The following is a 914,536-nucleotide window of genomic DNA, read 5'->3' on the forward strand; positions in this document are numbered from 1 at the left end:
GCGCCTTTTCCATATATGACGAATCGGGATGGTAGGATGGTTTTGTGTGGAAGGTTGTTTGAAGGGAGCGATTTCGTACGGTACAATTTTGGAAGTGCTACGGAGAAGGTCGTTGAGGAGAACCGGACTCTCTACACATATTGTTGTCCTGAAACGACCCAAATAGGTCAGCACGTCTTTCAAAATTCGGGAATCGAGATAGAGGACAGAGAGTCAACCTACAAATTGGGCCACAGTCAAAATACAGATCGCCGATATTACACAGAAGCAGTCCGGGTGTCACTCAAGTATGTCTCAGCTCCTCGTAAGCAGGAAAGACAGAACGATACGGCCATGGGCCTTTCCCTGATTTAAGAACCAGCCGAACGTTGACCACGCAACATAATCGCCAAGTTGTCGTTTAGGACTCCGCTTGAACATTGTCCCACGGTTGATGTGAGCACGGACCATTGTGGGAACTCTGACTTGGGCAGGAAATTGATGATCATGAGAAGGGATAGTGGGGATGGTATCAGTATGAAGGGAATCGTGTTGATCCAGTTTGTGTGTCTCGAAGTCGCAAGTGATATGAGTACGGAATGAATATTTTAAGTTGTTGGCTAAAAATGATTTCCAAGTTACTACCGCCAGTTTTAAGTATTGACGACTGGAATGTATTTGTGTCATTTAGTGAATCATGTCCTGTATCCAGATATCACCATCTCTAGTAAAAAATGGGGCCATCATATGTCTTTGAAATGTTAAAACGGAGGCCACATTCAAGGACCACCAGAGGATATTTAAAAAAAAACATAATAGGAATCTTCCAGAATGTTGGATAGCTAGGCACTGCTCATCATCGTGGCCATGAGATATACAATAATGATTTAATTTGCGGCCGGGTATTGTTGCAAATGTCACTATAACGTAATGTGGCCCAATTTTTCTTCATGCTTCTATGTAATTTTCGCAAGTACAAGAATTGTGGCCCACTCTAATCAAGGCCGAAGGCCGGAGCAGTATATATACCCCAGCCATAATTCACTGATAACCATACCATTTATTGTACCCACATTTACTCATCGAGAGCTCAATTGAAGACAGCATCGCATAATAAACATGCTCTGCAAAATCTTAACAATGACGAATTATTCGCCTCATATCGAGTCTACACCACGCTCGTCTTTCCAGAAGGTTTATCAATTGGCCACCTCATGTAAGACATCCCCCACTCTCGTTTTAACTCATCTAATGCCACATTTCTCTCATAAATTTATAGTCATATGAGTTGCACAAAGGCTACTAGTGGCTTCTGCACGCCCCGAAACCTCCCCTTGATGGCAACAAGAGGTCATTTCAAGGCTGGCATATTTGCCATATAATCCATATGTGTATCAACTTCACCCTTCAGGGTGGAAGCGTATAAGAGTTGAAGCCTTTCAAAGCACCCTTTTCAACCCGTCTCCACATGGCTTTGTACGAGAGCCGCACTAGTAGATAACAAATTTATGTAGTACTAAAATTTAAATCCATTCCCTGTTCCTCTATTCAATAAAGTCAATTGGTGGCGCCTTATTCAAATGCACCTTTGGCACCAATTTGCGCACCTTCGCATGGTTCCATCTGTCTTTAACAAGCACACCACACCTGAAAATACGAAGTTGACTAAATATCAAAGGAAGCATTAGCTTGAAGCAAAATAACGTCCCCGTGGGAAGAGCCGGAAACCCGGAAACAGAACAATATCCTCCAGCTAGGGTTTCTAAACGTAGCACGGTAGAACCACACATATCCTGACTCCAGAATTGCCACCCTTGACTAGAATCCATCGGACATGTCATTTCTCTCTCATGAAGGGTTAAACGCAGAGACCCTGTCCGCAGAAACCCTGTCCGCTACTGTATACCGATTTGTGAAGAAGGATTGGAAACAGGGCAGGGGGTTAGTACATTGTCGATGTTATCAAAGTTATATCGGGCTGTGGTTAAAGGGTTAGAAGGTCATCACCTGTACAGCGGACTAGTCATGCAATTGAAGTGATATCGATATTCTATAACTGACATTCTCATCTGAGATATAAGACCCAACAATCAGCTGTACGACTACACATCTAGTAACCAATAATCCAAGTTTCAATTTCAATGCCCAAAGTAAGCTTCACAAGCTTATTCGACAGGTTTCATACACTGATAGTCGTATCGACAGCATATCCCAAGCGAGCACTACGTCGGGAAATCCTACGAAGTCACCAACAAAACATTCATACACCCAGAGATCGAACATCACGATCACCCCAGCGACGCCGAGCATTACTTGCTTCCAACTGTGTTTACCATTCAGAACGGCGCTTCTGTGCTGGCCAAGTATCCTGGTCCTGGCGTCTATCATATCACAGAGGGTCAGTATCTCTGAACACGACGTTATTCCCTTCCCGAACTCATCAAAATGTGATTGTATCAAGGCGAATGCCTTCTTGAGTACGTCACCGAGCCTGTGCACAGTACCACTATCAGCGCCGGCTCTGTTATTCACGTCGAAGAGGGTGCATCGATTTGCTGGATCTGCGGGTCGCCTTCTGGAGTCAAAGGTACATCGGAGTTTTGATTTATATTACCCACCGCTCACAACTACATAGGCTTTGCGGCGTTCCATGTCCCGGTGTCTGTCAAAGGCATTGACGATGATGAGCTGTCGTGGCTCTATGCAGTGCACAACACAATAAGCACCAGCAAGTAACCAATATCAACGAGGCTCGGTAGTTGCGAGGCAGTTTTGAGGAGCAACCTGGCAAGGGTTTCGAAGCTCTCTGACGAGTGATATAGAAGGGGAACGCAGTTACGAAGTGAAACGAAGTCAAACGAAGTTTACGCGGTACGAAGTGAGAGACAAAGTTCGGGGGATCCAAAATCTCCTTCATTCCCTGCGGTATCGCACTACATAAGACAAAATTGAACCTATTCGAAGTACCTTAAGGAATTATAGCAATAAAATCGGAACATGAAAAGATCCTTGGCAAATATCATTCCAAAACAAACCAAATAGCAAGGGGAACATGAATTGAAAAGACGAATAAGTCAGTATGTACCTGGCACGAGGTTCGAACGCCATATCAGAGGTGAAACGAAAGTGATCGAAATCTGTGAGGGTTGAATCGAAAGAATGGTGAACCCCTAAAGCCCGAGTATGCTCGTATGCTTCGAAAGGTAGCTTCGAAAACCGTGGTAAGGTCAAAAAGTATGCGTTTTCAGTGGTCAGCGCAGTTCGATGCTCATCATCTCCTCCCTACTGAAATATTGACTGTCCTCAGTCATCGTTGCGAGCCTCTGCCATTCGAAGTCCTGGATCATTAACATCCTCATCATCCTCGTCCGGATCAATTATATCTGACTGCTCCATTTCGCGTAGACGTTTGGTGGTGATGTCAAGGAGTTTGTCGAGAGGTGGAATGGTTATCGAAGTACGTGCGAAGTATGGAATAACGCGGAATGCAGCAGTGGGACGGTGGAAAGCGGTACCATCGAGCTCTGCAAGAATATATGCACCTCCTTTGTTGCGCGAGATGACGATGAAGGGGCCGAGGTATCGAGCTCGCATCTTGCGATTGAGGGCCTTTTCAATGGCAGTGTTCCTGATGAGTACGAGATCTCCGAGCTTAAAATCGAAGTTGCGAATGGTGTGAGAATGCTCTGTTTCGAAGCGGACGGCGGCCTTGACTCGAGCTTCATAGACCTTGGTTCGAAGTTCCTCGAGGTGTTCGTGACGTTTTTGAAGACTGATTGCACGACGAGCTATAAGGTCAGTTGTGGAGAGAATAGAATCCGGAGGGGGAAGAAGATAGTTAGCCTCTGCAATATCAAAGGGGAGAAGGGGTTGAGTTCCTGTAAGTCCGAAATATGGAGAACACCCAAAGCAACGCTTGATGGTGACTCTCTCTGACCAAAACACTGAATGAGTACCCATGTACCATTTCGATTCATCACCATCTACAGATTTGAAGAGAGCCTGTCGAACATCGAAGTGCGCGCGTTCAACGAGGCCGTTGGCTTGCGAGTTATAACCCGAAATGCGAATGTGTCGAATGTTGTACTTCTTTGCGAGGTAGGCACAAGCTTTGATGATGGCTGGCCCGTTATCGGTGACGATTTCAAGGAGAAGTCCATATCTGCAGATGAGATCTCTAAAGATAAACTCTCCAACAGTCTTGGCTGTCTCTCGACGAAGCATGGCGTATTCTGGAAAGTGAATGAGTGAACATCGAGCCTGGATGATATATCGAAAGCCTCCTGCCGGGGGAAGAAACATAGTATCGAGATAGACCTTCGAAAACAGGGGTGCAGGCATAGCGACTGTTGGAGGAATTAAAACATTCTGGGTGCGTCGAAGTTGGCATAGATGACATGTGCGAACGAACCAGGCAACGTCAGCAGCCATTAGAGGCCACCAATAGCGCTCGGCGATAATAGCGTTTGTTGCGAAGAAGCCTCGATGTCCAGTATCCTCATGGCCCGAAGTTAGAATGAAGAGTCGACGATGCTGGGGAACTACAAGCTTATGTTTTCCTTGGGGATCCTTGCGCCAGAGACGATTCGAATCAATGAAGAACTCCGTGCAATACCTGACGAAGGTTTCGTAGTTAGAGTCGGACATGTCCGCAGGGCGTTCGAGAGTGGAAAGCCAGTCTCTGACTTTATGAAGACGTTCATCGGCGAGTACTGCATTATCGGTTCGAGGCACGATGCGATACGAGTCTTCAGGGGCTTGATTATCTTCTTTGTTGATTTCGGATGCTGGTTGTGAGGTGTCGATGTCGTTGGAATATATGAGAATGGGCGGTTGGTGAATTCGAGCTGGGGAAATGGGATTAATCATGTGAACGAAACCATGGAGCTTGTCGATCCAGTCTTCGAAGTCATCTTCGGGTTCGGGCTTGTCGCCTGGCTGCTGAGGTCTTCGAGACAATCCGTCGGGTCCGTGAAACGCACCGGGAACGTGCACAAGGGTGAAATGAAATGTTAGTATTGCGACGATCCACCTGTTGATGCTGGCCGAAGGGGCGATATCGGGATTTGCAAGCATGCCCTTGATGTACTTCGCATCAACCTCGACGATGAGATTTCGAAGGCCAATGAGATAGTGCTTAAGTGCTCTGAAGGACCTAAATAAACCATAGAGTTCGAGCTTGGGCTGAGAGAAGCGGGATTCACGGTCGTTGAGTGTGATAGATCCAAAGCGAGTGATGTAGCGGATCCGGTGGTCATTAACGTCGCACTGGCTGAGGATATTCCCAATAGCAATGTTCGAAGTGTCGACTGATAGAATGACGGGTGCTCCTGACTCGTGGTTGAGGGGCCGAAGTGCGGGTGAAGCAAGAAGAGCTTTCTTGAGGTCTTCCTGGGCTGATATTTGATGTGGTCCGAATTCAAAAGGGGCATCCTTCCGAGTGAGTTTCGTGAGGGCATGTGCTCAATGTGCGAAGTTACGAATGAAGCGGCGACAAACACCTATAGTCCCTAGAAAGGCTCGGACTTCCGAAAGAGAGAAGCATGGGCCCCACTTGACGATGACATCGACCCTCTTGGTGTCTGGAAGTCGTCCTTCGTAAGTGCAACGGTGGCCCAGGACCGTGATCTCAGGAGCACAGAGAGTTGACTTGTAGCCAGAGAAGGTGCCGCCAGAGTACTTCATGCGTTGAACGATACGATTGAGACCCTCAAAATGTTCCCAAACAAATCTACGAATGCCGGAGTTGGCCTCAATGGTTTCGAAGTCACCATTTGAAGTAATGTAGCGTGTTTCGGGACCTCGAACAGGGACATCGTCGATGTAAGGAATGGTGTATTTAGGAATTTCAGGTCGAAGGATATATGTAACATCGTCATGGAAAATAAGAACGGAATTAGTCCACCCCATAGGGAGAGTGGTGAGTCAAAGTGCGCCGAAGGGGGTTTGGAAGGTAGTGAGGTCTCGGGATGATTCTGTGATGGCTCTTTCGTCATATCCAACGTAAAGGTCAAGCATTCCTCCGCAGGCGCGAGCAGCAAAGTGTTCAGCAACATCCTCAGTGAAAGGGGGAACTCCGGAATGAGCGATGGTGACTGCATTGAGGGGCTCGAGAGACTGTACTATACGAAGGGAAGTCCCATCCTTCTTGACGACGCAGAACCAGCGGGATCGATAGGACGAGTTGGATGGTTCGAAGACTCCGGCATCAATCTTCCTTTGGATAAGCTCGCAAACTTGCTTATGAATTCCTGGGGGTATGGGGATGTTTCGAAGTACCCAAGGCTTGTGTGCGATGACTGGAATTTCGACTGGAGGAAAGAAGTCTTCACGAAAATGACCACGCTCTGTATCATTCCATGCGAAGACGTCGTTATGGAGTGTCATAAAATGATGAAGGAGGTCGCGCTCGGCAGGCCAAAGGAAGTTGAAGTCGTTAGCTTTATCGAATTGGTCACGGCGTTCGGTAGTGTATCGTCCTCGAGGCTCAAAGGGTGGAGGTTGAGTGCTAAGTGTAGGGAGCTTTTCGAGTGGGTCGCCTTTAATGTTACGGATGATTCGAAACCTTTCTGGAACCTTGGCAATTACGGGGCGAACCTTCAAGGCAACTGGTTTGTATTTCTTGCGGGCTAGAAACGAGGAGACATTGGGAGATCGAGATTTAGGGCGCGAGTAGATCTTTGGAGGGAATAAGGTTGCGATATTATGTTTCGAAACAAGAGGTGTTGCCGTCGAGTCTGAGATGTTAGGTTCTCCGTAAGGCAGAGAAGTCGATGGCATAGTCGGAATATTGTACATGGGAGAGGAAGTGGAATTCGAAGGTTCCGAGCTGATAGAAGATCCAGAGGGTAAAGAAGACGATGATGGCTTTGGTATGGTACAAGGAGGTTCTGGAGCAAGTAAAGAAGTTGTCGAGGAACTGGATGGGACTGCGGTCGAAGGTCTGGGTGGATTAGTGGTATTAAGAAATAGATTAGCGAAGGCCGGAACAGACTTGAGATCAGAATTGACAGGAATGGAGAAGAGATCACAAGCAGTAAGATAAGATCGAGCGTAGTCTGGATTCGAGGAGTCTAGTAACTGGTAAGCTTTGACATGAGGTTCACCGTGTTCGTTGAGGGTGATAGAGAATGCTATTTCGCCCTCGTGCTTATCTAGCTCCTCTATTCCCGAAAATTTCCAGAATGGTGTTGGCACAAATGACTTCGGGGGGGACCGCGAGGAGAGGTCGGGACTGTCGAAACCTTTCCTGTATTGGGGTCGTGGACAGTGATGGTTTGGTGTTCGTTAGCATAATTTCGAATGACACTTTCTATCAACACATCAAAGGGCCTTCCAAGCAGGATGTCGTATGCTGGAGCTCGAATAACGTGCACTTGCATGTAAAGTGTTATGTCGCCGATGAGAAAGGGTACATTTCGAGCTAGTCCGAGAGATCTATCGACACTGCCATTAGCTGATTGCATTCGAAGCGTAATGGTAGGATCGTAGGTGATTCCGAGGTCGAGACAAACTTGTTCGGACATTGCGATGATTTGACTCCCAGGATCAATGATACATTCGACCTTCATGTTGTTGTCGATGAGGGGGAAGATAGAACGAAGTGCAGCAGATTCCATTGCAACAACAAGGCGATTAGGATCAGGTTCTTCACCCGGTCGAAGGGAGCGATAGTAGGTTTCAAAATCGTCCTCGATGATTGTGGCTCCGATGGGTGGGCTTCGATGTTGACTGTTAGCAAGGGCATAGGTGCGGAGTGGAGGTGTGGAGGTCTGCTGAGTCTCGGGTGCGGAATGTGACGCTTCATCTTCAACGAATGTAAGTTGGGCAGTTCCCTCCTTTGCATTGGGTTGACGTTTGGTGGTGGTAGCTTCGCGATATTGATTACGAACCTCTGGAGAAAGGGATAGAAGTTCGCGCTGAGTGATGGTGATGGGGGCATTGAGGGAACGGCTGTAAACGGACTCCGCAACCACAGGATCATGAATAGGGGGAAGGGTTCGATAAGCCGCTTCGGGTTTCTTGGGGTTCGCGGGTTTCGGAGCTGGTGCGCCTACGTTCCTATCACGGGGAGGGGCATATGACGCCTCCGGAACATTTAGATAAGGGTGTTCAGGGATGGGCGCTGGTGGCTGAGTGGGTGCAATAGGCACCGAAGGAGTTTGTGGTGGAGGTGACTGTTCACGAGTGACAGCAGGTGGTTCCTTGGACTGAGGCAGTGGCTCATCCTTGGGCTCGACAGCAGTATCTCGATTGCGCTGGGCACGAGTGCGAATAATGGGTGTGAAGTCAGGACCACGAGCTCGAAGTGCAAAGAGTTCTGCTTCGAGGGATGCGATTCGATCGGAGGCAGAGAGCTGATAAGTGGGTTGGAACGCAGTAGGAATTAGAATGGTTTGCCCTGATGAGTTCGAAGTAGCAACAATTGAATGCATAAGTGTTCCTGTGCTAAGCTGATTGGGGTTTCGGCGGTGCCACTCGTCGATGCGATCCTTCAGGAGAGTGCCTGGAATGTCTCGAGGTACGAAGGAGTTTGAAGGGAGAACTACCTTGCCTTCGATGTTGCGTTTGCACTTGCCAGCACGGATGTACTCATCGACGTGCTCGCATTCACGAATGTAGTGATCCTTGCCACAGAAATTGCAGGCGCTGTTTGGGTTTCGAACACCGGTGGAAAAGGATGCAGCTCTAGGAATCGAACGGTTCTGACCAATGGCTTCGACAATGGACTTGGTAAATTCTGAGAGGATCGAGGTAAGGTTTTCAGCTTTGATTGTGGGTTCCGAAACGATAGATGGGGTGGTTGAAATGGCAGTTGCATTGTGATGTCCCAATGACGCTCCCTGAAGGACCCAATTCGCAGCTTCAAAGATTTCGTCCACAGTGTGAGGCTTTGCAGGATCGTGGTTGGGGTATTTGACTTGGAGGCGATTGGCAACTAGAAGCCAGAGCTGCGATTGGAATCCCCTGATGTAGAAGCGAGACTGTTCTAGAGAAAAGAGGTATTCTTTTGAAATGAGAAATGTGGATATAACAGTGAATTGTCAATGATAGTTGGCGAGATCCGAAATAGAATTAATGCCTAAACGCTGTTGGGTGCCAATGAGAAGATCGAGGTCCGTCATCGAATACTTCTGCTTGTCTGAAGCATCAGGATAGAGACCCTTTACGTCGTCCTTGAAGTCGACAAATCTCTTGGTGACGTCGGAAAATGATTTGAGAGTCTCCCAGATGTCTGCAGTATCAACATCAAGAAAACGAGTGGTGTGCTTCTTCATTTGCGTTTCGTCAGTGATCTGGGCACGTTCAAAGAGGAACTCAAGTTCGGCGAAATATCTACGAAGCTCTCGAGGCTTCAATGGATCGAACTGAGGTGCGGAGCAATCTCCTCGAGCAGGCATAGGAATTGGTGCGGGTACTGTTGCAGACATTGTTGAAGGCAAATACGGAACGGTGTCGGAAAGGTCGAAAGGATTTTGGCCGATGGCAACGAGTTCGTTGAGGAGAGCAAGATTCTGTGCACTTTCAGCTGCAGCTCTAGTTGCACTTCGAAGTTGACGATCTGTAGGGGGTGCAATATAACGAGTGCGAGAGCGACGAGTGCCAGAAGATGCAATTTTTGATGAAACCCGTCGCGGTGGGCTCCAAAATGATGAGCTGTCGTGGCTCTATGCAGTGCACAACACAATAAGCACCAGCAAGTAACCAATATCAACGAGGCTCGGTAGTTGCGAGGCAGTTTTGAGGAGCAACCTGGCAAGGGTTTCGAAGCTCTCTGACGAGTGATATAGAAGGGGAACGCAGTTACGAAGTGAAACGAAGTCAAACGAAGTTTACGCGGTACGAAGTGAGAGACAAAGTTCGGGGGATCCAAAATCTCCTTCATTCCCTGCGGTATCGCACTACATAAGACAAAATTGAACCTATTCGAAGTACCTTAAGGAATTATAGCAATAAAATCGGAACATGAAAAGATCCTTGGCAAATATCATTCCAAAACAAACCAAATAGCAAGGGGAACATGAATTGAAAAGACAAATAAGTCAGTATGTACCTGGCACGAGGTTCGAACGCCATATCAGAGGTGAAACGAAAGTGATCGAAATCTGTGAGGGTTGAATCGAAAGAATGGTGAACCCCTAAAGCCCGAGTATGCTCGTATGCTTCGAAAGGTAGCTTCGAAAACCGTGGTAAGGTCAAAAAGTACGCGTTTTCAGTGGTCAGCGCAGTTTGATGCTCATCAACGAGTTCATCGTTAAGGAGTGAAACGTTGACCGTTTTTTTGAGTAGCCTTTGGCTTCCCTGAAAAATTTCCTTTTGATACAAACTTGAAAGTTGATAAACCCAATATACTTTCGTAAATTGACTTGAAAATACGCTGATATTCAAGTTTCGTTACCTTAAACTGTTTGATGAAGCATTAAGCCTGAGAAATTCCCAACAAGGATAACAAATATTTGATGAGCCTATGCAAGTTTAGATCTGTAGTACCTCGTGTGGCTATCCTCACTGACCTCCAAATTCGGATCATCAGACATCTTAAATTCGTATTCTGAGGCCATATATTTGTGAAGGAATAGACATCATATATACCTTGACATTTGACAAGATAGCTACAAATAGTTATATGTAGTGTAACTATGATGTTCCGTTATCCATGTACTCTATTGGACAGATATGTCAGAAAGATAGTGCTGGATGATAACCTTACATCATCTGACAGGCCACGATAATATATAACACGCATTAACATTTGGGTGAGAGTCAATCACCATCTACTCTCCGTAACCCTTCATAAAAATGCCTAAGGTGCGTTATTGTTTGACAGTAAAACCTCATACCATGTTCACTGTGAGTTTAATAGCATATCACAAGCGATCAGTACATTGGAAACCCTCACAACCTTTCAGCCAAAGGGATCATACATCCTGATATTGAGCGACATGACCATTCTGGAGATACAGATCGTTATCTGCTCCCCACGCTCTTTGCGGGAGAGCAAGGAATTGTCATTACTGCTAAATATCCTGGGCCAGGAGTATTTCACATAACTGAAGGTGAGGACTCTATACCGCATAGTAATGGAGTAATTTGACTTGTCGCACATAGGTGAATGGCATGTTGAGGACATGGCTCAGCCGGGACACACTACCCTGTTGAAACCTGGCTCCGTGTTTCATGTGGAGGAGGGCTCAATTATTCGATGGAATACCAAATCACCTACTGGCGCAAAAGGTTATTTGACTTATTAAATTAAAGGTGTACCTTCTCTAATTTAATTATAACGCTCAGGTTTTGCAGTATTCCACTACTACTTACCACCTTATATGATATATACTGACTAGATTTCAGCACAACCTCATGTAAATCTGTCAGTGAATAAAGATATGAAAAATTGTGGTAAATAAATGAGATATCCTACCAGCCATTTATCAAAAAGCTGTGACACTTTTCATTCAATGCCAGCCCCATTTTTCATTCAATGCCAGCCCTATTTTTTATTGGATGCCAGCCATATTTTTCATTGAATATCAGCTGAATTTATCATTGGATGCCAACCAAATTTTTCACAGAATGTCAGCCGAATTTCTCATTAAATATCAGCCGAATTTCTCATTCCATGCCACCCACTTTTCTCATTCAATGCCAGCCGTATTTCTCATTGGATGCCAGTATCATTTAGATTACTTAATGGCTGCATCATTCTTTCTAGATTACTTAATGAAATGATCTTGATGTCATTGATCTGATTAGAATTAGGCTTTGGACCATCATTGATGGACATGACATCATGCTCAATTAGGGTCCTGGGCTTTTCCCTTTGCCTCGGCCCCTGGCTCTATAAATAGTGCTCATCCTATGCTACTTTTGTGCATTGCTGGCAATGGATTGGGCGCTTTTGGGGGCATTTCTGGACCGTTTTCCTTGGTCTCTTTTGGTATACCTATAGTTATAAAGTGTCCCAATCCGAATCTGAAATCAGAATTGCAATATCTTTACTCATTATTGTGCAATTAAGTGTGCGATGTTTTGGTCAAAAAGCGCACCTTGAATAGCACCCTCCAGGGGTGGGTATTCACCCTTTTGACCATTCCATTATTTTTTATTTATGTTAGACAGAGTACATGCCAAGTTTTAGCTTAATTGGAGCAGTGGAACCTATTGAACTAGAATGTGCACCCTACCCCTCCTCCTACCCCTTGTACAAATGCCTTCCTGATCAGATAAATTCAGGCCCAACCAGGGCTGGGTAGGCATCTATTATACCAATTTTTAGAGCCCAAGATCTTGGTGCAATTCCAAGATTTAAGGGTACTACCCCCCACTCCCTCCAGAACTTGTGTATTTTATTATACCATAGGATGGGCTCTCAGACCATTAAAAAACATGTAGATCTACTAATAACAGGACATAGAGTCCAAAATCTACCCTTAAAAACCCTCTGCAGCAAGGGAACATACTGATTCAAGGAGGGGTATGAGGACAGGTATGGTAGGTTATTGATTAGGTTATATCTCTACAAATACTTCTTTGTAAATCATATTCTTGACGTCTACAGATACCTATAGTTGCCCCCTAACTATCATTCTCAAGGTGCAAAAAGATCCGTCCATGATATGAGATGCTGCAGAGGGAATACCATTCTTTATCAAAATGCACAGTATTTTCGCATTTACCATATATAAATGATCATAATCAGAAAATATAAAAGCAGGATAGTATAGCCCCAAAATGTAGCTTTCCATAACATTAATGATGTTGTGCATTGGACCAGTGGTTGTCGAGATATGGAAAGAAAGGTGTTGAAGAATCCATCAGAGACCCGGATGGATATTGGCCTTTATTTATGCTTTGTTTGTGGTCACCTCTTTGGCCTTTCTCCGAGATACATTTTGACATATCTCAGCTCATACTCATCGGATTTTCATGAATTTATATACCACAGATAGGTGTCATTTGGGGCTACACAACCGTATCATATTTGTATTTTTTGGGTGTTATCTTGCCCATCATATTTCGCCTTTTCGCTATTTTTAGACAATTTTGCTTATTCTTCTTGTACAATTTTGTGAGGTGCTCTGGCTGTTTAGCACACTGAATATAATATGTAGAGGACCATAATAGCTCTCAGTAGATGTATAATATGAGGATTTTGGTGAAGTATAAGCGGTGATATGCTCATATTAGGGTGGAAACCTAATGTCTTTTTGTTGACCTCATAACCAAGGTGTTCTTCTTTATCTAGAATGTTTCAAAGGTATGTATTGCGTTTCTGGTACTGTGTAGGACAGGTTTACATACTTATATGTACTGGAGATGTCCATTCTATCCTGTAATAAAATATATAATTTCTGGAGGGAATAGAGAATGGTACCCTTCAATCTTGGAATTTAATTGAGATTAAGGACTCTAAAAATTGATATAATGGGCGCCTAACCAACCCTAGCTGGGCCTGAATTTATCTGGTCAGGAAGGCATTTGTACAAGGGGTAGGAGGAGGGGTAGGGTGCACATTCTAGTTCAATAGGTTCCACTGCTCCAATTAAGCTAAAACTTGGCATGTACTCTGTCTAACATAAATAAAAAATAATGGAATGGTCAAAAGGGTGAATACCCACCCCTGGAGGGTGCTATTCAAGGTGCGCTTTTTGACCAAAACATCGCACACTTAATTGCACAATAATGAGTAAAGATATTGCAATTCTGATTTCAGATTCGGATTGGGACACTTTATAACTATAGGTATACCAAAAGAGACCAAGGAAAACGGTCCAGAAATGCCCCCAAAAGCGCCCAATCCATTGCCAGCAATGCACAAAAGTAGCATAGGATGAGCACTATTTATAGAGCCAGGGGCCGAGGCAAAGGGAAAAGCCCAGGACCCTAATTGAGCATGATGTCATGTCCATCAATGATGGTCCAAAGCCTAATTCTAATCAGATCAATGACATCAAGATCATTTCATTAAGTAATCTAGAAAGAATGATGCAGCCATTAAGTAATCTAAATGATACTGGCATCCAATGAGAAATACGGCTGGCATTGAATGAGAAAAGTGGGTGGCATGGAATGAGAAATTCGGCTGATATTTAATGAGAAATTCGGCTGACATTCTGTGAAAAATTTGGTTGGCATCCAATGATAAATTCAGCTGATATTCAATGAAAAATATGGCTGGCATCCAATAAAAAATAGGGCTGGCATTGAATGAAAAATGGGGCTGGCATTGAATGAAAAGTGTCACAGCTTTTTGATAAATGGCTGGTAGGATATCTCATTTATTTACCACAATTTTTCATATCTTTATTCACTGACAGATTTACATGAGGTTGTGCTGAAATCTAGTCAGTATATATCATATAAGTGGTAAGGACCACTCAGTATTCAGTGTTCCGATATCCGTCAAAAGCGTCGACGAATTTATAATCGATAATTAGTTTAACCGATCCATATGGAAGTGAATAAATATCCAGATTGTAAACCAGAGTTTGTGTTTGACCTACCGGCTGATTACTTTCAGTCCGCTCCTCAACAATACAGTCCGCGATTCGCAGTTGTCATTTAAGACTCCGCTCGAATATGCTCACACAGTAAATGTGCACGGGCCATTGTGGGAACTTCAACTTGGCTGGAAATTTGTCTCATGGTATTTTGGTCTGTACATCTAAATCGACATTCTTTTTTGGGGGCAAAATGTCCAATCCATCTTTGCATATCCTTTGAATTTGCAGGAGTAACCTATGGTCGCCAATCAGTACTTGATATTTAAGGAGGTGAGTTATATTGCTATCATTGAGTACCCCAAGCTAATCTTCCCAGTACGTTGTGTTTATACAAGTCGATACTTTTTGTTCGTACTGCTTTCCCTTATATGCCTCATGAGACTGCTATTTCGGGCACGTCGTTTATGCTTCTATTTCATTAGCGGACAAAGAACAGCCAAAATCGAACTCAGAATGGCAGAACGTCAGTATTTGTGCTAGATTAGCTGCTTTGAGAGCACACGAACTCAATTCATCCTGGGCAACGTCAGTCGGAGACGAATTATCCAATTCATGAGAAGATGCGGAAGCCGCGAAGTGTGATATTCGTCTCCACCTACCCCTTCTAATTTACATAATAGAAACACATAGTTCGCTGTCCGAAGTGCACGAAGGTTGTCATAGATCACGTATACTTTCCAAATGATGCCCTGTACTATGATGTATTTAACATTTCATTTCCACAATGAAGGTCAAATTTGGTCAAATATGAACAGCATATACGCCACTGTGTCCCAATTTGTGTGCATGGTCTAATAAAAGTTCAGGAAGTAATTTCAATGCGGATACTCTCGCAGTTATATGGGGTTTAGACAGATATTAAAGGCTAGAAGGGCGTCACCTGCACACCGGTCTAGTCATGCATCCGAAATGATTCAGATATTGGCGTGGAATCAGTTCAGGCTTCATTAAATCTATAAAAGAGACATATATTTGTGCGTACATTCATCTCTCAAACAATAACCCGAGTCTCAATGCCCAAAGTAGGCTTTACAAGCGTGTTAACCAGGTTTAAAACATTGATCGTCGTCTCTTGCACAGCACATTCCAAGCGAGCACTACGTTGGGAAGCCCTACGAAGTGGCCAGCAAAGCCTTAATTCATCCACATATCGAACACCATGACCATCCTGACGACGCAGAGCATTATCTGCTCCCAGTAGTGTTCGCTGTTGATAAAGGAGCCTCCATACTCACCAAGTATCCTGGCCCGGGTGTCTATCACATCACCAAGGGTGAGTGACGCGAAACAGACTGTTTTCTCCTACCCATTAACAGCCTGTATATTTTACCAAGGCGAGTGCATCCTTGAATACGTCACCGAGCCTGTACACAAGACCGTCATAAGCACAGGCTCTGTTATCCACATCGAAGAGGGTGCGTCGATTCGTTGGATCTGTGAATCAGAAGCAGGACTCAAAGGTACATTTGAGCTTTGATTGCTCCTATTCACGGCTCATAATTACACAGGCTTCGCGGTATTCCATGTTCCGGTGTCTGTCAAGGCTATGGAAAGGAATGAATCGTGGACAGTAATAGACAAGCACTCAACATGATCGTGGAACTTGTTTCAAGAAACCTATTTTAATGAAGAAACTACATCGTTTGCGTTGATATATTTAAAAATTGACCTACGGCACTATATCTTGAATAGGCCAGGAAAGCGATAGAAGACAGTATCTTGTCATTTGACAATGTGACCAGCTGTACGAACCATTAGCTTGATGTCAGGGTACGTATTGGTGCCACCCCTATCCGTTATCGTTATCTGTTACGGTCCCACGCTGTCATGCCTTGTTCTATCTTTGTGTTCGGTCCCACGTCTATCGTTCTCCTGTTTCATCTATTGATAGTTGTCATATGTCGAGTACTCTGGTCCGGGAAGTAGTTACTCCGGTCTCCATGTATATATAGGGTCCTGGGGTCAGTAGTCAGACCCCAGCTTCGATATCAACTTGGTCTTTGGGCACTCTTCTCTCTTGACTTAAGTCGATTCCTAACAGCATATCGAAGCTACCCAACGTTGCCCTGGTACTCTATCCACTGCAGCGCTCGTCTACCCCACTCTACCTTGCCCCCACCTACTATACTCTATGGCTGACCCTCCTTCGCCTTACGATGGGTTCATGACGATGTCTCTCGACGACCGTTTCGCCCTCCTCTTTAGGGCACAGCAAGTCCGGTTTGACGCTGATAAAAAGGTTGATGACCAACTGTCTGCCATCGAGTCTAAACTCGAACGCCTCACAGCCTCCCTACCCAAACCGCCTGCCGCTCCCACTCCCTCTGCTCGCGCACCTCGCGCTCGACGCACCTCTAGGAAGGAACGCCCGGCTGCACCTACCTCTACCCCTACTACAGGGCCCCCGCACTCCCAATCCATCCGCTCTACCACTACCAAAGCCGCCCTCGAGAAGATCGTCGCTACCCTGTCTATTGCGGACGAACAGGCTGGCCACGTCATAGGGCGCGCGGGAACTGGCTTACGCCAAATCCACGACATCTCGCATGCAAAGATCTCAGTCTCCCCCGTCGTCACCTCCGGTTTGCGTGCCGTCACTATCAGGGGCACCGCTCGTGAAGTCGGTGATGCTCTCTCTGCTATCGGCAAGCGGATTGCCCGTCGTCGCATCCGCAACCCTAGGTCCAAGAAGCCTAAACAGCCTCCTGCGCCCACTGCTGCCCCTCCTACCCTCGTCGTTGAACCTCCTTCTCCTACTCCAACCTCGAGCTCTACCCCAACTACGCGGACATCCCGTTCCGGGACGGCTTCTCCGCACTCGCCCACTCCTACGGCTGTTGACACTCGCTCCAGCCCATCCTCGTCGCTCGCCCCTGGTTCGCCTATGGAGGTGGACGCTCTCAGGGCTCCGCAGCAACACTCTGACGGTTACTCTCGCCCCGGGCCAGTTCAGCCTAGGGAGGGAATTCAGACCGCGCGTCGTGGCGGTGGACCGCCTCGTGTCTTTGGTGCAAACCGTCCACGGTGAAGACCAGGTCGTTGGGACACCGACCTTTAGAGGGGAGGTGATGTCAGGGTACGTATTGGTGCCACCCCTATCCGTTATCGTTATCTGTTACGGTCCCACGCTGTCATGCCTTGTTCTATCTTTGTGTTCGGTCCCACGTCTATCGTTCTCCTGTTTCATCTATTGATAGTTGTCATATGTCGAGTACTCTGGTCCGGGAAGTAGTTACTCCGGTCTCCATGTATATATAGGGTCCTGGGGTCAGTAGTCAGACCCCAGCTTTGATATCAACTTGGTCTTTGGGCACTCTTCTCTCTTGACTTAAGTCGATTCCTAACACTTGAGAAAATAATCTGTCGAGTTTTTCTTACACGATATAAAGAGCCTAAAATCTTTGGACGAGACTCCAATCGCCATCTAAACTTCATATTCATTGATTAACATGCCTACAGTGTGTTTCCATTCGAATGTCATCAACAATTCTGATCGAAAATTTAATAGCATATTACAAGCGACCAGTACATTGGAAATCCCCGCGAAGTCTCACCTAGGGGTCTCATACATCCTGACATTGAGCGTCATGACCATTCTGCGGATACAGATCGTTATCTACTCCCTACGCTCTTTGCTGGAGACAAAGGAGTCGTCATTACTGCCAAATATCCTGGACCGGGAATCTTTCACATAACTGAAGGTGAGTCCCCTTGCTTAATGGTAATGGCATGATTCTACTCAACATAAATAGGTGAATTTCATGTTGAGGATACGTCGCAGCCGGGGCATACTATCCTGTTGAAACCTTAGGCTCCGTGTTTCATGTGGAAGAGGGCTCGGTTATTCGGTGGAACTGCGAATATCCTTCTGGTGTCAAAGGTTAATTAGCTTTTAGAGGCAGATATTTCTTTGCTAATTCAATTTCGAACAATAAGGTTTTGCGGTATTCCATGTCCCGACGTCAATCAAAAGCGTCGATGAATTTATAATCTATGATTAGTTGAGCGGAGCTTAAGAAGAAGGCAAACAAGTAGTCAGATATCAATCAGAATTTTGATTAATAGTTATATGGTCAATACCTTCCATCCGTTCTTCACTACACTGCTGGCGCTGATACATATTTGGTAGAAAAATATGTATTGGTAATTATGTTTCCTGTTGGTTTTTGACGTGTTTTTCTCGTATATAGAGTCCGGGGTTACCCAATTAGGGAAGCCCGAAGCCTATATTCCAATAAAATACGTCAAAAAATATAGGAAACATAATTACTGGGTCTTATTTTCTTTGAAAATATGTATGAGCGCCAGCGGTGCTACCTTGGCTGGCCAGTGCCGAAAGTCTGCCCTAATGTGTATTTTCCCACATGACACCCGATCGTCACATCCAGGTCACATCACAGGCCAATGTTCACATTTGTTTTGATTGTCATGCTACGAATAATCCGGAAAAAATTACGCTGCCCTCCTCTGTTGACCACTAATTAAATAAACAGCTGCCCTCATCTCCAACAAAGGGTCTTCGCTGGGCTCGACTCCTTTGATCCTTGGAATCGGATCGAAAATGATGTATTTCTCCTCTTTCTTGCTCTGCGCTTCGTCCATCAACTCTTCAATTCGCACAACCCCCAGTTCTATCAATTGACGCTCTTCAGGCCAGTGAACAGTCGCGTCATCTGTGATATCACCCTCTTCTGCGATTTGTGCGACGAGTTTGAAGGTGAAAGGGCCAGACCCAGTGGGGGAGAGACGAGTAGAGAGCTCGTCGTGCAGGTAATTGTGACCCTTCGTTTTCGTCTCTTCTGATGATAGAACGGATACCTCATTTTCGGGGACAAACCGATATCGCACATAGGTCTCTATGCCCTCGGAACTGACTAATTTGACAGCTGTGACACCGAAGTATACATCTGACGCGAAACTTTCTGGCGCAGGCTTCGGCGCTTGCACGAACTTGACAGTAGCCGGGTGCGAAGCCAGGAACTTCTCCACAGGTGAGGGCGACTCTCCTCCAGCTCCAGATGCCTCCACCGCTTTCAAGAACTCCAGAAACTCGGCACCTGTTCTCGTAGGGAAGAAAGGCGTCGAGTGTGCAATGATATCTGTGTGTACCCGCCTCCCATTAGCGTCCAACCCAAGGTTGAAGCGTACGGCGATTCCACGAGGGTCTGCATTTCCGTCGTTATCAGGGATATTGGGAATGCCCGTGGAGTTGGAGAAGCGGACTATGATGGGAGTGGAGGCAGCATGGAAATGTGGGGCGGAAGAGAGGGTTGCGGCAGCAGCAGACGGGGTAAATGTGCCTGTCAACAAGAATCCTTTCGCGTGTGCTAACAGAAAAGATTTTGGTATGTGACTCTCTATGTTTATGTCTTGCAAGACGTACCAGGTCGCATGCCTGCATGTTTTCCAAACAGCTTCTGTAATTGTTCAACGAGGTCGCTGCTTGTCTGGATGATGAATTTGTCGGTTGGGAACGGCATTTTCTTTTCTGAAAGATGCGAATAGTATGAAGTGGGAAGTGGTATTCTTCAAGCATTTTGTCGACTTTCATTTATAGGGTTTCTGACGCAGAATACAAGATCGAAACTAAAACCCCTTCCGTCCATGACCGCGTTCATTTGTTGGTACGGGTGCAATTGTATTTGAATTCCACTGAATTGAATGATTGGTTGCATTTTTTACCTTCACGTTGTATACTCGGCAATGTGGTCAGCTGGGAAAATACACTTATCTTGCTTACGTGACTGTTCAGCGGCGACTTACCTGAAAATTAACATATCTCATTAACCCATCTCTTTCTGATACCACCAGCGAACCAATGACTCACTGCACCGTGGAGGCCGCTCAACACCTCGCTTCTTTCCTTCTCACTGTCAAGTAGCACGCCCTTCTCTGTCCAACTTTTCAGTCTTGAACGGGCTTCAAGGCTCAAAAGGCTGTCGCTTGTCGTACAACCTCTTGATATGCCGTGTGTGCCCGTTACGGTACTATCTAAACTCAGAACGCTCATATTGGCGCCGTTTTATCTCTGTATTGCAGCTATTAGCAGGACCATCTCGGATAAATGTCAACCGACATGATCACTGGGACTCACGGCGATCAAGAATGACCAGCTTGAGAAACAGTCGTGAATATTGAGGATTAGGGGGGTGCTTTTCTCTCAAACGTTCTAGACAATTCGTGGGCCATAATTTGGATCTTATGATTCAGATGTATTCATATGAGCCCCATGTTATCTGATAGTCTCTAAACTGGAGGGTTGTAAGTAGGCTGGTCTTGTCTTGGTCGTAGGACAATTCTATTGACTCGCGCGCTCGCATGCAACTGAATTCGACATCAGCCAATGGCGATAGGAACATTTGTCAGCGGTTCAAAGTTAACCGACAACACTACTTATCCGAGTCTGCTGCTTATCGATGTCTTGACAGAACAACTATTATCAACATCGGCTCGCCGACATTCAATGCGCCGTTTCGTCCCCTCCGAATCGCTAGTTATCTGTCTCTGGCTGTGTATTTTCCTCGGCCGTACTCACAGATTTTCATTCAAATCATGTACCATGATTCGCCAGTAGGCCAACTCTGATCCATCCGGACGGCCGTAACTGGACTGTTGAAACAACGTTATAAACCTGTTGAACCCGATCCAGGCCATATAAACACCGTAAAGTGTTGAGGTGTAAAACTTGAAGCTTGAAGTCTAGAACTCACCTACCTGGTGCAAAGTACATCGCGGCTGCAACATGAGCCCCGGAAACGCCAGGGTATTGTCGACCGGTTAGTTGTGATTGGCTCGATACATTTCTTTGCAACGAAACTGCGATTCTGCGCCTTGCGGTTGGGTATGAATGCTAAGAACACGCAAAACGGGCCATCTTTGACGTGTACCTGTGAGCTGGTGGGAAAAGCCTATTTACTGTGATTTATGAGCTCATAAGGACAGAAGCAAAATTCCTTCTGTTCCCAGATACATAGCCAGCCTTCACTTCAGTTCTCTCTTGATATTTTCTCATTCTTGCTACCGCAAAGTGCATAACGCCAAAGTCGCCATCTTTTCCTCAGTTAGTTGAGAGGAGTGTGCTATCCAGACACTATCTACATCTATATCAGCAAACAGTGGCCTTTCAAAAATGAAATTTTATTGAAAAGGTCAATATGGAGGCCTATCTTTTAGAGTCCAAACGGCACCAAACGTCCCAATGTTCGCCAGTATTGCATCAGGCTATGAAGACACTTTTCAGGATGCATCAGTCTCCACCCATCTCACTCTCTTCGGCTGTGATAGCCTGCAAGGGAGTCAACAAATACTTTACAACCCTTACTTGAGCGGAGACAAGAATATGTCTATCGACGGTCAAGCCAATAACTCAACACTTGACGTATTGTCTCCAGGATATACCGCGAAGTCAGGCGGGCGTCACATTATTGTCCAGTGGAACTGAGAACAGCAGGGGGTCATGCACTGGGGTATACAAGCCAGTCCACAGCGCGATCGACTATCAAGATATGCGTGCAAAGAATTTCCGTCATGGATCTGAAGAGACAGAAACGACACAAAGTTACACATTCCAGCACCAGGAGCATTCCTGTTGAGCAGATACCCACCATGGAATCCAAACCTCATGATGCTCGAAGGTATATTTCCGCCTTCCGTCTCTCGATATCACAATGCTGAAACCATTGTAATGCAAGGGAGCCTATTCGGTTTTCTCAGAACCAAGATATGGAAGAATCCAGAGTCCAGTGCCATGAAAGTGGTCATAGGTATGTGTGTTTGTATGCCTGCAGTTAAAATAAATGCCTGACATATAGATGGGTTGATGTTAGAAAGACCAGACCAGCGGGAAGAGAAAAACGCACTCGAGCACAAAGTCCTACTGAACAAATACAAGATCGATTGCCAAAACGCCGCAAGAGTCTCGAAATTTGGCTGGAGAACAACTCACTAAGAGGGTGGGAAAGAATGCGAAGCAAACCTAGTCGTGATGCTCCCACCAGGAGAAAGCCCATACAAGGTCATAGGAGCGACAATGATGAGAAATTCCGTTTGCCACAGGAGATAAGCTCGAATTCTCCTATCTGAGGTTGTTAGAGGGATGCAGGAGGCATAGAAGTTGGCAGTTGGTGGGAGCCGTAAGTCGTGTCGGTTAGTACCAGACATTTTTATCTTATCGACGGGATCGACAGTCAACCAGTTCATATTCTTTTTATCTTATCTCCTTTTTGTTCTATCATTGACCGCGGCTACCGTGCGAAGTTTAACATTACGAGGAGTGCGCTGGAGTGCGATTGAAAAAGAAGAAAAAATAACTTGTTCATCCACCTTCACATCGCAGATTTCAGCCGAAATATCAGCATCCAGAGAGTCATGCGGTACAGCGAAAATAATGGGTCCGAGTTAGCGTGCTCACAGAACCTCACAGAACACTGGATCTAGCATGCACATATTCATCAGACAGGCTCAGAGACAGCTCGTGTAGGTTTTTCAACGCCACTGATGACATACGCCTATTGCTAGTCTTTTATTGAATAGAACATAGTAGGTATTTAGAACAATACTCGATTCTGGCAGTTCTTGCGTACACCTGAAGCCACATGTCGCTGCTCACTGATCAATGAGGGGTTCTTCGGAGCTCTGGTGGAACCGAATTATTGTGCTCCCAAAATAACGAATTGTTGTGTATATCGGTAATGCGATAAAATTTAGCAACCAGCTGACTCCATCTCAAGCCGAGTAAGGGTTGCAGTAATACAAACCACACGCCTGATACAAATTAGGCGGCCACGATTGTCTATAAAAGATGTTGTTTAGAAAGTAAAGGTCAAACTGCAACAAGCTCCAGTTACAGAATGCCCAAAGTGCGTACACCATAGCCTCCCAAGCATTTGTTGTCAATTGATATTTTTCTCAATCAAACGGTACATTTTTCTCTATTACATAGCACATCCCAAGCGAGCATTATACTTCCAACCCGTACGAAATCGTCCCAAACGCGCATGTTCACCCAGATGTCGAACATCACGACCACCCAGAGGATACCGAACGATACCTTCTTCCAGCCGTCTTCTCCAGCGAAAAAGGGTTTACCATCCTGGGCAAGTATCCTGGCCCTGGGGTCTACTACATTGTCGAAGGTGGGTGCGCCGTTATTAGCAAATAATCACCCTGACGTGACCTTATTCATTAAATAACAGGTGAAGGACAATATGAAGATACTATGAAATCCGGAAGCTCTACGATTGTTAAGGCAGGCTCAGTCATCCATGTTGAAGAAGGATCGATTCTTCGTTGGCACGGCAAGCCCGGAGTAAAAGGTGAATAATTTACTGAAATTATTTTCACCTTTTTACACAATCCCATGTGCGATTGACAGGTTTTGCTGTATTCCATGTTCCTGTAGCCGTGAAGAGCTTGGACGAATTTGTGGTTCCCGAATAAAGAATCCTCGACTACGAGTGATTCGTTTTATAATAGTTGGTTAAAAAGTGTTGTGCAAATAAAGGTTGTTCAGTCCAATCGTCGCAGACCGCATTGCAGCAATACTTTTTCCTATTTGGCGGATTTGAGATCTAAACTCTGGTCAGAACTTTGTGCAGATACGGGTGCCCACGGGAAGAGAAAAATTGCCCCGGGAAGAATTTGAGGTGGATTCTCCTGTTAGGGGCCACAGACCACCTCGTATCGTGTTTTTCCATTCTTGTCTATTATTTTACACCACTCGTTTACTCGACTACGACGGAGGGGACTCTTTGTGTATCTGCCCCCCTTAACCCGAAACATCACAGAGCAAGTCGTCATTGTGGTCGGACCGACCTACTAGGTCCCGGGATCAGGAAAAGACCGCAACCCGCGGCGCGCTGGAGGACCCCTGACAATAGGCCCAGAGGACGTTCCGTCGGACGGACAAAAATTTTGAAAATCGACCCCTTCGGACGTTCCGAAACCGGACAGAAATCCCAGATTTTGAGCAAAATGTCGTTCCAAAAATCCGGACAGAAAAGTTGCAGGACCGCCGAGGTCGATCCAAAAACCGGACATATATCGTGATCAACGACCCTCAAAATATAAGTCATCGGTTAGTATAGAGGCTGAGCGTGTAGTCGCTCCCGCCCTTCGTATTGTGATACTACGTCGTTGTTTCTAATCTCAATATCGCCTTTTTAGTATTTTGCCCTTAGTAAACCCATAGTTCAAGAGAATAAAAAAGGCAATGAAAATGTTTGCAAAGCGAAATTTAGATATTATTACATAGATTTTCTGCATCACACATTCAATTGTAGTTCCTTTTTCTTGATGATAGGATTCAGATTGGCAAAGGTAAAGTGGACTATCAGTTGGAGCTGTTTCGATGTAGTGACTAATGATCACGCCGTACTTTAGTCATTGCTTTGAGTGAGAAACCAAACGGAAAGCACTCACGAAACCAGCCGGTTGCGACTACTACCAATGTCTGTGCCCTTTCAAAAGCATCTTTTCAAGTCTTCGAGCACAGTCATGGCCTCTACTTCACTGCAAGACCCACCAAAACTGCCTTGCTCAATGTATCTGAATTTGCACACCTGCCTTCCTGCAAGTTACTCACCCTCCTCTATCATAAACCCTTGTCTGTCACTGCAGCAGGTTTTGAAGTTCATGCGCAAGATATTTCGCTTTACAAGACATTGGTTGAGGGAGTAGGGAGCATCAAAAAAGCGATGAAAATGTTTGCAAAGCGAAACCTAGATAGTAGTACATAGCTTTTTTTGCATCGCATACTCGTTTTATGGTTTTGTATTGTACTAGGCAGGTTTTTTTTTATTACAGTGATTCTTAACATTGTTCTGAAGCGTCCCATTTGCGACTGAACTCAGCTGAATGCGCGCAGCGGCGAAAAAATCGATTTTTAGGCCTGTCCGGACACAAATTGGGCCTCCCGAGGGTTGTTCCCGATTTCCGGACAAATTTTTGAAAAAATTGGTAGGTCGTTCTATATCCGGACAGAAATTTTGAAAATCGCGACGGACAAAAAACCCAAAAATCGACCTTTTTCGGGAACGTCCTCTGGGCCTATTGTCAGGGGTCCTCGCGCTGGCCACCCGCTAAATATCTGAATATCAAATTAAGCCCCGAAACACGTCAGAACACATCCCACAAGCCCCATCAGGCCCCATCATGATCCAGCATGATCCCCTATCTACGCCCCACGTGGCTCTATCCATTAGCCGTGCACATATAAGAACGCCCAGGAACTGTATCGCAACGGTTTCTTTAGAGCTGGTTCTCCCCCATTGCGCTACTGCCTTGACTGTTGTACGGTCTGGTATCACATCTGCTTCCCGTCATCTATCTATCGTAACTTCCTTAGTATCCGCTAATCGGTTCATTCTACCCTCCACGACTTACGAGCCGAAACACGAATATTCTCCAAAAAATTATTATGAAGTTGACAATCGTTTCTTCTATCCTCCTTGCCTACCTCTGCACAGCTATCAGTGTATCCGCGTACCCAGTACGCAGATCCGAATCCTCAGATGCACTGGTCCACTCTGTATGTCCTCTATCTTTACTTCCTGTTCAGCAGAACAACTGGTACACGAAATTAATATTTACTTACACCCACAGGCACGCGATATCGCTTCTCTAGAAACCGTACAACTTGAGGCACGCGCGTTTGACTCAAGAATGGTTGAGCGTGGGCTTTGGGAGGTGTATGTGTTAATTTTTTTGAATATTTGCAGTTAGCCTATATACTCACTCTCATTTTCCTGCGGCATTTGTCTACATTACAATATCCAACTTCCATTTTCCATCATCAGTGTAAAGGCCATCCGCAAAGGCGATACCCCCGAGCAAAAAGCGCACCGAAAAGAGTACAAGGCCTCCGTCGCTGAATCGAAACGCCTCCAAAAAGCCGCTGGAAAAGTCATATCGGCACAAGCCAAACAAGAGATGGGCGCTAAGGACTGGAAGAAGGGCAATATCGCCATGACATGGCAGAGTTATAAAGGGTCTGGTGGAGAGTATGAGAGGAAGGCGAAAAAACATTTAGAGGACCTCGTGAGGAAGGATTGGAAGAGTAAAGGGAACCAACAAAATATGAGGCATGCGGATTTGAGGTGCGATGAGTGGTTGTTATCTAACGTATTATTTGCGCTGATACCTGGTGTAATTTCTGATATAGCATCGAAGTCCTCAAATCCGGCAGAATTATGGGCCAGGTGCGCTACAACAACGGGCCCAACCAGATCCCACAGTCATCCAACACCTTCCTCTGGGACCCCTAGACGCTCGATGTTAGCTGTATGTAGATATGCAAATGGAAACACGATGATTTCTTGTCGCCACGACCTCGAGATTCGCATAGCCGTCAACTTGCAACATTCAAACAAACCGGAAACTATAGGGGGATATGATTTAATCTGCAATAAGCTCGAGCTGGATGGGAGTACTTCATTCGTACTCCCGCCATGTGTATTGGGCCTAGATTATTCAGTAGCAAGATTAATTTGACATCTGGTCTACGCGGATACATTGAGCATCTGTCTACTTCCCCATTTACTCGGGGACTACAAATTCGTCAAAGCTCTTGACGGATACAGGAACGTAGAACGCAGCAAAGCCTAATTGGGTGGCAAGTAAGACAAAGTTATGCTTCAAAATGTAAATTTTTGACCTTTAGTACCAGGCTTTGTACGCCACCGGATAACAGCCCCGTCTTCGATGTGAACGACAGAACCAGCAGTGAGCACAGTATCATTCCCATTCTTCGTATCATGACAGTGAGCTTCACCTAACAGATCAGTCAATTAGCAAATTTACGAAAAGATTATCATCTCAGTGGGCCGCGCACCGGCTGTGATGAAGTAAACCCCAGGGCCGGGATATCGCACGAGAACGGTGAAGCCTTTGTCGCTTGAGAAGACGGCGGGCAGGATGTAGTGCGAGGTATCCTCTGGATGGACGTGGTGCTCCACATCCGGGTGAATATGCGCGTTCGGGATGACCTCGTATGCATTTGCTGTGTACTTATCGCTAGAGATGTGCTTTGAGAGAGAATGTAACATACGAGGTCTAAATGTAAACTGTTCAAGCAAACAAATGAGAGTGGACGTACTTTGGCCATAGTCCAAGGTGTTGCAATGACACAGGGTAGTGGATAAAACGTCCCATAAAGGTTGGTATTTTATATATAAGAAGGAAACAGACTATCGTATTGTGAACCGTTAAGTCAGATATCTGGCAGATCGCACCACGTCTTCCAATAACATCAACCCTGCTCCTTGAATTCCACAATTCGGAACTCCTGTAAGTTAAAGAAAGGCACTAGTAAGTTTGATTGATTAGGCACATAAACTGTATGCAATTTCAAGTAGATCCGAGGGGTACAAAATTCTCTGTGAAAGGATTTTCATGATCAACAGTGAGCTTAGGCTGTCTTTGTCAATTTGGATTTAGCTAGGTCAAGCTGTGGCGGCGTCGTCGTGTGATTGGTGGTGCAGAGGAGCTTGGGAAGTGGATTCAATGGCGTTGACAGACAGGTTGTAATTCAGCATATCCCAAGTGTCCTGCAATTGGAAAGTATAGAGCAGGGCATAACAAATCCAGTCTAGGAGGAAGTTCAAACCTACGTAAACACATCTGAGCGTTGAGAAAAAAATGTCTTCGTCTGGTGAAGTGTATTAGAAGACGACGTTGGTGACAGCCTAGCGTTCAAGCTTCAAGCTTGGAGATACAAAAAGATTATATTTCAGTCCTCTGTTGGCTCACGCGGTGGACGTTGATAGTATCAGACCTCTGTCCACAGGTTTCTATCTCAGCTACGTAGATTTCCAGACTAAAATTTTGATATCTTTTCAAACAAATACATCAAAAGTCGACAATCCATATCCAAAACCTAACGAAAGCTACATTTATTTTGCCATTCACTCAGGGACCACGAATTCGTCAAAGCTCTTGACAGACACAGGTACATTGAACACGGCGAACCCTAAATTCAGAGTGAAGAAATGATATTCAGATAAAACCGGACTGTCTATTAAAATTGATTATGGTGCAAACCTTTAACACCAGGACCAACCTTCCAGTGGATAACCGCGCCTTCTTCAATGTGCACAACCGAACCTGCCTTCACTACAGTGACACTCCCGGGATTCGCCGAGTCTTCAAAGTGTAATTCACCTAATGGAAGCCAAACAGAAAAGAAAAGGATATTAGTGTACAGAAAACAACATCTGCGTCCACCCACCGTCAGTGATATAGTACACCCCGGGACCGGGGTATTTTCCCTTGACAGAGAGGCCTTTGTCGCTGGAGAAGACGGCTGGGAGGAGGTAGTGTGCCTCTTCTTCTGCGTGGTCGTGATGCTCGATGTCGGGGTGTATATAACCATTGGGGACGATCTCGTATGGGTTGGCGGAGTACTGATCCTTCGGGATGTGCTACGAGGGAGGGAGAAATCATGGTTATGCTGACAAATCATAGCATTGAATTTTCTACAGGTCGTGGCGGACATACCTTGGGCATTTTAAGTCTGACTCAGAAGATTACAATATGACAGTACGAGATACAAGACACGATTTGAGCGGTGTCCTTTCAAGCCTTATCGTCTGGTGTTTTTATACAATGGGAAGAAAGAAAAATATCCCTATAGAAGCCCTATTCGGTTTGTAGAAGGAATCAGCTGGGGGCCGGCGTTTCGACTAGTATCCTATTCGTTATTCTTGGAATTACATATCTGCTTGTTTTGTGAACTTTCAGAGATACAGAATTCGCACCAAATGATACGACAAGACTTTCAATTCAGTAGAACCAAAATGAAATCTATAAATTCTCTAGCAACATGTGGATGTAGGATTCATAGAAGATCAAGTGCATATAGACCATTCTTTCCACTTGCATGCCTTCCAAAGCTGTTGTATTAGAATGTCAATGTGTTATCAGTGGCGTTGAATAACAACCCGCTTCACAAGTTCATGATGATTCACGTTGACAGACAAATTAAAGTCTAAGTGACTGTCAGATGACTCGTTCATAACCTCGTGATGTCAATTGAGAAGTATATTTTGTTTGATATATTCTTGGATTGGAATCCCTCCGTTAGACACTGCGTATAACATGTACATAATAATACAAACAAGAAATAAATGAACCGATAAGATCCAAACTTCCGGTGTTCATATGTTGAAGATTGCTGTCATGGCACTGCTGGCGCCCATCAATTTTTGGCTCATCAAAATGTGTTGCAAAAATGTCAACAATGAAAAACATGATTTTTACTGGATAAATACAGTATATCTTTGACAAAGTAAAAGAACGTAAAGACTTGAACTATTTGTCACATTTTTTAGTTACAAAAGGACTCATTTTTATAAGCGAAAAAGGTTTCCTTTCATAAATTTGATGTAAAAAATAGGCATTTTCAATGGAAAAAACCATTTTTGTGTAAATATTCAGGCGAGAAGTAACCATTTTTCTAATGATGAAAATGCCGCAAATAGTTCAAAACTTTACATTCTTTTTATCTGTTAAAAGTTTTTTCTATTTACGTAGTAAAAATCGCATTTTTCATTATTGACATTTTTACAACCCATTTTTACGAGTTAAATATCGATGGACGCCAGCAGTGTGGTTTACCTTTGACTATTAGTGACTCCGGTTTTCATCTAATCCTCCGCTTCCTTTAAATCAACCCTGCTTTTATCCTGCTGCCACTTATATAGCCAAGAATTATAAATAATATATTTAACGACGGTGAATAGACATGCGTTCAAAGGTAGATGTATAGCTAACTAAGCAGGGACAATCTTAATCTCTTTGCTGACTGGGTCACGTATGATATTCCAGGTAGTTTCATGAGAAAGCGTCATGAGATCCTTCTCGAACTTGACCTCAGAGTGTAAATCTCCTTTGATAATTTCACTCGCTGAACATTACAAATTCAGTCAGGGAGACAGTATAGCTTCAACATATGTTTACCTTGGTAATCACTAACAGCATATATTCTTAGGATGGGGGTAAGCCTGACCGCCAAAGTGCTTCCGATACTGGAAATGACCAGAATAAGCGATGCTAACGACGAGAGAGGAAGGAAACAGAATCTATACCCCAATCCAGTCCACTTGAATACAGGGCTAACAGTGGTCTTGTCTTGGTTAAATAAACCCTGAGAGAACCATTTAGAGTGCAGCATCTTGGGGATCAAAACCCTGACATACAAATGCAATTTCCGCTGGTGTAGATGTTTGAATTTTGCATTGAACAACTCCCTTGGATCCGACAGCAGCCTTTGTAAGGTAGTTATTCCCTTTTTCGTTGGTCATTAATGCACATAGTTGCCCAGTCTGTAAAAGGTGGGCGTCAAATAAAAACAAGATGACCAAACATATAGCACCTACCTCGCAGCTCTCTACATTATATGCAGAGACGATGTTGTCGGTATCTTTCTACAGTGCTGCTTTAAAATTGGTTTCAAATATAAAAGATAATGATAACTTACTTGGGGGGAAACAAATGCAGTGCTGGCGCTGTAGTGAACCGTTGCGCCACTGAGGCCTGACGAGTGAAATCGCAGAACCTCTGTGTATCGTTTAGTCATGAAGCAGCAACGCACAATTAGACAACTCACTCCAGCAAACGGGGTACAGGTCTGAGTACAGCTTTCCTTCTGCTGGTGGGGTGAACACGAGCATCAAGTCAATTTGCTTGCCCAAATTGTCTGCCCTGAAGGTGAGCTGTCTTGCGTTTCCAGTGACAGGCATTGTGATATAAGAACTCTTGACAAAATGAGTCGTTGGATTTTGAGATGGTAATCTCTGCTGGAGTGGCCTTGTAATTTATATCATTCTCAGGTCCTGCGAATGCAGTTGGTGGTAGGTTGCATATCTGTGTTTCTTCAAGCATCAGTGGTGTAACACAAGGTCTCGGAGATACTTGAGTACCGGACCAACAACTTCATCGAAACAATTTGGCCTGCCATGCGCACCCATATTTTGACATCTGTTAAGTCGAAGCCGATTGATAAACGTCTACACCTTACACATTAGCTGTTCCTCGAGTTCAAGGATCTAAATCGTCGATCAATTTCCCCTTAATGATGCAGGAGTACAAATTTACCGGAAGCACGTGGCTACGCAGGGTCGATGTCTCCTGCTTTGTGTGTAAAACGCAAAACCCTTGTTCAAAGAAGACGTGCCCCATCAGCAAAAATGCCACTGACTTGAAAATTATGTGCAGGAGTGAACTCGGGACCATGAAATCTCCGATTTTTTAAGACAAATCTCGATCCTGGTATTCCGATGACAGAGAGTGGGAACGTCAATAATGACCTGACCTGATCACTTTTCAATATCCCAGATTGGATACCTCCGTATGAATGTGGGCGTTTAGGCTTGAGACGGAGCAGATATTTCCCTTGCAGTGGGGCAGAATCTACTGTATCAATTTGTTTGAACATCATATTCATTTAATCGTTGATTAAACCACTGAGAAGCTCCTTAATCCCTGCTTCCTGACCTTGAGGTAAAGCTTTGTCCTTCAGTATATTTAAACGCATCAATGTTGTTGCACTGATCACTCCAACTTCTCAGGGGTATTTCAATTTAAAAAGGCATAATAGACGAATTTATTGGATAAACATATTTGTCTGTGAGTCATAGAGCAGAAAGTACTATTGATATAACGATAGGAAATGATTTAACGACGAGAACTGTGTCAACGTCCATCAGTAAATTACGATTACTTGGCGCGCACAATCTTCAGCTGCAAGCTACTAGGGTCGCGGACAACATTCCAGGTGGATTCGTGAGGTAGTTTAGTAAGATCTTGGTTAAATAGCTCTTCCGTGGTTACGTCTCCTCTAAGTATCTCAGAGGCTGTATAATACAGATGATGTCAGTCAAACATTTTTCAATGATCAAAATATATTGAACATTGATCGTACATTGGTAGTCGCTGACACCATAGATTTTCAGTACGGGGCTGAGTTTGACAGCCAGGTTACTGTCGACACTGAATGACAGGAGCTGTAAGTGAACATGTCCAGAGCATATGAATACAATAAGAGTAACCTACGCGAGTCCGTTCCATTTGAAAATGGGTGAAACCGACTGATCTTTGCCAACAATTCCCTATTGAGTTGTCGTCAATAAATACACATGGTACAAGATATGCCGGGATGACGTACAAATGCGACATCCGCTGGCTTGGTAGATTGGATTTTGCATTGAATAAGCCCAGGGTACCTACTCCTGGCGCAGTAAGGTAGTTGTTTCCCTTGGTGTTGGTCATCAACGAGCATATCTCTCCACCCTGAATGTATAGAATGAGACTGAGGGTATGCAAATTTGTCGTAGTTCGGTTCTCTCACCTGGCATTTCTGTACGTTGAGAGCAGACACGATGTTGGAATCATCTTCTTTCTGTAGGAAAGGTTACACGCTATAGAAACCACTGGATATTAGCAAAACGTGCCTGTGGGACCATAAAAGCTGTGTCGGCAGTATACAAAGCAACCGCGGTGCTGATATTGGAGGCACTGAACTGAAGGACCTCTGCCAAAACGAGGGTAAGCATCAAATTAGAAGAGCTGGGAGAGCCAACATACTCCAGCAAACAGGGTACAGATCGGTATATAGTTCACCCAGTTTCGGAGGCTCGAACATGAGCATTAAGTCAATATCTTTTCCCAAGTTCTTCGAGACAAAAGTGAGCTTTCTGGCATTGCCTGTGATGGACATTTTGAATGAGGGATAGCTAGGTAGCTTTACGGACAGTGGAGGTGTAGTTGATGATGTTTCTGGATGTCATTTCGCCATTTTATAGGCATTAGTGGTGTGGCAAAGTCCTGGAGTGTTAGAATTATTATCAATTTCATACTCAGGAGAGGCATCCGGAGGATTAAACGCCCACACCCATACGGAGATATCAAACTTTGGATCACAAAATGATCAGAATCAGGGGATCATTCTCACTCAGTCGCGGAGTTGACATTGAATGGGCCCTGATCATTTAAGGAGAGCGTCGGCGATTTGAAACGCCGAATGTACGCCTATAGGTGCGTTGATTGGTCAAAGGTAGAGTAGTGCATTGACACCGCAGTGTTGCTTGAGGTTGAAAACAACTACAACACGTTCGTCTTGAAGGAAAAACTTTTCCATTTCCGCGGCGAAGAGAGCTAACACGTACATCAAGTCAAAAACTTTAACTTTAATTATGAAAATTCGAGCGCCTACGCAGTACTGTGATGCCGACATTAAGTTGATTATGGCGCGAATATTGGGCATCTTGACTGCTGGACGATGGCCCGATGCCACTTTGATGGGGTCTGTCTTGTTACCGAAAGTATTGGAATCATAGATTCATTTGGTGTCGATGAAAATCTGCGTCAACCATGAGATGGTACCAGTCAAAACGTTCTCGGAATCCACTATGTGGTATTACGTTCCTGAAGGCACGTCAGGCGTTATAGAATCGCCGAAGCGCCGTCTCCTTGCTATTGGATTTCATAAGTCTACAAGCAACATAGTATACGCTAAAGGTAACCTATAAGAAGAGGAGGGCATAAGAGTGAGATCGTTATCCCAACTAACCACCGTCACCAACCTCATCCATCAACATGTCTGGAAACACTAGAACACTCGAATTCGAGTACTCAGATCTCACAAAGCCATACCAGCTAATGCTTATGTTCGAACCTATGGCCGAAGGGAAACTATACACCGAGATGTTTCCTATCTGCTGGAGTAAGATGTTTTTATGTTGATGTTGAAAGTATTGCTTAACAGTTCTTGTAGAGGTTCTTAGGCTGAGCAAAGAAAATTCTGGAGTAGCTAAGGTCGTGTATACATCTCAAACTGGGCTCATGGTTCCACAGGTAAACTTATGGACGCATTCTGGGAAGAATAATGCATTCCTGACATTATTTACAGACCGATTGTGGAAACATGATTTGCGCTGGTAATGCGCGCCCATGCGAGGTAAGGCACTCGTCAGATTTCCAGCTATAAAACGTGAGCTAATATTACATTCTTAGACGGGACAAATTTGTACTTTAAAAACCGACAACGATGGAGACAACTATCTTGAGCAAGCGACAGCCGGCGCTGAGGGAATAATCCAGTGCAAGGTCGAAAGTTCATTCCCTGCCACCGTTGCCTTTGTGTGTCACCGTCATTTTAAAAGAGCATTCAATTGCAACTAACACATATTATAGGGAATCTTTAACCAGAAAAAGACAGCGCTGGAGCCTTTGTTTACGTGGAAGGACATACCGTAAGCTAATCTGCACTTCAAATGCCATTAATAAACAACTTACGTATTGCATCCAGGAAGGGAGACAGACTGTCAATTAAGGTCACCCCGGTTCTCAAAATCTATGCAGTTAGCAACTACCAAGGTTAGTTGGACTGAACTCTTGTAGACGGAAATAGAATTCTGAAAAACCTTTTGATAGAGACCGAGGTTGTCAAATCTGACGTATTCAGTGATTCCTTGTTTAAAGAGAACATACTCACTCTTCCCAGTCTCTCAAGGTGGACTGTGTCTGTGGATAATAATACCAAGGCTATTAAAATCACTCGTGCTGATAAGTAGGCGATTTACATGTCCCACGACGTTGGATAAATCTCGTCGTTAAATAGTCCCTTTGAATATTATACCGCTTTTATTCTATTCTACTCCAGTTTACTCCGCGTGATTGTCTGATAAGTAAAATCAGCTCTTTTTCATACTGTTTTCCACCTCCGTGGCACAACTTGACTCTATAAATTGCTTGTATCTACTTTTTGTTTGTATCCATTGTACTCCATTTCAAATCCCGTATTGAAATGGTGCATAAGTCTGAGATTACCATGCAATCGATATTTCACGTTACATTAATTGTGTAACACAATATTTACGACTAGGCAAAAGTAAATTCCCTTTTCATATCCCGTGGAATCACAATGACATCAAGTTAAATTTCATCAAGAAGCTGAGGCTCAAAGACAACCTGGAGCGGTGGCACGCGGTGCTTCCCTCGCTTACCCTGCAAGGTAAATTCTGTATGCCCAATATCAGTTACATCGGCGTTATTCCCAATGAACTACTCGCACCTGTCGCCGACATCGTTCCTGAAATGAAGATTCCTACACAAGCAATTATTTGTTTTAGGTCACCTCATCACACCCCTCACCGGCGATTCCGTATCCCGACTTCAAAGACATAAGGTACACAAAGGTACACTGTGCGCGTTTACCCGAAAAGGACAATGGAGAAACAAGTTCAAGGTACAGTGCGGTTTGATCCGGTGATATAGTTTTACGAGCGCCTACTTGAGACTGGGGAGTGTTTATGGTTTGTTTGCGTCCGGCGTCGGTATGCTCCGACGTAGAGTGTACGTACGTGTGTACCTGTTTGGGTGATGAAGCATACACTTCAGCATCTTGACATTGTCACGGTGAGTTCTCGCCATCAGTTCAATGATGGGAACAGTCGGTACGTACACTGAGGACTCACCTCTGATCTGCAAAATGTGGCGTTAACTTCCATCGGCACAGAGATCTTCCAAAAAAAGCCACCTGTCATAAGCAATAGCTTCACTCTTCAGAGGCCATCAGGCAAGGTACCAACCATTATGGGAAACTTTTGAGCTCAACGGTGTCCCGTTGACGCTGACTTCATCCCGACAGCGGAGCAACGTGTATTACAGGCATTGTTATATCGCCGTACATACAAAAATTAGATCTGTCGCTCGACGGTACTCCAAGTTTTAATTTGAAATCTCGTAATAATGCAGTACAAGTATGCTATAAAACAAGGATATTCGTGAGGGTGTTCAAACATTCTTCAGAACCACTCACACTCCTAGTTTCACACCTACACTTGCATAGTATTTAAATTTTCAACAATGTCCACACCCGGAACAGTAGGAAACACAAGAAAGCTCAACTTCATGAGCAACCAGCTGTCCAAAGACGTGACTCTGGTATTCATGTTCGAACCCCTGACAAAGGGGAAGCTGTTCTCGGACATTTTCCCAGTCTGCTGGAGTAAGTGGCGTTTTATTTTCTTTGGTTCAAGTGCTGAATCTGGTGCCGGGTGAACTTAGAGGTCATGAAGTTCCGGGCGGGTTCCATTGACAACGGCCTTGCGATGTACACGGCGGATACTGGATTTTTGATCCCACAGGTATTGTGCATTTTTCTTCGCATCATATTTGTACGAATGCTGATCGAAATCGGCGGACGATGAATATCAGGTTGATAGCGGAAACATCGTGTTCTCCAGCAGTGCCCGCCGCTGTCAAGTAATTAATACTTTCCTTTTACTCAGAAAGAGTATTACACTGACAATGGACATGTAGAGCGGGCAGGTCTGCGAGCTTGTGACAGAAGACGGAGATAACTTCCTCAAAGCCCCTGTCAAAGCTGAAAATGCAGACAATATTGTGCAATGTAAAGTCAAGACCGACTTTCCTGCCACGCTTGGATTTGTACGTAGGCATAACTGCAGTTTGCGTGTCTTTGAAATGACGTGTATGTGCATGTGCATTTCAGGGAATATTCGACAAGTCTGGGACCCGGATGGAACCTATCTTTACATGGACGGATATTCCGTATGTTATTCTCTACAGATATTATCCATCATGCACTCTAACCAGTGCGACAACGTATTAGAAAAGGTGATACTCTTTCGCTGGCACTTACACCGAAACTTAAAATTTACGCTGTCACCGACATCAAAGGTGAGTTATTAAGTCTTTCATCTGTATTGTCTGTGAAGCGACTTATTCAACTCTTTATAGTAAACCAAGTGCTCAAGGGAGAAGTGCAGAGCCCGAAGCTCTTCGAAGAGAATTTGATTGAGCTTCCTCCGTTGTCGAAATGGGAGGTGTACATTGAGGAGAACACAAATGCCGTTCGGATCAGAAGTGCAACGAGCTCCTAGGTGTTGCGCTCGTAGTTGGTAATACTCCCTACCTTCTGTCGTTGACGTTGGCGATACGCCCGTCGTTAAATCTTGAAAAATATCTATTTCATTATACGCAATGACTGTTTTGTGGTGTGGGTGCGAGGGTGTGCATGGAATCTGCAGGAACAATTTTGAATCGCGAAGCCAGTTGAGGATTAGGAATCGATTGAATTGGTTGCGTCGAATCCGTCGATGCCTAGTAAGCGAAATCGACAGAGTACTTCTTCTTGTAATTAGTGAGGCCAATCTTCGCATAGAGTTTCCAATCAGTTGGTATCAATGGAAAGACTTGTTAAAAATTGATACAAAACAAACTGATGACCATCTCCTTCAATCAATCTTGTCGATGTTAAACAGATAAGATTCGACGGCACAAAGAGGATGTTGTTATATTTGACCATAAGGTAGGAGCTACAGATAACTGAATTGGAGTCATAATATGTTCAATCACTAAGGAAAATTACCTCCTCACAAGTTAAGATACACAGAATTGCCAGAAGATGAAATTGACGTCAACAAATTAGATCCGTCAAAGCGGAGTCTAAACGTACTGTTATTTAATAATATTTACTTAGTTACGTGAGAGTTAGTACGTAAGCATATTACTCTTTTAGGCTTTCAGTGTCGTCACGCTCTCCTCGCTGTGCACTTCATCATTGTTCTTTGCTTTTAACCACAACAATCGTCAGGAACAGCTCTCGGCGATACAAACAATTGGTATAATGGACAACGCCGAATCTCCTACAGCGATGTTTGACGCGTACGAGCTGGATTTTCGGCACATCATCAGTAGCATCTCGGCGAAGCTCGAGGGGCCCGCTGCGAACGGTGCGCAGGTCGGCGGTGAGGCTTCGTATTCAGATATACTACAGAGTTTCTGACAATCTATTGGCTTTCTTTCAATGTACTGCGTGTGTTGTCAATGTGGTATTTAGAGCAGCGCAAGGCGGCACTTAGGAAAGTCGAGGTTGAGCTGGACGAAGCAGACGATATAGTGCGTCTTACATGTCACCTACTTTTTGTTTTCTGTGCTCAACTATGACACACAGATATCCCAACTCGAGATCGAAATCCAAGGGATCCCCCAATCCCTCAAACCGCCCTTCCAAGCCCGACTCAAAGCCGCCAAAGCCGACCTGACACGCTACAAGCGGCTCTCAAAGGAGCAACATGCGCACGCAGCACGCGGCGAGCTTCTCTCGCGGTCCTCCCCGGGCCCTGGAAGGTACACGGACGCAGCGACGTCGGATGACCCGTACGGCGAGCGTGCGCGGCTCTTGCAGGGCACAGAGACGCTGGACGAAGGTAGCCGGAGGATCAAGAGCAGTACGGGTGTTGCGCTTGAGACGGAGGCGTATGGTGCGGATATTTTGAGGAGCTTGAGGGGGCAGAGGGAGCAGATTGAGAATTCGCGGAATTTGGTGGGTGGTTTCATCAATGTTTTTTCTTCTAGGCTTGGTTTGGTTCAATTCAATTGGACTTGCGCTGACCTGGGGTATGTGCACTTTGTAGCTTGGTACAGCGGACACCAATATCGAGAGGGCCTCGGGGACATTGAAGAAGATGATCAGGCAGTGAGTCCCGTTCCACTCAGCTTTTTTGTTGTTTCTGTTTCGTTTGCTCTTTGTTCCGTCCATAAACTTGCTCTCCTGTTCCTTGTTGTATTCAATGTTTACATACCCTCTTCGACTTTTTTGACTCGCATCAAACTTTGTTTAATTATCACCTCGAATCCGCCTGACACTTTGACTCACCCTTCACTTTTGATTACAGAATGTACAAGCAGCGTGTCCTGCTCAGCGTGATCGGCGTATTCTTCATCATACTTGTGTTGGTCATCCTGTATTTCAAGATTTTCAGGCATTGAATTTGGGGTCATTGACATTGGTTTTTCGGCACTGAGCGTTGGTCGTCGGTCGGGCTCATCAAACCTAACTTTCGGCTTCAGACGTTCGAAGGGGCTCGGTGAGTGAGGAGGAAGTGTGAAGGACAGTTGTTTCGTTGCACACGATACCCCTACGTTCAGGGAGCTTTTTTGATATTTATGCTTTTGCTTTTACTTTGCACATCCCACCTCTACAATGCATCCACAACATATGCACATGCACATCCTCCATGCATCCTTATCCTCAATTCACTATTGCCATTCTTTCGCATCCTCGTTCGCATTCACATTCGTATTCGTATTTTCACGGACACCTTCGGACGAGGAGGAAGTTGTACTCTTCCTACCGTTCACATGGACTCTTTTCGAATTCTTATTGCTTGTTATTGCTGTTGTTGTAATTTATGCTCTTGTCATTCGGACACTCACACAGATACAGAAAATGGCGCGGGAGCGGATGTCCTTCGGAAGGTCAGGTAGGGAAGATGTAGACATACCTAAATGCTCTTTTGTCCACCAGTGGACATTTCTTTTTGCTCTCTAATTTTCCCGCTGTTCTCTTTTTTGTGCTCTATTTCATTGTTTCTGCACACTTCATCTTTTCCCTGCCCTTCCGAGTTCCTCCAACAATCTCATTCCCATCGGCATCGATATTCTCATGGTTGATTTCTGTGTCTGTCATTTTATCATCCCAAACCTCCATGGCTCCCAGTCCCAATGTTCACTCTGGTACGCCAGCTAACTGTTAGGGTTCGCAGACTCATTCCCAGAGGAGAGATCTCTGTTAACCAGAAGATCTTGATGATATATTGAGCTATCGAGCGTCGAATGTGGATTGTGGATTTGCTAGGTAGTGTTGTAAGCATGCACCGCACTCGCTCAGGCAAGAAATGTTGCATCCATCTCGTTGGTAGACACACACGCGCTCACGAGGCCTGCCGATGTGGAAGGCCTCAGTGATGAAACATATTCTCTGACCTGAAGCTCATTGGATCAAACAAAGTTGACAACATGTTCACAATGTAGGATGGAGCTTACTATACAAGTTCTTTCACAATTGCATAAAAGAGGAAGGGGGCGTACCATGCGCTGCGCTGCGTGTTATCAAATTCCATCGAGAACGACAGTAAATTTTGCAAGGGACGATATGCGGCATATCACGAACCCTGAAGGTGGTCAAAAAGATGGTAGAATTATTATCGAGTAGTGGATTTGAAACAATGGTTTGTAGGGTGCTATAAAGTTCGATTTTGGAATGCAAAAGTTGAATGGAAATGGCTGGGTATATATACAAAAATTGGACAATGAAATAGCTACGCTCTCGGACAGTCTTTTATAGTCCTCGATGGCACACAAAGCTATGGAGTAGTACGAAACATGCAGAGATTCCACTGGATGTGGCCCATCTAATTTCCGTCTGGGATTATTCGACCATTGAGAACACGTAAATTAAATTAAATTGAGGTTAGAACGAAATCGTTAGACCGTGTGGCCGGCCTCCATGACGAGTCATCATGAAAGGCTGCATCATTTTTCCCCATTATTTCAAGTCTACCGCATCGACAACATGTTCGAAGTCAAGTTGATGATTGTAATTGTATGATTGTTAAGTCCACGTTCTCACGCTCATCACTCAAAACAACGAGATAAGATAAATAAAATGTATAATCTAATCAGCCTCAATCGATCTAGTCGATGGACTGATAAGATACTAATTCTGCAATCATCGCCTTCGCCTCCTACTTCGCCCTACACCGGCGGTGCGCTGGGAGTAAATCTCCTCCCGGGTCCTATAGAAAGGGTCTTTATCGCTTCTATGACCCTGGATTTTTCGCGGCCGCTGTTCTGTCTCCCCACTATCGCCATCTCCAGTTGAAGAGAGCCGTTCAACCGTTGTGGGCAACTCTTCACGGATCCTTTCACCCTTCGTCCTCGACTCCCTTGCAAGAAAAAGTGTCAGTACCATGATATTGAGAGATAGAAATCCACAAAATACCTTCCATCATCGCTTGGGTTTGGTGCCGTTAGAGGCATCTGCTCAACGGGAATATCATACCCGGAGCCGTGCCCGTGGTGATGTTCTCGGTGCTGAGAAGTAATAATTTGTGAATTTTCTGTCTCTCCGGATGGACGACAGACATTATTTGCATGCCTTTTATCACCATTTCTCGGTACAGCTATCCTGGAAGGCTTGTTCATCACATTGTACGGGTGATATCTGTCTGATGGAACTCCCGCCGCCCGGCTCCTCATCGCGCCCTGGGAATGTTTATCACGGTAATGGGGTAGGGTGCGAATGAGAAGAATAGGATCTATGGTTCCTGTGGCTAGGCTATGCAAGATACGAGTGTCCATAATCTCTGACTCATCCGCTACTGGACCTGAGAATGCGGAAGGCAGATTTATAGAGTGGGCACCATCTTCGGATACACCTTCAAGGTCTTGACGGCCGCCAATCACCCGCACATCTGCGGATGAACGATTGGGACTTGTAAATCCCATGTTGTGCACTGACGAACGGATGACACTTGTGGATTCGACGTTGGGAACCGCCGTTCCACCGTCCACGTTATGGTTTTGGTACCTCGCATAGTATATGTCCAGAAGGTCCCGTGGGGTAGGAGCCACTAACGACAAAATGCCTGGCCAAGGTCGGGAGTGATAGGATGACAACGATGGCGCCTGTGGTGCTACTCCAGATTCTATGGCACCAGCACGGTATGAGTTCCCAGCGGGTTGAATTGCTTGGGGAGTGCTAATGGGAACATTTCGGGGAGTGCTAATGGGAACATTTCGGGGATTGCTAATATGAAAGATGTTGACGTTGAATGTAGACATTGAGTGCTCGTAAAGTGATAGGACGAAGTTCAGGAAAGAGGTAAGGCGATGGGTGTCTGGGAATTAGATACCATTGTTCATTTCATGTTATAGGTCCAGAAGCTCCTGCTTAACACGTTCTTTCCATCAAGTGGCAGTGGCGGGTGTGAATTATAGACTGCAATAGGTCGCATGTCCTAACCTCAAGGCACGGAATTCAAGTTCCGTGGAAAAGAAAATACACGTCATTTTAGCCGCTGCATTCTGTCCGGTGATTAGTTATTACCCTAATCCTTCCTAAATAATACTTCACTCGACAAAGGAGTAACTGAACACGTTCAAGCCGCGATGTGTAAAGTGAAATGAAAGGTATGACGTTCATGTCACCGGCACCGTGAGTAGAGGCTACTATTCGCAAGCAATCCGCAGTACAAACTCACTGCTTATATGTGTATCTGAGGTGTGAACAGGACATTCAGGGACCGAATGGATTATATGTTTACTGCAATGTGGTCCGAACGATTGGAATATTTTTATACCTTGAAACCAAACCGGTAGGAGCGCCTAACGTGTTACGACATGTTTTCCCACTTAGGCTCAAATCTACTCATATGCTGAAACCCCCTCGTTGAGGTTAAAGCTGGAGAATTCAGGCTTGAAACTTGGCTTGATGTATTGGTGGGGGCCATGTGCACCTTTAGATCGATGCCAAAGTGTCACAGCTAACTCAAACCCTGATATGTATGTTAAGACACCTCTCACAGGTACCAAATTGTTATGGATCAAATGTTCATGATAATTTACAAGCGCCCAAGGACGAGTGTCAAGAGGTGAGTAAAGAATGGATTACTTGGACAAAGTGCATTAAAGGATGTAGAAGAGATATGCTAGATTAAATGACACTGCCTTTTGGATGACCTACTCAGATATCCACGACCATTTCGTTGGACAAAATGGATATCACACAAGCTTTTTAATACATAAGAAACTTATTCGCTAAGAACATCATCAAAAAGAGACAAACTTGAACCTTTCGTTTATTTTTAATCAGTTCACTCATTGGTGGCAAGCACTATGTAAAAAATTTAATGGATTCCCTCTGAGCCTTTCCTTGCCATATCAATGAGCACCCCCTCTGTATCACCATGCTACCTAATTGTATATGTATATAACTATATGAAAGGCATTCAATAACTGGAGAGACCCTATTCATTAGGTTCGCAGTAGTCGTTGCATGGTTCAATCTACAGAGGGTGACAACGTGCGACATGAGCAGTAGGTTTCCTCATCAAATGTGATGAGACCGTTGATGTTCCACGTCTCCTCGATATCTCATACCGCTGGTATGATCATAGCCTTGTCGTAGGGAAGGGGTTTCCAGAACCCAACCGCGTTGGGGGCGGCGCAGTTTGGCAGAGCGGGTCTGTGTGGTGATTAATTACAAAATGATTACGGAGGATTACGGTATGACGTACCATGCGTCCTGCACTGTGTGATATCAAATTCCATCGAGAATGAAAAGCATGCCTTTTAGAAAGCTCTCGTGTTGTGGAGTACGATCGCCAAAGGCGGTCGGTAGTAACATGGCGGCAATGCCAGAGAAGGTGTATTTGTCAGGTTCTGAAGTTCAAATAGCTTGGAGGGCGATATAAGGCTCAAATTTGGGATGGGAGATGTCCATGAAAAAATTGCGGGATATTTATATTATTCGAGTCATGCGTGGCACGATGCTAACAATTTCAATGCCGGTGGCCCATGTGCATTACTTCCAAATTGTTCCATCGACCATTGAAAATTTTCAGTTACTGGTGGCCTTTTTTCGTCGTGACGGAGTAGGCCTCCAGGGTCTGCATCCACCCTTTAAGCCCGTCTGGCGAGTTCCCGTGGCAGTGTCAAAACAACAGAAAAGTGGCCCTAATACATTCCTTATTATGATAGACACACTGGTCTAAACCCGACTAACAGGCCCCAGATCCTCCTGAAATGTTAATTTTGAAGTTATATGTAAATCAAATTTGATGGGGCCAGTGCAAACTTAAATGACCAAGAGGCCGCATATCTGAACAGTAATTCAATAAGTCTACGAATTAGTCACGCAAATCATGAAGTCGCCTCAGGGAAAAATACAACAAAAGGCCAAACAAAATGTTACTAGAGTAGGTAAAACTGCCGTGACGACCAACTCGAATGTTCTTCATCATTTTGTTGAACTACATATACTCGACCAAACTTGTTTGCTAGCGTGGCCGTTGAATTAAATCAAATTGACAACCTACTTACACAGCAGGATGAAACTGTACCGCAAACCATTGAAGTTCGTTTTCAAGGTATAATCAAACAGAAGTAAACTCACTCCCCCAATTTTCTGGACATTCTCATACATATATATTCACCTGTAATTGCACCAAAATTCATGTTTATTTTACGGGCAACAAGAAATGTCAGTGCATGTCAGTGCATGTAAGTGCACGTCGGCACTGACATGCGCTGACAATATAATGTCTATGCACTGACATGCACTGACATCACTTAGGATTTGTGAAAAAGTTGAAGTCTGTACTTATATAAAATGAAACTGTGTTCAGTGCAGGATTACTTAGACGGATTTTGAATGTATTATAAGTGTCTAGAAATCTACTATCCTCCTAGAATTATCTCTATACTGAATACCAAGAGTTGATGCACTGACACATGCACTGACCGCCAAGCAATTGCACTGACTTTGCACTGACATGCACTGACGGTGCACTTACATGCACTGACGGTGCACTCACATGCACTGACATACACTGACCTTCATTAATGGTGCACTGACGATGCACTGACATAGTTTTTACCTTATAATCATGTTATCTTTTATTTCAAATGAAGAACACAATTTTAGGTAAGTAGACTGTATGAGTTTCCTCTGGTCCATCAGCTGTTCCCAAGACCCGCCTTGACTAGGGTGCTTCAATGGGACTTTGTAATTCCCTTTCCCTTTCAGCTGTGACATGGGGACATTGAAATACTTACTAGAAATCCGCACCCCAAGCCAAGGCCAATACCAAAGCATTATTGCGCCTGCAGCCAAGGATGATCCCAAATCATTGTCAAACAGGATCAGTTATACACTGGAATACTCTGAGGCGCCTAATTAATGATTCCAATACAATTCATTCATTCTTCCCACATCTATGCTTGATTTAGTACACCAGATTGTTACTTGAAAATGTAGAGAATATATATTTACTTCTATATCTTGTTATTTAGCTATGCCTGACCCAGAAACTCCGAGACCGTATGCTTTAATCATCCCCAAGTTAACTTTCTCACGGCCCCAATTTAACAAGTTCAAATTTTGCCACCACACCATCACGATGAACTAACCAATGCACTAACATAACCCTGCACGCACAGGCATGTACTGACACACCATGACCAACTTATAGATTATTGGAAACATGCACTGACATTGCACTGACATCACTGCAGTCTGCACTGACATTGCACTGACATTACTGTGGTATGCACTGACATGCACTGACCGCACTGACATTGCACTGACATTTTCCAGTGCCCTTATTTTACTACTACCACTACCACTACTGCTGCTGCTTCTTCTGCCTATCAGAGGAGGCCATGGTGGTAAAAATTAGAACACGACCGTCTTAAGAACCAGGGTGGCCGTATACCTGGTGGAAGATGCACTATAAACTTGAAGAATGGAACTCTCTTTGGTGCGCGAACGAGGCTCCGGATGGGTGCTATAAGGTCCAACGGCGCCGACCTTGAATATAATCAGTATGTTTTGATTGTGGTGGGAATGTGTGTGATACGTACCGCCCATGCAACCGTGTGCGATATCAAATTCCATCGAGAATGTGAATAAACCGGTCTTTGAGAAAGACGCGTCACTGTATGATGATGATGTTATGAGATTTGAAGCCTGTCCCAAATGCCGTTGGAATATCATTGGGGGAATAATTCGCTAAGTTCAGAAGCTTCTTGAGGAATGGTGTACAGCTGGGTATTTATACATAACTGGATAATGTGTCTCATAGCAACGAAAAATCTATTCCAGCCACTGCGAGTGGCGCAAAAAACTGCACTTTTGGGCAATAATGGCCACAAAGGGCCACCAGTGGCACATTTTCATTTCTTACTTACAAGGTGTAGAATAACCAGAGTTTGCATGGACCTGCTGTTTAAGGTATACTAGGTCAATGAATAGTTTGATCGAGCCACAATAATGGCCAGGATACCAGATCAGACAGACGATTGGTGAGGTTTTCGCCATGGCATCAACGGTAACATATTTCATGGTTTCTGTTGTTATAATGACCTTTGTCTTCATTACGAAGTCGTCGACTCGGTCGACAAACGCCTTGCTCGATCCCCACAAATATGCGACGTTAGTCGCGTTAAGCGCTTTATATTGAAATCATGTCCACCGACAAGTGAAATGTCCAAGAGGCCGCATAATCCAATATCTTGGTACAACTCAAGATGTTCGCCCACGGAAAGACCCAGACAGGGTTAAACAAAAATCTTGGCAATTTCATTCAATGACGGATCAATCTATAATTAACTCTACGATAACCTCGGAATGCGCGCTTTAAAATACACAACGGAAGCAAGGCGAAGGCGAAGGTGATAACGATCATGATGAAGATCCCAATCCGTCTCACAAGTGCCCACTCCACAAGTATTCTCATTGAACGGTATGGTAAACGTGTCTCTTCTGCATTCGTGTCTCGCATATCTCGTGACAATCCAAGGTACTCATTTCACACAGACTTCCAGGATTACCTTCGGAGGCCGTACAAGCCGATGGTTCCCCTCGGTTCCACCCTGGCTTCCATGAATAAGATCCCCTTCTGAACACAAGTTTAAGTTAGGATCAGTATGCGGTCTGTCGTTCAAAATTGTGTTTGGTATAGCATGGGCTATGAAGAGAAATCCACTTCAGAACATAGCCGTCGATGTCCGTTTCGATGAGGAAAACCGTGAGTGGGGATGTTTAGACAGCTTAGAGCTGAAAGCAAATTGAGACAACGAGAAACATATAAAGGCGGGAGCCTGAACTACCCGTCATTCCAGGACATTCTCCAGCGAATACATTCATCCACACATCCATTGATGGCTGCTCAAAGTGCGTAGACTTCTAGGAGATCCTACCACTAACGTCACAGTAAAGTCGTCTAATCAAATCGCCCTCCAGACACCTTCAAGTTCGAACGTATCAACAAGGACGATGTCGCGCTGCTTGTCATCGATCACCAAGTCGGGCTTTTCCAACTCACTCGCGACATCCAAGCAGATCAATTCCGAAACAATGTCCTCGCCCATGCCGAATTGGCCAAGGTTTTCAACCTCCCAACTGTGCTCACCACCAGCGCGGAGACTGGTAAGTAGTACGCCACTTTCCATTCCCCGTCCAACTAATTTCGTAAAAAAACTGATAAATTAACCAATGCACACAGGACCCAACGGCCCACTTCCCAAGGAAATCCTCGACATGCATCCTAATGCCCCGCTCATCAAGCGTAATGGTGAGGTCGATGCATGGGACAACGAGGATTTCCGCAAGGCCGTGAAGGCCACAGGAAAGAAACAGGTTATTATCGCGGGTATTACCACTGATGTACGTAGTAAACTTCTTGCACTAACTTGCTTCATTGCCAACTATAAAACTCTGTAATGAATAGGTTTGCACTGCATTCCTTGCATTGTCCCTTCGCGCTGAGGGATACACCGTCTTTGCCAACGCGGAAGCATCTGGGGCGCTAAGTAAACGTATTGCAGACGACGCGAATGCCAGGATGAGAGCGGCCGGAGTCCATGTATTGTCCATGTTCGCTATCATGAGCGACCTCATGAGGGATTGGAGAAACACACCTGGGTCGACGCAGCTCCTCCCATTTCTCGATAAGTACGTCCCACTCCGTATCACTTTATAGAAGCCATTGGACTCTTATACTGATGATCACGCAATTCTGACAGATATCTCGCGGTATATGGCTACCTCGCGCGAGGCCACGCAGCAGCCGTTGACAGGGGTACCATTCTTCCAGGAGAATCTGAATGAGGTCGTCGATAGCCAAGCTGAACGAATATGTTGGATGTCAAAAATTTACGTCATCGAAAATACAATGGAATTACGTCGTTTTGGATTTAGGTTATAAATTAAAGATGTCAAATCATAACAAATGAAGGGATAAACACCAATGCCTTTAAATTGTTCAACCAGATTTAGTCTTCAAAGCCAAGAATAGCCTATACAAAATATCAGAATACGCAGAGATACACAAAGCATATTGATTAGACGTACGCTATTCTGTAGAGAATGACGATTGACACCAAAATTCCAATCCACTTGCGATCTGTAATGTGGCCGATGTCCAGGTAATTGAGAATATCCTGTCCGGAAACGGTGCAAGTGGAGGGAGTGGATGATGGGTATGAGCAGGCGCAAACACCGTCGACGATTGTGTCGCAGGTGAAAGTAAGTCCTCGAAGATCCGACTAAACAATGATATGAAGGCCAAGAAGAAGGAATATCGTATAATTACTTACATTTGTCATAAGCTCAAAAGCATATTTCTGATAATCCATGTAGTGGAAGCTGAAGAACCAGAATCTAGGTAGTGAACGAGCTTTGATGCTAAAAACATACGGTCAATTGGCTTAGCCGTGAAACAGATAAGAAGATGGATACTAACAAATAACCTCCGACACTCATCCAAAAGCCATTTACACTGTTTACCAAGTTAAGAATGAACATGCGTATGGATATAAAGAAAGGAATACAATGAGCTGATTGCGAGTGCTGCAACGAATATTGGGATTAAAGATGCCACCACAAGAGCCTGACTTTCGGCAGCAAAAATGGCCAAAAAGAGATATATGACAAAACGGAAAAAGGGTGCAGCTCCAGGATGTAAACCCTACGAAAATCACGTCAGACCGAGTGGAGACCAAGCAAGAAGGATGATTTACAATCGCCCAATAGCAAATTACCGTAAAAATGACAGTAGACGCGAACAAGAATGGAATATTGACCAAGGTATTCGATAGTAGGAAAGGGAGTGTGGAGTATAGGCCATTTTTTGACTCGCGATAATAGACAGCACGCTCTTCCAAAACTAAATTTTCACGTTAAACAAATTCCGACAGATCAAACTGAACCAATGCTTACATGATGGGATACCAGCAACCGACATCTGTCAAAACATTAATTAGAAAATTCATTGGGAAGATATCAAACACTCACGAAGCCGAGGAAAGCTACGCTATAGAAATGGACGGACAAACGATCGTTGACGACCGAGTCTGAGTCCCCCAGCCTTATCCATATAGTACTATAGGTACACCTAATATAAGCAGTGCGACAACCAGGCGAAGGTGGATACTCACGCAAGCATAAGGCCCATGCCACCATACATCCCAACTCGGACACCATACGCCAGCAAGTTACGCAGGTAGTTCAAAGCCGTCCTCTCAGAGAGAACGGCTGTGTTCCAGAAGAGAGTCTCTAGTGGTCCCGCTTTCCCATGAAGCTTCGAGTCATCTTCGATGGGCTGTCCTGATCCAGATGCAACCTTTTCAGGATCGGGTATACTAGAGGATGGCAGCGACAGATAGAATTCACGGAATTGGTCTACACTTTTAGAGCTTCCGGCGAAGTCACTGTTTAAGAAGTTCATGGCATGATCTGAAGGGGAGCTCTATGATAGGTATAAGTGGATGTTGAAAAGTCATTGGAAGAAGTGAGCTCTCACAAAACGTCCAACTGGGTGGCCAAATTTCTCGAAGAATGAATCCAGTTCATCAACCCGTCCTAGATAGCACGTCTTGCCTGATGCGAGGAACATTACATTGGTAAATTGAGCCAAGGTTTCAAGTGACGGTTGGTGGATGGATGCAATGACGATCATCCCCTCTGCCTTCGAAAGCGTACTAATAGACGCCATCACTTCGCGTGCCGATGTGCTATCCAGCTAGAAGATGAAGAAGTTAAAAATAACCCGAATTGTAGTTCGGACAATTAGTACGTACTCCTGACGTAACCTCATCAAGGAATAATACGCGTCTAGATGTTTTGGTGGAGTGCTGATTAGCGTCTACGGTGACATGACAGTTTCAGTTGAAAGACATACGGAAAAGTCACCATCGCGCAAGCTGCAGTTACTCTTCTCTTTTGTCCACCAGAAATCCCGCGTGAAATAGGTGTGCCAATTCTTTGGTCGGCACATGAATTTAGCCCCAGAGCGCCCAGTACGCGATTGACCCTTTCGTTCACTTGCTTGCGAGGCAGGAGTGGCAAGCTGTAGAGACACCGATAAGTAATAGTCCGGTTCGGAGAATGTAGACCGTACTGGAGCCGCAATGCATATGTGACAGATTCCCTGACAGTAAGTACCCCTAGCAATGCATCTTCTTGTTCAACGAAAGTCGAGATCTTGTGCATCGCTTTAGGGCCCAGCGGTTGTCCATTTAGGTATATCTGGTATTAGGCTAAACGAAGAGTAAAGCATTTCGAGCTGCAATTGTACTCACAGATCCACCTTCCATCATCGTCTTCCTAAAAGCCATTACATCGAGCAGTGTGCTTTTCCCTACCAGTATTTTAGATCAAGTTGGCAAGAGTGGTAAGATAATTTTACCTGCACCAGATGGTCCCTTCATTAGATGCATTTCTGTGTAGGTAAGATGATCATTTGAAGAAAGCATACCATGAGTGCCAGTAGTTCCCCTGCCCGGATGTTGACGGAGACATCCTCAATTAAATATTTTGAGCCGCTTTTCGTCTTGACAGAGAAGCTGAGGTGCTGGAAACTGAGGACGGAACTAGGTGAATTGACCACCTCCCCCAACGAGGACGATGAACAGGATATAGAGGCCATGACTTGCAGGTCAAGCAAGATGTAGTATATGTAGTGGTTGGGTATTAGTGCTGAAACGCATTCTAGCTTTATAAAGGCTGCCAAGAAACGAACGGGGGTGGGCGTGTTTGTGAAATAGAATTTTGAACTTGAGCGGTCTTCGGAGACACAAGCGAACCGGTTCTCTTCGTCTTAAAATAGATTCAATGGATCTGTTGAATTCGGTGCGATGCTTTTGAAGTCCGTTGGATAAGGGATGCTATGTTATCTCCTAGTTTTGTGTTGTTCCGGATACTTAGTGGGGTAGGGATGTGTATGTAAGTGGGCCTATACGTATATCACACCACATCGTAATAAATCTGTTCTGAATGTATGTTAAGCGCGTGGCGGTAATGGTAGATTTACGAACGTACATCATTTTGACTTTGGCTGTATCGGGATTAACTGTATCTCTCTAGCTTGCTTGCCCTTCTCTTCCAAGTTGTGGATTCGGCAACGTGCAGCATGCGGAAAATACAATCATACTCCTGAACCCTCACAGCACAAGCATGTGGTTCTACCTGCCTGGAGACTGATCGGTATGGCATAGGAATGTCAGAAAGTTCCGAACATGCAGGAGGAAAGGAAAAGACGAGTCAAGTTGATGGTTTGGTGGTTTGACAAGATAGGTTCCTGATGAATAATGGTCACGTTTTACCTGAACAGAGTCATGTGACTAAATTACTAGTCGCGTCAACACGCGTCTGTTCCGATGTGCGGGGATCAATTGGTCATAGATGGTTAGATTTGCTACAAAAGTTTCAAAATTTATGGTTCAAAATTGCTTTGTTAGCGTTAATTATTTCTATATCCGGCACAAATCCTTGAGAATACTGAAAATGGATGAACATGACTGCGTTTTACGAGTATTGTCCAAGATTGTGCACGCGAAAGGCACGAAACCTTGTCACATTATAAAAACACCCTTACCCTGATCTTTGTGCCAATATACTTGGTTTATTAATGCCCATTGAGATTTGGCATGTTTCAACTTGTGGACCCATGTATGTCAACTTTGATTTTGATTATGATTTTGAATATGCTTTGAGGGTTAAAGATTTGAGCTATAGAATATGGGAACGTTCGGTGAGACGCGGTGACCCTTAGAGGTGTTTGGTACAAAAAACTTCGAAGTCTTCAAGATATGACAGTATGAAAGGGTGTACAACCTTTTCTGACAATATGTCCTTCAAATGAAGTGGTTCAGTTCCACCCAGCATACGATTCGAGCTAAAATCAGCACATCTATTCTATCCCTACATGGGCCATAGTGAGTATGATATTGACAGGACCTATTATTATCTTGCTCGGGGTCACGGACAACATTGCTAATGAATCATTATTTTAGGATACACGTGAGGTATGTCGAGGCTTGCTAATGGTGTCCTATTCGTGGAGCCCCGAGCTGGTTCTACAGTAATTAATAGCCAAATCAGACATAAAAATTGGCCAATGGGCTTATCTGGTGCAGCTCGCAATAGTTGGTTCACAGTAGTAGATTCAGTGCTGGCCAATCACTATGATTTGTCCTAAACATCGATGGCTGGCGTTTGGTCCCAGTATTTTCACCAAAGAGTTAATTTGCAAGGCAGCAAGAGCATCTCCATCATTTCTGAAGTCCGACGACATTCCAATGTTCGAATTAGATTTCGATAGGAGTCCGTTACAGTGGTCACTGGTGGAGGCCTTTGTTTTATGTGTAGGTATTAATGCCAACTTCGGGCAGGGCCAGAACAACCCCCTTGGACTTTTCAAGTCCAAGATCATCAAACCAAATGAGAGCACGGTGAAAGTTACCTCTGGTTGAGGTCAGTGATTATATGGGGGTGTTACAGTAAGCTGTGCATGATTTACATCTACCAGAATACCACCCGATTTCGATCTCCCGGTCGCGTTCAAATAATATAGAAAGGTCGGAGGATTGAGTTGCTGGAGATTTAATACATAAAAGATAGCGTTTTTGGATTAAAGTTATGCATTTCCATTGGCAGATCTACACTAAAGGTCCAAACATCGAAACCATAAAATATGTCCATTGAAGTAGCGTTACAGACGGCAGTGTACAGAGAAGTACGCCCATCGCGCCTCATCATCACGGGTCATCATCATACTTGTTCAACTTTCTTGGGAGTAGTGGGACTTTCTACCTCCTCCCAGTCATCTTCTATATTCCCTGTCGACCGCCCAAGACCACCCTGTTGTGCAACAGAGGCAGACAACACGCGCTCGTTCCTCACTGCCCATCGTTCACGGAGGACAATGAGGCCGCGCATGACACTAAATATGACGATCTGAGCAACAGCGATACCGATGATGTACGCTGCAAGCTTCCCTCCCTGTTTCTTGGGGTCAAGGAAGGAGTACGCTGTGGATGTATGAGCGCTGGTTGCTATAATGAAAATGAAACGGGACGTACTATAGAAGCCTTGGGTGTCGTGGGTGATGTATGCAACGCCAAGGTAACATATCAGAAGCACAACTGTGATAGGAAGTGCTAGCCATGGCGGGGGCGGCGAATTGGTGAGAAAAATCTCTATAAGAGCGAAAGCCGTGTTGAACGCGTGGACAGAGAGATTAGACCATGCTGTACATTGGAGAAAAGAAAACCAATCAATATTTTCAACAGAGGAACATCCCAGGTATTGTTGTCTACGCACAGGTGAACGTGTCTTCAAAGGTCGCTGGGCCAGAAAGTAGTGCCCAGTAGACAATCGTGACTAGGATAGCTGCAAAGTTAAGTAGGATGAGGTAATGCTATTTAAAAGACTTAAGATGTGAACTTACGAAACGTGACGATGGTGGCATGCAACAAGACATGTAATGCCTGTAGAATTTTCGGCCATCGCTGGAGAGGATACCCCGCTCCAGTGCCTAACCTTCGCCATCGTAGCGCGTATGCGATAGTTTGTGTGGTCGATGCAAAGTAGTAAGCGCATAGTCCCGTGTATGTTAGGTAAGTGAAGTATGAGAAGTAACTGTCGGGTAAGATTAGCAAAATGTCGGTAAGAACATTGTACAGGGGAAAATAATAAGTTAAGATCAACGTGGAATTGTGACTTAATCCTCAGAGCTGAGAGCCAGGGAGAAATATTTCCCCATGAGATCAACCACGTTTATTGCTTCATGCAAGTATGCACTTCGCTAAATGAAATCACCCTAAGCGGGATATAAATAGCAACTTTCTCCAGCGTTGAAGAACGGTGCAACACAACATTAAAAAACAACACAGCACCACGCACCTGCTCGCATCATGTAACCTGACCGCATTCCATATTAGTGTGACCAGCAGAGTAACGAGCGTGTATAGCGAAATTATAGTCCGCAGCATAGCTAACGAGGTGGGATATCTGAGGAAAGGGGATGTGACGAATTTGTGGGAGGTGTCGAAGGTCTGGTCTGGTGGCATTCCCAGACGCGAGTAGATATTTAGTCGGACCATATTTCGTTAGTTACGGTGAGTGTAGTAGTAAGAAGAGGAAAGATAGCCCCCAGGAGGCGTAAAGCTATGTCATGGCGAGAAGCAATGTGAGTGTGAGTATTTTGCAAAGCGAAAGGAATGTGAACACGCGAAAAAGAACGGCCGTGATCGCAGCGTCGGCGATCAGGTAGAGAAATGAAATGACATTATGGGGGGAAGTAGTTTGACAACGAACGTTTGCTCACCTTAACCTGAGGCTTAAAACCAAGAGGTAAAAAGAGGTTATCCAACAATGCCAACTTCTATAGTCCTCCTGAGTCCGATGCGCTATCAATAGCCGCTTTGTCTTCACTTTCGATCTTTGTGTCGTTCCGTAGCCTGTCAATAATAGAACACCTATTCAAAAACATATGAATGAATGAATGCCCTTCCACGGTCTGCTACCCAATAAAATAGAAAACGGAAGACAGTCATTTGGCGCATCCCAAGAAGACACGTATCAGCATTCACTGAGTGATCGTCTTATCGGACAATATAGCGCAATAGACGAGGAATGCGATACCGATACTGGCTATCAAACGGTCGGCTAAAAGGAGGGCTTCCACAACCCTGGGAGAAAGAAGCAACGCACCTGAGGCCTTAGAGGGATGCCGCTCCGACTTTTACAACTTAATACGTCTACCTGAAGGCGCGAAGCGTCCTAAATAACCAACGCAGTGACAGAGAATATGGGGACAGGGATGTCAATCCAAGAGAAGAACCGTCTTGGATGGAGCAAGACGTGGTTCAAGACGAAGAGCGCGGGGTCCGACAGAGGGATTGAATTTGAAAAACCAGTGAACCAAAAAGGGATCCCGCGAATGTAGATTTCAAGTCGTATCCGAGGCGGGTCGCCAGAGCTTGCCCGAAGGAGAATGCAGAATTCGCTGTAGCAGGTCTTTCGATGTCTATATGTGGCAATTAGAAATCATGTTCTGCTGCTTCCAGCACACAATGAGGCTCTCAAATACCGCTCACCAGTTCCAGATAGTACTCTATGCCAGCACGCACGATTAAAGTCGGAACGTAGGCAGGCCGTGCTGCAGAAACGCCGCAAAACGAAACAAACTGTCCACATTGGTCAGTTCATAGACTAGAGAAATGCCAATGGTGTTGAATTACGTACCGTGGAGAATCTACAACAGCAATAAAAATGCACAAAGGAGCAGTCAGCCACCCAAATCACTACAGCGACGTCAACAAGAGAGAAACGTAAAAGCAAGGGAGTGTGTGGCCAAGAAACAAAGCGTGCTGGCGTTGGTTGTAAGGTCGACGTGACCGTTAACCGAAGAGAAACCAAAAATGATGATGATGGTGATATACATAGAATCCCACATGTGCGCTCTGCGCCCGGCCTCGGTAGCCTTCGGTAGCGGAGACGACGATCGCGAGGGTTGCGGTCGTGATCAAGTTGGACATGCCGCGATAAGCGAGCGGGCGGGGCAAGACTCCCAAATTGAAATTGGACTCCACCAAGCTCGAAATCAAAACCCACCGAAAGGCTTCGAAGAAGCAAAGTAATAAGACCAAGTCTCGAATTTAAACTTGCCCAGTACTTGAGAAGCTAAAGAACGAACGAAGGGGGAATTGGGAGAGGAAAAAAGAAGACTTGACCACCACGGTCCAGCGTGGGTTTTAACAAATGGTTGGGGGAAATCCAATCAGTTGAACGGAAACGTATTCTGGCATATAAATCATATCACCGATAACTCTACATTGATTCTTTGACGCTTGTCGGCGTGGTTATGGTTATGTGGGCAAATATAAATATATCCAACTACAATGTTGGTGTGATTTTGTTGCAGTTGTAACGGAGACTGTACATCAAGAGCTGCAGACATGCCGCCGCCATAGCCTGTCACAACCTCAGTCAATTTCACACTAGCCTGAGGACTGGACATGGCAAATCAAATTCAGTGACGACGACGATCAAAGGTGAACGAAAACTGTCTTTCATTTCCCATCATGGTATTTCGTTTTCTCCGTTCGTCGTTGTAAACGGGTGCTAGAGAGAATGAAGCGCTTTGGATGGGCGGTAGAGTCAAATATTACACACACACTGTGAAACACAAATATTCATCATTGCATAACCCAATCCCATGTGTGAAGGACAACGATGGGTAAAGTTAGCTCACACTAATTGGGTGTTCCCATCCTCCTGATCTCATTCCACAAAACCCGATCGGGTGCCGGCATCACAGCCTCTACGACCCATAACATAGCCCCACATCCGACAATGATTTAAAATTCAGAAACCTCAACCTTCTCAATACTGGTGCCTGTGACAGTTGACTCCTTCTGAACAGATGCGTTGGCCGCGCTGAGGTAGGTATCTAATAGCACACAAAGAGATAAAGATGGTTCGATCAGAAAACGAGGATGGATGGATGTAGTTTATAACAAAGATGCAAGTGACGTACTCCAGAACAAACTAACCACACTGACTACCACCAATCTCAGATGCGGCGGGACGAGTGAAAAGTTGATAATCTGAGTCGGAATGTATACGCCCCAATTACGGATCAGAGTCGGTACGTAGGCCTTTTGAACCGCTACAGTGTCAGACTAACAAAGTTATCGAGTTTAGGAGTGGGCATACAGCTTGGACCCTTGGTACCACTTCCTCTGGCTTGCCCTCTAGACAACTCATCGCTCCATAAAAGAACGCAACGGCGACTAGAAATATTGTCAGCTAAACTGGGGTATAGCAGGGGTCTAGCACATACCCGGGGTGAGAACAGCTTGATCAAGGAAAACCTAACGAGTTCCAAGGATTAGAAGATAGAGTACCAGAGGTTCAAGTCACGTACCCGATAAGCCAAAGCTCGCGTAGGACTCGCAAACTTTAGCTGGTTCAGGAGCTGATACCACTTTGTCATGGCTGGGCCAAAAATGGCACCTCCGTAAAACGTGAGCCTCGCCGTTCTCGTCCACTATAATAAACTGTGAGCACCCATAATCACACTGCTCGTCGACAGGAGTACACACGTACATCATGGTCTCGTCCCTTCCGTTCCACTGCTTGCTGAGCAATCAAATCTCCTGCACCGAACAGTACACCGGCTGTAAGACATTGTGTGAGCATAGGCCTGCGGATGAGGGCGGCGCTGAAGAGGAAGTTGGGTTATGAATCATCATGAGCGACGAGTTTGGCTGGCCCATTGGTACGGTTACAGAATTAAAGTGTTGGTGTTGGAACACATACTTATAGGAACGAAGAATGTTGGCGGCCATGGCGATTCTTCGAAGTGATAAAATGAGGAAGAGGTAGGTTTCAAACGGCTAGTCCTCCCCAACCGTGCTCGGCGCCAATTGTCAATGGGCGTCACACTGCACGTGTAAATCATTCGGCAATATATATATCCCGGCAGCACCAATTTTATCTCCGCTTTTATAAATTTAACTCCGATACCTACTAGTAACCCTAGCCTCAGACAGGGTCTCAGTCGAAAGCACCGAGAGAATGCTAATTACACGATGGGATATTCAGAATATAGAACTCCCACAAAGTAGGTGATCAAATGTTACAACATACTTCAAATTTATTGGGCCATCCGTCTTTTACATTCATTTGAAATATAATGCTGCCAAATATATAAAGCACCTTTGTATGTGGTCACTGGTAAGAAACTTGATATATTTGATAGCACATTATATTCCAAATGGATGGCCCCAATTGCAAGGGGCCCTCCCCGGAGCTTACCGAGAAGTCAACCCTACCCTTGAGGTCAAGGGAGTGGCTGTGTTCAAGGGTGAGGCAGAGCCTGACAAGTCACAAGCAAAATTGCCATTGTACATAATTGTATTGTGCTTCCTGTCGACCTATGTGAAGATATTGTAAGGCGAGAAAGTACTTAAATGACGTCAACATTTGAGGTATAATTATTGTCCAATTGCCCATTGGCCCCAATATAGTTCCAGTATGTTGCAACGTTTGATTACCTACTTCGTGGGAGCTCTATTTTCTGAATATCCCAACATGTAAACTAAACTTCTTCTCCAGTCATGGTCTAACTATTTATCACTGGTATGCGTTGATCAAATTTTTAATTCTTTTGCCATTGTATACAATGATTGCAAAAAAGGAATTATAGTTGAATATTTAAATCACAAGTCGTCCAATGTCGAAGAGCTGGGGTAAAATTCTCCTATAGTATAATCTACAGGCTTAATTCCCCAAATGTACGAATGGGACCCATCGTCGGTATCCTACCCCACTGAGACGTAACTGGAGCGTAGCGTTGTGAAGCGCTTGTGCGGATTGGGAAATATCAGGCATCAATGGATTCGCTTTGTCATCCACTGATTCGAAGAGTTTTGCATAGAACGCATCAGCAACTGTAGGCCCGTCCTCGTCGGCTATTTTCCTATCATCAGAGGGAAAATAAGACACCGTTCGTCAGGAAGAATTGCCTGATAAGAAGCATACCACATAGTAGCAACGACGCTCCTGTACCCAGAGAACAACATGCACGCGCCAATACTCATAGATTCATCAGGTACTGCCATATCCCCCATGGCTGTTTCACATGCGCAGAGAAACGCAAGAGAACCGTTGGGGATAGATTGTTGCATGATCTTCACAATGCTCAACTTCCCGTCGTGAACAAAAAGTGAACTGTCCAGAGGACTTGATGGATCCTGTATTCCATGGCATGCAAAGTGAGCAATAGATGCTGTTTGTAGATGAGAACAGATTGTGTCGATGGTAGCACCTGGGCCACCCGTAGATCCAAGTTCAATAATGCAGTCAGACGGAGCCTGTTTCTTGATTTTATGGAGTTCGATGGAGGCGGACGGCAACTCTGGATCCAACACAGCCAAGAACTGAAAAGGTACCCCTTCCGATGTTGTATTCTTCTTCGTCACTGAGGATAAGAGTAGACCAACTGTAGGTATGTATGATGACACCAAATAGTCAGAGGTACACTGTAATGAACCTTGATCTAGATTGTAACATCCCGCCGCATGGATAGGAAGAAAAGAGAAAGGTCCAGATGGACACCATTTTACACGCTGGGGTGATTGTAATTTCTAAGGTTCAAGAAACCAACTCAGCGTGCGTCGATGGTACAAAATAATCTACAAAACCGACCTGGAAACCAAGAGCGTCTATTATAGGCTTGACAAGGTCATCCCATAGGGTGAGTAAGACGTATTCAAATAGACTGTCGGACGAAGGCCTTGTTCTACGCCGACCGAATGCGCCTTTCGATCTTAATCTGTTCAGCGCAGGTGATTTTTCCAGCATATCATCGGTCCAGATTTCCTGGACAGAGATGAATTGGTCCACTTCTCCTCTTAGATCAGGGGTTGGACCGCACGCCAACCTTGTTATGGTCACCAGGCTAAGCAAGGTCTCTTCTGAAAGATTATCAAGGCATATATAGTGGACTGTCTGAGCAGTCATAACAAGACATGCGCTCACGTCTTGTCCCGGCACAAGGAATATAATGGGACAGTCACTTGCCGCTCGTCGGAGAGATTCTATTCGTGGGGATTGAAGGAAATCTTCGAACCCGGGTATGTTTCGGACCTCGTTAATACCTTTAGACCATTCATCATCAAGCTTTCTGAACTGAGCTTCTTGTGCCTCGAGCGACATTTTGGATTTATTATCCATAGCGGGGTCTGCAGAAACCGAATTGCGATACGATGCATGCTCTAATTCTCCTGCAAGTTGCTGCAATCTCTGCGCAAGAACGGGTGATTTTTCCTGTAAGCGATCAAAGGACGTGCGTAGATGTAGGGCTTGTGCCCAAAAAATGGCTCGTCCTCCCTCCAAGAACTCGACCGCCTGGTTAAAATTTTCCACCTTGATGGCGCACCAAGCTGCCTTCGAAGCTAGACCCGACCTGGAGGTTTGAATTGTGTCTTGTCGCGAGTATATATCAAGGCTGAGGGAAGCCATTTGCGACAAGCTGCGCAAAGCAACCTCATATGCCTCCAGTGCGGAAGTGTGTCCCAGAGCGTCTGCATGATACGACCAAGTGTCAGCAATATTGTGAGCAGTAAAAGCACTATGAGAGGCGTTCTGAGACGCTGCCTTGAAGGAAAGCATCGCTGAATCTAGATATACCACCTCTTCTGTACGTAGGTACGCAAGTACCAGAAGGTTCGCCAGATCCATCAACGATACGTATCGATGATAATGAAAAGGTGGATAAAGTTCAAGTGCTTTTTTATGCAAGGATGCGGCTTCGATGAAGTGGTCTTTTTCACGTGAGGTTTTGAATAAGCAATGTAGTGCATGTCCAAGATTGCTTAGATACATGGGTTGAAGAGGGCTGGGCAAAGGAAGGAGATCCACCGCTTCTCGGTATCGTTGCACGGCCTCGATGAGGTACTCTTGTTCGTTATCCAATTTATACTGATCCAGGAGTGTGCCTGAGAGACTGTTGAGGATGGTGGCATTGTTGGAACGACCAGAATCAGAAAGGTTTAGGGCCTCCCTGCACAGGGAAATTGCTTCCTCGAGTCTACCCCGAGTCGCTTCCTTTGATTTCGTGTGGGTTTTCGCCCCGAGTGCGTTAGCGAGGTTAATGAGAGAATACCCCCTGCTGGGGTGAGAACCAGAATGGCGCTGTAAGGCTTCTCGGAGTAACGTTACCGCCTCTTCATAATCGTTCTCAAAGCCGGTTTGTTCATAACGCAGCAGAAGAGTCTGTGCAAGGTTATTGACAAATCGCGATCGCATTGGGTGTAACGGTGTAAATAGTTCAAAGGCTTCCCTATAAGTCAAAATGGCTTGGTCCATAGTGGCTCGATCACCAGTTTGGCGAGACAGAGCGTTAAGGGAGTTTGCGAGATTGGTCAGATATTCAGCACGTCTGGGGTCTCGAGAGGGCATACGCGCGAGGTTATCCTTGTGCAATGCTATAGATTGCTCGAGATCACCTCTTTCGCCGTTAAGTTCGAACCGATACACGAGCGCAGTCGCCAAGTTGTTAATGGCCATATGTTCATTTGAACCAGCGGTCCCCGTTGGTTGCGCTCGTTCCAAATCTACGGCTTCCTGATACATTGCGATGGAGCTGTGAAGGTCAGCCTCTTGACCACTTAGATCATACCTTGCCATGATGGCATTAGCAAGATTGATCGTGTATATCGGTCGATCGGGATGTGATTGAGGCAATGAATTAAACACCTGTCTATGCATGTCAATGCACTCCCGTAGATCCTCTGGTAATCCCATGCAATCGAATCGAGTCTTCAAGGCGTGCGCAAGGTTGTGAAGAGGTTCGTATTTCTCTTCTGCATCCCCTGCACACAAAATTGAGCGGCGGAATAGAGAGATAGCTTCATTGAGATGCCTTTGTTCGCTTGTTTCTCCATACAAGTCGACCAAAGCGTCAGCCAGGCAGCGAACAGCATTTGAGAGATCTGGATGAGAATCAGACTCAGTCGTTATAAGATCAACGCTCATCCTGTATTGAGATATTGCCTCTTCGAGATTTTCTATGTCTCTCTCCACTTCGAATCGGCTTTCGAGCGCTCGTGCAAGCCTACGAAGAAATATATGGCGCCGGTCAGCTGGCAAATGTGACATTTCCAATACATCTCTCCGTAAAGCAATACATTCATCGATGTCTCGGAGCTGTTCTGTGTGTTTGAAACGAGTTTGAAGCTGGGCAGCAAGGTTGTCGAGGAAAATATGTTGGTTACTGTCATTTGTAGGTACAAGATTGCGCGCACCACGCCCAACTGCAATCGATTTATCGAGATCTTCCAGTAGTCCGTTTTTACGGAAGCGGTCCTCTAGGGCACAGGAAAGATTGAATAGACCTTGGCGGTGCAAAGTACTGCTTTGAGGTATCTTGGAAAGGGCGAAGCAGTAAAGCGAAATTGCTCTGTTTAAATCGTCCACATCTAGTGACGCTTCGGATCTCATGTGCTCCGTACAGGCAGCATGGAACAGCTGGAATTGTATCTCCTCGTCGGCTTCCATGTTTCTCTATGATCTGGGTGAGACGCTTTGGCATTTCAAAAGAGGGGCACAACCAACAAGGAAGTTGTAGTATTCTGCGCCATCATCAGCGGTGAGAGGCTCAGAAACGGACGTTCCATCCAAAGAAAGCGAGGACATGTGCGCTCCAAGGTCGCCATCGATATCTGTGCCCATCGTTGTATCGGAAAGCGCAATAGGCTGCATAAGCAACCGTGGATGCAGGCAAGGTTCGCTCGAAAATAAGCTGCCGCAGAGCACTTGATAGTCGGAGGTAAGGTGGGTCCCTTAACGTCCAGGGCGGCTGTTAACCCAGCTTGTCAATGTCTATAACATACACTCCAATCCGTCGAAAGCAACTCACCGTATCACGTCATGGAATCCATGTTTAAGCCTACTATTCCCGTTAGGATGCATGAGCACGAGATTCGAGAGTCACTAGTCAAAGGGTCAACCGGTCGCTGTTGAAGGCCGTTCCGACGTTGGCGAAGCCGCGAACCCGTGTCTGAATTTCAATATCCATTGCCGATCACGGCTTAGGGTTGCCATCACACTTTTATGGAAAGCGAGACTGTCAAGCCTCAAAAGCCGTTGCCAAACATTGACCGGATGAGTTTGCCGGTTATTTGTTTGATCCAGAGGCGCAACCTGACCCCGGAAACCCCCTTTGGGTACCGTCGTCTCAGCCACTGCCAAGCTCGACTCGGATGGTGGCATTCTGTTGGGCGCCTCAACCTCGACCTACTACATGTTCAGCAGGGATTTATTTTGAAAGACTGCCACTCATTCGGTAACACCAAGGATTACCCGTGGGCCAGGATTACCGTGTGAGCGTCAGTCGATCAAACTCATTGCCAGGTGTTTTCCTCAATCGAGTCTCGACTCACAGAGCGGATGGATGCGCTTGAGGGTCAATCATTGGCCCTTTGATCCCTTTCCCAAAATACAGCGTTCTGATTTATAGCAAGAAAATTACAGTATACAATCTTTGGTATACCTTAACAGTAGTTAGTGTACTCTAGTAGGTTTGCTTTGCTACTAATAATGTGAAGCGTATGGGAGTCAAATTTTGTATATGAAGAACAATAACATTTGATTAATGAGCATAGTAGACATTATAGCTCAGAGTGTCTCTTTTAACACACTCCACCTGTGCCCGCCTTCTCTATATTTAGGGGATCCAATTCAAACCATTATGTGTTGCACCTGTCCTGAAATGGCAAACTCATAAATGACTCTCTTGAACATTTCCTTCACCAAAGAGATTGTGCAATGGAGATAATATAACCTCAAAAAATAAATTTCATGTTAAAAAGTTACTTACAAATGGGTCATAACTTGTGGGTCGGTCAGCAAGTTCTCAGCGTCTATGTGCGTTGATGGTAGATCACAAGCTACAGTCGTTGTAGGGCCTTTATTATACATGATACTATCAATTTCCGCCATAATGTCTTGATATAAACTACTTTATAGGGTTTTATTACATCTATACAATTGCCAGACAGTGCTATCAAATGTTTTTGTGAATGGGAGTGAGCATTTTACGAGGTTAACTTGTACATGTGTTGCGCGCGATTAAAAGTAGCCATTTTACTTGCATTTTACACCAAACCCCACGGGCGGGCCGCTCATGCTGCTGCAAGCAGCGCGGGAGCACTAAATCCCCCCTTTTTTGCATGGATGCTCTTATATATGCACCACGTAGCGGAGAAATTGTGTACATATAGTCTACTACTGTAGACAACCTGATCTTATTAAATTCTAACTATGTCTTTTGGCGGCACTAGGTGCACGGAGTCTTTGCTCGCCGAGAGTTTGCCAAGCGTGCCCGGCTTGACAACCCGATGATGTTTGGCAACGGCTTTCGAGGCTTGACAGTCTCGCTTTCCATACACTTTTACGTAGTTTGCTTTTTTGGTCAACTTAACTACCGCTCGCCGACTCAACCAAGACTCAACGGAGAGTCGAAAACAAATATCTAACGGCATCCAGTTTGTACGATACAAAATCAATAAATTCAGACGGGATCTTGAAGCATCATGATGAACTATCATCCTTCTCTGAATCACCTTTTCCGTCCATTTGAGGATACCTGTCTTCCAATGTTCGTACAGGTCCCGTAAACCAGTAGAGCCCTCCATATGTTGGTAAGTAGAAATAAATGATAGATAGAAGCAAAGTTCCGCCTGTACACTCAAAAATTAGTGTTCGAATTCTTCATGCCAATGGTGACTCTCGCACCTAATACAACAGCCGTATAATTCATATTATTAGAGCTGGGACTGGGACTTGCTGGAAACATGAGAGCCAGCACCATGAACAACATGAATGTCACTGCTGTGATTGCTACCGGTAGTCCCTTTTAACGTTTAAATATCTTTAATTTCAAAAGTTAAAGTGTATTGGTTGAAGGAGAAAACGTACGGCTTTTCCCAGATTGAATGGACCCGGATGGAACTCTTGCCCTCCCATAAATCTTGCAAGAATTGGAATGGAATAGGCAACATATTGTCCTGCTACAACCAACGAAAAGACAGCGCCGATGGCGCTTGCCCCAGCAAAGGCCAATAGACCCAGGAGCAATGAGAGAGCAACTGAAAACCAGACACATTGCAATGGAGAATGTGTTCTGGAATTGACGTTGTATAGAAATGACGAGAATGGAAGTCCGCCGTCCCTTGAAAAAGCAAAGATTTGCCGAGAGCACGTCGTTAACTAGAAGCATTTCAACTTCAGATTCCGGGGGTCTAGAGAAGAAAGTATTGTGCCGCGGCATACCATACTGCTTCCCATTGTGAATCTATATAACGTTGTCAGTACCTCATTTTGGTCGTAGACGAGTATAACGTACTGCACAATCACGATGACGGCCCAGATTGCCAGGGTTCCTTTCTGACCGAAAGAGTTGAATAGAATCTTAAACATCATCATTAGTATCGATAACAGACATAAATGCAGAAAGCATATACCGTTGCCATTGGCTGCCCGATAGGGCTACTTAAAATGTTACCCGTATCGGTACCCATCGTAAATGCAAGTGCAATATTTAATCCTAAAAAAATGTGACGTCTGAGTTGAACTTTTCGTTGAATGCAAAGACGTACCCCATCCAATAATCACGCTCGATGTCGCGGCGAGAATGATAGCGAAGGGAATGGCGACATTGGCATTTTTAGCTTCTTCGCTGATATGTACAGTTGAGTCGAAACTACCTAATTAAACAGCATGAAGGGGAAATAACGTCAATATTGGTAGATGTATGGAAAGAATGAGGCTCACCGATTGCCCACAAAGGACTCAGGAAACTGAGAATAAACGCCCATCCATTGTTCCATCCGGAGACTGCGTGTGGTCAATTTCTGAAACTATCCGAAGAAGAAACGGAGTTCATACTATTATTGAACGAGCCAAACGCGTATCGCGCATGGTTTTTGAACTCGTCGGGTGTGGCAGACGGCAAGGCAATGATGAGCCCCAGGCACAATCTAATTCAGAGGTAAGTTTCAGGCAAGAGTTGAATTAACATTGAGACTCAATAATCGAGTTTCGAACTCACAGGATATTCAACACGATATAGGGCGTCTGTAACCTTGCGACGATAATTGGATTCAGACTACATATCACTCCGTGAGTGAGGAGTAACGCGCAGTATACTCCACTAAATGAAAGTACGTCGTCACTCAACATATAGAGTGCATTATCATCTAATATTACTCACAACGTCTGTGCAGTAGTGGCTTGAAAGTTAAGCCCCGATCCAATGCTCGCAGCCGCCATAATCTGCACCGCACATCCCCAATCGACGGACGCTACACTTGCAATATTTCCTACAGTGTTGGAGTCTTCACATATTGTTCATGTTCGTTAGACTAAGGCTTATCAGACAGCGAGGTGATAACAGTTTTTACGCACATCCCACAATCCATGAAAGGAGGCATCGCCATCTAGGTGACGAGAACTTGAACGTCCAATAGTATAGTCCTCCGGATGTCGGTGCAGCCGAGCCTAGTTCGGCCATTGCAAGCGCGATGAAAGTAAGAAATATTCCACATACGGCCCACTGTAGGTGGCCATTCCAAAATTAACCACAAGGAATTATGAAAGATAAGCAAATTCATAGTTGGAGATTATTGACGCGGAGTACTTACACCCCATATCATTGCAGATGCACCTCCATAAGGTATCGAGTATACAAGCACGGAACTGTTTTCAAAGCATAACCCAATCAGCCATCCGCCGGAGCCATACATCACATCGAATGTAGTTCAACGCACGCTAAAGACGGGACAAGCCCAATTATACTGAACCCAATCCCGAATAGTTCCACCGCACTGAAGTTGCGCCGAAATTCTATGAAAAAGACAAACATCAATTCGGCGTCAGTGTCAAGCCAAGCTTCTTGTGAGTTCAACTCTTTTAAAGACCTTGTTTATACCCCAAGCGCGCCAGGACCTCTGCGTCTGTCGCTTTGCCTGTACCGTTGCTCCCATCACCATCAATACTCATAGTTGTCTGAACAGGCGACGTCTTCTCCTGCTCGTGTTCCATCGTGCACGCAGAGTTGGAGGTGTTAACGGAAAGTGGTCGGAAGCAAGGAATCGATGTGGCGACTTTGAACTGTGGGAAGGAGTTATTCAATACCCGTATGTAAACGCGATCCAAGGCCGATAGTGAGCACATTACGTTCACGAATAAGGAATAACAAAACTAAAGATAGGGGTGTAGCCGATAGTCTGACATTCAGTGACATAATCTGGTTTATTTTTGTGACCTAACGTGTATCTTGAAAGCCGAAATTATAGTGGCATCGCACTCGGGCACCAGATTACCTGCCAGACGCCAAAGGTTTGTGCAGAATACGTTTCAGATGATTTTAGAGACAACTCTGCGGCTATCTACTTCTGAGTCTCCCGTTTTCAATGATTTGTTTTGAACGACTGTTTGTTCCGTCTGTTAGCTGTCTTCCCGATGGCCTCAGAATATTCCATTTTCAGAGTTTTCAACGAGAAACATATTCTTAAAACCAAATGCTATAGGGTATACTGGATACAACGATGCGTGTCTAATAGTAGAGCACTCAGCTCTACCTGCTTTCTCCCGGAATGTAGAATCCACGACGACATCTGAATGATGCAATGTTGCGGAAGAATGGCGGGGGTACAGACAGGACATTACCCTGCAACACAATGAATTCACCATCACCCTGCGGTGCACTGTGTATTTACAAAAGTTCAACAGTAAGTTGTTTGTGTGCTGATATTGCCTCATGGAACGGACGTACTGGAAGAAAAGACAGTACCACCCATTGCTGACTTTGAGACTGGCAACATTGTACCACCATTCCTCCGGCAACGTGTTGATTCCTGGAAGGAGTGGGTTGGGGGTATACGCTTCTCCGTTGAAAGCAGGCTGGTCGTAGACGGTGACAGTAACAACGTCCTGATAAATGGTATAGTGAGATGGTAATTCAACATCAATATTTGAAAAGCAAGTCTTACACTAGATTCGACTGGCGATGCCTGGGCAGCCATACTGGCAATGGAAGCGACGGTCATGCACAGACCGGTGAGCTGAGTGAAGAACCGCATTGTAGATGAAGACGAGGCTGAGTGCTGAGTGCTGAGTGCTGATCTGAAGTTACGCTCAACGCTCGTGACCGCCCTTTTATGTGTCGGATGAACAAGTATAGGCACGTTTTGGGTATAGTCTTGAGGAGTGTTATTCGCGTCCAGATACATGAAAGTGTGTTCGGCAGTCGGCGCATACTTGGGCGGGGAATTTAGCATATTAACGCTCCATCATCGTTCGGGAAGAAGACCATTTACGAAACATGAGTATTTGACTACCTCTGCATCTTTTATCTATCGTTTGTGATATTGTCCAGGCAAGTATACTGGGATCATAGTTGTCTCTATCAAATAGGTCACAATTTTTGAACTTTGTGAACAACTAAAGAATCAATAATTAAACTATTATGCGTTGATTTATAATCACACATTGCAAACCTCTGTGGGTATGCATACGCGTCCGTGGCTCCCGATATGTGGCACCTTCGAACTTATTGGGAAGCGAGAAGGCTCTTCGGTACCCTTTCTATTAATTCTAATGGTGACGTCAATGTCATGGAAAAAGACACCGGTGAACCGCGAGTTAATTACAGTTGGCAGGAAGATTCTAGCTCAATGACAGAAGTTATATGACTATTAACTTATCAGACTATTTCAGAAGTTTCTATCATTTGAAAACACGCGAAAGGACTAATTACATTCTCTTTGGATTTCTTCGTTACTTGATAGAATAAATGTCTGACTGAGGGTAAAGATATTAATTCAATTTCAAAACACGGTACTATAGCACAATTACTTGGATCTTTGCACAGATGTTTTTATTTTCTATTTCATGACTTTAATCTGCTATTCATGCAAATAATGCATTGTAGAGAATGAGAAAACTTTCTTTTGGAACGGATGAAATGATCGTGAAAAAATTCAAAGTCCATTGATTGATTTGTCAGCTTTTTTAAGTTGACACTCCGATTGAAAAATATATTCCCACGGTGACTTGTTGTCAACTTCTGTCGTCGCAATCTCGAACGATAGCCATTTCTTTTCCGTTGCTTCTTGTTACAGTCGCAGATGCATATTACCAAATCAAGACATGAGACACACTGGCCTTGGACCTTGGACCATCTGGACTGAGGGCCGATAACGATGAATTCGACACCGCTCACGCGTAATCGAGGAAGAGGGAAAGAAGATGATATTCGTTGTGGGAGGTCCCCGAAGTCTGTGAGCAGCTCATTTACTCTTCCCAGACTATACATACCGCTATCCTACTTCCCATTGTTTCGTTTGCTGCCCGTTCTTTACCCATTTCATCACAGGTTAACCCGCCCCCGTGTTCTCCTATCCACACCTCATACCCTCCTCGATATGTCACATCCCCAAACGGTTCTTGCATAGCTCCATAACCTTATAGCATATTTATGGCCTCACGTTTAGTCCCACGGCTTTTCAGTCTCGACTTCCTGCACATCCGCTCCGCTCCCTCAGCAACAGTTTCTTCTCCCCGCGAACCCTTTTCAAAGTGCCAAAAGACACCGGAAGACGCACCTCAGCATAGAGAATTGTGGTGAGCTTTCTATCTCCTCCCATGCGCCAACCCCTCTTTCTGTCGTCAACCCTGCCCAAAGTACAAGCCACAGTTCCCTCCAAACGACGACGACGACGACACCTACTCTCCGGCGCACCCAAGATTCTCCGAACAACGGTACTTTACCGACATTTGGCGCTGCTAGATAAGAACTCACAGGCAACAGACACTCTCCCTTTACTTTTCTCTTGATTTATCTATGGTCCTGCTACTCCCAGCCTCCTCCCTCCATGGCCACATCACAGCCTCAGCCTCAAATCCAACTCCCCAAGGTTCACATTTGGTCTTGTATTTTCTTATGTATGGTCTCACTTCTTAAACACCTATTTCAGTGGTCCCAAAGAGTTTACTATATCGTATACCTTCTACAAGTCGCACAAGGAACGAGAGACGGAAGTGGGTGAAGAGGTACAATCTAGGTATAAATCAACTCAACTTGAAGCATATTTTCTTCGAGCTTAGAGAGCTTATTTGCAGCAACACGACAGCTCAGGCTTGTACCGGTGCGACTGGAGTCAGGGGGACGTTGATATGTTGGTTAATGTTATCGAATGAGCAGTCGTAGTCGACGTTGGACGGGACAATACATGAGTCATACTTCTAAATATGTATGTAATTCTTACTCAATGCTCTATTTAATTGTCAAAGACGATGGCGATGGATGTATGCCATGTCTAGATCTTCTCGCTTCTACTATATGTTCAGCTGATTCCGCATATACTATCCAGAATACATGCACAGTCATAATTGACTCAGCTCTCGAGGTCGACGCGCACCATGTCACCATCTCGTATACCTGTGCCGGGAAGGCCATTCAAATAAAGGGCGGTGCTATTCTTTTTTGGTGCACCTTACGAGAACCTGAGACGCGCGGAGGAGCCGGCACGGTCTCTGATTGTGCGAGTGCAGCTGAGGTGGAGGATCACGTTCGTACGAGTGTATGTTCAGCAATATCCAATGTGAGTAAATGTAGTAATCTGTCCATCCTGCGCAATACTAACATCACATTGTTGTATCAAAAGCAATCATACGTCCCGGGGAATCTGACAATCCAAATATTTTGTGCATTTATTCTGGCAAGCAATACGCCTAACTTTCAAGAATAGCTATATGCACTCTAGAGAATCATCGCCTGAGCAGAACTGCATGGGTTTCTTTCTCGCATAGCCACCTTTATTAATTCGATTTGAATTGGGGGATACATCTATACGAAACGATGTGCTCTCTAAACGGCTCTGGCACGATTGGGACGTCTCCCTGAAGATAGACAAATTGCCCTTCACCGTCCGGTTTGCTGTATTTTTTATTCGTCCAATTCAGCTATGAGAAGAAATACCACTCCATAAATCTGACGACTCACTTGTAGAACGCGCAGAGCCAGCCCGAGCTGATCTCAACGCTGACAACGCCTTCCTGGTACTCCTCCGGAAGGGTGTCGACGATGGGGTCAATGAAGCGTGCCCTATAAGCTCTTCCTTCGAAATTCGGTTCGTCATACATAATAAGAATAGGATGTGTGCCCTAGCTTATGTGCCAATCGTGGTAGAGCACCACGAAGCGGGTTGGATGATGGAGGTAGGGTCTTACGGGAAGCCGGAGGCTGGTAGGTGATGCTTGGACCACTGTGGTGGTAAACAACAGCAATGCTAAGTAGGTGCATAGGCTGGTGAGATGGACAGTGGGGCGCATTTGTCGATGTACCGGGTGTGTTGAGCTCAAGCCGCTTGGCTGCTGCGGGGACGACAGATAATCAATAATGACGGTATGATTGTTCGCTCTGCTGGATGTCGACCCCCGTTTTATAGTTTGGGAGGACAATTACAGGTGCGCTTTGGGTATAGTCTAGCGGGCTAGCGGGTTTTGTCTTCGTTCATCATTCGGGAGTCAAAGGTGACAGGTGCAGCTATACGATTTTGGATTTCCCTGGGGCACAGCTATGCTTGCTCTTCGATAGCTCACCTCGCATCCCTCTCGACACGAACGGGATTCAGACATCCACTCAGAGATCCACAGATATAAGAGGATTCTGTATGACTGCTAATATTCACATGTCACATCAGGAACGCAAAGTTGTGTATTTATTTCGATTGCATAGTCGATGAGAAAATGCTCAAGCAGTAATTTCATCAAACTTCACTGTCCTTGTCTTGCTTTAAATCGAGAGATTCAGTGCCATTCTCACTCTACAGTCACCCAGTCAGCAAATCTTTGTCCCTCCAGACAGAGACAGACAAACAGAAGAAATCATACCGATATGACCTTTGACTTCTCCACAACCTCCGCCAATGTCTTCTTCCCAACATCCTTCCAGATTCTCCACGCAGTGAACGTGTGGCCCTGCTGGAAGATCTCTTCGACTTCCTCCAACGACCGCCCGACGGTCTCGGGGAACATGAAGAAGATGTGGATGAAGGCGGAAAAGTTGAATGTGCCGAAGATGAAGTAGGCCTTCCATGCGATGGTGTTAAGGCCAGGCGGGACAGCAAAGGCCAAAGCTGTGTTGACTGCCCAGTTAGAGGCCTATCATTGGCTATTCAGTTGACGATTTTGAGATTCAGAGGTTAGTACTCACCGTGGCTAATGACACTGCCTTACCTCGCACCTTCAACGAGTACTGAGATCATTTTACACAGTAAGCGTCTCAGAGAAGTCAGATGATACTCGGTGAATTTACCAGTTCCGCTGGGTACGTCCACGATACGGGTCCAATAGCCAACGCATAGCTAAGCTTCTCGGTTAGAAGAGTGTAATCCGAGTCGGCTAATATAAATAGACATGGCACCTGCAGACGAAGAGGTATGAGCAGACGATAACAGCCTTTGTCGCTGCCTCGTTCCCCTGAATTATCCAGACTGTTTTTCCTGTCGAGTCGGGAGTAGACCAGTGTCCGAACCGTCCTTGAATCCCACCAACAAGGAACATCCAGAAACCCATCAATAAAGACCCCCATAGGAGCATGGGACGACGACCCCATTTATCGATGTAGAGGATAGCAGGTGCTAGAGATGAAAGTCGCGATAAGCCAAAATTATCTGATATGAGAAAAATCAGACAACTCGTACTTGTGAGAGCGACGTTCAGTACGTATTGAATGGACTGTTGACATATGGTATTGGGAATTGAAGGCTAGGTGTGAGAATAGGGCGCCGACGTACCATCAGGGATTCGGGGAAAATCAGATACCACATGTAATCTGGCGTCGACACTTATTTGTCCTTGTATGATAATATATTGATGCTATATACATTATACCATCTTATAATGTCGCATATGTGGAATCCAAATGATACCACAATTGCACTGATGATATCAGAAATATATAACCTTATATACCGCTTATACCTATGCTGCCAGCCCGATATTATAATATGATACGGAATAATGTATATACCAGTATTACATTCTCATATACCACATGTAGCTACTTAGGATTATTTAGTAATGCCTCGGGTGGTCGCTCGAGCCTTGTAGTAGAGTACATGTTCATATTGAAAGCTACAGACACTTTACAAATCATCAAAACCAAGATCGTCGTTATCACCAGTGTCATTGTCAAAGTCCTCGTTTGCCGAAAGACTATCAATATCTTCATTATCGGACTCCGAGTCATCAGACATGTCATCGGGACACCTAGGTCCATCATCTTCTGCTGCCTCAAGTTCTTCTGCAATGTCGGAAGGCTCTTCCAATTGAATTCTTCCTGCGGCTTCTTGGTGACCGATTCCAATGCCGAGATATCGAGATAGCATATCACAATCAACAAAGCTGTAAAATTGTGGTCAACACAGTGCTACACCAAACAATTAGAAACGTACATGTTGACATAATAGTTCATCCAGTCATCAGTTTCCTGGGGAGGTCTGGCCTGAGTTGGGCCTGTTGTGTGCAATAATTCATTGGTCCGCCCATCAACAAAGGATGGAAGTAGATGACATCCACGAACAACCAAAGAAGGGTCCAAAAATCCAAACGCAAATTCATCGTCTTCTACGACAAATCCGATTTTGGGAAGACATGCTAGTTTTCGACCAGATTTGTACCCAGGTTCTACCCCCAACCAACGTACCCACAGAAATTCCACTCGCTTTGGGCTGCAATCGCGTGATTTTGGCCCCGTGTGCTGAACATCTGCATGAAAAACACCTATCACAGACGCATACCAGAAGGGATGGGCACCTGGTTCAGTTTCTGGAGATAGCACCATAACAAACGGATGGCTTCGTGTGCTGATGGTGTCATATGCCCGTCGCATGTCATACGTAGTATAATACGTACGCATAGTATTAACTCGAAACATTGTATTGTTGATAAATCGAAGATTATTACGATCTTCATCATCAAAAAGAGAATCTGTGTCGTCGCCGTCAAATGTTCTTCCAGTCAATCGGCCTAGTAGGTGATTCTTGAGGAGATGCAAAAAGTTCTATAAACAGCTATATGAGCTATTAAAGTGACTTGAACACAAACAATGACTTACCTTCTTTGCAGGATCAGTATCATTTTGCATAAAAGCAAAAATAGGGACTGGCGTATTTCGTGATTTTGAGATATAGTGCGTATCTTGAAGATGCCCAGATACTGCTGCTTCTGCCCTTTCAGCCATACAATCCTGTTGATAGGGCATTGTACTCTGCAAGGCCATCATGCGACTGTACTTTTGAGCAATCTGCTTGTTGGCATCCTTTTTGTTTGTCAATTTGTACAATGATTTTAGTAAACGATGGGCAACTTCGCTCTGCATGATTATATTAGACGGATTGGGTACAATGCTATTCAAAACATACCAGTTGAGTTGAATAAGAATCAGTGGTTCCAAAATTTCGAATATGTCGGACATAATCCCCCAAAAAATGAAACTTTGGTGTGTTCAGATTGAATTTCATCGAACGTCGGCTCAAAGGTGCTTTGGCCGGTGCACCATTTTCCACAGTAGATGTCTGTTTCTGTGCTTGACGACGTTGGCGTGCGGCAGTTTCTCGAGGAAGCTCAAAAGTTTCAAAATTAGTACAAGTTACATCTCAAAACTCGCGCATTAATTTGCCAAATTCAAACGTGAGCTCGTCAAGCAATTTTAAACTCCCTTCGGTATGTATTCGCATCTTGGCCAAACCGTGCCATTCGGCCGTAGGGTACAAGAGCTTTGCGATTTGTCGATCATGTGGATCTGGAAACAGTCCTTCAAATATAGGAATAGCACACTATAGTAGGTATTAGCATGGAATATAGATGTGTAAAATTTAAGATTCTTACTTGCAAAAGGTCTTCAAAATCGCGTGCCGCCAATTTTTTCATTTCCGATGAATTTTTAGCAAAGTTACGTATAGTACCATTGCCAAAGGTCAAGACCTGGCGGTACCTGTCATATTTTGTATATTAATTATTAGTATTCAGGCATAGTCTGCACACGTACCGTCTGTCTAGCTCTGTTACAAGTTCATCGGAACCCCCTCTAGCAGCATATAGTAATCTAATCAGATGAGTAAATAAGCTTTTCCAGACCCCGATTTCAAACTCATGCAGCAAATCAACGGTTAGCATATCAGATGGGTTAAAATCAAGGCCCAAACGCGCAACAAAAGCATTCTGTGACAAGCATCATTTTTTAGTTTTTAATTATTAAGAAAATATACGTACTTCTGTTGGAACACCAGAAAACGGCTTGAGGAGGCGATCAACAACTTCCGATTTTATTGAATGCCCAAGACGATAAATGGCATCGCGGGCGAGTGCAACTTGCTCGACAATGTATCTACGAACTGTTCTATTGTCAGTTCGGAGATTCTTGTCGCGTTTCAATCCAAGCTGGTCTAGCTTGGACTTTGGCACAAGACAAGTTGGACAAGGGCATAGGCCCTTATCTCTAATTGTGACCAATAGAACCCTACAACCAAGGTCCAATCAGTAAAGAACATACGGCAGCAAATAAAACCACACTTTTCTGGATAATCAGCCGAGTATGTGAATATGCGTGGATAAAATCGTCTTTCAATGCCGTCATGGCATTTAATAACTATTCCATAACGGTATGCATGCATAAAGTCATCGTCCAATATAATCTTCCAGACACCGTGGATTAATTCGCGTCGACAATGTGTGAGCAGTTGTTGGCTTTGTGATTTCCATTTGGGGTGATTTTCCGACGCAAAATCTTTAAACGAGTCTGGAAGCTGTCGGAAAAGTAAATATAAAATCATAAGTAGAGTTATGAAGCATACGCACCGAAGGAATATATGCTAGATGATGCAATGCACCAGAGCCGGGCTGAGCACAAATATATTTAGACAAATTTCCTGCCATCACATATATGGGCCATCCTTTGGCATTCCCGAAATTGGTGTAGTGAGTTGCATCAGAGGCAATTTGAAGAGCAGCCACAACCTTTTCACGTTTACAATTGGGGTCGTCAGGAGGTAATGCACCACGACGCTGAATTGCTTCATTTTTGGCAAGAAAGGCATCAGAATTATAGAGTTCGGAAAAGATGCGTTCAGATTTGTTGGTATGAGGGGATTGATGCCAAAGCTCAAATGGAGCATAATGCATATGCTTGGCTAGAGGACCCGTAAACATTTCAGTGATAAGAGAGGTGAAGGAGCGATGGAGAAGGCCTGGAACAAGATAAGGAAGAGGTGGACAGTGTGGGATTCCAGACGGCACCCAAATTTGTACACAGGTTTCTCGGAAATGAGCTCCAAGCCCCAATGTAGCAATTGCCTTGTCCATTCGAGCATGCTCACGTCTAGCATCAAAACCAATCAGGTCCTGGGCATCAAAATTGGGTGCAAGTAAAACCGTATCAACAAGCTCGTTGATCTGACCAATAGACTTTGATGTTTGGCCATTATTAGCCCATTGCAGAAGGAGACGTACGGTAGGCTGAAGGTTGGATATATATGATGTGATCCCATCCAGAATCGAGGATGATAGCTGCTTGAAGGTAGCTGGTTTGGATGCCAGGTCGTCTAGAGAAAGAAAAGAGTCGGAATCGTGATGTGGGCGTCGAGGGTAGTAGCGCCAAACACCAAACACATTGATTACAGATGTGAATCGGTCAAGAACATATAGAGTAATCCAACGTATAGCAGACAGTGGTAATGGTGGTAAAGATGAAACAGGTTCGGGCAGAGTTTGATTGTTCCTACGCGGATTTCTGTGTCGGCATGATGGGCAGCCAGACCAGGAGGGCATAGAGATCTCGCTATATGATACCGGGCTTGGATCGTGTGTGGAGGGGGTTGGTGAAGCGGGACAGATATCATCCATGGCACTGCTTTCCTGTGCATAAAATGGGTTGGTGCACTGTATTCACAACAAAAGTCAGGCAAGTGCAAGTATGATAGAAAAGGCTCACAATATCTCTATGTCTTTCACTGATGTGCCCGTTTGCCCAATTTCTCTTTACTTGGCGAGAAAGTGACAGGGCCCTCTCGTTCATCTCGAGTACATGCACACACTTTGCTGCATGCTTAGATATGCTAGTTTCCCGACTATACACTGCTTTGCAAAGTGTAGCTGGGCATTTGTACATCGGTGTTCTGTTCTGGCTGCTCGCCTGAGGAGGTTTAATGCTTGAAATACGAGCAAGAAGGTAGGAACGATTTGGAAAAATGTGATAACGCGCAGTTGAGACGCGGGTCGCGCGTCACCGTCATGTGACCAAAGATGGCTGGCTGCTGCCCACCTTTTCTTTTCTGTCGCCGCTCCTTTCAACACTTTCTCTTCATTCTCTCCAGTACGACCCGCTTCCAACGGCCGAACGAAGAAACATATCACGGATTTGATGAACGTTATTCGGCATATCGTGCAGACGGTTGTAAAACATGGAGGCCAGAAAGAGAGAGATGAGGTCGCATCAGAATTGAAGGGGTTCTGGAAGAGGCAGACAACGAAAGACGAAGAAGGAACACGGGTGAACGGATGGGCAAGTACCCAATCCCGCCGCATCTGAACCGCGACGATCCCTCGCGGTCGTTGATGATGTTTGCCCATGCAAAGCCGCTGGGCGCGTACATGGGCTTTGCTGGCTTAAGATCCATGCGGCAAATCTGTTCGGGTACGATAAGGCCCGGTTCGACGAGCGTGTTCAGGTGCACCAGGACGGGACCGTACAGACCTGCCCAAAGAAATCAGCTGGCAAGCCGCATCCTACCTCGCCAAACAGCTTCTCTCCACCATCGGAGACACATTCAAAGGCGCGAAGGGGATCCAGGACTGGCCTACCCTGTGTATGCGGCTAATCTCGAAATCTGTGCCGGCGAGTCGGTTGGGTGTGGTGGTGGATGTGGTGGATGGGAAGAACGAGTCGGTTGGGTGTGGTGGTGGATGAGGTGGATAGGAAGAAGTATGCAACGCTTGGGAGGAAGGAGGTGAAGCGTGAGCAGATGACGAGTGTGATTTGGACGACGTTGTTGGGGCTGCCGATTGTTCAGCCGTATAGGAAGATTTCGACTACGGCTTTCCCTCCCAACTTTATTCACAGTCTGGATGCAACACACATGTTGCTGACTGCTATCAAATGTAATGTACGTTCTCTGTATTCAGGTCTAATTTTTACTGTTTTACTGACATGCATGGTATAGGACCGCGGGCTCACGTTTGCGTCAATCCACGACTCGTACTGGACACACGCGTGTGATATTGATACCATGTCCGAAGCAATTCGAGAGACATTTATCAGTCTTCACCAGTCTGATATTCTGAACAAGCTGCAACAGGCCACGCCGCCTCAGGCACAGTGGAGTGACTCCCCTCGCCACCGCCTTAAGATCCCCGCGGCGAATCTGTTCGGGTACGATAAGGCCGGTTCGACGAGCGTGTTCAGTGGGCTGAGGAGCACTTTGAGCAAATGCGGGAGGCGGCGAAGAACCCGCTCGATGTACGTATTTTTTTTTCTTCTCAACCCGCATTATTTTCTCATTTTTTGTTGATGATTAGGGTATGAGATGGTGGCAAAAGGCAGACGACCCATGGCAATTCCTCGCTGCGTGCATTGAGCTCACCAAGTAAGGCTCCAACCGTTTAGTTTCCATTTAAATTTTATTACAAACTAAACAGAAACGGTAATAAACAGTTTACAAACGTTTATAAACGTTTGTAAACAGTAAGCTCGAGGGTGGCTACAAGGGCAGGCATTCAACAACGCATCATTTGTCCTAATGCGGCCGATTTGCCAAGGAAGATAATAGTCGGCACCTAATTGGTACAAAAATGGGACCAAAACAAGAGTGCAAAATGAGTTAGTTTGGTGTAAAGAATAAAAGATGAATCATTTGATGTAATACGCACCCAATATTATCCAAAAAAGAGATATACTTAAGCACAAAAATCTGTTACCGTTTGAACCGTTTATAAACGTTTGTAAACTGTTTAGCAAGGCTTGTAAACTAAACGAAACGGTAAATGGTATATACCGTTTACAAACGATAAACAAACGAAATGGTTGGAGCCTTATCACCAAGGCACACGATGCACCAGGGGACGTGTAATGGACGGCTTTATGTCGCAGTAAACGCAGGACCAAGACCCCTTTTACGTGCCAAGTGACGAGCGCACTCATCCGTATGCTATTGACTCGACTCGACAGTATACACCTCGGGTGCCATCGCACACTTACATAGCTGGGCCGTCGACAATGTCTCTTGTGCCATCACGGATGTGTCTGAGTTGAGTAGTGCTTTGTCCTCGTCGTCCGTGACGAGTAGGGGCGGTCAATTGTGTGAGTCGCTTCATGTTTGCTTTTGTTACTGCTAGTGCGAAGCTGAATGACCAACTCCGACACCAGGTCCACCAGGTCCTCGTCCTTGCTGGATGCGCAGAAGTCTTGTAAGCGCAGCGCCGCCTCTGCTCACTAGGTGGTAGTACACAAACTGTTGTATTTGGTTGCGCTGGACGGTGGTGAGTAATTTGCTTCTCAAATTTCCAAATTCAACATTGTCTCATTCCAAAGCGTGGTCAGGCTACATTCCCTACAAAGTCCACCACCAAAACCAAAAGAGACAAAGTTTCGAGGGACTCGCATTTCTACAAGGTGGGGAAGTGCCTGTGTCACAGCGGATAGGCGATTCGGACGTTGTAAGTGCTTCTTTATTATGTCTTTTCAACACTTGTTTGTTTACTTGGTACGTATCCAGCTACACAGTGCAATCAATTATTGTTCTGTTGGCCTTGTGCCACCTTTGCTGCTGGCTCATCCACCACCTCACAACTGCCACTGCCCTTGTTATTGATCTCGTTAAGTTGAGTGTTTGGTTTGTCGTGTCCGATGTCTGAATTAATTTGCGTACAGATCATTGTTGAGGCCTCAACTGCCCTGGCCGCCATTTTTCGCTGCGCCCGCTGTGTGATAAAATTTTGCCATTCGGCCTCCCGCTCAGCAGCAGCAGCGCGTTCTTTTGCCCTTTCCTCTGCAGTCTGCAGAGTATGCTTTAGCGGCAATAACAAAATTCTGCAGATCAAAGGCACGTACCTTTTTTATCTTGACTACTTTTGGTTCATACTGACACCAGCATTCATCTGATTCCGATTCACATTCAGAATGGCTGCATTCAACCTCAGATTCTTCGGAGGAGCTGTCCGTGTCGACCCGAGCTGGTTGTGGTGCTGGCTTTTCCGGAGTATCAGCAATAAATGCTAATGGTATTCCGACTATTGTAGGTGGTGCTTCGTTGGTATTTTCTAGCATAGTAGCTGAAGAGTTTATAGCTGTAGCTGTTGTAGAACTACAGAAGCAGTAGGTTTGAGTTAAAAGAACATTTCAGCCGCTGTTCTTTAAATTTCTGTTGAAAAAGGCATATAATTACATTATAATGTGCATATCATGTGCTAGTGTGACAGTCACTGTTTGTTTCGTGTTTTCCAGGCCGTCATTCTCTTGTTCTCAACCACACACTTTCCAACTAGCATTCTTCGCATTTGTCAATGCTGGCTCAGGAATATTCTAGCCAGGACATACACTGATCAGTGTTGGCAATGCAGGGCATGCACGTTCCTCAAAATGTAGCCATTTGTACCCCTTTTCATCCGCTCGTTTTTTGATTTTGCCTCATTTTTCTGCCGTGCATGCTTTTCCCCCTCTAATAAGGCCAAGGTATGCATAACCTTTCTATATGTCTTCTTACTCGTACCAACCTGGTGGCGCATTTCATCCAGGTGCACAAGGATCTTCGTCCCATGGCCGTGTCACTGGCACACAAGAACAACCTAATGTGGTGACTCAGCATGGCCATAATGCACCTACCTATCCAGTGGGATTTAATGGTGGGCCTCCGTATACACAGAATGAGCGCAATCATGCACTGGGTGGAGGTATGTTTGAAGTCACACTTCTCATATATCTTGATTTACTACTTAGATTTAGGTATGGCAACTTTGGATAACTCATTCTATCCAAGTCATTCCCAGCCTCAGATGCCAGCATCCACAACCGCTTCAACACCTGGCTATCAGGCACGATATGGCCATCACCTTGAACCCAATGCGTCATCTTCATCAATGTCATCCGACACCACTTCTCAGAATGAAATCTCAGCCCCTGACACTTCAACACTTCAGACACAGCTGGCCTTTTATAAGCGTCGGATTGAAGAGTATGAAATGGGCGATGAAGAGTGGTCCCGGAAGTCTAAAAAGGCAAAGACAAGGTGAATTTGTTGATAACCAAACTTTCTGTTGCAGTCATAGCATTCATCATTATAACTTTTAGGGAGAAGCCCCCCGAGCGATGCTTTTGAAAGGCTGTCAGCCTTTATGTGAGCGCACAAGAACTGTATCGAGACTGGAACAATGATTATTTAGAAAGGAATGGTATGGCTTTGGCAAAGTTTAGGGATGTTGACACCAAACGAAAGTATGTTTCTTTTTTGTTTATATTATTAATACTTATATTCTCTTTTGATTCTAGCTTCGATCGTAATGTTTCTAGCTTCAATAAGCTCTTAGAATACATTCCAAGGCTTCAAATGATGATAGACGGAGATGCTAGCAGCCAAGAGATAAGGGAATATCTACACAAGGTATGTGATTATTTGATGAAATGTGAATGACTAAATGTCATTTTTCTACAGATTGATCAGGGTGGAAATGCAGCCCGCTCAGACGATTGCAACCACATCAAGGAATTCCTTAGAGACTTCCTCAATGCCGAGCACCGCCCTGAGGTTTTGTTTACAAAAGAACGGACTGGACGTGGTGTGCAGAATGACATAACCGGTAAATATCTTTGTCCGATTCATTACAACTGGGATGACCCCAGGTAAGTTGCTTATTTTTTTCTTGTACTCTATCTAAGATTATTGATTAGTGTTCGCACACGTATCCGTGCGGGTGATATTATGGATCCAAAATTCCCAATTTTTGTCAATTATTATCTTCGGTTTTTGTATCCTGATGGATATGAGCTGCCGCCTAATGGTAGAGTCAAGCATTTGTTTTTACGAAGTCTGATCTTGGTCAAGGTATGTACTCTACTTTTGTTTCTTTCTAATTCTTATATTAGTCTGTCTAGGTATGGTGCTATATTTTTACCTCACCAGGATCAGCCAAAGCCATTATCAAAAATCCTAATGGCGGACCTCCTATTCGAAATCGAGCCTACGCTCCATCAACCAAATCGACTAAAACAAATGTTGCCCGCTTGATAGAAATGACCAGTGTTACAGCCCATAGCATTGCCTATACTGTTATCATGGTATGTTTACTTCTTTTGTCTTTCGCATTCACAGCATCTTAAGTTTCAATATAGACGGGCTTCAACCTTACGGATGCTTTGTTTTGGACCTCGAAATACAATAACTTCAACTTCCATGCACTCTATGATTTCATCGTGGACTATTTCCGGGAATCAACACCAGAATCCGAGGATCTTCTGCGATGGTGGAATAGGTACGAGGTTCTATGATAATTTTCTATTTTAGCTTAATATATTCTATTAGCATGGTTTTTCCTAATGGTGTCGGCGCTGCTATTGACAGAACGGAAGCATCTACAAATGCTTCTTATTCACTTCTAGAAGCTTCTCGTGCTACCGCTTCAACTACTTTTTCAACTTAATTCTTCTTATCTTGTAATCGACCAGTAGTTGCTCGCTCGCACGGCGGGCAAAAGTGCTGACTAGTCAGCCTGGGAGTTGGTCTGACCAGTCACGTGACCATATCGTGACGCGTTCCGTGACGAATCAACTGACCAGTCAGGAGAGGTCACACAAATGTTGTCACGCTGGTTAGTATTGGTAAATGAGTTCAGTAACATAAGATTAAATGGGAATAAACCATTGTCTTCCGAAGCACTTTTACTGAGGAAAAGCAATGAATGAATTGGATATTTCTTGTGTTTGGTTGAAATTTGGTCATTATTCAAACAAATGGACAATTAATAGATGTTGTACCAAAATTGTGTCGATGCATGCTAGATATCCTCACCAAGATTCATGAAAGAATCAAATAATGTAAGTCTGGGGCATAGAAAAGAGATCCTCTGTTCTACAATCAATGAGCGGAATTACAGAAACTTAGCAGTGTGACAATAAATGTGTGACAGCTACATGACTAGTCAGGTGACTAGTCAGCACGCTGGTCAGGTGACTGATCAGACCAACTCCCAGGCTGACTAGTCAGCACTTTTGCCCGCCGTGTCGAAATGTCATTTTTTTAATCTGGTCATCTGATTTTTCAATCACGTGCTGTCTGTCAACCAACCAGTAAAACGCCAGATAACGGGCATCAGTTGTGGTAAGCTAGCTGAAGGTATAATGTAAATCTAGTGGTATATGTTATATATTCTAAGATATGGATACTATAATGAGGTATAACTATATTCCTTCCTGTAGCATCATGTCAGAATTATATCAACATTATACCACAAAATACCATATGCCATCAAATTATCATTTTTTGCAGTTCAGTTTAAGGCATGGTATAATATTATACCACCCCGAGACCACATATACCACATTACCCCTACTTACAGTGCTTATATTGATCATATCATACTTTCCCCGAATCCCTGATGACATCAGCGACCAGGATGGTCCGGGTTCCCGTTATCCCTGCACTTTTGAAGACATAGACAACGTAGTACCTGCATTGAATAGTTAATTCTGATACATAGTGGGAAGGGAAGAATCACGTACATCATCACGCTCATTCCAGAAAGTTGAGACCACATTCTCAGACTCATGCCAAGCATGACACGCCTGGGGTTATTTCCTTTAAAAAGATCCATGTATGACTTGGCGCCCTCCGCACGCTCGAGATAAACCTAGCAAAAGTTGTATTAGGAAGGAAGATGTATTTTAAAAGCTTCTCTGCCCTGACCTGCTGTCTGATTTCCTCGAACTCGAGGACCACAAGCTCGGCTTCCTTGTTTCCCTTACCTTGCAAGTCGGCAAGAACTTGCAGGGCTTCTTCTTTACTACAAATCCATCAGCTTGGAATTTACATTTTTACAGACATATAAAGACGTACTAACCATGATCACAAAGCCACCGAGGGCTTTTGGGGAATGCAGTCATCCCCAGGCTTAAAATTATCGCTGGAATCATCTGTAGACCCCATGGGAGCCGGAAAGAGGCGACTCCATGAATGTAAGAGCACCCAAATTGGACAAAATATTGGATGAGCATCCCCCAGGTAATTGACCATTGCTGCAAGGATACGATGCGACCCCTAATGGAGGGTGCAGTAGTTTCGGACTGATAAATGGGAACCACTGCACTGGAGAGGCCAACTGAGAAGCCTGATATAATGTGACCGACCACGAGCATGCCACGGTCCTTATAAATGGTGTATTTCTAGTCATTTTCAAACCTACAAAGCGAAAAAGATGATACGTACCACCAATGCACATTGAAGAATTGACCCAATAATCCAGAAGATACCTGCAAGAATGATTGTCTTTTTTCTTCCTAACCTATCTGCCAGATGCATCACAGCAAGGGATCCGATAAATGATCCTGCTGGCATGGCGGCGACAATGCCTCCCTGAGCAGCTGGACTGGGCTAGTCATAGATAACATGTGGGTTAGTATGTATCTTAGAAATCCAACTACTCCAAAATCCAACTCACAAATTTAAACGTCTCGAGATATGAAGGATTCTTTTGTTCGTATCTCGGAATCGATAATACGATCATAAATCTGGGTAAGACACCCTTACCGTGAGGACTCCGGACATTGATGTAATATCTAGCCCGGCCAAACTACCACCCAGACACGCAAAGGACCCCACAATGTACTATGAACTACTGTTTATTATGGGATAATAGACAGAAATCAAGTGTATTCGTACCGGATTGGAGGCGATTCTGGCATTGTATGTGGTGAACGTCTCAAATAAAATCAAAAGTTAGTCCAGAAGAGAAAGTCAAGTGTATAGCCTGTGCTAACCCCCATAGTTGCGCCGTGTCTTGAAGACAAAATCTACCAAAGAAATATTGTGGTGAGATATCCACTTGTCCTCCATGGGTCCATAATTTATAGCCATCTTTCTTCGAACCGAGTGCAGGTATGTGTCTATTTCTGTTAGGCCGTTGAAGGCCGTTTGATCTCCGAAATTAAACTTAAAGGTCAGCAGATCGTATCACTGGTGAGAGGAAAGATGGATTAGACTGCGCAGATGTGTTTAAGGTTATTCTCGTTCTTCGAAAGCCATAAACATGAGAAACCTTGGTGTTCCATTTTCTTTGTGCATGTACTCGAGCAGGAGTGTGCCGTCTGGAGGCACAGAACCTCAGTGAAATGCATCAGAATCATTCTCTTCATGGAGAATGAGTATCAAAGACTCTCCCCAGCTGCGCCCCCAAGGAAGTTTTGGGAAATTCATAGAGGAGCAACCAAGCGCGACCAGCATACCAACAGCAAGGTTTCGAGTACAATATTGTCATACCGAAGCTGTTGATGGTGCAACAGACGGGTTTAGTAGTGATATATATATACACCGCCAACGAGGGCGGTGACGTCCTGAACGACGATGCCCAAAAGACCGAAGATCTTGGAAAAGACATCACTGTTGGCGGTGCCGGTGCTGTTACAGCATTGAAGACCACCGGTGTTGCATTGGCTGGCGGGGGATCCTGTGGCGGCAGCAAGGGTAGTCCCAAGTGCGACGGAAGTAGCAAGGGTCTTGAATTGCATGTTTGAGTATCATAACTGAGATGTGAGGATTGTTCGAGCTGATGAAAGACTAACGAACCCAGACGCCTCTTTGTACTTTGGAAGAGGTCAGGTTCGCACTATGTTGTGTTGTTTTTTGTGTGGGCAGGGACACATGCAATTTCCTTTGGCGCTGAAGCGCTGATCTGTCGTACTTAATTCGTTTATTATTGGACTCGGTTTATCTCGCAAAAGCTGAAAATTGCCATATAAAATGGGGCTCTTCTTTCTGTTGTGGAGTTCAAAGTAATGGGTTGAGAACGAAAATACCCCGTTTCACCGGCAGCGTACAAGGCCGATGAGGTAGTACGGGTAGTAAATAAACATATAGCATATGTAGTCAGTGTTTGCGTCATCCCACTGGTAACCTTCAGACAGCGTGTCAATGGACCAGAAATTGTTCTAGGACAATGTGATATATCTATTGTATATAATTGTAAAATTAAAGATGTAAGTACAATTACTGAGTGAAGAAGTAGTAGGTATACGTGAGCATCATTCCCTCTCTATCTGCACTGTTTTCAAACACTGCGTTCTTTATCGTGCTGAAGATCCACTCCTGGGAGTAGGGTGCAAACCCTGTTTGTCCTTCCTCCGTGTTGAGTTTGGGATGCGCCGTCATATTCATCGTATTGCGCAAATCACGATCTACGGCATCGATCTGGCCAGAAATTGACACAACGGCCGCTTGAGTGGGTACAGATTGTGTCCCAAGGATCTTTCCCTGATTCTCGGAACACGATTCGACCAAAATACGGATATAAATGTCCGCTACAGACAACAGCGCCTCGTTTCTCTACAGAAAAAAAAATCAAAGGATATGATTATTTGGCCACAAATAATGCTGTTCGGTACTAATTGGAGTAGATAGACTCACTTTTGTATTAACATTGTGGACTTCCCTGCCCTGAGACCTTTGCTCCTCTGTGGCAGACTCTACTCTGCGAACAGAATCATCGCCTGACTTCGATACCAATTCTTGCCTGTCTGACGGCCCAAAGACATTTTGAAATTTGAAGTTAGTCAATTTAGTTACGTGCTCTTCATTGACTTCTTCAAATCTGGTGATATAGCGATGGGAGTAGATATGACTATCGGTCTCGCAATCGAGGTCTTCATTGACCACTTGCAGCTCGAGCTCGGTAGGATCAAATGAATCATAATCAATTTGACCGGTTAAGAGTCCGTGCATCTCGACGCCATTCTCCATCAAGCTAACCGTTAAGGCTGCGTCCTAATGTAAAGGTCGTCAACACGATCTTGTTATAGTTGGCAAAAAATAGTCAATTTCATACCTCTCTTCTTAAAACCTCTAAGCGAAATTGATGACGGAGCGGGCGGTAGATATTTGGGAGTGTATTTAGTTCTGGAAAACAATTTTTTGTCAGAAGATCAAATGGCTAATGGACATTCACTTTGTCTAATCATACCTTCTATAGTTACCAGCCCCGGTTTGTACTTCAGATTCTTGGACATATTGGACAGATCCTCCAAAAGCCTTTTGCGCAAACCAAACTGCTCCAGAGTTCCCTTGTAATCGTTTATCCATTTGGAATTTCGATACTTGGAATATATTTTGGAGGGATGTGTGATGAGCAAATCATAAAATCGAGTAGATGCATCTGTAGATTGGTGGGTTGGCAAGAAGTGATCAAGACAAGTGTAAATAAGCGACTCAAATCTTGCTATGATACTACTTAAAACTCGAACGTACCTTCAGCGATTTTAATGTGCTTGCAATGATCTACCGAGGGTAAATTATCCAATGCCCCTTGGTCACCTCGAGAAATTGATGGGAAAGTGCCTATGAGTCGTGTCATTTCATTGACATGATTCAATACAGCCCCGATGATTTTTTCAATCTGTGTGTCGCTGGATTCGGATATCCTATGCCGCTTGATCCTTGACAAACAGGAGCCCCCAACAAAGAAGTGAAGATGAAGTCTTGGAGTTTTCTGGTTGGAAGTTGTTGCTTTCTCACTTGGTTGTCGATTCATGACAGAAACTGGGGGCGTCGCACTTCAACCACTGGCAGGTATTTAACCACTGGCAGGTATTTGAGCCTGTGAATATATAAACGGGTGCATTCAAGTCTCGTCGCTTTCCCAGCTCTTATCTGATTGTTCATGGAATCGATAGACACCGACATTTTCCCTCACCAATCAGTTCGTATTGATTATCGATGACCCATGCATCATTTGTCCACCCCATGACATGAACAGTGCATGATCCAGATTGATATTTGGCTTTCACAACTTCTTTGGACGCGTGTGGTCCTCGCCATTACGCGACTCGACAAATAGATCACATAGGATTGCTCAAAGCCATCTTTCATATACTGACTACAAGAATTTGAATACCTATATTTGGCGAGCCAAAATCGCATGAGATTCTACTAAAAAATCCAAAACTTGTTCGGGTTGAACGTTTTTATGAGCGAGATACTGGGAAGCACGAGGTGATTTAATGAAGAGATGGTCTAGCGCCATGCGAATCAGAGTTGGATTTGTGTTATGGGCAGCAAAGTTCACTTCATTTAGAGCTTCGTCCGGCAAGCAAAGGAAGTTTAACGTCCTGATATCAAGCTCCGGTTTCAATGAATAAATTAAGGCAGGGAGATCCGCTTGTGTCTGCGACATTTTGCTGACTTCTTCCCAATTACCCTTTCCAAGCGATTTGGCAAGCTTCAGACGAGCGTCATCCTGAAGTAACCCGAAAGCCAGGGCCATCATAGATTCATAATTCTGTTATTACATTGTCAACATAGAAATTACAAAGTTACATAGAATTGACTCACTTGCGCTGTTTGCTTCTTAATCGCCTTATTTTCTTCTCCTTCATTCTGGGGTCTCTCTCTGTAAAGTTGATTCATCAATTTGGAGGCGTTTTGTACTTGTAAAAATGCTTTATGACGCTCGTTAGCCATGAGCTGCTCCATATTTTCAATTTCCTTTTGATGTTTCGCAATCAGCGCGACCTTGTCCTGAGCCGCCGACGCCTGGGCGTTAGCCGCCTCGGCCTTGGCCTTAGCCGCCTCGGCCTTGGCCTTGGCCGCCTCGGTCATGGCGTTAGCCACCGATGCCTGGGTGTTAGCCGCCGACACCTCGACCTTAGCCAGCGAGATAGACAGCAGGGCGTTCTCACGCGCCAGCTGATCAAGCAAGGAGCCCTTCTCCAGCGAGGCCTGCTGTGATGCCTTCTCCTGAGCGAACGATGCCTTCTCCTGAGCCAACAATGCGTTCTGCTGAGCCAGCGAGGCCTCCTTCGTAGCCAGCGAGGCCTCCTTCGTAGCCAGCGAGACCTCCTTCGCAGCCAGCGAGGCCTGCTGCGACGCGTTCTGCTGAGCCAACAAGTCTTTCTCTTTGGCGAACTCGGCTTTCTGCTGAGCTAGAGCATCGAGCATAGCTTGGTCCCGAGCCAGCGCTTCGTTGATGAAAGCCATATTTTGCTTTGAAACTTGCAAAAACTTCTCTTCACGTTCCTTCCATTCGAGGTGAAGTGCGAGCTCCCTTTGTGCCCTTGTAAGCTTGAGTACTTCTAGCCTGGCTTTCAACCGTTTTAGTTCCTCTTTTTTTGCCCTACTGGCTTCGAGCCGTTGATCAGCTGTCAGTTTTTGGGCAGTCTTCTCATCCACAGACTGTTGAAGCAACAATATCATTTAAACATGCGGTGAATGGTGAGGCGTGAAGGAAAAAACCTTTTGCAATCCGTCGGTAGCATCGTCGTATTTAGAAGACGAAGGTTTACCACCTCCAGGGTCAATCGAGGGTGTAAGATAGACGAATGAACGCAGATGAGCAAAACCTCTACCTTTATCATCACGGCTTTCGGTCAGCTTGTTTGCAGCTTTGGACAATTTATTGTCATACGTAGAGACATCTGAATTCATTGCAGAGGTACTTTCGGTAATACGTTTCTGGTGTTCCATGAAAGAAAGAGGGACTCAAAGACTTTGAATTTCAAAACCGGAGTCTGATCGACGAAGTCAACCCTGGGCCCGTTCGGTCATGTGACTTAATTTTTTTTTCCACACTTGCGGCGTTGAACGTCTTGCCGACATTGACTGCAACGTCGAGAATAGGCCAATTGACACCCCGATATCCACAAACCCTGGAGTTATAGCATCTGGGACACTTTCATGACTATACCTTCACATTGACTCCATAATTTGTGACCAATGTCGTCCATTATCTCCCAATGTGTACATTCTGCGCGGATTAGCTCCAGGTGCAGCTGTTTTGCAAGAGCAGGGGCGGGAGGAACGTCTTTCTTCCATAGTTCACCTGAACTGTACTATGGTATGTACTTATTTCTATCCTATTCTATTCGTTATATTCTTTTTGTTCGCGAATCTTGGTTTATAATTGCAGCACGTTCTGACAATTATTTTTTACGCCCACCTGTACATCCAGATTCTCGGAGTTCTTCTTCGTCTTCTAAAAGACAGAACAACGATTTTGGCCCCTCCGTCAGCAATATGGGCGGTGACCGCAAAGGAAAAGACCGACGCCGCAGCGGAGGCTCGATGATGCTGCCACCTCGTCCATCAGTCGGGGACGGAGGCGGGAAGGGCAAGGGAGGTGCAAGCGCCAGTCGCAACCCCGGTCTGGCACCCGTCCAAACTGTTTCGGGACGTGTAGGTCGTGAGACGCGAACTTCAACCAAAAGCCAATTTGCACGAGACTCGGCACCACACGTAGGCCAGCAACCACGGAGCGAGCAATGGGGGAGGACGATACGGAAGTGGGACGAGGACGAGACGTCACAGCGAACATTTGGAAAGGGGAAAGGGAGGACCATTTCTATGGCTTCGTCTATCGCGCCAGGGAGGGTGTTCACCGCTGCTGACGCGGACGCTGGCGTAAACGCGTTCGACCTTGCCGCAGACGACAAATGGAAAACTGATTCTTCGCGCGGGACGTTATCCAGGAATCGCCGCTCTCGCGAATACGACGAAGAGGACATGGACGCGGAGCAGCCGGATTATCATGTGGGCTTGGAAAACGAAGAAGAGTTCTTCCATCCACCTGGGGAGGTGTCGAACGTGAAGGGTGCCAAAGCAACCTCTGCGTCGTCGTCAAAAAGTGTAGCAATCGCTACGCGGTTCACCTCGCCGCCTCTGATACCGGGCTTCATTAGTGCACTGGAGGAGATGTTTGGCAAGGACGCTAAGCCGACGCCTGTGCAAGGATTGAGTCTCTCGTGGGTCATGGATTGGGTTTCGAAACAGGCGAATGTGAAGGAGCTGCAAGTTGTCGGAGAGGCAGGTTCACAACCCTGGAAAGCCCCCACACCACCCGGTGGATGGCGGGAGTTCCTGCTCGCAGCCGAAACAGGCTCCGGGAAGTCCATCGCATACCTACTCCCAATGCTCCAATCCCTCAAGCAATCTGAACCCTCATTCGTCCCCTACTCTCCCCCAAAGGGCGCCGAGTCCAAGAAGAAGGAGTACAGTCCGCGCGCGGTGGTTCTAGCGCCCACGCACGAGCTCTCGAGGCAGCTCGCTGGATTTGCCAAGGACCTATGTCACTTCCCCGATACCCGTCTCAAGGTGGTGACAGTATCGCGTGCGAACGTCCCGAGTACCGTCGGCTCTGGTGTCTCTACGATGCCTATGGAGCAGTGGCGAGAGAGCAAACGAGGAGAAAGCGCACGCAAGATGACGATGATGCAAGGTGTAGTATTTGATACCCATGGCAAGCAGGTAGACGCGGTGTCTGAGGAAGGTGCGGGCGAAGGGAGACCTCGGGGACATATGGAACACGGTGCAGATGTTATTGTGGGCACGCCGATGAAGCTTCTTGAGATGGTGCGAGGACGTGGATGGGACAGGATCACAGAGCAGCACCAGCAACAGCTTGAGCTGCAGGACGCTGCTGCAAAACAATCTCAAGACGAAGACGGTGAGTCCGAGCAGAAGCAGTTGCGTAGAGGTCGTGACAGGATCCCACACTTTGGGACGTGGAGACCCAAGTCGGAGATGGGCCTCGAGAATGTAGAATGGGTCATTGTGGACGAAGCCGATGTTCTTTTCGGTGAGCTTTCATTATGTTTTAAAATTTTGGATTTAGTCAAATTAATCAACAATTATGATACGCTCAGATCCTGATTTCCAAGAGACGACAAGGCTTTTCCTGGCAGATGTCAGTGCAGCACGCGGTTACCCTATCCCATTTTCTCCTCACCTCCTCCCACCTTCACCTTCCTCCCCGTCCACAGTATCCTCACTATCCACAACTCTCGCACCCGTCAAATACCCTTTCAATCTCCTCCTCACCTCCGCAACTATCCCAACTTCCCTCAACACATATCTGACTCAGGCACACCCCTCTCTCCTACGTCTCGCTTCGCCAAATCTACATAAACTCCCAAAGACCCTACAGGTTGAGTATGTCGCGTGGTCTGGTGGGAACAAATTCGCCGATATCCTCAGACGGCTGAAAAGAGTATGGGCCGAAGATGCGTCTTCCGCCCACGTGCACGGGAAAGGACAGGATATGCTCAGCCAGGTTGTTATCTTCTGCAACCGCAGTTCCAAGGCAGAGGAGCTAGGCGAGTGGCTGGAGGACCAGAGCGGCAATGGGGGCGGTGTGAAAGGCGTCGTCGTCGTCACTGGCAAGGGAGGACGCCAGCGTGGAAATAATAAGCACTTGGAAAGCTTCCTACGTGCGAGGGGCAGGAAAGCAGCGAATCGATCTACATCCAACGAGTCTTCGTCCGGCTCCGCTCCCTCTGAAGCCTCCCCGAAAGTGCTTATCACCACTTCCATTCTTTCTCGTGGCCTCGACTTCTCCCCGAATGTCAAGCATGTGTTCATCATCGATGCGCCCAGAAACATGGTCGACTTCGTGCACAGAGCCGGCCGAGCTGGGAGAGCAGGTATGAAAGGCCGTGTTGTGGTGTTCGGGAAGATGAAAGGCAGAGGCAGCAAGAAGGGTAAGGAGATCAGGGGCAGAGTCGCTGGATTGATGTAGGGCGTAGGGGGCTTGTTTTTGTGATCCAGCATGTCGGGCCGTGTGTGGAATTTCCTTCATCTACAGGTAAAATTATTCTAAGTTAATTTAATTGACACCCCACCGCTCAGATTGACCTTTCTGAAATCACTATTTCGCTTTGGATTGTCAAATATCTCTTGGTGCGTGCTTCTGCCCGGGGACACTAAGTCAATGACGTTGTGACCACGTTCCACACCCAAACACCTAGTCAATGTCTTCCTAATTCGACAGCGAACATGTCCGTTGCGAACTTGTCGTTGTCGAAGTCTGTAATGTTATTCGGCACAAGTAGTACTGACAGATGACAAACCAGCAGATGTCCCATACTTGTGCACGGTCCTTCGAAAGGTTGAGATGACAAAGGTGATCTATCATAGAAAGTGTCAGCGCTTAGGACTCGTAAAGTTGTAACCTGCTATACACCTGACAACACAATAGCTGACCTAGTGTCACTGTACGCTGCATTTTGCCCATCAGTATCGAAACATTATATAGTCTCCGCAGCCAAATGACGGCTAACTAAGAAGGCAGCACACAAAATATCCTAAGTGCTAGCCATCCAAGCACATAGAACTAGCGGTTCTTTGAAGCCTAGCCATTTTTTGTACAGATGTTTATTAGGCTATCTAACCGATATAAAGCCAAGACGGATGTTGTGAATCTCTCAAGCCACTGCATTTCCATCCTGCTTGTATCATGCACTTGTTGAACCTCAAGCTCTCTACATTCCTCCGTGTTGTTGCGTTTTGTACGGCACTAACCCAAGCTCGCATGTCAGTCCGTGTAAGTTGGAATTTCTTTTCAGAAGGAGTTCGCCTTCAAGACCTGACGAAAATTGCAGAATACTATGGTGGAGCCGTCAGTTATCTTCTACGACGACGTCAACCAAATCGGTGCTTCCTATTCTCCAGCACAAATCATCCCGGGAGACTGTCAAACCCTGCCTGGTAACTGGTTGGACAGGGCACAAAGTGTCCTCATTGGACCGGGATACACCTGCAACTTCTACGTGTGCGTATTTAGTAGAAACTACAAGTTATTCAAATCTCATTTATGACTTCGATGCATTTTAGCAATTCTGGATGTGAAGGAGTGGGCCAACAGCTTTCTGGAATTGTCGGTGTCCTTTCTATGTCGTCATGCCCTCCTCTTTACAACAGCATTGAGTCCTTCTCTTGCAATAAGGCGGTCTGATTGTGCGTGAGATAAGAAAGTCGGAAGTAAATTAGATATTAAATATATATTTTTGTGTTTATGCTTATGCTCGACTCCTTTGTTGAACTGCGTTTATGTTCGTTGTGGTTGGGCATACATTTGTGAGACGAGTCAACTTATGCCCACGGCTTATGCCGGTTCGGAGTTTGAAATATTGATTGCCGACGGGTTTATCCAAAGTTTAATTTCAGGTACCTTAAACACCACTTCATCTTCCACAAATGAGAAGAACACCGCAAAGATGCAATGCTAAATTCATGCTTTCGACTAAAACAGAATGAAGGGCTTAAAGCAGCATGAATCCACCTTCTACGTAAATTGGTTGACCAGTGATGTATCCGCATCTATTGAAAACGAATCAGATCATCAGCGTGAAGAATACCAATCCGCGTATCTTACTTCATTAAGAAAATGTATGCCTCAGCAATCTTAGGCAAATTTTCCACCGATGTCAAATTTATTTCTACGTTGGAAAATGCTATGCTTATGCTTACCTCACTAGGCTCTCCAGCACGCTTGAGGAGAATTTTCTCGTTGTACGCTTTCACAATGCTATCTTTGTGTTCGCCGAACATTTTATCGAGAATCTTTGTCATAAATTATCAGTATTTTGATGGCCTCTTATAATCACAATTGATAAACCAACCTCTGTGTTAATCTGGGTAATGATCAACAAAATAAGTCAATACGTGTGTAGTTCGGACTGAGTGAAACGCTCAGAACTAACCATACCGGGGCATACGAGGTTTACACGAATAGGAGAAAATTCTAATGCCAGTCCCCTGGTCAAACCCTCCAATGCAGAGACTGCACCGCTGGCCAAATATCCCCCTGGGAAAGGCCTGTGTCCGGCTACCCCTATCAGTGTGTTCTTCATCAGCAACTGATCCCTCATAAATACAATGACAATGTACCTCCGGTAAGTATCAAGGACCCTCCTGGATTGAATTTGACATTCCTCGCAAGAATGAATGGTCCCCAGAACCCGAGTGTAAAAATGGCTTTTGGTTAACAAGTTAGAACGAGTAATATCGCCGTAGGTGTTATATTCTCCAACCTTGGCCTTCTTCCGCGGACTGAACGTTTGAATAAGGCAACCCTCCACCTTCTTCTCCCTTGGGAACCTCCCCACCCGTCCAGACAACATGGTCTACAAGACCTAACGCGGCTGCGAAGGCCTTGACTGCGCTGGAATCCTTTGCATCCAGGACCTCTCCACGGACCTCGCCAGGTAGGTTATAGGCTTTCAAACGTGAGACTGCGCCTTCTACACGGCCTTTATTGCTCGATGCAATAATCACAGTCGCTGCAAGGTACTGGAGGGAAGCAAGAGCAACACCAAAGCCGATTCCGGACGAGCCGCCTACTACGACGATGGTCTTATTCTGGAGAGTTGACATTTGTGTCTGTATATGATTCAGGCTGATGTGGTGTTAGGCTTGAGTGATAACTCGATTCTGTAGGCACTTTTATACCACTGGAATGGCACAATTTATATTTTTATTCGTGTGGAAGTCGGTCAGCTCTATCCTCATATTACCCTCATAATGAGCCGAGGAGTACGAAGGAGCTCGGCATGTGAAGCAAAGAATTCGTGGTTTGTCAAGTTCCCAATGACTTACCAAGCTCGTTCAAAGATTCTTTGGAGTCTGTAGTACTCGATTTAGAATTGTTGTCAGTAGGTCCTCGTAATAAGCGTTGAAACTTCCTGTAATGGTAATGGTGTGGGCCATTTATGGCATTTCTAAGTACAGAACGCCCCGCTGACGAGACACGTATTTTCTCAGTTGCTCCGCAACCGTACGATGAAGACGTGAGCACGCAAGTCAAGAGATAATGGGCGCCTATTTATAGCGACATAACCACCGGAGAAGATTAAGTATCTAGATACATTGGGATCTTCCTGTCGCTTTGCAATTTGGCCATGTTCTTTGCAGGACCTCAGAGAGTGAAACATGAAAGATTTTGCTTGTCGATTCGATCTTTCTTATCAAAGAACCTCAATTATTCCTTATGCTCTGGCATAGACGCAAGGATTACTGTATCACTTTGTAGACTGTAACTGCTATGGGCGTGTGTTTTATACATCCGAGATGACCGACATATGTCAACCATAAAATACATCTGAATCGATACTATTCTTCAAACAGAAAATCCTTGTCCTTTCATGTCACCTCTGTGAGCTCCCTACGATTTCTCTTTTGCTTAATGTCATCTTTGCAGGTTTGCTACTACCATCGGAAACACTATTCTTTTTGCTATTTTGAAATTTTGCGGTACATAAATTTTATAGTTTTTGCACTCTTGGACCATTATACAATACTCTTTACGCCTTTTCTGTTGCAAAAGAGAGCGTCCTAGTGAAATTCTGTCCTTTGACAATGTCATGTCCATCATGAGCGTGGGAGGATTTTGTGGAGGTCAGCTGACGAACGTCGGGCGCTGCGGTTGTTCCCGGGGCGCTAAGGTACCATCGCAGAACGGCTGCCTAACGTCGGCACAATTTCTCACCAGCGAACCGCGTCTTCCCCTGCACGCCAGCGCTCCTGTGAGTACCTAGTGCCTTACTTCTGAATATGACCAACTATATTGCGTCTCCTCAACAGCCTAGAAAGGCGGAAACATTCTGATTATTTGGAGAATGTCTCCCGCCCGTCCCGGAGACAGCCAACTATGTCGTCTATCCGATTACAGATATACCCCGAATCCAACTCGGCTGTGTAAACGGTGGGTGGGAATGGAACAGCGCAGCCACATGAGCTCTTTCCTGTTCATATATCTATAGCACCTATTGGATAACGCTCTCCAGCTCATTTTTGGCTCGTCGCTCCTGTTCTATCCCACCTTCCACTTCTACTGCATGCCTCCTCCGCACATTCAGGTTGTTTGCACAGAGGACGAGGTTGTCGAGGCAGTCTCACCAATTTCCTTGACCATTACCCGGCGCCGGTCGCACACCATCGATTTTGGTCCAAATCTCACTATTCCCGGCCGAGTAAGCCCACAGATAAGTCGGTCTACACCCCAGTTGCGGCTCCAGCTCTCAATCCCCGCGGCAGCTACACAAAAACTCGGACTTGACATCAATTCTTCGGTTTCTCAGGAAGAAACACCTCAGTCGGAATGTGGTCCAGAAACACCAGTGTCGACAACGTCCCCTGGAGTGGCCAAGGTTGTCGATCTCACGAAGGACATAACCACGACCTCGGTTTATGCCGTAGCTCACGGCGGCCTATCAGATATATATACCGGGAACTGGCACCGCACTTCTTCAGATACAGGAGAAACTGAAGTGATAGCAGTGCGTTTATTGTATCTCGAAAAATCACGGCGGCCAACATACTCTTAGGTAGCAATCAAGGTATTGCGTATCTTGGCCAGGAAGGATCACGATGGGGCAAACGCCAGAAAGGTCTGTCAGCTACCTAGTCATTGGTCACTCGCTGACCTTTCCCTCCCATGGACAGAAATTAAACAAAGAGGTGTATGTGTGGCATCGCCTAGAACATCCCAATATTGTTAAACTATTTGGTACCTCATACCATATGTCGGGAAGACCAGCCATGATTATGCAGTGGTACAAAAATGGCAGCGCAGCAGAGTATTTGGAGAAAATCAACCCTGAAGCTGATCGGTTGCGACTAGTGAGTGGCTAAAACTTGGAGAGTTGCGTTATTGGCTCACCTAGCTTATCTCAGATCCTGGACGTTGCCAGAGGGCTGGCATATTTGCATACTCACAGTCCCGCCATTGTGCACGCTGACCTGAAAGCTGTACGGTCACCTTGTGTTCACACAATATAACCTGCCTAACGATCATGCTTCTCCAGAATAATATTCTGATTACAGACGAAGGACGCGCTGCAATTTGTGACTTCGGTCTTTCTGAAGTAGTGGAGGATCTCAATAGACCCACGGGCTACACATTATCGACCCCCAATGTTGGTCCACTGAGGTGGAGGGCACCCGAATTTTTAGAGAACGACGGTCCTGCCGTTTTCACATCCGATGTATGGTCATTCGGATGTACCGCACTTGAGGTTTGTGTTGTACATTTATATTCCACAAGCCACAGAGACTGACCACTGACGCCTCCGTTTACCAGCTACTTACCGATGCAATGCCGTACAAACATTGTAAAGGGGATTATCAAGTGATCAAAAGCATGCAAGAAGGTGTGAAACCGTGTCTTGCTGATGATCCTCACTTCCAGAAACTGGATGAAAGGGTTAAGAATCTGTTGGACGATTGCTGGTCATTCAATCCTTCAGAACGACCGTGTATGACCCATGTACAGGCACAGTTGGAAGCTATATATTCTCTCTCTTGAACAATTTGTTTTATCCAGTTTTGCACTTGTTTTCGTTCTTCTCTAGCTTATAATAGGTTTCAAGACTCTTAATCCCTTCGTTTACCCGCCAACCTACTCCTCCAATCTATCCCCCAAACAAACAATTGCTCTCGTTCAATTTTCATCTATTTTATATCCTCCTAATAACACATGTATGTAGAACCTTGCAAACAAATAAACAAGCAAGAAATAAAGTGCTTATAGCGACCAGTAGTCACTAAAAATCGATTCCAGTTCCCAAGGTGTTGCACCGTCCTCTAAGATCCCTTTGTTTTGTGCAAGATTTGAAGGTATTCCTGCAGCATTGAGAATATCTACGCCGTCGTCGCGAGTGAACCGGGCGGTAGTCCAAGTAGCGCTGATTTGATCGACACTTTCACAAGGATTATGATTAACGCCGAGCAGATTACATTCAGAAAAAAGCTTACTCCTTGGAGAGACTGTCAATTTGCCTTCCTCCGTATTTGACAGCCGCGTTGTTGAGCCAACCCAAAAAGAAACGGATATTCTCTATATGTGGGGTGTTACCAGTCAAATCCGCAATGAATCTACATATACTGACGGTTAGTCTTTTCCGCTCCGAGGAACTGGAAATGTCTGCCGTATCCTTTTCGCTCCTTGTATACCTCGTTATACCTTACGCCACAGCTCAGATGTCAAAGGTAGATCTGCCTTCCCCGCCCAAACCTTAGCTACGGCTAAAGAAGTAAATTCGGCGTAAGTGAACGATTGCATTCCGTGGTTAGCTAGATTACGAAACACAATTAAAAACTGTGGTTGTTTTTAGATCGTAACATATCCGTACCGTTGACAAACGTGAGGGTCGGGTCTGGGATATAGAATACATCCAGGTATAACGATCGCAAATGAGTTCCGTCCGTCACAATTGGTTGAACAGCGCCGTAAGAGACGTCCTCGCTCATGTCAATTCCTGAATTGCGGAATTGGGGTAAGAAGGGATAGTTGTAGCGATATCCCGTCGTAAAAATGATTTGATCAATTCCAGTGATAATCTACGGGAAATGTCATCATTCTGTGAATTTAAGGCATGTATAAAAATGCTCACGGTGCCGTTCATGAGCTCAACTTGTCCTTGGGAAAATTCCGACGCTGGAGGGTGGAATCGTTTTATTTCTCCTACTAGAGTCACATTTTTAGGAAGGCGGCGTAAGAATACTTCAAGCTGCCGGATAAATAGAGGGGCTTGACGGGATATTCAATGGAAAAGCTATCAATAGGGTAATAATGCACACCGTTCTGGGGCTAAGAGTTTTGTAATCAGAAAAGAAGATCGTTCGACGGATAGGTGGAGCATGTGCCCACCCTGATAGACTGATATATTGTCTTAACGTTCGTGATCAAGTCCCGTGAAATCTCTCCTCCGCTAGACTGTCAGGCGTGGAATACAACTGGTAGCAGATAACAGAGTTCTACATACTGCAGCTCCGATAACCAGGACAGTTTTATTCGCCATAGATTCAGGGCGACGGTATTGACACGAATGGATGATATGGCCAGGAAAGCGGTCATTCCAATCCTTAATTCCAGAAATATTTGGCACGTTGGGAGCGTTGTATCGTCCAGTAGCAACGACCACAGCATCAAAGGTCTTGGATAAATGACATGACATGTAAGGTGTGATTTTTCTCAGTCAAGTTGAAAAGTTTTTTTTTTTTTTTTTTTTTTTGTGTTATAGCCTCTGAGGGGTGGGCCTCTCCCTCGGCTTCGTACTATCTAGCTACCTACCCGCCCCTCGGCGGTTTTCCCTTCCTCAACGCGACTGTGCACCACAGAGGGCCCTCGCGTCCCCCTTCAAGGTCCAGCTTTCCCAGGCTGTTTTGTCGCCATCTCAGGTTTTATAGCAGGTTCTTTTCCTTCCCCTCGTCTCGTGCTGTTGCCCTTCTTATGTGAGTATTTGTGTTGTTCCTCTTCCTCCTTGAACTCTCATTCCTCTTCTTCTAACCCTTTGTTTAGCAGGTCTTCTTTGTATGGTTTCAGTCGCCTCGTCCTCGGTATGTATCGCAGCAGCGCTTTCGCGTTTTCTTGTTTTGTCGTTAATTCTTCGAGGTCGTAGCACTGTTCGCCGATTTCTTCCCATAGTTGTAGTCGTTCGTGTCGATATCCCCTGCATTCGAATACGAAATGTTCTACTGTTTCGACTGCTCTTACCCCGTCCCGTCGTTCCCTGCATTTGGGACATGTCTTGCCTTGCTCCAAGCTGAATTTGCTGATATGGCTGTTGAGCGGGATGTGTCCCAATCTCACCTGGATAAGTACGCTGGCTTGCGACCTATTTAACTTCTTCAGTGTCTTTCTGAACTTGTTGAATGGGAATTCCGAGTCTATTCCCTCGAATTTCTTCTTCCTGTGCGAAGCGTTCCATCGTGCCTTCCAGATTTCGAGTAATTCGTCGTGGTAAGCTTGTTTTTCGGCTGATGCGCTTTTCATTATGGTCTTTGTGAGTTGGGTTGGGAGTTCCTCTGGTGGTGAGCTGTCCCCTTCCGCCGCTCTTTTTGCTTCCTCGTCCGCTCTCTCGTTGCCTAGGACGTCTGAGTGACTCGATATCCAATGTATAGTTATTTTACCCTGCAAATTTTGGAAGGCTTCGTCAATGCTCCTCATCAGGTGCTGTCCTGACTTAGCTTTGGGTCGCTTCAGGTTCTTCAGAAGTCCCTGGTTGTCGCTGAATATATCGACGGTGTCTTCAGCTGAGGGTGATTCGTTTTGGATGAGCCTGGAGGCGTTGAAAAGTTTTATTCACCTCCTTCGTCCACGTTGCTTTAACCTCTTCTTGCCCGATAGGAATGAGCTCTTTCAGTGTAAGTGTCCAGCCCTGTTCTTTTCCCTCATCATTATGATGCTTTTCAGTCACAACCGACACACGAGCTCAGTTGCTCACGGAAATGATGACTTTTGGTTAAATATCTTGACGACACAAATATACACAATTCTCCTACAAACAAAAAAATACGATCAAGAAATCAAACGTTTAATGCCTACCAATAGTCGTTAAACACAGAATCCTGTGCCCAGGCCTCTGTCCCATCCAAAAATAATCCCTTGTTCTTTTCGTCATTTGACAGAAGACCAGCAGAGTTCACAACGGAAACGCCATCTCCAGAAGCGAAACGAGCCTTCGTCCACGCAGCACTGACTTGTTCGACGCTTCGGGAGGTCATGTTAGAGCCAAGCATGATTATATTCGGAAAAGAAACTTACTCTTTCGAGAGACTGTCAATCTGCCTTCCGCCATATTTGACCGCTGCGTCATTCAGCCATCCCAGCAAGAAACGGAGGTTTTCTGTATGCGATGAGTTGTCTGTCAGATCAGTGACACAAAGGAAATTTCGAAAGTTCTGACGTTTGGTCTTTTCCGCTCCAAGGAACTGGAAATGTCTTCCATACCCCTTTCGCTCCTTGTATAGCTCGTCGTATCTACGCCACAGCTCAGAGGTAGAGGGGAAATCGGCCTTTCCTGCCCAAATCTTTGCGGCAGCTAGAGAAATAAACTCGGCGTATGTGAACGATTGCATCCCGTAGTTGGCTACATTGCGAGATTGAATTCAGATCGACAGTATCTTTAGACAGCGGCATATGCATACCGTTCACAAACGCGAGTGTCGGGTCTGGGATATAGAAAGCATCCAGATATAACGACCGCAAATGAGTTCCGTCTGTTACAATTGGTTGAACATCTCCTGCAGGTGCAGTGTCGTTTATGCCAAGCCCCGAGTTGTGGAACTGGGGCAAGAAGGGATAGGTGTATCTATATCCCGTCGCGAAGATGATTTTGTCAATGCCAGTGATGATCTACAGGAAACACCCGTGTCATCTTAGGTATACGAGTGATGCTCCAATAATACTCACGGTGCCATTTACAAGCTCGACCTTTCCTTGGGAAAACTCGGATGCAGGGGGATGGAAGCGTTTTATCTCGCCAACCAGAGTCACATTTCGGGGAAGACGGCGCAAAAATGTCGCAAGTGGCCAAGTGGGAACAGGGGCTAGGCGGGTGGTTAGATTAAAATAACATCAACAGAAGCTTCTGCGCACTGTTTTGTGGCTAAGAGAGTCAGGAAGAGTCAGTCCAAGACATTCAGACTCGAGTATAGCATGTGCTTACCCTGATAGACTGATATATTTTCTTGACGTTCGTAATTATGTCTCGTGAGATCTCCCCACCACTGGTCTGTCGTGTGATTGAGAACTATTGGTCATTCATAATAGAGTTACACATACAGCAGCTCCGATAACGAGGACAGTTTTATTTGTCAGTGAATCAGGGCGACGGTATTGACGCGAGTGAATGATATGACCAGGGAATCGATCGTTCCACTCCTTGATTCCAGAAATGTTTGGCACATTGGGGGCGTTGTATCGTCCAGTAGCAACGATCACCGCGTCAAAGGTCTAAAAAATAGTAAGATGTTATTCACCTCAGTTGACCTGGAACGTTGTGCTCACCTCCTTCGTCCAAGTTGCTTTAGCAACATTCTGGCCGACAGGAACGAGTTCCTTCAATGTAAGTGTCCAACCTTGTTCTTCCCCGTCTTCATTGTGGTGTTTTTCGATGAGCTCGATGCGAGTATTATACGAGACATTGGGGTTCCCATCATTGTTATTGACCCCATGCCACGATGCAAAGGCACGCAGATATCTTTGCAGCTTTGAATTATGCAGTGCTAAGCCGGCGGATATCAGTTACCAACAGCCATGAACCAGTCGGAACTCATACCCCAAGGTGTACCAGATGGCCACGGCGTCTCTCTAATCTGTTGAACTGGCTACAGCCATACGATCATTTCAGTACGGTTTGACACGGCAGATAGGAACCACTCACAGCAGGCGCGTTCGACGTTAACGACTCCCAGATAGGTTTTGGAGCACGGTGCGACCTTCTGGCAAGCGCGACCTCCTCCCTTCCATGATAGTTTCTCACATACGGCAGCTTCGCGCCCTTGGGTGGGAGGTCGGGCGCAAAGTCCCTGATGACTAGATCTCCACTTGGGATTGGTGTGTCCACCGGGATTTCGTCCGTGTAATGCCAGTTCCCGCCAGGCGAGTCGTCCCGCTCGTAGACGTGCACATCAAATCCAGCCTGAGATAATTCGCGGTACGCAATCAAACCTCTGGGGACAAAGAATTGGATTCAGCAATTGCAAAATCAGGATGAGTGAGAATGTATTCCGAGAACCACTCACCCAACGCCCGCACCTATGACTGCCACCCGTTTAATGGGATACTTGAACTGATAATAGTCAGAAGATCCCTTCGCTTCATTCGAGAAAGGAATTTGTGTTTCAGAGAATGAAGCGATAACAGGTGCAGCCGCAACTGCAAACACGAAACCGATGGAAAAAGACTTCATCGTGAATCAACAGAGCGGTTTTTTCAAGGGAAAGGCACCACCGAGACATTTCGAGTATATAAGCGATCCACCGAGACATTTCGAGTATATAAGCGATCCACACATCCCCGCGCAATGTACAGGGATGCAATCTGATAGATGCTATGTTGCGCACTCCAAGAGAAATATGGCGCAACAAGGCTCTCGGCTCGTGCTGTGATAGAAGGGTCAATTAATTCAACATACGTTCTCACGGCAGCCTGCTGACTTTGCAATCTTTGTTTGGGAGACCGAAATCGACTCTTGTCGCCATTATTGAGCTGCATTTGCACTTGGAAAGATACGAAAAAGACCGGGCATAGGTTGAATGTGTAAGGCTGAAACTTGGGTGTCAATTTTGACAGACCTGTATTACGCAGTTCTTATGCAAAGTGCGTCCTGCGTTTGAATTTGCAGCACATTAACAGGACCGATATCATGAACTGTTGCGGTAAATGATAAATGACTGTAGGTGGCGCGCTGAAAATGAACACTCCATTTCAATCGTAGCACAAGCGATAAAACCAACTTGAAGAGCCACTGCGGAAAACCGGAACAGTCAAAGCGAAGTTGAAAATACTAAAAAATTAGCAATACTCACCGAACAACCATACGATTACAAACTGGAAAGGCAAGAGAATTCAGCATCAGGCAGAAGAATGAGAGATGAGAGAGAAAAAGAGAGCTTCAAAGCCGATATATGTACATAAAACAAGGTACAGAGATCACCGGATATACTTAATGTAAGAAGACAATGTACGCTACGAATGAGGTCGCAGAAAGATAAAAAAAAGAGGTTGATGATTGTGAGAGAAAAACCAACAAAAAATGCAAGCGAAGAAACTTGAAAAAGAAAGACAACAGAAAGAAGAAAAAGAAAAGTGTGGGATAATTGTAGTTGGGGTGTTGTGCTTACAAAACGCGACTGAACAAGCCATTAGTCAAGTCACAAAGAAGTTGAGGGGTATCAAGCAACACAACAAAATCCACAATCCACAACCACAAGTGCATCACAACACATTACCTCGACCATCGGCCAGGGAGATAGGCAATGAAGGAGAAGCACGAAAAGATATCGGACGATCGGACGAATAGCCTGAGGTTCCGTCCTGTCATGGTCCCGGCTAGCCATCCGTACTCACTCTCAATCCGTCAAGATACCCTTGACGCCCCCACTTTGCGTCCTACCGCCGTCTCTCGCACGCGCAGTGTGCATGCGCTTCCCACCTTTCGTGGACACGTTCCTTGAGCGATCATTGGGGTACTGGTGGTGGTCAGGGTAGGAAGACGATGATGCAGAAGCGGAAGACATGGCCGGATCGTGATCATGTTCATGATCCGCGTTCGTCACGGGGAACGGATAGTGTTCCTGCTGCTGCTGCTGGGGGTAAGGGTACGAGGATGGTTGGTGATGAGGAATACGAACAGACGGCACAGGCACAGGTACCTGTTTTCCCGTCTTTGTCTTCTTTGTCTTCGTCTTCTCCGACTTGCCTCCCGACGACGACGACGACGACTTACCCTTGGCAAGCGGAGGCACGTTCGACGAGGACGGTGGGGACGGCGAGGGCTCCTTCGCCTTCGCCTTGTCTTTGGTCGACGCTGGAGTAACAGGTGCAGGCACGCGTATCGACGGCGGGCCCGTCGGCGTAGGCAACGACGGGTCTATCCAGTCATCTTCGATGTCGTCGCCTTCCACTTCCTCTGCTTCTTCCTCGCCATCGCGCGGTTCATCTACCCCTTCCTCCTCTTCGTCTTCTTCGCGGAACGAAGTAGCACCCGCGCCCTCAGGGCGGAATACAATTTCGTCGTCATCCTCTGCCCTCTCCCTTCCAGGACCATTATCTGATTTACCCTTGCCTTTCAGCCTCGCAGGTCTCTCGATGTTGATAATGTCAAAGCGCGAGTTCGGACCAGGAGTAACAGGGTCCACCGGGTCTTCTTCAGTATCAATCTCCTCACCTTCCGCATCGCCAGCTGTGCGCCGACGGTCGCGTGCCGATGAATAGGTATCGAAGAACCTCTCGCTCGAGTCGCTCTCACTCTCCTTGCCACGCAGAATTTCCACGCCATCTTCTTCCTCATCTTCGTTGATGTCATTGTCGTCGTGGACGTCATCGTTATCGTTGTCGTCCAAGAGGTCGACATCGTCCGGCTCGGAGATGGACTCCAAGCCCATATTATCATCCGAGTCAGAGGGCCAGGTCGGGGGTTCGTCTTGTAACGAGAATATCGTTCTCGGAAGCTGCAACAAATCATCAGTACCAGTCGGAATAAATCACAAAAAGCGCGATGAAGTCTGATTAAAAAAGGAAGTAAGAACTCACCTCTGCAACCCTCCTCTTGAAATCCCACCACTCTGCCTCATCGCGACACAAGAACCCAATCAACATGCTTGGATCCAGACCACTCATCGGCATCTTGCGCACTCGCTCGCAATGGAACGTCTTCAGCTCAGCAGCACTATACGACAAACAATAATGCTGCTGCACACGGTCCAACCCACCTCCAACATTATTCCCCAAGCCGGCGCCTTCGCCTGTGGACGTCGAGGCAGAGGTGGACGCAGAGACGGACTGGCTTCGACTCGCTGTACCAGCTGCAAAGCTTCTGTGATGCTGCTGATGCTCCGCGTTGCCCATCGCCGGTGATGACGGCTGACTCACGCCTGCACTGGCACTCGCAGACCTCCATCTTCCATGCTGACTGTGTTGCTGATACGAAGGCGGTGGGCTGCGCTCTCTGTACTGTCCCTGTTGCTGATGACCAGTATTCGAATACGAGTATGAATGCGAATCGGTATAGACCGAAGACGATCCCTCCGATTCCACCGTACCCGTATCTGCAGACGACGACGAGAATTGGTGCTGCAAAGGGGACGGGGACACTGGCGCGTGGTATGAAAAGTTAGACGAGCCCGTGCGCACAGAGGAAGGAGATGCGGGTGTGGGCGTTCGGTATGGCGTCTGCTGCTGTTGTGGCTGGGGCTGGTATGTCGGGTGCGAGGAGCTGCTGGGGGTTGATGACCTCTTTGTCTTGGTGTTCGACGTGCTGGCATCGCGATCCGAGTCGGGCGTCGGCTGTCGATCAATATGCTGGGTATCTGGTGGTGGAGGTGGGCGCAGTGGAATGGCAGGCCGTGGATTATGTGGGTCGAGATAAAACAGGTTGTCCGCCTGCGATCCTACAAAATAGTATGACGAACTCGGACGGCCGCCTGCAATACCCACAGATTGCGGGAAAGTGTACAACATCTAACCCAAAGATCAATTTCGACTTTCCCTATAACATGGGACAGCAAACGCACCTTGATACTCTCATAATAAATTGGATTAACACCCTCAATGCCCAACCTTATTCCCAACAAGAGTAGCACCGGCCTCTCACCCCACGTCGTCGCATGCCTCCTTCGCGGCGTCCGTGAATTTCCTCTCCCAGCTTCCCCTTCCACGCCACCGAAATGCGACGCCGCAAACACCTGCGTCTGGTACAGAGTCCCGTCTGTCGCAACAGCAACTGCCAGACCACACTCCGGGAAACTAGCAACAAGCTGCTTGATTGCACCCGCAGCGACACTGGGCCCGAACCACTGTCCAACGTCGGTGCCAAGCTCTTTACCTGCGAGCGCCATGCGGTGCACGCTGAAGGGCGCAAGCGGGGAGGGAGTATCAAGGAACCAGGTAAGGATCTGCACATAGGTTGCGTAGTCAGCAGTGAGAACTGGATGTGGTGGTCTGCGCCAGTCTGAGGAAAACAATGCCGTTAGATGTGCTAACGATTGAACCAAAAAAAAAAAAACCACTCACCTCTGCCAAGATGCACAACAACCAGCGCATTCGCAAGCACACTCTGCCCCGTGCGGAGCATGCAACCCCAACCCGAGTCGCTGCTCCACGTCTTCTCGCCACCACCCGTGACCCAGTTCCACGGGCGGGAGCGGAACGCGGTCGTCGCTGGACTATTCGCTGCGGACCCGCCTGCTCCTTGTCCACCGTTCCCGCTCCCATTACCACCTCCTCCGGAACCTAAACTGAAACTCTGTGTACTAGCACCTCCGTGGTACCCAGCAGTAGCATGCAGAGGTGGCGGTGAACAGAGCGGCAGGTCACCCAGCCGTCCATCGCGGATCGCAACCCCGAAATGGGAGCGGTACGTCAACCAAATACGGGATGTAAAGTCGATGTAAAACGCAGGCGGCCAGTTCGCCGAAGGGTCTTTGGATGGGTTGCTGCTCCCGTGTTTTCCAGACGTGGAGTGGGATAACGAGAGATCTGGGGCATGAGAGTGTGAAGAATGGATGGACGACGTCGAGGAACGGAAGGACGCAGGCGTACCACTCCTTCTCTCTTTATCTTTATCCTTACCATGTTTCCCTTCTTTTGTCTTGCCGTGCCCAGACCCCTCCCTACCGCTGGCATACCCGCTCGCAATACCCTGTCCCTGTACTTCCACTGGCGGCTCCTCCCAACCGCGGTGTTGCACCCCCAGCAGCCAAATTGGCTCTGCGCACCGATCCGGCACCGCATCACTGTCCAACAAATACCGCATCGCCTTGTCGAGGTGACCCTTGCCATGCTTGGCGGCAGTAAGCAGCGCAGCGGCGCCGCTCCTCCTCGGAGAATTCATGCTTGTACTACTGGGAGAATTGGCGGTGGAGGAAAGGGGTGTGGAGTGATATGATGAATGTGACGACTGTGAAGCGTGATGGTGCTGCGCGAGCAGAGTCGGCAAAGATAGATCAGTCGTAGAGGACGCCGACGCGCTCGTTGTGAGCTGTTGGAACCACCCCGACAGCCGTGTCGGGAGGATATCCCCTATACGCGAGTGCCCTGCCCCTCCCGATCCCGACGTGGAGGCATAGAGCGCAGGTGCACTAGCAGGATACGACCCATCGCCAGCCGCAGGCCGCTCAGAGCGCGTGCGCGGTCGTGGAATGGGTATGTTCACTGGCATCTGTGCAGGCATAAACGGGGACTCGCGCTCAGGCTCGACGATGACCGGCGGCTCATCCATATCCATGTCCATCGATGCGTTCCTGCTATTGCTGGCGTTGATTTCGGGAGACAATGATGCCCTCCTTTCTTTTTCTCTTTCCCTCTCCTTTTCCTTATCCCGCCCGATAACCAAAAATTTGCTCGACTTGCGCGGTTTCGCTGGAGTCGGAGGGACTCCTCCCTTTCCGTGCACCTGCTCCTGGTACGAATATGGCTCAGGCGAAGCCGACCCCCCGCTCATTCCGCTCCCTCCACTACCACTGGCACTGGCACTCATACCCCCACTCCCACTCCCACTGCCTCCTATGCTCCCACTCGTACTGACTGGACTGCCACCTACAAACCCATCCGTCACACTCCGACTCCTATCCCGATTCGCTTTCGTCTGCAAAAACTTGGGGAGCTTCGATGGCGCGTGGGCGGGCGTAGGTGGAGTGGCAGCAGAAGGGGACGGAGAGGGGGTGTTGGTCTGTCTGAAATTGGATGACGTCGAGTTCTTGGAAGACATGTCGTGATTGTAGGCGTGTAGGTGTACGATATCGTGGATGTATGTGCCAATAAAGGTGCAGGAGACTAGACTAGACGTGAAATATAATCGTGATGTCGATGACGGTGCTGTGTAGGTGTGGTTAGGAGTCGTCGTCGGATGAGTCGGAATGAAGCTAGGAGTCGTAACCACGACAAAGAAAATAGAGGGTAATCATATCGATTAGTGCCCATCTCAATCCAGTGCAAAGTACGACAGTCAAAAAAGAAAAGGCGGAATAGGGGAGAGAAAAAGAGAAAAAAGAACACTCACTCCTATGTCGTGTCGTTAAAACCGTAAGCTGAAAAAGTACACGCAATACACCACTGTACAGAATCTATGCACCGCACTTCCTGGTGGGTAAGTGACTCAAAATACTGATAATGAAAATGGTGATTCGTGGCAAGTCAGATCGAAGTGTTTGATGATGATGTTGATGTGATGCCGCCGATAATTGATGATGTCGTATCGATATTGAATTTAGACGTTATATCGACAGTGCGCAAACAGAAAGACCCAGTGGGTGTTGAGGGTTGGGGTTGGTTAAAGATTAGGTTAAACACGGTGCACGGCACTTGATGAAGCAAATGTATGTTAGTGTGTCGTCGTTCCTCGCAAAGAAATAAAAAAAAAGCAAAAAAGAAGAAAAGAAAATATTCCAAGGAATGCAAAAAAGAAGAGGAGGATTAAGTTGCAATCAGGCAGAAAGGGCGTAAAAAGGAGCCACCAACAACGCGGATGCGGTAAGCAGCACAGCACACACGCCGCATCCATCAACACAACACAACCCTCTGCTCAGATGGGGCGTGCCTACCAGCCACATTCTCAGCCCAAACATATCAAGTCTTGGAGAAAAGAAAATGACGAAAAGAGTGAAAAATGAAGCGCGCGCAAGAGGGGGAAAAAGCCGACGAAAATTGGCGGAAGAGCAGAGTAATATCGACAGACATACCGACAATGAAAATTCCGATTCCCCTCCAAATCTCTCGCAATCCAAGTGTGATTCAGTATTCGTAGCCAACGTTATGGCCGTATTCGTAGCGTGTCGTACCCTTGCCTAAACCGTGCTTTTCGCCTCTATTGCCCGTCCTGATAACGAAAGCCGCAAACACTGCAAAGCCGTACGACGATCCTTCTCCTGATCCCGATAGCACTGATCCAGCTGAAAGCGATGCTGATCTTGATAAACTACGACGCAACACAACGACGCCCTAAATCCCTAACCCTAACCAACCCAAGCCTTCTCTTCTTTTCCTACTCCGAGGGCCGACTGGGTGAGAAAAAGCAGACCTCTGAGAACGGAGAAGAAAGGTGAAAAGGGTGAGGCGGAGGAATACGGAAGAATGGAAAGATGGTGAGGGTGAGGAGAGGAACGTTGGTTGTGGATTGGATACCGTTGTCACTGGTCACGACTCGCTGGTGTCAGTGTGACGCGGCGAGTGTTTGTTTAACGTGACCGACCAACCTACAGCAGCAAAATAAGACAAGACAAGAACACGAGGAAACACTTGCCGAGCCTCTTTCTAAGACTAAGAACGCGACGATAAAGGTACTCAATAGCACCGAGATGGCGTATATATAATGCACAAACGGCGCCGAGGGCTCAAATGTTACAGCTTCGAGCTCGCAGGAAGAGGGGGAGGAGGAGAGGAGATGTATTTCCCCCGCTCGAGTGATGTCAGGCTGAACTTTGAAGTTATAGTTCCGGCTGCCAGCGAAATAAGGTTTTGCCTTGAACATGCCCAGTTCGGTCGGTGCTTGTCTTTGCGCGATATCATAGTCTGACTTACTGGCCCGTGTTTGTTAGGTTCTCTCTGAAATTGTACCCTTATCGGTTCGGCTCATGGGACGTCTTCAGCGTCATCTTCTCTTCTACTCTTTACTTCCCCGGATTTCATTTCATTTCCAGGAAATGAAGGACGGACTGTGGAATGCTTTGGGATATGTGCTATAAATGCAGCGGACTCCTGCTCTCTTGCTCTGGCGACCTCACGTCGAGCCGTTGAACTCTCTTGCGTGGAATGAATAGCTGTTACTTGAACTTGGAATATCAGAGCTCCACATCCAATATTGATTCGCACCGACACTCACAAACCCGATTCCCCGCTTCAGGCTTCCATGGATCTAAAATTGTCTATTCATTAAATTGATTTCATCTCGCTCATATTCAGGTAGATGCATGAAGAACCGACCCATTTTCTACGGTTCTATAGCATCACTTCGATGACATATCCTAAAGGACGGGTTTCATTTCCGACATTGGATGTTATATAACGAAGAACGTCTCTCTGTGCCAGCTGATCACCATCGGCAGCGATTTAATACGACATTTCAAGCATCAGATACTCCCAGAGACATTTCTACGCTATCGTCATATAACCCGTTCCAAAAATTCAGGTCCGTTTCTCTTGCTATTTAAATAATTTTGTCTCTGCATCTACAACTTCCCTGTACCTCTCTTCTTTCTCTCCTGCCCAAGCCAGTTGAAATTGCGACCCTCCAGCAGCCACCCACCATGATTTCTCCCGTTATCCAGGATTGAACCTTGAGCAGGCAAGTCCAACATGGCATCTGAACTTTTTTCATCGATGAACATTGTCCACAGTTTAAATTTTGACACATTAACACAGACGCTCTCAGCATCAGTGTTCATTGAATGTATCCGTCAAACGAGCTGCTTCTGCATTTCCAATTTAACCATTTAATCCGAGGACTAGTAGCGTCCTGGGATCAATCCTCTGCGCACACACCCAGCAATCCACTGAAATTTCAAGCATGAGTGATGTGGACTAATGAGATATTCGCAAAAATGTTTCTGAGTTGCACACACACTGAGGAAGGAATAATACATCAGCTATTTTCTTCTTGTTCTTTGCCGTTCAATCTGATGTTGTATTTATTCCTAGCCTCTCCTAGCTTTGCGATCAATGAATGTTGAATTATGACGTCGTTAGCTTGTTTTGAAAGCTTACATCACGGACTACAAACAATTTGTTGGACCTCGAAGCTTTGTGAGCCTTGAAGCTTGTTCCGTCCACAACTTAGCCGCGACAAGGTTGGAGCCAGATCTACAAGAACATCCGCATCTTCTTCAAAAATGATATATATTAGCGTACTACCAATACAAAATTCGGCCATACAGTCCCATACCCGAACTCACTTCATATTTTCACTTTATCCCGCTATTGTGAGCTGACACGTATCTCACAAATCGTAATGGATGCGAAGACCAGACTTTCTCGTGACGCGCAGGAATACTAGGACCTACGAGAAGACGGTCACCAGCTTCGTAGAACCCCTCCCCAAATTCAACTAGCTACTTGATCAAGCGACTCCGAACCTTTGACTCCACCGATAGTTCTGGCTCTTCCTCGACGCTTTCATTTGATCAAACGCCACTTCAAAAAGATCTCCGCGTCTTAACTCCATGACTTTGTTCCCGTTCTGCGGAGCAGTGCCCTTCTTCGACAATGAACCTCTTTTCTCAACTCCCTGTACAGACGACGTAGCATTTTTGTTCATGTCACGTGACTCTGGCTATTCGCGTCTCAGGGGCAAATAACCTCTCTCTGTTCGACCTCAAATCCAAGGCAGATTGGAACGGGCGCTATTATGCTTGGATCAGAGAGGAACACGCGTACTTGCTAGGGATTCTGTATAGGTACAAACCCACACGACGCCTACTTGCAATGTTCAATGTCTTCCCAGCAAGCGCCACACGACCGTCGCTTCGATGTGCATTTTGCCCTTACTGTTCTAGCAGCGTCATTTAGTTCCAATTCACCATTTCCTGATCCTTTTTTGATCATATCTCCGAGAAACTGGATCGAGGTGTCCAAAAGCGACACCTATAGACATCGGCTTTACATTTAGACTCGATTATCTTCTCTAATACCCAATCGTCGTTTCAATAGCCGTCTAGACCACAAAAAATTTGTGGAGCTGTATTTCGAAATCTCGGGGATCACGAATCCTTGTACATTTTGTACGTGCAATTTTCTCGATCTGACTACCTTCCCTTAACGCTTTCTCTGGTCTACAGACCAAGTTACACATACCCGAGCGGGCTCCGTCTACGACTCACGCACGCACGGGCCACAGCTCTGATATCAAAGCTCTAGACTCAAAGATCTTGATCACCTTACGCCTAATCCGATTTGCTAACAATCACCAACTCCTTCTCATTCCCCAGGCCAGCTGACCTCCCACCCATCCACCGCCCGCCCGATTACATGCCTAAAACAACACCTTCGGTGCCAAGGAAACCATACCGAAGACACAAGCCGTCATATTCCCCCGTGCAACCAACTGACGCCAACCTGCCAGAGCCGGTGCCAGGCGATCTATCTTATCTCGTGCTCGCCGAAGGGCGCGTGCCCTTGCTTATTCTTATCCTGCAGCCGTAAACGCGGTCAGATTGCAGAAAAGAAGGCAGAGCTTGGAAAAATAGAAAATAGAAAGAGATTTAGGCTTTGGATTAGGCTTTACTGGGTGTTGCGGTTCCGCCGGGAGCTGTCGTGTGCCGGAAGGGATTCGGACGCCTCTGAGATAGCATGGCGATGCCCTGTGCACGGAGTACTTGTGTGGAAGGTTCCGCGTTGAGACTCGGTGGGCAGCTGCTAGGATGGGCCGAAGCTATGACGCTTCGGGCTTTATTCCCAAACCTTTCCTCGGGACGTCATCAATTTAGATGAAGATAAAACCGAGCCGCATACGTCATGTTTGGATGATCATCGATTTTCCCCCCAAGGCGAAGTTTTTGTTTCTCTCATTTGACCTTCAAGAATATCTCCGACCTCTGAATACGGAAAGTAGGAACGAAGAGCCATATCGTCCTGGTATATCGGCACTACACATTTATGCAAGTGTAGATTGATAACAATTGCGATACCCGGTGAGTTCTAGCGCTAAAGAAACTTACCTGTGGTGCTTATTAGGTTGTTCTCTTTGATTGATCACTGGTCAGGTATAGCATATTAAATTCCAGTCTTGTTCCTTCCCTCAGATTCCGTCCTTGACACGGACGCAAGCGGTCCTTGCAATCGAGACACAAATCGGGTCCGCTCTCGATCTTTCAGTGTGTGTGCTGGCCTAGTCAAGTCTCTACGATACCACAAACCATCTATAATCATTATCAAGGTACACACGCCCGCTTATTCCCAACCTCCGACGTACAATCTTCATTACACTTCAAACAGCCTCCACGCCTCCTCGATGTATTCGGAATTTGAACATCATCTTCGACTCTAGACCTCCAGGAAATGTTCTATTCCAACTTCCATCATTCCGTCTGGTCTTCCATATACATCTTTGTTCTCCTCTCACAGCAGTCAAATTCAAGTCATCCAAAGGCTTCTCCTGAGCACCCTGCATGTCAATTACAGGGGTCCTACGTCCGAGATTTCAAGCAACGTGTGTCTAGTCTAGCAATAATTTCTCTTCATATGACTTGCCTGCGCCGCGAACTGGCCGCATCGACTCATTTCATACCCGACAGCACTCTACATCCACCCCAAAAGGATACCACTCCTGACACTATGTGGAATTTATGACACGCGCACGTAGAACTTGCATCACGGGGAAACCTCAAGATTTAGACGATCCGGAATGTTCACCCGTCTCATGTCTAACCCAAATAGATAGATAGATGGGTATGCCTATCATATGGCTGTGTGTGGGTGCGTGCCTAGTATTATCTATCCACGTTCACCGCGCGACAGTCCTGACTGTCCGAGTGCCCCAGGTCCTACCGAAATCTGACAGCCAGTGAGACGAATCTCGACGCATAGACACCTGCTGCGCGGTGTTGTTTTTGTTCTCGCGTTTAACCCACTTGATAACGACTTCTCCTGCTGTCTGTCCGTGACTATCTCCGGATTCTACTCGTCCGCGAGCTGACCGCTCTCCCGAGCAGCACTACGCGTCCAGGGGGCAGCTGACGGCGGTAAGGAGAACAAAGAGAACAAAGAGGCCCGCGTCAACGGCGTTCCGGCATCGCGAACCCGCAAAGGTTCGTGATCGCGAAATGCCTGCCTGTCCATGTCAAAAGCGGCCACCTTTGGCACCAGTCGCATTTCAGAATCAGATGGGCTGCTATCTTTGGCTTTTGGCTTGCGCGATCCTCTCGAACCGGCATCATGACAATGCCATGTCATGTCGCGCTGACATCAGCGGAAAAAGGTGAGTGTAGCTATCTGCGGAATCCTGTGCGAAATTGCACCTGCCATGCCAGGCGGATTTGAGAAAGGCGTGTCTGTCAGCGTGGCGGGTGTGCTTTATAAAGCCCCGCCTTAATTGCCCGGTCAGGTACGGGGTGCGTAGGGTGCGATGCAGGCTTGGGATATTAGGTTCAGTAGGGTTGTTAGGGTTGTCTTATCTGTCGGGATTATGGCCGTTTACATTCCTTGAAAACCTCAGGTGTGTAACGGGTGTTATTTCTTACCGAGTGCAATGCAGCAAGGCATTCATTAATTGAATGTCCAGGCGCTAAACGTGGCACCCTTGTTTTCTGTGCAAGATACTTCCGAGATTTTATTTTATTCTGCGTGTCGCCGGCGATGTAGCGGCTGACTATGACTGTTAATAACCTACAGCGAAAAACATCCCATTAGCTGGACCTGAGACCGACAGTGGGATGAATGTCGTGTCTTGAGATGGCGCGCACTTTGTACGTTTTTCCATTCTCGTATGTTCAACCATATGAACCACGGGAAATGCATCACAGATTTAAACACGTTCTCCGAGTCGCTATTTATATCACGACAATTCTCATCATGACATGCCCCATGGCTTTTCGGAACAGTTGAAAACCAGAGTATATTTCATCCGAGAGGTCGCGAATTCCGATACCGTTCCCCGTTCTTGAGGATATCAGCGAGGACTAACTGAATGATATTCTGGAATGTCTTTTCTATTGCACGGGCCGTGGATAATAATACGAAGCCGGTAAGTGAACGTAGACCGGCTGTACATTTGCGTTATGTTTTTGGCCTTCTGGATGCTTAGTTTATCCCATAGCTCATAACTGTAAAATCGGTTCGAGGCACAAAAGTTGAGAAATTGATCATTATTGATTGTTTTGCGATCCGTGGTTGTTGGACAACGCGTCGAACAACTTCAATTGAACACCGCTGCTCGAAGTCGGGACCGTCAAACAGTTGATTACAATGGCAGAATAGATGACTGCATAACTGTCTTCGCAGGTGACTCGTAGCCTTCCCACATGCGACGTCTTGTCTTCAAGGAGATTAAATACAATCCGCGTAAGGCTTTGAAACAAGGAAACGCGACAGAAAATCATCTGACCATGTTCCGTGCGGAGAGATTATCTGAGCGAGAGTAATCCATTCTTCTTGTCAAAAGATTCCTGTGTTTAAACCTTCTAATGACTTGAATCTCATTAATCGTGGAATCCTCCAGTAATGATGTCGTTAATAAAGGCACTGACTGAATCCGAGGCTATTACATCGACCGTGGGAAATGTCGGAGTATGAAAATGACAATCAGTCCCCTGATCCAACTCATTTTTCATGTGGCGGTTACATTGCAACTCCCAGGTCCTGGACGATTGTACACCTGTACGCGCTTCTTCTCTAACCGCATCTGTCTATCTGTTATCAAGAAAGGCGAATCTTTCTATGGCGCCTCGCCATTTGCGACTTTGAAACGCCGACCCAGGATGTCCCTTTTCTTGAGGCTAGCTGGAATGAACGATTTCTCGCGTCTGGGCCAGTTTGATACTTGCTTCTGCCAGTGTTCAGCTTGTCGACGTCAACCTGTCTATGATTGAGCTCTGTATACACTATGTGGATAGATCACTCAGTCAAAGGATCATTTCAATGAGATTGATGGTCGAGATCATGATTTACTGTCGACGCTGCGCTGGCCACATCTATGATGCCATTGTGCGGGAATCTAATATCATATCACTTTCATTGTGTGTGAGGCTTTCGAAGAAGCCTTATCTGACCCACACGGTGGATACACGTGATGGCCATTCACAAATGTGTAGATGCAGCGCTCTGGACGATCTCGCCGCTCTTACTGCTCTCAAAGGCCCCCTTTTCCGACCACATAGGCTATCGCGTACGCTTTCGTAAGCCTAGGCGCGAATGCCGTTGTCTGAAGTCGGTTCATATTGTTTAAATGTAGGCATGTTCTTTCCTTCTTTGCAGAAGGCTATTATCGTCGAGGAACCTGATGCCCACTCAGATTCAGGTTCCTTCTACGCCCGATCATCTTGGTGTGCGTACCTGCCTGCCATTTTCAAACCACGGAAGCATGGCAATACACGGCATTGAATGACTCTGTCAATCCCAAGATCTCTATCGCACACACAGCCGGGATAATGGGCGTGTAGAGTATAAAAGCAAAGCATGCCGACCGGGGATTGGCAGGACATTGTTCTCTCCCTGTGGAATTGTTTCAACAGATCCTCTTCTCTGAACATGCTCACTTTTAGTAGGCTTCTTAGCACCATCTCTTGTGCAGTTGTGGTATCTGGTGAGTTCTGCGTTACCCTCTTGATGTATCCACGCGTAATCAATTACGATATTCAATAGCTGCTGTCAGCAACATTGTCCCTCCAGCATCCAGGGGTACATGGTACAACCCTGCCGCAGTTGTTGATTTAACTGGGACAGTGACTGATAGCGATTCGATTGCGAACACCGCCGCGATTGTTGACCAGAAATCTGGAGCAACCGGAGAGCCTGATCAGCCAATTCCAGAGACTGCAGTCACAGCTGTCGACGGTCAACTCACAGCTGCCGGCTCCTCTAATTCTTCATCAACACGTCGCTCAATCCCTGGTAACTCGCTAGTTTCTCGGTCTCCCTCTGATTACGAGACCGTGTTCACTGGTACTGGAACCGGCCCTACCGATCGTGACGCGTCCATCGAAGGGACTGCTTACCTGACCTTCACTCTCGTGAACAACGCGACCTACAACATCAACGACTGTCTCGCGTTCTGCGACAGCGTTGAACAGTGTGGTACGTGGTAAAACTGTGCCTATTTTCGTTCGTGTGAACCTGATGTTCTATTAGTGTTCGCCAATTTATACTATGAGCATAACAACGATGGCTTGGATTTCCATCAGACTTCCAACCTAAAGTGCGCCGTGTATGCTGATACGCATACTGCCGCAGAGAAGACCAACTTTGGTGGACAGCAACTTGAGGCGCCGCCCGCTGGTCTTACTTTCATTCAAGAGAGCAGTGGATTCTCGTCCAAGACTCTTGTTGACCCACCCACACCCGATGGTTATGAATTAGTCTTCGGACCCACCAACGGTGCCAACAATGCTCCCGGGGTATGTAACGAAATTCATTAGCTATCCACAATCTCTTACTTCCAATCCCTGCAGTACATGGGCTTTGCTTTCCTCGACAGATACGATGTCAATGCTTGCGCCCAACAATGCAACACTCGCGGAGCCGATGGCCAAGGCGGTGCCTGCCAATACTTCAACATCTGGCGTGCAGTTGTCAACGGAAACCCGACCACCTATACTTGCAGCATGGTACGTCCGGCCTATATAAATTCTGTAAATAGAAGCAACTCACACGGCCGTTCATAGTACTTCCTTGTCGCTGATGAGTCCTCTGCCGTCAACACTGGCCAGGGCGACCTCAAGGTCACCTTCTCACGTGGATACAAGCGCAAGAACTTCGTCATCGATGGTGGATTCGAAGGCTTCAACGAGTGTGACGACTTCTGCTTCGACACTCAATCCGCCAACTGGATCGGCACCAGCCCCGCTGGAGGCTCTCTTGATGCTACCATCTTCTTCTTCCAGCCCTTCGCCCACAACGGCAACGCTGTCGCTCTCCTCGGTTCTGCCACTGGCGCTGACTCCGACCCGGGAACTCTTACTGTAGCCAAACCATTGGCAACCGTTGCCGGAAAGCAATACCAGATCACGTTCTTCCAAGCCAGCTCCTTCGCACCCCCCGCCCAGGAGGCTGCTGCTTTCATCGACGTTGTCTGGAACGGTGTTGTCCAAACCACGATCCACCCAGGATTCGCCAACTTCGAGATCTTCCAGGTTACCGTCACCGCCCAAGGAAACGATATCCTTGCCTTCCACGGTGGCGCTGCTCCCGCGTGGTCCTTCATCGATGATGTGACTGTCTTCCAACTTTAATCTTCTTAATCTTCACACCCTGCTATCTGCGTTCTTTTTACTTATCGAAGGGTTGTATGAATGAACTTTTAGGGACGGCTTGTTATTAATTAATTATCTGCAAAAAATCCTAGCGTTTTATTTCAAGGTTCATTTTGAGCAGTGGTTAATTTCCCCGAAACACCATCCTTCTGAGCCCATTGGCTCGGTCCATGTCGTCTTGGTATTGGTGGGGATGAGTCTCTATTCGATTGTCAAGGTCGGTCAGACCATCTGACCAACCAACAGTTGCTTTGCTGAAGACACGAATGTTCAAGACCACTCGGCTTGTAAGCATGGAATGGATGCTTCGCGCGACGCTGATGAGATGCGTGGCGTTTAGCACCATGTCTGAGCAAACGGACCGTTTGAAGAAACGTACGTTATAAGAAGTTGCTGATACGTCGCCTGTAAAGCGTCATTTAGAAGAGTACTCAAGAAAAAATTTTGACGGAAATAAATCGCTCACAGGTAATGCTTTGATCACAATGATGTTTAGGCTGGACAGTACTGCAGCCGTAACGTCAGTGTGTGCGTAATTCGATGCGATGCGATGTCGTTGGGCGCTTCATGTGACTCACAGAATAGATAAAAATAATAAACAACACCTGAATATGTATCAGGGAAGCACAATGGTGGGAGGACGAAGAACGTTGTAGCTCACCGTCCCGATAAATTACATTCATTAGGGCCGAGTTCCCTCCCGTTCGATCTGTTTGAGGACATGGTTAATCCGGCACGGATAAAATAATTTGAAGTCAAATTGCTTGCATGCGCTAATTCCAGGAATGATCATGAGGACGAGCACGACTGTGGAAAGTACGAAGTTGGCTCAGATATGCATCCATTCAAATTTAACGGGACTCTTACAAGCATCCCAAATCATAAAAATTGCCCACACATATATCAACAATTGATCGGCTTGCATCACCATACAGCCTTGAAAATCTGGATATGGACGCTCTGCAACTATAACCTTACCTGTCAGAGAACAATCCAGAATCCTAAAATGTAACTTACACTTTAACGATCTTAGGAAGAGAGGAAGGAGCCCAAAGTCTGGCGCCCACACGATGACGAAAAGAATTGGAAGTATGATGGCCAGACGTCGGTCTCGGTACCACACCGCCCACGCTCGTAGTGTCATGATTACTGTATCATTTTCGAAGACGATTTAACTGCGTGATGACCAAATCTTGAAACTTGAAGACCTACTCTCTGATATGGCCGAAGAAAAGACCATCAATGCTGTCGTAGACGTCCTGGTCATCAAAGATACTATTACATCATGAAATAACTCACACCCAATGGTAATATATAATGTTTTGCATTGACCAGGACTGAGGGTGGCCAAGTCATCTGAGTATAAAGGTGACATGGAATGCCATATCTTCGAAAGGGATGTAAAAATTGGCTTACGATATAAACCAAGTAAGACCGTGTCGACAAACGGCATGTAGCGCTGGAAGAGATACAACGCCTTCATCACAGTCCATTTCGATGGCCACACAAACTCGATTTCCATCCCAAGTGTGATTAAGTAGTCCCAGAGGAACAAAGTGACTGCCCCCACTACGATGCCAATTTAAAAAAATCAATTGGCCTTTGTTACGAAATATTGACTAACCATTGAAATACTGCAAGCATATATGTCAACGCTTTTCCTCCGTGCAGCAAAGGCGCTTAAACTCACCGTGACAAGCTTGACAATTCGAAGTTCATGAATTAGTGGATCCTCTTCGGACATAACGAGGACGATTGAGCGACAGCAGTAAAGAAAAGTTGAATGGCCCGTCAAATCTCGAACACAAACCCGTAAAGCACTTAAGTGGGGATACTCCAACCTATGTATAAATCGGCCTCGGGATTGAATAATGTCGACCTAAGTCACTTCGATGGTCCCACCCCGGCTAAAGTTGATGGGGGTGTGAGATGCGTATCATTGTCTTGGTCCTATTAATAAAATAACTTGCAAGAGACTTACTTGATTGAAGCGAAAAATTCATGGTATTGTACGTCTCCACAGAGAGCCATAGTTTATGAGACTAGACCCTAATTGATATGGTGACTGAGCATAAAAATTACAAAGGTACCTCCTTCCAATTTCCAAATAGTACTCCTCAGCCAACACTCGGCGTTCGAGCATCACTGTTCTGAACTCAGTCCTTGTGTTCTAGTCACCGAGGTGCTCTGATGAATGCATTTCCCAGAGCACAGAATGTACGACCATGATGAATATCCCGAGTGCATATGGCCATGGTAGATTCTTGTCTCCCGCGCGTGATGGAGTGGTTAGAGAAACTGAGCTGAAGTCCATCAAGCCATCACAAGAATTTAAGGTCCGATTCTTATCCGCGAGATCCGAGCTGTTCCGATTGATGTTGGTTCAAACTTCAAAACATAACCAGTACAAAACCCCCGAGATCTTTTTCTTTATACTTTCCGTGCCCAAGTGAATGGTCTCGTTAGTGAAATATTTTTTTATACAGCTCTCTTAATATTCCCAACGCCCAGCGATGCATTCAGCATCGTATTCAAACACTTCTGCAACTCCCTATTTCCTCCGACAAGCGGAGAACATATTAACATAATAGTTTTCCACGCCACGCACTAATGAACCAAATATAACCATACAATGGACTTTAGGTTGGATGTTCGAAGTCTGACTCCGACGTAAGCAAATTAGGACCCGGCACCGAAGTCACCACCCTACCCTACCCATTCTTGAACTATAGAGTTCATTTATCGAAGCCGAGATTGTTCAACAACAGGAGCAAAAGCAAGAACTGGAATATAGGAGGAACATGAATCACGACCAATCACAAATGTTGGCTGAACGTAACTTAAAAGGTACGCATTAGTACTTTGACCACTGTCTGGTTTTTTTCATCTCCATACCATCTCTATATAGATGTTTCATCAGGAGAAGAAGAGACGGCACTGTTCTGTAATGAACAAACAATGAAGATTTTACAAGCTGTTTGCGTTTTCTATTGCCCACCTATCACATACGTAACTGATGCGATCGTATGCCTTTTCAGAAATTATCGGAGATGAATCAAATACTTAAGCTGCCTGAGAAGGAAAGATTCGAGAGGATTCGCGATTATGTTACGAAGAGGAAACGTGTGATAAAGGAGCGAGAGGATGCACAACAACAACGCATCCTTGAAGAGAAGAAACGCGCTGATGAAGCGGAGAAAAAAGCCAAACAACGTATCCTTGAAGAGAAGAAAAAAGCCGAGCAACGTATCCTTGAAGAGAAGAAACGCGCTGATGAAGCGGAGAAAAAAGCCGAGCAACGTATCCTTGAAGCGAAGAAACGCTCGGACGAAGTGATAGCCGAATTCAACAAAGGCATTGCTCCAGTGAGTTTAGAAAGTTTTTTCGGTAGCTTGTGCTGACTTGGATTCCAGTTTGTCCGTGCTTTACAACTGACGTCGCTCCGAAAACTACAGGACAATGTCCACAAAAAGTTATCAAACCAAATCGGTGCATCATGGGAGGACATCAGAGAGATGTCAGAGGAAGATTTACGGTCGAAAGCGCCTAATGTCGACGCTTCGCGGGCGATGGCGTTGATAAAAGCTGTGAAAGATTACCGAGATCTTCGTCGAGGGTACATTTCGGATGCCTACACCGCCAAACTAGAGGAAATTTGGACAGCACTGAACCATCTGTACCAGCCTCGTGAACCCGACTTGCAGGCTTATCACAGTGATAATCATCTCCTGGAAGCTTGCTACAATTTGTTGAAGGCGCAACAGTAGATGCTTTTTTGTATAAGTAAACTTCAAAGTTGTAACACAACTGTGTCAAGCTTGTCCTCTGTAGGAGAATCGTCGGCGTTGAATGATGGTCACATTAGATCATAAAATACTCGGAACCTGTAACATGCAGCGTAAGCATCCAAAGTTATATGTTCTGGAGCGCACTGGATATATATTTATTCTCTGGGACAATGTTCTGACTCCATATGGGAGGCCTATATCATCGATAACAGGCCACCTCGTTGCACCTGTGTGTAAAAACTGTGTGAGTCATCAACATGAATACAGAGGTACTTCATCAGATAAGACTAGAAAATCCCAGGACCATAGGTTCTATACTGACCTGCCACGACGCTCAAATCCATCCATGCTATACCATGGGTAGTGCTGCTCTTCAAGACGACAGAGCTTATACCCTTATTCTGGACGTCATGGATTGCGACCCGACCTGTATTTCGACAGGAACTCAGGATCCTGGTTCCAATACTAGTGTAGAGAAGGGCCAAACTGGGATCACCGACATAGCACGAGCGAGTGAAATTCTTGTTCAATGTTTAGCAACGTTCGTAGAGGCCGATTACCTCTTGCAAAGGCCGACGGTAATTAAAGAGAACAAACACAAGTTCTATACTAATGCCAGTAAGCTCGTTCAAAACGAACATTCTCTTTAATCGTCAAGTAATCATGATGGCTTACGGAATTCTCGAAGCGTTTGAACCTGCGCGACCTCAAGGAGTGCATTTACTGGCTCAGCACCATCGCCATACCAATTTCAAGCTTCACACACCGAGTGTCGCAAAACGAAATGGATTTGTGGCGCATCTGGCGGGGGTTCTTGAGAATATAAAGAGAAGTGAGAACGATACATATGACTCACTGGATGGTATGTTGCGAGTTCTGCGTATATTAAATCAGAAGCTTTATCCATTCCAGACACAAACGCCTGTGACAACCAGCTATCAGGGGACGTGTATAGCACTATATACAATTTCTCAAAATTAAAATTGCTTCGAAGAGAGGTACTGGCACTATGATTTATCTTCTTCACTATGTCTGATTAATCTCACCTAGATTCCGACTTCACATTGTGTGTTGGATGAAATTGCAAACGAAATGGGCAATCGCGGATCTAAGTCATCTTGCTCAGAACCACTGAACGAACTCCAGAATAAATTCAATCACCCTCAACAATCTTTAGGATTAGGCATCGGTGAATTGGTAAAGTTATTGGTTGATCCCAGTGAGTAGGATGAAACATTGGTTTCCCGAATCCAGGTTTACGAGCCTGATGCTACATTATCTGATAGCGTCGGTACTAATGATTCGAAATCGGAAGAAGACGAGTCGCCATCTCGCCGTGGCACGCCACCACCAGAAAATAATCAAATCAATCCACCCAGTACTACTCCCGGTAGGAGAAACAGAATGAAATCTGAAGAGCCACACAAGGTATGGTCTCCACTTGTTTGTGGTTTGAATGTACCATTCATGATAGTGTTTTTTCCTCATTGGTTTAGAGCAGAGTGGATGTTCTTAACATGACTTCCAAGCTCTACATTAGGATCATGTTTGAAATGACCCTTTCAAAGTGCGAGGCGATGTATATTGCCGCAAATGGGTTGGATGGTCAAAAAAATTGGTGGGTTAATATTGCCGTCGAAGGCCCCAGTAGGTTGCGTGAACTGGGAAATGTGACAGCACATAGTGCTGATAAAACAACATTAAAAACAATTGCCGATTTGAATGTTCTCCCACAAAGAGACTTGGACAATGTTGTATTGATGCATGACTTTATATATAGCTAACTTGTGTAATTGCTAGTGTATTATGTCGTATGAATCCAGCTATTTCTATCTTCAATCAGCTTGATTAACCCAGCACCGACATCATTGCCAAATACCCATCATTAGATAAGAGGTTCCCCCCGTTACATGAAGTTCGTGACGACATTACAAGTATGATACCTATTGCAAACATTTGAAAAAACTACACCTTAAAAATCGAATAACTGAGCGGTAAGAAAAACAACCTTCAAAAGAAATTATCAAAAAAACGAGTATTTAAATACTAAATAAATTGTCAGCCTGGCAGGATAGTTGGGGTATTGCTGTGTATTCTTCAAGACAAATCTATTGGCTGCGACCATCCGACCGTCAATTGCAACAACCTCCCCATACCTTTTTCGTTCTGTTTTCTGATCCTAAGCGAACCGTTTCATTAGCAGAACTTGCTTCACGAAAATGCATTGTTCGCGCTTCGACCCATTCTTCATATTCCCAACGACGCACCACGCGCTGTGCGATATACTCAAAGACGTCCGCCACGCCTTCGCCGGTCTTGGCAGAGGTGAAAAAAAGCTTGGGTCCGCGCTCAGGGGGTATGGGTGTTGAGGACGGAATGAGAGGAGAGACAGAAGGTGTAGATACCCCCGCGGCTGCAGCACTCTCGCGTGCGTAAAGGCTGGGGGTAATGGTCGGCGCGCTTCCAGAGCTCGTGCTATTAGACGAGAGAATAGTTGTGCTGCGCCGCCGCACGCTCCCTGAGGGACTTATAGTCTCGACTTCACTGAGACTAGAATTGGAAACCGAACTAGACCAAGGTTCTGGGGAGGACCGCGCAGACTGATAATATGATGATGATGGGGTATGGTATATTGTGAGAGTGGTATGTGTTGTAGTCATGGTCCCAGAGTAGAATCGCGAGGAGGAGCGAGACCTTGACTTTGACAGTTGATGTTTTGGGGAGTGCGAGGATTCACGTGTATGATGATGGGTGCGAGGTTGGGGAGCAATTGCGATAGACGGAGTACGCGTGCTGATGTTGGTGGAAGAGAAGCTTGAACTTGGAGTCGGGAATTGCGGCGACCTGCTGGAAATACTCGGAGGTAGGATGCTGATATCAGAAGGCGGAACTAACTCATCCAGAAACTCCAACGCCTCCGACTCTGATACAACATTGTCCCCACCACCCTTCCCTACCATGTCAATCTTGTTCCCGACCACGACACAGCAGTAATCATTCATGTCGGCATCGTTTGCCACCGGTGCGCGATCACAAAAGTCTGCCCACCATTTCTTCATCGCCAACATGGTCTCCGGAGCGTTCACGTCGAACATGAGAAGGGCTGCATCTGCGCCTCGAAAAAACGCCGTTGAGAGACTCGAAAATCGCTCCTGTCCCGCTGTGTCCTGGAAAAGGTATTAGCCTGGCATTTACCACAGCCAAAACAGAATATATGGACCCAAATTTGCAGAGTGACTGACTGGTCTGGTTGTGTAGGATGTGGGAGAACCTTTGTAATGAAGTCCGCTCCTATTGTAGCCCTGTATCCATTCGAAAATCGACCCGAGATGTACTGGTGATTATAAGTTACCCGAGGCCGTTAGAAAATTGATCACTCACCTTTCCTCTAAGGCTTGTTTTTCCAACTCCTGATGACCCTATTACTACTAGTTTCACTGTTGGCATATCTTCCGTCTTCGCAGTCGTCGGCGTCGATGGACGTTCATGGGGGTTGTAAGTGAAGTGTCGGTCATCGTCCAAGCGGGAGCAAAAAGCGGAGTCTGAAATATTGGAAAGCCGCGGGCAGGAAGCATCATTATAATTGTTTCACGTATTTGCTAAAGTAGAAATTGAAGCGATAGCATCAGGTATAATAATCATTCTAATCATTGCTATAAAATTTCAGCGTAAGTTCTCGGAAGGCTTAGTATTCCTGGTGACTTTACCACATGAAGTAACGAGGAAACTCACGGACTAGAGGCAGGTGTCAAACCGGTGCTCTTGTATAAAGTCTCGACGTTGAACATTGAGCCTTTAACCCGCAGTGCTTCACGTTAGTAACTTGTATTTAATTTTAGGAAACACATCCTCAAAAATGAAAAGATTGGCCAGTACTCGATGTAGACATGATACGTAAACCGATGTCTCTCCTCCCTGAAAGGCTGGTCACTCCGTCCGATTGCTTACTGTAAAATTTCAAAATTTAAGGGCCATTCGGCGCCACTACCAAAAACAGCTTTAAAGACTGTAGCACTATCAATGGCGACTTTTTTCAAAGTAAATGGCCATGGTGGGGAGGCATTGGTACTCCATATGCATATTTTCTTACAGCCACCCGTGCATATCATGTTTGGTTGTATACTTGAACGATACTGGGGGCCAGGTACGCAGTGACAGGCTATCTAAACCTTTATGTTACTATCACCCCATTCTGTAATGATATCGCTTGTCAATCAATGAGATGACGCAAACACTGACTGCATATTTCTATGTACTACCCACACTACATCATCGACCTTGTACGATGCTGATGGGACGCTGTATCTTCGTTTTCATCCCATTATTTTCAACTCCACAACAAAAACAAGAGCCCCACTTGACATGGGAATGCCAGGCTTCCCTCAGAGTTTCGCGAGATAAACATACCAGAAATATACAAATTAATTATGACATATCAGCGCCTAAGGGTATCGCATGCGTCCCTGTCCACACAAAGAGCAACACAACATAGTGCGAACCTGGCCTCTCGCAAAGTATAAAGAGGCGTCTGTGTTCGCCAGTCTTTCTTCAGCTCGAACAATCCTCACAGTTCAGTTAACACACTTAAACATGCAATTCAAGACCCTCGCTGCTACCGTCGCACTCGGTGCTACCCTTGCTGCCGCCACAGGATCCCCCGCCAGTCAATGCAACACCGGTGGTCTCCAATGCTGCAACAGCACCGGCACCGCCAACAGTGATGCCATTTCCAAGATCCTCGGCCTTTTGGGCATCGTCGTTCAAGACGTCACCGCCCTCGTTGGTGTCAACTGCAGCCCCATCAGTGTCATTGGTATCGGCGGAAACTCCTGGTCAGTGGCTATCAACTCTTTCTAATATTTATCATGTCTAACGTACATGTATATAGCACCGCTCAACCCGTCTGCTGCACCAATAACAGCTTCGGTATGACACTTTTTTACTCAAAATTTTATGGTTAAACTGCTTTTATACTCATGTTTATTATGTAGGCGGCCTGGTCGCGCTTGGTTGCTCCCCCGTCGACCTCAACCTTTGAGCAACTTATCAATATGCTGTCCGTTAGAAAGATGAACATGGAATGGAGACCTCGCGATTATCTAGTATCCAGATGACTAGTTTTCTTTCCATTTATTGTATTTCGTGTCTTGTAAATCTTTTTTGCCACGATTATACACATCTTTCCAAGACCATTTAATTTTCGTCATTGTCAAGAATTCGTGGATGATTACACTAACCACTTTCTTTGCATATGAAGAGATACAGTAGGTCGCGGAAAGCCACCCTAGGGGTTTATCCGGATTCTAACGGATTAAAGGATGCCGCAGGGCTGACCATTCAAGTCCGGACCTGGCGGATGTGATGCCTGAATTGTCGATTATGCAATTCTGTCGGTGCTGAAGCGCTGAGGCGTCAAAATTTACATTTTTGGAAGTACCCCTGAGAAGGTATCACGCCGGACAAAAATGCTGACACGCCGGACAAAAATGCTGACCAGTTAGCCTGGGTGTTGTCCTGACCAGTGGGGTGACTAGTACCGTGACCAATTACATAGTGTCACATAAATGTTGTCACGCTAATTCATTATTAGTAGGTTCGACAGTAAATGGCAAATTGCTTGATTGTCTTGCGTTGGAACTCAATGCGGAGTAAGAAGAAATATTAAACAATCAAGTAATATGTTATTTACTGTTGAGCCTACTAACAATGACTTAGCGTGACAACATATGTGTGACACTATGTAATTGGTCACGGTACTAGTCACGTCACTGGTCAGGACAACACCCAGGCTAACTGGTCAGCATTTTTGTCCGGCGTGTGACCAGTTAGCCTGGGTGTTGTCCTGACCAGTGACGTGACTAGTACCGTGATCAATTTCATAGTGTCACACATATATTGTCACGCTAATTCATTATTAGAGGTTTTACAGTACTTAACATATTACTTGATTGTTTAATATTTCTTCTTACTCCGCACTAAATTACAACGCAAGACAATCAAGTAATTTGCCATTTACTGTCGAGCCTACTAATAATGAATTAGCGTGACAACATATGTGTGACACTATGTAATAGGTCACGGTACTAGTCACGTCACTGGTCAGGACAATACCCAGGCTAACTGGTCAGCATTTTTGTCCGGCGTGTATGTCCGGTTTCGTAGATTTGAGAGCCACAGTCAGAAAACTTCCGGTAAAGCGGGAGGTTTCCGGAGCCTGATCCATTCGATTCACACAGGGATAAACCATTCTTTGTTCTCTAATGCTTCTGGCCTCACAAGTAGAGTAATAGAACAGGGTGCTTGAGTTGTACTTGAATAAGAATGCCCAAGAGTTCACAGTTCAATACGGTGTTAACCTTAAAGTCTGATTGACAAAAATATGAATAAAATTTTGTTATATTGTTCAACGTCTGGAAATAACACGCCGTATTTCGACATGAAAATAAATTTTCGGAATTTCTGGTTATCAGAGTATTTACAAGCATTGGCTGTACTGAAAACGTGGGATGATGATTAGTATGGTTCATATCAGACGAACGACATAAGAGACATACGTATGGGTTCGAGACCTGGCATGTGTATGGGGAAGCGCAGACTGTAGGTCCAGTCCAGCCAATTCCACCGCACTGGCCGTAGTGAGCTTGAGTCGCACCGCTAGCTGGGGAAGAGCTGGTGGGTGGAGCGCTAGTAGAAGAGGGCTTGGTGGTGGTGGAAGTTGGGCTGGAGCTAGTCGAGCCGCTTGGTCCAGAGGCCATGCAAGAACCAGTGCCTTGAGCGGTAGCGCAGAGCATAGGTTCTCCGGCGGCGAAACGTTGGAGACGAGCCTGGACTTCGTAAGCTGCGATCTTGGGGTTTCCGCTGGAGTCGAAGAGGGTTCCGGCGGCCGAGGTTCCGAGCCAGGACATGTCGTCACGCGGGTCCCAGTTGATGAACTCGTTACAGTTGGAGGCGTAGAGGCAAGCCTAGAGGAAGAGGGAATAATTTGAGTTAGTCAGTGGAAAATCATGGCACAGGAATTTTAGGCGTACATCGAGGTAGTCACCCCAGATAGCAGCCTGCAGACGCTCGTAGCCACTGCTTGCAGATGGAAGAGAAATATCGAGCTCAGTGATCATAGCAGTGGCACCGAGCTGAGCGAGCTTAGCAAAAGTGGCAGAGAGAGCAGACTTGGAGGTGAATCCGGTTGCAGAGATGTGGGATTGGAATCCAACTGCGAGGCGGTTGTATGGAATGCCAGCATTGGCGTTGATGTCTGCAAGGACAGCAAGAACACAGGCGGTCTTAGCATCGTTTCCGCCAGTGTTGTAGTCGTTAATGGCGAGGCGAGTGTTGGAGCCGGCGTACTTAAGTGCAGTGGTGAATGCAGCATGGACGAAGGACAGGTCGGTCACAAGGGTGGTGCTAGAACCATCGGAGGTCTGGGTCGGCCAAACCTTCTTGTTCTGCACACATTGAAGTGCGCTCTGAAAAATACTTAAAGTCAGAATAACAGTATATTGATGGCCCATGTAAATTCTCTCACCATTCCGTTGGAAACACCGTCTCCTACAATCTCGTTGACTACATCCCAAGAGGTAACGGATGAACCCATTCCTTGAATAGTCTGTTGGACGTGTTGGGGAATGACATTGTTGACGAGGTCAGAAGCAGAAATGCCTCCCGGGAGCCAGGACTTGATATTGAAATGAGTATTATATTTACTTTATGTATAAAAACATGACCTACAGGAGTCTGGGAGTGCCAGAAAGTGTTGTGGCCACGGAAGCTTGCGCCATTCTTGGAGGCAAAAGACTGAACTGCCTGACATTCTCCTAAGTCAGGGGTACCACGGCTTGGCTCAGTTGCATCCCATTTGCAGCCGTTCTCTGCAACGACGTGGTTGAAGAATGTGCTGAAGACGCTCGAGCTGAAGCTTTGATTGGATTCGTAGGTGTCGTACGTGGATCCAAACATGAAGGGTTGACCCTTGCGGGTAGAAACACTCTGGAGGGTGGAGCGCAAGTTGAGTGTGCCCGATTTCTGGTATCCATCGAAGTCGACCAGAAGGGATACTGCCGTTTGGCAGAGAGCAGGAGCTGCTAGGACTGATAAGACCACAAACGACTTGAACATTTTGAAGTGCACTGGAAAGTTAGCTAAAGATTGGGTAGAGCAGACTCAACTTTTATAGCCTCCAAAGGTGCCTTGACGGAGACATAGGAGGACCTCCAAAAATTTTCAATGCCACGACTACTCAGCTGCATTCTGAATTGAAATCTATTTCCCGACGAAATCTGCGACAATTCTGCGAGAGGAGACAAAGGGCTACGTACACCTGACTTGCAAGATGGCAACGATATTTTTAGCTCGTCCCTTCAATACTACAGGTCATTTTATCGGAATTTGTTGGAAGTAGTCTATTTCCAGTCTCTGGTACCACATCAGTGTCTGAATCATCCGGAACCGACGCAGAAGGCTGTAGACGCTCACTCTTTTACCCCGGATATCCCATCAGAACTTGGGTGCTACAGATGTGAGCAATGCTTTAGGTGGTCCATTTTCATTTTCTGGCGATGCTGAAAGCATTTAGACGCTCGGATGCGTGACGTGAAGGCATCAGGAGAGCATCCAGCTAAGTATAACGATATCAACAGCCAGTGCGTCTGACCTTCTCAACTGTTCATGACACCTGGCTTTTGGATCCGTGCACTTGCGGTCCGAATAATGGCGATGTCAGTAGTAAGGAGCAGTGTTGTTCACTCTTCTCTTTACCCGAAGATCAGCCTGACTGTCTCTAATCCACCACGTATGACTTGCGCTGGCTCATTCTCCGGGATGAGCTGTCAGTGCGTGGTGGGAATGGATGGGAATACAGGGTACGCGATTGTGTGACAACAAATTGTTGTCTATATTTATAGCGACAAGATTTTAAAAATAGACAAAAAATGCTGGGAACGCCATCCGAATGGTTTTTCCAAGCCCTAGTAACGAGACATTCATTGTGGAGAAAACTGACAAGAATTAATAAAGAATGTCAGAGAGTTACACTGTATGCCAATAAGTTGTGGATTGTTGGTTGATCTTAGCCGTCACACATGTGGTTGCAGTAGGGTATTGTGGGTCATGGGGTATGTCCATGCGTCCAGTAAAAAGCTTTTAGTGTATCGCAAATAAGGCCATCAACCATACAAAATTACATATAAAATATGTGCGCTCCTGAGTAATTTGGCCAAAAGCAGAACTTGAGGACGGTGCGACGTCCTTCCGTAGCAAAGTTCTTGAATAAAATTTTAGGCAGGGCAAGATAGAACTAGCTAAAAGAAGGTGGGTGGTAAAAATTGAGGACTAGAGGTTGCCTTGATATGACAAAAAAGTTGACATATCCCACTGGTTATGTTGGGAATCCATAGAGGTTTGTAATTTCCCCTATAGAAATTATCCCTTAATAACATGGACATCAGGTTGTCTCGCAGAATACATACTTCCGACCACCAAAGCATAATTTCGAGAAGTACTGCCTCAGGTGAGACAAATATGACGACTGTTAGGCATCTGGGCGAATTAAGAAACGGAGTTGGTGTTTAGTATTTAATAGTCACTATCATCATTGCAACCACTACGCAGGGCTGAGTGGTCGAGGACCAGGATCAAAGAGAATTAGTGGAAAGAGTAGGTCATTACAGGATTATTTGGTTTTTTACATACCACCGCTCTTCGCGGATCTGGAAAATCCTTGACGAAGATCATCTATGTCATGGGATATAAATAACACATAGGAGCTGCTTTGCCGGTATTTCCCAGTACGCTTTTGAAATTTATGTCTTGAAGAAGTGATTCTGCTACCGCCAATATCGGGAATGAGCACCGGGGTTCGACGGAATACCTTTTCAATTACTTTGAACTGGAGTTCTGCGACTGGTAGTACCTACTGTCCGTTCTGACCCAGCTGGTCTTTTTCCTTGTTGAAGGTTATGGAAGCTGTATGGTTACATTGGTAAAGTATTGTTATGAGACAAAGTATTGAAAGTTACTTTGAATATGGGCGCTTACGTCTCAACGCCCATGTGGAGTTGAATCTGGATTGATAATATGTCAGCTTCGGGAACTTCATAATCTGGCCGATAGTCTAACGGTGATCCTTGAATAGATACACGTAGGCTTGGTGGAATCACACGCCATTCATTTAAAAGAGGGTAATACCCAGTCATTTTCTTCAGGACGACCCACTTGTTTCTCTCATCAAAGCTTTAGCATCTATTCAACAATGTACTTCAAGAGCATCCTTGCATTAATTTCTTTATCAACTTCTATGCTTGCAGTTGGAGCTGCTCCTGCTGTTGATAGTGTTGAGGTAAGGGTATCTTTAAATCTCTTTCGACATTTGCTAAATAACATTTGCCTGGAAGAATACGAGCTCTCCAGACTCTGCCCAGGTCGATGGACACCTTTTTGTCTGCACAGACAATAATTTCACAGGAATATGTGCAAACGTCGCATTCAACGTCGACGAATGCATAAACTTTGTGTCCCCGTTCCAAGACACGATCTCAAGCTTCGGGCCTGACTCCGGGTTTATTTGTATTACTTACACGTTAGTTTAACACAAGTCTTTCTCAGATTCTCTATGCTAACTACGATTTTTTAAAGTGACAATAACTGTCAAGGACTGACCTACACGGCAGTCAATCCAGGCTTTTCGAGCTTGCCTTCGGGCATCAATGACGCTATATCTTCTTTCCAATGCTTCCACAACTAATTATACACCTTACAATATCTGAAGGTGGAAACTCTTGAGTAGATGTATCAAGCATCTAGCAGATATAGGTACTAATACCAAAGTTGCCCTTCATGTTCTAAGTAATAAACTCTAAATATGCATTCCTGCCTGTCAAAATTGAGATATCATCAAAATTTTGATACCTACAACGTGAGGCAGTACTGGAACCCAATTCCGTGCTAAGAACGGCTCGTAAAGTGCGACGTGTTCGAGGAACATAAAATAATGGTGAACATAGTGCTCAATGTCTGGACAGCAGGCAGCTTGGCATGCAGCGCATAACCTGTCCCAATTTCTTAAAGTCCAACTCCAGATAAGGCGTGGGACATTGTTACAAAGCATGCCTATTAATAGTATATATATGACGTTCTCAGGACCGATCCACGCGGGAGTATGTTCTGATCGATGTGGATATGACATCAACTCATTCTCCTCTGGAACGGTTCTTGACTGCAAGTTCGCCGCAGTGACGACTCTTACCCCACCTCATGGCTATATTCTTCTCCTATTAGTACCTACTATCACTATCTCTTGCACATCATGACTACACTATTAAACAAAGCCGGAAAAGAACTCTTCGCCAAGCACCTTGAGCAATACGCGCCTCAGGACCCTTTATACGAATTCTACACCAATGAAAGAGGAAAGCAGAAGCGAAGAAAGGTGTGTACGCGACTATTTTTTTGCCATAGACCTTTCATTAAACACAGAATGGCAGCGTGCCATCCCACCAGGCCTCTCGAAAAGAGACGCTAAAATTTTGAAGAAGCTCATGTCTCGGGCACACTACCTGGACAAAGGGTTCTCATTCTGTGGTCTTCGCTTTGGGTGGACATTTATTATCGGAATGATTCCACTGGTTGGCGACGTCGCCGACATCAGTCTCAACTACCTTCTCATCGTCAAGCCTGCGCGCAAGCTAGAGCTCCCAAACTGGCTGCTGCGCCGGATGATGGTCAACAACGCCGTTAGCGCAGGGGTGGGGTTTGTTCCTGTCGCTGGGGACGTCTTTGTCGGGGCTTTCAAGGCCAACTCGCGCAATGTAGCTCTAGTCGAGGAGTTTTTGAGGATTAGAGGGGAAGAGTTTATCAAGATGGGTGGCGTTGCCGAGGAAGAAGCGAAGAAGGGGTGGTTCGGGACCTTGAAGGGAAGGCAGAAAGCCACTGCACCCGTCGCCCCTATGAGCCCCCAGGATGTGGAGCAGGTCAAACCGGGCGCTGGGATGTCGGGAGATGAGATGAAGAACTCTTTGTCCGATGAAATATTGGATGGTCAGATGTCCAATGCTCCAGTAAACAGCGTTCCTGCGAGGTCAGGATCGTCTGGTTTCAGCCTATTTGGTTCCCGCAAGTCAAAGGGAAAGAATATAGCTCCCAATTCATCACGGTCTGCTCAAGCTGACAGAGGACGCTTTGTCGAGGATGCCGATGTTGTGCCAGGGGCAATTGGACCTTCGAATTAACGATAGCGCAATGATGACACTGATCACTAGTATTTGACATCTATTCGATACCCCTACTTCTTGCTTAATTTAATCTGCTTCACCCTTTCAATCACTGTTGAAATCTACGCTAATTACGCTGGTTATCTGCCTTCGGATAGTACCACGTCGTCGTTGGCCACTCCGTGTACATGGAAAACCATACGGCTACATGTAACTGTTGTTATCGCCACATAAAATGACAAAGGTCCAGTGATATATGGCTGTAACATTACAACGGTTATTGAAATGAGCACGACAATCTTGAAGTAAATACATACCAGGTCGGTTAGCCAAACTATTGTGCAAATAGTGCATATTAAGGTAATGCTGATATAGTAGTATATTCGTCAGATACATTCGGACGATGAAATAGCAAGAAGAAGACTTACGCTAAGAAGTAAATCACAGAGTGTCCAACAAGTACATCGACAAGGCGTACACCAGTAGAATATCGCGATCCGCCGCATTGCTTGTAATGAGCAATTGCCTGTTTGATGACCATTGCACATAGAAGGAACTCAAAGGCCATCCCCACCAGCCAATATGCGAGGGACAAAGAGGGAAATTTTGATATGCCACAGAAATGTGCCCCTTCAAAGGGCAATGCGATCAAGGCATGTTCTAAAGGAGGTATTAATTATGCCTTTATTCCAAAAGGTGACTTGACCCGACTCTACCCGAAAGTTCTTGTTTATATGATACGGTCACAACCGCTACTGACCCAGCCAGTGACAGGAGGTAGCAAGGAACCATGAAAGCAAGAACTTTTTTGCTCTTTGAATAGAGCATGTACACTCGGAGCTGTAAGATCGCTGTACTCATAATGTTGAGTCCAGTGACATCTTCCAAGTTAAAAACTGACGCTTGCCTTGGGTAGTTGCTGATACTACAACGGGTCCCCATGATTCTAGGAGTAGAAAATGGCTGCCTTCAGCATTGTTAGCCTTTTCCCACTTACGAGAAGCATAAAACACTCACAACTGAGAAAAACAGCAACGTATGGGAAGATGTTAATCATAATTTCTTGTTTTCAAGCTTGAGGAATAAAGATAGCCTACAACTAAAAAAAAGATGAGTCATTGCTCAAAGTTGTTGACCATCGTTTTCACCTTATCATCTTCATCACGAAAGCATAGCACTATTATCATGATCAGTATCCGTGTCTTTTGATTTTAGAACATTGAATCATCCCATATTACCGTATATTACATAGCTATATTAGGGGCTATGATCTAATCATATATGGGGTATTAACATGACAGAAACTTACATGCTGGATAAGACAACATAGTAACGATTCTGGAGCGCTTGAGTCTTGTGTCCACTTATTTTGGTGTCCCACTTACTACAATGAGGAATAGTTTGACAGAGTGGAAGCGCGTTTTCTGACAGATCCGTCAACAGAAAGTCAGTATAGTACACAAGTGATAGATGTATTTTTACCCATAGAAATAATCTCTGTTGAATGGGATCCGCATCGAATTAAACAAATCAACCACGTTGCAAGGATTGCGCTGAATACCTCCTGCTCGAACGTAATAACTGAGATGGGGATCAATAAATTCAATGAGCTGACATCGGTAAGATGGATGTTGGGTAATTAATGGGCCTACCATAATCATAAATAGCAAGTGCAATTGCGCAGACTAAGGTGACGACGTTATAAGCGACTTAATGAGAGGTATGATTGCTCACGAACGCTGAGTAGCTGTAGAGAATTGTATGACTCTCTGACCCTGAATAAAGGCTTCACTCGATGCAGAAATTGACATGTTGGCGAGAGAGACATCAGAACAAAATTTCCTCTTTATAACGACCGTTGAGTTTGACTAATTTGGACTGGTCTCCACCTTCTAAGTATAATTCAAATCATGATCATGATGTGTTTATTTTTATGTATACGAGTATTGCAAGTATGGGCGCTGGAGCTGTGTGACGAGTTTCCCAAAAGAATGACTTTGTTAATCAACTCCCATAGCTCATCACATCATGGTACTTGGCCTACGAAAATTCGCATCGCTTCATCAAATCGAATAACGATGATCCTTCTCATTTATTAGCCGGAGTGCTACTGAAATTGGACCGTCAATATTGCTTCTCCGGTGAGAATGTCGATCCAAGAGAGATTGATGTGTACGGAAGTCCACAGTGCCCATTCAATTAAATACCACTGGCAGAAATTGAAGAAAAGATGCCTGAGAAATACTTTAGTAAAATTCATTGACTTACTGAAGGGCTCAACTGTACATCAACGTTCTATTTCCACAACACTGTTCCTTATGATGGATTCCGAACGCTCCACGGAGGAAACTGCATAGAATTGAGGGGCGCCCTTCCTTGGGCAACAGTCGGATCGGACGTCCGATTTAATTTAATTTAAAGTCCGCGTGATGCTTGCCATCGGCCACAACAATACACAAAGAATCTCATGCAAAAAGTTCAAAATTATGTTCGACCTTGGTTCGACCCGCATTGGCCACTGGCATTGATTGAACTCCATCACCACATTTTCGAGCTATCCTGTATTCTTCACTGGAAATGCGCGCGATGGAGTACGATAAAGGCGTAATGGAAATACTCCTAGTGGGAACACATTCTTTTTGTATCGCAGGTTAAGTCAGTGGGAGACTGTCATTCAAGATATATCGTGCACGATTTGTGGATATCGTCCGGATATTTTTGTTCCCACCAAAAATATTCACATCCTTACCCAGGCTTATCTGCGAGCAAATATGTGTGATAAGAACCCTCCTGGCTCCCCTTTACGCTCTCCATCCTGCAGTCGAAATGCCATCGGACTTTAAGCCACTCCTAGGTGCGAGCGCTGACTTCGGTTTTTCCATCGTCACCCGCGGACCTGACGTTTCAACATCTTGTTAGATCAAAGTGTAGGATATGGCGTGGTCATCGGTTTGGAACTCCTATACCTCCAGAAAATCCCTGTTCTGAATATTCACGAATACCACAGGCGTCGGATTTTTTTTCGCTTTCGTGATGCTTTGTCTCACGTTTCTACAAACTCGCTTTACCAACACCTCTCCAAAAGCCTCTGAAGAGTTTACGGTGGGACATTCATTACGTGGAACGACATGCCATGATTATTGACACCATTCAGACCGCATCCAGGAACGTGAAAGTGAGCATCGTCCAAGTCGTCATGCAAACTCAAGAGTGACGTGTATTTCTCAGCCTGGCTTGGTGTGTTGTGGCATGTGCGTTGTAATGCTATTTTCGAGTGAAATAGAAGTCTAAATCCATTTTCAGTGTCAGTGCTTGGACGTGGAGTGCAACCTTGCTCCAGTCAAGCACTGCTGCCTACACATTTGGAGTCAGTGGCCCATGGTACGTGCAATTGAACCATCCCTCGATTTCTCATGTTGATCTATGTTAAAAAGGTGGTACGGTGTTGGCGGGACAATTCAACTAGCCATATTTGGGATGGTCGCCGCAAAAGTTAAAATGAATGCCAATGGGGCACACACTTTTCTAGAGGTGAGCTTTGTCTTATGAATTGTAAACATTTATTGGTCCAAACAAGAACTGTAGATAGTGAAAGTTCGATTTGGCACAGGCCCCCACTTGTTGTTCACTTTTTATGCGTTCCTATGTATCATGGTTGTGTGTGGATCATTGCTCCGTTCGTGTTCACTATTTTTTCTACCCACAATGAAACGCTGAATGGAAATAGTCGGAGGCGCCGCAACGGTTAATGCACTGACTGGCATGAATATCCGTTCGTTCTTGATCCAACGACTCCATTCTTCCAACGTTCTCTAACTTCAAAATAATCAGTCGCTGCATGCTTCCTTCTTCCCATTGGAATCGCTGTTTATGTGATTGTTGGGTACGAATCCGGTTTGTCAAAGCTTTAGGGACTTTAATGTTAATCATCGAACAGGGGACTTAGAGCTACATTTGTCTGTGATTGGAGTCACACCCTTATTCTTTTCATTATCATATATATCGTGAGTCCTCTTCAAAAATCCTTTTGCGTAGAGTGACTAACGTGTTGCAGTTTCTATTCAGAACCTTGTAAGCAATGCATGCAATCCTTTAATGCAGTTTCTGACGATACTTCCAGCGGCACTTCTCCGGCGACGGATGGGGTGTCAGGATTTTATAACCTTCTTGTCACGGCTGGTCGTCAAAGTCCAGTCATAGGGAATCAAGATGGAAGCTACTTGACTATGAAGAGTAATCAAGGTCTAGTCTTTGGAGCTGCGACGATTCTGAGTGGATTCTCGGGAATCTTCTGCGACCAGGGGTACTGGCAACGAGTACGATTTCTCTGGAATCGCAAAGGCGATACTTTGAACATTGTTTGACCATTTGTTTCCAGGCAATCGCAAGTCATCCAAAATCAACCACCAAAGCATATGTGAGTTGTCCCATCACATAACCTGTTAAACTTGAGGCTTAAAAATCGACATGGGGGCAGATGCTAGGAGGTCTTTCATGGTCCGTGACGTTCTAAAAACACTGTGTCCTTGTTTATTAAAATGCTTTCAGGTTCGCAGTGCCTTTTGCATTTGCTAGCTGTCTTGGTCTTGCGGCCCGGGCACTTCAAAATGATGTAGCGCCTCCTCCTTTACAATTTATAGAATTCCATCCTCACACGCAATATTTAGCCTCGGTTTCCGACATTTCCAGAACCACTGTCCGCATCACAAGTCAGTGCAGGATTAGCAGCTCCTGCCGCTGCAGCAGTAGTAATGGGGAAGGGAGGAGCTATAGCTGTTCTTCTTGTAGTTTTGTACGTCATTAAACTTCAACGGATTTCTACTACCCGCTGACTTTACATTTATAATGTATTGGACCATTTTTGAAATAGTATGGCTGTAACAAGCGCATGTAGTGCCGAGGTAAGTTTATCTATAGTCGCCGTTTTAACATTTCATTCTCACAGACACCTCGTAGCTCATCGCCGTCTCTAGTCTTTTGTGAGCCCTGTTTCTCTATAACTTTGTATACATTTACTAATCATGCGATATTTACCAAGTTCCTATGAGTGGGTTCCATTTTCCATTAAATGCATTGATATTTTCTTACGCTCGTTTCACAGCATCTATAAAGCATACTTCTTTCCGAAAGCCAGAGGTCCAGAGATCGTCCGTGTGTCACATATGTTCATCTGCTTCTGGGCCGTGTGGATGGGATGCTGGGCCACTATCGTAAATTTCATTCTCCTGTTCGTTGATTTGAGATATCTATTAAATCACTTGGTTTAGTTGCACAAGGCAAATATTGATCTCGGCTGGGTAAGTGTCGCTGGAGTCTTGCAGGATCCGCTTTTTTCTTACCGTTCATCTTATCTTTGACAGCTGTTCTACGTGCAGTAAGTCACTCAATTCCTTTCTTATGCGTAGCACTAGGCTTGATACTTTACACTTTATAGGGGTGTCGTTCTGAGTCCAGCTGTTATACCAATTGCACTAACGGTGACATGGCGAAAATTGACAAGCGCTGGCATCATAGCAGGTGCTTTACTGGGAGCTTCACTAGGTTCGCTTGTTTATGATCCCACTGATGAACGTGACCCCTCATATCATTCAATCTTCAGGGATGACAGCGTGGATGATAGGATGCTGGAAAATCTATGGTGAGTACACACTCCCACCGGAAAAGGTTTAGCCATGAACAAGTCATCTAGGTGAGATCAACGTTCCGAATCTCGCCCAGCCGTACTCCGCTGTATGTAGCGGCTTGACTGGACTTCTGTTCTCTGGACTAATTACCGTGGGAGTGTCTTTAATGAGTTGAGTGGCAATGTTGTGTGCTTAATTCTACATTCCTTTTTACTAAATGTTGGATTTTCGATAGATCCTGCCGACTATGATTTCAAAGGCACACGAGGAATTGCAAATCTTGACATAGACATCGAAGGGGATGCCGTTAATAAAAGTTCATCCGATGTCGTGGATGCAAAGAGTCCTAGTATTGAAAAAAGTGAAAAGGACCCGGCTGACATTCGGACCGATGCTGTAGTAGCCGCTGACGAGAATACGTCTTCGAATGGTCCTGATGAGGAAGAACAACCAAGCATGGCCACGCTGAAACTCGCTTTCAAGAAAGCGGCGTGGTACAGCTTAACGCTAACGTCAATTGTCACAGTCATAGGTGCGAATTTGCGGCGCGTTTGTTCTCCCCATAACATTCTGACTGTTTTTGTGTTAGTGCCTTTGCCTATGTTCTTCTCCCACTACGTCTTTAGTGAAAGGTTCTTCACATTTTGGATCTCTGTGAGCATGTACGTTTTTTACTTATTACTTTTCAGCCATCTATGCTGATTAGACTGTGTATGATTTGTAGTATTTGGGCTCTCTTAAGCGGAACATTCTCAGTTCTGCTGCCTGTCTGGGAATCCAGGCGCGAAATAGCTCAAATTTTGGTAGGATGTTGGAGGATTTTGCGCAGGAAATGATCATAACTGCCAGTCGTAACACCATCATTATATGTATAAGGTTTCTGTTAACATACTTATAGCACGTATATGTGCTTCCGCGTTTTATGGTTTCCCTGTTCACGGATGAACATATATACGCGCTTCGGCAAGTCGCGAGGCAAGTTGCGATTTAGGGGTGTCATGTGAGATCACAAACCAGTTGCCGGAAAAAAGCCGCCACAATAAGTTCTTCCGTCCCACTGTCACCGTCACCACACGAGCTCTCGATAAACGCTTCTAGACATGCTATTTCTCGTTTCACCCGCCATGGACGCTTTGGTTTCTTTTGAACTCGCCGTCACAAAATCTTCCGGCGACGACGCTTTGCAATACTCCTGTCTTTATGTCTTTAACAATCTAAGTAGCCCGCGCAACGGACCTTGAGATACGGTGCAGTTCACGCGGCTTATCCAGTGTTCTGGCTTGGGTTCTCGTGCTCTCGTGTCCATTTTTCCCGGATATACCTTTCATCGTGTGACACTTTAATTCTCATCCTACGAGAGGGGACTTAAGACGGAAGGACTCTTTAGTTTACACCGAGCACGATAGCTTGTTGATCAACCTTGACAAGGCAGGTATGGTAGCATGGTCTTGGCGGGTGTATTTCTATGGGACTCGGAGCTCATATATGGTGTTAAATGGGCACGAGAATCCTGCTGTCCGTATTCGACCCCTTTGATTTGTACCCCCTCCAGTGCCAGCGGGTGGGCACGTACAAGGTTTACTCGAAGGAATCGGATGCTTCCCAGGTACCAGGCGCTCCCGACGTCCCCCCTGTCGTCGTCGGCGACCGAGAAGAGTCCAAAGAAATATAACCTGTCGCTGTTCAGTGGGAGATGGGCGACCCGTTGGCTTTTCGCGGCACTTGCAGCAGCTGTTGTCGTGTTTCTTGGATTGCCGATTTTGCGGGATCTTAATTGGGAATGGGGGTTTCCCTGGAGTCAGTCGACCGTACCTCTGCATTTACAGGGATACACTAGACCGTCGTCGATACGTTTACCGACCGAGGAGGAGCAGGCGTTTTGGGATCTGAGGAAAGATGAAGTGAGGGACGCATTTCAGCATGCGTGGACGGGATATCGGTCTGTCGCTTTCCCGAATGACGAGTTGACCCCGGTTATGGGGGGAAAGTCCAACAAGTGAGTGTTTAATTTTTGTTTGTCATTATTATAAGACAATTTATCAGGTTTGTTGAACGTTTAACGTTAAAGATTTAATGGATGGGGAGTGACACTTTTTGATTCGCTCGATACGTTGTGGATGATGGGGCTTGAGGATGAATTTTCCAGTGCAGTTGAGACTGTCAAGGATTGGAAATTTGAAGAGATCAAGGTATCTAAATTCCTAGAATTTGGAACTTGAGTATGGACTAATAGATAACTTGCAGCCTGATCAGTTCGTACCATTCTTTGAGACGACAATACGATACCTAGGAGGCCTGTTATCAGCATATGCACTGTCAGGAAACGAGATTCTTCTCAATCTCGCTGACGATGTTGGACGGATTCTCATCAAGGCATTCAATGGTACGGAGTCTGGCCTCCCAGCTTTCTCTGTTAGTCCAGCAAGGCATGTCAAAATGACTTTTGAGCGATCCTTTTCGATCTTATTCGTACTACCAGCGGCCTATCAGATAGATTGCATCAAACTGTGTTATTTGCAGAAGCAACGTCTTGTCAGTTGGAATTCAAGTACCTCGCCAAGTTGACCGGGAAGAGGGAGTATTATGACAAGGTGAGTGAATGGGCTCTTTCCTGTGTTGGTGAGATATGGTGTACAATCATACTTTAGGTTCAAGCTGTTATGGAGATATTTTACAACGCGAGCAACGCAACGAATGGTCTATTTGTGGACCAGTGGTTTGGTTCGACGGGGTTGCCGAGTGGTAGTGAGTTGGACGGGTCTGCTAAGCAGTCTAGTCAGGTTGCTAACGTTTTGTTAAGACCACATTACTGTCGGTGGCGGATCCGATAGCGGTTACGAGTATTTTTTGAAGCAATGGGTAATGAGCGGAGATGAAAAGGCCCGAACCCAATGTCTGTCTTCATTGTAGAACAGCTCAAACACCTTGCTTAAAGTTCTTTTTCTCAGATCTGACGTCCATAAACAGCATTATCGACAACCTCATCTATGTCACTCCCAATGGCACACGCGGGCTCATGTACGTCACGGACACGGATACCTACATGACCGCACACAGACAGGAGCACCTCTCCTGCTTCCTTCCCGGTCTCTTAGCCCTCGGCGCCGCCCTCCTGGACTTACCCCCTGACGTACGCGAGAAGCATGAGTGGGCAGCAAGCGGATTGACGTATACGTGCTACATTGCGTATGCGGACCAGCAGTCTGGTTTGGCGCCGGAGGAGATACGGATGAATGGACCAGGGGTCAAGTGGGTCGATGAGCTGAGGAGGTGGGAGCAAGGTGGAAGACAAGGGAAAGCACCAGGGATGGGTGAACCACCTGCGTATAAGAATTGGGAGCTGAGGGAGTATGCGAATGGATGGCCAAGTGTTTACCTCCTTCGCCCAGAGGTGTGTTGAGATTTTACCCCCGTTTTTTTGCGTCACCTCTCCAACTAAACGCCTTGTTTGCGATTGAGCAGACGATTGAGAGTATATTCTATATGTGGAGGACTACCGGAGATGTGAAATGGAGAGAACGTGGTTATGAAATATTCAGAGCAATAAGCACCCGCACCCGCACCAAGTTTGGGTTTTCGAGTGTCGTTGGCGTCGATAAACGCCTAAGGCTCCTAGACGAGATGCCTAGGTAAGTGGCTCTTAAACTCGCGGGAACTTCTGCTCACGAGACCTTGTTGCCACAGCTATTTCCTTGCGGAAACTCTCAAATATTTCTATCTGTTGTTTGATGAGATTGACACATACCCCATGGATAGATGGGTTTTCAACACGGAAGCACATCCTCTTCCTACATTTTCATGGACGAGTGATGAGAGAGAAGCATTCAATATCACATTGTAGTAAATTATCAACCATATACCAGATCCATTGTTCAATAAAACTGTATTTCTATCAACACTCGAAATACCGGACTTCTTCCAGGGATTTTAGCTTGGCCATTGGCGATTAATCTTCTGCAATTTTATCTACATTACAATGAATAACGGATCAGCGCTCAGCAACCATGGACCTTTCCTTCTTGATCCTTCACCTCAAATTTCTTAAAAGTACTTGAATCCTGTTGGATGCGAAAATTTTCTATCCACACTTACATTGAGACTTTTTTTGCTTTCATATTCGAGATTTCAATCCAAAGTATGGTATTTTAGGGACAGTAATTCTTCCCTTCTCGGATTCCCATCCTTAATTTCAGAAAATCTCTATTCAACGCGTGACGTCATCAAGTGAGACAATTTTCTTCTATTTTGGGAACGAAGGATGAACACAGTTTTTCATATAAAAGGCTCATTTTTGCGAATTGTCCTTTCTTTTCTTCCACCTCCTTGACTACATCTCACTGTCCATTTCCCGACCTAATATTGACGTCCACGACGTTTCTGCAGCCGCATCCAGCCCCGCGAGCCCGAGGCTATCGATTTCGCAACTCGTCCAGAATATATTTGTCGATAAGAGTACGTGATTAATCCTTGACAATGGATACTTATCCAAATACGCGCCAACCAACTTGTAAGGAACCTTGACTTGCATTTTCCCAGAGTTCTAGGCGCATATACTCAGTGAAACAACGCACCATATGCATGTATAGACGTTTGGCTTTGGGAGAATATGATTCTGAAAAGGTGCGTTTCGAAATCAAATCTTTTCATTTTCTCCCGTCTTTTACTTACTTTTTATCTTCTCGCTCCATTTACTGTATTTGACGCGTCGCGTCGCGTCGCTCTGTACCTGGTCACCTGATGTGATGACTAATAAATATTCACCGTGATCTCAGCCTCGCTTATCAAAGATTTTTTTTTTCGAATCAACTTTACAACGAGGTCCTTTGGTGGTTCTCATTTGGTGAAGTCTTTCTGTCCCTTATAGACCCAATCCAGACGGACTTAAAAAAGGAGACACTCCTTGTGTATTCTTAATACCCTTTTGACGACTCCCTACCGCAAATTTACCCCTTTGTTCCGATATCAACCTATATCCTACCTTTATCCACAAATCCACGAATACCATGTCGAAACAACAAAACGGCGCCTCCCGTGCTACATCAGTCACTCCCGCTCCTGGTACACCCACTCCTGCTTCAGGGCCCACATCTTCGCTGCACCCTGTAGTCGGCATCAACTTCGGAAATTCGTATGCGTCAATCGCCGTTTTCACCAAGGAGGGTCTGGCGGAATCGATCGCGAATGAAGATGGAGAGCGACAAATCGCTTGTGCCATCTCCTTCCATGGCGAGGAATTGGTACGTTTTCCTTTTATTGGTTCATGTTTTTCTGCAGCTTTCCAATCGCTATCTTTTTGCACTCCCTTGCGTCTTTTTATACCAATCCAAATCAATATGTCCACATCCCTTCGTGTACTGTGGGATTCATATCTGCGCCTTCTAATGCCCACTATTTTTTATTTTATGTGCTCCGCTAATCATTTTTCTTACACCACAGTATATCGGAAACCAAGCCAAACAGCAGCTCGTGAAAAACGCAAAGAACTCTATCGTTGGGTTCAGAAATCTTCTGGGCAAAAAGTAAGTGCTCGTTTTTTTACCTTCCAACGAAAACTCAACCTCGAATGTAGATTCTCTGAAATTCCAGGGTCAGAACACCCCACTCTTTCTGCGCCCATCATTCAACACCCCGACTTGGCCGATACCATTGCCTACAAAGTTGAGGTCCTCCAACCAGCCCCTTCTCCCTTGCCCACTTCCGCGATTACAACTCCCGCTGCGTCACACGCTCCCACTCCTCGTTCTGAACCCACCCCCACTTCCCGCATCCTCACTGTTCACGATGTTACCGTCATCTTCCTGCGCTCTCTGCTAAAATCTGCCGAAGATTTCCTCGGCAAGCCCATCACAGGTGCCGTCATCAGCGTACCCGAAGCTGAGACCTTCAACGACAAACAGCGAGAAGCGCTTAAGGAAGCGGCTAAGGAGGCCGGCCTTAATGTACTGCAGCTTTTGGACGAGGCTGCTGCTGTGGTTTCACTCACTACCACTTCATTGTGGAGCAGCGAGGAAGATCAGGAGGAAGGTGGCCAACCATTAAACAAAGACAGGACCCAGCTCGTCGTCGACCTCGGTTCATCCGCACTTTCGCTTCACCTTGTGTCTGTGCGTGAAGGACTAAGCTATGTTCTTTCCTCCTCCTTCACCCCTAATGTCGGAGGCGACAAGATCGACGACAAGCTCATCACTTTCTTCGCCGCCGATTTCACCAAAAAGACCAAGGTTCCTCTCAAGGTGTGCCCCGCCCCCGCTGATGCCGTTGCCGACCAACGCGCGGAGGCCAAGCTGCGCCTCGCTATCGAACACACCAAACGCACCATCAGTGCCTCACCTGGTGCGGCTACCTGCAGTGTCGAGTCACTCAAGGATGGCATGGATTACACCGGTAACATCAACCGTATGCGTTTCGATATGCTCGCGTCGCCCATCTACGCCGCCGTCGCAGACGCGATCACTGCTCTTCTCTCGCGCGCCGCGTTTGATGCGCATGATGTCGATGAGGTTGTGTACGTTGGTGGTACCGGATGTCTTCCTGGTCTCGATAACAGGATCTGCCTGCAGGCCGGATTCAGGGAAGATGTTCAAACGCCGTTTGCGCGTGGCATCGTTGTCGGTGGAGGCGTCGGAGACCCAACTACCATCATCGCCCGTGGATGCGCATACCAAGCTGCGCTCCTCGATACCCTCACCAACTCGGAATCGCAGGAAGACAAGGAGATCCTTGCTGCCTTCGAAGCTGGCTCCGAGGCTAACCAGGTGAAAGCGACGACTAAGACGATTGGTGTTCTTTTCCCCAATGACCTCGAAGAGAACAAGGAGGTCGGCGGTACCTGGATCCCCGTTGTTCAGCGCGAAACCGCGTTGCCTGTGCGCCGCATTGTGTCGCTTGATGTTGAAGTTGAAGAAGAGAGCAAACGCGTTGCGTTCGAGGTGTGGGAGGTTGTTGAGGGCATCCGCGTTGAGAAGGTCACTCCTCCTAAATCCCAAGACGATGAGGAGGAGGAAGAGGAAGAAGAAGAGGAGGAGGAAATTGAGGTTAAGCACCGCACAGTCACCAAACACGCGCTGCTCGCTGCATTTGATGGGAAAGCTAAACTCGCTGTGCAAACGAAAGGCAAGGGACCTCAGAAGGGCAAATGGTTCACGCGCGTCGAGATCCAGTTCGTTGTTGGAATCGATGGAGATCTGAACGTCGAGCTGAAGGAGATTGGAGGAGAGGAAGGACTGGTCCAGAGGATTCACGTCGCTGCGTAATCTCCTCTTTCTTCCTTTGCTTTCTTGTTCTCTTCTTTTGTCTGCCTGGCTTTCAATATCTTCATGACCTTTTCTTTACACCCATAAAAGTTGATTGTTGTTCATTTTTTTCGTTGCTTAATTCATCCAGTTTCAATCTCTAAAATTTTGTCTCGTCGTTTTTGTGCATGTTCATCACCTTGCTATGTATAGGTCCTTCGGGTTTGACGGAGTACTGACATTCGACTGGCGCTTAGTTCGCTGGTTTGTTACTTTGTAGGCGTCCGCGTGGTCGGTGGACTTCAAGCATGTTGAAAGAAGAAAGTTCAAGTCAGTTCGTCATCCACTTGGACGTGTATTTTGACGATGCTACAAAAACACTGATATCAATGAATTCTGATCACCGAGACGTAGAACTCGGGTCTGTGAAGAAATCCCTGACCGACGGCCATATCGACCATGGATTGAATAGCATGCCCGTTACACGTAACCTTTTTATATTTTTAGATGCTAGCGTGACTCTCCTCAAGTTGAAGAGTTGGCAGAGTTGGAAGGCCTGAACTGGGCGTTGGAAAATTGCAGTTTGCAAACTGTCCCATGAAGTCGCATGACCCGCCAAAAGTTCATCCGCGATGCAGTTTTGCTTTGTTTAGATGGCGGTTCCGAAGTGCCAAGAGACTTCGGAATGGACGCTCATTGGTTCGTTTTATTTCATCCCCGATCGCCTCTAGGCTTTCCAGGGCTTTCCAACAGCTTGTATTCTAACTATAACTCCTTGTACGTCCATCGGTAAACATCTCTACCTGCTAGAACCTTAGAAGAACAGCTGACACCGACCAAAAGCCGACTCATCAACAGCATGGCCGTCAAAGAAACGAAATGTAAGGGTTAGAAGACGGTGAACCACCCGGACAATATGAAAAGAACCCAAAAGAACCCAACACCTTGGCGACATGATTTCGGCACTATCAATGACAAATTCGAGCTTGAGGGATGAGATCCGTCGTGTGTTTTTTTTTTCTCTTGTGGCAAGTGCTGGCATCGATGATGGACAATGAATGAATCAATATTATTTGCCACCTTGTTCTTCCACCCTCTCTTCCACCGGTTCTCGCAAGTAAGGCTTGAGCTGCAGTTCGTACTGACGCACGTTTGTCAGTGGACGCTGCAGAGCTTGTTTGTTATCCAGGATGTTGCCTATAAGGACCCCAGTCCCGATGGAGCAACTCGCACGGCTCTCGACGCGCGCAAATCCACTCAGCAAACTCGTCACTCGCTGGGTCCTCGTCGCGTTCCTCGGACTGGCTCTGCTCTGGTACTCCAAACCCTGGCTAGAGCTCTCGGCGCATGGAGATTTTACCCCACCCCTCTGGCTCTATGGCCCGCATTCCGAGAACGACGAGACCCCCTATAAGTTTGCACCGCCGCCCCCGCACGAGCTGCAGGCGATTTGGGAGCCGAGGAAGGAGGAGGTTAGAGCGGCGTTTAGGCATGCGTGGAGCGGGTACATGATGAGGGCGTTCCCGAGCGACGAGCTGCTTCCGCTGTCGGGTGGCAAGTCGGACAAGTGAGTGAATTTGGGTTGGATGCGTGTTATATCGCATCATTATATGTGTTTTTCTCAAAGCGTACTTGGATTGAAGGTACAATGGGTGGTCGGTTACACTGTTTGATTCTCTGGATACAATGTGGATTATGGGGTTGCATGAAGAGTTCAAGGATGCCGTAGAGAGGATTAAGGACGTCCATTTCTTTCCTACCAAGGTGCGTTAATTCCTCGTGCATCAGTCTCGTTGGATGGGAAATATATTCATCTCTGTAGCCCGATCATTATGCGCCATTTTTTGAGACGACTATACGTTATTTGGGTGGTATACTTTCAGCCTATGCATTATCGGGAGAAGAAACACTTCTTAGACTCGCTGATGAAATGGGCCAAATACTCATCCCGGCGTTCAATGGTACAGAATCTGGGCTTCCTGCTTTTTCAGTGAATGTCGAAAAGTGCGTGTGTCTATACACCACACATTGGGTTGAGCAGGGTTTTTGATCTCATTCTCGCCAATTTTTTTGAAGTGGAAAGATATTGTCGGATTTGAACAAGAAGACTGTTCTCTTTGCGGAGGCGGCTTCGTGCCAGCTTGAATTCAAATACCTGGCTAAATTAACGGGAAATAGGGAATATTACCAGCGAGTGAGTGGTTCTTCCAATCCTGCTTACGTCACTGCCATATATCCATCTAATGCCTCAAGGTGCAAGACACAATGAACGTATTCTACAAGGCCAACGTCTCGGATGGTTTGTTCCATGATAACTGGCTGATGAAAGAGGGAACACCTACTGGGAGTAAGTTGGTTTTCATCATGTGTCATTTGCATCACGTCTCATTTACTTTTGTGGTACAGCCCACTTCACCATTGGAGCTACGGCAGATAGTGGATACGAGTATCTGCTTAAGCAGTGGCTTCAGAGCGGTGATGTTCAGGCGAGGGATCAGTGTACGTTTCTCATGCACTCCTTCCACTTGATCAGGACAGAATAATGAATACATTCACCACGATCGACAGATATCAAATCCGCAGAGGGTATCATCAACAACCTCATCTACGTCACTCCGAAGCGCGGGCTCATGTACGTGGGGGACCTACAGAACAACTATTTGATGCACCGCCTCGAACATCTGTCATGTTATCTCCCCGGAGTGCTCGCCCTAGGCGCGGCGACGCTCGATTTGGAGCCGGAGGTTCGTGAGCTGCATGAGATGGCGGCACATGGGCTGGCGTACACCTGTGCCATCTCGTATGCAGACCAGGTCACTGGGTTGGGGCCGGACCAGATGCAAATGACGCAAGGAAAGAAATGGATTGATGAGGTTTACATGTGGAATCAGACGGGACGGATGGGGGAGGCCCCTGGTATGAGGGAGTATCCTGTTGAACGTGACCCACGGCGTCGGGACTATGTGCACGGTTGGCCGAGCGCTTATTTACTGAGACCTGAGGTAACGTTGCCGGTCGGTCGTACTATGCAAATAGGACACTGATGTCTTTTGTACAGACCATCGAAAGCATCTATTATATGTGGAAGACAACGGGTGATATCAGATGGAGAGAACGGGGCTATGAAATCTTCAAGGCGATCAATAAGCATACTTGGACCAAATTCGGCTTTACCAGCGTCTATGGCGTCGATTCGGTCCCTGTCACGTACACCGATGATATGCCAAGGTACTGTCTTACGTTTTTAAAATTCGTCTACTTATACATTATTGATCTTTGTACAGTTGGTTCCTTGCGGAAACGTTGAAATACCTCTACTTGTTAATGGACGACACCGATGTTATCAACCTACGTGAATGGGTGTTTAACACGGAAGCACATCCCCTACCGATGTTTTCTTGGACTGAAGAAGAGAAAAGGACATTTAAAATTTCATCATGAAGAACAGCAAACAATATATGCAAGTCAATGTATTACTACTCATATCATCGTGGTATTTATATAAATCAATAATTTTTGCTAATTGGAGGACGTTCTCTGACATCAAGTCTTTCTTACGATGACTCAAACAATTTTTGGGGAAGTCAAATAACAATGTCGGAACCAACATTGTAGATCGACAAGAATGAACATCCCGGATTATCATTCAGCGTGCACGGCACAATTATCGACCCTATCAATATCGACTTTATCTAGGTGTTAAGGTTGTGCAGAGGTATTGGCAATCTGCAGAGAGATTTGTGTCAACAACGCCATCTGCTGGAGCCTGAAGGTATCAGATGTGATCGCGATGCTCGGGATTGGGTCCGTGAAAGTCAACATGGGTGGGTTTGTCTTGGACGACCCCCATTGCTTCCAGTTGACAGAGGAGAGAAGACTTTTGGGATTCTTGGGAAGCGATGGATTGCCGGTATTGGCAAAGTTGACTAGATATCACGGTGAGTGCCATACACAATTGAGAGAGGTCTAAAGACACTTACTTATCGCATCTGCTCCAACGAGATCTGGTGAGGGTCCAGCGCCGTAAAACTCTGGTATATCGGTTCCGTGGAATGACCCAAGTGCGGTACTTGTTTTGTTACGTTTATACACTGACATCCAGGTTAGCATGAGAAGGTAATGTATTTGAAGAAGAAACCACCACAGAAACGCACAGAATGCAAAGGTAGGTTGAGTCTTTGAGGTCGTTTCCAGCAAAAATCGCCGGGGAGCTTGGAAAGACCAGTCTCCCTGTATAGCTGCAAGGCGCTTATACTGGGGACTGTTTTTTTCAGTGAGAATATGTCAGCGCATGACATAAATGACAAGCGCTTAACGTACGTGAGGGCGTTTGCTGTTCCGGTATCAAAAGGGGAACCCTAAAATAGGCGCTCTAAGTTTTCGGCGCTCTGGTTGAATTAGCGCTGAGAAACCCACCTGAGTGACATCGTCCGGATATGCTTCACCTACAGCTGCAAGCTGCTCGTCCGACAATATCCCGCGGAAGTAACTATTATACGAATTATTCGCTGAGTCTCGCTTTTGGATAGATAATTGAAATGGACGAACTTGGATTGCATGTAGGATAAGAAATCTTCGTTGGTTCTAAAGTCATAGCTTCAGCGTCGGTTCGATGTAGCCTAGTTCAAGGACCAGAAATACTAACGTGATGTTTGCATTAGCAAACGAGAAAAATCTACAGCATATATGTGTATCAATATTCAAAATGAGGATTTTAAATGGTCCTTACGTTCCCTCGTCGTCACAGTCTCCGGAGAGTATGGGAACCTATTCACATGAAATGTTAAAGTTCAAGAATATTGATATAGGAAGACATGTTACACAAACCTTTGCATAGAGACCTTTTTGGAGAGATATCTGAGGATCTCTCTTAATTAAATCGCCATCGATGGTCGGCTGCCAGGCAAGGGAAAGACTTGAAAACGAGAAGAGATTGGGAGACAAGTTCATAGCTGTGGAGAACTGGTCGAACGGAACTGCTCTCATGCATGCGATAGGATCGGGGGAGCCTGTGCAGCCCGAGTTGGCCACCAACTGGTCGAAGATGGGTTGCTTGTCGGCAATGTCCAACATCAAGTAGGGAGAACCGGATTGCTGAAAGAGAGTTAAGTAATATTGTTAACCCCGTAAGCAGGACGTGCACATACCATTACAGCTGCGTGGAATAGACCTTCTGGATTACCATCGTTGATGATCAAATGAGTACCAACTGATAAGGCCCCTGCACTTTCTCCCCATCTTTCGAAAAGAATATTGTAAGTGGGATAAACAACGGATTATTTAAGCACTTACATAGTAACTCTACGAGGATCACCTCCGAAAGCTGTGATATATTTCTGTACCCACTTTAAGGCGAAACGTTCTGAAACGCAGATTTAAACACGCCATCGAACAGAGTGCGAGTTTGATTCTTACGATCTCTTAAACCAATGTTTCCAAGGCCAGCAGCCTGCACCTCTTTGGATGCTAGCCAACCAAGTGCTACAGGAAGTTAAACATGTCATTGGACGACTTTTAATGATTAAGATGACACACGAACCACTCAAACGGTAGTTTGCTGATACATAAACAACAGGCTCGTTGAGGGCGATTGATCGAGAGACGATGTTGCTTCCTGGGTACAGCGAAGTGTCGCCATTCTGAAAGCCACCTTACCAAATAGTAAGGCTCAGGGTATTTTATGATATGAAGAAAGTGCATATAGTACCTCCGTATATCCACTACGGTGAAGTTTAAGTATCGGAAAGGGTCAATGGTATCAAAGGAAGCTTGGTTACTTACAAAGACGACTGGGAGTTTCTTCCCAGGCTGTGTGCCTACAGGTCTGACAACGTTTATAAACAGACCTAAACGCCGATCATCACGTTAGATAAAGAACATTTGTACACCATGTCCCGCGTACAATCTTCCGATATAACAGAGGGATTAGGGGCCCCTGTAGAAATCAAACCAGCAATAGTTGGAACTAGGCTTCCAGGAAAGACAGAGGCATTCGCCGCTTGTTGGAAACATGCCGCTCCAAAAGTAGTTGCCTGATGAACGCCCCTGAAGGCAACAGGGGGGTGGGGAGGCGCAAATCGTAAATTCCCAACTCTAGTAAAAAACCAGTTAGAAACAAGCCCGAATGACGACAGACGGCAATAAAATACACACGGCGGTGCGGCAAAAGGCATGCCGAGGAAACTTTCAACATTACCAACTACACTGCCCTGAAATGCGCCATAGTTAAGTTTGACGATAGGATCAGATCCAGGTGATGTCGCCGCAGTATTTTCAACGAGATTTGGCAGTAAAAAGAGTAGTCCAAGTAGAACGTGAGCCCGCAGAAGGGGAAACGAAAGCATACTTCACTGGTGTTTGGTGTTCCAACCACCTGTGGCTCTCAGGAGCCTTTTAAAGAACCGCGGCAGTTTGTAGCGTCATCAGAGCAGTGCTGCCGAATGACCGAATGAGTCATACGTAAACTTCAGGGTGAGCTTATTTCGCAGGGACGCGCAGGGTTTCAAGTTGCTATGAATATGTACATAGTCACTGGAAGCGCTGGTCTAAACTAGGTTTCACTGTAAAAAGTGCCTGTATCCAATCTCCAGTCTGAGTCATAAACTGACCAACAGCTTGTTTGCTTGCTTATTCAAGAATCTAATTTCCTGAAACAGCTTTGATGTACAGATGATGGTTTGTGGATCGACGTAACAGGTGAGATTTTCAACGTATAGTTTTGAAATTTGCAGTAACTACATGCACCATGTTCCTCAGGTGAGCTACAAAAAATACGCCCTGTAGAGGACCGAGGTTATTCATTGATTAGAATCAAGTTGAAGAGATAGTTTCGTTAGCAGATCCATTTGCGTCGCACGGAAAGTATCAGCCGTGATGGCAATCGCCGGAGCAGGGTCAAGGAAAGTCAACAACGGAGGGCTGGTCTTGGAGGAACTCCATGGTTGCCAGTCAACAGCAGAGAGGAGACTGATGGGATTCTTCGGTAACGATGGGTTCCCAGTGTTTGCGAAATTGACTACAACATTTGAGAAGAGTTATTATTAGTACACTAGTAGTACCTGCCTCACAGTAGCGAAGCGTCGTCGTACCTAGCCCATCGGTACCGATGAAGTCCGGCGCCGTTCCGGACCCATAAAATTCAGGGATGTCGGAGCCATGGAATGATCCTAGAAGAGGCGTCGCTTTACCTCGCTTGAACACTTGAAAAAAAATAAATCTAAGTCAGAATTTAGATCAAGATAGTAACAATGATAATACTCACAAAATGCGAAAGTTGGCTGAGTGGTAGACGCAGTCTGCAAGAAGAATCGTCTAGGAGCTTGGAAGATCAGATCTCCCTGCACCGCAGCAAGTCGTTTGAATTCGGGTCTGCAGTTTTTTTATCAAACGTGACTCAAGATGAATTGGACCTAAGATTGGGCTCATCAGAAACCAGCACCCTTACGTAATCAATGGGCTTGGCGCCAAGAGCGGCCAAAATCCAGCTCGAAAAAAAAATCAAAAGTTATGTTGACGGAAAATGGTTTCAGACAAAAAGTTTAAAAAAAAAAAATTCATAAATGTGCATATACAATCCTTACTACTAGCCTTTATGCCCACAATAATAGAATTACACCTCAGAGGTCAAATTGTAGTCTCTGGAAGTCCATAATGAGTCTGAGAGGTATTACTTAGGCGTGACTTATTGTCACGTGTGGTCACGTGTACCATTATATAAGCGGCCAAAAGAACATTGTCAAATTTTCGAAAATCTCCCAAACTCGAGAAAACACCATTTCTGACGTGTTAGACTAAAAAAAAAGGAAAAAAATTAAAATCTTTATAACTTCTTGAGATCAAAATTTTTTTGAAAAAAAAAACCACAGATGTGTTCAAAGAAGCATAACCTACATATCTGTGGTTCAAAAATGTAGAATAGTGTGAGTGCAGAAGGGTTGAAAAGGTTCGGAGGTAAGCCAACTTTTGCTTACCTAAGGGGGTGCTGGTTCCTGATGAGCCCAATCTTAAAGATGGCTCCTTACGTGATAGCGTTGGCAGTTCCGGTATCAAAGGGCGATCCCTAACAAACAACCGATTGAGGTTCTTTATTCAAGGAACCAGAGATGCAAATGGCCCGTACCGCTGTGATATCATCAGGATATGCAGCACCGACTGCAGCCAAGTCATCGTTCGAAATCAATCCACGGAAGTAGCTTATATGTGCCTTTAGTTGTTGATCATGCACGCAGAGGAGCAAATCGACGCACTTGGATTGCATGTACGCCAAAAATTCATCATTGGTTCTGGATGTCACGTAAATTTCGCACTTATGGTAAAACTGATTGGACAGACGTACGTGATATTGCCATTGGAAAGAGAAAACAATCTTGAGAAATGTCAGAAAGATGTTAAGTAAAATACAAGCACGTGTAAATTGCTCACGTTCCCTCATCATCGCAATCCCCTGTAATAAGAGGCACCTAAGAACATTTAAGTATAAGAAGCCAGGAGTAACAATGAAGACATCACCAACCTTGGCATACAGGCCTTTTTGAATTGAAACTTGAGGATCTCGCACAATTATTTCACCATCAATAGTGGGCTGCCACGGAATCGCAAGACTTGAAAATGAGAACAGGTTAGGTGTTAAATTCATGGCCTCTGCGAATTTATCAAATGGGACAGCTCTCATGCATTGAATAGGATCCTTCTGGCCGGTACATCCTGTGCTTGCAACCAACTGGTCAAAGACGGGTTGCTTAGAAGTGATATCTTGCATTGGAACGGGTGAACCGGACTCCTATCTCACAATCGATGATTAAAATACAGGTTCGTTATTGCTGCTACTTATCACGCACCATGACTGCACCATGGAAAAGACCAGCAGGATTTCCATCGTTAATTACCAAGTGTGAACCAACGGAGATAGCACCCGCGCTTTCGCCCCAACTAGACATTTTCAACAGCAACACGCGTACTTGAGTAAGATATGCAGGATGAAAGGGCACGTAGCTTACATTGTGACTCTTTTCGGATCTCCCCCAAAAAATCTGATGTGGTCCTGGACCCACTGCATAGCGAAGCGTTCTAACATACCTCAACTTTATCATTCGCCAAAGTGAGCAAAATTTTTCTTACGATCTCGCAGCCCTGCGTTACCAAGGCCAGCTTCTTTAACCTCCTTCGAGGCCAACCACCCGAGTGCTAGCACTCTTCATGAGTACGGGTAATTATGCATAAGTGAAGTTTAATTCTCACCGCTTAGACGATAGTTGGCTGATACATATATAACAGGTTCTCCCAACGCAATCGATCGAGAAACTACAGTATTTCCTGGATTAAATGAGGTGTCTCCAGCTTCAAATCCACCTAATCAAATCTCGCTATGAACAACTTGTCTATGCTTGAACCTTTGAATATTAAAACTAACCTCCATAAATCCACTATTGCCACGTTATTGTTACTTAATTCCAGCGCTTCGAAGATATCTCAACTCACAAATAGAACTGGGAGAGTCTTCCCTGGAGGTATATTTGCAGGTTTGACGACATTGATGAAGAGACCTGGACTGATGTTAGCCAGAGTCCAGCATACTGACAAGATAGTTTCTCGTACAATCTTCAGATACTACAGCCGGTCCAGGAGACCCGTTGGCGATTAGTTCATTGATTATTGCCGCGAGAGGTCCCAAAGCGGATGCGTTTGTTGATTGTTGAAAACAGGCTGCTCCAAAATTACTCGCCTGACGGATACCTTTGAACTTTACCGGTGGTTGAGGTGGCGCAAAGCGAAGATTTCCAATGCTGAATGAAACACAATTGTTAGACCACATAAAATTAAAATTAGCGACAGGTATACGTACGGTGGGGCAGCAAAGGGCATCCCGAGAAAGGTCTCTACATTGCCCGATACCTGTCCCTGAAAGGAGCCATAATTGAGCTTGACAACCGGTCCCGATGTAACTGTAGGAGGCGCAGGGGAAGCCTTTCCAAAAGAGGCAAGAGCAAACAGAGCCCAAAGCCTTCTGTCAAGCCAAGGAGACAGCATCTTTGAAAAGCATGCATTCACAAACCATCGTACTTATACGATGGTGCTATGAGATGTGAGATTTTGATTGCTCCCGTAGCTTTGCGTCAGACGTTAGCCTGAAACTGCACCCATGGGATAATAATGAAGTAAACAGTCAGACCCACATGAAGAGGTCACAGTGTATTTAAATATGTACCTTCTTAGCAACATCTCAGTGAGTAGATGCAGAAGTAGACGACTTATCACGAGTTTGTCTATTATCAGCAGCATACGTCTGCTTCCCAATGCTTCTTTCCTCTCTGTCAAGATCCGCGGAAGGTTCCTTGTGAAAATGGTACGAGCAAGTACGAATATTAAGCCATGGAAATAAAAGAATTCGTGAAGACAAGGCCATTTTTATCACAAGGCCGTTATATTTTTGGGAAGTACTCACTCGTTCTCAGCCATTGCTTCTTGTACATTGATATAGGCTCTCTCAGACAAGTCTAAGTCTCAAGATGGCTGCGCATTGACATTAAATTAAGAGCTCTGAGTCAGCTGGGGTTATCCAATTGAAGTCAAAGCCACGTACCTTAGTTTGAGGGAATGATGATATTTCCGCATGGCCTCGAGTCTTCCCGACGTGCTAGACTTCAGGATATCAGTAACAACGACAAGCGGATCCAGTGCAAGTTTTCCTGTCAGAATTCACAAGAGCTGAGGTTGGATACAGTCGAAACTGAAATGACGATGGAACTGAAGGAAGAACTGAGGAAAAGTGTTGATGGTCGAATCACGATGGTAGTCAGGTGATGCACACTGAGAGAAAACGTGATCGACGCGCGTCCGAAGTCGCCGTAGGAAAGCAGCTTTTCGGACCCTAAAAAGGATGTCTGCCGTCCCCCGGCCGCCTCCAAGGCCCTGAAAGTTGAAGACTCCGGGGGGAATTACTGCTCACTCACAGATACGAATAATCGACCCAGCACTTTCGCTGAGCGAAGATGTCCCTGGTCCGGGTAACCTAGAGCCTGATGTTTTACAGGTTTTTTCGTAGTATTGACTCGACTCTGCACCTTCCAGTAGCCGGATGCTCCAGATGACCAGTGATGTGCCAGCGGCGTCCTAGGTGAGTCGACTCGCAAACAAAAATGAATATAATAAGTCAAAACGCCTGGAGTACCGCTATGAGAGGCGTCTGAGGGTGCGAGAGGGTTTTCTTGGTCTTCTTAACCAGCTGAAACGATGAGAACGAGATTGAAACGAAAGGTGAACGATGTGTTATTGTGTAGGTAATTTTCTAGCTAGCTTTTATACTACTGAGGTGGGGTGTGTGTGTAAAGCAAAATTTGTAAAAAAATAAGCGAAGCGATCACGAAATAAGGAAGCCAAGACACTGTGATTAATTCTACAGACGAGTAAAATTAATTAAAATTTAAAAATTTCTTGGATGGGGAGGAAACAGCGAGGGTGCGAAGCTGGGCGCCTATTGTGTCTACTCGGAATATGTGGGTAAAATGAAAGCTGTGCTGTATATGAGATTCGGATTCTAAAATGAAGAAAAATTGTGAATATATTACGACAATGTATATAAAATGGACTGGCGATTAGAAACAGATGAGTAATGGAACCGGGAGCGAGGAATATCGGTGTCGGTGGATGAGGTCGGTGGTGTATTGATGTTCCGGCGTCATGTGAAGCGTGGGAAAGTGGACTTCGTGCGCGCGATTTCCGTGGTTAGCGAGCTGCACTGCGTATCACCAGCATAGCCGCCACAGTGGTTTTCCACCGGTTAGCCCCCATCACCTTATTATTAGTCGGGTACAACATTTCCCTGGGTGAGTGAGCGATAGCTGTTATATGGTGGCTATTTACACATTGGGTTATTACATGTCCTCCGTGTCTGTTAGGTTATCTAATTCGTGCTCTCCCAATTGTACCATCCCTCTGTAGAGGGGATGTCTGTATATATCCACCTGAGCAAATTCCTTGAGAGCATGGTATGTGTACGCAGCCGTCGCCTTCACTGTCTGCTCCCAATTGCAAAGACGTTGTAAAATGTCCAGCCCGCTTCCACATGCGATGTCACGCCATTGCCAGTTTGGATACTGTTTCTTCATGGTGTCCACGAAAGCCACGCGTCTCGCTTGCAGTTGGTCCGAGACGCTTGTGCACAGCAGCATAGCGTGCAGTGTGCACCTCATCTTCCGTCTCTCGCTTGCATATCCTGCAAAGCCTTTGTGACCGCGGGATCTTGCCCTGCCTACGGTCCAGATGACGAAGAGTCTCTACTGCCAGACCGTGCCCCGCGCACATCAGTCATGTCAGCGCCAATCTGTGCGCCGGCACCAAGACCTTGGTTAGGTACAGACGCATTTTGCATACTGCAAGGATTGATGGGGAATCTCCTCGCCATCTATTCTGTAGTAACGGTAGTCTTACAGACGCTTTTATTTCACCCACCAAATACCTTGCACAGGATTCCTCCACTCGCACGATCACCTTCGCAATGCTGCCCGAGGAGACGGAAGAAAAGGGGTAAGTTGTAATGGCCACCAGTGCATATGATACATTAATGATAGGTATAGCGTGCAATAATATAAACATTCATAGCATAAAGAGTGTAGTTAGTCAAATATGTATCAGTAAAGATCTCCATTCTTTGCCCTGACACGGACATCGTCTTCACTTTTTTCACTCTGGGATTTTAGAGCGTCTACCTGTAGGTAATTTTGAATTAGTAGGTTGCACCTCAACTCATTTAAATTTGTATAGCTTACCGAGTGGTTGGCACCATTGTTAAGCGCATCCTTGGTGGTTGAGGTATCGATGCGAATAGTGATGTTCTTCATTTTCATCGAATTAGTAGCGGCTTGATGACCGCTGATGACGCTCGTCGGTATTGATCCCATCATGCGTGAGGTTGTATTCTCGTCAATCTGACTAGTGAACGAATTGCGAGCGTTAAGTGTCGCCAAGAACGAGTTGGTATACACTGTAAGGCAGATAAACAACAGCGCAGGGAGGATGATAAGAAGTACTCACATCTTCCAATGCAAAAGTAAAATGTGGCGTAGATTAGACTTTTTGGGGATGCAATGAGCTGCCAACCCAACATTTAGTACTTTAAACATCTTATCAACCGGATGTACATACACAAATCAAAGACGCGACAGCGCAGCACCTAATCAGAGCTATGACTAAGTATTTGAACACTTCTGAGACGAGCAAGTGACATACGTTGTCAAGCTAGAAAGAGTAAATATGAGTTTTAACAAATCCATGAAGGCAAGTGAAACGACTTACACTCCCGTGTTCACGACAAAAATTATCTGAGTAAAGAAACGGTTTGATCAGACTATGAAAAGCATTAGCTAAATGTGTACGAACAAGCTTTGTTATAATTGTGTCTGATCTAGAATGACTCGGAATCAGCGAACGAGACTAGAACTGATGATATGGCCAATTTACCTCCTAAATCCGGTGCGGGCATTATGAAGCATGATGCACAGACTGGCAGCAATTGCTACGTCAACAACGGTTGAGAGAGCATTTATCGTAATAGTCAGCGGCTAAAACCAATCTTAGAACTCAGGCATCTTCGTATATTTTTTGTCCTCACCGTAATCGACAGTAGTTGTTCATATGTCTCAAACTGTAGGCTTTATATTGAATAAAAACACATCAGCCAATGATGTATGAGCCGAAGATAAAAATGTATTTACGCACGATAAGATAACCCAGACTGTGCGGAAATACTGGATTAGAGATGGACCCTAACGTATTCAGCTTGATATCTCACCGGTTCCAGAACCTAAACATATATAAGCGCATTCGTTATGTCATAATTGTGATAACTTCTTACCTGCTGTCGCCAGAATGAGGAAGAAGATCGTCCCTGCGAGCCAGTAGTTTCTCTTGCTTACTATATTGTGTTGATAGATGAGCAATTCCGGTAGTTTGGCATTGAGAGGAAGTACATACGGCGAAACACACGCAAAGTGTAGAAACTATAAATGGCATGATAAAGTCAGCTTAGGTGCCCTGTATCTTGAATGGTCATGTTTACGGGCCTTTGCACAATCCCAGCATTCACGCCCTAATTGGTCGTTAGCTTGTTTGAAATAACTGGAAGAAAATTGACAATTACAGTGAAAAGAGCCTCCACCTAGAAATGTGGAATTGTCGAAGAGTTCCTTAGCACGGAAATACGGAGCACAGCAAGCTCAATTTGAGCACATACCAACACAGTCCTGGAAGATATGTGGTTCAATGAGATAGTATGATAAAATACTACAGACTAACTCACCAGGTAATGAATCGGAGACTATCCTTATCACTGCTGCAATATTTAACAATAGGGAATGGCAACGAAGTTAATGAAGCTTACTGATATTTGGAAACGACATGATGGTACACTGAGCATCCGAATGTTGACGAGGCAGACCAACTGTTAGACAGTAAAAACTCACCTGCATGGGAGATCATCACCAGATGAATCGCATCAAATGACACCGTTATTGACACCTGGAGACCAAGATTATTACAGGGAAAGGGCAGGAAGTTTTTTTTGGGAAAGACGTACAAGTGTCTTGAGATACCACACATCTTTTTTGTAATCTGTATGTGATGTAAGCCATTTGATAGTCCAACAAACATGAATGTGATCTTACTATTCCAATATGTGAACGCCTGTAGAAGCGTGATCCCGTGAAGAACCGCGCTCACAATGACTCCAATGAACATAGCGCCCATTCTGCTGGAAATTAACGCGATTCATAGAGACGTATATGTGACGTACGAATTGTCCAATGCGACGCTTGGATCGAGAGTAGCAGAAGTTGACATCGCGACTAAGAGGAGTGCTCAAATGTGAACAAGGAAGGGGGCGTGGAGTGGAGATGGGCCACGGCGCGAAAGGCGGCCTTGCGTTCAGATTTATAAAGCGTTAAACGGTCCTTTTGAGTGTAATGAGGATAGCTCCGGATACAAGATTTACTGGAAAGAAGTTGACTCTAATGTCTAGATCTTCGGGAAGATGGAAGTCGGAGAGGAAGGGATGATGCTGACTTTCACCAAAACAGAGGAAGGCCGACCAGCCCTGACATCGAAGTCGCTATGCAAGAGTATGCAAGGGTGATTATGGACCGGTTCTTACTCTCCTCAGGCTTTTCTGATGAGTACCTGTATCGAGATTCCCTGTGGAGATGTTAATGTATGTCTCGGAAACGTCTAAGCGCATGCACGGAGCCTATGTATACGGAGATACATATGCAAGCTATCAAGCGACCTCAGCAGTCATTTAATAGTCGATCGATTTGTGACTTGCAACCGACAAATAAGGAAAATCACAGTTCCAATTGTCTGAATATATACTTTTCTAGTATTCATTACAAGTCTGAATATGTTGAGCACTTGGTGAAAAATAAGATGCGTTTATTATTCAGTTTTTAACCAGACCAAAACCAAACCCAGGAGAGAGTGTGTAATCTGTCCATCCTAGAAAACTTCAGTGTGACCTCTAGGCAGGTCACTTGCAACCGTTTAAATGGTCCGTACACTGATGTAGATGATGCCCGCACATCGGATATAAGTAGGTAAATCGTACGCCATTCTAATTTTATATGGTTTTGCTTTGTGTTCCTTGTTGTTTTTCTGCATGGATCCTTGAATGATAGTAAACCTAACAGTAAAAGTCTTCAAAGAGTTTAACAAAAAAACACGGTGGTAGATGTACATGTAGCTGGTTATTATCGGCGTATACTTAACACGTTCTCCTCATTTTGGCATGTGAAATGGTTGAGAATTTGGTGCAGACTTCGTTCGGAAGTTCTGGGATGATTCTCCGAATTCTATTCACCTCGCTTTGTAGTGAATCCTCTAAATCTATTCAAGCTACGGCCGGAATGTGAAGCACGCTTCCATAATATGTGAAACTAAGAAAGAGACCATATGAGTGTCAAATATTCTGGAAATCAAATTTTGAGTACTAATTGGACCCACAAGCACGTGGAAAAAAATGTTATGTAAGTCTTGTCATTTTCTCAGCAACCAAACATCGTAACAACGATGCAGGTTGTAACCGTGGCGATCTTCAAACGCATCCCCACTTTGCATGTACCCACTTCTTGTTAACTTCATTATTCCTTCTGTTCAGCAAATAATGGATCAAGTAACAAAGTACGATAAATTCACTGGAAGTTGCATAACTTAGCCTCAAGCGGTATTGGTAAATCTTCATGAGATCAAGATCTAGGGTTCGTTGTAGTGGAGTACCAAGCTATTGGTGAAATTCAAATAACATTGCGATGGAGATTTGAGGCCCCCCAAAAAAGCTTGAACCAGACGATAGCAGGCAATCCCAATTAACTTTGTACGAAGATCAGAACTCCCTCTCGGAGCGTATAGTATGTATAGCGTATAGAGTTGCCTAGATTTACGGCACCTCGATTTCCGACGGAATCTCCATTTTGCCGCGGCTCCCAGGCGTCTACATCTCTGGCCCACACACAAATCGTCGTACATTCCACTCTTTCCAAAGCTAATCGCAGTCGTTCAGATGGAATTTTCTGACCTTCTATTGTTGGCTACCGGTCTTTCCACCTTCTGGTATCTCTTTCAGAGAAGAAGGCCTGAAAATCACTGGTTACCTCCGGGACCGAAGGGTCTACCAATTATTGGGGTACTAATCGCTCGCCGCCTCCATTAACTTCCAACTAGTACTCATTTCCTCTTGTCTACCAGAATGTTGCAGATATGCCCTCCCAGAACGAATGGGTTACCTACGCTGAGTGGGGACGCAAGTGGGGTTCGTCAAAATCTTTATCGGAATGGACATTGTCGCTGACTCTAAACGTGAATTCAACTAGGAGGCATACTATCAGTGAAGCTGCTGGGCAGGCCTGTTATTATCGTGAACTCCGCTGCAATCATGGAAGAGTTGGATAAGAGAGGATCCATATACTCCGATAGACCTGTACTCGAAATGGGAGGGGAGTTGGTGGGATACTCGCAGACATTGGTTTTGATGACCTACGGCTCGAGATTCCGAACCTATAGAAAGCATTTCTCGCGTTATATTGGCGGTGTCAGGCCAATGCAGGAACTGCATCCTTTGATTGAAGAAGAAGCACGTCGTTTTTTGAAACGCACTCTCGCTGCACCCGACGACCTTCTCCCTAACCTTCGAAAGTGTGTCTTTGCATATCTTTGTAGAAATCATGATTCTGACAATCTCAATCCCAGGCTGGCCGGCGGAATTATCTTGCGACTTACTTACGGTTATCAAGTCATCGACGGGGAGGATCCATTCGTGAACTTGATCGAAAAGGCCAATGACAATTTCAATGCTGCAACTGTCGCTGGAGCCTATCCTGTCGATTTCTTCCCCTTGTTGAAGAAGCTTCCGGAGTGGCTTCCTGGTATGGGTTTCATGCAAACTGCGCGCGAGTGGGCGAAGGACACTGAGGCGATGGTGGAAGTGCCTTGGGAATTTACGAAACAGCAAATGGTAAGCTTCCAGCACTTTTGTTTGCCGTTATCTTCCAATTCAACTGTATGCTATAATTTGCTATCAGGCTGAAGGAAAAGCCCGTCCATCTTTCGTGTCCACAAACCTTGAGAATGAAAGTGGTATGTCATCTGACGATATTCGGGACTTGAAGCTGGCGGCAAGTTCTATGTACGGAGGCAAGTCATAGTTTATTTTTGGACATAAACTACTGTCAGGCGCTAAAAATATGTCACAGGCGGTGCAGACACGACTGTGTCCGCTGAATACGCCTTTTATTTAGCCATGGTTCTTTACCCAGGTGAGCTTGAAATCGTAATTCAACCTGTATCACTGTTTTTAATCATATCACATTCCTCAGACGTGCAAAAGAAGGCTCAGGCTGAAATTGACGCCGTCATTGGCACGGGGCGCCTGCCTACTCTAAGTGATCAACCGCACCTTCCATACGTAAATGCTGTAGTCACAGAGGTACTTCGATGGAACAGCGTTGCACCCACAGGTGAGATTAACTTTGATGTGAACTCTTCCCAAAATATACTAACTTGAGTTTCTAGGAGTGCCTCACACGGCCATCGAAGATGGTTATATCTCTGGATATTTCATTCCGAAAAATTCTCTCATACTCGCCAATCTATGGTCAGCTCTCCAGAGTTATCTCTGATGTTTTTACGCTTTCCAACCTCATATACTTTGAAACAGGAACATGCTTCACGACCCGGAGACGTACCCAGACCCATTTACCTTCGATCCCGAACGACATATAGCCTCTCCTGGAAAAGAAGCGCAGCGTGATCCAAGGAAGGTATGCTTCGGGTACGGCCGGCGAGTGTGTCCCGGCATGTATCTGGCGGAAGCGTCTTTGTTCTCCTGCATTTCCATGACGCTTGCAGCGTTCAATATCGAAAAGAAGGTCGAGAACGGCGTTCCTATCACCCCTGTTCACGAGAACACCTCTGGAATAATCAGGTACGTCTAGTGATTGAGAGACCATCGCATAACCGTCGCTTAACTCTTGGCAGTTACCCTAAACCTTTCAAATGCGTTATCAAAGCTCGTTCGGAGAAAGCAGTGTCCTTGATCTCTGAAGAGGTTATCTAAAGCGACTTTCATTCATAGCAGCATACTTTGACTTCAATTATACCCTCGCCAATCCAGCGCTCATGACGATCCAAATCATATCCGCTTAGTTTACGCCTACATGAACATCAGAAGGCTTATTATCTTAATCCGCATCTACATCAGAAGCTTTGCAAGATAACTATATACACATTTGCAGAATCTAATCCTGATAATCAAAATTACGCGAGAAAGAAAATTAAAGGTCTTGAAATTTGGGTCCAGGATGAGGTTGATACACTCCATCACGTTAGCCGTGACACGAATGGTTAAATTGCATAGCTGGAAGTGAGGGTACAAAGCGCACGGTATCATTCAAGACCTAAGTTTAATGAATAAAGCTTTTAAGCTATTGTGGGAATGTGCAGGGTCCATCGGACATCCCTGTACGTAGTAAGTACTTTGAAGTTTAAACAGTGATCGTGTTAACGATCATCAACACGATGAAACTTACAAGGCAGAGCGAAGGTTGGTTCGTCTGTGCTTCGCAAATCCGAATTGGTTATGAGAGGGATAAAACTTTGAATCAGATAGAAATTCGATCTAGGTAGTGCCTCGCAAGTCCGCAAAAACCAGCACGTCATTTGACCTGAAGACTGGCAAGGTAGTACTCAATCATACCCATCGGTACCGAATCCGAGAAGGGAGGGATGTGCGGAGATAGGCTGGTAGCTTTGATGCTAAATCTCATTTTAGAAAACAAGGGTGTAAAGGCAATATACCCCGATGATATTGCTCGAAGGGAACATCTATCAGGTTTGATGTAGCTATGAATGCGCTGCGCTCGGGTCAATGATCTTTCGGATGGGTAGTCAGTGCGTAGCGAAAGCACCATACCTAAGCAACTTTCACCTCAAATCTACAACACGAGAGTTTTTGGGGGCCACAGCCGACTTTGCACGGTGATCCATAAGCTTGGATTAAGCATATACAAGCAAATAATTAACTTCAACATATCCAAGCCAATGAAAACTACATCGCTACATCGCAAGTTAGTCGGATTTAAACCAAATTAAACGGACGGTACGCACGGTATTACATATAGTAGAAAGGTATCACCAGATCGAGCCACCTTGAGGGCTACCTGGTATTGTGGGGCTTGGAACGCTCTGTGGGAAAACCCCGCTTCGCGGTACATGAGCAGTCTCTGGTTCTTTGCGCCATTCGATCTTCTCAACTCTCACTTCTCCTTCGATAAGTTGGTATACGTATGTGACTACCACAGATCCTTGGATATCCATTAAAGCAAACGACGGGGTTGGCTCCCTAGTGACATTAGAGACGTAAAGCCGTTTGACAAAGGTGAAACTCACCCATTCAAGGTTCCAGTCCAAGCACCAGTTGCTGTACCTGGATTTACGAAGAACCTGTTGTCATATTCGATAGCTTGGAATCTACGACCTTTAGCTACATGACAAATGCAGATATGAAAATTGTACTCACACATGAGTATGCCCAGACACCAACACATCTACATCCATCTGCCTTGCCAACGAACTTAGTGAATCCAGGTCGCCTGTGGGTATCGACTGATGCCCGTGTATCACTCCAATTTTTATTGGACTGTGCGACACGACAAGCGATGATGGGAATGTAGATTCGTCGTAGTCTCCTTTTACAATGTTTACGTCTGGCGAGATGGTCCGCAAGTATTCGTATGTTTCTCTATCGCAGACATTGCCAGTACAAAGAATTTGCTGGATCTTGCCTGGCACGAGGAGCTTCTTGAATTTAGCTGGAAGATCATGGGTCCTATGTGGAATATGAAGGTCTCCAATGACGAGAACAAGGACCATGCTGCTCAAAGTGTGGTTGAGGTACGTTTCTTGTTGTTGTTGTTGTCGTCTTGTCGTCACGACCGACTACGCGCGGAGTGCGGTTCTCGGCCTTCGGAAGGAAACCGACCGGAAAGATTTTATTTGACTTTATTTGCATGTCACGGCTATACCCCTCAGGCCAAATCTCTGCACAAAAGCTTGAAATCATCAAATAGACAACAAATAGAACTGAAAAAAAAAACGAATTTTGGAAACCTAGTTCTTACTAATAATCATTTTTGCTCCCTTCGTATGTCTTGAATATCGTTACAATGAGATGTACTTCATATATTTAAATTTTATCCTAACGTTCATATTTCATTTTATTAAAGCGGAGAATTAACTGCATAAATAGTATGCCGAAAGAATGCCGTCCTTGGTGCTCTTCGCCACAAGTTGTTCAAACTGAAAGCTACGGAGGTGTATGTCTAGCAATACAAAGCCATCAGGCTTCCAAGAAATTTTTCTTCTTCCATAATCTACATGAACATACAGTTTTAACGATACACAGACTTTCAACATGCAGGTAACAGTTCAATATCAATCCGTAACAACAACTGGCCAATCCAAGAAATCTTACACCCTCACGAAAAAGTACAAATATGCCAACTTCTTCAAATCCTTCACACTCTCGGCGTCGGCCTTGACGACTTTCTCATCATTGAACAACACCCACTGGCCATTTTTCTTGATGTGCGCGACGTAGTGCCCAGAATGGACGGAGGGTCCCTTATGCGAGATGAAAGCGACCAGCTCATACTTGGCTGGCACGTCTTTGAGTCCCGGAATGGTAGGCACAGAACTGGACGAGTCGGTAGAAGCGGGTGCAGCGTCTTCACCTGTGTCCTCTGGGTGGTTGAAGAGCCATTCTACCGCGCGCTCGGCGTTTCCTGACTACAAAGAGATGAGGATAATCAGTTCCGGCAGTTTGCTAGGAAAGGATGCAACGAACAGTTTCTCGGAGAGCTTTCCTGGCTTGTGCACTGGTGAATCCCATGTCAGCCAACATCGCCACCTGTTCAGGGTCGGGCTCGGTTTGCCCTCCTGACGCCCCAGACCCAGAAGCCGAAAGTTGAATAGGCGAATCAATATCTAGAAGGACCAATCATATTTCAGCATCATCAACTAACAAAAAACATGACACGGGATACAGACCAGGATCTTCCATATGCGCGAAAAGCCATTCCATCGCCGCCTCCGGATCACTGTTGCCTGTGGCTAATAGAGCCTTCTGACAGCGAACAGTAGGGAATCCCATCCCTTCCAATTGAGCCATGGCAGCTTCATTGAATTGGGGTAAGGCCGGAGCAGCTACCAGTTTGGAAACAAAAGCAATTTTACTAAATAATGAATTACGATCGAATATCCGAACGGCGTACCTGCAGCATCATTGGGCAACTCAGTCTCCGATTCCTTCAGGCCAGTTCCTATGTGTCGTTCAGAGAATGTGAGGGTATCCTCCTCGGGAAGAATGACAGGAATATCTAAAATGTAAGAGGATCAGGGAATAGCAAAATTGATAATTAGGAATCATTTGGCTTACCAAGTTTGGCTGGAACCCAGTTTACGAGCTGGAACTTCTTCGCATGCACAACAAGTACTTCAGGAAGAGATGCAAATTTCATCTGCCTAAACATACCGTAAGCAGTAGAAAGGAAAAGAAATAAACACAATAACAAAACTGACTTGATAGCAATGACATTTGTAGAGCACGATGGACAGGCATAATCCAACGACTCGGTTCCAAGCAAATGATCGAGGCAATCGGTCAACTTTACATCCTCGTACAAGATTTTGCCGTCTTCATTTTTGCCCTTCTCAGTGGCAGGGATGGAAACAGATACTACATCCATGGCATCTGTTCTGTAGCGCACTTTCTTGCATGACATACACTGTAGACGCTGCTCAGTAGCATAGCTAAAGATAGTAGTAGGATCTGAACAGAGAAAATGATTAACATCAACGAAATGCTAGAAAAGGATCGTCTCACCTTGTTCACTGCGTTCCTTGTATTTCTGACCATCCCGTCGTAGAACAGTGATCAGATGGGTGAAGAACTCCTCTGCATCCTGTTGCCGCATCGTCGCGAATTCCTCGTGTCCCTTCCCAATCAGAGCCTTGAAGTTTGTTGGTTTGATTCCTGTCTGGAAAACGGGAGTAGGAGAAGGGTGTTGCAGGCTGTCTGCTGAGGCGTGAGCTGGATGCGAATAACGGCCACTTAGCAGTCCATCAGCGACTTTGTGCATCTGACATTCGACACAATCCGCTGGAAGTGAGACTGGACATATCTCGGCGTGTGTAGATGCTTGATTTTGGTACCGTGTTTGAAATGAGGGGAGAGAGTAGACAGTTTGAAGGACCGAAGCCATGTAACAACTGTATTTATGACGTCAGCGCGCAAAAGTAAAGATTGCAGATAGCATCGTACCTGTTTCCGAGGTTGGCAAGCCCCGTCAATCCTGGCCCGAAAACTGGTTCCAAAGCCTTTCCATCATCTCCAGTTAAAGAAAAATCGTATTTGAGGTTTTGTTCGATTTGCTACTGAATGTCAAAGAGAGACTTGGATCAATTCATATTTTGGACGTACCAGCTCTGTCATGCTTTTCTCCGTCTTTTTGAGAGTCTGGACGTTAATTCCAAAGGATGCTAGATGCGTCGCCAGGTCTGGATCCTCTTTCGCATCATTGCAAACATAGCAATAGATATCTAATGAGAGTGTCAGTAGAGACTAGATTTGAGGTTTTAAATTACACACCAGCTCCTCCTTCCGGAGTAATTGTTCCCAGTTTCACGCTCACAGCATGCCCAGAAGCCTCGTAATGCGCCAATCCATGTCCATTACCGCCCAATCCACCGAATTGTTGCCTCCCACATCCTAGAGAACCGCAGGTGAGGCAGAGCCACAGATTTTCTTTTAGATCGCAGGCGTTACAGTGGGCAAGTCCTTCAGCCGGTATATGGCCCGACACGAATTGCTCGATGGTAAGTGTGTGTTCGCAGGGCGTGATCTCTTCCTCCCATGCTTTCACTTCGGATTGGCGCGCAGAAGAAAGCGATTGCATCACTCCCTCCACCAGAGATTTTATCTAGGCTTATAAGAAAAAGGAAGCAGAATATTGTAGCCATACTCACCTTGGGATCTGATAGCGCCTCTGGGACGACGGCTCCATTTTGACTATCGCATGCCCAACACTTGACCTGTGTTATGTGCTCGTACTTGTCCTCTTCTCTTTCCTCGACGATCGCCAACTTTGTCATTTTTGCGGGAGGCTCTTCATCATGTCCCTATAATCCCTTGATAAGAACGACTGATATGAACCCACATAATACGTACCCTTTGTGGCGATGGTACCGATTTCAACTTTCTTCGCACATTCAAGGTGAATCGATGCGATGACCTAACCACATGAGTTCGTGCATGGTGCCTAGTTGGATCCAGGCAGCCTCCATTAAAACACGACAGACACACATCGACGCCATCTGCGCCATCCTTGCCAAACGGTGAGCTCGAGCCTACAATATATGAAAAAAAAAATCTACCTGATTGTCAAAGCACTGAGTGCATTCCTCACGGTGAACGCTCTGGGACAGTCGAGGAGGTTGTAATGCCGCGATATCGCCGATATGACTGCAGGACATGGTCGTCGTCGTCGTATTTGGCGACGTCGAACGCACTTTGTCGACAGCTGTAAGCGATGAGTCACATGATCGTTTGACGGACCGCTGGACCGGGGTCATTTACGGCGGTCCGCCAAATTCCAACCAAATTCCAACCAAACTCCAAAAGTTGTTTAAAAGTTTGGTATCAATTGGGTGCAGGTAGTTAATTTCTACACATATTAGACCTGGGGAGTGTGAGGAATGACTGAGAGTTTTGCCGCACTTGTAGTTTGAAATTTAATCAAAATATAATCAATTGAACATCAACAGCGAACTAGTACATAATACAAAAATCCTATATCCTACTAACTATCCAAACCTCAAATAACTGCTTGAGGTCTCGTTAAAGAGCATTAATTGTTTCTCTGACTGCTACCCCGTTTTATATAAATAATACATAAATAACGACTGACCATGTAGGTGTCCCTCGTCATGATCTTTGACCTTGTTTGAATCACCCTAGTCGCCGAGTTTGTTTGAGAGGAAGAGTTGAATCGACTGGGAAAGACACCGAGAAATGTTCAGAACAGATGTTCTTGTCCAGCACGCAGTGATTACCACCACTCAATTGTCGGAACTGTATTCCCACGACTGACGAAGGCGTCGTACATGAAATTTTCAAGGTACTCCTGATCAAAAAAGCCTGGTGGAAGATATACATTGTCTAGACCATCCAAAGCGCTCAGGATGATTATGATTTCGTCGAAAATCATAATCTGATGCTTCAAGAAAGCATCACCATCCCATGGCGGTACCACGTAGACTTTACGTAGGTGGTTGCGCATAGCATTTACAACCGGCAAAATGGTAGAATTTCGCTTGCCATTGAATACGAGAGAGTCCATCGGCAAAGTGAGGTGGCTGTAAGTTGGGGGACCGTGCAAGCTTTCGTTTTGAAAATAATACAGGGCTTGCTGTAAACGAGGGACGTTGTCGTCGTAAAGCCGGATTTGAGTGTGTTTAATTGAAGGATACGATGCGGCCTGGACGATAGATGCGAGGGAATACGTCCAAAATGATGTTTGGGTTGTGATTACAATCATCTCTATGGGCGGTTGAAGCCCTTCCGTGCCTTTAATGAGAAGCCTAACGGCTTCTGCGGCATCGCCGCCATCGGGATGTTCGCCGATCCAGACCGACAATGTCCGCAATTTGGCTACGGTCTCGTCTGGTGGAATTATCCATTGTAGGTTCCGAATCAAGGGACCATATGACATGGTTATGTTGTTGACCATTTTTTGCGTTGACTGCAGTGTGGTGGGCGACTTTCTAGCTGTGGAACTTGGGGGTTTAACGAATTTTGTGGCATTATACTCCTCGCTGGACTTTTATACTTTTCAGCATCGCAAGTGAGTCAATATTGGCTCACAGAATCTGTGCCACAATTCCTAATTGGTTTGGGTATTAGTATATCTACTCACTGAGCGTCTCTTCGATTCAAATGGGGATGAGATATGCGTAGTACAGCTATTATAACGTAGCCTGGCCTGCCGGTCTATGTTTGTATGCCGCGAGGAAGCTGGGAAGCAATTCAAATCGGTCAGTATAGGTCCAGTAACTTGTCACAATGATTGGGTGTAACCGCACTGAACAAAGAAACAAAAAGCAATTCGTCTCAATAAAGAATTTTAGAATTTCCGCGGACAATTCTGGGAGGCAGGCCGCAGGCGAACCCTCATATAATCGTGGCTTTTAATTGAAAACCCAGCAGCGATCGCCAGCCATTGCCTGGATTTGGAATTCTCCTTCTTAGAGAGCTAGCCATTGGACTGTGACGATGGGTAATAATGTGGATAACCAGGAACCATCTTTAGAACGTCCGAGATTAAAAATCCATTGTATGACCGAAAAAGAAAAAGTTCAGTGGAATGATGGTTTGTTACGGTGCAGGACTTGATGTTAGGTTGACAATGGAGGGTATGCCAAAAATAGGGACACTGAGGCTTCCAGAAATATCATAGTTTTGGAAGCTTCGTCTGCACAGCCAAAGGAGCAAACTTGGCCTTCTCCTTCTTCGATGTGGCCAAGAGATTATCTCGGATATCCTAGAAGTGTACGAAATCAGGACAGATTCAATCCACAGATAGCAGAGAGTAAGTACATTGGTCATCAACGCGGCAGCATTCCATGCTCCTGTATATGCGAGATTCTCCGGAACACTACCAAGACTGTTACTAACGTAATGACCGAACAACGTTGGAAACGTACCTGTGATCTCGTGAGTGGGTGATGAGATGTTTGGCACTTGAAACAGCGACGGGGCTTTTTCCAGCCACAAAGGTGGCCAACGCCAAAGCTTCCTTCACAACCTCATCCCTGCCTCCTTCAACAACGCGAGAAACCAGCCCCAGCTCTCGTGCCTCGTCCGATGAGAAGACTCGAGCGGTATACGTGAGCTCGCGAACCAACGAATGGTTCCCTGTGATTTTTGGGAGAAAGGCGAGAGACCCGATGTCGGGGGCTAGTCCAATGTCGATTTCCTGGTTATTGTTCACCGCACATCAGGCCTCGAGACAGTCCAGCATAACAAACACCTACCTTGATAGAAAATTTGGTGTCCTTGGCCGCATACCGGATGTCACACACTCCAATCAAGTCTACACCGAGGCCGATACAATGACCGTGAATTGCAGCAATTACAGGGAAAGGGGCACGTTCTGGAGCGCCAATGGCGGTTTGGAATGCGAGTAAATGTTTGCGGGTGGAGAGCGAGGCGCGAGCTGAGTCGAGTGAGGTGTCTGCGCCGGATGATCCTAGAGCAGAGGCATCGTGCACTGTACATCTCGTTGAGTAGAATTATTAATTCTGAAGTTGCTACGTGCTTACAGTCAAGACCAGCGGTGAAATACTTGGGAAAGGCGGATGTTATCACAGCGGCGCGGACATCATACCCATCGGCCGTTAGTGTATCAAAGAGCTTTCCATACGCCACCCAAAATTCCGTACAGAATGCGTTTACCGGTGCTCTAAGCCCTTGGAAATTAGTGGATGGGTCAAATATTTTTAGCAGTGACGCAAATACCTGGCCAATTCAATGAGAAGAACATGGGGGACAGGTTCAGACACTTTGATCCATTTCGAGGAATAGGATGCCATAGCTTTGATTGTCGGTGCAACGCGGGCGCTTAATTAGAGATGATACTGGTAATTTTGTTGGTTAAACGTGAAGATATCGGCAGGCGGTTGGAGAGCAAGGAGAGGGAAGTTCGTTGGCGTTCATCTCCTCTTTCTATGCAGGTCGTTTTCCGGCAATTGGAGGAGTTCCGGGTATTCGGTGATTGCTTGCTCCGGAACCCGATGTTGGCACCAGGCAAACCACTGCCTACGACAAATTGCAATCAAAAGAAAAAGCAGATAAAAGTATACTTAGAAATAGATCCACAATAATATATGTTACAGCTGCGTTCATATCGATAGGCCTAAAATGAAAATATATACATACATGCAGACTTCGAACCTGTTGTAAGGGAGTCATTTCGGGTATGTTTTTAGTTTGAGCTGATTTTGAACAGTGGTACGATCTTCAACGATGCGTTGACATATTTCCCAAGTCGAGAAAGGAACGGCCCTAAAAATGTCATTGGAGTGCAATCTGAATGACACAAAACCTGACACCATAGCATCACCCTATAATCGACTCTCAAAAAATCATAAAATTACATTATGGTGAACACCAGACAAGATCCCGAGTCTCTAACTGAATCCTCTGGTGATAGGAATGTCTTCCTAGATAGTCATTATCGGAAAGACATTTAGAAAAAACAAATGGCCAATTTGCTTGAAGTCACGCGTTGAGTAATCCCACGCAGCGCGTCCGAAACTGTTACAAGAATTCCCAAATATGGTATTAGTGTTGGAATTGTGCGGATTTGGCCCAGGCCCAAGCCAAGCTGAAAGAATCCTAAATAACTCCGAACCTTTGTGGCATACAGCAAATCTTCCTGTAATACTGCATTACTCTGTGTTCCATACCAGGAATGCTTCTTGAGCGATACACATCGTCGGATGGCTTGTTACTAATACTAGTGCCATTTGTCCCTCCCTGGTACGCTTGGCAGATTATACCCCAGATTGGCTATGCGTTATATATTGATAGGCCATTCGACTGACGTTAAAAAGGTTCTTCAATAGAGAAAATTATGTACGTTTCTAACTACCTTTTTACTCATTTGAATAATAATAGGCCCCGATAATGGAACCTTTATTGTGCAGTATGAGAAGCCTGTGTATCTACAATGAATTCCATATTTAATATATCATCCGTCGCAGTTGAGAAATTTGGTACTCAGATGCTCGGGACACTCTTACTTATTTTAGACTTTCTTGTAATCTTTCATTAAGTTCGAATCTTACACTGCGGTTCTGTGGGCTGCAAAACCATGAAATTTTCACCGCCCAAGTATGCCTAGGAATACATTCGCATAATGGAACATGTTCAATTTACTCTATATAGTGTGCCATTTTCGATGCCAATACCATATAAGCAAGGAGATAGTCATTCAACTACCTAGCCATACCCTCCAGCATCTCACTTCAACTTCAACGAACACAAATTTCTTGACTGTCTCTCGAGACATATCATGACGCCTTTCTCCCGGCAGCCAGTGAGAAGCCACACAATCAACCGCCACAAGCTCAAGAGATCATACCGGATGCTGATCATCGGGGACCCTGAACAGGAAGGTTTGAAGGAAATAGTTATGCTACATGTTAGGAAGACATGTACCTTTAATCCACCATTAGAGGTTTTAATTATCGCGTTGCTTGACAGCGTGTGGACGCCGGAGTTTTCATTAGAGTTGCAAAACAACGTCCCTCCAACCGTATATTGCGCAGAGATCAGACGCCTATCATCGAGTCACCTCGCCTGGGAAAAATCCGACATTTTCTTTTCCAGACAGCTTTTGCTTCGACAGCCGACCTTTACTCGAATGGCGATTTCAATGGACCATCTGCTTGGCAACCATCCGAGGCACGAAGCCACGCTTTGCGAAGTTATTGGGACGCAGAATCTGTCCCAGCTATTTGTGTACCCTCACTCCGACCACTCAGTTTTCTCTGAACATTGTTCAGAGTATGTGGACTCCTTAGTTGCTATCCTCAAAGCTTTGAAGATATTGGATACCCTTTACCTTCCGGCATTACCACTACAAGCCAGGAATGAAATTTACGCGGTGCTCGCTAAGAGAACTGTCAGGCCTCGAGTTTATTTCAGTTTGATAGTACAGCGATAGCATGCTCGATGGGGTGGCTTCCTATCTAGTGCTTGAACAAAGGCCAGGAATGATCGGCTAAGCTCTGTGCAAGAGTCCGCAACGGCGTAAAGTTATATCGATCAAACAGGCCTCCGAGATTGAGTTTTGAACAATGAGTCATTGAGGTCGTGTAGTTCTTTAGCTTGCTATAGCCTTTGTATTATGTCGTTCCGTTTAATGATCAATTTTTTGAAGTGCTAAACTTCGATTTTGTTGTTCGATTATCGAAAGGACGGTGTTGCGTGTTAACTATCCCACGCAACGCGTCCGACACAGACACGCCGGACAAAAATGCTGACCAGTTAGCCTGGGTGTTGTCCTGACCAGTGACGTGACTAGTACCGTGACCAATTACATAGTGTCACACATATGTTGTCACGCTAATTCATTATTAGTAGGCTCGACAATAAATGGCAAATTACTTGATTGTCTTGCGTTGTAATTCAGTGCGGAGTAAGAATAAATATTAAACAATCAAGTAATATGTCATTTACTATTGATCCTACTAATAATGAATTAGCGTGACAACATAATGTGTGACACCATGAAATTGGTCACGGTACTAGTCACGTCACTGGCCAGGACAACACCCAGGCTAACTGGTCAGCATTTTTGTCCGGCGTGAGAACCATTGCGGAGCTTCCAAATATGGTATTAGTGTTGGAATGAGAGAATTTGGTGCATATGACAGCAGGTGCCACAGTCTTACAGTAACTCCAACGCTTACGATATACACTGTTGCTACCTACACGGAACGGGTCGTAATTGATGATCTAACAAGTATGTTGAGCCACCTAGTCCAGAGATTATCACTTCATGACCCTACGTATGATCTTGTAATCTCTACATGTTCAACCGCATGGGTATTGTACTCATTGATAATTCATCATTACATATGTTCATGTAAGCAAGCGATTTCTCCCAAACTTCTTACCTGTGGTTCATTGAAAATGTTATTTTCAGGGTACATGATCTATTGCGTTATGCTCTTTCGCGTACTTCAGGGCCTCGAGTTTAGTCCTGTGCATCGCTTCCCTCAATGCCGTTCGCTCATCGTTCCACTCTGGCAATGCGTCATGAAGCTCCGGTCGGGCTTTAACAATGTCCTCTTTTAAGGATCTAGCGTATTCCTGTTCGCCGTGACCAAGGACATTGTACACCATAAGCGCAGATGGATTCTCAATCTGGTTCCTCCACTGGTCAATCGCAGCCATCCTTTCTCGTTCAAAGGCGAGGCGACCATCTACCGTGTCGGGATAAGAAGCTTCCCCTGTCCAGGCTAAAGTGAGCCAGGTGCTTGCGACATCAGCGATGGTGAACGGGGTGTACGACATCGGAGCACCAATAAAGGCCAAAGATGGGTTGTGGGCATAAAGGATCAGACGGTGGAGAGATGGAACTCTATGAGGTTTGGTGTCATGATTGGCGATTGGTGCGAGTGTTCCCTTTGATTCTTCTAAAACGTAGACGAAGCTGGGCATGATTTTATATCCCGTGCCGATATGTACGACGTCCAGATCAGTGATGACAGTGCCATCTGATAGATGAGCGTCAGCTTTGCCGCCGTCCCCAGTGTCCTTCGCTGTATATTTAGATACGGGCGCTACCATTTTGATACGTTCGTCTGGGAGGCTCACGAAGCCTGGAAAGGCAGGGCGACGGATACTTTGATATATTGGCTTATTGGCAACGGAAGCAAGCTGAGCGGCGATGTCGTTGGATGAGTTTGCATTCCCGACCACAAGAACTTTCTGTACCTTCGTAAACGCAGGTCAGAACAGAAGAACGCACTAACACGTACTTTATCGACATAGCTCTCCGGTCCCCTCCAAGACTTCGCGTGTTTGGCGATGCCTCTGGCCTTAAGCTCTTCTAGACCATCGGTATCGGGCCATACAGGATTGTCGTACCACCCAACAGCAACAACGACAGCGTCCCATATCTCATCCTCCTCTTTGCCATTGTGATTCCAATTCCTCGTTACAACGTTCCAGCCCCTTTTGGATGGAAGCTCCTCAACGCGCACAACTTCGCGATTCAACTTGATTACACCTTTCTCGATATAAGGCGTAGCGAAACCTTTGAGGTAGTTGTGTGTCTCTTTCAAAGTCGGGAATGGTTGATGTGGCGTTGTAGGAGATGCGGGAAAGGGATGTTCAGAGAAGCTCAGAAACTCCGGTAGAACATTGCCGATCATTCCTCTGTACGCTGGAGATGGCCAGCGAGGATTGTCCGAAACTGGAAACGTATCCGACCCTTCGTCAAGAAACCTTTTCCAACTTGTGAATAACATTACATCTCGCATCTCTCCTGCACTCACCAGACCCCACCGACATCATCTCTCCTTTCGTAGAGCTCGACGTGGTTAAAGTTCCCTCGTTCCCGTATATTCCGAAGAGTGACAAGTCCAGATGGTCCGCCGCCAATGACGAGGATACGCCGGGGAACAGGGAACGCAGACATGTCTGTCATTCACTGAGCTTGACATGCTCAGCAGTCAACCAGACATTGCCTTATTGCGTATTCCAGGCCAGACTAATGGGTTGATCAGAAACGTGCCAGGTGGTGATAGGGAGGGGTTCCTGTGTCATTCGCACTTGAATGCAGATGGATATCAGAGGTAGTCGTCTTACGCCTTCTTTTACAATGAACACGAAGCAGAAGAAGACCAGTGAACTTTCGAGAAAATCTTGAAGAAATTAAGACCAACATCAACTAAACAGACAGTAGATTACAATGCAATGTAATCCAATACAATAATTTTTTAGTCTTACAAATCCACCCAATTTTTGGGGCCCGGTTTACAATGTCAAGCAATAGTTTTATTAGGTTAGAAAGTGGTCATAATTATTCAATTGAAATTATTCAGTGTGAAATGCTACATTGTATCGTAACATAGGATACAATGCCCACTACAATGTACCATATGATGGGGGTTTAATGAATTCATTGAAACCCTGAATCTAGTACTTTCAAAAAGGTAACTACATTGTGGTGTATCTTCTCGATTCATTGAATGTCTAACATTATACAAATATGTAGTATCTAATCATACCTTTGTTTGTTCACTAGTAAAATTGTTATGGGTAAGGATTTGAATGTTGCATTAAATAGGACTGGTATCGGAAACCTAATTTTTGCTAGTATTCCGACATCACTGTACTCGGATTGCATCCTGCGCTGGCATCAATAGAGGTACGCGGCCTGCCGCGCGCGTCGCTTACAGGCTATGCGCACCAATTGGAAACGCGCGCATTGGACAGTTTCCGACCCGCCGCTGCCGCGCGCGGCACTGCGCACCAATTGAAAACCTGCGCATCTGCTAGATTTCCGACCCGCCGCTGCCGTGCGCGGCGCTTACACGCTATGCGCACCAATTGGAAACGCGCGCATCGGACAGTTTCCGACCCGCCGCTGCCGCGCGCGGCGCTTACACGCTATGCGCACCAATTGGAAACGCGCGCATTGGACAGTTTCCGACCCGCCGCTGCCACACGCGGCGCTGCGCACCAATTGAAAACGTGCGCATCTGCTAGATTTCCGACCCGCCGCTGCCGTGCGCGGCGCTTACACGCTATGCGCACCAATTGGAAACGCGCGCATCGGACAGTTTCCGACCCGCCGCTGCCGCGCGCGGCGCTTACACGCTATGCGCACCAATTGGAAACGCGCGCATTGGACAGTTTCCGACCCGCCGCTGCCATGCGCGGCGCGGCGCACCAATTGAAAACGTGCGCATCTGCTAGATTTCCGACCGCGCGGCAGAGCTTACACGCTATGCGCACCAATTGGAAACGCGCGCATCGGAGAGTTTCCGACCCGCTGCTGCCGCGCGCGGCGCTTACACGCTATGCGCACCCATTGGAAACGCGCGCATCGGAGAGTTTCCGACCCGCCGCTGCCGCGTGCGGCGCTGCGCACCAATTGAAAACCTGCGCATCGGACAGTTACCGACCCGCCGCTGCCGCGCACGGCGCTTACAGGCTATGCGCACCCATTGGAAACGCGCGCATCGGAGAGTTTCCGACCCGCCGCTGCCGCGCGCGGCGCTTACACGCTGTGCGCACCACTTGGAAATGCGCGCATCGGACCCGCTATCACATTCAACTTGTATTTAGTTCATTGTACTTCTAAATTATGTGATCTGTTCATTCTTATTTCACTTGATTTCATAGCATACATAGAAGACAAATGATATAATTTGATCATACAGACACAGTATGCTACTACTCAAACTTGAACATGTTAACATCTAAAAATTTATCAAAGTATGCAGGAGTGAATACCAAACCACTCTGTTCCAGTTCCGACACAGCTAGCAACGGGGTAGTTTCAACATGTACATCGTTATGAATTCTAAGAATTTGTTGAGGATATAACAAAGTTACATACCACTCTCCGACTGGAACTCGCTGCCACTACCCTCATCTTCTGCAATATCTGACTGCCTTCCTGTTTCTTCGTCCAAAGTTCCGCCCAAGTTGTCATCCGACCCCGCATTTGTGCTGCTGTCATCGTCGAAAAGGCCTAATGCTGCATCCAAGCTGTCATCCGACTCGGAACCAAAAAGGTTGTCGTTTGCGGCTTGGTTTATAATATCGTTATCCGATTCGGAGTCACTGGAGTTGCCATTACTGGAGACTGGATCCGCCGCTTCTGTAAAATCTTCAACGCTGGAAAGCGGGACCTGATCTGCAACTTCTGCAAAATCTCCGACACTGGAAGGCGGGCTCCCTTCGGTACCGTACTTGAAGTAGTCGGGTTGGGTGAATGTGGCGGAAGGCAATGTTTGGACGGCGGATATGGCTGCAGAATCAAAGGTGCCGACCTGAGACAAAGAGTCTTCAGTGGAATATTTAACCTTTTGCCCTTCCTTGAGATTTTTTGCGTATCCTGTATGTTCTTTCGGATTGCTGACCTCGGAAATGCTGAGGACATCTTTGATGGTAAGAGATTTCCCCCAAGTCCACTTGTCGGATGGGGGCGTCTGCTTTGAATTCATCAAATCGGCGGGTATTTCGGGTTTGCGGGTTTTGATGTTGTCGCGTCCATACGTTGCCGCACCCTCAATAGCAGCATCGTCAAGTTCCTGGCTAAGCTCGTAGAGCTTGAAAAATCCCATTGCACGTCGCGAAATACAAGCAACTTGGTTGGAGGCTACATCGGCAAGACATGTAGAGAAATTCTTGACACCTCTGAACTGAACAAGCAGATCATCAGAAAGATTACGGAATTTAGCACAACAACCACAGTGTATGTCACCGGGTTTAGAGTCGGGAACAATCTGAGTCGGATAAATAAAGTTTGTCTGACCAGGGGCATCGGGAGGGGGATCAAGAGTAGACAGCTGCCCATGACGTATACCACTCGGCTCAGCGGGAGGCAGCGGTTTGGTGGAATCCTTTGCTTTGGGGAAACTTTTAGCATACTGTTCACCATGAAATTTCATGATTTTCCCAATGGTAAGATGATTTAACATTCTTTCGGGACTTGGGGGGGTATTACGAGTCCACCAGTCATAAAGGTATTTTTTGACACCTTTCTCAAAACCCTGGTCATTGTCATCCGCGGCCAAAGAGGGCAAAAGATCGGGGTGAAAGTCCATTGGAAACTCTTCGGGTAGACATGCAAAAAGAGATTCGGAAAGAAGGCGAAGGATGTATGGGATATCCAGCACCCAACCAACTGCATATGCTTGACCGACAACTGCCATAATGTAGTGCTATTGAGTACATGAGATTTATCAGTGATAAGATGATGATCATTTCTGATAACACACCAATTCTTCCTGAAGGCAACGTTGCATCCATCCATGGTTGTCCAGACTGGCGTCGATGATATGAATTAAAGCCTCGCGAAGTCTAGAAGCACCACAATATATGATTCCTTGCGCCAAAACCTGCTCGGCCTTTTGGGACCCAACTTGGATGTCAAAGGGGTTGAACGGTCTGATCGTGATCAAGGGTTGGTCAAAAAATGACTCGGAGTCACTCATGGTGGTTGCAGATTAAGGACAAAAATTTCAAATTACAAAGGTTTGTAATGTTTATTTACTGATCTAAAAGATCGATCTGATATCAAAGCCAAATGATGCCACATTTGCGCTTTGCGATGTGCATATGCTATTGCACCCGGCAAAATTGTCGGGTTATCCTCGATAGCCGACTTCCAGGTTGCACTCTTGTGTAAGAAATATGTCACGGTCCATTGCATCTCATACCTAACCAATGTACTCTCCTCCTTCCATCGTTGAAAGTGAGCTCTGGCTCTTAACCAATGTACTCTTTTAACTGAAAGGTTAATAGAAATTAGCGCTCAACAAAAATAGAATCAATATGAGAAATTAACTGACATTCAAGCACTGTTGCCGGATCAGCGTTATCGCCGAGAGAATTCGGATCGGCATTGTCGGGAGCGTCGGGATCCAGCACCCATCGGGGACCTAACCGTTGATTTACTGAGTACCATATCCATGACAAGCGGAAATTTGTCGATCCTGGTATGTTCGGGTTAAGAACAGCGGTACTTGATCGGACATCATCTTTGGTGAGGACCCGAAACTCCCGAAGAATATTGTTGTCGGCACCAAGTTGAACTAGGCAATCTCGACATCGTGAGTAGGCTTGTGCATGATGTGAAATGCGTTCCCTCAACTCCTTTGCTGCCGCTTGTCCTCGTGTACGCACACCTTTTCGTGGGCCCTTTCGTATGACATCGGAATACTGAAATGACCTCTCTGCAATAAGTTCTCGAATTTGATTCAGGTGTCCTCGAGCTTGTGAAATCCTAGCATGTATTTCAGATGGTGCATGAATGATGTCCACATTCCCATTAGAAGGTAGGAATATTGTTTGAAGGTCAATAGGCTCATACACCGCTGAACCCGATCCCGGCGCCAAAATGTCTTCCTCATCCTCCCAATCTATAAAGAGTTGTTCGGGTATTTCATTCCCTTTGGAAGCTGTCGGAAGAACTCCCGCGTCATTTTGCAGAATGCTTAGTTGAGCCATTAATGCTTTTAAAGTTTCGCGTAGCTTTATTAATTTGTTACGTTCCGCAAGCCGATCATGGTTAATAAGGCGTCGGGCTCTCATCCGAATGTCCAATCTGTGTGTATAACTATTAACACCATGATAAATAATCAAGACTGATTTAAACACATACTGTCTTTCTTCCACAACTACTGCAAATTGTATCCATGACTCAATCGGGTTTAGAGGTCGATGCGGAACTGCATCGGGAGTGACTGTGGAGGTTCCAGGCCTTTTTGCTGCATATATATCCATAACCTTTGGGTCCACCAACCTCTTGGACTCAGCTTCTTCAATTTGTTGTTTCCATAACTTTACTGCATCGGGGTCAGCTCCTTGGGTTAAGTTTACAAATGCTACCCGATACTGCTCTTGTTTTTCTTCAGCCTCATCATGCCTACGACAGAGATATTTTGTGATTCCAAGAGCCTTTTTGTGATTAGAGTCGGAAGCATGATCGTCTAGCAACTCTGCACGGTGCGCCAGAGTTGCTGTGCGGGCGGCGGGAGATATATGATTCAAATCCGCCCATAGTGATTCCAAAATTTCTCCGCAGACGCAAGCGGCACCAGGAATGAAGGTTGGTGCATATCTAAAGAAACATTCATCTTTATGAGCATGTACGTGAAACATGCCAATTGCCCGATCAACTTTGAGTCCTTTGGGGAGTAGATGCCCAATACGCTTGAGAAGATAAATGATATATTGACAGATTATGTCGTAGATAACCGCTAGGCCTTGGTCGGGATCAACACCTGTTGATTTTAATGCTGATAGAAGGGCAAAGTCGACATTCTTTTGTTGCTCTCCTTTAAAAAGATCGACAAGTGAATTGGGGGCGTAACATCCATGCCTTGCACAGGCAACCCCCACAATGCCTGTAACATCGCAGGATTTTGATGATAATAATGAATTTTGGATTGCCCGGAATGTGTTTTCACATGGTGCTCCCTGAAGAGGGTAGTTAGATATTCCACCTGTTATTTATCAAATACAAAGCTCTTACTGTCAATGCTTCAATGGCGGATTTCAAAAATTCACCATACTCCATTCGATCGGGTGTCATTCCACCACCTTCCGACAACCATATATCGCGGGATGGTTTTTTAGATCGGACATGGTCTGCTTTGAAGTTTCCGTCCGCTACAAAAACACGCTTGTAGACCCAGCGATTGGGGTCATCTTTCCAGTTGGCACTCAAATTGACACCAGGCTGTGGACATGCTGGGCAGAAATTGGCTAGTTCTCCCCGCCCAACCGACAGTGCACTTTTGCCGTTATGGCCTCCGAATCCTGCCCATTTTAACTTTTTCATCCATCTCCATAAGCGGGACATCCGTCGAAATTCATTATAAAGATTGACAATGGTATGCGGGGCAGTCGGATTGGTGACACGTCGCAATAGGGAGTAGAACTGGTAAGCAGAAGACTTGAGTTCTAAATTTGAGAGTCGAAAATAATCTAATAATTGTGCGGAAAATAGTGTGCGGATTTGCTGGAAACTTGTCGGTAGCAATCGGCATGCCATGAGATCTAAAGGAAGCTGCCCCGACCCATGGCAAACGCAAGATACCATAGCCAAATGATGAAGGCCATTAGTATGCACAACTCGCACATAGGAATTGTTTAACCCATCAGCAAAGGGGGCATTTCCAGTGAAGGTAGAGTTGGGATCCCGATTCCCGACCGTTGGTGGCGAAAGATATGCTGGCATGAATCGGACATCGGAGTCGGCATCACCTACCTCTGCTTCATCATCACCATCTTCAAATCCCTCCAAATTTGATGGATCCTCCCGAAGCTGGTTGAGATACTCCTCAAACTGATCATCTGTAATGCCATCTGGATTTTGGGTATGTTCTGAGTCCTCCTTAGTATCATCCATAAAAATATCATTGTCATATCTTGAAGGATATGAAGGTGATTCAGATGTCGGGTGTGCGACGCGCAGTAGAGCCTGTTCTTCAAAGTCTTTCCGCTCTTCCAACTCCTCAAGAAGTTGCTTTTGAAATGTTAGAGATTCGCATAGAGGAGGAAATTCTGCAGAATGGTGAGATATTAATAGATAACATCCCACCTCCCATAGCTCTGCTGATCGGAAATAGGCACCATTCCAACGCTCTATCCTATGCATTGGATTAACCTGATGCTCATGTCGTATGCACCGTCTGCATAATAGAGATGGAATAGAGCAATCTCGACACCTCCATACCGAGATGCAATCGTTATGGCATTGTGTGCAGATGGATGGTGCATTAAGCGCCCTCGGCGCTTCTCGACTCAGCAATGCACCAAGTATATCATCCACTCGTTCCACAAATTGCAGAATGTAGTCTCTTTGAGTCTTTAACGTATAAGATAAGCCAGCAACTCCATTTAAAACTTTGAAATTACCTTTCGAGGTCTGGAGTCTACAGGTCTTCCATCGTCGCGGTGGTCATCAGTGTTGTGTATGTCATAATCACCTTCATAGCCTTCCGATGTATCCTGATTGTCTATATGCCATGGATCACCTGTATTACGCCTCTGTGGAACTGCCAATGAGACTGGAACAAGGAAAGTCAGTGATTGTAATAATAGCTTGCATTTTTTGATACCTTTTACCAAGTCCGGAACCGTCCTTCCAGTTCTTGTTGTACGAGTACGATTTTCATATGTTACTGCGTCTGCTGCATCAGCATCATCCTCATATAATGTCCCCTTTTTGGATCTTCTTGAACTTTTGGTTCTCTGTGACGGCATAGAAAAGGAATAGAAAGAGCAGAACAAAGTACAAACGTGAAGACTCTTAGGTTCCTTATCATGAAATCGATTGGATCTTATTCCTGAATGGAGGTTGTGAAATTTGTCATACAGGCCTGAAAAATATAAATAGGGAAACCTTCTAGCTAAGCTGAATTCTTTACACCCCCATAAAAAGGTATAAGCAGCCCAGAACATGTCGGAGATAGATGAGCAAGATGTTCTAGATGTTTTTCAGACCCACGATAGGCGCAAGAGGGTGTACAATAGTCTGGAGAGAAAGGAAATAGACCCTTTCAAAGAAGAATATTTTGCGGCAACATCTAATCTTGAACGCAAACAGGTTGTATGCAAGATTCTCCCTAAACTATTTAATATTTGGGTTACGACAGGAAGTAGACGTCTGTCTGCAACTCAGGAATTTGCACAAAAAGAGGCAAAGGTATGTTACTATTGGTTACTTACCTGACAATATTTACCAATTCCGATTACTGCCAGCGGCTACTTGGTTGGATTCGGAATAATTGGAGAGCACCTCAACCAACCGGTGCTGAACTCAAGGGGAAAAAGCACAAGCGTACTACTGTGCTATGGCGAACCCGACCCGACGATGTCTATAAGGAAATTGCCTCAATCCTTGGACTTGAACATGCCGACAGTACTACACCTTTGGCATTTGAAACCCGCTCCCGTGCGATGGGCAATATTATTAGCCGCATGACTCCGCAAGAAAAACGAGCTCTGGATAGGGAAGCGGAAACATTGAATACAGTTGAGTATACGGACGAGCAGAAACTAAAGTAAGTCATTAATATTTAACAGTACACTAGCTCTAAAATATTTATAGGAGGGGGAACAAATATGCTTTTAAGAGGCTTGATGAGGCTGCTACTGTTCATTGGGCAGAAATGGGTTTGATGAATATAACATTTGTTGCAAGGCTCAATGAATCGGGCCAGCTCTCTGTCCGAGTGTGAGTCATGTTTTTCCACATTCAAACACATGCACTCACCAATTTGATAGTCATGATCAAGTTGCTAGTACACTTGGTGTTGTCTCCACTCTGTTTGAGGACCAGAAGCCCGATGAAGTCACCCAAATGAAGAGGATGGTTGCTACATATGTTCGTGGGTTGTTAAATGCTAGAGACAGAATACGGAATGGGACCCGCAATGAAAACACTACTGAAATATCTATCCTTGACCAAGATCCCGACGGATTTCCGCTTTTGCCATCCAACTTTGATGCAAGTAAATACAACAAGGAACAGTTGGAAGAGTTGTATCGTATGTATATGGGGCAGAACTACTGTGAGTTGCCAGTCATTATTTTCTTCAAAAGGGATACCTTTGCCTAACAATTGAGTAGTTTTAGCCACCAATGGCCGTTCTAAACATGCACCATTTAATGCTCTTCATGAATATCAGTCAACATTTATTTCACCAGAATATTTACCCCCAAAGGTCCGCCTTAATGCACCCCGCTCAGTCAGTTTAGATGACCTCCGACGTATCATGGACCACATTTACGCCCGACAAGAAATATTTCCACCCAGCCAGGTCTTCCGCTTCCGCAAGGTAAAAAAATTTAGGAAGGGGGATGAAACTACCCCAACAAATTACCCCGACGAAGACTTTCAATCTGATGCAGAGAAGCGCCGGGTTCCACCTAAAAAACCAAAAAAAGCAGCTAAAAAGAAGAATACTGCCGCACCTACGAAACCCGCACCTCTTGAATCTGCACCACTCCGCATTGAAGACATGCAAGGTGCTTCTCAATTGGTGTCCTTTGATAGTTTTCAGCCAGTAGAAGCGCCCTCAAAAGCACCACCTCCACCACCTCACACAAAGATCAATATGCAGGATATTGACCCAGTTTTGTTGAATGAAAGTCAAGCAAATCAAGTTATAATTCACACACCCGCACCCGCACCCGCACCCGCACCTGCACCACCCGCACCCGCACCACCCGCACCCACACCCACACCACCTGCACCCGCACCACCTGCACCTGCACCCACACCACCTGCACCTGCATCGGCACCTGCGCCCACGCCCGCACCTGCACCACCCGCACCTGTACCCGCACCACCTGCATCCGCACCCGCACACGCACCCACACACGCACCCGCACCCGCACCCGCACCCGCACCCGCACCCGCACCCGCACCCGCACCCGCAGATGCACACGCACACGCACACGCACATGCACACGCACATGCACCCACACCCACACCCACACCCACACCCGCACCCGCACCCACATCCACAGCACCAACTCTAGTGATTGGTACTAATGGATTGCTTGATGTTAGTATTCTGGAGCCTGGGCGGCATACCAACAAAAACAAATCTTCCCGACCCAAACCACGTCCGAGAAAAAAGCCAACCACTCCCGATGAGATTGCACAGGCTGAAGAGTCAAGACGTTTATTGGAAGAGGCGCGGCAGATCGAGGCATCATTGCATATACCAGCACATGCAGATAAGCAAGCAGAAAGTTCAGGTGTGCGAAGAAAGCATAGAGAGGTAGATGAGGACCTTATTCTCTCTGGAAAGCGGGTACGCCGTCAAAGACAAAGAAGCCATTAGATATTCTATGTATCTTAGTATCATGTTTTCACAATAAGAAAGTTTGGGCAAGCAGGAAAAATATATTGATAGAGATACAAAAAAAACCAGCCTGCACAATCAACCACTACACAATTCTAAACAGAAGGGGAGGCTACATCCAAGCTGTTATTAACACCCGACTTTTTGTCACCACCATTCTCATTGTCATCAGGCGAGTCTGAATCAATGTCCATATCCGACTCGTAATGATGCACTATACCGTCCTTGGTGCCTGTCAAACGCTTCAACCGTGGATATGCAGTAGCAGAAGTTGCTAAACCATCACGAGCGGAAGAGGGAGAGGCGGGGTGAGTGGGTGACACTGTGGGGGGGACAACAGCGGCGGGTCGAGGAGCGGGAGGAGAAGCAGGTGACGTGGGAGGAGCGGGTGACGCAGTGGGAGCGGGTGACGCAGCGGGAGCGGGTGACGCAGCTGGAGCGGGTGAGGCAGCGGGAGCGGGTGAGGCAGCGGGAGCGGGTGAGGCAGCGGGAGCGGGTGAGGCAGGGGGAGTGGGTGAAGTGGGAGCAGGTGAGCCAACAAGGTCGGGTGAAGCAGTGCGTGATGCAGTGGGTGAGGCAAGTGGTGCAGCAGGTGACGCGGCGGGTGATGGAGAGGAAAAAGAGGCACTCGGAGACCCAGAGCGAGTAGGTGAATGGGAGGCAGAGGGTGAAATATACTCACTTTCTTCCTCAAAGTTATCCCTTGACACTTCGATTTCTTGTTGTTGAAACTCGTCAACAGCCCTTTCCATATCCACAAGACGTTCCAAGAGGATAGCATATGAGTTATCTAACTCCTTGATACTCCTTGACATAGTTGAAATCTTCATTCGTGCATTGTGCAGTAGGTTTTCGGAAGTGTTGACAAGTTTCTGGTTAGACCCGACCCGTAGTGATAAGCTCTGATACTCAACCTTTAAATCCTCATGCGCTCTGCTGACCTCCATAAGTTCCTGGCGGGTATGGGCATAACGATCTTCCATAACAGTCAGTCGCTCAATAAGATGTGCAATGAGCGGGTGTGAGGAAAGCCCGCTAAGATCGGGGGGAGGTGCAGTAGTAGCTGGATTGACCTCCATCCTGGAAACCCTACTAGTCAGATCCTGGATCAATAGAGCCAATGACGCGACAGCGGGAGTGGTTGTGGGGACATGAGCAGAGGGGAGAGGGACAACGGAAGTGGGAGTTTGAACAGCGGGAGCAGAAACAAGGGCGGGAAGTGAGGAGACTGCGGGAGTGGGAATGTGAGCGGGGAGCGCGGGAGCGGGAACATGAGCGGGGGAGGCTGCGGGAGCAGGAACACGAGGGGGGAGCGAGGGAGCGGGAACATGAGCGGGGGAGGCTGCGGGAGCAAGAACACGAGGGGGGAGTGAAGAGACAGCGGGAGCAGCAATACGAGAAGGGAGTGAGGGGACAGTGGAGGCAGGATGTGAGACAACGCGAACGGGAATGGAGGCATTTGCCTTCTCATCATCACTCAATTCAATGACTATTAGAAACATTAGCATATATAAAATTTCAAAGGGGGAAAAAGTGAAATACCGTTTGAAAAAGGTGTGTTTTGCAATGTTGTCAACTCGTTTGACTTGGTAGCAGAGCTACGAGCAGAACCAGAGGCTGGAGCAACGGCTCTTGGCTTTTTCTTGAGTGGTTCCAAGTCAGAAAGGACCACCGCGGGGGTAGTGCGCTTGGACTTCCCTACTTGCCGGGAAGGCTTTGGCAAATTAGTATTTCTAGCCTTGCGACCTGTCACAGAAACACTATTGCGAAAGCAACCCTTCTTACTGTGGCTGCATTCAAAGCAAGCGGCCTTGGTGCCAATATGGCAGGTGATCTTCATGTCTCTACACCTATCACATGGAGTCATATGCGGAATGCGGGGGGTATCATCTTCGGGCAGCTCATCCACCACAGGCAGTGGTGGTGTTTCATGCCGTTTCCGCTTCGAGCCTGTGCGACCACTGGACCGATCTTCTTCTTCTTCTTCTTCACTCTCCGACCCCTCATACTCAGAACCCGATGCTTCGACAGCACCCGATGCACCGGAGCTGGATGCCTTGACAGCGCGGTTGTATTCCTCGGTTAGCATTTTCACCTTTTGTGATTGCCCTCCCTGAGATTTTTTGAAGGAATGATGAGGGGAGTCGGGCATTTCAAAAGACGCCAGAGCAAGATCGTGGTGGATATCGATGATTTTTCGAGTAGGGGGGTTGGAAGGCTCTGCTGCCTTAGTTTCTTTTGACTTCAACTTTGACGCCTTGGTTGCTTTGGTGGCCAACTGAGGCTTAGAACTGCCTAGTTGGAGAAAGCATAGTTAATCTGAATTGGAATGTATAAAAAGAACGTCACGGTGGTCATACCTGATGCAGAGCTTTGGGGTTCATGCTCAACAGTATGGGTATGTTTGACTAAGTTGTTCGGAACATTAACAATTTTTTTTAAAAAAATGATGTAGTGAACAAAACATACCGGATGTCAGTGTTGCAGTAGCAGGTGCACCCAGCGAGCGGTAATTAACTGTCATACCCAATGAACGGGAATTAGTAGCCGCACCCGACGAGGCAAGAGAGGCAGCAGGGACACCCGACATGCGGGACTGTGGTGCTTCACCCGACACGCGGGTTTGCGGTGCTGCACCCGACACGCGGGACTGCGGTGCTGCACCCGCCATGCGGGTTTGCGGTGCTGCACCCGATACGCGGGTTTGCGGTGCTGCATCCGATATGCGGGACTGTGGTGCTGCATCAGACACGCGGGATTGGGGTGCTGCATCGGACATGCGGGTTTGCGGTGCTGCACCCGATACGCGGGTTTGCGGTGCTGCACCCAATACGCGGGTTTGCGGTGCTGCATCCGATACGCGGGACTGTGGTGCTGCACCCAACACGCGGGATTGAGGTGCTGCATCGGACATGCGGGATTGTGGTGCTGCACCCGATGACACAAGAGAGGTGGGTGGGCCACCCAATACGGGAGTATAGGGTAATGCACCCAACACGCGGGACTCTGATGCATGGGATTGCACTGCATCCGATGCGCAGGAAGGGTCTGGTGTACCTGTTGAGCGGAAACACGGTGCACATATCAAGAATTGAGGGGGATGTGGGGCACCAAAAAAGTGAGAATTCGCACCAGAGTGGGGGGGAGATGCTCCCTGATTGGTGTAATCCTTAGCATCAGAAGAGTGTGCGCGTGTATCACCGCTCGGATTTGGGACCGAGTTGACGTGCACTTTGGCGGCTTCCTCCAAAATTCGGGCATGTTGGGCGGTAAACTCCTTAATATTGAGGGTGCCTTTCTTCAAGGCTGCCTTGTACCCAATGGTGACAGTCCAAAAAAATGATTCTGGACCAAACTTGACAAAGGCATCGGGGAAGGTCTTTGACTTTCTCAACAATATAAATTGTTTCTAAAAAGAAGCACCGTAGTATAGTATACACATCAGAGTCATGAGGTGGAGAAAAAAAAATGCCACGTACCAACTTCCGATTGTTCAATTTCATGAATCCTTCCAGATTTCCACCCTTGACTGCATTCCGGAGTTCGAGATCCGCTGCCTCAAGAGCAAGGCGCAGAGTGTTGGAATTGTTGAATTGGGAGGCCATTTGTAACAGCTAAGAGGGGGGAGTGTGGAGTATGTGTTAAATGTGTTGATTGGGGGGTCAGGGATGTATGTGGAGAGAAGCAAGTTGCACAAGTTGCACGGTACCTCTGAATTGACCCGATACGCTGTAAGTCGAAAGGTCATGTGATTGTTCCCAGACGTGCACCTATGATTGCCTCCGCAAATGCTTGGCGTGCAAGGGTATATCATGGCATCTCTTGTGATTTTTCGAGGCATCCTATCTTTTCCTCCCAAAGCCACTGTCGCGTCATGTCCGATTTCAATCCCAAGCCTCAGACTGTTGAATCCAATGTTCCCAGTGGTTATACTGTTATTGAGGGGCCCGGGGGGAAGAAGTACCTTGTCCCCCTTTTTGTGGTGCCCTCTCTGGAATATTCAATGTCCGCTTATCACAAAAAAGCGGAAATGAAGACTGAAATCGCCAATGCTGACGGTCTGGTAAGTAATCAGTTTTAATTGATTTTTATATTGAAAGTATTTACCATCCTAAGGATCCCTATCTTGAACGCTTACAGACCTACAACACTATTGCGGGAACGCTGCACGCACCACCCGACCCGGTATGTCATTAAAATCCAAACCGCGCCACTCACACACACTAATGATCACTTCTGGCAGCCGCTTACCGACAAGGAGCTTCTCCGACAACATGCTGAGGTCCAAGCACTTGTAGAAAAACTTGGCATCTCATATCGCGACGCTGCTCACCGCCTTTATATGGCCGAAATGGAGAAGTTGAAGGTCGCCGACATGCAAAGAAAATCATTCCAAATCTTTGAGAAGCGGGCGACTAACACCCTCAAGGGGATTGCAGGGCGCCATAATTACAAGAGCAATTATTTTATGATGTACAAGAAAATGAAATCCGAAATATCAAAGCAGAAGGAGCAGTAGATACATAGCTAGTGATACATAGTTAGTTTCTTTAAAACAAATTATCACTGTTCCTTGCCTCAGACATGAGTGTAATGTGAAGTACAATACTCCCTAGTAGGTCAAGTTTGAAATTGTACTTGACTCGTTGACATGAACCCTTGACTTCCAGCACCAAGCGGTATGCACATATTCAACTGTGCCAAACCCGATCATCAATTGTCGGTATTACTACTTAGAAATTTCCGCAGAGTACACTAAGACCCGACCTCACTGTATATTCCGACAATCCTACTAGATGTCAGCTAGAAGTCCTATTAATTACTGCTGTTCAATGAATCCACGCTATATGCTACATTGTAAATTCCCTGTTTTGGATAGTGTATATTCGCTGCTTTAATGAATTCTTTGAATCCGTATAATGCATCACAATGTATAGGTTCATTGTATCGTATGTTACTGTACAATGTTACAGTGCTATGTGAATTATTATTCATTTGAGTACAGTAGTAGGGACATGTTATGCATGTACATTGAAAGCGCATGCAATATCGGACTAGTGTGCGTGCACGTTCTCCTTCCCGCCCACAGACCAGTGCGGTGCGCCGAGGATGGGGTGCTGATACCCCTGCTGTGCATGAGAATGCTGCTTGTGCACCTCCTCCGTGACCAGCGCATCCTCTCCGAGCAACACACTCTCATCCACAGGCTTCATCACATCTGCCTCTGCCTGCGCTTTTCAGCCAACGCAGCTCACATCTCACAGCAAAGCTTACCGCGTCGGAAACGCCCCCAGTAGCTTCACACTCCACCCGCACTCGAGGCGGCAGCGGCATTGGCATTGGCAGCAGCAGTAGCATTAGCGCTTGACCCCGTTCGCCACCTCTCCAGATGATGAAAGTACGTCCCATATTGCGACAGACACTGGCCAATACTCTGTCCGAGACCCGCCATGCCCATTACTGCTCCGGGTCCCGCTGCACCTGTTCCAATACCTGCGCCGGCTGCACCTCCACCACTTGTGCTCGCGCTTGTACCTACTCCAGCACCCGTGCCTACAGCAGCACCAGCGGATGCAGACGCAGACGTAAAGGTAGATGAAGAACCACCAACACCACCCAAACCCAGCGGCACACCCTCGCCCGCCTCCATTGCTGCTGCCACTGCCTCACTTTCAGCACCTTCACTGATCATCAACTCCGAGAGCGCGAGCCCATTTGCACGTGCGCCTTGAACACCGTGGTCTACCTCATTATCATTGTCGTCATTGTCTGAGGAGTGCGAGTGGTCAGAGAGCCACGCGCCGTTGTTGGGGAGCATGATGACCCCAGATGCATGGTCGTAGCTAAGACGGTGGTTGAGCGCGTGCAGGTGTGTATGCGCGTGGTGGGGTGTTGGGTGGGAGTGTGGCCGTTGTTGGCATTGGCCTGATGGTCCAGCGGCGGGAGAGGAGGTGGATATGGATGCGGCGCCTTGCCATGGATCGAACATCGCGCTTGGGTCCGGAAGGATTCCTCCTGCACCACCATTTCCGTTTGCATTTCCACCAACACCTACACTACCAGCCACTCCCGCGCCCTCCTGCAACATCCTTCTCAACCGTCCACTCACACGGCCGCACGTTCCTTGTCAACCCCCTCTAAAATTCACCCATGCCGCCCATACCACCCATACCCCCAGCACCCGCCTTCTCCTCCTCGGAGAATTGACGACGCACGCCTCGCTCGTGAACAGCAAGCTGGCTACGCCGCTCGCATCCACCAACGCCGTGCGCACAACTTTCAAGGGGTCAACGATACCCTCGCGCACCATGTCGACGTACTCGCCCTTGGCGGCGTTGTAGCCCCAGGAGAGCTTGTCTGCGCTGCCGTAGCCCGTTGGGCCTGCAAGGAATGTTGAATAGTTCCAGACGTACATTGTGTACAACACCACTCACCCTGGTTCAAAAGAGCACCAACGATAACAGCACTCTTCTCACCGGCATTTATTCAGAATCGCACGCGTAGGCTGCGTAAGCGCACGCCTGATAATACCCACACCCAACTCCTGATCAAAGTTGGCCGTACGAATAGGCTGGGCATCTCCACTCACAGGGCTGCTCGTGCTCGCAGCCTGCGCACTCGCCGTCGCGAGCTGCAACGACGCCTTGAGGAGCGCAACACCGCCTCCGGGGAGGATACCCTCCTCGACAGCAGCGCGGGTCGTGTTGAGCGCGTCGTCGTACCTGTCCTTCTTCTCGCCGACCTCGACCTCGGATGCACCGCCCACCTTGATGACAGCTACACCTCCGCTCAGCTTCGCGAGACGTTCTTGAAGCTTGCTGCGGTCAAAGTCGCCCGTCGTGGGGTCCGCAATCAAGGCACGGATCTGCTCGCACCGTGCAGCAATCTGATCCTTCGCACCTTCACCGTTGAGAATGATCGTGTCGTCCTTGGTGACAGTGACGCTTCCAGTCGAACCGAGCATCTCCGCTGACGCACGCTCGAGCTTGACATCGAGCTCGTCCGTGAACACAGTTCCGCCAGTGAGAATGGCAAGGTCACCGAGGATGCTCTTGCGGTTGTCTCCGAACCCAGGAGCCTTGACAGCGCACACCTGGAGCTGACCACGGAGCTTGTTGAGGATGCAGGCAGCAAGAGCCTCGCCGTCGACGTCCTCTGCAATGATGATCAGTGGGCGGCTGGCCTGCGCCGCGGCCTCGAGGGCAGGGAGGATATCCTGTAGGGCGGAAATCTTCTTCTCAGAAAGCAGGATAAAGGGCTTCTCGAACTCGACGCGTTGGGACTTGGTGTTGGTGATGAAGTAGGGTGAAATGTAACCACAGTCAAAGCGCATACCCTCCGTGATCTCAATCTCGTCCTCAATCATCTTTCCCTCCTTCACAGTGATGACACCCTCCTTTCCGACCTTTTCCATCGCCTGAGCAATCAATCCTCCAACGTGGGCATCACCGTTCGCAGAGATAGTGGCAACTTGTGCGATTTCGGCGGTTGTTGTGATAGTTTTGGCGTGTGCGGAGAGAAAAGAAACGACGCGGTCGACGGCAGCCTGGGATCCACGGCGCAGGTCCATGGGGTTGCATCCAGCTGCGACGTTCTTGACATCTTCTGAGTAGATGGCACGCGCAAGAACAGTGGCGGTTGTCGTGCCGTCTCCAGCAATTTCATTTGTTTTCGAGGCAACATCTTGAATCAGGCTGAGCAAATCTACTTAGCGCTCTGCTCGAAAACAGTGAAAGTGGGAAGACGTACCGAGCGCCCAGGTTCTCAAACTTGTCTTCACACCGTCTGTCGAAAACCAAACCCTCGTCAGCAAACACTCTCCCAGAACCACGAAACAACGCACCCTTGGTGATTTTTGGTCCACCGTACGCCTGCTCAATGATCACATTGTGACCCTTTGGTCCAAGTGTCGCACATCGATGCAACTATCCGAGCTATGTGAAATAGGTGCCAGCGGTTTTGACGTGGACTCAGAGATGTTTGTCAAACAAGATCAGCAGATGTCGGAGCTTCAAAATCAAATCAAGCGGAGCCTGAACTCACTTGAAGTCCCATTGCAAGCAAAATCATGTCCACTTTGTTTGCTTTTTTCTAACCACCACCATTCTCTGCCCACGGATATACATGGGGGCAAGGTACGTGTAGTCATCTTTGTAAATTGATGTCTCCTCCTCGCACTAACATCATACACATCTTCCTTTAACCAAAACAAGTTAGTAGATTATACTTTTTTGGTGAGTAATAGATGATTCTCACTCGGTGCTCATCAGTACTCACCACATCCTAGGACCAACTATCTTGAACACTTGGATGAAGGGTCAGTATTTTAGTCTCTATTTAGTGTGCTTTACACTACTAACATTACTTGTGAAAGGTCCCGGACAACCAGACATTTGGATACAGACTTGAAAGCATGTACATGTAAGTATATGCGCTTTTTATTGGTTTTTGATTCATTTTTTGATGCATATATTTTGGTTCTCCATTGCCCGTACCACTTCAGCTGTTCCGAATGCTTGAAGCTGCCTTTTCCCGTGCGTCTTCACCATTCACACCTTCTTTGTGTCATTGAGTGTAGGAATTGTCAGCTTTAGGTTCTGTTTTGGTGTTGAGGGTCCGGAGCCGTGCACGCTAGCATGCGGGTTCAATGTGTCTTATATAGTTGCACTATTTTTATGAATAAATAATCTATTTTTCATTATGATTTTTGTGTGCTCCAAAAGGCATTACAATTGCAATACCCAGAAATATTGTAAACCTCAAATTAATTTATTCATGCTGCAATATTTCCGTTTTCTTACAACATTTCAAGAGCGTTGTAATGCAGTGCGAGAATTTCGAAGAAAAAAATATTTTATTGGGTTTACAATGCTTTGTAATCTACCCGCACTTTTTATGATGAAATCAAACTAATTTGTTACAAATTTCCTGGAAAGAAAAAATAATGACAAAACATATGAAGTGACTTTTAAAGTCAGATTGAACAGTGAAAGGACTATCTGTAAAGCAATTCCAAGTGGCTTTGGCAGCCTGCGTAAACTTAAATAATTTTCACATCGTAAACGAAGCAAAAATACTTCGTTCACTATTTTCTAAAATTAGATAGTAGCTACGCGTTGGATCAATTCCGAAATCGCTCTGTGGAATTCACAGTCAAGATAGCAATGTTGCTTTCATACCAGGGGTATTCTGTTTACGGGGTGTTGCTACTCAATAACTCTCCACAACTTTACCGTTGAGAGAATTCCAGTAGCAGACTGATACCATCTTGATAAGTCAAGAAAGATAAAGATGTCAATACAATGCATGAGAAGTACACCTCGAATTCCATGAAGCTTGATAATCTTTCAATTATAAATAGGTATGAATGACTGGCGACAGCGAGCGTGTTAGAAAGTCGTCTTACCGAGGTCTGGTAATTAACATGTAGCAAAGTTGGATGTATAAATAATGGACCTGTGCGGAGGCAGACCCCATACAGTCATCTTCCCCAAAGATGCGTATTCAACTTCCTCTTCTTGCTCTCACCTACTCGCTCTTTGTATGTGCAAAGCCTTTGGATATAGGTAAATTCATAGCCCAATGCATCTCAAGTTGCACAGTTTACATTTTCGACTTAGCCCAGCGTGACGGTGCAGCGCCCGTGGACAATGTCTGTTCAGAAATGCCTGAATGTAAGACGCGTTCATGTGTATACCTCTTCAAGCTAACATAAACTCGAGGTAAAATTGAATGCTTGTCGGGAAGGAAGGAAATTGTTCCCAATGATTGTCATGTCATTTACGATACGCTACTGTTTATCAGCCAGTCTAGCAGTGAGTTTGGCTTTTCAGCTTAGCTACTGGAGTTGTGACTAAGATCATTCGGTACCAGGTCCCACCAATACAGTGACTGTGCGTCGTTACTACCTCCTTCATCATCTAAACTCTGACAAATACTTAGGGCGGGAATAACATTACCATGACTTACAACACATGCACTTCTTTCTTCTCTAACACTGGCGAGGATTCCATCGAGTATTGCCGACTTACATGGGTATGCGCATGACTTGCACATACTTTATTGCTCTTATCTGATGACAAACTATTAAAATGCAGGCCTCTAAACTAAAAGCAATGACTTCGATTTGCGAGTCTCGAGGTGCAAGATGCGCAGGATCGGATACTAACTGGTTCCTTGAGTATGTGCATTATCCCATTAACATACGAGAATCTAGCTTACTTTGGAAACAGATTTAAGCACTCTTAAAGCAAAGCTACTTATCGTTGGTGACCCCAGTGTGATAATCATCTTCCCGCATTACATCTGGTCGTTCTGTTGTCAAGTCACGATAAATATAGCTTTGATTGCGCAGTCAAAGAAATGTATTTTATATTTCCGATGTGTAGAGGTTATTGGCATAAACTACAGAGAGATGAAATATATCATCGTCCGCTATGAACGAGGTATTTATTTGTGTAAACTTCCAAATGGACATTAAGCGCCCAACAAGTCCGCCATGCAAATCACGCGCGCTTCCATCCCAAACACCTATCATTTCTTATTTTTTACTATTGTTTTTTGCACAACTCTTTGACTGCAATGAAAATTCGAACACCAGTAGGCGGTCAGTGCGCAGCGCTAATCTCGTAGCGATCTTATCTTATCTACTCCGCACGTGTTGCCCGTACCTGAATCGTGGGTTGGAACCGCGACATGAACAATACACGACTCCGCACCCCATTGCAACTTGGCATTGCTTTTGACCTCCTTTCAACGACGAACGAACCCGCCCCGGAAGAATTTAGAACTGTGAAGATATTAACACACTATCTGTAACCCAGACATTGAACACGTATCCCAACCGGCGGTCTCCCTACGGCCCCTTACTCCAAGATGATGAAAAATCTATCTGAGTCGTTGCTTCCGCAACCTCCAAGCTTTATCAAGAAGAAGTCTTACGAAATGCACCAAGTCCTGGGTACTGGCACATTTGGGAAAGTTGTGGTACGTGCCCGATCATCAAGAAGCTTTCATTTCGTTTGGTCTGGGAATCTAATTAGGTTCTTTGTTTCCTCCTTTGGAATTTCTCATTCCGACCTCTAGAGGGCCACTTGGTATGTCCCTGTGGACCAGGTTGCAACAGCAGAACGTGGGGCGGTGGCTGAGCTCATGCCCACGCCATCGAGCTTATCAGTGAGCTCCTCGAAGAAGAGCAGTTCTCGGCCTTCTTCTCCAGGGCCGGGCGATAGAACACCGAGTGGGGTTGTAAAGGATGTTGCCTTGAAGATAATACCGAAGAAGAAGGTCAAGGGGAACGAAGCTAGTGTGTGGGGAGAGATGGAGGTGCTGAAGGGGCTAGACCATCCAAACATCGTTGAGTCCTCGTTGGTCTCAATCTGAAACTTCATTATTCATGGTGCTACCATGCACAGGTCAAATTTTATGAGTGGTTCGAAACCAGATCTAAGTATTACCTTTCATTTGAACTCGCCACGGGAGGGGAGTTGTTCGAGCGGATTCTCCAAAAGGGCAAGTTTACAGAGCAGGACGCCGTTTCGGTAACCCGGTTGGTTTCATTTTCAATCCATAAATTTCTCGCGAGCTAATCGTCCAATTGACAGCTCGATTCTCAACGGTGTCAATTACCTTCATGATCATGACATCGTCCATCGGGATCTCAAGTACGTCAATATTCTCTATTTTACACAATTTGTACTCACAACTCCTCAGGCCCGAGAACATTCTGTACAGGACGAAAGACGAAAAGAGTGACATTGTTATTGCAGATTTCGGAATGTAATTACCATCATCTTATTATTCATAAACAAATCTTGATACTTTCCAGCGCAAAACACCTTCACACACCGGAAGAACAGCTCCACTCGCTTGCGGGGAGTTTCGGATACGTTGCACCTGAAGTTCTTCTGAAGCAAGGCCATGGTAAACCGGTCGATATCTGGGCGATTGGGTATGTACTTCGCCTCACATCAGCCCCCCGCTTACGAATCTCTTCTTCTTACCTTTCAAAGCATCATCACCTATGTCGTTCTTTGTGGATATTCACCATTTAGGTCAGAAGATGTCCGGGTTCTCATCAAGGAAACAACCGCTGCCAAAATTGAATTTCATGACCGGTACTGGAAGAACGTGTCTTCTGAAGGTCCGCAGTCACCTCACACTACTGTTCGGTGGCAGTCACTAACTCTAGTGCAGCCAAGGCGTTTATCAAGTCCCTCCTGAATCCGGATTCCACTAATCGTCCTACTGCGGCTCAAGCCCTCGCTGATCCTGTAGGTTTATTCCTTATCATTGTGACATCGAAGGTTCTAATGTTTTACCGTAGTGGCTTACTACACATGAGCCTTCAGTGGAACACGACCTCTCCACTGGATTGCGGGAGCACTTCGACCCCAAGGCGCGTTGGCGTCAAGCCATCACGTCTGCTCGTGCTCTGCATCGTCTGGGCAGCCGAATAAGCACCAAATCAAGCACAACGAGCAGTGGTGGTTGGGCAAACGATGAGGATGTGTCCGACGACGAAATTGGTTCCCCGTCAAAGCATAGGCTACCAGTTCAGGGGAACGACGACTTTGCATCCAACGAATTCGTCCACGTTGTCGCACCGGAGGAGGATAGAGAATCTTCGGCTACCCCTAAAACTACAAATCAAGTCCCGCATCCCGAGCAGGTGCTAAAACGTGAAAATCACGAAGACGTCAAGCCACCATTGCAAGATGAGGTTCCCTCTGAACTCAAGGGTCGCACTTCAAGCGTCTATACTGAAAACGATATGGTTTATGCCGAGCCAGAGTCTACTGGTGAAGAAAACGACGACCAGAAGAAAGAAGATAGGTTTGATATGCCCGGCTCATTCGATTTTTCAACCGAAAATCATAATTCTGGTCCAAGTCAAGGCAACTCATGGGTAGACATGCTGCGTAAAATGACATTGAAATCGTAAGAACATGGTCTCTCTCAATGTTGATTATACCCCTGCAACTTTTCGTTGGATATTTTGCTTTTCATATTTTCGTTCTAGCTTCATTATTTCAATTCTTACCATCGCAATCGCAATTACGACGACAGTATCATTGTAAAATGAAAGCCCCTACTGATTCAATTTCTTGGTTCGCGAAGTATATGGGTCTTTAGGCATTGCGCATTGCTATTTAATTTTACGGCCTTACCGTTGTACTGTGTATCATGTAGTTAGTACAAATGTATTTATAACTTTTCCCACCATAATCAACGTGCTATCAAACTTGATTGACGTATTCTTTTTTGCTTCTACCCAACACCATCCACCTTCACCGTGCAATCTCTCGAACTTCAAGGTCGACCGTTTCTGTTTGCCTCGATCTAGGCATCACGATGATCGAATATGGTGATTAAATTCATCACCGTAGAATTTTATTTTACCTCTCGCGCGTTTTTTATTGTCTATCACGACATTCATCGTCATCAACCTAACAGTAAGTCGCCTTTCTCCTCGACCACAATTCGGTGATTTGCTCAAATCATAAACCATACTAGATCTCCAAGCGATGGTTCTTGCTCAAGGTTATGCCGACCGTCAGCTCAGCATTTGCAAGTAAGGGGTACCTTCCACAATTATAAATGTGTCGAGATTCTAGCCTACGGCGTTGTAAATCGCATTTCTGTCAAGCTTGAATCCTCACAATCTTAGACCACAAATGGCAATTGATCAAAAACAGTCGACACCCGTACATCCTAAACGTGTCTTGATCATTGGAGGCGGCCCTACTGGCCTTGTATCTCTCCGCAACATCAAGGAGCGTGGGCAATTCGAACATGTAGAGCTTTTCGAACGGCGGGATGACGTCGGAGGCGTTTGGTGAGTAGCTAATTACATTGTTCTGTTTGTGTACTGACTCAGGTGTACAACCGCCTTGATAGGTATTACGACGACCCATCTCACTCAGCAAGCAATGTCCCTCGATGGCCATCACCGGCTTATCAGGGACTGGTGGGCAATGTGCTTCCCGAATTCCTTAGCTTCTCGGGCCATCCATTTCCCGACCCACCCTCTTCACCTCATCAGCCTTTCCCAACGCTGAAGGAAACCCATGAATATCTTCAAGACTTCGCTTCGCCGTACATCAAATCAGGTGCAATCAAACTGAACAGAGAAGTCCTGCGAGTTGATGAGCTTCCGAATCGCCAAGGATGGAGGGTTATTTCACGAGATTGGAACACAGGAGGAGAGGAAAAGGCCGAAATATGGGACGCAGTTGTCGTCGCCGTTGGTTGGTATGATAATCCTGTATGGCCGGATACCGAAGGGCTCGAACACTTGAAGAGACGGGGTCTAGCCAAGCACGCAAAATGGTGGCGTGGGCCACAGGGATTTGAGGGAAAGGTGCGTTGCCCTTCTGTCCTTTTCAGCTTTGCGATTTTCAACTTTGGAGCAGAAAGCACTCGTTATTGGAAACGCCAATTCTTCGAACGACATCGCAACACAGCTGGCGCCTGTTGCTGATGGCTTCGTATATCAAAGCATTCGCCGCCCCGCATTGCCGATATTCGTGACCCTGCCCGATGACCGTATCAAGTTGGTTGCACCAGTGTCCAAATACATTGTCAAGGAAACCCCAACAAGCGAAAAGTTCGACGTCCTTTTGGCTGACGGTACTCTGATCACTGACCTGGATGTTGTATTTGTTGGTACTGGTTATCGACCTCTCCCAAGCTTTGTTCACGTCCTCGGCAAATCTGGACCCAAGCTGTCCCCCATTGCGTCAGAAGAAACACTGCCCCAGACTGTCCCCTCTCTTCATCGACATATTTTATATGCCTACAACCCTTCACTCGCCTTTATCGGAGTTCCAGTTGTTTATACCCCCTTCATCATTGCAGATATTGCTAGCACATGGCTAGCTCTAGCATGGCGAGGAGAAACCCCTTATCCCGATACACCTGAAGGACGATTGACCTACGAAAAAGAGAGGCTTCTCTCTGTTGAAACGTTGCGAAAGGAAACTGAAAATCCGTCTTCGTATCTTGTGTACAACGTTCTGTGCCCGGTGGAACAAGAGTACGCTTCTCAGATCAGGGAGGATATTGTTGACGCGAGGCCCGAGCTTGATCGCATTTTACCAAGATGGAGTGACGAGCAAGTTGCAGTACGAGAAGGCATGTATGGAAGGAAACTGGAAGCTTTGAAATACGTGAAGTCTCTCCTCGTTTAGTAGGCAGCATTTCATTTAAACTTATCAAAATACATATCCATTTGCTAGATAATATTATGCCTCAAGAGTCAAACGTACGTGTTGAGCGATGTAGAGAGCTAAGTATTTTATTTGTTCAGCTGCTGCGTTCTGTGGATTATGCTTTTATAGTCAACCTTTTGTTCCTTCCCGTCCATGTTCTACTTGATGACGACGTCAGAGTAACCTTAATTATGTGTAAAAATACCACTCGTTTTTGGTGTTGAGTCATAAATGTTATCTATCTAGATACTACCTCTGGATACACCTTTCTGATGAAACACCCCACAGCTCTCTTTGGTTCACTTTACATATCAATAGGTGTTACGAGAACGCTGGAAGTAATATTCTGCGACACATACATCTCACAAAATAAGTTTGATTACTATGATTCGTGGCCATCAAATTGCCATATATGGTTGTCCTAAATACAGACGCGTTTGCGCGCACGGTTCAGGTCATGTGATGCGAATACGCACCATTGCACAACATTGGTCGCGACGTTGCAGCTCGTAATTTGGCTCCGCTCATTTTGAACGTTTTTCCATTGGAACGAACGATGGTTGAATATGTATGTGGAATATCAAAAATACGCTCTGCGGTACATGCTCATTTGCATTTATCGAACCCAGTTCGGGCAGCAAGCGAGTGACTCGGCGCCTATTCTTGAAAATTCAACATTGCAACGTTGGACACATCCAAAATTCCAACCATCTTCATCATCCTCCAGCTTTCCTTCTGGACACGTTAAGTGAAAAAGATTTGTTCTCTTTAATTTCAATTTTGGGCGCTATACAAAGATAGCTTCTGTATCATCTCTGCCGACATCAATTCTCACAGTTCGCCAGCCACTAGGTAATCGTGTTCTCACGGTCTACCCATATATGCACCTACTCTGCACGTAATATTCTAGTTGCACAATCATCTTTAGGCTCGCTGACGTCGGTTTTCATATTCTGCGTATTGTTTCATGGCCTAGGACATTTAGAGGTAAAGATCCGATCATGTATAAGTTTCTCTAAAGAAAGCTATCTAACAATGTGAATGAAATATACAGTAGGCTATGGGAAAGAAGAAATATAGCTACAGTGTCCCGATTCCCGTGCTCCAGCCATACATCAGTCCAAAGTATATAAGTATGAATCGTAGAGATGTTAAAACCAAAATGTGTAAGAATGTTTGAGTGTGAGGTTAAGTTTCAGCGGAACCAAGAGGTGGAGAGGACAAAGGGTTCGTCGACTGCCCTATCCAATCAAAAACTATACATCAAGTTAGATTCGTCGGTTTATCACCTCAGAAATGGAACGTACATGGGAGTCCCTTCACATTCCCTGCTACTCCCTCTCCTTTCATAAACCGGCCGCTGGAAACGTTGGTTCTGCTCTGACACAGACACATATGCCTCAGCCTGCGCAGGATATAGAAATTCCTCGGAAACGTCGCCCCCCATTTGTGAGTTATTGAGGTTCAGCATTTCAGTGTTGCCTGTGTCATTGTAGGTCGCTGCATCCCGATGACTATGCACATAGACGCCACTCCGCTGAAACTCTAGTATCTGCGGCTGATTTACCTGTGGCGCGAACTCATGGTGGTGGGATGGATGCTGCTACGCGGCGCATTGAAATATAGATGAAGGATCAAGAATTGAAACTTACGGTTACGTGATCTCCTTTGTCACCAGAGAATGGAGTTTCCCGGGTCGGTGAGTGATAATGATGCAAGTGATCATGCTGCTGTGGCTGCCGCTGGAATGACGAAGAAACCACTAGCCCTCCCATGCAAGAAGACACCTCTCTCGCCGTTGCGTCAGAAGGCTTCTCCGCGATCCCCCCAGTCAGGCGGAACAAATTCGATGTGCTGTCAAGATGCAAATCTGGAGGACGGGGACGGGACGAACGGTGCTCGCTCATAGAAAGCGAATCGCGCCTCGTATACCTGTAATCAGGGCCGCTATTTCCTCTTGCATCGTTCGGGAAGATAGGAGATATAGAACCTTCAATTTCAGATGTCCCAAGTGAGTGTCGCACTGCCGTGGAGCTTAACAAGCGATCTGGGAAGTGTTCTGAAGACCCACTGCTATTACTGTGGGCACTTGCCGCACGGGGACGAGGAGGTAGTTTTGCAGCGTCCTGAAAATGGTTTAAATTTGCTGAAGAGGTGTCCGCAGGATTGTCGTTGGAGATGGAATTGCTCTTCTTAGAGGTTGAAACGACGTTCCCAGTGTTCTTTCCGGGCTTTGGTTTGTTGGGTCCACGGACTCGTCCTTCTTTTGCGTATTCACAAGCCAGACCGCGAGTGAGACATCGCTTGCAAGACGGATGCTCGCCACTACACTATTAATCAAAGCCATGAGGTCAGTATCACTGATGGATGCGTGAAAGGGAAGTAATAATACGCACTTTAGCTTTCCTCGTGCGACATTTCTCGCATGCCTGGGCTGTTCGTAGCCTTGGGTGCTCAGGTGTTCGATAGAAAATGCCTGTCGTGGGGTCCAGTGAACCTGCGAGGACTGGACGGTGGTTCAGCCCGGTTGCCGGGGTACTGACGCTACTGCTCCCTTTGAACTGGACATGCAGTGGAGGTGGTGAAAGCCTTGTAGCCGGAAATGGAGAAGTGCTTGGATATCCTGCGGGGTTGTGGTTGTAAGAAACTGAGGTGAGACCATGGTTTGGTTGGGAATATTCCTGTGAAACCTGATGGTCGTAAAGAGGCCATGCGTGAGTCGAAGCAGGAGGATGAATATGGTCTTGAGCATTGGAATAAGATGTAGGTGTATGGTATACGGTGTGATGGGAGGAGAGAACGTGCGGGTCTAAAGAGCGGTTCGGGTTTGGATTGGAGTTCATATTCTCCTGGCGGGTGAATAGCGGGTGCGGGTGCGGATGAATATGGGAGGACGAAGTGGGAAATTGGCCTATGTCTAGGCGAGGCTCCATTTCAGGAAAATGAGGATACATCGTCGAGTGTTCGTCGTTTGGACGATAGTAAGAGAGTGGGCGGTGGATTTCGTCCTCGTTGTGCCCTGACATTCAAGTGTTCGTTATATTTCCCTTTCGAAACAGGAAAGAAGAGGAGAAATTTAGGTGGAACCCTCAAATTAGATCTCGTGCGTGGGGGCCTATTGACTTTTGGCAGCTCTGATGTAAAGCGTATGTCCCAGATTCTGCCGGGCTCCGGGCAAGTGAGCAGCACCGATCCAAATCCTTTGTGGTGATCGAAATTCTCGTGTGTATCACTGTGTGGATCTGATTTGTAAAGGAGATAGTAGACAATAAATCAGATTTGGTAGCTCTTTTCTCCCCGGCGACGCTGTGAGCTTACAAATCGTACGTATCGTCAAGTCAAGAGAAGGAATTTTGGTTCCCTAGAAAATACCAGACGAATTGTTGTTGGCCGAAGGATGTGGTTTAAAGGAGAGGGGAAAGGGATATTGATGACTGACTCCGAATTTGGGAGGTTACCAGTATTTCTGATTTCGGAGCGGCACATACTCGATCGGGAGATCGTTTCGGCTAACTTCCATATTGAACGTCCGCGGCGTCAAACAGTACTTCAAGCACATTGCACAACGAGCTACAGGCCCGATTTAAGCGTGAACAATCCAATATGGGCTGCACACCCACATATCTACTCCTCTGGCCCGTAACGGGAGCAATTCATAAATTTTCTTGTCATTGAAATTGTGGGTCATTTTTTATATTACCCTTGAAGTGTCTGGTAAGCACAGCATTGCACACCAGTTAAATTCCATGTTTATTAGATTCAAGAAGAAAGTCATTGCAAAAGCTTCTGTATTACCCGCGAACAGTGGCATTTGGCCATGTGTTTACTAAACGGTCAAAGGTAGTATGCTACGGTCGAACCAAAAGCGTAGCTTCTGCATCAAAGTTAAACAGAGGCTTACTGAATTGTTATTGGACCTTTACCCTGGTGTTCTCAATGCCTGGGAATGTGGTCGAGAACCACCATTGGCTTCTACCTGTCCAAAGTCTGACATGCAGCTGGGGTCTCTGCCACCGCTTCATATGAAGACGCTAGATCTGTTTGTTTACTATCATTTTTTATTTTGGTAATAATACGCTCAGGAATCTGGCGGTGATTAAATACATAATTTATCCATGAGTAACGAGTGACAAATTAGTGACACTTATGGCCTGACGCCTGAGAGGTCCCGGAGTTCGATTCTGCTTAGCCAGCAATTAATCAGGTACGAAGAATAAAAGAAAAAAACTAAAATAGTACATCATTTGGTTGAATTTTTCTCTTCCATGCGCATATGGGATTTTTATAAGAGGCAATCAGGGACAAGTGTGCACGAAGGTTTTCGGCGATATCCGCTCTGAGTTTGAATTGCGATATTGTTGAGATATCGCTGAAGGTGAGTTTACCCCCTGACTCTACGTCAATGGAGTATAATTGTTCTGTTTCCAATTAAAAGATTTTATATGAGTCTTTAAGTCTGACTTATCAAGAGTTTATATTCTTTGAAACGGTTTTTGGCCTCAGCGAATTAGACTGTACCTAACGGCAATCGCCGTCTATTTATTCTCCGTGTAAATTTATTCTTACTTGAAAAAAATTCCATAACCTAGGTGCGATAAACTTGGTTAGAGATTTCCAAGTTTTAGCCCATCTCAAAATATGAGGAATATGTATTGCGCACTCAAAAATCAGGCACGATTTTTATTTGCAATACGGAATCATATACTAAATCACGAATACGACCTGAATGCCAGTGTTGGCCGTCATATTGCACGTCACCTACTCAAGAGAAATGAGCATGACTGGAGAGACGTTTCTTCTCTTCAATATACATGTGCATATCCAGAGCGTCGGTAATGTGTTGCCCAAACTGCTCCTTGCGTACTGGGTGGCGCCCATTCCCCCCTCTTCAGGCCGAGTAGCTGGCAATCAAACAATAAATAGCAAGCTCAACCTCGATATTCAATCGTCGAAGGCCGAGCGTGATGGAAATGCCACATGCCAGGAGTTTAATTGTGGCCATAACTCGCATCTAAGGGCTATATAAATCACGTTCGTCACTAAACGCCTGGTAAGAGAGCCTTCACGATTCTAAAAGCCAACGTTAACATTTGGACGTCCCCAAAGGATGTGTCGCCTAAAATCTAGCTTATTCACCGGGTTACCGGTGTACCAGCGTATACTCTAGTTGATTCAGGTCTCTGAGATGTCACATTGCCTTGGTCATATTGTCAGATATGAGTGCAAGGCATCAGTCTATTGTGATGTCACAGAGAAATTAAGCTTCTTACTGTTTCTACCCCGTACTTCGAGGTTTGTATACCAAGGTGCCTGAGTATACAAAAAAACGTGATCATTGAGACCCAAACCATAGTATCCTCCTCGGAATTAATCAAGGGCCCGAAAATAAGCATCCGGACAGTTTTAAATTCGTAGATTCAGATTCGGGGCACCTGAGTTTGAAAGCTACGCTTGAATCAAAATCAGAATTTCTTCCCAGGATTAGTGTTCGCGGGAGAGACATTCCTCAGAAGGAGAAATGGGGATCTTTTCCTGAATGTAGAAGATCAGCCCGCCGGCTACAACCCAATGTTCATCTATTGTTGATGACTCTCCGTGTGTTTGTCATCCTCCGACGGCCTCTTGACAAGCAGTGAAGTGGTTACGTAGAATGTTCGAAACTCCCTTCTGATTCCTTTCGAAAAATTTGAATATTTTGTTCACCTAATCTTAAAACAGCACGAGGCTTGGGAATGAAGTCTTACGTGTATTAATTATTGAGCAATACATTGAATGACGATGCTGTGATCTATCTCATGGTATACCACGCCTCGTCGAATATTAGGGAAGAATGCAGTTTGAAGAATTTAAGTTTTATGCACCTGCGAATGTCAGTAACTAGTACGTGTATGAGGATACAGAAACGGTAGTCTTTCAACGGGGACTACACAACGCGAAGTAATGTAGTGAGGTCAGTGAGGCCAGCCAGCCGCGAAGCTCGGTTGCTGACAGAGCCACCGAGCAAGAAGCGCAGAACCTGGTGCTTCGCATGAGTTCTGCGCAAGGTTCCTTTCAAATCTTTAACAGCAAATAACCTCTAGCCGCATGCTACATCTGTAAATATCACTTTTCGTGTAATCGCTCCGATCCCGCCAGATGCGCCACACATACTCGACGTTTTTCGTTAATCTAGAGGACTGGCAAGGAATACTTCCTGGAGCTCTGTCGCGCATAATGTCAGTCTAACTTTGGTCACATATGGTGCTAAAATTTTGGAGTTCAGTCAGCAAAGCAGATGACTCTGAATCAAACCATCACCCTTCAATTGTCAGTGGCACAGAGCATTGAGCACTTTAGAAGTATAAAAAGAAATGATCTGCAAAGCGGTGAGGTCGCCCTAATTATGACCTGTAAAGGATTTTTCTCCTGAGTAATACCACAGCTGTGGCAATTTGAGTGGATTCCCCATAAATCTAGGAGCCCCTTCCCAGCAAGACTTGAAATTCAAATGGGGAACGCGGCGCCACAAGAAAGATGCATGAAGCTTCGGTGTACCGATGTTACTTTCAGTAGAGCCGCGTTGCATAAGACCCCTATTTCGTGTACACTGTAAAATTAGTTGCGCATGGTATTGAAGGTCTGGACAATCCAAAACGTGATAAAAACGCGAGTATTTAATGAAGAACATGACCCTTACATGGTTCTCAGACTGGGCTATGAGTCTGCGCCACGCAAATCACTTATTCGATGGAGGTGTAAATACTATTTCTGCATTGATTTCTGTGAGGTCAGTGTGACGTAGTAGACGTTGTGAATCCGCAGAGATTAAATATAGTCAGCGTGAACACTGACCCCGTTGGTATACAAACAGTTTAAAATCGATAGCACTCAAGAATAATGGCTAATCAATGCTAAATCGATGCCTGTCTATGAATTACAGTAATTTACCAGACTAGTATTCTGAATTTTACGAATGTCTATTTCTTAACTCGTACGTTTTCTCTTCAGTTATTGGAAAGCCCAAGGAAAACCTCAGAATCAACGGTTGACAAGACTAACCGGCCGGATAAGCCCAGATAGCCGGCCCCTATCCAACTTGGTAGCGCTGCGCCGAGTGTTCTCAACTCCAATAATATTCGTTCTATGTGGAGCTTTAGTGAGATTTAAATGCTGCTCTGAAGTCTCTTATCTGGAAAAACATCTTCGCTCCGCATACTTAATTACGAAGATACATATCTGCTTGGCGCTTACATGGCGCCCATTGAAGCGTGTCAAAAGGGCGGCTGGAACTATCATTATTCTATTTCTTGCGTCTCTAGTCCACTAAACATAGCAACCTGAGCGCAGTCTATATGACGGTATAAATAACCAGAGGGAAAGGAAGCTATTTATTAAATAAGCTGAGCAGTACTGTGAGCAAGAAGTCGCCAGCTCTGACGAAATATTCATATTTAAAGCATTTTACATATCACATAGGCGTCACTGATAAGGTATCTTGGTCTGGATTATATATAATAAGTCTACTGGTGCGTTCACACCCCAGTGTCAACCTCGAAGACCAAGCATCAGACTTCCCCTGCTACACAAATACGCCTACTTTCTACAATGTCGGGCACGTACACACACCACTTCGATTCACCAACATTCAAGGGGACGTCGACTATCCATACGGGGTGTGTGACCTGGGCCATACAAACGAAATTTATACTAACAATTGGTACCATCTGCAGACTATTTATCGGAGGAAAATGGGTTGACCCAGTCGAAGGTGGTACCATTGAGTGAGTGTGCAAGAATATTGATCTATCTCCCTCTCATCAAGCGCCGGATTACACGTTGACATTTCTGGCGTAGAGTGGTTAATCCAGGTACGAAACAGCCACTGAACTCGGTGTAAAAGTGATATCTCATCTAGGTTGTATATAGCTACGGCAGCCGTCATCACCGCTGTCGCAGGTGGAACAAAGGCAGATGTAGATATCGCTGTTGATATTGCTAAGAAGGCGAGTAAGATCATGGAAATTAACAGGGTAGACTGAGTGACAATCTCATCCTTCAGGCATACAAAACCTCTTGGGGTTTTAGATGCCCCGGAGCGGAAAGGGGAAAGCTCCTTAACAAGCTTGCAGATTTGTTGGAGAAGAACATTGATGAATTCGCAGCTTTGGAGAGTCTTAACACTGGTGCGTACAGCCATACACTGTGGTATGAATTTGATACAATCTATTATATCACATAGGAAAGGTCTATATGTACTCAAAGCTATCTGACATTGGGTCCACGATTCGAGTCCTGAGGTATTACGCAGGCTGGGCGGATAAAAATCAGGGCAAGGTTATTGAGGTGAGCCATTACAAAACCTTACCAATGACGGACTTTACAAGTCAATTAGACCAAAGAAACCAAGCTCGCATATTCAAGACACGAGCCTTATGGCGTCGTCGTGAGTCTAGTTAATTTGATATTTCCGCGATCGGGCACAAAGCAGTACTGCATTCCAGGGTCAAATTATTCCTTGGAACTTCCCTATGGTATGTGAACATTAATCCGCTCGCATCGTCCGACTTCCCAACAACTATTTTAGGCTATGCTCTCGTGGAAAATCGGCCCTGCCCTCGCCACTGGAAATACGATAGTTTTGAAGCCTTCTGAGGTCACGCCTCTCACTGCTCTTAGACTGTGCGACCTCATAAATGAGGCCGGCTTCCCTCCAGGAGTAGTCAACATTGTGAATGGATATGGTAAGCGATGCATTCACACTCAGTCTCCAACGGATGTGAAATGGCAGAAGAACTAATTACTTCATAACTCTCAGGACACACTGTTGGACAGGCAATTAGCGAGCATCCCCTTATTGAAAAGGTTGCATTCACGGGAAGCACTCTTACTGGGAGGAAAATATTGAAGGCATCGGCTGAAACTAATTTGAAAGTTGTCACATTGGAATTAGGAGGGAAGAGTCCCACAGTCATCTTCGACGATGCAGACCTTGACTTGGCTATCAAGTGGGCATCCAGTGGCATCTTGTAAGCATTTCCTACACTCGAATTTCCCCCGTGGAATCCGACGCGTCTAATGGGTTTTACTTTTCACGCAACGCAAATTGATAGCTTCAATATGGGTACGTACCTCTCAAATAGACGGTCGCACAAAGTGAAAATTAACGATAAATGCTACGATAGGGCAATCTTGTACAGCTGGTTCCAGAATTCTAGTACAGGAAGGCATATATGATAAGTTCATAGAAAGCTTTAAGGATGTTGCGAAAAAGCTTTCAGAGGGAACAGGAGACCCTTTCACTCCAGGGACTCTTCATGGTCCACAAGTCTCCAAAGTTCAATTTGATGTGAGATAGATCTCTGCACCATATCATCCACACCTAAATATCCTCGACCTAGCGCGTTATGAATTACATTGAATCCGGAAAACAAGAAGGCGCCAATGTCATTATTGGAGGAGAGCGGCACGGCGATCAAGGCTACTTCATCAAACCAACCCTCTTCACAGAAACCACTCCTCAGATGAAAATTGTTCGAGAAGAGATCTTCGGACCGGTTGCGGTAATAATTAAATTCAAAACCGAAGAGGAGGCTATCGAGATTGCCAACGACACTGTCTATGGTCTAGGCTGCCATGTTTTCAGCCAAAATATCAGTCGCGCCATTAGGGTAGCTCATGCTCTCGAGGCAGGTAGCGCTTGGGTATGTTCAACTCACTGAACAAGTCCAAGTCATATGTCTGACGCAATTGTACAGGTAAACTGCGCGCAAGACACGGAGGTTTGCGTGCCGTTCGGGGGATACAAACAATCTGGCATTGGTAGAGAACTAGGAGAATATGCTCTTGAAACGTACGTCATTTGTATAGTGTGCATGTTTTGTGATTAATGTTATTCTAATTCATTTGTATTGGCGTCATTCTAGATATACTCAAGTTAAAGGGGTGCACATCAATATCGGAAATTAGCAGATGATAGGGAAATGCTCTGGAGAATATGTCACGAAGAGATTGAACGTGTTCTATATACTGTTGTATCAATCTATGTTATCATTAGTACCAGTGATTGGTGTCTATATGAATGCAATTAACACTGTCAACTGAGGTAATGTTGATGACCCTAAGAAAATCATGTTACAATTTTCTGGTCTTCTGCCATTCGGAAATGAACCCTGTTTTCCTCTGATAAGCACTGAGAAGTTCTAGTGGTTGTCCCCAAACCTAGTAAAGTGATTATTTTTAAATTAGTACCTCGGAAAACTTGATCGTTCTTAATGATTCAGTCTCAGGCTGCATCACCTCGTAAGACCCGTACAACTAGCCTCCGGGATTTCCAGATACGACTTAAATGATGTGTGAGCTTGAAGGCAGTATAGTAGAGTCCACCTCAAAATATACGTAAAAGAGAAATCAAGTTTAATAATAAGTCGATGTGTCAATCACACCCATGGATATCAGCGCCCATCTGCCACCCAAGTGGTGTTCATATCCCATGACCTCGTAAACTCATCGTATATTACTTTGAATATACTAGCTTCGATATACTCTACTTACTGAGAAATTTGCGACATATTCCTAGTGCACATGTTGAGAGACACGCTTTGATTCTCTTGCAAATTCAAACGAGCGCGATTAGGGGCTACATGGTGGTTACAAACTTTAGACGTCTTCATTGGCAGGTCTCGCTACCATCACACGTAACTGATATCCGAAGCATAGACGGTATAAAACTTGATGATCTTTTTGATACTCACTTGGTACTTAAAAGCCTTTAATGGACTTGACTCAGTTCCTCGGCCATTTCTATTCATTCCCTTCGCCCAAATTTCGTCTCAATGAATTCCCTTCATAGCTCAGATATTCTAACATCCGATGTAGTGTTTTTAACGGATATACCGTTTCCGCAATTAGGAACACCGTCTGCTAACTTGGCTCTTTTTGTGGTTGGTTTGCTAGGGGTATGCAAGCCATCTTTGCGTATCAAGCCAATTGATGTTCATCTAGACGACTCCTTAAGGCTCTTGTGTGGGATATCGTCAGCAACATCAATGCCGACTACCACATCGTACACGATTATCCTATAGCAGTGGCTACATTTGTTTACATTTTATCCAGGTGATTGAAGAATAGCTTATGGGTCAAGCCTACAGCTTACATCGGCACCAATTCAAAAGGATTTCGACTCTTGTGACCTTTATCCTTTTTGCAATTGTTAACAGTACGTACTCCCCAATTTAAAGCAATTCCGACATGACACCACTCCATTCTGCCGTTATCAGCTCAGCACAGCCCCGATTGTCATCAGATGCTATACATTGTGTCATGGATGGCGGCTGTGTCGATTTCTTCCACGGCTTTGTTATTTTTTTTGCGGGTTCGGGCAGTATACCCTAATAGAAAATACGTGGTCACGTTCTACTTTTTTCTATGGCTGGCTGTCGTTGCGGGATGTATATTCGAAACTCAAAATGGGGGAAAGAAAATTCAAAAAATCCAAGCACCCGGCACATATTGCGTTGAAGGGGCGGATTTGAATTTTATCTCATTAGTAACTTCTATGACCACGATCCCTATGGTCAATGACACTTTGGTTTTCGCCGCAATGACATACAGGTTGATGCAAAACGCGCACGTCAAGTTTAACCTTAGCAATGGGTTTAGGGTTATGATCTTAGGGCATTACCTTCCTGCTTTCTCTCGAGCGTTGCTAAAGGACGGTCAGGTCTATTTCCTGTAAGATTCTGTGACATTGCTCAGAATTTGGAGCTAACTCTGATTGTTATATGTATACAGGAGTACTGTTACACTGTCCATTGTTTCTACCATTATCTTCTATGCATCATTGCCCATCTCTTCCTCAGTTAGAGCATCATTTGTATATCCGAATATTGCGTTCATGAACATGATGGGATGTAGACTCTTTCGACACACAAAGCTTCGACTTTATAAACTCTCAGATCCCTCTCCGGATCGAGAGGCCTCCCAGCCCATGGAATTTGCATAGGATGGGTGAATCCACGGTGAAGCACCACATCAGCATTCAGGCGTGCCCCTGTTGTGTATTAAGGCTATATTACAGCCTAGACATATATTCGTTAGGTGGAATCATGTAACTGTTTATTTCTCTATGCCAATACATGCCATGCGTCAGTATCTTGCTTGTGTTTTCATGACCGTACCCTCGTGGGAGCCCGTTGGCCTTGATATGAAACAAAAAGGTACCACTGTCAATATTCTACTTTTGTGAAGCTTGGGCCTCTGTTTGAATGGCCTCATCAAAAGACGCGGCTTAGGACTATGTTCATCAATCAGAAACCCCGAGTGGCTGAGGCTGCACTGTAATTAACACATATTTAAGCTGTGTCACTCTAACTAAGAAAGGCTTCGTTTGTTCCCTGAGTTTACAATAATTATCAACTATATTTTGGCGGTAAAGTCATACAAAGATTTACAGTAAGGCCCTATCTCCACCGGCGATGCTTTATGCACACAAGTCCGTCCCGGCATCCCGGCCATCGGGAACTTGAATCTCCGCTCTAAATTGGATCACCCGTTACGATTTTACAATTATTTTTTCATGTTGTTTGTCCTTGCCAACACCTCCAAAAAATCCCGAGTCGCCGCCTCGATAGCCCGGTTCTTCATGTCTTCATTCCTGGCTTCCCAATCTGCTGAAGTCCTAACTACTTTCCAGGACGTTTTCTCCAAAGAAATCCACCACTCGCTCTCGAATGGATGACCAGGCGATCCCACATATCCCCAGGGCTTTGCTGTCGGAGGTTGTACGTACGGATTCAGAATTTCAATCAGCGTGGGGTGGACAGGTCCGGTGAAATGAACAATGTGCGGATCTTCTTTCATTGGATTAAGGTCAAGTGCATTCCGATCATCCGATGGATATTGCGCATAGGTCCCTAATCCCTGGGCATTCCATTTCAGATCCAAAGAAAGCCAGTCGTTTTGAAAATGCAAATTCAGAGCATCCTGGTCAAGGTGTTTAGCGTTTTTCATTGACTTTGCAAGTTGTGTCAAAGCAGTAGAATTTTGTCGTGCGCGCGATAAATCGACGAGAATGACTCCCGCATTAAAGTACGGCCGTCTTTTGTCTTTATCGTGACCCATAGGATACCCCACGTCAGGGGCGGCAGCTATCGTCTTTCCTTTCAGGTCTGTATTCCAGAGGGCGCGGACACTTTCGCGCACAAGGATGTCAGCGTCTAGGTAGAGCACGCGTTCGACGGGAAGGATGCCCAACATGTCAATCTTCGCCCATACCGGCCCCATTGCCTTTGCAAGACCATCGTCAGGTAGCTCCAAAAATTGCAACGTTACTCTATCCCCCTGAGCTGAAATGATGTCCAGGAACCTGTCCTTATCTGTCCTAACCAGTCCGCAATCAATAACGAACAGTGTAATCCGTCCTGGGGTCCTCTCAACAACACTGAGAATTGATACAGCAGCGCCTATGGCATATCCAGAGTTGACGGCGAGCGCTATATTGATTTCGTACTCCATCACTTCGTCTACTGGATGATTGCCTTCCAGTAGGAAACCCAATCGCATTTCGGCCACTTTTCGGACAACAACTTGATAATGCTCGTCATCTGTCAGACGTTCATACTCTCCATGGTGAAGGGCCAAAAATGCATCAATTCCCCTCTTAGGGTGATGAATACTCCCCTCAGGTTCCTTGTTCCAGTGATAATCGTCGAAGATGATAATCGCGTCTTTCCTCGCTAGGCGCCACGCCAACTCCCCATCAAGCATGGTGTCGTCCGCTCGGTGCGATCCATCTATGTAAATCCAGTCAAAACCAGGGTTTTTGGATCCTAACTCTTCCGATAAGAGGCTCATAAGACCTGGAATGCTGAATTGGGGGAGGATCCGATGTCTTTTTCCTGTCACCTCGAGGTTATGTTTGATTTTTGCGTATCGCTGCTGGCCAGCGGAGGTTCGGAGAAGGTCAAAGTGATCAATGCATACGATTTCTCCTCCACTTTTGCAGACATTATTGAGGAGAAACACTGCCGATCTTCCCTCCCAAGAACCAACTTCGAGGACACGGGGCTTGTCGGAGCGTATTAAGGGAAACAGATCGGTCCAGCTCTGTATGTTGTGTGAGAACCAATCCTGGGTTGGCGTGAATTGGTATACGGTGGTGTTGGGAATCAAAGACATGAGATAGACGAGACTGGAACAGATCTTGGCTGGTAGGTCAACTATTCGACTGTTGTTTTTATAGGATATTCTCACTTTGAATTTGGTAACCTGATCGTTCCATTCCCACATTCCCTTATTCGCAACCATGATGAACGTGCTTCCCTTTCAGCTCATTCTCTCATTCTAAGGCCGTCATATCGTCTCGATAAGCCCTGGAAACGGGAAGAAGCCTGCTTTAGGATATATTTCCTGCCCACATACTCGTTATTCAGATTAAGATTCAAAAATCATACTGGAAGTCAGAGCCTCGATGTAGCCGGAGGTGCGCTTATCGACGAACTCTCTCTCTGACAAGTCCGTAAGTTGTCTTTGCATATCCTTTGTGGGACCGTTATCTCACACGGTAAACGTCAAATGTAGCCATGGACTTCTAGACTGAAGTTCAATAAGAGCGATGAACCGCGGTGAACAAGAGATTCTGCCTTTCTGTGGGTAGATATACACCTCTTTGACACCTTTGTCTCTTTATCTCCGCAATTCCAGGCGCTAAAGTTACCTTGCATCCGTAATGGTCTGCTGGAATGGAAAACAATTTTCTGAATCCCCTTTGACGCCCAGAAGTGGATGGATAGATACGCGGCTATAAGTCATTATCCACGGAATGCTACGTAAGTTTGCCAATATGTTGCTCATACCGTACTGGACATGCAAGAGCTTTCTGCTAACAATGTAATGCTAAGGTGCCAGGAATCGTCTTTAGAGTTGTACAGGAATACTGTGGGGTTGTCGAATGCCTTCATATGGTTCAGCTGTACTTATTGACCAATTTAATTGTCATTATCTCGCTACTCGCAAATGCTGTGAACAGGTCCAGCCCACGTATATAACAAGGGTTCTTCCATCGACTCGCCCACTCAACATACCAGTCATGGATAATCTCCTCCCCCAACCACAAGCTTCAAAAAGGCGCTACTTGATCACAGGTGGCCATGGATTTATAGTGGGTACTTTGTTTATTGAGGTTCGAGCCAACTGTACTGAAATATTTCCTAGGGATCCCACATTGCACGTCGCATGTTCGCTGCCGGCGAGGTTACGGTTCGAATCGTGGACATAGCACCTACGTCAGCGATAGAAGGTCCAATTTGCCACGAGTTTCTCAAGGGCAATCTGCTCGATATGTCCTTTTGCGAACAAGCTCTAGAGGGGGTCGACGTCGTTATCCACCTCGCTGCCAACATGGGTGGCATGGGAACAATCCACGATGACAATGATTTCCTTATCTATCAGGAGAACCATATGATGACGATAAACATACTTCAAGCCTCTTTAGACGCCGGTGTCAAACAGCTATTATATGCATCATCGGCCTGTGTGTATCCCCAGGATTTGCAGAGTGACCAAACTGGAGACGTTTCTCTGCGCGAAACCGCAGTATGGACTCAATGTTCCCCACCTTCGCCTCAAGGTCTATATGGGCTCGAGAAGTTACACTCCGAAAATATCATGCTGCTGGAACAGTTTGCAACTAAAATGGACATTCGAATTGCCCGGTTTCACAATATTTTTGGTCCCGGCGGTTCCTGGAAGGATGGCAGGGAGAAAGCGCCAGCTGCCATGCTTCGAAAAGCTCTGGCATTGAAGCGCGTTGGATTATCTGCCAATACCACGTTCGAGGTATGGGGAGATGGATATCAACGCCGAAGCTTTCTGTATGTTCTTGATGCTGTCGATGGAATCATGGCACTTCTGCAATCTAGGCACAATCCTGGCCCTATCAACATTGGTTCGGACAGATCCGTTACCATCCAGGACCTGGCAAATATGGCCCTCGAATGTGTCGGATTAGACCCCAAACAGGTCTCCTTTTCATATCATCTTGACAAGCCCGTTGGTGTCATATCGAGAAATTCGAACAACGAGAGGGTAAAGGAAGTCCTTGATTGGGAACCTAAAATCAAACTATTGGAAGGCATGCAAAAGACTTGCGAATGGATGACACGCCAGCTTAATCAATTAGAAGCGGGATCCGGTATTGACGAAAAATTTTTGGTCAGTAAAGTGATTCATCTTCGACCCCAGAAAATCACATTCGCCATTCTACTTCCTATAACATCTCGAGGCACTGCAAATGCGATGGATTGCCTCTTGAACTTGAGGCGATTTGCAAAGTCCCTTGTTAATACAACCTGGAGGGATACTCGAGACACCTATGAGGGAGTCACGTTTCGCTTTGCTGTATATCTCGCAATCGATGCAGATGACGAGTTTCTTCTTCCTCATGGTCGCCATGAAGGCAAGGCTCAAGCCGTTTTACGCGACGAAGGCGTATTCAACATCACCTCTATCTACTGCGACCTCCCCCGAGGCCACGTATGTGCGCTTTGGAGAAAATGTGCCAAGAAGGCCTGGGTAGATGGGTGTGACTACTTGGTCCTTATGGGAGACGACATCATTCTTCATGATGAGGGATGGATGAGAAAAGCCTATACAGAGTTCTCTGATTTGGCGAATGAGCTTTTGGTGCCATACGGATTTGGTTGTGTTGCTTTCACTGATATATCATTTCCTGGTATGCCTACTTTTCCAATCGTTCATAGAACCCACATGGACATCTTCGGCGAAGTGGTACCGGAAATCTTTGTCAATCAAGATGGTGACCCATTTCTGTTCCAGCTATACAGACGGTGGAACTCGTCCAGAATGTTCACATCAAGGATTTCCAATGGTGTTGGAGGTGAAAATGATGCTCGATACTCCAAGGCGCACGCTCAGAAATGGAAGTTCGGCCCTCTTGATCAGGCGGTTTCCGTTGCTCATAACTGGCTTCATGATCAAGCATGCAATCCCAATAGGATGGTGACCATTGATGTCGTTATTCCATGCTATAGGGTTGACATCTCAATCCTTGACCGGATTCTGTCCCTCAAGCCAACTACCACCGCTTGCGTTATGTTCATTATTATCATCGACGACCCGCTTTCCCCCAATATTTCTCAACTTGAATCAAAGTATTCAAGCCGTCCCGACGTACGCATTAGAGTTAACCGGAAGAACTTAGGGGCATCTGCCTCACGAAACAGGGGAATGGAAGAGTCGGCAGCTGATTGGATTCACTTCCTGGACGATGATGTGGTCCCTAGGCAAGACCTTCTGGAGCAGGCTGAGAAAGCAATTCGTTCTGAGCCCAGAGCCATTGGTTTTGTTGGGAAATCTATGTTCCCAGTAGCCGATACTGTATTCACTGCTGCTGTACATCTCGCCGGCGTGACTTATTTCTGGGGTATAGCAGGAGACAGCAACCTGACTGACGATGTCCCTTGGGGTGTTACTGCCAATCTCATCACGCGACGCGTTGATGACTCCATTAATTTTGATTTGAAGTATCCTAAAACTGGGGGAGGGGAAGATATAGATTTCTGCCGTCTGAAGAGGCAATCTTCTCTTTCTAACAAAGGAAAGGGATTTATTGCAGCTCCGGATGTCCAGGTAATCCATCCGTGGTGGAATCACGGAACAAGGTCATATTGGCGCTTCTACCACTGGTCCGTAGGTGACGGTGGTCTTATTCAAGGCTTTCCAGAAAATGTTTACATCGACTATGCACCAAACAGTGCTGAAATGCTGTTGTTCTGCGTTTGTGGATGTGCCGCCTCCTCGGTCTTGCTTCAGTTTAACTTGATGATTTCTTTTTGCGAGTTGTTCCTCTGCGTCATCCTCGCGAACACTCTGGATGACTATTATAGACATATGTGGAAACACCCGGAACGGACCGCATCTTTGGACATTAGCATCCGCAGGGGATCATTGCTATGGAGGCTTTCAGTTATTGAAAGCACGTTTATACGGATGTTTAGTGAAATAGGGCGCCTGCGGGGGTTGTTTTTGCGTGGGGAATACACTCTTGTGATGAAACGGTTTGATTGGTTCGCTGGTCGACTCAACGATGCCCCAATTATGGAGGAAAGAATCAACAGTGTACGACGTGCAGTCCTTAGCATCTTCTTTTTCTTGTTGTTTCTGTATTAGATGTTGATGTACCTCGCCCAATAACATGAGCACAGGGATCTTGCACATTGCATTTTCATATCAACTTTTCAAGGTGAAGCCTCAGTCGCTTTGCGAATCAGTTTCAACATGAAGATTTGACACTTTTTATACAGATAATAGTCCGACGTTTCATTACCATCCCTTGACAACGTTCTCTTGGACCTGTGTCCCAAACAACCGCCCTTGCCAGTACATCAACTTTGAAGTACACACTCGCGGGGAAATTGGTATGTCTGGTTGATCGCCAGTTGGTTAGTCAAGGTTAGTTACAACAAACTGGTTGACTTGTAATGTTACAAGTTGTGCTATCGTCCATATGGTATAAAACATGAACTGATGGAGTCTGAGTCATGACATTGAATTAAGTAGTACGTAAGTTTTTTCTATCTTTGCATCCGTATACTAGCCGGCTTCCCATAAGAAATGTATAAGTACTTTTCAGACCTACGTTAAGTTCGCGTCCTCTTCGCAATGAGTAACCACAAATCTGCAGAGTTATACAACTCCGAAGTGGGTCCAATGCTAGGATCCCAGGCAGCAACTCTTGCGTTCGTCGCAGTGGGGTCATTGTCCGTACGTCCTGGTCACCGTCCTGGTCGCCCTTCGCAAGGGGAACATAATTGAATTACTGATTTTAGGCTATTATTTGGGATATTCTGAGTAATATAGCACTCGACTTCTACATTCTTTGTAACTTTTCAGTCTCGACGACGATAGTCGTCTACTTTGTGTCCAGGTGAGTTTGCAAATTGAGCCTCATGGTTTTGTAGGAAAAATAGCACTGAATCTGTGTTACTTCAAGATTTGCGTCACTAGTCGCCTTTGTATTGGTCTCTATTCTCAGTAGTATGTCCTTGTCTATCCTATTTGGCGATAGGTGAATCGCCTGACTAGTTATGTATCATTTAATTTGGCAGCACAATCTATGGAGAATTGTTCGAGGATGACCGAGGTTCTTTCCTGGATGATGGCCGCCTCCCTCTCATCGACGACATTGCTTTTCTTCCTAAGGCTCCGGGGAATATACGCCGATAAACCGTACGTTATCGCATTTTTCTTCATGTCGTGGATAGCAATCGTCGTGGGATGCATAGTCGGAACGCGGTCTAAATCGGAGATGAGGGGTGAAAATGGAGGTTTTGTTAACCATGGGTACTGTATATCAGGCCCAATCGACCTTTTCCCGCTCATAACCGCTATGTCTACAATCCCTATGATCAACGACACCCTAACGTTTGCTGCAATTACCTGGCGTCTTGTGCGAATGTCGGAACACGACAACTCCGACCTCAGGAAAAGTTTGAGCACTCTTGTACTTGGACGCTACTTACCCGCCCTCTCAAGAGCTCTTCTCAAAGACGGCCAAGTATATTTTTTGTGAGTAGTCCAACAGTATAGAATTCCAATGAGAAATTCACGAAATTCAACAGGAGTACGGTAACGCTTTCCTTTCTTTCTACGACGCTATACTACGTCGAAGGATCCCCTCATACCTTTAGCGCGGGTCTTGTTTTCCCAAACATTGCACTCATGAATCTCATGGGATGCAGAATATTTAGAAACACCAAAATCGGACTGCGCGCTTTAGTGGACAACTCTGAAGACACCAACTATGTTTCGCAGCCAATAGCCTTCCGTTCAAATACAGTCAACACGGTGTCATCACCCACCAGAGTCTCCGAAGCTTGAACCTACTCAGGGAAGTCTTCAACCGAATGAATTGCCACAATCAAGCATTCATTGCTTTGGGAATTGATTTAGTTCGCGCCACGTCGCCTCGAATTCACTGAAGTTGGCAAGAAGTTGGAAAACATTTTGAATTGTGGTATTTTACAAGATATCGTACAAATTTCAACTTCAGTATTCTGTTGTAACACTGTAGCCCAACAAGCAGCATGTCGTGTGTAGGAGAGTGAAAAGTGCAAGCCTATGAGAGACGGTAACCGAGATTGACATGCACAGCCTTGACGTTGGTGTAGCTAAAGAAAATGGTAAGTGCACTGGTTCAAGCAGTATCACGAGAAGTGGGGTGATGCATACTTGGTGAGGGCATACTCTCCTAACTCGCGCCCAATACCGGATTGTTTGTATCCTCCGAACGGTACTTGAGGGTGCAGTTGGTTCGCACAGTTGATCTACACCACGGTATAAGGAGGTCATTATACATGAAATAATGCAATACATACCCATGCAGTTCCAGCTTGCAGCTTGTGCGCTGTCTCGATGGCGCGGTTGATATTTTGAGTGAAGACAGCGGAGGCAAGTCCATAGACAGTATCGTTGGCTTGACGAATGACATCTGTTTTCGAGAACAATATGAATAAACAGAGCAATATCACGTATTTTTATGCTCACCTTCTTCATCCTCAAACTTGATTATAACTCCGACGGGTCCAAAGATCTCCTCCTGCACAATTTTCATGTCTGGCTTGGTATCGGTGAAGATAGTTGGGTTGATGAAGTAGCCTTCTGTTCCGTGTCTGTCACCTCCTAGGTGGACAGTCGCACCTTGCTCTTTTCCAGAGTTGATGTACCCCATGATACGCTGCCAATAAAGGCGTAAGCAGGAGAAACAAATTGGTTTCAACTGAACGTACATCATATTGGATCTCGGAGACTTGAGGACCTTGGTTAATACCGACGCCGAAAGGATCGCCAACTTTAATGGCCTTGGCTCGCTCGGTGAATCCTTTCAAGAAGGCATCGTAGATACCAGCTTGTACGAAGATGCGGGATCCTGCACAGCATGCCTGACCATGATTCCAGCTGATGCTAATTCAGTAATCCATCGTTGATAAGCAGAAGGGTGAAAAAACGCACAAGATGCCGTGGACAGACCAGTTGATGGCCTGCTCAAGATCCGCATCGTCGAAGATGATGTTTGGACTTTTACCTCCCAATTCGAGAGTGACGGTCTTCAAATTAGATTTGGCAGCCGCTTCCATGATCTTTCGGCCAACAAGAGTACTTCCAGTGAAGGCAACCTTGTCGATCTTCATGTGAGAAGAAATAGCGGCACCAACAGTGTTACCATATCCGTTGACGATGTTGACAACACCATCGGGGATTCCAACCTCCTTGATAAGTTCGCACATTCGCAAGGCGGTGAGGGGAGTGAACTCAGACGGTTTGAGAACGATGGTGTTTCCAGTAGCCAGAGCAGGGGCGATCTTCCAAGAGAGCATCAACACTGTTGATACTTTTAGTACGAAAATTAAATAGGTATTTCTGCAGCTTACAAGGGAAGTTCCCTATGTGAGAGAGCGATCATAAGTAAAAAATTCTACTGGTGTAGGTCTAGGGATAAGACTCACAAGGAATAATCTGGCCAACGACGCCAATAGGCTCATGCCGGGTGTAGCTCAATTTACGCTCGTCGGTCTAATGGATTATTAGAGTATATCGAAGTGCAGTGTCGTAATTGCACACCTCAATTGTTTGCCCTTGGATTTTGTCTGCCCAACCAGCGAAATATTTGAACACGTTGATAGCGAATGCGACATCAGTACCCAACGCCCAGTCATATGTCTTTCCTATAAAAATAAGAGAATGAAGTTACATCCAACCATACAGATTTAGGACTTAGACTGACCATTATCAAGGGCCTCGATGGCAGCCAGCTCCTCTTTGACGCCCTCCATTGCTTGCGCGAGTTTCCATAACAACTCCGATCTCTTCATACCAGAAGCTTTCAGACCCCAGACGGTATCGAAAGCCTTCTGTGCGACTTCAACTGCGGTGTCGACATCTTTCTCGGTGCCCTCAGCGATCTTGGTGATGACCTGACCGGTGGCTGCGACATACGTGGGTCAGAGGCAAGAAAGCGTGAGAAATAAGTGGTTGGGTTTACCGGGGTTGACGACGCTGATAAGATACAGATTAGATGACGAAAATCGGATAAAATGTTTAAAAACATACTCAATAGTTCCTCCACTGGAGCCGTCAACGAACTTGCCGCCGATGAACAGACCAGTACTGAACGAGGTCTTTCCTTTGTATTTAGGGGTATCCCATTGGTATGTGAATGTAGTAGACATCGTTATCAGTGGCAAGGGAAGAAAAGATGGAGTTTGAGGGTCCCAAAGTGAATGTAGCTCCTTTATAGCCCCAAATCCATCAGTCTGGTGTGAAGATTCACATACGTACGGGTATGCGGGATTGTGTGTAGTCACCTGGACGCCTCGCACGGACGGGACAAGACTTTACTTCCGAGACTCGCCAAATATATCCACTACGTACCCCGCTTTGAACAAGGTGACTGCTATCTAGAGCTTGTCAAATGCAAATGATTGAAAAGAAGGAAGAGTACTCAGAACCCTTTCTGAGATTTCATTGAATAATCATGAGATGTGTATATATGGGTTTGAAATAGGCCGCATTTCTAGTTCAGCTTTTCAGCACTCAGAAACTGCAAGAATATTTGCAGAATATCCAGAACGTAGTGTGCATCATATATAGCCGCGAAAAGCTAAAGGCAATCAGAAAAGATTGTGATGGACAGTAATGCTTCGATCAGTATACTAAAGATAAGTTCAAAATGAAGAGACTTTGACGTGGTACTTCTAGAATAAGCTGAGCGTTTACCTTTCCATGTTATAATTACTTGCATCAATACACTCCTATTTCTTTGCGATGAAAGGTTTCAAGAGGTTTCATTACAGCGTGGCTCTATTTGCAATTTGCTCTCCATTCTTCGTTACAACGGGCCCAGACACCGGATACATGTTATTCCTTTCCCCACATTAATTACTCGCCAAGGTATCTACCCCGCCTTCCCCGCAACCCCAGACTTTCCACAATAAAGACGGAAGGAAAAGGAGCAGCAAGGAAGCCAACGGCAAGTTGGAGGATGACCGTCTATCGTCTGTGGCGCAGTTCAATCGGCGACGTTGGAATATTCTGGAACTCCTTTTCTGCGTCTAGACTTAAATATAGCTCCGAGTAGTTCTCTTCACTATCGTTGACGAATGCGATAGCATGGACATGGGAAACAGAGTTCATGTGAAATCCTCTTCGGCGGTTGTCTCGATGGCCGACGTGGTTATTCATCACTGACAAGGATCGCAACATGGATTACTGCCCACGCCTTGTAGACTTTACTTTAATAAAGTCGGATTTGCGGGCCAGACTATTAATGGAATGTTTATCAGACAGTAGTATCAGCTCTGTCTTCCAGCATACACATGAGCCGGAGGAAGTTCTGGGTAAGCTTGATCGCGAATCAGGGGGATCAAAGGGGGAGTAGAAACTATGAGATGGAAGACGACAAGTATAAAACCATCCTCTGAGTGTGAAGTGTGAAGGAGCGTAGTTACTCGTTGGATGCATGTTCCTGGGAGTGGACCCTCGGGGAGGTCAAATAATCCAACTTGAAGAGTTGTTACATATCCAACTTGAAGAATTATTACATGAAAGATTTTGGGAAAGTACAGAATCTTCCGATGTCGGGCAGAAGGATCATGTCCTCAATGGTAAATGACAAAATGCTTGGCCACTCCTTGAGGCTCTCCAGCAGTGGTTGGCCCCTTACAAAATGATCGACCGTATCACTAGAATTTGATTGGCGCTCAATTGGCGCCGGGATAGGGAGTCTAGGCACCGCGAGCAGCCGCGAGCTCGGAAATGCGAGGATCTGCCTCTCTCGTTGTGTTCCGATATTACATTCCCAGACGGGTATCTAATTCCCCAATGTCCTCATTCCAGTCCTGTGGGGTGTTGAGATATCGGAAATAGAGTCAACCCCCTGTGTAATACGAAAACATACCTGTGGTTTCTCGATAATGAACTTTTCCATTAAATCCTTACAATCCTGTCTGTCTTTGACGATAACCTCAACTCCGTTTTCAATCAGTAATGATTCGCCTCCCATAAATGTCTTGTTCTCCCCAATCACGACTCGCGGTATCTTGAAAAGAAGTATTGCTCCTGTGCACATACTGCAAGGACTAGAAACGATTCAAGTTTCCGGAAAGCGACAAGAAGAGCGATGGTCACCTCAGGGTAGTATACTTTACATCCGTTAAAATGGTTGCTTAAAGGTTAAATGTTGTTGAAGAGCTCACAATGGTTGCCGCTCTATACACCTCTGCTCGCAGTCTCCCAGCATTCTCCACAGCTGATATCTCTCCATGCAATGTTGCAGACGATTTTTGTACTCGTTCGTTATGGCCCGACCCAAGCACCCTGTATCCTGCTGCTTCTGAAGCATCAGGTACTAGGATAGATGACCCAATCGGAATCCCCCCTTCTTCGTAGCTTTTCTGGGCTTCTTCCAGAGCAATTTGCATTCCATGCGCATCTATCTTTTCCCACTGTGACGGCATGGTCAACCTACAGAACTTAACATAGACCCTTTATCCGTCATAATATAGCCCTCACTCACCTCTCGAAAGGGTGCGAACCTTTTTTTCTAATCTGATCGTGCGTCGAGTGTTTTGAATACACCTGCCGAAGACCCGTTAATTTTGGAGCGGAGACTAATATAATAAATCAGCCGCTCAGCCGAGGCTGGCGGAACTTCAAGAATTGAAGAGATATAAGCGGACTTCAAAATGGAATATCATGTGACAATTAAATCAATCTCCTGTTGTCAACGTTCAACCACAACGTCGACTCTCGTCGACTGTGGTCTGCAGTTTAAACTCTTTCTTGTTTCATAATATCTACCTCTGAAGCCATCGTATGCTGCAGTATTGGAGCGCTATCGATAATATATGTCAAGTTGTACAGCAAATTACCATCGCACACTAGACAATATCAAGTACAGTAGATAGCTGTTCTCCGCCGAAACACTTGCTGAAGTTGCTGCGCGGCTGGCTGGTTTCGCCAGAGGGCTATCCAGGAGCTATCAATATTGCGAGCTTTGGACGCTTTCAAAACCTGTATATTATACCATAGCTTCCTCGATTATTTGATGCTGGTGAGCACTCAACAAATGGCGCTCACTGTGTTGATATTGCTCATCTGTCAATCTTTGAATCACAAGATAAATATAAACGGCCACCACTGTATCCAGCAACGAAACAGGCTTTTGACATAACCGCGCGCATGCGCCAAATTCGGACAGACGAAAAGGCCCTTCCCGACGACGAATTTACTGCATTCAATGATTTAAATAACGCCTACACCGTACAGCTGTGATTTGCCCCCAGTTCGTTCTTTTCTCTTTCTTTTTCGTTCTTTTGTTCTCCTTCTTTGACCCTGGCTGGTCCCTTACTTTCATTTATTTTTTGATATGCTATCTGTTTCCTTCGTTTTGATCTCGCTCCTAGCAGGTGCTTTTGCTGATAATGATTGGTCAAAACCTTGCTTCTCAGGGGTATGTCAATACGGTAAGTTTCTCTTTTGCATTTGGTGTTTGACATGACGCTCAGTTGGTTTAGATTTGCCTGCAACAAATGGTTCGGCATCTGGGACATTGAAAATCGTATGTATACGTCGTGCAAAGGTGCTTTTGTATCTTGACACTTGTACAGTGGGGTTCTGCGACCGCCATTTCCGATATCACGACAGCAGCTGGATGGGATATTTTGGACTGCTCCAGCAGCTCATTGAAGCAAGATATTCGACTCGTCTGCAGTGGAAACTCAACGGATTGCGCTCATTTGTACAGTGGCACGGGAAACAACAAGAATGCAGTAGGAAAGCTCGTCCGCCTACCTGAAAATGTGAGCCCCAAATCTACTTTTATGATGCATTACATTTCTTACTCATTCAAAGTGCGGTAAAAGCGCATTCGCAGTTGTTACCAATGCATACGTTTCACAAGATCAATCAATACCATCTTCGCTTTCCCGTCGTGATGGGAAGAAACCGACTGTGCAGGGTCTCAGCATCGACACCAGTTTTGCGTCTGCTGGCACACCGCGAGTAGCCCCCTCTATTTTTGGTGTTCCGATGCTGACTTGTGTTTTAATCTCATAGTGCATCTGGGCCAGTGAACTTTGCTATCCGAGCGGCTAACGTCCCGGGGGCCAACGGTGATCTTGCCATCAATCCTCAACAACAGAGGAGAAGCAACAGCCGCATCTTTGGACGCGGTGCAGTTTCTGATTTTGTGACCGGTGCTGTGAACGGTACGCATAATTTGCTTTACCGGACTAATGATTGAAAATTTTGTCATAGATATTTCATCTCTCAACGACTTTAATGTCGACAAAAGCACGACCCTAAGTCCTGTCGATGTGGACAAAACCTTCAACCTTTTGGACAAGAGCATTTCTTGCCCTCCAGTCGATGCTAGCGTTAAGGTCGACGCTGATACCAAGGCGCACGCTGTAGCATCCATTGGAGTTGCTGCCACTGGCACAATTCTCCCCCCGGAGGTAACATCCTTTTCCCTTATAGCAGGTGTGCTGAATTCTTGAATGAATGTATACTGCTGAAAACTAATAAAAGATGTATACCACAGGTCTAAATGCTGACTTAGACGGTACCATTGACTTGCAAGCCACTGCCTCGGGGACTTTGGATTCTGGCAAAATCCAGCTTTTCGAAGTCGGCATTCCTGGCCTTGATTTCCCAGGGTATGTTGTGTCAACTTTTGAGTTCTGCACCCTGTGTCATTTACCGAATGGATGGCTATTCAATCAGTGTCTTGACTATTGGACCATCTTTTGTGATTAATGGCCAAGCAACTGCAACATTGGACCTGGACGTTGGGCTCACCGTTGGAATTAGCTATACCATTGATAATGCCCAGCTCACTTTCCCGCCAAACGGTCAGAAATCCTCAGGCGCGTTTAACATTGGGGATACTCGTAAGTCTCCGAGTCGTTTGTTGCTCGAGTTGCATTGTGAATTGTACCTAATATCTTCCTAAATGTTCCTAGCTTTGAAAATTACAGCAGGCGCAACGGGCAAGGCAACTGGGACCGTCGAAGCCCATCTCATTCCTACGCTCAACTTTGGCATTTCTGCCTTGGATGACACCGTCAGCGCTAATGTCTTTCTTGAGCTTGATGCCAGTGCAACCATGTCATTGACTGTACAGGCCGAGGCAAATGCTTCTGCCACTGTCAAGACTAGAAGTGAATTAATGTCCAAGGCTCAGTCTCGTCGTGGAAATTTCCTATTGAGCCCAGAATCTCTGAACGCCCGTAGACCGCAATCTGACGACAATGAAGATGATAGCGAAGCCGATTCCGGGTCCGAGGACAATTCATCCTCTATAGATGAGGATGAAGATAGTGCAGATGGTGATGTGGGCGATGATACGAGTGATGCTGACGCGGATAGCGATGCTGACATTGATGCATCCAATGAAGACTCAGCAGACGCAAACGACAATTCTAGCTCCGCTGACGGTTCTGACTCTGTTGATGACAATGGCGATCCGAACCTCAATGATTCCACTACAGAGGATTTCTCTGACCCTTCTAGTGTCGATACCGATACAAACAATGAAGACAATGGCGACAATACTTCAAACATAGGCAATGATACTGACGCTGACGACACCGAAACGGAGGGCGAGACTGCTGTATCAGACAATGTCAATCCAGTATCGCCTACTAGTACTTCGGCCAACACAGATGATGCAGTCACCTCCATTCCACCAAAATCCAGAGTGGCTTTGGCCAGTCCAAGTACTACGACATCTCTGGGCGGATGCTTCGATATCGAAGCTGCTCTGGACGTAAGCGCCGGAGCTGATGGAAGCTTCTTCGGGTTGTTTGATAAGAGTACTAAAGTGGACCTTTTCAACAAAAAATTCGAAATCTTGAAGGTCCGTATACCCCATCCTTGTTGGAACCCTTTTTGATAAGTCGCATCTTTAGAAATGCTTCGGCTCTGGGGGGGATGCTGCACGCCGTGATTTGGCCAGCGTATCTGCTCTCCGTTCTCGCTCGGCCAGCCGCTTGTTCTTCTCACGTGACAACTTGGCTGTTAAGGCGCGCGACTCTGGTCTGACTTGCTCGCCTGTAGCAGACGCCCAACAGCAAGATATCGCTGATCAGACAGTAGCAGCTTCGGAGTACGTGCTTTGTTGATATTTTTATAAACACTCATGAACCTTCTTCCTAATAATATAGCATCAAACAGTTGTAGACTCGTTACCTCGAATGAAATAAAGCTGTTTTTCTCTCCTTTGCTATTCCCACCCGCTGGGTTGGTTTCAAATCTCGCTCATTTCTAATATTTCCTGATTTTGCATTATGGTACATTGTGGAGTTCGTTTGGATCTAGTAGAATGCTCTCAGCATCGCCAATTACAGAATCCCATGAGTCAGGTATATCTCTAGCGGAAGGGAAATCGAGTGACGCATGCACGAAAGCGATTTGGCTTTCGAAGGGTGAGAGGGGACAACCGAATTCCTGTGACAAGAATCTCAGAGTCTCTTCATCTACTTGCTTGATTGTCTCCCAAATCTTTGAGAGAAAGTATTGTTTGCTATCTACGCATTCACATTCATTACTTCTCTGTATTGTTGACGCAGGTGGTGGACTCACTGATTACGTTAAACATTGGAGCCAAAGGATGTACATTTTGCGATATGGCTTGATACAATGGTTTGATGATCTCGGGATGAATAATTTTTGGGTGAAGATCGCCTACGATTAAGTTTGGCATTAAGCGTAATCCCGTGCAGTGTAGTCCTTGTAACTCACGATACTGCATAATAGTTTCCAATGTATATACCAATTCGCTGAGTAAGAACGTTGCATCTCTGGTGTTTATGATATGTATGATAAGATCCATCAGAATAGTGATATCGATCTCATCCCTCAGATCGCCTACCACGACGCCGTATTCAGATTTATTGAGCGGAAAGAGGGTAGTAAAATCACGCACCGTAGCCACACAGGTATCCAACCCCAGAAAGTACTGCTTGGGAGACATAATTGTCGGGAGAAGTGCCGAGCTTCATAATTCTTCCAAGAGCACTGCTCAACATAATAGTGCTCCGACCATCCTCTTAAAAACAGAGTTCAATGACTTTGAACGGCATTGTGGAGTAGCATAGACAGTAACTAACTTGTTGTCGCTATCTCCAACACAATCTCAATGGTCGATAGCTGTATTGCAGAGTCATTACTTGCAAGATTAGCTGATAGTGTGTCCATGTATTCAAGGGTGAACATAGAGCAGGCAGATGATTCTTACGACAGAAAATTAGTTGTCTTTCTGTATTAATTAAACGAAATATTTTTACCGCATTTCAGAAGCTTTAGAAGAAGATTTAAAGCCGTCAACCTGAAGAGGCTGTCACTGCTCGTTGAGGCGTGTAAGAGTGACCGTACGAGACTTCCTAACACAATCAATTGACGAAGCTGGGCTAAATTTGAAGGATAAATTGTTAAATCGAACAAATAATAGTTGGAAAATGTTGTACCATGGTTAATTATGTGTTCCAATGCATTCATGACATTCTCTTGCACCTCGAGCTCGCTTGTCGAGTCAAAGATCTCAATGACACTCATGAAAATCTCTGTGGAAAGAAACTTTATGATAGTACTACCTATATTACGAGTCAATGTCTGATGCACAAAGAAGGTTGCATTAGACATACAGCTTTTGCGGCGACTGCACTCAGCGCAGCGTGATATGACAAGCAGGGCAGCCATAGTTTCATGATATCTCTTGGTCGACAATAGCTTGCTTAGTATGACAGGGGTCCAATCGGTAAGGCTCTCAATCGGATCTGTGTCTACGAAAAATGGGTAAGAATATGCCACAAGCGCCAGCTATGTAAGGAACATACTATATGGTTTTAGCATACAGGTTTCCAAGAGCTTCAATGCCATTTGGCTCATCCCAGATCGATCCGCCCAATCTCTCCAAATGATAGTCAATAATGAGTCAATAATACCGTTGGACTGCACAATGAGCGATTTCATATGGTCTTTAAAATGTAGTTGAGCCAGATAATTGCAGAGATATCTAACGAGGGCTTACCGTGCTCCATAAGACTGATCAACAGAGTAAGTGATGCTCGCTTAACAGACGGTTCTCCCAAGTCTAGACGTTGAAGTAGGCGAGGAACAATCGTCGAATCGCTTACTTCTTGTCGGAGATCCACTTGCAATATGTATCAGTATAATAAAATGCGGGAAAGTCTCGAAATGGATCATACAATACTTCAAACAATGCTTCAACAAGTCCATGGAGAGCATCTGTGATGATGGCTCTGGTCTTCCCAGTAAATAAACCATGGTTTGTATGAAGCCCGCAGAGACAAGATGGTTCTTTATGTCGCTTCTTAGCAATGTCAAAAAGTTGTTGGTATCATGATCTAATGTGGAAAGGAAAGAAGACATTGTTTCAGAATGAAAGACTGAAGCAGAGGAGCAAGAAAGGAACGTACATTTATCCAGTATATTAATTAGTGAGTTGTATGTAATATCAATGGACCACGAATTAAACGCGTCCGTATTAGAAATTGTATTAAGCTGAAATAGAATAACGTCTGCGTTGAATAAACAGTCGTTGATTGAATCTGTATATTTGGGTAGTCAGAGTGGCCAGGTACAGCTCAGATATACACCGCATCACCCACCATCACACGAAATAACGTATAGAAGTAAGAATAATTTATCGGTGAACTCTGACATCGATTTTCCAAATTTGAATATGTCAATCAGTGGGTCCATAATGGAAGGTATCAGAACCATCTTCAGCTCGTCTGTGTAAATATTAATCATAAGTATAGAAGAATCTGTACAATACGTCGAGCCCATACCAAATTGCAGGCACATGTGTACAAAGTCTATGATGTGCCGATGGATGCCTGCTTCAGATCTATTCTGGATTAATGCTAATCCTACGGCCTTGCCCAAGTCAATTAATGTTTGTTTTGAACGAGAATCCTCTGTACAACACATTGTCAAGGCAATTCAAGATCATTTAAAGGACTATTTACCAAACTGTAGTATGACGATCAGGACTTTCATAGCCGCAATCTGCAAACTGTCGTCTCCAGTTTCGAGCATATTCAACAAGGCACTAGTGTGATTTAACTGGTTAAATTTGTCTCTTGGATAATCTGTCAAAAGCAATCACGAATCTACTATGGAACACTGGTAAAGGGACGTACTATGACGCAGAAATTGAGAAAGAACCATCACTGCCGCTTCCTGCACATTCAAGTGCTCGCTTTTCAGCATCCCAGCGAGGAATAAGGTAAGGATGGATTCAATGCAAGGTTCTAACATTGACTGGCTGTAGAATACCTCTAAAAATACACTTTAGCTATCAAGGTTTGGATGGATTGGTTAAGGAGTACCTTGATTGTTGTCAGATTCGTCCGTGCCGTCAAACCGAAGGAAAACCGCAAATGTAAGAAGTGCTTCACATTGAAACTGGGAATCATTGCCTGGAATATGGTCGAGCAATAGGCCGACGATGCCCTGGTGGATCAGTGCTACACAACAAGACTCTAGGTATCATCAATTTCTGGAGTCACTGCCCATTGAAGCGAAATAGAAAGTACATACCATGGACACCTATGGCAGAAATGGAACTCAGTACTGCTCTTTGAACCCGTTTTTGTGGGTGTTTTATCATATTGGAAAGCGTGTTTCCGAGTTCAGGACCTAAAAGCATGGGATGCATGCGTTCTATTGCCGATATGAGACGACAATCGGATTATACAAAGCCACAGTACGCACCATTCAGAGCCAAACATTTGAGTGTAGATCCCTTATCCATCGCAGAGAGAATAAGAGAAGCGTCAATCAACCACTGTCGATGCAGAGGGTTTGTACAATTAGAAATCACTTCCGGAATACGATTGGTGAATTCGGCAGGTATCAGAAATCCTGAGCGTATCCGCACATGGATGTGGATGCAAATAATCAATTCAAGAATATCGTCTTGGAACATATCCCAATTTGACAGGGTCCCTCCCGGTTGCAGAAAAGCTACGAGTGAGCTAGCGCTCCAATTTAAGGAAGAATGGGTGGTCTGGACAAGAGACAGCATAACTGTAAGGTATGCTCGAGTTACATCGGAAGAGGTTTCAGTCTTGTCTAGGGAGGATAGAAGCTCCGTGATGTTGCGGGTCAAGACTGGTAATGGGTCTGCAATATACAAAGCCTCCTGCAACCTTGACGACATGGGTAGTCCCGCAATGGCACAGACTGGATCATCAAGTTTGAAGGTTCGCGCCAGTGAAAACAGACCAACGAGGACATCTGTCCTCAATTCGTCTGATGGGGGGTTTGAAACGAGCATGAGATGATATAAAGATGAGAATGTGTCGAAGATGCCCTTTGTCCATGTCCTACGAAGTTTGGTCGTGGACAAAAAGACATGGTCGACATGTGTGTAAGAGCCGGTAACTCTCCGCGCCTTACGTCGGCGTTGGCGGGGAGTGAATACCAAGTGTCCAATCGCATCTGCCAGGAGAATGAGAGGAATAAAGACGCCAGGAATCTAATAAGAGATATGTTGATGTCCTTCATAGAATTTAAAGACCATCGCTTACAATTGGCAGCAAGCCAGATATCGGAGTATTAAACGGGGAATTGGGATTGAGAAGCGGGCGAATGCTACATCCTAGGTAGAGGAGCATGGTGATGGCAATAAGCGTCGTCACAACTACCCCAATTCGCGGGTTGTCCTGAAACAATAAAATGACGAGGCCGCCAAAGAAGAGGTAAAAGGCAATGTGCAAGGTTATTGGCAGGGCATGTATAACAGCTCGTAGATGTCGTTGGTCGTCGCCAAAGAACCGTCGATGACGATTGCAGGCGTCGATTATGGGCAGTCCAGCTGATACAGGAATAAATTGGGATACCCACCCTTTCGCCAAGATTGTGCCAAAGGCACCCGTTAAGGCAAAAGTGAGGCTGACGAACCAGAGTCCATTCACCCATACCAAAGGTGATGAGGGTACAAAGGTTGTTGATAGCAGGGAATTCTGATGACTTTCCGACGACAGGGTTTGAATGAGGTCTCTGATCAAATTATTCGTGATAGCCTGAGGGTCTTGTTGGAGATCTTTTCGTGTCTCGATAAGAAAGGCAGTCAAAATGGCAGAAAACAGGCCCGCCTATAAATTGACGTCAGAAACAAAATTGTGGAACAAGCAAAACATACAAATATCAAGATGGTATCCAAGTCACTGTTCCATATTCTCATCAACTCTTCGCCTTTTGATTTGGTCAAGTCGAGGTACATCGACCAGACCTTTGCATCATCTACTAGGTAGTCCGCGAATGGGTTTCGGAGGTCTGCATTGGAGGTTGCCACGTATTCCCTAGCTGCCGTTTCAATGGATGCTCTCGATGGTGGCCGGTAGACTAATACGATTGTTGTTATTGGTCTTTTTCAGGCGCATCTGAGGTAAAAAACATACCCTTTGTGTCAGACAACCGTGATTCTGCCCTCTCCACGTCGCGGGGAAATGGAAAACGATAAGCAAGCGCTGATAGAGTACTGGTCCCATTCCCTGATTGGATTCTCAGGCACCGTGCGACAATCTCCCAAAACGACGATTTCGCCTGCATGTGTTGTTCTTGAAGGTTTTCGCGTCTATGCCTGAGCAAGGTCAACAAACACGTCGTCCTCCTCGCTGCTTATAGTGAAAAGGTTAGACACTCGTGAGTCATACGCACCATTGAATTTACGGTCGTGTGGCAATGCGAAGGGATTGGCACCCTGGCGGATTGGTTTTCCCAAATGATTTGCTGCCTCAAATAGAAATGCACTGGTTTACATACATGAATTGACAGCGATAAGTATGTATCGGCAGTTGACTTACCCTTCAATTGCTTCGAATCCCAAATAGACGCTCATTTGCATCATTCAATCATTTGGGAAAGTTAGTTTGGAAGGACCGAGGTTCGGATGTTCGGATGTCATCTCTGATGGATTCCCTGTGAATGGAAACTCAATAGACATGTAAGTGGGTGCAATTTGCATGTTTAGAACAACTACGCCAATACGCACCTACACTTCCGAGTGGCGTGGCGGCCATTCGAAACGAGAACTTTTGAAAGTTGACGCCCCTTTTCAATTCCGGCTTTCCCATTTGTGACGAATTTGCTCATGTTTGGGTCAAAGGCTTAAGTATGCCGAATGATGGCCGATAGAAATATTTCATTTACCGCGATGGCCGAGCATCTCACCAGGGTAATATCAGGATACAGTGGCTTGCGGAGTCCTCTTGTTCTTCCTGATGACTTTTCTCAACTTCAGAGTCTATTCCTTCGAATACCTCTCTCCTGCTTGATAGATTCCGACTGTGGCACCAATTTCTATTCACTCTGTTCGGCATGCCTGCTCTTCTGCCGAAGTGCTCCCTGCTAAGGGTTGAGGATAATCTGCGCAGTGCAGGTGTAGTGCATTCATCGTCTTTTATTTAAGCATGCAATGACATCTAAATGCTCTAGGATCATCCGGTGCAGACACCTCTTTCGACTCAGCTCGCACCTCGCTCTCCACCCGCAAACATTTACTCGCATTCCAAACCGCCATTGGCGCTCCAGAACGTGCCCCCTTCCCTGTAATTGCTGCAATTCACGGTCATTGTATCGTTGGTTCACGAGCTTACGTATACCGCTCGAGTCTTCTCATCGGACGAGGCTGGGGCTAGTTTCTCGCGTCGTTCTGCCTCTAAAAGGGAATTTTCTGGTGAGATGAGGGTCGGTTAAGTGTGTTTAGATGGTGAAATCTATTTATATCACAAAAAAACAGCCTAGTTCATACATTCCAACACCTTCAATTTATCGTACAAGCAGAGGTTAGCCCCGCCCGAAGGCCAGTGCGGGGCGTAACAGGTCTATCTACTACGGAAAGTGCTTACCTCTCTCTCCGAACACCTACTAACCTGACACGTCACGCATAGGTGCTGCTCCTAGCACTGGCAGAGTGGGCTTTGCTGTTGCGTAAGTGATGCGCAAAGACAAACGTCGATACATTGTGGAAAGGCTGGTTGCGGCTGGATACAAGTTCACGGTCCCGCGTGGCCATACGGGTGTGCGGATTGGTGAAGAGTAGGCGTCGAAATGCACGTTGCAGCTCAGTCGGTGGCATACACAGAGTGGGCTTGCGCACCAACACATGTGCAGATCGGTGTAGCGTCGTCAGCCAAGGTTACAAGGGAATGACATGGTGGGGACAATATCAGATGGGTGGCCAAGGACACTTGAATCAGGTAAGAGTACATGCGCCGCGTGCGGGTCGGCGGACGTCAACTCATCCCTAGCAGTCCCCTTGTGCATACACTCCTGCGCCTCTGTTTACTGCTACGTTGCCTTGTCGGACATCGATGTAGAGCAGAATGTTATTGGGGATATAGGGCAAAAGGACATGGGTTGGCAGGCGTTGATACTGTGCATCACAGCATCCCCGGCACCTCTGGTCAGTGCAACGTCCCTACTCGTTCTTGCGCAACTTGGCGGATGGCGATACCACGCGTCAACGCAGATTGCGCAGCTCGGCGGACGTCGATATAGAGTGTCGGGGCATTGGCGTGGCGGGTGTCAACACATCCCTGGCCCTGGGCATTGGCAAACCATGGGGTGGCGGGCGTAGATGTCTGTTGGTCGGCGGGTGTCGATACATAGCGTCAACGCGCCCCACCCCGGAAGTCGATGAAGGGTGTCGAGGCAGAGTCCATCCCTCCTCCATGCTGGTCGGCGGACGTCAATACATGGCGTCAACGCATCCCCACCACCGGAACTCGATACAGAGTGTCGACGCCTAGTCAACGCCTCCACTAACAAGGCCCCGACACCTCCCCACCACGAGTATCAGCTGAACGTGCTGGTCGGCGGACGTTGATACATGGCGTCAGCGCATCCCACCACTGGAAGTTGATACATCGTGTCGAGGTAGAGTCCATTCCCGGCATCACTCGAGGCTGAATGTGTTGGTCGGCGGACGTCGATACATGGCGTCAGCGCATTCCCGGAAGTCGATGCAGCGTGTCGAGGCAGAGTCCATCCCCGACACCACCCCACCTCGAGTCTGGGCTGAATGTGCTGGTCGGCGGACGTCGATACATCGTGTCCACGCGTCCCCACCACCGGAAGTCTACGTCACGTCAAACGGCACCTCCCCACCTCAAGTGTCGGCTGAATGTGTTGGTCGGCGGGCGTCAATACATAGCGTTAACGCGTCCCCAGGACCGGAAGTCAATACGTCGCGTCAAGGCAGAGTCAACGCCTCCACTAGCGCATGACCGCTGCCCTAAGACCACCCCACCTTGAGCGTCGGCTGAATGTGCTGGTCGGCGGGCGTCGATACATAGTGTCGACGCAAACGCGACACATCCTATCGTGAACACATGTCGCCGGGCGTCAATATATCGTGTTTGCGCATCCGTGGGTAAACTCCTCAGGGTCGCAGACGCACACGGACCTATGTTCCGTCATCTGGAGACTAGAACCGTGTCAATACTTGTTTTTGGAAAGATATTAACTTGTACATACCTCGGGAACATACTTTCATGCCTTCAGGAGGATGGCTCTAGGATGTATTGGTGAACAACTGCAAGATAAAAAGGTCAGAATAAGCTGGTACAATGCACAGAGAGTACATACCAAAAACACAATGTCTGCACCCTCAGAAGCGCCCATGTGGCAGTCATATTGTAGCAAAACTATTGAAAAAGGTCAGAAAAAGTGGAGGAACATCATGGAAAGACTTACAGAGTAGAGGGGACAGCAGAATGGAAAAGTCGAAAGCAAGGCAGCCGTGAACTCCTGGAAATCAACTTTTAGTTTTTTGTTTGGCAGTACCACCATGCGCAAACATACCGAAAGGGAGGTCAACTTGGCTTCAGACACAACCACAACCATGAAAAGGCCAGGATACGGCCAGAAAGACACCCAGCATTATGGGCGCACATTGGTGGGTCCTCTCATTTGTACAAGCCTTTATATACTCATTTTCTGCCAAGATATTACATGAATTGTTAGGTTTTGTTGACGCGTCGAGCATACGCGCCGCTGCGTTCAACAATCTTTGTTGATTCAAGGTACATTCTCTGCGCGTTTGAAGGTATGTTTTATTTCTCTCCGGTTGAACAGTACGCTATGTTGACGTTATCGGGTATGTTTGACTCCATTTTTTTCATTAGCTCCGGCACTTGATTGACTGACGACTTCCTCACAAAAGATTTTAATGTAAGTTCTCTTTGCACAATTTTATTGGATTCATATTCCACTTCTCCATTTATCGACAGTAACGACGCGAATACGAACACTGCAACAGGACGCACGCTGCAAAAAATTGAAACCGGAGGGCGGCATCAATGGTCAGGGTAGCATTTGTTTGAATAATCGTACGTTGCCGATTCCCCGAGTCTCCGTGCTATCCTGACAAACCTGAATTTGCTGGCAATCAGAATCTTACCCTGACTCTTCTGTTTCACCCACCACCACGTCTTTTCCCCTCTCCAAATTCATCCCCTCACTTCCACATTTTCTCCCCATTTTCACGGAGGATTGGATACACAGTGAGTATTCTTCAATGGTACAACGTGCAACGTGCTTACAATCTTTCAGGAGCTTTTGAAGCTACGCGTTGCTCCTGCAAACTCTTGTCCAAGAGTCCGTGCTTACTGGAAGCCACAGACGATTTCCCGTGTCAGACACGAACAGGCGCCTCATGTCTGCGACTCCCCATCGTATTGGACTCTCAGACTACGCAATACCAAACCGTCAGGGAAAGTTTACCAGAGGTCAAGGCGATTCAGGTTGTGAGTGGAGACTCTTCACGACAAGCAGAACTCACATTTTTGTCTGATAGTGTGCACGCGAACGCTGCTTTGTGAGTATCCTCTCGTCCTCAATTTTATTTGTCTGCTAACTTTATTGCAGCTTCAGAGAACCGTGAAGACTTGACGCAGTGTTCACGCGCACTCGTCCTCAATTCGATATGTCTGCTAAATTGATTGCAGCTTCAGAGAACCGTGAAGATTTGACGTGATATTTCTGGGACCGGTAGCTTGTATGTATCGACTAATTGAATTCTATGAATAACACTTGTAACTCTGCTGAAATAGCATCAAGGCATTACAATGGAGAACCTTCAGAATCCGGCTGTAGAATATCCACCACGTAACCTTTCCCCCATCCCCCCATATCCGCTACTGTCTATTTCAACCTAGCATGTGGACATCGGCGACATCCTCGCGGCATACGTCAACTGTGATGCTACTCGGATGGTAAACGTAAAATAGCATTGGTTGATGCACGAATTTTGGGGTTCAACGAGAAGGTACGGTTATTTCATTTAGGTTCCTTTGCTTCAACTTCATTTTATAAGGTTTCTGTAGTCAGTATCGAGCTAAATATCGTTAAGCGCCGTGAATTTGTTTTAATATGAATAACGTATTCTGCTCTTTTTTGACTCGAAAAAGCTCAAGTCAGTCTGGAATAATCTATAATTGCTCTAGCTACTACTCAGAGTCCGTAGTTAGCTCCACATTCGACGGAAAAAGTGCATTGAAATGACATATGGACATGTTCTCCTCGACCCCTTCAGTACACCTACCCTTATTTCCGAGAGTGAAAATCGACTGGGTGAGATATATATCTCAGATTTGCACCACTCAGTAATAGAACGATACATTTCTGGAAGGGAAAATGAGTTCATACCGGAAGAAGTCACAAGGTCAACACGCACTCGTCAAGAATAACTACGCCAATTTCGGGTTAATCTGGCAAAAGGTCAATGTATTTCGGCCATTTGAGTGTCTAATTAGCGTGTCCTAGCTGGAATTCACATACCTGTAAAAAGATATGAAGCCCCATTCACGTTTTACGGCAAGACAAAAGTCGCACCACATTCATCTCCTCCTCCCCCAAATCACGGATTAACGCATTTCCAAACGTTCGCTGCATCTACTTGACATGTCAGCGCCACATCAATACATCCGGAGATATGAAAGGTGAGATGTCGGCACTCTGAATGTCTGTAAAGTTTGGTTGAACATGATTGAACACCGAGTGCTTGGTTCATGCGTACCTGCCCGTTGAACGGAAAACTGGGATTAATCTGTGCATAACCACTATTAACTCGAGTATGATATTTAATGGTGAGTATAAATAGAGTGTGTATTCGTACCATTTATGAGATTTGGAGAAGAATTGAGACAGGCATTTGTTAAGCGCCCAAAGCGTCTAAAGAGCAATAACCACAAATTTTGCAGTCACAAATTCATTATATTGTACCAAGTACATGAGAGAGTCAATGTAAGTAGTATACCTAAATGATACGCACAGATCAAAGGACATACCACAATGTCAATCAATTTTGTGGAAGAGATAACAAATGAAAACGGATGCGCATGCATCTTGTTCTCCTGGTTCAGTTCTCCGTTTCCAACGCACCAAACATCTTTTCCTTGCATCTCGGGATAGCATCACGTCATGCTGTCACTGCTAGAGCAGATGCCGTCAATGTTCATGGAAGATTGGCAGAAATTGTTTGAGTGCGAACATACTTTGAATCGAGGGGACAGGGATGACATACCATGGCGCTATCGCTCAAATTGCATCTAGTGCGTCATTAACCACTGATTTACATGTATAGATACGGGGAGTATATGAAATTACACAAGAGGTTGAGTGATTTTGACGAATATAAAATTTACAATGCACGCACTCATATATTTCTCAAATCCAATGTGTTCGTTTGCAGATGCCGTTTTAACGCCATAGCCACTAATATACCTGTAAATATCGTACACCGTCAGTTTACAGACGGATAATGACTCGAGAGACCACCAACAACTCACGAATGAATGACAACGCGAAATCACGACACAACCTCTCCTCCTCCCCCCATTCGCTCTAGCACTCGTTTCCAAACGTTTGCTTCGCTTGCACGTACCCTTCATTGCACCCATCACCCCTAGCTCCGATCACGGCATGTGTCAGTCGAGATGTAGTGGAACAACTAGGTTGGATGAAGATGCGAGTTGGTAATTGAATACATGGAGAATGAAATATACCCAACGGTGTTCTGTGCGGAAACGAGGTAAACGTCCGTATGGGGGTTGGTTTCTGGGTATACCATGATCTATTTCAGAGTAGTTGGGTCGCATCGAATGCACAGTGACGATGACATTGGAAAACGAAACGTACATAGGTGTCCTGTGATGATTTTCAATGAAAACATTGAATTTGGGTTAATCGGAAAAGATGGGTGTGGGTGTTGCACATAGTTAACATGCACCATAATCCTTAGCATGCACGATGAGTTTGGCAAAGATTTAGGATGGAAAAGTTGCGGGCAGGATAATGATACATGGATGCCGACATGCTCCCCATCCCCAAATTCGCCCGTTTCAACGATTCAAACGCTCGTTTCTCTCGGACCTGAACATCTTGACATCACGGAGTTTTATTCTCCGTACCTGTTCTGTAATGCTGCGATGGAAATTAGACTGGTGAGCATGGAAGATGTTGGAATTGAATGAAAATACCGTGAATGCCCAGAGTGTAATTGCGCAGAGTCTAGCCTGGTTATCGTAAACGGGTTATGTTAATATGGCAACAGCTAGATCCTCCATGAATAGGCGATTCATCAAGTCCAGAGATGTGCAAAGAGGAAAGTTTGCAATGTTGAACAGCATCTAGAGCGAGTAATTCAAGGTTTACCACAGAAAAGCATCCATTCTTTACAGATCAAAAATCCAGAGTTGAACGAGTCATTGAACAGAGGTAATTCCAGCAGGCATACATTCAGATGAGGACGATTCGAATCTCATATTTCGAAATCTAATGAGCAGACGACGGCGCAGGTGAATGAAAGTCGAACCAAACATGTTGCTCAACCTCTCGCTTAGGTGGCGGACACACATTTCCCCCTTTGGACGGATATTCAACAGACATACGAATGCGGATACGAAAAGGTATAAAAGGAGGGTGGAGTTGACCTGGATTCCTCAGTTCGGTTCTCCCTCTCCTCCTGTTTTCCTCCTGCCTCGCCTCGCCTTGTCTGCCTACCCCGCCAGCCTTGACCACCTCGCTACGGTTGACAAAGTGAGTGCATGGGAGAGGCCAGCTTGACGTGGCAAACGTCAAGCGTCAGCAGCTGGTAAGTCATTTGTGACGCGCTTGTTGAAAAAACCGACATTTTCCAGGCAGTTGCGCGGTGAAGGATGTGTCCCTTGCTGAGAATGTCAGTATTCGCGACGTTTTTGTTGACCGAATTAATGCTTACCTGGTTTGCACAGCAATGACCCCGCCCCATGCTCTGAGAGAGGTGTTCGCGCTCCACGCGCTTAGAGGTGTTGTGGGCCGGACGCGCTGAGGATGTGGGTACCCGCTACGTGTTTGTTGAGAGAATTGCTGCTCACCTGGTTTGCATAGCAATAACAGGGGTGTCATGAACCCATACACTGAAGAGGTGCCCAGTCGGCCGGACCCGATGCGCTGAGGATATCAGTACGTGTGACACGTTTGTTGATATAACTACTACTCACCTAGTTTGCATAGCAACGTTCGACAGCTCCTACACGCTTAGAGAGTCGTTGTAGATGCAGCGTCCCCCCATTCCTATCCCTTTTCATGTCCGAGCAATAACCGCCCCAAACCAAAGGAAAACCGCAAATGTAAGAAGTGCTTCGCATTGAAACTGGGAATCATTGCCTGGAATATGGTCGAGCAGTAGGCCGACAATGCCCTGGTTGATCAGCGCTACACGATAAGACTCTAATTATCATTAATTTCTGAAGTGAAACAGAGAGTGCATACCATGGACACCTATGGCAGAAATGGAACTCAGTACTGCTCTTTGAACCCGTTTTTGTGGGTGTTTTATCATATTGGAAAGTGTGTTTCCGAGTTCAGGACCTAAAAGCATGGGATGCATGCGTTCTATTGCCGATATGAGACGACAATCGGATTATACAAAGCCACAGTACGCACCATTCAGAGCCAAACATTTGAGTGTAGATCCCTTATCCATCGCAGAGAGAATAAGAGAAGCGTCAATCAACCACTGTCGATGCAGAGGGTTTGTACAATTAGAAATCACTTCCGGAATATGATTGGTGAATTCGGCAGGTATCAGAAATCCTGAGCGTATCCGCACATGGATGTGGATGCAAATAATCAATTCAAGAATATCGTCTTGGAACATATCCCAATTTGACAGGGTCCCTCCCGGTTGCAGAAAAGCTACGAGTGAGCTAGCGCTCCAATTTAAGGAAGAATGGGTGGTCTGGACAAGAGACAGCATAACTGTAAGGTATGCTCGAGTTACATCGGAAGAGGTTTCAGTCTTGTCTAGGGAGGATAGAAGCTCCGTGATGTTGCGGGTCAAGACTGGTAATGGGTCTGCAATATACAAAGCCTCCTGCAACCTTGACGACATGGGTAGTCCCGCAATGGCACAGACTGGATCATCAAGTTTGAAGGTTCGCGCCAGTGAAAACAGACCAACGAGGACATCTGTCCTCAATTCGTCTGATGGAGGGTTTGAAACGAGCATGAGATGATATAAAGATGAGAATGTGTCGAAGATGCCCTTTGTCCATGTCCTACGTAGCTTGGTGGTGGACAAAAGGACATGATCGAGGTGGGTGTAAGAGCTGGTAACTCTCCGCGCCTTACGTCGGCGTTGGCGGGGAGTGAATACCAAGTGTCCAATTGCATCTGCCAGGAGAATGAGAGGAATAAAGACGCCAGGAATCTAATAAGAGATATGTTGATGTCCTTCATAGAATTCAAAGACCATCGCTTACAATTGGCAGCAAGCCAGATATCGGGGTATTAAATGGGGAATTGGGATTGAGAAGCGGGCGAATGCTACATCCTAGGTAGAGGAGCATGGTGATGGCAATAAGCGTCGTCACAACTACCCCAATTCGCGGGTCGTCCTGAAACAATAAAATGACGAGGCCGCCGAAGAAGAGGTAAAAGGCAATGTGCAAGGTTATTGGCAGGGCATGTATAACAGCTCGTAGATGTCGCTGGTCGTCGCCGAAGAACCGTCGATGACGATTGCAGGCGTCGATTATAGGCAGTCCAGCTGATACAGGAATAAATTGGGATACCCACCCTTTCGCCAGGATTGTTCCAAAAGCACCCGTTAAGGCAAAGGTGAGGCTGACGAACCAGAGTCCATTCACCCATACCAAAGGTGATGAGGGTACAAAGGTTGTTGATAGTAGGGAATTCTGACGAGTTTCCGACGACAAGGTTTGAATGAGGTCTCTGATCAAATTATTCGTGATAGCCTGAGGGTCTTGTTGGAGATCTTTTCGTGTCTCGATAAGAAAGGCAGTCAAAATGGCAGAAAACAGGCCCGCCTATAAATTGACGTCAGAAACAAAATTGTGGAACAAGCAAAACATACAAATATCAAGATGGTATCCAAGTCACAGTTCCATATTCTCATCAACTCTTCGCCTTTTGATTTGGTCAAGTCGAGGTACATCGACCAGACCTTTGCATCATCTGCTAGGTAGTCCGCGAATGGGTTTCGGAGGTCTGCATTGGAGGTTGCCACGTATTCCCTAGCTGCCGTTTCAATGGATGCTCTCGATGGTGGCCGGTAGACTAATACGATTGTTGTTATTGGTCTTTTTCAGGCGCATCTGAGGTAAAAAAACATACCCTTTGTGTCAGACAACCGTGATTCTGCCCTCTCCACGTCGCGGGGAAATGGAAAACGATAAGCAAGCGCTGATAGAGTACTGGTCCCATTCCCTGATTGGATTCTCAGGCACCGTGCGACAATCTCCCAAAACGACGATTTCGCCTGCATGTGTTGTTCTTGAAGGTTTTCGCGTCTATGCCTGAGCAAGGTCAACAAACACGTCGTCCTCCTCGCTGCTTATAGTGAAAAGGTTAGACACTCGTGAGTCATACGCACCATTGAATTTACGGTCGTGTGGCAATGCGAAGGGATTGGCACCCTGGCGGATTGGTTTTCCCAAATGATTTGCTGCCTCAAATAGAAATGCACTGGTTTACATACATGAATTGACAGCGATAAGTATGTATCGGCAGTTGACTTACCCTTCCATTGCTTCGAATCCCAAATAGACGCTCATTTGCATCATTCAATCATCTGGGAAAGTTAGTTTGGAAGGACCGAGGTTCGGATACGTCTCTGACGGATTCCCTGTGAATAGAAACTCAATAGACATGTAATTGGGTGCTATTTGCATGTTTAGAGCTGCGCCAATACGCACCTACACTTCCGAGTAGCATTGTGGCGGCCAGTCGAAACGAGAACTTTTGAAAGTTGACGCCCCTTTTCAATTCTTGAGTCATCTTAAGTATGCCGAATGATGGCCGATAAAAATATTTCATTTACCGCGATGGCCGAGCATCTCACCAGGGTAATATCAGGATACAGTGGCTTGCGGAGTCCTGTTGTTCTTCCTGATGGCTTTTCTCAACTTCAGAATCTATTCCCTCGAATACCTCTCTCCTCCTTGATAGATTCCGACTGTGGCACCAATTAAATGCTCTAGGATCATCCGGTGCAGACACCTCTCTCGACTCAGCTCGCGCCTCGCTCTCCACCCGCAAACATTTACTCGCATTCCAAACCGCCATTGAACGTGCCCCCTTCCCTGTAATTGCTGCAATTCACGGTCATTGTATCGTTGGTTCACGAGCTTACGTATACCGCTCGAGTCTTCTCATCGGACGAGGCTGGGGCTAGTTTCTCGCGTCGTTCTGCCTCTAAAAGGGAATTTTCTGGTGAGATGAGGGTCGTTTAAGTGTGTTTAGATGGTGAAATCTATTTATATCACAAAAAAACAGCCTAGTTCATACATTCCAACACCTTCAATTTATCGTACAAGCAGAGGTTAGCCCCGCCCGAAGGCCAGTGCGGGGCGTAACAGGTCTATCTACTACGGAAAGTGCTTACCTCTCTCTCCGAACACCTACTAACCTGACACGTCACGCATAGGTGCTGCTCCTAGCACTGGCAGAGTGGGCTTTGCTGTTGCGTAAGTGATGCGCAAAGACAAACGTCGATACATTGTGGAAAGGCTGGTTGCGGCTGGATACAAGTTCACGGTCCCGCGTGGCCATACGGGTGTGCGGATTGGTGAAGAGTAGGCGTCGAAATGCACGTTGCAGCTCAGTCGGTGGCATACACAGAGTGGGCTTGCGCACCAACACATGTGCAGATCGGTGTAGCGTCGTCAGCCAAGGTTACAAGGGAATGACATGGTGGGGACAATATCAGATGGGTGGCCAAGGACACTTGAATCAGGTAAGAGTACATGCGCCGCGTGCGGGTCGGCGGACGTCAACTCATCCCTAGCAGTCCCCTTGTGCATGCACTCCTGCGCCTCTGTTTACTGCTACGTTGCCTTGTCGGACATCGATGTAGAGCAGAATGTTATTGGGGATATAGGGCAAAAGGACATGGGTTGGCAGGCGTTGATACTGTGCATCACAGCATCCCCGGCACCTCTGGTCCGTGCGACGTCCCTACTCGTTCTTGCGCAACTCGGCGGATGGCAATACCACGCATAAATGCAGATTGCGCAGCTCGGCGGACATCGATATAGAGTGTCGGGGCATTGGCGTGGCGGGTGTCAACACATCCCTGGCCCTGGGCATTGGCGAACCATGGGGTGGCGGGCGTAGATGTCTGTTGGTCGGCGGGTGTCGATATATAGCGTCAACGCGCCCCACCCCGGAAGTCGATGAAGGGTGTCGAGGCAGAGTCCATCCCTCCTCCATGCTGGTCGGCGGACGTCAATACATGGCGTCAACGCATCCCCACCACCGGAACTCGATACAGAGTGTCGACGCCTAGTCGACGCCTCCACTAACAAGGCCCCGACACCTCCCCACCACGAGTATCGGCTGAACGTGCTGGTCGGCGGACGTCGATACATGGCGTCAGCGCATCCCACCACCGGAAGTTGATACATCGTGTCGAGGTAGAGTCCATTCCCGGCATCACTCGAGGCTGAATGTGTTGGTCGGCGGACGTCGATACATGGCGTCAGCGCATTCCCGGAAGTCGATGCAGCGTGTCGAGGCAGAGTCCATCCCCGACACCACCCCACCTCGAGTCTGGGCTGAATGTACTGGTCGGCGGACGTCGATACATCGTGTCCACGCGTCCCCACCACCGGAAGTCTACGTCACGTCAAACGGCACCTCCCCACCTCAAGTGTCGGCTGAATGTGTTGGTCGGCGGGCGTCAATACATAGCGTTAACGCGTCCCCAGGACCGGAAGTTGATACGTCGCGTCAAGGCAGAGTCAACGCCTCCACTAACGCATGAACGCTGCCTCGAGACCACCCCACCTCGAGTGTCGGGTAGATGAGCTGGTCGGCGGGCATCGATATATAGTGTCAACGCAAACGCGACACATCTCCCGTCGTGAACTCATACCGCCGGGCGTCGATATATCGTGTTCGCGCATCCGTGGGTAAACTCCTCAGGGTCGCAGACGCGCACGGACCTATGTTCCGTCATCTGGAGACTAGAACTGTGTCAATAGTTGTTTTTGGAAAGATATTAACTTGTACATACCTCGGGAACATACTTTCATGCCTTCAGGAGGATGGCTCTAGGATGTATTGGTGAACAACTGCAAGATAAAAAGGTCAGAATAAGCTAATACAATGCACAGAGAGTACATACCAAAAATACAACGTCTGCACCCTCAGAAGCGCCCATGTGGCAGTCATATTGTAGCAAAACTATTGAAAAAGGTCAGAAAAAGTGGAGGAACATCATGGAAAGTGTCAGGGTTTCTCCAGTTTCCCCTCTTTATCTTCACAGAATTATCTTATCCTTTCATTATCTTATCAATTATCTGATTAGATAGTTTATTTCTTTCATCACAGCCTTCTTGCTCCACTTCTTTCTAGTAAATTCTATATGATTCCTAGTCTTACTCATCCTTTTTCTATATGATGTCACTTTTATTCTTTAACCTTCCTTTATGATGTAATGTAGGGAATATTCTAGAATAGCTGTAGAGTATAAATACTGGACTTGTAGGTAGCTGTAGCTTCAGCTTCAATCTCTTAGGATATCCACTATCATTGGTGTGATCTCTTAGAACCATTGAATCTCTCTCACTCTCTTATTCTCTCTTTGCTCTCTTACTCTCCCTCTGCTCTCTCTCTCTCTCTCTTGCTTAATCTTTGTTGGTGGCCTTGTCACACTGATTATAGTGTTGCCCTGACAGAAGATTGAAGCTCTCTCAAGACAACTCCACCATCTCTCTTTCAACACCAAACTCTTCACCTCTTCAACCTCTTCAACACCATTACCTCAACCTTCTTCCTCCACTTTCAACCCACCAACCTCTTCATCAACCTCTTCACCAATCTTCTTACCAATCTCTACATCTCCACCAATCTTCAACATCCTCCTCAAGACCTTTCCTCAAGACCTTTCCTCAAGACCTTTGGCTCATCATCTTTCCTACTCTCTGTTGTGTGCTGTGTGTGAACTTAGTAGATAGGGATACCAACTGTTGGGGCAGACACAGTCCTACTAGTGTTCTGTTTTTGGTGGTCTAGGAAATATCCAGTAACCCTGTGATCCTAGGTTTAGAGCCCTGAGTGGTGTGACAACTGGGTATCCAGTAGATAGATATTTTTTTAGAATACTTAGTATAGTTTCAAGGGCACTTTCAGTAGATAGCTTCTCCCACACACACATCAGAGAGCCTACCTACCCCTACCCATGGACATGGACCCCTCCCAATTGCCTCCCACCACTCCTTCTGTGGAAGAGCTCATGCATCAGGTCCAGCTCCTTACCCAAGAGTTGAATTTTCTTAGACAGCAGCAGCAGTCATTATCCACTCCACCACACCCTCAGCAACCAGTCAGTCAGTCACCATCACCACCACCACCACCACCTGCTGCTCTAGATATTCACTCTTTCCCTACCCCTCATGTTGCCCCTTCCTGTTCACACTCTGCCATTAAAGTCTCACCTCCAGATCCATTTGATGGTTCTATGGAGAAGGCAGAAAACTTCCTCAGTCAGCTTAAATTATATTTCTATGGGAAAGGGATTACAGATGACTTTCAGAAAGTTATTTGTGCTCTATCTCATATGAAAGGAGGTACTGCTGGGAAGTGGGCATATGAGAAGACTAAAGTAATAGACAATGCTCAGTCCCAAGAAGGTCTTTGGGCTGACTTTGTTTATGAATTTAGGGAAGTATTTGCAGATCCAGACCCCTCCAACACAGCTAAGCATAAAATGCACATGCTCAAGCAAGGCAGACAGACTGCTGATGAGTATGTTGCTAGCTTTAGGGCTCTGATCTCAGATACTGGGTATAATGATGCTGCTTTGGTAGACCAATTCAAGGCTGGGCTTAATGAAAATCTCAGGAATGCAGTCTATTATGTTCCTGACATGCCCAAAACCTTGGATGGATGGATTAAATGGAGTACCAGGCTAGATAGGCAGTGGAGACAGAGTGAGGCCTTTACCAAGTCTCTTTCCTCCTCCTCTTCTTCTCCCTTCCTTAAAGCCCCAACTCCCAAGGCTGTTTCTAAGCCTACTCCAAATCCTCCAGTCTTTTCCAATAGCAGCTCTAGGACCTTTGGTGCTCAGGCAAAGCAACCAGATGTAGTTCCCATGGAGGTTGACTCTGGATGGAAGTCAGTTAGGCCAATTGTTTGCTTCAAGTGCAGAAAGCCTGGTCATAAGGCTGTAAACTGCAGGTCATCAGTTAACATCAATGCTATAACCCATGAAGAACTGGCTGACTACTTTGGGAAATTAATCTTGGAAGGCAAGGAGCAGAAAGATGAGGAAAAGAAAAATTTTTAGAAGCACCATTGGTGAAAGACATGTCCCAATGGAATAGATTTAATGTACTAGAAAATGAAATTGACAGACTTGATCCTCAGTCTTCAGATTCTGGTGCAGAAATCATGTCTTCTTCTTCCTCTCTTTCTACCTTCCCTGAAAAGATCTACATCCTCAACCATAATCCTAAAACCTCTACCCATTTGTCTGTCATCTTAAAGACAATGGACACAGAGAAAAGGTTATCTGTTGATGCTTTGCTTGATTCTGGAGCTACTGGCCTCTTTCTGCATTCTGGTTTTGTGAAGTATCATAATCTCAACACAAGGAAACTTCCTAGAGCCATTCCAGTCTATAATGTTGATGGTACTCTCAACAAGAGTGGCTCTATCCATGAGGAAGTAGACTTAATTATGGTACACAAAAACCATACAGAAAGGGCCACCTTTGCTGTTTGTGACTTGGGAGACAAATCTGCTATCATTGGACATACTTGGCTTTGGCACCATAATCCAGATGTTGATTGGAAGACAGGGGATGTCCAGTTTATTAGATGTCCCTCTGACTGCCAAATGGAAGCCAAAAGAGCCAGAAGAAAGAGGCAGAGAATAGCTGCAGTCAAAAGGAGGAAACTCCCTCAATTTGATGAAGAAGAAGATGATTCTATTGAAGATTCTTCTGATTCTGAGATTGAGCCTGAGGATAGAATTTTTATCTCATACCTTCATCCTCAGAAGCAGTCTATTAATGCTACTTCTACTATGTCTCAAAGATTAGCAGAAGAGTCTCATCAGCAAGCTGATTCCCTTAAGAAAACCTTTGAAGAAACTGTTCCTAAGCACTATCATCAGTTTAAAGGTGTTTTTTCAAAGGAATCTTTTGATAGGCTACCAGACAGAAAGCCTTGGGATCATGCTATTGAGCTGAAACCTGGTTCTGAACCTTACAGATCCAAGATTTATCCTCTTTCTCCCAATGAACAAAAGGAACTTGATGCCTTTTTAGAGGAAAATCTGAAGTCTGGCAGGATTAGACCCTCCAAGTCACCTATGGCCTCCCCTGTATTCTTTGTCAAGAAGAAGGATGGATCTCTTAGGCTTGTCCAGGACTATAGGAAACTGAATGAAATGACCATCAAGAACTCCTACCCCCTTCCATTGATTTCTGACATCATCACCAAACTCAGCAAAGCCAAATACTTCACCAAACTTGATGTTAGGTGGGGATTTAACAATGTCAGAATCAAAAAGGGAGATGAATGGAAAGCAGCCTTTAGAACCAATAGAGGGCTGTTTGAACCATTGGTCATGTTCTTTGGTTTAACCAATAGTCCTGCTACCTTCCAAACTATGATGAATGATATCTTTATTGAGCTCATTGATGGAAATGTTGTCATTGTCTACATGGATGACATTTTAATTTTCACTGAGACTCTTGATCATCATAGAGAGGTAGTCAAGCAAGTTCTGCAAATCCTAGAACAGAACAAACTCTACCTTAAAGCAGAGAAATGTGAATTTGAAAAGGAAAAGATTGAATATCTTGGACTAATCATTTCACAAGGCAGGATTGAGATGGATCCTGTCAAGGTAGAGGGAGTTTCTAAATGGCCTGAACCTGAAAATGTCAAGGATGTCCAATCATTCTTGGGATTTGTTAATTTTTATAGAAGGTTCATAGAGGATTTTGCAGACATTGCTAAGCCCCTTCATGAATTGACAAAGAAAGGAACAGTCTGGAGATGGAGTCTTAGACAGCAGGAAGCCTTTGACCAGTTAAAGAAGAAAGTCACTTCTTCACCTGTCTTGATTTTCCCTGATGATAACAAGCCATATAAAGTTGAAGCAGACAGTTCAGATTATGCTACTGGGGCTGTTTTATCTCAGGAAGGATCAGATGGGAAATGGCATCCTGTAGCCTTTATGTCTAAGAGTCTATCTGAAGTAGAAAGGAATTATGAGATCCATGACAAAGAGATGCTGGCTATTATCAGAGCACTAGATGAATGGAGACATTATCTTGAAGGAACCCAACATTCCTTTGAGATTTGGACAGACCACAAAAACTTAGAGTACTTTATGGTTGCCCAAAAGCTCAGCAGAAGGCAAGCCAGATGGTCACTCTTCCTGTCCAGATTTGATTTTACTCTTCATCATAGGCCTGGTAAAAGATCTCTTAAGCCAGATGCTTTGTCTAGGAGACCAGATCATAAAAAGGGAGAGAATGATAACCAAAATGTAGTTCTCCTCAAACCTTCCTACTTTAAAATCCAGGCTCTCAAGCAGGGTCATGCTACCATTACTGGTGCAGAAAATGATCTTCTTAAGAAGATTAGAGAAGCTAAGGAGATGGATGAAAAGGTGGTCAAGGCAGTTCAGGAGCTCAAGAAATCTTCTACCAAGAAGATTGAAGGACAGGAATGGTCAGAAGAACAAGGCCTTATTCTCTACAGGGGGAAGGTGTATGTTCCCAAGGACAAAGATCTTAGAAGAAAGATTGTGGAACTGCACCATGATGCCTTCATTGCTGGACATCCAGGGAAATGGAAGACAATTGAGCTAGTCTCTAGGAATTATTGGTGGCCAGGAATGTCACATTTTATTGCAGCCTATACCAGAGGTTGTGATAGATGCAACAGAACCAAAACCTTTCCAGCCAAACCTCTTGGCCTTTTAATTCCTACTGAGATTCCCTCTGATGTCTGGCAATGCATCTCTGTGGACTTTATTATGGGGTTACCAGAATGTCAAGGGTATAATGCCATTATGGTGGTTGTGGATAGACTTAGTAAAATGATCCACATTATCCCTACTACAGATGAAGTCACTTCTGAAGGGACAGCCAGACTATACAGAGATTATGTCTGGAAACACCATGGCTTACCCATTAAAATTCTGTGTGATAGAGGTCCACAGTTTGTCTCAAGGTTTATGAAAGAACTCAACTCAATACTTGGTATCCAGACAGCCTCATCTACAGCCTACCATCCCCAAACTGATGGTCAGACTGAAAGAGTTAACCAAGAAATTGAGCAGTATCTTAGACTCTTTATAAACCATAGACAAGATGATTGGGTTGAATGGTTAGCTCTAGCTGAATTCTCTTATAACAATAGAGTTCAGGCTTCAACCAGGCAGACACCATTCATGCTCAATAATGGCAGACATCCCAGAATGGGCACTGAACCCCTTAGAGATAGTAAAATGGACACTGTGGATACCTTTGTGAAAAATATGGAAGAAGCCAGGAAAGAAGCAGAGTCTGCACTTAGAAAAGCTGCTGATGATATGGCTAAATTCTATAATAGACACAGAGGTACTCCAACTCAGTACAAAGTTGGGGATTTGGTATGGTTAGATGGCAAGGACCTCAAAACTGATAGGCCCTCCAAGAAATTGGATGATAAAAGATATGGGCCTTACAAAATTACCAAAGTTATTAGCCCTAATGCCTATGAGCTTAAGCTGCCATCTACCATGAAAATCCATCCAGTGTTCAATGTGGTTAAACTTCTACCTTATCACTCAGATATTGTAGGAAGAAAGCCTCCTTCTAGACCACCTCCTGTCATTCAAGGAGAAAATCCTGAGTGGGAAGTTGAATTTATCAAGGACAGCAGACTTTTTAGAAACAAACTTCAATATTTGGTCAAGTGGAAGAACTATCCTAATGAAGAATGCACTTGGGAGCCTGCAGAGCATTTGAAAAATGCTTCTAAGGCTATCAAGGACTTCCATGCCAAACATCCTTCAGCACCTAGAAGGATTTCTGCTGTGACCTTTGATAGACTTTCTTTCACTCCTATTATTAACTTTACTGAACCTCCTCCTCTTCTTAAACCCTCTAAACTAACCCATCCATGTGCACATTGTGGAAAATGTGCCTTAGAGAGGGGGTGATGTCAGGGTTTCTCCAGTTTCCCCTCTTTATCTTCACAGAATTATCTTATCCTTTCATTATCTTATCAATTATCTGATTAGATAGTTTATTTCTTTCATCACAGCCTTCTTGCTCCACTTCTTTCTAGTAAATTCTATATGATTCCTAGTCTTACTCATCCTTTTTCTATATGATGTCACTTTTATTCTTTAACCTTCCTTTATGATGTAATGTAGGGAATATTCTAGAATAGCTGTAGAGTATAAATACTGGACTTGTAGGTAGCTGTAGCTTCAGCTTCAATCTCTTAGGATATCCACTATCATTGGTGTGATCTCTTAGAACCATTGAATCTCTCTCACTCTCTTATTCTCTCTTTGCTCTCTTACTCTCCCTCTGCTCTCTCTCTCTCTCTCTTGCTTAATCTTTGTTGGTGGCCTTGTCACACTGATTATAGTGTTGCCCTGACAGAAAGACGCCCAGCATTATGGGCGCACATTGGTGGGTTCTCTCATTTGTACAAGCCTTTATATACTCATTTTCTGCCAAGATATTACATGAATTGTTAGGTTTTGTTGACGCGTCGAGCATACGCGCTGCGTTCAACAATCTTTGTTGATTCAAGGTACATTCTCTGCGCGTTTGAAGGTATGTTTTATTTCTCTCCGGTTGAACAGTACGCTATGTTGACGTTATCGGGTATGTTTGACTCCATTTTTTTCATTAGCTCCGGCACTTGATTGACTGACGACTTCCTCACAAAAGATTTTAATGTAAGTTCTCTTTGCACAATTTTATTGGATTCATATTCCACTTCTCCATTTATCGACAGTAACGACGCGAATACGAACACTGCAACAGGACGCACGCTGCAAAAAATTGAAACCGGAGGGCGGCGTCAATGGTCAGGGTAGCATTTGTTTGAATAATCGTACGTTGCCGATTCCCCGAGTCTCCGTGCTATCCTGACAAACCTGAATTTGCTGGCAATCAGAATCTTACCCTGACTCTTCTGTTTCACCCACCACCACGTCTTTTCCCCTCTCCAAATTCATCCCCTCACTTCCACATTTTCTCCCCATTTTCACGGAGGATTGGATACACAGTGAGTATTCTTCAATGGTACAACGTGCAACGTGCTTACAATCTTTCAGGAGCTTTTGAAGCTACGCGTTGCTCCTGCAAACTCTTGTCCAAGAGTCCGTGCTTACTGGAAGCCACAGACGATTTCCCGTGTCAGACACGAACAGGCGCCTCATGTCTGCGACTCCCCATCGTATTGGACTCTCAGACTACGCAATACCGAACCGTCAGGGAAAGTTTACCAGAGGTCAAGGCGATTCAGGTTGTGAGTGGAGACTCTTCACGACAAGCAGAACTCACATTTTTGTCTGACAGTGTGCACGCGAACGCTGCTTTGTGAGTATCCTCTTGTCCTCAATTTTATTTGTCTGCTAACTTTATTGCAGCTTCAGAGAACCGTGAAGACTTGACGCAGTGTTCACGCGCACTCGTCCTCAATTCGATATGTCTGCTAAATTGATTGCAGCTTCAGAACCGTAAAGATTTGACGTGATATTGCTGGGACCGGTAGCTTGTACGTATCCACAATTTAATCCTATGAATAACACTGCATCATCCCTCTTGTTTAGGACATTATCGACCCTACTAACATCGCGTGTAACTCTCCAGAAATAACATCGAGGCATTACAATGGAGAATCTTCAGAATTCGGCCGTAGAATTTCCACCACATAACCTTTCCCCCATCCCCCATATCCGCTACTGTCCATTTCAAACACTTCTCTTGAGTTCCTGGCATGTGGACATCGGCTACATCCTCCCGGCATACGTCAACTGTGATGCTACTTGGGTGGTAAACGTAAAATAGCATTGGTTGATGCACAAATTTCGGGGTTCAACGAGAAGGTACGGTTATTTCATTTAGGTTCCTTCGCTTCAACTTCATTTTATAAGGTTTCTGTAGTCAGTATCGAGCTAAATATCGTTAAGCGCCGTGAATTTGTTTTAATATGAATAACGTATTCTGCTCTTTTTTGACTCAACAAAGCTCGATTCAGTCTGGAATAATGTATAATTGCTCTAGCTACTACTCAGGGTCCGTAGATAGCTCCAAAATCGACGGAAAAAGTGCTTTGAAATGACATACGGACATGTTCTCCTCGCCTCCTTTAACACACTCACCCTCGTTTCCGAGGGCAAAATCGACTGGTAGGGCTTTAGACCTCGGCATCACTTCACTGACAATTAGCACCATACATTTCTGGAAGAGAATATGAGGTCATACCGGATACACAAGTCACAAGGCAAACATGCACTCTTCAAGATTAACTATGCCAAATTCGGGTTAATCTGGCAAACGGTCAATGTATTTCGGCCATGTCAGTGTCTAGTTAGCGTGTGCCAGCTGGAATACACGTACCTGTAAAAAACATGAAGCCCCATTCACGTTTTACGGCAAGACAAAAGTCGCACCACATTCATCTCCTCCTCCCCCAAATCACGGATTAACGCATTTCCAAACGTTCGCTGCATCTACTTGACATGTCAGCGCCACATCAATACATCCGGAGATATGAAAGGTGAGATGTCGGCACTCTGAATGTCTGTAAAGTTTGGTTGAACATGATTGAACACCGAGTGCTTGGTTCATGCGTACCTGCCCGTTGAACGGAAAACTGGGATTAATCTGTGCATAACCACTATTAACTCGAGTATGATATTTAATGGTGAGTATAAATAGAGTGTGTATTCGTACCATTTATGAGATTTGGAGAAGAATTGAGACAGGCATTTGTTAAGCGCCCAAAGCGTCTAAAGAGCAATAACCACAAATTTTGCAGTCACAAATTCATTATATTGTACCAAGTACATGAGAGAGTCAATGTAAGTAGTATACCTAAATGATACGCACAGATCAAAGGACATACCACAATGTCAATCAATTTTGTGGAAGAGATAACAAATGAAAACGGATGCGCATGCATCTTGTTCTCCTGGTTCAGTTCTCCGTTTCCAACGCACCAAACATCTTTTCCTTGCATCTCGGGATAGCATCACGTCATGCTGTCACTGCTAGAGCAGATGCCGTCAATGTTCATGGAAGATTGGCAGAAATTGTTTGAGTGCGAACATACTTTGAATCGAGGGGACAGGGATGACATACCATGGCGCTATCGCTCAAATTGCATCTAGTGCGTCATTAACCACTGATTTACATGTATAGATACGGGGAGTATATGAAATTACACAAGAGGTTGAGTGATTTTGACGAATATAAAATTTACAATGCACGCACTCATATATTTCTCAAATCCAATGTGTTCGTTTGCAGATGCCGTTTTAACGCCATAGCCACTAATATACCTGTAAATATCGTACACCGTCAGTTTACAGACGGATAATGACTCGAGAGACCACCAACAACTCACGAATGAATGACAACGCGAAATCACGACACAACCTCTCCTCCTCCCCCCATTCGCTCTAGCACTCGTTTCCAAACGTTTGCTTCGCTTGCACGTACCCTTCATTGCACCCATCACCCCTAGCTCCGATCACGGCATGTGTCAGTCGAGATGTAGTGGAACAACTAGGTTGGATGAAGATGCGAGTTGGTAATTGAATACATGGAGAATGAAATATACCCAACGGTGTTCTGTGCGGAAACGAGGTAAACGTCCGTATGGGGGTTGGTTTCTGGGTATACCATGATCTATTTCAGAGTAGTTGGGTCGCATCGAATGCACAGTGACGATGACATTGGAAAACGAAACGTACATAGGTGTCCTGTGATGATTTTCAATGAAAACATTGAATTTGGGTTAATCGGAAAAGATGGGTGTGGGTGTTGCACATAGTTAACATGCACCATAATCCTTAGCATGCACGATGAGTTTGGCAAAGATTTAGGATGGAAAAGTTGCGGGCAGGATAATGATACATGGATGCCGACATGCTCCCCATCCCCAAATTCGCCCGTTTCAACGATTCAAACGCTCGTTTCTCTCGGACCTGAACATCTTGACATCACGGAGTTTTATTCTCCGTACCTGTTCTGTAATGCTGCGATGGAAATTAGACTGGTGAGCATGGAAGATGTTGGAATTGAATGAAAATACCGTGAATGCCCAGAGTGTAATTGCGCAGAGTCTAGCCTGGTTATCGTAAACGGGTTATGTTAATATGGCAACAGCTAGATCCTCCATGAATAGGCGATTCATCAAGTCCAGAGATGTGCAAAGAGGAAAGTTTGCAATGTTGAACAGCATCTAGAGCGAGTAATTCAAGGTTTACCACAGAAAAGCATCCATTCTTTACAGATCAAAAATCCAGAGTTGAACGAGTCATTGAACAGAGGTAATTCCAGCAGGCATACATTCAGATGAGGACGATTCGAATCTCATATTTCGAAATCTAATGAGCAGACGACGGCGCAGGTGAATGAAAGTCGAACCAAACATGTTGCTCAACCTCTCGCTTAGGTGGCGGACACACATTTCCCCCTTTGGACGGATATTCAACAGACATACGAATGCGGATACGAAAAGGTATAAAAGGAGGGTGGAGTTGACCTGGATTCCTCAGTTCGGTTCTCCCTCTCCTCCTGTTTTCCTCCTGCCTCGCCTCGCCTTGTCTGCCTACCCCGCCAGCCTTGACCACCTCGCTACGGTTGACAAAGTGAGTGCATGGGAGAGGCCAGCTTGACGTGGCAAACGTCAAGCGTCAGCAGCTGGTAAGTCATTTGTGACGCGCTTGTTGAAAAAACCGACATTTTCCAGGCAGTTGCGCGGTGAAGGATGTGTCCCTTGCTGAGAATGTCAGTATTCGCGACGTTTTTGTTGACCGAATTAATGCTTACCTGGTTTGCACAGCAATGACCCCGCCCCATGCTCTGAGAGAGGTGTTCGCGCTCCACGCGCTTAGAGGTGTTGTGGGCCGGACGCGCTGAGGATGTGGGTACCCGCTACGTGTTTGTTGAGAGAATTGCTGCTCACCTGGTTTGCATAGCAATAACAGGGGTGTCATGAACCCATACACTGAAGAGGTGCCCAGTCGGCCGGACCCGATGCGCTGAGGATATCAGTACGTGTGACACGTTTGTTGATATAACTACTACTCACCTAGTTTGCATAGCAACGTTCGACAGCTCCTACACGCTTAGAGAGTCGTTGTAGATGCAGCGTCCCCCCATTCCTATCCCTTTTCATGTCCGAGCAATAACCGCCCCAAACCAAAGGAAAACCGCAAATGTAAGAAGTGCTTCGCATTGAAACTGGGAATCATTGCCTGGAATATGGTCGAGCAGTAGGCCGACAATGCCCTGGTTGATCAGCGCTACACGATAAGACTCTAATTATCATTAATTTCTGAAGTGAAACAGAGAGTGCATACCATGGACACCTATGGCAGAAATGGAACTCAGTACTGCTCTTTGAACCCGTTTTTGTGGGTGTTTTATCATATTGGAAAGTGTGTTTCCGAGTTCAGGACCTAAAAGCATGGGATGCATGCGTTCTATTGCCGATATGAGACGACAATCGGATTATACAAAGCCACAGTACGCACCATTCAGAGCCAAACATTTGAGTGTAGATCCCTTATCCATCGCAGAGAGAATAAGAGAAGCGTCAATCAACCACTGTCGATGCAGAGGGTTTGTACAATTAGAAATCACTTCCGGAATATGATTGGTGAATTCGGCAGGTATCAGAAATCCTGAGCGTATCCGCACATGGATGTGGATGCAAATAATCAATTCAAGAATATCGTCTTGGAACATATCCCAATTTGACAGGGTCCCTCCCGGTTGCAGAAAAGCTACGAGTGAGCTAGCGCTCCAATTTAAGGAAGAATGGGTGGTCTGGACAAGAGACAGCATAACTGTAAGGTATGCTCGAGTTACATCGGAAGAGGTTTCAGTCTTGTCTAGGGAGGATAGAAGCTCCGTGATGTTGCGGGTCAAGACTGGTAATGGGTCTGCAATATACAAAGCCTCCTGCAACCTTGACGACATGGGTAGTCCCGCAATGGCACAGACTGGATCATCAAGTTTGAAGGTTCGCGCCAGTGAAAACAGACCAACGAGGACATCTGTCCTCAATTCGTCTGATGGAGGGTTTGAAACGAGCATGAGATGATATAAAGATGAGAATGTGTCGAAGATGCCCTTTGTCCATGTCCTACGTAGCTTGGTGGTGGACAAAAGGACATGATCGAGGTGGGTGTAAGAGCTGGTAACTCTCCGCGCCTTACGTCGGCGTTGGCGGGGAGTGAATACCAAGTGTCCAATTGCATCTGCCAGGAGAATGAGAGGAATAAAGACGCCAGGAATCTAATAAGAGATATGTTGATGTCCTTCATAGAATTCAAAGACCATCGCTTACAATTGGCAGCAAGCCAGATATCGGGGTATTAAATGGGGAATTGGGATTGAGAAGCGGGCGAATGCTACATCCTAGGTAGAGGAGCATGGTGATGGCAATAAGCGTCGTCACAACTACCCCAATTCGCGGGTCGTCCTGAAACAATAAAATGACGAGGCCGCCGAAGAAGAGGTAAAAGGCAATGTGCAAGGTTATTGGCAGGGCATGTATAACAGCTCGTAGATGTCGCTGGTCGTCGCCGAAGAACCGTCGATGACGATTGCAGGCGTCGATTATAGGCAGTCCAGCTGATACAGGAATAAATTGGGATACCCACCCTTTCGCCAGGATTGTTCCAAAAGCACCCGTTAAGGCAAAGGTGAGGCTGACGAACCAGAGTCCATTCACCCATACCAAAGGTGATGAGGGTACAAAGGTTGTTGATAGTAGGGAATTCTGACGAGTTTCCGACGACAAGGTTTGAATGAGGTCTCTGATCAAATTATTCGTGATAGCCTGAGGGTCTTGTTGGAGATCTTTTCGTGTCTCGATAAGAAAGGCAGTCAAAATGGCAGAAAACAGGCCCGCCTATAAATTGACGTCAGAAACAAAATTGTGGAACAAGCAAAACATACAAATATCAAGATGGTATCCAAGTCACAGTTCCATATTCTCATCAACTCTTCGCCTTTTGATTTGGTCAAGTCGAGGTACATCGACCAGACCTTTGCATCATCTGCTAGGTAGTCCGCGAATGGGTTTCGGAGGTCTGCATTGGAGGTTGCCACGTATTCCCTAGCTGCCGTTTCAATGGATGCTCTCGATGGTGGCCGGTAGACTAATACGATTGTTGTTATTGGTCTTTTTCAGGCGCATCTGAGGTAAAAAACATACCCTTTGTGTCAGACAACCGTGATTCTGCCCTCTCCACGTCGCGGGGAAATGGAAAACGATAAGCAAGCGCTGATAGAGTACTGGTCCCATTCCCTGATTGGATTCTCAGGCACCGTGCGACAATCTCCCAAAACGACGATTTCGCCTGCATGTGTTGTTCTTGAAGGTTTTCGCGTCTATGCCTGAGCAAGGTCAACAAACACGTCGTCCTCCTCGCTGCTTATAGTGAAAAGGTTAGACACTCGTGAGTCATACGCACCATTGAATTTACGGTCGTGTGGCAATGCGAAGGGATTGGCACCCTGGCGGATTGGTTTTCCCAAATGATTTGCTGCCTCAAATAGAAATGCACTGGTTTACATACATGAATTGACAGCGATAAGTATGTATCGGCAGTTGACTTACCCTTCAATTGCTTCGAATCCCAAATAGACGCTCATTTGCATCATTCAATCATTTGGGAAAGTTAGTTTGGAAGGACCGAGGTTCGGATGTTCGGATGTCATCTCTGATGGATTCCCTGTGAATGGAAACTCAATAGACATGTAAGTGGGTGCAATTTGCATGTTTAGAACAACTACGCCAATACGCACCTACACTTCCGAGTGGCGTGGCGGCCATTCGAAACGAGAACTTTTGAAAGTTGACGCCCCTTTTCAATTCCGGCTTTCCCATTTGTGACGAATTTGCTCATGTTTGGGTCAAAGGCTTAAGTATGCCGAATGATGGCCGATAGAAATATTTCATTTACCGCGATGGCCGAGCATCTCACCAGGGTAATATCAGGATACAGTGGCTTGCGGAGTCCTCTTGTTCTTCCTGATGACTTTTCTCAACTTCAGAGTCTATTCCTTCGAATACCTCTCTCCTGCTTGATAGATTCCGACTGTGGCACCAATTTCTATTCACTCTGTTCGGCATGCCTGCTCTTCTGCCGAAGTGCTCCCTGCTAAGGGTTGAGGATAATCTGCGCAGTGCAGGTGTAGTGCATTCATCGTCTTTTATTTAAGCATGCAATGACATCTAAATGCTCTAGGATCATCCGGTGCAGACACCTCTTTCGACTCAGCTCGCACCTCGCTCTCCACCCGCAAACATTTACTCGCATTCCAAACCGCCATTGGCGCTCCAGAACGTGCCCCCTTCCCTGTAATTGCTGCAATTCACGGTCATTGTATCGTTGGTTCACGAGCTTACGTATACCGCTCGAGTCTTCTCATCGGACGAGGCTGGGGCTAGTTTCTCGCGTCGTTCTGCCTCTAAAAGGGAATTTTCTGGTGAGATGAGGGTCGGTTAAGTGTGTTTAGATGGTGAAATCTATTTATATCACAAAAAAACAGCCTAGTTCATACATTCCAACACCTTCAATTTATCGTACAAGCAGAGGTTAGCCCCGCCCGAAGGCCAGTGCGGGGCGTAACAGGTCTATCTACTACGGAAAGTGCTTACCTCTCTCTCCGAACACCTACTAACCTGACACGTCACGCATAGGTGCTGCTCCTAGCACTGGCAGAGTGGGCTTTGCTGTTGCGTAAGTGATGCGCAAAGACAAACGTCGATACATTGTGGAAAGGCTGGTTGCGGCTGGATACAAGTTCACGGTCCCGCGTGGCCATACGGGTGTGCGGATTGGTGAAGAGTAGGCGTCGAAATGCACGTTGCAGCTCAGTCGGTGGCATACACAGAGTGGGCTTGCGCACCAACACATGTGCAGATCGGTGTAGCGTCGTCAGCCAAGGTTACAAGGGAATGACATGGTGGGGACAATATCAGATGGGTGGCCAAGGACACTTGAATCAGGTAAGAGTACATGCGCCGCGTGCGGGTCGGCGGACGTCAACTCATCCCTAGCAGTCCCCTTGTGCATGCACTCCTGCGCCTCTGTTTACTGCTACGTTGCCTTGTCGGACATCGATGTAGAGCAGAATGTTATTGGGGATATAGGGCAAAAGGACATGGGTTGGCAGGCGTTGATACTGTGCATCACAGCATCCCCGGCACCTCTGGTCAGTGCAACGTCCCTACTCGTTCTTGCGCAACTTGGCGGATGGCGATACCACGCGTCAACGCAGATTGCGCAGCTCGGCGGACGTCGATATAGAGTGTCGGGGCATTGGCGTGGCGGGTGTCAACACATCCCTGGCCCTGGGCATTGGCAAACCATGGGGTGGCGGGCGTAGATGTCTGTTGGTCGGCGGGTGTCGATACATAGCGTCAACGCGCCCCACCCCGGAAGTCGATGAAGGGTGTCGAGGCAGAGTCCATCCCTCCTCCATGCTGGTCGGCGGACGTCAATACATGGCGTCAACGCATCCCCACCACCGGAACTCGATACAGAGTGTCGACGCCTAGTCAACGCCTCCACTAACAAGGCCCCGACACCTCCCCACCACGAGTATCAGCTGAACGTGCTGGTCGGCGGACGTTGATACATGGCGTCAGCGCATCCCACCACCGGAAGTTGATACATCGTGTCGAGGTAGAGTCCATTCCCGGCATCACTCGAGGCTGAATGTGTTGGTCGGCGGACGTCGATACATGGCGTCAGCGCATTCCCGGAAGTCGATGCAGCGTGTCGAGGCAGAGTCCATCCCCGACACCACCCCACCTCGAGTCTGGGCTGAATGTGCTGGTCGGCGGACGTCGATACATCGTGTCCACGCGTCCCCACCACCGGAAGTCTACGTCACGTCAAACGGCACCTCCCCACCTCAAGTGTCGGCTGAATGTGTTGGTCGGCGGGCGTCAATACATAGCGTTAACGCGTCCCCAGGACCGGAAGTCAATACGTCGCGTCAAGGCAGAGTCAACGCCTCCACTAGCGCATGACCGCTGCCCTAAGACCACCCCACCTTGAGCGTCGGCTGAATGTGCTGGTCGGCGGGCGTCGATACATAGTGTCGACGCAAACGCGACACATCCTATCGTGAACACATGTCGCCGGGCGTCAATATATCGTGTTTGCGCATCCGTGGGTAAACTCCTCAGGGTCGCAGACGCGCACGGACCTATGTTCCGTCATCTGGAGACTAGAACCGTGTCAATACTTGTTTTTGGAAAGATATTAACTTGTACATACCTCGGGAACATACTTTCATGCCTTCAGGAGGATGGCTCTAGGATGTATTGGTGAACAACTGCAAGATAAAAAGGTCAGAATAAGCTGGTACAATGCACAGAGAGTACATACCAAAAACACAATGTCTGCACCCTCAGAAGCGCCCATGTGGCAGTCATATTGTAGCAAAACTATTGAAAAAGGTCAGAAAAAGTGGAGGAACATCATGGAAAGACTTACAGAGTAGAGGGGACAGCAGAATGGAAAAGTCAAAAGCAAGGCAGCCGTGAACTCCTGGAAATCAACTTTTAGTTTTTTGTTTGGCAGTACCACCATGCGCAAACATACCGAAAGGGAGGTCAACTTGGCTTCAGACACAACCACAACCATGAAAAGGCCAGGATACGGCCAGAAAGACACCCAGCATTATGGGCGCACATTGGTGGGTCCTCTCATTTGTACAAGCCTTTATATACTCATTTTCTGCCAAGATATTACATGAATTGTTAGGTTTTGTTGACGCGTCGAGCATACGCGCCGCTGCGTTCAACAATCTTTGTTGATTCAAGGTACATTCTCTGCGCGTTTGAAGGTATGTTTTATTTCTCTCCGGTTGAACAGTACGCTATGTTGACGTTATCGGGTATGTTTGACTCCATTTTTTTCATTAGCTCCGGCACTTGATTGACTGACGACTTCCTCACAAAAGATTTTAATGTAAGTTCTCTTTGCACAATTTTATTGGATTCATATTCCACTTCTCCATTTATCGACAGTAACGACGCGAATACGAACACTGCAACAGGACGCACGCTGCAAAAAATTGAAACCGGAGGGCGGCGTCAATGGTCAGGGTAGCATTTGTTTGAATAATCGTACGTTGCCGATTCCCCGAGTCTCCGTGCTATCCTGACAAACCTGAATTTGCTGGCAATCAGAATCTTACCCTGACTCTTCTGTTTCACCCACCACCACGTCTTTTCCCCTCTCCAAATTCATCCCCTCACTTCCACATTTTCTCCCCATTTTCACGGAGGATTGGATACACAGTGAGTATTCTTCAATGGTACAACGTGCAACGTGCTTACAATCTTTCAGGAGCTTTTGAAGCTACGCGTTGCTCCTGCAAACTCTTGTCCAAGAGTCCGTGCTTACTGGAAGCCACAGACGATTTCCCGTGTCAGACACGAACAGGCGCCTCATGTCTGCGACTCCCCATCGTATTGGACTCTCAGACTACGCAATACCAAACCGTCAGGGAAAGTTTACCAGAGGTCAAGGCGATTCAGGTTGTGAGTGGAGACTCTTCACGACAAGCAGAACTCACATTTTTGTCTGATAGTGTGCACGCGAACGCTGCTTTGTGAGTATCCTCTCGTCCTCAATTTTATTTGTCTGCTAACTTTATTGCAGCTTCAGAGAACCGTGAAGACTTGACGCAGTGTTCACGCGCACTCGTCCTCAATTCGATATGTCTGCTAAATTGATTGCAGCTTCAGAGAACCGTGAAGATTTGACGTGATATTTCTGGGACCGGTAGCTTGTATGTATCGACTAATTGAATTCTATGAATAACACTTGTAACTCTGCTGAAATAGCATCAAGGCATTACAATGGAGAACCTTCAGAATCCGGCTGTAGAATATCCACCACGTAACCTTTCCCCCATCCCCCCATATCCGCTACTGTCTATTTCAACCTAGCATGTGGACATCGGCGACATCCTCGCGGCATACGTCAACTGTGATGCTACTCGGATGGTAAACGTAAAATAGCATTGGTTGATGCACGAATTTTGGGGTTCAACGAGAAGGTACGGTTATTTCATTTAGGTTCCTTTGCTTCAACTTCATTTTATAAGGTTTCTGTAGTCAGTATCGAGCTAAATATCGTTAAGCGCCGTGAATTTGTTTTAATATGAATAACGTATTCTGCTCTTTTTTGACTCGAAAAAGCTCAAGTCAGTCTGGAATAATCTATAATTGCTCTAGCTACTACTCAGAGTCCGTAGTTAGCTCCACATTCGACGGAAAAAGTGCATTGAAATGACATATGGACATGTTCTCCTCGACCCCTTCAGTACACCTACCCTTATTTCCGAGAGTGAAAATCGACTGGGTGAGATATATATCTCAGATTTGCACCACTCAGTAATAGAACGATACATTTCTGGAAGGGAAAATGAGTTCATACCGGAAGAAGTCACAAGGTCAACACGCACTCGTCAAGAATAACTACGCCAATTTCGGGTTAATCTGGCAAAAGGTCAATGTATTTCGGCCATTTGAGTGTCTAATTAGCGTGTCCTAGCTGGAATTCACATACCTGTAAAAAGATATGAAGCCCCATTCACGTTTTACGGCAAGACAAAAGTCGCACCACATTCATCTCCTCCTCCCCCAAATCACGGATTAACGCATTTCCAAACGTTCGCTGCATCTACTTGACATGTCAGCGCCACATCAATACATCCGGAGATATGAAAGGTGAGATGTCGGCACTCTGAATGTCTGTAAAGTTTGGTTGAACATGATTGAACACCGAGTGCTTGGTTCATGCGTACCTGCCCGTTGAACGGAAAACTGGGATTAATCTGTGCATAACCACTATTAACTCGAGTATGATATTTAATGGTGAGTATAAATAGAGTGTGTATTCGTACCATTTATGAGATTTGGAGAAGAATTGAGACAGGCATTTGTTAAGCGCCCAAAGCGTCTAAAGAGCAATAACCACAAATTTTGCAGTCACAAATTCATTATATTGTACCAAGTACATGAGAGAGTCAATGTAAGTAGTATACCTAAATGATACGCACAGATCAAAGGACATACCACAATGTCAATCAATTTTGTGGAAGAGATAACAAATGAAAACGGATGCGCATGCATCTTGTTCTCCTGGTTCAGTTCTCCGTTTCCAACGCACCAAACATCTTTTCCTTGCATCTCGGGATAGCATCACGTCATGCTGTCACTGCTAGAGCAGATGCCGTCAATGTTCATGGAAGATTGGCAGAAATTGTTTGAGTGCGAACATACTTTGAATCGAGGGGACAGGGATGACATACCATGGCGCTATCGCTCAAATTGCATCTAGTGCGTCATTAACCACTGATTTACATGTATAGATACGGGGAGTATATGAAATTACACAAGAGGTTGAGTGATTTTGACGAATATAAAATTTACAATGCACGCACTCATATATTTCTCAAATCCAATGTGTTTGTTTGCAGATGCCGTTTTAACGCCATAGCCACTAATATACCTGTAAATATCGTACACCGTCAGTTTACAGACGGATAATGACTCGAGAGACCACCAACAACTCACGAATGAATGACAACGCGAAATCACGACACAACCTCTCCTCCTCCCCCCATTCGCTCTAGCACTCGTTTCCAAACGTTTGCTTCGCTTGCACGTACCCTTCATTGCACCCATCACCCCTAGCTCCGATCACGGCATGTGTCAGTCGAGATGTAGTGGAACAACTAGGTTGGATGAAGATGCGAGTTGGTAATTGAATACATGGAGAATGAAATATACCCAACGGTGTTCTGTGCGGAAACGAGGTAAACGTCCGTATGGGGGTTGGTTTCTGGGTATACCATGATCTATTTCAGAGTAGTTGGGTCGCATCGAATGCACAGTGACGATGACATTGGAAAACGAAACGTACATAGGTGTCCTGTGATGATTTTCAATGAAAACATTGAATTTGGGTTAATCGGAAAAGATGGGTGTGGGTGTTGCACATAGTTAACATGCACCATAATCCTTAGCATGCACGATGAGTTTGGCAAAGATTTAGGATGGAAAAGTTGCGGGCAGGATAATGATACATGGATGCCGACATGCTCCCCATCCCCAAATTCGCCCGTTTCAACGATTCAAACGCTCGTTTCTCTCGGACCTGAACATCTTGACATCACGGAGTTTTATTCTCCGTACCTGTTCTGTAATGCTGCGATGGAAATTAGACTGGTGAGCATGGAAGATGTTGGAATTGAATGAAAATACCGTGAATGCCCAGAGTGTAATTGCGCAGAGTCTAGCCTGGTTATCGTAAACGGGTTATGTTAATATGGCAACAGCTAGATCCTCCATGAATAGGCGATTCATCAAGTCCAGAGATGTGCAAAGAGGAAAGTTTGCAATGTTGAACAGCATCTAGAGCGAGTAATTCAAGGTTTACCACAGAAAAGCATCCATTCTTTACAGATCAAAAATCCAGAGTTGAACGAGTCATTGAACAGAGGTAATTCCAGCAGGCATACATTCAGATGAGGACGATTCGAATCTCATATTTCGAAATCTAATGAGCAGACGACGGCGCAGGTGAATGAAAGTCGAACCAAACATGTTGCTCAACCTCTCGCTTAGGTGGCGGACACACATTTCCCCCTTTGGACGGATATTCAACAGACATACGAATGCGGATACGAAAAGGTATAAAAGGAGGGTGGAGTTGACCTGGATTCCTCAGTTCGGTTCTCCCTCTCCTCCTGTTTTCCTCCTGCCTCGCCTCGCCTTGTCTGCCTACCCCGCCAGCCTTGACCACCTCGCTACGGTTGACAAAGTGAGTGCATGGGAGAGGCCAGCTTGACGTGGCAAACGTCAAGCGTCAGCAGCTGGTAAGTCATTTGTGACGCGCTTGTTGAAAAAACCGACATTTTCCAGGCAGTTGCGCGGTGAAGGATGTGTCCCTTGCTGAGAATGTCAGTATTCGCGACGTTTTTGTTGACCGAATTAATGCTTACCTGGTTTGCACAGCAATGACCCCGCCCCATGCTCTGAGAGAGGTGTTCGCGCTCCACGCGCTTAGAGGTGTTGTGGGCCGGACGCGCTGAGGATGTGGGTACCCGCTACGTGTTTGTTGAGAGAATTGCTGCTCACCTGGTTTGCATAGCAATAACAGGGGTGTCATGAACCCATACACTGAAGAGGTGCCCAGTCGGCCGGACCCGATGCGCTGAGGATATCAGTACGTGTGACACGTTTGTTGATATAACTACTACTCACCTAGTTTGCATAGCAACGTTCGACAGCTCCTACACGCTTAGAGAGTCGTTGTAGATGCAGCGTCCCCCCATTCCTATCCCTTTTCATGTCCGAGCAATAACCGCCCCAAACCAAAGGAAAACCGCAAATGTAAGAAGTGCTTCGCATTGAAACTGGGAATCATTGCCTGGAATATGGTCGAGCAGTAGGCCGACAATGCCCTGGTTGATCAGCGCTACACGATAAGACTCTAATTATCATTAATTTCTGAAGTGAAACAGAGAGTGCATACCATGGACACCTATGGCAGAAATGGAACTCAGTACTGCTCTTTGAACCCGTTTTTGTGGGTGTTTTATCATATTGGAAAGTGTGTTTCCGAGTTCAGGACCTAAAAGCATGGGATGCATGCGTTCTATTGCCGATATGAGACGACAATCGGATTATACAAAGCCACAGTACGCACCATTCAGAGCCAAACATTTGAGTGTAGATCCCTTATCCATCGCAGAGAGAATAAGAGAAGCGTCAATCAACCACTGTCGATGCAGAGGGTTTGTACAATTAGAAATCACTTCCGGAATATGATTGGTGAATTCGGCAGGTATCAGAAATCCTGAGCGTATCCGCACATGGATGTGGATGCAAATAATCAATTCAAGAATATCGTCTTGGAACATATCCCAATTTGACAGGGTCCCTCCCGGTTGCAGAAAAGCTACGAGTGAGCTAGCGCTCCAATTTAAGGAAGAATGGGTGGTCTGGACAAGAGACAGCATAACTGTAAGGTATGCTCGAGTTACATCGGAAGAGGTTTCAGTCTTGTCTAGGGAGGATAGAAGCTCCGTGATGTTGCGGGTCAAGACTCGTAATGGGTCTGCAATATACAAAGCCTCCTGCAACCTTGACGACATGGGTAGTCCCGCAATGGCACAGACTGGATCATCAAGTTTGAAGGTTCACGCCAGTGAAAACAGACCAACGAGGACATCTGTCCTCAATTCGTCTGATGGAGGGTTTGAAACGAGCATGAGATGATATAAAGATGAGAATGTGTCGAAGATGCCCTTTGTCCATGTCCTACGTAGCTTGGTGGTGGACAAAAGGACATGATCGAGGTGGGTGTAAGAGCTGGTAACTCTCCGCGCCTTACGTCGGCGTTGGCGGGGAGTGAATACCAAGTGTCCAATTGCATCTGCCAGGAGAATGAGAGGAATAAAGACGCCAGGAATCTAATAAGAGATATGTTGATGTCCTTCATAGAATTCAAAGACCATCGCTTACAATTGGCAGCAAGCCAGATATCGGGGTATTAAATGGGGAATTGGGATTGAGAAGCGGGCGAATGCTACATCCTAGGTAGAGGAGCATGGTGATGGCAATAAGCGTCGTCACAACTACCCCAATTCGCGGGTCGTCCTGAAACAATAAAATGACGAGGCCGCCGAAGAAGAGGTAAAAGGCAATGTGCAAGGTTATTGGCAGGGCATGTATAACAGCTCGTAGATGTCGCTGGTCGTCGCCGAAGAACCGTCGATGACGATTGCAGGCGTCGATTATAGGCAGTCCAGCTGATACAGGAATAAATTGGGATACCCACCCTTTCGCCAGGATTGTTCCAAAAGCACCCGTTAAGGCAAAGGTGAGGCTGACGAACCAGAGTCCATTCACCCATACCAAAGGTGATGAGGGTACAAAGGTTGTTGATAGTAGGGAATTCTGACGAGTTTCCGACGACAAGGTTTGAATGAGGTCTCTGATCAAATTATTCGTGATAGCCTGAGGGTCTTGTTGGAGATCTTTTCGTGTCTCGATAAGAAAGGCAGTCAAAATGGCAGAAAACAGGCCCGCCTATAAATTGACGTCAGAAACAAAATTGTGGAACAAGCAAAACATACAAATATCAAGATGGTATCCAAGTCACAGTTCCATATTCTCATCAACTCTTCGCCTTTTGATTTGGTCAAGTCGAGGTACATCGACCAGACCTTTGCATCATCTGCTAGGTAGTCCGCGAATGGGTTTCGGAGGTCTGCATTGGAGGTTGCCACGTATTCCCTAGCTGCCGTTTCAATGGATGCTCTCGATGGTGGCCGGTAGACTAATACGATTGTTGTTATTGGTCTTTTTCAGGCGCATCTGAGGTAAAAAAACATACCCTTTGTGTCAGACAACCGTGATTCTGCCCTCTCCACGTCGCGGGGAAATGGAAAACGATAAGCAAGCGCTGATAGAGTACTGGTCCCATTCCCTGATTGGATTCTCAGGCACCGTGCGACAATCTCCCAAAACGACGATTTCGCCTGCATGTGTTGTTCTTGAAGGTTTTCGCGTCTATGCCTGAGCAAGGTCGATAAATACGCCGTCCTCCTCGTTGCTTATAGTGAAAAAGTTAGACACTCGTGAGTCATACGCACCATTGAATTTACGGTCGTGTGGCAATGCGAAGGGATTGGCACCCTGGCGGATTGGTTTTCCCAAATGATTTGCTGCCTCAAATAGAAATGCACTGGTTTACATACATGAATTGACAGCGATAAGTATGTATCGGCAGTTGACTTACCCTTCCATTGCTTCGAATCCCAAATAGACGCTCATTTGCATCATTCAATCATCTGGGAAAGTTAGTTTGGAAGGACCGAGGTTCGGATACGTCTCTGACGGATTCCCTGTGAATAGAAACTCAATAGACATGTAATTGGGTGCTATTTGCATGTTTAGAGCTGCGCCAATACGCACCTACACTTCCGAGTAGCATTGTGGCGGCCAGTCGAAACGAGAACTTTTGAAAGTTGACGCCCCTTTTCAATTCTTGAGTCATCTTAAGTATGCCGAATGATGGCCGATAAAAATATTTCATTTACCGCGATGGCCGAGCATCTCACCAGGGTAATATCAGGATACAGTGGCTTGCGGAGTCCTGTTGTTCTTCCTGATGGCTTTTCTCAACTTCAGAATCTATTCCCTCGAATACCTCTCTCCTCCTTGATAGATTCCGACTGTGGCACCAATTAAATGCTCTAGGATCATCCGGTGCAGACACCTCTCTCGACTCAGCTCGCGCCTCGCTCTCCACCCGCAAACATTTACTCGCATTCCAAACCGCCATTGAACGTGCCCCCTTCCCTGTAATTGCTGCAATTCACGGTCATTGTATCGTTGGTTCACGAGCTTACGTATACCGCTCGAGTCTTCTCATCGGACGAGGCTGGGGCTAGTTTCTCGCGTCGTTCTGCCTCTAAAAGGGAATTTTCTGGTGAGATGAGGGTCGTTTAAGTGTGTTTAGATGGTGAAATCTATTTATATCACAAAAAAACAGCCTAGTTCATACATTCCAACACCTTCAATTTATCGTACAAGCAGAGGTTAGCCCCGCCCGAAGGCCAGTGCGGGGCGTAACAGGTCTATCTACTACGGAAAGTGCTTACCTCTCTCTCCGAACACCTACTAACCTGACACGTCACGCATAGGTGCTGCTCCTAGCACTGGCAGAGTGGGCTTTGCTGTTGCGTAAGTGATGCGCAAAGACAAACGTCGATACATTGTGGAAAGGCTGGTTGCGGCTGGATACAAGTTCACGGTCCCGCGTGGCCATACGGGTGTGCGGATTGGTGAAGAGTAGGCGTCGAAATGCACGTTGCAGCTCAGTCGGTGGCATACACAGAGTGGGCTTGCGCACCAACACATGTGCAGATCGGTGTAGCGTCGTCAGCCAAGGTTACAAGGGAATGACATGGTGGGGACAATATCAGATGGGTGGCCAAGGACACTTGAATCAGGTAAGAGTACATGCGCCGCGTGCGGGTCGGCGGACGTCAACTCATCCCTAGCAGTCCCCTTGTGCATGCACTCCTGCGCCTCTGTTTACTGCTACGTTGCCTTGTCGGACATCGATGTAGAGCAGAATGTTATTGGGGATATAGGGCAAAAGGACATGGGTTGGCAGGCGTTGATACTGTGCATCACAGCATCCCCGGCACCTCTGGTCCGTGCGACGTCCCTACTCGTTCTTGCGCAACTCGGCGGATGGCAATACCACGCATAAATGCAGATTGCGCAGCTCGGCGGACATCGATATAGAGTGTCGGGGCATTGGCGTGGCGGGTGTCAACACATCCCTGGCCCTGGGCATTGGCGAACCATGGGGTGGCGGGCGTAGATGTCTGTTGGTCGGCGGGTGTCGATATATAGCGTCAACGCGCCCCACCCCGGAAGTCGATGAAGGGTGTCGAGGCAGAGTCCATCCCTCCTCCATGCTGGTCGGCGGACGTCAATACATGGCGTCAACGCATCCCCACCACCGGAACTCGATACAGAGTGTCGACGCCTAGTCGACGCCTCCACTAACAAGGCCCCGACACCTCCCCACCACGAGTATCGGCTGAACGTGCTGGTCGGCGGACGTCGATACATGGCGTCAGCGCATCCCACCACCGGAAGTTGATTGTTAGAGTTCCCTCTAACGTAGACACACACACGTGCCTGTAGTCACATATCACACAGTATTTGTAGACACACCCGTAGCTACGTAGCCTCAGTTCCTTCTTTGTTAGCACACCCAACACGTTCTGGTCCTTCGTCTCTCTCTCCCGCCTCGTCTCCGGGTCTCCTCCTAACATCAAGAAGGAACTCTAACACATTCAAAACATCCTCTCTCATCGCCTTTTGGCATTTCAATACCACCGTTTCCCAAACTGCCTGGACTACCTCGTTCCCCTTCGATCCTGCCCATCCAGCAGGATATCGAAGCCTGTACCGACACTTGTGACCGCTACTCTTGGCAATTATTTTTTTTGCAAAGAGACCTCTTGTTGCACGAAGAAACCCTGCGTATTGCTTCCAACCAGGGTGCATCTTTTGATACCCTTCGGCGACTTACTGCTGCTGTTATAGACTGTCAACGGTCAATCTCACATACCAGAGACCTTCTCGCTTCCGCTGAAAGACAGTTGCGTTACCTACACGACCAGGCTGATCGCGTTCGCGACCTACAAGATTGTCTGGCTACTCTGTCTCGCCGCATTGATAATCTGGCTTTTACCACCTCTCTTAGCCCTGCTATTTTGTCTGGACTTCACGCCCGCCTTGACGATATTCTCAGCTCTCCTCTCTTCTCCAGGTCCTCTACCCCAGACAGCTTACCTGACCTTGAACCCTCCGATTAGAAGCGCATATATTCACCCTTTTGGCGCATACACCCACCCTCTCTGTTTTTTTCTCTTTCCTTTTTTTAATTCGCTTCTCGCTTATCGTTTGCACTCATGCCTCCCGGAAAAAGTAAAGGTCGTTCGGTCTCCCCCCGTCGTGGTCGTGACGGTAGTGATGACGACACTGTGTCCCGAATTGACCCTGCCATTATCGCTCTCATTAAGGCTAGCCAGGAATCCAATAAAGAAACTATGAAAGATATTCTCGAACTGTCGCGTATACAAGCCGAAACTATGTTCAAATCATTCCTCGCGTTACCCCAACTCCAAACCTCTACCCACTCCTCTGCGACTACCTCTACCGCCCGCTCTGGTGATTCACGCGCTTATAAGGTGCCCTTTCCAGGTGCCTTCGACGGCTCCTCTGATACTGTCGAAGACTTGCTGGCCTCATGGCGTAACTTTTTTCACTCCGACCCCGAAGCATACAAAACCACTGATTCCAAAGTACGCACCGCTCTCAGTTCTTTCAAGACCGGCACGCCCGCTGTCTGGCGTAACCAGCTCATTGAAGAGCTAGAGTCTGGGCAATGCGTCTTAACCAACTGGTCCGACTTTGAGGAGCGCGTGAAAGACTCCTTCCTGTTCCATTTCTCGCAACAACGCGCGGCACGCGAGATCATGTGCATCCGTCAGAACTCCACGCCCACTCAAGAGTTCATTATTATCTTCGAGAACCTTGCCTTTCGCTCCAAGTTTAACGACGAAGCGTTGATCCAATGCTTCAAAATGGCCTTGGATAAGCGTATTATGGAGGAGATTGGACGAACACACCGTGAGATGCCCACATTCGCGGAATGGAAGAGTGCCGCAATCTTGATGGCTCACAGACTGCGTGAGACTGATGCCACGGTGACTCCGGTCGTCAACACCACCGCCACCTGGCGTCCTCCCCCTTCTTTCACCTCCACCCCTTCCACTGTTCAAAAGTCTAGCAACCCCCGCCCCGCTGCTCCTGCCCCCAACGCGACTCTACCTGCAAACATCTCCGCTGCTCCGAATCGACGTGCCGCCCTGCCCTGCTTTAACTGCGGCGTATTTGGCCACTTCATGCGAGTCTGCCCCAAACCCAAAGATCTCGAATTCCAACGCAAATCACGCGCAAAACTGGAACGAGCTCGGGCCGTCCTCGAGTGCTTTGATGCTTTGCCTGATGACGACAAGCATGAGATTCGATGCGTTGATGTTGACGAAAGTGCCTTGTTTGATGATTCGGATTTTGTTTCTTGCGTCGAGTGAGTAGTACGTCCTCGCCGCTTCTGTACAACAACCCTGTAATTACTCCCAAATTGCATGTTGCATTGTCTCCAAAATCCGTACCTCTGCCCGTGTTACCTGTTTACGCGACCCCTCAACCTTCATTATCCAATTCTGTATTGACTCCTGACAAGCCCTCTTCTTCAACAACATCACCCAACTCCGACTACCCGACACCAACACTCCTGCCCGCGCACCCACAACCTCCAACTATGGCACCCGATTGCATTCCATATTCAGACCTCTTTTTATCCTGTCCTGAGGATGATCCACCAGAGCTGCAAGCCCCAGATGCCTCTGATGATTCGGATGAAGATTCGCCAACCAAGCCTGCTCAACAAACCTCCGCCCACGATGATGCATCTGTCTCTATGACACACGATGCAAGTCCACCACCGGCCCCACGCGACTCTCTACTTTGCAGCCCGCCCGTCGCTGACCACACAGACTGCCCGCCTTCAATCCCTACACCTGTCCGCACCGTCCTGTGCAACTTGCGCCGATTACGCAGCACGCCTTGGCGAACCGAGAGCCTGCTCAAATCCTGGGCCCCAAAGGAGCGTTGGGACGACATTGACGATGATCTGATTGCTGCTCTTTGCGATCTCCCCTGGACCGACGCCGCCAAAGTCCTCCAGCAGCTCAAGAAGCCCCGCGACTACATCTCCCGCATGGGGAGTAAATGCCTTGACATTCCAATGTCGGCTGCACCCCCAGGCTCGACCTCTTTGGTGTCGCTGAAAGCGCTCTTAGACAGCGGTGCCACTGGTTGTTACGTGCACTCCGATTTTGTCAAACTCAATGGATGGGTGACTGAGCGGCTGCCCCACCCCGTTAGCGTTTACAATGCAGACGGAACTCGCAATGCCAACGGTGCTATCACAGATGTTGTTTACCTTGTCATCCGCATTGAAAACCATGTTGAGCGACTCCGCCTTTCAGTCACCAACACGGGATCATCTTCCCTCATCCTCGGGCACTCCTGGCTCTGGTTCCATAATCCGCTTGTTGACTGGCGAGAGGCCAAGCTCTGCTTTGCACGCTGCCCCACGTCCTGTGGTGCTGACGTGCTGCCGACTTCGCACCCTGATGGCGAAACCGTGAATGTTTGCCGCGAAGGACCCCAGCTCCGTGAAGACGACATCTTTGATGACAGCCCGGGCCCCTTCACGCCGGTCTCTGCTGCGGAATGGGCTGACGCCTTTGCTGGTGAACTTGCCGATGGTGAATCGATGTGCGCGGTTGACCTCAATGAGTTCACGTCCGAACAAGTCCATGGCTCATGCGACCACCGCATTTCTCACTTTTTGCGAACTCAACGTGAAGCAGCTTCATATCCCGACCGCTACCTGAAGGAATTTGCACCTGTTTTCTCCAAAGAGGAGTTTGACGAGCTCCCACCCCGTCGCCCATGGGATCATGCTATTAACCTGAAACCAGATGCAAAGTCGTTCAAAGCAAAGCCGTACCGTCTGTCGCCCGCTGAAACCTCGAAGGTCAAGGAATGGATAGAAGAGGAAAAACGCACTGGCCGTATACGGGACTCCATCTCTCCCTATGCCGCCCCTTTCTTCTTCATCCAGAAAAAGGATGGCTCACTGCGCCCTGTGCAAGACTACCGACGCCTGAACGATATCACGATCAAGAACCGCTATCCATTGCCGCTCATCTCTGACCTCATGGACAAGCTTAAAGGCGCGAAAGTATTCACCAAACTTGACGTCCGCTGGGGTTTCAATAACATTCGTATCAGGGAAGGCGATGAGCACAAGGCTGCCTTTATCACGGAGTTTGGACTTTTTGAGCCTCTTGTAATGTTCTTTGGATTGACAAACTCACCAGCTACCTTCCAGAATATGATGAACGATCTGTTCAAGGATCTCATTGCTGGCGGCCATGTCGTGATATATATGGATGACATCCTCATCTTCACTGATGATGTCCAGTCCCATCGACATCTTGTCCGCAATGTCTTGCAGATTCTGGAGGACAACAAGCTTTATCTGCGGCCAGAAAAGTGCTGTTTTGAGCAGGACCGTGTGGAATACTTGGGCGTCATTGTCGGCCACGGGAAAATGTCCATGGATCCCAAGAAAGTTGACGCTATCACCTCTTGGCCAATCCCGCGCTGTCGTAAGGACGTCCAACAGTTCCTCGGTTTCGTCAACTTCTACCGTAGGTTTATCAAGAACTTCTCCCGCATTGCCGCTCCCCTGCATGCCCTGGGTGGTTCGGCGCCTTGGGTATGGGACAATTTGTCAACATCCGCCTTCAACGAGCTCAAATCCGCCTGCGCTTCACACCCGGTGCTACTTCTTCCCCGCGACGGTGCCCCATTCCGCATAGAGGCAGACAGCTCTGGATACGCAACCGGCGCGGTGCTCAGCCAATTTGTTGACAATTCCTGGCAACCGGTCGCGTTTGCTTCAAAAGCCCTCAGTCCCGTTGAGCGCAACTACGAGATACATGACCGCGAACTACTGTCAATCATGAGGTCTCTCGATGACTGGCGACGCTACCTCCACGGCTCCGATTCTCCTGTTGAGATCCACACCGATCACAAGAACCTTCAGTATTTCATGACCGCTCAGAAATTGAACCGTCGTCAGGCTCGCTGGTCCCTGCAGCTCGCTGAATTCGATTTCGTACTCGTCCACAAGCCAGGCCCGACCATGATCTGCGCAGACTCGTTGTCCCGCCGCCCCGACTACGATAAAGGTGTTGGCGACAACGAAAACGTCACCTTACTGCGCCCAGAACACATTCGACGTACTGCTGAATGCTCAATTGGGGATGACCCCGTCCTGGCTGACATTCGAACTCACCAGCACCAAATCACTGAAATGTGGGAAAAGCACAAGAACCTGCCTGGCTGGTCCCTCCACGACGGCTTGCTTTCATGGCATAACCGAATCTTTGTGCCAAACAAAGGCAACTTGCGTCAACGAATACTCGCCGACTGTCATGATCACCAATCCGTAGGCCACCCTGGCCGGATGAAGACCATGGAACTCGTCCTGCGCGACTATTGGTGGCCGTCACTATCAAAAGACGCGAAGCGTTACGTTGATGGATGCCCCACCTGTCAATCAACTAAGCCTCTGAGGATGGCGCCCGCGGGCCTACTGACCCCCAACGAAATCCCTTCCTCCAATTGGGAGATCATTTCCTGTGATCTCATCGTGGACTTACCTAAATCTCGCGGCTTCGATTCGATCTTTGTCGTCGTCGATAGACTCTCAAAAATGGTTCGTATCATCCCATGCAAAAAGTCAATCACTTCTGAGGGTCTCGCGCGCCTCTTCCGCGACCATGTCTGGAAAGACTTCGGACTGCCACGACGCATCATCTCCGACCGTGGTTCAATCTTCCTGTCAAACTTTACTCGGGCCCTCAACGACCTGCTAGGCATTTCACAGAACGCGTCCACCGCATTTCGACCTCAAACAGACGGACAAACTGAGCGCGTCAATCAAGAAATCGAACAATACCTACGGATCTTTGTGAATAACAGGCAAAATGATTGGGTGGAATGGCTTGCATGCGCCGAATTTGCTATCAACAATAAGATTCACTCGTCCACTGGCTTCTCGCCCTTCTTCCTAAACTATGGCTCCAACCCCCGCCGAACCCTGCAACCCGCACGCCTCTCGGACGACCGTGTCCCCAAAGCTCTTGAATTCGCCTCTCAAATGGATTCCCTCGCGAAGGAATCCGCTTCAGCGCTAAACCTCGCCGCTGATGCAATGAAGCGATCCTATGACACCTCTCACCGCGCTCCACCCGTCTTCAATGTTGGCGACATGGTGATGCTCAGCGCCTCCGACATCAAGTCCTCACGTCCGTCTAAAAAGCTCGATGTTAAGCGTCACGGACCTTTTCCTGTGACGAAACGCGTTGGCATCCAGTCTTACACCCTCGACCTACCGGCCTCGTGGTCGATCCACCCTACTTTCCATGTCTCTAAACTCTCCCGTTTCATACCAGCAGAATTCGATTCCCAAACTTCACCCGCGACACCAACACCTCCCCCCGCGTTACCACCCCCAGACATTGCAAGTGTGCTCGGCCACAGGGCCCTGCGCAGTGGAACACAGTTCCTCGTGCTGCTCGATGGCTGCACAGAGGAAGACGCTTCGTGGTCAAGCCACTCATCCTTCCCTAACTCTGAAGTACTAAACAATTACATACGCCTCCACAACATCCCGGACGCCCACCTTTAAGAGGGGGGTGATGTTAGAGTTCCCTCTAACGTAGACACACACACGTGCCTGTAGTCACATATCACACAGTATTTGTAGACACACCCGTAGCTACGTAGCCTCAGTTCCTTCTTTGTTAGCACACCCAACACGTTCTGGTCCTTCGTCTCTCTCTCCCGCCTCGTCTCCGGGTCTCCTCCTAACATTGATACATCGTGTCGAGGTAGAGTCCATTCCCGGCATCACTCGAGGCTGAATGTGTTGGTCGGCGGACGTCGATACATGGCATCAGCGCATTCCCGGAAGTCGATGCAGCGTGTCGAGGCAGAGTCCATCCCCGACACCACCCCACCTCGAGTCTGGGCTGAATGTACTGGTCGGCGGACGTCGATACATCGTGTCCACGCGTCCCCACCACCGGAAGTCTACGTCACGTCAAACGGCACCTCCCCACCTCAAGTGTCGGCTGAATGTGTTGGTCGGCGGGCGTCAATACATAGCGTTAACGCGTCCCCAGGACCGGAAGTTGATACGTCGCGTCAAGGCAGAGTCAACGCCTCCACTAACGCATGAACGCTGCCTCGAGACCACCCCACCTCGAGTGTCGGGTAGATGAGCTGGTCGGCGGGCATCGATATATAGTGTCAACGCAAACGCGACACATCTCCCGTCGTGAACTCATACCGCCGGGCGTCGATATATCGTGTTCGCGCATCCGTGGGTAAACTCCTCAGGGTCGCAGACGCGCACGGACCTATGTTCCGTCATCTGGAGACTAGAACTGTGTCAATAGTTGTTTTTGGAAAGATATTAACTTGTACATACCTCGGGAACATACTTTCATGCCTTCAGGAGGATGGCTCTAGGATGTATTGGTGAACAACTGCAAGATAAAAAGGTCAGAATAAGCTAATACAATGCACAGAGAGTACATACCAAAAATACAACGTCTGCACCCTCAGAAGCGCCCATGTGGCAGTCATATTGTAGCAAAACTATTGAAAAAGGTCAGAAAAAGTGGAGGAACATCATGGAAAGACTTACAGAGAAGAGGGGACAGCAGAATGGAAAAGTCGAAAGCAAGGCAGCCGTGAACTCCTGGAATCAACTTTTAGTTTTTTGTTTGGCAGCACCACCATGAGCAAACATACCGACAAGGAGCTCAACTTGGCTTCAGACGCAACCACGACCATGAAAAGGCCAGGATACGGCCAGAAAGACGCCCAGCATTATGGGCGCACATTGGTGGGTTCTCTCATTTGTACAAGCCTTTATATACTCATTTTCTGCCAAGATATTACATGAATTGTTAGGTTTTGTTGACGCGTCGAGCATACGCGCTGCGTTCAACAATCTTTGTTGATTCAAGGTACATTCTCTGCGCGTTTGAAGGTATGTTTTATTTCTCTCCGGTTGAACAGTACGCTATGTTGACGTTATCGGGTATGTTTGACTCCATTTTTTTCATTAGCTCCGGCACTTGATTGACTGACGACTTCCTCACAAAAGATTTTAATGTAAGTTCTCTTTGCACAATTTTATTGGATTCATATTCCACTTCTCCATTTATCGACAGTAACGACGCGAATACGAACACTGCAACAGGACGCACGCTGCAAAAAATTGAAACCGGAGGGCGGCGTCAATGGTCAGGGTAGCATTTGTTTGAATAATCGTACGTTGCCGATTCCCCGAGTCTCCGTGCTATCCTGACAAACCTGAATTTGCTGGCAATCAGAATCTTACCCTGACTCTTCTGTTTCACCCACCACCACGTCTTTTCCCCTCTCCAAATTCATCCCCTCACTTCCACATTTTCTCCCCATTTTCACGGAGGATTGGATACACAGTGAGTATTCTTCAATGGTACAACGTGCAACGTGCTTACAATCTTTCAGGAGCTTTTGAAGCTACGCGTTGCTCCTGCAAACTCTTGTCCAAGAGTCCGTGCTTACTGGAAGCCACAGACGATTTCCCGTGTCAGACACGAACAGGCGCCTCATGTCTGCGACTCCCCATCGTATTGGACTCTCAGACTACGCAATACCGAACCGTCAGGGAAAGTTTACCAGAGGTCAAGGCGATTCAGGTTGTGAGTGGAGACTCTTCACGACAAGCAGAACTCACATTTTTGTCTGACAGTGTGCACGCGAACGCTGCTTTGTGAGTATCCTCTTGTCCTCAATTTTATTTGTCTGCTAACTTTATTGCAGCTTCAGAGAACCGTGAAGACTTGACGCAGTGTTCACGCGCACTCGTCCTCAATTCGATATGTCTGCTAAATTGATTGCAGCTTCAGAACCGTAAAGATTTGACGTGATATTGCTGGGACCGGTAGCTTGTACGTATCCACAATTTAATCCTATGAATAACACTGCATCATCCCTCTTGTTTAGGACATTATCGACCCTACTAACATCGCGTGTAACTCTCCAGAAATAACATCGAGGCATTACAATGGAGAATCTTCAGAATTCGGCCGTAGAATTTCCACCACATAACCTTTCCCCCATCCCCCATATCCGCTACTGTCCATTTCAAACACTTCTCTTGAGTTCCTGGCATGTGGACATCGGCTACATCCTCCCGGCATACGTCAACTGTGATGCTACTTGGGTGGTAAACGTAAAATAGCATTGGTTGATGCACAAATTTCGGGGTTCAACGAGAAGGTACGGTTATTTCATTTAGGTTCCTTCGCTTCAACTTCATTTTATAAGGTTTCTGTAGTCAGTATCGAGCTAAATATCGTTAAGCGCCGTGAATTTGTTTTAATATGAATAACGTATTCTGCTCTTTTTTGACTCAACAAAGCTCGATTCAGTCTGGAATAATGTATAATTGCTCTAGCTACTACTCAGGGTCCGTAGATAGCTCCAAAATCGACGGAAAAAGTGCTTTGAAATGACATACGGACATGTTCTCCTCGCCTCCTTTAACACACTCACCCTCGTTTCCGAGGGCAAAATCGACTGGTAGGGCTTTAGACCTCGGCATCACTTCACTGACAATTAGCACCATACATTTCTGGAAGAGAATATGAGGTCATACCGGATACACAAGTCACAAGGCAAACATGCACTCTTCAAGATTAACTATGCCAAATTCGGGTTAATCTGGCAAACGGTCAATGTATTTCGGCCATGTCAGTGTCTAGTTAGCGTGTGCCAGCTGGAATACACGTACCTGTAAAAAACATGAAGCCCCATTCACGTTTTACGGCAAGACAAAAGTCGCACCACATTCATCTCCTCCTCCCCCAAATCACGGATTAACACAATTCCAAACGTTTGCTGCATCTACCTGACATGTCAGCGCCGCATCAGTACATCCGGAGATAAGGAAGGTGAGATGTCGGCACTCTGGATGGCTGTAAAGTGTGGTTGAAAATGGTTTAACACCGAGTGTTCGGTTCATACGTATCTGCCCGTTGAACGGAAAACTGGGATTAATCTGCGCATAATCACTGTTGAATCGAGTATGATATTTAGTAGTGGGTATAAATAGAGTGTAAGCTCGTACTCTTGTTGAGATTTGGAGAAAATTTGAGACAGGCATTTGTTAAGCGCCCAAAGCGTCTTGAGAGCAATAACCACAAATTTTGCAGTCATAAAGTCATTATATTGTACCAAGTACATCAGAGAGTCAATGTAAGTGGTATACCTAAATGATACACACAGAGCAAAGGACATACCACAATGTCAATCAATTTTGTGGAAGAGATAACAAATGAAAACGGATGCGCATGCATCTTGTTCTCCTGGTTCAGTTCTCCGTTTCCAACGCACCAAACATCTTTTCCTTGCATCTCGGGATAGCATCACGTCATGCTGTCACTGCTAGAGCAGATGCCGTCAATGTTCATGGAAGATTGGCAGAAATTGTTTGAGTGCGAACATACTTTGAATCGAGGGGACAGGGATGACATACCATGGCGCTATCGCTCAAATTGCATCTAGTGCGTCATTAACCACTGATTTACATGTATAGATACGGGGAGTATATGAAATTACACAAGAGGTTGAGTGATTTTGACGAATATAAAATTTACAATGCACGCACTCATATATTTCTCAAATCCAATGTGTTCGTTTGCAGATGCCGTTTTAACGCCATAGCCACTAATATACCTGTAAATATCGTACACCGTCAGTTTACAGACGGATAATGACTCGAGAGACCACCAACAACTCACGAATGAATGACAACGCGAAATCACGACACAACCTCTCCTCCTCCCCCCATTCGCTCTAGCACTCGTTTCCAAACGTTTGCTTCGCTTGCACGTACCCTTCATTGCACCCATCACCCCTAGCTCCGATCACGGCATGTGTCAGTCGAGATGTAGTGGAACAACTAGGTTGGATGAAGATGCGAGTTGGTAATTGAATACATGGAGAATGAAATATACCCAACGGTGTTCTGTGCGGAAACGAGGTAAACGTCCGTATGGGGGTTGGTTTCTGGGTATACCATGATCTATTTCAGAGTAGTTGGGTCGCATCGAATGCACAGTGACGATGACATTGGAAAACGAAACGTACATAGGTGTCCTGTGATGATTTTCAATGAAAACATTGAATTTGGGTTAATCGGAAAAGATGGGTGTGGGTGTTGCACATAGTTAACATGCACCATAATCCTTAGCATGCACGATGAGTTTGGCAAAGATTTAGGATGGAAAAGTTGCGGGCAGGATAATGATACATGGATGCCGACATGCTCCCCATCCCCAAATTCGCCCGTTTCAACGATTCAAACGCTCGTTTCTCTCGGACCTGAACATCTTGACATCACGGAGTTTTATTCTCCGTACCTGTTCTGTAATGCTGCGATGGAAATTAGACTGGTGAGCATGGAAGATGTTGGAATTGAATGAAAATACCGTGAATGCCCAGAGTGTAATTGCGCAGAGTCTAGCCTGGTTATCGTAAACGGGTTATGTTAATATGGCAACAGCTAGATCCTCCATGAATAGGCGATTCATCAAGTCCAGAGATGTGCAAAGAGGAAAGTTTGCAATGTTGAACAGCATCTAGAGCGAGTAATTCAAGGTTTACCACAGAAAAGCATCCATTCTTTACAGATCAAAAATCCAGAGTTGAACGAGTCATTGAACAGAGGTAATTCCAGCAGGCATACATTCAGATGAGGACGATTCGAATCTCATATTTCGAAATCTAATGAGCAGACGACGGCGCAGGTGAATGAAAGTCGAACCAAACATGTTGCTCAACCTCTCGCTTAGGTGGCGGACACACATTTCCCCCTTTGGACGGATATTCAACAGACATACGAATGCGGATACGAAAAGGTATAAAAGGAGGGTGGAGTTGACCTGGATTCCTCAGTTCGGTTCTCCCTCTCCTCCTGTTTTCCTCCTGCCTCGCCTCGCCTTGTCTGCCTACCCCGCCAGCCTTGACCACCTCGCTACGGTTGACAAAGTGAGTGCATGGGAGAGGCCAGCTTGACGTGGCAAACGTCAAGCGTCAGCAGCTGGTAAGTCATTTGTGACGCGCTTGTTGAAAAAACCGACATTTTCCAGGCAGTTGCGCGGTGAAGGATGTGTCCCTTGCTGAGAATGTCAGTATTCGCGACGTTTTTGTTGACCGAATTAATGCTTACCTGGTTTGCACAGCAATGACCCCGCCCCATGCTCTGAGAGAGGTGTTCGCGCTCCACGCGCTTAGAGGTGTTGTGGGCCGGACGCGCTGAGGATGTGGGTACCCGCTACGTGTTTGTTGAGAGAATTGCTGCTCACCTGGTTTGCATAGCAATAACAGGGGTGTCATGAACCCATACACTGAAGAGGTGCCCAGTCGGCCGGACCCGATGCGCTGAGGATATCAGTACGTGTGACACGTTTGTTGATATAACTACTACTCACCTAGTTTGCATAGCAACGTTCGACAGCTCCTACACGCTTAGAGAGTCGTTGTAGATGCAGCGTCCCCCCATTCCTATCCCTTTTCATGTCCGAGCAATAACCGCCCCAAACCAAAGGAAAACCGCAAATGTAAGAAGTGCTTCGCATTGAAACTGGGAATCATTGCCTGGAATATGGTCGAGCAGTAGGCCGACAATGCCCTGGTTGATCAGCGCTACACGATAAGACTCTAATTATCATTAATTTCTGAAGTGAAACAGAGAGTGCATACCATGGACACCTATGGCAGAAATGGAACTCAGTACTGCTCTTTGAACCCGTTTTTGTGGGTGTTTTATCATATTGGAAAGTGTGTTTCCGAGTTCAGGACCTAAAAGCATGGGATGCATGCGTTCTATTGCCGATATGAGACGACAATCGGATTATACAAAGCCACAGTACGCACCATTCAGAGCCAAACATTTGAGTGTAGATCCCTTATCCATCGCAGAGAGAATAAGAGAAGCGTCAATCAACCACTGTCGATGCAGAGGGTTTGTACAATTAGAAATCACTTCCGGAATATGATTGGTGAATTCGGCAGGTATCAGAAATCCTGAGCGTATCCGCACATGGATGTGGATGCAAATAATCAATTCAAGAATATCGTCTTGGAACATATCCCAATTTGACAGGGTCCCTCCCGGTTGCAGAAAAGCTACGAGTGAGCTAGCGCTCCAATTTAAGGAAGAATGGGTGGTCTGGACAAGAGACAGCATAACTGTAAGGTATGCTCGAGTTACATCGGAAGAGGTTTCAGTCTTGTCTAGGGAGGATAGAAGCTCCGTGATGTTGCGGGTCAAGACTGGTAATGGGTCTGCAATATACAAAGCCTCCTGCAACCTTGACGACATGGGTAGTCCCGCAATGGCACAGACTGGATCATCAAGTTTGAAGGTTCGCGCCAGTGAAAACAGACCAACGAGGACATCTGTCCTCAATTCGTCTGATGGAGGGTTTAAAACGAGCATGAGATGATATAAAGATGAGAATGTGTCGAAGATGCCCTTTGTCCATGTCCTACGTAGCTTGGTGGTGGACAAAAGGACATGATCGAGGTGGGTGTAAGAGCTGGTAACTCTCCGCGCCTTACGTCGGCGTTGGCGGGGAGTGAATACCAAGTGTCCAATTGCATCTGCCAGGAGAATGAGAGGAATAAAGACGCCAGGAATCTAATAAGAGATATGTTGATGTCCTTCATAGAATTCAAAGACCATCGCTTACAATTGGCAGCAAGCCAGATATCGGGGTATTAAATGGGGAATTGGGATTGAGAAGCGGGCGAATGCTACATCCTAGGTAGAGGAGCATGGTGATGGCAATAAGCGTCGTCACAACTACCCCAATTCGCGGGTCGTCCTGAAACAATAAAATGACGAGGCCGCCGAAGAAGAGGTAAAAGGCAATGTGCAAGGTTATTGGCAGGGCATGTATAACAGCTCGTAGATGTCGCTGGTCGTCGCCGAAGAACCGTCGATGACGATTGCAGGCGTCGATTATAGGCAGTCCAGCTGATACAGGAATAAATTGGGATACCCACCCTTTCGCCAGGATTGTTCCAAAAGCACCCGTTAAGGCAAAGGTGAGGCTGACGAACCAGAGTCCATTCACCCATACCAAAGGTGATGAGGGTACAAAGGTTGTTGATAGTAGGGAATTCTGACGAGTTTCCGACGACAAGGTTTGAATGAGGTCTCTGATCAAATTATTCGTGATAGCCTGAGGGTCTTGTTGGAGATCTTTTCGTGTCTTGATAAGAAAGGCAGTCAAAATGGCAGAAAACAGGCCCGCCTATAAATTGACGTCAGAAACAAAATTGTGGAACAAGCAAAACATACAAATATCAAGATGGTATCCAAGTCACAGTTCCATATTCTCATCAACTCTTCGCCTTTTGATTTGGTCAAGTCGAGGTACATCGACCAGACCTTTGCATCATCTGCTAGGTAGTCCGCGAATGGGTTTCGGAGGTCTGCATTGGAGGTTGCCACGTATTCCCTAGCTGCCGTTTCAATGGATGCTCTCGATGGTGGCCGGTAGACTAATACGATTGTTGTTATTGGTCTTTTTCAGGCGCATCTGAGGTAAAAAAACATACCCTTTGTGTCAGACAACCGTGATTCTGCCCTCTCCACGTCGCGGGGAAATGGAAAACGATAAGCAAGCGCTGATAGAGTACTGGTCCCATTCCCTGATTGGATTCTCAGGCACCGTGCGACAATCTCCCAAAACGACGATTTCGCCTGCATGTGTTGTTCTTGAAGGTTTTCGCGTCTATGCCTGAGCAAGGTCGATAAATACGCCGTCCTCCTCGTTGCTTATAGTGAAAAAGTTAGACACTCGTGAGTCATACGCACCATTGAATTTACGGTCGTGTGGCAATGCGAAGGGATTGGCACCCTGGCGGATTGGTTTTCCCAAATGATTTGCTGCCTCAAATAGAAATGCACTGGTTTACATACATGAATTGACAGCGATAAGTATGTATCGGCAGTTGACTTACCCTTCCATTGCTTCGAATCCCAAATAGACGCTCATTTGCATCATTCAATCATCTGGGAAAGTTAGTTTGGAAGGACCGAGGTTCGGATACGTCTCTGACGGATTCCCTGTGAATAGAAACTCAATAGACATGTAATTGGGTGCTATTTGCATGTTTAGAGCTGCGCCAATACGCACCTACACTTCCGAGTAGCATTGTGGCGGCCAGTCGAAACGAGAACTTTTGAAAGTTGACGCCCCTTTTCAATTCTTGAGTCATCTTAAGTATGCCGAATGATGGCCGATAAAAATATTTCATTTACCGCGATGGCCGAGCATCTCACCAGGGTAATATCAGGATACAGTGGCTTGCGGAGTCCTGTTGTTCTTCCTGATGGCTTTTCTCAACTTCAGAATCTATTCCCTCGAATACCTCTCTCCTCCTTGATAGATTCCGACTGTGGCACCAATTAAATGCTCTAGGATCATCCGGTGCAGACACCTCTCTCGACTCAGCTCGCGCCTCGCTCTCCACCCGCAAACATTTACTCGCATTCCAAACCGCCATTGAACGTGCCCCCTTCCCTGTAATTGCTGCAATTCACGGTCATTGTATCGTTGGTTCACGAGCTTACGTATACCGCTCGAGTCTTCTCATCGGACGAGGCTGGGGCTAGTTTCTCGCGTCGTTCTGCCTCTAAAAGGGAATTTTCTGGTGAGATGAGGGTCGTTTAAGTGTGTTTAGATGGTGAAATCTATTTATATCACAAAAAAACAGCCTAGTTCATACATTCCAACACCTTCAATTTATCGTACAAGCAGAGGTTAGCCCCGCCCGAAGGCCAGTGCGGGGCGTAACAGGTCTATCTACTACGGAAAGTGCTTACCTCTCTCTCCGAACACCTACTAACCTGACACGTCACGCATAGGTGCTGCTCCTAGCACTGGCAGAGTGGGCTTTGCTGTTGCGTAAGTGATGCGCAAAGACAAACGTCGATACATTGTGGAAAGGCTGGTTGCGGCTGGATACAAGTTCACGGTCCCGCGTGGCCATACGGGTGTGCGGATTGGTGAAGAGTAGGCGTCGAAATGCACGTTGCAGCTCAGTCGGTGGCATACACAGAGTGGGCTTGCGCACCAACACATGTGCAGATCGGTGTAGCGTCGTCAGCCAAGGTTACAAGGGAATGACATGGTGGGGACAATATCAGATGGGTGGCCAAGGACACTTGAATCAGGTAAGAGTACATGCGCCGCGTGCGGGTCGGCGGACGTCAACTCATCCCTAGCAGTCCCCTTGTGCATGCACTCCTGCGCCTCTGTTTACTGCTACGTTGCCTTGTCGGACATCGATGTAGAGCAGAATGTTATTGGGGATATAGGGCAAAAGGACATGGGTTGGCAGGCGTTGATACTGTGCATCACAGCATCCCCGGCACCTCTGGTCCGTGCGACGTCCCTACTCGTTCTTGCGCAACTCGGCGGATGGCAATACCACGCATAAATGCAGATTGCGCAGCTCGGCGGACATCGATATAGAGTGTCGGGGCATTGGCGTGGCGGGTGTCAACACATCCCTGGCCCTGGGCATTGGCGAACCATGGGGTGGCGGGCGTAGATGTCTGTTGGTCGGCGGGTGTCAATATATAGCGTCAACGCGCCCCACCCCGGAAGTCGATGAAGGGTGTCGAGGCAGAGTCCATCCCTCCTCCATGCTGGTCGGCGGACGTCAATACATGGCGTCAACGCATCCCCACCACCGGAACTCGATACAGAGTGTCGACGCCTAGTCGACGCCTCCACTAACAAGGCCCCGACACCTCCCCACCACGAGTATCGGCTGAACGTGCTGGTCGGCGGACGTCGATACATGGCGTCAGCGCATCCCACCACCGGAAGTTGATACATCGTGTCGAGGTAGAGTCCATTCCCGGCATCACTCGAGGCTGAATGTGTTGGTCGGCGGACGTCGATACATGGCGTCAGCGCATTCCCGGAAGTCGATGCAGCGTGTCGAGGCAGAGTCCATCCCCGACACCACCCCACCTCGAGTCTGGGCTGAATGTGCTGGTCGGCGGACGTCGATACATCGTGTCCACGCGTCCCCACCACCGGAAGTCTACGTCACGTCAAACGGCACCTCCCCACCTCAAGTGTCGGCTGAATGTGTTGGTCGGCGGGCGTCAATACATAGCGTTAACGCGTCCCCAGGACCGGAAGTTGATACGTCGCGTCAAGGCAGAGTCAACGCCTCCACTAACGCATGAACGCTGCCTCGAGACCACCCCACCTCGAGTGTCGGGTAGATGAGCTGGTCGGCGGGCATCGATATATAGTGTCAACGCAAACGCGACACATCTCCCGTCGTGAACTCATACCGCCGGGCGTCGATATATCGTGTTCGCGCATCCGTGGGTAAACTCCTCAGGGTCGCAGACGCGCACGGACCTATGTTCCGTCATCTGGAGACTAGAACTGTGTCAATAGTTGTTTTTGGAAAGATATTAACTTGTACATACCTCGGGAACATACTTTCATGCCTTCAGGAGGATGGCTCTAGGATGTATTGGTGAACAACTGCAAGATAAAAAGGTCAGAATAAGCTAATACAATGCACAGAGAGTACATACCAAAAATACAACGTCTGCACCCTCAGAAGCGCCCATGTGGCAGTCATATTGTAGCAAAACTATTGAAAAAGGTCAGAAAAAGTGGAGGAACATCATGGAAAGACTTACAGAGTAGAGGGGACAGCAGAATGGAAAAGTCGAAAGCAAGGCAGCCGTGAACTCCTGGAATCAACTTTTAGTTTTTTGTTTGGCAGCACCACCATGAGCAAACATACCGACAAGGAGCTCAACTTGGCTTCAGACGCAACCACGACCATGAAAAGGCCAGGATACGGCCAGAAAGACGCCCAGCATTATGGGCGCACATTGGTGGGTTCTCTCATTTGTACAAGCCTTTATATACTCATTTTCTGCCAAGATATTACATGAATTGTTAGGTTTTGTTGACGCGTCGAGCATACGCGCTGCGTTCAACAATCTTTGTTGATTCAAGGTACATTCTCTGCGCGTTTGAAGGTATGTTTTATTTCTCTCCGGTTGAACAGTACGCTATGTTGACGTTATCGGGTATGTTTGACTCCATTTTTTTCATTAGCTCCGGCACTTGATTGACTGACGACTTCCTCACAAAAGATTTTAATGTAAGTTCTCTTTGCACAATTTTATTGGATTCATATTCCACTTCTCCATTTATCGACAGTAACGACGCGAATACGAACACTGCAACAGGACGCACGCTGCAAAAAATTGAAACCGGAGGGCGGCGTCAATGGTCAGGGTAGCATTTGTTTGAATAATCGTACGTTGCCGATTCCCCGAGTCTCTGTGCTATCCTGACAAACCTGAATTTGCTGGCAATCAGAATCTTACCCTGACTCTTCTGTTTCACCCACCACCACGTCTTTTCCCCTCTCCAAATTCATCCCCTCACTTCCACATTTTCTCCCCATTTTCACGGAGGATTGGATACACAGTGAGTATTCTTCAATGGTACAACGTGCAACGTGCTTACAATCTTTCAGGAGCTTTTGAAGCTACGCGTTGCTCCTGCAAACTCTTGTCCAAGAGTCCGTGCTTACTGGAAGCCACAGACGATTTCCCGTGTCAGACACGAACAGGCGCCTCATGTCTGCGACTCCCCATCGTATTGGACTCTCAGACTACGCAATACCGAACCGTCAGGGAAAGTTTACCAGAGGTCAAGGCGATTCAGGTTGTGAGTGGAGACTCTTCACGACAAGCAGAACTCACATTTTTGTCTGACAGTGTGCACGCGAACGCTGCTTTGTGAGTATCCTCTTGTCCTCAATTTTATTTGTCTGCTAACTTTATTGCAGCTTCAGAGAACCGTGAAGACTTGACGCAGTGTTCACGCGCACTCGTCCTCAATTCGATATGTCTGCTAAATTGATTGCAGCTTCAGAACCGTAAAGATTTGACGTGATATTGCTGGGACCGGTAGCTTGTACGTATCCACAATTTAATCCTATGAATAACACTGCATCATCCCTCTTGTTTAGGACATTATCGACCCTACTAACATCGCGTGTAACTCTCCAGAAATAACATCGAGGCATTACAATGGAGAATCTTCAGAATTCGGCCGTAGAATTTCCACCACATAACCTTTCCCCCATCCCCCATATCCGCTACTGTCCATTTCAAACACTTCTCTTGAGTTCCTGGCATGTGGACATCGGCTACATCCTCCCGGCATACGTCAACTGTGATGCTACTTGGGTGGTAAACGTAAAATAGCATTGGTTGATGCACAAATTTCGGGGTTCAACGAGAAGGTATGGTTATTTCATTTAGGTTCCTTCGCTTCAACTTCATTTTATAAGGTTTCTGTAGTCAGTATCGAGCTAAATATCGTTAAGCGCCGTGAATTTGTTTTAATATGAATAACGTATTCTGCTCTTTTTTGACTCAACAAAGCTCGATTCAGTCTGGAATAATGTATAATTGCTCTAGCTACTACTCAGGGTCCGTAGATAGCTCCAAAATCGACGGAAAAAGTGCTTTGAAATGACATACGGACATGTTCTCCTCGCCTCCTTTAACACACTCACCCTCGTTTCCGAGGGCAAAATCGACTGGTAGGGCTTTAGACCTCGGCATCACTTCACTGACAATTAGCACCATACATTTCTGGAAGAGAATATGAGGTCATACCGGATACACAAGTCACAAGGCAAACATGCACTCTTCAAGATTAACTATGCCAAATTCGGGTTAATCTGGCAAACGGTCAATGTATTTCGGCCATGTCAGTGTCTAGTTAGCGTGTGCCAGCTGGAATACACGTACCTGTAAAAAACATGAAGCCCCATTCACGTTTTACGGCAAGACAAAAGTCGCACCACATTCATCTCCTCCTCCCCCAAATCACGGATTAACACAATTCCAAACGTTTGCTGCATCTACCTGACATGTCAGCGCCGCATCAGTACATCCGGAGATAAGGAAGGTGAGATGTCGGCACTCTGGATGGCTGTAAAGTGTGGTTGAAAATGGTTTAACACCGAGTGTTCGGTTCATACGTATCTGCCCGTTGAACGGAAAACTGGGATTAATCTGCGCATAATCACTGTTGAATCGAGTATGATATTTAGTAGTGGGTATAAATAGAGTGTAAGCTCGTACTCTTGTTGAGATTTGGAGAAAATTTGAGACAGGCATTTGTTAAGCGCCCAAAGCGTCATGAGAGCAATAACCACAAATTTTGCAGTCATAAAGTCATTATATTGTACCAAGTACATCAGAGAGTCAATGTAAGTGGTATACCTAAATGATACACACAGAGCAAAGGACATACCACAATGTCAATCAATTTTGTGGAAGAGATAACAAATGAAAACGGATGCGCATGCATCTTGTTCTCCTGGTTCAGTTCTCCGTTTCCAACGCACCAAACATCTTTTCCTTGCATCTCGGGATAGCATCACGTCATGCTGTCACTGCTAGAGCAGATGCCGTCAATGTTCATGGAAGATTGGCAGAAATTGTTTGAGTGCGAACATACTTTGAATCGAGGGGACAGGGATGACATACCATGGCGCTATCGCTCAAATTGCATCTAGTGCGTCATTAACCACTGATTTACATGTATAGATACGGGGAGTATATGAAATTACACAAGAGGTTGAGTGATTTTGACGAATATAAAATTTACAATGCACGCACTCATATATTTCTCAAATCCAATGTGTTCGTTTGCAGATGCCGTTTTAACGCCATAGCCACTAATATACCTGTAAATATCGTACACCGTCAGTTTACAGACGGATAATGACTCGAGAGACCACCAACAACTCACGAATGAATGACAACGCGAAATCACGACACAACCTCTCCTCCTCCCCCCATTCGCTCTAGCACTCGTTTCCAAACGTTTGCTTCGCTTGCACGTACCCTTCATTGCACCCATCACCCCTAGCTCCGATCACGGCATGTGTCAGTCGAGATGTAGTGGAACAACTAGGTTGGATGAAGATGCGAGTTGGTAATTGAATACATGGAGAATGAAATATACCCAACGGTGTTCTGTGCGGAAACGAGGTAAACGTCCGTATGGGGGTTGGTTTCTGGGTATACCATGATCTATTTCAGAGTAGTTGGGTCGCATCGAATGCACAGTGACGATGACATTGGAAAACGAAACGTACATAGGTGTCCTGTGATGATTTTCAATGAAAACATTGAATTTGGGTTAATCGGAAAAGATGGGTGTGGGTGTTGCACATAGTTAACATGCACCATAATCCTTAGCATGCACGATGAGTTTGGCAAAGATTTAGGATGGAAAAGTTGCGGGCAGGATAATGATACATGGATGCCGACATGCTCCCCATCCCCAAATTCGCCCGTTTCAACGATTCAAACGCTCGTTTCTCTCGGACCTGAACATCTTGACATCACGGAGTTTTATTCTCCGTACCTGTTCTGTAATGCTGCGATGGAAATTAGACTGGTGAGCATGGAAGATGTTGGAATTGAATGAAAATACCGTGAATGCCCAGAGTGTAATTGCGCAGAGTCTAGCCTGGTTATCGTAAACGGGTTATGTTAATATGGCAACAGCTAGATCCTCCATGAATAGGCGATTCATCAAGTCCAGAGATGTGCAAAGAGGAAAGTTTGCAATGTTGAACAGCATCTAGAGCGAGTAATTCAAGGTTTACCACAGAAAAGCATCCATTCTTTACAGATCAAAAATCCAGAGTTGAACGAGTCATTGAACAGAGGTAATTCCAGCAGGCATACATTCAGATGAGGACGATTCGAATCTCATATTTCGAAATCTAATGAGCAGACGACGGCGCAGGTGAATGAAAGTCGAACCAAACATGTTGCTCAACCTCTCGCTTAGGTGGCGGACACACATTTCCCCCTTTGGACGGATATTCAACAGACATACGAATGCGGATACGAAAAGGTATAAAAGGAGGGTGGAGTTGACCTGGATTCCTCAGTTCGGTTCTCCCTCTCCTCCTGTTTTCCTCCTGCCTCGCCTCGCCTTGTCTGCCTACCCCGCCAGCCTTGACCACCTCGCTACGGTTGACAAAGTGAGTGCATGGGAGAGGCCAGCTTGACGTGGCAAACGTCAAGCGTCAGCAGCTGGTAAGTCATTTGTGACGCGCTTGTTGAAAAAACCGACATTTTCCAGGCAGTTGCGCGGTGAAGGATGTGTCCCTTGCTGAGAATGTCAGTATTCGCGACGTTTTTGTTGACCGAATTAATGCTTACCTGGTTTGCACAGCAATGACCCCGCCCCATGCTCTGAGAGAGGTGTTCGCGCTCCACGCGCTTAGAGGTGTTGTGGGCCGGACGCGCTGAGGATGTGGGTACCCGCTACGTGTTTGTTGAGAGAATTGCTGCTCACCTGGTTTGCATAGCAATAACAGGGGTGTCATGAACCCATACACTGAAGAGGTGCCCAGTCGGCCGGACCCGATGCGCTGAGGATATCAGTACGTGTGACACGTTTGTTGATATAACTACTACTCACCTAGTTTGCATAGCAACGTTCGACAGCTCCTACACGCTTAGAGAGTCGTTGTAGATGCAGCGTCCCCCCATTCCTATCCCTTTTCATGTCCGAGCAATAACCGCCCCAAACCAAAGGAAAACCGCAAATGTAAGAAGTGCTTCGCATTGAAACTGGGAATCATTGCCTGGAATATGGTCGAGCAGTAGGCCGACAATGCCCTGGTTGATCAGCGCTACACGATAAGACTCTAATTATCATTAATTTCTGAAGTGAAACAGAGAGTGCATACCATGGACACCTATGGCAGAAATGGAACTCAGTACTGCTCTTTGAACCCGTTTTTGTGGGTGTTTTATCATATTGGAAAGTGTGTTTCCGAGTTCAGGACCTAAAAGCATGGGATGCATGCGTTCTATTGCCGATATGAGACGACAATCGGATTATACAAAGCCACAGTACGCACCATTCAGAGCCAAACATTTGAGTGTAGATCCCTTATCCATCGCAGAGAGAATAAGAGAAGCGTCAATCAACCACTGTCGATGCAGAGGGTTTGTACAATTAGAAATCACTTCCGGAATATGATTGGTGAATTCGGCAGGTATCAGAAATCCTGAGCGTATCCGCACATGGATGTGGATGCAAATAATCAATTCAAGAATATCGTCTTGGAACATATCCCAATTTGACAGGGTCCCTCCCGGTTGCAGAAAAGCTACGAGTGAGCTAGCGCTCCAATTTAAGGAAGAATGGGTGGTCTGGACAAGAGACAGCATAACTGTAAGGTATGCTCGAGTTACATCGGAAGAGGTTTCAGTCTTGTCTAGGGAGGATAGAAGCTCCGTGATGTTGCGGGTCAAGACTCGTAATGGGTCTGCAATATACAAAGCCTCCTGCAACCTTGACGACATGGGTAGTCCCGCAATGGCACAGACTGGATCATCAAGTTTGAAGGTTCGCGCCAGTGAAAACAGACCAACGAGGACATCTGTCCTCAATTCGTCTGATGGAGGGTTTGAAACGAGCATGAGATGATATAAAGATGAGAATGTGTCGAAGATGCCCTTTGTCCATGTCCTACGTAGCTTGGTGGTGGACAAAAGGACATGATCGAGGTGGGTGTAAGAGCTGGTAACTCTCCGCGCCTTACGTCGGCGTTGGCGGGGAGTGAATACCAAGTGTCCAATTGCATCTGCCAGGAGAATGAGAGGAATAAAGACGCCAGGAATCTAATAAGAGATATGTTGATGTCCTTCATAGAATTCAAAGACCATCGCTTACAATTGGCAGCAAGCCAGATATCGGGGTATTAAATGGGGAATTGGGATTGAGAAGCGGGCGAATGCTACATCCTAGGTAGAGGAGCATGGTGATGGCAATAAGCGTCGTCACAACTACCCCAATTCGCGGGTCGTCCTGAAACAATAAAATGACGAGGCCGCCGAAGAAGAGGTAAAAGGCAATGTGCAAGGTTATTGGCAGGGCATGTATAACAGCTCGTAGATGTCGCTGGTCGTCGCCGAAGAACCGTCGATGACGATTGCAGGCGTCGATTATAGGCAGTCCAGCTGATACAGGAATAAATTGGGATACCCACCCTTTCGCCAGGATTGTTCCAAAAGCACCCGTTAAGGCAAAGGTGAGGCTGACGAACCAGAGTCCATTCACCCATACCAAAGGTGATGAGGGTACAAAGGTTGTTGATAGTAGGGAATTCTGACGAGTTTCCGACGACAAGGTTTGAATGAGGTCTCTGATCAAATTATTCGTGATAGCCTGAGGGTCTTGTTGGAGATCTTTTCGTGTCTTGATAAGAAAGGCAGTCAAAATGGCAGAAAACAGGCCCGCCTATAAATTGACGTCAGAAACAAAATTGTGGAACAAGCAAAACATACAAATATCAAGATGGTATCCAAGTCACAGTTCCATATTCTCATCAACTCTTCGCCTTTTGATTTGGTCAAGTCGAGGTACATCGACCAGACCTTTGCATCATCTGCTAGGTAGTCCGCGAATGGGTTTCGGAGGTCTGCATTGGAGGTTGCCACGTATTCCCTAGCTGCCGTTTCAATGGATGCTCTCGATGGTGGCCGGTAGACTAATACGATTGTTGTTATTGGTCTTTTTCAGGCGCATCTGAGGTAAAAAAACATACCCTTTGTGTCAGACAACCGTGATTCTGCCCTCTCCACGTCGCGGGGAAATGGAAAACGATAAGCAAGCGCTGATAGAGTACTGGTCCCATTCCCTGATTGGATTCTCAGGCACCGTGCGACAATCTCCCAAAACGACGATTTCGCCTGCATGTGTTGTTCTTGAAGGTTTTCGCGTCTATGCCTGAGCAAGGTCGATAAATACGCCGTCCTCCTCGTTGCTTATAGTGAAAAAGTTAGACACTCGTGAGTCATACGCACCATTGAATTTACGGTCGTGTGGCAATGCGAAGGGATTGGCACCCTGGCGGATTGGTTTTCCCAAATGATTTGCTGCCTCAAATAGAAATGCACTGGTTTACATACATGAATTGACAGCGATAAGTATGTATCGGCAGTTGACTTACCCTTCCATTGCTTCGAATCCCAAATAGACGCTCATTTGCATCATTCAATCATCTGGGAAAGTTAGTTTGGAAGGACCGAGGTTCGGATACGTCTCTCATCAGCAATACCGGGGCCAAGTAGGTAATGATCCGTAGTGATACGTAATTCTGTAGTGCCCATAGTAACGGTCCCATTTGGGTAACACACACTGATGTACCTGTAGCTTGGTACCAACGTGACATGGTACTCTGTAGTGATCTGTATTGTAACGCGAGTGCTGTGTAGCGGCGTGTAGCATGCTTACCATGGTCCATACCCCTCTGTATACAACTGACATACAAATTGTAGCATACTACCACAGATTTGTAGCATGCTACCACAGATTTGTAGCATGCTACCACAGATTTGTAGCACATCATAACACACTGCAAATAGGTACAAAGGCATATATAGTATCCACTTTCATTTGTATAGTGTTGTGTGGCTATTCCTGCAAGTGCCAATATCACACTGAAAACCGAACCATTTTTGACTAAAATGGGCAATTTTAAAAATAGATAATCTATGTTTGGATCGGACCAAACATGTTTCTATTAGTAGATGCATAACTATTAATACGTGACGATCTAAATATGGTATCTTCTAATCCACACCCGGCAGCTGCCCCGCTCATTCACCCAACTACCCTTCTGGACCGTAATCTAGTTCCTCCTGTGGGATAGAATGGAGAGTCATCCTATAAGGGTTGGGGGGGTTCTTCGTAGGCCTCATAATAGCACTGATTATGGAGATCTAAATGATGCAAAGAAAGAAATGAATAAAAAAAGATACACACCATCCTTCCTCAGCCACTTCCCTACATAAGCGAGCCAAGCGAGGACCTTGGTTCAAGGTATCCTTCTCTGCCTCTGCTGCAACCAACATGCAGGCATCATACCTCAGGGAGTACTCCTCTCCCTTGAATTCAATACCCGAACATGGACCACCTCTTGCAGGGTCAATCCCATCCCTCCACTCCTCAAGACAGTTGTGGATCTACAGCAAAATGCTTGTTAGCAAGGCAGTGCCAATAGCAGGAGAGAAATCAGAACTACACAACTGGCCACAAGCGCAAATGCTTTGTGGGGAAGCGATGTCTTGAAGAAATCCGTCTTTGTCTCCAGACCTTTGATGGGGACTGCAACCCCTTTTGTAGGATGGTAGAAGAAGTCCAGACAGATCTTCTTCACAAAAGGATGTCCAAATGGGACATCGTGATACTGGAAACAAATCAATGAGTGGTAAGCCAGGTAAAATGGACGGCGAACTCACTCGGGTTTTGGCAACACCCCGGTGGTATTTACCATTGAGTAGCCAATATGCTACCCTGTCCTTGATGTATTCGATCTCCCCCATCTGATTTTCAAACATATTGGGGTTCGCGGCGATGACCTCCGACGGGACTTCGAGGCCATACGCATTTTTGACCAGGGGTCTGATCATCGTCTTCAGTCTTCCCCGGAAGGTTGACGCGTAGACAAATGCCTAATGAGAACAGACACGTTAGTACGATATCCTTAAAAGAACACGCTAAAAATATACCGTTACGGCGGTATTCCTGTCTAGGAGCGTTTTTTTCTCTGCAAAGTTATGTAAACCAATTAACTAAAATCACAGAAGACAGAACTTACTATCAGGCAACACTTTATCCGTGTTCATTCTTTCAAACACGGTTACTGCCATCTTCACACATCCATCGGCGACTAATAAGTGATTTTCCCGAGTGGGAAAGGGGACCTCCTCTACTACATACAGGCACATCAGTTTGCGTGCAATTTTGAGCACATCTTTCCAGTAACCAGTAAAGGATGCAACTGAATGCTTGGATACTTCCCTAGCAGAAGAAGTACTGGACTTCTTATGAGCGATGTGTGCCTCACCAAGCACCTCATCATCGTCAGATGCTTCGTTGTTCTCCCTTGTCAAACCTTGGGATACGGCTCCTTGCGAAACAGCCGCCTTGCGCAATGCCTCAGGGCGAGGTGGCTTGTTCGCCCGATTACGACGACGGTGTTCTTGAAGAACATCCTCTACTTCCACAACCTATATCAATAATACATTAGCTAGACATTAAATACAGCAGAGAAATGATTACATGGGGGGAAGGCTGGCGGAGCAATGCCCTTGCTCTCCTCTCCTCTTCATCATCGGAAACTTCATCAACCACTGTCAAACATAGGTGGTAAGCAAACACGACATAAAGGTGGAGTTAAACCAACGCTGGGCAGCAGGCTCTTCATCATCTTGACCCGCGTCGTCGTAACCTTCATCACCGTCGACATATTGGAGAGCTTCTTCATCCCCAATATTCTCTTCATCAATTCCTTGCATGCATTCGTCCCCTGATGCTTCCTCAGATCGCCTTTCACCGTCACTATCCCCCTCTTCCTCCTCCTCATCTTCCTCCTGCTCTATGCCTTCGTAATCTTGTTGCTCCTCCTCGTCTTGATGGCTGATGCTAGCCTCTTGGTGGGCGTTATAGGCTGCTGGATGCACTGGCTGTTGTACGGGGGCATGTTGTGTTACAGGATGCACTGGTTGTTGTACGGGGGCATCGTAGTATTGGACAGAATTCTCTGCCGCAGGGGCAGCGTAACGCTGAACAGGATTTGCTGCGTGTTGTACAGGGCGCGGGACAGGATGTGCTGCATGTTGTACGGGGCGCGGGACAGGATGTGCTGGCTGTTGTACCGGAGCAGCGGGGCGCTGGATGGGGGCAGTGGGTCTTTGGACAGCATGATCAAGCTCTGAGTGCTCCTGATTTCTCTGAGCTGCACGTTGGATCTGGACAGGAGGGGGGGCACCCTGAGATTGTCGTGGGCTTGGTTGGACTTGTTGGACATCCCAAGGAGCAACTGAAGGCGTTGGCCTTGGTTGCATTTGAATAGGGGGACCTACATGCGACACAACGGTAACCTAGACGTGCTTGGAAGATAGCAAATTTAAGATTAGAACAGTAGACTCACCCCATTGCGAGGTTTCTTCAAGGGAGGCGCCATCTCATTTTCAGGCATGGCGCTAGTATCCACATTGGCGGCCCTTGACTTCCTCTTCCCAGCCTTCTCGAAGTCAATAAAAATGATGTTAGATGTTTTCTCCTGCCGAGCATTTACTCCACCAAGACCACGGGTGCTTCGGATAGGACGGCCATTGGGGTCTTTTTAATAAGGAGTTCAGTGAATCTCAACAAAGAAAATGCTAGTACAGACCTGCTTCAGGAGCCTGAGGTGGCTCGTTTTCTGCCACGGAGCTCGGACCCTGTTCAACCTCTTGTCCTAGATGGATAAAACATTAAGTATGCGGATGTAATGAGGATATATAGATGATACCTTCAACCGTGGCATTGACAACCGCCTTTTTCTTTTTGGATCCTTTAGGTGGCATATTGGGCTGGTTTGACGGTTGTAATGCAGAAATAGAGACAAGGGGTGGTGAATTATGTCAAGCTACGATCCGGAGGTATGCGAAATTAGCATCTTTTCAAAATTTAAGGCGACGGACATCAGTCAAAAATATATCGTGCCATATAGAAATTACAGGTACTGAAACAGTACCCCTATCTACTACAATATATCACATATACATTATAGTCAGATTCCATGTCCTACTTAGAGTTAAGTAAAGTTACATCTCAGAGGGGAAAAGACTGCACCTATCATGATCGCGGATTATCCTGAGGGTGCATTAGAATAGGTATTCCCCGACTAATGAGGGATACCCGTAGACGGGCGATTTCGAGCTGGGTTTCAAACAGAAGATCTTCATTGGATTTATATGCTCGCATAATGTCGTCCATATAACAACGTAGCTCTGCCTGAACTTCTAGACACCTCTGTTCAGTGAGTTGAAATTGGTCAAGAGCCTTTTTAACGGCCTCTATGCCTTGATTCTAGAGGAAGGTGGATTAAAACATGAAAATAGACCTAAAACGAAGAACTCTGCCTCTTCGGGTATGCTAGGGAGGCGGCGACTTTGAGGTTGCGAAGCGTTGTTGCTATTGGAATGGTTCATGATAAAGATAGGCAACAATTTGGTGTGGTGGTGGTGGCTTAAGTTCAAGACGATCAACACATTACGAACCATTAGCACTGTTGATTGCCGAAATACACTTAAATAGAATGACATAAAACCCGTATATGTCTACAAGTCCGTGTTCGAGATACAAGTAATGCTGCACCCTACATATTTACAACTTTGACACCACGGGACGGGGGGAAGATTTGAATCAAAGATGTTGTCGGAAAAGTTGGGAATGTATCACCGCGTTTCATACGAGTAACGGGATATTTATGTACAACGCAAATATCCTTGTCTATTGATCGTATCCTGAATATAATCCCCATTGAATCGCCCTCAAGCGGTGTAACGAAGTCGTCCTTTTTTACAGGATGAATTGGAAACAACACTGATTTCGGTAATGTCAGTGTACGTCCCAGTAATGCTAGGTGGGCAGTATCGTCGGTAAGGCTGAGAAGTTCCATCGCCACTTGATGGTCGCCCTTGGATTTGTCTACGACTTTTAATCGTAATCCTTTCAGCTTATCGTATTTCGTATCTAGCCAGTGAGCGACGGTTGAGGGTAGTTCTGCGATTTCCACCGCCGAGTGTACAGGTATTGCTGAATACGGATTCCATGCAGGAGACAGAAAACTTGCTACTGTGGACGGCATTGGAGTTGCTCCACCAGAAGGCCCGGGGTCTTGAGCGGAATTTATATGTTCTCGGTTGCTTGAAACAATGTCAGTAAGCACCTGACAGTCAACGAATCAAGTGAAACCACATACTGTATAATTAAATGTGATATTTTAATACGTTCCACCCTCTGGTTACGAGCTTCCAGCTCAACGTCTGCAAAGCCGTCGGGGGTAGTGCTTTTAACGATGCCATAGTACCCCTTGAATGTATTATTCCCGACAACGATGACACTCAAACCTATATAGACGTCGTTGTGGTCTCTTTCTCCAAGCTTTGACGAATGACGCTTTCGCGGGCGAAGAGTAGCATGGGCAGGGGGGACGTAGAATATGACTGTGTGGATGGGCACAATGACCTGAAAAATGTGTTGAACACTACTGAGACAAAGAGAATGACAGTTCACCTACTTCGCGTTCGTGCTCTGGGGCGATAATACAAACAGATCTTCCATCAAAGTCTGACACCCATCCATGGAGATCTTTGTGATCCCCTTCAACGACTTCAACACTATCGCCTATCTGGAAAGCTGCACGTAGATCGTGTAGTGCAACTGCTTGTGTTATACCTTGGGAGGGGATGTGCACTTCCACCTCAGCGTCAGAAACACTCTTGACCGTTCCAAAAAGACCTAAGTATTCTCCACCAATAATTTTGACTCGATCATATCGTTTCAGTCGAGTCATGGAGATGGCTTTCGAGGCTTGCGCTAAGGTCTCCGTCGTTACAAATGGACACTCGCGAAATTGCTCCAACTCGGACGATGTTGGGAGGACATTGGAAAGATATTTGAGATCGATGGCGTCGAAATCCGTGATAATAAATCCATCCTGGAATATCCTGTCGAGGTGCGATTTCTTGATGTTGTCCGGAGGTCTGGGGATAAGAACAACACTTTTCCGACCCTGGAATGTGAACACAAGGCCGGTAGCATTTGCGTAGGTCGTCCAAGCCTTACGCTTTCCAGCAACCTTGACCCACGATTGGTCTTCAGGGCGTGAGGGTGGGGGATGAGATAGGATCTCCATACATCTCTCCGAGGATAGCCTAACTAAATGTGTCGGATTAAGCTCTCTAACGAGGCAGGCTAACGTATGCGCATGTTGCATTGATGGCGCCTCGACGTAGATTCTCCCAGGAATTGAGGATTGAGCGAAGACAGACCGGGCAAGGATGATGGGAAATGTAGGGTTCGTTGACATCTGCATAATTTTGAAAGCGACGGCCTCTTCGCGTCCAACCTATCACTCGTAAGGTGATCAATAAATGCTGACTGAAGACTTATATTATTTTTGCGTACCTTGCAACCTATTTCATACATGATATCAGTCGCGGAAGGCATATAATTATTATCACCAAGTCCTCCTGGTTGGGGATTGCCATATTTCTGTATAAGTTCTCGTGAACTAGATGGCTCTATATCATTGTCAGGACAAATTTTCATGCGTGAAGGCAGAAGCATGGGCAACAAATCGCTCCATTCATCAGCGTTATCTGTATTTTGCATGGCATGATATAGCCGAGAGTGTGCAACACGTTCCTCATCCTCAGAGAATTCATCGTTATCATTCACTGTATGTCAGAACCCATTAGCATCAGTACATATTGAGCAGAATATATGTAAATTATTGGAACATACGTAGTTGGCCCCCTTCATAATCAAGCTCTTCCGAACTTTCATCATCATCGGAAACCGCTGCTTCAATGTCTATGAAGGGATTAATGTCCTGATTTTTTGAGATCATAATTAAATTTCCCTGAAGTTAGTGATTAGATGGAGGGTTGGATTAGTACACACTGTGCGGTTGCCTAGGCTGTCAAGTCGTCTGCGTTTATAACTAGACATTGTGGGTCTTAAAGACTGTTAATCGATGTTCATCTCACTTAATTTATCATCTTAACTTGTGATAATTTATTTTTAGATACTACACAACCTATTACTATGATAAGACGCTATGATGAACGGAAAGAGAAAACATATGGTGAGAAACACGCTATTTCCGGAGCGATTCTTTAGGGTAGGTTTCCCGTCCTGAAGTCACGAGTTGGTTAAAAAAACGCCCCCTTACATCAGCCGCATCACCGTCACGGTGATGCGGCTGATGTAAGGGGGCGTTTTTTTAACCAACTCGTGACTTCAGGACGGGAAACCTACCCTAAAGAATCGCTCCGGAAATAGCGTGTTTCCAACTTGATTGTTTTTCTTTCCGTTCGTCATAGCGTAGTACCCCTCCCCATAGATTTAACATACATTCTAATAAAATAGACATAGACAATACTCTAGACACTCTATAATAGTTTTCGTTCAGTTAAAATTCATCTAGTTGAAAATTTGAGACACCAGAAAAAAACACACAAAAAAAAGTAAGTACCCAAAGAAATAGAATGCAGGGTGAGACGTTGAAGTTTTGTAGTGCAAGCCCAGAAGATTTCCCCCGTTGCCCGACTCCAAGCTGAAGAAATTCTGGCGTTTCCCTTCGAAACGCAGGTCGTTCGTCAGACTCTGGAAAACATGTTGCCAGAGTCGCACCCACTCCGCGTAGGTCTTAATTGGATTGCCATTTATGGTACTAATATCAAGTTTCTGTAGAGGATGGTGGATTTCCTCTGACGATATGAGGACTTCACCTTTTTGAATTACGATGTTTCATCATCGAGCATGCGAGCGGCCATCAAGTATAGGCAAAGCTTGGCTGCCCTTCAGAACAGCATCGTAGAGACACCCTGCGTAACCTCGGCTACATGGGAGCAGGCGGGTAGCTTATTTGCAGCATACCGTCTACTCGATCTCGTAGCGTTGTGGCCAGCAGCCTTTGGACCATCGTTGCCGGTAACCGTGCCCCTGAATGAAATACAGGCCAGCACAGGAACTAAGGAAATATTTTCACGGTTCAAGGTATGCGATCATGAAGTCACTCAATGTTAATTCTTAATTTTCAAACAATTATTGTAGCTTGTAGATGACTTGAAGGACTGGCCGGCAATGCTCTGCTCTGCCAGGAAGCGCATCCTCAGAGCCGACTCTAAGTCGCACAGAAACATCAACACCCCTTCTATCAGTGACACGCCGTCATCCGCTTTCACCCAGGGCGGGCCCTCGGAATCAACGCTATTACTCTGTCTGGCGCGTAACCACTTCAAGGGTGTTGTGGGGAAAATAATCGGGAATGTGTACTGCGCCTCGCTACACTACCAAATCTTGTCAGGAATGCGCGGTATGAAGGACGATGAACACGTTCTACCAGACATTCCAACGGACACGGCTACTCTTGCAAATCTCTAGTAAGTTTTCTTTCCTCTATTCATTGATACAATCTGCTCAACATACCCTAGTGCAAGCGGCCATCCTGATGCTGCGTTGTTCCTCTCAGAGGTCACGCCATCTCATTTAAAAATTCCTCTGCATGTCGCCCTTTTCATATCCCCCATCCTTCTTTTTGTGAATAAATCTTGGTATTCTAAGAAATGTGACCGGGAGCAGCTGCTTAAAGTAGGTGTATCCACATCCTCCCAGTTTAACTTGGATTAACGCACTCCTTTAGGCCTCAAAAGCGCTCGGTAATTGTCGCCCCCGTGTTCTGCGTGAAGTGGAGATGGAAATTTGGAAAATCATTGCAGCGCAAAATTGCGACATCCAGTCAGCCTTATATAAACTTGTTATCTCAGACTGCTGGATGGAATGCGAGCGGGTAATTGCACAAGATCCCGCGTTTCACTTTTTCATATGTGTGTTCTACGTACTGTAACAAAATAACAATTTAAACTAATAATTGGCCAGCGTCAACGAGCAGCGCCGAGGTTACAGCAAATTCTAACCTAGCAAGGCGCAGCACTGAACCACACGGTAAGTTATAAGCAAAGTCTGCGTCAATTACATGATTTAAATCCGTTTAAAACAGCTCAACTTCAGACCGTTTCCCATCATGGTGAAAAAACCACCTGTGAAGGGTCCGACGCAGACGCGGAGGGTGACGATGATCACGAAGTGGACACGACAGAAATGGTCAGCATGGGTCAACGGGAGAACGGGGACAATACGGTCCCTACCTCAAATATACAGCCTCCGGAAGACACGTCTTCAGTGGCTGGCAAGGATGTCAGCATGGGTCAACAGGAGAACGGGGACAATACGGTCCCTACCTCAGATATACAGCCTCCGGAAGACACATCTTCGGTGGCTGGCAAGGATGTGCCCACGGACGAGCAACCTGGTTTGCCGCGGAGTGATGATATTGGATCTGGTCTACTTCAGACTGAGAATACTGGGCCCTCATCTGCAGGGGATTGTGAGATGAACGTCGATCCGGAGCAAGCTGATGTCGACCATCAAATGGAGGATGGTCCACATACCAATGGTCCAGAAAATTTGGGAGATGGCGGGGCTGGACAAGGAGCTGAAGGGTCTTCTGACGAGGCAAATCGTATGTCGGAAGTTCACGAGGGCGAAAAGCAGGGGCAAGACGGAGAACGACCCGACGAGGAGAACCGAATGTCAGAAGATGGTGAGGAGGAAAGGCCAGACGACAGTTCGTCGGACAATGAGACCGAGAAGCAGGGGCAAGGGGATGTTCCACCAGTCCAGGAGGACAGAATGTCGGTCGATGGAGAGGGGGTAGGCCCAGAGCAAAACAATGATTCCTCAGACATGGAGAGGAATACATTGGAAGACAGCCAAGGCGAAAAGGAGGGGGAGAACGCACCTCCTGCTCCTCTTATTTTGAGGATTCCTCCTGTTTCCCAGATAAACAGGAGCAAAAACACCACGGCTGACTCCTCTCAGAAAGGGAAAGGGAAGGGCCGGCAGGGCCTTTCCAAGCGGCCTCCCAAACGCAAGCCGACGCAGGCTACCGACACATTTGATTCGGACGACGACCTGTGTATTGATGTCGATCTGTACGACAGCAACACCACCCTTGATGTCGTCAGCACTCCGGAGAAGGTGTATGGCACCAAAGTTTGGTCCACCTACAACGGTCGTGGCCAACTTAAAAGTTTCTGCGTTGTTGCCCATGTAAGTCATTCTCGATATTGATTTTTTCGTCATTTATTTATTCTCCAAACAAGAGTCAAGCCGACGTGGATCGTGTTGAAAGGGTTCTGGAATTGGTCGAGAGTGACTACGTCGATGGAGTTCCATTGCACATAGCACGTCCCGAAGAATCATGTTTTGCGGTATTCGACCGCAGCACCACGAAATCCATGTATCTGATGGAGTCTTTCTCTGAAAGGAACGTCGTCCTTATGTCTCCTTCTCAAGAGGAGTCTATTTCAACTTGCTCCGACGAGTTCTACAGCCAGGTACGTCGCCATATGGGTGATATGACGAGCACCAGGTCAATCCAAGGTGTGTTTCCTCTTCGATGTTTTGATTTTTCTTTCTGCGTCTCATGCTAATGGCCGTAACAGATATGTCGACCATGTCGTCTAACCCCATCGAGAGGATTAAGCGTGGGTCCCTCTCTCAGGTCATGGAAGCAGCGAGGATGAAAGGCAAAAGAGGAAAGATCCTCAATGCCCTCGACATCCCTTTACCTCATGCAGGCGCTCACTCTTTTGACTTGAGTACTGAGGCGGCTGCTCTTCGGGCTACATCTGGTAGCTGGAAGTATAGTACCCCCGTCCCATTTGGTGATATGTCATGGGGACTCGTAGCTACAGAGGGGGCATTTTCAGATATCCATATCGATGCCAATGGTTTCTGTTCCTTCATCCAACCTCTTCATGGACTGAAGCTGTGGATTATCATGTATCCCAGACGGTTGGATGTTGACCTTTCTTCTGACCGCCGTGTATTTCTGGGAGACAAGCTGGATTACGGGGAAACGCACCACCAAGACTGGATTTACGAGGCGATTGTTCTCGATAACCAGTCAGAACTGTATGTGATTTTTGAATGTCCTACCCATTTGATTATATTGACGCTACTTTGAAAAACAGCTTCATGAGACCGAATACTCTACATATGGCGTATTCTATCTCCTCAGTGGTTTGCCGTGGCGGACATTTTTACTCCTCCACTTCCTTCGAAGAAACCCTGACAGGAATCATTCACTGTTTTACCGCTGGATACAGGGCAACGAATACGAATCATTCAACGTCCCGATTTTTCCTGCAGCAAACCATACATTGGTTCTACAAGGTTTTGGTTGAAGGTGACAGCGACCCAGAAGGTATGAGGTTTTTTACCGTTTCCTACAAGATATCTGATTCTTTTCTTCTATTTTCTCTCAGATTTTTATGAAATGTACCATGTCCCATTCTACAGTACGCAGTCCGGATACTCGAGCTTGATAGCTCTGTGCGTGTGCATGATCTTGGCAAATGCGCTCGACTACGAGACCTATCGAAATCCCGATCAGATGTTCTCCACCAAGACTTCGGCACAGTTAGACGCATGGATGCGGTGGGATACCAACAGCCTGAGCGACGAAGAGCGCAAGGCGTGCATCTTTGCCCGTGGCGAAGCCTTGGCTATTCTAGAGTGGCTATGTCATCGCACGAAGTCCATCCACTACATGATTGAGACGGACAAAAACAAGGATGCACAAAATATCATGGCGACAGAAAAGTTCCATGAAATGATACTTTGCCGCTATGCCCGTATGATTCTAGCCTACGACGCAGAAGCCAAACATAACAACATTGGTGGTGCCCCTTGCTGTACCGACACCAGTTTGCTTTTTGTCCAGCTTCAGGGCGTCTGCAGCGGAGAATTGAACAAGGTTATATGTCGCAGTATCGACCAGCTTCCTCGTTCCTCGGTCCCAAAGATGCTCAAGTTACCCGTAATCACTCTCATTGACTGTGATGCCTGTGCGGATTCCTCAACGCAATTGAGTAGGTGGACCAGTGTCTGCCTTTGGATATTCACTAACCACGTCACAAACTAGGAACTCCCAAGGAGATTCTGGAACTTGGTACGAGTGTGAGGGATAAACTGTATCTGGATGGCATGAAAGTCAAGCTGGAGAGCACAAATCCGAGTACGTGTGTTCGATTATGCCTTTACGTCGCAAATGCTTATCTCTTCATCAGAATCAGAGTCTGTTCCGCCTTCTAAACGACGGCGACTTTGATATTGTACAACACATTGACACACATCTTGATTTACATACATGCCATGTTTTATTTAGTACTGAAAGGCGTGTATGTCCTGTAACATAATGACGATTGTTTTATTATCTGTAGTTGTGTGCTGCTCGTATCGCCAGACCAATACGCAAATTCTCGCTGGGATGAAAGCTTCTGGCTTTACTGTAACTGCTGTGCGTTTGAATTTATCATCAAGGTCAATGAAATCAACTAACTTACGTTTGTTGATGCTTCTTCCACCCACTTCAAAAAATGTGTTAGTGTCTTTGTTCTGGTGCGTATATACAGTAAAGCTCTTCCGAAGCCCTCCTTGGATTGTACTACGGATTGGTTGAATACTAACCCATGTGAAATTTGTTTGTATTAACGGAGACATAATCAGATAACATTTATAGACCCACTGCACGTTACTGAACATTACATTATCAGTTTTTTTTTCGTATCTTCGCTTTTGTATGAGTCGTTGTTTCAACATGGGAAAGGGCAAGGGCAAGAGAACTCAGGAAATCTGTGTGCGTTGTCCTCGATGCAACAAGCCATTCGCTAAGCATGCAGATGTCCAAAATCACATCAATCAACCAAAATCGGCATGTCGTTTTCAATATGAGAACGTTATGCATTTTCAGTCCAATCGTTCAAGCTCTACATCTAGATCAGCAACCCCCGTATCTCGAGACCCTTCTCCCGAAATTGGTAATTTTATGGAAGTGGACTATATCGACAATTTTCTTGGCGCGTCATCAGAGATGGAAGATGACCCACCCCCCAAGGCATCAAAATACAACTATCCGTACGTGAAGGAGGATTATAACGGGGCTGGAAGAGCATTTGGAACAGGCCTTACATTCATGGATCAGCTCAAACAGGATCAATTCGAACCCCAGCGGGCGGAAAATTTGTACTATCCTTTTGCCTCGAAAGATGAATGGGAGCTCTCCCTGTTCCTACTTCGCTCTGACATGAGCGTAGGAATGCTGAATGATTTTTTGAAACTTGAACTGGTAATTGAGCGTACATTCCCATCATTATTTATTTCAGCTGAGTCGATCCCGTATAGATAAAAAAACTCAACTTGTCCTACAAGTCGGCAAAAGATCTACGCAACCGGGCAGAGATCCTTCCCTCTGGTCCGCAGTGGAAGAGTCAAACGATCATACCAGAAATACCAAGCAAAAATCAGCTAACGCTTTTTTACCGCGATGGATTGGAATGTATCAAGGCGCTTCTCATCAGTCCCTTGCTCCAAGATAGCATGCACTTTAGCCCATTCAAGCTCTTCGACAAGTGCAACGAGATGATGCGGGTATACACTGAGTGGTTTAGCGGTGACATTGCGCATTTTATGCAGGTTAGTAGCAATGCCTTTGTCCAAGTTTGACGACAGTATAACAAGGTTCCCAAGGACCAGCTCCCAAAAGGAGCAACACTTGTACCTCCTATTATTTCCACGGATAAAACCAACATTTCCAACATGACCGGAGGCCGTGTCGCCTACCCTGGCCTTATCAGCATTGCCAACATAATGATGAACGTTAGAAACAAATCGTCAAATCATTTATTCCTTCTTTTTGTTCTTCTTCCCATACCAAAGTTTCTTCATCGCTCCAAAGCTGTGAATGGGATGATGGCAGCACGGCTATATCACCAGTGCATGGACATTGCTCTAGAATCGGTCAAACAAACTGCGAGGGTGGGAACCACCATGGCAGATGCATTGGGGAATAATCGTTTCTGCTTTACACCGCTTGCTGCCCTTATCGTTGATACTCCAGAATCTGCTCTGGCGGCTTGCGTCGCAGGATCCACATCCTCTGTGACGTTGGCACAATACGAGACGTTTGGGGATTCCTTTCGCCACCCTTCCCGAACTGCAGATCATACAATCAACACCATCATGGCCATCAACAATGTTAAGCCCCCTAATCATCTCGAACCATATCTAAAAGAAAGCAAAAAGCACCGTCTCAATGGGGTTCACCTACCGTTTTGGAGAGATTGGCCCTTGTCTGATCCTTCTGCATTCCTTACACCTGAACCCCTTCATCACTGGCACAAGATGTTCTGGGATCATGATGCAAAATGGTGCATTGCTGCAGTCGGAGGTTCCGAATTGGATTTTCGATTTTCGATTTTACAGCACCGCACTGGTTTCCGACACTTCAAGGAAGGGATTTCTTCCTTGAAACAAGTGACCGGTAGGGAACATCGGGACGTTCAGCGATACATTGTTGCTCTCATTGCAGACACAGTCAGTACACCCTTTATCTTAGCCATCCGGTCTCTGATGGACTTTCGGTATCTCGCTGTCAGGGCAACACTATAATCAGTGTGACAAGGCCACCAACAAAGATTAAGCAAGAGAGAGAAAGAGAGAGCAGAGGGAGAGTAAGAGAGCAAAGAGAGAATAAGAGAGTGAGAGAGATTCAATGGTTCTAAGAGATCACACCAATGATAGTGGATATCCTAAGAGATTGAAGCTGAAGCTACAGCTACCTACAAGTCCAGTATTTATACTCTACAGCTATTCTAGAATATTCCCTACATTACATCATAAAGGAAGGTTAAAGAATAAAAGTGACATCATATAGAAAAAGGATGAGTAAGACTAGGAATCATATAGAATTTACTAGAAAGAAGTGGAGCAAGAAGGCTGTGATGAAAGAAATAAACTATCTAATCAGATAATTGATAAGATAATGAAAGAATAAGATAATTCTGTGAAGATAAAGAGGGGAAACTGGAGAAACCCTGACATCACCCCCTCTCTAAGGCACATTTTCCACAATGTGCACATGGATGGGTTAGTTTAGAGGGTTTAAGAAGAGGAGGAGGTTCAGTAAAGTTAATAATAGGAGTGAAAGAAAGTCTATCAAAGGTCACAGCAGAAATCCTTCTAGGTGCTGAAGGATGTTTGGCATGGAAGTCCTTGATAGCCTTAGAAGCATTTTTCAAATGCTCTGCAGGCTCCCAAGTGCATTCTTCATTAGGATAGTTCTTCCACTTGACCAAATATTGAAGTTTGTTTCTAAAAAGTCTGCTGTCCTTGATAAATTCAACTTCCCACTCAGGATTTTCTCCTTGAATGACAGGAGGTGGTCTAGAAGGAGGCTTTCTTCCTACAATATCTGGGTGATAAGGTAGAAGTTTAACCACATTGAACACTGGATGGATTTTCATGGTAGATGGCAGCTTAAGCTCATAGGCATTAGGGCTAATAACTTTGGTAATTTTGTAAGGCCCATATCTTTTATCATCCAATTTCTTGGAGGGCCTATCAGTTTTGAGGTCCTTGCCATCTAACCATACCAAATCCCCAACTTTGTACTGAGTTGGAGTACCTCTGTGTCTATTATAGAATTTAGCCATATCATCAGCAGCTTTTCTAAGTGCAGACTCTGCTTCTTTCCTGGCTTCTTCCATATTTTTCACAAAGGTATCCACAGTGTCCATTTTACTATCTCTAAGGGGTTCAGTGCCCATTCTGGGATGTCTGCCATTATTGAGCATGAATGGTGTCTGCCTGGTTGAAGCCTGAACTCTATTGTTATAAGAGAATTCAGCTAGAGCTAACCATTCAACCCAATCATCTTGTCTATGGTTTATAAAGAGTCTAAGATACTGCTCAATTTCTTGGTTAACTCTTTCAGTCTGACCATCAGTTTGGGGATGGTAGGCTGTAGATGAGGCTGTCTGGATACCAAGTATTGAGTTGAGTTCTTTCATAAACCTTGAGACAAACTGTGGACCTCTATCACACAGAATTTTAATGGGTAAGCCATGGTGTTTCCAGACATAATCTCTGTATAGTCTGGCTGTCCCTTCAGAAGTGACTTCATCTGTAGTAGGGATAATGTGGATCATTTTACTAAGTCTATCCACAACCACCATAATGGCATTATACCCTTGACATTCTGGTAACCCCATAATAAAGTCCACAGAGATGCATTGCCAGACATCAGAGGGAATCTCAGTAGGAATTAAAAGGCCAAGAGGTTTGGCTGGAAAGGTTTTGGTTCTGTTGCATCTATCACAACCTCTGGTATAGGCTGCAATAAAATGTGACATTCCTGGCCACCAATAATTCCTAGAGACTAGCTCAATTGTCTTCCATTTCCCTGGATGTCCAGCAATGAAGGCATCATGGTGCAGTTCCACAATCTTTCTTCTAAGATCTTTGTCTTTGGGAACATACACCTTCCCCCTGTAGAGAATAAGGCCTTGTTCTTCTGACCATTCCTGTCCTTCAATCTTCTTGGTAGAAGATTTCTTGAGCTCCTGAACTGCCTTGACCACCTTTTCATCCATCTCCTTAGCTTCTCTAATCTTCTTAAGAAGATCATTTTCTGCACCAGTAATGGTAGCATGACCCTGCTTGAGAGCCTGGATTTTAAAGTAGGAAGGTTTGAGGAGAACTACATTTTGGTTATCATTTTCTCCCTTTTTATGATCTGGTCTCCTAGACAAAGCATCTGGCTTAAGAGATCTTTTACCAGGCCTATGATGAAGAGTAAAATCAAATCTGGACAGGAAGAGTGACCATCTGGCTTGCCTTCTGCTGAGCTTTTGGGCAACCATAAAGTACTCTAAGTTTTTGTGGTCTGTCCAAATCTCAAAGGAATGTTGGGTTCCTTCAAGATAATGTCTCCATTCATCTAGTGCTCTGATAATAGCCAGCATCTCTTTGTCATGGATCTCATAATTCCTTTCTACTTCAGATAGACTCTTAGACATAAAGGCTACAGGATGCCATTTCCCATCTGATCCTTCCTGAGATAAAACAGCCCCAGTAGCATAATCTGAACTGTCTGCTTCAACTTTATATGGCTTGTTATCATCAGGGAAAATCAAGACAGGTGAAGAAGTGACTTTCTTCTTTAACTGGTCAAAGGCTTCCTGCTGTCTAAGACTCCATCTCCAGACTGTTCCTTTCTTTGTCAATTCATGAAGGGGCTTAGCAATGTCTGCAAAATCCTCTATGAACCTTCTATAAAAATTAACAAATCCCAAGAATGATTGGACATCCTTGACATTTTCAGGTTCAGGCCATTTAGAAACTCCCTCTACCTTGACAGGATCCATCTCAATCCTGCCTTGTGAAATGATTAGTCCAAGATATTCAATCTTTTCCTTTTCAAATTCACATTTCTCTGCTTTAAGGTAGAGTTTGTTCTGTTCTAGGATTTGCAGAACTTGCTTGACTACCTCTCTATGATGATCAAGAGTCTCAGTGAAAATTAAAATGTCATCCATGTAGACAATGACAACATTTCCATCAATGAGCTCAATAAAGATATCATTCATCATAGTTTGGAAGGTAGCAGGACTATTGGTTAAACCAAAGAACATGACCAATGGTTCAAACAGCCCTCTATTGGTTCTAAAGGCTGCTTTCCATTCATCTCCCTTTTTGATTCTGACATTGTTAAATCCCCACCTAACATCAAGTTTGGTGAAGTATTTGGCTTTGCTGAGTTTGGTGATGATGTCAGAAATCAATGGAAGGGGGTAGGAGTTCTTGATGGTCATTTCATTCAGTTTCCTATAGTCCTGGACAAGCCTAAGAGATCCATCCTTCTTCTTGACAAAGAATACAGGGGAGGCCATAGGTGACTTGGAGGGTCTAATCCTGCCAGACTTCAGATTTTCCTCTAAAAAGGCATCAAGTTCCTTTTGTTCATTGGGAGAAAGAGGATAAATCTTGGATCTGTAAGGTTCAGAACCAGGTTTCAGCTCAATAGCATGATCCCAAGGCTTTCTGTCTGGTAGCCTATCAAAAGATTCCTTTGAAAAAACACCTTTAAACTGATGATAGTGCTTAGGAACAGTTTCTTCAAAGGTTTTCTTAGGGGAATCAGCTTGCTGATGAGACTCTTCTGCTAATCTTTGAGACATAGTAGAAGTAGCATTAATAGACTGCTTCTGAGGATGAAGGTATGAGATAAAAATTCTATCCTCAGGCTCAATCTCAGAATCAGAAGAATCTTCAATAGAATCATCTTCTTCTTCATCAAATTGAGGGAGTTTCCTCCTTTTGACTGCAGCTATTCTCTGCCTCTTTCTTCTGGCTCTTTTGGCTTCCATTTGGCAGTCAGAGGGACATCTAATAAACTGGACATCCCCTGTCTTCCAATCAACATCTGGATTATGGTGCCAAAGCCAAGTATGTCCAATGATAGCAGATTTGTCTCCCAAGTCACAAACAGCAAAGGTGGCCCTTTCTGTATGGTTCTTGTGTACCATAATTAAGTCTACTTCCTCATGGATAGAGCCACTCTTGTTGAGAGTACCATCAACATTATAGACTGGAATGGCTCTAGGAAGTTTCCTTGTGTTGAGATTATGATACTTCACAAAACCAGAATGCAGAAAGAGGCCAGTAGCTCCAGAATCAAGTAAAGCATCAACAGATAACCTTTTCTCTGTGTCCATTGTCTTTAAGATGACAGACAAATGGGTAGAGGTTTTAGGATTATGGTTGAGGATGTAGATCTTTTCAGGGAAGGTAGAAAGAGAGGAAGAAGAAGACATGATTTCTGCACCAGAATCTGAAGACTGAGGATCAAGTCTGTCAATTTCATTTTCTAGTACATTAAATCTATTCCATTGGGACATGTCTTTCACCAATGGTGCTTCTAAAAATTTTTCTTTTCCTCATCTTTCTGCTCCTTGCCTTCCAAGATTAATTTCCCAAAGTAGTCAGCCAGTTCTTCATGGGTCATAGCATTGATGTTAACTGATGACCTGCAGTTTACAGCCTTATGACCAGGCTTTCTGCACTTGAAGCAAACAATTGGCCTAACTGACTTCCATCCAGAGTCAACCTCCATGGGAACTACATCTGGTTGCTTTGCCTGAGCACCAAAGGTCCTTGAGCTGCTGTTGGAAAAGACTGGAGGATTTGGAGTAGGCTTAGGAACAGCCTTGGGAGTTGGGGCTTTAAGGAAGGGAGAAGAAGAGGAGGAGGAAAGAGACTTGGTAAAGGCCTCACTCTGTCTCCACTGCCTATCTAGCCTAGTACTCCATTTAATCCATCCATCCAAGGTTTTGGGCATGTCAGGAACATAGTAGACTGCATTCCTAAGATTTTCATTAAGCCCAGCCTTGAATTGGTCTACCAAAGCAGCATCATTATACCCAGTATCTGAGATCAGAGCCCTGAAGCTAGCAACATACTCATCAGCAGTCTGTCTGCCTTGCTTGAGCATGTGCATTTTATGCTTAGCTGTGTTGGAGGGGTCTGGATCTGCAAACACTTCCCTAAATTCATAAACAAAGTCAGCCCAAAGACCTTCTTGGGACTGAGCATTGTCTATTACTTTAGTCTTCTCATATGCCCACTTCCCAGCAGTACCTCCTTTCATATGAGATAGAGCACAAATAACTTTCTGAAAGTCATCTGTAATCCCTTTCCCATAGAAATATAATTTAAGCTGACTGAGGAAGTTTTCTGCCTTCTCCATAGAACCATCAAATGGATCTGGAGGTGAGACTTTAATGGCAGAGTGTGAACAGGAAGGGGCAACATGAGGGGTAGGGAAAGAGTGAATATCTAGAGCAGCAGGTGGTGGTGGTGGTGGTGGTGGTGGTGGTGGTGGTGGTGATGGTGACTGACTGACTGGTTGCTGAGGGTGTGGTGGAGTGGATAATGACTGCTGCTGCTGTCTAAGAAAATTTAACTCTTGGGTAAGGAGCTGGACCTGATGCATGAGCTCTTCCACAGAAGGAGTGGTGGGAGGCAATTGGGAGGGGTCCATGTCCATGGGTAGGGGTAGGTAGGCTCTCTGATGTGTGTGTGGGAGAAGCTATCTACTGAAAGTGCCCTTGAAACTATACTAAGTATTCTAAAAAAAAATATCTATCTACTGGATACCCAGTTGTCACACCACTCAGGGCTCTAAACCTAGGATCACAGGGTTACTGGATATTTCCTAGACCACCAAAAACAGAACACTAGTAGGACTGTGTCTGCCCCAACAGTTGGTATCCCTATCTACTAAGTTCACACACAGCACACAACAGAGAGTAGGAAAGATGATGAGCCAAAGGTCTTGAGGAAAGGTCTTGAGGAAAGGTTTTGAGGAGGATGTTGAAGATTGGTGGAGATGTAGAGATTGGTAAGAAGATTGGTGAAGAGGTTGATGAAGAGGTTGGTGGATTGGAAGTGGAGGAAGAAGGTTGAGGTGATGGTGTTGAAGAGGTTGAAGAGGTGAAGAGTTTGGTGTTGAAAGAGAGATGGTGGAGTTGTCTTGAGAGAGCTTCAATCTTCTGTCAGGGCAACACTATAATCAGTGTGACAAGGCCACCAACAAAGATTAAGCAAGAGAGAGAAAGAGAGAGCAGAGGGAGAGTAAGAGAGCAAAGAGAGAATAAGAGAGTGAGAGAGATTCAATGGTTCTAAGAGATCACACCAATGATAGTGGATATCCTAAGAGATTGAAGCTGAAGCTACAGCTACCTACAAGTCCAGTATTTATACTCTACAGCTATTCTAGAATATTCCCTACATTACATCATAAAGGAAGGTTAAAGAATAAAAGTGACATCATATAGAAAAAGGATGAGTAAGACTAGGAATCATATAGAATTTACTAGAAAGAAGTGGAGCAAGAAGGCTGTGATGAAAGAAATAAACTATCTAATCAGATAATTGATAAGATAATGAAAGAATAAGATAATTCTGTGAAGATAAAGAGGGGAAACTGGAGAAACCCTGACACTCGCACAATCTCAAACAATCTCCGAGGCAATGTGTCTCAGAATTGAGCAGGCACTGCAAGATTTCCATGCCAATAAACAAGCCATCCTTGACGCGGGAGCACGTCGAGGTAAAAAAAACAACCCAATCGATAATTTCTATATTCCAAAACTCGAGTTTTTGCAAAGTGTAGTACACGCAATTAGACTAAATGGATGTGCAATCCAATGGTCTGCAGACACGACAGAGCATGCACATATCGAGGTGGTCAAAGCCCCTTCCAGTTCCAGCAATAATCAAAGATACGAGCCTCAAGTTTGTCGATACCTTGATCGTCGTGACAAATTGCGCAATTTCGATTTGTTTACAGCTATACGAGAAATGAGGATTGATTTTCGGGCTATACACTCTGCAACAATTACGGATGAGGAGGAGCAGGAGGAGGGGGATGAGGGGGAGGAAAACGGCGAGGTTGTGATGGACACAACGTCAGAACTTCTTTCAACAATCATGCCGATGACAACCTTTCAATCAGCAAAGTCCAATCGCATTGTGGATTACTTCTACAAAGCTAGTCTCTATGAGCGTGGCGTATTGGAAGGCCCAGTCCCCTACAGAACATTTTCTTGCAGCAAAAACGTTGTTGCCCATTTATCTAGGGATGCTAGTTCCAAAAGATTGCATATCGACGAGGTTGCGAGCATTTTTAAAATTCCCGACCTACGACCAGCAATTGCCGATTATGTGTCACTCATCAATAAGGAATCAAATCCGAGACAGACCAATTCTCGAGGTTATCACATCAAGGGGATAACTGGCAGGCGTGTTTCTCCTCCCGGTTGTCCGTTGCCGTATTCAAAACTTGAGGTATGGCATAAGGTCCGTATACAGTCGACTGCGTACCAATACCCTCATGAGATCCTGGAGGCAGTCACACTTAATGCATATCCGCCATCTAACAAACATCCTTTTGGATACTTCGATTCAGCAATCATAAACGTGGATGAATCTGAGGAGTGGCCTCGCAGCGGGCTTCAAGGTAGTACTTCTTTGTGACTTTTTTCCGAACCCCGTTGACCAGCCAATATTGTAGGCCATTCTGTCGTCGACATTCGTATTATTTTTCGCATTGTCGGAGAGACACCCAGTACTGTGTCTCCCGATATTACTGGAAGATTTCTCGCATACGTCCAACGTTTTGAGGTTTTAAATCAGCCACAGTCTCTAGGTTCTGCGATCCGTGGACCTTACCCAGAGCCAATAACCGGCATGTATAAATTAAAACAAAGTCAACGTACAGATAACACCATTATGGGTGGAATTTTACCATTGAATCAAATACGCTCCCTGGTTGATCTGGTCCCTCAGATGGGCGAGAAGGCAAGGCGAAGCCTTACTACACATAACAGTCATTCCACTAGCACCGAGTTCCGATTAAACAAATATTTTGACAAAGAACTCTATTTGGCCCTGTCATCATAACATATCCACCTCAGGAAACCCACAAAGTTTTCAATCCCTAATGCACATTGCCACTCAAATTATCACCCAACACGCCGGCCTCGTTGTACACAAAGACGACTCGGATCAATATCAACAGCCGCTTCTCACCAGTCCCGCTTTCTCACACTGTATCATCGTCACCTACTGCATATCCCTCCATCCATCTCATCTCTGCAGAATCAAGTCGTTCTCGCTCATCTTCCGCTCACCACCGCCCAAACTCCAAAGGATTCTTCCCAGAGTGCCTCTTCCTCTAAACAAAAATTCGCCTCCAGTCTTGTTGGTCCGTCCTGTCCTCAATTAGCGCCCATCTTGCCGGAGATACTCACTTTATTTTTTCAATTCCATTGCAGATTAAGCTGTCAGCACCTTATCTGAGATCTGGCGCCCTCAAGACATTCCCTCCCTATTTCTACCCACTGAAGTCCTTTGAGGATTGAGGACATCTGGAAACATACTGCAGACAGCACTATGTTATCTCGAAGCCATTCGTCCCAAGGTTCCCAAAATTTGCAAGAGGAAAGCATTGGCCTCTCTCCCACAATCCATACCTGCCATGCCTCTGTATCATTACCTACTGAATACCCCTCCATCCGTCTCATTTCTGCAGAATCAAGTTGTTCTCACTCATCTATTCCACCCACCACTGCGCAAATTCCAAAGGATTCTTCCCAGAGCGCCTCTTCTTCTAAACAAAAATTTTTTTCAAGGCTTGCCGGTCCGTCCTGTCCTCAATTAGCGCCCACCTTGCCGGAGATACTCACTTTATTTTTTAAATTCCATTGCAGATCAAGCTGTCAGCACCTTGTCCGAGATCTGGCACCCTCAGGATATTCCTTCCGTGTTCCTACCCCCCGCCAAAGTAGGGGGTAGCTCTTTTCCTCCTACTCATTCCCGTCCAACTTCCAAGCAGATCTCTTCCGATTTGCAATCCATAGCGTCTCATACACATCCAATACATCCACACAACAGTCATCCCTCCGTATCCGGCCATAACCCTTCCCCGACCCTCTTGCTTGCCTCGGGCACCAAATCCGATCAGATATTACCCCTCAAGTCTTTTGTTTATAAAGTCCTTCGCCACTCAAGGACATCTAAAAACGTACTGCAGATAGCACTATGTTATCTAGAATCCATTCGTCCCAAGGTCCCACAGATTTTGCAAGAGGAAAACATCGGCATTCGCTCTTATGCTCAGCCCAAAAGCAGTATTCAGAAAGCTACCCCAGAAGAGCTGGCGATGGATGCTGAGCTTACTGCTCTTGAGAACTCCGGCAAGATCAACATCATCAATAATTTCATTGACAATTCTATGCAAACATTCCGTGTTGCCGATTCTGGTTCACAAGATCTGGCTGAATCGTGCATCTATCCACAAGACTCTCTGTCCAGCGTAGATGTGCAGGTCTCAACGGCTCCTCTTTCCACCACCCTTTCTTTGCCATCTCCCCTCCTGTGTCCCCGTAGAGCCTTTCTGGCATCCCTCATCCTGGCCTCCAAATTTTCACAAGAAAAGTGTTATTCTAACCGTGCTTGGGCAAGGTTATCTGGTCTCCCACCTCGTGAAATTGGTCGCTGCGAACGTGCCCTCGCACAAGCCTTGCAATGGCGACTCTGGGTCGGCAAATGCGCCTTTGGTGAGAGTGCTGCAACTGCCACATAGTCTCAATAAGTTTCAACTTTCACGACCGCGCCATGTAGTACGCATTCTCAATAATCACTCTTTTGCTTGCCACCACTACGCGCGCTCCTCCCGCATTCAGTTAGATAGGCATCTTCTTAGACTAGCCTAGAAAAATCTATAGAACTTTGTTTTACGTATACAGAACCCCTGAAGAATTTTTATACCCGCGAAGTTTGTTTTCAGCTTGAATTCCAACTACGACAAAGTGAGCGTATCACACACCATGCAAATCATCAGCTATGAGGAAATTTTACGAATCGAAGCAGAAGTATTGGCCCCTACTTTCCCAGATCTAATACATCCTACAACTTTCCCAGAGGCCGCCTCACTTGCTTCTCAAAGACAGCAATACGACTTGGAAATGGCTCAGTTAGTTGAGCAGACCCAAAAAATGGTCCTTTTGACCGAGAACAGGCTGATACTGGCCATCCTGGCCCTTTTCAACGAAATTAACTGGACCACCCTGGACCCAAGGTTACTATCGTTGGCTAAAGCCAAGATTACCGAGGGTGACCAGTGGCTCAAAGCACGAGCCGTGAGTTTTCTGTTTCTTCAAGTTTCAAGTTGATACTCTTGCTTAAGATAACTAGGAGGAGACACTTCGGGATGCAGACTCAGGCAGCCCCGAGCACATATTGACCCAAGGGATGTCCATTATAGCCAACGGCCAGATTCATATTCGAACGGTAGAGGTGAGTCACAGTGATAACTACTTTGTTTCTACACTTTCTTAGTAATGGGCAGGATCTCATACGAGAATGTCAGGATCATTAATAGGGTCAAGATACTACATTGTAAATAGACACTTAATTGCCTTTAAAAATGTACATTTTATTGCTTGATATGATTGAAGAGCTTTACTGAGACCAATCACATTGGACATCAAACTCTCCTAAGTCTGGAATCGTACATAGAGATAGCTAGGAAAATCCAAAGCTCGCAGTAGTAATGTTGGAATGCTACAGAGCTCAACGGAGCATCCCGCCGATGACACATGACGCTATACTGTCTACAGCCCACTTTGATGCTACATCCGGTTGGCAGGACAATACGTTGAGTTACCTCCGAAAATCCGGATTTACTGATGCTGACGGATTCCCTGTGAATAGAAACTCAATAGACATGTAATTGGGTGCTATTTGCATGTTTAGAGCTGCGCCAATACGCACCTACACTTCCGAGTAGCATTGTGGCGGCCAGTCGAAACGAGAACTTTTTGAAAGTTGACGCCCCTTTTCAATTCTTGAGTCATCTTAAGTATGCCAAATGAAAGTGCTCCCTGCTAAGGGTTGAGGATAATCTGCGCAGTGCAGGTGCAGTGCATTGTTGATGGTTGATAGGCAAACGAGAAAAACCTTCTGTAGGACCTAGGACATCCTTCACCTTTGTTCTTCTTTAGTTTCCTCCAGGTTCCTGAAATGGCCCTTTGGAGAAGAATTGGATCACGCCTCGGACATCCGGATGCACCCCAGTGAAGTCATAAAGGTTTCCTTTGGTACAATGATCTCGCTCTGGGCAATTTCGGATGAACTTTCTTACTATGTCTCTCTGTATAAATTGTGCGTCAATGAGAAGCAGTCGACTCTTTCCCCCTTGCTCTCCGTAACAAATCCTCCCCAATAACGAGAACACCTCTAGTTCTCTTGCGACAGTGGCTGGACGTGTTGAAAAAAGCTCCAGGAAACGAGATAATACGACTCAGATTTTTCTTTCATCAAGTCGAGTATGGGCAGCGGCTTGTGGAAGTGGCTCTCTTCTGCATTCTTAGCCATGACAAACGGGACACGAGGATTTCAAGGAGGTTACATCCCTTTAATCGGGAGCCCTCATTGTTTTGAGTCGGTACAGCTCATTCATCGTCTTTCTTTTCAGCATACAATGACATCTAAAATGCAGTGCAAAATGAGGAACGATCGACGGCAAACTCTCAAGTCTGACGGGAAGAAAAATTTTCGGCGTCCGTGTTCTTTGTGTCAAGGCTCCCGAGTCAAGCGTCGTCATCTTTAATCATGATATAAAAAGCCGTGAGGAAGAAACGGAGGGCACTGTTCTCCTTCCTCTAAAAATGACCCACACTTGGGTGGAATTTGGAATTTCGCGGATGGAGACGCAATTCCAGCTTTGGCTCGATGAAGTGTGTGACGACCGCTCAGTAACCCATGCGACGGACAAGCACGTCCTGCATATCAAAATTGGACCCACCCTGGTTCCCGCTGACGAGTATGCGTTGTTGGAATTTGTGGAAATGCACATCCTTCGTCATCCCTATCTGCAATCCGTCAACGTAACCGCATTTTTGGGGACATGGTCCCGCAGACTGCACGACGAAATCGAAGGACGTCTGAATCTTACCGTTACATTCCGTGTTCGGCTTGTAGACCCGGAAAGGTACCTGGAGTACACCCAAACGTCGCTCGGTTCCCCAGTTCCGCTCCGAAATAAGCCATCAGCATTTACCCGTACCCCGTACAAGGCCTCTGTGACCTTTGCATTGGATGGTATATCTAGACGAAGTCTTTTGGCAGTCTCGCACCTCAATAATATCTCCCGCTTGACGGTCCGTGGGCCATACAGTACAAAGTGGAGATCGATTCCTCAGCATATCGCACGAGCATCTGAAAACATTGTTAATTTTCTTGTCGGTTCGCGTGAAGCTTTGAGGGATCTGGAGGAGGTGACTCTGAGCCTCGATTTTCAGGACACGATCGACCCCATTTTGGTTGAACTCCAGCAGAATACCTCAATTGCTACGCTGACTTTGACCACGCCCACGCGTTCTGTGAGTCCTGCGACGATTCTTAACACGGCCGTGGCCATCCAAAGCGGGATGGTATCAATATTTCCGAAACTTGTTGAGCTCATTCTGCCCACTGTGTATGTCAATGCCAACAATCGCGCCCTGGGTAATGTTCTAGATTCCAGATTCGAATTTTGCACGGATAGCAGAGTCGCAGATGGCGGCGTATTGACGATGTTCTATAATGGATCAGGACTTCGTTTGGTATCTCGGAAACCTCTCATATTTCTCCCTGTCAAGCTTTATTGATTTGTGCTTCGTGTGGAATCTACTTTCAGTGGTTTTTATAGTTATGACCACACGCTCGTTCTCGTCTTCTCTCTCCTTTTATCTTTTATCATTATAGTAACCTATGCTTTAGTACCTCCATTACCAGTGCATCGCTCTCATTTTTGTACTAAGTAGTAGTCAGACCTGTTCTATTTTTGTGTATCAACTATCATCAATGACCTTCTTGTCTGGTGGAGCCTTAAACCTCTACGTCCATAAATTTACTACGTTCTTGGGTAAAAATCGATTTTCTTGATGCACTTTGTTGTTTTTCAAATAATTTCAATTTTCAAACTCACACATGCGATTCCCGACGTTACCACGGAGCATGCCGAAACTCCGCTTAAAATTGATTCCGTGCAGATGATTCTGATCTTCTACTTTTTTTCCACCGATTTTATTTTCTTTTGTTTCTAAACTTACGACCCTTCGCTCACGATGTCTTCTACCGTTCCCATCTCTGGTGCCGCCAATGTCACAGCGCCTACCCCCCAAAATACGCCGTTGAACCAGGCGCCTATCGCACTGGGTCTTTCGAGGCCGACGGTCCCAGACATCACGGAGGACAACGAGGGCGAAGCTGCTGAGGATGAGGGACCGTCTCTGGCTGGTCTCGAACAGCACATGCTTGGAATGGTGCAAGGAAAGCTCGCTGATCTGCTTGGAAAGAGCTCGGGATATATCGAGAGCCTGCCAGTGGAGATCAAGTTGAATGTTGAGGCACTCAAGGGAGTCCAGGTCAAGCAAAATGAGCTGCACAACCAATACAAGAAGGAGTGCCTGGAGTTGGAGAAGAAGGTAGTTATCTCCTTCCATTTTTTCTTATTTTTCATCTTTTTTCTTCGATCATTCTCCTTCTGTCTTCATCCATCGATGCAGGGCAAATCGACAATCAGGTCGATCTGCGGCATGGAGGTCATCCTGATTTCTCACCTTTGGGGGGAGAGATATGGCTGATTATCTGAAATATCGCGATGTGATGAAATTCGTTGCGATAGCTGCCCCAGCGCTTTGTCACCAATTTCCTTCTTTTTTACCTCTTTTTTGCGATCAGGCCAATCTATGGAGCCTGGAAACATTCTCCACTATCATCGGGATTCCACGGTTCATGCCTGTGATTGTCCATTATGCGATCAGTTGGCCCTGCTGCTCAGCATAGCGTTGGGTGTCTACTATTCCTGTGAAGCCTAAATTAGGCCACCTTTCCCCGTTAACTTTTCGGATTATTTTTTACCTTTCCTACACAACCGTATATTTGATGGTTCCATTTCCATCTTCTCGCCCATTCATATGTTGGAACCTTTCACTAACCTCAATTTCAGTACTTGGAGCTCCAGAAACCCCTCTACGAACGCCGCAGTGCAATCATTGCCGGTAAAGCTGCTGCTACCACCGAGGAGATCGAGGCCGGGGAAGAAGCTTCCGTAAAAGAAGATGAAGACTACGCTCCCCTGCCCAAGGATGTCAAACCTTCGCCTTCCGGTATTCCTGAGTTCTGGCTCACTGCTCTCAGGAACCATGTTGGCCTGAGTGATATGATCACCGATCGCGATGCCGATGCTCTCAAGCACCTCGTTGATGTGCGTTTGGAATACCTCAAAGAAGGCGATGAAGCCCCCAAGGAGACATTAGGCAAGCCCGGCTTCAAGATCATCTTCGAATTCGAAAAGAACGATTACTTTACAAATGAGGTTCTTGAAAAGACTTATCTCTACCAGGAAGAGGTCGGATACTCGGGCGATTTCGTTTACGATCGTGCCCTCGGAACCAACATCAAGTGGAAGGAGGACAAGGATCTGACGAAGGAGTTCGAGATCAAGAAACAGAGAAATAAGAGTGCGTCAAATTTTCTTCTTATCTAGACGCAAATCCTTATTTCCATATCGTTTTTCAAGACACAAACCGAACCCGTCTAGTCCGCAAAGCTCGCCCCACTGAATCCTTCTTCAACTTCTTCTCGCCGCCCGTTCCTCCCACAGAAGAGGCTATCGAAAATGGGGACTACGAAGACGACGAACTGCAGGAACTTGAGGAGAAACTCGAGGAGGATTACCAGATCGGTGAAGATCTGAAGGAGAAGGTGCTTTTGTGTTTCTGCAGCTTTCATCGTTGCTACTGAATACTGACACCTGCCTCTTAGATTATTCCTCGTGCCATCGACTACTTCACTGGAAAAGCCCTCGAGTATGAAATCATGGATGACGAGGACGAGGATGACTATGAGGACTCAGAAGACGGTGATGACGATGACGATGAGAACCGATACGAAGATGTGCGTACATTTTCCATTCGATTTTGAACAAGCCATTCACACTGCTTGTAGGACTCTGACTCAGACAACGATGTCCCGGGTCGTCGGCGTGCGCCGCAGAAAGGCCGTGGTGGTGCCGCTGGAGGTGACAAGGTGAACCCAGAGGAATGCAAGAACCAGTAACTGCCAGGATGTCGGTATCGTCTCGACTGAGCCACGATGGTGTTGGCCTCGGGGACTTAGGGCACTTTCATTAGCCGAACCGGCGCATAACGCGTCAAGCGGGTGGTGTGTTGTCAATATCTTCCAGTCTTCCTGTCATCTGTCGCTTGTCGAAAATCCTACACATGTTCCACCACTTTTTATATGCCGACATACCATACATTCATCCCTTTTTGCGGACAACCGTCCCTTGTTTTTTTGTTTGCCTTCTATATCTTTTGTCCATGAATTGCTCTCTCAAACAATTAATGCTTCCCTTCCCGTTCCGTTCCGTTTTTCCTAAATTTTCTCACCTCATTCCGATTAACTCAACCAAACGCGTTTCGTGTTAGCCCTTTGAAATTATATATTTTATATGGAGTCTCTTTTCCGTATGGCCTGAATTTACTTTTTTACTTTTCAAGTTTCAGTTCAGCGTGTCAGTGGAACTTCATGGTGTACGACTGTTGTGGCCACTCTTCATACGTGATAATCTTGAATCTGCCCTCTTTTAATTACTTTCTCTGCTCTTCATTTGCTTCTTCTGGTTTTTTTTTTTTTTGGCATGACGGATCATTTTCTCTCCTTTTTTTAATAGTCTTGGTTCTGTTTTTTTTTTTTTTTTTGCAAAATATGAAAGAGTCTGCACATCATTGTCCCAAATTTACGTTTCCCGTGTTGTATAGTTTCAATGCTCAAGGATTTAAATCAATCCTGAAATGATAGACGAGGCAAAACCGCTATAGGTTTCAAAATGCCGTACAAAATATATGTACATGTATCGTTATACTGGTAACTGAGCTAAATAATTTACATAGTACAAGCATTAAGCAGACAAGCTAGTACAGGGTATACATAGTACAGGGAGGTTAAGCGTAGCCCAACCCGTAAACTAATTCACGCAAGTATTATCTACTGACCCTCCTAGTCCTGATGGCGGTGGGTAAAATACACGAGCTGTTTCTACGAATAACGAGTGTTTGGATTTGATTGCGATTTTGATTATCACTTGGCTCGTCATAGACCTGAGTGTGAGTGGAGATGATATGAAAGTCACTGATGTTGTTTCCTTGTTGGCCGTTCGCTACTATGGATAAGTTGTTCCGTTCGGCCATGAATTGACAACGGATGTGGAGGAGCACACGGCTTGCGAGGATAGCATGCAGAGATCGTTGTATGCTGGTGGTTGATGATGTATGCAATAAGATTTACGAGGAGGGTAATACTAGATTAGGTGACATACGAAAGAAACAGGTAATGAGTTCCTGGCTGTGGAATTGGGCAAAGAGTCGCGTTAGTTGTCGTTAGTATGATTAAAATAGTGGCTCGTTACAGGAAAAGTTCTGATGGCGACTACGTTTATACACGATAGAGCTAGGGACGGTGTGAGCCTTTGCCTCGACGGAACCGCCTGAAAAATGGAACAAAATAGAACTGACCAACTTGATAAAGGTAGTACATAACGCCTTGATGGATAGTTTCAGTATATAATAATAATATAACGCCAAAAATCGGCCATCGAGGAGATGTTTTCTGAGAACTCACCATCGCGATACACAACGTAGAATAGCGCAGAATTCCCTCCATGTTGATCTATTAATATGTTAAGCATCGAAGAGTCGTTAGTACTTTTGGGCGAGGGATACAAGTGATAAACGGGGGTAATCCTGGGTAGTCGTTTGGATTAAGGGACTCACTCACATGCCTGAAATCCTGGTATCACCATGAAGATAAATATCACTGGATGCAGATCGCGTCAATCACGCGGCGGCACGCTCAATGGCAACTGTTGAATGGATGTGTGGGTATAGTACGGACCTGTATCCCAAACCATAATGGTTACGAAACAGGCGAATAATATTTCCTCAGCGTTCAGGAGAAGGCAGCCTAGAAAATGTGGGTATGGAGGAGGCCCAACTATGTGATTAACCAGCCAGATGGGTGGAATGTCAGTGGTTGAACCTTGAAATATGCTGTGCGGTATCTCATACATATCAATGAGCTCAGAAATTTCGCCATGTAGCCGAAATCAGGAACCCATAATACGATAAAGGTCGTGCACAAGATGATAGTTGCGCGGGGCTCGCGGTTCCAGACGCCCCATGCTCGTAGACCGAGAAGTACTATGAGAGAAAAGTTAGCAAGCTGAATTTTGCACAATCAACGAAGCGTACTTTCGCATAACGCTGTCCCCAATAGCATCATCCCTACACCTGAGATCAGCGGACTCTTCACGTGTTTGTTTCAATATGAACGGACATCCCAGTGCTTGATAGACCTGCTGACAGTCTGAGATAGACAAGTTGCGACCAACTTTCTCTGTGAAACGAAACAGTATGAGGAAAACGTGGGCCAGGTAGGAATGTGGGCACTCACGGAAGAGAACAAGGAAAACGGTGTCTGCGAATGGGAGATACCGTTGGACGAGAAATAGCACTTTCATAGTGTTCCATTTCGATCTCCATACTAGATCAACCTCCATGTCGAAGGTTATTAAGTAGTCCCATATATACAGTGCGGCAGCAATAACTAAATGCATCATAAGATTCCGTTAATTTTATGCATGGAAGGCATAACTGACCATCGAAATACTATGCAATCAATACAGGTTAAGATTTCATGCAAAGAGCAGTCAACACAGTATATAAACCTACCGATACAAATCGTATACTGTGTAGGAGCTTCATGTCTACGCCCGGATCGACGGGAACAGACATGATAAGAGACTGAGCGAGAAAGTGTTTTGGGGAAAGATGACGGTCGTCGAAAGGGAATGTGTGGGTAAAAAATGAAAGAGTTTGCCGTTTTATTTTCCTGCACAACGCATGGAGTACACCTTGGTGGCTAAAACATATAAGTATTTGATTGCGTCTCCGCCTGTCTCCGCCGTGATTAGATGGTGAGATTCGGGGCAACGGTGACTCAACAGCACTTGAATATGTCAGTTGTACATGATCTGCGTACTATGCGGATGGCTGCCATGAAAACGGCCTTTAGCGTCCACCAAAACATAACGATCAGCTGTGATAAAGTGTATGTTAATTTTCCATTTTTTCCCTGAAGAATGTAGGAGGCTGGGCTGTGAACAGGGTTTATATTTAGGATACATCTTTTGACGTTTCGGCGATAGAACAGTGGTGCGTTAATTCCGGAAGATCCTTGGTTGCTGCGCCAGGTCTTGTCGACGGTCGGGGTTTCTGGACAGGATGGGTCTACGATCGCAGTATTATTCGACACGTGTACCCGTCTTGTCCCGTCTTGATTCTCTTTCAAGGAGCAAAACCTGGTTACTGACAAAATGAGATGATTGGTCTGGGGCAGGACAGTAGGGTACTGATCGTGTTCAAATTTAAATATATTCAAGGATTCAAAGCGCTAACAAACTGGCTGGATGCATCGATCTTTAACGGGGTTTGCGCAAGTGGGTGGCGTACTGTCAATGAATTGTCAATCGGGGGCGAAGCAAGGTTTCAATCCAAAACAATATCACGGTGCCTCTTCAAATTGGATTCGAACGTAGCGCGTCTTTAGAGGTAACATTTACTGTAATGTTGAAAGTCGATGGGCAAGTAGGTTATTTGTAGCAGAAAAGATCGGAAAGATGCAGGCTTGTCACGGTGTGAATCATATTTGGACGGATCAGTCGGACTCTAATCGGATATCAAAAATAGCTTCGGAGTTCAAAATATGATTTGTCAGGAATCGCTGTCACGACAACGTCACGATTCCCTACTCCCTCCTTGCAGAAGACTTTGATATTTACAATTCCCAACGCCGAACATAGAGGCCCTAGGGTTGACGTTGAACGCCACCTTTACCCAGGAAAAACCAAGAATCTATACTTTCGAAGTAAGCATCATGTTTACTATGTGGTGCGATCCATCGGAATAAGCAGACGAGTCGGAACCGTGAGTAGTAACATGCTGACCCAGTTACGACGACGACAAACTCGGCTTCAAGGTCGCACTCAACTTCACTTTCTTCCATATTCACCAGGTACACAAGTACAATGAATGTTCAGGTGAGATCCACAAATATCCGGTCTGCCCTTGTTCACCTGTCATCGGTGTGATTTTCTAAGAAAAGCAACTTTTTGGCGCTACGCCAGGGCGTTAATTTTGGTCACCCGCTGCATATTCCCAGAGCGTCTTGTTCTACTATCCGGACAACTCTCATGTTTGGTTGCTCCTGAAAATGTGACGTACATGTTGAAGAGATCCTCTAATCTTCCATTCACAAAGTTCATGAGATCTAACACAAATTCTACGCTTACTTGGCTCGTCCAAACCATAAGGTCAGTATCTGAGAGATTATAGTCTTCTTATTGATGCTGATATGCGCATGCAAGTTAACATCACTCACAGAAGTCTCATCATGGACTGAGCAAGTGTTGAATTCCCTACAAGTCATCGGCTAAAACGCGGTACCTATGTTTTTGCTGGAGTTATTCACTGCCAAGACTCTCCGCCACCAGTTCTTTTTGATCAGCCGGAAGACAACGATCAAGAAATTCGCGAAGAGGTCTGTCTTCATCACGAAACAGGCTGTTCACTCCTCTCCATCGACAGTGACCATTCGTGTTATACAATTTTATTGACTGCATTTGTGATTTTGACATCTCAGTAAGTGTGAGATTGTTGTGTTGCGAGGACAAGGATTTTCAAGGCTCCTGGCAACCCATATGCCTATAAGATGTGGGCGAAATGACGCGCTTCTCTATCTCATTTTGTTCCGTTCTCTTCCTTCTTTACCTTTTTCCAGTTGACCCGGGTCGGTCTACCACTTTCTTTTCGTTATACTTCATATTTTTGTTGCCGGACACTCCTTTTCATGTATCCTCAAACTTTCAGCCTTCTTTCTCTCTTCTTGACCAGCGTATTGGCCACTAATGACTGGTCCAAACCTTGTCTCTCTGGCGTTTGTGAATATGGTGCGTCATAAACAGGGACATCTTGCCTTGATATACAACTTATCTGCTTTTAGACCTGCCTTCTTCATCTGGATCCGCTTCTGGAACATTGAAAATCGTAAGCTGCCAACTTTCATGGACAGCAGAAAAATACTAACCTCGAACACAGTGGGGGTCCAAAAATGACATTGGAGATATTACAACAGCAGCTGGTTGGGAAATTATTGATTGCTCTCCTGAAGCTCTGGATCAAGATATTCGAATTGTATGCAAGGAGGACAGCTCAGTTGATTGCTCTCGTCTTTTCAACAGTGGAGCCGAGGGAAAGATTGTTCGTTTGCCCGAAAATGTATGTTTTCTGTATCATCCCCTCTTGTTAATGTTTTCTTAGCTAGCCATGATAGTGTGGTCGCAGTGCTTTCGCCGTTGTAACAGATTCTTGGGTCTCGGAGGATCAATCTATTCCTCCAAACCTCGCTGCCTCCCTTTCTCGTCGCGATGGGTCTGCATCGCAAGTGAAGGCCCTTCGGCTTACTACCAAATTCGATTCTGTGGATGTGTCAAAAAGGAAGAACAGGGCTGTCAATTTTGCTATTCAAGCTGCAAATTTCCCCGGTGCTGCCGGAAATGTTCAAGTTGATACATCCAGACCCCGTAGACCAAGTCGTATCGCCCAACGCGGTTTTTCGGATTTCATAACAAATACACTCGGATGTGAGAAACTTCCTTTCATTGCAATTATTTGGTCTATCGTTCAACTCTTTGCATTGTTATTTTAATTAGCTATCGCGTCGCTGAACAACTTCAACGTCGACAAATCGACGGCACTCGACCCAATCAGTGTCAACAAGACCTTCAACTTGATTGACCAGAAAGTATCGTGTCCTCCAGTAGATGCAAGCCTTAAGATCGACGTCACCACCGATGCGCAAGCTAACATCACCATCGGTATTGCTGCTAGTGGCATCTTCGTTCCCCCTGTGATCCAAGAATTTGCTATTATTACTAGTATGTGATTTGGTTTGACCATTGTGGTTCCTATATTTACTTAGTTGGTTTTAGGTATGTCTGCTGAATTGAATGGCTCCGTCGACGTCGCCGCTGGAGTTACCGGCACTCTAGATTCTGGAAAAATCAACCTCCTGACTGTTCCTATTGGCGGCATTGATTTCCCTGGTATTCTTACGATTGGCCCAACCTTTGAAGTCAACGCACAGGCAATTGCCAAACTGGATGTTGATCTAGGCCTGACGGTTGGCGTCAATTATAAGGTTGATAATGCCCAGCTCGTCTTCCCTCCCAACAGCAACAGGCCATCTGGTGGATCGTTTAATGCTGGAAATACACGTATGCTTTTTTACTGACTCAAGCATTACTTCATGGTATTTATCTTTGCTCTTTTCCAGCCCTCAAACTATCTGCAAGCCCTAATGCTAAAGCTACTGGCACCCTTGAAGCCCATCTCATTCCCAGCCTCAACCTCGGCCTATCGGCTCTCAACGATGTCGCCAAAGCAAGCATTTTCGTTGAATTGGATGGTAGTGCGTCGTTGACGCTTGGACTGGAAGCAGCTGCTGAGGATATCCCGATTCTCAACGTTTCTTCGCCAGCGGAAAAGTCGAAGAAGGGTATCATGCAAATTCGTGGGGCCACTCAACCTGGTCACTACTTTTGGAGCCCACCGTTGATGCCAGACGAAAAGGTTTCTAGTACGATTGTGGACGAGAAGGTGCCCTCAACCAGAACGATGATGGAAGGTCCATCTGTGGTCACGGTAACTGTTACAGAGAAGGCTGGACACTGGACGACTCCCTCAGCTACGCCAACGACCTGGGACCAAAAGCATCCCGCGGCGACCACAATTATATTAAACGGTACACCATCTGGATATTCGACGAGTGCCTCAGCCACCCCTGGTACGATATGGGGAGGAAATCTTCCTTCTCCATATTCGAGTTCAAGTAGGGGCTTGGAACTTGAGACGACCTCCAAACTCATGAAGGCCACTGCCACCGGTACAAACACAGCATCTGCTCCAGCATCTACTGCGACTGGTGGTACAGAAGGATCCGGCTCTTTCTCAGGATGCGTCGAAATAGGTGCAGGGCTGGACGTGAACGCCGGTGCTGACGCCAATTTTTTTGAACTTTTCAACACGGGAACCAAGGTGTCGTTGTTCAGCAAGAAGTTCGAGCTTTTCAAGGTCAGTTACGATTCTTCTCGCTACGAGGCGAGGTACTTATGCGTTTGGTCGTGTAGAAATGCTTCGGCGATGCTCCTCAAACTCGACGGAGTTTACTCCCTTTGCTTCCGGTTCGCAGAGGCGTGGTGGCCACCCGGGACATTGTTAGCGATCTCCTCTGTCCTGCTGCTGATACAACTGCTGCGCAGACCATTGTCGATCAAATTATAGCAGCTGCCGAGTGAGTTCAACACACCTATTAACAGAACTCACTTCCTGACCATATTTTTAGCATCAAAGCAGTTTGAGAGCGATGCCCTCAGAAATAGTGCTGACTGGATCAGGCTGGTATACTATATATGTTCCATTGGAAAGCTGGGGCACCAGGCGGCTTAGATACGCCTTTAGCACCTAGAGCTTGGTTTGCTTATACCATTTCTTAGGGGTACTCAGGGCTGTGATCGAGGACTCCTTTACGCGGTGTTTTAATGGCCCTCTTCCTGGGCCAACTGCACCTTGTTGATTGCTCCTCTTTTTTGATTTATTTGAGCTTGGCGATTATCTTTCAGATTATACCAGTAGTTACACGAGTGTTTATATAGTACAAACAATTTAAATGTAATTGCATGAATGAAGCAATTGTAATGTTGGGCGTGGGAACCTTTACCCCAAGGACGACAAATATCTTAATGTCTCGCCCCTCTTGTTCTTGTACTATATCACAAACGTTCCCCTAACCGAATGGCGGAGGCAACGCCTCATACGTCCAATGCAGAAATAATTGCAAACGGTATGCTTTTACTTTTGGCACATTTGGTTCATTCATTGACGCGTCATGCCTAGTCGAACCACTCTACCAGGTCAAGTTGTTGGCGGCTCTTCGAAACGGTCAGCACCATTTTGGCAAGACGACCAACGTATCTTGCTGATAGCAGACTTGCGATAGGGGACCCGTCCGTAATCCACCCATTTCTCGCCGAAATCAGTAAAGACAAGCGAAAGAGTGTGGATGGAGACATCGATACTGGCGCAGCAGCATTGCATCTCGCTGTGAGATGCGGATCAGGTAACTTGACAGTAAAGCTCATTGGCAGTCTATTTACACTTTTCTTTCTTTTGGCAGTTCAAACAGTGGCTTTACTTCTGGCCCATCGAGCTATCTCGCCAAACGGCATTCACCCACCAGGATCTGGAACTACGGCTTTGCATCTGGCAGCTTCTCTTGGGAGAGCAGACGTTGTCAACCTTCTGCTGGAACAAGAAAACATAGACGATAGCATACGTGATAACCAAGGAAGGACTTGTAGAGATGTGGCAAGAAACAAAGACGTCATTCGGACAATTGATGGTGTGTTCATACCTGAATCCTGGAATTTGTTCAACAATTTATGTTCTGCGCTCAGATTCTCGATCTCTTCTCAATACAACCTACCGAACGTTGCTGAGGAGCTACATCTTTTCACCAATCAATGATCCGCCAGTACCTGCCCTGATCCAATTTCTGGAATCGCCTAGAATCAAATTTGTGGATCTGTCATACCTTGACAACGATTCGGGGACGTCTCTCTTGCATGAAGCAGCACGACGCAAAGACCTCCGGCTTATCGAGCTAGCTGTCAGAGCCGGCGCAGATGTATTCGTTCGGAATCGGAAGGGCAAAATGGCTTATGAAGGGACTGGTAAAGATGATCGCGTTCGGGTCTTCCTGCGGCAATGTAAGTTACCTTTTACAAGGCAGTGTTGATTGAAACTGATATTTCTTAGTGGCCAATCACGACAAGACCTTAATTCAGAACTCTGCTCCGTTGACGGAACCGCCGGTGTTAAAAGGATATCTGAACAAATACACCAATGTAGCCAAAGGCTATAATACTCGGTGGTTTGTGCTGAGAAATGGGGTGCTTTCATGTTAGTGATGTCATTCAACTTAACCCTTGCCCTGACTAATCTCCCGCCGACATGTACTGTCAGATTACCGACATCAAGATGACGAAACCGTTGCTAGCCGAGGCTCAATATCGATGAAAACTGCGGTGCTTCATATTGCAGAGCGTAATCGATTTGAAGTGCATTCTCTGCCTTCGAAAGGAAGCCACAACTCTATCACACAAAAATGGTATATGAAAGCAAATCATCCCGTGGAAGCACATCGATGGACAGAGGCAATTAACAAGAGCATTGAGTGGTTCAAACAACGGGAAAATGGGATTGATAGCGACGCTTCGTCAATAAACGCTTCGAGACGAAGAAGTACGGATAGTGAACATAGCGGGATAAAATCGACACCATCGATGCAATCACAAAGTCTTTCAAGCCACCTGTGGAGGAAAAGTGCGCCTGGGGGCAGTGGCAGAGACCGCGATTCCATGACAGGGTCAACGTACACGTACATCGACTCCGCGGATGCCAGTCCAAACCTGATGCAAAATGACACAGTAGGACCCTCTGCTGCATCTCATCACACAATCGAGAATGATGGCGGGGAGGAAGACAACGATGAAGAGGATTCTTCATCTGCAAACTCCGACGAGAAAACACCTCCGCACTCAAACTTTGAGCTTCAAGGTAGCGCCACCTCCACTCAGCTTGAGCTTTGTGCTCAATTAGCCTCGAACCTGTCTTTCACTCGCGATACGCCCCGTCGAGTACTTGAAAGCCATCAAGCACTCCAGGAATCCTTGCGCATAACGCAGAATCTTTTAAACGACTTCTTGCAAATCACTAGGGAAAGGGAGGACTGGTGGGCCAAACAGCTGAAGAAGGAAAGAGCGCGCCAGCATTTCTGGGAAGAAAGTCTTGCTACTGTGGTTAAGGAGGGTGAAACCCTTGAGAGAGAGCTTAGGAACAGAAGCAGGAAACGTGGTAGTCGTGTTTTCGGTCCGAGCGCGATGGGTTCTTTCCACGAGAAGAAGAGACCGACGGCCTTGGGCCTGACCCCGACATCTTCGACACTGTCACAACCTTTAGCTGAAGAGCCACCTTCACCTCAGGCGGACGGTCCTCCTCCACCTTCTGCAATTGTTAATACCCCTAAATATTCTCCGCCGCCTCCACTGCCCATTCCTAGTTTTGCTGTTAGCCCCCCTACCCCTATCGATCCTATACCCCACCCAGTCGCCAAGAAGTCACCAATACGAAGCCCTGAGATTGCTATTGGCAGACATCCATCTCCAATGTCGCTCGATGCAACAGCTATTAATCTTACTCAAGACTCGGTCATCGATGACGAATACGAGCGCGACACTGATGACGAAGACGAATTCTTTGATGCCATCGAATCCAACAACCTTCCGAACTTGTACATCAACGAGGGCCTGAAGAGTCCGGCAAGCGACATGTCATTCTCACCGACCCAAGCTGCTGAACCATCTCCAGCCGAATTGCTGAGCTTGGCCACTCTCAAGGGTCCATTGCCTCAGGGAACCAATTTGGAACAGTATGCAGGCTACGCCCATCTTCGTAGCAGACTGGCAATTGGCAGTGACCAGCGCCCCAGTACAAGTCTATGGAGTGTTTTGAAGCATAGTATTGGCAAGGATTTAACGAAGATCAGTTTTCCTGTGTTCTTTAACGAGCCGACGAGTATGTTGCAAAGAATGGTGCGTTTGATTCTCTTTTCGTTAACGGGACAGGCATTAACGTGGTTTATTCCGCTTCGATAGGCAGAAGACATGGAATTCTCGGAATGCTGTGAGTAAATTTACAATTCGTTCCTTAGTCCTTACGATTCTGATTCGGGTCAATTCCATTTCAGTGGATGTCGCTGCTCATGAGAGCGATCCTCTTCGGCGCATAGCATTCGTGGCTGCATTTGCGATGTCAAATTATTCTTCTACTATAGGGCGAATTGCGAAGCCTTTCAATCCTATGCTCGTTCGTCGCTTTCTGCTATGACCCAAATACTCATCTGAAATGACCTCATCCTTCCAGAGCGAAACATTTGAATATGTGAGGCTCGATCGGCAGTACCGCTATGTATCGGAGCAAGTCAGCCATCATCCTCCAATTTCAGCATGTTGGGCAGAATCGCCTTCATGGCACTACTACGGAGAAGTATGTATTTTGCAGTCTGTCGTGCTCCGATGTTTACTGATCATGTTTGCTTCTCAGGTTGACGCCCAAAACAAGTTTATGGGGAAATCATTTGAGATCAGGCCCACAGGTGTCGCTCATGCCAACTTGCTATTACCGGAAGACGCTGCCCCCGAATATCCAAGAGCACAAGGCGAGCTCGCCAAAGGGAAGGTTTTGGAACATTACAGTTGGAAGAAGGTTACCACGAACGTATCTGGATTCATATTAGGGTCTCCGACGATCGACCATTATGGAGATATGGTGGTATGTTTTTAGTCTCGATGTTGATCCAGGGTTGTGTGTCACTAAAATATGGTTCTTTGTATCTATAGGTTACGAATCATCGAACCGGAGATCAATGTATTCTTACCTTCAAACCCCGTGGGTGGCGAGGGAAGGATGCCTATGAGATCTCTGGTCAAGTTATCGACCACAATGGCCAAGTAGCATACGAGATCGCTGGTCGATGGAACTCCCAGCTAGTGGCGAAGAAGGTTGGATTTGGCAATGGTCAGCTTCACCCCGACATCTCCATGACAGGACCAAACTCTCCATCCGTCGCTCCTGAATACATCCTACTTTGGCGAAATTCGGATAAACCAGCTGGATCTCCGTTCAACCTTACACCGTTTGCCATTACATTGAACGATTGCCCACAGGATACTCTCCGACCCTTCCTGTGTCCCACGGACTGTCGACTACGACCTGATCAAAGAGCGTTTGAGTTGGGCAAATACGAGCTGGCAAACGATCTGAAGTCGGCGCAGGAAGAAAAGCAGCGATCGATTAGGAGGGCGAGAGAGGAAGGGAAGTTAGCGCCACATACCCCTAGGTGGTTCACGGCTGAAACAGATGGGGACACTGGAGAGAGGGTGTGGAGCCCTGTACGGACACACGATCACAAGCTCGAATATTGGGAAGAAAGGGAAAGGGTTTGGGCAAACGGAGGAGGTGCTACATGGAAGGGCGTGGACCCGATATTCATCGAGGAACCTCCACTTATATCTGAGCTCTTGAAGAAGACTGCTAAATACTAGTTGCCAGTGAGGGTTCGACATGGACATTGCAGGTTACCATTTTATCCTTTCTCTCTAGTCACATCTGTTTGTAAATTTTCTATTCCCGCCGTCGCATTCAGTTATTTCCCACTATTAATGTATTCAATAGAGAACCAAGGCAATCAACACGTACTAGACGGATGCGAGTCCGGAAATCTACACCCCCATTTTTTTCTCGCCTCCGACTCTCATCTCCCCTTCCCCAATGTAAGTACACAACGAGGCAAAGTTCATCAATAGATGTATTGCTCGGACGACATTGCGTACATCCGATACCTACCGATGCATCGTTGTCCTGAGATTCCTTCCAGAATGTGAGAAGTATGCTGACTGCTTAGACGTGTCTAGAGCTCCATTAGAGACATAAAAAGGGGTATTTTGTACGATATATATCACGGAGGATAGTGGGGATTACCAAGGAAAAGATAGGTGGTGAGAGGTGGTGAGAGGTGGTGGCTAAGTGGGAGAACTGATTCCTGAGCGCGAGCTTTTAATCCAGTTTTGTGGGCGAAACCCTGCCGCTTTGATAACCGGATGTTGGCCGGTGCATATGAGTTACCGAAAGATTGTAGGTCATTGTAGGTGCTACTAATCGCCGGATTCAGTGAGGAAAACCTTTACTACAATGTCCGCTTTGAATAATTTAATGCTTTTGTACAACTATAATAGGATGTTCCTATATGTACAAGCCTAGTTTCGAACCGACCCCGTTGATCCATTGAAATGTCTCCCGTAAAATCACATTGCAATGATGTCCATAAAAGATTCTCTAGGTCAAAACTTCGTCAGTTATCCCATGCCAGAAATCACATCGAGTCGTAAGCGCGTTGTCAACTTCTTCCATCGCAGAATTTTGGGGGTTGAATACGATGCGAGACAGTCCAGAATCGCTGCCTACCGGCTATACAAACAGTATAAGGTTCAACCACCAGGTATCAGGAATTACAAATGAGGGACTAACCTTCCATTCCGGCCCAGATTTTGACACTGGCTTGCCTGTAGTCACAAACGATGTTATATATTCTCTCATGGTCTCGAAGAGTGCTAAATCATCATCGTCTGCATCTAAAGAAGGGCTAAAGTACGCTTGAAGTTCATCCTTATGATGGGAACCTAGATGAGGATTATCGTAGCTGCGACGTGATCAGTGTGTACAAAATATTGGAACCGGACACACGGCTCACCGATATTGGTATGCAGAGTTCCCAAAGGCCGGAACGGCAGGAGTCGACATCAAAGCGCTGCAAATATATCTAGCCTCGCCGTACATCTGCTGACCCTGCAGACTGACGTTGCCACCGAAGCTTTCCAAAGGATAAAGAGAAAATCCTGTGGTTGTGATCGTTTCACTAGTCAGACTAGGATACTGTCCGACTAGGAAATTAAAGACAGTGGTTTCTGTTGCGTTCGGGAAAGATGTATTGGCCGCAGGATCCGGAACAGTGGAAGACCAATGAGCGCCTTCGTCTGTATTTGAGCCTGCAATGACGGGAACATGGGCAAATCGACCAGCCTTGTAGGCTTCAACTGGTCTTTCCTTAATAAGGATGTTATCGACAACGGGGGCGAAAAGGAATAGGGTATCTGGCCGGGCAGCCAGCAAACTGCTTCCGGCCTTTGCCAACTTGGTGCTAGTGAGTTTACGAAGACAGTTCAGCTGTCCGTCCTTCGCAGCAGTCGTCCCGTTTCCGCATCCTCTAGAATGATGTCAGGTAATGATACGCACATATAAAAATATGATAAACCCACGCTAGCTCTGCAAATTGCTGAAAGATGCCTTCGTCGTAGTCATCGTTGAATGCCGGGGTATAGACAAGAGGAGGACTATCCATTATTGCTGCATGAAAGAGGCCTTCGGTGTCTCCATTGTTTGCCATGAGCTGATAAAAGGAATCAGAGCCTAGATCAACATCAATATCTGCGCACACTTACATGGTACATTATTGAACCAGCTCCTGCTGATTGTCCCCAGATTGTGACGTGGCTGGCATTAGATTCAAATAAAGATGAGAAGTAATGTATCTCATTATGGATTTTATGGATCGTTGCTCACCCGCTGTCCCCTCCAAATTGACCAATGTATCTTTGGACCCATTTAAGAGCTGCCCTCTTGTAGTCAGAGTTAGCTGTAGTCAGCTCTACAATGCATAGTCAAAGATCATACCTGGTCCAAAAATCCAGCGTTTATTGCCCCACTTTCGGCGATTTCAGATCCTCCTGGAACCGAGGACGTGATTATCTTCTGGATGTTCATGTGGATAGTAGCTGCTACAAACCTAAGAAGCCAAACTGGCCAAGTCGGTATTCAAATGACGCAAAAATGAATGGTTGGGAGCTTGATGCCATGAGTAAATCTGGATGGAACTCATGTGTAGTGCCAATCTGGAATCCCCCACCTGCATAGCTAACGTGAGATGGACGATCGTGATATTGAAAGAGAAACACGCCATACCATGGAACCATACTAGTACTGGGAGCTTATCGTTGACATGTGTATTGTTAGGCACGAAGATCTATAATGCGTTTGCTTAGCTAGATTCCCTAACAAAATGCAAAACACGAGAAAAATTGAGACTGACATTCGCAAATAGGCAATCCTCGGACGTCTCGTTCTTCACAAGAATTTGATTTGTTCGAACGCATGAGAGACCAAACTTGACGGCCAAAAATTAGTGCTATCCCTGAGTAATCCTCATAAAATATGGCCAACCTTAGTAGCATTAACATTGCCCAGGTTTTGGGAAGGAGGAGAAACAGGGGCGGTCCATCGCATATCCCCGGTTGGAGGATCTGCAAACTTTATGCCTCGAAACGAAAATATCCCACTGGTCTTATTGTGCCTGCCCTTAAATGTACCATCTACAAAAATCAATTCAAATGATTAGCGTTGATGCGATTGCGATTAAAAAGTAACGTAAAAAAACGTACAATCCAAGGTCACTGTGGTGCTTATGCGAGGACCTGTCTTTCTTGGTATGAGATTGCCTAGCACAAAAGTTTGAGGCAATAAGAGAAGAAGCAGGGAGAGTATATAGTAGTTTATCCTGTGCGCCATAGGTCGCAGTGAATACTCTGAAGAAAGTCACAAAGGCAAGAGGTGACTTTATATAGCCGGGGAGAAACGGATATGAGTTGATAGTTCTGTAATAAATGGATCATCCTGTCGATACAAGCAGTATGTAGTTCTCATGCCACGAGTTCCAAAATACTTCCGACAGACACCATGACAGCCTCAGTCTTGGTTCGGTAAGATGGGTGTCGACATGCGTCATAGATATCCCGCTCTACAAATACACAGACCAATTTAAGAGGAAGAATTACAGAAGAATATCGTCACCGTTGGTTTTTGAACGGGGTCTGTGGGGGAATTATGGTGTCACGAGCCTCCCAAAGTCTGCAAGCTCAGGCTGGCGAGCAACTCCACTATATCTGAAAATAGCCTAGGACAACAGCCGAAATTCGTACATTTGAAATGCATGCTACGTACGAGCGTAAAGCAGTGGCGTATCGCGTCAAAGATAAGGAAGGACGATATGTTGTCCCATAGATGGGTGTCAGACTGGGTGCCGAAAAATGGGATTGAAGATTGATGTATCGATGAAGAAGCGTTCAAGTCCAAGTTGCATATTATCGTGCGAGCCCGGCAAAATCCGGTATTATGTAATACACGCGTGAGTCACATGGTTCCTCATCTTGCGCGTCACTGGTTTTGTTGCCATTTTCTTGGCTCAATCCATAATTGGTCGCGGAAGTCTGACGTAGTCACCAGTGATAATCATGCAGTTAAGGTTGTTTGTAAGGGAAAGAGAGCATTGCTCCTGGTCATGGATAGAGTTTGATATGCCAATGAGAGCCCAGTAACTTGAAGATGCGGAAATCATATTATGGATTGACAGATGGAAATATTTTATGCGCTTCTATCTCGCCTACTACTGGACAGCCTGAGCCTTCAACCTCGTAAAATGAGACTGTGGCTCAGAATGCAGTTATCGTGGGTCCGAAGCTGATATCGCAAATACTGGTCGGGTGAACAGATCCCGTTCGCAGCATATGATTGGGTACTGGGGGAGTGCAAAAACGATAATCATGGCTGACGTCGGAACCTTGAGTAGGACTTCGACACCCGTGAAACCCATATCATGGCGTCCGATGCGATGCCAACATGGTTACTCCCAAGGCACTGACACTTTATGGAAATGCCATAATTAACTGAGATTTTATAGCTTAAGTTTCGCCTTGGCATTCCAGGGCGCTCTCTGGCAATGACTTCGTAGAACGAGTCGTCAGAGCATTTCTCTACTCGTATGGTCAGGATGCTTAAGAAAAAATTAAACAGTCCTGGATTGCGTATAGGGTGTTTCATGAACTTTGTCATACCTTGATAAGATATCTGGCTAGAAGAAGTAAAATTTTCGTGCGCTTGGAATGGATATTCTCACCTTGATGAAAGATGATGCTTCTGCAGCTGTCTTACCACTACTTGCTCTGTTACCGGCGTTTACAGATGATGTGACTAATGCAGGCGGAACATCTGCGTCTTTCCATAATGATGTATCAAAATAAAGACTAATTCCACGGTGGATTACTCACAATAATATCTGGGACTCCAAAGCACAACTACGCCAGAAACATCCTGATAATTCAAATTACGTCCTTCAAGTTGCTCTGGAGAGACCCAAAATCCTGTAAATTACTGAGTTCGCAAAGATCTATCTCCCAGAAGTGTAAGCAACATTACTGACAAGCTTCGATCCAACTGAGGAATATCTCACCGTCATCCAATCAATCACCATCAGTTCTCCGTCTTCTCTGATTTTTACCGTATCTCTTAACCTCATCCACTGCACCGGAAGAATCATTTTAAACGTCTTTTATCGCGCGTAGCATACAAGCAACGACATCACCATCAACGAAAGTTTCTTTGGACCTGAGAAAAGATAAAGAAGTGTAAGATTGTGCGCCAGAAAAATACAACGGATACTCACGTTTTGCGATTGTTCAGGTGGTCCAACGCAACGTCTGGATGACCAATTCACCGAATCTGTCGTTGAGACCGGCCAAAGTTCTATCAGCGGTCGCTACTCGTGCGACCTTTCCATGGACTTTTACCCATATAAAGGGGGGATACTAGACTCTGTAGTTCGTGTCAATCCTCTTTTTTGTGATTTAAATTACCCCCTGTCTGTGGTGCTGAGCCACCTCATCTCTGTGATGTTGAGCCGCCTCCTTTCTGTGGTGTTGAACCACCTCCTTTCCATGAATGTCGACCATAGAACTATCTGGAAGAGCCGCCGTAACTGACAAACGCCTGGCCCACATTCACCTGTGTTTACCTTGCCTGCCTGATCGTTAAGTGCTGGTGCTGGCCTACAGAGCTACTTCATACTCCTCGTCGTACGAATGATCCCGTTACTAACTCAAACGGGACAAAGAATATGACCTCGGATGGCCTGTGTTATGGTCGGCATTGGGTGCATCGTCGCGCTTCAATTACGTTGATGCTATAGTGACCACAATATGAGCTGCAGGTGCACCAAGTACGTAGGAAAATAAGAACCCAAGATTGAAGGTGTCTTCCACGTACGACATATTGTAGGTCCACGAATGCTATATGATGGGAAAGGATATTTAAACAGTCTGACAGGGTGTGTAAGAATGGTTAAAGCAGTCTTACTATTCATCGTTTTGCTTGATTGTGTGCAAGAAACATCTTGAGCGGTTGCGCAGAGCGGTGATTGACTCTTTGGGGAAATCTACAATCATGTGATTCGATAGTGGTAAGACGCCAATGCTCTGAGCGACTATTGGCGCACAGAGAAGATTTTAGAGAGCATGCCGTTCACTACCTTCAAGGTCAGATACAGATATTTCACGCTCAAAAAATTTCAACAGTAGAAAGGAAAACAGTTATAGCTTGTCAAACATTGTGCGTAGCAATCTTCGCACGTAACCTATGTACAAATGATGAAAGAAATAACGACCATGCGTGCTGCACAAAAAGCGACAGCAAGATATACAACAGGGGAATGCAGATGCAAAATAGGTGAATATGATACAATGTTGAAAAAAGATTAGCGATGAACCACAAATTAGCAATATGTTACACAGAGGTAAAAGTGTGTACGGGTCCAGTGGCATCAATGCGTACGACACCGCAGGCCTGCAATCCAAGGCTTATGGCAAAGGAAAGGTCATCGTTGGACAGGTTGGGAGGGCCGAAAGTTTCTATAATAGAATTTCAGAAAATGAGAATTTAGCAAGGAAAAAAAACAAGCTGCGTACCCACATCAGCTTCAGGCTCTTCACCTTCATCTTCCGAAGAACTGAGAGACGATAGAGAGGACAGGTCGCCAAACGGATCGTATGGCTTGGGTTCCGGACGATAGAGCGCAAACGTGTCGCTGCCAACGAAGTGCCGTAACTTACGTTGCTCCTTGCTTTTCTTCTTGGCTCGCTTGGTTTGCTTAAGGGCTGGCAGCGAGTGAAGATATTTGGCCACCGAACGCTTGGAGATGCCCCATGAACGTTGCACCGCTCCCACAAATATGTGCGCTTTCTTTGTCACCGGGATACTGGGCAAAGCAGGGACGACACCGATGTTGGAGAAGGCATCTACCGATGTATACGTCGCTCCGACACGCTTTCCGTTGAGATCGTACATGGTTGCAAAATATTGGGCATTTTGGGTCAGATCAGGAGGTGTCGCATGGCGGGGTTGTGCTGTATGTGAGGCAGGAAGGGTGTAGTGCGGCAGTATGTCGGGTGGTGGCGAGGATGGTAAAGGACGATTGCCGGGAGGCCGTTTACGGGACGAGACGTATGTCTCTCCTCGTTTTTTACAGCAGGCGGTACAGTTACAAAATTCTAAGCAACGCGGACAGTTGTCCGCCCAAACGATTTCGATGCCATCATAAAAAAGCTCATCAGGATACCTGATTTCACAAGAATTAATCAACATATTCAAAGATTAACATGACCAACAAAAAACTCATACCGGGTTGTCAGACAACGAAGGCAAAACTTGGAATCGCATGCAGGACAAACCATCTTGAGGATAGATGTTCTATTCCTGCACTGGTGACAGTACAATGATACCTCTTCCCGAGGCCAGTTCTCATTTTCTTGTCGATATCTATCCTTTGATGACAGTGGATCGCCGCGCTCCTTTCGCGCTGGTTTGGGCGCAACTTCCGCCTTGGGTGGCAACGGCAATCCATCCCCGAAGCCCTCTTTTCTAAGGAACTCATCGACCTCAACAAAGTCCTGCAACTTGCGTTGTGTCCGCTGTCGTTTTGGCAGAATTCGAACAGTTTCCTTGTCCAGCTTAACTTCGTTCTCTTGCAGACCGTCCTTCACTCCGACATCAGCTGCAGGCGTAGGCGAGGGAGCATGTTCGTTTCTAGCGAGTCCATGGTCGTGATCGACATCATGGAATGAGGTAGATGATGCGCGCCGCGACTTCCGTTTCGGTAAAGCGATACGTGGTAGGGACGTTTTCATAGAAGGCGCACATTCTTCATCTGCCAATGCTTTATCCACAGCTTTCACCTTTCCCTTACTGATATGCCTCCCATTTGAAGACACGTATACGATATCCGGCAAAGCATCCGAGGCATTCAACGATGAAGATGACGCGCGTCGTTTCTTTCGTTTCGCGGGACGCTCCAAATCGTTATCAGGAACGACGGACGCTGAAGATGTCGGTTTCTCCCTCGATTTGACTGCCAACACGTCCGCCAACGGCGTGTCATCATCCGAATCCGATGAGTCCGAAGAGATAGATACATGCCGCTTTCGTTTCTTCAGATATTGATATATCGATGCTGCTTGTGGCGGTTCGTACTCGCGGTCAGGGGTGTTCTCCGAAGAGGAAGATGGGAATACGATATTGCTGGATGACGCCGAGCGAGCTTGTACCCCAGAAGGGCCTGCGACAGGAGCAGTCGATTGCGTCCCGACGTCGCCGTTGTCATCATCGCTGGGAGGAAAGTCGTCTGCGTATTCAAGCAGGGGTTCTGAGATTTCTGGTGCCTCAGGCTCGATCACAGAACTTTCTACCAGTAGGGAGGGATCGATCGTCTCATATTGATATTCATTTTGAGGGGGAACACCCAAATCCCACGGATAACCCAATTCAGGTTCCGTGCCATCAAAGGTCGATGCAAATGGAGCTTTGTCGTGATCAAGTCCATCGCTCAGGGCGTATAGTGTTGACAAAATCTGTCCATTATTATCTAGACTGGCAGGTACAGCCGTGGATGATGAACCTGGCTGGAGGATAGGAGAGGGTGAGCGAACATAATTGTGAATGAAAATATCGTCGGAGTTGGACTTTCTGAAAGCTCCATGGGCACTGCCAGCGTTGGTATTAGATACATTGGACTGGAATTGGGAGGTAGCATCATGATGAGAGGAAAGAAGTCCAAAAGTTCGGAATGGTCGGTCAGCTTCGTATGGTTCATTGTCGATCGCCTTTCGCTTTCCAAGGGCTTTGGCGGATGGCGTAGATGGGCCAAGGGCTTCGTCGAGCTGAGAGCTCTGTCCTGGCTGTGGCACTGTACCCAAAGCATCCTTGACGAGCTGAGTGAGCGATTGCGTTGGTTGAGATTGTTGCGTCGAATCCGTGGAGGAGGAAGGAGAGATTGACTTGTAAGCTCCATGAGACTGAGGTTTGGCTACAGTTTTTCCCTTTGACGACTTCTCCTTCTCCTTCTTACGATACTGAGCTGCAAGATCGATTTTGGGAGAATACTCCTGCTGCTCTGGATGAGACTGGGCTATCTCAAATTCATCCTCGTCCGAATCATCTGTATATCCACCGTCCATATCCCAACTGGTAGGTATCTTCCCCCCAACAGAGATTTCTTCTTCATCTAACAATGGTTGAGCAGGAATCCGATAAAACCAAGGTGTTTCTCGATTTAAAGATCCGGTCCTCCTCCTAGAAGGGGAGCCATCTGTAGCAGAGGGGCTGAATGAATTTGAATGCCGTTGCTGCTTGATCCAGTTTCGCAGATGTCTAATGTTGAAGTCCCACATCTCGAAGGCAATAGGTTTCACCATTTTCACATTGAGGACAGTCGGACCAGTGTTCTCTTTCTCATCAGTAATTACAGACTTTGATATACCGACCTTGGGTTGCGGCATTATCGGTACAGGTTGAGGTGTAGATTCTGCCACAGAGTTGCCGCCATCCGGTGTGGTCAGATCGATATCGACGCGTGTGTGCCCGCGCTTCTGTTTCTTTGCGGGGTTCTGATAGGGCCCATCGTCTTTATGAACACGTTTCTTGATCTTCAATTTTGACACGAATGAAGAGCTTTCGACATTCGACGTGAGATCGATGACAATAGGGTGCTTGGATGAGCTAGCGATTGCGTTTTGTGGAGGTTTGGATTCTAACTCTTCAGGCTTCTTCTTCTTCTTCGCCTTCTTTGTCGCGCTTCGTACATCACAGAATTTGCTGTTCTCTGCCAACGCCAGATAGGCGTCCTCCAGAGTTCCATGGTACGTTACGGGAGGAGGCTTGTGGGAACGAGCTTTCTTGGTAGGATGGGACATCCATTTGTAGGCTGATATAGGTCCGCGCAGGGGAGGAACATCGACGTACAATGCCACTTGACGCTTAACTACGGGAGGGGGTTTGGCAGACGGGGGCTCGGGAGTGAACAGGGGTCCGGAAGATCCTATGCGCTCTGAAGGCGATGGTGAAAAAAGTGAATTATGTCCAGAGTAAGCAGGCGATGGGACTCTGTTCTGTTGTAAAAGCGGTCAAATGAATGATAATCTACACAAATAAAAATACATACTTCTGGTTCTGTGTTTACTTTAGTAGGGGAAACCTGTGAGATAAGCTGTGAACAAGTGAATAATGAATCCTAGTGCCAACTCACCAATAACCTCTGTATATCGATCACCTCTACTTCGTCATCGTCATCTCCTTCTGCGTCTGTCGAATGTAATGATATTACTTCGATGTCTCTCTTAGGAGTCGGCGAGGGCAGTCGAAAAAGAGTAGCTTCCAACTTTTTGGCAAGTGCGGGTGACGTAGGCGCGACATGAGCATGAAATGCATGCAGAAGGGAGTTTTCAACAGGTACAAAGATTCTAGAGGTTTTTTGTGACCTATTTGACGCGTTTATTGCTTCGTCCGGAGGGGTGGGCTTCATCTGCAAGTAATTCGTGAGAGGAAACAATAATAGAATCGCTCAAGCATACTAACTCTATTTGCTGGTGACATATTCTCTGTCGTGTTCTCATAGTCGGCAAGTCCGAATACACGCGCTTTTCTTCCGGTGTTGCTTCCGTCATTCTGTATAGTAAGATTAGCATCAAGTCTGACGCAAACAACGGTGACCCGCTCACAGTTGAGCTTGAGCTGATGGCTGCCTCTGAGTAGTTTGTCACATTGTTATGGTGTATAGATTCAGTGATGGCTGTCGAGATATCGTTCGTCGCCTTCACTTTTTCACTCTGCTTTGCCAAAACATGGGATCGGCTGTCCCATATGCTCGAGGGGCCCTGCGTGGAATTCTGCGTATCCAACGGCTCCGGATTCGATAGTCGGCCATCCCAGTTCTCTAGTGTGTAGCTTTTCATCATCTTCCTTTATTGAAAGATAAACAAGTGTGAGTAGCAAGGAATGTCATGGACTCATGAATAGCAAAGTGAAGTCAAGCGAGAATAGAACGAACAATGGGTGCCCTCCCAAACTTGTGTGTGTGTCGCGTTACGTAATGCAGTGCCATTTTTCTTCCACGCGTTTTTTGCACGTTTTCAATTTAGCGGCGTGACTCACATCCGTGCCCCTATCCTCCCCTATCTTTGATATACACAAGTTATTCTATGAACAATGAGGCGTATTCCATAGATAGAAAAGATGAGTGGTGGAAAGAAATCTACTTTTCAGAGGCGTTCAAGTAAGCATTAGTAATAATATATGTACAGGAATTGTGGAAATCATACTATACCCGGACTGTTGTGTCTATTAAGAGGTGAAAAAATGGTGAGCAAAGTGCACTGTAGAAATGGCGAAAATGCAACTAATTCGAACATATTATCATCATTCCAGTTATTATTTTCGAGTTTGGTGGAATCTTCATGGATTGCGAGAGAGGTACAGATCTTCCTAGATACGGGCCATTCTACCCACATTCTACAGTATTTCAGGTCCATATACAATATATACAATTGTAATGATGTATCTGTTTAGTTTAAGCTTCATGGATTACTTTCTTGGAAGCAAGGCAAGTCTCTTGTCCTCCCGCGGCGGTGTTGACTCTGCCTTATCCAATGTGACGCTTCTGAAGCCATGCAATATCATCTCCATAGTTCTTACCAATGACATCGATATTTCTGACACTGATGAATTACATTATTTCTTTTGTGGAGAAATGCCAGAAACACAATCGCCCCTTTACCCTCCTAAGCGCCAAAGACGAGTTCTTCGATTCAGAAATGATGCCGTCTCGTAAAACGTTAGGAAATCGCTAAGAGATCACCCTACAAGTTACTAAATTCTACAGCGGGAATAAAAATAAAGATTTGAAGATATTTGTCTAGACATCGCTGCCTTCATTGTTCTAACACTTATGCCATAAATTTGATGGGCTATCAGTACAACTCAGCATGGGCGTCAAACGATAGATTTGTCAATTTTGCTTCATTTATCTCTATAAAACACGAAGGTTACCCTGGATCGTTGATATTAATGTATCCTTATATATCTATGTCTATTCTACTTTTATTTCCTTAGACAATCCATCCAGCCTTGGTGATTGTTGCTATTCATCGCGTTCCTATTTTTAGACTAACATCACACGGGGTGCTTTGCACTGATCGCCTGACGGCCCCACTTCACCTTTAAGCGTTGGCTCATAACACGAGACAAAGCATATGACCTTTATTGTGAATTTCGTGGAGGATAATCTATATTCAAAAACGGAATACTCCAAAGTCTGGTTGGAGATGCACCAGTTGCGATTCGACGCCAACTAAACGAACTTTATTTATCTGGATCGAAACCTTAGTCAACTTTTCAATGTCCTTGAAGCTTTTCATGCAGAAAATCTGCCTTGTAGCTCCTGGGTCGCGCAGCGTATATTTGAAATCCTTTGCTTAACTGCTTGAACAATTAAAGGGGCCTTGACTATACCACCGCTTAGAATGATTTTAGCGCTACGGGAATGAACGAAGACAGTTCGCCAAAATCCATCTGTCCGGAGAATCAAAATTTTATCAGAACAACCTATCGGCAAAGGCCATAAAGTCAAGATGAGCACTGTATTCTGCTCGGGTAGAATGAACGCTCACAATGAAATTCATGTCTGGCGAAACACAAGAACGCCGTTCTGCGGCGCAAAGTGTAAGTATCTGTTTCGTGAAGTCCCGGTCTAAAGCTCCTCCACCACGACATTTGCTTCGTAACGCTCCGGCGGGAAGCCCAGATTCAGATCCAAGCCAGTGCCACGTTATTGCAGAATTGTGTTACGAGAGTCAAAATCAGGTAGCCTTTCATCTGGATTCTGTAATATACTTATGCTATGTGGTGGCATAAATCTGGATTATCTCCAGGCGCCATATTTGCGATACACCGAACGGCAATGCCACGTCTATTTAATTTACCTGGGCCTTAAATGCTTATTCCAGTCCATTCTGCAGTCAAATAGTATGCCCTGCCTTAGTGTAAAGTAGTAGTTGAAAGGCGTTTTTCGTCAATCCGTTGGAATCTTGTTGAACGTTTTGCGTAAGTTGGAAAATGAAATTCGCATTTTCCCGGTCCATAGACACTAACTTGATAATCTTGATTTAACGACGTGGGATGCAAATTACTGCAGGATTTCTTCATAGACTAAATGGCAAACGGCAAAACTACGTCCAGCTACAACTAACGCAGAATTACAGTCGCTGCAAACTGCACCGTCGTTGATCAGATGTCTCTGTTCTTACAGAGTTGTACAGCGCAGAGTTCCTAACTTGATTGCGCTCGCAAATTTTTCTTCAAGAAAATTGGCACCAAGGATTTTCAGACTTTCAAATATTTTATTTGACTTCACAGCTGTCAGGTCGATACTCCGCCAACTCAACGGGCTTTTAATCGTTACTAAGCATCTGTAACTATCACGAATATGAAAGTCGAAACAGAGGTGGCAAAAACAATTATTGCGAACAAAATTAACCAGTCGCCGATAACCTCAGTTCCATTTGAGCGTCAAAGGCTGATTCAACGTCACATTAACCCCAAGTGCGACAAGCTTGGCCTGTTGAGGAGCATACGTCCACGACGACACGATTCGGTTATTCGCAGAAACAGACTTCGGCTTAGACCCGACGCCCAGAATGGTGATATCCTGCAATTTCGGTCCCACCTGGAACCCACCAGATCCACTGACAGTGAGCTCGTTTTTGGTCGCCTTGAACACGAGGTTTCGACTAGGTCCGGGTGGGTTGCTGATGCCGTCATCGAGGTAAGCACTGCCTTGTGCTAGACCTTGTGCATTGAGGGATACGAGGAGAGAGAACGGGCCTTGGCGAGTCTCCTCAATCGTGTACGCTGGTTGGGCGTGCAGAAGGATAACAGACCCACCGCGGATGTGGACGTTGATGTGGCCTAGCGGAGCAGAAAGTGTGGTTGGCTGACCAGGTGTAGTCTTGAGGACATCGTGGGTGTACCAATCGCGCCAGATCACCGATCCACGTCCGGGGAATACCCCTGCCATTATGAAATACGTTCTCAACTCGGTTTGGAGGAAAACAAAAAGAAACATTATTACCTGATACTGTCGTAGCGTTGGGCAGTAAAACCGGAGTGACGAGGATGTCACCGCCAACCAAGAACTGTGCGTCCACGCTGAAGAGCTCTGGCTCATCCGGGAACTCATAGAACAGCGCTCGCACCGGTGGCGTCCCGGTAGTAGACGAATTGGCAAAGAGAGTATACTGCAACCGGTCCATCGCACATCAATCTCACAAGTCAAAAACGAACGAAGAAATTTGACTTGCCCAGTAGGGAAGCAGAGAATACCGAATGGCGATGGCGGTTCGCGAAGCATTTGCGACGCTGTCCCATCGATAGGGTTCTTGTGATATGGCTCCTTTAATGTTGTGATTACGGAAGAACGGGGTGAAGGCGGAGAGCTGCATCCAACGGTTGCACAACTCCTCATCGGTGTTCCCATCTGCGATCGAGGAAGAAATCGCCCAGTCAATAACTTCGGATGAAATGCGGTAGCAAAGAAGAGCCAAAAGCAAACGCACTAAAACCACACGTGTCTGCACCAACGAAGGGAATCTGGAACAACTGGAATTGGAGAACTCCCTATTTGGAAGCGGTGGGATTAATGCACGGGAATAACACGAGCCAGTTTGATTGTGGGCACTTACTGCGATGCTGTACCGGAGGTAGGACCACAGGCTGAAGTTATCACCCAACTTCGAAGCAAGAATCAGCAAGTGGAAACATTTGGAGTAAATGTTCTTGTGATAATCAAAACATACCCAGTGTCCTGTCCATTTTCCTGACGAAGGGAACGTCGAGCGACTAATCAAGAACGGTCTTTTATTTGGAATGATAGATTGGACCGCAATGTTCGTGGCTTTTTCTTCCATCAATCCCCAAAGATTATGAACATCTAGCTCCACCTGCCCATCTACGTGTGTGGCATTGGTGGCCAGCGCATGGATAGATAAACGCCCGTTTCCTGGGGCGCGTCAACAAGTTTTCGTAAGTGACACGAAGATGATTGCCAGGGTATATAGCTCCATGGTATAACTCACCATTATGAATTGCATAGGGAGGCGTATTAAGATCGACATTTGTCTGCTTCCCCGCACCTAACCCACGCCTGCTCAAGCCAGAGAGCGCAACCGTCGCAGTATCCAAGTTACAGGTCAGTGTTCCATTGACAGTGATGTTTCCACTGGGACCATGAACTGTAGAGTTATAACTTGATACATTGGTTTAAAAGTGAGATGCGATCAACCAGATAGATATTAATCGTTGCACATACCATTCCGGGTAGTCTACAATAATAGACAGACCTTCAGAACATAGAAGTATGTCACGAATCTAAAAACAACTGACCCAATACCGGGTTGCCCGGTTCGCCCGGGAGGATGAAAGGAGGACTAGTGTTGCTGAGATCCGCACCAGTACCACTGCGAAATGAGGGTGAAAATTATCAGCGGGAAAGCACTACTGTCACTCTCAAAAATGTACCCTCACCAAGACCCGTCACAGAACGAGCTAGCCTCATTCATATCGAGCCATATCCCGGAGAACTCGATCCCTAATTTGCTCCAGTTGCGGAACGATTCTGTCCACCAATCTTGGGTGTTTTTCTGGAACCAATCAGGGAACACCTTTTGGGCGCGGAGAGGTACGTCAAGACTTGAAATGATCCAACCAGAAAGGACGTCACAAACCGTATACCCCGGCCACACCTGCCCAACATACTCAGTGCCATCCGGGTTGGTGATAAAAACACCTCTAAGGGCAGCAGAGTCCACGATAAGTAACGGCGGGGAGTCGGGAATCAAAGACGCGGAGCATGTAAACGGAAGCTTACTTTTCAACTCCTTTTGTGTAGGGATCATACTAGAAATAGAAAACATGACCATAATCAGCTCCACTACGCGAGTCAAACAAATCGCCAAAAGAAATAAGGGAACGTGAAGGATCACGTACAATATCGGTCGCATTGATCTGTTTCGGGATGGCCGCATCAACGATAGGGATGTCTGGCGGGATTGATGGCGCCATCAGATTGCCATGTCAATGCGTAAAAATCAGATTTCCTTACAGTGCTGATTGTTTGCATTCTACGGGAAACAGATTAAACGGGAAAGTTCAAGGACAAAGAAGTGCACAACACACCAATTCCCGAATGAACGTGCGCATTTCATCGGGAGGGAAGCTGACAGGGTCAGCGGTAAAATCACGAACGGCATGGTATAAATCGATGTCGTTCCACATAACTGAAAAAAGATATTAAGAAGGATGATTAACAGTGGATACAAATGACTCGGTGGGTCTGGAATGAAGGAGGCCCGAACAGACCTTCCAGCGGGATATTTGCAGCACGCATATTGGTCACTTGGCTTCGAACATCGGCAAGGTTTTCGTAACCCCAGCTGAAGAGATGTCTCAGTTGAAGACACACGTAAAAATTAATCCTGATTCCTCAACGTACCGGCAAAGATGGAAACCAAAGCCCCACACAGGTTGCCAAGATGGGAGACCCACTAAAGTCCCATATTGTTCGATAACTGACTTTGGGGTGGGTCCTGAAAGAAAGTAAAAGTCCAAAACGCCCCCGATCATCCTATATTCAATTAGAGAAACATTGGATTGGGGTGGCGTCAAAAGCAATATGTCGCCACCAGCCGCACTTTAAAGACATTACTTGTCAATTCCACTAAATACCTGCTAGAAGTTTTTCGGTGACACACCTCAGCAAAAAAACGCCATGTGACTGAGATGTGTTTGTCTTTTCATCAAAACGATGCTCAAGATAAACTGGATGTGATCCATATCTGGATAAAACCATGAATCAATCGGTCAGTTCATTCCAAGCAAAAGATTTAAAGAAACGCCATCACGTGAGTAACGCGACGAAGAAAACGTACATATTTTCATCAACCGGGTCAGCAATATCTCGTGCCCACATAGTTTGGATTGTTCCACCATTGGGGCCCACATTTCTGCGGAATCCGGAGCTAGCAACAACTTCTCCCAGGCCGTAGATATTGGTGTTCAATGGAAGAGCGGACGATAGCTATTGGAAATGAAAACGTCGAAGGCTTTTTGAGTCAATGCAAGTTATATAGTAGGGAACTTCACACCTGAAGATATTGATCTTCAAAAACTAAAGGAAAGCCGTTAAGGGCGGTGGAGTTATCGTCGGGAATTACAGCAGGGATAGGGGTCTTAGGCAATGACGCAATCCTCGTGTCGAAGAGGGGCGCTGCATGTGGCTGCGAACGACGAGTGATCCAAAATGCAAAAGGAGAAGGTTGATGGTTAAACACAAGGTCCGACGTTTTTTGGAATGATTTGGAGGGTGCTGGAGGCCTTTCGACCACCGATTCCGGAACTGTGAATTGCTTATTGGCGGTGTCGAAGATGTTGACATGAAGACTTTAAGCAAAAAAGATTGTAGCATTGAAAGACGGAGATGGGCATAACACTGCTTACCGAGAGTTAGTTTCGTATGTGACTTGAATGGTGAGATCCGCAACATCTGTGCCAAATGCATTGCAAGCCTTTCCGTTCAAACCAAGTTTGGCTGTCAAGCCCGTGTTTGTCTGCTTTAGAGAATGGAGCTGGTAGCCTGTGATACATTGAATCAGAGAGTAATCATGTCTGACCAAGTAAACATCACTTACCGGGACAACTGGAGACATCAAGACTATGGGTAATGTTACTGGCATCGGGACTTTCTTGTCGCAAAAAATGCAGGGGTTGCCTTTCAGCTTGTATTAGCAACGCGGGCAGCCAAGTTGCCCAGAGCAGCCAGCTATTAGTGCTGAGCATTGCGGGGAATAATGAGGAACTATTTAGCGTTGTCCAGTGGGGCAAAAGCATGCTTTGTGGAGGTTTATATTAGTTTCATTATCACGATGTTCTCCATGTCAGCTGTTCCTCACGTCACTGAGCACTAGGTAGGAAGCGTACTCGTGGAAAGCTTTTGCCTATATTTGCAGTGTATTCCGATCGATGACCGTATGTGCGCACACTGGGAATGGTGGGACCAGCGCGAGGTGTCGCAAGCTTCAACCTTCGAGAAACGGTGTGTATAAACAAAGTCAACGTGGATGGTGGTGATGACTATCCATCGGCTCATGCTGAAAGATTTATAAGCGAAGGTTATATACATTAAGAGCCTAGGAAGACGCTATCGAAAAGAGAGGGCGAACCTGAGGTGTTATTCACCATCGCAAATACTGATTTTCCAGTTACTCGCAACTGTAAGCGGTGCATGGAAACAAGCTGAAAGCACACACGCTCGCCACCTCTCCCACTTGCGACTCTGGTGTCTTTGACCAGAGTGTGCCTTAAGTCCGTTCCCGGCGATAGCCTGTCCGCGAAGACGAGAAGCATGGCCTACTCGCTAAACAACACAACTTTGAAAGTTTCATGGGAATTTTGGCATTGAATAACCTCTTTAAGAGCGAGACGGTAATATCAGAGCAAGTCAAGATGGTGGTCGGCGTTCAAATACACGAAATGTGCATATCAGCTGAGCAGAAGGTATAAAAATACTTCACAGAGGAATGAAGGCGATTTTGCCTCCAGAGGACCAGAAATTCAAACAATCAAATCAAATCACGTGTGCGTGACAGCGTGACTTGCACGAACAGTCACTTCCACGCGATGCTCGTCCTCCGTTTCCGCTAATGCCACTTTTTTAAAGCACCAACGTTTAATAGCGGCTACGGAACGTCCAAGATATCTTGAGTTTGTCCAAGTTCGATTTTCTATTTGGATTTCACACCAAGCATTCCTTTTACTCTTATGAATAGGTTGCTTCAAATTCATGACGACACCTAGTGGCCGAAGAACCAGAGCTTCCATCGACGCTGAACTTGAACTACTTGAAGCTCAGCTCCAGACCCTAATTTTACGGGAAAGCGACATTCAGAAAGTGATAGACCATGCCCAAAGAATGAAAGATGCACTCACTCTGGAGAGACTGTCCACCGAGAAACAGAAAGCTGAACTCGAGGCTCAAAAAGAGCCCATTAACTGGCTTCCGGTCGAACTGCTTATCCATATCTTCTCTGCATATGCCGTCCTCGGATATTCAACTGACAACCCCCATCCATCCGTTACTGTGTCCCATGTTTGCAGGAAGTGGCGAGATATTGTTCTCGATGCTCCTGATCTTTGGCGCCGGATTGTTCTGCGGGGATTCCAAAGAAGAGCACCCTTTCGAGTGTATTTGGAACGGTCAATGGACTCCCCTCTGGATATAGACTATACAACTATGCCGCGCATTTCTACATCTGAAGAACGCTACCAAGTCATGAAGTTAGCGGAAATATGCAACCCGCATTTCAGGCGCGTGGAAAGTCTATCTATTCAGGTGAAAAATGCCATAGCCTTCCTTCCGTTTATCTTGATTATCAAGGATCATGTCAAAATGCTCCCTCGACTACGCCATCTAAATGTTGCAATATCCGCGCAAGACCCATCGTTCCATGACATCTCTAGTCTCCTTGATGCCGACCGAATTGCTCTCACAAATGACACAGTTTTCATTCCAAGCAGCAGCAATCTTCGCCGCCTAAAGATAGAAAAGATACCATTGTTCAATTTTCCTGCCTCATTAATTGCAAATCTCGTATCCCTGGAGATCGTCTACTCTCCAAGGTCGACGACCAACCATTACTTTGTCAAGATGTCTTCTCTCTGTCGCTTCTTGACACTCACCCCACGGCTAGAGGAGCTGGTTCTGGCTAACACTGTACCATATTTTGACGTGTACCCTTCTTCTGAGGCGCCCGACGTCTCAGCAAGGGAAAATAAGGAAGAAATGCAACCAGTGAATCTCCTCCATCTCAAATCGATCGACTGGACTTTTCCCTTCTGTGGAGACATTCATCGTCTTCTATCTTTGATCAATGCGCCAGGTCTGGAAAGACTCGATCTCTGGGTCAACGATCCTCCTAGGCGTCTCGACATAGACTACGTCCGAGGCTATACGTACACCTCATCTTCATACTCTCTGCGCAACACAGTCACGTATCCCTCACTCCGCGATCTTAGCGTGCAATACGCAGGAGAAGAGGCGTCCTCTCTTTCTTTGCGAAATTTCTCCTTCCCTGCCCTAGAAAAGCTGGCCTTTACCAACATTGACACCGCGGCTCGAAGACCCGGTGGATATATGCCATCCCTACCTGTATTTCCGCGCCTAGAATCCATATTTCGCGACCCCCGCCTTCCGAATCTGACGCACCTGACGCTATCGCACTTTGAAATCTGGACAGAAGTGGGTCGCGTCGAGGCAATGCTCGGATATATGCCGCTGCTCACTTCCCTTTCTCTCGATGCATGCCCTGGGACTTGCAAGCTCCTGAACGCCCTGCAAGAGCAGGTCGTTCCAGCTACTAACAGGGTCCAAAGCGCGCGGAGGGGAGCGGTGCGTGGCGTCAAGCTTTGCCCGAGGCTAGAGGCTCTGTCGTTCTGGGGGTGTCAAGACGTCGACTTTGCGACGCTCCTTGCGGTTGTTTACTCCCGGAACAGAAGCGCCAGTGGCTTCGCAGAAGAAACCACGCATAAAGACGAGTCTGCTACTCCGAATGGAGCAACACAGGCAATCGTCACGCGGGGACTGCGGGATGAGAATAATGGGGGCGCCAGTCATAGGACAGAGCCGGCCCAGATGGGAAGGAAGATTAAACCGTTGAGGAAGCTACGCCGCGATCCACCCGAACTACCAGGGGCACCGTCGGCTGAAAATGTAGCAGCTGCAACACGGTCTATGGCCACAGTCATGATACATGCTGCACGCCGTCCAGCACAAATTATCTATTTGCGCATGACGGACTGTAAGCTGATTAGTGAGGAAGAAGCCATACAATTTAAAAGCCTCGGTGTTGTAGATGTAATTTGGTCTGGGTCGGACCAGTGATGGCGACAGGTGTAGCATGGTACAGGTGCAGTCTTGTAGGATTTACAAATACAATTCCAAAGAAAACACGCTTTTGTCGGATTACCTGTATCATTCGTTGTCGAGTTGAACTTTTTCTGGAAAGATATTCACTCCCAAGCACAGTCACTTCGTCGTGAAGGTGTGAAGGTGCTCAAAGGTCGTGTTCATATCAGTCCAAGTCTAGTCCATGTCATTCTAGTGATCAAATTGAGTTTTCGATCACGATGTCCAGAATCTGATTTGAACAGGGCGAAACCCGAAAATCAATAGGTCTCCGTGCGGGTGCATCCAGATATCCAGTTATATTTAAATGGGCACCAATCGGATTTCTACACGAGTTCCCAAACGCTGCCTTCGCTGGTGTGCATCTGCTATGGAGGAAAGAACCAGCGCCCGTGTCAGCATACATATATCTGTCAGAGCCCAAGAAGGCGCCACGAGATCGCTTACGTCCTCAGGAATGTCTATGTTTACCAGCGCGTTGAGGACTCCCTGCAGAGAAGTACGGAGATCCCTCGCGTCAGCGAGGAGTTCCGCTAGCGACAGACCAAAGCGAACTTGCCTGTCCAGTCCATTCTTCAACTTCTTTAACCTGCTCCGGCGTAATAAAATCTCGAGATTTACGAGAAGCAAAGACCATATGAATCCCAGCTGCCCTGATAACAGAATTCGGTAACGCCTGTGGAGTAGGAGGTATCTGGGGTGTGGGATTTGAAGATTGGGCAATAACGGGGGTGACAGGCCCCGTGGTAAGAGGCGTCCTCTCCACCGTAGATACGGCGGACCGGGCACGCCAGCAGGCCGCAAGATGAAAGAGGTGAAAGGTCTCCATCTAAAAGGCAAAAAATGTCAGTAAATCAACCTCCACGAATATTTTTCTTGTGATTTAAAATTCTGACTTCGAGTGTGGATAAATTCTCGACCATCTTCTGAAGGTATTCAATAAGATGCTCGTTGTGATCTGGGAAAGATGTTTGTCTCCCTTGCGACGAGTAGAAGCTGGCGAAAACGGGCCCGTCGTCTGAGAACTTCTGGTGGGAACATGATGTTTTATCAACGTACCTGTCAGCTGAAGCATTGACCGTCCCTGAGATGATGTCCGACAGAGAGGTAGATGGTTTCGCGGCATGCAAAGCTTTGACAAGCTGGACCCTATTTTAGTACATATGGAAATCAAGCGATTTAAGGTAACTGCAAACCTCATTTGTCAACTTCTCGTCGGCGGCGACCTGCAGAGAGAAAAAATAAATACGTCTCTCCAACTCATAGATAGATAGATAGAGCAGAAGCTTACAGGCTTGCTGATTCTATACGCTGGCTCATCGCAGCTTTCTGGATTGGCAAAGTCGAAATCGACGTTGCGAGAAATCGACACACAGGCGTCTGCCACTACGACCGTTCCCGGACGTATGTCGACTAGACCACCACAAGAGCCCAGCCTTATTCAAATTCAGCCCTTTGTACTTACTTCATAAAAGGAATAGGAACCTAATAATGGCGAGGTCGCCGCTGACACTTTCCCTGATTTCACGCACGAAGAAGTCCATATTTGGACTGCCCATACCAATGCTTATGATTGATACGGGTACACCTTTATATCTGCCTGTAATTGTCAAGAAACCGCGCTCGGAATTCAACACGAACGGCTTCGGTTTTGCGTCGAGAAACGAGGCTACAGTGTTCGCCCGCGACGGCGAACCAACGGTGACCTAGATAATAACGTACGTGTCAGATGGCTTGAAACGCGTCTGAAGCGCGTCCTCATCGCACAATACGATTCGCCACCTCTCCAGGGCGGACCCCAAGATGATAGACGCGTTGGTCTGCTGTCCGTGGAAAATCTAGAAAAAGACAAGATCGAAATCATCATCATTTCACACCTTACTTCTTCCGTAGAGACCAGTTGTGAGAGGTACGTACTCGCGTCTGTCAGGGTATCTTTCATTCTTGAAATTGGCTCTTGCTGTCTGGAAGAAACAGGGTCTTTTAATGTGGTGGAATTTGGAGACTCCGGGTGGATGTCTAATCTATCTTATCGGCGGGTGTACTACAGACAGCGGGATGTGACGAGATGTGACACATGTGGACTTTAAACTCCGCAGGGTCCGGGCCCTTTTCGCTAATACACCCACAACTGGCACCTGATGCAACGAGTAAGCCCCTATGTCCGATTTCGCATTTTTTTGCATTTCTTCTGCTCATATCGGTGACTGGAACACGCTGACCATAATACGATGGACCAGGCGGGAGGCCAACCCACGACCTCTCCAAAACATAGACGATCCTGTCACCATCAAATTTGGTAAACGCACTTGTTGAGCACAACCATTACGACCTATCCTGACGTTCCGATCACAATTCCCTCATAAACCCCAGAATGGTTACGGTAGAAACCTGCTGAGAAAAAGTACCAACTTCTCCTCCCTAATAACTTACTTCGACTATGTAGGCTTAGGTCCCCGTCAAGCTATCACACGCCGCCTTTTCCCCTTGGAAAAGACCCGACACCCCTTGACATGAACCTGGTATATTTTTAAACACCCCAGTTCTCTGGACAACGGGGCGTTGCGTGTGGTCAGGAGAAATGGAACGCCTGATCATCAGTGGCGAGCGTCGGAATAAATAACCTTCCATGTATTTTTTTTGCGTCCCTATCTCGTAAGAACATACGTATGTTTTCTCACCTTCAAACTCTGAAGAAACATTCACGGGAAGGTCAACGAGCGCTACTGTGCTGATCTACGGTCAGTCGCAATAGGGCGTCAGAAGTGCTATTTGCCTGATAATTTTAGAACTTTAAGCTTTTCATTATATTCAAGCCCGTGATTCGGTTTCATAGTTTCCGTAGGTGGCAGTCGATTTTTTATTTTAGGATTGATACGTCTGTTTGCTCCTTCAGCCTAGTCTCAAACGTTGTTAGCAGACGTAAAGATGGGTGCGAAGGATAGTACGTCCGAGTAGAGATGCACACCAATATTTAAGAGATCCGTTCTGTCATAGTACGTATGTTCTTTGGGGAACAACTAATGTCCGGTGTTAACCGTCTCAAGTGCTGTTCCGTCCCTGCCACCTCACCTCGTCATTCCATACGATCAAGCGAATAGCCGCAATCCAACATGACTCACTCTCTGGAGATTCCCAACTTGTCGCCCCAAAACGTGGAGAGGATTTGAGGGAAACAGTAGTGGGATACGAAAGGTGCGTACATCAGAGACTGATTGAGGAATATACCTTCATCTAACCGCGATAAGATCAAGAAATTAGAGCGCAATGGGTGCGCCACACGGCTAGACGAGAAGCTACACTTTGGAGGATACGTAGACGCCTTCGATATCTTTTCTCTCTCCTTCCTACACGTCCAGACTGGACCATTGGAAGCACTGACGTATGGTTATCAGGAAACCCTCGGTAAGTGGTATATTTGCCAAAGGCTGTGGTCCAAACTCCAGGTTACTCAGTGTCAAGTTATACCCACCGAACCGACGCCTACATCTACAACCAGGTTCGTTGCTGCAAGGGAATGGTTTTCTGCAATGTTTACATTACAAGATGCACTTGTTCCCACGACACCCTACGACGATCTTTGACATGTACAAGCGATCGTCAATTCAGTGGATTCATACCTCATCGTATGAGCGGCGACTACAGTGACAACTGGCAGCAGTCAGAGGCGTTTGTTGATTATGTACAACTATCACGATTCAGCTAGATGTAATCGTGTAAAATATTTGCCTATCCGTCCCGCTGAGCTGCATTCTATCAGATGTGCACGTTCGCAGAAATTTCAACTTTTCGGAGACCATGTGTATCTGGGGCAGTCTGGGCGTGTAGGGAATGATATCAAGCTTAACTGACATGAACGCTGCTGACTGCCTCAGGCCGTTACGCCAAGAAGGCAATACTCATGCTTGTCTGTTCCCGATTCCCGCTACTTTCGGAGCCGCACTGGAGTACCCCCATTTGAACATGAGTGAATTTTTTGGACTGTGGAAGCTGTCATGCGGCGTATGTGTTGCAAGAGATGGCTGTATCCTGTGCGATGAGCGTGGTGAGGACTCTGGGATTCGCTCGAGAAGGAGGATGATTTTGACGCCCAGAAGAGACCGAAGGAGGCTTCCTGATTGGAATTTCCCGACCCAATGACAAGGCACTGGCCAGATCTGATTGAGGGATCGGGATCTGGAGTTTTGTGATCTGTTGAGACTCCGACGAGTTTGTGTGTGTTTTGTTCTAAAGATGTCAGTTACCTTTACGATTCGCGCCACAAAAGAGTGGCTGGAAATGGCCGGAGGCACAAGCACACAGATCGTGAAACATCACGAGAACCCTTATTTTCGATCACTTGGGGTTTTATGCGCTTGAGGATTGGTCGTTCTATTTGTTCGTGAACCTAGCCGCATAAGGAATCCCAAGTTCCGAGCATCTGGTAGATTTCAGAACTGGGAACCTGTTTGGCCGGTCTACATACTTCCAGATTGTCGAAAATTCTCGGAAAAGATTCGACTACTGGTAATCCGCTGACCGTGCCTGTGAGCCTGTGTTGCAAGGGTTCATCAACCGGTGTCATGAGCACCTCGAACCAGATTTACTCGACGATCAGACTGGATTGTTTGCAAGAAGCACCCCTTCCTGGGATAATACGTCAACAGCGCTGGAGTTGGGAAAGAACAAAGGGGGCATTCGTAGTCGGGTGCTAGCGAACAGCAAGCATACGGTTGTCCATAAACTCTGCTTGTATCCGCATTTCGTTCCGCTCTTTGCCTTTTATCTGAGACAACTTGTCCTCTACCGATCACCCCGCAGCCGGCTACTCTTACGTCCCTCCCTTTTATCTCTCTGGCGTCTAGAGCACCTTGGCCTACCGATCCTAACCACCTGCGTCGAGGTATTTGCAATCGCACTCGACACCGCCGTTGCCGTTATGAGTCGGTACAGTGGTAATTTTGGTCCATCCTCCAACTCAACGACAAAGTCTCCCGATTCTTTCCAATGCACCACCGTCAAATCTGAAAAGCAAGACGATCGAGCGTCGCAGTCGGATTCAGAGGATGGAAGCTATGCACTGTATGGTGACGCGCACAAACTGGAGGACCTCGAAGGTGCGTCACGCTCCACATTTTGTATCCCTATATTTGTTTGACATTATATTCAGATGAGTCGAACACCGCGTTGACTTCACAAACTCTGAATGCCGACGGGACGCCTAAGCGCCCTATGAACGCCTTTATGATCTTCGCCCGTCGGAGGCGACCACAAGTATCAGCAGAAAATCAGGCGATGAGAACAGGAGAAATCAGTAAGATTCTGAGTAAGGAATGGGTCTCAATGCCTCCGGTACTTAACACACATATTCAACTTCCTATTTTTGTCTTACGCAAATCTAGTCTGACAAGCAATTTTATTTGGAGCAAGCTAAGCAGTTGAAGGAGACTTTCAACACTCGTTATCCTGACTATGTCTATCGGCGCCGGCCTAACAATTCCAGGAAGCGTCGACGCTCAGATGCTGGTGGGTCTGTACGACCACCTGACCAGGCACATGGCGACCAAGATGACATGGCGGGCAGTGTCGATCTCGAAGCATCACCTACCGACGTTGATGATCACCTTGACGTGTCGTTACCGTCGCCGTACTCTCGACCGTCGTACATTTCTCCGTCTTCAGTTGACCCGTCTAAGTACGGGAGTCACTCTCGTGGTCTTGGACACCAGATTTCCTCAGAGTCCCTCTTTCGTTCCAATGGACAATATTCCTCATCATTACCCCCAGCAGAACGCATGGGGTCTTCCCTCGGTTCTACCGGTTCTCCTCGTCTATCAATAGGCCACGGTGGAATGGCCTATCCCTACGGCCAAACTGCTGGCCACAACCCGACCCCGCCCCACTTCGGCGGTCAGTCGTTAAATTCACCCACAGGTTGGCACCCCAGAGTGGATCGCTCCAACCCATCATGGATGGGCGGGGGGCCAGACCGTCTTCCCAACCCAATATCAACACAGAAACCATACTCCAGTTCGTGGAGCGGCTCAGCTGAACTTCCAAATACTCCATCTAGTGCCTCCCCCTCTTCTGCCAATTACTTCCCTACATTAAACACCCCGTTCTACCCGAATCAACCACACATTTCACCGTTCCAGTCTAACGCTTCTACTTCTCCTAACACTCTTCAACCACAAAATCCTACGTTTGATTCGCTTGGTCATATTCAGGGCAATCCAATGGCGAGAGACTATAATTCACGAAACTACGATCCTTCATCTATCTCGCCGCTATCCTACCCCGCTTCGGGGAATCGTGACCCCCTGCCGTATTCTCAACGGCACCTTCCACCAGTTCAGACTGGGTCGATATACCCCGAACAATCATTGTCATCTGGACAAGGTCAACAATCGCCTTTCTGGCCAAGGGATTGAGGTATTACCAAAGTTGGTCCCCCTCTTGGTGTTTATTCGTTCGTCTGATACACTCTTCAATTCTAATGTATCCACTCTATATTCACGCTTTGTTTTTTTTTCCGCTATGTTGAATATCTTCTTGGGTTGTAGTGTTTCTTTCTTATCTTTGCTTTCGCTGGTCATCGTTCATCTACATTTATATTTCACTTAATTCCAGCGACCTGGAGTTGACGCGGGCGTTTGTTAGTTAGCGTCGAGGCCCGGCGCTAAGGATTGAATTGGAGGTGTAAAAATTGCCTCAATCAATTGAGGATCGCTGGATAGTTTTCTAATGTATTGAATTGTATTTTCTATTGAAAAGTACTCTATTCAAAAGCAAAGGTTATTGAAGTCTCCTTCGATCAAGTTACCGGCGGTACAATTGAATATGCCATTTACTACCCATACATTTGAAATTATTGTTGATCACTTTTTACATGGGATCAAATTATTGACGCGGATTTCTACTAAAATGGTTAGCTCTTTCCCCATGACCCTAGCTAAAAGCTTCAGGCTTATGGCATCACCTTAACATTGCTCCTACGACAGAAATTTGAAGAGCAGCTCGAATCTTGATAACGCTGAAGAGCTTTCATCTCACGGTTGTGGTGTCAGCTGGGTAGGCTGTGCATAGCTGTGCGTGGCACCTCGAGGTCAGCTAGTCATCCTATCTCTCTCGCCAAGCGTGACGTCAAAAATAGACAATCCAGCTGGGAAGACCTCCTTGGAGCTTGGATGACCGAAACTGTCCATTGATTGTATCCAAAGGAAAAGAAAAGAAGATAGGTAACACAACTAAGTTGTTTTGTTCAGTTGTGAATGGGAGTGGGAGCTTTTTGAATTGCTTACATTTAAGGTATATATCCTTATCTATGAGTGGTTCTAGCCCAGGGCTCCCAGGGCTCATTCCTCTCAGGGCTCATTGCTCAATATGTACATCACCGCTGAAGACATGCTGCTGGCTTCTTGACTTCTTTATTGATCGATACTAGTCGCGTTTCTGGCTGTCGCCGGGTCCGCAGATACGCGAACTTCTTCAAGCAGGTGCGCTTTAGACATCTATGGGAAAAGCAATGTGTCAACGTACGAGTTACCCTCCTCATTCAAAATGTCATTATACCTATCTATCATCGTACTTTGTTGTTTTTGTTGCAGCCAGAATCAGATCCACGCACATTGTTTTTGGCAGAGTATATGTTTTTATTTCATTTTATTTTTATTCCTGTAATTACAAGTCGTCATAAGCTATAGTTGAAGTATGGCTGATAGTATTGCCCCACGTCCCTTCAGCACTAGGTCGTATTGAAAAAAAAACGGTGTGCGGTGTGCAGGGCACAACATATCAGTGCTATATATATCTCATTTCCAATTGTAGATTAGCCACAGGCAGGCTTGTCTGCTGTTGGCGTGGTAAATAGCTGACTGCGGCGTACAACACAATAAACAACCTCAATCAACCTTAAGAGTTTCACGGGTGTCAGACCCAGAAGAGAGGCATAGGTACAGAGAGTCGATTTTCAAATCTAGCGATGTTGATTAGGAGCAGAATGTCCGAAATTAAAATATCCGACATTGATATAGCCCCAGTGAACGAATGACCGTGTTCCATCTTGTGCCATTTGCTCCTACTCTAAGCTGTTAGGCTCCCGGTAGTCTTTAATATGCAAATTTTATTAGCTTGCCCGTTCGCCGAGACGCTATTGCAAAACGCTCAAAGTAATCACGGCGAACTATGGCAAATTATGGAGAAGTCGGTTAAAATAATACCCGGATACCGGACCAGATGTCGCTGGCATGGAATGAGAGAGCTGTTATAAACTCTCTTGCCACTGGATCTCATACGACTACGCAAAGCTATCGTTAACGGCCTTCATATCTCAATACGATACATTCCACCACTATGTCACCATCACCACACGTAGTACCAATCGCAGATTCGACCTCTGTTTTCAAACCAGATCTTTTCAAAGGGAAAGTCCTATTTTGCACTGGTGGAGGTTCTGGTATATGTCGTGGAATGACAGAAGCAATGGTCAGTGATTCTATTAATTACCCTTGAGAATTCCTGACTGACTTTAACTGCGCAAAAGATGCGCCATGGTGCGAACGCAACCATCGTTGGGAGGAAGTGCGTGTGTTCCATGTTGATCCTTTCGTTCGTTGATTTTCATTCGACGAAGGCTCGAACGTTTGACCCAGGCTGCCAAAGAGCTCTCAGAGGCTACTGGTCAAGAATGCATAGCTGCACAAGGAGATGTTAGACAACCCTCCACCTTAAAAGAAGCAGTCGCCAAAACTATTGCAAAGTTCGGAAGAATTGACTACGTCATCAACGGTTAGAAATTTGCTTATATGCCTCATACCAGAGTCAGACTGATTCTAATGCGTCGTATTTTTTGTCATAAAGGTGCTGCTGGAAATTTCTTGGTTCCTATTTCTGAAATGTCAGAGAACGCGTTCAAGACTGTCATGGAAATTGATACCGTATATTCTTTTCTCCCCCAAACATGTGGGGTTGTCACTTATACTTGTACAGATCGGAACTTTCAACACAATTAAAGCAACTCTCGCTCACATTCGTGCTTCGAAGGGTGCTTACATTCACGTTAGCGCTACTCTTCACTACAACGGTAAGTTGGCAATCCGCGTATCCGAAAACTGTTTCTCATGTTCCGCAGGCACACCCTACCAAGCTCACGTCTCCGCTGCGAAAGCCGGCGTAGATGCTTTGTCCGCCGTATTGGCAGTCGAAGAAGGTCCTAATGGTGTCCGCTCTAATGTGATAGCACCAGGGCCTATTGCTGGTACCGAAGGCATGGATCGTCTGTCACCAAAAGGAGACGTTCCCAACCAGCCTGGTCTTCCAGCCGGTCGTATGGGTGTGGTAGGCGACATTGGAAACGCCACTGTTTTCTTATTCAGCGACGCCGCTGCTTTTATTACTGGTCAAGCTCTCGCTGTAGACGGCGGTGCTTTGCATCTCCAGTCGACGTTCCTTCCCTACCCTCAATCCGTGATTGATCCTCAACGCTTTGCTCATCTTATCAAACCCAGACTATAAATGTCAGGGAATCTAGTTCCATTTTGGATTTCTGTCTTTTTTTTTTGTTCAAATCGTTTAATTATATTTGTACTTATGACATCTGGCGGCAAACAATTCTCTAAACAGATCCTCTGACTTGAAAAGAATGCCCTCGTGGTCTTTTTTTATCCCCGCGCCTTCTTTGGTGGTCGGATGCAGGCGAAATCAACCGTACACAGCCTTGGAAAGAAGACACACAGTGCTTATCGTATCCTCTGCTTAATCCCGCTTTCGGGTGGAATATGCATGCTCACCGCTCGCAAAGAAGGCAATTCTCAGCAAGCATGTGTGCGTGTGTCCTTAAGAGTAATTTTTTACTATTTTATTTTGTAACTTGCATATCAGATGAAGAAAATGGATATGCGTTTTATCATCGGACTGGCGAATGTCCGCCGCAAGTCCAATCTGTCGTGAGTCGCGAATGAGGAGGCTTCTCGTCGATCTCCGGTCCGTCTCAAAAAAGATAAACGTTCCCATCGGACCGCGCCATGGCTTGTGAGGCCCATGACTTCGATCTCCAAGGTTCAGCACACTTACTGAACCCTTCGCAATTGCCTCCAAGAACAATCTACTGAAATTGATGCATCAAACATTCGAATAATCCGCTCTTCGAAGAACGCCTTCCACATTTGGCACATGCCAGTCGGGGGACTACACTGTCCTTGACCATTTTGCGCCGAAAAATATCCGACAATGAAAAAAGTGTCTGGTGTCAAATGCTTATTATGACTGCTTTAAGGTTTTGGCCACGAGATGGAAGAACGCAGAAGGGGGTGTCCGGACAACGTGGATCTCGCGATATCGTGCAAAGATTGTACCTCATAGCTACATGGGCATATGGGAAATCTCACATCAGACAATAACAACGAGTGTTCATGCACTGGAGTGGTACTGGGTGCTGTTAAGCCAGATAGGAAGCGATCAGGAATTTGTGCTACTGTCGATTGAGGGAAGTCCTTGCGACTGATGCGCCAATCGAAGGTTGCGGTCTGGTAAGTACGGTACGGCCTGGTATGGCATTGCGGGTGTTTCTACGTTCCTGAGCTTACGCATTGGGCTCATTCTGTGCCGGGAGCCCGATGGTCATTCTTCAGTGAATATGAGGACATTAATATAACATGTCCACCATTTCTGCCCGCGATGCCCACTTCACTGTGCCTTCTGCCTTCGTCCTTATCCCATCGCTGCGGGGAATGAGAAAATTGAAAATAAAATTGCAGTGATGTCGAGATACCTAGTTGATGTTCTTCTTTTTGGAGGGTACCCCAGACGAATCCATATCCCACATGAAGTGGTCATGGTCTACAAACAATTTGACTTTACCTCGCTCGCTTTACCATTCGATGCATTCTCTGCTGGAATATCTGATGAGCCGCTGGCTCTCTCCGACGCCACAGTTGAAAAAGAGAGATACGATCTGCGCAGGTGTCTCTTGTCGCTAGACTAGATGGGCCGTTCCCCGGTCAAGTCGAAAATAAAAAGGAGTGAAAAATAATGCGAACCTCGAAACTTGTCGGGTGCATTTTTCCTGGAATACCACTGGGGTTCTTTGTGGCTCACCACTTCTTCAAACCACTCCATAAGGCGTGAGCGATATGGAAGGAAACTTGTCCAAGTGGGGCAAGCTACGCCTCTTGGCTGAGCAAATCCGGAACTGTGGGATCCATATGATAAATTTTTGATAGGAATCACGCCCAACTGGCTTTGCTCATCATTCGTCGATCTTCAGGACTTCAGTGGAAGGAATAGAGCCTGATTTAACCCAATAGCGTCTTAAATTTGATTAGATGCTGACCTGGATCTGGAGCGAAGGAATCCGACGTTGTCTGGTGTGGGTTTAGTTTCCTTCCCATGTCCCATGATCCCCCGCTTTTTCAGACATACCGATGTTGATGCACTGTTGTTGAACAACCTCCCGGGCGTATGCTGAGATCGTCATGGTCATGGTCTGTGAGTGACGGAACCTGTCAAAACGGCCCCCTAGTGTCTTTCGGGGGTGTCGCAGTTTTGCCCTTTACAAGAGTTCAATATTTCTGGAATTTCGAAATCATGAAATTTGATAAAGTAACGGATGTTTGATTTAGAAATGGAAACAGCTTCAGGCAAAATTTTGGGTGTTAGTAAAAACCCATGAAACTGGGGTGAGACGGTGTTACCGCACCTAGATGAAGCGACAGCTGTGGGCAGGAATGTTGTTATTTTCGAGGATGACAGTGACCAACCCCTACGACTATGTTCGCCCAAGACCCTTTTAGGTTCCTTCCAGATTCCCGGGACAGGTGACCATAAACCACATAGGCGTCAGGTTCTAGTTGCAGATTCTACTGCAAGTGTTCAAATTAAAAGGCCCCCCGTGGCCCGTACAGCCTCTGGGTGATAATAAAGTTCGTAAGTGTTCGTAAAGCCACCTATATTCTTCCAAGTATTCGACGAGGATGAGGGGATATTAGAAGTGTGTCCATACGCTTGTGAAAATGAGCAGGCTAGAAGAACCTGTCTTAGCACAGCTTCAGTGGAGCCAAGTGGCGGAAGGATATTCAGAGTTGTAAGATTCACACCATGGTTCGTTTCGCGGATTAAGGAACACACCACAATGCATGCGACCCTGAAGGTTCTGACCGGTCTTCAAGCTTGTTTGTAGATTGTGGACAATTATAGGAAACTCGTTGCACGACGCGTTCTAGGGTTCAAGTAAACGTGTGTGGGAAAGTATCAAAATAAGCGTCATTGCGTAGCGAGTAGGAAAGTTCACCACACCAAACTATGAACCATCAAACAGGCTCAGCCACTGAGAAAGTACGCGGCTTTAGACAAGTAATTTAGCATCTTCTCGTTAATTATTTGTACGCCCTTTTCACCACAGAGAGAATGAAGATATGCTCACATGATATACTCGGAGGATAGATAGAAGCCTCTATCTACCATCATGTGCGACTGTATGAACGCGGTGTCTCTGTGTCGATAAACGATTTAGGCTCCTGCCGAGAATGTTGCTTTTTGGTCGTGATCCTTGAAAGTGACGGTGTATGGGAACACAGAGTCATTTGAGATTGGCAGGTAGACATCGGATAGTGCCATCAGAAGAACGACTTAAAGGTTACGAGGACTTCACATAGCTGCCATGGTGTGAAAACGCCAAAAGCTTCAATTCAGGCATCCAGAGATACGAGCTAAACGGCAAAATAAGCAACAGTATCCATTCTTCGGTGTCAATGAAGGATCATACCGTCGACCATTATTCGCCACCGTAGCGCAATTGTTCACACCCTTGGACGGCCTCTTGAGCACTTCTTCCAAAAAAACTCCACGCGAGAAACGACAATGATTCGCGGGATAGCCCCACCAGATGTCCTGTAATAATCCGTAAACGTACTTCAGCAAAACCGCCGCGTTACACCGTGTGCGTTGCATCAGTGGAACTTAAGGTTGTCACGGGCCTTCTGACGAAGACGTTCTGCGAGAAGAGGACATAAAAGTCAATATTTTGAGATAAAAAATCCGTGGACGCGTCTAAGACTATTTTCCATCTGGGGCGGATCGTGCATTTGAGCTTTGGAGTGTATGATACGATGCCATTATGTAGATTTTGGGATAATAACTTATGTGAGGTAAGCAAAGGGGGGAAGAATAGCATGCTGTATCCAAAAAAAGTATCAACATTGTGGGACTTCAGAATGCAAGGGTAAATACAGACGAACCAAATTTTTGTCATACTGCTTTTCCTCTCCAAACTCTGTAACCAGAATACTGCACTGCATCTTACGCAGGTACGAGATACTCCCCGCACGTTCTAATAAGCACAATTCCTCCAAAAAAGACACCAAGGGCCGAGGCAATGCTGATGTTGCCTGGAAGCTTCTCGGGTGCAAACACCTCTGTGCGCAAAAACCTGCGAAAAGTGTTTATACGTGATCAAGGAATGACCAAGAAGAAGGCCTTCATACCTCGAGAAAGCACCCTCGTTAGGGTCAGTCAGTGAACCTCCATGTTGAGGATGCGGCAGGTATGATGGTTGAGCTGGAGCGGCGGTGCGGCGAGCCATTTTATAATGAGCGTTAAGGGCAACCTCGACGAGCGTGCTGGCGGCGTGTGCTCGAAACAACCTTACGTAATGCCTGCCTAAAATTTGAGACTCCGACTGATTGGTCATCATTCTATTCAACACAGCTCGTTCAACTCGGCCTTTTCGTTCCTTCTTACTCCCTTCCAATTAAGCGCCTGCAATATTTCTCGCTTCAAAAACGAATTTATATCCTACCATGAAATTAATTTCTGCTACTCCAATAACTGGGCATAACAATTGTAACAACCAAGTTAAACAAACAACCTGGTTTTGACCTGGTTATCAGCTTACTGAACTCCTGCCTCTGCCTTTCTGTTTCTTCTTGCTCTAGTCCACCATCATGGAAATATTCAAGAAATATTTCCAGTTGAACTGCATGGTCGGAGTCGTTCCGCCCCACCGAACATCGGACAAGCTTGATGTCTGATCAGAGAGACTAACAGAGACACAATGACCAATGCATCCCAGTCGCTGTCATAGGTTTCAGAACGGCTTGCTATGTTTAGCCTCAAAGGCACTTCGACGAGCCCTTGGTGGTTCGAACTGAAAAATCGTCGGCATCTCTTCCTTAGGTCGAGTTTGGTGCCAAAGTATCACCTGCGACACCTCTGATCCTCTGATCGAATCCTTTCCGCAGTTCCCGTCGAAGAGGCCTCTTCATATGCAATTTTCACAATTATCGAGACAAAAGTCACCATGCCGAGCCTATAGTATCGGATAGTTTTCTGCCGTGAGCCTTTATGCTCCCAAACATTGCATGGGTCCATACGCAAAGCGTTGACAAAGGTTAAACAGCTCCTCTGGTCTAGGACAATGTGAACCACACCCCCAATGCCTATATAAACCATACATTGCATCGAAGCACTCTTCCCTCATTCCATCTGGACTCATTCCCTTCCATTTTTTTCTCATTCGGAGTCCCTTGGATTTTTCTTTCTATTTGCATCTTTTCAATATGCGCTCATCAAATCCGCTTTCATTCCTCGTTCCTATCCTGCCTATTCTTCTTCCTTCGTTTGCTCAAGATCAGGGATCGAATTCCTCCGAGTCTTCGTACGGTCAAGAATGTGTTCAAGCCCTTCAATCTGCGGGCTTCACCCAACTTGCGACGGTTCTGACTCAAGTGAACGATACACCTCCCGCTCAGGCCCTTTTCAGTGAGCTTTCGAGTGGTAGGAATTTTACGCTCTTCGCGCCAATCGACCAAGCGTGTGAGTACTTTACAATCACTCAACATCGCAGTTGCTCAATTCTCTTCAGTCCAAAACGTCTCGTCCAACGTCACAGGCAATTCCACCCTCCTCGCTGAATACCTGTCCTACCATTTCGTCCAAGGCGAATTCCAGAATGCATCTTACACCAACACATCGTCTGAAGGTGGTGGTGGAGGTGCCGGAGGTGCGACGTCTTCTATGTCTTCGGAAACTATGACTTCTTCATCGGAAACCCAATCTTCTGAGACCTCGACCGAGACTGCTTCTGCGACTACCGCTGCTTTGTGGGGAGGACTTTTTGGTCGTCAGGATCAGGGCGGAGGCAGTAACTCTAGCGAAGGGCCAGGTCCGGGCCCACATCCACAACCCTATGCTGGAATCTGGCAGAACGTTACCATCGGCCGCACCCTTCTCAACTCGTCAAATCTTGTTCATCTCGAAGGCAACAAGAGTCAAGTTCTTGTTTGGACGAGATACGAGCAGAACGGTAACATTTCGATTCTCAACCAACCGTGCGCGCCTATTCATTTTTATACTTCCATGATGTTGATGCTGATATATATTTTTGTAGACAAAACGTTACTGTGGTCAATTCCACCGTATGGAGGAATCTCTTCATCAACGGTGTGACCGGCGTTATCGTCCCTCCCGGCAACCTCACTGCTGCTCTCACTGCCGTCAATGCCACTGCCGCTCAGAATCTTGTGTCGACCATCCAGATCCCCGCCGAAAACGGTACGAACGTGACAGCGCTTGAAGCTCTCGAAAGCGCCCGAGGAATTACTTTATTCGTTCCCAACGACGAGGCATTTACATCGGAAGTCAACGAAACTTTGTCCGGATTGCAGAGTAATCAGACAGCTCAGACCAACCTCCTTCAGAATCACGTAAGTGTTCTGTTCCGTTTTTTGCCGCTGAATATCTTATGCCATTCTCAGTACATCAACGGCACCAGTTTGTACTCGACAGAGATCACCAACAGCACGCAAGGCGTTACTGCTGCGGGAGAGCCTCTCACCTTCTCTAGGAACGAAACGGGTCTCTTTGTATCAGGCACCAATGGATCAACCGCCCAGATCATTCGTCCAGACGTTCTCGTCCAAAATGGCGTTGTGCACATCATCGATCGCGTCTTTGTAGTCGAATCGTCGAATCCATCGGAAGCTGGTACTGCGTAAGCTTTATATTTTTTTCCGGGACATATGAAGATTTCTAATCTACATCATACAGTTACGAATCTGCCTCGTCGCAAGCTGCCATTAGTTCTACCGCATCAGGACCTATAGGTGTCGCCGGCGTAGGTGGTGTAGGAGGAGGTTCCACTATGACAGAGTCTCCCTCTTCCACGGGAACTTCTTCGTCATCAGCCTCATCTTCCTCGTCCTCAGAATCATCTTCATCTTCCTCGGAATCATCATCATCTTCCTCCTCCGAGACCTCTTCATCGTCAACTTCCAGCGAAACCTCTACTAGTACTGAGGAAGGAGGTGGTGGTGGGGAAAGCACGGTTACCGCCACAGCTACAACTGCCGCTCGTTCTAGAATCTTGGCCAAAAGCCCAACTTTCCAATCTTCCGCAGCGGAATGTGTTGTGAACTCTTTCCTCATCTCGGTCATTACCGGTATTATTCTTCTTGTTGTTTAAGATTTGAGGTTTTTTTTTATCTTCGTGTTTGATTTCCACTAGAGACATTTTCTATTAATACTAGTATACTGTAATTTGATTGATGATGCACTTCTCGCCTCTAAGTGACTTTGAGTACATTGGTCCACATTTGAAGTCTTCCAGAGTCGTTCTCCTAACTACTAGTAATCATGATTTTTTTCTATTATGTTGCCAAATGTGTGTCCATGGTTATAACACAAATTACATCAAGCTACAAAGTTAGAAACTGATATACGATTCTATTCAATCATCTCAACTGACGCGATCCGCGGTCATTGATGCTTTGTGCTCTATAAAACAAATATCAAGGGCTGATTTGTAGATGGCGTCTCAAACCCCACCTGCCTCTCGTTCGTTCTGACCCCTTGCCCCTCTTTTGCTTTCAGTACTCGCTGGGTGAAACGTACTCTATTTCCCTATCCTTGCAGAGCAGGGATATTATAGCACGCCGAACAAATTTATCACTTTTCAAGGTGGAATCCTGACACTTCCCCGCCCCAAGGTACGTCGCCTGTCACTTATTCCCGTGAAGATGGTGCCATATCCGACTTTCAGCAAGTCCCCTTCTGGCGATTGATCACTGTCATTTCTGGAGTTATGTCGTTTAACTTGCATTATGGTATCTCGGGCTCTGCTGCCTTGCGCATGGATTCTCCAGTTTCGGCTCCTACGGCAGAGCCCACTGTATTTCGTCCAAGCAGGCATACTTTCGATATACCACCCTTTGATTTGGATCTGGATTTGGATGCCCAACTCGCCAATCCAACTACGTTATTGGAAATATGCGACCAAACAATCAAGAAGGTTATAGTTGAGGGAAATGGAGGTGAACCTAATCACCAAGAGACGATTACACAAACTGGAAAAGGTTGTATACCAACTGCGACATTGGGTGGCAGCATGGCGGGGCATATGTTCAGCTCTGATCGTGAAGGACCATTTATGACCCCAAACGTAAATCCTTCGGCCACGCAGTACACAGTATTTACCTCACTTTCAGGCGAGGCAAGTACTTCAACTTCAACCTCATTCAGCACTTCATCGCCAAGTTCAATCATTACTTCATCATCAAGCGTATTTAGTACTTCATCGTCAAGTTCAGTCATCACTTTGAGCTCATCAGCAGGTTTGGGCTTCATACCAAGTGCTTCATTACCGTCCATTAGTACTCTTTTCCTTTTCCCCCCAAAAACCTCCGAATCATTGTTTCCTACATCATCCTCTATCCCAAAGCATACACCTTTGCCGAGTTTCAAAGTGTCGGGGCCGCCGAGCTCCAGAAGCATCAGCTCCGATTCGCTTACAAGTATCAATGTTATAACTAGGTGAGATTGCGTATTGTTTTTCGCTATAGGTACTTACTGATATCGTGGTAAAGTACGGAATTGGCGTCGAATGCTCTCACCAATCATCCACATCCAAATTTATCGATCATCATACCCATCGTCTTTGTCATCGCTATCATTTATACTGTCACCTTTGTGTTCGTGATCAGAACTTTGAGAAGACGGCGGGCGACGCGGATGTTGACGCAGGCAACACCTTTCTCTGAAGAGGCTGACTTGATGAAGAATAGCCAGCTTCCTGCCGGATGGGACCTAGAGCAGAGGCAGCACTATGCATGACGGCGATGTAAAATTGGTTCTTGTCCGAAGTACACTTTGAATCAGATGGACGATGCTGGACAATTTATTTATTACATGTATGAAAATCACGGGTTGTCGATAGATTTGGTGAGGCTGTAAAGCTTTGCCGTTCATCAATTCTACAATCAACTGGATTTGAGACGACGAACTGATCGCGACGAGGCTACAGCGTGTTTCAGAGCGGTAGCAAGCAAAATGGGTTGTCACCGGCTTTCAACTTTCTTCTGCCAACTCTCTGACTAAGTCCCGTAGACCAAGTTCTTCTTCAATCTGCGATCTCGCCTCAGGATAACTCACAATGCATCAGAGGAAGAGACACCTCACCTGAGCTTTCAACAATCCCTCTTCTCTCCCGGCAGCCGATCTGAATAATTTATCCACTTCTTCCAGTGAAACATTAGCAGTCTCAGGAACGAAATATGTTGCCCAAAAATAAGCAAGAGCACACGCTCCAGCAAAAACGAAGAATGTGAACCTGGCGTGTCCGCAATATCAGGGATAGACTCAAAATCAGAATATCGAGCCAAATGCAGTGGTCTAAGTACTCACGAAGCTGAAAAATCCACAAATAGAGGCGTCAGAAGACCGATGAAAACTGTGGTGAATCAATCAGTATGATGTCGAACTTTGTTCAACTCAAGATAACGCACAATTGTTAATCCAGTTGGATGCTGTACTGAGAGCAACGCCTTTGCTCCTCATAGTGAGAGGAAAAACCTCGCTAGGAAGCACCCACCCAATAGGACCAAAAGAGATCCCGTATGCCAAGGTGAAGCTATATATGCCACTGAAAGCTCATATTAATATAACGAATCATCTATATGATAGCAGATAGCACAAACATACCCAACTGCTACCCAAACCGCAAATGGGTGGGCAGACCAGTTTGACTGGAATATCAAGACCTAATAAAAGATAAACAGACGGCACTGATATCAAAGCGAAAATTACTGACGAGAACGGAGATTCCCAGATGAGATAAAGTCATTACTATGCTCCCTCCTCGAAGCAATACTTTTCTCCCGACTCGATCGATCCACACAATAGCGGGGAGAACCGCAAGAAGTTGCACCACCCCAATTCCTCCTGATACGAGCAAAGCAACAGAGTCACCCGAGAGCCCGATAGAGTGAACGAGAGTAGGTCCATAATAAAGGAGTGCGTTGATTCCAGACCATTCTAAAGGGTACGGCGGTCAATTCCAAGGCCCATGAGAAGATCATCTGCGTGAACGAACGTTGGAAAAACATGATCAACACCCCAATCCATGTTCTATCTCTGTACTTCTCTTGAAATAACTTCTTCCATGCTTTCCACTCTGTTGCCAGACCTGTCTTCCCAGGAGTATTCCCAGTCCCTTCGTCCAGTTCCAGTTCTCTTTGAAGTGTCCGCTGTATTAGTGTTGTTTCAACACGCATTTCTAACAGTTCTAATTGGACTAGCATGTCACCACCATCGTCACTTGCGTCCCTTAATCGTAGTCGAGCAAGACTGGCACGCGCTTCTTCGTATTTACCATGCATCACAAGCAATCGAGGTGAAGGCGGAAGGAAAGCACATCCCGCCGCAAGTACGAAACCGGGAATGAGCTGGATGCCCAGAGGAATGCGCCAGGACATAGAACCAGGAACTGTTAGACGTGAAATCTAAGTCAACCAGTCCAGTTAACATCATACACGCTTCTTACTGTCTCTCGTCATAAAACCAGTCCAGAATCCAAAAACTACACCAAGCACGATAGAAAATTGTTCAAGGGCCATAAGTGACCCTCGTACCTCCGGGGGACTGATTTCTGCCATATACAGCGGGGACAACATGCTTTCCAGAGTTTAAAAAAAGTTCAAGTTCCCGAAAGTAGAAAGCTCACCTTAACGCGCCAACTCCAAGCCCGCCTATCGCCCTTCCAATAAAGATGTGGCTAAGCGATTGTGCGAAACATTGAAATGACGACCCAATGCAAAAGACCACTGTTAAATAGATGAGATGGGTGAATAAGGATAGAGGGGAGACCAGAGTGTGTGGGTTTAAATTAGCTAAATGAAGAGTTTATTTTAATTTGCATCGGAGGTGAAGTGATTCGAGCGCGCATGAAGATCCGTTTCAAACGCTTGTACATGATGTTTCCCAACGCATCTGCGGCCACGACCTTGACGATGATGCACAACGTTTAAGATAACAACTGGCACGTCGAGGGCCTTGAAAATATCCACACCGGCCCGCTTACTTAGTTCGTTGAAGAAGCTGCTTACCACAAGCAAAGATTATGGCACTGCTTCTAGAATATCTGTCGGCATATACACCAGCAGACAGTGCCCCAGTAAGAGCACCAAGCTCAAGGACAGCAGCTAAAACGCGATCAAGACTGTGAATAGGACTGACTTTAGCAAGTAACTCACTCATGATACCCTTCTGAAGAGGTGTCACTGGCCATCGAAGCATGAAATCCTCCATCACGAGTACATTTGCAATCTGCACGCGTCAATAAAAAGTTATCGACCAAAGAAACTTTACTTACCACGCCTTGATCGTATCCAAATTCTAACCCGCCAATTGATGCAAAAAACGCGCACAACAATGCATATTTGTTATGACGTAGCCCGGGGAGCCCTTTGGGACCATAAGCATATGAATAGTGGTGCGTCGTTGGGTGTATGGTGAATGTGCCCTCATGTATTTGGATAGTCCTTGATTCTTCCACATTCGGGTTTACGAGAAGAGTAGCTTCCTGGGAAGGTGGATAGTCCTGATTTTCGTCATTGCTAGGTGACAATGCTATATATCCCGCATTTTGCGTGTTCTAAGGGACCTGGTGAGCGTTGAACCAATTAACGATGAAAGACTCACCATACCGGGATGCGGACCCAGAGGCTAGAGCTTTGTGCTTAACGTCAATAAAGGCGAAGTAAAGCAATTGGTCGTCGTTGTTGGCAATGGCGGGCGTGCGTGACTCTGACGGTCGGAAATGGCCGATCGGGGTTGTTTGGAGTCACGTGATACAAAGTGTTGATCGGCGATCGCGTTAAGAATTGATCCTTTCGGCGTTGGCCGTATTCTAGTGCAACTGGCTACTTGAGCTTCCACTGCGACTTGCATGACTGCCACGCTCGCAAGATGAAGTTCATGCTAGTTGGGGCACAAGCACAAGTCAAGTTCAAATACACCTAGACGTTGAGTCAGAGCATTTTTATCATACTCGACATTTGTAACTTAACACTCATCGGTCATACTCATAGATCAAGCCATGTGCCCCAGTGGTTGCCGATATCCTCGGCTGCCACAATGTCTTCTATTGAGTACTGAGGGCTAGTAACCTAGAACTAATGGCGATATCTAAACAGTGAACAAATGTTCAGGGTTCTACAAGGCTTCTCAATATCGGCGGCGGTTGACAATAAACATAAAGATAGGAAATGCAGCGCGCTGTTCTTGCTTTGTCCCATGTCGTTCATTCCGCCTGAGATCTATCTGGGTATCGCGCATGCCAATCAAGTGAACGCCTACAACTCCAGTAAGTCTTGTATTATTGTTGTGCTGTATTCCCTATCTGAACACTCCTAACGAAGTTGCTTGTGCCAGCTGGCTGGTCTATAACAACATTATACATTTTGGAGAAGAGGTAACATTCATTACCAACTTTTGGACGTCAGGGAGGCTGAATGAGCTTGTTAAGGTGGATGCTATTTGGAAGTAAGTCATAAAGAGTCGACCAAGGCGAGTATTGACGTATACAAGGGCGCGATGGACGGGCATCAAGCTCCTCTATGTTGTTATGAGATACTTCGGCCCAACATGGCTTATGTGGGTTGACTGGAATTGTTTCGTTTGCGAAATTGAGAACTAACTCATATTCTTAGATACAATTTTGCAATGAATGGTGTGTGCAAACAGCCCCTCTGTATTACTCTAATTGAACCTCCCTTTAGCGATTTCGGGCGCCCATCTATCATTGTTAGTGAGTCATTCTGGCGACTGTTAGTTGAACCACACATCTGATACAGTGACATATGCTAGAGGTTTGTGTTCTCACGGCAACCTTATCACACATCTGGTGTTCAATTTACAATGCCAGCTGCAAGTTGTTAGTGGTTTTCCAGACGTTGTGAGTCATTTTCTCATTCACGTTTGGCTTTTCCTAAAGTGTTTCCCCCTTTCTAGTGGTCCAATGCTTCTCTCAATCACGACGGATACGATAATTCTGGTTCGGTTGCGGGTTTGGTATGAGGCAGAGTCATATAGTGAGTAATTCTTACTAAGGTTATCGTGTCGTCTTTTTAATGTAGAGCTCCAGTATGGTTTTATACTTGCCTACTATGGCTTGGTACGCTTAACCTTCTATTTCAACAAGGTGGAATGCTTGCTTACCGTGATGTCTTATATTGTATTTAGCCACAGTTGTTGTGCGTTCTACTATCCTAAACTACACGGCGCCGGCCTGATTTGACACACAAACTCTTTCAGATCGCTATAGTTTGTCCAAGCGTGCTTGCTTCTTCGGTAACCGCAAATGCTCCTGTTCCCGGTATTCGAGGATGTGTGCCTCCTTTCATAGCTCAAGAACATCTATACTTGGCAAAAACACCTCTGTAAGATTTTATGCTTCACTTGAACATCACTTGAAGGCCCAATATCTCTGCTGTATAGGATGCTGCAACTTAGTATGAACATCGTGATCCTCGCCTTGACATTGATTAAATTTCTGCAAACAATCTATTTGAAGGATGTTGGTAAATCTACGACTATAAGTTTCCAATCTCTTTTTGGGATTTTCTTTGCAGAGGGAGTATTGTATTTTGTGGGCTACATTGGTATGTTTTCGATCTATTTCACGGTTATTGCAACCGAAACCAAATGTTACCGGTGCGAATTATGTCTTCCTCAGGCACCTACCTAGTTTCAACAATCATCATATGGGGAAAGCCAGCGCTTCTGGCATACGTCAACGTTTCACAATGGTAGGAGGCTCAACGGCGCTTATATTCATCCATGTACTTACTCAACGCGATCAGTTATCTCGTTGCATTCTATAGCTATGCAGTAACTATTGATCTGTTTCTCATACTGCAACTGGTCATGACTAATATTTTCCGGCATCAGGGAAGCAGCCTCATTCTTCATCTGCGAATAGCCGGTCGTGCCTCGTTACGGCAACCCGTCACCTTCAATAACTGTACGGATCTCATATTCAGAATAGACCAGCAATTAGACGCGCAGAGGCAGTCCGTGGAGACGAGAGTAAATTAATATGGTAAATGTATGACTCCTTGATTGTAATACCTCAGTCATTACCTGAAGTAATCCGTCAATCAAATGATCCACTTCATAATATCCAAGCTCAAGGTAGGGGTTTGACTCTAAGAAATTTTAATAATACTAGCTTTATGATTAACATTGCGTTGAGAAACGCAAATACAAATCCTTTATAGCCAAATTCTGCTTTCATAATGGTAAATACATCCGTAGAATTGTTGATCATCTGTGGATCATCATGTAAATTTTTTTCATGGTTATCTTTTGCCACGGTAGACTCAAGCCTTTGTCGAAGAATACACCGTGTTCGCAGATTTGATTCGACCAAAGCAACCGTTGCTGCATTATTCCCGACTTTACTCAATAGGGTTGACACCGTTTGACGCGTGTGTAGATTGTGGATTTCACGTTTGATGGTTTCTATGCATTGAAGCAGTAAGTTTCTACACAGCCAAATTATCCCTGACGGTTAAAGTCATTGTGTCTTATCGTAGTTTATATATCTTGAAAAATACATCGAGCTGGTTCTCTCTTCAATCGGTGTTTCATATGCGTGTTCCTCATTCTGCTCCTTTTTCTAGTCCAGGGCCGACGTCGGTGGCACACCTCAGCTTGTAGAATAAATATACACTGGACACTGCATTTCTCATGTCATGATATCAACCGTTCTTCTGAAATAGATGCAGGTAACGACGTGATATGCCATTCCTCCCCAGTGCCTCCTTCGCCTCAACAGCACCGCACTGGCATAGACCGATAACTCAACGAATTGAGCTACTTTAAGAAGGGAGCTATCTCGTTACATTCTGTATTATGCATTCTGACAACTCAGACACCATCTCCTAGCTCACTGCAGAACCTCCAATTGCGCTACCCATACCTGCCCAAAACCGGTCAACACACCCTCTAGCGTTGAACCAGAGCTTTCCACATTGGCCTTGCTCCCGTCACAAATGCCGAGCTTACCATCATTTTTCGCCACACTGTCACCCTCGACTCAAAGTTTCACTCCTTCACAAAACACCGTCAGTTCTTCAGAAAGTAGAGAAACCACATCATCCAATCTCAGTACCATGCAAAGTCCCACCGAGGTAGTATTATTATTTCCAAATGATACATTGAATTTACTTACAATTAATGTCCGACACAGTCCTCCAGAAAAGCGTTGCCGTCTAACTCGCAATCTTCAATAAACACATCATGGCAGTCCGCAGACATAAATTCTCGATCCGTCGGGGTAATTCCGTCGAATTTATTACCCCAAACCTCCACTAAGGTACATCTTGATCGTTCGTCTGCAAAATTTGCCATCTCGAATCCAGGATTTTTTATAGATCCCTCAATCTACTGCAGGCTTCCAGAGTACAACGCTTCTATCTAGTACAAGTCTCCCAGAGACTACAATCATCTCTCCTACTACCACACTGAATCAGAGTAGCGCAGGAAGTATCGAGACTACATCTTCGACAAAGTGAGCACGCTACGTTTCTGGAAAATATGGGTACATTCCTTCTAAATTTTTACAAACTACTTAGAGATATTGTATTCAACAAGGGACACCGATCATTTATTGCCCTTGGAATAGTAGCATCGCTGTTTGCGGTCAGTCTCATACTGTGGTCAATATTCTTTATCAGAAGGAGGCACTTTCGTCGCGTTAAGACGGGTATAAGACAAGCTATCTCAGTGAACCGCTGAAGTTTCACTCGTTTCCCTGTAGATAAGATATCCATGTGTATTATATATATAGCGCTCGAATGCTTTGTTGTCGAGAACAAATCGATGCCATCTCAATAACTTTAAATCAAGTTAATCAACCTCAATTGAATAGCACTACAGTGGTAATTCGAACAGGAAGACAGGGTCTTTTTTGGATACAGGCAAACAGGTTCATATCGACCTTGGATTTTATGGGAATTATTGTGCATTTAAGTGCATTCCCTAGCAAATATGTTTATCCACAAGGTATGTCGAGACTGTAGGTCAGCCACAAAGTAATGTAATATCTGGCGTCCACCAAAAAGTTTTTTCAAGGCAATTCTAAGGTCGTGAGCCGGCGATGCCGTGCACGTGGTTAAAAGATTTTGTTGTTACTCGGCATGTTCATGCCGACAAGGTGGAACCCAAGATAAACCATGATAATTGTGATACAATAGTGATAATAATCTAGTTACATGTACCCTGAGTGATGTTTGGGTAGAAACTATGGTTCTTACTATAGCGAGCAGATTTATTCTTATAAAAATATGGTTTGGTTTAAAAATCTGTGTTTAAAAAAATTCCACCAGCAGGACTGCCGATGGGCGGCCCGATGCTGACCCGATATCGCCGATCCAAATTGTGGTGCCCCTTGGGTTCAATCAACATGATGTGTTTCAAATGCATCTTGTTCTAGGAAAGGTTCAATTCAAGGAAGAATAAAGGGGAGATAGAAAACCCTGCTGGAAGATTACAGTGCAATTATAGTATACGGAAGAATGTAAATGGTATGAACTGTCTTTCTTAAATGCTCAAGGGTAGCGACGGGGATGCGCTCTGTGATTCGACGCTTATCCTTTAATTGAGATAGTTGAGGGGTGGTGGAACTATTTGGCTATCATGGGCCAGGTATTGCTCATCTCAGTCTGTATTATTATACACTCTAACGACCCGCCCAACATACCCCATAGCATACTTGCGAGGCTCAGATTCGGAACACTTTTGAATTGGTTAATTTACCACACAATATCTCTCTATTCGTGAAACCCAAATCTCCCTTGCTCCCTCTAAGTGCTCCCAGCTTGCCACCGGCTTTTTCTCCAGTATCATCTCCTTCGTTAGAAGCAAACTCAGCTAGTTCCACTCCTTTTGAAACTACCACCAATTTTGCAGAAAGCATATCGACCACATTCCTTACTTCTAGCTCGTCAAACGGTGCCACACAGGTAGCATACTATCTGCATTTAATATTTGACTACTCATAGAATCCCCAAACCAGTCTTTCAGACAAGCAAATCCATCGAAATCTGATTCATCTAGCCATTCCTTAACATCAATATTATAGCAGTCCAACGCACACGTCGCGGGTTCCTCATCGTCCATTGATCAAAGCTTTACCAAGGTAAGTCTTATATGCCGCCAGAAAGGATTTCTATTGCGCATTCAAACTCTTCTTAGCTCTCTCTCTCTAGTAAAATAACCGAGGGCTCTGTTATCAATACCTTGCCTTCCAAGCTTACTACCAAGCTGTTTACTACCGCTCTGACCCAGAGTAGTGCAAGTAGTACTGAGACTACGTTTTCAACCAAGTGAGCATGTTACATTAATAGGAAGTCGTACATTATTAATAAATCCTCATCTACTATTTTAGCGGTAATTTAATTCACAGTAGACATCAATTATTCATTGCCCTTGCAGCTGCAGCGTCGATTTTTACAGTCAGCGTCATATCGTTGTCGATTTTTATTATTAGAAGGAGGCACTCGCGCCGCATTAAGAGGGGTGTTAACCAGGGTACCTAATAGTCGATATCTTTTTTTGCCAGTTGCAATTTCTAATCATGAGTGGATTTATTTATCCCAATTTGTGTCATTGAGAACAAGTCGGGTGCCTCCGACTTGGATTAATTCCCATTATAAAGCCAGAGAAACCTGGATTATGTAGACTTTAGAGTCATCCGTCCCTGATAGACTTTTACTAGACTCGACCTCAGTGGAGGTCTCGTGGGATTACAATTCTAAGTTTGTTTCTGACATGGTAGACTATATTTAGTAACAACCTTTCCTTGTACCTGGTCAAGCTATTACAAAGTTATTGTGATTTCATTAGAGTCGAGGTGGCTTTCCTTTAATATACTATAATTGTTTTTTAGTCTTGAGCTAGAATATGTGCGCTTCCAGAAGCCCACACTTGAAGCCTGAGCGGTGAACAATGGGTGTTCCACGTGATACGGCGACCGCCAAAAATATATGACGGAGAATTGACACCGATTCCGCTGGTCGTTGCTTTGCGGTTCCCATCATCAGTGTCAGTTTCAGTCGGACTCAACCACGCTCTTTTCTCTTGCTTTCTTTCTTTACTTACAATCACACTCAACAACACCATCATGATTTGGTCCCTTCTGACCGCCTTTGTTATTGCGGGAATCCACGGGGCAGCCACAGCGGCGGGCACCTCAGGTCCAGCAGCATGCGTTACTTTTGACATCAACTGGAATCTGTTGGCATTTGGGTTCAATGGGAAGGATTACAATGCTGGGACACAGGACACGTGGACCTCATCAAGTGCGTCTGAATCTTGCTTTAATTCTTGAGTTTTGTTAACCACTCATTCAGGTGCTCCAACGGATATCACGACTCAGGGTCGCCCGTGAGTCTTGCTTGCTCAATTAACGGATACGAGCTAAATTGCCCCCAGACCGTTCGATAGCGCCAACACAACGTGCTACCTGGCCCAGGTAAGAAACATGCCCCCTAGGATCGCCGTGGCTGACCATTTTGCTCCAGTTCTTCAATGCCATCTACGTTCTCAATGCCGACAGCTCAAGTCCATCTTCAATCTACATCTATGATGTTGCGAAAGCCTCTTGGTCCAAACAGAGTGTGGACGTTGGTACATTCGATCCAACCAACTTTGCCGCCATCCTGGACCACGACACCAACGTCTTCTGTGAGTGCTAGCCTCGTCACACCATTTAGGCTTGAATCTATTTTTATCCGACAGACTCCTACTCCGCTGGTGACATGTTCTCGCTCGACATGCAGTCGCAAACAGCTGCCATTCCGAGCGCTATTCCGTGGAAGGAGGTGCAGAAACCTGATCTTTCGTCTGATCCAGACGGCACCTCGACGCCCGGAGCGAACACAGCTGGATACGAACCTGTCATGGCACTTGCCCAAAACCATGTCCACTTCCTCGGTGTCCCAGGCCTGGCCCCAGGCAATGCCAAAATCTTTGTGATTCACTGTAAGCTCCGTTCTCTTTTTTGCCTTTAACATCCGTCTTACACCCCCTGGAGTCTCGTTCATGCAACCAGCACCACAATTCTATGGCACCGCCTTCCCTGACACCCATGGCAAAGCCGCGTCGTTCTTCCTTGACAGCGGTGTCCAACAAGAATTTGCGTTCATTCCCGACGACGGAAGCGCGACATATGTCATCAACGTCGAGAGCAACACCACGAAAACACTCTCCGGTCCTCCCCAACGTGATCCATTTGCCTCGTACAGCGCTTCCACCAGCGCCCTCGTTCAGTTGAACACTGCCGGACAGGTAGCATTTTTGGCGTATGACCCCAAGACCACTACCAGCGGTATGAATTCCTAAAATGACCTCCCCAGTTCTACTTTTTTTGACAATATCTCACAGGCGGTACATGGGCCACAATCTCCAAGCTTCCTTCGGCTTTGTCATCTGGTTCATCTTCAAACGGTTCTAGCGCCACAGGAAACACGACCGGTTCTTCGGGCTCTGGTTCTGGAACGAACTCATCGTCGGGCAACTCATCCGGGTCTTCCAATAACAATAAATCTGATGCTGTTTCTAGCATCCGACTGGGTGCTGGAATGTTCCTCGCTGCTGGAATGACTCTTATTGGGATGCTGTCTCTATAGTGGAGCTTCGGACTTTCTTCTTGTCTTTACGCTTGAACTTCTTGCTGACCAAAACCACCATCTTCACCTCACTCCCTCGTCTAACTATACGAACCCCTTAATCAACGACACAACCACGCACTGCAACCCACAACAACATTCTTCTCTTTCAAAATCCACTCCTACAAGCGTACATCTTTGATCACTCCTAATACTCCTTTTTTTTGGATGTTCGTACTCGTACACTTCGCTTTTCACTGCTCTGTACCGGATTTTTTTTTCTCTTTTTTGTCTTTTCGGAGTCATGGACATTATAGTATAGCATGTACGTACGCACAAGAACATTTTGCAATTCGGTAGTTTTTGGACCGTCGTTTATGTCATGGGACGCTTTGGACATTCCGTAGCCTTGAATTTCGATTCATTGATCACTTCAGGTGGGTAGACAGATGTTCCCCATGATGTAGATACAACTGGCCAGTTCCCGTGCTGAAAAGCATCATCACTTACACTGTACAGCACTACGAATATCCTGCGTCAAAACCCAAAATGTTACGCATTTCGATCTCTCTCGTTCACCATTCTGCCATACGGGATGATATGGCGACTTTGATGATTGATCTGTGTTGGCCCGCCAGCTTTGCTCTTTGCATTTCGTGGTTGTCGAATTTGAAATTGCGTTGGCAAAGTCATTCAGCCACGTACGTCATTAGGGACCTTCAGAATTGAAATACGACCCGACTAGTCGGTCGTATTTCGACGCCACCGATTTGATGATTCGAAGTCCGACTGTGCTTGGCCTTGTCTTGGACTGTCACTTCGATGTCACTCCCAATGACGTAGACAGCGTAGATAATTTTTAATCAACGTAGATTGTTGGATAGGCATTGAGCGATACTAAGAAAAAATGGCAAGGGAAACAGAGATGGGGTTGATGAGACCGATTCAATGCTTACTTCTTATACTCTCATTTCGGTATTGACGTGTTTGGTGCATCTCCTGTGTGGTTAGAGAATTAAACAATGATTAAGCAAACAAAACACGTCTCGACACGTCGCGAAAACGTCCTCACGAGGTGCTGTTGCAGCAGTATCTAAATTACACGCACTGATGAGTGAAATATTTCATATCATCAGCCCTTGATCATGCAAACGGGACCAGAAAGAGGGTCAGTGCTTCATGGAGAGCAATGTCTTAATAGTCTACTATGTAAAGGCCTGAAATGAAAGCCTCCATAGGATTGGCGATGGGAAGAGGATTCAAGATGGTGGAAGCCAGTCAAAACCATCGTTATCAACAAGTTATCAATAAGAGGAATTCCGTCACATCAGTCACAAAGCGGACCTTGAACTTCGACTTAGTAAGCGTAATCGCACAGGGCCAAATACGACCGACTAGTCGGGTTGTATTTCAATTCTGAAGGTCCCTATTGTACTTAGCTGGGACTGAAATTGAGTCACTTGCCGAAAAACTGGCCGCTGAAGCTAGAGTGCCATAGAGATATAGCCATTCGAAGTGCAATTTTATTTTAGGCAGAATAGTACTTTTCTAAGTATCACAAGACTTCTATCAAACGGTTCATTTGCTTTGAACTTTGAAGCTTCAACTTCGCCCATCACAATGCGGAGTTAAATTTGGCTAAGTTAATTAATGTTTACGCTCCGATTCATTGTCCGACAGGGACGCTCTCGGATAATGCCTTGCGATCAATGTCTCCTTCCTTCTCTCTCCTAATGCACAATGCTAGAGTCCCGCCATTTCAACTACGACATCCAATTGTCGGCTTCTGATAACAACAGCAAGGAAACACCGCATCTGCTCCCAAAATTGCTACACAAGAGCAATCCGGAAGTCTAACCGTGAAAACCCTCTATAGCTTTGAGGTGGTTGCGCCATCGGCAGCTTAAAGCGCGCCATATTGGATATCTAACCTGGTAGGCAATTCAGCTAATGCTCTCTGTAATTCGAACAGTATCTCACATTAGGTCACTTTTGTTGTCATCTGACGCTCGGGTTTCCTCTTTCCTTTAGATAAGGCGTGCTTGTGGACACGGATGTCTAGCCATCTGTGTAAATGTTCTGTATTGCGCGGTCGGATGGCGATATTGCTTCGATATTGCGCTGGTACCGTAATTACCGCATACTGCAAGACTGTGTATAAATACTTTGGCGGTATTGGGATGGAAGAGTATACACAACATCTATCTTCCTTGATCTACTCGACTCAACAGCACACCTCTTGAAATGGCACCCTCCGTTGCGCAAATTGAATCCGTCGTCTCCGACCCAATCCAAGTCGCGAAGGAAAACTTGAAGACTCAAGCAGCCGAGAAAACCGGGGAGATTGAATATGACACTAGCAAGGTACATTTTAGTTTTTCTACCGTCTATGATCAGCAGGTTTAGTTTACCTCCTATTCGCAGACTCCCTCCTATCCAGCCTACCTCCCTTACTTTGACGTCAACGAGAAGTTCCCTCCTCTGGAACTCTTTGGTATGCAACTTCGCTATCGTCACACTCTTTTATTTATTCAGAATTTGTAGACCACGTCGACCCTGGATCGCGCGCTGACCCCAAGAAGCCCCATCTTCTTACACCTAACGTCGAGACTACTCACATCAGCCCCTATCTCGGTACCGAGGTGAAGGGAATCCAGCTCTCGTCTCTTGGAAAGGAGGGATTGGACGAATTGGCATTGTTGGTCGCGGAGAGAAAGGTCGTCATTTTCCGTGATCAGGATTTCAAGGATTTGGGCCCCGAGCGCCAGATCGAAATAGCCAAGTAGGCTTTTTGACAATTTTTTTGAAGGGGGGAACTGATTAAATGGTTAAGGCACTTCGGCCCCATCCACGTTCACCCGACCTCTGGAAACGTGAAGGGTTTCCCAGAGTTCCACGTCGGTCAGTACAGAATCAAAGTCTCATTTATTTAATGCTCATATATTCTGTCCTGCAGTTTATCGTGATGCTAAGCACAACCGATTCCAAGAATATACTGGAGGCAACCGCATCAACCATACTTCATGGCACTCCGACGTCTCGTACGAGCGTCAACCTCCTGGCACCACCTTCTTCTTCATCCTCGACCAAGTGAGTACTATTCCAGGAACTTTAAAATGCATGGCATTTAATCAATGCGTCACCAGCCCGAAGTCGGAGGAGGAGACACCCTCTTCCTGTCCCAAGTTGAGGCATACAACCGCCTTTCCCCTGAATTCCAGAAACGCCTCGAAGGTCTCAAGGCCGTCCACTCCGCCGTCTACCAGGCCGACTTCTCCAGGAAGCGCAACGGCCCTGTCCGCCGCGAGCCCGTTGAGACTGAGCACCCTCTCGTCCGCGTCCACCCGGTAACTGGAGAGAAGGCTCTTTACGTCAATCAGGGATTCACTCGTCACATCGTTGGCTACCGCGCTGAGGAGTCCGAGTATCTCCTCAAGTTCCTCTTCGACCATATTTCAAAGGGTGCCGACTTCCAGATCAGGGCACGGTACGAGCCTGGAACTGTAGTTGTCTGGGTACGTTATTTGCTGTATGATTGTGAACTTACTTTCTGACTGATATACACCCCCTGTAGGATAACCGAGTGACGGCACACTCTGCGACCCCTGACTTCAGCTCTACCTTCCGCAGGCACGCCGTCCGCCTCACGCCCCAGGCCGAGGTACCCTCAGAGAAATTCTAAATTCTGGTGGCTCAGAACCCCTGCTGATATGTTTGATATGGATGAGCCGCACTGAAATCTTTTACAAATACGCAATTGTACTCATACCATGTATATTTTTGTCTTTAATTCAACTCCATGTATTCCGCATTTCATTTCGAGGAAGTGATGAAAAGGTTTGTTGTTGTGGGCCAGAGAGGACAGGATGAGCAGGTGCCCACGGGACATCTTGATGCAATGATGGGATAGATGATAGAAAGCCTTGTAAGCGAAATGCGTTAGACGCTCGAGCTGTGTTCTGGCGCTTACGCGTCGCGAGTGTCTGCTTTGCGTCCCGGTTAAAGACTGAGGCGAGAATCGGCAAAAAAAGAGGTATAGATAAGCAATTACCATGTCATAGGCGCAGCAACTGTGATTGGCGTATGATATGTGGGGTTTGCGTGGAGAACAGTGAATGTCGAACGTTGACCATTGAAGTTGAAGGTCAAAAGGAGTTGAAAAGGAGATTCATCGGTCAATAGGATGTCATAATCAATCATCAATTGAACAACAACAACAACAACTCACGGCAATCACAGGATTTGCCCCTGTCTTCGTTCTGACAGTGGAAATGAAGTCCCTTAAGCCCTAAATACCTTCGCGGGCGGAAGAAGGACCCTCGGCATTTAGCCCAAAGGACGTTCCGTCGGACGGACAAAAATTTTGAAAATCGACCCCTTAGGACGTTCCAAAACCGGACAAAAATGACTGATTTTGAGCAAAATGTCGTTCCAGAATTCCGGACAGAAAAGTTGCAGGACCACCGAGGTCGATCCAAAAACCGGACATATATCATGATCAACGACCCTCAAAATATAAGTCATCGGTTAGTATAGAGGCTAAGCGTGTAGTCGCTCCCCGCCCTTTGTAATGTGATACTACGTTGTTGTTTCTAATCTCGATATCGCCTTTTTAGTATTTTGCCCTTAGTAAACCCATAGTTCAAGAAAATTGGTATAACCGTAAGAATAACAACAAAATGTAATGAGATTTTACAAATTATGAATTTGGCTACTTTCGATCACCTAGCTACCTCTGTCGACCTAGCTACCTCTTTCAGCCTCTTTCCTTGCATTGTTTTCCATGGCTAACAATATAATTGACCTCAACGACAATCGCCCTTTTGTCGACTCAGACTGGATTTTGCAAGGCAAAAAATATCCTTCTCCAGCTCCAGCATTTATTGAAGATGCAAAAAAGGCACTGTTGACGGTTCCATCGCCCTTTCAAGAAGATATTCCCCCATCCAATCAGTGTCTCAATTCATTACTACTCAACTGCCAGAAATATCTGTGGAAATCATTTCAGTCAAGACAGCGGCATGGTTCAGCAGAGACGCACCAACCACAAACCCTATCTGCCTTCGTACACGGCCTATACCCAACATTACATTTCTCCGCAACCTAGTGCAAGTTACTCACTCTCCTCCATCATAAACCCTTGCTTGTCACTCCAACAGGTTTTGAGGTCCATGCACAAGATATTTCCCTTTACAGAACACTGTTTGCCGGAGTAGGAAGCATAAAAAAGGCGATGAAAATGTTTGCAAAGCGAAATTTAGATATTATTACATAGATTTTCTGCATCACACATTCAATTGTAGTTATGTATTCCTACCATCAGCTTTTTTTCGATTACAGGCATCCACAAAATGGTTCAGAAGTATCCTAATTGCTGCTGCGCGGGCGCAGCAGCGAAAAAATTGAATTTTGTGCCTGTCCGGACACGAATTGGGCCTCTGGAGGGTCGTTCCCAATTTCCGGACAAACTTCCGAAAAAATTGATAGGTCGTTCTATATCCGGACAAAAATTTTCAAAATCGCTGAAAATCGGGTCGGACAAAAATCCCAGAAATCGACTTTTTTTGGGAACGTCCTTTGGGCTAAATGCCGAGGGTCCTGCGGAAGAGAGTAAGTATGTAAGTACCATCCATCATGCATCAATGTTAATTATCAAATCTTTGGGGCTCGCGCCGGCAAAAACGCCGTAGTTCGTACATGTAGCACCAGGAATTATCTAGGCTGCTTTGCAGTAGTTGGGTTGCGCCCCTCATGGCAATGGATATTCTGACTTCCCCCACCTTCATCGCGTCTGCTTCGTTAGGAGCGCTCGCTGTGTATTATCTTGCTGGATCACAAAAGCGGGACTCGCGACATCCTCCAGGCCCGCGGCGTCTCCCAGTGATAGGCAATGCACACCAAATGCCAGACAAAGATCCTTGGCTCGTATTTGGAGAATGGGGGAAGCGATACGGTACGTGGTTGAGCATTGAAGCGTAAAAGAGCGTGTTCATCATTGGGCCCGATACTGGTGCTTGTGGGTTAAAAATTAAAAAAGAAAATAAAAAAAGAAAATACAAAAAAGGAAAGAGAAGGAGGGAAGGGAGGGAACGAATTCACCCTTCATTTCATACTACTAACATCGTTACTACACTGTTAGTATCTAACATATCAGTGGTTCGCATTGCTTCACGATTAGCCGGCTTGGTTCAACTCGGCTAAACTCTTGATTCTCGCTTAGATGAACAAAAATACACGAAAAATAAATCAAACATGGTAAGAGCCCCGAATACATTTCATGGAATCTGATGCTCGCTTACGATTTGACCTCGCATAGATAGCACTGTGCAACGGTTAGATGAAGGTGCGCACATCTCCGACGCCAAGGCAAAGGACTTAGCTGGAAACTGCAACAATTCACAGCAGGGCACCAACAACGCCCACCCGCCGTTCCCGCCGTGATTCCCCAACCCACACCAGCAACAACACCCAGAAAATCGAATTGAATACGCGTTGCCGACGCATCCACCATCCCCATGCTCATCAGCCGCGTCCCCCATCCATTCCCAGGCTCGTCAAAACTAAACACCGCGCTTCCCACTTCGAAGACGACGCGCTCGCGTCACGTTGGGGCTCTTGACGACTTGAACGTGCTTTGCCGACGCGTTCACCACCCATTCCCGTCCTCGTCAAGGCTATCCACCGCGCTTCGTGCCTCGAAAACGATGTGCTCGGATGATGTTGAGGGTTCTTGGCAAGGTTAGTGTCACTGACAGCCTCCATATGATGCTGTACTCACCATACCACACTCATACACACCCAGCAAGTCGTATCGAACACGTTTCAATGCCTCTCTACACCCCGCCTCCCAAACTGGCCGTGCTCATCTTACAAAACATCGTCGCTGTGCTTCCCGCTACGAAAACGCCATGCCGGTGAGATTTCTTCTCAAGGTGAGTGACCCCGACAACCTCTTTAAATTTTAGTGCCATACTCACCAACATAACCAGCTCGTTCATGGCCAGCTAGGCACGATGAGCCTGAACACGCTGCGACAACGCGTCCTCTATCCCTTCCCGCAGATCCGCGTGTGGGGCTGTTGTCAAGGTTAGGGTCGTTGACAGCCTCTATCTCACCATACCCAACTCGTACGTCTCTGCACATGTACGTGTGTTCCACGTAGTGACGTGCTCGTCTCGCAGATGAACTCGTCGCTGCGCTTCCCGATTCAAAAACACCACGATTTCTTCTCAAGGTTAGTGACCCCATCGAAGTCTTTTTACTGGCACGCTGTGTTGATGCGTCCAAGTCTTCTATCCATCCCTGCACATCCAATTGTGTCCGCCACGAAATTAACACCCATGAAGTCACATCCTTGAACAAAGCATTCCTGCACTTTCGCATGGTGTGTCCCTTGAAAACGATGCGCGTCAAGGTTAGTGATGGTGTTGACCACATTTGAAGAATGCTCACCAAGAAAAACACGGACCCTCGCATCCAGACCCACTGACCGCATCATTCTCACGTTGACGGCCGGTGTGGTAAGTGCCGTCTCACACGAAAAGTGATTCTGGACACTTGGGCATGCTGATGCGTAAAACGCGCTCCTTGGGATGGGCAGATTGATGTTTGTGGTGTTCATGAGGGACACATAGCCTGCTGTGCAGGTGAGGGGTTGAGGGTGCTAATTGGGCGAAAAGGGAAGGATGATCGAAGACGCGGTAGCTAGAGGATCAACTCTGGTAATGTTTGAGGGTTTCTGAAACTTGTTCTAGATTACGGACAAATAATAAGGAGTACAGTAAGTGATTTATTAATTTTATAGCAAGTTGTAGTACTAATTTCAATGGTTTCTACTATTACATGAATGAAATCCAGATGTCATGAGCATTTAGGTCAGTTTAGGCCATCGCTCCTCGGGAACATCTACCCATCCCACATAACAAGGCTTGTCAGGTCGCTTGGTGTACCGACCTTTGCATTTGACATTTCCACAATCACGACAACGGTTGTGGCAATGCTTGACCCGTTGGCGACCCGAACATTGTGTGGAGCCGCATTTTGCACAGGTACGAGGCCGTTTTCCCTTATCTAAAGCGTGCGATCGTTGAATCTGTTCACGCACACGTTTCTCAGACAGTGCTTCGCGATTTACACGATTGTGTACTGCAAGATTTGTCGCGGTAGTAAAGGTTTTTCGAGTTGTTGAGTGGGGCAGCAAAAGGTCGGAATTTGCACTTTGCAACGGTGTCTGTTGGTCATCGTGTACAGGTGTGTCTTTGTTGTTACCATGCACCTCTGAACGATTTGTATTAAAGGTTCCAACAGAAACGGACGTTGGAAGAAGTCCGTCATCGACACTCAGTGGTTTCAGAGTTTTCTCTGGTACACGGGGTGCCGTTACTGAGCGAGATGGGTTGCTAAGGATTGCTGCCAATGGTTTCCGAATGTCATATGTTGTAAAAAGAGACTCTTTAACATTGAGGTTTGTTTTCCAATGTGCATAGTACGATTTTAATTGTTCAATTAACTGCAGTAAATGAATATTAGGATACTAGTCATGTTTAAGCTATTTTGTGCTTACCTTGTATGATATCTCTGAATTGATATCAGCGTAGTGATTCCAGACCTTCACGGCCTTTTTCCAGATTGGGCCGGATGTCAGAGAGTTGTAGTCGGGATTGGCTTGCATAAGATCTCGGAAAAGCTGCTTTTCAATGTCGTTATGAATCGGAAGAATGGGCTTTCGTGTGTGTTGCATTTGAGCTAGAAAAGCATGACGTTGCTTTTTGTCAATGCTAGGAATAAATTCAGACATCCCAGTTGCAATGCGAATGCTGGTTGGAATCGGAAGAATGCCTAACGTTTCGGTGGTAGGAATGTATAGGTTTCCGTTAACCCATCCAGTAATTTCCACGGGATTTATTAGAACATCGTGAAGAAATGACAATCGCTCCTGAATGCTGTTGGTTAACCAGATTGAGAAATGGCTGCGATACTTTTGTCCAGTGCTATTGAATGTTCCAACCTAACAAAACAGTTTAATATGATAGAGTAAGTAACAGTAGATATGGTCTTTCTTACCACAAGGTTGTGGTGCAGAGTGAAATCAGCAAGGCATGAGTAAACATGTTGCACTGATGCACCCGACGATGGAAGATGTGATCTAAGATGAGTATGTACTCCACCCTCTGTCATGTTTGTTCCACGAAAACATCGATAGATAGTGAGACTTGGTGCTGCACTATCAATCCCTATTGCCGCATAGAGAGGAATTCCGGGTGGATCAGATATAAAACCGCGTCGTGTCAAATCAAGAATATGGCCCGAGGTCTTCCAATCATTAAAGTTAAACAAAGGAGCACCTGTTGTAGCATCTTTGAGGGGGCCAAAAGTTTCAAAAACCTTCTTTAGCAATCCATGCAGTATGTCAGCTGGTGGAATGATTCGTTTACATCGTTTCCATAACCAGCGTGGACGAAGCTTTTGGATTTGCTCAAAAGTCAATGGTGGTGTTTGCATTGCGCCCCATGCACTAATTTTGGCACGGTCTTCACCGTCAGGAATAAATATTGCATCCCGAAGCTGTCGGGCAAACTCTGCACGTAAACCATGTGTTGAGGAGATATGAAACATGTTGAAAACATGGAAAACGTCTTTGAGGACCCGGCTCCGAATTGTACTGTCCCAGGTATTTGGATACTGGTCCAGTACTTGTTGGCCTAACGATGCACTTTCTGGGTCAATATTGCGAGGATGGTCTGTGGTTATAGGAGGTGCACTAGTAGGCCGATGATTTTCAACAACAAGATTTCCGATTGAAGGAATTGAATCATCATCAAAAGTTGCATCAAGTGAGAGGTCGTTATCATCCAACTCTGCCAAGCTGGCAGTCAATAGATCCTGATTGGATGACTGATCTAGAGACATAGGGCTTGTTTGAGCTCTAGAAGACGAGTCCGACTGACTTGAATGATGTGTCCAAAATGTTGGCGAAAAGGTCTTTAAATGACTTCGTAAACAGACAAGAGTAAATGGTGGTGTCCCAAATGATGCAAGTGAACAGTTCCGATGACTGCTGATTAGTGCACCAGGGACAAATACTTCTTCAATGTCGACAGCAGTTCTTGTAGTAGTAATATTGATGCCATCGAGTTGCCTATCATCTTTGTGGGATGAAATTTTTCCTCGAGCAATCACAGATGCCTTGTCGGTGTTGAATAAGAGAACAGGAATGCCTGCATTAAATTGAGAAGGAAGAACTTGCGGTGTTTCAAGAGTCGAAAGTTTGTTGTAAATGCATATACAAGCATATGCATCACAGGCTGCATAGGCGAGTTGATCGCGAGTAAGGATTTCATTTTCCCAAGCACTGCTAATGCGCTCGGGAACGTTTTTGTTTAATCGTTTTCCCAAAACCAATGCACATAGATCAGCCAAACTGCATCGTGCGGAAGATATTACCATTTTGTCTTTTGCATATTTGGCAAGGTCAAGAGCGCCAACAAAAGGTTTGGGTGACTGGGAAGCAGTTTGAAGATGCTTTAAATCGGCTTCAACAAGCCGTCCAGCTTTCACAATATTTGGATTTTCCAATAAAATCCTAAGCTGACTTGGAAGTGTACCGCCTGCTAACATATCACCAATCTAATCAGAATTTTATTAGTTTACATTTAATCATTGGTTTAAGTAGCTTATACATTACCTGAAGAATGTATATGGATGATTTATATGCTATTTGAATAATAGCTGTTTGTCCTCGATGCAGAATATGGCCATTAGATGATACTTCAACATTCCACTCGGAATCAAACCCTATCACGATTTTTTTGTCAGGATGACTTGGATCAAGATCATCAAGAATAGAGGCCATGGCAGCGTCTATGGCAGACGCTGTGCTTTTTACAAAAATAGCAATAGGCGGTGTCGGTACGGCAAGTGGTTCAAGATCTGGATACTTTTCAACTGGTACCACAGACTCTCGAAGAGACGGCCAGGCATCTTCAAGGAATGCCTTGTCACTGGCAACGTTATCTGTAAATGCAAGCTTGGGTTCGGAATGACCATACATCTTGAGTGAGTGAAGCATTTGCTTGAGTGCGAGCTGGTATTGAGAATGTGACTTTGTTGCAACAAGGCTACATGACCGGATCTCGCCCCTTTCATTGGTGACCGTAAGCAATCCCGTAAATATTTCTTCGCCATTGACCTTGGCAATATGCTTTGTGATCTGATTACAAAAATAAAGTTAGTAAAGAGTTATAGTAGTGATAATAGACAACTACCACCTTGTGGCTATGATCGAGTGCACAAATTTCTGCACTAAGCATAGACATATGCTGGTTGAAATCATGGATATGCTCCATAATGAATCGGTCGTACATGTTCCGGATCCATTGTGCGCTTGGTGTAAATCCATGCCTGCCATGAGGACTGATATCATCAAAACGTGGAAATGACATATACTTTTCTTCCCGCCATTTGTCCAGTTTACGGCCAGCTAATTGGTTCAAATACTGAAGATGAAGCTCATCATACTTCAGCAAATGATGCACTCGAATTGTGTCCGATATTTGCTTTGCACCCAAACCGTTCTGGAACGACGACCTTACATACTGAAAAAGCCGTTTGGATATCGCACTACGATGACTAAGAATGGCGGGGAATTCAGCAGCCAAATCTTGTGGAAGTGCCGAGAGAATGCGGCTATCCCAGCTATTAAAGGTCACAGTGTGCTTTCCAGACTTTGGATGAGTGCAGACACTGCAACGATAGCGATATCCAATAAGATAGAATTCGGAATCAATATCAATGCATCGGCGAGGATATGATATATTTGCGTGACGTTGTAGTGTTGACTTGCAAATTGGACAGGGAATGCGTTTGAATAATGCTTGAGGGTCCCACAAATAAAAGCGGATATCCCACAGCTCATGGGGAGACGGTTTGTTGCGTTGAAGAATGAAATATATTGCTGGTCTAGGAAACCAAAATGAACAGTTTTTGGAATACAAGGGGGGAAGGCCATGCTTGTCTCGTTTTTCGGGCGCAGATTCCAAAACTTTGGCTTCGAAAGCCTCGAGAAGCCAAACAGGACGCGCATGACGGATGCGCCTACCTGTATTTTCTTGGTACTCACTGTCCTCAACATTCTCATCAACTGGATCCAGCTCATCACCCTTTTCATCCTGATTCTCCTCAAACCCAACATCTACACCAATTCCCTCGCCCGACATTCCAGTTTCTTCATCTTCGTCCTGGTCTTCATCGGCTAGTTCAACCGGTCTCTGGGGATCTTCATCCGGAATAATTTCAATTGTTGACAACGATGTGGGTTCGGAGACATTTGGTAGCACAGGATTTTGAGCGAAAAGAGGGTTGGGGAGTGTTTGGCGAGTTGATGGGTCCACCGATACGAGAGGTGATCCACCGGACAAATTTGGCATTGAATTTCCTCGATGAAGAGGAAAAGGAAGTCCCGATGGCGGGCGTGAAGGCTGAAAAGTGCCTGGAATGGTCTATGACAATGGTAAACCATGTTAGTTGTAAACAAGTAGATAAAATTAATAAGACTCACCACACGGCCGAATTCTATTGAAATCTGAGGCTTACTTTTCCGTGGCCGCCCAACAGCTTTCTTTACAACAGGTGTTTGTTGTGCTTTTGTGCCAGAACCTTTCGGCCTGCCTACGGGGCGGCGATGAGCAGAAGAATCTGTGTCTTCTCCCACTGCTCTGGATTTACTCTTGCTTCCCAGCGGTCGCCCACGCTTTCGAGGACGTGAAATCAAGTCCACGGGATATGGGGTAGCTGATCCGGACTCGTGGAAATGCGCAGGTGTCGTTACATTGAATAACGTATGAACTAAACAACCAAAATAAGCCGCCGAGACTTCAACATCAACAAGGGTTACACATACCTTCTTTTTCCCTCGGTTGACTGGGCATGGGAACGTCAAATGTACGTTCGGAGACATGCGACAATCTAAGAGACCTCAAGTCAGCATACTTTGTACAATGTGAGTGATGCAATTTGTGGCTCACAATGGGCCGCCTAGTCTCGTTGATTGCTGTGGATACGAAGATTCCAAATCCATTGTTGTTGGATGCCAATCCATGATAATTCACAGTACGTGAGGGGAGATGAGGGACAGCAAAAGGTAAACAGCGGTAAGAATACGGCGCAAGCAAGGTACAGAGGAGTGCTGAGACGGCCGCGCGACTCGAGTAGACGCAGACGCGACGTGAATGAGACGGGATGAGATATTTCCCAGTCATGTGAATAATTACATAATATTCTCAGCATCAGTATCCAGCATCAGCCACAGGCATGGATAGCGAGCCCATCATTGAGTGAAATTCAGGCAATATCATTCACGTCGACGTTTTCGGGCAGTCATTGATCATCATCAATTCCACAAAGGTGGCCAAAGACCTGCTTGATAAGCGCTCGTCTATTTACTCCGATCGACCCCACTTTGTGAGTTTCTCAACTTTCTTCCCAATTGCTCGTATTGCTTAAACTCAACAACATCGTTTCTTCAAGACATTTGCGGGAGATCTGTAAGCCTATCCCCCCATTACCATCCTAATGAATATGATGAAAGTGACTATTGGCATGCCTTCAGAGTTCACTACGACGAAACATTTGTTCTCCAGCCATATGGCGAGAATTGGAGAAAACAGCGCCGTATGGTCGCTAATGATTTTTCGCAGAGCATGGTCCCCCGTTATTTCAGCCTGCAGGACAAAGAATCGGCGAGGCTAGTGCGAAACTTGATCAAAGACCCCAGCAAGTTCATATCTGAGGTCAATCTGTGCGTACACACCCTTTCCTTTATTTAATTTGGATTATTGTCGATATTTTGTCTGATGTTTTGAAACCACTAGGCGAATAGGAATCATCATCCTCAGAGTGACGTACGGGTATTACGTTGAGTCTGCCGACGACCCATTTTTGACAACACCGCTGTTGGCGATGGCGAATTTTGGGAAAGCAACGCAGCCCGGAAATTTCTTGGTCGATTTCGTGCCTGCTTGTACGTCGTGATCATTCCACAAGGTGGACAGAGGGAGCGGAATTTAACAATGGAATCTGCAGTGAAGCACATACCTCGATGGATGCCGGGAGCGGGTTTTCTGAAGACTGCTGAAGAAATGCATAAAGTGATGTGGTCAGCAACATGGAACAATTACGAGTGGTGTAAAAACAACTTGGTATGGTCCTGACGAAAGCTGGTAGTGACGACTTGTTACAATGCTAAAACGAGGAGCAGAAAACAGGAAAGACGTTAATGCCAAATCTTTGTGGTACATTTATCCAGGAAGCAGGGGAAAATATCACGGAGGATGACGAGTTGAAACTTGGTTGGGCTGCGTCAAGTGTCATGGGAGGAGGTCTTGATACAGTAGGCCTTCGCCTTCTTCTTGCTAAGTTGCGACATATGAGGATTGTGTTTGACAGAATGTATCCTCGGTTATGACGTTCTGGGCTGCTATGATTCTGAACCCCCAAATCCAAGCAAAGGCGCAGGCAGAACTTGATAGTGTTGTCGGAAAGGATAGATTACCCACCATATCAGATAGGCCACGATTGCCGTATATCAGGAGCATAATGGCGGAGGTGTTTCGTATGGGTCCTTCTATACCTCTAGGTCAGTTTATCACCTGTGCCGTTTTTGCTAACGCTGACAAAGTCCACCCTCCAGGAATACCCCATGCAGTTAGTGAAGATGATGTTTATGAAGGATATCATATACCCAAGGGCGCCTTTATCTTGCCCAACGTTTGGTGTGTACAAACTTGGTCCAACGTAGTCACTCATTGACACTCGATGCCAAAGGCACATGTTGCACGACCCAGAAGTCTATCCAGACCCGATGGAGTTCAAACCCGAGAGATTCAATGGTAGCGAATCAGAGATGAAGAAGGCGACAGACCTCGTCTTTGGATTCGGCAGACGAGTTTGTCCAGGAATGCATTTTGCGGAAGGCACACTCTTTGCAATTATTGCAACTACTCTCGCGACCTGCCATATTCTGCCTGGACTCGATGAACATGGGAAGGAAGTGTTGCCCAAGTTTGCGTACACCCCGGGGACAATTACGTATGTTGCTTTCTTGCATTAGATTTGTAACTTCTCCTGATATGGGTTGATAGTTTCCTGGAGCCATTTCCTATGAGGCTAAAGGCGCGCTCTCCGGATGCCATTTCTTTGTTAGAAAATGTCCCTTCGGATGTTGAGTAAGGCAGCGGTGGCCATGATAGGCTGGCTTGAGATAGATTTACGAGGTAATATAAAAGGTAGAAGTATTCAGGCAAATAGGGCGTACACCACGAGTTTGGGAAAGAATACTCTTCTGAACAACAATTAAGATACATACATACAGTTGGTGATACATCGGCCATGCCATAGCCATATAGACACCCGTAATGGAGTCTACTTGACAATAGAAACAACACCCCGAGCTTCAAAAGAAAACCAGTTGAATTATTGTTCAGCGTGCAGGACGAAAACACATACAACAACACCCCGAGCTTCAAAAGAAAACCAGTTGAATTATTGTTCAGCGTGCAGGACGAAAACACATACCTGACAAGGAGTCTTTTGCAATGCTTGTACTCTGTCGCGAACTTAGTATGCTTGTAGATATATAAAAACGTTTGAACTTTTCAAAGCTTACCAGCCCTTTTATGATCTCATAAACGCTTGTAACATCACGGGTAAAATGGAACACGCGGGAATTGCACCACGCGCAACCGTTGGACTAATCTGTCCCATTAACCTATGCCATGTTACTTCCTGACCACCCGTCACTCTGGGACCCTAACCCAGGCCGGCCATGGTTAGTCGTGAACGTTGAACGGTGACCGAACCGTCACATATACCCACTCGCCAACAAAAAGCCGGTGAACGCTTTCAAGTTTTAAATCTTCGATGCTGAATACTATCAGTATGAAAAAATTGTCCAGCCGCTTGATGGCCATAGCATCACTGGCGAGTACATCCCTGCTCTTCATGGATTTGGTGGAAACGTTCAGGCAAGTCTCCCGGAACTGAGCTTCCCCATCGACGCTCGCGTCCTGGCTACGCTCAACCAGCCGTCTTCGGAGTTCCAGTACAACAACGACACGGTGGGCGGGGACCAAATTGTGCTCGGTGTGGGCTATGTCCAGAACAGCTCCAGGGAGGGGACGCGCAGCAGCGCCTACACCGGATACTACCTCGCTGCGGCCGCGAGGCAGAACTTCGTCATTCTAACTTCGGCGACCGTTTTGAAGCTCGTTCAGACTGGAACGACCGCAAATGGGCTCAAGTCGTTTCGGAGCGTACAGTACGCCCATGGGACTTTGACATGTGAGGCATGATAACCCGTATTCCAACGTAAGGATGGGGCATGCTAATACAGGTGTTTAGTGACAGTGACTGCGACTCGAGAAGTCATTCTTTCCGCAGGGGCTATCAACACGCCGCAGATCCTCCAGCTCTCTGGAATCGGAAATGCAGTTGACTTGCGAAAACTGAACATAACCGTTTTAATCAACAATCCAGCAGTGGGGAGCAACCTTTATGACCACACACTCCTTCCCAACATCTTCGTTGTCCAAGATGCAGTGGCCAACCAGACATTTGACGATTTATTGCGAAACCAGGCCCAGATAGAAGATCAAGTTAATCTCTGGATCGCTAATAGAACTGGCCTTTTTATCAATAATATTGTAAACCACTTTGGCTTTTCCTGGATTATGTTGGACCCAGGGGAAGAAGACCCTGCACCGGGTCCCAACTCGCCCCACTACGAGATGATTTTTGCTGTGCGTTGACGGTATATAGTATTTTTTGATGCTCAAGTGGCACTAACACGCATCAACCCACAGAATCTTTTTTTCGAAAAGCCTGGGCCCTTTAGACCAGACGAAGGCAGCTATTTTACGGTTGGAACTATGCTAACTAGCCCAGAGTCCAGTGAGTATCACTCTGATTCCTGTGAACCATAGTTTTTAATTATTGGCATGTCGCCTTTTCATAGCTGGGACCGTTAAACTTGCCAGTGAAGATCCATTGGCCCCGCCGATCATCGACCCCAGATACCTCACTGAGGTGTTTGACATTATAGCAATGCGAGAGTCCGTCAAAGCCGTATTGCGCTTTACAGCGGCGCCTGCATGGAGCGACTGGATCGCCGGGCGCTTCGGCGCTGCATTCCAAAATGCCACGGACGACGCGTCGATCGACGCCTACGTTCGCACTCTCACAATATCTGACATGAACCTCGTCGGCACTGCGTCCATGTCGATGGTCGATGACCCCTCCGGCGTTGTTGGCCCCGACTTGCTGGTACACTGTGCGCATGCCGTTACGAGAAGGCGCAATGAGTGTAATGAAGTTCATAATCTGGAAGAATTCAAGTGGAAACGATGATTGTTCAAAGTAACAAATATTACCACCTCTTCTAAGCTTCAATATTTGATCCCCTCACTGCCCCTCACTTCCCAGCATTAACCCGCTTAACAACATCCGCCAGCTCCAAAAACGTTCCTACCACGTAATCCACGTCCCCTCCATTTTCCTTGGTCTTGACATCTACATACTCACCAGTGCTCGGATCGATGTCCTCGCCCGGCCGACGGATGTACACTGAGCGCATGCCGACTTTGGCCGCTGCGCGCAGATCGTAGATGTGTGCTGCAACGAGCGCACAGTGCTCAGGGGGCAGGGAGAGGTGACGCGCTGCGTCGATGTAAGCTTTGGGATTTCTGGTGATATAGATTAAGGGCAGAGTATGTTTTAATATCTGGAGTTGAAGGGTGTACTGATGTGTGAGCAAGAAGTACGCACGGTTTGAAGGTGTCGAAGAACTCGGTGGAGAATATCATGTCCCACGGCAGACCTGCGAATTTGGCCTGCAAAGGGCAAGGGCAATCAATTATTCAACTTGCAAAAGGTTAATGATTGTAAAGCCGGAAATACATAAGTACCATGTCGACGAGCAGACGGACATTCCCATTCGATAGTGCAGCAGTGATGGTGTGCTTCCTAAGCTCGTGTAGACCATCAACTGTGTCAGGCCATCCTGATTAACCCAGAAATCATACACAATATGCCATTGTCTGCCCGGAGGTCAAGTACATTCCACCATAGAACGACATCGCTTACCGCTGAGACGATGCAAAGAGAAGTTGATTGACTGGCGCGCAGTTTCATCCCACAACCGGCCGACGTGGGCCCATTCCGGCTTGTTCAGCTGCTCGTCTAAAATCTTTATCCAAGTAGTTAGCGTCATATATGCGGCGGTTGCAGGCGTAAGATCCACGTCCACGTACTTGTTTGTGTAGGATATCAGAATTCAATGAACCCTGCGAGGTGCCTGTAGCAATTCGTCCTCTAGAAAGGGTAAGTTGGATTTAACGACTGGGAAGATGAATAGGAAAGCCAAAGGCGTGTAGAGTGCATTAAGCACCCGGACCTTGAAAGACGTACATCTCCTTTAAGCACTCACTCCACCAATCTTGGGCGAATTTTCCCCAGTCTGTTCCTGATATAAATTTTTTTTTGAGAACTAGAATGAATGCGTAATGAGAGCGTCCTGGATTTACCCTCAAGCTCCGCACCATATCGCGCACCCAGGGCTTGCAATGTAGCAACAACATGTCCGCGCCAGTCGACAACCGTCCCGAAGACATCAAACAGCAGTGCTTCGATTGGGGCCATAGTAGTTAACGGTGAATATTAGGGCTCAAGCTCAATTTCGACTCGCTTAGGACTCGAAAGGTATAGCGCTGATCAACGATAGTGCAATGCTCCTTCCTTTTCGTCTGGGGGGGTGTCTTTTATAGTCCATGGTATAGATCACGAGTACCAATGTCGCTACGCGTGCCCCCGCGCAAGTCGCATTGTCAGTGGCAGATTAGTCACTTAGGTGGTTGCTATCGGAGCGAATCGGATGGGTCCTTCACAGGTATAGGTCAAGCAGTTCAGGTCTGTTCGCACGACCATTTGGCGCTAAGAAATCATACAGTAGACTCGTCGAGATCAGTTGTATGTGTGGATGCCTAGAAAGAACAGCAGGACAAACAAGCGCCCAGGGTAAATTGATGATGATGCGACAAGTGATATGGAGCCTTCTAACTTGTCTGTGCGAAAATGCCTAGGAGACGTTCAACTTCAAAGCCGAGTTCTGCAGAATTGGAGCTAAGGGCCCGTCGGGTGAGTTTGCACTTTATGTTCCGGTTGCAGGCGAGAATCGGTAGAAAAGGAGGTATAGGGCACAGTAGGTGCAGTTAGTGTATGTTGCGTGGAGCATATGTGAACGTAAAGGTGAACGTCGACTGGAACTTGGAATATCTCGGTCAATAAACGCCCGATGAATCGCAATACATTCGGCGATCAATTTGTATTTCAATTGAACTTCACGACGTAGCATGCCGCAGGCTAGGCTTTGAGTGACTTTGTGCAATGAATGAAGAGTTCTGAGAAAACAGAGTTCACTCACACTATTTTGAATTAAAAATGCTATAGAGTTTCTTATAATCTGGGAAGAAGGGATAATAATTCTTTATCACGTACACACAAATCGGCCCCCACCACTACCACCTCTTACAAGCTTCAATACCCTCACTCAGCAGCGTTAACACGCTTAACAACATCCACTAGCTCCAAAAATGACCCTACCATGTAGTCCACATCACCGCCATTCTCCTTGCTCTGGACCTCCACATGCTGCCCCGTGCTCTCATCGATGTCCTCGCCCGGCCGGCGGACGTACACTGTGCGCATACCGACATTAGCCGCACCGCGCACGTCCTGGATGTGCGCTGAGACGAGCGCGCAACACTCCGGATCGAGCGAGAGGTGGCGTGCGGCGTCGAGATAAGCTTTCGGGTTCCTAGAGGGATGAATCACGAGCAAGGTATGGTTGGATCTGGAAGTGAGCAAAAGTTTAGGGGACAAGGACCAGGATACGCACGGTTTGAAGGTATCAAAGAACTCGGTGGAAAATATCATGTCCCATGGTAGGCCTGCAAATTTGGACTGTAAAGGAGGTGGTCAATACCAGCTTACAGGTAATTGGCATATTTATGTTGTGACTCATACCAAATCGACGAGCATACGAACATTCCCGTTCGACAGAGAAGCGACGATAGTGTGCTTCCTAAGCTCATGCAGACCATCAGCGGCATCAGGCCATCCTACATTGGCCAGCAATTAATACATAATAACACGACATTTTCAGGTTACAAGTTTAACATTACCGATATCATTACTTACCGTTCAGTTGGTGCATAGAAAAATTTATCGATTGGCGCACCGTTTCATCCCATAGCCGGCCGACGTGAGCCCACTCAGGAGAGTCTAACACCTCATCTAAAACCTTTGACAAAGGTGATTGGTTTCGTCGTTGCATAACCGTTGTGGGAGGATCACGTACTAGTCTGTGTAGAACATCGGAATTCAAGGGGCCCTGTGAAGCGCCTGTGGCAATCCGTCCTCTAAAAAGAATAATTTGACATTAACAACTGAAAGACGCATGTGCGAGCCAACAGGCGTGTAGAGTGCATGAAGCACTCAGACCTTGACAGACATACATCTCCTTTAAACCCGCACTCCACCAATCCTGTGTGAATTTTCCCCAATCCGTGCCTAAAAAAACTTTGAGACCTAGAAACAAGGCAAAGAAAAGGTATGTTTGCTTACCCGCAAGCTCCTCCCCATATCTTGCGGCCTGCGCCTCCAGCTTAGCAACGATATGGCCGCGCCAGTCTACGACCGTTCCGAAAACATCAAACAGCAGTGCTTCGATCGGGGCCATAACAATATTTGTTGAAGGTAGACCGTCGAGACTTCAAGCTAAAGCTGACCTAATTGGAACTTTGAAAGGTATAGTACTGATGAGTAGTAGCTGCGACGGGTTGCGCTCGCCGGTTCTTCTGGGGTGTCTTTTATAGCCCATAATATAGATCACGAGCGCCGATGTCCCAGCCGCAGGATCCCCGTCCATGTCTCCGGTGAGTCGCGTTGGCAAAATCAGACGTGAGATTTGGGTGGCTTTTATCGGGACAATAGGATGGGCCTTCACAGGTACATGCCAGGTTTTTTTATTTCCCCCTCTGACGTCCCCGAGGCAACGCTGCCGCCTTCCACTCATCGGGTTGAGTTGCAAACGCGAACGAGTCTTCTTTGCCTTCACGATAAATAAAGATCTTTTCTAGGAAACTGTGTGATGCAGACGCGTGAGGGTAATTGTATACTGTCAAATTGTCTGTGGTGTGCTACTTCCTTGCGCCTGTATTTCTAATCATGAACAAAAGCAACCAACCGCAAAAGGACACAACATGTTCTGGGTAAAATGTCATTTAAGCACCATAATAATAGACTTTAAGTATAAATAGATATAAAAAGATAGATCAACAACCATTTAGTACAGTGAAATAGCCCGGGTACTAATAACACCTCTCTTGAGACGATGCCAGTGCCTTTGCCTGCTTAGAAATATTGACAGCAATATAATGCTGACTGCGAAAATTGATGCTGCAATTCCAAGGTCAACGAATAATCGTTGTTCGTTCTTGGACACAGTGCCTCTACGTAGTTATTAAGGAATTCAAACAGTAGACTTTTCTGTAGATGTAGCATACTTACTTGGTCGAAGGCGTGGTCTCGGGACTACTTGCGCTACGCTGATTCATTGTGGTATATGTCTGGGTAGGCATGGTTGGATACCCACTAAACCTATTAAGAACCGTTGGCAATATATAAAAATTTCTGTAAGGAGATGTGTCTCCATAAATAAATTCGTGTACCTCGCGTTGTGGTTGGGCGCCAAAGCCAATCCGATGCTCGACACAGGGATAAGAGAAATTGTTTCAAAAATGGTTGTCTGAGTCTCTGAAGCATACTATGAGATATTTTGTGTTGGCTGTTAGCATGTATAATACATACGTTTCCTAGCAATATACAAAAACATGCCTTGGTAAAGCTTTTGGACGACAGGGAACCCGCAACTTCTGCAGACGGTCGTGATATCGATGAATGGCTGGATGACGGCGTTGCTTGTCCGGAAGACTGGATCGGGAATTATTCATTTGACTCAATGTATCGTATGCATAAACATGATACCTCGGTGGTACTTTGTAATGAATTTGAAGTAGTGAATGTGATTTGAATCGTTTCTGGCGGCAGGTTGGTGCTAATGTTTGAAGTATAGGAAAAATTCTGTCCCAGAGACGATGTCATCGAAAGAGCCGTCGGTAAATTGGGCATACTCAGAGGGGACGAGGCCAATGATGAAATATTCAAGTTCTCCGCTATGCTAGGGATTGTATCACTTGGAGTCAAGATATTTACGGTTGGTCCAGTTTGAACCATTGAGGTTAACTACGGCGACGCTCGGTGAGTTGGTAGAACGTATAATACAGGTTAAAATGATTACTACCTGGTCCATTGTAACTCCAGACCTTCTCTTCAGACAGGTAAGTTGGGGTATGCAGCCGAGGTCAGCACTGCTGTAGTGAAATGTCGGAGCACAGGAAAAGTCGATAATTTGCATCCAGATTGTTACCCTCGTCTATTTAAGCAGGACCGTTGATATCATGACATAATAAATGCAGTATTACTTGCCTCTGTAGCAGGCCTATGAAGCAGGTCCTTTTCCCTGAAGCTTCAATATATGGAGACCCATCATACGTTTCTCTTAGACAGATTTCGATATGATGAAAACAAGAGCAAGTTGCCAGGATATGAGGGTGATAAGAACAGGAATGTTACAGAGACAGAACGTCTAATTTTAGTCTCGACGTCGATCCACGTATTCTTAATTTCTTATGCCTCCATAACATGATTACCACTTGTATTACACTGGAAGGCCCATGTTGTCAATTTGCTTATGGTACCATCCTGCGCGTGTATTCCAGTCCTATTGGCTGCCTTCAGAAAAGGGAAATAACTTAAGATGACAGCCAACATATTAAGAAATCAATACACTCATCAATAGGAATCCTCCCTCAGAGACGGTCACTAAAGCTTGGCGACGATCGGCCTAGCGTTGCTGTAGCCGGCACCAATCGGCTTAATTTTGATGGAAGGATTTTACCAACACCAGCAGCAACATACTATGGGTGATCAGTTGTTCGGATTGGACACTGATTCGGATCGCTAACTGTGTTCCGTTCCTCACAAAAATTGATACATACATTCTAATGTATACTCTCTGCATGAAAATGAGAAAAATTGACGGAAAATGAATAGGTAATGGGTAGAATGAGTGAATGTCCGAACCGACTTCCAATCACCCCCATCATTGCCATCAATCTGAGTTAACAAGCGGCATCGCGTTACTATGAGCGATCGTATTGTCGGCACGATTCGGAGTTGCAATTTTTGCTGATGGCCAATGGCAAGCGACCATCAATCCGAAGACAAGGTGCCTCGCACTTTGCTCGTGCTCACTGAAAATTAGATGGCTCGGATTTTTTCCCTACACATCAAAATTCTTCATTGGAAATTTCACAGCCAATATTTAGCCTGTGAGTCCCTAAATTTGCGAGAAATGGAGCAAATCCTCGAAACTTTGGAAATGCCTGCAAAAAAGCTTTTCAGGCCCTATGTAAGCGTCAAGGTTAACATGTGCGAAGTCAGTGATAGATATCAGGTGGAACGAGCGATACTGTATTTAAACATTGCTATAATTAAATAAAATGATTTTGTTGTAACTTGAAATGCAAAATGCTAGCAACTAATAATAGGCGCCGATGAGGCGTTCGAGGGCATGAGATCAAATCATATGACGGTGTTATATATATTAAAGATCGACAAAGGTCAATTGATAAAAATAAAGGTAGTTATTTTGTCAGAAATACTTGCCCGTAAATGCCAAATAATTGAGTCCTCGTGCAATTGTTATCCTTCAGGTAGGTCATATCGGTAAAATTGGGCGCCTAAATATTCCAGCAACTTTTGATGAGATCTGAACCTCGTTCACCAAACATATAGACATGGAACTGGGGGTGAGCAGCAGGCACAATAGGCTAAACATGAATCAAGTAAGAGCAAGTATATTTAATATTAAACTGGGACGTACCACTACCGAAGCATCAATAATTCTTAGGCCAGAAGTGCCCTTGACAAGTAAGTCAGGATCTACAACACCATGCGATGCGCCTTTGGGGGACATTGACGCTGAACCAAAGGGATGGAAAATTGTAGTAGTCCCAGCTTGAATATACGCATTAAGCTTATCATCTGTGTCGATATCTTCAAGCCCTCCGATGGGTGTGATGATATAATTGCTCCATGCCGGGGCAGAAACAAAACGGATGGCAGCGCGTACGGCTTCACGCATGACAGCGAGATCAAAATCAGTACCCAGTAAGTTGGGATTGATCAATGGGGCATCGAAAGGATTGTTAGTCGCTAGAGTAATATTTCCACCTGAAATAATACGTGTCACTACCACATGTAGACCGAGACCATATTACTGCACTCACGAGCAACGGGCGCGACAATAGCCGTGGCTACCGCGAGAAAATTGCCAGATGGAGGAGGGTTAGGAATGGGAAGACCATTCTGTTCGCAGCAGAGACCATAAGTTAGGTGCTCTTTTGGCGTTAGGTAAAACTCACAGCAAATAGGAACTCAAAGTGTGGCGCGTTGGGCCCTGAAGAAGGATCGGAGCCTGTCTGGAGCACGGAGGAATTCTTGGCGAGACGGAACCATCCTAAATGATCGACAATAGTGTCTACCAGAGGCCCAGTCTGATGTGCATTCCATTGATTTAGCTCTTGCGCCGACAATGTGGCATTTCGAGCAGCTGTTTCAAAGGTGTCCGTAGAGTTCACAAGCCATCCGTTTGGCAAAAAGGGGTGATCAGACAGATTCTGGCCTACGTCTGGCAGATTTACAATTGATGGTATTCCCAAAGCTTGTAGTGCTGTCTTGTCGCCTATACCCGAATGAAGAAGAATGTGGGGTGTTCCGACAGATCCCGCGGACAGAATCACTTCCTTCTTGGCAGTTAGATTGAATCGAGGACCTGTAGAGCCGAAAAATAAGTATGTTGCACCATAACCGTAAAGGACTAGTTCCACTTTCCTGTGCTGCTTTGTGCAAACTCGACCGTAGTAAAGAGTGGCTTTCCAGCAGACTTTCCTGTTGATAGGATCCGAGTGACTTGAGCGCCAATCAGAACGTGCAAATTAGGTCTTTTAATGAAGCTAGGCCCTAGGTATGACGTAGCGGAGCTGCTTCGCGACCCCCCTTTAATTGTGCTTTGAAGCCAGCCTGGATGAATACCATTGAGAATAATTCTCGGACTGTATGCCTCACCAACTCACCGATTCCGATCGGATTGCCAGAATTCATATCCAAATTGAAGGGAAATTCGTTCAGTTGAGATGTGGTTTGAATCACACGATTGTCGATTCCTTGAGGGAATCCCGACAAACTGACGGCGTTAATTCCTGTGGTACTGTGGAACACAGGATTAAACTGCCCAGCAGTGTTATGGCCATCTGCTGGTGGTGTCCAGGCCTCGTTCTATCGACAATGTCAGTTCCAGTGCTTTCTCGGAATGTAACTTTATGTTCCCCACCTTCTTGATGTAAGGTTGGATACTGTTCCAGCTCCAACCTTGATCTCCCGAAATAGTTGCATATCGATCCCAGTCGGATGAGGGCCCTCTGGTATATACCATGTAATCTAAACATATTAAATATGCATACGTTGACATTTCGTTGTTCAAGCTTACTAGTAGAGCTTGACCCTCCTAGAATATGACCTCTTGGGTATGATATTGAACGTCCACCGAGTCCAGGTTGATTAATAGTTGTAAAATTCCAGTCAAAAGGAGTGTTGGGAGAAGCCCTGACGCAGAAAGAAGGTATAATTGTGTCTGTAGCACCGATATTTCTATTATGAAGAAGCTAAATGAGCTGTAACGGTATAGATATGTGACCAGACATACGATACTCCAGCCTCAAGTACCAATACGGATATACTTGGATTTTCCGTCAGGCGATTGGCAACTACATTGCCTGCCGTTCCACCTGCGTATTACATCAATTAATGTCCAGTGACATGTATTGTGAATGCTGAGTTTTGGAACTTACCCCCAACTATGATAAAGTCGTATGCGGCATTTTTGGGTAGATCGGCAGGGTTACCAACGACTGCAACAGCACCTCCACGCGCCGCCCAAAGAGCCACGGCGAGGGCGATAGCAGTAATTCTTCGGTACATCTCCCGGTAGGCAAAAAGAAATTAGAATGATATTAGCTCACCTGAGATCTCATTATATATACTCAAGAATCTCACTAAAGGGGCTCACAAAACGCCCATAAGTCCTGGTAGCAGAGAGGATTGAATGGCTACCCGGGACATTGATGGAACATCATGGCGGTGTCAGAGGCACATGAACGCCAGCAAAAGGTTGGTATGGTACTACTGAACTCTGGCAGATGCCATAAATTATTTGTGTTGTAGACTTCCTGCGCTAGTAAGTAGATAACCCGAAGGCCCAGCCGGCATTTGTAATAGTGAGAGATGTATGAGCGCGGGGCTAGCTTGACTGTCGAGTTTGTGAGCAAGTAAAGATAACTTGTAGTGGCTTAACAAGGAAGGAATTCACAATCACAGCTCAGCAGTATATAGTTCGGATGTTTGATAATCACCTATCGGCGGAGTATTAATAAGCTACATGCGTATCGTTGCATCCTCCTGAGTCTTGAGGGCAAGAATTGGGAACGAAAGGCGTTCTGCAGAAATATACAGTAAAATAACGCATGGAGTGAGCAAAGTATAGGACAAAAGATTCAGTTTCTAATAAATCTCCCTTTTTTCTTATTAACGTACACTAAGTTCTGGGAGTATGATTCTATGAAGATGTACTGTCGTGAAAATTCTCTATTTTTAGACTGTTTTATTTAGACCACATTCATTTAGGTGTTAAAATTAGAATGTTGGGATGTCAGGATCGACTGGTGACGCTGACGGTCCATCAATATGTATCTTCCAAACTGCTTCATAAATAAGGTTTGCATCCGATGCGTTATCCGAGGTTTGCCTTTTCAGACAATCGAGTTCATGGGATGTGTCAGAGTCAGGTAACATTCAGTACTATCAGCCAACTTGGTTCAACTTCGTAGTAGTACTTAAGGGAACTGAGAATCTCCTCTGGACGGTGGTGGCGGTTAACTAGAGGTGTATACCTCCGTACATCTAAGAAATTAAACGTATAGGCGATCGGAGAGTATAAATCCATATCACTAATCTAACAAGATAGTGGTGTTTTACCTTTTTATTAACCAAAGCAATTGCAGATGTGTGCGGCGAAAGTGAAATCTTTCGGAGTCTACCTGTCACCGCTGGACAAGTTTCAGCCAGGATTATACACCCTAATCAGACAAATATCTCCGAAGGCTAAAGGGTAACCCAGAAATAACGATAGTTGCTATAAACAATGTAGGTCTGCGGTTTGATCTGTAAAATTGAAAGCACTGAGAGATCTGCATTGTTGAAAGTGATTTGCTACTCCAGCACCTCAGCCCTACTTTGGAATCAATTCAATGAAAGTGATGTTGGCAATATTGATCCTTTTCCTTGTCCAACCTGCGAGGGTACACAAATCGACCGAATGGGTGTGCGAGCTTCGGCGCTTAATGCATATTACCAAACTAGGTCGCCGAGTACTTAGTACTTTGCTATCATATCGCCTGCTTGATAAATACCAAATACATTATTTTGTTATTCAGTGTTTACATCACTTTAGGTGACGTTGGGTATCATTTGGATTGTGTATATACGTGGAGTCATCTTGAATTCTAGAGCTTCCATTTCTGCTTAATGAGGTCTGAGGCTCTTTCTCCAACGATGTAGACGTGGAACTGCGGATGCGCTCCTGGTACGAAGGGCTAGGAAAATACAGAAATTTAGAGTTGACATTGTGACAGAAGAGACAGATAAGAGACCCACCAGTACTGAAGCATCCACAATCCTCAACCCTTTTGCCGACTTTAAGAGCAAGTCAGGGTTTACAACTCCGTGTGACGAGGATTTGGGGGACATCGCCGATGTACCGAATGGATGGAACACGGTATTGGCGCCAGCACGAATGTATGCATTGAGTTGATCATCTGTGTTTGCGGTCGCAAGGGCGCCAAATGGACCGATGACGTATCCTTTCCAAGCAGGACTAGACAAAAATCGCTGTACGCTCCGAATTGCTTCGCGCATTGTGAAAAGATCAAAATCTGATCCTAAGAGGTTAGGATTGACCAGAGGATCGTCAAAGGGATCATTAGATGCCAAAGTAATATTCCCTCCTAACACACAGAAAAGACAATTAGACACGCCGAAATGCATTGCTACCGATATGCACTTACGGGATACTGGGGAGACAACAGCTGTGCTGACAGTCATGAAATTGCCAGTTGCAGGCAAGGTTGGGCCAAGCATCCCGTTCTGCAAACTCCAGTATAAGAAGGGTTCATTAAACATAAAGACCAAATAACCCACAGCAATAAGAAATTCGTAGTGGGGCGCAGTGGGTCCTGAGGAAGGATCCTTAAAGGATTTGAATATAGTAGTATTGTTCGGGAGACGAAGCCATCCTATGTGATCAATCGGTGATGCGGTCAACGGGCCTGTCTCCGTCAAAGTCCACTGGGCGAGCTGAGCTGCCGCCAATGTCGCATTTCTTTTAACGCTGTCATAGGTGTCCGTTGAATTGACGAAGAACGAATTTTGAAGAATAGAATGATCGGATAAATTATTGCCGACGTCTGGTAGGTCGACTACCGAGGAGATGCCCAACGCTTTGAGTGCTTTCTTGTCGCCAATGCCGGAATTGAGCAGAATGTGGGGAGTGCCCACCGTACCGGCAGACAAAATAACTTCTTTCGAAGCCGTCAGACGAATGCGAGGGCCTGCGTTTATGAACGGTAAGATTCGAGTAGCAGAACAATGTGAAAGATACACTTTCCTGTTCTGCTCTGAGCAAATTCTACGGTGGTAAGTACTGGGTTACCATTGCCCTTGCCGGTTTGCAAGATGCGAGTGACCCGCGTTCCAATTAGTACGTGCAAGTTGGGTCGGGTGATGAAGGCCGGGCCCAAATATGATGTCGCGGAGCTGCTCCTCCTTCCACCCTTTACCGTATTCTGGATCCAGCCTGTTTGAACAAAACTTGGTCAAAGAACTCCTGCGGGAATAATGGATGTAAACTCGCCTATGCCCAGAGGATTCCCAGAGTTCATGTCTAAATTAAATGGGAATTCATCCAGTTGCTGGGTCGTTGCAATGACCCGACTGTCAATTGGACGCGGAAACCCGGACAGGCTGACAGAATTGATTCCTGTGGTAGAGTGAACTGCTGGATTGAATTGGCCTTGTGTATTGTGCATGTCAGCTGGAGGTGTCCAAGCCTCATTCTGAATGATGTGATATTGACAGTAAGGTTATTTTTGGTGCGTCTTAAAGAAAGGGATTTAGGATTAACCTTGCGAATGTATGATTGAATATTTTTCCAGCTCCATCCGTCGTCTCCCGATATCTTTGCGTAGCTATCCCAGTCAGAGGATGACCCTCGCGTATAAGCTAGATAGTCTATGGAACAATCAGTACCCAACCGTGATACCGTGATTTGCGCTCAAGCCAAACGTACTGATTGAACTCGATCCACCTAGAATGTGACCCCGGGGGTAGGGTATTGACCGTCCACCGAGGCCGGGCTGCGGTGTTGTTGTAAAATTCCAGTCAAACGGTGTCCCAGGAGATGCCCTTGGGCAGAAGAACGGTATGATGGTATTGGTGGCATCCACATTTCTAAACGCAAACAATTTCTTCAGCCCTGAGAAATGACTTCCAGATTAAGACCACGACACGAACGTTACCCCAGCTTCAAGGACGAGGACAGAGACATGGGGGTTCTCCGTCAGACGATTAGCGATAACATTACCTGCCGTTCCACCTGCGTTTGTCTGTCAGCTGCGATATTGACGTGATGTGCAAAAAAAAAACGCGATAACGGACCTCCTACGACAATGAAGTCGAACGATATATTGGGAAGATCCGCGACGTTTCCGATGACTTGCACGGAGTTGACAGAAACAGCCAACAAGGCGAGGGTGAGGGAGAGGGCGTGCCCGGGGAACATTGTCCGGGTGACAGCAGTCGAAGTTGTGTTGCATGCTGCAAGGCCTATCGCCTTTTTATGCACCGACCCGCGCTTTCTGAACCCATGGGGTTCTATAAATAAATACTCACGGTTTCCACGAATTTAGGGGGGCTGGTAGAAAGGGCCCTTGCCCTTGGGATACAATGTGTATTTACTAATGGATCGACCATTCCGAAACTGATGTGCAACGGGAGATAAACATTAAGTCATGCCGCCGTTGCATGCCTTCTCTTCGCAAGGGTACGTAGCATCGTTTTCGCGATATCGCTTAACACTCCGACACTTATAAATCCATACAGGAATCGTCACTATGCTTTGAGGTTTGGACTGGTAGCACAAATAATAGGTAAATACCAAAATATGAGAGTAGACCACGGATACGACCACTGATTTTCTACGTGTAATAATTTGCTCAGACACTTTGACTTCCGTGGAGTGCTCGCTTCATCCATCGCCATGAACACCCGAATTTCAAGTTGCAGGCACATTGACGTAACGGCGACTGCACATCGTCGTAAGTGTGGACCTCCATACGTACATATAAGCAACCGTACCTACACTAAGCCTAGTTGTACATAACCTCTTCTCCTGGTCAAAACCATTTAATGGTACCTCAATATGTCTTAATGGAAGTATATTCGAACCTGATATTTTTGGCCGTGAAGATAATGGTTTGTAAGCGTTATAAGTTTGGACTTCAAATTGTGAGATAGTCAATGACCGAATACCCTCGTGATTAAGAGAAAGGTAAGGGTGGCTAACTGGAACACCCTTGCCGCTTGATAATCTTCCACCACCAACTATACCTAGCTACTTACTTGGACGTTGACAAGAGAAAGTTATGGCACCAATCCAAGCGCTCATTTTCGATGTTTTCGGAACCGTCGTCGACTGGAGAAGTAGCGTCGTAGCCGAGCTGGAACTTGTGGGTAAGAAATCTGGGGCGGAGAAAGGTGCGCTCCGTTAGATCACAAACGTCGGGTTCCGCCTTCCGCCTCCCTAAACCTCCTTCCCTTCCCCCAATATATAGCTACCGCCGACTGGGCCAGATTCGCGCAGGAATGGCGTACTGGCTATATGACCAAAACGTCGGTGTTTTCGGAAACTTGCTCCTTCTCTTCCGTATTTTTTTTGTTTACTACCCCATTCACCTGACGCTTTGACATGATTTCGGCATGATATATAGACGACAGATTGCCGCTGGTGCCTCAGGCCCGCGCAACGTTGATGTGATGCACAGAGAGGTGACGTTTTGAGCAATCACGGAGAAACAGATGGCTCATGCTCATCAAAACTTTGAATTAGATTTTGGATGAACTGCTTACCCGGCCAGAGTGGAGCCAGATTGGTGAGCTGTGGGACGAGAGTACTCGTCAGTCGCTCAACCTCGTATGGCATCGTCTGAACGGTCAGAGATATCATGAGATATATGAGCAATTCCTTACGAGCTTTTACTCCAGGGTGGCCCGACTCCGTTGAAGGACTGAAAGAGTTGAAGAAACACACCATTATTGCAACTCTCAGCAACGGAAACGTTCGCCTATTGACTGACATGGTAATACTGAATCTCGTAATGCGTTGTTAAACTGGCATTCAATAGCTCAATGTCTGTTTGCAAGGCAAAGCACGCTGCATTACCTTGGGACATGATTTTCTCTACAGAGCTCTTTGACACATTCAAACCGTTGGTATCCAGTTTTCGGACCGAAGATCTTAAGCTGACAATACATACAACCTTCACCAGAAACCCAAAGGCGTACTTGGAAACCATGCGTCATCTAGCCGTGCAGCCTCACGAATGTTTCATGGTCGCCGCTCACATCTTCGACCTTCGTGCAGCGGCCAGCCTCGGAATGCGTACCGTTTATGTTCCACGACCGGATGAAGACGTGGTTGTGGATGTAAAAAGCAAGGCGGAAGGCGGGGAAGTCGATTATGTCGTCAAATCGTTTATCGAACTTGCCCAAATCATTGAGCAGTTGAATGCTTCAGGATAGGCTAGGTAATTCTGTAGCGGAGATAGCTCTCCTTTCCGTAAAATGTCTTTTCGTGCAAAGCCGTAAGAAAAGGCTTGAAAACGGTTGTGACCATGCTATGACTTGAATGAAGGATGATGCAAGTGATGTTTGGGCTAGAAAAAGACAGAGGTCAAGGTCGCGCCATTTTAGGAGCAAGATCAGGTGACTCTTAGTGTCCGGCAACTCGGCAGAAAAGAGTTATATTTAGCGCAACGAGGCGCGTCCTTGGCGTCGCGTCGAGTCATGGTTAATAAAATTTGTTTCTCAGTATGTCGTGTATGGTGTAACGGCTAACATTATCGCCTTTCACGCGATAGCTCGGGGTTCGATTCCCCGTACGCGAACTTTTTTGTTCATTTGAGTTTTTTTTCCGATGGAGTAGTGGCACTACGTATTCCCGTGGTCTTATGCTGCTTGGCCCAACGGGCAAAATAACAATTGAAGCATTTGCGACAGAGCTTGCACGGTATTCACAAAGGTTCACACTAATATCCCTTGAATTATGTCTAGGAGATCTGTATTATAACTCAAAGCCCTAATACAAAAAAGTATTCTGTAACCAGCCAAACCCATCGAGGAGAAGTAAATACAGGCTAATAGTAAAACATAAAGTATACCAATCTAGGTCGTTACTTCGTAAAAAAGCGAAACTAGTCGCGAGAAAAACAAGTACAGGAAACGAGCTCGTCGTTTGTGCGGGGGTGAGTCTGAATGGCGAAAGAAAGCGATGCGAACCCGGGCTGTTGAGAGTGTAATACAGAGAGGTGAAGATGTTGCGTTGGATGTTGGTACAAGTATCATGATGAGTGATGATGATGATGCAGATGATAGAAGTACACGACGTTCAACGTCTTGGATGCGCGATGTGGGTGAAGGATACCAATACAAATGAAGAGAGAAACCGGCAGTGATACAAGTAGAGTCGTTATCGTCAAGATAGTGTGTGTGGTCGTAGGGGGTAAAGAGTGTGCCGGTGGATAGTGGTGGTGGTGGCGGCGGGTTTTTTTTCGCAGCTTAGTGCATGCTGTTGTCGAAGGCGAGTCTGCGCATCACTCGGCTGATGTGACGAGGGCGAACGATCTCGGCGGCGGGTGAGGCAGCAGGGCGCTTCTTGATCTTGCAAGAAGAGGCCTTGGTGCTGGATGCCTTGGGCGGGGAGTTGGTAGTGGGGGTACCAGATCCAGAACCGGAGCCAGAGCCAGATCCTGTGGTAGCAGTTCCAGAGACGAACGAGGCGACAGGGGGGCCAGGGAAGATGTACTTGGCAGAGGGATCGAAGACGCTGGGGTCGAAGATACCAGGGTCGCTGTCGGAGTAAGCGCCCGGAAGGCTGACGAGGTCGCCGGCGGCAGGCGCGCCTGTCTGGCTTCCCCCTACACGAAGCTGAGAGCAACCTTCGTAGAACTCGGCTCCTCCCTTCGAAGTCGCAAGATGCAGAGCGATGATCTCGTGGCGGAGAATATAGTTGCCTGGAGCGAGAGTCTTGGGGAGATTTACCGACACAGTTTGTCCGTTGACTAGATAATTTGAAGTCAGGGGTAGAAGCAGAGAGAAATAGTGATCGACGTACAAAGATCAACCTGTGCCCAGTCAGAGCTACCAGGCTTCCTGCCGACTTGATCGATCTTGAACCATTTGGCCTGTGAGATGTCAAACTTGTCGCACGTCGTTTGTCCACAGTTGGCCATGTAGGTCAGCATGGGTCCAGTGTTGTGAGGCCACTGTACAAAAACATATCAGCACGAAGTAAAAAAAGAAACCAACGAAAACCGAACCAACCTTTCCGAGGCTGGCAGTGCGCCAGTCGAAGCTGACGGTGTCTCCGGGGTTGGCGTCGGCGATGAGAGAGCCAGGCGTCGAACCAGTTCCGCAGGTGACAGCAGGGTTAGTCGCGCCCTTGATTGGGTCCTGGGTGGTAATTTGGCGGATAACACTAGGGTTGGTCTTGCCACTCGGAACATTGCCGGTGAACACCTTTCCGTTGATGCTGATCTGGTTCAGGAACCCATGGGCAGAAACATAGGCCGCTGCAAAGAGGGGTACGAAAAAAGAGGTAGTCTTCATTGTAGTTGGTGGGTGTGTTGGTCAGGAGATAGTGTGGGGACCGTGAATGCGTTTAACGAGAGGAAGTATGCCACTAGGGATCGCTCAGCGAAAGCTAGAGTGCGCAAGAAAAAAAAAAAGATCGTAAAAAATGAGCGCCGGGAAAGTTGGAGAGGAATACAGACGGATCTGTGGGATGAAGAAAAACAAACCTCGGGATTAACTTGGCTTTTATAAGTTCGGGACCCTTTGGGTTCAGGAGAGGTGCCACCATTGTGCTAAGCCTTTTATTGTCCCCCCTTAGGCACCATAACTGAAGGCTGTTCCGGCGGTTTCTAATTTTGGCGCCGATAACAATCGCCACTGTTATTTGGTCGTTATAGCGTACAAACAAAGGGCCTTCGCCCATTGTCCCCTCGTCGTGCCCACAGACCAGCAAAAATAGCTCAACAAAAGCGTTGTTACCCTCTAGACGCCGTTGTCGACGTCGTCGCCCTCTCTCGTTGTCAAAATTAACAAAAGTAGCCCAGCAACGTATGACACGGTAAGGCAACGGTGAGGCGGCCTTACACGGAAAACGCCGCCATGCTGGCCACTGCGGCCACACGGCTCTCACGACGCCAATGATCTCTTTTTGGAAGCCTCGATAGGCCCAAGATAGGCCTCGATGTATTCAATAACAAGGTCTTGTATTGGCCCTTACACCCATAGAATGAGCAGGCTTTACTATCGAAGAATAAAGGCCACTTAAAGTCCCTTTTCATTATTTTCTTACAACGATATACGACTTCGTGGCACCAATCTTCAAGGACGCGGGACACGACCTGCGAAGGTTGGATTTCCTTCGTATGAAACCGCGCACGGGAAATATTTCCCGTCTCTGGCTCCATGCACCCCCTTTTCGGAGTCCTGACCCCGAGTGCGATTTCGACCCGGCCTCGAGGCTCGCATCAACTCCAACCAACCAACGCCTCACCACATGCAGGTGGGCCACCTCTGATGTATCATGTATGGCATGGCTATCTGTGAATGGACGTAATGAATGCACGTATGTATAATCATGTATGGCTTTGAGGCATTCGGGCATCTGTTTTATCGAATTCTCTGGAATGCAAGGTGTGGCCTCCAAGCAATAATATAGCATATGCCTCGCTCCACGAATGGTTTTACGATTTGTACCCGACAATCTACATAATTCGAGAAAGAAAAAAATTTTCGAGAATTTCAATTTTTTTTTCCAGCGCAGCGCAGAGCGCTCGTTTGACTCGGAATTGGCTCCGCCGTTCCGTTGCCCGGAGAACTTGGGCCAAACTCATGCGATATCGATGAACCGAAGACGATATCACGTTGATATTACGTTCATTTCGGGACGTCGAGAATGCAGGGTCGTGAATGGATTTGTGGAAATGAAAGTAATTTCTCCCATGGTCTCCAGTCGAGTCCAGCTAGTACCTTTTCTTCGTCAACTACATGGAGATAGCATCAAGAAGGTGATTGTCCTTGTTCATTATTATGAATTTCGACGCGATGGTCTCACCTCACTCCGCGAAACTTTCTTGCGATTGGGTCGAAGTTCAATTAAAACTCTTGTAGATAAGATAGAAGACCGGGAATCGAAAGTATTAAACAATTTGGGAATTATAAGAAAGTACAAGCAAATATAACTACGTGTGTGTGTGTGCAATGAATACTTTAAATAAGGGTAAGGTATAACCAAACTAACAAAACCATCAGGGTGCATCCACAACGAAAAGGCAAAAATAAAAATAAAAAAAATCACTAGGCCTTCTCAGATACAGCCTCGGGGCCCATCGACCTCGTCGTCTGCGTCGCGCGCGCACTGTGCGCTCTAACTTTATGCCCGTACTTATAAAACACAAACGGCACGGGCGCGATAGCCAGCGCAACGAGCGCAAGCAGGAGGCCTGCCCACTGGAACCCCATGCCGTGGAACATCTGCGTGACGAACAGCGGGATCATCGCGCCGCACTCGGAGCGCAGGAACGTCTTGGCGGCCATGGCGCTCGCGGCGTAGTCGCTGTAGGAGTCGATGATGTACGAGTTGGCGGAGACGTAGATGAGGATCATGGCGAAGCCGAAGAGGTAGCCTGCGATGCAGACGGCTGGGAATTTTGGATTGTGCCATCAGTAACACTAACAGTAAGGGCCGAGTGATTTGTTGATAGACGCTTACCAATCCAGTGGACCCATGCGTAAGCGCCGGTGAAGGCAAAGATGATGAGGGCGACAGGAAGGATGCTAAACAAGCAAGTGAATAAGTTTAAAGAATATATGGGCGTGGAAGAAGTAAACGTACTTGCTGCCAAACATCATTGGGTACAGGCGAGCCTCGGGGAAAGTGCCGAACTTGGTGACTTTTGCGTACGCGCGCTCTTGCAGCGGCAGGAACATGCTCGCGGAGACAATACCCAACTGCATTCATCACGATATTAGATATGTGTATAGAGAAATTGTATGTCTGCTGAACTCTTACCATGATGCTAACGAAGGATGTGCCAGTTATGCCAGGGTTGAACCCTCGAATCTCCTCCAAAGCGATAGGGAACGCAAAGAATAACAGGTCTGAAAAGAAGATATGTCACGAATAAGTCTTACACCCAACATTCAACTGGTTTAAGAGTCTCACAGAGAAGGCTGTATACGAAAGAGAGGTCTGATCGATAATCCAGTCAGTAGTTGAACATTTATTTTAATATCAGGGAACACGTACAAAAACTCATAATGATAACAATAGGTTCCTGAGTGAGCATCTGGAAAGGTCTAATAAGAGCGATCTTGAGCGTCTCTCTGAAAGGGAGCCTCTCAATTTCCTCCAGAGTGCGGTGCCTCTCATCACCCGTGGATTTCCTCAACGCTTCGGCTTTACGACGAAGGAGAACAGGAGCGAGAGTTTCAGGGATGAATAGGGTAAGAGCGAAAGAGACGCCGAGAAGGATGAATAGAACCCAATCTATGTAGACGTAAGATTTAGATGAGGTTTGGGAGGGTGAGGGTGAGGATACGCACAGATCCACCTCCAACCAGCGTACATTCCAATCCATCCTCCGACCATAGGACCCAGGCATGGTCCAATGCTATATAAGAAACGTAGCGCTCAATCGAGAGGACAGATCAGGAAAGTTGGAGATCAACTTACAAAAGCGTCGTGGAGAAAACAGCCATGGGGATACCGCGATCTTCGATTGCCCATACATCAGCAAGACTATTGCGAGGATTTTTATTATTGTTAAACTGTGCACCGAATATGAAGAGAATTTGGCATACCTTCCACCGATGTTACACATAGGTGCGCTCGCGGCGATACCGGCGATCATTCTGGCTACGACGAGCGTGGCGGCGTTGTGGGCGAGTGCACTGGGGAGGGTGAAAATAAAGTACAAGAACATGCTGATGCAGTAAATTGGGCGACGGCCGACAACTTCAGATAGCGGAGACATGAACAACGGTCTGGCATGGAGTTAGCAGAGTAAGAAAGGGTGCATGAGACGAGGGTGTATCGATATCGTACCCAATCCCAAAGCCCATAACAAAGCATGTAACGGTGAGGTTAGTAATTTCTTGGGAGATTCCCATTTCCTTCGTTGGTCCAGTCATACTAACGTGGTGGAAGAGATAATAAATGAGATAATTTCATTTATGGCCGATGGTGAAAGCGAACGTACTCTCCAGTAATGATGGAACTTCCAAGAGCGACAGCGAGACATAGCAGCGCGGTTGTGGCGGTCACATACCTAGAGAGAGAAGTTTGAGAAGCCAGCGATGAAGATGGAACGTTGCCCACACACCATTTTTTGCCCTTCCCCCAATCCCTCGGATCTTCACCTTTTCCTTTCTCAAACGTTACAAGCTTGTATCCCTCCTTCGTGTGCAATTTTTCAAGTTCGTCGATAGTCGTGAATTGGACGTGGTTGCCGTCATATGTTACAGATCCAGGCGTGGACACTCCTGAGGCGTGTGCGGGTATATTCTCTTGCTCCAGCGTCCGGAACTCTTCCTCTTGTTCCTTGGAGAGAACCGGGGGCCGGGCGAACTCAGCTTCAATAGGTTCAGAAGGCATGAGTGGGCAGAGGGGTCACAACGATCAGGGGCGGGTTATTCATTCGAAGTAGTCTTATAGGCAGAAAAATCTGCAAGGCTTCCACTGGATTCTTGCGCTCAACGCGCCTTAGTACGACGCCATCGGTCGATAGTAAATGCGCTGACAAAATTTTTTGTGTAGCGGTAACCAAAGTAGATTGAGCAGACGGGTACGGAGGGTGTCGACAAAGTGCAGAAGTTGAAAGCTGGAGTATCCTTATTCCACAGCGGATGAGTGCCAAGACCGTTTCTTTAACACAGTACCACGGCGATTGAGCAATTTAGAGCATGCAGGTTTGTTCGCTGTGGTATTTGAGCGCTAGCCTCTGACATGGTGGACACATTGCACTGCAGGGTGTTAGCGAAATAGGAAGAACAAAGTCCAAAGCAGGAAAAGAAACGCTTGAACGTGAATTTTGTGCCACATACTGCTCGGATATGGGCAATCAGTTTGCCAAGACGATCATAATGGAGGTTGTGCTGGCCATGTGCCTTGGTATGATAGCTAAATTAGGATTGCCAAGAGCACTTGTTATATTGCACTTGCACAATAATTGGACAACTGCAGCTGCGAAGTTGCAAAGGTTTACAACAGTGTTGTTAACTAGAACCAACGAGCATAGAGGTGGTCAGTTCAATGGAAACAGAGAAAGTCGATTGAATTAGGTGTCCACCACACCGTTATGGTTACAAATCCTACGATGAGACGCCGAAACAATTCCATCGGAACACCTACGGCGCAACATGTTGATAGCCGTCGATGTAATCCTTCAAATTTGTTTATAACAGAAAATGAATTCGATTTCGGAGACGAGGCGGCTCCTTGGCAAGCTTGCTTGGACGATGAAGAGACTGGAGGAATTCATCTCTGTGGCACGAAGTGAAATAAATATGAGAGTTGTTGGAACTCGTACATTGTTAGGCTACATTGTATATATTTGAAGAGCCTTAAAGAGCTAGTCGAATGACATCGTCAAAAATGCAGAGTCAAGTGTGGAAAGTACAGAGGGTGCTGCGATACAGCGAGACCCAGATTCAATTCACATAAACATTGGAAAACACAACTACTTCACCTATTTTCACCCTGAAGAACTAATATCAATAGCGACCCCATGCTTCACCGCAAAATTCTTCAAAACGTTTAGTTCGGGGAACGCGGGCCCAGGAGGATGGGATAAACGGAGCGAAATTGATTTGAGGCCCTTTTCTCCAAACGTCCACGAGCCCAAGGTGTTCCCTGTACTGTTGGTTCGGATGCGAGACGACAAGGTTTCGGCGATGTTCAGCGCTGAGCGACAGTGTCGATCTTCTAAAACAATTGTGTGGAGGTTCGGGAGGAAAGGCGGTGAGTTGGTTTGGGGGCGGCGGTAGCTTAGGCGCGACATGATCTCCTCTGATGATCGCAACGCTGTGAGGTGAAGGTTGACGACTGACGGAAGTCCGCCTAGGAGCCATATAATCCCAAAGTTCTCCTCCCACACGGCCTCCTCGACCAAGGACGAGTGGAACACCAGATGGGTAGGTTTACACTGCGCGCGTGTGAGCATCGGTATCGTTTGGTCGGCGAGGAAAGGGGTCAACGCTTGTATATGAAGTTCTTGTAAATTCGGTGTCGTAAGGAACTGGAAGGTTTTCGCGATGTAGCTTCCTTTGTTGACTATCTCGAGGTACCGAAGGTGGTTGAGTGGGACAGGGTCAGAGGAGGCCACTTCCAAGATGCGTTCTCGATGTGTGGTGAAAGAAGTCAGATTGTCAGTGTGTCGCATGATCAGTGTAAATTCACCCTCGCTGAAGGTGTTGGAATTAGAGGTGAGGTGGGTGATCTGAGACCACGGAAGGCGAATGATGTGGAAAGGATGGATAATCCGCGTCAAGGAAAGCTCCTTCAGCTTCGGGGCGTTTTCAAAGGCATCTAAAGGTGTGGGCGGCATGCTATCGGAAAGGGAAGTACCAATATGCAGCCTACGAAGATTAGGGACCCGGTCTCGCGCTGGAGCGAGGATCGAGTGGTGAGAAAATATATCAAGGTGTAGAGACACATCTTCCCATCGCTCCGAATGTTGGACGAGCATTTCGAGGAATGAATGAGCTTTGTCCAGCAAGCCATCCACTTTGATGGAAAAGGTTAACAGTTGGTTACCCGACCTATCGAGACATGTTTGCAGAAACCTTTCCCCTAAGCGTAGTGTTGATTCGTACGTGGTGTCAGCCACATCTGAGTCTAGGCTGGAAGGAACGGCAATGGGATAACGGATATCCATGTGCACTTCGGACCATAGTTTCGGAAGAGAGTAAGCAACTGTCCTCCAATAACTGCATACCTTGCAGAGCAACCAGGGCATTTCGTCCGCAGAAGCATTTGTAGGAGGCCATGTAAGCCTACATCCGTCCGCAGCGAGTAAAAATATCTCTCCGAGGATTTCTGGTGGAAGTTTTCGCTGTGAGGAAAGGACTGAACGATGTTGGAGTAGAGTGGTATGAAGATCTTCGCGGTATGTCTCAAGCTCGGCTAATGTTGATCGAAGGCGGCTGATCTGCTCATTGACGGAGTTCAGGGTCGACTTGACATTCTGGATCCCGCTTTCAATGACGATCTCGTCCATAGGGGTTGGGACGAATGAAGAATGTAATTGCGACGCTGGTAGACTCAGCAAGGTATGCCTCACAGAGGCGTTTTGTAGTCTCAGGTCATTGTTGCCAGCGAGTTCTCCTATTGCTCTGGATCTAAAAAGGCGTCAGAGGAAGTTCTTGACATGACAATGGCATACACACTGCATTTACTTGCGTTGAAGCGTATACTTCGAACTTATGAGCGTCAAGGTGGGGTACTATATCAAGTTTTGGCGTGGAATGGGTTGCGTTTGATGCCAGCGTTACAAGTCTTACTGATATTCTTTAGTATATGTAAGAAGACGAAAATCATAAACCAGCGCGTAAGTTCCGTACCAATTTAGTGTAGACAGACCTGCTGACAGCTGCTAAGAGAGTGTACAGCACTCCACACGGTCTGATCATGCAAGTCTGGGAGAGCATTGGAGAGCAGCCCGACACCGTATTCTTGGCCGACGACCGATGCCGGCTTGTTACAGTCCCCCGCCACACTTAGGTAAGCCTTCTGAGTTCCTGTTGGTAACTGCACAATCAAATATTGTTCTGGCATACTTCTAGTGCGGTCCAGTTTCAATCATATCTTTTACGAACATTACAATCCATCAGTATCTGAGAACAGTGGACAACTTAGCGCAAAATTCTCGAGGTGAAAATATTTTCTAAAAATAGCTGAGGTTATATTTACCCCATGGTTCCACCGCCAGACGATTTCGGAAGGCAGTTAGGCACTCCGACGGTAGAAGAACTTATCCTGTACAAAGTGGGGTGGACAGAGTGATGATCCATAAAATTACAACGTAGTTGTTTTTCTGAGAGACTACGGATGTTAATACGATGGTAATAGCACAAAAAATCTAAAGCAACAAATAAAAACAACAACTCCTAGAGCACCAATAAATGACCCAGAAAATAAAGTTACTGCATATAACGAGAGGGTCTAATTTTCCAAGGATTATCCTTGTAAATACTGAGATGTGTATACGCATCCGGCTTGAACCCAATTTTCCATTTAACCCCAAGACCTCTCAGCGCCTTCCTGAGCGCGGTAACTTCCTCTTTGTCGGTATAATCGTCGACGTATATGCATATGACATGCTTTTCATCCTCTTTAAATGTAGAGACCTTTGCAAAGCCTTTCTTTCGCTCCGTGCACAGATAGTTGACAATCTTTCCCCAGAGCATATCGATTTTGCTGGATTCTTCGAAAACCATCCACTTCCCAAGCAACACGTTATTCGTTTTTGCGATCTGATCAAGGGTATCCGGCTTGACGTTGTTGCCAGAGAGAAGGGACTGAAAATCTGCAGTTAAACCTTCCAGATTCTGCGTGACGTTTTTCATTCCTCCGCGATTAACTGAGATCCAAGGGCCATATTCGTCTGGTGTGCGGCTGGGTGGCCACCTGGCGAGAAATTGCACAAGTTTCGATTGTGTAGAGTTTTCTGAGTTCCAAGACGACCCTAGTTCTTCAGGATCAGAAGGAGGGGCAACCCAGCTAACCTTCTTAGTTGTGGGTGCAGAGCTGGATGACGGAGGCCCTTTGCGTTTGGGCTTCGTAGACTCCTTGACAACTGCGGGACCCTTGATCTCAACGACCTCCTTGGAGGGTTTTTCGTCTACATCCATTGCGTCGTCTGGAGATGTCATAGTGTTGTGAAGTAGCATAGCAAATGGATCTAAGGATGTCGAGGGGCGTCTATCTAAGGTTTAATCTGATCTTTCACGACTAACTATAAATAGGGGAACCACGTGCAAACTAAACGTAATTATTTCTCAGGAATGTGGCTCTGAGTTTGTGTATATACCAACATCCAGTGCGTATGCGTTAACCTCAAATTAAGCCAAAGTTTTAACAAAGTCCAGCCAGCTCACGTCTATTCGATGCACTGTATAAGTACGCAATGCCGAGAGATTGTTGGCAGTTGTGCGGAAAACAATCACATTCTACCCCATCACAAATCAAAGCTCGTGATGACACGGAGAGGCTTGTATGTCAGAATTTGAATTGGTTGGGATTCAACTGGGGTAATTAAAGGGTTTCTCACTGTCATAGAGGACCAGGATCTGACTCGAATTTGTTGCAAACACAGCGCCAACTCGAAATCATAGCTTGCAAGCATTAAACATCTTGTAAACTCATGTCATGAGCTCCTTTCTATCATTCTTGAATCAGAAGCTTGCTGGCGACAAAGCTTCTCAGGGTCGGACGACAGTCGGGGACAATGGCCTAGTTGCGCAACAACGGAAAGAATTCTTGCAGATGTATCAGGCGTACGAAAAGGTGTTCAAATCTGCAGCCACGGTAGACGTTGCTTGGGCTTTCAAAACCGATAGAGCAGGCGAACTGGAGGCAGCAATCGAGTCGTTTCCAAGGACCTCGAGCATCGTCATGGAGGGGCTCCTTCGCCTTGCGAATCTTCTTCCCTCGTTTGGCGGTAAATATCCAGCTAAATGTTTCGTTGTCTTTTTTCACAAAACCCCTGTATCTAGTTGTCGTCAATTCATGGTATTCAATTTTTCAGTTAAATTTCGCTAGGGCGAAGGAGCACAAGAAGGTCTTGTTCGTGTTGTTGCAAATTCAGGCTACGTTGTGCACGCTGTTTCAGTAAGTACCGATTTCTTCTTTGATCTTGTTATACTAATTGTTAAAGACTGAAGCAGGTCAATAGCGTATCAGTGCGGTCTGAAGCAGACAGGCTATCGTTGCAACGGCTTCTCATCAGCCTGGCCCAGATCATAACGGAATGTGGAAGTGATCTTAATTATTATTTGAGCACAAATACCCCAGGTGAGTGCTTTTCCTGACCTCGTGCAAATCATGTTGAAATCAATTGAAATTGTACAACAGTTAGATTGTTCTACGTGAATTTTTTTGAAAAGCAGTGGTTGATTCACGTCAACAAGCTGATCAAGAGACGCGAAGAGCTGCAGAAGTTCGTCGACAGCATTTTATCTCTACATGGGGTCCGGACAACTTCGATTAAGGACCTCGGTGAAAAAGTTATGAATCTGAACGTCAGCGAAACACCCGAGGAGACGAACAAGCGTTTTCACATTTTCAAGGCTCGCTTCTTGGCTAGACTCCGAACGAAGGACGAGTTAGACGTTATCTCAACGATAAATGAGAGAATTGGTAATTTAGCTCAAGAGAATCCCTTAGAAGGTCAGGTCCGGCTGCGGGAGATATTTCTGGACCTCTTTTGCAAAGAGGACCTGGTTGAATTGGTTGGATATGTTGGGAACTGCGTGTCAAAGGTCATGGATCGTGAAGGGCCTAAAAGAATGGGCAACGATTCTTCCAGCCATTCCCATCGATTCAACAAGTTGCTCGAAATGGTGAACAGGATTCTGGAGCGCAGGATAGCTCGAGTACAAAGGCAAATTAAGGAGATGCAGCAATCTGGCATCAAAGTCGAGTCGCCTTTCGTTATATCGGTCTCAAAGATGAATGGAGGGAAGAGATATATCTTGGTAAAGGCTCCAACCACATTGGAAGATCCGGTATGCACAACTGCCTGGCAGTCTTCGTCATCTTATTGATATCTTTACTCTGTCAGGAAGTACGTTGGATCTGGACTCTCATGGTAAATTTTCTGAAATATGTATGTTGTTAGGGATAACACTCATCCGAAAGCATCAGAATTTCGAATCGAGTGTGGAGATCCGAATTTTTATTCTTAAGCTTCGTGAGTACATCGGGGGGCAAGAAGGATCCAATGACCACTGGGTCTTGGATTATGTCGACCTCGCCCATATCCAGCCCATCGCCGAGGCATTGGGAAGCCCTGCATCCGGATCAGTCAATGTGCGAAACGTTCATCAGTTTGCATTATCAAGACCAGACGGCCTCAGGTAAACCATCACCTGCGAAGCAATGTTTATGTGCTGAAGAAGTAATCGTCCATCACTGTAGCCTGTCACAATGGTTCGCATACTTCGCGGCAGGTAAGTGTAGATGGGCGACCTTCATTCTGTCCGGCTCGTTTTCAAGGTTTACTCACTACAATTCACAGGATGGCGGATCAATATTACAAATTACAGAGAAAAAATATTTTTGTCAATGCAACAAATGCAGGAGGCATTTGAATCGATTCACATTGCGAACAGAGCATATGTCGCGGGTTACTTTCTCAGTCCCTTTTTCACCCGCATCGAGCCTTTATTCAGATTATGCACTGTCGCGGAGGAGCATACTCATGAAACACCGGCTTCAGTTGACCCTAGGCTAGTAGAACTGGCTTGTCATGTTGCACAAATGCAGGAAGAAGTCATATCTGCCAACCTCAAAGATGCATCGTTCAACCTCATGTGCCCTAACGATGCCAAACTAGTTGGAGGGCCGGAGCGAGTCGAAACGGTGATTAAAATAGTATTTTCTAGGATTATGTCGAATCACTCATAATTTCCCCAGTGGATACTGCCGTTGCTTCATCTACTTCTTCAACGCCACCTAGAGATTATCCAGATCGCACAGAACATTGTTCTTGATGAACTAGAAATGATAGCACACAATCAGTCTCTGGTGTCTACCTTTAGAACATTTGAAGGTCGGATTAAAGAGCTTGATGGTGAGTTTTTTGCTATTTGCTCATTCTTTGACATTATATCAAGGCCTCTATTTTACCAGAGATGTTCAAGCTTGACGAAAAGTACGATCTCGAAAGGCAGTTAAAAAGCTTTGCCTATGGCATGGTTCGTTTGCATTTTTTGTTCTGTTACCCCAACTACCTTTCATCTAATTTTGGATTTCTGGTTTTTGAATAGTTCTCGACATACATGGACAAGAAGGCAGCCGCAAGTTCTGAGCAGAACAAGTTAAACACATTTAAGAATGCCAATGGTCATCCCAATCACAACTTTTCCAATTGGAAGCGTATCGCTATCGATACCTCTATCTTGGTTTATGGCCCAGGAAAGCCCTTTGAATTTACAGAATGCGATCATACGCTCCCGCCTCCCGACAGCAGGACACACCCTCTTCAAGACGCCTGGCACGGTTCCACTCTCCAGATATATATTAAATCCTTCAATGCAGACATGACGTTCACCGGCACTGGCGAAGCGATCAACTTCACGGCTGATATAGTTGGCAAAGTTGTACCGATTTCGCAAGAAAACCCCAAGGGATGCCTAATGGTCTACTTCAGAGGGAGGTTGCCTGACGAGTTAGATTTGGTGGACATTTTGTTCAAAGGAATGTACGATCCCGACAGAGACATTATCGAAGGAGAGACGGCATCATATGACGGATATGATGTTGATTCCATTGCTTCCTTGACGTTCGACACCTCCGTTTCTCAACCCGTGACGTTTGGTAGAGCTCGACCTTATGCCACCCGGTTCAGGTGGCTCCTAAATGAGTCCTCGGACAACTCCTCAAACATTGCTCGGAGACGCTGGAAGTTTGCCACACAAGCTACGTTGCTCAAAGTACAGGCTGATATGAATTCGGTAAAAATCGTCCAGCGGGGCCTTCAGGATCACCGGAATTGGCACCGAAAACTGAAAAACGCTGGTCTCGATGACCCCGAGCTAGACTTCTTGAAGACTGAAATGATGAACTATCCTCCAGAGAACGTCCGACTATACGCTAGCCTGTATACATATCTGTACGCAAGACGATCACATGCATTGTGAGTCTCGTTTCTTTGACTGTCATCGCTAATCTGACTTCCTGTAAAAGTAACGGAGTGAAATGTGATGGATGCGATGGAACGATCAGCTACACTCGCTTTAGTTGTATTACCTGCAGGAATGAAGAAATAGAAGGACGCGCAGTTGATTTGTGCACAAAATGCGTGGATACCCCCCAACTTTCCGAAAGTTATCGGGACAACTTCGCACACCAGATATCTCATTCCCTCATCCGTACATCGACGCACATATCACATTTTGAGATTTCCGAGTTGGTTTGCCAGGCCAGAGCTTTATCGGAAGAGATCAAGGCCTCGTTCAGGAACCCTTTTGCCGAGCCGTTTAAATGCGCCTGTTGTGAAGAGTCTGTCACTCTTCCGTGTTTCGTTTGCGTCACTTGCAGTAAGTCCACAGTCGCAGAGTAGCCGTTCATGTCTAATGGTTTACAGGTCTCCATCCTATGATATGCCTTACATGCGACACGGAAAGGAACGGCATTCGACGAGGAAACCCCTCGTTCGCAATTCATTCTCACAAACACAGGCTTGTTCGAATCTATGATAGTGTGAAAATCTAGCTGTATTTCTTTGTAAATTTCATCTCGATTTCCTGGAAAACTTCCACTCGTTTGGTAATTGCAAAACCGAGTTTCTCGAACAACTTGATGCTGGGGATGTTGGTCTCCGATATTTTGGTAATTAGGGAGTTTGGTGGGATGTTGAGAGGAGAAGTAGGAATCGAAGTGGTGTTAGATAGCCCAAAGGCCTGGAGTTTGCCAGTTGCGTAACCTAGCATAAGCTGGAGAGCCTCAATTGCCAGTCCTTTCCGACGGTATGACGGCTCTGATCAAAATTAGTTCTGCAGAAGGATCAGGTAGACTATTACGGTACCTGCTATCATAATCTCAACCTCTGCATGAAATTCATCTTCATCAATAACTGATTCTTCAGTCGTTGGGATTGTGCCATGCAAAAAGATGTTGACATCTCCGACCATAGGAAGGGCAGATAATCGTTCATCCTCGGGAGACACTGTGCCTGGGGTCTCTGGAAGTTCTATACTTCCTTCAAGGGGGTGACGGGAAAGGATTATGAACGTTAGTTTGTCTTCGTCTAATTGCCATTTCCCTAGAAAAAAACCATCAGATACGAACTTTTATAACTTTAGGATCACTAACCTTGCATTTCGTATTCCTCCTCGAGAGTTAGAGGTTCGCTGGCTGTTAGAGCCCTTAGTTCTTCATCCAGCATCCAATCATGATATTTCTACCACATTATGACGCGTCGATGTGGGACGTTCCAGGTGTGAAGTAAGCAGACTGTAGATACAACCCTGCAGGATCCCTTCCACGCACAGGAACATGCTCAGGTCTGTATGGTACAAGAACAACATTTGATCCAACTAGTACAGTGGAAATATTGGCCTTCATGATCAAGTAGGCCAAAAGTTAGGCTCAAGTTAGGTCGTGGTTATGGTGTAAAAGTACTGTCCTATGCAAACCCCAATGTAGGGCCAAAAATATTTCGCACGGTTATTATCTCTCAAACATTTTATTTTTTCTTGGACGCATTCTTTAACGTTCTTGTACGCTATCTCTCCAGGATTTATGGATTCTCTAATAGCAAAAGCTGATGCTATACGACCTCTAAACAAAAAGCGAAAGACCTCGCACCCACCCTCTAAAGGCTCTTCATCTAAAGGGAAAGGCACTTCGTCAAATTCGGACTACACATTAAACGCGGTCGTGAGCCGTACTTCGATACCCAAATCTCTACAGGATTCGCGACCAATTCCTGAGGATGGCTCAAGCTACAAGCACATTGCGAATAAAAAACTTCGCACGCAGTTAAACCGACAGGCTGCACAAGGCGCACGGGCGAAGGCGCTTTTGGAAGATGCGGAAATGTTATTGATGGACGAGGCTGGTGGATTGGAGGTGGAAGGCGAGATGGACAGGACGTGGAGAGTAGGTCAGAGTGAAATTGTCCAGTCAGCAGGACAAGAGGCTGCGAAAGGTCGTCGAGAATATAAATTGGATGGTGGCCCGTACCGGTCAAGGTATACTCGAAACGGACGGTAAGTGTTTCAAACAATTTTGGCGTCATGTATTATTGAACATATTTTTTACAGTCACCTTGCTATTGCTGGACGCAATGGACATGTATCTACATTTGACTGGCAAACTGGCACAATCCATGCCGAATTGCAACTACAAGAAACATGTAGAGATATCACGTACGCATCCTTTTCTTTTTTCTTGACATAGATCTTAATATTTCTTTGAAGGTTTCTACAAGATCACTCGTTCTTTGCTGTCGCTCAGAAGAAATATGTTTTCATTTATGACCGGGATGGCGTAGAGGTGCATTGTCTGAAAGCCCACATCGAACCAACACGATTAGAGTTCCTACCGTACCATTGGCTGTTAGCAAGTGTGGTGCGTCACTAATCTGCCCAAGATTTCTTCATAACTTTATCATTAACATACTCTTTAATTTTTAGGGTAATCCAGGTTATCTCAAATACCAAGACACGTCCACCGGTCAGCTTCTTGTCGAACACCGCACTAAGATGGGAGCATGCACAACAATGACCCAAAACCTACACAACGCTGTCATACATCTAGGACACCAAAATGGATGCGTAACGCTATGGACACCTAATCTTCCTCACCCCGCCGTTCAACTACTAGCCCATGTCGGACCTGTTGTTAGTGTCGCTGTGGATCCAAGTCAAGGCGGGAGATACATGGCAACAGCGGGCAGAGATGGCACAGTTAAAGTTTGGGATTGTCGGAATTGGAAAGGTGCTGTTAGAGATTGGACGGTGCGAGGCGGTGGTGATCCAGAAGTTGAATGGAGCGCCCGAGGGTATCTGGCGGTAGCGAGCAGTGGAACCGTGAATGTGTGTTAATTCCACCTTCTGCTCTAATGCTCGTTCAAGCTGATCAGACATAATATAGGTTTACAATCCTCCGTCAATACACACTCCATTCCATGTCAGGTCACCTCCACCATTATACATGACCCACCCCATCCCACATCGTCCTTTAACATCCGTCCGATTTGCACCCTTCCAAGATATCCTCACAGTGGGTCACTCAGCTGGGCTATCAAGTGTCCTTGTTCCTGGAAGCGGAGAGCCCAACTTTGACAGTCGAGAGGCAGATCCATTCGAAAACAAGAAGGCCAGAAGTGAGAGAGAAGTTAAGGCTCTATTGGACAAGGTACGTTATTTTCTTTTCAAATGAAATATTATAGGTCTAAAAAATCAATTGAAATTAGATTCAACCCGATCTTATCACCCTCGATCCTGAAATGGTCGGAAACCTCGCACCTGTATCGAAATTGACGACAGAGATGACGACAGCGGACGGCAAGCCTAAAACCGACATCCCATACGCTCGTCTGCCCCGAATTGATCGACTTCGGGTGTCTGGAAAACTCGACGAGGCAGAAGACGACGCTGCCGGTGAGGAAGGGGAAGACGAAGAATCCAAAAAGCGCAGCAAAGAGGAGAGAGAAAAAAGGAAGATGAGAGGCAAAGGAAAGAGCATGAAGCGGTATTTGAGGAAGCAAAGGAAGAACGTGATAGATCCTGCTGCGGTGAGTACTCTTTGTTTTCGGTCCAGTATTTTGAAACTTATTTCTGCGCTTAATATTACCAGATCGCCATCCGTGCTAAGCTTGAAAAACAGAAAGAGGAAAAAAAGAGGGCCGCCGCCGCCGCCGCCGGAGAGTCGGGCGAGAAGAAGAAACCATCTGCACTGGACCGTTTCAAGCGTTCAAAATAGATTATTGGTTATTTTCTCCGCCTTTTATTCGCAAGTCAATCCAATCATCATTTGCCTGCAATGCATCACCGCTTCAGTAAAGTGCAAACGATTATGAATTACAACACACGACTCAGGTTACTACTGTCGTAGGACCGTTTCCAGTCAATACTATGGGTATAGAAGTTACTATAAATCTATTCAGCACCCTGGATGATTTCTTGGGGATGCCCACACGAAAGGTCGAGTTGAGCTAGGAGACCGATCATGAACGGATATGTTTGAATTTTATCCAGCAAGATATGAGTCTGTTCGGCCAGTTCAGGGAGTTCCATCTCCAGGCGACGCTGAAATTCTAACAATTTCGTCCTTGCGGCAATACCATCAGCATGTCGCCCTGCAGCGCAGCATATGATGGTCTCTGAGTAGAGTGAACTTGTGAACGACAGGGATAATCCTTTTCTACCATCCACAAGCTTTTCATAATAACTTCGTACTTCAAATATCAATTCTGCTGCTTGCGAAAGCTCATTGTTTGCAGCAAGACGGTCGGCAAGGGTACGCTTAGCGTCAATGTAACTCGATTCGATCTCTGACCAAGGCAAAGTCGCATACTTGTTTCTGAGCCCCTCTGCGTAATCCAATGCCTTTTTTGCGGCAGATAATGCTTCGGCTTTCTGCCCAATGTCTTCAAGAGCGTCAGAGAGACAACAGAGACAATCCGCCTCCAGAACATGGCCATAAGACGCGGTTTTAGTCGCTTTCATGAAGTCTTCGCTATGGCACAATTCGAGTGCTTCTTCTATATAATCGACGGCCTTTTGGAATTGCTTCGTGTCTCTAGCGGCGAGAGAGCAGACACGGAGGCAGCTGACAAATTCGATTGGACAGCTCGTTACGTTCGGTCGGGCTAGGGATTCACATTCCACGCTAGCGTTTGCTGCATCGGCAAAACGTCCCATGAGACCGAAAACTTGGGCACGTCGGTACATACATCCCACAAGGAGATCAATGATTGCTGGTTCTAGAGGGCGGGACCGGCCGACTTCAATCGCCTTCTCGAGAAATTCCAAAGGCTTTCGGGTAAGCCCCTGGTTGAAAGCCGTAGCGCAAGCCTGGATGAGACAGTGAATATGCAATTCGGCTTCTCTCGCATTTTGGTAAGGGTGTGAATCGAACCAATCAAGGCCTTCCTGAATAGCAGTAGAAGCTTCTGATAAACGTTCAAACCTCGAAAAGACATATGCTCTGCTGAAAAACGCTTGTACGAGCATCGCATTACCCTCATTGGGTGACCTTTCAGCGAGTATCCGTGCGTAGTCGACGCTATACTGTGCCCGCTCTATGCATTTGGTTTCATTTTCGATGACTTGTGCGAGATCGAAATTGAGTTGCAAAGCAAATTTATATTGGGGAACGATAGAGAGGTCTTTTTCGATTAGCGTGGAGTGAAGTTGCAATGATTCGTAGCCGTCGCTTAAAGCTTCATCGTGTCGGTTAGAGTGAAGGAGGTTTAATGTGAGTTGATTGAGAGTGCTTGCAATGGACTTGGTATATTGATCCGGATCACTAAATGCAAGGGCGCGATATTTCGTAAGAGCCATATGTAAAGCTTCAATTGCATCAGAGAATCGACCTGCAAGACGAAGGTCCACTCCCAAATCAAAATACCCATGCGCTGCCTTATCCGATTTCGAGTCAAGAGCCGTCTGATATACCGTTATGGACTCCGTCCTGATAGTAGCCGCCTCACTATGTCGATCAAGTTTACGATAGCTCCAAGATAATTCGTTCAGTGCATCAGCACGGAAAGCTTGCTCGTCATTTATGTCCTTTGCCAGTTCTGAGATTTCTTGCCAAACAGCAACTGCTTCGCTATATCTTTCGAGTTTGTTCAGAGTGTTGGCCATCTCGTAAAGGGCATGACACAAGGAAGTGATGTATTGATCTCTGTCCTGCTCGCATAAAGATCGGTAAATCTCCACAGACTGCTGGGAGTATACGAGGGCTTGTTCGAGCTTGATGACCTCGTGGAATTGTCGATGCGCAAGTCGATAAAAGAATCCAGCAAGGTCCACTTGGACAGAACTGCGGAAGGAATAACCAGAGTTAGCGACGATATCCACAGCTTTCATACATGCCCATGCGGCACTTTGCAGCTGATTCATGTTTTGGAGGCTAAATGACAATTGGTCCAATGCCCGGTAATAGTCACAAATTGATTTCTCTGTAAAGCCTTCCAAGATCTGCGCCCACTGGTATCTAGTTTTTGACACCGGTTGATGTTCCAGAGATTCGTTGCTCTGTGGAAAACGATGTTTGATGATTTCGTTCTCATAAATGGAGACTCCCTCCTGAGCAGCCTGCAATGATGCCGCGCCTTCTCCCATTAGGTCCAATACATAGGCAAACGCTATCAAAGCTTCACCCAGTTGAAGTTTGATCTCACGATCTGCGAATCGAGACTGCAGGCTACGGCTAATGGATATAGCTTCTATTATCGTAGATTTCGCGCCATCGTTGTCGTTAATGCCGGTATAGTACTTTGATAGAAGCCGTAAAGCATGGACAAGATAGGGGGAGTATATGGCGGGGTTTGTTTTCACGAGCGTCCGAAACAGATTTACAGTCCAAATTCCCATCGACGCTGCTTCTTCGTACATTTCCAATGAATACAGTCCAACAGAAAGGTTGACCATGTTCCAAGCACCTTCCTGAATGGACAGCGTGCTGGAATCGCTGCGGATGCTTGATTGTATTTCGAGTGTTTGCTCAATGATATTTTGTCTAAATGCTTCTCGGTCTCGTGATGGCCCAGTGTTCAAGACTGGCTGGAATGGTCGTAGATAGTCTTCAAGCGGCGCCTCAACAGGGTAAGAATTCGTTGTCGACAATTCTATCAGATAATTATCGATTGCGTCTACCTGAAAACGGAGATATGTGTCGGCTATGAGATTGGTTGTCACCTGTGGGGGAAGTTTCGACAACATCATGTCGCTGGATCCGACAAACGCTATAAGCCTCTCATCAAGAAGTACCCTGCGCTTCTTTGAGATTTCTTTCCGGGTGTCATCGGCGGAGGTCATTTGGTACCTCCCACTGGTGATATCACCCTTCCGTTTGTCTGTTTTAATCATCTGCATACTACAGTCAGATTTTGTAAGAAGACGAATACAAATAGAACAACTTACACCTAAAAAGCGAGTGTGACATTTATTGATTCGGTGTTTGAGTTCCCTAATTTCAGAATAAACTCTATCATGGGCAGTACCCCATCCGCCTGACTGGCCCCTGCCCGGCGAAATAAGCTGCTGTTGTGGATTGGAGGGAAAGGTTTGACAACATCTATGGCACGCAAGTTTCATATACCTGGCAAAACGATATAAGACAGAATCGACGACCATAATCAATACATGGCTCACAGCATTAGCTCCAGTAATGCGACGTTCATATCCTTTTCTTCGAATGGGGTGCATGAACGTTCATTGTAAAGTTCTGCAAGCTTGACGATAGCTGAACTGATCTGAGCAGTCTCAGTATGAAGGTCGTGTAGGCTTTGGTCGCCCTATTGTTATTCGACCCTTTCAGCAGCATTCCAAGTTGATCGACCAATTCTCACCTTGTCAAATGTTTCTTCCATTGTGCCGGCCAGCCCTATCATGTATTCGAGGGCGTTTGGTAGGGAAACGCTGGAGAGGACAAGGGACAGTGGATCGGACATTGTTGAGAGTATCGATAGAGTAAGGAACAAGCCAGGTACTCATATTCATCGCTTTGTATAAGGCCGAAGATCCAGGAGTATGGCTACTGAACGGTGGCTGTATTACAGAAGAGACGGTGGCTGCGCCTGCCAATCATCCTTCACGAGGTAGGTGATGATGGAGATCCGTAATAACTCTTGATTGAATATCAATAACAGCTGTATCTGAACTGTCAGTTAACGCTGCAAAAAGTGGGCAACAAAGTATAATTTGCAGTGCAGTGCGATTGACGGCGAGCGCGATTTGAATGTCACCGTTCAGGTGCAAGTACAACTTGGGCGTAACTGGATTCTAATTCCAGTCACTCTACAACAACGTGACTCACAACTTTATACACCAATCAAATTGTTTTGTGAAGTTCTTTATTTTTATAGACTATTTAATAGATTATGTTTAGTCATAGGGGTGTCAAGTAGTGCCAGCACATATTTCATAAGTTCAGAGACATACACTGCTACCTACTTTTTAATGTAGTCCGTGAATGATGCTCACAGCGAATGTCAAGTTTACCCAGCAGAATGATCCACGATGGATAGGTTTCATCTTTCAAAAGCTGAAGTCGAATCCGTTCGGCAAGTTCAGGAAGCGCAATGTCCAAGCGAGATTGAAGGACTTGTAGCTTAGCGATCGCAGACATTCCCTCTTCGTGTCGTCCAAATTTGCAATACAAGATACTTTCCAAGCGTAGAGATCGAGCAAGAGGTAATGAGTTGCCATTTCTTAACTTTGCCCGTTTCTCGTAGTAAATGCGCGCTTCCAATGTGACTTCTAAAGCTTTATCAAGATCGTTGTTGGCGGCTAAACGCATAGCAAGTGTATGAAGAGCTTCGATGTAGCTCGGTTCAATCTCCGACCAAGGTAGGGTGGCATACTTTCCCTTGAGTGCAAGGGCAGCGTCGACAGATTGTCTAGCCAGCTCGAGTGCTTCAGAGTTTTTTCCCGCATCCGCGAGGCAGTCGGAGAGGGTGTACATGCATTCACTTTCGAGGATAGGAGCAAAGTATCTCTTCATGGCTGCTTTCTCCAGCTGGGGAGTGCGGCACAATTGCAAAGCTTCCTCGATGTAAGCAGTAGCTTTTGTAGTAGCTCCAACGTCTCTGAATGCGATAGAGTTGGTTCGGAGACAGCTAATGAGATTGACTATGCTGGTCGGGTGGTCTAATTTTCGAGCGAACTCCTCGCATTCAATACAGGCATCTTTAGCGTCATCATAGCGACCCAGGAAACCAATTACTTCAACACGACGTTGCATAGATCCCACGAGAGTATCAGCAATGATTTGATCAGAGGGAAATTGTTTTCCGATGTCAATCGATTTCTCGAGTAATTCCAGCGGGACACGGGAATATCCCAAATTATGGCTGATACTACACGATGTAATGAGAGTGTGCATTTGTTGTTCGGCTTCCTTCGAGCTTTGGAACGGATGTCGCTCAAACCAATCGACTGATTCTTGGATGGCGGTCATGCCTTCTGAAAGGCGTTCGAATCGGCATAAAACCACAGCACGACTCAAAATAGCCTGCATAAGCAAAATCCTGCACTCCTCTTCAGGAAACTGTTCAGCTAACTCTCTAGCACAAACAACGTTATGGCGGGAGCGCTCTATGCACTTAGTCTCGTTTTCCGCGACTTCGGCAAGATTGATATTGAGGAGCACGGCGAAACGATATTCTTGAACAGCAGTGGTATCTTTCTCGACTAAGACTTTGTGAAGTTTGAGGGATTCGTAACCATCGTTAAATGCTTCGTCGTGGCGATTAGAATGTATAAGATTGAGAATAAGCTGGTTCAGAGTGTTTCCGATGTTCTTTGTGTAATAAGGGTCGTTGAAAGCTAGAGCACGATACTTTGTAAGGGCAATGTTCAGGGCCTCCACGGCTTCTGCGAACCGTCCAGCAAGTCGAAGGTCTACCCCAAGATTGTAGTACCCGTGGGCGGCCTTGTCGGAAGTCGAATCAAGGGATGTCTGGTAAACCGTCACGGATTCGGACCTGATAGATGCAGCCTCGCTGTGTCGTTCAAGCTTTCGATAATTCCAAGAAAGCTGGTTGAGCGCGTCGGCGCGGAGAACTTGATTGTCGACAATCTCCTCGGCGAGTTGAGCGGTTTCCTTCCAAATGACCAACGCCTCGTCATAGCGTTCGAGCTTTCCAAGAAGATTGGCATATTCAAACAGAGATTCGCATAGGCTTAAAATGTGTTGGTCTTTATCAGCAAGATAAAGAGGCCTATAGCGGGCGATGCACTCCTCAGCATACTTCAAAGCTCTTTCAAGTGTTGTTACCGTGTGAAATTGTTGGTGCGAAAGTCGATATAATGAAGAGGCGATATATGTTTGATTGTCCGGGTTGTCGCGTACCTCAGGTCTTGAATAAAGGATAACCTCAAGGGCTTTCACGCCAGCCTTGAAGGATTCTTCAAGTTCATCTACCCTCTGAAGACTGAATGATAGTTGTTCAAGTGCTCTGGAATAGTCGCAAACCGCCTTGTCGGAGAAATAGAACAATGCCAGCCCCCAATGCCATGATATTTGGGATGGATGGACCATCAGATTGGGATCAACTCCATTGTCGGGGATGTAGCTTTTGATGAGGCGATCTTCATATAGCAGGACACCCTCCTTTGCAGCCTCCAAAGATGCCTCGGTATCATTCATAAGATCGCAAATAAAGGCAAGCGTTATCAAGGCTTCACCCAGCTGGAACTGAATCTCGGGTTCAGAGAACGGTGATTGAATACGACGACTGATAGATATAGCTTCCAAAATTGCAACCTTGGCCTTGTTGTTCTCGTTGATTTTGATATTGAATCGTGCGAGAAGACGCAGTGAGTGAACAAGGTACGGGGAGTAAATTGCAGCGTTGGTATTAACAAGAGTCCGGAAGAGATTCACAGTCCATTGACCCATGGATGCTGCTTCTTCGTACATTTCCAGAGAGTGTAGCCCGATGGAAAGGTTAACCATACTCCATGCTCCTTCTTGAATGGAGAGGGTACTCGAATCGCTACGAAGACAGGACTGAATTTCCAGAGACTGGGCTATGATGTCCTGTCTGAAAATATTCTTGTCAGATGATGGACCAACGTGTAGCACTGGTTTGTAAGGCTTCAGGTAATCATCCAAAGGTTCTTCGACCGTATATGTGTTTTTGGAAGATAGTTCTTGCAGGTACCCATCGATAGCGTTGATCTGAAGACGGAGATATGTGTCGGAGATGAAGTCGGCCGTAATTTCTGGAGGAAGAGTCGAAAACGTTCTTTCAGAAGTACCCACAAACGTGACTAGAGATGCATCAGACACCCCAGAATTCGCAGGCATCTCCACACGGCGGACTAATAGACTAGATGAGCGCCTGCGCCCCATCTCGACAATGCGCTTTTCTATCCTCATAACAGTGAACATCTTTGAGCTGATTTATTAGCCATAGCGACGGCAAAGAGTATAAAACATACCATAAATCGAGAGTGACATTTATTTACATGATTTCGAAGTTCAACTATTTCAGATTCCATTTTATCACGGTTCTTCCAGCCACTAAATGCAACCTTGAATTTGCCTATCTTCGTTGCTGGCTTTGGCGGTACCATTTCACAACATCTCGTGTAAACAGATTTCATCGCACTGTCGTGGGTTAGTATACTAATGAAGAGAAGGTGAGTTGCACACACATCTTGAGCTCTAATAGGGCAGTCTTCATGTCCTTCGCATCTGATAGGACCGTGTAATGTTCATCGCAAAATTCCTTGAGTTCTCGAAGCGTCGCACTAATCTCTGTCGATAACGCATGCAATTGCCGCAAGTTGTGGGAGGTCTACACAATAAAACCATGAATGATCCTGAATTAATTCGTTGGTAGCACAAACCTTTGTAAATGATTCTTCGATTTTCTGAGCCAGCTCAATGATATCTTTTAATGCCGTTGCGAGAGTTATAGCAGCTAGGGTAAGCGACAGAGGGTCAGCCATTGGCGGAACTTAGATGTATGGGCAAATGCCCATTATCTTTCATCCCTATAGCGTTTGTGAGAGAACAGCCATTGGGCAGTGCGGTACAAATCCGGAACAACGTTTGACACGATTTCTATCACTTGACACTGATAAGCTGTTCAATTATTCAACCACAGGAGACAGAGATTGTTGTGGGTATTCTGACTGACTGAAGTGTACTCAAAACCCACAAAGCAAGGATCAAATAAGATGATTTGAGAAGAGAGGGGCGAGAGGACGAAGTTGTGAGAGAAGAGACGAGATACTGTGTCACAGATATGTGACGGCGGCAGGGAATGCCGAGCAATTCCGGCATAGACGTGCAGGAGCGGCATAGTTTTGTATGGATTTCCACATGGTTGTTTTATCCATAATCTATATTATACAGTAGGGTGCATACGTATTATTACATATGTAGAATAGCTAGACGAACAGACCATGAATAGACACTCTAATCCAATCTTTTTATGTTTCTCGTTTGCCCGTCTTCGTGACTTCTCACGCACCGTCACAAGATATCATCACGTTGTGACAAAAAAGTTTGGTGCAGATACCGAACCTTCGTCTCAATTATACAATCTACTAGTAATAACCCGGTCCTCTAATGGCGGCCTTACAAAAAACTGGTAAAAAACGCTCTGCGCCCTCACAAAGTGGACCGAAATCGAAAAAAGTCCATGTTGAAAACTCAAAAGCGGATAAAAAACGAAGCCAACCTGTAACGCGTCCTGTTGTAACCCAAGATTCAGAATCCGGGACAGAGGAGGAATTAGACGAGGTTGAGGAACCTTTGGAAGAGGATGGATTACAAGAGGCAGACGATGACCAGATGCAAGTTGATACCCAGGTGGAACAACGACCCAAAGATCCAAATGGTGCGCCAAATTCTTAAAATATTGTTTGCTTCCCCGCCTCATAAAATGTTTTGTATATACAGCCGCTCGTGAATCTCATAAAGCACAAAAAATTATACATGAACAACGCCGTGCTGCCAAACCCCATTCTACTCTGCTTGTAGATGCCAAAAAAGTCTGGGCACTCGCTCGACAGAAAAACATTCCAACGGCCGAACGAACGAAACATATCAAGGATTTGATGAACGTTATTCGGGGAAAGGTTACAGATATTGTCTTCAAACACGATGCCAGTCGTATCGTGCAGACGGTTGTAAAACATGGAGGCCAGAAAGAGAGAGATGAGGTCGCATCAGAATTGAAGGGGAAGTTCAAAGATTTGGCCCAGAACAAATATTCAAAGGTATCCATCGTCGGTATTACTGCTTTTTAGCGATGCTTATATGTTCCTTTATCAGTTCCTAGTCACCAAACTGATCAAACTATGCCCTTCGCACCGTGCTTCAATTCTTTACGAGTTCCAGCCATACGTTCTCCGAATGTTGCTCCATCGCGAGTCTTCCTCCGTATTAGCTGATTCATTTGAGCTTTACGCCAACGCATACGAACGAACAATCCTATTGCGGGAGTTTTATGGGAAGGAAGCCGGGCTGTTCAGTCTAACCAGTGGTAGTGAGGAAGACAAGGAGAGAGCAAAGAAAGGTCTAAGTGGGGTTCTGGAAGGAGCAGACAACGAAAGACGAAGAAGAATCCTCGGTGCAGTAAAAGACAACCTTGCAACGATGTAAATATTTATCTCTTCATTATCCTTGGAGATACTGATCACAACGTACGCACAGATTTAATAATTCTGACAAAGGCGCTGTCACCCATGCGATTGTCCATCGAGCATTGTGGGAGTATATCACTGCCATTAACACTGTCCCCGACGAATCAGAACAGGAAAAATTGAGAAGAGAGATCTTCGAAACGTAAGTTATCAATGTTGCTCCCAATGTCTCTTGTTTGATATTTTTCCAGGTGTCAAGACATGCTCGCCGAGATGGTGCACACAAAAGACGGAAGCCGCGTCGTCCGTCAATTCCTTGCCCAAGGTGGTGCAAAAGTATGCAGTGTGAACACTTCAACTTCCTTCTTTTTCTTATCTCTCTATAGGATCGAAAGCAAATTATGAAAACACTAAAACCCCACATCGAGCGTATGTGCCTTGACGATGAAGCGCAGTTAGTCCTGTTCACAGCATTAGATGTGACCGAGTGCGTTTTATTATTTTATTTTCAATCCATGAGGAACCCGTCATACTTATCAATTACATAGCGATACTAAACTCCTCGCCAAAAGCCTTGTTTCCGCCATCACTACTGTCGCCCAAAAATTGTACTCCAGTCCCCAAGGTCGTCGAAGTCTTCTTTACCTTCTCCTTCCTCGATCAAGACGGCATTTCACCCCTGCTCAGATCGCATCTTTGGCTGAAACAGATGAGATTCGGTCACGGACAAGTAAGAAGAGCCCGGAGAGCAGAGAGGAAGAAGTGAGACGCGCGGCGAGTGAAGACCTCATAAGATGGGTTGAGCAGTCCGGCGAGAGTTTGGTTCGGGAGCCAGCAGGGTGTTTGATCGTTACCGATATCATGCTCTATGGCGAAGGAGGTACGTTGCGCCTCTCTTTCCACTATTAGTTCTGAGCTGACAGTGTATATTGCCAAAAAGATAAATCAGAAGCTACTTCAACACTTTTGAAAGCCTTGTCGTCACCAACAATACCGGAACCTCATCCCATTGACCTCCCACCAACATCCCGAGTTTACAAGGCTCTCCTCCAAGGCGGGCACTATAATCACACCACTGGTGCCGTTGAGCGTGTGCCTACGACTTCGTGGGACTCTTCGGTGTTTGCTAACCAGTTCCTCAAAATTGTTGGCCGCGAGGCCACTGTATCCATGTGCCAGGGTAATGGAAATGGGGCGTTCGTGGTTGCAGAACTTTGTGAGGCCTTGATAAGAGCTGAAGCTTCAGATGGGCGGAGAACCTTGAAGGCCTGGTTTACGGATGAGCTGGTAAAGGAGATTGAAGCCAGTGAAGCGAAGGGTAAAAAGGTATTGTTGGAAAAACTAGCTTTACTATAAGTTGTATGGATTTTTTCATCGCTATTGGCTACTTATACTAGTGATATATATTGATATACATTGTGTATGATAATACTCTGGTTTCAGAGTTGAAAAAAGTTCTCGAGCTTGCTTGAAGCTTGCACTGTCATTATCAATAGCTTCCCGACATCCAAATTTAGAATTTATCTCCATATTTGGTCGCCACGTACGTACACTGCTCACCGTGTTCAGCATTCACGCTTCGTTCACTCAAACACTTGTTTAACGCTAACCCAACAGTGATCCGTATACTGTTTTCTATGAATCACTATGTAAGAGCAGCCGACACTGGTTACTTCGGCAAGGTTTACTCAATCTTACACAGGCCTCCTAAAGGCGGATTCAAGAAAAAGGCAACTGGGGATGCTTCAAATCCCACCTCTCCAGTAAGCTGTCTTGCGCTGTGCGCACCCTATTTAATTCGAATTGCTGACACGCAAAAACTTCCAGTCCTTAGCTTCACGACATTCTTATTTAGAGAACCCTCGTCCGTTCAAAAATCCGAACTACACCAAGAACGTCAACCGTAGGGCGAAGAACCTTAAGGCAGTCCTTGGGCAGGAGCGAGAGCGTGAGAGAGCAGAGAGGGAGGCAAGGCGTATTAAACGAGAAGAGGCTTTGAAAACGAATCCGAGCGCTGCAGCAGACATTCCGGAGGATGCGCCCACTTGTTCGTGTTTTGCTTTGGTGGAGCGTTACCAGTCTGACTGGGTCGTGTTTGTTCTAGATACCACGATTGAGGCGCCCCCTTCAGTAATACCCCATAAACATCTCTGCGATATTACGGGCCTAGAGGTGCGTAAAACCAGGCTTTCCTCTCTACTCCCAGAAGTGAACTCCCGTCTCTCGCCAGGCACCCTATACAGATCCAGCAACTGGCCTCCGCTACCACGATAAAAGCGTTTATGAGATCATAAAAGGGCTGGTAAGCTTTGAAAAGTTCAAACGTCTCTATATATCTACAAGCATACTAAGTTCGCGACAGAGTACAAGCATTGCAAAAGACTACTTGTCAGGTATGTGTTTTCGTCCTGCACGCTGAACGATAATTCAACTGGTTTTCTTTTGAAGCTCGGGGTGTGGTTTCTATTGTCAAGTAGACTCCATTACGGGCGTCTGTATGGCTATGGCATAGCCGATGTATCACCAACTGTATGTATGTATCTTAATTGTTGTTCAGAAGAGTATTCTTTCCCAAACTCGTGGTGTACGCCCTATTTGCCTGGAGACTTCTACCTTTTGTATTACCTCGTAAATCCATCTCAAGCCAGGATTTACCTATCATGGCCACCGCTGCCTTACTCAACATCCGAAGGGACATTCTCTAACAAAGAAACGGCATCCGGAGAGCGTGCCTTGAGCCTCATAGGAAATGGCTCCAGGAAACTATCAACCCATATCAGGAGAAGTTACAAATCTAATGCAAGAAAACAACATACGTAATTGTCCCCGGGGTGTACGCAAACTTGGGCAACACTTCCTTCCCATGTTCATCGAGTCCAGGCAGAATATGGCAGGTCGCGAGAGTAGTTGCAATAATCGCAAAGAGTGTACCTTCCGCAAAATGCATCCCTGGACAAACTCGTCTTCCAAATCCAAAGACGATCTGTCGCCTTCTTCATTTCTGATTCGCTGCCGTTGAATCTCTCGGGTTTGAACTCCATCGGGTCTGGATAGACTTCTGGGTCATGCAACATGTGCCTTTGGCATCGAGTGTCAATGAGTGACTACGTTGGACCAAGTTTGTACACACCAAACGTTGGGCAAGATAAAGGCGCCCTTGGGTATATGATATCCTTCATAAACATCATCTTCACTAACTGCATGGGGTATTCCTGGAGGGTGGACTTTGTCGGCGTTAGCAAAAACGGCACAGGTGATAAACTGACCTAGAGGTATAGAAGGACCCATACGAAACACCTCCGCCATTATGCTCCTGATATACGGCAATCGCGGCCTATCTGATATGGTGGGTAATCTATCCTTTCCGACAACACTATCAAGTTCTGCCTGCGCCTTTGCTTGGATTTGGGGGTTCAGAATCATAGCAGCCCAGAACATCATAACCGAGGATACATTCTGTCAAACACAATCGTCATATGTCGCAACTTAGCAAGAAGAAGGTAAAGGCCTACTGTATCAAGACCTCCTCCCATGACACTTGACGCAGCCCAACCAAGTTTCAACTCGTCATCCTCCGTGATATTTTCCCCTGCTTCCTGGATAAATGTACCACAAAGATTTGGCATTAACGTCTTTCCTGTTTTCTGCTCCTCGTTTTAGCATTGTAACAAGTCGTCACTACCAGCTTTCGTCAGGACCATACCAAGTTGTTTTTACACCACTCGTAATTGTTCCATGTTGCTGACCACATCACTTTATGCATTTCTTCAGCAGTCTTCAGAAAACCCGCTCCCGGCATCCATCGAGGTATGTGCTTCACTGCAGATTCCATTGTTAAATTCCGCTCCCTCTGTCCACCTTGTGGAATGATCACGACGTACAAGCAGGCACGAAATCGACCAAGAAATTTCCGGGCTGCGTTGCTTTCCCAAAATTCGCCATGGCCAACAGCGGTGTTGTCAAAAACGGGTCGTCTGCAGACTCAACGTAATACCCGTACGTCACTCTGAGGATAATGATTCCTATTCGCCTAGTGGTTTCAAAACATCAGACAAATTATCGCCAATAATCCAAATTAAATAAAGGAAAGGGTGTGTACGCACAGATTGACCTCAGATATGAACTTGCTGGGGTCTTTGATCAAGTTTCGCACTAGCCTCGCCGATTCTTTGTCCTGCAGGCTGAAATAACGGGGGACCATGCTCTGCGAAAAGTCATTAGCGACCATACGGCGCTATTTTCTCCAATTCTCGCCATATGGCTGGAGAACAAATGTTTCGTCGTAGTGAACTCTGAAGGCATGCCAATAGTCACTATCATTATATTCATTAGGATGACAATGGGGGGATGGGCATACAGATCTCCTGCAAATTTCTTGAAGAGACGATAATGTTGAGTTTAAGCAATACGAGCAATTGGGAAGAAAGTTGAGAAACTCACAAAGTGGGGTCGATCGGAGTAAATAGACGAGCGCTTATCAAGCAGGTCTTTGGCCACCTTTGTGGAATTGATGATGATCAATGACTGCCCGAAAACGTCGACGTGAATGATATTGCCTGAATTTCACTCAATGATGAACACGCTCTTTTACGCTTCAATGATCAACCACGTACCGTATTGCTTCCCCCATTCTCCAAATACGAGCCAAGGATCTTTGTCTGGCATTTGGTGTGCATTGCCTATCACTGGGAGACGCCGCGGGCCTGGAGGATGTCGCGATCCCCGCTTTTGTGATCCAGCAAGATAATAAACAGCGAGCGCTCCTAACGAAGCAGACGCGATGAAGGTGGGGGAAGTCAGAATATCCATTGCCATGAGGGGCGCAACCCAACTACTGCAAAGCAGCCTAGATAATTCCTGGTGCTACATGTACGAACTACGGCGTTTTTGTCGGCGCGAGCCCCAAAGATTTGATAATTAACATTGATGCATGATGGATGGTACTTACATACTTACTCTCTTCCGCCCGCGAAGGTATTTAGGGCTTAAGGGACTTCATTTCCACTGTCAGAACGAAGACAGGGGCAAATTCTGTTATGAAATTGAAAAAAAAAATTGATTGCCGTGAGTTGTTGTTGTTGTTGTTCAATTGATGATTGATCATGACATCCTATTGACCGATGAATCGATTTCCTTTTCAACTCGTTTTGACCTTCAACTTCAAGGTTCAACGTTCGACATTCACTGTTCTCCACGCAAACCCCACATATCATACCCCAATCACAGTTGCTGCGCCTATGACATGATAATTGCTTATCTATTCCTCTTTTTTTGCCGATTCTCGCCTCAGTCTTTAACCGGGACGCAAAGCAGACACTCGTGACGCGTAAGCGCCAGAACACAGCTCGAGCGTCTAACGCATTTCGCTTACAAGGCTTTCTATCATCTATCCCATCATTGCATCAAGATGTCCCGTGGGCACCTACTCATCCTGTCCTCTCTGGCCTACAACAACAAACCTTTTCATCCGCGTTTGCAAATCAACCCGATGAGCGGAAGGCTGCAGCGTTGCCTCGGGGGACATCAGAGGGGGAAATAAAAAAAACCTGGCATGTACCTGTGAAGGCCCATCCTATTGTCCCGATAAAAGCCACCCAAATCTCACGTCTGATTTTGCCAACGCGACTCACCGGAGACATGGACGGGGATCCTGCGGCTGGGACATCGGCGCTCGTGATGTATATTATGGGCTATAAAAGACACCCCAGAAGAACCGGCGAGCGTAACCCGTCGCACTACTACTCATCAGTACTATACCTTTCAAAGTTCCAATTAGGTCAGCTTTAGCTTGAAGTCTCGACGGTCTACCTTCAACAAATATTGCTATGGCCCCGATCGAAGCACTGCTGTTTGATGTTTTCGGAACGGTCGTAGACTGGCGCGGCCATATCGTTGCTAAGCTGGAGGCGCAGGCCGCAAGATATGGGGAGGAGCTTGCGGGTAAGCAAACATACCTTTTCTTTGCCTTGTTTCTAGGTCTCAAAGTTTTTTTAGGCACGGATTGGGGAAAATTCACACAGGATTGGTGGAGTGCGGGTTTAAAGGAGATGTATGTCTGTCAAGGTCTGAGTGCTTCATGCACTCTACACGCCTGTTGGCTCGCACATGCGTCTTTCAGTTGTTAATGTCAAATTATTCTTTTTAGAGGACGGATTGCCACAGGCGCTTCACAGGGCCCATTGAATTCCGATGTTCTACACAGACTAGTACGTGATCCTCCCACAACGGCTATGCAACGACGAAACCAATCACCTCTGTCAAAGGTTTTAGATGAGGTGTTAGACTCTCCTGAGTGGTCTCACGTCGGCCGGCTATGGGATGAAACGGTGCGCCAATCGATAAATTTTTCTATGCACCAACTGAACGGTAAGTAATGGTATCGGTAATGTTAAATTTGTAAGCTGAAAATGTCGTGTCAGGATGGCCCGATGCCGCTGATGGTCTGCATGAGCTTAGGAAGCACACTATCGTCGCTTCTCTGTCGAACGGGAATGTTCGTATGCTCCTCGATTTGGTATGAGTCACAACATAAATATACCAATCACCTGTAAGCTGGTTAATTGACCACCTTCTTTACAGTCCAAATTTGCAGGCCTACCATGGGACATGATATTTTCCACCGAGTTCTTTGATACCTTCAAACCGTGCGTATCCTGGTCCTTGTCCCGAAAACATTTGTTCAATTCCAGATCCAATCATACCTTGCTTGTGATCCATCGCTCTAGGAACCCGAAAGCTTATCTCGACGCCGCACGCCACCTCTCGCTCGATCCGGAGCGTTGCGCGCTCGTCTCAGCGCACATCCAGGACGTGCGCGGTGCGGCTAATGTCGGTATGCGCACAGTGTACGTCCGCCGGCCGGGCGAGGACATCGATGAGAGCACGGGGCAGCATGTGGAGGTCCACAGCAAGGAGAATGGCGGTGATGTGGATTACATGGTAGGGTCATTTTTGGAGCTAGTGGATGTTATTAAGCGCGTTAACGCTGCTGAGTGAGGGTATTGAAGCTTGTAAGAGGTGGTAGTGGTGGGGCCCATTTGTGTGTACGTGATAAAGAATTATTATCCCCTCTTCCCAGATTATAAGAAACTCTATAGCATTTTTAATTCAAAATAGTGTGAGTGAACGCTGTTTCCTCAGAACTCTTCATTCATTGCACAAAGTCACTCAAAGCCTAGCCTGCGGCATGCTACGTCGTGAAATTCAAAATACAAATTGATCGCCGAATGTATTGCGATTCGTCGGGCGTTTATTGACCGAGAACGTCGGATTTTTTTGATATTCCAAGTTACAGTCAACGTTCACCTTTACGTTCACATATGCTCCACGCAACATACGCTAACTGCACCTACTGTGCCCTATATCTCCTTTTCTACCGATTCTCGCCTTTAACCGGAACATAAAGTGCAAACTCACCCGACGGGCCCTTAGCTCCAATTCTGCAGAACTCGGCTTTGAAGTTGAACGTCTCCTAGGCATTTTCGCAAAGACAAGTTAGAAGGCTCCATATCACTTGTCGCATCATCATCAATTTACCCTGGGCGCTTGTTTGTCCTGCTGTTCTTTCTAGGCATCCACACATACAACTGATCTCGACGAGTCTACTGTATGATTTCTTAGCGCCAAATGGTCGTGCGAACAGACCTGAACTGCTTGACCTATACCTGTGAAGGACCCATCCGATTCGCCCCGATAGCAACCCCACCTAAGTGACTAATCTGCCACTGACAATGCGACTTGCGCGGGGGCACGCGTAGCGACATTGGTACTCGTGATCTATACCATGGACTATAAAAGACACCCCCCCCAGACGAGAAGGAAGGAGCATTGCACTATCGTTGATCAGCGCTATACCTTTCGAGTCCTAAGCGAGTCAAAATTGAGCTTGAGCCCTAATATTCACCGTTAACTACTATGGCCCCAATCGAAGCACTGCTGTTTGATGTCTTCGGGACGGTTGTCGACTGGCGCGGACATGTTGTTGCTACATTGCAAGCCCTGGGTGCGCGATATGGTGCGGAGCTTGAGGGTAAATCCAGGACGCTCTCATTACGCATTCATTCTAGTTCTCAAAACAAAAATTTATATCAGGAACGGACTGGGGAAAATTCGCCCAAGATTGGTGGAGTGAGTGCTTAAAGGAGATGTACGTCTTTCAAGGTCCGGGTGCTTAATGCACTCTACACGCCTTTGGCTTTCCTATTCATCTTCCCAGTCGTTAAATCCAACTTACCCTTTCTAGAGGACGAATTGCTACAGGCACCTCGCAGGGTTCATTGAATTCTGATATCCTACACAAACAAGTACGTGGACGTGGATCTTACGCCTGCAACCGCCGCATATATGACGCTAACTACTTGGATAAAGATTTTAGACGAGCAGCTGAACAAGCCGGAATGGGCCCACGTCGGCCGGTTGTGGGATGAAACTGCGCGCCAGTCAATCAACTTCTCTTTGCATCGTCTCAGCGGTAAGCGATGTCGTTCTATGGTGGAATGTACTTGACCTCCGGGCTGACAATGGCATATTGTGTATGATTTCTGGGTTAATCAGGATGGCCTGACACAGTTGATGGTCTACACGAGCTTAGGAAGCACACCATCACTGCTGCACTATCGAATGGGAATGTCCGTCTGCTCGTCGACATGGTACTTATGTATTTCCGGCTTTACAATCATTAACCTTTTGCAAGTTGAATAATTGATTGCCCTTGCCCTTTGCAGGCCAAATTCGCAGGTCTGCCGTGGGACATGATATTCTCCACCGAGTTCTTCGACACCTTCAAACCGTGCGTACTTCTTGCTCACACATCAGTACACCCTTCAACTCCAGATATTAAAACATACTCTGCCCTTAATCTATATCACCAGAAATCCCAAAGTTTACATCGACGCAGCGCGTCACCTCTCCCTGCCCCCTGAGCACTGTGCGCTCGTTGCAGCACACATCTACGATCTGCGCGCAGCGGCCAAAGTCGGCATGCGCTCAGTGTACATCCGTCGGCCGGGCGAGGACATCGATCCGAGCACTGGTGAGTATGTAGATGTCAAGACCAAGGAAAATGGAGGGGACGTGGATTACGTGGTAGGAACGTTTTTGGAGCTGGCGGATGTTGTTAAGCGGGTTAATGCTGGGAAGTGAGGGGCAGTGAGGGGATCAAATATTGAAGCTTAGAAGAGGTGGTAATATTTGTTACTTTGAACAATCATCGTTTCCACTTGAATTCTTCCAGATTATGAACTTCATTACACTCATTGCGCCTTCTCGTAACGGCATGCGCACAGTGTACATCCGCCGGCCGGGCGAGGACATAGCACGAGAGATATGCTATTATCCGCGATGCGCTTCAACATCGAGAACAAGGCAATACGAACCAATACGCGCAGCAGAGTAAGCAGGGATCCATTCATGCCCACCTAACGATGAGCACGAGAGATATGCAATTATCCGCGATACGCTCTCGAGAGCATGCAAAACAAAACAATACACGCAGCAGAGTAAGCAGGGATCCATTCATGCCCATCTAACGATGAGCACGAAAGATATGCTATGGTCCGCGATGCGCTTCGACATCGAGAGCCGTCGTTCATGATGTGTGTGTTGAATGGTGGATTTCAGCGACATGTAAACATTGCCTGGCCAAGAAGGTTCCCCCGCGATGCGCTTCGACATCGAGAGCAAGGCAGAACCGTTGATGTTGTTGCTGTTGTTGCGGTCTGAGCGGTCAGGATGCATAAGCACGCTTAGATATATACGCACTGGTCCAAAACGTGCGATTCCGGGCGACTTTGGTGTGTTTGCGTCACTGAAGCGACGGAGAAACGTCTCGGGGCCTGATTTTGTTCCGAGCTTTGTCAATTCGAAAGCCTAATTCTGACCCTGAAAACCGTGCGATTGGTTTGTGGGCACCGACGAGCTGGATTCGAGATCAAGATCTCCAGGTAGGTGCATTGTTATTTTGCGCGTTATTTTGGATTTTGAAGCCCCTGTTCGAGTTGTAGGACAACTTTCATGAGGTGAATGTCGAATTTGAAGGCCTAGAACGCCTAGCGTATGTGGATGTGATGAATTTCAATGTAACTCGAGTGGGAGAAAGGCTACAACGGACGGACTTTTGAACCAGCAAAGTTGTATTCAATGTTCAATTGATGTTACGAAGGCGCGTTCATGGAAACAAAGTAAAAAAAGGTGGGGACCGGGTTGATCACACGAATGGTTTTTTATTTTCGCCTTGAAGATAAAGTATTGCCAGTGGCAATAGGGCCTTTCTGTGGGTGTTATTAAACGTAAATCTCTTTCTATTCGTGTGAATTTCTCGTTCAAACTCAGAACTTTGGATTCAACAAAGAGCTTTTGTGTTAATCCTCTGTTCGGTCCACCGTCCTTCGCTATGGCACTCAGACTCAACTGCTTGGTTCATGGCGACGATCGCAGCGGGATATTCACTGTCCGCGCTAATGGGAGATTAGACGTGTGCAACCTCAAGGATACAATTCTATCTCAGCCTAGGTTCTCGCACCTCGACTATGATGACCTCGACCTTCGGCATGTCTCAGGCTCATTTCTGATCAATGATGTTGGGCGAAAAGATCTTCACATCGACGACTATGTGAAACTGTCAAACGACTCGGAGAAGATTTCATCGATCTTTGAAGATATTTCCAGCGATTGTCTGCACATTCTCATTGGAAGAGTATCAACGGGAGGTGAGCTCGTTGGCATCACTGCGCACTCTTTACTCTCTTAAAACTGGCCTTCATTCTGACATCTGGTGTCTTTACTGTAGTGAACGAAAGCTCGATCAAAGATCCCGATGAATCCGAGGACGCAGGCATGCCTAACAGTGAGTAATACCAACCGCTCGCTGTCCACGGTTCATGATATTGTACATAGCCAATTGGATGTCAGTGGCTTGGGAAACCAGATACTACGGGGAAAATCACATAAATCTCCTCACAAACATACGTGAATCCATTGCCTACAATCCATATGAAAATACGTCAGCGATTATCCAATCTTCCGGCTTTGGCAAATCGCGCACTGTGGATGAAATGGCAAAACTCGTGGCGACCATCCCCATGAATATACGAGATACCAGAGACAACGAGCAAGGTCTGTCTATATGGCGTCTCTCTGTGCACCATATCCTTAATCGATTGTATTCAGGTGCCTATCCGCATCCCGATGAAGACCTTACAAAACTTTTCAAGTTGATCGCTTCAAAGGCTAGAAATCTGGATAGCGCCGTAGAGGCCTTCCATAAGTTCTTTGCAATTCTATTCCGCGAGTTTTCCAACAAGGTCGACGCGTTGCTTCAAAGCGGCAGCAATCTTTCTTTGCCTGTCCTGTTGAGGGATGACTTGGCAAAAGCCAATTCCAGGTCACTCCTCTACAAGACTGTGTGTGAGCAGTACAGTTCAGGAGCCTTTCCTGCCCCACAATCACACAATTCGCTCACGGAATTTTGCAATCTGATGGGGAAATTGCAACCAACGATAGATAACAAGAAAGACAATGTTTGGTTGATCCTTTATGTCGACGAAGCCCATACGCTAACTGAGCTCAAAATCGCTAAGGATACGGATACAAAGCCAGTTTCAACACTCTATGATGCAATGGTTAAAGCCGCTACTACATATTTCGGTTACAAATTCTTCATCCTCTTCTTGTCAACATCCTCTCGGCTCCGTCGCTTGGCAGGTCCTAGAGATGTTGCCAGGTCCGCGCGACAATTTATGCCTGAACTCGTAGCCCCGTTTACAGAAATGCCTTTCGATTGTCACCCTGAGCTACAAAATCACAAAATCAGACCAAACCTGCCACTCAAAGATATTCAGAAGCACGATTTCATAACCTATTTCGGCCGTCCATTGTATGTGTTTTAATTGACTATATGCATAGCAATGAGGCACTGACTCCTTTGAGTGCGTAGATGGGCATCGGCGTTTCTTGGGCATAATGGAGACAGGGAAACTGAAATCAGGAAGTTTGCTATCACGAAGCTTACGGGCCTGTCGCAGGTATCAGATATTTTCCGCAGTACGAATCTCATGCCAAGGCTTGCCGTCCTCGACACCCTTCTCAATCTCGAGTATTCTCCAGCGAAAATTCAGACGCGCAAGCTCTTCGATAGCATGGTCGCGCGTCATATGCGAACGGCGTTCTCTGTGCCTATAAACGGTATGCCCATGTTCAGCGGGTATCCATCAGAACCCGTACTTGCAGAAGCGGCATTGGACACCATTCAGATGACTACGAGTGCTTCCTGTCCGGAGCCTATGGCGAGATTGTATAACGAACTTTCGGACGATGCCAAAGAGGCGCTCGACGTGAGACAGCGAGGGGAGAATGTGGCCAAAATCATTCTTCTGCGTGCGTACATGGCCGCAGTCCGGGCGGAATGCGCCAACCAACAACACGAAAGCTATCCATGGAGAAATGGGTGCAGTCTTATCACCTTCCTGAAGCAGTTGACCGCCACGACATATCACTCCAGAGTGCTGGAATCAAGGCCGGACACCAAGGTTGACGGACAATGCTTAGACGAAGCGTTCAAGAACGCATGGGTGCGATTCACGCATTTTGCAAGGGGCACAGATGATGCGGCGATGACGACTTCGATGGCTTGGGTTGCGTTCGTCAGAGGCATGGCAGTGATTGGCGGGCCTGCGCAGGGCCCGGTCGACTTGCACATCCCGGTGCTCTTACACAAGGATAAACCGATCACGGAGGGCAACATGTCGGGTATTCTCGTGCAAGTCGAGTTGCGCAGAGCATGGTCTACACAGTCAACCGTGGCCATCGATGCAGACAAACTTTTCTACTTTCCCAGTCCTGAAAACCCTCGTGGATCAGTGGAACCACTTGATGAGGCGAGCAAGCGTCGGCCTTATATTTCCCTTGTCATGGAGCTCGGCAAGCCTGTCAAGCAAAAAAACCCCCCATCTTTAGTGGTTGAGGCTACTGATGATTGGATCCAAAAGGGAAAGCCACAGCCGAAGCCAGAGTCAAACCCAACGACGGGGCCGAGGTCACATAGACCTAATCTGTCTCATGTAGAATCTCAGCCTCCACCGACCAAGAAGAAATATGCGTCAGAGCGACATCCACGGTACAGTCTATTCTTCTATGGGCGATCACACAGAGTATATGGCTGCATCCCAGAAGACCAATCCACCCAAGACGCATACAATGCGCTTCTCAACATTGGTGCCGCAGCCAGCTTCATGAATATGATCGATGCCTATCCTGAAGGCCGGGATCGAAAATACGTCTATCAGTTGAAGCCATTTTGGACTATTGGAAAGGACTGCTTGCATTGGGTGGAAGATGAGTCCTTGAATTATTCAATGTTAACCAAAGCAGAGGAGAAGAGCGAAGAGGTGTTGGTTGGAGACTATACTTCGATGGGTGTTGTTGACACATCTGAAGACACCCTCGATCCTGACGCGATGCATGTCAGTAACGACTAGTGTACTTTTTCCTGGGTCAAAGTAATGTAGACTCGGACGTCGTGACTCGGTGCTTTCTTGCCGTTATTGGATGGATGTCGGAGGCGCACTTACTTTTCTGTTTAGTTTGTAGCGCCTGGTGTAAGCCTGGCGCCCCAGCCTTACGACGCCCCTTTATTACTGTTCTCCTATATCTACACACGTCTCGGACATTTTCCCTTGCTCTCGTCTTCCCGCTTTCTTCCTTACGTCCTGCACCCTCCTGTACACCCCCTTAGTCTATCGTTCAATCGCATATCGTGGTCCCGGCTAACCTAGAAAATAATCCGCGCACTCAAAAAATGTTTCCGCGCTCCAACATGTTTCTAACAGATTCACATAATAAGAAAAATACATAAATAAGTTTACGGGGAATATTTCCCCACTTGGGCAGCCATAAACAGATACAATATACAGAAAACAGGTTGAAGCTTTAGCTTGGCAGGTTGACGGGAGAGCAGTTAATAGCCACAAGACCATCTATTGAATGAGTGTTAGTATTACCATGTCTTATAATGATAACATGAGTTCATACTTGATTCAACGGTAGCGCAGCAGACAGCCTGGCCGGTGCTATTATAAAGTGCAAATCACATTTAGAAGGTTTTTCATAAGATATCATCGGAGACTCACCAGGAATTTCCACTAACACCTATGACATTGATGGGGGTGCAACTAAGACCAACGATGGTGTTTCCATCGCTCACGGTGATGCCCAACAATACGAGAAGTGAGGATGCGCTGTTGGCCGTTTCAGTGTTGCCGCAACACAGGAGGTTGGCGTTGCACTGGTTCGTAGGCGGCTGCGAAGAAACTTGCGCGGCTTTGATTATGTCTGCTGTTCTTTCTGCAAGCAGGTACACAAGCCCTTGTGAGTGTGTACTAGGGCTCCTAGGCTATGGCACGCCGACCATTCATCAAGATGATGCCATACGGGCAGCGACAGTAGAGTTTTACTCACAAAAACAGACGCATCAACGATGCGCAGTCCATCCGCGCCTTTCACCAGCAAGTCGGGGCCAACAACGCCGGAGGGGTCATCGACCATCGACATGGACGCAGTGCCGACGGGGTTCATGTCAGATATTGTGAGAGTGCGAACGTAGGCGTCGATCGACGCGTCGTCCGTGGCATTTTGGAATGCAGCGCCGAAGCGCCCGGCGATCCAGTCGCTCCATGCAGGCGCCGCTGTAAAGCGCAATACGGCTTTGACGGACTCTCGCATTGCTATAATGTCAAACGCCTCGGTGAGGTATCTGGGGTCGATGATCGGCGGGGCCAATGGATCTGCACTGGCAAGTTTAACGGTCCCAGCTATTAAAAGGCGACATGCCAATAATTAAAAACTATGGTTCACAGGAATCAGAGTGATACTCACTGGACTCTGGGCTAGTTAGCATAGTTCCAACCGTAAAATAGCTGCCTTCGTCTGGTCTAAAGGGCCCAGGCTTTTCGAAAAAAAGATTCTGTGGGTTGATGCGTGTTAGTGCCACTTGAGCATCAAAAAATACTATATACCGTCAACGCACAGCAAAAATCATCTCGTAGTGGGGCGAGTTGGGACCCGGTGCAGGGTCTTCTTCCCCTGGGTCCAACGTAATCCGGGAAAAGCCAAAGTGGTTTACAATATTATTGATAAAAAGGCCAGTTCTATTAGCGATCCAGAGATTTATTTGATCTTCTATCTGGGCCTGGTTTCGCAATAAATCGTCAAATGTCTGGTTGGCCACTGCATCTTGGACAACGAAGATGTTGGGAAGGAGTGTGTGATCATAAAGGTTGCTCCCCACCGCCGGATTGTTGATTAAAACGGTTATGTTCAGTTTTCGCAAGTCAACTGCATTTCCGATTCCGGAGAGCTGGAGGATCTGCGGCGTGTTGATAGCCCCTGCGGAAAGAATGACTTCTCGAATCGCAGTCACTGTCACTAAAAACCTGTATTAGCATGCTCCAGCCATACGTTGGAATACGGGATATCATGTCTCACATGTCAAAGTCCCATGGGCATACTGTACGCTCCGAAACGACTTAAGCCCGTTTGCGGTCGTTCCAGTCTGAACGAGCTTCAAAACGGTCGCCGAAGTTAGAATGACGAAGTTCTGCCTCGCGGCCGCAGCGAGGTAGTATCCGGTGTAGGCGCTGCTGCGCGTCCCCTCCCCGGAGCTGTTCTGAACATAGCCCACACCGAGCACAATTTGGTCCCCGCCCACCGTGTCGTTGTTGTACTGGAACTCCGAAGACGGCTGGTTGAGCGTAGCCATGACGCGAGCGTCGATGGGGAAGCTCAGTTCCGGGAGACTTGCCTGAACGTTTCCACCAAATCCATGAAGAGCAGGGATGTACTCGCCAGTGATGCTATGGCCATCAAGCGGCTGGACTATTTTGTCATACTGATAGTATTCAGCATCGAAGATTTAAAACTTATAAGCGTTCACCGGCTTTTTGTTGGCGAGTGTGTATATATGCGCACCTTTTGCACGTACTGCTTCATATTTGCCCATGACCAGGTGGGCTCCGCCGTCAAATTCGCAATCCTGTCCCAGTCCTCACTTGTGCCGAACTGGCGGATCAAATAATCTGGAGGCAGACAGAACAGATGCGGTGATCAAAGTCAGCGAATCGGGTTCCCACTGGGTCAACAGCAGCTGTGAAAGAAACAGCCTGAGCACTCGCACTCACTGATAGAACTGCATCCACCTAGCACCCTTCCGCGTGGGTACTCGAACGTCCGGAGGTTCAGACCGACTTGGGGCGAGACGGTGTAATTCCACGTGTACTGTGTCTCTGGAATATGTGTATGTATAGCGACATACGCGCATGTTGAGCTGGGCATACATACCGGGACTGAGGATCGGGCCCATGAAGGGGATGGGCATCGGCAGGTCCCCTTCGTTTCTTGGACAAACGAGTCGAAGGTTCAATTCACGTTGCGACGCCCAGAGATATATGACATACCCTCTACCAGCTTCCAAAACCAGGACATTGGTCGCGCCGTTTTCGGTCAGACGATTTGCGAGCGTCAGACCAGCCGTTCCGCCTGTCATATCACCCAATCCATATCCAACATGATTATAAGCCCACGATAATCCGACACTGAATGTTCAGGTTGCCTACCTCCAATGATCACATAGTCAAAGGACGTGAGAGGAAGGTCGGCCGGGTCGTCGATTATAATGCCCCATACACGTTGTATAGCTCCTAGCCATAACACAGCGGATGCCAGCAATGTGCTCATAGCAGCTGACGAGCGCCGAATTTCGCAGATTTACCTAGTAGAGTGACAATCAAGACGGTTCGGACGCATATGTGGTGTTACAAGTACCTGAAGATATCACTATCGGGCAGACTTTATACCCCCTGTAGCGCTAACAGCATTCTGACTTCTAGCCGACCTCGTATTTACACGCCTGTGCCTATAAACACTGTATGTTCACAGGTCAAACATTGCCAGCAAGCCTGTAGTAAGCATCATCAAAGGCTAACAGAGCAAAATTCTCATGTCGGTCCCTCTCGAGCCTCGAAGACATTCCATAATCTGACATGGAATGCTTTTTCGGCGCCTCGATGCCGAGCAGATTGTACTGTGTCTGTATCCACGGTGTATCGTAAGGGCAGTTTCGCCAGCACCAGGTTTCCGGAGCAGTGATTTTCTCGACCTGCTGAATGAACGAGAACAAGAAAAACACCACGCTTCGTACATTGGAGAGAGTTCAGTCAAGGAGAGAGTTCAATCAAAGAAGACGTGCCCCCGAGGCACCATCACTGCCACCATACCACCATACGTACTCGTAGCTCGTCTTGTTTTTCATCTGCGACTCGACCCCGCGCAAACCCCGAGCAGTTTCCCGGGCCATGTCAATGACGAACACTTTGATCTCACCTTGAAAGTACAATGTAAAGATTTCAAAACGTTTCCGCGTTTCTGGATAAAAGTGATGATAATGTATTCACCTTATCGCCATTTCAAAAAATAACCAGAAGAGGTGCAGAACAGTTTCGACTTTAGCGCATGAACTTGGGCGCTAAAGCGTCTGTGGAAATTGTTGTATGCGCCCACTTGCGGAGCTTCTCTTCCCACGAATTGCAGCCAATTGTCAACGAAGTGGTCCCGTATCACCCTGTACATTCTCGGTGGAGATGGAAGATGCCTTTCATTCGGATCTGTAAGATGCCAAAAGTAATTTGATTAGATTAAAGGTATACAACAAGAAAATATGATATGATATGGATATCAATATGGATTTACTATGGTCCGTCCGCCCAAATGACTAGGTTCTACTTCTAACTTGTCTCGAAGAGTCCGTTTTTCTGTAAGAGTCCATGCTGTTTATTTCTACTTTGATGATGATGAGGGTGTGATGTATATCACAGTCTAGGGGTATGGACGGGTCTGTCGGCGACGTTGTGGTACCGGGCCATCTCATTCTCTTTCTTTTCAAAGCCACACTTCTGGTAAAAAGCTACAAAATAAAACCCATTTCTCAGTGACCAGCGCACCAGAACAAAAGCAGTACAACCACGTACGAATGTTTTTATCACTGCAGTTCAGAATCGTCTTGTAGCACCCCGTATTTTCGCTGATAGCCGAAAGCGCCTGGATGACGCGCAGGCCGAGCTTGCGTCCCTGCATGCTCTTGTCGACTGCAATGTCCTCAATGTGCCCGACTTTGCCCAATCCACGCGTGAATTTCTGCTCAATGAAGACAGAGCCAACGCCAACGATTTGGTCCGTCCCGCGGTTCACAATGACGAGGGTGAAGTATGTGTTTGGGCACGCGCGCAGCGCGTTGAATGCTTGTTCGTACTGCGCCACGGTGAGGTCTGGTGTGGTGGTCAGCACCGAGAGTACAGAAAGGTGTGAGCGGGTAATATCGGTCTTGGCTAGCGGCCGCATCTACAGGGGTACTGGTTAAAAGGGGTGTAGAGAGGTGAGCAACGCTCAACGCACATGGAGGTCACTGCCGAGCTCTGCTTTCACCGACGCAGGAATGAGCTCCGGGGAGAACAGGAGGTCGAGTTGAGAGTCTGGAGTAAACGAAGGCATGATGTTTGCGGTGAGTGGAGAGAAGAGCTGTTGGAGAGAGTCTAATGTCTAGCGTTATATAGCGGCGTATGGAGCAAAGGCAGTGTGGGGTGCGGTGGTACTGGTGACGGTGGTTGACAAGAGGGCGTTCCTTCCCCAAATGGTAATTTTATTAATCTACTTTAGCATAGCCACATCAAGCGGCGCACTCGGCATTCGGCATATCCCGTTGAAAACCACGCTAGCGGCCAAGTCGGACTGTCAGAGAGTGGCGGCGGCTTGATGCCGTTGAACATAACTTTTAGCTTGCAACGAGCATCAGGCAACGAGACATTACAATCAACGCCGCCGCCGATGCTCAAGTAAGTAATACTTCCCCTGAATCGAGCATCGGGAATAAGTAGTTTGTAACAAATTAAATGGTCGGAGCGTCAGACTACCATCACGATGGCGCCTCTTCCAAGTTCTATACATGGTCAATTCTGCGACTGCCAACGAAAAAATATTTATCGGTTTTCCGTTCATAGGAGGGGGGGGGGGTATCCCAAACGAGAAATGACCAAAAAATGAAGAAGAAAAGGAGAGCTTCCTTATGCCTTTTTTGTGTTCAATTTGTGAAAAGAAAAGACTTGAAATTTCTTGACAATATGTACACATTCTCACAAACACAAATTTTGTGAGATACCGTGCGAAACGGTTCGCGCTGACGAGTGTCCGAGAAAGAACATATGAACATTTACCTTATACTTCGTCTGTACTCGGTTGTAATTAGATGTTTCAAATGCGGGTATTATTTTTTTCATGTAAATCAAAGAGACTCAAAAACGAGCCGCAACAAACTGCAACGCCCGTTAGTCGAGCGTGAACTGAACGCGGAAAGGCGCAAATGTGGGTGTGTTGCAGCACTTTGGCTGGCAGATAACATCCATACGGATTCTACTGAAATGACTCCATATACTGAAAATTTAAAGACACTGATGGATATATACACATTCTATATATTTCCTCTACTGCAATCTACCAAAGACTTAGAGTAAAAAGTTTGAAAAAGGGAGCTCGGGTTCTGCCGGTAACGATTTAGGTTCTAACGCCCCACCGTTGTGGAAACCTAACCCTTGGGAGAGACAAAAACATCAGATACGGCCATAGTAATTGGGGGCAAGATGTAACCCATGCTTTTGAACACTTCAGATGAATACACCCTGAGACGGCAGAGAATGAGTGTGTAGATCAAATGAGGAGGCAAGAAAAAAATCGATTCAATGCCAGGAACGAGAAAAACTCGGATTGGCAGAGAGCCTGGTGAAAGTAGAGTTCTACAAACTGGAAGAATATGATGAGCACAGCGGCAAGTTGGGGAAGGTTGAACCAAACCTTTGTAAAAACAACATTATCGACCTTGTGGTCGATGACGGTTGTCTATACGGATTCAAGTTGATCAATAATAGCTCTGATGTCCTCCATCCCAGCGTGATCTTCTTTGAAAGTAGAAACGCACCCGTCCGCATGTCTCTTCCACACAATTGACATATGGATTGATCTGACACAGTAAGAGAGGATTGATACATAATCAAATTGTGCAATATATCATAGGCTTGAATAATTTTCTGTTTGGAGGGATGAGCTCACTGGATTCATGGTTATGGATAACAGACGTCTGATTCGAAATGTAAAGTATGTCTTGTCACCCGTACGGGTCCTTCAAAGAGTCGGAAAGGGTTAACAAATAACTGACATGATACATGATCAATCAGTAGAAAGTGAAGAAATCTCTCGCCTAGAGGTAGCGGAACATGATCCCAAAAGCAAAATCTCCCTATGACCTTGTGTTTTTAATTACTCCCTTCCAACTACTATAGCACCCCAGAGGCACAACGACAGCACGCAGTTTGCTACTCAACTGTTATTGGAGTTTCAAACAGCAACTTCCTAGCATGCTCTGAGCGTGGCCTAAGTCGCACCGAAAACGGTTCTGGCATCCTACAACAAACATCATATTAGGTCCCGAAGAAAACGAAAAACCACATACATAATTGTCCCGGGCGTATATGCGTATTGGGGGAGCACCTCCCTCCCATCCTCATCGAGCGCAGGGAGTATATCACACGTCGCCAGCACCGTCGACACAATCGCAAAGAGCGTGCCTTCCGCAAGATGCTTCCCGGGGCACACACGCCGCCCAAAACCAAAGACGAGGTCATGCACAGTTTGCATCGACGCGTCGGACAGGTTGTACCGGTCGGGGTTGAATTGTGATGGGTCGGGGTAGTCTGTTGGGTTATGGAGCATGCCCCTACAGAATTTGAATTAGAGCAGGAAAGATGCAAGTGGATGTACGCACCATACATTGGGCATGATTATAGCGTTCTTCGGTATATCATACCCCTCATAAACATCGTCTTCCCGTGATGAATGCGGAATAGCTTATATATGCAAATCCCATTAGCATCAAAAAAACCAAAAAACCAAAAGTGCACACCAAAAGGCAGCCCAGGACTCCAACGGAGGACCTCGGTCATCACACACCGCACATACGGCATGTCCCGCATATCAGCGATGCAAGGGAGCCGCTCGCGCCCGAGGACAGCGTCGATCTCCGCCTGCGCCTTCTTCTGGACGTCGGGGTACATGACCATCGCCATGAGGAAGCTCAGCGCGGACGATGTGTTCTGGGGAATGATAAGATGAATGTACGTGTAAATCGTAAAGCGCGCTTGCTTACCGTGTCGAGGCCGGCGCCCATGACGGTGGTCGCGGCCCACACGAGTGTGTCTTCCTCGTCCTTTGACATTGTAGCTCCGTCCGCAGCCTTAGCTCGCAAATTGTGTGCACAGAGGTTTGGCGTGTGCGCTTTCCCCGTGTCCTGGGAGTAATGAATAATCCTCGACGGCAAGTTGTTCTCGCTGACTCACCAAGTTTGATTTAGACCACCAGTACACGTTCCACGTCGCATCCCACAGGATCTCGCGCCATTTATCCGCCGTTTCCAAAAACCCCGCACCAGGCATCCACCGCGGCATGTATTTCACTGACCAACACAAAGCGCTCCCGGTGAACAACCCATTGCAAAAAAAAAAAAGAATAGAAGTCGTATGACGCACGCGCAGGGATAAAATCGACCATAAAGTTCCCTGGCGCAGAGGCCACCGCAAAATTCGCGATCGCCGCCAACGGCGCGGTCAAAAACGGGTCCGTGGGCGACTGGACATTGTACCCATACGCAATACGGACTATAATCGTGCCTATCCTCCTATACACATCGCACACAGCTCGAGTCAACACTCGAACTCGAAATACACTCATAAAATCAAATTAAATCAAGCTGCGCGGTGTACTCACAACTTCATCTCCGCGAACAGCTCCTCCGCACGCATCTGCCGCCGCCGCGTTCCCGAATTTGAATTTGAATCCTGCGCGTCGAGCAAACGCCGCACGAGCAAGCGCGCCTCGCGTTCCTGCACGGCGTGATACCGCGCGACCGGCCCGCCAGCCGCGAACTCCTGCGCGACGATACGGCGCTGTGCGCGCCACCGCGCGTTGTACGGCAGGAGCGTGAAGGACTCGTCGTAGCGTACCCTATAGAATCATGTCATTTCTCCAGGATAATTGACCGTCAGCGAGGTTAGGATTAGGACAAGTTAATATAGAGAGAGAGCGGTAGCGTACAGATCGCCTGCCATGACCTTGTAGTAGTAATTCGAATTCGAAGTCGCATGAAAACGTCAGTCAATGTGTCAACGTCCGATTCTCAATAACCCGACAAATCCACATGCGCGTGCGCCGTGGAATGTTATGTGGATTGGTGTGTGTGCACTCACAAAGTGTGGTCTGTTTGAATATATCGCGGAGCGCATGTCGAGGAGGTCGACGGCGGCCTTGCGCGAGTTGAGGATGATGAGCGGTTTACCGATGACATCGACGTGGATGATCCCGCCTGCTCGTATATTCCACGTCAATCAATTTCATTTCATTTCATCTTCGTGTTCACGTAGAAGCACGTGGAAACAGGGAAAAGAAGGAGGACGCGCACGACGCACCGTACTTTGTGCCCCACTCCGCGAACACGGCCCACATATCCCGCGTTGGCATCTGGTGCGCGTTGCCGATGATTGGCAGGCGCGGAGGGCCTGGGGGAAGATGGCGTCTTCTCTTACGCTGGAGTGGATTCCATGGCACGTTAAAGAAGAAGAGGAGGGCTCCCGTAACGAGGAGGGAAGCAACTGTGGGGGAGGGAAGGGAAGGGAGGATGGACATGGTGTCTCGCGAGTGGCAAGGCGCGACTGGTGGTTATTGAGGAAATTACTTAAACTTAAAGAAGTCTAAGCTCAGCTCGGGATGATGCCTTTATAACATCACGTCAGAATCAAAGTAGCCTACTACGCAAATACTATTGACCGTCAATTGACCGGGTTACGAGATATCTGAGGAGTCTTTAGAGGCTGTTTCGACCCAATGGTGTCTGTGCTAAGTAACGGTGAATTACTTCAATGCATGAATAGGCTTTTGCGCGCACAGTTCAATGCTCCGTCAATGCTCAGTCAGTATTTACAAGCATGTGGAGGTTGTACTTGTATTCTTGGCAAAATCAGGTCGAGCCGATGGAGTACTAGGACGCTTGCCGCCCGCGCCTTAAAACCACAATGAAAGCGATGTAGATTGGATGGAGTAAAAATGTAGTCCATGGTCCATAAGTGCTACATAAAGTAACATGAAGTATAGACAACAATACGTAGGAGTCTGGACCATGTGTTTGGGCGCATCGAACAGAAAGAGAATTAGAAAGAAAGGAATGAGATTGAAGGAGGAGAGATATTGATAGCCGCAGAAACGAGAAAGACAGAGAGAGAGAGGAAATGCGAACGCAGAGGCGGAATGGTGTATGATATATGAGTGTTTATGCGCAGAGAACGGCACGTTCAACGAGTCTTGGAAACCGTAGATGTTTCCTGATTATTCCCATCGATGTTTTTCAAATCATTCAGCTAGCTGCGGGGTGTCTTGATACTCGTTCGAAGAGAGAGCTTCTAAGATTGCCAGATGAAGGTGATCTGGTCACTGGTGAGGCCACAACAAAGTTACCATTTACATTCTCATTTACTGTTCATTGGTGCCGGCTGGAGATCCTGTGGTCGATAAACTGAATCCCAAAAAACCCTCACTCCTAAGGATCAAGTAACCACGCCCATTTATCCGATCGAGGCCTAATTGTCATGGGGAATGGTTTTGGCCGCCTGTAGAGGAACACATATTCAGACTTCCCCGAACTAATATCATCATGAAAAGAAACGAAGGTAAACCCACCTAATAAAACCATCATAGAACGTCAACGTAGGCGCCTCGCCCGTAGACGAGCGTTTCGGCTCTATATCGAAGCAGGTGATCACCGTCGACACAGTAATGAAAAGTACGGCTTCTGCGAACTGTTTGCCTGGACACGTTCTAGCGTGTAACGAGCGAGGGTAATCAGATTTGAATTCAGTAGGCATGCTGTGAGACAGGCGTACCTTCTCCCAAATCCCCAAGTCATATTCATGACCTCCCGACCCCGAGCGCCATTTTCGCCCATAAAACGTTCTGGTTTGAAGGAATAGGGATCTGGGAAGATCTCTGGATCATGATAGATGAGCCTGTTTATAGTGCCGTTTAATTTATTAAACCAAGTTAACGCTGTATTTTGAACGCACCATACGTTGGCACAGATCATTGAGCCTTTGGGAATTAGTATTCCGTCGTAGATATCGTCTTTAGCCACCCCGTGAGGTAGACCTGAGGTACAAATACTCAAATTAGAACCATTATCATGGATTTTTGTTTCAAAAAGTGTTTAACTAGCTCACCGAGCGGGGTAACGGTGTTGTACCTCAACACCTCCAAAATGATCGCGGTAATGTACGGAAGCCTCTCCCAGTCATCGAAAGTCGGAAGTCTCTCCGTCTCAGTGACATTGTCAATGCCCTCCTGCGCACGCCTCATAACCTCGGGGTGTAGTGCCATGAGAGCAAAGAAACAGCGTAGGGTGCAACTCGTCTCTGCATAAATCATCAATTTAACGTCCGTGGAGGGAAAGCAACAACTCACAGAATCCGTAGCTGCTGCGTACATGACGGATGCGCAATCCATTATGAGCTCTTCTTTTTTCTCGACCTCAATTGGAGAGAGAGATGTCTCGGAGGAAATTGTGTCGAGAGAGGTAGACACAAAGCAAGGCACAGCTGTACCGTCATCCTTTTGAAATGTAGAGTACAAGGTCGAGTTAGATCATGAACAACGCTGAAAGTAGGAAGAGAACGTACGATCATGTTTCTTGAGCGCTTGAACGGGTCAACTCTGCACGCGTTAAAGACGTGCTTGATTTCATCTACAGTCTTTCTGAATCCCGAAAGCGACAGTAGATTCGGCCAGTTTTTTACTGTCGACTATAAGTATCAATGATTTAAGCGTGTTTGAGTGAGCCTCTTACAATTAGGCCCGATTTCAATTAGGAATGCCAGGGGTCCGTTAAGCTCCTCAGCCTGCTTGAACGAACGCTCCATTTCGTGGACGATGGGGTCGTCAGTCCCGGATACGCGATACCCATATGTCCCCAATAGTATCGAGCTAGAGGTGTGCCTATAGAACAATTCTTAATGCACCGCCCAAAAATGGTACAAGAGAGAGAGAGAGAGAGAGACTGACTGCTTGATGTGGTCATCGAGAGCATCTGGTCGTCTCAACAAGTTTGCAGCCAACACGCGGGACTCTTCCTGTTGATGATGTCGGTGCTTGACAGACGCCGGGCCGGAGAAATATCGCTGGACAGTCGCCCGCCGGACGCGGTGTGGTTCACCTGAGATGTAAGTGAGGACCCAATCGAGGTCGCAGCTACGACGATGGTATATGTGAGTGTGCCTTTAAACTGTGATGCAAGTTTATGATTTACAGTTCCTTCATGGCCATGAGCGGGCGGTTCGAGTAAGTTGCTGATCGCTCCTCCAAAAGCTCCCGGATGGCCTTCAGCGAGTTCAGCACGATCATGGGCGTTCCTAGCATGGTGAGATATGTGATTGGACCTAGTACAGCTAGTGTTACAAACGTGTTTACTGGTAATGAGTCCCGACGAGGCCTACCGTATTTCTTCGCCCAAGCTTCGTACACAGGCCATTCGTCTTTCTGGGGAATCTGGAACATGTTGCCGACCAAAGGAAGTGGACGTGGTCCCGGCGGAAGTGGTGCTGGTCCTCCATTGCTTCGTGACAGCAGATACACTATCCATACACCGCCAGCAGCGAGGACAGCCTTATCCGTACTACTGAGAGATGTCAGAAATGTTGATATAGTGCTGGACATCGCTCAGACAGATAACCAAGTTCAGAATAGAGAATGGGATGCGGAGAGAGGATAAGCGCGAAAGCAGCGCCGAAGATATGTTATGACTGGTTTACATTGGTTCTTGTCATGCACGGCCCTTGCCACAATCCTGTCCTCAGAAATTACGGCATCTTATAAGTGCCACATCATAATTTCGAGAAGGGGTTATCACTTTTTTGATCGAAAACTACTCCGGCTTTATTGCATGTAACGGCCTGAGAACATAAAAGTGAAGTCTTCAATTGAAATCAGCTAATGATAGGCTTGAGTCTATCTATTTTGACCGAAGCGCTCAGTCTCAAAAATAGATAAGGTGTCATGTTGGATTTGTGCCTCATACACCGTGCAAAACCGCATATTTCTCGCAAAGGTAACTTGAGCACTGGTACTAAAACTAGTTGTTGATGTTCTTTAACCCATCCCGATAAATGAAATACTACCCGTAGCCCATTAGCACTTCTTATGATCTAACATAACAAAGTAGGATTATAGCATTATTATAGTTGCGAGAGCATAAAGGTCGGCAAGTTTGTACTAAGAATACAGCAGTCTAGACCCATGTGGTGCATTATTAGAATTATAAAGGAAGAAAAGGAGAAAGGACGAGGAAAAGAGTGTGTGAGAGAAGAGTGTAAGAAGAGTGTGAGAAAAGAGAGACAGAGGAAATAGCAGAGTCAGTCATATAGGAGCCCGACAGAGTCCACAGCTGTCGCCGTCGAGAAACCTTGAGCTTGAGATATCATAGCAGTCTTGGAGGTGTCGTTTCTTCACCTTTTTTTATCTTCATGTTCCTGGTCAGTAAATGGAGCATCCATAAGTCTTCAAGAAAACTGTCGTTGTCGCCAGAATGCGCCAGATCACTGAAGCTGCCAGAAGGTGGCCCGAGTCGATGAGGCGATAACATTACCATTACCATTCACATTCTCAATCACTTTTTGGCGGATGCAGAATTCCGTGGCCGATACACTAAACGGAAAAGAGAAAAATGTGTGCACCTTGCTTCAGCAAAACACACCGAATTCGTACGGTAAAGTAATAAAAGCACACACCAGGAGGAACAGTATCGCGGGACTCCCATGGCCGTTCCTTACCATCTTCCGTCGTCTTGAACAGCTCGCCGGAGGGGGTACACACCATCACCCACCCATGCCCGCACTCGATGGTGTATGCTGTGTTGAAGACGCGTGCGAACGCGTGCAATTCCTCCGGGTGGTCTTTGAGAAGGTATGCGACGTCTTCAATGCATGCGAGTTCGTCGCCGTTCGGCAGCTCTCTGTATATAAAGAAAAGATAGAAAGAGGTTATTGCGGATCGTAGAATAAAAGGGAACTCTCACTTTGTCTTTGATTTTTCTAGTGTCCACAGGATAGAATCAAATTGCGTTAAAATTGATTCCTCGCCGATCCTCCTGCAGTACCCCCGCAAAGCCTCGACGTACTTTCCAAAATTCACTTCTGAATCTTGCTGCTCTTGCTCGACGGTGAATTGTGTTCCGGCTTGAGCTTGAGCTTGGGCTTGCGGCAGTGGCGGCGGCATCACAACCTCAGCCTCAGCCCGCGGACAGCTCAAATATCGCTCCTTTAAATTCGACTGAGAGGCCGACCGGGCTTTCTTTCTCTTTGAAGGACGAGATACGAGCTCACGCTTCCCTCCAACCGTTCTCTTCAACACCCCACCGTGTTCTTCTACGTCATCCTCCGCCGACAACTCGGGCACGGACTCTGAGCATGTGCTCGTGCTCGTGCTCGTGCTATTAGAGCTGGAGCTCGAGGAAGAAGAAGAGGAAGAGGAGGAGGAGAAAGTCAGTGTGTAGTACCTGTGAAACCCATTACCCTGCGGAAAATTCCCATATGCATGCATTTTAGGCCGCCGCGGTTGGCGGAGGTCGGGATTGGTGTGTGGACTTTGCTTGTTCTGAGTCCAAAGGGGCTCGAATACGAGTGGGGGTATGGGGGTGTGCCATGTAGCTGGTCGGAGTCGAAGGGTTGGTTTCCGAGTGTGGTAATTGGGTAAACGGGCAGTGGCGGCGGCGGCGGCGGTGGTGGTGGAGGAGGAGGAGGAGGAGGAGGAGGAGGAGGAGGAGGAGGTCGTGATTGTGGTGAAGGGAACTTGGGAGGAATTATGGATCAGAGGAGCTTCTGCATCTGTGTAAAAATGAGGAGTCAGCTTCGATGATGATGATGATGCACACAACAACGAGGACGACGACGAAGATGTGTATGCACGGGGATCAAGGTTAGGCGTTGCATATTTGTCGGCGTCCTCAAGTTCACGCACGCGCACACGTTTTTTGTGGGTGGTGTATGCACGGCGGGGATCAAAGCTAAGCGGCATTGCAAATTCCTCAGCGTCTTCACGCACGCGTTTTCTGTGGGTGGCAGTTGCACCACCCGACGAGGTTGCAATTCCAGCTTGTAGCGGGAGTGATGTCCCCGTAGCGCAAGCTCCCGCATCGGAATGATGCGCGTTAGCATCATTAGACGCCGAAGCAGTTGGGTGTGGCGCGCGGGTAGGCGGCGCTTGTTCTTGTATCCGATCTTCACCTGGGTAACACGCTTCACAACGACATCGAACTCCTGTATCAGGTTCTGCTGATATTACAGAAGCAAAACAAGAAGAAGAAGAAGAAGAAGAAGAAGAAGAATTCGAAGGCACTTGAATCCGTTTTCTATACCCGACTCGCAGACTCAGAGGCAAAGCAGCCGGCGATGCATCAGCGACACTGATGTACGGGCGCAGCACGCTTCCTTCACCCTGCCTCACACTCCACGTCTGTGGGCGGGGTAGCGCGCGGCTGCTAAAAAGTTGCCGGGCAGGGGGTGGCGCAGCTTCTGCTTCTGCTCCTGCTTTGTAGCCTACTGGTGTCATAGGCGAATGCGACCATGTCGCGGATGTCAAGCTCGAGTGGGGGATGGAGTCCGAGCGATAGGGATGTGTCAAGGGAGGGAAGGGAAGTGGAGTGGGAGGTCGAGCTGTGGATAGATCAGCGTCAGCTTCTACCTGCATCTCTGCCTCTGCTGACGTACGCGTATGTGAACTGGGCGCATTGCTGCGCGTCATACTACTCTTCTTTTCCTGCTTTGGTTTCGCTATCCGAGCTGGTTTTGGTGGTTTGGGTTGAGAGCGAAAGCGGGAGGTGTAGGTCTTCCCTACATGTGGAGGCTGCTCTGATACTGGTAGAACGACGATCCTGGGTGGGTACTGAGGCAGGGGCAGCGGCCGTGGCAGGTGCAGTTCCGGATGCAGTTGCTGATTTGAATGATACTGAAGAGTTGGAGGAGGGCCTGTGATTGTGGATACTGCATTCACCGCCTGTGGTGCATGCCTGGGCGGTTCCGTCCGTTTGTCAAGGGCGAAGACACCGCTAGAACCCTGATCCACCATCCTACCGTTAATATTGGGGAACTGAGAGTTTGACTCTGCAGATACTTTCGGATGGCCCGGGGTGATATACCACCAGGGATTGGGCGCTGAGGCATAAATGTTGGATGAGAAGACCTGTCTCCCGTCAGACATAGTCAAACAATTGTTCAAGTGGGCACGCTTGTGGGCTTGGATGAGCTGGAAGTCTGGGGAAATGGAGAGGGAACAGTTAAGACACGGTACTCGCTCCCTGTATGACGATAGTTACGCTTGGTTATAAGTACACGGATGTTGTACTAGACTTTAAATATTCCTATATGTTTTCTAGTGAGCAGCGAAATGGAGTTTAAGTGGTTGACTCATGATAGGTTCTTTATCGATGGGATCAATCTTTTGTGCATAGACATCTTTGCGAAGCAGGGATAATGAGTCAAGGGACCGAGGCGTCAACGAAAAGGAGTTAAATCTTGACACTCCTCGTTATTCTTGGTGAGAATACCTAGTGCAATTAAGGAAATAATCTGCTATGTATTTTTATAGATCTTCAGCGCGGCCTGGAAGACGCTCATGGATGGGAAGAAGAACCTGTAGATCAGGGTCGAAGATGAACTTTTTGGAACTATCTTCGGCGGCCAGCCACTCACACACCACCTCGAGGTTTGAAGTTGCGTCAAGGCATTTTTTTTTTCTGTTCTCGGACCTGCATTATATGTAAACACGAGGTTGAATATTAAGCACTTACTAGGATCCTCGGGGCTTTCGCTCCTGTCAGACTATCATCGGAGTGCATCCACAAGCAACCCACAAGTAAAAAATAGAACTTGAACCTGAATCTAAGGCTCCAACCATTTAGTTTCCGTTTAAAAAATATTATAAAATAAACGGAAAGGGTAGGAAACTGTTTACAAACCGTTTACAAATGTTTGTAAACGGTACAGAATGTCACAGCCAGTCACGCGGCATCTGAATTGGTGTCGAGAGTATATTTTTATAGCAAATAAAGGACAGTAGACTACGCAAGTTGTCGCAAGACACGGTCAAAAATACCGGCTCTAATCCACATCTTTGAGAGCAAAGACTCAGTGATAGTTTGAGCTTTCAACATCAACTAAACAGACAGTAGATTACAAAGCAATGTAAACCAATACAATAAATTTTTTGTCTTACAAATGCACCCAAATTTCGGGGCCCGGTTTACAATGTTAAGTAATATTTTTATTAGCTTTACAATATCCAAACAATTATTTGTTTTACCCTGCAAAATCAAGTAAGAATTTTCGTATGTTTACGACAAGTCCGGTTGACCGGCCATTACATAACCGGTCGACATAGGGGCCGAATGTCTTGCCCCGGCGCGTGTATTAAATATAACATACGATCGCTCATTTGAAGTTTCACACACGGTAAGCGTTGTATTTCCATACGTATACATCAAATAAACACGCTAATCCGTTAAAAAATCGTCGATATCGAGCTCATCGTCGACGACGATGACCAAAACGGGCGTGGAAAAGCGCGCCGCAGTCGTCAACGATGGCGGCGCGCTTCTTTTTTTCAACACCATCACCACCACCACCACCACCACCACCACCACCAAACCCGCCACAGCGCGCCAGCAACTCGTCACCGTCATATAACGAGATCACCGAAGACTGGAAATGGATGAGAATGGTGAGTCTTCAATATTAAAAGCATGAACTAACTGTTAATTTTTTTTTGCACTCCCAGGAGTACAATTCGGCCTCGCGATCGATCGCGACGGCCTCAGGCTCAACGTCGCCGTCGATGGCCGCAACGGGCACGCAAAAATCAGCGTCAACGTCGATACCGACAACAAGGTCGAGATCCTTGTCAGCGTAGAAGAGCCCGCGACCGGGCGAGTCGACACCGAACCCGTCGTTTCGACCCACGGCGAAATTCGAGAGCGGGAGGAACAGGTTGTCGCAGTCAAAAATCGTATCGAGGACTCGGGGACCGTCGAAGACAGCGACGTCGAGATGCGCGATGGGGAGGGGGATGATCAGGACGTTGAGATGATGGAATAAAGGGCCCGTTCGACAGGCACTCTGAGTTTACCGTGACGCGTGTACAATGAAATCAAGTTTTATTTTTCAAAACACATCCATGTGAGATTTATATACCCCTCCCTCCCCGTATCGACGCCTCTTTGTATCTGGACGAACACGCACACGCGTGGCGCGCGCATACGCAACACACGCGTGGCGCGCGCATCAAACGCGTGGCGCGCGCATACGCAGCACACGCGTGGCGCGCGCATACGCAACACACGCGTGGCGCGCGCATACGCAACACACGCGTGGCGCACGCATACGCAACACACGCGTGGCGCGCGCATACGCATCACACGCGTGGCGCGCGCATCAAACGCGTGGCGCGCGCATCACACGCGTGGCGCGCGCATCAAACGCGTGGCGCGCGCATCAAACGCGTGGCGCGCGCATACGCAACACACGCGTGGCGCACGCATACGCCTCAAACGCGTGGCGCACGCATACGCCTCAAACGCGTGGCGCGCGCATACGCAACACACGCGTGGCGCGCGCATACGCAACACACGCGTGGCGCACGCATACGCCTCAAACGCGTGGCGCGCGCATACGCAGCACACGCGTGGCGCACGCATACGCAGCACACGCGTGGCGCGCGCCAGGCACGTCCAGGTCGAAATAGGCTGCGGAACTGGGTTGGGGGCGATGCTTGGTGCTGTCCTTATCGCTGAAATATAAGGGCGGTATCGTGTCGGGCTGCAGCTAAGGTGGTGTATGAGGGTTGATGTGAGGGGGGTAAGGCACACATACGTAGTTGCACAATGAGAGAGTAGAGCCCAAAGGGCGTACAGCGATGTATAGGGATGTTACAATAAAATTTCAGTTAAATATCAATACATTTCCTTACCGAATCACGCGAAAATCAAGAAAAGTATTGTGTATTACTCGCCAAGACAAGGATACACCTAAAAAGGTGTTAGTAGAGGTACAAGAGAATCAACGACAGACTCACATAAAGCTACAGTTAGTATTCAGCGAACCCGAGTTCATCGAGGTCACCCCGGTCCTCATCCTCGTCGCTTTCCTCCTCCTCCTCCTCCTCCTCTTCAGAATCGGTATGCTGGTCGCTGTCGTCTTCATTGTCATCAGAATCGGCGCTGTTTTCAGGTGCCACTTCAGCCTGGTCCTGAGCGTCTTGCTCCTGGTCTGAGGCCCCATCTGGTTCCAGATCAGGATCGGGAGCTTCATGTGCCTCGCGGCGTTTTTTGCGAGAGGCAATGTCATCTGCACGTCGGTCTTGCCTAAGAGAATCGGTAGCGGCTCGCGTGCTAGCGTGGCCAACTCCACCCCCTCTGTACAGCATGACCATGTCGCGATCCACAAAACTGTAAAAAATTAGTAAAGGGTAAGAAGTGACTAAATGTACTCACAAATTGACATAATATCTCTCCCATTCTTCCCCTTCATTATTTTCTTTGCTTCTATAAGCTACAGATGGGCCGAGAGTCGGTATTTTTCCAAGAATGAAGCGAGGGATCAAATGGGTTGCACGAATTACGAGGGATGGGTCCACAAAACCAAACGACGCAGAGTCATTGATATCACCAAACGCCAACTGTGGAAGCCTTCTATATTTCCAACCGTAATGGCAATCTTCACAAACACCCAGCCATCGGACATGAAGAAAATCCACTTTGTGCTTGGAGGCACGGTAGTAATCATCAGGGGTAGATATTACCACATTGGCGTGGTAGATTCCAATGATACGGGCATACCAATAAGGATGAACCTGCTGATCTGCACCTTTGTTGCTAGCGAGTACCATGATGTCACATCGGGAAGAGTTTGGCTTCAAGGTATCTTGTATTCGACGCATATCATACGAAGTATAGTTGATGCGTAGAACCTGATGTTCGTAAATTCGGTCACCGAGTATTGTGATTTGGAGTCGCTCATGGGTACCAATGCTATCACTGAATTCGTTTACCCCTGATAAGCGGGCATAAAGGTGAGTTTTGAGACGAAGCATAAAGTCCTAAATACGACATTGAGTATATAAAAACAAGCGAAAAATCCGGCTTACCCTTGTCGCCGGATCGTTTTGGTTTTGTGACATCCAGGGTAGTATATCTAACTTTCGACGCACGTCTGATGAGATGTGATAATGTAAATCAGGAGGAGTGGGCTCCAGTAACTCCCTGTCCTCACGCAGCAGCTTGCGTATCTCGACACGGTTAGTGCGGTGTACCACACGTTCTCGGTAGATGTGTTTGGCGATACCTCGAATATGATCACCTTTCTTGACCCGTTTGTAGAAGAGTTTCGCTCTCTTGTGCTCGCTTTCGCCCATCTGAGTGCTCGTGCCGTCAGTGGTGCCAAATTGGCGAATGGAATCGACGTAATCGGGAAGGGAATGCAATTTGTACGTTTGCATATTGAACGTGCGGGTCTTGGGTTCATTGGGTTGAGTCGGAGGGTACTGGCAGACCCGCACTCGCTGCCTTTTTGGCCTTGGCTGCCTGTCTTCTTCCTCTCGCGGCTGTTTCTGATGGAAGCTCGCGAGTGGCGTACTGACTACAAACCTCCTTTTGGAACTGACGAAGGAGATCACATAACCGAGTACACGAATTCCCCAACTCGTCCAGAGTGGTATCGGTGTGAAGTCGAAGCTTGGCTAGGGCGTGCCATGTCGCCATTTCAAACAAGAGGTTTTGAATAATTTTATTGTGTGCAGGTTCTGGCAACAAGCCCTCAAAGACTGGTATAGAGCACTATTATGGAATCATTAATAATTAAAATCAAACATCACACGCAATTGAGGCTACCTGAAGGAGATCTTCAAAATCCCGTGCTGCCAGTTTCTTCATATCTGAAGCATTCCTAGCAAAACGTCGGATAGTTGTGAGGCCGAAAGGGGAGACTTGGCGGTATCTAAATCTATAGTTAGTTTGAGTAAGAATCGAGATATCACGACAATACCTTTCGTTCAGAGTTGCAATGGCGTTCTGGTTGCTAGAGGTATAAAGAATCCGGAGTAGGTGACTAAATAGGGCCTTCCAGACACCCAGTTCCACTTCGTGCATGAAGTCGACAGTAAACATCCGATAAAAGTTGAAGCCATATTCAAATAAAGCCTTGGAAAAAGCGTTCTATGTAATATTCTTAGACAAAATACGTAGATATGAGGAAATAAAAATATACCCGAGTTGGAAAAGCAGAGGTCTGTTGCAGCAAGCCATTAACCGCCTTGCTGTTAACCTTTTTCCCCAAGAACAATGCTTTACGGGCAGTTTCGATGTCAAATTGACGAGTTTCGCTGTCAACGCGAGCTAGCTTGAGCCGGTTTCGCATATCCATCTTTGATCCAACCTTTGGGACATTCATAGTTTGAATTAAACAACGTGGACACAAGCAAGTGCCGCGACACTTGCAGCAGGACTGCAGCATTCTGCTTGTACATTAGTTATCAAACGAAATAACGAGTAAATGTTGACTTACTTTTCGGGGTAGTCATTTGAACTAAAAATAAAACGGAGATACATAGCTCGACATACTCTGTCGGCCAGTTCTACGGCCTCTCCTTCAGCATACGCTCGTTTGACATCCTCATCAAGTAATAGCCCCCAGACGCCAGTATTGACCTCGCGTCTCATATGGGTGAGCATTTCAGATGTCGCAGCTTTGCCAAACTGTCGCTGATGCCAATCTTGAAAAGTGTCTGTGAGCTATGACCCAAACGTTAATATGAATAGTACATGCCAGTCAATACAAACTTACTTTAGGGATATACGCAATATGGTGCGCAGCAAATTCTTTAGGTTTCCCTCTGGTGTATTTTGACTGGTTGAGGATATACATAAGGATCGGCCATATAGAAGCATCGCCAAAACTGGTCAGGTGGGTAGAATCTGAAAAAATCCCGATACCAACGACAAAGGGCTCCAGGTGTCTGTGGGGACCTGTGCGTGGCTCTGACTTGATCTTTTCATACTCTTCATTGAAAATGTCCGCCACGTAGGACTCTGAGAATAAGCGTTCGGGTGGTTCGTCGGGTGAGGGACGCCAAAATTCTCTGTACGGTATGGTCGTATACGTCTCAGAGGTGCATTCTGCAAAGGCCTGTTTGATAACTTCTAGAGGTTTTCGATACATGACGTTTTCAACAACAAATTGAGGAGCCTCCTCTTCCGAATCGAATATGAAACCGTCGCATGGCACTGGTATTGAAAAGCTGCCCTTGATCCACCCAGCTTCCGGTCGACACACTTCTGACAAAGTAGGATCTGTAGAATTTTTTTGGGTGGAGATTTCGTCCAGACGCGCTGCCTCTCGAGCAGTAGAAAAGGAGGAATCAAAGTCCTTGGGGTCAAAATCCGGGTCCAGTACGACTTGGTGAATCAATTTGTCGGTATCAGCGTAGGATTTAGTACCGTGGCCGTTGTAAAACCAAGACATGATAAGTTGAGTAGAACGATTTTTGAATAGCAAGCTCTTGTCGTCTTTTGGCTCAGAATCCAAGGACCAATCCGAAGGTAGGGCCATTGGTGTTCCCTCTGACGCCTTTCTCAAAGAGTCGGCTGGGTCTTTGGCAATATTTGGAGAATCGGACACTGATGACAGTGTGAAATGTTCGTCAGGAGTAATAGAAGGGGGACCATAGGTATACTCTCGAAATATCCCATAGCCATTCATTGGTGTTCGATACAGACTCTCCACAGATGGAGGTTCCTGAGGCTGAGGTGGTTCCTCCTCCACGACTGGTGGTATAATTAGAGGAGGTTCGGGTGGGACCTCGTCTCGGAAGCGCTGTGGCAATCTAATAACGCGTGGAGGAAGTCCTCTGGGCCGTTCAATGGGAGGTGGTGGTGTCGGGGGATGTGGTGGTGGTGTTGGTGATTTAGGTGGAGGCGCAGGGGGCATTGGAGGTGGTACCATATCCACATCGAGATACTCATGATGGACATCAACGTCCATAGGCCCGGGCTCATTATTCAGGGTTGCCTGGTGCGAAGAACCACTGGCAACATTACTGTTCTGATTCTGCCTGCTGAAGTTTTCCTGGAACCCCTTCAGGACCTTGCTCATTGCAGCAGGATATTTTTTACATTTGTTGGTATGCTGCTTCAAGGAGCGACCTGGTACGAAGAGTTTATGGCACCCTAAGCAGGGTCTTTTTTCGTCGGACATAATTACGGCCTGCTGAAGTACAACTATCCACGCAATGAGCCTGGATAGGGAGTAGAAAATCCTTGCCCAAGCAATGAGCCTGGGCAGAGTAACGATACCCTTATCCCAGCAATGAGCCTGGATAGGGGGGATATCCTTGCCCAAGCAATGAGCCTGGGCAGGCGAACGACACCCTTATCCCAGCAATGAGCCTGGATAGGGGGTAGAAAATCCTTGTCCTAGCAATGAGCCTGGACAGTGGATAGGAAGCTCTTATCCCGGCAATGAGCCTGGATAGCGAGCCACCGATTCGTTCTGACCCGAGCAATGAGCCTGGGTAGAGCGAATAAGGAGAGTGCAGACATCAACCTCAGGCGTGATAGGGCGCGGTGTCGGAGTTCAAAACTTAGCGGAGTTTTGATTGGCCTAACCGGCTTACTGTAAGCAATCTCATGTTTTTTTTATGTTTTTTGGGCTCAGAATTGATTCACACATGTTTCGATGCAGGTCCAAACAATTTTTTCCGTGGTATACATGATATCTGACCAATAGTTTGTACGAAGAAATATAGATAGTATACATAAAATTTGTTTTGTAGTATGTACGAAGGCAAAAATAGACTGTGAGTAGTGGTGTAGATCCGTGAATGAAGAAACAAGAAAAATGTGCTACCTATCTACGAGGATTCCTGGTTACGGGGATATGTTCATGGACAAATGCCGCTGATCGAGCTCGCACCGATTCCCTTAGAACACGGACTGGCTTATTTTTGAGAAGGCTCTTCCAGTCTTGAAGCGTTAAAGGTTGCGCTTTGCCATTTCGAATTAATTCCAGCCTAGTCTGGTACCAGTACTCGTTGCGTTCAGTCCATTCCAGCCATCCTATCCCATTCCTGTCGATTTCATTCCATACCGCCGGGGGAGGAAACCAAGACTTGACTCCGACCTGATTTTTAAAATCTAAAAACAACATTAAATAGAGCGATCAGTTAAATGTAGTGAACACTTACCCGTCATGAGAGAATACGACCCGATAATAATCGCAATATCGTGTTCTGTAAGCCCGTCATCGCAGTAAGCCAGCAACTCGGCCTCTGGATTAGCGACATATCCGCGTCCATTTCTCAGCAATTCCACTGATGGGCCCTGGAGAACAGACTCTGTGCTCAGATACTCTTTGGCGATTCGTCCTACTATTCCACCCATGAGTAGCGCTGCACGACCGCGTTGTTGGTCCAGTATCTGCCGACAGGCCAGCATCGAGGACTCATAGTCGTCGTTGGTAAACTTGTAGCTGACTTTGCGGTAAAAGGTAACTTCCTTGTAGGGTTGATGCACCTGAACCACATTTTTACGCCCGACAAGAGTTCGAAACTGCACTCCTTTGGACAAAAGTCTGTGTGCCACACTGACAACTGTATGCCCAGGATGGGACTGGAAGACTCGTAAGACATATAAAGCAGCCTCTGGGGTTTCGACTCCAATACTCCAATCAGCAGACATTCTGTCGGACTCTTCCTGAGGTGCACGTATGTCGTGATGAGCGAAAACAAATAGATTTGGGATGGGCCGATGGATGAGGCTGAGATTCCCTAAAACTTGAAGGGATAGGTAATTTTGCGGGTGGAGATCGTGAATGTCTTGAGGGAGCGGACGGTCAGTTGACCCCATCAAACCGTCATGAAACTGACAGATGAGTTGACGATCCGTGTTTGAGACAAACTGTTCTGCCCCATCCTTCCTAAACCCAAAGTGTTGACAGGCGTGTTTCCAGCCTTCCGGTGTCTTATCCTCCTTCTTCGGGACTACAGAGGCTACGAATCCATAGCTGTATCGCAAGTTGGAGATGAGGTCGGCGGTGTCCCAATCGTAATCGTGGATTTTCGAAGCTTCATCAGTGTCGGTATCCATGGTGGAGGGGCCCGGCTCTGGACGATGTACCGGAGGCTGGGAAGGCCCCTCCTGAAATTCCTCCGTGTCCATGGGGAATGTTTCGTACTGAGGTTCATGAGGGGAAGTCGCACCACCCGAGGAAGAGTCTACACAGGGTTCTGGGATGACGGGAACGGATTCCACACGGGGTACATCGTTGTCGGGGATGATGGACTGGGGATTGATGCGGGCGGCTTGGATAGGATAGTCGTAGATATAACCGTCCTTCCTAGGAGGGGGGTCCACAAATTGCAGATATTTTCGTGGCAAATCCACTTCATCAAAAATGTCCCACTCGTTTGAGACTGCATTGTATGTTCGTTGAGAGGGAGGCACCTTTGCGAACAGTCTCTCGTGCTTTGATCGAAGGAGGCGAACTCGCATGTATAATTCCTTCCCCCCCGGCGTCGTGACACTTTTCCACCTATAGACCGATGTGTTGTACCCCGGGAGGGCCTCCTCTCTTTGAAGCCTTTTGATCTTTGCGTCCTCGGTCTCAGTCGCAATGATAAAGCGCTGGTTTCTCTCGCGTTTCTCCAAGAATATCGAGACGTGGTCGTACAACTCTCCTCTCCGGTGGTAGTCACCTTTGTCCATCCAATCGTGAGTGGGGAGATTTGCTATGGCTCGCTCGGCCTCTGCGAGGTCCATGTCCATGGCTCGGCTTACTATCTCCCTCAATTCTGCAACCGTGGCCTCCACCTGGTTCTCCTCCATAGCCGCCTTGACCTTGTCGGTTTGCGAGGCAAATTTTTCATACATATATTTCGTGACCAACGACGTACTGTGTTCCATTCTCAATATATGTTTGGTGGAGTGCAGCGGGCGATCATGAAATCGAAAGTAGGACCTAAGGATTAGGCCAGCGAGAGGAACACTGGGGAATCGGTTCAGAAACTTCTCAAGGGCATCCCAAACAAGGTTTGCAGGAGGCTCAAGATAGCGAAGGGTGGGGTTGTTTATGATGGCCTGTTCTGCGATGGCACACCACGGAAAGAAAACAGGAATCTGCTGGTCCAGGAAGAACTGTATCTCGGGCCTCCGATTGTCATATTCATACCAGGGAATAACTATCCCTGCACGCTGAGTGTCGGGTGAGAATACACACGCTGGCGATGTTAAAAGCCCGTCCAACCAGGATCGCTGTAGCATCGGAACCTCCTCGAGCAGCCTGGTATACCATCGGGGTAGTAACTCGCCCTGTTCTCTCACCATCTTTCCTGCACAATACTTGTCATACTTTGCACACGCAGCGAAATATGCAAAGAATCCCATCCATACGGCAAACCAATCTCGCGCCAATTTAATCTGGCGATAAGCTTCTTCTTTCGATGTGTAGGGCTCATCGTATTTAAAGATGGAAGGCGGGGGTGGTTGACTGGCTGGTACGTGGTACCATAGCTTCATTTTGTGCGCAGCTTCCAGTAAACATTGTTCCTTAAACCGCCAATGCTTTATAGTATGAATTTCGAGCTGGTAGAGAGTGGGACCGGGTGGAGTATTATAGCTAGGAGTTACATCCAGCTCAGGCTGCCAGGTAAAGGTGTCGAAGGGGTCGGAGATAAAGGATGGGTTGAGCGGTATGAAGGACATCCACCCAAAGGTGTCTGTCCACCAGACAGGATGCTTGACAGAGGTGGGATCTGGCTCTGCACGTTCGGGGAATGGGTGGGGGTGATTCCGCTCTGGGGCCTTGATACGGACTGGTCGGTTACAATTGGGAGAGTAGTAAATTATACCGTCTTGTAGGAAGACGGAGCCCTGGGACCAGTCAAAGGAGGGCGTAGTCTGTTGTACGTAGAATTAGCAACCAAATACACCTCGATATTGTAAGATACATACGGGGGGCATTATGGACAGTCGGGGGAGCAGGAATTCCAATTTATCTGTGCGTACTGCCCTGGCAATGAGCCTGGGTAGTTTAAGCGTTCTGCCCTAGCAATGAGCCTGGGTAGTTTATGAGTTCTGCCCAAGCAATGAGCCTGGGTAGTGTCTCGCGTTCTGCCCTAGCAATGAGCCTGGGTAGTTTGCGCGTACTGCCCGAGCAATGAGCCTGGGTAGTGAGGCTGCCCGAGCAATGAGCCTGGGTAGCGAAGAAGAACCAATGACGCAGGAACGTGTTGAGATCACCACGCGTGTCGGAGTTTGAAATTGCCATCAGGCGGAATCTGAATTTGGGTAGGGTTCCGTTTGTTGGCTCTGTTGACTTCCGCACCACTACCACCCTTCAACCCACGGAAATACCTGGGGGTTCGTTGGGTGGCAGCCTGCTGACTACGGTGATTCCGTAGTCTGTAGGCTGCTCAAGTCGGTGCCCACATCCTTCAACCCACGGAAATACCTGGGGGTTCGTTGGGTGGCAGCCTGCTGACTACGGTGATTCCGTAGTCTGTAGGCTGCTCTCGGTGCCCACATCCTTCAACCCACGGAGATACCTGGGGGTTCGTTGGGTGGCAGCCTGCTGACTACGGTGATTCCGTAGTCTGTAGGCTGCTCTCGGTGCCCACACCCTTCAACCCACGGAAATACCTGGGGGTTCGTTGGGTGGCAGCCTGCTGACTACGGTGATTCCGTAGTCTGTAGGCTGCTCAAGTCGGTGCTCACACCCTTCAACCCACGGAAATACCTGGGGGTTCGTTGGGTGCGCGTATACACCCCTTCTCGTTGTCGAAAGCCCTGGCCACAAGCTTCAACACACGGATATACCTGGGGCGTCTTGGGTGGCTACCTCCTGGCTATGGTGATTCGCGGTGGGCTATTTTTATCCTCTGACAGCTCGCTGTCGATGGCGATCGCGCCTCCTTCGCCCGCTAGTTATGGCAATGGCGCGGAATAGCGCGGACATCTGTACCTCCTCAGGTGTCCATTACATAACCACTGCGCTCGGTATATGCGGAAGGGAGTTTTTTTCATCCCTTTTCTTCCCGTACCACCACCATCCACCACCATGCTCACCCCGACCCAGATTGAAAAAGCCCTCACGGCTATCGACACCAACAAAGAACTCGAGTAAGCCTGAATCCCCCCCTCCCCCGTCCCCGTGCGCGTTAACCGCTAACGTTATTTGTAGATGCCCCGAACTAGCAGACACTCTGAAGGGCGCGAGATGGATTCACCAGTCCATCGACCCATTTATGAACGTAAAGAGCGTCATCCAAGAGGGTCTCGAGTTTCTGGCCAACCATATAACGGATGGTATGACCCGACAACAAATATTGGAGTAAGTATATGCGCCTTTTTTTTTCTGGGGCATTTATTTATGCATATATTAGTTTACAACCCAAGCTCTGGTCCTTCTATGAGATGCAGGACTTGATGCCCGACCTTATGGATATCATCAAGAAGTGCGAGGACAATTCTGCCTTGATTGGCAAAGTCATTGATTTGGTAAGAATTTTGTGAGGTCGCATGTACAGATCGACTAACCATACTTGTAAGGTATCGAGTGCTGCAGCTCATTCGCGATCCGACGATCTCTTCAAGGCACATAAGTTGATCCCGGAGTTGATCCCATTTGATCTGAGGGTCCCACTTGACCTACAGGCCTACAAACTGGCCTGTGCCAGGGTGAACCGGGGCTATAAACACCCTGCATACGCCGCTCTTTTAATCCCGCGTGTCAAGTTCGCCGAGCTCGCCGACCTCAATGCGCGTGAAATTCTGTAAGTCGGCTTGTTATTTTCTGCGAATATGAGTTGATTTATTTGTGGATAGCGTGCGATGTGAATCACTCGAAGCCGATACCAAAAATGGAGACGCGCTGGATTGGCCAGCTTGCTTGTATGACCCTGACATCCCATTTGACATAGACGACGAGGTCCAAGGTCTGTTTCGACCACCCTTGGGTCCCCAAGTAAGTTTTTTTTTATGTTTTGACATGTCATTGATACATATTGGCACTCTAGTTCGTCCAACGTATGCTTGTAGGCGAGGCCAACAGGCTTGGAGGACGTGCCAGCAAAGGACAGATTCACAAAGTATATGAACTAACGATAAGACTCATATGTTATTATTGCATGATGGTAAGTGGACATTGCCAGTAGTCTGTCAGTGCTAACCTCCTTCAAAGCTTGTCATTGCAATCAGCGGTAAGACTTGGCCTGAGGCGAAGAGCATTTTGAAGGCCGACCGCCTCTACGCATCTATTCTGACGCTTCTGTCGGGTCTTTCTGATGACGATACGTGGGCCAAGGAGACTGTGGCTTGGTGGCAAGAGTAAGCGTGCCTTACGCGCTTGATTTTATGCTAATGAATTTCTAGGAACATTATCTTGCCATCTGAGCCCGTGGATCATGACAAGAAGTCGTCCCCTTTGGAAGGTAGTGCACGCGACGGACGCCTCAGAGACCCGGTAGAACGGCGTAAAGCTCAAATGGCCGCTGCGGCTCAAGCACCTGCACCTGCTCGTGCACCTGCTCGTGCACCTGCTCGTGCACCTGCACCCGCACCCCCTCGTGCACCCACACCCGAACCTGCTCGTGTACCCACACCCGCACCTGCATCTCCTCAAGCACGCGCACCCTCCTCCCACCCCGCCCCAGATAATGGGTCTGCACCAGCGCTAGCTAAAGCATTTGCAGCTGTTTCACTGGCGGAACCTGTGCCTCAACAAGTCTCCCGTCGCCGAATGGCATTAAACGCGATTAGGATCCCTTCAGAATCCCCCCCTGACCTCCCTTCCGAGGATTCTTCCTCTCTTTCTTCCGAAAACGAACGCTCCCCTTCCCCACCAGCCCCGATCAAGATCAAGGTGCGTTTTCACTCGAGATTGGTTCATTACACTAATATTATGATTAGCTCCCTGCAAAGAGGAAAGCGGCGCCACGCCGCCCTGGTCCAAAGCGTAAAGACGTGAGTGTATTTATTACATTCTCTATCTAGGGCTCATATTAGCTACAGGCACCACCTTCAGACCCCTTCGAGACCGGGGATGAGGCCCAGCCTACTCCCAATTCTGACGCCACCGCCGCCGACGGTGAAGAACCACCAGCTAAAAAGGCCAGGACCCAGGCCAAGGGAACGCGCCAACCTATCAAACGTAAGGCTAAGAAATTCTGATGTCTCTCATTGCTGTAATTATTGCTCTGCTCTGCCCTGCTTTACATACCATGCCTGTACTTTTATTACTGAATAAATAAATTTGTTCTATTATAATCTGCTGGGTGCCTCAAAATCCCATTCAATCCTCCTTATCATTGAGAAACCCAATAAATTCTCGCAATGTTTTATAACGCTCTTGATTCCTTGTCATCTCATACAGTAATTTGTTGAGATTATAAACTAGCCGCTTATTCTTTCATATTGCAATACCCAAAAATATTGTAAACCTCAAATTAATTTATTCACACTGCAATATTTCCGGTTTCTCACAACATTTCAAGAGGGTTGTAACGCAGTGTGAGAATTTCGAATAAAAAAATATTTAATTGGGTTTACAATGCTTTGTAATCTACCCGCACTTTTTATGATGAAAGAGGACCGGAGGTCAGCACACAGATGACGTGACTTTGAAAAAAGTCTCTCCACCGAGACACTTGTTCCTGGAATAGCCAGAAAGTCTTTGGCCATTCTACTAATGACCGGGAAGTTGTGCCCGTAGTTCTGTAGAATTATCAATTCTCAATGGTTAGTAAAGTATTCCAAACAATTAATAAGTGACGAAATTGCTTACTTTCCACCATAATAAAGGTTTGTTTGGTTCTCCACAACCAAATATTTGTCGAGCTTGAAGAAAATGCTCGCGTTCGTCTGTGGTGGGAGAAATTGCCTCTTCATTTACTGCATCGTCTTCGAAGAAGGCAATTTCATCAAGAAAACTTGAGGAGGCTGAGCTTTGTCGAGTAAGTGGCACTGCTGACTTCGGAGAATTTTCAAATGTAGCCTTGTAACGATCAAATGCATGCTTGAAAATGGTCTGAGCTTTAGCAGCTCGGTCACCAGAAGCATCAACTAGACGAAAAAATCTGATTCCAAGGAATGGATGTAGCACTAGTTATGATTAGACACATTTGTGGCAATAGCAAAATAGTTTAAGAACGTACTCGTGGCAATAATGTTGTAATGACAGTTTTGAGCTTTCCCATGATACTTGTACAGCTTTTGAAGTCCTGCGGCCGCTGCTTCTTGAAGTGATGGAAGCAAGTTCATGTCGCTCGCAGCTTTTGAGAGATGTTTATCCATGAAATCATACATTGGAAGGACCCAGGGTAATGTTGGAGTGTTGGAATGCGACATCTGGAGTGTAACCTGAGCAAAGGGTTCCAGAATAGTTTCAAGCTTCTCGAGATAAGACCAGCTTTCTCGGTCAAGCACAAGGCTACTAAACCCATGTAGCGATGCCCATCCGTTAATTGCCTATAGTAAATTCAAAGTCAGTACAATCTTATCAGATGCAAAACGTGAAGAAAATCAAACATTTCTAAGCATTAGAGCCCGCTTTATCATTGCGTGTGTATAGTTCCACCGTGTTCGAACATCCCGGATAGGTAGCAAATGGGCAATCAATACTTTGGGTGCCGGTTCTGCTGTAGTTGATGAAGGGGTATCAATTTTAGAAGATGGTTTTACCTCGTCCCTATACATTGTTGATGCAATTTTACGAAACTGTGCACGCCGTTGAGGAGATGATAAAATCTTTGATACGGTTGTGCGAAGCTAAAATAAAATTGAATCAATTAAGTAGAAAGCTCCAGCCAGCATGCAAGAATCTACCTTCAAAAGAGGGCTGAGGGCTGGCATAGAGCCGGCCAAAAGTATATGATCTTCCTTGTCTTCAGCAGACACCATAAAGGCGGTGCATTCATCTCCATTTTCCCCTTCACCAGCTTCGCGCTCCATTTCCTGAACAGCTGTATCGTTGTTGGCATCGTAGTGTACCGGCAGATCTTTCATTGTTTCGTAATAGTCATTATTTTCAGGATGTTCGGCCTCACCAAGAGTGGCAAGAATTTTTTGCACTACAAGATTGATGACGTGTGCAAGGCAGCGAATCTGCGCATTTTCAGGAATAAATTGTATGTCAAACTTGTTGATTAGAAGACGAGATAGTGTTCGCAGAAGAACATCGTTGGTTGCCGCATTATCGCAGGTTACTGCTAAGAGGTATTAAATTAGGTAAGTAATCGTGATCTAGTAAGCATCGCACAATGAAAACTGGCTCATCTTTTCTAAAACACCCATGTCCGACAAAGCTTTTGCCATCCCTTTGGCAGCATACTCACCTTCATGCTCCTTGTCAACAATTGTATGAAAGTCGATTACCCGTTCTACCAGCTCCCAGTCATCCGATACCCAGGTGGCAATGGTTCCCGCAAATGTAAAAATCATTGATTTTGTAGTCCAGGTATCCGTCGAGACTGCAATTTTTGATTTGACGCTCTACAGAATACAATATGTTAGTCCACATATTGGGTATTGAGTATAATGTACGTACCTCTAACTCGCCTTTTACAACTCTATTCATCTCACAAAAAATCTTTGCAAGATAGTTGCGAACAGTTGTGTCTGATGGTAGCATGTATCGGCTCTCGATGTATTTGAAAAGGCGACCAATGCCAGATGTTTCACCAGTTGTAAAGGGTAAGTCGTCCTCTAGAATCCATGCTGCGAACACGCTAAAAAAACCTTTCTGTGTTCGTGCCAGAGCCGGATTAATCTCGCCGTCCTTGAGATAGTCCTCCATAACTTTTGCTGAGGCTGCGGAAATTCCCCGAAGCTCGCCGGAACCATTAGGAGCAACAGGTGGTACAGCACATAAGACAGTTTATTTATAACGTACATTACCTAAGATTTAATAATAAGGATATTACGTGACATACGGTGGATTTACTCCCGCTACCTAATTAGGAGATTAGCGTGATGTACGTGTGATTTAGCCTGGCAAATCATAGCGTACATGACGTGCCATTTAGCGCTAAATGGAGCCGCCGGGTGGCCTGCGGGATCCGCGCGTCTACCTACACGGAAGAAACACGGGCCGGAAATGAGCCGGACGGGTCCATTTGCATCCCGTGTATTGCAAGCAGACGGATCCGCTTGACCCGTGTTGTGCTGTCAGACGGACCCATTCATCCATCCGCTTCTGTATTCCGACAAATATCCGCCTTGAATCGTACATTGGATGACCGTTAATATATGTAATAAGGTGTATAGATTATACTGGCAGCAAATTCCTTTCCACATACCCTGATAGTATGGATTATGCCTTTGAGCTAACCCAATCCCTCTCAAACTACATGAAGGCAAAGATAGCTAGTCGTCTTTGGCATGCAGAACTGCCTAATCAAATCCGGGAAAACTTCAGTGCTGAGACCATGTTTGAGTGCAATCTAGCTGTGGAAGTGATTTTGCAGGCATTTGAAAATCAAGGTATGCAATCAATAAGCTTTGAAAATTGAGATTAAATAATGTGTGAATGGCAGAATATACGACGTGGGATGCAGAAGAATATTTGACCCATCTCAGCGCACGTTGCACGGGTCAGAATTCTGCCGTTGAGGCTCGCCTGAAAGACCAGTTTCCTCCGGTGCATTCCACGTTACAGTACCAAACCCTGCCCGGAACTGTAATCGATAGTGCAGGCAACATATTGGTGTGGTACCTGCCAGGTATTTTGTCAGAGACAAGGGTGGTGAGTTTTAGAAACGGACCGATTAATTCCTATATTATGCGTTCTAAAGAGTAACAGGAGAGTGTGTGGAATTCATTACGGGATATTGAAACAATGATTCACAAGGCGGCACCTTTGGCCACAAGCTGGAGGGTCAATGACAGTTACTTTCGACATGAGCCAGGTTGGCTTCAACCTGGAAATCTTAACTTTTCCCCGGCATGGTTTCAGCAAGGCCATGAGGTGAGAAACTTGTTTGCTAAGTATTATACTGCCTCATATTTTCCTCAGACGTCCAACCCGCTTGAGGTCTCCTTGGACTTGTGTAATCCTATTGGACAGGAGTTTATACGAGACATGATGACATCTTCGGCTTTGCTGGGAGCCATCTTGAGCATTATACACCCCGAGCAGTACCGGGCGGGAATAAAATTTCTTCAACGGCTTGCTGCGGAACCGGAGTTCGTCCATAAGGCCGAAATATTGAAGCAAATTCTCACAATATGGAGTTCGCCCTTTGGAGTCATGACCGCCATCAGCAACCGAGATACACCGTACCATCGGGATAATGGGTCATGCTACTCATGGTACGATTTTTTGATGCCACTTGGGAAGGGTGAACACGGACGGCTTGAGCTTCCTGGCCTTGGACTTCGGTACAAGTATGATCCCATGACCCTTGTTGCAATTACCGGCAGGTTGCTTCAACACGGCGCGGTGTGCGAGGGAGATAGGGCAGTCATAGTCTATTACATGCGTAGGAATGTATTTAAAGAGCTGGGAGTCCAAGAGGCGGGATGGTCTACTACGTACGATCTTTTTGCAAATTTACCGGCCACCAACACTTTTGATTTTGAAATATGATCAGTTTTTGACTTGGAAGTTGGGTTTGGGGAAGATTTTTTTATATTTCCAAAACAAAACGGTACGAAAGCTACAGAACAACCAGAATTCTCTGTCCCAGGGTGTTTCCGACGCGCCCGCGCTGAGCTCTTCCAAGGTTACCGGAATCATCGGACTCCGCCGTCGTATTACCGGCGGAAAAGGCATCATCCGCCTCCTCTTCGATGTCCTGTGCGAGAGGTGGGCAACTAAGATTCCTCATCCCAGGGTGTTTCCGACACGTCCTCGCTAAGCTCTTCCGAGTTACCGGAAGCATCTGACTCCTCCGTCGTATCACCGGCGGAAGACTCCTCATCCGCCTCCTCTTCAAAGTCCTGTGCGAGATGCTCTAAAAACGTAGCTGGTGTAGAGGATTCAGTGGTATCGGACGTACTATCAATATCATCCTCTTCTCCCGGGAAAACAGGTCTTGACCTTGCGTTAAAAAGGAAGGCATTGCTGGTGTGTGCATTTGACGGAGGGCTGACGGAACCGGGAGTAGGCAGAGTATCTGTTGGGAGATGAATATTTGCAGTGTTGGAGGGTGGCGAATGATACCAGAGTGGATGAAAAGGTAGTTCCTTGACGGCAATAAAAGAATAAAAAATGTCGTTGATGTAAAATGAAGCGACTTTGAGCTTTGAGACCTCGAAGGACCGGGCTTGAGCCGTTATAGCGCCCCAACTGTCAGGAGAAGGGTGAATGGGATGCTGAAATTTGTATTTGGCTGAAAGCCCCTTGCCGTTAGAGAACGGGTGCTCCTTAGAGTCAATCCACATCTTCTCCAATACAGAATATCTGCCCAAGGCGGCCGAAGAAGTAGTCACTGCTTTATGGGCATTTTTCATTTTGTCCGCCACATTCCGGCGCAGGTGAGCCAACTCCCTCATTACGCCCGTTAGGATAGGCTGACCGCAGCGGGGACAGTAGGGCGGTCTGTGGTCAGAAATTGCAATTGGGGATGTTTCATCCCGCGTGTTTGCAACACGGGTCGGCGGATTGGGTTTCCCCGTGGGCGGTGAAAACGCGGAGCCGTGCTTTCCCGTCAACGCGGATCCGTGCTTCCCCGAGGTGGGGACGGATGTCCGTTCAGCCGCCTTTCCCTTGCCCTTGGGATTGTTTTCCTGATTTCTTGGAGGCCCAGAGGTAGATGAACTTGCGCCCTCCTTAGCTTCTTTCCTCTGATTATTTAGCCGGAGTACCTCTTGTTGGTATTCAGGCAGAACCACCTGGTGGGAAGGACGCAAATCAGATATAATCCACAGCAATAAAAAAACATACCTTGTTCCAAAATTCTCTTGCTTGCGATTCAACGGTAACAAAGGCAACTTGCCACTCATCGCCTTCAGCAAATCCGTCCCTCCACCAATATCCCCAGCTCTTGGTCTGATTTAAAATTTCATCATCTTCCCATGCTGACCAGCTTTGATTTAGAGATTCAAATAGAACAGCTCGATGGTGGGGAGTTCGGTTCAAAACGGCATGTACGCTCTGATTGAGAATTTCTGATATAAAAAATGGAATATCGACTTGGAATCCATTGACATAGCAGTATCCGAGTACTCTCAGCAGTATAGCCTGACGACCAGTTCTCAATACAAGATATAATCGTTCAAAATTACTGTCTTACCACCTCCAGGTCGAGCAAATACATCCATTTTTGGCGACGCACGGAGGAAACAGAGTCTCCGTTTGCAATGAACAAACGGTATCCGGCACGGATCCGTGCACCACAAATATGGACATGAACTTTGGCCAGAGCACGTCGCTCATCATAGGTAAGGAGATGATGTTCGTCCTCGACAGGAGGTTTAAAAAGCCGCGGTAAGTGCATGAATTCAACGAGATGGGATACAACAAGAATGTTCAAAGAACTGGTTAATCTGTAATTATAAATCTCCACACGGACGGATACTCCGGGTTAATTTGACGGAAGACCTTATCCGCGGCCCGCCCCAGATCATTCCACATGGCAATCTGCTTTTGAGCATTTGCCCTGTGACCAACTAACCTGTCAGGAACAAAATCATGCCGTGCACGCCATGTCTTTGCCATATACACATAAAATCTGACAGTCCATTCCATTTCCTTTTTTGTCAAGGCCAGCTCCTCTTGCCATCTATTCCTCTGAGCTCGCGCGCGGAGCCAGTTTAGCCTAAAGACTAAGAAGCCCTTGAGAAAAAAATTAGAAATACAAATAGCAGTACTCACACTCATTAACGTATAATTGATTATCATTGTCCAGGCCCTGACGGGATCTCCAAATCCAACTTAGACGGTCCGAGCTTCCTCCGCGAATGTTCGGATCCGACACGGCATTACTATGCTTGCAATCATGGACTTGCAGAATGGGATATTGTTTCCGAATATTATCCTCGTCTCGCACGCCAGCAGATAAATAGATCATCTTCTGACGGTTTGTGTTGTAGAGTCGCCGGTGCAATTTCCAGGAAGCATTCAAAAGCTTGACGCCATCCCAAGCACGAGTCCCCATATAGACGGAGTCGGCGGTCCGAACCTGATATTTATACTGCCAAGAAAGCTGGATCAAGGCTGACCGGACCGCTTCCAGACAGTCCTCTGCGTGGCCATGTCTTATTTGAAGTTCAAGTTTGCGAAGCCCTTTTAAAATGAGGTTTGTTCCCGCGTCAAGGCCGTCAAAGAAATCTTGTTTGACGGCGGAGGGAAACGGAAGCGGCTGTCGTTCCGGATCCGCGCGGGTAATGTTGACATTTCCAAGATCAGGATCGTCGTTGTCACTGACTTCATAGTCAAGTATGGGAGCGATGTCCCCTTGAATATCCTCCAAGACATCTTCGCCCATGAAGGTCATAGCGGATCGACAGAAGGCTTCAACGCGGGTCCGCATGGAGCGACGTTTATTGACCAAGTCAAGTTTCTGCGCGGTGGAAGGATGCTTTCCGAGCTTTCTGACATGGTCCCTGAGCTCCAATCTAAAAGCATGTTAAATTCTGTAGGATGCAATTGAAATAATCGTACTGCGCTTGCTCCAGTTTTAAGCCGGATGATATCCATGCTGCCTTTCCAGTAGCACCATTAGATGTAAGTTCCATATTTGAAAGATGCAATTCAATTTCTTGGCGTCCAGCAGCCGTTTTCACTTTGCTTGCCATTACCTTGCCAACAGCGTCGGCCACACCTTGTTCTCGGTCCGCTTCTGCTTTTGAAATTTCATCTTCCCAAGTGTTGATGAGCCCGGAATCTTGTTGATCCGTGATACCCCTATAAAATCGGTCTGTGATTCCGGACTGTTCCCGTGCCCGTTTGAACTTTGCAGCAATTGTTGCAGCCATATTAATGGTCTTCTTCCAGTTGGAATCCCCCATGTGGTCGTCCAAAACCTCTGCTCGATGGGCAGTGGTAGCGGAACGTGTACTCCGGGATGTGTCATTTAACACGGACCACAACAGCTCCAGGATTTCTCCGTCAATGATTCCCACACCCGGGACATAGGTGGATGCGTAGTTGTAAAGACATTCCGTCTTGTGCCCGTGGACGTGAAATAAACCAATTGCAAAAATCATTTTAACAGAAGGTGGCCAATGCATTTTTGTGGACTCTGAGAGACGCCTTGCCAAGTTAACGCAATATTGACAGTTTATATCGTAGATTTCCAAATGTTTTGTGATTCCCTGTGTGTTGGTAGTTTCCCTGGCCTGAGTCAAAGACCAATCCATGTGCATCTGCTTTTCGCCTTTGTCAAAATCGACAACGCTGGATGGACAGAAGCATCCGTGCCTAGCGCAAGCGTGTGCCCCAATTCCACGTACTCTCTTACCCGGGCTGACTCTGTTTTCAGCTTTCTGGGCGTGGTAGTTATGACATGTTTGTTCCTGATATTTTTTTACACGGAGGATAAGCCATCCGCCGTGGAAGATTTTTTTGACACGGAAGGGAAGCATCCGCCGTGGAAGATTGTGACACGGAACGTAAGCATCCGCCGTGAAAGATAAATCATGGTAGATAACGCACCCGTTTATAACGTGGAGCAAGAGAAATTGCTTCCTTGATGTGCTCCTTGTATGGGCCCGGAGCAGTCATGTATCCTTCTCCAACGCTCAACCAAACATCGTCTCCCTCGTTTTTCTGATTGAGGTGATCTGCTTTGAAATTACCATCTGCAACATAACTACGTATGTACAGATTGCTATTTGCTGTTAATTGCAGTCACCCTTGAAGAATAACTAAAACTTGCCTGTCAGCATCATCAATCCAGGTATCAGGTAGGTTTATTCCAGGCTGTGGACAGGCGGGGCAGAATAAGGCCAACTTCCCTCTCCTATCTTCAACTTTGGGATGATCCTCGGTCCGCATCATTTGTGGTGCAGGCGGACCATCTAATCCGCCGTGTCCCAGAGACGGGTCCGTTGACATTCCGACTTCTTGAGACGGACTATCAGATCCGCCGTCAATTGGATCAGATACATTAATACCCATCCTCTCTGGTGATGAATCATGGCAATGATGATAGTAAGGGACCACCGCTTCTCTTGTATGCCCTTCTCCGTATTGTCGTCTCAGGACAAGGTCCCTGTATTCTCTACTAAGCCTTCTCAATTCACGATAGCGGTTCAGCACCTTTTTTGGAAACGCTGGCGAAGTCAGTCTTCGCAACTTTTGGTAATACTGATAAGCCGACGTTTTGCACTCGAGGTTGTCCATCCGAAAGTCCTCAAGGACCTCAACTGTGAACACAGTTTGAACGTTTTCAAAGCTGGCTGCAAATAATCCCATCTCCAGATACTGTAAATCGATAGACGGAAGGCGGACGGACCGGCATGTGCATGTTCGCACGGGCAGATAATGGACTCCGGAGGTGTGCACAATTGCCTTGAAAGGAATTCCATTGTTGTCTGCTGCCTTTGGACGAGGTTGGTCCAGATAGGTTGTATCGACTTCCTCGAATAGATCATCATCTTCATCGTCTCCATCGTCCAGCTCAACCAAATGGGGTACCTCCGGGTCCGCCAGAAGCTGAGCCGTAAAGGATTCTTGGTCATTGCTCGCAGGAAGCGGATCCAGGTCCAATCCGTGTTCATCCTCAAAGATGGGCGAATTGTTTCCGCCGTGCCCATGACTCCCGGATGAATTGTTTCCGCCGTCGCATCCTAGATGGCTCGGATCCGTGGGATAAGGACACCGCTTCCCATTATGACCCAAATACAACTTGACACCCACTTCCCACAGAGCTCCCGGACGGAAATATAGACCCGTCCACTTCTCAACGCGGTGGAAAGGTGTAAATTGATGGTTTCTTCGCAGGCATTCAGAACACAAAATTCTAGAGCCAAAGCATTGGCAACATCTCCACACTCCAGACATTCCTTGACATTGCTGACACCGTCCATTCAGATCCGGATCCGGGGCTTCTCCTCCAATCATTGTTCCAAGATACACCTCTCGTTTCGGGAGCCATTCCCTCAGGTAATCATTTTGAGACTGGATAGGTAAAGTCATCCTGATCATTCTACTGAAAACATGTTAAAACATACCTTTCCTCCCGTTCTGTCGTCATCTAGCTGTCTCAGGTTATCAAGTACCTGCTGATCAGTTAGATCTCCCGGATAATGAGGTATTTCTTCTTCCAGAATGTTGTGTTCATGGTTTTGGAAAGAGTAAGTCGTTGTTTGAGGGAGGTTTGTTGATGATGATTCTGCAGGAAGTTTGTGGATCCTCGGCCGCCCTCTCTTTCGTTTCTTGGCCCCACTAGACCAGGAGGCCTCCCGAACATTGGGAAACTCCTCATCCGATCCCCTATCAGGTACTTTCTTGAAGCCCATGGATGTTGGAAACAAAGAGTCTGACAGCCTGTGAGCGCAGATCTAAATGTAGTATAACATGTTTATTTCTGTAGATAAATTTCCCTCAATTATGCCGTTTTAAAGAGGAGAAAAATAGCTTTCATATGATCTATCTTGCAGCATATTTGGATGAGTGAGTGAAATGTTATGAACAAAACTTAATCCAGAGATGCACAAAATGGACGTGATCCCATCATAAATGTACAATATGATGCAGAACGACCCTTTCAGAACCACACTTTGGAGTGTTTTTGAAATATCTTTTCACTGGCTGGCCCCTCATTCCTCCGGCGTATATCATATGAAAGATATTTTTAATAGCTACCGAATGACATTTTTTGTAGAATGTGAATCCTCGTATTTAAGGAGATATTCTCAATATACTAGAAAATGTGTCAAAATGAGCTCACTGGGATCATTATATTTTTTGAAAAAAATTATGCATTTGAATACCTCTCATGGTCTCTGAGATGACTGCCGTTTTGGGTTTCACAAGTTTTGGGTGAGAAGACGTGAATTTGAATTTTGTGTTTCTGTATCTTTACAGCCATCTAACAAGAATTTAAAACCTTGTAAGATTATCTTTATATAAAGCGCTAAATGTTTACAAAATTTCATGTTTATTGATTGAGTGCAGAGGGAACTATTGCAAAATCATGAGGTCAATGTATGTGACAGCGACCAGCATGCTTTGATCATCGTGGCCGACGATGAAGCGGGATTACCTGATTGGGAAAAATATGACATCACATCATTCATTTAGTATGATCGGAAGCTTATTTTATCTCCGTATGACGTGAGATTTGACTAGATCACACAGATACTCATCGATAAGCTACTTGTTACATCGCTGCAATTATGCCCACCATTGCATCCCCCGACGCGGATCCGCTTCCTTCCACCGCAAATGCCACAACCCACAACGGACCCAGAAGCGGACAGACGGCGGAGGGTGACTTTCCGCCGGAAGAATCAAATATATGGACCACAAAGGAAATGCGCGTGTTGAAAAAGCATGTACAGCCCTACAAAGATACATCAAAGTCATCCAAAGCAGACTACATACAGAACACTGTCATACCTGAGCTGCAAGCTACATGGGATCACAGATACTCTAGACGTGCTAGGAAGGAAGATAAGCAACTACACAAAGAATGGAAGGTGAAGAAGCATGTGAGCTCGTTGTTTCTTTGAAAATTTTGTTACACACATAAACCATCACAATAGCGAATTTTTAATTGGTTTAGAAACCATGCGTCAAATCGAATTGGTGTAAAATTGGAAGGATTGAACTCCCGTATAACCTTTCAGACGGTATTCCGTGAGGAGAAGTCGGCAGAGATTGACTCCGAGGTTGCGCTTCTATCAGGGAATGCTGCTCGTGGAAGTAAAGATTGGATGAAGTTTTATCAACAAGGACGTAAGCAGGTTGAGGCCAGATTGACTCAGGAGGAGCGGGACAGGTTCATGGAGATCCTCGAGGAATGGAATAAGAAAGGTGTTTCAAAATCAATGAAGGCAAAGTGAGTCGGTGGAACTTGTTTCCGCCGTCAATCTGACATCTGCAGGACTGCTGCCAGGCAAGGCAGAAAAATACTTCGACAAATGGAGAAACTTAAGTGGCAGAGAATGGGTATGAGGTCCATTACCTTTGAGGGGCATTATGATATTGAGGGTAAAATCGAATACTCAATGTAAGTGTTAAACACGGCATGAACAAGTTCCGCCGTGAATGCTTACGGCGGAAACTTTATCCGCCGTAAACACCCTACGGCGGATAAAGTTTCCGCCGTAAGCATTCACGGCGGAATAATTTGGCCCGTATTAATGTTGACTGATGGGCATTGAAGGACCCAGACAAGCGATCTAGCACTCGACGATGTCAGAATTCCTTCCTTTGGGCAACTCTTTCCATCCGAGTTGGCCGCTTTTCGCAGAGCGTTTGTTCAATACCTCGTCCACATTTCAGAAATAGAGAAGGGTGTGGCCAATCCAGCACTGCCAGATGCATCGTTTCATGAAAAATCCCTCAAGTTTAGCAGCAATGGATTTCCAATAGTACCTAGTCCTATCTATGGCTCAACTGGGAGAGAAGTCGCTTATGCGCAAAAGTCAATTATTAGAATTTACATGAACAAGGTTTATGGTGTGTAATTTGTCTATGTCCTCAACAAACTTGCTAACTATGTATACAGCTTTAGCCAAGGATAGGCCTGGTTCAAGTGTTCCTTGGGATGCTCTTGAAAGGCGTTCTGCAGAAATGATTGATCCAGAGTATTGGCCAAGTTCAATCCCCGTGACGGATCCGAGCCGGCTCCGCCTGGAGTCAACTTCTGCAATTCTCAAGCTATGGAGGGACCGTCAAGCGCAAGGAGACATCCCCTTTAAATTCTCAAAGGTTTTTGGAAATGGCTATGACATTATGGAACCTCTCTATCCGTCCAACTTGTTTGACGGCCTAGAAGCCCACCCGATACCTCCACCTCCTGCAGCCATAACCAAACGTCGGCTGAGGCAAAAAGCTATACGACTTCAAACCCAATCTTCAAGCGACTCTGAATCATCCAATCTGTCAGAGTTTGATAATGGACGGGGTAGTCCGGCATCCGCGATGCCACGCACTACTGCCAGATTTGAAGTCACGCCAGAGACGGATGAGACTCCTACCGACGCACCTTCAAGATCTAGCGAGCCACCCTCTCTACCAAGTAGATCCAGCCCAACAATTGTCAATCCATCATCCAGCCCAACTCCAGAGGTTGAGGAGGCGCCTCCCAAGCCAGCTAGAAAGATTATGCCAAGAAAAAGAACAAAGCCATATGTCGGAACGGCGGAAATGGACGGACCCGATGAAGAGAGTTCTGTACCCCCCCCAGTTAAGCCAAAACCAACTAGAAGGATTCAACCTAGGAAAAGAACAAAGCCCTACTCAGATCCACTTAACACAGTGGAAGAAGATGGAGTCCAAACAGGAACAACCCAAGACACGGATAATACACGGGCCGGCAGGGACGTGACTTGTGATGCCTTTGTGGAGACAGTAACAAGTCCAGATACGGATGAAACACGGGCCCGCAGGAATGTGACTTCGGATGCCTTAGCACTTCAGGAAGCAAGTCTGCTTGCTGTAGCAGGTAAAGGACAAAGAAAAAAAACTTTGAAAGCCTAGCTGTTGAAGTAGATTCATGATACCTATTGAATGTGATGCTTTTTATTCTTATCTTGATGTTTCTCAAACATGTTTTCACACAAAATCAAAACAGAAAGCGGGGTTCATTAAAAATCATCAAGTGCTACTTTTTGGGAGAGGTATAAAACAGATGAGCACATGAGAGTAAAAACTATATACAGTCCAAATGATGAAAAAATTGTATAGGGATGTGAGCAATGTAATATATGACAGGCAAAAAAGGAGACCAAAAAAAAGTTACAAAGAATTGAAATACACTACTTTTTTTGGGCCTTGGATTTTTTGGGCGAGCGCGATGCTTCAGCCAGAGTCGTTTCCGCCTTTCGCTTTCGTCCAGCCCTTGTCTTTGTGGCTATGTTCGACGCGGGCAGCGTGGACGCCACGATCTCAACATCCTCCTCCTCCACAATTTCAACCTCGTCGCTGTCCGAGGGATCAGACAACTCCGATGAGTGTCCATTCCCGGATGGCCCAGCCTTGGAGGATGGCTTAGCCTTTGACAATGGCTTAGCCTTTGAGGATGGGCCGGCCTTTGACGATGGCGCGGCCTTTGACGATGGTGCACCCTTTGACAACGGTGCGGCCTTTGACGTCGAACTTCGAGGACGTGGAGCTGGGAGAGGGGGTGGTGGAGACAGGGAAAGGATGGGCGGTACCGGTGGGAGCGAGGGTCGGCCAGCTGGGGGGGGCGAAGGCGCTTCCGGAGTCGAACCGGGCAAGAATAGCGCTGTTGGTGGCGCAGACACGGCAGGGAGGACGGGTGCGGGTGGAGGTGGGGGAGGGGAAGGGAGGACAGGTGCTGGCGGTGGTGGAGGAGGGGAAGGGAGAATGGGTGCTGCTGGAGGTGGAGGTGGGGAAGGGAGGGGTGCTGGCGGTGGTGGTGCGCTTGGGGATTGTGGCACAGAGGTGGGTTCACGGGTCCGCGACGGACCCGATTCTTGTTCGACCTCCGTCTTGGAGGGTCCTGCTGCCTGTTTGGGGGCGGGATTCCTTTGTTCATCCTGCTCCAGCAAATCGTCGACCACATCTCGGACGTGGTTGATCCTCTTGGTGATGTCGTTGAACATCGTGACGGAAAGCGAGGTGCTTCCTGCCACTTGTTCTTTGGCCATGGTCCATTCGGCCTTCACCTCTTGGATGCCGTCCTCGATGCTCTTCATCCTGTTCTCCACCGCCAAGTTTGTCTCGGCAAACGTCGCAATCCGTGCATTAATCGCCGTCATGGACGCGGATAACCCGTCCAGCCGTTCCATGATTCTGCCTTGGCGCTCAAAGAGCTGCACAAGCAGTTCTCCCACATCCTCGGGGAACGACCCTTCCCCGGCCTTCCCCTTCGCCGGAACATCTTCTCCCTCCTCCAACTTCAACGCCTCCCCATAGCTTCCCAGTGGCGTCGTCAAAAATTGACCCACGAAGGTGTTGCGCCCCGGGTAGAAGCTGCAGTGGATCTTGCGAGACTTGCAAGACTCGCAAGATTGGTGCTTCACGGGGACGAGAGGCTCAGTGCCTGTCTCCCCCTTGACATAGCATGGCACCTTGAATTTGATGCATGCCGTGCACCTTTCCACCATGTCCACCATCCCCTCTGGCACCTGGCGCACTTTCTGGGATCTCGACCGCGCCTTCCTGATGGGGGGGACATCGTCCTCGGTGTCCTTCTTTACGGAACGCGTGCGCATCTTCCGGGTGGGGGTGGCAGTGGGGGTGGTAGGCGGTGCCCCTTTGTTATCGCCTTCGTCGTCCTCGTCGACGTCCGCGTCCGCGTCTTCGTCCGTGTGGCTTCCTATGATCGCCTTGCTCCTGAATTTCCCCTGCTTGGACTTCGCCAATCTTTCCAGCTTCTCCCTGTACGCTGGGTGACCGGGCATGTTGGAGGCGGTAATGTGGGGAATAATTTCCCCCTTCTTTGTCCGTGGGCCCCTGTAATCCGCTGGAGCCAACTGAATGGACTCCACGGGGTCCGCCGCTTTCCGTTTGCCCTTGTCTTTGTGGGCGTCTGTCACGGGTCCGTCTTCCACCGGGGGTTCGACTGCCTTGCCCTTGCCCTTCTCGGCCCGTCTCTTCTCCGTCTCCTCCTTGTTCCTCTCCTCGTCTGTCTCCTGCTCCTGCTCCTGCTCCTGCTCCCTCTTCCTCCTCTCCTCCGCCTTCTGCCTCTCCTGCTCCCTGGTCCTCCTCTCCTGCTCCCTCTTCCTCCTCTCATCCTTTCTCCTCTCCTCCACCTTCTGCTTCTCTTCCTCCCTCTTCCTCCTCTCCTCCTCCCTCTGCCTCTCCTCCTCCTCCTCCCTCTCCTCTTCCTCCTCCCTCTTCTTCTTCTCCTCCCTCTTCCTCCTCACCTCCCTCTTCCTCCTCTCCTCCACCCTCTGCCTCTCCTCCTCCTCTTGCTCCTCCTTCTCCCTCCTCTTCTCTTGCTCCTCCTCCTCCCTCCTCTTCCTCTGTGCCTCCTGGCCTTCCTGGTAGGCCTTGAAGTTGGCGACTTGATGTTTGAGCGTCGCCCAGTCGACCTCAAACCTGTAGATGTTCTCGCCGTCCTTGCCCTGGATGACTTTGTACGAGTAGACAACGGGGCTCGCAACATAGTCAATGAGCCGGAAGCGTGCGGCGTCCCTGACATGCTCCTGACACAATGGAACCTATTGGAATTTTTTTTTTTTTGTTGAGCAAGTCATGATCTTATAAAATTGAGAACTTACCAAGTCCCTGTAAAGCTGCTCCAACTCAGCGTTGAACGCGCTTTCACCGTTGCGGTAGCACTCGGTAAACTTTTTTTCCCAGTCAGCGAGGCGTTGGGCGAAGGTGGCGGTGGTGGAAGATGAAGCGGCCATTGAAAAAAGCGTGTTTTTATGGGGGAAGACGCGTTAAAGTGGTGAGGCACGGTAGAACGTGAGGGTGGTGATCGTGGTTGGAGTTAGTCTAAAAAAAGTCTAAAAAAAAGCGGTCCCGCAAAACAAAACCATACACAAACATGTACAATCTGAGTCATGTGATTTCTTCACCAGATCCAGTTTGTGCAAAAGTTGCTAAGTTCGATACACGGGTGAATCTATTTCCGTGTCATGGAGAATCCTCGGATAGTATTGTATTCCGTGAGATATATAAACAAGCCCACCCAGTTGCACTTTCTGGACTGTATGTCCTCCTACAACTTTATTCCCACCTCTAGCAAAAATTCCCCCATTGACTACACCAGTCTCAACAATCTTACCAGGCTTCTTGAAAAACTGAAGGAACCTCCTCCCGTAAAACCTATAAAATGTAAGACTAATGGCATTAATTCAAGTAAATTTTAATTGATTTCTGAGCATCAGCAATGTCTTCAAATATTAGCAACTCTAAGGAAAGCAAACGCACAGCAAGGACGGATGACCTGGCTCCGCCGCCAATGCCAGTCATTCCAGATAACCTGGCTCCACCCCCTATGCCTGTTATTCCAGATAACCTGGCTCCTCCCCCTATGCCAGTCATTTCATCTAACCTGGCTCCGCCCCCTATGCCAGTCATCCGGAAAGACCTGGCTCCGCCGCCAATGCCAGTAATTCCAGCTAACCTGGCTCCACCCCCTATGCCTGTTATTCCAGCTAACCTGGCTCCGCCCCCTATGCCAGTCATCCGGAAAGACCTGGCTCCGCCGCCAATGCCAGTAATTCCAGCTAGCCTGGCTCCACCCCCTATGCCAGTCATTCCAGCTAACCTGGCTCCGCCGCCAATGCCAGTCATCCGGAATGACACGGCTCCGCCGCCAATGCCTGTCATCCGGAACGACACGGCTCCGCCGCCAATGCCTGTCATCCGGAACGACACGGCTCCGCCGCCAATGCCAATCATTCCAGATAACCTAGCTCCTCCCCCTATGCCTGTCATTCCACCTACCCTGGCTCCTCCCCCTATGCCTGTTATTCCAGATACCCTGGATCCTCCACCTATGCCTGTCATCCGGGATGATGTGGCTCCGCCGTTGATGGCAGCACATGTTTCATACACGTCTGTCGTCGACAAAATCATTATGGACTCTCGTCCAGCTATTTCCTCTGAGAGGAAGCAAGGTCGCTATTCTCCACCCCCTGAAGCATGCCACCTGCTCCTTCAAAACCCTTATTTTCGAACCTACGGCAGGTTTGATCCCATGGGCGGCTACCCCGGTTCGCCTCCCACCCAGTCTGACATTGAGTTCGAGGATGTGACAGATCAGACGGCATATTTTAACCCTCCTTTTCTATATGTATGCACTCAGATATTACCAAGCACTAGATACTGACAACTATTTTAGAATTATACCGAGCAGCAGCTACGGGCAACATACGACCAAATAATCGACAGTTCCGTCGGCGACAATAGTTATGACAGCAAGGTCACAACGTTTAAGAACCTCCGCCTGCATCAGCTGCAGTCAGAAATTCTGACTTATAATGCGCTGGAGGAAATTGACGCTGGGCTGGCAGGGATTGAATCGAGTTTGGAAAAGCATTTGTATACCGGTAGAGATGAATAAATTATTTTTGGAGCCCTTGTGCTCATTGATTCGCAATACCTCTCAAATATCCCTCCCTCTCTGGGAAGATACGGGTCAAATGGGTCCGTCTGACAGCACAACACGGGTCAAGCGGATCCGTCTGCTTGCAATACACGGGATGCAAATGGACCCGTCCGGCTCATTTCCGGCCCGTGTTTCTTCCGTGTAGGTAGACGCGCGGATCCCGCAGGCCACCCGGCGGCTCCATTTAGCGCTAAATGGCACGTCATGTACGCTATGATTTGCCAGGCTAAATCACACGTACATCACGCTAATCTCCTAATTAGGTAGCGGGAGTAAATCCACCGTATGTCACGTAATATCCTTATTATTAAATCTTAGGTAATGTACGTTATAAATAAACTGTCTTATGTGGGTACAGTTAGGTCAAGGTTAGAATGTTTTTTAAGGTGAGTTGCTAAATTTCCGAGTGCTGGCTTTGGATGCTCATCGTCGAAACTCTTTTCTTTGTCCACAGTCCGTGGAACTGTTACTGACCTAATTTTTATGCAGAGCTGAGTAACGCGACTAATTTTATGATTGATTAAGTCACTTACTTTTTGCAGTGCCTACACGAAAACTCCCATCGATGAACTCCTTGTACTACAACGGGTACCGGATTTCTAAAATGGGCTCGACTATAGTTTGCAGGGCCCTTTTTGTTGTATTTGACTTCTGTTTCTAATGCCTCAGGTACGTCGTCAACATCAATGACCTTAATCTTTGCAGATTTGGCTGCGCTTGCTGATTTCTTTGCTTTTTTGTACGACGGGCCCTATTACAGTAAATATTCAATAGTAAGTTAACTTATACTTCTTATATTTCAATGTCTTACCTTGTTAACCTGTTCTCCTTCACTTTCTGTATCAGATACTACTCGCTGGCGCTTTTTTGGGTCATTCTTGCTATCATCAACTTCAAGCCCGTCCTTATCGAGGGTATATGACAAAATTGAATCTTCGGATGACTCACGCTCCATATTTCGGCGTGGTTTAAATGTAGCGTCATCCTCAGAATTGATGTCGGTACACTCTCCATCTAATACAAGGTATTTAGATCTTTTATTCAGGGCTAGACGTGAGTTTAATGTGACATTACCTTTGCTAGGAAGGCTCCGAAGGTCACGTACAGCACCATTGATTAGATCCTGAGTTATTCCACTCATTTTTTTTGCCTTCTTTTTGGTTTTTGGTACCGGCTTTGTCTTTGCATTGTTATAGACTCCTGTTTTCTTAGGAGGAAGTTTTCTAACCAATAGTAAGTACATATTAGATTGAATATAAATGTAGATATTAGTTACGCACGTAAGATATTTGAGCTCATCAAGTATCCGTTCCAGCTTCATCCCAACAAGGTCAAGGGGAATGTCGGAGACTTCCCAGTTTATTTTGCCTATATACACACAGAGATTTTCCATTCCAAGCTTTCCACGACGGATATAATGAAAGCGACCGTGCTCATCTCGACAGTCTGCATCTTCTTTAAATAGAATGTCCGTGACACGATTAAATGTCTCAAAGATGGCTGAACCCTGACTTTCGATAGGAGCAGTAGGTATTGCAGTATAGATTTTATCGTGCCGTGTAGCCACTGGTATATTGTCCGGAAGCGACGATGAGAGAAGAGTCAAGGATTTGACAACTTTCTGAATGTGCAAATGCGTAACACGATTGCCAGGCAGAGGTGCTGACATGTCAATGTATGTGGTAGAATTTTCTGGCTTACTCTTGCAGCCTGCAACGTTGCCAACTCTCAGAAATCACATTTCAGTGAATTTTCTCCGGTTCTTACAGTAACCGCTGTCCCGCAACATTGGAAATTGTGTTTTACTAATGCTTATTGGACAATTGAGTTGCTCAGATCAATCCTGGAATAGGGACCGTGTAAACTGTTTGTAAACGGTTTGTATACTGTTTGGCATGAAGTACAAAATAAACTAAACAGTAAATGGAATAAACAGTTTGTAAACGATAAACAAACTAAACGATTGGAGCCTTACCTGAATCCAAATATGGATGATCAGTAAACAACCCTGAACATGTGCCACCGTGAGAATCAAGTGAGGTGTTGTTTGTTTGGTTCAGGCAAATTAGAATGTGATAAGCTTGCAGTGGCGCTACGCAGTGTTGACAATGCTGTGAGGACATCATACTGAGCAGAGAGATGGGCTGAAGAGGGTTTTGCGCGCAAAGCAGCAGAAACGCCCGAAAACCGCAACGGCTGCTTCCACATTTGGCAAAAACCAACATCATCAGGAAAACAGGCGAAGAATAGAACAAATAGAACTAGCAAAAATATTTAATTATATTTAATATATTGATTCTATTTGTTTATTTGTCGAAATAGATCTAAGCCCTCTGATCGGATTGCAAATCGACGTTTAGAAATATATGCCATGTCGGAAACTATTTCAACTGGTAGAAACGGCACTACAGGTATTTCTAGCATGCACTTATAGAGGAAGTAGAATTTGAGATATAATCAAATAGAACATTGCTTGAATTGAATAGATTTTTACATTTTTTAAGCTTCACCCAAATAGTAGAGATAGAAAATTTATATTTTGGTTAATATGTACTCAAAAACATTCATGTACTATGAGAATATCCTAAGAAAAAGCTACTATTCCTGGTTTCCTGGAAGGGTGGCATGAATTGACAACGGGCGAGGATAGCTAGAAAGCTAATCAGGTTTTGCTGAAGCTACAATAGTACATGTCAGCAAGCAATATCAACAAGAACAATAACACTCACAGCCTAGCAGACGGCGGCGGTGTTGTCTGTAGTTGTAGGAGTGGGGTAGTTAGGAAGGTGGAAGGAATGCACGTACCTCACTCAAAGCCGAGCAGAGATGGCGGTGGTGCGATCTGTAATTGTAGGAGTAGGGTGGTAAGTTAAGGGAGGTGGAGAATGCACGTACCTCACTCGCAGCCGAGCAGAGACGGCGGTGGTGTCATCTGTAGTTGTAGGAGTAGGGTGGCAAGTTGAGGGAGGTGGAAGGAATGCACGTACCTTGTTGGCCTCCCCTCACGACTCTCACGCGCCCTTTGTCATGTTTACAGCTGCGGTGAACACATCGTGTTGTTGCATCAGGCGTCGTCCGAGTCGTGTCTTCATTGCGTTGCGACGGTTGTGCATACGTAGGAGATGGTGGTAAGTTGGGACTTGTGTTGAACGTGAAAAACGCGGGATGGCTTGTAAGTCGGAGTTTGAACATTTGATCGAAAAATTAAATCGGATCACTTGTTGGGTGAATAAATATTTCGGCCACGCCAAGTCCGCGGAGAGATCCAACAAGTGCTCCTCCGTTGGAGGAGCAATCCATACCCGCTGCGCTTTGTCGGGGTCATTTTGCTGTATCCGTAGTTGAATCTGGTTTCGCATTCAAGTTGGTGATGAGTCGTTTATCGGCTTGATTTTGTGTCGTGACCGCGTTGTCGGGATAATTTGGGTGTTAAACATTTAATAGTTTGTGTCACCTTTGTGGTGTGGCGGTTATGTCTGACAGTTGTAATGACCTTTTTTGTAAGGTTACGCGTTCGATCCTGCACGAGCGTCGTTTTTCTGGACTTGATAGAAATATAACTCACCCCTGTAAAACATGGAAAAAAATTCGTTGAATAGGATTTGATAGGAAATTTTCATGTAGTTGATAACATTTAGAGAAAAATTGTTAGATAGAAAATGGTTCATTATGTGGACTATCCCTTCTATATCTTATATCTCTTCTAATCCTCGCCTGTTTTCCTGATGATCTCGGTCAACGCACGCGTAATCTGCACTTGAACGTGCGCTGTCCATTAGCAGACCTCAGAGGCAGAGCGGAGGATTGGGTTATAATTGGATATATGCTGAATCGCGTGTTTTATGTGGTTTTCTTTAGTGGTTTCTGAGAGATTCGGGTATGTTACGAGTTACCGGGACATCGGGAATGAATTATGATTTGGGTGGAATGTGAGTGTCTAGTTTTGCTGCAAAACTGGATCTTTAATAGGCTTTGTTAATGTACTCGATTCCTTCGTTCCTGGAAACCAATTTAACACTGCATTCATAAAGTGAGTCTGAAAAGAATCATTATGTAGTATTCAAGAACCATTCGGATTACTAACTCTTTCTTCCAAAATTCCAAACAACGACAAGCAGATTGTGTTTGCCATAACGGCGTCGTGTCCAGAATAGAGAATGGGATATGGAAAGAGAATAACTGCGAAAGCAGCGGCGAAGGTATATTATGACTGTTTTACATTGGTAACTAGAACTCAGAGCATGTCCTTGTGCTATGTGAGCTGCTGGAGGAGGACTCGAGAAGGAGAAAGTCCGAGTCAGTGTGTAGTACCTGTGAAACCCATTACCCTGCGGAAATTTCCCATATACATGCATTTTAGGCCGCCGCGGTTGGCGGAGGTCGGGATCGGTGTGTGGACTTTGCTCGTTCTGGTTCCAAGTCCAAAGGGGCTCAAATATGAGTGGAGGTGTGGGTGTGTACCATGTAGCTGGTCGGAGTCGGAGGTTAGGCGTTGCATATTTGTCGGCGGCATCCTCAAGTTCCACACGCGCGCACGCGTTTTCTGTGGGTGGCAGTTGCACCACCCGACGAGGTTTCAATTTCAGCTTGTAGCGGGAGTGATCTCCCCGTAGCGCTAGCTCCCGCATCGGAATGATGTGTGTTCACATCATTAGACGCCGACGCACTTGGATGTGGCGCGCGAGTGAGCGGCGCTTGTTCTTGTATCTGATCTTCACTTGGGTAACACGCTTCACAACGACATCGAACTCTTTTTTTATACCCGACTCGCAGACTCAGAGGCGAAGCAGCCGGCGATGCATCAGCAACACTGATGTACGGGCGCAGCACGCTTCCTTCACCCTGCCTCACACTCCACGTCTGTGGACAGGGTAGCGCGCGGCTGCTAAAAAGTCGCCGAGCAGGGGGTGGCGCGGCTTCTGCTATGGAGCCCGCTAGTAACATAGGCAAATGGGATCATGTCGCGGATGTCAAGCTCGGGCGTGGGATGGAATCCGAGCGGTAGGGATGTGTTAAAGGAGGGAAGGGAAGTGGACTGGGAGGTCAAGCTGTGAATGGATAAGCGTCAGCGTCTACCTGAATCTCTGCCTCTGCTGACGTACGCGTATGGGGACTGGGCGCATTGCTGCTCGTCATACTACTCTTTTTTGTCTGCTTTAGTTTTGCCATGCGATCCGGTTTTGGTGGTTTTGGTAGAGGGCGAAAGTGGGAGGTGTAGCAGGGTTGGCCTACTTGCAGAGGCTGCTCGGACACTGGTAGAATGACAATCCTGGGTGGGTATTGAGGCGGAGGCGGAGGCGGCGGCAGATGCAGTTCTGGATGCAGTTGCTGATTTGAACTATACTGAAGAGTTGGAGGAGTTTGAGACGGGCCTGCAACTGTAGCTACTGCCTCTACCGCCTATTGTGTTGCATGTCCAAGTGGCGCCGTCTGTTTGTCAAGGGCGACGTCACTTGTTGGATCATTTCGGAGTGGATGCTGGAGGAGATAGCCCGTCTCCCATCAGGCATAGTCACAATAATTCTTCAAGCGCGGGCGCTTGTGGACTCGGACGAGCTAGAAGTCTGGGGATGGAGGGGAAACGATTAAGACACGGTACTCGTTCCCTATAAACACCGTCAAGCGCTGTAGCCAGTACTGTAGCCGCTCTGGATTGGCATCATTGGCATATAAGATGGATGCCGCCTTCCCAAAAAATCCAGAGGAGTATATGGGCTGGATGGACATAGGGAGTATATTTGAGGCATCTTGTAATTTAAAGTGGCTCTGAAAACGTACCTGGTATTGCGATATTTCCACTTCGTTACAAGTAGACGCATGTCGTAGACATGCTTAGAGTCGACACCAAATTCGGTCTGGAGTTGGTTATTCCAAATATTTGTTAAATTCATTGGTAGGAGGAATAAAAGGGAGAAATGGGCGCAGCATATACCGCCGATGGGGTGCTTTAAATATCCCTGTATGTTTTCTAGCGGGCAGCGAAATGGAGTTTAGGTGGTCGACTCACGATAGATTCTTTATCGATGGGATCGATCTTTTGTGCGTGCTCACTGTGCGCGAAGCAGGGATAATAAGTCAAGGGACCGAGGCGTCAGCGGAAAGGAGTTAAATGTTCACACTCCTCATTGTTCTCGGTGAGAATACCGGGGCGATTAAGGAGATAATCTGCTATGCATTTTTATAGATCTTCAGTACGGCCTGGGAGATGCTCATGGATGGGAAGAAGAACCTGTAGATCAGCGTCGAAGAGGAACTTTTTGGAAGATTTTCGGCGACCCGCCATTCACATGCACACACCACCTCAAGGTTCAAGTTGCGTCAAGACAATTTTTTTTTCTGTTCTCGGATCTGCATTAAATTTCTGTTCTCAGACCTGCCTTAGTATACACACAAGGTTGAAGATTAACTTGACGTGCTCTTAAACAACGCCGCAATTTCCAAGTTCGAGGATAATCAGCATCCTTCAAGTATTTCGGAATCTACACTTCAAGAGGTGATGAAAACCAACTTCTTCGACCTTGTTCTGACTACCGTAGTACGACCGTCTTCGTTCCTCGAGTCATGCGGAAGTCGTTGGCGCCTGTCGTGCAGTCACATATGGCTGCTAGGCTTGGATGGCCGGTGGTTGCTTATCGCGCTAGCAAGGCCGCCGTCAACGCATACACGATTGCGCTGTCTCAAGAGCTCCAGTCTGAGGGATTCAGGGTAAACACAACAGCCCCAGGCTTAGTGTCAACTAAGATAAATGACTTTTCAGAGGAGGGTAAGTCTCTGAAGGAAGGTGCGCTCTCTTTGCAGCGCTTTACACTGCTGGATAAGGATGGTCCGACTGGAAAATTTCTCGACTGGGAGGAGAAAGAGATGCCTTGGTAGATATCACATAGGGACATTCCATTGTTGCCTCTGAGTGAGGAGTTCAATATGCTCGGAGGTGTAGGAGTTTTTCAATATTTTAAAGTGGTAACAAGAGGACAAGGAGTAAATAGCCCCTGAATGTATTCGTGAAAACCTTCCCGGGGATCAACCCGACCTCGCGAAGGAGTGCGGAAGCGGGCTTGAACACGCCCAACGACGACAACAGTCCGAGGTATATCACCCCCCATGTTTCTTATTCACTATCGATAGCCTCTCGACAACCGCCAAATGAAACTTGTCCTGGCACTTTGTCTTGCACGTATGACCACCGTGAACCGGTTTTGCTGCATGAATAAACTACTTAAATCAAAAATCTATCAAGTACCTGCACTTTTTTACCAAAGCCCTACACACCTACGGAAATTCGCGTCACCACGAATATCTCAACCTTTCACTTATTAAATTCCTTTTCATTCTCGAACTCTCAAGTCTCCCTACTCATCTTTTCATTCTCTCACAGAAACACAGGTAAAAAATCGAACTTGAACATGGATCCAAAGATCAGCAAATAACCCTGAACATGTGCCACCGTGAGAGTGAAGTGAGGTGTTGTTTGGTTCGAGCAAATTAGAATGATGATAAGCTTGCAGTGGCGCTACGCAGTGTTTACAACGCTGTGAGGACATCATACTGAGCAGAGAGATGAGTTGAAGAGTGTTTTGCCCGCCAAGCAGCAGAAACGCCCGAACAGCACAACGGCTGCTTCCACATTTGGCTAAAATCAACCTCCCGGTGAATACACGTGACGAACGCACAGACCACATTTCGAAAAACTATATAATGCGGACACCCACATTGCTGATTCCCTTAGAACATACTCAATCAGGATCTGTTTACAGAAACTGACCGAGTCTCGCATTTTTACAAATGCCGCATTCTTTATATCCACTCGATGACATCCGCGCTCACTCGTTTGACTGAGAACATGGCCTTCTCTTCGGAGGAGGTCTCGAGGACGTTTGGCGGGTTTTGAAGTATCGGGTGTTCTCGCAAGAGCCATTCGAACACCTTGCCAGCGAGTTGAGCGTCTGTCTGATGGATACATTTCTTTTTATTATTTGATTTCTTACTTATATTATCTTTTTGTACGCAGTTCTATACAAATTCAATTGTGCTTCACTTTGAAAACTGAGCTTGTCTGATTCTGAATTTGTGCAATTGTGAAAGTTTTTTGCATTTTTTGTTGTATCTTTGCTTCTGCGGCCTAACTCAACTGCAATAGCATTTACATGGTGAGTCCGTGACTGTGCCTGCAGTCCTGCACCCCCACTCCCGTCAACGAGGAGAAGCAGTCATTATAGCTGCACATCCTGTTGCCTCCTCCCCCGCCCCCGCCCCCGTACTCAACTACACGATAAGCAGTGTCTAGTTTCGAGAACCCACATCTCGAGGCATGTGTGTCTGCGAATGTGGCCGTGCGCGTTGCCCAGAGGGCGGTATATACGCGAAGTGCCCACAACTCCCTCTGCTCTTGAACCGAGAGCAGCTACCGCCTTGCCCCTTACCACCCTTCACGCCCCTTACCACCCTTCACAAGCAGTGGTTCACGCCGGTTTATGCCTCCTGTCAACATTCATCACCCATGATGTTGCCATTAACGATGTACTTCAAAAAAAAAACCAAGGGGAATGCCTGACACAGAGGCACAGCGTACGTACGATAGGTCAAATGACAAAAGAGGCAAGAAGGGCGTCGAACCCCCTGCACCTAGAGCACCCACAGTGCATATGCAGCGAGTGTCAATACGTAGGCGACGAACCCTAGTAGGATGCGAGAACCCTGCAAAATGTTTCACGACAGCCATAAAAGTGATGAACACGTTACCGGAGAAATGGCAAACTAGCACATGGCGACCGCACGAACTCACACAACAGACACTAGGGTCGTACAGAGAGGACACCCCACAACAGGGCAATAGGGCGAAGGTAGCCCAAACAGCCCAACTCGAGTGCCCGGAAAAGGCACAGGACTTGTATAGAATATTCACAGAACACCGAACTAGATCTCTTAAAAGACCAAGACACCCAAATCCACCCCACACAAACTGCCCCCAGAAGATATACACAGGCACGCACACGGACAAAGCAAACCCCAACAAGAGAGGACTCGCGGTGATACTGACGGAAGATGGCAGGGATCCCACGACGAAGGCGTTTAGGCCTCACGGTTTAGGCCTCACGAAATATGCTGGTCGACGTCGTACCGACGAAACCCTCAACAAAATGATAAGGGACGTTAAGAGACTATTGCAAATAACGATAACTCCAGCAGATTTGTGGAAAGCAGTGAGGCACAGAGATCTAAACCGAATAACTCGTTACTTCCTCTGGATGGCAATACATGACGCATACATGGTAGGCAGGAACTGGCAAAGATCATCCTTCTCAGCTGAGCTATAGGAGAGAGGAACATGCAAGACATGCGCAACAACGGAGACCATGGACCACATACTATTCGAGTGCAAGGCGACCGGCCAAGAGCTAGTATGGGACAGAATAAGTGAGGTCTGGGAGGAGAGAACCTCGAGTCACCCATGGACAAAGTGGCCACTCCCCCACACATTAGGAACTGTTATAGCAGGCCCAAAGGCCAATTTGAGTGCGGACCCTGATGACGAGGAAAAGGCTGGCCTGATCAGCCGCCTGTACAGAATACTGACAGCAGAAGCTGCGCATCTAATATGGAAACTGAGATGCGAGAGAGTGATAAATAACGAGGACAAAGACTTCACGGAACAGGAGGTAATAGCAAGATTTAACAAGACACTAGAACAACGCATCATTATTGACATTGGTGCAGCAACGACAAAGAAAAAGAAGAATAGAGCACGCCAGACCAAGCGGACCGTGCTACTGACATGGAGAGACACTTCCTTAGGCGTGGCCCACCTGCCGGGAACGTGGCTGGAAAGAACAGGAAACGGAGTTTTAGTGGGTACAGCAGAGACAGCGAACGACGACAGGGACAGAGACAAGGAACACACCTGCTGCTAAGCCCCACACAGCGTGCGTAAAGCATTTCTTCGTGGTGTACACTTCCAGCGACTACTACATCACCAAAAGCGCAAAAAGCATGCCATGCCATGCCGTCCTTGGAAACTCCCACGATGATTGGTTGCTGTTGGATTAACAATAGAACACGGATTATAGAATTGTGAACAGTTTGTACTGCCATGTATTCCATGAAAATAAATGGAGTAAAATTGTAGCATGATACCATGTATGATAAACCTTGAATAATGGCATACATTATTTTGTACACTTTACAATGTTATTACAATCTTTTTCAATATGATACATGCCATCCGCCGAGTTATTAGTAGAATACATGAGAAAGCATATTTTTGTAAATATTTGTAAGAATGCTGAGAAGGACCATGCAAAGTGAGCATACCATACAATGTTCTCATATTTTTTTAGGTGTTTGATTGACAATGATTGTATATGCGCATATACACAAAATGAATCGGAGATTCAATCTGCTGTTTATGCCAGCGTGGGACTCAATGTAATCGACGCCGACTGCGCCTGTCACTTCCTCACACCCACCTCAACTACCCAAGCAATGAGCTTGGGTAGAAGCACATTCACGCATCTGGTTCATTGCTCGGGTATTCCCCCGCTGTAGATGGTGCCTAGGAATTATTGGGCATGGAAATACACTGGGCACTATCCCAGCGGGTGGAATTAAGCATCTCACCTTTAAGCCTTTCAACCCTGTAACCCGTTGAAAAGCATACAGAGATCACCTACTGCAACTTGACGTCACTTCTGGGAGACGCAGTTGTCCTGAATAGGTATAATCACGTGAGTAAACGCGTCCCATGGCTTTTCCAACTGAATGTGACTCAACTGCATTTCTCTTTCTTACCTCCATCTTGCCTCTCTTCCACCATCTCCTCCCCGCCTAGCCATTGAAAAATGAAGTAGACCCTATCACTTCCTTGGATCTTCATGTCAGTGTCTCCAGTGCTTACAAGTTTTCTACCTTTTTTTAGGAAATTTCTTCCGAATTTCAGATTTCTATACCTCTTTTGTGCGCTTTTACACCTGCAGAAGGCCATGGCTATATGGGTGTAATATACAGAAGCAAGTTTTAAAAAAATGTGAGTATATGCGCATACATTATACTTTCTCTTTGCTTACCCAACCTTTTTATACTCAAGGCCGATTAATCAGATAAAGATGAGATGTACGTACATTATCTTGCATTTTACAGCGCATACATTCACATCTGTCACGCAGTCTAGTGTTGCCGACCGATATGCTGCTAAAGCTTGTGCTAAACATTTGGTAGTTTGAAAAACATATTTGCTTTTCTACGAGGCCATGTTTTATATCTGATGAAATATAATTGATTTGTGCATCAATTTGTGTGATATAGTACAAATGTAACGGAAATAAATAAACGACTGGATGGGCAACTACCCAAGCTTTCTTGTTGATCCCTTCTATGACTAGAATAGTAATTATATACATTCCCGTTCAAGGCCAAACAATCTTGGGAAGCATTGGAATCCGATGGATGCCCATGTATTTTGCACCAGAATTGTATTGACTAATAATTCTGTATAACATTCCATGAAACCTTATGTGAACTTAATGCAATTCATTTTAATGGAAAACGGGCAAAATTATTCTATGTCATGTAGGTCATGTAGACCTTCTAAGGCCGATGCATTCCAATGTAACTAAGTTGCGGTTTTGCTAATGTAACTACTAAACGGGACTAAGGCCCTATTCCTTAGATATCACCTTGGCGGACCGGAGGCACGGCGAGGCCACAGCTAACCGGTTCCACCAAAAAAAAAAAGATGTACTTCAAAAAAATATGACATTGAGTATCCTAAATGTACTAAAGTTGATCTGTGACAAAGGATGGGAGTTAAAGGTGTCTAAAATGGTCTGTTGTTTGCTAGCATTGCTTAGCGTTACGGTGCTACAAAATCCTAATCATACGAATTAGTGCACAGTAGAAGCATTGGGCATGTGGTGTCAGAAGGGTACTGATATCGGTAAAATTAGGGTTAGGGTCAGACCAGCGCCTGAAAAGGCATCCAGAGGTTTCCGTATTTAAAAAAAATGTTTTCACCTTCGCCTCATTATCTGTGCCATAGGCGCTCCATTGCTCTACGGTTGGAGTATGTACAGAAGATGTTCCAGAGGACTTCTCTATGAACGCTTTCTGCAGCGGCATGGCTTCGTACGCGCCCAATCCACCGTCGCGGCCTCACAGAAACCGCGGCCAGACCCATTCAAAACGCTCGCCCCTAAGCTCGCCGAACTACGCACAGATCTGATATCCATGCTAGGCTCAGGGCATCCAGCAATCAACGAAATCGCCAAATACTACTTCCTACACCCGTCCAAGCAAGTCCGCCCCGTCATCGTACTACTGCTGGCACAAGCGACGAATGGGCTCGGCAGCGACTGGAACAAAAAACTGTGGGAGGCTGAATGCGAGAACGCGGGAGGGCGTCAGGAAGAGCTGAACCGCCCGCTCTCGCGGCCGGACGTGCTGAACGACTGGAACCCGAGCATGCCTGCCAACACCGCCAACTTCGACCCCAAGTTCGCTATGCACCCTGCAAAGCCCCATCGACCGCCAAAACCGCCGCCAGCGTACTCGAACGCGTCGGTGTCTCGTACACTCGCCAATATCGTGCTCCCCACGCAGAGGAGGCTGGCGCAGATTGTGGAGATGATGCACACGGCGTCGTTGTTGCATGACGATGTGATTGACGAGTCCGCGCTCCGCCGCGGTGCTGCGTCTGCGCCGGCGTCGTATGGCAACAAACTGTCCGTGCTGGGTGGGAACTTTGTGTTGGGGAGGGCGTCAGCCGCGCTGTCGCGTCTTGGAGATGGGGAGGTGATGGAGCTCATTTCCAGTGTGCTGCCGAATCTGGTGGAGGGTGAGATTTTACAGCTCCGTGAAATCAAAATGGACGACGACAAGGCCGCGGTGTCTGCCAAACATGATGTCGACGTGGCGAAGGATATACTCGAGAAGAATATAAGCGGGCAGAGGAGTCGGGATGCGTGGAACATCTATTTGCAGAAGACGTATCTGAAGACGGCCAGCTTGATGGCAAAGGGGGCTCGGTCCGCTGTCGTTCTAGGTGGATGCAAAGAAGGCGAGGTGTGGAAGGAAATTGCTTATGCTTACGGTCGCAATTTGGGAATTGCGTTCCAGGTGAAGTCTATATCCCACTTTTACAAATACTGTTTACCTTCTTACCGCACGCTTTCGTTAGCTTGTTGACGATGTACTCGATTATGAGTCTGCTTCGGCCACTCTAGGAAAACCTGGAGGCGCAGATCTCCAGCTTGGACTTGCAACAGGGCCGGCGCTCTACGCCTGGGAGGAGTTCCCTGAGATCGGCGACCTCATTCAGCGCAAGTTTGATAGGCCGGGTGACGTGGAGTTGGTAAGTGATCCGTTTGTTGCTTGTACAACCCAACGCGTTTGCATATATCTCATAACTGTCCGACACTCTTGACCATCTCTCGTCGTCATTCATTCATCCAACACATCAAAATGTCTCGCTGGAGTGTGGAGCTGAAACTGACTGAACGCCTTTTTTTTTCTTTTTCTTGATAGGCCCGCGATTATGTACTTCGGTCATCGGGTGTCCAACGAACGCGGGCGCTGGCACAGGCTTACGCTGATAAAGCCAAAGAAGTCTTACAAGAGCTGCCCGACAGCGAAGCAAAGGCGGGTCTAGAGGTGTTGACGGAGAGGGTCATTGGGCGGAAGTCATAGTTTCACAATTCGATCGTGCAAATTGGCTTTTTTCGCAAATCCCTTTTACGTGTTTTCGTCCCTTTTCTTACGATGTTGAACATTTTATTGATCATTGGCTTTGTGAACCAAAATTCACCGGCGTCCATTTGCTCTGGGTCTGGAGCTGAAGCTGCTTTGCCTGTCTATTTTGGCATGAATCCGATTGTCATGGACGTCGATGACTGAATGTTAACGAAGGGCATCATTTAACGGTCATCAACGTCATTTTTCTTACACCGTCGGTTTCAAGCCTTGCCGCCATATACTTATTCCCCCAAGGTGCGTACCGTGTACATGTACAATTCCATTCAACCCGAAATAATTTATGATTTGTCGGTCTTGGGAAAAGAAAGTGTATTGGGAAAACCGTTGTTGTTCGTCCGTTGATGTCGTTCCGGTATGGACCCACAAGTGGTTTTAAGCGCTATGTCCTCGGTCCGTCGCGTTTTACTGAAGTGGTCTGATTTACCAAAGGCGGCTATGATCATCTTTTCTATCTTTTCTGCCCGAGGGCACTGCAGTTTCAAGTCTAACGCACTGCGCAGTACTAGACTACATTCTGATCTATTGACGGACTACATCATTTTTTGTTCTTGCAGAGTCGAAACGCACTCAGAGTGACATTTTTTTTCGTGGCATTGGTCAGTGGTGCATTGTTGCATATTGTCGCATTTTTTCGATTTGTTTGGGCTGTCGGTTTTCAAAACTTCCAGGCCCATCATTTTCTTTCACTGTGGTGCTGAGACTGCTGACGCTGATGACGTCGGATGTTGTGTCGGTAGGGTAACTTGTCAATGTGAGTGCCTTAATTGAAACTTCATACACGGAACATTTGTCGACCTGCCAACAGGGCTCTGTTCCGTTGACATCCTCGATTCGGATACCACTTTTTTTGATAGTGGAAATATCGCTCATCGCTTATACGTCAACGGACATCAAAGTACGACGTCCCTTGGACAATATTAGAATGTCGCAATGACTTGTTTTCCAACGCGCACAACGTCAGGGATATTGCGAATTACGTTGGACATTTGAGTGCAAAGACACAGCTCTCTCCATCTTTGCTGAGGAAACTTGGGTGGAGGTATGTGGACTGCACACAAACCTTACGGTCGATCATGATGTATAATGACTCGTGATGATTTAAGGTTGCGTGTTCTCTGATCTGCTAAGTAATCGCAGGTGCTCTGCATCAACTCCGGGGGCGCGGTAGATCGCGAGCAGCGAAAATCTCGACCCGTCAGGCCACAGCGTTGGATGAAAAGAGCCAGGTATAGTATTTGCTATCTTGGCGGATGGATGTTAAAGGCTACTTACTCCGAGCTGCCGCCGAGCTTGGGAAGGACGCCACTTCATTGCGCTTGCGCTTGCGTTGGCTGTTCTTGTTGTTTGTGTGGTGTGTATGTGTGTCCATGTCCAAATTTGAATTGGACAGGGGGGTGTCACGATTGCGATTGCGATTGCGATTGCGCGCACATCAGTCATAGCCATTGCTGAGGTAGACTGCTTTTCGTATTTAAGCGCTATCCTTTTTTGTAGGATGACCATAATCCACCCCCTCCACTTTTCTTATCCTTTCTTTGGCTTGAAACTACCTCACCATAACCCCTCGTGCAACGAACAGGATGTCTAAACAGTTGATTTTGGTACGCTCAGTTTAATATTATCCTGTCTTTTGAGACTATATTAACATAACCTATCTCATAAGGTCACTGGTATATCTGGCTTTATAGGAGGGCATGTCGCTGAAGAACTGTTGAAGCATGGATTTCGAGTGCGAGGGTAAGCTTATACCTCACTGATTTTCTTCTCTCTGTGGTGCACTCGGTGTATCCGTCACTATCGGAGAAGTTCAGTCGCTTAAATGGCTTCATCAACAGAACTGTGCGAGGAGCCAAATACCACACTTTTGTCAACACGGTTAAGAGGCCTGATCTGGAATTCGTCGAGGTGGATGATGTCGTCACGGGAGATTTTACCAAGGCATTGGAAGGCGTGGAAGGTGTAATTCATACTGCATGTCCGCTTCCAGGAAAGAAGAACCTGGAGGAACTATTATCTGTGAGTCATCTCTGCTTGCAAAATTAATTATTATCGACATTCTCATTACTCTGAACCTATTTCTTTGCTTCTTACTCTTTCTTAGATTGCTGTGCAGGGTACTTTGAATGTTGTTCGTCAGGCTCAGCAGGCCGGGGTGAAGAAGATTGTGGTCACAAGCTCCTTTGGTGCTCTTCTTAGTCGTAAGTCAAGCTTTTGCTTTACTGTTGCCGCTTGACTCGGGTTGATCTGCGCGTAATTTCGCGTAGCCACACACATGCCTGCCTTTCATGGAATCAACTTCACTGAAAACAGTAAGTTATTCGTTATTATGACGGTCCTTAACGGGCGCCATTCCGTTAATTCTGTCATTTTTCTGTCTTCTCACTTACATGTATCTCATTAGTGTGGGGAGAAGTCGACGATCAAGAACTCGAGAAAAACAAGGACGAAAAATACTACGTATACTTCACCGCCAAAATCAAAGCAGAAAGGGCACTATGGGCGTTTGCTTCGGAACACCCAGAGCTCGAAGTCGCTACAAGTGAGTTACAGACTCACGTTTTGTTCCAGTACACCTTATTAATGATTCATGTGCAGTCCTCCCTGGATGTGCTATAGGGCCATATGCTCAAACATTCCCACTGCCTGCCAATAGCGACACAATGGCTACAAACGACTTTGTCCTTCTCGTTCTCAGCAAACAAGAACCGCCATTCGCTCCGAACTGGATGGTCGATGTTAGGGACGTCGGCAAAGCGCATGTCCTCGCATTGGAAAAACTCCCTCTACCTAGCGAGGACCCCAAAAGGTTCACTGTTAACTCTGCGACGTATACATGGGGTGCCGCCGCTGCGTACATCAAAGAGTCCCGTCCAGAACTGGCGGATAGATTGTTCCCCTTGGAGGATATCAAGCCGCTTCCTGGTGTGCTGTCTACATTGGACACGACGAGAGCTAAGGAGATTCTAGGATTCGATGAATTTATACCTGTGGAGAAGGCTCTCGATGAAGCTGTGAATGCAGTTTTGGAGTTGGAGAAACGATGGTCAAGTAACGACATTTGATTTGGGTTTTAGATGGCTACGCGTTGTAATTGTAGTGTATGATTATACGGTAATATTCCATTAATTCGTTTTTAACATAGATCAGATTCTCCGTCTTGTGTTGACATTTTTGTGGGTGTGTGCGATGTAGGCATAGTGGTGGTTGTTCCTTCGGAAGCCGTTTCGGAAAATACATGTCTTCTCATATTATTCTGCGATATGGAAGCCGGCCTCTGGGAGACATCCACAGGCGGCAAGCCGAATGTTATTGGCCCTCCAATTGATAAGTGATCCAGTGTCGTGTTTTCGAAATAGATTCCACATTTTGTTTTGCGATAAACACGGCAAGCCATAACGTTCATCAACGTAAATTCCGGTAAACCTAGAAGTGTCCGATACACCAGTGGTATTGACTCCATGTAGAAAATAACCAAAACAGCTAGGTTGAATACAACGGTGCTCCTAGTCATCTAGGTTAGCCGTCATGACTATCAATAAACTTGAAGGTGAAACTTACAGATAGTATACTTGGCCATCTTGTAGTAGGACTTTGGATAATTTGGACAATTTCTTGCCTAATACGATAGCTTTTATGACGTCCTTGAAATTGATATCCATGTCGTCTACCAGATTAAGATGCGTCAGACGCCATGATATCGCAATGAAAACAGCGCTGTCGTAAATCAAGGACATAATTGTGCCTAGAGCAACGTAGTGCTTGAGAGTGGTGCTTATGCAATATTTCGTCGGTCCAATCATAGCTCCGGATACTCCAATTGTGCTGGGGACACAACCGCCGACCACACCGAGCCACATGACGAAAAAGAACGCCGAAATAGCTTTGTTGTTGTGGTACATCGCGCACACTCGGAAGTAAAAAAGGAGGGAAGTAGAAGGCAGGGCGACTACGAATATCCAGGGCGGTAGCTTGGAGAGCATCATGCAATGTCCAATCGGAGCCGCTTTTTGGATTCAGCGTTGCTAAAAAGCAAGAGATTCTGGACTTACTTTCGTATAATGTGGCAGCTAAAAGATAGGCAAGCGTTGATATCCTATGTCAAATCAGAATAATGCACGCTGTTATAACAAACGAGAGGAAAACCTTGATATGCAATACACGACGGCTGGAGGCTTCAGCGGGTGCTTCCTCAGAAGCATGTAATCTGTTCCAATGTTATTCGCAATGTCCCATAGTTGTACCTGTATTTTTGATGTAATTTCAGTTAGATGCAGCGCTACCAAACAGGGTGATATGGCTTACGACCAATGCACCGACTAGAACGTAAGAGGCCATTGTTAATTCCCGAACTACCGAAGCAGGGAGGTACGCCATTGGATTTGCGGAATCGAAGGTCGGCACTGTGACATTTGTGGACACCTCAGGTATTCTCATCTGACCGAGAATGCAAGCAGAACCTGTTCCTTCGAGCGGCTAGGGGATTGAAATATGCACTGTCGAAAGGAAAGGTTGAAATGTACTTACAACGACCTTGAAATAGGTGCCCTGAATTCAATGTTGACAGAAAGAACCCGGATATGCTGATCAACCACAATAATGTAGCCGCCCACGGGGTGAAGAAATGTGCGCCTCGCCAATAAATTATGTTTTCATCAGTAGTGTAACCGCAAATACCCGTCGGATGAAACTCAGGGTTTTGTTAAATTTATCCAAAAAGCAACGAGGCAGACTTGTCAATAAACATTCAATTGAAATGGTTTGAGCGATATATTGGACGCAATTATTGATCCCTTCAAAAGGCTATTTGAGTACTACCGCAGATTTTTCAGCGGTCAGAATATGTGTGCAGAGGCGCCCCAATGTAATCGGTGGGTTGTTACATTTAAAACGGAGTTTAAACCCATCACCGCGACTCTGCAATCTTGACTCCACCTTTCACCTCTGTGAGAATTGAACGTGGTTTGAGATTTTTGTTAGTGCAATCCACAAGCCACATAGCTGCAATTTTTTAAGGGATGAGTTGCTCTATGGAGCACGGTAAACATTATTTGATGCCTTGTTACCCTGTTAGGTTCCACGTGGTTTCAACCCAAACGCTCAGGTCTGTGCCAGTGGCGGCCATAGTCTTCTCCAAATCAGTCCATTTTGTTGCGTCTTCATTGCGTCAGACTTTTGTCGATCATGTGGAAGTAGCCACAAACGGGTACACTTTCTCATGCTGAAGGAGACGCCGTCGCGTGTTGCGATTACGCGCATCACACCACCGCTGGTAAACTTAATTTCTACCACCACCGCTGTCTCCAAGCAGCGCGAACCCACTCTGGCTCATTGCGATCCACACTAAACCTTTGTTTTCAAAATTCCACCCACCCTTCTTCCAAATTCAAACTCATATCACTACACAAATAAGCAGTGTTCCCAATTCAAACAAATGAAATACTATGGTTGCACGCCCACTACAATAACTGTTGGAGGGACGCATTAGCCGGATCGCATCCATACCTAAAAGCACAGGACGCTTGGGGTCCACTAACGTGCATCGCAGGCGCTTATAGTGCCTGCCTAAAAGAGCAACACGATCGATCGTCTGTTCCTCATGTTTATTTGTGTTTTTGCTTCCTCAATTTTTCCCAGTATTTCTTTGACGTACAAACAAAACTCCCCCCTCAGTCGATTCTACCATCGTACTGAGGTGAGGAAATTTTTCTGCTTTACAACACCTATGCTACATACTTACGCATACACAGCATAATATCTATTTTGTCTAACAGGTAGCATACAGTCTAATACAGTCGATTTTACCATCGTACTGAGTATCACATCTATTTTGTCTAACAGTGGCCAACGACGACATGGTACTATCTGAACGCAGATAACCAGCCGTAATTAGCGCAGATTTTAACACAGTGATTGAAAGGGTAAAGCAGACTACATTAAGCAAGAAGTAGGAGTATCGAATAGATGTCAAATACTAGTGATCAATGTCATCATTGCGCTATCGTTAATTCGAAGGTCCAATTGCCCTTGGCACAACATCGGTCCAGGCATCCTCGACAAAGCGTCCTCTGTCAGCTTGAGCGGACCGTGATGAATTGGGAGCTATATATATATTCTTTCCCTTTGACTTGCGGGAACCAAATAGGCTAAAACCAGACGATCCTGACCTCGCAGGAACGCTGTTTGCTGGTGCATTGGACATCTGACCATCCAATACTTCATTGGACAATTGTTTATTTCAAACGAAGAACACAACGGTAGGTAGGTAGACTGTATGAATTCACTTCGGTCCATCAGCTGTCCCCGAGACCCACTCGACTAGGGTGCTCCAATGGGACTTTTTAATTCCCTTTCCCTTTCAGCTGTGTCATAGGGACATCAAAATCCCTACTCAAAAAAACCGCACCCAAAGCCAAGGCCAATACCAAAGCATTGTTGCGCCTGCAGCCCAGGATGATCCCAAATCATTGTCAAACAAGTATGTTGGATCAGTTATACAAAGGGATACTCTGAGGCGCCTATCTAATGATTCCAACAAAATTCAGTCATTTTCCAATATCTATGCTTGATTTCACAAATCTGGAGGCTCTTACAACAAAATACGCGAATGCCAAAGCATTGGTAACATACATTGCGAAAACAAAGAGGCTAAGACGAACATACAAAGAAGACACGTTACTACGAGGATTGGAGGAGGAGGATTAGGGAAGAGGAAACAAACATACAAAGCGGTCGGAAGGACTGCGAAGATAAAAGGAGATCAAGGAGAAGGAATACACTAGAAGGGAAGGAATTGCCTGAAGGAGGCGCCGGAGGTGCTGGGCCAAACAGCCCGGGGAAGGGTCTGGGTCTAGAGGGGGGACGAGAAGGCCCTCCGAGACGCAGGCACAGGCCGATGAAAGCAACTAAGGGCTCAGGGAGCCTATAGGTAGATTAGCAGTACTACGCCAAGGGAGGGGCCCTCCCCTCAGAGGCGCTAACATAAAACAAAAAAAAATGTTTGATTTAGTACACCAGATCGTTACTTGAAAATGTAGAGAATATATGTCTACTTCTATATCTTGGTATTTAGCCATGCCTGACCCATAAATTCCGAGACTGTATGCTTTAATCCTCCCTAAGTTAACTTTCTCATGGCCCCATAACTTTCAATTTAACAAGTACAAATTTGCCACCACACGATGAACTAACCAATGCACTAACATAACCCTGAACGCACTGACACACCCTGACCAATTTATAGATCATTGGAAACATGCACTGACATTGCACTGACATTACTGTGGTATGCACTGACATGCACTGACCGCACTGACGTTGCACTGACATTTTCCAGTGCCCTTATCGAGTGTAAGGTATTTTTCGGACCTTTAAGCTTCTAAGAATAGGCGCCGGTGCCTTCTGATAATTGAGAACGATTGCCCAAGAGAAACTCTTTAATTTGAGATACCCTATAAACGAATCAGTGATTCGTGTTCTCAACAAACCAACATTGGGATATGAGTAGATGACATCACGGTCAAAATTGTCCGCTGGGAAAAATTGGTAGGAACCGCCAAGCGCCCTGATGTTGCGTCACGAAAGGTCAGGAACTAGGTTGGACTCAACTCGATGAAATATTTTGAGATCGTGTATACTAGAACCTCAACGAACTTGTGTCTGCCTTCGTACACAAAACTCGGACGGGTCAGTTTAATTCCAGGCGAGCCGCGCGAGCTGGCCAAGTGCGTGCCGAAGTCGGCATGCTATGCCAAGTCCAGGCAACTTCCGGTTGGCAAGGTTTGGAAGGGATGCTCATTCGGTGAAGGTTGTTCAGTTCTTCCATTTCCCCCTCCCGCTTTTTCATCGTTTCTCTTCCTTCCACGTCGCCTCCTGTCTTCTGGACTCCAACCTTTCTTTTTGAACTCACACTCTTTACGCAAGACCACAATGTTCTCCCAACTTTTTGCCATCGCTGCTCTTGCTATCGCTGCTCAATGTAGGTGCACTCCACCTTTGTCAGGTTGATAATACTAATCATGCCGTTTTTTTGTTGAAATATTTTTAATAGCTGTGGCTGCCGCGGATTGCACTAGAAGCTACACCATTCAAGACGGAGATTATTGCGACAAAATCTCGCAAGCGCAGAATGTGTCTACGTAAGTACTTTTTGGAGATAGTTTGACCGCCAGCGCTCACAGCACAACCCTTTTGCAGATACCAGCTCGCTGTTGTGAACAGTGACTCAGTTGATACGTCTTGCTCCAATCTCAAACCTGGAGCGTCTCTTTGCCTTGCCCAGAAGCCAGAGGAAGACTGCCGTACCACCTACACCGTCGTGCTAGGAGACACCTGTGACAGCGTCGCCGCCAACAATGGACTGAACACCACCATTCTCTACTTGAACAACCCCCAGATCAACGAAGGATGCACTAACATCTACACTGGCGAGGTACGTGAATTTGCCGATCACATTCCTGGCCTTAACTGAAGGAAATTGTATCAATAGGTTCTTTGCACTTCGAAGACCGTTCAAGTAGCTGCTATCCCCGCTAAAGGTGTCTCCATCGCCGCCCCTGGTTCTTCCACGACTCTCCTCACTCCATCTGCCACAAAAGCTGCGATTACACCCGCAAGCGCCGCCCCCGCCGCGGCTGCTACTCCAGCTGATGATGGAAGCTGCGACGATGACGATACTCCTGCGTCCAACGACGACGATTGTGACGACGACAGCAACGATGATGACGATGATGACCTCCCTTTCTGCGACGAGATCTAAGGGATCGGCCTTCCAATCATCGCGCACCATTGAACAAGCTTTCCCGAACTATCTCCACCCTAATCCCTAGACCCTCTACTTCAACCCTCTTCTGAGCCTGACCGATTCTAGTGGGAGACGAGAATCAGCCGGCCAGATCCCCGCGTCTCCTACACTCTTCTCTTTCTTTTTCTTTCTCTTATTCTTATATCGTAACGTATCGGTCACTTTCTTTCTCGATCTCGCCTATCAGTGGTGTACTCCACAGCGAACCTCTTTCCTATCTCTTGCCTCCTCGGAGACCTTGCATTCTCAACACCTTGCTTTAGCTTGCTGTATGCCCAAATTTCATCTCCGGCTTCGGTTCAGCGAATCGATAAGGTCCGGGATGTATACCTTGCCTGTTCCTGTTCTTTGATAGAATAGACGAAATGTTTGACCCAATACCCATTCCTTTAGATGAGATGTTGATATCCATGAAAGCCGCAAGAGGAGTATTGGGTGCTCAACTCAGAATGATATGCAGTTATTCACATTCTAGAGGTCCAAAGAGGATGACCCGGTGTAGGGTATGAACCGTGTGGTAGCTGGTCTTGGCAGCGGGTATAATGGACTAGCGCTGGCGGATCTTTTTTCATTGAGGCTGCTATCCGACTTGTCCGTCTTCCTTCCTTCCGTCGGTCACCGTAGTGCATTGTACAAACAACTTTCCAGCTTTTAGAAATCGAAATTGCTCTATTTCCTGCTTGCAGGACTATCTCGGCTTGTACTCGACCTCGGCATTCTTATCACGGGAAATTTTGACGGCATCCCGGCACTGCACTGGTTTGCGAACAGCGACTGAGCTTTATCGCGTGCTTCGTTCCTTGTCCAGAGTTTAACACACTCAACTCCCCCAGTGCGCGCACTGCGGCCCAATATCTGTCTTTATTACTGAAGCTGAAACGGTTGATTCGAATTCTTGCTCTTTCAGGACCTCTGTCCCTCAAAAGCCCTTGATCGATTAATCAAAACTAAGACTAGCTCCACTCGCCTTGGACGGACAACAATGGGAGAAGCCAGAGACCTCGAGTCGTCGGAATTCTTATGCAGAATGAAAGCATCGGACGTCTTGAAATGACACGGGTATCTTGCTCTGAAGCTCCTTCAGCTAGGAATCAATGGGCGGAAAGAGTTTCACCGTTTTAATCCTAGGTTACCTAGAGATATATCCTCTTCGCTCCACAGCTTCGCCTGTCATAAAAGAACGATCATCAAAGGCTCGTATTTGTGCGTACTTTTGCCTTGGGCTCTGATTGCGTGCCGATTGCGAGGACTGATCCTCATATGCAGAATATGAATGGCTTGCACGCCTACTATGATCTCGAAGACTCGGTCATTCCTGGCTATATTCAACGCGCTGTCTTCGTTTGCTCCTGAAGCTGAATGTTCTACACTTAGTAATTAAAAGGTGCACATAACTGTTTAGCCTTTTCTTCGGACGGGCTCTGTATCCATCATTCACTTATAGCAGATCTCAACCCCTTGTTTGAGTGTCAGACGCTGTATAGGACGAAATACCATCGGGATTTCGATTTCGATCTTCCCAGAAGTAACGCGCAACCACATATGCTATGAAACAGGACAATGTTTCCTATTTTTAAAGTTGTCTATGTCATACATAAAGACTCTCTGCTGTTGTTCTGAAATCTGAACGAATTCCTTAGTTGCTCCAGACTCGGAGAATGCAACTTTCAAAACTCGCTTTGTTGGCTTCTTTTGTTGGTGCTGCTGTAGCTCACACTCGCATTTGGGGAGTATGGGTCAACGATGTCGATCAAGGCGACGGTGTAGGCGTTTATGTATGTCCTCGCATCATCTCATCCAACAAGTGTCATTAACTGTCCCTCTCAATTGTTGAAGGTTCGTTCTCCGCCAACAAACGACCCCGTTAAGGACTTGACATCCTCTGCCATGACTTGCAATGTCAACAATAACCGTAATACCTTTTCATTTCGTTTCAGTGTCATGATTTATAACGTTATGTAGCCGTTCCTCAGACTGTCCCTGTCAAAGCTGGTGATAAGCTCACTTTCGAGTGGTTCCACAACACGTCAGCGATCAGCCTTTTTAAGTTCAATATGCCAATCTAAGAAACATTCTTTTCAGGCGCGGTGACGACATCATTGCAAGCTCACACAAGGGACCTAGTGAGCAACATCATTTATTTTATTTATTTGATACATCTGATTGAAAGCGACTGCGAAGTTCTCGTGTACATCGCACCAACAGACACAAATGGTGCTCCAGGAGCAGTCTGGACGAAGCTCTACGAATTCGGCATCAGCAACAATCTATGGGCCGTAGACGACCTTCTCGCCGCGAAAGGGAAGCACAATATCATCGTCCCAAATATCCCTGCTGGAAATTACCTACTCCGCGGTGAGCTTTCTCAGCAGGACCTTTCCTTCGTGGAGCACTTACACCTAATTTGGACGTGCCATAGCTGAGATTATCGCTTTGCACGAAGCGAATGTCGCCTACACAGATAACCCCGTCCGTGGAGCGCAGCTATATATGAACTGCGTTCAAATTCAGGTGACTTCCTCTGGTAACCTCACCCTTCCGGCTGGAACGTCCTTCCCTGGTACGTTAGACCTTTCTCTCATTCTCTCCATGCTTACAATTTTATTTAATTTGCTTGGACAGGTTCATACACCTCGGATACCCCAGGAATTGTTTGGAACCTCTACTCAACGACAGTGAACCAGAATACGTATCCAATTCCTGGTCCTGAAGTGTGGTCTGGCGCGGCTGGGGGGTCGATCGCAGCATGATCCCAACAAGAACCCAGAAAGCATTGAGGAGGCCATAACACATTTGTTAAAGTAGTTTCAGTGAAAAATACAAGAGGGCGAGTGGTATAGTGGTAGGTTTCAAATGAAATTCCTTCAAGTTATATTGAAATTTTCAACTTCACGAATTACGGACCTTTGGGCCTTCGACTAAAAATAGATTTAACTCTTTCGGCGTCCTCCCAGATGAAAAAAGGCATGTGTTTCTAGGGGCAAGACCCCAAGGCCAATGTGCGCTCAGAGTCAGAAATGTTCAACTTGAATCCAAGGTCAGGATATATCTGATGTCGCATACCAATAATCACAAATCAGAGGCCGAAGGAGAAAGAGGAAAACCTTCAACTGGTAACTCGAAAGTAAAGGCGGAAAGCAAAATAAGCGGATTTCTTCTTGAGGTTCTTGGCTTTTCTGTAGACACTGCGTACATCCGGACCTCCTCCATAATATTATTCTGCTGCCACGACGCGCTGACTTCTAGTGACGACCGTTTATGAGATATTCCTGAAACTGGCAGTATACTCAAGGATACACTTTGGCTAAAATAAAGCTCATTTATGACATCTACTTCTATAAACACCATTCAGACCAGCTCAAAAGCCCTCGTAGTATTGACAAATTAGTATTACAGTGTCTACTACCCGAGCTTCGTTACAATAAATTAGGTTTACAACGGAAGAGATAACAAATAATTTTAGGGTATAAAATGCACGAGGTTGGCACATATTATTTAAAGTCTCCGAAGCATATATGAACCAAACGGTTCTTGGATTTTACACCAGGCACGTCTTTTCGTGTTCGTGAGTCCTCCCATGAACACTGCTGGTCCTGACGTCCCACCGTTCGACGCTTCAAATCGTCATTTTTATCTCCCCTTCTCACTGTCTCGTGATTTGGAAATCGCGTCTTACGTCCTTGTTAGTGCTATGGTTGTACGTCGTTCAGCTCTAGGATTTTTTATCTTAGATAGGGGCTAACCTTGATGTTTGTTCATCATCTAGATCCAGCTTTGGGACGTTATAAACAACCTCAAGACTGATTATAGACTTCTCATAAAACATCGTTTCAGGATACCTGTCTTCGTATACTGGACCTCTAGGTAATTTTATTCGTACTTTTTGCAAGGATGGGACTACCTTTAAACGTGATGCTGTATCAGGATAACAACACTTTTATATCTACTTGTAGCCACGATCTATTCAAGTAAGTAAGACGGTTTTAAACCAAACTTCAGCTCAAGATACCTTTCATTTTTTGTCACAGCGGCACCTGTCGGAAATTGCGAGATGCTTTCCAAAGTACCGCCTGCCGTTTTCCTGGTCGCACTTCCGTCAACCTCCCTTCTGTTCTACTTCCGGGTGAGCGCTTTGTACAGCAACAAATACGTCTCTGCAGTATTCTTCGTCATGTGGCTCTCCATCCTTGGCGGGTGCATACCAATTATCAGGAGTGTGTCAGGTGCGCACATTGGCCCAACGAACTACTGCATCAGCATAGCTCTGGAAGACGCCGCTGCGCCGGGAACCATCATCCCCCTCATCTATGACAGCACAATTTTCATTGCTATATCTTGGCGGCTAATGCGCATGTCGCTTCCACATGATACTGGCCTCAAGGAAGCCGTAAAAGTCGTCGCATTTGGCAAGAACCTTTCCAAATTCTCCAAGTCATTGCTACAAGACGGCCAAGCATACTATTTGTGAGTACACACGTTTTGATGCATTTTTCCCTCCGTGACGTCAATTTAACCTTCAAGGAGCTCAGTCGGATTGAACCTGGCCGTTGTGATAATTTTCTTTAATCGCTCGCTTCCAGTGGTGTATCGGTCCTTACTCCCCCTACCCCACTTCACCATAATGAACGTCATGGCATGTCGCGTCTACCGTAAAACAAAAGCGGGGGTTTATCGTGAGAACTCTACGATGGGCCCGGTTAGCGCCCTCAACTTCGACCACAAGACGTCATCATTGAGAACAGACTGCACCTTCGAGCGCGATAACTCGGTACGGGAAGTAACTTTCGATACGCCAGATACGTCTGGTAGAACTACAATGGTGAGTGGAACCCATTAGCCTCATCCTAGTACCAGCGTAATAATTACATCCGTTTTGGCGATTTACAGGTATAATTTAGGTGTACTGGCAAGACACTCGGAAGACCTATTTTTCATGCCATTTGAAGGATAATACTGCCATGGAAGTAGGCTGGAGGAAAAATCATCAGCGTTAACAATGTCATGCGCATTTTAACGAGGCAAATCACTGAAAACTGGGGGCAGTGTCCTCTTGGTGTGATCCTCGAAATGTTGGAAAAAGTTCCATGACTCCGAATCTATGGGTAGGGTAGTTCTATCAGTTCAACCATGTTTTTAGAAAGATCTACGCGTCAACAGCGAAAAACCCATAAAACCTGGGACTTTGAATGGCCTTTGGCTAGCCATCATTATGGAGCTAACAGTACTTTGCAACCAGCTGCAGTAATGGAACAAGCCTTACAAAATACAATACCGAGACTGTATTGATACTACCCCATGTATTCACAAATCAAGTGAGATGCGTCGATATCTCTAAGAGTCATCTGATGGCCAGTGGTATCCAGCTGTCACAAACGCATTGTTGGTTGGATGGAGGTTGGCGTTGAGCCATGTTTGATACCAGATAACCATGATCCCGGTGAGTTGATCGTTCAGACCCAAGTTAAGGCGCACTATTATTGGAATAAGGTAACATAAATAGAGCCCTGTGATCACTAGAGGGTGCTAGGGAGCTACCCTAATTTTAGCATTCGAACCTTGTTCAGAGCAGGTCCGCCGTGCTCAGATACGAACTAGCCATCCCATGTATAGGATCTGCATAAGGGCCTCTAGGAGGAGGAAAATGATCCGTCTCCGACGCTGTGCCTGCGTGACTGTTGCGGTGGCATGAGTGGCGGGAACACTGGCGGGATCGGGGAGAATGACAGCTCGCAATGAACGCAGCTAGGCAAAACGATCAACGTCGAAAAACGAAAAAAGAAAGGGAAAAAAGCGATTACCAAGAAGAACGCATAGCCTGCAAACGCGTACAAAAATACCATGGTCCATAGCGGGCCCTTAACGCCGAGAAATCCAGCAGCGAGGGTAAAAATCACACTGATAGTAGTACGCGTCAATTACTCATCAGTTGCGAGATGCCCAACACTCACCCAACAAATTTATAGCCACCATAAGCAATCAGATCCATCACTTGCGATGATCCTTGGATATTGAGGATGTAGCAACCTAATCTAACAAAGCAAAAGTCCAAAAGGAGGACGGCAGTCGAACGCGACGCGGATTCTCCGAGAACCTAATGCCAGATGAGTTTTATAAAATTGTCAAAATTATAGCTATACAAACCAGAGGCGAAAACTTCGAGTTAATTCCTGAGTTCAGTGTCGTCAAGAGGATGTAGGTGAACACAGCCATGACTATCGATTGTGATAGAATTAGAAAGAGATTTCGCCTCCGTTCGGCGAGAACAACTCACCAGGAATGTACAAATCTGGACTGTTGATATCATTTCTGGGTGGGAGCCACTCTCCTTGGGCGCGCGGACGACGAAAATACGTTTTGTGCATCCAGGGAAACAGCAACAAACGAAGCTTTTTGATGACATACGAGTTCGAAACATTGAAGTAATGTTTGATGTGGTAAGAGGGAATGATTGTCCCGAACTACGACGCGTTTATATGAAGAAATAGGATTCCATGTTAAACACACGCACATTTCGTTGCACATATTCTTGACCAGCCGCAACAGCGCTTTGTCCCAATTGCATTCCCAGCTGAGCTGTTGCCCCATCAAATCCCCAAGCTGCATAATCAGGCCCTGACATATGTGCGTTCTGCTGAGGTGGTAGAGGATGCTGTTGCTGAGTTTGAGGTTGCATATGGTGCATATTCATTCCAGTCTGGTATTGAGGGGGTATGGGTGGTTGCGAATGCTGAAAAGGGGACGTGTAGGCGGGTACATGACTTGGGTATGACTGCTGCTGCTGCGGTTGACCGGGCCCAGGAGAAGAAGAGAAACGTTGGTAACCCTGCGGTGACGCTGGCGTTGAAGGTGGCTCAGGAATATACGCCGGGTGAGTTGGTACAGGGTGTCGTAGAGGAGGCGGGGAATGCGAATTGAATTGGGACATTATCAGCTCTAGAAGATCTCTAGAAGATGTTGGGCGTCGTGGATTTGAAAAAAAGGCCTTACAGGCGCTGTGCACTCTCAACGTGGAACCGATGCACCGTCATCAACCCAAAATGTTCGGCTTCACGGCATGCTCGGTGTTTCCCACCCCTGACCAGATTGGCCTGGCAATGGATCATCAAGCTTAAGACGAACCTGGTCGCTGGTGTGGCGTCCTGGTCTCACTACAGGGAATATCTATACAATTACATTTGTTCCATAAATTTGCACACACGAGTTCATCGATAATTTGTTCTGCGCACGCACCGCGTCTCTATCCCTCAATCCCGACCAACTTATCGTCATGTCATCTATGGAACAGGCGAGTAGGACTGATAATCAAACAGCTGCAGGAGCAACCAACCTAGAAGTGCTCAACTGCGTTCCCAATTATTCTGAAGGTTCAATAAAAGGCCGAATTTGATAATTTACACACACACATCAATTGCTGGGTTTATAAAGGTCGGAGTTCTTCTTCCCTATTACCTCGATACCTCAGTAGGGGTGCATTAGGGCTATTATATACTCCAGTGCAGCCCTAAACCCAGAATGTCTTCCAATGGAACCGATTCCCAGCTTCCGAACCCATTTACACCAATGTCGTTCTTTCCGCCTTCCTTGGCCTTTTCAATAACTGTTTCCGCCTACGTCATGGTTGGAACTTTATCTGTAAGCCTACACTGAAAAATATTGAGATTCCTACAATTTATCTGCTTAGGTTATGATTTGGGATTTGCTGAATAGCATAGGGGATGATTACACTCTTCTATTTCAACGGAGAATCAACTTCCCAACCATTATATACTTCTTTTCACGGTGAGCATGTACGAGGCCTTTCAGCGGACTCACTGTGACTTAAAATAAAACCTCCAATAGGTTAATCACCTTGGGGTATCTCATATCTCAGGCACTCTTCCAGAGTAATTTTCTCACCACATGCAACCTATGAGAGTCTAACATGGGCTTGCCGTTAGCCTGGCCTTTGGGTAATTGCCGCCAAATCTGGAAATATTTCTCAATCCTTCCCGCTATAGTTCTTTCGGCCAACTCTCTTCTCTTCTTCCTCAGACTGCGTGCAGTATATAGGGGAAACAAGATGGTCATTGCATTCTTTTTTCTGCTTTGGCTTTGCGTCTGTGGTGGGAATTCCCTTGTAATATTTGGAACATCCGGTGAAAATATTGGACCCACGAACTATTGCATCAATGGAGGCATTAAGCGATACGTTTCGTATGGTGGCATTGGGCTTGTGGCGAACGACACGCTCGTTTTCTTCGCTATTTCGTGGCGTTTAATGGGGGTAACCAAAGGAAACGGAAAGAACTTCGGTGAAGTTTTGAAGACGATGATATTAGGCAAGGACTTGCCTGCATTCTCAAGAGCATTCCTTAAAGATGGACAGATATACTATCTGTGGGTAGATTCCTTCCATTATCATTCTCACATCGCTCATTTCCGTTGCATACTTTTTCCAGCATTACGATAGGCTTCGGTGTCCTGACCACAGCTGTCGTTTACATCGATACAATACCCCTCGTTTATCGCGGAATTTTCGGCAATCCAAACATCATGGTGATGAATGTACTCGCTTGTCGAGTATACAGGAAGACAAGGCTCGGGGTGTATCAAGGGGGTCCGAACACCGTCGCCAGCAATGCAGCTCACAACTTAAAATATATATCTGCTAACGATAATAGCAGGGAATTCGGGCTCCCCGTCGTCCAACCCCCCAGTGAACGTCCCCGGTCTGAAATAAGCGAAGGTCGACGATCATTCTGGGTAGAGGACTCTTGGCAGGAGGAAAGACTTAGTCGGAGTCGAAGCATGAATCAAGGAGATACCATTCCATTGACAGTATTATAACACACCACATTTAGTTGTAAAGTAGTACATATAATTGAGAAAAGATATTGTAAAACCACGACGCCAGATTATCTGCTTCTATATAAATTGTGGCAGAGTGCGTAAGGTCACCCGACTGGGTTACAAGCCTTTCTCAGACCGACCTCCTTCAAGTCAACTTAAATCAAACTTTTTAAAGAGCCATACATAGGTCGGCTTGTACTCTGGTACCAGACATCCAGATATAGACGCGAGCATATGTTTAGTAGGTTAATCAGAAGAGCTGGTTGAAACCAGGAAGCTTTGGCGCCCAAGTTGAGCGCCTAATTTACAAGAGATATTCTGATTTTTCTTGTATAATAGGAGAGCAAGTGGATTTTTTGAGATAATGTAATTCTTGTAGCAGATGATGAGAATTTCTCGGCGCTGGCTCGGGATTGAGTCGGAGCTTTACATTCAACGGTGAGATAAGACACTGGTTCCTGATCCACTTAGACTTGAGCAAATTATAAACCTGCCCCAACCGTGTAGGTTTTTCAAGAACCTGATAACAAATCGATGTTTGTTACCCCTGACTTAACACATTCGTTGGTACATAAATGGACAACTACACTATCGTACTGTATGACAATGTTCAAAAGTTGATAACTTCTCCCGAGATCAACTTCGGGAGAAGAGTTTTGTTTTTAGCTTGAGTATTTTGTGAGTACATGGTCTAGACTTAGAAGACCAATTCTGTGCACAAAAAAATCCCTAGCCAAGTCTTCGGTGTGCCTGTGCCAGTCAGGATCATTGAAATGGATTATCGCCTAATCATAGAGTACTCACAAAGTGTCTGACATGAAATGGACTGATGTTCATGACTAGTGACATTCAAGTTGCGAGCATATGCTAAATTTCTAACAATACGCGTGTACGGGTTGAGTGAGATAACATGACACGAGCTCAGAGTACTCAGATTTCCTATATAAACCATGCTTTCAAGGTTTGTACGCCTACCCTTCGTACTCGAGTTTAATATCTGTGATATGCTGGTATCCGCTGCATTTTTTCTAGGAATTCTACCACTTGGATTGGGCATTACGATCGCTGATCCATCTGAGCTCACTACCTTCTCATATGACTACATTATCGTTGGAGGTCCATAGTACCTTGTATTGTCATGATTAGAATTTATCTTACATCTTCTGCAATAGGTGGAACGGCTGGTCTTGTAGTTGCAAATCGTCTGACAGAGAACCCTAACATCACTGTTGCAATTTTGGAAGCTGCGTGGGGTGTGTGGCTTTCCTTTCTTTTCACGATGTTAATTAAATGTATTTATTATTGAAGTACCGAAGGAGATACAGATATACAAGTACCCTTTCTGGGTCCAACTCTTACTCCAAGTATAATTCAAGAGCAAGATGAAACAACTAATTTTACGATTAACATCACACACAGATACTCAATTTGGCTGGAATTACACTGTTGTACCTCAAGCTGGACTGAATCTTCGGACCTTTGATTATCCTAGAGGAAAGGCCATAGGCGGATGCAGTGCCGTCAGTGAGTATTAGAAAATTTACAAGTGCTCTTTGAGAAATCTTCCTAACTTGCTACAGATTATTTAATACATCAATTTGGTACGGATGAGGATTGGGATAGATTTGCAAACTTGACTTCGGAGCCTTCTTGGTCTTGGGCAAACATGAAGCAGTATGTGCAAAAAGTGCGTGCGTTCTTGCCAACGCAGTGAATTTTCACTCTTTGTTTACAAATTTTGATACACAGTACAAGCAAATAGTTAAACCCCTTGACGGGCATAACATTACCGGGAAGTTCAATCCCTCCCTACATGGTTTCAGCGGAATGGTCCAGGCAAGTCTCCCTGAACTGAGTTTCCCCATAGACGGCCGTATTGCGGCTACTCTTGATCAACTATCATCAGAGTTCAAGTTCAACAATGACACCGTAGGAGGGGATCAGAGTCCTCTTGGATTTGGTTTTATCCAATCTAGCTCCGGCTTCGGAATTCGCAGCAGCTCTCATAGTGTATATTACATCCCTTTTAGCACTCGACCAAACATGTTTCTGCTCACCTCAGCCACCGCTACCCAAATACTTCAAACTGGAATCACCTCTACAGGCCTTAATTCATTCCGCTCTGTGAATTTTATTCAATCATTCAAAAACGGTAAAATCTTGATATATCATCAATGAGATTCTATTAATACCATATCCAGTCACTCTGACTGCAAGGCGAGAAGTGATCCTGTCGGCAGGCGCTATCGGTACCCCGCAGCTCCTCCAGCTTTCCGGCATTGGAAACGGGCAAGATCTAAGAAAATTAAATATCCCGGTAATAATCAACAATCCCAGTGTAGGAAGCAATCTGTACGACCGCACCCTTCTCCCCAACATCTTTGTTGTACAAGATCTGGTGGCAGATATGACTTTTGACAATATATTTCGAAGTTCTAGTACGGTCAACGCGTTATTTAATGAATGGCTAAGCAGAGAAGGGATTTTTGTTAACAACATAGCGAATAATCTTGGATTTGCCCGGATGCACCTGTAGTCGCACCCTGAAGTCTTCATACCCTGGCAGTTGCCAGGTGTATGGGAAGTATCTACGCTGGCAACTGCCAGGTGCCACAATTGAAGTCTTCAGCTGAGCGATGGTCAATACGACCAAACAAATCCCAAACACGGTGAGCGGGGCCCCGCCAGGCGCGAAAAATGGCTTTGCTCGTTGTTCGGGCGGCCGTTTGGGGCAGGAAAAAATACGTCGGGGTCGGCTCGATGAGCAGACCGCATCGGCGTTGTTTGCGCGACGTTATGGACAGCGGGCGGGGTGGATGGGGCGGGGCGACGTTGGATGACGCTCGCATTATTTCTGGGTGATTTCCCGATTCGGGTAATAGATCATTGATGTACTGATGTAATCAAATTGATCATCACCATCAATCCATCACGCCGCGGCCATCGATTCAGCCAGTGCATGCACCGTGCGCGCGCGCGCGTTGAAAATGCGCACTGCTCGTTGGCCTGTAGGTCTTTCGCGCAGACGCTTTGTTATGAGACATAATATTACTAATAGAGGGACGTCCTGCGACGCCGTATGCTCACCAAATCAAACAAATGAGATATCTAAAGGATTACAATGCATTATGCAACACATAGTATCTTTACATGTTTCTACATAGTTGATGGACATGGCACATATTTTGAGTGACTATGGATTAGAAAATATAGTAGTAAGATGATCAATACATGAGTAATTCGGTAATACTCGTCAAATACAGTTCATGTAATGGCTTTTGATGAATGTTGCTACTGTTATATCCACTGGCACTTGTTGTGCCCTTCCTGTGCCACTCTGGATGCTATATTTGTTTGTATGTTGTTAAGAAAGTTTGACAATTATTGCTATATATGTAGATTCTTATGCACGACTGTAAAGGATCGGAAAGCTTGCTCGAGAACACTTTCTTATCCATCGGCAAAAGTGACCAAGTCCCAAAATGCCTTTGCTGCCTTTTAAGGAAGGCCAATGATTCATGTGACATAATTATGTCACACAAAACATTTGGGTAAAATTTGGAGGCACCCAAAACATTTAGAAGGCATTTGGAGGCTCCAAAAACATTTGTAGAGCCCAAAAGTTATTACTAAATATTTCACATACTTACACTTATTTCTCAATTATTGGTTTGCCATAGAATTTAGAGTGAATGATTGATCATAAATAAAAAGAAAAAGAAAAGCTTGAGTTCAACTTGACATGCACTCAAATGATTACCGGCCTTAGAGTGCGCAAAAATGATTTTTCAATGTAAAAATTTATTCACAGTATCATTGCACAATGTCAATTTAAGGCAAAGTCCACCGTTTCTGTCTAGCCATCGACAAAGAGCCTCCCAGGTCTGATTACAAATTAAGTCGGAGATTGAATCAATGTTATGTGTATAATAACTCGAGACATGCCCCGAATTCCTTTCTTTCCTCACTCTCATGTCTCCTGGTTCTGACAACACAATCTTCTGGTGTCCCATGCACATGACATAGGCCTGAAAGTTAAACTCACAAGGTAAATCAATTATCCCCAACTGCCAGTGCAACCCAACTGACAATTTCTTTTATGTCTTTGCTCCTCCTTCGACTTTGATACATCTTTCCATCAAGTATAGATTACAGTCTTACGGACATGCATGTTGAATTAATTGTGAGTATATGCGCATCAAATGCGCATACATTTTGCATTTTGCTTACCATGACTCACTGTGACACATCCAGATCCAGATCTCAAATCACACGAGTTATTGTGACCTGGTCACACGGAGTCTCCCAGGGTCTGGTTGACCATTATCGTCATCTGTACTCGTTTCTATGTACCCTCCATTGTAGTCAATCAAATTTTATTGTGTTAGTATTTCCAAAGTGTGTGATTATTGGGAAATGGCTGCTATAAATAAGAATAAACAAGCTGTAGCATTGTGTGAACCTCAAATCTTTTTTGGGTCTCTCAAATGCAACTCAAATGTTGTCCAAATGTTTTTGGGTCTCCCAAATTTTACCGAAATGATTTCATTAAATTTAGATTTTGATAAAACATTCATTCTAGTGAAGGATTTGTAGCCTTTCAAAATTGCGAGTCTCTACTTAGTCGATATAAAAGGCCATTTGCGCCTTGGGGCCTTTGGGCGTCCCCAAATGCCTTACTAAGGCATTTGGGGACTTGGTCACTTTTGCCGATGTCTCAATATCTAAAAATAGCCACATTTCCGGACGCTCTTTCCACGTCAATTCCAACAGTAAATATTCAATTGGGAAACATCTTCATGTTGAAGTTGCAAATAAAATTATTGCTAAAATAATGTATAATCATTCTATATCCAAATATACTGTGAAAAAAAAATGGATGCCTCAAAAGGTGTGCTTCAAGCTCGGAAGGTCGACCTCAGAAACTACTAAATCCATAAATTCATCCAACAAGATCACCTTGTAGGAAATTACAACACACGGTATAAAGTGTATATATTTCAATTCATTGTTAAACCAGCTACATGTTGGTATCTTTTTTTTGATGTAATCTTCAGAATTGCGTTCAGAATTGCAAAATTACACAGAAAATTTTGAATCCGAGATCACCAAATTAGATTCCGGCACTGTATACGTGCTAAATATTGAGTGAGACAGCAAATATAACACTGTTTTTGTCTATACTTCCAAAAGATGAATACTCTGTAGAATATGTTGGTTACTCATATGCCCTTTTATTTGATCTCGAGTTCATCAGAATGTGAAAATAATCAGTGACCCCTTCTTTTTTGCATCATTGATACTGGCAAAGTAGCAGCAATCCCATTTTACATTAAATATTCTTACTATATATTGCTATATATGATCACATAAACAAGATACAGGCCTCTAGTGACATTAGTAGCCTATAGGTTGAGCTAAATAAGTTGTCTACTCTGTGCTTCTGCCAGTCAAGGTATCATACCACTGTTTTCCCGAGCCTACTCAAGGTAATTACCACAGCAGACTGACTGAACACTACAAATGTGGGTCAATATTACCACTCACCACTGTCGCATGCCTGTATAGGTAACTTCTATGCTTTATCTGCGCTGCAAGAGCGTCGGGATAACGAGCAGTGCGCGTTTTCAACGCGCGCGTGCGCACAGTGCATGCGCTGGCTGAATCGATGGCCGCGGCGTGATGGGATTGATGGTGATGATCAATTGATCACATCAATACATCAATGATCTGCAACCCGAATCGGGAAATCACCCAGAAATAATGCGGGCGTCATCCAACGTCGCCCCGCCCCATCCACCCCGCCCGCTGTCCATAATGTCGCGCAAACAATGCCGACGTGGTCTGCTCATCGAACCGACCCCGACGCATTTTTTCCCGCCCCAAACGGCCGCCCGAACAACGAGCTACGCCATTTTTCGCGCCCGGCGGGGCCCCGCTCACCGTGTTTGGGATTTGTTTGGTTGTATTGACCATCGCCCAGCTGAAGACTTCAAATGTGGCACCTGGCAGTTGCCAGCGTAGATACTTCCCATACACCTGGCAACTGCCAGGTATGAAGGCTTCAACTAGCAGCTAAGGCTGCCGGATGGATTTGGATGGGTTTGAAGATCCAGCTCCTGGCCCCAAATCGCCTCATTATGAAATGATTTTTGCTGTGAGTGAATGTTTTAGTAGAGCTATACAAGATACTTACGTATTTCATTGACTTAAAACATAATAGAATCTATTTTTTCAGCAACCTGGACCATTCAGGCCTGATACGGGAGGCTTTTTGACTGTTGGTACTATGCTGACAAGTCCAGTATCCAGTGGGTATCTCGCGCATGATATGTTTTCAATTTGGTGATACCCTCCAACCGGGACGGTTAAGCTTGCCTCTAACAATCCGTTTGATCCTCCGATCATCGATCCAAAATATCTCACCGAGGCATTCGACATTGTGGCAATAAGAGAATCAGTCAAAGCCGTTTTGCGCTTTACTTCTGCGCCCGCTTGGAGTGATTGGATTGCCGGGCGCTTTGGTGATGCTTTTCAAAACGCCACGGACGACGCGTCAATTGACGCCTACGTCCGAAGTCTCACAATATCTGACATGAACCCCGTTGGCACAGTGGCGATGTCCATGGCTGATGATCCGTCCGGTGTAGTTGACCCTCAGTTGTTGGTGAAAGGTGCCGATGGACTTCGTATCATTGATGCTTCTGTTTTTGTGAGTAGTCAGACTGCGTTGCCCGTATTCTATGCCTTTGATATCGGACGGCTTTTAGCCCAGAAATCCCAGTACACACTCACAAGGGCTCGTGTACTTGCTTGCAGAAAGAGCTGCAGACGTGATCAAAGCGGCTCAGTCCTCCTCTGTGCCCCCGACAACATCTACGTCAATAAGACCTACAACGACAGCCGCAAATCTATCGACAGGTTCATCGCCTACGACCATTACTACATCATCAAGGTCTACAACAATACCAACAGGTTCTTTTCCTCCGACGACTACAACGACATTGAGGCCCACAACAACGTCGACAGGTTCCTTTCCTCCAACTTCGACTTCGTCGATTCCAATATCAAGGGCGAATTCTTTCCCATTTCCCACGTGGTGGTTCGGTTTCTTGGCCCTCTCAGTGTGGTAGGACTTGAAGTCATTCTTTATCTCTAAATACTAACGGCATATTACAATTGTTTGGATCGCTCACTACAGGCTAAACACACAGTAATTCTGTCTTTTTAACTTCCTTTTGTCAATTTTTCAATTGATCCTTGATGGGACTACACTTGTTAGACCTGAGGAATGGCGAATCATACAGAAAGTTAATGAAAAATATGTTTATAACTTTTTCACTCAATACCAGATTAACATCTGTGCTACTCCTCCTGATTCTGGATTGACAGTCATCTGATGGTGTTTTACTCAACACTCTGTTTGGGCCCATCACTCAGTTTTGAGCACCCTCCCCGACGCGACCCCTAAAAGTCAACTCCGTAAGTGAGTCACGTTACCGCGTTTGCAGTAGTTCTCACACTCCGCTCAATGGCTCAACTCCGCTTCAAACTACTTGATGTGGGTCTAAGACTCCTGAGCTCAACTTTATTCACCCGACATCCCCTTCATTTTTCCCATTCGCACAACCCAGTCGTATACACGACATGCAAGATTTTACCAATTCAAGTGACCGCAGTGGATTGAAGACTGGCCAAAGACCGGCAGTCGGCAGGCAGTCGGAATGTTCATTGTCCACCCTCATCACATGATCATGGTAAAATAACGGAAAGGAAAATTGGGGTCTTTACACTGTATTCTACCTTTACTACCTCGACAACGAAACGAAACAAGTAAAGCCCCTACTGATTCGAATATATGAAATGCTAACCATATTATGTTTGTGGAACAGAACAATAAGAAGTTGATTGCAGCGACTCCGGTTCTGATTCTGTGCATATCATGGCTCCGGTATCACGGATCAGCAGTGAACAGCAATTCAACAGCGCCTCAACACAACGCACGGTTACCTAGAGGTGATGGGGACTTCTATTAAAACCTGTTACTTTTGTTACAACTTGAATAATAGAACCATGGCTTCCACGAGCACCCTTTCATCGACCGTCATCGACTACGCAAATTGCAGGCACCCCGCGAAAGAATCTATGGAAAAGGAATCCATGTATATCTCCAAGGTCTCCGAGCTGGCAAACATTATTGCAGGAAATGGGATCCAAACGTTTGTTCGCCATCCAGAACCATCGTCCGAGGGCATCGTAGATCAGGACACCCCTTCACAAAGCCACGAGTTTAAGCTTCCGAGTTGGAGCTCTCTTTTCATTATCATAGGTGGAAATGCAGTATTTCAGGTGCGTTTGACTACATCTCGGACGAAGAGAGGCGCTAAAAGGTCGAATAGTTATCCTTTTTTATCGTCGTTTCCTCTGCAAGCGTATATGCAGAGCACCTCGGAGGATCCGCCACATTCTCAGGTTTGACGATCGGTATCCCGGCCTTTATCTCTGGATTGGCACTCATCGTTGTTACCAAATATGATGGAGGTGTGTTTTTGGTGTTTGGGTGACTGCCACGAGATAGCAACTCATAACAAACGAAGGTTTGTACAACAGGCCTCTGAATATTGCATATGTTGCCATGTTCCTCGGGAATGTGCTCTACGCGCTGGCATACCGCGCCGACTTCCTTTACCTCATTCTCATAGGCCGCATCGTGACTGGCTGCGGATTCATCTCCTTCATGTATAGTAAACGCTACTGCTCCGACCCGCGCATTGTGGGAATTCGAAGGCGTACCACTCTCGCTGGCTGGTTAGTCGTCGGACAGGCCTTTGGATTTTCTGCTGGTCCCTTTTTTGGGGGCTTGCTGTTCAAAGTTGGTTTTGCGAACCAAGTCTTCAACGGCGTTACTAGCCCTGGTTGGATTATGGCGGTTATCTGGATGATGTTCTGGGGTCTTCACAATCTCATATTCCAGGACGTTCCCCTCCAGTCACCTCCGTCTCAGAATATTGAGTTGTCAGCAACCACAACGTCCGAACCACCCAAGGACCAAGTCCAAGAGAACCAAACTCCGAAAGCAACTTTTCGCGGCATCAGTCTTGCGCAGTGGGGAGTAATAATATGCATGTGCTATTACGCTATGACATGCTTCTTCATGCTGGGAAGCTGGGAAGCCAACATTCCTGTATTCACCGCTCACGCTCTCGGGTATTCTCCATACAACGCGGGCAACTTCATTGCCTTGGGTGGTGTTGCCTCCGTCCCCTTTCTCCTCCTCAACGTCTGGTACGCACGCCGTATCCAGGACCGCGTCATCCTCGCCACCGGGACATCACTGGGCACCGTCGGGCTCATCATCATGCTCACCATCCTCAAAACGTCCAAAGTCAATTTCGGCTCCCTGTTCGTGTGCTGGTTCCTCGTTGCCTTGGGGTTCAACCTCGCCAGCACGTGTACGCTCAGCCTGCTGTCGAAGCAGCTCCCGGACACCTGGAACAGGAAGGTGAGCATGGCGATTCAGTACAGCAACTATACTGGCCGGGTGGCCGGTGCGATCCTCGGTGGATCGGGCGTCAGGATGGGCATGGTCAATTACGTCGCGGTGCAGTTGGCTGTGGTTGGAACTGGGGGCGTGATGTATCTGACTCTATGGAGGCAGCTGAAGGCGAAAACAGGCTGAGGACAGTGGAACGGTGCTGTCAGAAAATAGATTAGGCATATCAATTAGATATCAGCAAGACTCCCTTAGACCGTCAAGAAAATCATCTGGGTCACGAAATGCCCTGTGAATGCATGGACTCAAATGGGGCAAATGAGACAGTGGGACTGGCACTGGGACACGGCCGTGGGCAATGGGTGTAGGAACTGGCGTTATCATCCCTTTGATCGTGGATCATGATGTTCTTGAGTCTTCTCATCGTGATAAGATATGCCCAGCGTTAGCGCAGCGGGAGGACCTCTCGTCCTCGTCACCGGCGCCAACGGGTACATCGGCACCTGGCTGATCCAAGGGCTGCTCGAAAAGGGATATACAGTCCGAGGCACCGTCCGCTCGGAGGAGAAGGGTAAACCTCTGACCGAGTATTTCGACTCGACGCCGTACGGGAGTAACCTCGAATTGGTGGTTGTGGAGGATATATCAAAGGCAAGTGGCAAAGAGTCGGCTCGCAGAGATGGTCTGAGGAGCTGATATTAATGTTTTTTTGTTTTTTCTCCAGCCTGGAGCGTTTGACGAGGCTGTGAAAGGTGTGGATGCTATTGAGCATGTTGCCTCCCCGACAGTTTTTCTTCGTCGACCAGACGATCCTCCCGATGGTAAGTCCTGCTCTACTCCAGCGTCAGTCATACGTTAGCATCTCATCACATAAAAAACTAGCGCTCATCGTCCCAGCCGTAGAGGGTACCCTAGGCATCCTACGCAGTGCGCAAAAATTCGGGTATAACCCCCACTCCCTTCCCCCTCAACAATTTTTTTCAATCCTAAGCTGCCATTTACAGGTCCAAAGTCAAACGCATCGTATTGACATCCTCAATCGTCGCGTTACTCCCGATATTCACCGCCGCGGACGCCGAGTCGGGCGTCACCGTCCCGTTAGACGAGAGCGGGTGGGCGGACGCGTATGTGGACGACGTCAGAAAGCGCGGAAACGCCGCGGGCCTGTTGGCGAAATACTGCGCGTCGAAGGCGCTGGCGGAGAAAGGTGCGCGCGCGCGGTCGTGTTGATTGATCTTTTATTCATGCTCGTCTTTGTCCGTTGAACTTGAAGCGGCTTGGGAGTTTTATGAGAAATGTAAGAGTGAAGTTCCTTGGGACCTCGTAGCGCTTAATCCTGCTACTGTACGCATCCAACGATATTCAACACAACTAGACTTGAACACTGACCGAGAGCCTTACACCAGGTACTAGGTGTAAGCTCCCTCTCCATCGTCCAAACCCACATCTATATTTAACCAATATCAAACCTCCAAAACCTCCATAGTCGCCGTTACTCGATTTCCAAGATGGTCTGACATCCTCTCTACAATACTGGCTCCACCACGCATGCAAAGCGCAGCCGGACGACGTGCTGTGCGATACGATGGGGTTCGTGGACGTCCATGACGTCGTCGCGGCGCATGTGGCCGCTCTCGAGAAGGAGGAGGCGGGTGGAGAGAGGATTATATTGTGTAAACGTACGTAGGCGCATACACTGACGCTTCAGGCTTTCAGGCGTCAGGATTCGAGGTCTAAAATACTTATTGTTGTTTTTTGAAAGGTACTATGACTTGGCAACAACACCGTACGTACATAAACCCACAAACCCCTACCACTACTCTCCAAATCTTTCATCTTTCATAAAAGCAAAGTTGCAAAACTAACTTTTCACGCATAGGAAACGAGATGTACACCATCCGCCCGGACCTCTACGACGGTGCATCGGGCGTGCTGCCCAGCGGAAACCCAGGGATAACACCTGGCGCGCTACAATACACGTACAACACGACGAAAGCGGCGCGGATCCTTGGGATTGTGTATACGGACTCGGGTGATACGCTGGGTAATACGATGGAGTATTTTGAGACGCGGGGGTTTTTCGGTGGGGGTGCGGGTGGGAATGTGAATGTGAATGGGAATGGGGAAGTTGGCGGTGTGATGTAGTCGTAGTCGTACTCGTAGTCATGAGTGTGTTGGCATTGTATTGTATTGTATTGTATGGTGTATCTGGTGTGTGTGTTATGATCTGTTGATGCTGAGCGCTAACTAGCGATGAGCGTTGAACGTTGAACGTTGAGAACTTGAATGTGAGCTTGCCAATGACCTTCAAAAGTTCAATTGCCATTGCTCCGAGGCTCGAGCCTCGCCACCAAACAATTTCTGATTTCTGAGTTCCGATTTCTGACGACTCCAAACTCCATCGACAACAACCTTAAATTTCAGTACTACGCATTGATAATATCAACAAAGAGATAACAACATTAAATTTTCATCTAGAGTAGAGTGTACATTGCTTCTCGTACTGTACTACTACACATGGCGTTTTGTGGGTACATTCGGGGTGGGGGTGTGTATGGTGCGTTTGGTGTTGGTGATATGTGTGTGTGTGTGTTGGGGATGTGTGTGTGTGATGTATGTGGGGAGGGGATGGGGAATGTTGGAGTCGAAAACATAAAGGACAAGGCAAAGGCAAAGTCAAGTCGTAAAAAAGATATAAAAGCGAAAAAAAAAAGAAAGGAAAGAAGAAGAAAAGAAGTAAGAAGAAAAAAAAAGAAGAAAAGAAAAAGAAGAAAAAAGAAAAGAAAGAGTTCCCCACTGCACACATACATAACATAACATAACATAAATAAATGAATCTAGCAAATATTTACTTTACTTTACTTTCTAAGTAGGTCCTCGAGAATCCAGGAGGATTCAGGAAAGTGTGCGGACCAGAGTGGGGTGAAGGTGAATGTGCAGGTGAAGGTCAAGTTCAAGTTCAAGATCAAGGTCAAGTTGAAGAAGGTAGAAATTGAGGAAATAGAAAAAGAAGGGGAAAAGAAGGGAAAAGAAAGAAAGAAAGGGAAAAGAAAGAAGGGAAAAAGGTCAACCTAATCAATTCCAAAACCCAAAATCCCAATTCAATTGCTCAATAACAACGAGCGAGAAAAAAAAGAGGAGAAGAAGATCTATACCTGATAAGATATACCAAAGAAAAACGCATGCGCATGAATCGACGAATCAAAGAAATATGAATAAAAAGGATACGAAGACGAAGACGAAGACGAAGAGAAGAGGAAAGTCGAAGAGCCTCGGCGAGAGCAGAGAGCCGCGAGAGCAGAGTGTCGAGAGAGGTTTAGTTTTTTGTTGTTATACGAATGGAGCGGTCGTCAAATGTGGACGTCGTCGAGGTAAAAGTCGAGGTAGGTAAAAACTCGAATAAAACGCAATACGTAATACCGAGCATTAATAAAACGGAGGTTCACCCGCGTAAATTATCATAAAAAAATGAAGAGGAAGTGAAGTGGTGTCGTGTCGTAATTGTATCGTGTAGGGTGCGAAAGACTTGTTGCCGAAAGGCGAAAGGGCGGTGGTAGCATCTATAGCCACATTGCAGAAATTGATAATCCAGAAATTAAATGCAGAATCCGGAATTGAGAATTGAGAATCCAGAGTCGAGATAGGAATCCAGATCGGAATTGAGAGTTGAGAATCGAGAATGCGACGTCGGAATTGAGTTGAGGAAGACTGAAGACTGAAGACTGGAATGGAAAAGATGAAGGGCAGAATGCAGAGGGGAATTGATATATGTACTCGAGAAGTTGCGATGATCTGACGATGCGATGCGATGAGATGCCGAGATGAATGGGTGATAATGAGAATGAGAATGAGAACGAAAACGCGGAAGAACACAGGACAGACAAAGCCGACGAAGAGTGCAGTGGACAGTCGGCAGTCGGCAGTGGCGAGGCAAGGGATAGGGCGAATAGGGATACAGTAGGTAGTAAAGTATGGTATAGGATGATACGATAGTGCAGAGTGGCAGATGGCAGATGGTATGTGGCAGGAATATGAAAACATGTGTCAGCGACGACGACGACGACGAGGACGAATGGAAGGTGACATGGACAGAGGACGGTGATGCTACGAACACGGCACAGAGGAAACGAGGAAACAAGGCAATGACGAGGATCGAACAGAGGTGAGAAGACGAGACGAGACGAAAAAAACGGACAACAGGGCGATGCGGCGCGGCGCGCTAACACACGCACGCTCGCTAACGCGCTCACCACCCAAACACCTCCTCACACACCTCAACCCCCCCAACCCTCTCGCGCCTCCTCACATCCAAGCTCCCAACACACGCAACCACATCATCCGCCAACCCCCCCGGCCCACACACGCCTACGACCATCCCCGACAAGCCCCCTTTCCCCGTCGAAGTTGTATCGTCATAATTGTCTTTGAAGTTCCCGTGGGAGAGTGTGATGGCGCGTTGCAGTGCGTGTTCGAGGAATTTGGATAGTTTGGGACGGCCTGGTGCGAGTGTGAGACCGCGCGGGAGCGCTTGTCCTTGTCCTTGTCCCTGCGCCTGTCCATATCCCTGCGTCTGTCCATATCCCTGCGCCTGTATCTGAACCTGAGGCTGCGGCGTCCTAGCCCTCGACTTGGAAATCGACTTGGATCGATAATGGTAGTGCGCGGACTTGGTACTGTTCTCCCTCCCTACAAGCGTCCGCGCCGACGCGCTCGAATCTTGTCGTTGCGGGCCGTGCCCACGGGTACTCTGTTGGGGCTGCGGTTGGAGATGGTGCGACTGCATCTGCCCGTGCATAATCGCCGCGGCACTCGGGCCCGCCACCGCATTCACACCCCCACTCGCATTCCGCACATGCGCATGCGCAGACTCATGCGCGCGCTGAGGCCGCGCGTACGAGTCGAATTCATGCTGGTTCTGGTCCTGCGAGTGCACACTAGGCGCGTACACATCATCGTCATCGTCATCTTCGTCGTCATTGCCATCTCCATTACCGTTCCCGTTGTCATTTCCGTCGTGGCCGTGTCCATGTACACGATCGTCATGCGCGGGATCGGCAAAGCGCGCACGCGCAGAGTCGCCGCGCCTCAACTTCGCATTCGCATTCGCGCTGCTCTCGCCCATGTACCCATGCGCTTCCGCAACAGTAGCGAGCGGTGCGCTGCTATGCGTATACGCCGGTGCCGGCCCCGAGGGTGACGCCGTAGGAGACGCAGGCGGCGAAGAGGAGGAAGAGGAAAAGGAGGAAGGGGAAGAGGACGAGGCGTCGAAGAACGCTGGCTGCTTGCCTATCGGCGCGCGGGTGTAGAACACGCTTATTCGGAGAGGTGTGTAGAGGGATTGCGAGATGAGTTTGGTGAATGTTGGGAGGAGCGGTGCGAGGCATGCTACATATCATCATAATCGTCATCGTCAGCATTACCCCCAAAACAAAAATAAAATGGGAAACAAGACTAACCAGGATCAGCGACAATCCACACCAACTCAACCACCTTGACTCTACTCTCCCCCTTCCCATCCTTCCTCACCAAATCCTCAATAGCAGCAAGCGCATACGTGATCCCGCTTCCTCCCACAACAAACACAGCCGCCGAGAAACTCGCAAAGTTGACGTGGCCCGGCCCGCCATACGGGCCTTCCACTATCACTTTCACTTCTTTTCCCAGTCCCATGCCCATGCCCATACCAACCGTTTTCTCCTGCGGACACCCTGCTTCTAGAGACGCAGGCGATGAAGAGGAGGAGGAGGATTTGGCGAGCGCATAGAGCGCCCCGGTCCACCCGCCCGCCTTCTTACACATAAGCACCATCCCCTCGCCCCCCTCCTTCCTCGCAACATTCGCAATCGTAAACGGATGCACCTCCAAACACTTCCCCAGTCCCATTCCCCCTCTCCACCCTCCTCCCCCTCCACGCCCACCCCAAGGCGCAAGCACCCTCAACCTTACATGCTGCCCGGCACGCCACCCCGCGTTGATCGAGGGTATCTCGACGCGCGTCATCTCGAGTTCCGGGAGGGGTGTGATGTATGCGGATGTGTACCGCGATTTGCAGAGGCGGAGGGTGTGGTCTAGTGCGAGGAACGCCGCTGCGAAGAGGACGTATGGCAGGAGCGAGGGTTTGTGCAAGTACATCTGGTTAAAAATAGACCGGGTTAAAAATAGAATATAATAGGGTAAAAATAAAATAAAATAAAATAAAATAAAATAAAATAAAATAACGGAGGCAGGAAGGGGAGAGGGGAAGGGGACGTACGGCAGGGAGAACGAGTATGAAGCCGAGAATGTGCGTGGCGAGGAAGAGGTTGTACGCGCTATTCCGCACGGACTGCACGGAGAAGAGGAAGATGGTGTTGACGCTGACGAGGGCGACCATGCCCCATGTGTTGCTTGGGTCCTGGATGAATTGTTTGAATGTGCCGTTGATTGACCAGAAGTAGACTGGGGGGTAAATGGGTGTTAGTTAGTTGGAAACGTGGAAGGGAGGAGGGGGGGAGGGGGGAGGAACGTACAGTAGTGCAGCGAGTGGATGTTTGCTGCTAACACGATAATTCGCCCCACGAACCGATGTATAAAATTCAACTGCAATCAAACAAACCCTCAATATCAGTATTCAAACACATAAAACACATAAAACACACCTTCTCATACCCCCACCCACCCAACCACCCCACCCCATTCTTCCCCGCAAGCGCACACACAACCGGCACCTGCGCCGCCGCAATCCACCCCGTCCGCGCCGGGTCCGTAAACACATTACTCCGAAACAGCGCCGCGTACACCCACGCGTAGAAGTACACCGCGAGCAGCAGCGCATGGCCCATGCCCATCCCCGCGCCGCCGCGCGTGCTCGACAGGAACGGGACGCGCGCGCGGAGGGGCGCGAGGAGGCCGCGGAGGAGGGAGGGGCAGGACGGGATGTGCGGGGGGAAGTGCAGTGCGGGATAGGGCCGCGCGCGGGGGACGCCTTGGTCTTTCTCTTCACCGCTGCCGTTGTGCTCTCGATTACCGTGGTTGTGATTGAGGTTGTGCGGGTTATTATTCGAGAGCGTGCCGCGCCGCCCGCGGCGCGTCCTCCGCGACGGGGCAACAGCCGCGACACGCCGGTCGTACCAGAACATGTGCCCCGCGGCCCACTCCCTCGATACGCCGCCGAAGAGGGCTAGGGCGCGCGGGAGGCGGAGGAGGATGGCGAGGAGGAAGAGGGCGGTGAGGAGGAGGAGGATGTGGGTTACGAGTGCGGCGTCCGCGGCGTGTTCGGGGGAGGGGAGGGTGCGCCGGGATAGGGGCTGGGCCGCGTGATGCATGGAGTTGGAGTTGAGAACGGGTGAGGGTGGAGCTGGAGGCGATGATAGGGATAGGGAAGGCATTGCGGGAGTTGTAGCTGGACGATATCTGAATCGATCACCGGATGAATGGGCAGAGCAAATTCACCGACTCAACGTTCAACGCCAATGAACAAACACAGAAGGACGGATAGACAGACAGATTGCCTAGAATCCGTCACGGAGCGCTGAGAGATGTCGACGTCGGCGTCGTACTTGGAAGTTGGAATTCGTCTGCGGGGTACACAAGACACAAGGCAGACAGGCAGACAGGTCGGATACCGGATGTTGGACGTCGACCTCGCGACTTGCAAAGGGGGGAAAGAAGAACCTACAAAGCCTAAAAAACGCCTCCCTTATACAACACGTCGTTGACACCTAAACGCAAACACCACGAGGCGCGTGCGTGCGTGCGTGCGTGGGGGTGATGGGAAGATGGGGGTGATAGGTGTCGGTGGGAAGGGAGGGAAGGGAGGGACAAGGGGAGGTCAAAGTCGTAAAAACGAGGCTGGGGATATATGTAGTACGGGAGTGAAGAAGAAGTAGGAGAATCGAATCTCGAGACTCAATCTCGAAAATGAATAATTGAATCTTGCGAAGATGAGGAAATCACGAAATGAGGAAATCACGAAATGAGAAAACGAGGGAAATCGAAATCGCCAATCGAATCGGCAAACAAAAAGAATATAGGAAAATGAGAGAGAGAAAAGGACAGTAACTAGCAACTAGCACTAGTATGAAACGATACGATCGAGGGATTGGGGGTGTTGGCAGGGTTGCCCAGACGAGCGAAAACGAGCGTTAATGCAAATGAGCGGTAATGTTAACTAACGTTAACTGCACAGTAACACGAACAAATGAGCGGAATGTCGAAAAGGCGCTAGAAGACTCTGCGGGAACAAAAAAAGTCAAAAAGCCTGAAACAGGTGCACCCCTGGCGTAAGTTGCGGAGTGCGGACAATGGGTGTTCGTAAACAAGCAACGTGAACGTGAACCGTTGAATGTTGGAATTGAATTTTGAATGGTGGAATTGAAAAACCGCTACGGTGATTGCCAATGCCAATGGGGAGATAACATGTACAGGGACGCCGGCGCCGTTTATCGTTCATACTCACGGTGCGGGTTTGGTTGGGTTTACGGTGCACGATGCCGGGATTCGTACACGGTCTCCGTCCTCCTTCCCCATATAGCCCATTATGGAAAGCGAGACTGTCAAGCCTCAAAAGCCGTTGCCAAACATTGACCGGATGAGTTTGCCGGTTTTTTGTTTGATCCAGAGGCGCAACCTGACCCCGGAAACCCCCTTTGGGTACCGTCGTCTCAGCCACTGCCAAGCTCGACTCGGATGGTGGCATTCTGTTGGGCGCCTCAACCTCGACCTACTACATGTTCAGCAGGGATTTATTTTGAAAGACTGCCACTCATTCGGTAACACCAAGGATTACCCGTGGGCCAGGATTACCGTGTGAGCGTCAGTCGATCAAACTCATTGCCAGGTGTTTTCCTCAATCGAGTCTCGACTCACAGAGCGGATGGATGCGCTTGAGGGTCAATCATTGGCCCTTTGATCCCTTTCCCAAAATACAGCGTTCTGATTTATAGCAAGAAAATTAAAGTATACAATCTTTGGTATACCTTAACAGTAGTTAGTGTACTCTAGTAGGTTTGCTTTGCTACTAATAATGTGAAGCGTATGGGAGTCAAATTTTGTATATGAAGAACAATAACATTTGATTAATGAGCATAGTAGACATTATAGCTCAGAGTGTCTCTTTTAACACACTCCACCTGTGCCCGCCTTCTCTATATTTAGGGGATCCAATTCAAACCATTATGTGTTGCACCTGTCCTGAAATGGCAAACTCATAAATTATTCTCTTGAACATTTCCTTCACCAAAGAGATTGTGCAATGGAGATAATATAACCTCAAAAAATAAATTTCATGTTAAAAAGTTACTTACAAATGGGTCATAACTTGTGGGTCGGTCAGCAAGTTCTCAGCGTCTATGTGCGTTGATGGTAGATCACAAGCTACAGTCGTTGTAGGGCCTTTATTATACATGATACTATCAATTTCCGCCATAATGTCTTGATATAAACTACTTTATAGGGTTTTATTACATCTATACAATTGCCAGACAGTGCCATCAAATGTTTTTGTGAATGGGAGTGAGCATTTTACGAGGTTAACTTGTACATGTGTTGCGCGCGATTAAAAGTAGCCATTTTACTTGCATTTTACACCAAACCCCACGGGCGGGCCGCTCATGCTGCTGCAAGCAGCGCGGGAGCACTAAATCCCCCCTTTTTTGCATGGATGCTCTTATATATGCACCACGTAGCGGAGAAATTGTGTACATATAGTCTACTACTGTAGACAACCTGATCTTATTAAATTCTAACTATGTCTTTTGGCGGCACTAGGTGCACGGAGTCTTTGCTCGCCGAGAGTTTGCCAAGCGTGCCCGGCTTGACAACCCGATGATGTTTGGCAACGGCTTTCGAGGCTTGACAGTCTCGCTTTCCATAGCCCATTCCCATGCCCCATTTTTCCATTTTTCCATGCATCCGCATCGTTGTACTTTGCAACCTATTTTTGGTGCATTGCCCGTCCATACTCCGTGAGTCCATGTCCATATTCCGTGACTCCGTGAGTCTGGCCACTTTTTGGAAGAGGAAGATGGAGAATAAAGACGAGTAATGAAGATGAGTGGGATGATTGGGAAGATGGAGAATGAGATTGGATTTGGACGTGGTGCATCGCATCGCATCGTAAGAACGGGAACGCGGATTCGAAAAGAGCACTTAAACACCCCTCCTCTGCCTCTGCCTCCTCTTCATCTGCCTCTTCATCCGCCTCTGCATTGAACCGTATTCCATTCCATTCCATGCCAATCATCTTCGTGCATGTGCATAGCGTACACACCTAAACGCTAACTGACCTCGGCCGTCCAACGTTCCTCGACACTCGACGCTCGTTGACGTTCACCGGTCACGGTCACCACTCACCTTCCGCTCTGCGCTGCGCTATTTTCGACTTCTCGAGTTCTCGAGTCCTTAGACACCCCGACTTGCCACTGGGCATCGCCGACCATTCAGGCCTCAGGAGTCGGTTACTGCATCTATCTGGCTCACGACTTCCACTACAGTCTACAGTACACATTGCACATTGCACACCTTTGTCAAAGATATGTAGACTCCATGTCGGATGGGATGGCCGCGCACGGCGCACGGTACACGGCGCGGCCTTTTCGCTTCTGTACTAGCCTCCTCCTCCAGCTTTCATCCGACCGTATGTACTAAAAATCTGAAATCTGAATGGCAACGCGACGCTTATGTTTAGCGCCTAGCGCGTCGCATATTACAATACAATATCAATATTTATATACATACGCACGTAACATAACTTGTATTGTAGCTTGTAACTTGCATTGTACAATTGTCCGGTTATGTAACATTGACAAACCATAAACTCACCACCACCATCATCCATCACGCATCAGTTACGCGTAAGTGTAACTGAACTAGAAGACATTTCAAGTAACGACGAGGGGCGGGAGTTGAGTCGGACTCCGGACCTACCGCCAGAATTTTAGGTTTTGGTTTTGGTTTGCACTTTCGGTCTTTGCTTTGAGTTTGGGTTTGAGTCTGATCATTGATGTCGCCGCTCGGTTCCGGATTTCCCGAGTCCTGACGCCTGGAGTTGGCTGTTGGCAAACTTCAAAGCGAATTATCGTCAAGGACTCAGTACTCAGTACCCAAGCCTTCAAGTTCAAGGGCGGCGGGGCAGGGCTATATTCGAATTTGGAAAGAGCGGTCGCGTCGATCATGTCCATCATCACCGCTCACGCTTACCCACCCACCCACACCCACACACCCACAACTCACCCACACATCCACCCATACCGACCCACACCAAACCCACACCCACAGTTTTCACCTATACCAAACCCACACGCACTGCACACCAAACCCACACACACCACACTGCACTGCACTGCACACACCCACACACCCACACACTGGACGCACACACGATCCGCACGGCCAGCCGATCCAGGATGGCAATTGTCGATTCGCGATTCGCGATTGGAGATTGGAGATTGGCGACGGCCTATATCTATACTCGGACTTGTGTACGTTATGCCTTATTCCGGTGCGCACTGCACTGAACTCACTGGGTCACTGAACTCACTGAGTCACTGGTGCTAAAGCTCACGGTGCGGCACGCAATAAATAGTATTGTTACTTGTTACTTGTTACTTATTGCTTAAATCTTGATACATATCATACGTACCGGCTTGGATTTGGAGTTAGCTTTAGCTTTAGCTTTAAAATATATTGCAGTTCTAAAAATGGCTCACGTTAATTGTCGTGTAGTGTGTACACTGTATCAACTCTCAGGGTTCTCGAGTCTCGAGACTCAATTTTCGAGGCCTCAGGATCGGTTGATAATGTCGATTTACTGTCAGTGTCAGTGTCAGTGTCAGTGTTATTGTCAAGCGGTGGAGTATGTACGTATGTACGTATGTACGTATTAAACTAACCAAGTGTCCTTGTCGCTGGCAGTGGCCTTGGTGGGAAGCCCTTGCGCGTATGTATACAGTAACTTATATGCACTTTACTCGATTAGCTTACTGGGGACTGGGGACGGTGAACTGGGGATGCATGGATTTGGCTGGCTCAATTGCAATTTGGAAATTGGACGTGAACTGTGAACAATACAATAATGAGAGAAACAATAAGAGAAACAGAAACGGCTGTATGTATACGCATACACTTGGCATTATATTATAATTTGAATCATATTTATAGACGAAAGTCGAGCGTACGTATTGCTCATTGGCGGTAATGGCAATGGCAATGGTATGGACCTTTTGAGTACATGGCTTTCCGCTGTCCAGACATAGTCAAGTATACTCTAATACTAATCTATATAATCCAGCCTCACGGTGTGCTAAAGCAAGTAAGCATCTATCTCCACCAGCATCGCACTGTTCCGAGTCGGAGTAGGGAGCATACTTACACGGAATACAGAATGGAATTGAGAAATGCAACATGCGGCATGCGGCACTAGCATGCCTTGAGGCTACACAGTAGCAAAGGGCCAAGCCAGGTTCAAGCCTTTGACGAGAAAAATTGGAAAGCTTGTCCCGCCGGAACGTCCGCTCCAGGTTGGGAGTCTCGGACTCCCCTCCTCCTCCTTCCCTGGATCGGTGCTTCCGAACTTGATTTTGCAGGTATTACGCAGAGCTCGTACCCCGGCCAATTATGATCCGTGATCCAAAATATGACGAAGTCAAAGTAAAAGTAAAAGTCGAAGAGCAACTCCATCCACGAATCCAGCCCATCCATGATCCAGGTGAGAGAAAGATTCCTGTATAGGTATAATGAACCTCCATAATTCTATAAGCCCTTCTACATATGAGCCACATCGCGCACTGTGCAGATCTATAAAAGCCGGGCCTCGAGGATATTTGGCATGTTCTACGTATCACCATTTGTTCGTCCCGTCGTCGATTAATATCTGGATTCTGTAGGCATGTTTCCGTTTTCCCACTCTGAAATTGAATCACTCGACATTTCAACGACATCGAGTTATCGACATCATAGCGCACGTTTAACGTAGAACGTTGAACCGTTGAAATTTGAACCCCAATGCCAGTACTAGTCTCCCACACCCACGCTGTCGCTGTCGCCTGTCTTGCTTATTACTGCAGTTCTCCCGGCGATGCGTCATACTGTGAATAATGTGACATGCTTGTCCTTTTCTCGACCGTAGGATGTTGTATTTGACTTCGCCTAAATAAAATGTGAACGCTAGTGCAAATTTTTTTCAAAAGATATACACTGACAGTAAGCTCCAGCTTGGCATTTTCTTTACCTCTCGCGCAACGCGCATTGATTTCAAATTGGGATAATAGACAATAGCATTAGCTAGCTATACTTGTAGAGCATTGCTTTGGCGCTTTGGATCCGGACAATAGCAATAGCTGCTATTTAATGGCAGTAGGTAATAGCATTAGCAGACGGGGATTCGGATGTATGAGGGGATTGGTCGGGGATTGTTATCATTTCCATATTATACATCGTCACGGTCATTCCGCGTTCTGCCACTGCCTTGTACTCTAAGGAAAAACAGGAAAGAAAGAACTTCATCCATGGAATTAGAATAAAAGTGGAAGTGACCGTTTGTAGTACTAGTATCATTATGATCCGGCTCTGAATCACAATGCATTAACGACTTAGTACTTAGATTTCATCTGGAGCCCTGCTACTGGCAACTTACAAATAGCCTCCCGTAGATTATCGACGATCGTATTCGAGCCTCAATAAGTAGCCCTTTTACTTTAATTTTCATTTACAAGCAAAGCTGTCTGGACAGCCTGAGCGGCGTGTATGCAGACCAGGTAACTCGCCTCGTAATACTTACAAGTATATACGAATGCGCACTGCGCTTTTCATTTCGATTTTTCATCTAACTTTAAATAAGTAACCCCCCCACCGGTTCTGCGCCGTTCCTTTCTGCCTTCCCTTTCATTTTTACTTTCAACTTCCCTTCCAAATCCATTTACGCGCTCGCCTAGCACCTATCTTCGTCTTTGTTCTCGTCCTCATTCTCGGCGCCACATACTCCACCTTCTTATTGCTCACCTTCGATACCCCCACCAACCTCCTCGAAATGGCATGTAAATCATCAACAGCATGCCCAATATCAGCTCTCTCGAGCTATATATACTTCCCTTCTCCATATACCAGTGTCTGTCTATTCATACTACAGCACGATTGAGCGCGCTTTAAATAGACTGATAGGTTTCCTCGGGCAGGTGTTATTAATGTTAATATTAAGGGCATGGGTATTGTGCATGGGGGATGCTCGTCGACTCGTCGAGGGTGCTTGAAGGCTTTATTAAGGGTAGGTGGTTACGGATTACCCGGCGGTTACGTCATGCAATTGTGCTGCTGCGTTGATGGAGGTTGTTCAGCATCAGAGTGAGACGAGGCGAGGAGGGAAGGCCAGGTTAGATTACATAGATTAAACTGCGCGGCGGACTGAGAGTTTGGACGATTGCATTTTGGGATTCAAAGAGTCGGGAGTACCTGGCACCCTAAGTTGTTCCGTGGCGTAACGTACGGTAAAGGGTTGCCTCCAAACCAAAGAAGGAGTATCGACTTATGGGGAGACCGTGATAGAGATAAAGGTTAAGGGTGTCCTTACTGGGCAACAAACGTAAAAAGGCAACTCACACAAAAATTTAATACGTAGCAGGGGTTCTTCCCTCGATCAGCGCCAAGCCCGTGCCCGATAACCTGGCAGTGGCACAACTGGAAAGGCTATAGAGTATCACATTCTACACTGCATGTGGGGCTGTCAGAATCAGAGATGTGAAAGATGTGCCAGCCGACCTATACTTAGATTCTGAGCAGCAGTTTTGAAAAATCGAGAATGTAAGCTTAGGCGCTTAATATTCAACGTTTAGCTTGGACCTTGTGGCACCAGCAGAGCATTTCAGGTAATCCGATTACCATTGCAGGAAGTACGTGCTTAGCACAGCTCTAAGCCTCTAGTCACGTCTAGTGTCCCTCCCGGGGTGGCGCCCGCTCTTCACCGGTACGATAGTACGATCATTATGCTTGCACCGCGAAAACCAAAAAGGTTTAAAGCGCCAGAGTCTCCATGCCACTGTCGCGAGTTCGTTACAGCAAAGTGACTGGATTATATTTATAATGATGCGCTAGCACTATTCGGAGTGTCGTTCGAGAATCGAGGAGGATTTTGATTGTCGAGTTTGCGAGTTTGCGTTTACATTTGTACTGTCGATCGTTAGCACCTCGTTAGAATAGCAGTTGCCAGTTACCCGTGTTTCGCGGGTTGTGTGCCGTGGGACAGAACATGAAACTCTTGAAAGTGGTTACAGTACACATACAATGTCCCAAAGTCGGTTTTACAAACGTGATCATTCCGACTGCTAGCGGTAACCTGCCATGATTTACGCAAGCAATATCTCGCTCTGGCTCTGGTCGACTTGATCGATCATCTCAATATCGTGAGTACATCTGAGTGTGCGGAGGCGGCGAAGTGAGGAGAGTGTCGAGTCACTGAGGTTGAGGTTGAGGTTAGGAGTCCTGACCTGATGAAAATCGAAGCGTCACTAGAAGCGGAGTTGGGACAATTTAGCGGAGTCTTAAGAGTCAGACCAACACGGTAACGTGACTCATGTAGTATGTTAGGGGTCGCGTCTATGGCCAGGGCAAAATTGGACAATGAGCATAAATTGATTTTTGAATAAGGTTGCACATATAATTTGTGTATATTCTGAAGTTGTACTACTATGCAGAATGATTGGTAAATAACATAAGATAAATATAATGCCGCAATGCGTGGTAGTTCTAATAAATTCTATGGAATGAGTGTCTTAAATAAATCTATGAAGGAGTGTTGTAGAAGTAATATGTTTATACAAAATGCGGCGTCTGAGTCTTCCCCCGGTGTCAGACGCTGCTTTTGGATGTAATTATTGGTGTGAATTTCTCAGCGCCGTCGCATTTCACAAGCTCGTCATGATCGTCGCGGTGAATCGTCCTCGTTATGTGGATGTCAGATCGCATTTTACGATGGGCTGGAATGTGGTGAATGTGGTCATCGTCACGGTCCACGTGGGCGGTTTCTCTCATATGCAGAAGGACACGGCTGGCGAGCGTGGAGTGTAGAGCTCGGCCCATGCTATTTTATTAGGTTTTATGGTTATCAAGAGTCAAGTTATGTGGAGGATGATGAACTTACTTTGCAAGAGCGGAACGGGTAGCAGCCTGGATAATATTGAGGAAAAGTAAGTATCACGTAGAGTTGACAATACATTGGAGACAAACATCTAATGAGACAGTGAAGATGATGTTAAGAAGTGAAAATACTAGGGGTTTCGCATATCAGACCCAGGCCAAGAAATAATCACAAGTAGGTGCTTACCGAATAATGTGATGTAATAGATGACACCTAAATTCTTCTATATCAGCATTAGCTGGTTTGTTGCTACCTGTATCGACGTACCATCGCGGAAAACCACGTTAGCAAGGCGCGAGTGGCCCATTAAACCGTTTCGATCTGATAAAAGAACACGTTAAGGTGGGCTTCAACAACAAAATGGCTGTGAAACTGGTTCTTACATAATTGAATTCCAGGAATGAGGACGAATATGAGAGATACTAAAATATATAATCGTTTGTAAGGAAATGGTAGAAAATGCCCCATACACGAGAAACATACCGGTGTCATAAGCCAGAAGCCCGGCCCAAACGTATTCGAGATGAATCTTATCCGCGTTAATGGTAAGGCAGCCCTTGAAACCAGGAAAGGGAGGATCAGAGTCTTAAGACGATCGTCAGCCTGAGGGCCAATCTAAAAAGCTCCAACTTGTAAACTCACATTTGGCATTTTGGATTGCATAGATCATCGCAACGGTAGATGGAACCCAGATGAACACTACAATCATTGGATAGACGACATAAAACCGCGGATCTTTTTTCCATACTGCCCAGATACGCAGGCTGCATAGTGCTGGAGGATCCGTGAGGGGTCACTATATCTCGAGAGAGGGGAAATGTTTGGAGTTGTCACGTACTTTCAGACGCAATGATACCGACCATGTACGATACTTGGTAGATGGTAATTGTCAGCCACTCGAACTTCAGTCAAGTGAACGTTGTACTTGCCTGCCATCTGAGTGAAAAGCCCTCCACATACCCCTGAAGACTGATTCACTCCAAATACAACTACATTCACTCAACGTAAAAGCACGAATAAGCACACAGAAAAGCGATGTACTCACGACTGTATGAAGGGTAGAATATGTCATAGAAGGGCAGATACCTCTGGAAGAGGTAAACAGCTTTTATGATGTTCCAGTTGGATTGCCACACAAGTTCCACTTCCATCCCCATCGTGATGAGCCAGTCATACAAAAAGAAGGCGCCTCCAGCAACTGACATTATACCCACGTTATGAGCACCATAAAGGAGTGTCCTGGAAAACGATGACTTACTTTGGGCATACTAGAAAGCAATGGAACAGTTGGCGTAAGCGCGAACAGAATGAACGAAGGATCCTCACCCTGACGGTATTCAACCCTTTAACGATCTGTGCCAGAACCGCAATGGGGAGTGACATCTGCCTTGCCGTTGAAGCTTGGACCTTGAGGAATGGCTTTGGGGTGTTAAGTATGAAGCTGGGTCAAGCAGAGGGGCTGAACGCATTATTTCGAAAAGATGGAAGATTCAAGAAGATCAGGTACCTTCGCCCCCCTCCCGAAACGGTTCCAAACCGCCGGTAGAGCTCGCTAACGTGGCTCTCTGATCCAAGAGTAAAATTAAAAGGGAGCAAAAGCTAACCGGAACCACTCAATTAATTGACGTGCGATCAGTCTCGATCATGTATGTGTGTGTTATCATTGATCAAAAGAGGTTGTGCCCTGCCAATACATAGCACACAGAATGGGCAGACGGCTGCTTTGTATTCACTATTCAGTTTACGAACGAATTTCCACTAAATCGTATCTTTCAAAACAATCAACGGTTAAGATAGCCCACAATGGTTTTTAGCTGCATCCTCTCAAACATCTCGCAATAACCAGTGTTTATTCTAGCATATTCAGCGCGGACGTCGGATTCAAGTCGGATTGGCATCATAGCTTGACATATTCATTACTCTCCTATCAGTTAAAATCTGTTCAAATTCGTTAATGGCAATCAAAGATAACTGGACTTACTTTTCGGCGATCTATATTCCGCTTGGCCATTGCAACAGCAACAACGACTTTTAGAAAAAGTGTAATAGGAAACCAAAACAGGCACAAGTACGATTCTACTAGTACACTGTACACGTACGACTGAGCGCCGAGCGGGAGAGAGAGTTGGGATGATGATGATGTTATCTCAAGAGATACTGTAACACCTACCTACCTATGAAGACGTGTGGTATCGATTATCCTCCCACTTTTATGGATCCATGTATGTACGCAAACTCGCGTGCACGCCACTCCATGTGGCAAGCTAGGCTCGAGAATCGAGACGACTTGGAGACGGACGACTTTGCAATGCAATGCAATGTCAGACAAATCTAAAAATAAATGAGAAACGATAATGATATCGTTGGAAATTCCGGAGATTGTCCGTCTGAATCGATGACGCCATTCCTTTTTTTTTTCTGGCCCCTGTTCATTATCGAAGGTTACTAGTAGTTTACTCCTTTCCAAATTCCACTGAGAAATTGTGAAGAAAAATACACAGTGGCACTCTTTTGATGTAATAAATGACTGTGCGCTGTACCACAGTGTCGTTGTAGTCTGGAAACCGTGTAATATTTCAACTTTTATTTTCGATACAGAAAGCAGGGTAATACAGAGGAGAAACCATTTACTTCGATTTAGGTATCGGAAGTCTGACCTAAACCTATGATAGCTTCTACAAGTGACGGCACCCCATCATAGAAATCGAGTACTGTCACAAGAACACCAGAAAAAAAGAAAGCATTACCGAGAGCCAGGGAGAGTTATAAACACGGTCACGTACACACGATACCGAATCTCCTGCCTTGATGCTCGTGTAACCAAGATAGGAGGCGTTGGTTCACACCCGCCGTATCCTTCCCATCTCCAAGCGCATACACCTAGCATTCCAGCCACATTAACGTGAACAGAAAGAAAAAAAAAAACGGAAAAATACGGAAAAAAGGTAGTAGTAGCTGAGCTGACCTGGGGTGTAAGAGAAGGCTCTTCGGCGCGAAACGACGCGCTCGCGAAGCTGATGTATAGCTGGTCCGGGTGCAGCGCGGGATCGATCGCGCGTTCGAGGTGCGCTAGGACTGTGTGCAGTTTATCGGTGATGCAGGACGAAGGGTGTGAATCGCTCGACGGGTCGATTTTGTAGTAGTCCTGTTACGTTAGGTATTTAGGGAGCAGGTCCGCAGGAAGGTGGGTTGGGATGTGGAATGAGGGATGTGGGATGGGATGAGGCAGAGGGATGAAGAATGTTAATGAGGAGTGATGAAAGGCATACGACCGTCACCGTCGTGTTTTTTTTATATTTTTTGGCGGTTTATAAGACGTACCTGGATATAAGCGACTTTGCCAGCACCATACTCAAGCGCGGTGTTCTTCCCATTCACGATCCAATGGCCCGGATCGAGGTGGATCCCAATGCGCTCCGTCATATGCTCAGGAAGGAGCGTAAAGTCGAAGCGCTGTATCAGGATAAGCTTCCCGCGCGCCTCGCCTAGAGTCCCGAGCTGATTAATTATCGTTATTAAAGAACTTTGAGCGGCGAGAGCTTAGCGCTTGGTGCGCCAGATATCAGACGTCAGACGTTAGACATACGTACGTACCGACCCGTTAGATCGCACCCAATACCGCCTCGCAAGCCCACCCATCAAAATATCGTACAACGCCTCTTGCAGCCGGGCGTCGTCGGACCAGCTGATTGTGCCGGTGATGGTGCCGGGCTCGTAGTTCATCGAGACGAGGATGGTTTCGGTGCGATGGAGGTCGAGCCATGTGTATAGCCCGAAGAGGACGTCTTGGAGTTGGGTTGTTGGGCTTAGGAGGGCTTTTGCTGGGTGTGGGTGTAGTTATAGTCGTAGTATAAGGCCGAGGGCGAGGACGAGGACGAGGACAATGGACGAAGAGGAGGATGGGGGTGAGTGAAGTCACAGGCTGGATTTAACTCTTCTTTTCATAGAAAATACTTGGGATGACATACAGTGATAAAACCCTATAGACTCCAAATCCGGATTCCACGCGTAGCGCAGGTCTAAAACGCGGATGCCGTCGTTGAGCATGCGGAAGATTGAGCGGTGTTGGCATCTGTATATTTTCGAGTCGGGGATTCTGGGGGCCGAGGTATAAAGGTACACCACGCAATATCATAGATCATGAATCATGTCAGAATTGAGCTTGAACTTGAACTCGGATTCGATGAGATTGAGGGACTGACGGGCCTGTGTATCGCTTCAGCGATTCCTGGACTTCGGGTGTATAGTTCCCTATGAGTTGTAACAGACACATAATCAATCCATGTTGTATACCTGATAACTTTCAGCGTTCAGAGGACGTACAGGTGCAGGTATCGTGTGTCCCAGGAAGATTCATCCGGACGATCGGTGTTTCGTCGGGGATGTGCGCCATCCAGTCGCTGAGGATGGGGCTGGGGCTGGGGCTGGGCTTATTGATATTGTCTTTATCTTCATTGCCCTTCACTGCGACGCCGCAATCGATATCGCTGTTGTTGCTGTTGTTGATGTTGTTGGTGTTAGTGTTGATGTTGTTGATGTTGATGTTGATGTTATACAATTCGTTCAATGTGCCTATCAATTCACAATTCACAAGAGGGAGGTCCAAAAGGTTTAGGGCATTTGAAATGGTCCACGGAATTTGTAGATTCAAGCCTTACGGACGTACCGAGGATAGGACCACCTCTTCGCAGAATCTCGGTGAGCGCTGCGGATTGGAGCGTTGTCGTTGTCATTGTTGTTGTGGTTATGGTTGTGGTTGTGGTTGTGGTTGGGGGGCGGGTTTCTGGCATTGATAGGAGAAAGAGATTGACGTGACGCGACGCGCGCGGCCCGCGAGCTATTTATGGGTGATGATTATGTAAGGGTGTGGTGGATTGGTCCTGCGCATGCGCGCGAACTTTTGACTTTGACTTTCTGATTCATCTGTAGACCGTGCTACCGTCTACGTGAGTGCCATTGGTGCACGATAGCTATACCTTTGCGGACAAACTATATCGATAACGATAACGATAAACGATAAATCTACCAACGATGTCCAACCAACACCCACACCCACATCAACACCACGGAGACCCGTCCCCCACAACCATGTCTACAACCACGACTAAGATCACAACCACGACACCGACAACGACACCGACACTCCTCCCAACGCCCAAACTCCCCCTTCCACAACTCGAATCGTTGAAATTTAAAGCGAACCAGATTATCGAGTCGATTCATGCGTTGCAGTGGACGATCGGTGCGGGAGGGAGACAGGATGGGATGCCTGCGTGGCCGGATATATTGTCGAAGTATAATGTTTTGTTGGGGCAGACGCATAATTTTTCGACGGGGTTGCTGCAGCCTTTTCCGACCTCTTCTTCTTCCTCTTCGTCAAGCGGTGCGAACAAGACGGCGGGGACAGGAATGGGAGGGGGGACAGGACCGCAGAATGTGTTTGAAAGGATTGCGCTGCATCCGAATAGGGCGATGACGGATTTGCAGTTGGATGGAGATGTGATTCCGCTGTTGAGGAATCAGCAGACGACGGATGTGTTGAGGATGGAGAATGAGACTGTGAGGAGGCTCGCGGAGCATATGCAGACGAGGGGGTCGTTGGGGGTTTTGGGGATTTCGCCGCCTGCTGGGCCTGCAGCTGGACTTGGATTGGGAATGGGATTGGGAGTGGGGAAGAAGCCGGAGTATGAGGATGTGTTGGAGGAGTGTGGTGTTATTAAGAATGCACATGATCGGAGGGTTGAGAGGGCGGTGAGGGCGGTGGATATGTTGAAGGAAAAGTTTGATTGGAAGCAGAGGGTTATGGTGGAGGTCGAGGAGCCGGAGGAGTTGGAGTGGGATCCGCGGTTGGTGGGTGTTGCTGTGCCGGAGGAGGAGGATGTGGGGATGAGTGAGGATGAAGAGGAGGAGGGGGAGGAGGCGGTGTTGAATAGCGAGGATGCGCCGCTTGGTGCGGGGAATAGCGATGAAGATGACGAGTTTAATGTTGAAGGCGCTCTGTTCAATACGTCCCCCAGTGCAGAGTTTGGTGTTGCCTCGTCGTTCAGTATGGACGCGACGTGATGTGTATTTTGTATGTCTTGCTTGTTGATTTTTTATTACCCAGTCGTTCATTAATTCAGTCTCATAATGGAAGGACTGGAATCCATGATTCAACTGAATAGGAGGTCAAGTCGATGTGGCGGTAAATAAAGTGGCGGGTGCTGCCAGCCTGCCGAGTTCACTGTCGATGGAGCGCGACAGCGGAGAATTCTGCGGACAGTCTGGACAGTGCAATTAGAACTTGCGAACGAAGGACGGCTTGAGCGCTGTCCTGGACCTACAGAGAATATGGGTCCCTGTTGTAGACAGATAGGGTCTGTTGTAGGTCCATATGGCATGCAATCCGCATAGTGTTGCTGCAGAGGCTTTGTGCGTATTCTTTTCTATATCGCTGCTTTCTTAATTCTTATCAAATTACTGTAGACCTTTGTCGTAGCAGTTTGCTTGCCCTGCGGCAGCAATAATGTGCGCGGCTCCATATTGGCTGCTGTCATCCCTCGACGCGACGTGATGCTTCTTTTTATGGCAACTCCATGTCCAAAAACAATCAAGACACCCGGATCACTTTATCCTCCTTCTCCACAAACCAAACTCTGCCAAACCAAGGTCCAGAAAAACATAAAAAGCCGCTCTCTCACTCTTTCTCTTTTCCACCGCATCCCACCCGCTCCTTCTCGATGCGTCTCCTCACGCTCTTTCTGCCCACTCTCGCTCTTTTCACGCTCTTTCCCGCCATTGTATCTTCCATCCACCACCCCCACGCTGTTCCACACCGCCGCGACCATGCCCGTGCCCGTTCCCCTGCATCCTCCATCATCGCCTCGCGCCAATATCGCATCCCTCGTGATCTTCTAGATGTATGCATCAATGTTAACGCCAACCTGCTTGCTGATGCATCCCAGCTGCTCGGCCTCTCCTCCCTCCTCGGCGCTCTCAATCTCGGTGCTGATATCGAGCTTTGCCTGTGCCTCAAGGTATGTCCTTGCTTACTTTTGATCTATAGGTGCATATATGCTAATTTTTTTTTCTTGCAGGACCTTGAACTTTATCTGGATACTAACGATCAACTCTCAGCCCTCATTGGACTCCTTGGAAAAGATACAGTCCGCGCTCTTATTACCGCTTTGGTGTGTACCCTACCTCTTTTTATCGTTTCCCAAGCACTTCATTTTTTTTTTGTAGATCAATACTTCCCCGGATGCACAACAGTGCTCGTTCCCGCAGCATGCTCACCATACGTGTAACACTGCGGACCCTTGCCATTACGATTGTGATTCGCCATATATTCGCATTGGCGACCAATGCGTCTGTGCACCTCCCAACGTCTCCTGTAACGGTGTATGCGGGGAGTTTCCACAGGTATGCTCCTTTTTCGACGAATATATGCGCATACATTGACTAAAATTTGAATCTAGGGTTGTAGCTCCGCTGTCCCCCGTGCTTTGGAGAAAAAGTTTGAGCCGATTACGACTCTTGCGCAAGCGCGGGCGTCTTGTAGGTCTGGGCAGAGTGTATGTGGTATTCCGGGCAAGGAAAGCACGTTATCGTTCGAGTGTGTCGATACCAGTTCTACAAAGGATAGCTGTAAGTCTTTTACTTGCACAAATTAACGAGCATTTAGCTGATTTGTGGTTATTTAGGCGGTGGTTGTATGACACCTCATCCGTTTTTCGAGATCGAGCCTGTTCGTCTTTCCTCGGGCAGAGATTGTACGGCTATTGCCAACGCGAAAAGCACGTCCTGCGCTGCGTCGCGCTGCGTTGTCAATTCGTGCAGAGACGGCTGGGTTCCTAGCCCGCAGAACGATGCTTGTGTTCCGCATTCCGTCGAGTCGAGGATGCGCAGGGTCAGGAAGCGATCTGAAGCGGATAGTATCGTGGATACGGGTGCTACTGTGGATATCGGCTTGCTCATCAGCGCTGTGGTCAAAGCTGTCGTTGCTTTGAATGTTCATGGGCCGGTTACGGTTATCACCAGTCTCCCGACATCGTATTCAAGTGACGATCTCGTGCATCTCGACGATATCTATAGCCTTGTTAACGGTGTCGATGCGGCTACCACCGGTCTCGTCACGTCCACTTCCATTCCTACCGCCATTTCATACGCGAATGCGTTGCTGGATGTGTCGACGCTTTTGAGGAGCACGTTGAGTGATTGTCAGTGTGTTGCAAGTCTGGGATTGCAGGATTTGGTTGGTGATGTGGATGATGTTGTTGATAGTGTTGGGAGTTTGCTTGCGGTTTGTAATGCGTCTAGTCCTGTTGGTTCGTCTGGATCGTCTAGTGCCGTTGGCTCGTCTGGATCGTCGACGGTGTCTGGATCCTCAACGGTTCCGGATATCAGCACACCTGGAGTCTCTGGCGACCCGTTAATCGTTGGGTTGACGAGCTTGCTTTCGAGCCTTGGTATCGCCGGGAAATCGGGAGTGGTTGTGGATGGATTGGTCGGTCCTGATACGGCGAGTTCTGTTAATGGTCTTCTTGATGGGTTAGGTGTTGGTCCGGCGAATTATAAGCGTCAAGGTGTTCCAGCGAACTATAAGCGCCAAACTATCCCACCTATCAATGCCTTGGTCAACGCGACTGTTGGTACCGACTCTGGGTTGTTGGACCGGTTGACTGTTATTGTGAATTTGGTTATCAATTTGACGGGGTCTGCGCCTGGGGCATCTACGAGTACGAGCGCGGGCACGACTACGACCACGGATTCGCCTATCAAGTCTGCAGGCTCGTCCTCCACTGCGCTCTCTGATTGTCTCGTTGATCCCGTCATCTTTGGATCTCTATACCAATATGCCATCAACCTGGTCGAATCGCCTGATTTTGAGACGCTTTGTCGGAATACTGTTACGCTGCTCGAGGCTGAGCGGAGCTTGAAGGGGTTGTTTGAGGCGTGTCCGTACGTTGATAGTCTGGGGCTGGGAGGGGTTGTGGATGATTTGGTGTTGGTTTTGAGGGAGACTTTGGGGTTGGATGAGTGGTGTGTTGAGAATTTTGGTGGTTCTGGTGTTGGGGTTACTACGTCTGTGGGGAGTTTGGCTGCGCCTGCGACTAGGTCTGCTTCGCCTACGACTGCTTCGCCTACGACTACGTCTGCTGGGACTAGTGTATCGGTTGTTGTGGGTGTTGCAGCGAGTTCTGCTGTGTCTCATATCACGTCCACCACTTCCATTCTTCCCGCCGTGTCAACAATATCGTCGACCACTGCTCTCGTCCATCCACCGTATTCGTCTACAACACCTGTTGCCTCTGCAGCCGCCGCCCCCGCCACTGATATTCCTATTGTCGTCAGTCTGGATGATGTTCTTGCGGGATTGGGACTGGGCGGGACGAAGGCTGTTGTTAGTGTTGATGGAGTTTTGGGGGATGGGTTGGATGAGAGTGTGGATGGGCTTTTGGATGGGGTTGGGATTGGGCCTCATGATGTTAAAAGGGACACGGGTGGAGAACATAACATCGAAAGAAGCACGGATCGTCGTCGACAGATTGTTGCGAATGTGAATGCGACTGTGGATCTTTCTGGACTTGAGCTTGGAGGGTTGGTTGATGAGCTTGTTGGTCTTGTCCTTGGGTTGGATGGGCTGCGTTTGGGAGGGTCTAGTGGAGGTGTGGTGTCGTCTGGTACTACTGCGAGCTCGGCGGCTCCGGTTCTTGGAATTCCGCTTGTGGTTCCTTTGATTTCGGATACAACTTCGTCTCTAGTCGACACGGCATCTCCTCTACTCGACCAAGCACTCGTCTCAAACGTCGTATCAGCCGTCCTCTCCCTCCTCTCTTTGAAATCGCCGACCTATGGACAGTTGTTGAATGCGCTTGATGGTGTTTTGTCTGCTTGTTCGAGTGCAGTTGGGGGTTTCGAGGATGAGAATGTAGATAGCAGTGCGGTGGATGGGTATTTGGAGGGTATTGTGAGGGTTGTGAAGGTGTTGGAGGGTGTTTGTGTGCAGGCTGCGTCTTCTGGCAATTCATCCTCTGTCAAAGACGATGCAGACCATCCATCCTCTGTCAAAGACGATGCAGACCACCCTCTTGTCGTCGGGCTCACCAAGCTGCTTAAAGGACTCGGCCTTGATATTTCAGCTGTGGTTGTTGTTGATGGGCTTTTGAGTGATGGTTTGGATGAGGGCCTTGATGGTGTTTTGGATGGGGTTGGTATTGGGCCTGGTGGGGCGGTGGCTACTACTAGGAGGAGGAGGGGGAGGGGGAGGAGGTCGGAGCAGGATTGGTAGGTGGAGGTTGGGGTGCTTTTTTCTTGTTGGCTGTGTTTCTTTTCTTTCTTGCGATGCGATGCGATGCGATTTTTTCTTTCTCTTTTTCGCTTTCTTCCATTCCGAGTCGGTTACAACTTCCCTTCGTTTGGCTTTTTGTGATAATGTCGGACACATACATACACATACACGCACATACATCATATCATATGTTACGCACATCATATGTTATCAGTGACTTTTTAGTTTTACTTTAGTTTGCAATGAAATTGTGATGTTGTTGGTTTTTTTGAATTCGGTGTGTAATACTTTTGTTGATATAGAGAAAGAAAGTTCGATATTGAGCCTTCAATTAAAACTTCTCAGAATCGCTGGTTTGGTTTGGGGTAGCTTTGGGATGGATGAGTCGTGAATCGCTGGAATCAGTCTCATTTTTCGAAAGCTCGATATCGTATATATATATATATATCTTATTGTATCGTTTTTCTTGATCTGGGACTTGATGATGTTATTGTTGGATTTTGTGATGTTGTTGGATGTTGTGATGATGTGCGACACATAGGTATATTATATACTAGTATGGATGTGTTGCCAGTGATTTGTATGGTATTCGTTATTTTACTTTACTTTATTTTATATATGATGATATTGTGGATTTGTGCACTTGGAACTTGTGCACTTGGGACTTGTGGATTTGGAACTTGTGGATTTGGAACTTGTGGATTTGGGACTTGTGGATTTGTGGACTTGGGACTTGTGGATTTGTGGACTTGTGGACTTGTGGATTTGTGGATTTGTGGATTTGTGGACTTGGGACTTGTGCACTTGGGACTTGTGGATTTGGGATTTGTGGATGTGCGTCGTGCGTCGTGGGCCCGCAGTGTTAGTACTCTACTCAGGTTCCTGGAAATGTATATGGTAATTTGATTTCCACAAATGTCTGTGTCTGTGCTGGGCCCACGCTGGGCGCTGGGCAGTTTGCCACGGGCACGCTGGGCATTTCTGGATTTCAGGGACAGGGACGGGGCGCTAGGGCGCCAACTCGCCAACGGTGTGTATTGGGAGGTGCTGACTGGGACTGCTGACGCCGCAGTGCGCACGCGAATTTGTTTGGGTGATATTTCAAGATTAGTAGTTATCAGGTGTCGGCCAAAAAAAAAAAAAAATTATATTGGGTCCAATGTGTTTTCGCACTTTCCAGTGTTTTACTTTCGATGCAAGGCCAGTGTGCAGTGGTTTTGCTCCTACTAGTAAACTCCTGAGTACGACCGAGCGAGTTCAGAGGGATAAAGGGTGGGTGTCCCTGGTTTGCACTGATATAGTAATATAGTAAACCCAATCTCAATCTCAATGACGATAAATCAGTTCAGAGTTCAATTAATCAATCACTTTTGCTTGGTGCGCTGGTTGGGGAGGGGGAGGCCGAGGAGGCTGGGACGCGCATGAAAGTTTTAGGTTTTTAGTTTGCGTCGCTGCTAAACTTGAAGCGGCTGATCAGTGATATTAAACTTAAATCTAAAATTCTTTGTTTGTTGTTAATTGTGCACGCTTTTGGGTTAAGCCGGCATGCCGAAATGTTTTGTTGAACCTTGCTTGCTTGTTTGTTTGTTTAATTTGTTTTTTATTGGACGCGCAAGTTGTGATGCGAAACGGTGATGCGTGAATTGTCGATGAGATGTGGTTGTCTGTTGAGTATTTTTTTTTGGATGTTTGAGTTGGTTCGTTGGGATGTTTGAGTTGGTTCGTTGAAAGGAAGGAATGAAAATTTTCCTGTTGGCCTGTTTTGAACACTGGAAGTGGACACACAACCTGACTGAGATGATTGCCGATTTGACCGCCGATGTGTGTATAAATTTAATGCGCGTACTGGTTTGTCATACATGAATCAATCAAAGGGCGGTAACTAATTGATCCGTTGCTTTTTAAAAATCCCCCCTGGCGTCTGTTTATTTATTCCCTCTGACATGATGTAAAAATAAACTTCCGTCACCAGAGGCGTTGAACTGTCTCTTTTTTCTCCTTTTTCTTCGTACTCCAGGAACACAGGTGGGGTGATGATATGAGCGTACCGTCAGGACAGTGGATATACGCGTTTTTATCAACGTTTGTCGCTGACGTCGGTACAGCCGTCGCAATAAGGTTCGGAGAACGATCGGCGCTTGGGAATCGTAAAAGGAAATTGCCTACGCCAAGGACGAGTTGCGGAACAGTAGGACGGAACGGGAAATCAACGAGCACATCTAACTAACCATTGCTTGTGGAGATCGCGGTGTGCTACTGCGGAGTGGATTCAAATCTATTGAGAAAATTTTTATCTCGACTGCTACGCTTCTTCAGCGGGGAAACTTTGAACTACTTGACTGTGAATCAACGCGGGTTAGTGTATGACATTTTCGAGGTGGGAGTGGGTGTGTGTGGTTGGTCGGCACATATGTCATCGTAATTAAGTGCGGGTTCTTGGTTTTTAATTAAGGCACCTCCGTTCTTTCGAAAGGAATATTAGCCTTCGGCTTTGGTGTGGTCAAAACATGCAGTTGCAACTTGCGTGACCTGGTATAAATTTGTAAGTTTGTACGAGGGCCTGGTGGTACGCGCACCCTTTACCCCCGAACCCTCCCCATCTTCCAGCATGGCGTCACTGAGCAATGGACAGTTGGCCCAGATTGTCAAAGGCCTGAATACCGTCAGGGTGAGGAATCATCTTTTATAGATTTCGGAGATTCTTTACGGTGGCTGATTTTTTTGAGTCTCCAGAGCGCACAACGTGAGTTGTTGTTCACCGCCCGAGATGGATTGTCGGATTGTTGCTGAATTAGATCGACGACGGGCAGTTGCGGCAGGCGTGTTCTTTGCGTACGACTGGATGCTTACATTGGGAATGGAAATCGAGCTCATCTGGAAGGCGAAATGGACGTACATTAAGGTGTTATACCTTTTTCAAAGGTATCTTACTTTCTATGATACATTCTATGCCTCCTACTTGCGTGAGTCCTTGCGTTCCTTTTTTTATCTGACAGGCTGATTTAAACTTCCGTCTTCAGTTATGTTTGGGAAGAACTTGAGCAAGGAAACGTGCAAGAGCTTGTTCACGCAAATGCGAGGTCAGTAAGTTCTCTAAGGGGCAGCGTTGTGGATTCTAACAAAGGTTCATCCGAATATAGTTTCGTATCTGGTCGGTATCATAGCGGCTGAAAGTAAGTTCGATGTCGACTGAACAATTAACTAAAAGAGGGGCGCTAAATCGACGTGTTTCTATGCTTGTCCAGCGCTATGCAGCATACGAATCTGGGCCGTGTGGAATAAAGACAGGCGCTTTTTCATCATTCTCCCCATATGCGCGATATGCATTTGGGGTCCGGCGACCGCCGCCATGGCCTCTGCCATCGTTGTATCACAATGTAAGCCGAGCTGTTGTTTTTTTTTTTAAAAAAAAAAAAATCGACGCAATTTTCTAATACTTGGCCACATTCAACAGACACAGACGCTCCTTACCGTGGCTTCGTTGGATGCTTTAATACCAACGCAAAAGATATCCATCTAGAATATGTTTGGGCATGTCTTCTTGCCTACGACGCGAGTAAGTTCGCAGTTACCAGTCTCTTTTAGACGCCCGTTGATCATGACGTCTTTTTTTTTTTTACCAAAATAGTATCATTGGTTTTGGTCATGATTCCAGGAATCCGTATTTGTACGTTGCTGTTCACCTGCTTCACGATCAACGGGACACGCGTGTAACTCATGTATCTCTGAAGATCACCAGGGTCTAATTGGTCGTTCTCGGTTATCGCACGTTGTTTTCCGCGATGGTGAGCACCCTCATCGACATCTTTTCGTGGTTATTGTGGTGCTAACTTTAAATTCTAGGTGTAATCTACTATATTACTCTGTTCCGTGTGTTGCTTTTCATTTTTTTTTTGCTGCTGTTTTAATCTCACTCGTGCGATCATCTAGTTTTCTCACTCCTTAATATCATTTTTTCCGTTTCATTGGAGGTGAGTAATCGAAATTCTCGGAATCAGCGCACAAAGTCCTTCCTTCTGATCTATCAAATAACAGTCCGCCACACGATCCTCCCTCGCAAAGTACGTTCATTCAGTCGTTCATTTCAGTACCCTAGAAGCTGACTATTTTGTCGCTTAGTATGGGTCGTGCCCTACATTCGACTCTCGCAAGTCGTGTTGTGCTTCACATGCGTGACACAGTACACACACCACGCTCAGACTACGAAGTGGCTGCAAAACATATGAGGGCATCCAACGTGCATTTCACGAGGACTGTTCACAGGGACGACGGCGCAGTCATCGAAAATGTCATTTCAGACGACTTCATGCATACCATGCATACCACTACTGATGGTAGCGATACCTTGTAGCATCGTTAATATACTATTTGTTGTCCCTAAGCGAGTCGAATATTTTTTAGAGGAGATTTCGTTGCTGCAACGGTAAAGAATTAGATTTTTTGTACCTGTATCAGCTTCGGAGAGATGCGGTCATTACTTTCTGGAAAGTCACCTTCGGCATTGTGTCGGTTGAGGAGACAAATGAGGTAGACAATATTTTAAGACGTCTAATATTTCTGAGACTGGAAACTTGAAGAAAGCGCAGTTGAAGCCCATTAAATATATTGTCATCTATTACTTACTTAAAGTTTATTTACAGAAAGACAAAGCTGGTCCTATTTTGCACATCTTCATTCCTAGCCACGAGTGTCAGATTCCGTCCACCGTCAACCCTACTAAACACAGCGACGCCACCCTCGGTGTTAGCACCGGCAATAAGAAATTGGTCTCCTCCGTCCTCAACATGGCCCAATGCCATGCTGCGAATTTGGGTCAATCCGGTGAAAGTTTGTGATTGCAGAACAAAGGCAGAGGGATATGCGTTGCCAGAGCCTACTGTTTCTTGACGACGAGACCACGAGCGCGCATGGGCACGGCGTGAAATGGGAGCATCAGACACTGGATCCGCGCCCGTGCAATTCTTGAACTCATAAATTGCAACTGTATCTCCCCTGGGATCGAAGTCTGGGCCTAGATTCCTATTGCTCACATAGATTAAAGGGGTAGGGAATTGCTCTGTGGGCTCAGAGATGATCAGCTCTGCAACGCGGAACGATGCGTTCAAACCGAGATCGTCCTGAGGGATAGTAGAAACATTGGCTAGAAGAGGCTGTGTAGTGCCGTTCGGTGCTTCGGGGATCTGCTGCGCGGTGAGAGTGGATGTTAGCTCGTTTACAACGAAGAGGATGTTATCATGGACAGCGAGGTGACGAGGGCCGTTTCCGGGTGCCACATCGATTTGTCCTTGAACAATGAAGTTCCCTGGTGTTCCAGTGTTCTTGAGACGCCAGATTTTGTCCGCGCCCTACAACTGTTGTCAATAACATTGAAAAACACAGAAAAAAATGATGCGAACAAAATCAGCAATGAAAACCTCCCCATTGAATTCGAGCGACATGTGGGGATTTGAAGGACCTCCGTTAACAGGGAAGTTCACGACGGGAGAATCTCTCTGGAAATGCAAAGGATCCCCCGGAACAGTGGCCACCAAAGAACAATTTGGAGACCCAAACTAATCAAAGAGAGAGAGAGCAGTTAGCTACAGATTGGAATCTGAAACGAAAGTCGAAACGCACGTTCATGGCAGTGACCTCGCCTGTAGAAAGCGGATTGGTGAATGTGGGGCCATTCCCTCCAGAGGAAACTGTGTCCACCAATGTCAAGCCACCATCCGCGTTAACCAAGAAGGATTGAAGGCTTCCAATGGGTCCAATTTCGTTAACCGCACTTGGAACAAGCCAAGACGAGTCGAATTAGTATTTCAACTCACATAATTCATGATTAGTTACTCACTATAGGATGCTCGAGTTTTCTGGGTGCAAGGCGATCCAAGAAGGGTTCGGGCCAGTCGTCGTCTGCTCAGTGAGTGTCAACGTAGACGCATCAGAGTTGAATACGTATGTTGCAATAAAGGTGGAGAATCCGCCAGCTAGAATGGTGAAATTGACCATGGCTGAAGCACAACTTGAATGAGGTAGAATCTACTACAAGCCTCAAGGTGTAAACAAGCGACGAATGAGAGTGACTGGTCGCGCAGCGATCAAAGTATTGTAAAGAGCTCGTTAGCACTGGGCTACGAGAATGATTAAATGACGAGGGAAGGAGATGATGGGCGGAGGAAGGATGTGCGAGGTTAAAGTACTCCGGGGAGGGTGCCACCGTAGATGGCCTACGAAGACAATGAGGCTGTCGGTGATACCGGCCACAGTGGACGAAATAGTAGCATCAGTGGCACATCTAGCGACAATAGTCATTTGGCCTTCATTTGGCCATAGATTTTATGGCTATGAATGATGCTGATGTGAACAGAAGAAGACTTGTGGAGGTGATGCTCCTTGAGACGTTTGGATTTGGAGCTAGGTAGTCCGTATTACTAGGACCATAAGAAGTTTGTATTGACGGTTGCTTAGTTATTTAGATCGACGTTGGTTAGGTTCAAATTGACTGTAACGATCATAGAAGTTTTGGCTTGGCTTTGGAGTCTACTAAACTCAATTAAAACTGCTGATCAACCTTGTGTATATAGTACACCGTATAATACAGAGAGATTGGTTGAGGTAATTAACTACGAAAAATAATATTTACTTGACGAGCTTGGAGGGTGGGGCGAATCCTCAGGGACAGTCTCTTTCACATACTCCAAAAGTTTTGGAATGGCAAAAAATATTGTGTAACTTGCGCCATGGATTCTAAAGACCAATCCAATCTACAATTCCAATTATGGTGCCCGTGAAAATTACATTTCTTGTACCCTTTAATAAATGAAATATGTAGCAGTGACATTGTCAGTTCGGACTGGCATGTTACAATGATCCATACACCTCGAAAGTATTAAGGAAACCACCAGCCTTGATGACGACAAGGTTGAAGTCAAGTCGTATATTCATATCGAATGACCTGTCCTTCAAGAAAATTAACGTCGATATAGCATGGGCATATTGATGATAAACGTCTATTAAGCAATAAGCGATTGCTCTAGCAATCAAGCGCCGTGTTCAAGAGTTTGTTTGGCTTTAAGAAGTCTTTTTCTTTGCTCTTTTGACTGCACCAAGATGCCCAACTTTGTGAGGAGTTAACGTCTGTGGAACTTTGCTATGCACTGCACGAACGGTAGTTCCACCGGACTGTGATGAAATCAGCCAATGTGTTTTAATTGTCCGTGCAGCGAATAGGATTCCAAGGACAGCAGCCGAAAGAGACGCAGCACCAAGGGATGTGAGAGGAGGGAAGTCCGCGTCGGCGTGTGGTTTCCGAGTCACAGAAAGAAGAGGAGAAGAGAGAATGAGCGTTGTATATGTATGTAGAGGTGCAAACGCGGGATGGTTCGTTGTGCTGCTGTAGATGAGTGCTATGTGGGGATTCAGTGTTCCCAACCATAAGAATCGCGCTGTGATACATAAAAGTCGGAACTCACCGACAAGGGAGCCTCCCCATACATCAAGGGTACCTGCCCATCCAGCGCCAGCACGTAGAACTGGGGGTGTACTTAACGCCCAATTAGGTGTCCAGGCAGACATGGTGGCAACAGTAAGCCCTCCGCCGCTGGAAACGATTGCCCCGATGATTAGGTGAGTAAGAGGTGAATTTTGATATTCGGGGTGGACTTTATGGGAGGAGAGAAGGCCTAGTGTGGAAACCACTGCATTTGTCCGCAATAGCGCGTCTAAAGGCCATAAGATAGTGTCTAACACTGGCGGGTACAGGAGCTGTTGTGTGTCTTAACACCTGCAGAAAGGGAGTACGCGTCAAACACGTACATCGGGCAAAATTGTGAGGATGAGCATGACGATAAGATTGACAGAAACATAGTTGAGCGCTGGACCAAAAGAATACAGCATAGGTGGGGGTAACCCTAACATGAAATGTGATAGAAGACCGCCACCCCAACTCTACATTGATCGGGATTCGGATGTTATCGTTTGACACAGAAAGAGATATAAATGAAGGACATACCATAAGCAAGAAGCCCGCAATGTGCGTTCCCCAGGAAAGAGGCGCTCCCGACGCTCCTCTCTGACGCACATTCGCCTGAAAGATGATCGAAACCCTGGCAGCATGCAACGTAGGCGCCAGCGCGAATGGAAACCACACAGGATGCACCTTTGTGTTGTTGAGATAGTACAAAGCGTCCGCAATGGGACTGAGATAATTTGCAGCAGACAGTGCCAACTCCATGGTACTGCCAATGTGGGGGATTGGAAGTCTTAAAAGGCTTTCCCCTGCTTGCCCATGCTCGTGGCAAAGGTTCCGGCCGTTCGCACGCCCCGGCAATTGTGGATTCTCATGATCTCATACCGAACTGATCTGGCGATCATATAAATTGCTGAGGAGGTTGAACCCCCACCCCATGTCGCTTGCTGAGTTCCCACTAGGTCAATCGCGCGTCGTTGCAGGGAGATACCCTCCTCCAGGCTCTGATCCACATGCGGACGCCATCCGAGAGCGCCGTGGTCCGCGAGGGATTACCCCTCTTGATGCGAATTTACTTCACGTCCCTCCTATTGCTGGTGGATTCAACTCTTTGTTGGGAGCGGTGAGAACGAAAGGAAATCTCCCCGGTGATCTTCGCGAAATCATGGTATGGAATCATCGTAAGAATAAACGCTAAAGCGCTAAAGGCTTACGATTTCAGATTCTTCGGGTGGCAGCGTTAAACCATGCTTCCTTCGAGTGGATTCATCATGAGATAGTCGCTCGAAAAGAGGGCTTATCTACGGGACAATTATATGTGATCCGGGATGTGGACACGCCTCTCCCTCCTATCTCCACCGTCCTCACATCATTGCACACCAGTGCATTAGTTTTCACGGACCATAGCACTCGAACCGCCCGAGTTCCAATGGATGTTATTCACGATTTCAAAAAGGAACTAAAGTCTTGGCTGTTGGGCAAGGATACGAGCTGCAGTGAAGAGCAAGTCAACGCAAAGGTAGAGGACCTGTATGTGGAGGCAGCAATGGTGGTTGCATCCTACAATATGGTATCAAGGTTTCTACTATCCACAGATGTTGCCGGGCTGGCAGACATGGAAGTTCCATGGCCTGTCGAAAAGAAGGAGGTAGGGGGCTAACTTCTAGACAATGCATTTCCTAACGTTTTAGTTCAGCATTTTGTAACCCTCCCATCGTTTCCACCAGCAAAAAGTCCGACACATACCATCCACGCAGTAACTCTTGTCACCGATCCATCTGCCCCTTGGTTGGTCTTCGCCAATTCCCTGCTCACGGATTGGACAATGTGGAGTTACGTGGTGCCTTATTTCCTGGATTTTCCTAGCGATGCAGACAATAAGAAAACGTACAATATTCTCTTGCACTCGCAAAGAGGCCATGGCAAATCTACTCTACCAGACACTTCCCCTAGTGATTTGGAAGATAAGAGGCTGACGACCATCCCTTTCCTCGCACATGACATCGCTAACTTGATTGATATGCTTCACATTCCCCTCCCCGTGAAATCAGTCATAGGCGTATCACAGGGAGGCGCTGCTGCGCTAGCATTCGGAACCCTATACGGAGGGGGCAGTAACATAAAGACGGAGAGCATCGTCGCTTGCGATACATCTCCGCGCACGGCTGCGGGAAACAAAGAGGCTTGGGATGAGCGCATTCGGCTTGCTTTTGGCCCCGAGAGTTCAAATGCGACTGAGTATGCTGAACGCATAGGCATGCGCAAGTTGGCGAGTGTCACTGTTCCGCGATGGTTCCCACCTGGTTCACTTTGTAATCCCACAACCTCACCGCTCGCACATGGTATAAAGCGCGCGGAGTGGGTTGAACGGATGATCCAGGCAACACAACCAGCAGGGTTTGCAGAGGGCGCACGGGCGCTTAGTGAATATGATCTCCTTGATGATTTGTTCAAGAATCCCGTTGGCAAGGCGCTTCTCGTATCGGGGAGCTTGGATGGTGGCGGAAAGGTCGGTCAGGGATTGCAGAGTCTCTGTGAAACATGGAAACCTCATTTAGAAAGCGTCAAATATTTAGAGATTGGCGTTTCCGGGCATCTTCCAATGATTGATGCTCCAGAGGTATTCACTGAGACTTTAAGTCAATGGATTCAAGGTATTTGATTATTTCGTATGTTAAATGGATTATTATAGGTACACTGTATTCAAATAGACCAGCAACAATAATACTGTTCTGAGTCTTTAGGAAAATTAAGCGCCGTATGAATTCGATTTTTACATGGTGATAGGGCGAGGCTTCTTACTTACATATAAAAGCGCTCGTTTCACCTGTATGAAAGGGAATTATTCTGGCCTATACTTAAGCCACTGAGAAACTGCGCCGGATGACCTTGACTTATAGCTGCACAGCATCACGAACACACCTGTCCTTGTATCACTTAAACGACTCACGGCGTGACCAGTCCTGTGTTGACTCAATTGCACATCCCACGCTGTACTACTATGGCGGTACCGGCGCCAGAAAACGTATAAAAGGTGAGCGAAACGGACACCTTGGTAGCATCCAACGCCTTACCTTTTCTCTTTACCAACTCACTTCTTTTGCTCCAATCATACCCAAACTCATTGTCTTAATGACGCAACACCCTCCGCCACAAGAGACCACTGTGCATCAGGATGGCGCTAATCCCCAATCACAGGGGAAAGCTATGTGTGTAGCGTTTGGTTTCGTTGACGGCTGTAACGCTTATATGGGAACAGAGACATTGTATTCTTACAGGATACGACTGGCAGTCAGGGTCCTTATATCCAATCAGCCAGACAGGCCATTCGTGGCATATGCGAGAAAATCTCTGCCTCTGAAAATCTATCTCAAGGGCTGCTCAGATTTGGCCTCATTGCATTTCGTGACCACCCACCTCAGGACATGTCATATGTCACCAAATCTTTCGGATTTACATCAAATATCGACGTCATGCAAAGTAACTTGGCTAGTCTCGTAGCTTCTGGCGGTGGTGATGGACCAGAAGCACAGACCGCTGCATTGGCTGAGGCGCTAAACTTGCAATGGGCAGACAATGCAGTGAAGATAGTTATTCTTATCACTGATTCACCTCCGCACGGAATTGGAGAACCACATGATGGATTTCAGCAGTCTCCTGATCGTGAGCACACATACTACTTGGCTTTCCTCCCAGCTGACCCCTCTCTGATATCCCAGAGAACGACCCTCTTGACATAGCTCGGCAGATGGCTGAGAGGGGTATTACATTGGTATTTAATTAATCGATATAGTCAACTAGATCGCTTAAATTGACCATACAATCTTTTGAATATAGTTTGTAGTTGGATGCGAGCCGGCGCTTAGTAAATATCATGTGAGGGTGAATTAATCTTGTCGATGAACACGGGTACTTAACAGATCTATAGCATGCTGTTGACTTTTACACAGGCCTTGCCCAGATTACAAGGTAAATACAACTGTCCTGGGCTAGTCATTACCGGTGCTATTAACAACCATGTCCCTCTCGAACAGTGGAAAGATATTTCCTCTTCTGATGGCAGACAAACTGGGTGACTACATTGTTGGAACGGCTGTAGAAACAATCGAGACGGAGAAACTGATTGGAGAATTTGAACAAGTCATCGTCAATGACGTGTATGAGAACAACACATCGATAGAGGCGGTGACAGAACGCCTCAGGAATCAACTGGACCAAAGGGGCGCCAAAATCAATACAATTGATGTCGAGAACGTTTACAATATTAGCGAAGCCGCTGCAAACAATGCGAATGTATGGCAAACAAGCGATAGCATTACCTCTGCTCGCTCAAGAGTCAAAAAAGTTGGTTATCCATACTACATATTCGTGTTTTTCTTCAACAAGTTTCCCATTGACAGATCAGAACGCCCCGCATGAAACACACATATGCGTCAGGCCAGGCTGTACCAAAGGTAGCTATGCAGATGCAACAACTTAGTCACCAACAGGTAATTCTGTGAGATCAATCATCTGGTAATTGTATTAATCTGAAGTGGAAAGGCCGGCCGAATCGTACAACAATCAATGGCTCGAAGTTCTGTAGTCACACCTATGGGATACGTATCCAGGCTCAGTGGAAAGTCCGTTGCTAATACAGCATTACCACCCGGCGCTTAACTTCTGACTGTCCTCGCCGTGAAATGGGAAAGTAGCTTATTTGATCATTCTGTTTGCATCATGTATCTGTACAGTACTCTTCTCTGACATATGGTACGCCACAACGGAGAATAAACTAGGTTTTTTCTTAAAAAAGAAAAACTTTACACGGTCACTGATTGCAATTTGTGAATAAGTCTTTGGATGTTCCAATCATCGAATCAATATCTGCACAAGCTTGTTTACCTCTGATTCAATAGTTAGACGTAAGTATTACTTACAATCGAAAAATATTGTTACTGGTATCATATCGAGCAGGCCTAAGGGCGTTGATGTCTTCATCGGCTGGCCTCCCCAAAGAACCCGTATAAAATGTTCATTGGGCTGGTCTGCAGAGCTATACAGCTCAAATACAATCTTGGATAGTCAGTGACTGCTAATAATATCGAATGGCATATATCAATATACCTCAGATCCCCTGTGCCATTCCACAGAAAAGGGTGAGATTTATAATGAAAGTTAATAAATGAGACTCAGCGTACATCCCCGGCCAGACCATTTGATCTATTTGTAGGAAACCAAGCAGAGCAGATACAGAGCCATCGTGCGCAACCTGATACACTGATTATATTAGGCCCTCCAGTCGATTTGCAACATTCTGCTCGTACGTTATGGGTATATTTAACCTGACATGCGCAGAAATGCTGTCAGGTTTCTCAAAAGTCTATCTCATTTTCTAACTTACATTAGACGTTCCGTTGATATTGTTTTGCAAGTGAGATTTCAGTTCCAAGACCCATGCACCATAACGAAGACTAGAGTACTCCGCCGATGCTGGGGCATCACGAAATCGGTATGAGTATTCCCAATTCCCAAGTCGATACACTGTATTGGCCTAGCACCATGAGGACGTCAGTTCTGCAAAAAGCGGAGAGGTAAAAACGACCTACGTCTTTTTGAGTGACACATTCTGACGTATCATTTAGGTTACATGGAAGGGTCTTCCCATGGCACTGTTTAGCACTCAAATTGTCGTAGTAACTAGAAACAGAAAATTTAAGATGATATAATTGCAAGGGAGCCAGAAACTCAACTGATCTAGGCTGGAGTGCCAACCAGCAGTATCAAGAGTAGCAATTCCTGATATATTGTCCAACCTGGAATACAGCGGTGCTGCCTGCGCTAAGTGATCTTTCCATAGCTCTCCAGAGGAGCCAGTTGTGTAGTCTGATAGCAATTTGGAAGCAGCATTGCAGGAATATGTTGGTTCTAAAGAGTCAATTGTAGAGGATTGGATCAGAACAGCTACATCGTGGGATTTGGAGAGGGGGAAAAGCCCTGCAACAAGGCCTGAGGCAACCTGGGACGTAATAACATTGTTTGTCACTCCTGGAAAAAGTTATCCACATCAACTCACATCTTCAGCAAATGTTTTTTTCACTTACTGATTATGGCCTTTGTAGGCTCGAATGTCGGACCAAGTCCAAGTCTCGATGCATACACAGCACGTAGATCCTTGATGAATTGCAGACTTTCAGTCATACAGTCACTTTCAAAATCAACAGCTCTTCTCACAGATCCATGAGTTATTGAGTCCTCAAGACCTTGACTGGTTATTTGAGGGAATTGGCATCTACAAATACGCGTCAGGCACGTTACTTCATTTGCCAATTGCAGACATATACTAACGAGCTCCCAGCGAACCCAGGTCCAACTGACGTAGTCCATGGGTTCTGTTGGTCTATATATCCACGCCACTGGCCATAAGTTGTAAATCATTGATGGGCCTACCAATTTAATGGAGGTAAAATCTCGCACCTGAACGGGCGACACACTTGAACCGGGGCCGTTTGGACTGAAGGTAGTCAAATTTACGACAAGGCAAACGTCAAAATAGATAATCATAAAAGCATACCTGATGGACCCGAAAGTGGCACCTGCTCCATCACAGGACCAAGGAACGTCTTCTTTAAAAAAGGTATTGGAAGCGTATGGCGTACGCTTGTGATGTCTCTGGATTATTTCCACGTATTGCAAGGTATAATTTTTCCCAGGCATTCTTTAAATAGGCGATACTTTTCAGGTCTGGACAGGAAAGAGATTTCGCAAGACAGCACCCACATGTACTCTCTTTGCCTTACATGCGGCATGTTGCACCAGTTGTATACACCGTACTGCGAGTCTGGTGTCTTCGACGTTGTAAAAATTCCAGGTGAACCAAATCCATTCAAGGCAAATGTTAAATTGTTTATGTTTGAAGCTATGGGGGGATAGTGGATGACAGTTCCAGCTGCGGTCGAAATTGCAAAGCAAACAAAGAAGCACGTAACGGTATTGCGCATCTTGGGACCTGGGCAACGCCAGATTTGTGTAACGAGGGGTCCTTGTTATAAGGATTAGAGATGTGTCGCACTGAATAGACTTCTTTTTGCGACGGGAAAATGGTGCTTATGGTACAATTGTCAAGAAGTCATCCAAAGAACGTTTGTCGGCCCTTCCTGGTAGAGCGTTTTCAAAAATAGGAGCCGATGATTGGATGACATGATTTTGTGATTAGTAAGCATATGCAGTGTCGACGAACCCTTGACCGTTGACGAACCCTGGGCTTAACTTTCTCAACAACTACAACCAGAAAATTGGGGCAAGTTCTTTGTAGGAGGAACTGGAGGAGACTGGAGGTCCGGACAATGTGCTCAGCGAACTTCTAAGAATCTGAACGGCACGGTTTAAAACCTTCTCTCGTACGTTGACACAGACTCCTACGTTACCCACGTTGGTTGGCTCCATATGAACTCTTATAAGTGCAGCAGTCTCTAATTCAACCAACGGCCCGACGGTGGATCAAGATGTTCTGTAAGACTTTTCTCAATATTGAGCTGCGAAATGTATACTAGTCGCTACTGAGGAAGTAAGCATATTCTCTCCCCAACTTTTCTGTTACCTCCATCATGCTCTTTTGTCGCTCTATTTACATTTCTCTCTTTTGTCATGTCATAGCTGGCCTATCGCTTGGTGCACTGACTTGGGCGAGACCGAGCTCATCGACCTCAAGCCAGACGTTTCTGAGCCAACAAGCTTTGTCAGATATCCTGGATCGCGCAACTCCAATTGCAGGTCAGAAGCTGTTGTTTGGCTCTAAACGAAGTTCACGAACTCTTTCATGTCTTAGGGATTGATTTGGGATGCTCAAGAGACTCTAAAACTTGCGATTGGATGTCTCGTTTGCCAGACGATACGCTGCTTGTACACATGAACCTCCCTGGGACCCACGATACGTCCACATGTAAGCACGTTTCTGTTCCTCAGTTTACAAAATACGATAGAAGTCCTCTTTAGGGAATTACTCCGATGCCACTCAAGCTTCGCTGGTTCGATACACAGGCCCGTGCGTGAGCATTCATCCTCGAATATTCTTATGCTAAGGTTTTCGTAGCATTCCCGATGCAAGTGTATTTCGCTGCCAAGAACATTCCATCCTCCAGTCCTTGAATGAGGGGATACGCGTATTGGATCTTCGTATCTCCTACAACCCAGGAAACGACACCATAGGGTTCCACCATTGTAAGTGTTGACTTGAGCATGGTTTCAATCGACAGCGTTGTACATGACAGTAGCCCAGGCACTTTTGAGTCCAACCACTAGGATGGAAGATGTTCTGTTCAGCCTTTATAAATGGCTCGATAATCATCCTACCGAAGCTGTATTGGTCTCAGTCAATTATGAAGGAGGAACTGGAACGCCTAACGACCCTGCATTCTATATCAAACTTTACGATATACTCAACACTCCCCTTGCTCAGAAATATTGGGTTCAGACTAATGGCACGGTATGTGGTCAATATTGCAAACGCGTATTGATCGTTAAACGCAACGTCTGTTTAGCTCGGCACTCTAGGCCAAGCGCGAGGAAAACTTACACTCCTCCAGCGTTGGAGCTATGATCAACTTCCTTTGAACTTGACGAAGCGAATCGGCATCCCACTTGACCCAGAACACTGGACGGATAACGGGAAAGCAATTGAGCTAGTGTATAATGTCGCCAAATCACAAATTGCTTTTATCGAAGTCAGTCATTTTCGACGCTTGGTTCTGTATATCTTTCATTGAGATTTCACAGGATTTTTACCGAATCGATATACCTCTAGGGTCAGGTGCAAACGCATACATTGAAGCCAAATTCGATGCAGTTACTGCACATCTCACAAATGCGACACTTACGAACCTCAACCCTGATCAACTTTATATCAGCTTTGCCAGTGCGGCGTTTCTGCTTGATTCGCCCCCCATGACTCCAAGGGCAAGTAGAATTCAAAATATCATCCAACATTGTGGTGATTGTGATTAATCTTTAGATCTTCGCATTGGGAAACGGCACTGATGTTATAGGTATAAACAGAAAGCTTCTTCCTTGGCTTCAGACGAGGAAGGGGCAACGATTTGGTATTATCAGTATGTCGATTTATCACTTTAAAGTGCTTAGCAAATGACAATAATCATTCTGTAGTGCTGGACTTCTACGATGCTGTTCCTGGCCTCGTCGAAGCTGTAATAGGTCTTTGAGTGCTGTTTCTCATGTTGAAAACACCGGAGCAAGACACCCATTTGATATTTGGATAGGGCTGAACCCTTCACACATTGTCAATTATACCATTAATTTGTCGACTTTCACACTCGGGATAGCTCCCAATTGGGCAAATAGCATTCCAGCGATATAAACATAGGGTAAGAGTTGGATAAATCTGGCTCGCTGATAGAAATTGTGCAAACTACAGCAGTAACATTTGTCGGCCTTTTGGCGCCTGTTAATCATCGCCCCTCAATGGTTTTTGTCAAGAACAAGCCACGCTACCCAAGACTTGCATTACGGCCATCTGGATCTCGAATTTTCTGTGGGATAAAGCTGCTCCACATTCAGAATGTCCATCGGAGAAGGATTCATGTCCCTCAAATGTTTTTCTCAATCCTCCTTGTGTAATGCCGTCGGCAAGACAGTCAAAATATGCCGTAGCTCCATTGCCGAACATCAAAGGAGCACCTGGTTGTCTATGCTATGACGGGTACCAGGACCCCTGAAAATACCCTATAATCCCTGATCCACTTCCGGATAAAATTTGAGAAAATTTGTCGCTATGCCATAGGACTGTCCGGATAAAATTTGAGAAAATTTTGGCTGACCCCACATCGGAATTTCCGGATAAAAATTTGGGAAGCTAACAAAAGCAAGATCCAGGTCCGGATAAAACTTGGACATAGACACGCTTCGAACTTACGACAGTCAAGAGAAATCAGACTTATGTAGACGGCTTAACCACTAGACTAAAGTTTCGTGTATGTATTTCCAGATTTGTATTATTGCAAAAGGAAAAGACAGAACATGTTCAATTTTTTAATCAACCAAATTCATCCTCCGTGCCTGTTGGCTGGTAGAGGCCCCCGCAATTGTCAACCAACACATAGATCAAGCTACTCTAAGAAGAACCACACACTATGACTTCAGAAATAACTATCGAGTTTGAAGAAACATACAATAAACACGAATGGTTTGGACACGGTGAATCAGAAAATGAAGGTTAGCCACAAAACTAATTAGTGTAGATATATTCTTCCTCTTGTCCAAACCATCTATAGTACTTTCAAACGGTCTACGTTACATCTTCTTTAACCAATTAGACTTCTTTGTAGCGCACAAGGGCGCCTGAGAGCGGTTGCGAGCTCAAATTCACCTTTTTCGGGCGATTTTGGAGAAAAAATTTTATTTTAGGAAGTTTTTGAGGCCAGATATCTGTCCGGATAAAAATTCGAAAATCCTCATGGTAGATCCGCCGTCCGGATAAGATTTTGGAAAATCCGTCCGGATAAAATTCCGCAAATTTTGGCCATTTTGGATCAGGCATTTTGGGGTATTTTCAGGGGTCCTCGGGTACCGCTGACAATTTGATTTTAATCATTTACCAGGTTCTAATTCTAACATCACCCGTCGGATCGAAGTGCCAATTCCTTGCCGTGCACATCATATCCCGGGTTGATGAATGTACAAGTAAGTTTGATACAGTCGACCATGTCTCGCAAGTCATTCTCTTGATGGAAGGCGTTCTCCATGTTCAACACGACTATCATTGTCGTGAGTAGCCCTTGAAGAGTCATCCGCGGATATCACATTCTTCCGTTTCAAGAAAAAATATATCCAATGGTTCTCATGTATGTTTAAAGATACACTTCATCCGGCCCCATGCACATGTTCGTTCAGCTCCCCGACTCAGCGATGATCTATTTAAATTGAGGGTCAACTGTGCGTTTCGATCGGGCATATGCCGCGGGAGACGAGATATATAGGTTGAATGACGATGATGGACAGCTCTCTGGCTGCCCTGTTGCCCCACTATTCCTTATCTTCTTCTTCACCCTTTCTCTGTTTTACGCACGCGACAACCACCTGTTCGGCTGCTGCCCAGCAGTCAGCAGCGCTCACACATGGATCTTCCCTCGGGAGCACAGACTGAAAAGACAATTGCGTCTTATGTCTTTGTTGCATGCAGCGGGGTAAGATTTGTCTCTTTTGTCGCCGCCTCCCTTGCCAGGCATTATTTCAGCTATCGCTAATTGGGAATAATCAGATTATGATATGGGACATTCTGGACAATTTGAAGGAGGACTATATAATTTTGCGCCATTACCGCGTCAAGATTCCCACAGTTGTGTACTTTATATCTAGGTACTTGCAGTTTACAAACACTAGCCTTCTCAATAACTCGGTATAATAGGGCCTTTTCACTTGGATTCGTGATCTTGATCACCGTCTTCCAAAGTAAACTAAGCCTTATTTCAACATAAAAAATCATCTCACCCACCACTTTAGCGGCCCAGATTTCAGATTGCATGAAATTCGAAGAATGGATGGCATGGATCTATACTGGTGCCATATCTTTTACGTCTTTGCTATTCACCTTCCGCGTGAGGGCGATCTTTGAAGGCAACCGATACGTAACAGCGTTTTTTGGGATTCTTTGGCTTGTTGTGGTCGGTACAGCCTTGATGACAACGCAGGGAGACACCGCTGGACAAATAGGGTCAACGAAGTCCTGTGTTAATGAACATTTCAAGGAATATGTAACGGGCTCGGCTATTGCGCCGCTCGTCAACGACACTCTAGTTTTTCTTGCCATTTCGTGGCGATTGATGCAAAACTCACTTCTCGGCAATGATCGCAAATTCTGTATCCGTGCTATGATCCTTGGGAAACGCATGCCCTCGTTTTCGCGCGCACTGTTGAAAGACGGCCAGGTCTACTACTTGTGAGTCTGGGTCGTAAATTGCGTCCTACGACGTTCTGAAATGACTTTTCAAGGACAACTGTCTCCACCAATCTCTTGACTCTCATCTTGATGCTTATCCATCCCGTACCTGAAGCATATCGGACAATGCTTGCAGGACCAAACATCATGCTCATGAACGTAATGGCGTGTCGTGTCTATAGAAAGACCAAACTGGGACTTTTTGCTAATTCAACTACACAAAGTTCTCTCCCGACCTTTCGCACAGAGAACACATTTAGCCTCGCACCCGACCAAAGAGATTACACTTTATCCCCCATCACATTTCGCAAGGTCCATTCACAAGGAGATCCGCTGGATGGTGGCCACAACGTTACTATCGATCTCGGTACCAAGGAGCTGTTTGTCGACAACTCATTACAAGCCATAAGAGCCCAGTCCTCTTCGATTTTCAGTGAACACGAGGTCAAAGACGATCCAGAAAAAAGAGGTATGCGTTTTTGTTCACCATTCTGTTGTTACTGGCCAAACTTACCATTCCAACATTATCTGATTCGAAACACTTGAAGTAGACATGAAACCATCACTGTAATTTTACACCACACTACGGACCTTTTTTAATCCCATTGTTTTTCTGCGTTAACCTAGACCTCCCACAGCGAATTAAGTGCTTTCAAACAGAGGGTATCGTATTAACTAGGCATCATATCGACGAGAACCCATTGAAACATCATCATCAGCCTTTCCGGACTTCTGGTGGTATTCCTCCATCTCTCGGCTCGTTAACAATGAAGCACCGCCTCGTCATCTGTATTCTGCGCTCACTGATGTTCCTGATTAAAAAATCGGAATCAGTCAGGCGACCTCTACTGGAGCGTCTATTATTACTGCGGTACCAAATAACTGTGTACCGAACATCGAATTCTCTCAAAAATAGATTCGACGTTCGGCTAAAAAAATTTTCGCCAGGGAATTTCTCGCTCTACGCTGAGCTGGGTTAGCCTTGAGGACAGACACTGCGAGCCGATCGGCGCAAAGTGAAAGAGCTTTAGTATAAAACAGCTCGATATAAAACTAGCTGGTGGAACTGGACGGAAAATTCCCTCCTTTGCCAGTTTACAAGACTTTCAGGAATCTTTCAGCGCAAGGCATTAATATTACCCGCCAAAAGGGTTATGACACCCCCCTCCGAGTCACCGGATTCGATTTCTAACAAAACGATTTCTGCTTATGTTTTTGTTGCATGCACCGGAGTAAGTGAAATTTCGTCAATACCCAGTATCCTATTGAATCGATCAGATAATGACTTGGGACGTCCTATTTGATCATCTGCAAGATGACTATACCTTGTTGCGCAATTACCCTATTAGGCTTCCTACAGCTACATATTTTATATCCAGGTACTGTAACTTACCATTTATGTAGCAGTATGATGCATCTAATCCTTCGTTTCTGTTGTTTGAACACTCGGTAAGAATATCCTCACTCGCATTTGTGACCATGTCCGCAGTCTTTCAAAGTACAATTTATGCCTTGCTGTGCCAAAACTTCGTGATACTAATCTTGATTCAATGAAATAGCTGCATCTATATCAAACTGTCAGCGCTTCGAAGACTGGATGGCATGGATTTATGCAATTTCCATGGCCTCAACATCCTTACTCTTTACCCTCCGAGTTAGAGCTGTATTCGAAGGAAACAAGCATATAACCCTCTTCTTTTTCCTACTTTGGCTCTCTGTGCTTGGAACTTCACTTCTGACGACGCAGGGAGACAAAGCAGGGCATATAGGAACCACGAAATTTTGTGCCAATTTATCGTTTGCCCAATATATCCGAGGCTCGGCCATTACTCCCTTGATAAACGACACTCTAGTCTTCCTAGCTATCTCCTGGAGGTTAATGCAAAACTCCCTTGTTGGGGAAGGTCGCAAATTTTGCCTTCGGGCAATCGTCCTTGGTCGACATATGCCAGCTTTTTCTAAAGCACTGTTAAAAGACGGCCAAATTTACTACCTGTGAGCTAGTTCAACTCAACTCGGTAATACCGTAATTCTGAATGCGTTTATTTTATTGAACCTGTTATACGAATAGAACCACCGTAACTACCAATCTCCTGACAGTTGTATTTCTACTGTCTAACGTACCGGAGGTCTATCGAACGATGCTCTCAGGGCCAAACATCATGCTCATGAACATTATGGCATGCCATGTCTTCAGGAGAACCAAGCTAGTTCAATTTACGGAGAGGACAAGCATGTTCTCTGTTCCAATGGTGCCGACAATAACTGTTCCTACATCAGAACAAAGGGAAAATTGTGTACATGCCATGTCCCCGCTTTCCTTTGCAGGATTTGATTCTCGCCAAAATTTTAAAAGCAATTCTCATCATATAACAGTTGACCTCGGTACCAATGAGTTAGAGGTTGAACACACCTCTGTAGATGACGACACGGAAACTTCTCCTGGACTGATCAAATGAGGCCCTTCAATCCGCTATATGATTGTAAGGTTGTACACCAGTATATAGTCGTTTTATTGGTTTAAATATGATATTTTCACATTAATATATGCTGCAATTTGCTTTTATTTCCAAACACTGACTATATTGTATTCCGTGAAAGTTCAAGTTGGGCTGTTGGATATAAACTCTGAGTATGGTATATTGTAGATATGGGCCGATTGAACACAACGCGTGCGTCACATGATCTGTGTCACTCGGTTCTCAGGGGTCTTCTACTTGAAAGCTTTCTTAAGCTTGGTTTTGCTGCGTTCATTGACCGAGCAGTTTGATAGTAGACACCGGAGCCACCATAGCGTCTGATTCCCCAGTTGTTCCAGCTTCCCTGCTTCAGAACTTGGGACTCGGATCCCTGCGGCGTAGCCAACAACGGCGATCATTTGTGGGATTTTTCCGATTTGGAATACCTATGAGAGCAGTAAGACGGATTTTTGTCAAACTAGAAGAGCTTCATTTTCTCTAAGCTGACTCGGGGACCGAGGCACGGAAGGCGCACTCACCTAAAATGGTCAGTGAACGGCAGATCTATACTACTTACAAACATCTGACAAAAGAAGGGGCACATATCAATCATTCTCATCAATGATTCTGAGCAGGAATCACAAAGTAGATAAAAATTACACAAAAGAAGGCTTTTTATATAAAATTTCTGGGGTTTATGCTAAAACATGAAGTTATGAACTGTCAGTAACAAAGCATAATGCCGAGCGCTGACACTGCGGGCATTGGCTTTAATAACTACTGAGTATATTTTGAATAAATGATATTCTGAGTAATTTTATTTTTCAACATGTACTCAAGATATAACCCCTAGTAATTGTAGAAAAATTTTTCAGCCTTTGTTCAACATGTACAGAGGGATAAATATTGAATTTACACAACTGAACAAAGGTTGAATATTGTTTGAACTGACATCTACTATACTTGGTATACTATTTTTTACCAAAAACATGTTTGACCGAAACGTACACATGTTCTTTTGTAATATAAAGAGCCCTTTCAAATCTGCCCTTTCTACCATACTAGTGCTAATTAGTGATCATGAGCGAGACAAGGTGGGTTAAGCTCATTTGTGGAGCATATTATATACTGTGACCTGGCCGGTACGTATGCATGTACATGTGTGGGTGTGTGTGGTTGAAGTTGGTGTTATAAGGTGGTGGCGGGGGGCGTGACGGGTTGTTGAGCCCATGGCCAGTCATGTTGAGGTGTATGACGGGTAGTGATAGGCGGTTCATTGTGGCGGATTGGTTTACTAGATTTAGATTACTATAATACGCAGTTGATGGCTAGAAATATCCAAAAATATAAATAATCAATGTTGTTGGTCTCTCAACATGTATTCAAGCTTTAATCAGGACCAAAATTTCTTGTTTAGGATGCTGAATACATTTTGAAAAAAAATTAAGTAAATGTTGAATATTTTCAAACTTTAACGAGCCGCGATACATTTTGAATAATTATTGAAAATAATGAACTACATTTCAACATTTAATCATGTGGTTATTGAAGCCAATGCCCGCAGTGTGAAATCCTTCGAAGTTTTGGGTTAAAATGATGACGGTCCTTTGAACAGTGACCGACCCACATAGTCTCCTTCAGGAATTTATGCAGAGTTTGTCCCTCTACAGATTACCGTGACGGCGTCGGCTTCGGGACCCTATTTCGTAAAGCCATAGTGTCAATGTTTGAAAAATTCCAGGAACATTGCGTTGGAGCGGCGCCTATTTTTGGGTCGTTCGGAGTTGAATGGTTTTAACAGTGTCGTGCGTGAGTTTAATAGATATACATCCTGGTCCTGAGTAAGTCATACCAATCAGTTATAGCATCAGTTGCGGTGATATAAGTTTTCAAATACAACGATCATTGATGTTACTGTCCCTCTTTATCCTGCTTTAGTGCATTTAGAACGTGAAACTTAATTTGACGCCCTCTCCTAATTTGAATCTGAATCGTGGACTTACAGCCGGAACAGAAGCATAGGTGTTCAGCAATATGTCGAATACAACCACATCTGAACTTCCAAATCCCTATACACCCATGGCTTTCCTGTCACCCGATGTTGTTTTTCAAGCAACTATTGCAGCCTATATCACAGCAGGTTGTTTATCTGTGAGTTATGTGATCAATTTGATGCTTCAGTTCAATATTAATCTTGATTCTAGGTACTTATTTGGGACATTTTGGACAATTTAAAAGCCGACATTACGATGATTTGGAATTTTTCATTTACTCACTTGACACTCGTGTACATTTCATCACGGTGAGGATTCCTGATTCAATGTTTCTCAATAAAGTTAAGATTTTTGAAGGCTATCTTCCCTGGGCTTCGTAATTGCAGCTTTTATCTTCCAAAGTAAACGCTCCATAATATGATATGTATTGCAGAGTATATTAACGATAGTTTTAGTTGCGCCTGTAAAAGACTGTGCTCGCCTAGATGAGGGAATAACTTGGGCGTACACTGTCGCCATTTGTACCACCTCGCTCCTCTTCTTTTTCCGGATCAGGGCTATCTTTAATAGGTGCACATATGTGACAGTTTTCTTTGGACTTTTGTGGATTGGTATTCTTGTGGGGTGCATAATTGCCACACAAGGAGTGAAAGGAGGGAGGATATTGACCACCAGTCACTGCTTCATCGTGGCTCTGAACGTTTCCCAGATAACAGCATTGGCCATCGTCCCTGTTGTCAATGACACACTTGTTTTTCTAGCCATTTCTTGGCGCTTAATGAAAAACACAGCCACCCAAGTCTGCGATTTGAAAAGCGGTCTTCGCACAATGTTCCTGGGCGCTTACATGCCGAGATTTTCCAAGGCAATTTTACAAGACGGACAGATGTATTATCTGTGCGTCCCATAACACGCGCACCTTGGTTATCAACTTTTTGACGCTCTTTTTTTATTTTACAGCGCTACAGTATCTACGAGCCTATTGATTCTCGTCTTACTCCACATTCCAGGGGTCCCGGCAGTGTACAAGTCAGTGTTGTCGGTGCCTAACATTGTGCTCATGAACATTATGGCATGTCGGGTTTTTAGAAAGACGAAATTAGGCCATATTTGCGAATCGGGATCTACTATGCCTACAATTGCATTCCAGATCCCTCTTTCATTATCTTTGGCTGAAGCTGGAACAAGGTCGAGCAGCATTGCCAGAGTTGATATTATTAAATCGGTAGAATATACCCATGACGGTGACGGGTAGGAGATTCACCTTGGTTGGTAGAAAGAGATAATGAAATAAAAAGGTACCCCGAATAGAAGAAGCATGCATTTAGAAATTAGAGACACCCCTAGTGAATGGACTTTGACAGATTTTGAGCTGGGAGTATGATTTTCTCTAGGGCTAATCTCATGAATCCCGTAGGATATGTATCTGTTCCCTTAAATTTTCTCTAACGGCAAGTCCCCTCCTAGTTGGGAAATGTCATCAACAACCGGTCAAACCTTAGGCCTTATCGATTTAAGTAATTTAAGGCAGGGGCCGTATAAACCAAGCTTGACAGTAGTGTTTTGAGTACAGATATTTTCTCAAAGTTGAAGTAACATACATTACCCTATATTTTATTCCAAATCCTGTGGTCTAATAATGTATCTGCATATCCGCTGTCCCGAGTCGACCCAGGTACAAAATATTCATTCCGCCATCCGACTAAATGGCTCGCTTGACTACTAACCACCAAAGGTTATATGTAATCTCCTGACTTACGTTACGATCCATACGTTTATGTCACGGTACGGTGATCATCCAGCCAGCCATTACCCGTGGATTTCCTCGTAGAAAAGTTGAAGTAACGCAACTATGCAACGAAGCTCCGAGTAGGCAACTTTAGTAGAATGAAAGGAGTTATCGAAGAGCATCAAATTTGGCCGCCGAACATCGAGTTTTACTTGCACGTACATAGTACCTTTGACGAATGTCCCTCCTTGGTCGTTCCACATTTATTTTAGAGGCCTTGAAAATTTACTTTCACAGGATTACGAATCGGACATTTACGCGGTCCAGACAAGTGTCAAGCGGGCATTTCTCGACTCACAGATCAGAAGCGTGGAGAAAAGGGTGTTGTCAGCAACGTGACGACCGCTATGTGCCGTGGCGATGCTTCTATTCTATAGTGGCAGCTGTTGCTCACTCCCACCAACCACTTTTGGCTTAACGACTTCTTTTATATACCCCAGAATAATTGTTCACAACCCTCACGAAATACTTTACGCAGTCTTAGTTTCTTCAAAAGGGCCCACCCCTACCGCTCCTTCATCTTCCAATTTTCTCGTCCCTTCAGAAGGTCCAAAGGTACCATGCTTCCAGTTCGACTGCCATGACGAAAAGCATATTGACCAGCCATGCGTTATGTAGGAGTGGCGAGCTCTCTAAGCTGTGGATTCAGACTGCCAGGCCAACCCCCAGTTTTGTCTCGTTTTAGTTTCAGCCACTGCCCTGTTCCAGTCAATCCGTAGGATATAAATTACGCTCACGACCTCGTTGTAAACTCGCCTCACAAGTTAAACAGATCTTCTAAAGCTTCTTAGAGCTCGCCTTTCTAGCACCTGTCCTCTTAACGCCAATACGATTCAGACCAACCTCTATCTCTAACTGTAGAAGTCCTTACCTCCCGGTAAACCACACCCCTTATACCCAACTACAACCGACACACCTTTACCTCGCTCTTCACCCATTTTTGTTCCTTCCATTCCATAACACACCTACAATGCAGTCCTTAGACCTCGTAGACTTTCCAGAGGAGTTGATAGAAGGTATCCTATCGCACTGCGTTATTGCTGCCATTACTCAGCCATCCCGCCCTTCATGGCATCAATCTGGACCTTCTTCAACACCGTCGCAGGCCATACGTGGCCGACTAGCACCATTACTCGTCTGTAGAAAATTCCTCAGGATCGCAACTCCTCTATACTACCACACTGTACACGTTCTTTCATCGGCTCAACTGCACCGCCTTCTATTGGATGCACTGCTACCAAGCCCCGCTCTGGCCCTCCACATTCGCCGCATCGTCTTTGCCGGGATATGGGCCGAGGGTGGTGAAATTCTTCGGATGTGTGAAGGGTCCATCAAATTCCTCGATATTACTCTGGATTCCACACAGCTTTCGGGCGCAAGTGGGCCAATTCGTGACCTTGACGCCGAAGAATTTTGCGAGGGCCTGAAGGAGCTCACAGCTTTGACCCACATCGTCATTCGTAAACCTAATGATGTGTACATCACGAGGCCTAAGCCCCGTTATGTATTATCAGAAATCGCGAAAGCGATGAACAGTTGGGAACACCTGGTACGGTAGTTGTTCGTTTTGCATCGTCCCTCTAACGAATATTTCCCCTGTATAGGAATACGCTAACATCGCTTTTCGTGCGTCCGACGACTCGGGCACATTGCTCCATGGCTCTGTTGAAGCTCAGTCCTCCCGTGGGGCACACATCCAACATGGGCCTATCACTGCTCTTACGCAATCTCTGAGCACCCGCCCTAATTTGCAAACCTTCTGTACGCTTCTCCCGAGTGTGTGGAACGAGGTTATCCTTCGAGTGAGCGCAAACCCTTCACTCGAACGTATCATCCTAGGTGATGGCCACTCCCAGAACATCCGGTCAAGCCCCTTCACGAACTCCCGGTCGTCGACACCTACCTGGTCCTCTAAAGACCATTACGCGGGGCCTGTTAGTGTTGGTTTGCCTCCATCTTGGCCTCATTTTGAAATGGCTACTTCTGGAGTTATGGGGACGGGACTTTTCATGTTGCAGGCCAAAAAGCACCCGAGGTTGACAGAGTTGATCAGGGCTGGAACGTGCGTATTTTTTTTTGGTTTTATCAAATCTTTCGTTGTGAGCAGTGGCTAACAATTTTTTCCTTTTCGATAAACAGTTCCATCACTCGGCCACGAGCGCAGACACTGGATCACAGCAGCCCTCCTCTGCCCATTATTAAGCCCCATGTCCAGGGGCCATCGACGCCCACGCAGGCTCCTGTTTCCATCCGTCGGGCGTCATATTCTTCCCCAACGAATGCGGTTATCTCAAATCGTGTTCCACGTGCACCAATTAGCAATATACCCTCCCGCGCTGAAGGTTCCGGTTCAAATTTCCGCCATCATCCACAGGGACATGGCTTATACCCACAACCCCATGAGACCACAGCTGTACTATCGCATCCCTGTCAGGCATCAGTTGGCTCAAGCCGCAGCCAAACCTCTGTGGCTTGTTCAAATTAAGGTGCCTATCAGACCCTCAATCGAGTAGGTTAGGGCTGAAAGTTCGGTGGCCTCCATATACATATACCCCCTGTACAAAATCCATCATTTCAATGAGCCCTGTGCACCATAACCCTATACAACTATTCTGAGCGTTATTTTTTCGGTCTTAGCTATAATCTTAGCACTTCTTAGCCTCAAGGATATATTTTTGATATGCATCAATTTTTGGGACTTCTGGACTTTTACATATCATCACTCGTTATCGCTATTCTGTTCAAATGCATGCTTTACGTTAGTTCGTATAATAGTAATCTTTCAATGTACCCTTACTTCCCTATTTACTTAACATAAAGGAACAAAATCCTGGACACTACTTTCCAAAATTAACCCATCCTTTCAGCTCTTGCAATTAATTTAGCTGCTCGAACATTAAGCACGTCATCTTTGTGTATACGAAAAAACGGAAGATGAAATTATCTCCGCTCAAACCTTCGGTAGCTTCCTTCCAATTCGCTTCACTTCTTTCTAATTCTCCTGCCTAGTACTGTACCCGACCCTGAATATGGCCATTTCGGAATGTTCTTCAAATTGCGAGCGCCTTGCCAAACCGTTTGCTACAATTCTTTTTGAAAAACGTCGGCGTACATCTTAACTTTAACATATAAAATTTTCAGATTTTTTGAGTGTTTTGAGGAAGGGCAATGAATATTTTTCTACCGAAACCCCAAAATGTGGCTTTACACGGCAACCAGCCAGGCGTGGGAATCTTGGCATTATTGACCGCAGTCGATGCTCGCGATAAGGATTCTCACCTTTTCTACGCAGTCATCATCAACGTTCTTGCTCCCTCGTCCATTTAACACCAATCGGCTAAAGGTAACACTTTGTTTGTACATTTTTCATATGAAATAGCCACTATTTATGAGTTTTACGTCTAGGATACCGTCTTGCACCAACATCTTCAAGGTTGATAAGTGGTGGGTCAGCTGCCTCAACCGTTGGGGGCTCAGCTTGAGCATCGTTGTTGTTGCGAAGGGATGTTGGATTTGGTTGATGATGGGCTGGTGGAGGCTGAGGTTCTTCAGGTGCGATATATACAATCATCCTTATCCTTTTCCACTCTTCATCAAAAGCCACTGTTGCCAGTCCCTGATCCAAATCAGCATCATCATCAATGTGAGTCTCAGTAACAGCTCGTCTGGTCACCCTTTTCCTGCCCCCTCCCCTTCCACGTATATGAACTTGTGCTCGGACTTTTGCTGCAGCTATTTCTTCAGCCCGCTTTACCTTTTCTGCAGCCTTTTCTGCAGCCTTTGCCTCTCGCTCCTTTTTCTTTTTCTCTTTCTCTACTTCCTTTTCAGTATCTCGCCTCTGCTTCTCTGCCTCTCGCTCTGCTCGCTTTGAAGCCTGTTCTGCCATTCTAACCTCTAGTGCAGCCTCCTTCTCCGCATCATCAATTGCCTTCCGCCTTGCCTTTAGTATTTTACCTGCTTCTTTTAACATTGCTTTCCAGCCCTGTCGCCACTCAGCCTCTGCAAGTTCATTGAGGTTCTCGGTACTAGTCATATGGCGGGGATTTGATGATGAGTAAGTCTTCTTTCTAGTAGAATCCCGGTGATATAAGAGTTGTCGGAGGCGCTCATTCTCCTTTACCATAATTGTTTTTGTTGCATGGTCCCGTTCGATTTGGATTTGCATATCATCGAGTAGTTTTCGCAGTTGTGATATTTGTAATCGTAGTTCAGGGCGTCCGGCCGTATGAGAGAGTGAAGGAGGTAATCCAATTAAGCGATATCGACTTGAAACAGATGATGCTGAAGACATAGTCGAGAGTATAGTAGGTGCCGCCTCAGACTGTGTGCCTATACTGTGCTCACTTGGTGTAGACTGTGTTGTATCTGATGTAGTGTCTGATTAATTGTATGTAAAAAAATGATACATTGACTTACCTGGCACAATCTCGAGAAGTGGAGTAAGATCAGATGTAACGGGTAGAGCAGCCTGAGTTGTTGTGTTTTTGGATGGCTCGTATGCTTCTAATGGAATAATTCCCGGATTGATAGGCCAGATGCCGGTTTTTGCAAATGCAGAAATAATTGTAGACCTTTTGAATGCCTTTTCTCGTGCAGTGTGGTAATGTCGGAGAAAGTTAAACTTGGTAACAGGAATGCCGTCGCGTGTTAACCGGTTTACCAGTGATTTCCAGCTATTGGATAACGGGCTGAAAGCACCAACATCACAAGGCTGCAACACATGGGTAGTATGGGAAGGGAGGCAAACAATGACAATCTTGTTCCGTTCTGCAAAGCGGCAAAGCTTGAAAGTGCAGTGTGAGTTGTGACCATCAAGTATAAGCAACCGGTACCCTCCAGATGTGTTGCGCTCTTCTGATTTTGGATGAAAATCCCGCTCTAGCCACATGCTTCCAAGCTCTTTATCAGTCCACCCATTTTCCGAAATAGATAAACTGTATTAAATGTATAAAATATCTGAGTTTGCATTATATACAATATAACAGAAAGTCTACCTAGCGTTAGATGGATTATCCTTTCCCCATTCCAATATACGCCGCTTTGCTTGATAGATAACTGATGGCGAAAGTGATGTGCCATCAGCACAAATGGTTTCAATAATAGTCACCATTTCACGGTTCCCATTTTCAACTTGTTGTACATTTTTCTGTGTTTTGTCAACAATTGCAGAAACAGCTTTTCCAACGCCAAGTTGTATTCCTTTTTCATCTGAGTTATAGATGTTGCTTGGTATGATATCATATTCCTAAATCAAGGAGATCTTTGAATTATGTCATATCTAGGGATGATATTTTTACATGCCTCGATTAGATCTTTGATCATCACAAAAAACTCTCCAACAACTGTCGGATTCAAAGAGCGGGCCCGACATTCCTCAAGTGCAGAGGTTTTTTTGATTTTAAGATCAGTATGTCGTTCCAAAAACTTCCGGGGCCAGTTGATACCAATTTTCTGTTGTGATATTTCCTAAAAAATAGTACAGTATAAGTAACAGATTACCAATCACAGCACATACAATATAACAAAATAGCACTTACTGAAGCATATTCCCGAAGCATGTCCTGAGTTACAGGAAACCCCCGTCGTCCTAATGTCTTTGCCCAATCAACTAGAATACTTTCTTCGGCATCTGAAAGTGCACGTTCGCCTGCATGTGCATCACGTTTGGTTTTGACTCCATTTAGCCGATTAGTCAACATTCCACGCTTGACACTGTAAATGCGACAGGCCTCCCGGATTGACAGTGTGTGCTGACCATTAGACTTTAAAGGTGAGGACATAATGGCCTGAATAGCTTCTTGAATCCGATTTTCTACAGTATTATTGATAAGATCTGGGATGTCATCATTGGTAGAATCATGTGGAGAAACAGGAGAGGTTGTAGACATTCTGTGAGTAGTTGAGGAAGAAAAGCGAGTACAGCTGATTTCTAGTAGCTACTGACAGTGTATCCTACTTAGTTATTATATACTAGGGGTGGAATTAAAGGAGGACATACTTCGGACTTTTTATGGCATTTTGTATGATTCTTCCACTTTTCCGAGTGCTATAACTTGGTGAGATGGTGGTTCTATCATTCAAAAATTGGTATTCAATGTCATAGGACATTGCAAAACACAAACGCGCCTTCAATTTCTGCCGATCTTTAGCCGTTCTGAAGAACTTCTTTCAATGTTGAAGGTGTTCAAAATTAGCTACTTTTTACTGATTGTCATATTTCAAGCCTAAAAAAATCGCAAAAAATAAGAGAAGCGAGATTGTGGTACCTTGAAGTGTTATCACTGTAGATCAAGTCATTGTTTGCCGCAATTTTTCCTCATCTTCTCCGAATACTGCATACAATATGCATATGTTTAAATAGGCAAATCAGTCAAGTCATGCACTTAATTTCCAATTCTCGGAATATTCTCTGGAGATATCTACTTGGAATCGAATGTATATTGTAGCCAGGGCTATATATGACCGACGTATACTGTTTTTGTGTCTGCTCAGCGCAGTTGTTGTGTTTGACCAAGTCGATAATTATGGATTAGACGTGAGAATGATTAGCAAATCAATGGTGATGGTGAAATCTCACGGTGTATTGGCAAGATTGTGGCAGCAATACTTACTGCCTTGCTCTAAAAGTTTCTGATGTGGTGTAGAAGTACCACAAGAGCAGTAATACACAAAAAGATTGAAAGAAATTGCTATACAACTCGTCAAAATTGCTCAGTGGCCATTTTCCGGGGTTGGCCGGTTTCAGGGTCGGGTACAGTACGTCCAGCAGTGTTGCCACCAATTTCCACACGGCACTCTGTCCCGTTCATTCGCTCGGGTAATACTTTTAGGACCTTAATCTCGTCAGGAGTCGCCAGTTCCGCCGGTGTCGGTTGCCACTGTTGACATGTGCCATATCCGGTGCCGAAATTGGCACACCACAATCTGGAGAGTCCACACCTATCCACAGTGCTGCGATTGTCCAATGTGATACCATCGAATTCTAATACCCTGTTGACTATCGGCTAATGTATACTTACTGACAGGTCAATGAACGCCACTGTTGAAGACTTCCAGGACCCTGGGATTTAAGTTTGTGATATTTTTCTAATATATAGGGAAGATATGGATCGGAAAGACGACGCTTCTGCCCGCAATGTCGTACGCGTTGGACATGGTTTCTCACACATCTGTGATGCCCGCCGCTGCATCCCTTGCGGTACTTCTCTGCATTCTCTATTATGCTGTATCCATGGTGCAAGGGAAGCGTCTTCCTCCTGGCCCCCGACGCTTACCATTGATTGGTAACGCTCATCAGATGCCTAAGGGCCATCCCTGGCTGAAGTTTACCGAGTGGAAGAAGACCTACGGTGCGTCTTCTTGACATAGAGCTACCGCAGAGGTTTGATAATATTTTTTTACTTTCAGGAAATATCATACATGTCGATATTCTGGGCAAGCCGCACATAATTCTCAACTCAGCCAGGGTCGCGAAAGAGCTGTTGGACAAGCGCTCGTCTATTTACTCTGATCGACCGCACTTCGTAAGTAGTAACCGACTTGTGCCGTCTGTAATGAAAGCTGATTTTCGGTGAATTCTGCTATTATATAGGTTTTTGCAGGTGATCTGTGAGTAAAGATATTCTTCTCTCGACGTGGACAAAGCCCAATTGTATTTGATTGTAGTGTACACTACGATGAACCCTTCGCCCTTCAGCCATACGGTGACAATTGGAGAAGACAACGTCGACTCGTAGCTCAGGATTTCAGTCTTGGGATGACCCCACGATATTACTCTTTGCAAGAGAAGGAGGCTGCCTCCTTGGTGCGCACATTAATGCAGAGGCCGGAAAGATTGTTCCCGGAAGTTAAGCTGTAAGTATCCTCTTGTGATTTTTCGGTACACTATTTATCGTAGATGACAGGCGAATAGCAATCATTATTATGAGAGTGACATATGGATATTATATTCAATCCGAAGACGACCCTTACTTGACTGTGGTTTTGGCTGCAATGACGAATTTCAGCAAGGCAACAGCGCCTGGTGCCTTCTTGGTTGACTTCGTCCCTGCGTGTGCGTCCTTACGTTGATTTTCTTACTATTGACTGACGTTCGAACCATGTCTGTTTCTACCAGTAAAGCATATGCCACGTTGGATGCCCGGCTCAGGTTTTTTGAAAATAGCTGAGGAGTGGAACAAAATCTTCTTTGATTCAACTATGAATATCTTCGATTGGTGTAAGAGCAATCTCGTACGTTGTTTTTATTAATTTGCTTGCATTGCTGTATCTTGACGCCTACCTCGTTTTACAGGATACAGGAAAATCTCTTATGCCTAATCTCTGCGGAAGGTATCTACAAGATGCGAACGGGAAAATGTCTAAAGAGGATGAGAAGACGTTGCTTTGGGGGGCTTCTTGTGTTTTCGGAGGTGGTTTGGATACTGTGAGTTTATCCGACACTCCCTTAACATTTTGAAGCGTCCTTAACATTACATGGCATGGATAGAATATGTCCTCAGCTTTGACGTTTTACATGGCAATGCTCCTTTATCCCGAAGTACAGGCAAAAGCGCAGGCAGAAATAGACTCTGTCATCGGAAAGGATAGATTGCCAACTATCGCGGATAAGCCAGACCTACCCTATATCAGAAGCATCTTGGCAGAAACATACCGTTGGAGCCCTGCTGCCCCACTTGGTCGGTTTTTCCACGTTAACCACTTTTTAGACTAAGCTGACTAGAGTCATCAAGGAATTCCTCATGCCGTGACCCAGGACGATGTCTACGACGGATACGATATTCCTAAAGGAGCCACTATTCTTCCCAATGTTTGGTACGTCCTATCATTCTGAACCGAAATGTTAGCTTCTATCGTTTGTTAATCACGTCAGCAGGGGTATGCTTCATGACCCAGAAGTCTATCCTCGGCCAATGGAATTTGATCCAGAACGATACAATGGACTGGATTCAGAGATGGTGAAGGTGACAAGCCTTGTATTTGGATTTGGTAGGCGCGTTTGCCCCGGTATTTATTTCGCGGAAGGGACTCTCTTCGCAATCATTGCAACTACTCTGGCTACCTGTGATATCCTGCCCGGTCTTGATGAGCATGGAAACGAAGTGCTCCCAACTTACTCCTATACCCCAGGAACACTCACGTACGTGTTATTTCGCTGTGATGTTCTGAATACTGGCTTAACACAACGTGCAGTACTCCCGAGCCATTTACCCTCAGGCTGAAACCCCGCTCTTCTAGTTCCTTAGCGCTCCTGGCCGACATCCCACCAACAATAGAATGAATAACGACAATCACTTTTCAGCTTGCTAGCGAAATTTATGAATAGCAATCAGTGCTGGGTAACGATTATTAATGAAAGCTACGAATAGTAATTAGACGTGTTATACGAATAGTAATCATGTACTGTAACGAGTTACGAACTAATGACATTCGCGAAGACTTTGGTGCTTATTACTTGCCTTTGCAGACTAGAAATCTGATAGAAAGAATTCGAATAGAAAAGGCTTAGATGAATATATTTTCCAAAATCCAGCATATTACATAGTCCGCATATCGAGGTACAGTATATTTACATAAAGGAAGGTGATGAATTGAAGATGGAGAATTCTTTACTGCCAAGCGTTGGGATAACCCTAGATATCTCTGTGTCAGTGACACCGAGGAAACGTATTGGCAAATGTAAACTCACAGCTTCTCTGCAATATCTCGAAGCGCTGTTCCAGGAGTTCTGGTATTCATCTCCGGAGCAGTACTGTCCAAAGCAGGACCTAGTATCTGTGATCCATTGGTTGTTGGCACAGAGGCAGCGATAATCAAACGGTGAACATTCGTAGTTGTTTCTGAAGCAGTTATCTGAGGAGCATTCTGATATAGAGATATGTGAGTCAAAACACTTTGATTGTGAGAGGGAGAAAACGTACGTGGCCAGGTATTGCCATTGCCAAAACCACCACCATTACCATAACCGCCACCATTGTTACCATTGTTTGGACCACCATTATTGCCATTCCCGAAGCCGCCGTTTCCGCCGTTGGGACCACCGCCGCCACCGTACCCGCCACCGTTGTTACCAACTCCATTTCCTCCACCGTACCCTCCGCGGTTACCACCTCCTCCATTGTTGTTACCCCCACCATATCCCCCATTGTTCCCACCTCCGTTGCCCCCATTGTTGCCACCGCCGTTTCCATCACGAGCATCGACAGATACGGCAGAGGCAGAGGCAGAGATGATAGCAGCCAAAACAGTGACAGAGAGCGTTGCAAAATGCATGATGAGTGAGCTGTCGAGTAGTATTGTGTAGTGCAACTTGTGAGAAGTGATTGTTTAGAGGTGGGACGGCTGGAAATAACATTTCATGGAAGATTTTATACCTGGCGAACGTTAGGAGAATAATTTAGAAAGGAGGGTGATTGGAACATAGACGTCCTAGAAGATAGTGTATTTGCCATTGAACCAGACTGCATGACGCAATATCAATAGGAGAATTGAGGCAGAGTAGCTCGATTCAAAATCGGTCTCGACGGTTGAGTACGCCTGTCTCTGTGTCACAACGTCATGAAGTGTAGCAAGTTGTTATATAGGAGGTTTGATCTTTATGCTTGAGGGCCGAGGTAGTCAAGGGGCCTATTTGCACTGTTTTTGGTCTCCTAGTTCCAAATCCTGTGTTGAGGATGTGACAATGGTTCAGACAGACCCAGCCGCTAGCGCGCGCCGTGATTATAGACTCCACGGATATGGCCGAGCGTTTTCCCAATTGACCACGATGTCCGAAATACTACAAAATCATAGGAAGGATACAAAGATATGCTGAAGTTCGTTGCGTTGGGCATGTAGTACGATTAATATGGTAGCCCGTTCAATTAGTCATTGTCTGAGGATAAATGACGTGAAGCCATCATGGTGCCCGAAGTGTATTTGTGCAATGCAAGGGCTGGGCACGACTTGTTCAATGATGTGTAATAGGTCTGCTGCTGAATGACATAACCCAGGTCTTCTGTGTACAAGAGGGAGAACTGGAAAAAGAGCATAAAGAGGGCGCTATAATCAACCTCAATGCGCCTGGGCATGTTTGGAATCAACCAGAGAATGTCCCGCCGATCGACAATGAGAAGGGCATATGAGTAACTCGATTGGTGCACCCAAATCGGAAGCGCGACTTCAAAGACGATTGGCAAAACTACAAGCAGATCACTGAGAGCACTGCACACAGTACCACTCCAACGCGTTTAACAGCGATGCAGAGCCATTCGCGAACGAATCGACCTTGTTTCTACTTTCAGTCAGTGAGTAATCGAGTCGTGGCCCTATTCAGCACCAGAGAAGCAGAGAAGACTGTCCATACACCACAAATGCTCCTTTGATTGTGGAGGCGAGTTAGGATGCGTTCCAGTGCGTCTGTGAGACCAAAACCTTCTCATGTCTACCGCTGCAAGCTTGACGCGAGAAATACTGACTAGATTCGAAGGTTCCGTCTTTTGTAGGTAGTAAATGAACTATAATCATTTAGCCTTTGAGTCACTAGAACGCTGCAATGCCTGCACTAGCCGCATAGAGTCCCAGTAGAGTCCTAAGAATCAACAGTCCAAGAAAATCTTGAATTACGGCGAGTAAAAAGGTTTCTGGTCAAGAGTTTGAAGAAGTCGATGGATTATGTGTTATTGGAGATGATCGAGTCGCTGGGAGATGGTGGTCAGTGATCAAGGGGCGGCGCTACTCCTGCCCTTTGTTTTATGGACACGTGAAATGGCACAGAATTACTGACACGTGGTACTTGTTCTTCGACAACCAGTTTCCATTTAGTTTTCATAGTAGGCAAGCCTGAAGAAAGCAACTCCCCGGCTTCAAATATCTCCGATCAGATTATTGGACTGCTGCATTCAATAAACAAGTATGTACGAATATATCCTGAGGATAAAATCATCAAGTAGATATTATTTCCGTTAGATAAATCCCAATTGCAACCAATTTGGCGGATAAAATACCCTGTGCGGCATAGATCTACCACTGTGGAAGGTTGTTGAGCTAAGCTAAGTTCAGTGCATAATTGAATCATCACCTTCTAAACCATCAAGCCGATATTGGATGCCTCCATTTGAGTTCGTGTCCATTGGCCATTGTAGGCTCAAGGAATCCGCGAAATATCCATGGCCGTTTATCTTCTCCTTCACAAGGAGATTGATCCTGAGACCATCGCATTCCATACCCTTCCTCAACCCTCACTTCATATACTAGTATCTGATGCGGGAGCCAGTGCAGATTTCTCCAAGTTGCGTTATCCATGACCTTCCTGAATAATGCGAGGGATTTCTCATTGATAGAAGAAACTGGACCTGAAGCAGTCCCCCACCACCCTGAGCTGCGTTTGCGCTTATCTGTCTCAGAGTCATCTGATGGTGGTGGCTGAGACCGATGTGAATGCTTTGACCAGGCACGCGATCCTGCTGTGAGCCCGGCGCTGTTTGGGACGAGATAAGCTGCTAGACAGGTGTCAAGCGAGGGCGGAGTGGATCCCAATGCTGAACCCGTGGTGTAGGCCAAGCCATGGGCGAGATGTAGAAACAATGGGCTATCTGTATCTTCCAAGTCATCAATCGCTAAATTTGACGAATCTAAATCTCCATCTGCGAGATGTGTTTTGCCCAAAGCCTTTGCAACGCGAGCACGCAGTTTTGAAGCCTCAGGCAGTTCTTCAAGCCCAAAGCAATGAGGATCGTTAAGAAAAGAAAGATCTGAGGAGCTATTCTGTTCAATCTTATCAAGCTGATCCATTCGTGGAGCTGGACATGAACTTGGAGCCCTCAGGGTTTAAAGTTAGAAAAATTTGTGATATCGATTTGATGCAAACCGTTCAAATGTTGGTTATTGATTGTTCGGCTAAATGTTGCCGAATTCAAAGTCAGCTGTAGCTCGATGGCGGACCACTCCGCTTTGCATTATCTTCCTTGCATTTCACGAATCCCAAATTTCTCTTTGACGGGGAATATCTTTCATGGTTCCGGTATAAATTTTGTGTTGATATCTTGTGAGTATTTCTGTTGGCTTGCGCGTAGCAGACTTTCTTGCCGAAGTGCCGCATCTTACTGAGCTATCGTTTATGGGTATTGAAACCCCGCTGACAAGATCCATGCCCGAGATCTGCCTAACTCTTGGAGCAGGACTAAGGCTTATTGGGCACGCTTCAGTACCTTTTATTTGGTTTCAAAAATCGACGGCCTTTTCAGTTGCATTATAAGCATTTTTAAGTTTCATGTAGTAATAACGGAACAGCTTATACTACTAGATTGAAGCCGAAAGTTGATGTCATCGAATTTTGTCGGCCGCACAAGCGACATTAAATATACAGAATCACTGATAAGAAATTTTTTGCGTCGTATCAGGAGATTTCAAGGACCTTAATGTGGCTTGATACGGATATTTCTTGTTGGCAGTTGCAGTCGTTCATGTCTGTCGGCCGATTTCACAACTTTAAACTCCTCTAATCTCGCGTGAAATGACTTTAAAACGAAAGATAGATCTGCGACTTTGCTTGGTTTCTTGGCCACCTGTCTGTAAAATCATTTCTTTAAGCCTGACGCGTCTGTGGCGCGCGCGTAAATTACTACCACGTGATGCGACTTTTTTGTTGACAATCCATAGCTTTGTCAATGCATGCGAGTGAAGTCCTGGCGTCGTGCAGCATCATCATGGCGAACGGATGAACTGTCAATTCTCAACAGCCACGAGACTCCGTTGTTCCTTCCCGATACTTTTGATATGTATGAGCTTCTCTTATTTCCGGGCCCTGTAAATCACTGACTTCTGATCAAACGATCATCAGGGAATCGTTCGGGAGACGTTGATATAATTGCTTATCTCGACTGTTGGCAACTCTTCTGCATGTTGTCTGCCACCACTTATCTTTGGTACCCGACAAGGATGGATAGAATGGGGCCGATTATACCCCTTCCTGTGCCTAGTTTGGAAGTCTGAAGTGACATTTCCCCACATTGAGTTGTGGGACCGCTTTCGACCGACTCACGATTTCTTATCGTGACTTTGACGGCCTGGGATGATGGTAATAAAAGGCCAAAAGAAGTTTAGGTCGAAAGCTCTTCGGCTCTCCTTGCACTCCAAGTGTTCTCCTGCCCTTTGCAGAGAAACATACAAACATGTCGGATGCTACAGTCCTTCCTCAAGGTGCCGGCTATGGTGTTGGTGCGTCTACGCCTGCGTTTGCTCTTTGGATAGCAATGTTGACTAGATTCCGTTAATTCAACTGAGTAGTCGTCGGTAAGTTTTCTTATTACACATGCAACGTATGTGTGCCTTAACTTACTCTTTCTCTAGGCATTGGGTTGTTTTTCAGCGCCTTCATGTTATGTATCACGGCCATCCAAGCTCGATATACCGCATTCTCGCCAAAAAACTCTGAAGAGTTTACCAGTGCTTCAAGAAGCGTCAAACCTGGATTGATCGCTTCTGGTATTGTCTCAGCATGGACATGGGCGGCTACTTTAGTATGTCATACTGCCTATTGTTCTGCGATCTTTTTCTGATTTTAGGATTCTCGCGCAGCTTCAAAGTAGTGCAGTGGCTTACAAGTTTGGTTCGTTCGGGAACTTTGGGGACTAGTGCCGTTATCCATACTGATGATCTTCACTATTCAGGCATCAGTGGACCTTGGTGGTACGGAGGTATGAAAATGATTTCTGGCCAATGTTATATCTTCTGCTGACGCTCTCTACTTTCCTATAGCTGGTGCCACCGTTCAAATATTGCTCTTCGCCATGGTATCTGCATTCACTTTCCCAGTGTATGGAATGAATATGAATCTATTTTTACAGTTAGCCGCAAAATTGAAGCTCAATGCCCCCTATGCGCACACATGGCTTGAAATTGTTCAAGCCCGCTGGGGGAAGCTTGCTCATGGGGTGTTCATGTTCTTTGGGTAAACCCTCTATCATCCCTCTTCCGGGAAAATTCTCTAACGAACGGACAGTCTTGCGACCAATGTCATTGTCAGCTCCATGTTGATCCTCGGAGGCTCTGCAACCGTAACCGACTTGACGGGAATGAATACGATTGCCGTAAAATCAATCTTATTTTTTCTTCTACAGCTGTCCTGATAGTAATGTCATGCAGGCATGTTTCTTGATTCCTCTGGGAGTTGCCATTTATGTTGTAGTCGGTGGGATGCGATCCACGCTGTTGTGTGATTAGTGAGTCTTTCTATGTCATTTGTCTGAATATGTCTGATATATTACAATAGTACGCATACTGCCGTTCTGTTTGCAATCATCTTGGTCAGTCTTATTGAAATATACTCTTCCGTTATCTCATCTGAACTTTCGAATATTAATGGAAAAATCAACTTGCAGACTTTCATCTTTACTGTCTATGCCACGAGCGATAAAATTGGTAGTCCGATGAAGATGCACGAACTTCTCAGCGCCGCCTCAGAAGCTAATCCAGTCCCGGGGAATGCCCACGGATCGTACCTCACCATACGGTCCAAGAATGGTCTGATCTTTGGTGTCATCAACATCATCGGGAACTTTGCCACGGTATTTCAAGACCAGGCCTACTGGCAGCGTGCTATTGCCAGTCGTCCTGCAAGCACAGTCAAGGCGTATCTTCTTGGAGGAATCGCATGGTTCGCTATCCCGTTCACGTTTGCGACAACGCTGGGACTCGCAGCTGTGGCACTGAGAGGAGATCCGGAGATGAAAGTGTTGAGCCCAGCCGATGTGTCGGCTGGATTGCCCGCTGCTGCTGCCGCCGCCGCGCTGCTTGGACAAGGGGGTGCTGCGGCCCTTTTGGTTCTTCTATTTTTGGCTGTCACGAGCGCATGCTCTGCTGAGCTCATCGCTGTGTCGTCTCTCTTAACATACGATGTTTACAAGGTATTTTTATTCCACTATTCTATTGTGCCATGACTATATTGTTCTACAGACCTACATTAACCCCAAAGCAACTGAAGAGCAGATTCTACGCGTCGGACATGCAGGAGTGCGTATGATGCCATTGATTCATTATCTGTGTCTAACGCATGTAAAACTGTGCTACAGGTTGCATTCTATGCCCTTGTATGTGGCCTCTGCGGCTTGATCTTCTTTTACATCGGTGTATCGATGGGATGGCTCTATGTGCGTGTACTTTCGGCATGATGCTTCTGGAGTTGCACTCAAGAGTTATGCAGACTTTCATGGGAGTCATTCTCGGGTCTGGTGTCGCGCCTATTGCTCTGTGCATCACCTGGAGCAAAGCTAACAAGTGGGGCTGCATTGGTGGATCTATTGCTGGTTTCGTGGCTGGTATCGTTGCGTGGCTGGTTACAACCTCAACTCTGAATGATGGTGTGATCAATGTAGTTGTAAGTAAACCTGCATTAGATCAATTACCTTTCATTGGCTAATTATGCATGCACTTCTAACAGACCAGTGGAGGTATACATATATCCTTCATACAGACGTGGGTTATTCGTTAACGTAATTCTATTTTAGGCGACTTTGAGATGTTGGCTGGCAATCTTGCCTCAATAGGTGTAGGAGCTATCGTTGCAACCGTTTCATCTCTCATCGTAAGCTCTTTCGTATTTCGAGTCATTCATTGAGCTAGAGCATATCATCGCTTCCAGTGGCCTGACAACTTTGACTGGGAAGCCACTCGGGCTATCAACAGACCTGTACCTCCTGCTGCTAAAATCGTGGACGAGAAAGGCGACGACGAAAGCGACAAGAAAGAACACGAAGTTAATGTAAAGGGTTCAGTGGCTGGAGATTCATTTGATGCTCGTGAAGAAGAGGATGAGCTTGATCCCGTTGCACTTAAGAAGGCCTTTAAATTTGCGACATGGTCGTCACTCGGGCTGGTATGTATATTTGCAACTCGTATCATATCCTCACGCTCAAGATCTCATCCAATCTTCTTAGTTTGTGGTCCTTATATTGATTATCCCCCTCCCATTGTTCTTCTCTCATCATATATATGGTGTCGGTGGTTTGACGGCATGGGTGTCAGTTGGTATTGCTTGGACCTTCTTGTCGGCTATTGCAGTGGTTATCTATCCCCTTTACGAAAGTCGGAGCGCTCTCACCGAAATCACCGTTGGGATCTATAAGGTGTGCCACTATTTAGTCGTTCATTTTCATCAGTGTTCATTGAAATTTATTCTCTTTCATAGGACCTGTTCACGAAGCAAAGTGGAAAGTATGTCGGTGCTGCTCCTCCCACTTCAGTCGCGTGAAGTAGGGCACTTTTCCATTCACCATTCCCTGGTTGTCTAATTACAACCTATCATCTTTCGACTCAGTATCAACCCTAAGCCGTTCAAAGGACACTCAGCCATCACTAGCACTTGTGGAATGGTCAACTATTCCGAAGTTCGGAACGCCATAATGGAAAATGTGGGATACACACGAAGCTTTCGAATTGATTCATGATAATGTTTATTTACGATGTGTTTATCTTTTTTGTACGGATATAATGTCATTTGGATTGAACGCAAATGTGGGTCTCCGTTCAATGGTGCAGGTTCAGCGTTGTCTATTGTGAGGACATCTCACACTGATAATTGGCTTGAAGTAAGCATGGCTTGGCACTGCTTGGAAACGGCTTAGCTGGCGAGGAATACCTGGAACTTTGTGCCAGTCTGTAGCATGTTCGTAGGCGGATTCGATAGCAAATGTAATAACGTAAAGTGAAGGCACCTGGGTCGTAGATAAGTCTGGAGTCTGGATGTCTCTACGAACCGGGGGTTTTAGCATTGTTGAAACTTCCCCATATGCATCAGAACCATCCTGACCGGTCCATGACCCCTAAGTGTGTAATAACCTGGGGTATCATGAACAGTGTTGTTATACGGATTTTCTAGTAGTTTCATATCATGCATCGACTGTCAAACAACCTTCGAGAAATTACGCTGTAATTGTACTCGCTACTACTCATATAATATTCATATCAAAACGATAGCTTGAACGTCCCCCTCTAAGCTCCGTCATCACATGTGTCCTCCCCTGCAATGTTTTCCAGACTCCGAGATACAGGGTAGGTAAACCCTGACCCACAAGCATTAGACTGATTGGTATCGGTGCCATTCTGTGAGTGGAATTAAATCTGAGACTGTGATATAACCACAGAAACTTCCGATGCTTTGAATTGTGGAGATGAGACATTTTACCCCACTGCAATGAGTGTCGTTCTACCTACTCATGATGAGCACTCCCGCCGTGTTGCCGCCATGCCGAATCATAGAGGGCGGGTCATAACCTAAACGGGGATATACTCGTCATCTTGGAACGACAACGTGACTCGCCAAGCATACCAAGGGGGACCGCGACACACTTATAAAGGGCGTCCGCCTTGGCCCTCACAGCCTTTTGTCCCCGTCCCCGCTTTCTAAGCTATTTATCGCCCTTTCTCATATCTCGGGAACAGCTGAATGGGAGAATCTTTCGCTTTATCTGCTCATGATGCCTCTAGCAATGTTCTTCCACAACCAACACCCACTCTTGTTGCTGAAGATGACGACGAACCCCCTAGTAGTGGGACGCCCCACAATCGGCAGGCTCAAATGACTGAAAGGTCGAACGATGTATCTACGCACTCTCAACTTAACGACCATGATATCCGCGAGAAAGATTTTGCTCGTGTCGACAGTATCTCGGTCAAGCAGGTCGCCTCGGGGCACCATGCATCAGATCTTACAGAAGAGGCGAAGTCCAGTCGCGACATCGTTAACGTAGTTGATTTGGAGAAGGATGAGCACGCTGAAGAAGGTGCACCACGTCGGCGCCGTCGAAGGTTCAGGGTGGTGAAAATGTCTCCTACTGCACGCTTCCGGGCGCTTATTGCCTCAACTCGTTCCACCGGCCCCCAGCCTACATACCGCGCTTCTGCCATGGCGATGTTGCGATACTCTCCTCTCAATATTCTTTTGGTCTTCATTCCAGTCTCATGGGCCCTTCATCATGCTCATCAAAGTCCTACTTTGATCTTCGTTTTCTCGAGTCTGGGAATTGTACCTCTTGCTGCCTTACTTGGTCTGGGTACGGAGCAGATTGCTCTTCGAACGACTCAAAGTGTCGGAGGACTTCTTAACGCTTCGCTGGGAAATCTCATTGAGATGATCATTTCTGGCATCGCTCTCAAACAGGTCCGTTAACACTTTTGTTTGGTTTGATATTTATCCTCATGCGCCTACTCTCAGTGTGAATTAGAAGTTGTTCAAAGCACACTGCTGGGCGGCCTGCTAAGCAATTTATTGCTTGTTCTGGGAATGGCCTTTGTTGGTACGAGAATCGCTTTGATTATTTGACGCATCATTAATCTATATGTTCTAGTCGGAGGCTTCCGTTTCCATCACCAACAGTTCCATCCTATGGTTGCGCAGCTTAACTCCTCTTTGCTAATAGTTTCAGTCATTTCGTTGACTATCCCGGCTGCCTTTGTGAGTCTCTGAAACGCTTTTCATTATGCATTGCTCATGCTTTCTTTTCGTAGCATCAATATCTTGAGAATCGACTTCCCTCTGGAACCGAACTCGACATAATTTTGGAACTAAGTCGCGTCAGCGCTATCATCTTGATATTAATGTTAGTGTTTGCCTTTTTCATTTTTTATAATCGTCTGATTTTGTCCATTCTTCCTCTCTCTAGCTATATCGCTTACTTGTTCTTCCAATTCTACTCGCACAACCATTTGTTCAAGGACACCATCCAAGAATACAGTGTATCTACCGGTTCTAGCACTTCTTCCAGTCGTAGCCGACGTTCCACAACACCTACCCTCCCCCTTCCTTCCATCGCCCCTTCCTCGGCATCAACAGCATCTATCACGTCGTCAACATCTTCGGAAGAAGAAGTCCAGAAAGTCAACACCGTCTCGGCGCTTATCCTTCTGGTCACCGTTACCGCCCTTGCATATGTGACTGCCGAATATCTAGTGGAATCACTAGAAGGTCTTGTCGCTGCGCATCCCTCCGTATCCAAAGAGTGGATCACACTTATCATCATTCCCATTATCGGCAATGCTGCTGAACACACCACAGCCGTTATCGTCGCTAGTAAAGGCAAATTCGATTTGGCGATGAGTGTTGCTGTTGGCAGTTGTATCCAGATTGCACTATTTGTCATCCCTGTTTTGATTCTTGTCGCTTGGGGTATGGATAAACCGCTCACGCTTCTCTTTGACCCACTCGAGACAGTGGTACGTATTCATTCTATTGTTTAACTGTTGGAGTTATGGGTTTACTGAGCATCATATTAGGTGTTATTCTTATCTGTCTTGCTCGTCAAATTTTCCGTGGAAGATGGAAAATCGCATTGGATGAGTGGTATTGTTCTCATTGGTTAGTACTATCATGCACCACTGCGTGTCATCCAACATAATCTAATCAAAACCTTTCCCTTAGCCGTATACGTGCTCATCGCAGTTGCATTTTGGCACTTCCCCGGTGACACCGTCAGGATTATCCAAGGTCAAGTTATCCAATGCTTCAAATAAGGCCGTCCGCCTTAAATATGGGAGAAATTGCCCAAACGTTTTTGCTATCATGAATCGGCTGTTCCATCACCATTTCTATCATGATTATTTTACATTTGATGTTTCGTTTTCATTTGTCAATTTTCCCTTTATCCATCTTCCATCTTCTATGCCTACATCTGCCTACTCTACGAATACTGTACGATGATTTTAACGTTCGATGAAATGATGAAATATCGACATTATCTTTGTTAACTTGGGTATCTGGAACTTCAGAACAGATCCGTTCACAGAATTCAATACCGCCGACCGTGGCTCTATCAGCACAGCCACATTTAGACATCTAATCACCAATTGCGACAGGGGTACAACTTAGGACGAATGAACTGACACTTCTGAACGTCGTCAGGAACAGTGACATTATCTTTTTAAGTTACATTTAAGGGAAAGAAACTTTGCCTTCTTTGGCAGCAATTTTCGCAACGAATATCTTGGTCTCAGCCATAATCACCAAGCGACCGTCCCCTGCGAAGATCATGTTCGCAGACGTCGTTTCAATGAAAAACTTGCCCAGTAAAGTGCCTTCAGGTGACCACACTTGAACGCCATCTCCACAGCCAGCATAGACATTTCCCGCTGCGTCGACCTGCACGCCGTCAGGGATGCCAGTATCGGTGTAAGCAAATATGCGCCTGTTGAAGAAGGCCTGTGATTTGGGGTCGACATCGAAAGCGTAGCTGGTGAGAAACGCGTATTTAGCTTATCATAGAATTCTGTCACTGTAAAAATGGCCTACATCGTGGCTGGGGCAGTTTGATTATTTCCTAAAAAGCCGGAGTTGGCACCAGTGTCGGTCCTGTGTTTGACATAATTCGAGTTGAAGGTCAACAGCAGGTTTCATGCATTCAAGCATTGATCACTCACACGTAGGCTGTATTCCCGTCTGGTGTAAACGCGATACCATTGCACTTATCGAAATCTGTGGCTACTACGCGAACTGATCGTTTGGCCATGTCAAGTCGGTAGACTTGATTGCGCATCAACGGTTCTGGGCGGAAATGATTGAGAAACCCATATCTGTAACGCAGATTAGAAATCGATACGTCATATATTTAGCAAGAAAACTTACGTAGGATCAGTAAAGAAGAGGTCTCCTGTGACTGGATGGATCTTTATGTCGTTCAAAGAGTTAAATTGCCTCCCAAAGAAGTTGTCCAACAGTACGGTTACGTTGTGGGGCGCTTTGGGGTTGACGAGTGCAATGGACGGTGGCAACGGGCCGCGTCCGGATGTGATTAAGACAATAGAAGATCCTAGGGGGCCCGTTCCACCGTTCGTCATCTGAATTGTGTCCGGAAGGTCAAGCTGACATGAGAGAGAGAAACACATATGTCAACAGTTAATGTCGGATTGAAAGAAATTAACCAAGTGCGCAGCAACGTTCTCACCTCAGTAACCGAAACGTTTACGGCTGCACCACTCCCAGGCTTCAGGCCTTGCAAAGCCTTTTCGACAGCCTGCATACTGATTTTCCCCACTTTGTTGTTGTGGTTTATGTCGCTATTTCCGAGGGCACCACCATCATTGCTCGCGAAGAAAACCTCGTCTGTGTCTGGCACATAAACGGGCGCTTCATGTGCAAAGGCGAAATCAGGATTTGAAGCGACTTCATGAATGGAAGGATTAGGTCCCAAAATGTCGAGGAACGCCTCATCAAAGATCTGGATAAAGGGGGGTTTCCCTGAGGTGGGATTGAAGAACTGTGTAAAGGACGAATTTCTGAATGGACCATTTGGTCCCAAGACTGCGAACGATTTAGGATCAATAAACTGAATGGAAGTTAAATTAGAGGATAAAGCTTATCGAAAAGTGATGAACGTACGACAGATTGAGGTGGTGAACCGGGAGGCACAGGTTGTGGTGGCTGTCCAAACGTCCATGTGAGATGTTGGAAAATAATGGTCAAGGCGACTTTAAACCAGCGATTCTTCATTGGAGAATATGTCAGTGCACTAAAAGCAGCGAAGGTAGATTGATTTTAGAATTTTTCACTTACTTATATACCTTCAGAGGTGTCATGAGATGCGATTTGTTCACGGCATAACTCGAAGGGTGAATTGTTTTTATCAAGAACCAATACTATCCTTCATCCTTCTAGATCACCGACACGTGAGTTATTCTCTGGTGAGCGCATGACGAAATAGTTGACAATGTCATCTTCCAAGAGTTGAGCACTTGAGTACAAATTCCCATGCCACGCTTGGAAAAGGAGGCTTCCACCCAAAGGCTGTCGACAATCGCGTCACTTGATGCTACAGCTGCATTTAAACTGAAAGTAATAGCATTTATGGCTATTCGCCCGCAAGCCGAATATTTCTGTCATAAGCCTCCACCAAGCAAGTAGCTCAATGTGTTATAATTACACACCAGTAGACTGACGGCGAGGTGCCGTTGCTGAGAGGTTGAAGCGACTGAGTTGTAGTTGAGGTTGGAGTTGGTTCCAGCTACATGTTATAATTTCGTGTGATAATCATATCCTTATGAAAGAACAAGAGTGTTCTCAGATCTTGTGAGAGTGGCATGGAAAGTTTATTAAGGTGAACCTCGAGTTAAACTTGAACGTTGTTTGCACATCCATCATCTTGCCTTTGAGGCGTGGGGAAATCATTAGTCAATCTAATTAGTCATCCCAACTTTATAAGTGTAATCCGGAGGGCGACCGTCGGGCTTTTTGATACACACCCTTGGGTCGTACAAGTTCAAGCTTGATAGTGCGCTCTTATCAACAGATCCGACAAGTTCGACTATCTTTTCATTTTTAAAGCGCCATTGATATTTATCACACTTGAACACGATCTTCAATCCGTCACCAGAATTCTCCGGAATCACTGAATCTGTAGGATCAAACAATCGTTTAAACCCCAAATTGATGGCCACGATGTACGGAACAACTGTACAAAGCTTCATGAAAACGTTCTGGAAGTCCACTCAAACCCGAAGCAGCTTTTAACGAATTTATCCCGACCATCCTTTGGAGTCTGGCTGCTGTCGCCAGTTATTGACAATGTACATACTCCCTTGTTTGTACGCGTCGAATGACTGCAGCGTTTCCGACATGTATACAGGCATCGCCACGTTATGTTTAAACGATCCACTGATACCGCCGCCTCGTGGACAGTAATCTGCGCCCAATTTCAAACAACATCACATTTTTGTGTATGCAACATACAGACACACGTAGCACACAGGATCCCAGGGTATTGTTTCCGACTCCCGGAAGGAAAAAGGCGTGGCCTGCTGGCTTCTTTTATACCTTGTTCACCTCCAAAAGGAACTGCACCCTTCTATAAACGGAATCAGGGTCACCCCAAAGCTGAGCGATCCTGAAGAGAATCTGAGTCTTAAAAGGTTTTGAACTTTTCTTAAAGACCCACCATGTGTTCCAGGCAGCATCTTTTCGTGGGATTCGACATCAAAGTTATCACTTTGTCCGCTTGGCGCACACTCATTCTGAACGCTTTCGAAGCTCGACACTCTTCGGCATTGCCCCACATACCCTGACCATTGAACACAATCTACTGTTAGACAGATGTACTCAACCTATAAAAGAGGATTTCCGCCAACGAATGGGATTAGATGGTTTAATGTTGCAATTTTAGTGTTCACACCAGCAATTGCAGCATACGGTCTCTGGAAAGTGGAGGTTAAGTGGCAGACCGCCTGCATTGCTTTGGCCTACTATGTTTTCTCAATGTTAGGTGAGAAGCACAGTTCTTCTTTACTAATAAAACTCGCGTGGCTTGACAGCGTATCTCCCAGGCATCACTGCAGGTTAGTCTCTACATCCTTTTATTATTTTGCTTTATCGAGGAAGATATAACAGGCTATCATCGATTGTGGTCTCATCGTTCCTACAACGCGAGCTTTCCTCTTCAATTATTTTTACTGGCTGGTGGGACCAGTGCAGTGCAAGGGTCCTGTTACTGGTGGGCAAGAGCACATCGATCTCATCATCGACATACAGACACAGATCTCGACCCATACAATGCTAATCGAGGTCTGCTATGGACCCACATTGGATGGATGGTGTTCAAATCTACTCTCCGCACAGGGCCTTCGGATATTTCGGACTTAAGGCAAGACCCCCTAATACAGTGGCAGCACCGTCATTACTTCCCATTGCTTGTCATTTTTGGCTACCTGTTACCAGCGGCTATCCCGGGCCTTCTTTTGGGCGACTGGCTAGGTGGGATTTGTTTCTCGGGGGCATTACGCCTGACCATTGCGCACCATGTCAGTTCTAACTTTAGTTCTTCAAGTCCTTACACTGATGTATATGTACATGCGTATAGAGCACATTCTGCATCAATTCCATCGCCCACTGGCTTGGATCATCGCCTTATGATGATGTATTGTCCCCACGCGACCACTTGTTGTCCGCCATTTTGACAATGGGAGAAGGCTACCATAACTTTCATCACCATTTCCCGATGGATTACCGAAACGCGTTTTTCTGGTATCAGTACGACCCCACAAAGTGGTTCATAGCGTTCTGTGGAAAGGTCGGATTAGCAAGCCACTTACGTGTCTTCCCAAGCAACGAGATAGCTAAAAGCCAATTGGCTATGAAGCTAAAAGAACTCAAACGTACTCAAGATTCTCTCAAGTGGCCCACCCCAAACGAAGAGTTACCAGTGGTGTCCTGGGATACATGTCTGTTATTTATTCGCTTATATGTACCCGCTTTCAGTTTATTACTGACACAAATTCAAGTCCAGGAAGAAGCTCAATCGAGGCCTTTGATTCTCGTTGCTGGTTATATTCATGACGTTTCTCGCTTTATTGATCAGCATCCGGGTGGGAGACATCACCTCGAAAACAACTCTGGAAAAGAGATGACTGCCTCGTTTTATGGAGGAATCTATAGGCACTCTCGTGCAGCCCATAATGTACGTCATTCTGCTCAAGATTATGTTCAATTTTGCTGCCGTCGACTTACTGAGTGATATAACTTCAGCTTTTAGCAATGATGAGAGTAGGAATTCTAGACTGTGGTGTCGAAACACCTAAAATCCCTGTAGCTATAACACGCCGGCTAAACATATCTGAGCAAGATATTTAAAAAATTTACCTGACATATCTTAAATTCTGATGAATGATGTAAGCCTCAAGTTTTAGATAAAGAAGCTTTGTAAATTCCTGATTACGTCTAATACGCTACAACATGAGCATGTCCTTCAAGACTGGAACGTCTTTCAGTAGTTTCAAGCGGCGCCATGAGCGCGGCGCTTGTCCAGCCGCGATTGTAGTCCTCGACATGTACAGCAGGCCCGTAACACCAATGAGGATGACCTATCAAGGGTAAAGTAATCCAATTAGACCTATATCCGTAAATTAGATGCGTCACAACACTCACACCAGCGACGGCAGAAGGGATTGCCCAAATGTGGTTTGGGGTCAACATGGCCGCTTGTAAGAGATCGGACGCGAGGGCACCAATGCTACTGATAGTCAGGACAAGACCGATACGGGTGCTAAAGCAACATCAGTCAAAAAGACCAAAAGATTCAAAGTTTCCATGCATACCCAATTTCACTGTTTCTAGAAGCCAGAGACGCCAAAGCAGTCGCCATGAGCGATAACCCTATTCGACGGAGATTAATGACAATATTTATTATATCACATAAATAACGCACATGCACCGGCAAAAATGCCATAGAAGAAAGCGTAGGCACAAAGCGATTTAGGCCCTTGACTAAGAAAAAGGAAAAGGCATTTAACATCTTAGCGATAATGGTAATGGATTGATCGATTGCTCACATCGTGCATGTAGTGAACATCATAATTGACAAAAATCCAGAGATGGGCAATAGAAGGTTCCACGGGCCAACAAAATCGGAGGCAAATCCGAAAGCGACGCCTCCCAATACCCCGGAAAGGCTGAAAACGATGATCTAGGTCCAGGTGTGTAAGCAAAGATCGGCAGTCATAAAAGGAAATACATTTACCATATTGAATGCGAAATCAGGTTTGACGCCCTTCTCCAAGCCCAAGAGCTCTAGATACATAGCAGGATAATATATGATGAGCATTGTGAGGAACGTTCTGTTGAATTTGCATTGTGCGTCAACGAAAAGAGTGCAAGCCAAGAAACATCTGACGTACGCCCCGGCAGCGAAGATGTATTCCATCTCCTTGGAATATTTAGCCAAATCGAGATGCGGAAGTGGGAAGATAGGTTTCTCTTCCTTGGGAGGAGTGCGCAAAAGTCCGTTGCCTACGATGAGGAGCCCGAGTACGACGAAGGCAGTGATACGAACCGCACCGCCCAATGCAAAATGGGGAATAAGGCGCCTACAATGTATTTTAGCTCGGAAAATGTTGGGATCAACAAGTCTGATACCTTAGAACTAATAAAGCTCAGTAAGAAATGGGAACAATAGATTTAATCAGAAACGAAGCTCACCTGGTGGAAAGACCATCCCACCCAAAGATCCACCACCCATGACAATACCAGCTACCAATCCCCTACTGCGCTTGAAATAATTGAGAGGGATTGCAATAGTTGGCACGAGTACGAGGCCCATTCCCATTCCCATCACCAAGGATTGGCAGACAAAAATCTTCAGCACGTCATCAGAATGAATCAGCAGTTGTTTAGTTAGCTGACTGACCAATCCAAATTGCTCTTCTCCAACGAAAGATAGCAGCATTAGACTAGTACATTTCGATGGGCGGTCAACATATGCTTTATTGAATAAGCTTTACTCACCCGACTATGAAAAGAAAGGAACCTCCATGGATGGCGAAGCGGAAATATCCGATGTCTGCAAGTTTGCCCGAAACGATAGAGAGGAATAAAGCGAAAAAGAACTGAACGCTTGCAATAAACCTGTTGGTTGGTTGTAGTGAAATTCGAGTCAAATTGATTAGATTACCACTGACCTGACTGCAATGGAATTTTGATCTACCAGCACGACGTGTGTATATTGCTCTAATTCAAGGCCACATTCAAATTGTGAACGTCATTGTAACAGGAATACACACCTTCAAATACGTTCCATGTAAACATGTACCTTAAACTCTGATCAGTAGAGCAAAATTGTCACAACTGGTACAACCTACCCAATTGTGCTGAATTGAATCAAAAATCTGCACATGAAAGAAAATTCAATCAGCTACATATGTATGCGTTTCTAAAATCAAAACTCACGCTCCAGCCACCGTCATCCATCCATATAGCCCGCCCTCGGGAGCATGTTTCTTGTAAAGCGGAGGGGGGTCTCGTGTGTATTCATCTTGAAGTTCCGGAATGTACTCTTGGTGAAATTCATGTTCAATGTGTGCTGAAAATTTGGCGCTCTTCGGGGTATATCCCCACTCTTCGTCACTGGCAAATTTATGGGATTTAGGCGTAACAGGAGGAATTACAGAAACTTCTGGTGTGGGTTCAGACCACGGTGGCCGAAGCTGGGCCAGCCAGCTACTCATAAGGTAAGAAACAGATCATTTTGATAACAAATGGAGGACTCACGATCGGCCGTTATCAACCAGATTCTTTGCATTGAACTTGAACTTCTTCCTGGACGGGGCGACAACACTGCGAGGCAATTCACGCGGAGGCAGACCTGGGAGCGTAAGAATAGGGGCAGGTCTGTCGGGTTGAATATGTGCAGTCTGTGGTCTAGGAGGCAAAGTTGGGCTACTGGGTTGATAGATCCGTGCGACTCGATGTTCTCGTTTCAACGATGGCTTGGGCGAAATAGGACGAGGAAAGGAGTCAATGTGAGCTTCTGTTGTAGGAGTTCGAGGTCTGACGGGGAAGGTCGTGAACATGTTTCTTGATTGCCACCAGGGCTATAGTTTGGAGGCCACCAGGGCTTTCTCAGCAACGTACAACGTTGAGGAGAATAACGCTTGACCCGGCGAATGCATATCTTTCGCGCTGCGCTGTTTTCCGACAATGGCTGTGCTCTCGACCGCCCGCCTCAAACCACCGCGCCGGACTCTTAGGACATTATTGATCGGATTATATTAGCTGTTGTTACGACAACACCGGAACAGCCACTGTCTTCTCTCCTTGAGCGCTAAAGCTTTCCTCTGCCAGCTCTCTGTGAGCGAACATACAGTAAATACTATTTAAATTTCCGAATATCAGATTGTATGTTTTTCATTTCTCTCGGAGTTTGCTCGGGGTCGAGTCGGACTGTCGGAGTTCTTGAGTCCCAACGTGAGAGCTTAACCAAGGGAGTCACTGGACTGAACTGTACTCTCTGGAGTATCGTATACTTTCTTCGACATTCATAGTATTCTATTTCATTGTCTGCGGAGGCGATCTCTGATTCTCGGAGTTGTAGTTGCAGTTAAAGCCGATGGCCGGCGTGAGACAACTTGTACTGCTATTTCTTCCAGTTGTTGTCCTTGTATTTCCGAGTCCGAGAAATGAATATCAGCCTGAGGTATGTTACTGCATGGTCGATTGAAATCAGCTATTTATGAACTTGTACTACTCTCATGTAATCTTATCTCACGTTGAACATATGAAACTCTTCACAGGTCATAAATCGCTGCTCCTAACTTCGGGAGAAGTTATCTTGACTTGAAGTCCTGTCAAACGTTACTGTGTAACACAACCCTCCGTCAGCAGCTGCCTGGCATATATTCGTAAAATTACATTGACAAATGAAGGCTAATAAACATTCTCGTTCTCGTAATGTGCCTAAAGAGTATGCTCATTCCAGCTGCGAATCAACCCTATACTGGAAACCTTCAACTCACTTTACTCATCGCATTCTAGATGTACTGGTTGGCTAATAATAAATTGCCGAGAGAGGTTCCGACATGAGAGTTGATTTTGTTGAGGTTTGATATTCATCATCAGTGATATGTGAGCTGTGAACATGTGCTATTTAGAGTACACTGGCGTGTACATGTTGAATGGGATCGGGTCTTTCTTTGAGATATAAAGCGGGCCCGACAACTTCAAATATTGTAAACTACACCATACCTGCTGCACAAGAATTTAAAGGTGTAAAACATGCAGTCAACTGCGATATTGCTGGTGTCTGTTGTTTTCTATCTAGGAATTATACAACTTGCGTTGGGAGTTATCATCACAGATCCTTCACAGATTGCTGGTACCAGTCCTTTTGACTACATAATTGTTGGAGGTATTTTGTGACCATTTTTCTTCATCATGCAACGATTTCTTACGTTTGAAATAATAGGTGGAACTGCCGGTTTTGTCGTGGCAAATCGTCTGACCGAAAACTCTACGATCAGAGTTTTAGTTCTGGAAGCCGGTATAGGGTGCGTGCCTTCCAAATTACTTAGTTCAGCTGTTTTGACTGAGTGCATCAATTTCTACAGGGATGAAGGAGTTTTAGAGATGCCTATACCCTTCATGGGCCCGATTCTTACTCCTGGTATGACCTGTTGCGACGCATCATTTAATAACCAATAACATCATGCCCGTACTCCAGAAACACAATTTGGATGGAATTACACTGTCGCACCACAGATCGGACTGGATAATCGAGTATTTTCATACCCGCGAGGCCGAGTCCTAGGAGGCTGTAGTGCTGTCAGTGAGTGTGTTAGCCAAGGCGCACTAACGCCATTGTTTAATCACTACTTCACATCTAGATTATTTAATACATCAATTTGGCACGGACGAAGATTGGAATAGAATCGCAAATTTGACGTCGGATCCAAATTGGTCTTGGACAAATATGAAGCAATACGTACAAAAGGTGGGCATATATATTGAATACACAAATCGAATTAGTTAACAGTTTATTTACACCCTGTTGACATAGTACGAGAATCTCGTCCCTCCCCTCGACGGTCATAACACTACTGGACAATTTATTCCCTCACTTCATGGTTTCAGTGGAATGGTTGCGGCGAGCCTCCCAGCTCTCAATGTTACTATCGACTCTCGCGTTATGGCCACTCTTGGGCAACAATCAGAGTTTAAGTACAATGAGGACACAGTAGGTGGCGATCAGAGTCCTCTTGGAATAGGTTTCATTCAATCCAGCACTGGGGGAGGCGTTCGAAGCAGTTCATACACTGCCTATTACCTTACTGCAGCGACTCGACCAAATCTCGTTGTATTGACTTCAGTTATGGTCACCAACATCGTCCAAACCGGAACGACATCTGCAGGACTTAAGGCCTTTCGCAGTGTACAGTTTGTTCAGGGCCCTGGATTTCCTCCAAGTAGAGCTATTTTACTATTTCCAAAATGAACGTCCACTAATTTTGAATCCAGTCACGATCAATGCAACACGAGAAGTAATCCTATCCGCAGGCTCCATTGGTACTCCAAAGATTCTGCAACTCTCAGGGATAGGAAATGCAGCAGATTTGAAAAAACTGAACATCCCCGTTCTAATCAACAATACAGATGTAGGAAATAACCTGTTCGATCACACGCTCCTTCCCAACATCTTCGTTGTCAAGGATGCAAACGCTAACAACACTTTCGACAACTTGCTTCGAGATCCAAACCAGATTAGCATTCAAACTAGCGATTGGCTCATAAATAAAACCGGCCTTTTTGTCAACAATATAGCGAATAATTTTGGATTTGCCAGAATAGCATTGAATGGGAGCGCGGATCCTGCTCCTGGACCCAAGTCTCCCCACTATGAAATGATTTTTGCCGTGAGTGGACATGCCAATATTTCTAACCCTTTCCGAGTAATCCCAATTAAAATCTCTATTCATCTTAGAATCTGTTCTTCCAAAACCCTGGCCCGTTCAGACCTGCAACTGGAGGGTATTTTACTATCGGAACAATGCTAACTAGCCCAGTATCTAGTGAGTACTTCGATGAAGGTTTGTTTTCAGTTTAGCTGAAGCCTTCCAGCTGGGACAGTTAAGATTTCCTCTACGAATCCGTTTGACCCCCCGATCATTGATCCCAGATACCTCACCAACCAATTTGATATTATAGCAATGAGAGAATCGGTCAGGGCCATTTTACGATTTACTGCAGCACCTGCCTGGAGTGATTGGATTGCCGGTCGCTTTGGACAAGCTTTTCAGAATGCCACAGACGACGCATCCATTGATGCATATGTCAGAAATCTCACGATATCAGACATGCATCCAGTCGGTACTGCTTCGATGTCGATAGCTGGGACATCTGGCGTTGTAGATTCCAATTTATTGGTAAAGGGGGCCGATGGACTTCGGATCGTTGATGCATCTGTCTTTGTGAGTACATTAATTGTCATTTCTATATTGCGTCCTTCTGATACAAGGATGTAATAGCCTAGGAGTCCTAGTTTACATTCCCAAGGGCCTGTGTACTTGCTTGCTGAACGAGCTGCAGATATAATCAAAGCAGCTCAGAGGTCAACGACCTCATCTACGACATCGTTATCTATTACACCTACTGTAACTTCATCGAAGACGTCGTTTCCTGTTACTAGTACTCCAGCGTCTCCGGGAACAGTACCCGAATTTGGCCAATGTGGTGGGATAGGTTTTTCAGGTCCAACCGGGTGGTATGTTTTATAATTGTTGCTTCCTGTTTAAAATTCCTTTGTTCTAATAATGGTATAGTGTCCCACCCTTCAACTGTGTTGTTCTAAATCGTAAGGGTGCTTTATATATTTCAAATATGTGCTGACACCATAATCTTTGTAGCTTTCTTTTCTCAATGTCAACCTTAATGGACGGAATTTTTGGAGATAAGAAGCCGAATTGGTTTCCTGGCAAATATTTTGATAGAGTCTGAGAAGAATATCTACTTCTTTTCTTGGTCACAAATACATTTTGAATACGGACAAACCAAAATTAGCGCCCATCGGAGCGCCCATTGTTAGCCGGTTTGCTGCCACCCTTGATAGCATCTGTAACTGCGTAGGAACCCTCCACCTTCTATTCGGCAAACTCCGACATCATTTCTTTTCTAAAGTTCAAAAATCTGTTCAATGTTAGTAACCTGCGCCGTTGGATAGTAGTGATTCACACCACTTACATATACTTTCTTTCCGCTCTTGACCTCCTGTACGCGTTGTTCAAGTAAAGACGCTGCGAGTTCTTTCCAATCTGTTTCCATCAAGCGTTTCAGTCGTTCCCTAACGGCGAGCTCTGTCATGTGTTGAGGGATAAATCTATGGATATTGGCGTCAATGCCAGGATTGAGGAAGCTGATTCGAAACATGCCTTGGTATTTCTGTTGCAGAAGCCGTTGCTATGGTTTTTAGGAAGGAGTCCCAGTTACGAGCGTGTACGTGATAAACATAACTAACCAGTTCAACTAACGATAAATAAAATTCCAGTATACTTCGGACCGCTAAACGAACTCACGGTGGCTCGAATTGGTTCAGAGATGGATGTTGTGTGTGCCAGTGTGACTTATTCCATGGTTCATCTTTTTTCCAGTTGATAATCTGTGATAATGTCATGCTGAAATGAGACTAGACGGAGACAGTTGAAAAATTTTGCATATACCGACAGGGTTAATGAAAGGGACACCCTGACACAAAGCATTATACGGTGATGGGCTCCAGAATGGATTTCCAACCCCCACCATAGCTTTACTTAACCCGACATGGGCCATAAAGTCGTCCATGCTCAATGGACCGAAATTGATAACGCCGTGCCCAGGATCCGCTATATCAGGCATGTCTCCTTGTGTTTTAGGATCCCATCCCAGATAATGTTGATCGAGCATCCAGCCACCTACAAAGTTCATCTCCAGCTCCTGGGCCGCCATGCTGAAATACGAACGGTTCCAAGTAAATCTGTCGTCGTAAACGTACTTTATCTGCTTCATGAGCATCCACACTTGGTTTGAACGATGATAAAGCCGGACGACGGGAATTTTCTGGCAATCTTCCTCGATGGAATACCTGCATCGGTATAAAGATTTAAATATGTTTTGACATGCATCGAAGAAGGGAAACATTTATACCCTATATATTGAAGAGGGCTGTCTTCCTCCGCGATGAAACGGGGATCTGGATTGGCGGACAAAATCCATTTCCCTCCCAATGGCGTGGCATAAGGGTGTCCCCCTACAGATGGAAAAAATTCGAAATCAAATATTTTCCAGGCCGGTATTCCTCGAGGATTCATGGGACCTTTTACACAATGTGGGTTCTCGTGGCATTCCCCTGCTCGGTTTCGTATGACAACCTATTAACGCAAAGCCAGATGTGATGCTTAGCGTCAATATCCGAGACGGATCACTCACTTTGACCAGATCAGGGAACAGGCGGTATTGCTCCAACGCCTCCTCTGAGGGAAAATAACTGTTAGTATATATCCACGGCTATTTGGGGAATGATTGTACCGAAGCTGTTCGCGAAGAGTGTTGTATACCCCATTAATCTAAGGTTCTTATACTGTCGTACTCTTTAGAATGCGAAGCCGGGCGTCAATCGATAAAAATACACAAACTCACAATGGACATCCCCCTGAACATGATAGTTGTGAGTAATATAGTACTCTGCCCTACAATTGCGAAACGTAGGCTTACCAGATACCCTCTCCGCCTCTCCACCCTCGCACAACAGCCTCCTCAAACCAATGTGAAGCCAGAAGGGCGATCTTTTGCTGATTCTTCCCACAATTCTTCATTGAAATGCATGAGTAGAGATCTCTCAACGTTCTCGCGTTCCAATCGTGATAATCTTTGCTTTCAACAGTCTCCGCAGAAGAAAATATGTCGTCGACGTGCGGTGGAGCTGGGGTATATTGTTCAGCGTGGAGATTTGAAATGGAGGATGGTTGGTGGTCGACGTGAATGTTAGCTATGGATGGCGACGACAATGTACTGTTCATGACCCCTCTCAAACTGAGCAAGATTACAAAAACGGATGCTACGATGCCTGACGCAAGAAATATCTTGGTCCTTGGAACATTTTGTCTACTGAAAGGCATCGATGTTTGATATCAGAACCACTGAATAAACTCGTTAGCGGGTGATAAGTGTGTCAATGGAAAACCTCGATGAACCACTCACGACGATTGGGCTATGTGTTGGCATCCTGGGGTTTCGCTTCGAGAAATGAGCAATCCTTGTAGTGAAGAATATGAATGCTGACCATCATATGCTGTTGTGCATTCAAGAAATCCTATAGGATCTCGTTGTGGGAGCTCCACATTCATGAATGTTTAAACATTTGAACATTCAAGATGCTCTTTCTCGCATTAATCATGCTCCCAAAGCCTAACAGGGGCAGAGTGAAGGCGGTAATGTAAGCTAGCAAACCGATTTTACAAATTATAATCTAACTACAAATTTTTAAAGGAGCGTTGCAACGTTTGAAAAAATGGATGGCAAGGTAGAAGCAGGATCGTTATGACAGCGCTAGGCAAAAATCGAAGAGAGTCAGAATTGCAGCTGTAGGCAACTCGAACAACTGTGACCAAGAAAAGAAAGGTCAACGGATGTCGGTCTATCTTGACGAACATCGTAAATCGTAATGAAAGCAAAAAACAGGAAAAGGTCCGAAATAGAAAATATCCATTCAAAGTCTGTTTCAACAAATATGAATATGAATATAAATGGAATTCCGTTTGATTGAGTGGGAGCATGATTTGGTCCAATGATGTCTTTGAAGTCGAAGTTCAAGTCCAAGAAGGGAACGTCGTGGTTCAGTCGTGAGTAAGTGTAAGTCCAAATGTCCGCCCGGCGAGAACATGGTGGATGATGCGTTCCAAGATTAATATCTCAAACCACTCGGAGGCGGTGTCTCGTGCTGCATAGGGGTCGTCGCATAGGGGTCGTAGTTTATACTCATGCCTGTCCCGCTCGGTCTGCTGGGTTCGTAGGCATCGTGATCGTCCCTATACGGCGCGTTTAAGCTCGTTGTACTCGCGTTCCATGCCTGGCTGCGATTGTCTTGCTGTAGAGGCATGAATGCACTTGAATCCGAACTTCGCATCCCTGCACGCGTTCCCATCACAGGAGCACCGCTGCCAGTTAATGACATGCCTTCCGCAGAGGTCATAGGGTATGAGGACGCTGGCGGAACTGCACCTGTTCCATGACGCGCTGCGGCACGGCGACGGCGGGCAAGGCAGACACCAATGACAGCACCAACGACACCGACGAGCGCAACTCCTCCCACTACACACCCGATGATGACGCCCAGGTTAGAACTCGATGATTTCTCAGGATCTGAGGACCCTCCTGGGGTGGTGGAGGTACCAGATGCAGATCCAGAGGCAGATGCAAGGCGCACGTTGGGAGGGAGCACACTGGCAGCGGCGACTGGCTGAGTGCCAATCTTTCCATTACCGACAATAAGATAAGAACCATTGCTAGGGATGCCGTTGATGTTAACAAACATGAAGGCCGGCCCAGGCTGGAAGAGGTTGGGATTTGGGGGAACCTGTGCCACATGGAGTATGATGGAGCCATCGCTCTTGACAGTGTATGTGTTATTAAGCTGGAGGAGACGCTGACCCATGTTCATGGCGTGTGTAGTGAAACCTCCTCTGTGGATGACAACAGAAGCGGAATCTGCGGCATCATTGGCGGAGCCAGAGTATGAGGTGGCAGGTATGGTGATATCGAACGAAGGCCCGCCATATGAAAGCGTCTTGGGTATACCAACAGGCGCCGGGCGGGTCGCCGCTGAGAAGTATGGAGGGTAGAAAACTTCTGCCTTGTATGTCGTAGGGAACACAGTGGTCAAATTCACGTCAACGTTGGGATTGGATCCGGCGATCAATACAGATGCATCTGGAAGCAAGATGGCTGAGGAGTGATATAGGCGAGGAATAGTCGATACTCCAAGTCCTTTGTTTGACCATCGACTTCCTTTCGGCGCGTTTGGGTCATAGATAGCAGGAGTAAGGACAGGCCCAGATGCCAATGATTCTCCGTAGGGCATGAGATCGTACGAAGGTGTCACAAGAGTTGCCTGAGAGTATCCCGCCGTACCATTGAGGCCTCCATTGACAATCAATAACTTTCCGGTAGGCAGTATGACAAATTGGCCCATGGTCCGTCCTTCCAGCATGTCGTCGTCTTTCACGTAAACTGGAGCAGACTGGTCCACGGGTTCAGCAGTCAAGCGTTGACAATCCTTTGAAGCTGGATACTCCCAAGTGTTGATATAAGGGTAAGTGTAGTTGCCCCAAGCATAGTCTGGCATGTCACTTCCACCACAGAATAATACTGTAGGTGTATAATTGTTGGCCGGGGTAAGAGGAAGCATTGCTGTGGCACCCGACGCGGGATAGACGCGAACGACACCGCCGGGCATGTCTGGGAGTGGTGTTTCTGTGTTGGTGACATGATCCCATAGCACTAAAACGAATTGTCAATTTAGATCGCTATGAATACTAAACAACAAACCTGTGGAAACATTGGCCTGTACAAGCATCTTGCCTGAGGGCATAAGGAAAGTATGGGCGTACGCGTTGAGGCCAGACGTTTGAATCAGGAACCGGAACGTTCGAGGCGCATCCGCGACCGGTGGGTAATATTCGTACGTGCTGTCGGCAGCTCCTCCTTGCCTTTCTGGATCGACGTTGGGGTAATTACGATTTATGTATCCACCGTTGACAAATCCGCCGATAATGACAATGTTTCCCTCACCAGTGGGTTCTGCAGCAGAGTACCACCGACTGTTTTTCATTGAGAGCACAGTGGGATCGTCGAACCACTGGCAATTTGGGGAGGAAAAGGTGTCCGAGCTTCTGCACGGATTCAAAACGCGAATGGCCCTTGTCCCGTCAAAATCTTGGTATGTGGAATCCCATGCAGCAGAGTATCCTCCTGGGTTGAGTTGTGAACCAAGGTTTCCCCCTGGTCCAACGGCTCCGTTTCCGCCAAACGTCACAAACGAGCCATTAGGCAAATGCATGCCGGATGAGCAGAATACGTTCGTCCTCACGTCCATAACTTCTGTTTCATGGGTTTGAATGTCCCTACAAGGTTCGCTGAGCGTTTTGGACGGATATTAAAAAATTTCGACGCGCACCATACAGATCCCCACGCCGGATGACCCATTACTTGTGCTGCATTTCCTTCTGCTTTGTCGAGGATATACACCTTTTCTTCGTTCCCAAGGAACATCTGGAACCAACTCAGCGTGCATCAGGCAGACAAACGGATGAACATACCATCATTGCGCTAACTAGCGTATCTCCTCCATCTGAAAAGGACCCGGCAATAGATGCTCCATGAGCCAACGGGGCTGCAAGAGCCAATAAAGAGAGTGGACGTAGCATAAACGAAAGGTAAGAAAAAGGAGGTTGTGGTTGAAAAGAAGAATGCCGTCGGAGCTCCTATTGCCTTGTGTTCGTCCGAGACCTCGATCACTCTAGAACGTTACTTCAGGAATGCCAGCCACTTTGTCCCGTAACATTAATATACGAAACATCTCCGTAGTTACAGTTACTTGCTAGTATTTAACTAATGTGTGGTAATTCGTGATAATTTTTCAAAGCCTTCGTGGTATAAATAAAATAAGATCTAGAATAGCATCCTCACGGTGAGGGCTTAAAACGGAACCTTGTCTGAAACTTGCCCAAAGCGACTTATAAACTTGGACTATGATCAGTGTTGTATTCACGTTTATAACTGTCGATTTCCGTAGGATTAATTCTTTCATAAACTTCGATATGAAAATGCCGTCCTGTCCTCTCGCAATTAAAAAAGTTAATTATCTATTTTTAGTGCATGAGTGTTTACTGTTGGTTTGAATCGTTGTTGATTTCCTTACACGCCAATCAGTTGACAGCTTGTTTGAGCACCAAATGACGGATTCTTTGCGAGACAGACCATACTACACCGCATACCAATCAAGTGGACGGATACTTACAGAAAGCCCTGAATCTGCTGATGGTGGGAGGGAGGAAGGAATGACGGATCAGAGCTAACAAAAATGATATGGTCAAGTTATGGCTAAAGTACCTGAGTAGTACCCGCTAATATGCATACAGAAAATTGATATGCACGGACTCAGAGTCCACGCCACGGACGTGGCTTGGTTTGTTATCCACCTCCATTCTAATGGTTAAACATGCATCGATGGCTTTCTTCCAGAGATTTCGTCGACCTGCGACGGTTTTTGGTGTCCTCTTGTTCTCCTTGATTACTGTAGGCTTCTTCAGCGGCACCACTCTAGGGATACCCGAAAGCATACGATGGCGCACGACAGTCGAGTGGAAAGAGAGCAGGAGATTCATTGTTGGCTTGACAGAGAGAGCCGGACACCACGATGAGGTGTGTCTCTCGTCGATTTAATCTTCGAAGTCCACTGACTAAATTATTGTACATGGTTGTAGGTACTTGGCGCACTTCTCTACTCACTGCGTACCATGCAAAGTGTTCGAAAGGTCCTAGTATATCGCAACAGTTTCCGCTATAAATTCGACGAAACTATCAGGCCGTTCTATCCCTTTGCTCCAGAGCCTGCTCAGGCAATGCTCGAATCTCTGTCAAATCCCAATAACACTGACGCGCTGGATGTTGTCATCTTATCCACCGGGGAACGTACCATTGAAGCCATTATGCCCACCCTCGTCGAGGCATTTGATGCCCGACCGCCTGATCGCAAGTTCACGGTACTTTGCGTCGTGCATGATGCAGGTCGCCTACAAGAATTGGATTTTATTGCCCCCTTGTCTATCCGCGGGGCACTTCGATATGTGACTCTGAATCAAGCTGCTCAGCGGACGCTGTATGAAGGGATTTTTGCTGCCGCCGCAAGACACCCTGAGGCTCAGTTCGACCGCGTACCAGTCTATGCAATTGCTCCTATTTTTCCTGTACAAGGTTTGAAGAACCACCAGCGATATATATTAACGAACGTAGTTGTTCAAGGTAACATGGATCAAGGCCGTCGGGACTATAAAAAGCTCTTCGATGACATGATGGATGCGCTAAAGGGTCTGTTCCTCCAAAATTAAATTTTCGTGGCAATTTAACTTTGATACTAATGAATATCGTGTAGAGAACGCAGAATTTTGGGGATACAAACCACTGGAAGAAGGAACAAATGGATCTTACGTACCACTCGAACCCTCGTTCGGAATGGAGCCATTTCTCATTCACCTCGCTGGTGGCACAGTGCGAAATTTGGTGGTTCCTCAAGCACTATTAAATGTCGTCAAGGTTCACCAGTCGCTACCCTATCCAGAGTACTTTGCTCTCATGAACAGCATGGATCTCGTCTTACCCGCTTTTGCTAAAGAGGGGTACTACAAAACCTCAGCGTCGAGCTCAGTCGCAGCTGCCGTTATAGCCGAGGTACAACACTGTTTTTTTACATCAATAGCGCAATTGAAGTGTTTTCAACGTTTCCAGGTTCCGATTTTGGCTAGTCGACGGCTGCTGTACTGCTACCAATATCTCGATGAGAGGAACTCTGTCATTTTACCCTCGGGGATGTCGGAGATAGAGGCGGTACGACTCATCCGAGCTGGAATCACGCCTGACACTGGAGAACCATTTAATCGGGAGGCTGTCTACAATCGCACAAATATGGAGCGTTTACGTCAAGAGATCTACGACTCGAATGAGAGGACGTTGATCAAAGCCTTTGCGTTATGAATTACCCAAAATAATACCTATGGGGCATCATGTTATTGAGAAGTAGAGAAATTTAACTTGCACCAGAGCGACCTGCCACGATAATTCTATGGCGTGTTGAGCAGATTTCACACATTATTCCCACCATGGGCGCTTACTGCTTTAGACCGGCCCGGGATAGATACGACAGATCTAAATTCCTCTACGATGAATGTCGTGTACCCATCCTCACGTTCTGGGAGGTAGTAAATATGGTCCCTAACTATCAACAAGAACGAAACATGTACTTTGGCATAATAATAATATTATTATCAACACGACTCTCGTCCCTTCTCAGCATTATCTAAGCCTCCGGGGTGTATTTTAGGGCGTTCAGCAGCAGCAGCAGTAGCAGCGTGCTCAGTTCCATGCTCACCCGTGCTGATATCGACAGTAATACTAAAAGTGCCACTGAATGTATCCCCGTGAGCATAAAGCTTATTGGAAGCAAACGAAGGCATTTGGGTACTGCGGATATCCATCGACTCCGACGATGCAGGTGGTGCCGATATCATGGTTTGCTGTGTGCAATACGACAGCGGCGCAAACTTCGTATTTCTGAATACGCGGCACGCCATAATGTTCATGAGCATGACATTTGGACCTGCAAGCATGATTCGATATTCGTCCGGGAGAGATGTCATGAACATCATGATCAGCGTTGACAGATTGGTGGTAATCGTCGTGCTTAAAAATAACCATAACCATGAGCGCATATATTTATGTACAATAACATTGAGAGACTCACAGATAGTACATTTGACCATCATTAAACAACGCTCGTGAAAACGGCGGCATACGTCGCCCAAGGACTATCTCCTGAAAATGCACTTTATGTCCATCACGAAGAAGCGTAGCTTGCATAAGCCTCCATGAAATAGCCAAAAACACCAGCGTGTCGTTGATCAATGGAGCAATGACAGAGCTCGTCGCGTATCCTTCGAAATGCGTATTGACGCAATATCCCGTTTTACCGATTTCCCGCACCGTGTCTCCATGGATCGTCGTGAGACAACCTCCAATGACAAAAAGCCACAATATGCCAAAGAACGCAGTGACAGATTTGCTTCCTCCATAAATTGCGCGTACTCTGATGGTAAAGAGCAGGGTAGTGGACGGGACGGCAACGGAGTACATCGCCCCCATCGCCTTTTGAAATCGTGTGCAGTAGATAATTCGGGTGGCTGGAAAAGAGGGGTTAAACTTCAGGGAAACATCATCACAAATTGTATTTACTTTGGAACACCGTGGATAGTAAAATATAAGCCAGAGAGGAGAACCTGAAATACCAGTGTCATTACACGAGGTCACGCAAAATAAGAGGATCGCACATACCTCGAAATAAAGTATGCAATCGTCGGTAGCCTGATTCTATAGTTGAAGAGTAGTGTATAATCATCTTTCACATTTTCCAAAACATCCCAGATCAAAATCTGAAGCGTAGAATATTTAGCTGGATGACATAGCGGATGAAAAAGATTGAAAACTCACTCCAGTGCAAGCAACAAATACGTACCCAGAAACCGACGTTTGGAACTGTTCGTCATCAAGAGGGAGGCGAGGTTCGAGATTAATCATTTTCAAAGAGATACCTGTGGAGGTATTCATTGTCTCTGTTCATGGAATGCATATACAGGTTGAAGAAAACAGAAACGGTGAGTGCGATAACCTCGCTGGGGGGCACTCCTCACCCGGGTCAGCCCATATTATATATATCACATCAGGGGAAAATACTCCGACCGAAACGCAAAAATTTGCTCAAAGAGGGTAGGATACATACTCAGAGAAGAGTTACGAATTAAACCAGAGAAAGTAACATTGCATCCGTACATGAGGGTACTTGTCATTCTGTCAATAAAAGGCTTTGGCGAGTGGTGTTGGTCGGTGACCTCATCGGTGTTGGATCTTATCTTATCTAATCAGAAGCAACATCGTTTAGAAAGGAAACAGTCAATCAGCAACAATGGATACTCACTAAAAGTTACATCTTCCTTCAACGTATACCACCTCGTACCTCGTACCAAAGACAAAAAAACGCTCAAAATTTCCATCCTCCAGTAAGACCCATAACATTATCAGGATCAACTCGCGCCTTCAACACACGCAGCGCCGGAAGATTATCGCCATACATCTCCTTCAGCGGTGTACCAGCAAGCGCATAATTCGGATACACAGGCGATCTTAGAACATCCGTTTGTCCCTGGGCAACGGCGGCGTTACGAATGTGCGCAGAGCTAGCGACAGCAGCGTCGTGCCAATCCTTGTCGAATTCCTCAGAGGCCCAGTTGTAGTCTAGCATGAAGGGCTTGAATGGGATGGTTCGTACAGGTGGGTATGCTGTTTTGTCGGTGTTGTGGGAATAGATGTTTGGTAGGAACAATTCCGCCAGGTACGCGACGCTGATCTCGCTTTTATTCGCTAAAGCCTTCCCCCAGAACTTTACGAGAGATGTAAATCAAAGGCAGACGTAGATAACTTTGTAGAACACATACGACTGTTTCATTCACCAGTAATTGAGATATTCCAGGCGTAAAATTGAGCATAGGAAGGGCATTATAAGCAAATCTGAGATACGGGGGGTGAGTTAACGAACAAAAAGCGCACATAAACACTGACCTTGTCCCCTGAGTTGCATTCAGAGGCGCAGACTGTATAAGATTGAGGTAATCCCTCGTACCAACATCGGACGAAAGTGGCTGGATATCCAAAAACCCATCAAATATGCCTGGCGGCGGTGTGGGCGCATCGTAGAAGAGAAACGCGAGCGCAGTCAACTACAGGTCAAATCAATCAGAAAAAATTGCGCATTTTGTCGAATAAAAAAAAAGTTTATTATTTACTTGGCTACTCGTTGGATCCCATGAGAATCCTATTATTGCAGCGGCCTTGGGGTCTGTATTCGTCTGGAATGCGAGTGTGGCCGCTGTCAGAGCATCCACAGTCGACGCATCAGAAACTATGCTCCCGCCCTAAAGTATTTCAAAAAACAATAAGAGTCAAAACGAGACAACCAGGATTCGTTATCATACCCAGACTTGCGTTTGAGGGAATGCCCTCACAGTAAATCTAGTTACAATACCCTTGAGTCAAAGACGTTAGATCCACCCTATTACACACATGAAATCAACCCACAAAGTTATTATGGCCACCCTTCAATCCGAAGAACAGTTCAGGATCCGAAGCTTGAGTAACTTCAACAACCTTTCCATCGGGCTTAACGAGCTGATACGAAATCACATTATCGACCGCGAGCCCAAACTGATTTGTCTTATACGAGTACCCTACCAGAAAGAAAAAGAAAACCTCCTGGATCAGTATCAAACCTTTCCATTACAATTGAGATCAGGGGGGGAGGGGGGGGAGACATACCACCGCCGAGTGTAAACCCAGCCACTCCAACTCCAGTTACGCGTCCCCCTATCGCCGTGACCCCGAAAGGCTGCAGTGCAGCGTACACATCGTCCCATATCAACCCAGGACCCAAGTCAATCGTCTGCGACGCGCGATGGTAATTGACCTCCGAAAAGCGGAACATCGCGATCTGAACACCGGTTGTGGACGAAAACCCCTGGTTCGCGATGTGTCCGCCGCCCTTCACCTGGAAAATGAGATCATGATGAATACGAGTGATCTTTTTTGGTTGTGTATCATGTTGTGAACGCACTGCGAATGGTGTTCGTGTTCGTCCGAGTATGGTTAGCTTTGTAGGTTTGTTCAGCCATGGGCAAGACCGCAACTGAGAGATGAAGATCCACCAACAATTTTTCCAACGTCCGCTGGTGTTCCTGGTTCGACTACACAAGTCGCGTTCTGTGAGCTGGAGATCGCATAATGAAATATCCCCTTGTCGTACAACGGGTCCCCTATTATGATAGTGATTCAGCTTTTTGTAACTTGGGGAGCGTGCGTCTTTTTAATGATTACCTGGGTGGAACACTCCGCTGGCCGAAGATATTGCCTTGCTGATCTGGATGCAGACGGCGTCAGGAAGAACAGCCCTTCGGTTGTTGTCTGCGATAATCGTTCCAAAGACCAACGGTAAGCTACAGATTGCTGTAACAGCTGCCTTCCAAAGACGTGTACCCATGACAGTAGCTGTGAGAACGTCGACACTGGGATACCATAAAGCCTACGCCTACGACGACTTATATCCTTTAATTCCCCATGATGTAAGGCCTCGAAAGTTGATGAGAACAATGTGAATAACGCCCCAGCTGCATTATATTTATTAGCCTCGACGTGAGAACACGTTGTCCACGTTTTGGAGCACAATTCAGTTCGGGTCGGGCAGGAAAGAATAAGGACGGTTTTACAGCTGGGAATGAGCTACAAGCAGAGGGTGTGAGTGAAGGCGCATGCAGAAAAGGAAAGCTACACTTACGCGATGCTTCTCATGCGAGCTACTTTTGATCTGGGCGTCTTCTTTCAACTGAGATGCACATGCTGTTGTTTGGTGGGTGGATGTCCGAGATGGACTCTGAAGAATGATGTCTGAGAAGGCCGACGTCGTGCACTAGCGAAAACAAAATTGTATATAAACTCCTGTCTGGCTTAAGTGGCACTGTATCGGCGAACGTTGGTTAATTACAAGGTGTACGAATTGGGCATTAATGCGTACCAGGAATACTGGAGATAATCCGAGAGTAAACACAAGGCCTTGGAATAGAATTGAGGATTATACTTTACGGTTGTCTATGCTTGTCTCCGTCGGTCTCGGTCCTGTGGGATGAAATTTCTTCCTCTGGGAAAAGGCTGGGGAAGTGCATGGACACTGAATGAATGGATTGGAGACAGCGTTCGAGCAGGTGGTTATACAGCGGAATATATGCGCCGTCACGGTCTTCTACGGTAATCTCTCCTATGGCAGAGGGTAACTCCTGACTGATCGCTAAATAAAACTATACGACAAGCTATATCAAGCTTACCGTCGAAATAAGTATTGCTCCCATATGTATGCTTTTGGCCATGGGCCTGACCAGGGGTAGGTTGGTATATGGTTTACGACATGGCTTACAGTGGCGCGGAGGTGAACGGTAGACAGCAACTTTTGCTTCACTGAACGCCAAAACGTGATATTCTGCCAGTTTCCCACGATAGGAGAATGAGTTCGTGAGTGCAAAAAGAATGACAATATTATTGCGAACTACTAGCAATAGCAAAGCGAGCGACAACAGTAGGATGAAGGTATATAACAAAAGAACACAAGACAGGTATACGTGGGGCGAAGCATCAGTTATTCCCTTGCATGTTGCACAACTACATTCGTCAGAATCCGAAAATAGTGGTATTGATATGGTACAACAAAGCAAAATCTGGAGAAACAATGATGACATTGGGGAATAACGAAAACGAAGTATTCAAGCTCCAGCAGAAAGAAAGATTTTAAAGTGGTATCAACACATTAGATCAATCGACGCGCTTGGGGAAGATGCCCAAGGGGAGGGAGACTACTGTCATATCTTCTGAAGCCAAGAGCTCGCTGAGACCGACGTAGTAGGCGATGAAGGCTGTGGCGACACCGAATGCTCCACCAGCTTTGGTTGCACTGATAAGGGGGGATTTAGCCATCGGATCACTCCACTGAGCTATTAATGCTACGCACCTAACTTTACCGCTGAATTCACCGGCGGCTAACAGAGCGAAGGTGATGGTAAGGAAAGCGAAGAGGACGATGAAGCCAACGTTCTTGCGGAGTGCGGCAACACTAGATAAAGGTTAAATTTAGCACGAGAATCGAAATGGGAATAATCCGACGATGATACTGACAGCAAGAAGAAGGTGACCATCATCCATGCCACCAGGAAGATACCGAGAGCACTGGCGAGCTCGTCCTCATTTCCAGCGTACGACGCGACAATTCCGCTTCCAGGGATCAGGATGGTGGCATAGGCCAACCAGAAAGCACCGTAGGAGGTGAAAGCTATGAACGAGAGCAATGGATCAGTAAATTGGTCAAGAGCCAAGATCGCCAGCACGCCAAGGGAAAGTGAACTGAAATAGGTCAGGGGCCAGCCATTAACGGATAATGGTTATGCCTATGACGTTGATAACAAGGCTGGGCAAGTGTGGGGTAATTGCAAACCCACAATGAAAGCTCTACCCGCGACTATGCAAAAAATTGCAGCGTACCCGCCTTCCAGCGCCAAGGGATGCAGAGGAAAAGAGAAGTTTTGGAAAGGCTGACAGAGCCGGCGCGTCGAGCAGGCAGATACGTGAAAGCGGCTTACCTGTTCCACCGAAAACGTTGCCCCTAGGGAACTCCCACATGCCAGCGAGCAACTGAGCCAGTCCACCGCAGAAGATGGCCATACCAACAACAACGTTAGGAGTGTGGATACCACGCGTCTGAAGATTGTAGAGCGAGAGCATGAACGTGGTCGACGCGAACGAGAACAATCCACTGGGTAATCAAATAAGCCGACGAACACAAATGATATGGAATTTGCGCGACACGTACAGAGCACCTGGATTGCCGATCCTCGATGGACGAACAGCCTGGCCGTAGGAGGCTGGGAGAACTCCATTATTTCCAAGGGCCTGCTGGGGGGTAATGGCGTGGAGACCGTTTTTTTCGACGTCGTGCGAGGCCATTGTAGAGTTCGAGAGACAATAAGGGGAAGGTTAGGGAATGAAGGGGGGATGAGGGAGAACCGAAGGAGACGACAGAATCTATTTATGTGACTGTTGTGTTTGTATCGTATGATCGCGAGCCTTGGGAATTGGCACGATTGGGGATGGAGCGGATGTCCCACGATCACGGACCAAACAACACTTGGCCGTATATTCGTCGTTACAGTGGTCCCTGGCCTATCCATTACATATCCTTCAACCCATCCAAACGCGGCGGATCTCATAATAGATCTATTTTTCTTCGAATACAGGCCCTTTCGGAGAATTTTCAGTGCTACACGTTCCCTTCATTGAACCATATTAGACTTAGTTCACATTGCAGCGCCCATACAAACGTAAACCAGCTCACCGTAGGACCCGTGAGCCAACCGACATTGGCGAAATCATCACCTCCTCTCCCTCCTCCATCGTAAAACTTGCAAAACTTCAAATTTTCCTCGATCACCCACCCCAGAGCCAAGCCAAGATTACCAACGTTTGCATCTAACCCCCACATTGTAAAATCGTTTATCCGGAAAGCCATGGCGGAACAGAGTACAGTTCTCTTGCAATACCGGTAGCCACCATGTGTTCATTCTTCAATCTAGACTGGCAAATTTACAACAACACACCCTTTCCCCGATTAACGTTATGTTGGGCTATTTTTAGCTCTAGATCAGTCCAGTGATTATAGCGCTAAAACACCCGCGCTTCATTTCATTGCAAAACGTTCTAATTTTTGCAGTGCTTCTATTCTCCTGAACATCTCGCTCGACTAGAAATTTTACCACTGGAAAGTGTGTGTTATGAATTTCCTAATACTAACGTATTATGCAGGCTAATTGTCAATACAAGACTCCTTCAATCAAATGAATTCGGGTGTTCTAAAAATAAACAATTCCGGCATCCGGACAGTGGGCGTGTTTTTTCAATGGCAGTTGGAGTTACCAGTGTGACTGACTGACGTGGGTTGGAAATCGAAACTGAACTGCTTACATGTAAGCAAAAAGGCCAAATTTACCGACAATTCCCAGAGGAGCGCAAACCCTATCACGTTACTCCTATGTGTACAGGTGTGCAAAATATACTTCACGCCGCTTCACGCCGTGCTGCCAGTGAGTGTGACGAGCGATGGGCGACACGGAATGCGAATAGTCCGACTTCTCAAAAAATCTGTTCGGGTCCCGAAATATCAGTGAGCACGTACAGTACGCCCTTTGCCAGCTGGCAGGACTGTGTAGGGTACATAATTTTGGCGGGAAACACGGTGGATTCGGTCGGATTGAGCCGGCGCTAACAACTAAAAAACATAAACTAGATGTGATCTTTTTTTTCAAGTTTGACAGTAAGCGCCACATCGTACCGAACGGTCGTCATTGTCATATTCCTAAAACACAAGTCAAGGGGAAGACGGGGATCTCATACAATGCTAGAACAGCGCTTAACGGATGGAGAGCTGTGAAAGGAATATTTGCACGACCGCCGCTAACAACTACATATGTCTATTTAGTACATACGCATATATATTGTGACTGATGAAAGGTGGTGAACTGCAGCTATGTCGATATTGCATGTCCCCAAAACACTTGTAAGTTGAAACGCAACATACGACCATGACCGGCGTTTAACTCTGCGTACCCCAATGGACCGAAAAATTGGCCATCACATTTACAAGTGATTAGACTTTCCCTTGCTCCAACACAATAAATAGACCACGCAGATCATTGCTATGTATCCGCTGCTTCCTACTTTGATGTTCGCTTTCGAAGACTTAGCACTTATCAGTGATGATTATCATCCGCAAAAGCCAGACCGATCAGAAATTATTTATTAGTATCACTCATCTCATCAAACATCATTGACAGAATCTATTCATCATGGCATCAGATTCAGATTCATAATGAAGAAGAAAGTCGAAAACGCGGTGGAAGCCACCAGACATAACTTGTGACCTACTTCACATATGTTCGAAGTGTACCAGCAATTTGGGTAGAGAAGGAAGGGGCGTTGAAATTGTCATACACAGCGTGCGGTATGCAGCGTCCGTACCGGCAAACCTCAGGTAACCCCACCCGAGCCTCTGAGACGACGGCGTCGCCTTCAAGTCGAATGATTCGAGGAGCTCCGGTTCCGGCGACAATACATTACCAGATCACATAACCATAATATTGCAGCTTTCACAGTAGAAATCCCGCAGGAGGAGCTCCGTCAAACTTCAAGTTCTAGAGTTTTTGATGACTTGGCATCCATCCTACTCGTTGCCCACAAAGCGGCCCCTTAAAGTTAAAGTGAATGAACACCGAAAACGACCTCGTTGATAAGTGGTATTTAGACCGGGCATAGACTTTGGTATGCCCATATAATGCCCCTATCCAGACCCGCCGGGACCAACCATTTTCTCTTCTCCAAAATGCCTGAATCATTGTTACCCCACACCATCCCCACATTGATTCTCGAACTCCAAGTAAATAAGTAATTTCAATATGTGATATCACTACATACCCCGGGGCCCGGGGAATTCGAAGGTGAAGGAAGATCTAGAAAGATTCAAAGTCGTACTGTTGTTTTCTTAAAATGTATATTTACCATTATTGAGGCCGAGTGCGCAATGGACTTCGGAATCATACTACCGTCTTCGCAATAATCGTTGACCGGCCTTTCGAAGAGACATCATGAAATGCTCGTGATTGAACCACCACGCCAAGAACAAGGCGCTTCCTTGACACTAAAAGGAGAGGGAAAAAAGGAGCTCAAAGGCGGTGGAACATGAACAATGAACGCATAATGGCTATCCGGAACATCAAGCTGCAGTAGGCTATACATGACGCATGTATCTCACAGCTTTTCGAAGCTCCTGATTCCTGAATGTTGAACCGAGGAAATAATGCAGACTTCATTCGCAATTGGCGAGGAAAAATACTTCCGCTTGAATATCCGAGCTTTCAGCTCACGGAAGAATATCCCACCGCTCACGAGCATGAACAAAAGATAACGAAAATTGAGACCACACTCGGAGAATATGCGAGGTTGTTACTAGCAATTGTGCGCAAACCGGGGAGAGAACGTTTCAAGTTTTTGTATGCTATGGATGAACAGGAGTCGTTACAGTAGCTCCGACCTCAAAGCCAAACGAAACTGGTGCGTGTGGGTATGGTAAGGTCTCTGGCCACGATTTCCAAGTTCCTGCCACCTTCAGTGCGCTTGAGGATGATAACGCCAGCCGAGCCAGCCACACCAGAAGCGACCAAAAACTGGTCACATCCATTCTCCGCGTTTCCGAACTCCATACCACGGATTTGATCCAAACCAGTGAAGACCTGGTTAACAAGGACGAGTCCCTCGTTGGGTTGTCCTTGATTGACGTGCTCGAAAATAGCTATGGAGTCGCCGGTGGGAGTCTGGGTGCCGGTGTTGCGGTTGGAGACGTAGATGTATGGTGTCGGGAATGCAGCAGTCGGAGGAGGAATGAGGATCTCTGCCCCCGCCCATAACGCGCCGGGACTGGGGTTCGAGGGGATGATGGAAGCCGTGGCGTAAGTGATGACGGTACCATTCGGCTGAGCAGGCACATTTTGCACGCTCAAAGTCGATGAAAGCTCGTGGATCGTGAATAGACGGTCATCTAAGATATATGATTAGCTTGAATGAAAAGTATACGATTTGCAAGTTGGGCGTACTGAAAATAGCGATGTGCCTCGGACCGCTTCCCTTGGGCTGAGGAATAGACCCCTGAATGGCGTATACACCTGTGCTGGGGTTCTGCTTCAAGCGCCAAATAGTATCTCCGCCCTAAAGATAGTAGAAATTATTAATACCAATGCCTTTGCTATTATCGTATCATATGACGCACCAGGTCCGGAACCAGAACCTCTCCTTCGTGCTCTAAAGCCATGTGAGGGTGGGATACGCCTCCAACGGGTGGCGGGAATGTGATGAGTGGTGCCGACTGACTGAACTTGGACTGCTGTGAAGAGGTAGGTATAATTTTGCCATTTCCGGTATCGTAGTTCATGATTGCAACGGAGCCGGTTGATAGAGCAGTGGCGAACGCTGGACTGCTTCCTCCAGAGGAGACAGTGTCTATGGCGGCTGACAAACTTCCATCCGGGTTGATGAGGAAAGATTGCAGGGCTCCATTGCTATTCTCGTTGACAGCACTGTAGATATGTATTGGAAATCGCGTTCAAGGGTGTAGAAAAAGTAGGGTGCTCACTATAATAGACTTCGATTAGTTGGATTTAATGTGATCCAAGACGGGTTGCTCCCTGTGGGAGACTTGCTTTGCACGGAGAGGGTGTTGGTTGCCGAATTGAAGAGGTATGTTGCGACGAAGACGTCATATCCTCCAGCCAGAAACTTGAAAGCCACCATTTTGACAAAAGAAAAAGTAGACCCAAAAACCTACCAGAAGGGCGAAAAAGAGACCAGGGAAGGATGAATCGAGTTAGTCCAGCATTATTATATGTTCGCGCGAAGGGAAGCATACGAAGCATTCTCAACATGTGATGCATCTTCCCCAACTACATCTATATTTACTTCTGTGGTGCAACTGCCAGATTTCGTTGGATACCCCGACTTTGAACTTCTGGATATTGTTCGTTGCGACATACACTCGGAAGAGCTACGGGACGACGTAGCGCGAGTAACGGCAAAAAGGGCCGTTAAATATGACGTCCCGGTTGGCAAGAAACTCGGCATGGCACAACCAGCTGCATAGGATTCGTAAAGATAGGACAGATGCCGTCAGCATACTGGAGACCAACTCCAAGTTTTCGCGTATTATCGTGGCGACTTCTTTTAGGAAAGATGGCGAGAATGAACCGACAGTATGCGTTGAGGAAGCAGAGGATAATCCGGAATGAATATTTGTTGCAATTCGGAGGTTTGCACTATGAGGCAATCATGATAGAAACTTGGAGAAAGATGGTTAACTGATGCGAGAACCGAAGTTTGTTGCACATGATGAATGACGATTCGGATAACGGCTAGATGGGACTGACTAGGTGTAGCAAATTAGAAGCCATATATATGCGCACAAGAACCTACTTCGCCGAGGATCGAGCCGTTGTCGCGCTTCGGCACGGGTCCGTGAATGACCCAGAGATTTGCTGGTCAGGCAAGACTTCTTGTGATGAATTTCGCGACCGTGTTCGGTATCGAAAAATACCAGCCTCATTGTTCATCGTCCTCTGCAACCTCGGATTCATCGTCTTCTTCTTCGTCAGAGTCCACTTCTTCGAAAGAAAACGGCATTTCTTTTCCATTTCCCACTCTCCAAAATTTCCATTCGACCTTCTCGAGCCGCGGTGGTATTAGATATGGCGACCACTTGTCAAGATCTCCTGGTTGTATACCATTCTTTCGAGCAACCCAAACTGTCCGAAAGGATTCATCTTCGTACATCAAAGACATGCACCGGTCGCACTCTCCAGACCAAAGATTGTCGTTGACTTTGTCGGAGAGCCCAGTAATCGGAAGCCCAGGGCCAAAATCAGGCAATCGAATGAAGACCTCTTTCAGAGATTGAAGGGGAAACAAGACACGAGAGTAATGATACTGATAGAAAAGAACATGTGTCAGTTTACCGCCAGGGAGAGGAAAGGGGGACAGACGGGTAAGCCCAGGCCATTTGAGTACGAAATGATTGCTGGAGAAGGTGATGGAAGTCGAACAAGGATGCACGTATGGCAAAGGCCGCACCATATCCTCAAGAAATCCAGTTTAAGGGTAACCAAATCGCGAAAAGGAGAAACCAATGCCATCAAAAGCATGGGCGAAGGGTGCCGTACCCCGCGTATGTCGAGGTGTTTTACTTGAGATTCCAAATTTTTGAGGAGTGGTTGACCTCCGTCGCCAATATCGGAGACACCTATACAAAGCCAGTCAATCCTCAATGACGATAGACGTGTGAAGCCGGCAAGGTCCCAATGCGTCGCTTTTCTATCTTTTTCCTGGACGCAGTGTATGTGTCTGAAAACAAAATGAGTTGGGATATTTGAAGTTGATGATCACAAAGCGACAGCACCTGCACCAGCTTGTCTTGAGAACAGGAAAATAGGAATCACTTGTTTTCAGGTCTTCTGCTGAAACAATATACAGTTGACGAAACCATAAAGCTAGGCCAATGAGGCGAAACTCCCGGCACGACAAAGTAAAAGAACGAATGAGATCCCATGGTGGCTTTATGTTCTGTCCGATTGTTTCCTTGGGCTCCGGAATGGTAAGGATACAGTGCACGATTTCAGTGACAAGTTCCAGTGGTAGATTATGGTGCATGTTATTATGAAGTCAATAGCATATCAACGAGAGGTAGGCTGGACTTCTACTGGGGCCATCATTTTCAAGCAATCTCCGACACAATGTGAGTGCCATATGATAGGGGCCTGGTACCGAAGGGTGTACTTACATCAACTGACTACCCTTTGACGCTGCCTTTATATGAATTCTATTGGAACTAAGCTTGACGAATAATCAAAGTAGTTGTTCGGACTGCTGAATCACACTCAGGATGCGGACCGCTAATTATTGACTTACCCGCTCTGGCATGACGTTTCCATTCATCATGACCATGGCCTTTTAGATACCTTTTGGCAACAGACACTCTACTTCACATGCAGCCGTTGAACACCATAGAAAAACCATCGATTTACCTCACGTTCACCTATTCAAAAGTGCCCAAAGGAAGCTTCGATGTCAACGTCGCAACTCGGATTGGAGTCGATGGCGCGGGCGGTACGATCAATCGATACATTCTAGTGGCGGCTTGGTATGTGCAGCCGCCTGATTAAGTGAAGAGGGTCCAAGCTTGAATGTTGCGTATCGTTCCCCCTGTTGGATTATCCACAGTTCGTTGTGAACCACTTCTATGTCGTTGACTAGGACACGCAAAGCCCTGAAGCTATCACTTTTTCTGGTGGCTGCTGTACTTTTCGTCTTCATTGCCTTTCAAAACATTGCTCCCTTCCCGATACGAGCTGAAAATGTACGACTGCAACGAATACCACCGCAAATTCTAGCGGCAAATAGCACTCAACAACTGCCCTTCGAATCCCCAAAGCCGCCACTTGGGAAGCATCTGTATCGCCCCGATGGATTGTTGGAAGTTAACAACGACGGTGCACATCCTATATACGAACTTATGTCCCGAGCAGAGGCGGAATGGGTAGCAAAACACGAGCGAGCGAGCAAGACGCTTGAAGACGCTGTTTCTGAGTACAGGAGACGATATAAGCGAGCACCTCCCAAAGGATTCGATCTCTGGTGAGTGTTCTATTCCGTCCTACATATCGTAAACCGTGCTCAAGCAGCATGTATCGGTTTTTTAGGTGGAAATTTGCAGTAGAACATAATGTACAGCTACCGGACGAATACGATCAAATATTCATCGACTTAGAAGCATTCTGGGGGATAGAACCAAAGGATCTCATCGAAATTCGAAAGGAGATTGAATCAAAAAAAGGGACTTATACCATTGGCAAGAATGAGACGAGCCAGGTTGAGATCGTGGCACACACGTTCGAAGAGGACCAATATCCGAAGCTGGTTAATGGGACAAAAGACCTAATGGGTTTGTTTAGATTGTTTGAGGACGACCTTCCGCCTTTCCGCATTACCATGTCGCCGCAGGATAGACCAAACTTACTAAGCGACTACTCGATTAAAGCTGCCACTCTGGAGGCTGCGGCGTCACAGACATGTATTTATATCTTTTTTAACCTTCGTTTCTTAGCTGAATACTCATATCAATAGATATCCAACGCAGGGCGCTTCCAAAAGTCAAAACAGTAGGGTGGATAGCTGCTTGCCCACCAAATTCTCTTGCTCGTCAGAAGACCATTAACCTTGATAGTCCGCCACCGAGACCCTCGAAGAAAACGTTCATCTGGGATCATTTGCAAACGATGGATCCATGCAACCACCCTAACCATTTTTACCACCACGGTCAATTTCTCTCTCACAATATGGGGCCAAGTCCACAGTCCGCAATGGTTCCGGAATTTTCATACTCCTCGTCAATGATACATCACGACATTCGATTTCCAGCTCCGTATGGTTGGCTAGAGGACATTTATCCTCTCACTAATAACCCGGAATGGGATGACAGGAAGGACGAGCGCTTACTGTGGAGAGGCGCGAATACTGGTATATTTCACGGAAAAAACACCCGGTGGGAACAATCACATCGTGACTTTCTTGTCTCGTACACGAACAGTCTAGAGGGAACGGTCAATGTACTCCCTTCTAACAGAACCAGGGAGGAGAGACTAGGTGACCTACGTGAGCTCCGCGCTGCCAGAATCAATCCAGCAGTCATGGATGTCGCTTTCGCTGGGACACCGATATCCTGCTCTCCTGAGATATGTGAAGTTTTGAAAAAAACATTTCCATGGCGCAACAAGCAAAGCATTCAAGAGGCTGGAAATTACAAATACGTCATTGATGTGAGCCTACACTACTACTGCCTTCTCCTGTTTTTTGGAACGAGATTGGGACTTTTTCCCTGACTGATACTTGTTTTAGGTTGATGGAAATGGTTGGTCGGGTCGATTTAAAAAACTCATGACAACCAACTCTCTCGTTTTCAAATCGACCATCTACCCAGAATGGTGCGTGATATTTTTTGATAATATGATATCTATGTGTGAAGAAAATCTAACGAAACACGGTGCCTCGTTGTCAGGTTTGCAGACCGTGTTGCACCATGGGTGCACTACGTACCCATCCAAATTGACCTCTCAGATTTGCACGACGCACTAATTTTCTTTCGAGGAGATGGGAATGGTGATGGTGCCCATGAGGACTTGGCTCGCAAGATCGCGATTGCAGGAAGACAGTGGAGTAAGACGTATTGGAGAAAAGAAGATCTAGCAGCATACTTTTATAGGTAGGTGCATCTGCATGTCAATATATGCGTTTACTTGCGTATTCAATTTCAAATAACAGGTTGTGCCTAGAGTACATTCGACTTATGAGTGCCGACAGGAAGTTAATGAGTTATAAGGATGCCGCATAATTTTCTTTGGAATCTAGATTCTTCAGAGTTAAATAACTATAAAATAACTATCAACACTTCTGGCAATTCAAACAATCAACGAAGGGGGTTTGGGATGTATAAACACTATGTACAACACCGGCGTGCTAGTATATAGGCATACTGAATACTGTAATACTACCATAAGTGGTCGATTTAGGTATATACTTCTCCAGCGCGGTCAGATCCTTGCAGGAAAATGTTTTGATCATGACCATTATACCATCCGCGAGGTATTGAAAACAACTGTTATGGGCATATTCCCATTCACATCTTGAAGTGGCGTCAATGTAATATTAAGCTCTGCACATTAATTCGACATACCGATTGGCTAATTCCTCGAGCGCACCGTCGATGACAATCCAAGGATCCATATCGGAGCACTTGACCTTATCCCAAACTTCAGCCTTTTCAGCATTGTCTGGCCAAGCTCCCAATAAAGCAACCCAATCTTGTATTCCCTTCGCAAGGTTGGGCGAGATCGCTTGCTTTGCTTCCTCGTAGTCGCTATCATCCGAATCGTATCCTTTCATAGGGTTGCTGTCTCTGTTCAACGGGCCGTCCTCACCATCTGGATAGTCCGAAGCAATATTGGCGAATTTTCTGAGAACTGGTTTCAACTTGGTTTCGTCTTTAAGACGTCGAGGATGCCCTGGTTCTTCCCCATCGTCTGACTCAGAGTCCGTGACGTACATATCGTCCAGTTCAAATTCCAGCCAATCGGTGGCGTTATCTAGTCCCGGGAATACCTCATCAATTGAATTCCAAACAGAATCTTTTGCCCGCTTGAGGCCGAATTCGAGAATTTTTAGACCGCGTGCGCGAATCTCCTTAGAGGTTTGGGTAGAGAGATACTTGACAATTGCGCGTAGAGTTGTGTCAGACATGGTGGAGGAATATGTTGTTATATCGAGTATGCGAAGGAGGGCCTTGGTCTGTTTACATTCCATGAAGATCTCGGCTGCATCAGAATAAGATATAGCAGGATATTTAGAAAAGGCATTCTCGCGAACGAATGTGATGAGTTGCTTTTTGAGGGTAGGATACTGTGATACCAGTCGGCGGTAAAGCCCAATCGTGGGACTTTTCTGAAATTCGGCGATGCGTTCTTGATACTGGCGCTCACACAGTTGAGTGGAAAAGTCTTTCATGGACTGATTCCAATGTTTGTCCCAAAATTTATTCCCTTCGGGTTGTTCCCCATTGGCTATGTTGTTAGCAGTAAGGCAAAAGAATCAAAAAAGAGACGGAATTGTACTAACCGGGAAATTGTTGCAGGAGCCCAAATACTTTGTCCGTCTTTTCAAATTGCTCAATATCATCCAATATCCCGTCAATCGCGATTTTTCGACTCCCTGAAATCACGAGCAATTCCCTCCACATCCAAACAAGCATATCACCGATACCTCCAGACTTGTTCTATGTCAATACACTGCCATTAGTAGCCGATAATGGATGGAGGTTACATACCACCTTGTAGATACTTTCCCCACTAGACCCAGATATATTTATATCGAACCTCTGGTCGCCATATTCCGCACTGTTTTTGAGTAATTAGCAAGAGACGAAAGCTTAAAGGACACTGTTCGACAAACCGGCTTTTGCAGCTCCAAATGTCACCGACGATTGTAGAACACAGAACTAATGATGGTCTTATCAGTTCCGGATCTGCTTCTTCCTCTGCCATGACTCGCCAGAGTTCCGGAAGCCATTGCACAATTTCTTCAGATATTTCAGACATCATTTCGCTCTGTCTTTCATAACCATCTTTCCAGTCCCTTTTGCAGTGCTTTTGTAGCGCCCTGATTTTCTCATTGAGAGAACGTTTGTGATCATTATATCCGATAGACTTGACAAAATTTTCGACCGGAAGGGCCTGGAGTATTGAGCGTGCTAGTTTGATTGCTTTTCGCGAATCAGGCCCCTTTAGTTCGTCTGGATCGATGTTTTCGGCAATGAACAATGCATCAGCAAGGAGTTCGTTAAGGCGTGAAACAGACGTAGTTTTTGTAGATGGCGTGCCCGCAGTGGAATAACGTCTTTTCTTGGTAGTAGAGGCGCGCGACATGTCTTGACTGCTTTCTGAAGAAAGGAAGATGACTCGACGTTGTAAAATTTTTGAAACAATGCCCCTAACATTTTACCATAATAGTTAGTTAATAATCCATTTTAAGTTAAAACTCCAACAACAATTTAAACTCCGATTTGCGGCTTTCACCGCCGCTTTCACACGCCTCGCTACTTGCAATACCTGGACCTTTCCTTGACGATTGCAGTTTTGCAGACTAACTGACGCAATATTGTTTGTCTTGTATATTAATAAAACATGCACTTTGTTTTCATGTATCTCCAGTTTTCGATGTTTTGTATCTAGAAAGTCGATGCTGAGGTATGTGTGACCATGATCATGCGGTTGAAGAGTCAAAATTTGGAAGTGTCTCTGGCACGACTTCTCCGCCTACAACAACCGGCTCAGCATCGAGAATCACCACCGCATATCTTGCCCAGCCCGGACCAGGGTTCTGATAACCGTGCGTGTTCGCCTTGCGAACAAGAATATCACCTTCTTTGATATGAAATTCTTCTTTCTCGCCGGGACCCGTGCTTATAACTTCGCCTTTGACTGTCATTATAGCGCCAATGATTAGCAAAGTATAATTATGCATCTTCGAGTAGAATATTTTTTGCACGCACTCATTATTATATAATCGATACTGTTGCTTCTATGCTGTTATCCGGTCAAGGAGAGTGAATCCGTGATGAGCTATGATCTTGAATATATGAGAAAAATGTGGGACGCACCATAGGGACCTCTGCTCCAGGCGCCAGATCCTGAACAATGAAATTTGTACCATTGCTGTTCACAAAACCGCCGAATCGGTCTCCAGGTCTATGTGCCCCGTCAAGTCTGGGCGTCGTAAAGCAAACAAAAGCATTGCATCAATGAAAGTGTATTATACCCATATAAATATTGCACATACTCTTTGCCTGTGTTGCTGTCCTTTGAGGGAGTTTCACTTGTTCTCCATAGAAGGGCAGTTGTAGCACCCCAAAGACCGGTTTCCTGTAATCAATGAATATTTAGTTAAAGGAACACGGATTGAGTAACGATTTACTCACATGAAAAGGAATGTTATCTATCGTTGTATTGTTTTCGTCTTTTCCAACTCCACTAACGATTCTCGTTAGATTTCTCGATAGCTCTTGTGGTTTTACTGGAGGTGGACGCTGGTGCTCTACGGCCATTGTAAAGTTTCTGAATCGTGATGGTCAGGTAAGACGTTAGTGCTCTAAACGATCTGTGTGCACCCTATTTATTAAATCACAAGAAGTGGTAGTCTTTATTTACGTAGCCTTCAAACCTATAAGGTGACCCCAGGTGCGATTTGCCGATGTCAGGTCGGCGCATGTTCCATACCATTTACAGTCAATCTCTACTATTGCAATAACAAACGATTTTTCAACCAGTTTACCCCAAATTACAGATCCTGAAATATGTGTTCACAACCTAACTTGACATTTCTTCCATTTTAGTCGGGGAGCATGCGTTAGAACTGACCGCACAGGAAGAACATTCGGACGGGGACGATGAAGCAACGCAATAATAGGTAATGGTTGTAAATGTTGCCCCGGTTCCAACACTCTCCCCAGGCTTACTCGAAGCAAGGGGCCTTAAGAGATTTAACACATAGGCACCGTGGGTAAAATGTTTATGCCTGATTATGCCCATGACTGTGGTTACAGTGGGCATTGCGGTGAACCCTCTGTCAAGCTCAGACACCGAGTTCAACTGTATGAGCCCGCAATCACGGTGTGCCTCAGAAGGGAAACGGTGTATACTATTTGTACGAGTAATCAACGTCCCTATTCGCAGCGGGCGCTTATTAATAATGCTTTGCCCATCGGCAAAAAGGACAAGATCCCCAAATGCCTTGCCAAGGCATTTGGAGGCGTCCAAAGGCCCCAAGGCCCAAATGGCCTTTTATATTGACTAATTAGAGACTCGGAAGTCTAAAAGACTCCGAATCCTTGATTCAAACCAAATGTTTTAGGTAGCTCTAAATATAACCCAATCATTTGGATAACCTTTGAGAGTCCCGAAAACATTTGGACAACATTTGAGAGACCCAAAATTTTAATTGGTTCACACACTAATGCTCGTATTTTATTCCTAGCAGCCACGTCAGGCAATCACACAATATAAATAGTAATCAAACGAGAAATTTCATTGAATAGGATTCTAATACAACAGAGGCTACACAGAAACAATATGATTTGTGACTACACAGCCAACGGGCAAGCGTGTGAAAAGGTTACCATAACTCGCATAATTTGATTGAAGAAGATCTAGAACGATTGAATCATAGTAAGCAAAATGTAAAATATATGCGTGTCAAATGCACATATATGCGCATATACTCACATTTAAGTTAACAGAAATGGCTGTATAGTCATTCAAGGTACTGGTAGAGGAAATGGAACTTGGTTAGTTGGAGTTGCCCAATGAGACAAGTAAACAATAGTGCTTTACCTTCAAGCTCTGCTCTGTGTGCAAGCATGTTTCGCACTAGCAAGTACAGTCATCAGAGCGGTGGAAATGAAAGTGGAAAGAAAGGGACTGGGGGCCGTGTCGTGAATATGTCTCAAGTTATTATACAGAAAAATGAGGTTCAATCTCCGATTTAATTTGTACATGGACTGGCGTGGTTTTGCGGAAATTGACTCGACTTGACGTCATGTAATAATGCTACGGTCAGCAAAATTTCTCCTTGCAAAATCATTTTGTGTGAATTGCAATCCCTGTAATCGTTTGGCATGTATTTCAATCCATGTAATCATTTGGATGGATGTAAATTTGAATTCAAGGTTTTGTGCTTTGTTTCTATTGTTGTTCAATGTTTTTTGTAATGTTTTATGGCAAATAAATGATTAAAAATTGACTTTAAGCATACGAAATCATTTTTAATAAATTTCGAGGTTCACAAATGTTTGTAGAGTCTCAAAATGCCCTCCAAATGTTTGCGGCGCCTCCAAATTTTGTTCAAATGTTTCGTGGGAAATTATCGTGTCACATGAAACATTGACCTACCGTAAAAGGCATCAAAGGCATTTGGGGGTCTGGTCACTTTTGCCGATGCCAGTGGTACAGGCGCCCGGTCAAGTTTGGAAAGTCCGTCTCTCCAGTTTCTTAAGTTTCTGTTTATGGGCCCCGTTTTATCATCTACTTTGACTGTTTTGGCATCTGTAAACATCCCTAATCATCGTTGTATACTATTCAGTAGTACGCGTGCCTTGGATATGAAAGCTAGAGTACTGAAGGTTGACTGAAGGCATTTGTTAAACCACATCTCATTTTCCACTGTTACCAAACGTTGGAAAAGGCGGCGGGAATTTTCTGGGCTTTGCGAAAGCCTTGCGATTATATATTTCGAGTTTTACTTTTCAAGCCCTTTGAACCTTACAAGCATATTTCCTTGTTGGTTTTCTGTCGGAGTTCGTCGGTCCTAGCCGCTCACTCTCACGAATCCCACTGGTCACGTGCTAGAATGATCAGTTGTGAAAGTGACACAATCACAAGTAACGCGTAACGTTCCTTGAAGATCACCACTGTCATTGTGGCCGCAGGATTAGCTCCCGAGTCAAAACTTTGCCTCTGCTTCATCTGATTCCTTGCTTACTATGTCTAGATATGTCGTCTTGACTATGCGGTAACCAGTGTATATGATTCTCCGCTGCCAAAGTCAACTGAAGGATCGATAAACAATGGCCTTATTATCTACGACAACGGTATGTCTTTATCATGATGAAGTTCTCACTTCCATCAATCATTTTGAAGACTGTTGTTGGATAGTTCCACGCAAGTTGAATGGAGACAGTTTTAGTATGGTCATTGGAAGGGACGATTTCTCGCGAGTTGCGATGTGGCGGATTTCAAAACAACTAAACGTCCGAGTCCTCGTCGACCTTACACGCCATATATGGCGAGACTGTTGCCGAGATTACTTCGCCCTTGTGTTGAGTTCTTCGAAAGGGCTTAATTATAATTAATCCGCGTATTCATCCAATCAATCAACTTGGCGTAGAATGGCTCGGAGTACGTTGGCCATGATTAGCCATCAAGTGCGTTTTTTCTCCACGCTTAATTGTAGTGGATACTGAACCACATTATCATTCGCATAGGCGTTATGGTTTCTGCAGGTGTTTCTAAACAGTTATTGAACGTTTCTCGTTCCGAAGGCTGTCAAATCAGGGTGAAGGCCTGAAGGCCTAGACTCATGCTGTATATGTCATAGCATGGCACTTTGCTCGGACTTCTTCCTAAAGAACCCAAATTAAGTCGTGGCGGTGTCGTAATTATCGCCTATTTTATAAAAACAAAGTAGCATTCGTTGACTCTTGTCTGTTACCTGTCTGCAGTCGACTGTCGGTTGTGTTCCCTCACTCTTCACGGTATGCTCCCGACTGGTTTTGGGATGTCGTCAAGAGGGCCACAACGGCTGCTGTCTCGAGCAGCCGACAGGACGATGGCTATTCATGTGGGCGCAAGCTTGGTAACATTTACGGCCTTTTTCTTGCCACTGATACAAGCTGAATCCTACTCAGTTCCAGCTTTTTCTATTCGGTAATGCCGTCAAAACATTCCTTGAAATATACACCGCTTACACATATCTATCATAGGATTATATCTATCGATATTTACATTTTGCATACACCTAATCTGGATGAACAGACGCCTCCCTATAAGGTGGCCTTTTGCTGCAGCTGCCCTTGTCATGTTCAGCATATCCACGGCTGACATGGTCATATCGGTTTACTATCTTTTTCGGTATACTCTTAACAACTTGGTTATACCAAGTCGCTACCCGACAATTCTATTCTTCATCACGAACAAGTACGTCTTGTTTATCCCTCGCTGAAGAAGATGCCATTGAACAATTCTTTAGCGCATTTGCAGACGCTATTCTAGTATGTAGGTTCTGCCTTAGTTGCCGAATCAGAGCTCACTAGTGCTCTTGACATCAATTCGCGGCACAGATATATCGCTTCTATACCATTTGGTGTCGAGAAAAGCGCTATATCCTTCCTCCATCTGTTATTCTTTTATGCTCTTCCAGTACGTCGATGATGTTATACAATTAAGGAAATGTTCTAACTTCTAGACTTCTATGGTCATTCAGTATTCGGATATCTCTTTTCCAATTCTCCTTCAGACCGCCTTTACAAACTCGTCCCTGTCTCGATGTGGATGACTTTTGGGCTTAATGCCTGCTTGACATTACTTATAGGTGACTCTAGTGCATATTCTTCACACTGCTAGGCCTGACAATTGTTCTCTTACTTAGCGGGCAGATTATTCTGGTCCGGGCGGAATTCGAGTCCTATACTTGGGCCAGATCTCTCACGGAGGTATTTCTGTCTCTGTGCCCTAATGTAAGTCGCAACTGCAACAATGTTCTGTCATGTTTTCTAATCTGTCAGGGATTAGCATAGATTCAGGTTCTATATACTCTACGTATCTGCTACTGGACCTGATAACACACTGGGTATGGCTCTCTTCACGCAAACTTTATCTAGGCATTTCGTTTCTAATTGAAAGTTCGTTCATAGACACTCTTAAGGGCAGGCTTGAACCAAATAGTTGTCTGTTATACTTTAATGTTTTTGGTAATGGCTCCAGAGTGCTAACGGTATATGAATTGACACAGGGAATGGTTCCTACTTTGATCATTATTAGAATTAGCCTCCGCAGGGCTTCTTTGAATGGATCCACAATCTTACCACGCGCCGGAGGCTCCAGTACGCCAGTTCTCGACTCTATCTTCAGTACAGTTGGTACTGGGGCGCCCAACACTGCGCCTCAGTCACCTCGTGGAGGGGGAGGCGAACAATTGCCTCATGAGCTTACCGAGACGGCCTGATGTTAAATCTAGAATCCATTCAGCTGACTCTTTGCTCTGTGGCTGAAAATCGGAAAGCGCTCATGAACGTAACGCCATTTGATGAACATGCACGAAGGCTAATTTATTGAAACGCAATCGAGGTCGCCGTCGATTAGTGTGGTAATTGCACACAGTTCTGATAGTACCGAATAAAAGGACTTCTCTGGTGACGGCGATCTCTAATATCAAAACTTACAACTTATTGTAAACAATGGTTCGGAGGTTTCAAGAACACGTCTTGGGAAGGGGATTGCGGCCCTGCATGCGGGGTTGTTAATAAGTAATGTGTACCTTTTCCGTTTTAAACAAGTCGTCTAATTGCCTTTTGCTCAGAATCGAATGCAGACCTGATTGGTCGTCTAATGTGTTGAAATGCTCATGTTATTATCTCATGTTCCTCGCAACTAGTTCGCATTTGCGGCCTATCATTAATGCTAATTTACGTTACAGAAACGCAATAGCAGAACGTGGTTTAAATCCATGTTCTCTAGTGCCTATTGAACGATTTCTATCGCCGAATCCATGAGTGAGTAGCGCATTACGGCTTACCACATGGCTTCCACATGGACTTATTTTCTCCAATTGCTGCTAACATTTACATCAGCTAGATCTCATAGACTGGGGCATCATTGACCAGATAATGGGCCTTAACCGACTGACTGTACTTTATTTTGATGATGCGGTCAATGATATCACCTTTTCAAACATCGGTGGCCTGGAATACATATAATGGATAGCTCAGAGCATGATCGGGTATGAAGTTGCCGGACAATATTTGGATTTCTACTATCCTGGTCCGTCTCGCCTATTCACTGCCACTTCGTACCGCTTCCCAACACTTCTCAGCCGGACCTCCGTTCTCTCAGAAAGAAACTCCAGGGCTCCCCAGGGCGTGTGACCATTCCCTGTGGGAGCGTTATCTTTGACGTTGGCAGCTTGCCTAATTGTCCAAAAACCGACCATGACTTCTCATAGTCGAACTAATTATATTTGTTGCTATCAAAATGAACACATTTTTTCTCTAGCTCGAGGGGCTTTCTTGTCGACCTTGCGCTATGTATATCGAAGGCGCAGCAATGATTCACTGGATTGTGACTGTTAATTGCTTGGCGGATGTGCAGTGAACCCTTCCCTTGCTCTCCCCCAACCAAGCCCCGCGTTCACTGGAGCCGCGCTAATGGAGCGAAGTATGCTCGATGAGGTGGAACTTATTGGAGGGAGGACGCGGACAGTAGTCCCTATGCATCGTCCCTTGATACCATTCTTGAAGGAGCCATGGTCCTCGAAATCAAAATACCCAGCGATTATGGTGCGTGAAATTATTTCATGCGATCGTCGGTGCATCCTACTGATGCTCTAGTCCTAGCTTGAGACCTTTCTCTACGGTTAGCTTGGTGCTGCAAAGTCGAAATGCCGACTTCTGATGCTTGTAATAGGTGTATACGTAGTGCTTTTTTCCTGTTGCTTTTATACCCTAGTGAAGCAGAGGATCGTGCGGAAGACGACTCTGATAGCTTCCAGTTTACTCTTCATGCTCGCGACAGCCGATATACTCGTCACAGGCTACTTCTTCTTCCATTTCGTCTTAAAACAGCCCAGGGTCAGCGTTCCAAGTACGAACAGCAATCATGAAACCTGGAATCGGATTCTGGAGATTAAATTTGGGTTTTATGTTGTGGCAAAGTGAGTTTTCAAACTGCATGTTGATGAAAGAGTACTTAGCTGGATGTTTTCAGTGCGATTGCCAGTAGTCTTTTGGTAAATTTTAACAGTGCGCTTGTTGGCAAAATCTAATCATCCGCTAGATTAAGCGATGTTATGAGGTGTGGCAAAATAAACGGATCGTGATCGCACCAATAGCTATGGTGGCGTGCGGCACAGGTACGCTCCAGTTTGCGGTTAATAAATTGTTAATGAATATTCGAGAACTGACGGATATTCCAGTCATTAGCTTTGTGTCATTGGGTGCTGCTCAGTTGGGAGATAAATTACTCGCGGCCAGTTTTATTACTTCTGCAGCAGCAAACCTGTCAATTACTTTGCTAATAGGTACGTCACATATCCTTTTGTCGAACCACATTAACTCCGTAGTTGTAGGCCTTAGAACCTTGTGGACATCACGGAAGATGAATGGGTTTTTCAAGATGGACTTTTCCGTTATTTGTGATTATTTTATTGCCCTTATGTGAGTCTTCGACATTGAAAAGGCCTTAAAATTTGGCTAATACAAAGTACTTGAAAGTCTTGATTCCGGTGCTTTTTACAGCCTTTCAATATCTCTATACCTGGTTTTTCATACAGTGAGTGACTTTCGTCCAATTGTTCTGTTACTGGTTTGGGAGTGTTAACGGGCTGTTTGATTTTAAGCTGGTGCTTAGTGCTTCTTTAACTCAGATAGCCGTGAGTCCAAGTGGGAATTGTCTTGGCTGATGAATTCAAAGTTGACGCGTAAGATAGGGTATTACTATAGGTGGCGTGGTGTTGCGAAACTCGTCCTGCGAAAGCCTTGGCGGGCTGGCAGCCTCTACCACAACTTTGCCGGAAACTCGGGCTGGATATGGAATCGTAGAACGGACACGGTCCCGCCCGCGACTAAACTTGAGTATTCGGACAAACGTAGTTCCAATTAGACGCCAGAGGAGTGACAGTGTTGGTACGGAAACGCAAGAACATAAGTAGGAACATAGCAAGAACCATCGTAGCATATATGTAATATTATTACTGGCAAGTTGTCCTGCAGAAGGCCTCCCGGCATTGGTGTGGTTACATTTCAGCCGGAGTGAAAGAAAGATGTATCATTTTCAATTGACGCGATACTTCGTGGAGATTGGATGATAGAGGCGCACAAGAGTCATACCGGCCACTTTGGGCTATCGGCCGATCTTTCAAAAGGCGGATCGACAGTGCGTACTTCTCCGGAATGGATGATGTTGAAGACCATGGAGTATCTGTGGTTTTGCTTCCTGGGAGCGACTCCAAAGGCTGAAGCGCATGGCTTTTGGTGAACGGAGTATATTGACTTGGCGGAAGTTGCTAAAATCGTCAACATGTACCCACACTGCTTGGCAAAAGGTCCGCGAATTCTCATCAGTGCCAATGGCCCAGCTTACAATCTAGTGCCAGCGTCGCACATTTCACATCATGGTCTATAAGTAGAACCCGGTCTATTGGGATGAGAGTTGGATCCCAAGCTGGTCTATTCTCTCACTCCTCCTTACCTTCACGTCGGGACGATAACAATCCCTCTTTTCTCTTCCTTGCACACTTCCACCCAGGCTGCCCTAAGGCACTTTCTGACCTCAGGGCGTTAGCCCACGACCTCTAACGATGGCCAGCCTCCTTTTACACCCTTGGAAGACAAATAGTGGGGGAAGCTCAGTGGGACATGTCAATATCATTATTCCAGACAAAGACGGTGGAGACGAGTCAGTGACAACGGATAATGACTACTATTCCTTGAACAAGTACAGTGCAGCGGTCCTGGTAAGCACTCTATTGAGCTCTATTTTCTGTAGATATGGCTGACGTTTATCCTCAGTTCGAAGTGTTCCTCTATGGTAAATGCTCATGAAATCCTGGCTAATGTGCCGAAGCGGTGCTAACTCGCTGTCTCCCATGGTTCAGGAATATATTCAACTCTATTTGCAATATGCATACGCGTTCTCCTAAGGAATAAGAGGACGACTCAAAAAATGCTGCTGGCGTGCGCCATGGTCATGTTTGCGCTTGCAACGGTCGACGTTGTTTTGGAAATAAGCTTTTTGTTTTGGTTCATCGTGAAGAACAACACCATTCCACAATCCGACGTTCACTTCAAATACTTGATATATATTACGAGCAAGTAAGCCAACCGTTTTGTGTTCATCTGGGCGGCATATCACTCATTCAATGTTCAAAGCCTTATCGCCGACAGTCTTGTGGTATGCAACTTCCGCTTTACGTTTTCCTCCATGGCACTATTCATCCTCATCTTTCCTGAATAGATATATCGCTGTCATACCGTTTGGAATCGTAGCAAGCGCGTGATCATCTTGCCTTGTTTTTTGTTAGTCTGTGGCACTGGTGAGTGTATCATAATTTCCACGGTGATGTTTATTTTACTGAAACACTTTCTTGCATAGGTTTTGGATATGGTTTTATTGCAGTATCAAAAGAAGACTACCGGTTCCGCCAACTGCTGATCGCTTTTCTTTTCACGACTGTCGCACTAAACATGCTAGTTACAGTGCTCATGGGTAAGTTTTCTCACGTCGGCGGCGCCTGCCAAGTCTCATGAGCTTTTTTAGCGGGCCGTATCTGGTGGATTGCACGGAAGGCCCGTACCATTCTCGGCCCAAGGTTATCATCCAAGTACACCACTATGATCGCAATAATGTAAGTACCCCTTCTGATGAAAACCAGACGGTCTATTTTTAGACACGCTCACGCCTACTCCAACAGAGTGGAATCGAGCGTTATCTACTCAATATACTTCATCCTTGACGTGGTGATACAAGATGTAAGCTCCAGGCTCTCACAACTGTGCTTTGGCTGATATGTTGCTTTTTCTAATCCAGCTCATATTGGATGCAGGACTGGCTCAAATAGTGGTACGTTAAAATTTTAGCTGCTAACGTCCCATCTTTGTTCTCTGATCTCCAACTTATCATAGGGAATTGTTCCAACGCTTATTATAGTTCAAATTGGGCTGGGTCAAGATACACATGACGTGGACACTTCCGCTAGTATGGTGCAGACCGACGGAAGAGGGTTTACCACAACAACGAATGATTATAGCTACGACGTGCCGCCATCGGACCCTCCGCCCGCGTTGTCTCCAGTTATCCCCCCTCTACTATTCTCTCCCACACAACAGACCACGCTCAGATCAAGTCGAATATTTGAGGTACGGCCGCGGATGGACGAGGATACGGAGTGCGGATATTCGTAACATGAAGGTGCTGAAGAGATGCTATTTATTCTGCCTTTCCGGAGTGTGTATGATGAGAACCTGACGGGAAGTGACGCGAGACCCAGAGGAGCGGTGTTAGGGCATGTCACAGTGCCTCATTATATTACTGCCTACGGTTCTTAGTTCAAGATTCGAACATTGCTCGTTCGAAATGACCGCCTGACAGCAGGCCCGGCGGCCTTCACGACATCAGTAACCTTCCTTCCACATGGACGGCTGTATTACCATTATCATAATCATGTATATTCTTATAGAAGACATTCATGCTCATGTATTATACCACACACACACCATCTTTTGTGTATTTAGAGTGCACCCGTAATCCATTAAGCACCCTCCATTGACAGGTCCCGTTGGTTCGGAGCCTTGAAACAATGCATTGGATAGATTAACTTCCGTCAACAGGAGAATTTATAGCGGCTATTCTGTCTCGTGCCATCATCTTTGATGTAAATGACGAAGTGAGCCTACTACTGGTGCTAAAGGGCGATGAAGAAAAGATGAGACCCATAAGGCTCTCATCGTGGTCATCACTCGGATACATAGTCAGGTAGTGCATTTTGGTGCATCACTACTAATAAGCCATTAAGATCCTAAGTAAAGATGCTCATCTGCAGTTAAAGAACTGGTAGCTTACTTCCATGCCCATTCCTGGAAGTTAGAGCACTGATGTTTTTGACTTGTTACTCTGTTGAAAGGCCTCTGCGACCTGGCCGTTGGCTTGTCCTCTTATCGGCTGAAGTATGTGCCAAATTAAAGGAGAGTATTATTCTTCATAGAAAGGCCTCTTATAACTACAATCACTTGCCATTGGCAAGTGGTCGTTAATCTTGCGGCGGTCAGATGGTTGAGTCCAGGAACTGTTTAAACTCAGATAATCGGAGATTCATCTGAATAAGCGGAGTTTTAAGTAGCCACATAGCAGACCCAAATACTTGAGTACCGACTTCAAACGTAATCGCCACTCTCTACGCTCACTGAAAAATGTTAGTTGCTAAAATTCCGATGACACTCGTACGTAGATATAGGACGCTCAAAATCTTCAACTAATAGCCTCTTTCCTTCAACAATCTTTCATCTACACAACTGGCCATCAATTTGATCCGTGGTAGATGCCGCAGTGTATAAGGTCATTTTACGCCGTACATTGCCAGCGGCGGTGACGGACTCGGAAAAAAGGGAATGCACCGGAGCAATGGCGTGGTGTATGGAAGCCAAGATGAACCACGAGGCTATACGTGCGAGGATTTGTCGATATGATGGGAACTAGCTTCCCTACTAAAGCCAAAACCATACCCGCAGTGCGGAGACCGCCAAACCGCCATAGTTCACTCTTTTCAAGTCCTTACCTGCCAAAGTAACGGATGTCGGACCTTCGGTGAGTTTTATGTGCTTCGATATCTACCTTGTCATGAACAAGCGTTCACGATCATCTCTATTATTTTTTGTTTTCAAATAGGAGTAACAATGCATCTAGAGGCGCGACGACATCGACTGCAGGCAGTCAGAGAGGTGTAGCGTCGACAAGGACCCCTGTTGCACGTTCTCCCAGAGACGAAGGCCCTCCCCATCGGTCACAGACTGTTCCGAACCCTGTCCCAGCATCGGATTCTCGAAGACAACCAATATCTCAGACGAGCATGCCTGTTCCGGGTGCCACGACCTCGCAAAGGCAAAGAACCCCTTCCAATTCGAAATCCAAGGCGACTTCCTCTCGTCCTGAATTTCCTGAACCGAAGAGCTCTCTTGATGGCACGGGCTATATTGTCGAACCGTACCAATCGTCTCTGCCTAGATCCGACTCTAGAGAAAGAGGTCCTTCGAATCGCCTTGCCCCTCCATCCTCTATGCCAGCACCACAAGCCTTGTCGGACAGTACCAGGCAAAGCGTGTCCTCTTTTCAAACAGAACCAAGTTCCTATTATTCGGCAGAGGATGGAGTATCTTCTGTAGGACCTCCGATGCCTCAAGGGCCTCAGCCAATCAGGCAAAATACCGAAGGCGAATCGAATTCCAACAAATACGAGTCGCTTTGGCTTGCCTCTCAAAGCCAAGCGCCACCTATGCCAACACCGGACCTAAAGCATCCACCTATGCCTACACCAGACCTAAATCATCCACCTATGCCAACTCCAAACTTGAACCATCCACCTATGCCAACGCCGAACGTTGCCCCTCCCCATATGCCATCGCCTCAGCACATGCCATCTCCACAACGTTTTGGCAACAACGATAATGACAGAGATTTTGAGGAATATGATGAAGACCTTGAGGGGAGCAGTGCCGGAAACGATTTCGAAGCGCTAAATTATGCATCTGAACCCGTTCTATCTAGTGGAAATCTAGAAATGCACGATTCTTCTGCTTCACCAAAGGATCGTTATGATTCATCTTGGTTGGCTGAGCCATCTCCTGGTATGCCTGTCGCGACCACTGGACATCCAACATCTACCTCTACTTCGACCAAGCCGACCACATCTTCTTTCAGCGTTGACTCAGGCTCGAGGCCCACCCAAGGCGGTACACGGACAGAATATTCGAACTTGAGCCACAGTCCTTCTACTGGATCAAAGCCAAGCGCCCCTGTGGCGGCAGTACCGGGCACTGCGCCTCTTCGAATCCATCACCATCCGCGACCAGCAGCAATTGTCAAGCCACCTACCCCTGACGCTTCCTCTGCCACCCCTGAACCAACGAAGCCGCCCTCCAACCAGCAACCCCAGAATCAACCTCACTCTCTTTCACAACAAACAGTCCCTCCACGAGTCAACTTCCATTCACAACAAAGTTCGGCTTCCTCCTATAGTTCGACTTCTAGACCCACCAATGAGCGACCCCCAGTCAGCCCGACACCTCACAAAACGGGTTCAAGCTACGAGGCACGCCCTCCTGGTGCATCTGCGCCCAGCATTCCATCTGGCGCAAGTGCGACAATCAATCCTCATATTCCAGTTAAGCAGAATACTACTACGGTCAGGCCAGGGAAGACCCAAGCCACTGTGACCCCCACTGTTTCTTCTTCCGCTACCGCAGCGCCCCCCGTTAAGCCAACGACTACCGCCGCACCTTCACACTCTTCAACTTCGACACCCTCACAGCAAAAACCTCCCCAGACGGTGTCCATCAGTAACCCTTACAAACCTACTGTGTCGTCCAATTTGTCACATAATAAATTGAGCACACATGTACCTCAAAGCCAAGGCCAGAAACCATCACCATCCACGACGACGACAACGGCTACAGCTACCGCGCGCCCACAGGTCCATGTACAGGAGTCGACCAGACCTCCTACTGTCAGCTCGTCACAAGTCCAACACCAACCTTCGATGTCTGCTTCATCGGAAAGCAAACATCAGGCCAAAGTCCATGAGGCAGCGGCGGCCGTTGCGGCTGGCCCAACGCGCCCGCGCCTGAGTGGGAACCCGAGCCAGATGGACACGCAGTACGTGAACATGCTGCTCGCGCTGGACGACATTCCCGCCCTGTACAACCTCCTTGCGGGGTTCTTTACCTGGATCTTGTTGGCTGGTTTCATCTTGTTCCCGGGTACCTTTACGAGCTTGCAGAGCATCAATAATACGTCCGGTGTTCCGGGACAGGTGCAGCAAGAGTTGGTCAAGGCCATTGCCCATTTACCCCTGTATGTGTTGTTTGACTGTGTGAGGGACTGCATACTGATTGTTTCTAGATTCGTTGTTGCCTGGGTTTGCACTGCGGTGGGTGTGTTTGGTATGTGTTGGTTGTGGTGGAGGTGGAGGAAAAATTATATCTGGGGTTTGAACAAGATTTTCCTGTATGTTCGACATTCATTATGGCGTAAACTGTGCTGATATCACGTCCAGGCCGGGATTCCTGAATTCGCTGGCGGGTCTGCTTTCAACCATCGCCAGCGTTTTTGGTGTACAGGATGGGCAGCTTGTGACATCAAGTAAAGCTACGATCATCGTCACTGCTTCATGTACGGGTGTTCTTGGGATTTTGACCGGGTTTTACAGTCTGTGGCTGGTGCGTAGAGTCAAGGCACGTCATGATAGAGAGGTCGGGAAGGAGCGAGCTGGTAAATATGGCGAGGGTGTCGTTGATCTATCGAAGAGGAAGGTCAATGGATCGCAAGCGTAGGACAGATATTTGCTATATAATCTTGGTTCCCTTGTACACTTTTTTGCTTTGTTGTTTGGGGTACTTTTTTTGTCCGCCAAACCTGAGATGCCTAGTCATGAACCCGTAGATGTGCCTTGTGAAGAAAAAAAAGTTCAACACCATTAAAGTCCTTGACCACATCCATATCACGGTTCAGAAGTTCGTGTTCAGATTTCTGGAGAACAGGTCGAGGTTGGGTTCAGAAATTGCCTACGACGCGTCCGGACGGGTGACGCGCTTCGTGGAAAAATACGAGCGGACCTTGAAAATTTCCCGCAAGCTCTTCCGAGCGCTATCCTCAACGCCAACGGTGCAGAAAACACCCGTCGTCGCCGTTGCAAACGGTCAGCTCGAAGGCGGTGCTACTTGGTGTTTTTAAAGATTCCTTCTTACGCTCCCTGACGATACCCGCCACCTCCAATATTTTCTCTGTTTTCGCCCACAACACTCAAAATAAACCATGCGCAACAAAAACCCTCTCAACCTTCACAAGTCGCTCCCTTGCATGGTATGAATACCGTGCTGTGCATATTTCATTGAAATTTCGACTTATGCTGGTATACGTACCACTTCCCAGAGCTGGTCTCCAAAAAACTTGTACAATGTTTGGAGACGAACAGTTGGACCTGAATCAGAAGACCTCACGTTCAAAGCCACCACAGAGCAGACGCTGTTCCAACAGAGATGGCGTTCGAAGGCTGCTGTGCGCGCATACCACGGAGAATATATCCCTGAAAAGGTTTTCAAACGATGGTACCTTCCCGACACCATACCCGATGTGCGTCCCCGTCGACAGGTTATTGGAGATGATAAAACGGACTTGGAGCATTACGCCAAACGGAAGACAAGGGTGAAAGAACAGGAAAAGAAATTGGAGGAGGAAATTGAGAAGAAGGGTCTTGCTCCAGTCGGAAGCTTGATGTTCAGAGAGGTTGAGAGGAGGATGGACGTGTTCCTGTTCAGATGCTGTTTTGTGCACAGTGTGTACGAGGCGCGAAGGCTGATTATTCACGGCTACGTGAAGCTCAATGGGAAAAAGGTGAAGTTGCCATTGCATGCATCCTCCATCGCCATTCTAACGCGTTTTTTGGTCTTTCCTTTCTCTTTGATATATAGCACTCCCATGCCAACACGCGACTAGCCCCGGGGGACATGGTGTCGGTTGATCCTACTGCTATTCGATTCCTCAAAACGCCATACGGTGCTATGGAGCGTATTACTGGACCTGTACCTAAAACTGCTAAACCCGCCGCCCAAAGTGAAGCCTCAGAATCTGATGCTGCGAAATCAGAGGAGGATCAGACCACCAAGTCAGAAGAAACTGAGGCAACTAAAGGAGAGGATGCTGCGACCAAAGCAGTGGCTAAAACCGAGGAACCGTACGTTCCATACTACAAACGCCCTCCTACGCCATTCTACCTTCCCGAATATGCCTCCCCTTGGCTCTTCATTCCCGCCTACATCGAAGTGTCCTTCAAGACATGCTCTGCTATCTATGTGCGCCATCCCACCGCACGACCAGGTTACTCTGAAATCCCTACTCCTTACGATGCCGACGGCGCTGTCATTCGATATGCCTGGGAGTGGTACGTGCAACGCCGACCACGCATGAGGTCCCAGAGTCAACGCGCTCGTATGCCAATGGACAGAGTCGTTGAGCTCGAGAAATCCCTGAACAAGGACCGACGTGCGTTCACCTTCAGCAAGGAGCTTTACGAGAAGAGCAAGATCAGTTGGAGACATGAACTTCCTCAAGGGTTTAATGCAGAGGAGTGGCTGAAGACCCATGCCAATAGGCGGTGGGTACAATACTGGGCGAAGAAACAGGAGAAGCTGCGCTCATCACAGCCAGCAAAACGGGTTCGAGCATAATGATGTATCTAACGACTCTTGTGTTCAGGTACTTAATTGCTAACGTAGATTCCTGTGATTTAAAAGTACCACCTCTCCATGTTTACTTACTACAGTATTTATTACCGCTCTAATGGAAGGAGTTGCTAATTTTCCATATTACAAACGCGCCTTTATTACTTATATATTAACGATATGGTCTGAATTCGTTGACGTCTATTTGGTTCTCCGCAATTTCGACAGGTCCGCCCACTGAAGCTTGGACCTTCTGCACCTGTTAAGGCTTTGGTAGACTAACTTTTCCTTTGGCGTGAATTGAATATGCGAAAAGGCGGGCAAAAGCGAAGCGTTGCCTGACTTGTACATTTTAGCAATAAAATTGACCGTGAGAACGTGGAATGTAATAGTACTGCGCAGGGCTCAAGCACCCGCATCTTGCGTTCAAACCACATCGCCGTGTTCAACTCGTGTCTTCTTTTTAACGATTCCTACTACGACGATGTCGGCAACAACGACCACGACTACTCACCTTCCTCCCCCGAAGCCAAATCACGCTTTTACACGAAAGCCAGAGTCCAAAGTCGGGCAATTCTTTTGGCGCCGTCGGATGTGGTTCGAGTCGACATTTGTCCTTTCCATGCTCGAACCTTGGGAGAAAATTCTTCTACGTATGTCTTACAAACATCTGTTGCAATAGGGTACCATGCTTTAACTGATTCGTCGAACAATGTAGTGTCGGTATTGGCACTGTTGTTCCTATTGCTCTCCTCTGCCATCCTCAAATACATGCCACACCACCTGTTGTTCCTACGAAGGCGTGCAATGTACTATTTATGGGGTCAGGAAGGGGATGAAAGGATTTTATGGCAGTGGTTAGGATTGACCGCTAATGAAGGGAGCTCTGCCGTGGCAGGCGTGTTCGGTGCACATAAAGAGCTATGAATACGGCATGGTTCCACTATCAAATCCATTTTATGAATGTGCGTATCTTCATGTACTTTTCAACATGCATATCAGCTCTGACATATAGGTTCTCAGATGCACCCAACCCCTAGAAGATAGAAAACGCCAGCGTACTAATCTACAGTGCGTCACGACTTACGCACATCACCTACCGTTTTTATCTGCTTCAATTATGTCTTTGGAACTTGTATCTGTGCTATATACCTTATAATCTTACTTTCTATCACCCGGTTTTTTGATCCAGGCTTTTGAGGATTTTCAACACCCCAGCTCCTGACAAACTAGAACAAACCGGAAACACACTGCACATCAACTCTTCCACAGTTCAACATCTTTCCTTTAGTATCCTGACAGGTGGATGCCGAGCAGAATGGAATTGATTCCTGTCACCTATTCCCCCCTGGAACCGTCATCAGTGAAGCTGCGCAGCACACATACAGGGCCATTGCCGTCGAAACTTCGATGCTTCGGTACACTTTGTTTTGTGAAACGTTTCCATCTTTGCGGCAGGTCTAACCAAAGGCCGGCAGCCAGCTCTACTTAGCTGGCTTGTTTGCTGACAACACGGCTTGAAATGTAGCGGGACAAATGATACGCGTGGTATATCTCCGCTTGTGCTATGCCCGCTGAAGCAGTGTAATCCGGCGACAGTCAGGATACAAAGCTTATTTCCTCTTCCATGTGTAAGCACCTCGAAGTGAGTTATCGAAATCTCCGATATTTGCAGTCAGTAAACCCTACTCGTCATTTATTTAGAGATTACGTGTGCGTTCTAGCGAACAATGCATTTACTCTTTTGTGTTCAAATTTCTATCTGTGGGCCGAAATAATTATATTGAGTCTCACAGGATGCCCTGTTTCCATTGATAACTCACCTGGTTTTTCGTTTCTTGTTCAGGAATTTACGATCTTGCGCCTGTATGATGCGTGGCGAGGATCGCTCAGAGTCGTCTCTCGTTGCCTTTGAACCCTCAGTCCTATATGACTTATTGAAGAGACATTCCCCAAGGCCGTGAAATTCACAAGGACTGTCTGGTTGTCGGAATTCTGGACTAACCTAATGCGAATAAAGGAAGCGTAATACAAGCAAGCCTGGAATCTCGTGCTCCTCTTGTTCCAGAAAATTTGCGAAAAATGCATCATCGTGCTTCTTTGGCGTTCTACTATCACCAACCTTGGACGAATTCTCACATCGGATGACCGTGCGTGCGAGATAAGATGGTGCGGTAATCTGATAAGACTCATCGTTATCAGATAACTCCTCGGCTGCTTTCTTCTCATGCCATCTCGTGGCTGTTTTTGAGGGTCCCAATAACCTTCTTTGCTCTATAAATAGTGTAAAAGTTCAAGCAAAGCCAGGAGATCCGATGTGTTCCTGCTGGGGTCCCATAAGCTTGAAGGATTTCAAGGCCTCATTTCATCTATCTACCGTCTCCGAATCGGTTTGACAGCTCAGCAGGGCACCCTTTTCCCACCTCCGAACCTGGAGAAGACTTAAAAGGTCCCTCGCGTAGAGGTCGCTTCATTGCATAAACCTCTGCTTCTAGTGTAAAACGCAGCCATGGATCTCTCTCCTCTAAATGCTTCCTTTAGCGCTCCTGGCATCGTTGCTTCCCGGGCAGTCGATCCAGACAAGGCCATTCGCGTTCCGCGCTTTTTTTCTTATCCCAAACAAGTCTTGTATCTGGTTGCTAGCTTCATAGCCCTCGTCTCGCTTTCCCACTTCATCTCTTTGGCCTATCGGTATGCCATTAGGAACAGGGTGTACTCGAGTCCTCGGCGGCCTTCTCCCTTTCGTCGTTTCCCAATAGCTGTCATTGATTCTTTGAGGGCGATTGCATTTCGATGGACAGTTCCGATCGGTGCTTCGTACACTCTCAATCTGGCTGAGGTAGGGATGACCCTGGGATACACTGGAGTACTTTTGTCGTGGACGTTTGTGAATAGTAATGCGGTTCATACTACCTCCCCATTGGCCATTTAATGATGTAATTTCCTGCTCAGCGACAACAACTTTGGGTGTCAAAGTCGAACCACACTACTACGCCAATAGGGCGGCTACTATAGCCGCGTCTCAGCTTCCGATCATGACCGCCCTTGGAATGCGGAACAATATCATTTCTTGTGAGTTAATGTACTTGATGTACACCCATTACTTTCTAACTTCAGCAATGATCTATCAGGGCTGACCGGTATAAGTTTCGACAAGGTAATTCATCCCATCTTTTACCAACATGCTAGTTTACTAACGTTGATGTTATAACGTTATCTAGTTGAATTATTTGCATCGCCTTTCCGCTAGAGTTATATGCATCTTGGTGTGGATACATGCAGGAGGGAGAGTGAGTTTGTTCTTCCTGTATTTCTACCCTTTGATGATATTTAATGAATATTGTTTTTAGATCACAATTGGGTCGGTCAATGATCAAACCCTCCTTATATTATATTAATCCTGAACTTGATATCGATTGTAGCCTTCTGGATGATGAAGCGATTGTAAACCGCTGGGTACAATGTGGAGTCCTAGCTGGGACTACTCTCACCTTATTGTGCATTCTCACGCTCCGCCCAGTTCGCGAAAGGAATTATGAGCTCTTTCTCATTATCCACTTCATTTTTGTATTGTGAGTGCCTCGACTTTTAGATGACATGTATAGCTTTGTTGACGACTATGTACAGTATGTTCCTCCTCGCTATCTATTTTCATCTCACAGGTCGAGTGTAAGCTCATGATTTTTTACCACGCCTTGGAAACGGCACTAAGTGCATCATCCCCAGTTTGACCTACTACGGAGCATGGCCATCGATGATTATCTGGGGTCTGGACCGCTTCCTGCGTCTTGTCAACCTTACGGTATTCAATTTTGGATATCTCAATCCATGGTCCAAAACATCCAGAGATTTGGACGCGTCTGTTGAAGTTCTCTCGCCCCGCTTCTTAAAAGTGACAGTCTACCGTTCAAAACATTTCCACTGGCGCCCAGGGCAAAGCGCATATTTGACGTTCCCGTCGATTTCTACTTTTCCATTCCAGTCTCATCCATTCACGATATCAACGATTGAAAGTGACGCATCCGTGCCTCACCAAAAATTGACATTCTTTATACGTGTTCGTGCTGGGTTCACAAAAACTCTGATGCAAACAGCTTCGTCAGACTCGACGTATAAAGTGTTTATCAACGGGCCTTATAGTTCCCCTCCTCTACTTATGGGATTTCAAAGCGTGATTCTGATTGCAGGTTTGTTTTTCGGCTGCTTAAATCATGTCATGAGTTGTTCCATTTCGAATGCTGATCGAAACCTTTATACATAGGTGGCTCTGGTATCGCGTTTACACTTCCTCTTCTGTTGGACGTGCTCAGGTACATTTTGCGCATTTGTTTCGTTTGTTCATTTTCTGAGTGAAGCTATCTTCACTTATATGTCGGTATAGCCGAGCTAAGCGCAATCAACATGTGTGCCAAAAGGTGACATTCATATGGGCGATACGAGACACAGGTAAGAATAATAGTTTTCCCGATATTCTTGCCCTTTTTGACAACAGCATAGACCAGCTTAAGTGGATTGAGGAAGAACTCCTATCATCATTAGAGGACTTACCCGAGTCTATATCGATTTCTTTGCAATTCTTTATCACTAGCGTCCTCGAAAACCCACAACAACAAAGCTGGCAGGCTGAATCAACATCAGATGTAAATGACCACCATGTCGTTGAGGTTAAAACACCCTCCAGCTCTAGTTCACACTCTGGTTCAAAGATATTAGATTTGTCCTGTTCCAAGCTAGAGCATGGCCGGCCTGACCTTACCACCATAATTAAGGATGAGATTGCCATTGGAACCGGACCAATATCTATAAACGGTGAGTGAATTCAATACTCTGCCCCTTCTGGCCGTTTTGGACTGAGTAAAGAGGCTGATCATTTCCATTAAGTCTGCGGCACAGACACCTTGTCGGATACTGTTAGGAAGGCTATTAGAAACCCAAGGCCCGCAGATATTCTCCGTGGGGGACCAAGTGTTACGCTCCATGTTGAAGCTTTTGGAGGATCAGTAAGTCAATGAAAATGTATACTCCTAACGCCTCGACCTGACTCAACTAACCCTAAAAGCAGTGAAGCCATTTTCTTTACATACGTCTAATCATAAATATATAGACAGCATTTGTCTACTTAGAAAACTTGACTCAATGTTGACTTTTTGATTACTTCATTGACGATATGCGCTGTTAATCAAGTCGCATCAGAAGAAGACTATCGCCCGACGCCGCGACGCGTGATTGTGTGGCTTGTTTTGGCATTCCTTTTCGGTGGAAAGCCATTCTGATGGAATGGCGCTTAACAAATGGCATCTTTGTTTTGACTTCGGGGTAGGGATCTTTATAACGGTATAAGCCTATAGTACCCCTGTTGTGATGGGCTATCACATTGGTTGTTCTCCTACGATATGGACACTCGATGCTCTCCTTCATGCGTCCTCTTTCCTAGGCGGCAAGACGGGAGAATAGCTCTGCCCTTTCCAATACCTTCAGGAGGCAGCAGCTCATCGGTGTCGCGTGCAAAATCGTATTGCCCATGTCACCACCAAGTCGATGGGGCACAACAGCTCGGTAACGTGGAACCATGTACATCGTCCCCAAGAGGTACCCAGTGCTATGCAAGTAGGCTCCACCGTCATTTCTTACAATGTTAATAGGTGCATTGGCTCAATTGAACATCGATAATACATCCACTGATATATACGGTGGCACCCCTCTGGAAGGTAACGTTGGACCCGCACAGAAATTCCACTGGGATTTATGAACATCTTACCCTTTAGAATGTTTGGGACCCAAGGTCAACACCGACGCACATCCAAAGGTCACTGTTACTACACTCCCGGACAATCCCTTTCGTTACTTTGATCAACGAAGTTTGATGACTGAGCGTGGAGGAATGAACCAAAAGAAATTCGTGACTAGGAAAAGAAAGCAGGCCTACATTATCAGCGGCTCCGAGTCTGTGCCGTCTCCGTTTAGGATATATACCCTAGTGAAATAGCTGCCATGTTTCTTGCAAGATTGGAAGTTGGTGCCTCAGAGCCTGTAGCCTTCTGGAAGGACTTGTGTCCACCCGGTCATTCCTTTCAACACATCGACCATCTGCTCCTGTGCCGTTTATCATTGTGAGTTAATGGACCATGAGGGGCAAGTCACCCCTTAATCGCCTTGTCGGTAATTCGATAGGTAACTATGGAAGTGCTTCGATAGTGCTTCACGCTGTGCAGGCTACCGCTTTATTGCTATCTCAGCACAGCTGAATAGCACTTCCTCCCCCAGCTGAGATTTGGACAGCAACTTGAAGGGCAAGTATAATTTATTAAATTACAAAGTCATCAGTGTAATAAAACAATATGAACTCTGGATCAATGCTGCCAGGCTTCAGCCGTATAACAATCATTTAAGCAGAAGACACATTGAGAGCAGGTTACTATGAGACACTACATTATGGCTTCTTAGTCTGAAAGGCAAGGTGTCCATAAAAGAGCTTAAAAAATGCGCGTAGAAATTCAAAAACATTTAAGTCCCGACGGTGGTTCGAACACCGGACCCTGCGATAGAAGCTAGACTGCAATCGCATGCTATACCACTTAGCTATCGAGACCATACGTGTGGCTCGCTTGGAAGAAATATGATGCTATCATCCCAAAACATTGTTGCGAAACATTTCACCATGTACCATAGCGGGTGCGCAATGGTCGAAGGAAAACCATGAGTACAAATTTAACAACCTTCTGAGAGTCCTGTTGAAGATAGACGAATTAGAATTGTAATTTAGCCACGGAGGATCAAGAAATTTTGCAAATACTGATAACAAAAGCATAAGTTATAAACTTCGAAGGCGAGGAAGTACGATTATGAATATCTATAGTACCTTTCCATTCTTCTAATACACAGAAAGTCCCCTATAAAAGAAAGGTTATTGATTCAATCTGAGTCGATAGTGATATATTCAGCTTCCGTCTGCCCCTGCGGTAGTTCCGGCGTTGGCTCCGAAGGACCGAGATCATCATTCGGACCATCCATTAGAACCACACCGTCTTCCTCCAAGCGTCGTCTCTTGCTTGGACTTGAGCCGTCGTCCAGTTTCCGCTTTTTAGCCGAAGACCCGTTGGTTGTGCTTGTTCGACCTGGTCTAGGCTTTTTGGGGGTCGGAGCGAGATCAATCACACCATCCTCAGTTTCCACCGGTAGAGGCCGCTTCTGCGATGTTCGTGGCGGAGTTGATGGCTCAGGCGCAGGCTTGACTTTTGGCGGAGGTTTTGGCAAAGGTGAGGGAAGAATAAACGATGGGCCATCCACAGGGTGGTTGGGTCTGAAGACGAAAGAAATTAGTTGAACGGAATATTACCTCACCTAGGCAATAATGACGAGGAACATTACGCACGGAAGATTGCAGATAGCGATGGATATTGTGGCTTTTTCTCCATCTTCATCTACTATGGAAACAAATTTGCCTCGGGTAACATTAAGGCTCGCAAGAGTGCGATCCATATTGTCATCCCAGTCTGGGTCGCTTAAAACACGCTTATCTTCATAAACGCTGACTTCTCTCCCATCATCATCCATGATGCCCTGGACGATGTCGCGAAGAGTCGTCCGTGAGGGATCACAGAGTACAGTTGCATAAGTATCCTTGCATACGCCGCACTGAGGGTTTGGTGGACTTAGGCGTATAGAGTTGAGGGGAACGGATGGCTTTAGCTGGACGTGGACGTTCCGTAGCTGTCCATGGCTTTTTTTAAGAAGATGCAGAGCTTGAAGAACTATCAAACCTGAGATGATCGCGTTTGTTGTCGCAATTGCCGGAATGATATTTCCTGCCATCTCTGACAAATAAGGCCATGTCAATCATGGTCTGCAAGTGTTTGCAAATCAGCATACCTTTGACTTCCCAACGGGTCTTGGTTTCAATGCCGTAAGCGAAGGAACGAAGGTTTGAGGCGGCGGTGACAAAGTCGAGAGTGTCGTCATCGTCTTTATCGAATGTGATGGTCGTTTCCCCGTGCCGTAGGCGATCAGCCAAGCGGTCAGTACTGGAAGCCGTTAGAAACAAATATATGGATACGTAGACGCCTGTTACCTTGAAATGAAAAGTTCCAAATTGTCTTTTAAAGTTAGTGCGCGTTGGTCCTTCAGATGAGATGTGCCAGCACTGCCATTGGCGTAACCCTTTAAAGAGGGCGAATAATTGGTTCCACTACCGCTGGCAACGGCGCTTGATGAGGTGGTTCCATTGCCTTTTCCAATCGAGAATGTCTCGTCGAGTATGGCATCATAGTCAAGCGGAGTCGGCGGCGATCGCGACTTCCACATATCGGCCATGACAAGCAGGTTCTTGATATCGGCATTGAAAACCTAAACCACTTATCAGCAAGTCCTGCGTCGTATAAATGGATAGGACATACTTTATCGAATGCTAACTTCGCAGCATTCGTCGCATTGCTATCTCGCAAAGAGTCTCTCACGACTCTAAAAGCCTGAGCTTCTTTTCTAAGCGCAGCGATCTCTTGTTCTGAAAAAAGAAGAAAAAATTCAAAATTGAATGAAAAATTGAAATAAATGACGAGGCTTACTGTTCTCTCCTTGCTTCTCGGCTTCATCCAATTCACCACCTGCGTCTTCATCCTCACCGAAGAGCTGCCTATGGGGGAGATTCTTAGACATTCATGATACAGAAACTTGCATTAGTCTCTTACCCCATGAGATAGCTCTTACTCCAAACAATGCAGTGGATGGGCTGACTTGGCGTCGACCGAATCGTACACACGGGAAATGTTTTTGGAGTGGGTTTTGGTATGCAATCAAAACATTCGGTTTCGTCCTAAGATATTCATTATTCAATCGGTATCATCTAGAGTAGCAGCACAAAAGCGTACCTTGAGGAGTGGTTGCACTTGTCCAAGATATCCTGCTGTCCCTGACTCCACCAAAGGAACCCGTGCAGCCATACACATTTTGTTTACATGTCTACGAGCATCTGATGTCATTTTTGGAACGAAATGGTTTCCAAGTGGAACAAATCAATAACCAAGTAAAAAACATTGACGGACTCAACTTACCCAGATTGTCAAGAGCGTTCAAAACAATGTCGAATTGTTGAAACCATTGAACATCATACTGAGGTTCTTTGATGTTGTCGTGAATTGGAGTTATGCGGACATTGGGATTAAATTGAGAGGCGGTTTGAGCAGCGACCTGATTCGTGGTTGGCGCGTCAGTAATGTGACGGAGTGTGGACAAGGGCTGTATATCGACGGACCGTGGCTTTGCTCTGCTTCACATCCTTCTTCTTGAACAGAAATTGACGATTTAAGTTAGAAATATCAATGGTATCCAGGTCGAGGAGTGTGATTTTTCCAAAGCCTGTTAGGACGATGTTTTTTACTAAGTTGGTAATGTTGTATTCAGCAACAAGCATTTACCAGATCATAAATATGTTGTGTTACTCACGTAGTTCACAGCCTATTCCACCCGCGCCAACTAGTAGTACAGAGGTGTTGGCAAGCTTGGAGAACAGCTCTGGGCCTAAGATTGCTTTCGCATGTGCGCTACGAGCTTTTGCTGTGGACATTTTGAAGCCAGTTATCGTGTGTTGCTTTTAAATGATTTGGAAAATTTAATGCCTCTCTTTGAAATAAAGAAAGCTCTATAGTGGTCGAACGCTTGACGAGACACAGAGGCGAAATTATGGCGGTTATAGAGCTGCCGACGCGGTGTCACGTATACGCATAGTCACACAAATTACCACAGTGTCACATTCACCTACTGACGGTCTTACCACTTCTTTTCCTTCAACTTTCGTTGTTTGCCTTTACCTCGATGACAACACGCTCTACGCGTTTTTACACGATATCGACGCGTACAGTTAATTTTTAAAACTACTACTGCAACTTTCACAGTCCAATGGCGCCCAAATCACAAGCACAAACGCAGCCTCAGGTTGGGAAGCGAAAGCCAACCAAATCTTCAAGTCTCCACCGAACAGTCAGGCTTGATGGGGAAAGAATACCTTCATCCTCAGCACCTTCAAGAATGACCAGAATGGACCCGCTGACAGCCGTGAGCATCTACGATTTTTAAACAGGCTACATCCATATAAATAACCAAGTCAAGTAACAGTTCTCAAAATCTGTAACGACTGTATCCACAGTCAATAAAATCAACGCGTCCCAGTCTCAAGGTCAGAAGTTCAAAGGAAAGGGGAAGGCGAAAATTCAGGAATATGAAAGCGAGAACAGTGGTGAAGATGGACAAGGTAAGCATTGGGCAATCCGACTTAGCATTTTGCTCATCGTTAATAGCAGCTGGCTTTCTGTGGGTTGATAAGTATGAGCCCATGACTGAGGTAATCTGTTTAGGATATTTTATGTCTATACAAGTTGGACTTATGAAACATACAGGCTCAATTGGCGGTTCATGCCAGAAAAGTGGAAGACGTACGGAGATGGTTCGATGAAGCCTTCGAGGGTGGTCCATCGGGAAAGCTTACCAAGTATAGGGTTTGTCCTGCTTCTATTTATTTGGTTTAATTACATTCCACTAACCCGCCCCGCAGCGTATACTAGTACTTACTGGTCCATCTGGGACAGGCAAAACTGCAACAGTTCGTGTACTTGCGAAAGAGATGGGATTCGAGATTATGGAATGGAAAAATACGATCGGCGAGGCCCAAAACTTCTTTAGCCAAGAATCTAACACTTCGGACTATGAAGGCCTCTTCACCAAGTTTGAAGCTTTTTTGGCCCGGGCATCGACATGCCATAACATCTTTGCCAGCTCCTCTGCACAAAAATCGAAAAATCGCCGAATAATTCTTCTAGAAGATCTTCCAAATATCCTACACTCCAAGACACAGACTCAGTTTCACGAGGCATTACATGCATTGGTGTCGGCGCAGTCAGCGAACCCTGTCCCTGTGGTCATTATCATAAGTGATTCAGGTTTGCGCGGAGAAGCGACCGACGAACGAAGAGCGGAAGCCGGGGGATGGGGATGGGGAAAGGACAAGACCCAAATTATCGACGTGCGGACTGTTCTTCCAAAGGATCTCTTAGGAGGGCAGTTTGTGACAGAAATAAGGTCCTTCCTGTTTTCAACACTTTCACTGCAGAATATCTCATTTCATAATATAGCTTTAACCCAATCGCCCCTACATTACTTCGGAAAGCTCTTCAAGCGATGCTTAGCATTCACTTTTCGAGATCCTCAGCTAGTGCGCCGTCGAAGGAAGTTTTGGATACCATAGTAGAGTCTGCGAACGGCGATATCAGAAGTGCAATAATGGCTCTTCAATTTGCATGTATAATCGAGTTTCCGGGGCGCGGCAAGAAAAGGCTAGGTGAACAACGAATAGTGCTGGAAGCTGTGACAAGGCGTGAGCAGAGCTTAGCACTTTTCCACTTATTAGGAAAGGTCTTGTATAATAAGCGTGCGCGCAGACTCACAACTTCAATCATGAGGTAGTACTGATTGTATGTTAGGTATGGGTGATCCTCCAAGTGCCTCTGCCAGTGCGAAAGATTTGCAGAAGGAACGCGACATTGATGCAGCACTTAAGCCGAGTGTAAAGCTTCCTGTACACTTGCACCAACATGATAGGCGGGCAAGTAGGGTAAATGTTGAAGTACGTTGGATTCGTTTCTCTTTCGGACGCGAATTTATGCCATTTGGTTTCCGCAGTCCCTCTATGCCGATTCTCCCATTGACACCTCATTATTTTCGTTGTACATCCACCAAAATTACACGCAATTTTGCAACGAGGTTGAAGAATCAGAAGATTTGGCTGATTGGTTGAGCTGGATCGATGCTAGTGGTGGAGATATGGTGCGACTTTCTAGTGATCCGATACACATTGCGCATGTTAAAGGAATTTGTTTTACTGCTAGTGGTATCAGGCTAATCCTCATCAGTTTCACTTGTTGACGTTGGGCACATTGCATTCACTACCTTCGCCGGTTCCACGACGTTCCCAGAAGTACTACAAGCCCGAATTTTTTGGCTTCTTGCAAAAAGAAAAAGACGCCTGGGATAGTGTTTGCGCTACTCGGGATTGGCTAATCGATGACCTACTATCTCGGGTGCGTGACCGTGTTTTTTTTTTTTCTTGCTGGCTGTCAATATTCCCTGTCGTGCAATTGAGCAGATGTTAACTTTTCTGTGACATAACAGGATGGGTCTGGTTGGAGAGCTGGTGGATGGACCAAGAACGACGTCGTACTGGAAGTGGGTGGCGTTCTCAAAGCTCAAGACGCAATACAAAACTCCAAATATGCTCGGCCTCCTCCTCCTGTACACAAGCTTTTCTCGCAAATGACATTCACACGCACAGGGAACACCGTTCGGGCATCTCAATTAGACGAAAGAGACGACTTTCAAGCAGATCAACAATTGGGCCTTGATCGCGACCTTGATATGGTATCCCCGTCTTCGATATACAAGATGGCAGAGGAAAAGGGGGGCTGGTTGGAATCTGACGATATTGACGAATTCTGAGATTTAATGACTATGACGTTAATCTTTTTTTTTGGGATGCAGCCGGTCATTGCGGGTTGTGTGCGTATTTTATGGGTCATGCTGCCAGACGCCAGTCTGCAGGGTTGATATAGTAGATAACGGCTAGAACTATTATTATATCATTGTTGATGTTTATGTTACCGAGAAAAACCGTGTCAGGAAAAACCAAACATTTATGGGAACTCAAATTTGTATCTACGGCCGTAGCTCGAAAAGATTACATTACTCCTGCAAAATATTCTTCGCATTGCAGCGCGGCAAAAATTGGCGCGCGTCACCCCATGCAGATCCCACGATCTTCACCTTGGTAAGTAATGGGAACTTCCCACTCAGCAGAACGTCCACCCTGCCCGCCCCTTGTTCCAGAGCCATGGTGATCTCCACACTCTTGAGGTTATCTGAAGTAATTTGCTCCAACAAGCGAGAGACCTGTTCGGGTGATAGTTTCGGGTCGGTTTCGATGGACAAGTTGAGTAGAGCCTTGAGTTGTGTCAGCTTGACGGCCTCCGTGAACGAGTCTAAATCAATCAAAAAAGATGAAGTTTAAGGAGGTCAGTGGAAACGAAAACTCGATGTTGGATTGTTGCTACGGACCTAGGGTGGTCCCGGAGAAGCTGGTATTCATTTTGATGGCCAAGGATTGGAGGTTATCATTTGGGATCGCCAGAAAGGTAGTGAGGGTGGGGTAGTCATCCGAGACAAGGTGCGACAGTGAAAGAGAGGACACAGTGGGAAGCACGCCCTGTGCCAGCAGAAATTCTGAAACGGCCTTGATTGCTGGGGTTACGAGGTGGACCTGGCGCAAGGGCGATTTGAATCGAAGCCCATGGGCGCGATCCTTGTTTTGAAATGTGCAGCCGCACGACAGCGACTCCAAGGTATCGAAGGTACAGAGAAGCTTAGCGAATTGCGAGAATGTGCCGAAGATTACACTAGGGCCGACGTTAAAGATTTTTGTTTGGGGTGCTAATGCTGGTATAGCTGTCTGCACCTCCTCGCGAATAACGGTGTTGCCGGAGCCCAAAATTCCAAGCGATTGAATGGTGATTTTATTGAGTGAGTTCATACGTCGTGTAAACTCAGCGAACCAGCGTTGGGAACCAGGGACAAATTGGACATCCATGCCTTGAACCGCTGTTGATATGGTGCACAATGGAGAAGACAAAAGTTCGATAAATTCGCGAGCATTGGTGTGGGATATAGCAACAGTCGAAAAAAGGTGATATCTGCTGCTAGGGACCCAATTGTTTGAGACGAGGGCGCAGGCCATCAACGTTGGTGGGTCGGAGTGGTTGTGGTCGATGATAGAGTCCACAAGTTCTGGTGGAAAAATGCCTCTGCTCTGTAGGTTCGGTGGGGTCATGTTTTTTTGCTTTTCTGCTTTTACCATGCTGGCAAAAGCAGGCATTTATAGGCGGCCAAAATGCCCAGACTAAACAGTAAATAGAAAGGTCGTTGAGATCGAAAGCAAACCTGAGGATATTGATAACTGTTTTCTCAACGTAAAGTGAAGCGCCGGGGTTTATCGATGACTTATTAGGACGTGTCTTTATGCTGCGTGGCAGATGAGATTGTAAAAGAGATATAGACAGATTGACATTACAAACGAAGGAACCCCCCAAGGATAAAAAATATGGGGATCCCAAGGCTTCTGATTGTTCTAGCTCATTGCTGAGGTGTCATACTAGGCAGTGGATTATGATGTGAACTGTTCGGAGCGCGACCTGGCTCAGGTATGCCACTCGTAAAATCTCCCGGTATTTGGAAAGTTGGGGTGAATTCATTGGTTGAAGGCTCCCTAGAAGGCCGTGGCCGTGGAGTAGTTGACCCCGAATGCGAGGACCAGAAAGAGTCGTAAGTAAGCGTGGAAGTCGATGAAAAGCTATACATGTCTTTAGATGTCAATGAAGTAGGGGGTTTAGGGGTATGGGGTGCTTTTGGCATTCGAAAATGCGACGACATTCCAGATGTGTGATTCGCCATCGATGATTGCGAGTCTACCGGTGATTCAGAATTTTCCTCAGGTGGTGTAAGTGATGCGGTGGGAAGAGATAACTCTCGTTGTGGTATGTTGATGTCTTCGTTCGACGTACTGGGAACAATAGCGCCAGAACCAGCTGGTGGGGTTGCCCTGTTATGAGAATCGACCACCACGTCCGATGATGTCGACGGCAGATCAGATCTTAGAGCAGGATCAATATTATCCAGAGATAGAATGATTTGTGGTGGTGGCATTTGAGCAGTTTCTTTATCACGATTCACGTTGTTCTCCTGGCGAGAGGAAGACGTTATGTCTTGGTCAATTGCGGCGGTTTGATTCAAACTCTGGGCGATACGTCCTAGGCTTGATGGCGCAAGTTTGAATGACAAAGACGACTGGACTGTGTTTGTGATTGGTATAGAAAATGAAGGATGTTGCTGTTGTGTGGTCGCTACTACAGTAGGCAGTGGAAACGATTTGGAACCTCGGAGATGTGAATTGTGAAAATAAAGATTCTCAACCTCGTTCAAAGTTTGCTGTTGCTGTGTAAAAATACTGAGATGAGTGGCAAAGGTACGCATGATCGTCTGAACACACCCATCCGTGTTCTACTTTCAGTCTGGCATATTGAAGTCGCATTTGCAGCTGTCTGGAGAGCTGTCATTCGGATTTCTGGGAATAAGTTTCTTATACCAAATATACCATATGATTAGTTCCGTACGTGATTTGCTTTGACTTTCTCCATTGTTTGTTTCCGGCGTTTGTCGTTTTCAGTTGCTTGAGTAGCTGGAGAAGATGTAGCCACCATTTTGGCGTCGACCTGAGCGATAATAGAACAGTCTTTGGATAGCAGTGGAATAGTAATTTGCTGTCGATATAGTGAATACGAATGTAGAAGAGATCAAGTTCAACGAAGAAGTTGAAATCTTCTGAATGAAATGCCCTGGGCGCTCAGAAACACGAATGATAACTGGAGAGCACGTGAACAAATGGCTTGATCACGTGAACAAATTGATAACTATAAATAAATATTAGATATTCCAAGTATTATGTCATTAACATGCAAAAATAACCTTCAGGCTATCAGGCCATTCCGAACGCCGTTTCCCTTTCTGTGTCACTCATGTATTGGTCAGATATGATAAACCAGTTTTACAGAGCGACGATCAAGATAAAATGCCCCTTGCTCCCCCTCTCAACTTTTCCAAATGGCTGAATGACAATCAACATCTGTTACAACCACCAGTGAACAATTTTTGCCTCTATAAAGGAGATGATTTCATCGTTATGGCTGTCGGAGGCCCGAACGAAAGGCGTGATTATCATGTCAACGAAACAGAAGTCCGTTCATTCATATGATGTTTCTTACTTTTCTGAGATGTTCTACAGGAATGGTTTTACCAACACAAAGGAGGTATGCTCCTGCGCACCGTGGATGATGGAAAGTTCAGAGATATTCGTATCGAAGAGGGCGAGATGTTTTTGTTGCCTGGTTTGCGTTGTTTACCTCAGTACTTTCATCCGCTTACGGACTTGATAGCAAACACACCGCACAACCCTGTGCGCTTTGCTAATACCATTGGCTTGGTGACCGAGCGAGTCAGGCCGAAGGACTCACTAGGTATGCTTCTCAGTAGCTACTTCACATGTGTGTCTTGCTCAATTAAATCAGATCGCCTGCGATGGTATTGCTCAAACCCGGTTCACATCGAACCAACGATTATCAGGGAGGAAGCTTTTCATGTCACCGATCTCGGGACTCAGCTCAAGCCAGTAATCGAGAAGTGGATGACTGACGAAGGTAGCAGGAAATGCCCCCACTGCGGTATAATTGCGGATGCAAAGTAGTGCTGAACAATTGTAATCGCTTTTTTCGGTACCACAGCCTTTTGCTATTTATGTGTGCGATTTCACCGCCATTCCATTTGTACCTGGGATTAGCTGCACCTTTTTCAGCAATTGTCTGTTATGGAATAGTATGCTTTCCTATGGCATCATTTGGGTGTCCTATCCATCTTGGACACAGCTTTCAATTCTGTACCTCAAAATATCTCCAACCAGCGTCGATCTTAATTGAACCTGTAAACATTCAAGCTGGTATTCGGGTCGCCAATTAAGCTACACTCCGGGATATCGACAATGGAATCATCAAGGGAAGATCTAGCCTGGACGAAAGATTTGAATTCGACGCAAGCTTCTCCATTTCCTAATTTTTCTTTCCAATGTGAGCCTGTGATATTCTCATGAAGCATGCTGATTATATACATTTCGGTCGTTAGAAATTAAACCTCCATTGGATTGGATGCAAGTTTGCGGCATTCGGTCATTCCTTCTGTCCGATCAGGTCAGATCAATGATGACACCGACGTTTACACTGATCATGCGGGACTCCTAATTGTGATTAGATGCGATGCTCAGAGCGATATTGCTGGTATAGCCTGGGGGCACTATGCACTAAGCTCGTTCCGTCCCTTGAATCTCACCGATGTCAAATTGCATCCAGAAAGGTTTAAAAGCGAAGCAGAAATGAGCGTATCTCTAGGCTCGTTCCACCGCACTTCCCCAGCAAGTCTTCTATCCATACTCGCTTCTGCCATTATGTCTTACAACAACGACGGCGATAACGACTCTTACGGTTCATCCAACCGTAATGATCGTGATAACGGCAACAGCTACGGGTCGTCGAACAACGACAACTATGGATCCAGCAATAACTCGGATTCCTATGGTTCCTCTGGTCGCGACGACAATTCTTATGGGTCCAACAGGAACAATGACTCGTATGGTTCTTCCAACAACGACTCCTACGGCTCGAGAAACAACAACGACAATGACAACTCATACGGCTCATCGAGGGGCGACTCATACGGCTCCGGCAACAATAACAATAACGACGACAATTCCTATGGCTCATCAAAGAACTCCTATGGATCTTCTAACAACGATAACAGCTATGGGTCGAGTAACAACAATGATTCGTACGGGTCCTCCAAGAATGATTCGTACGGATCCTCCAAGAATGATTCGTACGGGTCCTCCAACAATGATTCGTACGGTTCCCGCAACAATGATTCGTACGGTTCCTCCAATAATGATTCATACGGTTCCTCCAATAATGATTCGTACGGCTCCCGCAACAATTCCAATAACGACGATTCCTACGGATCTTCTAAGAACAATAATAGTTACGGGTCGAGCAATAACGACGATTCCTATGGGTCCTCCAATAACGATTCGTACGGTTCTAACAACAGAAACGATGACTCTTATGCATCGTCCTCTAACAACAATGATTGGGTCCAGAAGGGAGTCAAGGAAGCCGCTAGTAGAGCCGGATATAATCTTGTGAGTTCCTAGTCTTGACTCCCTTTTTCGTCTGTTGTTTTTTTTTTTGCTAAATTAGAGCTCCAATGCAGGATGATGACACAGCTGAAAAAATTGGTGAGGGCTTGAAGGATGGCTTGAAGAAGTTTGGAGGATGTATGTTTTTTTATCTGTCACCATCCGGCAAATACTTATCGAAAAACCTTTGCAGTTGGGAATTAAACAGATCAAACATACTGAAGATTCTGGACTCGAATTGCCCACGCCGTCTGTGAATACCAAATTACGAATAAATAAGCTGTACATCTCTTATATACGTGGAGAATTGATTGCTGTTATATCCTATATGAAACGTGGTGTGTCTACTTGACTAGCGTCTTTTTTGTTTTAGTCAATTTCGCCATTACCTCGTCGGAGAATCCGAGGTGAGCTTTGACGAGATTTGGTGGTGTCAACGCAAGCCATTGGCTGAGCGAGATATCTTGGAAAATGTCTACAAAACGTAAACGGATGACGTTAGAGAACCCAATTCGTCGGAACTGAATTGTGTAAGTCATGGCGTACCAGACTTGAGGATCTCGACAAACTTCAGGGTCGTGTTGCCGATATTCTCGATGTAGTGCCCTGAAGGTAGGCGCCCATGTCAGTATGTCCGCAACGTTGAATTGGGGATTTCTATATACCAAATGTCGGAGGAATATAAGCAATATCACCGCCCTGTGCAGTTTTAAATCAATATATTGTCGAATAATATGATCATGAAGTGACTTGCATAGAAATCGTATGTTGCAGCATTTCCTTGGGACGCGAAAAGAGTGATCCTAGCTTGACCAGAACTAGTCCCAATAGTTTGGTGCCTGGTGAAAATCGGATAATGTGATGACTTACACAAAGAAGGTCCATTCCGGCTGCGTTGGATGCCACTATTCGATTGGAAAATATATCGTCAGTGACGTGTAGCATAAAATAAAGCCCAAATTTTAAAATACGAACATGGAGTTCTCTGTATCAAAATTCTGTAAGTAAATGTGTTGATATCAAGGGCTCAATCGACGTACCGCAATCCGCCAACCTCGAGTTCTACTTCAGCTGCAGCAATTGTCTCCGAAACAGTAAACGTTCTGCTGTCTACAACTTTGACTGTTCCTGCTTCCTTTTGTTCAGGAACAACTTTAGAAAATTGGTATGTATATGGGTGTGGGGTATTGTTGGGAATAACCATATCTTGAGAAATGTCTGGCGAAGGAGGAAGCGCTGAAAAAATTTGTTTTCAGGACCATGATCGACAAAAGGGCGGTAACACTACTCACAAGGGAATATGTAAAGCTCATGTTCGGGAATATGGTCGAATGCATCCAGGTTACCCGTCATTCCAAAGTTCTTCGCAATGACGGACTTGGGTACATGAGCAAGCCAATCAGTAAGTTGGAAAGTAGAATCTTCTGAGAATGATCCCGAATCGAAAATGAGGAGAAATTCGGCACCATCTGGAGCGGTGTCTTTTGCTTGGATGGAGTGTGGGTTGCCGGCTGGGAAATACCAGAGATCGCCTGCGGACTACGAGAGTATTAGTGATAATTGAATAGCAACCCGGTGAATGTGTTAAACTTACGACGTCGCCGACCCACACTTGACCCTCTGGAGTGATGGTACTGACTCTAAGATCACCCTATCCGTATGGTTAGAAGCCGTATCGATGAAGAATGTAAAAGAAAACATACTTTCAGAACGTAAGCCCACTAGAAAATTATGTCAATTCAGTCAATTGTTAGGTAATTGAAGAGAACAATGTACTTCTGATGTGCTATGCCAGTGCATTTCTCTATCATACAGTTTCAGACGCATGTACTGACACGGTCGACAAAAGCTAACGTCACCGACCTTATAGCTCCTGCTTCAAGTCGCATATTTACACCTTTCGGCAAGAAAAGGCATCGATTCAGATAGACAATCAAATTTAAATAGACATAATACTTTACCTGCTATGTCTGTTGCTTGAGGTAGATCTTTAACTATTAGGCAGTCATCAGAAGAATGTTACTTGACGTATTAGAAGCGGGAAACCAATAATTCCCACCATTTTGTTGTCTTGCCCATCCCCCATCCTTTAGTTTGTTATGGCTAAACGAGAAAGGCCACTTGTAATTTTGTACTTCGCCGTTATCCGTTGTTGGAGGCGCTAAAAGGTCCGCGTTTTGTAGGTCCATAGGTACATTCTGAGGGCCCAGAATAGAGGCGCCAACCCTCCCACGCTGCGGACTAGGGAAGCGGCCGGAGGTAGGCGTCCAGAGAACGTCATTGGGGTTCGAGTCGGTGTATTCTACTTGAGGCTGAATAGGCACTGTTGGTGCCGCAATGACGAGAACAGTCGAACACTGCAGCAATATGGACAGGATAAGTATCGGATGCCACATGTAACGTTGATTTGTTTGTCGGGTTTCTATCTGGAGGTAGGATAGGTAGACTTTCCAAGGTCTCGGTTTAGATGTCTAAACAGCGGTGACTATGACTGACCCAAAAGAGAGGGAACAGGGATACGGGAACCCAATCGTCGGTCGACCTCCTTTATATTGTGGATATCGCATCACTGGACTAGACTGAACTTGAAAAATTGATATGGTTCGATACGAGACCAATCTCCGACTATCGATCAAGCTTTCAGACGAAATGCAGAGAATTTTTGTCTACCGCAAATGTTGGTGAGTTTTCCACCAATTACAAGCCTCGGAGATGAAGCTAGTGAAGGCCTGCTCATATCAATATGTGATAGCCAGAGGTATCTCGGCTGTGGGCCACTTGATGATTAAATGCATCATCTTCGATATTATCAGGGTCATAGGATATAACGTGAACGCAATAGTGCTCCTGTAGGCCGAATAGCGCTATTCGAAAACGCTCGTAGAAAGATATGGTCTACTCTGCTTGTATGAATGGCCACTGTCACAAACCAATTGACCACTAGCATGATGCTAGAGACTGTTGTTCGCTATAACACCTTTCATTTGAATCTCGCACCCAACAATGGATAGGGGTACTGGTACGCACATATAAAGCTCGGCTTATGATATATCGTTATATTGAACGTGAAACACTCGAAAAAAATGACGAAGCCATCTGGAATAACGTAGGGATAACGTACATCATATCCCACAAAAATCGTTATATCCAGGAAAGCCGCTGACGGACCTACGAGAGTCATTTGAATCTAGACGAGATAAGACTTCCGCATATGCACAGCATGCTCCAGCAATTCCTTCATATAGACTCCAAGGATGGTCAGGAATTAACATTTCTTTCGAAGTAGTCAGGTCTTCACGAAGAGTGGCGAGAAATGCTAGATGCGCGGCCTTAGCAAAGAAACGTTTATTAGAAGACGAATCGAGCGCATCCGACGCTGCCAACAGAGCGTAGACCGAGCCTGCGACCCCATGGCAGAGGCCAACGCCCTTGCGGAGCAGACCATGCTTGTAGACAAAACGGGCGCCCTGTTGTATAGATCGAACAATATCGTCTCGAACGCCGTCTGCCGCGAAGCCTTCGTGATCGTGAAGCACACGAAGCGTTGTAGAAAGAAGGATGATTACTCCGGGAGCACCGTGACACCACCTTTGAAATTAAGGTTCGTAAGTAGTGAGTGACGTTGCCTTTATCGGTAAGGATAACTTAAAAACCGTACGTACTGGACGAGCTCATTTTCGGAACTGACGCCCCGTTGAGTAGGGCATTTCGACGGCCAGTTTCCAGCTTCATCTTGACAAGTTATGAGCCATCTTATTGTTCCAAGGATTTCTGAAAGATGCTTCTGGATGATTGAGCCAGGACATGCTAATAATATCTGCAAGATGCCAGCTTTATAAGGTATCAGCAGAAAAGCGAAAGCAGTAACTGATAATACTAGCCTACACCATGTGCGCCTCCAAGATAGCGTTTGCGATGCCAGGTCCACATCAGAGGGGGGAGTTGGGGTTGATCATCCATTCTGAATTCCGAAGCGAGGGAGAACGCGCCGTGTTTGCCTCGGCTCATAATAGAATCGACAAGACGAGCTAGATTACTGTCCGAAGTTAAGTTCTCCAGCGATGCAATTTCATGATGTGGCTTCCCGCTTATTGAATTTCGAAGGTACAAAAGTGCGTAGAGCAGGCCTGCACGCCCATACAAAACTTCACATCCATCTTCTTTCTCGCCGGGCGAGTAAAGTTCAGCGTCCTCCAAAAGGACCTGCTCAACATTCGATTCTAGGAAGTCCTTTGCCGCCTTCCAATTACCGACAATTGTCGGCTCCGAAGTCCACAAGCCTCGGGAAAGCACAAGAGCAGCAATGCCGACGCCGCTTTCAATAAAAGAAAGACGGTTAAAAGAGTAAACGTAAGGAGGACGATAGCGGATTACGCGCGCTAGATGTTGATCGGCAACATGAATGAGACTTTTTGGCGTCAATGCATCATGCTGAAGCGGGATCGATATCCCGGCCAGGTGATACTCCATCATTGCTATTCCTGCAAAACAAAATAGACTGATAAGATATTACGATAAAAAGTAGCAGCTAGACGGAACAAATGCACCTGATATTCCGGTGTAGATGCTGTCATGTCTCTGGATCTGGAGATCTTTGGTTGCTCGTTGTACTCGTAAAACCTCATTAGACAAGGCTTCAGCTATATGCTTGTTAATAGCTTCCCAATCCTTGACAAGCACAGGGGGTTTGCTCGGTAGCGGGATATGACGGGTCTGGTTATGCTGCTTGTAAGCCATTACTTTGTCTTCCGATAAAATCACAGTGTCGCTGTCTGGAATTTACGAGCGTCGCAGTGGGGCTCCAGGTGTCGTCATACTAACAGTTCGGGGGCTCGTGCAGTACTTCCAAAGTGAGGAAAAAGACCGGCCGTTTGACCGACGATTCACAAATAGCGCCAAAATGGCGAATCCTGATGATAGCCTCCTAGTCTTAACACTAAGGTTCTAGTTTTGCTACGCCAGATATCCTCATTGACGTGGAAAGTATCGATGATTCATTGGAAGAGTCAAGAAACAACATTGTCCAAAAACTCGACCAACAAAGATTCAATTTGGTTAATGCTACGTAATGAAGCCATATTTGGTAGAGATTTGACTCATAAATGGTTCTTTTGAACAAACTCTTTCAGATTTGACAGACAACTCTATATCTGGTAATAAACTATCGGCTTGCTTTCTTGCACTCAAGAAATTATTTAAACCATCGTTCTCTCCCTTCCAATACATCGAAACATATCATTGCACTTCGGAATGAACGACATAATAATCAGAGCTCAACTACTATTTTCGCTCCACTGACTCCGTTTTTCCACTCATCCAACGCCTTTGGGAGAGAGCGCAACCCTCCTGCAACAAGTTGGACTCTTGGACTTGGTACAATCTCTCCTGTTGCCAGTTTCCCTTCTAACCAATCCGTGAAAACGAATTGAATGAACTCTGCGGTTGCTTCAGGTGAATCCATAGGTGGAATGACAAACTTGACCTCGATACCGTCTGCTTTGGGTGTGTCGGATTGTATAGGAGGCGCGTGAGCCACTTTCGCGATGCCCTCCCCCTTGACCTTGAGAAGCACATCCAAAGTACTATGGAGGTCCCCAATGGCATGGTATGCTGACTGAACCGAAACACCATCTTCCTTAATGGCATTGGCAATCTTGTCAACGACTTCTGCGTCCTTGTAATCAAACAAACGCGTCGCGCCGAGGCTGTTGAGGTATGCGTGGTGTTTCTCGCTTGCTGTTACGTAGGTGGTGAAGCCTAACAGTCGCGCGGCCTGGACGACAACGCTTCCAACGCTGGACGCGCCTCCCCAGATTATAAGCCCCTTTTTGTCCGCAGGGGTGAACTTGGTGTTACGGGGCAAACCAAGCTGATACCACCCAGCCCATGCTGTAAGAACGGCTAAAGGAAGTACAGTCGCCTCGGCGAAACTGATCGCGTCTGGCAGTGGCGTGACCGTAGACGCAGGGACGAGTACGCGCTCTTGGAATGCGCCATAGTCTGGTGCGCCCTTTGACGCGAATGACGCGGAGACGCCTAGAACGCGCGTGCCCAATTTCACGTTATCTGCTACGTTGGAGCCCTTTGCGATGATGACTCCTGCGTAGTCGCTACCTATGGTGGCTGGGTATACGTCGACGAACACCCCGATTAAGAATCGGTAGTAGTCGATTGGGTTTATGGCGATGGCCTTGACTTGAATCAGGAGCTCGTCGGGTCCAGGGGTAGGAGTAGGGCGCTCTACGAATTCAAGTGGTGATCCTTTTGACGGAATCACGGCAGCAAGGTGATGTGTTGCTGAAGAAGGCATGACGCGATGAAAATCTGAGACTGGTGTGTTCGAGTTGTTGAATATCCTGCTGGTCTACTTGCTCCTCGTCCTATGTTTTATAGGGTCTAGGAACGGTTCTTTTATTATTATTTCGAGCTATCGTATGTCGACTTCATCTTCGACGTACCTTGTGAAGTTTTTGTCATCTTCGTCCAGTTCAGCTGAGTAATATCCCGGGCCCAGCTTTATCAACCCCTTGATTTGGTGCCCAAGTCTATCCTCATTTAACCAACTGCACTTCAAAAATACCGATTACATACTTCACGGGTGCCGGGTAGTACACAAGGCACGTCGAAACGAACAGCGAAACTCACACCACGGCTTTCATCGTCGTTGCTCAAACTCTTCGTCATCACCATCTTCCTATCGCACCCCATACTCGCCGCAGCAACGTCTCTGTCTGCTTACAATTCCACTCGATTTGAAGTAAGCTTGTTTTTAATTTGGATTGAACGCCAGCAATTGACGTGCCACTCTGGGATTTGCGGGCATCAAGGTGTAGGTGATTGAATGTAAAGGGATGAGAAGTCGTTGGACAGTCTTTATATGTCATGACAAAAAGATTACTATCGCTTCTAGTCTCATTTCTCGAGGCAATTAGTCTCTCTTGACCGTGAATTTTCCAATCACGGAAATTTTTAATGACTGGTAAAAGGGAACATTGTTTATCGATTCAAGTGATAGTAAGCCTTATCTAGATCATTACCTCTATTTCCCTCTATTTTTCTTCCCCTATACATTTTGGTGGCCTTCCGAATTTTTGTTTGACTTTACATTGCTTTCATTCTTCCGCTCATATACAATCTCCAGCAAAACTGCTCTGTTTTCCAGAACAATGCCACTTGCGCGAAGTCACCTGTCGACAATTGGAATTCATTGATTCAAGTACGAACCAAGAGCTTCCCATGGTCGAACGGATTGTTATCCGTCGAGCCCGATTCGAAGCCGGAACTGACGGGCGCCTATAAAGAACTAGCACCAAACAGTGAGCAGTCATCTCAACGTTAACAATCGTATCCAAGGTTCCGGTCGGAATGTAAGAAGTACCACAGAGAGATCTACATGATTCCCATCTACATACACCGCACGGGCGCAGTCCACTGGAGGAGCCCGACAGCTCAATTATGGCTCGTAAAGCAGTGTGTGGCTGTGTGGCGCAGTATGTCATCAGACGGCGATGACATTTATAGGGGCCTCGATCGCCTGTTATCTAATCTGGAGCATCGGTGACAGTGCTCCTCCAGATTCCAGAACGTCATCTTGCTCCAGCACTGCCCCAGTCTGGCTTTATAAAAGGCCTCCTTCTTAGCTACGTTCAGATCCATTCGCAAATCTTATCCTACAATGTCCAATATCGTGCAGAACGTCAAATCCAAGCTCTCTGGATCCCACTCAAGCGGTGACCAAAATACTACCCAGCCTACTGCTCAAAATAACGAAGTGAAAGGCAACGCTGGGAAGGAGTCGAGCGAGCCTACATTCTCTATCCTTCCTCATCCTGCTGTGCGTCTCCTGTTTAATTCATCTAAATCACCTATTGATCTGGAATAACAGAAAACAAACGATCCTGCTGATCTACAGCCCCCTGGTGGGCTCCGTCATAACGGCCCTATGGATGCATTCAACACTCCAGGACCATTCATCCCTAAAGAAGACATGAAGAACAACCTGCCCGCACCTCTAGTGTGTATAATTTTCTTTTGTGCTGCTGCATTGACTAACCGTTTTTTGTTAGAGCCGGGAAGAGCTACATGCAAAACAGGCTTCGCTTCGCGCTGAGGAAGCACCAGGACATGGTACCCAGCAAGGAAATATACTCTAGGCTGCGGATGACACTTACATTATAACCCCTGAACTACCTCCATTAATTGTACCATAGAGCTTGATTAATTTCATTGCGGCCATATTTACATTTCTGAGTTGCGACTGAGCGATGCAGAATGACTCTAAGGAGTTATTTCTGCTACGCGCTTCCAAATAATAATAAAGGCATACTAATTATAATCACTTTGAAAGTCCCCCAACCATCTGAAAAAGTTCTAAGCATCAGATTTAAATTTCTACAAAAACATTTGAAACATACCTTCTTAAATTCTGTGTTAGTGAAAGTACCATATTAGTCAAAAAATTGTGTACGCTGAAGAAACACGACGATCACGCACCCGTGAAGTTGATCTCCTTGTCACCATCCAGGTCGGCTTCGCTGATCATCATGTCAAGTTCGTCCTTTGTTAACTTTTCCCCTGGGTAACCACGAATCCACACATCCACTTTCTGTAGTAACTTTGCCACCAAACACAAGGCAAACAAAAACTCACCTAGGTTCTTCATAACCTGCGCCAGCTCATCCACACTAATCTTGCCACTTGAATCCTTATCAAACACGCTGAACGCGTAGTACAGCTCCGAGTCCTCCCCGAACGGCGCCGCGCCCGCGAGCTTGGGCGAAAGCGGGTTGCGGTCCATGAGGTCGACGAACTCGTCGAATTCGATAGTGCCGTTGTGGTCCGTGTCGATCTCGCGCAGGATCGCGCTGAGCTCTTGCTCCGTCGGCGTCCGCCCGAGCGCACCCATGACGTCTGCGAGCTCGTGGGCGTTTATCGTGCCGCTGTGGTCTGTTTTATGTGTACAACGAGGTGAACGCGCGCGGAAGATCGGAGAATGGAGGAGGATGAGCCACCTTTGTCGAATAGATTGAATGCATCTCTGTATGCTGGAAGATAGCATTTTAGCGCTCGTGGTTTTTTGCATTTGGGATAAGGGGTGTGTTTTGGCCGCTTACAATTGAGAGTTTCTGTTGGGTGACGAGCGCGGTTGAGGTATCAGGCGTTTGACGGTGATGTAGGGTCAGGATGATAGCAAGTGAAGGCGTAGATAATCAACCAGTCAATATTCCGAAATTTATCAACATCTATGCTTGAACGAGGTTTGAAACCTCATACAAACAGAAAGATGTCGCAGTGACAGAAAGCAGAAGGACAAGCACCTTCTGACTACAGCACATCATACATCGATAAGAGCAAAAAACGCTTATCAGATATGGCAGAACTAGGGCGTCAATTTGCAAAAAAAAAACACGCACAAGTTTCGAAGACATGATGATATCGACTTCCTTCAACTTCTAGGTCAGCTCTTCGTGGATCTGGGGTGGCCGGTGTGGAGTTGGAGTAGCTCTGAACGGCTTTAGTGATGGTGGTACTGGATAAGGAGGGACAAGGGGTTGATCTACATCAGGGTGGACCTAACACCAAGATTCATTTGGACAATGGTTTCGTCACGACAAGCGTGTGTCCACTGAACGCCGTTCGCCCACCCGATTTTCCAGATCACGTGGGTGTTTAGCTCGCGGCAGATGGCGGCTGGTTCAACATCCTCTTGGCATCCACCAAGACACCTCGTCAGGTTTACTTATGTCTCTGAGATGGACATGTAGTTACTGTAAAGCGCCATATACTCACGGCACTTAGAACGCGATTCTAACCAAACGGAGTCATCATCAAACATCCCTAAACATGTGTTGTGGTTGACCGCGTGAATCGAAGTGGACTTGGACACGATTGTTCAAATTGGCATCGTTTCTAGGTAATTCAAACATTATACTATTGACACACTCAGCTGCATTAGCTCTAGAAATGAAATTAAGGACAGAATATAGTCATACTATTCATATTGTAGAGTGTTTAAAAGGAAATCTTGTGCAATCATTAAGAAGAACTTAAAGACTATTTCAACTGATCACTTCCGTTCTCCAACAAGAGGTTGGTAACAATCGCGTTCTAAGTGCCGTTAGTATATGGCGCTTTACAGTAACTACATGTCCATCTCAGAGACATAAGTAAACCTGACGAGGTGTCTTGGTGGATGCCAAGAGGATGTTGAACCAGCCACCATCTGCCGCGAGCTAAACACCCACGTGATCTGGAAAATCGGGTGGGCGAACGGCGTTCAGTCGTGTGTCCAAAACAGAGTTCTGTGCTCGGTCAACTACTAAGGAAGTAGGTTTTTACCTAAAAGGAAAATCGCTACCGCCCAACATGATTGAACGCGCTCATAACGAACGTTCTTGAGTAAGATTGCAGCGAAAGTGAAGTTGAGAATAGCATAGACACTGGTGCTTGGCGCTTGCAGATCATCGATGTTGCAAAGTCACTGTGATCAACCTGGCTGGAGATAAGGCGGCTGGATATGGATTGACAGTGTTGCCGGCCAACACGGGGCATATACCCTGCAACGAGCGCTACTCTCTGTATCATAAATATGCTGCTGAATGCGGAACCGAAAGACGACTACAAAGCTACTGATTCTCATGCCTCAATTATCACCTAGTTGGCAGCTAGAACTCAAGATATAGATTCGAATGCATTGAAAGCGCAAGGTTTATCTTTCAATATACATTTAATAAACATAGTACATGCAAAGAAAGCTAAAGAGAAGATGTAGTTGCATTTAAATTGTAAATTGTTCTTTTTAGAACCCTCCACTTTCAAGAGACGAAGGTAAAGAATTCGACGCCGACCCACAGCCATCTGTTCGTGGAGTGGCGCCCACCGTGATCACGATCTGACCACCTCCAACGAGATCGTCGAACTGGATCCAGCACACAGAACTGCTCGCCTTGCCTTTGATAGTGACGCTCTGCACATACAACCGGCTTCCTGTAGGAGGAGCCTTGACAAGCGTGGCCGGGTCAAAGCCGGAAACGGTGACAGTCGTGTCAGTGCCGAGGAGGCCGTTGTGCAAAGTATACGAGGATAAAAACGGCGTCGAGAGCAGCAACTGGCGAGATGCAGGAACTGGGTACAAACCGAGGAGGTGGAAGATAAGAAGCGCTGCCATTGCCCCCGAGTCGTCATTGCCTGGTATACTATGGAAGGAGAATGGATAGATTAAAAAAAAAGTTTAAAAATTGGTGTGTGCATGTGCATTAGAATGAGAATATGGCCCATTCTAAAAACAACACACTCACCCTCCCGTCCCAGTGTTGTAGTTCCCATAGACTACTTGCCTTACGCGGAGAGCCGTGAGATCCGGGCGGTTTGCGTAGTGGTATGCCCAAGGGATTTGGAAGGATGGTTCATTGCCAGCTTGGAAATAACCTTTAGAGAAGTAAGTGTCCCTGTGGAGGCCACGAGAGTCAGAGTTTAACACATAAAAACATGCGACTTCATGTTTGCTCACGTTCTGTTGATGAACACAGAATTTCCTCCCATAAGCCGAATGATGGTGGACATGGAATGTGGAGCAAAGAAGCTCATCTCCCACGAGGAAGCTAGAACACGGAGGAAAGAGACTTTTAGAGCCTGGCGTTCTGATCAGAAGAAAGACTAACATTCATAGAAGCCAACGTTATTATCAGTCCCTCTGGCACATGAGTGAGGTGTAGGGTCCACGGGCGAACACGCGTCAGGAGGGCTAAACGCAAAAGTCCCATTCTGGGATGGAAACGGCCAGGATTCAGTACGTGATATCCAAAATGCAGGACAAAAATATCACCCACAGGGTACCTTCGCTGGGCGAATCCTGAAAATCCGTTGCTCGTCACGCTAGGATCCCAATGATTCACAAAGTTCATGGAGCGGTTGGTGTATTTCGTTATATCTCCCGATGTTTTATTCAAGGCTTTAGCTGCTTGCCGTACTGCAAAGTCTCCCACTGCATACTGTATGTTTTTTGAACTTAGTACTGCATTGTCAACTATGGAAAACTTGCGCTCTACCTCAAATGCCCGAGAGGCTTCTCGCGTGGGCAACCCAGTCGATCCCGAAGGATCAACCCAATCCGTGGGGATGTACCCAAAAGTTTTCCAGGCAGTATTCTGGCGACCAACTGAAGCCCACAGCGGTTATTTAAAAACGCCGACAAGATGGCGTGAAAAGAAAACTGTACCTGTATACCAGTCAGGTGGCTATAGACACAAAAATTAGATTGATCAATTTGGCTTTGTTAGAGCAACGTACAGTGTTTTCAGCGGTGTCGACAAGCGCTTGGTAGAGATCGTTTATGGGAACTCCTAGCTGAGAAGCACGGCCTCCGTACTTGACAGCAAAGTCTCCCAGAATCGGCATTCCGTCGGATCCTCCTTGCACATATCCACTGAAATGTTCTCATGAGTCAAGAGCGGATAGGGGCGTTCGGGTATTACAGACGCTTTAGTATTAGATCGACATTCAGGAATGTATCCTAAAAGAACCATCGGCCAAGTCAGAGGGTTAATAATTGCTCAGGGCAGGAAGGTTAATCAAACCTGTGTTGCGCCATCCATCTACGTAGGCATTAACTATTTCGGCCCATTCAAATGGGGAGAGAAGAGAAAGAAGGGGATGGACTGTGCGGAATGTGTCCCATGAGCTGCGAATTAATGAAAGAAGATAAAAAAGGGACCACTCATCGGCAGTCAAAAGGAAAGACTTACCAAAAGAGAGAATCATAGAACGGGTACGCTGAAGTCCAGTAAGGGTTCTCGTTAGTCATATTCGCAGGAACTAATGATGCGCGATAGAGCTAGTGAAAGACTGTGTCAGATATACGAAAGCATCCTTCAACTTTGAGCCGCTGACCGATGAATACAAAAGTTGTACGATAGTGGGATTTTCAGATGCCACGTTCGTTGCGACTCTACTGAGAACATCCTGCCACTTGGATTTGGAGGCTTGTTGGACGGCATTCCAATCCCAAGTCGGTACTTCTGACTCCGCGTTTGAGCACGCCTGGTTAGCGCTAATGAAAGAAACTCCGAAACGAACGGTCACTGAAGACGAGTTGAAAGCGAACAGACCGCCCGCCTGGATAGGATTTGTACTCGAACTATAGGGATAATTCAGTGATGTGTTTCCTGACGTTACGAATATTGAGGCTGGCGCTTTGGTCGAAGAAGCATACGTGCCGAATTGCGTGAGAGAAGAAGGTGCGGAAGGCTGCACAAAGTCGTAACAGGCAAACGCCGTATAATTACTTGGACCGTAACTCTACGAACACTGGATTATTACTGGGGTATACATGCAAAATGTTACACATACCTGTAGAAATGTACCGCCAAGCTTGACCCTGCCACTTGGTGCAATTGAGATGGATCCGCCTTGGAAAGAGCGTCCTAAATCGTTGGTAAGATCTGCTACTAGGAAATTTGTACCGCTCGTCGGAAAAGTGAACCGGATTAGGCCTGCTCTTCTGGTGGACGTTGTTTCTATTTGTATCCCGTTTGTAAAAGTTGTCGTAAAATATCCAGGAGATGCAGCTGAGAAGGGGTTATATAAGATAAGATGAGTAATATTGCACAAAACACGTACCATCTTTGCCAGCTGCTCGAAGCGCAGCACGGAATGTTATTCCTACTGGACATGATAGAAAAGAGCAATTGTTTAAAGGAAACAATGGAAATATTCCGTATCCTCCTGCGGCATTCCCGCCGGTGCCTTCATCGTGCATCAAAGATATCCCTGTGATTGAAGCGTTCCCAGATTTATAGCCTGCCTGGCGCGGAGTGGTGCTAACATCGATTCCAACCTAACTGATATAAGTACAACTAAAAAGACATATAAGAAAAGGAAAATATACCTTGGCCATAGCATGAGGAATTGCGGAGCCTGAAGCTCTCGTCACACATTGAACCGAAAAGAGAAGGCAATAAGCAGGTCGCACCAGGAAATGCATTTCCGCTTGAAGCTGTCCCGATAAACAAATTAACGAGTGAAGTGTAGTCTGTTGCTGCAAATGAACCCGGAGATTGGCTGAACACGAGAAGGCATAACAAAGAGCATAGTGAACTGAAACGCATGAGGAGCGAGGTTCATTTGGACACTTCAGAGCGCTTCATCTTTTTAAAGGCAACCAACCCGCCATTTGCTAGACCTGATACCTTCCATGAAGCCCGGACCTGTTCAACGGCCCCACCTGATTCTATCCCAATTTTGTATGATAAAATCCACGAAAAAAGCACTCGTCGAACCAGGGTTGAGTCATGCCGTCGCGTTCTTGCACATTCCAGGTCCCTCAATCGTACGAACGTGGCCGGAAAAAGGTTCTATGACATGAAATTTATGATGTTTTATCTGGAAGATGCAAGTATTTCTGCTTGAAGAAGTCGTAGAAGTCTGTCGCATCTGTTTCGTCACTTCGTATCTGGTGACGGTCGCTGGCAAAAGCCATATGGATGTCTTCACGTGTCGACGGGTAGATGCACCATTTGCCGTAAAGAAGGATGCGTCAGACTGTACGTTGACGCTTCCATAACGGCATATTTGCATTATATTTTACGCAGGAATGATAAATCTGTATGATTTTAGATGAGACAGTCGTAGAGGTCAAGTTTCAACTTGGAATTCAAGTTCAGCCTCGCCTTAGCCCAGCATCAAGCCGAACATCAAGCCGGTTTATTTGTTCTATATGTGTTTGCCAAATACGATCACGTTTATGACAAAATATGTTTCTCTTCTGCGTCATAGCTTGTCTGAGTGCCTTTGTATATAACTTCGGCGTCTAACTATGGTCTCCTTCAATATACTTCGCTATGGACAGTGGAACATCACCGAGTGGACCTGATTCCGAATCTTCTAGCGTATACCCCGTCCAAAGGCACGCAGGAAAAGTCGGTTATGGTCCCAATTTTGCTTCAGGAGCGGTACGGTCTTGATGAGTCGTGCGCGCAGCTCAGTTTAATCTAACGATTTCACCACAGGGTCTCGTAGACAGGCTGACTGGTCTCGCCACCGAGATTAAAGGAAAGGCAACACATAATCCTGCAATGGTGCACCATGGACATGAAATATTCACGGGAGAAGCAAAACGAAAGAAGATTCTAGGAATCGACGTAAGATCATTTCTTTCTCTCATCATGATCTATTGGCAAAATGTCTCTACATAGGATCCCGACCCAGCATTTGATACAGGAAGAGATTCCAAAAAGAAATCATCAGGTCCTACCACTTCAAACCCTCCGACTGGCACAGTTGCTTCAGGTGCAGATCCTAATGCCCCGAACGCTCCTTCTTCTGCATCAGTCACAAGGAGTTCCAAAGAGCATGTTCCTGAGGCCATCAATCTAGCAGGTCCAGAGCATGTCAGTGATATGGGGTCATCAGTAGAACATTTGAAGCACTCTTAATGTGTCTCGATTATAATGTCCCTTATGACAATGGGCATGTATTGATATCTACCTTGCATTTATACATCGTTCCGCTCCGTTCTGGATTGCGCGTTCTGGATTGCGTCGGCGACATCGGAACTGTAAAGAGTAGAAAATGTTCAACATATTTTTTGACTTCCATCGGCGTAAAACTCAGACAGGCGTGTTCAGTGGAGAGTGCGGATCTTTGGCAAGTACCATCTATTTTCATCCTCCTTTCTGCTGAAGGGAGTACAAAAATAGATCCACGTAAAGTTGGTGAACTGGAGGTCATGCATTCATGCCCCGTTCGCCTTCCATCATCCTGATAAACCTCGGATAACTTGTTTCTGTTCTTGCGATGGCTCCATTTCGCTCCCGTTTTACTGAATTCTGTTCATCAATAATTCGATCATCCGACCTTTGAAAGTAGGCTCATTTTGACGGACGAGCATTGGCAACGTGAAGCCGTGCTTTTGTCGACTCTTGCTTCTTTCCGCCTCATGACCCAATGAACGACTAACAAATACCTTTTTGATGATTTTCTGCTTTTCCGGGCCGCCTTTCTCCTCCACCCTGTGCTTTGGCTAAATCCTCTTTCTATGTATGACCCTTCCCGGATGGAAAGGGCACAATTTCGGTATCGTGTTGCGGAGAAATGTTAATGGAATACCCACTCGTAATACCTTTAAAAGAGCGAAAAACACAGGAGTCGGTGCATCCGTTCGTCACGATAAATCATGTTCTCGAAGAAATTGCTGGTCTTCCTCAGCCTTGTCCCATTCATCTTCGCCGCACCAATCGACGAGCTCAACAAGAGGCAGTCGATTGACACGTCGTCGCATTGTGGTGGGTATACATATCACAGGTAGCCCAGATGAGGCTATTGACGAAATGAACAGGTCAATGGGACAGCGTGACAGCAGGACAATACTCTTTGCTCCTTGACCAGTGGGGTACTTCGGGTGCAACCTCTGGTTCAGATTGCGCTTCGCTCACTTCTTTGAGCGGAACCACAGTCGCATGGAAGACCACTTGGAAATGGACTGGCGGAAATGGCGTTAAGAGTTTCACCAACATACAACTTAACAATGGATTGAACAAACAGCTCTCTGCTATTAAAAGCATTCCCGTCAGTCATTCATCTCAGATGCCTTTGCCCAGACAATTTTTACATTATTTGGTTATAATAGGCTACCTGGAAGTGGTCTCAGTCTTCTACGGGGACTGTAGTTGCAGATGTAGCTTATGATTTGTTCACTTCTACAACTGCTGGAGGAAGCAACGTCAACGAAATCATGATTTGGCTTGCCAACTACAATGCAGGCCCAATATCGGCCGTTTACAACTCTGACGGTACCCCCAAAGCCGTGGCAAGCAACATTTCTCTTGGTGGACAAACATGGTTAGCATAAGATCATTAATTTTGTCTATTCTGTAATGACTTAACAATCCATAGGAATCTTTACAAGGGATCAAATGGTGCCAATGAAGTCTTTTCGTTCCTACCTGCCAACGGCGGCACGATCACGAGCTTTAGCGCCGACTTGAATACTTTCCTCAAGGTACTTTCGGTGACGGCTAAATTTAGTGACTATGCTAATATGCGTCTTAAACTACTAAAGTACCTTACTGCCAACCAAGGTGTCAGCACATCTCAATTTTTGAAGACGGCTCAGGGAGGAACAGAAGCTACCTCGGGCTCTGCCACTCTCACAACGTAAGATTTGTGTCCAAATTTAATGTGTGGTTAATGACTAACCATCTTTGTTTCTCAGCTCTGCCTTTAGCTTGGTTATCAATTAACTACCTTGATATTTTATCCAAGCGTTTAAGTATGCAAAGAACAGGATACTGGTATTGTTTGTAGCGATGTACTTAAATAACAGTCATCCATTCTTGGAAACTATGGACGTATCTTGCCCATTTACCGTCATCCCAAGTAACGATACGGGCCCAGATATCGTTCTTGCTGGTCGTCTTGATCGTGATAAACCATGCACAAAGCGCCAAGTCCGCAAACGACACTTGGCCATCCGTCAAATACTCGCCTTCCCCAGATTTGTCGCAGGCAGTTTTGAGCATAGTGAGCGTCCCCTTCAATTTACTGAAGGCGGCTTCGCGTTCGGCACCTTGCTTCTCCAGTGATTTCCAGTGTTTCCCCGTGCGCGCTAAGATCCTTGCCTCAAAATCTGTTTTGTCGCCTGGTAGTTTAGCATTGTACAAAGCGGATATTCCCAATTCTTGAAGCGAAAGGAACAGAGCGGGCATAACAAAGTTGTTGAAAATCGACTGGAACGCCTTGGTGTGGGCGGGGAAGAGCTCTCTTCCGGGCGCAGAAGGATACGTATTTTCTAGATACTCGATTATTGGCAAGGAATCGGACAGGTAGATAGGGTGTGAAGGGTCCGTTCGATCGATGATTGCTGGTAGAGTGAAATGCGGCGTTCCATCTGGCTTAATTCCTGTCGGCGGTATGCCGAGAGGTTTGCATGTCGCTTCTATGGCTGTGGTTGAGCACCACTCTGTCCGATATTGGAGTTTTTTGTAGTTGAGCACTAGCCTAAAAGATTCGGTCAGTATTAACCGGATCTATTGATATCGTTGAGACTGAATGATTTCTCTCATACCTGACTTTCCAGGTATTGGGAGAGGTAGGCACAGATAAAGCGGTGCGTATATCATACAAAATTATATCTGTTGGCATGAGTGGCCACAAGGCAGTTCGCAAAATGGAAAGCCAAAACGAAAACCCACGGTTAAATACCAGAGCTTCTGGATTATCTAGCAATGTTTTGAATGCCATGGAGATCAGGAAGTATTCGTTATATCATCGATCGCTCCTTCAGGAATCCTTTCGCATCGGATGAGGCCAGATTTAGAAATGTAATTCACGGTAGCTTGACTTCTCTCTGCTCTAGGCCATGGCCTTACTTAGTGCCGTTCATCCTATATAGAGAGGCATGAGAAACCTGGCATATATCAATACCCAGGACGTACATATGGCAGAGCCCATCCATTTGAGCATCCGATTATAAGAGTGAATAGCAAGAAGTCGACATTGATGTGAGTTGGATGGAGGTTGACGTTGGAAGAATATTTACTTCCTTCTTCTCTTCACTCCGCCTTCGTCAAATTCCACCATACATTTGTTGCTTTACACACTTGACTCCAATGGCAGCGAGATTCCTGAAACCTCGGGCATGGCTTCTTTCCCCGACGAGTCACGACACACTGATACAGTCTTCCGCCGCGGGCGTTTGGATTTACTCGCACAGAACTGTGCGAACCGGTAAACAGACGGAAATGTGACAGTTTCTCCTATCTGTATAGCCTCCTCTGGCTCTCCGTTGAAATTTTTCCATCGTTCAGTAACACCGAATAGTTGATGAGAACGACACACTGTTGGTCGGTGTCCTTGAAAAGTACTTGTGGCCTGCCAGGACAGGGCGGTTGGCGGCACGAATGAATGCAAAAATAATGTTGTGTACGTAATATGTTCTCAGGCTTCGAGCCAACTTACTCCGATCTTACTCCGACACCTTTAATTTCCACTTTTTTCGATGAATTTTCTTCAGTAACCCTTCTTTGCTCGAAGGTATTATATCCCAAGTCCTACCTATGACACAAGAATTATCAAGTTTTCACTGGCTACCACCTTTCAATGCTGCATCTTACGTCGTAGCCAACTTACTACTCACATTTGACTCACATTAAATCTTAGCACCAGGATGCCTTGCCACACGCATCAATAGCGCAGTGTCGAGTTGAATTCATTCAATACTCTCAGGTCTCTCAGCCTTGTACCCCTTCAGGTTTGGCCTCTTCTCTGTCTGTTAATCAAAGCAGCGTGTGTCTCCGTTCTGGAGACATCAGGACTTGAGTCCCAGCCATGTCGAGTGGTGGAAATGCACAACGATCACCATTCAGCGAAATTTGGTTTCAGATTCGTGACTTTGTGGCACCTTCAAACCGATTAAAACAACATGCTCTGACTCGCGAAGTCGACATTTATCTGCAACGATGCACAATTATCACTGTGTAAGTTTCTCATGTCCGCGAAGTAACCCGGTGATTCATGCGTCATTTTTGATGTATTCTCGCTGGATCCGTGAAGACTGGCAATAGAATTGAAAGGTATATTTCGCGACATTAATCCAAATGTTGCATCACAAGAATCAGTTCTGCTTTGTTCCCTTTACAAGCCATCATGATGGTCGAAAAAAGCGGACTCTCAACACGGTGAGTTATTCTTCCTAAATAAAAGCTCTCCTAACTAAACTGCGATCGCATTAGTATCAAAATGGTCGCAATTTATGAAAATAGCAAAAACAGTTGTTCTCCCAACAAACATCAGTTGCTCCGGTATTGATACATGGTCCATTCAACCCCGAATGGGGTAGAAGGTAGTTTGCCTGGCACTACAGATGCGGAAGCTTATGTACTTGACAGCGTACTGACGTAGGCCGACTTTCTCAGCGGATAACTGCTGTGGCCAATGTCATTCAATGACATTTCCCTTGTAAATCCCTCATGACGACCTGAAATTCCTGAAACTTTGACTGCAGTAGTCAGAGAGGACAGCATGTAGCATGTCAGCTTTATTATTCAAAGTCTGCTCGCTCTCATAATGTCCTTCGACTCCATAGCAGAAATTTATGGCAATCAAAGAGTCCTCACGGCGATATAGTCGACATGCCTCTTTACGACGGCTGAAACTTGAAATCGACCTTCACATCGCACAGCTTGTCATGCCACTCGGCTTATTGAGTGACGGTACTGCGGATTCAAGTCGGAAAATTGGGAGCACCTTGAAAATGATTATTGATATTGACACAACGGCGCTCAACGGCCTTACTGGCCTTGCTTTAGCAGCCGGGGTGCATCTTTTAATATTGGGATTGTTGCTATATGTACTCCATTGAATGCCACAACACTCTTCGTTTAACTTAGATGTGAATGATTGTTCACCATCCCTCCTATTTGAAAAAATGGACTCCGGCACGAATTATAATTGAAACGGTAATTCAGCGGCGATCGCGTATAAGACGAAGTGAAAACTGTCGTATCCTGACGGATACGGCGCTGTCGAGAACTTCTTAAAGCGGCATTAATTTCCCAGCGAACTATGATTAAACTGTACGGTTAGACGTCTGACTCCTGGAAGCCAGTATTCGTGATACTACTGATCAACGTTGTTACAGCAATGGAGGCGAGCAGCACTGGTTGGTTTGAATGTTCCTCTAACTCTCATCATGGAGTCAATAATTTAGGGAAAGACTTGGAACCAGCGCTTCCAAAAAGTATGCTTAGAGAGCGCAAGTTTCATCTTTAAAGAGATATGGCCACGCCTGTCGAGCGAGAGAAAAAAATGTCGGCCGTGGTTACCTCGAGTACCTTGTAGGCAAAGGTGAATAAAATTAGTGATCAATCATGGCCCTAGAGCAGCATGTTGTATATTTGACTCTCTTGATGTATTGATTAACACATCTTAATGCCAATCATGGACAGCGGGAATCGATTTAATATGTCCTCATCATCACGAGGGTAGTTGCGCCCAAGGCACAAAATGCTATATCATCTGAGGAACCTTAGCTGAGCTTTGGCTTCATCTTTCCCTTTGCATATTATTCGTTTACGCTCCCTCCTGTGTCCGTCGACGGGTGGTTGATTTTTTTTGGGCGGGATCAGTATGTCGAGTAGTACGATTCGAGCGAATAAGGCCTGTTTCGAAGGCTTGGTGCTTCAGGCTTTGGCGTATGGTGAGATTATGCCCACTCAAGCCCTCAACTGGATGGTCCAGTCTAACTCATAGCCTCAAAATAGGGGCTCTGGTTATGCTTTATATCCAGATAACCCAAGTTCTAGTGCGCCGCCCGAAGCGAAACCGCATGTTTTGGCTCATCACGTTCTATTCGACGGCACTGTTTCCACTAGCTACATTTGCATTTATCGGGAAATTGATCTTCATGGAGAAAATGTATGTCGGGAGCCCAGGCGAGATTATTGACAGTAAAGCATACTATGGAGTTCATTGTGGTGAATGGGCTAATGTTATAAGTCAAGTTTGGTGAGTGTATCTCATGTCTGCCGTCACTACCAATCAGGGCTTATGATAGTATATAGTATAACCATGATCCCTTGGATTGGGGATCTACTCATGGTATGCAGTAAAAGTTGAAATAACTATATGCAACTCATTCGGCCACAGCTATACCGCCTGATGGTGGTTTGGAACTACAAATGGGTTCTGCTTATTGTTCCAGGAGGGCTCTACATTACTCGCTTTGGTAGGTATTCCATAACCACTTCTACGACCCCTATTTAACGATAAATACTCAATATAGGCATGGCTTTCCCGCATCTTCTTACGATGATTAGAACAAACCCCGATAAGGATTTATACGGCTTCATATTTTATGGTCTTTGTGTCGGCCTGAACACGATGGTGACCATAATGATTTGTGTACGCCTTTTCATGATGCGTCATAAAGCAGAGATGGTCCTGGGAAACCTTCAAGCCTCACTGTATAACTCATGCATTTCCATATTTGTCGAAAGCGGGGCGTTCTTCTCGTTGTGGAGTCTTGTCTACCTTTCGTTGAGAGCGAAAAACAGCTGGGCGCAAGATATATTCTTCCAACCATATTCATTTATCTTGGTAAGTGCACAGATATCCAATTTTGAGCGCAGAGTAACATTGACTTTTATCCCCGTAGGCTCTAACAAGGATGCTCATTATTCTGCGAATGGCTCAAGATCGTGCATGGACGAGGGAGATCATCACAGCCGCAGACAACGGGATCCTGGACTGGGAGGTCTCCTCAGTGAACAGCTTGCCGACAAATGTCTCTAAGCCCACTGATGAGATGACTCAGAAGCTCCCTAATAAATTTAGGGAAGACTCGCTGAGCTCGCGCAGCACGATCAGTCCATAGATGCTAAAACCGATGTGCATTTTTCAACCTCCACACATGATCTCTAACCCCCACATTTATTACTGTACATATCGTATCAATAGCACCACCCATCATTCGCTGACCCTACCACACTGCACAAAATTGCATCCCTGTAATAAATATAACTACGCGTTGTTCGAAATAAATACGTCTATCTTAACGAGTCGCGAGAAGTTCCTTACGTAGATGTAACAAGTGCAGCAGTGCAATACGTAGATCATAAACGTTCCTGCTGCGGGCTCTTCTCCATCACTCGCGCCAGGAACGACTTCGACTGATCTACTTCTTTTGCTTTTAAACTCATCAGAGAACCATTTCCTCATTAGGCAGCCATTTGCCTATTTTTGGAATCAATCATTTCGGAGACTCAAAGATTGCGGACGAATGGACAGTGTGCTGGAGGGGTATGGACCCACAGGAACACATACAGATTAATTAGCGCACGGAGAGTTAAATGCAAATTGAAATGAATTGAAATCCAACAATATGTGAAAAAGAACGGAATATTAAAGAATTAAACCGAAAAATCTGGGGAAATCTCCACTGACTAACAATTACTAGCTTAGTCCCAATCTTCATCGTCGTCATCGTCATCGTCGCTATCACCAAGGCGCTTGTTGCGTTCCAACAGTGCAGCCGCGAGAGCGGACGTAAGGTCTCCTCCACCTGCAGCAACAGCAGCACCTCCCGCAGCAGCACCAACAGCAGCACCGGCAGCCAACGTGCTAGACGAACCGGATTCTTGCGCTGGGGAAGCTGTACGACCGGGCCCCGAGTTGGGGGTTGTTTTGCGTAACATTCCAATACCTGCGCCTTGTATAGAAGCCAGAAGGTCGGCGCGGCCTGGTTGCGGTGTAGGGAGACTTGCTTTCAATGACGGAGCGGAACCGTCTGAACCATCTCCCATTGGTGGTGGTGGAGGCGGTGGAGGAGGAGGTGGTCCAGTCCCATAATCTGCAGGAGGTGGTGGGGGCGGAGGAGGTGGCGGAGGAGGAGGTGCAAATCCTTGTTCTGGACGAGCTGGAGGAGGTGGAGGCGGCGGAGGAGGTGGAGGTGCAGCAACAGCGTGATCTTGAGTGGAAACTGCTGCCACAGGTCTGGCAGGAGGAGGCGGGGGTCTTGAGGGCTCTTGCTGTGTCCTTGGCGGAGGTGGAGGCGGGCCACCTCTAGTTTGAGGCGGAGGTGGCCGCGCAGGAGGAGGAGGCGGGCCCGCTTTGGGAGCTTCAGGCCGGCGAACAGGTGGTGGTGGTGGAGCATGCGAAGGGCTGGACTCTTCAGGATTGGGGTCTCTCACGGGTGTTCGTGGAGGCTGGGGGCGGCTGGGAGGTGTTGGGCGAGATGGAGGAGGAGGAGGACCATTTTGGGACCGAGGAGGCGGAGGTGGAGGTGGGGCATGTGAACCAGCGGGCGTATGGGATGCAACGCTTCCGTTTAATGCATGCCCTCTTGATGGAGGAGGCGGTGGTTTCGGCTTTTTCGGTTCTTTAGCCACTGGTTGTGCAGCTTGCTTTTCCGAGTAATCGCGCACAAAGCTCTTGATGTATTCCATTTCACGCGCAACGACGTCAGAGCCTACTTGACCCTCTAAATTTCCCAGAAGAGCTGTCCACGATGGATCTACGCCTTGCGAGGTAAATCCTTTGTCTGCGTCATAACCCATGTGTGCGACGTGAATAAAAGAACCGGACTTGGGTCCAGAGATCATTGACTTGTCGATCTTTCCACCCTTGGAGATTTTTGACTTCTCTGACTTTGGTTTGGCTTGGAATTCCGTGAGATTTTGCAGATCTTCTGAGGGCATAGGATTGTACTCACAAGCTTTGGCACCTTTCTTGTTTTTCACCTTTTTGTGGAACAATTTGGCCTCTGATTCGTCCGCGAATACGAAACCGATCATGCATTTCTAAAGATAATGAGATAATAATAAGCTTCAAGTCGACAAATATACATACATCGCCTGCGAATGAAAGGAAGAAAGCTCTGTCTTGGTTGAGCTCGAACCCACTGTACAACTCATGGTCCCAAATCACTCCGCGTGTTCCATCGAGATCGACCATCTTGAAGTGTGGCGTATCATCGGTAGTATCGATACAGTACACCAAAGCACCCTGCAGGCCAGCATACGACCATTTACTGGGCTGCGGATAGGCATAGTAGATTCGGGCTAAGGCGGCGCAAAGAATCTTGTGGGAAGACTGTGGTACTGTGCTCTTGACTTTTGCTTTCTCATCAGCATTGAGAGTGGACTGAGAAGGCATTTAAAGATGCTCAGATATCTAGAGCACTGCGAGATGGTGATAGTTGAAGAGAAAAGGTCATGGGCGGTGGCACATACACTAGTGGCTCTGACCTTCGCAGCCGCTGCGGCGATGGAATGATGGCAGTGCCGCTCGACGTCACATGTCACTATCAGTCACAAAATTACCACGCGCAGGTGCGCTTGCGGCTTAGACTCGTAGACGCTCCCTTGGCGCCGAGAACAGCGCTTGTAGGCCCCATATATAACCGTTTCTGTGACCCACATTAGCGCTTAGTTCGTCTTAAAACAGGATAATTCGGCAAAAATATACCAAAGTAAAATGCATCCACAGAGAAGCTTATCCAACAATGCAAATTATATTTTACCGATGATGTCGATGGGGGGTCGAGAATGTCTACTGAACACGACTCTCAGATAAATTTGTTCAAGTGCTAATATATGAAGGCATGGGGAGGGGGAGGAGTCACGATCCACATCCACGAGTATAAACAGAGGATTAGGCTATTAGTAGCCCAGATAGCACATGGCATAAATGTATACCAGCAGTTATGTCATACATACTAGTCCAGCGGGACATTTAAATAAACCATGAGTAGATTGCATTACACCGAAAGGCATTCATTCCAAAAGACAGCTTAATGTGAATCGACAATGGCAATGAGGTAAGCCCAGACTGAAGAGAGATCTGCTGAAGAGAGATTGCCTTGTACTTCAGGGTCGGCGGAGGACGTGCATTATGTCAGTGGCAGTGCGTGCACTTCATGATGGCTTTCCGCAAGGACATAACCTCCCTTTGGTCTATAATGATGTTGGGTAGAACAGAACTTGGAACATACCCTGGCCCCGTCTGACTTCTGTTATCAAGTAAAGTTACGAGGCGATTTAACGTCACCATTTTTCCACATAGTCCTCTGTGATTCTCATAGTTGGTAAGTTCTCGTCGAGAACCCAGATAACGGAATGAAGGATGTAAACCGTGGCTGCAGTCAATATGAACAGCGCACGAGAAAGCAAGAGAATAATACCGATGCTCAATGTTCTAGGATTTACAATTGACACCGATGCCGAAGATAGGATTTACACCGGGATACATAAAGGATGTGTGAAACCCTAGCCTTAGAAAGCGGCTTGCGCAGCTGCACGCTCAGCAATAGATCCACGAGGTTCCCAGGCTTTAATGTGTTCGTGTGAGGATTTCACAGTGCCCTCGGGGGCACCCCATGCACCACCTCCCGGGGTTTCAATCACCAATTGATCGCCTTTGCCCATCCATACAGTAGCCTTTCCACCAATGTTAATGTTTCGTGTGCGTAAATCAGATTTTTCGTCCAAGTCGCCATCTTCTTGACGACACTTCTTGATCCAGGTATTTCGCCCTAATGCGCCGGGACCGCCGCCTTCCAGACCATATGGCTGTCGTGTGCGTCGCTTGATAGAGGTGTGGAAGCGTCAGATAAAGGTTGGGGAATAAATATACAAATACGCACTTCAGATAGTATAGATACTTGCATTGGCTCCAGGAATTCAATAGAACGGATTACACCTTCCCCACCATGCCATTTACCGACCCCTCCAGAGCCAGAGCGAAGTCCAAACTCATGGAGCATGACGGGATATCTTCTCTCCAGAATTTCTACGTCACCAATGCGAGTGTTCGTGATATGAGTGTGGACACCATCTGTGCCATGCCAGCCAGGTCCTGCTCCAGATCCACCTGCGATTGTCTAAGTAGCGCGAAGCAATAGGTCATGAGACGTGCTGGTTGGAAGTGTTAAGATAGCACACTACCTCATAGTAGCCCCAACCCGCTATACTGTTTCCGTCTTTGTCCTTGCCGCCGGCTCCGAAAGTGAGGTTGCTATTGGTTTCATCAGGCAAAAGGCGCTGGAGGAAATATTACTTAAGGGCGCTTACTTCGTACACCCCTGACTGGCAGCCGCAGCATGGAAGGCTTTGAGAACGACATCAACAATACGTTGAGAAGTCAGCACATTCCCTCCACAAACCGCAGCTGTGCGAGAAGGTGCCAAGAGAGATTTCTGGGGAATTTTAACTGAAATAGAACATCGCTTGTTCAGCGTAAATTCGGCTACGGTACACAATGCGAAACTCACTTTCAAGTGGGACGAGACACCCTGCATTTAGTGGAATATCAAGATCAAGCATAGCTCGCATGCAATAAATTACTGCTGAATGGACTACAGAGATTGGCGAGTTGAGATTTCCACGGACTTCACATCCAGTTCCTTCAAAGTCCAGCACTGCAGAACCATTGGATTCATCAATTTCTACTTTTAATTGAATCTGGAAATTTTAAGATTAAAAGAAGTCAGAAAATACCCCCCAAAAGTAAAATGCCTATAGAACACGCACTGGTGATCCATCATCAAGATAGTCAACCGCGGATAGCATATTTGTACCAGCGCGCTTTGCAACATCCTTTAATAGATTTCGGACAGACATTTCTGCGTTATTGCGGATATGGTACATATATTCTTGCACGGTCTCGAGTCCATAGTCGTCGACAACTGAGGACCACATTGTCATTAATAAAACCATAAACAGTGCCTATTAAAACTCACTAGCATGAATCAATTGAATTCCTTTGTGGTTCGCTGCTATTTGCTAAGATTTAATGATATTAGTATTAATGAAGGATTAACATCTAGTTATGATCCTTACCGCTTTCAAATCACTCTCTACATCGCGGATGTTGCGGCAGCCCGAGCTTCCAGGATACTGGCTAGGCTTTGTGACCATATAGTCGATCAGACCATCTCTATCAAAAATGCCTCCATTGACTATCTTGAAGCTGACGATTTCAGCTCCTTCTTCAAAGATGTTGACAGACGTGGGTGGCATTGACCCAGGTAGAATGCCGCCTATATCTGCATGATGGCCGCGTGATGCAGTAAAGAATATAATCTCCTTTGATTTAGAGTCAAAAACTGGCGTGATGATAGTTATATCTGGCAAATGGCTAAAAGGAAGCGTCATGGATTCAAGGGGCCTTGAAACGGACAGAATATCACATACGATCCACCGGCATGAGGAGAATTTGTCATAAGAACATCGCCTTCTTTGAGTGAGCCTCCGTAGAGGTTCATCTGATACTTTACAGCACTGATCAAAATCTTTGATCAGAAAAGACAGGGGCTACGGTGGCATTGTACTTACAAGCTCATGGAGCCAAGGTGGATGGGAATAAAGGGTGCATTTGCGACCAGATCGCCGTCTGGAGCGAAAAGAGCACAGGAAAAGTCGAGACGTTCCTTGATATTGGTGCTGATCGATGTTTGTTGCAACGACCGACCCATAGCTTCTGCTACGCTCATGAATCGATTAGCGAATAGAGTGAGCAAGATGGGGTCTGGCCCATTGCTAGGAGTCTTCCTTCCCGACATTGTGATGATAGCGTTGAATGAGACGAGATTGGAGCATGGAGCGTTGGTCTTATAAATCTGCACTCAGATTTCCGTACTCGTTCCGGATCATCCGTGGCCATTATTCAAGGCCTGCCTTCGAAAACCGAAACACATCGCTCAGAAAATGACTACGAAGGTCTAAAATGTCCAGCAATATGGATATTGGATGGCAACAATGATTGAAACTGGATGGTTGGTGGAGAAGGAAGAGAAGCGTCGGTGACTGAGAGGCGGGTCAACGGGCCGGCTAAGGCCGTACTCCTGACGGTGTTTATGTTTTGTGTGTTTCTTGCTCTCAACTACCACATACGCTTTGCAATCTATACGCTCGTTTGGACCGAATAATATCTTATCCGAATGGCCTCCACTCTTTCGGAATACCTTGACTCTCAGGACGAATTGGTCAAAGAGGCTGCGCTTGCTCTCCCACATCAGTTTTCTCAATGTACCTACTCCTTGGGGCCCCTCAGGTATGGATATTTGGCATGGAAGTATGTCTTGTCCGGACCGACTCGCTAACGTATATGTCAAGACAAGCGGTGTATCTTTGTACAACGTGTCCAGAGGCTCGCGGACTATGCGCTGCTTGTTCAGTAGCCTGCCATACTGATCATGAGCAAGTCGAACTGTATGTTCCGGAATTCCACTTTTCTCACCTATCAATAACTGACGCCGACAATACGCCGCCGACCACTCAGCTTTCCGAAAAGAAATTTTCGTTGCGACTGTCCGACAGTGGTGATCAGTCATAACTGTACCCTGCATCCCAAACTAGAGGAAGAAAATGTTCAAAACCAATATGGTCAGAATTTCAGAGGTATTTTTTGCAGGTGCGGGCGGCCTTACGATCCCAAGACGGAGTTAGAGACCATGATTCAATGTCTTGCTTGCGAAGTACGTTGGTTCCTGGTTTTCAGCATCAAGACCGAGTACCAACCTTCTTTTTAATGAAAAGGATTGGTTTCACGAGTCATGTTGCAACCTTCGTGAAAGACCAAGTTCGAGAGCTAACACCCCGGAAGTGCAACCAGACCAAAAAATCCCTGAGAAGCCATTGATAGATCAATCAATTGAAGACCAGCAATCCGGTAACGAAATAGGTGGAGACGCGGCATCAGAAACTTCGTCTTCGGGTCTTCCTCCACCTCTCATCACCGGTGACGAGTATGAGAGTTTTGTTTGTGGTTCTTGCACCTCTCGGAATCCTACCTTAAAACGTTGGGCGGGAACTTGCGGCGCTATGATGGTTGTTCGTGACACGCCTTCGGACCCATGGCGCCGCCTGAATGGTCCGTCCAAGGTAGGAGCAGAGCTTATTCAAATAGATGACCCCCAATCTGCAACTTTTGTTCTCGGGACTAAACGCCCTTTGTCTCCTTCGGCTGGGGAAGGACCGGAAACGAAACGCGTGAAAAACATCTCTGATGAGACAATTTCCACAACTCCATCGTGTCTTGCACCAGACCCTGTACCTTTGGCGCAAAAGATATTCGCAGAAATGGAATCGAGGGAGTCAGCTCCCTCTTTAGGCGCTGGTGATGTGTTTTTCACACTTGGATTTAAGGAAAGATGGTGCCAATGCGACTTGGTTAGAACGTTCTTGGCGTGATGCAATGAAGTCAACTAACCTTTTCTAGTGTTTTCCACCTTTAAAAATGGAACCCTATCTTCTACACGACGAAGAGACATACGAACCACCAGAGGATCCCGATTCAGGTTTCCCTATATTTCCCATACTTGATTTTCTATACTAATATAGTGGAAAAAGGACTATCTCTCGAAGAGTTGGGTATGCGCGCACTGTCGCGATTACCACGCGACAAGGCCATAGATGGAATACATGCTTTCAATGAAATGAGGTATGTCATATTTTCTCAAGCTCTTCGGTCAGAAGAAGGGAACCTCATGTACTTAGGAACGATCTGGTGAAATTCCTGCGCCCGTTTGCACAAGACGGAAAAGTGGTGAACGAAACCGATGTCCGGGACTTTTTTGCTTCTTTGAAAGAGGCTGCAAAGAAAGGCCGCGAATGATACATCTCTTATCTTTCTCCAAGTTATCTCATCTACGTTCACACACAGGTTATATGTTTTGTTGGTGTTGTATTGTTAATTGCTTGCTGCTGATACACTATGTTGACATAGTTCTTTATTTTTGGTGACGACTGCGTAAAGCCATTGCTTCCATGCGTTCAGGGGTGTAAATCGCGTTTCTTCTCATGGCATGCTTATTTTGAGTTGTGTTCCTCAATGGTTTATGGTCTCCTTTCTTCTTTTGTTGCGAATAGCCACTCTTATAAATCAATCACTCTCCCTCTATGTCACGAAGTTTGATGAAAGTATTCAAAGAGGATGCTTGTGCGGAGATGAGCTATACTTGGTAAGCGTCATTACTACTTCTGCGTATAATTTCGCATCTAATGAACTTTGACACTGTACAATGTGTGACAACCTTGATATCGAGGACGTTTCGAGACCAAACCCTTGCCCCGTCTGGTTTGCGCTCATGACACCAATAATACACATACACGGTTTAATGGTTTTGGTGGAAGATTTTTTTTTTCAGGGATCAGGGCAATTGATGATATTCTGATGAAGGCTGCGGAAATTTCTTTGGAGAGACGGCTTGCTCTACACGAACGTTGTACCCAGGCGGGAACGGGGGGCCGCAATTACTCCCTCAACAAGTATCGTGTGGATATTTTCCGGATGACTTTCGCGTGGGTTTCGATGGGTGGCAACCAATGACCCTCGACTGTGCAAATCTCCTGCTGCTCCGTCAATGCAGAGTCTATGTGATTTTGCTGTGGTGTAGATAAGACTCGACCGTGAACGAGTTCTCTAGCCAAGTAATCGTCCTAGCCAAGTACTTCATCAGCCTTGGCAATATAGTGTCGGTCCCGGATGCAAGGGCATTGGGTACTGTGTTATAATTAAATGCTGCCTTCGAAGCATGTAGAAATGCCAGTGGAGGTTGTCTGGCCTTTGTGCTCAGCTCAGATAAAGGGGACTTGAACAAGCTTTCAATTGTATTTAAAAATTAAGATTGCAATCCATGGACCCCGCTTGCCTCGCGTGAGATCGTTTGGGGAAATTGTCAAGAACCCAGCTCTCGACCAGGCAGACGGTTATACCGGGCTCACAGGGAACTCGAAAGGAAGCAAATGGGAGCTTGTGTAGCCTTTCTCAGAGGCGTTTTCAAATTCCGAATCGCAAGGACTCAGAGGTTCGGTACTCTGTTCTGCCAAACATTTGTGTTTCAGAACACTTGCCACTCAGCGGTATCTGCTGGCAGCTGTGTCATGTAAGTGACGATTTACAGCGCATTAAAGGTGATGATCGTGTATGGACATGGAATACCCGAAAGTAACCCAGTGCGGAATACGATCACATAAACATCATAAATCGGACGTCGGGCGGTCTTGGTCGCGTTGTGTACACGATTACTTAGTAGCCATGATGCTAGTCAAATACGCTGACGATCTCTCATGGCCATGGGATGATTTGATTGTGGTTTTTCTCAAACATGTCAAAGTTGTGGCGCGTATCGTTCATGCTTCGCGTTGCCGCTGAGGTGAAAGCTGGACGTTTAAAATCACACGCCTATATCATTTTCGCGAACAATTTTTTTTGAGTCTGTATAATGCAACTCCTTCGATTGCCCGCCATGCTGATAGATACTACAGGTAATACAGTCTAATGCATATGATGATGTCTAGATAATGATAAATAAATGTAAATCTTGGTCTCATGCTCGTGTCATGCCTCGGCGTAATGTCTTCATGATCGACGGCTAAGTAGCATTGTGTTTTACAGGACGGCCTGGAGTCGTTCCACCGAAGGAATTGCATTGCCCGAATATGTCGTGAGTTCTTCTAGATAGGACTTCCACGCATGGTCAGAGACGATTGGGGCAGAGACGTAATTTTCAACATCCAGTTGCTCGAGGAAATCGTCCAGGTGAACCATAAATGACGAAACAGCAGCCTCTTCGCGAATTCGTTGCTCCATTCGCGTCAGGCCGCCTTGCTCTGAGTACCAGGCGGGATCTTGCCGGATAATCGCAGATTCGTACACATCAAGGATTGGCTTCGGAAGGCCTGCTTTGGCCGCGGCTGAATAGGCCATCGCATGACCAATGGCTTCGATGACCTTTTCTGACTGGGGCAGGATGAGGAAATTAAATGAATCACTGCGATGTTCGCATTTGAGAGAGAGGAATAGGTCGTGGTTCTCTTGTAAAATTGAGGCAGCGTGATGCGCAAGCAACGATTCTGATGGATCGGGAAGTGGGAGTTCAAAGTGGCCTTGAAGTAACTCCGAGAACAGTCGAATACAGAGGGTAAGGACATCCCCTTCGGCAATGATCACACCTTTTCCATCGTTCTATTGAATTCGGTCCCAATTATTATGGATTGAATGGAGAGAGAGGGAAAAGAAACTTGCCTCTATCTTCGCCATATAATTCTGGGCGAAAGTACCTTGGGCACCACATCGTTCAGCGACTTCCGGTACACACCGCTGGAAATGCCGGCAGACGGTGGTTTTAATGACAACGGACATAGCATGACGAAGTCGATGATCGCTGTTTGCCATTGCGTCTTGGACAGCAGTCGGGTACCAGTTGGCCATCACCATTCCGACGGCTGTGGCATGAGCAATTGGCCATTGCTGAGTACGGAATGAAATGATCGGCATAGGAATGTCGTTTTTGCCGAGAATGCACCGTCGTATAGAGTACTTGCCGCCGATAAAGGCCACAGACTTGATAGCTGTAATCCAGGGAGCGGGAACAGCCATGGTGCCAAGTTGGATTCGCCAAATTTCGTTCCACCATGCTTCGAGTGGCCGGGCAGGCTTTGAAATGTTCATGATGTCAGAGGCAACAAGGGCTGTTGGAGGAAGGTGGACTTGATTGAAGGTTGTAATGGAGAAGTCCAAAGGGCCGGTTCCGCTTCGTGTTGGAAGCCTGGTGGATTGAACACCGCGATACATCTCTTTTTCGTTGCAAATTGGAACTATGAAAAAGCGACAGCCGCGATCTTCACCGTCGACTATCAGCCGAGCCATAACAAGAGCAACTTTAGGAATGTTGAACTTTGGCGTCGAAGCGGGCATAAATCTTCAAAAAAATATTTAGTTTTGGGCAGGCACAATGTGATGGCAGCTTACTTGGCTGCTTCTTCGCGTGGTGTATGTAAGATGTAGCCGTCCGGAGTTTTCGTTGCGGTAGTCTCAATGTTGAAAGAATCAAGACCGTGACCCCTTTCGGTTAGAAGGTACAGGCCGACAGTTTCAAACCTCAGAAGGCGTTGAACAAGAGGCCTGAGGTCGGGCCGGGCCTTTAAATGACAGGATAATGTACCGATAGCCAGACCGATGTGAGCGGCTAGGATGGTAAACATAGCGATGTCGAGTGAGAGGATTGGGTCGCATATCAGTTGCCAAAATCTAGGCGAGCAAAATTGGATATCTTGTGCAGTGAGACCTGTGGAGTAAAGTCAGTATTCCATGTACGACGCGCTGTGTGCGTGGTACTAACGGTATGTTTGCATAACGAGCTTTGCGCGCTGATATGACAAGGATACTTGTTCATCAGGGCTCAAGAGCTCTGACCTGACGGTGAAGAGTGGATGCTGGTAAAGTTGGTTGTTCATGGCTCTTGGAGAGATTTTGCGTTGGGAGGAATGACGACTGGTGGCGCCCTTTTAAATAATTCATGAGAGTGGTGATTCCACGAATTCGCATCGTCAGAATGCTTGTTATCTTCTATGGGAGACTGTTTTTCCCAGTTGAGGAAAATCTAGAAGTTAGCATCACGTATAGAGTAAAATAAACAGATGCGCAAGGGACTCACATCGAGTTCCCGGATATGACTTTGTGGCATAAACTAAAAATAATCTCCAGTTGGTAGATCCTGAGGACGGAATAAATCTACATATTGGCACTTTGTTTAGCGTATAAAGATTCGGTCGATGAAACTCAAATCGTGTACAGAAAGAAGTCACTCGACGTGACATTCAGTGCGAGCAGACGATCGGAATTGGAGTGCTGAAAAAACCAGAAAGGAAGCCGGCAATGGACGATGTCGGTCTTGAGCAGAGTGAGATTGGTGTCCGCTTGATTCGGCCAGTATCCGCCTGCAGCCGTTGTTCCCACCTCGAAGTCGCAGCGCTAAAGAGCAACGATACCGAACAATTGGATTCGGCTCCAAGCACACGCAGATGATGCCCAGATTGTCATATCTTTGGGATTCCACTTCCCGGGATTCCAGTCTGGTGAAAAGACCCGAAAGAGTGAGGGCGTGGGTGAATGAAGGATATCTCAAGATCTCCCTTGTGGACCGGAAAGGATGACAAGATGAATTTGTGCTAAGATTGAACACATCGAACGATTCTGGGTAACATTGCCAGTGTTGATGATGGTGGTACAGCGCAAGATGGCGAAAAGTCTGAATTTGTTGTGATCTAAGCTTTGATGTTTTTGTCATATGCACGTGCTTCGCTATTGGTTCTTGACCACAACGGCTTATAATCTTCGACTCCTTGGGAAATTCTAAAACTCTCTCTTGTCCATGTGATGATGCTTATAATGTTATGACTGAGAAATGTCGCCCTCATCTTGCTTAGTCGCTTTCATCTTTCTCTCAATGTATCAATGGCCAGCTAACGTTATTCGCGAATGCATATCAGAATGTTCGCAACAACAACGGACCTCGGTGCTGTACCTTCACCACACACAGTAACTGGTGTCTGCAAACCAGCGTGTGGCAGGTCCATAAAAGACACATGTCTTTAAAATATGTTCTTTCACAGCTCAGTGACGTCCATCATCAAGATGCAAGGCCGGCTTGTTTAACGCCTCTCCTGCCTCAGTCTAATCTTAGGACTCACACACGCCTAATCCGCCCAGTTCATTTCCAATGCTAAACCGCAGATTGCCAGACTTCGGTATACATCAAACTATCCAATGATTGGCTCGTCAAAAGGGACGTAACCTTTGCTTTAACTCATTGGTTTCTTCATCAATGTCCGCTCGAGGAATCTTCATTCAACTACCGTGGAATTGCCAGAAGCCTTGGCCTACTCCATTTGCTACACGAGTGTGAGTGTCGACCAAAATAGCCACCACACATATCAATCCGTATTCATACTTCAATTTTAGCACGGTTGTCTGCCGATTCTCTTCCTGCAGGACATGGGAAAGGGCACAAGTATGAAGCATCCACGCTAATTTGTATCCCTAGCGTGTTTGCTACCATCGCAGCTTTGCCCCTTCTTCCACACCATGGAAGGCCGACTATCCAGCAAAAACGACTTCCCCTCGTCAGAGACCTCCAGCAGGGGCAGCAGTAGCCTTCATTCACCGATTACCGACCCCTGCGCGTCGAAGGAGATGGTGGTAGATGTGGAGGTACAGGCACTGCCAACACTTGGGAATGATACTGGTTCAAACGCGGTACAAACACCTTCTTTTCCTGAAGGTGGCCTACGCGCATGGCTGACGGTAATTGGGGGGTGAGAACACCGAAAAACACCTCTACTCGCCCTCAAACGCTGAACCTTTCTTGTTGGCTCGTAGCACGATGGTCACTTTTTGCACTTTTGGTGTTGTGCAGTCGTTTGGCGTCTATCAGGACTACTATAGCGTAAGTTCGGTCTCAACCGTATCTCCGCACCACCTAATGACCGCCCTGTAGCGCACATCCCTCAGCGAACGCTCGTCGTCTGAAATCAGCTTGATTGGATCGATGCAAGTCTTCCTGGTTTTCGCTATCGGGCTCCCTGCCGGACGATTATTCGACGCTGGATACTTCCATCACTGTCTCCTCACTGGTTCTGTCATCTATATTTTCTCGTTGGTGACTTTGTTTTGTTTGCAGCTTCATTCACTCATTTGGTTGCCTTTTAAACTCAATAGGATCTTTATGCTGTCCATCGCGGAGCCTCATCATTACTATCAAAACCTACTCTCGCAGGGCGTTGGGATGGGACTGGGAATGGGAATGATGTTTCTGCCATCCCTCACCATTACATCACACTATTTTCGGGTAAAGCGATCAATGGCTATGGGAATTGTGATTGCAGGTAAATTCTTTTCCTTTCAAAACAACCTCGCAATCAGCGGTGACGTACTTACTTCGAACATCTGCAGGGTCGAGTCTCGGTGGCGTTGTTTATCCAGTATTGCTAAACAACATATTCCAAAGGAGCTCAGGGTTCCAGTGGGGAGTAAGGTAGATACTTTACATGTGCAGGGTCTGTGGCAGTGGGACTAACCGATACATACAGGGGTGTGGCATTCATGGACCTTGGTTTCCTTATTATCGCGAACTCAATCATGCGAACTCGCCTTCCTCCGAAAAAAGCACAGGACGGGAGCGGAGCCACTTTCAGAAAGGTGTTGTCAGACATACCTTTCCTTATTTATATCCTCGGGTCGTTTTTGGTGCGTATGAGCTTGAGTTTATCGTGCCTGCCGCTGTTGCTCAACATGTTTCTCACAGGTATTCTGGGGCATCTTCGTACCCTGTTAGTTGATCAATAAGTTTTTCGGAGTGTCGGCACATACTAACCCATTCCGTAGTCTTCTATCTGCAGCTATACGCCTCCACGCATGGTGTCGATGCCATGTTCACGAAATACTCAGTACGCAGTCCGCCTTGCTTCTGTGGACGCTGCCTATATCTTATACACCTATCAGATCACAGTGATGAACGCGGCGTCGGTGTTTGGAAGGACTGTCCCAAATTTCATGGGAGACATCTATGGCCCGTTGAATAGTAAGTTTGAGCTCAACGAGGACTCCGCCCTTCTAACTGATGAAACTTTGATGAATATAGTCATGATTCCCTCTGCTCTCATTACTGCTGGTCTTATCTTCGGTATGTTTGGAGCAAAGAGTGTTGCCGGTGTAGCGATCTTTGGTGTATTCTATGGCTTTTTTTCTGGAGGCCGTAAGTGAACCCATGATCCATCATTTATAGTGCATGAGCTTACTCGCTTGTTGTTTACAGTCGTGTCTTTGGTGGCTCCGGGTGTTGCATCTTTCGTGACTCAGCGAGATTTATCTGATCTTGGGTATTTATAGCATCTTCCAATGGATAAACATTTTTCTGACAATTTTCCTTTGCCAGAATCCGCATTGGCATGGTGTCTTTTTCCCTGTCATTTGCATTGCTCACGGGCAACCCTATTGCTGGCGCACTTCTTACTTCCCACAGACATTGGTCTAGACCACTGATCTTTGCAGCAGTGCGTACCATTCACTACATAAATTGCTGACCGCGCTAATCGATATCTTAGGTGGTGGTCTTCATGGGCGCTGCCTGCTTTATGTCTGTGTGGAAACCAATCACAAGAAGACGAGGGCATAAAAGGGTTTGATTTAAAAAGTAATTGCATTGATAGACAGGCGTTGCTGCCTTCCTCGTCAGTCGAATCCCTCGCAAGTCTGCGTCTGGGGATACATTGGCTGGGGTGAAAGCAAAGGACACGAGTCATGACTAATGACCAATATCTATATCTATAAGAGTTATGTACCATTACTATACCGCTGTGCACATATGTATTATCATCATTCGCTTTCGTGCTTTGTCTAGTATGCCCAACACCTTAGATTCTCCCTTGGAACCTCCGAATTGTTTCTCAATCCTAATTTCGCTCATTCGTAAAACACAGATACAAGTATCAGAAATGTACTAGCTTCGTTTTCAGACGCCCACAGCGCTAATGGCTGGTGTGCCTTATACATTGCCCCTAAGAGCCTAGAGATATGCCCAGGGGTGAAATGGATTGCCGAAAGGGGTATGTTTGAGGGCAGGCTCGCCAATTAGCGATGCCGAGATGCCGACAAAAGTTCCAGCAAGTTTCGTCATTTCCAAATCGAATTTGAGCTGCCTTCTTTCTGGAAGTTTGGAACGGATTTAAAGAGATTCAACGCAAGAACGTTTGTGAGTGCAGTTTTGACTAGACCAGCTATGTCCAGACGCCACCTTCTTCCTCCGCATTTTGTCCGCCTCGAATCTGAGCCCTGCTCGTCCATGTCAGCATGCACAAAGCATGGTTCAGAATCCTAGAAGCAAAGGGGTTCGGGGTTATCGCTGGGCAGGGCTCTCGGGCGCGGCGCGGCGGCTATTTTTAAAATGCGGACTCATTTGCGATAAAACTAATCTGCAGTATGTTTTGCAGGTTTTCATTACAGGTCATTACAGGTCAATATTACGTTGAATAAATTCAAATGCCAACTGAACTCCTTTTTCACTTAGTCCTAATTCGTCTCACGGGTTCGCGACGACATCATGTTTATCAAAAAATATACCCGCCTTTGATCCTAATGAATCTGATGATTGTGATGGCTTACCTGGGTGGACCAGGAGCGCTGGACAAAGCCTCTTCAACTATTACAACTCGGATATCGTACAATGCAATCAGTGGGAAAGGATACTACTGTTGTCCCCTTGAGGTTTGTTGTCGTTGGGGGTGGTATCACAGGTTAGTACTTCCATCTTGAGCTTATGGTGACTGTCAGGTTTACTGACAACGAGCACGGTGTTTTGAAGGCTTGTCTACAGCATACTCGCTTGCACGGGCAGGGCATAGTGTTGTTGTCCTTGAAAAGACTGATGGAGCGAGGAAGGTACGCCGATAGTAGCCCCTGAGTCCAACACGACGGTGCTGAAACTGGGATCGACGCGACGTTCAGAATACAATGAATGTCCGGTGAGTCCGCGTCTATGATGATGTTGAATGGGGTGTTAATACCTTGTTGATCATTTCGCAGGTGTCCTCCCAGCATGACCAGAGTGTTGCACCAGTGGGGCCTGAAAAATGAGATCGATGAAATGGCGCAGGTTTGCGACAGGTATGTTCTGGCAAGTCGCCTCTTGTTTGAAATGTCATCGGTAAATTTGCGCCGTCGATAGAATCAACTGGTACTCTGGTCCCAATGCCGAACCACTGGGTTCACTTATTCTCGAACACTTCGTCAGAGATGTCGCGGCCAACCTTTGTTTCCTTGAGGTGAGTGCCTATCTCAGTTGGAGAATTCTAAACTCAAAGTGGTAACGACATTTTAGCATGGACGACTGCATGACTTGTTCCTCAAGTTGGCTAAGAACCAAGGAGTGGATATCAAATACAATTCGAGGGTAATAGGCGCCGACTCAGAAACAGGCTATGTGTCGTTGGAGAATGGCGAACAGGTGTATGGTGATGTAATTATAGCCGCAGATGGTTATAACAGCGCCATGCGTGATATTGTTGTGGGAGAGGAGAACAACACGAATCCGGAGAAAACGCTCATTTTGTCGTTTGGCTTGCCATCCTGTGTGTTACAAGGCGATCCAGAGCTACAATCGGTCGTGGATTCTAATGCAGTGAGTTGATTTTCTGCATGGTTTTATTTTCTCCTTTAGAACTCGCGTTATCTCGATAGACGTCGTATTGGCTTGGAGATGGTTATTTCTGTGTTGGAAATTTGCTAGTAAGTGTTATTTTGGATAATGCATTTCTGTTCTGGAAAATCAAGCTAATCATGGCTTCCATTCCAGAACAAAGACCGTGATTTCGCTGGGGTGGTATCTCAGAAATATAGCGGTTCACGAGAAGTCGGCGACTGGACCACAGCTGAGGATATCGGTCAAACTAACATTGATTTTGGGAAACTGGACACAAGGTCTGTTTTATTTCATGTGAATAAACAGATTAGAATTGATTTATAGGCATGGAATGCGATGAAGAGTTAAAAAGATGCTGGGTCACGCCACGTCTCTTTACTCACGGATAATCCACACCAGGGCAAGCGTAGACAGCCTGGTATGCGAAAATTCAAGAATAGCTCTTGTCGGGGGCGCCGCGCATCCGTTACTGGTAAGTTTAGATCATACCACCTGCACTTTCGTCGCATCATAGTTGCTCACATCCACATCCATTCATTCATAATTGCACACACCATCTTGATCATGATCTCTTGTATAGTATGGTGCCAACCACAATCACGCACTGGGATTTGAAGATGCCCAAGCACTCGGATGCCTGTTCTCGCGGTTGCAATGCAAAGACCAAGTTTCACAGCTCTTGACGGCTTACAACGAGATCCGACAACCATGGTCCCAATTTGCTCTCGCGCACACATATAGACACCATCAGCTGCTGAGGCTCCCTGTCGGCCCGGAACAGCAGGCGAGGGACGCGTTGATGCGCCCGACGATGAGGCGTCTGGGCGATGCCGCCGCCGCCGCCGCCGTGCCGGACGGCAGTATCGACGAGCCGCTGTTCAGGCGCGTGTGGGGAGGGGATTTGCAGCTGTTCGCGTATGATGCGAGAGAGAGGGTGGAGGACTGGTGGAGCAAATGGGGGGCGTCTATTGTGAAGAAGTCGAGTATGGCCACCTTGGTCGTGCCCCGGGTGCAGGTTTCGGTGTCGACCAAGACGGAGTGAGTGAGGGGCTCGGTTGAGATTTATGGTTTTTTCGAACGTATAAGGTTGTGCGATTGTTCTTTAATTTGATCTTTCTTATAGTATACCAATATATGGATTGTGTGCATTTTAGGTAGAGTTTTAGGATTGTGTAGTGAAAATCGTGTCTGCCAGGCGTTCCATTTTAGTTAAACGAGCTGTGTCAATTCTGCCGTGAGATCACAGCGTGGAATGAAAATAGGTAAATCATGCTACATAACATTTTCTCCTAGCCACGGTAAGCGCCCATTTCTAACGGGATACAATAAGGCTACTCCTTCAATGACGGACCTATAATTGACTTCCCTGAATGGAGGATACAAATATTCTGGCAAGCTAGTGTACATATCCACTCCGACTCTGGTATCCACAATGGTTTTAAATTTACCTTGTTCATAAGCGACCAGTACGGCTTCCGACGAGGGTTCAAGCTTACCGTCAAACAATGCGTTCGGGGTGTATTTTTTTCGACAAATCGCTTGTTAACTAACAAAGTCAGATGGTAATAATTTTAAAAGCTAAGTGGAGAGGATTATTTTCCGAGTCCACTTGCGCTACAAGCGCCCGCAGACTTGACATAAGCAACGCCGCAAGGTAAAGTAAAAGTAACGCAACGCGCATCGCCGCATATATCCCACCACACGTGGACGCGGTGTGCCGCGTATGCTCTGTCTGCCCTGGGTGGCGGACCCTTTCAACCCATATTTAAGTGCGTATGGATATGGATGGACATTATAGGACCACACGCCATAAAAGGGTATAGTAAACCTAATTCTGCTTTGGGACTCGGAAGAATTTGAATGTGAGCTTTTGCCCAGGTTTGCCCCTGGGGAGCCTGCCGGCCTGAAGTGTCGATCGACGATGATGATGGGTGGGTGGGTGTGCGTTTTCTAACTATATACATGGTCATGAACTTGAACTTGAATGCCGAAGGGATATGCCAGGTGGTTATTTTGGCTGCTTCGGATGCCTGTTTTGATTTTTTTCACTGCATTTCGGGGCCTTTGTTATTGTTATTGTTATTGCTATAGTTATAGTTATATGATCGACTTATATCGAGTGCAAGGTGTCTTGGTGTGAAAAATGACGGCGCTCGAGTCAGACGACGGATAGGGGTGACGTGACCATTGGGCCAGGAAGGGCCGTGATGAGATTGGCTGGTATATAAACTCGACGTTCGTTTGGAATCTGCAGCCGAAGGGAAGAGGGAAGAGGGAAGAGGGAAGAGATACTTAGGGCGCAGGCAGGTGTTAAAAAGAAACGGTGTGAATGCACTTTCGGATGCCTTCGGAGGCCGCGAGTAAATTGCTTTTCGAGTAGAGATAGGGCTGTGGAGTTTGGATGGATGGATAGATAGATAGATGGATAAATGGATGGATGGACGGATGATGATGATGATGATGTATTTCGATTGGATGTGCACTGGTTTTGAACTTTGAACTTTGAACTCGCGTACGTTGTCCGCTTGCTTGGAACTTGGGGATTCAGAGGAGGTAATTCATTGAGTGTTACACAAGCACAAGCACAAGCACAAGCTCGAGCTCGATGATGCCACGCACAGGCATCAGGCATCTCCCCGAGCTGCGTAGAAGCACGATCGGTCTTATGGGAAGGTACTACTAGTATGAAGCTGCTATGGCGTGAGCCTCGACCGTGACGCGCCTCGTGGCATGCACAGGCTGTATATTTAGTCTGCACGTTATTGATTCCGCCATTACTTTATGGTATGTGCGAACCAGCACTGAGTTCTGACGACTTAAAGAAAGAAAGATGGTTTTGGGTATCGATGCCAGACACAATCTCGGATCAGTGAGTCTATCTTGGTCTGGTCGTGAGTCTTATCTAGTCCAGGAACCATGAAGCAATGCGAGCCTCGAGGGAGGGGCGAGGGGCGAGGGAGGTGACCCGAGAGAGGGGAAGGTTTTTAATTAGTAGGGGTGGGGAACTTTAGTACTATAGTGCCCATGACGAATCCGGGATTCCATTCAGTTCAAGTCACTACTTGATTTTAATTTTAATCGGGATATAACGCGAACGTCTCACCGGCACCCCCAGCGCGGATAATCAGATAATGGTATTATAATGTTATATTGAACGCCTCGAGTCTCGAAACATTAATTTAAGGTGGGATCTGAAGACTCCGACTCCATTTGGTGGTTCAAGTTTGGCCCGGGTCACCTAGGTCTTCTTGCTTATTGAAAGTACGCCGCGTATGAATGGCGAATGGCGTCCCTTCCCAGGAAACAAAGGAAGATGAGAAGATGAGAAGATAGTGCGATCTCGTAATGATGCTTGGATACCGACGAGATGATACTAGTATGGACTGTACTCAGATACAGTCTACAATTACAATGGGCGCCAACGTTGGATCTACTAGTAGGACACTGGCACTCAGGCTCAGGCTGTTCAAATCACAACCAACTTTTAATTAATATTATAGAAGAAACCTTTCATAGTCGAGTCGAGTCATTCATGTTTTATTTAATCTCCTGTGGTGGTATTAGAACTTTCTTGTTCCTGCTCGTGTTCGTACTCGGCTTTTCCATAGTTCCGTTGAAGGTTGATGTGGGTGCTCAGTGCTTGGTCACGATTCCGAGTCATTTACCATCCAGATAGATACAACTCGTGTCAATCCTAAATCACAATTTTTCCACAAAAATTATAATCATAAAATTTCTTGAACAAAGCCCTTAGCCATCCCTTCAGCAATCTCAAGAAAGCTTGGAAACATGGAAAACATCGAGCGTGGGTCCAAAGTCCAAAGTCCAAAGTCCAAGGTCCGCATTTGTCCAACTTCAACTTCAAGTTGCCATTGTGGTTAAGCGCCGTCCGGAGTTTACCGGGCCCACATGCACACACCACACTCTCCAAGTTTTAAATGGGGCAGACTCGGATGTTGGTCACTGGTCACGGTGCTAGGTAGTAGGCGGTCGTACTCGACGCTCGTACAGTCCAGACTCGCTAGTGTTCAGGAATCAGAAAGTCCGAATATATATATATATATATATATCAAGTGAAGTGCTGTAAGTAGTACCTACGTATACCCGAAGCGACGCACCGGATACAGTGCTATATACAAGAGTAATCCAGTACTTGATCTCATCTCTAACAAGTAAGGGCCAATTGAAGTAAGTAGGTTCGAACTTCGCACATACATCACCACCGTGACCATCGTACTAGTACTACCTACGCATACGCATACGTAATACTAATAAGCGTCCTACATACTGAGTAATAGTAATAGGAGACGAGAAAGAGACCCACACCCACAAGCATCCCTGAGCCCAACCAACCAAAAAAACAGGGAAGCACGGTATCGGTACAGTTCTAGTTCGTCGAGCCTTGAAAATCTGGGGATATACATACTTCGCGCGCGTGCCATGTCCGTTGAAACGTTCCGTATCCGCATCCGTATCCGTATTGTAGTAGTACAGATGGAACTACTTACGCAGACTTTGCAAAAGAAAAAAAAAAGCTATCTCTATCTGTGCATGTCCGAGTCTGTCTGTTCAGTTATCCGATATCGGTGAGTCACAGGCCTAGGGTCGCCAGGTCGAAAAAACGAAAGTTGTTTCAAGTAGTTAGTCAGTCAGTTGTCCGTCGGACATGCCAAGGATGCGGTGGGGGGCGTGGCGAAGGTGAAATTATTAATGGCATAGATACAACAACATCAGACAAAAGAGAACGCAGAAAGTGGTCAAAGGTAGGTACGGGTAAGAAAGGAACAGGAAAAAAAAAACCAAGATCGAGGGGGGTAATCAAGGACGAAGGAAAGGAGGAAGGGAAGGAAGAGGTGGTGCATAATGTTCCACATACACAACAGATCAGAATTCGAAGCGGGTTGCAGGGAGCATGATATACGTATATGGGATATGGATATGATTATGGTTTATGATTATTTTCTTTTTTGGCACTCCCTAATTCCTAATTCTTTGTCGCCCTGACAATCGACACGATGATGATCACGAGAATGACGACGATAGCCACGCCGATGATGATGCGCATCTGTTGAGCGTGAAGGAGACGGATGAGATGAAGAGAGAGAGAGAGAGAGAGAGAGAGAGAGAGAGAGAGAGAGAGAGAGAGAGAGAGAGAGAGAGAGAGAGCAGACGACATGCATGTCAGTTGCTGGGTAATTTGACGATGAAAAGGATGAATATGTGACGCACCTTCATATCTTTCCACCTATCAACACATATTCCAAAAAGACATTGAGCGCTGAATGCAGGGGGGGAGTAACTTGACAAAAGAAAACAAAGCTTACCACATATTCTATGGAAAGTGATAAGATAAACGGTTCATACTGTGCAGCGACAAAGACAAAGAGACAAAGAGATACCACATACCTTGCGTACACGGTTCGCACCGCGTCGGAAGCCTTGTGCCGAAACGGCCAAGTTGTCTGGAAAAGAGGGATTTTAACAATACCGTCCATACGTCACATACGGTGGGTGGCCCCGTGGACACCACGACCACGGTATCAAAGCCAGTCAGCCTCCAGCCTCCAGCCTCCAGCAAAGCTAATCAGCGCGGACAAACAACAACCGTTTCAAGCCCAGAGCCAGCACACAGCACAGCGCAGCGCAGCAACGGGCAGCATCGCCGCCGAGGAGAATCCATGCCATGCCGACGATAACGGTGGGCCGCACCGCAGCAACAAGAACCACCGAATCCGACTCACCCGTCTTGTCCTGCAACGAGTCCAGCCTCTCTCCTCGCTCTGCGACTTTGGTGATGTTCTCCCTCATAATTCCTACGGTATCGTCAATCTGCGCCTGGATTGCGGCGGTCTTTGCGTTTCCCTGGCTGGGGCCTGCACTGGGGCCGGAGCCGTCGCGGGGGACATATGGGTCGTAAGGTTCAGACCTAGAGCAGCCATGTGTTCAGCTTTCGTTTCAAATGATAGTTGTGCCTCTGAAGACGTAGAGAGAGGGCGAAGAGGAACGATGACGGACATTGTTCGTGGAGAAGGTGTCGTAGTCGTAGGGGATTCTGTCCGCAGCAGAGACAACGACAACACAGCAGGGACAAGAAGCTAGTCAGCAAGCGCTCCTAGGGCATAGAGACGTTGTAAACGCACTGTATCAAACAAATGAAAAGGGGTAGGGGAAGGAGGAGGAGGAGAATCAAGTCGTGTCGTAGTAGTTGGCAAGCCGAGAAGGGACAACGCACTCTGTGCCCGTTCCAACTTGCCCACGGTGTGACACGGGGTGCATCGCCTGTTGTGACCTCATCAGTCTTGTCTCGCCCGTCTCGGAAATACTTGCATGCTGAGCTACGGTGCTGACTGTCTCGCAATACGTATGCACAGTCCAATTGGGTATACGAGAGATGTAATAAAACAAACCAAAAGAAGAAAGTGAGATATACAGGCCTCAAATAGTATGGAAGCTAGATGTAAGTACATAGAGAATCAAAAACAGAGAGCTGTTAAAGATAGATGGGTAGATAGAGTAGAAAAGACAAAAACAATAAAAACAAGAAACGAATTGAATAAATCATATCGAGAATTAAACGAAAGAGTCAATAAATAAATACTTGCTCATCACTCTTCCTCCTCGTCCTCATCTTCCTCTTGGATAGCATGCTTGAACGCAGGTCCTGATCTTCCAGCCGGCAACTGTCTTCTCCCAGTTCGCGAATCAGCAGGCTCGTATCCCGCCTCAGGAATCGGCAACGGAGACGGTCTCTCTGCCGGCGAACTGCCACTGTTACCTCCCCTCGCCCTGCCCACAACAGAGCCACTCGACGTACTGCCCACCACACCCGACGACGACGACGATCCCGACCCTCCCGTTGCAGAACCAGATGCGCCCACGCCTCGATTACCTGTCATACGCTTCGACGCCCGATGTCCCCTCGGTGCAGGCGAGAGTGTAATAGGCTCCATCATCTGCCCGTGGTACCCCATCGACGAGCCACTACTACTAGACATCGAAATCGACGTGCCCATCTGACCCAGCCCACCCGCAAACGCCGGCACATCGTCGTCCTCATCCACCCAGTCGCTCTCGTCGCCCATCGCGCTCGCAAGCACCGTCGCCGCCTGCTTGCCCGAGAACACGTCGCGGATCGACACAGGGTCGTTGGGCGAAATCGACAGCACCTCGACGGGCAGATGCGCCGTGCGCGAGGACCACCCGGGCGGCTCTACCCCCCACGACTTCTTCCAGCTAGAGCGGCTCGCGCTCATCGAACCGCCGCTGCCGCCATACGCCGGACTCGCGAACGGCCCCTGCCTCTTCTGCGCAACGAACGTCATACTCCCATTCCCGCTGCTCACAGGACGTCTATCCTCCGAGCGCCTCGACCGACCAGAAGAAGATTTCACCGGCGTCGTCATCGTCGCAGTTGGCACACCCCCCTCACTCTCAGACGGCTCGTAATATGAATTAGGCCTCGACGAAGGCGGCGAGTGCATCGAGCTCGTCGTAGAGTTGCTCCTGACATGCACCGGCCGCGGCTGCGCTCCACCACCACTGACAGGCGTTATCTGCCTGACCACCCTCGTCGTCGATCCCCCCGAGCCCCCACGGCGATGGTACTTCTGCATCGGCATCGGGCTCGACGTCGACGCGCGCGGATAATGCACCGAGCCCGCCGAGCTCTGCGACGGGCTCTTCCTATGCCGCTCCCGCGTCTGCATCGACACGCTCCGGATCGACGACGGCCGCGACGAGTGCTCGCCCCGCTCCGAGTTGGGCGTGTGGCTCCCGAACGACCGCCGCGCCACCGCCTGCTGCGCGCCGGGGATCTGCGCCTGCGCGGGGGAGTCGAGGACGAGCATCTGCACTGACGGTGTGCCGGAGGACCGCCGCGAGTTGATCGAGCTCGATCGGCGCGAGCTCATCGAAGGCCGCTTCGTCCTGTGCGCGCCTCTTGACCCGAACTTGTTGTTCGAATTTGAGGCGTTGCCCCTCCGGCTCCCCCCCACAGCCCGCGTACCGGCCCCAGCACTCGACTGTCCCGCAGATTCACTACCAGGATTGTGGCCACTTGCATTCGAGTCGGCCGAATCCTTCCTCTTCCCCTTCCTGTCTTCGTTGAACCACAACCTGAACGCCGTCAAAAGGTTCGCCTTGTTCCTGTTCGTGCCGCTGTTTGACTTTGCAGCAGCAGCTGGAGGCGCGCCCATTCCATCAGGCGCCGAGAAATTCGGTGTGCTGTGCGAATGCAGGATCTCTCCTCGCATACCCGGTCCGTTTGCATGCGAAACCGACGTTGCGCTGAGAGCAGCAGCAGGCAACTGGCCCTGTCCGATCGACTCGCGGCCGTCAGCAAGCACCCAAGGGGAGCCCATCTGCTGCGCGGCCACGTCCCGGGACAGCTCGCTAGGCGGCGGCGTCGATGGCGGGTGATCTTTGGACGCCTTGAGCGGCGGCGACTTGGTAAGCTTCGACGACGTCCCGCTCCCATGCGACAGCCGCGACGGCTCTTCCCCACTCCCTCCTCTCCGCTCCCGTTCTCCCTCCCTTGACTTCTCCCGCTCTCTCTCTTTCAACTCCCGCTCCCGCTCCTTCTCGCGCTCCCTCTCCTCCTTTCGCTCCTTCTCCTCCCTGAACGCCTCGGCCGATTTCTTACGCACCAACCCAGCCGCCTCGAGTGCCGTCGTCGCCCGCTGCATGATGCTCACGCTACCAGAGCGCGCCTTGCGCCCTTTCGAGCCCGTATTCGATCCCGATCCCATATCCTTATCCTTCATACTCCCACTGGGCGTCGACGGATGCGACCGTGCCGCGGCAGACGATGACGTCACAGATCCATCGGCCACCGTGGACGACGAAGGCGACAGCAGCGGCGAGCGCGTGGGCGAGCCTATGCGCGGCGGGGTAGCGACCGTCGGCGAGCGCGTAGACGCCATCGTCGGCGTAGGAGGCACCAGTGCGAAGAGCGGCGGCGTGTGCCCGTGCAGCACTGGCGCGGCGAGCGGCATGTGCACTAGCTGGGCGCTGTCTTCCGTCTGCACTCCAGCAGAAGCCTTGCGTGTCCGACTCTTGCTCTTGCTCTTCTTGTCCTTGTCTTTATGCTTCTTTCCGTTGCTCGGCCTCAGCTGTTGGGAGGAGGATTCTTCGCCGGAGAGCGGTTCTGGATCCCCGACGCCTTCCAATAGAGACGCTGTGTCTGCATCTGTGGGAGACACGACCAGCGTCCCATCGGCGTTCTTCACTCTCGTGCTGGTCTCCTCCTTCTTCCGCAGTAACCACCACAGAGATCCAGCCGAGTCGCAGGCATTCGTCAGGACCGAGTGCACAATTTGCGCGGTATCGAAACCCAGCAGCGCAAGCGTGTTCAGCAACTGCCTTTCCGGCGGTGTTGAGAATATCACGGGGGTGCGTGCGCTCAAAAGACTGGCAAAGTCAAGGTCTCGTGCGGCTGGTATGGGCAGTGGCGTCGGAGTCTTTTCGAGCGTGGGCGATGCAGCGCCGCCGGCATCAGACATGATTGACGACACGGACCGGCGTTTCGTGCGCGCTGGCGTTCGGTGTGCTGAAGGCGGGGGTTTGGAACCGGGTCCTGTCCAAGGCAGAGGTGAGGCGGAGTACATCTTGCGCTCTTCTTCTCTCTCCTCTGGCACTGTCGCTGGTTGTCTCTCCCCCGACATCGCAAGCCTGCTAGACAGACTTTCCAGATCAGAAGTGGATTGTTTCCGAATCGTCATGTCACTTGGGTGTCTATGTATTTTTGTCGAAGTATTATTGTCTGAGCTCTCGAATGGATCGTGCACTGATTCATCGGGGGTGGTAGGTGTAGACGATCCCAAGTCGGGTTGTTTAATCAAAGGAGAGAGTGATTCTTGCGTCGATGCCTCCGAAGAATCAGGTGCAGTGCTACTTTCAGAATCGCGGCGAGGTGAGGGCGGCCGTGTCAATGGCATGGGTGGAACGGCTGACAAGGGGGATTCGAGTTCATAAGTGAGCGTCCGTGCTGTAAACCATGGATGTGCTAGTATTTGCGGGATGGATATCCGTTTTGTCACATCTTTGGTAAGAATACTTTTGATAAGATCGCGGGATTCTTGGAATAAAAGTCAGTATACGACCGACAGTCAATGTGGTCCACGCACCAATAGATAACCAATTAGGATCTTCAAAATCCCCTTGTATGATTTTAGAGCGCATTACGTCCTCGTCATCGTCATCGAAAGGTAGTGTTCCAGTGAGCAAGCAATACAAAATAATACCTAGTGACCATACATCAACCTCTGAGAGCGCATAGTCAGGCACCAGGAAAGACGAAATGCCAAGACACACTCACCTGGTCCTTCGTACCGCTTCCCCTGCAACATTTCAGGCGAGGCGTATCCCGTCGTCCCACAGAAGGTGTCCATAAGTATTCCACGATCAAACTCTCTCGTAAATCCGAAATCTCCAAGCTTGACTCGACATCGCTCATCCAGCAGCACGTTCTCCAATTTCAGGTCCCGATGCACGACGTTGTTATCATGCAGGTACGCAACGGCGAGACACAGCTGACCAAAGATAACCCTCGTCTCGTCCTCCGACAGCCGGCCCTTTTCGACGAGGTAGTCGAAAAGCTCGCCGCCGCAGCAGAGCTCTGTGACGATCCAGATGTGGGATTCTGTCGCAATGACCTCATACATCTGGGTGATGTGCGGGTGGTGCAGCTGGCGGTGGTGGTGGATTTCGCGCGTCAGGGAGGCGGACATGGCCTTTGGAATTTGCTTGATGGCAACCCGGGTGGATGTCAGCCGGTGCGTGCCAATTCTGACCTTGCCATAGGCTCCTGCATCACTTTAGATGAGCATTCCAGCTGCCATAACAGGTTTGGATAATGCGAACCTTCTCCAATCACCTTTCCCAAGGTGTAGTTTCCGACAACGCGAACCTTGGACGATGACAGCTCCTTCCCCAGTTCATTGTAGGCGTTAGCTAGTTGTGCTTTGTGGTTTTGGCTCAAGGATGCAGATTGTTTGTGGCCATGAGTTGGAGGCATAGCAGCATTAATAATGAATGTAAGAGGTCCAAAGACCGGTGTAATGTCGTCTAGAAAGTTGTAATGGTTCTTGTGGTGGTGGTAGGTATTCAAACTTGATATCTCGGTTACAATGTCAGAAATGTACTATCATGTGATCCAAATGTTGTGATCACCCAAATCTCCGCGTTTAACACGGTCACCTTTCAGGGTCAATATAACTTGGAATAGAGAACCTTGTTATTAGTCTACAGCTTTATGTTTCACAACTTGACGACAGCAATGGCGTAAGTACGACACGTATACGTTACCACAAGCGAGGGAGAACTGCGGTGACATTGCCGCCGTGCAGAGGCGCTTCATTGAATGAACTGTTTATGTGCTGGCACATAACCAGCTATTTCTCAACCTGGGCTCGGTGGCACGCAAGTTTAGAAGCACTGTCCCCGTAGTTCAAACCGTCGTATAAATGTGAGTATATCCATTGAAGTCCAGATTGAATATAAATTAGTAATGTACAACAGTATGGTATCCCGGTTCATAATTACAACATATAATTACAGAAAGCTTATGTCCGACTTCTACCAGTTAGCGAGCAACGCTTGTCCACATTCCTGCGAACCAATAGTGAGCCACAAATGCCAGACATCAGACATAAAAGACGTACCTTTAATCTAGGTAAATTATACTCTCTGGCGACATTGACAATTGTCCTCAATTTCCTACGGGCATCCGCTTTGTTCATAGTGAACTGATAAGCACCCGAGCACTTGCAATATTTCGATACATTGTCGGACTGTATCTGCTGGCACTTGACACATCTCAGGTCCTGCTGGGCAAACGCCTTTTCCAACCCTCTCGTCATGTCGATCAGCGCAAACTCAATGGCTGTGCGGTCGTACTCGCCCCCGCATTGATTACACAACCACTTCGGGTTGACCTCGACGTTGTCTGGAAGCAGTTCGGGGTCTCGACAAAAGTCAAAGTCGTGCAGGTAATCACAGTGTCGGCAAGGAACATTTGCCAGTTTTAGAGGTTCGCAAGGATTACGGAACGTCGCCTCGCCCGCAAATTCACGTACATTGACTAGATCCAGCAAATTTCGCTTCATCAGCCCAACCTCCACTTGATACTCCTTTGCAAGGGAAAACACCGCACAGGTGAATTTCACGAATTCAAGTGGAGGGTTGTTGAAATTCAGATAAGAACCAGGAAGAGTGGGAAACATGAAAGGGGTGCGGTCTGCGTCATCGTCATTCATAACGTATTCGTATCGACTGCGAATGCTCTCCGTGACTTTGAGCATTTTCCTCGTCAGCCGCTTAGAGATGAACTCCAGAATAGACTCCATCTCGGTCGCCTTGGCCGTGTCTCGCTGAGTGCTGTCCGGTTCCCCATTTTGCAATTCCCTCAACGGCTTCCTTGCAATCTTGTTCAACTTTTGCCTGATTTTGAAGAGTTCCACAATAAAGTATTGGATGACACTGCCGAAATCATCCTGGATGGCAGGTGGCAAAAATAGCTGAATATTCCATCTCAACTCCATACACAACTCTTCAGGAGGTTCGATAGCCAGAGGATTTTCGCAGACGATTCCACCCATGTTCGCCGAGTCCATAAAAACCAAAAGGTCGTAGAACCTATCGGTTTGCAGATAGATATGCTGGAATAATTCGTGGCTTGTAACCGCCGTCGTGATATATGTTGCATATGCATGAGCCGTTCCAGGTGGTTTCGAGGTCGCTAACAAGATGCTTCCGAAGTCGGCATGTATAACCTGAGACCCTAGTCTCTTGAATTCCGCTAGGAGCTGAATGAATGTCTTTCGCATGAGACCGTGGATGAATCGGTGGATGCTGGGATCATACAGCTGCGACCCTGACGAGCTTATCCACCTCCAGAAATGATCGATTGTAAGTGTGGCCGGACTATTGGTGCTATCATGGATTTTGTCCAACAACCAAGTCTTCACCATAGCTTTCAGTACCGCGAAGGTTTGCGTTGAAAGCTGCGACTCGCCCAAAGTCAAGTCCCTTTGCGTTTCACCATTCGCCCCATATTCGTTGATCATATGTGATGTTGAATCGAACGCAGTCGCTCCTCCACTTCCTTCGAGCTCATTGACCAACACAGATTGTAGCACAGAGTTGACAGCGAGATTGCGCACAGTGATTTCGAGACAAACATTCGAATATACGCCTGCCGCCTGGAATTCAGTCTTGGGTAATGGTTCTGTCTGCCGTCTGTCATTTTCGATCCCGCCGAGGTCAGGCCAGTCGCCAGGAGACCACCAGAGAACCATATCCTGTTGCACGAGGCGCCTGGCGAAGCTGATGTCTGCTAGAATAAGTGGCTGGTCACCCTCAATATGTCCAATTGGAACATCATAGTAATCGGCAAGGGCGGCCATCCTGTCGATGAAATCTCCAAGAGATAGGTAGCGACTAAACATCTTTTGACCGACATGGGACTGCCACGGGAAAACATCCAAGGAATGCGCGCCTTTTGCCTGCGACATGGCGATGATCGGGAATTTGACCAACTTTGGCATCCACCTCTCGAAGTATGACACATCCTTACTGGAGGAAAGAACGATTGTATACGACTTGTCTTCCAACAGACCTAGCTCCCGCGAAACGGCCTTGAGGGCAGTCGTATCGGATGAATGATACGAATGAGAGAAATCGACAGTTGCAGGGTACACGACTGAATCGCCAGTGCCGTACGTCTGGACCTTCTTCTGAAGGTACGTCACATATTGCTCGGATAGGCGAGAAATGCCTTGACGGCGACTCGCAGGATCTACGAGGAAGATTTTGGCGATCCCGTTGGGTTGGAATAGAGCGAACAAGTGTAACACGCCGTTGGAAGAACTGGCATGGTATAAGAAAAGATATTTTCCAGACTTTCCGCCCTTGAGATACCGATCGCGAGAGGAAGATGTCAAGCATCGATCCAGCTGGTTAAGATCGAAACCGACTTGCTGGGCTCTGGTCAGCGTCAAGGTCTGATCGTCGAGTGCACACGTCTTCCCAAGTTTGATCAAGCCACGAAGAACAAGAGGAACCTCAAAGATAGTTCAGTATAATTAAAATGATTTACACAATGTGTTAACTTACCTGTAGCTCATAAACACCGTCAACATTGGGATCATTGGTGATATCGATGAAATGTTCCTGAATCTCCTGGTAAACCTCCTCGCGAACCACGATCTTGTACAAATTCGTGCATGGACTATCTCTGGGCAGGTTCTTTGCAACCTTGGTGCAGGTATAGAACTCCGTCTGGAATAGACCTTCCACCGGCTTCTTGAGGTGGATATAAAACTCGCGGGGTATACGTAGAGGGACCGAAATCAGCTCCGAATCAATGGACAGCCACAGGATAAACCGCCCAGGGATTTTGCTTTCCCGAATTTGGACAATGTCCCAGCGATGACTTGTCTGCGCACGCGTCGACTTGAACATGGATGGCACGATTGCTGAAGCTGACCCGCCGCCCCACCGTGCTTCTCGTCTCTTCTTCCATCTCGGCCGCATAGCTCGAATCCACGCAGAATAATTTTGATTTGGATCAGGCAGCGGACCGTCGTCTACTTCTGGTTCAGGAGTAATTTCACGAACTGTGGATCGCTCAGTGACAACGAGGCGTTTTCGGCCTGGATTTTCTGAGACGACGTCTTCAATATCGACTGGTTGTGTCTCTTCATCATCTCCGTTTCCTTTCTGCCTAAAAAAGTCTGTCACTTTGTTCTGTTTGAACTTGTCTACGGCTCCAGCCACTCGACGATGTAGCCAATCCGGATGGCGAACGCGGGGAACAGGATTCGAAACCTTCTGCATCGCCGCCGGGATCGTAATCAATTTCTGGATGACGGAGCCCAACCGCTCAATGTAGTAGTCCCAGTCCAAAATTGACCGAAGATCAAAGTTGACCAAACTACTGTCCTTGAGCCATCGGCGTAGATACGTGCGTTTGACGCTCTCCTCAGCAGAGAAAATGGCGACAGGCACAGCGCGCTCTGTGACAGGTGCGCCTATCGGTTTCGCAGAGATGATGAATTTACATGCCAACCCTTTATCTTTCACCATCTGATCGCCCAAGAACTCTGCCAGGCGTTTGGCCGTGCTGATCGATGTCGACTTTTGACCTCCATACTCGGCCAGTGTTCGAGACATACTCCTGTTCTCGGCAATAAGGTCGACCAATTCTTCATCGCTCAAGTTTTCTGCTTTCGAAAAAAGAACGTCCAACCACTGATCAGCTACTTCTGCTACAGCGGAGTAACATTCCTGAGTGGTTGTTCCAAGCAAAAACTTCTCGAAAATGGCGGATTGGAAAATCTTGATGAGTTGTAGTTCTCCGCGACGTTTGACCTCGAATCCTTTCAGCTCAGCAAGCGACCCGTCGTCATTGAACACCGCGTAACGTTTCTTGAGTAATTTATCTTCCTCCTTTGACGAGGGCAAAATCATGGCTCTGTAGGGACCATCCAATTCAAAGAAAATAGAGTTTTCGCTGTGCACGACGTATTCTCCGGTCTCCTTGTCAAGGTCATGGTACTGATGGTTCGTGAACTTGTCGTACACCAAATGATTTAGCATGGTGCAAGGATACGAAAATCCAATCGATTTGCCATTCTTGAGCTTGAATTTGAAGTTCTCCGGGAAAACGCCAGGTAACATGCACCAAATTCCGTCAGTATCCAACTCTAACGGCCGTCCGATCTGCTCCACCAACGCTCGAGCCATCTGGATAATCGTAGCGCCTGTCAAACAAGTAATACCTGCCATCTCCATCGAATGCCATCGTGCACCTTTACGCATGACATATCCGTAAAAAGAGTTCAGAATACATTTATGCGCAAGTTGTAGCGAGTCATACAGCACGATCATCTTCTTCGCCTCGTCGATCTCTCCGATGGACTTCCCTTCGCTGATGACTGAGTCGAGATTCTTCTTCCAGGCCTTATGAAGACCCTTGTACTCGTATCGCCGATCTCTGAAACGTCGCACGGTATCGACGTAGAAAGGGTTCTCTCGCTGGCAAACGATGGACTCTCTGGTTTCGACTTTGGTGTCCTTCGTCTTCTTATACACCTTGCGGGAATAGTCGCCCAGGCGCTTGTGCAAGAGCGCGGTCTGCTCAGAGGCAGTCAAATCCGTAAATCGCCTCGTTTGTCCTCCAGGACGCTTCGGAGGAAACGTCTCCTGGTTCAAAGCGTGTTTGATCATGTTAAACTCGTCCCGGTGTGCAGGGAAAAACTCTCCTCTCCAAGCCCAGTTCAGTCTGCGATCGCACGTCTTCCCAGGCCGGTTATAGTCGCACACAGCGCACACAGACTCGTCGACCATGGAATCTGGTTGCAGTCGATTTGACAACATGATATTGGGGTACATGGCCGCGACGTCGAGATGGTAAATGAGTGGATTGTCAGTGCGTTTCGGGTTATCGCGCATGACTTCAAGAGCAGCTGTAATTTCGGCTTTGACTTCGTCGTAGTTGGTAACTTCGTCTAGAGATGATTTCGATTCTTGCGTGATACAGAATTTTAGGGCAGCATCCAGATCGTTTATGAGCTAAGAGAAATTAATAAAGAACACAGCAAGACAAGTATAAATCTTACCTGTTGAACAGCGGATGGCACAATCTTAAAATCTGTAGGTATGTCGCTCCTAAAGACACCGGCCTCTAATGCTTCTACATGTCCACCAACGTACGTTTCCGACGCCAGCAAATGTCCGTCGTACATGTTCCCTTGAGCATCCTCGTGTCTGTTTGGCATTATAATGTGCCCACGATAAGCTTCAACCTAAAATCATCGTCAAAGAAAAGGCTGGGAAAATCTTGAATGACCTTACCATCAGAAGTGTTTCGCAAAGGGTTCCACTTCCCTTGCGCAGGACCTCGTCAGGATTGAGAGGAATAATGTTACATAGAGAGAAGACGAATGGATGGACATATTTCATGTACAGGTAGTAAGTCGCAACGGCATCGGACACTGAGTACTGAGCAAGAACTTGAGGTTGTTCAATAGCGTATCTGAACTTGGAGTAAGCAATCGAGTTACTATCGCATAAAATGGACAGCTTACGGAGTCATTAATTCAGGATCAAGTTCGATAGGGTTGTACCCCAGTTTTGCGGTTGTTACTGCTTTCAAACCTTGGCTTCCCTGGGGAAGGTAGGAATCGCGTTTCACCCACCGGAAACAATCCATATGGACACATGTGCGGCTCTTGTATTCATCTTCCAAATCCTTTGCAAATCCTATTTCTTGAAACATGTCGATGCCATTAACCTGGGCACGAGCGTCGAGGAAAGGGAAATCAAAGAAATCGCCGTTGTATGTAGCCATAACGGTAGGCTTGACGTCTTGAATGTGTGAAAAGAAACGTTTAATCGTAGCTGCCTAAAAAATTTGGTTAATACAGGTAACAGAATGAAAGAAAAAGTGCACACTTCGTCTGGTTCATTGAAAATGATGAATGGTCCCTCATACCCATCCTTGGGAGTGTACTCGAAATCTTCAATGTCCTCGCTGACAATTTCGCGGTTGGTGATTAAGTACCCTTGGCCATCCACCATATACGAAATCATCATAACCTGGTCGATGGCTTGGTCGGGAAATTTGAGCGGCAATTTTGTAGTCTCTATATCGAAGGCCATAACCACGGGGTCGGCACGCTTCACTCGCTCATGATTCAGGCTGAACGAAGGTTGTCCCTCGGTAAACGTAACAGAATACCATAGCCCAACCCGAACCTCATTATCGATAGCAACACGCAAGTAGTATGGTACGTCATACTCTCGCACGTCGATAATGCATTCTCGAGGGTCCTGGTCTCGATGAGTGGCAGGTTTCCTGGATGGTCCTCCAAATACCCCTTCCATGTCATCCTCGAACGCGATATCCATGCTGGCATCGGTAGTTGCGCGGATGACTTCAGCATAAGCATCAACAGCGTCGCGTTTGGCACCATTGGCTAGAGCCAACGGAACAATGTCGCGTCTAACAGTGAGCAGATCGGAAATGTTGCGAAAACACAGCTGAAGATATAGGCGACGATGGCCCATGAGATGGTTGGGCAATTTGAGGTCCTCCTTTTTGTCACGAACTATCCGGCAAATTAATCCTTCGTACTGTTTGTTCAGCCACTCTTCTATCATAGTTTCTGTACCCGTCTGAGCCAAGACATCAGCCACAAGTAAAAGTAGACGCGTATAAATTGACCTTGCATGCAATGTAAAAGTATGGTTCGTATTGCAGTGTACATTTAAACATTCCACCGTCGTCTTGAATGAAGTAGAAATCAACCGCTGCTCTTCCTGACGGCCAGTCTGGATCTTTGACTAATGTCTGTTACTTTCTTGAGTAGGGCCTTTCAGCAACAAAAGTACAGACTCACTGGATGCATATTAATCAGCCATCCTTCCTTCTTGAGCCCTTGGTCTACCCTTGCAAATCCCAGTTTCTCGTCAATCTCGTCATTTTGTGCAGCTTTTTCGAACTTCTCCGCGAGCTGTGTTCCGTCGTCTTCGCGAACAGCTTGAACGGTTTCACCACTAGCAGCCTTCCCACCACGGCCTCGACCACGTCCTCCCCTCCAAGAACTACCTCCGCGAAATCCTCCAGAGCGAAAAGAGCCCCGTCCACCTCTTCCGCGAGACGAGGTGAGCCCAAAGGTGCCTCCTCTGGCCATACCTAGAATATTTCTGGCACAGCTCAAGCTCGGCGAGTCGTGGTTTTAGAGGAAAAAGTATATTGTCACGCAACGCGTCCTGTCACGCGCATTATGAATATGGTCACGGTTGGGCTTCTCTCTTCCCAACCACTTTCTCATGGCGATACACGCAGTCTCTGGCTAGTACTAGTCTGAATCTCTTCAAATTGAAGGCCGGTACGCTTGAGCACCCGCGCGTCTCACAACAGTGCGCGCCTATAACAGAAATATACTCTAATTGGGAATTTCTTTGCTGATGCCCTCGCCCCTTTTTAAAGTCGGCATACTGACTCCGAATCCGTTAACCTTTCGCCCGGTGCTATTTACTTACAAGTATCAACGCGTTACCCATTATGCTTGCCTGACCTTCTCCACAAAAACTCACAAATCTATGCTGCCAGGATTCGGGCTCCCTGTCAATCACGTTCCTCAAAAAGGGGACCCTGAATATATCGATGACCTGTATTGCAGTGCTTTGAGTCCTGGCAATTTATACCACGGCTTTATAAAGTACGTCCCTTGTCATTAGGAATTAGGAGCCGTCAGAGATCTCATAAATATCTCTCCCAGTCAACGACTCACAACCTTACGCGAGTTTACCATGATGCAGTTAATGAACACCATCACAGACAAACCTGGTTGGCAAATCAAGGTGCCTTATGTCTGAGAACATATGCGAAGGACAGAACTTCATCTACTCATCAGGTGTATGACCCAAAAATCTCCTACAAGTGGAAGGAAGAAGCCCTTTCATCGGGGAAGGATATATCCTCGAAAATGGTCGACTGGTGCATTGACGAACTTCGTTACAAAGCCTCTTTGATTCCGGATTCTGCGCCCCATCCACCTCCTATAGTTGTTTATAACGGCGACGTAGTCAAGTCAGATTATGCCGTGTCACCTGAACTCAAAATCGAGCTTCAAAATGCAGTGAAAGCCTTCGAAGATAAGATCCCAGAACACCTGAAAGACTGGCACCCTGACTCCGATGAGAAGGTGCTCGACCTTGTCCACCCATCGCTCTACCCACTTGTGTATGGTCTCACGCGCGTGCTCCCCGATGGCCAAATAACGACTCTAGACGATTGCATCCAACGCAGCGGACAAGGTGTAATTGCTCCAGTTCCAACTAAAAATTGATACCTCAGATTCACAGTCTAAGAGTATAGACAATCCCCGAGGAATCTTCGGCCCATATCGAAGTCCTTACAGTGCGAAATTCCAATGGCTACCTTGCGAGGTCGATATTTCAGGAGAAGAAGCAAGGTATACATTTTAACGCTTTCCAATCATGCTTTTGATAATTAGTATCTTTCAAGGATAACATCCTATATCAATAACCTCCACCCTCAAGAAGACAAACCTCTGTACAAACTTATATCCAAATTGATAACCGTTTCCATTCCCCTGTGGAATCTGACTATGGCCCCTCTACGGAAAGGCGGTTGGGGAGGTTCGCTATTCCTTCACTCACCTCGCATCCATTATAACAAGGTTGTTTATGACCCTGACCCTGCAAACTGGCCCGAGCAAGAAGGCCCTCAGCCTGATCATGAGGAAGGCGAAGACAGAGACGATGACATGTACCTCCAAAGAAGACAAGCATGGATTGAAAGTACACGACGAATTGTATTGCCTGAGCCTGGTGTCTTCAAACCTCTGCCATCGCCCCCGCCGTTTAGCCTTAAAGATAAATACGGAGCTCGAGGTCTCCAGGTCATCGTCAAACTAGCCAATATTGAACTGACACCCGATAAGCCAGAATATAATGGCGGATCATGGCATATCGAAGGTCAAATGGTACGCCTTGTTTTACTATACACACCGTTTTGATATTAAAAAGAGCTTATCTAGAACGAGCACATAGTTGCAACTTCAATTTATTACTATTCTTCCTCTAATATCACCACTTCATCCCTCTCCTTTAGGCAGCAATGTTGGTCCAACATCGATTATGACATTGACTACCCTGTCGGAAGTGACTACGAGTGGCTCCTCGACATATTTGGCTGTGAGCGAAATGAACCTACAGTCCAATTCGTAGGCTCAGTAATGACACCAGAAGGTCGCCTCCTCACATTCCCGAATATACTCCAACACCGTGTCGAACCTTTCAAGCTCGAAGACCCGACCAAACCGGGGCACCGCAAAATTGTCGCTCTTTTCCTGGTCGACCCAAACATCAAAATTATTAGCACCGCAAATGTCCCATGTCAAAGGGCGGATTGGGTTTTGAATGCAGACTCGTCGAGTGCTAGATCAGAAGATGGATTTCCTATCACTGAGGACGCAGCGAAAGATCTTAAGCTGGAGCTTATGGAGGAGCGAAAAGAGTTTGCGGTAAACCATGGAATAGCGTTCGAGGCAATGACAATTTCTCTCTGCGAACACTAACATGTAATATTGGTGACCTTTGTTTATCAACTGGCAGATAAATTATTCAGTAAATCGATACCGATATATGTTTCCAGAGGTGGCTACTTTGGGCTGCTGTGTCATGTAATTATGCAGTATTCATAATACAAGGAAGATCGTCATAATAATAGTGTACAAGTGATGATGACATTCATATCCATGGCGAGTATCAATCGCTATAGACGCGAAACGTGAAATGGAACACATAAAGAAAGGTGAATGTTTGTAACAAAACCAGAACTCAAAATAAAAAGGATCAAAATGACAGCAAACGAAAAAAAAGAAAGATGCGGGGTCGTCGTATATCAGCTTGGCTCAGCCTCGAAAAGTTACAAGTGGAAAGAAGAGGAGAGAAAGAAATCCAGCGCTCAATATTCTTCGTCCTCATTAACGGTATACCCTCCACCCCATCTCTTCGTTCCATGGCCAACAGCCACAGGGATATCCACGACGTCCACGCTCGGTCTTGGCTTGAAACTCTCCCTCCTGGCCCTTGTCGACTTCTTCGCTATCCCTCCCGCCCCTGCCACACTGCCAGCCTTGCCGTACCCGCCAGCTGCCGCTCCTCCGCTCGCCGTCCTCCCACCACTTCCATAACCCATCACCGACGCGCTCCGCACGCCCATGCTCCCAGGTGCATATGCACTAGCGCCATAGATTACACTTGTCGGCACGCGTCCATGGCCCAGCGCATGCTGCGCCGTCCCTGGTTTCGGCTGCACCATCCCCAAAGTCAACCCGGCCGGTCTAGGCAGACCGGACCCAACACCCCCACTTAGACTCTTACTCGGAATCTTGGTGGGCGACGAGGACCGCAGATGGCCGTTGCTGTTGCTATTACTATTCGAGGTGTTGACACCGCGATGCGTACCCAGAGGCGCGCGCACACCGTAGACAGGCGTGCTCGCCGCGTGCTCTCCGACGCGCTGCCGCTTGCTTGGCACGCTTTGGCTTCCATTTCCGGCTTGCTCGCGCGTCCGCACTGCGGGTGTCACTACACCTGTCTTGGTTCCGGGAACGTAGCCAGAAGAACCTGTGGGGGTTGTGGCACGGGCAGGGACTGAACCGGCTCGTGATGAGGGTTTGCGTTTGTTTTCTTGATCAGCAGCGCTGACGCTCTCCATAAGTAGCTGCAAGAAGCTCTCGCCATGAACAAGGAATGGACGCCCGGCGTCCTCTTCCCAAGCAGGTATTGACACCAGTAAGTCTTGCTCAAGCTGAATGATGAATTAAAGTTGTCAGTCGGACATGATAAAGAGAAAAATGCACTTTGAAGACTTACGCGAGGCTTTTCTTTCTGTACCCTCTTCCTCATCTTTTCCTCTCGGAGAAGACGACCAGGGTCGCGTGGTCCACGACCTGTTAGTCTTGTCTGATCAGAGGCGGCATTCGCCAGCTCTTTCTCCTCCTCGCAGATCTCAAAATATTTCTTGATAGCGGCCAATAATGGAGCTTTATTTCTCCTTTCCTCCTTCAGTCGTTTGATCTCGTCTTCATGCAGAGTCAAGAGTTGTTCAGTATACTCGTCTAGACAAAAGTATCAGTGCTCAGGGTATGTTTGAAGCACAAACAAAAGATTACCCACCATCAGCGAAAGGCGGGAAGTCAGCTCGCTCCTCTTCCCCAATCATTAAATCATCCCACAGTCGGACGATCTCCTCTCTCGCACTAGCAACAAATGTGCCCATCCTTTCTCTCTTCAGCTCCAACATCCTCTCAAGCTCGTCCTCGTACTCTTGCACCGTCTCTTCCGTACTGCCCCTGTGAGCCTCGACAAAGTTATCCATGTCTTCTTCGGACACACCCAACCGTCTCCATAGGCCCTCTAATTGGTCATACATTGTCTGGATATGGGCTTCGCGACGGCGTTTGATTTCCTCAAGTGACGCATGCAAAGTAGCAGCCCAGCTTAAAAGACCCGGTGTTGGGTCGACGCCATCGAGACCGACAGGTACAGACTGAGATTGAGGCAGATTCTCTGCCTCTGCCTCCTCGATGCGCGCGACGAAATTTGAGAAAATTCTTTGATATTCATATTCCGGCACAGATCCGACATCTTCACGGAATAGTATATTTGTTGAGGTTGACCTGGACATTGGTGTAGGTGTCGAAGTAAGGAAGGGATCAGACGATGAAACTTTTGTTGAGGATGAAGAAGCGAGTGATTGAGTAAAAGTACTGGTAGTCTGAGCAGGCGATGCTTCCAGTTCATCGGTAGCTGGAGGCACAATCCCGAGTTCGGTATACAACCAGTCGATTTGTACGAATGTGGCCGAAAGTTGGTTTAACCGTTTAAGCTAAAGAGATTGGTTTGAATAGAATTTTACACCAGACACAAGGCCACTTACCACTTCTGCTTTCCCTCGAACCAGCTCTTTCTCAAGTTTCATGAACCTCTCCGGAGTGACATCCCGATTGGCACCGGCGTCATACGCGCTCTCCCCAGCGGCGACGGTTGGTTCAATTATATCTTGTGCAAAGTAATCAGGACCAAGAGTCCGAGACAATGCATTCAGGCGATTTGTCAGCGTGTTCAACTGCTCGACTTTGGTGTGATAGAGCTAAATATTTCTCTTCGTGAGGCCTCGTCGCGAAGGAGATCGAGTGGCACTCACCTGTCGCAGTTTTTCTTGATACTCTGATATTAGCTCAAACCTCCTCGGTAGAGCTTGCTCCTTCCTTAGCTCGCCTAGACTGCTTCCAGTAGCCTTGATGTTCCCTCCCAGGGCCTTGGTATACCTAATGCACTCATTCTCCAACCCATCGCATTTGGCCATCCACTCATCCACCTCCTTCCTCCTTCGATCTATCCGTAGTTCGACACCATCTACAAGCTGTTGTTGTAGCGCTCTTAGCTCGTCTTCTAGTGCTGATTCAGGCAGTCCCAGTTGGGCATGGAGGGTTGGAAGCAGCTGAGTCTGCGATAGAAGATGGCTATGCAGAGAGTTGAGCAACGACGTCAAGGTCGTCGCCGTTGACGGCGTCGACATGTTTGTTGGAAATGAGCTGGGTTTCGCTATAATAAACGAGGGGTGGGAAGGGAATAATCGGTCAGACCTGCGTCGACGTTGTCCAAGTTCAAGTTGAAATTCGCGATCAACGACAGCCGCGTGCCAGTTTCAACATAGCACGTGACCGTACCACACGATGACATAATCCAGGGCAGTGGACCATCAAACTGGTGGTAAGGAAGGAGACAAGACGCACATTTGGCTACCAGCACCGCGAGCGGGCGTCCTTTCTCTTCCTGTGCTCCTTCAACTATTGGCTTGTTTTCCACACTCTTTCACTTTCTCACTGGTGCCTTCGTATGGACTGAGTATGGATGTGTTCATATGGACAGAGTATGGATATCAAAGATTGCAACACCAATCAGTTTGATATGTTGTGTGTCTGACGGCGAAACTGTGGGCGTAATTATCCAGGACCAGATAAATCAGCAACAGGTGTGTGCCATTATTTCCATATTATTGTTCTTGAACTTTTTTTCGCTGGTCAATCGCCTGATTAGTCGCGAGTTGCGACTGCCTACCCACCTACTTACACGACGCCCCATTTTCTCTATATCCAGTATATCAACTATCTCCCAAGCCCTATTATTGAATTTCATGAGCAATCGTGAGGTAGCACGTCCGACAGCATTTTCCTTCAACCAACACCTACCATATGGAACTGAAACGGAAACGAAACACTTCATTTCTTTCTCCCCAGCGCGCAGAGACGAATCTGACATTTTGATTCCTGTGCTCCCGCTTGCTCCGGAGTCCACATCAACAATGATCCATCATCCATCCTCTCAAATAAAATAGAACAGCCACGGATCCAGCATGACGTCAAACCGATCCTGCTATCCGTTGCTTTTGCCATATCCCTGCCATCCATTTAATCGAAGCTTCACACTACAACCGATATGTTATGAGCGTTATCTATGAGGACCAATTGACGAAAGCAATTCATGATGTACGTATACTTAGCAAATGCAGCGTCACCATTAACACGAGTAAAAAAAGCAGGCAGAGATGAAAATATCTGGGAAGCCGTGTACCCGTTCGTTTCACGTCTCATCCAACTCCTTCTTGATGCACTAGAACCATTGCAGGTGGAACCAATTGTGATAACTCTGGGATATCATTACTCCTCGCCCGATTGGGGATCGTTTTCACTACTGCAAGGATATTATCAATAATTGCCCGTGGGCCGCAGCAAGAGTTAACCGCCGCTTTAACTATTAGTGTCCCACCAGTAGCGGCTCACTAGATTATGATCCTAATGTCTGGCGGCTCCGGGACTTGAGCCGAGATCAGGGCGCAGAGCTGACACAATTTATTATCTGCCCTGATCATGAATTCCATGATCTTGATGCAAAGCACCACAGCAAACCAAAGCATCAGTGATACCAGAACATTGACGGAAAATCGACGACGCGCTGCATGTGGACCATATTATGATACAGGAGTGGATTTACGGGTACTACGGGCTCAGGTCGTGCGGGTATACAGCTCATGACCTTCAATTCTGCATCAACTCACTATCGACGGTTCAATTCTGACATGCTAGTCGGACGCTAAGCACTTCATAAACTTCCATCGTTGTGGTCACTATTTAATCTTCTCTCCAAAGAGTGCGCGAACAACAGTACTTCGGTACAATGAATATGTTGTATGGGGAAAGGTATGGTCCAAGGATGGACTTTTAAGCTTTTAATCAATTTTTGGTTATGTTTAAATTAAAAGATGGTGGCTCACAGAAAACATTATTTGTGGCTCTAGTTCCATGATTTAGATCATTGTAAAGTGATCCATTGAATTCCTCTCGGACACATATATACCCTACTTCACTTTTAAAGGATCGACTTTAGATCATCCTCAAATCAACCATGCCACCTAACGTTCATCCTCCACCCAACGGATCTATGACCACAATCAATATGATGGATCGCATTCTTCTCGGACACATATTCGCCCTACTACATTTTTTACAAAGCATCTACTTCAGAGTATTCAACACAACGTCCGCGAACTCTAGCCTCCGTCGGCCACCCAACGATTCTATGACGTTAGTCGAGGTCCTTGACTTCCATGTCAAGCACAATACATATCGACCGGCTTACACTTTCTCTGAAGATGGGAAGTCAGAAGTGACGAACATATCTTATCTTGAGTTTGGTCGTGCTGTAGACCGGGCTGCTCATCACATTAGGTCAGGAAGAAGAGGCCCAGATCGACAAGTCGTCGCGTTTGTTGCCCTCTCTGATTCTTTGCTCTACCTGGCCATTTTAATGGGGATCCTTCGTGCAGGGATGGTGGTTAGTGCCAAAAAGCGTTGAAATTATTATTGAAGCTAATATCATCTGCAACTAGCCTTACCCTATGTCTCCTCGTAACACAGCTGCCGCCATAGTCAAATTGTTGAAGGAGTCCTCGTGTCACAGACTCATTGCAACCCAGGAAACTCTTCGACCTTTGCTCAATGAAATCAAAGCTGAACTGAAATCTGGAGAGAATGCCTATTATCTAGAAATTAACGAGGTCCCACCGCTCTTCGACATTTTCCCCAAACTAGGGTACGAAACACTGGAAGATCCGTTCGTGCCATACCCAAAGGTTCCACGGCCACCTATGGACGAAGTTTCGATGTATATGCATTCGTCTGGAAGCACGGGCATGCCAAAAACCATCATTCAGACCACCAGAATACTGATAGAGTGGTCGAAACTACGTGAGTGGAATGCCGTTAGCTGCTGAATAACAATCAAATTTGACATTACCATTCCAGCATATATCACTGATTGCAAGAGCAAGGTGGCTGCCATGGCGCTGCCCTCTTTTCATGGAATGGGTTTTATGGTCCAACTTATGATAGGATATTACTCGGTTCAGCCTATCTGCTTGTATCCACCGGTCGTCACTACACCCACTGATCAGCCAATAACACCCAGTCCCGATAACATTATAGACCACATTAAACGCACGGAAGCCAAAGCTCTCGTAATAGTACCTGCACTCCTCCAGATTTGGGCTAATGACAAGGAAGCTGTTCGTGTTTTATCTAGTCTGGACATTATTGTAAGTAGCACCAATTTTCTTTGTTCAATAGTATGTGGCGGGAACTTGAATTCATTTCCTTCTATTAATGTAGATCTACGCTGGAGGCGGTATTCCGTCCAAACTAGGCAACTACTTGACAGAATCTGGGGTACATCTTTGTTGTGTGTATGGAGCAACCGAGATCGGGGCTCCAACCTACTTTGGTCGCCGTAAAGAGGATGTCAAGGAATGGGACTACCTCGAATTCGCCGAATCTGTCAAAGTTCGTTGGGAACCTCAAGGAGATGGGACTTATGATCTCCAGTTTTTGGTGAGGCGATTATCATGGACTCTCAGCTGATTGCCCTTTTATTTATGTGCTTTCATAGGACTGTGATACGCATCACGTCGCTGTGAAAAATCTTCCTGATGCGAGCGGGTACGCCACCTCTGATTTATGGGTTCCTCACCCAACCAAATTCCACCTATGGAAAATGTACGTTATCTGAAAGGTTCAGAGCAATTTTTTGAGTCTGACATATTCATTAACCCACTGCAGAGTTGGCCGCAAAGACGATGTCATTGTGCATACATCTGGAGAAAAGACTGTTCCAGCTCCCATGGAAAATATTCTTATGAGTAGTCCTTAGTAAGTGGTCGTACAGTACAGCAAATATTATTCTAATTACGCGTACACATACAGTATAATGGGCACCGTGATGTTTGGACGAGATCGGGAGCAAGCTGGTGTACTTGTTGAGTTGAAACCTGCCTTTGCGATAGACCCCAGCAACGAGAAAGAACTCATCAAAATGCGCAATACCCTTTGGTCTGTCCTGTACTTTCTGTGACAATATGATACGTGAACTGACGGCATTTGTGGGTAGGCCAATTGTGGAAGAAGCAAACAAAATTGCCCCGGCGTTCAGTAGGATATTCAAAGAGATGATCCTGATCGCGTCACCTCAGAAGCCTCTACCACGGGCAGGAAAGGGCACTGTAATGCGGAAAGCTGCTATCAATGCTTATGCCTCTGAAATTGATGCTATGTAAGGCTTTTGTGTTTATTCATTTTTGCATCTAGATATCCTGCTGACCGGTGTTCTCAGCTATGCACAAGTAAATGCTATTGTCGATTGCGAACGTGTTGCGTATCCTTCGTCGTGGAATATTGAAAATACAATGGCATGGCTGAAGAATGAAGTAGAAGAAATTCGATCTGGGCGGTCGATTTCTGTGGTAGACGACTTCTTCCATCAGGGTGTGGACAGGTATTCTGGATTTATTTCCTTTGGCTGAACGTCCTGTTTAATTAAATTTTGTCTGTGCAGCCTAGGCGCCACGATCCTTCGTCGGCGCATTGTTAACGCAATGAAGATGAACGATATGCTGAAAGCATCCCAACTTGTCTCGTATTCAACAATTTACAAAAACTCTTCAGTGGAAAAGCTTGCACATTTCCTAGTTGGAGCCATCGCAAATCCGGAGGGCAATAATGCCATCAACCTGAAAAAGGACGACACCATTGAACTCATGATTAACAAATTTGCGAATGGGCTGTCTGTACAGGATCAGCCGGTCGATGGAGCCGTCGTTTTGCTCACTGGATCTACAGGCAACCTCGGAGCGCAGATTTTGGAAGCGCTGTTGCGAGACTCGAGGGTCAGTCGGGTATATGCCCTCAACCGTACATCTTCAGGGACACAATCTCTAAAGGAGAGGCAATTCGAGAGGTTTGTTGACAAGGGGTTTGATGTAGGACTCCTTGAGTCACCCCGACTGGTTCTGCTGGAAGGGGATGCGTCACAGAAGGGACTCGGTTTATCCACCCATGTGTACAGTCAGGTAGGTTTCTAGGTTTCCACACTTTGATTCTTTCCCATGTTTCTAAAGTAAAATCATTTGTTTGATTCTAGATACTCAGCTTTGTCACTATCATCATTCACAATGCCTGGAAGGTGGATTTCAACCAGTCGCTTTCGTCTTTCGAACCAAATGTGCAAGGAACTCGTAACCTCATTGACCTGGCTCGCGCGAGTCGGCTTGGGTCCTCTGTCAAGTTCCTTTTTACGTCGTCAGTTTCAACCGCCTACTTATGGCACAAATCCTATGGAGCGTATCCTGAAGAGGTCGTCACTGATTCTCGTTACGCTTTTGGTATTGGCTATGGCGAGAGTAAATATGTGGCCGAAAGGGTTTGTTGTTGTCCTTCTTTACTATGTATCTTCCCCGGAGACTAATACCTCCACTTTCTTAGATTTTGGCTCGTAGTGGCTTGCAAGCCACGTCGTTCAGAATTGGCCAGATCACAGGAGGAACACCGAATGGTGCATGGGCTGTTACAGACTGGGTCCCGATTCTTGTAAAGTCAAGTATCGCGTTGGGGGCGCTTCCTTCTGCGATTGGTGTGCGTTGTCATTTCCTCTCGATAAAAGCGATATTTTAAGAGGCTCATATACATTCCAATTTCTATTCAGGTCGCTTCCTGGCTTCCTGCGCACGCCGTCTCACAGGCTATCCTCGATGTAGCCTGGTCATCAACATCGGAGCCTGCGCTAAACCTCGTGCATCCACGCCCCACCTCATGGAATGCCATATTTTGTCTCATAAACGAGGCGCTTGTTCGTGAGGGGGTTATTAAAGAGGAACTTCCGACTGTAACGTACCAGGAATGGCTTTCTCTTTTAGAGAAGAAAGCAGCGGCGTCGAATACTGAGTCTGCACAGATTTTGAAGGATGTCGTAAGTCGGGTTGCTTTCAGTGTCTCTTGTTTGGAATCAACTGAAAATGTTGTTTTACCGCGTTCCTAGCCTGCTATCAAAATCATTGATTTCTTCCGGCGGAGTGCAGCGATGGACGAGACTCTACGCCTGGAAGGCGACGAAACTGTTGAAAGTGGTGGTTTGCCCACGTTTTCGACTGTGAAGATATCTTCACTTAGCGAGACGATGAGGACGTTGCCTCCTTTGGGAGAGGCAGATGTGTCGTTGTGGATGAAATACTGGAAGAATTCAAAACTGTTCTGAGCGCGTCAGTGTGTTTTTTATTCTTGTCGCCTTGATTATATGTAATTTATCAACAACCAGAAGGGGAAATGGCAAAATGTAAAGAAGGGTATATATTTTATTTTACGTTGTACAAGTAATTTCAGAACGAATCAAACAAAACACTGTATTAGATTTGAAATCCGTTGAGGCCGGCAAGTCAAGTCGGTTCAGGGTTGTGTCGCATTACGCCGCAGTGTGGTGAGTATCATTAGCAGATTCTTGAGACGGGTTTCTTCAGGGCTCAGGTTTAATTCTTCCCCTCCTTGTTTTATACCATCAAGCGTATACTGAGGATGGAAATAATAGACAAGATCGTTAACGCCAGACACCAGACTCAGATAACAAGTAAGTACCTTCTGTGTGTTGGCTTTAGTCCTCTCAATGTCCGCTATTGTCTCCTGGATCCCTTGCATACCCCGCTTTAGCTCATCGCTCACCTTTGCCAATTCCGCAAGCCGCTCGCGAATGCGCGCGCTGCGTACTGCGAGATCAGCACGGAATTGAGCATGGTAATGGGGGCGCGGTAGCATTTCTAGGCGAATTGACTCGCCAGGCTGCGGAAGGTCAGTTGCCGAGGGTTTGGGCGAGAAGACCTCTTGTTCTGCGGACGTAGTGCCAGGAATGGGGAGTTCATGTTGGATAGCCAGTGCGGACGTGGTTTCACTTCCAACGGTACCTTCGCTCGTTGGTTGGATAGCGGCGGTTTCCGATAGATTATTTGCTAAGTTGAAGCTCATATTGTTTAGTACTGGGTGCCACTGGTCAATTGCTCTGTTCCGTGTATCGCAATCGTATTGTGTCGCGGCCCTAAGGTGCTAAAGAATGAGGTTTATAAGAGAACTGGCCTGATCTATCAGATCAGCGAGAAATGATTCGAGCTGAGGGTATGTGTGTAAAGTGGCTCCGAGACGTGGTAATTAGTTGTGTAAACGCATGTGCCTATTCAAGTTTAAGCGCCGTCCGGATATTGCCGATATTGATTATTGGGCCTTCAGGGCTTCACTCAAGCTTTACAAACGCAAGAGGTCCCTGATAAAGGAGATTCAGCTGGTTTTTCATAAATTTGTAGATTATGGGAAAGTTAGAATATACCTACTCATAAATTGCCACATTCTGAATAGCGACACATACAGTGGTCATTAATTAATTTGTCCACTTTTGTTAGTCTTGATTTAGGAACGGTCCCGACATTGCTAAGAGGCCAGTTCCCATCTAAACAATGTTGAAATATCTCGAACAAACGTAAGTGATAACAAAGAGATTGAATCAGAGCTTTCCATCCCCAAATGCACCCAGCTTTGAGGCTTCCGAAGACAAGTTTCCAGTCGATGGCAGTCAGACATTGAATTTAGATATGATGTTCATAAAGAGAATTTGATTGGTATTTCGGAGTGCAGGAGTAGTTTACTGGTTAGACGAAAACGAAGTTTTTTTTCAAAGGAGAGTTGGAGGAAAGCAAAGACCAAATATCTCACGTGATTGAAATTACGGTGCGCGCTGTTTGGCACTGCATTCCCAACCAAACAAAAACTTTGCGGTCCTCGGCGTCTCTCCGCCATCTTCATGAAGCTCTTCCTCCAGCTGCGCGCCCAGCTGTCCACGTCGCGTCCACCACGTCACCTCTTACGTATTCAACTGGGTACCCAGTTTCAGAGAAATCGGATAGGCATAAGACTTGCGCATGCCAGCAGCGGCAGCGGGAAGAATGGGCAGAGTAGCATCGGCGAACTCGAGGCGGCACATGCGAGTCTGCTGAATGTTGTTAGAGCGCGTGTGGAAGAGCGTAGAACTCTGTTGGCTAGGGTGCGTACGCTGCATGTGGAGAAAGAAAAATGAAACCAGAACTCATATATTATAACATATCTAAATGGATTTGTTATTCAAATATTCGCAGATATCAGAGGACGTGTCGTTACAAGACGATAAAGTCGTGCTGCGCCGGTTCAAAGAGCTCGAGCCCATCGAGGACGCATGGAACAAATGGCTAAGCACGCGCAAAGAATTAGACGACGCCATCCCCATGCTGGCCGACCCAGACCCATCCATGGCCTCCCTCGCCGACGAAGAAGTGTCTGCACTCACAGAGACGCTGAGCACCTTCCTGCAGAGCACATTCCCCTCACTCCTCCTACCACCCTCACCCACCGCCCACCTCTCCGCGCTTATGGAACTCAAATCGGGTGTAGGCGGATCCGAGGCATCGCTATTCCTCGGCGACCTCTTGCGCATGTACCAGCGGCTTGTGAACAACAATACAATGGGCATGAATTGGACTGCGAGTGTGGTAGCTCAGAACGACGCGGAGGGAGGAGGGGTGAAAGATGCGACTGTTGAGTTTCGCGGAGAGGGCGCGTATGACGCGTTGAGGTGGGAGAGTGGCGTGCATAGGGTACAGCGCGTGCCGGCGACGGAGACGGCGGGGCGGACGCATACTAGTACAGTTGCTGTCGTGGTGCGTCTCTTCTTTCTCTTTATTCCTTTTCTTTTGCAATTGTTATGGAAAGCTTAATTTATTGGATGCTTGCGTGTATCGGACAGGTCCTACCTCTGGTCGAAGAATCGAGCCCACACGACGGTGAAGAGGAGCTGTTCACGATGGACGAAATCAAACTCGAGGTTATGCGCTCGCGCGGTGCTGGTGGGCAGGTACACGCCCTTTCTTTGACCCTTTAACTCTTCCATCAATTGCCCACTGTCGATAAACTGACTATCTGTTTTTTTACTCCACAGCACGTCAACAAAACTGAATCAGCTGTGCGGCTGACGCACATACCGACGGGTATAACGGTGTCAATGCAGGATCAGCGGAGTCAACATCAGGTATGCTTCGTCTTTTTCTCCTTCATTAATATAATGTTCTCTCCCAACTGTCAGTTCGTTTGACGCAATCTACACATCCTACTTCTCATTCCCCAACTACACCCTCCCTTCCTTGATTTTCCTCCATGATGTCTTGAACAGTGTAATACTACACTACTTTTTATTTCGACCACTACCTACCGAACGAAATTAATAGCCAACGCTAATTTTCTCTCCTTCCCCGTATTTAAAAATAGAATCGACGACTGGCTTTCCAAGTCCTGCGCTCGCGCTTACTCGACATCAAGCTCCAGCGTGAGATGGAGGCGCGCCGCGACACACGACGGTCCCTCGTCAAAGGTGCTGACCGGAGCGAGAAGATCCGGACGTACAACTATGCGCAGGTGAGTTTATCTTTTTTTTGGGTGTTGATATTGATTCTACGGGCTTCGTTCGCTATAACTGGCTGTCTGATGGTTTTTATTATATTAGGGGCGGGTGACAGACCATCGCATCGGGTTGACGCTTAAGAACCTGCATTCTGTGCTCGAGGGAGATGGGTTGCATGCCTTTATCGAGGCGGTGGGGAGAAGTTATAAAGAGGGCTTGTTGGCGGATATGTTGGAGGAGAAAGAGAAGTAGCGTCGCGAAGTGCTGGTGGATGGTGGACTATACTACATCGAGACTTATCCGGGATGGTAATCCGAGCAGTAAGAGGACATTTTGGTCGAGGTGAAGATGGTTGGTTAGAAAGAAGGACGACTTTGGATGGGAAAAAGTAACCTGTACATGCTATACGTGATGTGATACTAATACTTACTAATATTCTCCCTTCGTGATCTGCTGCCGCCATTCAGTACGCTGTATTCGAAAATACCGTTGGCAACATTCGATGAGAGGGAATACTTCGTAGAATTATCACCGGGCCATGTAGGTCCTCCACATTCATGCTAGTGAGTAGCAACAAAGTCGGATGGGCGCTTGTGCATTTATTTTTAGGTCAACCCCTGTTCATGACTGGGAGGGATAACACGGGAGGCAAAGTCCAGCACGGTCAAAATTCAACCGTGCCCGTCACGGTTGAGATTTTGGGACCACGTAATCAAGCTGATGTCATTCCACAAGCACACTTTGCCAACGAAATTGTGTGTATTATATTTTCTAGATGTAGCAACAATGTGCACCTTAATGTTATTCATGTAAATTTTAGTATAAATATGCTCTAAGAGTTTGATTTGAGTTTTAAAGCCCACAGTGCCAATGGATTGGTGATAGTGTTCCAATTAGCAGTGGCATATTATTGCTTCTGCATTTAAAAGTAATTAGGAGTGGATGTATCTCAGTAACCTCAATTCCAACTGTAGTACACCTTGATAATATTCTAAACGCACTCTATATAATTATTTTACTGGCAAAAATACTGCTAGAGCAATTGATCCTCAATTGATTTTATTTTATCATATTCTTCAGTATAATTGTCGGTGCCAATTCAAAGCATAATAAAGTTCAAAAATACATTTAAACTATGACAAAAGCTGCCTAACTAATACCATATACTTTCACAGGATATGATCAAGCTTTCGGCTCACAGATAGTTGTCGCAGAGCAGTATGTGTAGTTAAGGTAGTTATTGCTGAATAGGCCTCCAAATTAAGCTATCTACATACTAATAGGAAGCATGAGACAAACTTAAGTATATGTATTAGCTCCCTATTTATCTGTTAAGCTTTGGAGTTTTGCATAATATTCACCATGACTCTTTTGAACAGCAAAATATGAGGTGAAGTCATGTCGAGAATAACAAGTCTTACGCTGATTAAATATTTAAATCTCCGACGGAAATCCGGCCCGCCTTTGTTCACTCGAATCTCAACCGCGACGGGCACGGTTGAAATTCTACCGTGCTGGACTTTGCCCCCCGTGTAATCAAGTTCTAAGTATGCTTACTTTTCCGTCTATGTACTCAATTGGACACTCGGTCTTGTCGGTGTATCTGCAGCTTGCGCGCTCTTCCAGGTTCTCGACAAATGGACAAAGGCAGCATCAGAACTGAATAAACATTTGTCAGGCATTGCAAATCAATTACCTAGATTGGCACCGATTATATCATCTGTGTACGGCACTTTGCTCGCAAATTACTAACTCATGTTCCCTCTGCCATTCCTTCTGCAATAGCTTCTTCCGTTCTTGGATGGGCCTTCTAGCTGCTCTGCGGAAGCGTCTATACCCGAATGACGTGAATTGTTATACGAAGTTTCCGGATCGACTGATCCTGGCCATAGTGATAAGTAATACTATTGTTAAGGTTTGAAAGACTACAGTAGAAACCTGGCTTATCCACTTTACTTGTACCCGCAGAAACTCAGAGTATAAGTACACAATAAAACTGGCCAGATCGATAGCAAGCACTTCTCACTTGCCAGCTCCTGGTCTACACCTCGACTCAACAAGAACAACAATAATTCATTATGACAACACTCATCACAGGAGGAACGGGACGGTCGGGTCTCTCCCTCGCCAAGCTTCTTCGCGCTGCAGGACGCCCCGTCGTCATTGCATCCCGCGCAGGGACCGCCCCGGAGCCGTTCAAAGCCGTCAAGTTCGAGTGGTACGATGCGAGCACCTACGAAGGCGCCCTGAGCGACGCTTCAATTGACCGCGTATACGTCGTCGGACCTCCGGGCAGAAAGGAGTCGGCGATGGTCATAGACTTTATAGAGTTCGCCATCTCGAAGGGCGTGAAGCGCTTTGTGTTGATGTCTGCTGCGCCTTTCGAGCCCAAGGAGGAGTCGCCTATTCCTGCGATGGTCATTCACAAGTATCTCCTTGATAAAGGTGTGGATTATGTTGTCCTGCGACCGACTTGGTTCATCGGTGAGTATTGCTTTGGTTAATTGGCATATATACTATTTGGTTTTGCGATGTGCATAATTGACTGCTGAATTTGGTAGAGAACTTCGGGTCCAACTTCCTGGCTAGCATCAGGGACAACAACGAAATCTTCTCAGCTGCGCCGACTGGGCTTATCCCGTGGATATCGACAGAGGACGTTGCACAGGCTGCATTTGAGGCATTGACGGCTGAGCCAAGTCCCAACAAGGACATCATAATTGTCGGTCCAGAGCTACACTCTTACCCCGATGTAAGGTTTTCGACAAATGCGACGTGAAAAAATGACTGACTCGATGTATCACTTTTAATCAGGCTGCCAAAATCGCAACCGAGGTGCTTGGTCGACCGATCGTGTATAAGGAAATTACTGTAGAGGAGCACGCTGCGCGTTACGCTAAGGCGGGTCTCGACCCCGATTTCTCCAAAGTCCTTGCAGGTATGGACAAGGTTATTGAAGCGGGAACGGAAGAGTCCTATTTCAAAGACCAGAAGCTAGCCGCCGAGGGACGGAAGTATGTAGGAACGCGTACCCTGCGTCAATACTTCCAGGATAACAAGGCGTTGTGGAGCAAGTAAAGATTGAAACTATTGGATTAACGACTAAGTGGCCAGTATAAGATTGGCAGGTGGGGAGGGGTCCCAGTCCTACATGATAGTAATTTTTGAGCCCTCGTAAAGCAGAAGTAACCAAATGTTGAGATTCAGCAGATAATAATTCTGGTAAACATAAGCATAAGTAGGAAAATGAGGAAACAAGCGAGAAGGATGAGTTGCTGGGTCGCATCGACGGTCGCCTCTGCCAAGTCGACACAATATTTATTTTTAGTGCAGCCAGCTCTAAATCCAGCAAGTACATTACCCAATCGGGACATCTAGTACCCGTACCGTCTTGGATCCAAGTCAAATAAAACCAATCATTAGACAGTGTAACCTTAACTGTAAAATGCAAGTGTTAGCAGATGAGATTGAATGTTATAAAGAGGTATAATATTACAGCGTGCTTCCTAGAAAACGATACATTCACTCCAACAGAATATCCCTGGGTAACAAACAAATTTTAAACAACCCTATACCCCAGCAAAATAAAAGAAAGCAAAACAGAATAAAAAAACAAGAAAACCAGGCGTCTACTAAGCAGTGGCATAAATTACATCACAATACATCCCTGGTCTGGGTCGATGCCGAGCTCGCGCATCTCCTCTTCCGCCGCTTCCTTCTCGTTGTGATGCAGCTTGTCTCGCGCTTCAAGCGGGAACCAGTCTTGCATGAAGTTGAGGAGCGCCCAATCAACGTTACCTGTACATTTTTAGAGGGGTTAGCACCATCATTTCCGTAAAAAAAAAGAAAACGACTGACGTCGATTCGCGCCTAGCACGACCCAGCGCCTGCAGCACGGACACTCGCCCTTGCCCCGCTTCTGCATCTTGACGAGGCAGCGCACACAGAACAGGTGGCCGCAGTCCAGCCGGATCGGTTTGAACGCGATGCTGGTGCAGATCAAACACGAGTAGTCTTCCAGCGAGGGGATGATCGGCAGGAGGGTCGTGCAGAGCGCCTGGACGAGCAGACGCGGGAAGGTGAACGGCGAGGACGCGTGTGCGGATAATGCGAGGGCTGTGGATGATGATGCGGGGAGGAGAGAGGATGAAGATAAGCCCGGGTAGAACAGCGCTGTCCGTTTGGTATGTTTTTTGAGGATCTTGCGCGTCGCCTCCGAATTGGCATGCGAGAACTAACAGCATAAAGCACTTAACACAGTCTCTTCCAGAAAGATGAATTTTACATTACACACCTTTTTGACGTCGAGAATCATCAGATTCATGCGCAAAAACGTCTCGAGCGCCTCCCGGCTCGCTGGGAGCTTCAGCCGGCCAACCTCACCCATACCGCGCTGCGTCGCGCGCTCCGCGAACATCTGCAGCCGCCGCTCGCTCTCCTCCACGCTCCGCTCGCCGCGGTCCGCCTCTGCGACGGACTCAAACACCTCCGCCTCGACGTACATCTGGAAGATCTCGCGCCAGAAGTACAGGTCGCTCTTCAGATCCGCCTCCTTCGTCCGCACGCGAACGCCGCCCGCGTCCGAGGCCAGCGCGCTGCTCGGCCGGAAACGCGTAGAGGCCGACGCGGACGCGGGCGCGGCGGCGTCCGCGATGGTGCGCTGCAGCTCGGTGAGCGAGGCGCTGAATGAGGTGTGGATCGATGCGAGGTGTGTGGATATGTGCGTCAGCTTGGAGGAGAGCAGGGAGAAGAAGTGTGTGTCGTGCACGAGCGGGATGACGATTTCGCGCATTTGGATGTGGGCGTCTGGGTGTGCGTGGTGTGTGTGGTGCGTGTCGGGGTCGTGGGGGTATCTGGAGGTTATGGGGGGTTGGAATAAGTGTATGTGTATGTGTGTAGGGGCCAGCTAAAGACTTACTGCTCGCCCTCGTCGACCTCGACGATGCGTTCGCCGTCAAAGTGCCGCTGCTGGAACTGCCACAACAGCTCCGCATGCCTTCCATCGCCATCATCGTAATGCACTCCGTCCTCCAGCTCCTCGAGACCTTCTACATGGTCCCCCTGCCCATACGTCTCCTTCCCGCCACTCTCTTTCGCATTTTCCGGAGACGCAACCGCCTCGTCACCGCCCTCCTTGCTATCCACCGCGGCTGGCCCCGTCTCCTCAACCTGCCCTAACGCAGACGTTGACGACGATGCGGAAGGCGACAAATGGCCTATAGGCGTTGTCGCACCACTTGCGCTCTCACTCCCACTCCCGTGCCCATCTTCGCTGATACCGCCTACCTTGGGTTTCACCCATATCCATATCCGCAGTTGAGGCTCGATCTTGCCCGACGCTGCGTTCAATTCGTACACCACGCGTGGGTGTGGGTGCGCATGTGGATGTGGGTGTGGATGCGATTGGTTAGAATGTGGATGTGGATGTGGTGTGCTAGAGCTGGAATACTGCGTATCACCTGACAACGGCGCTGCGAAAGAGGAGAACACAGACGACGAAGCCGTAGACGAGGAAGAAAGCGAAGCGTTGAGTGAGGATGGGTAGGATGGGAATGATGCCGATAAAAGCGAGGTTGTATCATGTCCGTGTCCGTGTTCGTGTTCGTGGTCCTCGTCGACGTCGCCGTCGTGTGCCTTTTCTTTCCCTTTGTCGTCGCCGTCGCTTTTGCGCGGGACGAGTATGGGAATGGGTATAGATGTTGAAGGCTGTGGTACTGTCAATGACGCCGATGCCACCGTAGCAGATTCAGCAGGAGAGGATTCGTTAGTGGGCGTTTTTGATCCCGAGGGTCCAGCAGAATGCGATGATTCCTCGGTCGGTGAATGTGGAGGGGAGGACCCCTCGGTCGTTGGAGGGTGCGGAACTTCAGCAACAGCACCAGCAGCAGCAGGCGGTGTAACAGGCGGAGGAGACCCGGGCACCATCAGTTCGTGCAGTACCGCGGGCTGCAGTCCAAGCTCTGAGAGCTCGGAGACGATCTGGTTGATTATTTTTTTGAGCTGTTGGTCGTTTGCAATTTGTGTTTCGAGAGTTGAGTTGAATTAAGTTGGTGAGTGGATGCGTGATGGTGAAAGCGAGTGATGAGAATCGAAGAAGGGTGTGTGGGGCAAATAGGATGCGGAGGAGTGAATGATAAATGGAAGGTTGAGGTTAGCTATTCATCCTTTTTGATTCAAGAAAGACAAGATGGAAGGTGGAAGAAACATAAAATGAAAATCACGAAAGCAAGATAGAAAGGCAATTAACACGGAAAAGCGAGTGCGCTGAAGGAAGATGGAAGAAAAAAAATTAGATCCAGTCCCAGATGAAGACGCTGATCAAGGAAGTTTCAACATTGGAAGTATTAAGTCGGAACGGCTCGCAGATGTATACATGTGTGCAGGCTCGCACATACATCTGCAAGACGTCAAGACTATCCGTATGCCACTCCTCCAGCGTCTGGCCTGCCTGACTGGACCTGGGCTGAAGCGGTTTGATCTGGATAAAAAGAGTATGGCCGAAAAGCATATACATTTTGAAGTCCCATCGATTCAGCTTGTCTGAGCAGACACGCAGTTTTCCGGCATACTGATACCCATATTTCAAGAAAGAAACTGAATCCTCGCCCATTCTCTCGTAGCACACGCAAAATACAGGAAAACGAGGAAATTGAAGAAAAAAATTAAACAAGCAAAGAGCTCACCTGCCGGTACTCGATTGCGTTGTCGCGCATCTCCGGGGGGAGACTCTGCAGAAGCTGCGTATACGTTTTGGAGAAATGCATCGTTTACCGTCAGATTTCTGGTTGCGGTATGCGGTATGCGCAATTCGTATCGTCAGCTGTGCGCGTGCGTGCGTGCGTGCGTGGGCAATGGAATGGGTTCAGTTCAATCGGCGGTACTGCACTGCAGTGGGCAGAGAGGGCTGTTAATATCGATAATGGACGTTGAGATTTCGGGATCGAATCGTGAAAAACCGTATCGCGTGTATTGTCGTATCGAGGTCGTGTCTTGTCCGGAAGCTTGTAGAATTTAGATACTCCGAGATTAATTATGAGATAATATTAAAGAATCGTCTGGCGTGTCCGGGTCTTTATTGGTCAGGCGTGGTAGTGGTACTTGTAATTATTGCACACTGCGTAAAGTCGTAGGTGTGAAAGACCGGATCGGTGCGTGTGCGGTGTATGGTTTGGTTATAGGTGATTATCGGTCGACGGTTCGGCCGCCTTGTCAGCTTTCAGGAGAAGCAGTGGAAGCAAGGTCAAGTGAAGAAGAAGAAGAGGTGGGGGAGGAGAAGATTATAGATCCAGATTCTACTGGTAGAGTGCGCCTTGGACTGAAAATCGGTGGTACACCCGCTTGACGGTGGTGCACCGGCGCCGTCGACATATAAGTGTTTTAAGCTCACTTTTCGTCCTCCTTGTTAATGGGCCAGGGACCAGAAGACCGATGCAGGCGGGGTGAGGGTGCCTGGTAGTAGGATTAGAATTAGTAGATGCAAGTATGGAAAAGTATAAGTATAGTTGCAGGTGCGTAATCGTATGACTGGCTCACTTGTGGATGCCCAAGTTGTTCCTGATACACCGCCTTATATACCGAAAAGCTTTTACACAGATCGACTCGAGACGGGCGGGCGGTATACAGTTTATTGTACTGTACAAGATAGAAAGCGTAATGAGCACAAATGAGCCTTGGCTAGATGGACTTGGGTGAGGACAAGATCGGACAAGACTTTTTTCGTCAGGCGGATCATCAGCCCTTCAATAATGCTGACTAATAACACTAATATCCTCAACACTGCTGCATCTCCAGAGTCTTTCTAGTACGCCCTGGTACATCTCATGACCACCGATACATACATGTAGCCTGGTCACCAGAGCGACTGTAGACTAAACTCGAACACATGCGCAAAACGTCGGGAGCAAGTCAAACTCAAGCCACTCAAAATCAAGTATTTGTTCAAGCTGAACGAACGAACGTTCCTCGATCGCATCTCCTGAGCGCTAAGCTAAACACAAACGTGAAGAGCATTATCACCACCTCATCTCACATTTTACAGGCAGAGACACAAGCGAGTGTAAGTAAGTATATGATGTTTAAAAAACGGTATACGGTAGGTATATATAGATCAAAGCACTCGTCGTCGTCGTCAGCGTCGTCAACAGCGAACTAACCAAAGCATCCGGATTATTTTATAAGCTAGCAGGTATTAACAGCGTCCAAGAAACGTCCCCTTCTCCCCTCTTTCTATTATTTTTGGGTGGTAGCGGCCGGCTATCTATCTTGTCGTGCTAGTCAGCCGCCACAGAGATGCAGCGAGTCGTTTACTCGACGAGGCTGGCAGTGTCAATTTGCGTGAGCAAGCAAGTAGGTATACGGAGGAAAGGAGATCTTACAGAGGCTCCTTGTCGAGCTTGACGTGGATCGAGTGGTGGTTGGGCACACCCTCGATACGGTGGTACGCGTTCAAGTTCTTGTGCATCGTGATCTGGAACACAGACGAGCTTCCCTGACTATAAAGTCAAAACAAGACATGAAAACCCAGTCAGTTCAGTCCTGTACCCAATATCCATCCACCAAAATTGGTGGCGAGGGAAGAAAAAACGCACCGAGCGACGATGACACTGTACGCCAAGAAGAAGACCCAGATCCTGTACCATCGCTCACCGTACTTCTCGACGACCTTGTCCTTGTTCGCCAGCCAGTTCTTGTACCATCGGTCAATGGTAGCCGAGTAATGCACGCCGAGCACATCAATGTTTTTGATTTCGAAGCCAGCGGATTCGAGCTGGAAGACAATAGGTTAATTTAGTTGCATCATATTTCAAAGAGAGGGAGATGGACCTTGGTGATAACCCATCCGAGAGAGCACGACGCGTCCGCACCAGGGAAGATGTACTTGTTCATGAAGAGACCCCTGATGAAGAAACATCAGTAATCGTACTCTGATTGGCATCTCAAAACGGCACGTACCAAACCAGATCCTCGAATTGCCAGCTGGGGCGCAGACCTGCGACCTGGAACACGAAAACACCATCATCCTCGAGGAGGTCGTACACTTCGGAAAGGAACTGGGAGTATCTGCGGACACCGACGTGCTGTAAAGATATTTATTAAAAATGAAGGATGTATTGAGGACAATGCAGCACACCTCAGCCATTTCGAGAGAGACGATTTTGTCATACTTGGTGCCGGTGGGGATCTCACGGTAGTCGCAGCACAAGATGCGGGCCTTGTCAGCGGGGACCTGGCATAGTCACGTAAATACGGGATGGTCTAGGTGTACAGAATGAACGCAACGTACGCCGTTCTTCGCAATGCGTTCAGTACCGAACTTGGCCTGTTTCTGGGCGAGTGTTACACCAGTAGCGTCGCAGCCAAAGTTCTTTGCAGCGTAGGTGACCAGGGTACCCCATCCACAGCCAATATCAAGGAGCCTTGGGGTGAAGTTTTGTCAGCTTTCTATGAAGAAGGGGAAAGAAGGGAAGGAAGTGTACTTGTCAGTGGGCTGGAGGTTGAGCTTGTTGCAGACGATGGCGAGTTTGTTGTCCTGGAGCTCCTCGAGGGTCTCTTCCTTGTTGATGTCGAGGACGACGCCGGAGGTGTAGATCATACGGGGGCCAAGGAACCTTTGCAGAAAAGACACGTCAACACGCGTTTTTGCACTCTAACGAAGACACACTCACCATTCATAAAAGTCATCGCCACCTGTTAAAAGAAAAGTAGCCATGGTTAGAGAATACAGGGGAGACGAAAAGGGGCTGCTTACGATCGTAGTTGCCACGAATCTGCTCCTCGTCCTGGCTCTGGGAGTGAACGATGACCTCAGGAATGAAGACGGTGAACACGTATTTGAAGAGCTCAAAGGTAAAGTTCATCTTGGCCCAGTCATGGCGCTGCTCCAGGATGTCCAACACGTCGCCTAGAAGTGGAAAACACGACCACGGTCAGCACAGCGTCACCGGAGGGTACTCAGGGGGTCCAAAAATATGACAGCTCAGCACCCCGAAAATCAGACGCGAACGCACCCTTGAAGTCAATTTTGCCGTCGAAGTACGCGTCGTGGAAGACCTGCATGGGGATCTTCTCCTTGCCCTTGTACAGCTTCTTGAGGTCCTCGTCCTTGATGTCGATGTATTCCTCGATGTCCTTGCCAGGCAGGGTGACCTTTTCGTTCCTCCGCGCACCATAGATACTGATGAAGGACCAGTATCCGACAGCGGTAGGCGCGCCCATGAGGACGAACATGAAGAGGTACGTCTTGAAGCCGCCATATTTGACGATGGGAAGGAAAGACTTGACGACGTATGGAACGACGACGAGGAGAGCGGCGAGGTGGTAGTTGTTAAAGGCACCATTGCCCTCTGCGAGCCCAACCAAGGGCGCGTTCTTGATTGCGGGGTAGTTGGTCACCCGCACTGCTGAGGAGGACATGGTGTAGGTCGTAGTGTAGGGAAACCCAAATGACAGCGAATACTTTATAACTTTCTATCACGGCTTTGACCGTATTTGGTTCCAACGCCGCGCCGCGTTCAATTTCCACCCCTTTTCTCCCTTCAAAACCCCAAAATAAAAATCACATAATGCCACTAGTCGTGCTTCTACGCGTCCTGCACGTCTCCGTATATTTTTTTCGTCTTCTCGTTCGCTGGCACTGGCGGCCAGGGCCAAAGTCGGACGATGTGAGCTCGCCTGCCGTAACCAGTAACGCGCGTAACGCCCGCGTGTGACATGCCCGGGAGTTGCCGAGTGGAGGAGCTCTGCAGCGGTTGGGTGCACGCTCAACAACGACCGCCCGACAAAACTCATCAAGGTGAGCACTTTTGCTAGTCCCCAGTCCAGGAGAGTCCCCCCGTCGTCCTCCCAGCACACGTACCATCCCAATGATCCCATATATCACGAATTTCCGCGGCATTTCAGGGTGGATGTGCCAGGCTCATCGTGGATGACGCCGTAGGCTCGGAAGACCTCCTGGAACCTCTGCTCTTCGAAACTTTTGCATCGAACTTGTAGCTGACTGATTTGCTATCTCCGTCGCTCTTTGGTTTTACAGATGGTGCGTTTGATTCAGTTTGATATATCTTGTCACTTTTGTCTAATATCTTGACATTGCGAGTTTAGAAGCTCGAGATCGACTCCTTCTCCGGGTACCGTATCTACCCCAGCAAGGGCAAGCTCTTTGTCCGTGGCGACAGCAAAGTGCGCATTCTCCGCCAATTCCACCCATGTACCCCGCATCCTAACCCCCCACGCAGGTCTTCCGCTTCGCCAGCTCCAAAAATGCCTCCCTCTTCCTGCAGCGCAAGAACCCCCGCAAGATCGCCTGGACGGTCGTCTACCGCCGCATGCACAAGAAGGGTATCACTGAGGAGGTCGCCAAGAAGCGCTCGCGCAAGACCGTGAAGCACCAGCGCGGCATCGTCGGCGCTGACCTCGCCACCATCGCCGCCCGCCGCAACCAGACCGCGGCCGTCCGCACCCAGCAGCGCCTTGCCGCCATCACCAAGGCCAAGTCGGAGAAGAAGGAGAAGGAGACCAAGAAGGCCAAGGTACGTCACTTCATTCGCACCATTCGATGCTGTTGTTTCTTACAATTTGTTGGTTTAGCCTGCTCGCCCAACAGGATCCACCGCCCCCAAGGTGTCGAAGCAGCAAATGAAGGGTGCTAAGCAGAACGTCAAGATGAAGTCTGGCCTTCAGTAGACGATCGGCTCATTTGCCATAGCTATAGCTACTCATTCCCCGCCGACCACCTACCTACCTATGCACGCGCACTGTCACCATACACACCTTTTTTTATGCCCATGTAGTATGCACCAACTCTCGCGCCCGTCATGGTCCATTTGATTTCCTTTTGCTTTGATCGATCCCAGAGCTTTATGAGTCTTGTTGTCAGTTATCAAAAAAAATGAACGGTCAATTCAAAAGTGTGTGTGTGTGTGTGTTGTGTACTGGATTTGTACTTTGATATTGCTTGACCTTGTGGTGCTGAGGTTTTCGAAATGCGGCGCTAGCGCTCCAGTCGAGCTTGGAGTGGTTTGTGTAATCTCTGTGTGTAATGGCAGTCGGTCATTGGTCTTCCGCTATGATAGCAAATTGCAAAACTCTAGGTGCATGTTGTTCTCAAAAAGTCCACCACGAGCTAATACATTGATATATCATTTATTTCTCATCATGGGAAATTTGGTATATTTGTGGTACTCTAGTTAGAGACCTAGTCATGATACAGGCTTCTAAAACCAGACTCTTGTATTGAGAAGAGGAGTTATATATACGGGACGGTAATGACCAGAGCTGCCTCTAGTACAAACAAACAAGGACGGTCACGAGGGCTGGTCTGTTGGGCGCCTAATAGTAATTACTACTGCACTGCCATAGCTGCACCTTAATCTCCACCCACTTATTCTATAATGGGACTTGTTTTATATTGCAGTAGTAGAGGAAAAAATATATTCAACTATGGACACTGGTATTAAATGGTAAGTGTTTGAAATCTATGGCTATTCTCCAAGTTCTAATCTTTTGCAATGTGCCTCCTAGTCATCATAAAAAGGGCCGGGAGATTTCAAAGCATTACAAACCCAATAAATTATTTTTTCTTCACAATAAGCTTTATAACCCGTCGCTACGTGCCGTGGGGTTCGCTTTGCTTACCTACTTGCTTTGCTGACAGGCCAACAGCTCACGGGGGCTGCGCCCCTTGACCCCATCGGCGCTTTGCACCTCCTCATTGATACATTATTTCAATTTAATCTTTTTATCCCTTTGTATTCTTTTCCTGTAGTACCATACACAACCCGTCAGATAGGACTTGTGGAGTTTATAGATATTTTTACTAAATTTATAAACCCAGTACCCATTGGAATAGTCAGAAACCATGTGTAGCACATTGGATAACCCATCAAGTTGAACATTTCAGGAGGTATTCTGAGGCTTTTACAGACTTATATTCAATTGTCAATATTTTATTTTGTACACAAATGTACTTGATAGCAAATCATATCAACTTGAAAAGGCACACCTCAAAATTTTTGCCAAAGATTTATTTTCTTGAACCCATTCATCTCTGTGCTGTAGCATCTGGGAACCCATCAGGCTGAATCTTTCAGAAACACAGAGATGCCCTTAGAATACCCAAAAAAATGCTCACACTTTCATTTTGTACACGGATATGCATTGCAAATACATTGTATCTAAAACAAACGAACCCGTTTACCTCAAGTTGTGATCATTCACACCACATTCACCTCCCGCATCTGACCATGTGCGGCATGCATATTTGTTTGGTTTAAACAAAAATACTGCACCTCCCACATCTGACTCTGCACAGCATGCGCGTATTTGCTTGGTTTAAAGAAAAGTACTAATGCATTAAAAAAAATGAACCTGTTCCCCTCATTCACACCACGCGTGCCTCATCTGACCACGCGCGGTGTGTGCGTATTTGTTTGGTTGGCGGACTTGCTTGGTCCCGGGGACAGGAGAGACTTGCTTATGTAAAATTTAGGTAAGCAAGAGACCTTCCTCTCTTTCTATATAGATTCTAGAGCCGGGTTATAATACTCTTGAAATCTTATAAAAAAACCAAAATCTTGCAATATCAATCAATTTTATTGAGGTTTACAATCTCAACCAATGTTTGTATAAAATTACAAGACTCAAGTGCAATATATACCATTGCAAGAATTAATGGCATTGTAATGTCTTATACATTAGCGGAAAACTTTTTTTGAGTAGCATACACCTATATTACAGTAGATACCATAGTACAAAGCACGAGAAGTATATGGATGAAATTCAAACAACTAATCACAAACTTGGGCATCCGGCCACTTGAATACCCGGTTTGTACAACCAAATAGTAAATAGATGGAAATTTGAATATCAGCTTAATTGTTTTCACAGAATGGGTTTGCTTAATCCGTTAGCCATTATTCAACCTTCCGGATATGTAGGTATGTCTAACAATATTTTTATCTTAGTATAAGCTCTATACTCATTAAATATTTTTAGAAGAATTGTCAGACTCTTCTTCCTCTTATTCTCTTTCTCTTATGGCTAAGGTCCCTCCTACTACTATTTGCAAAAACTCAAACAATATTTGTCTTCAAAATTATATGATTTTAATCCCCAAAGCAAAAACCTCCACTAGTCACGTTAACATTTACACCCCAATTTTGGCTTGTCCAGGCAAAAACTAGTGGCCTATAAAGGTCAAAATTCTTATTTTGTTTTCTTTTTATTGTGTTTTCATGCTCACATTATTATTTTAGGAATTCTCTCCACTGAGTCATAAACAAAATGTCAAGCACATTTTTAACTCTACAACATTGAGCCCTTATACAGTGGGCAAAAAAACCGTTTGAGTGTTGGTCACGTATGAAGAGATTAATTTATAACTTTGAAATTAAAAATGTTAAAAATATGAGATTATTTACAGATATACTATATGGTGTTAGCTAAAGGATGACACACTGATCATGTGATTTGTCCAAGAATTGACCAAACAGCAGCATACACAATTTGCTAAGTCATTCAAACAGTTTTTTTGCTAGTAATTTAAATGCTATAAACTATGTATTATCACATGACTTTGTTGATATACCAAACAACTATCAATAAAATCATGTGACTACATGTTGAATAGGTATATAATAGCTACAACCAACCTCTTTATCCCCCCAATCAAGCATGAAACCTCTCTCTAAAGCAACCATTGCTACTATTGTCTCTCTTCTTACTTCTGGTCACTCCTATGCCTCTATCAAGGCCCAGACTGGAGCTAGTGCTGGTTCTATCACCAAGATTTGCCAAGACTACTGTCCTGAGGCAGTGGTTTCCCATGGAGGACGCCCAAAGAAGCTGACTGGTGCCAATATCACCTATACCAAGCGTAGAATTCAAACTAGACAAATCAAGAATGCTATGCAAGCTGCCAAGTCTCTGGCTACTATTAATGGCCAGAATATCAGTCCTCAAACAGTTAGGAATGCACTCAAATCAACTGGCATGGTCTCAGTGGCAAAACAAAAGAAGCCTTTGTTATCAAAAAAGCATAGGAGGGCTAGATTGGAGTTTGCAGAAAGGCACTTGGAGTGGACTGTGGATGACTGGACAAGGGTCTGGTGGTCAGATGAGACCAAAATCAACAGATTGGGTTCAGATGGCAGAGATCAGGTGTGGATAGACAAGGAAAACAGACAGGACCCCAGGAGGATCAAGCAAACTGTGAAGTTTGGAGGAGGAAACTTGATGATGTGGGGTTGTATGGGATGGGAAGGAATTGGATTTGCCACTAGAATTGATGGGAAGATGGATTCTCAGTTATACACTGAGATCCTAGGTGATGAGCTCCTAAAATCCTTGGAGTGGTATGGTCAACAGATAGAAGATATCCACTTTCAGCAAGACAATGACCCCAAGCACACCTCAAAATTGGCCAAGAAATGGTTTGAAGAGCAGAATTTTAGGGTCCTCATATGGCCTGCACAATCTCCAGATCTCAACCCCATTGAACATCTATGGGAATACCTCAAAAGAAGACTTAATGAACATAAAGTCCCACCAAAGGGTATCTATGAACTTTGGGAGAGGGTTGAGAAGGAATGGAATGGAATACCCAAGGAATTTGATTGCTAGCATGCCTAGAAGGTGTGCAGCAGTGATTAAGGCCAAGGGTGGACATACAAAGTACTAGTAGATATGATTTATTGATACTCAAGTGTTTAGCAAAAAAACTGTTCGAATGACTTAGCAAACTGTATATGCTCCTGTTTGGTCAATTCTTGGAAAAATCACATGATCAGTGTGCCATCCTTTAGCTAATACCCTCTAGTATACCTGTGAATAATTTCATATTTTTAATATTTTTAATTTCAAAGTTATAAATTAATCTTTTCATATGTGACCAACACTCGAACAGTTTTTTTGCTCACTGTAGCTTCCAGGTTTTTGTTCAAGGAGCATGGACTATGCAAAAGATAACCAATATTCCAAAAGGCAGATGTGCTTTAAAAACCACTTCAACAGCCAGAAGAAAGCAACTCTTTGCATCAGATATTCAGAAAACCACTAAAAACCCCAATGCAAAGAAGCATAAAAGTCTTCTTGCCTCCGATGCTACTAATTTGATGGATTGTGGAGAAGCAAATGTTAGAATTACTAGAAGCGGGAAAAAGATAGTTTCTTAGTTATATAAATTGTTTATACTATGCTATGCTCCATATAGTCGCTAAAATACCTCGCCATTAAACTAAATACCAACCATGCTGATAAAAGTGTAATTTCTGGCATTCCAAGATCCACATATGCCCCATCTGCTAATGCTTGAAACTCTTCAGATATATACCTATAAGTTTTTTATCTTTTTTCTTCCCCTTCATATGATTCTTGTAAGCGGAATACAGTTTTGGGATTAACCCTAATAGAGCAATTGCATGCGTTGATTCTGACTGACGTAGGATTAACAAGCATGTTAGTTGGTGAAAAACCATAGGGATTTTCTTTCTTCTTATTGCCTGTACTTCCTACTAGAAATAGCAATAGTTGTCTAAATGGGAATATTCTCTGTTCAGTATCCAGAAGTTCCTTGCATTAGTATTATTGTAGACTCCTGTATATGAAAAGAGAATACTATTAGGTGTTCCATTATATCCGTGCTTATTATTAGTCTCAAACCTTATTTTATTGCAGACTGCAATACTCAGCTACAACACAGAAAGAGATGTCTAAATCTAAACAATGCTTATTAAGCCCTCTACCTCACGGCATAAGTCAAGTACTAAAATTGAAATGTACACTACCACATGGTAGTAATACATATAATAGCCAGCAGAATGCTTACTCATATAATACTATCAGTATACTGGGTCTCAGAGAAATAAAAGAAAGATTGCTAAGCACTCCTAGTCATAATGAGTCATCTGTCGAGCATGATATACTGGCAACTGATATAATCAATGGACTTTAAGAGTAAGCATGCTTGCTAGTAAGCCTAGCAGAAATGCAGGAACACTGCCCCTATGAAATGACTTGTAGAGATGCAGTAGTAGTATTATTAAGAGTTCTATTTTTATTTGTAATTATGTTTCCTTAAATCTCTCCTCTCAATGGCTAGCATAATATAAATTAAACCATGTATTGTAGTCTAAAGACAAGCAATCTCATGCCCAAAAATTGAAAATACAGATTGATTCTAAACCTCTGCATTTGATACAGTATGATAAGTTGTTTTGTGAACAAACTTGTCATTTAAGTGAAGGAAAACATAAATATAGTTCAGCCAGACTTGGATATAAGTACTCTGGTGCCTAAGAGCGCTTGTATTGCAAGTCATTTTTACACAATCTGAGTTAGCACTCAGGAAGTGACTAGGACAAAAGGCCACCAGTGTGAGTCCGCAAGTTCTTCTCTGAGGAAAAAGCTTTCATTCCATTTTTATTAAAGCCAAGAGGGCATCTATGACCAAGAAGATTGCAGTTTCAATTATTGTTTGCCAAATGGGCACCTGTAACCAAAAGGGTTACAGTTTTGATTATTAAGACTTTGAGAATCTACTCCTATACCTATTAAGGAAGAATCCCATCTCTAAACAAGACTGTTTATACTAAGAAACTTGAAGAATGAGTGTATGCACACAACTTTGATAAGTGCTTTTACTTGCACCTGTGAATTAGAAGTGAAACAATCTCTTTGCAATTGCAAGGGTGTGCAACACTGTGCATACTATCCACCCATCACATATATTTAAAGCCTATACTGTTCCGGGAAGAATAATAATAGCTTTGCTTTCCTCCCAGTGACAAACACAAATGTTGCAATCTATTGTTTTGGGAATTGTACCATCACTCCAAACAAAACATTTTACCAGAACTAGCTTAATTCAATATCCAGCTGGCTTAATAAGCACATATGACCAGGCACAGAAATTTTGGCCAATGCTAGCGCATTAAATAGGACAAAAGCTGGCAGAAAGGTGGGAATAAAAAGACTTGTCCCTCTCTTTGGTTGGGCCTCATAACTAGTTAGTAATTGCTCCTGATAAGATGTCATCAGACATACCTTTATCAAAGTTCACAGGCATAAAAGTGCTTTATGCCAGCAAACACACTATTGCCATTCATTAATTGTGTTATCATAGTTGAGGATGTTCACAAACTCAAGGTTGGGTGTGATTTTGACTGCACCAGCTCATTGAGGATATTCACAAACTTGAGGTTGTTCTGCTTTGGGTGTGATTTTGACTGCACCAGCTTATCTTCAGTCCCGCACTAAACATTGTAGGCATTATTTCTAAAAACATCCAAAAAAATAAAGAATTTTAACTCTTCTCAAATAAAATAAAACAGAGAAAAAATCTTGCACCAAAAGTAAGAACTCTATTTCAACTGCTGCCTCTCACATCATGCATAAAATGTGGCCTGCCCAACTATGATGCAGACCAAATATCTTGTTCCACATATACTCCTGGGTATAATTGTTGCTGAGCAGAGTAGGATAATATGGCAGATGATCATATATGTAGATAAGCTGGTGTGGTAGTGAATGCTTTTTGTTTTTAAATATTCTGGTGGAATGACAATATTGTCTACTAGATGTATAGAACAGACAGAGTATGTTGTGTTGAGTAGGGCAGTTGGAGTGAAGGCCATGGTAGTCAACATGAGATAAAGATGCTTTGATTTCCAGGGCAGCAACAATATTAACGGTAGACACACAGGGTTGGCTGCAAAGAAATTTGACAATATTGGCACAGAGTGTTGTATTGAGGTTGTAGCAGCATGACAAAGCTACTATGAGTGGATTGAACTGGAAAAAGAAAGACATAGGTCATATATAGCATAAGCACAAGCATGTATACATGTGCAGGTATCAAAGCAAGCAATGCAAGGTGCTGTGTGATGAAGTGGTATGTGAGTGTTGTTATGCCTGGGTTTGGAGGTTAGGGGGTGGAGTGGTTATTGTAGGTGTGGAGGGGTTTGTGAACATGGTTATTGTTGTAGGTGTGGGGTGTTGGAGGAGTACAAGTGCAAATTTGAGGGAGTAATATAATGACCATGTCTATTTGGCATAGGTGTGTGCAAGAGCAATGTCAGAGATGCCCAAAGCTGTTGGCAACTGTGCATGCAACTGTCCATGCATGCTCACATGCCTTGATTTATGTCTATATCTGTATTCATATCAATGCAAATGGCCCCCACCCATTGTAAATGCCAAAGCAGACAATACTGACACTGATAAGGAAAAAAAAAACCAAAGTATTAGCAATAGAAGAAGATGGAATTCTATACCTGCATTCTTTACACCTACACCTCTATTCTTATCCTTTTGTGTATATAACCAACATAGTGGTAGGTGCGCTATTGCAGTGGGGGTGGACTTTAGCGGGTTGCAATAGGCTTTGGCTGCAGTTGCATTGGCAAGTTGGTGTGAAAGCCATTGGAGGCTATGGTGCTGGTGTGAAAGCCATTGGAGGCTATTGCTAGCCTTTTTTTTCCATTTGTGCACAAAGGCAATATGGTGGCATAATACATATAAAAGACATAGAAGGTGTCTGCTCCTTTTGGGCTCTCAACAACATACTCTTATTCAACCTTAGAGCAACTATAGATGCTTTAATAGACACAACAGCAATACTTTCCCTCCTCTTATGCCTAGAAAGGCCCTCAAACATATTTGCCTTCACTTAATTATTCCCCATTGACCTCTGCCTTGTCACCAGAGGCAATAAAGGCTGCCCAGCCTCTGCCTGTCACCGGAGGCAGCAAGGACACTGTCTTTGTCATCTACAGCACAATTGTCAGCGTAGCCGTAGACATGACATGAATTGTACTCATGAGCTTATGCTCAGACACATTTGCAAATGTCTCTGCCTATCTTTCCTTTAACACCGGTGCACTATAGCTGGGGACAATGTGCCAGATACATATGAGCTTGTACTACCACCATAAGGGTGCTACAATCAATCCTTGAAAAATGTCAGTAAATTATAGGAATAAAAGGAAAAAATAGACTTGTAGAGTGGGCCAAAGATGTTGAGCATCTATAAATAGTAGCAGCAAAGATTATGGGTAGCAGAGTCAGTTATAGCAACATATAGATACAAGCAGTAAATGCGAGTTCTGTAAAACTATCAGCACAGAAACTAGATAGGGTTGAGAAAGACATATGTACAAAATATGCTCTTCTAGAAAAGAAAGAGAGTTAATAAGTAGGGGAAAAGGCTTCATAGAAAGAATGATTGTGGTTGTTGTAGACAGAGGTAAGGTGGAAGCAAGAGGGTACCACAATTTGGATTGGCAATATTGGATTGGCAGGCTTGGTCTTCCATGAGCTCTTAAAAAAATTCCTAGTCAAATTTTTTTTTTGAACTTTTTTTGGGTTTTGATGACTTTACAAAGAACTTGTATCAATATACTTGTTGCAATAGGCTAATGCAAAGCGTGGCATAACAAGACTTTACATCTCACAATTGTATAAAATATTTTTAATCTAGATTTATATAACATAGTTAATATATTAATATGTTCTAAATGCACAGCTGGATACTGGGCAAGGTTATGATTAACTTACTATGACTTAGGTCTACTATAAGCTCAGTTGTATCAGACACAAAAAAGAGCTGCACAGGTTATAAGGCCTAATTGTAAGGAAGGACTTGTCTATTATAATCTGCATATCTGCTAAATATTCAAAAGCTCCAAATCTGCTGGGAGAATCTCATAGGGGAAACTGATATAGGAAAATGCTTATGTGTATGGCTACCCAAGTAGGGAAATATTTCCTATAAATATTTTCTTATTTTTGAAAAGTGCATCAAGAATGAAACAAAATTTGTTGGTAGAAACATTTGTTTGATGCATGGATTGCTTTTTGGCCTATCTTAATATTGCTGTGAATACAATTGGCTGTGCAGAAACATATTTCAAGCATAATTTGCAACTGCTAGTGCATTATTTCTTCCCCAAAATATAGTCAATGTATAAATTACATGCATATAAGTACATTTTGTCTACTAAACAAACCATTTAATGTGCAGAAAACATTATTTGAAATGACTGTCTCTTGACCAAAGTGGCTAGTGCTCAATGCAAAGTAAGTGTAGTGACCGTGGGAATATCCTGCGCACACTGTATGCAGAATATTCCCACAACCTGCTTATTAATTCATGGTCAGTACGAACAGCACAACAAGTTTAATATGACAAGATTATCTGAAGTAGCATTGAAAATAATTACTATTGCCAAAGATACTTGCACTTTACCTAAAACATATGCAATGCATCTCAGTAATGTATCAGGAATTACCAGAGAAGTTCAAGTTGCTCAATACAAAGTATAGTACCGTGGGAATATCCTGCATACACTATATGCAGGATATTTCCATGACCTGCTTATTAATTCATAGCCAGTACAAACACCACAATAAGTCTAATATGACAAGTTATCTGAAGTGGCATTAATGATACCTAGATACATAATGTTTATTATTTTTTATTCTATTCCTCTGCAGTCTGATAGTCATTTATGCTAACTTCATTTGGTAACAACAGAGCATTCTATTCACCTCTACTTGCTATTAGAGGTGTAGAAAGCATGCAAAATACTTGGTATGGAATTAATTATGACTAATTAATGGGCTCAAATCAATTGAATGAGGTCATTATTATAGAATTTTTGGTCTTGATCAATAACTATCTGCTTCAAAATGTTTAATTTGTGACTAAAAAGTCATGATGTAATGATATCTAATTTTGTTTTCTACCACATGACAGCCAACCTATCTACCTAGCTAATATCCAGGATTTTAATTTCCATATTCCCTTGGTAGGAATAAGAAATAACAGAAATTCTATGAAAGTAACCGGTTATTGAGTCAAGCATACCGATTAAGTAAAAACCGGTATTAATCACGCAATTTTGATGGCATCAATGATTTACTGATTGGGACAATTGGCAAGGACATTTTTTTGTACAGTGGGTTGTGGGAATAAAAAAACTCACTTTACTTACGTAAAGTCTTGTAATTAGTATCAATTAAGCCTTTTAATATGCAGATAAATTAATATATGCCTCAATATTACCTCAATAGAATTATATTACAGGTAAGTAGGTATCAATTGATCAAAATAGGACAGGACATTTTGCTTGGAAAGTAGCAGGCTATGATGACATCATTCTAAATTTAGTCTAAGATTTTTGCAAAGTCCTCAATAAATACTATTCACTTTACATTGGCTTTTATCTATTTCTATTGCTTAATTGTACTAACAAAAAGTATACTATGCAAGCTATTTCTGATCCTACAAAGATATACAATCAGAAAATTTGAAGTAGCTGAAGTATACTTTTATTCAGATTCCCATAAAATGGTTTACTTATCTGAAAACCCTAAAGTTCCACCATTGGTGTATTGATATGATGGAGTCCCATAAAGGGAAATAGTATTGTAATGCTTGCAAAGTAACAAAAAGTCAACAAAAGAGGAGAAGGTAGTAGAAAGTTGGTGGAAAGTATATAGAAAGGAGTTGGTAAAAACAACTTAGGGGGAGTGGGGTAATTACAAATGATCAACCAAATGTAAAACATAATCAACTGCATCCAAATATGGAAAGACATCATGTGTACCATACGGCGGCTCTTCCTACTATAACTTTTAAAAAAAATTGACCCAATATCATTTTTTATAATCTTGGTACCCCTTGGGTGGAAATTAATCTGCATTTGCTTATATTTGCAAATTCCAACCCTTCTAATTCCATTTCAACACTGCCAATAGTAACACGGATAAGCAAGTAATATAGGTAAATATTGAATGTAGCATAATATTATTCAAGAATAAGCATGAGATTGAGATTGAGCTGAAGGCAAAAAAGTGATGACATCATTGATTTGTAAGCATAACACAGCCTTCTGTAAATGACTAGAATCTGTTTGCACATATCATTTTGTTCCAAAAAATTGTAGTGCTATAGAGTATACCGGAGCAGATCCCAAAAAAGTTAAATAATTTGTTTAGAATGATTTTTGTATGAGATCTTGACCAAAATAAATAAAAGCTATAACAACACTATTTATCAAGAAAATTTAAACCAAACAATAGCTATAAAGCAAGCTATTATTACTTTACTGTCCATAATCTTTTATTAATAAAATTTGTAGTTAAGAACAAATGGATAACTATATCATAAGTTGTAAATAGGGACCAGACCTAGGGACTTGCAGATATTGTTGCAGAAATAAGTCCTTTCAAACTCTTTTAATGTAGTAAGACCTCCATTTCTTATATAAAATTGATGGTTTATAGAAAAACTACAATAGAGTTCAGTCTTATATAATATTATTATGCAATATGTTTTCATTACATAGGTTTAATATATTGTATTTACAATATACAGTAATCTACAAAGAATATATAATCAAGGCCCATGCAACATATGGCAGTACTTACAATATGCCTGTAGACTTAATAGTCTGTGCACGAAATAAATGGCCTGGTTGAGGATTGAACCATCAACCTTAGCCAAAAATAGATAGTACTTAAACCAGTAAACCACAAGACTTTACAAAATAATATAGACTATAGTGTAAATGTGGATTGGGTTGTGGGGTTTTATGGTATGAGATTGGATGGAATAGAAAGGGCGGAATGACCACAATACTAATGTCAATATTAAAAAGCACAATACAGAGTCAAAACAATGGATGCAATAGTGGATATTAACATACAACTCTCTATCTATTTATAGGTTATGTAGCTCAGTGGTAAAGTATTAGCATATATGTTTAGGAGTCATTGGTTCAATTCTAGTCCTAACCATATCTTTTCTGTTGTTATCTAATTAACTAATTCTAATAGTAGATGAGTTAAAAAGAGTTAAATAGAGGTATAGTGTATTGTTGGACTTGGTAGATGCTTACTATTCATAGTCAACTAGTTGGAGGGAGTAGGATGCCCTATTGATGATTTTTACTCAATATCAAATTGTGCATTAGCAACGTAGTACCAGTAGTATCTATAGATTATTATTATACTATTTGTTAGAATTATAGAAAACTACAAAAGCTACATATATGACTAAGAAATCTACAGGGTCTACTGACTTTAGGTGGGAAGCTACGGGAGCAATAAAATAGGGGGGCAGTCAACAAGACTACCCAGTCTATTATACAACTATAGCACTACTGAGTTTTTTCTTTTTCTGCTGATGAAGAATTTAATAGAAAGTATATTAAAAAACTTACAAATGATAGTTATAGTCAAAAATTGCCAAGAATCCATCATCTTGAATAAAGCCTTTAGGAAGAGTAAATAAAGTCTATATTTGAAAAGTTATAAAGCATTATCTGGGAAGTTTAGAGTGGTTTTTTGGTAATTGGTTTGCTCATAAATGAAGTGGCCGAAAGTTGACAATGTATCTAGTGCAAATATATTATCAAAGTTTGTGAGATGTTTGCCTTTTACTAAAGTTTAGCCAATAGTTGTATTCCATGTAGTCTCAAAAAAGTGTATAATAAAGGTTTCAGCCATAGAGATTTCTTAATAAATATTAGACAAATACTTATAGCAATATATAAAAAGACATTTACTTACTAAAAATCATGGTTTCCTTATTTTTGGCCATCTTTCAAAGAAAAATCAAGAGCAAATGCAGATATTTCAAACATTCTTTGGGCATTGACTAATACTGCAAAATTATGAGTGCACTTTTTTTCTTTCTAAGCATCTAGAAAATCAAAGTACTTTACAACATTTGACTAACCAGAGTCTAATGACTAGTCATAATATAAGAATATATAATAGAAAGAAAGTAATTTTGACTTACCAAATGGATTTTAACATTTTAATCAACTGCTATAGCTTCATAAAAAATGTTTATCAATCTTTTATTGGCTTTTCTACTACCGTCAGGTATATAAGCAGCCAATTCTTTACCTTCATATCTGAAATTTTCATAACATATACTATAAGTCTTGTATTCTTCCTTAATAGTTTCTAAATTATTTTTTTCAAGTGCTATTAAATATAGGGTAAGTATATAGTATATTTTTAAGAAAAAGTAACTTGACTTTTTTTAAAAGATTCTATTTACCATCTGGAGTACATTTATGTGATATGAACTTCTTGAGTATGCCAGCTTTGTTTGCTTTGATATATATTAGCCTATATCTATGAATAGTGCTGAAAACAAAGGTATATCCAGAAAAAGCATGTTTAAAGGTTGAGACCAACATATTCTTTGTCAAGGCAATACTATAATTAGTATGACAAGACTACCAATAAAGATCAAGCAAGAAAGAGAGAGAGCAAAGGGAGAGTATAAGAGCAGAGAAAGAACGAGAGAGTGAGAGAGATTCAATGATTTTAAGAGATCACACCAATAATAGTGGATATCCTAAGAAATTGAAGCTGAGGCTACAGCTATCTACAAGTCTAGTATTTATACTCTACAGCTATTCTAAAATATTCCCTATATTACATTATAAAGGAAGATTAAAAAATAAAAGCGACATTATATGGAAAAAGAATGAGTAAGACTAGGAATAATATAGAATTTACTAGAAAAAAGTAGAGCAATGAGGCTATAATGAAAGAAATAAACTATCTAATCAGATAATTGATAAGATAATGAAAGGATAAGATAACTCTATAAAGATAAAGAAGAAAAACTGGAGAAACCCTGACATCCTTTTTGTATATAGGAACAAGTATTTTGGGACCTTCAGCAAGATCACAGACATATTTAAGTGAACTAGGAAAAACCTTTTTTTTTAATGTTGTATACATATGCTTTGAAGAAGGTTTTTAGGACTCAGTAAGTGATGATATATAGCCTTTAACCATAAGCAGCTTTGATTTTAAATTATAGCACTCCTGGTCTAAAATCCTAACATCACATACAGTGGGCAAAAAAACCATTTGAGTGTTGGTCACATATAAAAAGATTAATTTATAACTTTGAAATTAAAAATGTTAAAAATATAAGATTATTCACAGATATACTATATGGTGTTAGCTAAAGAATGACACACTGATTATGTGATTTGTCCAAGAATTGACCAAACAGCAGCATACACAATTTGCTAAGTCATTCGAATAGTTTTTTTGCTAGTAATTTAAATGCTATAAACTATGTATTATCACATGACTTTGTTGATATACCAAACAACTATCAATAAAATCATGTGACTATATGTTGAATAGGTATATAATAGCTACAACCAACCTCTTTATCCCCCCAATCAAGCATGAAACCTTTCTCTAAAGCAACCATTGCTACTATTGTCTCTCTTCTTACAGTGGGCAAAAAAACCGTTCAAGTGTTGGTCACATATGAAAAGATTAATTTATAACTTTGAAATTAAAAATGTTAAAAATATGAGATTATTCACAGGTATACTAGAGGGTATTAGCTAAAGGATGGCACACTGATCATGTGATTTTTCCAAGAATTGACCAAACAGGAGCATATACAGTTTGCTAAGTCATTCGAACAGTTTTTTTGCTAAACACTTGAGTATCAATAAATCATATCTACTAGTACTTTGTATGTCCACCCTTGGTCTTAATCACTGCTGCACACCTTCTAGGCATGCTAGCAATCAAATTCCTTGGGTATTCCATTCCATTCCTTCTCAACCCTCTCCCAAAGTTCATAGATACCCTTTGGTGGGACTTTATGTTCATTAAGTCTTCTTTTGAGGTATTCCCATAGATGTTCAATGGGGTTGAGATCTGGAGATTGTGCAGGCCATATGAGGACCCTAAAATTCTGCTCTTCAAACCATTTCTTGGCCAATTTTGAGGTGTGCTTGGGGTCATTGTCTTGCTGAAAGTGGATATCTTCTATCTGTTGACCATACCACTCCAAGGATTTTAGGAGCTCATCACCTAGGATCTCAGTGTATAACTGAGAATCCATCTTCCCATCAATTCTAGTGGCAAATCCAATTCCTTCCCATCCCATACAACCCCACATCATCAAGTTTCCTCCTCCAAACTTCACAGTTTGCTTGATCCTCCTGGGGTCCTGTCTGTTTTCCTTGTCTATCCACACCTGATCTCTGCCATCTGAACCCAATCTGTTGATTTTGGTCTCATCTGACCATCAGACCCTTGTCCAGTCATCCACAGTCCACTCCAAGTGCCTTTCTGCAAACTCCAATCTAGCCCTCCTATGCTTTTTTGATAACAAAGGCTTCTTTTGTTTTGCCACTGAGACCATGCCAGTTGATTTGAGTGCATTCCTAACTGTTTGAGGACTGATATTCTGGCCATTAATAGTAGCCAGAGACTTGGCAGCTTGCACAGCATTCTTGATTTGTCTAGTTTGAATTCTACGCTTGGTATAGGTGATATTGGCACCAGTCAGCTTCTTTGGGCGTCCTCCATGGGAAACCACTGCCTCAGGACAGTAGTCTTGGCAAATCTTGGTGATAGAACCAGCACTAGCTCCAGTCTGGGCCTTGATAGAGGCATAGGAGTGACCAGAAGTAAGAAGAGAGACAATAGTAGCAATGGTTGCTTTAGAGAGAGGTTTCATGCTTGATTGGGGGGATAAAGAGGTTGGTTGTAGCTATTATATACCTATTCAACATGTAGTCACATGATTTTATTGATAGTTGTTTGGTATATCAACAAAGTCATGTGATAATACATAGTTTATAGCATTTAAATTACTAGCAAAAAAACTGTTTGAATGACTTAGCAAATTGTGTATGCTGCTGTTTGGTCAATTCTTGGACAAATCACATGATCAGTGTGTCATCCTTTAGCTAACACCATATAGTATATCTGTGAATAATCTCATATTTTTAACATTTTTAATTTCAAAGTTATAAATTAATCTTTTCATACGTGACCAACACTCAAACGGTTTTTTTGCCCACTGTAAGGGGGGAGAGGTGGTGGTAGGAGAGGTAGAAGAGGTAGAGGAAGAGGGAGAGGTGGTGGTGGTGGGAGAGGAGGAAGAAGAAGAGAAAGAGGAAGAGGAAGAGGAAGAGGAAGAGGAAGAGGAAGAGGAAGAGGAAGAGGAAGAGGAAGAGGAAGAGGAAGAGGAAGAGGAAGAGGAAGAGGAAGAGGAGGTGAAGGACCCTTTAGTTGTATATAAAAAAAAAAGGATTTTCTTCAAGAATTACACAAGGTCAGATTGATGCTTTGTTAACATGTACTTTAAACTGCTGATGTCCATGCTATGTATGAGAAGGCGGAAAAGGAGGAAGATGGAAAGACTATAACTGGTAATATTTGCAAGATCTGCCAGTCAGTTTTTTTATTTTGTGAGTAATGAATGAGTACTCATACATATCTTTTTAGAAGCAGGAAAGTTCCATTAGGTGCTTGCTTTATGACAGGCAGCAATAGTTCATTATGCAAGCATATTTCTTGGTTAGTTATTCTTTTTATATCTTTTCTCTAATTTAATGCTAATCTATGGATAGAAATTGGGAAACTCATGGAAAGAAGTACCTCAATGGGTGTAAAAAACTTAATATGGACCCTAATCCTATATATTTGCCCAATTCAGCTAAATCAGATATAATAGCACATCTTTAAGGCCACTTGACATGTATGTGACATTGAAGTATTGTGCGGTTTTGTAAGACTGGTAAACCAATCTTTCTTACTCACACAGACCTTGTTCTTCACCAAATATATATTTGTAGAGGTATTAGAGAAGCTTTGTAGTTTGTTTAGAAGTTGTGCTACACTTGCCGCCCTAGGATCTCAATGTACTGAGTCAACTTATCAAGGTGTTCACAATAGTCCAAGTGACTCTCAAATTAACAAGACCCGACAGATTGTGCAAACAACTCAATCAACCAAAATGCAATGATTCAATCTTTATTACACGACTTCAACTAACTCGCCAAAAATGGGTACAAACCCAAAACTACTGCCTGTTCTATACAACGGGGGTTGCTTGCCTTTCCTCTCGCTGTTCCTCTCCCTTTTATCCTCTGACGCTTGGTCCATGCATATTGAGCTTGGTGCTGTTCTGATCCGTTTTTCCATATGTGTTGAGCGGAACAGTTGAATTTTTATCCTTCACGCTGGGTGAGCTTTTCTCTTTTGTTTCACTCACGGTTATGCTTCCTAGCTTGCGCTCATGGCCGCGTTTCTTGGTTTACTGGTTGGTTTGAACTGGGTGACAGTCCCTTGCACCCCGAGTATAGCACCCTGGTCTGTCATCCTCCGTCTTACCGCCGCGTTCGAGTTTTATTTTGTGGCTTATATATACTTTGACACGTGCTTGTGCATGCCTCGTCACCTGACTTAGTCAAGGCTCGGCCCGTGTTCTAATTTTAGCTCTTGTTCGTGTTTTTCCAGGCTCATGCAACAGCGCTTCTCACCATCCCCCCCAACTAATAAAGCTTTGGTCCTGTTTCCCCGTTTTCATGTCTTATTCACCTCCCCCCTCGTCCGTTGTCTGAGACATATGGGGAGTGATCAAACCCATTCCTTTGGAGTAGGTGAGTTTGACTTGTGCATCCGCCTGTAGAGACTTTTTCAACTCCTGTCTGCCTCAATGGTTTAAAGGTGAGTTCTGCTCCTTTTCTGTCCCTGCTTCTGGTTATCATGTCTGTCTCTTCTAACACCATAGTTCTACAGCCGTTGGTTGCAGAGATCCACAATGACACGTTACTGACGCTTGGTCTTGCTTTGAACGATGGCAACCGCCTAGCGCCCATCTTTTCTCAATATGGCAAAATCCCACATGTCTTACGGGACCTTGACGAGAGTGTGCACAAGTTTGTGAGTATTAGCTGTTCAAAGTTACACCTAGCGTTTGACTTTCTCCTTTTCTTTAGGAGCATACCTGACCAGCAGACCAAGTTATGGTGGTGCAAGATGCCACTAATCTCTGTTTCGAACTGCGTACTGCTTATTTCAACATACAACGAGCTCTTTGTTTGGCCAACCCCGCGCTCCCCAAGATGCCTCAATCACCGGCGTTTGAAGTGGTGTTTGGTATTTGCAAGACCATCCAGCAACTTTGCCATGGCGCGACGCCCGAAGCTTTATCTACGGAAGTCAGTGCATCTTTGTCCGTCAAGCCTGGCAATGTCCTTTCTGTTGGAAACTCCTCCACTGGTGGCGGCGCCACTCCTGGAGAGCGCATGGAGCCTTCACGTCACAAGGTGAGGCCCAACTTTACACCTTTTAATTCCTTCTGCGTCAAACCACCACCGCCTTCCAGCGTTCCCGGCGAGTCATAAAGTCCAAGACTATTGTCGAATCCTCTGACATATGCCCTTTTTGTCTCTTTCTTCTCTTCTGGTGCTTAAGCGTTGTTTACTAATGTTTTTAGCAGGAGGATGAGGTAACACGATATGACCTCATATTATTTATCTTGCAACTCATTGACGGTATGCAGGCCATGTCCGTTGACAACGACGGCCCAAGTCAAATTGCAATCCCTACCACCATTGTGGACTCTTCTACCCCTGGTGCTTCTCAGCTGGGTTCTTCTTCTGTTTTGTCTAAGGGCAAGGGGACAAACAAGGTGTGTGTGCCTCACTAATTCGCATCTCCCTACCTGATTACCGTTCTTAGCGGCCTGAAACTGTTCTACTTGACTATGAAGCCGCCGGTGTATCATCCAGTGAGCCTGCATTGCAGAAGGCATGCCGATATGCCAACAAACGTGTGCGCTCCAAAGAGGCTAAGTCTAGTAAGTGCCACTCAATTTTTCGTCTCACCATTTGCCTACTCATGCCACTTGGGCAGTGACTACACTGGGTTTCTCTCCCAAGAACTTGTCTGTAGACCATGCTTTGTATAATCTCTACAAGGAAAAAGCCGACTAGGAGTTCCACTTGTCGCATTTACACAACTAGAATGAGCTAACCTTGAAGGAGATTGCCAACTATACTCGCTTGAAAAAGGGCTGAGCGTACCTACGATAAGACACCTTACTGCTTATGGGTTTTTATTCTAGGCCGTGATTCTTTCTTCGTGTAGATCTTAGTCATGGTTTTCCCATTGTGTAGCGACTTCAATGTCACCATTTATGCTGACTCGTCTTTGGAGCCCCAATTTGTTAGTGGGAGCCTGTCCCAATCCGGGGCAGCTGTGAATTCTTCTTTGCTGGATGCTTCTATGCGGTCTAACCCTTCTGGAGAGGTATCTAGTATTTCTCCTATGTCATCAGGCAACGGTATGTGCTCACGCGCGTAGTATGGGACTACCCGGAATGCACCTACTTTATTCTGCCACACAGCCCCGTCCATTTTCGCCACAATATAGGCCCCTTCCTGAGTCCTCCTGACCACAATCATTGGGCCCAGGTAGCGTGGTGTCAGCTTACTGCTGTGTGATGACTCCACGGCTGTATTCCTGACCAGGACTAGGTCACCAGGGCTGAAGCTATAATTACGTATAACCACTTTGTGGTCCTCCTCGTACTTGTGCAACCATGCATATTTTTCCTTGTCTATTCTAGAGCGCATGCGATCCACATGCTCACGGTGCTTCATCAGTGCTTTAGCTTGGTAAGCTATGAGTTCTTCGATACTCATCAATCCTTCTGGCAGATTAACTAACCAGGTTGCTTCCTGGACATCTAGCGGCAAAATAGGGTGCGCGGCTGTAACCAGGAAGTACAGAGAACACCCCAAGCGTCGCCAAATTGTTACACAATCTGCCCAAAACACAAAGGTGAGGAACCAATACCACTTCTTAATGTTTTCTTCGCCTAGCATCTTATACAACATCTGTCAAATGTCAAAGTAATATTGTTCAATCTTTCTGTTTGCCTTTGAGTTATACGGTGAGATTTTAATCCCTGTGATATCATACTTCTCTCTAAGCCATTTGATTGCCACTACAAAAGGTGGTCCGTTATCCGTGACAATCGTGGTAAGACACCCCCCAGCGACATAGGATGTCCTCCCATAGCCACTGTCCTATCGCCCTACCTGTTTCTCGTACCAGGCCCCGCCCTTCTATCCAGGTCGTCAAGTTGTCTCTGCCATGCACCACCGTGTTGCATCCATTCAACGGAGGTGTCATCCTCATACTGTCAGCGTGTAGTACTTGGAATATGGACGGTGTGAAGGTCATTATTGGCCTGAGTCGCAACAAGGTGTGTTGTCTCTGTTGGCACCTGTGACACGTCTTCACATACCAGTTTATATCCTTTTCTATTAAGGGCCACTAGAATTGCTGGACCAGCATCTGGGTAGTCGCGTATACCCCTCTGTGCCTGGTGTGATCGTGTGCTGATTTCATCATGTACATTCTATCATTTTTGGGTACTACCAGTCGGTGCGTATTTTTGTAACTATGCAAGTACAACTGTTCCTCATGCTCAAAGAATCTGCGGGCATATCTTGTAAAGGTCTCCTGTCAATGCCCCGACCACCCTTTGCCTTTCCACTTTTTGTCTCGTAACCATACCTTGACCCACTCCAGGTCGTTATCCTGTTGTTTGGCAAGCGTAGTCCGGTGTTCTTCATTATAACGTGCCACCCTGTCTACTTTGGCTGGTAGCGCCAGGATGTTTGTGAACTGTTCAAAAACCGTTCTTTGTTTGGTGGTTAGTTTTGTGTGCTGTTGATCCAATCATGCTTCTATAGCCTTCAATTCTTCTGCACGTAACTCATCTGCACGACTAAGTTCTTTACTCAAGTCCTTGGTGGTCTTGGCAGCACCCGCCAAGCATCCTGTGTCTGGCACAATTTGATCGACGAAAGTCTCTATCGGTCTTGGCTTTTCACTTGGCGACAGACTTAGTGCGATATGTTGTAAGTACCCTCCTCTATTATCTATCAGAGGTTGGAATTTACTTATATCTTGCAATCCCCTCTCTGTGTCATCAAAGACTTCCGTAGGGGGCAACTTCCACTCCTCTACCTCATCACCCGCGGTTCCAGGTGGCTCATACCATGGCTATCCCTTCCTTCTTGACAACCCGTCGGGACCAAAGGTCTTGCCTGCCTTATGCCTTAAGGTAAATTGATACAACATTATTTCCTCTATCCACCTATTGATTGTGGCATTAGGCATCATATCAGGATTTCGCAGCATACCATCAATGTATTGCGTGTCTGTCTTGACCACTAATTTTTGACACCCAATCAGATAAGCCCTGTTTTCTTTTAGTGCCCACTTGAGCCCATATAACTCTCGCTTCGGTTGTGAATACCTTGACTCGTGTTTGTGCAAAGTTATCAAGCCAAATTTTACATAGTTGATGGTGCCATCCAAGTTTTCCTGATAAATATAGTACCCTATTGCAATGAACGAGGTGTTTACTGCCAATACAACCGCGTTTGCCACTTCATAATCTATATTTTTCAGACAGGGTGCGTTCTCGGCAGCTTGTTTTAACAATCCCATACTAGACTCTTGCTGTGGCCCCATTCAAACACTCTTTTCTTTTGGGTGAGTTTTTGCAAGTGATAAGCTTTCTCTGTGTACCCGGGTATGAAGGCTCTCAGTGTTCCACATGTACCTAGAAAGGCACGTATGTCCCCTATGTCTTTGCAAGGCGCCCATTCACTTATGGCCTTAACCCTTTCTACCATGGGTTTTCTTCCCTTGTACGTACATCTATGCCCGACTACTGGAATCTCTTTGGCGCATAGAACTGATTTGTAACCTGAGAATGTCCTGCCCGCATATTTTATACGCTGGAGTACACGGTTCACGTTTCCTAAATGCTCCCATACAAATCGCCTGATGCCACTATTCTGTGGAATAGTTTCAAAGGTGCTCTCCACTTTGTATGGGGTTGCAGGTCCTTGGACGGCTACATCATCAATGTATGGTATCGTCACATTTGGTATCTCTTCCTGCAATATGTATGTTACATCGTCATGAAATATAAGTACTGAGTTCGTCCATCCCATTGGCAGGATCACCAGCCTCATGGCGCCAAATGGCGTTTGAAATGTAGTTATGTCTCTAAACTTTTCATCTATTTTTTGTTCATCATAGCCTACGTATAGGTCAAACATCCTGCCACATGCGCGTTTCGCAAAGTGCATAGTGAGGTCCTCCGTACCTGGCGGTAGGCCGGAATGGGCTATGGTTACTGCGTTTAGAGGTTCCAGGCTATGCACAATGCACAGGCTCTTCCCATCCTTCTTCAGCACTGTAAACCATCTTGAGCGGTAGGATGCATTTGAGGTTTCATAAACTCCTGACTCTTGCTTAGATTTTATTATTTTACAGACCTCCTCGTATAGTCCCTTCAGAATAGGTATGTTTTTATAAACCCAGGGTGTGTGCTCCACTGTGGGTATCTTAACTGGGGGAAAGAATTCCTCTTTGAAGTGCCCGCGTTTGCTGTTGTCCCAGGCAAATGCTTGGTTTTGTTGCATGATGATATTGTGTACCAGTTTCCTTTCTTCTGGCCACAGAAATTCATCTCCATGTACCTTGTCCATTGCCTCCATACGTTCTTGCGTATAACAGCGTGTTGGCACAAAGTCCGTAGGGTGCGGATTCAGCTGGGGCATGTCTGCCAGCAGATCTCCCTTGATTTGGCGCTTTATGCAGAATTCTTCCGGCAAGTCAGTATAAACTGGCCTTACTTTTTGCACTACTGGTTTATATCTCTTCTTGCCCAGATAGGTTGCCAGTTGCCTTGTTATTTTAGCCTTTTGAGTGCCTGTCTTTCGTGATACGTTATATGTTTTGCCTTGAAAGAACTGCTCCAATCTTTGCTTATCTTTTGGTTCCATTACTTTGTGTTCTAATACTTGGGATAGAAACGCCTCTCTGACCTCTTTCCTCAAGAACTTATCTGCTTTAATCTGGTATGCGTGAATTTTTAGCTCCTGTGTCTTTTTATTTAATTCAAACACGGCTGCCACCTCTCCGCCCTCGCCGATTTGGTTCAACAAGTTAGCCTTGAGGTTGTCCTCGAGGTGGATTAAAAACCCTCCGCCTTTTTCTTTCTCTTGTCTGTACATGTTTTTGGTCCTCTGCCTTGCTCAAAGATAGGAACCACTGCTTTCCTCCCAGTGTTAGGGTCCTCTATACAAATAGTGGCGGACCCATCATGTTCTGTCTGCACGTTGGACCGCGTTAATGAGTCGAAGGTTCGTCCCAGCAGGATAGTATAGGCTGGGTTCCTAATAACATGGACCTGCAGATATATGGTGATGCCTCCAAAGGTGAATGGCACGTTCCTTGCAAGTCCTAACATGTGGTTAATAGTTTTATTTGCGCTTTCCATGTTGATGGTAACGTTGGGATCCCAGCTTAGACCTGTCCTAAGGGCTACTTCCTCAGACATGGATACTATTTGGGACCCGCTATCCATTATAGCTTTGATCTCTTCTACTCCATTGATTTTGGGCCAGAGAGACCGCAGTTGTTTGGTTTCTTTCCCTGTGTAGGTGGAGGTTGGTAACTTTTTCTCACCCTGCTGTAGTAACTGCAAGTAGAGGTTATTACCAACTTTATATTGCTTTTGTGAGTCTAATTTATTGGTCAATATAAACACCGCTAACGGTTCTAATTGGGACGTTGATATTTTTATGGGAGTGACATCTTTTTGCAAGTGCTCTCGCACTTGTGGCGCACTGCCCAGTAGGTCTCTTACAGTCACTGTGACTAGTGCACTCATAGCTGTTTCATGTAGCTGCTGACTGATTATAATGTTTTCAACTAGTGCCTTAGTACTATACACCGGTTTTGACTTGTAATCCGGCCCACGCATGTCTATTATGGGTCGCACAACTTCATTTAGTGGTTGTACATCTATGTACGGTAGCTTGTTTTTATTTTTCTCTGTGTCTTCTTTATCTGCTTCTGCTTGTGCAGGTGTATTACCGTTCTCCGGGTTGTTTTGTTGTTGGAAATGCGGTGAGGTACATCGTGCCCCTTCATAACCCTTCCTCGAACTTAGGGAAAATTTCCCAGGGTAGGTTCTTCTTCTTCATCAAGAACTGGATGCCTCCCTAACACTGCCTCAAACGTGTCGTCCCCAAAGTCTTCTCAAAGGTTCATAAGGGATTTAGACAATTCATATTGTCTATGTAGTCGGTAGTGAGCAGCGTCCAAAGGTGAATCATTGTGACTCTGCCAGAAACTCAAAGTTTTGCTGACCGGTATAACCCCTGGTGTCCTATGCAAGCTTTCAACTACCTCTTTTCGTGACTTATTTCCCATTGGATGTACCTGGGACCCATCTGGTAATCTCACATACCCCTCGGCATTCTTGATGACCCATTTGTTATTTAAGTGCCGTCTCACATGTGGGCAATCTATTATAATGTGGGTTTCCTCCTTACAGTAATGACACCCTGTGGTCTGGCTTATGCAAGCTTTGGGTGCAAAAGCTGTTTGAGACGTCTGTGGAAATGCCGCAGTTGGCACTGTATTTAACTGTAGACTATTTTTGAAGGTGAGCATCATGTTCTGGAATTCTAGCATCTGTTTATGCTGGCTTTCCTGTAACATTTTTAGCTCTAGGGCTCATTTATGCTCTTGGTTACTGATTACATCTGACAACTGAGATATTTGTTCTTCTAATTTGACATAATTCTTGTCCTTAGATTCCGGAACCAGGTCTGAAGCTCTATACGCATGTGTAGTCTGGTAGGTTCCTTTCAGCAGTGCGTTAGAGTTCCATTTGGCTGCTTTTTCAGCTATGCTAATAGCGGCCTCAATGACATCTTCAAACTTATGCCGGTCTTCTCATCGGACCAGCTCTATCTCATTGGACTCTTCCGCTGCTTCGTCTTCAGCTGGCGGCTGATTCTAGGTTTTGACTACATTTGTAGTATCCAACTTGAAGTCCAGTTTCTGGCCTATTGGTCTGGCAAACTCCGTTGTCAAACAACCGATAAATCGCTCTACTAGATCACGGTTAGATAGTAGTGCGGGAGGCTGTAACAGTTTCCCAGCTTCTGCTCTAAAGGTTTGTACTAAAGCCATTAAGCCTAGGCTATCATGACTTTTAATTTGGTTATTTCCACTATGTTTTTGGCATATTTTGTCCAAGGCATCGATAGAACCTCTATGTAGATTAACAGCTTCTGGGTACGACATGATCAGGTCCTTCCTGAATCGCTTCCAGGTGCCCTTCTGGAACATACTGAATGCACGCCATTCTGCCTCTGTAGTGGGGGATATGTAACAACACACAACTCGCTTCTTTTCTTTGTCAGTCTTGACTCTGTACTTTTTGAATAAGTCATCAAGCTGATCCAAGAAACGCAGTAGTTCCTCTGGCTTGTTCTTATCGAACTTTGGTGTGCCTTTATCGCCTAACAATGGTAAGTCTTTCGCCATTGTTTCTGTATTATTATGTTGTTCTAGAACTTGCTTGCTCTCTTCAGCCAATAAATAGACTGTTTCATCAGCAGCGAGTGGTTTGGTATTTGGTTCTAGTTGTTCGGTATGGGCACTACTCGACGCGGTGTCAAGGTCTACTTCGATTTTTTGTATTGCGTCTACGATAGACTGAAGTGGCTGTTTTTTATTTATTATGGACTTATGTGTCCCACGTTTAATAGGTTTTTGTTATTGTTTAAGTTTACGGGTCTCAGCTGCAGCGTAGGACTCTGCGGTTTTGTCACTGATTCCTGCTCACGCGCTTCGACGGGTTGCCACTGTCGCGTTTTTACAAACACTTAGTAAGCTTTTTGTGTTTTTATATTTTTGACTCTACTGACTAACCTCCCCTCGCGGTGGGCTCCAGATGAAGTGTTGTGCGGTTTTGTAAGACTGGTAACCCAATCTTCCTTACTCACACAGACCTTGTTCTTCACCAAATATATATTTGTAGAGGTATTAGAGAAGCTTTGTAGTTTGTTTAGAAGTTGTGCTACACTTGCCGCCCTAGGATCTCAATGTACTGAGTCAACTTATCAAGGTGTTCACAACAGTCCAAGTGACTCTTAAATTAACAAGATCCAACGGATTGCGCAAACAACTCAATTAATCAAAATACAATGATTCAATCTTTATTACACGACTTCAATTAACTTGCCAAAAATGGGTACAAACCCGAAACTACCACCTGTTCTATACAACGGGGGTTGCTTGCCTTTCCTCTCGCTGTTCCTCTCCCTTTTATCCTCTGACGCTTGGTCCATGCATATTGAGCTTGGTGCTGTTCTGATCCGTTTTTCCATATGTGTTGAGCGGAACAGTTGAATTTTTATCCCTCACGCTGGATGAGCTTTCCTCTTTTGTTTCACTCACTGTTATACTTCCTAGCTTGTGCTCATGGCCGCGTTTCTCAGTTTACTGGTCGGTTTGAACTGGGTGACAGTCCCTTGCGCCCTGAGTATAGCACCCTGGTCTGTCATCCTCCATCTCACCGCCGCGTTTAAGTTTTATTTTGTGGCTTATACTTTGACGCGCGCTTGTGCATGCCTCATCACCTGACTTAGTCAAGGCTCGGCCCGTGTTCTAATTTTAGCTCTTGTTCATGTTTTTCCAGGCTCACGCAACAGCACTTCTCATCAACATCTGTGCCCAATCCCAAGTGGACAAAGGAAGGCCTACTTGAGCATATCCTTTCATTTGTTGTTGAAGATGATCAAGTATGTATTCTTTTGTTTTATGATTTTATACTTACGTTTATTGGTGTAGGCATTTCTGGTAATTGAAAAAGACTCTTTTCAAGCTCTTTTGAAATACTAGTGTCCTTCTATAAAGGATGATGACATTCCAAAATGTACAAAGTTGCTTGAGGAGGTCATAAAAAAGGCCAAGGTAGCAGTTAACTACTTAATTGGTCACTTCAAAGTATGTTCATTGCATTTTTACTTTATATAAGCCTATACTTATTAAATTTAGACTATTTCCAGTCAGATATTGATTACCTTTGATGCCTGGACCTCAAAGTCATATAATCCATATCTTGGTATTACTACTCATTATATTGATAGCCTGCTTGATAAGCCTCTTGATTGGGAGCTCAAATCCTGTGTCTTGGGCTTTGAGGAAATTAAAGGTAATCATGGTGGTGCCAATATAGCTGTTTTTGACCGCTTTGATATACAGAATAAGGTATATATTTTTATTTTCTTGTACATTTATTCTAATATTATGTTTAGATTGGTTGGGGGACAGTAGATAATGCTACTTCTAACAACAAAGCTATGCACTGTCTTCAATATGTTTTAAATACCATATTTTTATAATTTTTAAGGAGCATGGAGCACACTATTCATCTAGCAACTAAAGCTTTTATTGAAATGGTTAATCCTTGCTTTTCTATACACTCAACCAAAAGAAATATTGTGTCCGCTTCTTTATGTTTTTTTATATACTCAATAAAAACAGGTACTGTGACAATGGAAGATAAAAATGAGATTGAGGAAGACGATGATTTAGACTAGACTGCTAACTGGACATATCTTGATTCTGTTTCTGATAAAGAAGAGATTGATAAAGTTATTAATTTTCTTCCTAGTGATGTTCTAGGAAAAGTTCTAGCCTTGATTAACCAGGTGAGTATTTATTATTTTTTATTTACTTTTTCTAATATACATTTTAAATATGTCTTTCTCCACAAGCCAAGGCATACTTTGGCATTGTGTGTAAGGAGGAAGCACTTTCTCTACTTGAGTTAATCAAGTGGATTTATACCCAATGGGAATCTATGTTTGATTTAGTTGAACGGTTTCTTGAAAATGAATTAGTATGTATTTTGATTTCTTCTATTTCTTATTTTCACCTTCTTTTTAGGCAGTAAACAAGTTTGTACTTGTTGCGGATATGTCTAACCATATTCCAAAATTGAAGAACAAAAAGTATGCTGACTTTTATCTTACTGAACATGAATGGGATCTCCTACAGCTAATGAAAGAAGTTTTGGAGGTGTGTGTACTTTTCATTGATTTATACATAAATATTTATTGATTCTATTAGCATCCACATGCCGTCCAGTCTGAGTTCTCATCTGAGACTCAGACAACTTTGTGGAAAACTATTCCTATGCTTGAATGTCTTCAGGATAGTTGGGAAAATCTTTTAAAGATTTCCCAATTTGCTCCTATTCATGCTGCTATTCAAAAAGATCTAGATAAGCTTTGCAAATGGTATTTGACCATTGATGAGAGTGATACTTATTTTATCTGTTTGGGTGAGCATTTTTATTTTACTCTTTTTTATTATTTTTTTAACTTTTCATGCTAGTACTTCAACCTGACATTAAGCTTGCTTATTGCAAGAAAATGTGGGATGAAGAATATTATGACAAGAGATATAATGCTTTATGTGATATGGTGTGTATTTTATTTCTTTATTATTAGTTATAACATTATCTGATTTACCTATAGTTTAACTTATATTATAAGCCATGCAAATTGGCTTTTCAGTCTTTACAATCATAAAACTCATTTCAAGGTAAGTATTATTATTTATATTAATGGATTTTTTCTAATTTGTTTGGTATTTGAAAGAGAGAGTGCTATTAAGTCTAGCTATGCATCAGCTTGGATTCAAAACAGCATTCAATCCAAGGTCAATAGTCAAACGGCGGCTTAAAATCCACAAAAGGAGCTTTGTGATTATCTTGAAAGTGATCTAAAGCAAGTTTCTGATCCTATCAAGTAGTGGGGTGTAAGTAATTTGATAGTTTATTCTTTTATTTTATCTAATGCATTATTTAGTATCATTCAAAGGAATATCCTACCCTTTCACGGATTGCACACAACTATTTGGCCATTTAAGGCTCATCTATAGCAGCTGAACACTCTTTTCCAGCTAGTGCATTGACTAATGTTCTCAATTGTAACCAGATAAATCCAGAACTCTTTGGGTATCTTCAAATTCTCAAAGATTGCTACAAATATAAACTAATAACTGCTTCTAATGAGACAAAGGCTCATGAGCCTATGGATTGGGAATCTATTTAAATATCTTGTTATATTTTTAAAAATATTATCTTTAAAATTTTGTCAGTTCTATCAGTTCAAACCTGAACCAAACCAACTAAACTGGTTCTAACAGTTTAGGTTCAGTTCAGTTCAGGTTCAGAAATTTTTTAGTGGGTTTAGTTCTGGTTTGGCAAAAATTGGGCTCCGAACCAAATTGAACCAAACTTTGGCATCCCTATCCCTTAAAGTGAAGTAATTGGCAAAGTAGCCTAACACATAGTAAGAAGGACTAAGCACCAATTGTACATAGAATTATATAGAATAACAGTGGCTGAAGAGTGTACATGCATAGATGCAAATAAGAGGAATTAGAGATGTAAACATTGACACAAGGTTTTACCATTGTTAAAAAATAATAGTAAACAAATTGTTTAAGAAGACATAAGGTAGATGTCATCCATAATTGAATAATGTTACGTGCGCTAAGGTGACAGTCCCAAAATAGCAATCCAGCCTAAATTTTACAAAAAAAAACATGGTTTTGGAGAGAATAAATATATTTTCTGCAAAAATTGAACCAACAAAAGGAAGATATAGTTAAACAATGTGCTAATCTCTATTTTCTTGGCAAACAAAGTTGTTTGGAGAAGTTATTTTCCAAACAAGGTTGCAGTACTTGTAAGGTGGGCCAGTGCTATCACATGGCATATACAAGGCCTTATTAGATAAAAACCTATTTAATACAAATTCAAAAGTTAAATTCAAAAGAAAAAATTCAAGTTGAATACATAAAATTAATCACACATACTATTAATAATATTTCCAACAACAGATTGATTGATACTAATAAAATTTTAATTTTGAATACCAGATGTGAACACATATTACATATGTTTCTATAACAGACCAAAAATATAAATCATGGTTAGAGCCTAAAAAGACACCTTCTACGTGATTCGAAATCACGACTTTAAAAGCAGAATCTGATGAGACGCTTACTAACTAAACCATACTTGAACATTGAGCAGGGCAAAACTTGATAATATGTAGTTTTGCTAACTACTGTCAACAGAAAAAAAAAAAGAAAAGACTATCGAGCAGGCCAGCAGGGGCATCACCAACACTACGGGGAAGATGCAAAGGTGACAAAGCGGAGACAGATGGGAGGGGGGTGCGATGAGAGACACGACAAAGGCAAGGGATGGGCAAAGGCGCTATCATACCCTAATCCTGATTGGAGATGAGATGTTCATTTTGGATCTACACACGACGCCCTCAACCCAAGCAGTCATTCTTTCCATAAGTCATCCACACATCTTATCTTATCAACACTTGTCACATGGGAGCCACGTTATTCCGGATCATGTCACTTTGTCGGATCATCAAGGCTATGCGACGGATCAGTCAACCATCAAACTGCACAGCTTTCTACACTGCCTTGCACAGCCGGACTGTCAACTCTATTTTTATCAATTCAATGGTCTTACTCAGCATCAGGCTGCGGATTACTCATTCCAACTTATTTTTGGTTTGTCTTACTCATTCTTTTGTGTTTATTTATATCTTTTCTATTGTCTGTTGCGCTTTTATTGTCTTTGTCTTATCAATCTTCTATGCTTTCTGACTCATCCTTGCTTCTTTTATCTAATCTGTATTACCATTCACCTTCGTCATACACTTCTTTCTTACTCATCCTATTCATTTCTTATCTGTCGTAGTGTCGATATCGACATGTCTTATTGTTCTTGCTTATTGTTACACTTGCGTAGCCTCATTCTTGACACTTTGTACAGTATATGACTTGGTTTTCAGTAGCTCAGATTGGTATTTCGTTCACGTAGCTTTTAGTATAAAAGCTGTAGTAGAATTACATGAAATGATAGGAAAGTTACACCCAGTCCCCACTTTCTTCAAAGCAAGTCAATTTTCATCCAAGTCAAGTCAATTTCAAGTCAATCCACATCGATTCATTTCAATTCCAAGTTCAAGTTCAAGCCAAGCCCAAACCCAAGTCCAATTCAGTCATCAGTTCCACCCTCCGTTGAGACCAAGTTTACTTCCATTCATCCGAAGCCATCTTGCTTTCCATTAAGAGAGGATTTCATCCGAGACCAGTCATCCTCCTCATCCAACGCCTCTTCTTCTTAGCGTTGAATATCCAACTTCTATCCAGACCTCCAGTACTTCCCTACTTCCTCTCCTCCATTCAATCCGTCACCGCTCCTACTCTTTCTACATCTTCCAACCATTGCCGTTAGGAGTGTATTCAAGACATCCTTTCCCTCCGTCAACTCATCTGGAGCGATTTCATTCGAGACAGACTTAGTCTTTCATCCTCGATTCAGTCAATACTCCTGCGACGTATAGCTTCATTCCAAGCTTCAGAAAGATTGTCAATTTAAAGACACTTTCACCATTCTCCAAGATTCAGCCCGTTAACGACATTCCAACTCCTAGTCATCTTCTCATCTCCCCTCGGAATGTTCCCCACTCACTTCAGACAACCCCTCTAAGATTCACATTTATTGATTTCTCATACGCATTCTACGCATCTTCTTCACGCTTTCCATATATACCCGCCATCCAATTCCACGGTTCCATCCCATTTTCGGAAGGCTTATTTACTATCGTACCCAGATGACCCGGTTATCCTCTTCTTACTATTTCGCTTTTGTTACCCTTCATAATCCACACCATCCTAATCTACTTAAATCCTAGGCAGCGTCCTCCCTTAAGAAACTTAGGAGAAGGTTTCGTCCTATCTAGTCTGGACCACTCTTTCCCTGGGGTTTGTGTTTGTTGGATTATATATAGTTTATAACCAATCACAAACTTCGATCTTCAGCGCAAGAGGGTGAGGGCGAACAAACCAGCAGTGCTCCATGCTGCTGGTCATTGAGGGAGGCGGGGCATGAGGCAGAGACAACATGAACCAGCAGCATGCTCCATGCTGCTGGTTGTCGATTGAGGCAGGGGTGGCAGGAACGCAGACCAGCAGTGCGCAGCTGCTGGTTGTCAACGGTCGTCGAAGGAGACGGGGGCGGCGGGATAGACCGCTGGTCATTGAAGGAAGTGGGAGCGTTGAAGAGACAAACCAGCAATATGTGCTACTGGTTGTCAATGAAGGCAGGGATAGGGACAGAGGCAACAAGCGTGCTGCTGATTCTTGAGAACGGTGGGGGGATGGCCCCTGGCAGAATCAAGTCGATGCCGGGTATGTCATGGGAGGAAGTTGACGTGACGGAGGCGGCAGAAGTGAGAACAGAAGTCAATATGGGGCTTGTTATGGAGGGTGGTCAAAATCTTGCTCCTCTTCAGTGGTGAAGCTAGGTATAAATTGAAACTGTAAAATTTAAAACCAGAAACGCAGGAACTTACCTTTGGAGTGGTGCAGATTGCGGGGCAAGCAGCAGAAGCATGCTGCTTGTCATCTGGGTGGGTGTCAATATATCGGAGGCGGTGGAGGGCGGAGGTGGACAGTGGATAACAGAGTAGACAGCAAACGGCAGGGCCGACAGTGGATGTGAGTGAGACGAGCAGCCCTATTGCTGCTCATTGTTGGTTTGAGAATGGAGCTGATGAGGAAGAGAAAAGACAAACAACATGCTGTTGTTCATCTTTGAGTAGAGATTGCTGTTTGACAAGTTGAAGTCAGAGGTGGCGGCAGCAACAACACAGACCAGTAGAATGGACCTGCTGGTCGTTGATGGAGCAAAGGGCAAGGCGGAGATGACACAAACCAGCAGCGCCAACTGCTGGTTTCATTGATGGGTGCAGGAATGGTGCCAGGTGCAACGCAGACTAGCAGCATCATGCTGCTGGTCGTCAAGGAAGGCAGGGGCAGCAGAAACACAGACCAGCAGTACCATGCTACTGGTCATTGATGAAGGCCAGGGCGGAGGTGAGAAGAAACAAACCAGCAGTTTTGTGCTGCTGGTTTTGTCAAGGGAGACAGATACAGAGATAGAGATGACACGAACCAGCAGCTTTGAGCTGCTGGTTGTTAAGGGAAGGACGGCGGCAGACAAAGAACCAACAGCTCCTCCATAGTTGTTGGCTTGTCAAAGTAGGAGGGGACAATGACGCAGACCAGCAGCGCACAGCTGCTGGTTGTCGATGGTGGCAGGGATGAGGGTGTAGATGACACAAACCAGCAACTTCGTATTGCTAGATTTGTTGAGGAGATAGGTGCACAAAGAACGGGGGCAAGGCGACGGGGACAATACAGACTAGTAGCGCAAGGCTACTGGTCGTCGATGGAGGGAAAAGGTGGAGGCGAAGGCGGAGATGTGTCAATGGAGGAAGGGTGTGGCTATCAAGGGAGGCTGCGGTAGGGTTATTAAAGGATGTGGGTGCGATGGCGACACTGACCAAGCTACTAGTCGTCAAAAATAAACCAGGACAAACTGCAGTGCTGGTTCTGTTTGTCGTGCTGTAGGTAAGGCGTTGGGAGGCGGAGACGAGCAGCAAACTTAAAGTTACTGCTCGTTATCGCATGTGTACGAAATGGGGGATAGGCCGGGATGTCAAGTTGAATGGCATGACATGAGGGATACCGTAAAAAGTGGGTAGTGATGTCAAGGGTCTACTGCAGTTGTGAACAGTATGCGGCCAAAAAAACATGACATAACAAGCAGCTACAGCAGCGCTGCACTGCTCATCAAATCGAGGGGATTACTTTGGCGGAGATGGCAAGACCGTCGGTAGTAGCAACAACGACTTGTTGCGCATTGTAATGGGTTGTCGACACACTGCTCATCAACGGTATACTGTTATGGGTTGCTGTATGGATTGAGCTGAGTATGCAAAACATAAAACTATGAAATGTACTAGTTGGGCCTCCCCTACATGGATTCCCCCTTGCACTATCCGACATCCCTTGCCTTCTTGTCCATTGTTCAGGTTTGCAGGTTGTCGTCACTGTTATGCTGTGAAGAGGTTGAGATGAAAAGATGAGATAGAAAGACAGGACGCATCAGCAAAATCACGGGAAGAGTCACGTAAGCACTGAGTACCGTCCTAGTACTGGTTGCACATGCCGGTATACCCGCGCGGCAGAACCCGTGCTACCTTCTATATTGGGAATGCCATTTGCAAATTTTTGTTCTGGTATCAAAATGGTGTACATTTTGATTGCAGGACTTGCGGTATATAGTAGACGAGGCCCTTTTTACAAAGGCCTTGTAATCTATAAACAGACATGTTGTATCGCTCTTACATCTTCAACTTTTACCTCAATTACTCAAGCATAATCCACATTTTTATTTAATGGCACGTCCAAAAGTGAAATCCTATCAATATTTAGAACCTTCAAGGAACAGTGGGCAGAAACACATCTAAAAAAACAAAAAATACTGGCAGACAAGCAGTATAATGGGCAACAAAAAAGTACCAGGGCCATAGATTACTACCAAGCAGCATTATTAAAGGGCTTGAAAGATGTAGTGTTGTCTAGTAGTCAATATGAGAGTCAAATAAGAGTACAAAAGACAGTTTAACATGAGCTCTCCAACATTATTGGTAGACCCATGGTATTGACATTTAAATAATGTTACAGTAGAATCTTTTTTGAAAATAACTCTTTTAGTTCCCCTCCAATTAGGATAAAAATTTCAGATCTAATTGTTACATATAAACAAAACAGATTGTCAAAGCATTTTCTCTTTTTTCTTACTCAATACTCTATAATGTTGCATTTACTTTGGTTTTTAGGGCACTTTCCATATTGGGACCAGAAAATATCACTATTCTATCACTTCACTTGACATTATTCCATTATGGATGATATCTACCTTATCAATCAGGAAGAGACATAGAATAAGCTGTATAGTCATGTTTGGCAAAAGGTAGAAAAGCAAGCAAATAAGTTATTCAATAATACTTGCTTACTATATATAGGCATTTTTGACCAAGGGGAACTTTACCTATAGCAAGGCCATAACAAGGTAGATTTCTTTTGCAGTTCTTATTGGCTGCTCTGGAAATGTTAGATGTTGTAAAGCAATTGGCTTCAGGACACTCCAGAGCAACCCTAGAATCAGCTGCAGATTGGTGGGTAGCATGATTCAGTTTCAAGTTGTTAGGTATATTGTCTTCCAAAGTGGGTAGATTAAACTAGTAAAAATGCTGGTACATCAACTAAACATATAGAAAATTACAATGTATCACAAACCAATACAAGGATTTTTTAGCATTACAAATCCAAATAATCTTTGGGGGCCGGTTTACAATATCAAGAAATAATCTTCTTAGGTTTACAAAATAGTCACAATTATTTAAATTTTTTTATTCATTTGAGTATAGTCTTGCACCTCCGCCTGCACTTTCCGTCTCATCTTATTGTCTGCCTCCATCTATCGGATCATATCAATTTCACCCTACATGGCGATTCCATCATCATTGTTATTGTTGTTGTGGACGGGTTGTTGTCATTATTGTCATGGGCTGGTTGTTGTTAATGACAACAACAATATTAATTTAAAAAAAAAGATTGTGGAAAATTTGCATGTACCATAATCAACTAAATTTTTTGGTTAAGCATTGTCTTTTTTTTACTGAAGTCTATGGTTTAAACCTCAACCAGGCCATTTATTTGGTGCGTGGACTACAAAAACTACAGGCCTATGGTAAATACTGTATTATGTTGCCTTGGCCTTAATTAATTATACTATCTCTGTAGAATACCATATGTTATGAATGAAATGTATTAAACATATGTAGCCAAAACATATCATGTAATCTAATTATGTAAGGCTACTAAATATTACAAAGGCTACTGGAAAGTTTGATTACTACGGTGTACAAAGCACGAGAAGTATGTGGATGAAATTCAAACAACTGATCACAAACTTGGGCATCTGGCCACTTGAATACCTGGTTTATATAAATAAATGGTAAATAGATGGAAATTTGAATATACTTTTGTCCTCATTTCACATCTCAATAAGGCATATTCAAGAATAAAAATAATTTCTACTATAACATGAATCTATATAGAGCATATTCCTATGAAATTTGTAATAAAAGGTGTAGCCAGGCAGCTTGTGCGCCAACTTGCACACCCAGGCTACCTAAAAAACAAATGTAAATAGACAGAAAATCAAATATTTTTATTAGCAAAATTATGATGCAACACCATAGATTTGCAGTACAATTTTTGGTGGGAAATATACTAATATAGAGTGCACCTGTACAGGTTTTGGGACAAAATATGCAGCCGGGCAGTTTGTGTACCAACTTGTACTGAGTGCCTACTTGGATACAAGTGTTACTCCATGTGATTCTATTATACGCAAGATGCAATTGACTGCTTGAAGTCGTTTTCTATCTACAATCTAATGCTTTATTGAATGCAAGCCTCAGTTTGATTTTTGAGCATAACACTCATTGTTTTTGGCTATAGTAAAGTGCTACTTATGCTATTCAAGAGCAGCAATTCAGGCTAATACATAAGTAAGGTAAGCAAAATCAATGAATATTTCAGGCTTTCATATCAATCTTTGAAATTGCTCTAGATAAATAGTAATATATGGTATACATCAATAATCTGGAATTCTACTCCTATCCACTTGCCATTTGTCAAGAAAATAATTTTACAAATGCCAGCAGCATGAGCAAAATTAAATAAATGGAATTTATATTTGCCATGCATAGCAATGGCCCACACAAGACAAGTAAATAACAATATTTGATGATGCAAGCACAAGCACAGACTCACACAGTAATCCAGCAATACTATTACACTTGACCACATTCGACAGTGCATTGGCTCCTCCGCCTACCCATTCTTGAAATAGTGTGCCTTCTCTTGCATCACCCACTGTACTATTACCTATGGCTAGTGCTACTGCTGTGCTGCTTGGAAAGAAGTGGCAGGGTGTAAACAATAAGCATATAGAAAATTATTGGCTGAATACCATACTATATTGCTAAAACATTCATAGGCATTTTTTAAAAGTTATTGAAGAATGAGCTAAAATTTCTTTGAGTCTTTGATGCTTAAAGCTCCTTATTGATACCAAATAGAATACTAGAGAATTTTTAAGCACAAAACTTGATTGTAAAAATAAAACTTACATGGTTCCACCAAATAGAGTATTCTGAACAATTCTACGCTTTAACATGAAAGCCCTGTAGTTTTTCATTACTATATCTCTCCATTTTTTTAAATTCTTGTTTACCAGTTCCCGTTCTAGAATCTAGTCTGGTCTACCATAGAATGCACCAAACAATAAATGCCATGACTGATAATAGATGTTGAATACTCATAATAATCAAAATCATAAAATATAAAATACCTCAGTGCTAGATTGGATATCATTAGATGTCCAAGGCCCATCTCTACAGAATAGCTTCATTTGGAGAATGGTTGAAAAGTTATTGATGACCCAAGTTTAGTGCTCTGATACAAATGCAGCCTCTATATTAATATATCTTGGTTGACTATAGTTAGATGAGTAAAGATTAATCAGCTTTTTAGGAATCATAAAATGTTAAAGTTCAGCTGCCTTTAAAGAATCTTTGTTGGGGCCATTATAAGAAATTTCAGTTATAAATCTATACAGACCAGTAGGAATTCTAACTATAGTAGCTTCCAGGGCAAAAAAGATAACTAATGTATAGCAGCCTGTAGCCATATAGATAAGTTTCTCTCTAGAATAACAAACCAAAGTAGCATATGGTTTCTTCATTATTATACTTTTTAGACCAAGTTTTTTAGTACAGGCAATAGTAGATGGTGATGCATATGTCCAGTCTGGTGTGTCAATAAGTGGAAAAGTCCTTGTATCCTAAGCTATAACTAAAATATGTTGGATAGGTGAATGTGTCTCTGGTGTGATTTCCAGGTGATCTGTCCTATGATTAGCTCAAAAGTTAAATGATAACATAAGAAAGTACATATGCATTTGTCACCTAGGTGATTTTTTCTATCCTCTACTGTCTTTCTTTCATTGATTATGCACTTAACAGTTTTTGATTACTAGTATTCTGGCATTGAAGAAGTAGATAGTTAATTGCAAAAAGCAAATTCTGGTTTACAACTGAACATGCCTAAATTTGGACAGTGGATTATATAATATGGATGCTTTACAAATATATATAACTTTTAAAACTACTATATTGTATAAAAGAATGAATTTTAAAGTAAGCATATGTTAAAGATGTGTATAAAATACTACAAGTAACATACAAAATATTACTATATGGAATAAAACAAGCACAAAGGCAGTTGGTATAAATCAACCCAGTTGGTATAAATCAACCTAGATAATATAAATAGCCACAGATTGGCAAAATCTTCCTAAACAAACAAAGGTGATTGTGTATAGCCTTGACAATAGACAGTCAGTACCTTTACAATATACTCTTTCTATCATCTATTATCAAGCTTTTTTTGTATTAATAGGAGGTTGTAGATGGTTTAAGTTGTGGGGTATTCAGGGGAATATGGGGTATTTAAGGGAATATAGGATATTAATTGCAAATTAGTAAATATGACTTCATTCTTTGCCAGTCTTGACTAGTGCTGCTACATCCAACAATATCCAACAAGATGTGACTATGGATTATTGAGCAAACATTACAGAATTAGCATGAGCTGCAGACTTACAGGCAGAGTGCACACACCAGATGCACAGTTAAATAATCCATGACAGAATATGTAATTTTTACTTAAAATATGTCAACATTTTATTGTATAATCAGCAGCTGATTACACAAGAATTATATTGTTAGAGATTGAAAAAAATAACACTCATTTATCCATAGATTATGTAGACATTATATATCTATAAAAGGATTATATATCCTTTAAACATTATTTGTATTCACTAATATAACAATTATGCAAGAGCTATACAAATATAAAATGTAACAAAGCATGGCATACCTTTGTTGTGGTATTTTTGATGTTTGTTATTGGAGTTCTAAATTGAAATTCCCAAATTGGCATATAAAGATGTTAACCAAGCTTGGCAGAAAATAGTCTGCCTACAAAATTGATATCACAAAAATTTTTGCAAGAAGACATTATTTTCCGGCCTTGGCACATTTATATTCTGCTATAGAAAATCTTTGTCTTCTTGTGGAATTGATGGCAAAATTGAGGAATTGATAGCAAAATTGATGGCTTGTCTTTGTGTCATTAATTCCACAAGAGAACAAAGGTTTTCCATAGCAGAACATAAATATGCCAAGGCCAGAAAATAATGTTCTCTTGCAGAAATTTTTGTGACATCAATTTTGCAGGCGGAAAATAGTCTGCCAAGCTTGGCCAACATCTTTACACGCTAATTTGGGAATTTTAATTTAGAACTCCAATGACAAATATCAAAAATGCCACAACAAAGGTATACCATGCTTTGTTACATTTTATATTTGTATAGCTCTTGCATAATTGTTATATTAGTGAATACAAATAATGTTTAAAGGATATGTAATCCTTTTATAGATATATAATGTTTACATAATCTATGGATAAATGAGTGTTATTTTTTTCAATCTCCAACAATATAATTCTTGTGTAATCAGCTGTTGATTATGCAATAAAATGTCAACATATTTTTAAGTAAAAATTACATATTCTATTACAGATTATCTAACCGTGCATCTGGTGACAGTGCTAGGCTAAGATCAAGTGGCTGTGTGATGGGAATGTCAGACAATGCAGAAGCCTTGCATCTCAGTATTGTTGTCAATCAAGGAGCTCAATGATGAGTGTGTTTAATCATTATAACATCACTGCACAGTCCAAATTAGCTACAATTTAGAAAAAAAATGTGTCAAAAACTCACCACAGCCAATCAATACTCAGCAGCTCAGCAGAACAATGTGTTCAACAGCAGCTTTGACTCCAATTAGTTACCATAGTCATTGGGTTATGGTGTTTTCAGTGCATGGCAACATTCTGTTGATCAAGAATGTACCATAGTGCAAGTCAATATTCAATGGGAGGAGACGAGGAGACATCAGACACATTCAACAGTGGTGCAGGCCAGCAAGCATAACTATCTCTTTGCCATCAATTTTATATTTTCTTTGATGTTATCTAGACCTCTTTACCATCTTCTTTTGTGTTGTCGCTATACTAAAGTATTGTCTTTTTGTATTGGATTCTGCTCTTGCTATGGCCATATGAGACATATCAGTAGCAGTATCAAGATATATAATCCTGCTACTTACTTGACTGTATCTTATTGTGCTTTATCAGACTACATGACTATATTTCTTGACAATGACAATACTGACACTGCAGCAAAGTTGTGGTCTTTTCTCATCCTGCCCACCATTACCAGCCTCTTTACAATAAACAGCAAATTACCTTTTTTTGCTACTCCTGGCTGTTGTCTTGCTGCCTCCAACACATCTACAACACAAGAAGCACTGCTTATTTGTTTGCTTGTTTGCCTTCTCTCATTGCCTTTCCTATTTATTGTTTGTATTATTTCAAATTTTTTGAAGTAGCAGCAGCAGGTGGAAATGTTTTCTGTCTCTAACAAAGTACTAGTAATAAATGAATCTATTTGCTTTAACTATTGAAAAAAAGTGGGAAAAATAGCTTTAAGAGGCACATTCCAGAGATAATGTTTTTTATGCCTAAGCTTCTATATTATATATCTGTTACAGTGTTTAATCATAATGTCTAAATAGTAGTTGTATCTAGTTCCCTCTATATCACGTAGAATAGCCTGATAGCCTCTTAACCAGACATTGTTTTGCATATTGATAGTTCATTTTCCATTCTTGATAAGTTTGGGAAATGCAGCAGAGTTGTAGTGGGTCTGGCAATAAATGTCGGTTTCCTTGTACTTTGCTTTAAAATAAAAAACATTGACTAAAAAAGCAGTATTTTTGAAATAATGGTTATTAATGGATTGTATGTGAGCATAAAGGTGACAATTATTGTCAAAAAGAAAATTTTCTGGAGTAAATTCAGATTTTGGAAAAGTTGCTTTTGCAAAGTCCTAGAAATAAATTAGACTTTAAAAACATGGTAAAATAATAAAAACAATGACTTATTCAGTGGATGGCTGGAACTGGCTCAATTCAGTATTTGGCTGGCTTAATAAGCGCACATGACCAGGTACGGAAATTTTAGCCAATGCTGGCGCGTTAAACAGGACAAAAGCTGGCAGAAAGTTGAGTATAGAAAGACTCATTCCTCCCTTTGGTCGGGCCTTATAATATGCCTTGATTCTTTGATTCCCTGTTTTTAGCTTTATTAGACAGCCTTTAACATTGTTAGAAGACTTTGTATCATGCTCTGGCTTTCCATCAAGCTGAAGCTCAGGCTTATCTGCCACAATAAATGCTTCAAAGTGATTGATTAAGTAAGTCAGAGCATGATTTTTTTAATAATATTGATCTTCAAGTATGTGATGTTCAGAATCTTTGCAAGTTCTAAAGCCAGGTTTGTGTTTTGATAGATAGCTAGTTTCTACACATAATTCATTCATATAAGCATGACTTTAGCAGAAATAATTATTATTATTATTGTATAGAGAGGTTCATGACAATCATGAACAGCACAGCATAGATGGCCTATAGTAATACCATCATAGATGGCTAGTTATATTTTAACTAAAAAAAAGAGTTAAAAGATATATAACAACATATATACAATTATGACATATACTTTTCTCCATATTTATTCTCTGTAACTATAAAGCATATGTTCCAAGTATGTGTATACTTCACCTGGCCTATTTCCTGCCTCTTGACATTTCTAGCATGGAGAACAGATTTTAGGCAAAAGGGCATTATAGATAAAAAATCTATTCAAGACATGAACATTGTAAAGCTCCAATGAGATATGACATTTTTCAGGAGTAGAGAATACAACATAGAAAAATGGTGGATACAATTTGGGATTGTTCTTTGCCGATGTGCAAAAAGAATCTGAATATTTGTTGGAAGCTATATTGGAGGACATGTTAAATTGATAATAATAATTTGGATTGTGGGCAGAAAAACTAAAGTAAACTTCAAGAACCTCAAAATGATATTTAGACTGATAGAGCCAAGCTCTGGTATGGTAGCTAGGGCATGAAAAAGCATGGAGGCATTCATAGTTTTTTATGAGATCTACATGAAAAAAAAAGCTATATCTAGCAGACGTCATAACTAAAATTGAACACCCAACATTATGCTAGCAGTGCTGGTGATTTTTTAGTATCAATTTTTTTATCAATTCTTTTGTGAAATTCTCTCCTAGTGGATTACATGCCCTTGTAATAATAGTAATATGATGGACTTTTAACTGTCATATTGGCCCAGGCCCAGAAATTATTCAGTCATAGAACTAACAATATTACTGTTAGGTAATCTGTCATTTCAGGAACTGGTGTCACATGTTACAGATAGTATTTTTCAATCCTTTTTGACTATAAAGTGCTGATTCAGTTAGCAAACACCTTGCTATTAAAAAACAAAATAATAAAACTCAATTTGGTGCTTAGCCATAGGCAAGTTCTTGACTTACAGACCCAATCTCACTTAACCATAACTAGAAATCAATCTGCTGAGTCAATCCATTGCTATTAAACATAAATTTAGACTGGTATTTACATTAATTAACTTTTTCCCAAAGATTTTATGCTTTGTAGTCTATCTGGAGGAAATGTGCTCAAAACCAAATAGACTTGAATTGACTTGGACTTGTATTACAAAAAATATATTTGTTAAGAAGGGTTTGCCAAATACAGTTATCAATCAGGTCATGTAACAGACTACCATATATTACACTTGGTTGAAGATTAGACTCTAAATCAAGATTAGAGAAGTGTATTACTGCAATTTTTTTATATATAGTATAGCTATAATAGTTACATAAATATATATCCATGAAATTTATCAGAGATTACCAAAAAATTTTAAAACAGAAGTGCGGCTGGAGTGCACATGGATTTTATATATAGAGCACATATTTTTTCAATTACACATTATTATACAATAATGTGATATTAACTTTACTGCTATATATGTATTTAATATACTTAAAATATGTGTTTAATATATAACAATGGGTTAGCAGTCTAGTAAACAGTACATGTTGTATTTGCCTCGTATTGGCTGCATAGTAGTTGTAGACAGATATAAAAATAAAATAGAGAAAAATCATGTAAAATCATCAAATCTACTCATCTACTCATTTACTTTTGACTCATTTATACCACTAATCTGCATTCAACTATTGGCTGGCTATACTAAGCACAAACTTAATACAATAGACTTTTAATTGTTATGTTGGCCCAGAAGTTGTTCAGTCATGGAACCGGCAATATTACTATTAGGTAATCTGTCATTTCAGGAGCTAAGTATTACATGTTATGATAAAATGTTTTGATTGGGGTGATGGTGCAATTCCCAAGCAATAGGTTGCAACATTTGTGTTTGTGACTGGAAGTGAAGCAAAGCTATTATCACTCTTTCCAGAACAGCATAAGCTTTGAATAGATGTGATGGGTGGGTAGTATGCATAGTATTGTATACTTTTGCAATTGCAAAGAGGTTGTTTTACCTCTAATTCACAGATGCAAGTAAGAGCGCTTGTCAAAGTCATGTGTGTACACTTGTTCTTCAAGTCTCTCATATAAACAGTCTTGTTCAGAAATAAAAATTTTTCTTAATAGATGTAGGAGTGGACTCTCAAAGTCCCAATAATTAAAACTGTAACCCTTTTAGTTACAGATGCCTTTTTGGCAAATAATAATTGAAACTGTAATTCTTTTGGTCATAAGTGCCCTCTTGGCTTTAACAGAAATAGAATGGAAGCTCTTTCCTTGGAAAAGAACTTGCGGACCCATGCCGGTGGCCTCTTGCCCTAGTCATTTTCTGAGCACTAACTCAAAACATGTAGAAATGACTTGCAATACAAGCACTTTTAGGCACCAGATTACTTATATCCAAGTCCGGGTGAACTATACTTGTATTTTCTTTTATTTAGATGATGAGCTCATTTGTGAAACAATTTATCACACTGTTTCAAATGCGGGGGTTCAGAATAGATCTATATTCTAGATTCTCAGGTATGAAATTGCTTGTCCTTAGACTACAATACATAGTTTAATTTATACTATACTAATTACTAAGAGGAGAATTTTAAAGAACATAATTAAATGGAACTTTTAATAATACTGCTACTATGCCTCTCCAAACCAGTTCATGGAGGCAGTGTTCCTGTATTTCTACTAGGCTTACTAGCAAGCACACTTACTCTTAAAATCTATTGATTATGTTATTTGCCGGTATTTCACACTCAACTTCCAACTCATTATGACTAGTCGCGCTCAGAATTTTTTTTTTCATTTTTCCAAGACCCAGTATACTGATAGTATAGTACCAGTAAGCAACCTGCCGGCTGTTATACATATTACTACCATGTGGTAGTGTATATTTCAATTTTAGTACTTGACTTATGCCTTGAGGTGGAGGGCTTAATAAGCATCATTTTAATTTAGATATTTGTTCTGTGTTGTTGCAGAATATTGCAGTTTGCAATAAAATAAGGTTTGAGACTAATAGTAAGTATGGGTATGACGGAACACCTAATAGTATTCTCTTTTTATATACGGGAATCTACAATAATACTAGTGCAAGGGACTTCTAGATATTGAGCAGAGAATATTCTCGTTTAGGCAACTATTGCTATTTTTAGTAAGAAGTAAGCGCAACTAGTAAGCATACTTGCTCTCAATACTACTGCTTCCCCTGGTGTCTTTCAGCTGCCTTACACAAGTTCATCATAGATATTAGTTTATTATGTATAATGTACTTTGTTTCTAGTAATACATGACTACTTGCGTAGTGTTAGAATTTCTGTCGCTGTAGTATACTACTTGATAGATGGCTTTTTCTATCCTTTGTATACTAGCATGCATACTTATTTACATTAAAAATGCAAAAAATTCAGCATTTTTATGCTTAGCGGTTTTATAGTCTCTTCAATGATTAGCATTTTCCAGTTCTCTTTGACTATAGAAACAAAGCAAGGCTGCCTTTACATAGATCAAATAATACAGTTATTACAATTTGCAATAGAACCTAAATAAATTTTTTGAGATTCAACAGATACACATATCTGCGTGACTAGAGTCCGTGATAAGTAGCCAAGTGTAGCCAATATATGACACTTACTCATAGTGACATGACTGTTCAATTTTGAGGCTAACATGACAGTTAAAAGTCCGCTGTATGAACAAACTTACTCCGACTATTACAACATGATGCATTGATGGCTCATGCTATTGAAGCTTACAAGAATGAGCAGAAAAAGGCAAAGAAGATATGTATTAGATTATGCAAGATATGTACTACCTTTAAGAATTGTCAAAAAAGGTAGTGAACATATCAAACTTTATTACAGTTGACTTTTTTTTATAGTGCATAATATCATAATGTATTTTTGTTATAATGCATGACTTTTGGGCTTATATCACATAGAAAAATAGGAAAATAGCACCCATATTGCATAATGCATAATGCATAGGCTTGAAATAAAAATATACATTATGAAAATAGGTATAAACTGAGATTTTTTATATGTTTTGGTGGTTAAGGCCAAGATAAGGCACATTATAAAGCTTATTGGGTGCATCAACATGCTATCTAACTAATTTTAAGCCTCTTGAAGAACAACTTGATCTGTTTTCTTGTATTATGCCTTACTATTTCTTCTTTTATGCTAAAAAATACAAAAAAAAAAGCAAGCCACGTAAAAAGCCAGCTTCATGCAACCAACAAAAGCACAAAATTCTACCAAAAATGGACCAAAGACTTCATCTAGCTCAGCTGCAGCAAAATCACAGTCAAATCTAATAGTTGCTATCTGGCTATTTGTTTTTAATTTTGCCAAAAAGCACCCATTACTGTTCCAAGGCAAGATAGTTACTAATTTTAAAAATAGAAAAGAGGGTGCACTACTTTTTGATCAATCTACATGTTCAAAGAAGCTGGCAAATAGTGATGAAATCAAAATATGAGCAAACTTCCATCCCAATGTGACATGTCTTAATACTGAACATGCACTGTTTTTAAGAATTAATAAGCATATAGAAGCAAGAAACAAAATAGTTTCTAGGCCTATGCTTTGAGAAAAGTAAAAGATATTTGAGAATCTGTTTAATGTTTTTTAGAAAGAGTGGCTTTTGGGAAATGAGTGGCTAGCATAATTTTGCAAAGCATACAAGATAAAAAAATTTTGACAACATGGAAAAGCCGGATCTGTTGACACAGAAGACATAAACAAAGAGCAAAAGCATGTCCAAGGATTGACAAAAAAGTACACATTACGGGATTGGTTTAATGGAGATGAATTGGCTCTATTCCCAAAATAAGTTGTCTAATATTAGAGTAGAAATTTTCTTACTTTTTAATTTAATTATTATTTAAGTACTTTATCTGACTGGGGTCTGGCAACAAAAAAAATTAGTAGAAAGAAGAAAGACAAATCTTGCATTACTCTTATATTTGCTTGCAATGCTAATGGAAGTGAAAAGTGGCTATTACTTTTTATTGGAAGATTAAAAAAACTGGTTGACTTTGGAAGACAATTGCCAAACTATACCAAAATGACCTTACTTATTGCTAAAAACAATCTTATAGCTTATCTGGGGGATTGCTATAATGATTCAAACTGGCACCCAGCCTTTGAAGCTGTCATAAATGCTGAGAATAATATTTTAAAAGCACAAGAAGCCTACCAAAAATATTCAAAGATGTGCAAAAAGCCCAAACTATTCATTTGGATTCCAGCTGATACTCTACAAGGTAACAATATTGAAATAGACCTTATTAGGTCTGTGGAAGCTTCAAAAGAGCAAAATTGCATCTTTAGGAAACTGCTATTGATTGAAAATCTTATTAATCCTGCAGATGAAAATCAAAATTCAGATGACTCATTTTTTGCATTCCTAGGAGGAGAATGCAAGATTATAAAACAAGTTGTGCATGAGGAGCAAGTTAAACAATACCAAATTGTTGAGATTGATTTGGACCCTTTGGACAATAAGATTGATCCTAATGCAGGAGTTACCAAGTGGGAGGTCATTGAGCTAGTACAAAAGCTTGAACATTTAACACTTTGTTTTGGGACAAATTCAGCATTTACATTGCAGCTAACCAAAAATTTGTGCAACTTTTATGCTGATTTGAGGTGGTATGAGCTTTAAAATGCAAAACAGAGTCTGTAGATAGTTATTTTGCTCAAACAAATGTGTCCTAGGCTTTTTATTGAATAATTAAAATTTGTGTCACACATTTGGCTGTGGTTATATTTACTCACAACACACAACTATTTTTGTATTGTGTAATTCTTATAATGCATAGCTTTTGGCTGTTACAAGTGGTATATATTATGAAAAAGTTAACTGTATATGACTTTGAAATGCATGGTCAATAGAAATGTGGCCCAAAAAAATGTGAATCATGCTAGAGCATAGCTGACTCCTTGTGTAAGGAGAGAATCATGGCTGATTTTCTATCCAAAATAGGTATGCATGGCTTTTCATACAGTCACAAATGCACTAAGAGGGCTATTGATATGATTGCTTTTGCTACATAGGAAGACTATTTTTCTATTACTGGTATTGATATTAACTGGATATATTGTTTTTTTTACTGACATACTGACAAAATCTAAGTATTCCAAGCATATGTACTGGAAAATAAATGTAGCTGTGCTGCCAATCATACCAACAACAAAATGTCATTTGATATTGTCAAAACTGCTATTACAAATCATTCTATTACTTTTGAACAAATGTTTGAGTCTGATAAAGTAGAAATCCATCCAAACCCAAGGACAGGGCAAGTAGAAGTTTATTTTTGGTGCATCACATCTCCGTCTGAATAGATATAGACAGAGCAATCAGATTCTATATATCTGAACCCTATATCTGACAGTGCCTCATACAACTTGAGGTTCCATTGACATGTAGACTCCTTAAGACCATGGAGTGACTTTTTAAGCTTTAAACCACACCTTGGTAAAATCCTTCAGGTTCTAGCATGGAAATCTCCATCTACATGCTACAATCTGAAGAATTTCACCAAGGTGGTCCTAACATGGTTTTGAAGCTCAAAAAGTCGCTCAATGTTCTTAAGCAGTCTGCACGTCAATGGAACCTCAAGTTGCATGAGGCATTGTCAGATATGGCATTCAAGTGTATAGAATCAGATCGCTCTGTCTACATCTATTTAGACGGAGATATGAAAATTATTGTTCCCATTTACATTAATGACATTACCTTTGCCTCCAAATCGAACGCTGCCATAGACAGAGCTGTTAAGCAGCTAGCTGTGCGTTTTGAACTTTGTGATCTGGGTCCTACATAGTATTTACTTGGTGTTGCCATTAAGCGAGATATGGCAATCATGCCAGATAGAAAGGACAAACCTATTTTCATGACTTTTAGGTCTTAGTGGGTTTTTTAAGGAATTGAGCCTTTTTTTTGCAAAATCTATCACTAATCAACACATACACATAACTAATCTCCCAGTTCCTACTGTTTTTTTGCAAATATTCTCTTTTCTACAACAGTGTGTGCCTACGAAAATCCTCCATTTTTAACACAAACCTGCCATGCCATAAGGAGTCAACTGGATGTTGATAGCAAAGTGGGGGAGGGGGGCGGGGCTGAAATTAACATAAATTTAAGATGTATACAATATAATATTGTGACTTGTATAAAAGAGTTATTATATATTCCCTAGTGGAACGTCTATGATTTATAATTACAGCAATTCTAATAATACAAGGCATTGATATTCAGTTTTATATTCCCTGCATGTGAATCCCCATTGCTCAGGTCATGGGCATTGCCTTTTCTGGCTATCTTCTATATTGTATGGCTCCCAGCTTTATGTGTGCATGTGTAGGTGTATACTGAATCATGTGCCCAGTATTACAGCCATTTTAATATACAGGATGATACATACTTCTTGCCCATGCAGGTCTTTTTGGGAGACTTATTCTCACATGCTTAAGTGTGATAGGTTATATCCACCCCCTACTCAACCATTGTGTATTTAATTGATTTCTTGCTGGCAAACCCCAGGGCATTTGCCTTCCGCTCTGCCCAAGGAGGATGGGGTAACTATGTTCTTATAGGAGTGGATGGTTTGGAATGGGCCAATCACGCACTGGTCTTGTGGCGTGTTTGTGTTGGAATTGCGGTTTGCCCTAACTGCTTGCCCTAACTGTGCCAGCTTTAGCTTGCCTCCATATAGGACCTAGCCCATGTTATTAATAGCGTAAATTATGCAATGAACCAGGAAGACCTGGTACCACTGCCCTATCCATTCCTTATGGACAATCTTATAGAACGTAGGGTGCGGAACAGTGCCTACTGCCATGGGTATTTGGACCGGATTAGAATTAGTCATACTATATGTATCAAGCATATCAAGAATATACTGATGCTGATACAATGAGATGGTACCAGTTCACAGCCATATCTCGCTCAATGGCAACACCAAGTAAATACTGTGTGGAACCCAGATCATGGAGTTCAAAATACGCAGATAGCTGCTTAACAGCTCTATTCATGGCGGCATCCGATTTGGAGGCAAAGGTAATGTCATCAATGTAAATGGGAACAATAATCTTCATATCTCTGTCTGAATAGATGTAGACAGAGCGATCTGATTCTATACACTTGAAAATCATATCTGACAGTACCTCATACAACTTGAGGTTCCATTGACATGCAGACTGCTTAAGACCTTTGAGCAACTTTTTGAGCTTCAAAACCATGTTAGGACCACCTTGATGAAATCCTTCAGGTTGTAACATGTAAATCTCCTCGTCTAGGTCACCTTTAGTGAAAGCAGCTGTAATATCAACAGAGCGCAACTTCAAGTCTCCAATGGTGGCCAGAGCCACAATCAAGTAGAAAGTAGCAGCGTGGAAAGTAGGAGCAAAGACCTCATGATAATCAATGCTCGGGGCATTTTGCTTGATTTTAAATACCCAACCATAGCCAATCGCCTTTTGACCCAGAGGGAGCTCAACTTGCTCCCAAGTTTGGTTGTGCTGCAACAGATTGAATTCTGTATTAGCAGCCTCTTCCCACATGTGCGCATCAGGCGCTTTCATTGCCTGTTTGAATGTTTGCGGATCTGCACTTGAAACAAGTCCAGCAAACTCCACCTCTTCAAATCTAGGATAATGGCTTTAGGCAGTTCAGGATCATGTGAGACCTTCCACCATTCACCAGGCTGCTACCCTAGGAAAGCACCTTTTGTCAAAATCAGCTCTCTCAGAGATAATGAACCTTTTGGTAACTGGGTTGTAAAACTCCCAGCCCTTGTATCCAGTAGGATACCCAACAAAGATACAATTCTCCATATGAGGCTGCAACAATTTGCGCTTATCTCCCTGAACATAAACATATGCAAAACAAACCCAAACCTCAAATGACTAACATTGGGTTTACGCTTGTTCCAGCTCTCGTATAGAGTTTTGTCCGGTAGATGATCTGTAGAAACGCAATTCTATACATGCATGTTTGCTGCAACACAGCAACCCCAAAACAAAGCTGGTACACAAGCCTTATTGAGCATGGAAGTAACATGTTCTTCCATGGTGCAATTTGCATGCTCTGCAACTCCATTCTGTTGTGTCCAGGACAATTTGTCATAGTATAACAAGCTACACTGGTCTGTCAATTTGATGTTAAAACTGCTTTCTGTGTTTCCCTTACTTTGCTATTTTATTAGATTAGATTACTTTCTTCTTATCTTTATTTGCTCTCTAGAATCAATTAATCAAATTAACACCTTCAAAGGAGCACAACATAATTAGTCTTATGTTTTATAGGTTTTAAAGAAGAGATTCCTTCAGCTTTTTGAGAAGCTTGGTAAGATTGTTGAGACTAGTGTAATTAATGAGTGAATCTGTGCTAGTAGTAGGGATAAAGTTGTAGGAAGAGAACATACAGGCTTTAAAAGTGCAATTTGCTAGACTTGTTTATATATCTCATGGAATACAATGCTACCCAAGGATTCTCTATTACACCAATATAGATTAACCTATTAAAACTGCTCTCTATATCTCCCTCACTTTGCTATCTTATCAGATTAGATTATTTTCTTTTTTATCTTCATTTGCTCTCCAGACTATTTTAGATTCATAATATTTATCAGTCTATAGACTGGTCTGGACTGAACCAGAGTAGACCTAGGTAGACCAGAGTACTTGAGTCTACACAGTATATAGTCACTCTAATTTACATCCTGAAGTCTCCAGTTACTCACTTTGGACTTCAGATTAGTTTGTTAGCACTTTGCTCAATTCATCTAGTTACTCCCTTTGGACTTCAGACGCTTCATGCTCGCTTATCTCCGCGCCCTACATTTTATAACTAGGTTGCCGAGTAGCTCACACTGCCCTGAGTTTGCCTGCTTTAACACTGACATCTGCAGAGAGGAAACAAGCTCCCTGACAATGAAACTCCATCAGATTAGCATCAATAGTGATTTTGAAGTATAGAACAGACAGTAGATTGTTTTGGAGATTTAAAACTCTCATTAAATCAATGCCTCTTGACTTTATTTTATTTACAACTTCTTTACTTTATTTTATTTACAACTTCTTCAAGAAACACAGTATCCATTCTTGCAGAATAAATAACTAATTCATTTGCTAATTAGATTGGAATGCAAAAAGGGTGTAATTTCTAACCCAATTGCCATGAGGCATTATATGAGAAGTTGCCCCCTATATCTTCAATCCAATCATCATTAGTTTGGGATAAAAAGAAACATTGGTATTAAGAGCACTTGCATTTCCAGAAAATTTCATATCCTTGGACTCTTTTTCCTCACTGGATGCCTCTGAGGCCTTGTGCGCTCTATTGCCTTTGCAAGCCGCTTTGACACGCTCCCTTGCATCCTTTTGCACAGCAATAAACTGTGACACTTGTCCATTGCATGGTTGGTCATATCACAAAATATGCATTTGGGCTTGGATGTAGAAGGGGCTGGAGCGGTCTGGAAACGCGGTGGCAAGTGCAGGCAACTCCGAAGCGCGGCGACGTCGCTGTATGTCCTCTGTGACAAAGGCTTGATGAATTGTAGCCTTGTCCAACTTGTCCAAAAGGAGAAGTGAGGATGCAAATGAACTGTACTCTTCTGGGAGTGCCCTGACCAGAGCAAGCGAAGCAAGCCTCTTCATCAAGCTTAGCCAGATCAAACCCCTTAGGGCGAAGCTGCTGAATTAGCAACATGGCTTGCCTCAACTCTATTGATCAGGGTTTGAAGGTTTGTCACCTTCCTCCTTTTGGATTGAGAACAGATCATCATATGCATTAGAGCGAAGCTTCCTTCTGAGAGCATTGGCTGTGCTCTAGCACCACTGATAATGCACTATATCCCTTTAGACTGGAGATAGGCGGTCTGTTAAAACTGCTCTCTTATGTCTCCCTCACTTTGCTATCTTATCAGATTAGATTATTTTCTTCTTATCTTCATTTGCTCTCCAGACCATTCTAGACACATGATATTTATCAGTCCATAGACTGGTCTGGGACCGGACCAGAGTAGACCTAGGTAGACCAGAGTACTTGAGTCTACATAGTATATAGTCACTCTGGTTTACATCCTGAAGTCCCCAGTTACTCACTTCGGACTTCAGGTTAGTTTGTTAGCACTTTGCTCAATTCACTCAGTTTACTCACTTCGGACTTCAGACGCTTTGTGCTCGCTTATCCCTGCGCCCTACGTTCTATAACTAGGGTCGCCGAGTAGCTCACACTGTCCCGAGCTTGCCTGCTTCAACAGGTTATGGGCCCCGCGCTCTAAGCGCTCCAGTTCCGTGTTTTGCGAACCAAGTTGCTTTCTGCATAGTTTTCACAAAACGGTCCATTTTAGTCTTTTTTTGCTTTTTATCCTCTACCAGGCCCGGCCATACATTGCCGCTGCTAGTAGGGTTGAACGAGCACGCCTTACGCGACTTGTTAACCTCGGTTGAGCGGGCCCCCGTCGCCTAATCCCCGAGTTATTTCTAGTTAAAAGTAAACCCTTTTAAATTAGGCTAGTTTAACTTCGTCTTTTCCACTTGCGTTCGCATCGCACCCCGAGCTCCGGGTAACGCCTAGTTCGTTTCCAGACATCATTATACATCCCTACACATTACTACCAATACTCGTATCCATCCGCTTACGCGTTCCTTCGCAATTCGCAATAATGACTTCTGATCCCCAAATCACTCCATTGAACTCAACCAACTACAACACCTGGGGCAGGCCAGATGACCGCCTATCTCCAGTCTAAAGGGATATGGCGCATTGTCAGCGGTGCTAGAGCACAGCCAACGCTCTCAGACAAGCCCACTGCTCAGGAGAAAGCTTTGCTTGAAACCTATTTTGAGCAGAGAGACAAAGCATGTGGTTTGATCTATCTCAGTTTGGAGAATGATCAGAGGATTCATGTGGAAGCCATCAAGAATGATCCTATCAAGATGTGGGATGCCCTCAGCCGCTGTACATCAGCAAAAGCGCCCTGGCAACCGCTTTAATGCATATGATGATCTGTTCTCAATCCGAAAGGAGGAAGGTGAAAACCTTCAAACCCTGATCAATAGAGTTGAGCAAGCCATGTTGCTAATTCAGCAGCTTCGCCCCTAAGGGGTTTTGATCTGGCTAAGCTTGATGAAGAGCTTGCTTTGCTTGCTCTGGTCAGGGCACTCCCAGAAGAGTACAGTTCATTTGCATTCTCACTTCTCCTTTTGGACAAGTTTGGACAAGGCTACAATTCATCAAGCCTTTGTCACAGAGGACATACAGCGACGTCGCCCGCGCTTCGGAGTTGCCTGCACTTGCCACCGCGTTCCAGGACCGCTCCAGCCCCTTCTGTATCCAAGCCCAAGTGCGCATTTTGTGATATGGCCAACCATGCAATGGACAAGTGTCACAAGTTTATTGCTGCGCAAAAGGATGCGAAGGAGCGTGTCAAAGCGGCTCGCAAAGGCAATAGAGCGCACAAGGCCTCAGAGGCATCCAGTGAGGAAAAAGAGTCCAAGGACATGGAATTTGCTGGGAAATGCAAGTGCTCTTAATACCGATGTTCCCTCTTCCATTTCACCCCAAACTAATGACGATTGGATTGCAGACACAGGGGCGACTTCTCATATGACACCCCCATCGCAATTGGGTTTAGAAATTACACCCCCCTTCGCATTCCAATCCGATTAGCAGATGAACGAGTTATTTATTCTGCAGGGGTGGGCACTGTGTTCTTTGAACCAGTTGTAAATGGAATAAAGTCAAGAGGCGTCGAGTTAACTAGAGTTTTACATGTACCAGATCTCCGAAACAATCTACTGTCTGTTTCTATACCTCACAAAGCACAAAGGCTTCAAAATCACCATTGATGCTAATCTGATGGAGTTTCATCGCAAAGGAGCTTGTCTCTTCTCTGCAGATGTTAGTACATCAAACTGCGCTTTATTGAAACGGTTATACAGTTCCTATTTCGGAGTCTGCCTTCATTTCCTCCAATTCCACTCTACCCCTTGATATCAGTCTCTGGCATCGTCGGTTTGCTCATCATAGCTACACTGACATCCAGAAGATGATTAGAGAGGGTATGATCACCAGACTTAAGCTGAATTCACAGCAACAGCCTGACCCCATTTGTGAACCTTGCCTTGCAGGCAAGATGCATTCCAACCCATTTTCTTCTTCACCAAGCATGTCAGATGTTCCGCTTGCGCTTATCTTCTCAGATCTGAAAGGTCCTATCTCGCCCCCTACTCCTGAAGGCTATCGCTACTGGATAACCTTTATTGATGACCATACAAAGAGTAGAGCTGCTGTGCCTCTTAAGCGCAAAAGCGATGCATTCAGTGCGTTTCAAACGTACAAAGCATAGGCTGAGAACAAATTAGGCTTTAAGATCAAAGCGCTGCAGGATGACAAAGCTGGTGAATACATGTCAAATGCTTTCATCAAATTCACTGACCAGTGTGGCATTGAGCGTCGTCATACAACGCGAAATCGCCCACAACAGAACAGAGTTGCAGAGCGTGCAAATCGCACCATGGCAGAACATGTTACTTCCATGCTCAATGAGGCTTGTGTACCATCTTTGTTTTGGGGTTGCTGTGTTGCAGCATACATGCATGTATGGAATCGTGTTCCTACAGCTCCTCTACCGGACAAGACTCCGTATAAAAGCTGGAACAAGCGCAAACCTGATGTTAGTCATTTGAGGGTTTGGGGATGTCTTGCATATGTTTATGTTCAGGGAGATAAGCGCAAATCGTTGCAGCCTCATATGGAGAAGTGTATCTTTGTTGGGTATCCTACTGGGTACAAGGGCTGGGAGTTTTACAACCCACTCACCAAAAGGTTCATTATCTCTGAGAGAGCTGATTTCGACAAAAGGTGCTTCCCTGGGGTGTCCACTGGCCCTATGCCAAAGTTTGACCTTCTTCCCACTTCTTCTGCAAGTGCACCACCTCCCAATTCAGGGGGGGACTCTAATGGCTTCAATTTTGATGATGATGAGGATGACTCTACTCCAAGTCCTGTCATTGAGCCAGAAGTGCCTATTGCGCCTCCTGAACAGCCAGCTAAACCGCCACAGCCTGAGGCCGTTCCTGCACCTCCTCCTAAGTCTGCACGCCGCCAGCATGCTCCAGTTGATCCTGCAACGTTGAGACGCACTACTCGCGTTCCTAAGCAGCCTGGTGAATGGTGGAAGGTTTCACATGATCCTGAACCACCTGAAGCCAATGATCCTGGATTTGAAGAGGTGGAGTTTGCTGGGCTTGTTTCAAGCGCAGATCCGCGCACATTCAAACAGGCAATGAAAGCGCCTGATGCGCACATGTGGGAAGAGGCTGCTAACACAGAATTCAATCTGTTGTAGCACAATCAAACTTGGGAGCGAGTTGAGCTCCCTCCGGGTCAAAAGGCAATTGGCTGTGGTTGGGTCTTTAAAATCAAGCAAAATGCAGATGGCAGTATAGAGCGCTACAAGGCTCGTATTGTTGCCAAGGGCTACAGCCAGCGCCCTGGCATTGATTACCATGAGGTCTTTGCTCCTACTTTCCGCCCTGCTACTTTCCGCTTGATTGTGGCTCTGGCCGCCATTGGAGACTTGAAGTTGCGCTCTGTTGATATTACAGCTGCTTTCACTAAAGGTGACCTAGACGAGGAGATTTACATGCTACAACCTGAAGGATTTCACCAAGGTGGTCCTAACATGGTTTTGAAGCTCAAAAAGTCGCTCTATGGTCTTAAGCAGTCTGCACGTCAATGGAACCTCAAGTTGCATGAGGCATTGTCAGATATGGGGTTCAAGCGTATAGAATCAGATCGCTCTGTCTACATCTATTCAGATGGAGATGTGAAGATTATTGTTCCTATTTACATTGATGACATTACCTTTGCCTCCAAATCGGACGCTGCCATAGATAGAGCTGTTAAGCAGCTAGCTGCGCGTTTTGAACTCCGTGATCTGGGTCCTACACAGTATTTACTTGGTGTTGCCATTGAGCGAGATATGGCTGCTAAAACCATTTCCTTGCATCAGCGTCAGTATATCCTCGATATGCTTGATACATATGGCATGACTGACTCTAATCCGGTCAAAACACCTATGGCTGTGGGCACTGTTCTCTCCAAGGCAGATGGACCTCAGAATGGAGATGAGATGGAATTTATGCGAAATGTTCCCTACCTCAATGCAGTTGGCTCCTTGCAGTATCTAGCCACCATGACCCGTCCTGACATTGCTTTTACTGTGTCTTATCTGGCATGCTTCAACTCCAATCCTGGGCCTAAGCATTGGGCTGCGGTTAAACATTTATTCCGCTACCTCAGAGGTGTTGAAGCAGGCGAGCTCGGGGCAGTGTGAGCTACTCGGCGACCTAGTTATAGAACGTAGGGCGCAGGGATAGACGCCTCTTGACTTTATTCCATTTACAACTGGTTCAAAGAACACAGTGCCCACCCCTGCAGAATAAATAACTCGTTCATCTGCTAATCGGATTGGAATGCGAAGGGGGGTGTAATTTCTAACCCAATTGCGATGGGGCGTCATATGAGAAGTCGCCCCTGTGTCTGCAATCCAATCATCATTAGTTTGGGGTGAAATAGAAGAGGGAACATCGGTATTAAGAGCACTTGCATTTCCAGCAAATTCCATGTCCTTGGACTCTTTTTCCTCACTGGATGCCTCTGAGGCCTTGTGCGCTCTATTGCCTTTGCGAGCCAGGGAGACATAGAGAGCAGTTTTAACACTCCCCCCTGTTCTGACAAGTCTCCAGAACAAAGAAAAATAAAGCAAAACAGAGAAAGAAAGATTAAAGTTTGAGACCCATTTTATCTCTACAAAAGTCCACTTTAGGAGGTGAGAGGGGTTTGGTAAGAATATCAGCAGCTTGCTGATCAGTAGGAATATAAGAAGGAGAAATCTTTCCAACACCAACAGCATCCCTAAGCCAATAATAGCGCAAATCAAGGTGCTTCATCCGTCCATGGTGCTCTGGATTCTTGGAAACACTAATAGATGACTGGTTGTCCATATGCAGCACAGAGGGCTCAGTGACTGTGTAGCCAAACTCCTCAAGGATATTGCGCATCCACACAATTTCCTTGGCTGCCTCCACCGCAGCAATGTACTCTGCCTCAGTAGTAGACAGAGTTACAACAGTTTGGAGTTTGCTTGCCCAGCCAATAGCACCTCCAGCTAGAATGGTCAAATAACCGCTTGTAGAGCGTCCAGTATCTACACAATCACCATGTGCAGCATCAGTGTAGGTGACAAAGTTATCATGGCCCACAGCGCCAGAATAAGTCAACTTGTAATCCAGAGTGCCTCTGAGATAGCGGAATAAATGTTTAACCGCAGCCCAATGCTTAGGCCCAGGATTGGAGTTGAAGCGTGCCAGATAGGACACAGTAAAAGCAATGTCAGGACGGGTCATGGTGGCTAGATACTGCAAGGAGCCAACTGCATTGAGGTAGGGAACATTTCGCATAAATTCCATCTCATCTCCATTCTGAGGTCCATCTGCCTTGGAGAGAACAGTGCCCACAGCCATAGGTGTTTTGACCGGATTAGAGTCAGTCATGCCATATGTATCAAGCATATCGAGGATATACTGACGCTGATGCAAGGAAATGGTTTTAGCAGCCATATCTCGCTCAATGGCAACACCAAGTAAATACTGTGTAGGACCCAGATCACGGAGTTCAAAACGCGCAGCTAGCTGCTTAACAGCTCTATCTATGGCAGCGTCCGATTTGGAGGCAAAGGTAATGTCATCAATGTAAATGGGAACAATAATCTTCACATCTCCATCTGAATAGATGTAGACAGAGCGATCTGATTCTATACGCTTGAACCCCATATCTGACAATGCCTCATGCAACTTGAGGTTCCATTGACGTGCAGACTGCTTAAGACCATAGAGCGACTTTTTGAGCTTCAAAACCATGTTAGGACCACCTTGGTGAAATCCTTCAGGTTGTAACATGTAAATCTCCTCGTCAAGGTCACCTTTAGTGAAAGCAGCTGTAATATCAACAGAGCGCAACTTCAAGTCTCCAATAGCGGCCAGAGCCACAATCAAGCGGAAAGTAGCAGGGCGGAAAGTAGGAGCAAAGACCTCATGGTAATCAATGCCAGGGCGCTGACTATAGCCCTTGGCAACAATACGAGCCTTGTAGCGCTCTATACTGCCATCTGCATTTCGCTTGATTTTAAAGACCCAACCACAGCCAATTGCCTTTTGACCCGGAGGGAGCTCAACTCGCTCCCAAGTTTGATTGTGCTACAACAGATTGAATTCTGTGTTAGCAGCCTCTTCCCACATGTGCGCATCAGGCGCTTTCATTGCCTGTTTGAATGTGCGCGGATCTGCGCTTGAAACAAGCCCAGCAAACTCCACCTCTTCAAATCCAGGATCATTGGCTTCAGGTGGTTCAGGTTCGTGTGAGACCTTCCACCATTCACCAGGCTGCTTAGGAACACAAGTAGTGCGTCTCAACGTTGCAGGATCAACTGGAGCACGCTGGCGGCGTGCAGGCTTAGGAGGAGGTGCAGGAACGGCCTCAGGCTGTAGCGGTTCAGCTGGCTGTTCAGGAGGTGCAATAGGCACTTCTGGCTCAATGACAGGACTTGGAGTAGAGTCATCCTCATCATTGTCAAAGTTGAAGCCATTAAAGTCCCCCCCTGAATTGGGAGGTGGTGCACTTGCAGAAGAAGTGGGAAGAAGGTCAAACTTTGGCATAGGGCCAGTGGACACCCCAGGGAAGCACCTTTCGTCGAAATCAGCTCTCTCAGAGATAATGAACCTTTTGGTGACTGGGTTGTAAAACTCCCAGCCCTTGTACCCAGTAGGGTACCCAACAAAGATACACTTCTCCATATGAGGCTGCAACGATTTGCGCTTATCTCCCTGAACATAAACATATGCAAGGCAACCCCAAACCCTCAAATGACTAACATCAGGTTTGCGCTTGTTCCAGCTTTCATACGGAGTCTTGTCCGGTAGAGGAGCTGTAGGAACACGATTCCATACATGCATGTATGCTGCAACACAGCGTCCCCAAAACGAAGGTGGAACACAAGCCTCATTGAGCATGGAAGTAACATGTTCTGCCATGGTGCGATTTGCACGCTCTGCAACTCTGTTCTGTTGTGGGCGATTTCGCGTTGTATGACGACGCTCAATGCCACACTGGTCAGTGAATTTGATGAAAGCATTTGACATGTATTCACCAGCTTTGTCATCCTGCAGCGCTTTGATCTTAAAGCCTAATTTGTTCTCAGCCCATGCTTTGTACGTTTGAAACGCACTGAATGCATCGCTTTTGCGCTTAAGAAGCACAGCAGCTCTACTCTTTGTATGGTCATCAATAAAGGTTATCCAGTAGCGATAGCCTTCAGGAGTAGGGGGCGAGATAGGACCTTTCAGATCTGAGAAGATAAGCGCAAGCGGAACATCTGACATGCTGGGTGAAGAAGGAAATGGGTTGGAATGCATCTTGTCTGCAAGGCAAGGTTCACAAATGGGGTCAGGCTGTTGCTGTGAATTCAGCTTGAGTCCGGTGACCATACCCTCTCTAATCATCTTCTGGATGTCAGTGTAGCTATGATGAGCAAAGCGACGATGCCAGAGACTGATATCAAGGGGTAGAGTGGAATTGGAGGAAATGAAGGCAGACTCCGAAATAGGGACTGTATAACCGTTCAATAAAGCGCAGTTTGATGTACTAACATCTGCAGAGAAGAGACAAGCTCCTTTGCGATGAAACTCCATCAGATTAGCATCAATGGTGATTTTGAAGCCTTTGTGCTTTGTGAGATATAGAACAGACAGTAGATTGTTTCGGAGATCTGGTACATGTAAAACTCTAGTTAACTCGACGCCTCTTGACTTTATTCCATTTACAACTGGTTCAAAGAACACAGTGCCCACCCCTGCAGAATAAATAACTCGTTCATCTGCTAATCGGATTGGAATGCGAAGGGGGGTGTAATTTCTAACCCAATTGCGATGGGGCGTCATATGAGAAGTCGCCCCTGTGTCTGCAATCCAATCATCATTAGTTTGGGGTGAAATGGAAGAAGGAACATCGGTATTAAGAGCACTTGCATTTCCAGCAAATTCCATGTCCTTGGACTCTTTTTCCTCACTGGATGCCTCTGAGGCCTTGTGCGCTCTATTGCCTTTGCGAGCCGCTTTGACACGCTCCTTCGCATCCTTTTGTGCAGCAATGAACTTGTGACACTTGTCCATTGCATGGTTGGCCATATCACAAAATGCGCACTTGGGCTTGGATGCAGAAGGGGCTGGAGCGGTCTGGAACGCGGTGGCAAGTGCAGGCAACTCCGAAGCGCGGCGACGTCGCTGTATGTCCTCTGTGACAAAGGCTTGATGAATTGTAGCCTTGTCCAACTTGTCCAAAAGGAGAAGTGAGGATGCAAATGAACTGTACTCTTCTGGGAGTGCCCTGACCAGAGCAAGCAAAGCAAGCTCTTCATCAAGCTTAGCCAGATCAAACCCCTTAGGGCGAAGCTGCTGAATTAGCAACATGGCTTGCTCAACTCTATTGATCAGGGTTTGAAGGTTTTCACCTTCCTCCTTTCGGATTGAGAACAGATCATCATATGCATTAAAGCGGTTGCCATGGCGCTTTTGCTGATGTACAGCAGCGAGGGCATCCCACATCTTGATAGGATCATCCTTGATGGCTTCCACATGAACCCTCTGATCATTCTCCAAACTGAGATAGATCAAACCACATGCTTTGTCTCTCTGCTCAAAGTAGGTTTCAAGCAAAGCTTCCTCCTGAGCAGTAGGCTTGTCTGAGAGCGTTGGCTGTGCTCTAGCACCGCTGACAATGCGCCATATCCCTTTAGACTGGAGATAGGCAGTCATCTGGCCTGCCCAGGTGTTGTAGTTGGTTGAATTCAATGGAGTGATTTGGGGATCAGAAGTCATTATTGCGAATTGCGAAGGAACGCGTAAGCGGATGGATACGAGTATTGGTAGTAATGTGTGGGGATGTGTAATGATGTGTGGAAACGAACTAGGCGTTACCCGGAGCTCGGGGTGCGATGCGAACGCAAGTTGAAAAGATGAAGTTAAACTAGCCTAATTTAAAAGGGTTACTTTTAACTAGAAATAACTCGGGGATTAGGCGACGGGGGCCCGCTCAACCGAGGTTAACAAGTCGCGTAAGGCGTGCTCGTTCAACCCTACTAGCAGCGGCAATGTATGGCCGGGCCTGGTAGAGGATAAAAAGCAAAAAAGACTAAAATGACCGTTTTGTGAAAACTATGCAGAAAGCAACTTGGTTTGCAAAACACGGAATTGGAGCGCTTAGAGCGCGGGGCCCATAACCTGTTGAAGCAGGCGAGCTCGGGGCAGTGTGAGCTACTCGGCGACCTAGTTATAGAACGTAGGGCGCAGGGATAAGCGAGCACGAAGCGTCTGAAGTCCGAAGTGAGTAACTGAGTGAATTGAGCAAAGTGCTAACAAACTAACCTGAAGTCCGAAGTGAGTAACTGGGGACTTCAGGATGTAAACTAGAGTGACTATATACTGTGTAGACTCAAGTACTCTGGTCTACCTAGGTCTACTCTGGTCCGGTCCAGACCAGTCTATGGACTGATAAATATCATGTGTCTAGAATGGTCTGGAGAGCAAATGAAGATAAGAAGAAAGTAATCTAATCTGATAAGATAGCAAAGTGAGGGAGACATAGAGAGCAGTTTTAACAAGAGGCACTCTGGATTACAAGTTGACTTATTCTGGCGCTGTGGGCCATGATAACTTTGTTACCTACACTGATGCTGCACATGGTGATTGTGTAGATACTGGACGCTCTACGAGTGGTTATTTGACCGTTCTAGCTGGAGGTGCTATTGGCTAGGCAAGCAAACTCCAAACTGTTGTAACTCTGTCTACTACTGAGGCAGAGTACATTGCTGCGGTGGAGGCAGCCAAGGAAATTGTGTGGATGCGCAATATCCTTGAGGAGTTTGGCTACACAGTCACTGAGCCCTCTGTGCTGCATATGGACAACCAGTCATCTATCAGTGTTTCCAAGAATCCAGAGCACCATGGACGGATGAAGCACCTTGATTTGCGCTATTATTGGCTTAGGGATGCTGTTGGTGTTGGAAAGATTTCTCCTTCTTCTATTCCTACTGATCAGCAAGCTGCTGATATTCTTACCAAACCCCTCTCACCTCCTAAAGTGGACTTTTGTAGAGATAAAATGGGTCTCAAACTTTAATCTTTCTTTCTCTGTTTTGCTTTATTTTTCTTTGTTCTGGAGACTTGTCAGAACAGGGGGGAGTGTTAAAACTGCTCTCTATGTCTCCCTCACTTTGCTATCTTATCAGATTAGATTACTTTCTTCTTATCTTCATTTGCTCTCCAGACCATTCTAGACACATGATATTTATCAGTCCATAGACTGGTCTGGACCGGACCAGAGTAGACCTAGGTAGACCAGAGTACTTGAGTCTACACAGTATATAGTCACTCTAGTTTACATCCTGAAGTCCCCAGTTACTCACTTCGGACTTCAGGTTAGTTTGTTAGCACTTTGCTCAATTCACCCAGTTACTCACTTCGGACTTCAGACGCTTCGTGCTCGCTTATCCCTGCGCCCTACGTTCTATAACTAGGTCGCCGAGTAGCTCACACTGCCCCGAGCTCGCCTGCTTCAACAGGTTATGGGCCCCGCGCTCTAAGCGCTCCAATTCCGTGTTTTGCGAACCAAGTTGCTTTCTGCATAGTTTTCACAAAACGGTCATTTTAGTCTTTTTTGCTTTTTATCCTCTACCAGGCCCGGCCATACATTGCCGCTGCTAGTAGGGTTGAACGAGCACGCCTTACGCGACTTGTTAACCTCGGTTGAGCGGGCCCCCGTCGCCTAATCCCCGAGTTATTTCTAGTTAAAAGTAACCCTTTTAAATTAGGCTAGTTTAACTTCGTCTTTTCCACTTGCGTTCGCATCGCACCCCGAGCTCCGGGTAACGCCTAGTTCGTTTCCACACATCATTACACATCCCCACACATTACTACCAACACTCATATCCATCCGCTTACGCGTTCCTTCGCAATTCGCAATAATGACTTCTGATCCCCAAATCACTCCATTGAACTCAACCAACTACAACACCTGGGCAGGCCAGATGACCGCCTATCTCCAGTCTAAAGGAATATGGCGCATTGTCAGCGGTGCTAGAGCACAGCCAACACTCTCAGACAAGCCTACTGCTCAGGAGGAAGCTTTGCTTGAAACCTACTTTGAGCAGAAAGACAAAGCATGTGGTTTGATCTATCTCAGTTTGGAGAATGATCAGAGGGTTCATGTGGAAGCCATCAAGGATGATCCTATCAAGATGTGGGATGCCCTCGCTGCTGTACATCAGCAAAAGCGCCCTGGCAACCGCTTTAATGCATATGATGATCTGTTCTCAATCCGAAAGGAGGAAGGTGAAAACCTTCAAACCCTGATCAATAGAGTTGAGCAAGCCATGTTGCTAATTCAGCAGCTTCGCCCTAAGGGGTTTGATCTGGCTAAGCTTGATGAAGAGCTTGCTTCGCTTGCTCTGGTCAGGGCACTCCCAGAAGAGTACAGTTCATTTGCATCCTCACTTCTCCTTTTGGACAAGTTGGACAAGGCTACAATTCATCAAGCCTTTGTCACAGAGGACATACAGCGACGTCGCCGCGCTTCGGAGTTGCCTGCACTCGCCACCGCGTTCCAGACCGCTCCAGCCCCTTCTGCATCCAAGCCCAAGTGCGCATTTTGTGATATGACCAATCATGCAATGGACAAGTGTCACAAGTTCATTGCTGCACAAAAGGATGCGAAGGAGCGTGTCAAAGCGGCTCGCAAAGGCAATAGAGCGCACAAGGCCTCAGAGGCATCCAGTGAGGAAAAAGAGTCCAAGGACATGGAATTTGCTGGAAATGCAAGTGCTCTTAATACCGATGTTCCTTCTTCCATTTCACCCCAAACTAATGATGATTGGATTGCAGACACAGGGGCGACTTCTCATATGACGCCCCATCGCAATTGGGTTAGAAATTACACCCCCCTTCGCATTCCAATCCGATTAGCAGATGAACGAGTTATTTATTCTGCAGGGGTGGGCACTGTGTTCTTTGAACCAGTTGTAAATGGAATAAAGTCAAGAGGCGTCGAGTTAACTAGAGTTTTACATGTACCAGATCTCCGAAACAATCTACTGTCTGTTCTATACCTCACAAAGCACAAAGGCTTCAAAATCACTATTGATGCTAATCTGATGGAGTTTCATCACAAAGGAGCTTGTCTCTTCTCTGCAGATGTCAGTATTTGAACGGTTATATAGGTCCTATTTCAGAGTCTGCCTTCATTTCCTCCAATTCCACTCTACCCCTTGATATCAGTCTCTGGCATCGTCGGTTTGCTCATCATAGCTACACTGACATCCAGAAGATGATTAGAGAGGGTATGGTCACCAGACTCAAGCTGAATTCACAGCAACAGCCTGACCCCATTTGTGAACCTTGCCTTGCAGGCAAGATGCATTCCAACCCATTTTCTTCTTCACCAAGCATGTCAGATGTTCCGCTTGCGCTTATCTTCTCAGATCTGAAAGGTCCTATCTCGCCCCCTACTCCTGAAGGCTATCGCTACTGGATAACCTTTATTGATGACCATACAAAGAGTAGAGCTGCTGTGCCTCTTAAGCGCAAAAGCGATGCATTCAGTGCGTTTCAAACGTACAAAGCATGGGCTGAGAACAAATTAGGCTTTAAGATCAAAGCGCTGCAGGATGACAAAGCTGGTGAATACATGTCAAATGCTTTCATCAAATTCACTGACCAGTGTGGCATTGAGCGTCGTCATACAACGCGAAATCGCCCACAACAGAACAGAGTTGCAGAGCGTGCAAATCGCACCATGGCAGAACATGTTACTTCCATGCTCAATGAGGCTTGTGTACCACCTTCGTTTTGGGGTCGCTGTGTTGCAGCATACATGCATGTATGGAATCGTGTTCCTACAGCTCCTCTACCGGACAAGACTCCGTATAAAAGCTGGAACAAGCGCAAACCTGATGTTAGTCATTTGAGGGTTTGGGGTTGTCTTGCATATGTTTATGTTCAGGGAGATAAGCGCAAATCGTTGCAGCCTCATATGGAGAAGTGTATCTTTGTTGGGTATCCTACTGGGTACAAGGGCTGGGAGTTTTACAACCCACTCACCAAAAGGTTCATTATCTCTGAGAGAGCTGATTTCGACGAAAGGTGCTTCCCTGGGGTGTCCACTGGCCCTATGCCAAAGTTTGACCTTCTTCCCACTTCTTCTGCAAGTGCACCACCTCCCAATTCAGGGGGGGACTCTAATGGCTTCAATTTTGATGATGATGAGGATGACTCTACTCCAAGTCCTGTCATTGAGCCAGAAGTGCCTATTGCGCCTCCTGAACAGCCAGCTAAACCGCCACAGCCTGAGGCCGTTCCTGCACCTCCTCCTAAGCCTGCACGCCGCCAGCATGCTCCAGTTGATCCTGCAACGTTGAGACGCACTACTCGCGTTCCTAAGCAGCCTGGTGAATGGTGGAAGGTTTCACATGATCCTGAACCACCTGAAGCCAATGATCCTGGATTTGAAGAGGTGGAGTTTGCTGGGCTTGTTTCAAGCGCAGATCCGCGCACATTCAAACAGGCAATGAAAGCGCCTGATGCGCACATGTGGGAAGAGGCTGCTAACACAGAATTCAATCTGTTGCAGCACAACCAAACTTGGGAGCGAGTTGAGCTCCCTCCGGGTCAAAAGGCAATTGGCTGTGGTTGGGTCTTTAAAATCAAGCGAAATGGAGATGGCAGTATAGAGCGCTACAAGGCTCGTATTGTTGCCAAGGGCTACAGCCAGCGCCCTGGCATTGATTACCATGAGGTCTTTGCTCCTACTTTCCGCCCTGCTACTTTCCGCTTGATTGTGGCTCTGGCCACCATTGGAGACTTGAAGTTGCGCTCTGTTGATATTACAGCTGCTTTCACTAAAGGTGACCTTGACGAGGAGATTTACATGTTACAACCTGAAGGATTTCACCAAGGTGGTCCTAACATGGTTTTGAAACTCCAAAAGTCGCTCTATGGTCTTAAGCAGTCTGCACGTCAATGGAACCTCAAGTTGCATGAGGCATTGTCAGATATGGGGTTCAAGCGTATAGAATCAGATCGCTCTGTCTACATCTATTCAGATGGAGATGTGAAGATTATTGTTCCCATTTACATTGATGACATTACCTTTGCCTCCAAATCGGACGCTGCCATAGATAGAGCTGTTAAGCAGCTAGCTGCGCGTTTTGAACTCCGTGATCTGGGTCCTACACAGTATTTACTTGGTGTTGCCATTGAGCGAGATATGGCTGCTAAAACCATTTCCTTGCATCAGCATCAGTATATCCTCGATATGCTTGATACATATGGCATGACTGACTCTAATCCGGTCAAAACACCTATGGCTGTGGGCACTGTTCTCTCCAAGGCAGATGGACCTCAGAATGGAGATGAGATGGAATTTATGCGAAATGTTCCCTACCTCAATGCAGTTGGCTCCTTGCAGTATCTAGCCACCATGACCCGTCCTGACATTGCTTTTACTGTGTCTTATCTGGCACGCTTCAACTCCAATCCTGAGCCTAAGCATTGGGCTGCGGTTAAACACTTATTCCACTACCTCAGAGGCACTCTGGATTACAAGTTGACTTATTCTGGCGCTGTGGGCCATGATAACTTTGTCACCTACACTGATGCTGCACATGGTGATTGTGTAGATACTGGACGCTCTACGAGTGGTTATTTGACCGTTCTAGCTGGAGGTGCTATTGGCTGGGCAAGCAAACTCCAAACTGTTGTAATACTGTCTACTACAGAGGCAGAGTACATTGCTGCGGTGGAGGCAGCCAAGGAAATTGTGTGGATGCGCAATATACTTGAGGAGTTTGGCTACACAGTCACTGAGCTCTCTGTGCTACATATGGACAACCAGTCATCTATCAGTGTTTCCAAGAATCCAGAGCACCATGGACGGATGAAGCACCTTGATTTGTGCTATTATTGGCTTAGGGATGCTGTTGGTGTTGGAAAGATTTCTCCTTCTTATATTCCTACTAATCAGCAAGCTGCTGATATTCTTACCAAACCCCTCTCACCTCCTAAAGTGGACTTTTGTAGAGATAAAATGGGTCTCAAACTTTAGTCTTTCTTTCTCTGTTTTGTTTTATTTTTCTTTGTTCTGGAGACTTGTCAGAACAGGGGGGAGTGTTAAAACTGCTCTCTATGTCTCCCTCACTTTGCTATCTTATCAGATTAGATTACTTTCTTCTTATCTTCATTTGCTCTCCAGACCATTCTAGACACATGATATTTATCAGTCCATAGACTGGTCTGGACCGGACCAGAGTAGACCTAGGTAGACCAGAGTACTTGAGTCTACACAGTATATAGTCACTCTGGTTTACATCCTGAAGTCCCCAGTTACTCACTTCGGACTTCAGGTTAGTTTGTTAGCACTTTGCTCAATTCACTCAGTTACTCACTTCGGACTTCAGACGCTTCGTGCTCGCTTATCCCTGCGCCCTACGTTCTATAACTAGGTCGCCGAGTAGCTCACACTGCCCCGAGCTCGCCTGCTTTAACACGGTCATCTGGCCTGTCTAGGTGTTATAGTTGGTTGAGTCCAATGGAGTGATTTGGGGATATTATTGCAAATTGCAAAGGACTGCCTAAGCAGATGTATACAGTCTGTGACACATAACCTGTAGCTACTCAGTAACCTAGTTATACAATGTATCTGAAGTCCAAAGTGATTAATTGGGTGAATTGAGCAAAGTGCCAACAAACTAACCTGAAGTCCAAAGTGAGTAACTAAAGACTTCAGAATATAAACTAGAGTGACTATGTACTGTGTAAACTCAACTACTCTGGTCTACCTAGGTCTACTCTGGTCCAATCCAGATCAGTCTATGGACTGATAAATATCATGTATCTAGAATGGTCTAGAGAGCAAATGAAGATAAGAAGAAAGTAATCTAATCTGGTAAGATAGCAATATGAGGGAGATACAGAAAGCAGTTTTAACAGACTTAATCTGAATTTACAGCAACAGCCTGACCCTTGCCGGCAAGATAAGCGCAAATTGTTGCAGCCTCATATGGAAAAGTGTATCTTTGTTGGGTATCCTGCCGGGTACAAGGGCTGGAAGTTTTACAATCCAGTTACCAAAAGGTTCATTATCTCTGAAAAAGCTGATTTTGACAAAAGGTGCTTCTCTGGAGTGTCTACTGGTCACCCTTCAGATCAAAAGCCAATTGGCTTATGGTTGGTTCTTTAAATTTAAGCAAAATGCAGATGGCAGTATAGAGTGCTACAAGGCTTGTATTGTTGCCAAGGGCTATATATAGAGTCAGCTCCCTGGCATTGATTACCACAAGGTCTTTGCTCCTACTTTCTGTCCTACAACTTTATACTTGATTGTGGCTCTGGCAGCCATTGGAGACTTGAAGTTATACTCTGTTGATATTACAGCTGCTTTTAATAAAGGTGACCTAAATCTCCTCGTCTAGGTCACCTTTAGTAAAAGTAGCTGTAATATCAACAGAGCGCAACTTCAAGTCTCCAATGGCGGCCAGAGCCACAATCAAGTAGAAAGTAGCAGCGCGGAAAGTAGGAGCAAAGACTTTATGGTAATTAATGCCCGGGGCATTTTGCTTGATTTTAAATACCCAACCACAGCCAATCGCCTTTTGACCCAGAGGGAGCTCAACTTGCTCCCAAGTTTGGTTGTGCTGCAACAGATTGAATTATGTATTTGTCAAAATTAAAGTCAGTGGAGTCTCACCCTGAATTGGGAGGTGGTGCGCTTGCAGAAGAAGTGGGAAGAAGATCAAACTTTGGCATAGGGCCAGTAGACACTCCAGGGAAGCAGCTATAATCGAAATCAGCTCTCTCACAGATAATGAACCTTTTGGTGACTGGGTTGTAAAACTACCAGCCCTTGTATCCAGTAGGATACCCAACAAAAATACACTTCTCCATATGAGGCTGCAACAATTTGCGGTTATCTCCCTGAACATAAACATATGCAAGACAACCCCAAACCCTAAATGAGTAACATTGGGTTTGCACTTCTTCCAGCTCTCATACGGAATCTTGTCTGGTAGAGAAACTGTAGGAACAGAATTCCATACATGCATGTATGCTGCAACACAGCAACCCCAAAACAAAGATGGTACACAAGCCTCATTGAGCATGGAAGTAACATGTTCTGCCATGGTGCGATTTGCATGCTTTGCAATTCCATTCTGTTGTGGACAATTTTGTGTTGTATGACGACACTCAATGCCATACTTACTGGTCAGTGAATTTGATGAAAGCATTTGACATGTATTCACTAGCTTTGTCATCCTGCAGCGCTTTGATCTTAAAGCCTAATTTGTTCTCAGCCCATGCTTTGTACGTTTGAAATGCACTGAATGCATCACTTTTGCGCTTAAGAAGCACAGCCGCTCTACTCTTTGTATGGTCATCAATAATAGTTATCCAGTAGCGATAGCCGTCAGGAGTAGGTGGCAAGATAGGACCTTTCAGATCTGAAAAGATAAGCGCAAGCGGAAGATCTGACATGCTGGGTGAAGAAGGAAATGAGTTGGAATGTATCTTGCCTGCAAGGCAAGGTTCACAAATGGGGTCAGGCTGTTGCTGTGAATTCAGCTTGAGTCCAGTGACCATACCCTAATCATCTTCTGGATGTCAGTATAGCTATGATGAGTGAAGCAACAATGCCAGAGACTGATATCAAGGGCTAGAGTGAAATTGGAGGAAATAAAGGCAGACTCCGAAATGGGAACTGTATAACTGTTCAATAAAGCGCAGTTCGATGTACTAACATCTGCAGAGAAGAGACAAGCTTACTCGCGATGAAACTCCATCAGATTAGCATCAAATAGAATAGACAGTAGATTGTTTTGGAGATCTGGCACATGTAAAACTCTAGTTAACTTGACGCCTCTTGACTTTATTCCATTTACAACCGGTTCAAAGAACACAGTGCCCACCCCTGCAGAATAAATAACTCGTTTATCTGCTGATTGGATTGGAATGCGAAGGAGGGTGTAATTTCTAACCCAATTGCATGTTAAAACTGCTCTCTATGTCTCCCTCACTTTGCTATCTTATCAGATTAGATTACTTTCTTCTTATCTTCATTTGCTCTCCAGACCATTCTAGACACATGATATTTATCAGTCCATAGACTGGTCTGGACCGGACCAGAGTAGACCTAGGTAGACCAGAGTACTTGAGTCTACATAGTATATAGTCACTCTAGTTTACATCCTGAAGTCCCCAGTTACTCACTTCGGACTTCAGGTTAGTTTGTTAGCACTTTGCTCAATTCACTCAGTTACTCACTTTGGACTTCAGACGCTTTGTGGCTCGCTTATCCCTGCTCCCTACATTCTATAACTTGGTTACCGAGTAGCTCACACTGCCCTGAGCTCGCCTGCTTCAACAGGTTATGGGCCCCGCGCTCTAAGCGCTCCAATTCCGTGTTTTGCGAACCAAGTTGCTTTCTGCATAGTTTTCACAAAACGGTCATTTTAGTCTTTTTTGCTTTTTATCCTCTACCAGGCCCGGCCATACATTGCCGCTGCTGGTAGGGTTGAACGAGCACGCCTTACGCGACTTGTTAACCTCGGTTGAGCGGGCCCCCGTCGCCTAATCCCCGAGTTATTTCTAGTTAAAAGTAACCCTTTTAAATTAGGCTAGTTTAATTTGCATTGCACCCTGAGCTCCGAGTAACGCCTAGCTTGTTTCCACACATCATTACACATTAGTCCTTCTCAATTCTAAAAGTTAGAAAAAAAGTTAGAAATTTATGCATGGAAACGGTGTAGCAATGATCATGCTGGGCATCGAGGACATGCCATATGACGCCGCCAAGTGTGATCCTGTTCCTGTCTGAGTTAGAATGAGTCTGAAAGTCGGCAGGCATTGCCGCCGTGCATCGGTTGCCATTGACACGTCCAGACACGCCTCTTTGCCAGTCGCGTCGCAGTTTAAATCGCGTTTTTCTACCATGAACCCACACAACAACAACAACTGGAACTACAACAACGCGCCCAACAATGTTTGGCAGCTGGACCAGGCTCCATATTCCTTTGACACTCGTGAAAACCAATCATATCTCGAGTATTCTCAGAAACATAATCTTTAAGACGTCAATCCGGCATTCCCCACCGTCGCATCTTATGTTCTCACAGCACACCGCGAAGATTACGTGTTTAATAATCCTAGGCCAGTCTCCAATCTTTCTCACACTGTGTTGACTTCAAATTTAGTACCGTTTGGACACCATATCACAACAACATCTCAGCCAACCGCGTCTGGCATGGCGGGGCCAAATCCGACCATCTTGCTAGCTCCTTCTCAGGCCGTTGCAGATGTTCCTGAAAAGGAAAATGTGCAATCCCGCCCTTCCGTCAAAGTTGTCAAACCTGCATCGAAGTCTGGACTGGGTAGTAAATCGGGAGCCCGACGTGACCAAGGCCAGTCTGACGATGAAATTGCAAAGCTACCTCTGGAGAAGAAACGCGTTGCCGAGTTGAAGCTCAAGAGAGAAGCCCCCAAATTGACCGACCGTCTGACGGAACAGGACCAAATTTGCATGGTCTCGTGGCTTGTAGACTCGAAGCGTTGGAAAATCTTTAAAGAGAACCAAAAGAAATTCTGGACTGATGTACGTATTTGGCCTAGTATTGAGTCATTCTTTATCTAATCAAGTTTACAATTGGCTATGTCAGTCTTTTTCAGTAAATATTCGGCAGAACAGTTGTCAAATTACTGGAATCACAATGCATGGGCCAAATACAAGGCTGTACGTGAGCTCGAGAATCACACAGGTGGCGGAGATGGTGATAAAGACCAAAACAAGGGCCGTGTTACTGTCAGCAACGGCACTCAGTTTTCTCGCAACGTTCTTAATAAGTTCAAAGAATCTGAGATATACAACTTAATTCATAGCGTGTAAAGTTCTCTTTTGGTTATCAATAATATGTGATACTAATTTTGTTAATTCAAAGCGTCGGAGGATCCCAGTGTCACTTGCTCCCGTAAATTTGACTCGGTTTCACCTCTCTCCGATGAGGAAGACACTCCTACCGAGTCTAGTGACTCGTCCAATGCCAAACAAACCAAAGACTTGACCAACGCCAAACACGCCAAAACTAAACAACAAATTGGACTCCGTAAATCAGAATCATCCGATAGCATCGAGTCCGATCCTGAAGCCGCAAGCCGCAAGCTCATTTTCTCCGCTATTGAGAGCATGAAACAGAAGACTAGAGAACAAATGGCGATTGACAAGGCAACACTTGAGCTTGCTCAGAAACGCGAGGCGCGAGATGAAGAAGAACATCAACTTGCTCGGAAACATGAAGTGCGCGAGGAAGAGGAATATCAGGAACGCAAGAAACGGGCAAAGAAGGAAGGTGATTGGATTTGGTTTGAAAAGATTAAAGTTATGTGCAAGAGCTCCAGTGCAGTAATACGTGCAATGGTGGAGAAGTTATTGGCGGAAAATATGCTTAATGGTGATGATCTTTAATTTGGTACCTCTACAGTACATGATTGTGTAGGTAATCTACGAGTTGCTTCCTTCGAAATAGTCCCTGACGATATAATTCATCATTATCTCCCTGATCTTCTATGTTTCCCCTCTGAGGCTCATTATTGAGCTTGTGGACACCATTATCTAATTGATTAAATCCAGGTATTTCCAGTGGATTGTCGCATCGCTCTTCAAGAATGTTGTGTAGTACCATCAATGCTTCTATTATTTTCTGTATCTTGACCAAATTACGTCCTGGCATCTGCCAGAGGATTGGAAAGCGTCCTTTTAGAAGGCCAAATGCATGCTCCACAAAAATTCGGATAGAGGATAGTGCCTTATTCCATGCCTTCCGCCGCGTTGCCTCAGTAGAATTATTGGTAAGATCGTGGCGATGGAAGGATCTGATTGAAAAAGGCGTTAAAGGATATTCTAGAAAATTATATCCATCAGTTTGCTTGCATTTGCTTGTGTTAAGAGCTAGGAATGCCTTTGTCAACCAAAATATACTCTTGTTCAGTAAAGTATTGGCTACGATTAAGCCAAAGGTGCGAGTTTCAAAATACATGGTATCATACCCCAATCCTGATTGGAGATGAGATGTTCATTTTGGATCTACACACGACGCCCTCAACCCAAGCAGTCATTCTTTCCATAAGTCATCCACACATCTTATCTTATCAACACTTGTCACATGGGAGCCACGTTATTCCGGATCATGTCACTTTGTCGGATCATCAAGGCTATGCGACGGATCAGTCAACCATCAAACTGCACAGCTTTCTACACTGCCTTGCACAGCCGGACTGTCAACTCTATTTTTATCAATTCAATAGTCTTACTCAGCATCAGGCTGCGGATTACTCATTCCAACTTATTTTTGGTTTGTCTTACTCATTCTTTTGTGTTTATTTATATCTTTTCTATTGTCTGTTGCGCTTTTATTGTCTTTGTCTTACCAATCTTCTATGCTTTCTGACTCATCCTTGCTTCTTTTATCTAATCTGTATTACCATTCACCTTCGTCATACACTTCTTTCTTACTCATCCTATTCATTTCTTATCTGTCGTAGTGTCGATATCGACATGTCTTATTGTTCTTGCTTATTGTTACACTTGCGTAGCCTCATTCTTGACACTTTGTACAGTATATGACTCGGTTTTCAGTAGCTCAGATTGGTATTTCGTTCACGTAGCTTTTAGTATAAAAGCTGTAGTAGAATTACATGAAATGATAGGAAAGTTACACCCAGTCCCCACTTTCTTCAAAGCAAGTCAATTTTCATCCAAGTCAAGTCAATTTCAAGTCAATCCACATCGATTCATTTCAATTCCAAGTTCAAGTTCAAGCCAAGCCCAAACCCAAGTCCAATTCAGTCATCAGTTCCACCCTCCGTCGAGACCAAGTTTACTTCCATTCATCCGAAGCCATCTCGCTTTCCATTAAGAATGTCGTTAACGGGCTGAATCTTGGAGAATGGTGAAAGTGTCTTTAAATTGACAATCTTTCTGAAGCTTGGAATGAAGCTATACGTCGCAGGAGTATTGACTGAATCGAGGATGAAAGACTAAGTCTGTCTCGAATGAAATCACTCCAGATGAGTTGACGGAGGGAAAGGATGTCTTGAATACACTCCTAACGGCAATGGTTGGAAGGTGTAGAAAGAGTAGGAGCGGTGACGGATTGAATGGAGGAGAGGAAGTAGGGAAGTACTGGAGGTCTGGATAGAAGTTGGATATTCAACGCTGAGAAGAAGAGGCGTTGGATGAGGAGGATGACTGGTCTCGGATGAAATCCTCTCCAACTCCTAGTCATCTTCTCATCTCCCCTCGGAACGTTCCCCACTCACTTCAGACAACCCCTCTAAGATTCACATTTATTGATTTCTCATACGCATTCTACGCATCTTCTTCACGCTTTCCATATACACCCGCCATCCAATTCCACGGTTCCATCCCATTTTCGGAAGGCTTATTTACTATCGTACCCAGACGACCCGGTTATCCTCTTCTTACTATTTCGCTTTCGTTACCCTTCACAATCCACACCATCCTAATCTACTTAAATCCTAGGCAGCGTCCTCCCTTAAGAAACTTAGGAGAAGGTTTCGTCCTATCTAGTCTAGACCACTCTTTCCCTGGGGTTTGTGTTTGTTGGATTACATATAGTTTATAACCAATCACAAACTTCGATCTTCATCTGGAGCCCACCGCGAGGGAGGGTTAATTAGGATTTTGTATTAGGAACACAGCAATCTACCACTTTATCACTTCTATTCCATCCATTTCGACTCTTTTTCTTTGCAGGTTATTTTGCTTCGCTGGTCTATTCTCTAGGCAACTCTAGGCAACTCTAGGCAACAATTCTAGGCAACACTTTCTGACTTTGTAACTGGTTTACGCTATGACTGATTCTGGCAATCCGCTTCCATCCTCTACTCCCACTATGGCTACTACCATCATCCAACGTACTCCTGTCAATATGCCCGTTCCTAAAACTAGTGCTGCTCCAAAATTCACTGGATCTTACGTTGATGTCAAGAACTTCTTGGATCACTGCGACCGCATTTTTGATTAGTACAATGTCACTCTCGACGATGACAAAGTACAATACATGGTTCAATGCTGCAACCAAGAGAGCAGAGAAATCATTGAAGGTTTACCCAGCCACCATGCCAAGCAATGGGAACGACTCAAGACTGATATGCTCAAGATCTTTGACCATGCTAGGACAACACAGAAGTTCACGTTGAGTACTCTTCGTGCTTACGCTTTCCAACACTCCAATCTTTCTATGCGCTCTCTCGACGACTTCCGCGAGTATCAGAAGCAATACATTCGCATCGCTGGTTGGCTTCTCAACAACAACAAGATATCCAAGACGGAATACAATCAATACTTCTGGCTAGGAATCAATGAATTCCTCCGACCTGCGCTCGAAAGCAAGATCATGGTCTTTAATCCTCATATCGATCTCTCCTCACCTTTTTCCATTGAAGACGTCACCAAGGCAGTTGAAATCATCTTCAAACAAGACCGCTTTGACGTTGGAATCTTTGACAATCCTTCTGCACGCCCCTTCACGTCTCTTATTCCTCCAAAGGATTCATATCCAGAGCGTTCATCAGTCTTTGACGAGATCAAGAAGTACTTACAGGAGATGTTTCCTAACATCGAGACGCGCGATGCCCGTGAACGTCCATACAATCCCCCGGAAGAGACCAAGCGCATCTTTCAGGATCTAGACAAGGAAGAGAAGCAAGCACACAAGGACGACGAAGTGGAGAACTTGATCAAGCAGATGTCGAAGCTCACCATCCATGATTCTTCGTACGCCATTTACTATCTTCGTGCCATCAAGTTGGAACCCGCTCTTGCTAACATGCTCATTGCTCCGGCCATTATGAATCCAAGTGCACAGCCAGCTCAGCCAGTCCCAATCGCAAGTCAGTCAGCACCTCCAGCACCACAAGCACCACGTCAGTCTGCATCCGAGATCATCTGCTATGGTTGCCATCAACAAGGCCATGGAATCAACAACTGCCCAACGCTCATTGATCTTACGAACCGCAAGCTCATCTCCAGAGACAGTAGCAATCGAGTTGTCTTCCCTGATGGATCCCGCATTATTCGCCAGAATGGAGAGTCAATTGCACAAGCAGTCCTTCGTCAACAACAGCCTCCTCCTCCTCCTCCTCAAGTCGCTACCACAAGCATAGCCGTATCTGAAGCATATTATGGTCAGATGTTCAAGAACTACAGAGCCATGGTCGCAGAAGAAGAAAAGGACGACATTGGAACCTGGGATGGAGAAGACGAGTTTGAGTTTACGCTGGCAGGTCCTGGTAATCGAATCCCAACTAAAAAGCGAACACGTGCTGCACGCAAACAGGTCATGGACGCTGTGGTACCTCCGGAACCCGCGTATCTCAAAGGAAAGCGAGCGGAAATGAGTAAAGCTAAGGATTATTCTCAGATCCCATCTATTCTTAAACGTCCGGCTAACTCTGGATTGCCAAACAACGTGCCTAGCTCCACTTCCATTCAACCTGTCCCAATCCCGTCAATTAATCAACCTTCTGCCGAAATGAATCCATCAATTCCTGTCAAACAAGCTCAACCCAATGTCCCGATTAGGGCAAATCCAACGGAACATCCCGAGACTGCGCAACGACACGAGGTTTTTGATCCGGCCGATGATGATCAAATCATGGAAGATGTCACTCCTAGTCTAGAACGAGGCAAATCAGTTACTAAGCCACGTGCAGCCCCTCAGAAACGTGTCTCTGACATATCCCAAACTGTCGACACTATGGCCATTCTCAGACGATGCCATAATCAACCCGTTAATGCGACGTTCGGCGAGTTACTTGGAGTTTCAAAGGACCTTAGGACCCTTCTTATCAACAGCATCAAAGGCAAGACCCTTACTGTCGACGAATTCAAAGCTTCATTGGCAAATGGCAACTTAAAGCTTTCCGATAAGGAAGTTCTAGACATCATTCGCAGTGCCGAAAAGGACGTACCTGTTCAATACATGCACGAGACCAATTCAGTCGAATCCCTTCGCGCTCACAAGCCCCTTCTTCGAATCATATTAATGTGTAATGGTCACGAACTCAATGCCTTGATTGACAGTGGATCTACGCAGAACATTCTAAGCAAACAGGCTTGGAAGAAGATTGTCAAGTTGCCGATGGACAGCCGGAATACTATTGTTATGGTCGATATTCATGGCGGCAAATCTCACATGCTTGGATTCGTTGGAAATGTTCAACTTGATATTGGTACAGTCAGGACGCGTGCTCATTGCTATGTATCCGACAAAGTCCAGTTTGATATACTCTTAGGACGTCCATGGACCCGTGACAACTATGTGGACATTCTAGAACGACCCAAAGGGACCTTCATTGCCTTCTATGATGTCAAAGATCCTACACGTGAGCAGAAATTCCTTGTGACACCTGATACTCAGCACGACCGGCGTTACTTCACGGATACCATTTACGACAAGACCCCCCACACAATGTTAGCACACAACGACCTCTCCTTAGCTAATCCGGATGCCGAAGAAGGTGAAATTGAAGAAGATCTAGAACCCGGTGAATTATTGGACGACCTTCGCTATCCATCACCTACCCCTTCCATGATCGAGTTATCTATCCTTACTAGGCAACAATCTCTGAATCGGGACGAATCTGCTAACCCAAATGAGGACTTATCCACTTCACAAGATGCACCCTCTTTCTCTGACTCCAACTGCGAATATGACTCGACTCAGGACTCCTCTCATGGTCTCTACGCTTCCAATTATGACTCAATGTATCAAGATGACTCGGGAACTTCTCAATTCAATGCGACAGCCCATTATGGTCATATTTCCACACCACCTTACGATTCCACACATGAGGCCCCACAAATAGAACAGCCACCATCACCATCTGTCAATCCGTCCATCAAATCCCACACTTCAGACAATAACGACCCACATGAAGAAGAACCAGCTGACGAGGATTCAGAAATGGAACAATTAAGCTCACCCAAAGTAGAAGCTATTCAATTCTCTTCTGACAATACTCACCTTACGGCTATGGGAATGCTCAACCCCCACTTGCGCTTTGAAGACTGGATTCTATACGACGCCACTTATTCTTCTCCTACTCGTGTTGTTTCTGACCAAACAGGAACGGCCTTTGTCCATTATGTTTATCCGCAGAGAGACAGCCATATAAACTTGACGACAACTCCAACTATTCTACACTTCAGTCGCACTGGTATCTCGTCTCAATCTAACCACTCTGCTTCAGTCAGTGCCTATCCAATGGGCCAACGTCACTCAGCATCCTGGACTCATTTTATTCCCCAATCCATTCGCTCTCAAAACGCTTCTTCTATTCCCCAACCTCATTCCCGAAGTTCTGCTCTTCCAGAGACGCCTCTTTCGATTATGATTCATCAAGAAACACGTGTATCATCCACGGTCACCGCAAATGTAGACGAGCATCATCGAGGCCCGAAAGCTTTGGTACATCCTCTGCGAGTAGCCCACGACAGTCCGAAGGAGCCATTAAACGAGGATGAAGAAGAGCTACGAATCGCCCAAAATGGCAAAGAGGTCGACCACAATTCTTCCCTTTTACCTCTTCCCATAACCAGCACAATGCACGAATCGCGAGCTTCAAATATGGATGATGGAAACGAATGGTACTATCAGTATGGAGAAGAAAGTCCCTTTGGTATCGACAACACGGAAGAACATCCCTTGGACGCCAACACATTGTACTGACTATCTGGACGGTGCATGGACATCAGCTTGCTTCCTCAACGCCCTCTCTTTGTTCTCCGATCCCCTCAATTTTTCTTTGTCACCTTTGCTGTTGCTGGTGTTTCTTCTTCCTCATCGTTATGCCTTTATCCCACCTCCCATTTTATTTCCACATTTCACGTTTCTCTTTTCCATTTCACGGACACTTATGTAGATTTTTCATTTGTGCAACAAGTTCTTGAACGCCTCCACTTTTCTTTTATGCGCCTTTTCCTCACATTCACACTCTCAATGGCAACTCCACGCTATACAACCTTTTCCTTTACCATTTATTTTCATTTTCTTTCCACTTTATCCATTTGTATGTACGTCGACTGAAAAGTCGTTAAACTAACCTTTATTTATTCCTCCCTTTTATTTATTTGTTCCACCCCCGCTTCACCACTTCAGTCCGCAAACGAATCCTCAGGTCACCTAATGCAGAGTTCTTGGAGAAACACACGCAACCTCCCAAAGGAATGCTATACGGAATCTCTATCTCCAATATACACCACCATCACGCCTCCAATACACCTCGAACTCCTACAGAATCGGGAAGGGCTTCATCTTATCCACAAAGAGCGAAAAATCAAGCTTATGGACAAGATAAGAAGGACGACCACTCCATTACCTCTGATGGGTCAAGACCTACAGAAATTTCGGATAGATCAAAGCATTTATGCGAGATCATGGTCACTCAATTCAGATATTACTGCTAAACCCACCGTCAACCGAACTAATTCGGCAAGGTCGTCAAGCTCTCCTACAATTGGTTTTGTATTCACTGCCGCGTCAGGATTGACACTATCAACCTTCCGAGCCTCCATGAATCAATTCATATCACCTATTCTTTCCCCCTCTTCTGCCAATACAGCCTATAAACGAGTCGATCGGAAAGTTAGACCTATAAATTGGGTTACTCCAGAATCGGCCAAAGTTATACGACAAATTCCTGTTGATCCATTATTATCTCTTCCACCTCTCCCACTCCATCCCCCTGCCTTTACACCAACGACCAGACTCACTCTTGAACGCATACAATCAATGAACATTAACGCCAACAAATTCCTATGGCCGGAAGAAGAAAAGCTTTTCCTTCATATTCTTAAACTCAATGAACGCTCACTTGCTTTTCATCAGTCCGAACGTGGAACATTTTCTGAAGAATACTTCTCTCCATACATCTTTCCTGTTGAGGATCACGAGCCCTGGGTAGTCCGAAATATTCCTATTCCACCCGGCATCAAGGATCAAGTTATCAGTCTCTTACGTGAAAAGATAGACGCTGGAGTATACGAACCAAGCCAAGCTCCGTATCGCTCTCCAATTTTCTGGGTCAAGAAGAAGACATCTGGTGCTATCCGTCTAGTTCATGATCTGCAGATTCTTAACTCTATTTCCTATCGAGACGCAGGAGTTCCTCCAGTTCTTGACGACTTTGTGGTTCCCTTTGCTGGTCATTCTATTTACACGGTCTTTGACTTATATTGGGGATATGACGCACGCAAAATCCATCCTATGAGCCGAGATCTTACCACATTCCAGTCGCCTATTGGACCTCTTCGACTTACTTCAATGCCTATGGAATATACGAATGCAGTAGCGGAATTTCAAGCCTGTACCACCTTCATCCTTCGTGACGAGATCCCTCACGTAGCCAATGTCTTTATCGACAATGTTCCTATCAAAGGCCCTCCAACACAGTACTTAGACGAGGACGGCAATCCAGAAACACTTCCAGAAAATCCAGGAATACGACGATTTGTCTGGGAACACGCTCAAGATGTTCATCGAGTTATGCACCGCATGGGATGTGCTGGTGCTACATTTTCTAGACCAAAGACTCAGCTCGCTCAGCCTGAAGTTCTTATCCTTGGACAGTTATGCACTCCGGATGGACGACTACCCGATCAGAGCAAGATACAGAAAGTCACTGATTGGCCACGACCAAAGTCTGTTCACGACATCCGATCCTTTCTAGGTCTATGCGGAACAATGCGTGTTTGGATCAGAAATTACTCAGCCCTTGTCCGACCGCTCACAGAACTCTATCGTAAGGACGAACCCTTTGTCTGGACTCAACAACGAGAAGACTCTTTCCAAACTCTCAAAGAAATCATTTCCAATCCTCCTGTTCTCACTTCTATTGACTATTCATCCGATCGCCCAGTTATTCTTGCCGTGGACACTTCTCACATTGCTATTGGTATCATTTTCTATCAACTTGACAAAGAAGGCATCCGACGACCTGTCCGCTATGGTTCTATCTCACTTAATCCATGAGAAGCACGATACAGTCAGCCCAAGCTTGAGTTATATGGTCTTTTCCGTGCTCTTCGAGAATTCCGCCTCTATCTTATTGGAGTCAAGAACCTCTACGTTGAAGTCGACGCCAAGTACATCAAAGGCATGCTCAATCAGCCTGACTTGCAGCCTAGTGCTAGTATGAATTGATGGATACAAGGCATTCTTCTCTTTGACTTCAAGCTCATCCATGTAAAGGCCGGTAATCATCGTGGACCTGATGGACTTTCAAGGCAACAACCAACTTCTGAAGAGTTAGAGGAACCTCAAGAAGACAATGACTGGCTCGACGATATTGCTCTTCTTAATACGGTCAAATTTTTCCCTACTTTTCTTTTTACTCCCTCTTCTATGCCATCGTATGACTCTATCTCGCTTCCTTCTTTTATTGCTTCTTCTTCTTCTCAAGAACGGACACTTCGACAAATTCTTCAATTTCTTACAGACCAAACTATACCCCCTTTTCCCAATTTGCAGTCCCGACGACGATTCCTTGCTCGCGCTACTCAGTACTATCTCAAAGATGATCAACTCTATCGACGACGACAAGGAAGACCTCCACTCTTGGTTATTCTAGATCCAGACAAGCGACGTCTCATTCTTACTCAAGCTCATGAAGAACTCGGACATCGAGGAGTATACGGTGTGTTTGGAGTTATTCGCATTCAGTTTTTCTGGCCATTTCTTTTTCAGGATATCAAGCATCATCTCGCTACTTGCCATGAATGTCAGATCAGATCCACCAAGAAAAGCGAAGTTCCTATCACTATCACAGCTCCCCCAACTATCTTCACTATCATCAATGTCGACGTCATGTACATGCCCAAATCTGGACGCTTCCGATACGTAGTCCTAGCCCGAGACGACTTATCACGTGCACCTGAAGGACGTGCCCTCAAGTCTTTACGTTCCAAAGAGCTGGCCACTTTCTTTTGGGAAGAAGTCATATGCCGATATGGTGCTATTGCTATTGTACGCACGGACAATGGAGTAGAAGTCTCTGGCGCTTTCAGTCTTTTGATGGAAAAGTACGGCATTCCTCAAGTTCGCATTTCTCCTTACAACTCTAAAGCCAATGGATCTATTGAACGTGGTCACATTGACTTCCGTGAATCCATTCTCAAAGCTTGCGGCGACCAACCTCTAGACTGGCCACAGTACGTTCATCACACACTCTTCTCTGACAAATGCATCACTCGACGCTCTACTGGACATTCCCCTTTCTACGTCATGCATGGTGTTCATCCTGTTCTTCCATTCGATCTCCTTGAAGCCACATTTCTAGTTGATGGATTCCGACAAGGAATGAGTTCCGAAGATCTCTTAGCTCTCCGTGTTCGACAACTCATGAAACGAGATGAAGACTTAGCCAACATAGCCGACGTTCTGAAACAATCACGACTTCAATCCAAAGCTACTTTTGAACAACGATTTGCTCGACGTCTTCGACAAGAAAGCTTCAAGTTTGGTGATCTAGTCCTAGTCAGGAACAGTCAAGTCGAGAAGGAGATGAATCGCAAGCACAAGCCACGATACCTTGGACCTTACGAAGTTGTACGACAGACACGAGGAGGATCATATGTGCTTAGAGAACTTAATGGTACGCAACTAGCTCAAGGCGTAGCTGCTTTCCGACTTCTTCGCTATTTTCCACGAGACGGTTCAGTCATTCCTCGACCTCAGCTAGACTGGATGATTAGAGAACTTGGACACAAGAGTGAGGAAGATGAAGACATATGGAGCGACGACTTGGACGACTTCTAATCTATCCCCCCCCTTCCTTCCGCAACTGGGAACGGTTGATTTCTCAAGTTTGGGACGGATATCATACCCCAATCCTGATTGGAGATGAGATGTTCATTTTGGATCTACACACGACGCCCTCAACCCAAGCAGTCATTCTTTCCATAAGTCATCCACACATCTTATCTTATCAACACTTGTCACATGGGAGCCACGTTATTCCGGATCATGTCACTTTGTCGGATCATCAAGGCTATGCGACGGATCAGTCAACCATCAAACTGCACAGCTTTCTACACTGCCTTGCACAGCCGGACTGTCAACTCTATTTTTATCAATTCAATAGTCTTACTCAGCATCAGGCTGCGGATTACTCATTCCAACTTATTTTTGGTTTGTCTTACTCATTCTTTTGTGTTTATTTATATCTTTTCTATTGTCTGTTGCGCTTTTATTGTCTTTGTCTTACCAATCTTCTATGCTTTCTGACTCATCCTTGCTTCTTTTATCTAATCTGTATTACCATTCACCTTCGTCATACACTTCTTTCTTACTCATCCTATTCATTTCTTATCTGTCGTAGTGTCGATATCGACATGTCTTATTGTTCTTGCTTATTGTTACACTTGCGTAGCCTCATTCTTGACACTTTGTACAGTATATGACTCGGTTTTCAGTAGCTCAGATTGGTATTTCGTTCACGTAGCTTTTAGTATAAAAGCTGTAGTAGAATTACATGAAATGATAGGAAAGTTACACCCAGTCCCCACTTTCTTCAAAGCAAGTCAATTTTCATCCAAGTCAAGTCAATTTCAAGTCAATCCACATCGATTCATTTCAATTCCAAGTTCAAGTTCAAGCCAAGCCCAAACCCAAGTCCAATTCAGTCATCAGTTCCACCCTCTGTCGAGACCAAGTTTACTTCCATTCATCCGAAGCCATCTTGCTTTCCATTAAGAGAGGATTTCATCCAAGACCAGTCATCCTCCTCATCCAACGCCTCTTCTTCTCAGCGTTGAATATCTAACTTCTATCCAGACCTCCAGTACTTCCCTACTTCCTCTCCTCCATTCAATCTGTCACCGCTTCTACTCTTTCTACACCTTCCAACCATTGCCGTTAGGAGTGTATTCAAGACATCCTTTCCCTCCGTCAACTCATCTGGAGCGATTTCATTCGAGACAGACTTAGTCTTTCATCCTCGATTCAGTCAATACTTCTGCGACGTATAGCTTCATTCCAAGCTTCAGAAAGATTGTCAATTTAAAGACACTTTCACCATTCTCCAAGATTCAGCCCGTTAACGACATTCCAACTCCTAGTCATCTTCTCATCTCCCCTCGGAACGTTCCCCACTCACTTCAGACAACCCCTCTAAGATTCACATTTATTGATTTCTCATACGCATTCTACGCATCTTCTTCACGCTTTCCATATACACCCGCCATCCAATTCCACGGTTCCATCCCATTTTCGGAAGGCTTATTTACTATCGTACCCAGACGACCCGGTTATCCTCTTCTTACTATTTCGCTTTCGTTACCCTTCACAATCCACACCATCCTAATCTACTTAAATCCTAGGCAGCGTCCTCCCTTAAGAAACTTAGGAGAAGGTTTCGTCCTATCTAGTCTGGACCACTCTTTCCCTGGGGTTTGTGTTTGTTGGATTACATATAGTTTATAACCAATCACAAACTTTGATCTTTAACGGCTATCTTGAACAGATCCTGGCCACCCAAAGTCGTAAGATGTAAACATTGCACGATCATTGACTGTCGCCTGTACAACTAACTAAATGGAATGAATAACTGTTTTGAGATACATAAAAGAGACTTACTGCGTAAAATTTCCTGTGGCAAAAATAAGCAGATCTGTTTTGAATTGGCCTTTCGAGTAACCAAACATATGTTCCATCACCCATACCAATACACCCGGGAAACCCAGATTCTTCAAGGACATCTGAAATAGCTTCACGACAATGCTCACCAGGCCATATAAGAAATCTTGATCGTAGGGATCGTAGTGCATTTATAACTTGGTGGTTGCTGTTGTAAACACTTCCTTCCGCAATTGACAATACACTGGCTGTTTTAATAGCGCCCTGCGCACCCATGGTAATGAGAAACGAAGCTAGTTGGAGCTTGACTGGCCATTGAGGCTTTTGTCCTTTTGACACAAATCGGTGGTCATCTTTTATTAAATCGTGAATATACCAGAATGTTTCTTGATCCATTCTTTGAGTAAACAGTTAGGATCCACAAACACATTAATAAATCATTCCCACTGACCGGAACCATGCTTTAAACCACCGATCTGAATAATGATTGATCATGAGATTAAAGAAATCCTTTGATTTTGCCGCATTATACGGTCCTCTTCTCCCATAACGCCCCCCTTTTTGCCGACGAGCCTTTCGATCCTCGATAGCAAGATGAAGGAAAAGAAGTGCGAGAAGTTGTTCATCATCTGAGTTAGCGTCGCCTAGAAGAAGAATGGATGTCATTTCCAAAAATGTCAACTTATTTTCCTTTTTTTGACGCGCTTTAAGGCGCATGAGTAGTCGCGTTCGCGCCATTGTAGTTGAAAGCAATATGTATAGGGGCGTAATATAGGTAAGATCAGATAATGAATGAGTTGTGCCGTTTGGCACTGGCATACAACATTTTAAACACCGCTTTGTCTTGTCCGTCTAGGCATCACAAAGCCAAGACGCCCAGCGTGATTGTTGCCATGCATAAATTTCTAACTTTTTTTCTAACTTTTAGAATTGAGTAGGACTATTCATACACATTCCTACCAACACTCGTATCTATCCGCTTACGTGTTCCTTCGCAATTCGCAATAATGACTTCTGATTCCCAAATCACTCCATTGAACTCAACCAACTACAACACCTGGGCAGGCCAGATGACCGCCTATCTCCAGTCTAAAGGGATATGGCGCATTGTCAGCGGTGCTAGAGCACAGCCAACGCTCTCAGACAAGCCTACTGCTCAGGAGAAAGCTTTGCTTGAAACCTACTTTGAGCAGAGAGACAAAGCATGTGGTTTGATCTATCTCAGTTTGGAGAATGATCAGAGGGTTCATGTGGAAGCCATCAAGGATGATCCTATCAAGATGTGGGATGCCCTCGCCGCTGTACATCAGCAAAAGCGCCCTGGCAACCGCTTTAATGCATATGATGATCTGTTCTCAATCCGAAAGGAGGAAGGTGAAAACCTTCAAATCCTGATCAATAGAGTTGAGCAAGCCATGTTGCTAATTCAGCAGCTTCGCCCTAAGGGGTTTGATCTGGCTAAGCTTGATGAAGAGCTTGCTTCGCTTGCTCTGGTCAGGGCACTCCCAGAAGAGTACAGTTCATTTGCATCCTCACTTCTCCTTTTGGACAAGTTGGACAAGGCTACAATTCATCAAGCCTTTGTCACAGAGGATATACAGCGACGTCGCCGCGCTTCGGAGTTGCCTGCACTCGCCACTGCGTTCCAGACCACTCCAGCCCCTTCTGCATCCAAGCCCAAGTGCGCATTTTGTGATATGACCAATCATGCAATGGACAAGTGTCACAAGTTCATTGCTGCGCAAAAGGATGCGAAGGAGCGTGTCAAAGCGGCTCGCAAAATCAACAGAGCGCACAAGGCCTCAGAGGCATCCAGTGAGGAAAAAGAGTCCAAGGACATGGAATTTGCTGGAAATGCAAGTGCTCTTAATACCGATGTTCCCTCTTCCATTTCACCCCAAACTAATGACGATTGGATTGCAGACACAGGTGTGACTTCTCATATGACGCCCCATTGCAATTGGGTTAGAAATTACACCCCCCTTCGCATTCCAATCCGATTAGCAGATGAACGAGTTATTTATTCTGCAGAGGTGGGCATTGTGTTCTTTGAACCAGTTGTAAATAGAATAAAGTCAAGAGGCGTCGAGTTAACTAGAGTTTTACATGTACCAGATCTCTGAAACAATCTACTGTCTGTTCTATACCTCACAAAGCACAAAGGCTTCAAAATCACCATTGATGCTAATCTGATGGAGTTTCATCGCAAAGGAGCTTGTCTCTTCTCTGCAGATGTTAGTACATCAAACTGCGCTTTATTGAACGGTTATACAGTTCCTATTTCGGAGTCTGCCTTTATTTCCTCCAATTCCACTCTACCCCTTAATATCAGTCTCTGGCATCGTCGCTTTGCTCATCATAGCTACACTGACATCCAGAAGATGATTAGAGAGGGTATGGTCACTGGACTCAAGCTGAATTCACAGCAACAGCCTGACCCCATTTGTGAACCTTGCCTTGCAGGCAAGATGCATTCCAACCCATTTCCTTCTTCACCAAGCATGTCAGATGTTCCGCTTGCGCTTATCTTCTCAGTTCTGAAAGGTCCTATCTCGCCCCCTACTCCTGAAGGCTATTGCTACTGGATAACCTTTATTGATGACCATACAAAGAGTAGAGCTGCTGTACTTCTTAAGCGCAAAGCAATGCATTCAGTGCGTTTCAAACGTACAAAGCATGGGCTGAGAACAAATTAGGCTTTAAAATCAAAGCACTGCAGGATGACAAAGCTGGTGAATACATGTCAAATGCTTTCATCAAATTCACTGACCAGTGTGGCATTGAGCATCGTGATACAACACGAAATCGCCCACAACAGAACGGAGTTGCAGAGCGTGCAAATCGCACCATGGCAGAATATGTTACTTCCATGCTCAATAAGGCTTGTGTTCCACCTTCGTTTTGGGGTTGCTGTGTTGCAGCATACATGCATGTATGGAATCGTGTTCCTACAGCTCCTCTACTGGACCAGACTCCGTATGAAAGCTGGAACAAGCGCAAACCTGATGTTAGTCATTTGAGGGTTTGGGGTTGCCTTGCATATGTTTATGTTCAGGGAGATAAGCGCAAATCGTTGCAGCCTCATATGGAGAAGTGTATCTTTGTTGGGTATCCTACTGGGTACAAGGGCTGGGAGTTTTACAACCCAGTCACCAAAAGGTTCATTATCTCTGAGAGAGCTGATTTCGACGAAAGGTGCTTCCCTGGGGTGTCCACTGGCCCTATGCCAAAGTTTGACCTTCTTCCCACTTTTTCTGCAAGTGCACCACCTCCCAATTCAGGGGGGGACTCTAATGGCTTCAAGTTTGATGATGATGAGGATGACTCTACTCCAAGTCCTGTCATTGAGCCAGAAGTGCCTATTGCGCCTCCTGAACAGCCAGCTGAACCGCCACAGCCTGAGGCCGTTCCTGCACCTCCTCCTAAGCCTGCACGCCGCCAGCGTGCTCCAGTTGATCCTGCAACGTTGAGATGCACTACTCGCGTTCCTAAGCAGCCTGGTGAATGGTGGAAGGTCTCACATGATCCTGAACCACCTGAAGCCAATGATCCTGGATTTGAAGAGGTGGAGTTTGCTGGGCTTGTTTCAAGCGCAGATCCGCGCACATTCAAACAGGCAATGAAAGCGCCTGATGCACACATGTGGGAAGAGGCTGCTAACACAGAATTCAATCTGTTGCAGCACAATCAAACTTGGGAGCGAGTTGAGCTCCCTCCGGGTCAAAAGGCAATTGGCTGTGGTTGGGTCTTTAAAATCAAGCGAAATGCAGATAGCAGTATAGAGCGCTACAAGGCTCGTATTGTTGCCAAGGGCTACAGTCAGCGCCCTGGCATTGATTACCATGAGGTCTTTGCTCCTACTTTCCGCCCTGCTACTTTCCGCTTGATTGTGGCTCTGGCCGCTATTGGAGACTTGAAGTTGCGCTCTGTTGATATTACAGCTGCTTTCACTAAAGGTGACCTAGACGAAGAGATTTACATGTTACAACCTGAAGGATTTCACCAAGGTGGTCCTAACATGGTTTTGAAGCTCAAAAAGTTGCTCTATGGTCTTAAGCAGTCTGCACGTCAATGGAACCTCAAGTTGCATGAGGCATTGTCAGATATGGGGTTCAAGCGTATAGAATCAGATCGCTCTGTCTACATCTATTCAGATGGAGATGTGAAGATTATTGTTCCCATTTACATTGATGACATTACCTTTGCCTCCAAATTGGACGCTGCCATAGATAGAGCTGTTAAGCAGCTAGCTGCGTATTTTGAACTCCGTGATTTGGGTCCTACACAGTATTTACTTGGTGTTGCCATTGAGCGAGATATGGCTGCTAAAACCATTTCCTTGCATCAGCGTCAGTATATCCTTGATATGCTTGATACATATGACATGACTGATTCTAATCCGGTCAAAACACCTATGTCTGTGGGCACTGTTCTGTCCAAGGCAGACAAACCTCAGAATGGAGATGAGGTGGAATTTATGCGAAATGTTCCCTACCTCAATGCAGTTGGCTCCTTGCAGTATCTAGCCACCATGACCCGTCCTGACATTGCTTTTACTGTGTCCTATCTGGCACGCTTCAACTCCAATCCTGGGCCTAAGCATTGGGCTGCGGTTAAACATTTATTCCGCTACCTCAGAGGCACTCTGGATTACAAGTTGACTTATTCTGGCGCTGTGGGCCATGATAACTTTGTCACCTACACTGATGCTGCACATGGTGATTGTGTAGATACTGGACGCTCTACAAGTGGTTATTTGACCGTTCTAGCTGGAGGTGCTATTGGCTGGGCAAGCAAACTCCAAACTGTTGTCACTCTGTCTACTACTGAGGAAGAGTATATTGCTGCGGTGGAGGCAGCCAAGGAGATTGTGTGGATGCGCAATATCCTTGAGGAGTTTGGCTACACAGTCACTAAGCCTTCTGTGCTGCATATGGACAACCAGTCATCTATCAGTGTTTCCAAGAATCCAGAGCACCATGGACGGATGAAGCACCTTGATTTGCGCTATTATTGGCTTAGGGATGCTGTTGGTGTTGGAAAGATTTCTCCTTCTTATATTCCTACTAATCAGCAAGCTGCTGATATTCTTACCAAACCCCTCTCACCTCCTAAAGTAGACTTTTGTAGAGATAAAATGGGTCTCAAACTTTAATCTTTCTTTCTCTGTTTTGCTTTATTTTTCTTTGTTCTGGAGACTTGTCAGAACAGGGGGGAGTGTTAAAACTGCTCTCTATGTCTCCCTCACTTTGCTATCTTATCAGATTAGATTACTTTCTTCTTATCTTCATTTGCTCTCCAGACCATTCTAGACACATGATATTTATCAGTCCATAGACTGGTCTGGACCGGACCAGAGTAGACCTAGGTAGACCAGAGTACTTGAGTCTACACAGTATATAGTCACTCTAGTTTACATCCTGAAGTCCCCAGTTACTCACTTTGGACTTCAGGTTAGTTTGTTAGCACTTTGCTCAATTCACCCAGTTACTCACTTCGGACTTCAGATGCTTTGTGCTCGCTTATCCCTGCGCCCTATGTTCTATAACTAGGTCGCCGAGTAGCTCACACTGCCCCAAGCTTGCCTGCTTCAACAATTCTATACATGCATATTTGCTGCAACACAGCAATCCCAAAACAAAGCTGGTACACAAGCCTTATTGAGCATGGAAGTAACATGTTCTTCTATGGTGCAATTTGCATGCTCTGCAACTCCATTCTATTGTGTCCAGGACAATTTGTCATAGTATAACAAGCTACACTGGTCTGTCAATTTGATGTTAAAACTGCTTTCTGTGTTTCCCTTACTTTGCTATTTTATCAGATTAGATTACTTTTTTCTTATCTTTATTTGCTCTCTAGAATCAATTAATCAAATTAACACCTTCAAAGGAGCACAACATAATTAGTCTTATGTTTTATAGGTTTTAAGGAAGAGACTCCTTCAGCTTTTTAAGAAGCTTGGTAAGATTGTTGAGACTAGTGTAATTAATGAGTGAATCTGTGCTAGTAGTAGGGATAAAGTTGTAGGAAGAGAACATACAGGCTTTAAAAGTGCAATTTTCTAGACTTGTTTATATATCTCATGGAATACAATGCTACCCAAGGATTCTCCATTACACCAATATAGATTAACCTATTAAAACTGCTCTCTATATCTCCTTCACTTTGCTATCTTATCAGATTAGATTATTTTCTTTTTTATCTTCATTTGCTCTCCAGACCATTTTAGATACATAATATTTATCAGTCCATAGACTGGTCTGGACTGGACCAGAGTAGACCTAGGTAGACCAGAGTACTTGAGTCTACACAGTATATAGTCACTCTAATTTACATCCTGAAGTCTCCAGTTACTCACTTTGGACTTCAGATTAGTTTGTTAGCACTTTGCTCAATTCACCTAGTTACTCCCTTTGGACTTCAGACGCTTCATGCTTGCTTATCCCCGCGCCCTATATTTTATAACTAGGTTGCCAAGTAGTTCACACTGCCCTGAGTTTGCCTGCTTCAACATTTTTGTTCTTAAAAAGCACAGCAGCTCTACTCTTTGTATGATCATTAATAAAGGTTATCCAGTAGCAATAGCCTTGAGGAGTAGAAGGCAAAATAGGACCTTTCAGATCTAATAAAATAAGTGCAAGCAGAACATCTGACACATTGGGTAAAGAAGGAAATGAGTTGGAATGAATTTTTTCTTCAAGGCAAGGTTCATAAATGGGGCCAGACTGTTGCTATAAATTCAGCTTGAGTCTAGTAACCATATCCTCTCTAATCATCTTTTGGATGATAGTGTAGCTATACTGAGCAAAATAAAAATGCCAATGACTGCTATCAAGGGGTAGAGTAGAATTAGAGGAAATAAAAGCAGACTCCAAAATAAGAACTGTATTACTATTTAACATGTCTTGATATATTTAAAAAATATACATATATTAATCAATATTAAAACTTCTATACTCAAATTATATATAAGTCTAATTGTTTAATGCATTTAATGTTTAGGTGAAATATTATTTCTAAAGCTATAAAAATAGCATTAAGTAGCAGCAAATCTATTAATCCAAACCTTCAAACCAAGCCTAAACACCGCAAAAGTAATAAATATAGCAAGAAATTTGCTGAACATTATTTATTACATGATGGGCTATCCAAATCATTCTTTTTCAAACAGCTAAATTTTATTGAGAATGATCTTAAAACACTGAGTGATTTGGAGCCTTCTATAATTCTTATTGTCCCAGATAAGGATTCTGCAAGTAACCTGGAGTCTTTTTTAATTCTAATTATTTAGGATAATGATTTTGCAAGCAACCTGAAACCTCTTCCAATGCCAATCATTCCAAATAATGATTCTGCAAGTAACCTAGAATCTTTTCCAATATTAAACCTCTATCAATACTAGTTGTCTTGGAAGAGAATTCTAATCCTACCAAATAATATTGAGCCCTCTCCATTGGTATGCTAATTCAATTTGTATATTATGGAATTTAATATTAAATAAAGTATACTGTATTTAAATTATTCTATATGCTCCGGAACTGCTCTAGTCAAACATATTGATATAAGAAAATATTATGTGTGGTAGAAAGTTGCTGACAAAAATGTCTGCATTGAGTATATGCCTAGCTCTGTATCTTTTTACTCTAGGGTCTTGATTTTCTACAAAGCTTTCCAGAATTTGGACATAAAAACTTTATCTTTGTCACAAGTGATAATTAGTGGCAGACTATTTTTGCAATACCAATGTGCAAATAAGTCAGCAGCAACTTGTTCTGCACTTGCATTGGAGCACCCTGCAATAATGCAAATGTCGGACCCTAGTCAATTCATTATTGTCAAGATCTGATCAAACCTATCATTTTTGGGCAGAAGACCAATAAAATTCATTGCAATATTGTTGCCTCAACCATCTGGGATAGGCAATGGGTGCAGGGGTCCAACCAGTTTTGTTGTAAATGATTTATTGCATTGACAATCCACGCATCCTGGAATATAACTTTTTTCAAGGTCAATACACATTTTTGGCCAATAAAAAGAGCTTTTGAGTACTGCATAAGTTTTATCAAAGCCAAAGTGCCCCATAGAATTATGGGCAATGCAAAAAATTGATTCTTTCATCAAGCCTGTCTTTGGTACAACCAACCGATCACCAACATATCACAACCCATTATTATTGCAAATTCCTAGCATTCTTAGTGCTGCCTTTGAGAGCGTCTTCTAAACCCACAAGTCATTTTTGTAGCCATCCTTAATTTTTTGCAACAATTCATTTGTGGCTGCCAATAGCAAAGTTGCACAGATAGTGTCCTTGGCCTCAGTGATTTCTAATCATTCCGCAAATTTGGCATTCTTGGCAAGTACTTTAGTTGCTATTCATGAAGGAGGACCTATCAGACATATATCAGACATGTCCCATCACATGCCTTTAGATACATTAAATATGCCCGCCTGTCATCTGTTCTTCAGTCTCTACCTGGTTATCCACTCATTGTTGTTGCTTCCCGTCATTTCTTTTGTCATTTCCATCATCTCTGAGTCATCTCCTAACATTAGATAGAGACTTAAAACAACCATACCTCAACCTTTTACAACCCGCCTTTATACCTAACAAGAATATCTCGATTTCTTAAAACATGTTATTCAATTTCTTCAAACTGTCTAATACTCCCCTCCACCCAAACCCTTCTGTGATACCAATTCAATGTAATATTTCCTTTAACAAAGAAGCCAACCAAATTTTTTGTCTAGTTGAAGAAGCCACTGTTTCTTTTGGCTTGATTCACAAAAGACTTTGTAAAGTTCTCTCCATTGCTAATCACCCCCTGCGTTTTACTGTTACTATTGAATATTTTCAAGTGCACTCTTGTCTTGATAGACTTGCGTCCCAACTAGCTTCCGTTTAATTGCATACCTCTGACTATACTTTTTTTGATTCCTTGCCTCACTCTTCAACTCCCAACAGTTTACTTGACTTATGTCCTGCAACTCCTGATAGCCCGCTGGCGCTTGTCAACTTTGTCCCTGATAATTATCCATCAATCAACCCCAGGTTTTTTATATGTTGTCTTAATGCCAACGGTGATTATTCTCCACCTTCTTCCCCACCTTGTTCTATTACATATTTACCTTTCTTTAACCAATAATTGCATTTCTTTTTTCTTAGCATAAATTCGCTTATTTCTGTTTCTTTTCACTTTTTCTTTCTCTTTGTGCATATATTCCCCCTAAGCCCACATACATTCGCTTGAACTGCAAATTTTAATTATTGTCTTTTCTAATTTGCACATACATTCCGTTTTTTTAATTATTCTTACTGTTTTGATTGCATACATTCTGTGTTTTTCTTTTTCAATTTGCGTATACATTCCCTTTTAATTACTCTCGCTGTTTTAATTGTCTGTTATTTCTTACTCTTGCTACTTTTAATTATTTTTGCTTGTTATTACCTTTAACTACTTTTTTTTCTTTCTTCTTTTACCTTTATTTTTTTGATGGATTCTCATGGAAAGGGCCGCGCAGCAGATAATAACACTGCTAACACTGCCGCATCTGGCGCTAACACTGCCAATGCTGGTTTGTCCAATGTCCCTAATGCTACTTTGGTTCTATCTGTACCTCCTATTCTACCCGTATTTCCGGTTTCCATGCCTATCAATCTCAATACCCAACCTTTCTTCAATTTTTGCTACGCCTCCGGCCCCAACGTTTTCTCTAGCCAGGATTTTTGGCGTCAAAGGAATCCTTATCAACCTAATTTTGCACTATAGTACTACCACTACCACCCTCTGTCAATCCCAATATTCTTGCCATGCTTCACTAGTACCTACCACTTTTTATAATAAAATATAAGTAGATGCTAGCAGCCTTATATCTTTCTAGCCAAGGGATAATTAATATGAAATCCTAATGACAAGTTATGATATGAATTAAATTTTTTTTTTTCATTCTTGTCAGACAGATTTATTATATTTTGCCATAAATTTATCATATGTAGATAGATATTAGATATAGAAATTAATGATATATATTATTAAATATATGGCAACATTATGATATAGAATGATATGAAAATTATGATATAGGATCTATTAGACAGATTTATCATTATTTTCCATAGATCTATCATTTTTTGCCATAAAATATATCATTAGCAAATGATATATTCAAGAACTCATCAAAGACCCAGATGGATATTGGCTTTTATTTATGCATTGTTTATAGTCACCTCTTTGGCCTTTCTCCAAGATATATTTTGACATATCTCAGCTCATACTCATTAGATTTCCATGAGTCTATATACTACAAATAGATGTCATTTGAGGCTACATAGCTGTATTATATTTGTATTTTTTGAATGTTGTCTTGCCCATCATATCTCACTTTTTTGTTATTTTTAGACAATATTGCATATTCTTCTTGTACCATCTTGTGAAGCATTTTGGCTGTTTAGCACTCTGAATATAATATGTAGAGGATGTTAATGGCTATCCGTAGATATATAATATGTGCATTTTGGTGAAGAATAAGCAGTGATATACTAATATTTTAATGGAAACCCAACCTCTTCTTTCTATCCCATAATAAAATATACAAATTCTGGAGAGGATGGGGGGTGGTATCCTTAAAATTTAGAGTTGCATCAAGATTATAGGCTCTAAGAATTGGTATAATAGGTGCCTACTCAGCCCCAGTTAGGCCTAAATGTCTCAGATCAGAAAGGCATTTATACAAGGAATAGGGGTGGGAATTGGGTGCATATCCTAATTCAATAGGTTCTGCTGCTCCAATTAAGCTGAAACTTGGCATGTATTCTGTCTAACATAAATAGAAAATAATGGCATAGTCAAAAGGGTGCATACCAACCCCTGGAGGATGCTATTCAAGGTGCGCTTTTTGGCCAAAACATTGTACACTTAATTGCACAATAATGAGTAAAGATATTGCAATTCTAATTTCAGATTCGGATTGGGACACTTTAAATGTATAGGTCTACTAAAAGAGATTAAGGGAAACGGTCCAGAAATGCTCCCAAAAGTGCCCAATCCATTGCTAGCAATGCCCAAAAATAGCATAGAATGAGCATTATTTATAGACCCAAGGGCTGAGATCAGAATGTCTATTTAATAATAGTTTTGATAAAGCTGATGGCAGGATCCAGAATTAGCCAGGGTTCCTGAATTGATGGCATCATATCACAAATAACCAAGCACAGATAAGATACATGCTTATATCTAATCAAACAGGAATGAATGATCTCATTCCATCATGTGGTAACCTACAAGGAATGATATGATCTAGCATTTATTGCATTTCTATAGACTACAGTGACCCTAATGATTTCGCTTCAGAGTATGGTAGCTTACAAGCAATGATATCATATAATATTTACTACTCTTCTGTGATTTACAATGATCTTAATGATCTGATTCTAGAATGTGGTAGCTTACAAGCAACTTTATGATATCTTATTGACAAATTACTATAGATTACAAGCCTTTTAATGATTTGGAATTACTTAGCTGTGTTACAGTATTGAAAGATATATCATTTAGCTATAACTTACAGCAATAATCCATGATTTCATATTATTAAAACGTGGTGAAAATGCACATTGCCATATAGGCATTCAGCACGTTATGATTGATTTAAGTGGCAGCTACTAGTGCATGCCGTGCGATATGTTAGTGTTGACAGTAGATATTTGGGAAACACTTCCAGAGTTTGCTAATGTTGCACAAATGTATGAGAACTTCAAGGCTGCGATTTTGATATTATACCCTGCAGCAGATGATCAGTACAGGTATTTGTTGGATAACATGGACCTACTCATTGGCACTCGCCAACGTTTGGGTATTCAGTTGCTTGCAGATCTTGCTCAATATCACTCGCAGTTTATCATGATTACAACCTTCCTCAAAGCAAAAGGTTTGCTCTCAGACCTTGAGCAGAAGTGTGCTTATGTTTGTGGCTTCCCACCCATGCTTTGGACACAAGTCTCGCAACATCTCCAACTCAAATACCTAGACCACCTACCAGATAGACCCTACGAGATTGTTAACATCCAAGTGGCCGCACATTTATTCTTCATGGCACCCACACTACGCTAGTCAATGCAGTCAACCCCTCTCCACCTCCAGTCGTCGCCAAGGCATCCATCAAGACAGAGCAACTCAGTGACATTCTTAACAAGTTCAAAAAGTCTATTGTGGATGCGCTAGCCGCTTCTGCAACTTGTCCTCGCTATGGAGCATCGTCCGACGCTAGACCATGTGATTTGAAGTGTAACTTCTGTGGAAAGGATCATTTCATTTGCAATTGCAAACTGGTGAATGACTACAAACCCGCTGGCAAGGTAAAGCGCAATGCGGACAACAAGGTCATCCTCCCTAGCAGAGCCTTTGTTCCAAGCAGTATCCCAGGTAATTTGCTAAAAGATAGCATGGACAAGTGGCACCGTCGCAATCCAGGACAGCTGGGAGTTGCTACACTGTCTAATACAATGTTGGATACTGTTAGTATGCTTCTTGTTGTTTCTCAGACGCCTGCATTAAGGAACACCATTCAGCAGTTCACTCTGTCAGACAGGATTGCTCTTGTGGAAGCAGAGCTGTTTGCATTGCGTGCACGTTAAGCTGGCAGTCAATCACACATCTGCACCCATGCTCAGAAGGCTCATGAGGCAGAGAACCCAAATATCTTGCCAGAAAACGCTCCAATCGCCCCCGTACCATCATCTCAGTCATCCCCCATGCCTCAGCCATTGCATCACATCAAGCCAACTGGAAACGCTGCCAGCAATGTGTCCACCACAGCCCCGGTCAACATCGGGCCTGAGCACCCTTTCTGCAATGTTAAAGACGCTTCCTACCTGCCCCCACAGCAGAGAAACATTGCTGCATTGCCCAAGCCTGCTCCCAAGAAGCCTGAGTCTGCATATTGCACTTCTGTGCCAATCCAAGACACTACCGTCACTTCCACAATTTACAATCATTTGCTTGAAGCACCCATTACCTTGACACAAAGAGAGCTGCTCAGCATTGCTCCCGATGTGGGTGTGCAGTATTGTGAAGTAACGACAGCTAAACACAGTGCAAACACGGATGTGACGCAAGGTATTGCGTATCTTGAGGAGGACAGGAAGCACAAGCAAATGTACAACCTCACGCACTTGTTGCCAGAGTCGGTTCCCATTGTACCAAGTCAGCATTGCTCTCCTCCAGCTGGTGCACTTATTATTTCAAATCCAATCAAACAGTACTATCGCTCGTTGCGTCTTGGCGAGGAGCCTGATTCTAATTGCATTCTTGTGGCCAAGGACTCAGCTGCGCAGCGTGCCATTCATCCCATTATTGATAACTGCCTCAAGGTCAAGTGTATCCTCAATCCTGGGTGTCAGGTAATTGCAATGTCAGAAAAAGTGTGCCATGCACTTTTGCTTGTATATGGTCCCTTGATCACCTCAAATTTCCAGTCAGCAAATGCCACTTTTAATCGCTCATTAGGCTTGGGATGTAACGTTCCATTTTGCATTAGTGATCTTACCATTTATATGCAATGCCATATTCTTTGTAACGTTGCATCCTTTTGACATACTGACGGAAAGCATTGTGCAGAACTTCAGCAATGAAAACCAGACTATCACCATTCGCGACCCAAATACAGGTCAAGTTGCCACAGTTCCCACAGTACCGCGAGGTGTGTTGCCTTGTATACATGCACACAGGCATAAACACGAGGATTTTTACGTATTGAGGGGTTAAGCGCCGACGTCCTAGGCCTTATGATCAAGTGTTTAGCAAAAAAACTGTTCGAATGACTTAGCAAACTGTATATGCTCCTGTTTGGTCAATTCTTGGAAAAATCACATGATCAGTGTGCCATCCTTTAGCTAATACCCTCTAGTATACCTGTGAATAATCTCATATTTTTAACATTTTTAATTTCAAAATTATAAATTAATCTTTTTATATGTGACCAACACTCGAACGGTTTTTTTGCCCACTGTAGCTATTATATACCTATTCAACATGTAGTCACATGATTTTATTGATAGTTGTTTGGTATATCAACAAAGTCATGTGATAATACATAGTTTATAGCATTTAAATTACTAGCAAAAAAACTGTTCGAATGACTTAGCAAATTGTGTATGCTGCTGTTTGGTCAATTCTTGGACAAATCACATGATCAGTGTGTCATTCTTTAGCTAACACCATATAGTATATCTATGAATAATTTCATATTTTTAACATTTTTAATTTCAAAGTTATAAATTAATCTTTTCATACGTGACCAACACTCAAACGGTTTTTTTGCCCACTGTATCTGGGGGCAAGGTACGTGTATTCATTGTGATGTTTCCTTCTCAAACTAACATTATATAGACCTTCTTTTAACCAAAACAAGGTAGTAGATTATACTTTTTCAGTAAGTAATAGATGATTCTCATTTGGTGCTCATTAGTACTCACCATACACTAGGACCAACTATTTTGAACACTTGGATGAAGGGTCAGTAATTTAGTCTCTATTTAGTGTGCTTTACACTGCTAACATTACTTGTGAAAGGTTACGGACACCCAAACACTTGGATACAGACTTGAAAGTACGTACATGTAAGTATATGCGCTTTTTATTGATTTTTGATTCATCTTTTAATGCATATATCTTGGTCCTCCATTGCCCGTACTACTTCAGCTGTTCTGAATGCTTGAAGCTGCCTTTTCCCATGCGTCTTCACCATTCACATCTTCTTTGTATCATTGAGTGTAGGAATTGTCAGCTTCAGGTTCTGTTTTGGTGTTGAGGGTCCGGAGCCGTGCACGCTAGCATGTGGGTTCAATGTGTCTTATATAGTTGTACTATTTTTATGAATAAATAATCTATTTTTCATTATGATTTTTATGTGCTCCAAAAGGCATTACAATTGCAATACCCAGAAATATTGTAAACCTCAAATTAATTTATTTACACTGCAATATTTCCGGTTTCTTACAATATTTCAAGAGTATTGTAATGCAGTGCAAGAATTTCAAAGAAAAAAATATTTTATTGGGTTTGTAATGGTTTGTAATCTACCCACACTTTTTATGATGTAGAATATAGACACTTAGATACAATGGACTCTGATTTCAACATTCATTTACTCTCAAATTTTGATCCATATTCTTTTAAATCTTACTCTAGCATACATTCCTTTGCAACGGACACTGTAGACACACCTTACACTTCTTTGAACACTTCATTTTATGCACTCTTGGATTCTGTTTTGGACTTTAATTATTCCTATGATTCTTCTTTGTCTGAACATTCCCTTTCTATTCTTGCTGCCACCAAGAAGAAGTACAAACCGGTTGCTTGTAGGACTCGTCCTGTGTATGGAGAGCTGCCTGAGAAATACCGCATTGTGTGGGACATCAAAGGCGATCCTCTTGCAACACTTCCATTGCTATCCCCACACCCACCTCCTTTCACTCCAACGAGTCACTACACAGAGGACCAAATGAAGCTTTTTGATGCCGCACACCATCCTGGGTTTTTGTGGCCAGCTGAGCGTAATCTAATGCACCATTTTATGATGCTGCACCAGGATACCTTTGCCTGGAATGACACAGAGCGTGGACACTTTAGGGAAGATTTCTTTCCTTCAGTGGAGATGCCCATCGTACCGCATAAGCCATGGATTGTCTGTAATTGCCCCATTCCGCCAGAAATCTATGACAAGCTTTGCAAGCTGCTCCAAAAGAAGCTTGATGCTGGAGTACTCGAAAAATTGTGCGCTTCTTACCGCGGCGGTTGGTTTGCAGTCATCAAGAAGGATGGCCATTCATTGCGTATTGTACAGTCATTAGAGCCGTTAAATGCAGTGACTATTGCACACTCAGGTGTGCCTCTGTTTACTGAGCAAGTTGCAGAGCAGTTTGAGGCTCTAGCTTGTGTCGGACTCCTTAATTTATTTGTTGGATATGACAAACGTGCGCTGGCTGAATCCAGACCCCTTTTGGTACTCTCCGTTTGACTATCCTGCCAATGGGTTGGACAAACTCTGTCCCTATCTTTCACAATGATGTTACCCACATTCTCCAGCTGGAAATCCCTCATCTCACTGTTCCATACATTGACAATGTACCTATTAAGGGACCTCGCTCGCATTATATTTTGCCTAGTGGTGACTTTGAGACTATACCGGATAATCCTGACATACATCGTTTCATGTGGGAGCACTTTCAGGGCTTGAATCGTATAGTGCAGCACATAAAGTACTCTGGAGGAACTTTCTCTGGCCTCAAATTGATTTTCTGCACGTCTGAAGTCACTATTTTAGGCCACAGGTATACGTATAAAGGTTGTTTACCTGACCTATTGCGTGTAGCAGCAATATCAAACTGGAGACCATGTAATGACCTCTCAGACGTGTGTAGCTTCCTTGGTACCATTGGTGTATGTTTTATTTTCATTCGCAACTTTGCTCATCATGCACATCATCTGGTCAAGCTCACACGTAAAGGATATGAATTTGAATAGGGTCAAGAACAGACTATGGCTCAAGAGAATCTCAAGATAGTGCTCCTATGCTCACCAGCACTTCGCCCAATCGATTACATGTCTGACGCACCCGTCATCGTCGCAGTGGACACATCTTACATTGCTGTTGGGTACCTCCTTGCTCAATGCAACCCAGTAAACCCTAAAGTTTGATATTTTGCACACTTCGGCTCCATCACACTGAATAAACGCAAAGCTTGTTATTCGCAACCTAAACTCGAGCTTTATGGGTTTTTTTTGACACTGCAAGCACTTAACATGTACATCATTGGCATTAGGAACCTTGTGGTTGAGGTAGATGCAAAATATATCAAGGGAATGCTTGCAAACCCTGATATTGCGCCATCTGCGAGTATCAACCATTGGATATGCGCGATTTTGATGTTCCACTTCAAACTTGTGCATGTTCTGGGTACGCACCACAATCCAGATGGGTTATCACGACGGAAACTGCAGCCAGGAGACAAACCAGAGCCAGATGACAACTTCAACGATTGGATTGATCAGGTGCATGGTTTTATGCATATAATCAACCCCATCACTCTGCACGTCTTGGTTCAACCACCTCTCATCATCTACACATTGTCCATAGAGCCTAAATCATCTAATATGGATGAGCCCCCACTACTTGAGTCCCCATCACTGGCAGTGGATGAGTCTCTTCCCTATTCCCTAATCCCTTGTTCTGACAACGCACTAAAAGCTGATAAGCATGTATTGCTAGTTTTCCAGTGGCACAGTGAGCTGAAACAACCCGATAGCATGCCAGACAGCAAGTATGCAAAGTTTTTTTGCTACTGCACCAAGTTCTTTGTTGACTCCGACAGACTTTGGCATAAGGATACTTGTGGACAGCATAGGCTAGTCATTTGGGTACCTCGTCGTATGTTCTTGCTCGCTAAAGCACATGACAAGGTGGGACATTATGGCTTTTATGTGATGCATGCACTGCTTGCTGAACACTATTGGTGGCCTGTTATGGGTTTTGACGTTGTTTGGTATATTTGTACTTGTCATTTATGCCAACTGCGACGCACACAGAATGTTTTAATTCCGCCCACTGTTGCAACACCCGCACCTTTATTTGCCAAGGTTTACCTCAACACCATGCATCTCCCACCTGCGGGCAGCTTCAAATATATCATCCAGGGTTGCTGTAGCTTAATTCATTTTGTTGAATGGACCATGCTGCGTCGCGAGACAGGCAGGACCGTTGGCGAGTGGATTTTCCACAACTTGATATGCTGATGTGGTACTTTGGTCAAGCTTATAACGGACAACGGACCCCTGATTGTGAAAGTGATTAAGTACCTTGCAAAGAAGTATCACATCGTTCATATTTGCATTTCAGAGTATAACTTGCGAGCAAATGGGATTGCAGAACATCCACATTTTGATGTGCGTCAAATAATGTTCAAGGCATGTGGAGGAGATCAGGACAAATGGCCGCGCTCTGCGCTATATACTTTCTGGGCGGATTGGGTAACTATTCGGCGTCGTATGGGATGTTCTCCATACTTTGGCTTGACTAGAACACAGCCGCTTTTCCCCCTTGACATTGCAGAAGCCAATTATCTCCTTCCACCCCCTGACAGTATTCTTTCTACCACAGATTTGATTTCCAGACGCGCTGTGGCGTTGTCTAAGCATTGTGAGGACCTTGAGAACCTGCATTCAAAGGTGTTTGAGGCTTGTGTAGCTGCGGCGGTTCGATTTGAGCACGAAAATGCCAATACCATTTGCAATTACGACTTCAAGCTAGGGGATTTGGTCCTTATACGCAACACACACATTGAGAAGTCTCTCAATCACAAGATGCGTGCGCGCTATCTGGGACCTCTCATAGTAGTGTCACGCAATTGTGGCGGTGCATACATCCTTTCTGAGCTCGATGATACCCTCCTTCATTGCCCAATAGCCACCTTTCAAGTATGTAATACCCTATTTTACTCATTAAAATCTTGATCTCCCCCCACTCAATGAATTATTCGATGTGTCCATGCGCCGACTGTGCAAGATTGAAGAATCTACTGCGCCTGACCCAGAGCTTGAGGAAGATGACCCCTTTGTGGATCCTGAGCACAATGTGGACTGATGCGAGTACGCATTTCAGCAAGGAGGAGTTATTTTTCTTCTATACTTGGACACCTTTTCTTTCATTTTCACAAACATTTTCTCTTGCTATTGTTTTCTTCGTCACTCCCTAAATCATATTTAATTTTGTACCAATGCATTTTTTAAGTTTTTCAACTCGTTTCTGCCTGATACGTTTTGCCTTCTGGTTTTACACATTCTTTAATTCTATTCACAGCTCCAAGACATTTGATACATTCCTTACATGTTCCAGTTTATTTTCAACCTTACATTTACTTTTGCGCTTCATTTATACTTCTATGATTTTCTAATTACAACGCTGACTGAGGACAGTCAGGATTTCAGCGAGGAGAAGATGATAAGCTGTGTCGCACTACGAGTGCGCGCACACAAGTGCACATTCTCATGACTGCACATTCCCACGATATGCCGCGCAGGGCATTGACCATCGACCTCAATATTCATAACATCATCCCACTGCGCCAACTAGACCATTCTCAATTTGAATTATATTACCTTTAACACCTTTAGCTTCACCTTCTATTGTGTGCAACACGCCTCCTATCAAGCCTCATGGAGTAGGCAAGACCTTCCCACATTTTGACTTGTTCCCACGCCTAGGCGTCGCAATCAACTTAGTGAAAAATACAAATTTGGGGGCTTTTTTCAGCCTTACCCTTCAAAAACAACTCCTATTCCACAGCTTCTCATGCATTCTATAGATTTCTATTTCCTCTTTCGTAATGGTAGTGTTAGAACCACTTAGCATACACATCCTAGGCAAGTAGTTTAGTTTTGGCCCCTCAGAGCATCATTCCCCACCCAAATAATAGATTTTTGCAAATTCATCATTGATTTTACTGTGTCTTCCTGTGTTGTTTCAAACTGCATTTAAGTATACATTATATTGTGTCCACCAGCATTGTTCCCAGCTGTCAAAACAGTCTACATTTTGTCCTTACCCCTATCAACAACTCCCTAGTCACCTGTGGTTAAGCAGGACTTTGTGAAGCAACCCGCACAAATCAATGCATTTTGCACGAGTGTTTGGGTGTTCTAGGCACTACTCATTTTGTATCTCGGTCTCTCCATGCCCATCACGCTCGTCAGCGTATCAGCGCCCAATTGCATTCTTGTTGAAAGACCTCAGCAACACTAAACACAATTATGAGATTCACAACCACAATCTCTCTATTATGTGTGGCCTTACCGACTGGCAACATTACCTATACAGGTGCAATACTCCTGTTGAGATCCACAGCAACTATAAGAACCTGCAGTACTTTATGACTGCGCAAAAGCTCAACCATTGTCAAGTCCAGTGGTCCTTGGAATTAGCTGAGTTCAATTTTGTCCTAATTCACAGACCTGGCTCTACAATGATCTGCGCAGATGCTCTTTTGAGGCACCCTGATCACGATAACAGATGGCACAATAATAAGAACATAATGTTGCTAAAACCCAAACACATCAGGCGCACCTCTGGCTTTGCGTTTGTCAACTCTCTATTTGTCTCCAAGATCTCATTCTATAAAGACATCCTCGACACTGCCTGGCTAAAGTACAAGAACCTACGAGGCTGGACTTACAATAATGGCATCCTCTATTGGTTTAACCATATCTTTGTACCCAATAGCAACAATCTCCGCAAGTGTATCCTGCATGTAAACCATAATTCTCCAACTACAGGCCACCCTGGCTATGCAAAGATGGTTGAGCTTGTGCAACGCAACTTTTGCTGGCCTTTTCTCTCACGGGATGCCAAGTGGTATGTTGACGGCTGCGTACACTGCCAGAAGTGTAAGCCTATTTGCCAATAACCTTACGGCCTGCTTACACCAAATGAGATCTCCACCGGTATCTGGGAAATTATTTCCGTTGATATGATTGTTGACCTGCCCATGTCATGAGGGTTTGACTTTATACTGGTTGTCGTCAATTGGTTCTCTAAAATGGTGAAATTAATGCCTTGTAAAAAGACGCTAATTGCAGATGGCCTTGCTAAGCTCTTCCGTGACAACATTTAAAGGAACTATGGATTGCCAAAGCACATAATCTCTGACAGGGGTTCTATTTTCTTGTCTAACTTTATGTGTATACTCAATTTTTTGTTAGGGATCTTTAAAAACCCTTTAACCATGTTCTACCCCCAGACCAACAGTCAGACGGAGTACATAAACCAGAAGGTTGAGCAATACCTACAAATCTTCATTAATATGAGGCAGAATAACTGGGCTAAGTAGCTGGCATATGCCAAATTTGCCCTTAACAACAAGGTCAGCAGTACAACCAGTTACTTACCGTTTTTCCTCAACTATGGCCACTACCCGGTGAGAGCAATGCAGCCCATGTGCACCCCTGACTCTTGTGTCTCCTATACCAACAAGTTTGCTGCCCAACTTGCTGACTTGCGCACTGACATGTCCGCCATCTTGACTCTTGCTGCCAAGGCCATAAAGCAAAATTACGACTGCAAGCACTTGCCTACACCCCTTTTTAATGCTGGCAACTCTGTACTCCTCAACGCCACCAATATTAAATCTGCCCGGCCCTCCAAGAGGTTTGACGCTAAACAATATGGCCCTTTCAAGGTTGTCAACTATGTTGGCCTCCAGTCATACCATTTTGCTCTGCCTAACCCTTGGTGGATTCACAACATATTCCACATCTCAAAACTCTCATCATTTGTCAACGCCGCCTTCCCTAACTAACCCAAATCTACTAGCAATGCCACACCTTTGCCTGCTCTTGCAAATCCTGCCGTTGCACAAGTGCTTGACCACCGTAAGCTCAGGAGTGGCACTCAGTACCTTATCTCCTTCAAGGGCACTCGGCCTGAAGATGCCATTTGGGTCACACAGCCAAACATTTTTGACCCCAATAAGCTCATTGATATCTACAATGCGACCAATAGACTCTGATTTGCCTAGTTTTTTTCTTTTCCTTTCATATTGCTGTAGTCATTTGTAGTATATTTTTATCATTCTACTTTGTCTGCAGCAAGCTTTTTTCCACTAGGTTTTCACACGGCTGCAAATAGATTGTATACCTAGGATATTGTAGCTATTCTTTTTTTCCCTTTTTTGCCTTTTGTTCTGTAGAGGGGAGGGTTTTTTTTGTGAGGGGGTGATGTCAGACATACATTAGACATGTCCCATCACATGCCTTAGATACATTAGACATGCCTGCCTGTCATCTGTTCTTCAGTCTCTATCTAGTTATCCACACATTATTGTTGCTTCCTGCCATTTCTCTCATTGTCTCCATTGTCCCTGAGTCATCTCCTAACAGGAGCATTCACAGAGAAAACAAAACAGATTGCTTCTCTATCTACTTCTGTATGCTCTATGGAAGCATTTTCAAATATTACATATGATAGGACATCTGCTACTGTGTTGTTTTCACCTTTCACATAGACAATACTTGTATTGTACTGGGTCAGGAACTCCATTCAGTGCAGCTGCTGGCATGACAGATATTTCTGCAAGTTAAAATTTTCAAGTGTCTTGTAGTCTGTGTAGACCTGGAAAGAAACTCCAAGAAGCTCTGACTGCCATTTTTTGAGTGCATTTATTATAGCGCACATTTCTCATGTACCTGGTAATTCAATTAGGCATCTTTTAAAGTCTTTGATTCAAAAGCAATAGGCCGTGCAGACACCCAAGAAGTGCCAAAGCTCAGTACAGCCCCCATAGCATAGTTTCTAGCATCTGTTGTGACATATATCTTATATTCAGGCATTTTTTTGTAGTCAATAATAGTCAAACATTCCCTGCTTGCAACAATGTTTTTAATGCTTTGAAATGCCTCTTCATGCTTTTTTGACCATTCTAGAAACTTTTTGATAGCAACAGGTCTCTGTAAATCTGCAAAAACATGTGTGTGCTTGGCAAGTTTTGGCAAGAAACCTATGAAATATCTTGTCAACCCTAGAAAGAATTTAACATCTGATGTAGACTGTGGCTATGGCTAATTTTCAATCTTAGTCGCTTTTGACTGATTAGCTTCAATTCCCTACTCGGACAACTTATGACCCAGAAATTTAATCAATTTTTGAAAAAACTTTGACTTCTTTTTATTAATAACCAACCCGTTTTTTTCTAGTGCCGTTAAGATATTTCTGAGATTGATCTCATGATTGTTGTATCCTCAAGATCTTATTATGCAATTGTCAAAATAAATGTTAGTGACGTTCCCAAAATACTTTTTTTAATGGCCATGTTCATTCGCTGCTGATGTATTTCTGGGGCATTTCTCAACCCCATGAGCATTACAGTCCATTCATAAAAGCCAAAAGGTGTATTTACTGCTGTTAAGTGTATGTCATCTGGATGCATCCAAGTTTGGAAGAAAGAATTTGTCAGATCCAATATGGAAAAAAACATTGTAACCCTTCACTGTGTTGGTGAGAACAAAGTCCATTCTTGGTAGAGGGTGATTATCTGGCACAGTATTATCATTAAGCTGACAATAATTGTTTACCCAACAGGGTAGTGCAGACTTATCTGCCTTTGGAATCAAAAAACACGGCAAGGCATACACTGATAAAGAGAGATGTATTCTGCCTGCTTGCAAATGCCCATCAATAAGCTATTTCCATGTATTATTATACTTGCAAGGGTGGAATATAATCTATTTTTGATTACCTTATTTGGATCCTTAAGTTTAATCCTTGCATAGTAGTCAGTAGAAAGCTTGTTGATATCCGGAGACGTGGTACCAAATAGATGTTGGAATTTTTTTGTGACTTTTTCCGCTTGACAATTTCGATCCTCCTCATTGGCTAGCTTGTCTATTGTTTTACGGATTGTTGCAATAATATCAACAGGCTGCTCTTCAGCATTTGTGTCAACATGAGACAAAGAAGCCACTGCATTTTGTAAAAAATCTCTTTTTTTAGTTCTGGCTGAATGAGAATGCGTGTTGATGTAATAAATCAGATTCTCAAAGGCGTGTGAAAATCAAGTCAAAGACGTAGCTTCGAGGGAGTATTTCTTGATTTTGTGACTTAGTCGACTCAAGTAATCTCGTAGATACAAATATATTTGTTTCTATTCACTACACTGGCTTATAGAAAGTGTATTAGGTCCCCTAAAATACTGTATAACAAACTTAGAGTGATTTTCTATCTCAGGTTCACACAAAGTATGTTGTAGCAGCAAGTAATTGAATTTCGGTGGTCTCTACCTACTACACATTGCTCCTTATATACTAATTTATCTTAAGTCTATCTAGAACCTTCTCCGAGCTTCTCATTGTGTTTTACTCCTTCCAGCATGGTATCGTGCTTTTGGGGTAGTATAAAGGGAAACATGGGAAAGTGTAATGGTTTGTCATGTGACTTAAAGGACTTAGTGAAGAACGTTTAACGTTTTGCAGTTCTCTAACACTGGCATAGACACAACACGCTACACTTGTATAGGTTTCATCAGATTGTAGCCAGACACTTTATCAATGTAAGACCTTTCATTGTGATCTGTAACAATGTTGTTATGTTCAAGAAATGGCAATCCAAGAATTACGAGCATGCAAAGGCCAGGTGCAATAAATGTGTAAACCCACTTTGATATCCACACATTATCAATTGATATTACTACTAGTTTAACACAATGAGAGAGAGACACAATTTTTTTTCTTTAGAGCTTGGGGATATTGCAACACAAATAGATTCAGGCTTCTTTAATATAATACGGGGTAGCTTTAACTCCTCAACAACCTCTGGTTAAATCAACACAATATATGCACCATTGTCAATTAAATATGTGAATGTTTTGTTTTTCTTTTTTGGTGGAAGGTTGAGGGAAGGGCAGTGATGCCCATACTTCCTCTTCGTTAAAGAGAGGCAAATTGCACCCCACTAGTTCAGGCCACCCCGGAGTAATGTCTTAGTACACCTATTACTAGATAGTGCGGGACTGGAATGTCATGGAAAAGCCGAGTTTGACAAGCTTCCACCTCGCAGAGCGTGGGATCACACAATTGACCTCAAACCAGACGCCAACTCTATTAAGGCACAGATATACCCTTTATCCCCGTCACAGTCAAGAGTAGCGGATGAGTTTGTCAAAGAGGAGCTAAGGACAGGCTGCATTCCACCCTCAACGAAGCCGTATGCCTCACCCTTTTTCTTTGTTCAGAAAAAGGCTCTCTTCAGCCGGTGCAGGACTACAAGAAGCTAAACAAGATGACAATATGTAACCAATACCTTTTACCCCTCATCTCAAAACTCATGGACAAGCTGAAAGGCGTGAGGTTCTTCTCAAAACTTGACATTTGGTGGGGTTACAATAATGTCAGAATCTGAGAGGGCGATGAACACAAAGCCACATTTATTGCTAACAAGAGCCTTTTCAAACCCCTCATTATGTATTTTAGGCTCTGCAATTTGCCGGAAACTTTCCAAAATATAATGAACAATCTTTTCAAAGACCTCATAGCCGAAAAACATCACTGGATGAAGCATTGAATAATATGAGTCAAATTATTCAAAGATTATGCAAAATTTAATATGTAAAAAATTTTAAATTTTTGGTGGCAAAATATTTGAAATGTATTTAAATGAAAATTTAAATAAGTTTTCAGTAGATATTTAACAATTATACAAGATTGATTTGAAGACTATGTAATGAATAAATATTTTATGAGTTGAATAGTTATTGAATTATTGATTACCAATTATTCTTGAAAAATTTAAATTTAAATATTGATTGAATAATAGACAATAGTTGTCTGTTTTCCTTGTCTATCTACACCTGATCTCTGCCATCTGAACCCAATCTGTTGATTTTGGTCTCATCTGACCACCAGACCCTTGCCCAGTCATCCACAGTCCACTCCAAGTGCCTTTCTGCAAACTCCAATCTAGCCCTCCTATGCTTTTTTGATAACAAAGGCTTCTTTTGTTTTGCTACTGAGACCATGCCAGTTGATTTGAGTGCATTCCTAACTGTTTGAGGACTGATATTCTGGCCATTAATAGTAGCCAGAGACTTGGCAGCTTGCACAGCATTCTTGATTTGTCCAGTTCGAATTCCATGCTTGGTATAGGTGATATTGGCACCAGTCAGCTTCTTTGGGCATCCTCCATGGGAAACCACTGCCTCAGGACAGTAGTCTTGGCAAATTTTGGTGATAGAACCAGCACTAGCTCTAGTCTGGGCCTTGATAGAGGCATAGGAGTGACCAGAAGTAAGAAGAGAGACAATAGTAGCAATGATTGCTTTAGAAAGGGGTTTCATGCTTGATTGGGGGGATAAAGAGGTTGGTTGTAGCTATTATATACCTATTCAACATGTAGTCACATGATTTTATTGATAGTTGTTTGGTATATCAACAAAGTCATGTGATAATACATAGTTTATAGCATTTAAATTACTAGCAAAAAAACTGTTTGAATGACTTAGCAAATTGTGTATGCTGCTGTTTGGTCAATTCTTGGACAAATCACATGATCAGTATGTCATCCTTTAGCTAACACCATATAGTATATCTGTGAATAATCTCATATTTTTAACATTTTTAATTTCAAAGTTATAAATTAATCTTTTTATACGTGACCAACACTCGAACGGTTTTTTTGCCCACTGTATTTATGGCTGGCACTCATTTATATTTTCTAGGGAAATATATATTGGTAATGATACTTCCTATTGAATTTAAACATATTTTTGGGACTTTGGGATTACCTAATAAGGAAACCCAGAGTCTAGATACTACTAGTGCTTATACATATTTTTCTATAAAATATATATTGGTAAAATTATGTTTTTTGTTGGTATTTGAAATATTTTTCTCATAAATAGAGTCTAGGAATATCCAATTAGGGAAGCTGTCATATACTGTACTCTCTCAACTCCGTCATACAACATTGTCAGTCAAATTCCACATCCAACTTCCATCTCCCTACTTTGCCTAATTTCCGTCTCTCCAACTTCAGTCTGACTTTGTATATAGACTTGTCTCAGACACTTGTCTTATTTTTTTCCTAAACCTTATTCCTTTCATTCATTATCTTATTCCTATTCCTTATTCCTTATCTTTATTCCTTATGACTCATTTCTTGGTGGTTCATCTTTATTCCAATAGTAGTATATAAACCCCTCCTGTTGTAGGCTAGAACCCCCAAGCTGATTATCAACTTGGGTAACTTGGGTAACCTAGACATCTTAGTCCATTTGCTACTTTGTGCAACTTTGTTTCAAACTCTAATTCCGAATTTGATTGGACTTAGGCTCTAAGAAACTTAAGTTTACTCCATCAATTTTAATCCAACTTTGACCAATACTTGACCAACTTTGTCTTTAATGTAGTCTCTTGCCTAGTACTGTTCTCCTCTTAGATCTCCATATCCAAATTAGGACACAAGATATACGAAGAGCACAGCACATAAGCTGAAGCTAACCCCTCCAACCACTAAATTTGACAGTAACTTTTTTCTCTTACTTCAGCCTCCTACTTCCATCTACAAACTTGCCCTCAACTTCATTCCTCTTAATACAACCCTAATAGAAGCAAAAATGTAATCCAGAATGTTGCAGAATAATATCTGTGAATTCTGGAATGTTGCGGGAAAGAGTGTGTACTTTCCAGAAAATTGACAAGCAGTGCAAAATGTGTGTTTCCAGTTGAAATCAATGTCGGAATGATATTTATACTTTCCAGAAAACTGACAAGCAGTACAGATTGTGTGTTTACAGCAAAAATGTAATCCAGAATATTGCGGAATGATATCTGTGAATTCTGGAATGTTGCGGAAAAGTGTGTATACTTTCCGGAAAATTGACAAGCAGTGCAAATTGTGTGTTTCCAGTTGAAATCAATGTCGGAATGATATCTATACTTTCCAGAAAACTGACAAGCAGTACAGATTGTGTGTTTACAGCAAAAATGTAATCCAGAATATTGTGGAATGATATCTGAATTCTAGAATGTTGCAGAAAAGAGTGTGTACTTTCCGGAAAATTGACAAGCAGTGCAAATTGTGTGTTTCCAGTTGAAATCAATGTTGGAATAATATCTATACTTTCCAGAAAATTGACAAGCAGTACAGATTGTGTGTTTACAGCAAAAATGTAATCCAGAATATTGCAAAATTGCATTTTTCTAGCAGATTAACAAATAGTTTGCATTATTTATTTATAATTAAAACCAATTCTGGCATATTGAAATGTAATATTTCTGAATTCCAAAACATTGTGCAAATTCCAGAAGACTAACAAGTAGCATATATTACATATTCATATTGATTTTTGAAATGTTGCAAAATGATTATTTATATCTGTACTTTCTAACAAAATGACAAGTAATGTGGATTCCATATTCACTGTCACAATGAATTCTGATGTATATATATATACTGACAAGTGATTTGCAGTGTGGATTATATATTCAACTTTACAAGCAATTTTAGAATATTGCAGCTTGGAACCAAATAGTAAATGCACTTTGGAAAAGATTGACTATTAGTATATATTGTATATTTACTGCACTAATGAATTGCATAATATTGTAGAATAGTAAATCTACCATACCAAAAAATACCTAGTAGTGTGAATTGTATATTTACAATTATAATGAGTTTCAAAACTTTAAAGGCTTTTAACTATTTTATATTGTTTTTTCTCTTCAAATTAACTATAACTTTAAATAATCTTTGAATTTCCATTACCTAACTATTTTGCAAATATGCAAAATCTATTTAAAAATAAATTTTACTTGATTTTGATTTTTCTTTGTATAATTTTTGCTTATTATTCTTATATTTTTTATAAACTTCCACATTTTTCTTTGTATAGTTGTTGTATTATTTTCATTTACTTATTGAATTATGCATTTAAATAATAATTGGTAATCTTTTAAATAATCTTTATGTATACTATTGTCCATTATTCAATCAATATTTAAATTTAAATTTTTCAAGAATAGTTGGTCATCAATAATTCAATAACTATTCAACTCATAAAATATTCATTCATTACATAGTCTTCTAATCTATCTTGTATAATTCTTAAATATCCACTGAAAACTTATTTAAATTTTGATTTGAATACATTTTAAATAATTTGCCACCAAAAATTTAAAATTTTTTATATATTGAATTTTGCATAATCTTTGAATAATTTGACTTATATTATTCAATGCTTCATCCAGTGCATGTTGTTATCTATATGGACAATATTCTCATATTTTCTAATGATATCTGTCACCATTTGTCAGGGCAATACTATAATCAGTGTGACAAGGCCACCAACAAAGATCAAGCAAGGGAGAGAGAGAGAGAGCAGAGGGAGAGTAAGAGAGCAAAGAGAGAATAAGAGAGTGAGAGAGACTCAATGATTCTAAGAGATCACACCAATGATAGTGGATATCCTAAGAGATTGAAGCTGAAGCTACAGCTACCTACAAGTCCAGTATTTATACTCTACAGCTATTCTAGAATATTCTCTACATTACATCATAAAGGAAGGTTAAAGAATAAAAGTGACATCATATAGAAAAAGGATGAGTAAGACTAGGAATCATATAGAATTTACTAGAAAGAAGTGGAGCAAGAAGGCTGTGATGAAAGAAATAAACTATCTAATCAGATAATTGATAAGATAATGAAAGGATAAGATAATTCTGTGAAGATAAAGAGGGGAAACTGGAGAAACCCTGACATCACCCCCTCTTTAAGGCACATTTTCCACAATGTGCACATGGATGGGTTAGTTTAAAGGGTTTAAGAAGAGGAGGAGGTTCAGTAAAGTTAATAATAGGAGTGAAAGAAAGTCTATCAAAGGTCACAGCAGAAATCCTTCTAGGTGCTGAAGGATGTTTGGCATGGAAGTCCTTGATAGCCTTAGAAGCATTTTTCAAATGCTCTGCAGGCTCCCAAGTGCATTCTTCATTAGGATAGTTCTTCCACTTGACCAAATATTGAAGTTTGTTTTTAAAAAGTCTGCTGTCCTTGATAAATTCAACTTCCCACTTAGGATTTTCTCCTTGAATGACAGGTGGTGGTCTAGAAGGAGGCTTTCTTCCTACAATATCTGGGTGATAAGGTAGAAGTTTAACCACATTGAACACTGGATGGATTTTCATGGTAGATGGCAGCTTAAGCTCATAGGCATTAGGGCTAATAACTTTGGTAATTTTGTAAGGCCCATATCTTTTATCATCCAATTTCTTGGAGGGCCTATCAGTTTTGAGGTCCTTGCCATCCAACCATACCAAATCCCCAACTTTGTACTGAGTTGGAGTATCTCTGTGTCTATTATAGAATTTAGCCATATCATCAGCAGCTTTTCTAAGTGCAGACTCTGCTTCTTTCCTGGCTTCTTCCATATTTTTCACAAAAATATCCACAGTGTCCATTTTACTATCTCTAAGGGGTTCAGTGCCCATTCTGGGATGTCTGCCATTATTGAGCATAAATGGTGTCTGCCTGGTTGAAGCCTGAACTCTATTGTTATAAGAGAATTCAGCTAGAGCTAACCATTCAACCCAATCATCTTGTCTATGGTTTATAAAGAGTCTAAGATACTGCTCAATTTCTTGGTTAACTCTTTCAGTCTGACCATCAGTTTGGGGATGGTAGGCTATAGATGAGGCTGTCTGGATACCAAGTATTGAGTTGAGTTCTTTTATAAACCTTGAGACAAACTGTGGACCTCTATCACACAGAATTTTAATGGGTAAGCCATGGTATTTCCAGACATAATCTCTGTATAGTCTGGCTGTCCCTTCAGAAGTGACTTCATCTGTAGTAGGGATAATGTGGATCATTTTACTAAGTCTATCCACAACCACCATAATGGCATTATACCCTTGACATTCTGATAACCCCATAATAAAGTCCACAGAGATGCATTGCCAGACATCAGAGGGAATCTCAGTAGGAATTAAAAGGCCAAGAGGTTTGGCTGGAAAGGTTTTGGTTCTGTTGCATCTATCACAACCTCTGGTATAGGCTGCAATAAAATGTGACATTCCTGGCCACCAATAATTCCTAGAGACTAGCTTAATTGTCTTCCATTTCCCTGGATGTCCAGCAATGAAGGCATCATGGTGCAGTTCCACAATCTTTCTTCTAAGATCTTTGTCCTTGGAAATATACACCTTCCCCCTGTAGAGAATAAGGCCTTGTTCTTCTGACCATTCCTGTCCTTCAATCTTCTTGGTAGAAGATTTCTTGAGCTCTTGAACTGCCTTGACCACCTTTTCATCCATCTCCTTAGCTTCTCTAATCTTCTTAAGAAGATCATTTTCTGCACCAGTAATGGTAGCATGACCCTGCTTGAGAGCCTGGATTTTAAAGTAGGAAGGTTTGAGGAGAACTACATTTTGGTTATCATTCTCTCCCTTTTTATGATCTGATCTTCTAGACAAAGCATCTGGCTTAAGAGATCTTTTACCAGGCCTATGATGAAGAGTAAAATCAAATCTGGACAGGAAGAGTGACCATCTGGCTTGCCTTCTGCTAAGCTTTTGGGCAACCATAAAGTACTCTAAGTTTTTGTGGTCTGTCCAAATCTCAAAGGAATGTTAGGTTCCTTCAAGATAATGTCTCCATTCATCTAGTGCTCTGATAATAGCCAGCATCTCTTTGTCATGGATCTCATAATTCCTTTCTACTTCAGATAGACTCTTAGACATAAAGGCTACAGGATGCCATTTCCCATCTGATCCTTCCTGAGATAAAACAGCCCCAGTAGCATAATCTGAACTGTCTGCTTCAACTTTATATGGCTTGTTATCATCAGGGAAAATCAAGATAGGTGAAGAAGTGACTTTCTTCTTTAACTGGTCAAAGGCTTCCTGCTGTCTAAGACTCCATCTCCAGACTATTCCTTTCTTTGTCAATTCATGAAGGGGCTTAGCAATGTCTGCAAAATCCTCTATGAACCTTCTATAAAAATTAACAAATCCCAAGAATGATTGGACATCCTTGACATTTTCAGGTTCAGGCCATTTAGAAACTCCCTCTACCTTGACAGGATCCATCTCAATCCTGCCTTGTGAAATGATTAGTCCAAGATATTCAATCTTTTCCTTTTCAAATTCACATTCCTCTGCTTTAAGGTAGAGTTTGTTCTGTTCTAGGATTTGCAGAACTTGCTTGACTACCTCTCTATGATGATCAAGAGTTTCAGTGAAAATTAAAATGTCATCCATATAGACAATGACAACATTTCCATCAATAAGCTCAATAAAGATATCATTCATCATAGTTTGGAAGGTAGCAGAACTATTGGTTAAACCAAAGAACATGACCAATGGTTCAAACAGCCCTCTATTGGTTCTAAAGGCTGCTTTTCATTCATCTCCCTTTTTGATTCTGACATTGTTAAATCCCCACCTAACATCAAGTTTGGTGAAGTATTTGGCTTTGCTGAGTTTGGTGATAATGTCAGAAATCAATGGAAGGGAGTAGGAGTTCTTGATGGTCATTTCATTCAGTTTCCTATAGTCCTGGACAAGCCTAAGAGATCCATCCTTCTTCTTGACAAAGAATACAGGGGAGGCCATAGGTGACTTGGAGGGTCTAATCCTGCCAGATTTCAGATTTTCCTCTAAAAAGGCATCAAGTTCCTTTTATTTATTGGGAGAAAGAGGATAAATCTTGGATCTGTAAGGTTCAGAACCAGGTTTCAGCTCAATAGCATGATCCCAAGGCTTCCTGTCTGGTAGCCTATCAAAAGATTCCTTTGAAAAAACACCTTTAAACTGGTGATAGTGCTTAGGGACAGTTTCTTCAAAGATTTTCTTAGGAGAATCAGCTTGCTGATGAGACTCTTCTGCTAATCTTTGAGACATAGTAGAAGTAGCATTAATAGACTGCTTCTGAGGATGAAGGTATGAGATGAAAATTCTGTCCTCAGGCTCAATCTCAGAATCAGAAGAATCTTCAATAGAATCATCTTCTTCTTCATCAAATTGAGGGAGTTTCCTCCTTTTGACTGCAGCTATTCTCTGCCTCTTTTTTCTGGCTCTTTTGGCTTCCATTTGGCAGTCAGAGGGACATCTAATAAACTGAACATCCCCTGTCTTCCAATCAATATCTGGATTATGGTGCCAAAGCCAAGTATGTCCAATGATAGCAGATTTGTCTCCCAAGTCACAAACAGCAAAGGTGGCCCTTTCTGTATGGTTCTTGTGTACCATAATTAAGTCTACTTCCTCATGGATAGAGCCACTCTTGTTGAGAGTACCATCAACATTATAGACTGGAATGGCTCTAGGAAGTTTCCTTGTGTTGAGATTATGATACTTCACAAAACCAGAATGCAGAAAGAGGCCAGTAGCTCCAGAATCAAGCAAAGCATCAACAGATAACCTTTTCTCTGTGTCCATTGTCTTTAAGATGACAGACAAATGGGTAGAGGTTTTAGGATTATGGTTGAGGATGTAGATCTTTTCAGGGAAGGTAGAAAGAGAGGAAGAAGAAGACATGATTTCTGCACCAGAATCTGAAGACTGAGGATCAAGTCTGTCAATTTCATTTTCTGGTACATTAAATCTATTCCATTGGGACATGTCTTTCACCAATGGTGCTTCTAAAAATTTTTCTTTTCCTCATCTTTCTGCTCTTTGCCTTCCAAGATTAATTTCCCAAAGTAGTCAGCCAGTTCTTCATGGGTCATAGCATTGATGTTAACTGATGACCTGCAGTTTACAGCCTTATGACCAGGCTTTCTGCACTTGAAGCAAACAATTGGCCTAACTGACTTCTATCCAGAGTCAACCTCCATGGGAACTACATCTGGTTGCTTTGCCTGAGCACCAAAGGTCCTTGAGCTGCTGTTGGAAAAGACTGGAGGATTTGGAGTAGGCTTAGGAACAGCCTTGGGAGTTGGGGCTTTAAGAAAGGGAGAAGATGAGGAGGAGGAAAGAGACTTGGTAAAGGCCTCACTCTGTCTCCACTGCCTATCTAGCCTAGTACTCCATTTAATCCATCCATCCAAGGTTTTGGGCATGTCAGGAATATAGTAGACTGCATTCCTGAGATTTTCATTGAGCCCAGCCTTGAATTGGTCTACCAAAGCAGCATCATTATACCCAGTATCTGAGATCAGAGCCCTGAAGCTAGCAACATACTCATCAGCAGTCTGTCTGCCTTGCTTGAGCATGTGCATTTTATGCTTAGCTGTGTTGGAGGGGTCTGAATCTGCAAACACTTCCCTAAATTCATAAACAAAGTCAGCCCAAAGACCTTCTTGGGACTGAGCATTGTCTATTACTTTAGTCTTCTCATATGCCCACTTTCCAGCAGTACCTCCTTTCATATGAGATAGAGCACAAATAACTTTCTGAAAGTCATCTGTAATCCCTTTCCCATAGAAATATAATTTGAGCTGACTAAGGAAGTTTTCTGCCTTCTCCATAGAACCATCAAATGGATCTGGAGGTGAGACTTTAATGACAGAGTGTGAACAGGAAGGGGCAACATGAGGGGTAGGGAAAGAGTGAATATCTAGAGCAGCAGGTGGTGGTGGTGGTGGTGATGATGGTGACTGACTGACTGGTTGCTGAGGGTGTGGTGGAGTGGATGATGACTGCTGCTGCTGTCTAAGAAAATTCAACTCTTGGGTAAGGAGCTGGACCTGATGCATGAGCTCTTCCACAGAAGGAGTGGTGGGAGGCAATTGGGAGGGGTCCATGTCCATGGGTAGGGGTAGGTAGGCTCTCTGATGTGTGTGTGGGAGAAGCTATCTACTAAAAGTGCCCTTGAAACTATACTAAGTATTCTAAAAAAAATATCTATCTACTGGATACCCAGTTGTCACACCACTCAGGGCTCTAAACCTAGGATCACAGGGTTACTGGATATTTCCTAGACCACCAAAAACAGAACACTAGTAGGACTGTGTCTGCCCCAACAGTTGGTATCCCTATCTACTAAGTTCACACACAGCACACAACAGAGAGTAGAAAAGATGATGAGCCAAAGGTCTTGAGGAAAGGTCTTGAGGAGGATGTTGAAGATTGGTGGAGATGTAGAGGTTGGTAAGAAGATTGGTGAAGAGGTTGATGAAGAGGTTGGTGGGTTGGAAGGTGGGGAAGAAGGTTGAGATGATGATGTTGAAGAGGTTGAAGAGGTTGAAGAGTTTGGTGTTGAAAGAGAGATGGTGGAGTTGTCTTGAGAGAGCTTCAATCTTCTGTCAGGGCAACACTATAATCAGTGTGACAAGGCCACCAACAAAGATCAAGCAAGGAAGAGAAAGAGAGAGCAGAGGGAGAGTAAGAGAGCAAAGAGAGAATAAGAAAGTGAGAGAGACTCAATGATTCTAAGAGATCACACCAATGATAGTGGATATCCTAAGAGATTGAAGCTGAAGCTACAGCTACCTACAAGTCCAGTATTTATACTCAACAGCTATTCTAGAATATTCTCTACATTACATCATAAAGGAAGGTTAAAGAATAAAAGTGACATCATATAGAAAAAGGATGAGTAAGACTAGGAATCATATAGAATTTACTAGAAAGAAGTGGAGCAAGAAGGCTGTGATGAAAGAAATAAACTATCTAATCAGATAATTGATAAGATAATGAAAGGATAAGATAATTCTGTGAAGATAAAGAGGGGAAACTGGAGAAACCCTGACACCATTGTGCCATCGTCAATCGTGTTTTTACTATTCTGTGTGATAATAATCTATATCTGAAGCCGGAAAAATGTGAATTCAAACAGACCAAAATCAAATTTTTGGGCATCATCATATCCAAAGGCAAGCTGCAGATGGACCCAAAGAAGGTTTGCACTATTTCCAAATGGCCTAAACCTAACAACAAGAAGGATGTCCAACAGTTCCTACATCAACTAAACATACAAAAGATTACAATGCATCACAAACCAATACAAGGATTTTTTAGCATTACAAACCCAAACAATCTTTGGGGGCTGGTTTACAATATCAAGAAATAATTCTCTTAGGTTTACAAAATGGTCACAATTATTCAATTTTTTTATTCATTTGAGTATAGTCTTGCACCTCCATCTGCACTTTCATCTTATTGTCTGCCTCCATCTGTCGGATTATATCAATCTTACCCTGCACAATAACTCCATCATTGTTATTGTTGTTGTTATAGGTGGGTTGTTGTCAACTATTAGGGTTGTGTCAAGCGGAATGAAATCAAGGGCAAGTTTGTAGACAGAAGTCAGAGGCTGAAGTCGGAAAATAAAGTTGCTATCAAATTTGGTGGTTAGAAGGCTTAGCTTCAGCTTATGTGCTGTGCTCTTCCTATACCTTGTGCCCTAATTTGGATATGGAAATCTAAAAAGAGAACAGTACTAGACAAGAAACTAAGTCAAAGACAAAGTTGGTCGAGTACTGGTTGAAGTCAAATTGAAGTTGTTGAGGTAGACTTAAGTTCCTTAGAGCCTAAATCCAATTGAATTTGGAATTAGAGTTTGAAGTGAAGTCAGATGAAGTATCAAATGAACAGAAATGTCTAGGTTACTCAAGTTACCCAAGTTGATAATCAGCTTGGGGATTCTAGCCTACAACAAGAGGGGTTTATATACTACTGTTAGAATAAGGATGAACCACCAAGAAATGAGTCATAAGGAATAAAGATAAGGAATAAGAAATAGGAATAAGGATAATGAATAAAGGAAATAAAGTTTAGGAGTAAGGTAAGACAAGTGTCTGAGACAAGTCTACATACAAAGTCGGACTAAAGTCAGAGGGACAGAAGTTGGAGATGAAGTTGAGGACCAAAGTTGGAAGTGAAGTTAGAAGTTGGAAGTCGGATATGGAATTTGACTGACAATGTCATATGACAGAGTTGAGAGAGTATGGCATATGTATAACACCAACAACAACAATAATGTTAATTTTAAAAAAAAGATTGTGGAAAATTTGCACGCACCATAATTAATTTAATTTTTTATTTTAATAAAGTTTCATGGTATAATGGTTAAGTGCTGTCTTTTTTTTTATTAAACTTGATGGTTCAAACCTCAACCAGGCCATTTATTTGGCATGCAGACTACAAAGACTACAGGCCTATGGTAAATATCATGTTATATTGCCTTGGCCTTGATTATACCATCTCCGTAGAATACCGTATGTTGTGAATAAAATGTATTAAACATATGTAGTGAAAACATATCATGTAATCCAATTATGTAAGGCTACTAAATATTACAAAGGCTACTGGAAAGTCCGGTTACTACGGTGTCTACTGTAATATAGGCATATGCTACTGAAAAAAAAGTTTTCTGCTGATGTATAAGACATTACAAGACTATTAATTCTTGTAATCTCATACAAACATTGGTTAAGAGTATCATAATCCGGCTCCAGAATTGTGAAGAAAAAATAATTTATTGGGTTTGTAATGCTTTGAAATCTCCCAGCCCTTTTTATAATGTAGGTTTCTGCAACTTTTATTGCAGGTTCATTGTGCAATTTGCTTGCATTGCCTCTCCACTCAACTTCCTCTGCGGGAAGCAACCCTGGTCTTGGTCTACGCAACACAACACCACCTTCCGGAACCTATGTGACGCTGCCGCTGCCTCGCCTGTTCTTACAATTCCCCTCGACAATGCCTCTTTCCGAATTGAGGCGGACAGCTCTGGGTTTGCTACTGGGGCTGTACTTTCTCAGCTTCAAGACAACGTATGGCATCCGGTTGCTTTTGCCTCCAAAGCTCTTAGCGAGGTCAAACATAACTACAATATCCACAACAGAGAGCTACTGTCCATTATGCAATTGCTAGATAACTGGCGCAGATACCTTCACGGCCCCCCCACCCATCAAAATCCATTCCAATCACCGAAATCTGCAGTATTTCATGACAGCTCAGAAACATAACTGACGTAAAGCCCAATGGTCTCTTGAGCTTGCAGATTTTAACTTTGTGCTCATTCATAAACCAGGCAACACTATGGTATGCACAGATGCTTTATCCTGAGGCCCCAACTATAACAAAGGAACCGACAACAACTTGAACATCTTGTTACTAAAGCCAGAATACATAAGGTGCACCTATGTACGTTGATCTCCCCAACAGCCCCTTTCTTGCTGAAATCAAAGCCAACAAGCCTACACTTGACAAATTCTTTAGCACACACTGCAACTTACATGGCTGGTCTTCCTCTAATGGCCTCGTCTTGTGGCACAATCATATTTTTGTGCCCAACTGCAGTGACATCAGGCAGCATATTCTGAAAGCTAACCATGACTCACCCACTGCTGGCCACCCGGGGCGCACTAAGACAATTGAGCTCGTCCAACGTGACTACTGGTGGCCCACCCTTTCAAAAGACGCTCGCTGCTACGTTGACAGCTGCAATGGCTGCCAACAATCAAAGCCTTTGTATCAACGCCCCCACGGTCTACTGACTCCAAATAAGATCCCCTCCAACACCTGGAATGTTATCTCAGCGGATCTCATCACCAACCTTTCCCACTTCTCGGGATTCGACGCCATCTTTGTCGCTGTCAACCACCTTTCCAAAACTGTTTGGATTATGCCCTACAAAAAGACAATAACTATGGAAGGACTGGCACGTTTGTACAGAGATAACATTTGGAAGGATTTGGGGCTACCCTGTCATATGATATCTAACCATGGGTCTGTTTTTCTTAACAAGTTCACCCTTGTCCTAAATAACCTGTTAGGCATATTGGAAAACACATCGACATCCTTTCATCCACAGATCAATAGGCAAACCAAATATACCAACTAAGAAGTTGAACAATTCCTGCAGATTTTCTGTAACCAACGCCAATCCAATTGGGCTGAATGGCTTGCATATGCAGAGTTATCTTTCAACAACAAAGTAAATGTGTTAACCAGATACTCACTCTTCTTTCTCAATTTTGGTTGCAATCCTCAACGCCCTCTCTAGCCCATCCGCTAGTCAACTTTCCAGTCAAAGGTGCCAATAAATTTGCCTTGCAGATGGAGGCCCTTGCAAAAGAATCTTTTGCTGCTCTGGAACTTGCCGCCTAAGCCATGTCTCACGCCTACAACAAATTACATTCTCAAGCTTCCGTTTTTGATGTTGGCGACCTGGTACTACTCAATGCAACAGACATAAAAACAAAAAAACCTTGCAAAAAACTCAACAATAAACGCTACGGACCCTTCAAGATCACGCAATGCATTGGAATCCAATTTTATAAACTCACGCTGCCACTGGGTTGGTTGATCCACAATGTTTTCCACATTGCTAAACTATACCGCTACAACTTGCCATCTTTCCCCGTTCAACCTCAATCTGGCGATGCTCTGCCAGTTGCTTACAATATTCCCCAATGTGCTGTCGGCAAAGTACTTAACCACAGAGACCTCAGGCATAGCAAACAATTTTTTGTAACTTTAGAAGGCTCCAATAACCCCGTATGAGACTCAAAAGATGCTTTGTTTGACCCTAATGACTTGATTTCCAACTATCTCCAAAATCTTCCTCCCCTGCCCCCCGGTTTGTCTTAGAGAGGGGATGATATTATGAGATTACCTAACATGACATCATTGTAGACACTGACTCCCGCATTTGTATGTCTTCCTTCCTTTTTGAGTAGCTACGTAGCCACCTCTTCAGGACCGCCTACCTATATAACACGGCCCTCCTCTCCATATACATTAGTCTTGACCTTGTCTCCCAACTATTCGTTGTCTCTTTTTGCTCGTCTTTGCTCATCCCAAGTCCTCACCTGACATAACAACACCAAACCCCAAAATACATCTGCAGACCAACATACCAAACAGCCAATACTAGTGTATGCTCAAGCCATACCATAAACCACAATAGTCATTTACGGCAAACAAAAACCCCTATCTAGAAAACCAACACAAGAATCAGTATTGGTCTAGTACAGCCATGACCAAGTAAAAAATGGGATTAAAACCTTATACAAGGGAGTAGAACCATGGAAACAATGCCTTCTGACAGCCCTCAAATCTGCCCTAAAAATGCCCACCCAACCACTCTCTGTGTATCCTATAATGGCTGAATATGAATGATGGCACGGCACCCCAAACAAAGAACTGCTTAAAGACTGCCTGGAGTTGCTACAAACCTAAAAACAACCTGTTATATCTAGACCCATGGATATCATAGATAGACATGTCAGAAGCGACATATACCTTGAATATGCGAGAAAAAAGAACCAGCCCCTTGCAACAACTAAACAAACTAGCCAACCCAGAAAGGCAATTACCATAATAAACACTACACACAACCCAGAATAATACACGGCACCTCTATCTACCTCTTGATCCAAATACAAGCCTATAAACAGATCTTAATGGTAAAACACCGCTTCTTGGGTGACCGGAAAACAATATTAACAAACCTAGACATCATAAAACATGCAGTCCAAGTGATGCTGAACAATCAAAACTCCCCAACCAATAGAAAAATCTGGCTGCTGTCGTTGCATCATAAAGCCTTAACAACTAAGATGCGCGCTAAAGATTGTAGTATATAATTTGTTATAGGCTATAAACAACCCAATAAATCAATACTCCAGAAAAGGACTGGTCTAGTCTAGATAGAACAAATCCCTTGCCTAAGTGTCTTAAGGGTGGTCTATGCCTAGGATTTAGGTAGATAAGGATTGTGTGAATAGTAAAAGGTAGTGAAAGCAAGATAGTGAGTACTAGGTCAACTAGATCTTCTGGGTACAATAGTAAAAAATTCTTCAGAAAATGGGATAGAATTGTAAAATTGGATAGCGGGTGTATAAGGAAAACAAGAAGAAGGTGCGTAGAAGGCGTAGGAGAAGTTAATAAAAGTGAACCTTAAAGGTGTAGTCTGGAGGGAATGGGAAACATTTCAAGAAGATGTGAGAAGGTGACTAGGAGTTGGTATGTTGTTGTATGGCTGAATGTTAAATAATGGATGGTAAAGGTGAAGAAATTCTTAAATTGACAATCTTTCTGATGCTTGGCATGTCTCTTTTTGTTACAGGAATATTGACTGGATTTAGATAGAAAGACTAAGTCTGTTTCAAATGAGTTCACTCCAAATGAGTTGACGAAGGTGAGAATGTTTTGAATCAACTCCTAACAGCGATAATTGGAAGGTGTAGAAGGGGAAAGTATTATGACAGGTTAAATAGAGGAAAGGAAGTAGTGAGGTACTGGATGTCTGGATAGAGAGGAAAAGAAGGACTGGTCTCTTACAAAATCCTTTGCTGATGGAGAGTGATTTGACTTTGGATGGATGAATGTAAAAATGATATTGTTAGAAAATGGAACTAATAAATTGATTTTGACTTAAGCTTGGGATTGGGCTTGAATTTGAGTTTGGAATTGAAATGAATTGATGTGGATTGACTTGAAATTAACTTGACAATGCACACCTAAACAAAATCAGAGCAAAGGAGAACCCAAACTGCGAATAGTGTGCAGACAACGTGCCGGAGACAGTAATGCACTATCTGAGAACCTGCAGCGCATACATAGCACAGAGAGAAGAATGGAGAAAAGAGTTGGGACTAGGAAGAGCGATCGATCTAGTGCTCCTGGGGAAGATAAAGACAATCCAGAGCGCACTCAGATATGTGAAAGCAACAAAAAGATTTGCAGAATTGCACAGCGACATCGTATGCAGGGAAAAAGAAACAAAAGAGGAGGAGAAGAGGAGAGAGGAGGAAGAGGAGCTCGAGCAGGAAGAAACATGGGCGTAGAAGAAAATTGCAAGCAACAAAGACCGAGAAGAGTGACAAGATACTGACAGAGAAGGCGCCAACAGAGCAGGCCACAGCCCAAATGTCCCACTTCATTTTATTCCCGACGTGTACATATTCAAGACTTACATTCAAAACTATTCTATATTTTCTTTCAATCAATGTCCCATATTGCGCATTCAACTTTCATCATCATTCTCCATACATTTTATACAATAGACCATATAATTCAACTAATATAAACACCACATATTACAATCTAGATATTATACACCAAGGTGCGAGGCGCTACCAAAGGAGGCCCAACACTTCAGTAGAGTTTGAGTAGATTAGAACAGCAGCACATTAGAGTAGAAGTAGTAGTCGTAGACATCCTACATAAGGTACAACCTCAAAGGGCAATAAATGGATTAAAAAAAAAAAAAAAAAAAATTAACTTGACTTAGATGAAAATTGACTTGCTTTGAAGAAAGTGGGGACTAGGGACCGGGGTGTAACTTTCCTATCATTTTGTGTAATTCTACTACAGCTTTTATACTAAAAGCTACATGAACAAAATACCAATCTAAGCTACTGAAAACCGAGTCATATACTGTACAAAGTGTCAAGAATGAGGCTACGCAAGAGTAACAATAAGCAAGAACAATAAGATCTGTCAATATCAATGCGACAATAGATGAGAATGAATAGGATGAGTAAGAAAGAAGTGTATGAAAAAGGTGAATGGTAATACAGATTAGATAAAAGAAGCAATGATGTGTAAGAAAGCATAGATGATTGGTAAGTCAAAGACAATAAAAGCACAATAGACAATAGAAATAATATAAATAAATACAAAAAATGAATAAGACAAACCAAAAATAAGTTAAAATAAGTAATCTGCAGTCTGATAATAAGTAAGACCATTGAGTTGATCAAAATAGAGTTGACAGTCCGGCTGTGCAAGGCAGTGCAAGATACTGTACAGTTTGATGGATGACTGATCCATCATATAGCTTTGATGATCCAACAAAAGTGACATGATCTGGAATAACGTGGCTCCCATATGACAAGTATTGATAAGATAAGATAGATGTGTGACTTAAGAAAAAGGATGACTACTTGGATTGAGGACATTGTGTGTAGATCCAATTGAATATCTCATCTCCAATTAGGATTGGGTGCGATATATAAAATTGGACAATATTAGACAAATATTCCCAGACTCAAAGGAAGAAGCTAGTGTAAAACATGTAATACAGAAGAAAACATGGAACATATACTCCTCGAGTGCTCTAAAACAGGCCAAAAGTGGGCCTGGAAAGCCACAAAACAACTCTGATTGCTGAAGAATACAGAATGGCCACAGCCCATACTAGAAAACATCCTAGGATGTGGACTACCAAATATTGAACAAAATAATGCCCCACTTCCTGGGAGAAGTCAACTGTACACAATACTGATGTTGAAAACAGCTCTCCTCATCTGGAAAACAAGATGTAAGTAGAAAATTACCAATAACAAAACAAAAAAACTTGCTCCAACAAGAACCCAGGTTAGAAACAGATAGCTAGCATGCATAAATCACTGCCTAAAACTGGACTGTATATCAATAAATAGACAAGCATACGGTAAACAAGCAAATAACGCCTGCCTTATACAGTGGGCAAAAAAACCGTTTGAGTGTTGGTCACGTATGAAAAGATTAATTTATAACTTTGAAATTAAAAATGTTAAAAATATGAGATTATTCACAGATATACTATATGGTGTTAGCTAAAGGATGACACACTAATCATGTGATTTGTCCAAGAATTGACCAAACAGCAGCATACACAATTTGCTAAGTCATTTGAACAGTTTTTTTACTAGTAATTTAAATGCTATAAACTATGTATTATCACATGACTTTGTTGATATACCAAACAACTATCAATAAAATCATGTGACTACATGTTGAATAGGTATATAATAGCTACAACCAACCTCTTTATCCCCCCAATCAAGCATAAAATCCCTCTCTAAAGCAATCATTGCTACTATTGTCTCTCTTCTTACTTCTGGTCACTCCTATGCCTCTATCAAGGCCTAGACTGGAGCTAGTGCTGGTTCTATCACCAAGATTTGCCAAGACTACTGTCCTGAGGCAGTGGTTTCCCATGGAGGACGCCTAAAAAAGCTGACTGGTGCCAATATCACCTATACCAAGCGTGGAATTCGAACTGGACAAATCAAGAATGCTGTGCAAGCTGCCAAGTCTCTGGCTACTATTAATGGCCAGAATATTAGTCCTCAAACAGTTAGGAATGCACTCAAATCAACTGGCATGGTCTCAGTAGCAAAACAAAAGAAGCCTTTGTTATCAAAAAAGCATAGGAGGGCTAGATTAGAGTTTGCAAAAAGGCACTTGGAGTGGACTGTGGATGACTGGGCAAGGGTCTGGTGGTCAGATAAGACCAAAATCAATAGATTGGGTTCAGATGGCAGAGATCAGGTGTGGATAGACAAGGCAAACAGACAGGACCCCAGGAGGATCAAGCAAACTGTGAAGTTTGGAGGAAGTAACTTGATGATGTGGGGTTGTATGGGATGGGAAGGAATTGGATTTGCCATTAGAATTGATGGGAAGATGGATGCTCAGTTATACATTGAGATCCTAGGTGATGAGCTTCTAAAATCCTTGGAGTGGTATGGTCAACAGGTAGAAGATATCCACTTTCAGCAAGACAATGACCCCAAGCACACCTCAAAATTGGCCAAGAAATGGTTTAAAGAGCAGAATTTTAGGGTCCTCATATGGCCTGCACAATCTCCAGATCTCAACCCCATTAAACATCTATGGGAATACCTTAAAAGAAGACTTAATGAACATGAAGTCCCACCAAAGGGTATCCATGAACTTTGGGAGAGGGTTAAGAAGGAATGGAATGGAATACCCAAGGAAGTGGTGCAGAATTTGATTGCTAGCATGCCTAGAAGGTGTGCAGCAGTGATTAAGGCCAAGGGTGGACATACAAAGTACTAGTAGATATGATTTATTAATACTCAAGTGTTTAGCAAAAAAACTGTTTGAATGACTTAGCAAATTGTGTATGCTGCTGTTTGGTCAATTCTTGGACAAATCACATGATCAGTGTGTCATCCTTTAGCTAACACCATATAGTATGTCTGTGAATAATCTCATATTTTTAACATTTTTAATTTTAAAGTTATAAATTAATCTTTTCATACGTGACCAACACTCGAACGGTTTTTTTGCTCACTGTATAAAAGACATGGTGGAGAGTATTAAGAGATTAATAGGATCTTAGAGAAGACTGGCTTACAGCTGCTAGGGCTTTAGTGGGTATCACAGAGTCCTATACCAGAGAAAACTGACCACAGTGTCAGCATCCAAGTCCCATACTGCTTCCCAAAGGAGCGTGCAAAGACATTTCCCTAGAGTGCAGCTTAGAGCATTGCCCTAATGACCTCCTACCAGTCAAAAAGTCTAATTCTATTAGATGTCTGAGATTAATAGTACCACCAAAAAAAAACAAAAAAAAAAACTAATTAATTGTCCAAACCAAACAACAGGATCATCGCGAAAACCGCC

General features: G+C 45.6%; 243 protein-coding genes and 2 non-coding genes across 245 annotated transcripts; 117 read left to right on the plus strand and 128 right to left on the minus strand.

Moving 5' to 3' along the window:
* Window positions 1-2,120: 2,120 nt before the first annotated feature.
* JR316_0011238 (uncharacterized protein) lies at window positions 2,121-2,715 on the plus strand (the record flags this gene model as incomplete). Its single annotated transcript, XM_047896895.1, has 4 exons — window positions 2,121-2,129; window positions 2,185-2,377; window positions 2,441-2,566; window positions 2,615-2,715. 4 exons carry the CDS (start codon window positions 2,121-2,123, stop codon window positions 2,713-2,715), a joined length of 429 nt encoding a protein of 142 aa, XP_047743304.1.
* Window positions 2,716-10,779: 8,064 nt separating this feature from the next.
* JR316_0011239 (uncharacterized protein) lies at window positions 10,780-11,231 on the plus strand (the record flags this gene model as incomplete). Its single annotated transcript, XM_047896896.1, has 3 exons — window positions 10,780-10,788; window positions 10,844-11,036; window positions 11,089-11,231. The coding sequence occupies 3 exons, from the start codon at window positions 10,780-10,782 to the stop codon at window positions 11,229-11,231; spliced, it is 345 nt and encodes a 114-aa protein (XP_047743305.1).
* A 5,383-nt stretch (window positions 11,232-16,614) lies between these two features.
* JR316_0011240 (uncharacterized protein) lies at window positions 16,615-17,511 on the plus strand (the record flags this gene model as incomplete). The annotated part of the gene is made up of 1 exon (XM_047896897.1): window positions 16,615-17,511. The coding sequence occupies one exon, from the start codon at window positions 16,615-16,617 to the stop codon at window positions 17,509-17,511; it is 897 nt and encodes a 298-aa protein (XP_047743306.1).
* Window positions 17,512-17,932: 421 nt separating this feature from the next.
* On the plus strand, window positions 17,933-18,368 carry JR316_0011241 (uncharacterized protein; the record flags this gene model as incomplete). The annotated part of the gene is made up of 3 exons (XM_047896898.1): window positions 17,933-17,941; window positions 17,992-18,184; window positions 18,253-18,368. 3 exons carry the CDS (start codon window positions 17,933-17,935, stop codon window positions 18,366-18,368), a joined length of 318 nt encoding a protein of 105 aa, XP_047743307.1.
* A 3,642-nt stretch (window positions 18,369-22,010) lies between these two features.
* JR316_0011242 (uncharacterized protein) lies at window positions 22,011-22,565 on the plus strand (the record flags this gene model as incomplete). Its single annotated transcript, XM_047896899.1, has 2 exons — window positions 22,011-22,117; window positions 22,295-22,565. 2 exons carry the CDS (start codon window positions 22,011-22,013, stop codon window positions 22,563-22,565), a joined length of 378 nt encoding a protein of 125 aa, XP_047743308.1.
* Window positions 22,566-23,332: 767 nt separating this feature from the next.
* JR316_0011243 (uncharacterized protein) lies at window positions 23,333-23,921 on the plus strand (the record flags this gene model as incomplete). The annotated part of the gene is made up of 4 exons (XM_047896900.1): window positions 23,333-23,341; window positions 23,425-23,617; window positions 23,678-23,797; window positions 23,857-23,921. 4 exons carry the CDS (start codon window positions 23,333-23,335, stop codon window positions 23,919-23,921), a joined length of 387 nt encoding a protein of 128 aa, XP_047743309.1.
* A 1,978-nt stretch (window positions 23,922-25,899) lies between these two features.
* JR316_0011244 (uncharacterized protein) lies at window positions 25,900-26,746 on the plus strand (the record flags this gene model as incomplete). Its single annotated transcript, XM_047896901.1, has 4 exons — window positions 25,900-26,010; window positions 26,085-26,170; window positions 26,279-26,578; window positions 26,644-26,746. The coding sequence occupies 4 exons, from the start codon at window positions 25,900-25,902 to the stop codon at window positions 26,744-26,746; spliced, it is 600 nt and encodes a 199-aa protein (XP_047743310.1).
* A 271-nt stretch (window positions 26,747-27,017) lies between these two features.
* On the minus strand, window positions 27,018-27,585 carry JR316_0011245 (uncharacterized protein; the record flags this gene model as incomplete). The annotated part of the gene is made up of 4 exons (XM_047896902.1): window positions 27,018-27,082; window positions 27,136-27,252; window positions 27,313-27,505; window positions 27,577-27,585. The coding sequence occupies 4 exons, from the start codon at window positions 27,583-27,585 to the stop codon at window positions 27,018-27,020; spliced, it is 384 nt and encodes a 127-aa protein (XP_047743311.1).
* A 799-nt stretch (window positions 27,586-28,384) lies between these two features.
* Window positions 28,385-28,985, minus strand: JR316_0011246 (uncharacterized protein; the record flags this gene model as incomplete). Its single annotated transcript, XM_047896903.1, has 4 exons — window positions 28,385-28,449; window positions 28,521-28,640; window positions 28,708-28,900; window positions 28,977-28,985. The coding sequence occupies 4 exons, from the start codon at window positions 28,983-28,985 to the stop codon at window positions 28,385-28,387; spliced, it is 387 nt and encodes a 128-aa protein (XP_047743312.1).
* A 1,265-nt stretch (window positions 28,986-30,250) lies between these two features.
* Window positions 30,251-31,219, minus strand: JR316_0011247 (uncharacterized protein; the record flags this gene model as incomplete). The annotated part of the gene is made up of 7 exons (XM_047896904.1): window positions 30,251-30,384; window positions 30,438-30,505; window positions 30,566-30,624; window positions 30,677-30,802; window positions 30,857-30,904; window positions 30,958-31,037; window positions 31,087-31,219. 7 exons carry the CDS (start codon window positions 31,217-31,219, stop codon window positions 30,251-30,253), a joined length of 648 nt encoding a protein of 215 aa, XP_047743313.1.
* Window positions 31,220-32,195: 976 nt separating this feature from the next.
* On the minus strand, window positions 32,196-33,195 carry JR316_0011248 (uncharacterized protein; the record flags this gene model as incomplete). Its single annotated transcript, XM_047896905.1, has 6 exons — window positions 32,196-32,332; window positions 32,401-32,468; window positions 32,532-32,587; window positions 32,644-32,877; window positions 32,939-33,009; window positions 33,063-33,195. The coding sequence occupies 6 exons, from the start codon at window positions 33,193-33,195 to the stop codon at window positions 32,196-32,198; spliced, it is 699 nt and encodes a 232-aa protein (XP_047743314.1).
* An 878-nt stretch (window positions 33,196-34,073) lies between these two features.
* Window positions 34,074-35,050, plus strand: JR316_0011249 (uncharacterized protein; the record flags this gene model as incomplete). Its single annotated transcript, XM_047896906.1, has 7 exons — window positions 34,074-34,200; window positions 34,252-34,331; window positions 34,387-34,434; window positions 34,491-34,616; window positions 34,671-34,729; window positions 34,786-34,853; window positions 34,911-35,050. The coding sequence occupies 7 exons, from the start codon at window positions 34,074-34,076 to the stop codon at window positions 35,048-35,050; spliced, it is 648 nt and encodes a 215-aa protein (XP_047743315.1).
* Window positions 35,051-36,344: 1,294 nt separating this feature from the next.
* On the plus strand, window positions 36,345-37,384 carry JR316_0011250 (uncharacterized protein; the record flags this gene model as incomplete). The annotated part of the gene is made up of 7 exons (XM_047896907.1): window positions 36,345-36,486; window positions 36,546-36,625; window positions 36,696-36,743; window positions 36,801-36,929; window positions 36,994-37,052; window positions 37,114-37,181; window positions 37,242-37,384. 7 exons carry the CDS (start codon window positions 36,345-36,347, stop codon window positions 37,382-37,384), a joined length of 669 nt encoding a protein of 222 aa, XP_047743316.1.
* A 746-nt stretch (window positions 37,385-38,130) lies between these two features.
* Window positions 38,131-39,275, plus strand: JR316_0011251 (Vesicle transport v-SNARE protein vti1; the record flags this gene model as incomplete). The annotated part of the gene is made up of 5 exons (XM_047896908.1): window positions 38,131-38,251; window positions 38,344-38,402; window positions 38,458-38,829; window positions 38,921-38,982; window positions 39,182-39,275. The coding sequence occupies 5 exons, from the start codon at window positions 38,131-38,133 to the stop codon at window positions 39,273-39,275; spliced, it is 708 nt and encodes a 235-aa protein (XP_047743317.1).
* Window positions 39,276-41,016: 1,741 nt separating this feature from the next.
* On the minus strand, window positions 41,017-42,131 carry JR316_0011252 (uncharacterized protein; the record flags this gene model as incomplete). The annotated part of the gene is made up of 2 exons (XM_047896909.1): window positions 41,017-41,233; window positions 41,290-42,131. The coding sequence occupies 2 exons, from the start codon at window positions 42,129-42,131 to the stop codon at window positions 41,017-41,019; spliced, it is 1,059 nt and encodes a 352-aa protein (XP_047743318.1).
* A 5,100-nt stretch (window positions 42,132-47,231) lies between these two features.
* On the plus strand, window positions 47,232-48,180 carry JR316_0011253 (putative hydrolase YcaC; the record flags this gene model as incomplete). The annotated part of the gene is made up of 5 exons (XM_047896910.1): window positions 47,232-47,244; window positions 47,314-47,499; window positions 47,576-47,736; window positions 47,801-48,024; window positions 48,096-48,180. The coding sequence occupies 5 exons, from the start codon at window positions 47,232-47,234 to the stop codon at window positions 48,178-48,180; spliced, it is 669 nt and encodes a 222-aa protein (XP_047743319.1).
* Window positions 48,181-48,334: 154 nt separating this feature from the next.
* On the minus strand, window positions 48,335-50,998 carry JR316_0011254 (ABC transporter G family member 11; the record flags this gene model as incomplete). The annotated part of the gene is made up of 16 exons (XM_047896911.1): window positions 48,335-48,368; window positions 48,424-48,617; window positions 48,669-48,756; window positions 48,815-48,850; window positions 48,903-49,039; window positions 49,092-49,237; window positions 49,291-49,315; window positions 49,366-49,453; window positions 49,509-49,819; window positions 49,874-50,092; window positions 50,151-50,184; window positions 50,252-50,419; window positions 50,471-50,598; window positions 50,652-50,710; window positions 50,759-50,774; window positions 50,828-50,998. The coding sequence occupies 16 exons, from the start codon at window positions 50,996-50,998 to the stop codon at window positions 48,335-48,337; spliced, it is 1,854 nt and encodes a 617-aa protein (XP_047743320.1).
* Window positions 50,999-53,121: 2,123 nt separating this feature from the next.
* JR316_0011255 (uncharacterized protein) lies at window positions 53,122-54,455 on the minus strand (the record flags this gene model as incomplete). The annotated part of the gene is made up of 5 exons (XM_047896912.1): window positions 53,122-53,381; window positions 53,433-53,600; window positions 53,674-53,742; window positions 53,801-53,991; window positions 54,256-54,455. 5 exons carry the CDS (start codon window positions 54,453-54,455, stop codon window positions 53,122-53,124), a joined length of 888 nt encoding a protein of 295 aa, XP_047743321.1.
* Window positions 54,456-56,714: 2,259 nt separating this feature from the next.
* On the minus strand, window positions 56,715-57,707 carry JR316_0011256 (Protein SYM1; the record flags this gene model as incomplete). Its single annotated transcript, XM_047896913.1, has 7 exons — window positions 56,715-56,806; window positions 56,894-57,014; window positions 57,073-57,149; window positions 57,200-57,230; window positions 57,284-57,406; window positions 57,466-57,580; window positions 57,679-57,707. The coding sequence occupies 7 exons, from the start codon at window positions 57,705-57,707 to the stop codon at window positions 56,715-56,717; spliced, it is 588 nt and encodes a 195-aa protein (XP_047743322.1).
* A 934-nt stretch (window positions 57,708-58,641) lies between these two features.
* JR316_0011257 (uncharacterized protein) lies at window positions 58,642-62,421 on the minus strand (the record flags this gene model as incomplete). The annotated part of the gene is made up of 3 exons (XM_047896914.1): window positions 58,642-58,840; window positions 58,903-59,507; window positions 59,569-62,421. The coding sequence occupies 3 exons, from the start codon at window positions 62,419-62,421 to the stop codon at window positions 58,642-58,644; spliced, it is 3,657 nt and encodes a 1,218-aa protein (XP_047743323.1).
* Window positions 62,422-64,455: 2,034 nt separating this feature from the next.
* Window positions 64,456-66,966, minus strand: JR316_0011258 (putative amino-acid permease C11D3.08c; the record flags this gene model as incomplete). Its single annotated transcript, XM_047896915.1, has 15 exons — window positions 64,456-64,604; window positions 64,660-64,777; window positions 64,843-65,133; window positions 65,197-65,218; window positions 65,270-65,334; window positions 65,388-65,470; window positions 65,523-65,630; window positions 65,698-65,760; window positions 65,812-65,903; window positions 65,975-66,076; window positions 66,137-66,260; window positions 66,331-66,478; window positions 66,567-66,621; window positions 66,693-66,768; window positions 66,843-66,966. 15 exons carry the CDS (start codon window positions 66,964-66,966, stop codon window positions 64,456-64,458), a joined length of 1,620 nt encoding a protein of 539 aa, XP_047743324.1.
* A 535-nt stretch (window positions 66,967-67,501) lies between these two features.
* JR316_0011259 (uncharacterized protein) lies at window positions 67,502-68,204 on the minus strand (the record flags this gene model as incomplete). The annotated part of the gene is made up of 3 exons (XM_047896916.1): window positions 67,502-67,631; window positions 67,700-67,857; window positions 67,917-68,204. 3 exons carry the CDS (start codon window positions 68,202-68,204, stop codon window positions 67,502-67,504), a joined length of 576 nt encoding a protein of 191 aa, XP_047743325.1.
* Window positions 68,205-70,746: 2,542 nt separating this feature from the next.
* On the minus strand, window positions 70,747-72,728 carry JR316_0011260 (MFS glucose transporter mfs1; the record flags this gene model as incomplete). Its single annotated transcript, XM_047896917.1, has 8 exons — window positions 70,747-70,864; window positions 70,931-71,091; window positions 71,821-72,090; window positions 72,143-72,184; window positions 72,245-72,352; window positions 72,379-72,569; window positions 72,633-72,666; window positions 72,726-72,728. The coding sequence occupies 8 exons, from the start codon at window positions 72,726-72,728 to the stop codon at window positions 70,747-70,749; spliced, it is 927 nt and encodes a 308-aa protein (XP_047743326.1).
* Window positions 72,729-73,076: 348 nt separating this feature from the next.
* Window positions 73,077-74,311, minus strand: JR316_0011261 (uncharacterized protein; the record flags this gene model as incomplete). The annotated part of the gene is made up of 3 exons (XM_047896918.1): window positions 73,077-73,335; window positions 73,386-73,993; window positions 74,048-74,311. The coding sequence occupies 3 exons, from the start codon at window positions 74,309-74,311 to the stop codon at window positions 73,077-73,079; spliced, it is 1,131 nt and encodes a 376-aa protein (XP_047743327.1).
* A 277-nt stretch (window positions 74,312-74,588) lies between these two features.
* JR316_0011262 (uncharacterized protein) lies at window positions 74,589-76,833 on the minus strand (the record flags this gene model as incomplete). The annotated part of the gene is made up of 6 exons (XM_047896919.1): window positions 74,589-74,768; window positions 74,821-74,926; window positions 74,981-75,153; window positions 75,205-75,451; window positions 75,505-75,737; window positions 75,790-76,833. 6 exons carry the CDS (start codon window positions 76,831-76,833, stop codon window positions 74,589-74,591), a joined length of 1,983 nt encoding a protein of 660 aa, XP_047743328.1.
* A 654-nt stretch (window positions 76,834-77,487) lies between these two features.
* Window positions 77,488-78,576, plus strand: JR316_0011263 (DNA-directed RNA polymerase 3, chloroplastic; the record flags this gene model as incomplete). Its single annotated transcript, XM_047896920.1, has 4 exons — window positions 77,488-77,657; window positions 78,008-78,092; window positions 78,150-78,449; window positions 78,505-78,576. 4 exons carry the CDS (start codon window positions 77,488-77,490, stop codon window positions 78,574-78,576), a joined length of 627 nt encoding a protein of 208 aa, XP_047743329.1.
* A 1,137-nt stretch (window positions 78,577-79,713) lies between these two features.
* Window positions 79,714-80,251, minus strand: JR316_0011264 (uncharacterized protein; the record flags this gene model as incomplete). The annotated part of the gene is made up of 2 exons (XM_047896921.1): window positions 79,714-79,980; window positions 80,036-80,251. The coding sequence occupies 2 exons, from the start codon at window positions 80,249-80,251 to the stop codon at window positions 79,714-79,716; spliced, it is 483 nt and encodes a 160-aa protein (XP_047743330.1).
* A 424-nt stretch (window positions 80,252-80,675) lies between these two features.
* JR316_0011265 (uncharacterized protein) lies at window positions 80,676-82,617 on the plus strand (the record flags this gene model as incomplete). The annotated part of the gene is made up of 9 exons (XM_047896922.1): window positions 80,676-80,874; window positions 80,927-81,209; window positions 81,311-81,415; window positions 81,470-81,581; window positions 81,633-81,820; window positions 81,869-82,022; window positions 82,073-82,255; window positions 82,310-82,449; window positions 82,500-82,617. 9 exons carry the CDS (start codon window positions 80,676-80,678, stop codon window positions 82,615-82,617), a joined length of 1,482 nt encoding a protein of 493 aa, XP_047743331.1.
* A 932-nt stretch (window positions 82,618-83,549) lies between these two features.
* On the minus strand, window positions 83,550-84,119 carry JR316_0011266 (MFS glucose transporter mfs1; the record flags this gene model as incomplete). The annotated part of the gene is made up of 4 exons (XM_047896923.1): window positions 83,550-83,643; window positions 83,696-83,823; window positions 83,880-83,976; window positions 84,043-84,119. 4 exons carry the CDS (start codon window positions 84,117-84,119, stop codon window positions 83,550-83,552), a joined length of 396 nt encoding a protein of 131 aa, XP_047743332.1.
* A 2,055-nt stretch (window positions 84,120-86,174) lies between these two features.
* JR316_0011267 (uncharacterized protein) lies at window positions 86,175-87,711 on the minus strand (the record flags this gene model as incomplete). Its single annotated transcript, XM_047896924.1, has 5 exons — window positions 86,175-86,510; window positions 86,592-86,948; window positions 87,010-87,080; window positions 87,145-87,336; window positions 87,429-87,711. The coding sequence occupies 5 exons, from the start codon at window positions 87,709-87,711 to the stop codon at window positions 86,175-86,177; spliced, it is 1,239 nt and encodes a 412-aa protein (XP_047743333.1).
* A 363-nt stretch (window positions 87,712-88,074) lies between these two features.
* JR316_0011268 (uncharacterized protein) lies at window positions 88,075-89,642 on the minus strand (the record flags this gene model as incomplete). Its single annotated transcript, XM_047896925.1, has 3 exons — window positions 88,075-88,458; window positions 88,512-89,351; window positions 89,412-89,642. 3 exons carry the CDS (start codon window positions 89,640-89,642, stop codon window positions 88,075-88,077), a joined length of 1,455 nt encoding a protein of 484 aa, XP_047743334.1.
* Window positions 89,643-90,191: 549 nt separating this feature from the next.
* Window positions 90,192-92,688, plus strand: JR316_0011269 (ATP-dependent RNA helicase MRH4, mitochondrial; the record flags this gene model as incomplete). Its single annotated transcript, XM_047896926.1, has 2 exons — window positions 90,192-91,749; window positions 91,817-92,688. The coding sequence occupies 2 exons, from the start codon at window positions 90,192-90,194 to the stop codon at window positions 92,686-92,688; spliced, it is 2,430 nt and encodes an 809-aa protein (XP_047743335.1).
* Window positions 92,689-94,210: 1,522 nt separating this feature from the next.
* On the minus strand, window positions 94,211-95,324 carry JR316_0011270 (Short-chain dehydrogenase/reductase ATR9; the record flags this gene model as incomplete). The annotated part of the gene is made up of 6 exons (XM_047896927.1): window positions 94,211-94,268; window positions 94,324-94,352; window positions 94,419-94,511; window positions 94,652-94,782; window positions 94,839-94,925; window positions 94,982-95,324. 6 exons carry the CDS (start codon window positions 95,322-95,324, stop codon window positions 94,211-94,213), a joined length of 741 nt encoding a protein of 246 aa, XP_047743336.1.
* Window positions 95,325-96,784: 1,460 nt separating this feature from the next.
* JR316_0011271 (Serine/threonine/tyrosine-protein kinase HT1) lies at window positions 96,785-98,253 on the plus strand (the record flags this gene model as incomplete). Its single annotated transcript, XM_047896928.1, has 6 exons — window positions 96,785-97,225; window positions 97,274-97,336; window positions 97,392-97,568; window positions 97,623-97,697; window positions 97,754-97,963; window positions 97,999-98,253. The coding sequence occupies 6 exons, from the start codon at window positions 96,785-96,787 to the stop codon at window positions 98,251-98,253; spliced, it is 1,221 nt and encodes a 406-aa protein (XP_047743337.1).
* A 219-nt stretch (window positions 98,254-98,472) lies between these two features.
* JR316_0011272 (Flavin-containing monooxygenase ustF2) lies at window positions 98,473-99,904 on the minus strand (the record flags this gene model as incomplete). The annotated part of the gene is made up of 9 exons (XM_047896929.1): window positions 98,473-98,647; window positions 98,703-98,784; window positions 98,837-98,861; window positions 98,911-99,020; window positions 99,080-99,287; window positions 99,341-99,477; window positions 99,528-99,537; window positions 99,598-99,663; window positions 99,713-99,904. The coding sequence occupies 9 exons, from the start codon at window positions 99,902-99,904 to the stop codon at window positions 98,473-98,475; spliced, it is 1,005 nt and encodes a 334-aa protein (XP_047743338.1).
* Window positions 99,905-104,804: 4,900 nt separating this feature from the next.
* JR316_0011273 (Cysteine protease ATG4) lies at window positions 104,805-109,162 on the minus strand (the record flags this gene model as incomplete). Its single annotated transcript, XM_047896930.1, has 4 exons — window positions 104,805-105,905; window positions 105,988-106,914; window positions 106,968-107,404; window positions 107,467-109,162. The coding sequence occupies 4 exons, from the start codon at window positions 109,160-109,162 to the stop codon at window positions 104,805-104,807; spliced, it is 4,161 nt and encodes a 1,386-aa protein (XP_047743339.1).
* A 13,008-nt stretch (window positions 109,163-122,170) lies between these two features.
* JR316_0011274 (uncharacterized protein) lies at window positions 122,171-123,115 on the plus strand (the record flags this gene model as incomplete). The annotated part of the gene is made up of 4 exons (XM_047896931.1): window positions 122,171-122,195; window positions 122,257-122,324; window positions 122,387-122,713; window positions 122,762-123,115. 4 exons carry the CDS (start codon window positions 122,171-122,173, stop codon window positions 123,113-123,115), a joined length of 774 nt encoding a protein of 257 aa, XP_047743340.1.
* A 377-nt stretch (window positions 123,116-123,492) lies between these two features.
* On the plus strand, window positions 123,493-124,657 carry JR316_0011275 (uncharacterized protein; the record flags this gene model as incomplete). The annotated part of the gene is made up of 7 exons (XM_047896932.1): window positions 123,493-123,754; window positions 123,825-123,998; window positions 124,049-124,134; window positions 124,187-124,355; window positions 124,423-124,472; window positions 124,554-124,564; window positions 124,633-124,657. 7 exons carry the CDS (start codon window positions 123,493-123,495, stop codon window positions 124,655-124,657), a joined length of 777 nt encoding a protein of 258 aa, XP_047743341.1.
* A 407-nt stretch (window positions 124,658-125,064) lies between these two features.
* JR316_0011276 (uncharacterized protein) lies at window positions 125,065-126,231 on the minus strand (the record flags this gene model as incomplete). Its single annotated transcript, XM_047896933.1, has 2 exons — window positions 125,065-125,079; window positions 125,293-126,231. The coding sequence occupies 2 exons, from the start codon at window positions 126,229-126,231 to the stop codon at window positions 125,065-125,067; spliced, it is 954 nt and encodes a 317-aa protein (XP_047743342.1).
* Window positions 126,232-127,726: 1,495 nt separating this feature from the next.
* On the plus strand, window positions 127,727-128,174 carry JR316_0011277 (Fruiting body protein SC3; the record flags this gene model as incomplete). Its single annotated transcript, XM_047896934.1, has 3 exons — window positions 127,727-127,968; window positions 128,025-128,062; window positions 128,128-128,174. The coding sequence occupies 3 exons, from the start codon at window positions 127,727-127,729 to the stop codon at window positions 128,172-128,174; spliced, it is 327 nt and encodes a 108-aa protein (XP_047743343.1).
* A 1,437-nt stretch (window positions 128,175-129,611) lies between these two features.
* On the minus strand, window positions 129,612-131,248 carry JR316_0011278 (Endo-1,4-beta-xylanase D; the record flags this gene model as incomplete). The annotated part of the gene is made up of 5 exons (XM_047896935.1): window positions 129,612-129,629; window positions 129,691-130,098; window positions 130,165-130,599; window positions 130,659-130,808; window positions 130,862-131,248. 5 exons carry the CDS (start codon window positions 131,246-131,248, stop codon window positions 129,612-129,614), a joined length of 1,398 nt encoding a protein of 465 aa, XP_047743344.1.
* A 2,176-nt stretch (window positions 131,249-133,424) lies between these two features.
* On the plus strand, window positions 133,425-133,871 carry JR316_0011279 (uncharacterized protein; the record flags this gene model as incomplete). Its single annotated transcript, XM_047896936.1, has 3 exons — window positions 133,425-133,466; window positions 133,522-133,706; window positions 133,763-133,871. 3 exons carry the CDS (start codon window positions 133,425-133,427, stop codon window positions 133,869-133,871), a joined length of 336 nt encoding a protein of 111 aa, XP_047743345.1.
* Window positions 133,872-134,432: 561 nt separating this feature from the next.
* JR316_0011280 (uncharacterized protein) lies at window positions 134,433-135,354 on the plus strand (the record flags this gene model as incomplete). The annotated part of the gene is made up of 2 exons (XM_047896937.1): window positions 134,433-134,555; window positions 134,611-135,354. The coding sequence occupies 2 exons, from the start codon at window positions 134,433-134,435 to the stop codon at window positions 135,352-135,354; spliced, it is 867 nt and encodes a 288-aa protein (XP_047743346.1).
* A 4,853-nt stretch (window positions 135,355-140,207) lies between these two features.
* Window positions 140,208-141,666, plus strand: JR316_0011281 (Urea-proton symporter DUR3; the record flags this gene model as incomplete). The annotated part of the gene is made up of 7 exons (XM_047896938.1): window positions 140,208-140,237; window positions 140,604-140,633; window positions 140,697-140,710; window positions 140,771-140,877; window positions 140,936-140,974; window positions 141,196-141,492; window positions 141,650-141,666. 7 exons carry the CDS (start codon window positions 140,208-140,210, stop codon window positions 141,664-141,666), a joined length of 534 nt encoding a protein of 177 aa, XP_047743347.1.
* An 889-nt stretch (window positions 141,667-142,555) lies between these two features.
* JR316_0011282 (Endoplasmic reticulum mannosyl-oligosaccharide 1,2-alpha-mannosidase) lies at window positions 142,556-144,801 on the plus strand (the record flags this gene model as incomplete). Its single annotated transcript, XM_047896939.1, has 9 exons — window positions 142,556-142,956; window positions 143,029-143,149; window positions 143,205-143,343; window positions 143,481-143,551; window positions 143,609-143,705; window positions 143,761-143,853; window positions 143,909-144,351; window positions 144,423-144,589; window positions 144,645-144,801. The coding sequence occupies 9 exons, from the start codon at window positions 142,556-142,558 to the stop codon at window positions 144,799-144,801; spliced, it is 1,689 nt and encodes a 562-aa protein (XP_047743348.1).
* Window positions 144,802-145,963: 1,162 nt separating this feature from the next.
* On the plus strand, window positions 145,964-148,213 carry JR316_0011283 (Heat shock protein 70-like protein C57A7.12; the record flags this gene model as incomplete). The annotated part of the gene is made up of 3 exons (XM_047896940.1): window positions 145,964-146,197; window positions 146,397-146,479; window positions 146,530-148,213. The coding sequence occupies 3 exons, from the start codon at window positions 145,964-145,966 to the stop codon at window positions 148,211-148,213; spliced, it is 2,001 nt and encodes a 666-aa protein (XP_047743349.1).
* A 1,196-nt stretch (window positions 148,214-149,409) lies between these two features.
* Window positions 149,410-151,633, plus strand: JR316_0011284 (Mannosyl-oligosaccharide 1,2-alpha-mannosidase IC; the record flags this gene model as incomplete). The annotated part of the gene is made up of 9 exons (XM_047896941.1): window positions 149,410-149,759; window positions 149,836-149,956; window positions 150,015-150,196; window positions 150,269-150,386; window positions 150,446-150,539; window positions 150,599-150,691; window positions 150,761-151,194; window positions 151,251-151,420; window positions 151,477-151,633. 9 exons carry the CDS (start codon window positions 149,410-149,412, stop codon window positions 151,631-151,633), a joined length of 1,719 nt encoding a protein of 572 aa, XP_047743350.1.
* Window positions 151,634-151,891: 258 nt separating this feature from the next.
* JR316_0011285 (Lipase 1) lies at window positions 151,892-154,536 on the minus strand (the record flags this gene model as incomplete). The annotated part of the gene is made up of 17 exons (XM_047896942.1): window positions 151,892-152,118; window positions 152,173-152,283; window positions 152,347-152,453; window positions 152,513-152,550; window positions 152,609-152,681; window positions 152,741-152,776; window positions 152,838-152,867; window positions 152,922-152,959; window positions 153,020-153,286; window positions 153,340-153,430; window positions 153,485-153,554; window positions 153,608-153,673; window positions 153,732-153,842; window positions 153,900-153,912; window positions 153,974-154,038; window positions 154,095-154,285; window positions 154,346-154,536. 17 exons carry the CDS (start codon window positions 154,534-154,536, stop codon window positions 151,892-151,894), a joined length of 1,725 nt encoding a protein of 574 aa, XP_047743351.1.
* A 453-nt stretch (window positions 154,537-154,989) lies between these two features.
* Window positions 154,990-158,218, minus strand: JR316_0011286 (Lipase 3; the record flags this gene model as incomplete). The annotated part of the gene is made up of 17 exons (XM_047896943.1): window positions 154,990-155,207; window positions 155,281-155,391; window positions 155,454-155,560; window positions 156,214-156,251; window positions 156,312-156,384; window positions 156,439-156,474; window positions 156,528-156,557; window positions 156,614-156,651; window positions 156,705-156,971; window positions 157,030-157,120; window positions 157,189-157,258; window positions 157,310-157,375; window positions 157,430-157,540; window positions 157,602-157,614; window positions 157,670-157,734; window positions 157,787-157,974; window positions 158,034-158,218. 17 exons carry the CDS (start codon window positions 158,216-158,218, stop codon window positions 154,990-154,992), a joined length of 1,707 nt encoding a protein of 568 aa, XP_047743352.1.
* A 2,600-nt stretch (window positions 158,219-160,818) lies between these two features.
* JR316_0011287 (uncharacterized protein) lies at window positions 160,819-163,024 on the minus strand (the record flags this gene model as incomplete). Its single annotated transcript, XM_047896944.1, has 19 exons — window positions 160,819-160,896; window positions 160,957-161,171; window positions 161,222-161,279; window positions 161,333-161,360; window positions 161,417-161,425; window positions 161,483-161,508; window positions 161,567-161,591; window positions 161,648-161,748; window positions 161,799-161,838; window positions 161,906-161,921; window positions 161,979-161,990; window positions 162,042-162,186; window positions 162,420-162,429; window positions 162,486-162,518; window positions 162,567-162,594; window positions 162,649-162,703; window positions 162,762-162,796; window positions 162,850-162,932; window positions 162,978-163,024. The coding sequence occupies 19 exons, from the start codon at window positions 163,022-163,024 to the stop codon at window positions 160,819-160,821; spliced, it is 1,044 nt and encodes a 347-aa protein (XP_047743353.1).
* Window positions 163,025-165,107: 2,083 nt separating this feature from the next.
* Window positions 165,108-166,787, plus strand: JR316_0011288 (Cytochrome P450 monooxygenase 208; the record flags this gene model as incomplete). The annotated part of the gene is made up of 8 exons (XM_047896945.1): window positions 165,108-165,367; window positions 165,422-165,686; window positions 165,754-165,865; window positions 165,925-165,987; window positions 166,048-166,188; window positions 166,244-166,325; window positions 166,389-166,655; window positions 166,709-166,787. 8 exons carry the CDS (start codon window positions 165,108-165,110, stop codon window positions 166,785-166,787), a joined length of 1,269 nt encoding a protein of 422 aa, XP_047743354.1.
* Window positions 166,788-167,860: 1,073 nt separating this feature from the next.
* On the minus strand, window positions 167,861-168,601 carry JR316_0011289 (Vacuolar protein sorting-associated protein 29; the record flags this gene model as incomplete). The annotated part of the gene is made up of 3 exons (XM_047896946.1): window positions 167,861-168,071; window positions 168,119-168,199; window positions 168,249-168,601. The coding sequence occupies 3 exons, from the start codon at window positions 168,599-168,601 to the stop codon at window positions 167,861-167,863; spliced, it is 645 nt and encodes a 214-aa protein (XP_047743355.1).
* Window positions 168,602-169,198: 597 nt separating this feature from the next.
* JR316_0011290 (Ubiquitin carboxyl-terminal hydrolase 14) lies at window positions 169,199-172,261 on the minus strand (the record flags this gene model as incomplete). The annotated part of the gene is made up of 13 exons (XM_047896947.1): window positions 169,199-169,516; window positions 169,575-169,714; window positions 169,778-169,933; window positions 170,002-170,106; window positions 170,166-170,251; window positions 170,309-170,558; window positions 170,613-170,998; window positions 171,051-171,160; window positions 171,210-171,328; window positions 171,378-171,708; window positions 171,755-171,907; window positions 172,092-172,135; window positions 172,195-172,261. The coding sequence occupies 13 exons, from the start codon at window positions 172,259-172,261 to the stop codon at window positions 169,199-169,201; spliced, it is 2,265 nt and encodes a 754-aa protein (XP_047743356.1).
* A 575-nt stretch (window positions 172,262-172,836) lies between these two features.
* Window positions 172,837-173,517, minus strand: JR316_0011291 (uncharacterized protein; the record flags this gene model as incomplete). The annotated part of the gene is made up of 1 exon (XM_047896948.1): window positions 172,837-173,517. One exon carries the CDS (start codon window positions 173,515-173,517, stop codon window positions 172,837-172,839), a length of 681 nt encoding a protein of 226 aa, XP_047743357.1.
* A 720-nt stretch (window positions 173,518-174,237) lies between these two features.
* On the minus strand, window positions 174,238-175,378 carry JR316_0011292 (Delta(3,5)-Delta(2,4)-dienoyl-CoA isomerase, mitochondrial; the record flags this gene model as incomplete). The annotated part of the gene is made up of 6 exons (XM_047896949.1): window positions 174,238-174,327; window positions 174,384-174,441; window positions 174,491-174,762; window positions 174,821-175,056; window positions 175,109-175,248; window positions 175,305-175,378. The coding sequence occupies 6 exons, from the start codon at window positions 175,376-175,378 to the stop codon at window positions 174,238-174,240; spliced, it is 870 nt and encodes a 289-aa protein (XP_047743358.1).
* A 3,118-nt stretch (window positions 175,379-178,496) lies between these two features.
* On the minus strand, window positions 178,497-180,000 carry JR316_0011293 (Thiol-specific monooxygenase; the record flags this gene model as incomplete). Its single annotated transcript, XM_047896950.1, has 3 exons — window positions 178,497-179,288; window positions 179,339-179,807; window positions 179,858-180,000. The coding sequence occupies 3 exons, from the start codon at window positions 179,998-180,000 to the stop codon at window positions 178,497-178,499; spliced, it is 1,404 nt and encodes a 467-aa protein (XP_047743359.1).
* Window positions 180,001-181,921: 1,921 nt separating this feature from the next.
* JR316_0011294 (uncharacterized protein) lies at window positions 181,922-183,532 on the minus strand (the record flags this gene model as incomplete). Its single annotated transcript, XM_047896951.1, has 2 exons — window positions 181,922-183,259; window positions 183,317-183,532. The coding sequence occupies 2 exons, from the start codon at window positions 183,530-183,532 to the stop codon at window positions 181,922-181,924; spliced, it is 1,554 nt and encodes a 517-aa protein (XP_047743360.1).
* Window positions 183,533-183,564: 32 nt separating this feature from the next.
* Window positions 183,565-187,310, minus strand: JR316_0011295 (uncharacterized protein; the record flags this gene model as incomplete). The annotated part of the gene is made up of 5 exons (XM_047896952.1): window positions 183,565-183,827; window positions 183,890-185,519; window positions 185,575-186,912; window positions 186,963-187,114; window positions 187,166-187,310. The coding sequence occupies 5 exons, from the start codon at window positions 187,308-187,310 to the stop codon at window positions 183,565-183,567; spliced, it is 3,528 nt and encodes a 1,175-aa protein (XP_047743361.1).
* Window positions 187,311-187,506: 196 nt separating this feature from the next.
* On the plus strand, window positions 187,507-189,901 carry JR316_0011296 (uncharacterized protein; the record flags this gene model as incomplete). The annotated part of the gene is made up of 5 exons (XM_047896953.1): window positions 187,507-187,752; window positions 187,809-188,110; window positions 188,158-188,283; window positions 188,334-188,620; window positions 188,685-189,901. The coding sequence occupies 5 exons, from the start codon at window positions 187,507-187,509 to the stop codon at window positions 189,899-189,901; spliced, it is 2,178 nt and encodes a 725-aa protein (XP_047743362.1).
* A 116-nt stretch (window positions 189,902-190,017) lies between these two features.
* On the minus strand, window positions 190,018-193,527 carry JR316_0011297 (uncharacterized protein; the record flags this gene model as incomplete). Its single annotated transcript, XM_047896954.1, has 5 exons — window positions 190,018-191,411; window positions 191,465-192,217; window positions 192,283-192,330; window positions 192,392-193,331; window positions 193,402-193,527. 5 exons carry the CDS (start codon window positions 193,525-193,527, stop codon window positions 190,018-190,020), a joined length of 3,261 nt encoding a protein of 1,086 aa, XP_047743363.1.
* A 269-nt stretch (window positions 193,528-193,796) lies between these two features.
* Window positions 193,797-194,441, plus strand: JR316_0011298 (uncharacterized protein; the record flags this gene model as incomplete). Its single annotated transcript, XM_047896955.1, has 3 exons — window positions 193,797-193,985; window positions 194,039-194,107; window positions 194,166-194,441. The coding sequence occupies 3 exons, from the start codon at window positions 193,797-193,799 to the stop codon at window positions 194,439-194,441; spliced, it is 534 nt and encodes a 177-aa protein (XP_047743364.1).
* Window positions 194,442-194,976: 535 nt separating this feature from the next.
* JR316_0011299 (chaperonin) lies at window positions 194,977-197,977 on the minus strand (the record flags this gene model as incomplete). Its single annotated transcript, XM_047896956.1, has 7 exons — window positions 194,977-195,150; window positions 195,228-196,001; window positions 196,095-196,303; window positions 196,421-197,616; window positions 197,672-197,696; window positions 197,766-197,847; window positions 197,966-197,977. The coding sequence occupies 7 exons, from the start codon at window positions 197,975-197,977 to the stop codon at window positions 194,977-194,979; spliced, it is 2,472 nt and encodes an 823-aa protein (XP_047743365.1).
* Window positions 197,978-200,797: 2,820 nt separating this feature from the next.
* On the plus strand, window positions 200,798-205,113 carry JR316_0011300 (Calcium/calmodulin-dependent protein kinase; the record flags this gene model as incomplete). The annotated part of the gene is made up of 12 exons (XM_047896957.1): window positions 200,798-200,908; window positions 201,008-201,277; window positions 201,337-201,470; window positions 201,526-201,585; window positions 201,635-201,700; window positions 201,750-201,872; window positions 201,934-202,064; window positions 202,118-202,194; window positions 202,248-202,861; window positions 203,592-203,759; window positions 203,822-204,284; window positions 204,337-205,113. The coding sequence occupies 12 exons, from the start codon at window positions 200,798-200,800 to the stop codon at window positions 205,111-205,113; spliced, it is 2,994 nt and encodes a 997-aa protein (XP_047743366.1).
* Window positions 205,114-206,329: 1,216 nt separating this feature from the next.
* On the minus strand, window positions 206,330-208,088 carry JR316_0011301 (Citrinin biosynthesis transcriptional activator mrl3; the record flags this gene model as incomplete). Its single annotated transcript, XM_047896958.1, has 4 exons — window positions 206,330-206,375; window positions 206,442-206,737; window positions 206,787-207,464; window positions 207,531-208,088. The coding sequence occupies 4 exons, from the start codon at window positions 208,086-208,088 to the stop codon at window positions 206,330-206,332; spliced, it is 1,578 nt and encodes a 525-aa protein (XP_047743367.1).
* A 4,630-nt stretch (window positions 208,089-212,718) lies between these two features.
* On the plus strand, window positions 212,719-215,176 carry JR316_0011302 (Aldehyde dehydrogenase; the record flags this gene model as incomplete). The annotated part of the gene is made up of 15 exons (XM_047896959.1): window positions 212,719-212,786; window positions 212,844-212,894; window positions 212,968-212,981; window positions 213,040-213,120; window positions 213,243-213,296; window positions 213,353-213,456; window positions 213,506-213,556; window positions 213,615-213,644; window positions 213,698-213,854; window positions 213,929-214,139; window positions 214,321-214,459; window positions 214,512-214,814; window positions 214,869-214,963; window positions 215,054-215,144; window positions 215,168-215,176. 15 exons carry the CDS (start codon window positions 212,719-212,721, stop codon window positions 215,174-215,176), a joined length of 1,458 nt encoding a protein of 485 aa, XP_047743368.1.
* A 2,501-nt stretch (window positions 215,177-217,677) lies between these two features.
* JR316_0011303 (General stress protein A) lies at window positions 217,678-219,288 on the minus strand (the record flags this gene model as incomplete). Its single annotated transcript, XM_047896960.1, has 1 exon — window positions 217,678-219,288. The coding sequence occupies one exon, from the start codon at window positions 219,286-219,288 to the stop codon at window positions 217,678-217,680; it is 1,611 nt and encodes a 536-aa protein (XP_047743369.1).
* A 910-nt stretch (window positions 219,289-220,198) lies between these two features.
* On the plus strand, window positions 220,199-223,323 carry JR316_0011304 (GDP-mannose 3,5-epimerase 2; the record flags this gene model as incomplete). Its single annotated transcript, XM_047896961.1, has 4 exons — window positions 220,199-220,270; window positions 220,324-222,759; window positions 222,970-223,248; window positions 223,300-223,323. 4 exons carry the CDS (start codon window positions 220,199-220,201, stop codon window positions 223,321-223,323), a joined length of 2,811 nt encoding a protein of 936 aa, XP_047743370.1.
* Window positions 223,324-223,839: 516 nt separating this feature from the next.
* JR316_0011305 (uncharacterized protein) lies at window positions 223,840-225,009 on the plus strand (the record flags this gene model as incomplete). Its single annotated transcript, XM_047896962.1, has 5 exons — window positions 223,840-223,893; window positions 223,959-224,056; window positions 224,123-224,166; window positions 224,238-224,697; window positions 224,751-225,009. 5 exons carry the CDS (start codon window positions 223,840-223,842, stop codon window positions 225,007-225,009), a joined length of 915 nt encoding a protein of 304 aa, XP_047743371.1.
* Window positions 225,010-225,247: 238 nt separating this feature from the next.
* On the minus strand, window positions 225,248-227,357 carry JR316_0011306 (Aldehyde dehydrogenase; the record flags this gene model as incomplete). The annotated part of the gene is made up of 11 exons (XM_047896963.1): window positions 225,248-225,299; window positions 225,361-225,455; window positions 225,507-225,619; window positions 225,676-225,865; window positions 225,918-226,086; window positions 226,141-226,510; window positions 226,635-226,701; window positions 226,750-226,853; window positions 226,913-227,113; window positions 227,171-227,184; window positions 227,239-227,357. The coding sequence occupies 11 exons, from the start codon at window positions 227,355-227,357 to the stop codon at window positions 225,248-225,250; spliced, it is 1,494 nt and encodes a 497-aa protein (XP_047743372.1).
* A 1,620-nt stretch (window positions 227,358-228,977) lies between these two features.
* Window positions 228,978-229,643, minus strand: JR316_0011307 (Cytosine deaminase; the record flags this gene model as incomplete). The annotated part of the gene is made up of 3 exons (XM_047896964.1): window positions 228,978-229,025; window positions 229,085-229,225; window positions 229,383-229,643. The coding sequence occupies 3 exons, from the start codon at window positions 229,641-229,643 to the stop codon at window positions 228,978-228,980; spliced, it is 450 nt and encodes a 149-aa protein (XP_047743373.1).
* Window positions 229,644-230,554: 911 nt separating this feature from the next.
* JR316_0011308 (uncharacterized protein) lies at window positions 230,555-233,370 on the plus strand (the record flags this gene model as incomplete). The annotated part of the gene is made up of 11 exons (XM_047896965.1): window positions 230,555-230,651; window positions 230,703-230,746; window positions 230,796-230,987; window positions 231,040-231,170; window positions 231,244-231,395; window positions 231,445-231,669; window positions 231,731-231,845; window positions 231,913-232,079; window positions 232,152-233,047; window positions 233,100-233,296; window positions 233,355-233,370. The coding sequence occupies 11 exons, from the start codon at window positions 230,555-230,557 to the stop codon at window positions 233,368-233,370; spliced, it is 2,232 nt and encodes a 743-aa protein (XP_047743374.1).
* A 737-nt stretch (window positions 233,371-234,107) lies between these two features.
* JR316_0011309 (uncharacterized protein) lies at window positions 234,108-234,896 on the minus strand (the record flags this gene model as incomplete). Its single annotated transcript, XM_047896966.1, has 4 exons — window positions 234,108-234,238; window positions 234,300-234,422; window positions 234,657-234,765; window positions 234,834-234,896. The coding sequence occupies 4 exons, from the start codon at window positions 234,894-234,896 to the stop codon at window positions 234,108-234,110; spliced, it is 426 nt and encodes a 141-aa protein (XP_047743375.1).
* A 1,279-nt stretch (window positions 234,897-236,175) lies between these two features.
* Window positions 236,176-238,773, minus strand: JR316_0011310 (uncharacterized protein; the record flags this gene model as incomplete). Its single annotated transcript, XM_047896967.1, has 8 exons — window positions 236,176-236,306; window positions 236,358-236,495; window positions 236,547-236,684; window positions 236,758-236,880; window positions 236,932-237,697; window positions 237,750-238,316; window positions 238,364-238,566; window positions 238,623-238,773. 8 exons carry the CDS (start codon window positions 238,771-238,773, stop codon window positions 236,176-236,178), a joined length of 2,217 nt encoding a protein of 738 aa, XP_047743376.1.
* A 25-nt stretch (window positions 238,774-238,798) lies between these two features.
* On the minus strand, window positions 238,799-239,062 carry JR316_0011311 (uncharacterized protein; the record flags this gene model as incomplete). The annotated part of the gene is made up of 2 exons (XM_047896968.1): window positions 238,799-238,973; window positions 239,028-239,062. 2 exons carry the CDS (start codon window positions 239,060-239,062, stop codon window positions 238,799-238,801), a joined length of 210 nt encoding a protein of 69 aa, XP_047743377.1.
* Window positions 239,063-242,068: 3,006 nt separating this feature from the next.
* Window positions 242,069-243,109, plus strand: JR316_0011312 (uncharacterized protein; the record flags this gene model as incomplete). The annotated part of the gene is made up of 4 exons (XM_047896969.1): window positions 242,069-242,122; window positions 242,191-242,272; window positions 242,848-243,043; window positions 243,094-243,109. 4 exons carry the CDS (start codon window positions 242,069-242,071, stop codon window positions 243,107-243,109), a joined length of 348 nt encoding a protein of 115 aa, XP_047743378.1.
* Window positions 243,110-247,129: 4,020 nt separating this feature from the next.
* Window positions 247,130-248,995, minus strand: JR316_0011313 (uncharacterized protein; the record flags this gene model as incomplete). Its single annotated transcript, XM_047896970.1, has 4 exons — window positions 247,130-247,918; window positions 247,971-248,537; window positions 248,585-248,787; window positions 248,845-248,995. 4 exons carry the CDS (start codon window positions 248,993-248,995, stop codon window positions 247,130-247,132), a joined length of 1,710 nt encoding a protein of 569 aa, XP_047743379.1.
* A 25-nt stretch (window positions 248,996-249,020) lies between these two features.
* On the minus strand, window positions 249,021-249,257 carry JR316_0011314 (uncharacterized protein; the record flags this gene model as incomplete). The annotated part of the gene is made up of 2 exons (XM_047896971.1): window positions 249,021-249,195; window positions 249,250-249,257. The coding sequence occupies 2 exons, from the start codon at window positions 249,255-249,257 to the stop codon at window positions 249,021-249,023; spliced, it is 183 nt and encodes a 60-aa protein (XP_047743380.1).
* A 14,186-nt stretch (window positions 249,258-263,443) lies between these two features.
* JR316_0011315 (uncharacterized protein) lies at window positions 263,444-265,308 on the minus strand (the record flags this gene model as incomplete). Its single annotated transcript, XM_047896972.1, has 4 exons — window positions 263,444-264,232; window positions 264,285-264,851; window positions 264,899-265,101; window positions 265,158-265,308. 4 exons carry the CDS (start codon window positions 265,306-265,308, stop codon window positions 263,444-263,446), a joined length of 1,710 nt encoding a protein of 569 aa, XP_047743381.1.
* Window positions 265,309-265,333: 25 nt separating this feature from the next.
* On the minus strand, window positions 265,334-265,597 carry JR316_0011316 (uncharacterized protein; the record flags this gene model as incomplete). The annotated part of the gene is made up of 2 exons (XM_047896973.1): window positions 265,334-265,508; window positions 265,563-265,597. 2 exons carry the CDS (start codon window positions 265,595-265,597, stop codon window positions 265,334-265,336), a joined length of 210 nt encoding a protein of 69 aa, XP_047743382.1.
* An 8,583-nt stretch (window positions 265,598-274,180) lies between these two features.
* JR316_0011317 (uncharacterized protein) lies at window positions 274,181-275,530 on the minus strand (the record flags this gene model as incomplete). The annotated part of the gene is made up of 4 exons (XM_047896974.1): window positions 274,181-274,453; window positions 274,506-275,072; window positions 275,120-275,322; window positions 275,380-275,530. 4 exons carry the CDS (start codon window positions 275,528-275,530, stop codon window positions 274,181-274,183), a joined length of 1,194 nt encoding a protein of 397 aa, XP_047743383.1.
* Window positions 275,531-290,196: 14,666 nt separating this feature from the next.
* On the minus strand, window positions 290,197-292,062 carry JR316_0011318 (uncharacterized protein; the record flags this gene model as incomplete). Its single annotated transcript, XM_047896975.1, has 4 exons — window positions 290,197-290,985; window positions 291,038-291,604; window positions 291,652-291,854; window positions 291,912-292,062. The coding sequence occupies 4 exons, from the start codon at window positions 292,060-292,062 to the stop codon at window positions 290,197-290,199; spliced, it is 1,710 nt and encodes a 569-aa protein (XP_047743384.1).
* An 8,235-nt stretch (window positions 292,063-300,297) lies between these two features.
* On the minus strand, window positions 300,298-302,163 carry JR316_0011319 (uncharacterized protein; the record flags this gene model as incomplete). The annotated part of the gene is made up of 4 exons (XM_047896976.1): window positions 300,298-301,086; window positions 301,139-301,705; window positions 301,753-301,955; window positions 302,013-302,163. 4 exons carry the CDS (start codon window positions 302,161-302,163, stop codon window positions 300,298-300,300), a joined length of 1,710 nt encoding a protein of 569 aa, XP_047743385.1.
* Window positions 302,164-302,188: 25 nt separating this feature from the next.
* On the minus strand, window positions 302,189-302,425 carry JR316_0011320 (uncharacterized protein; the record flags this gene model as incomplete). Its single annotated transcript, XM_047896977.1, has 2 exons — window positions 302,189-302,363; window positions 302,418-302,425. 2 exons carry the CDS (start codon window positions 302,423-302,425, stop codon window positions 302,189-302,191), a joined length of 183 nt encoding a protein of 60 aa, XP_047743386.1.
* Window positions 302,426-303,078: 653 nt separating this feature from the next.
* Window positions 303,079-305,820, minus strand: JR316_0011321 (uncharacterized protein; the record flags this gene model as incomplete). Its single annotated transcript, XM_047896978.1, has 11 exons — window positions 303,079-303,175; window positions 303,233-303,432; window positions 303,492-303,656; window positions 303,709-303,921; window positions 303,979-304,016; window positions 304,068-304,479; window positions 304,532-304,602; window positions 304,656-305,352; window positions 305,403-305,593; window positions 305,646-305,711; window positions 305,766-305,820. 11 exons carry the CDS (start codon window positions 305,818-305,820, stop codon window positions 303,079-303,081), a joined length of 2,205 nt encoding a protein of 734 aa, XP_047743387.1.
* Window positions 305,821-306,614: 794 nt separating this feature from the next.
* JR316_0011322 (Transcription elongation factor SPT5) lies at window positions 306,615-308,974 on the minus strand (the record flags this gene model as incomplete). The annotated part of the gene is made up of 6 exons (XM_047896979.1): window positions 306,615-307,164; window positions 307,221-307,486; window positions 307,539-308,369; window positions 308,429-308,700; window positions 308,768-308,855; window positions 308,927-308,974. 6 exons carry the CDS (start codon window positions 308,972-308,974, stop codon window positions 306,615-306,617), a joined length of 2,055 nt encoding a protein of 684 aa, XP_047743388.1.
* Window positions 308,975-309,787: 813 nt separating this feature from the next.
* JR316_0011323 (uncharacterized protein) lies at window positions 309,788-316,543 on the plus strand (the record flags this gene model as incomplete). Its single annotated transcript, XM_047896980.1, has 16 exons — window positions 309,788-310,024; window positions 310,082-310,410; window positions 310,462-310,618; window positions 310,671-310,854; window positions 310,907-310,972; window positions 311,028-312,139; window positions 312,193-312,472; window positions 312,535-313,006; window positions 313,066-313,298; window positions 313,360-313,965; window positions 314,019-314,111; window positions 314,317-314,393; window positions 314,847-315,221; window positions 315,278-315,568; window positions 315,605-315,751; window positions 315,812-316,543. 16 exons carry the CDS (start codon window positions 309,788-309,790, stop codon window positions 316,541-316,543), a joined length of 5,391 nt encoding a protein of 1,796 aa, XP_047743389.1.
* A 6,234-nt stretch (window positions 316,544-322,777) lies between these two features.
* Window positions 322,778-326,081, plus strand: JR316_0011324 (G1/S-specific cyclin pas1; the record flags this gene model as incomplete). Its single annotated transcript, XM_047896981.1, has 4 exons — window positions 322,778-322,818; window positions 322,912-323,954; window positions 324,009-324,323; window positions 325,207-326,081. The coding sequence occupies 4 exons, from the start codon at window positions 322,778-322,780 to the stop codon at window positions 326,079-326,081; spliced, it is 2,274 nt and encodes a 757-aa protein (XP_047743390.1).
* A 244-nt stretch (window positions 326,082-326,325) lies between these two features.
* Window positions 326,326-326,876, plus strand: JR316_0011325 (uncharacterized protein; the record flags this gene model as incomplete). Its single annotated transcript, XM_047896982.1, has 3 exons — window positions 326,326-326,637; window positions 326,693-326,794; window positions 326,847-326,876. 3 exons carry the CDS (start codon window positions 326,326-326,328, stop codon window positions 326,874-326,876), a joined length of 444 nt encoding a protein of 147 aa, XP_047743391.1.
* Window positions 326,877-328,167: 1,291 nt separating this feature from the next.
* On the plus strand, window positions 328,168-329,148 carry JR316_0011326 (uncharacterized protein; the record flags this gene model as incomplete). The annotated part of the gene is made up of 1 exon (XM_047896983.1): window positions 328,168-329,148. One exon carries the CDS (start codon window positions 328,168-328,170, stop codon window positions 329,146-329,148), a length of 981 nt encoding a protein of 326 aa, XP_047743392.1.
* Window positions 329,149-329,607: 459 nt separating this feature from the next.
* Window positions 329,608-331,603, plus strand: JR316_0011327 (Nucleosome assembly protein 1; the record flags this gene model as incomplete). The annotated part of the gene is made up of 5 exons (XM_047896984.1): window positions 329,608-329,967; window positions 330,492-331,005; window positions 331,065-331,249; window positions 331,310-331,441; window positions 331,493-331,603. 5 exons carry the CDS (start codon window positions 329,608-329,610, stop codon window positions 331,601-331,603), a joined length of 1,302 nt encoding a protein of 433 aa, XP_047743393.1.
* Window positions 331,604-333,650: 2,047 nt separating this feature from the next.
* JR316_0011328 (uncharacterized protein) lies at window positions 333,651-334,338 on the minus strand (the record flags this gene model as incomplete). Its single annotated transcript, XM_047896985.1, has 5 exons — window positions 333,651-333,744; window positions 333,796-333,940; window positions 333,998-334,150; window positions 334,203-334,212; window positions 334,276-334,338. 5 exons carry the CDS (start codon window positions 334,336-334,338, stop codon window positions 333,651-333,653), a joined length of 465 nt encoding a protein of 154 aa, XP_047743394.1.
* A 2,171-nt stretch (window positions 334,339-336,509) lies between these two features.
* Window positions 336,510-339,020, plus strand: JR316_0011329 (uncharacterized protein; the record flags this gene model as incomplete). Its single annotated transcript, XM_047896986.1, has 8 exons — window positions 336,510-336,551; window positions 336,700-336,879; window positions 336,935-337,244; window positions 337,314-337,538; window positions 337,593-337,877; window positions 337,937-338,765; window positions 338,852-338,953; window positions 339,005-339,020. 8 exons carry the CDS (start codon window positions 336,510-336,512, stop codon window positions 339,018-339,020), a joined length of 1,989 nt encoding a protein of 662 aa, XP_047743395.1.
* Window positions 339,021-339,453: 433 nt separating this feature from the next.
* JR316_0011330 (Oxysterol-binding protein-like protein 1) lies at window positions 339,454-343,823 on the plus strand (the record flags this gene model as incomplete). The annotated part of the gene is made up of 12 exons (XM_047896987.1): window positions 339,454-339,502; window positions 339,556-339,600; window positions 339,659-339,778; window positions 339,836-340,060; window positions 340,116-340,427; window positions 340,477-340,620; window positions 340,684-342,311; window positions 342,375-342,402; window positions 342,467-342,585; window positions 342,643-342,765; window positions 342,823-343,050; window positions 343,119-343,823. 12 exons carry the CDS (start codon window positions 339,454-339,456, stop codon window positions 343,821-343,823), a joined length of 3,726 nt encoding a protein of 1,241 aa, XP_047743396.1.
* A 790-nt stretch (window positions 343,824-344,613) lies between these two features.
* JR316_0011331 (Lipase 2) lies at window positions 344,614-346,899 on the minus strand (the record flags this gene model as incomplete). The annotated part of the gene is made up of 12 exons (XM_047896988.1): window positions 344,614-344,745; window positions 344,806-344,977; window positions 345,029-345,541; window positions 345,594-345,724; window positions 345,777-345,828; window positions 345,898-345,953; window positions 346,009-346,061; window positions 346,121-346,240; window positions 346,297-346,357; window positions 346,424-346,498; window positions 346,555-346,703; window positions 346,773-346,899. 12 exons carry the CDS (start codon window positions 346,897-346,899, stop codon window positions 344,614-344,616), a joined length of 1,641 nt encoding a protein of 546 aa, XP_047743397.1.
* A 3,045-nt stretch (window positions 346,900-349,944) lies between these two features.
* On the minus strand, window positions 349,945-354,446 carry JR316_0011332 (uncharacterized protein; the record flags this gene model as incomplete). Its single annotated transcript, XM_047896989.1, has 7 exons — window positions 349,945-350,069; window positions 350,127-350,776; window positions 350,839-353,600; window positions 353,654-353,686; window positions 353,738-354,013; window positions 354,067-354,156; window positions 354,210-354,446. 7 exons carry the CDS (start codon window positions 354,444-354,446, stop codon window positions 349,945-349,947), a joined length of 4,173 nt encoding a protein of 1,390 aa, XP_047743398.1.
* Window positions 354,447-357,037: 2,591 nt separating this feature from the next.
* Window positions 357,038-361,377, minus strand: JR316_0011333 (Alpha-glucosidase; the record flags this gene model as incomplete). The annotated part of the gene is made up of 22 exons (XM_047896990.1): window positions 357,038-357,555; window positions 357,617-357,782; window positions 357,846-358,021; window positions 358,101-358,161; window positions 358,227-358,274; window positions 358,341-358,543; window positions 358,620-358,789; window positions 358,853-358,883; window positions 358,927-359,000; window positions 359,068-359,204; window positions 359,268-359,331; window positions 359,411-359,439; window positions 359,530-359,582; window positions 359,645-359,663; window positions 359,719-359,819; window positions 359,902-359,975; window positions 360,035-360,232; window positions 360,294-360,377; window positions 360,471-360,619; window positions 360,687-360,981; window positions 361,039-361,174; window positions 361,230-361,377. The coding sequence occupies 22 exons, from the start codon at window positions 361,375-361,377 to the stop codon at window positions 357,038-357,040; spliced, it is 2,934 nt and encodes a 977-aa protein (XP_047743399.1).
* A 1,003-nt stretch (window positions 361,378-362,380) lies between these two features.
* Window positions 362,381-364,477, plus strand: JR316_0011334 (uncharacterized protein; the record flags this gene model as incomplete). Its single annotated transcript, XM_047896991.1, has 1 exon — window positions 362,381-364,477. The coding sequence occupies one exon, from the start codon at window positions 362,381-362,383 to the stop codon at window positions 364,475-364,477; it is 2,097 nt and encodes a 698-aa protein (XP_047743400.1).
* A 350-nt stretch (window positions 364,478-364,827) lies between these two features.
* JR316_0011335 (Purine nucleoside phosphorylase DeoD-type) lies at window positions 364,828-366,443 on the minus strand (the record flags this gene model as incomplete). Its single annotated transcript, XM_047896992.1, has 9 exons — window positions 364,828-364,869; window positions 364,949-364,990; window positions 365,061-365,330; window positions 365,398-365,643; window positions 365,698-365,727; window positions 365,793-365,937; window positions 365,987-366,207; window positions 366,269-366,339; window positions 366,419-366,443. 9 exons carry the CDS (start codon window positions 366,441-366,443, stop codon window positions 364,828-364,830), a joined length of 1,092 nt encoding a protein of 363 aa, XP_047743401.1.
* A 2,976-nt stretch (window positions 366,444-369,419) lies between these two features.
* On the plus strand, window positions 369,420-370,911 carry JR316_0011336 (Transcription factor Sox-2; the record flags this gene model as incomplete). The annotated part of the gene is made up of 3 exons (XM_047896993.1): window positions 369,420-369,597; window positions 369,651-369,832; window positions 369,883-370,911. The coding sequence occupies 3 exons, from the start codon at window positions 369,420-369,422 to the stop codon at window positions 370,909-370,911; spliced, it is 1,389 nt and encodes a 462-aa protein (XP_047743402.1).
* A 1,921-nt stretch (window positions 370,912-372,832) lies between these two features.
* Window positions 372,833-373,993, plus strand: JR316_0011337 (Peroxisomal 2,4-dienoyl-CoA reductase SPS19; the record flags this gene model as incomplete). Its single annotated transcript, XM_047896994.1, has 6 exons — window positions 372,833-372,964; window positions 373,023-373,060; window positions 373,113-373,267; window positions 373,340-373,416; window positions 373,469-373,562; window positions 373,611-373,993. 6 exons carry the CDS (start codon window positions 372,833-372,835, stop codon window positions 373,991-373,993), a joined length of 879 nt encoding a protein of 292 aa, XP_047743403.1.
* A 3,780-nt stretch (window positions 373,994-377,773) lies between these two features.
* Window positions 377,774-378,056, minus strand: JR316_0011338 (uncharacterized protein; the record flags this gene model as incomplete). The annotated part of the gene is made up of 2 exons (XM_047896995.1): window positions 377,774-377,903; window positions 377,959-378,056. The coding sequence occupies 2 exons, from the start codon at window positions 378,054-378,056 to the stop codon at window positions 377,774-377,776; spliced, it is 228 nt and encodes a 75-aa protein (XP_047743404.1).
* Window positions 378,057-379,032: 976 nt separating this feature from the next.
* JR316_0011339 (uncharacterized protein) lies at window positions 379,033-380,469 on the plus strand (the record flags this gene model as incomplete). Its single annotated transcript, XM_047896996.1, has 4 exons — window positions 379,033-379,288; window positions 379,338-379,803; window positions 379,863-380,178; window positions 380,230-380,469. The coding sequence occupies 4 exons, from the start codon at window positions 379,033-379,035 to the stop codon at window positions 380,467-380,469; spliced, it is 1,278 nt and encodes a 425-aa protein (XP_047743405.1).
* A 52-nt stretch (window positions 380,470-380,521) lies between these two features.
* Window positions 380,522-380,908, minus strand: JR316_0011340 (uncharacterized protein; the record flags this gene model as incomplete). The annotated part of the gene is made up of 1 exon (XM_047896997.1): window positions 380,522-380,908. One exon carries the CDS (start codon window positions 380,906-380,908, stop codon window positions 380,522-380,524), a length of 387 nt encoding a protein of 128 aa, XP_047743406.1.
* Window positions 380,909-381,571: 663 nt separating this feature from the next.
* JR316_0011341 (uncharacterized protein) lies at window positions 381,572-382,580 on the minus strand (the record flags this gene model as incomplete). Its single annotated transcript, XM_047896998.1, has 3 exons — window positions 381,572-381,723; window positions 381,952-382,256; window positions 382,489-382,580. The coding sequence occupies 3 exons, from the start codon at window positions 382,578-382,580 to the stop codon at window positions 381,572-381,574; spliced, it is 549 nt and encodes a 182-aa protein (XP_047743407.1).
* A 236-nt stretch (window positions 382,581-382,816) lies between these two features.
* On the minus strand, window positions 382,817-385,696 carry JR316_0011342 (putative metabolite transport protein CsbC; the record flags this gene model as incomplete). The annotated part of the gene is made up of 14 exons (XM_047896999.1): window positions 382,817-382,873; window positions 382,928-383,078; window positions 383,153-383,198; window positions 383,254-383,390; window positions 383,450-383,508; window positions 383,559-383,782; window positions 383,841-384,233; window positions 384,291-384,421; window positions 384,471-384,570; window positions 384,853-384,948; window positions 385,000-385,072; window positions 385,119-385,400; window positions 385,448-385,471; window positions 385,601-385,696. 14 exons carry the CDS (start codon window positions 385,694-385,696, stop codon window positions 382,817-382,819), a joined length of 1,869 nt encoding a protein of 622 aa, XP_047743408.1.
* A 345-nt stretch (window positions 385,697-386,041) lies between these two features.
* On the plus strand, window positions 386,042-387,844 carry JR316_0011343 (uncharacterized protein; the record flags this gene model as incomplete). The annotated part of the gene is made up of 12 exons (XM_047897000.1): window positions 386,042-386,111; window positions 386,167-386,290; window positions 386,336-386,401; window positions 386,458-386,477; window positions 386,527-386,555; window positions 386,673-386,702; window positions 386,742-386,838; window positions 386,884-386,921; window positions 387,062-387,186; window positions 387,245-387,408; window positions 387,483-387,555; window positions 387,631-387,844. 12 exons carry the CDS (start codon window positions 386,042-386,044, stop codon window positions 387,842-387,844), a joined length of 1,050 nt encoding a protein of 349 aa, XP_047743409.1.
* Window positions 387,845-391,934: 4,090 nt separating this feature from the next.
* On the plus strand, window positions 391,935-393,441 carry JR316_0011344 (uncharacterized protein; the record flags this gene model as incomplete). Its single annotated transcript, XM_047897001.1, has 7 exons — window positions 391,935-392,112; window positions 392,164-392,197; window positions 392,246-392,285; window positions 392,335-392,497; window positions 392,552-392,794; window positions 392,847-393,140; window positions 393,197-393,441. The coding sequence occupies 7 exons, from the start codon at window positions 391,935-391,937 to the stop codon at window positions 393,439-393,441; spliced, it is 1,197 nt and encodes a 398-aa protein (XP_047743410.1).
* Window positions 393,442-395,664: 2,223 nt separating this feature from the next.
* On the plus strand, window positions 395,665-397,102 carry JR316_0011345 (Alpha-ketoglutarate-dependent dioxygenase cnsM; the record flags this gene model as incomplete). The annotated part of the gene is made up of 7 exons (XM_047897002.1): window positions 395,665-395,784; window positions 395,845-395,914; window positions 395,965-396,202; window positions 396,254-396,321; window positions 396,377-396,510; window positions 396,567-396,935; window positions 396,995-397,102. 7 exons carry the CDS (start codon window positions 395,665-395,667, stop codon window positions 397,100-397,102), a joined length of 1,107 nt encoding a protein of 368 aa, XP_047743411.1.
* Window positions 397,103-399,123: 2,021 nt separating this feature from the next.
* JR316_0011346 (Cytochrome P450 monooxygenase COX1) lies at window positions 399,124-399,399 on the plus strand (the record flags this gene model as incomplete). The annotated part of the gene is made up of 1 exon (XM_047897003.1): window positions 399,124-399,399. A coding segment is annotated over one exon (276 nt), but the record flags the coding sequence as incomplete, so codon positions are not given.
* A 735-nt stretch (window positions 399,400-400,134) lies between these two features.
* Window positions 400,135-400,909, plus strand: JR316_0011347 (uncharacterized protein; the record flags this gene model as incomplete). Its single annotated transcript, XM_047897004.1, has 6 exons — window positions 400,135-400,158; window positions 400,223-400,352; window positions 400,410-400,547; window positions 400,602-400,654; window positions 400,709-400,834; window positions 400,901-400,909. The coding sequence occupies 6 exons, from the start codon at window positions 400,135-400,137 to the stop codon at window positions 400,907-400,909; spliced, it is 480 nt and encodes a 159-aa protein (XP_047743413.1).
* Window positions 400,910-401,290: 381 nt separating this feature from the next.
* JR316_0011348 (Werner syndrome ATP-dependent helicase-like protein) lies at window positions 401,291-406,495 on the minus strand (the record flags this gene model as incomplete). The annotated part of the gene is made up of 8 exons (XM_047897005.1): window positions 401,291-401,929; window positions 401,984-402,427; window positions 402,484-404,046; window positions 404,105-404,629; window positions 404,688-405,917; window positions 405,977-406,263; window positions 406,319-406,383; window positions 406,443-406,495. The coding sequence occupies 8 exons, from the start codon at window positions 406,493-406,495 to the stop codon at window positions 401,291-401,293; spliced, it is 4,806 nt and encodes a 1,601-aa protein (XP_047743414.1).
* Window positions 406,496-407,090: 595 nt separating this feature from the next.
* Window positions 407,091-407,448, plus strand: JR316_0011349 (Cytochrome P450 monooxygenase 45; the record flags this gene model as incomplete). Its single annotated transcript, XM_047897006.1, has 2 exons — window positions 407,091-407,215; window positions 407,289-407,448. The coding sequence occupies 2 exons, from the start codon at window positions 407,091-407,093 to the stop codon at window positions 407,446-407,448; spliced, it is 285 nt and encodes a 94-aa protein (XP_047743415.1).
* A 429-nt stretch (window positions 407,449-407,877) lies between these two features.
* Window positions 407,878-408,645, plus strand: JR316_0011350 (Cytochrome P450 monooxygenase 105; the record flags this gene model as incomplete). Its single annotated transcript, XM_047897007.1, has 3 exons — window positions 407,878-408,188; window positions 408,241-408,504; window positions 408,558-408,645. The coding sequence occupies 3 exons, from the start codon at window positions 407,878-407,880 to the stop codon at window positions 408,643-408,645; spliced, it is 663 nt and encodes a 220-aa protein (XP_047743416.1).
* Window positions 408,646-409,240: 595 nt separating this feature from the next.
* On the plus strand, window positions 409,241-410,820 carry JR316_0011351 (Pyranose dehydrogenase 3; the record flags this gene model as incomplete). The annotated part of the gene is made up of 5 exons (XM_047897008.1): window positions 409,241-409,243; window positions 409,353-409,755; window positions 409,816-410,213; window positions 410,277-410,364; window positions 410,429-410,820. The coding sequence occupies 5 exons, from the start codon at window positions 409,241-409,243 to the stop codon at window positions 410,818-410,820; spliced, it is 1,284 nt and encodes a 427-aa protein (XP_047743417.1).
* A 64-nt stretch (window positions 410,821-410,884) lies between these two features.
* On the minus strand, window positions 410,885-412,110 carry JR316_0011352 ((S)-2-haloacid dehalogenase; the record flags this gene model as incomplete). The annotated part of the gene is made up of 7 exons (XM_047897009.1): window positions 410,885-411,155; window positions 411,238-411,302; window positions 411,378-411,472; window positions 411,556-411,658; window positions 411,723-411,783; window positions 411,880-411,934; window positions 411,996-412,110. 7 exons carry the CDS (start codon window positions 412,108-412,110, stop codon window positions 410,885-410,887), a joined length of 765 nt encoding a protein of 254 aa, XP_047743418.1.
* Window positions 412,111-413,013: 903 nt separating this feature from the next.
* JR316_0011353 ((S)-2-haloacid dehalogenase) lies at window positions 413,014-414,208 on the minus strand (the record flags this gene model as incomplete). The annotated part of the gene is made up of 7 exons (XM_047897010.1): window positions 413,014-413,320; window positions 413,366-413,430; window positions 413,494-413,588; window positions 413,668-413,770; window positions 413,828-413,888; window positions 413,985-414,039; window positions 414,094-414,208. 7 exons carry the CDS (start codon window positions 414,206-414,208, stop codon window positions 413,014-413,016), a joined length of 801 nt encoding a protein of 266 aa, XP_047743419.1.
* A 606-nt stretch (window positions 414,209-414,814) lies between these two features.
* Window positions 414,815-415,764, minus strand: JR316_0011354 (uncharacterized protein; the record flags this gene model as incomplete). Its single annotated transcript, XM_047897011.1, has 5 exons — window positions 414,815-414,980; window positions 415,039-415,128; window positions 415,200-415,276; window positions 415,339-415,461; window positions 415,516-415,764. 5 exons carry the CDS (start codon window positions 415,762-415,764, stop codon window positions 414,815-414,817), a joined length of 705 nt encoding a protein of 234 aa, XP_047743420.1.
* Window positions 415,765-417,332: 1,568 nt separating this feature from the next.
* On the minus strand, window positions 417,333-419,631 carry JR316_0011355 (Pyranose dehydrogenase 1; the record flags this gene model as incomplete). The annotated part of the gene is made up of 10 exons (XM_047897012.1): window positions 417,333-417,422; window positions 417,476-417,825; window positions 417,882-417,960; window positions 418,017-418,485; window positions 418,539-418,674; window positions 418,728-418,929; window positions 418,985-419,091; window positions 419,141-419,301; window positions 419,357-419,438; window positions 419,502-419,631. The coding sequence occupies 10 exons, from the start codon at window positions 419,629-419,631 to the stop codon at window positions 417,333-417,335; spliced, it is 1,806 nt and encodes a 601-aa protein (XP_047743421.1).
* A 1,580-nt stretch (window positions 419,632-421,211) lies between these two features.
* On the minus strand, window positions 421,212-423,544 carry JR316_0011356 (Pyranose dehydrogenase 1; the record flags this gene model as incomplete). Its single annotated transcript, XM_047897013.1, has 11 exons — window positions 421,212-421,301; window positions 421,363-421,712; window positions 421,773-421,851; window positions 421,906-422,315; window positions 422,368-422,379; window positions 422,469-422,560; window positions 422,614-422,819; window positions 422,888-422,994; window positions 423,053-423,213; window positions 423,277-423,358; window positions 423,421-423,544. 11 exons carry the CDS (start codon window positions 423,542-423,544, stop codon window positions 421,212-421,214), a joined length of 1,713 nt encoding a protein of 570 aa, XP_047743422.1.
* An 862-nt stretch (window positions 423,545-424,406) lies between these two features.
* JR316_0011357 ((S)-2-haloacid dehalogenase 4A) lies at window positions 424,407-425,562 on the plus strand (the record flags this gene model as incomplete). Its single annotated transcript, XM_047897014.1, has 7 exons — window positions 424,407-424,518; window positions 424,596-424,653; window positions 424,752-424,809; window positions 424,871-424,973; window positions 425,026-425,120; window positions 425,185-425,249; window positions 425,310-425,562. 7 exons carry the CDS (start codon window positions 424,407-424,409, stop codon window positions 425,560-425,562), a joined length of 744 nt encoding a protein of 247 aa, XP_047743423.1.
* Window positions 425,563-425,855: 293 nt separating this feature from the next.
* Window positions 425,856-425,927, plus strand: JR316_0011358. Its single transcript has one exon. It is a non-coding gene; the product is annotated as a tRNA-Glu (tRNA).
* A 670-nt stretch (window positions 425,928-426,597) lies between these two features.
* JR316_0011359 (Cellulose-growth-specific protein) lies at window positions 426,598-427,647 on the minus strand (the record flags this gene model as incomplete). The annotated part of the gene is made up of 3 exons (XM_047897015.1): window positions 426,598-427,100; window positions 427,154-427,304; window positions 427,363-427,647. 3 exons carry the CDS (start codon window positions 427,645-427,647, stop codon window positions 426,598-426,600), a joined length of 939 nt encoding a protein of 312 aa, XP_047743424.1.
* Window positions 427,648-429,405: 1,758 nt separating this feature from the next.
* JR316_0011360 (Major facilitator superfamily multidrug transporter NAG4) lies at window positions 429,406-431,704 on the minus strand (the record flags this gene model as incomplete). Its single annotated transcript, XM_047897016.1, has 12 exons — window positions 429,406-429,749; window positions 429,821-429,885; window positions 429,944-430,059; window positions 430,121-430,209; window positions 430,274-430,300; window positions 430,358-430,597; window positions 430,654-430,721; window positions 430,784-430,849; window positions 430,912-431,094; window positions 431,156-431,242; window positions 431,310-431,378; window positions 431,433-431,704. 12 exons carry the CDS (start codon window positions 431,702-431,704, stop codon window positions 429,406-429,408), a joined length of 1,626 nt encoding a protein of 541 aa, XP_047743425.1.
* A 1,099-nt stretch (window positions 431,705-432,803) lies between these two features.
* Window positions 432,804-434,501, minus strand: JR316_0011361 (uncharacterized protein; the record flags this gene model as incomplete). The annotated part of the gene is made up of 2 exons (XM_047897017.1): window positions 432,804-434,448; window positions 434,497-434,501. The coding sequence occupies 2 exons, from the start codon at window positions 434,499-434,501 to the stop codon at window positions 432,804-432,806; spliced, it is 1,650 nt and encodes a 549-aa protein (XP_047743426.1).
* Window positions 434,502-435,249: 748 nt separating this feature from the next.
* JR316_0011362 (UPF0696 protein C11orf68) lies at window positions 435,250-435,981 on the minus strand (the record flags this gene model as incomplete). Its single annotated transcript, XM_047897018.1, has 1 exon — window positions 435,250-435,981. One exon carries the CDS (start codon window positions 435,979-435,981, stop codon window positions 435,250-435,252), a length of 732 nt encoding a protein of 243 aa, XP_047743427.1.
* A 496-nt stretch (window positions 435,982-436,477) lies between these two features.
* JR316_0011363 (uncharacterized protein) lies at window positions 436,478-439,971 on the plus strand (the record flags this gene model as incomplete). Its single annotated transcript, XM_047897019.1, has 9 exons — window positions 436,478-436,769; window positions 436,825-436,939; window positions 436,986-437,122; window positions 437,183-437,835; window positions 437,975-438,186; window positions 438,502-438,691; window positions 438,746-438,902; window positions 438,962-439,026; window positions 439,099-439,971. The coding sequence occupies 9 exons, from the start codon at window positions 436,478-436,480 to the stop codon at window positions 439,969-439,971; spliced, it is 2,694 nt and encodes an 897-aa protein (XP_047743428.1).
* A 570-nt stretch (window positions 439,972-440,541) lies between these two features.
* On the minus strand, window positions 440,542-441,397 carry JR316_0011364 (N-acetyltransferase 9; the record flags this gene model as incomplete). Its single annotated transcript, XM_047897020.1, has 4 exons — window positions 440,542-440,810; window positions 440,859-441,095; window positions 441,146-441,233; window positions 441,323-441,397. The coding sequence occupies 4 exons, from the start codon at window positions 441,395-441,397 to the stop codon at window positions 440,542-440,544; spliced, it is 669 nt and encodes a 222-aa protein (XP_047743429.1).
* Window positions 441,398-441,574: 177 nt separating this feature from the next.
* JR316_0011365 (putative U3 small nucleolar RNA-associated protein 7) lies at window positions 441,575-443,761 on the plus strand (the record flags this gene model as incomplete). The annotated part of the gene is made up of 7 exons (XM_047897021.1): window positions 441,575-442,044; window positions 442,099-442,203; window positions 442,255-442,405; window positions 442,471-442,872; window positions 442,931-443,194; window positions 443,253-443,573; window positions 443,636-443,761. 7 exons carry the CDS (start codon window positions 441,575-441,577, stop codon window positions 443,759-443,761), a joined length of 1,839 nt encoding a protein of 612 aa, XP_047743430.1.
* Window positions 443,762-443,937: 176 nt separating this feature from the next.
* Window positions 443,938-447,461, minus strand: JR316_0011366 (uncharacterized protein; the record flags this gene model as incomplete). Its single annotated transcript, XM_047897022.1, has 4 exons — window positions 443,938-446,877; window positions 446,932-447,085; window positions 447,163-447,305; window positions 447,360-447,461. The coding sequence occupies 4 exons, from the start codon at window positions 447,459-447,461 to the stop codon at window positions 443,938-443,940; spliced, it is 3,339 nt and encodes a 1,112-aa protein (XP_047743431.1).
* Window positions 447,462-447,955: 494 nt separating this feature from the next.
* On the minus strand, window positions 447,956-451,470 carry JR316_0011367 (uncharacterized protein; the record flags this gene model as incomplete). The annotated part of the gene is made up of 4 exons (XM_047897023.1): window positions 447,956-450,907; window positions 450,958-451,126; window positions 451,174-451,316; window positions 451,369-451,470. 4 exons carry the CDS (start codon window positions 451,468-451,470, stop codon window positions 447,956-447,958), a joined length of 3,366 nt encoding a protein of 1,121 aa, XP_047743432.1.
* Window positions 451,471-452,095: 625 nt separating this feature from the next.
* JR316_0011368 (Pumilio homology domain family member 6) lies at window positions 452,096-454,470 on the plus strand (the record flags this gene model as incomplete). Its single annotated transcript, XM_047897024.1, has 8 exons — window positions 452,096-452,366; window positions 452,429-452,748; window positions 452,804-453,129; window positions 453,185-453,316; window positions 453,366-453,450; window positions 453,501-453,601; window positions 453,663-453,994; window positions 454,055-454,470. The coding sequence occupies 8 exons, from the start codon at window positions 452,096-452,098 to the stop codon at window positions 454,468-454,470; spliced, it is 1,983 nt and encodes a 660-aa protein (XP_047743433.1).
* A 281-nt stretch (window positions 454,471-454,751) lies between these two features.
* On the plus strand, window positions 454,752-455,591 carry JR316_0011369 (Chromatin-remodeling complex subunit ies6; the record flags this gene model as incomplete). Its single annotated transcript, XM_047897025.1, has 6 exons — window positions 454,752-454,877; window positions 454,972-455,161; window positions 455,219-455,286; window positions 455,345-455,416; window positions 455,477-455,507; window positions 455,563-455,591. 6 exons carry the CDS (start codon window positions 454,752-454,754, stop codon window positions 455,589-455,591), a joined length of 516 nt encoding a protein of 171 aa, XP_047743434.1.
* A 198-nt stretch (window positions 455,592-455,789) lies between these two features.
* Window positions 455,790-457,923, minus strand: JR316_0011370 (Cytochrome P450 monooxygenase 105; the record flags this gene model as incomplete). Its single annotated transcript, XM_047897026.1, has 11 exons — window positions 455,790-455,877; window positions 455,931-456,045; window positions 456,095-456,192; window positions 456,245-456,570; window positions 456,627-456,710; window positions 456,818-456,972; window positions 456,996-457,144; window positions 457,218-457,318; window positions 457,345-457,488; window positions 457,555-457,670; window positions 457,728-457,923. The coding sequence occupies 11 exons, from the start codon at window positions 457,921-457,923 to the stop codon at window positions 455,790-455,792; spliced, it is 1,572 nt and encodes a 523-aa protein (XP_047743435.1).
* A 1,016-nt stretch (window positions 457,924-458,939) lies between these two features.
* Window positions 458,940-460,110, plus strand: JR316_0011371 ((S)-2-haloacid dehalogenase 4A; the record flags this gene model as incomplete). Its single annotated transcript, XM_047897027.1, has 6 exons — window positions 458,940-459,054; window positions 459,109-459,163; window positions 459,260-459,480; window positions 459,534-459,628; window positions 459,694-459,758; window positions 459,840-460,110. 6 exons carry the CDS (start codon window positions 458,940-458,942, stop codon window positions 460,108-460,110), a joined length of 822 nt encoding a protein of 273 aa, XP_047743436.1.
* Window positions 460,111-461,028: 918 nt separating this feature from the next.
* Window positions 461,029-462,255, plus strand: JR316_0011372 ((S)-2-haloacid dehalogenase; the record flags this gene model as incomplete). Its single annotated transcript, XM_047897028.1, has 7 exons — window positions 461,029-461,143; window positions 461,206-461,260; window positions 461,357-461,417; window positions 461,482-461,584; window positions 461,668-461,762; window positions 461,838-461,902; window positions 461,985-462,255. The coding sequence occupies 7 exons, from the start codon at window positions 461,029-461,031 to the stop codon at window positions 462,253-462,255; spliced, it is 765 nt and encodes a 254-aa protein (XP_047743437.1).
* Window positions 462,256-463,504: 1,249 nt separating this feature from the next.
* JR316_0011373 (uncharacterized protein) lies at window positions 463,505-466,586 on the plus strand (the record flags this gene model as incomplete). Its single annotated transcript, XM_047897029.1, has 5 exons — window positions 463,505-463,820; window positions 463,901-463,957; window positions 464,008-464,226; window positions 464,281-464,986; window positions 465,047-466,586. 5 exons carry the CDS (start codon window positions 463,505-463,507, stop codon window positions 466,584-466,586), a joined length of 2,838 nt encoding a protein of 945 aa, XP_047743438.1.
* A 451-nt stretch (window positions 466,587-467,037) lies between these two features.
* Window positions 467,038-469,839, minus strand: JR316_0011374 (Pyranose dehydrogenase 3; the record flags this gene model as incomplete). Its single annotated transcript, XM_047897030.1, has 12 exons — window positions 467,038-467,084; window positions 467,140-467,177; window positions 467,238-467,500; window positions 467,566-467,918; window positions 467,983-468,070; window positions 468,134-468,531; window positions 468,592-468,994; window positions 469,075-469,181; window positions 469,284-469,388; window positions 469,444-469,499; window positions 469,560-469,641; window positions 469,719-469,839. 12 exons carry the CDS (start codon window positions 469,837-469,839, stop codon window positions 467,038-467,040), a joined length of 2,061 nt encoding a protein of 686 aa, XP_047743439.1.
* A 202-nt stretch (window positions 469,840-470,041) lies between these two features.
* JR316_0011375 (uncharacterized protein) lies at window positions 470,042-470,458 on the minus strand (the record flags this gene model as incomplete). Its single annotated transcript, XM_047897031.1, has 2 exons — window positions 470,042-470,260; window positions 470,387-470,458. 2 exons carry the CDS (start codon window positions 470,456-470,458, stop codon window positions 470,042-470,044), a joined length of 291 nt encoding a protein of 96 aa, XP_047743440.1.
* Window positions 470,459-470,969: 511 nt separating this feature from the next.
* JR316_0011376 (putative glucosamine 6-phosphate N-acetyltransferase 2) lies at window positions 470,970-471,648 on the minus strand (the record flags this gene model as incomplete). The annotated part of the gene is made up of 3 exons (XM_047897032.1): window positions 470,970-471,064; window positions 471,129-471,498; window positions 471,553-471,648. The coding sequence occupies 3 exons, from the start codon at window positions 471,646-471,648 to the stop codon at window positions 470,970-470,972; spliced, it is 561 nt and encodes a 186-aa protein (XP_047743441.1).
* Window positions 471,649-473,519: 1,871 nt separating this feature from the next.
* JR316_0011377 (Cytochrome P450 monooxygenase 105) lies at window positions 473,520-475,881 on the minus strand (the record flags this gene model as incomplete). Its single annotated transcript, XM_047897033.1, has 11 exons — window positions 473,520-473,607; window positions 473,657-473,920; window positions 473,969-474,050; window positions 474,107-474,296; window positions 474,350-474,490; window positions 474,540-474,655; window positions 474,729-474,877; window positions 474,967-475,203; window positions 475,294-475,310; window positions 475,446-475,561; window positions 475,665-475,881. The coding sequence occupies 11 exons, from the start codon at window positions 475,879-475,881 to the stop codon at window positions 473,520-473,522; spliced, it is 1,617 nt and encodes a 538-aa protein (XP_047743442.1).
* Window positions 475,882-476,788: 907 nt separating this feature from the next.
* Window positions 476,789-478,953, minus strand: JR316_0011378 (Cytochrome P450 monooxygenase 208; the record flags this gene model as incomplete). Its single annotated transcript, XM_047897034.1, has 10 exons — window positions 476,789-476,858; window positions 476,929-477,066; window positions 477,132-477,254; window positions 477,312-477,393; window positions 477,465-477,654; window positions 477,706-477,852; window positions 477,921-478,036; window positions 478,088-478,236; window positions 478,303-478,488; window positions 478,547-478,953. The coding sequence occupies 10 exons, from the start codon at window positions 478,951-478,953 to the stop codon at window positions 476,789-476,791; spliced, it is 1,608 nt and encodes a 535-aa protein (XP_047743443.1).
* A 949-nt stretch (window positions 478,954-479,902) lies between these two features.
* On the minus strand, window positions 479,903-482,490 carry JR316_0011379 (uncharacterized protein; the record flags this gene model as incomplete). Its single annotated transcript, XM_047897035.1, has 3 exons — window positions 479,903-479,940; window positions 480,024-480,247; window positions 480,311-482,490. 3 exons carry the CDS (start codon window positions 482,488-482,490, stop codon window positions 479,903-479,905), a joined length of 2,442 nt encoding a protein of 813 aa, XP_047743444.1.
* A 1,505-nt stretch (window positions 482,491-483,995) lies between these two features.
* On the plus strand, window positions 483,996-484,382 carry JR316_0011380 (uncharacterized protein; the record flags this gene model as incomplete). Its single annotated transcript, XM_047897036.1, has 2 exons — window positions 483,996-484,008; window positions 484,066-484,382. 2 exons carry the CDS (start codon window positions 483,996-483,998, stop codon window positions 484,380-484,382), a joined length of 330 nt encoding a protein of 109 aa, XP_047743445.1.
* A 988-nt stretch (window positions 484,383-485,370) lies between these two features.
* On the minus strand, window positions 485,371-486,780 carry JR316_0011381 (uncharacterized protein; the record flags this gene model as incomplete). Its single annotated transcript, XM_047897037.1, has 3 exons — window positions 485,371-485,731; window positions 485,777-486,381; window positions 486,430-486,780. 3 exons carry the CDS (start codon window positions 486,778-486,780, stop codon window positions 485,371-485,373), a joined length of 1,317 nt encoding a protein of 438 aa, XP_047743446.1.
* A 22-nt stretch (window positions 486,781-486,802) lies between these two features.
* On the minus strand, window positions 486,803-489,431 carry JR316_0011382 (uncharacterized protein; the record flags this gene model as incomplete). Its single annotated transcript, XM_047897038.1, has 6 exons — window positions 486,803-487,117; window positions 487,172-487,277; window positions 487,326-487,495; window positions 487,548-487,794; window positions 487,845-488,071; window positions 488,124-489,431. The coding sequence occupies 6 exons, from the start codon at window positions 489,429-489,431 to the stop codon at window positions 486,803-486,805; spliced, it is 2,373 nt and encodes a 790-aa protein (XP_047743447.1).
* Window positions 489,432-490,184: 753 nt separating this feature from the next.
* On the minus strand, window positions 490,185-493,294 carry JR316_0011383 (uncharacterized protein; the record flags this gene model as incomplete). The annotated part of the gene is made up of 4 exons (XM_047897039.1): window positions 490,185-490,471; window positions 490,522-490,849; window positions 490,925-493,231; window positions 493,286-493,294. 4 exons carry the CDS (start codon window positions 493,292-493,294, stop codon window positions 490,185-490,187), a joined length of 2,931 nt encoding a protein of 976 aa, XP_047743448.1.
* A 6,341-nt stretch (window positions 493,295-499,635) lies between these two features.
* Window positions 499,636-500,915, plus strand: JR316_0011384 (uncharacterized protein; the record flags this gene model as incomplete). Its single annotated transcript, XM_047897040.1, has 4 exons — window positions 499,636-499,810; window positions 499,864-500,072; window positions 500,130-500,294; window positions 500,343-500,915. 4 exons carry the CDS (start codon window positions 499,636-499,638, stop codon window positions 500,913-500,915), a joined length of 1,122 nt encoding a protein of 373 aa, XP_047743449.1.
* Window positions 500,916-501,142: 227 nt separating this feature from the next.
* Window positions 501,143-506,734, minus strand: JR316_0011385 (uncharacterized protein; the record flags this gene model as incomplete). The annotated part of the gene is made up of 9 exons (XM_047897041.1): window positions 501,143-502,162; window positions 502,215-502,511; window positions 502,564-502,807; window positions 502,837-503,095; window positions 503,145-503,887; window positions 503,934-504,436; window positions 504,927-505,083; window positions 505,126-506,393; window positions 506,447-506,734. The coding sequence occupies 9 exons, from the start codon at window positions 506,732-506,734 to the stop codon at window positions 501,143-501,145; spliced, it is 4,779 nt and encodes a 1,592-aa protein (XP_047743450.1).
* Window positions 506,735-507,613: 879 nt separating this feature from the next.
* JR316_0011386 (uncharacterized protein) lies at window positions 507,614-509,924 on the plus strand (the record flags this gene model as incomplete). Its single annotated transcript, XM_047897042.1, has 5 exons — window positions 507,614-507,928; window positions 507,983-508,278; window positions 508,324-508,449; window positions 508,606-508,901; window positions 508,951-509,924. The coding sequence occupies 5 exons, from the start codon at window positions 507,614-507,616 to the stop codon at window positions 509,922-509,924; spliced, it is 2,007 nt and encodes a 668-aa protein (XP_047743451.1).
* Window positions 509,925-510,202: 278 nt separating this feature from the next.
* Window positions 510,203-512,767, minus strand: JR316_0011387 (uncharacterized protein; the record flags this gene model as incomplete). The annotated part of the gene is made up of 2 exons (XM_047897043.1): window positions 510,203-512,575; window positions 512,636-512,767. 2 exons carry the CDS (start codon window positions 512,765-512,767, stop codon window positions 510,203-510,205), a joined length of 2,505 nt encoding a protein of 834 aa, XP_047743452.1.
* Window positions 512,768-513,252: 485 nt separating this feature from the next.
* JR316_0011388 (uncharacterized protein) lies at window positions 513,253-514,431 on the plus strand (the record flags this gene model as incomplete). The annotated part of the gene is made up of 2 exons (XM_047897044.1): window positions 513,253-514,161; window positions 514,210-514,431. The coding sequence occupies 2 exons, from the start codon at window positions 513,253-513,255 to the stop codon at window positions 514,429-514,431; spliced, it is 1,131 nt and encodes a 376-aa protein (XP_047743453.1).
* A 389-nt stretch (window positions 514,432-514,820) lies between these two features.
* On the minus strand, window positions 514,821-516,145 carry JR316_0011389 (uncharacterized protein; the record flags this gene model as incomplete). Its single annotated transcript, XM_047897045.1, has 4 exons — window positions 514,821-514,950; window positions 515,010-515,227; window positions 515,288-515,699; window positions 515,757-516,145. The coding sequence occupies 4 exons, from the start codon at window positions 516,143-516,145 to the stop codon at window positions 514,821-514,823; spliced, it is 1,149 nt and encodes a 382-aa protein (XP_047743454.1).
* A 4,892-nt stretch (window positions 516,146-521,037) lies between these two features.
* Window positions 521,038-521,349, plus strand: JR316_0011390 (uncharacterized protein; the record flags this gene model as incomplete). Its single annotated transcript, XM_047897046.1, has 1 exon — window positions 521,038-521,349. The coding sequence occupies one exon, from the start codon at window positions 521,038-521,040 to the stop codon at window positions 521,347-521,349; it is 312 nt and encodes a 103-aa protein (XP_047743455.1).
* Window positions 521,350-526,533: 5,184 nt separating this feature from the next.
* On the plus strand, window positions 526,534-528,153 carry JR316_0011391 (putative hexaprenyl pyrophosphate synthase, mitochondrial; the record flags this gene model as incomplete). Its single annotated transcript, XM_047897047.1, has 3 exons — window positions 526,534-527,583; window positions 527,645-527,818; window positions 527,992-528,153. The coding sequence occupies 3 exons, from the start codon at window positions 526,534-526,536 to the stop codon at window positions 528,151-528,153; spliced, it is 1,386 nt and encodes a 461-aa protein (XP_047743456.1).
* A 1,646-nt stretch (window positions 528,154-529,799) lies between these two features.
* Window positions 529,800-531,281, plus strand: JR316_0011392 (Putative uncharacterized oxidoreductase; the record flags this gene model as incomplete). The annotated part of the gene is made up of 7 exons (XM_047897048.1): window positions 529,800-529,820; window positions 529,883-529,956; window positions 530,055-530,235; window positions 530,321-530,417; window positions 530,484-530,528; window positions 530,621-530,758; window positions 530,815-531,281. 7 exons carry the CDS (start codon window positions 529,800-529,802, stop codon window positions 531,279-531,281), a joined length of 1,023 nt encoding a protein of 340 aa, XP_047743457.1.
* A 71-nt stretch (window positions 531,282-531,352) lies between these two features.
* Window positions 531,353-532,653, minus strand: JR316_0011393 (uncharacterized protein; the record flags this gene model as incomplete). The annotated part of the gene is made up of 5 exons (XM_047897049.1): window positions 531,353-531,722; window positions 531,778-532,222; window positions 532,269-532,312; window positions 532,363-532,460; window positions 532,522-532,653. 5 exons carry the CDS (start codon window positions 532,651-532,653, stop codon window positions 531,353-531,355), a joined length of 1,089 nt encoding a protein of 362 aa, XP_047743458.1.
* A 3,492-nt stretch (window positions 532,654-536,145) lies between these two features.
* Window positions 536,146-536,974, plus strand: JR316_0011394 (uncharacterized protein; the record flags this gene model as incomplete). The annotated part of the gene is made up of 4 exons (XM_047897050.1): window positions 536,146-536,194; window positions 536,267-536,354; window positions 536,413-536,647; window positions 536,705-536,974. The coding sequence occupies 4 exons, from the start codon at window positions 536,146-536,148 to the stop codon at window positions 536,972-536,974; spliced, it is 642 nt and encodes a 213-aa protein (XP_047743459.1).
* A 1,703-nt stretch (window positions 536,975-538,677) lies between these two features.
* Window positions 538,678-539,769, plus strand: JR316_0011395 (putative endo-beta-1,4-glucanase D; the record flags this gene model as incomplete). Its single annotated transcript, XM_047897051.1, has 7 exons — window positions 538,678-538,794; window positions 538,856-538,931; window positions 538,982-539,045; window positions 539,102-539,142; window positions 539,201-539,374; window positions 539,439-539,579; window positions 539,642-539,769. The coding sequence occupies 7 exons, from the start codon at window positions 538,678-538,680 to the stop codon at window positions 539,767-539,769; spliced, it is 741 nt and encodes a 246-aa protein (XP_047743460.1).
* Window positions 539,770-540,596: 827 nt separating this feature from the next.
* Window positions 540,597-541,487, plus strand: JR316_0011396 (uncharacterized protein; the record flags this gene model as incomplete). Its single annotated transcript, XM_047897052.1, has 4 exons — window positions 540,597-540,642; window positions 540,854-540,883; window positions 540,973-540,987; window positions 541,048-541,487. The coding sequence occupies 4 exons, from the start codon at window positions 540,597-540,599 to the stop codon at window positions 541,485-541,487; spliced, it is 531 nt and encodes a 176-aa protein (XP_047743461.1).
* A 1,112-nt stretch (window positions 541,488-542,599) lies between these two features.
* JR316_0011397 (Protein transport protein yif1) lies at window positions 542,600-543,944 on the minus strand (the record flags this gene model as incomplete). Its single annotated transcript, XM_047897053.1, has 6 exons — window positions 542,600-542,761; window positions 542,818-542,914; window positions 542,968-543,110; window positions 543,161-543,231; window positions 543,291-543,477; window positions 543,528-543,944. 6 exons carry the CDS (start codon window positions 543,942-543,944, stop codon window positions 542,600-542,602), a joined length of 1,077 nt encoding a protein of 358 aa, XP_047743462.1.
* Window positions 543,945-546,621: 2,677 nt separating this feature from the next.
* JR316_0011398 (Pyranose dehydrogenase 1) lies at window positions 546,622-547,857 on the plus strand (the record flags this gene model as incomplete). The annotated part of the gene is made up of 7 exons (XM_047897054.1): window positions 546,622-546,644; window positions 546,810-546,964; window positions 547,021-547,101; window positions 547,268-547,372; window positions 547,429-547,535; window positions 547,598-547,777; window positions 547,825-547,857. 7 exons carry the CDS (start codon window positions 546,622-546,624, stop codon window positions 547,855-547,857), a joined length of 684 nt encoding a protein of 227 aa, XP_047743463.1.
* Window positions 547,858-552,443: 4,586 nt separating this feature from the next.
* Window positions 552,444-553,007, plus strand: JR316_0011399 (uncharacterized protein; the record flags this gene model as incomplete). The annotated part of the gene is made up of 1 exon (XM_047897055.1): window positions 552,444-553,007. One exon carries the CDS (start codon window positions 552,444-552,446, stop codon window positions 553,005-553,007), a length of 564 nt encoding a protein of 187 aa, XP_047743464.1.
* A 914-nt stretch (window positions 553,008-553,921) lies between these two features.
* JR316_0011400 (uncharacterized protein) lies at window positions 553,922-555,527 on the plus strand (the record flags this gene model as incomplete). The annotated part of the gene is made up of 3 exons (XM_047897056.1): window positions 553,922-554,197; window positions 554,248-554,389; window positions 554,446-555,527. The coding sequence occupies 3 exons, from the start codon at window positions 553,922-553,924 to the stop codon at window positions 555,525-555,527; spliced, it is 1,500 nt and encodes a 499-aa protein (XP_047743465.1).
* A 249-nt stretch (window positions 555,528-555,776) lies between these two features.
* Window positions 555,777-557,486, plus strand: JR316_0011401 (NADPH-dependent methylglyoxal reductase GRE2; the record flags this gene model as incomplete). The annotated part of the gene is made up of 8 exons (XM_047897057.1): window positions 555,777-555,968; window positions 556,066-556,162; window positions 556,224-556,284; window positions 556,346-556,548; window positions 556,615-556,685; window positions 556,828-557,020; window positions 557,104-557,127; window positions 557,221-557,486. The coding sequence occupies 8 exons, from the start codon at window positions 555,777-555,779 to the stop codon at window positions 557,484-557,486; spliced, it is 1,107 nt and encodes a 368-aa protein (XP_047743466.1).
* Window positions 557,487-559,587: 2,101 nt separating this feature from the next.
* On the minus strand, window positions 559,588-562,708 carry JR316_0011402 (Ferric reduction oxidase 6; the record flags this gene model as incomplete). Its single annotated transcript, XM_047897058.1, has 4 exons — window positions 559,588-560,726; window positions 560,798-561,473; window positions 561,595-561,735; window positions 561,980-562,708. The coding sequence occupies 4 exons, from the start codon at window positions 562,706-562,708 to the stop codon at window positions 559,588-559,590; spliced, it is 2,685 nt and encodes an 894-aa protein (XP_047743467.1).
* An 8,449-nt stretch (window positions 562,709-571,157) lies between these two features.
* Window positions 571,158-572,097, minus strand: JR316_0011403 (uncharacterized protein; the record flags this gene model as incomplete). Its single annotated transcript, XM_047897059.1, has 4 exons — window positions 571,158-571,389; window positions 571,450-571,475; window positions 571,930-572,031; window positions 572,089-572,097. The coding sequence occupies 4 exons, from the start codon at window positions 572,095-572,097 to the stop codon at window positions 571,158-571,160; spliced, it is 369 nt and encodes a 122-aa protein (XP_047743468.1).
* A 1,986-nt stretch (window positions 572,098-574,083) lies between these two features.
* JR316_0011404 (1-phosphatidylinositol phosphodiesterase) lies at window positions 574,084-576,179 on the minus strand (the record flags this gene model as incomplete). Its single annotated transcript, XM_047897060.1, has 9 exons — window positions 574,084-574,157; window positions 574,230-574,326; window positions 574,412-574,591; window positions 574,768-574,944; window positions 575,041-575,267; window positions 575,415-575,542; window positions 575,649-575,697; window positions 575,770-576,018; window positions 576,113-576,179. 9 exons carry the CDS (start codon window positions 576,177-576,179, stop codon window positions 574,084-574,086), a joined length of 1,248 nt encoding a protein of 415 aa, XP_047743469.1.
* Window positions 576,180-576,477: 298 nt separating this feature from the next.
* Window positions 576,478-577,509, plus strand: JR316_0011405 (uncharacterized protein; the record flags this gene model as incomplete). Its single annotated transcript, XM_047897061.1, has 1 exon — window positions 576,478-577,509. One exon carries the CDS (start codon window positions 576,478-576,480, stop codon window positions 577,507-577,509), a length of 1,032 nt encoding a protein of 343 aa, XP_047743470.1.
* A 656-nt stretch (window positions 577,510-578,165) lies between these two features.
* JR316_0011406 (Protein priA) lies at window positions 578,166-581,716 on the plus strand (the record flags this gene model as incomplete). Its single annotated transcript, XM_047897062.1, has 5 exons — window positions 578,166-578,462; window positions 578,523-578,615; window positions 578,671-578,847; window positions 578,904-579,072; window positions 579,129-581,716. 5 exons carry the CDS (start codon window positions 578,166-578,168, stop codon window positions 581,714-581,716), a joined length of 3,324 nt encoding a protein of 1,107 aa, XP_047743471.1.
* Window positions 581,717-584,324: 2,608 nt separating this feature from the next.
* On the plus strand, window positions 584,325-586,067 carry JR316_0011407 (uncharacterized protein; the record flags this gene model as incomplete). The annotated part of the gene is made up of 13 exons (XM_047897063.1): window positions 584,325-584,384; window positions 584,450-584,459; window positions 584,512-584,679; window positions 584,737-584,796; window positions 584,857-584,889; window positions 584,962-585,093; window positions 585,171-585,272; window positions 585,345-585,383; window positions 585,448-585,501; window positions 585,560-585,586; window positions 585,647-585,687; window positions 585,752-585,777; window positions 585,836-586,067. 13 exons carry the CDS (start codon window positions 584,325-584,327, stop codon window positions 586,065-586,067), a joined length of 984 nt encoding a protein of 327 aa, XP_047743472.1.
* Window positions 586,068-586,350: 283 nt separating this feature from the next.
* Window positions 586,351-587,707, minus strand: JR316_0011408 (uncharacterized protein; the record flags this gene model as incomplete). Its single annotated transcript, XM_047897064.1, has 4 exons — window positions 586,351-587,061; window positions 587,113-587,268; window positions 587,333-587,483; window positions 587,550-587,707. The coding sequence occupies 4 exons, from the start codon at window positions 587,705-587,707 to the stop codon at window positions 586,351-586,353; spliced, it is 1,176 nt and encodes a 391-aa protein (XP_047743473.1).
* A 1,062-nt stretch (window positions 587,708-588,769) lies between these two features.
* JR316_0011409 (uncharacterized protein) lies at window positions 588,770-589,931 on the minus strand (the record flags this gene model as incomplete). Its single annotated transcript, XM_047897065.1, has 4 exons — window positions 588,770-589,104; window positions 589,171-589,462; window positions 589,514-589,645; window positions 589,710-589,931. The coding sequence occupies 4 exons, from the start codon at window positions 589,929-589,931 to the stop codon at window positions 588,770-588,772; spliced, it is 981 nt and encodes a 326-aa protein (XP_047743474.1).
* A 172-nt stretch (window positions 589,932-590,103) lies between these two features.
* Window positions 590,104-593,825, plus strand: JR316_0011410 (Putative ariadne-like RING finger protein R811; the record flags this gene model as incomplete). The annotated part of the gene is made up of 11 exons (XM_047897066.1): window positions 590,104-590,334; window positions 590,389-590,814; window positions 590,863-591,820; window positions 592,075-592,375; window positions 592,426-592,829; window positions 592,886-592,938; window positions 593,004-593,042; window positions 593,095-593,135; window positions 593,201-593,510; window positions 593,567-593,656; window positions 593,709-593,825. 11 exons carry the CDS (start codon window positions 590,104-590,106, stop codon window positions 593,823-593,825), a joined length of 2,970 nt encoding a protein of 989 aa, XP_047743475.1.
* Window positions 593,826-593,976: 151 nt separating this feature from the next.
* JR316_0011411 (2-phosphoxylose phosphatase 1) lies at window positions 593,977-596,146 on the minus strand (the record flags this gene model as incomplete). The annotated part of the gene is made up of 13 exons (XM_047897067.1): window positions 593,977-594,032; window positions 594,086-594,221; window positions 594,273-594,282; window positions 594,347-594,417; window positions 594,550-594,699; window positions 594,755-594,845; window positions 594,899-595,193; window positions 595,250-595,319; window positions 595,380-595,437; window positions 595,494-595,561; window positions 595,623-595,659; window positions 595,720-595,863; window positions 595,926-596,146. The coding sequence occupies 13 exons, from the start codon at window positions 596,144-596,146 to the stop codon at window positions 593,977-593,979; spliced, it is 1,407 nt and encodes a 468-aa protein (XP_047743476.1).
* A 1,301-nt stretch (window positions 596,147-597,447) lies between these two features.
* Window positions 597,448-598,363, plus strand: JR316_0011412 (uncharacterized protein; the record flags this gene model as incomplete). Its single annotated transcript, XM_047897068.1, has 5 exons — window positions 597,448-597,630; window positions 597,686-597,868; window positions 597,921-598,140; window positions 598,190-598,252; window positions 598,308-598,363. 5 exons carry the CDS (start codon window positions 597,448-597,450, stop codon window positions 598,361-598,363), a joined length of 705 nt encoding a protein of 234 aa, XP_047743477.1.
* Window positions 598,364-600,679: 2,316 nt separating this feature from the next.
* Window positions 600,680-601,666, plus strand: JR316_0011413 (uncharacterized protein; the record flags this gene model as incomplete). Its single annotated transcript, XM_047897069.1, has 3 exons — window positions 600,680-601,095; window positions 601,149-601,564; window positions 601,647-601,666. The coding sequence occupies 3 exons, from the start codon at window positions 600,680-600,682 to the stop codon at window positions 601,664-601,666; spliced, it is 852 nt and encodes a 283-aa protein (XP_047743478.1).
* A 4,673-nt stretch (window positions 601,667-606,339) lies between these two features.
* JR316_0011414 (uncharacterized protein) lies at window positions 606,340-606,598 on the plus strand (the record flags this gene model as incomplete). The annotated part of the gene is made up of 2 exons (XM_047897070.1): window positions 606,340-606,445; window positions 606,509-606,598. Coding segments are annotated over 2 exons (196 nt in total), but the record flags the coding sequence as incomplete, so codon positions are not given.
* A 1,709-nt stretch (window positions 606,599-608,307) lies between these two features.
* On the plus strand, window positions 608,308-609,850 carry JR316_0011415 (uncharacterized protein; the record flags this gene model as incomplete). Its single annotated transcript, XM_047897071.1, is given in 4 exon segments — window positions 608,308-608,886; window positions 608,942-609,399; window positions 609,477-609,643; window positions 609,657-609,850. 4 exon segments carry the CDS (start codon window positions 608,308-608,310, stop codon window positions 609,848-609,850), a joined length of 1,398 nt encoding a protein of 465 aa, XP_047743480.1.
* A 4,622-nt stretch (window positions 609,851-614,472) lies between these two features.
* Window positions 614,473-616,617, plus strand: JR316_0011416 (Cytochrome P450 monooxygenase 105; the record flags this gene model as incomplete). The annotated part of the gene is made up of 11 exons (XM_047897072.1): window positions 614,473-614,686; window positions 614,745-614,860; window positions 614,929-614,945; window positions 615,003-615,191; window positions 615,242-615,390; window positions 615,454-615,569; window positions 615,631-615,762; window positions 615,826-616,015; window positions 616,070-616,151; window positions 616,213-616,476; window positions 616,530-616,617. 11 exons carry the CDS (start codon window positions 614,473-614,475, stop codon window positions 616,615-616,617), a joined length of 1,557 nt encoding a protein of 518 aa, XP_047743481.1.
* Window positions 616,618-616,905: 288 nt separating this feature from the next.
* On the minus strand, window positions 616,906-617,609 carry JR316_0011417 (uncharacterized protein; the record flags this gene model as incomplete). The annotated part of the gene is made up of 2 exons (XM_047897073.1): window positions 616,906-616,969; window positions 617,026-617,609. 2 exons carry the CDS (start codon window positions 617,607-617,609, stop codon window positions 616,906-616,908), a joined length of 648 nt encoding a protein of 215 aa, XP_047743482.1.
* A 1,797-nt stretch (window positions 617,610-619,406) lies between these two features.
* JR316_0011418 (uncharacterized protein) lies at window positions 619,407-620,108 on the minus strand (the record flags this gene model as incomplete). Its single annotated transcript, XM_047897074.1, has 1 exon — window positions 619,407-620,108. The coding sequence occupies one exon, from the start codon at window positions 620,106-620,108 to the stop codon at window positions 619,407-619,409; it is 702 nt and encodes a 233-aa protein (XP_047743483.1).
* A 1,379-nt stretch (window positions 620,109-621,487) lies between these two features.
* JR316_0011419 (Urea-proton symporter DUR3) lies at window positions 621,488-624,564 on the plus strand (the record flags this gene model as incomplete). Its single annotated transcript, XM_047897075.1, has 18 exons — window positions 621,488-621,533; window positions 621,603-621,608; window positions 621,666-621,835; window positions 621,894-621,924; window positions 621,986-622,012; window positions 622,074-622,108; window positions 622,163-622,266; window positions 622,318-622,405; window positions 622,461-622,537; window positions 622,588-622,621; window positions 622,697-623,221; window positions 623,271-623,327; window positions 623,387-623,464; window positions 623,518-623,674; window positions 623,822-623,898; window positions 623,956-624,189; window positions 624,251-624,439; window positions 624,502-624,564. 18 exons carry the CDS (start codon window positions 621,488-621,490, stop codon window positions 624,562-624,564), a joined length of 1,998 nt encoding a protein of 665 aa, XP_047743484.1.
* Window positions 624,565-625,758: 1,194 nt separating this feature from the next.
* Window positions 625,759-627,821, plus strand: JR316_0011420 (Vacuolar calcium ion transporter; the record flags this gene model as incomplete). Its single annotated transcript, XM_047897076.1, has 7 exons — window positions 625,759-626,472; window positions 626,527-626,608; window positions 626,660-626,766; window positions 626,820-626,911; window positions 626,975-627,524; window positions 627,585-627,666; window positions 627,730-627,821. The coding sequence occupies 7 exons, from the start codon at window positions 625,759-625,761 to the stop codon at window positions 627,819-627,821; spliced, it is 1,719 nt and encodes a 572-aa protein (XP_047743485.1).
* Window positions 627,822-628,239: 418 nt separating this feature from the next.
* On the minus strand, window positions 628,240-629,793 carry JR316_0011421 (Lactonohydrolase oryL; the record flags this gene model as incomplete). The annotated part of the gene is made up of 6 exons (XM_047897077.1): window positions 628,240-628,537; window positions 628,597-628,656; window positions 628,725-628,877; window positions 628,930-629,165; window positions 629,249-629,629; window positions 629,683-629,793. The coding sequence occupies 6 exons, from the start codon at window positions 629,791-629,793 to the stop codon at window positions 628,240-628,242; spliced, it is 1,239 nt and encodes a 412-aa protein (XP_047743486.1).
* A 2,497-nt stretch (window positions 629,794-632,290) lies between these two features.
* On the plus strand, window positions 632,291-632,922 carry JR316_0011422 (Acyl-CoA desaturase; the record flags this gene model as incomplete). Its single annotated transcript, XM_047897078.1, has 3 exons — window positions 632,291-632,513; window positions 632,574-632,749; window positions 632,818-632,922. 3 exons carry the CDS (start codon window positions 632,291-632,293, stop codon window positions 632,920-632,922), a joined length of 504 nt encoding a protein of 167 aa, XP_047743487.1.
* Window positions 632,923-633,017: 95 nt separating this feature from the next.
* Window positions 633,018-635,636, minus strand: JR316_0011423 (Aspyridones efflux protein apdF; the record flags this gene model as incomplete). The annotated part of the gene is made up of 16 exons (XM_047897079.1): window positions 633,018-633,152; window positions 633,217-633,334; window positions 633,387-633,444; window positions 633,497-633,555; window positions 633,621-633,754; window positions 633,809-633,905; window positions 633,966-634,154; window positions 634,204-634,210; window positions 634,267-634,423; window positions 634,475-634,517; window positions 634,573-634,692; window positions 634,746-634,794; window positions 634,848-634,876; window positions 634,926-634,952; window positions 635,014-635,283; window positions 635,335-635,636. 16 exons carry the CDS (start codon window positions 635,634-635,636, stop codon window positions 633,018-633,020), a joined length of 1,794 nt encoding a protein of 597 aa, XP_047743488.1.
* A 1,201-nt stretch (window positions 635,637-636,837) lies between these two features.
* Window positions 636,838-639,406, plus strand: JR316_0011424 (Pyranose dehydrogenase 1; the record flags this gene model as incomplete). Its single annotated transcript, XM_047897080.1, has 11 exons — window positions 636,838-636,970; window positions 637,028-637,109; window positions 637,170-637,225; window positions 637,283-637,387; window positions 637,446-637,552; window positions 637,619-638,024; window positions 638,077-638,471; window positions 638,540-638,627; window positions 638,677-639,026; window positions 639,084-639,297; window positions 639,378-639,406. 11 exons carry the CDS (start codon window positions 636,838-636,840, stop codon window positions 639,404-639,406), a joined length of 1,965 nt encoding a protein of 654 aa, XP_047743489.1.
* Window positions 639,407-639,726: 320 nt separating this feature from the next.
* JR316_0011425 (uncharacterized protein) lies at window positions 639,727-641,705 on the minus strand (the record flags this gene model as incomplete). The annotated part of the gene is made up of 9 exons (XM_047897081.1): window positions 639,727-639,741; window positions 639,796-639,931; window positions 640,128-640,210; window positions 640,276-640,672; window positions 640,735-640,958; window positions 641,017-641,060; window positions 641,116-641,167; window positions 641,227-641,239; window positions 641,302-641,705. The coding sequence occupies 9 exons, from the start codon at window positions 641,703-641,705 to the stop codon at window positions 639,727-639,729; spliced, it is 1,368 nt and encodes a 455-aa protein (XP_047743490.1).
* Window positions 641,706-642,490: 785 nt separating this feature from the next.
* JR316_0011426 (Aldehyde oxidase GLOX) lies at window positions 642,491-645,011 on the minus strand (the record flags this gene model as incomplete). Its single annotated transcript, XM_047897082.1, has 4 exons — window positions 642,491-644,085; window positions 644,134-644,708; window positions 644,762-644,856; window positions 644,904-645,011. 4 exons carry the CDS (start codon window positions 645,009-645,011, stop codon window positions 642,491-642,493), a joined length of 2,373 nt encoding a protein of 790 aa, XP_047743491.1.
* A 784-nt stretch (window positions 645,012-645,795) lies between these two features.
* JR316_0011427 (uncharacterized protein) lies at window positions 645,796-647,337 on the plus strand (the record flags this gene model as incomplete). The annotated part of the gene is made up of 4 exons (XM_047897083.1): window positions 645,796-646,008; window positions 646,071-646,674; window positions 646,739-647,034; window positions 647,092-647,337. 4 exons carry the CDS (start codon window positions 645,796-645,798, stop codon window positions 647,335-647,337), a joined length of 1,359 nt encoding a protein of 452 aa, XP_047743492.1.
* A 107-nt stretch (window positions 647,338-647,444) lies between these two features.
* On the minus strand, window positions 647,445-648,933 carry JR316_0011428 (uncharacterized protein; the record flags this gene model as incomplete). Its single annotated transcript, XM_047897084.1, has 6 exons — window positions 647,445-647,578; window positions 647,633-648,042; window positions 648,104-648,539; window positions 648,592-648,635; window positions 648,691-648,788; window positions 648,847-648,933. 6 exons carry the CDS (start codon window positions 648,931-648,933, stop codon window positions 647,445-647,447), a joined length of 1,209 nt encoding a protein of 402 aa, XP_047743493.1.
* Window positions 648,934-649,393: 460 nt separating this feature from the next.
* Window positions 649,394-651,442, minus strand: JR316_0011429 (putative FAD-linked oxidoreductase; the record flags this gene model as incomplete). Its single annotated transcript, XM_047897085.1, has 10 exons — window positions 649,394-649,792; window positions 649,848-649,920; window positions 649,972-650,129; window positions 650,196-650,324; window positions 650,385-650,435; window positions 650,488-650,636; window positions 650,725-650,953; window positions 651,020-651,055; window positions 651,115-651,218; window positions 651,280-651,442. The coding sequence occupies 10 exons, from the start codon at window positions 651,440-651,442 to the stop codon at window positions 649,394-649,396; spliced, it is 1,491 nt and encodes a 496-aa protein (XP_047743494.1).
* A 1,319-nt stretch (window positions 651,443-652,761) lies between these two features.
* On the minus strand, window positions 652,762-653,946 carry JR316_0011430 (Accumulation of dyads protein 2; the record flags this gene model as incomplete). Its single annotated transcript, XM_047897086.1, has 5 exons — window positions 652,762-652,900; window positions 652,958-653,059; window positions 653,122-653,275; window positions 653,583-653,755; window positions 653,813-653,946. The coding sequence occupies 5 exons, from the start codon at window positions 653,944-653,946 to the stop codon at window positions 652,762-652,764; spliced, it is 702 nt and encodes a 233-aa protein (XP_047743495.1).
* Window positions 653,947-657,083: 3,137 nt separating this feature from the next.
* Window positions 657,084-658,335, minus strand: JR316_0011431 (uncharacterized protein; the record flags this gene model as incomplete). Its single annotated transcript, XM_047897087.1, has 4 exons — window positions 657,084-657,586; window positions 657,642-657,753; window positions 657,815-658,121; window positions 658,178-658,335. The coding sequence occupies 4 exons, from the start codon at window positions 658,333-658,335 to the stop codon at window positions 657,084-657,086; spliced, it is 1,080 nt and encodes a 359-aa protein (XP_047743496.1).
* An 801-nt stretch (window positions 658,336-659,136) lies between these two features.
* JR316_0011432 (uncharacterized protein) lies at window positions 659,137-660,240 on the minus strand (the record flags this gene model as incomplete). The annotated part of the gene is made up of 3 exons (XM_047897088.1): window positions 659,137-659,520; window positions 659,577-659,934; window positions 659,990-660,240. 3 exons carry the CDS (start codon window positions 660,238-660,240, stop codon window positions 659,137-659,139), a joined length of 993 nt encoding a protein of 330 aa, XP_047743497.1.
* A 335-nt stretch (window positions 660,241-660,575) lies between these two features.
* JR316_0011433 (Beta-1,2-xylosyltransferase 1) lies at window positions 660,576-662,977 on the plus strand (the record flags this gene model as incomplete). Its single annotated transcript, XM_047897089.1, has 7 exons — window positions 660,576-660,730; window positions 660,844-661,224; window positions 661,290-661,660; window positions 661,714-662,405; window positions 662,485-662,570; window positions 662,645-662,848; window positions 662,908-662,977. 7 exons carry the CDS (start codon window positions 660,576-660,578, stop codon window positions 662,975-662,977), a joined length of 1,959 nt encoding a protein of 652 aa, XP_047743498.1.
* A 314-nt stretch (window positions 662,978-663,291) lies between these two features.
* JR316_0011434 (uncharacterized protein) lies at window positions 663,292-665,063 on the minus strand (the record flags this gene model as incomplete). The annotated part of the gene is made up of 4 exons (XM_047897090.1): window positions 663,292-664,202; window positions 664,258-664,408; window positions 664,466-664,535; window positions 664,591-665,063. 4 exons carry the CDS (start codon window positions 665,061-665,063, stop codon window positions 663,292-663,294), a joined length of 1,605 nt encoding a protein of 534 aa, XP_047743499.1.
* Window positions 665,064-665,400: 337 nt separating this feature from the next.
* JR316_0011435 (Oryzines biosynthesis cluster protein J) lies at window positions 665,401-666,241 on the minus strand (the record flags this gene model as incomplete). Its single annotated transcript, XM_047897091.1, has 5 exons — window positions 665,401-665,618; window positions 665,690-665,723; window positions 665,798-665,903; window positions 665,977-666,059; window positions 666,116-666,241. 5 exons carry the CDS (start codon window positions 666,239-666,241, stop codon window positions 665,401-665,403), a joined length of 567 nt encoding a protein of 188 aa, XP_047743500.1.
* A 3,527-nt stretch (window positions 666,242-669,768) lies between these two features.
* On the plus strand, window positions 669,769-670,914 carry JR316_0011436 (uncharacterized protein; the record flags this gene model as incomplete). The annotated part of the gene is made up of 8 exons (XM_047897092.1): window positions 669,769-669,887; window positions 669,940-669,961; window positions 670,031-670,109; window positions 670,174-670,281; window positions 670,339-670,426; window positions 670,482-670,539; window positions 670,604-670,636; window positions 670,702-670,914. 8 exons carry the CDS (start codon window positions 669,769-669,771, stop codon window positions 670,912-670,914), a joined length of 720 nt encoding a protein of 239 aa, XP_047743501.1.
* Window positions 670,915-675,375: 4,461 nt separating this feature from the next.
* Window positions 675,376-675,865, plus strand: JR316_0011437 (uncharacterized protein; the record flags this gene model as incomplete). The annotated part of the gene is made up of 3 exons (XM_047897093.1): window positions 675,376-675,433; window positions 675,492-675,524; window positions 675,587-675,865. Coding segments are annotated over 3 exons (370 nt in total), but the record flags the coding sequence as incomplete, so codon positions are not given.
* Window positions 675,866-677,250: 1,385 nt separating this feature from the next.
* Window positions 677,251-680,005, plus strand: JR316_0011438 (uncharacterized protein; the record flags this gene model as incomplete). The annotated part of the gene is made up of 3 exons (XM_047897094.1): window positions 677,251-677,264; window positions 677,346-679,526; window positions 679,729-680,005. The coding sequence occupies 3 exons, from the start codon at window positions 677,251-677,253 to the stop codon at window positions 680,003-680,005; spliced, it is 2,472 nt and encodes an 823-aa protein (XP_047743503.1).
* Window positions 680,006-680,486: 481 nt separating this feature from the next.
* Window positions 680,487-682,174, plus strand: JR316_0011439 (37S ribosomal protein S4-like, mitochondrial; the record flags this gene model as incomplete). Its single annotated transcript, XM_047897095.1, has 4 exons — window positions 680,487-680,534; window positions 680,604-681,065; window positions 681,143-681,886; window positions 682,121-682,174. 4 exons carry the CDS (start codon window positions 680,487-680,489, stop codon window positions 682,172-682,174), a joined length of 1,308 nt encoding a protein of 435 aa, XP_047743504.1.
* A 202-nt stretch (window positions 682,175-682,376) lies between these two features.
* Window positions 682,377-682,819, plus strand: JR316_0011440 (uncharacterized protein; the record flags this gene model as incomplete). Its single annotated transcript, XM_047897096.1, has 2 exons — window positions 682,377-682,545; window positions 682,575-682,819. The coding sequence occupies 2 exons, from the start codon at window positions 682,377-682,379 to the stop codon at window positions 682,817-682,819; spliced, it is 414 nt and encodes a 137-aa protein (XP_047743505.1).
* A 1,582-nt stretch (window positions 682,820-684,401) lies between these two features.
* Window positions 684,402-686,957, plus strand: JR316_0011441 (putative ferric reductase transmembrane component; the record flags this gene model as incomplete). Its single annotated transcript, XM_047897097.1, has 13 exons — window positions 684,402-684,786; window positions 684,845-684,964; window positions 685,024-685,049; window positions 685,114-685,182; window positions 685,243-685,253; window positions 685,315-685,464; window positions 685,520-685,561; window positions 685,619-686,079; window positions 686,154-686,202; window positions 686,274-686,338; window positions 686,390-686,701; window positions 686,774-686,892; window positions 686,952-686,957. The coding sequence occupies 13 exons, from the start codon at window positions 684,402-684,404 to the stop codon at window positions 686,955-686,957; spliced, it is 1,815 nt and encodes a 604-aa protein (XP_047743506.1).
* Window positions 686,958-688,399: 1,442 nt separating this feature from the next.
* Window positions 688,400-688,481, minus strand: JR316_0011442. Its single transcript has one exon. It is a non-coding gene; the product is annotated as a tRNA-Cys (tRNA).
* Window positions 688,482-688,804: 323 nt separating this feature from the next.
* JR316_0011443 (Ubiquitin-activating enzyme E1-like) lies at window positions 688,805-691,451 on the minus strand (the record flags this gene model as incomplete). Its single annotated transcript, XM_047897098.1, has 11 exons — window positions 688,805-689,192; window positions 689,265-689,706; window positions 689,762-689,913; window positions 689,961-690,235; window positions 690,286-690,392; window positions 690,454-690,521; window positions 690,577-690,701; window positions 690,757-690,857; window positions 690,940-691,075; window positions 691,140-691,264; window positions 691,331-691,451. The coding sequence occupies 11 exons, from the start codon at window positions 691,449-691,451 to the stop codon at window positions 688,805-688,807; spliced, it is 2,040 nt and encodes a 679-aa protein (XP_047743507.1).
* Window positions 691,452-691,783: 332 nt separating this feature from the next.
* On the plus strand, window positions 691,784-694,372 carry JR316_0011444 (Cell cycle checkpoint protein RAD17; the record flags this gene model as incomplete). Its single annotated transcript, XM_047897099.1, has 10 exons — window positions 691,784-691,939; window positions 692,000-692,135; window positions 692,182-692,225; window positions 692,281-692,379; window positions 692,436-692,959; window positions 693,013-693,308; window positions 693,361-693,503; window positions 693,560-693,703; window positions 693,766-693,957; window positions 694,049-694,372. 10 exons carry the CDS (start codon window positions 691,784-691,786, stop codon window positions 694,370-694,372), a joined length of 2,058 nt encoding a protein of 685 aa, XP_047743508.1.
* Window positions 694,373-694,615: 243 nt separating this feature from the next.
* Window positions 694,616-695,756, minus strand: JR316_0011445 (uncharacterized protein; the record flags this gene model as incomplete). Its single annotated transcript, XM_047897100.1, has 2 exons — window positions 694,616-694,911; window positions 694,988-695,756. The coding sequence occupies 2 exons, from the start codon at window positions 695,754-695,756 to the stop codon at window positions 694,616-694,618; spliced, it is 1,065 nt and encodes a 354-aa protein (XP_047743509.1).
* A 302-nt stretch (window positions 695,757-696,058) lies between these two features.
* JR316_0011446 (uncharacterized protein) lies at window positions 696,059-696,955 on the minus strand (the record flags this gene model as incomplete). The annotated part of the gene is made up of 1 exon (XM_047897101.1): window positions 696,059-696,955. One exon carries the CDS (start codon window positions 696,953-696,955, stop codon window positions 696,059-696,061), a length of 897 nt encoding a protein of 298 aa, XP_047743510.1.
* Window positions 696,956-697,550: 595 nt separating this feature from the next.
* Window positions 697,551-698,222, plus strand: JR316_0011447 (3-hydroxyanthranilate 3,4-dioxygenase 2; the record flags this gene model as incomplete). The annotated part of the gene is made up of 3 exons (XM_047897102.1): window positions 697,551-697,715; window positions 697,764-697,995; window positions 698,047-698,222. 3 exons carry the CDS (start codon window positions 697,551-697,553, stop codon window positions 698,220-698,222), a joined length of 573 nt encoding a protein of 190 aa, XP_047743511.1.
* A 750-nt stretch (window positions 698,223-698,972) lies between these two features.
* On the plus strand, window positions 698,973-699,795 carry JR316_0011448 (uncharacterized protein; the record flags this gene model as incomplete). Its single annotated transcript, XM_047897103.1, has 2 exons — window positions 698,973-699,719; window positions 699,778-699,795. 2 exons carry the CDS (start codon window positions 698,973-698,975, stop codon window positions 699,793-699,795), a joined length of 765 nt encoding a protein of 254 aa, XP_047743512.1.
* A 265-nt stretch (window positions 699,796-700,060) lies between these two features.
* Window positions 700,061-702,112, minus strand: JR316_0011449 (Oxalate decarboxylase OxdC; the record flags this gene model as incomplete). Its single annotated transcript, XM_047897104.1, has 12 exons — window positions 700,061-700,191; window positions 700,263-700,322; window positions 700,382-700,415; window positions 700,467-700,701; window positions 700,757-700,952; window positions 701,009-701,255; window positions 701,311-701,367; window positions 701,420-701,437; window positions 701,493-701,520; window positions 701,580-701,613; window positions 701,678-701,710; window positions 701,776-702,112. The coding sequence occupies 12 exons, from the start codon at window positions 702,110-702,112 to the stop codon at window positions 700,061-700,063; spliced, it is 1,410 nt and encodes a 469-aa protein (XP_047743513.1).
* Window positions 702,113-702,838: 726 nt separating this feature from the next.
* JR316_0011450 (LanC-like protein GCL2) lies at window positions 702,839-704,453 on the minus strand (the record flags this gene model as incomplete). Its single annotated transcript, XM_047897105.1, has 4 exons — window positions 702,839-703,304; window positions 703,379-703,547; window positions 703,604-704,197; window positions 704,264-704,453. 4 exons carry the CDS (start codon window positions 704,451-704,453, stop codon window positions 702,839-702,841), a joined length of 1,419 nt encoding a protein of 472 aa, XP_047743514.1.
* Window positions 704,454-704,982: 529 nt separating this feature from the next.
* JR316_0011451 (Dehydrogenase orsE) lies at window positions 704,983-706,026 on the minus strand (the record flags this gene model as incomplete). Its single annotated transcript, XM_047897106.1, has 1 exon — window positions 704,983-706,026. The coding sequence occupies one exon, from the start codon at window positions 706,024-706,026 to the stop codon at window positions 704,983-704,985; it is 1,044 nt and encodes a 347-aa protein (XP_047743515.1).
* Window positions 706,027-707,391: 1,365 nt separating this feature from the next.
* JR316_0011452 (uncharacterized protein) lies at window positions 707,392-707,869 on the plus strand (the record flags this gene model as incomplete). Its single annotated transcript, XM_047897107.1, has 3 exons — window positions 707,392-707,550; window positions 707,602-707,730; window positions 707,783-707,869. 3 exons carry the CDS (start codon window positions 707,392-707,394, stop codon window positions 707,867-707,869), a joined length of 375 nt encoding a protein of 124 aa, XP_047743516.1.
* A 182-nt stretch (window positions 707,870-708,051) lies between these two features.
* JR316_0011453 (Calmodulin-like protein 5) lies at window positions 708,052-708,621 on the minus strand (the record flags this gene model as incomplete). Its single annotated transcript, XM_047897108.1, has 4 exons — window positions 708,052-708,075; window positions 708,131-708,141; window positions 708,210-708,290; window positions 708,366-708,621. 4 exons carry the CDS (start codon window positions 708,619-708,621, stop codon window positions 708,052-708,054), a joined length of 372 nt encoding a protein of 123 aa, XP_047743517.1.
* Window positions 708,622-710,514: 1,893 nt separating this feature from the next.
* JR316_0011454 (putative secreted glycosidase) lies at window positions 710,515-713,821 on the minus strand (the record flags this gene model as incomplete). The annotated part of the gene is made up of 16 exons (XM_047897109.1): window positions 710,515-710,911; window positions 711,014-711,163; window positions 711,226-711,316; window positions 711,377-711,479; window positions 711,545-711,706; window positions 711,764-711,873; window positions 711,934-711,952; window positions 712,005-712,140; window positions 712,194-712,227; window positions 712,292-712,395; window positions 712,460-712,548; window positions 712,605-713,012; window positions 713,064-713,281; window positions 713,334-713,550; window positions 713,602-713,630; window positions 713,686-713,821. 16 exons carry the CDS (start codon window positions 713,819-713,821, stop codon window positions 710,515-710,517), a joined length of 2,403 nt encoding a protein of 800 aa, XP_047743518.1.
* A 732-nt stretch (window positions 713,822-714,553) lies between these two features.
* JR316_0011455 (uncharacterized protein) lies at window positions 714,554-715,147 on the plus strand (the record flags this gene model as incomplete). The annotated part of the gene is made up of 3 exons (XM_047897110.1): window positions 714,554-714,664; window positions 714,722-714,853; window positions 714,908-715,147. 3 exons carry the CDS (start codon window positions 714,554-714,556, stop codon window positions 715,145-715,147), a joined length of 483 nt encoding a protein of 160 aa, XP_047743519.1.
* A 740-nt stretch (window positions 715,148-715,887) lies between these two features.
* Window positions 715,888-716,953, plus strand: JR316_0011456 (putative xyloglucan-specific endo-beta-1,4-glucanase A; the record flags this gene model as incomplete). Its single annotated transcript, XM_047897111.1, has 6 exons — window positions 715,888-715,996; window positions 716,050-716,279; window positions 716,341-716,552; window positions 716,607-716,712; window positions 716,773-716,867; window positions 716,926-716,953. The coding sequence occupies 6 exons, from the start codon at window positions 715,888-715,890 to the stop codon at window positions 716,951-716,953; spliced, it is 780 nt and encodes a 259-aa protein (XP_047743520.1).
* A 72-nt stretch (window positions 716,954-717,025) lies between these two features.
* JR316_0011457 (Glutathione S-transferase-like protein ustS) lies at window positions 717,026-717,854 on the minus strand (the record flags this gene model as incomplete). The annotated part of the gene is made up of 2 exons (XM_047897112.1): window positions 717,026-717,710; window positions 717,778-717,854. 2 exons carry the CDS (start codon window positions 717,852-717,854, stop codon window positions 717,026-717,028), a joined length of 762 nt encoding a protein of 253 aa, XP_047743521.1.
* A 2,985-nt stretch (window positions 717,855-720,839) lies between these two features.
* JR316_0011458 (uncharacterized protein) lies at window positions 720,840-722,085 on the plus strand (the record flags this gene model as incomplete). Its single annotated transcript, XM_047897113.1, has 6 exons — window positions 720,840-720,909; window positions 720,974-721,217; window positions 721,274-721,310; window positions 721,359-721,437; window positions 721,495-721,808; window positions 721,867-722,085. 6 exons carry the CDS (start codon window positions 720,840-720,842, stop codon window positions 722,083-722,085), a joined length of 963 nt encoding a protein of 320 aa, XP_047743522.1.
* Window positions 722,086-722,668: 583 nt separating this feature from the next.
* Window positions 722,669-724,364, minus strand: JR316_0011459 (Wiskott-Aldrich syndrome protein-like protein 1; the record flags this gene model as incomplete). The annotated part of the gene is made up of 3 exons (XM_047897114.1): window positions 722,669-723,867; window positions 723,922-724,009; window positions 724,059-724,364. 3 exons carry the CDS (start codon window positions 724,362-724,364, stop codon window positions 722,669-722,671), a joined length of 1,593 nt encoding a protein of 530 aa, XP_047743523.1.
* Window positions 724,365-725,482: 1,118 nt separating this feature from the next.
* JR316_0011460 (uncharacterized protein) lies at window positions 725,483-727,770 on the minus strand (the record flags this gene model as incomplete). The annotated part of the gene is made up of 10 exons (XM_047897115.1): window positions 725,483-725,794; window positions 725,854-726,090; window positions 726,155-726,224; window positions 726,281-726,419; window positions 726,481-726,670; window positions 726,740-726,894; window positions 726,949-726,991; window positions 727,049-727,346; window positions 727,403-727,489; window positions 727,544-727,770. 10 exons carry the CDS (start codon window positions 727,768-727,770, stop codon window positions 725,483-725,485), a joined length of 1,758 nt encoding a protein of 585 aa, XP_047743524.1.
* Window positions 727,771-728,148: 378 nt separating this feature from the next.
* Window positions 728,149-729,824, plus strand: JR316_0011461 (Protein mlo2; the record flags this gene model as incomplete). Its single annotated transcript, XM_047897116.1, has 8 exons — window positions 728,149-728,261; window positions 728,324-728,419; window positions 728,622-728,685; window positions 728,747-728,812; window positions 728,873-729,379; window positions 729,429-729,507; window positions 729,560-729,650; window positions 729,707-729,824. 8 exons carry the CDS (start codon window positions 728,149-728,151, stop codon window positions 729,822-729,824), a joined length of 1,134 nt encoding a protein of 377 aa, XP_047743525.1.
* Window positions 729,825-731,600: 1,776 nt separating this feature from the next.
* Window positions 731,601-733,447, minus strand: JR316_0011462 (Acyl-coenzyme A oxidase-like protein; the record flags this gene model as incomplete). Its single annotated transcript, XM_047897117.1, has 4 exons — window positions 731,601-732,176; window positions 732,237-732,912; window positions 732,963-733,278; window positions 733,333-733,447. 4 exons carry the CDS (start codon window positions 733,445-733,447, stop codon window positions 731,601-731,603), a joined length of 1,683 nt encoding a protein of 560 aa, XP_047743526.1.
* A 1,630-nt stretch (window positions 733,448-735,077) lies between these two features.
* Window positions 735,078-737,176, plus strand: JR316_0011463 (Aspyridones efflux protein apdF; the record flags this gene model as incomplete). The annotated part of the gene is made up of 13 exons (XM_047897118.1): window positions 735,078-735,307; window positions 735,372-735,438; window positions 735,490-735,647; window positions 735,711-735,877; window positions 735,945-736,026; window positions 736,082-736,238; window positions 736,297-736,321; window positions 736,377-736,438; window positions 736,494-736,572; window positions 736,633-736,746; window positions 736,807-736,870; window positions 736,927-737,044; window positions 737,096-737,176. The coding sequence occupies 13 exons, from the start codon at window positions 735,078-735,080 to the stop codon at window positions 737,174-737,176; spliced, it is 1,404 nt and encodes a 467-aa protein (XP_047743527.1).
* Window positions 737,177-738,500: 1,324 nt separating this feature from the next.
* Window positions 738,501-740,230, plus strand: JR316_0011464 (FAD-dependent monooxygenase OpS4; the record flags this gene model as incomplete). The annotated part of the gene is made up of 8 exons (XM_047897119.1): window positions 738,501-738,511; window positions 738,573-738,653; window positions 738,715-738,811; window positions 738,868-739,167; window positions 739,227-739,274; window positions 739,342-739,466; window positions 739,588-739,660; window positions 739,769-740,230. The coding sequence occupies 8 exons, from the start codon at window positions 738,501-738,503 to the stop codon at window positions 740,228-740,230; spliced, it is 1,197 nt and encodes a 398-aa protein (XP_047743528.1).
* Window positions 740,231-744,508: 4,278 nt separating this feature from the next.
* Window positions 744,509-745,205, minus strand: JR316_0011465 (SNAP receptor, synaptobrevin; the record flags this gene model as incomplete). The annotated part of the gene is made up of 4 exons (XM_047897120.1): window positions 744,509-744,520; window positions 744,595-744,650; window positions 744,930-745,114; window positions 745,171-745,205. The coding sequence occupies 4 exons, from the start codon at window positions 745,203-745,205 to the stop codon at window positions 744,509-744,511; spliced, it is 288 nt and encodes a 95-aa protein (XP_047743529.1).
* Window positions 745,206-745,793: 588 nt separating this feature from the next.
* JR316_0011466 (DNA polymerase epsilon catalytic subunit A) lies at window positions 745,794-757,883 on the minus strand (the record flags this gene model as incomplete). The annotated part of the gene is made up of 13 exons (XM_047897121.1): window positions 745,794-749,263; window positions 749,313-749,450; window positions 749,504-749,992; window positions 750,049-750,296; window positions 750,767-750,795; window positions 750,849-753,248; window positions 753,301-755,760; window positions 755,808-755,993; window positions 756,043-756,223; window positions 756,276-756,592; window positions 756,643-757,365; window positions 757,415-757,540; window positions 757,590-757,883. The coding sequence occupies 13 exons, from the start codon at window positions 757,881-757,883 to the stop codon at window positions 745,794-745,796; spliced, it is 11,061 nt and encodes a 3,686-aa protein (XP_047743530.1).
* A 412-nt stretch (window positions 757,884-758,295) lies between these two features.
* JR316_0011467 (uncharacterized protein) lies at window positions 758,296-760,298 on the plus strand (the record flags this gene model as incomplete). Its single annotated transcript, XM_047897122.1, has 6 exons — window positions 758,296-758,414; window positions 758,475-758,556; window positions 758,610-759,014; window positions 759,061-759,170; window positions 759,224-759,704; window positions 759,759-760,298. 6 exons carry the CDS (start codon window positions 758,296-758,298, stop codon window positions 760,296-760,298), a joined length of 1,737 nt encoding a protein of 578 aa, XP_047743531.1.
* A 389-nt stretch (window positions 760,299-760,687) lies between these two features.
* On the minus strand, window positions 760,688-763,309 carry JR316_0011468 (Anaphase spindle elongation protein 1; the record flags this gene model as incomplete). Its single annotated transcript, XM_047897123.1, has 5 exons — window positions 760,688-761,536; window positions 761,602-761,846; window positions 761,905-762,616; window positions 762,668-762,880; window positions 762,935-763,309. The coding sequence occupies 5 exons, from the start codon at window positions 763,307-763,309 to the stop codon at window positions 760,688-760,690; spliced, it is 2,394 nt and encodes a 797-aa protein (XP_047743532.1).
* Window positions 763,310-765,369: 2,060 nt separating this feature from the next.
* On the plus strand, window positions 765,370-769,371 carry JR316_0011469 (putative NRPS-like protein biosynthetic cluster; the record flags this gene model as incomplete). Its single annotated transcript, XM_047897124.1, has 14 exons — window positions 765,370-765,624; window positions 765,680-766,037; window positions 766,095-766,384; window positions 766,458-766,676; window positions 766,735-766,841; window positions 766,905-766,994; window positions 767,049-767,174; window positions 767,233-767,394; window positions 767,455-767,616; window positions 767,677-768,190; window positions 768,262-768,540; window positions 768,603-768,752; window positions 768,823-769,086; window positions 769,156-769,371. 14 exons carry the CDS (start codon window positions 765,370-765,372, stop codon window positions 769,369-769,371), a joined length of 3,192 nt encoding a protein of 1,063 aa, XP_047743533.1.
* Window positions 769,372-769,559: 188 nt separating this feature from the next.
* On the minus strand, window positions 769,560-770,129 carry JR316_0011470 (uncharacterized protein; the record flags this gene model as incomplete). The annotated part of the gene is made up of 2 exons (XM_047897125.1): window positions 769,560-769,679; window positions 769,746-770,129. 2 exons carry the CDS (start codon window positions 770,127-770,129, stop codon window positions 769,560-769,562), a joined length of 504 nt encoding a protein of 167 aa, XP_047743534.1.
* A 1,130-nt stretch (window positions 770,130-771,259) lies between these two features.
* JR316_0011471 (Peptide chain release factor 1) lies at window positions 771,260-772,833 on the plus strand (the record flags this gene model as incomplete). The annotated part of the gene is made up of 5 exons (XM_047897126.1): window positions 771,260-771,844; window positions 771,931-772,038; window positions 772,123-772,212; window positions 772,449-772,595; window positions 772,684-772,833. The coding sequence occupies 5 exons, from the start codon at window positions 771,260-771,262 to the stop codon at window positions 772,831-772,833; spliced, it is 1,080 nt and encodes a 359-aa protein (XP_047743535.1).
* Window positions 772,834-774,659: 1,826 nt separating this feature from the next.
* On the plus strand, window positions 774,660-775,659 carry JR316_0011472 (Agroclavine dehydrogenase; the record flags this gene model as incomplete). The annotated part of the gene is made up of 3 exons (XM_047897127.1): window positions 774,660-775,065; window positions 775,143-775,333; window positions 775,396-775,659. The coding sequence occupies 3 exons, from the start codon at window positions 774,660-774,662 to the stop codon at window positions 775,657-775,659; spliced, it is 861 nt and encodes a 286-aa protein (XP_047743536.1).
* Window positions 775,660-776,230: 571 nt separating this feature from the next.
* Window positions 776,231-779,345, minus strand: JR316_0011473 (uncharacterized protein; the record flags this gene model as incomplete). Its single annotated transcript, XM_047897128.1, has 5 exons — window positions 776,231-776,379; window positions 776,440-776,815; window positions 776,876-777,434; window positions 777,500-778,581; window positions 779,265-779,345. The coding sequence occupies 5 exons, from the start codon at window positions 779,343-779,345 to the stop codon at window positions 776,231-776,233; spliced, it is 2,247 nt and encodes a 748-aa protein (XP_047743537.1).
* A 1,607-nt stretch (window positions 779,346-780,952) lies between these two features.
* On the minus strand, window positions 780,953-782,994 carry JR316_0011474 (Sphingolipid C9-methyltransferase 2; the record flags this gene model as incomplete). Its single annotated transcript, XM_047897129.1, has 10 exons — window positions 780,953-781,073; window positions 781,170-781,348; window positions 781,405-781,477; window positions 781,534-781,658; window positions 781,712-781,807; window positions 781,865-781,997; window positions 782,058-782,189; window positions 782,247-782,268; window positions 782,330-782,482; window positions 782,589-782,994. 10 exons carry the CDS (start codon window positions 782,992-782,994, stop codon window positions 780,953-780,955), a joined length of 1,440 nt encoding a protein of 479 aa, XP_047743538.1.
* A 619-nt stretch (window positions 782,995-783,613) lies between these two features.
* Window positions 783,614-784,263, plus strand: JR316_0011475 (60S ribosomal protein L24-A; the record flags this gene model as incomplete). Its single annotated transcript, XM_047897130.1, has 4 exons — window positions 783,614-783,616; window positions 783,682-783,759; window positions 783,816-784,109; window positions 784,168-784,263. 4 exons carry the CDS (start codon window positions 783,614-783,616, stop codon window positions 784,261-784,263), a joined length of 471 nt encoding a protein of 156 aa, XP_047743539.1.
* Window positions 784,264-800,310: 16,047 nt separating this feature from the next.
* JR316_0011476 (uncharacterized protein) lies at window positions 800,311-801,041 on the plus strand (the record flags this gene model as incomplete). The annotated part of the gene is made up of 3 exons (XM_047897131.1): window positions 800,311-800,319; window positions 800,454-800,642; window positions 801,000-801,041. The coding sequence occupies 3 exons, from the start codon at window positions 800,311-800,313 to the stop codon at window positions 801,039-801,041; spliced, it is 240 nt and encodes a 79-aa protein (XP_047743540.1).
* A 1,096-nt stretch (window positions 801,042-802,137) lies between these two features.
* Window positions 802,138-803,369, plus strand: JR316_0011477 (uncharacterized protein; the record flags this gene model as incomplete). The annotated part of the gene is made up of 5 exons (XM_047897132.1): window positions 802,138-802,318; window positions 802,465-802,700; window positions 802,871-803,065; window positions 803,116-803,233; window positions 803,290-803,369. 5 exons carry the CDS (start codon window positions 802,138-802,140, stop codon window positions 803,367-803,369), a joined length of 810 nt encoding a protein of 269 aa, XP_047743541.1.
* A 5,908-nt stretch (window positions 803,370-809,277) lies between these two features.
* On the minus strand, window positions 809,278-809,811 carry JR316_0011478 (uncharacterized protein; the record flags this gene model as incomplete). The annotated part of the gene is made up of 1 exon (XM_047897133.1): window positions 809,278-809,811. The coding sequence occupies one exon, from the start codon at window positions 809,809-809,811 to the stop codon at window positions 809,278-809,280; it is 534 nt and encodes a 177-aa protein (XP_047743542.1).
* A 46,328-nt stretch (window positions 809,812-856,139) lies between these two features.
* On the plus strand, window positions 856,140-857,494 carry JR316_0011479 (uncharacterized protein; the record flags this gene model as incomplete). The annotated part of the gene is made up of 4 exons (XM_047897134.1): window positions 856,140-856,170; window positions 856,230-856,627; window positions 856,721-856,826; window positions 856,971-857,494. The coding sequence occupies 4 exons, from the start codon at window positions 856,140-856,142 to the stop codon at window positions 857,492-857,494; spliced, it is 1,059 nt and encodes a 352-aa protein (XP_047743543.1).
* Window positions 857,495-859,943: 2,449 nt separating this feature from the next.
* Window positions 859,944-863,783, plus strand: JR316_0011480 (uncharacterized protein; the record flags this gene model as incomplete). Its single annotated transcript, XM_047897135.1, has 2 exons — window positions 859,944-860,027; window positions 860,076-863,783. The coding sequence occupies 2 exons, from the start codon at window positions 859,944-859,946 to the stop codon at window positions 863,781-863,783; spliced, it is 3,792 nt and encodes a 1,263-aa protein (XP_047743544.1).
* A 17,573-nt stretch (window positions 863,784-881,356) lies between these two features.
* Window positions 881,357-882,321, plus strand: JR316_0011481 (uncharacterized protein; the record flags this gene model as incomplete). The annotated part of the gene is made up of 3 exons (XM_047897136.1): window positions 881,357-881,640; window positions 881,757-882,201; window positions 882,229-882,321. The coding sequence occupies 3 exons, from the start codon at window positions 881,357-881,359 to the stop codon at window positions 882,319-882,321; spliced, it is 822 nt and encodes a 273-aa protein (XP_047743545.1).
* Window positions 882,322-890,748: 8,427 nt separating this feature from the next.
* Window positions 890,749-891,249, plus strand: JR316_0011482 (uncharacterized protein; the record flags this gene model as incomplete). The annotated part of the gene is made up of 2 exons (XM_047897137.1): window positions 890,749-890,942; window positions 891,054-891,249. The coding sequence occupies 2 exons, from the start codon at window positions 890,749-890,751 to the stop codon at window positions 891,247-891,249; spliced, it is 390 nt and encodes a 129-aa protein (XP_047743546.1).
* Between the last annotated feature and the right edge of the window lie 23,287 nt (window positions 891,250-914,536).

This window comes from Psilocybe cubensis, chromosome 11 (assembly GCF_017499595.1).
Source record: "Psilocybe cubensis strain MGC-MH-2018 chromosome 11, whole genome shotgun sequence".
In the NCBI taxonomy this organism is placed as follows: domain Eukaryota; kingdom Fungi; phylum Basidiomycota; class Agaricomycetes; order Agaricales; family Agrocybaceae; genus Psilocybe; species Psilocybe cubensis.